Here is a 965403-nt window from a genome sequence, read left to right as displayed (position 1 = left end):
GAACAAAAGCAGAAGTTACAAGAAAATCTCGGCAGGTCTGGCAGCATTTCTGAAGAAAAATCAGAGTTAACGTTTCGGGTCTGGTGACCCTGCTATAGACCCTCTGAGGAAAGGTCACCGAATCTAAAATGTTAACTCTGATTTTTCATTGCTGATGCTGCCAGACCTGCTGAGATTTTCCAGCAACTCCTGTTTCTGTCTCAGCCTATCTAATCTCTCCTCATACCCGAGACTTTTCAACCCAGGCGATATCCTGGTGAATGTCCTCTGCACCCTCTCAGTGCAATCACATCCTTCAGAACTGCACACACTATTCCACCTGTGGCCTAACTAATGTTTTATAAAGTTGTACCACGATGTCCCTGCTGTTATATCCTTTGTCCTGGCTAATGATTGCAAGAATCCTGTATGCCTTCTCTACCACCCAACCTGCCCTAACAACTTCAGGGACCTATACACTTGAACACCAAGGTCCCTTTGTTCCTCAGTACTCACTCAGGGCCTATCATACATTATATTTATCCTTCCCTTATTAGACCTCCCAAATGCATCACCTCACACTTATCAGGATTAAATTCCATCTGCCATTGTCCTGCCCAATTTACCAGCAGATCACTATCTAGCCTGAGACCACCTTCCTCACTGTCAACAATACTCCCAATCTTCAAATCATCAGCAAATTTATTAATCTTCTACATTCACATTCAAGTTGCTAATGTACATAACAAACAGTGTAGGTCCCAGCACTGATCACTGTGGTGTACCACTGTTCACAGGCTTCCAAACACAAAAACAACACTCTATCATGACCTTTTGCCTCCCGTTTATAATCCACAGTCAATTTTATGCCATCATCATATTCAAGTATCCGTACAGTGTTTGCAGAGTTTCTTCCATCATTACCCTGTCATATTCTAATAATTACTGTACTGATCCATTGGTTTTTGAGTGGAATCAGGTGATTCTGAGAGGTTGAAGCCATCTTTTCCCACAGTATTCTTACTCCAGCTCAGGGAGTGCCCTAAATGTTCTTGAGAAAGCTGATTATTAGTGGGTCTGCTTAAATTATAAACTTTAATTCATCAGCTTTAAAGAAAAGATTTTGGATGGTGCTTGGACAAATTATTCTTTGCTATTTTGAGAGTGAGAGCCTGCGTCCGGAGTTCTGCTTTGGAAAGGGATCAAGACAACACATAAGAACTTGAAAACATAAGAAATCAGAACAAGAGTAGTTAATTCAACCCCTTGAGCCTGCTCCACTATTTAATATGATCGTGGTTGATCTCATCTCAGCCTCTAGGTGCTTCAGTTTACTGCCACATTTCAAAGATGTGCAGGTTGGGTGGATTGGCCATGCTTAATTGCCCATAGTGCCCAGGGATGTGCAGGTTGGGTGGATTGGCCGTGCTTAATTGTCCCATAGTGCCCAGGGATGTGCAGGTTGGGTGAATTGGCTGTGCTAAATTGCCCATAGTGCCCAGGGATGTGCAGGTTGGGTGGATATGCCATGCTAAATTGCCCATAGTGCCCAGGGATGTGCAGGTTGGGTGGATTGGCTGTGCTTAATTGCCCGTAGTGCCCAGGGATGTGCAGGTTGGGTGGATTGGCCATGCTAAATAAGGGGATAAGGTGGTTCTGTTTGGGATGTTCTTTGGAGAGTCAGTGCAGACTCGATGGGCTGAACAGCCTCTTTATGCACTGTAGGGATTTTAAGTAATTTCTCCCCATTTCTGTTTTAAATCTGTTACCCCTCATTCTAAATTAAAAACATATGGAAGACCAACACAGTGTGAGATGTGGAATTCTGAAGACTGATAGTTAATGTTGTTCGTTAGGAGTCAAGTTCTGCTGCCTTGAGTTGCCTCTGTCCCTCTTTCTTATCTTCCTTTCTTCTTGTCTTGTTTTCATCCCTGTCCTTCATGATTACACCAGCTCCCACTCACGTTTTCCCTCTCTGCCTTGCTCCCCCAGCCCTTACCCCCCCCAACCTTTGTTGCTCTCTTTGCTTCCATGGCACACTCTCTTTCTTTCTCTCTTAGCTTGAACCTGCTGTCCTACCACCACCATCATCTAACGACATGCTGAACCTGCTTTGAACGAGAGAACAGTGCAGCGGGCAGTGGAATGCCAATGCTAACTTGGCTGGGGCTTTCTATCTAGAGCCAGGAGCTGTCAAAGGATGTATCAACTGTCCTGAGAACAATCTGAGTTGTGATTCACTCTCACACTAAAGACATTATAAACTTAGTGTAAGTGTAGAACTTAAGCAACTTTCATGTGATTTCCAACTATAACAATCAAGATGCTGGGCATTCCAGAGAGCTAAATCTGCTGGCAAATTTAGATTACAAAGCTGCAGTGATTTGATCAGTTCGGGAATGATTTTAAAGTCAGATTGCCTTTCAATAATCACTGGGTTTTGAGAATTGTCGCTCACATCTCAGGTATCTGACCACACCTGGAGAATTGAGTACAGTTCTGGCCCTCTTACTTGTGGATGGATGTATTTGCATTGAAACAGTTTGGTGAAGGTTCATTAAGTTGATTCCAGAGGTAAGGGGCTTGCCTTATAAACAGAGATTGGGCAGTTTAGGCCTACAAGCTCTGGAATTTCAAAGAATGAGAGTAGATTTATTTCAGGTATGTGAGATGTTGAACAGGATTGACAAAATGGATGTAGAGAGGATGTTTCCTCGTGTGGGACAATTTCAAATGAGAGGACATAGTTTTAGAATGAGGGGTAGCAGATTTAAAACAGAAATGGGAAGAGATTACTTAAAATCCCTGCAGTGCATAAAGAGGAAGTTCACCCCATCAAGTCTGCACTGGATCTCCAAAGAACATCCCAACTACAACCACCTTATCCCCTTAGCCACAGGTGGAATAGTGTGTGCAGTTCTGGAGGATGTGACTGCACTGAGAGGGTGCAGAGGACATTCACCAGGATATCGCCTGGGTTGAAAAGTCTCAGGTATGAGGAGAGATTAGGTAGGCTGAGACAGAAACAGGAGTTGCTGGAAAATCTCAGCAGGTCTGGCAGCATCAGTAATGAAAAATCAGGGTTAACATTTTAGATTCGGTGACTGTTCCTCAGAGGGTCTATAGCAGGGTCACCAGACCCGAAACGTTAACTCTGATTTTTCTTCAGAAATGCTGCCAGACCTGCTGAGATTTTCCTGCAACTTGTGCTTTAGTTCCTAATTTACAGCATCCACAGTTCCTTTGTTTTTTTTTATTGATAGGCTGGGGTTTGCCTTCTGTGGAACAGAGGAAGCTGAAGGGGCATCAGACTTAAATGTACAAAATTATCAGAGGCACAGATAGAGTAGTTTGTGAGAATCCTTTTTCTATGGTAAATATGTCTAAGATCAGAGGGCATAAATTTATTGCCCATCCCTAGTTGCCTTTGTTAAGTTGGTGGTGAGCTGCCTTCTTGAACAGCTGCAGTCCACGTGCTGTGTTGACCCCCAATGCCCTTACAGTGAGAATTCCAGGATTTTGGCCCATCGACAGTGAAGGAACAGCAATGTATTTCTAAATCAGGATGGCGAGTAGCTTGAAAGGCGGTGGTGTTCCTGATGTCCGTATCCTACTATATGGAAGTGGTTGTGGGTTTGGAAGGTGCTGTCTGAGGATCTTTGGTATATTTCTGTGGCACATCTTGTAGGTAGTACATATTGTTGCTACTGAGTGTCGGTGGTGGAGGGATTGGATGTGTATGTGGTGCCAGTCAAGTGGGCTAGTTTGTCCTGAATGGTGTCAAGCTTCTTGAGTTTTGTTGCAGTTGCACAAATTCAGGCAAGTGGGGAATATTCTATCACACTTCTGACTTGTGCCTTGTAGATGATGGAGAGACTTTGGGGAGTCAGGAGGTGAGTTACCCATTGCAGTATTCCCAGCTTCTGACCTGCTCTTGTAGCCACAGTGTTCATGTTGTGAGTCTAGTTGTGTTTCTGATCAATGACAGTTGGTAGTGGGGGAATTTAGTGATGGTAACACCATGGAATATCAGGGGGCGTAGTTAGATTGTCACTTTTTGATGATGGTCATTACCTGGCATTTGTGTGGCACAAATATTAATTGCCACTTGTCAGCTCAAGGTTAGATATTGTCCAGATTTTATTGCATTTGAATATGAACTGCTTCAGTATCTGAGCACTCGCAAATGGTGTTGAACACTGTGCAATAATCAGCAAATATTCCCATTTCTGACATTACGACGGAGGGAAGATCATTGATCAAGCAACCGAAGTTGGTTGGGCTTAGGACACTAACCTGAGGAACTCCTGCAGAGATGTCCTGGAGAGGAGATGACTGATCTCCAACAACCACGACCATCTTCCTGTGTGCCATATATGATTCCAACAAACAGAAAGTGTTTGCCCCCGATACCCATTGATTCCAGTTTTGCCAGGGCTTCTTGATGCCACTGACAGTCAAACACAGCCTTGATATCAAGGGCTGTCACTCTCACTTCACCTCTGGAATTCTGCACTTCCATCCATGTTTGAACCAAGGCAGTAATGAGGTCAGGAGTTGAATGGTCCTGGTGGAAACCAAACCGGGTGTCACTGAGCAACATATTGCCATACCTAATTCTCGTTAAGATTCCTGCAATTCTAATTAATCTGTGCTATCCTGACATCTCTCCATGATGCTCTGGATGACAATACCATCAGCATAATGCCTTCCTCTGGCTCCAGCTGGCAATGATCCTACAATATCGACTTGTCAAAACCACATTTAAAATTAAAAAATAAGAAACATGACATGAACCAAGAAGATAAAAGTCCCCACACCTCCTCCCTCACCCCTATCCCAGGCCCCAAGATGACATTCCACATTAAGCAGAGGTTCACCTGCACATCTGCCAATGTGGTATACTGCATCCACTGTACCCGGTGCGGCTTCCTCTACATTGGGGAAACCAAGCGGAGGCTTGGGGACCGCTTTGCAGAACACCTCCGCTCAGTTCGCAACAAACAACTGCACCTCCCAGTCGCAAACCATTTCCACTCCCCCTCCCATTCTCTAGATGACATGTCCATCATGGGCCTCCTGCAGTGCCACAATGATGCCACCCGAAGGTTGCAGGAACAGCAACTCATATTCCGCCTGGGAACCCTGCAGCCTAATGGTATCAATGTGGACTTCACCAGTTTCAAAATCTCCCCTTCCCCTACTGCATCCCTAAACCAGCCCAGTTCGTCCCCTCCCCCCACTGCACCACACAAACAGCCCAGTTCTTCCCCTCCACCCACTGCATCCCAAAACCAGTCCAACCTGTCTCTGCCTCCCTAACCTGTTCTTCCTCTCACCCATCCCTTCCTCCCACCCCAAGCCGCACCCCCATCTACCTACTAACCTCATCCCACCTCCTTGACCTGTCCGTCTTCCCTGGACTGACCTATCCCCTCCCTACCTCCCCACCTATACTCTCTCCACCTATCTTCTTTACTCTCCATCTTCGGTCCGCCTCCCCCTCTCTCCCTATTTATTCCAGTTCCCTCTCCCCATCCCCCTCTCTGATGAAGGGTCTAGGCCCGAAACGTCAGCTTTTGTGCTCCTGAGATGCTGCTTGGCCTGCTGTGTTCATCCAGCCTCACATTTTATTATCTTAGATAGAAGCTCTGGTTAGTTTGATTTTTTTCAGTGTTGTTTAAAAGAATGTAAACTTAAATCGATAGAGACACTCTGGCATATGACGTGATGTTTCACTAGAAAAACATGTTGCCTCTGAGAACAGGTGGATTGACAAGATTGCATCTATATTAAGAAGGGAGATAAAAAGTATTTGGGGATCTAAAGATGAGTTAGCTCAGTTGGCAGGATGGCCAGTTTATCAATGCAGAGTACTGTCAACAACATGAGTTCAATTCCCATAACTGCCTGAGGTAACCATGAAAGATATTCTTTCTCAACCTTCCCCTCACCTACGGTCTGGTGACCCTCAGGCTCTGCCTAAGGAAAGAGCAGCCCTATAGTCCATTAGGTCTATGATGAACCTACCTCTTTACAATAAAACGGATTGCTCTGACACCCACCAACCTCCAAACACCCACAAACTTCCCCTTATCTGACCCAAGCCCTGTCAAATTAATCCTCACTGATACATCACATCCCCATCAACCCATTATCCTCTTTGTCCTGGCTCAAATCCTTTTTGAACTGACTCTCTCTCCCTGACCTTAACACTGACCCCTTTACCTCTTCATCCACTTACCGGCCATACTACTCATTCATCTACTTGCCCCCCCACGGCCACATCCAGTCACCCACTCATTCATCTGTTATCCTACTCCCTTAGAAATTCATTAGTTGTGCTAACCCCTCATCCACCCGCCAGTCTCACCACCACCTTTTCAAAGAGGCTTTGAGCCTTCAAACTTGTTGACTTGCTAAAATATAACACAGAGTGTTGTAAAATTGGGGTGTGGCTTGGCTTCCTCCGATGATCCTACAGAATGAGAATACAGCTGGTTGAAGCAATGCCGCAAACTTCTGAAGCCTCTAGCATCAGGACTAGGAGCCAGAAATGCTGAGCTTGGACACAAGATAAGAAAGTAGGTCTGAGAGCAGAACTCCAAAAATGATAGGCCTGACAGACGATTCAAGCTGAAAGTGGGGTCTATATGGATTGTTGTTGGGTCAAATGGTGTTCGCAATCAAAATTAATAATTAAAATTTCAAAATCAAATTCACTATTTCTAAATTTTCCATGTAAACGTCCTGTGAGGATAGTAAATACTGAGGAGGAGTGTGACAAATTGTAACAATGCTTTAATTGCCTTGTAGAATTGGTATATAATTGAACATAGATTGATGTGAATTATGACAGTTTAGCACAGATTAACAAAATCATTTTAAAACCAGAAAACAAAGGACTAAACAAAAGAAAGAACCGAAGATGCTGGAGATCTGAAACAGAAACAGAAATTGCTGGAGAAACTCAGCAGGTCTGTGGAGAGAAAGCAGTGTTCTCAGCTTTAACTCTGTTTCTCTCTCCACAGATACTGCCAGACTTGTTGATTTCCTCCACCACTTTGCTTTTTTTTTCAAGTACTATGGTCTATTTTAAAAGGAGTAGAATAGAGAAACAGATGTTTGCTAAACCATTAATAAACTTTGATTCAACTTCATTTGGAATATTGTGCATTGTTCTGGCCTGCAATATTAAGGTCAAAGTGCAAAGAAGATTTGTAGAAATAGTACAAGATCTGCAAGGTTATATCTCTCTGGAAAGATTGAATGCCTGAAGCTGCATTTCTCTTAGAAAGGCAAAGCTAATAAGCTGCCTACAGAAACATGCGTTTCATTTGTGAACATGAGCATAACTTAAGTGCCATCAATGTAAGGTAGCCACCAAGAAATTAAATAGGTGTAATAACACCTCTGAAGAAATTGATTAGAAAAATAGGTTAATTAAAAAAAAGATGGTCTCCAGAGAGGGCCCTCTTGTGGCACAGTGATAGTGTCAAAAAAAAAGAAAATCAATAGGGGTTCAGAAAAGTGGTGACAATGCAAGGCTCACTGCTAAGGCTATTAGACTTTGGTGTGAACGAATGACAAAAGGCTTGAGGTGATATACCAGCTGCAAACTCTCTCTAAACTTCACACCATCCTAACTTGGAACTATATCATCATTACTTCACTGTGGCTGGATCAAAATTCTGGCGTTCCCACCCTAACAGCACTGTGGGGGTATCTACACCCAAGGATTGCAGTAGCTCAAGAAGGGAACTCACCTCCACCTACTGCAGAGCCATCAGAGATAGGCAAAAAAATCAGGGCCAGCCAGGGATGCCCATATCCCTGAATCGAGAAAATACACATTGGTAAGGACTGGTCAGGTAAAATGGAATGTTTCTATACTGAGTGTTCCAAATAATTCACTTTATAGAAATACAAATATAGATAGACACAAATATAACAGTGCAAGTTTTGATCTGGTGACGATGGACTATGCTGTGTTCAAACAGCAGTGACCACAGGAGTGTTGGTAGTATATTGGAAGTGTCACTGGACAAGTATACCTGAGACTCTGGGTTCAAATGCCATCGTAACAGCCGGTGGAAAGTAAATTCATAAATAAATCTGGAATTAAAAGCTGGTTTCAGTAATAATAGCCATGAAATGTTTGACTCAAAAACCCTTCAGTTTCAGGATAGAGAAGGGAGTCTGGTTTCCTCCTTTGGTGTGACCTCCATATAATTAGCAATGAGGATGACTCTTAACCAAGGGAAGCATAAGTAAATGCTGGGCTTTCCAGTGACAGCAACATCCCACTTGTGACAACAAGGTGTAGAGCTGGATGAACACAGTAGGCCAAGCAGCAGGGGAGGGGATTCTGAAATAAAAAGGGAGAAAGGGGCCGGCGGATAGAAGATGGGTAAAAGAGAAGATAGGTGGAGAGGAGACAGACAGGTCAAGGAGGCTGGGTTAGAGCCAGTAAAGGTGAGTGGAGGTGTGGAGATGGGGAGGGGATAGGTTGGTCCAGTGAGGACGGACAGGTCAAGGAAGTGGAATGAGGCCGGTAGGTCGGAGATGGGGGTGGGGCTTGAGGTGGGAGGAGGAGATAGGTGGCAGAACAGGTTAGGAAGGACGGGTACGAGCTGGGCTAGCTTTGGCATGCGGTCGGCAAACCAGCCCAGTTTGCCTCTGCCTCCCTAACCTGTCCTTCCTCCCACCTATCCTCTGCTCCCACCCCAAGCCCCACACCCATCTCCTACCTACTAGCCTTATCCTGCCCCCTTGACCTATCCGTCCTCCCTGGACTGACTTATCCCCTAACTCCCAACCTACCCTCACCTTTACTGGCTTCATCCCTGCCTCCTTGACCTGTCTGTCTCCTTTCCACCTATTTTCCTCTTTATCCATCTTCTATCCACCTGCCCCTTTCTCCCTTTTTATTTCAAAATCCCCTTCCCTTCACCCATTTCTGAAGAAGGGTCTAGATGCGAAACAACAGCTCTCCTGCTCCTCTGATGCTGCTTGGTCTGCTGTGTTCATCCAGCTCTACACCTTGTGATCTCGGATTCTCCAGCATCTGCAGTTCCTACTATCTCTGAAACATCCCATTTGTACCACGTTAGATCCCTTGGGCCATCTTCCAAGGCAGGGCTGTCCCACTTTTGTTGACTTCTCTGCAATTCATCGTAATTTCAGGCCATGCAGATTGAATTTCCAATCAAACTGGCCTCTCTAAAAGTCGTATTTCTATAATCATAGATTGAACATCCATATCTCTACAACAACACTATCGTGACATTGACACACAAACCACCTGGAATCAATCATTAAAAGCCATCTCTTAAAATGTTGACAAACTAGAGCAGACCATAAACTCCAAGGCTTAAGCCAGATGTTTGCTTTGCCATAATACCTTTCAATTTATATTTATTACAAATTATTCATATATATGTTTATACAATGCTCGACCTCCTCTTCTTCCCACTAATATGTTGAGAAGATCATAGAATTTGTCAGGTTCCCACCCATCTATTTGCAGACTGACTTAAACGTCAATAGCCTAAAGCCATTTTCCCTAAATTGATGGGAGACCTCTTAGCCGAGAGAGTGATGAAAACATAGGCCAAGGTGTAATTGAGGTGAATAGCACAGAAGCATTTATGGGGAAGACAGATAAACACATTAGGAATACAAGAAAAGAAGGTTATAGATGACATAGCAAAGACAGATGGTGAAATTTGATTTAAAATGAAAACATCTGGAATTCAGCACTAATAAAATTGTGACCGCATAACTAGCCCCTGTCAATTGTTGTAAAGACCCAATTGTTTCATTAATGTACTTTAGGAATGGAAATTCAATGCCTGGCCTACCTGTGAATCCAGACCCACAGCAATGTGCCATTGACTCAACCGTCCTCAGGGTGATTAGGGATGCACAACAAATGCTGGTACAGCCAGTGACATCCACATCCCATGTACAAATGAAAAACAGAAGAGCTTAGTTGGAGCATGAAATAGGGATAGAAGTGATTTGCTGATTGGCTTCTATGATGGTAAACTACTTTGATGAGACTCCACTGGAGTACTGTCTATACCACAACCCTCCTTAGTTGAGGAAGGCATTGCCTGCTTCGAGTGAGTGCAACAAAAGCACGCCAAGTTTATAGCTATAAGGCTGTCCATGAGAATAGACCCATAAAGTCTGGAGTTTAGAAGAGACGTGATCTCATCTGATTGAAGTGGATGACATGCAGAGAGAATTTGACAGGGTAGATATTGAGAAGCTGATTCCCCTGACTTAAGAATCTAAATTTAAAGGCACGGTCTCCAGATAAGGAGTCAACCATTTAAAACCGACATGTGGAGAGATTGGTTCATGAAAACTTTTGCGAGTATATTACCAGGGCAGGAAGAGAATTTGTTGCAATGGTTCAGCCCCGAACAGGAGTGGTCCTTGTGCTTGTTTTGCCATTCTGTAATATTGTTCTAGATTTGTAATGAAACACCGCTGCATGGTGGCCCCTCAAGCCTTCAATTAACAAAGGCCAGAAGTCAACAACATTCACATTCTGGTCGGAGGCAGGGGCTGGCAGGTAGCCTTGGACCACTTTAATGGCTTCTTAAGGGCAACCAGCCTCTATCACTGTTACCTTGACAAATTGGAGAGGCCACCAGTATCTGGGCTTGAGATGGGATCCTGCTTGTTCATGTCTCCATTACCCAAACCGTCCATCCCACATTCCTTAGTCTAATTGCTCCTTGGATACTCCCTTCCATTTCCAATTGCCCCTAAAACAAGAGAACTTTGGGAAGTTCTGAAATATTCTCACCTAAATTCCACTTTTTTTTCAATTTAACCTGAATGTGAGGGGGCCAATAATTCCCTTGTGCATTCTCCATGGTAACACTTCGAGCAACCAGGATCAACCTGATGGCCAATCAATATCATTTATTCTTGCAGTACAAATTGTTCCTTTGTTTTAAATTCAGTAACCCTGTGAGTTCCTGCTGAGTACACTATATCTTAAGACCTTATCTCCTTTCTCAGTAATATCCGAGTTCTGAGTGACCAAGTAATTACTTGCTATTATTATTTTATCGTTTTTGTTGTATTTTTAATGCTAATTTTGGCAGGTACTGATAACCCTAAGTAATTTAATATAATTTCCCTGTCATAGAGTCGTAGTACAGCATGGAAACATACCTTGTTGTCCAACTCGTCCATGCCAACCAGATATCTCAAATTAATCTAGTCCCATTCCCATTCAAAGACCCATCCAGATGCCTTTTAAATGTTGGAATTGTAGCTGCCTCCAACACCTCCTCTGGCAGCTCATTCCATGCATGATTCGCCCTCTGCATGCAAAAGTTGCCCCTTAGGACCCTTTTAAATGTTTCTCCTCTCACCTTAAGCCAAAGCCCTCTAGTTTTGTACGCGCCTATTCTCGGGAAAAGACCTTGGTTATTCACCCTATCCATGCCCCTCATGATTTTATAAACCTCTATAAGGTCACCCCTCAGCCTCCAACACTCCATGGAAAAAAGCCCCACTCTACTCAGGCTCTCCCTATTGCTCAGGGCCTCCAATCCTGGCAAAATCTTGAAAATCTTTTCTGAACTCTTTCAAGTTCCACAAAATCTTTCCTAATTGAACTTTTTTTAGTCCATTGAGGGGATGTAGGTGTCACTGGCTTGGCCAGGATATATTGTCCATGCCTAATTGCCCTTGGGAAGGAGGTGGTGAATTACATTCTGAAACTGATGCTGTCCACGAAGTAGTTTTAGGAATGTAATCTAGAGACAGTAATGGAACAACCATATAATTCCAAGTCAGGATGGTGTATGACTTGATCAGGAACTTGCAGGTGGTGATATACTATCTGCTCTTGGCTTTCTAGATGGTAGAGTCATAGGTTTGGAAAGTGCTGGTCAGTTAATGCATCTTGGAGATGGTGCACATGACTACTATTGATGGTGGAAGGACTGAATGTTAAAGGTAGCAGATAGGCTACGAATCAAGTAGGCTTCTGTAACTTGGGGGATAGTGCCAAGAAACACAAACAGAAACAGGAATTGCTAGAAAAACTCAGCAGGTCTGGCAGCATCTGTGGAGAGAAAGCAGAGTCAAAATTTTTGGGTTCAGTGACCCTTCTTCAGAACCAAGCTTCTTGAGTGTTTTTGGAGCTGGACCCATCCAGGCAAATAGGGAGTACTCCATCACATTCCTGACTTGTGGCTTGTAGATGATAGACAGTCTTTTGGAAGTCAGGAGGTGAGTTACTCACAACAGTATTCCTAATCTCTGACCTGTTCTTGGAGCCACTGTGTTTATGTTGTGAGCCTAGTTGAGTTTCTGATCAACAGTCGTCCACAGGATGTTGATAGTGGAGAATTCAGTGATGGTAATAACATTGAATGCCAAAGTGCGGTGGTTAAATTGTTTCTTATTGGTGATGGTAATTGCTTGGAATTTTGTGGTGCAAATGTTACTTGCCACTTGTCAGCTCAAGTCCAATATTGCCCAGATCTTGTTGCACGTGAGCATGGACTGCTTCAGTATCTGAGGAGTCACAAATGATGCTGAACATTGTGCAATCATCAGCAAACATCCCCACTTCTGACCTTATGATGGAGGGAAGGTCATTGATGAAGCAGCTGAAGATGGTTGGGCCGAGGACACTTCCCTGAGGAACTCCTGCAGAGATGTCCTGGAACTGAGATGACTAAATCCACAGCCACAACTATCTTCCCATGTGCCAGGTATGACTCCAACCACCAGAGAGTTCGCCCCTTGACACCTTCAGTTTTGCCAGGGCTTCTTGATGCCACATTCTATTGAATGTGGCTTTGATGTCAACAGCTGTCACTCTCACCTCACCTCTGGAATTCAGCTCTTTTGTCCATGTTTGAAGTAAGGCTGTAATGAGGTCAGGGGCTGAGCAGCCCTGGGGGAACCCAAACTGGGTGTCACTGAATAGGTTATAGCTGAGCAGGAGCTGCTTGATAGCGCTGTTGATGGCACCTTCCATCACTTTACTGATGATTGAGAGCAGACTGATGGGAGGGTAATTGGCCAGGTTCGATTTGTGCTGCTTTTTATGTACAGGACATACCTGGGCAATTTTCCATATTGTTGCATAGATGCCAGTGTTAAAACTGTACTGGAACAGCTTGGCTAGGGGATCGGCAAGTTCTGAAATACAAATCTTTAGTACTATTGTCAGGGCCCATAGCTTTTGTAGTATCCAGTGTCTCCAATCATTTATGATATCATGTGGGCTGAATCAAACTGACTGAAGACTAGTATCTCTGCCACTGAAGAAGACCAAGATGGATCATCTACTTGGCACTTCTGGCTGAAGATCGCTGCAAATGTTTCAGCCCTAATCTTTTGCATTGATGTGCTTGGCTCTTCCATCATTGGGGATGGGTATATTTGTGGAGCTTCCTCCTGCAATGATTTGTTTAATTGTCTACAACCATTCACAATTGGATGTGGCAGGACCGCAGAGCTTAGGTGTGATCCATTGGTTGTGGGGTCACTTAGCTCTGTGTATCATTTACTGCATTTGCTGTTTGGTGTGTAAGTGTCCTGTTTGGTACCTTTACCAGGTTGACACCTCATCTTTGGGTATGCCTGATACTTTTCCTGGCATGCCCTTCTGCATTTTCCATAGAACCAGGATCGATCTGCTGGCTTAATTGGAATGACCGAATAGCGGATTTGCCGAGCCATGAGGTTACACAGTGTTAATGGGAACTGCAGATGCTGGAGAATCCGAGATAACAAAGTGTGGGGCCGGGTGAACACAGCAGGCCAAGCAGCATCTCAGGAGCACAAAAGCTGACGTTTCGGCCCTAGACCCTTCCTCAGAAAAGTTGAAGGGCCTAGGCCCGAAATGTCAGCGTTTGTGCTCCTAAGATGCTGCTTGGCCTACTGTGTTCATCCAACCCCACACTTTGTTATGTAGGTTACACAGTTTACTGGAGTACAATTCTGCTGCTCTTGGTGGCCCGCAGCACCTCACAGATGCCCAGTTGCTAGATCTTTTCGAAGCTTGTATCATTTAGCACAGTGATAGTGCCACATAACTCGATGGAGGTTATCCTCAATGTGAAGGCAGGACTTCATCTCCACAAGGTCTGTGCTGAGGTGGCTTTTACCGATACTGTCATGGACAGATACACCTGTAGCTGGCAGATTGGTAAGGATGAGGTCAAGTATGTTTTTCCTTGTTGATTCCCTCACCACCTCCTGCAGGCACAGTCTATCCTTTCGGACCTGACCAGCTCAATCAGTAGTGTCAATGCTGATCCACGATAACAAAATGTGAGGTTGGATGAACACAGCAGGCCAAGCAGCATCTCAGGAGCACAAAAGCTGACGTTTCAGGCCTAGACCCTTCATCAGAGAGGGGGATGGGGTGAGGGTTCTGGAATAAATAAGGAGAGAGGGGGATGCGAACTGAAGATGAATAGAGGAGAAGATAGGTGGAGAGGAGAGCATGGGTGGGAAGGTAGGGAGGAGATAGGCCAGTGTGGGCAGGACGGACAGGTCAAGGGGGCAGGATAAGGTTAGTAGGTAGGAAATGGAGGTGCGGCTTGAGGTGGGAGGGGGGGATAGGTAAGAAGAAGAATCGGTCAGAGAGGCAGGGACGAGCTGGGCTGGTTTTGGGATGCAGTAGGGAACGGGAGATTTTGAAGCTTGTGAAATCCTCATTGATACCATTGGGCTGCAGGGTTCCCAAGCGGAAAATGAGTTGCTGTTCCTGCAACCTACGGGTGGCATCATTGTGGCACTGCAGGAGGCCCATGATGGACATGTCATCTAAAGAATGGGAGGGGGAGTGGAAATGGTTCACGACTGGGAGGTGCAGTTGTTGAGCCTCTCTTGCTGGTGGACATTAAAATCCACACCCAGAGTTCATTTTGTGTCCTTGCCACCTTCAGAGCTTCCTCTAGGTGTTGTTTAACATGGAGGAGTTCAGATTCATCATCTGAGTGAGCACTGTACGTGGTAACCAACAGGAGGATTCCCTGCCCATTTTTAACCTGAAGCATTGAGGCTTTATGGGGTCCAGAGTCAATGTTGAGAACTCCCAGGATAGCACCTTCCTGAATGTAAACCACTGACCTCTGCTGGGCCTGTCCTACTGGTGAGACAGGACTCCAAGGGTTGTGATGGTAATGTCTGGGACATTGTCTGTAAGGTATGACTCTGTGAGTATGACTATGTCAGTCTGTTGGTGACTAGTCTGTGAGACAGCTCTCCCACTTTTGGCACTAGCCCCCAGATGTTAGTGAGGAGGATTTTGCAGGATTGACAGGACTGTTTCTGCCGTTGTCTTTCTGGTGCCCAGGTCAATGCCAGTAGATCCATCCAGTTTCATTTCTTCGTTGAGAATTCATACCTATTGACACAACTGAGTGCCTTGAGAAGCCAAATCAGAGGGCAATTGAGAAGCAACCACATTATTGTGGGTTTGTAGTCACATGTAGGCCAGACCAAATGCAGATGGCAGTTTCCTTTCCTGAAAGACATTAATGAGCCGGATGGCTTTTCTGCCAGTTGACAATGGTTTACGTGCTCACCAGTAGATTCTTAATTCCAGACTATTTTATTGAATTCAAATTCCACCATCTGCCATGGCAGGATTTGAATCTGGGAACACAGAACACAAATTGAGTTTCTGTCTTAATTGGTCTATCAATAACACCCTTAGGCCATTGCCTCCCTCTTGTAGCCACAGTACTTATATATCCACTCCTGTTCACTTCTGCTCAACTATAATCCCCAGAATGTTGGTAGTAGAGGATTCAGTGATGGTAACAACATTGAATGTAAACAGGCAATGGCTGGATTCTGTTTCGTTGAAGGTGATCATGGCACTTGACTGGTGCAAATGTTACCTACTACTTATTACCCCAAGCCTGTAGATTATCCAGATCTTACTACATTTTGGACAGCGACTGCTTCATAAACTGAAGAGTTGTGAATGAAATCAGCATTAAGAATCCCACCTAATGATCAATGTCTCATATGTCTAGAACTTATGATGGTGGAATTGGGGGTGTAAACATATCGGGATGGGGTTCATTGGTGAAGCAGTGGAAGGTGGTTTGGCCATGTCATGACACTGAAGAACTCCTGCAAAATTTTCTTGTGGCTGGGATGATTGATCTCCAAAACCACAAATGTCTTCCTTCGTGCCAGGCATGACTCCAACCAGCTTTGGGTTTTCAGCAGAAAAACGAATGAATTGCTGATGCTGGAAATTAGAATCATGCACATGGACAGCAGTGAATTGAGGGGAATGTAGGTTAGGTTATTTTATGTTTGGATTAGGATTATTCCACGGCACAACATCATGGGCCAAAGGGCCTGTACTGTGCTGTACTTTTCTATGTCCTATGTTCTATGTTCTTAACAAAAACAGAAATTTCTGGAAAATCTCAGCAGGTTTGGCAGCATCTGTGGAGAGAAATCAAAGTTAATATTTCGGGTCCAGTGATCTTCCTTCAGACCTGACAGTAGTTGGTACCAGTTGATATTGATACAAAAGATGGGGACGAGGGAGGGGCAGAGTAAATGATAGTTGGGGACCGAAACCAAAGAGAGAGAAAAACAGTTGGCCAGGCAAAGGAGTAGTTAAAAATCTGTCGAGGGAAATCAACAACTGCTAAAGAAGGCTTGTAGTGGCTGACGGATGGTTTGTGTGTGGTAGCAGCCCATGTGATGACAAGGCTTGGTGTGTGGGAGTTGGGGTAAGGAGATGGCCTGAAATCCCAAAATTGCTGAACTCGATATTAAGTTCAGAAGGCTTCAGGGTGCCTAAGTGGAAAATGAGGTGTTGTTGTTCCAGCTTGTGCTGAACTTTGCTGGAACACTGCAGCAAGCCAGAGATAGAGATGCTGGCCAGGGAGCAAGGTGATGTGTTGAAGTGGCAGGCAACTGGTAGCTCAGAGATGACAAAGTGTGGAGCTGGATGAACACAGCAGGCCAAGCAACATCTCAGGAGCACAACAGCTGACGTTTCGGGCCTAGACCCTTCATCAGAGAATCATCCTCTCTGATGAAGGGTCTAGGCCTGAAACCTCAGCTTTTGTGCTCCTGAGATGCTGCTTGGCCTGCTATGTTCATCCAGCTCCACACTTTGTTATCTTGGATTCTCCAGCATCTGCAGTTCCCATTATAACTGGTAGCTCAGGGTCTTTTTTGTGAGCAGAACATAAGAGTTCTGTGAAGCAGTCACCCAGTCTATGCTTCATATCCCTGTGTAGAGGAGATCACATTGTAAGCAGCGAATGCAGTAGTCTAGACTGAGTGAACTACAGGTAAAGCGCTGCCTCACCTGGAATATGTGTTTGACGCCTTTGATAGTGTGGAGGGATGACGTAAACAGGAAGATGTTATAGCTCCTGCATTTGCAGGGGGAGATCTCATTGGGGAGAGTGTTGGGAGTGAAGGAGGTGTGGACAAGGGTGTCCCACAGGGAAATGTCCCTGCGGAAGGCTGACAAGGGAGGGGAGGAGAAAATATATCTGGAGATGGCAGAAGTTGTGGATAATTATCCTCTCAATGTGGATGCTGGTGGGATGTTAGGTAAAGACAAGGGGGACCCTATCACTATTGCAGGAAGGAAGAGATGGGGTGAGAGTGGAAGTGCGGCCGAGGTCCCTGTCATCTGTGAAGCTTGGGAATCATTGGTTGAGTATGAAGGTGGACATTTCAGAGGCTTCTTGTTGAAGTTGACCTCATTAGAACAGATGGAACGGAGATGGAAGAACTGGCAGAATGAAAAGAAATCTTTGCAAGAAGTATGGTGTGAGGATGTATAGTTAAGGTAACTGTGGGAATTGGTTGGCTTGTTGTGGATATTGGTGGCCAACTTGTCTCCAGAAATGGAAACAGAGATGTTGAGGAAGGAAAGGGAGGAGTCAGAAATTGGCCAGGTGAAGGTGAGAGTGCGGCAGAAATTGGAAGTGAAATCAATAAATGTTTCCAATTCAGGAGGAGAGAGGGAAGCAGTATTGAGGGCAGAGAGGTTTCTCCTGATTCCCAAAAACCCCAGTTTTGCTTGTGCCCTTGATACCACACTTGATCAACTCAGTAGCCACCTTCCTTTGCACTCTGGAGTTCAGCTGTTTGGCCCATATTTGGTCCAGGATTGTATTAATGTCAGGGGTTGAGTAGCGTTGTCATTCCCAGGCTGAGCATGAGTGAACAGATTATTGCTAACTAAGTGCTGCTTGATAGCAATGCCGATGACACCTCTACCACTTTGCTGACAGGTGGAAGTAGACTAATGAAGCTATAATCAGCCTTGGTGGATTTGTCCTGCTTGTATTGTGGCCAGGATATAACAGGATAAAGCTGTATTTCTGGGTTAATGCCAGAACTATCATTGTACTTGAACAGCTCAGCGAAACGGCAAAGCATTTAGAGCATATTTCTTTTGTGCTGTTGTCAGAATATTGTCAGATCCTATAGCTTCTTCTGGCTTTCAAATGGGCTTTATTATTTGAGGTGGTTAGTTTTCTCTTTCTACCTCTCAAGGGGAGGCAATGGCCGAATGGTATTATCACTGGACCGTTGATCCAGAGACCCAGATAATATTCTGGAGACCCGAGTTCGAATCCTGCCATGGCAGATGGTGGAATTTGAATTCAATAAAGTATCTGGAATTAAGAATCTAATGAAGATCGTGAATCCATTGCCGATAGTTGGGAAAACCCATCTGGTTCACTAATGTCCTTCAGGGAAGGAAACTGCCGTCCTTACCTAGTCTGCTCTACATGTGACTCCAGACCCACAGAAATGTGGTTGGCTCTTAACTGCCCTGTGGGCAATCAGGGATGGGCAATAAATGTGGCCTAGCCAGCGATGCCCTCATCCCGTGAATAAATTAAAAAAGACTCTCAACAGTTGATGGTCAGCTCGTGGTTAAGCTCACAGCTAACTATGTTTGTGGGTTCTCCCTGTGCCTCACCACACACTCCCCTCCTAGCCGCCAGTCTCAGCCTGAAGGTAGATAAATTCTGCCTCACTTCTAAAGACCATCTTTGCTGAGCTAGCACCTCACCTCCTTGTTCAAACACATCTTCTGCAGAACATTGGAGAAGAGGCAATTGACAGTCCTGTTCTGGCTGACTTAGACAGAGATGCAGAGTGGGCTCCCCTCTCTTTCATCTCCTTGAGTTCTGCCTGATATCGGGTTGCCTGCTCACAGTTGTATTTCCTGAAACACTGCAGTTTTTTTTGCTGCTCTGCTTCCCTCTCCATTTGTCTACCTCACACATAAATAATTGTGTTGTTATCTATCTTTCTCTATCTTCCTCCTTTCTCTTCTTTCTTTTTTCCTTCCACTTTCTCCTTTGAGAGTTTCTTTTATTCTCTCAGTTCTTTCCTTTTTTCCCTCCATGATATTCTTTCTGGTGAGTTCATGCCTTTGCTCCACCAGTTTGGTGACCTTCAGCCAGCCTCCATCATCAGCGACCAGTCCCCCATGATTCGCTGGTTCTGCGGCACAGATTTGTGGCACACCTCGGCAGCCCACGGTGGCCACTCAGCCCAGTGCCTCAGGGGCAGCGGCAAAGCAGGAGCCTATTGCAGTATTCGGCACCTTTAGCTGTTACTTGATATCGAATGTAGTGGATCTAATTGACATCTCTGATCCTGGTGAAGGTCAGAGAAGGCCAAGATAAATCATCAATTCAATACTTTTGGTTGACTTGAGCCTTGTCTTATGCTGATTGGCTGTGTGCCCCTATTATTGAGGATAGGGATACTTGTGAAGTATCCTCTTCTAGTGATTGGTTTAGTATCCACCACCATTCATTGCTGCATGTAACAGGACTGCACAGCTTAGATCTGATCTGTTGATCTTGGGATCGCTTAGCTCTGCCTATCGCTAGGGTTAATCTCTCAGCTTGATGTAGTAGGGCAGGGGATATGCTGGGCCATTGTGTTACAAGTTATAGTTGCATACAATTCTACTGCTGCGGATGGCCCATAGCTCCTCACTAGATGTCCACTCTTAAGTTACATCTGTTCAAAATCTATCCATGCACATTCATAGTGCCACACAACACTGGGGTGTCCTCAGTGTGAAGATAGGGTATTGTATCCAAAAGGACTGTGTAATTATCAGTTCTACTGACACTGTCATGGATGGGTATATCTGTGACCGATAAATTTGGTGAGATTAAGCCATTATTAGATGGATATTTCAAAAATATCAATGTTATCAAGCAGAGGCAACATGGTTTTGTGAAAGGGACACCGTGGATAGCCATTTTTTTGGGTTCTTCAAGGAGGTAACATGGTATGAATAAAAGTATATCAATGGATGCACTTTACTTGGATTTCCAAAAGGTAAATGGCTATCCATGGTTTCCCTTCCACAAAACCATGTTGCCTCTGCCTAATAACATAAATTGGCATATCAAAGTTTATTGCAGAAAATTAGAGATACTAAAAAATTAATAACGGAAAGTAAGAAAATGATAGATGAACAGAAAAGGTATTTTGCATCTGTCTACACAAAAAAGGATAAAAGTAACACCTCAGAAAGGTGGATTGTTGTATGAGCAACAAAGGCCAGACTTGTATCCGCAGGAGTTTAGAAGATTAAGAGGTAGCTTTAATTAAATATATCAGATCCTGGGTAAGTGTTGGCAGGATGAATATGGAAAAGATAAAAAGATCCAGGGGCACTCTAGAACCAGGGCTCACTGTCTAAGAATAATGAGCCGCCCTTTAAGGTAGTATTAAGGAGAATTGCCTTTTCTCTCGGAGAATCATGACTTGTTGCAACTCTCTTCCTCAAAAGGCAGCGGAAAGAGAGAACATGATTATTTCCAAGGCAGGGTTGATAGGTTTTTGATATATAAGGGGGTGAATGTAAAGTAATCAATTGAGCAATGGTTGTATTGAATGAATCAAGTCATATCATAGAATCTCTACAATGTGGAAGCAAGCCCTTCGGCCCAACAAGTCCACATCGACCCACTGAGCATCCCGCCCAGACCCAAACCCCTAGTCTACACATCCCTGAACACAACAGGAAATTTAGCATGGCCAATCAATTGAGCCTGCATATCTTTGGACTGCGGGAGGAAACCAGAGCACCCAAAGGAAACTCACGCAGACACGGGGAGAATGTGCAAACTCCGCACAGACAGTTGCCTGAGGGTGGAATTGAACCTGGGTCCCTGGCACTGTGAGGCAGCAGTGCTAACCACTGAGCCACCATGAATGATGAAGCAGGTCTGAAGGCATGAGTAGCCTGGTCATGTTCCTAATGCATAAATGTGTATGTAAGTATGTCTTTCCCTGTTGTTGGCTCTCTCACCACCTATCGCAGACCCAGGCTAACAGCAGTGTCCGTTAGGTCTCAACGAACTCAGTCAGCAGTAGAGATACAGAGTCACTATTGGAGAGGGGCTTTGAAGTCGTCACCCAGAGTACAATCTGTGCCCTTGGCACCCCTCAGTGTATCCCACAAGCCATGGTCAACATGGAAGAATGTGGATTCACCAGCAGCGGAGGTTGACATGTGGTTTCCTTGCCCATCCATGTGTGACTTGATGCTGTAAGGTTCATTGGCTCTGGGATCAATGTCAAGGATTCAGAAGTCAACTTCATCTCGACTGTATTCTAGCTTGTTAGAGGGATGGTGACGGTGGCACCTGGGACATTGTCTGTAAGACACTATTATGTGAGAATGTCAATGTCAGTTGAACAGCCCTCCAAGCTGTGGGGATGTTAGTGAAGAAGATTTTGCAGGGTCAACAGGGCAGTAACTCATCGTGCTGCTGACTGGATCATTCTGTTTCATTCCTTTTCATCAGTTGTGGCAGTTAGATACAAGTGAGTGGCTTGTTAGGCCAGTTCAGAGTCAACTTTATTGCTGTGGGATTCCATGTCTGTGGAGGTCAGACCAGGTGGTGATGGCAAATTTTAGTGACCGGTTGGGTTTTTATAACAATGTGGATTACTGGTTCAGTGGCAATACCACTATACTACACCCTCCTAAGCCTGCCATTCCATTTGTTTCATTGACGGTATCACTTTCATCAGAGTTCAGGGCGTGGGACTATGTTGCTCATGACCACTCAGTTTTCTAAATATACTTATATTAGGTCTATGATGTAATTTCAATACAACACAAGCCATTAAGATTTGCAATTCCCTGTACGCAATCCTGGTTTGGATTTCTTGGTTAGCAATTTATATTTTTCAGATCAGTGAAAGTATTACTAAAAGGTGTTTTATTCTCAGCATGAACTAGCTGCAATGTTGGATTCGCTGAAAAAGAAGCTCATCCATCACCAAGTGATAAAGTCCAACTATGAGGAAAATCTGACACAGTTGATGGTGCGTGAGTATTGAACATGGCTGAGACCAGCCTATGAACTGACTAGAACGTATTACTGATCTTAATCAGATGATGGTCTGCTCCATTCACTCCAAAGAGTTTGGTCCATCATTTCAAACTCACACACAGTGTTAATGATGAATCAGGTAATGGCTAAAGTGTTAGGTTTTCCTGCATTCTTTGCTGAGCTAATCTGCCAATCAAATCCATACCCTGCAGTTTCATAGCCTTCTTTTCAAGGGTCATATTTAATTAATATTCACAAGCTGCAGCATGGAGTCAGCACAGCAGCCTGGGGGAGGTGGGGGGTGGATTGATGGGTAATTGCTATGTGCTGCCAATTTCATTCATCTCTTTTTTGAGGAAATTAATGATCATTCTATTGCTCGATTGCTAAGTAATAACTCAGTAGAAAATGTAGCTTACAAGCAAAAGTGGCCCAAATACTCAGCGGATCTGGCAGCGTCTATGGAGGGAGATAAAGAATCAATATTTCAGGTCTGTGACCTTTCAATAGAGCTGAAAAAAATCTCTGTTGTCCACCACTCTCCGTGTCTTAGTCAGGTTCCACTGCTCCTTATCACTGTCAGGTTCCACTGTTCCTTATCTCTGTCAGGCTCCATTGTCCCTGGCTTCAGTCAGGTTCCACTGCCCCTGGCCTCTGGCAGGTTCCACTGCTCCTGTCCTGTTGTGGGCCTTGTTTCTGCTGCACCCCCCCAACCCACGCCCCTGGATTCAGTCAGCTGGTGTTTCCCCTGTCCTCTTGCTCTGCTCCCCAGTCTCACTTTCTAACTTCCCCAAACTACCGTTGAATCCCAGGCTTCCAGCCTGCAGACTCAGTATTTTCTCACGCCCAGGGAGTCAATAAGTGCTGCAGTCTCCAGTTTGTGTTACCCGTTGCTGGTGAAGCAGAACATCCAGAGTCTGCCGATGTATTCTGGTGTGGATTTATTCCCAGTTAGATTGACCTGTTGTCAGTCCTGGTATAAGCTAGCTGACTCCGGTCTGAGGACAGGGTCACGTTGTTCCATTTTTCAACTGATTCTAAAAGTTTTTCCTTTTTGGGGTAGAAATTGTACAGGTGTATAGGGAAGTAAGGAAGGAACAGTAAGGAAGTGACAAGAACAGCAGCAATGGGAAGGAAACCAGGAAACATTAAATAACTAAAGAATTAAATTAAAAGGATTAATTTAAGGGTAAAGAGGATAGGAAAGAATGGCATGAACTAGGTAAAAGGCGGGTCTGGAAGAGGTATAAATGACAACAGAAGAATCATTAACATTTTTGAAGAAAATGTTACGGTTCAAAACTATTGAGGACAATGTTGAGTCCAGAATCTATAAAATGCCTAATTGGAAGGTGAGATGCTGCACCTCAAGCTTTTTTTGAGGAAGAGACCAAGGACAAAGAGGTTAGAGTGGGCCTTGGGGGCAGGAAATTGTAACAACAAGCAACCAGAAGTTAGAGACTATGCGTTTTGAGGTCATGACTGACAGGGCTGTGCAAGAAACCTCAGCCTTGAAACAACCCCATCCCCCTCCCACACCCCAAAACACACACACATACACACACACAGACACAGACACACACACACACACACACACACTCTCTCTCTCTCACGCAGACACACACACACACACACACACAGACACACACACACACAGACACACACACACACAGACACACTCTCTCTCTCTCTCTCACGCAGACACACACACACACACTCTCTCTCTCTCTCTCACGCAGACACACACACACACACACACACACACACGCAGACACACACACACACTCTCTCTCTCTCACGCAGACACACACACACACACACACACACACACACACACACACTCTCTCTCTCTCTCACACACACACACACACACACACACACACACACACACTCTCTCTCTCTCTCTCTCTCACGCAGACACACACACACACACTCTCTCTCTCTCTCTCACGCAGACACACACACACACACACACACACAGACACACACACACACACACACACACACACACATAGACACACACTCGCGGACACGCGCGCACACTCTCTCGCAGGCACAGACACACATACATACATACAAAAATGTGGAAAATGTGCATGAGAATGACTTAAAAATTTACATTTTAATTAGATTTGTTTTATTTGAGAAAAGGGAATATGACTAATCTGATTGCAAGTTGTCAATGTTGTATAATTTTCACAGGATATGTACTGGCAACATGCATATTGTTACAATTAGGGCAGGCTAGATTAAATTATTAGCAGGTTTGAAGTTTTGATACAGTCATATAGTTCTGCAAAAATATGAAAACTGTTGCATTAACAGAAAGAGGAATTTGCGAAAGGTAGCAAAGCAAATATATGGACGTCTATATGAGTGTCAGTAAGAGCAAGGTGCTATGGATATTGGACAGCTGAAATGAAAGCAGAAAATTGATCCAAAGTAGATTATATTGGACTTGAGTCATTAACTCTGAGTCTGTCTCCACCGATGTACCAGACCTGTTGGGATTCTCCAGCATTTTCTGTTTCTATAATGTATATCATTCAGGAGATGCTTTTCATTTGATTACATTTTAACTTTTAATTCTCACTTCTGAAGTCTATTCATTTAATTGTGTCGTTTCAGAAATAATTAACTCAGCTTTTTGCAGCCTGCGCACCACCACCTCCCCCCAAACCCCCACTAAATTTTGCCACTGTAGGTTGCCCTGATGCTCAAATAGTCTCTTGGTATTTAGCAATGAATGATTAGTCATATGGATCAGGAACTATTGGACAGCTGATGCTCAGGTAATTATACCACAAAATGAGTGCCACACACTTAGCTGCAAGTGTCAGGGTTTGATGATTGCACCGTAATTAACACTGAAAGAAACTTGCATTTATATAATGCCTTTCACGCCTTCTGATCAACCCAAAGTGCCTCAGGCTTTAAAATATTGAGTTAACCATAATTAAGTGATTCGTAGTGTGGTCACTTCTGTCATGGAAGACAACGCAACAATCAATTTGTTCACAGCAAAAACACACACACTAGAGGGTGGTAGTTGATGGGAAATGTTCATCCTGGAGACCACTTAGTATTGGTGTACCGCAAGGGTCGGTGTTGGGTTCACTGCTGTTCGTCATTTTTATAAACGATCTATGTGAGGGCGTAGAAGGATGGGTTAGTAAATTTGCAGACGACACTAAGGTCGGTGGAGTTGTGGATAGTGACGAAGGATGCTGTAGGTTGCAGAGAGACGTGGATAAGCTGCAGAGCTGGGCTGAGAGGTGGCAAATGGAGTTTAATGCAGACAAGTGTGAGGTGATGCACTTTGGTGGGAGTAACCGGAAGGCAAAATACTGGGCTAATGGTAAGATTCTTGGTAGTGTAGACGAGCAGAGAGATCTCGGTGTCCACGTACACAAATCCTTGAAAGTTGCCACCCACGTTGACAGGGCTGTTAAGGCAGCATACAGTGTTTTAGCTTTTATTAATAGAGGGATCGAGTTCCGGAACCAAGAGGTAATAGTGAAGCTGTCCAAAACTCTGGTGCGGCCGCACTTGGAGTATTGCGTACAGTTCTGGTCACCGCATTATAAGAAGGATGTGGAAGCTTTGGAAAGGGTGCAGAGGAGATTTACTACGATGTTGCCTGGTATGGAGGGAAGGTCTTACGAGGAAAGGCTGAGGGGCTTGAGGCCATTTTCATTAGAGAGGAGAAGGTTGAGAGGTGACTTAATTGAAACATATAATATAATCAGAGGGTTAGATAGGGTGGATAGGGAGAGCCTTTTTCCTAGGATGGTGACGGGGAGCGTGAGGGAGCATAGCTTTAAATTGAGGGGTGAAAGATATAGGACAGATGTCAGAGCTAGCTTCTTTACTCAGAGAGTAGTAAGGGAATGGAACGCTTTGCCTGCAACGGTAGTAGATTCGCCAACTTTAAGTACATTTAAATCATCATTGGACAAGCATATGGATGTACATGGAATAGTGTAGGTTAGATGGGCTTCAGATTGGTATGGCAGGTTGGCACAACATCGAGGGCTGAAGGGCCTGTACTGTGCTGTAATGTTCTATGTTCTGTCAGTGAAGCGATCATGATAAGATAATATTTTCATTAATGTGAGTTTACAGGTATATATTAGCCGGGGCACAAAAGAGGTAACAGAACCAGGTATTTGCATCATTGTTGATGAATTTCTGAAGAAAGGATCCTGGGATGATAAGGCACTATATATTGTGTTCTTTTTAAAAATATACTTTAAACACTTTTGTTTATTAGTCATAAAATTATTGGAAATGGGCAAAAACTTTTATTTGTACTTGTCATCAAGACTCATTCCATGAGGCTAGAAACAGTTGACTTCCCTTCTGCCCAGCTGCCAGACAGTGACCTGGCACAAGTATAGGTCACCAATAGCAGGACTGTGTAGGCAAAGGGACTAGAAACACTTGCTCATGTATTGACACCAAATTGCTCGAAACTGGGTGAGTGGCATCCTGAACCCAGTTGGCTAATTTAGCCCCAAAGCTCCATTGTCTCTTTTCTCCTCCCTACTGTGTTTTGTCATTTGTCCTCTCTGTCTTTCCTTTGCTCTCACACTGCCCCACTCCAACACCCCTCCACACCCCCACCCACTTCTCGTTTTAACCCTATGTGCTGTGGTTACTTTCTGTAGGATGAAGTGTCTCTGACAGAGCAGAGCATTGGGAGGGTCTTCGTGCGTCTTCATGAGTACCTGAGAATGGAAGAGGAGAATATTATGCAGGAACTCCATAACGACGCGTGGCAGCGATTCACTGTGCTGGAAGAAATCATTATGCAACTGACCTTCGAGTCCACCTCATTATCAGACACCATTCAAGCAGTGAGTGAGGACCTGACTCAGGAAGATGCCATACTATTCTTAATGGTTAAGTATTCTATACCTCATCAGCTATCTATTGTCCCAACATTACCCCAACCTCACCGCTGACTACCGTTCCCCTTCACTGTGAATTTGGTTGGTTCTTGTGAGAGCATGGATGTGCACTGGTGATGCTTCCCTCTCTGGCCCTTAAGATAATCATGGTGCCAGGAAAATGCCATTTGAAAGTTGGAGCTATCTACACAGGGGGAAAGTGGGGCAAAGGGAATATGTTATTCATGAGCCATATCTCACACGCCAGCATCTGACTCCAGAAATCCTGAAGCAGAAAGGAGATTGTACCAATTTGTTAGCAGCTGTTATAAAGCAAAGGTTGACTGCAACACCCACCTCTCAACGCCCCCAATCTGTGAGCTAAAACTGAAAAACCCAAAGAGGAGTGCCTCGCCCTATAGTCTGTAAAAGGAGTGTGAAAAGTGATGTAACCCATCTTTCAGCAACTCCTAGTGGCACTTGTCAGCCTAAACCTGGATATTATCAAGATCGTGTTGTATTTGGACATGGACTGTTTCAGTATCTAAGGAGTTGTGAATGACACTGAACATTGAGCAATCACCGGTGAACAGCCCTACTTCAACCTCATGAAGGATGAAGCAGCTGAAGATGATTGAACCTAGGACACTGATGTGCTGGGCAATTCCATCACTGAGGATGGAGACACCACTCTTCGTGACTAGATTTGGCAGGACTATGGAGTTTAGATCTGATCCCTGAGTTGTGATATTGTTTTGCCATATCTATTGCATGATGAATGTGGCACCCAAGTGGTTCTGTTTGGTAGCATCAACAGGTTGACTCTTTACTTTTAGATTTGCCTAGTGATGTTCTTGGCACGACCTCCTGCACTCTGCATTGAACCAGACTGGCCCCCTGGTTTGATGATAGTATTGGGAGAAACATATTACCATAAGATTATTGATTTTATTTGAGTACAATTGTGCTGCTATTGATTGCCCAATTGTGTCGTAGATACCCAATCTTAAGTTGCTAGATATGTTTAATATCCATCCGATTTAGCACAGTGTTGGTACCATATAACACAATGGCGGGTTGTCTCAATGTGAAGATGGGAGCTTGCCTCCACATGGACTGTGTGGATGGTCACTCTTACTGATACTGTCATGGACAGATGCATATGCAGGAGGCAAATTGGTAAGGATGACATCGAGTATCATTTTCCCCCTTTGGTTCCCTCACCACTGACCTCAGACCCAGTCTAGCGGCTGTATCTTTTAGGGCCCGACCTGTTTGATATGTAGTACTACTGCCAAGCCACTCTTGATGGTGGACGTTGAAATTCTCCAACCACAGCACATTTCCTGCCTTTGCCACCCTCAGTGTTTCCTCAAAATGGCATTCAACAAGGAGGAGTACCAACTCATCAGCCAAGGGGGTTTGGTACATGGTAATCTGCAGGAGGTTTCCTTGTCCATGTTTGGCCTGATGCCATGAAACTTCCTGGTGCAGAGAGCCCTTGGAGACAACTCCGAGAACAACTTCCTGCTGACAGAATACCACTATGCCACCATTACAGCTGGGTCTATCCTGCCAGTGGGACACGAGATACCAAGAAACAATGCTTGTGGTGTCTAGGACATTACCCGTAAGAGACAATTCCATGAGTATGTCAGACTGTTGCTTGGTTAGAAGTAGCTTTCTCAATTTTGGCACTATCCCCAGATGTTAGTCAGAGAGATTTAACATGTCCAATAGGGTTGTGTTTGCCCTCGGTGCATATGCCAATACCAGGCAGTTTCATTCCTTAAGTTTTTTTAATGGATTTAGTACAATTGAATGGCTTATCTATATTGCTCTGGGCCTGGAGTCACTTAGGGTAAATTGGATAAGGATGGCAATTTTCCTTCTCTGAAGAATATTTTGGCTGAACCCAGATGGGGTTTGTGAAAATTGAAAAGAAAATTTAATATCTACCCTGATAGGATTTAAACACAGATCCCCAGAGTATGATTATTATCACTTGTTCAGCAACAATACCACAGAACCACCATCACCACCCCTGACCCGGCCAGAACTCCCGTTCCTTTCAATAAGCCTGATGGACCCCTATTGTCTAGCTACATGGCCACTTGTGATGATCAATTTATTCATATTTGTGTTTTTATCTTTCAGAAACTGAAAACTACACAAGAAAGGTAATTCCACTTTGACGCTGACTTTCAATTTATTTCAACTTGTCCTCATTGTCGACCTAACATTTAGCATTTAATTTCTGTTTCTAGAATTAAAATGGTAATCTCCGATCCCAGGGATGTGTCAGTAAAGATAAATGGTGCCAAATATAAATTTCTGATGTTGTACAATTCCTGGAAAAAAATGGTCCATGAGATTGGTTTTAATACAGGTGAGGAAATGATTTGCAAGAAACCATTTAGTTTGTAACTGATATCACTGAAAATATGGTGGTATGGTGGTAAGAATCTTCTCTTCTTTACTCCAGACTCCAAGTTTTACTTGATATACTTACATTTAAATCATCACAATATTCAGATCTACAGGGGATCCTTGATTTATGAAAGTCTGACTTACAAATACAATCTCACAGAGATGTGTAACTTTAAAAATTCAGCTTACAAATGGTAGGCTGTTGAGGAAGGTTGGATCTGAAAGAATCCAGGGAGAGGCAGATAACTGGGTACAAAATTGGCCGGGAGGTAGAAGTCAAAGGGTGGTGGTAAAGGGTTATTTTCAGACTGAAGGCCTGTGACCACTGGGGTGCCTCAGAAATCACTGCTGCATCCACTGTTATTCATCATTTATATGAATGATTCAGGTGAGAATTTAGTATGTATGGTTGGTACATTTGTGGAAGACACCATGATTGGTGGTATAGTGGACGGTGAAGAAAGTTATCTGGTAATGATCACCTGGGCTAGTGGGCTGAGGAATGGCAGATAGACTTTAATTTAGATAAATGTAAGGTGTTGCATTTTGGTAAGGAGGTCCAGGGCAGAACCTAGTCAATGATAGGACCCTGGGGATTGTTACAGAACAAAAAGTTCTAGGCGGACAGTTTTATAGCTCCTTGGAATTGGAGTCACAGTTAGACAGGGTGGTGAAGGAGGCTTTCGGCATGCTTACTTTCATTGGTCAGAGCATTTAGTATGAGAGACGGGATGTCTTGTTGCAGACGTACAAGATGTTGGTGAGGCCACGTTTGGAGCGCTACGTGCAGCTCTGTCCACTGTACTGTAGAAATGATATTATTCAACTAGAAAGAGTGGAGAAAAGGTTTACTTGGATGCTACCTGGACTGGAAGGTTTTGGTTATAAGGAGAGATTGGATAGCAGGGAGATTTTTCTCTGGAGCATGGTAGACTGAGTGGTGGCCTTATAGATAAGGTAGAAATCTGATAGCCTTTCCTCATGGTAGAGGAGTCAAAAACCAGAAGGCATAGGGTTAAGGGGGGAGGGGAGAGATACAACTGCCAGATGGGCAGTTCTTTCACTCAAGAGGGTGGTGAGTGTCTGGAACAGGCTGCCAGAGGTAGTGGTGGAAGCAAGTACAATTTCATTATTTAAGAAACATTTGGACAGGTGCAAGGAGGGGATAGGCATGGAGTGAATTGGACCAAATACAAGCAAACAGGACTAGTTTAAATTGTGAAAACTGGGTGGCATGTGCATGTTGGGCTGAAGGGTCTGTTTCCATGCTGTAGGCCTCTATGACTCTATAACCCTAAGTATTTCCTGTACTTACAAATGAATCCTTTACATCGTGCTGCATTGTGTTCTGACTTGTATACAAATTGATGTGTGATCAAATTCCAGAGCAGAACCTGGGGACTGCCTGTATTTGCAACAGCTCGGATTGTGGAACAATCATAGAACAATGCAGTGCAGAGCAGGCCCTTCGGCCATGTCCCATATGCCGGAAGTCTAAGGCATGGGTGGATAATTTGCATGTGACATTTGTATCACCGAAGTGCTAGGCAATTGCCATCTCCCCTTGATAATCGATGGAAATTGTATCTCTAAATCCTTTACCATCAACATACTAACACTGATCAGAAACCGAACTGGACCAAGCATAAATACGAAGATGGTTCACCAACACTTTGAGAAGTGCCAGAGGGAGTGGACATTAACTGCTGTCCTTAACAAAGACACCTGTATCCCAAGGTTGAATCTCAGTCATGTAATTTCCAAAAGTATTGGAGTGGACCTCGAGTTTGTGTGAGAACATAAAACAGGAGACAATGTATCAGCCACTCATTTTATATCAGTTCAAACATTTACTTTGGTTGACTACAATTGAAATATAAATGCAGTTGATTATCACTCAGAGATAACGGGGTGTGGAGCTGGATGAACACAGCAGGCCAAGCAGCATCCTAGGAGCGGGAAAGTTGATGTTTCGGGCCTCAGCCCTTCATGATTACCATTCATTTTGGCTGAAGGTATATGTGATGAGCAGCAGGAGAGTGGCACTGATTTTGTGGAAAGCAGTTTAAGATCTGTGAAGGGAAGGGAGAGGGAGTATAGTCACATATTCTAACCATCATCTTTGGAAGGATACCCCTTTCAGGGATTAATACTCAAGTGAACCAAGTGTGTGGATGTTGTCACAGAACTTCGGGCCATTCTGCATTATAGTGCTCAAGGTCCAGGCTGTATCTACAGGTTACTCTTTGCTGTATGTAGTAGCTTAGCTGTAAGTAAAGCTACCAGAGGTCTTGAACTCAAATGGGATCCATGATCCTCACTGGTGTTATATTTAGATATCGGGAGATTTGTTAGCTTGATCGGCTGGTTTGCAATGCAGTGTAATGTCAACACCATGGGTTCAATTCCTGAACTGGCTGAGGTTATGATAAAGGACACTCTTCCTTGCCCTTTTCTCTTGTCTGAGGTTTGCTGAGTCTCAGGTTAAATTCACCAACAGTCTCTCTCTGTATTAAGGGTGTGGTACTATACTAACTTTTGATTCGGATACTATAAAACAACTACCACTCAAACCTATCTCATGCAGTGTCCTCATTGCACCTCCCTCATTGTAACCTACTAGATTTTCTCCAGCCAACCATTCCCCATTTGCCTTCACTCTCATTCCTTGGCCTTTTTGCCTCCTGGCAATGGGACAGGGTGCAGAACCTGAAGGAGAACCAGAAACTTCAGCCACCAATAGACCAATTATTGCAGATGAGGATATTCAGGCCATCAGCAAAGTCTCAGTGGCCCTGGCTATCAGAGTTAAGGAAATGGGTCCATTCTTGGTGACAGAATGAAATATCAAACAGCTACATGGCCTAAAATACTCATTCATGTTCACCCAGAGACTCACTGTGTCTGAAATGGATTCACGTGCATAATCACGTTTCCTGACAGTTTTAATTCACGTCTTTGGTCTTTGTGCATTCCATAAGATGTGCTGCAGGAAAATGTTAATGACTCCTCAGAGGAGATCACCTAAACTGAGGGGCTGTGTCACAGAACTTATGCAAGTTATGCACTAACTTAGATACTCCCTGTTTGGTAAGGATGATGGATGTTAACATGCTGATTCAAGTGAGCACTGAATGCAGATATTGGAGGCAGGAATAGCAATGGAGGATTAGTGTCAGAGGCTACACAACATTTCATTCTCACCTGAACGAGGAGGAGCCAATGATGGAGAGGATATTACCAGAGCAGCAGAAGTAACGGTATGAGGTCCTGGTAGGTGCTGCAGTCACGCTGTATGGCTATCAGGCAGAGGCTGTGTTCTCACATAGCAGCGATGGCATGACCAGCTGTAAGGAGTGTTACACACAACAGTCATGTGTGTGCATGGTGTGGACACTATCTCCTTAAAGGAAGTGATGACACCCCCAGCTAAAGCCACCATCACCCCAGTAAGCTGCAGCAGAGTGCTCTCCAATGCATTGAAGGCAGGGCAGTGCAATTGTAATAAGAAAAACAAAGGAGCTATGGAAGTGGAGTCTTTGGTCAAAAGTGCTCCCTTCCTGTTGCTACCCCTGCACCCTCACCCAGTAAGCAGCCTTCTGCCCTAGTGGCTGGCTGACACTAAGTCTGCACAGGGCAAATGGAGCACTCTTTATTAATACCACCCTCAGGCTCCTGAACCCAAAGACCACCTGAGCAATCCAAATAGGTATGGATGCATTTTGCTCTTCCTCTGCTGAAACAGTTGGGGTGGCACTATGTAGAAAAGCCCACAAGAGGAAGAGTAAAGATCTATAATTGCAAAGTCATGTTGCTGCCTTGCACGTTTGGACTGGGAACTTTCAGTGTAATTCTCAAACAGTCACTATCCCACATTGCCCATTTTTGATTGCAGCCAAGTAAGTGGCATTTTCATTCATAATAAATGACTTGATGTTGAGTTGCACAGTGAGGTCTGTGCTGTAGCTGCAAAAGGCAGTTATAGTTATTTGCAGGACTGTTGAGAGTATTGGAAAGAAAAGGAGTGGTAATGAAAGGAAAGGGAGGATGTGTAGTTTTTGTATTTAGTTTTATGGGTAGACTGGTGAAAATGAACCTCCTTAAAATGCAGTGCAGTGCGCACCACGACTTGTGCCTTAGCAATGTCACGTTCACATTCCCCATCCTCCTCAGAGGACTCTTTGCCTTGTTGTTTCTGCTCCTGCATCCGAGAGGTGTTGTGCAGCATGCAGCAAACACCCCAAGTCTGGAGGTCCTGTCTGCTGGGAGGTAAAGGGCACCTCCAGATCTGTGTAGGCACCAAAAACATTCCAATACCTTGCCCAATGGCACAGCACAGTGCCGCATAGCTTTCATCATATCAATCCTGGGCTCATTTACTCGCTCATTGATCCCTTTCCTGGTTAATAGCAATAGGCAATTCTCCTCATGTCGTAACTCTTCTGCCTCCAGATTATCATTAGGCAGTGCTTGGAAAGAATGTGCTAAGTTAAAGACAGACACCACTAAAGGCAAGTCATTTTTGAAAAATAATAGTACATTTTGTGAGCAGAACATATTTTCAGACTGTCTCACCAACCTGGCATTTGTAAAGCACATTTAAGTGTTTAATATCCTAGACAGTGCAAGGAAATATTATCAGTTAAAATTGACAGGGGGCCACAGAAAGGTAGGTCAGAGGTTTGGCCCAGGAGCTGTTTTTAGGCTGTGACCTGAAGGAAGACAGAGGTAGAGAGATTTTGGGGAACTAATATTACAGCTTAGAGTCTTACAACTAAAAGCGTGGTCACCAATAGCCCAGAAATACAGCGATGCAGAGATCTGTGTGTTCTGTGGCTGGTGGAGATTATAGAGCTAGGATGGGGCTAAGGCCAAATAAGGATTTGAACACAGATCTTACTTGAAGATCCAGATATTACGTGTATTTTTATAGTGCTATTCATGACCATGGGGCATCCCACAGATCTTTATAATCAAATATTTTTATTGAAACTATAGTCACTATTTTCAATGGAGGAAAAGCCCAGCAAGCTCCCATACACAGACATGATCAAATAACGTATTTAGTGGTGTCAATCAAGGGATAAGTCAGGTCCAGGATACCTAGGATGACTCCTGTGCTCTTCTTTATGATAGTGCAGCGAGATCTTTAGCATCCACTGAGAGAGACAAAGCCTCAGTTGCACATTTCATCCAACACCTGGTATCTCTGAGACCACAGCTCTCTTCAGCCCTGCAACAGAGCATCAGTATTTTGTTCATATAGATAACAAGGTGGAGAGCTGGATGAACACAGCAGGCCAAGCAGCATCAGAGGAGCAGGAAGGCTATCTCAGTTCCTACTATCTCTGAATCACTTTTTGTTTATGCTAAGTTCTGGTGTGGAACTTGAATATGCAAACCCCATAGCTTAAAAACAAGAGAGTTACTGGGCTGAGCTACAATTGCCTTATAAACAGCTTGATGTAGTGTGCCCCAGGGGCTAGAATTGCTGTCTTCTTTCTACTAACCATTAAGGGGAAGGCAGTAGACTTCTAATCCAGAATCTCAGCATAACATTCAGTAGGTTCAAATCCAACAATGGTGTAATTTGAACTCAATGAAAAACCTGGAATTAAAAGTTAGCTCAATGGTGAAAGCATAATCATCGTCGATGGAAGTAAAATTCAATCTGGCTCAGGAATGACCTTTAGGGAAGGAAACCTATCACGCTTACATGGCCTGGCCTACAGGTGATTCCAGACCTACAGTAATATGGTTAACACAAAACTGGGTGGGTAATAGATGCTGCTGCAGTCACTAATGCCCACATTACACAAACAAATCTTTAAAGTCAGTGATAACGGGAGCTGCAGATGCTGGAGAATCCAAGATAACAAAGTGTGGAGCTGGATGAACACAGCAGGCCAAGCAGCATCTCAGGAGCACAAAAGCTGACATTTCAGGCCTAGACCCTTCATCAGAAAGGGGGATGGGGAGAGGGAACTGGAATAAATAGGGAGAGAGGGGGGAGGCGGACCGAAGATTGAGAGAAAAGAAGATAGGTGGAGAGAGTATAGGTGGGGAGGTAGGGAGGGGATAGGTCAGTCCAGGGAAGACGGACAGGTCAAGGAGGTGGGATGAGGTTAGTAGGTAGGAGATGGGGGTGCGGCTAGGGGTGGGAGGAAGGGATGGGTGAGAGGAAGAACAGGTTAGGGAGGCAGAGACAGGTTGGACTGGTTTTGGGATGCAGTGGGTGGAGGGGAAGAACTGGGCTGGATGTGTGGTGCAGTGGGGGGAGGGGACGAACTGGGCTGGTTAAGGGATGCGGTGGGGGAAGGGGAGATTTTGAAGCTGGTGAAGTCCACATTGATACCATTAGGCTGCAGGGTTCCCAAGCGGAATATGAGTTGCTGTTCCTGCAACCTACGGGTGGCATCATTGTGGCACTGCAGGAGGCCCATGATGGACATGTCATCTAAAGAATGGGAGGGGGAGTGGAAATGGTTTGCGACTGGGAGTTGCAGTTGTTTGTTGCGAACCGAGCGGAGGTGTTCTGCAAAGCGGTCTCCAAGCCTCCGCTTGGTTTCCCCAATGTAGAGGAAGCCACACCGGGTACAGTGGATGCAGTATACCACATTGGCAGATGTGCAGGTGAACCTCTGCTTAATGTGGAATGTCATCTTGGGGCCTGGGATAGGGGTGAGAGAGGAGGTGTGGGGGCAAGTGTAGCATTTCCTGCGGTTGCAGGGGAAGGTGCCGGGTGTGGTGGGGTTGGAGGACAGTGTGGAGCGAACAAGGGAGTCGCGGAGAGAGTGGTCTCTCTGGAAAGCAGACAGGGGTGGGGATGGAAAAATGTCTTGGGTGGTGGGGTTGGATTGTAGATGGCGGAAGTGTCGGAGGATGATGCATTGTATCCGGAGGTTGGTGGGGTGGTGTGTGAGAATGAGGGGGATCCTCTTTGGGCGGTTGTGGTGGGGGCACGGTGTGCGCAGGTTTTGTTGCGCAGTGGGGGGAGGGGAAGAACTGGACTGGTTTCGAGATGCAGTGGGGGAAGGGGAGATTTTGAAACTTGTGAAGTCCACATTGATACCATTGGGCTGCAGGGTTCCCAAGTGGAATATGAGTTGCTGTTCTTGCAACCTTTGGGTGGCATCATTGTGGCACTGCAGGAGGCCCATGATGGATATATTGTCTGAGGAACGGGAGGGGGAGTTAAAATGGTTCGCGACTGGGAGGTGCAGTTGTTTGTTGTGAACCGAGCAGAGGTGTTCTGCAAAGCGGTCCCCAAGCCTCCGCTTGGCTTCCCCAATGTAGAGGAAGCCACACCGGGTACAATGGATACAATATACCACATTGGCAGATGTGCAGGTGAACATCTGCTTGATATGGAAGGTCATCTTGGGGCCTGGGATGGGGGTGAGGGATGAGGTGTGGGGACAAGTGTAGCACTTCCTGTGGTTGCAGGGGAAGGTGCCGGGTGTGGTGGAGGTGGAGGGGAGTGTGGAGCGGACAAGGGAGTCGCGGATAGAGTGGTCTGTCTGGAAGGCAGACAAGGGTGAGGATGGAAAAATAACTAGCCCACTGACTCCCACAGCTACCTAGAATACACCTCCTCCCACCCAACCTCCTGCAAAAATTCCATCCCCTATTCTCAATTCCTCCGCCTCCGCCGCATCTGCTCCCAGGATGAGGCATTCCACTCCCACACATTCCAGATGTCCACGTTCTTCATGGGCTGCAACTTTCCCCCCGCCGTGGTCGAGAAAGCCCTTGACCATCTCTCGCATTTCCCACAATACATCCCTCACACCCTGCCCCCGCCACAACCGCCCCCAGAGGATCCCCCTCATTCTCACATACCACCCCACCAACCTCCGGATACAACGTATCATCCTCCGACTCTTCCGCCATCTACAATCCAACCCCACCACCCAAGCTATTTTTCCATCCCCACCCTTGTCTGCCTTCTGGAGAGACCACTCTCTCCGTGATTCCCTTGTCCACTTCCAGTCGCAAACCATTTCAACTCCCCCTCCCATTCCTCAGACGACATGTCCATCATGGGCCTCCTGCAGTGCCACAATGATGCCACCCGAAGGTTGCAAGAACAGCAACTCATATTCCACTTGGGAATCCTGCAGCCCAATGGTATCAATGTGGACTTCATCAGCTTCAAAATCTCCCCTTCCCCCACTGCATCCCAGAACCAGCCCAGCCTGTCCCTGCTTCCCTAACCTGTTCTTCTTCTCACCCATCCCTTTCTTCCACCTCAAGCCGCACCTCCATTTCCTACCTACCACCTCATCCCGCCTCCTTGACCTGTCCGTCTTCTCTGGACTGACCTATCCCCCCCCTCCCTCCCTACCTCCCCACCTCCCCACCTCCCCACCTTTACTCTCCTCTCCACCTATCTTCTTTTCTCTCCATTTTCTGTCCGCCTCTCCCTCTCTCCCTATTTATTCCAGAACCCTCACCCCATCCCCCTCTGTGATGAAGGGTCTAGGCCCCAAACTTCAGCTTTTGTGTTCCTGAGATGTTGCTGGGCCTGCTGTGTTCAAATCTTTAAAGTTAGCTTGGGTACAAGCAACACCATCTAAAATTTTGCCGCTGACACATAACAGGATTGGCTAGCAGTGAGGCAGATTGTCAAAGAAGGTAGCCAAGAATAGCTGTGCATACAAGTTTGTCCAACAAAACTCCTGCACCAATCCAAGTAGTTTTCTGGCAAACAAAATAGCCACAGTAATGCAGGGACTGAGAAGCCAGAAAAGGGAGAAAAAGATAACTTATGTGAAAAAGCAACAGGAGCAACACTGGTACATAAATTATTTATTGAATCTGAAATATCTTTAAATTTGATGTTTTTTATTTAATACAAAGGTAAATTGTGATGAGCACTTGGGTGAGTTTTATAACTAATAATCCAGGTCCAGAGGCAAATAAATCCTACAAAAGAAAACGTCCTAAACTGGACAAATTTCATAATGTCAATTTTTAAAAATGGGCCATTTCCCTCTTTTCATTGTCTGTTCGGTTTTCTGTTCTTCTACAGCGCCGTTGAGTCTAGATCCTGACACCGCACACTGGAACCTCCTAATCTTCGACAACTCGACCAGCATCGCGTACAGCCACAACATGAAGAAAGCACCCTCTAAAGCCTCACAATTCAGTACCTACCCCTTTGTCCTGGCCAAGCAAGGGTTCTCATCAGGAGCACACTACTGGGAAGTCTTTGTGGGTTGCAAGGCCGAATGGGTCTTGGGGGTTACGAAGCAGTCAGTGGAACGTAAGGCACCAATCTCTCTATCACCTCAAGATGGTTTATGGATCCTGGAGAAAAAAAGCAAGCACTATGTGGCCCACTGCATGCCCCGCGTGGTAATCTTTTCAAGGTTTAAACCCAGAAAAATTGGAGTTTACCTTGACTATGAAGCTGGGCAAGTGTCCTTTTATAATGCTGACAAAATGACACTGATGTATACTTTCAAAGATAGTTTCACAGAGACACTCTATCCTGTGTTTAGCCCAGGTGTTAATTTCACACCACTGAAAATACTGCACGTTAATCCTTGAGAGAGTGTGAAGTAAATGCAGTGATAAAAAGCCAGCAAACATTTGAAGGTGCCTGTGTGCCTATTGAAGATAATATAAACTGTGTCTATAAATCAGATTGCAGCAGTATGCAATATGACTGGAAATATGCTCACATTTCTTTCACTAATCTGTTAAAAAGAACTTTGTTTTTGCCTCTCTCTTTCTGCCCTTGCATCCCTGAAATCACTCCATACCTCTCACCTCTGACCCAGAAAGCAGGCAAGTGCCCTATCCCTCAGCTCTGTCAATGGCTTTCTGTCACAGCTGTTGGGAGTTGTGCAAAAAAAGTGAATGGCCTCACTTTCAGTTTCTCTGCTTTGTCCATAGGGAAGTGTCAAGCCTTAGACTGTTCTGTCCTCCTCGCCGGAGATCAGGAAATCATGGAGTAAAGAATCACAAGCACAAGCCAAGCACTTTGCATTCATTCTGTACCTATAGATCAGTTCTTCAAAGTGTCAATTCTCTTAATTTAGTATCTATTGGGCATCCTGTAGCACCTGTATGGAATACAGCTGCATAACATTAAACAAATGATGTCAAGCAATGAAAACCAGATGATGAATTTGATAACTTGTTACACGTGGGTATTGTGGTTTGGATAATTGTAGTGTTTCAGTGCGACGCTGATGTAGAGATAGTATTTTAAAGTTGCTTTAAATCAATAAAACATCCATGCATGTCTACATTCAGCATCCTCCCACTTTGACCGTGGCCATTGATTTGGCAATTGGGACAATGTCCTGCTGCGGTTCACGAGCAGTATCGCTCCAAACAGAACTGCTTATTGAATTAGCGTCAACCTGCAGACACATCAATGCTATCAACTCCCTCACCTTGAATCATTTGTTTTGACTGGAATCAGTGCAGGCAGGAGGCACACCTCCAGATTAGCTCCCTGGGCTGGGCTACACCTGAGCCCATAAACTGAAACTGTTAACTACCATACAATGACATATAATTTCCTGCAAAATGAAAGGAAGTTTTTGAATTGAAATTTCAAATGAATATTTATTGATATTTACTTTAAGTTAGTTATTCAGCATCATAAGCAATAAACATTTCAAACATTTATCAGCCTTCCCCACTGAGAGTTGTTCTAAGCGACTATGAGTTTATTATCTGCATTACTATTATCACCTCAGAATTAAAATGAGTGCGGTATTCTGGTTTTTAAAAAAAGTTGTTCCAAAGAAGAATTTTGTGTCAAACCTTTCTTGCTGATTAAAAATGAATGCTCATTTGCTGACTGAATGACAGCTACTAATTTTGGGCAAAGGTTCTGAAATTGAACATCTGAGACAATGACTGGGATTTGGCTGTGATAAAGCAGACAGTTTTGGAGGTGAGAGCTGCTGGGGGAAAGGACATGCTGACAGATGTAAAATTGCAGGAGATACTGTCAGCTCAGGTCCATGTCCTCAACACGCCAAGATGCAATGTCACTGAGCCACGTGGTAATCTGAATGGGGGCTTTCCATGTACTTTCAAAATGAGTGATTAAAAGATCCCATGGAATGCAATGTACATGTCAACATGGTGGATGAGACCACCCTTTCACACTTGACACATTGTTTGATTTACCCTTTCAGCCACGATATGTCACATTCCTGTCAATAGGCTCACATTTTCACCCTACTAATGGACATCTATGACTGGGTTAAGATCATTGGGAAGGTGATGTGGGCTGCATTGTGAAGATGTTTGGGAATATAAGTCATACTCAGACGGAGTTTAATGTGGATTAGTGTGATTTGTCCACTTTGGCTGGAAAAGTAAAAAGGGCAAATTATTATTTAAATAGGAAGCTGACAGGAGGTACGTTAATGCAGAGGGATCTGGGCTTCTTTGTGTGCGAATCGTAGAAAATGGGTCTGCAGGTGCAGCATATAATGAGAAAGGCAAATGGAATCCTGACATTTATTGCAAAAGGAGTGGAGTATGAAAGTAAGGAAGTGCCATTACGTTATACAAGGTGTTGGTGAGAGTACATTTTGGAGCACTGTGACCAGTTTTGATTTCTTTACTTGAGGAAGGAAGTGATGGCACCGGAGGCAGTTCAGAGGAAGTTTGCCAGGTCCATTCCAGCAATGAAAGGGCTGTTTGTACAAGGAGCAGTTGAATAGCTTGGGCTTGTACTCACTGGAGTTCAGGAGAATGAGGGCAAATCTGATTAAGGTTCATGAAATGGCTAAAGGAGATTGATAAATTGGGCATTGACCAAATGTTTACCATTGTGAGACAGTCTCGAACAAGAGGGCGTAGGGTGAGAGGAGATAGGTTCAAAACTGAAATGAGGAGAAACTTCTGAATCTGTAGGCAGAATCAATCAATCAATAGATGCAAGAAAGAAATATGTTTCTGATGAAGAGTGAGATAAAATGCTACGGGGAGGAGGCAGAAAAGTGGAGTTGGGATCAGAATAAGATCAACCACGATCATATTAAATGCTTGAAGGATTCCTGCACCCACTTAGAGCAGACCTGTGACAAACAACAAAGCTGGTGATCGCCCTCTCCCATACTCATGTCCAGCCAATCAGTCTTACACTGTATATGTAGAATAATTATTTTTGGCTTCAAAGGATAATTAAGCATCAACATTCATGGTACTTAGGAAAATTGATGTAGTGATTGGAGTCAATTAACCAACACCACCTTCTGGTTGCTAACCATTTTTACTCTCCCTCCCATTCACTGGGTGATTTGTCCATCCTGGGCCTCCTCCAGTGTCACAATGACACCAACTGCAAACTGGAAGAACAGCACCTCATATTCTGCCTCAAGAACCTACAGCCCGATGGCCAAAATATAGAATTCACCAGTTTCAAAATCTCCCCACCGTCAGCCTCATCTCATGTCCAACCCTTCCTCCTTGACCTGACCCTACCTGTCCATCTTCTTTCCTACCTATCCACCCTACCCATCTTCACTACCCCCTACCCTGCATCCAACCTATCACCATCCCACCTACATTCCCCCAGCCCCACCCTCCTCCCTGTATTTATTTCCCAGCTCCCTAGCCTCCCCAGTTCTGACCCAAAAAGTTGACTTTCCTGCTCCTTTGATGCTGCTGATCTGCTGCATTCCTCCAGCTTCACTGTTTTGACTCTGAAGAAGGGTACCAGACCCGAAATGTAATCGCTGATTTCTCTTCACAGATGGTGCCAGACCTGCAGGGGTCAATAGTGCTGAGCAAGGGATGGAATGTTGGAAGTCACAAGGGTTACCTTCATTAGACTTAACGGGAGTGAGTGACAGACAGAGTGAGATAGGAGAAAAGTAAGAGAGAGAGAGTTGGGGAAGAGTGTGAAACTTTGGTTATTTTCCTTACCCACACCCCTCGTGATTTTTTCAATCTCAATAAGGTCACACCTCAGCCTCGGCTCAAAGTGATAAAAGCCCCATCCTTTTCAGCCTCACCCTACAGCTCAAACCATCCAATCCCCGTAACATCACTGTAGACTTTTCCTGAACCCTTTCAAGTTTAACAACATATTTCCTCGAGCAGAGAGACCAGAATTGAACGCGGTATTCTAAAAGTGGCTTCATCATTGTCCTGTAAAGCAGCAACATAACGCTGGCTGAATGCCTTCTCCACCACCCTGCCTACCCACATCTCCACTTTCAAGGAATGATGTACCTGCACTCCAAGGTCTCTTTGTTCAGCAGCTCTCCCCAGGGCCCTACCATTAACTGTATAAGACCCTGTCTGGGTTTGCCTTACCAAAATGCAACGCTTCAAGTTTTAGACAATAGACAATAGGTGCAGGAGTAGGCTATTCAGCCCTTCAAGCCAGCACCACCATTCATTATGATCATGGCTGATCATCCACAATCAGTATCCTGTTCCTGCCTTATCCCCATAATTCTTGATTCCACTATCTTTAAGAGCTCTATCCATCTCTTTCTTGAAAGTATTCAGAGAGTTGGCCTCCACTGCCTTCTGGGGCAGACCATTCCATATATCCACTGGGTGAAGAAGTTTTTCCTCAACTCTGTTCTAAATGTCCTACCCCTTATTTTTAATTGCGTCCTCTGGTTCTGGACTCACCCATCAGCGGAAACATGCTTCCTGCCTCCAGAGTGTCCAATCCCTTAATAATCTTATATGTCTCAATCAGATCCCCTCTCATCCTTCTAAACTCAAGTGTATACAAGCCCAGTCACTCCAATCTTTCAACAAATGATAGTCCTGCCATTCTGGGAATTAATCTCGTGAACCTATGCTACACTCCCTCAATAGCAAGAATGTCCTTCCTCAAATTTGGAGACCAAAACTGCACACAATACTCCAGGTGCGGTCTCACCAGGGCCCTGTACAGCTGCAGAAGAACATCTTTGCTCCTATAGTCAATGCCTCTTGTTATGAAGGTCAGTATGCCATTAGCTTTCTTTCATTAACTGATGTACAAGAACACCTAGATCTAGTTGTACTTCTCCTTTACCTAACTTGACTCCATTTAGGTAGTAATCTGCCTTCCTGTTCTTGCCACCAAAGCGGATAACCTCACATTTATCCACGTTAAACTGCATCTGCCATGCATCCGTCCACTCACCTAGCCTGTCAAAGTCACCCTGTATTTTCATAACATACTCCTCACATTTCACACTGCCACCCAGCTTTATGTCATCAGCAAATTTGCTAATGTTACTTTTAATGCCTTTGTTTATATCATTAAGGTATATTGGAAACAGCTGCGGTCCCATCACCGAACCTTGTGGTACCCCACTGGTCACTGCCTGCCATTCGGAAAGTGACCCGTTTATCACTACTCTTTGCTTCCTGTCAGCCAGCCAATTTTCAATCCAAGTCAGTATTTTGCTCCCAGTGCCATGTGCCCTAGTTTTGTTCACCAATCTCCTACGTGGAACTTTATCAAAGGCTTTCTGAAAGTCCAGGTACACAACATCCACTGGTTCTCCCTTATCCATCTTCATAGCTACATCCTCAAAAAATTCCAGAAGATTAGTCAAGCATGATTTCCCCTTCGTAAATCCATGCTGACTCTGACCTGTCCTGTTACTGCTATCCAAATGAGTCGTAATTTCATCTTTTATATCTTTCATCTTTTTTTCCTACCACTGACGTCAGGCTAACCGGTCTATAATTTCCTGTTTTCAAGAAAGGAGGGAGAGAGAAAAGTAGAACAACATTAGCCACCCTCCAATCCGCAGGAATTGCTCCTGAATCTGTAGAACATTGGAAAATGATTACCAACGCGTCCACGATTTCTAGAGCCACCTCCTTAAGCACCCTTGGATGCAGACCATCAGGTCCCAGGGACTTATCAGCCTTCAGACCCAACAATTTGGCCAACACCATTTCCTGCCTAATATAAATTCCCTTCAGTTCATCCATTACCCTAGGTCCTTCAGCCACTATTACATCTGGGAGATTGCTTGTGTCTTCCCTAGTGAAGACAGATCCAAAGTACCCATTCAACTCTTCTGCCATTTCCTTGTTCCCCATAATAACTTGACCCGTTTGTCTTTAAGGGCCCAATTTTAGTCTTAACCATTTTTTTTCTTTTCACATACCTAAAAAAGCTTTTACTTTCCTCCTTTACATTTTTGGCCAGTTTTCCTTCGTACCTCATTTTTTCTCTGTGTATTGCCTTTTTAGTTATCTTCTGTTCCTCTTTAAAAGCTTCCCAGTCCTCCAGCTTCCTGCTCATCTTTGCTGTATTATACTTCTTCTCTTTTATCTTTATACAGTCCTTAACTTCCGTTGTCAGCCACAGTCACCCCTGCCTCCCCTTAGGATCTTTCTTCCTCTTTGGAATGAACTGATCCTGCACCTTCTGCTTTATATCCAGAAATACCTGCCATTGTTGTTCCACTGCCATTCCTGCTAGGGTATTGTACCATTGAACTTTGGCCAGCTCCTCCCTCATAGCTCCATAATTCCCTTTGTTCAACTGCAATACTGACACTTCGATTCTCCCTCCTCCCTCTCAAACTGCAGATTAAAACTTATCATATTATGGTCACTACCTCCTAATGGCTCCTTTACTTTGAGGTCCCTGATCAAATCCGGTTCGTTGCACAACAGCAGATCCAGAATTGCCTTCTCCCTGGTAGGTTCCAGTAAAAGCTGTGCTAAGAATCCATCTCGGAGGCACTCCACAAACTCCCTTTCTTGGGGTCCAGTACCATCCTGATTCTCCCAGTCTACCCGCATGTTGAAATCTCCCATAACAACTGTAGTGATACCTTTGTGACAGGCCAATTTCAACTCCTGATTCAACTTGCACCCTACCTCCTGACTACTGTTTGGGGGCCTGTAGATAACTCCCATTAGGGTCGTTCTACCCTTAGAATTTCTCAGCTCTATCCATACTGACTCTACGTCTCCTGATTCTATGCCCCACCTCGCAAGGGACTGAATATCGTTCCTCACCAACAGGGCCACCCCACCCCCTCTGCCCATTCGATAGCACGTATAGCCTTGAATATTCATTGCCCAGGCCCTGTCCACTTGAAGCCACGTCTCAGTTATCCCCACAACATCGTACCTGCCAATTTCCAACCGAGCCTCAAGCTCATCCACCTTATTTCTTATGCTTCATCCATTCATATATAATACTTTTAATTCATTACTCCCCTCACCCTTCCTATCAATCCCTATTTCACTTGGCCATAGTGTACGATCCCTTCTTGAGTTTACTGCTCCATTGATTCTGTTGTGTTAACTTCTCTTATTTTCACTTTCCCTTTAACTTTATTCTTAAATTTCCCGTTTGTTCCCCCCCCCACCCCCGACTACTTAGTTTAAACACACCTGTGTTGCAGTGGCAAACCTGCCTGCCAGAATGCTGGTCCCCCACCTATTAAGGTACAACCCATCCCTCTTGTACAATTTATCCTTACCCCAAAACATACCCCAGTGATCCAAGAATTTAAATCCTTGCTTCTGGCACCAGTTCTGCAGCCACACGTTCAAGTCCATTATCTCCCTGTTTTCTTGAAGCTGCATTCATCCAGTCAAGTGGGGAGTATTGCATCACAATCCTGACTTGTGAATTAGACCATAAGACATAGGGGCCGAAATTAGACCACTAGGACTATTGAGTCTGCTCTGCCATTCAATCATGGCTGATAAGTTTCTCAACCCCATTCTCTCGCTTCCTCCCCGCGACCCTTGATCCCCTTGACAATCAGGAACCTATCTATCTCTGGCTTAAATGTACTCAATGACCTGGTCCCACAGCTTTCTGTGGCAGTGAATTCCATAGATTCACCACGCTCTGACTGAAGAAGTTTCTCCTCATCTCTCCTCTAAGGGTTCTTCCCTATACTCTATGGCTGTGCCATTGGGTCCTAGACTTTCCTACAAATGGAAGCATTTTCCCAACATCCACGCTGTTCAATATTCCATAAGTTTCAATTAGATCCCCCTCTTCTGTCTAAACTGCATGGAGTATAGATCCAGAGTCTTCAAACATTCCTCATATGTTAAGCCTATCATCTCTCAGATCATTTTTGTGAACCTCGTCTGGACCCACTCCAGGGCCAGTATATCCTTCCTGAGGTATGGCACCCAAAACTGCTTACAATATTCTAAATATGATCTGACTAGAGCCTCATAAAGCCTCAGAAGTACATCATAACTTGAAATAAAAGCCAACATTGTATTCGTCTTCCGAACTACAGACTCAACCTGCATGTTTATCCTCAGAGAATCCTGGACCAAACCTCCCAAGTCCCTTTACACTCCGAATTTGAATGTATTCCCCCCATTTGGAAAATAGACGATGCCTCTATTCTTTTTACCAAAGTACACGACCTCACATTTTCCCACATTGTATTCCATCTGCCACTTCTTTGTCCACTCTCCTCACTTGTCTAAATCCTTCTGCAGCCTCTCTGCCTCCTCAATACTATCTCCCCTCGATCTAACTTTGTATCATCTGCAAAGTCAGCCAGAATGCCCACAGTTCCTTCATCGAGATCATTAATGTACAAAGTGAAAAGTTGTGGTCCCACACTGACCCTTGTGCAACATCACTAGTCATCAGCTGCCATCGTGAGAATGACCCTTTTATCCCCACCCTCTGCTTTCACTAAATGTGAACATCTGGATGATTTAGAAATGATATTGAAAAAAAATTGATAAGACCAAAACTGAGGGTGAACACTTTTCCATGGCTTATCTGGATTAGAGAAAGGTCTTTAGCATATTTTAAGGTTTTTGCTCCCAAGTATTTCAATGAGCCCTGGTATTCAGGCTTAGGCATTCTACCCATATCTCCTATCAAAGCTTCTCTTGTGTTGATTTCAAACTTGCCTGGCAGTATCAAACTCTTTTCATCTGTGGGTAATACCCTCACCCCTTCATAAAACTAGAACCATACCCTCAAATAAAATGAATTTTCCCTTCAGCTGTGTTTTGTCTCCACAGAAAGTCAGACTCATTCAGCTGATTTATCAACCAATGCTGCCATCCAGTGGCCTACGCTATTATCTAAAACCAAGAATGAAAATCAAATTGTACTTCCACAAGAACTACAGCAAAAACAGGATTAAAACAAACAAAAATAAACAAATGGAAATTAGTTTACAGAATTCTCAGCTCTTCAGTTCTTATGGCAGTAAAATTAAGTACAGCTATGTTGTTTATGGTAACAGCCTCATAACCAATTGCTCATCAGAGGATAAAGTTGTGGATTAGTTTATTTAAAACAGTGAAACACGTTATAAAATTTGGAAGCAGACATTACAACATCCAACTGGTTTTTGTGCGATCAGTTTGCAAGCCCACTGCAAACTAAATGGCAGGCAGAGTTACAATATTGGATATACTCAGGATAATTTACATGTGTGAGGGGACGGCAGATCCAGGGTAGCACTCTCATGCCACAAATTTAATCAATCTGAGAAAAATTGCCAGGGGATTTTTTTGTCGATATTTTTTCCCCCTGCCCTTCACCTGCGTATGTCTTGGACAGTGACCAATCAAATAACTTGTCTGGCTCTTTATTCTCTCAATTTACCACTCCCTGAATCTGCCATTGTTAGTAGTAAGGCATAGATTCCAGACCAGGCAAACCTGTACCTTTAAGACAGTTTTGAGAGATTACAACACGCAATATTTCAGTAAAAATGTACCCATCCCAACTTTTGTCACTCTCCCTGTGCAATGGAATCAGTGTGGTCAGACACTTATGTTCATGTAATGTTCAATAACAGTATCGAGCCCAAATAATATTTGTAGGTTTGAGATATTGTATTCTTTTACAAGACCTCTGTACACTTGCAATGCTGAGCTGTACAAGGCTATTCGCCAAGTGCTGGAAAATGGGATTAGAATAATTAGGCAGTTGTTTTTGACTGGGTTGAGTGCAATGGGCCAAATGGTCTTTTTCTATGTTGTAGATCTGAGTCTGCGATCTGTGCAACAAGAACCCAGGGCTGGATTTTCCAACAGCTAGTTAGATGTTTCTGCAGTGTAGGTTGAAGTTGTGCATGGGAACTCTGTGGAATCCGAGCATTAAAGACTCCAAGGAAATTGGCAGAAATTGCAGGACAAATCCCTGGTGTCTGGAACTCTCTGGATCTTTCCATTTAAATCGTGAATTTGGAGGGTTCCAATATAGTTAAGTAAACAGTTACTCAAAAAAGGTTACACAATTAAGACCTAGAACTAGCTTCTGGCTAAATATTAAACTGACTCAACAAGTTACCAACATAAAACTTTTAGATTCCCAAACCTGACACCACCGGACAACAGACCCAGCACTTCTTACAATGCATGGAACACAACACTGTCCCTTGACCTGTACCTGATATCCCTCTCTCTGTACACTGCCAGACTCTAAGACCCCATCCCCTACTCCAACAGACACTATGCCACCTGCCCTCCACTCAGCCCCCTTTATTACTGTTGGATCCAACATAGTCCTGACTCTGACACAATCTGACGCCAGCCAGTCTCAATGCAAAACAGTGTCTCTCACCTGTCCTGACCTATTCTAAACATGCCATCACCTACTTGGCCATCTTTCCACTTCGTGCCTTGGTGCCTGGTCCACCTTACCCTCTACCCACCTGGCACCATAACCTCACACTTACACTACCAACATCCATTTTTATAAGAGCTGTAGAGGTGGTTGTCTATGATGCTGAATACTTGCATCACAGAAATCACTGTGACATGAAACAAGGCAAACAAATAGGAAACCATGATTAGAACAAACCTATCGTCTAAGGTAGCAAACTCAAATTTAAATTACACCCTCTAAGTTCAAAAACACATTCATTCACACACAAGCCGATGAGACTAGTTTTTTCAGAAATATCTATATGTCGAAAATATAGGCAAATTGCCTTGAAGTCTGTAGATCAGCATCCTAACTAAAGGGGTTGGAATGAGTTGATATTCTGAATTTCTGAAGAAGGGCCCAGGCCCAAAACATCAGCTTTCCTGTTCCTCTGATGCTGCTTGGCCTGCTGTGTTCATCTAGCTCTACTCCTTGTTATCTCAGATTCGCCAGCATCTGCAGTTCCTACTATCACTGATATTCTCAGTGTTCATTTATGGTTTTGGTGACAAATAACATTGTTGACTATGGTGATCCTAACTTTATTAAGCCAGTCATTCGGACCAAGGTCTTTGTTCAAATCGGCAGTTCTCCGTTTTTGTAAAGTCTGAGTGTTATTTAGGGAAGGTAATGGGCTAGTCGTATTATTGGTGGACTGTTAATCCAGAGACCCAGATAATGTTCTGAAGAGTGGAGTTTGAATCCCACCACGACAGATGGTGGAATTTGAATTCAATAAATAACTGAAATTTAAAAGTCTAATGATGACAGTGAATCCATTGCCAATTGTCAGAAAAACCCATCTGGTTCATTAATGTCCTTTAGGGAAGGAAAGGGCCACCCTTACCCGATCTGGTCTATGTGAGTCCAGACTCACAGCAATGTATTTGACTCATAACTGCCTCTGGGCATTTAGGGATGGGCGATAAATGCTGGTGTAACCAGAGGGGCCCTTATCCCATGAATGAATAAAGAAAAACAATTACTTTCGAGGTAGATAGAGAGAAAGCCATCCATTTACACAGAGTTCGAACTGCTCTCTCTACTCTCAGCTCTGTGACTAACTGTCCTCTTACAAGCAATCCACAAGCTGTACCTGAGCAGTTCCATTTTGTTTTCCAAAGATACCTGATACAACTTGCTGTCAAAAATATCAAACCCAGTTTCATCAAAACAACACCATACACTTTTAAGAGTTACCAAATAAAATGGTCCTTACAGTAGAACAAAACCTAGTAGCATGTAGAGAAGCAAAATGTCAACTATCTTGAATTTTGCCTTAAGATAAGGCGTGTGAAATATTGTGATATGTCAGCATTAGTGGATCTTATCAGAAGTTCCTTCCAAATTTCAGCAGTAAAGTGGCTTTGACAAGTTTATTGGAGAAAAGCAAGACATTTAAAGAGACAAAATGATGTCAGCATATCTTCACAATTGAAAGTTGTGCAGGCTCCCCCACTGGCATTAGCAGCACCAAATTACGATAAACCATTTAAACTGACTGCTGATGCCAGCGGTGTTATTTCAGAAGGATGAGATGGGGACTGGATAGCTAGTCAGGTGTTTTTTAATTTAATAAACTAATTTCACAACAACAAAAATGTTCAACTGTTGAGAAAGGCCAGAGATTTGAAGGAGGCACAGTTTAGAGGAAAAGATCCATTCAGGGATATACATTTCTTAACAGCCTGAAAGTAATCAAAGTAATTTGAAAAAGCCCCAAGTTATTTCTTAGAATTCAGTGTGATCAATTAGTCAGTTAGCCTATGTCCAAACCCTGGGGTGGGAGAGGGGAAGACAAATGAAATTGCATCTGGTGAACTTGCAGAAATTCACCAAAAGGAATTGCGAAGATCTTGTCAGTTGAGATAGGAATGATATTTCACTGGGGTCAAGAGTCCACAAGGCATATAGTTGGGAAAAGGTTGAATCTTTCCTTTTTCTGTTTATGATAAGATGTTTGTAAATTGTCAAATATACAATGCAGTTTTGCTTCATCTCCTATTCTTTTGTATAATAAACTTGTTATGTTGTTAAAAGTGCAATAGCAGTTCTAATGAATAGGTTCAGTTGCTGAACACCACTATCACCAAACTCAAAAAAACGTTTTATCAAGCCAGGTTTCACTCTGGGATCTCACTGTAGAGTTTTATTATGAGCTGAATTCACAACATTTATTCCTACTCTGTGCTTTCTATCCAAATAACTAATATTTACATAGCTTCAATGCCATGAGTTCTAATTTTATGCTATAACATTGTGTGTCATCTTATCAAATGCTTTTAGAAAATCCAAGTACAATACATCCATTGGGTGGGGTTGTACCTGCTGCATTTAGACTCACTGCTGTTAGCATTGTTACAAATGCTAAAGATTTCATAAAATAATACAAAATCCCCAAATAACCTATATTTTAGACCGAGGTCGGCAGAAAACAAGCATCATGCTTGTGTATTTAACTAAGATTAATATTTATCACAAATAAACAGATTCTAGCTATAAGTAAACAATTATGAACCAACATTCAACTCAACTAGTTAAAACTCTAACCCACCCCCATAGAACTCTCTTTATATATTGTATATAGAGATTTTAAAATAGGTTTTATGGGTAGAGGAAAAGACTGGGGAGATATTTCAATAGTTCCTGTCCATAGGGCCGATCCTTTTCACTAGTCAGGATTTTCTGCTCCTTGGTCTTTCTTCTCTAGCAATTTCCAGTCATTTGCAGGAGACATAAGGTGATTAATTCACACTTATAAAGATCTTGGGCTTACTGGTTAAAAGTTATAACTTACAGTAACTAAATAGAGGAAAAAACAACCCTTCTTCAGCCTTAGGTTTGTTTTAAACTGTTGATACAGATTGCACCTTCCATCTAAGAAATCCAATTGATTCAGACTTAGGCATTCACACCCATAAGTTTTTCAGTAACCTGGCAGCCAATCACACAGATGGTAGCAAGCAGAGGCTTTTGTCATCGAAAACTGGTCACCAGCCCCAGAACAATCAGATACTTGTTGCTAGCCGTATCCCATTCTGGACACAGTCCGTGGCTTTAGCTCGTCTGCGATTAAGCCTTCCCTATTGTTTGAACAAACAACAGTATAAACAGCACATATAATGATGATTGAAACCGTGTTTCCAAAAGGTGCAGTATTTCTTTACACAATCCATTCTTAGTTTAAAAAACTCATTTTTTCATTTCAGTCCAAAATCAAAAATACAGAAGAATAAAAAGAATCTGTTTTCCCATATGGAATTTGCTAGAGAGAAAGAAATGGTGTTATAATCAATGAAGATTATACAAGTGTTTGCAGGTTTAGGGAAGTGATTCTGAAGAAGAATTCACATATAGTGCCCATTTGGTTAGAAGGTCACACCGAGGACAATGAAATCTGCAAAACCAAGGGAACTGCACTAATAGAAGACGACTACGAATTGATTCGCAAGCATAGGGCATAGTTACACTGGGCATATCCACAGAGTGGCCTACAACTATGAAATTACGTACCTCACTTGGCGTTCTTTTACTTATTTTAAATCAAAGCACTCAAGAAAATTAACAGTTTTAATTTGAATAAGATCTAAGATTACCAGACAATTATTACTGGAAATAAAAGTGATACAGTTTTTCGGATAAAATACAAAGAGTAAAAGTAGATGTGAATGAAAACTCCTTAAAATGCAAAAGTAACATGAATCTATCATTGTTGTAGGCCTGTTACCTGTTTGAATATTCTGTTTCTAAAGTGAAGGGATAGATCGAAAATTTGAAGCTGGGATAGTTTCCATAGTGGAGTTTTCTCTCACAGGTGAACTGAACGGTACAGATTCTGGGAGTGAATGATGGCTGCTGTATTATACAGTCATGACACTGTGGGCAGCCTGATTTAGTACAGTAGTCAATTGTGAACCCTTTCTCTGAAGATGACTCCCAAGTCCTTCTTGATGCTATCTCAGACAGACTTATACAGATCAAAACTTAAGGTGGTTGCTACATGAGCGTGACTTTTCTTTGGAAAATGGGACTCCACATGTTAACTTGGGTTCTCCCTCTCATGATATTGCCAGATGCATTGAGTTTTTCCAGCACTTTTTGACTTCCATTTCAGAACATGCACAGCATTTTGCTTTTAAATTAATCATTTTTCTAAGAGTTGGAAATGACACAATCACTGATGTGAGGGTTTTTGTAGCATAAGGTCAGTTTCCTTATCTCTGAACGGGTTGACCAGAGAATATCCATAATCACTAATGTGACATGAATTTCCATCTATACAGTTTGTTGAGTGTGAACATACCAATTCAAGATAATAATGGAAAATATTTACCTGTGTACAGCATTGATTTAAAATGTGATCTGGTTGGTGGCATTCATCCACAATATTATCTATGGAAACCACGTTGCAGACATTTCGAGACTTGGTTTTAGATAAGGTATTGGCATCTTCAAATGATTTGGGAAGGCCTTATGAAACATCTGAAACAAAGGACTTTTGAGGTCTTGACCAGTTTTGTTGGTACTAAACACAGAATAACTAAGAGTAGTAGGCTATTCAGCCCCTCAATCCTATCCTACTATTTGATAAGCTTGGGCATCAGCTCAATTTTTCTGTCTGCCCCACATAACTTTTGCCATTTAAAATCTATTTACGTGATACCATTGAATAGATTTAATGTTACAGCTTCCAATGCTTTCGGAGGAAGAGAATTCCTAACTTTTAAACTTTGTCCATCTTATTCTAGACTAGCTCGTTAGGAGAATTATCTTCTTTGCATCCACCCTGTCAAACCCCTCTCACTATTCATTCTTCTAAACACTAAAGCCCTTTCTGCATAAGATAATGCATTCAACCCAGGAATTAGTGAACATTCTCTGAACTATTTCTGCAATTGTAGTTTTTCATAAGGAGATCCAAACTGTATTCAGTACTCCAGATTCAGTCTCAAAAATCCACGTGGTTATAGCACTTCTCTATTCTGTTCCCCTTGCAGTAAACACTGCTACTCTTAAGTACTTCTTGTTGTACCTATCCACCGATATAATCTTATCCATCTACCAGTTCACCCAGAACCCTCTGCACCATGGTGAGTAGGCTCTCCAGTCATACATAATGCTTTTCCATCTTCCAGTTAAATTTTGACAGTTCACACTTTCTCACTTTATACACCAGCTGGCAAATTGTTGACCATGCACTTCATCCTAACTACATCTTTTTATTGACTGTTATGTTGCGTTGAGACCTTGTCTTCATCTGGGTGTCATCAGCAAGCTTACCTACCAAAAAGCCAGTTCCTTCACCCAAGTCACTGACAGATTGTAAATAGTTGAGGCCTCAGCTCTGTGGCATTCCATTAGTTACAACTTGTAAACTTGATATGATCCATTTATCCTTACTGCCAGCTTCCTCTAAGCTAATTGTTTCTTTATCCATGCCTATGCTGTTGCTTACAGTGTAAATTCAATACTTTGTGAATATATTTGAACTTATCAAATGTCTGTTGGAAATTTAAGTGCAGCACATCTACAAGTTGCCCTTTATCCACATTGCTTGTTACTTTTTCAAAGAACTCTTTTGTCAAACGTGATTTGCTTACTTGCTTTAAGGCTAACAATGTTAAATTGTTTAGTAGATAGTCCTCGATTGAAACATGAGTGGCAGACTCTGATTTAAGCAGCTTTTCTGAGATGGCGTGTTTTGAAGCACAGGTTGAATGTTGTGACGTTGCAAACAACATTTTCATGAGAATCGTTAATTTCCTAAGAGACCAGCTGACGAGGACCAGTCTGTCATATAATGAGCTGTTATCACCCTTGTTAGTTTCAGATTCTTGAAATCCCATTACTGCATATGGAAGGCTCAGGCGAGGAAACTTGTGCTTATTTTTAAAATTGACCTACGCTGTGACAGGATATGGTTGAATTTGTCAGCAAGATAGAAACTCACAACCTTCGACAGCTACGTTCACTCAACCACTTATTTGGGATCTGTTGGATTGAATTGGAAACTTGCCTAAGATTAAAGCAGGTTACTGGTGTCTCTTAATCATCATAGATTTGTCCAGTCATTTTTCATCGAGAAACATCACAGCAAACGTTTTAAATGAGCAGCCACTGCAACTTTTGCTAGCTTTTTCTTAATTTATTCACAGGATGAGAGCATTCTGGCAAAGCCAGCATTTATTACCCAGCCCCTAAGAGTCAACCAGATTACTGCACATCTGAAATATAGGCCAGACCAGGTAAGGATGCCAGTTTCCTTCCCTAATGGATATTAGTGAACCAGGTGAGTATTTCTGACAATTGTCAACTGTTTTATGGTGTGAGTTTCCAAAGTCTGATCACAGCTCAAATTTCATGCAAGGGGATATCATGGTTAAATTACAAATAAAGTGGGTCAAAAAATCTACCTATCACGCAGGCCCACAGTGGTTTAGAGACATAGCACCAGACCTTAATGATGATGATGATGATGATTAAGGCCTATTGTTGAGCATCCCCGAGACTGGGATAAGGAGATATTTGTCTTATTTACAACTAGGGTTTGCCACATCAGTTTACTGGTTTAAGTCCCTTTGAATTAGTCCATGGGTATGAAGTTAGAGGCTTATTTAACCTCATTAAGGAGAGTTTCTTTCGACACAAGAAGAGGAAACTACCCTCCTGCATTATGATGCAGAGTTCTAAGTAGCAAGAGAATATCTCTAGGCACCTCAGCAGGTGGTGAAACCTTAAGTGGACAGAACAGCTAGGGTCAGCAGCTTTGAACAGGGGGATAAGGTGTTAGTCTTGTTGCTTCTGCCTGATGGAGGGTGGAAAGCTAGCTTTTATGGATCCAACAGTTTCAAAAGGAAAGGTAGCCATGTGAACAAGGTATTGAGCACCTCATCAGGAAGAATCAAATGATGTACCCATATTAACTTGTTGAAGAGGTACATTGAGCTGAAACAGACCAAGTGGTAGAGAATGTAATGACGCATATGATGAACCAGATATTAAGTCTTAGTCGAAGATAGAAAATACTAAAACTGTGATGAAGCTGGTAAACACAGATGTTCAGGGTCTGCTCTATAATAAAGAATAGTGAACATGGGAACTCTGAAACTAACTTAAGGTGCCCATTATCAGTTTTTCTTTCTCCCTAGCATACTATCATCCAACCTTGTGTCTCCCTAAATATTGTTCAATCTCTCTGGCTCTATCTCTGCCTATCCAATCATTCCTTTCTACCCACTTGAACTCTCACCTCCTGCCTTCAGCAAATATCACCCTTTCATAGCTACTGTCAGCTGTGAAGAAGGGTCACTAAACCAGGAACATTAACTCTGCTTTTTCTCTAAAGACCTGAGTTTCTCCAGCAACTTCAATTTTTGTTTCTACTCTGTAGGTTGCAGAGTAGAGTTGTCACCCAGCAGCCACATACTAGTTTACATGGTGACTAAAACATTCAAGGAAAAGTGAACGTGCAAGGAATATATATACCATTACACTGATCAAGATAGCAGGCATTTACCCTTATCATGTACTAAACATATTGCACACCAAATACAGAGTCAAAATTTTTGTTTCAATACACAGAGGCAATTAAAAATGGCACCCAAAAAGCCATGTATTTGCAGTCACTGGCACTGTGCACAACGGAGGAAGTCAGCCATACTGCATGTTCACGTACACAGTCTACTTACTTCTTTGGTCAGAGTGATGACAGTGAACTTGTCTTTCCTGGCATAAGGAACATTGGGTATGTTTTATCTCTTATGGTGGTCAATGACTGGAAGATGTTACAGATTCTGCCACCTCCTAATGCAGAGAAATTCGGGACCAGTTACCAAATAACCAATCAGCAAAAAATGTGTTTATACTGAGGTTGGCTGCAAGATACGGTAGATTCCATGAGCACCTCCCTTGCAAAGCTGCATTGATGATCAAACCGCTGACAGCATATACAATAGTAACAGCAATATTCCTGAAACACATTGGGTGAAAAATATTCGTGTGGAAAGTCCTCCTCCTCCTCCCTCACTGAACTTTTCCTTTTGCCCTGCTTCTGCTTCCTGTCATATCAGTCAAGGATTTGGCTACAGAATTGTTAGGCTATTGTTTTTGACAGCCACTGTCTCAAAGGGCCGAAGGGCCTTGCTCCATGGCTGTAAATCTCTATGACTCTTATCTGTGACTGAAATGAATTTGTGTGACGTGAACCCTCAAAGCAAAAACCAACTAGGTTTTCTCTACGTGCAGATCAACCTCCTGTCAACTTTATCACCTTGAAGCAATTTTGCAACCACCAACAGCTTTGATAAATTTAGGTAAAAGCAGACAAAAACAGCATAAATTAATCAGTTCAAGGCACCATGTCAAGTTGTGATATTCGTTTTGAAAATGGCAGTGTGGAGGTTAAATCAGCTTATTTTGTAGCTAGTGGTTCAGATTACATGGAAAGATTGAAAGCAATCCTCCAGAAGCATGTGGTTTGCTGATGGAATATAAAAGCTAGAAAAAAAAATGCCAAGTTGCAAAAAAGTATGGTGGTTATTGCACGGTATAGAAATGGAACAGGTGATATTCAACTCATCTTGATCAATGTGCTGCTAATGGATTGGCTAACTATAGTTAGTAGTCCTGCTATGTCAAGGCCTTTTAACCTGGAGTGCACGTGTTCTACTTATTTGAGGATTAGACCTAATCCCAATGAGTTGCATTCAATGTGCAGTGGCTATGTAACATTCCATCTTCAAGGAAAACTAGCAAGGCTCAGCTGTTAACTGAAACCTCCTGCTACACTGAAACACATTAACAAAAATAAGATAAATCCAGTAATACCTTCAACAGTGCTCAGATGCCAAGGTCAGAATTCCAAATTGGAAAAAAAAGCTTTGAAGAGGCATTTTTGCTCGGTAGATGACACAGAATCCTGCTCTGAGCATCAGTTTGTTATAAGGTTCTAAGGTGATCACATGAGAGTAGTAAGATCCTAAGAAGGATTGCCCTGTGGACAGGGAGCCTGTGGTAGTAAGCAGTTCTTAGGATTTTGCATAGCAGTTGCTAGCAAATGTTCATCTTGAAGATTGTGTAATATTTGTTCTGCATTTCAACATATCTTTCATGTCTGACAGGATTACAAAGAATTTAAACCTTATTACATAAATTTCAAAAATAACTATTAATGAAAGTTAGGCAGTTGTGTTTCATTTAATTTGAAGTGTTAACCATTTATAAATAGGTACAGTATTTTCATACAGTAAATTGTACAGATCACAATCTGTAAATCAAAAATAAAAACAAAAGCATTCGTTTATTTTTTTGTTTTGTTTTGCACTAACTCACAGCCCACATGTACAGACAATATTACTCTGCTCAGCAAGCAATACAGCAAAGAGAAATCTCCATCCAAAATATGGAAGGGGCCGCAGCCCAGAGCGACCTGGATACAATATCACAACCTTCTGTAATTATTAATCAGTACTGGAACAAAACATGCAGTTTATAATATACAGAGAAAAATTCTTTACATCAAAAGTTAGGGGGAGGGACAGACACAGAGAGAGCCGGAGAGGGAGAATGGGAGAGCGCACTGGAACCAGAGTCGGAGAGAGAGGGGGGGTGAGAGAGAGAGAGAGAGAGAGAGAGAGAGAGAGAGAGAGAGAGAGAGAGAGAGAGAGAGAGAAAGAAAGAGACAGAGAGAGAGCGAGAGAGAGAGAGGGAGGGAGGGAGGGATGAGTCGAAAGACAGAGACACAACAGAAAACCAAAGACTTTTATACAGTTTCCCAGCTGGTGTCTCACTGTGTACAGATGCCTTCTTGGAGCATTATTAACAGTACAGAGAAAATAAAAGAATCCACGAATCCACACAGAAATGACATGGTACAATTTAATTTTCTGTAATTACATTCAAATGTTTAGTATTCTGTTCAATCATTTTCAAGGGGAGAAAAAAGTACCTACATGCATCCCTGCCGCAGCTGTTTCTGTATCTATTTACTTAAAAAAAATTGCACTCCTCAGTAAGAAGGAAATTAATTTATACTATATGTTGTTTCTGTTTTGACTGAATCCAAATAGATGAAAAGAACCAGGCTGAAGTGTGCTATCTACCTGGAGTGTTAATCACCATTAAAAGTTTGATTTGCAAGTATATCTAACTATATTCAAAATTAGAATGAAGGTGTACATGTACATTTCAATAAACAACATTCTGAAACTTCATAGAGCTCATGATAATTCTGATAAAGGTCTAATAATTGATATCCATGGACTTTGTATTGCACCTTGCCCCAATATTTTAATTTCCTCCCTTAACTCTCCGATGAATGTGGGAAAATAAGCCAGTCCAAATATCAAATACTGAACTGTGCAACGATGAGAGAGAAAGAGAGGGAAGCAACTGATGATAAGTAAGATATCTGCAGATATGTATTTACTAAATTACATTTCAAATCATGGCACTTTTGAAATAGTAAATTCCTGAAGTAGCTTTCCAACACTGCATATTACAAGGTTTAACCAGTTTCTCCACAGTTATTTATCGATATATTTTAAGACATATTGTTTGTCTATACAGACTTGATTTTACAACTCCCTCCCCCGATGGACCCCCACGCCTTTTTCTCATGCTAAGATAAAGGATGCTGCGCCTTCATGTGGATTAGGTTTCTATTTTGTTTAAAAACCAATACCTGCGTGGTAAGTACACTGAATTTATTTTGTGTGCACTTGCATCTTAGAAACCAAGGTTAAAGTATTAATGCCTCAATTTGTTTCAATTAAAGAGGGAGCTTCAGAGCATCATTGGAGTAATTGGAAGAATGTTTGTTGCTGAGGGTGACAGGAGCTGTAAGTAACTTTAATGCCAAGTGTCATAAATCAAATTAATGAGTAAATTATAGCCATATACAGCAGCAATTTAGTGTTCTGTAAATACGCCAGAAAGTAAATTTGACACACTTATAAAATGGTCCTTCAGTTACCCGGTTGAGGGGCAATTCCCATTGCTCCATTGGCATTAGGAGTGCATTATTCACACTGGCCACAAGTTGGACTACCAAAAGTAACAATTATTTCTTCAGCACGAACAGCAAGACTCAGTAATACGTGTAAATGAGTGCCTTCATAACAAAAGTATGTAGGTTTTAACTGGTCTGTGCTAGATATCGACATCAAGTGTAGGGAGTTGCAGCAATACTGGGTGAGCTAGCAAGTTCCTGGCATTTCCAAAGCTGCAGGCTGGAGGAAACATTCAACCAACACAACTTAACTCCACATTAGGTTTTAATTTGTTGAACTGTGGCATGGTCAATATTAATTCAGGATCTAAAACAAACCATGTGGTTAATTATGCATTTTGTCAAGAAAAACAATACAACTGTTTTCTATGTTGCTCCTTCTGCATTTGTACACTCTACAAGTGTAATTTTGCGAAACGATTTCTGGCCTTTGGGGCTGGTAATTATCAATTACTTCAACACTTCATGCGGATCTGCATATGTAGATGCTTATGCTAGGCTCCGTGTGGCTCATGGAGTCTGTCCATCTGTAGCATCTAACTTCCCAGCAGCTTTGGGAGGCTCTTCTCTTCCTGTTTCTCCTCACTAACCCCTGCAACTCAAGTCTTCTCTAACTAGAGTTCAATGGAAGCTGCAGACAGCAAATCCAAATACTCGTCCTTAATATTTAGCTGTGCTATTCTAATCTAGATTCATAAACAAGATAGTGCGTAATCAGCATACTTTACATGCCATCTTTTATCAATAGAATGGTAGGTTTCAACTAATGGATTCTACATTATAAAAATATTATAGGCATATGGCAGAAGACTGATTTTTGTATGTATTTAGATAGCATGTACCATTTCAATTTTACGCACAACATATACATAATGAAAGTGAGAGTTAAGTTGTGCACTGTTGAAGTTTCCAAGGAAGAGCATTTGAGGGATACTGGATTAATGCCCGACACTGTGACATTTATTTACAGCAAATCATTGTGCTAAAAATTTAGTATTTTGCTTTTTCTTTTTCTGTGAAATACACCAAGAGTTACAACTGTTTATCTCCTACTGAGAACACTAGTCACAATTATCATTCCACTATATAAAGGTTAACGATAAAGTGCACTCATATTACAGGAAATGCAGATGACAAACTTTCAGTGTAAGAATTCTGTCAAATAATGTGCTGCTGTACTTAAGAAACTACACATTGTGGATTTTTTTTTGCCTATCCTTGTGCAAATGCTAAAATGACTTCATATAACTTTGCTAAGCTGAACTGCATTTAGGGGACATTTCCAAATATGAATAGAATTACATGACAGTAAAGTAGACACAACTGAGACACAACATCACAAGTGAACTCAGCAGCTGACGAATTCATGTGATCAGAAAAGGAAACTGAGAATGGAAGGTAGTGAATAAAAGGTATGAGTGATAAAAATGAGAGTTCAGTATGAGTAATAAAGGGAGAGAAAATGGTGCATCATGGAACAGTGTTGATAGAGTGAATTCGTGATGTTCATTAGGTAGAATGAAGTTGTGGCAAGCAGAGTGAAACATTTCACATTGGCATGGCCTGGAGAAGCAAGGCAGGCATGAACTTCATTCCACATTAATTGTGGTTCAGTTTTCAAATCAGGATATCAAGAGCTCCACACTCTGAATGATACAGAAACAAGAGGAAGGGGTAAGGAGGTAACTGAAAAAATAATCATGCAAAATAAAGTCCGAAACAAATTCAGGGATGTTAATTGGGAAAAAAAATGACCTGGCTTATTTCAAGTTCATGTACAGCGTGTTTTGAAAGTCCATATTTTAAAACATGAATACAGAATTAAAAATCTATGGTATTTCCAGATTTAAAGAACAATGGACCAAACAAGACTAGTTTTGTTCTGTTCTAACCAGATAGTGATATTTCTAGTTTGGGACCCTAAATTGTACAAAGAAAGTGGAATTTCTGAAACAAATTGAGGAGAAGAAAGATTCAAAAGTGAATGGGGAGCTTTTTCATCAGGGCAATCAAATCTGACTAAGAATTACTGCTAAATATATTTGAAAATAACACAGGTTACCAATATGACAGTCATGTTTAACAGGCATTGTGTTTCATCTTTTCAGGAGGGCACATTTCAACTCATCAAATCATTTGTTAACAAAATTTCATTCTATTAGGAATACAAATTGCCAAGGTCTACAGAACATTTCTCAAGTGTTTTTGCAACATTTTAAAACAATTATTTTATATTAGAAGTGTTAAGGCAATTATGTTTCCAGTTGCTGAATGGCAGAAGTGGGGTGTGAATTGTGAAAGTGTTCCAGTGTTGACATTAAAATTATAAAGAAATTTCTGTACGAGCACCTGGTTTTCTTTTCAAGAGAGGTGTGACAGAATACTGCAGTTAATGCAAGAGATGGAGAAGCTAGCCAATAAAAATGGAAAGTAGCCTGTAACATCCCCCCACTCATCTGGTGAGATAGCACCGAAAAACCCAGAAAAAAAAGGTGTCATTGCCCTTTCTCCAGGGTTTCTGTGACTCTTCTGTTAAAGATAAGACAAAGGAGTGGGAGAATGCCAGTGGAAAATTAGCTCCCATATTCTTTGCTTTGGGAATGTCCCCTTCTATTCATAAATTTAACAATAGTTGCACCTGGTTTTAAAATAAAGTTTTTTTTAAAAAAATTACCTGATGTAAGTTGACTTAACTTAAAATATTCTTAAATATTAACAACTACAGATTGGTAGAGAGCAAAACTTCATACAACATTTACAGTATTAAACAGAATAACCTCGCAGCTGAAGCAAACACTCACTGTGTATCGTTGAAGGTAAATTAGTCCTGATCCCATGCTAGTGCAGAGAACTGATTTCAAGATAAAATGCAGATTGGTGTCTGAGGTTCTGGAAACGTACCAACAGTTCAGTGTAATACACGCATTACATATAAATCATAGTAAACTGATTACGAGCTGTACAAACACAGCAGTGTCTTTGAAAATAAATGTCATTATCTGCACCTTATTGTAACTCGTGTGTCAGACTTCTTTAAAAAGCCTAAATAAAATTACTCATAATATGTTAACCTTCCTATGTAAAATAAAAACAAACTGATCTGATGCATTAGTCTAAACATTCATCACTTGAGCATTCATACTTTGATATTCGTATCACCTTTTTCGTTCCTGACATTTAAACTTTTGTACAATAGTTAGAAAAGTTAGAAACTACTCATAATTAAGCAACGGAATGGAACTGAACCCACTATTGGTTTCTTTTCTGGCTTATTTCATATGTAAGTGGAAGCAGCTTCATTGTACAGTGCACTGTGTGGCTACATGTGCAAGGAGTTTAATTGCAAACCTGCTCACAACATGGGATTTAGAATCTAGAGAATTCCCTTTATACATTTGATTCTACGAATGGTCTCTTTGGTTTTAAAGGTGACGTTGGCCCTTGTCGTGGGTCTCTGGAGAGCTGCCGATATATGCTGTCCTGGTATGCTTGGGCAACAGGCAACGTTCTAGCCACCTTCACATCTGGGTATGAGGGAGCCTGACTAACCCTCTCCAAAATCTCTGCCCGGGATCCATTGGTCAGCTTCCCATGGGAGACACATAAATCATCGTCTATCAGATGGCCATTTTGGGCATTGTTAGTCTTATTGAAGAAAGCAATATTACTAACTGGGGGTGGACTATAGGAACCAGACTGGGGGGACATTCCTCCAGAGGAGGTGGGGCTGGTGATGACAGTGTCAACAGATGACACAGCCCACGTCCGGCTCTGCTGGTGCATGTGAGTGTATTGCTGTGTCCGTGCTGTTTTATCTATTATCCCCATGAAAGGTGTGGTCCTGGAACGACCAGAATCTCCAGGGTAACCCTGTGTTGGAGAGATGGGGGACTGTTCTTCACAAGGTCGGCTCTCATAAGAGGGCTTGAGTGGAATCTCCATCTGTTGGATGGATGCAGAAGGACGGAATGAAGACACAATATTGGAGCTAGAAGAAAGGCTGCTGTTAGAGGGGGAGAAACGAAGGCCAGTGCTTTGAGAATGGAGCAATGGTCGAGGTGTTGGTGGGTGAGGTTTAATTTCAGGAGGATTCACCGTGAGTGCCCTCCTGATCATGTGAGATACATCTGGAGATGCAATCTGGCTGGATGGTACAGAAGATCTTTCTAATTCATGCTTGGAGTGGGAAACAGGATAATATGAAGCAGACTGACTGCGACCAATTTGAGGGGTTTGGCCATACCTCATCCCTCCTCGGAAGGCAGAAGAGGGTCTTTGGTTGTGATCCTCTTTAGTCATTACAGCTCCTGGATGCTGGCAAACATTGCTTATTGCACCGGCACTTAGACTGGCTTGTACATGCTGGACAGGTCTGCTGTCAGCCACCACTCCACCCATTACAGGCTGGTAAACCAAGCGACTTTGAGTAGGAGCCATATCAACTGAAGACGATTGAAGTTTAGTGCTCATGGAATGGGGCCCCTGATTATAGGAACCGCCAAGTATAACAGCACTTGAATGTACTGCTGAGCTCGGCTGATTAGTGCGTACGATTTGGGCCTTGGCTGGCTGTAATCTAAGCCCTTGTTGGGGTAAACCTGCTGGTGGCTGAGATAACTGATAGGGTCTTTGGGCCATTTTGGATAAAGGAGACTTTGGCCTACCAGGAAGCTGACCTATGGTGGGTTCTTGTTGATAACGAACTGGTGAGCCAGACTGAGGCCTATATATACTCATACTATCAGCAGGAGGACTGGATCTGTACTGTGGGGCTCTACGCAATGGTGAAGGAGGGGGACTAGACTGATAATCTTTGCTTTGTCCACCCACTGGGGGTGGGCTAAAACGATACGAAGACCCCTGATGAGCAGGGGAGGTAGGTGGAGGGCTAGGCCGATAATGAGAATTCTGGTGAGTAGGCGAAAGCGATGGTGATGTGGACTGGTAGCCCTGCCGAGTCGGGGAGGAGACTGATGTGGTTGGTCTGTAGTCAAAAACCTGGTGGGAGTTGAGAGGCGAGCTGGATCTGTAGCTGGGCTCACGGTGTGCTGGGGAAGAAGGTGGGCTCTGGATGACTGGCAGTCCTTGGCTAGATCTCGCTTCTGTCTGTAGGCCAACAGAGACATTGTCCAACTCCTGTTCCAAATATTCTTCATCATATAATTCATGTATAGAGTCTACATCTTCTCGTTGAGTCTGTTGCTGTTGCTGTTGTTGTTGTTGGGCATACTGCATTTGCTGACCATACTGCATTTGTCTGAATTCTTCTTCTACTCGTATCAACAAACGTTGTATTTCACGGTTATTTGGGCAAAGTTTCACAGCTTCGTGCAAATCTTCCAGAGCAGCTGGAAATTGCCTGTATGAAAGATAAAAGTGTACATAATAAATATGCTCCAACTTTAAAGACATTATTCAACAATTGAAAGTTACCTTCAATCATTCTTAGCAGTTAGCCCTCAAAGGCCAAAAAGTAACATACTGACTTTCCGGGGAACCTGCATCATCTGTCAAACCTTCCAGGGACTTTTCCCCGAGTCCTGTGTTAACCTTATATTATCCTGTGTTATTCAAACTTTTGGTCAACCAATTGCCTGTGTTCCCATAACTGACCAGATGGCGCTTGGGCATTTCTTTACACCAGCTTTTATTTAAGCATTATGCAAGGAGCTATTTCCACTAGGTGGCAAACAAACTCTCTGAACAATACATTACATCAGTTTTCATACCTTTGTGCTATCTTAAGAGTAGTTCACACATACTAATAAAACTTTATACTTGTTTTAGGTTGTTGATATCCAATTACAATTAGTGGTTCTGGTTACCTCATTTGTCTCATTATTGACTTCAACCAATTACAGCTTCTATACTCTTACCTAATTAGAATATTCAATCACGAATGAAAACACATTTCCACGTTTAGACTATCCAAACATATCCTTGATCCTTATCTTGAACAACAACTTGTAACCTCCTTCTGATTATCAGTCTTTCTCTTTATCCGTTATATTCAGCAGTTTCACTATCTATCACTGTCAGTATTTTCTCAAAAATTCCTATACTCTTAATAAATATAACAGACAAAAAAAACCAAGTTATGTCAAGTCAGGAAGAGAACAAGGAACTTGCTATGTAGATTTAGCAAATTTTCAAAAGAGCAAGACCACACCTATATTAAGTAATCAATATTCATTCAAACTCAGCACACAGAATTAGGACCAGAAATAGATCACATGCATTCCCTTGAATCTGCTCCACCACTCACGATCATGGCTGATGTTCTGCCTCAGTTCAGATAACTTCCGGAGACAGCGAAGATCTGTCCAGCTCAGGCTTAAACACAATGATTGATGGAGCACCTACACCCTCCGAGAAAGACAACTCAAAAGATTCGCAACTCTTTGAACCAGTTCATTGGTTGGTAATAGCTATTAATTTGCAACATATTATAGGTTACTTTCAGACTGAAGGTAAATAGGGGAAATATTTACATGTTACAAACTGAAAAAACAGTAGGAATTTTTAAAAATCAACTTAAGAACCAAGTAAATAAAAGAGGGGCAGGGCCCGGCAACGTGTTGAACCTGCATGATGTGGTGCTGGTGGACCCCACTGCGGTTAATAACGGCCACATCTGAAGCAATTGTTGGTTGCTTGAAGGAACTCTAATTCAGAGTTGATGAGCTTTCGATACTGACACGTTCAGGAGCGGGAAGAACTACCTGGATGCTTGGTTTCAGAAAGCAGTCACATCCTTTAAATTAACTAATACCAGATTGACTAATGCTGATGCCTTCTAAGCGCATTAAGCAGCGTGTCAGTCTCATAATCCGAAGAACATGAGTTCAACCCTCAGAGAAGCCAAACTTGAGAGTCAGTGGCTTTTAATCAGACGAGGCAATGGCCTAGTGGTGTTATCTCTGGACTGTAAATCCAGAGATCCAGATAACATTCTGGGAATGTGGGCTCGAACCCTGCCATGGCAGATGGTGGAATTTGAATTCAATTTTAAAAATCTGGAATTAAGAATCTAAGGATCACCATGAGTCTATTGTTGATTGTTGGAAAAACCCTTCTGGTTCACTAATGTCATTAGGAAACTGTCATCCTTGCCTGGTCTGGCCTACATGTAACTCCAGGCCCACAGTAAATGTGGTTGACTCTGTACTGGCCTCTGGACAATTGGGGATTGCTAATAAATGCTGCCTAGCCAGCAATGCCCTCATCTCAATAATGAATAAAGAACAAAAATACGATCAAATACGATCAGTGGTCAGAGATGGGTTGCTGTAATGACTAGCAAGGCATTTTGAGGGTTCCATGAGGTAGTGGTGGAGAAGATGCCACCCATGAGTTTGTCTAACAGCTTTGAGATTCTAAATCCCTGTGTACAAGAGTGGGAGCTGGATGGAGGATAAAGTAAACAGAACATAGTACGATGGGATAATGGGAATTACAGATGCTGGAGAATCCAAAATAACAAAGCGTGGAGCTGGATGAACACAGCAGGCCAAGCAGCATCTTAGGAGCTCAAAAGCTGACGTTTCGGGTGTAGACCCTTCATCAGAAAACCCTTTTCTGATGAAGGGTCTAGGCCCGAAAGGTCAGCTTTTGTGCTCCTAAGATGCTGCTTGGCCTGCTGTGTTCATCCAGCTCCACACTTTGTTATCATAGTACAATGGGAGCCATTCACAGGAGGGAGACAATGTGTTGTAATCAGGTTTAGCATAGTCAGGGAAATAGCACCTGTTCTCTGTGACTGAGATCAGGAGTTCCAACCACTGTGTTGCCCTCCTGGTGCCCGAGTTCAGGATATCTCATCTGGCTACAGAGAGCTTGGACTAGAAGAAGAATAATCCAGTTGTCATGATCCACATAGAACAGAATAGAATAGAATCCCAATCGTGTGGAAACATGATCCTCACTTAACAAGTCCACACCGAATCACAAAGCATCCCAACCAGACCCACCCCACCTAAGCTATACATCCCTGAACACTATGGGCAATTTAACATGGCCAATCCACCTAGCCAGCACATCTTTGGATTGTGGGAGGAAACTGGAGCACCCGGAGGAAACCCATGCAGATACGGGAAGAATGTGCAAACTCCACATAGAGAGTCACCTGAGGGTGGATTTGAACCCAAGTCCCTGGCACTGAGGCAGCAGTGCTAACCACTGAGTCACCACGCTGCCATGTAGGTACCAACAACATAAGTAAAAGGAAGAGACATGTTCTCCAGAGGGATATCAGCAGCTGTATTAAAAGGCAGAACCAAAAAGAAAACGGTCTTCAGATTACTACCTGAGCCATGAGATAATTGGCACAGGGTTAACAAGATTAAAAAGGTAAATGTGTAGCTCAAAAGAATGGTGTGGGAGAAACAAGTTCAAATTCAGGGGACATTGGAAGATGATGATGTAAGAGGAGGGCAAGCTAGCTATTAGTTTAAAAGAAGATTGGAAGGGTATATAAAAGGTAAGGAAGAGGCAAGAATGTACAATGGGCCACTTAAAAACGGGGCTGGAGAAACAGCATTGCGGAACAAAGAAATGGCAGAAAATTGAATGGGTACTTTGTATCATTGTTCAAGGTGCAAGACATCAGAAGCATACCAGGACTTTGAGAGAGTCAGGGGACAGAGGTGAATGAAGGGGCCATCACCAAGAAGGTGCTGGGGGAGCTGAAGGGTCTGAGAATGAGTAAATCACCTGGGCCGGAGTTCTGAAGGAGAAAGCTGAGGGGATTGTAGAGGCATTAAGGTGATCTTTCAGGAATTACTGGAGACAGGATGAGTCCCAGAAAGCTGGAATATAGCCAATATAATGCCCCTGTTAAAGAAGGGAGAGAGGAAGAAGATGGGATACTATAGGCTGGTTAGCCAAACCTTGGCTGTTGGTAACATTTTAAAGTCCATTAAGGATGAGATAACCAACTACTTGGAGGTGAACGGCCAAACAGGGCTGAATAAGCATGGCTTTAAGGGAAGTCATGCCTCACAAATCTGTTATGAGTAGGTAGCAAGCAAGTTAGACAAAGGAGAGCCAGTGAATGTGATCTATTTAGATTTCCAGAAGGGCTTTGACAAGGTACTACAAAGGAGGCTGCTAAATAAGTGCCTAAACAAGTGTCAGGAGCAAAGTACTGTCATGGGTAGAGGATTGGCTGGCAGAAGATGGGGTGGGGTGGAGATAAAGGGGTCTTTACAGTATGGCAAATGGTGACTAATGGAGTTTTGCAGGGGTCAGTACTAAGACCATAATTATTCATATTATACCTTAATGATCTGGACATGGAACTGAAAGTTTGCAGATGATACAAAGATAGGTGAACGGACAGGCAGTGTTGGGGGGGTGGGGAGGTTGCAGAAGTCCTACCAAGTCCTAGGACTGTGGATAACAAGTGACAGATAGAATACAAATGTGAGAAAGTGTGAGATCATTCACTCTAGTAGGAAGAATGAAAGGTATAGACCATTTTCTAAATGGGGACAGGCTTCAGAAATCTAAGTACAAAGATTTAGGAATCTTAATTCAGGATTCTCTTAAGGTTAACATGCACATTTGGTTTGCAGTTAGGGAGGCAAATGCAATGTTGGCATTCATTTTGAGAGGGCAAGAATAAAAGAGCAGTAATGTACTGCTGAGGCTGTATAAGGCTCTATTCAGTCTACATTTGAAATACTGTGAGCAGTTTTGGGCCCTGTATCTAAGGAAGGACATGCTGGCATTGGAGGGGGTCAAGAGGAGGTTTACAGAAGGATCCCAGGGATGAAAGGTTTATCATAAGAGGAGCAGATGAAGTCTCCGCAGTCTGTACTTGGAGTTTTGAAGGATGAGGAAGAATCTCAGTATGGAATACTGACAGGCCTGGATAGAGTGGACATGGTGAAGATGTTTCCACCAGTAGGAGATACCAGGACCTGAGGGCACAGCCTCAGAATGCAGGGATGACCTTTTATAACTGAGATGAGGAGGAACCTCTTCAGCCAGAGGGTGATTAATCTATGGAACTCATTGTCAATGAGGGCCAAGGAGGCCAAGTGAATGTGTATATTTAAGACAGAGATAGATAAGTTAGAGTTGGGAGCGCATGGAATAGTTTACCAGTGGTAGTCATGGAAGCAGAGTCATTAGTGACATTTAAGCGACTGCTGGACATGCACATGGACAGCAGTGAATTGAGGGGATTGTAGGTTAGGTTATTTTATTTTTGGATTAGGATTATTCCACGACACAACATCGTGGGCTGAAGGGCCTGTACTGTGCTGTACTTTTCTATGCTCTATGCTAAGTTCTTTATTAGTAAAGAGATCGAGAGGGTTACAGGGAGAAGGCAGGAGAATGGGTTTGAGAAACATATCAGTCATGATTGAATGGTGGAGCAGTTTCCATGGGCTGAATGGTCTAATTCTGCTCTTACATCTTATGATTGTGTATCATCTGCCAGCGTGTTACTTGTCACAGCATGAATATTAATGAGTTAATAGATGCTGCCAGACCTGTTTAGATTCTCTTGCATTTCTGTTTGTTTGTTTCAGACCTCCAACATCTGCAGTTGTGTTTTGTCTTAATTGCTCCTTTGGGGAGGTTATAGAAATGATTAATTAGGACGCTGTTTAAGTTGCAGGGTTATTCTACGCGAGTTGGAGAGAGAAGTCAACTTGTTTTCCCCTATGAGCAGCTTGGCTACAGGAGATTTAATGAAGGTGCTTAAAATCATAACAACTTTAGACAGAACAAAAAGTTTCCAGTTATTGAGCTATCATGAGCCAAATGATGCCAATCAGAGGTGGTTGGCAAAGAAGTCAGAGGTTAGGACATTAGCAAACCTCTCCTCATGCAAAACTGCATTTGGATTGTGAATACAGATTCAATAGCCAGCCCCAAAGGAAAATTGGGTAAATAATTGAAGCAGCAAAAACTACAATGACAGAGGGAGTAGGGGGCAATGGGATTAATGAACTCTTCAAAAGAGCGTGTATAATCTTAATGTTATCACAATTCTGTCTGTTTGTAATCTAAACTGCCACTCACATGACCTGTTTATAACCTCTCTGCAAACTTGTTCTGTCACACAGCTTTGTACCTTGGCACAGAGACATTACTACTCTTGGTCCCTTCATCTAAGTCATTAAAATACATTATCAGTAACTGAGTGCCCAGCAATGATCCACGTGGCACACTTGAAAATTTCTCACTTATCCCTCAAATTTGTTTCTTGTTTGATAACCAAACTTCTATCCATATTAATGGATATCCCCCAATTCCATGCACCTTCCTCTTGCAAATTAGCCTTTTATGTGATAACTCAATCTAATAGAGGATGAACCAAATCACTTCAGAATAGACAAGTTTCTGGAAGCAGAAAACAGTGAAATTAATGCTATTCTGAGCTCTCAGGTCTAGGTTTTCCACATGATGAAAAAAGTGAGCTCTAGCATTTCCGGGTGAGTCTTGCTCAACATGGAAGTCACTACGGGGGGGGGTGGGGGAGGGGTTCTTCATTATCTAAGTTAATTTAACAATAAAATTTCTCTAAGGGAAATTTTCCAAAGGAAACAAACTATATTCCAAGTTCAACTGCATGAGACATCAATACGAGTTCCTTGGGATGAACTTCTCAACTAGCCGGACTTAGAGACAAAGAATGATGTTAAATGAATTATTGGGTCAGCAAGCCAAATACTTTTATTATCATTTCAACACTTCCATGAGGACAGTTTCTGGGAGGCTAGCTTTGTCATTATATTTTGATAGAATCTTAGCTTTTCTAAATCAGCACTTTTAAGACCATTGTATGAAACAGAATCCTTGGTGTTATTGATTTATAGTATCTCATGGACTTATTGGCATTTGGGATTAGGAAACCTGGGAGGCAGGGATTCAGGGCTCATAAAATAATAAAGTGAAACGCAAAGCCTACAAATAATAAAATTCAAACCTATAAACAGCAAGACGGCCTTCTCTACTGGAAGTGGACAAACCATAGAAAGGTGTCTTCAGTTTGAACTGTTCCTTCAGAACGAGCAACATATTTAATTCACAGTGGGAGTGTGCTATTAAAGGGATCTCCCAAATATTTGTATGCTTCATTGAACCATATCTTCAAAGTTAAGAAATTTCAGTGAAGTAGGAGCGTTGACATTGGTTTTAATGGTTACAGCATTTCCATAACGGATGTTATCTGATTAATACAGCGGCACAGTCAAAATTGAAATAAAATCAAAAACAGAGTTTGCTGGGAAAGCTCTGAATTCAGGACGGGTCACTCGACCCAAAATGTTAACTCTGATTTCTCTCCACAGATGCTGCCAGACCTGCTAAACTTGTCCAGCAATTTCAGCTTTTGTTTCTGATTTGCAGCAGTTTTTAATTTTGTAATAAACTCAATGTCCTCCATTGCAGTAAAATGATAACCTGAAGCAACAATTACATAAGACAATTTTGGAAATTTGCTCTTTATTGTGTAGCACTTGTTGGGATAAAGTTTTCAGTATCAGTTCCAAGTCTGGTCAAAGTGATTACAGTTCTTGTCATTCAAGTAGCTTTAACTTGTTGAGATAAAAAGGTACTTAGACAAGGGCTCTACCTTTACATTCAGTTACTGCTGCAGATTTTTTATATTTCTGTCTCTTTTAAAATTGAGCCCATTGTTTTATCTCAGTTATTTGTGCTAAAATTTATCTCTAGGCAATATTTATCAGTGGCTGTCAACCCCAAAGCAAAATATTCTCTTCCTAGGCGGGTAACCCAAGTCACAGTCTTCTTGGACTCTACAGACCTGCCTCAGTTTAAGGGACTCAATTACACATAATTTTCTTCCAGAGGATGGTGAATAGGTGTAGAATGGATTTGGGTCCACTGACTCCAGAAGCATATTTAAAATTATTCAAAATTCAAGATTATTGCATTCAAATTATCAAGAGTTTTCATAAATCAAGTAGAGAGAAACACTGTATTTCAGATAATAGGAACTGCAGATGCTGGAGAATTCGAGATAACAAGGTGTAGTGCTGGATGAACACCTTGGCCTGCTGTGTTCATCCAGCTCTACAGCTTATCATCAGGGAGAAACATTCCTTTGTAAACTGGGTAAAGTAAGCATACAACATCAGCTTAAAGTAACTGGAAAATGAACCATAGGGAAATTGATGATGATCTTTTTACTGAAATATTTGTCAACATTAGGAAGGGCAATAGGATTACATTCTAAAGGAAATTCCAAAACATAATTTGACATGTACTTGAAAGATTTATTTGCAAGATTATGAGATAGAAACTTATGGGACAGCTTTTTCAATGAAATAGCATGGCACAACTGGCCAACTGGCTTCCATCATTGTATAAAATTCTACCACTTTCAGAAGACTCAAATCCAAGCAGAATAAAGTTCTGGAATATATTTACACAATTGCACACTCTATGATTGATGCAATTGACCGATCTTGCTTCACCCCCTTAATAACTCAGGTATTATAACGTACTGTTTCATTATTGATTGTTTCAAAGATCCAAGTAAGGCCTTCTCCATTCTGGCAAACAGCTAATCTAGTTACCATACCTGAGCCGGACAAATGGACTAGCAGCTAGTATGCTCAAGGGTTGATAGGGTTCAAGCTGGTGAACATTGAAGCTTAATATTCAGCAAATTTGAAACATAATCATTTGCCCTATCATCTTTCATGATATCCACCTCATGAGGAGTCATGCACGTCAACTGTACACTTTGTAATTTCAACACCTTGATCCATCTAGGTTGGACCGGATAAATAGTCAACCACTGAAACGGCAATCAACTTCTGTCTCATGGTCAGTATCCTGCCCAAGAGGGCAAACAGCACCCAGACAGCACTTTGTTTGTGAACACATAACAAGCCATGGTTCAGGTTTGCCACTTACGTCAAATAAAGCAATTGAAAAGAAAGGGCATGTGAAGCTTTTACCACCTATGTAGTTAAAGTTGTTCCATTTAGGATCTCAAAGTCATGCATGCAAAGAGGATGATAGGATAAAAGCCTGTGGAAACACTATCTTCACTGATAGTTCGCTATTGTATTGTAATTGCAAATAAAAAAATCTCCAAAATGTTCTTATGAAAATGGTGTATGTTGAATACATTTGAAGAAATGGTGTCATCTCTAACACTCAAGATTTACTTGAGGGCCACACAGATTAACTTAAAACTAATGCATCAATTATAATAAATTTGTATCAGAATAACTTACACAGAAGGTCTGACGAAAATTAGATTCTGCCTTGCACACAGTAATTACCGGAATCTACTGATTTTTTTTATCTTCTTCTCTGCATATGTCAAACACTGAAATGCTATGAGGGATGAAGGGACCACCCCACGAGGAAGGATTAATTCTATATTTCCTGGAGTTTGGAAGAAAAAGAAAATAAAGAATAAGAAACAAAAAAGTTTTTACTGGGCTTGGCAATTGGCCATGCAATCTGGAATATGTGGTCACAGTCCCAACATAAAGGACTAGCCATTTAGGGCCTCTTTTGCTCAAAAGGAATTCCAGAAATTGAGACAGATATGGGTACTCAACTGTTAAATCTATTCAAGACAGAAGGATTTTGAATGTTAATGAAATAAGAGATTTGGGGATAATATGGGAAAATTAAATTAATGTAGAATGATCTAATGGTAGTGCAGGCTCAAACAGCTGAAAGACAAACTCCAGTTTCCATTTCTTCTATTTTCATGTATACCTTCCTTACCTATACTAATGTCATTACAGAAATGTTGGATGGTTGTAAGAGAGCAGCCAAGGGGACTCTCATCCCTGACAGCAGGAAAGTCACTTGTTTCTAGTAATCAGCTCTGCATAGTGACATGGCACTGGCTTGTGTGGGAGGAATCTTATTTGAAAACCAAACTTAGGCAATTTTGTGGGACAGTATCTTAAAAAGACTTGAGGAAAGTTCATCCTGACTTGGATAAATTATCTGTGCCTTATTGAATGAAATGACATTAAATTAGAAAGTTTTATTTAATTCACTGAGGACTGAAAACTGAAACTGTTTAGAAAATACTTGCATCTTTTCTACAATATATCATTTATAAAAAATTGCTGATGCTTAATTAAATTTTGAAATTACTTTTCATACCTTTGAGTATCCTTTCAATTACTTATAACACTAAAAATTATTGACCAGAACTTGCTGTCAAACTAATGTATTGTTGTCAATGTATGCCATTGTTAATGTGCAAAACACCAAGTAAAACCAGGAGATTAAAAAAAATACAGTTTAATCTTCAGAATTTACTGAACTGGGTACATTGCTTCATTGTTGCCCACACCAATAACATCTCACCTTTACCTACCGTGTTATTTTCATTCACATTTTGGGCTTTTACTATAAACATTCTACAGAAAATTAAGTTTGGACATTATTAGTGCATGTATCCTTGAATTAAGTGTCGATTATTAATGGTCACCAGTTAACCTCTTTGGCCCAGAATAGAACAACTCAATCTGCACAGTGTTATTTCTTTGAGTAGTGAGTTGGCCTTAAAGATTTTTAAAAATGCAGGACTGCAATTAATTTTTCAAACTTTTACTTTGAATTAAGTTAAGGAAAAAAAAGCAATCTTTCCTTTCCTCTAAATGTCTTTTTGCACCCAATTTATCTGATTTTCTTTTCTTTTCTTTTCTTGTTCCTTTTCTCCCTTTCTCAATCCTCAATTTAATGAGATAAAACTGTTGTAGCTGATGTTCATGAAGGCTTCTGATATCCTATTGCCTTGTCACTCTTAACAGATTGCACTTCCGACAAGTAATGAAAAACACTTCCAGCTGAAGGTTGCAGTAAAATGACTAACAATGTAGTATCTTGCGAAACACCTTGCTCAAAAAGGAAAAAACAGCCTGTTATATTTTGGATTTTGCTACAAAAATTATAAAGCAGTTGAAAATTCTACTGATTAAAATGGGATGGCAAAACATGATCTGCAGAAATAAACATTAGTGCATGGAGGGCATCTCAGTATCTTTTGAAAGCTAGTGCTTCATTTGCTTTGCTGAATTAAAAATACTTTTGTTCGCCCCTCTCTTTACCTGCTGCTTCGCTTTGCTCTAGCTCTGGCATAATACGCCTCGTATGCCTTGGGCTTCAGCTCCAGTGCTTTGGTTGCAAACTCCTCCGCCATTCCAAAGTCCTACCAGAAATAACACATACACAATAATAATCTGGTTACTGTGTCGAGGGGAAAATTCTTGAAACAATAGTGCTGGAAACAGTGTTGACTAAAGTGATTTTCTAGCTCCTTAATTTTCAGTTTATGATGCCTCTCTGAACAACAATGGAATTTTACATTACACCAGAAATTGAAGAAAGTATGTCTTATGTAAAGGACAAGATTGAAGTTCACGACTTTCATTTGATCCACAATTCTGAATTCCCACACATGGTACAGTAGAGATTATCATTACTATCTGTTTTACAGTCAGCTGCTTTGCGCATCACCTACATTCTTTTCTGGTTCTTGGCAGTTTTCGTATATCATGAATGTGACTTAGAAAGTAAAAGTAAAGGTTTTTTTTAATTCGCAAACATGCTAAATTGCTTGGCATTGCATTCCAGTTTAAACTGATGTTGATTGCATAGTCTGAGTACGCGCGCGCACACACACACGGTTAACAATCATGAGCCTTATTTTTCATTCCGATGGAGAAAAGGGTGGCATAGGCCTGAATCCACACAATTTTAGCAATGGAGGAATGGGGCAAGTTCTCATTTGCACATCCATAGATTTGTAGCTGCTTCCTATCCACTTTGTCCATACCTCTCAATCTTATGCACCTCAACAAGGCCCTCTTAAACATTCTTTGCTCTGCAGAAAATAACCTGAGCCTATCAAGCTCCTCATAGCTAAAATGTTCCAATCCACATAAGATCTTGGTGAATCTCCTTTGCAGCTGCTCTAGCACAAATCACATTCTTCCTATGGTTTGGCAAATAGAATCACACGCTGTACTCCAGCTGTCACCTAACAAAAGTTACACATAGCTCTAGCTGTATAATCTCCCTGTTCTTATAATCTATGCCACAACTGATAAAAGCAAGGTGTCCCATAAGCTTTCTTAACCACCCTATTAATCAGTCCTGCCACTTCAGAGATCTGCGGACAAGCATCCCAAGATCCCTGTTCCTCTGAGTTAACCAGTGTCCTGCCATTCAGAGTACTCCTCTGTCTTGTTAATTCTTTAAAACTGCATAACCTCACTTTTCAGGGTTAAAATTCCATCTGCCATTAATCGACCCATCTGACCAACACCTCCAAATCTTGCTGTAACTTGAGGCCTTCTTCCTCACGATTAACCACCCAGTCAATCTTCATGTCATCTGAAAGCTCACATATCATCTGCCTGACATTCTCATATGTTTATATATATCACAAACAATAAGGGACCTAGCACTGAGTCCAATGGTACACCAGTGCACAGCAGGCTTCAGTCACACAATTAGCCTTCTACCAACATCCTCTGTCTCTTATCACTAATCCAATCTGGGATCCATCTTAACATGTTACCCTGGATCGCATGTGCTTTTACTTTCTTTATCTTTCTCTTATGTGGGACATCGTCAAAGGCTTTGCTGAAATCCATATACATCACATCAACTGCACTGCCCTTATCTACACATCTGGTCACCTCCTCAAAATATTCAATCAAATTTGTTAAGCATGGCCTACCTCTGACAATGCGATATAGACCATCGCTGATTAAACATTTTCCCTCCAAGTGGAAAATAATTATTTTCTTCAGAATTTTCTCCAATGGTTTCCCTACCAGTGATGCAAGGCTCACTGGTCTGTAATTCCCTGGCTTATGCCTACAATCCTTCTTGTAAAATGGAACCACATTACCTGTCTTCCAGTCCTCTGGTACCTCCCTTATGGCCAGAGAGAAATTAAAAATTTGGGTCAGAGCCCCTATGATTTCCTCCCTAACCTCTTGCAGCAGCAGCCTGGAAATATAACTTATCCCAATGTAATTTGTCCACTTTTAAGCCTGCCAAAACCCTCAATACCTCCTCACTCACTACACCAATCTGCTCAGGAACCATACAGTCCCTCTCCCCGCATTCTCCTTCTCCAGAGTGAAGGCAGAAGTGAGGTACTCCTCTGATTTCTCACACAGATAGCTCCCTTGGTGGGCCCTACTCTTTCCTGGTTATCCTCTTTCCCCTCAATTTACCTACAGAATATGTTGGGGTTCTCCCTAATTTTATTTACCAGTGCTTTTTCATGGCCCATCTTTACTCTTCTAATTGAGTTTTTACATTTCCCTTGCATTTTCTATACTCCATACAAACCTCATTGAGTTGCTCCCTTTACATCTGTGAAAAGCTGGTCTTTTCCTGCTTACCCAGTTCTGAATATTCCTAGGCATCCATGGTTCTCTTTGGTTGGTTACTCCTACATTTCACCCTGAAGAGGACATGTTGGGTCTATACTTTTCCCCAGTTTCTTTTTGAACACTGTGCTCCCCCCACTCATCTCCCCGCTACCCCGCCCGCCCACCCCGCCATGTACTGTAGATTTTTGTTCACAAGTAGCTGTTTCCAGTCTACTTTAGCCAAATCCTGTCTCATCAAGTCATACAGCTTGGAAACAGACCCTTCTGTCCATGTCGACCATAATCCTAAACTAAACTAGTCTCACCTTCCTGCTCCTGGCCCATTTCCTTTCAAACCCTTCCTATATCATGTGCTTACCCAAATATTTCTTAAATGTTGTAATTGTATCTGCATCCACCACCTCCTCTGAAAGTTCATTCCAAATACGAGCCATTCTCCATGTAAAATGTCTCTCCTCTTGCTTAAAAATGTAGCCCCAAAATCTGCCTTTAGTTACTCCAAAATTCTTTTTTCCAGACCATCTGTTTCCTTTTCCATAACATACTTTGTTGTGGTCGCTTTCATTAAAATGATCCACCACGGCCATCTCCAATACCTATCTTCCTTCATTCCCCAGCACCGTGCCATCCCCTTGTTTGAGCTTCTAGTTTAAAAGAAGTGCCTAGTGAGATAGTTGATGTGCTGGTTTTAGTTTTTCCACAATTCCCTGAATTTGGAGAAGTTTCCATTATATTGATAAGCAATGAATGTTAACTCCTGTATTCATAAAGGGAAGGGTGCAGAAATAAAACTACAGGCCAGTTAGCTTAACTGGTGATAAGGAGGGTGTTAAAAATCATTATTGAAGACATAATATTGCACCAAGAAAAATGCAAGGTAATTGGGTAGAGTTAACAGATTTGTGAAAAGGGAATCACGAATAATCAATTTACTGCAGCTTTTTCAGGACCTAACTGCTGATAAAAGGATAACTTGGATGTGTTGTGCTTAGATTTCCAGAAGACAGTGGATAAAATGCCTCAGATTATTACAGAAAATAAAACCTGAATTTATAACCTGTCAAACCTCAGTTTTGTTGAAGCCGTCAGTCAGCTAGAGTGACAGGAGCTGTTGTGTTAGACAACAGCCAAAGCCATAATTTCCAGCTGTACCAAATCCCAAATGACTGATTTAAGCTGGTTCATAGCAGAGGGGGAACCATCAAACTCATATTCCTACTCAAAATCCTGATTAAGAGGTCAATTTAAACTCTGATCATGATCATTCAAGCAAAGGATGCAGTTACAATTATTACAACCTTGAATAAAATCCATTAATATAAATCATATCACAGTAATCATATGAGAAAATCATCTGCAGTATTGACTGCTAATGTTGGCAGCAAGCAATTGCTTTCAGCAAACGATGTCAGAGGCCAATGGTGTAGACACTACTTGCCTGCTGGTGCTCAGTCTGTATATAAAAACTTATGACAACGAGGCAAAAATTTCTTTTGAAATACATTAATTCCTAAGGCATTATATTGCAAATATGAACCACAGCTTTAGGAAATAAGGTGAAGTCCTGTCCCTCAGGTTGGAACATTGCTCGTGAATACACTATAAAAGACAACCTTGATTTCAGAGTCTTACCACAACAGCCCTCTATTGTAACCAGTGTTTACTTACTGCTGCATACTTGTTTTTACTAGTTGCTATGGGCTGTGGCTGCAATAGCACATGGTTGCTACACCCAGATGCAGGTCCTTATTAATTCAGCACTGTCACGTTGTGAGAACAACACTGACAGTGATCCTTTGTCAGCAAAACTGCAACAACTGATGAGCACGGTTAATTTTTTTCTCATGATTTAAAAATGATTATTTCTTTTAAGAAAATGATTACAGAGGCATCATGCATTACTGGTGACATATGGGGAAGAATTCAGGATTATTACTTTTGGTTCAAGCTACTTGGAATTATTAGGAATCAAGGTACTGAGGTCAGTGCGTACCTCATACACTGGGGCCAGAAAGGCTTAACAGTAATCACTGATCTAGAACATAGAACATAGAACATAGAACATAGAACAGTACAGCACAGAACAGGCCCTTCAGCCCACAATGTTGTGCCGACCATTGATCCTCATGTAAGCACCCTCAAATTTCTGTGACCATATACATGTCCAGCAGTCTCTTAAATGACCCCAATGACCTTGCTTCCACAACTGCTGCTGGCAACGCATTCCATGCTCTCACAACTCTCTGCGTAAAGAACCTGCCTCTGACATACCCTCTATACTTTCCACCAACCAGCTTAAAACTATGACCCCTCGTGCTAGCCATTTCTGCCCTGGGAAATAGTCTCTGGCTATCAACTCTATCTACGCCTCTCATTATCTTGTATACCTCAATTAGGTCCCCTCTCCTCCTCCTTTTCTCCAATGAAAAGAGACCGAGCTCAGTCAACCTCTCTTCATAAGATAAGCCCTCCAGTCCAGGCAGCATCCTGGTAAACCTCCTCTGAACCCTCTCCAAAGCATCCACATCTTTCCTATAATAGGGCGCCCAGAACTGGACGCAGTATTCCAAGTGCGGTCTAACCAAAGTTTTATAGAGCTGCAACAAGATCTCACGACTCTTAAACTCAATCCCCCTGTTAATGAAAGCCAAAACACCATATGCTTTCTTAACAACCCTGTCCACTTGGGTGGCCATTTTAAGGGATCTGTGTATCTGCACACCAAGATCCCTCTGTTCCTCCACGCTGCCAAGAATCCTATCCTTAATCCTGTACTCAGCTTTCAAATTCGACCTTCCAAAATGCATCACCTCGCATTTATCCAGGTTGAACTCCATCTGCCACCTCTCAGCCCATCTCTGCATCCTGTCAATGTCCCGCTGCAGCCTACAACAGCCCTCTACACTGTCAACGACACCTCCGACCTATGTGTCGTCTGCAAACTTGCTGACCCATCCTTCAATTCCCTCGTCCAAGTCATTAATAAAAATTACAAACAGTAGAGGCCCAAGGACAGAGCCCTGTGGAACTCCACTCACCACTGACTTCCAGGCAGAATATTTTCCTTCTACTACCACTCGCTGTCTTCTGTTGGCCAGCCAATTCTGTATCCAAGCAGCTAAGTTCCCCTGTATCCCATTCCTCCTGACCTTCTGAATGAGCCTACCATGGGGAACCTTATCAAATGCCTTACTGAAGTCCATATACACCACATCCACAGCTCGACCCTCATCAACCTTTCTAGTCACATCCTCAAAAAACTCGATAAGGTTTGTAAGGCATGACCTACCCCTCACAAAGCCGTGTTGACTGTATTTGATCAAGCCATGCTCTTCCAGATGGTCATAAATCTTATCCCTCAGAATCCTTTCTAACACCTTGCAGACGACAGACGTGAGACTTACCGGTCTATAATTGCCGGGGATTTCCCTATTTCCTTTCTTGAAGAGAGGAATTACATTTGCCTCTCTCCAGTCCTCAGGTACGACTCCAGTGGAGAGCGAGGATGCAAAGATCTTCGCAAGTGGCGAAGCAATTGCATTTCTCGCTTCCCAAAGCAGCCGAGGACAAATCTGATCCGGGCCTGGCGACTTGTCAATCTTAATGTTTGACAAAATTTTCAGCACATCAGCTTCATCTATCTCTATCCATTCCAGCATGCACACCTGCTCTTCAAAGGTTTCATTCACTACAAAGTTGGTTTCTTTCGTAAAGACAGAAGCAAAAAACTCATTTAGGGCTTCCCCTACCTCCTCAGGCTCCACACACAAGTTCCCTATGCTATCCCTGATCGGCCCTACTCTTTCTTTGACCATTCTCTTATTCCTCACATAAGTGTAAAATGCCTTTGTGTTTTCCCGGATTCCTTCTGCCAAGCCTTTCTCGTGCCCCCTCCTGGCTCTCCTCAGACCATTTTTGAGCTCCTTCCTTGCCTGCATGTAATCCTCTCTAGCTGAACTTGACCCTAGCTTCCTCCACCTTATGTAAGCTACCTTCTTCCTTTTCACTAGAAGCTCCACCACTCTCGTCATCCAAGGTTCCTTAATCTTACCCCTTCTTGCCTGTCTCAGAGGGACATATTTACTCATCACTCCCAACAACTGTTCCTTAAACAGTCTCCACATGTCTATAGATAATGGGAACTGCAGATGCTGGAGATTCCAAGATAATAAAATGTGAGGCTGGATGAACACAGCAGGCCAAGCAGCATCTCAGGCTAATGACCCTCTGATGAAGGGTCTAGGCCCGAAACGTCAGCTTTTGTGCTCCTGAGATGCTGCTTGGCCTGCTGTGTTCATCCAGCCTCACATTTTATTATCCACATGTCTATAGTTCCCTTACCATGGAACAACTGCTCCCAGTCCATGCTTCCTAACTCATGTCTAATCTCTACATGTAAAGTACAAATATGTACACCAGTAATGTTAATTTGTAAAACCATCCTATTCTTAACCTACTTATTAGTCTGATTCATTTTCTGTTATGTACAAAATACATATTGATGGATGCAAAGTTGATACACTGAAGCCTGCATACATGAAATGTAGTTATAATGCATGACAAAATCTTGTATCCCACTGTAAAGGAATCTAATACGTTAGATCAGGGTACTACTGTTTTAAGGGGAGCACCCTGTGCTTCCTATTTATCAAAGACACCTTTAGACATACATTCATTTTCCTCCGACATCGTGAGAGGTTCAGCAACAGGGACACCTTCAGCTCCCGAAAAGTTTTCAAATCTTCTCCAAACCCTTCTCGTGGGAATTTCTTCAATGCGTATTGGTATCGCTGTGCTGCTTCTTTTACCTTTCCTTTCTGATCAGAGGAGAGGAGAAAATATTTTTAGAAACAGAGTAGGCTTTACTGAAATACCAAATTCAACAAATTACATTTTGAGGTTTGATAACTAGGAAGTTGAAATTAGAAGTATTTAATTGGAATTGGAATGTGATTGGGGGATTAATTAGGGTCAGGGTTTGAGATTAATTGGGGTCAAATCTCAGGATTGACCAGACGGATGTATTGGGATTTCTTTAGAGACTACCTAAAGGCACTTTTAGGGATTAACTGAAGAACTCACCTCATATTCCTAGATTTCTCAAAATGTGCTGATGCCAAGAAATAAATCAAACCACACTGTCCCAGACAGAACTGCAATCAATCCCATGCTTCAGTTATTCTCATGTGATGGAGAGGGACCAAAAGTAATGTTATCAGAGGACATACTTCAAATCCTATTACTTAGCTTTACTTCTTGCAACGTTATTCCAAAATCAAACTGCAAAACATGCTTCAGCCACTTTAATTTTGCATCCGAACGGGGCTGCCTGATGCCTTGGTAATTCCTAATAATAAATTGGATTTGGTTTCATAATCGCAGTGTGCAATCTTTTTTCAGGAACACTCATCTTACGCTGTGATACAGTGCTGCTAATTCCCATGACGTCTATTAACATATTGCTCAGGAGCAGTAACCCGCTGTACATTCACAATGAAACCAATTATCATGAAAAATAACAATCTTAGTACAAGAATACGGATACGAATGAGACAACAAATCAAACAGAATATTAATCATCTTGCAAGTTCGAAATTTCTAGATGCGAGACATCAATTTATATGCACTTTTTATACCCTGGTGCCTATATTCACTGATACTTCTACATGTTTAGACTGGCTGACTTTCTTTGATGTCTGTTACTGATGATGCTGGCTTTTATTACTTATTTCTAATTTCCCTTTAACGGAGTAGTTTAGTATTCCATTTCAGAGGTCAGGTCAGTTACGTTGCTAAAGAGTCTGTAGTTAAATGTAGGCGAGACCAGGTAAAGGAAAAAGATTTCCTTCCTTAAAAGACATTAGTGAACAAAATGGGATTTTAACAACAATCATTGATAATTTCCTGCTTATCATAACTGAGATTATTTTAATTGAATTTATATTCTACTAACTGATGTATTCCATTTCCCAGGGCACTGGCGTGGAACTCTGGATCATTAATCCAGTGACACTGCCTTAACACCACTGTCTCCCCAGACTGCTTCACTCTGAAGAACTATAAATCTCCTTATGAATCATAACCTAGCTTTGTCTCCCATTCACACACTAACCTTTCCATCTTTGATTCAAATACTGTTCCAACAAAGTTCAACTTTGAGCACAATATTGTAGCTCCATTCCTTCAATTATATTTTTCCTCTGAATTTACAGACTTTGCCTTAGTACCTTGTTAATATTTTGTCCTGTTCTGGTCCGACTTTAGAACCTTCATGTTCTTCCCTATTTCTTCTATTGACTTTTCATGTTTTTTTTTAAAACTGTCGAATAGTTTTATCCACTCCTCGACTTCCAAATGTATTATGTTATATTTCAATTGACCTATTTCACTTCTTTCAAGCTTTGAAAGAATTCGATTTACATGCTGCTAAAGCATTAGAGGCTCTTTGTAATAGTTTGACGTCACTCCTTAATTGTGTCACATCTATACAGAGGCTCTCATTTCATCTTATGTCCAGTTCTAATGGTTATCTACCCAAGGTGTAAAACCATCTTTTCTCTGGTCAGATGTTCATAGGGTTACAATTTACCTGCAAAACATGTTGATTTCAATGAACTTAACAAATTTCCAAGCAGCACAGAGGGTAAAAATCTAAATACTTTTGCCTCTTCCCTCTCTACAAGATTCCATTCAGATGAATGAGGCCAGGCAGCCACTTTGTGATCAATTAGAGTCATAGAGATGTACAGCAGCGAAACAGACCCTTTGGTCCAACTCGCCCATGATGACCAGGTATTCTAAATTAATCTAGTCCTATTTGCCAACATTTGGTTCATATGCCTCTAAACCCTTCCTATTAATATACCCATCCAGATGCCTCTTAAATATTGTAATTGTACCAGCCAACACCACTTCTTCTAGCAGCCCATTCCATACAAGCACCACCCTCTGTGCAAAAACGTAAGCCCTTAGGTCCCTTTTCCCTCTCGTCTTAAATCAATGCCCTATAGTTTTGGACTCCCCCACACACCCCCCCCTAACCCAGGGAAAAGGCCTTGTTCTATTTACCCTATCCATGCCCCTCATGATTTTATAAATCTCTATAAGGTCATCCCTCAGCCTGTGATTCACCAGGGAAATAGCCCCAGCCGATTCAGCCTCTCCCTATAGCTCAAACCCTGGCAACATTTTAGTAAATCTTTTCTGAACCATTTCAAGTTTCTCAACATCCTTCCTATAGCAGGGAGACAACAAATGAAAGCTGTATTCCAAAAGCGGCCTAACCAACGTCCTGTACAGGCTCAACATGACCTCCCAACTCCTGTACTCAATGCACTGACCAATAAAGGCAAGCGTACCAAATGACTTCTTCACTATCCTATATAGGTGTGACTCCACTTTCAAGGAATTATGAACCTGCACTCCAAGGTCTCTCTGTTCAGCAACACACTCCCCAGGATCTTACCACTAAATGTATGAGCCCTGCTCTGAATTGCCTTTCCAAAGTGCAGTACCTCATATTCATCGAAATTAAACTCCTTCTGCCAGTCCTCAGCCTATTGGCCCATCTGATCAAGATCCCATTGTACTAATAGGTAACCTTCTTCATGTCGACTACACCTCCAATTTTGGTGTCATCTGAAAGCTTACTAACCATACCTCCTATGTTCATATTAATATAAATGGCGAAAAAGCAGTGGACCCAGCACCGACGCTTATGCACACCACTGATTACAGGCCTATAGTCTGAAAAGCAACCCTCACTACCATCCTCTGTCGTCTACCTTCCAGCCAGTTCTGTATCCAAATGGCTAGTTATCCCTGTATTTCATGTGATTAATAGAAGATGCAGTTTATGACACTGAAGGAACAAAGTTCTACATCATCATGAACAGTTTTAACAGTTAGACTACTGCCAATAACAATTTACTACATAGTACCTTTAACATGGTAAAACATCCCAACGGACTTCACAAAAGCATTATTGAATAACATTTGGCACTGAGTTAAATAAGGAAATATTACGTTAAGTGAATAAATTCTTTGGCAAAGCGGTTGGTTTTAGGGGACTCTCAAAGAAGGCAAGAAAGTCAAAGTGGCTGAGAAGTTTAGGAAAGGATTCCAGAAGTTAGGTGCAAGGTATGAGAAGACACAGCTTTCAATAACTGAGCAACACAAAAGATGAATAGGCAAGAGTGGAGTAGAAGAGTGCTGAATATCCAGAGGACTGCAGGACTGGAAGACGTTACAGACAATCCTTGAAACGGTCATCGAAGGAGGTAACTTTTACAATCCAATCTATCCAATATACCTCTATTCTGCTTCTTATTTTAGCCAGATAGCTGAATTATTTGGACAGGATGAAGAGAAAACAGAGGAGTTAATAAAAATGATGAATGGGAGTTAGAATCATAGAATTTAGTTTGTTTAATGGGCTAGATCTGGAATAAAATCAGCAAAAAGAAAAAAAAATACCAAATCTTTACTCCTCCAAGTTTACACACTTTTTTGCATAAGCATTAGTATTCTTGTGAATTGTCCTGGTAAATGCAAGACAATTTTTTTTGACAAACTGTTTCTTTTTTGTCAATACCTAAATTGACTTTCAATGTAGGAGGTGATTGTACAGACAATTCCCACTTGCAGAAAAAGCCACCGCTTTGATTTTTATTAATTTATGGGGTATGGACATCATTGGTTGGGTCAGCATTTATTGCCCATCCCTAATTGCCCTTGAAAACGTGGTGGTGAGCTGCTTTCTTGAAACTCTCCAGCCCATGTGCTGTAGGTAGACCCACAATGCCATTAGGGAGGGAATTCCAGGATTTCGACCCAGCAACACTGAAGGAACAGCATTTCATTTCCATGTCAGGATGGTGAGTGGCTTGCAGGGAACATGTAGCAGTAGTGCTCTCAAGTATCTGCTGCCCTTGACCTTCTACATACTAGAGGTTGTGGGTTTGGAAGGTGCCTTAAAGAGTCTTACTAATTTTTGACAGCCTATCTTGTAGATAGTAAACGTGTCATTAGGTCCTGCTGTATTGAACAGAGCGTGAACGGTGCTGAAAATTGTGCAATATGTAGAGAGTGAGACAGAGAGCGAGCGAGAGAGGATTATTGATGAAATAGCTAAAGATGATTGGGCCTAGCGCACTTCCCTGAGGAACTCCTGCAGAGATGCCCTGGAGCTGAGATGATTGACCTCTGACATCAACAATCATCTTATGTGCCAGGTATAACTTCAGCCACAGGAAAGTTTGCCCTCTCATTCCCACTGACTGTTGGGAATCTTGATGTCACACTTAATCAAATATGACCGTGATGTCAAAGGCTATCACTCTTACCTCACTTCTGGAATTCTGAACAGAGGTCGGAATGTGGTCAGGAACTAAGTGATCCTGGCAGAACCCAAAGCAGGTGTCAGTGGTCAGGTTATTACTTCCCAAGAGTTACTACAAAGTACTGTTGATGACACTTTCCATCACTTTACTGATGATTGAAAGAAGATTCAAGAGGCAGTAATTGGCTGGGTTGGATTTGTCCTGCTTTTTGTTCAAAGGATATTCTAAGCAATGTTTTACATTGCTGGGTAGATGCCAGTGTTGTAGCTGATCTAAAACAGTTTGAGTAGGGACGCAATGAGTTCTGTAGCACAAGTCTTTAGTACAATTGTTGGAATGTTGTCAGGTCCCATAATGTGGAGCGAGGTTAAATGTCATGGGTCCAGACACATGTTCAGTTCTCCAAAAGACTGCCTGGCCACACCCTGGAAGTTACTCAAATCAGGAAGTCAGTTTAGGTAACCCACAGCAAAGGGGTACAAAATCTTGGCAATGACATAAGCTGTACAGGGTTATTAAAAGCAATGCTGTTTTTCCCTGTCTGATTCATCTGCCTTTCTCATGTGTTTATGGAATTTTAATGGAAATTTAAAGCCAAACCACCAGGTGTCAGGCACGTCTTACAAGACAAATGGCTGACTACACACATGATGCTCTGACACCAGGTGCCAGGGAGCATGCTAGAGTGTTCTAGGAACTATACTCCTGTGGCCTTTATATTGAAACTCCAATAGTGGAAAAGCATATTGAAACATTGTAGGCACATCCCATGGCTCCTTTGCAACAGGTTGGTGTTCTGATTTTAAAAATATATAAAAGATCTTGTCCCATATTCCTTCTGTGTCATTCATTTTCCTTTAATATTTCTTCAATTAGGTACTAAGTAAAGGAAGAAAACTGTACACACTCCTGAGGGCTTTCTAAACTTTGGTTGGCACTCTCAGGTAGTCAGATCACCTGATGCAAGAAATCACATGTGATACCACTCTGCGATACAACATATTATCACATTCACTTACTGACTAGCTCCATGTTTGTTTATTTAGATTAATTCTAAATTTGAATTGTTGATAACAGTTTGTGTTCAAACATTCCAATAGGATATCCGTTCTATTCGTCCTCTGATGCAATTTTGCTTAACACTTCAGGTTGTGTCATTCAGATGTGGTCCAAAATTCTACTACTGTATTTTGGTAATTCTCACAAATTTAAATATAAGGCAACCTAATAACTCTAACCAATAACCTCTTCACATTTAAGTCACTTTCAGAAGGACACTCTTAACAGGCCATTAAAAGAAAAACAGGGAGAGCTGAGGTCTGTTTCTACAGGAATAGAACTGAAAACCACGGTAATATGTTAAACATGTATTAAATCATGTTTAGATCACGTATGAGTATTGTGAAAGATTCTATAATGAAAAACAAATAGAAGCACTGGAAAAGGTACAAAACAAAATACTTCAAATGATACTAGAACTGGAAACTTATGCTTATCAGAAAAGGGTGAGCAGGTGGCTCTTTGCTACAGAAGAAAGACTCAGGTGACATGATAGGATTCAGGAGGGTTATTTTTTAAACACAGAAGTTGGATAGAATGTGTAGTAATTCGCTGCCACAATGAGTAGTTGAAATGACCACAGATTCATTTAAGAGGAAGCTCAATTATTACAAAAGAAAAAAGAATCAAATGCATTGATGGCCTTAGATGGGGGAGGTTGGGAGCATAAACTGTTGAGTCAAATGATCTGCTTCTACATTGTAAATACTAACATAATGTTTTCCAAGCAAAGTTAGCCAATTCTGTCTGCCACCTCCTTTTTCAATCAAATAAAACCTAAATAAAATTAAGTAATTTTGTGCCTTGAGATTATCATTTGGCACCAACGATTTAAGACTTGATAAAATTTCAGTCAGGTACAGGCAGGTCTTTGAAACTTATTCTGATTAATTTGCATGTGTATTAGCAATGGAAAATCATTTTGAAATATCTGACCTCATCTGAGAAAGGCATGATAAAATATGGCAAGAAAAACAGATAAGTTAATCCTCAAAATTCTGAGAAAGTATGATTCTGTCCTCTTTCAATTTTGCTGCAAAATGGGAACATAATAGGGTAAAGGCAGGACTGACAGAACAAGATTGATGCTATAGTAAGTTGACACAGAGGATTACTGAAGCACAGAATTATTTGAAGGAATGGGAGGAGGCTTCCAACAAAATTATCACCTAAAGGCATCCTATAATTACAATTCAAATTGTTTATTAAACACTTGAATATTAATTAATTCAGTTTTAGACACGTTAATCAACTTTCACAGACATGTCACGACATAACTCTGGAACAGACGGGACATGAACCTGCTCCAGATGTAGCGATACTACCACTGCAAAGAGCCCTTAAATGATTTACTCATATACTTTAAAAAGTATTTCAACTCCTTTCCAGTAAGGAAAGTGCAAAATTCGGACACTGGCAATGAGTACAAATTAGGGCTGTTCTTTATGTGCATGTAATTGAGAAAGATAAAGTAATGGTGGATCAGGAACCTGTCCCATATATCTGAGGCCCAATCCAATATTGTTTGACTTCTGTCTGTGGCAGCCAAACCTAGAGTTATGTCAGTTCAGATAAAAACTGGGAACACAATTTGAAGTGGCACTAACTCTCTCCAGATGCCTTGAAGAAATATAGTGCAAAGGGGCGTGATAACATAATGATGGAAATACTATAAAATTTAAGGAAATTGAAAGAGGAGAAATGAGACAAGCATTAATAAAGTAGAAAATTAACTTATGCAGCTGTTGAAAATTAAAATGATCTTAGATTCCACAGGGGTAAAGGGAAATGCCTCAACCAGCTGTACTGTTTGGCCCCTATGCCAATTAATTTCTAGTTTGTCCCACCTTGTAAAACATGTCTCCTTCTTCCATCAGCTTGCTCAGGAGGATGATCATGATGTCCGGTTTGGAGGTGGCCATTGCCCACGTCGCTGGACCTGCAGTGCACAGGATGCATGAGGGGTAAAACACACATAATGCCAGGGCAGGAAACTACATGAAAAACACCTATAGGAAAATGGTAGAGAACAACTTTGTGTCTAGGTATTGTGCCACATAACTATCATTTAAAATGGTGTCATCCTGACTTACTGGGTACAACCAGCAATATTTACAAGCCCATTAAAAACACATTTGCTTAAAGTATCTTTCACATTAATTAGCTGGTACATGAGTGAAGGAGAGCTTTTTTGGTTTATCAGTGTGTTGTAGTATAAGGAAGTCACTTTCAATAAAGTGAATTGGGATATCTTTATTTTACAGAAAATGACAGCATTAATTATTCCTAGTTGTGTATTAGATGAAAATATGGGCATTTAATTTGATTTCAAAAATGCAACTCAATCACTAAACTGTAACCCAACACTGCTACTGCTGCCGTTAGCTGGGGTGGGTGAGACTAAATAGTATCTGACAGTATTCTTAAGATAGTTGTGAAAATTAGACTGTTTATTATATATCAGCTTTTTGTGACCTGTCAAATTGATGTGCAACTTATACAATGGTGCAAGCATTTTGAATTTGAAGTCTGTCACTACGAATATATATTAAATAAGCACTGAAAATTGAAACTTTGATTTCAATATTTTCACAAAAACCCTGCAAGTAAAAAGGCAATGCTGGGACTCAAGTTCACATTCTGCTGAATGCTGTTTTTGGTGCACCAGTCCCCTGTGCCAAACCATTTTATGCATTATTTTAACAAGGTTCTCTAAACAGGTTAAAGGTTTATTAAAATAACTGGGATAGAAATTTTACAAAAGTACATGAATCAGTGTGTAAAAAGCAGTAGTGAGATTTCAATCCCATTGTGTCGACAGCCTGAAATGACTTTTATACGTTGCATTGACATATCATCTTGTTGTACCTCATTTGACAATTTTATTTTACAGTAGAATGTTGCTGGAAATATTTAACTGTTCACTATACAAGCCATAAAGCTGGCAGTAAAAGCTATGTAGCCCCAGTATAACTTAAAATCATCACTGTGAGATTCAATTAAATAGGACATTGTTCAGTCCTGATGGCAAAATACAAACTGCAAACAAAGACAGGCAGCAGTGATGGGATTCAGAGAGATTTGTGGCATTTGACAGAAATACATTGAACTGATATTTCAATCCCAATTTAAGCAGAGGTAGATTTGGATTTCACAGGTCTGTTTGAAATAAATCTGGTCATCATTCCATTAAACCAAATAAGAAATGACCAGCAATAGGCACACTGCTTATTCAGGTGATATCTGCATAGATTTGATCACTGAAATTTTTCTTACTGTTAATGAACATGTTCCAAAGATGTGACCTGTAAACCATGCAAAATAATGAAATGGCAGGAATCGCAGCATAGACTATGATAGCCAACATCGTCACAATATGTTTGGTAAATTTTGCACTTGTTAGTGGTGACGTGGGGGAGGCAGTGGGCGAGGAAGAGGGAAAAAGAAGACAGACATCAAGAGAATGCAGCATTGGGAAATGAAAGTTTCTTCATTTGTCACCTATGTTGTGGGACTGAACTGTTTACATTTGCTAGCTCACTAAGTTAAGTGCTACTTTTCTATACCTTAATGTCACTATGGTTTATTTAGAGTAAAACAGAATTTAATAATATGAGAATTTTCATTTTTTTAAATGAGCAAATTAAATTATGTACACATAATTTAACTCCTTATTATAACATAGCATAAGCTGAAGCATTATTCGTCATCAGTGGCCTGGTACTATACAATTAGCACAGTCCTAATACATCTCCTTTTCGCAGGATTATAAATGCAATCAATTAATTTTATAGCATGTCATTTTGACACCAGACTGAAATTAAGAGGCAGACATATTGAAACAAGGAAATGAACAGTATTCTCAAAAATATTCCTAGCCTAGATTTAACATCAACAGCACTGAAAAGATTGCAATGCAGCTGAGATACAAGGCAGATAGCCAGTTGTATTTTTACAGTAATTATGAGGCTAACCATCTTCTCATTAAAAAAAAGTTCAATCAACAGTCGGCTGACTGAGAAAATTATAAATTACACAGTAAAAATGGATTTTTACCAAGGCACCTAGTTTGGAATTGGGCTAGTAAGACAATATTATAATTTGTTTCACTGACGTCCCTTACAAGTTTTGTAAACACCAGCCATAATGATTATTTCACAAGGGCTTTTAATAACGCAGTCATACGTAATTGTCTTTGTTAAGGTTGCTCTTTGAGATTCTTGAATTTATAGGAAACAAATCTGGATGAGACTGTGCTACGTTATTTGTGGGAGTGCTTAGAACAGAGACAAATCTCAAGGATTTAATCACTGACTCTTCAGATCCACATCAGTTTCAAACAAGTCATCATCAATTTGCAGTTACTGCATAAATTAAGTGAGGAATTGCCTAGCACAAGTGCTTGCTTGTGTGATGCTGTAATCTCTGGGGCCGTAAGGATAGGGACATATACCATAGTTATTATTCTCAAAGTTGCATATGGATATTCTGTAATCTGAATCCATTTAGATCTTGTGGCATGTAACCTATTACATATTCCAAGGCTTTCTTCAAAATTGTTCAGAAGATCCAGCAGGGGTCAGAAATCAGTGTACATGAATATAGGTGGGATAAGAAATGAGACGGAGTGGAGAAGAAGGAATAGTGAAGATTTTTGGAAATCTTTTTGTAGATTAAGCAGTTAATAAAATCAATAAAAAACTAAAATGGGACAAAAAGAGCTTGCATTTACAGATTACCTCATCATATGCTCAGGACCTGCCCATATGGTTTAAATGAAGTGCACTGACTATTGTAATGTTATTAAATTCAGCAGCCCATTTGTGGAAAACTATAATTGATTAGTTAGAACAGACAACAGCATTATGATAAACATGGCATCAATACAGTGGGACAAAATTTGTCCATAACGTTAACTACAACCAATCCAGAAAGTGAATTTATAAACTGAATCATGGTTTACTGTGCTACTATTTACCAAATAAGTTGTCCTCTACAACAATCCTATTGGTTGCTTTCATTGGGAGTAACTAAATAAAAAAAACATTTTTCATGCTGTCCAGACTGAACTGGAGAAAGGCAAAAACAAAATCAAATCACCATAATGTACCTCGAGGACGACTTGGGAGTGTTTGACAACCTTTCAAAGTGATGAGGAAATAATAAAAAAAGGAAGGAGAAAAAGGGAAGGATGTAAACAAAATTGTGAAGATGAAAAACAAAGAACAAAAAAAAAAGCAGTGAGCAAGCAGCAAAGCCAGAGCACCAGCAAATCATTGTACAAAAACACAGCCAAGGCACAGTGTCTGAAGCAGACGCACATAAAGCTGTCTAAAGCACATGAGTTACATCTAGAAGCAGCTGTTCCAAAGCTGGAAGAATCCAGTGGATATGGGACCTGGGTCTCAAGACAGTTAAAAAGAAAACAAACTCTAACTGCTCTAACTTACATATAATGCATGCACAGATGTAAAGTACAAAAAAAACTTTACACCAAACTGTTACGCACCCAAGACTTTGACCTAATTTATGTATGATTTACGTTGAGTTCCCACATAAACCTAAGACAGTTATGGATTAAATTTCCTCTGATCCCACCTTCACTTCTACTTTAGGGGTTGTACATTTTAACCATTTTACACATGTCTACCAGCATTAAATGGCTAGTTCTGGGTTTGGAAATATGGCATGAGCGAGATCAGATTCATCTTCTTATATAATACTAAAATATACAAAAAACACTCAAAAATAAGTGGTGAGAACACTGAAAAGGATACCCCAGAAATACAGTAAGAAACAATTTACTAATTAATGGACAAACAGAAGATAATCAGAAGTAAAATAGGATCAATAGTCACATCAATGGCAAATACAAATAAAAATGTGTATCTTTTTCATCAAACAGCTGCTCATTCACCCTCCCACCCCCAACAAAGATACATTTGAAAAAATCATTGATACTGTTTGTGAAGTCACCAGTATTCAAATATTTTGATTTGAAAGTGACAACTATTTTGAGATCAACCTCGAAGTAAAAGTCTTCCAACTAGTTTTCAGAGTGGAGAACTCTTTAGACGCCCAATAATTAAACCTAAAAAAATTGGAATAACATTGACTTTTTTCCTTCCTTCAAGAAAACCGAACTGTTTCTTTTTACTTTCACTAGGCCTATAACCTGCTGAATAGATATGCAGCTCATGAGGCAATTTGTCAGTTTTCTAAACATTCTCTTTATGCAGCTATCTGCTAAACTCCTGAGAGAAAAAAAATTGTCTCAGCCTCAAAACCAGGGCTTCCCAAAGTTAGGTTTCTGAGCTGAAATGAGGGGTCACAAGCTCCGAGGTTAAGGGCTGCTGTGGAGCACTGATTAAGTTGTACTCAAACAGGCTCTTGCTCTCAATTCTCACTGAGGTACTGTGAACATTTTCAAATCTTAAAATGGGATCACAGTTAGGAAAGAATTGAAAAGCACAAATACAAATATTCTAACATTGTTAATACAATGTTTGATAATGAAAATAATTATTTAGCTCCATACATTGCACTACAACTTGAAGAATGATAACAAACTTGTCATGACACGTATACATATTTAAATATACAGTGTTCGACGTGGGCTGAATGAATGTCAAGCTGTTGTCATAAGGTTATAATCTAGATTATCGAATTCTTTCAGAAATTGCAGTATTGTCATCAATGAACATCACATCCATCAGTTGAGTTTAGAGATTTGGAATGTTGACCTGGATAAAGAGAGATCAGCAGCCCTGTTTTACTTTCTTCAGCAATCTTTACACACAGTTTTGTTAAAACACTGCTAATCTGAAACAATAGCACAGAAAGGGATAAACATGGATTGATGTTTGATGACAACTGTTCGGCCATATGCTCCAGAAGATGATGAGAATGGAGTTGGTCTCACTCTCTTCATTGTGACTCTACTTTTAAATTAAATGAGAAATTAAAAAATGCAACACTGACAAAACATATGCTGCACATTTGAAAAATAAAGAACCCATTTCACACAAACTTGGGAAACAGTTCCAAAGCCTGTGCTGATAAAGAAACTTAAGAGTTCAGCAACAGAGACTTGCACAAATTATGCCTCTACCTGATCACATGCATCAGTTGATTTCATAAGGACTCCAAATATTTAGACCAACTAAAATGTCATTTTTATTCATAACTATAACCATCCAGGTGAATAGGGGACATGTATTCATGGATAAATCTTATTAAATTAGCATCCATGATGTCTTCTGAATTCTGTAACTTAGACTCAGCAAATTCAGAATTAATCAGTTAACTGTGTCACACTATTTGCATGAATGCTGTTCATTGTAAAGTTGTAACACAATCATTAAGTGGTAGAAATCTGCCCAAGAGCATGTCCTCTGCTCATTTATCTCAAAATTGCAGTCTTGTGCTTTCCTGTACAGTTGCTCAAGAGCCTCCCATTTCAAGGTTAACAAGCAATGTGACTAGCAACTAGGCAAAGGTGGTTTTCTGCTGCTTTTCTTGTGTGTGCTTAAGAGAAACACATGTTCTCTTCCTGAGGGATCCTTCACCTGTAAGTAGCCATGTACTGATACTCTGCAAAATCTGTGAATACTACTTTTTGACTGTGCTGGGTGAACCACAGGCTGAAATTTTCAGCAGGCTTGTATGAATCCTATATATGAAATACACAGTTGGGGAGGAGGTCTACTCAACTATTCACAAATTTATAATTCATCAGGCCGGTGAAAATCTGTGAAATATATGGTTGTTAAACATATTTTAGCAATACACTGTGACAAATGTTTTTGATGTCATGCATTTTTAAATAAAGCTCTGTTGCCTTTATGTATAACAGATACGTTAATGGCTTAAATGCAAAACATGGACTTTCTTTCATATTCGAAAAGCTTACATCACCAAGATGATTAAAAAAATACATTTTCTTTATATAATCTCACTTTAAATATTTAGTTTTGGTCTAACCATTCTTTAAATACCAGTTTAACTTTCACCTCCATTTGTGAACCAGATGTACTGATAAATTGTACAGTATTGTTAACTCATACATTACGTACTAAACACTAAAAGAATGTAGTATGCAGCAAACCTTCATACAAAATGACAGGTGTTTCAAACAAGATGTGCGCAACATAAAAACTGTGAATGAATGCAGTCATTGATGAAAACAAATGGGTTCTCAAAGCAGCATTTAGCAATTAATGATACAGTTTGAGGGGGAAATCGCAAATCGAGTTTCTAAGATTTTGTTCTTTTCTCAGAACTAAATTCAAGATAAACACTGTCATGTGTATGGGATCATTTCTAATACATTCCCATCATCAAGTATTCCATATCCAACAACATCAACAAAGTTTGTGACAACAACAAAGATTTTATAAAACAACTGCAACAGGATATAGACAGACTAGCAGATTGGGCAGACAAATGGTAGCTAGCATTTAATATGGGGAGATGTGAGGGGAAATATTTTTGCAAAAGGTACAGGTAGAGTTAATAGAAGTTAAATGACATAACTCTAAAGAGCATACAAGGGTGGCAGGGCACTCAGAGATAAATTAGCAAAGTACATGATATCTTGGGATTTATAAAGTAACTGCAGAGAGTGTACTTTCAGTTCTGCCGTTTAGTCATTTCAAAGAATGACTTTGAACCATGTGGTGTTATTTCCAGTGTTCTCTAGAAACCCGCCATCTTGTGTTTCCATGATGAACCAACTGAACTATAGTATTTGCCAGAAACTTATCCCTTCAGACGCATTGAAGATCTTTCCGAGAGATGCATGACTATGACGATGTTTCCAAACCCATAAGTAAAGATGCAAACATATCTCATGTAGGTGGTTGCTGTGAGGTTAGTAATGGTCAGCTGAGAAGCTTTCAGGTGAGTATGAATATTGACAGTAATGGGACATTTAACCACAGAAAGTGAATAACACTATAATTAAAATGTCACCAACAGGCAATAATTCTTGGAATTGATGCACTGTACATTGGTAAATACAACCTACACTTACCATCATTTTTAACTATTGTTTATGAGCATTAATCATAGTGGTGGTTTTTGCTGATGCTGACATACAGACAAATTGAAAGGGACTTCAGGAATTTGCAAGGTAATTTATCTGAATGGCAATGTGTGACATCATCAAAAACTGCAAGTTTATTGTGATCTCTTCAGGAATCATCAAAGCCATTAATAAAAAATTCCCATAAATGTAAATCAAATTTTGTCTTTTATGTAGAGGCATTAAACGTAGAACAGAAGAGGAAGTACCATTGAATTTGTACAGCTGTTGACAGCCAGAGATAGAGTAAAGCAATGACTCAGGAGAACATTACAAACAAGGAGGGGTTATATTTCGGAAGAAAGGTTTTACGAAAAGGTCTCTTTTCTCACTGCAGTAGCAAAGTTAAGGAGAGAATCAAATAGTGCTTTCTAAAACACAGTTTTTAAGAGGGTAAACAGCAATTATCATCACTGTAGGAATGAAGAGTAAAAGGTGAAATACATGTTCTTGCCCACTGTTTCAATAAAACAGGGGCAGCTTTACCACAAGTGGCTAAGAAAGCAGAGACCGTTAACATCATTTGACAGGGAACTGGACAAGTATTTGGAGAAGAATACAAAGAAAAGGAGAATGAAAAGCAGAAGCTGGAAACGAGCTCTTGTTAAATAGCTAGCAATGGTGCAAACCCAATAGGCTGAAGTACAACACTAAGTTATCTGTTTCCACCGAAAGCACCATTCTGACGAGGCTGACAGCAACATTCAATATAGATAATATTTTTACAAATAAAAATATCAATAATGGGCCCCTCAATAAGTGAATGCACCATATACTGTTGCACTGACCTCAAATGTGAGGAGCATCCCACTTTTAATTCCAGTTAGTTAATGTTGGCAGAACAACAGGGTACAACAATTAGCAGCAGAATCTTGCTTTGAGGAACAAAGGTAAAGTAGGAAATATAAGTTGAGTATTTCATATTCGGAAATATTGGCATTCCCTAGAAAACTAGGAGATAATAATTAAGCTTGGTTGTGATTGCCTCTCCTGTCAAATATATTGCCAGCACTCATTTCCGGAAGCGCACGTTTAAGATTGGTTACTGGTGTAAGGTACAGAAAGACAATTAGTGTCTGTGGAAATACATTCTTGAAGCAATCTTCATTTTCAGGAAAAATAAGGGTGAAACTGAGAAAATAAGGCTATGATTAGCACTGTAATGTACTGTCACACTTTGACTAAAGTCTTTACAAGAAGATTGAGTACATCTATAAATTATTAATCCATGGTAAAGCAGCATGAGCAAAGGCTTTAATGAATCCAGTATATCGCATTAATGTTGCTCTGGACAATGTCCTGGATACTGATGAAAAATAAGACAGGGAAATGTGTTAAGATGAATTGCTTTGTTTGAAGATGCATTGCTTTGCTTGAACTGTCCTCATTGTACAGGCTATTGGCAATCTTAGAGAGCATTTTGCTTTCCCGTCTACCAACTTGGAGCAACAGGTTGAACTATGAAGAATTCCTCTGTGTTGACGTGAAGTCAATGGGCAATCTGCTTTAACTGTGGAACATTCACTGGATCTGGATTCAGACAGCTTATAACACAAAAGTTCCCTGATTCATGACTTTCTATTTTCAAATAAAAGATTTAGTACTTTCAAATGCATGAACTGTAGATGTTCACTAGAAATCACTAACCATAAGGAGCCAATCCTAATGCATGATAGAGATGTAAAACTTAATTCAACTATATCGCATTGAACAATAATTTCCTAGAAGAAATGAGATAACATGGAGGTTCATTCAAACGTTTCTGTAACAAGAGTTGAGGGATTCTTAGGTACCAGACAACACACAGAGATACAAAGCAAGTCCTTGTGCCAAATGCTTAATTGGCATTTTCCCAAAGAATAGATTACAAAATTCATGAGAAATGATGAGAAAAATCTGGGGTTAGCATTTGTGAAAGTTGTAAAAGAGAGGAAACCCTGAAGAAACATATATGACATTAGGTGACATAGAAAAGTTTAATCATGATTACTTAAAATCATATTGCAAGACAAGAGGACAATTGGGAAAAGAAAAAGTTTTAACTGATGTAAGCAAGCGCTTCCTCATAGAAATAATGATTAACATCTGGAATGGTCTCTGGATAAGATAATGGAGGCAAAATATCTCAACTTATTCAAAGAGGCATTCAGCTGCTGTGATGAGAAAATTATGGAAAGTGGGATCAATGGCCTTCTTCAACTGTACCTGCTCTTGTGCTTCTTTGTAGGATTTTTTGTTCTATTATTGTCTACAAATAAACTATAATCAATATGCATCTCAAATCCATCACTTAATATCAATTAGAAGAGTTTGACTTTAACTGGATCCTGAAAGAAAAGAATAGTGTCGAAAAGCGGCAAATAAACTTAAAAGAAAGCTCACAAAAGCACAAAAACTAAGTAGCGTGTGGCAGATTTCTGGGCCCTGATGAAAGTTTTTGCACTTGGAGGTATTGAAAGAGTAAAACTTGTTGTGATATCCAAGAGAGTCAAACCTACGCTCTTCTGCAGCAATTGTAACAGATTTTTGTGGGCCTTGCCACAACAAAATCAGACTCCAACCCCACTCTCTGTCCACAGTAAAAGGGATTGTCTGACAAGACTGTGACACAAGAAGGAATGAACTTTTATTTATGTAGTTCCTTATCAAGTTCTGGTAATGTCCCAGAGATCTCCACATCAATTAATTGCTTTTCAAGTGTGGTAACTGTTGTTGTTTAGTGTGAAGTCATCTGAAATAGTCATAGCTAGCAAGTTTACCCTGCAAATACGGATACATTTAGTAAACACTGGCCTAACTTTCAAATAAACCATGCACTCAAAAGAAAACAGTGCTTTTGTTGCAGAAAATGTTTTATTAGTATACAGCAACAGAAATAATGTGTTAGTAAGTCAACAAATACAGAAAAGTACAGAAAGCAAATGACAGAGGGACAGAAATTTTATGATCTGGTAAATCTAATGATACGTGGAACTAGTATGTTGATTTCCATCCACATTCTCAGCATGGTGTTAAGTATCAGATCAGATTATACTGAAGGAGTTACTAAGAGTAAAGAAGTGTCCAAACCTTTATCCATGGGTCACATACAGTCCTCAAGTCTGGGAAAACAGCTCTCAAAGTCCAGAGGTTGAATTCAATTTGTGCTTATTCCTTTTATTGTCTGATTTGTCTTTTTCAACTTTGTAGGCTGAAGGTTGGAAAGGTTGCGTCTAGTAGTGGTAGCCTATGGTGGATAAATTTTGTACCTGATCCAAAATTTGTTGGCACCAAGGCTGCAGAGCAAGCATGTTAGTGGTCCATGCATACCTGAAGCTTGGACACTCTTTAGGCGTAAAATAACAGCAAGGGGTTGGGAACAGACAGGAACACAAATTTGTGTGTCATGGCATCAGTCTGGGCAAGCAAACAACAGGTGAATAAGCTGGGAATTATTACCATTCCCAGAACTATGTATCCTTAAATCTTCTTTTTCCTAGTGATGTAGCAAAGTAAAGCTTTTTTCATTCTCTTCTCTCTGAGCCTTCTCCAAGTGCTTGGAAATTTAAGATATTACAGTCAAGTCAAAGTAGAGTTCCACTATCAAGTATTTAAAATGTCTAACACATTTTACTGCAGATTTAAAATCTAATTTAACATTAAAAAAAAAACTAACCTGTACTGTGTTGATAACTTTGACATGATGGGCAACATTGGACATGTTTTTGAGCAATCTCGAATTTGAGCGACATTATTTCCAATAAGGTGCTACGAAGTGGCCTTACTTGTGTTTTCTGAATGTCTTGCCAGTTATCAAAGCTAAGCACTGCCTTCACATTGTCCCCAACAAAATGAAATAACTGGGAACTGCACATACAACCATCCCAGTAAATTTCTCCTTGATTGTAATGAATTTCGGGCACAAATCCAGAAAGTTCTGCTTTAAGCGGCTACAAGCATGTTGGCATCCTCTTACTTCGCCTTACTGGAAACTCTAATCGTTGTATCATGGCAACATGCATGGCTCTTTGTTTTGTTGCTACAGTGCTGTTTCATGGAAATACTTTACTACATCAATGCAAACTTATTCACCAACTATGGGATGAACGTGGATAGGAGAAGAAAAAGAAAGATTGATATTTAAAAACATTTACTTAAAAAATGGAAAACAAAAGCTGTCAGACTGCTGGAAATCTACAACAGTTTTAATTCTCTGTGGTGAGATTTGATTAGAATTGATCATTTGGACTCAGCTGTCCAACATTAAAATTCATAAATGTGGTTTATGTGTGCAGGATGTTTAAATCAAGTATTTTGATCTAAAAATCCCAATTATAATAAAACTCTACTTATCACTTTAAGCTTCTCTACTTGTTTCAGGTATAAACTGCAAGGTAAGCCAGCATCCCATTTACTTTCTAGCTTTAAACTTACAAATAAGCTCCTTCAGATTTCACATCATAGCACACCAGACCAATCTGGAATATCAGCATCCACATATTACCATGGTTTACAATATTGAAATACAGTGACTTCAAGATCAGTGCAGAATACATCACAGTGAGATGCATGAAATCGGAGTCTAATTTAGCATCGACGATGTTACGCTCACAGGTTACTCTTTAAATGTGACACCAAAGGCTCTGCATGCTGCTCCATATTAATGTTCCCAAAATAGAAAAGTAACCTATGAATGTTAAATAGATGGTATCTGAATGAATGATTTAAAAAACGCATGCGGTAACTCTTCGAAATATCTCCCCGCAGAAGGGAATAGAAAATTGCTTTCCCCTTAAAAGATCATTTCAAACCTAGTCTTCCACGTTAATGAAAAGAGTATCTCTTTCGATATCGAAAATGGCACTCATTGCAGGGAGGAGGGACTGTCTCTAAGACGCCTACCTATCTTGGCTCCTTTCTTCAGGAGGGTGACCACCACTGCTGTATTGCGGCACCCCACTGCTCTGTCCAAAGGTCTCATGCCACTGTAGTCCACATGTTCAATCATTGCTCCATGATCCACAAGGTATTGCACCTGTCATCAAGTGTAAGAAAAAATATGTCAACTGCTCAAATATTCTGGTGATTTTAGATCCAAGATCCCATTACTTTGGTCAGGAATTGAAGCAGTAAACACATCTCTGGGAGAAGATGTGTATATATAACACACATATATAGTTTCAAAATCTTGTTAAACCTCAATTTTCATTGCAGTGTTTAGAAATTAATGGGCACAAGGGAGAGGGAGTATAAATATTTAGTTAACAACAGCAACTGGAATGCTATAGCTTCACCCCACAAACAGAAGAAATGGGGGCATACAACGGAAGAGTCACTGAACAGTATTTCACATAACTGCAGGGTCAATGGTCAAGATAAGGAAGAGAGTTGACAGTTGACCATGTGCAAGTCCTGGTGTGCCTGACTTACATGGGAGACATTCCAAAGTTTAAACTTCTGATTCTGGAACCTTCCTGAAAAGTCAGCAACACTAAGTCCAAATCAGAGTCTTCAGAGAGTTTCCACTCACTGATCTGAATAATTACCCAGAAAATGGTAAAGGATTAAAATCTGCTTTACATCTTGGTATAAAACACAGCCCCCATCAACTCTTCCTCCATTTCCAATGACATTTTCCAACCTGACAGCCACCGTAACTCACTAAAATACTCCCGCATGCCCAACCTGACCATAATGAGCTGACCTCCCCATGTAACTTCCTGATAAAACCTCACCAACTGGTCCAACTCCTGTCTGGCATGCCTGACTCTGTGCATAACCGAACGCCTTACTCTCTTGCCATCTCATCCACCATCATCTGACCCAGATACCTGTTTATCCATGTGTTACCCAGCCCAGATACCATCCCACACACTTACTGACTTAAGTCACCTCCCACCTCCTTACTCCACTCACCTACAAGGTTTCATTAAGAATCGTTAAACAACACAGACTGTGAAATAAGTATTATTAAATAAAAATGTTAAGCATTTTAAAGAAATACTAAATGATAGCATTTACAATGAGAAAAAAATTACATTAATTGTTTAAAAAACAGGAAAAAAAAGCTGCATAAAACATGAGAAACAAGATAAAAGTTGCATTAAATTTACCAGTGCTATTTAAATCTCTTTGCAGCCTGCTATTGCCTTAAGAGGTGCTCCCAGTTCCTCCAGTGTCATAGCAGCATGGCTTTGTTTCCCTTGCACTGTGTTGAAGCCTACCCAGCTTGTTGTGATGGAAGGTCTAGCAAGAGGCCAGCATTGGGAAACTGGTTGTAAGAAGCACGAGATAACAAGGTGTACAGCTGGATGAACACAGCAGGCCGAGCAGCATCAGAGGAGAAGGAAGGCCGACGTTTCGGGCCTAGACCCTTTCAGAAGGGTCTAGGCCCGAAACGTCAGCCTTCCTGCTCCTCTGATGCTGCTCGGCCTGCTGTGTTCATCCAGCTGTGCACCTTGTTATCTCAGATTCTCCAGCATCTGCAGTTCCTACTATCTCTGTAAGAAGCATGGACAGGTTTACGTGGGTAGCTTTTTCCTATAACTGACATCAGTCAGATGTTTTGGGTAGAAGTATCATGTTTACACCAACTGAGCCAGGCTGAGGGATGGAATTTGAAAAAACACAAAGCCACAGTGGTGCTTTTTGCAAACCTTGCTTCTTAAATGTCCTGAAGTCCTGTAAATACAGTACCTATTATTTACAAAAGTCCTCTGACCCTTCCTAAATATTTCAGTCCTGAATGAATAGTTCAGAGAAAATGTATGAATAATATTTCCAGTCAATGTTTATATGTAAGGAAAAAATAATGTATTGGCCAATACACACATTTAGAATGTTGTTACGTCTCTCCATGTTACATACGAAAATATTTAAAGCCCCCTTACAACAGCTCTTGCATGAGGGTTTAGATGAAACAGTGAGTGCTGTTCAAGTTTCAAATTTAGATCACATTTGCCTACTAGGCCAAGGATCTAGTTGGAAGTGTTTGCTTCTATGACACTATACACAGCTAACCAGTGGCTAGGAGCGCAAAAGTACTGTTCTTTTCAAAATACAAGTCTGATACTTTTGCACAGCTGAAAGGAAGTAATGGTTTTTACAATTTTACCTCATTTGATATTAAAGCAGGTCAGTAGGGCTTGGAATTTGAGAAAAACATTCTAATACCACACACCTCAGGAAGGACATACTAGCCCTGGAGCGTGTCCAGCGGAGATTCACACAGATGATCCCTGGAATGGTAGGATTAACGTATGATGAACGGCTAACGATCCTGGGATTGTACTCATTAGAGTTTAGAAGGTTATGGGGAGATCTAATAGAAACTTACAAGATAATGTATGGTTTAGAAGGGGTGGACGCTAGGAAGTTGTTTTCGTTAGGCGAGGAGACTAGGACCCGTGCGCACAGCCTTAAAATTAGAGGGGTAGGCTTGTGGAATTCATTGCCACGGAGTGCAGTGGAGGCCGGGACATTGGATGCCTTCAAGGCAGAGATTGACAAATTCTTGATCTCAGAAGGAATCAAGGGCTACGGGGAGAGTGCAGGGAAGTGGCGTTGAAATGCCCATCAGCCATGATTTAAATGGCAGAGTGGACTTGATGGGCCAAATGGCCTTACTTCCACTCCTATGTCTTATGGACTTATGTCTTATAATCAACAAAAAGAAGTAATCTAGCTCCACTGATAGAAACTATCTCCAATCCCTCTACTCAGGCTCAGCTGGAAGAGGAATGCAGAGAAAATTCTAGGATCTCAAAAGCAAGCTGCAATGAACATTTAGAATTGAAGAATGTTAAATTTCGCACATAGCTCAGATACTTACAACATCAGCATCACCATAAAATGCAGCAAGATCCAGAGGCGTCCGTCCATTTTTATCTGCATGGTCTGTGGCAGCACCTCTTTCAACGAGGGACTGAACCACTGGCAAGTGACCCTTCAGACATGCCCAGCTGAGGGCAGTTAATCCCTCTTTATCCATTAGTGAAAGTGCTGCTCCTGTTGAACATAGAACACACAATGCAGAGCAATTGAGAGATATGCGGCATGCTGAGAACATTTCGTCTTCTTGCACGGCCATCATTGATCATAAACAGCGCAACAGCCCTTCTTCAACTTCAGATCCGAATCACTAACATATGCTAAAAGCACCACTGACCTATTCACAAAAACAGTACTCAGATATAGTCAGAACATACTTTCTGTAGCACATCTGATCTGGCGTTGATTATATGCCTATTTCTCAGGCCATTTGAAGATGTGATCTGACTCATTGATTATAAACATTCCATTTGTCAATGTGTTCTATACAGTATTGCAATTTTTGTATTTCAAATACAAATAAATTCTAAAGCCAGAATGAAAATTTCAAGAAAGGCTAAAGATGCAGATGCCACAACTAAAGTCAGTGCACTCTTCAAACATTTAAACTGGAACATTGCTGCCCCAACAGGTGGCAACAGGGCAGGCAGGAAGGGCTTTAGAATTGTGGAATCCATGTCATGCCAGCAACATTGCTCCCTCTGGCTATGACCATGGTCACATTTAGTAGAGACTGAGAAGGTGGAATCTTGTTCCCTGGTGAAATGATGAGAACATTTCTTGTTCAGCAATCAAACGGTTCAAGTTGAAGGCCTTCCAAATGAATTTTGCTTGACAACTAATTAAATGGCTACCTCCAGGATTAGCATTCAGTTAGCTGGTACAGGCAAGATGACCCATTAGAAGTCCAACTGAGAACTAAGTATTTAAAGGGTATTTCGTAGAAGTACAATCAGAATGTTTTGCAGGTTGCCCATTTTCAGGCGTAAATGGTGAGACATCACTGGTGGCAGATGGAGAAGTGCATGTCACTAGGTGATGGTGGAAGCAGCATGTGCATGGAGAATGTTCTTTCTAGACAATTGTAGCAGTCTGTCAGTCAACTTCACTAAATGGTTGAATTCTAGAGAAGGTGAGCATCATGCAGTTGGAGAATATGGATTCAATGGCTGGAACTGATTATGAGGAGTACCATGCATGTCTCAAATAGCCAGCATTCTCCTTTCAGGCACAATACAGATACTTCCTGCTTAAAATCACTACATTTAGTGTTTCACTTTAATGATGGCATATTTTCAAGTTGGCAATTTTGTTGATGGTTGTGAAATTCTTTACTGTTTACAGCAGGACATTGTAGTATCTTATTCAACTGGCCAAACCAAGCCCTCTGATTTAGGGCCTCTTGCATTACCATATCAGGGCCAAAGATCTGCAACAGGGATGTCACCATCCATCAGAGACAACATGTGCTCAACAGCATCCACCAAGAGGTCATCTGCAGGACACTTCAGATTTGGACTGGACTTATCACAGCTCCACGATAACCCTCAGGATGTTGACAGGATTGTGGTTGGCTGCACACTACCCCCACCCAAAGTGAAGGGACCCCAGCAGCCATGAGGAGCGCCACAGTGAACTGGGGATGGGACTTGGAGGCAGTGGAAATCAGCAAGAAGGGACACCCCGCCCCACATAACAGATAACAGATGTTTTAAGTTATCAATGTTGGAAGTCATTAAAAAGTATTTTATGTTGACTTAGAGAATATAGGTGTAATATTTTATTTTTTCTGTTAATGGAGACCCCATAGAACCCAAATCCAGTTTCACACAGGAATAAGACTTTAATCATTTAAAGTCTTTTCACCCTAAATCACTACTTTCAGGAACACAACCCTGACTGAGGACATCCTGTATATGAAACCACAGAGAAAATTGTCAGCAATATGGACTTCATGGGCATTTATTTGAAAAAGGACTAGTCTAACACTCCTCATCCCACAGTAACCCTCTAACTAATATACCAACTTGTAAAGTGAACACCACAATCTTAGGAATCAAAATTTTGTCTTTTCTCATTGCAACACAGGTAGGCTTACAACTCCAAGGAGAGTATGGGTTGGTATCACTGGCCATCCTGCCACCAATGGAGGAACATGCAGCAGGAATCAGCAAGGTAGCAACTGTGTGGGCTACCTTCATTGTTAAGATAGGGTGCCACAGAGACTGGTTAGAAGGATGACATATCACATAGCAGCTGCCTTTGACCAGTCTGTGCAAAGTTATTTTTACCAAGATGAAAAACTTTGCGATCAGCATTTGAGCTCTCTGACATTTATATAAAGCACTGGCAGTTGTTTTTTTTTTAAATCTCCTGCAGGAAGATTTCCAAAGGTTGTGAGAGAGATGAGAGAAGAGTCCATTGAGAGTGAAAAAGCATTACCTGCAGCAAGTTCTGTTAGGAATCAAACATACTCTCTGCCTGTGAAATAACAGTTGATGGGTCCAGAATCACAAATTTACAAAAGGCTGGCACCAAATAAATAACACATCATAAGGAGCAGGTGCTGGACGAAGGGTCAACTAAACATCTCCCAAAAGAAGCCTGAGGAAACAGCTATATTCTCCGCCTTGATACACAAGCTGAGCCTCAGAACATATAAACTAAATGGGTAATTGTGGAGCAGTGAAGGGAGTGTGTAGTGATCTGTTTAAATTCCCAGAGACAATATGCTTCTTTTAAGGAAGAAGATCCCTCTTGGTCATAAGTGTCACACTGCCTCCAATACTGGAGCATGTTGCCAACTCATGTAGAGTTGTGTGTGGCAGGCCAACGATTGGATGCAGACACCTAACAAAACCCTCTAAGTTATGGTGCGAAGATTGAGGGACATTGACCTCGATTCAAATGCAGCCAAATACACACACAGTTAGTCACTAAGGAAATGCAGGTCAGCCCTGAGAGGGAACAGGTAAATCGGACAGTGCAATTGGTGGCTGTCCTCAAGGCACCTCAGGTCATACTTCTTCCCTTCGGTAGAGACACAGGACCATTGGTACCAAGGCATTGTATGCGAACCTTGAACCTGTGCTTGTTGTTAAGGTACCTATTATATGAAGCAGGTTCCTAACATGTCACCTTTGTACCTCTCACCCACTAAAGGGGAGCAGATGGGTTCCTGAGGCAGGAGGCACAATGACAGGACCTGCAACACTGGTTAGTAGCCTCGCTAAGAGATATGAATGCTGCTCAAGTCTCGGCAGAATCTCAAAAGCTTGCTAAAAAAAACTGAAAATTAAAGAAAGCTATAGCTTTTGCAGCCAGCAGAGTGGAGGGGAAGCATTAAAGAGAAATAGATTTGAACACAGCTGGGATTTTGTTTCAATGACTAGGCTCATTCATTGGACCAATGACAGAACATAATGATGACCCACTGGCCTCATACTTAGAGGTAGCCCCCAAATAGCCATGGGATTTCATGCGCAGTGCGGGGTGGCTGTTGGTCTAATGGAACAAAAGTGCTGGCTGCTAACCAGTAAATTAATTGGCCCAATTAGCTGCCTTCCTCCAGGAAATATGTCATGGCAATCAGTTTCTGAGAAAACCTGCCCAGAGTGGAGACAGTGATCAGTAAGCTGTACCAACTGGTAAATATCTTGATTCCCTTAGCATCTTCCTCTCAATTGCCACCTCTGTAGTGGAACTACTGACTCCTGATCCCATGATTGGGCATTCACTTGTGAACGTGCACTTTGATGTATTTATCAATATCAGTGATAAGTGATAAACTTTTACTTCAAAGAACGATACGCTGTTCCCCAAGAAGTGACATGATGCTGTTTATTTCTATCACATATGGAACATGGGAAAAGTAAGGGAATGAACTGGGACTCCTGGATGACAATGCCTTGTGAAGAACGTAATGGCTTGTGGTGATTGTCCCAATGGGCTAGAAGTGAAAGTGAGAGTGCCTACAATACGAGTGGCAGGGTATTTCTTGTTTTGGATAGCATGAGTGCAATAATGCATATACAGTCCTCAGTTGAAGTGTGCCTTGTTGAGGGCACCACAGATCTTGTTCCCATTGGAGCTTTGTCGGCTAATACTTCACAGCCAGAGCTGCCACAGCACAGGCAGATTGCTCCAGCTGCACCTCTTCCTCCTCCTCCTCCTTCAAGAATGCAGAACCAGTCACATCAATTGTACTGAGGATGGGAAATGCGGTTCTGAAACTAGTGTTTCCATCTTAAGTAATTACAAAGGTATGATGATACAGTCAGTTAAAGTGCATTGGAAAAATAGGTTTAAAAAAGGTAAAATGGTAGATAAGTAAGAAGATTACTGCTGTGAGTAACTCACATCTTGGCACCTCAAAGCCTGTCCGCCATCTACAACTCACAGGACAGGAGTGTGATGGGATACTCCCCACTTGCCTGGATGGGTGTAGCCCCAAGAACATTCAAGAAGCTTGACACCATCCAGGAAAAAGTAGCCTGCTTGATTGGCACCACATCCACAAACATCCACTCCCTCCACCACCGACGCTCAGTAGCAGCAGTGTGTACAGCAGCAGATGCAATGCAGAAATTCACCAAAGATCCTGAGACAGCACCTTCCAAACCCACAACCACTTCCATTTAGCAGGACAAGGGCATCAGACATATGGGAACACCACCACCTCCAAGTTCTTGTCCAAGTCACTCATCTTCCTGACTTGGAAATATATCATCGTTCCTTCACAGTCCCTGGGTCAAAGCCCTGGAATTCCTCCCTAATAGCATTGTGGGTCAACCTTACAGCAGGAGGAATGCAGCGGTTCACGAAGGCAGCTCACCACCGCCTTCTCAAGGGAAACTAGGGATGGGCAAGAATTACTGGGCCCAGCCAGCGATGCCCACATCCCACAAATGAATAGAGAAAAAAAAAATCATAATTCTCAGCAATGGTGTAAGGTGTATTCTATTGAGAAAGCAGAAAATTAAGAGAATGATGCATTATCATTAAGGGGTGGCATGGTGGCTCAGTGGTTAGCACTGCAGCCTCACAGTGCCAGGGACCCCGGTTCGATTCCAGCCTCGGGCGACTACCTGTGTGGAGTGTGCACATTCTCCCAGTGTCTGCGTGGGTTTCCTCCCATAGTCCAAAGCTGTGCAGGCCAGGTGGAATGGCCATGCTAAATTGCCCGTAGTGTTCAGGGGTGTGTGGTTTGTAGGGGGATGGGTCTGGGTGGGATGCTTCAAGGGGCGGTGTGGACTTGTTGAGCCGCAGGGCCTGTTTCCACACTGTAGGGAATCTAATCTAATCTGTCGTATCAAATTGAAAAATTCCAAAAAGGCATATTTAAGGCATTAACATTATTGGTAGGCTGGACAATTGGGCTAATTTTAGATATCCACAAAGGATAATGAAAACAAAATAATTTATAGTATGAAAGAAAACTAGCAAGAAACAGATAATAGAAACATTTACAAGTAATATAAATAGGAAAAGAGTAGCTAAATTAAGCATTTGTCCCTCAGAGAATATGGCTGGTGAATTAATAAAGGCAAACAAAGAAATGGCAGAGACTTTGAACATGCTTTTGTACATCTTCAGAGTTGAAGATACAAAGAGCATCCTGCAAATAGTAAAAAAAAGGGGGAAAAGATACAGAAGAACTTAGAACAATCTTGTTAACAACAGGAAAAGTACGAGGAAAACCAATAAGAATAAAGGCTGACAAGTCCCTCAGTCCTGATAACCTCCACCCTGGAGCCTTAAGGAGACAGTAGATACATTGCTTATAATCTAAGAATCTCTAAATTCTGCATATTCTACAATGGATTGGAAAATGTGTAACATGTCTGTTCAAAAAAAATGATACAGAATACACAGAGCTATAGATAACATCAATCAGCAGGAAAACACAAAAATCTATTATTAAAGCAGTAGTAGAAAATCATAAAATTAACAGGAACAATCAACATAGTTTGGTGAAAGGGAAAGTCACTAGAGTCCTTTGATAGCTTAACAAGAAGGGATAAATAAAAGGCAACAAGTAGATGGAGTATCTTTGAATTTCCAGAACGCATCTGATAAAGTGACATGTAAAATATACACCTCGGGGTCAGAGTCTAATAAGGAGCCTCTCACTTAAGATGATGAGAAATTTCTTCTCACAGAGTTAACAACCATTGGAATTCTCTTCCACAGAGAACAGTAGAGGCTAGCTCATCGAATATATTCAAGACTGAGTTCAATAGAACTTTGAAGGTTGTCAAAAGTTATGGGGAAAGGCAGGAAAGTGGTGTTATGGTTACATGATCTTAATTAATATCACAGCAGGCTTGAACAGACAACTGCTACTCCTATTTCTTATTTTCTTATAAATCAATCTGCATATGAGCAGCAGTTTGAGCAAGTGCATCCATGTGGCTGTTCAAAGCAATGAGTTGGCTTCTGAACCTGAGGAAATCCTGAAATTCAGACAAATCCCAATCCCTCTAGGTTTGATTGGCATATTCAGGCACTTCTCTTACACAGCATGTGTTACCTGCATTTTTCAGATATGGATGTTGATTGTATAAGTCTCTGCATACCTGAAGTTGAAGCCTGGCAAGATCTGGAAGCAGAAATTTTCAGGGTAACTGAGACATTCATCACTTCAGGCCCAGGGGTTCCACCTTTTATTGAGGCTTGAGGTTATCATCCAAAACGCTGTGCATATTTCCGATCACCTCATGATGGGTGCAGCTCTCCTCTGTACTGCTCCAAAAAGTCAGGAAAGTTGGATCGTTGCTGATACACACACACACGCATGGGCAACACTTTCTTCTGCCGCTGTATTGCTGTAATGTCTGAGGCTAACTGTGCCCCTCATGCTGTTGCTTCTCCTCTGGGATCCAACTGATCAGTGAATGCATGGACCCCATATCTGGATATGCCATTCAATTTAGCTGGCAGTGAAGTCCAGTCAGCCAGTGGCAGTTTATATTAGTCCATGGCACCTGAACTGATGCCCATTTATTGATTATATCATCCATTTTAGAATGGAAGTTCCTCATCAATAAATCCCTGGCTTATGTAAGCAAGCATCCTTGCTGCTTTTACTTTTATATAGCTGACTCGATATCAATTTCAATGGACAATAGCAACACACTGCTGAGGTGCCGATGAAGCTTTGGGTCTGTGCACTCCTCAAAGTCTTATTGGAATGTAAAGATTGGGACTCACTGCCCTTTTCTCCACTCTAATTGGTCTACTGTGCCAGATGGGTAACTTTTGTGAGCAATAGCAAACAGAGGCAGGAAACATTTTCAAAGCCATCTCCTCCTGCTTGGGAAGATTGTGGCACAAACATATCAATGAAATGGTCCCATTTCTTAAGTCTCTCTCATACTTTTGTCTCAAGGTGGTGCTGCATTTAGTGCTATCCTGTTGCAAAGGCTCGTCTGTTGCTTGCTATTTTCTCTCTTTAATCTGATGATTTCTTGTCCATTTAAGTCCTCAAGGACATCCTGCTGTATATGCACTTTCTCTAACTTGCTGAGCATATGATCCATGTACCACTGGGAACATACAAAAATGGCTTTTCATTATCATCCTAAAAGTCCCAAAATGGCTGTGCATTTCACCCATGGGGTTCTCAACTTCATTAGCAAGCCACTCCTGGGAATCCTGGAGAGAAGTGGGCAAGCATTCGGAATACCTGCCTGAAGGCAATTTACTTGGTTTTTCCAGCCTGCTTGGCTCATTTCCAATAGAACTTAGCTTTAGTGTCTAACAACTTCAGTAAAGTCATAACTTGCAAGATAAGAGGCGGTCATACTCTGGAAGAGGTTGATGTTGAGGTAGCTGCACAGCAAAGTTTAGGGAGTGAATTCCAGAGTGTAGAGTTGAATGCACAGCCACTAATGAAGGTGTGGTTAAAATGAAGAGGCCAGAATTTGAGCAGTATCATGGAAATGGGGAATAATTCAGAGACTGAGAGAGGTGAAGCCAAGTTGGATATTGAAAACAAGAACAAGGTTTTTAAAACTAGGCAAAGAAGGTCTATAAGGACTTGGGTATTAGATGATAGGGACATATTGCAAGTTAAGGTACAGGCAGAAGCAATTTGGAAGATTTAAAAGAAATTTTCAAGAGGGATGTGAATCTATACATTTCTCTTCCTCAAAAAGGCAGAGGATGTCAAATATTTCAATATTTTTAAGGCAGAGGTAAATAGATTCTAAATTACCAAGGGGATAAATTGGGAGTGCTCAGGAACATAGAGTTGAGATTAAAATTGGATTTTATTGATTGGTTGAGCGGGCTGTAAGGGCTGAGTAGCCTACTCTTGTTCATTGTTTGCATATTTGTACAAGTTATTAAGTCTGTAATATTCGAGCAGGCACTGAAGTGTTTTGTCTGGAGGTCACAGCAGCAGATAACTAAGGGGAGAAGTTATGCAACATTACCGAGGTGGAACTAGCAGTTTTAGAGATGACATGGTTATGCGGTCAGAAACTCATTGTAAAGTTAAGCACGACATCAAGTTTGCAAACTGTCTGATTCAGCCTCAGAAAGCTGCTAAGGAGATAACTCACATCAGTGACTTAGACAGTGGTTGTATTGGGACTGCACATGATGGCTTCAGTTTTTTCCAATACTCAGTTGGAGAACATGTCTGATCATCCAACACCGATTAATGGAGAAAAAGACTGACAATATAGAGATGATGGGGAAGCAAATATGATTTAGTGCTAAACCACTTGCAGAAACTGACACTGTGTTTTAGGATGATGTCATCAAGTGGAAACAAGCGGATCTGAACTAAGAGAAGAAATGGGGCATGAGAAGAAACAGAATCACTGTGGGTGATTTTCTGAATGTGATCAAATAGATAAGACTGGACCAGGCAAATGCAGGACCACACAACAGATCAACCGTTTCAAAGGGCTGCAATAGGCTTAGAAGGACATTGAGGGGCAACTTACCTTTGAGATAGGGTATCACTTGTGACTTTGAGCAGAACTAGTTTTGAACTGTGCCAGGGTGGAAATCTGACTGGCTTTCAGACAAGGAGCTTCAGTAAAGATAGGCACTTGGGCAGCAACACCGCAAGAAATCTACTAATCTATTCCCATCTAACTAGGAGCTGAGCTTATTTTGATACAAGTTAACCTTTGTGATTAACTTCCACAGCAACATTTTGTATTCTTGAAATCTAAAACATTATGGAATGAACGATATTTCAGAATCTCAATTTCTGAAGCTAACCTTGAGCAAGCAAGAACTCCACGGTATCCAGGTGTCCCTCTGATGCTGCCATCATGAGAGGCGTTCTACCCTGCTTGTCTGCCATATTTGCATCTGCACCATGAGTTAACAGCAAATCCACGATCTGGAAACACATATAACATGATTCCATTTACTGGCAGGTATCTAAAGCAACTTTAGTAAATACGTTGTAAGATTTCTTACAAATAGGTGTCAAGGATACAGAATTATGAGTAGGAATAAGCTACTCAACCCTTCAAACTTGCTCTGCCATTTAATAAAATTATGCCTGATCTGACCACTCCACATTCCTGCCTATGCCGGATAACATTTCACCCTCTTGTTCATCAAGAAACTATCCACTTCTGCCTCAAAAAAAATCAAAGATTACTTCCAACACCTTTTGAGGAAGAAAATTCAAAAGACTCAACTTCAATGAGAAAAGAAATTCTTATCTAGATTTACCAAGAGGAAATATCTATTCCATATTGTCAAAACCCCTTGGGATCTTACATGTTTCAATCAAGTTGCTTTTTACTCTTCTAAACTCCAGCAGATACAAGCCCAATCTGTCTAATCTTCACTCATAAGACACTCCATCCATTTCAGGTTTTGGGCTGGTAAACCTTCTCTGAACTGCTCCCAATGCATTTTGCATCCTTTGTTAAAGAAGGAGACTAATATTACGCACTCCAAATACTGTCTCAACAACCCCACCCAGCATAACTGAAAAATAACCTCCTTACTTTTGTATTCAATACGACACTGACATAATGTGCTCACCTGCCAGTGTCCTTGTCTCACTGCACTGAACAATGGGACAATCCCCCGTCGGTTAGACTGTGACACTGCTGCTCCTTGTTCCAACAGCAATCTGCACACTTCCAGCTTGCCTCGTCCAGCTGCAGCAGTCAATGCTGAGAGTAGATAAACACAATTTCAGAGGTAAAAAGAATTTTGGGGAACAAGGTTATTCAACCCAACAAATCTATCCAAGTTTTAAAGCGTTTTAGATCCACCTCCCCATCTTCTTACACATTATCCAAATAATTGCTTTTTCCTGCTTCCTGCAATATCACCTATTATCTAGTACAACAGACTTCGGGCGATTTCATACATCTCTGAAGAAAAATGTATTGTGTAACTTTGTTTTGCTCTTAACATTTTTAAAACTTTTTTTGTCTTATCGCAGTGAACCAACATTTATAGAATGGATACATTACAATAATGATACTACTACAATATTAACAATTGAGTCCTTAATTTAAATTTCAGCTGTGTGTTTTCTGTTTGTTGCCAGAAAATCCATAAAGTTCTGACTGTTGGTAATAGAGTAAAAATATGCATTTGGATGGAAAAAAAATTAAACTGGTAGTATTTTACATATGTCTTCATGACAGAAGAGTATGTTGCTACTGTAGCAGGAAGACAAGAGGTTAGTAATACAGATAGCATTTTTAAAAAATGGGTAAACGAAAGGTACGTGAAAAATTTGTCGATCTCAAAGTAGAAAAGTTACCTGGTACTGATGGGGTACATTTTTAGATTATTAGAGAACTAAGAGTAGAAAATACAGAGATTCTGGCTCCAATCTACCAGTCCCCATTCGATTTGGGAATGGTGTCACAGGCCTGAATGTTTACACACTCTTGTTCCAAGAAAGGAATAAACCCAGGAACTACAGACTAGTTAGACTACTGCTCAGTAACACAATAAATCTTAGCCTGGAACATCATTCATTTACAACTGTAAACGTGTGGGCTAATTGATTAAACACAACTTAAATTTGTTAAAGGCAAAATATATTGACAAATTTTATTTTTTCTTTGGTTACATAGTGGAAGTGATGGATGAGCACAGCTGCAGTTGAATGTATCATATGGACTTTCAGAAAGCACTTAGAAAGGACCACTTCATAGACTTATGGGAAGTTTTAATATTTTTTGAACTAAAAGAGCAGCGGCATCATGGATACTAAAAGTATAAAAGGACAAAAAATAGACACAGTCGTGATGAATAGCTGTTTTTCAGACTAGGAAAACCCACAGGGTGGTATTAAGACCGCTGCTTTGTCTAATACATTTAATCACTTGAAGTTGGGCATACAGGAGTAATTTCAAAGATTTCAGGTAACACAAAACTCTGTAATGTAGTAAACAAATGAGGAGGACAGCAACAGACAACAGGACATAGAAAGGCTGATGTAATGGAAAGTCTCATGGAAGGAAAAAAACAATGTGGAGTAATGGGTTTAAAGGCTTCCTCCTGCACCATATAACAACTCAGTGATTCTGTGCAGTGTGATTTCGTATATTCTTGGAAGGTAATATAATTATTGGTGCAAATGTTAAAGAGGGTGCAGGAACAGAGAAATGAGGTGGCATATAAACACAAATTAAATTAGCTGTTTAAAAAGCAATTAGGATTATTGTTTTTGGTAATAAAATCATAGACTTATAGAAGTAAGACATCTTTTTTAAACCTTAATAAAATACTAGTTAGGTCTTACTGGAATATTGTATTACAGTATGCAGGTCAAACATTCAGAAAGATGCCAAGATCCCAGTGAAAATGATGAAAATGTTTAGAAGAATGATAACAGAAGTTGAGGGAATTCAGGTTGTATAAAGAAACTGAAGAGGCTTGATTTAAGAACAAAAAAGTTTAATGAGAGATTTGATTTAGAGAGCTATTAAAAATCATGAAGGTTTTTCACTTAGAATTAAAAAGGAAAACAGTTTCCAGCGGTAGAAAGATCAATAACCAGAACAGACAGAATTAAAGTGATCAGTAAAATAATTAGATGTGACACATTTCACACATGTATGATGATCTGAAATGCACTGCCTGAAAGGGTGTTAGGAGATGGTTCAATTTAAATAACACTGAAGGGAATACTGAAAGGAGAGAAAACAATACGGTTATGGAATACTGGACTGATTAGGTAGCGCTTTCAAAAAGCTCGCACGGGCATGATTGATTGAATGACTTTTTTCTGTGTTGATTTAATGAAGTTTAAGCCTGGGAAAAGTTTTAAAACATGGACTGGCTCACTGGTTAGATTGCCAAATCGAACTTAAGGCTTGACAATTATGCAGCTTAATCAAATTCGGGGATATAATAACCCCAGCCAAGCATATCCTAGCCTCTGCAATGAATTATAACTCAGGTAGGACCAGATCCTTGATGTAGAAAATATGCTGGGATTGTTAATAATAAAAATTTTAAAAAGCAGAATAAAATATACCTATGTTGGCCATATTATGATGCTTTTAAGTATAATTGCTAGATGCTGAAGCCTAACATGGGCTGCCATCACACATTGTAATCATCTTGGTTTGTTGGTCATAAAGCCAGCCTCTTTCAACAAATATAATCAATTAACTCATTCTACAATCTTCACAGTATGGATAAACACAAAACAAGAAAAAACCCAAATGTCATTTCAAACTGTGAGTTCACTTTGTAGTTAACTTACAGTAATAGCTGTTCAAACTTTTTGCTTGGTTTTTCATGCCAGTGAAAACCTTTTACACTCTAAACAAAACTTTATATTTATATAATAGTTTTAGCATATTCTGTTGATAAACACATTTAATTTACAAGCCACAGGGATAGATAAGGAACTATGCAGGATCTGTGAGGGTGAAACATTAGTCAATTTTTCACATTCAAAATGGAACATTTTCCATTTTCCAATGGCATTGAATGAGATGTTTGAGATGAAGCTAGAGATACTTGAGGAAATACTGATTTAGACAGAGCAAGTTTTATTATTGATCCTCGGTGTTTTCAGTGAAAATTTTCTGATCCTTGGGAGTGCCAAGATTGCCAGCTGATCAGTCTTAGCCTTTAGCCTGTTAAATCTCTTGTTGCCGGATTTTAATTATAATTCAGATACAATGTGATCAGCCACATTTCTGCACCTGATGTCTCATGAAAGAATACATAAAAAGTAACGCTGCTCAATAAGTCATGGGCTATGAATAATAAGCTGAAAATAAAAGAAGAGCATCAAGTCATTATGAGGCTACAACTTTAAAGTAATTTTGGGGAAAATTATGGACAACAAAAATAATATTTTTCAAAGACAAAAACAGTCTGCCTATGATTTCAGTTCGTTAGAGGACATAACATGAATGCTATTGAAATTAATGTTCAGCCTGTCTACAGAAACGTATTTTTACAAAACACTGTTGCAACTCCTGCTGTACTTAAAATGGACAATTTTGTGTAATGTATTAAGTCCATATGTTATGTTATCTGCCATTAAAATGGAAAGAATAAACAAACCAAAAATATATCAATGGTCTTCGAAGACCCTCTCATTCCTGCCTCATCTGATTACAGAGCAAGTAAAAAAAACCATCAAGAGACTAAACAGAAATGCTCAACAGCCAATATTTTGATGCACTTTTTATTTAAAACGTAAATAACCAAAAGTGTAATCAATTTTTTTGAGGTTTTTAAATAGCAAAGAAACAGATGACAAGATACAAAGAACAGAATTGGAACAAAGCAGCAGCAACAGTATGGAGACAGGGGCACCTCAGTTATTCAGTTTCTGCAAACATGGCCTTTAAAAGGAGTATCTGCATTTCTCATATCCAGTAATAAGGAACAGACCAGATTGGGAATCAGGCCAGGCAACTCAGGAACAGCCGAGGAGGCTGCCAGTTCCCAATGCAAGTTGGTGAAAATGACTACCTCAGGATTCAGAATTATGTTGAAAAATTTATATAAAATAAAATATAAAACCTACCTCAATTTGTCACTTGTCACATCTCTCTCATTCCCCATCACCTATCGCCTTGATCCATAGCACTTGTTGTCCTCTATTGATTCCTATGCCCTTCAACCTGGATTCAATTTCACTAATGTCTGTTATACTCCAGAAAATAATTGCATTTATACTGAATTTAAGTCCACAATTTTACGAAAGTGTTTTCTTTCAGTTAGCCACACTCCCCTAATTTCTAGCTCCCCATATTTATACAACTGAATTAAGTCTAATTAACTCCTCATTAATATATCTATCACTTGTCCCTTCATTCCTTGAGGTATCAGACATTTTTTTTCAGACTGGATTAGACGACAACATGTCCCTTCCCTAACCCATTCACTGTTACGCTTCTCCCATGGTTCCCATATCCACTATGTTACCCAACGTCCTTCCACTATTCCAACTTTGTGGCTACTTCCACTCATCAGACTTACTCCCTTCACCTACAATCCCAATTTACATAGTGTCTGCAAGTACTCACACACACGTAATGCTGCCTATGCAAAAAAAGCTCTATTTCTTAAAGATTTACAGTGCAAAGATTCATCCTATGAAAAAACACTGTCATACATAAAAATACACTTCAACAGGTCTTGGCAATTTTTGATAGCTTGTGACAGTTCAAAGGGATTTTTGCATCTTTTATCCACAATCTTCTCCACAGTTAATAATCCCAAAGGACATCTGCACCCCACTTCAGCACTGCAACCCATTCCCCCCCCACCAACCCCAAAAGGATTTTGGACCCCCATCCTCCCGAGGTGTCCTGGGACCATAGCTAGAGGGTATTCTTAGACCTCCAAAGGAATACCCTGATTATCCAAAAGAAATGCACTGGGAAGAGACCTGCTCTTCCCTGGCCTAATCTCCGTGCCGGATGCCAAACACCAGGGGCACCAAACGCACGCGTGAGAATTACTATTGTACCCTCAATCCCTTCCTCATGGACAGGAGAAATGGTGGGTTACAGGAGGGGAATTAGGATTTCCAACATAGCCATGTTTTCCATTGTGGAGAATGTCAGTCAGGGTGAAAATGTGGGCCAAGGGGAAGATTAGTGCTACAGCTTTGAAGGGTGCACGTAGTGATATGATGCAGGAGAAGTTTGCTAAATCTAAAAGTTTAGTTAAAATAATTCCAACTTACCTGGTTTCTAAGTGAATGGTTACAGGCACACAGACAGATATGTATCTCCTGCACTGTATGAACAGCAAGCCTATAATATAACATAGCTGAACATGCAGAAAAAAAAACTGCTTACCACTGATGCTGAAACCTATAGAACAGAAGGGACCTAACACTAAGAGCTTCATTGTGGCCTAAAGTAAGTTTTTAAACTTGAAATCTCAAATTGAAAGCAAACTCAAATGGCTGCCGTATTGACAGGAGGGAATGGATATCTATTCCTCCCTTCTCATTTTCAACTCTAGAAATAAATCTAACAGTCAGAAATAAGTTAACAGAATTCTAAAATGCTTTTAGCAAACATGTATAAGTCCTGCTTTCTCTTAGATCACAGAAATTCTTCCAACATGGGGATCCTTCATATAATCTAACTGGACAATGGTCGAGTATTTGGGGTAAGTTATTGCCTTGCTTTGTTGAGATGCAGTTGTGTAGCTGTCAAGCAACATCAGTTTATATTCCTCCAACTCCAAAAATATGTAGCAATTTTTAATCGACGCATCTTGCCACTTGCAATCTGTCGCAACTTTTTCCAGTCCCCTTACATTAACTCACAAGATGAAATTCTTTATTTGTATTTTGGATTACCTTCTACAGGCTACAGATAAAGTGCAAAGGATTGTCTGGCATCGTAGCTGTCATTTATTTCACTCCTAATATTATGCCAAGGATGCTCAAAAGAGCAACCGAGTAGAACATTCTCAAAAACATATTGGTAAAATTTTTGCGACCTTGCCTTCACAGTGCAGTGTATATCCAGCGATGATGGGAACTGCAGATGCTGGAGAATCCAAGATAATAAAACGTGAGGCTGGATGAACACAGCAGGCCCAGCAGCATCTCAGGAGCACAAAAGCTGACGTTTCGGGCATAGACCCTTCATCAGAGAGGGGGATGGGGTGAGGGTTCTGGAATAAATAGGGAGAGAGGGGAAGGCGGACTGAAGATGGAGAGAAAAGAAGATAGGTGGAGAGGAGAGTATAGGTGGGGAGGTAGGGAGGGAATAGGTCAGTCCAGGGAAGATGGACAGGTCAAGGAGATGGGATGAGGTTAGTAGGTAGGAGATGGAGGTGCGGCTTGGGGTGGGAGGAAGGGATGGGTGAGAGGAAGAACAAGTTAGGGAGGCAGAGACAGGTTGGACTGGTTTTGGGATGCAGTGGGTGGAGGGTTAGAGCTGGGCTGGTTGTGTGGTGCAGTGGGGGGAGGGGATGATGCTTTCCAGAGAGACTACTCTCTCCGCGACTCCCTTGTTCGCTCCACACTGCCCTCCAACCCCACCACACCTGGCACCTTACCCTGCAACCGCAGGACATGTTACACTTGCCCCCACACCTATCCCAGGCCCCAAGATGACTTTCCACATTAAGCAGAGGTTCACCTGCACATCTGCCAATGTGGTATACTGCATCCACTGTACCCGGTGTGGCTTCCTCTACATTGGGGAAACCAAGCAGAGGCTTGGGGACCACTTTGCAGAACACCTCCGCTCGGTTCGCAATAAACAACTGCAACTCCCAGTCGCAAACCGTTTCCACTCCCCCTCCCATTCTTTAGATGACATGTCCATCATGGGCCTCCTGCAGTGCCACAATGATGCCACCCAAAGGTTGCAGGAACAGCAACTTATATTCCGCTTGGGAACCCTGCATCCCAATGGTATCAACGTGTACTTCACCAGCTTCAAAATCTCCCCTTCCCCCACCGCATCCCAAAACCAGCCCAGTTCGTCCCCTCCCCCCACTGCACCACACATCCAGTCCAGCTCTTCCCCTCCACCTACTGCATCCCAAAACCAGTCCAGCCTGTCTCTGCCTCCCTAACCTGTTCTTGCTCTCACCCATCCCTTTCTCCCACCCCAAGCTGCACCTCCATCTCCTACCTACTAACCTCATACCACCTCCTTGACCTGTCCGTCTTCCCCGGACTGACCTATCCCCTCCCTAGCTCCCCACCTATACTCTCCTCTCCACCTATCTTCTTTTCTCTCCATCTTCGGTCCGCCTCCCCCTCTCTCCCTATTTATTCCAGAACCCTCACCCCATCCCCCTCTCTGATGAAGGGTCTAGGACCGAAACGTCAGCTTTTGTGCTCCTGAGGTGCTGCTGGGCCTGCTGTATTCATCCAGCCTCACATTTTATTAGCAGTGTATATCCAGTCTGGCCAATATGCACCTCTACGACAATAGCAATATTTTGACTCTTAACTGCTTCTAGCAAGCCACTCAGTTGTACAATGGGGCTGAGAAGAACAAAGAATGATGAGAAGTCAAACAGATGTACCACTCAGCATTTATCTAGGCATTGAACTTGGGGAACAGAAAGGCAAACACAACCCAGTCCTCTACAGCACTACTGGGAAACGTGCGAAAATTGGGGCAGCTGTCTGACAAACTCACCGAATTATCCTTATAGAATCATACATTTGGCCAGCAGCCCAGAGTCCTCCATCACTATGATTCAGCATGGCTTATTTCATCAGTAGTCCATGCCAAAATTTACCTCTATGTTTTACTTGTGTGGGGATGCCCCGTAATCATGAAAGAACTACACAGGTCGCTCACAAACTATCTCCTTTTAATTCATGACTGGCCATGTGAAAAAAAATAAGAAGAATTATGTATTGAAATGTACAGATCACACAGAGCAAATAAAATTGAGGGGGATCATTGGGGGTGACAACACATTAGCGTTCAGCTGTTAGGGAGTGACATTGTGAGTATTCATTATTGACTGTGGATCCTGAAAAGTCTCATTGATCAGATAAAATATAATTAAGGAAGAATTAAGAACATAAGAAATAGGAACAGGAGAAAGCCATTCTGCCCCTCAAGCTTGCTCCACACTCAATGGGATCATTCTAATCGACACTCATGACAACCACTTTCCTGCCCTTTCCTCGTAATCCTCGATTCCCCTACTCATGTCTGTCTGTCTATCTATCTCAGCCTTAAATATACACAGGAACTTACTCTCTCTCATTAGGCTTGTTTTGAAGTGGTTTGGCAATTAGCTGGATTCAGCCAATTAGCTTTAACCAAGCACTTAGTGATTGAAAGCCAAGTGAATTGAAATATGATGGTTTTGACAACCAATGCTATTGTAGGAAAATTGACATGTCTTCCAAGATATATGAGGAGAGGATTTTTGAAATGCGGTGTGAGAATGAACCGCCATCTGAGAAACTGGCATTTAGCTCCCACTAGAAATTGCTAAGCTCTTTAAGAAAGTACATACTATTCATAGAAGGTGCCACAGCACTTTTAACTAAGTGTCCTCACAGAAAAACATCCCTGAAAGCTGGATCAGTAAAGAAGGGTGTTCATAACATGAGAACAGCAGAAGAAAGGCATGTAGACTTTGAGAGACTAAAGTTTTAATTTATTTTCTTATTATTTGGGTTTATACAAGTGGGACTTGTGTTTACTAGAACATGAAACCAGTAGAATTAATTCAGTTAGGGATTAGTTGGTAGTTAAGGGGAAACTGTTCGGTTGTTAGTAATTCTGTCAATTTGTTCACTGTTAGGGTTAAATAAATAGTTACGTATTACTGAATAAAGTGAACATCAAGGATTTTCTTTCAGTTAACCTCCCTTCTCCGTAACTGTTTACTCCTTTTTAAACAGATTAGGTGAGGTGAGGCAAGCTTCTCTGGGTTTAATTATTAGAAGGGGACCTCTACCCCCATTGTAAGAGATTGGGGGCTTGATGATGTTGCCCTCACTATTTTCAGAATTATAATCTTTGAGTGGCAAGCCATGAACATGATTTTAATTTCATGAATCTGGTTACTGCTTTAAGTTTGTCAATAATAAACAAAACGCTGGTGTTATTGGACACTATGAAGCAAAACTGCAGTATGATTTGAGAATTGTGTGCACATGAACTATAGGGATTAAATTTGTACTCTCTAGCTGACTTCAAATATGTATATCAATTGGTGAAAGATGCATGGCAATTACCCACCCGTAATCAAATCAAAATTTAGTTTAATCAGTAAATCTAATATTGAGGATACTTAGAAAAACTGAACAGAAACAATAATAGTTACTAGCAACTTTCACAATAATACACAAGTATTATCCTAAGTTGAAAACAGGTTCAGAAAAAATCTGGAATTTGAAACTGAGGTACAGTTCACCAGGACAATACCATTTCATTGAGTCAAAGTCATAGAGAATAGCTACAGGCACTGCGGCCCACCATGTCGATGCTGATCAACAAACAACAAACTACACGAATCCCAGATAACAAAGTGTGGCACTAGATGAATACAGCGGGCCAAGCAGCATCTTAGGAGCACAAAAGCTGACGTTTTGGGCCTAGACCCTTCATCAGAAAAAAACATTTACTTGCACTTGGTCCATAGCCTGCTATGACCTGGCATTTCAAGCGCTTATCCATGCACTTCTTAAATGTTGTAAGAGTACCTACCTGCACCACCCTCCCAGGCAGCATGTCCCATATACCTAACAGCCTTTGGGTCTCCTTTAACCACTTACTCCTCACTTTAAATTATGCCATCTGGTCTTAAACACAGCTGCCCTGGGACAAAGATTCTTAGAATCTACTCTGTTTGTCCCTCTCCTAATTTTGTATACCTCAATCCTAAATCTTAGCCCTCTGCTTCAAGGAGAACTGCACAAAGTATTCCATTTGCCATTTTACTAATTTATTAACTCATAAATATCAGACTGTAGCCTGAGACCATCCTCTTCACTATCAACACCACTAAATTTCATGTCAAATGCAAACTAAGCAATGACACTATCTACATTCACATTCAAGTCGTTAAATCTGTATAACAAACAGCAAGGATTCTAGCACCGATGCCTGTGATACACCACGGGTCACAGGTGTTCCAATCATAAAACAACTCTCCTACATCACACTTTGCAAGCCAGTTTACTAGTGTCACTTCAATCCTGTGGGCTCTTACTTTTCAGACTAGTCTTCCATATAGGACCTTGTCAAAGGCCTTACCGAAATCCATGTAAACCACATCAACTTCACCACCCTTTCAAAAAATCTTTACTAAATTAGACAGGGTCTTCCTTCAGCAAATTTGTGCTGACAATCTCGACTTTTCCAAGTGTTGATTAATCCTGTCCCTCATATTTTTTTTCTGAATAGTTTCCCTACCACTGATGGCCAACTAAGTGGTCCATAATTATCTGGCCTATTCCTGCTGCCCTTCTTGAACAAAGGAACAACATTAACTATCCTTCAGTCATGTGGCACTTTACCAGTGGTGAGACAAGTATTAAATATCACCCAGAGACCCCAGGAATCTCCTCCCTTGTATCCCATAGCAGCCTGGCAGACATCTCATCTGACAATCATCATTCAGTGCTGACAAAGCTGGCTTTTATTTTCTTTCCTTGTTCACAGGATGAGGACATCACTGGCCAAGCAGCATTTATTGCCCATTCCTAATTGCCCAGAGGTCTGTTGAGCATCAACTACATTACTGTAGGTCTGGAGTCACATGTAGGCCAGACCAGGTAAGGATAGCAATTTCCTCCCCTAAAAGGGATTAGTGAACAAGATGGGTTTTTCCAATAATCGACAGTAGTTTCATGGCCATCATTAGACTCTTAATTCCAGGTTTTTACTGAATTCAAATTCTACCATCTGCTGTTGTGGGATTCAAACCCAGGTCCCATTATCTGGGTCTCTGAAATAACAGTCCAGTGACAATACCATTAGGTCCTTGAGCTCTCCGCCTGCAGCCACAAGTTTTGCCTCAGGCACTTAGTAATTGGGAATTCTAGTATAGATGAGGCAGTTGTCAATTTGACAATGGCACTCATGCATTTGTGAAAAATGCAAAAGGTTCAAAACTGCTACAGGTTTACTATATAATTATCATCAAAAGCAGTCCCAGGACAAGCATAAAAACACAAGTGTATAGTTGTAAGATACTCAAAAATTTGGGCTTCTAATTACCTGTTTCTCCCCAAAGTGTATCAAAACTGTTAATCTGTGCCCGTTCCACTTCCTCCTCGTCTTTTTCTGGTAGATCTAGGAGATATGATACAATCTAAAACGGATGAAAAGAAAATAACAGAATGAGATCAGAAAACAAAAGTTATTTGCACCGGATTTTTCAGTCATATCGTGCATTGTTTGCTTCAAAGCTATGTAGGCATGAAGGACAATATCAAGACCGAACACCACAAGTTACATTGTCAGGTTAGGTATGGTTTATTGGTTAGTCGTGAGCCTGGTGGCTAGGTCCAGTCACCTCCTTGATGGCATTAGCTCATTCATGACGTGAAAAAGCTGTAACTATTCAACTTCATAAATGGCAACCAATTGTTCTGTCTGCACCTTGCCTGCTGCCCACAGATAATCAAGCATAGCCTTTTCTTTTCTATTCATTTGTGGGACATGGGTGTCACTGGCAGGCCAGTGTCTCTTGCCGATCCCTAGTCACCTTTGAGAAGGTGGTGATGAGCTGCCTTCTTGAACCGGTGCAGTCCACCTGTTGAGAGTTAACCTACAATGCCATTAGGGAGGGAATTCCAGGATTTTAACCCAACTACAGTGAAGGAACCGTGATAGATTTCCAAGTCGGGATGGTGAGTGGCTTGGAGGGGAACTCGAAGGTGGTGGTGTTCCCACATATCTGCTGCCCTTGTCCTTCCAGATGGAAATGGTTGCGGGTTTGGAAGGTGCTATCCAAGGATCTTTGGTGAATTTCTGCATTGAATCTTGTGGATAGTACACGCTGCTGCTACTGAGCATTGGTGGTGGAGGGAGTGGATGTAGTGCCAATTAAGTGGGCTTATTTGTCCTGGACGGTGTCAAACATTTTGAGTATTGTTGGGGCTGCACCTATCCAGGTAAGAGGGGAGTATTCCATCACACTCCTGACTTGTGCCTTGTAGATGGTGGACAGGCTTTGGGTAGTCAGAAGGTGAGTTAGTTGCTGTAGTATTCCTAGTTTTTGGCCTCCTCTTGTAGCCACTGCGTTTATGTAGTGAATCCACTTGAGTTTCCATAGGGATCAATCCTTCAATTGGTTCTCTTCAACATATATATCCATGATCACCCTCTCACAAAGTCAATATTCTTCACATATATTGATGATGTGCCCCTGGCTTTTCAGGTTAGAGGCGGTCCAAGAAACACTCAAGATCCATCGTCACAAGCATCACAACCATTCCCGAAGCATTGGCTGAAGCCACAAAGTTGACTGATGATGCCAATTTTGGACCACAGCTCCTTCCCTAGCCACATAATTTATCAGATTACCTTTAGGAAGCATTTGGAGCCAGAGGAGTATCCAAGTTATTGGTTTTAAACAATTTCTGATGACATAACCCTAAGTATCTGGGATGTCACCTGCATATCCTTCAGATAATTCAAGTTTAGAGATTCTCAAAAGCTTTCAATCAAGCATTTGATGAAATGAAATTTAACTAGGGTATTTCAAGTGGGCCTATCCTAAAGTGACTGTGCTAAACCACTGCCCTCCCTCTGCAGACAGTGATTGCACAGAAGCAGAGACACACCTATGTGGAAAACGAATGAAACCATTGTTAAAGGGATTCAGAGGAGCAGGATGGCACATAAGATAACTACTCAGCCCACTGTCTCTCTTAGTTTTTGGTATAGCTAGCCAATTGCCCTCCTCTTCTCATAAACGTATAACAAAAACAGAATTTACTGGAGAAACTCAGTCGGTCTGGCAGCATCTGAAAGAAACAGTTAACATTTCAGATCTAGTTTCAGAATATTCTGAAGCAGGGTCATAAAAACATAGAAGACGAGCTGGAATAGGCCATTCGAGCCCTCAAGCCCGGTCTGCCATTCAATATGATCATGGTTGATTGACCTCAGTAATTTCTTTCCTCAACATCTCTCCATCCCTTTAGCTACACAGCTACATTTACCCCCTTGAAAACTCAAATTAGCCTCAACGACTTTCTACAGGAACTGTTCACCTCTTGCTAGACTAAGAAATTTCTCCGCTTCTCAGTCCCAAAAAATATATTCTTATCCTTAAATTATCACCCCTGGTTCTGGATATCTCCCATCATCAGGAATCTCCTTCCTGCATCTACACTGTCTAGTCCTATCAGAATTTTATAGGTATCTTTGAGAGTTTCCCTCCACCTCATTCTTCTAAAAATCAAGTGAATTCAATCCTAACCAACTCAATCTCTCTTCATTCGTCAGTCCTTCCATTCCAGGAATCAATTTGGCAAACCTTTGTTGCACTCCCTTGAAAGCAAGAACATCCTCCATCAGATAAGGAGATCAAAACGGGGCAGAATATCCCAGGGGTGGCCTCACCAATCCCTGTATAACTGTAGCAAAATGCCCTTTTCCAGTACTTGAATCCTCTCACTATGAAGTCCAACATATAGAGTTAACAAGGTATAGAGCTGGATGAGCACAGCAGGCCAGGTTGCATCAAAGGAGCAGGAAAGCTGACGTTTCAAGCCGAGACCCTCTGAAGAAGGGTCTAGGCCCGAAACATCGGCTTTCCTGCTCCTCTGATGCTGTTTGGCCTGCTGTGTTCATCCAGCTCTACACCTTGTTATCTCAGACTCTCCAGAATCTGCACTTCTTACTATCTCCAAGTCCAACGTATAGTTTGCTTTTACTGCCTGCTACACCTAAGTGCTTATTTTCAGTGATTGGTTCATGAGGATACCCAAATCTCGTTGAACATTCCACTCGATTTACAGCTATTCAAATTAAAATCAGCCGTCCTACATTTTGCTAACAAAATTAATAACATCATATTTCTCCACATTAAACTGCATCTGCTATGCATTTGCCCACTCACTTAACAGGTCAAAATACTGCAACCTTTCTGCATCCTCCACACAGCTCACCCTCCCACTCAAACTTGTGTCATGTGCAAATTTTGAGATGTTACATCTCGATCCCTCTTAATACATATTGTGAATATCTGGCAAGCCACTGTATGTCACACACTGCCTATGTCAGAGTCAGAGTTGGAGGAACCTGACCTGATATTAAAATGCCCCAGGAGATGCTGCAAATAAAAAGGAACTGGCTTATGTCCTTGAACTCAGGGAGGGAGGTACTGTTTGTAATGTGATTAGTCATGGGGACCTCATAGAATATGAATTCCCTGATCAGGTCCAATGAGGGAGCCCTGGCTGACAGATAAAAACAAGAGTATCAGACATGTTGTTCAGTCCAAGAGCTGGCTCAGTGTAAAGGGTGCTCCACATGTAAATAAAGGGCAACTTGGGGATGAAATAACTCTGAGGAGTTATTTCAAAGATGATGCATAAAAATGGCCAAAGTTTTCATTCTGAAAATTGACTTAAGACAGGCTGAAAACATTAAATGACTAAAATATTTTTGAACACTATTAACAATTCACTTAGTTCTGAAGCTCTACAAACAGTTGTAATGCCTGTCTGTAGAGATTCACCATCTTTATGGGAACAGCAGCAGATACTTCCTTACGCTTGGTAATTATTGTAAACATACACTTAATGTGAAAAGAATACATTTAGTTCTGTCTTATTACATAATATTACAATGTAAAACAATTTTAAAATCCATAAAATGCAATACATACCTCAGTATATCCCATGCTTGCTGCAGCAATCAGTGCCTGTTGAACTGCATGACTCTTCTTAAACACTCCCTGCTGTTGTCCTGCTAGCATCCAATCAGCCTGGATTAGGAATTTAACTACTTCCAAGTGGCCCCGCAGTGCAGCATGCACTAGAGCACATTGTCCATTCTTATCTAGATGGTCCACCTTTGAGAATGATTAATCAGTCAGTTAAAACATAAACCTCAATATTTTTTGATAAAGTAAAAGCATTAGAAAGATTTAAGTCAAGACTTCTATTTTCTTTAAGGTGTAAATTTCACCAACCTTAGTCAAATATCCAAAGAGCAAAAACCACTGGGGGAACAGCCAAAGCACCGAAAAGAAAAACATCGAGGCAACAGAAACCATAATATTGTATACTTCAAAACAATAAATGAGAAGGCCTTAAGCTTGGGAAAAAAATAATGCAATTGATTGGAGAGAAGTCAATTTTGTGAGGATGCAAATGAAACTTTAGAAGGTTAAACGGATAACAATATCGGCAAACAATTGTGTAAAACACCCAATAGGAAACAATTGTGTAAAACACCCAATAGGAAACATTTTTTAAAAAAGTATTCAAAAGCCTGGGAAGAACAAAAAAAAGCTAAATATATGGGATCACCAATGATGAATAAGGACATAAGGAGAAACATTGATGGTAAAGGAGACACTCACTAGATATATGGGCAGCAGGGGAGAAAATATAAAGAGATCAGAAGAAAAATCAACATCAATTAGACAAGAAAAGGGGAACCAAGATATTAAGTTACCAAGGAATATAAAAGTAAACAATATTCCACAGCAACCCAAAGAAAAAATGTCAAGTTTAAAATTATAATACAGCCACTTGTTGACCAACTGATAATATTACAGGCAACAACAGAGAAATATTAAATAATCATGGGACTTCAATACTTTCTGGGAAAAAAGACAGCTAACATTAGACATTAAATTACTATATTTAAAATAGAGGTGAAATATTAAATAAACTAAGTTAAAGAGGATAAAATACCTACTCAGCAGGATTGCATTAGCATATTTTAAAACAACCTAGGGAAGAGACAGTGGAGGAATTGTTGTATATTTGTAATAATTCCTTAGCAAATAACAGGTAGTGCCAAAAAGCTGATGAATAGCTAATGGGAAACCCTATAACAAAGGAAGGGGGAAAGATGAAACATGCCCAGGGAATCGTGGACCAAAATATATATGTGTATGGTAGGGTACACAGTTTTCACAACAGTGAAGCATATGCTTAGTTTAAAATTAGCAGTAGGAGAAATTATACAATCTCTGCTATGGGCCAAAATAATAGAACATCCAGATTCCAAACAAAAAAAAATGGCTAGTTGGCATACATTTATAATTGGAAAATCTGTATGACTTACCTCATTGATTTATTTTTAAGAGGTAATTAACAGCAAATACAGGTAATGTAGTAGATGTAACATATCTAGATTGTCAAAAACGATACTGAGCCACATGATAGGCTAATGAATGAACTCAGATAATACAGGTGCTGCATGAGACTTATAATAGAATATAGAGTTAACTAGCTTCAGGCGGATAATAGAGGGAAATGGAAGCTGTTCAGTCAAGTAAATAGCCCAAAGCTGTGTTCCATAGAGATGACTGCTGAAATCTCTGACGTTCACATTTATATCTCAGATTTAGAAATTGTGTTGGTTCCAAGATTTAAACTTATAGCTAAGGCCAAATCTGGGGGAATGATGGGGGAAATTGTTCATGACATGAGCAACATCAATTGCAAGATAACGAACATGCAGAATGTTTACGTAAATAGCATATATGTAGAAATGTTACATATTACAGCTTCCTTTTTCTCGTCAAAATACATACTACTTACAAGAAAATAAATGGTCTCAAGGGGCAAAAGGGATCTAGGTGCACAAATATTCAACACACACAGTTGCAACACAGTTTTACAAAGCCATAAAGAATAAGCAAAGCAATCATGAGAGTTGAAGAGTAAATCAATCATACTAAGCAACATTGCTTAGATCACATCTAGAGTACTGCATACAAATTCTGGTTGGCATATTAAAAAAAAGGTCATCTCGAGGCACTTGTAAGGGTGCAAAAAAGGGTTACAAGATTGATTACAGAAATGCATGGTGGACCTATCAGAAGACAATGAACAGGCAAATCTATTTTCTCTTCTGAGAAGGCAAATGAGTGACCTAATTAAAACTTTTAAAATTATACAGTTTAGTAGAGTAGTCAGAGATAAAGTGTTACTACGTGCAAATACTTATTTTTCCGAAGAGCAAAACCAAAACCTATCAATGTAAGATACAGAATTTTGAAAAAACTTGGAATTTGCTACCACAGGGAGCAATTGAAGCATATTATGCAGGCACAGTTAATGGGAAGGGAGGCAAGCTTGAGGAAGCAGGAACAGAGGGTTTTGTTGGTACAGTAGGATGAGAGAAGTTAAGAGGTGGCTTGAGTAAATGTAATGGCCGATATCAGCCGGTCAGGTCAAATGGCTTGTTTCTGTGTGGTATATCCAGTTTAATCTGATTAAGAACTAAAGACAAAAGTCAGGAAGGAAAAGGTCTGTAGGCCTCAAGAAATATTCATTTAAATCTAAAAATGGACCATGACAAATACATTTCTGAATAAAGGAGTAGAGCAATTGAAAGATATATTGAAAAGATAATGACGCAGAGTTTTGCCTACCACTGACATTTGGTGTCTAATAAATTTTGAAGACTAACAAGAGTCTTAGAGAACTTGACAGGGTAGATGTGAATATGTTGTTTCCCACTGTGGGAGAGTTTAGTATCAGAAGGCATAATCTCAGAATTATGGGTCACACATTTAACTCGGAGGTGAGGAGGAAATTTCTTCTCTGAGAGGGTAAAGATCTGTGGAATTCTTTATGCAGACAGCTATTGAGGCCATGTCAGATATTTACAGCCGAGGCAGACAATATTTAATCAGTAACGGATGAAGAATTATGGGGAAAAAGTGAAGAACGTGGGGTTGAGGATTATCAGATGAGCAATGATCTCACCGAACAGCAGAGATGAGTTGAATGGCCTATTTCTGCTCCTGCGTCGTATGGTCTTAAGACTTACCTTTGCACGCCGTTTGGAAAGTAGGTGAACAACTGTGAGATGTCCAGAAGCTGCTGCATAGCCCAAAGGAGTCAGCCCACTCTCTGAGCACGCATCCACATTTGCGCCAAACTCTAGCAGAAGAGCAACCATGTCCGAATTACCAAGGTGAGACTGGACGCACAATATTGGGGCATTGTTCAACACCTCTGTCCGATAATTCACGTTGGCACCACCCAAAATCAGTAAACGGCTCACCTAGTTTATGGAAAGATTCTCAGTGTTAGCATAAAATAATAAATTACATACAAGATCACTGAACAGGTCTGCAGCACTTTTGTAATTTGTACAATAGATATCATGGGTTGATAGGAGATAATGGGAACTGCAGATGCTGGAGAATCCGAGATAACAAGGTGTGGAGCTGGATGAACACAGCAGGCCAAGCAGCATCTCAGTAGCACAAAAGCTGACATTTTGGGCCTAGACCCTTCATCAGAGAGGGAGATGGGGAGAGGGCTCTGAAATAAATAGGGAGAGAGGGGGAGGCGGACCAAAAGATGGAGAGAAAAGAAGATAGGCGGAGAGGAGAGTATAGGTGGGGAGGTAGGGAGGGGATAGGTCAGTCCAGGGAGGACGGACAGGTCAATGAGGCAGGATGAGGTTAATAGGTAGGAAATGGAGGAGCGGCTAGAGGTGGGAGGAGGGGATAGGTGAGAGGAAGAATAGGTTAGGGAGGTGGGGACAAGCTGGGCTGGTTTAGGGATGCAGTGGGGGGAGGGGACGAGCAGGGCTGGTTTTGGGATGTAGTGGGGGAGGGGGAGATTTTAAGCTTGTGAAGTCCACTTGATACCATTGGGCTGCAGGGTTCCCAAGCGGAATATGAGTTGCTGTTCCTGCAACCTTCAGGTGGTATCATTGTGGAACTGCAGGAGGCCCATGACGGACATGTCATCTAAGGAATGAGAGGGGGAGTTGAAATGGGTCGTGACTGGGAGGTGCAGTTGTTTATTGCAAACCAAGCGGAGGTGTTCTGCAAAGCGGTCCCCAAGCCTCCGCTTGGTTTCCCCAATGTCGAGGAAGCCACACCGGGTACAATGGATACAGTATACCACATTGGCAGATGTGCAGGTGAACATCTGCTTAATATGGAAAGTCATCTTGCGGCCTGGGATGGGGGTGAGGGAGATGGAGTGGGGGCAAGTGTAGCACTTCCTGCGGTTGCAGGGGAAGGTGCCAGGTGTGGTGGGGTTGGAAGGGAGTGTGGAGCAGACAAGGAAGTCACGGAGAGAGTGGTCTCTCCGGAAGGCAGACAAGGGTGGGGATGGAAAAATGCCTTCGGTGGTGAGGGTCGGATTGTAGATGGCAGAAGTGTCGGAGGATGATGCGTTCTATCTGGAGGTTGGTGGGGTGGTATGTGAGGACGAGGGGGATCCCCTGAGGAGCAGATGTGGCGGAGGTGAAGGAATTGGGAATAGGGGATGGAATTTTTGCAGGAGGGCGGGTGGGAGGAGGGGTATTCTAGGTAGCTGTGGGAGTCGGTGGGCTTGAAATGGACATCAGTTTCGAGCCAGTTACCTGAGATGGAGACAGAACCAGCCCAGCTCGTCCCCTCTCCCCACTGCATCCCAAAACCAGCCCAGCTTGTCCCCACCTCCCTAACCTGTTCTTCTTCTCACCTATCCCCTCCTCCCACCTCTAGCCGCACCTCCATTTCCTACCTACTAACCTCATCCCACCTCCTTGACCTGTCCGTCTTCCCTGGACTGACCTATCCCCTCCCTACCTCCCCACCTATACTCTCCTCTCCACCTATCTTCTTTTCTCTCCATCTTCGGTCTGCCTCCCTCTCGCTTCCTATTTATTTCAGATCCCTCTCCCCATCCCCCTCTCTGATGAAGGGTCTAGACCAGAAATGTCAGCTTTTATGCTCCTGAGATGCTGCTTGGCCTGCTGTGTTCATCCAGCTCCACACTTTGTTATCATGGGTTGATAGGGTCTGTTTTTATCATTACTGAGCAAATTTGGATAAATAATCTGCAAAATTTTATTTGATCAATCCTCTTTACCTCCCTCTCCCAATAATGGTATCATATTTGCCGTAGATTGTGCCATTGTTTATGTTGCAATGTAGAAGTATTCCCTTAAAATATTCAAAATTTTATTGCATAAGTAGCTTCGCCACCATAGCATTTTAATTTCATCAGAACAGCAGCACATTTGCTCATGTATGTCACATAATTCTGAACAGAACCAAATGTAAGCATCGAACTAGTGTTTAACAAAGTTTTAATGTAAATTCATTCTTTCCACTTGGTGCTTCAATACAGCAGACAAAAAATGCAGGGGACAAACAACTGAGGTGCTTCCAGATAACCTAAATTACAAGGGAAAGCTGTAATTCAATTTATTTTCATAGACCTCTGAAATCTTGGAGTTGAAACTTCCAGTGATAATGGGAACTGCAGATGCTGCAGATTCCAAGATAATAAAATGTGAGGCGGATGAACACAGCAGACCCAGCAGCATCCCAGGAGCACAAAAGCTGACTTTTCGGGCCCATGATGGACATGTCATCTAAAGAATGGGAGGGGGAATGCAAATGGTTGTGGACACTTCCGCCATTTACAATCCTACCCCACCACCCGAGACATTTTTCCATCCCCACCCTTGTCTGCTTTCCGGAGAGACCACTCTCTCCGTGACTCCCTTGTTCGTTCCACACTGCCCTCCAACCCCACCACACCCGGCACCTTCCCCTGCAACCGCAGGAAATGCTACACTTGTCCCCACACCTCCTCCCTCACCCCCATCCCAGGCCCCAAAATGACTTTCCACATTAAGTAGTGGTTCACCTGCACATCTGCCAATGTGGTATACTGCATCCACTGTACCCGGTGCGGCTTCCTCTACATTGGGGAAACCAAGCAGAGGCTTGGGGACCGCTTTGCAGAACACCTCCGCTCGGTTCACAATAAACAACTGCACCTCTCAGTCGCAAACCATTTCCACTCCCCCTCCCATTCTTTAGATGACATGTCCATCACGGGCCTCCTGCAGTGCCACAATGATGCCACCCGAAGGTTGCAGGAACAGCAACTCATATTCTGCTTGGGAACCCTGCAGCCCAATGGTATCAATGTGGACTTCACCAGCTTCAAAATCTCCCCTACCCCCACCGCATCCCAAAACCAGCCCAGTTCATCCCCTTCCCCCACCGCATCCCAAAACCAGCCCAGCTCTTCCCCTCCACCCACTGCATCCCAAAACAAGTCCAACCTGTCTCTGCCTCCCTAACCTGTTCTTCCTCTCACTCATTCCTTCCTCCCACCCCAAGCCGCACCTCCATCTCCTACCTACTAACCTCATCCCACCTCCTTGACCTGTCCGTCTTCTCTGGACTGACCTATCCCCTCCCTACCTCCCCACCTATACTCTCCTCTCCACCTATCTTCTTTTCTCTCCATCTTCGGTCTGCCTCCCCCTCTCTCCCTATTTATTCCAGAACCCGCACACAATCCCCCTCTCTGATGTTGAAACTTCCATGTTTTTTTCCCTCATTGGTTATGTCCCAAATTCAAGTCTTTGCTGGAATTTGTGGTTTCAGGTAACTGCATATTAAAATGATTTAAACTTTATGCGTCTATCACTGCATTCCCTCAGAAATATCAAAATGACCAACATAGTCAAAGATTCACACATTGCTCATCTATTTGTCTAGACAGGGGTGATACAAACAATCGTCGTGACCCTAATGAGAATACTGTTCCATCACAATCATCACAAATGAGTCATCACAATTGTATAAACGAGCAATTTAATCACTTAGATGGCTAATTTGCCTGGTTTTGCACACTATTTAAGATAAAAGAAACTCAGTAGTAAATAAGAAAACAAAAGCAATTTGTTGTAACATGTACTTAACAAGTGGCAAAAAAGATTATGAATTTTGAATATGCTAACTTAAAGTATACCATCATTGCACTCCAACACACTCACCCACAAACAGAACTGAGACAAGCCTGACAGTTTTGCAGAAGTGTCATGGGTGGAAAAAATTAGCAAAAAAGGAACAAATTCTGTGGATCAAAAATTCAAACCACAAGGGTGGAACGTCCCAATCGTGAACCATTTCAGCTCCTCCTCCCATTCTGCAGATGACATGTCCTGGGCCTTTTGCAGTGCCACAACAATGCCACCCAGAAGGCTGAAGGAACAGCACCTCATATTTCACTTGGGAACGATGCAGCCCAATGGTATCAATGTGGACTTCACAAGCTTCAAAAACTCCACTACCCCAACTACATTCCAAAACCAGCCCTGTTGTCCCTGCATCCCTAACCTGTCCTTCCTCCCATCCATACCCTCCTCCCACCTCAAGCCCTACCCCCATCTCCAACCTACCAGCCTCATCCCACCCCCTTGACCTGTCCATCCTCCCTGGACTGACCTATCCCTTCGTTAACTTCTCACCTACATTCACCTTTACTAGCTCCATCCCTGCCTCTTTGACCTGTCTGTCTCCCCTCCATCTATCTTCTCCTTTATCTATCTTCTCGCCACCTCACCCTCTCTCCCCATTTATTTCAGAACCCACTTCGCCGCCCCTGTTTCTGAATGAGGGTCTCGGCCCGAAATGTCAGCTTTCCTGCTCATCTGATGCTGCTCGGCCTGCTGTGTTCATCCAGCTCTACGCCTTGTTGTCTCAGAATCTCCAGCATCTGCAGTTCCTACTATTTCAAACATTTTTATTATTCTGTTGGTTTTTGGTAATGATACTGCTTTGCAATTAATTACTGTGGTTGTCAATTCTGTAGAGGATCAGTTAGACCTGGGCCTTTTATTGAGATAGAAGTTCTTTCTTCAGGGTCTTTAAATACTGCTTCTGTTCCATTCACAGAGGGAGAAAGCAAGAGACTAGTTTGGGCTTGCAGTTGTTTTGAGCAATCCGAGTCCAACTTCCCCTTCTCTCAGTCCTTTGACAAACAGCAACTTAACTAAAGAAACTAAAGTGTCTGCCAAATGCTTAACATCAGCTTTTAAAGCCAAAGACATCTCATTCCAAATGATCCACAAAAGTATCAAATGCAACTCTCAAGAAGTTACATGACCTTGTGTAACAAAAAGCAAATGCCATACAATTCCACTTGGTTGTAATAAAAAGTCATATTCGTTTTCTTCATTTATTTTCAGATGAAAATATGTAGAAACAATGAAAAATTTAACCTTCCTCAGTAGGAGCTGTATTAAATAGTCTTGAAATTATTTTGTTGCCCAATTGCCACGTATTAAAGTTCTAGCAGCTTCATGAAGTGTGACCACAACACACATGGATTTCTCACCCCCATTATTTTACTCTTATATTCTTTGCATATCATTGCTTCTAAGATCAGTTGCCTACACTCAACAAAATAGCAGAGCGCAGTTGACATTAAAGGATTCTTCAAACCACTTCTTGAACAGCCAATTCACCACCACCCATCACTACTGAACTGTTTCACAATTAATACCAAATAATTCCATCAGTACTGCTGCAGGCAAATTTGAGTGACTCTGGGACTGAAACTCAGCAATAAACTGAAAGATAAATACCCATAAACCCAGAGGAATTTAGTCACCGAAGACTGATTAAAATTTCCGGTTGCCAGCTCAACCTAGGGTGGTTTTATAACATGCTGCAGCTGAAACCCAAGGATCTTGTCTGTTTCAGTGGCAATCATATTCACAGCCCGCATTAAAATCAAACATGCACATGTCTTAACCAGAATATGTTGCAAGATATTCTATAGTTGTGACAAAATAAATCACAGTCATCAAGCCTGTGGCATGTTGGAAATAGGCTTATATTTTAGCTTATATAAGCTGAAATTCTAAACTTTCAATATTAGTGATTTGGTTAATATGCAACACATTAAGGAATGACATCACTGATAGCCAAGTTAGGGTTCAAATTAATTGAATAATAATTATTTCCTGCTCAATACATGATACATTTTCAAAGAAAGGACAGAATTTTGTGATGCATCAGGTGTCTGGCCTGCTGGCTGGGCAGCCAGAGAGAAAATTGTGTTGCTTCTTTTTGGGAAGACCCACTGAACCACAAGGCAATCAAGCATTGGAAAAGACCAGGAATTAAGATCCCAAGAATGAAAGGTCAGTCAAAAAAGAACAGTCAGCCAGTTAGAGGCCAGCCGCACCACAGGAGATATTGCGGTTGCTACAAGAGGAACACATACAGAACTGAATCAGTAATGTGGTAATAGTGCTGGTAGTTAGGAGGGGGCATTTTGTGCGCATTGTGCTGAAGTTCAAAATCTGGAGGCTCTGCTCCTGTATTCAGTAATCTGGTGCTCACCACTTTTGCCAGTGAGAGTGTGGGTGAATTGCAGCAGGATGCACCTTCACAATTCACAGAGGCAGCAACATTTTTAAAAGCAATTTTCATTCCTGAAATTGTCAAAACGTGCATGTATGAATGACAAGGCACAAATCCTGCCAGGGTGCAGATACTTCAGTGGAATTGTTGAGAGTTAGCATAAAAGTGAATAAGATCTGTGGAACTGACAAACTCTCAAGGTCATTTAAACTACCCAGGCTGTAAATTTTGAAAAAAAAAGTTTCGGCATTGAAAATCAGTACTGCAATTTCAACATAATAAAATGCGAGGCTGGATGAACACAGCAGGCCAAGCAGCATCTCAGGAGCACAAAAGCTGACGTTTCGGGCCTAGACCCTTCATCAGAGAGGGGGATGGGGGGAGGGAACTGGAATAAATAGGGAGAGAGGGGGAGGCGGACCGAAGATGGAGAGTAAAGAAGATAGGTGGAGAGGGTGTAGGTGGGGAGGTAGGGAGGGGATAGGTCAGTCCAGGGAAGACGGACAGGTCAAGGAGGTGGGATGAGGTTAGTAGGTAGCTGGGGGTGCGGCTTGGGGTGGGAGGAAGGGATGGGTGAGAGGAAGAACCGGTTAGGGAGGCAGAGACAGGTTGGACTGGTTTTGGGATGCAGTGGGTGGGGGGGAAGAGCTGGGCTGGTTGTGTGGTGCAGTGGGGGGAGGGGATGCTCTGGGCTGGTTTAGGGATGCAGTAGGGGAAGGGGAGATTTTGAAACTGGTGAAGTCCACATTGATACCATATGGCTGCAGGGTTCCCAGGCGGAATATGAGTTGCTGTTCCTGCAACCTTCGGGTGGCATCATTGTGGCAGTGCAGGAGGCCCATGATGGACATGTCATCAAGAGAATGGGAGGGGGAGTGGAAATGGTTTGCGACTGGGAGGTGCAGTTGTTTGTTGCGAACTGAGCGGAGGTGTTCTGCAAAGCGGTCCCCAAGCCTCCGCTTGGTTTCCCCAATGTAGAGTAAGCCGCACCTGGTACAGTGGATGCAGTATACCACATTGGCAGATGTGCAGGTGAACCTCTGCTTAATGTGGAATGTCATCTTGGGGCCTGGGATGGGGGTGAGGGAGGAGGTGTGGGGACAAGTGTAGCATTTCCTGCGGTTGCAGGGGAAGGTGCCGGGTGTGGTGGGGTTGGAGGGCAGTGTGGAGCGAACAAGGGAGTCACGGAGAGAGTGGTCTCTCCGGAAAGCAGACAGGGGAGGGGATGGAAAAATGTCTTGGGTGGTGGGGTCGGATTGTAAATGGCGGAAGTGTCGGAGGATAATGCGTTGTATCCGGAGGTTGGTAGGGTGGTGTGTGAGAACGAGGGGGATCCTCTTGGGGCGGTTGTGGCGGGGGCGGGGTGTGAGGGATGTGTCACGGGAAATGCGGGAGACGCGGTCAAGGGCGTTCTCAATCACCGTGGGGGGAAAGTTGCGGTCCTTAAAGAACTTGGACATCTGGGATGTGCGGGAGTGGAATGTCTTATCGTGGGAGCAGATGCGGCGGAGGCGGAGGAATTGGGAATAGGGGATGGAATTTTTGCAGGAGGGTGGGTGGGAGGAGGTGTATTCTAGGTAGCTGTGGGAGTCGGTGAGCTTGAAATGGACATCAGTTACAAGCTGGTTGCCTGAGATGGAGACTGAGAGGTCCAGGAAGGTGAGGGATGTGCTGGAGATGGCCCAGGTGAACTGAAGGTTGGGGTGGAAGGTGTTGGTGAAGTGGATGAACTGTTCGAGCTCCTCTGGGGAGCAAGAGGCAGCGCCGATACAGTCATCAATGTACCGGAGGAAGAGGTGGGGTTTGGGGCCTGTGTAGGTGCGGAAGAGGGACTGTAATTTCAACAGATTTTTCTTTGCGTAAGCTTGAAAATTATTTTTGTAGTAGTGACAGTTCTGGATTTCCATAATACCTCAGTGTCACAATCACGGGCTTGCAAGTTCACAATTTAATTGATACCTCCAAATGGCTGTAAAGCAATTAGCTGTCTTTGATGCATAGTTATAAATGCAGTTGCCTGTTTGCGTGTGATTAAGCAGTTTAAGTAACTTAAACATAATCAATTGGCTTTTATTAACAAGTGTGTTTTGAAATAAAAACAGATGTCACTCTTGATTCCTGCCTAAAATGGCTAGTTGTTGGCTTGGATTATGTAAGGGTGGTGGATGCAACGCCAGAGACTGGCATGATTGGCAGAAATGCTGTAGGTTGTGCGCGCAGATGAGATGAACAGATTGAAATGGAGACATGGGGCACCATGGTGTGCGGTTGGTGGCAGGGGGGAGGTGGAGTGAATGATTTGGCATGAAAAGAATGGAACAACAGTAGAGAGACAACAGTTGACATGGAAGATATAGGGGTCATAGGGTGTAGGTTGGGACAAGAGTTAGCATACACTGGCACAGATAGAGCCTTGGGAGTAAGTGGGGATAAGGGGTTGTGAGGGCTAGAGTCTTACTGGTTTCATTGTAACTGGGACAAAAGTTCCGGATCACTGACATGGGCCTTTTAAACAGTCTTAATAAAAGCAAAATAATGCAGATGCAGTCACCTGAAATAAAGTGCGAGAGGAACTCAACACTTCTAGCAATTTGTGGGGAGAGAAACAGAGTTGATGTTTTGAGTCAAACATGACTCCTCTTCAGAACAAAGACATTTGTTTGGACTCAACGTGTTAATGCTGTTTCTCTCTTCACAGAACACAGAAGTGTTTGTCCAGGGTATTCTATTTTCCTTTCCAATAGCCAGTTTCTGGCAACCCTCATGGCTGCCTCCAGACTGTTTTCAGAGGAGCAGCTATCCTGGCTCCAGTCAGCACCTTTCCATTCACAATCCACCCAACCTGGAACAAAAATACACTATTCTAGGAAACTTTTTCCCTGAATTCAGTTTGTGGGATCAGGAAATTTTGACTTGGAAGTGAAAATTCAGTCCTTGCTGTTACATGTGATCCTAAGATATGCCTGTCACCTCATAATTGTGCCAACTATAAGATGTCCTTCATCCACCTCCATATTATTGCTTAATTTCATCCATGTTTCAGTGCATGAGCTGTTGCAACTCTTAACCATACCTTTGTTACTTCTAGGCTTGACTATTCCAACATGCTCCTTGCTGGTCTCTCACATCTGACCCTCTATAAACCTGAGGTCTGGCAAAATTCTACCGCCTTCTCTTAATTTACAGCAAATCCCAGACCCCACAGTAATAGAGCACCTGTAAGCTGATGTCCATAATTTTATTTGAAACATTTCTTTCTCACTGCAGAAGTGAATGTTATTGATGCTGCCAAGTTAATTAGCTTGGAGAAGTAATGAACCTACTTAAAACACAGTACAGATGCCTCCCAAAATTGATTACTATTGCAGAATTTAGTTTCATTATTTCTTCCACTTAGTTCCTAATTATATAAAGCAACATCCACTGCTAAAATAAAAGAATCAAAAAGCAGAAAAGGCTAAAGATGCCTTTTTTATTCAATTGTGCCAACATAATGCTTTGCTAGAAAATCATCATTTACTGTATATATTTTGTAAAGTTGGACTCTTCAGCATCTCCTTTCGTTCACAACACCAATGCTAGCCATACGCCCCTGCATGGGGCCTAACTGTTGGAAATCTTCTCTTCTAAATCATTTTATCTGACAATCTCTAAGTGGCTCCTTAAATTCATCATTTCATCAAGATTTTCACCACCTATCCCAACATCACTTCCTTTTTATGATCTTGAAGTGCATTGTGACATTTTACAACACTGGAATTGTCATAAATACAAGACCTTGTGCCTATTAATAACAAGATATAATTAAAAAGTCAGAAAATTTGTTAATTAAAATTTGGCTCAGTGATACTTTACAATCAAATAAAGCATTGTCACATCCTATCATTAAGACATTCCTGTTTTAGAGAGTCTATTAAATGCAGTACATGCCAGTTGCTTGATGCCATGTCAACAGTTGTAATTGGCTCATTAATAAATCAAATAACAGTAGATTACTCCATTCTGTTTCTTGCTGTTATTAAGTCACAATGAAACATTGGAAAAGAGCTTAATAATCTTAAATAGTTCCATAAAAACTTCCTAAATTACCAAAGAATAATTCAGTTAAAGAACCCTTCCCATCACAGTGCTCGGTATTTTCTAAAATTGTCATTTCATTCCAGTCCTATAACTATTCCTGGTCACAGGAATCACTGACATGACAAATGAGACAGGGCAGGAAAGACTGGGCGGGAAAGACAGAGCATCTCCCCAGGGCAGATGATGAAATTTAAATTCAATAAAAATCTGGAATTAACAGTCTAATAATAACCATGAAACTATTGTTGATTATTGGAAAAACCCACATGATTCACTGATGTCCTTTAGGGGAGGAAACTGCCATCCTTACCTGATCTGGCTACATGCAACTCCAGATCCACAGCAAAATGGCTGACTCTCAACATCCCTCTGGGCAATAAATGCTGGCACAGCTAGTGACACCCTTATCCCATGAATAAATAAAAACAAAAACTGAAGTGAAGGAAAAGTAATGAAATCTAAACCGGGGTAATGTGTGTATATGTGAATGCATGGAGTAATGTAAATAAGACTGGTGAGTTACAGATAGAGTTTGGCATGTAGAGATATGATGTTGTGGCGATAACAGAGACTTGGATCAAAATAAAGGGCAAGACTGGGTATTAATTTTTTATTATTATAAGGTGTTCAGGAAAATCAAAAAAGGGAGGAAAGGGGGAGTGGCAATATTAGCTCAGGTAGCAATGCAGAAGTGTACAAAAATGATGCCGTAGACGATCCAAGGACAGCATCAAACGGTTAAGGCCAGCAAATAAAAAAAGGTTCAAATACATTGCTCAATATAATTTGTAGACCACCAAGCAGTGAGAAGGATTCACAATGCAGTGTGGACCTGGAGGAACACAGCAGGCCAGGCAGCATCAGAGGAGCAGGAAAATTGGCGTTTCACGTCAAGACCCTTCTTCAGAAACGGGGAGGAGGAAGGCAGCTGGGAAATAAACAGAAAAGGGAGGCGTGGGTCTGGGAAAGGTGGGTGGGATGGTGATAGGTGAGTGCAGGTAGGAAGTGGTGGGGCGGATAGGTGGGAGAGAAGACGGATAGGTTGTGACAGGTCAAGGATGTGAGGATGAGGGAAGACCGAACATGCGATAAGGCCAGGGGTAGGGAGATTTTAAAACTAGGGGGTGAATTCCACATTTAGACCATTGGGCTACAGGCTCCCCAGGCAGAACATGAGGTGTTGCTCCTCCAAATTGCAGGCAGTGTCATTGTGATACAGAAGGAGACCTCTCCCTGGAAGTGGAAGGGCTTGTTAAAATTGCTGGCAACAAGAAGGTGTTGTCGTTTGTCGCGAATAGAGCGCAGATGTTCTATGAAATGGTCTCTGAATCTATGCTTGGTCTCACCAAGAGGAGGCCACATTTGGAGCAGTGGATACAGTAGACCAAGTTGATGGATGTGCAGATGAACCCCTGTCTGATGCAAAAATTTGCCTTGGGCCTTGAATGGAGGTGAGGGGGGAAGCTGTTGGGGCAGGTATAGCACTTACTGCTGTTGCAGGGAAAGGTGTTGCATGTGGTGGAGTTAGCGGAGAGTGTGGAGTTGCGGAGAAGGAACAGTCCCTACAAAAGGCAGATGGGGTGAGGAGGGAAATATCTCTTTGGTTGTGGGGTCTTGTAGAATACATGGAACAGTCCCTTTTCCACTGCCACGATGGCACCATCCTCGACCTCTTCCTCCGCTACATTGATGACTGTATCAGTGCTGCCTCATACTCCCACGAGGAGCTTCAACAGGTCGTCAACTTTACTGACACCTTTCACCACAATCTCCAAATCACCTGGACAATGTCAGATGCCTCCCTCTTCTTCCTGGACCTTTCTGTCTCTATCTCTGGTCACTGCCTTGAAACTGACATCTACTTCAAGCCCACCGCCTTCCACTGCTACTGGGACTACAGCTGGTCTCACCCACCTTCCTGCAAGAATGTGATCCCATACTCCCAATTCCTCGATGTTTGCTCCCAAGATGGGGTGTTCCACTCCTGCACATCCCAAATGTCCTCCTATTTCAAGCACCATAACATACACCCCCCCAGTGTTCGAAAATACCCTCAACCACATCTCTTGAATTTCCTGCGCTTCTGCTCTCACACCCCCATCCCGCAACAAAAATAACGACAGAATCCCCCTCATCCTTGTATATCACCCCACCAAGCTCCTCATTCAACGTATCATTCTTCACCATCTATAATCTAATCCCACAACCAAAGATTTCCCTCCCCACCCCTACCTGTCTTTTGTAGTAGGGACTACTCTCTCCACAACTCCCTCATCCACACCACATTCTCCACTAACTTCACCACTCAGGGCACCTTTCCCTGCAACTGCAGGAAGCACTACATCTCCCCCCTAAACTCCATTCAAGGCACAAAACAAAACTTTCATATCAGATAGGGGTTCATCTACACATCTGTCAACTTGGTCTTTTGTAGCTGCTGCTCCCTGTGTGGCTTCCTCTATATCGGCGAGAACAAGCATAGACTCAGGGACCGTTTCGTACAGCATGTGCACTCTGTATGCAACAAACGACAACATCTTCTGGTTGCCTACCACTTTAACTCTGCTTCCCTCCCCCCCACCCCCGCCCTCCTTTGGGTGACTTGCCCATTCTGGGCCTCCTCATATTCTACCTCAGCAGCTTACAGCCTGCTAGCCGAAACATGGAATTCACCAGTTTTAAAATCTCCCTATCTCCTGGCCTCATTCCATGTTCAACCCTCCCTCTCATCCCCACCTCCTTGACTTGACACAACTTGTCCATCCTCTCTTCCACCTATCCACTCCACCTATCTCACTGACCAATCCCCACCTGCACTCACTTATCTTCCCTAACCCCATCCCTCCTCACTCTATTTAGGTCCCAGCTCCCCACACCTCATCATTTCTGAAGACTGGTCCTGACCCGAAACTTTCCTGCTCCTCTGATGCTGCCTGGCTTGCTGTGTTCCTCCAGCTCCACACTGTGTTACCTCTCACTCCAACATATGCAGTTCTTGCTTTTCTCTGAGTGATTCAGAGGGACAAATCTGCGAGGAAAGTACACAGTGACACGAAGATTATAAGGGGAGACTTTAATCACCAAACACAGACTAAGCTACTGTCAGTGAGAATCTCTTTGCCTAACTTTTCATTTTTGCGAGAATATATCTTGACAGTACCCTAACCATCTCTTCTCTGAAGATGGCCAATTGCTAAGTTATCATTCTACATACTAACCTTTCATGACAATTAATCTTGCTGAGTTTTTACTCCTTTGAAGTCAGCTCTCTGCCAATTGATTTTTCTAACTCTCGCTTGACTGTCATTCTCTAGCGTCATCTTAAACATCATGACAGTGTTTGCTACCTCCTCAATGTTCCCCACCGATGTTAACTTGCACTTCGCCCATGTCATTTTCAATAACCAGATCTAACAATGTGTCCTTCCTTGTTGGACTGTACACAGACTGCTGTAAGAAATTCTCCTGAACATTTGCGTCTCACTGCCCCTTACACTGACAGTAGCTTAGTCTGTGTTTGGTGATTAAAGTCTCCCCTTATAATCTTCGTGTCACTGTGTACTTTCCTCGCAGATTTGTCCCTCTGAATCACTCAGAGAAAAGCAAGAACTGCATATGTTGGAGTGAGAGGTAACACAGTGTGGAGCTGGAGGAACACAGCAAGCCAGGCAGCATCAGAGGAGCAGGAAAGTTTCGGGTCAGGACCAGTCTTCAGAAATGATGAGGTGTGGGGAGCTGGGACCTAAATAGAGTGAGGAGGGATGGGGTTAGGGAAGATAAGTGAGTGCAGGTGGGGATTGGTCAGTGAGATAGGTGGAGTGGATAGGTGGAAGAGAGGATGGACAAGTTGTGTCAAGTCAAGGAGGTGGGGATGAGAGGGAGGGTTGAACATGGAATGAGGCCAGGAGATAGGGAGATTTTAAAACTGGTGAATTCCATGTTTCGGCTAGCAGGCTGTAAGCTGCTGAGGTAGAATATGAGGAGGCCCAGAATGGGCAAGTCACCCAAAGGAGGGCGGGGGTGGGGGGGAGGGAAGCAGAGTTAAAGTGGTAGGCAACCAGAAGATGTTGTCGTTTGTTGCATACAGAGTGCACATGCTGTACGAAACGGTCCCTGAGTCTATGCTTGTTCTCGCCGATATAGAGGAAGCCACACAGGGAGCAGCAGCTACAAAAGACCAAGTTGACAGATGTGTAGATGAACCCCTATCTGATATGAAAGTTTTGTTTTGTGCCTTGAATGGAGTTTAGGGGGGAGATGTAGTGCTTCCTGCAGTTGCAGGGAAAGGTGCCCTGAGTGGTGAAGTTAGTGGAGAATGTGGTGTGGATGAGGGAGTTGTGGAGAGAGTAGTCCCTACTACAAAAGACAGGTAGGGGTGGGGAGGGAAATCTTTGGTTGTGGGATTAGATTATAGATGGTGAAGAATGATACGTTGAATGAGGAGCTTGGTGGGGTGATATACAAGGATGAGGGGGATTCTGTCGTTATTTTTGTTGCGGGATGGGGGTGTGAGAGCAGAAGCGCAGGAAATTCAAGAGATGTGGTTGAGGGTATTTTCGAACACTGGGGGGGTGTATGTTATGGTGCTTGAAATAGGAGGACATTTGGGATGTGCAGGAGTGGAACACCCCATCTTGGGAGCAAACATCGAGGAATTGGGAGTATGGGATCACATTCTTGCAGGAAGGTGGGTGAGACCAGCTGTAGTCCCAGTAGCAGTGGAAGGCGGTGGGCTTGAAGTAGATGTCAGTTTCAAGGCAGTGACCAGAGATAGAGACAGAAAGGTCCAGGAAGAAGAGGGAGGCATCTGACATTGTCCAGGTGATTTGGAGATTGTGGTGAAAGGTGTCAGTAAAGTTGACGACCTGTTGAAGCTCCTCGTGGGAGTATGAGGCAGCACTGATACAGTCATCAATGTAGCGGAGGAAGAGGTCGAGGATGGTGCCATCGTGGCAGTGGAAAAGGGACTGTTCCATGTATTCTACAAGACCCCACAACCAAAGAGATATTTCCCTCCTCACCCCATCTGCCTTTTGTAGGGACTGTTCCTTCTCCGCAACTCCACACTCTCCGCTAACTCCACCACATGCAACACCTTTCCCTGCAACAGCAGTAAGTGCTATACCTGCCCCAACAGCTTCCCCCCTCACCTCCATTCAAGGCCCAAGGCAAATTTTTGCATCAGACAGGGGTTCATCTGCACATCCATCAACTTGGTCTACTGTATCCACTGCTCCAAATGTGGCCTCCTCTTGGTGAGACCAAGCATAGATTCAGAGACCATTTCATAGAACATCTGCGCTCTATTCGCGACAAACGACAACACCTTCTTGTTGCCAGCAATTTTAACAAGCCCTTCCACTTCCAGGGAGAGGTCTCCTTCTGTATCACAATGACACTGCCTGCAATTTGGAGGAGCAACACCTCATGTTCTGCCTGGGGAGCCTGTAGCCCAATGGTCTAAATGTGGAATTCACCCCCTAGTTTTAAAATCTCCCTACCCCTGGCCTTATCGCATGTTCGGTCTTCCCTCATCCTCACATCCTTGACCTGTCACAACCTATCCGTCTTCTCTCCCACCTATCCGCCCCACCACTTCCTACCTGCACTCACCTATCACCATCCCACCCACCTTTCCCAGACCCACGCCTCCCTTTTCTGTTTATTTCCCAGCTGCCTTCCTCCTCCCCGTTTCTGAAGAAGGGTCTTGACGTGAAACGCCAATTTTCCTGCTCCTCTGATGCTGCCTGGCCTGCTGTGTTCCTCCAGGTCCACACTGCATTGTGAATCCTTCTCACTGCTTGGTGGTCTACAAATTATATTGAGCAATGTATTTGAACCTTTTTTTATTTGCTGGCCTTAACCGTTTGATGCTGTCCTTGGATCGTCTACGGCATCATTTTTGTACACTTCTGCATTGCTACCTGAGCTAATATTGCCACTCCCCCTTTCCTCCCTTTTTTGATTTTCCTGAACACCTTATAATAATAAAAAATTAATACCCAGTCTTGCCCTTTATTTTGATCCAAGTCTCTGTTATCGCCACAACATCATATCTCTACATGCCAAACTCTATCTGTAACTCACCAGTCTTATTTACATTACTCCATGCATTCACATATACACACATTACCCCGGTTTAGATTTCATTACTTTTCCTTCACTTCAGTTTTTGTTTTTATTTATTCATGGGATAAGGGTGTCACTAGCTGTGCCAGCATTTATTGCCCAGAGGGATGTTGAGAGTCAGCCATTTTGCTGTGGATCTGGAGTTGCATGTAGCCAGATCAGGTAAGGATGGCAGTTTCCTCCCCTAAAGGACATCAGTGAATCATGTGGGTTTTTCCAATAATCAACAATAGTTTCATGGTTATTATTAGACTGTTAATTCCAGATTTTTATTGAATTTAAATTTCATCATCTGCCCTGGGGAGATGCTCTGTCTTTCCCGCCCAGTCTTTCCTGCCCTGTCTCATTTGTCATGTCAGTGATTCCTGTGACCAGGAATAGTTATAGGACTGGAATGAAATGACAATTTTAGAAAATACCGAGCACTGTGATGGGAAGGGTTCTTTAACTGAATTATTCTTTGGTAATTTAGGAAGTTTTTATGGAACTATTTAAGATTATTAAGCTCTTTTCCAATGTTTCATTGTGACTTAATAACAGCAAGAAACAGAATGGAGTAATCTACTGTTATTTGATTTATTAATGAGCCAATTACAACTGTTGACATGGCATCAAGCAACTGGCATGTACTGCATTTAATAGACTCTCTAAAACAGGAATGTCTTAATGATAGGATGTGACAATGCTTTATTTGATTGTAAAGTATCACTGAGCCAAATTTTAATTAACAAATTTTCTGACTTTTTAATTATATCTTGTTATTAATAGGCACAAGGTCTTGTATTTATGACAATTCCAGTGTTGTAAAATGTCACAATGCACTTCAAGATCATAAAAAGGAAGTGATGTTGGGATAGGTGGTGAAAATCTTGATGAAATGATGAATTTAAGGAGCCACTTAGAGATTGTCAGATAAAATGATTTAGAAGAGAAGATTTCCAACAGTTAGGCCCCATGCAGGGGCGTATGGCTAGCATTGGTGTTGTGAACGAAAGGAGATGCTGAAGAGTCCAACTTTACAAAATATATACAGTAAATGATGATTTTCTAGCAAAGCATTATGTTGGCACAATTGAATAAAAAAGGCATCTTTAGCCTTTTCTGCTTTTTGATTCTTTTATTTTAGCAGTGGATGTTGCTTTATATAATTAGGAACTAAGTGGAAGAAATAATGAAACTAAATTCTGCAATAGTAATCAATTTTGGGAGGCATCTGTACTGTGTTTTAAGTAGGTTCATTACTTCTCCAAGCTAATTAACTTGGCAGCATCAATAACATTCACTTCTGCAGTGAGAAAGAAATGTTTCAAATAAAATTATGGACATCAGCTTACAGGTGCTCTATTACTGTGGGGTCTGGGATTTGCTGTAAATTAAGAGAAGGCGGTAGAATTTTGCCAGACCTCAGGTTTATAGAGGGTCAGATGTGAGAGACCAGCAAGGAGCATGTTGGAATAGTCAAGCCTAGAAGTAACAAAGGTATGGTTAAGAGTTGCAACAGCTCATGCACTGAAACATGGATGAAATTAAGCAATAATATGGAGGTGGATGAAGGACATCTTATAGTTGGCACAATTATGAGGTGACAGGCATATCTTAGGATCACATGTAACAGCAAGGACTGAATTTTCACTTCCAAGTCAAAATTTCCTGATCCCACAAACTGAATTCAGGGAAAAAGTTTCCTAGAATAGTGTATTTTTGTTCCAGGTTGGGTGGATTGTGAATGGAAAGGTGCTGACTGGAGCCAGGATAGCTGCTCCTCTGAAAACAGTCTGGAGGCAGCCATGAGGGTTGCCAGAAACTGGCTATTGGAAAGGAAAATAGAATACCCTGGACAAACACTTCTGTGTTCTGTGAAGAGAGAAACAGCATTAACACGTTGAGTCCAAACAAATGTCTTTGTTCTGAAGAGGAGTCATGTTTGACTCAAAACATCAACTCTGTTTCTCTCCCCACAAATTGCTAGAAGTGTTGAGTTCCTCTCGCACTTTATTTCAGGTGACTGCATCTGCATTATTTTGCTTTTATTAAGACTGTTTAAAAGGCCCATGTCAGTGATCCGGAACTTTTGTCCCAGTTACAATGAAACCAGTAAGACTCTAGCCCTCACAACCCCTTATCCCCACTTACTCCCAAGGCTCTATCTGTGCCAGTGTATGCTAACTCTTGTCCCAACCTACACCCTATGACCCCTATATCTTCCATGTCAACTGTTGTCTCTCTACTGTTGTTCCATTCTTTTCATGCCAAATCATTCACTCCACCTCCCCCCTGCCACCAACCGCACACCATGGTGCCCCATGTCTCCATTTCAATCTGTTCATCTCATCTGCGCGCACAACCTACAGCATTTCTGCCAATCATGCCAGTCTCTGGCGTTGCATCCACCACCCTTACATAATCCAAGCCAACAACTAGCCATTTTAGGCAGGAATCAAGAGTGACATCTGTTTTTATTTCAAAACACACTTGTTAATAAAAGCCAATTGATTATGTTTAAGTTACTTAAACTGCTTAATCACACGCAAACAGGCAACTGCATTTATAACTATGCATCAAAGACAGCTAATTGCTTTACAGCCATTTGGAGGTATCAATTAAATTGTGAACTTGCAAGCCCGTGATTGTGACACTGAGGTATTATGGAAATCCAGAACTGTCACTACTACAAAAATAATTTTCAAGCTTACGCAAAGAAAAATCTGTTGAAATTGCAGTACTGATTTTGAATGCCGAAACTTTTTTTTTCAAAATTTACAGCCTGGGTAGTTTAAATGACCTTGAGAGTTTGTCAGTTCCACAGATCTTATTCACTTTTATGCTAACTCTCCACAATTCCACTGAAGTATCCGGACCCTGGCAGGATTTGTGCCTTGTCATTCATACATGCACGTTTTGACAATTTCAGCAATGAAAATTGCTTTTAAAAATGTTGCTGCCTCTGTGAATTGTGAAGGTGCATCCTGCTGCAATTCACCCACACTCTCACTGGCAAAAGTGGTGAGCACCAGATTACTGAATACAGGAGCAGAGCCTCCAGATTTCGAACTTCAGCACGATGCGCACAAAATGTGCGATGACACATGAGACACAAATTAAGGTATTAATAAGTGTGCTAATGACACACGTCCAGGTAGAAAATGTAAATGAGAATCAAGAGGAACAGAAAGTTCAGATGAAAAAGAAATTAGAGCAGCAAACAGGAATTATAATAAAAGATTAGCTGTCAACATTAGGAGGAAATTGAAGAGTGGTAAAAAGAGAAGTAGGGTTGATTTGGGCCCACATGGAGGCACGGATATGGCTGAGCTATGAAATGAATACTTTGCGTATGTCTTTACCAAGGATGTACATGTTACCTAGGCGATGGTGCAGACTCTGTCATGAGAAGAGCTTAAAATTGAAAAGGAAGAAGAGTTGGAAGGAACTTTTGGTACGTGCAGTTGACAAGGCAATGGGACTGGATGACGATGTAGAATCTTCGAACTGTTATGGCACATAGGCCATGCAACAGACTTGTGAGAAAAGTTATAGCTTGTGGAATAAAAGGGCAAGTCGCAATGTGGATACAAAATTAGCTGAGCCAATTTCCTGCTTTTTCGCCATATCCCTGCACATCACTTCTATCACACCAATGCTCTCTTGGATGCCTAAAATTAATCTGCTTCCCCCACATTTCCAGGCAGTGCATTCCACACCCTAATGTGTTGAATCAAATGTTTCTTTCTCACATCATTTTTGCTTTGTTTGCACATCATTTAAATCTGTTCCTTATTGTTCTTTCTTCTTTTGTGAACAGGGACAGCTTCTCTCTATCTATTCTGTGCAGCCTGCTCATGATTTTGAAAACATCTGCAAGATCTCTTTTCAACCTTCTTCTCTCCAAGGACAACAGCCCCAACTTCTTCAACCTACTCTCTGTATTACTGATCCAAGATGGCAGCAGAGTAGGACACTACAGTCAGGCCTCTGCCTGCTTTAACTTCTTAAACCTACCTGGAGGGAATGGAGGATGGAAGTGACTCTGTGTCCAGCCAAAACAGGAGACCATGCCAGTGCAGGCTGCGTGTCCTGGAGGCAGGTCACGGGCCAGAGCCTGGAGAGGGAAGCAGTCTGAGCCGACGCAGGCCTGGGAGACAAGTCCTGGGAAACTAGCCATGGACTGGAGCCTGGAGTGTGGAGGCAGTGAGGCTGTGTGTTCTGATGCCCGGTGGACACAGACTTAGTGAAAAAGACTATAATTTGTGTACTTTTACAAAGATACTTTTTATTCTTGTTCTAGACTTTGAGTAATTCGAAAACTTTTAAAACTTTGCTAGACTTTTTTTTTTACTCTTTCAATTCTGTAACAAACACAAAGAATCTGTTCCTAGGTACAGTGTACCTGAGATAGTGCCAAAGTGTAACTTTGTCATTCCTGGAACAATTTTTGTAAATCACTTCTGCACTTCCAAGGTAATCATATCTTTCCTATATTATGTTGGCCATAACAGTACGCAACGTTTCACATGAAATCTACCAAATGTCTTAAAATGAATTCAGCATCACCTCCCTGCCTTTGTACTCAATGCTCCATTAATACAGATTAACTATAAAGTATCCATTGAGCATGTGGCCAAGAATATTGAAGGGCGTGTGTAAATTTCGGAGGAACTGACCACCATCTTTCAGTCTTCTCCAGGTTAAGAGGAGGTGCCACAGATTGAAGATCAGTAAACTTCATGCCCTTCTTCAACCAAAGTTGAAAAGACAGCCCAACAATTACAGGCTACTCTGTTTAACTTGAATGGCCAGAAAGCTTCTGAAAACAAATCGTTGGGATAGAAATAGTAGTCACATGGAAAAGAATGGATTGAGTAGGAAAAGATTTCTAACAGGAACATTGAATTTAACTCGCTTGCTAGGGATTTTTTGAAGAGGCAAGAAGAACGATCAATAGGGGTAAAGCTGTTTATGTGGGGCAAATGGGCTACCAGAACTAATTTGATCCAGTGCTACGCAACAGACTTGAGAAAAGTGGAATAAAAGGGAAAGTAGAAATGTGGATACAAAATTAGCTGAGTGATAGGAATCAGATGGTAGCGATTAATGGCTATTCTACCAGCTGGACGAAGTGAGGTTGTTGATTTGCTCGCTGAGCTGGCTTCTTTTTGTTCAGACATTTCGTGACCATGCTGGGTGACATCATCAGTGCAGCCTCCGATGAAGCAATGTTATTCTACTCCGCTTGGAATTTATACTGTCCGGTCCGATATGGTGAGGACTGTCATTTCTGTTTTTGATCTGTATGGGTTTGTACATGGGGTCCAATTCTAAATGCTTGGTGATTGAAGTATAGGTGGAGAAACATGCCTCTAGCAATTCCTGTGCGTATCTATGTTTGGTTTTGGCTACTATGTTACTTGGTCCCAGGTAAACTGATGGTCTTCATCATCTGAACGTACAGATAGTAAGGAGAGTTCATCATGTTGTTTTGTTGCTAGCTGATGTTAATGTATTCTGATGGCTATGTTAGTTCCAGTATGTCTAGTGTAATAGCAAGGTGTAGAGCTGGATGAACACAGCAGGCCAAACAGCATCAGAGGAGCAGGAAGGCTTGCTGTGTTCATCCAGCTCTACACCTTGCTATCTCAGATTCCCCAGCATCTGCAGTTCCTACTCTCTCTGGCCAATGTAATGTTTGTGGCAGTAGTTGCATGGTATGTTGTAAACCACGTTTGTTCTGCATGTTGTGGGAATGGAGTCTTTAATCCTTGTATGTGTTTGTCGCAAAGTGGCTGTGGGCTACCATGATTCCTAGTGGTCTAAGGAGTATTGTTGTCAGTTCCGATATGTTCTTGTTGTAGGGCAGTGTGGCCAGTGTATTAGGTTGTATTGTGTCCTCCTGTTGTTGTCTAATTTTAGGTATCTGTGGATGAAGTTGCGGGAATATCCGTTTAAAGCGAGGATCTTGTATAATTCTTCTTCTTCGTTCCTGGCATAGTTCTGGAGTGTTGCAACGTGTCCTGGACCATTTAAATAGTGTCCTAATGAAGCTTTGTTTATGGACATGCAGGTTGTTGCTGTGGAAGTTGAGGATTTGATCTATATGGGTTGGTTTTCTGTATACTGAAGTTTGGAACTTCTCGTTTGTCAACCGTTCTACTTTAACATCCAGAAACAGAAATTGATTGTTGTTTTCTTCTTCCCTTGTGAATTTAATCCCTGCGAATATGCTGTTGACGAGATGGTGGGTCTCTTCTAATTTGTTGGGTTTAATAATGCCAAACGTGTCATCTACGTACTGGATCCAAAGTTTAGGTTGAATGCAGGGAAAGGTGGTGTGTTCTCGGCTTTGTATGACTGCTTCCGTGATGAGTCCTGAGATGGGTGACCCCATTGGTGTATCGTTGATCTGTTTGTATATTTGAACACTGAAGTCGAAGAGGTCTCGTAATTTAAAGTAGGTTGTCCTTGCCGATAGAGTTGAAGGTCTGCATTGCTGTTTCCTCTAGTAATGTTGTCACTGTTTCTTTGGCTATTGGGATGGCAACTGATGTGAATAAAGCTGTGACATCAAAGGATACCATAATCTCATCGTCGCTGATTTTTGTGTTCTTGAGGGTTTCAAGAAAATCTTGGGTTAAATGGATAGAATGGGCTGATCCATCTACTAGGTGTAGGTCCTTGGCCAATTTGTGCGCGCGCGCGCCTGGCAAGGAAACAATAGGTCTGAGAGGGATGTCTGGTTTATGTACTCAGAATACATGATCATCAGTTGCCAGCAAAACAACATGATTAACTCTCCTTAATATCTGCATATTCAGACAATGAAGGCCATCAGTTTAACTGGGACAAAGTAACCATAGTAGCCCAAGCCAAACATAGATACTCATGGGAATTCCTGGAGACATGGTTCTCCACCCATACTTCAATCAACAAACATATAGAATTGGACCCCATATCTAAACTCATACAGATCAAAACCGGAAATGACAGTACTCTCCACATCGGACCGGACAGTATAAATTCCAAGTGGAGAAGAATAACATTGCTTCATTGGACACTCCACTGATGATGTTGCCTAGCATGGTGATGAAATGTGTGAAGAAAAACAAGCCAGTTTGGCAAGCAAGTCAATAACCTCATCCACAGCCCGAGCTACAGATTTTTGCCAAAAGTTTAAGCTGGACAAAGTGTTGTGGAGGAATTTGCTGGAGGTCAGTCTTGGGAGCTTTGCTTTTTCTGATGCATATCATCATCTAGATCTTGATGTGAAGGAAACAATTTCACAAAGTTTGCAGCTAATAGAAAATTTCAATGTATTCTGAACTATGAGGACAGTATAGAACCTTAAATGGACATAGGGATGTGTAAGGTGCTGCATTTTGACAGGGAGAACATCAATTAACAATGGAAAATGAGGCATACAATTCTAAAGTGAGTGCAGGGACAAAAGGGATGTGGGTATATAATGTGCACAGATCATTAAGTGGCAGGACAGGAAAAGTAAAAAAAACAGTTGATAAAGTGAAAAGTATCCTGGGCTTTATTAATAGGGGCACAGAGTACAAGAGCAAGGAAGTGATGTTGAATTTGTGTAAGATACTGGTTAGACATCAGCCACAATGTCGTGTAGAGTTATGCGCACTATATTATAGGAAGGATGTGGACGCATTTTAGAGAGAAATTGATAAGAATGCTCTAGGGGTGAGAATCTTCATTTGTGAGGAAAGGTTGGAAGTGTTGAGTTTGTTTGGACAGAAGCCTAACAGGGTGTCTGACAGAAGTTTCAAAATCGTCAGTAGGCTAGACAGAATAGATAGGGAGAAACTGTTCCCCCTCATGAGATGATTAAGAATCAGAGGGCATGTATAAAATGATTTGCAAAAGAAACAAATGTAGCGCAAGAGACATCTTTTCACACAACTAATGTTTCTTGAATGTACAACTGAAATGCATTTCCTGGAGGTGTAGTGCAGGCAGGTTCAACTGAGGTATTCAGGAGGGCACTGTATGATTATTTAAATAGAGCCTATGTATAAGAAGATGGGGTGAAAGCAGGAGGATGGGACTAAGGCATGATGCTTACTTGGAAAACTGGGGTGCTCTAAAGATTAAGTAATCCAGTTAACAAAGACTGGATTGACATCAATCCGCAAAGAAAACATTATCTACTCAACTTTATTATGATTTGAACAAAATACATTTACAGCAGTTTAGTGGAATAGTTGAAAGTTGAGCAATTTGCTTTACACAGAGGATCATTCAAAAATAGTTTTATCACAAGAATATAAAGATAATGTAACAATTAATTTAAAAAGGTAAGGATTTAGGAGAAGTAAACAACACTGGGATTTGAATAATCACTATTTAAATGTTAGCATTAATGCACAATGGGCCAAATGGTCACCATCTGTGATATATTTTTTAGAATTTTGCAGAAAACACATACAACCTAAATGGCAAAAGCCCAATTTTAAATAAATTTTAAAATAAGGTAATCTGATTTCCAATCCCAATAAAGTAACAAGATAAACATTGTGTATTGTGTTACTCAGAAGATATTTTCTTCAAAGTGTTCAAATATATTTAAACTCTTGTTGAGTTAACTCAAATAAAAATGTGTCTGGCAAATGAAGGTGATCCATTTTATTTGTTGCCTGGTCATTTGCCAACTCAACCAAATAACTGACCATTCAAGTTAAATAAAAGTTCACGTTTCACTTTCTCTCCACGACTGCCCCACCCTTGAGGCAATAACTTTTGCTAGGCCTTCTGGTACTTCACTCAAATGGTAATATTTTTGGGTAGGAGCCCAGTAAATTTAGACACATGTTCTTCAACAGCTAGCTCAGATTGGCTGTCTCAGCGCAGACCCAGGGTTTGAGGCTGGTGTGCATTTCACTCACTGGGTTGGGATACAGCGGCTGTGTTGCAGTGAAAAAAGTTCCTGTAGGCTGTAAGTTTTAAGCAGTCAGCAGTGACAAGATTCCATTTTCCCTGTTTGCCTGGACCAGATTTAACTCTGGATTTGGGTTATATTACCCTTATCCTTCCAGTTAAGATTTCATAAATCTGATTCACAATTTATTATCCAGAAATACCCTCTAATTCCATTAGCATGAATTTACTCCCTCGCTAAAGTATCATGTAAAATATCACTTGGAGATGCAATAGCATATTTGGATCAAAAACACTAGGATTACATTTGTCATTTTGGCCACCCCATGGCATAATTATTTCAGTTACTGTTTGGCTGAATATTTTCATATTTCAATACAGAAAGTTGAGGCTTGGGGTCTAAAACGTAATAAAAGGTTAAATATTGAAATGGTTAGAGCTCATCTTGTATTTAAGCCTTGTGGTTGAATAAGAAACAAGAAAAATGTTATGGTGGTTCAAAGATTTGATACTTTCATATCAGCCATTCAGTTTTTCGTAAATGATCTACCCATTAAAATCAATCCCTTATCATGACATCTATTTGTTTCTTCAATGATTCCTGAAATCATCTTATGTTGATAACTGCCATCAATTGCTCATTTTCAAGCTGGCAACAGCACTGGGCCTCAACTATTTACAATCTGTATTAACGACGTACAGACAGAGAGGAACATATCCAAGCCTGCAAATCATGCAGTACTAGTTGGGAATACAGGATGTGAGGAAGTCACAAAGAGGTTACAAATAGATATAGACAGCTTAACTGAGCAGACAATAAGATGAAGGGCAACCACAAGGAGTTTCCACTTTGACTGAAGGAATAGAAAAGCAAATTTATTTTAAAAATTGCAAACTTGTAAAGTCTTGGCTGCATCTGCACAAGGAAGATAAAGAATGCAGGTAGAGCAAACAATTGAAATAACTGGCACAAAAAGAAAATGGTAAAGGTAGCCTGACTGTGGCTAACAAAGGATATTAGGGACAGTATTAGTTCCAAGGAAGCAGCATAGAAATCGACCAAAAAGTGCAACAGACCTGGGCATCTTGAACAGTTCAAATTTCAGCAAAGGTTAAAGGGACTGATTAAAAAGGGGAAAAGATAGAATAGGAGAGTCAGTTTGTGGGGATCATAAAAGCAGATTGTAAAAGTTTCTACAGGTATGTGAAGAGAAAAGGATTTGTAAAGACAAACGTAAGTTCTTTACAGACAGAAATGGGTGAAGTTATACTGGGGATCAAGAGATAGCAGATCAAATAAGAACACACTTTGGTTCTGTCTTCGCAAAGGAGGGCATAATTAGTGTCCTGAAAATGTTGGGTATCAGAGTCAAGTGAGCAGGAGGAACTAAAAGAAAGGAGTATTAATAGGGAAATGGTGTTGGGAAATTTGTGGGATTAAAGACCAAAAAGCCTGGCTGTTGACTTCCCGGAGTACATAAAGAAGTGATCCTAGAAATAGCAAATGCTGTGGTGGTCATCTTTTAAGGTTTGATAGACTCTGGAACAGTTCTTATGGATTGGAGGGTAGCTAATGTATCTCCAATATTTGAAAAAGTAGATAGAGAGAAAATGGAACCATCAACTAGTTAAAAACAGAAGATCGGAGTCTGAGGTCATTCGGCCCTTCAAGTATGCTCTGCCAATCATCACGATCATGGCAGATCATACAACTCAACAGCCTAATCCTGCTTTCTCCTCATAACATTTCGTTGCCTCTTGAATACATTCAATGTTTTAGCATCAACCACTTCCTGTGGTATTGAAATCCACAGTCTCACCAGGTTTTGACTGAAGAAATGTCTCCTCATCTCTGTCCTAAATGGTCTACCCCAAAACCTCAGACTGTGACCCCTGGTCTGGACACAACCACCATCAGGAACATTCTCACTGCATCTACCCTGTCCAGTCCTGTTAGAGTTTTAAAAGTCTCCGAGATTGTCCTCATTTATGTGAACTCTAGCGAAAACAGTCCCTACCTAGTCAATCTCAACTCATATGTCAATTCTGCCGTCCCTGGAATCAGCCTGGTAAATCTTCATTGCACTCCCTCGAGGACAACGGGATCCTTCCTCAGAAAAGGGTATCAAAATTGCACACAATATTCCCGGTGTGGTCTCATCAAGGCCCTGTATACCTGCAACATATTCCTGCTCCTGTACTCAAAACCTCTCACAATGAAGGCCAACATACCATTTGTCTTCTTTACCGCCTGCTGCACCTGCATACTTATCTTCAGCGACTGGTGCACAAAGTCACCCAGGTCCTGCTGCACACTGCCTTCTCCCAATTTACAGCCATTCAAGTAGTAATCTACTCTTATTTTTGCATCCAAAGTGAATAACCTCATATTTATCCAAATTATTCTGCATCAGCCATTGATTTGTCCACTCATCCAACATGTTGAGATCATGCTGAAGGACTCTGCATCCTAGTCAATTTACTCTCCCACCTAACTTGGCATCATCTACAAACTTTGGAGTGTTACATTTTGTTCCCTCATCCAACATATATCATAACATATATATAACAACATAATAACATATATTGTGAATAGCTGGGGTCCCAGCACCGATCCCTGTGGCATCCCACTAGTTACTGCCTACCAATTTGAAAAGGACCCGTTAATTCCTACTCTTTGTTTTCTCTCTGTCAACCAGTTTTCTATCCATCTCAATACACTTAGCACAATCCCACGTGCTTTAATCTTGCGCGTTAATCTCTTATGCGGGACTTTGTCAAACACTTTCTGAAAGTCCAAGTAAACTACATCAACTGGCTCCCCCTTGTCAACTCTACTAGTTACAATTTAGAATTCCAACACATTTGTCAACCATGATTTCTCCCTCAAATTCATGGTGACTCTCTCTGATCCTGCCACTGTTTTCTGAATGATCCGCTATAAAGTTCTTGATCATGGATTGGAGAATTTTCCCACTACCAATGTTAGGCTTACTGGTTTATAATTCCCTACTTTTTTTCACTACCTCCCTTTTTTGAATATCGTAGGGACTGTTCCAGAGTCTATAGAATCTGGAAGATGACCACCAATGCATCCACTATGTCTACAATCACTTCCTTAAGTACACTGGGATGTAGATTATTAGGCCCTGGGGATTTATCCACCTTTAATCCCAATTTTCCCCAGATATACTGATAGCAATACCAATACTGATCTCTCTCGATTCTTCCCTCTCATTAAATCTTGCATTCTCCAACATTTCCCGTATCTGATTTGTGTCCTCTTTTGTGAAGTCAGAACCAAAGAATGTATTCAGTTGCTCAGCCATTTCTTGGTCCACTACTATACATTCCCCGGGTTCTCTATGTAGGGGACCTACAATTGCCTTGGCCAATCTCATTCTCTTCACATACCCATAGAAACACTTTGTGTCAGTACTTTTGTTGCCCGCAAGCTTTCGTACTTTATTTTCCTCTTCTTAATCAATCCCTCAGTGCTTCTTTGCCAAATTCTAAACTGCTCACAATCCTCAGATATATATTTTTTTGGCCAATCTGTATGCTTCTTCCTTGGATCGGATACTATCTCTAATTGCCTTTGTAAGCCATGGATTGGCTCTCTTACCCATTTTTCTTTTGTGCCAGATAAGAATAAATAGTTTTTGCATTCCCTCAACGTTTGCCATGGCCTATTCACTGCCATCATCCTTTTAAGCAACTCTCTCCAATCTACAAAGGCCAACTCACACTTCATATCTTCATAGTTTACTTTATTAAGATTCAGCATCCTAGCCTCTGAATCAATTACCTCACTTGCCATCTTGATTAAAAAATGCTATCATGTTATGGTCACTCATCCCGAAGGGGTCTCGCACAGCTAGACTGGCAATGATTCCTTTCTCATTATGCAGTACCCAGTCTAAGATGGCCTGCTCTAATTTGTTTCCCCACATATTGTTCAAGAAAATCATCCCATATACACTCCAGGAATTCCTCCTCTATGGCATTGTAGATCATATGATTTGCCCTAATCTATGTGCAGATTAAAATCACCCATGATCACCTATACACTTTCATCACTTCATCTCTAATTTCCTGTTTAATGCCATTCCTAACATCACCTCTGCAGTTTGGGGATCTATATGTGACACCCACAAATATTATTTGCCCCTTGGTATTTCTCAACTCTACCCATACAAACTCCACATTGTCAGAGCTAATATCCTTTCTCACTATTGTGTTAACTTCCTCTTTAACCAACAATGTTGCTCTGCCACCTTTTCCTTTTTGCCTGTCCTTCCTAAGTTCCCATCCCTAGTTACCGTGCAGCCATGTCTCTCTAATCCCAATTGTATTGTACCTGTTCACATTTACCTGCGCAATTAGTTCATCCACTTTATTGCAGATGCTCCGTACATTAAGGAACAAAGCCTTTAAGCTTGTCTTTCTAACACTGTTTGTCTTGCTCTTAGTTTTCTCAATAGCCGTTTTGAATTTTGTCCTTGGTTTCTCTGCCTATCACTTTCATTATTCCCTTTCCTACCCTTTGTTTTCGTCCTTGCTCCTTCCTTCTCTGACTCCGTCCGTGGGTTCCCATCACCCTGGCATATTAGTTAAAACTCTTCCCAACCACTCTAGCAAATAGTCCCCCTAGGACATCAGTACAAGTCCTGCCCAGGTGTAACCCATCCAATTTGTACATGTCCCACCTCTCCCAAAACATGTTCCAATGCCCCAGGAATCTGAAACCCTTCCCCAACGACACCCTTTCAGCCATGTATTCATCTGATAACATTGTCATTTCTGCTCTGACTAGCACGTGGCAGGTAGTGATCCTGAGATCACTACCTTTGAAGTTCAATTTTGTAACTTTCGCCCTAGCTCCCCGTATTCTGCTTTTAGGACCTCATCCCTTTTTATAAAACAACGTGTACCATAGCCACAGGCTGTTCACCCTCCCTCTTCAGAATGTCCTGTACCTGCTCCGAGACATCCTTGACCCTAGTACCAGGGAGGCAACATACCATCCTGCAGTCTCGTTTGCAGCCACAGAAATGCCTGTCTATTCCCTTTACAATTAAATCCCCTACCACTATTGCCCTGGCACACTTTTTAGTCCTCCTCTCAGCAGCAGAACCAACCACAGGGCAATGGGTTTGGCTGCTGTTGCTTTCCCTAGAGGTCATCACCCTCAACAGTACCCAACACAGTCTGTTTTTCAGAAGAATGGCCACAGGAGATTCCTGCACTACCTGTTTATCTCTCTTGCTTTGTTCCTTGACAACATTCCCTCCACAAACCACTGGCACTGGTGGCTGCACGTATGCAATTTTGTTTGCAAAATAGACCTTATTCAAAGAAGGAAATCTTTACGTACACACACAGTTATCGAAACCGTTCAGATCTATACTCTTTACTCAGAATAAAATAAACATTGGCGTTCACCTTTCTCTATGTTTACAATTAATCTCTCGACATTTAGTTAAAGCTTCAGCAGGGTGCAGTTACTGAATGGACCCCCATTATGTTTGGCAGAAGGACCTTACATGGTGGTCTTTCCCCACTGAGCCTTGGCAGCAGCTGCCCCAAACTTTATTGCATCCCTCAGCATGTAGCCCTGGACCTTGGGATCTACCAGTTTGCAACACTCAGTCAGGGTCGACTTTTTCAAGTTTCAGGCAGACCAAAAAGAGTTTTTCACCACATTGATGGTCCTCAAGGCACGGCGGATATTTGTCTCAGTGTGTCCCCCAAGCAACAGACGATAGAGCATGGAGTCCTGCATCCTGGAGCTGCTTGGGACAAACGCGACAAAAACCACTGCATTTCTTTCCGCATTTCCTTTGTATAGGTGCATCCCAAAAGGTGGTGGGTCAGTCTCGTTCCCTCTGCAGCTGCTTCAAGGGTAGCGCATGGTGGCACAGAGTATCCAGGCATGCATAAAGGCACAGTCCTTCTCACCACCAGCCAAGCAATGTCCCGGTGCTTGTTGGAAAGCTCTGTTGTTCAGGCATTCTGCGAAATGATTTTGGCAGCCTGCGCAGGGAACCGCTCGACAAGATTCACCCTTTCCTCTTCCTGAAGGGTCTTGAGGGTGCTACATGCTGACCACTGCCTGATGGACTTGTGGTCAAAGGTGTCTATCTTCACAAATTTCTCCACAAAGGACAGTAATATGAAATGGTCCAACTGTTTGGAATGTTCCATGGTAACAAGGCCAGGCCTGTCCTTCACAACACCGGGGACAGGTAGAACCTCAGTAAGTAATGACACTTGGTGCTTGCATATTGAGGATCAATGCACAGCTTGATGCAACCACACACAAAGGTGGCCAACAGGATGAGGGTCGCATTGGGTATCTCCTTCTCCCTTTTGTCCATTTCTTTACACATAATGTCCCTACGAACTCAGTCCATTTTTCGACCTCCAAATGAAGTGAAAGATAGTCCAGGTGACTGCAGCAGCGCAGGTTTGGGCAATAGGCCAGGCCTGAGCCATGCATGACACCACAAAGTACCTCACACCCGATGACCAAGTTTTTAACCTGCAACGGAAGGGGATGGGTCTGCCTAGTTTCTGCCTCACTTTAGTGACATGCTCATCCCAAACCAAATACCCAGCACCTTCAGGTGGTCTGTCCCGACGGTGAAGGGAGTGAAGGATCTGTCTACCCAGTTTCCAAAGAACATGGCCTCGCTCTTGCCCCATTAACTTCAGCACCTGAGGCCAGTTTAAACTGGTCGAAGATGCTCATGAGTCTGTGCACCGACAGCGGGTCCAAGCAGAAAATTATGACATCATCCATGTAGGGGCATTTAAACAGTCCTTGGATAAGCAGATGGATGATGATGGGATAGTGTAGGGGGATAGGCTTAGATTAGTTCACAGGGCGGCACAACATCGAGGGTCGAAGGGCCTGTTCTGCGCTGTATTGTTCTATGTTTTATGTTCTACAGGGAGGCTTTGACCTGCAGGCCTCCACTGCTTGGAAGTCATCCCTCTCAGGCTCGCGTCCTTCCTGATAGACACCCCCGACTGCCAATCAGTGTCTTCACAACCCTCTGCTGTGACATCAGTAATGGGAAATGCTAGAGTTCATTCTGAAAGAATTAAGAGCAGGGCACTTGTAAAAAGTGACAAGATTGGTGGGAGTCAGCATAGATTTATTCAAGGAAAATCATACTTGACAAATGCAATGAAATGTTTTGAGGATGTCACCAGTACATGCAGGTTAGCTGGTGGAAGTGGTTTACTTGGAATTTCAGAAAGCTTGCATGAGAGATTAACATGCAAAATGAAAATGTATGGGACTGGGTGTAGTGCCAACACGTATAGAGAACTGATTGGACGATAGGGGAAAAAAAGGAGTAGAAATAAATGGGTCTTCTTCTGAGTGGCAGGCACTGGCTAGTGGGGTGCAGCAGGGTTCAATGCTTGGACTCCAACTATTCACAATATGCATTAATTATTTAGATGAGGGAACTAAACACAACATCTTCCAAGTTTGCAGACAAACAAAGCCGGGGGAGAAGGTGAGATGTGAAGACGCAGTAGAGATGCTCAGGTGTGATTTGGGCAAGTTGAACTGAGTGGGCAAATGCATGGCGGATGAAGTGCAATGTGGATAAAATGAGGCTATCCACTTTGGTAGCAAAAACAGAAATGTAGATTGTCTGAATGACAATAGATTGAGAAAGAGGGAGCTTCAAACAAGATCCAGGTGTCGTGGTACAATGATTGTTTAAAATAAGCTTGCAGGTGCAGCAGGCAATGAAAGTAACAAATTGCAGGTTGGCCTTAGTGAGAGAATTAAAAAACAGGAACAGGGATGTCTTGTTGCAATTGTACAGGGATTGAAGTGAGACCACACCTGGAGTATCACAAGTATTTTGGTCTCCTTATCTGAGGAAAGATGTTCTGGCTATGGAGGGAGAGCAAAGAAGGTTTATCAGAATGGTTCCTGGGATAGCGGGATTGATTATGAAGTGGGACTGGATCAGTTATAACTATATTTACTAGAGTTTAAAAGAATGAAGGGGGATCCCATAAAACCTATCATCAAGGTAAAGGCAGGAAGGATGTTCCCAAATCCAGGGAGTCCAGAACCAGGAATTGTACTCTTAGGATACAGGGTAGACGATTTAGAACTGAGATGTGGAGAACCTTTTCCACCAAGAGAATGGTGAGCTTGCGAAATTTTCTGCCACAGTTAGTGGCTGAGGCCAAAACATTGCACGTTTTCAAGGAAGAGACAGATATACTTCTTAGCACTAAGGAGACCAAAGGGTATTGGGGGAAAGTGGGAACAGGGTACTGAGTTGGATCATCAGCCATGAATGGTGGAGCAGGCTCGAAGGGATGAACGGCCTGCTCTTGCTCCTATTTTCTATGTTTATTTGCAATTAAGACAGCAAATAGCAGGTTGTACTTTACTGAAAGTGGACTGGAGTCCATCAGTGATATTCAGTAGAAAAATAGAGAGGGCCTACTGGGGCACTGAAAAATTTTAATCTGGCTCCAAGAATAATTTTAAAAGGTATATTTATAGGTTCATTGTAAATTATTTCTTCAAAAGGCATTCAAGTTTGTAAAACACAAAATGATTGTTAAAATAAACACATTAGTAACGACACATAGTTAACTAGTCGTTATCAAATCAAGCTTTGGTATGATATCCGCACAACCTCTTGATTTTACACAACTATCTCCCATTTAACATTGTATCAGTGATAATGGGAACTGCAGATGCTGGAAAATCCAAGATAATAAAACGTGTGGCTGGGTGAACATAGCAGGCCCAGCAGCATCTTCATCAGAGAAGAAGGGTCTAGGCCCGAAACGTCAGCTTTTGTGCTCCTGAGATGCTGCTGGGCCTGCTGTGTTCATCTAGCCTCACATTTTATTATCTCATTTAATATTAATGTGTTTTATGAATGCTTAATAACAACATACTAAACACAAGTCATTTTCTCATTAAGAAACATGTACTGTAGATCACGTTGTACAGGTTGGACTGGCATCTAAATCCACCCGCCATAAAAGATGACCCCAACTTTTCAGCTCAATGATTCTTCATCTACTTGATATATCAGTAAACTTCATTTTTAGCTTCAACATGCTATACACAAGTACCATTGGCATCAATTTTTCATCTCCAGAAATGGATGTGCTACTTACAGCCATCACATAACTGGATGCGGAAGCAGTTTAAACGCATCTACACAGGGCAGATCCCACACTGGAAATAACAAAGATTGCAACCACCCATCTGGTTCTGAGGAAGGGTCACCAGGACCAAAGCATTAGCGCTGTTTTTATCCTTCACAGATGCTGTCAGACCTGCTGCGCTTTTCCAGCAAGTTTGTTTTTGCACCTATTCTGGTAGCTCACTTTTATACTCAATGCATAAGTCGACCAACATTATGGGAGAAATTTTGAGATTTCAAACATTGATTTACTACATTGAAATCTATGGTAACAGGGTGGGGTTGACAACCTGCAATTTTCACATTGACCCTATAATTTGTTTAATAATATTCAAGTTATTACGTCTTTCAACTTCATTTTTCCTTGCTGCTTACTGCCACTTTCAAATTGATGCTTTCCCCAAATTCCCACCCTTCTTGTTTGAGGCCTCTCATTTACTAGCCCTCCTGCTTGTCAGCCCCTTCCTCTCAACTTGCTACTTGCATCCCAGCCAACCACAATCTATTCTCAACAATACACCTGGTAATCAATTCCATTACTTAACATACTGTTACAGTAATGTTCCTTCTGTATTCAAATTTAAAACTTCCTCAATGTTCCAAAGCTTTGCCAGAAAGGTCCAAAGTTTCAGAATCAAATAAAAAAAGCAGACGTCATAGCTTGAAGGAATTTGGTGTTTGAAGCTATTTCTCTTATGTATTTAATATTTGAACACAAGGATATAATTCTGATACTGATTTTCTTTAACCAAAAATGCATTTAAATAATTGATCCGTCAATGGATGAAAAACGTAAAAATAGTGCTCATCTTCCCAGTCACAACATTTCAAAGGGGTTTATTCCCAAATTCTATGACAATGCCCATTAAAACATGCACTACTTTGGAATTTCACCTTTAAGTCTTTTTGTTTTTGTACTGTAAGCCCAGAGCTTGTAATGACAATTGCTGCAAAAGCAAGGACATCAAAATGTACCAGTTAGGAAATCATGGGTGAGGTATGCAAGTTGGCTGCTGTCAACTGAAATCAGCTGAAATCAGCTGTTCAGTTTAATTGAGTGGGAGCAGCACAGTGGCACAGTGATACGTACTGCCGTCTGTCACACAGCACCAGGAAAACGGTTCGATTCCAGCCTTGGGTGACTGTGTGGAGTTTGCACATTCTCCCCGTATCTGCATGGGTTTCCACTGGATGCTCCAGTTTCCTCTCTCAGTCCAAAGATGTGCATATTAGGTGGATTGTCTAAACTCCATGAGGAACGTTGGGGAAGGGGTGTGCTGAATGCCAAGAAAAATCTTCACCTGCATCAAATTGGCTGAAGGATGAAAACTTGAACTGCCAAATTACGATGAACTTGTTTTTAATTATTTTCATGCTTTTAAAATGTGTTGAAATATCAATTGCTGTTTAGATAAACTGACTTGGAGAAATTATTGAAACAAATGACAGTCAAGAAAAAACTGAATTAACATACAAGGCAGCTTAAAGTGATTATTAAAGACAGCGGCAACGATCTAACGGAATTAACAGGCTCGAAGGGTTGAATCTAAAATAGTTCCCTTCAAAGCAATGATACTTAAATACATCATTTGACATCCATATGAGGAAATTTAAACAGAAGGACAAACACAAATGGTGAAAGATATGTGGCACCACAGACTGATATCTTTTTTAAAAATGTTCAATAAGAATAACCGTACAAGATTTTCATATTCACCAACAATTAAGCTTGCCATCTGTTTCCAAGCTCAACAGCAAATACATCAGTGAGAAGGTGGTTTATATTTTACAGATTCAAAACTTTGAGATATTAGAAGTACAAAATTGAATAATTTTATCAAGAGCTTGAATACGCCCAACATGTCATCACGGATTTATGTTTCAACAGCATGTTACAGGCTTTCAAAAACATCAATGTCTTGGTGGATGGGGAAATGCAATCAGTTGGCATTTTGGAAAACTTCTGGAAAGGTTTCATCTCTGCCATTGATACTTAAGATAAGACTGAAATGTGATATGTGAAGTCAGGTGGGTATTTGGCTTAAAAACAGAAAACAAAGGCTAGTCACAAATAGAGCTTTGTCAGATGGAAAGAAGAGAGTAGCCCACAGAATGGAAAAATAGCAACAAACTGGAACTCTATGAAATATTTGTGCTGGATAGATTCTTAATATTATAAAGTATTCATGTACTGGGGTCACATATTTAGACAGACAAAATCTAGTGGAAAAGGAAGTAAGATAAGATACGAAGGTAGGTGGGACAGATCTATCAAAGTGGGACAGGGGTTTCATGCAGATATTTTTCTTGCTGCCCCAGGCAAACATTATTTGCCACATAATGGAAATGAATCCTGCGTAAACATCAATGTTCACCTTCAAGATATGCTACAGACTTAGTAAGTCACTACCGTTCACTTAACTGCATTAAGTGCTGAAAGCAACAATTAACAGAGGGATAATTACAACATTCTGTATGATACTTGGCTTGGCATCAGGTTCTCTTTAAGTTCCAAGACCATTGCCAAATATAAAGTACTCTTATGCCACAAATTCATGCCAGTGCCTGAAAAACTAGGTGTTAACAAAACTGAGATCCATAGCTCTTACTATGGGCTGGATTCAAATTCAAGGCTAAAAACATTACATGATAGCCAGAATTGGCCAGCAGATATTGCTTTACCTTAATGTTTGGAGTGTATAAATTTCGTAAAGATGCTAATGCAGTGGATAGCCCTTCTGTGCTGTAAGATATCCACAACCCTTGGAGTATTGAGGAAGAAACACCAACTTTTTTGCTCAGACCCTTGAAGAGAAACAGTAAAAACAGTGAATTCTCTACTCTGCCAGAAACAGAATATGATTATTTTAAATGTTCAAGTGCATTAAGATTGAAAAGCTAAGTTACTCTTGCCTGGTTTGGGCATGTAGCAGTGTTAACCTCTTTGCACATCGTATATATTAGGCAAACTTTGCCATCAACTTCCAGCTGCATTGTACTCATCATAAGCAGCAATTTATTGCTCCTAATCTATATTCTTCCTCCATCAACCAGTCAATATCATACAAGAAACAACATCCTAATATTAAGGAGATACAAATCCCCAAGGGAATATGGTTATAAAATATATTTAAACCATGCAATATCAAAAGAAATAGTGCCAATTATTTAAGCATCTGATTTAGAACATAGAACAGTACAGCGCAATACAGGCCCTTTGGCCCACGATTTTGCGCTGAACTTCTACCCTAATCCTAAAGTCTATCTAACCTCCACATCTACCTTATACTATCATCCATATGCCTATCCAATAGCCACTTAAATGCCCCTAATGAGGGCGACTCCACTACCCTCTCTGGCAATGCATTCCACGCCCCGACCATGCTCTGAGTAAAGAACCTACCTCTGACGTCTCCCCTCTTTCTAACTCCACTCACTTTAAAACTATGCCCCCTCGTAATAGCTACCTCCACCCCAGGAGTGTGTCTCTGGCTGTCCACCCTATCTATTCCTCTGATTATTTTGTACACCTCTATCAAGACACCTCGCATCCTTTGTTGTTCTAAAGAGAAAAGCCCTAGCTCTATTAAGCTTTCCTGTTAAGACCATTCCTCTGTTCCAGGCAACATCCTGGTAAATCGACTCTGCACCTTTTCCAATGCCTCCATATCTTCACTGTAATGAGGCGACCAGAACTGGGCACAATACTCCAGATATGGCCATACCAGGCATTTGTATGCCCTGAACATAAATGTTTCCACTTGTGAACTATTAATTGATTATGGTGACTCCTGCATTGTTCCAAGGAATGACAGGATTTGACTTTTTTGACACAATGCATTCAGCACCTAACCACATTGTTACGGGAAGACTTTTTCACAGAAAGGGAGGGGATATAATTTGGATTGTGGTGGGTAGCAGTGCAAATGTCATACAATGGCATAGCAACACTTCAATCTGCCAATACAAATAATTATCTTTTTTTCACTTGTTTATTTGATGTGAGCAGTGATGGCAAGGCTCGCATTTGTTGCTCATCCTTAATTGCTCAAGACTTAGTTGCAGGTTACCTTTTTGAACCTTTGCGGTCAATAATATGAACTATATTTTTCTTGCAGTTTGATATAATGGAGTGGATTGTTGGGCTACTTCAGAGGCAGTTAAGGGGCAACCACATTGCTTCAAGTCTGGAGTCACAGAGGCCAGAATAAGTAAGGATGCTAGATTTACACTTGCTGAGACCTACGTTATTGAATTCACATGACTGACCTATCCCCTCCCTACCTCCCCACCTACACCCTCTCCACCTATCTTCTTTGCTCTCCATCTTCGGCCCGCCTCCCCCTCTCTCCCTATTTATTCCAGTTCCCTCCCCCCATCCCCCTCTCTGATGAAGGGTCTAGGCCCGAAACGTCAGCTTTTGTGCTCCTGAGATGCTGCTTGGCCTGCTGTGTTCATCCAGCCTCACATTTCATCATCTTGGAATCTCCAGCATCTGCAGTTCCCATTATCTCTTATTGAATTCACATTTCTGGTTTCAGACTGTGAACTGAAGTTGAGAATTAAACTTTGAGCAGCAGCTTGCTCTGGAAAGGAGGGGGCAAGAAATGGATGTTTGTTTATGGAAACTGGCTTGGAAAGATTCTTACACGTTAACCAATTTCTTAAGACCACTTTTGCACTAGGATGTCCTGGGCTCAGGACCAGCAACTGGCTAGATGTTGAACTGGCCAAGCAACAGCAGATCGGTGCTGACCAGCTAATCACAGAGAATGTTGGGAAAAACAGAGGATAGAAGAGACAACCAGTTCTGATGTGATTTGGCTTGATTTATCCATGCCACGTGTACCAAGGTACAGTGAAAACTGTTGTTTTATATGCTTTACAGGTAGATTGTACTATACATTGGCATTAGGATAACAGAATAGATGCTTTCTAACCTTTACTGCTAAACCCAGTGGTTAAAAGGTTAGCTTCTGGACTCATTCCTTTCATTCTCCACAAGTTTTATGCCGCAAATATTGGACAGAGGTAAGCAAATGGAAACTGTCAGCACATTAGCATGAATTTGAATTCTGCAAGCTGTTTTGGGCAGGGAGGGGTTTGATTTGAACTTATTCCTGAACGCTAATCTGGGTTTCTATGCTATTTGGTCCCATATCAGCTTGTATCTTGAAAATATCAGTTACTCTCTGGACACTAGCATCACGTACACACAACAGTCATGTAACATAACCTCTTCAAACCTGTTTCATACAGGGTCAAATACCTTGAATATGTGTGCCTTCAGGATGTGGTGTCCCAGCTCAATAGTCTGTTGGCGGTTTAATTTGTTTTCTTGACGAGAGAACCAAAATGCCAGTAATGTATGGCCACTCCTAAGTGGAAAAACAGAACTAATTTTAAAATGATAAATTATGATATTCTTTACATAGACTAGATACAAGATTACATTACTCGTAATATTTCCTTCCCTGTTCCAGAAAAGTCCTGCTCCAAACATAACACAAAGAAATGATGATATCCTCCAGGAAAAGAGCACAGTCACCAAGCATACTAATGCTTAGGTAAGTGAGTGAACCTTGATGAACAATATGGTTGCAGTCGATGACCACCTTTCCTTGGTGCCACAGATAGCTAAGCAATCAGATCACCGGTATAGGTGAATTTTTAGCTGGAGCGGCTGACAATATATTGATGATCTTTGCAAATCAAGACACATTTAGATGTGGAAATGAAGAAAGGTTTTCTGAAAAACTGGTGGAGAGACCTTTTAGAATGGACAATGTATTTGAATAAAATGTGCCAAGATATGCGGAAATTAGGGAAGCAAGCATGAGTGTTCAGGAAATAGGTAGGGAGGGGGTCTGTAAATGTCAGTTACGTCACAAATATCAATCATTGCATTATGGCCAAGAAATATGGGCCGCACGTTGGCTCAGTGGTTAGCACTGCTGCCTCACAGCACCAGGGACCTGGGTTCGATTCCAGCCTCAGGCGACTGTGTGTTGAGTTTCCTCCGGTTTACTCCTACAGTCCAAAGGTGTGCAGGCTAGGTGAATTGGCCATGCTACATTGCCCAGAGGAATGTGTAGATTAGGTGGATTATAGGGGGCTGAGTCTGGGTGGGATGCTCTGAGGCTCGGTTTCCACACTGATTCTATTCTTCTGTATAAAAAAAATTCATTTTAGGAGTAGGGTAAACCCAAATTCTGCTTTGTCTATAAAGGCACCCAAGGAAATCATAATGAATAGGCTTTTTTGCTACATGGTGCTGCTAAAAGAATGATTTAAAACTTAAGTTTGTTTTCTACAGCAGTGATTTACTTTGTTTTTTCAAGATCACAAAGAATATTGACATTATCCAGTCACGTTATTCACAGTGAATGCTTACTCAGTACATCAGAAAATGATAAACATAAACATGAAAAAGCAATTTAAGCCAATAATTAAAATGGTGTGGTTTTGTGCTTTTTGTGTAAAAGTACTAATTATTTGAACTAGCAGTGACACATAAGTAAGTCTTAGTATTTCAGTCTAGCTCATTACACTCTAAAACAACTCAACTTTGGAAGGAAGCAATCTACAAGTCCACTTTTCACTAGATGTATTCTCAGTTAAATAACAGCACTGAAAGCCTGGACTGTGAAGCACTAATACACAAAATCTTTCAAATTAGAATACCAGAGTGAGGAGGTCTACTAGGAAGCGTGGAGCTATTTCATTCTATTAGATTGTAAATATTCGACAAATTTAAGATAACAATAAAATGGCACACAAACTTGTGTCTTAGAATGATAAACATTAAAACTGTACATTTAGCAGAACTTAACCATATTTTCCTCATGGAACCTGGGAGGTTGATGTGATAAATTAAAATTACTAATCAACAGAAACAAAACCGACAATGAGTAATATTTTCACTAGACCTGTTTGCCGTTGCAGCAAAAACATTTTCTCTATGAAGCTGTGTTTTAACAATTTGCCCCAAACTTCACAAAATAAATACATTCACCAGAATGATACCTGGATTCTAACAAATAACGGGTGTTTGCCAAAGTTTCACCTAAGAGATTAAAGTGCAAGACTAAAGTGCATGGGACTGGGGGAAGAGTATTGAGATGGATAGGAACCTGATTAGCAGAGAGGAACAAGGAGTAGAAATTAATGGGTCCTTTTCAAATTGGTAGGCAGTAACTAGTGGGGTGCCACAGGGTTCAGTGCTGGGCCCCCAGCTATTCACAATATATGTTAATGATTTGAATGAGGGAACAAAGTGTAAAACCTCAAAGTTTGCAGATGAGACTTAGTTGGGTGGGAGGGGAAACTGTCACCAGGATGCAGAGATCCTTCAGCATAATCACGATAGGTTGGGTGAGTGGGCAAATTAATTGCAGATGCAGTATAATTTGGATAAATGAGAGATTATTCACTTTGGAAGCAAAAACAAGGCGGCAACCTGAATGGCTGTAAATTGGGAGAGGGGAGTGTGCAGCGCGATCTGCGTGTCCTCGTGCACCACTCACTGAAGGTAAGCATGCAGGTACGGCAGGCAGTAAAGCAGCAAATGGTGTGTTGGCCTTCATTGTAAGAAGTTGAGTACAGGAGCAGGGATGTGTTATTGCAGTTGTACAGGGCCTTGGTGAAACCATACCTGGAATACTGTTAGATAATAAAACGTGAGGCTGGATGAACACAGCAGGCCAAGCAGCATCTCAGGAGCACAAAAGCTGACGTTTCGGGCCTAGACCCCTCATCAGAGCTGAAGGGTCTAGGCCCGAAACATCAGCTTTTGTGCTCCTGAGATGCTGCTTGGCCTGCTGTGTTCATCCAGCCTCACATTTTATTATCTTGGAATTCTCCAGCATCTGCAGTTCCCATTATCCCTGGAATACTGTTTGCAGTTTTGGTCTCCTTTTCTCAAGAAGGATGTTGCTGCTTTCTAGGGAGTGCAGCGAAGGTTCACCAGGCTGAATTCTGTACGAGGAGAGATTGACTAGGTTGGAATTGCTTTTACTGGAGTTCAGACGAAGGCAGGGGATCTCACAGATTTATAAAATTCCAACTGGGCTACACAGGATGTTCCCAATGGTGGGTGTGTCCAGAACCAGGCACTACAGTCTGATGATTTGGGGTAATCCATTTAGGAAGGAGATGAGGAGACATTTCTTCACCCAAACAGTGGTGAGCCTGTGGAATTCATTACCACAGGAAGTGGCTGATGCCAAAACACTGAATCTATTCAAGAGGTGACTAGATATGCTCTTGAGGTGAATGGGATCAAAGATTATGGGGACAAAGCAGGATTAGGTTATTGAGTTGGACGATCAACTTTGCTCGTGAAGAATGGTGGAGCAGGCTCAAAGGGCCAAATGGTCTCCTCCTGCTCCTATCTCTTATGTATCTATAAAGTACATGGAGATCTGACACAATGCTAGGGTTGCAATCTCTGGAATTTAAAAGCTTTATTGGTTCTCCTCAGGACCATGAAAGTGATGAAGAAAATTATTTCAGGAATGAAATTAAGAAACATATTGACCTGCAAAATCTAATAGAAGTTTGGAACTCTCTTGGGACGGATAACAGATCAGCTGTTGATTTCAAACCTGGACTTCACAGACTTATTATCCATAGGTATTAAGGGGTATAGGGCAAATGTGAACCTCTGGAGTTAGTTTGCAGATCAGCTGTGAATTCAATCAACAGAGTCAAGAGACGTAAATAGCTTACCTCTATTCCCATGCTTGAAACCTGATGCTTAATTTAAATGGATTTGGAATTTTACAAAAGATCGTTGGAACCATTTCTGGCACCTGAGATTTTGGGATGGGCAATCACTTGAACAAGTCATCCATAACAGAATCAGAAATAAGTTACGAAGGCACAGTGTCAATGAATGCTATTGACATTTGTGAACGATCCATTGATTTTCAAGAGGTCTTTCACATCTGGGAATATCCTTTTATTATTGAGCATTACAAGGAAGTACTAAAATCCACAAGAGGGGATGACCTCAGAGTCCATTTTGAATCAGTCCACTTTGAAAAATATAATCTTTAAAATAGTTTTAAAAAAAAACCTATTACTGTCATGACACAAGTTAAAGCACCAAGTGCTAGCTCATCTCTTTGCTCTGTAACCTATTGACCATTAAATTCTTGTCTTCAAATTTCACATGCTTGTATTGTCTTGCCTCCCCCGAGTGTTGCAAGGTCCTCAAGCTTCATATTAAGTACTGCATACTTGGTTTCTTTGAATCTGATCTTATTTAAAAAGCACACACAGAAACTTCAGCTGTGTCAGTCCTGGCCTCTGCATTAGACTCCTGAATAAGCCACACCACCCTTTTTCAATTTTAAAATCTTTCTTTAAAGCAATCTGCATGATCAAACTATCAGTCTCTTTCCTGAGTCCAGCAATTATTTATTTGTTTACGCATATGAAGGCTGAAAGGGAAACAATAAAGATACTCTAGGAATGAAAACATTTCAGGCATTTTGTTTTACAGTAGCAGCTGTTCAATAAATTCATCAGACCAAGTAGCCAACTCAACTCCACTAGGGTGTGGAAAATATGCAAGGACAGAAGTTGCTGGAAAAGCTCAGGAAGTCTGTGAAGCATCTATGAAGAAAAAAAAATCAGTTACCGTTTTGGGTGATCATTCTGCAGAACTCTGTTCTTTTTTTTTGGAGGAGGTAGAAGTTAGTTGTGCAGGCTGGGGACTATCAGCTTGAAAGCAGTGGGGGAGGTCACCAGATAAAATGAGATCAGTTACTGTAGTAGATGCAATGGCCTGACGCATCATGGTGCAGTCATGGTCCAGGGGAAGATAGAAGGTGGTATCTGGGAGCTGAGCTCAGCTCCTGTAGTGTAGACGTCAAAATGCCAGACTACAACTGCATCACTCTTATGGGCAGGCTTAATAACGAAGTCAGGGTTAGATCTAAGTACACAGGGTGCAGTCAGTTTGGGGGGGAAGATAGGCTGGATTTGGTGGGGCTGGGGGAGCAGAGGGTGTAGGCAGAGACACGGAGGTGACCAATATCACGTCGACAGTTCTCAACCGACAGGTCAAGTGCAGGTAAAAGGCCAGAGGGATGAGTTCAGGCAGAGGGAGTGTGTTGGGTCTGGGCGAAGGGGTCCTTGCAATGGGAGAGAACTCGTCTGAAGAAATAGGCACTAAGGTGCAGGCGGCGGAAGAAGAGTTTGGGGTCATGTCATGACCGAAATTTGTTAAGGTGGGAATGCAGAGGAATAAATTTATGGGGAAAATATAACAATCTTCAAAGGAGACTGATAAAGGAAGTGAAATGTGAAGATGTTCCATTTCAGTTGCTGAATGCCCAAAGACAACTTGCCAAAAAATTCAACATGGATCATAACGCACCAGAATTTCTGTAAATTTCTGAAAACATGGTCCAGTGAGGCTACACACTGACATTTTCCCCTCGGTGCAACTGAGCTTATAGAAACCACATTGGTCTGTACAGCCACCAATGGACTCACCCCGAAGAGGTGGGAAGAGAGTTATCCGCATTTGCGAGAGGCTGCCAATGATAACACATTAAGGAATAATTCTACCTACCTAGATATCACAGCTGTTTAGGCATATTCTTCCAGTGACACACTAACCAACACTGCACGCCAAGTTTACACGTCTTTACTTCAGACACTGATCCGGAGTAACCAAAACCTCTTCAATGAAAACCCAAATATTTTATTTGCACAAAATTAGATGTAGAATGTACAGCATGAAAAAAACCATCCAGCTCCAGTGGTATATGTTATTATCTATGTTCAATAGAAAGCCTCTCTGACCATACCAGCATAATCCAGATAGGGGTTTAGAGCATTTATCATGTGATTATTCAGCTTCTAATTAGGCCCTGCAGCCATGGAAGGAAAGTCACAATTTAAAAGATATTCACAAACAATATCACACTATTTTTGAAGTTTTGACCTGCATATCAGATTTGGACTGAATTGTTTTTGCTATTATCCTGTTAAGTCTGTTTGTTAAACCTCCCTTTTCCACATTTACTTATGTAGCTTTACCGTGAAAACAAAACTTCAAAAAATCATTTTTCCATTGAAAGGAGGAAAGCTTTAGATTTTGTTCTTGTAAAAAAAAAGAGAATATGGATTGTCTGAGATAACAAAGTGTAGAGCTTGATAAACACAGCAGGCCAAGCAGCATCTTAGGACCAGGCAAGCTGATCTTTCGGGCCTAGACCCTTCATCAGAAATGGGGGAGGGGGAGAGGGTTATGAAATAAATAGGGAGACAGGGGGCAGCGTATTGAAGATGGATAGAGGAGAAGATAGGTATAGAGGACACAGACAAGTTAAGAGGTGGGGATGGGTCCAGTAGAGGTGAGTGTAGGTACGGAGGTAGGGAGGGGATAGGTCAGTCCAGGGGAGGACAGACAGGTCAAGGGGGCAGGATGAGGTTAGTAGTAGGAAATAGGGATGCGGCTTGAGGTGGGAGGAGGGGATAGGTAAGAGAAAGAACAGGTTAGGGAGGCAGGCATGAGCTGGGCTGGTTTTGGGATGCAGTGGGGGGGAACGGGAGATTTTGAAGCGTGTGAAATCCACATTGATACCATTAAGCCACAGGGTTCCAAAGTAGAATATGAGTTGCTGTTCCTGCAACCTTCGGGTGGCATCATTGTGGCACTGGAGGAGGCCCAGGATGGACATGTCGTCTGAGATACGGGAGGGGGAGTTGAAATGGTTCGTGATTGGGACGCTCCAACCTTGTGGTTTGGATTCTTGGTCCATAGAATTTGTTCCTTTTTTGCTGTTTTTTTCCTCCCATGACACTTCTGCTGGAATGGGAGGGGGGGGGGGGGGTTGGTGTTGAAATGGTTTGTGACTGGGAGGTGCAATTGTTTATTGCGAACCGAGCATAGGTGTTCTGCAGAACAGTCCCCAAGCCTCCGCTTAGTTTCTCTGATGTAGAGGAGGCCACAACGGGTACAGCGGATGCAGTATACCACATTGGCAGGCGTGCAGGTGAACATCTGCTTGATTTGGAAAGTCTTCTTAGGGCCTGGGATGGAGGTGAGGGGGGTCGTGTGGGGGCAGGTGAAGCACTTCCTACGGTTGCAGGGGAAAGTGCTGGGTGTGCTGGGGTTGGAGGGGAGCGTACAGCGGACAAGGAATCGTGGAGAGAGCGGTCCGTCCGGAAAGCAGACAAGGTTAGGGAGGGAAAAATGTCTTTGGTGGTGGGGTTGGATTGCAGATGGCAGAAGTGTCGGAGGACGATGCGTTGGATCTGGAGGCTGGTACGTGAGGACAAGGGGGATTCTCTTTTGGTGGTTATTGCGGGGATTGGATGTGAGGGATGAGTTGCGGGAAATGTGGGAGACACAGTCGAGGGCATTCTCGATCACTGCAGGGGGGGGGAATTGCGGTCCTTGAAAAACGAGGACATCTGAGATGTACAGCAGTGGAATACCTCATCCTGGAAGCAGATGCAGTGGAGGCGGAGGAATTGGAAATAGGGGATGGCATTTTTGCAGGAGGGTGGGTGGGAGGTGTATTCTAGGTAGCTGTGGGAGCCAGTGGGCTTGAAATGGACATTGTTTTCTAGGTGGTTGCCTGAGATGGAGACAGAGGGGTCCAGGAAGGTGAGGCAGGTGTTCGAGATAGTCCAGATGAACTTGAGGTTGGGGTGGAAAGTGTTGAAGTGGATGAACTGTTCGAGCTCCTCGTGGGAGCACATGGCGGCGCCGATACAATCAATGTAATGGAGGAAGAGTTGGGGCTTAGGGCCAGTGTAATATGGATCGTGTTGAGATGTGTGTAAATTCTATCCCTTCCTTTTTCCTTCCTCTTATAATAGCTTACATTTTCTACCCACATTTCCTGGAAAGTTTGAAAAATTGGGCAATGGTAACAAAAGATGTAAACCGAAATTCAACTCAAGCTGACAACTTAGAGAATGCTGTTTATCGATATTTGGCATATTATTTCAAACACAGCAATGTAGCATACTCTTAACTCATGCCACTTGTACCTCTAGCAAATAATAGCTTGTATGCTTGGAAAAGAATAAGACATATAAAAATTGTTAAACTAGAGGAAAATTAATGAAACTCCTTCAAAATTACAACATGGAAACAAGCACTGTGATCCAACTGGTGGTTTGCTGAAAGCACAAGTTTTGTTTTTTGCAGGTCCAGAAACATGCTCCTGCTTAGAAATCTTTGACTGACAATGTAGCTTTTTAAGCTCTGCCACTGTGACTTAGCTTTCCTAGCTTAAAAAAAGCTACATTTGAAGACTTACAAATATTTGAAATGTGAAGCATGAGACTGAGATTCCATAAAATAAAGAGCTGCAGATGCTGGAAATCTGAAACGAAAGGGTCACTGGGCCCAAAATGTTAACTGTTTTCCCTCCACACATGCTGCCAGAACTGTTGGATTTCTCCAGCAATTTCTGTTCTTGACCAAGATTCCATTCCATTCATTGAAATCTCATACAGAAATATCAAACTGTTTTCATTGTTATTAATGTGATTCTAACTAAATATAAAGTTTTTTAAATACAGAGAGAAAATAGAAGGAGCCAGCATAGATTTCAAAAGAAATGAGTGCATTTGATTCATTACATAGAATATTTGAAAAGGTCAGAGAAGTAGTAATAAGGCAAAAGCAACGTGTACTGACATTAGAAAAACTTTTGACACGGTACCACACAGGAGATTGTCAAAGAAGATGAATGATTTGTCCAGGTCACTGATGCTGTCTGGAGGAGAAAGTCTACACAAAATCTCAGGCAGAAGATAAGCTTGCTTTTAGTTAAGCAGTTTATGTTTATTACACATTACTTAATTGATAGTTACATTACTTACTTGATAGTTACATTACAGGTAGGATATACGATGATCTCTTGTGAGGCATCAGAAATAAGTTTGCATTGATGCTACTAAAACATTCTCTCACAGCTTTGGTAACAAACATGGACTAGAAGTAGAACTGAGACTGGTTTGCTCCTTCTAGGAACAGTCCTTTCTACTTTTATGGGTGGAGCCTATTCATCATGTTAATTAACCCTTTCAAATCCTAACTGCCTGAAATAACAGGACAAATGGGCAGTTTTGCAATCTTGGGAGTTTGTACCAATATCCTACCTGATTCAGTTCTGGAACCGATATTCATTTTGTATAATACTACTTTGGATACAGCAAGAGACACTTGCGTGTAAAAGATATAAAAGGCAGCAAAGGATGCCAAAGTAATTAGTATGAGATACAAAGTGGATTACAAATAGAAATTTGTAAGAGATTTCAATAAATATTTTTATCATTCTTTAATAAAATAAAGTGATTAGGCGGTATGTGAGCTCTTTCAGAACTAATACCATTTATTAACTAATACCATATTGTCAATGAATATATAGTAACTGCAGACTTGTTGAATATTCTTTGTGAGTAATTGTTCAATATGAAAGAAGAACTCCGAATGTTGCAAATCAAAGGAAAATAGTACCGAATCAGGAACACAAGTCTGCCAAAATTAACACAAGCAAAATAATGGTTGTGAAGAAAATAAAAGCACTAAAGAATGACTAACATCCATGATCAGATGGTTTCCATCCCAGGGTTAGATGGAAGTGGATGAGAACATTGCAGATGCCACATATTTAATAGAAAATACAATTTGCTAAATCGTTCTCATTTTGGGAACTATTCCTTTAGATTGGAAAATTGCACATGATCCACTATTTAAAATGTTAAAAGAGAAAAAAACAGTAGTCCTCAGGGCAATAGTCTATGACCATTGTCGGAAATTATTAAAGTCTAACCTTGAAAATTTTCAGCTAATTTCAGACAGCCAACATAGATATTACAAGGTCTTGTCTGCTGTGTCTGAATGAACTTTTGGAAGAAGCAAAGTCATACAGTCACCAGGCTATAAAGTGTGGAAAGAGGTTCTCCAGTCCACTGTGTCTGCACTGGTCACCGAATACCTATCTATTCTAATCCACTTTTCCAGTATTTGTCCCACTGCCTTGTATGTCATGCCATTTCATAGAAATACCCAAGGAAAAGTTTGAACCCAAGATACTTCTGGCTGATTGTGAGAGATAACTCAATGTCATTCATTCTGTGACACAGGACTCATCACGACAGAATGCAATATTAAAAGTAAATCATGAAAATCTAATTAGTTTAACATGATCATAGGAAAGAAGTAGATTAGCTTTCTGAATATTATGCTTTTTCAAGCATGTGATGAGCATTTGGTTTTCTTTGTTTACTGAGTTTGGTTTAATTTTCTATTTTTAAAATACCTATTCAGTGAAGCTCTTTTTAAACACTTGCCTACATATGCTATAATTTATTAAATATTGCACATCTGCTTTGCATCCAATAAAACAACTTCATAAAGAAAAGCTGAGGTCTGTTTAATAAGTCGCAGTCACTTTAAAATTTCAATAAAATCACTAGGAGATCAACATAGTAAGTCTATTGTGCAATTTGTGTTCTAAATTACATTACAAATGGTTTTGAGCTCATCACATTTGCTAATTATCACTTTTTCAAACTAATAGTCTTATGCCATGTTAGCTTTTCAGCAGCTTAGGAGGAAAAATGAATCCACTGAGGCACTTTAGCAGTCAATTAAATTGCTGATTCTAACAGACCCTGGAATTGTTGTCCAATCATTGATCAAATGTTCATTTTACCCAATTTCAGATTTAAACAAATGTAATGATAAAAAGTTTCAGATGAGTCAATGGTTCCTGACAATTGTAGTTATAGGCGTGTTTCCTTCCAATACTATATACCATCGACAAAATCTTCTTGCACTGAAAATCGTGGGTATAGTGCGTGTAACGCTGGTAGACAATTTGTGCAAAAACAAAAGCCTATATTTCAGCTTTTCGATGGCTATGTCAATATTTTTGAAGCTGGATATGTTCTGAACTTGATTGGGCCCTAGTCTTAAACTGTTCAGTCCCCATGATGATGAAGCTAGTAGAATGTTTTTAAAGGGAGGAAATATCTGACTTATTGAATGAAAAAGGTACAGTAAGGCTTAGAAGAGAATTTGTGGCTGACAGTGCAAGGACGGCATTGCTGTTCTTGTTCTTTCCGGTGATACAAGTCACAGGCAGTGACTTGTTGATGCTTTAACAAGAACTTGCAAAGGCTTCTTTGGCATCTCCACCAGGAGTTCATCAAGGACAGCAAGGCAGTCAGTACTCACTGAAGACAGCATTTTGAAGAACTCCTTAACCAAAGTTCTCATCTCAACTTGAATAGTCTCAGCTCTAATTCTCAAATTGTATCCATGACCACTGACAAGCAGGAAAGTTGCATTCAACAGCTGCACTGCACCCTGTTTATGATTGATTTGGGCTTATGCAACAATTAGTACAGTTTCAAATTATTTATGAAAGATAGTTCAAAATATGCTGGAATGGTTAGAGCACAGGCAGAGGTCATTTGGTCTGTCATGTCTGTGCCAGTTTTCTGCAAAAGGAGCCCCAGCTAGTTCCACCATTTCCCTGCAGTCCTGGAAAGAGTTCCTTTTCCAATGCTTAGCCAATTCCTTTTACAAAGTTACAATTCAATCTGCCTTCACTACACCCTTAGGAAAATCATTTCAGTTCCTAAACATCTACTATGTAAATAAAAAAATTCCACGCGGTCTTGGTTATTTTGGCAATCTCTGATGTATTTTGGTTCCACCAAATCTATCAGCCGCATTGTGACTCAAGATTTCAAACAATTCTATTAAGTCCACTGTTTTTACCTTTTTTTTAAAAAAATGAGAATAATTCAGCTTCTCCATTCTATCCAGACAACTGTAGTACTTCATCTTCAGAATTATTCTTGGGAATTGTATCAACACCCATTTTAAAACATTTACATTGTTAATAAAGTGAGAGATGGTCATGATGCATCAGTTGAAGCCAAACTCATGTTTTATAAAGGTTCATTATAATCTCCTTACTTTTTTGCTCTCTACCCCTATTTATTTATAAAGTCTTAGACCCACAGTGTTTTTGAAATAATGTTCTGTACTTTCCCTGGAACCTTTACCTTGTGCACACATGTCACATGTCTCTTGTATTGCTTCTCATTCTTCCTATTGTTATCATCTCGAAGTAGACTACCCAAATGAGATCACCAAATTGTATTAAAATTCAGATAAGGACCAGTTCATTTGCAAAGTACACAAACTGCAAGATCCAGCTGACTTAAGATAATAAAACCACAAGATTCCAGAGCTTTGAACAAACAATAAAACTTTACAAGTTGTAACAGTAGTATAACCTACAATACATTTAAGACTATTTAACATCCAGAACTACTCTGTGGTAAAATAAAAGTGAGCTACTGCGAGTCTAAAATAAAAACCCAAAAGTTCTAGAGAAACCTATCAGCTTTGGTAGTGTTTGAGGCAAAGAAACAGAGCTGATATTTTGAATACAAAATGACTTGTTCTGACTGCTCGCTTAATCACTCTCCTCCTCTGGACTCAAAATCTATACCTCAGTGCGCATTCCCAAGCATAACTCCAGCTTGTGGCTGTTGATTTGCTCAACAAGTTGGTAAGTTTGTTTGCAGATGTTTTGTTACCATGCTAGGTAACATCATCAGTGTGCCTCCAGTGAAGCATCTGTGTGTTCTGTCCCACTTGCTATTTATATCTCAGTTTGATGGGGTGGATGGCATCACTTCCAATTTGTTTCTTAGTGGTTGGTATATGGGGTTCAGCTCTACATGTTTGTTGATGGGGTTTTAGCAAAGACACACACAAGAATTCCTGGTGACCTGGTACTGAAACCAGAACTCCATTAAAGGTAACCAAAGGTCCTGCTCCTCTGATGCTGCTTGGCCTACCGTGTTCATCCAGCTCTACACCTTGTTATCGCAGATTGTCCAGCATCTGCAGTTCCTACTATCTCAAAGGCAACCTAACCTTCCTTAACCTCTGTATCTTGTCAGCAGCCTTTGGCATGTTGACTACACTGTCCTTCTTCAATGACTAAAATGCTAGAGATCACAGTGGGTCAGGCAGCATCCATGGACATACAGCTAGCTGACATTTTGAATCGAGATGACTCTTCATCTTCTTCAATGCCTCAGCAACATCATCCAGCTGGATTTACCTGGATCTATTCTCATCTATCGTAGCACTTATAATGGCTTTTCTTCCTGCTCCTGAAACACTGCCTCTGATGTCATCTAAAGACCTATCTTTGCCCACATCTTATTCCTCATCTATATAGTGCCTTGAGAACATAATCTGAAAAAAATCAGCTTCTGCATATACGCCAGCTCACCATAACCTCTCTAAACCCATCTACTGTTGTCCATGATCTAATTCACATCTGTCCACTTTACAAATTCATGCCAACTGATCTACATTGGAACTTGGTAAGTCATGTCCAGATTTAAAAATTATAATTTTTGTTTCCACAATCCTCCATGGCTTCATCTCTCTGGATCTCTGTTAGTTCCACAATCTTCAAAGATGTCTGCACTCTTCCGTTTCTAACCTGAGCTTCCCTGATTTTTATGCCTTCAGTTACCTGGGATACCCTCTGTAGCCAAGCCCTGGAATACCCTCAATACCCCTGTTTCTTTACCTCACTTCGCTCCTTTACGACACAATGAAATCCAACTCTCTGACAAAACTTTTAATCATCTCCTGTGGAATGCTGAGATGGTTGTTATGTTCAAGGTGATATCAATGATGCGCATAGTTGTCATATATATATATTGTTCGTAAAGGTGTGAGATATAAATACTAATTGTTGCACCATGGGTCAGAGTTTGATAAATTTCAACATCTTGAGATGGGTGATAATTCCATTCAAATGAAACTTGCCCTCTGTTCACTATTAAATAGGATATCTGAAAATCTAAGCTTAACATCAATTTATTAGTACTTTCTAACTTTCACCTTTTTAAATGCCAGATTCTCAAGTAATAAATTCCTGGCAGCAGACCTTGAATTATGATTAATGTGATGAAGGGCACAAATGACTCTTTTCAGATTAAATGCTGTGAGGACATACGATGGCAGGTGTGGTCTCAGCGGTAGCAATGACATTCAAACATTGAATGTTTTAGTGTAACAGTGAGAATTCAAGTCTTCATTGCCAAGAAATACAGATTAAATATACCCTCTTCACGGATAACCTACTCCATTAACCTTTAACTTGAGTGATCAAGCCATGTTTCCTTGTTTTCCTTGTTTTAGCAAAATGGCTCAAAATATGGTGTAAATAGTAAATGGTATTTGCTTAAAAATAGCTGGATATTTTGAAGTTCGCTGAAGTCGTTTCAAGAACCAAGATTCATTCATTTTATATACATTTTAAAGTCTGCCCTTTACAATGTTGAAATTCAATTTATTTGAGAGATTTAAATGTACTAGACCTTTCTAGAAGGATCAGAAGTCAGAGGGAAATTTGACAGTGAAGTAGGGAATCAAAAATAGCAGAAAAGAAAACAGGATTCCATACACTCACTGCAACAAAGTCACAACAAAACCATCAAGAATTTTGGAAGAATGTTTATTTTAAGCTTGCTATTGAAGGCCAGGGTAAAGTTCCAGTTTATTAGACTCTGGATCAGATGTAGAAGGGTGTCAGACAACCTAAAATAACTTGAGTTGCTTATCAGCATTGAATGCAAGCTGTGTCTGTCAAATTGCTGCAGGGTACTGTGTGATTATCATAGATAGTTGAAATGATCGTCTGGACAACTGCAGTGTTGTGAAAACACATTTCCTTAATTGTGCTTTACTTCTCAGATAATGCAAAGTGTCATTTCATAATGTCCCATATAGCAATGTCATGATGGTACAATTCACATAACAGTGTTATGATTTAATCAACAAACAGCTGACAAAATAATTCATGGAGGTGATGCTTCCCTAAACATATGATGGTCTTTCAAGGCATCACTCTCAAGCTTCCCTGACAGATCACCAACTAAATGTTCTCTTGATGTATGACTCAGCCGCTCACGCTAGTCAGCAGCATTGATGAAACACCACAATCTACCTCGCCTCTTTACAAATCCGAAGTGACTTGCTGTGAATTTGCACAACTCAGTTCAATTCCAGATCTATGCTAAATTTGTTGGCCTAGGTAAACCAACACATGGAGGGCACTACACTACTCTACATTACAAAACTAAAAGCTGATGTTCCTATTTTAAATTGAGATGTTATTGTCAGGGTGTTTCTTGTTGGGTGTCCAGTCATGATTCTCAGCAACTTTTCTCACACTACATTCTGCTCTTTCTCTCAGTAATTACTCTTTGGCATCTTATTCATGCAATCATGTGGCAAGACAGATGAAATTTCAGCCACTGCTGGGGCCTTCCAGGTACCTAACTCTATCACAGACACTATATTTAAAACGCAGCTGCAGGACACTTTTGCTTCAGGCCCATGAACGGCCAGCACACTCTCCTCTTAGAAAACCAAAACGTTATGGAAAGGGAGGTTGGTACCCCATGTTTCAGACGGAAACCTGGAGGACTTGGTGAATGGGTGGTCAAGAGGAAGTTCAACCACTGACGGGCTCAAAGAAAATAAAGGCACCAAGCAGAGCCCCGTGGACACAAATAGTTGCACAGGTCTGTGCTATCTTCAGGCTTAGGTGGAATTCACAGCAGTTTGAGAAATGGCAGAGGAGTTAGAGATATTTTGCTTTAAGTCTTTTAGTCTTTATGGTGGAAAATAGTTTGAACGTCCCTCTAATGCTAAAAAATATGGAAGAGGAAGCAAATGCCATCTCCATCACTAAAAATGGAGTATTCAGAGAAACTGACAGAGCTGAAGGCAGATTGGTCTGATGGCTTGCATCCAAGGATACTAAAAGAGGTAGTTACTAAAATAGTGGACATTGCTTGTAACTTTCTAAACACCTGGAGAAGTACAAAGGATTGGAAAACTGCCAATGTGATACTCCTATTCAAAAAGGGGAGGAGGCAAAAAAAAAGCAGGTAACTACAGGCCGAGTAGCCCAACATCTATTGTTGGAAAAGTACTGGCATCAATTCACAAATGAAGTAATAGCAATATGTTTGGAAAAGCATAATCTAATCAAGCAGAGACTTCATGCAAGGGAAATTGAGTTTTTTGAGGAGGTCTCAACTTCCAGAATCAGTAGATTGTTGTTACTGGACTTCCAGGTGTTCAACAAGGTGCCCCAATAAAGCTTGATTTGTGCTGGAGGTAGCATGTTGACAAGGATAGAGAATTGGCTAATAAGGAGGAAACAGAAAGCGGGGAAAAGGGGGATTTTTTTCTGGTTGGTGACCTGTAACCAGTGCATTCTGCAAAGATCAGTGCTGGGACCACAACTGTTTACACGATATATTGATGATGTGCAGGTAGGAAGTACCATAGCCAAATTTGCAGAGGACACAAGAATACATAGAAAGGCAAGTTATGAGAGGGATACAAACAGTTTACAGAGAGATTAAGTGAGTGGGTAAAATGTTGGCGAATGGACTATGTGGGAAAACGTAATGTTGATTTATGGAAAAGGGAACAAAAGAACAGGTCATTATTTAATTGGAGATAAACTGCAGAAGGCTGTAACATAAAGAGACTTGGGGATACTTATGTATGAAACACAGAAAGGTAGCACACAGGGGCAGCAGGTAATCAGGAAGGTTAATGGAATGTTGGTCCTATTTCAAGGAGACGGAGTACAAGATAGGGAAATCTTACTGTAATTGTACAAGTGAGACCATATTTTGAGTACTGACAGCAGTTTCAATCCCCTTGTTTAAGATAACATTTCATCTCAGGCAGTTCAGACAGCATTCACTAAGATGATCCATAGTATGGAGGCATTGTCTTATGAGCAAAGACTAAATAGACTGGCACTCTATTCATTGGGAGTTTAAAAGAATGAGAGGCGGTACTATTAAGACACATAGAATATTAAGGAACATGCCACTGTAAATGTTGAGAGGTTTCCCAGAATGGGGCAGTCTAGGACCAGGGGGCATGTTCTCAAAATAAAGAGGTACAGATTTAAGATTGAGATAAGGATGAATTTATTGTCTCAGAAGGTTGAGTGTCTCTATTTCCAGGGAAAATATTTTGAGATTAGGCCAATGTCGCAAAGAAGCAAATGTGTGATTGTTTTAATATGACATAAAGATCATGTAAAGCGCCAGTAGTAACTGTTCTCACAATCAAATATTAAGTTATTTCTGTCAATATCCAACTGTGTCCAATGAACTATTTGACAATGCACATTTCTCCAAATCTCTGGATTAGACTGTCACAACTGGATTTTTACAGAATGTGACGATAGTTACTTATTTCTGACGGTGATTTGCGACACAGGGTTATGCTCTGACAGCAGCCCTGTGGTCCCCTGGGACTACTCAGACTTTGCTTTACATATTTCTAATGCTTATCAGTACCATCCATGTAAACAATGCTGCAATGAGATGGGACAGGAGTGTTTATAGGCTCAAGCTGCCTATTCAGGTGGTGGGAATCTGGGATGATGTGAAACTTGGTACAGTTTCTATCACAAACACGCGAGATTTTGGGTGTTGGACTTGTACTGGCAAGTAGTTAATTGCCACGTGACATTAAAAATCATGCTACAGATGCACTATTGTAAAAATGTAAGACTAGGATTGAGACAAACAACAGTATTTATAACCTGTACTGTATGGCTGTTCACTCTATTATAAGGGAATCTACGCACACTATACATATCCTCCATTCAGTCTGGCAAATAAATAGTCTCAATTGGTTACAAAATAACAATGATAACTAGTAGCACTTTTTTGTTAAACTGCTGACATGTCTGAAATGAACCATGTTTACCATAGATAATCTCTTTACAATGACTGTGACTATTAGTGCAGCTTGGGTGCAGCTGAAATAGATCAAAATTTTACTTCAAAATATGAAGCTAGTTCATTTGCTGTAGAACTCCATTAGTTTCAAACTAACTTGCAACTTGTTTTTAAAAACGTATTAAGTACATCGATAAACTAAATCACACCAAGCATAAAGTGTTATAAATGTGACACATTCACATATGGATTAGATACATTCTATACAACAGACCTGTTGCATCGAATTCCTTACAATTTAAGGCTGACAGGCCATTAGGCTGTGAAATACAGCAAAGATTAATCTTTTAAAAAAAGGTTTTGACATATGCACTTGAAAGTAAAATTTCATCGTTATCAGTAAACCCTGGCCTGATTTTTATGGACTAAGAGATTCTTCACCTTAATTGAAATAGTGTTGGTAATTTGGAAACCCCACACCCAAATGTGATCAGCCAATTTTATATGTGTATTCAGGCTTCAGGTGCAGCTACCTTCAGCCGGACCTGATTTTTCAGAGTGGGAGGCCCAAAACATGAATTACACAATTTAGAAGAGTGGAGATTTTACAATTGTTATATTCTCTAAAGCTGCCAAACATCTTTGGAGAAGTAGGGCACTTTTCAGCTGTTAAAAGTAGACAACAACACGCGCAACAAGTGCTGAAACTCATGGGAATTATCAAGCTCATTGAAGCCATCAGAGTGAGCTATATTATGGCCAACTCATTTAAATCTGTTATACCACATCTTGAGAAAAAACAACAGTGCTGAAGAAAAATAAAGTCTTGCCATTTTTCTCCACCTGCTATTCAACTTAGGAGACAGAATAAGCCATTGGGCCCTTTGAGCCTGTTGACCTAAGCAGAGGGATATCATTATAGGTTTAGTGTGATAAGGTTAATTTCACAATCATCATTGCAGCAGGGCATCTATCAACTCTCAATCTGAATGAAAGCTACAAGCTCCTTTATATTATTTAGAGTGGGACTAGGAAGACAAATGCTTGTTTTTATATGTATGTGAAGAAAACATTTACTTGATAGTACAGAACTCAAATATACCTAAAAATAAAGCATATTTGTCAAGGCTTTTGTTTGTACACATCAGCACTATTTGAATAGAAAAGATAAAAGGAAAACAATATTTATACATCATGAGAAGAGTATGCAAATTGATGTGTAGAGATGCTGCCATGGAGAATAGTTAAGTGAAGACTGACAGTTATCTGTTAAATTTTTCTTACATTTTAAACTGGGCAGTTTGACTTTCATTGATCAACTATTTGCCCTGAGAAATGAACCAGAGAAGGGCTGTCACCTGTACTGTTATGTTGAAACAGGCACATGTGTGTTCGTCCAGCAAGACCCTGTGTAGTAGTATATGTGGCTTCCAGTACACGCCTACACATCATACCGATAGTCCAATTGATATTCCTAAATTGGCTGCTATTATAGTTCTTCGCACATTCAAGATTATTTCACGTGACATCTCATCATATTTCACGTTGGATACTCCATGGAGAGTTTTGCCAGCACAGGTTGATTGGGACGGTTAGTACTTTGCATGCAGCAAATAGCTGAAGGGAAATAGTGTTTGATATGATCTGTCAGCCTTTGGGATGGATGGTCTACATACCTGGCATCCCAACGGTACTGACATTCATATAATACATTACTCATTTGTGTGATACACCGAATATCTTTCTGGTTTTACAACAGCATCCCATTAGTAATGAATGAACATTACTTCAGTTGCTACTGCACAGCAGCAGCTGTAACTCAAACTACTGGGATACCTTACCCTTCCAAGATGATTTCAGGTGGGCTGGCGCTTTTCGGGATGGAAAGGACTGTTTTGGGCCTGCTCACAAGTTGAGTGCAAGATAAAAAGCTTCAACAAAATGAGTCCTTTTTTTTGAAATACTTGAAGGATGTTAAATGTAGTGAATGGATTTTTTTAAAAATCAATAAACAGATTTTTAAAAAAAACTCACTTTAACAATAAACACTGATGAAATTTTCTTAGTCACAGTTGGCCCTGGGGGTCGTGGTGTTCTCTCTAAACTGCACAAACACTCCAAGGTTCCAAGCACATCAATTCACATGTCGAAGTAGTGACTTCGGGCATGCTGTGATGAGGAGATGAGGCATCGGCAAGGCATCAGAAGGAAAAAAAAGTTGACATGCCAATGATGCATTCTAGTCCAGCATGTCTTGCATTACTTAGAACAGTGCTGCAGTATGACCAGTATACTCATTTCAAAGGATTCATTTTTTTAAAACTGTTTTTTTTCCTCTCCCTGAGAGCATAAAGGAAGGTTGAATGAGCAGGCAAAAACTTGGCAGGTGAAGTTTAATGTAGGAAAGTGTAAGGTATTATCTAAACAGGGAGAAACTTCAAATAAGTGCAGCACAGAGGGTGTGTGATCTTGTGCAAAGAACACAAAAAAGTAGCATGCAGATGCAGCAAGCAGGTGAGAAGACAAATGGAATTTGGTCTTTACTGCTACAAGGTTGGAGTTTAAAATATGAAAGGCCTGTACAGGTGTCGGTGATTATGGAGGACAATTTGATATTTACGTATTTAGGAAAGGATACACTGGCTTTGGATGCAATTCAAAAGAAATTCACATGGCTGATTCTTGAGATGAAAGGGTTGATTTCATCAAGAAGGATTAGAGAGGTTAGGTCTTTATTCATCAGAGGAACAATCTTATTGAAATGTACATGATTCTGAGCGGGCTACACTCGGTAGATGTTCAGATGATTTCACCAGTGTAGGAATCTCCAAACTGGGGACAGTTACAAAACAAGGCGAAATGAATTTATAACTGAGATGTGAAGAAATTTACTTTTTCAGAGAATGACTGGAATTCCCTACCCTCTGTGGAATCTAGATCATTGCTATTATTTAAAGGAGGTAAATGCATTTTTTTGAAATATAGAGGAGTAGAGGTCTATGAAGAGCCAGCATGAAAGAGCTGGTCATTGACCAGACTCTTCTCTCCTCTCCTGACGTGGCAGACAAAATTCAGGCCTTGCTATTTGACAAATTCAGTGGGGGCAATGGCCCAGTGGTATTATCACTTGACCATTAATCCAGAGACCCAGGTGTGGTTCTGGAGACCTGGTTCAAATCTCACCATGGTGGAATTTGAATGCAGTTTAAAAAAAAATCCAGAACTAAGAGCATAATAATGACCATAAAACCATTGTCAACTATTCGAAAAAAATATCTTGCTAATGACCTTTAGGGCAGGAATGTGATCTTAAGTGGTCTAACCTAAATATGGCTCCAGGCCCACAGCAATACGGTTGCATCAAAACTGACCTCTGCTTGGTTAGGGATGGGCACTATATGCTAGCCAGTGACATCCCCAGCACACGAATGAACAAAAAAAATTACCCAAATTACCATAAAATGTTACGGTGCAGTGATTTCCCTCAGGTAAGCTCTTAGCTCAGATATGTATTAGGAACACTGCCTGAAAACCAGCTATTTGCACTGCTATAGATCATCCTTTCCTAATTGATTATAGATCTATATTGGTGAGCAGGCAGCATTTGTTGTGTTGGTTAGAGCAGGGATGAAATTTAAGGAAGTGACTTATTAACAGATATATTTTAAACTTCAACATTGCTGGGAGATGGGAACCTTTAAATTAGTTTTGGGGTGGAGGGGGTAAATTGTGGTGGTGGTGAGATTTTTCTGGGCAGCAGTGAAAATAGAAAGTCAGATGAAGATGGTTACGAATCGGAAAACAGCAAGTTAATTAGAAAATGCAGACAGTATCAAGTCAAAGAATGACGTAATGCTGAAGAATTAAACTGTATTTATTTCAATGCAAGAGGTCTTACAAGTAAGGCTGATGACCTCAAGGCATGTATTGGAACATGCAACTGAGAGATCATTGCTATGACAGAAATGTGGTTGAGGGAAGGACAGTACAGTTGGCTCAATGTTTTGCGTTTTAGATGCTATAGGAAGGATGCGGGGTGGGGAGCGGAGAGAAGGGCAAGAAAGGAAGGTGAGTCGCGTTTTTGATTAAGGAAAACATTACAACTGTAATTAGAGAGGATATTTCTGAGGGATCATCCAGTGAAACTCTGTCGGTAGAAATCAGAAATAAGAAGGAGATGATCACCTTGACGGGATCGTACTAAAGGTCACCGAACAGTCAGAGAGAATTTGAGAAGCAAATACGTAGAGAAATCTCAGATACATATAAGAACAACAGAGGGTAATTGTTGCGGATTTTAATTTTCTAAACATTGACTGGAACTGCCATAGTGCTAAAGGCTTGGATGGTGAGGAATTTGTTCAATGTGTTCATGAAAAATTTCTTTATTGATATGTAAATGCACCTACTACAGAAGGAGCAAAACTTGACCTTCTCTCAGCAAATAAGGCAGGGCAAATGACGGAAGTGTTAGGAGGAGAATACGTTGGGACTAGTGTATTAATCTTAAAATATTTATAGAAAAAGATAAGCTTTCCATAAAAGTTAAAATTCTTAAATTAGATTAAGGCAACTTTTAGTGGTATGAGATAAGAATTTTCAGAAGTTGATTGGAGTAGACTGTTTGAAGGTAAAGGGACAACTGACAAATGTGGCAGTGAGAGCTCAGAGACGTTACGTTCCTGTTAGAGTGACTGGTAAGGCTGATAAGAGTAGGGAACAAAGGGTGAATAAAGACATTGAGGTTTTAGTCAAGAATAAGAAAGAATCATTTATTTGATGTGGGACAGTTGGGATAAAATGAATTTCTTTATACTCCTCAGGAATGCAGGGGCATTCTTAATAGAAAAACCAGGAAGGCAAAGAGGAGATATGAGATAGACTTGGCAGATGAGGTTAAGGATAATCCAAGAGACTCTAAATGTCCATGAAGAACAAGACAGTAACTAGGGAGAAAATAGAGGCCCTTCAAAATAAATAAGGTTTTCTATGTGTTGAACGTCAGGAGATGGGAGAGATACTAAATGAATATTTTGCATCAGTTTTTACTGTGAAAATGAAGGTTAGAGAACTCAGGGGAATTAAATATTGATGTTTTGAAAACAGTTCACATTGTAGAAAAGGAAGTGCTGGAGGTCTTGGAAAGCATAAAGGTGGATAAACCACTGGGACCTGATCAAGAGTATGCCAGGGCATTGTGGGAAATTAGGGAAGAAATCCCAGGGCACCTAGTGAAAATATTTGCATGACCAATAACCTCAGCTAAGGTACTGGAGGACTAGAGGGTGGCTACTGCCACGCATTTATTTAAGCTCGGCTATAAGGAAAAGCTTGTGAACTATAGACCTGTGAGCCTGGTGGTGGGTAAATTGTTGATTGTGATTCAGAAAGATAGGATTTGTAAGGCAAAGAATTATTTGGGATAGTTAGCATGGTTTTATGCAAGGGAAATCATGTCTGTGAAACGTGATTGAGCTTTTTGAGGAAGTAACCAAAAAGATTGAAGAGGGTAGAATGGCAGACATTGTTAACATGGACAATAGTAAAGCATTTGACAAGATTTTGCATGGTAAAGTTAATAAGTAAAGTTAGATCAAATGGGATTCAGGGTGAGCTTGCTAATTGGATACAAAGTTGGCATGACAGAGGAAGACAGAGCATGGTGGTAGAGGGTTGTGTTTCGGACTGAAGACCTATGACCAGCAGTGTTCCACAGGAATTGGTAATGAGTCCATCTTTGTTTGTCATTTAGATAAACTATCTGGATGAGAATATAGGAGGCATGATTAGTAAGTTTGTGAATGGCACCAAAATAGGTGGTATGGTGAACAGTGAAGAATGTTATCCAAGACTGTAAAGAGACGATCAATTGGGTCAATGGGCAGATGGCAGATGGAACATTATTTGAGTAAATGTGAAGTATTGCATTTTGGTAAAACAAACAAGGGCTAGACTTGTACGATTAATGGTAGCGCCTTGGGTAGTGTTGTCTAACAGGGAGACCTCGGGCTTCAGGTTCATAATTTTTTGACATTTGCCTCACAGATAGGCAGGGTGATTAAGAAGGCGTTTAGTATGCTTGCCTTCATTGCTCAGACCTTTGAACATACAGTTGGGATGTCATATTGAGCTTGAACAGGATGTTGGTGAGTCCACTTTTGGATTAGTGTGCGCAGTTCTGGTCCCCCTGCAATAGGAAGGATAGTACTATTCTGGACAGGGTTCAGAAGAAATTTACTAGGATGTTGATGGGAAAGGACGTTTAGAGTGTAAAAACAGGCTGAGACCTTTCCTCACTAGAATGCAGAAGGTTGAAGAATGACGTTATAGAGGTTTATAAAATTATGAGGGGCATAGATAAGTAAACGGAAAGGGTATTTTTCCCCAAGGTAAGGGAGTTCAAAACCCTACGTCATATTTTTAAAGTGAAAGGAGAAAGTTTTAAAAATGAACATGAGGGACAACTTTTTTTACATAGAGAATGGTTTATGTGTGGAATGAACTGCCAGCAAAGTGGTCGAGTGGCTATTAGTACAGTTACAACATTTAAAAGATATTTGGATAAGTACATGAATAGGAAAGCTTTAGAAGGAAATGGGCCATATGCAGGAAAATGGGATGAGTTTAGTTTAGGAAAGTGGTCAGCATGGACAAACTGAACCGAAGGGTTTGTTCCATACTGTTTAGAAAACTACAATGCACGTGAGTAACCGTAAAGTGCACTATCTCAATGCTAGTGGAACTGTTTTCTTCCTGCTGTCATCTGTGTTTTTTCCAAAATTCAATTGCTCCACGGCTCAATGATCATATCAGCATTCTGTCTTAAATTTTATACTCATCAGCGTAAAATATGGAAGCCAGCGACTACATATCAACTCTTTATTAATGGCTCAGATTGAACACCTGAGACCTCTTTCTTTTTTTATTCAATTCAATCATATTAAAAGAGCACAGTGGGTTTTCAGCTTGTCTAACACAACTGGCATCTTGTTTCTTCAGCAGATTTTGTAACACATAACATCCCCGTTTCAGTGGAAAGTGTCATGCTAAGATTTTAAAACGTGAGGTTGCCTTTCACAGATGCAATTATTCTCAGTCTTTCAATCCAGCAAGTTGCACAACAAACAAGAAGTTCCATCCCTAGAGGGCAATGCATACCCAGAGCTTCTGTCCTCCTCATTAGTGTTTTCAATTCTATACTTTCTGATAGAAATCTTGTAGAAACAGAACGACAATATTTCTGGAGTTTCACTGGAAAATAGAAATCTGGCTGTGGCTGAAATGCATCATTAAAAACTAGGTGAAGTCCTAATTCCAAGGTGAAATTATTAACTCTTTGAAGAGGAAAGTTGACAAAGAACTATAAGACAGAACATAAAATATTCACAAGCAACAAACAAAAACAAAAAATAAATTGGAAGGACTTCAATGAACAAGGGAAAGAACAGTCAAAGTAAATGTGGGTTCTTTACACGCTGAGTTAGCAGAAGTTATAATAAGGATGAAGGAAATAACAGATGTATAACAAATATTTTATCTCTTCTCATCTAAATCCATCATCCTAAGCCTGTATTCCCTTCTCCTGCCCTGCATATATTCCTGCACAGTTTATGTACTTAGGATTCGCACTTCTCAAAGTAGCTGTTAGGACCTTTACAATTCAGAATATGGCAAGTGACTGCTATAAAAAGGGGTTGTAGGTTGGCTTCTTCTGACAATTTGCATTATGAAAGAACTGCTAGAATAGAGGCATAGCTCCACGTTTCTGAGGGTAATTATCATAATTGTCTGAGATTGCCACTACTTAGAAAATCCAGTTCATCATGTTTTAAATAGTGATACAAGTTATTGGATGTTAGTGTTCAGAGGGAATTGGTTGTCTCTGCACTCATGCCCGGAAAGGTATCTTGCAGGTACAACAAGCAATCTGGAAGCTATACATGATATACAAAGAGTAAAGGATACATGAGAGTAAGGGAGTCTTACTGCAATTGTACTGGGCCTCAAGGAGACATGGAGTGCTGTGACATGTTGATTTCACATTGAAAAAAGGAGATATTTGGCAAAAAGATGGTCTCACAGATTCATAACGTTAATATTGTGATGAAAGCGCATGCATAACAGGAGAAATAGAGTTGAATGTGCTGATAATTCCTGTTCAGAAGGATAAAATGTGATGCCATCGAAGCCTAGGAGATTCTGAGCGGACTTAACAAGGTAAATGCTGAAAGGCTGCTTCTCCTGGAGAAGCTAGAATTCAGCTGGAGAAGATTGTATATCTTTGCAATTCACTTTAGAATTGTGCATGCTGAATTGTTGAGTGTATTCAAGGCTGAAATCATTAGATTTTTGGAATCTGAGAAAAAAGGCCATGGTGATCAGTGAGGTTGTGATCAAAGATTAGGAATGATTGCCCTGAATGGTAGAGCAGGCTTCTGCTCCTATATTTTGATTAGCTTCCATATAAGAAGTCTCTAAAATAGGCTGCCACATCTCAGATTTCTGCCCATTTTACCAGCAACTCCATGTTTTTATTTCTTCAATCAAATTTCTAAATCCCACTACTGCAACCAAAACAGACCTAACCAAAGTCAACAAATGCATTCTCTGCAACTGTCGTGCATTGGCCCTACCCGTCCACTCTGGAGTTTAGCTCTTGGATCATTTGCACAGGGAACACAAAGTTACCATGGAGGCATAGAATGCAATTTGGGGGCAATAGTGTGTTGACTTTTACTGCAAAGGGTGTGGAGTACAACATTAAGCGAGTTCAAAATTGTACAATGCTTTGAGGAGACCACCCATGGAGTACTGCAAACAGTTTGCAGCTTCGAAGCAAAACGTTCATACTTCTGACAGCAATCCAACCTATTGGTTTTAACAAGAGACTCACTTATTTATCTCATTATCCATACTTAGTTTGTACAAGGTCAATGGAGAGAATCCCGTCTCATTTCCATAAATTACATTCAAAAAGCATGAAGCATTTCTCTGTAGGACAGACCTCCAAGTGAACTTAAAAAGAGACTGCAAAAGGTGCTAAAAACAATGTAAAAGTTTGTAGATATACATCACGTTAAAAACTTTGTGTTAACTTTAGCAAATGTTAACTTATACCTCTGGAGAATATACATACACATATATTTGGTAAAATAAGGAATGATTCAAAATGCTATAATGGGATTTGAGCATTGCTGGTAATATTACCCACTCTTAATTGCATTTACGAAGATGGTAATAAACAGCCTTCTTAAATCATTGCAGTCCTGGAAGGATTTTGACCCAACAAAACACAAACGGGAAGAACGGAGGATGCTGTAAATCAGGAACAAAAACAGAAGTTGCTGGAAAAGCTCAGCAGGTCTGGCAGCATCAGCGAGAAAAAAAAAAATCAGAGTTAACATTTTGGGTCCAGCGACCCTTCCTCAGGAGGCCTCCGAGGAAAGATCACTGGGCCTGAAACATTAGCTCAGACTTCTTTCTTCACAGATATTGCCAGACTTGCTGAGCTTTTCCAGCAACGTTTGTTTTTGACCAAACAACTCAAGTTAGCTGCATTCACTTTCTGGGCTTGTCATATTTTTGTGACTTTCAGAGCTGAGGTTAAACTGCAACAATATGTAGAGAATAGAAAAGCAGTATTAATCACCAATTGATTATGTACCACAGACACTGGCCTCATTTTGTTGTTAAACGATTGAATTTCATAACATCAGAATGTCTCCTAAAGTGATCAAATAATTGCCCTGGAGAGTGTCTTTATCATCTTGGCACTAATTGGAGTTTAGAAGAAAGACAGGTGATTGCATTGAAACATATTCTTAATATTCTTTAGAGGCTTAACATGATAAATGCTGGGAGAATGCTTTCCCTGATGGGAAGAGTCTAGGACCAGAAGGCACAGTCTCAGAATGAAGGGGTGCTAGTTTAAAACTGAGATGAGGAGAAATTTCTTCGAGCAGTGTGTTGAGTGCCTTTGGAACTCCTTGCTACAGAGAGCTATGGGGGCAGAGTCCTCATGTATATTCAAGGCTGAGATACTCAAGGCTGAGATAGATGGATAGCTGATCAACAGTGGAATTAAGATTTACATGGAAATGGCGGGTAAGTGGACGTGATGAATGTTGGATCAGCCACGATCCTATTGAATAATGAAGCAGGCTTGAGGGGCCGAACTTTCTATTCTTGTTCGTCTTATGGTATCAATCATTACCTGTAGAAACCTGAGATAAGTCAACCTTCTGGGTATGAAACTTTGTTAAGTTTGAAAATATCTGACAAAAGGCGTCTTTTCAATGTTTTTTAAAATTAAGAAGAACATCTATACATGAAATAAAAATGAGAACTCAAAGATTCATGAGTGCAATGAATGAACAGATCACGTAAATAACATAGCCAGAGACAAAGAGACAAAATAAAGTAAATGACTGAGAAAATGAGAATCTCCAGGAAAAGTGAAAATGTGGAAGGATGGAAGATCTGGGTAGAAGTAGAGAATTAAACCTATTTAAAAATGTGGATACAATTAAAATAAAAGTTAACGTTCAAACAAGAGGATTGCTATGTACCTTGAAGAAAGAGATATACATAACATCTAAAAATAGTTTTAATCTTTCTCTGAGGCATCCCACTTTTCAGGGAAACCATGGTGTTGGGATTTCAGAAGCATGATGCACCTTGAAGATGGAAATGAATTCCACAAGAATAGTGAGTAAAGTGGGTACCTAATATGCATACGATAATCTGAGAATTAAAGAACTTGATTTCCTTTTCTACATGGACCACCTAAAACAAATTCAGCCTTGAGTTAAGCAGCAACTATTGGGCAGGATTAATTACAGGAATGAGCTACAGATTTCTCAGCAGGCGAGGATGATGACAGCACCCTGTATAATAAGATAATGCAAAACATGTATGAATAATAATAATAATAATAACAACAATAACAATAATAATAATAATAATAATAATAATAATAATAATAATAATAATGGATAACATAAATCAAAAATGGCAAAGTTGATCAGGAAAGTTACTACTTGGATATAGAGTTCACAGGGCAGGGACAGGTGCAAATATTAGGAAGTTAGAAGTGAAAAAGATAACAAATGCAATACTTTGATTAAAAGTACAAAAATGTGGGAATGAAGGAACAGAACTGAAACTGTCATGAAAGAAGATAGCTGTGTGCTGACGTGATTCCTGGTGCTTATTACATTCTGAGAAAGTAGACTAATACTTACAATCAGGCTGAACATGTGGTTTGGAGGTCAACAGACGTGCACATTTCCTTGTTCTATTCTTGATTTTTATAGTGTTGCAAGATGGTTTTACCACAGTCAGAATGAGACAAGTGGCATCATGTTATAATTTGTTTACATGATAGATGCAAAATGATAACTTGTGGAGGTTTGTCAGGTTTTTAAATATTGTCCAATTGATAAAGAAATGAACAAGCAAAGTTTTCCACATTCCTTTATCCAGGTTTCTCATAAAAGAGACTTCAGTTGCAATTTCTTACCTGGGATCACAAAGAAACTTGGTCTTCTCTCCATCTTCTCTCCATATCAGCCATTCTCGAAAGGATGGATGAACAAACATCCGTGTCATATCCCGACGTTTTATCAGAAACATGGAAAGATTGTCCATCCGCTGTTGGAAATCCTCCCACTCAAGGTTACCATCAATATTTCCTGCATTGATTGCCTGATAAAGCTGATCATCTGTCATAGGATGCAAGGATGCAACAGCCACATTCAACAGTGGTAGCACCCGTTCAAAAGAGGATTGTGTAGGGAATTTCATGTTGCACTGTAAGAGGTAGACCTCAGCGAGGGAAACAGGTACTACTTTATAGCTTGAACTCTTAAGCACCAAGTAGCCTTTCTCAATCAAGTCAAAAGTTAGCTTTAGGTAGAGATATGACCCTTGACTCAAAGCTTTAAGATGAGTACTGAGTTTACCAAAGGTTGTGTTGTCCATTTTACCATTAAGGGAGATGTTATTCTGAATTTCAGGGCTACTGTGGATTCGGTGAAGGATATAGGCCTGTAGGTCCTGGTCTATTGCCTCATTCACATCCAGTTTGTCCAGATATATCTTGTGAAATGGAAGAAGTTTGGCCACCTCCTGTGAAAAACATTGTTTTTCGATTAAACACATACAGTCTGGGGACAGCAACAGTATACAGCTTAAAGATTTATTGCCACAATAGGTAAATTGCTTGAATTATGACAGCAATATCAACAGATAATGAATAAAAAGGTCAATAATAGCTCACTAACAGTTCATTTCTCACTCCAAGTCCACAAATATAAGGGAAAAAGATTCCAATTTAAATGCAAGCCCAAAGCAAAATTCAAATATTTTGAGTAAATTCAAATGTGCAAGGTATCAGCAATATATGTTACACTGCAGTCGATAAAATTCAAAATTTTCAATTTGTTATTTTGTTGCCGAGTACTGAAAAGTAAAACATCTCCTGCAGACCATATGACATTTCACGTACCAAGCTGTCTACCGTTCCAATCCACTTAACAGACTATATCTCGCCAACATGCTAAAAACTGCGTGCGGTGAAATATAGCTATTGTAAAATCACTCCCATCTATCTGTTTGATTAGGATGTCTAGGCACAATCAATCAGGATGCAATATAACTGATCTTCCAAGGAGAAATTGCTGCTAGTAATTCATTATTTATGGAATTTTATCAAGAGGACAGCGATGGATTGGTAATGTTACTGGATTAATAATCTAGATTCCAAAACTAGCAATATGGAGAAATGAGTTCAAATCCCACCATTGTAACTGAGGAATTTAAATTCAACTAATTAAAAAATGTGAATAGAAATATAATATCAGTAATGGTGGAAATTAAACTACCAGATTATTGTAAAAGCCCATTTGCTCAATAGGTATCCCTTAAGGAAGGGAATAAGATGCTCTATTGCAGCCTGGCTGACATGTGATCCACAAAGGCAAACCCTTAACCTCTCTCTGAAATAGTTTAACAAACCTTTTCAAGAGCAATGAGGGATTGGCCAAATATTATCTTGTCATTAATGAAAATGCAATGGGTTTTAAAAAGTATTATCTTCCCCTTGATTTTTATTTCTATCAAATTAGCTAAATATACATCACCATCCTCTGCCACCTCTTTGTCCTATTGCTCTGAACCTTTCTAATATGTCAAACTAATGCAATGCTCTGAAGGTCATCTGATGAACTTGACTTGTTTTTTTTCCTCTCTCCTTATTCCTCCCTTCCCTTTCTTCATCTGAAGGTGCTTGACTTTTCTGTTTTATAGTTAACAGGCACCAGAGGCACTTCCAATTTTAGCCAATTATCTTATCAATAGGTGAGAGACTGGTTACTGAAGGCCAAAAGGCAAACACAGAGCATCACAAAGGGGAAAGGAAGGGTTGCAGATGCTGGAAGTCAATAAATGTGCAGCTGGAAAAGCACAGTGGGTCAGACAGCATCCGAGGAGCAGGGAAGAATTTCAGCCAGAAATGGTGACTTGCTTTCTCCTCGGATGCTCTCTGACCCATTGTGCTTTTCCAGCTCCACATTTATTGACTCCCGCATCATAAAGGGGTCTACTCCCATCCTCACCACATGACTGCACTTACAGTTGATTTTACCCTCTCCACCCAGGAACTCCAACAAATTGTAATGCTCCAGCTAAAGATCTTATAGATTCATTTTTTAGATTTTAAAGACATCAAGACATATGGGGAGAAAGACAGAATATAGTACTAAGGTAGAGGATCAGCCGCGATGTTAACTGAACGGTGAGGCAGGCTTGAAGGGCTAAATGGCCTACATCTACTCTTGACATGCGTGTTTATGTTAGGCTTTGGCAGTGGACTAGCACCCCATGTTCTGTGAATTTAGACATGTGATGAGGTCAAACCATTCCCACATCCAACATACATTCTTAACGTTAAACAATGATACATGCTACACACAATTGAAATAAGGCAGACTTCAGGATGAAGCAGGTGGTGTGTTTGTTTACAGACAAATAATTTTTTAAGGGTGGGAAAACAATTTCACAGAACAGCGGAGGATGAAGCCTTGGGTACCATGCAAGTGCACAGCTTATCACATTGGGATAATTCTAACATTCCAAAGCCTCTTAAAGGAACTTTCCCTTTCCATGCTTTTGTCAACACAATGTGCTCCAAGGCCAGGACACAATCAGTATGAAGTTCAATCAACAATAAAGGACTTTTATCGAATTTGTAAGCATACACACACAATATAACTGTACTCCCTGCTTTTGGGTCATGTCATGTTGAAAAGTACAAGCCCCTGGTTGCACAGGTAAATGGGTGTCAGTTATCTCAGTTGGCTGGATAGCTGATTTGCAATGTGAAGTGATGCCAATGGCATGGGCGCAACTCCCACGCTGGCCGAGGTTACCATATTCTCTCCCCTTACCCGAAGTGTGGTGATCCTTAGGTTAAAGCACCATGAGTTGTTTCTAATGAGAGAGCAGCCCTATGGTCTGGTAAGACCATGATACCTAGAATTTATAATAAATTTATCATTTATAATAATTTATAAATAATTAGAATGGTAACTAGAATTTAAACAGTCATCTCAATCCAAATTCAACATGCGCACTTAGCACCTAAGGAAATCAAAGCCTATCTTAACAGCCTTTAATGATCATTCGTAAGTTTTGCCTCTTTCTGTCACATGACCATACCTGAAGCGTTGTTCGAACTGTCACTATTAATTTCAGCCACGATGGAAATTTTCCAATCATTTTAGTGAGAAAGGACACAATTGTGTCCCCATAATCTGGTTTGTGGAACTCTGCTTCATTCAGGCCATCAATTAAGAGGATATAGTCTTCATCTGCAATCTTTCGCTCTGAAAGGAAAATAAAATCTGTAACTACAGAATAACGGTTGGTTTTCATGTACAAAAAATTGTCATAAAACAAAATACATATTTTTGTAACAAAGCATACAGTAAAATTAGCTTTGATTTAATTTAAGAAATGTAACAAAATGGTGAAACTTAAATTATATACAACTGCTAGGCAGGTGATGAACAGGCTAAGAATGAGATAGATGATTGAATTATCAAACCACGTATTTCATCTAGAGGTTTAAATCTGTCTGTAATGCTGACATCTGGATGCTGACTCAGATACCGAAATCTGTAAACTACCCTACAGTGGAATTCTGGGAGATAACAGCTGACACTGCTTGTTTATCTCCATGGAATTCAGTATCAATATGATATTCCATGGATTAGTGTGTGCTGTCCATGGAATTAGCACAAGTTCAAAATCTGTCCATAATACAATGTAAAGCACTGTACTACATCCAACCACATCTGGCTCTTATTTTTGGAAAATACAAAAGTATTCTAAATACTTTATTACTGTGGGAAACCGTTACTTGCAAAGAGAATAAAAATTTTTTAAAAATGAAATTTACATAATATTCTCAGGGAGAATTGTACCACTTAGCGAATCCATCGGCCTCCATCACACAATGGATTCCACTAAGCATCTTATTCTAACAAAAAAAATAGATTTTCTATTTAATTATCTGTTCAGTGAGGGACACATTTCCTGGCAGATTCATTGTTGGAATGACATTTGACCTTTAAGAATATAGGATGCTCAGGTGCACAGGATCAAAATCTGGCTTAAATATTAGCAACTCCCATGGTGCTTCATGACACTTGCTCTCCCCACTTTCTTGGCTTGATATTCATTCCATCTTCTTTCACCAGTGAACATAATGTAATAACATCATCATTTTGCAGAAGTTTTCAAGACTGGAAAAATCTCAAGAGACAGTTCAGAATATAGAACGTGCCACAGAACAGTACCATTCTCAAGCAGCATAACACTGAGCCATACAAAATCCAGGAGACAAACTTATTTCCAAAAAAAAAAGAGCAGTTTGATGGAGACACTGCTACAACACTGACCAGCAATATAACTTATAGACCACAGGTGCGAGTTTTGAGGAATACTATATTTGCTTTATTAGTTTTTATATCAATTTTATACACAAGGCAAAGAAGTTAAGTAGTTATACTGGAGATCATGCATTGTTCTGGATGTAAGTTTGCTCGCTGAGCTGGAAGGTTCATTTTCAGACGTTTCGTCACCATTCTAGGTAACATCATCAGGACGCCTCCGGTGAAGTGCTGGTGTTATGTTCCGCTTTCTGTTTGTGTGTTTAGGTTTCCTTGGGTTGGTGATGTCATGTCCTGTGTTGATGTCATTTCCTGTGTTGCTGCTATACTTTCATGCATTGTTGCTATACTTTCTCAACTTCTAGGATGCAACTTCCTGACAGGGTTCCTTTAAAGAATAGGTAACAGACATCTTTGGTTTAAAAGGGAATGAAAACAAGAATTAGTTCTGTAGCTGTCTCATCTTTTTAAAAGACAAAGGGGAAATCATAATATGTTTCAATGCTTACTATCTGGATAAAATAGTAAATTGGTTGATATTAGGGGTTTCTGTCAGCAAGCTGAGATACATATATTTACAAATGCTTTGCCATTAAAGGCACTGAAGGTTATGATCACATTTGTTTGATTTTTTATTATATTTCGTGGTATGAAGTGCTCAAAGAGATTGATTGATTGATTGATTGATTTATTGTCAGGTGTACCAAAGGACAGTGGTAACCTTGTCTATGAGCAGTACAGACAGATCATAGTAAACAAAGATGTACATCATAAAACTTTAGACGCAGGCATACAGGTTACATTGTACAGGGTGTGCAGTAGGCCAGATCAACATTCGCAAGATCAGCATTATTTCAGGCTCAAGAGTCCATTCATCATTACCCCAGACCAGGAAATTATTTTTGGAAATGCTTGTTGTTGTCTGGTCTTATTAATAAGCCTTTAAGTCATCTGGATGATGCTTCTTTACCAGAAAAATATGGAATAGGTTTCACAAACATGGTAGAGAGAACTACTGCAGGAAGCAAGGACCTCAAAAGCTAAGAGATTCAGGAAGGAGGAAAAATACCTCCACAAAAGTGACAGGAATTTAAGCCGTGAATTTAGGGGTGGCACGGCGGTTCAGTGGTTAGCACCGCTGCATCACAGTGCCAGGGACCCAGGTTCAATTCCGCCCTTGGGTGACAATCTGCACATTCTCCCTGTACCTGTGTGGGTTTCCTCTGGGTGCTCCAGTTTCCTCCTACAGTCCAAAGATGTGCAGGTTAGGTGGACTGCCATGCTATATTTCCCCGAGTGTTCAGGGATGTGTAGATTAGGTGGGTTATAGGGGTATGGGTCTGGGTGGGATGCTCCAAGGGTCAGTGCAGACATGTTGGGCTGAATGGTGGGATGCTGCAACGGGCGGTGTGGACCTGTTGGGCCGAAGGGCCCGTTTCCACACTGTAGGGATTCTATGATTCTAATGATAGAAGCTAATAACAGCATTAGATTAGATTATATTCCCTACAGTGTGGAAACAGGCCTTTTGGCCCAACAAGTCCACACCGCCCGTTGCAGCATCCTACCCAGACCCGTCCCCTTATAACCCACACACCCCTGAACACTACGGGCAATTTAGCATGGCCAATCCACAAATTCTAATATGATTCGATGATTCTAATAACAGAAGTTGTCCCTGAACCCGCTGGTGCGTGTGTTCAGGCTTCTGCATCTTCTGCCTGATGGAACAGGTTGCAGAAGATCACTACTGGGGTGCAATGAGTGACTGATGATGTTGGCAGTGAGCCACGTAAATGGAGTCCACAGATGGAAGATTCTCCCTTCCGAGATGGCTTAGGTTGTGCAGATCACCTTCTATAGTTTCTTACAGTGCTGGGCAGTGCAGTTGCCATACTAGACCATTATGCACCTGGACAGCATGATCTCAATGCAGCATCTGTAGAAGTTGATGAGGGTCCTCATGGATGGGCCAAATTTCCTGAGCCACCTGAAGAAGCAGCGGCATTATTGTGCCTTCTTGACTGTCACATCTATGTGGCAAGTCCAGCACAAATTGTCAGTTATCATCACTCCAAGGAATTTGACATTCTCCATCCTCTCAATCTCAGTTACATTGATGTGGATGGGGGCATTATAGTCCACCTTTCTTTCTGAAGTCGATGATCAGTTCTTTAGTTTTGCCCACATTGAGACAGAGGTTGTCTTCATTGCACCATGTCACCATGCCCTTTAGCTCCCTTCTGTATTTTGACTCCTCATTGTTAGATATCCGACCCACTATGGTGGGGTTATCTTGAAGCTATCTTGGGGTTAGCTTGAAGATAGCGTTTATTCAGAATTTGGCAACACAGTTGTGGATGGACAGGGAGTACAGTAGAGGGCTGAAGACGTATCCTTGGGGGGGGGGGCTCCAATGTTGAGTATTATTATGGGGGAAGTGCAGTTATCTATCTTCATTGATTGCAGTCTGTGTGTCAGAAAGCGGAGGATCCAGCTACAGAGGGTTAAGCCGAGACCAAAGTTGTGTAGTTTTGAGATAAGTCTGGAGAGGATAATAGTGTTGAAGGGGGAGCTCTAGTCAATGGGCAGGACTTAGGTGTCTTTGTTGCCCAGATGTGCCAGCACAGAAAAAATTCAGCACAGAGAGAAATGTGCCTTTGTCCACTATCTTGCTGTGCTTCATTTTGTATCCGATAATGTCTTGCCATAGTTGGTGGGAGTTTGTTTGGTAGGTCTGGACCTCTAACTTGGTCCGGAACTGCCTCTTGGCATCCCTGACAGCTCAGCAGAGGTCATATCTAGATTTCTTGTACTGGTCTCAGCCATCCGACTTAAATGCTGCATGTATGGTCTTCAGCAGGGAGTGGACTTCCTGGTTCATCTGAGGTTTATGGTTGGGGGTCACTCGAATTGACTTCTTTGGTACACGGTCCATTTAATTATCGTAAGTGAAAAAGTGTGTAAAAATGTCACAATTTAATTGGAAATCATGCCATTGAATTCATCCAAATTTATTTTTAAATGGATGAATTACACGATCAAAGTGACATTACTACAAAGGGAGATAACATTTGTCATTTCTGCAGCTGAAATGGAGGACAAAGTGCAGTTGTCTACTGATCCCAATGATCAGCTTAAATACAGTGCCTTAGAACATCATCCCAGACTAGAATAGTGGTTTATCCATTCTCCTACCTGTCACTGAAAGTTATGAGTATATTTTAGGCTATCAAATCGTGAAGAGTTATAAAGTTAACTGCAACTACTAAATTGAGACAGGCACCATACATCTTAATTTAGTCCAGATTAAGTAGAATGAAGAAACTTGCAACATAAAAAGTCTATATTCAGATTTGGGTCCCAGAAAAACAACAGTACACATCAGTGTACTACCTGCATTTACCCTACAGAATTGTATGTTATTCTCTTTACACTACTTTTCTTCTTAGGGTCTCTGTCTGGACCACATGCTTGCTGTGCTGCAGCAAGCTTGCTCTCAATCACCCAGAAATCACAGTGTGTTCCATTGTAGAATGCTGTCTAACTTCCACTTGTCTTTGCAGGGAGGGATTAGATGCTATTTCATCTGACACAAACAATTCTGAGGTCAGGAATTTCCAAATGAATCACAATGCTACCACCCTAAAGTGCTCCAAAGTAGAGTGTCTAGGCAACACCTAACAACTAATTCCTAGAGCTTAACACCTACTCAACAAAATCTGGCCTACCTTTGCGCAAGTTGTCAAGTGGTTCGAGAACTCCTCTTCTAAAAGATGCCATGGGGTCTTGAACACAGGAGCGCAAGCTGAGCATACTCTGCAAATGTGGTTCACGAAGGAGCTGCTCCCTATATGCAACCAGTTGGGGTGATCGACAGAGTAGAGCTGCCACATTATGTACAAACTCTGGGACTAGGCAGGTGTAGGCATTGTCAGCTTGGCAGTAATGATAAGCTACCACCTGGAAAGACAAGTTTAATGATTAGATTCACCTCTGTCAAAATCTATAAAATGCCCTTTACAGTCAAAGAAGTCAACAGCAAATGCTAAGAGTTTAATCTGGTGGAACTTTATTCTTGGGGAATTCCAGTTTTAACAAAAAACTGTTGAACAATTTATAGCTTTTCATTGAATTTGACACAGTTTGAGGCTCGAGCCTTTAAAAGCATTTACAACAAAACATGAACAACTTAGAAATTTTTAATTTTTCATTCAAAACACTCCTTTGATTTTCATCATTTCAGATATCTGTTTTCTGTGCTACCAAAGTTCCACTACATATTGTTAGAAACTGAATTGATAGTATAAAAAAAAGTGGTTTCTGTTTAGCTAAATAGCAATGTTAAAGCCAAACTTTCAACATTTGACAAAATTATGATGCAATTTGGGCTTGTTTTTACACAGTTAAAATATTACAACTCATCAGGCGTCATATTGATGGTCCTGCCATGCAAGTAAAATGTTAAACAAAAATGGGTAAATTGTTCTGAGGATAACATGTATTGGGACATGAAATGAGACTATTCAAAGATAGTTCATTAAATACCTTTTAAGAGGTGTCAGGAGAAAAAGAAACACAGTCACGCACCTGAATTTAATCTGAGATCCAATAGGGAAAAGATTGATGTGACTTATTCTCAGAGAAGGTGCATGTGATAAATACAAACGTAAAGTATTTCTCTCGCTTTGCCAAATCTGTGTGTATGGGGAGTCGGCGGGGGGCAAGGGGAGAGGGAGATTCAGAAAGATGGAAGAGGAAAGGGAAGATGAGACAGCCTTGGGAAAGAGTGCGATCATGAGAGAAGTCATTGGAACAGATAAGAAGGGGTTGGGAGGAAGATAATAAGATGAATTGGACAGGTTAAAGAGTTCAAAAGATATGAACAGACCTGGTGTCATTGGATCAGTAGGCATATGCGGGCACATCATCTTTAGGAGATTAGAAAGACAGAAAAACGTGACACCTTACATTTATCCAAATTAAACTCCACCTACCACTCCTCAGCTCATTGATCCAATTGATAAATATCACATTGAAATCCTAGACAACCTTCTTCACTGTCCACTAAACCACACATTTTAGAGTAATCTGCAAAACTACTAAACATGCCTCCTAAATTCTCATCCAAATCGTTTGTATAAAATGACATACAGAAGAGGACCCAGTATTGACCCCTCTGGAACACTGCTGGTCATGGGCCTCCAGTCTGAAAAACAATCCTTCACCACCTTCTGACTCCTACTGTAAAGCCAATTTTGTATCCAATTGGCAAGCTCACCCTGAATCCCATGTGATCTAACTTTACTAATTAGCCCACCATTAGTAAAACTTGTGATAAGGTTCCCAAAGTCCAAGTAAAACAACATTTACCCCTCTACTCTCATCCATCTTTTTAGTTACTTCTTCAAAAAACTCATTCAAGTTTGTGAGATAAAATTTCCCTTGCACAAAACCGTGCTGACTATCCCTAATTTTTCCTTGCCTCTCCAAACACTATCTTTCAAAATCAGCTCCAACAACTTACCCACCAATGTCAGGCTCACGTGTCTGTAGTTCCCAGGCCTCTCCTTACAAACTTCTTTAAAGAAAGGCACATGAGCCACATTGATCCAAATATCTTAGCAATTATCATAATTAAACTTTAACAGCACACTATTCATCTATAATGTAAATATCCTTTCTTATCTTTCTTCAATGTAAATACTCACCAAATATATGCTGGATGGCTCACTCATTGACAATTAGAAAATAACTCAGAATGAACTCTATTACAGTGATTAATCAGAGGTCAGACCTGATTTTCAGTTTAGTTTGTAATTCAAGGATAGAAATAAAAGAGGAATCTGTACTGAGCAACACGCATAAAATTGGTCCAGGCATAACACAACAACGAACTGGACTTTGAGAGGGTGCTTTAAGAATGAGGCTGTGTGGATTTCCTTAGAACATTGTCTTCAATTCAGCCTTTCTGTTACTTTTGAATCCAGGATTCATTCTTTGATTTTAATCTAAAGCATTGAGTTCATTAGGACTTTGTTTTTATTCAGAATAGAAAAACGATTTCCATAGCCTATACTGAAAGCAACATTAAGTATACAACTGACAATCAAACAATGAACAATGAACAATAATACAAACAAAAAAGGCATTTTATAATGATTCATTTTATATTCCAGCTGGCAAAGAGATCAGACAGGAATCAGATATGCTACTCTCTAGCATGCCAGCAGATGGTGTTTAACAGACTGTCATGAATTGTGCGCTGTTTTGGTCTCGTGTAGATGAAGAACAGAGAACAGGCCAGAGGAGCAAATTGTGATCAGAGATAATGGGAACTGCAGATGCTGGAGAATCCAAGATAACAAAGTGTGGAGCTGGATGAACACAGCATGACAAGCAGTATCTCAGGAGCACAAAGGCTGATGTTTCGGGCCTAGATCCTTCATCAGAAAAATTTTCATCCAAATTGTTTGTATAAAATGACGAAAAATTTTTCTGATAAAGGGTCTAAGCCCGAAACATCAGCCTTTGTGCTCCTGAGATGCTGCTTGTCATGCTGTGTTCATCCAGCTCCACACTTTGTTATCAGAGGAACAAGTTCACAGTTTATCAGTGTACAACACAACATACAGGATTCTTAAGATGCCACCACTGCAGTATCTCTATCTCTGGACAAGAGGCCCAGGTTTGAAGCCCACCTTATCTGAACAGGTTGCTTAAAAATATCTGCAATATACCATGTAGCACATTATACATTTCTCTAAAATTAACTTGAGCTTTGTGAAAACAAATGCATGTTGGAGGCAGAGAAGGTGTCTTTGAATATTATCTAAAGAAACAGGAGTTTTCACTGAATATAACAAATATAAATTTGCATAAAGTTTCTTCCTCTCCTTTACTGGAAGATTGACAGAATGACATTAAAAATTCTTTAGTGGTTTGGAGACAGTTGCGCCATGAAATAGTTGAAAATATAAAAACATAGTCACAAAAAATTGATGATTAGTGTCATCTTTCTTTATTCCTTGTATTTAAATAGTGAATGATAATCACATTTTGGAAAGGAATGATCAAACACTACAGTGTGAAGGAACTGAAATCTCAGTAAAATAAAGCAATCACTTCAGAACCTTAAGGACACATGCATTTGTTGATACAATGGTTGCCCCATTCTGCTTGGCGGGGAGGGGGGAGGTTTCTTAATCAAAATTAAAGATGCATGATTTTGTAAACAGCAACAACAAAAAGCTATATGATACAAACAGAATCATAACAGACTAGCAATTAAAGTAGGTTTACAAATTTGAATAGACTTAAATTTGTAAAGCAAGTTTTAATTTACTATGATAGTTACCAACCCTCACCGTTACAAATGGCTTTCCTTTATTTACACTGTTTGTATCCATGATAGAGACATACTAAACAGGAACAAAGTCTCTTGAGGGAGTAGGAACTGCAGATGCTAGAGATGCTGAGATAACGAGGTGTAGAGCTGGATAAACACAGCAGGCCAAGCAGCATCAGAGGAGCAGGAAGGCTAACATTTCGGGCCTAGACTCTTTTCTTCATCTTTGTCTTCTTTTCCCCTTTTGAGTTTTAAAGGCTAACTTTTCATTGTGCACTACATCCTAAATCTGCTAAACACCTTGAGATAGTTTCCATAATGAAATATTAAATTAGAAAACTCAAGTTATTGTGCAGTCATTCATTAGTGTTATTGGTACGTAGTTTCTCATTGCTAATATTCCCAAAAGATTTTTGTTTTACTCTGCAAATCTAGCTAGTTGGTTAGTTACCTAGTTCTGCATGGCTGGTAGAACACGGATGGAGTGATTTCAGTAAGGTGATTCTCATGGATGTGGTTTAGTTGCCCTACAATAACAGGTAACTGATGTTTACTAAGGCAAGCAAAAAACAGGTCAATTTAAATTTACTTTTATTTCACTGCTCCTGATTAAAATGGCATTTCATAATTAAACCTTACCTGCACTGTACTTCAGACAATTAGATGCTAGCCTGGATATTATGGAACGATTAATTTCTGAACCACAAATGTCTTCAAACATTTCATGGAAGTTAGTAAATAAATTAAAATTTGTTCTGTTCCTATTTTTAAATAAGGTGCGTCATCAAAATAGCTTGAAATTAGGCCATCCATAACTGAAAAATTACCAAATTCAAACTGTAAAAACAACCATGTTCTGAGTTATTTTAAAATACTATACATTGATACGATAACAAATTACTTGCTTGTTTACAAGAACAACTTGTATTTTCACAGTGCCTTCAATTTAATATTAACATTCTCAAGGCATTTCACTAGAGTTAGAAGAATCATGTTTTGGTGTAGAGGTATTGTAGAGAAATGCTGGGTCAAAAGAATCTTAAAAGGAGGTCCAAACTACTCACGAATTTAAGATGTTCATAGAAATGTAGAAAATTGTACAGCAAGAGTAGACCATTCGGCTCTTTGAGCCTGCTGCCGCATTCAACATAATCATAGCTGATCAAACAACTCAGTACCCAGTTGCTATTTTCTCACTGTATGCTTTGATTCCTTTAGCCCCAAGAACTATAATCTAATGCCTCTTGAAAACATTTAATTAAATTCATGAAAGACAGGGAAGGAAAGGAAGAAAAGAACTAACAGGATTGTTCCTTCACTGTCGCTGTGTCGAAATCGTGGGACTCCATCCCTAACAATGTTTCGGATCTACCTACACTACATGGATTGCAACAGCTCAGTATAGCAGCCTATCCCCACCTTCTCAAGGACAACGAGAGATGGGCAACGAACAATGGCCCAGCCTATGACACTCTCATCCCAGGGATGACCAAAAAGAAATAGTGCTAGAAAGAGAGGATATCCTTAAAGGCCAAGGATAGAACTAATTTGGTCAGTTTATAATATAATAAAGGAAGCATTTCATTGGTCACTGTATTCCACAAGCCAAATACGTACAGGAAAACTGCCTAGAAGATTAAATTTGTAAGGAAATTACAGGGAAACATGATAATTAAAAAATAACTTAAAATGAGCTTCAATCGTTCTGAAACTGGCAAAGATAGTAGTAACAAAGGCCTGAGAATACAAGAATTACTAGAATGTCTTCAGGAGAATTTTCTCCATGAGCATGAGCATGTTTCCATACCAGTGAGAAAGATGGCATTGCTGGAGCTAGTTCATGGAAATGTGTGGAATAGGTAGACCAAGTACGAATGGGGAACGCTTAGGAAACAGTGATTAGTGTGTCATAGGTTAGTTTGGCTACACAACAGCACATGAAACAATTCAGAATAGTTTTTTTTATTCATTTATGGGATGTGGGTATCACTTTGAACTGTGACAATCTACAGGGTTTAGGTACATCCACAGTGCTGTAAAGAAAAAGAGTGGAGTTAAATTTCTTAAGTATTGTAAGAGTAGCATATATTCAGGCAAATGGAAAATATTCTATCATACTCTGACTTGTGCCTTGTAAATAGTGGACGGCCTTTGAGAAATCAGGCAGTGAGTTAAAAACCACAGAATTCTTAGTGTCTGACCTGATTTTAGTCATAGTATTTGCCTGGTCCAGTTCAATGGCTGGTCAATGGGAACAACCTAGAATGTTGTTGTTGACTCACTTGCTGAGTTGGCATGGTTTTGTTCAGACATTTCATCGCCATGATAGGTGACATCATCAGTGGCACGTCCAATGAAGCTATATTATTCTACACCATTCGGAATTTATACTGTCCGGTCCATTATGGTGAGTACTGTCATTTCCTGTTTTGATCTGAATGGGTTTGCATATGGAGTCCAATTCTACATATTTGTTGATTGAAGTATGGGTGGAGAGCCATGCCTCTAAGAATTCCCGTGCATGTCTACGTTTTTCTTGGGCTACTATGGTTACCCTGTCCCAGTTAAATTGATGGCCTTCATTGTCTGAATGTACTGATATTAAGGCAAGTTTGTTGTTCTGTTTTGCTGCCAGTTGATGTTCATATATTCTGATGGCTGTCATAAATATTATAACGGACAGACAGGAAGGAAACTAGCCATCAGAATACACAAACATCAGCTAGCAGAAAAACAGCACGACGAACTCTCCGCAATATCTGCACATTCAGACAATGAAGGCCATTAGTTTAACTGGGACAAGGTAATCATCATAGCCCAAGCCAAACATAGACACACATGGGAATTCCTACAGGCATGGTTCTCTACCCATGCTTCAACCAACATTTAGAATTGGACACCAAATATAAACCCATACAAATCAAAACAGGAAATGACAGTACTCACCATATAGGACCAGCCAGTATAAATTCCAAGTAGAATAACATCGTTTCATCAGAGGCTCCGTTGATGATGTCACCTATCATGATGACAAAATATCTGAAAAAAAACAAGCCAGCTCGACGAGCAAGTCAATAACCTCATCCACAATTCGTGCTACCGAACTTTGCCAAGTCTTTAAATCCAGGATGTTGAAAGTAGGGGGACTCAGTGATGGTACTGTAATGACATTGTATGATGCTGTGGAGATAATTCGATTCTCTAGGCGGGATAAAACTAGCTTTGGAATGAATGGATATCGTCCAGATAAACTGAAATCCAAGATTACCATACAAAACTGTAGCTGAACACTGCTTTTAAATAAGGAACGAGATAGGCTACAATGAATGTACTTTCCCACAAGAGGGGAAAGATAGATAACACAAATCCAGAGATCCTTGGTTGACAAAAAACACAGTTAGATGAAGCCAAAGAACTGTGTACATAAAGGTTGATATCACACATTAAGACACAAGCCCTCAGTCTGGCATGTTCAGACAGAAATTTTAAAAAGAGAGAAGCACAGAAAATGTACATGGAGATAGAGGCACCCTATTTTAAAATGAATCCAGAAGTCTTCTATAACTATATAAATGGCAAAAAGCGGGATACCAAAGAGGAGTGGGACTCAAAAGGGTTTTATATGTGGAGGCAGGGCTGAGGGACTGTACAAGCACTATGTAGCTTGCTTTAGCAAGGGTGAAGATGCTTCCCAAGTCTTGGTAAAACAGGTAACATTTGAGGTTCTTGATGAGTTTAAAATTTATAAAGGAAAAGGTAACAGACAACTTAAACATACTTAAAACTGATAAGCCACCAAAATCAGTCGTGATGCATTCAATATTGAAGCAAGGGTAGAAATTGCAGAGGAACTGGGTATAATTTTCCAATCCTCCTTGGATACTAAAATGGTGCCAGAGGACTGGAGAACTGTAAATGCATACCCTTGTTTTCAAATAGACGTATGGACAATTTTTGCAATTCCAGGATAGTCAGCTCAACCTCAATGGCAGGGAAGCTTTTGGAAATGACAATCATGGCCAAAATTAATTGTCAATTGGCAAATGTGAACTAATTAAGTAAAGCCTGCACTCATTTGCTCAGGGTAATCATCTTGAATGAATTTGAGTTTTTTTTAGATTAAATAATGGAAGAGTTAGACAAGGGTAATGAAGTTGATGCGATGTATATGGCCTCAAAATGCCTTTAGGACAGCATAATAGATCCATAAGCAAAGTTAGAGTTTATAGAATAAAAGGGATAGTAGTAACATAGGTACAAAATTCATCTGAGTGACAGGAAACAGAAAGGTCTATTGTTAGATTGGAGTAAAATTTATAGTGGGGTTCCTCCGTGGTGTAAGGACACCTGACTTCTTGATAGACAGACTTTGGTTTTAAGGGCACAATTTCAAAATTTGCAAATGATATAAGTAAGTATTGTGAACTGTGAGGAGGACAATGTCGACTTTCAAAAGAACACAGGCAAGGGGTGGAATAGTTGGAAAGGTGTCAAATGAAAAGTAATGCAGAGAAATGTCAAATTATGTATTTTGGTAGGAAGAACAAGGAGAAGCCATATAAAGGGCTTACTAAATGTTGCAAAAACAGAGGAGCATGGAGACATACGTGCATAAATAATTGAAATTGGCAGGGCAGTTCGACAGCACAGTTTAGATAAAGCATATGGAGAGACTACAAAAGGAAGGAACAAAAGCAAATTGGAGAAATTCAGCAGGTCTGGCAGCATCTGTGGTGAGAAAGAAGTGTTAATATTTTAAGTCTGGTGACTCTTCATCAAAACTGTTAGGAGCCAGAAAAATATGGCATTTATACTGAAGGCGAAGTTGGGGCAGTGGTGGGGGGTTTGAAAAGAGGGGAGTGGATATGGAACCCAGAAGGGGGCAGAAATGGGGTGTTGGAGTGAGGTCGAGACAGAAAGAGGCGGGGGGTGAGGGGGGGAAGAGAGAGAGAGAGAGAGAGAGAGAGAGAGAGAGAGAGAGAGAGAGAGAGAGAGAGAGAGAGGTAGACAGAGAGAGAGAGACAGAGGCAGAGAGACAGAGGCAGAGAGACAGAGAGAGAGAGACAGAGAGAGAGACAGAGAGAGAGACAGAGAGAGAGACAGAGAGAGAGACAGAGAGAGAGACAGAGAGAGAGACAGAGAGAGAGACAGAGAGAGAGACAGACAGAGAGAGAGAGAGACAGACAGAGAGAGAGAGAGACAGACAGAGAGAGAGAGAGACAGACAGAGAGAGAGGGGGAGACAGAGAGAGAGAGAGGGGGAGACAGAGAGAGAGAGAGGGGGAGACAGAGAGAGAGAGAGGGGGAGACAGAGAGAGAGAGAGGGGGAGACAGAGAGAGAGAGGGGGAGACAGAGAGAGAGAGGGGGAGACAGAGAGAGAGAGAGAGAGGGGGAGACAGAGAGAGATATGAAAGGTGTCGGTAAACAAGATGATTATGGATAGCAGGTCAGAACAGAACAAAAACTGAATAAATGGGTGAGCTGTACCGAAAGCAACCCATATAATACGATAATGGACTCAGCAGTATGTGAGAATGAATGAATGTGCTATTAAGCCATCAATGTCATAACAGGGCAGTTGTGGGATGAATAAAAGACATGGAAGGATGGGAGTACAGCTCCATGTCCTTCAGTCTACAGTATTCACCGCTCACAGCGTGGTCTCCTGTGCAGTGGGGAGACTGGTTGACTGCTTTGCAGAACACCTACATTTTGTCCACCAAAATGAACCTGGCCTTCCAGTTAAAAACCAAAGAAAAAAACTGTGGATGCTGTAAATCAGAAACAAAAACAGAATTTGCTGGAAAAGCTCAGGTCTGGCAGCATCTGTGAAAAGAAATCAGAGTTAATGTTTCAGTTCCAGTGACCCTTCCTCAGACTGTGACCTTTCAGTTGCCTGCTGCTTTGCCACACCACCATGTTTCCTGCCTAACACCTCTGTCCCACACCTTCTGCACTACTCTAGTGAGCCTCAGCACCAATTCGAAGAATAACATCTCATTTCCTGCTTGGGGACCCTATAGCCTTGAAGATTCAACATGGAGTTCAATAATTTTAGAGACTGATTCCTTCCTCTCCGATTTTTTTTAAACCTACCCCACACTCAATTCTGTTATGATATGGGTTGCTTTTAGCACAGTCACCAAGTCGCACATACTGCTAAGACCATTATCACATTATATGGGTTGCAATCAGTACAGCTCACCTATTTTGTCCTACTCTTAGCTCTTCATTATCACTTATTCAGCTTTTCTTCTGTCCTGGCCTCCATAATTTCTTGTTTACCTACCTCTTTCATCACCACCTCCCCCGCCCCCATAGAACGTGCAGCCCTTTGTTTTGTTTTACAGAAGAAAGGAAATTATGTTAATCATGTATTGAACACTGGCTTAGCCTCAAGTTGAGTATCACCTTTTATCTGACTCCACACTTTAGGAAGGATATGAACAAAACAGAAAGGCTGCAGAACAGATTCACAAGAGTGGTTTTGGGGATGTGAAACTTAGTTATAGAAATGCACTGGGGAAATTGGACTGTTTTCTTTGGAAACGGGAAGGTTGAAAAGAGATTTGATTGAGATGTTCAAAACCATGAGGGGTCTGGACAGAGTATTTGGGGGCAACTATTCTCATTGGCAGAGGCGCTAAGAATTGAAGGACAATGATTCAAGGCCTCTGGAAAAAGAAGCGATGTTGACATAAGAAAGAAAACATTTTTAAACAGCAAATGGTTCCAGATCTGGAATCCACCATCTCAGGGTATGTTTTGAAGACTGATTTAATTGTAGCATTCAAGAGAGAATTGGATAATGATTATAAACAGAAAATATTTCAGGACAATGCAAGAAAGACAAAAGATTGTCATTTTTTGAACTGCTCTTGCAGAAAGCTGGAATAGACAATACAGCTTGTCCTCCTTTCCAAACTGCATTTTTAGAAAGGGAATTCCCTTCTCATGGCTTCCAATGCTGGAACAATCAAAATTGTTCAGACTCAGAAGGCCAAAAGCACAAATATCTTGGAATTGTGGAGTTTAAGGGAATTAGAGAGAAAGGAGAGCAAGGATATGTGAGGGTCTGAAAACAAAGATGGAACTTTAAAATATTAAAGTTTAGATGGGCATTGCTTAATTGAAACCCACATTGGATTCAGAAGCGTGGACGCTGCATGCCTCGCCAACAAGCAAGGTTCGCACAAAATAGTGACCAATGCAGGTGGATTTATGAATGGCTGACAGAACCAGCAGAATAAAAATTAATGTACGAAAATGAAAAAAATTCACTTCCAAATACAATTCCCATCTCTTAAAACATTCTTCCAATACCCTCTAAATGGTATGGGTTACAGTCTTTTTTACTGTACATTGCAGTTTAAATAAAACTGCAGGCTGAAATGGACTTCGAAATAACTGGACAATAATTCTATACACAAAACATTCTTGTTACACAGTAGAATACGGCAATATCACTTGTACATTATAACAGCCATCACCCAGATCAGACACATTGTACTTCCACAAACATGCCCACGCTAAGCTATGGAGAATAAATTTACAGTATTAATGCCACAAAGGTTTTAACTGTTTTTGAGAAACAAGTTCCATCAGTAGAATTGCAAGTTTCATATTAGAGTAACTTAGGTGATCAAACAAGGAAGAATATACTGAAATATGGTAAGATTCTTCCAGACTGAACAATTATTCTGCAGTTTGATGTATTGTAAAGCTTTGCAAATGTGCTATTTTAAATGCAAGATAAAGGAAAATATCAGTGCAAGATTATCAATAGATCTTTCGGACCTCCAAATGGCATTGTGTTCAAGTCAATACGATGATTTTATGACACCACATAAAATATAGAGCAATCCATAAGACAGCAAAAAGAAATTGTAAGCTTAATTCACCTTCTTAAAAAGATCGATTATCAGCAAAGATTCCACACTAGGCTAACAGGCAATAAATCTTGATAATTTTTCAGAAACTGTCCAGCTAATAGCATTTAGCAGTCGTCAAACTCTTATTAAAAATCTGAGCTGACAGCTGCTCCATAGCCCATGTAAAACTAAAAAATAAACTTCCAACATTAGTTAATATTTAATAGCTATCCCATTTCATCTATGGGCTATACCTGTGTGGCCAATCGCTTCATGGCTTCTTCCTGGCGTCGGCGGAGTTCAGGTGTGCTTGGGCAGCTCCCACTGGCAATAGAGGGATGGGCCTGAGGTGGCTGTGTAAGTGGTAGATCCCTGCTACCTTCTACATCTATAGGAGTGAAATGAATACCACAATGTTGGGAGAATTAGTATAGGCAAGCTCATCATTGCTTAATCCAGGAAAAGCAACCACATTACTTTTATCATGTCAATTGAGTATGCATCATGGACCAAGTAAAAAGTCAATCATTTGAGAGATGCGGAACATTTTGCATTAAAAAACAGAAGTTATAAAATACACTATAGACACAAAGATTCATCTGCAGAGAGACCAGGATAGAGTTATAGATTGATGATGCACTGCCTACATTTAAAAAGGTTACAGATGACTCGTTAGATTCTTGCAGTCAGATGATTCAGTCAGATCATAGCTTGTGAGATACAATGAAAATAAACTAACTGAGAGCATGTTGGTGAATATTATTATTCACTTGCCCCACTTCAGTGAATTTCTACAAAGCAATGCAGGCAAAAAAGGAGGAACTCCAGTCAGTGACTTTCGTCAGGGAAACTGAGCAAGGGAAGGGTTGACAGATATGCTGACATTTCACCACCATATCCAAAAAGAAAAACAAGTTACACTGCACTTCCATGATACTGGTACAACAAAACTCAGGGTCTATTTTACATTATTTCACATTGGATGGAAGTAAAGCAAGAGTTCAAGATATATACCTTCCACAGGAATAGGCTCATTACACAAAACAGCAGCATCTAAACATTAAACGTGAGAAATCAAAGATGAAACTCTTTAAATAATTTGGTCAGTGTTACAAGATAGTTGTGCAAACATAAATTGGGAATGTTCGACTTGCTCTTGCAGTTAAGCTTGTATGGCTTTCTTCGTAGTTTATAGGCTAGTCCAGTTAAGTTTGTGGTCAATTGCGATCCTTAGGATGTTGATAGTGGGAGATTCAGTGACAGTAACCTCATTAAACGCCAAGGGATGATGGTAAGATTCTGTCTTGTTGGAGATGGTAAACGCCCGGGATTTGGGTGGCACAAATGTTATTTGTCACTTATCAATCCAAGCCAGAACAATATTTGAGATAATGGGAACTGCAGATGCTGGAGATTCCAAGATAATAAAATGTGAGGCTGGATGAACACAGCAGGCCAAGCAGCATCTCAGGAGCACAAAAGCTTTTGTGCTCCTGAGATGCTGCTTGGCCTGCTGTGTTCATCCAGCCTCACATTTTATTATCCCAGAACAATATTTGTTGTCTTTCAACAGAAGAACTCTAGCTGTTTTAATATTGATGAGTCAGTAATTGTGCAGTTATCTACTAATATAGTCAAGTTTAACCTTATGATGAAGGAAAGTCATGGATGAAGCAGCTGAAGATGGCAGTTGAACCTGGGACACTACCTGAGGAATTCATGGACTAAGATGATTGATCTTCAAAAACAGCCATCATCCTTTATTCTAGGTCTGACTCGAACTGGCAGAGAGTTTCCACCTGGGTTCTCATTGACTCAAGTTTTGCTAGGACTCTTTGATACGAAACAAGGTCAAATGCTGCCTTGTTGTCAAGGAGAGTCACTGTCACTTCACTTCTGGAATGTCGCTCTTTTGTATATGTCGCCTTGGACCAAGCAGTGACATCAGACACCGAGTGGCCCTGATAAAACCCAAACTGAGTATCGGTTAGCAGGTTATTTCCTTTGAAATTAAGCTTGATAGCACCAACGATGACCTCTCCTATTGCTTTTCTGATGATAATGAATGCACTAATAGGGAAGTAACTGGATGATTTAAATTTATTCTGCATCTTGTGCACATGATTTACTTGGGGAAATGATGCACATTATCAGGTAGATGCCAGCACTGTAGCTGTACTGTGTACTGGAACAAATTGATTAACTGAGCTTTCGTACAAAATAGCAATTACATTTTAATATTTTTACATTGTGCAGAATTTACCCAGGTCATAAATAAGTGACTCGAATCTGAAAATCATATGTGACTTTGCGGTAAATTACTCGCCCAAGGAAACACAGTGCTTATTTTTCAAAAGTCAAATTAGCTACCTTTTAAGCAAGATTTGTCCACTCTTTCAATTGTCACTGCTAGTCTTCAAATCCACCCCATAATATAAACATGGTAAATGTTAAACCTAGAAAATTTTATCATGTTGCAAAAAAAATGCTGCCTTTGTTACCATTTCTACTGGAAAAAAAAGTTACCATTCAATGCTGCTAAAGCATTGCACTTTTAATTAATGGATGCGGATACAGCAGTTAGTGCTGTATGTCCATTCTGTGATGAGAAAGAGTGTTTCAGAGGACAAGGGGTTTAAAAAAACTTTTGACATTTACAGCTAATCTGCATTCTTCCAGCGCTGATTGTGACTAGAATACTGCAAATTATACTAACAAGCCAATAACAACCTTGTTATATCTTTATTTGCTGTAGCAAAATTCTCATACCTGTAATTTAAGCTTTACAGTAATGCTGATTTTGAGATTCTCTGGGTATATTGATCTGCTGCCAAATAATTTGCACTGTCAGTCAGTTAGTGCTGGTCAGCAGGCCTGAATAATCTCATAACCTCTTTATAATCAGCTATACTGTATCAAAGTACCATGCAAAACTGCTGACAAATTCCAGATATCATCAGCAGCAGCTGTTATTCATTTTTTTAAAGTTAGCATTCTTACTGGGATTGTAAATTACTTTTTAACCCTTTGAATGCTAATCATTCTTTCAATTTTCAGGCCAATTAGAGGGTAAACTTTTTCACATCTGGAATTACTTTCATTACATTTTGAATATTAGGCACAAGGAGCAAAATGAATAAACACGGTAAGTGCTTCACTGACAACTCAAGGAGTTTGATTGCTGACCTGAATTCAGGCTCCATATTTACAAGTTGAAACTCAGTTCTATTTCACTTTGTCACTGTTGTCAGAATTTTTCTTCAACATCCAATCCTGGATGAGCTGAAATATCCTCCCATTTAACAATGGGAAAACTCAATCCATATCAAAAACTATACCCTTTACCACTGATTTCATCCTCCTCCCTTCCCTAGTTTAACCAGATTGTTTGTCATTTGACTCTAAACCAAGGTTCCAATTGCACAATAATTGGCTTTTAGTGTAGTCTTGCTTGTCTCTACCCCATCTCTGCTTACATTTGGTTAAGACAAACTATTCCAATGTATTCATTACTAACCTCCTATTTTCAACCCTTCATAAATTTTTGATAATCTAAAACTCTGTTCATGTCATAGGTTCCACTAACTCATCATCTCTGCGCTCTCTGACCTATGTTGTTTTCCTGTTCCCCAATGATTCCAAATAAAAATTCTCATCATTGCATTCAAATCTCTCATGACCTCCATTTCTAAACTCTCCCAGCCCTTACTGGTCCTAATTTCTCCAACTTTGACCTTGTTTATTCTTCAATTTCTTTGCCTCATATTGGTGGTCTACTTTCAGTGTCTCAACATAAACTCTAGTACTCCCTGCCTGAACTTCCTTACCCCTCAACTACTCGTCTACTTTACGACTGAACACACTGCTCAATTATTGGGCAATAAAGCAAACAACAGGAGGTGGAGACTCCACAACTTACTCCATTCTCAACTATCGGTAAACCCAGAACATCAATGCAAAAGTTAAGGCTGAACTATTTACATCTACCTTTAGTCCAAGGTGCCAAGTGGAATGATCTCTGCTTCCTTTTGAGGTCCTAGCATCATAGATATCAGTCTATTCAATTTGATTCGCTCTGCATGATATCGAGAAAGAGCTGACGACATTGGATATTGCAAAGGCTAGGGGCCCTGACAATATTCTAACAATAGTACTGAAGACCTGCCTTTCACTGTCAGGCTCAGGACGAGGAGGCAGGATACAAGACTAGCTGAGCTTGAATGGGAATCAAACTCGAATTTGTTAACCACATAGCCAAGCAAGTTGGTATAAATCTACCAGCCTTTAAAAGACTGTTATGTAACAAACTTCATTCAAAATTTATAGACGCAGCCTGAGCACATAAAACATGGACCTCAGTAAGGCGTTTGACAAGGTTCTGCCTAGTACACTGGTTAACAGGGTTAGATTACACGAAATACAGGGAGAACCAGCCTTCTGGATACATAACTGACTCAAAGGTAGGAAACAAACGATGGCGGTGGATGGCTGCTTTTCGGACTCGAGGCCTGTGACCAGCAGTGTGCCATAAGCGTCACTGTTGGGTCTACTGCTTTTTATCATTTATCTAAATGATTTGGATGTGAACATAGGAGGTATGGTTAGTATGTTTGTACATGACACCAAAATTGGTCCTGGAGTGAACAGCCAAGGTGGTTATTGCAGATTACAACAGGACTTTGATCAGATGGGCTGAGAACTGGCAGGTGGAATTTAATTTTGATAGATGTGAGATGCTGCATTTTGGTAAGGAAAATCAGGGCAGGGCTTAGACATTTAATGGTAAGGTCCTGGAGAGTGTTGTCAAATAAACCCACATTGGAGTGCAGGGTCGAAGTTGCTTAAGAGTGAAGCTGCAGGTACAGGATAGTGAAGGCTGCATTTGGTATGGGTGCATTTAATGCCAGTGCATTGAGTATTGGAGTTGGAAGATCACATTGTAACTGTATACTGTGTTCAATTCTGGTCTCCTTGTTACAGGAAAAATGTTGTGAAACTTGAAAGGGTTCAGAAAAGATTTACAAGGATATTGCCAAGGTTGGAGGATTTGCGATGCAAGGAGAGGCCGAATAGGCTGGCGCTTTTTTCCCCTGGAGTGTCGGAGGGTGTGGAGCGACCTTATAGAAGTTTATAAAATCGTAAGGGGCATGGATAGGATGAACAGCCAAGATCTTTTCCCCAGGGCAAGGGAGTGCAAAACTAGAGGGCATGGAATTAAGGTGAGCGGGGTGGATTTAAAAGGGACCAAAGGGCAACATTTTTCACACAGAAGGTGCATATATGGAACGAGCTGGCAGAGAAAGTGGAGGAGGCTGGTGCAATTACAACATTTAAAAGGCATGTAAATTGGTATATGAATAACAAGGGTTTAGAGGGATATGGGCCAAATGCAAGCATATGGGATTTGATTAATTAGGATATCTGGTCAGCATGGACAAGTTGGACCAAAGGGTCTGTTTCCATGCTCTACATCTCTACCACTCTAAATAAGTCTGAGACATATATTGACATGTTAATTCAATATCATCTTGAAATGTTACAGATGACCAATGTTAGATTTAATTTCTATTTTTAGAATTTATCAAATTTTAATCCTATTAGAACGACCTATATCAAATGATAGATATGGACACTTTGCCTCAAATCTTGCATAAAAATGACATGTAAAATTCAGAATATAACTGCACCAAAGGTAATTCCTTATGTGTCACAGGATTCAGACTCTGCACACCAGAGAGTCTGCAAGATAAAAAAAATGTTGACATCTGCTCTTGAACCAAGTATTGATTTCCAGAGGCTCCTAATTACATTTAAAGGTTGCTATTGATAGAATATTTAAACCTCTCATGTTTTATTGAACATACATCTGTTTCATTTGTTTCTTCATTCTGGAAATGTCACAGAATGTCTAATGACTGTGCAAACAAATGGAATAACGATGCTGCCCTGATAAAACAAATTCAATAATGTTTGCAAATACTGCATTCACGTTAAAGTTGCATCACGATATTTGTTCAGACAAAGTTGCTTTGTTTTTATCCATCCAGAATGTTAAACCCATAATCTTCCCATAGAGCATCGAGGTACTTATGAAGGGAGTCCATGTCTGGCCTCAACAACTCTCTTTGCAAACATGGTCTATTTGCAGGTAAATTTAACTCCTTAAGGCTTCTGTCCCAAACCTGGCTTTAAAAAACCCAAACATGTGCTCTGATGCCCTAATACATGTTTGAACACGAGTTTTGGCAGATGTTCTGTATTTTGTCAAGAACTTGCAACCTTCCTGCTTAAGCATTCCATTGAGGTCAGAGATCACTGTCTACAGTTCTTTCCTCTGATATTGGAGATTAGTTTCTTGCTTCAGCTTTGCACTGCCTGTTGGCAGCACTTGAGGTGTAACTGAACTTGGACATTGCACAGTTTTGGCACGATCTTTGAGGGATGCGACATACTGATTTGGTTAATGCTACTTAGAATTCTATCTTTTTTCACTATTCAGTCTCAGGCTGCTTAGACATTGCAAATTACAAGTAAACTAGCATTATCAAACCATTTTCAGCTTCTATTTCACCCAACGAATACATTTTTTAATTCCAATGGAAACATCATCCTGCATTTGTAAATATTGAACTTTTTCAGTCGTGAGAAACATGCAAACTGTGTTGCTATGCTCTCGTTGTCAGACATGCCCATGATTCCACAATTATCCTAATTTGCTGCTACTTATGATTCTAATGCCTTGAATTGAGGCTGTAATTAAAAGTCAAAGCCCCAGAGGATTATAGGATCACTCTCTCATTGTAGTCGGGGGCCTGGTTGAGATTTAACTTGAGGGCCGCCATACCTCAGGTGAGGGATGAGTCCTTCGTAGTAAGCTCAGCTCTACACTTTGTTGTCTGAGAAACAAAGCCAAACTGTTAGTGTCAGCTGTCCAGCCAACTGAGTTAGCTGAACCCCAAAGAGGCTCAAATACTACATCATGTACAAACACTATCAACAGGAAGGGTCTTATCTAATGGTCCTATTTGCATCCCTTTCTCTGGTTACTTGAATCTCCCTGTTCTCTTTTCTATTTAGACTGGGGGGGTTTGATAGGGACTGGACAGGCTGGGACCTTTTACACTGCAGATAGGAGGTTGATGGGAGACCATATAGAGGTTTCCATGGGAGTCTTTCACTTCAAAATTTGTCAAAGGAAGACCATAAGATGTGGGAGCAGAAATGGGTCTTGACCGCGTCTCCCGCATTTCCCGCGACACATCCCTCACACCCCGCCCCCGCCACAACCGCCCCAAGAGGATCCCCCTCGTTCTCACACACCACCCGACAAACCTCCGGATACAACGCATTATCCTCCGACACTTCCGCCATTTACAATCCGACCCCACCACCCAAGACATTTTTCCATCCCCACCCCTGTCTGCTTTCCGGAGAGACCACTCTCTCCGTGACTCCCTTGTTCGCTCCACACTGCCCTCCAACCCCACCACACCCGGCACCTTCCCCTGCAACCGCAGGAAATGCTACACTTGTCCCCACACCTCCTCCCTCACCCCCATCCCAGGCCCCAAGATGACATTCCACATTAAGCAGAGGTTCACCTGCACATCTGCCAATGTGGTATACTGCATCCACTGTACCCGGTGCGGCTTTCTCTACATTGGGGAAACCAAGCGGAGGCTTGGGGACCGCTTTGCAGAACACCTCCGCTCAGTTCGCAACAAACAACTGCACCTCCCAGTCGCAAACCATTTCCACTCCCCCTCCCATTCTCTTGATGACATGTCCATCATGGGCCTCCTGCACTGCCACAATGATGCCACCCGAAGGTTGCAGGAACAGCAACTCATATTCCGCCTGGGAACCCTGCAGCCATATGGTATCAATGTGGACTTCACCAGTTTCAAAATCTCCCCTTCCCCCACTGCATCCCTAAACCAGCCCAGTTCATCCCCTCCCCCCACTGCACCACACAACCAGCCCAGCTCTTCCCCCCCACCCACTGCATCCCAAAACCAGTCCAACCTGTCTCTGCCTCCCTAACCGGTTCTTCCTCTCACCCATCCCTTCCTCCCACCCCAAGCCGCACCCCCAGCTACCTACTAATCTCATCCCACCTCCTTGACCTGTCCGTCTTCCCTGGACTGACCTATCCCCTCCCTACCTCCCCACCTACACCCTCTCCACCTATCTTCTTTGCTCTCCATCTTCGGTCCGCCTCCCCCTCTCTCCCTATTTATTCCAGTTCCCTCCCCCCATCCCCCTCTCTGATGAAGGGTCTAGGCCCGAAACGTCAGCTTTTGTGCTCCTGAGATGCTGCTTGGCCTGCTGTGTTCATCCAGCCTCACATTTTATTATCTTGGAATCTCCAGCATCTGCAGTTCCCATTATCTCTCATAGGGGATACTTACCATTTTTAGCCAAGACATAGCGTTTAAGAGCAGGGAGGTAATGCAGGATGTATATAAAATGTTGGTTAGGCCACAACTAGTGTACAGTTCACAGTTCTGGAATCCACGTGGTCGCAGGGATGTGACTGCACTGGTGCAGAGGAGATTGACAAAGATGTTGCCTGGGTTGGAGAATTTTACTTACGATGAATGACTGGATAGACTGGGATTTTTTCCCTTGGATCAGAGGAGACTGAGGGGGTCATGATTGAGATGTAAAAAATTATGAAAGGTGTAGACAGGGTAGAAGGGAAGAAACTCTTCTCCTTGATGGAGGGATCAATGACTGAGGGCAAAGGTTTAAGGTAAAGAGTAGGAGGTTTAAAGTGGATGTGAGGGAAAATGTCACCCACTAGGTGATGAGAATCTGCAATCAATGTGTGGAGGTGGTAAAGCAAAAACCCTCATAATATTCAAGCTGTACTTAGACGAGCATTTGTGATACTAAGGCATACAAGGCTATGGGCCAACACTGAAGATGTGGAATTAAAATTGGATTAAAATAGTTAGCTGCTTGTTTTTGACTGGTATAGCCTCAGTGCACCAAAGGGCCTTGTTCTGTGCTGTAGATTTCTATCATTTTTTGTTACAAATCAGTTTGGAATTTCACCTCAAAAATAGGTCGTTTAGATAAGATTAGCATTTCTAAACCAATCATGATGTGGAATTATTTTCGCGTAAGGATTCTTCCATTTTGCATCAGGTCAAAACTTGCAATAGATTTCAAACAACTCAATTCAACTTGTTGCTAGAAATTGTCAAAATCTTTTTAAGAAATCACTCTTGGGATGCAAGTTAAGGCAAAAAGGTCAGCCGTTATTGCCCATCCCTACATGGAGATAGTAGGAACTGCAGATGCTGGAGAATCTGAGGTGACAAAGTATAGAGCTGGATGAACGCAGCAGGCCAAGTAGCATCAGAGGTGCAGGAAAGCTGACGTTTCAGGCCTAAACACTTCTTCAGAAAAAAAATTTTTCTGAAGAAGGGTCTAGGCTCGAAATGTCAGCTTTCCTGCACCTCTGATACTGCTTGGTCTGCTGTGTTCATCCAGCTCTACACCTTATTATCCTACATGGAGGTGAACTGTTTTTTGAACCACCATTACCCATGAGTGCAGGAACTATATACGGTTGCTTTCAAGCTGCTAGAACCTCTTAAATGGTTATCGACTGCCTCAAAAAAGCCTTCACTGCTTTGTAAGTCTCTTAGGTAAATCTGAGATCCATTTGACTCATCCCCAAATGATCTATTGCTTTTCAACTTCCCAGTCTATCCACAAAGTCTCAACTTCTATTGATAAAATGCGGAACAAAAGATTTGTCCACAAGTAAAAGATCATGAAAGTGTAGGAAAGTGATGGTTGATACTGGCTCAGTGATAGAAAGAAAGGGAAATTGGAGAGGTTGTGAAGTTGGAGAGAAAATCAATAATCATTAAGTAGCCATTTTAGCATTTTATGCATGCACACATTGATCTTCATTCCAATTACCGAACATTTTATCTTTTACTAGTTACTTTCTGGCTGTCGCATGTTTAGAAAACTATTTCAGTTCTGTTTTGTAAGCAATTCTACATCTCTGTTTCATATTCCTTGACATCCTTGTTGTGTGTTATGGGCTGCTGCCAAAACCAATGGCAAATTCTCACTACAGTTTTGTAAACACGCTTTCTTAATCTCAATTTTAACATGAAGCAACAGTGGTACACTTACAATAGTTTTATGTTTCTGATCTTAGTTGAATGAAACATGCACTTTTCAAACCTGTCCCACAATGCTTTTGACAGATATCTATCTACTCTCCATATTCATTCTAGTAAGATTGTTTTTCATACTCAAGGATACTCTGAAGTTTGCTTCATGTAGCTTGTAGGTTATCAGTTGAAGGTGTTAAGAGAGACTCACTATTTCAGTCAAATATCGAGACAAATTAAGTTATAAACTTTCTGGAAAAAATAGAAAATCACCAGGGGGTTAAAACTGCAACTAATCAACCTAGAGATCCAAACAGTCTGGTCAAAACTGTCAAAATTAATTTTTCTGATACATAGCAACATAAAATAGTTGTGTAACTTAATGACCAGGTCAGTGATCTGACTCCCAAACATACTGAAGCTCAGAGGTCTAAAATCACCTCTGAGATTCTGGGATTCTGAATGTCACAGTGGGATTACAGAGCTGCACATCAAGGTCTGCCTTGAATATACCGAACAACTTCTGCACAAAGGGTGGTAGATATTTGGAACTGTGTTCCACAAACTGCAGTCGATACTCGATCAGTGGTAAATTTTAAATCTGGGATAGATACATTTTTGTTAGCAAACCTATTAAGGGATGTGGGCCAACGGCAGATCGTGAAGATGGTTATCTAAGATTCAAAGGGGTCTTGATAAATTGAGCCAATGCCCGAGGGTTGTCAGATGGAGTTTAATGTCGATAAACATGTGATGTTGCATTTTCGTAAGATGAACAAACTCAGGATTTGCACGGCTCTGGGGCATGTCGTTGAACAGAGACTCAAAGGGCTCACATGTATAGAGTCTTTAAAGTTGTATCACAGGTAGGCAGGTGGTTAAGGCAGAGTTTGGCACGCTAGTCTCCATTGTTCAGGCCACTGAGTACAGGAGTTGGGATGTCACGGTGTAGTTGTGTAGGACATTGGTTCAGTCACTTTTGGAGTACTGAGTCCAGTTGTGGTCACCCTGCTATTGGAAGGATATTATTAAATTGGACAGGGTACAGAAAAGGCTTACAAGGATGTAACCAGGGCTGTCAGGTTTAAGTTTGAGGAGAGGCTGGACAAGCTGGGACTTTTTTTGACTGGAGTGTTGGACATTGACAGGGATACCTTGTGAAGGCTTGTAAAATTACGAAGGGCATTGATAGTTAAAAGCAAGAGCCATTTCCCTTGGGTAGGGGATTTCAAAATTAGAGGGCATAATTTTAAGGTGAGAGGAGAAAGATTTAAAAGGGATTGGAGGGTCAACCTTTTCTCACAGAGGGTGGCTCATCTGTGGAATGAACAGCCACACAAAGTGGTAGATGCAGTTACAACACCTAAAAAACATTTGAAACAGGAACATGATTAGGAAAGGGATAGAGGAATAAGGGCCAAACACATGCAGATGGGACTAGCTTAGTTTGGGAAACCTGGTCAGTATGGAGGAATTGGACCAAAGAGTCTGTTCCTGCGCAGTATGACTCTATGATTTCATAACTGAGAATCCAAACTCCTTGGGACAGAGAGTTTTCTGCATCATTAACACAAGTGTTTCACAAAAAAGATATTCTTAGCCCTCTTGTTTCATGTTTACATCCAGCCCCTTATTGGCATCATCCAAAATCATAGTTAGTCTGCATAGTATGATGATGACATGCAGCTCTACCTCAGTATATCTCACCGATCTGCTCTACTAGGCTAAACTTTCAGCCTGCTTAGCCAACATCAAATATTGGAAAATTACAATTTTTTTTCTGATTAAATTTGGGCAAAACTGAAGCAATTGACAACAGTCCCTACTTCAAACTCTGTTCCCTATCTCCTAACTCCAAGCTCACTCTCTGGAAATTGTCTGAGACTATGTCCACCTGTTACAACCTTGGCATTTCTCTTGAACCCAAAATGTGCTTCTGCTACTGTTTCCATCGCCAAGATCATGCATTCCACCTCTTGACCATTTTACAGATTCATACCGACTCTCATTGTCTGTTGCTGAAATGTTCGGTTATGTTTTCATTACTTTGAGACTTGATTATTTCAAGGTTCTCCTTGCTGGTCTCTTACATTCTACCCACAAGCTTGAGGTCATCCAAAAACTCTGCTATTCGTGTCTTAATTCACTCCACAGCCATTATGACTATCACTGCAGTGATTAATGACCTATATTGACACCAAGTCAAGTAATGTCTTAAATGTAAAATTCTCTTACTAGCCTTCAAGCACTTCAATGGCTTTGCCTCTTATCTCTCATCTCTAACCTCACATCACTGAGAAATTGGTGCTTTTAAAATTCTGGCATTTTCTGCATCTTAATTTTGATTCATCCACAATTGATAGTCCTGCCTTCAGTTGCACAGGCCTCAAGCTACAGAATACCTGAGCAAAACCTCCATTTCTCCCTCAGTTTTCTCTCTGCTCCTTAAAGCTTACCTCATAGGTTTTGTCAATGATCTTGAGATCCATTCTCCCCCTTTGTGGCTCTGTCTGATACTTTGTTTTATAATATTTCTGCATGAAATCTGCAGACATTTTATTACAGTAAATGTACTATACAAATAAAAATTGTTCTCTCTCTTCAGGTAGTTTTTACATATATGTAGGAAAATTTGTTCATCTCAGAGAAAGTGATGTTACATCCAAAACAACAACCTTTTCAGTTTACCTGACCTTCTCCTTGACAGGGAACTCAGATCAAAAATTTCAACAACAGGTGAAGCTAGCTGTCTTATGCTACTACTTTGCAGCATTTTGTCTCCAGAAGAAATAAATCATTACCAAGGAGCTAGATAATGATTCCCCTCTTCTGGACTAGACAAATGAGATCAGGACGAAATTTATCTGCTAAGCCTAAGCTTGGTAAATACTGTGATTCAATTTCTCTGCCAACAGAACTGGGGAAGTTAAGGTGACTGAGTCTACTCAATCACTGGCAGCACTAACAGTAAGCAGGTAGGTAATTGAGACTTGATCTAAGAACATCTATGCCAGATGTTTTCTTGTTTTTAAATAGTTGCTTTTCATGAATATAATATTTCATTTTTCTAAAACAGAACAATGTCTGGAGGTGACCTTCATTCTTGAGCTCTAAATATTCTGCTAGGTTCAGATCAAACTGTACAGAAATCTTAACTCAACTGTATTTTACATGTATTTAACTACAATAATGAGGAAAAGGTATTAAATTACACCTCTTATCCTAAACAGGAGCTCCATCTAGTTAATGCTAATTAATAATATTTATCATTTTTGAAATATATTAAATAGACAGGAATTAAAATCCAAATATACAGTCCTGAAGACATTTTGCTCAACTGGTGTTCAATGATGAGGATTAAACTATATTTAAATAAGAACTCAAAATAATTACAGTAGACACAGCTTCTACATGATCATTGACTCATAGAAAGAAGCACGTGCCTTTTTGGTATAGTCCCAGACTAAGGGAATTAGTCTGGGACTGAGTTTCTAAATCAGATTTCCTTCATTGTTTGGCACATTCTGCCAATAGCATGACTGCTTAGGATACTCTTCTACAGCTCTGCAGCACAACACACAGCATGCCACGTTACAGAAATCCCACGCCTTGCAGATCTTTAATTGCAAAGTGCTCTCTCACTTCAGCTTTTTACTGGATCAACGCATACTCTTCCAAGACCAGGAAGGCTTCACATCACAATTCAGCAATTGGCTGAGTTGTGTGCACGAAAGTTCTTCTGTTAAATATCAGTTTATTTCAAAATATCAGTATAAATCAACTATATAGTAGAGTCAAAATCTTCCAATAAACATGCAGGACGACCATCATCCTTCCAAACCTAATTAATCCTTCAGTTGTGCATGAACAAACTCTTTTATAAACATAATAAAGACAAGTCACAGCTGAAAGAGAAAACTTGGAAGTAAAGAAAATAGAAAAGTGAAGATGAGACAAAAATATAGATAGATTGCTGAGCAGGCTCTTGCATACACAAGCATTAAAATGACACAAACATTTATGAATAAGTACATACGCTTTGGTGATGCATGTGGACTGTCAGACGCAATCTGTCTCATTCGAGAACCATGACAACTGAGTGCAACCAGTCTTGAGATGATGGCTGTTTTCCCAAATCCAATATTGGCTATAATCACTACCCCTCTGTTCACACTGGGATTACCACATTTTAACTGTGTATCTATTTCATGGAAGAGCCAGTCCCGACCAATGAACACTGAATCAGTGGTGATGCTGGGTACTTCAAACAGAAGTGGCTTCAAGGAGATATCTGGAGGTCTGTATGGTGCAAAACGTACTGTGGGAATAATAAAATAGCCCATAGTTAAACCAGTTTCAATAATTCAATCACAACAAAACAATAGCAAATTATTTTCAACGAAAAGCTGTCTAGAGACTTGGCAGTGTCAAAATCAGAAGTAGTAGTAAATATAAAGGATTTTGCTTGATCACTTTAAGGAAACACCCTCATTCAGTCTGCAAGCCTGACCTCAAGTTACTGGCTGCCTGCCAATTCAAGTCTCTCATAACTCCCAATTTGACTTTCTGTCCTTGGCTTTGTACACTCTTCCAGTGATGCTCAATGGAATTTATGAAGCAGCACCTGATCGTTCATTTAGGCACTTTACAACCATCCAGCCTCATAATTAAGTTCAACAAATTCATGCAATATACACTGTTTGGTTTTTTTAGCATTAGATAACAATAGTTCTTTTGGTGCCATTTATGTCTCCTCCAGACTCATCTTTTCTGACTTATTTCCAATCTATTTTGCCTTGCATCATCATCCTATCTGGTCATATAATCCTTCTACCTTTCACTTATTTGCTCTCTGTTTCCCTCATGTCTTCTCCAGCCTCGGGTGCTTAAACACTGGCATCTGTAATTTTATCCATCTTTGGTGCAAGGACATTGATCTGAAATGTCTTTCAAGATACTGCTTTACATGTTCTTTACTTCAAGCATTCTGTTCTTATTTCAGATTTTCATCTATATTTTGCATTTAAGATAATTTTTCCTTCGTTCAAAACTACTATATTTTCAATATTACCTTGCACCAGTACAATTAAGAGAAATAGCAAGAAAGCCTTTAAATCATTTGAAACCTTTATCAGGGATACATGCAATAGCTCCAAAATTACCTTGCTGCAAACTCCATTAACAAACTTTGCTTTACAACCTGTAGGAAGTCTCAATATTGTATGCACCCAAGCTCAAACTTTTTGCCAAACCCAATTGGAATTATTTCAATTAGAGTCTGCAGACCCAAAATTGAAAAAATCTCACTTTCAAAAACTTGATGTCTTCCAAATTCCAAAATGAAGATTCCTTAAATGCATATCCTATACTCCCAAAGACATCACAAAAGTTCCTGAAAATTTGGCATGTTTTTGAGATTCAAATTCATATCAGAACATGCAACTTCCTTGCCTCACATTCTACACCATTCCACTGGCAATTGATCAATATATTCAACTAATATAAAGTCCGAGTAAAGATTTTCTCTTCAAATAACTCTAATCAGAAAATGTTATTCAAGGTTTTTTTTGTATTTTGACTAATACTCTCCAACCCAGGTAACATCCTTTCCTGAAGAAGGGTCCAGACCTGAAATGTCAGCTTTCCTACTCCACTGATGCTGCTTGGCCTGCTGTGTTCATCCAGCTCCACACCTTGTTATCCTGGTAAACCTCTTGTGCACCTTCTCCAAAGCCTCCACATTCTTCCTATGCGTGGCAACTAGAGCTGCACAGTGTATCCTAAATGTGGCCTAACCAAAGTCTTATACATAGTTGTATCATGACTTGCCAACTTTTATCCTCAATGTCCTGATGGATGAAGGCAAGTATGCCATTCGCCTTCTTTACCACGTTGCCACTTGCAGACCTATGGGCTTGCACCCCAAAATTCCTCTGCGTATCAATGTTCCCAAGGGTCCAGCCATTTATAGTGTACTTTCCTCTTGCATTTGGCCTCCCAAAATGCATCACCTCACACTTGTCTAGATTAAGTGCCATCTGCCATTTCTCCACCCAAGTTTCCAGCTAGTATAGACTCAAAGACAGGCGAGGGGAATAAAGAGGTTGAGTAAGTGCAGGAGTTAAGTTGCAGAAGGCTAAGAAGGCATTACATTGATCTACAGGATTAACTTCATCTGCTATAAATGACAATGAAAACCTGGGCTGATATTTTGGCAAATGGCAGCATGACTTTAATCCTGGCTGCTTCAGTACTGGCTGACTTCCACTTCCACCTTGTGCATTGAAGTTAAGCCATCCTACCTTCAAGGGATAAGAATCCTACTTGTTAGCACAGCCAGAATGGAGGTGAGATCATCAATGTTGGGATTAATTCTAATTGCTACTTCCCACCTCACAAATGAAACTCTAACCTTTGTCTTTATCACTGGCAGGGATATTGTTTATGTTTGAGCACAGCTCTTTGGACACAAGGTACCCTCTGATTAACTCGGTGGCTCTTTATATAAGAGTGTTGACTGCAAGTTTTGCAGTTCATTCAAGCACAGGGGCAACACAACCAAGGTCAATCTTGTTCATGCAGATAGCCCACAACTAACTATCTTGAAAGGAACTATCAGAGAATTAAGTGTCCAAAATGAATATCTCCTCCCAAACTCTAGGGAAATTGAGATAATTTGCAGCAACCTTCCTACAGGTCTGGCATGATTAACTTGAATTATTTCTGTTTTGCTCAGCTCAATAACACATTCGCTGAGTGATGTGGAGAGGCCTATACTATGATTTTATGTCACACCACATCTATAAATAGCTAGTTACCAAATCCATGCCACACAGAACATTTTATAACTATCATCCTTAGTTAACCTCTGATAGTTTTTAATGCAGGCACGCATCTTAGTCATGAAGATATTGCTTGATCTGCAACTAGACCATCATTTTCCATACATCTCATTGACATGTTTCATTATTGTATAAAGTAATCTTTACCACAATGGTGCAACTTATTGTAAATCCTTTAATGCAAGAGTTAAAGACAATTTTTTAACCTTGATAGAGCGTCTTATACTGTATCTGTGTGTTAACGTTTAGACTTCAGATTAAAATATGGGCTCCAAGTCTACTTTATAGTTTAACTTGTTCGCCAATAAAATTATCAATGTTTCTAATACTTCACTAGGCAAGAACATCTGGTATAAAGTGGTACTATTAAATATGGTTTTGAAGATGCTGGCATTCTGGGAACAGCTACATTTTAAGGAAGTCTCTGATCAGCTGAATCTGTTTTTCTAAATATCGGCAAGTCACCTTATTTGTCCTGTAACATTTGGGATGATTTACAGCACAGCAGCAATATTAACAGCTAAATAAAACAGTCTGCTACCTGGAGGAGCTGACTAAAATTGGTCACACTTCTAAGTATGATAATTTAGGATTGTTTTGGTTAATGCACTATCTTAATCAAAAATTGAGCTATCTGGAGAAGCAAGATTTCAGTAACAAACGTTTAATAGGGATAGTAATAGCTCTTGCGAGAAGCACAAAGTTTGTAAAATTCTTGTGATTTGGAATTCTTGCTTCAAGTTAGGTAAAATGGAGGCATGAAGGGAGTCATGTGACCTTTGTGAATTTTGCCTGACGAACTTAGATGGCTTGGTTGTTAAAAGGTGAAAGGAAGGCACAAGTTGTTTTACTGGGAAGATGATGTTGTGTATTTATGTAAGTACCATTTGGTGGACTGTCACTAGGGGTCAAACTACATGACAGTGATGATGTCATTGGCCATTTGGGCAGGAAACAGGTTTTTGACTAACCTTGCTGACTGTAGAGTAAACATCACCACAATAAAGCTCCTGCTATTTAATGCTTCAGTCTCCTGGTCATTCTTGGAATTTAACAGAAAGAACATCTGGAATCAATTACCAGATTAGCTGTTCTGACAGTAGACAGGTTGTTAATCTTCAAGTCCTGGTTGGAAGAATGCTAGGAATGTCAGGGTTTGAAAGCAGTCACATATTAAACTGTTTAATTTTAAGATGTAATGAATTTTAAATGATCTTTAGGATGATCTATTACCATTTCTACTTGGTACCAAAGAACTAGAGGCAGTAAAGGCTCACCATGCAGAATGAGATTAGTAGCTGTTGCTGAGAATGAGGTCATTGGAGGCTGCACTGATGATGTTACCCAGTAGGGTAACAAAACGTCTGCATAAGAATAATGAACCAGTTCTGCGAGCCAACCAACCACAACATCCACAACCCGAGCTACAAAGCTACTCTAAATCCTTAGAGATCATTGAGATTTAAATAAGGCAAAATCTGGATAGAACTGAATAGAGGTGAATCTCAAATTTGTTTGTCCCATGAAAATCAATTCAGGGTGAGAAAAGAAAGCAAGCATGCCTTCGAACTAAAAATCACAACTGTTTCTTGGAGAATGAAGAGCCCATTTAAGGAACAAAGGATAAAAGTGGTATGGGATTGGGTATTTTTGGTTGTTTTAAAAGTTGAATAGAGCAAATCTATTCCGTAGTATAAGTTGGCAATTGAAATAGTGTTTAGTTAAAATTGCTTTCAGTTTTTTTTAAAAACATTAAATGTCTCAAAACGTGAACTCTTATGGTGTGATCCTTGTCTGTCAGGCATTTGATGTTCAATTAAGTTTTCAACTAATCAGTCTCCTCAGGAATCATAACAGCCTCTTTGGCACAGTCAGCAGTAACAGAGTTAACGTATTATTCAAGGCAGATGTTACTTAGGGAAGGAAATCTGCCATCCTTGCCTGATCTAGCCTACATGCAACTCCAAATCCACAGCAATGTGACTGAGTCTTAAACAGCCTTTGCATAATTAGGAATGAGCAAATAAATACTAGCTTAGCCAGAGGCACCCACATTCTGTGACTGAACTAAAAACATTAATTAAATTGCCACAGTTTGCTGCAGCTTTTAGTCAGGATTAAGTCTATTTGTTCCACATTATCCATCATCAAAAAATCTGACCAACTCAGCCTGAAATATATCACTGATCCTAACACCATTGCTCGCTATGGAAGAGAATTCAAAGACTAACAACAATTTGCAGAAAAAAGTCCTCATCTTCATATTTAATGGAAGGCCTCTTAATATTTCAAAATCTTTCTTAGCTATTGTTCATTTAATGGAGTGTGCTTCCTGAAACTTTTGCTGCAATTTGATCAGCTTTCAAAACACTTCAGCCTAGAATTTTTAATTGGGCTTAATATGTTACAATTAAAGGGCTGATGCAATCAGAAATCTAGGCTTTAGCATGTACAGGAGATCACTATTATAGCTGAGAACTGTAAGAAAGTGCAACAGCAAAATCTGTTCTTTGGCCAGAAGATTTTTAAGTAGTTAAGAGTCAAAGGTTAGAAGCAAAGAACAAAAATAGGAACATGGGAATTAGAAACAAGGGCAGGCTATTTAGTTTCTTTCAGCCTGCTCCACCATTTAACAAGGTTATGGTTAATCTGGTTGTGGTCTCAACTTCACTTTCCTGCTGGTCATCCCATAACCCTCAACTCTGTTGTCTATCAAAAATAGGTGCTTTCCAGTACTTCTTTCTTCTAGGATAAGAATTTGGAACTAACTTTCTCAAAACGTATGCTTCTTTATCTAGCACCTACATACAAGGAAAGCAATGGATTATTGAGCAGCTAAAGACTGTGTTGCCATCAAATTAAGTTGAACACTTCAAGGTTATATTAACAAGAACTGTAACTTACGTGAATGAGTGTGCCAAGCATGGGCATTAGTGGAGGCTAAAGCAAAAATCAGAGAAAAGCCAGAAAGTGATGTAAAATGTTAGCAAAAATCACAAGCATAAGAGCAATAATAAACAGGCATCAGACTTCAAGCATGGCATGTACTTCTGATGCTAAACAGTTTCGTTTCATTCAGTACACAGATAGCCTTATTCGAATTTTCCTTTCCTGTCAGAGAATCAGCACATGATGTGACATTGTGTACTATGGAACTAAGCAGGTGCAAGGTCAGCTGCAACAACCATTTGAGATGACAAACTACAGACTCTTTTGTTGTTCTATTCTTGGCACTGCATTTTCAAGACTTGCTGTGCAAATCTTAATCAAAAGGTTGTTGCATCGTCAAATGAGTAGACAAAGCTCCACTCTCTAAACTCCATATAAGCACAGTTACATCAGTGTACAACCTCAGCTTTACAGCAGTCAAAAAGTATGCAAGTAGCATTATTCAGGAATTAAAGAATGATTTGGGTTTAACCCATCTGAAGTGTGCAAAAGCCAGATTGGCATTATCTTCAACATTTACAAGTTTAAGTCAGGAGAAAGTTAAAAGAGTACAGGATTGTACAGAGGCCATGCTTCAATTTATGGCATTTATTAATTCAAATGAGAAATAAATACAACTAAAATCCAATTAAAAAGCTTGGCATTGCAGCACAAAAAAGTACAACAGCAGATATTGCCCAGGTATAACACTGCAGCAGATTATTGCCTCAGGTTTGAAGCAATTAAACGTGAAAACTACTATACAACACAAGACTTTTAAACATGCACCATTAAAATCTGAGTTTTTAATGTTTTTAATGTTTTTAACCTCACAGATATGAAGTCTTGGTACAGTTCACATTTCCTATGACAGTTTTGTCTGCACGTCAACATGTTTCTCATCATTCCTACATTCAGTTAAAATGGGTTTTACCAACAGAAAGCCATCTCTTGATTCTAGTCATTGGTCATCAGTTCCTTCAAATTAAAATACTTGCTATAACTTATTTTAATTGATTTGATTAAAAGAAAAAAGAAACTTTCAAGAACATAAAAACATACTGCAACGGGACAATCGATTAGAGAGGAAGGAAATCACAGAGTAAATCTAATAACTTCTACCTTCATAGAAGGCAGCACAAATAACTCCCCAGAAATACCGGGAATGAAGGACCTATTGGGAAGGAGGAATTGAAGGAAGTCTGTATCAGTAAATAGTAGTAGTGCTGGAGAAATTAACAGGACTGAAAGCTGATATATTACTCAGGCCCTGGGGATTTATGTCCCTAGGTACTAAAGGAAGTGACCCTGGAGATTTCTGGATGTGTTCCAAAATTCTGTCTATTCTGGAACAGTCCTGGCAGATTGGTGGGTGGTAAACAAAGCTCATTAGTTTAAAAAAAAAGAGGGAACAAGGAAACAAGGAATTACAGACCAGTTAGTCTCACGTTAGTGAGAGAATGCTAGTCTATTATAAAGGATGTGATAACAGAGCACTTTGACAAAGTGGACGGGAATGGATGAAGTCAACATGGATTTATAAGATGGAAATCATGTTTGACAAACCTACTGGAGATTTTCTGGGTACATAACTAGTAGAACAGATAAGTGAGACGAGTGGATGCGAAGTATTTGAATTTTCAGAAAGCTTCGGATAAAAGCTCCACATAAATAGCTAGTACACAGGATGAAAGCAAATGGAATTGGGGGTAATATGGCATAGATTGAGAATTTGTTAGTGCACAGGAAAGGCAGGAGGAATAAGTTCTTCTTCAGAGTGGAGGCCAGTGACTAGTGGGCTACTGCAAAGAATCAATGATTGGGTGCCAGCTATTCACAGTATGTATCAACAATTTGGATGAAGGATTTAAATGTAATATTTCCAAGTCTGTTGAGGACACAAAATTTGGATGAATTGAATGGGAAGAGGTTTTAAGGAGATTTAGGCAAGTTGAGTGAGGGGGTAAATGCATAGCAGGCATTAAAATCTGACTTTTTAAATGTTTTTAACCTCACAGATATGAAGTCTTGGTACAGTTCACATTTCCTATGACAGTTCTGTCCGCATATCAACACGTTTCTCACCATAAATTCCTATATTCAGTTAAAATGGGTTTTACCAACTGAAAGCCATCTCTTGATTCTAGCCATTGGTCATCGGTTCCTTCAAGTTAAAATACTTGCTATAATCTTTTTTAATTGACTTGATTTAAAAAAAAGAGATTGTGACAAGAAACTTTCAAGAACATAACAACATACTGCACAGGACAATCTATTAGAGACCAAGGAAATCACATGAATGAGAGTGAGTTTGCCCACTCTGGTTGGAAAAACAACACCGTATTATTTGTATGGAGCTCAATTGGAAAAGAAATATTGATACGCAAAAGGATCTGGGTGATCTTGAACATCAGTCACTGAAATCAAGCAGGAAAGTGAAGAAGGTTTCCTCAGAATATAATGGGATCTTGATCAGATCGGGAAATGGACCGAGGAGCAGCAGATAGAGTTTAAGTGAATGTGCAGTGCTGCGTTTTGGAAAGGCAAATCAGGGCAGGACTTAGACATTTAATAAGAACACAAGAACCAAGAGGAGGAGTAGGCCATCTGGCCCCTCAAGCCTGCACTGCCATTTAATAAGATCATGGCTGATCTTTTTGAGACTCAGCTCCACTTACCCGCCCGCTCACCATAATCCTTAATTCCTTTACTGTTCAAAAATTTATCTAGCCTGGCTTAAAAACGTTCAGCGAGGTAGCTTCAACCACTTCACTGGGCAGGGAATTCCACAGACACACAACCCTTTGGGTGAAGAAGTTCCTCCTGATCTCAGTCCCACATCAGCTTCCCTTTATTTTGAGGCGATGCCCTTTAGTCCTAGTTTCACCTGCTAGCAGAAACAACCTCCCTGCTTCCACCTTTTCCATTCCCTTCATAATTTTATATGTTTTTATAAGATCTCCCCTCATTCTTCTGAATTCCAATGAGTGTAATCCCAATCTACTCAGTCTCTCCTCATAATCCAACCCTCTCAATTCTGGAATCAACTGAGTGAATCTCCTCTGCACCCCTTCCAGTGCTAGTATATCTCTTCAGGTAAGGAGACCAAAACTGCACACAGTACTCCAGGTATGGCCTCACCAGGACCCTATACAGCTGCAGCATAGCCTCCCTGTTTTTAAACTCCATCCCTCGAGCAATAGCAGACAAAATTCCATTTGTCTTTTTAATTACCTGTTGCACCTGCAACCCCATCTTCAGCGGTTCATGCACAAGGACACCCAAGTCCCTCTGCACAGCAGCGTGTTGTAATATTTTACCATTTAAAACATAGCCCATCTTCCTGATATTCCTACCAAAATGGATAACTTCACACTTATCAACATTGTACCCCATCTGCCAGACCTTTACCCACTCACTTAGACTATCTATGTCCCTCTGCAGGCTTTGTGTCTTCTGCACACTTTGCTCTCCCACTCACCTCAGTGTCATCTGCAAATTTTGACACACCACACTGAGACCCCCAACTCCAAATCATCTATGTAAATTGTAAACAATTGGGGTCCCAACACTGATCCCTGAGGCACACCACTAGCCACTGACCGCCAACCAGAAAAACCCCCATTTACCCCTACTCTTTGTTTTCTACTGGTCAACCAATCTGTACCCATGCCAATACATTACCTGTAATGCCACCATGTCACTTTATCTTCTGTAGCAGCCTTTGGTGTGGCACCTTGTCAAATGCCTTCTGGAAATCCAGTTACACCATATCCACAGGTTCCCCATTATCCACCATGGAAGTAATGTCCTCAAAGAATTCCACCAAATTAGTTAAACATGACCTACCCTTCATGAACCCATGCTGGGTGTTCCCAATGGGATAATTTATATCCAGATGTCTTGCTATTTCTTCCTTAATGATAGATTCAAGCATTTTCCCCACTACTGAAGTTAAGCTAACTGGCCTATAGTTACCCGCTTTTTGTCTACTTCCTTTTTTCAACAGTGGCATCACATTGGCTGTTTTCCAATCTGCAGGAAACACCCCAGACTACAGTGAATTTTGGTAAATAATTACACGCGCATTTGCTATTTCCCCCATCACCTCTTATAGTACCCTGGGGTGCATTTCATCAGGGCCAAGAGACTTGGCTACCTTTAGGCCCCATTAACTTGCCCAGCACTGCCTCCTTAGTGATAATGATAGTTTCTAGGTCCTTTCCTGTTATAACCTTCCTGCCATTAGTTTTCGGCGTGTTATTTGTGTCTTCGACTATGAAAACTGACACGGAATAATTGTTTAATGTCTTGGCTATTTCCTCATTCCCAGCTATTAAATTAGCCTTCTCATCCTCTAAAGGACCAATGTTTACCTCCATCACTCTTTTACGAATTACATATTTATCAAAACTTTTGCTGCCTGTTTTTATATTCTGAGCTAGTTTACTCTCACAATCTATCTTACTTTTCTTTACAACATTTTTTGTGACTTTCTGTTGAACTTTAAAGATTTTCCAGTCTACTAGTTTCCCCACTACTCTTTGCTTTTTTGTATGTGTTTTTTTTTTCAATCTGATACTTTCCTTTATTTGCCCTGACATCCACGGTTGGCTCTCTCTTTTCCTACAGTTCTTCCTTACCACTTATAATGGTAAAGTCCTGGGAAGTGCTGCTGAACAAAGAGACCATGGAGCGCAAGTTCATAGCTCCCTGAAAGCAGAATCACAGGTACATAGGATAGTGAAGGCGGCATTTGCTATGTTTTCCTTTATTAGTCACTGCACTGAGTATAGGGTTGTACAGGACATTGATTAGGCCACTTTTGGAATGCTGCATGCAATTCTTCACTCCCTGATACAGGAATCATGTTGTGAAAACTGAAAGGGTTCAGAAAATATTCACAAGGGTGTTGCCAGAGTTGGAAGGTTTGAGCTAAAGAGAGAGGCTGAATAGTCTAGGGCTATTTTCCCTGCAGTGTCAGAGGCTGTAGGGTGACATTACAGAGGTTTATAAAATCATGAGGGGCATGGATGGGGTAAAGAGACAAGGTCTATTCCCCAGCATAGGGGTGTCCAAAACTAGAGGGCATTAGTTTAAGGTGAGAGAGGAAACATTTGAAAGAGACCTAAGAGACAATTTTTTTCACGCAGACTGTGGTGCGTATATGGAATGAGCTACCAGAGGAAACAGTCAAAGCTGGCACAAATACAACATTTAAAAGGCATCTGGATGGTTATATGAATAGGAAGGGTTTAGAGGGATATGGGCCAAATGCTGGCAAATGGGACTAGATTAAGATATGTGGTCGAAATGGATGAGTTGAAGCTAAAGGTCTGTTTTTGTGTTGTACAACTCTATTACTCTATATACCAGCAATTATTGCAACAGGGTTTAAAAGCTGGTACAAAAGATGTCACTGTTGGCAGAGATGATGATCTCCTGACAAGAGGCTCAAAAACAAGGTAATATAGCCTCAGGGTGCAAGGTGGACATTCAGGACTGAGGTGAGGAGAAATATCTTCACTTAGAGCATGGAATTCTGCTAAAAATTAGTTGGTCAATTTTAAAAGCTTTATTCTATATTTTTCCATATTCTAAAAATAGGGTCTTTATATGAAAAAAGTACTCCGTTCTAATTTCATATCTGTTATGCCTTTTAGTTTGAGTAAAATCCACATAAATTCCAAAAAGGGTATTAATCTGAAGGGGCAGACTGAGTCAGACAGGGCAGACAGATAGGGAAAAGAGGAGGGAGAACGTTTTTCATTAAATTTTACCTCAATTTTCAGAATGGGCACTGAACTTTGAAACTAAACTAATAATTTCACTAATATTTTATTCACAGTTTGATGATATTAGTTTTACTGAGGACACTAAGTGAAATGTTCCTCGAAGTAAGTTTAAAACATTTGGATAGAGGATCTTTTGGTCAATTCAATGTTCAATCTTCTTATCCTTTTCATTTCAGCCAATGCACAAGGAGGACAAAAGAACTTTGCAAGATTAGTCTTACTTTAAGAATAGTTGTATGAAAATCAAATCCACCTTGAAAAAACTATCAATCTGTTTCACGGTAAGCTCTTGAAATTGTATCTACTTTAATTCCACAGGTCAGTAACCAGAATCATGAGAAAGGTATGATTCAAGTTCGGGAACATATTTTCATTGACCTCTCGCTGCATTTATACAAACAACACCAAATAAATAAATAAATATTTACAACCTTACAAGTTTTAAAAATGCAATAATTAGCACTCCCCACCCAGACGACATGCAAAAACAAAATGGCTTCTGGTGAACTAGCATCCGAGAAGGAAAGAATTCTCAATTTCATGAGTTTGCAGAGGTAGCAATGGTTTCACTTAATTAGTTAAATATGGTCGCTATGGGGATTCGGCAATGTCACTAATTCTATGTAACTCACAGTAGCAAAGAAAAATTAGCTTTCTGATAGAGCATTAGACAGTCCCGGGTTTGAAAGTGGGTTAGGAGCAGAAGGGTGGATGGGCAGTAAAACAATAAAATAATATAGAATGCGATCCCTCAGTTTTTCCTTCCAAGTGACATACCACTAGGGTGTAACTCAAGTTAATAAGGGTAGTGAAAGTTTTAAATCTCCTCTAAAGTTCATATCAAAACTGATCCATATTGAATGATGAAAAGCACACGTGAAGTCTTTCTCTAGAAGCAGCACTAAACTTCACTATCTATTACGTGTTCTAATTCATGTTTGACCAATAATGGTGAAAATGCATCTCAATCACCTTAGGTGGACCTAGCAACAGATTGCAGCCCTGGGTCTCAAATCTACTACCATCTGGTAGTGGCTTCAGTGCAAATTTTATTTAACTGCCTAAAACAAATTCTCATACATCAATAAATAAAACTAACATTAACAGCCACAGAAATTATGTGTCCTGTAAATATTGAGTAAATGAAATTATGATGTTAAAAGCCTAGATGTAGCAAATTATACACATATCGAATTTACTTGTTTGTTTACATTGTGGATAGACAGAGTAAGGATCCATTCATTATTAGTGGGTCTTTTAAAAAGTCCTGCTTTTAAAAGATGCCCTTGACTCATCAAGATGTGCACGTGTACTAGCCAGTACCTTTCGTTCTCCATTCTGATTTTGCTTTGAAATGTGTGCCATGACCTGGAAAAGATCCTGGCACATTAGAACACATTTGAGATCATTTTGCAAGGTTTCAATTAATTTTGTCAATCAATTCCCAGAGTATACTTTAATTTAGAATGTCTTAATTGTGCTACATTTTCTTGAGGGGGTTAAGTATGAAGAATTAGATTTTACCAGACCATCATCATCAGCTATGGTGCAACACAATATGTAGCCGTTCAGGCGATTGGCTTATCTTGAACACCTTCTGCCTCAAACCTAAGTTGATAATTGAAACAATAAATACAACTTGGAAAGATGCATAATTTAGTCTGGTCATACGATTTGATGGTCTGTTGGTTAACTTATGGATCTGAACAAATCTTTTAAATCGGCAGTACTTAGTTCTGGACGGTTAGAACATAAAAACAAGTTTTGCTACAGTTATACAAAGCTTTATTTAAATGATATTTGCAGCACTGTGAACAGGTCAGGACACTGCAATGCAGAAACAATACATTGTCTTTGCGAAGAGTACAGCACAGATTTAGCAGCATAATACTGGGGATCTAAAGACTCCATTCTTAGGATAAATAACAGAAACTGAGTTTGTATTTCCTGGAATACAGAAGACTAAAGGGTAACTTGATTTAAGTTTTTAGTTCTACATATGTCATATGGATTGACAGGGTGTATACTGAGCACTTTGTCTGGTGGTGTGTGGTCTCAAGCCCAACGGCACATAACCTTTAAATTTAAGTCAGTCCATTTAGAAGAAAAACAGGAAACGGTTCTTCACGCAAAGGGTATTAGAAGTGTGTAACATTCTCGCACAAATAGCAGTAAATACTCTCTCAATTAATACATTTAAATACAATATTGGTAGTTTCTTTTTGCTAACCCAGGCTATTAAAGGGATGTAGCAGAGGGCTTAGATACACTGCAGCTCTAGTCTCACTGAATACTGGAAGAGGCTCAAGGGGTTGAATGGCCTCTTCCAATTCCTATGAGTTGAGCTGATAAATATTCTGTAAATATTTTATAAAACGTTACTCTCATCAATCCATTGGAACAACATATATGTGCACAACACATTTTTCCAATCAGTGACGCAGAATGGATGCTTCTCCACGATTCCACACATGACAACAATTAATTTTAACTTGGACTGAGAAAACAATACGCTGAGGTGGCGTGCTTCTTTATGAAGTAGGGTGATAAAAATATCAAATATTGTTGATCGGAAAGTCAACACAGGATGTTCGTGCTCACCAAGGAGCAAACTGTCAGTGATAAATTCAGACCCTGAACATAAGTTAAGTGACTACCTCAGCATCTACAAAGCAGTCTTTTTAAAAGATACAGAAATGCAATTCATGTGAAAATCAACTCCTCCAAGAAAGAAAAAAAAGTGAGTTCCAAAAAATGAAACTGATGGTTAAAAACAGTAAGGCAGCCAAGTGGCTGAAAGCACCTCCTTCTGAATGTAAGGAGTTCCATCTCACTGGTGTAGTTTTTGTCAATGACTGGACCAGCCAGTTTCATGCCAAATCAACATGATATCATTCATCATTATGGCCTCACCAATACGTCTTCAAGAATAAATGTAGATGTTTAAGGTGGGTACTTTTAAATATCAGCATCCAAATGGGCCAGGTCATCAAGGCATTTGCGTTGAAGACTTAACATTTCAAGTTATTCCATTCAAATGAAAAACATCAATAAAAAGCTTGAAGCTTAACATAGCACCTCCCAACCACCTGTTCACAGTAGGCCATAGAGGGTGTTACAGTGTATAGAGGCTGTTAATTAGGAGGAAAAGACCTGGATAACAAAATGCTACTCAGCATAGCACAATCTGGCCTGCTGCTTACCTCGAAGGTCCTGTGGGGTGCGACCTCCGACCACATGCTGCCGTGGCATTCTCAGAGATGTCCGCAACGGTGTGTGTCGCTGTTCATCAAGATAAGCTAGATCTTCTAGATGAGCAGAGCTTGTAGCTAGAAAACAGAAAATGTCTTTAGTGTAGACTAAGTTAAATATTGAATGAATCAAAAAGTCGAAACACAGGTTTTTCACTCCCCTGAAGAAAATGCAAAATATATTTGAACCAGGCTAGGCTCAAAGGTACTTGGAATTGCATTAGAAATGTTTGATGGAAAGGAATACAGGGACCTCCAGCACAAACAATAACACACACACACCCACATACACCCAAAAATAAAGCAGCAGCTGAGAATGTGACTTTGGGCAAACCCAACAGCTTTGCAGGTGGTGGCTCCTATCTAGAGAAGATCACAATTGATTCTGTACAGACTTTTTTGGAAACAAATGGTGAGATTGAACTTGTTTAAAAAAATACATTCTTTTACAAGACGACAAAATAAACATTCTTTGGATAATAATTTTCTCTCAAGAGGCATTTTAATATTTGTTTTTTACCAGTTGTCAAAACTCAAGACATAGAGAGCACTTTTCAGAATGCAGGCTGTGAACTAATTGAACGCTTTACACAGCATCACAAAAACCACACAAATACAGCTTTAGCCTATTTTATTTTAAGCTTTCTTATAAAACCTTAAATATAATTTAACCTTTCACTTACTGTTTACTATGGCTTTTGGTTACATATACAAATAGTTTTGAAAATGAAAGCAGTGCTGACATTTGAAAGGAGACAGTAAACACATTTGTCCTCATTTCTGAAGTTTGAAAAAGTATTTGGCTTTGCAAAAACAGTCAATATCCATGGCCTCACATGTACAACACACATTCACTTTGAAATGGTCTCTCAGACACATGTGGACCTTCAGCAGAGGGCAACGGCTGATAATCAGCAGATAGATTCCTAGTATTTTCTAAAAAACTCATTCATGAGATATGGCCTTCGCTGGCGGACAGTATTTATTGCCCATTCTTCGTTTCCTTTAGGTATTGGTGGTGGGCTGCATTCTTGAACTGCTGCAATCCATTTGGTGTAGGTAAACCCATGAGGCTATTAAGGAGGCAGTTCCAGGATTTTGAACCAGTGAAACCGAATGGATGGTGATACACTTCCAATTTAAAGTTTTAGAAAAGATCTGTAGCTTGGGTTGTGGATGGAGTTGATGACTTGCTCGGCAAGCGAGTCAACAAACTCATACACTTCCAATGTCAGGATGTTGGTTGGCTTGGAGGGGAACCTGTATTTGGTGGTGTTGTCATGCATTGGGTCCTACTGCCCTCTACTGTTTGTCCACATGTGTCTGAGAAACCATTTCAAAGAGAATTCATATTGTAAACGTGAGGCTGTTGATGTTGTGTTTGCAAAGCCAAATGCTTTTTCAAACTTCAGAAATGAAAGCAAATGTGTTTACTGGGTCCTTGTTCTTCTAGGTGGCAGTGGTTGTCTGTTTGGAAGGAGTTGTTTAAGGTACTTCGATCATTTTCTGCAGTGTGCCTTATAGATGCTGGGACTGAGTGTCAGTGGTTGAGGGAGTGAATGTGAATGTGGTGTCAATCAAGCAGGCGGAAGTGTTCTCATCTCTGAGCTGTTCTTGTAGCCACAGGATTTATATGGGTAGTTCACTTTGATTTCTGATCAAAGGTAATGCCCAGGATGTTGAGAGTGGAGGATTCAGCAATTGTGGTGCTACTGAATGTCAAGGGGCAATAGTTAGATAACAAAGTGTGGAGCTGGATGAACACAGCAGGCCAAGCAGCATCTCAGGAGCACAAAAGCTGACGTTTCGGGCCTAGACCCTTCATCAGAGGCTTAGATTTGCCCTTGTTGAAATGGTCATTGCCTGGCATTTGTGCGACATGGATGTTAACGGTCATTCAACAGCAAAGCCTGGACATTGTCCAGGACTTGGTGCATTTGGGCATTGATTACTTCAGTATCTGAGGAGTTGTGCATGATGTTGAACACGGTGCAATCATTAGCAAATATGCCCCATCCTACATTATGATGGAGGGGAGGTCATCAACGAAGATGGTTGGACCAAGGACACTATCCTGAGAAACTCCTGTAGATATACCCTGGAGCTGAGATAACTGACAACCACCACAACCATTTTCTTTTGTGCCAAGAACGATTAACAGTTGGATAGTTTTCCTCCCAATTCCCATTGACTCTACATTTGCTACAGCTCATTGATGCCACACAATCAAATGAAGCCTTGACATCAAAGGGCAGTCACTCTCAACCCCCTTCTGGAATTCAGCTCTTTTGCCCATGTTTGGACCAGGTCTGTAATGAAGTCAGTGGTTGAACAGACCAGACAGAAATCAAGCTGAACATCAGAGACCAAGCTATTGCTAAACTAATACTGCTAGAAAGCATCGTTGGTGAATCTTTACATCAGCCTAATGATCTAGAGTACATTGATGGGATGGTAATTGTCCCACATTTTTATACCTGGGTCATTTTCTACATGGTGATATGGATGCTAGTCTTGTGGCTATACTATAACAGCTTTGCTAGAGGTGCCAGTGAAGGCTGGCAGCAGGGAAGTTTACATCAATGTGAGTAGCAGCTAAAATAGGTAAATGATTTGCAATGCTTCATCTGGAAAAGTACACTCTCAAAAGCAGTCACATGAGCAACAGCCTTTCATATAGGGAGAAAGCAGTTTCAGAGAAGAAGAAAGTCCCATTGATAATACCTTCACAATATTCACTACACATGGTGAAAAGGCCAGCTCATCATCACCTTAAGGGAAATTAGGAATTGGCAGGAAATATCAGCTTTGAAAATGGCACCCTCATCTAAGAATGAATTTGTAAACATGCAGATTTCTTTGTCACTAACATGGTCACTGGCCTTACTGCTGTTACCAAAGTAGCTACTTACTTCAGATCTAAGTGTAAAAATGCACAATTCCAATATACAGGTTAACATGCTGTTTATTCATATTAAGCCCTTGCAGTTTAGTGTTTTCTCACACCAGCAAAAACACTGCATACCAATTGCTCATTCTTTCTTTTCCATCAACACTCTTTGCACAGAAAAAAAGTTTTTTCATGCTGCTTGTGCACCGTCAGTGAATTTTGACATAAAAGACTACATAAAACTGTTAAGAGGGTGAATGGACGAACCGCTCTGTTAGATAACCCAAAACACAAGCCCCAATCTGTTATGATGGGAGTAGAGGTTCCCTTCTACTAATTACCCCAAAACACCCAGAGAAGCTCATCTTTCCCATCGTAACCTGTTAAACAAAAGACGATCCTGCATCTCCACTTTACGAATGAGAAACTATTTACTTGCTTAACCCTAACAATGAACAAATTAGCAGAATTACTAACAAACTAAACAATTCCCCACCCAGGCTACTAACTACTTCAACACTGGTCTAAATTCTACTGGAATGCTGATCAAATAAACAAGACTCCTTGTACAGATCCAGTCAATAAAAAAAAATATCTTAATATCTCTAAGTTCGCATAGTCTATTGTCTTCTCCGTTATCTCCAATTTCCTTTTGTTGATATCATGTCACAAATGCCTTTCTTCTGCTGATTCTGCCGTCTTAGATGTTTTTATCTTAAATTTCTTTGGTAGGGACTTTGGACTAAAATGCCGTGGTACCTTTGACGGCTCTTTTCAGAGAGCTCAATTTTACGTGAAAGCCAGGTTTGTATCTCAGATGGCAGACTTGCTCTCGCTGCACATAGCAGTTCTCTCCCCCTGGTTTTGCCAAATGCCCTTATCTTTATTAATGTAATGATAAAATAGTATTTCTTATGTAAAATTGGTTTGATGTTGTCAACACCATCAGTTTTTAAATTCAGGTAGCTTTGAATTACTGAGTGCTTGGTTTAAATTTATTGGTCAAATTCAATCTTGCTGCCTTGATAAAAGTACTGCTTGACTATTCAATATAAAATGTTTTCATTTGGATGCTTTTGCACTTCAAACTGCTAGCCAGACATCCTTTTTAACTCCAAAAAATCACGAACTTCTAGAGGGAGAACACACAGCTTTTCCCCCCACTATCATTTTTACCAACAATTTCTAACTTTTTCTGCCTTCCATTTCACAAGTACGCTAGCCAACTTCATAACAAAACCTCACTTCAAAATACAATGCAACCCTGTTGGAGATTCTCTCTGATATATTCTGACATAATTGGAATGTTCTAGCATGCATTTTCTGCAGTTCTAGTTTTACACATCTATTTGTATATTCCGAAGGGCACTATCCACTGCACTTAGTTAAAAGAAGGTCAGTGCAATTCATATTTCTCTATCACACTCTCTCAGGTACCATCTCTTAAAAGGGTGTTGGCACCCATGAACTTCTATTTTGATTACGTTTGTCAGTGATGATTGATTGCCAAAGTTCTGTGGTGGTTTGTTGTTGCTTTCCACAGTATATGCTTGACCAGAGAACACACTCATTGTCTACCACCTGTTGTATTGGAAGGATTTACAGATTGATAATTAGTCAGATTGATCATGTTATGAATGTGTCCTAAACAGTCAACACGTCTCGAATATGGAGCTTTGTTGAACCACAAAACCATTTGAAATTTACATCACATAGTCTAAATAGCACTCGTGGGATTTGCATGGATTTGGTTACAAGATTCAGATAAATCTAATATTGTGCCCATTAACAACCCCAGTGAATGCTTCAAAGTGGGGAAGAAAATAACAACGCACAAGGTTCAAAATAAAGCTGTTAGCATTCAGATCCAGAATCCTTTAAAAATGCAGGTAGGACCTACATGTAGAAATTCTGGTCCAATTCCAATAGATATCACGTTTGCTAGGGACTGCAGTGGCAGGCAGAAATCACACTGATTGTAAACTTGAACTCAATAGTGCCATTGGAAATTAGTATAGAGTTCAAACAGATCCATTGTTTCATTATCTTTAACCCACAGCATGGCAGCTATCAACTTATGGTGTAGCTTTAAATGCTTATGAAGGGCAATAACCTGTGATTAAGTAATAAGCCATAATCTGAAGTTTTTTAAAACTCCAGCTGCTTAAATATAAGCAAAACGGGATGCAGGTGACAGTGAGGGTTAAAAGATACATTCCTCTGGATGTCTTCAAATGGCAGATATCTGGTATAGGTTAAGGGAAAAAAAACCTTACCATCTGCTATTAATGTTTTAACTGAGGTTTTTGGTAGGGCCAATCAGGGATAGTGGAGTAAATGTGTGCGGACTCAGTAGGGGAGGTAATGAATACTATGCTTCAGTACTCACCTGTGAAAGGGACCTTGACATTTGTGAGGACAGCATGAAACAGGCAGATATGCTTGAACAGATTGATGTTAGAAAGGAGGATATGCTAGAAATTTTGAAAAACGAGGATGGATAAGTCCCCTGGGCCAGACGGAATATACCCAAGGTTTCTACAGGAAGGGAGGGCAGAGGCTGCAGCACCTTTGCCGATGATCTTTGTGCCCTCGCTGTCCACTGGAGTTGTACCAGATGATTGGAGGGTGGCAAATGTCATTCCCTTGTTCAAGAAAGGGAATAGGGATAATCCTGGAAATTACAGATCGGTCAGTCTTACTTCTGTGGTGGGCAAATTATTGGAGGGGATTCTGACAGATAGTATTTGTGATTATTTGAAAAAGCACAATATGATTAGGAATAGTCAGCATGGCTTTGTGAGGGGCAGGTTATGCCTCACAAGCCTTATTGAATTGTTTGAGGATGTGACAAAACACAATGAAGGTAGAGCAGTGGATATGGTGTATATGGATTTGAGCAAAGCATTTGATAAGGTTCCACGTGGTAGGCTCATAGAAAGTAAGGAGGCATAGGATTCTGGGAAATTTGGCGATACAAAACTGACTGTCCAATAGAAGACAGAGGGTGGTAGGAGATGGCAAGTATTCCCTGGAGCTCAGTGACAAGTGGTGTTCCGCAGGGATCTGTCCTGGGACCTCTGCTCTTTGTGATCTTTATAAATGACTTGGATGAGGAAGTGGAAGGGTGGGTTAATAAGTTTGCTGATGACACAAAGGTAGGAGGAGTTGTGGACAGTGTGGAGGGCTGTTGTAGGTTGCAGTGGGACATTGACAGGATGCAGAGCTGGGCAAAGAGGTGGCAGATGGAATTCAACTCGGAAAAGTGTGAAGTGATTAATTTTGGAAGGTCGAATTTGAATGCAGAATACCGGGTTAATGGCAAGATTCTCAGCAGTGTGGAGGAACAGAAGAATCTTGGGGTCCACACCCATAGATCCCTCAAAGTTGCTACGCAAGTTGATAGGGTTATAAAGAAGGCATACAGTGTGTCGGCTTTCGTTGGTAGGGGAATTGAGTTTAAGAGCTGTGAGGTTATGCTGTACCTCTGTAAAACTCTTGTTAGACCACACTCCGAATAGTGTGTTCAGTTCTGGTTACCTCATTATATGAAAGATGTGGAAACTTCAGACAGGGTGCAGAGGAGATTTACCAACGTGCTGCCTGGACTGGAGGGCAGGTCTTTTGAGGAAAGGTTGAGGGAGCTAGGGCTTTTTTCATTGGAGCGAAGGAGGACGAAAGGCAACTTGATAGAGCTGTATAAGGTGATGACAGGCATAGATAGAGCGGATAGTCAGAGACTTTTCCCCAAGGCAGAAATTATTACTACGAGGGGGCATAATTTTAAGGTGATTGGAGTAAGGTATAGGGGAGATGTTAGAGATAGGTTCTTCACACAGAGTGGTGGGAGTGTGGAATGCACTGCCAGCAGTGATAGTGAAGTCAGATACTTTAGAGATTTTTAAGCGACTCTTGGATAGGTACATGGAGGATAGTAAAATGTAGGGTATGCAGTGATCTTAGTGGGATAATAGGTTGGCACAACATAGTGGGCCAAAAGGGCCTGTACCGTGCTGTACAATTCTTTGAAAGATCAGGTGATGTAGCTAGCTATTAGTATAAATAGCTAGGCACAATATAGGACTACAGACAGCTACAGAAAAGTCACTAGTTTGGCACTAGTTAGTTCTTTTAATGTAATTTCAAAATTATTATACCAACAATATAACAGCTCCATATACTGGAAAGAACCAACCACAAAAATATTGTGAAGAACCATCAACATGAGATGTAAATTCTCTTTTGCTTACATTGATGCTGCCTGATGTGTTGTGCATTTGCAGCATTTTCTATTTTTATGATGGAAGTTAGTTTGGTTTGCCAAACTAAGTTATTTAAAGCTGCCACAGAATCCCAGGAGTATATGCTTAAGGAATTGAAGGGAATGTTTTTTTGAAAAAACTGCTTTCTGCCACATAGTTGGTACTGTACAGTTGAAGGTGACTGTGGAATGTTAGTAATATACTGGTTTTGGTCTTTCAGCAGTTAAAGTATTGGAAATTGTGAAACTCAATTTAATTAATGGAGACCAGATCATTGCAACAATGTTGCACTTAATGCAATAAATATGTTAAGAATTTAAAGATAACAAAGTGTGGAGCTGGATGAACACAGCAGGCCAAGCAGCATCTCAGGAGCACAAAAGCTGATGCTTCGGGCCTAGACCCTTCATCAGAAAGGGGGCTGGGGAGAGGGTTCTGAAATAAACAAACGTAGAATAGATATAGCAACTGAAGATTAAGCACTGTGGGCTGTCAGCAGCAGGATTGTATTCCAACACAATCTGCAACCTCTTGGCCTCATTACTCTATGTCACATCATAAAACAGATGGAGGCTTTGGATACTTAAAAAGCTTTGAACTCTGACAACATTCCAGCAATAGTACTGAAGGTATATGTCCTAGAATATGCTGCACACCGATCCAAGCTGTTCCATCAATGCCACAATAGAGGCATCTACCTAACAATCGGAAAATTGCCCCAGAATATACTGCACATAAGAAAAAGGACAATTCCAAACGAGCCAAATTGCTGCCACATCAATCTACTCACGATCTTCAATAGGGTGATGGAAGGAATCACCAAAAATCTATCAAGCAACACTTACTAAGCAATAACCTGCTCATTGTCATTGTGTAGCTTCTTCCAGGGTCCGTCAGACACTAAACTCTCTACAGCCTTCATTCAAACATTGCCCACAAGAGCTGAATTCTAAAGGTATGGAAAGACTTAAAGCCGTTGACATCAAGGCCTCATTTGTCCAATTTTGGCCTCATGAGCCTTGGTAAAACTGGAGTCAGTGGGAATCTGAAGGAAAGATCTCCAATGGTTGAAATCACACTTAGTATCGAGAAGACTGACTGTGAACTACCCAAATAAATACTGTCAACACAAGAGCAGGTCAAAGGCTAGGAATCCTGCAGTGAGTAACTCACCTCCTGACTCCCCAAAGCCTGTCCATTATTTCATTATGTCTGGAGTATGATGGAATACTCCTCACGTCCCTGGATTAGTGCTTGCCCAACAACAGGGCGGCACGGTGGCTCAGTGGTTAGCACTGCAGCCTCAAGGCACCAGGGACCCGGGTTCGATTCCAGCCTCGGGCGACTATCTGTGTGGAGTTTGCACATTCTCCCCGTGTCTGCGTGGGTTTCCTCCGGGTGCTCCAGTTTCCTCCCACAGTCCAAAGATGTGCAGGTTAGGTGAATTGGCCTTGCTAAATTGCCCATAGTGTTCAGGGATGTGTGGGATGCTTCAAGGGGCGGTGTGGGCTTGTTGGGTCGAAGGGCCTGTTTCCACACTGTAGGTAATCTAATCTAATCTAATCAAACACAAGACACTTTAATACCATTCACAACTAAACAGACTATTTCATTGGCACCATGTCTACAATTATCCATTCTCTTTTCCACTACTGACACTCAGTAGTGACAGTATGTCATTTGCAAAATACAGCGCAGAAATTCACATTGGCTCCTCTAACAACAGATTCCCCAACTCTCAACCACTTCCATCTGGAAAGATAAGAGCAGCAGTTATGTCATAACATCATCACTTGCAAGTTTCCCTCCAAGCCACTCACCATCCTGACTTAGAAGTACATTGGTAATCCTTTAGCACCGCCATGTTAAATCTGAATTCTCAATTCTGAACTCCTTCCTTCAAGGCATTGTGCATTGTACCTACACCAATTGGACTGCAGTGTTTCAGTGCGAAGCACACTGCCACCTTCTCAAGGGCAAGCCAATAAATGCTGGCAAGTCAACGACATCAACCGCCCATGAATGAATTCGAAAAAAATTGACTGAAGTTGATGAAACACAGAAGATACATTTCCAATCTACCTTGCAAATCATTTGTCCATAGGATTTTTGAACAAATGGTATTCATTGCACAACATATACTGCAACAAATTGAAGATTAGTGACGCATTCTTTCAATCCAGATAGCATCTGACACAATTACCTGCACAATCACAGTCCATTTCTTAGCTATAGAATTGGTAATTTTAAATTAATGCTTGTTAACTTTAAAGACCATGAAAAAAGAAGTTAGTTATCTGAAACAAACAAAACATTGTTGGAATATAAATCAGAGCAGTCAGTATTTGAAAAAGTAAAATAAAGTTAATACTTTAGGCAAAACCTTTTGTCTGAAATGATTGATCCCTTTGTTAGTTTTTTTGCTTTCATTGTTTTCATAACCACATTTTCAGAAACCAATAAACCCAAAAATATTTTGTATCTTTGAGAATGTAGGTTGGCAATTTGCATATAGAATGAACTAAATTCAAACTATGTTATCTTCAGTGCATTATATATCACCACTGCAAACAGTGAAGAATGGAAATGTGGAATAAAGTTTACACTAATTTGTTCCATATTGATGCCGAACAGAGGGGGGAAAATGAAAAGGAAGGTTTTTCTTATCCCAGAGGAAATTGTTTAGTCAACCATCTGTAAACCATTATATCAAGCTGTTCAAAAAGCATTCCAGAACTTAAAACAGACCTGGCTGTGTTTGCTCAGTCTCAGGTTCACAATGTCATGACTGGCTTTACCTTGTAATATCAGGCAATCTGCCCCACCATAACTACATGTTCAGTAAACATGCATGGAACTGCATCTCAATTACATTACATTACAGCACAGAATTAAGCTGTGATTTCTCATTTCATATTTTTCATGACAACAAACTGGAACTACAGTGGGTAATTTTAACCTAACCCACCTAGCAGTAAAACTGTCCTGACTGAATTTGCCACCCATTTCATTCCATATCCAATCCTTCTTTCTACTGTTTGGCATAGGATGAGTTAGGTTAAAACCATCTCCCTTTTTGAGGTAGGTGGGATGGTGGGTATCTAAGAAGTTGTTGAAAAGGCATTCTCAACTAACTTTGGGTCTGCAGTTTCTCACTTGTTCACATTTAGAGAATCATAACATTTTTAAAGCACAGAGGACCAACATGTCAACAACACCCTCTATGTTTATCTTTAACTTCCTTGGCTATTGTATATGCTATGAATACAAGTGCAACTTAAATACTGAGGTAGATCTAGCATTATTTTGGCTATCCAGCTGTAAAAGTAGCTATTTAGGATATTAGTGAGGTAGAAATTATCCAAAGTTGGGATGTAAACAATCATTGCTTACAATGACCGTGGGTGGACTAGAAGTGAGAGATATTCAAGACAAACACCTTATTGATACAGACCGCTGCATCACTGTGAAATGAAATGAAGTATCAGCGACTGATACAGAGACCAGGTTAGATACCAAAACAAAATTAAAATATTTCAGATTACCAGCATCTGTCGTAAAATGAGAAAATTCTGGAAATTCTCAATTGAGGCAAGGTGTGGAGACAGAAAAGCATTTAAAATCAAAAACCATTCATGATTACTGTCCAATATTACAGATTTAGTAATTCATAAGCAAATACAGTAAAGGGAGTGAGCCTGGTAAGGGGGCTCTAGAGTTGGGTACTGTGAGACAGGAACCATGAAAAGAAAAAACAATCAGGTGGAAGGCAGGAGTGGAAAGGGACTAAGGAAAAGAGAATAAAAGATATGGGCTTGAAGTAGGATCATGAGACTGGCATTACTCATTACAAAACCAGATAATATTTACAGCCTAAGAGGTGGCCATGTAGCAGACTGAGGCCATTCAGCACATCTACAAAAATGTGAGGGAATATGTTTTAAATGGAGTGATTGTCCTGTTTCTGTGTTGTAACCTCTATGTAAATTTATATGGTAGGATATTGTTGAGTTTTTGGTAATTTTCTTTAGGTGCATCCCAAAGGTGATCTGTTTGAAGTGAGTAAGTTAAATAATTACATAACATTACGTTGAACATACAAAGGAACAGATGATCTGACTCCTCTGACACTTCTGTGAAACTTGAGCTTCCTCACACAGTGATCACGAAAACTCTCTATCCCCCTCTATATTACATGCTTACCTACAGCCTCTTAAATGTATCAATGCTACTTGACTCAACCGCTTCTTGTGATTGCAAGTTCCATGTTATTACCAATTCTTTAATAAAAATGTTTTCTGAATTGCCTATTTCATTTTCTGGTGGCTATTATTTTGCTATATATCCAGTAGATGTTGACTACTTCGTGTATCTTTCCTTCTCTCTTGAAAAGCTACCACTGACAGTACCGTTGGCAAGAGTGATTTGACAGCAGCGCTACTAATTGAGCTGGTCAGGTCCTAAAGGACATAGCTCTAGACTGGGTGCATGGCAGGTGGTGAAAGAATTAACAAGTGGGAAAAAACATACTTGACCTCATCCTAACTAATCTGCCAGGTGCAGTTGCATCTCTCCATGTGACAGTATCAGTAGGACAGACTGCCGCACAGTCCTTGTGGAGACAAATTCCCACCTTCACTTACCTGGATGGGTGTAGCTTCAACAACACCCAAAAGGCTTGACACCATCCAGGACAAAGCAGCCCACTTAACTGATAACATATCCACACTTTCTTCACTACCAATGCTCAGTAATTGTATGACTGCATGTACTATCTGCAGGGGTCACTGCAGAAATTCACTAAAGCTCCTTAGACAGTACCTTCCAAACCCAAGACCATCCAACTCATCAGGTAACCTCCTATGATCTGGCAAAGGCCATGATTAAGATGCATAACATTATGAGGATAGGGAGATAGGAATAAAAACTTTTCCCCCTGACGGAGGGATAAATAACCAAGAGCATAGATTTTAGGCAAGCAGAAGATTTAGAGGATTTGGGAAATGATGAGGATGAGGATGAGGATGAGGATGAGGATGAGGAAATCTGGAACTCACTATGCGCAATGGTGATAGAGGTAGAAACCATCATAACATTTAAGCAGTATTTGGATGTACATCTGGGATGCCAAAGCATCCATGGCTACGGGTCAATGCTGAAAAATTGGATTTGAGTAGTTAGCTGATTGTTTTTAACAAGCATGGACAAGATGGATCAAAGGGCCTTTTAACGTGCAGAATTTTCTAGTCCCATGGCCACTAGTGTAGAATATTCCTTCCAAACAACAACTTGAACAGTTAGAAGATAGTATTACTCAAACTCCAGAATATGTCTAATTCTACTGTATTAAAGTCAACCTGACCATCAATAAATCAAAACCTAAGGAAGATTTCGTAATTGATCTTCTGATGCAACCACTCCTGAAAATACTGCATAAAATGACATTAAATCAGATTTTTTCCAACCATTATGCCATTACATGACGTATAACATGGTTTTAAATATGGTTCTGAAAATTGGAAGTAAACTGCACTTTCAGTATTGTCTGTTAAAACCTTTTATGTGAAATTTGTTTCAACAGAATTACTCAAGCTCCCAGGGGCAATCATCCCGAAACTCTCATCATTCTAATTTCAAAAGGACAGATAATGTCTTTCAGGACATTTGTAATGGGGCCACAGCTATTTAACAGAATGCTGGATTTTATTTCCAATTTTTCAGTTATATTTAAACCCATATTGCAGGTCAGGAGCACAGCACATTACTGCACATCATCGTTTTTTTTTGCTTGGTCAATTTCATCAAATGGTGTTTTAATTTACTACAAAGCTATCACATGCTTCTTAAATTTTGGCATAACAATGCATTATATATAGAAAGGCATACAAGTAGTAACTAGTCAAAAGCCAAGATTTTAAAACCCATGAATGTACATCAATTAGAATGAGTAATATTTGATCTCCATCTGGATCCGGAAAATTACTAGGGAATCCGAGGCTGTTCCAACATAAGTTCTCCGTGAATTATGAAACAAACTGACATTGAAATAGTGAAATATTTGGGAAACTGAAGCCACTGTCTTTGATCCTTACTACACACTCCATTCTGTAGCCATCTCAATGCTTCTCTCAGGCAAGTGTCCGAGGCTGAACTAGATTGCTCCCAATTTTGGTGATTTAGTTGTCCTGAAATTAACTTCCAACCACACCATAACTCCTGCCTCTGCAATACCATTCAAGTCCGCTGTGCCTTGGCTCATTTGCTGCTGCAAAACCTAGCGCTGTGATGAATGATGTATTTTTATTTACTGATGTAATTTTTGGAATTTGGATTTCAAAATAGTTGCACATGAACGCTGGTTAAACTAGCAAAAGGTATTCTTTTTAAAAAAAACCCAAGATCAGAGTGTCCTTCCTGAATAGTGATTTGAAATCAAAATTTTGTCAAAGAACAAGTGACACCAGACCACTAACAGTTAATGGAAAGACATCTATTCTGTCTATTTGTGGCAGATACAGTGAACATGTAAAGAATCTAGAATTTGGAGCTGAGTCTCAAAGCCACAGTGATGATTTTAGAAGCAACTCAGTTTAGCTCCAAGAGAAAGTATTCAGGGCAGTTCAAAGAACAAGCCACATCAGCAGGAAGGCTTAGTTTGTGAAACTTTGAAGCTAGGAGAATTTGATTAGAAACGTGCAGGTTATTAGAATTTGTCAAGTTTAGGATCTCAGATTTGTAGATTTGGGAAGGACATATCAAATTGCCTTCATAGTCCACAGCAGAGAAATTGTCAACAGTCAGCTAAGTAGAGCCCTTAAGTGCTATTTCTTGGAACTTGAGTATCTAATGGATTGCGTTGGGGAACAGGTGGAAACTTTATGCATGTTGTTAGGTCGCAAAGGGTATACAGTTAGATAACTTGTTATTTTTAAATTTCTCTTTTGGTAGTAATCTTTTGTTGTTGTTAAAGAAAATCTGCAGCCTTGAGTGAATGTGTCACAGTGACTCACCAACACATTAACAAACAAAGCAAAAACGCCACATACGATCCGTCAAGCCAGGTTTTATTATTAAATCTGACTTGTGCATAACTACTAATAACCAGGATCATAACAATGCCTGTGTCATCTGTAAACTTCACTGTCCTAAGACTGTCCTGGTCACATTTCACCCTCACTTGCTACTGTGCTAACCAGAAGTTATTCACAACTCTGTCCTAACTACCAACAAGTTCTGTCCACCCATCTGCCCTGTGCCTGTTGAACTTACTTATAATCATAACCAAGGCCCTCATGGGGAAGTTTTAGTGTCCCTATCTCTGAGGCACAAGGCCTAGGTTCAAGCCCCACCTGCTCTGGAGGTGTGCAATAACATCCCTGAACAGGTAATTCAATATCTCTAGTTTTGATGTAGTATCATTATTACATCTACTTTATCGGTTTTATAATCTTACAGATCTTTCAGGTCACCCCTTGCCCTGTTGCTTTATAGTCAAAAGAAGCACAGCCTGCACAATCCTTTCGGAGAAGGATAGCCTCTATTTTGACAAATCCTTAATACATTCACCAATGGTTCAACAGGGAAAGCACAGCTGTGTACAATACTCCAACACAAGTTCAACTAAGGATTTCAGTTATATATAAACTGTCTACTTAGAAATTCTACTCCTTGAGAAATGACCCCGGGGCTTCCTTTTCCTTTTTATCAAAACATATCTCAACCCTTTGTGATAGGTTTCCACAAACTAAGACATTTATTTCATGATTCCAGTTATTTCCAAGGAATCATAGTGTATACACAGTCTCTTCCTGTTCAGGATATAAAATTAAATTGATTTTTAAATGTAAAAAATGTTACATTCAGGGAGTCTCAATGTTTTTGGTGAAAAGGTCTGTGGCAGTATACACTGGTTATGGGTGAAGACAGCACCATTACTTCCACGAATGACAATCTAAATTGTCATGCCTGGGTTTGCTCTCTCCAACATTCCCATAAATGTCCCACATTCACAATTAGTACAAATGTTGCAGACTGGAAAACTAGGGCAATGCATTGTTCATGATATTGTCTCAATGATGCATAGTATATCGCAAGAAGCAACTTTCCCAGAAGAAATCAAATCCCAAGCTTCTACTATGCAGAAAGAGGCTAACTTTCTGATGGCTGGTCCGTGGAAGAGACCAAAAGTCAACCATTACATACATTTAGATTTATTTCCCAACAGATGCAGTGAAAATGTATAGTTCCCTAAATGTACAACCCAGTCTTTCTAGGTGTCATTTTAGATATCCTTAATTGGGAGTGTCCCATCCCACTGTACTACATTTAATCATAATATATACAATTAACATATTTCTTCTTAGTTTTCAAATAAAACTTCATATTCACAAACAATGCTTCAAAACAAAAGGAAAGAAAAATGACTTTCTATATTCTTTATTTAGCAATACAATACATCCTCTGCTTGGGCCCCCAACTCTTTTCATATTTCTTTTCATCAAACTATTGATTACTTGGATCAACCCACTGATCTTGGGCTAATTTCATTTTTTTAAACTAGTAAAGTCAATCCTCAATCTTTGTTCACTTTTTTCCCCCATTGAGGGTACATTATTTCACAAGGTATGATTATCTATTTAAGATTACGTTAACAAACCATTTTCAGTACTCCATTCATTTAGGATTTACGACAAAATATCTGGCAAACAGAATCCTGTATTTAATGCTCCCATAAAATCCAGTGATTCAGCAGTTAAAGCATTTTTTTTCCTGAGCTTCCCAGGCTCAAGAGAAGCATCTCCCATTTTCACCAATGAAAATTATTTTGAAACCAGTGGGAAGATTGGCATGAGAATGATCACTGAAAATAACTAATTTTGTGTTCTTTGAGTTAGCAAGGATCAAAATTTAAGTAAGCATTAGTGTACACAAATGATTGGCTTGACCTTAAAACATCCTCCTTATTCGGATGTTTCACCATTGTATTTAGCTCCAATACATACAAAGAGGTATCTGGTTTACACTGGTAGCATAACCAATTCCACCTGGCAGTCAAGCTGCACAAGTGATCCTATTCTTCTCCAAGTGTGACAATCTTTATTTGATTATCTAGCCAGATTAACTTGCCGATTGAACTGCCTGTTGCTTTAAATGTTTAATCTTTTCCCTACTCCGGGCTAAAATCAGTAGTACTCAGAGGAGAGATTAGACCATAACAACCAATAACTGCTACAAACACCACTTGAAGAACTTAAAACTGCAAAACCAAGTGTGAGAATTTGCCAAGTAATAACTTATGCTTTTAAAAAAACATCTGATTGGTATTTTCATAGTCCCACAGCTCTGTTGAATTTTATTAAACTGGAAGAAATTAGTTTGGGCAAACTTAATTAAAAAGTAATGAATTTGTAAAATAAAATTCACAATTGATCGAGGTGAGAAAGTTAATGAAGTTGCAGGGAAGAGTCGTGAGTGGTTGCAAAAGTTTAGATGCTGCAGAAATAGGAATACAACAAAGCACTGCATAAAACAGTGCCAGTTACTTTGTTGTACAACTGTGTAAGATTACAATCTGACTTATTTGACAAACTCCATCGCAAATAAACACTATTTACATAAATTGCATTGTTTCTTTTAATCCACACTGTGGTGATCAAAAGTATATGTTAAAAAAATTACCCATTACCAATGGTTTAAAATCATAAAACAAACTAATCTTTTTTCTGTACATACTAGGCAAATAAATGAACTATTTACTTGTCAAAAACTCTCATATGCGGCTAAGGATTAAGTAGTGAGGCTCTAAACAACTAGTGAATGATTTAGTTTTAGTCTTATCCAAAAATGTGTGGTGAGATGAACCATAGATTCTGCTTGTTCGACATTAAAATATATTTTCCTCAGAAGCCTTAGACAATTTAGATAATAACCTTGGGTTATTTAGATAATAGGCTTGACAATATAGTGACAATTTCTGGAGTACAATCACCCTGTTATTAGGTAATAAGGTCATAGAGTGAATGAGAAGTTCAACAAACAGTGAAGAAACACTTGCTGAAGAGAGAAATAACCTTTTGTTCAGACCCATTCTTTTTGCCAGTTAAACATACATGACTTATTTTGTTCTCAACTTCACCTATAGAGGGAAAGGGCACTCAAATCTATTCCCACTACCCTTCGCAATATTAATTTTAAATTAAATACGTGTCCATTAATTTAATCAGACTGCCCCGTATTGTCTGTAAAATAAGTCTTACAGCAGTCATTTGTTATTTTTCACCTTTCATAAAACATTCTTTCAGCAGGAGTATTAGTTTAAAACAAAGTATTTCCCTTCCTTTTAAAAACTCCGCCATTCCTATTTGAAGCTTATGCATTGTTTAACTGCACATTCTGTTCTTACAAATGAAATTCCAAAAGCACATTTGAACAGGCAAGTAGGGATTTAAATTAATTAAATTTCTGCAAAAAACACTTGCATTATTTAATTAAAAAACAGTAGTTCAACATCAACCAATAATGACGTAGCATTAATTGTGATATCATTTGGTAATGTCAGCCCACATCAACAACTTAGGCAAATGGGAATTAGCAATAAATGTCCTTAAAAATAATGGTTCCTTGGACCACCTAAAAGAGCAATCTTTTGGAGTCCAAATATACTGAACTTTCAAATAGCAGAGAGTCACAAACAAGGTTATAATATCTCAAACTATGGTAGATCACAAAGTTTAGGAATTCAATATTATGGTGTTGGCTAAAAATCCAAACTTTCAAAAATCCCCAAGATGCCAGAATTAGAAAACTGCGATGGATTTAATGCATATTGTTCAAAAGTTAAAAAAGCTAAACAAAAATATAATAATCTTCAACATTCAGAAACACTACCTTCACATCTTCTAGGATTGATAACAACTCTTCCTTACTACCCTTAATCCTTTCAATTCTAGTAGCCTGCAACTCAGTCATCTCCTCTACAATATTCTCCTGTTCCTCAGTGAAAACAGATGAGAAATAATCATTTAGCACCTCTCCAATCTTCACAGGCACACAACTTCCCACTTCTGTCTTTGACTGGCCCTATTCCTACCCTAGTCATCCTCTTATTCCTCACATACCTATAGAAGTGATTAAACAAAAGCAAAAAAAAGGTACAAAATGGAAAAAGTTATGTACTGCCTATTGAAAGACCACTAATATCAACATACTATAAAAATAAGTTACAAAATAAAGTGAAAGCTATCAAGGAAAAATCTGTTCTTCTTATATGAGAGACAAAAACATGTTCTTCCCCTTTAACGGTCAGTAATTGCAATTTCAGCAATAGAACAGTATCCAGGATAGCACACTACATCATTGTGAGAAGCATAATCTGTGTGGATGTGGAAGTATGCCTCTGGGATATCACATGCATCTCGGAGCACCCAGAGAATTGTGCTGATTCAGCTAAGATTAAGTCTGGGAAGTTTTGGCTCATCTGAGTCTTGATGTTAGATACACAGCTGAGGCGTGACAACAACTTATGCTCGACAGAGGGGGTACAGCTTGGTATTATCTACAGAGACATGCAAGTTAACCCCTTGCTTCCAGTTTATGGTGCTAAGGGTAGCATGTAAATGGTGAAGATGAGGGAATTAAAAAATTATCCACGAATACAGCAGAAATGATTCTGTAGACAGAGGGAAAGCCATTGGGAACCTGTATTGTGGATAACAATTCACACTTCTATAATACATTTAACAAAGGAAGCATTCCAAGGCATTTCACAGGATCATCATTAAATAAAATTGAAACATTTGGAGAGATGATCAAAAGTGTGGTCAGAGAAATAGGTTGCAAGATAGATTGAAAGGGAAAAATAAATATGTTCAGAAAAGGAATGCCATAGTTAGAAATTAGACACCTAAAGGCATGTCCAACAATGGTGGGGAACGTAAAATTGGGAATGTGCAAGAGTCAGAATTGGAGAAATGCAAGGATCTCAGAATGTTGGACTGTAGGATGTCACAGTGCTGAAGAGGGGCAAAGTCCTTGGTGGATTGGAAAGCGAACATGAGAATTTCAAAATCAGGGCTTTGTTGACCCAGAGTTACTGCAGAACAGTCACCATCGTATCATGTGGTACCATCACTGCATTAAATGGAATTAATTTTGAACGAGATATAGCAACTCAAAACTGGGAGTCTGTGAAACTTAAATAAAACAGTTAGACCCAAGAGTGAAAAAGAACATTCCCCCTCAGTATATAAAAATGAACATAAGCACTTCCTTAGAGATAGTAAGAACTGCCAATGCTGGAGTCAGAGATAACACAATGTACAGCAGCAGGAGCACTGCAGGCCAGAAACATCAGAAGAAAGCTGACATTTTGGGTTGAGAACCGATATCTATTTTGAGACCAACAGCTCCCACAGTTACCGAGACTACGCCTCGTCTCAGCTACCTTCGTGCAAGAATGTGATTCCCCTACTCCCAATTCCTCCACCTCCGCTGCGTCTGTTCTCAAGACGAGGCATTCCACTCCCGAACATCCGAGATATCCTCTTATTTCAAGGACTGCAACATTCCCCACATCAGTGGTTGAAAATGCCCTCGAACGGACTTCTTGCGTTTCCTGAACCTCTGCCCTCACATCCCCTCCCCGCAACAAAAACAAAGACAGAATCCCTCTTGTCCTCACATATCAAACCACTAACTTCCGGATTCAACATATCATTCCTGCCACTTCCGCCACCTGCATTCTGGCCCCACAACCAAGGATACATTTCCCTCCCCACCCCTATGCACCTTCCATAGGGACCACTCTCTCCACGACTCTCTCATCCACTCCACACTCCCTACTAGCCCCATCATCCCCGGCACCTGACTCTGCAACTGCAGGAAGTGCTACACCTGCCCTTACACCTCCCCCCTCACCCCCATCCTAGGAGCCAAAAAACCTTCCAAGTCAGACAAAGGTGAACCTACACATCCACTACTCCCGATGTGGCCTCCTCTATATCTGGGAGACCAAGCGGAGGCTCGGAGACTGCACTGCAGAGCACCTGCACTCTGTTTGCGACAAACAACAACACCTTCCAGTCGCGAATCACTTCAGCACCCCCTCCCACTCCTTGGGTGACATGTCCATCCTGGGCCTTCTCCAATGTCTCAATGATGCCACCCAGAAACTGGAGGAGCAGCCTTGGGAGCCTACAACCCGATGGTCTCAATGTGGACTTTACCAGTTTCAAAATCTCCCCATCCCCAGCCTCATCCCATGATCAACCCTCCCTCTCATCCCCACCTCCTTGACCTGAAACAACCTTTCCATCTTCTCTCCCATCTACCCACCACACCTACCTGCACTCACCTCTCACCATCCCACCTACCTTCCCCAGCACCACCCCTCCTCTCTATTTCAGAGCTGCCTTCTCCCTCCCACATTTCTGAAGAAGGGTCCCGACCCGAAACATCAGTTTTTCTGCTCCTCTGATTCTGCCTGGCCTGCTGTGTTTGTCCAGTTCCACATTGTGTTATCTACAAGCACTTCCTCCCACTGACTAACAGGGAATCTGTTTGGAAATGTACAGGACACCTGTTTTTGCATTCACTAAAGCCAAAAATTGAATAAATGTTTTCATAGCTGTGGCCATGAGAAATGTTTGGCTGAGTCTCAAACAAAATTTAAAAAAAATACTGGTGGAGCATTCACCTCTGTTTACACAGCTGGGGGGGGGGGGGGAAATGACTGACAGTTTTATGAGGCTGTCATAACTCAGTTTTTAATGCAGCTTCAGAGTACAGAACTTTACAGAACTCAATGGACGCTCAAAGGGTTAACCTTTTTTTTTCCACAAAGAGAGAAATTCCTTGCAGTTTCAATCAAAAGATCTTCAAAGAGAGCTTTTTAACATTATCGCAAGTTTAATTATTTTTAACACGTATGTTTAAAACCATTTCCATTGCAATTGCACGGCTGTTGAAGACTGCACACAGTGGATACTGTGAGAGTTTTATAGAGAATCAAGAGTCGAAAGGTGATCGTGAAACTGTCATTGATGGTCAGAAAAAAGTATCTACTTCACAAATATCCTTCAGTAAGGAAACCGTTCTTACCTGGTCTAGCCTACATGTGACTCCAGACCCATAGCAATGCGGTTGACTGTTAACTATCCTTAATTACCCAGAGGATAGGTAATAAATGCTGGCCTAACCAAAAAGCCCACATCCCATGAATGACTTAAAAAAAACGACACAAAGACAGCAAGCCAGACCAAATCAGACTTGCTGGCACTGGTTATCACAACACAGTGTAATTAAAATATCAACAACCCTTAATATTGTCCAGTTGTTCAAAACCAGACAATGAATAACAGATATCAGACACTAAGTTTACAGCGTAAACATAAATCATCAACAGTTGGACAAGAGTCCTCTCCCCTTCCTGCAGACCCTTTTGTCTACCTCCAACAATCTCCCTCCTCCGGGACACCTCTCTCTGCTCTTTGACCCACATTCAACCTGATTGAGAACTGTAAAAGTGGCATTAGGCACTTGAATTTCTCTCTGCTCCCTCCCCAACTCACTCATTCCAACCTGTCAGCCCATGAACTGACTGCATTCTGTGCTCTTAGATCCAACCCTGACTTTATAATTAAGCCTGCTGACAAGGACGGCGCAGTTGTTGTCTGACAGACTGATGTTTACATTTTAGAGGCCGAGCACTACCTCTTAGATACTTCCCGGTCTCCCCCGGACCATGACTCCACCATGGAACTCCAGCCACCGCATCCACTGCAGTCACTAACATCATTTCATCTGGTGATCTCCCTCCGCTGCCTCCAAGCTCTGTTTCCCTGTTCCGTGTCCAGCCAGCTTCCATGTACCCTGCCCAGCCAGCTTCTCCTTCCCAAACTTTACCAACAGGACTCCCCTAGCAGTCCCACTATTTCTGCCTGCTCCTGCCCTGCAGAACTCATCTCTTTCTACCTCAACTCAATTTTTTTCTCCCCTTGTCTAGTCCCTTCCCACTTACATCTGCGATTCCTCTGACGTTTAATATCAGTTTCAGATTTTCCAGTTGTGAGCTCCAGCTGCCTCTTCTTCACTTTTGACATACAATCCTTTCACATATCCATCCCCCATCAGGATGGTCTCGAGGCCTGAACCGTCCTCATCTACCAACACCCTCCTCCAAATGGGCAAGCTCGGCCTCACCCTTAACAACTTTTTAACTCCCCTCATTTTTTTCAGGCCAAGGACGGGTACCCGCATGGGCCCCAGTTGCGACTGTCTCTTTGCGGGTTATGTCAAACATTCCTTGTCTCAGTTCTTTTCTGGCCTCAACCACAACTCTTTCCCCGACATATCAACAATATCGTCAGTGCTGCTTGCTTCTTTTGTCTGGAATGGTAAAAGTTTATCAATTCTACTTGCAATTTTCACCCCGATCTCACCTTCACCTTGTCTATCTGACTATTCCCTTTCTTTCCTCGACATCCGTTTCCATTTCTGGGGAAGGGCTGGCCACCAATATCCACGATAAACCAACTGACTCAGTTACCTTGACAAGGGATTCTCACACCCTGCTTCCTGTAAAGACGTTATTTCATTCTCTTAGTTCTTCTGCATCAGTCACATCTGTCCTGATGGTGTCAACTTTGAGAAGGGGGCCTTCAAAATCTCCTTCATCAACTGAGGATTTCCCAACACCGCTGTTGTCAGGGCCCTCAGCCAAGTCCAACCCATCTCCTGTTTACTTCCTCTCTCCTCGGTATCCAAGGCCCCAAACATACCTTCCATGTGAAGAAGCACTTTAGCTGCACTTCACTAAATCTAATCTATGGTATTCACTGCTCACCAAGTGGTCTCGTCTACTTTGGAGAAACAAAGCATAGACTGGGTGACTGCTTTGCGGAACACCTACTTTCTGCCCAGGAAATGACCCTGAGATTCCAGTTGTTGCAGTGCTGATGCAAAACTCAGCACAAGCTGAATGAACAGCACAATTTTCAGCTTTGGAATTCTTCAACCTGCTGGACTCACTGTCATGTTCAACAGTTTAAACACTTGAGGGACCTTCTCCTATGTCTTTACCATAACACCCACACACCTTGTTATCGCATGGTCGATATTACACACAACCCATTGCTGGCCACCAATAACCCCTATTAGTAGTTAATCATTTTCTCAGGGTGACAGTCATCCACTCCCTTATCTGCATAACTGTCTTTCTCTCTCTTTGGGCTATCATGTACTCCTGACTCGCTCCCCCACCCTGTCTTCTGCATTTAAAAAAAACATTTTCCTAGCAACCATCAGTTTTGAAGAAGGGTCACCTTACCAAAAATGTTAACTCTGCTTTCTCTACACAGATGCTGCTAGGTGTCCTGAGCTTTTCTAGCAATTTCTGTTTTTATTTGATTTCCAGCATGTGTAGTTCTTTCATTTTCTTTCCCATTATTAATACTGCAGCTTTAACAAGGTAATCTAATTAATGTTTACGATATAAACCTAATCTTCTTTAATAGTAATGCCTAGTTTTTCACACACACAGACAGACACTCATACACACATACCCACCCACAGAGTTAAGGGATGCATTAAAAAGAAAATATTAGACTTGTAACATGATGGTTGCCTAACCTTATTGCAATCCTTGGATGATCAATTATTCCCAAGCATGTGGGAGTTTATAGCTTGCTTGAATTGCGAGGACACCAGTCAATGGAACAGCTTCTGCAGACCACTGGAGACTCCTTACTTATGACTTATATATTAGGGTTCTTTTATCAGAAGTTTCAATAATAAGTTCAAGTCAAAGATTATTGAGACAACAACCAAAAAATCCATCCAGCAGACTTTTCTGAAGTTGTATACATGCTCGCTGAGCATGGGACTGGGTTGCAGACATTTCAACACCCTGCTAGGTAACATCGTCAGTGTACTTTTGGTGAAGTGTTGGTGTTCTGTCCTGCTTGTTATTTATGCCTCAGTTTGTTGGGGTGTTTGGTAGCACTTCTGGTTCAGTTTTTCAGTCATTTGTACACTGGGTATAATTCAATCTGTTTGTTGAAGGAGTTCTGGTTAGAACACCAGGCCTCCAGGAATTCCCTGGCGTGTCTGTTTGGCTTGTGCAATTACGGATGTGTTGTCCCAGTTGCTTCACCAGACGCACACTGATAACGTTACTTAGCAGGTGATGAAACATTTGCAACAAAACTCACCAGCTCGGCGAGCATGTTTACGCCTCATCCACGACCGTGCTACAAATCTTCTTAAGAGCTTTAAAGCAGCCTTTCCTCTTTGTTTAACTGGCTAGAACAGTCTCCCTTTAATTGTCCCCTTGTAACATCCAAGCAGCTGCCAGCGCTTGAGCAAAATACATCTCAAATGCAGAGTTGTCTGCAACATTCTTAAAATAATAATTAACTTGCAATTAACTTTCCAGGCCAGTTGCCATAAACAAATATCTGTTTGTCTGCTTTTCCTTTCTTTAAAAAATAATCAAGCTGCTATTTAAAGTCCAAAGTTCAGCTCTCAACTTCAGCTCATAGCACCAAGCCAAAACTAGAAATAAAATGATGGTCTCATAATGTGCCTTTCAACTAAGATCCGAGGTTGATAGCACATAATGCAGCTGTTTAAATATTACAGTTAAAGATTTGACTGGTCATAACTCCAGGGAATTACAAATTCCCTGAATTAGACATTGCTTTTTATAATAAAAGTTTGTTGATTCTTATCCTTCGAAACTGAAACAAAATGTCCTTACAGTAATGAAGAGAGATAAAATGTAGAGCTGGATGAACACAGCAGGGCAAGCAGCATCAGAGGAGCAGGAAAGCTGACATTTCAGGACTAGAACCTTCTTCAGAAAAAGGGTCTAAGCCCAAAACTTCAGCTTTCTTGCTTCTCTGATGCTGCTCGGCCTGCTGTGTTCATCCAGCTCTACATCTTGTTATCTCAGATTGTCCAGAATCTGCAGATCCTACTATCTCTTACAGTAATGAAGCTTCTCAGGAAAGGGAAATCTCAGAGTTAATTTATTCTGCATTTTTCACATTTCTACAACAAGGAAAATGTAAAGCTGACAATTAAACAAACCCTTCTTTCAGGGTTTAGGCTTTTCACGCTGACAATCTGAGGATTTTAATTATATAGCCTGAAGTGGCTCAGTGGCAAACAGCGCAAAGCTACAACTGCCATGAATCTTTCTTGCTTTTAAAGATTCTATATCGCTGTTCAAAATAGATCACTACATTGCACTGGTTATCTGGCCAGCTTTTCACCATCAACTAGATTAACTAGTCAATTACTACATTATTGCGTGTGGGATCTTTCTGTCTGTAAATTGAGTGCCACATTTCCCAATGACAAGACCGTCTATATCACAAAGTAGTTAACTGTATTAAAAGTTTTAAAAGACATCATGAAATGTTACATAATTCCAAACTTTTCTTCTCGATCTTCGCAAGCACTGCTCTCCAGGACAACGTCCCTCGTAACTGACATGACGTGCTTTCACATATACAGAAATAAATTGAACACAAGTCTGTTAGTTTCCATGAAAAGTAACAGAAATAAACAAAATATAAATAAAAGGCAGAGATAGTAGGAACTACACATACTGGAGAATCTGAGATAACAAGGTGTAGAACTGGACGACCACAGCAGGCCAAGCAGCATCAGAGCAGCAGGAAGGCTGATGTTTCAGGCCTAGACCAGACATGTCAGCCTTCCTGTTCCTCTGATGCTGCTTGGCCTGCTGTGTTCATCCAGCTCTACACCTTGCTATCTCATAAATAAAAGGCACTCAGTTTGTTGTTTACCACATGCATGCTGACCATTGCTCTGGAAAACTTTTAACTTCTATACCATGAGAAAACTAAAGCTGCAGCTATACTAATCCATTTTGCAAATCAATTGTTCAAAGTATTTAGCCCAACAAAAGGATTTTTAAGTAACAAACACACCTTTCAAGAGAACACGTCTACTTTTAATTTTTTATTAAATATTCATAATTCAGCCTTATGTTTTTCAAATTCAAAATGAAGTGGAAATGAAGTTTTCACAACTTGTCATTCCGGGTGGTCTTGTTAACCCCCTCAGTTCATGGCAATCAAGATTTTTAATTCTCTTTAGTATGTAGCTACACTTCAAATAAAATGTAGTACTAATCATAATTAAGGAGTAAATTACAAGGTTTCCTTATGAAAAAGGAGAAATTTTATCACTAAATCTGACAAAATGCTAAATGTGACATCAAGCACACACAAACATCGCTGAGGTTTAAGAAGGGACAGAATATTTTGTGCAACAGCATGCGAAATAATATCCAGTTTAAAAAGTCTTAGGGAGTTCTGGAGTTATTACAGTTGAACTGGTGACTACAGCTGTTTCTGCAATCTTTATATCCTCAGTAATTGTGAGACTTGTAGAAAACTTGATCACTCAGCAAACAGACATTTCTCCAATTTGTTTCATTACCATGTTAGATTTTGAGATGATGGGAAAGAAACATGGAGAGAGACAGTCTTCCTGACATCACTGTTACCAAACCGTTTTCTTCAAGTCTTTCTCTCTGCTCCTACATCATGGCAGATTTTGTCATGCCAAGTCTAATCAGTTGTTTTTCCAAGTTGCAGGTATCTCTTTCCTATCCAACATGCACAACTAAGCATAGAAGTGTAAACTAACACAGGAAATGAAGTGGAGATAGTAGGAACTGACAATGCTGGATAATCCGAGACAACAAGGTGTAGTGCTGGATGAACATAGCCGGCCAAGCAACATCAGAGGAACAGGTCTAGACGTTTCAGGTCTAGACCCTTCTTCATAAATAGGGAGGGGGGGGTGGATAGAAGATGGAAAAAGGAGAAGATAGGTGGAGAGGAGACAGACAGGTCAAGGAGGCGGGGTTGGAGCCAGTATAGGTGAGTGGAGTAGGGAGTTAGGGAGGGGATAGGTTGGTCCAGGGAGGATGGACAGGTCGAGGAGGCAGGATGAGGCTAGTAAGTAGATGGGGGTGGGGCTTGAGGTGGGAGGAGTGGATAGGTGGGAGAAGGACAGGTTAGGGAGGGGGGTACGAGCTGGGCAGGTTTTGGGATGCGGTTGGGGGAGGGGAGATTTTGAAGCTTGTGAAGTTCATATTGATACCATTGGGCTGCAGGGTTCCCAAGCGAAATATGAGATGCGGTTCCTGCAACCTTCGGGTGGCATCCTTGTGGCACTGCAGGAAGCCCAGGATGGACATGTTGTCTGAGGATTGGGAGGGGGAGGGGAAATGGTTCGCGACTGGGAGGTGCAGTTGTTTGGTGCGAACCGAGAGTAGGTGTTCCGTGAAGCTGTCCCCAAGCCTCCGCTTGGTTTCCCCAATGTCGAGGAAGCCACATCTGGAACAACAGATACAGTATTCCACATTAGCAGATGTGCAGGTGAACATCTGTTGGATGTGGAAGGTCTTCTTAGGGCCTGGGATGGGGGTGAGTGGGGAGGTGGACGAGCAAGTGTAGCACTTACTGCGGTTGCAAGGAAAAGTGCCAGAGGTGGTGGGGCTGGTGGGGAGTGTGGAGTTGTGGTCCTTGAAAAACAAGGACATTTGGGATGCCCGGGAGTGGAATGTCTCATCTTGGGAGCAGATGCAGCGGAGGCAAAGGAATTGGGAATAGGGGATGGCCCTTTTGCAGGAAGGTGGGTGGGAGGTGTATTATAGGAAGCTGTGGGAGTTGGTAAGCTTGAAATGCATATCGGTTTACAGGTCATTGCCAAAGATGGAAACAGAGGGGTCCAGAAAGAGGGAGAGCTCTTGGAGATGGTCCAGGTGGACTTAAGGCAACTTCCCCTCCAAGGGGTTGAAAATGCCCTCAACTATGTCTCTCGCATTTCCCACAACTCATCCCTCACACCCCCTCCCCACAATAATAACCAAAACAGAATCCTCCTCACCCTCACGTACCACCCCACCAACATCCGGATCCAACGCATCATCTTCTGATACTTCCGCCATCTGCAATCCGACTCCACTGCCAAAGGCGTTTTTCCCACACTACCCTTGTCTGCTTTCTGGAGGAACCACTCTCTCCGTGATTCCCTTGTCCACTCCACACAAGCCACACCACACCCGGCACTTTTCCCTGCAACCGCAAAAGGTGCTACACCTGCCCTTACACCGCTCCCCTCACCCCCAGCTCATTACCACCTCCCCAACCTGTCCTCCCACCTATCCACTCCTCCCACCTCAAGCCCCATCTCCTACCTATCAGCCTCATCCCACCTCCTTGACCTGTCTGTCCTCTCTGGACCGAACTATCCCCTTCCCACCTCCCTACGTACACTCACCTTTACGGGTTCCAACCCCACCTCCTTGACCTGTCTGTCTCCTCTCCACATCTTCTATCCATCTCCCCCCTTTCTCCCCATTTATTTCAGAACACCTTTCCCCTCCCCCACTTCTGAAGATGGGTCGAGACCCAAAATGTCAGCTTTCCTGTTCCTCTGATGTTGCTTGGCCTGCTGCGTTCATCCAGCTCTAGCCCTTGTTATCACAGGTGATGGAGTGTTTCTTATTGTCTGTCTCAGCTGACTGTTATCAACGCCTTTAGATAAAATGTTAATTTCAGTTCAAATGATTTTGTCATTCTGCATCATTTCCCCTAATCTACGTCAATCTGTGGTTGTGTGAACATTGTAGCCACTTTAGGCACGTTTCTTTCTTTAAAAGAATTGTTCATGTAGGTTTGTGGTTTTAAAAGCAGATGATAGATAAAAAAATGATAGTGCACATTTTACCAGGACAACAATATTTGCACCATATTGTCAATGTTGTTGTCAACAATAAAAAGCACAATTGCTTCTGTGGTGACTTAAGACTTATTAATTTAATAGATGCACCACAACCTTTAAACATGCAAAATTGGTAAAGTGCTATTACATTAGGAAGCAGTGATCAAATAACACCACTTTCAGCATCAATTATCAGATAGTTCAGTGTCTGCCTGATAAGTGCACATTTTATTTCTCCTTAAAGTAACTGTATATGCATTGCTGATGAAGCTGAGCAGACATCTCAAATTATGTATTTCACCTTGACTTTTTAAGCAGTGAACAGCTTTGCTGGTAGTAGTGTGTACAGTCTTGATTTCAGGACATCTGAGTGCATAATTACTGTTTGGCTACTTTAACACCAAGCGTGCTATCCGTTCCTTTCCTGCAGGAAGTCTTATGTCAGAACTTGAACCCCAATGACTATAAGAAATTCCACCTTTCACATGTCAAGCTCAGCATGCATTACTACCTTTTGTATTTGTTCTAGTCTTGTTTTGTTCCTTTAACCTGGGAGGGCAAATAGGAGCCACACTAAGCTTCAGCTGACACTGGATCAAACATCTTGCAGCATGAACCTGTCCAAACTCGTCTGCTGCATTGCAAATATTCTTTGGCTCCAGTACAATCTATTCTCACATGGTTCTGCGTGACCAAAACTAATGGCCATCCGATATATTTGCACGCTAGTGTGAAATGTTCCCACTTTTCTGCAAGTTAATGGAAGATTTTAATTTCATTCTTACTACCACAGTATTGTTTATAATTGTGTACTTCTGATCTTCTCATATCTTTTTAGCCTTGAGATATATAGAAAGATTCGCTGTATACACCTTATAAAGCTTCTTGAGAATGCATCAAAAGTGTTTGATGAATTAATTATCATCACTTGATATTTAGACATGTTAATAGCCATTTCATTGATGGCAAGTCCCTCGAAGCAGCATGAAGAAAAACACATTTAATATGGACTTACTTTTGCACTGCTCTTCAACACATCACCAAAAAATTTCAACAGCAATACATCTAACAATTCAGCATTCCCTGAGTTCTTCACTAGTGTGTCAACTTAGAATATATACTCAAGTCATCAAGGAGGTTTTGAAATCTCAAATTTCTGTTGACATTTTTCCAAACTGGCACTCAATATTTCTCTCCCCCTTCAGGCCTCTTCCTGTTATTCTGTCAGTAGGCCGCTTCAACTCAGATATCCCTTTCAAAGTCGCGCGTTAGGAGCACTGAAGTGGGCAAGGTAGGACTGATTGACCAGATCCAATCTTCTACGCTCCTTTTCAATTGCATATGCTCGAAACAGTTTACAGATGACACAGTACCAACCATGAGTAATAGTTTTGATTTTCCACCTCTCTTTCTGCAGATAAGCAAAGTATTTTTTTAGCAGTCACTCCAAGTAAATGCTATGGTAGAAAGATGTGGAAAACATTGGAAACATAACATTTTCAATGATAAATCAAATCTTATTAAATGGTGCAAGCTTACAATATACAAATATCAAGAATTAAAATAGGACTATATAAAAGCATATAATAATTTTGAATTCTGGATAGAAAGGGCACAAACTATGTAGGAGATGGCCTCCGCTAAAATATTAAACATAATTTTAAAAAAACCCTATTTCAAATAACTCTGCCGACACATTTCCTTATCATACTCAAACTCTCAAATGTCCCAGCCACCCGACACCCTTTTCATGACATTTGTTTACATCCTTTCCACTGACATCCTACCTCCTCAAAAAAAAATCAAATTTTTCATAACGCCTATCACAGCAATTTCTCTCTGTCCTTTATTGTCTAAATAAAAACACAATTTAAATGTTTTGTCCACAATTTCAAAACCTCCCACTGCATCACGTCAATGAACATCTTCCTTCTCTAAGCCCTTCCCATGATCATCAACCCTTAGACTCCAACACACTCAGATTTCTTCAAATACAGTGGTATTTGAAATACTTCAAATGCAGCGGTAGTATGGCGCACTGACCTCTACATCGCCAAGGCCAAACACCAACTCTCCGACACCACCTCCTACCGCCCCCTGGATCATGACCCCAACCCCCAGCACCAAACCATCATCTCCAACACCATCCAGGACCTCATCACCTCAGGGGACCTCCCACCCACAGGCTACAACCTCATTGTTCTCCATCCCCACACGGCCCGTTTCTATCTCCTTCCCAAAATCCACAACTGGCCTGCCCTGATTGACCCATTGTCTCAGCCTGTTCCTGCCCCACCGAACTCATCTCCACCAATCTGGACTCCATTTTCTCCCCTTTGGTCCAGGAACTCCCTACCTACGTCCGTGAAACCAGCCACACCCTCCACCTCCTCCAGGACTTCCAATTCCCTGGCCCCCAACACCTCATTTTCACCATGGACGTCCAGTCCCTATACACCTGCATTCCTCATGCAGATGGCCTCAAGGCCCTCCACTTCTTCCTGTCCTGCAGGCCAGACCAGTACCCCCTCCACAGACACCCTCATCCGCCTAGCCGAACTCGTCCTCACCCTCAACTAGAACATAGAACATAGAACAGTACAGCACAGAACAGGCCCTTCAGTCCACAATGTTGTGCCGACCACTGATCCTCATGTATGCACCCTCAAATTTCTGTGACCATATGCATGTCCAGCAGTCTCTTAAATGACCCCAATGACCTTGCTTCCACAACTGCTGCTGGCAACGCATTCCATGCTCTCACAACTCTCTGTGTAAAGAACCCGCCTCTGACAACCCCTCTATACTTTCCTCCAACCAGCTTAAAACTATGACCCCTCGTGTTAGCCATTTCTGCCCTGGGAAATAGTCTCTGGCTATCAACTCTATCTATGCCTCTCATTATCTTGTATACCTCAATTAGGTCCCCTCTCCTCCCCCTTTTCTCCAATGAAAAATGTCCGAGCTCAGTCAACCTCTCTTCATAAGATAAGCCCTCCAGTCCAGGCAGCATCCTAGTAAATCTCCTCTGAACCCTCTCCAAAGCATCCACATCTTTCCTATAATAGGGCGACCAGAACTGGACGCAGTATTCCAAGTGCGGTCTAACCAAAGTTTTATAGAGCTGCAACAAGATCTCACGACTCTTAAACTCAATCGCCCTGTTAATGAAAGCCAAAACACCATATGCTTTCTTAACAACCCTGTCCACTTGGGTGGCCATTTTAAGGGATCTATGTATCTGCACATCAAGATCCCTCTGTTCCTCCACACTGCCAAGAATCCTATCCTTAATCCTGTACTCAGCTTTCAAATTCGACCTTCCAAAATGCATCACATCGCATTTATCCAGGTTACTTCTTACAACTACTTCTCTTTCGATTCCTCCCACTTCCTACAGACAAAGGGGGTAGCCATGGGTACCCGCAAGGGCCCAAGCTATGCCTGCCTCTTTGTAGGTTACATGGAACAGTCCCTCTTACGCACCTACACAGGCCCCAAACCGCACCTCTTCCTCAGTTACATTGATGACTATATCGGCGCCGCCTCTTGCTCCCCAGAGGAGCTCGAACAGTTCATCCACTTCACCAACACCTTCCACCCCAACCTCAAGTTCACCTGGGCCATCTCCAAAACATCTCTCACCTTCTTGGACCTCTCTGACTCCATCTCAGGTAACCAGCTAGAAACTGATGTCCATTTCAAGCCCACTGACTCTCACAGCTACCTAGAATACACCTCCTCCCACCCACCCTCCTGCAAAAATTCCGTCTCCTGTTCTCAATTCCTCCGCCTCATCTGCTCCTAAGATGAGGCATTCCACTCCCGCACATCCCAGGTGTCCACGTTCTTCAAGGACCGCAACTTTCCTCCCGCAGTGATCGAGAACACCCTTGACCGTGTCTCCCGCAACACATCCCTCACACCCCGCCCCCGCCACAACCGCCCCAAGAGGATCCCCCTCCTCCTCACATACCACCCCACCAACCTCCGGATACAACGCATCATCCTCCGACACTTCTGCCATCTACAATCCCACCACCCAAGCTATTTTTCCATCCCCATCCTTGTCTGCCTTCCGAAGAGACCACTCTCTCCACGACTCCCTTGTCCGCTCCACATTCCCCTTCAACCCCACCACACCCGGCACCTTCCCCTGCAACCGCAGGAAGTGCTACACTTGCCCCCACACCTCCTCTCTCAACCCCATCCCTGGCCCCAAAATGACCTTCCATGTTGTTCACCTGCACATCTGCCAATGTGGTATATTGTATCCATTGTACCCAGTGTGGCTTCCTCTACATTGGGGAAACCAAGCGGAGGCTTGGGGACCGCTTTGCAGAACACCTCTGCTCGGTTCGCAACAAACAACTGCACCTCCCAGTCGCAAATCATTTCAACTCCCCCTCCCATTCCTCAGACGACATGTCCATCATGGGCCTCCTGCAGTGCCACAATGATGCCACCCAAAGGTTGCAAGAACAGCAACTCATATTCCGCTTGGGAGCCCTGCAGCTCAATGGTATCAATGTGGACTTCACAAGCTTCAAAATCTCCCCTCCCCCACTGCATCACAAAACCAGCCCAGCTCATCCCCTCCCCCCACTGCATCCCAAAACTAGCCCAGCCTGTCTCCGCTTCCCTAACCTGTTCTTCCTCTCACCCATCCTTTCCTCCCACCTCAAGCCGCACCTCCATTTCCTACCTACCACCTCATCCTGCCTCCTTGACCTGTCCGTCTTCTCTGGATTGACCTATCCCCTCCCTACCTCCTAACCTATACTCTCCTCTCTACCTATCTTTTCTCTCCATCTTCGGTCCACCTCCCCCTCTCTCCCTATTTATTCCAGTTCCCTCTCCCCATCCCCCTCTCTGAAGAAGGGTCTAGGCCCGAAGCGTCAGCTTTTGTGCTCCTGAGATGCTGCTTGGCCTGCTGTGTTCATCCAGCTCCACACTTTGTTATCACAGTATTTAGTACGATGCCTTTAGCTGCTTCATCACTATGCTCTGGCACTAAATCTCAAATTCCTCAATTACTTTTTCCACATTTAAACATCTTCTCCAAAAACTAGTTTTTTGACCAAAATATTGGTTCCTTTCAATGGCCATTGCCTCAAGTCAACTGTTGATTATGTTTTGTTTTAATAATCAGGCTGTTAGAGATGATGCCATGTAGCTTGGCCAGAGATCGATGATGAGAAATTTTCAATGCAACTTGTTCAGTAGCTGTTACACAACTTTGGAGGAAGTGGAACTTTAACCCAGACCTTTTGGCTCAGTAACAGGGTACTATCACTGCAGCACAACAACCTTGAATGGTTAATTATGTTTTTATTTTCCCCCTATTCAATCTGTACAAAGATATAATTATACACCTCTGGAGGAAATGGGCTTTGAACGTAGACTCGGCTCAGAAGTAGGGAAAGTATCACTGTGCCACCCACAACAGGCCTTTGATAGTTGGTTGGTTGGTTCTATTTTTCTTCAACCTATTTTTCTAATCAACCTGCTCAGACATGTTATTACACACATCTGGAACAGCTGAGACTTAAACCTAGGCCTCTCGGTCCTCGGGGTAGGGACACTAACACTGAGTCATTAGAGCCTTCTGGGTGTGTTTTTTTTATTTTCTCACCAACCTGTTCAGAGATACTGATACATGTGGGACTTGAACCCAGGCCTCTTGGCTCAAAAGGCAGGGAGAAACGACCATTGCACCACATGAGGGTTCTGCCTTCAATCTTTTTTTAAAAAATATCAACCTATTTTTCTAATCAACCTGCTCAGAGATTTTACTACACGCATCTCGAACAGCTGGGGCTTAAACCTAAATCTCTCAGTCATGGGGAAGGAACTCTACCTCTGCTCCACAAGAGTCCCTTAAAGTGATTGGTATGTTGTTAATCATACAATGTCCATCACCTGTATACCTTTAAGAACAAGAACACACAGAGAGACTCAAGACCTGGTGCGCATTATCACTCACAGATTTAAACTTTAATTTCTATTTTATAATTTTCCACTGAGAACCGATTTTGCCACAGTGCCCAATAATTGCTAAATCTATTGATTTTGCATTGATTTAGTTTTACATGCTATACTGCTTTTCCAAAAAAAGAAGCATAAAGTGAGTCAGTTGTATGATAGCAGCCCCATGCAAGAGAAGGGTAAAGGCGTTCACAGACTCCCAGGCCACTCAATTTCTTTGCCTTTGATGAATCAGTGTCCCATGTATACATAAATTGCACTGGCCATGTCTTCCTTTTTTGAAGGGCTTGTCCTGAATTTTTGGTTGTGCTTTTCTTCATAGAACATGGGTATTTCTGGCTCACCATCCCTAATGCCCAACAGAAAGTGGTGGTGAGCTGCCTTCTCAAACCCCTGAAGTCCACATGCTGTGGGCTTCTGGAAAATGGCATTAAAATAGTTAGGTGCTTGTTTCAGGCCAGTGCAGTTTCAATGGACTAAAGGACCTTTTCCAGTGCTGTGGGCCTCTATGGCTCTATACTTGGAAGGATGTTCCAAGTGTGGTTCCACACGGCTCAGTACTGGATGCTTTGCTTTTTGAGATATGTAATAATGATTTGGACTTGATCATTGGACTCAAGAGTTGAGAAGTTCAGAGATGACATGTGATTGACAAAGAAAATGACAGCCATAGACTGCAAGAAGACTTCAATTGAGTAGTTAAAAGGGCAGTACAGTGGTAAATGGAGTTCAATCCCTATACATATGAAATAGTCCATTTGGGGACAGCTATCAAGAAAATGAAATCTACATTAAATGCAGAATACTGAGCAGTGAAAAGGAAGAGGGACATTGAAGTGCACCTCCACAGATCCATGAGGGTGGCTTGAAATATAAATAGGAGGGTTAAGAAGATATCCAGGATGCTTCCATTTAACAGCCAAGACACAAAGTAAGAGTTGGACGTTTTGCTGGAACTGAATGAAACATTAATTAGGTCACAAATGGGAGTTTGTTTCAGAGATAAGGGGAACTGCAGATGCTGGAGAATCCAAGATAATAAAGTGTGAAGCTGGATGAACACAGCAGGCCAAGCAGCATCTCAGGAGCACAAAAATCTCTCTGAAGAAGGGTTTAGGCCCGAAACGTCAGCTTTTGTGCTCCTGAGATGCTGCTTAGCTTGCTGTGTTCATCCAGCTTCACACTTTATTATCTGGGAGTTTGTTTCCATTGTTTGTGAATCTGAAACACAGGATGTAGTTTTAGGAATGAGGTCAGAGAAAAAAACTGCTTCATTCAAAGAGCTGTGAATCTGTGGAATTCCTCACCCAGAGGGTTGTGAATGCTCCATTATAAAGGGAATCAAGGAAGGTGAGAAGCAGGTAGGAATAGATTATTGAAGCCGAATATTAGTCATGATCATTTGAAAGGCAGCACAGGCTGAATAGGCTACAAGCAACAAAAACAGAAATTAAAACTGAAAGAACTATAGATGCTGTAAATCAGGAACAAGAACAGCAATTGTTGGAAATGCTTAGCAGGTGTGGCAGCACTTATGAAGAGAAATCAGAGTTAACATTTTGTGTCAGGGGACTCTTCCTCAGAACTGTTGGTAGCTAGGAAAATGTGGGATTTATGCAGAAGATGTGGGTACAGAGTAAACGATAGGTGGAGATAGAGCCCAAAGAGAAACAGATGGACTGAAAAAGGAGTAGATAACGATCTGGCTCGGAGGGTGAATAGCTGTTAATGGAGACTGTTAGCAGCTAACAATGGTTGTGTGTAATAGCAGTCCATGGGATTACAAGGCCTGGCATGTGGAAGTGGGGGATAGGACATAGGAGAGCTCAGACTCCAAAGCTATTGAAATCGATATTAAGTTTGGACCCCATGCAGAAAACACTGTGTTCTGCAGCAATGCTGAGACAGAGATATTGGCCAGGGAACAGGATTGTTGTTAAAGTGGCAGGCACCTGGAGGGTCAGGGTCTTTTTAGCAAGCAGAACATAGGCGCTCTGTGAAGTGGTATCAGTCTAAATTGCATTTTCACAATGTAGATGAGACCACATTTTGAGCAGCAAATGCAATAGACTAGATCATGGGAAATGCAGACAAAGTGCTGTTTCACCTGGAAGTATGTTTGGTCCCTTGGATACTAGGGAGGGAGGAGGTATATGGGTAGGAATTACACCTTCAGTGACTGCAGAGGAAGATGCCATGAGGCTGTGAGGTGGTGTTGGGAGTGAAGGAAGAGTGGGACCAGGATGTCCCAGGGGGAACAATCCCTGCCGAAGACAGACGAGGGAGAAAAAGGGGACTGTGCGCCTGGTGGTGGCGGTAGAAATGGGGGCTATTAATTTCCTGGATGTGGATGCTAGTTGGATAGTAGGTTAAGGGCAAGGGGAACCCTATCTCTGTGGCAACAGGAATGACGAGGGTGAAGGCCAAAGTTCGGGAGATGGGTCGGACCTGGATGATGGCCTTATCAACAACGGTGCTGTGAAATTCTTAGTTGAGGAAGAAGCAGCCACATATTTGCTCTTGCTCCAAATTCCTTTTTGTGGGCGCAGTTAGGTAATCATAACACAGGCAAGATGAGACAGAGAGAACAGGGATAAAGATGTTGCCTGAAGAATTTCAATGATAGAGGAAAACTTAGATTGTGTTGGGTTGTTGGCTTTGAATTATGGAGGCTGATGGAAGACACGAGTATAAAATTATGATGGATCATGACAGAATGGATAAGAGACCCTGATTCCCCTCAATTGAGCAGGGACAGATTTAAGAAAGAAAAAGGGGGTTTATTGCATATTTAGGGGAACTGTTTTCACCTACAGGGCATTAGAGATCTGGAACGTTTTAAGTGTGATGTGATGAGTGTTTCAGTATTTATTGCTGTCTGAAAAGGGTAGATGCAGAAATACTCATCACATTTTAAATATACTTGGATATGCACTTGAAGTGTCATAACTTATGATGTTATGGACCAAGAGAACATAAGAACATAAGAACAGGAGCAGGAGTAGGCCATTCGGTCCTTCAAGCCTGTTCTGCCATTCAATAAGATCTGAGGAAGTACATAAGCAAATATCTTGAAGTGTTGCAAATTGTCAATTAATATTATTCTGCAGGAATGATAATTACTGTTCTATGTAAAGAGCTATGTTACAAATTTGCTCCACTTAAAAATAAATCATTCATTGCTCCATTTGATAAATTTAGGGCAACGATAGGAAGCCTGACTGCAAAATGCCATTTGTCGAAAATAGGCTGTAAGATTAACTGCACAACACCAATATCCCTGAGAATTGAGGTTAAAAGGCTACCAGAATAATCTCAATTCCATGTCCTAACAATAGAAAATATTGTGTATTCCATTGTATCTCCAAATGAAACTATCTTCACTCATCCCATTTCTCTGCTTCCTGCTTTTATCCTTTTACATTCTTCCTTTTACAATATGCATTGAACTGAATTTCATAGGTTTGACCTCAATAGCTGTGGGTGGTTCTTATAGCTTTCTTACTCCCTCCTTCCTCTAGTCTGATCATTCTAATGACACATTATAACCAATTTGCCATTATTCCACTACACGCTGCTTCAAAATCTCACACAGTCTTAAAAAAACTCAATTAGATCCCTTCAACCCACCTTGCAATAGTGGGTAAAGTCTCAAACTTGCAAGTTTGCCTTCACTGAATTTTATAAACGTGCTGAACTGGAAGCTGATTTTACCCTTTTGATTAGGTATTAGCCGAAGCAATCCAAAATGATGGCATTGTCCAGTTCTCACTCTACATTCTCCGACTTCCTAAGCTTCAGTTTTCCACAGCGAAAAATAAAGCACAACTGCAAAAGCAACAGGTCAGATGAGTGGTCGGAGTATGAAGATTGACAGAAAAGGGCGAAACGGTCAAACAGAAGGAACAATTTTGAGAATTACAGACAGCGAGTTGTGCTGTAAAAGTGAGTAGCAAGAGTTTTTACAGGTACGAGAAAAAAAATTAAAGTAGGTATCAGCGCTCTGGAAAGTAAGGAGAGTGTGTTAGCAGGAGATAATCAGCAAGTCATTACACGGGGGAAGTGGTACTGAGCAAACTGATCAAGTTGCAGGCTGACAAGTCTTCAGGTGCACATGGATTCCATCCTAGAATCTTAAAAGAGGCTACTAATAAGATAGTAATGCATTAGTGCCAATTTCCTAATTGCTTTAGATTATACAGGACACTAGTCAGACCGCATAACAAATTCAATGTATAGTTTGGGTCTCCTTGTTTAGGGAAGGATGTAAATGAATTGGAGGCCATTCAGAGCAGGTTTATCAGGTTGATAACTAGTATGAGATATAATACAGGAAGGATGCTTGTCCAATTGGAGGCCTGTGACTAGTGGTGTGCCTTAGGGGGTCGGTGCTGGGCCCATTGCTGTTTCTTATCTCTCGCAATGATTTGGACGAGAACGTATAAAGCATGATTAGTAAGTTTGCAGATGACACTAAAATAGGCGGTATTGTGGACAGTGAGGATGGTTATCAGAAATTGCAGCAGGATCTTGATCAGCTGGGGAAGTGGGCCAAGAAATGGTAAATGGAGTTTAATGTAGATAAGTGTGAGGTGTTGCATTTTGGAAAGTCAAATCCAGGCAGAAGTTTCATGATGAACGGTAGGGCCTTAAGGAGTGTAGCAGAAGAGGGGGACCGTGGGGTTCAGGTGTATGGTTCTCTGAAAGTGGAGCCACAGGTAGGCAGGGCAGTGAAGGCGGCTGTTGGCGCACTGGCCTTCAGCAGTCAAGGTATTCACATTATAAGTTGGGAAGTTATGATGCAGTTGCGCATGACTTTGGTGAGGCAGCACTTGGAGTACTGTGTTCAGTTTTCGTCACATTGCTAATAGGAAGAATGTTACAAAATTGGAAAAAGAGTACAGAAGAAATTTACAAGGATGTTGCCGGACTTAAGGGACTGAGTTTATAGGGAGCGGTTGGACAAGCTAGGACTTTTTCCCTTAGAGCATAGGAGACTGAGGGGGTATCTTATAGAAGTACATAAAATAATGAGAGACAGGGATAGGGTGAATGCACTCAGTCTTTGCCCCCAGGGTTTGGGAATTGAGGACTAAAAGGCATCAGTTTAAGGTACAGGGGAAAGAATACATGGGAGCCTGAGGGGCAAGACAACCAAGAGTGGAGCTGGATGAACACAGCAGGCCAAGCAGCACCTTAGGAGCAGAAAAGCTGATGTTTTGGGTCTAGCCCCTTCATCAGAAATGGGGGAGGGGGAAAAGGTTCTGAAATAAATAGGAAGAGAGGGGGAAGAGGATCGAAGTTGGATAGAGGAGACAATAGGTGGCGAGGAGACAGACAAGTTAAAGGGGCGGGGATGGAGACAGTGGAGGGGAGTGTAGGTGGCCTTGCAGGGAGGGGATAGGTCAGTCTGGGGAGGGCGGACAGGTCAAGGGGGCGGGGTGAGGTTAGTAGGTAGGAAATGGGGGTGCAGCTTGAGGTGGGGGGGGGGGGAGATAGGTGAGAGGAAGAACAGGTCAGCGAGGTGGGAACGAGCTGGGCTGGTTTTGGGATGCAGTAGGGGGAGGGAAGATTTTGAAGCTTGTGAAATCCATATTGATACCATTGGGCTGCAGGGTTCCCAAGTGGAATATGAGTTGCTGTTCCTGCAACCTTCGGGTGGCATCATTGTGGCACTGCAGGAGGCCCATGATGGACATGTCATCTGAGTAATGGGAGGGGGAGTTGAAATGGTTCATGACTGGGTGGTGCAGTTGTTTAATGCGAACTGAGCGTAGGTCTTCTGCAAAGCGGTCCCAAGACTCCGCTCGGTTTCCCCGATGTAGAGGAGGCCACAACGGGTACAGATGCAGTATACCACATTAGCAGATGTGCAGGTGAACATCTGCTTGATGTGGAATGTCTTCTTGGGGGCTGGGATGGTGGTGAGAGAGGTGGTGTGGGAGCAGGCGTAGCACTTCCTGCGGTTGCAGGGGTAAGCGCCAGGTGTGGTGGGGTTGGAGGGGAGTGTGGAGTGGACAAGGGAGTCACAGAGCAAGTGGTCCCTCCAGAAAGCAGACAAGGGTGGGGACGGAAAATTGTCTTTGGTGGTGGGGTCAGACTGCAGGTGGTGGAAGTATCGAAGGATGATGCGTTGGATCCAGAGGTTGGGGGGGTGGTACATGAGGATGAGGGGGAGTCTGTTTTGGTGGTTATTGGAGGGACAGGGTGTGAGGCATGAGTTGCGGGAAATGTGGGAGACATGATCGAGGGCGTTCTCAACCACTGTTTGGTGGGGGGGGGGGGGGGTAGTGGCAGTCCTTGAAAAACGAGGACATCTGGGGTGTATGGGAGTGGAATGTCTCATCTTGGGAGCAGACGTGGCAGCGGCGAAGGAGAAGGAATTGAGAATAGGGGATGGCATTTTTGCAGGAAGGTGGGTGGCAGGTGTATTCTAGGTAGTTGCGGGAGTCGGTGGGCTTGAAATGGATGTCAGTTTGTAGGTGGTTGCCTGAGATGGAGACAGAGGTGTCAAGGAAGGTGAGGTATGTGGGTTGGAGAAGGTCCAGGTGAACTTGAGATTGGGGTGGAAGGTGTTGGTGAAGTGGACGAATTGTTCGAGCGCCTTGTGGGAGCACAAGGCGGCGCCGATACAATCATCAATGTAACGGAGGAAGAGGTGGGGTTTAGTGCCAGTGTAGTTACAGAAGAGGGATGGTTCCACGTTACCTACAAAGAGGCAGGCATAGCTTGGGCCCATGCAGGTACCTATTGCCACCCCCTCTGCCTGTAGGAAGTGGGAGGAATCAAAAGTGAAGTTCTTGAAGGTGAGGACGAGTTCAGCTAGGCGGATGAGGGTGTCGGTGGAGGGGGGCTGGTCAGACCTGTGGGCCAGGAAGAAGCGGAGGGCCTTGAGGCCATCTGCATGGGGAATGCAGGTGTATAGGGGCTGAACATCCATAGTAAAAATGAGGTGTTGGGACCGGGGAATTGGAAGTTCTGGGGGAGGTAGCGGGCTTGGGTGGTGTCACAGACGTAGGTAGGGAGTTCCTGGATCAAGGGGGAGAAAATGGAGTCCAAATAGGAGGAGATGAGTTCGGTGGGGCAGGAGCAGGTGGAGACAATGGGTTAGCCAGGACAGGCATATTTGTTGATTTTGGGAAGGGGACAGAAGTGGGTGGTGGGGGGTTGGGGAGCTTGTTGGAGGTTGGTGACTGTGGGTGGGAGGTCACCTGAGGTGATGAGGTTATGGATGATTTGAGAGATGATGGTTTGGTGCTCAGAACTGGAGTCATGATCCGGGGGGAGGGAGGTGTTGTCGGAGAGTTGACGTCTGGCCTCGGCGATGTCGAAGTCAGTGCGCCATACTACCACTGCACCTCCCTTGTCCGCGGGTTTTATGATGAGGTTGGCATTAGAGCAAAGGGACAACTTTTATTTTACAGAGGGTGGTATGCATATGGAATGAGCTGCCAGCAGAAATGATTGAAGCGGCTACATTAAGAATATTTAAAAGGCATCTGGACAAATACATGGATAGGAAAGGTTTAGAACGATATGGGCCAAGAGCAGGGAAATGGGTTTTGTGTGAGTGGACATTTTGGTCAGCAGGGACCAGTTTGGCCCAAAGCAATTCTATGAGTGAGGTGTCTTTTGAGGAAAGATTGGACAGAGTAGGTTTGTTTTCAGTGGAGTTCACAAAAATGAGGGGTCACTTCACTGAAGTGTATAAGATCCTGAATGGTCTCAAAACTGGACATGGAAAGGATGTTTCACTCTATGGATCAGTCAGAGCTTGAGGATAAAATTAAAAATTAGTGGCACCCTTTCTGAACAGAGGGGAGAACAACTTTTTTTCCCTCTGAGGATTGTATAGTTTTGGAACACTCTACCTTAGACGGGTGCATTTAAGACTGTGGTGTATAGATTCTTGATAGACAGGAAGATTTTCGTGACTGTTTACACAGTTAGGAAGGAATGTGGAATTTTTTTTTAAAAAATCAAACAAATCAGCCATGACCTTATTGAATGATAGAGCAGGCTTGAGGGGTTAAATAGTGTACTTGTATGTTTGTAAAGCTCACTCCCTTACTTTATTCCTCAATGCGTGTCTATCATTACCAGTGTTGGCTGAGGTAACAGCAATTGAAACAGAATCCCTTTAAAAGTATTCTCCTCTTGGAGCTACCACCTGCAAATGAGAGCCCCAAGGCCAAACCAGTGCCACCTGCTGGAATAGTTGAGAATGCTGGAAGTCACTAATAAAGTGGCTTCAGCTGTAGAAATCTCGAAAAGCAGCAGGAATTTTGCAAGGAGAAGGTAAGTGCTGCCAGACACAAAACATAAAAGTCATGGAACATTGTGATTCAATGAGGTATAAAATTCTTTACAATGAGGCAAAACTACTCTCTGAAGGACTGCAAGTCAGTATTGCGGCAAATTGACTTTCCTAGGTCTGCACAATGGTTTATCTGAACAATGGTTTATCTGAACATGATCTGTTGCTCAGCCTCCTAGATGACACTTCTTGTGGTTCATAATAAAGCCATGCAATTTGGCCCATACCTTTTGGCCACGAATCAAAGCAATTTCTCAACAAGGAGCTCTCATAAGCCAGTCATATAAAATGGATACTTAAACATTAAAAACCTTCATATTCACAAAGAGTTCACAAGAATCGCAAAGACCCTGCAAATGAGAAAATATGTATGCAAACCATTTTACATTATCAACTGAGATTCTGAAAACTGAACCAGACATATTTCATGCCCGGTGACAATATACTGCGATCATTTAGTCGCTGTAAATTTCTGAGCTAGTGCTGTTAACTTGAATTATTCCCCATAAAGCAATATGCTGAAACTACAGATTGACAGATTATACAATACTCTCTATAACTTTTGGAGATAAATGCCAACAACTTTTCTGATTAAGTGGAATATCTTCACTATTCTCAATCACAGTAAACCTTCTGTGTTTTCAGTTCAATGGCAGTTGTCCTTCTTAATCCCAAATGTGCAATCATTTTTTAAGTTTCTGCAGCTGAACCTCTGTCTCTTAGCCTACTAGTGTCAGCATTCACTCCCCATATGATTATATCTGGTCAGACAACATCTTGAAAATGATGGTGGTTTGGTTGGGTTGTGATTTTGTACCGGTCACTATAATTAATAGATTCCAGGACCCAAAAACATGATGTGTATGACTTTGCCAACTAACTGCAAATTCCTTCAGGCAAATTGCTGCTGGGGTCTCTTGCTCTTTAATGGACAGGATTAGTTCTGCAGTGCAGTTCCAGTATAGAGAGTCCTGATAGTACAATATCTGAAAGACCAAATTATAGTCTTGCATGTTCTGCCATTGCTGAATCCACATCTCAAATTATAGACAAGACTGACAGAAACATCAAAGACTTGATATTGATATTGTTGCAAAGATGGGTACAGTACTTGTAAATTATAAGGCAGGATGTTAGAATTTGTTTGTAAAACTGTTGGGGGAGGGGAAGAGTGTATGGTCCCTTTTAGAGGTGATGTGCTTTTCAAAGCTTGGAGATTAAAAAAAGTCTCTGCAAGCAGCTGCAGATGTATAGACAGTTCTAAAATTGAAAAATATGTATCAACCGGCTATGTGGTTAGCAACCTAGGCTTGTTTTGATGTTAAGCCAACCAACTTGAATATCAGCCAATTAATTTAAACCAGGCCCTAGATACCAAAACCCAATTAAATTTAAATCTGATGGTGTTGATAACCGAGGACCACTCCCATTATAAGAAAATTGACTGGTCATCACGGGTATATAAGAAGAGGGTTTTGAACGTCAGGGTGCGAGCGAACTGCCACTGAAACAGTAAAACTCTCACTCTCAGAAATCTTTAAGCTCTCTGATTAAGCACCACCACAGGGCATTACAGGCACTCTTAGCTAATACTTGTGACACAAGTATTCAATGAAGAAAGAAATCCTGATCAAAGGACACCAGAAAAGGCAAAGAACTTTCTAGGAGATGCATACTGATTGTAGTTTTGAAAGTCTAAGTTTTAATTTATTTTTCATATTACTCTGGTTTATATAAGTGGGAATTGTATTTACTGGAACAGTATGCCATTAAAATTTTGTTGTGTTTTGGAATTTGAAATATATCAAAGAAAAAGAGACAGCCTATAAAATGGCCAAGAGCACTGGGAAATCAGAAGATTGGGAAGGCTACAAAAACAGACAGAGGATAACAAAGAGTGCAATAAGGAAGGAGAAAATCAAATATGAAGATAGGCTAGCTAGTAATATTAGAAAATGATAGTAAAAGTTTCTTTCAATACATAAGAAACAAACGAGACACAAAAGTAGATACTGGGCCGCTCCAAATTGATGCTGGAAGGCTAGTGATGGGAGATAAGGAAATAGCTGAAGAACTTAAGTACTTTGCGTCAGTCTTCACAGTGGAAGACGTGAGTAGTATGCCAACAATTAGGAAGAGCCAGGGGGCAGAGTTGAGTATGGTAGGCATTACAAAAGAGAAAGTGCTAGAAAAGCAAAAGGGTCTAAAAATTGATAAATCTCCTGGCCTCGATGGGCTACATCCTAGAGTTCTGAGAGGGGTGGCTGAGGAAATAGCGGAGGCTTTGGTCGTGATCTTTCAAAAGTCACTGGAGTCTGGGAAAGTCCCAGATGATTGGAAAATTGCTGTTGTAACCCCCTTGTTTAAGAAAGGATCAAGGCAAAAGATGGAAAATTATAGGCCGATTAGCCTAATCTTGGTAGTTAATAAAATTCTAGAATCCATTGTCAAGGATGAGATTTCTAAACTCCTGGAAGTGCAGGGTCAGATTAAAGCAAGTCAGTCTGGTTTTAGTAAGGGGAGGTCGTGCCTGACAAACCTGTTAGAATTTTTTGAAGAGGTAACAAGTATGTTAGACCAGGGAAACCCAGTGGATGTTATCTATCTAGACTTCCAAAAGGCCTTTGATACGGTGCCTCACAGGAGGCTGCTGAGCAAGGCGAGGGCCCATGGTGTTCGAGGTGAGCTACTGGCTTGGATTGAGGATTGGCTGTCTGACAGAAGGCAGAGAGTTGGGATAAAAGGCTCTTTCTCAGAATGGCAACCGGTGACGAGTGGTGTCCCGCAGGGTTCAGTGTTGGGGCCACAGCTGTTCACCTTATGTATTAATGATCTGGATGAAGGGACTGGGGGAATTCTGGTGACGTTTGCCGATGATACGAAGATAGGTGGACAGGCAGGTAGTACTGAGGAGGTGGGGAAGCTGCAGAAAGATTTAGACAGTTTAGGAGAGTGGTCCAGAAAATGGATGATGAAATTCAATGTGAGTAAATGTGAGGTTTTGTGCTTTGGATAAAAGAATACAGGCATGGACTATCTTCTAAACGGTGAGAAAATTCGCAAATCAGAAGTGCAAAGGGATCTGGGAGTGTTGGTCCAGGATTTGCTAGAGGTTAACTTGCAGGTAGAGTCCGTAATTAAGAAAGCGAATATAAAGTTGTCGTTTATCTCAAGAGGGTTGGAATATAAAAGCAGCGATGTGCTTCTGAGGCTTTATAAGGCTCTAGTTAGGCCCCATTTAGAATACTGTGTCCAATTCTGGGCCCCACACCTCAGGAAGGACATACTAGCCCTGGAGCGTGTCCAGCGGAGATTCACAAGGATGATCCCTGGAATGGTAGGTTTAACGTATGATGAACGGCTAAGAATCCTGGGATTGCACTCATTCAAGTTTAGAAGGTTGAGGGGAGATCTAATAGAAACTTACAAGATAATGTATGGTTCAGAAGGGGTGGACACTAGGAAGTTGTTTCCGTTAGGCAGGGAGACTAGGACCCTTGAGGACAGCCTTAAAGTTAGAGGGGGTAAATTTAATACTGAAATGAGATGACATTTCTTCAGCCAGAGAGTGGTGGGCTTGTGGAATTCATTGCCGCAGAGTGCAGTGGAGGCTGGGACGTTGGATGCCTTCAAGGCAGAGATTGACAAACTCTTGATCTCAAAAGGAATCAAGGGCCACAGGGAGAGTGCAGGGAAGTGGTGTTGAAATGCCCATCAGCCATGGTTTAAATGGCAGAGTGGTCTTGATGGGCCAAATGGCCTTACTTCCACTCCTATGTCTTATGGTCTTATGGAATTGTTAGTAGCTAAGGGGGAATTGTTCAGTTTGTTACTATGTCAGTTAATATGTTCACTGTTAGAGTTGGATAAATTGTTACTTGTTGCTCATAAAGTGAATGTCAGATATTTTTCATGGAACCTCTCCTTTGTAACAGATTGGGAGGTGAAAGGCAGATTATCCCATTTTTCCCCGTTTCCTTTAGCAGATTACGAGGTGAGGCGAGCATCTCTGGATGTTTCAGTTTTAGTTCTCAGAGGTGTTCGACCTCTTTACTACACTAATATGTTGGAATACTGATGTGGTTTTGAACAACAGATCATCAATTACTCTATTATTTAAGCCACTTTACTGTCAACATATCCTTAGCAAGGAAAAGACATCCTTAGAAATTGAAACATGATAGTAGCAGTAAGGGCAATTAGGAGCAAAATGTTGTGGATTCTGTAGTCCTAGTTATAGACTGCAATCTATTGATGAATTGGCACAATCTAGAGGAAATACACCATCAAGGACACTCTGTGTCTTTATAATACTGGGTATACCACTGCAGCACAATTTAAAAGGTAGAACATTCCCAACAGGGAAAACCCATTATTTTTAATGTGTCTTTCACAAACTGGCCCACATGGCATTTTGTATTATGGTTAGTTGAGCTCCTTGCCATATTAGTTCAAGATTTCTAAAGGAGGCGGCACATTGGCACAGTGATCAGCACAGCTGCCTCACTGCACCAGGGTTCTGGGTTTGATTCTACTCTCAGGTGACCGTCCGTGTGGAGTTTGCATGTTTTCCCAGCATCTGCGTGGGTTTTTTGCAGGGTGCCCCTGTTTCCACCCACAGTTCAAATTATGTGAATTGACCATGTCTAGGGATATGGAGATTAGGTGGATTAGCATGGGAAATGTGGGGTTACAGGGACAGAGTATTTGGGTGGGTCTAGGCGGGATGTTCTTTGGGGTTCAGTGAGGACTCGATGAGCTGAATGGCCTGCTTGCACACTATTGGGATTCTATGAACAATGAAATATATTTTGCTGGACCATGTCACTGGAAGGACAAAGGGCAAGGGTTTGTTCCTTTTGATCCATATCCTGGGTTACTGCCTACAATAACAAAGGACGTACAACCATCTAAAACTGTCAAGATGTACCTAGAGATGATACACATGGTGATATTCCTGAACTACTCTAGAATTCAAGCATTAAACAGCATGGTAGCTGACTGCCAGATGCCTGGTCAACAAAGACTAGCACAGTATCACCTTCCTGTTGAATAGATATGAAAAGTACAATCACTTAAAAACAACAAATTGACTTGTAAACTACATTTAGCACATGGGACCCAAGTAAAATCTAGGAATGGGCCTGCATAGTAATATTTTGTACCTGCAGGACAACTGCAAGAAACCCCCTTCAAATACAAATCATATGGCAGGGCACTAGAGGCCTCTCAATGTGACTTGACCATACCATACAAATGGGTTGTAACAATCCTGAAAGACCTAAAAACTCATTTAGATAATCATGGCAGTAAACTAAACAAGTACATCCAGTAAAGTCAGAGATAGCAAGAATAGCAGATGCTGGAGTCAGAGATAACACAGTATGGAGCTGGAGAACACAGCAGACCAGGCAGCATGAGAACAGCAGGAAAGTTGACGATTCAGGTCGGGACCCTTCTTCATTTATGACCTGAAACATCAACTTTCTTGCTCCACTCATGCTGCCTGGCCTGCTGTGTTCCTCCAGCTTGGTTATCTAGTAAAGTCATTTGTATTTCAGGTGATTAACTCAACTTATCTTCCTCAGCTCATACTGGTAGAATGCTTTAATCAGGATAGCTATCTCTTCAACTAACACCAGTAATTAAAGACATAACTTCAGAAGAATAAAATAACGGAGTGAGCTTTATGAACATATTAAATTGGAGATGACCATGTAGCCCTTCAAGCCTGCCTGACTATCCAATAAAATTGGTTTGTGTTTCAAATTGCATATTCTCATCCACCTCCGAAAACTCTCAGTTCCTTTGTCGAACAAGAATCTATCCAACCTGTCTTAAAAATAATAAAATGCCACCACATTCTAAAATGGAGTTTCACAAACCACACAACTCTCAAAAAAATTCTCATCTGTCTTGAAAAGATGACACCTGATTTTAACATGAAGACCCTTAGTTCTTGTATTGTAAGAGTTCATTCCAATCATCTCCAAATTTGACCATCAACTAGTGTTGGCAGTAGTGCAACAGAAAATGACTGAAGCATATTGCTCTCACCTGGATATCACTTCGTCATATCTGAAACTGGTACAATGAGACAAACTTGCATCAGCATGTGATAGTTTACGTAATTCAACATCATTCAAAGATCAGTAAAGAGTTCTTTCAGTTTTTATCATTACAATGATCTTTTGTTCTAAAGGAGACCATAGTTGGTGACAAGTGTCATTTATGCAGAACAAAATTTTTAGGATAGCAAGGCAAAGGGACAATGTACACTGTAATATTTGAGTGGAAGTTGGAAATTGTGTTTGTTACTTTCTTGCCAAGGACATGGTTTGAAGGCAATCGTGACAGATAAGACAAAAAACTCATACTGATATCTCAGCAGGTGAGCCTGTGGTTTCTTTCATTGCTGTAATCATTCTATGATTCTACATTGAATTGTATAAGAAAAAATACTTTTGCTAGATCACATTTACCTGTGAAAAAGAGTGAACACAAGCAAATACATCAAAATCATATTATAAAAGTGGGAGAATTAGTTACTTTAAAGCTGTGCCAAAAACCCGGCGCTATCCCACGAGCAGAGTGGATCATAGGGATGACATTCTGATTGAGTGAAAAAGGCGTCTCTTTACATGATGATTTCTCCTTGCACTTGTTAAGAAACACGTCACATCAACAAAACATAAACTGGTCACAGCACAAAAAGATGTCATTTGACCTCTTCGTGCTTGATCTCTCAAAGAGCAATTCACCCAGTTCCTGTCCTTACTTCCCCCATAACAAGTTTCTCCAATGCAGAAAATGCACACAATGCCCTTTTGGAAAGATCAGCTGCACCCTTCCACCACATTCAAACAGTGCATTTTAAATTGTGAGGTTTTAAGTTTCTGTGGCTCTTTTGATAATTACATTAAATCTGGGCAAACTAAATGTCAGAATTTTCAAAAACACAGCTTCTCTGTATCGACTGTATTCAGATTTGTCATGATTTTGAAGATTTCAATTAAAAAGCCTCTCAGTTCACGTTTCACTATCGAAAACAGTTTCAACTTCTTCAATCTTTCTACATAACTTCCTAGACCCTGGAACAATTATTGTGAATCACTTTTGCATCCTTTCTAATACCTTCATGTTTTTCCTAAAAGTCTAGTTCCCTAAACTGGACACAATTCTCCACAGGAGGCCAAGCCAGGGGTTGAAACAAATTGAATGAATCTTCCTTGTTTTTGCAATTTATGCCCATTTTAATAAAGCCCAGGCTGCTGCATGCTTTATTAATTACTCTCTCAATCTGACTGGTTACCTTCAATGATTTATGTACATGTACAGTCAAGTCCCTTCATTCTTGTACTCATTTAGAATTGTGCCTTTTAGTTTATGTTGTTTCTTTGCATTCATCCTACCAAAGTGAATCACTTCACATTTGTCTGCCACACGCCTGTCTATTCCACCAACGGGAGCTCCAGGACTATGGATGTTTAAGCTTCAAAAGATGGGAAGTTGGCATTTCAAAATAATCCAGACAATGATTCAAATCCCACCAAACCACTGTAATATTCTGTTTAGGGGAGGCAATGGCCTAGTGGTATTATCGCTGGACTGTTAACCCAGTGATTCAAATAATGGTAGAATTTGAATTCAATAAATATCTGCAATTGAAGAGTTTAATGATGACCATAAATCCATTGATGACTGTCAGGAGAAAACCCATCTGGTTCACTAATGTCCTTACCCAGTCTGGCCTAGATGTGACTCAAGACCCACAGCAACATGATTGATTCTTAACTGTCCTCTGGGCAATTAGGGATAGGCAATAAATGCTGCCAGTGATGCCTTCATCCCACAGATAAATAAAGAAAAATAACAGTCATTTTGAGGTTGTGCACCAGCTTCATGTTTCAGAATACTTCCAAGCAACATAGCAACTATAAACTTTGAAACTATGCCCTCTACACCAAAAGGCTAGATTAATAATATATGGCAGTTTGAACAATGAACCCTGGGGAGCTCCACAGTAAACATCCCTCACGTGTAAAAAAACAACCATTTACTAGGCACAACATCTTGGGCCGAAGAGCCTGTACTGTTCTATGTTTGTAAATCTGGTTGCTTTCTCTCAGCCAATTTCACAGCCACACTGTCACAATCTCCAATCGGAACCCTTGAGTGACATGGGCATTCTTTACATATAATTACATTTTTTTTAAGAAAAAAAAAGGGCTGTCACCATCAAAAATTGATTTTAAATAAAGCGAGCACCTGGAGAGTGATCCCCACAGAATATCACACCTGCAGATATGAAATAACTTCAAACTATAACATATTAAAAGGGAACAAAGCGAGTCAAAACAAACTGGACTGTGATATCTTGTGATTACAAAGATACCAAGGTGTTGATAAACCAAAGTTCAACAACACTGCAGATTATGTCTCAAACAGCAGACACATTTTGTGTTTTATCCTTTGAAAAACACAAAAGGATACAGGTTAAAAAGTCAATTTCAGCTTTATTCATGGGCTAGTGGGACTAAGTCCTCATGTGCGTTCTAGACTTGGTTTGAGGGCTAGTGCGCTGTGAAGGCCTCAGTCATAAAAACCCTCTCCTAATTATCTGTGTTGCAAGTGAAAGGGACTCTCATTCTGAAGGCTAATTGGGGGAAAGGGATTCTCAAAGGAAGGGATCCACTTTTAAATTGATCTTGCTGTAGCAACAAAAGGCGAGGTGAATAAAGGGGAAATCAGTTTTCCTTTCCTCGCTTGGGGGCTCTCAATTAGGGACATTCCTCCTGGAATTGTAACAAATTGGGGAATATTGTCCACATTCTGGGTGTAACAATATCACGACTGTCCCTTTTATTCTGCAAGGCATAGTTTTACTCAGGCCTGCTGGGGAATTTCTTTACAATGCCGTTTCTACCAACAGTATTACCCTCATCAACCCATACAAAAACAGAAATTGCTGTGATAACTCAACAAATCTGGCAGCATTTGTGCAGAGGTAACAGAATTAACATTTTGGATCCCGTGACTCTCTTCAGAATTGTTTGAAATGAGAATGGGCTTGGCCCAGGTGGAGGAGGGGGGCTGATGGATGGAGATGATTTAGGCCTTTTTTCCAGGAAGAAGCAGAGAGCCCTAAGACCATCCTGAATTATGAATAAATTGTGAATCATTTCTCAACAGCATGCAGTTAGTTAAAGCCCAGAAGCAGTTAATATAGAAAAATCAAAGCAAGATATTACGATTAATTACATCAGGATTCAATACCAAAACAGCTTATATGTATCAAGTTACACAGTGTGTAAGAATGCAGTTTAACATTATAAACTAACATAACACATTTAAAATGTGGACACATTTATTAAATAATATGACATATGACAATGTCAATAGCCTTAGACTCAACTATACTGTTTTATTTGTTTATGTAAACAATTATTGTAAAATGCTGAATTTTTTTCATAACGTCATTATTGAAAGTTTGCTCTTTTATCACCCAATTTTAATACACTTGATACAAAGTAATGCAAAAAATATAATTTCATCACAGTATTTTAGACTGAATTTCATCCTCATTCCCAATTCATAAAAACATACTTTGAAATGTGGACAAAACTGCACACATGGAAACAATATACAATGCAGTGTCACTGCAAATACCTGTTGTAGATTTTTAAACAGCTGAACAAATATCATAAACGTGCCAAATGAATGAGAGCAGCAATTGTTTGATGCTAAATGGCAAAGTTGATCAGAACTATTCAAAAGGGGGAAAAAAAAACAATATCAGAGAGTACTGATACAATCCAGTGGCTTATCACTAACAATCAACTCACGTAACTGCACTTTGAAAAACTGGCAGGCTTCCTATGGGTGTGAGATCAAGAATGATGATGTGGTATTGAATATCTTTGATAGATATTTTATTATTTTATGGATCCATGCATACATGGGAATGAAATCTGTACCATGACTAGCAACTGTTCTGAGGTTACAGTCTTGCTCCCTGAGCCGGTGTATTTGATTGCAGACATTTTGTAGGTAACATTGTCAGTGCAACTCCAGTGAAGTGTTGGTGTTCTAACCCGCTTGTCATTTATGCTCCTCAGTTTGCTGGGGTGGTTGGTATTACTTCTGGTTTTGTTCTTCAGTGGTTTGTATATGGGGTCCAATTCAATCTGTTTATTGATACAGTCTCAGTTGGAGTGCCAGGCTTCCAGGAATTCCCAGGGAAGTCTTTGTTTGACTTGTATTATTATGGACATGTTGTCCCAGTTGTGTTTGTGTCCTCTTTGTCTGGGTGTATTGAGACCAGTGAAAAGTGGACGTGTCTCTTGGAGGCTGGTTGGTGTTCGTGCATACTTATTGCCAGTTTTCTTCCAGTTTGGCCGATGTAATGTTTCTAACAGTTCTTGCATGGTTTTTTGATATATTGTATTGGTATATATATTTCTTTTAATTGTGGGTGTGGGGTCCTTTACATTTGTCAGTAGCTGTCGCAGGGTGGTTGTTGGTTTGCGGGCCACCCTGATACCTAGGGGTCCGAGTAGTCTTGCACAAAACAGAACATGAGCATTTATGTGGAGTTTTTAAAAAAGGAACGGATACCTAAAAAAATCACAACCTGCCGTTACCTCTGTGACAGACCACGACAAGACAACACGGCCAGACACAGTAGTCATCCTACTGTACATTAGGGCTATATCAGAGACGACCACAAGTCTACTCAGACCGGAAGTAATACCAACCACCCCAGCAAACCGAGGCATATACATAACAAGCGGGTAGGAAGGAACACCAATACTTCACCGGAGGTGCACTGACGATGTTACCTAGCAGGATGATGAAATGTCTGCAATCAAACACACTGGCTTGGCGACCAAGTCTGTAACGTCACCCACAACTCGAGATACAAATCTTCTCAAAAACCTTTAGCAAGTGTTCTCTTTCTACATAGAAACGAAATTATTGGAGAAATTCAACAGGTCCTGTAGCATTAATGTGAAGAAAGCAAGAATTAACTTTAAGTCCAATGGCTCTTTATCAGAATTCTGCTTTCTTCCCATAGATGTGGACCAGAGCTGCTAAGTTTCTCCAGCAAATTCTGTGTGTTTCAGATCTCCAGCATCCACAGTTCTTTGTTTTAGTTAAGTGTGTTCTTTCTAATTGCTTAAATATTAGACAGAACAGTGGATAAACACCATGTCTGCTTCCCACATCATGACACTTTCATCTACCTTCCTCATCCCTTTTGAAATTACACTCAACTATGTATTTAAATGCTTCTCTAAACTTTTCAACTTGGGTTATTGGTGTTTTTCACTCAACACACCTGCCACGGCCAGAGACTAGCCCTAAATATCTAGACTGAGATATATAGGAACAATCCTCAAATTTCCCAATAATGCAAAGTGGAGACTGTACAGTTTCAGGATGATATAGAATAATTGATGTTGCACACAGAGTCCAGGAAACATTTATTTAACAACTTTAGAGAGAAAGAAATAAAGTGAATAGAAATATATGAAACAATTAAACTTCACAAGAAATATGCAAACACTGACACCTAAGGACTCAGATTCAAATATATCTAAATTTGAAGTAGACTAGGGTGTAAGACAGAACCCAAGTGTGACCAGCACAGGCATGTTATTCATAAATGCCTGAAACATTAGAGACAAATTTTTAGATATTTTAGTTTGGTAAAAACATCAAAGCCATGAAAATGATGCAAAATAGGTACAGTGAAAAGTTACCAGATACTCTTACTTACGTGGAGTAACCACAGAAACTGGTGATTTTTCATGAGATAGAGTTGTTTTTGATAAGGTAAATCAAGAAAATGTGATTTGTGAACTGCTAAGCAAAGGGAATTGATAGGAAAATATGTTTTTGATCACAGAACTGGAAACAGTGCAGCCCAAACTATGACAGTTTTTTTAAAAAAAATTTAAAAGCGGGGGTGAGCATATCAAAACAGGAGGATGAATTGCTCCTTAAGGACTTCACATGGAATAGAGAGAGACTATGAAATCCACCAGCACCTAGCGCAACTGAAAGACGTAACTGATGCACAAGGTGCTGGACTGTAGGATTAGACTGTGAAGTGATCAATAGAGTGAACAGGGCTTGTGTGAATAGGAGAAAAGTTTGCAGTTCTACAGTGTCCCTCATTTAGATAATGCTTTACAGCCAATTAAAGCACTTTTGAAGTGTAGTCATAGTTGTAATATCAAAAACAGGGAAGCTACCGTGCCATAACAAAAACTCAGACAGCAATTGATCATGCCCAAATAATCTGCTTTGATGAGGTTAAGAAATAAATATTGATTAGGACACCAGAGATAAACACTACTTCATATTTAAAATACTGTCAGGAAAATATTTATATCCATGTGAGGGGGCCACGGTCTAATAATTCATCCAAAAGATGGCACTTTAACAGTGCAGCACTCCCTCAGTACTGTTCCACAGTGCCAGCTTCAGTTTTTGTGCCATGGTGCTGAGTGGCTAAGAATTGGGTCTTTTTGTTTCTGTGTTTTGTAAAAAAAATTATGGACTGCAAGGACAAATAAGTTTTTTAAAAGCAGGGATTTATCAGGACGGCTGCATAATTTCACAGTAAGGAATTTGATACCAATTGCGAACACTATTTTTATGGGAACAACAACAAAGTTGCTGGTAAAACTCAGCAGATCTGGCAGCATCTGTGAAGGTTAAAAAAAAAGTTAATGTTTCAGGTGCGGTGACCCTTCCTCAGAACGACTTCATTTCTGGGTAAATTATTGGTGATTTTAAAAGATAGGATTCATGGACATTTAGAGAGGCAGAAATTGATTACGGATAGTAGCATTGTTTTGTGCGAATAAAGTCATGTCTCCCAAACTTGTTTTTTGAGGAATTTACTGAAAAGGTTGATGAGGGCAGAGCAGGGTCCAGACTTGAAGCATCAGCTTTCCTGCTACTCTGATGCTGCCTGGCCTGCTGTGCTCATCCAGTTCCACACCTTGTTATCTCAGACTCCAGCATTGGCAGTTCATACTATCTCAGAGTAGTAGAAGTTGTTTACTTGGACTTTAGCAAAGCTAAGATTCTGTATGGTGGACTAATTAGTAAAGTTAGGTCACTGGGAATCAGGGTTTGCTTGCTAACTGGATACAAAATTGGCTTAAATGCAGAAGACACAGTGATGGTAGAGGGTTGCTTTTCAGACTGGAGACCTGTCACCAGTGGTATTACCTGTTTTGTCATTTGAGGATGACATCAAAATGGGTGGGATAGTAGATGGTGAAGAAAGTTTTCTAAGATTACAAAGGAATCTTGATCAAACGGATCAATGGGCTGAAAGATGGCAGATGCAAGCATTGCATTTTCTTACAGCAAACAAGCGTAGGGCTTATACAATTAATGGTAGGGTCTTGGGTAGTGTTATGGAACAGAGAGACCTAAGGATGCAGGTACATAATTCTTTGAAGTGTGCGTCACAGAAAGGCATGGTGGATAAAACGGCATCTGGCACATTTGCCTCTTTTCTCAATGCTTTTGAGTACAGGAGTTGGGAAGTCATGTTGAGTTTGAACTGGACACTGGTGAGGCCTCTTCTGAAAGACAGTTCTGATTGCCCAGTTACAGGAAGGATATTATTAAGCTGGAGAGGATTCAGGAGAAATTTACCAGGATGTTGTCGGGTATGGAAAGTTAGTTATATAAAAAAGCTGCATAGGCTGAGACTTTTTTCACTGCAGCATAGGAGGCTGAGAGGCGACCTTATAGAAGTTTATAAAATAATGAGGGGTTTAGGTCGAGTTAACGGCAGTTGTCTTTTCCCTAGGATGGGGGCTTTCAAGACTGGGGGCACATTTTTAAGGTGAGAGGTCAAAGATGTAAAAAAGACGAGGGGCAAATGTTCCACTCAGAGGATGGTTCGTGCGTGGAACAAGGTTCCTGAGGAAGTGGTGGTTGTGGGTACAATTACAATGTTTAAAAGGCATTTGCATAAGTACATGAACAGAAATGTTTTGGAGGGATACGGGCAAAGAGCAGGCAGGTGGGACTATTTTACTTTCAGATTATGTTTGCCATGGACTGGTTGGACCGAAAGGTCTGTTTCTGTGACTCTATGACTGTGAAAAGACCTGGACAACATATTGTTTGTTTTTTTTTTAAAATGGAAAATGACATCCACTGGTTGAGTCAGCATTTATTGCTCTTGAACTGAGTGGCTTGCTTGCCCATTTGCAGATAGTGTTTAAGAGTCAACCAGATTGCTGTGGGTCTGGAGTCACATGTAGGCTAATCCAGGTAATGATGACAGACTTCCTTCTTAAAATAGGATATTACAGAACCAAGATAACAAAGTGTAGAGCTGGATGAACACAGCAGGCCAAGCAGCATCTCAGGAGCACAAAAGCTGATGTTTCAGGCCTAAACCCTCTCTGATGAAGGGTCTAGGCCCGAAACATCAGCTTTTGTGCTCCTGAGATGCTGCTTGGCCTGCTGTGTTCATCCAGCTCTACACTTTGTTATCTTGGATTCTTCAGCATCTGCAGTTCCCATTATCACCAATATTACAGAACCAGATGGATTTTTAAAAACAATTGATGATGGTTATTTTGGCATCATTAGGCTAGCTTTTAATTCCAGATGTATTATTTGATTTCAAATCTCAATGCTGGTCATTATAGGATTGGAACCCATTTCCCCAGAACATCAAGATAATAAAATGTGAGGCTGGATGAACACAGCAGGCCAAACAGCATCTCAGGAGCGCAAAAGCTGACGTTTCAGGCCTAGACCCTTCATCAGAGAGGGGGATGGGGTGAGGGTTCTGGAATAAATAAGGAGAGAGGGGGAGGCAGACCGAAGATGGAGAGAAAAGAAGATAGGTGGAGAGAGTATAGGTGGGGAGGTAGGGAGGGAATAGGTCAATCCAGGGAAGACGGACAGGTCAAGGAGGTGGGATGAGGTTAGTAGGTAGGAGATGGGGGTGTGGCTTGGGGTGGGAGGAAGGGATGGGTGAGAGGAAGAACAGGTTAGGGAGGCAGAATTATCTTGGAATTCTCCAGCATCTGCAGTTCCCATTGTCCCCAGAACATCAGTCTGGGACTGCAGATTACTAGTTTAGGGATATTACCACTGCACCACTGCCTCCTGCTGGTAAGAGGAATAGCTGAACAGTTTCCACATTTGCTGTCTCAGACACATCCTCAGCATTTCTTGGCAAGACAAGGAACTATCTCAGACGCCTTGAGTGTCCCAATTCCATGAGCATGCACTCACCTCTAAGGATTTTGTGGCACGCTGGTCATGACCCAACCTCTAGGCCAAAAGTTTCACACGCTCCCAAGCTATGTCACACAGACATCTGATATGTTTGGTTGAAATACCTGCACACTTACTTTTAGAGCATTGACTTCCACATTGGCTCAGCCACATTCATCAGATGAATGACAACTGCGTACCCAAAGTCCCCTTATTAGGACTCAGGTACCTCAATAGTGTTTGATCACATCACACAATTCTGTCCGTGATCGTATCAGATGGTGGAGAAGTCTTAATAGGTTGTATTCTGAAGTTCCAAAGATGTCACATTGGACTTGAAACTTTGACTGGTCCTTTCTCCACAGAAAATCTGAATTTCTCTAGCACTTTGTTTTTAAGATAAATCTCACTATTTTTGAGAGATTCAGCAGTTCTACAAGCTGATCTCAATTACTTCTATGCAAGCCTGTCAATTTTAAGCACAGACAAGTTTCATTCTTCCCAAACTGCTAATAAATTGCCTGAAAAGTACCACCCCTGTGGTACAATCTAAGAATGTTTAAATCTTTAAAGTGAATCCAAATGTACTTTCCTATAAAAATAAAACCAGTTGTAATTTCACATTTGCCGGAGAGACATTATTTCCAGTTTCATTCATCTGAACAAAGGGAGATGTAAAAGCAAAGTCAGAAAAGTAGCCAGGTGAATCACTTCAGGTTGTTCTGGGTAAAAATGGATTTTGGATGGAAAATAACAGCATGGGGAGGGTAAAACTGGTAAGAAGCTGTCATAAGCTGAACCTACGTTTTAATGCAGGCAACTGGGGTAAACAAGAAAGTAACAGAATTAAATGACACACATTGGAAGAAAAATCAAAGAACGGTAACAAAATTATTGTTAAAAGGACATATTACTTCAATGAATTAAAGAAAGAGTTGAAAGAAGATAGTTTCTTCACCCCCTCCCCCACATACCAGTGTAAAACGAGAAACGGATTGTGTTGATGTTAAAACTGGTACACAGGAATGCAATTAGTCAGGCAGCAGCTGTTTCTCGTTTACTGTTACTTCACTGTTAAAGTGGTGAGGGGGATGATCCAGATATAAACAACTGATATAAATCGAGCAGGACCCTGGCATTAGAAAGTGATCTGAAATGAACCTTCTGTGCAGTTTGGAACCTGAACTTAAGTAAATTATTGCCAAGACCACTGTTTTGAATCTATTGGAAAATGGACACAAGCAGCAAGATATAGAGTTCCTTAAGCCTGAACTGTCACTGAATACAATCACAGACAGAACTGAGTCAGCACGCAATAATGAGGTACCCATCTCTCATTAACAAAAAATGTAATTTGACTTATTCAGTCATGTTAAACAGAGAACCTGGGGCTGGTACGGCATTGGGTTAGTATCCCCACCTCTGGTCCAGAAGGGCTGGGTTCAAGACCTGATTGCTTCAGAGATCGGTCACAAAATGCTTGGACAAGTCAATTAAAAATAATTAAACAGAAGTCATTTTAGTGAGGCCAGCATAGACAACAGCATTATAGTCTTATGGAAATAGTTTATAGAGAGTAAAATTGTTCAAGTTCTCAGTTGAAGATAAGGCATAGACAATGACAATTATTTGTTGAACCATTGCAAAGTGCCTTTATTTCTTTTTCTACAAGTGAGGAGGTGGCCCCTTGTCGACCCCAGCCAAAACAGGAATTGAACCCATGTTGTTGGAGTTAATCTGATCTATGTGCTAACATCTAGCCGACTAAGCTAACCAGCTGAAAAAAAACACCCCAGCTCTCTGAGGAAAAGAAATTATGGCAACATTATGTACGGTCAGGTTTTCCATTTACTGTTATAAATTAAGAGGTATTAAACAGCCTTTACGATCTAGTTTTTTTTACTTTCTGACCCACTTTTATTGGGAAAGGTATAGGAAATATCTAAATATGTCAAAACAATAAAGGCTTTAACAGTTGAACAGTTTGTAAAATATTAAACATTCTGAGGATTACTTGTCTGTTTCAGAGTTTCAAAACAATGATCTGCAAGTTAAAGGTGACATGTGAAAAGAACATGCTTTAACCTGGACAGAAACTGCAATGACACTATTGGAATTTGCGTCAGTGGATTCAAAGTCACTCAGATGCCCTGCTCCAATAGCACCCATCATAAAACTAGCCAATGAATCAATGTAGGAAAAGTCAAGTTACTTGTGGCAGGCAGGTGGGTGGGTGCAGGTTAACATGTCTAAATAAATTGGGTTACGATTTGTTCTCAGTATCTGCACTCGTTTAGAACATGCTTCAATTGAGGGTAAGTACTAATCAGCACAATACACTTTGGGAAGTTTCCCTGCTTCTGAGCCAGAAGTTATGGGTTCATGTTCCACTCATTGGCCAGTGAAGCTGCATTCGTACGCAGCCTAACAGATATCAACTTATAAATCCTTCCGATGTACACCAATGGCAGGCAGTAACAGCAGGGAAGATTGCTTATCAGTCAATTGATGTAGGCAGCACGGTGCCTCAGTGGTCAGCACTGTTGCCTCACAGCGCCAGGGACCCAGGTTTAATTCCAGCCTGTGTGGAGTTTGCACATTCTCCCCACATCTGCATGGGTTTCCTCCCACAGTCCAAAGATGTGCTGAGTAGGTGGGTTGGCTATGCTAAATTGCCCATTGTGCTCAGGGATGTTTAGGTTAGGTGAATTAGACATGGGAAATGTAGGGGAATGGGTCTGGGTGGGATGCTCTTCAGAGGGGCAGTGTGGGCCTGTTTCCACACTGTAGGGATTCCATGATTCTAAAATTGAAGACTTCAACATATTCTTCATGTCAGCAAATTGGATTCCTGGAGGGGGGGGTGGTGGGTAGCAGTTTGACAGATGGCCTTGAGGATCAGGTTGGTGCCATCATAGGACTTGAACCCTGTTCCCACTGGACCGTGTTCCAGACTTTATCCCATGGTGGAGATCACTGCACTGTGGGTTGGATCTGTCAGTGCACACTGAACTCAAGAAAGATGCTGATGCTTGTTATAAAGGTATTTTATCCTCATGTAAATGGTACAGCATCAATGCATTTCAGCAGTTGAATTAGATAGTCCCAAAAACAGGCCTGGGAATTGTGATAACGAAGTAAGCACACCAACTTTTTGTTGCCTCCTCGATGTTGATATCTGCATTCAGCTGGTATAAGCTGTGCTGTTCATTTGCAGCACACATCTACATGGGTTTTCTTACTACCACTTGAAAGCAAGATGCATTACAGCTGGTGACACTGAAACCTTTGAGCGTGGAACCAAGTAAAAATGAACAGATTGTTGTCGATGAAACAGCCCAAGGTTTTCTGAGACTAAAGGTCTTGGAGAAATTGCAAGTGATGGGAAATGTCCTGTAACTAAAAGAGGGTGGGAAGTAATGAGCAGAGAGTGGTAACTGATACCAGCAGAGGTCAATGCCACTATTTACCCTTGAGCAACTAGATTCAGTAACAGAAGTGTAATGGCTCACACGAGTGGTCAAGCTCTACCTTTAGATACCACATTCTACTAATTCAACCACAGTTTGTCAGCTACGACACAATTCATCACACCCACATCGCTTTGATGTTCAATTTCTTACTTAGGGAATTATAGAATGGATGCCTATTAAGTTCTTGCAGGTCAAGTGGTTTCTGAGCCATTTTTGGTTCATGTAAAGTTTGTTTCTTACAACGGAAAGTTTCACACCCTAAATTGGTCAACAGAATTAAAGGTTAATAGTTAGTCCATATATTACAGCTTCACGATAGAAGCCAGGAATGTAATAGAACGCTTGACTTGTTGCGGAGCAGCTTTGACAATACTTAAGAAGCTCAATACCATCCAAGGCAAAGCAGTCAGCTTAATGTGCACCCCATTCATCGCGTTAACTGTTTACTCACTCTACCACTGGTGTACAAAAAGAAAAATTTGCACCGCTGCAACTCATCAAGGCTCCTTCAACAGAACATTCAACTTCTACAACTTGGAAGAACAAGAGCACCAGACACCACTATCACCACCTAGAAGTTCCCCGCCAAGCCATACGCTATGCTGACTTGGAACAAAATTGCTGTACCTTTACTGTTGTGGAGTCAAATCCTAGAACTCCCTTCCCAACAGCAGAGGGCACAACCACACCAGACAAATTGCTCAAAAAGGTTCAAAAAGACATCTCACCACCACCTTTTCAAGGAGAGTGAGGGATGGGAAACAAACTTTGGCTTTGCCAGCATGCTCAAATCCCATGAATAAACAGATTTGCCTCTTATTGAATGGCCATCTTTTGCCAACTTTGGACATATCTGGCGTAACCTCTGCCGACTCACCCTTTTGAAATCAAGTTTAAATGGAAGTCCTACTAGCACAACCATGATCTGGGATCAACTAATCGGTGAAGAATCACTGGACACACTACTCATCATGTACTTCAATAATGTGAAACAACTGTCATAAAAAGCTAAAAAGGTATTGAATGGAAGCGACGGTGAAACAGCAACTAATCTGTAAGTTGTTGATGACTATTTTTAATAGCTCTGGTGGATGAGCTTTCGCGTTGCCTAACATGTGATCAGTTAGGGCATCAGCTGGAATCTGGAGCTCCAAAATGGCAGAATTGGCATAAAAGTAATATGCGAAAGCATGATCTGTCTGACATATACTTGCAGTGCAAACTACGCATGCTACCTCTTTAACAATGTTGCATCTGGTGCATTTTACATCAGAAACGTGCGTGCATGTACTGTCATTTCAAAATGCAGAAGCGGGGTTTAGTACTCAACTAAGCCTGATTTCATCTCCTTTAAGTCTTTAATACTAGGGTCAAGACAAGATTATGCACTATTTAAGCTCCAGTCTTTTGTGAAATCTCTCAAACTCACAATCAGATGCCTATTCCTTTAACACTCTTGGTTGTTGATGTATTTCTGATACTCCATAAAGCGTTTCATGAAAGTTACCACAAGAATCACAGATCATCTTCACAATTAGACTAAATTTGCTTTTCTGGAGCACTTTAAATTTCTCACACTATGAGAACGTCTGATGTTGTCTGAACATCAACAGTGTGGACTCGTCCTCCACCAACAGAATGGAATCCAACAATCATCTATGATTGCTAATTATAGCACATTTGCTTGCCATTTGAAATAAATGGGAACAAAGAAACAGAAAGTACATCTTATAAAATCAAAACATGGAATTTCTCACAGCATAAAGAATAATCATCAAGATTCACTAGAATAGTTCAATCATAAATGGTTTAGAAGTCATTTTAAAATTGCCAGTGATTCTTATAAATGATTATCTTGCTGCGGCTAACAAGATTACAAAACAATTAAGTTTAAAAACAAAAAGTTGAGCCAAACAAATCTCTGGTGATGTTTATCCTCTGCATGAACAAAGGACCTAATCTCATCTATCCGCCCTGACCCCATATCTCCCAATTGCTCCTGTAAACATCTCTACATATTGATGCAGTGCCTGCATTTCAGTCCCCAATGTGCGCCATGTGGGTGCGGCTGGCTGGCCAGCATTTATTGCCCATCCTTAGATGCCCTTGGTTCGAAATCTCTTGCATTGACATTTTTTGCTCTTTTCACACAATAGCCACATGAAACAGCTTCTTCTGTCAATCCCATTAGTTAATACCTCAATTACACTCATACCTTTGACCCCAACTGTCCTTGAGAAGGTGGCTGCGAGCTGCCTTTTTGAAAAGCAGTCCGTGTGGTATAGGTACACCCAGTGACTCTAACAGTTTGATATAGCTGAGTGAGACATTAGGCTATTTCAGAGGGCGTTTAAGAGTCAACCATTTTGGGTTTGAAGTCAAATGTAGGCCAGATTTCCTTCAAAGCTGTTGAAATATCACCAATCCTAGCTTTTTTAACTATTTCCTGAAGAGATCAAAATCGTGTTATTAGCACAGGTCTTCCAGGTCAGCAACAGTTACTGAATCATTTTCCCTAAAATAACACCAATATTGTGTTTTTTAAAAGCAATCAGCAGGTGCAAAGGAAGTCAAGTAATGATATTGTAGCATTGACAACAAAGAGTGACTGCTGGAATTTAATGACAGTAAATAAATAAGATGTCACACAAGTTATGAAAGTACTTTAGGGAAATCCATGTATTTTACAAGACCAAAAGATATGAGCAGAATCAGTTCATTCAACCCATCAACTCTGCTTCATCATTTGATTACAGCCGATAGGTTTCTCAACTCCATTCTCTTAGCTTCTCCCCATAAACCCTTGAGCCCGTTACTACTGAAGGGCTTATCTACCTCTGTCTCAATGACCTGGTCCCGTCACCTTCTGCAGCAATGAGTTCCACAGATTAAGCACCCTCTGCCTGAAGCAATTCCTCCTTCTCTCAGTTCTAAAAAGTCATCCCTTCTCTCTGAGGCTGTGCCCTCAGGTCCGTCTCCACATTCACTCTACCCAGCATATGAGTATTCTGTAAGTTTCAATGAGATTCCCCCTCATCCTTCTAAACTCCATCACGTACAGACCCAGAATCTTCAACCTACATCCCTGCAATCATTGATCTAAACCTCCTCTGGACTCCCTCCAATGACATCAGATCCTTCCTTAGATACGTGGCCTAAAACTGCTCACAATATTTGAAATCTGGTCTGACAAAGCCTTAGACTGTCACAACAGTACATCTCTTTTTTGTAGTCCACCACACTTGAAATGAATGTTAACAGTGTATTTGCCTTGCAAATTGCCAAATGAATCTGCACATCAGCATTGACAGAATCCCAAGTGAGTGAGGACTCCCAACTCCCTTTGTGCTCAGAATTGTCTATTCCTCTATTCCTCCCACCAAAGTGCATAACCTCACACTTTCCCACACTGTATAGCATCTTCCACATCTTTACCCATTTTCCTAACCTGACCATCCTGAAAAAAGACCCATTTTTTCCCCTCACTCTCTGCCTTCTGTTAGTCAGCCAATCCTCTAACCACGCCAGCATCTTGCCCTTAATACCATGGCAGCTTTTTTTGTTGAACAGTCTCATGTACAGAAAAGGCCCTCTGGAAATCCAAATAGATCTTGTCTACTAGCTTTCATTTGTCTAACTTGCTCATTACCTCCTCAAAGAATTCTAACAGATTTGTCAAACATGACATCTCCTTGATGAAGGGCTGACTCAGTCCTATTTTGCCATGCACTTACAAGTACTTCATGATCTCATCCTTAATAATGGACTCTAAACTCTTACCAAATACTGAGGTCAGGCTGTCTGGCCTCCAGTTTCCCGTCTTCTGCCTCCCTCCCTTCTTAAACAGAGGTGTTATATTCACAATGTTCCAGTCCTCTGAGACTCTCCCCAAATCCAGTGATTCCTGAAAGATCAACACCAATGCCACCACCATCTCCTCAGCTTCTCCTGCAGAGATCTGTGGGGTAGTCCATCTGTTCCATGTGATTAATCTACCAACATCTTCTCTTTAATGATAGCCACGATGTTCACCCCCTGACTTTCTTGATGTTTTGGCGTGCTGCTGGTGTCTTCCACTATGAAAACTTATTCAATTCTTCCACCAGTTCTTTGTCTCCCATACTACTTCTCTGGCCTAATTTTTCAATGATATGACGTTCACTCTTGCCTCACTTTTACCTATCTAAAAACTTCTCTTGCAACCTTTTATATTAACGGCAAGCTAACTTTGGTGTTTCATCTTCTCCCGTATTCTTGTTTTTTTTAAATGTTATCTTCTACTAGTTTTCAAAGGCTTCCCAATCCTCTGACTTCCACGAATCTTCACCATATTGTCTACTTTTACTTTTGTTTTTATTCTGTTCAGCCACAGTTGCCTCATTCTCCCTTTAATAGGTTTCTTCTTCCTTGGGATGAATTTCTGCTGTCTCCCAAATTACCCCCAAAGGCTCCTGCTTTTGCTGCCTCATCATTTTCCCTTCTTGGTTCGCCTTCCAATCAACTCTGGCCAGCTCCTCTCTTACGTTGTTGCAGTTACATTTACTCAACTGTAATATTGTTACACCTGATTCCAGCTTGCCCCCCTCAAGCTGCAGGATGAATTCTATCATATCGTGGTCACTGCCCCCCTTGGGATCCCTTCAACCTTCATCTGCCTCATTGTACATCACTAAATCCAGAATTTCCTGTTTCCTAAAGGGGTCTACAACATGCTGCTTGAAAAAAAACCCATCTCATAGACATTCCATGGATCCCTTTTCTTGAGATTCACTATCAACCCAATTTTCCCAGTCTATCTGCATTTTAAAGTCCCCTGTGATTAATGTAATACTGCCTTTCTTACATATCATCTTTTCTAACTCATGTTTTATTTTCTTCCCTGCATCCTGACTACTGCCAAGAGACCTGTACACAACTCCCATCATCAGAAGAGCAGTGACTTGGGAGCTAGATTCACTTTAAAAGCAACACCTGGAACAGCTAAGGCTGAGATAAAAACAAGATCTTTATGGCAAAGAGTACAGAACATAAAACTGAACGTTGAATTCATATGAAAACTCAGTAAAACTGCAATTGGGTTATAGTCAGGGTAGTTGTATGGTTACTTCACAAAGAAAGAATATTAAGACCAGTGAAAAGATTCAGCATTTGTTCACTTGGATGATCCCTGTTACAAGCAAATGCAAAGGACAAATTGAAATACTGGAGTTGTATTTATTAAAGGGGGTGGATACAACATAGTAGTTATGTCATTAAATCAGGAGCCCCAGATTTCACCACAACTGCCAGTGGAATTTAAATCTGTAATTAAATGTTAGCCTTGGTAATGGTAACCATTAAATTAAAGTTAATTGCTGTAAAAACCCAGCTGGTTGACAGATGTCCTTCAAGGAAGAAAACCTGCCATCGTTATGTCATCTGGCCTACTTGTGACTTGAGAGGCATGATAATGTGGCTGACTGCTAATTGCCCTCTGAAGTGGCCAGGCAAGTCACTTGGTTCAGTGGCAATTAGGCACACAATTGCTGCTTACATCCTGTGAAAAAAATAAATGAAAAATGTCTAACTCCTGGCAATTATAACGTGATGATCTACTATTGGAGAAAGATTTTCTAAAACTCCAGTGCTTTTTTTGAATCAAGTAATCAATAATTTATGGCTAAAATGAAGGAAAAAATATGGAAGTATCCCACAGCAGACCTGAAACTACTACGCCTGAGGCATTCAGTTAAGCACCTCAACAGCAGAAGGCAAAAAAATCCTTTGTCTGCTAAGTCTACAGAGTGAACTCTTTTTAAACACTAACAGAACCTTTCTCTGATATTGCATTTGTACCAATGAAACCGTGTGTACCTGTTTTGTCAAAAGTTGCATTTCAGCATCCTTAACTCAAACTCAAAATAATTTAAAATGCACCATTTAACTTCTTAGCTCCCATAGCCAACCACAAAGAAATTCAAGCAAGCCTTCCGTCCCTCAAGTTCTGTACCCCAAAAATTTGTCAAAGTCTGTCAAAGCAGCACATTTAAGTTATCCTCCAATCTTCCCACCCTTGGAAAAAGCACATACCTGTTTTTCCACACTGCATTGAATAAAACTTCAACTACATCTTAGAGAATCATGAACAGAAAGTCACACTTAGCAACTTATGATGTAACACATTGATTCACTAGCATGTTTAGAAGTTTGAGAGCCTGCACAAAGCTGATATAATTGTTTATATTTTCGTCAAGAAAATATTGAAGGGAGTACACATATTTATAAATATTTAAAGTTGCATGTCAGGTTGCCCTGAAAAAGAGCTATATTTTTCTTGTCATCTCCAATATTTTGACAACTGATTATATGTAACAATCATTTTTAGGATGACTATTTTCAATAATTTTGTTCATTACAGTTGAATGCAAACACCTCTGTTTTGAAGATTACAGGAAACTGGGGAACCTGAACTTAAAAAAAGTGCTTGTATCCATAACTTTTGAGAAGTACCATAATCTAGGCTTAATGGTAACATTAGTTGAATCCAAAGAGACATTTCAGTCATTTACTTACAATTAGAATTCTCCAAAACATGTTTTGAGTCTAGGAAAACCCTGCATAAATTCAATTTTAATGCCATACCTGAACAACTTAATGCCATCCTCTTCCTTTAATGTACTGTGGGCATAATGACCTCACAATCCATTACCTTCACGCAGAGGTATTGCTACATAACTGCCCACGAAACTTTCAATGTTTTCTTTTAAGTAATTGAAAGTTGAAAATCCTAAGATCATTATATTTTCAGTCTTAACAGTATACATTGTTACTATTTTAATCATTTCAAATTAAGCTTATTTTGCAAGCTTTTGCAAATATAAACACAAAGCAACTCCCTTTTTTAAGCTAATCCCAGAGCTTCTGCAAATTCAAATAAACCTGTTGTAGCCATTCTCACGACTCAAAGTAAAACTTTCTTTCAGACTGTAGTTGCTGCGTAACCTCAATGAGGTTCAGGTGGCACTTCAGAACTAAACTAGCTGTTGTATTGTTTGATTAATAGAGCTGTGTTTGGCATCCAAGTACTTTGATTAATATCTTCCACCTGCAATACAAGCTCAAGTAATCAGAGAAAAAGGTTTCCCCAGCAAAATTAACTACACTAGCCCAGAAAGAAATTGGTAAGTAAGTTTAGTGAAGACTATAAAGGGAAATCAAAGAATACTGCAATTTTAGGAAAATAATTGAACTTTATAAACCTCCAAAATAAAACATAAGCTTAAGATGGAAATGTATCAATTCAATTTGCTTCTATATTTTCATATTATCTCAATTAACAAGAAAATAGTCAGAGCACGTAATTAGTGAGTTTATAAAAATAATGAAAAGCTGATTTAAAAAAGCTTTATTTTGTTTCAACCATACAAATTTTCTAGATATAAGCATTAATCCAAAGGTTGTTGTTTTATTAATAGTTATTTAACTTCCATGTTCAAAGAGATATATTTAAAAGGCGTGTAACTGTTGTCTGGCAGCATGCCCTAAAGTGCAACACTATAGACTAAAATTACAGCATTCTAATAAAAATAAATTATACATTGATATGAAACAATTAACAACCACTTAAGGACCTTAGTTTGCTGCTGCTGCTTTTAACTCTTTGCAGCATGTGGGGTGGCTGACAGAGATCTGGCATCAGCAATGATTGGCCCACTGATTGCTATTCTGCTGTCCTTGCTGCCAACCAACCATTCCCTCCACGCTCTCACTCACCATGGTCTGGGACCCAATAATAATACCAGGCCTCTGGTCAGTGTATTGCCAGCAGCCACCACCTGCCCAGTGAATGATTGCTGGTCTTGATTAGACAACATATCTCAGTCGACGGAACTTTGGTTCCTGGGGTCCTTGATCCAGGTCAAAGCCCACCATCCAGTGTGGTGCCTGAGTAGCATTAAAAGAGGCAATGCAGGCCTCTCAGTCGCTCTTCAGCTGCAAGGCAAGGCCCGAATAATTTACATTAAGTATTCCTTCCTGATTCTGGTTCTGCTCCTAAAGCAAAGGTTCAGTGTTGGCAAGACAACTAATAAGATAACGTTTTTTTTTCCCCCCATACGTTAATTAATAAGCAAAGGCAGTAAAAGTACTGTTGCCACAATAAATGACAATTATTTTATAGGAGTTATTTCAGACACCAAATCTATAGTCTTACCTGCAACAGAATTCGGTCGAGGCATCAGGTACAGAGGGATGGACTGAACAGACTGAGATGAGACCGTCTCCAAGTTTCTTTCTGGGAACTTATTCAAGCTGAATGTGGAGCCAGATATATTTTCATCCACTCGATATAGGCAGGAATCCAAGGCAGATTTTTGAGAATGCCACGGTTTAGCGCTTGTCCTGGAGCTCGATTCTTTACTACTTTCCCCGCCATACTTAGTGCGTTCTACATTTTCTGAATAGCTTGTCAAAGTTGCTGTTGATCGGAAAAAAAAATTGTTACGTTGGAACAATGCAAATTAACTTGCAAGCTGTTTTCTAAACAAATCTAATTTGAAAATGCTAACTTCAGTTGTGGATACAGCTGTTAGTATTCATAACTACTTTAATCTTTCCTTTTCCCTCTTTTTTGTTATAGAAATTACAGTCTACAACCTGCTTGATCATTCTCAGCTCAGGGATAGCATTCTCCCTTCTGATTCAGAATTTCACAGGCTTAAACCCAATTCAGAGAACTGATGATGATATAATCCAGACTGACAGTATGCAGTCCTGAAGAAATGATTAGATTAGATTAGATTAGATTCCCTTCAGTGTAGAAACAGGCCCTTCGGCCCAACAAGTTCACACTGCCCCTTGATATATCCCACCCAGACCCATTCCCCTATAACCCACACACCCCTGAACACTATGGGCAATTTAGCATGGCCAATCCACCTAACCTGCATATTTTTGGGCTGTGGGAGGAAACTGGAGCACCCGGAGGAAACCCACGCAGACACAGGGAGAATGTGCAAACTCCACACAGGTAGTCACCCAAGGGTGGATTTGAACCCAGGTCCCTGGCGCTGTGAGGCTGCAGTGCTAACCACTGAGCCACTGTGCCGCCCCATGCATTGTGGAAGGTATCTGCTCATGAATGGGATGTTTGCCTCCGCAGGTTAATGAGAAGACTCTGTGGCATTTTTCAAAGGAGAGCAGAGACATTCTCTTGATGCCCTGGCCAGCATTTATTCATCAAAAGGCTTTCTAGTGACATCATTTAAAGTGGTTTTTAGCCCTGTGGCTATGGAGCCGTTCTCTGAATTTCTTGATTAAGCCAAAAAGCTAAACTTGCCTCAATCAAAAAAAAACAAACATTTATGCTAGGTGAAAAGAAACTAGAGGCAGTCAGTAAACATGTAGATTTCTTGATTGACTGAGCTTGTCTGGACAGAGTGCAACCATATTGATTGGAAATATAAGAACACAAGTTGGAAGTGGGCATAGTCACAGAATCAAACCATTGTCTGAAAATAACACAAATTGTTTTCATTTCTGTTATGGAGCATCCCAAAGTATTCAACATTGACGGGAAGCTGTGTTATTTGGGTAGAATATTCTTCGGCTTAATCTGTCCAGGCGTTTCTCACAGAAGCAAGTTATGGATTTGGTTTTTGTGCAAGTTGCAGCTCACATGGAATTCATGACAGGAAGGGAACTTAGTACATTCATCTGACTTGGAGCTTGAGAACGAGATCCCCAGTGACTGTCACAAAGAAAGACAAGTAGCCTTGCAGCAAAATGTCATGAGCTTAAGCAGAGAGCTTAGACAGAACTCTAAAGAAACAGTGGGAGCTGATTGTGAACAAGCAACCTGTCTGCGCAAAGTCATGGCAAAAAAGCAGGGGAAACATCAAGCAAAGAGCATTGTAATGTCTAACCTACCAAACTAGGAAACAGAGATGAAATCATAGTGAGTTCTGCAAGGCTGGAGTGAACAAAGTCAGAGGTCACAAAACATTATAGTCCAACAGGTTTATTTAAAATCACAAGCTTTCAGAGCTTTGCTCTATCTTCATAGCGGAATGAGCGATGCTTCGAAAGCTTGTGATTTTAAATAAACCTGTTGGATTATAATGTAATGTTGCATGATTGCTGACTTTGTCCAAGATATTACAACATAGAAGAGTGTTCAGAGGAAGGTAAAAGTAAAACTGGACTTATAGCATGTGTATTTATAAACAGTAATATTACATTAGCTGTAATTGTATTGAAATTTTCATTGTGCAGAAGCTGCTGTTTGTTTAAAAATGTTGAATTCTTGGGGTTTTCAGGATCATAGCAATATGAATCAAAGGTAGATAAAAAAAATTTCAGATTTGATCAGCCATCACGTAACTGAAAGAAGAGTGTATTTAAATCTAAATGGCCTATTTATTTTCTCAATTCAATATCCCAAAACTAGAAGAAATCTTTTTAATCCTTTTAAATAAGTTTTCTGATTATAATGTTGTGATGATGCATAATTCTACTAATCGATCAACAGATTGAAACATGGATGTAAATTTGCTCGCTGAGCTGGAAGGTTAGTTTTCAGACGTTTTGTCACCATACTAGGTAACATCATCAGTGAGCCTCCGGCGAAGTGCTGGTGTTATGTCCTGCTTTCTATTTATCTGGTTAGGTTTCCTTGGGTTGGTGATGTCATTTCCTGTGTTGGTGATGTTATTTCCTGTTCTTTTTCTCAGAGGGTGGTAGATTGGCTCCAAGTCAATGTGTTTGTTGATGGAGTTCCGGTTGGAATGCCATGCTTCTAGGAATTCTCGTGCATATCTCTGTTTGGCCTGTCCTAGGATGGATGTGTTGTCCCAATCAAAGTGGTGTCCTTCTTCATCTGTATGTAAGGATACGAGTGATAGTGGGTCATGTCGTTTTGTGGCTAGTTGATGTTCATGTATCCTAGTGGCTAGCTTTCTGCCAGTTTGTCCAATGTAGTGTTAGTCACAGTTCTTGCAAGGTATTTTGTAGATTGAAACATGTTAATATTTTTCTCTTGTAATGAGCTTGAATAGTACAAGTATATTTAAGTCACATAATAAATTATTTAATCAAGACAAACAACTCTAAGCATTCTTGGTGCTGATTAAAGAGAATGTCTAAGGACCTAAAACACTTTCATGTGGTTAGAAACAATTATAGGAATGCCCACTTTGATACTGAAGTTTCACACAGGCTATTTAATAACAAGGATTTCATGGCAAGTTATTGTTGATCTTACTCACTCCTATTTATGAAATGAAATATGAAGTGGGATGGTGTGGGATTGAAGAGTCAGAATAGTGTGGCACAGACTTGCCAACACATTGCTCATAAAAAAAGCCTTGTAAACTCAATCTAGTTAGTCTCACTCCCCTACACTTACCCTGCACCCCTCCCTACAATTTTTTCTCCAAGTATTTATCCAATGCTCTTTTGATAGCTAATGAGACAATATTCCCACTCTTACTGGTGCATTCCGAATCTTCACTGTTCACTGAATAGAAAATATTTGTTCAAGTGTTGCCTCAGGTTCTTTTACCAATTTGTCCCTTCTGGTTATTAACTGTTTACTTACTGGAAACAGTTTCTCATTACTTATTCTAACTAAATTCATGTTCAAATCTCTCAGTTTCTTCAGCTCAAAGTAAAACAGCACAGTTTCCCCACTTTATCCACCTGACCACAATCACTCATCTTTGAAGCTATTCCAGAAAACCTTCTCCATACCTATGCCAAAGTGGGGAGGTCTTTCACAAAGTGTGATGGCCAGAACTGAATGTAATGCTACCCCTTGGGCTGAACTATTTTGTATATTTAGCTTTTAACTTTCCAGATTTACACTCTTTATCTCTATTCATTAAGTCAGAATCTCCCATGCCTTATGAACTACTTTGTTAAACTGTTTTTCTACTTTCAAAGTTGGTGCACAAGCACTCCCATATAAAATTTTTCTTCATCCTGTTTAAAATTGTGCCATTTAGTTGTGTCATCTCTCCTCCATCCTAACAAGACATCCTAGAAAACCTCACATTTTACTACATTGAATTTCATCAACCAACTGTGCCCATAATACCCAGTTCTTTATGTTATGCTGAAACCCATTACTGTCTTCTTCACGGTCTGTTACACTTTTCATCTGAAAATTACGAAATTGAGTTCCATGCCCATCCAGTTTTGTTCTCAGAAATTACAAAAAAGAACAATGGTACTAAATCATTCCATTGGATGCCTCGCTTCAACTTGAAAAAAAACAGCTATCCACTACAGCTCTACTTTCCATCTTAGGAGTTGGAAAAATGTCTTCATTACCACTGGGTCATGATTCTAAAACATCCTTGTTGGCCTACTTAAACTCCATTCGTTTAATGAAGGTGGGTTTACCACCAGCTTCTCAATGACAATTAGGGATAGGTAATAAATAGATAATTGTGCCTTGTCAATACAATTGTCTAGGGTTCTAGGGAAATTTTAGTTTTGGTTTTGGTTGGCTACCTTTATACTAAATAGTGGGTCGAACAAAGTTCATGCAAAGAGCAATCTCAAAAATTAAAAAGTGCAGACAAGACATTCATTCAGAGTAGCATTAGAAAGATAATTAGGGTGTTATGGTAACCAACCAAGCAAACAAATGCAAGCATGCAAAAGCACACAGGGTCTGAATAAGGAAAAAGGGCAATGTGGAATTAATGTTCATTATCCCAGTGCACACACCATTCATGACAGATGAACTCTTTGCACAAACAGAAATAAATGATTTTGATATCACTGACCTTACAGAGTCATGGAACAGGTTGTACTGTCCGCTGCGGTTGAGGTAGCTGGGTGTCAAGTCAGAGGGTAGGACCTGGATACAACAGTTGGGGAAAGGGGGTGGGGTAGTGTCAGGTTGGGCCCCAAGGCTGAGAGGTGGAACAAAGCCAAATTGGGTCTTGAGAAGGGCAAAGATGAGGTCCTGGCATTTGGATTGCAAAGAGGCAGATCAGGTTGGAGCAGGTGGTCAGCTCACAGGGTATCCAGAACAAAGAGAGAGGTGAAGGGTAGGTACAGACAAAAGGAAACTGGGGTAGATGGGTGTAGAGTAAGAGAAGGGAGAGGATTGGGTCTGAAGTGGTACAAAGGGGTGGGGTCTGAATCAGGGAAGGGGAGGGAAAGAAGAGAGAGGGTAATGGGGATGTCAGTTGCAGGGAGGACAGAGAGGTGATTAGGGTGGGGTTTGGGAGATGGTATGCACAGGGGGAGGTAGTGTGTCGGTGGAATATTTTCTGAGTAACTGTTTATTAATTTTTTTAAAAACAGAAGCTGCCAAATTCTTAGAACATTAGACCATTTCTTAGAACAATGCATTTTGGAACCAACTAGAGAACAACCTATTTCAGACCTGAGATACCAAGGTGTAGAGCCGGATGATCACAGCAGGCCAAGCAGCATCAGACGAGTAGGAAGGCCGACACTTTGGGCCTAGAAGAAGGGTCTAGGCCCGAAGCGTCAGCCTTCCTGCTCCTTTGATGCTGCTTGGTCTGCTGTGTTCATCCAGCTCTACACCTTGGAATCTCAGATTCTCCAGCATCTGTAGTTCCTGCTATCTCTGAAACTATTTTAGACCTGGTAGCTTGTACTAAGATAGCATTAATTAATGAGCATAAATTAGAGGATCCATAGGGAAGAGTAATCATAATGAAATTCATATTCAGTTTGAGGGTAAGAAACTTGGATCTGAAACTAACCTTTTAAGCGTAAATTTCAACTGAGCACTGAGCTAAACTCCTGGACAGTTATGTTATTAATATTCGAACACAGTTTAGGGTGTTGCAGATCAGGCATGGGGTTCAGACTTGCTATTTAGTGAACTTTGGGTTCCTGACTTCACATTAAAAATCCAACATCCACCCACCTACAGTTCAGTGTAGAAATAAACCACCCCGAAACTTAAATATAGGGAGAGAAAAAGCCCCTTCAACATTCAAGAAACCATGTACTTTTTGAAAAGAGGCTATTTATCACATGTAGTACATTTATGAAATATATGCCTCAGAATGTTTAAATAGCATCCTGGTGGTGGTACAATCTGGTCTAGTTAACATTATCCAGAAGCAGCTAAGGTAAGTTGATTGTATGTGTACAGATTTGGGTTGCTAAGTAAAATGCTGGACAAAGACACAAAGGCCCGGTTGCAGGTTCAAACTCATTTGGTTGTCAAATGAATGAAGGCTTTGCAAATTTTGCGTATATGGTGATTTTCAGAAAGATGTCTTTGTAAGATCTAAATAAACCATGATATTAAAAAAGTGATAAAATTACCTAAAAGATTTAAAGTTAAAACGTTTTTATCATCAAAATAAATATATACTTTCTGTTTGAAAATGATGGATGATACAAATGTTGAAAATAACTGCTTACCCTACATTCTAGCAAATCCATGATGAGCTAACTATTTCTGTAGTTGAGCAGATTTGGAGCAATTTAGTTATAAAATATCTTTGAGTACACAAGGTGGGTCCTTTGAGATTTTATAGCCATGTTCAAAATAATGAACTGAAAAGGATTTGATTTCTCTTCAAGCGAAATAGCTTAAACTATTGTTGGAATTTTAAAAAATTCTCAACTTCTTTCCAAATAAAACATTTAATATCTAAGAACAGACTTTCTGCAAATTCTAATGTAAAAATAAATCCTATCTTGACAGCAGGTTCAATCAGACAGGATAATGCACTGTCCAATTTGTTAATGAAGAAGAAAGCCAAATGACTTTTGAAAACAGCAGAATATTGATTGAATATTTTGAAATGTGCAATGGAGTGGCTTCAGTTGATTAATACAGAACCATGGTTTTAGAAATAGGCTAAAAGTAAGGTATAATTCTATAAGGCTAGGATGGGGCTGGTGATGTTCATTCATCCAGTAGATAGCAGCTCAGTGAATTTCATGTTGAATTTGCAATATGGGATATTCAATTTAAATCCAGCAATGTGCACTCAATATTTTATGTTGTATCGTGTTACAGTAGACCAAATGAAAACAGAAGAGTGAAAAGAGCTTACCACACTGTCCCAGGGTCTGTCAAAAGAACAGAGGGTATTACAGCTGAAATAGGCCATTCAGCCCTCAAGCCTACTCCATTCATCAATTAGATCATGTGCTTTGATCTCAACGGATATTATTACTGGCCAAGTCAGATGCCAGATTGAAACCCTGAATAGATTTGTTTTGACTTTAACGAAATGAAACAGAAACATGCAATGCCACAGACTTAAGTTTAAGAATAAATAAAACAGAAGTATGACACACAAAAAAGATAAATCATAGATAATAGTTAACACAAATAAGATTTTGATACACATGGTTAAAATATAATCTCATTAATCCCAAAAACACTCCTTTATAGTGCTCTGTTTGACATCTGTAGGGCTTAATTTAACTGTGCCTTCAATTTTCCATCTTGAGAATCTGACAGACGCCTCTTGGATACATCCAAAACTCAGTTATACAACATTCTCAACTTCACGTATCCCTGTAAGGAATTTAACCAAACACTTCTGGCCTGGAACTTCTAAACTAAACTTCTTCTTTTTTGACATTCTTAAACGATGTCCCTTTCTTGAGAGCAATTGTTTTACACATTCAGCTTCAGACAAGACTTCTGCAAACTACCCCAAATTGCAAGCAAAAAGGTCTTTATTTTCCTCCCAGCTATGGATGCTTCTCATAAGCTGGAAACAATCCAGAACCTTCTATCTCCAAGCCTATCGCACTACACTATTCACTTCATTCATTCATTCATCAACTCTCCCAATGTAAATAAGCCCATCACTCTCCAGCAGCTAACACTCAGAATATTTTTAAAAATAAATTACCATGGTTACAGGAATATCTAAATGTTAACCCTTCAGACATGGAGAACACCTATATGCCACTGCTTCAAAATTTAAAAATCTAAATTAAATATTAACATACATTTAAATTATATACTTACACCACATAGGCCTGATCTCATGTGACTTTAACTCTACTTTCCTGCCATCCTCCATAACCTATGACTCCCTTATCATGCAAAAATTTGCCCAAAAGTCAGCCTTGAATATAGTCAATGATCCAGATTCCTCTGCTCTGTGGGGAAAGAGAATTCTAAACATCAACAGTAATCCACGGAAAAAAATTCTCCCCACCTTCATCTTAAATAGGAAACTGTGTATTTTGAATATGCCCCCGAGTTTTAGATGATCTCATGTGGGGAAATGTCCTCTGAATATCTACCCTGTCAGAAACCTTAAATGTTTCAATAAGATTACTTCTTATTCAACCTTGTCAAACTTTCTGCATATGGCAACCACTTCAAGGTACAAATTAACCTAATGAATCTCCTCCGATTTGTCTCCAAAGGTGTATCTCTGATAAGCAGGGTAACCAAAGCGCACATAGTACTCCAGGTATTGTTTTACCAAATCCTGGTGTAGTTATGAGCTGGGTTTCTGTCTTGTTTTTCCCTTATTCTCTCTCATTTTTCTATACTGAGACCAGTTCTCACTTGCATGATCAACCTTACATCTGTTATACACAGTGCTTTTTGTTTTGCTTCAACTTAACTTCGGTCTCTTTCATCATCTAGGAAACCCTGGCTTGGTTGCCCTGCATTTTTACTTTATGCAAATTTACATAACTGTTCCAGAACAACTTCAAAGACAAGGGTCTAAAAGGTGCCTCACCTTTTCAATTCGCGATAGGTAACAAATCCTGGCCTTGTCAGCGATACCAACATCCCATTAAAGACTTCTAATGTTGACTTTAAAAGATGTTTCCCTGTCAAAGTCTGGTTCCAATTTATTCATACCAGATTCATTCTCTTCCCACAAAATATTACCCTGCCTCAATTAATTTTACTCTGATTGCTCCATGTCCATCTCTGTCGCCAAGTTACATCTTACGATGCTCTGAGCATTGTTCTTCAAGTGTTCTCCTACTAACACTTGGCTCACCTCATTCACTAGCATCAGATTCATTAATACATCCTTCTTCAGTGGACAAGAAATGTACTGACCAAAACATTTTGTAACACATTCCTCCTTGCACTTTACACTACTGTCCCAATCTACATTGGGATAACTAAAGTCCCCCATTCTCAACACGGTCTAGTTCTTAATCACTACGCCATTTGCTTGGAAATGTGTTCCTTTTTATCCATCAATGACCAATGTAGTGGGACCTTTCTCAACTTTAACAAAGTAGAGGTTGTCCTTGTTATCTTCAGTATAACCTCTCTTTCCCAAACTAGTATCCACCTGAATCAATATTGATACCTTTCTTTCTACTCCATCTTCAAAAACACCACAGCAAAATGTGTGGGATCTGTGTACCCAGGCTAGGATTGCAACTTCATCAGCATTGTACTTGTGCTCCAAAATTACCTGTTTCTCTAGCCAAACTGTTCCAGTACAGCTACAACTCTGGCAACTACCTAACAATGTGCGAAATTGCCCAGGTGGGTCCTAATCATTAAAAAACAGGAAAAATTAAATCTGGTCATATATAACCCCATTTGTCCACGATAAATCATGACTGAAGTACTGGACTTGGTGTTGTTGATAGTGTTATCAACTCATTGGGCTTAATCTTGTCAATAGTGCTACCAAGGGACAGTTATTCACTAATAGCTTGTACATCTGATTGCCATTTGTGTTGTTCCAGGATCACTTGTTTCCCGATTTCCAGCCTTGGTCTATACATGAACAGAAATGTCAACTCCAGGAGTGAGGCAAGAATGCCTGCCCTTGAAATCAATGCTCCACTTGATGGATTGTGGCGTCAAGGAGGCCTAGTAATATTGAAGGCAATGGAAATCTCAGGAAAACTTCATGTCAACCATCTTATCCCCTGGTCACTGCTACAGGAGCTGCTCAGCGTAATGCCTTTGGCTCAACAATTTTCAGCATCTTAATCAGTAACCTTCCTTATACCATGATTACACAGAGTGTTCATTTCCATTTGAAATTCTTCAGGTAGTTAAGCAGTTTGCACCTTCATGCTCCAAGACCTGGGCAACATTTGGGCTTTTGATAAAAAAATGGCAAGTTTTAGACAAAAATTGTTTCATCAAGAGAGTCTACATCAAATTTCCATCAATATTAACAGAATTACCATTGTCAAACCTCTCACCATCAATATCCTGGGGGTTAACAAAAAAGTGAAAACTTTATGGTGGCTCATTAGCTGATTGAGATGTTATCTTAAAGATCTCCTACTTTTCAGCCCAACTCCCATTAGGGATAATCGTTTGTCCTGCCTTTTGCTTATTTCTAAATAGTTCCTTATTTCCCCATCTGTATTTTTCTTAACCTTGCTTCCTTTCACTCTGGTGCTTTGTTTTTTTTTCCTCTCTGCAAATCTTTATTTTCCTTTTCTAGGTCTCCAAATCTACATATATGCTTCAAAGTCTACTACAGTCCACGTTAATTCCATGTTTTCCTTTGCTTTTGCATTTCTTCAACTTTAATGAGGTACAAGCTATTATCTCCTGTGCTCACTGTACATTACAGGAGATCTTTAATGCTACCCTTTTCCCATTCATCTCAGAGATAATCCAGATATAAATATAAGGCTTTACTCATTTGATAATTGCAGGAGTAATTGATTCTTCATTGGTTACAAAGTCACTGCTCTCCTTTGAGCAGAAACCTGACATTGAAAGTCTTTCAATAAGTGGAAAATACGCACCAAAAGGAAGTAGGGTAGGGGTGGGGACAAAACAAATTGATGAAAATAACTATGAATTATTCATGAGATTGTATTCTACGTCCAAAATTATCAGCAAATTCTGATGCTGTTTCTTAAAACTTCTTAAATGATCTCTCTGGAATTGTCTCTCACATCAAACCAATGTTTGCCACTATTGTGCCAGCATTTTTATTTCAAATTATGCGTAGCCAAGGGCATTCTAAAGATAGAAATTCCAAAAGCTACAATTTCACCTAACAGTCTAAGGTGTAGATTGCTATTTGCTTCAATGGCCTTGAAACATGGTGATCGATGAAGGATGGTGACAGAGTGCCAAAAAACTGGACTATTAACATTCATTGAAATTATACCGTCCATGATAAGACATTGGCTGAGCATCAGCTTATTTTGGAAAATCTTGCTGATTAGTTCATACAAAGGTCTACATAAAATTGGAATTCAGTGAATTTGAGACTTTGACAGGCTCCCATAAATCTGAAACACCGATATAACAAATCAGTTCTCAGGAAAACATGATACTATTCCTCTTATTTGCCAGGGAGTCACAGAACTAAGGAAACTGCTTGGAAGCTTCTCTATCATCCAATGATAGAGAATTACTGGACTTGAAATATCAACTCTGCTTTCTTCCCACAGCTACTGGGCCTGCTGAGCTTAGAAAGCCAAAACAAATTGCTTGCGAACGAGGGAGGTCTGTTAGTAACAGTTTCCAGAACATCTGAACAAAACGTCTTTTTCAGAGGGACACTGGCATTCAGTTTTATGCCGCATTTAGACTAATTCTGTCAACGTGTCACTTTATCAGCCCCAGGTACCAACAAACATCTTTCCTACATACGAGCTGATTTTTTTTGTTGCGAGAGAGAAATCTTACTGAAAAATAAGATCATGGGGATATTTGACAAAGTTGATGCCACAGAAAGCTTCCCCAAATGGGCATCTAGAACAATGAGATACAATTGTAAAACTAGGGTATCCTATTTGAGACTGAGATAAAGAGAGGGTCTCTTCACCAGGCAGCAGTAGAGATCTATTTATTGAATATGTTCAAGACAAAGTTAGAACGATTTTTGATTGACAAGTTAAGGGGTTTGCTGGCAGCCAACTAAGTGAAATTGAGGCCTCAATCAGATCAGTCAGACGAGATGATAAATATCTGAGTGTCATGGGCCAAATCTTCTATTCTTGATTCTAGTTTTACTATTTTTAAAAGGCATCCTGTCTCCACAATTCCAGCATCGATGGATCAATAGTGCTTCAGCATCATTAGCTGATATTGATGTGTGTTTGGCAGCCTACAATTGGCTGCATATTTCAGCAACACCTAAATGGACATTGTTGTTTTCCATTTTTTTTTTACATATGCCATTCATGTACTGAACTATACATGCTTTGTCATTCTGTAGAGATATGGTTTATGAGGCAGAGGTTAATTTGTGAAAACTGTAGTAGGTTTTTATAACATACTAGTTGTTTTGAACAGACACATGCATTTTGAACAACACTTAAAATCTTAAGCAGAAATTGAACTCATTGTCTCCAACTATCGCACTGCATACCTATATTGTTTGGAAAACTGGTTGAAAAGATGTGCAAACGCTGTGCTGCGAAGCGTCACAAGTACTAATGTCACCTCAAACACATCAAGTGTGTCACGTCATGTCTTAATGTTTTGTATCTAGCCTCTCACATTGTCTTGAATGAATTATTGTATCAAATATCAATAAACATAACTCTTATGGAAGTTCTCAATGGATCAGCTGAACAGAAGTGTCATTCGCAGTTTTTCACTTGCCTGCTAAACATACGCGATAGCATAACTAAAACAGCCTCAAATAGTCCTCAAGTTGTGCCGTTTCTCAAAAGTTTCCACTTACAAATTTCAAAAGTTGTTATACTTACTGTAAATACTAGCAGCACACATTTTAAATACAAGCAAAGTAAACACTCTTACCAGCCTGAATGCGACAACACAATTTAATTATGAAAATGATGGCGACTTGAAGTCATGGATGATACTCAAATACTTCACTTTAAGCTCAGCATGATGCTAACTTCAGATTGAGAAAATAGCAACAAGCACTCTTCATCATGATTCAGATAAAATCAAGCATTAAAGCAAAACTGGTAACCGCCCAATCAGATCGCTAAAGTGATAGGTTTCCGTTTTAAGGAATCAAAGCAGGTAAGACAGGCATCGAGGTGGACAGTTATAGGGAGGGAATGCCAAACTGTGATACACTGCCACTAATGGTGCAACAATTAAGATCCAGGATGCTCAAGACAATAACTTGACTGAGTTTTTTGAAGAAGTAACCAACAGGATTGATAAGGACAGAGCTGTGCACATTATCTATACGGACTTCAATAAGGCATTCGACAAGGTTCCTCATGGTAGACTGGTTGGCAGGGAGAACTGGCCCTGGATACAAAACTGGTCTGAAGTAGAAGAAAGAGGGTGATAGCAGTTGGCTGCTTTTCAGATTGAATGCCTGTGACCAGTGGTGCGCCCCAAGGATTGCTGCTGGGTCCACTGCTTTTCATTGTTTACATAAATGATTTGGATGTGAACAGAGGAGGTATGGTTAGTAAGTTTGCAAATGACACCAAATTGGAGGTGTAGTGGACAACAAAGGAGGTCATCTCAAGATACAATGGGGTCTTGATCAAATGGGCAGATGGGTTGAGTAGCAGATGGAGTTCAATTTAGATAAATAGAGTGTGCTGCATTTTGGAAAGGCAAATCAGGGGCAGGACTTATACACTTTATAGTAAGGTCCTGAAGATGGTTGATGAACAAAGAGACCTTGGAGTGCAGGCTTACTGATGCTTGAAAGTAGAGTTGCAGCTAGGTAGAATGGTGAAGCTGGTGTTTGGTATGTTGCCTTTATTGATCAGTGCTTTGAGTATAGGAGTTGCAGGTGTACAGGACATTGATTAGGCTACTTTGGAATACTGCATTCAGCTCTGTCTTTCCTGCTACAGGAAGGATGTTGTGAAACTTGAAAGTGTTCAGAAAAGATTCACAAGAGTTATGCCAGGGTTGGAGGGTTTGAGCTATAGGGAAAGGCTGAATATACTGGGCTATTTTCCCTAGAGCTTCAGAGGCTGAGTGGTAACTTTTTAGAGGTTTATGATACCATGAGAGGCACGGATAGTGTAAACAGACAAAGTATTTTCCCCAGGGTGGGTAAGTCCAAAACTAGAGGGCATAAATTTAAGATATGAGGAGAAAAGGGACCCAAGGGGCAACATTTTCACATAGAGGGTGGTGCGTGTATGGAACGTGCTGCAAGAGGAAGTGGTAAAGGCTTCTTCATATAGGAATTTGGCTAGGCTGCACCTGGAGCAGTGTGCAGTTTTGGTCTCCAAATTTCAGGAAATATATTATTTCAGTAGAAGGAGTGCAACAAAGGTTCACTTGCTCCTGGGAAGGAGCAACTGTCATATGGAACAGATGAACAGAAACATTGGATAATCTGGAACTGTGTTCCTTACACTTTCAAAGACTGAGAAGTGATCTCATTGGAATTTACCAAATTCTTGAAGGGACAGATGCAGGTAAAATGTTTCCCGTGAAAGTGAGTCTAGAATGTGAAGACAAAACTTAAAAAGGAGAATGCTGCTTAAGTCCAAGATGAGAATATATTTTTATTGGGGGTCTTGAGCTTTTGGAATCTCTGTCGTAACAGCTGTGTAAGCTCAGTCTTTGAGTGCAAGGATAGAGATTGAGAGATTTCTGATCATCAGTGTCTTCAGAGGGCAGTCCTGCCATCCCAGAAACAAGTCTGGTGAACCCTCATTGCATACTTTCTTTGGCAATAATGTATTTCATAAGATGTGGAGACCAAAACTGTACAGGTTTATGGGGATTGGGGTAGAAGATATTGAGGTGTTCAATCAGCCATAATCATACTCAATGATGAAGCAGTATCTTAGAAAGAAAATTTAAGTTAAGATGGGGTCACAGTTTGCCAATACAGTGGAGTCGAGGCATTTTCAAAAAGCAAAGCAGTGCAGATCCAAAATTCACCAGTTATAGGGATGGTGGAGACAGATTGAAATTAAGTCCTTCAGATGAGAATTAGGTAATTATCTAGAGAGATACATGTAGAAGTATATTGGAAAAAGACAGTGAGCTGGATCAAGGCTATTTGCTGTTGCAGAGACCTGATACAAACATGACGTGATGAATGGCCTTCCCATGTTCTGTAACCATATAACTGTATGACTGTAAAATTCTAATAGTGAAGGATAAATATGCAGAACATGTGGAAAGGACTCACCAATAATGCCACTGTCCCTGCTTTCCAGTGTGGAGGTTGGACTGGTGACAGTTCCATAAGAGCAATCCTTAACAGCTGCAGACGTACTGGCTGGTGGTAGGGTAGAACAGGGACTACTAGCAGGTGGGGATGCAGTACTACTAGTCAAGGTTGAGCAGGGGCTGATTCGCTGTGTTTCTGTAGATGTCTACAAAAGTAATTGAGAAATCATGAAATATTGGACAATAGAAGAATAAACTCATTACAGCAAGGCAATTTCTTTTTCTCGACATTAATATTACAACTATGTTATCATAATTCCCTGTTCACATTCTTTCATATATCACATTGAAAGCAAGCAATGATTAGAAAAGTACTTAAACTACTTTCAAGAACTTCTAAAAACAAATAAAATGTAAATTTCAATTACATCTTGGCTTTGCCAAGTAGGCGAACAAAATTGAGACACTGGACTACTGAAATGACAAAAACACAAGTATGAGGCTTTTGCTCAAATACAACCACTGTTCAACTTTCTATTGAAGGGTATTCTGCTGTGAAAATGGGACAGATATGGTTTGAGATTCACATTGAGATGTTAATCTGTTCATTGCTTCTTCAACTAGCTGATCAACTGAGCTGATCATAATTCATGAAATTAATAGAGATGTGATCCTCAAGTTGTAGTTCACAGGCTCATCAGCTTTCATGAATCCAGAGAGTATAGACTGGTTGGCATTTGTAGTGTCAGACCTATTGATACAGCTAACAGGGAAAGCCCTGTCCATGAATGGTTAGGGTGAGCAGGTAAGTGAGGAGACTGAGAAGTAGGTCACTGAGATAGATCCAGCATCAACGATAGCAGGTGCACAAACATTTGCTTCCAATGTATTGACAAGTGAAAGTGTTCAATGAACACAAAACCAAGTCACTAAAATCTATCACACTCTTCTTGACCTGAGAACTTTGAGGCATTTTACACCCAACAAATACTTCTTGAGGTTCAATTACTGTTATCACATAATTAAACGCAGCAGCAAGTCATGCCCTGCAAATTCAGACAAACCATCAAATGAGCTGAAGACTACTGATGAAAGGGTGAAATGTTGACCAGGTTGAAATTCCTATTAATTTCAGGGACTGCCATGGGATGGCTTAAATTCACTTGAACAAGTAGAGTCAGGCATGGTCTGGGATTTCACTTGAAAATAAAGCAGTTCTAATAATGCAGCTCAACAATAACATACATGACAGTCCAGGTGATACTCATAGAATAAACTGAACCTTGAACTCTCAAACTACCAGCTTAGAGGTGAATGCGCTACCAACTGAGACAAACAGACATCTGTGAACCCAATGCAAAAGCAATTATGGTGAAACTAAATTACACCAATCATATCTGAGCCGTTAATTGAAGAAAACCATTCAAAAAATAAAAATAATGTGTTTCAGTGGCTCCTGCGAGTTTATTAATGCTACCTCTGTCAGCTAATACAGATTACTAAATATATGACACATAGTCACATAGCTATCAATGTAGCAGACTTTTTAGGTACAAAATTATAGATGCTGTATTTCATCATATCAACTTACAGTAGGTAGAATATGAGAATAATTTGGCTGGCTAATGGTCTATTGATTTAAATGGGTTTCAGTGTACTGGGCTTTTAGAAGTAATAGAAAGATCCCTTGACCAACTTAAAATAGATTTTAAGGTTATAATTCAGAAATCTGAAGTGCACAGTGTGGGGAGACTGTCAACTATTACCATTTATATACACAAGAAAAGGAATTCCGGTCAGCAGCCTTAAAGATCCTGACAGCCCAATAACCTTCTGCTCCTGATCCAGAGGGCTACAAATACAGTCTTTGAGGTCATTTTTTAAACTTTGTCTTGACTAAATTTCACTCATAAAACTGAGGTGATTTGCAAATTTCACCATACTATAGCATTGGGGAGTTTTCAGGATCAAAATTATCGTCAAGTGGTTCAAGTATTATTCTCAACATCCAACCGATGCCACATCCATGTGGGTTCAAATTCTTGTCCTGGTAAAACTGAAGTCATTTTCTGTTATGAGCTTTAAAAGATCACTGGATCAAGTGGAACACTAAAATAATTCAATGTTACATATCTTGGAATTTGAAGGACAAATACCTATGATCTAATGGTCACTGTGCAGGGGAAACAAACAAAAATAACCAAATTTGACAAAATTTAATTTAAATAATTAAACTAACAAGACCACCAACACACCGACAATTTAAAGGAGCGAGATGTGCAAAAACAAAGTAACATTTAAATTGCTAGATTATTTTTGACATATAACATCAGATTTTACATATGATCAAAACAGCTTCCTCCACTAATAACCCAGTGTTGGATGTATCATGTTGTATTCTATCAGCATTATGGTCCTTTTCTCTTCAATTTACTTGGTATAAAGATTAGCAAAAAATGACTAAATTAAATGAAATCCAAAACAATGGAATGTACATTCCTAATCTAGACAGCACAGTACAATTCAATTAATTTATATATTCTTAAGCATAGAAGAGGCCATTTAGCTCATGGTGCTTATGCCAGCTCTTTGATAGTTATTCAGTTTGTCCTATTTCTCCTTGGCCCCAGAAAATATTCCCTTTTTCAAAAGTTGCTGATGAATCTGCTTCCATTATGCTTGCAGATTATAACTCACTATGTCATCACATTTGCCTTTCTACCCTCTCATTATTTTGTTCATTATCTTGACTCTGTGTCCTCTGGTTACTAGCCCATTCTCTTGTGGATATTGCTTCTTCTTAATTACTCAAATTAACTGTCTTAAAAGTTTAGCATTCATTGTTTTAAATAGATAACATTACAACAGTACTCATTCAGAAAAGATGGTGTTTTGGTAGAATTTAGAAAAACCAGAAGGCTGGTCTAACTGCTTTAATTCACAAGATCTCATAGGGCCTTATGGTCAGAGAAATAGCCTTGAACATATGGAGAAATGTGATATAGCAAGTGAGTCACAAAACAGCAGACTTCAGTAATGTTTGATAGATTATAAAAAAAGATTTAAGAATATTTACAGCCCAGTATTTAATGCTAAAGCCACAAGCTATTTCTATTTGGAATCAGAGTCAAATATAAAATTTAAATAATGAATTCAGACTTAGACTAATACTCGGTAAAAATTTCACTTGATAAATAACTTTTGATCAGTATGAGTAACTTTTGTACAAAAACACACAATGAAATCAGAGTCTTAAAATAACACAAACCATTTCCTTACTACAGAGTAACAGATGTAACATCCATCCAGTCTCAGTCAGTCTTAAAATGATATTGCCCATTACTTGGCTCCCGTTATTTCTTAAACATCTGTTATTTTAACAATGGTTTTAGTTACATCCGAAAACATAAATCTTTTCCCAGGCAGTTACAAATACAGGATGTCAGCAACTTCTGTAGTAACTCAATGCATCCTCCCAGTTAGTGGAATAACATGCAAAGCCCACTAAAATTGGAACGATTTACTACAAATATTGATACTTTTGGAATTTACTCATCACTGCTCCTTCTATACAGGCACCTCGCTTTATAATTTCTTGACTAATTACTGTTCCCTTCCTTAGGCTGAGCAACCACCTAAAAGTCTCTACAAATATCACTTGGGAACTAACAACTTCAGAGAGTCATAGAGATGTACATCATGGAAACAGACCCTTAGGTCCAACTCGTACATGCCTACCACATACCTTAATTAATTTAGTCCCGTTTGCTAACATTTGGCCCATATTCCTCTAAATACTTCCTATTCATATATCCATTCAGATGCCTTCTAAATGTTGTACTTGTACCAGCCTCCATCACTTCCTCTGGCATCTCATTCTAAACAAGTACCACCCTCCATGAAAAATTGCCCCTTAGGTCCCTTTTAAATCTTTCCCCTTTCACCTTAAACTTATGCCCTCTAGTTTTTGACTTGCCCCCATCCCTGGGAAAAGTCCCTGCCGACTTACCCTATCCATGCCCCTCGTGATTTTATAATCTTCTAGGAGGTCACCCCTCAGCCTTCAATGCTGCAGGGAAAAATGACCCCAGCCTATTCAGTCTCTTCCAATAGCTCAAACCCTCTAACCCTGGAAACACCCATGTAAATCTTTTTTTGAACCCTTTCAAGTTTCACGACAACCTTCCTACAGCAGGGTGGCCAGACTCTCATGCAGTATTCCAAAGGTACCCGAACCAATGCCCTGTATATCCACAACATGACTTCCTGACTCCTACGCTCAAAGCACTGACCAATAAAGGCAAGCATGCCAAATGCTTTCTTCACTATCCTATCTACCTGCAACTCTGCTTTCAAGAACTGTGAGCCTGCATGTCAAGGACTCTGTTCAGCAACAGTCCCTAGGACCTGACCATTAAGCGTAAACATCCTGCCCTGATTTGCCTTTCGGGCAGCCAGCAATGTCAACTGCTACAGACAGCAGGATGCAAGTCAGAAAGAGCAAGCAGTCCAGGGCGGGAGGGGTGTGTCTGTGTGAGTGTGTCCGTGTGTGTGAGAGTGTGTGTCCGTGTGTGTGAGAGTGTGTGTCCGTGTGTGTGAGAGTGTGTGTCCGTGTGTGTGAGAGTGTGTGTCCGTGTGTGTGAGAGTGTGTGTCCGTGTCTGTGTGAGTGTGTGTCCGTGTCTGTGTGAGTGTGTGTGCATGTGTGTGAGCAGGGAAAGTTGAATCCCTGTGGGAGTTATTTAAGACCAGCACAGCTAGGCACTTATACACTGTGGTGTTAAACTGTTAACCGCATTTCTTCATTTTTCTACTTTTTTAGTAAAAATGACTGCACTGTTTAACTTTTTAAGCTTTGTTTTTCTTTTGTACCTAAGAGAGCGCCATAAGTGGCAACTTCTAAAGTTTTCACTTTACTCATGTGAATACGTGACAATAAACCTAATTCAATTCAATCCAAACCCTAATGGTGTATATGACCGATACAGAAGTCATGAATGTGTCACAAACTAAAAATAACAAAAAAAGCACAGTGAATGAAAGTTCAATGAAAGGACCTTGAGACAAATTGGCTCAAGCATTTTCTACTGGTTGTGTAGTTAATCAGTGGGACTCTCATCACTATATGCACCTCAGCGACCTCACTTTAATGCATTACTTGGCAAACAGTCAAATACTCCATTATACCAAAAGTCTCCTGCTGCTCTTAGGTTTTCAGCAGATCTCATTTTTGACACACTTATGTTATCTGAAGCAGCCAGCACTGTTTGGTTCTAGGAGAATGATTTCTACTTTATAAGAGCAAATCATCTTGTTTTCACGATATAAATCACTATCTTTCATATTAAAACAATAACTGACAAGGAGAACGATAGAAAGCTGCCGCTGAGGAGAATACAAATGACACCATGAACCATTAAGCTGTTCAACTCCATTTGAAGCTGTAACACAACCTACGAAATTCCTTCTGTATTTTGTTTTAAAGAATATGTCATCAACTGTGGAGTGTTAAAAGTATTTCTGAAAGTAACTAGCCATACATGTGCAGATGATGGCAATAATGTACCTGGTCTGCCTTGATGTGATAAAAAATATTGACATGCTCAGTGTACTTCCATTTTGTTTAAATGCTGATTTTCAAATTTTTTATATGGAGGCCGATTATTATTAATGCAAAATCTCTCAAGGCATTTCAGCAGCACAATTAACATCATCAGCGACAGTTGGGTACTTTTTCCACAGATGCCGAAAAACTTGCTTGAAATTCAAAGAAACCAAAATAGGTTTAGCATGGAATAAAAAACAAAGTGTCAGAAATACCCAGCAAGCCTGGCAGCATCGGTGGTGAAAGAAAGTGAGTTAACGTTTCAAGAATATGACACAACAACGGAGAGAAAGTAGAAATGTTATTGGTTTTATTCTGTGGAAAGGGGGGCAAGAAAGAAGAAAAGGGGAGGTCAGAGATAAAGTAGAGGGTGAGAGAAATTAAATGACGCAAATGTTACAGAACAAAAGGAAATAGTAACGGTCATAGCAAAGAAACAAAGACAAATGTCCAGTCAATGTTAATGGCAGAACACTGAACAGTTCTGCTCAAAAGCAGAGAGACACTAAATTTAGACCAAAACATGACAAAAGAACAGGATCAAAATGTGGGATAGTGGTCATGGTATGAAAATGTTGAACTCAAAGTCAAGTTCAGATGGGTGTAAAGTGCCTAATAAGATGAGGAGGTGCAGTAATCCGAGCATAGAAAACCAGAGTGTGAAAGAACTTGACAAGGTGTAGAACTTAAATAGCAAGCAACTGAAAGCTTGAGGTCACACTTGTAGTGTTCTACAGAATGATCACTAAATCTGCATACAGAAAACTGCATTGTAAGCAGTGAATATAAGGGCAAATGAAATGATGGAAATATGAGGTGAAGCTTTTTCAAGCAGCGAGTTGTTAAGACCTGCAAATGTGCTGTCTGAAAAGGTGGAGAATGCATGTTCACCTAAGCAAGTCAAAATGGAATTAGATTATTACATAGGAATGAAGATTATGCAGGGTTACACAGAGGTGGAAACAATTCACTAGATGCATTGCTCACTTGGACAGCTATGTAAACTCGCCAGAGCAAATGACAACTCTCTGCGCTGCAACAATTCTGTGACACTAAACTGAAACAAATATAAAAGATAGGAATCAGAAATAAGATAATAATTAATACACTGGCAGAATGATTAATATGCTGGACAAAAATGGTTTACAACAGAGTTCCCAGGACTGTGTCGTGACCCCTGCAAAACCTTTTGCTGTACTTAGGTACATGACAATAATAAATCAAATCAAATCACATATGCATGATCTAGATCTTAGTGGGCAGAGTCAACTTCAAAGTTGCAGACAACACAAAACTTTGGAATTGCAAACTGTGAATTTCTACGCAGTCCTCTTTAAAAGGATATTGATAATTTGGTGAAGTGAGCAGGTAGATGGTAAATAACATTCAAAGTGGAGAAGATATAAATCCGTTCAAAAGGACATGGGAAAGCAGCATATGATAGTAATAGTTTTTAATAATAGTAATTCTAAAGGGTATGCAGGAGAAAAAAAAAGACTTGAGCACACGTGTACATAGGCTGTAGGCCAGATGAAAAGCGTGGTTCATAAAGCACACAGTATTGTAGAGTTCATGAATGGAGGCACAGAATACAAGAGCGGGGAAATCATGAATATTTGTATAGGACATCGGCGAGACCTCAGCTTGAGTACTGCGTACAGTCCTGGCCATCACACGTTCGGATGAGTGTGAATGCACTGGAGAGTGTGCCGGTTTCAGAATGGTACAGGAATGAAACACATCAGTAATAAGGAAAGATTGGAGAAGTTGGGATACTTTCAGAGTCATACAGCATGGAAACAGGCCCTATAGTCCAACCAGTCTCAAATGAAATGAGTACCACCTGTCTGCACATCCCCCAAAACATTTCTTATACATTAACTATTCAATTAATTATTTACATGTCATCTAAATATTGTAACCATATCCACATCCACCACTGCCTCTCGAAGTTCATTCCACACACAAATCATTCTGTGTAAAAAATTTCCTCCCCCACTCCATATCATTTTTAAATCTTTCTCCTCTCACCTTAAAAAAATCACCCATCCTAGGGAAAAGACACCTACCATTCACCTTATCCATACTCCTTATGATTTTATAAACCTCTAAGGTCGCCCCTCAACCTCCTATGCTCCAGTGAAACAAGTCCTAGCATTTACAGTCTCTCTACATAACTCTTCCTTAAAGAGAAGGCTAAGTGGAAATTTGATAGAAGTTTTTAATATTATGAGGGGTCGGGATAGGCTAAGTAGAGGGAAACTGTTGCTACTTGCCGTTAAGTTAAAGTGTTCAAAGAATGTTCTAAGATATAATAAACCAAATGGTCTCTTTCTGCAGTGAAACAAGTCTGCAATTCTGTGAAGGAAATCTCAGCTTCACCTGGACGTAAGGTTTGAACAGAGAGAGGCAAAACGAGATATGAGTGCAGATGTTATACCAATGAACTCAACGCACAGAGATATTCAATTTTCAGGTAAGAGACAGATATTCAATTTTCAGGTAAGAGACAGAAAGGAAAGTGAAGTGGGGTAGTGTTGCAGGTTAAGGAGGCGATTAACACCATTTTAAGAGAGGACATTAGCCTGGACGACAAGGAATCTGTATGGGTGGAGCTGCAGAACACCAAAGTGAAAAAGACATTAGTGAGAGTGATGTACAGACCACCAAACAATAGTTGAGGGGGTGGGGTCGTAACAACAGGCAATTAGAGCTGCACGCAGTAAGGATATACTTGATGTTGAGGATGACTTCACTCTACATATTGATTGGATTAACCAGCCTGGTAGCAATGGTATGGAGGGGATTTCCTGGAGTGTATGAGGGATGGTCTCCTCGACCAATGTGTCAAGGGACCAATTAAGGAACAAGCCATCCTAGACTGTGTATTGTGCAACGAGAGGATTAATTAGCAACACTGCCGTGTGAAATCCTTTGGGGAATATAGCAGAATTCTTCAATAAGATGGATAGTGACATAATTAAATCTGAAACTAGGGTCTTGAACTAAAGAAAGCTAACATTGATGGTATGAGGCATGCATTGGCTAGGATAAGCTGGCCAAGGATACTTATGGAGTTGATGGTGCAGAGGCAATAGAATATGTTGAAAGAACACATGGCTGACCTTCAACAGTACATCTCCATCTGGCCTAAGAGAAGAACAGGGAAGGTGGCTCAACTATGGCTAACAAGGGAAATCAGGGATAGTCTTAAAGCCAAAGAGAAGGTAAATAAATTGGCCAGAAAAAGCAGCAAACTTGAGGACTGGGAGCAATTTTAAATTCAGAGGGGGACAAAAGATTTAATTCAAAAAGAGAAAATAGAATTCAAAAGTAAGCTTGTGGGAAACAAAAACTGACTGCAAAAACTTATATAGATACGTGATGAGAAAAAGGCTGGTGACAACAAAAGTAGGGCCCTTGCAGTCAGAATCAGATGAATTCTTAATGGACAACAAACAGCTGGCAGACCAGTTGAACAAATACTTTAGATTGGTCTTCACTCAGGAGGACACACAATCTTCAGGAAATACGACAAGACCAAAGGTCAAGCATGAAGGAGGAACTGGAAGAAATCCTCATTAGTGAGGAAATGAAATTTGGGGAAATTGATGGAATTAAAGCCCTATAAATTGCCAGGGCTTGATGCTTTGCATCCCGGAATATTTAAGGAAGTCGCTCTAGAAGTAGTGGGCACATTGATGATCATTTTCTAGCTTTCTGTAAACTCGGAAGAGTTCCAGTGGACGGGAGGATAGCACCCACTCTTTAAAAAAGGAAGAAAGAAAATGGGGAATTACAGGCTGGTTATCCTGACATTGATGGTGGGCAAAATGCTGGTGTCAATTATTGAAGATGGCATATCTGAACATTTGGAAAGCGGTGACAGAATTGGTCCTAGTCAGCGTGGATTCACGATAGGGAAATCATGCTTGACAAATCTTCTACAAGTTTTTTTGAAAATGTGACCAAAAGAGTCAAAGAGAGTAATCAGCAGATGGTGTGTTTCTGCGCTTTCAAAAGGCTTTTGACAAGACTGTACACAAGAGATTAGTAAGGAAAATTAAAGCTCATGCTATTGGAGGTCATGGACTGACATGGATAGAGAACTGACTGGCAGACAGGAAACAGAGTGTTGGAATAAACAGGTCCTTTTCAGAGTGACAAGCATTAATGAGTGGGGTGTCACAAGCTTCTGTGCTGGGATGTTAGCTGTTCACAATATGCTTTAACAATGTGGACACAGGAATTGAATGCAATACCTCCAAATTTGCAGATGAAAATAAACTAGGTGGTATTGTCTGCTATGAGGAGGATGCTAAGAGGCTGCAGGTTGACATGGCAGGCTAGCTGAGTGGGCAAATAATTGGCAAATACAATACAATGTGGATGTGAGTTTGCTCGCTGAGCTGGAAAGTTAGTTTTCAGACATTTCGTCACCATTCTAGGTAACATCATCAATGGTGATTGAATGGTGACGAAACGTCTGAAAACTAACCTTCCAGCTCAGCGAGCAAACTCACATCCAGAACCTCAACCTGAGCTACAAATCTTCTCAAAACTCGCTAACAATACAATGTGGATAAATATGAGGTTATCACTGATAACAAAAACAGGAAGGCAGATTATTATCTGAATGGTGGCAGTTTTGGAAAAGGTGAGATGCAACAAAACCTGGATGTTATGGTGGAACATTCACTGAAGGTTGGCATGTAGGCCCAGCAGGCAGTGAGGAAAGTTAATGGCATGCTGGCCTTTATTGCGAGAAAATTTGATTGTTGGAGAAAGGATGTCTTGCTGCAGAGATACAGGGCCTTGGTGAGGCCACACCTTGAGTACTGTGTGCAGTTTTCGTCTCCTAGTGTAAGGAACGGCATTCTTGCTATTGAGGGAGTCCAGCGAATGATCACCAGACTGCTTCCTGGGATGGCAGGACTGACCTATGAGGGAAGACTGGATCAACTGTACTTGTACTCACTGGAATTTAGAAGAACCAAGGGGCGAATCTCATAGAAACATATAAAATTCTGATGGGACTGGAAAGGCTAGATGTGGGAGCAATGTTCCCAATGTTGGGGAGATCTAAAACAGGCTCACAATCTAAAAATGAGGGGTATGCCATTCAGGACTGAAATGAGGAAAAATTTCTTCTGTTGTGGCCAGTCCATTAGATATATTCAAGAGGGAGCTGAACTTGGCCCTTGCGGCTAAAAGGATAAAGAGGTATAGAGAGAAAGCAAGAATGGGGCACAAACTGCATGATTAGCCATGATCATGCTGAATGGTGATGCAGGCTTGAAGGGCCAAATAGCTCACTCGTGCACCTATTTTCTATATTTCAATGAAGGTACTATGAAGGGAAAAAGTGTTAGCTGTGATAGAGGAGTGGGTCAGTGTATCACACAGGGAATGATGTGCAGGGGAGGGCTAGATGTGTTTGGTGGCAGCCCATCTTGCTGGAGGTGGTGGAAGTGGGGAAGGATAATCTTTTTAATATTGAGTATAGTAAGATGGCAAGTAAAAGACAAGGGGAAACCTTTTGTGGTTCTGTCAGGAAGGCAAAGGCAGAAGGGGATGGCCGAGAGCCCTGTCAACTTCCATTAAGATACAAGTTTGATTGTGCAAAAATGAAGGAAAAGATAAAGAAAGTTGAGAAGTATCAACACCATCAAATTAAACTGAATTGTCTACAGTGGTCTGGTACCACCCTGGTGGCCATGAAATTATGGCCAGCGCCTTCTTATCAACTTTAAGAACTGAGTGCCTGTCAAATATTGCCTCCTTATCAATTTGAAATGCTTTAAGCGTCTGAATGATCTCTTCCATTCTTATCACGGCAGTATCTCTCTGCTCGGTAAAAATAGAATAAAAATATTCATATAATACCAAGCAACATCCCCTGCCTCCATGTATAAATGCCCTTTTTGGTCACTAACTGGCCCCTCTCCTCTTTATATGTTTATGTTATCAATTTTATTTGTGCAGTTTCAAATGAAACTTGAAGGATCTAGTTTTAATTGCTCATGTTTATTTTTTAAAGTATAAACAGAAAAAGCAATTCAACGGTTATGTAAACAGTGGAACAATGCTCACATCTAAATGTTAGAGATGTGTAAAACAATGCATACTTTTTGCAATTATATCATTATTTATTCCAGCTTATTTGCAACAGCCAGTATTCATCAGAGTCTTGAGATTCAGACATGTCTGTAATTGAATTTTATTAGGCTAAGTTGAGTTTTGCTAATAAGATTCCAGGAGCAGAATCTGTGTGATTTTTAATACTGCATTGGTGAATGCTAAATCAACTGCAAAATGATAACACAGACGATTTACAACAGTACTCAACCACATGTTTAATACAACCCCAATCTTAAAAGCGTATTCTTAAATTAAAAAGTAGCATGGATATTCTGAGGAGTTCAGGGTGGCACAGTAATTAGCACTGCTACCTTCACAGCACCAGTGAGCCAGGTCTGATTCTAGCCTTAGGCAAGTGTCTGTGTGGAGTTTGCATATTCTCCCAGTGGCTGGATGGTTTCCTCCAGATACTCTGGTTTCCTCCAACAGTCCAAAGCTGCACAGCTTTGATGGACTGGTCCTGATAAATTGTCCACACAGTATCCACGGATGTGCAGGCTAGATTGACTAGTCATGGTAAAGGTAGGGTTATGAAGAAAGGGTGGAGGGGTGGGTCTGAGAAGGGATGTACTTTGGAAGGTCAGTGTGAACTTGACAGGCCAAGTTGTCTATTTGCACACTGTAGAAATTCTATGATTCGATTGAGTGATAAACACTGGCAGACTGCCACTCCGCTTCTGTCTTTTTCCTTTGGGACTCAACTCTACATTTACAGCCAGCAATTGGGGCAGCTTTGAGTTAACCAGCTCTAGCTGATAAAAAGTAAAAATGCAGTGGATGCTAATACATCAGAGATAATGGGAACTGCAGATGCTGGAGAATCCAAGATAACAAAGTGTGAAGCTGGATTGAAGCTATTGTCTCCGCCTGATCCTGCCCCACCGAACTCATCTCCACCTACCTGGACTCCATTTTCTCCCCCTTGGTCCAGGAACTCCCCACCTACATCCGTGACACCACCCACGCCCTCCACCTCCTCCAGAACTTCCAATTCCCTGGCCCCCAACACCTCATTTTCACCATGGACGTCCAGTCCCCATACACCTGCATTCCTCATGCAGATGGCCTCAAGGCCCTCTGCTTCTTCCTGTCCCGCAGGCCCGACCAGTCCACCTCTACTGACACCCTCATCCGCCTAGCCAAACTCGTCCTCACCCAAAACAACTTCTGTTTCGATTCCGCCCGCTTCCTACAAACGGGGTGGCCTCTTCCGCACCTACTGTGGCCCCAAACCCCACCTCTTCCTCAGTTACACTGATGACTGTATCGGCACCACCTCTTGCTCCACGTCACCAACACCTTCCACCCCAACCTCAAGTTCACCTGGGCCATCTCCAAAACATCCCTCACCTTCCTGGGCCTCTCTGACTCCATCTCAGGCAACCAGCTAGAAACTGATGTCCATTTCAAGCCCACCGACTTCCACAGCTACCTAGAATACACCTCCTCCCACCCACCCTCCTGCAAAAATTCCATCCCCTATTCCCAATTCCTTTGCCTCTGCCGCATCTGCTCTCAGGATGAGGCATTCCACTCCCGTACATCGAGGTGTCCACATTCTTCAAGGACCGCAACATCCGCCCCGCAGTGGTCAAGAATGCCCTTGACCGTGTCTCCCTGCAACACATCCCTCACACCCTGCCCCTGCAATAACCGCCCTAAGAGAATCGCCCTCGTCCTCACATACCACCCCACCAACCTCCGGATACAACGCATCATCCTCCGACACTTCCACCATCTACAATCCGATCCCCACCAGCCAGGACAGTTTTCCATCCCCACCCTTGCCTGCTTTCCGGAGAGACCACTCTCTCCGTGACTCCCTTGTCCGCTCCACACTCCCCTCCAACCCCACCACACCCGACACCTTCCCCTGCAACTGCAGGAAGTGCTACACTTGCCCCCACACCTCCTCCCTCGCCCCCATCCCAGGCCCCAAGATGACTTTCCATGTTAAGCAGATGTTCACTGTATCTGCATACTGTATCCACTGTTCCCATTGTGGCTTCCTCTACATTGGGGAAACCAAGCGGAGGCTTGGGGACTGCTTTGCAGAACACCTACGCTCGGTTCGCAATAAACAACTGCACCTCCCAGTCGCAAACCATTTCAACTCCCCCTCCCATTCCTCAGACAACATGTCCATCACGGGCCTCCTGCAGTGCCACAATGATGCCACCTGAAGGTTGCAAGAACAGCAACTCATATTCCGCTTGGGAACCCTGCAGCCCAATGATATCAATGTGGACTTCACAAGCTTCAAAATCTCCCCTTCCCCCATTGCATCCCAAAACTAACCCAGCTCGTCCCCTCCCCCCACCGCATCCCAAAACTAGCCCAGCTCGTTCCCGCCTCCCTAACCTGTTCTTTCTCTCACCTATCCCCTCCTCCCACCTCAAGCCGCACCTCCATTTCCCTCCTACTAATCTTATCCCGCCTCCTTGACCCGTACGTCCTCCCCGGACTGACCTATCTCCTCCCCACCTCCACTCTCCTCTCCACCTACGGTCCGCCTCCCCCTCTCTCCCTATTTATTTCAGAACCCTCTCCGATGACGGGTCTAGGCCCGAAATGTCAGTTTTTGTGCTCCTGAGATGCTGCTTGGCCTGCTGTGTTCATCCAGCTTCACACTTTGTTATCTTGGATGCTAATACATTGTGTGTTATGACAATAACAAAGACCGGGTTTTAATTATTCTTGGGTACAAGTTGTTTGGAAAAGATAGAAAAGGGAGGAAAGCAGGGCTGGGTGCCACTATTAAGGACAGCAATACTGTGCTGCAGAAAGCAGATATCCCAGATGATACAAGGACAGAAGCAACTTGGCTAGAGATATGAAACAGAAAAGTTGTAATAATGTTGCTTGGGATGGCCTAGAGACCATCAATTAAAGGAAAAGGTGTATATCTCCAAATGACAGAGAACTAAGACAGTTGCCAACATTATAGAGTGGTTATGACTGGGACAGGGTCTTTAATTACCCAAATATAGAGCGGTAGTGTAAAGAGCAGTGGGGCAAGCATTCCTAGCCTATGTTCTTAAGAATCTGCTATTGCCATATGTGTCCAGTCCAACAAGAACAGGCGCACAGCTGTAGCTGATTCTTACAAATGAGATAAGCCAGAAGTATTATTGGGGAATAATTAGGAGACAGTGATCACTGTATTGTAAACTTTAGAGATGATGGCAAAGAATGACAATGGCCGGAAAAAGTTTAAAAAAAAATCAACCAACTGTCAGAGAGTCGACCTCAATGGAACAAGTAAGATCTGGGCAGGATAGACTGGACCAAAAGATTGATTGAGGGGGGAAAAAAAACTGAACAATGGACAACCTTCAAAGTGGAAGACGGTTCAGATACTGTCAAGGTATATTCCCTCAAAAGGGACAGCAAAAAACACAGAACTTCCGGGATGGAAAGGGGAATAGAAATTAAAATAGAGGCAACACAGCGTGCTAATGACATACGCCCGGTTAAAATTATAATCATGAACCAAGAGGACTACAGACCTTCAGAGGGGAAATGAAAAACCACATACGAGAAAGCAAAGACAGACTAATAGAAAAGGCTGGAATTCTCTTTATGTTGGCGGCAAAAATCCTATTGCCACGCCAGAAGTAAAAGTGCGGTAAAAGGAGGAATAAGGCTGATTAGGGACCAAAATGGTGGGGGCCACACATAAAATTAAGTCAATGCTTTGCCTCGATCTTTACCATGGAGACAGATGATATCTAGACCTTGGTAACAAAGTAGAGAAAACTCTATCACTACGAGAGTTTAAAATTGAAAAGGAGGTGTTGGTTAGACTTAAAGCTGACAAGATGAAATGCATCCAAGGATATCGAAAGAAGTGAGAGTGAAAGCTGTAGAGGCGCTAGCTATAGTCTTTCATTTTTCCCTACAAAGTAGGGGAAGTGCCAGAAGACTATAGAATTGCAAACATCACTACTTTATTCAAAAAGGCTTGTATGGATAAGCCCAGCAATTACAGACTAGTCAGTTTAGCTTCAAGGTGAGGAAGCTTCTGGAAACAATTATTTGGAATAGAGTTAGTAGTCATATGTGAAAAAAGGAAGGTTGATGAGCAAGATCAGCACAGATTTCTAAAGGGAAAATAGCATTTAACTAGCTTGGAGTTTCTTGAAACGGTAACAGAAAGGGTCAACTAGTAGCCAGGATTTACTACACAATAGTGCCACATAACAGACCTGTCAGAATAGTTATTGTTCATGGAATAAAAGGGACAGTAGCAACATGGGTATAAACTTGGCCGAGTGACAGGAAACAGAGAATAATGGTCAATGATTATTTTTCAGGGTGCAGGAAGGGCTGTACTAGAGCTCCCCAGAAGACAGCCTTGCAATCTGAGCTTTTCTTTGCATATGTATTAATGATCTAATTGAGTCAGACAATTTCAAAGTGTGTAGATTATATAAAACTTGGATGCATAGTAAACCGTGAGGAAACAATGTAAAGTGCATTGCAAGTTGGTGGAATGGGCAGTTAAGTACCAGATAAAGTTCAATGCAGGCAAGTGTAAGTCATCGGAGAACACACACAGACAACACAAAATAAAGCTTACAACACTACAGTGAGTATAGGAGCAGAAGCAGCCTGGTCCACATGTGCACAGGTCACTGAAGGTGGCAGGGTAAATGGAGACAGCAGTTATTAAAACAAATAGTATCCTGGACTTTAGTAATAATGGCTAGGGTTCAAGAGCGAGGAGGTGATGCTGAAACTGTGTAATACACCTGTTAGGCCTCAGATGGCTCTGGATGCCACTTTGAAGGAAGGAGGTGAATGCAATGAGAGTGCAAAAGAATGGGGCAAGAATGGTTGCAGGGATTAAAAAAAGTAAATTATGGAGTTGAAGTGGAGAGGTCAATGCTGGATGAGGGGTGGCTAAAAGGAGATCTGATAGAAGTTTTCAAAATCACAACGTGGCTGAATAGACTAGGTTGGGAAAACCTGTATTCCGTAATAAAAGAACGAAATGTAATGCAAGATGATGATTTCTTTGGTGGTTCTAATGTGGAATACACTGCCTGGAAATGTGGTGGATACAGGTCCAGTTGAGGCATCCAAGACGGCATTAGATGTTTATTTAATAGAAATAACGTACAAAGATATGGGGAAAATGCCATGAGAAGACATGACGTTCATTTCAAAGGCTGGTGTATACATGTTGGGATGAATGTTTCCTCCTGTGCCAAAACACACGTAACATTTTTTGAAATGTAAGCCTTGATGCAGCTGACTTTGAACCTTCCCAATTCCAGTAGGGTCCTGGGAAACAATTGAGCTAAATAAATCGGAGTCATCTGAAGACTTCAACTTTAACTCAGAGTTGTTGACTTTATCAGAGGGCTCCAAACACTAGCAGGCAGAGGAATGAAAGTCTACTTTCACTCCTGGGTAACTACTAAATTAGTATGCCTGACTTTCAAGTCCTCCAACCCCTCCCTGACACCTGATATTCCCTTCATTCCAAACCCATGGAAGTTTTAAAAATCTTTACACCTACATTTAATTAATAAAAGTTATAACAAACATTTAAAAATACAGAAACAAATGTAATCCCTGAAAATGCCAAAGGATTATACTTCTCTTACAGTTTAAATCCCTATCGAATCTGCTGCTGATCTTAAGTGCTCCCATGTCCTTGGGCCTCATGGGGGAGTGAGGTGTGGCTTCACCTTCCCTGTGCTGTGTCAGGGCAACCAGGGATTACAAAAGCACAGAAAGGTGAAGTATTTTATGTATGGACTACTGTTGAATGGCTTTGTTCTGCTGGCACTCAGAGGGTATGGGTCTTCATTATGAGAAGGACCAAATAACATAGCATTTTTTTTTTAAATCTGGAATGCATTGTAACAGCATTATCACAATCCACTAATGTACTAAATGTGAAACATTAACTCTAACAACACTAACTCAGGACAGATATACCATGCATACTATCATAACCTTTAAAAATCATTTTCAAATATTGTTCCTGAACAGATTCATACCTGGTTTTCATCCTGTTCTTCCATGCTGTATTCTGTGCTTTGCTGTACCTCTGAAGCTTTATCTCCCAGTAGAAAGCCTAGCCGTGTCATGAGTGTATTTGCGGCCTCATCCACAGATGGTGGAGGTCCTAGTTCCTGTTCTGAGTCACCTGTGCAGAAAGGTAGGCAACAAATTAATTAAAGAAACAATCTTAGACTTAAGAAAAATAGTTGGGTGATAACTTTCACAATATACTCAACCTACTTGTACCAGATTTGATTTTAGCTCAGTTGGCTAGATGGCTGGTTTGTGATGCAGATTTACACCAAGCATTGTTTCAATTCCTGCACCAGCTGAGGTTTGTCATGAAGGACTCTCAATTTCAACTTCTCCTGCCACTTGAGGCATGGTAACCCTCATGTTAAACCACTAACAGTCCTGTCTCTCTAATGACAGAGCATCCCTATGGTCTGTAGAACCCAACAAATTTACCTTTAAAAGAGTGTTTAAATAACGTAGTTGAAACGGTCTACCACACCCTGAAAAGACTATCCAAATGTAACTATCTGGGCATGAAAATTCATCAACTGGAATGCATAGCTAAAATTAAGAATTATGAATACCCCTGGAGATGAGAATTCCCAACTACAGGTAGTGCTGGAACAAAGGCAATCCTCAAAAACTCATTAATCATGCAAAAGGTATGCACACCCTCCATTTATGATAACGTGAAACCCTGCATTGCAAATGGATTGTCCCTGTTGTGAGCCAAGAGTCAGTATTCATACATCAAAAAGTCCCCTTCCTACATCACCTGTCAGAAGCCATGGTCACTAATTTCAGGTTTTACTTTAGAAAATAGAAAAATCAAGGAGGATTCCTTGGAAAATGGAAGATTAGTTCTTTCTTACTCTACAATCACTCGAGCCAAGACCTTGTCTGTAACAACTTTTAATACATCAGAGGTTCAGATTAAAAATAAAAGTATCAAATGCCATTGAACCTACAATAAACAAACAAATAATTTCATTTAAAAACACAGCCTCAAGAAGAATAACCAGCAGCAACATCAATCAAAACTTTAAATTATTTCACCTTGTAATTCATTCACTGAAGCACTAATGGTTTTTTCAATGTCACCTCTCCTCACAATGATAGTATGAACTGCCGATGCCGGAGAATCTGAGATAACATGGTGTAGAGCTGGAGGAACACAGCAGGCCAAGCAGCATCAGAGGAGCAGGGAAGTTTGACGTTTTGGGTTGAGACCCTTCTTCAGAAAAATCCTTACAATGTACTAGTTCTGTTTGAATGCATGCTCGCACATGTGTTTATGTCATGGAATCTGGGAAAGTTTTTCACTTGTTTAATCATATTTACTTGATGGAGTTTACAATCAACAAATTTTAAACTCAAAGAGACCTGACTTGTTCCTTCATAGTTTTAGTGCTCAAGTATACATGCATTGACAACAAGAGGATAACTAGGGAGAAGGTAGCACCACCAGAGAATAAAAGGAGGGAACTTGTGCTTAGAGGCAAAGGATGTGGGCAAGATCCCAAATGTACATTGAGTCAGTGTTCACCCAGGAGGATATGTAGGATAGTGAGATTTTTGTGGAGTGTGCCAAAATGCTAGGGCATTGAGATCAAGAAGGAAGTGGTGCTGCGTCTCTTGAAGAGCATTAAGGTGGGTAAGTCCCCACTGCCTGACAATAGCTACTCCAGGTTATTGAGAGGGGCAAGTGAGGAGATTGCTGGGGTCTTGCCCAAGATCATTATATCCTTGTTAGCCAACAGAGGGGTCCCAGAGGACTGGTGAGTAACTAACATTGTTTCTCTGTTCATGACAGGAAATAGGGTTAATGCAGAAAACTATAGACCGGTGAGTCTGACATCAGTAGTTGGGGAGCTAGAGGAGAGAATTCTTAGGGATAAGATTTATGCACGTTTGGAAAAGCATAGCCTAATTTGAAGCTGTCAGCGTGGCTTTGTGCAAGGCAGGTCATGTCTTACTAACTTGATTGAATTTTTTGAGGAGGTGACAAAGGTAATCAATGAGGGCAGAGCAGTGGATGTTGTCTACAAGTACTTCAGTAAGGCTTTTGAAAAGGACCCTCATGGTAGGCTCATCCAAAAGATTAAGATACATGTGGGGGCCGTGCTGATTTGGCTGTGTGGATTCAAAATTGACTTGCCCATAGAAGGCAGAAGGTAGTGGTGGAAAGGTGTTTTTCCTGATTGGAGGTTGGTGAATCCATACTGGGACTTCTGTTGTTGTGACATATAACGTGGATGAAAATATAGATGGACGAGTTAGTATGTTTTCAGAAGACAAAAAGATCGGTGAGGTTGTAGATAATGTGGAAGATTGCCAAAGGATACAGCACCATATTGGTTTGTAGCAGATATGGGTGAAGAAATGGCAGATGGAGTTTAATCCGACTAAGTAATAGGTGCTGCACTTCAGGAGAAGTATACAGTTGATAGCAGGACCCTGAACAGCACTGAGGTACAGAGGGATCTTGGGATTCAAATTCATCCCTGAAAGTGGCCGTGCAAGTAGATTGGTTGGTAAAGGCAGCGTATGGCATGCTTGCCTTTACTGTTTGGGAAATGGAGTACAAGAGTCAGGACGTCATGTTGCAGCTTCGGTAGACCACTCTTAAGAGTATCGCGCTCAATTCTGGTCACGACATCATAGGAAGGAGGTGGAGACTTTGGAAAGGTGCAGAAGAGGTTTACCTGGATGCTGCCTGGATTAGATGCTATGAACTTTAAGGAGAGCTTAGAAAACTTGGGTTGTTTTCTCTGGAGCAGCAGAGGCTGAGGGGAAATTTAATGCAAGTCTATAAAATGATATGATGCACAGATAGGGTTAACGGTCAGAATCCTTTTCCCCCAAGAGTTGAAATCTCTAAAACCGGGGCGGCATGCATTTAAGGTGAGAGAGGTAAAGTTCAAAGCAGATGTGCAGAGTAAGTCTTTTACAGAGTGTGGTAGCAGACTAAAATGTGATTTCAGGGGTGATGGAGGAGACAGACATGATAGGGGTGTTTAAGGGACTCTGCCCCACACCTCCTCCCTCACCCCCATCCCCAGGCCCCAAGAAGACTTTCCATGTCAAGCAGATGTTCACCTGCACATATGCTAATGTGGTATACTGTATCCGCTGTACCCATTATGGCTTCCTCTACATCAGGGAAACCAAGTGGAGGCTTGGGGACCGCTTTGCAGAACACCTACGCTTGGTTCACAATAAACAACTGCACCTCCCAGTCGCGAACCATTTCAACTCCACGGCCCATTCCACAGACATGTCCAGCCTGGGCCTCATGCAGTGCCACAATGATGCCACCGAAGGTTGCAGGAACAGCAACGCATATTCCGCTTGGGAACCCTGCAGCCCAATGGTATCAATGTGGACTTCACCAGCTTCAAAATCTCCCCTCCCCCTACCGCATTCCAAAACTAGTCCAGCTCGTCCCCGCCTCCCTAACCTGTACTTCCACCTATCCCCTCTTCCCGCCTCAAGCCCCACCCACATCTCCTACCTACTGACCTCATCCCGCATCCTTGACCTGTCAGTCCTCCCTGGACTGACCTATCCCCACCTACAACCTCCTTTACTGGTTCCATCCTTGCCTCTGACTGGTCTGTGTCCTCTCCATCTATCTTCTCCTCTATCCATCTTCTATCTGCCTCCCCCCCTCTCCCTATTTATTTCAGAACCTCCTCCCCCTCCCCCATTTCTGTTGAAGGCTCTAGGCCCAAAATGTCAGCTTTCCTGCTCCTATGATGCTGCTTGGCCTGCTGTGTTCATCCAGTTCTACACCTTGGTGTATCTGAAAAGATTCGTATAGTTTTGCTGCTGAGATGGATATTTTAATCAAACTGCTCCAGACAACGTTGTCACACGCCTATGGAGCAGGTGGGACTTGAACCAAGACGTCCTGACTGAGAAGTAGGGCACTAACATTGCAGCCTCGTACTAGTACACTGTTCATAACAAGGTAAAGGGGGATAAGTGGAAAAGCAGATTCACACATGTTCCTGCATATGATACAGTGTAAAATTCACCTTTCTCATGACAAATAAATTGTCATTTAAAACGCTACAGAACTGTTTTAAGCTTTTAGGGGAAAAAAGTTGCTACAATTTGAGAGAAACCTTTACAAGATTGACAGTTGCTGAGACCACACATAGTATCAGCCTGGAGGCATATTATCTTAAACATAATGTCACTTGTAGATTAGCAGGTACTTTTAGACCCACAGGGTTCATTTGTCTGAGTTATAGGGAGGACTCATGCAGGGACCAATGCTCAGATTTTCATATCTTAAAAAAGGCATAGATGCCTGACATGTTAAATGTTTGTCAACAGCTATACTTGGCAGTTCAGTAGAAAAATTGAACCACATAAAATTAACACGGGCTGCTGTCACTTTAAAATTGAAATTTACAACCTACTGGCATATCATTGACAATGTTAAAAGAAACATCTGAGGAAGACGTTACCATTGACTCTCACAATGTGAATACAGAATCATGGAATAAGGGACAAATAAATATCTGAGACCCAGTTCAATTTCTTTCTAACCTGAACCATAATAAGCAGAGGTTATATCATGTTCCCACAGAGATGAGAGAAGTGGATGAGGATAGAAAATGGACAAAAAGATTGCACCTGGCATGACACAGTATCCCCTAGAGATTTGTCTTACCACCTCTTGTAAAATCCAATATTTACTATTTCTTGTAAAAACGAATAACTTTAAAAAGAAACTTGACCATCCAAGGGAAAGGATGACACAACATTTCATGTTTGAACACTTTTACTATAATAGTCTAGAAGCATAAATCAACAAAAAATTATATTTGTAGGTAATTTATACATTATACATTACAAATTACAGAGTATACTTCCACTCTACTTTTAATACAGCAGAGAACCTATTTCACAAGAATATTTATACTACATCTTAAGTAATCAAAGAAGAAATCCTGAAATCTCCTGAAATTCTGATTTTCACAAGACCAGAGAACTGCTAGTGCTTCCAAATACTAGTATTTTTTGTCCACCTGCTGAATCATGAGGTAATGGACAGTAATTGATTCTCAACAAATCAAATTTAAGTTAATTGGATTCAGAACCAGTATGCATTATCAACATTTAGCTAATGGAAATTCAGGTTCATCCATAGCAGATGACAGCGGATATGAAAAGTTGTCAAATTTTATCATTTTTCAGCACTGTGGCCCATGAGAGTTTCATAGATTTCATACAATCCCTAGAGTGTGGAAACAGGCCATGCAGCCCAACAAGTCCACACCATCCCTCCGAAGAGCATCCCACCCAGATCCAATCCCCCCACCCTTATAACCCAGTATTTCCCATATCTCGTCATCTAACTTACACAGACCAGGGCACGATGGGCAATTCAGCAACTTCAATCCACCTAACCTGCACATCTTTGGACTGTGGGAGCAAACTGGAGCACCCAGAGGAAACTCACACAAACACAGGGAAAATGTGCAAACTCCACACAGACAGTTGCCTGAGGGTGGAACTGAACCCGGGTCCCTGGCACTGTGATGCAGCAGTGCTAACCACTGAGCCACCATGCCACCCCTTGTGTACCCCTTTGCCTTTTTTTTTTGAAACTCCATTATTCTCTGCAGAAAGTGGTCTTGTTTTCTGTTGTAAGAGAATGGGTCCAGAATGACAAGGATGTAGTTTCAATGTTAGATCACAGCTTAGGTGTTAATCGGTAAATTGTTATTCATGGTAAGTGGATTTTTTTCATTTTTTTTTCCATGTTCCATTTTCATTTAGGCATTGCTTATATGTTTGATAAGGAAGTAACTGGGCATTTTGTGAACTGAATTAACTAATAGCGCAACTGGAGGATTAGTGGGGCAGCACATTACTCTCAGTCATAATGCAGCACACAGTGATTATTAGCTCATGATGGTTTACTTCCATTCATTACTTTTCCCAAATTGTTAACTTTAACCCCAGAACTGCCTTTCACGGAGACAGATTTTTCTCCCCCCTAATATTTTTCCACTTAGTGCAAGCCTGGAAAATCTTCCAACTTCATTTCAAATCCTTACAAGTTCGGTCTTTTCAATTGGACAGAAATTTCCCTGCTGCATTTCTGGTAAACAATGGAGCTGATGAGCCATTAGCAGCTCTCTCTCCCTCAGATCCTGGCAGCTTAATTCTGTGATATTCATTCATTGGAGGAGGCATTAGCACAGTGGTATGGTAGGTAGGCTAGTAATCGAGAAACGCATGCTACCGGTCATGTGCTATGGATGTGGGTTTGATGCCCACCCTTGTAGACAGTAAAATTTGAAGTCAATAAAACTCTGAAACAAAAGCCAAATTGTAACCATGTACACATTGTTGATTGTTGTCAACCCCATCTGTTCACTAATGCACTTCAAGGAAGGATATCTGTCATCCACCCGAACAAAGTGTGGAGCTGGATGAACACAGAAGGCCAAGCAGCAACTTAGGAGCACAAAAGCTGACATTTCGGGCCAAGACCCTTTATCAGAAAAGGGGGATGGGGAGAGGGTTCTGAAATAAATAGGGGGAGGCAGACCGAAGATGGATAGAGGAGAAGATAGGTGGAGAGGAGAGTATAGGTGGGGAGGGGATAGGTCAGTCCAGGGAAGACAGACAGGTCAAGGAGGCGGGAATGAGGTTAGTAGGGAGGAAATGGAGGTGTGGCTTGAGGTGGGAGGAGGGGAAAGGTGAGAGGAAGAACAGGTTAGGGAGGTGGGGGCGAGCTGGGCTGGTTTTGGGATGCAGTGGGGGGAGGGGCCTCCCTCCAGACCAACCTCAGGGGATCCTTCCCCCGCAACTCTCTTGTAATCTCTTCGACCTTGAAAGTGCTCAAACATGTCCTGAAGCAAACTAGGTACCACAGCCACATCAACTTCCTCAGCACCTGCCTACAGAACCAGATCATCCCCAATGGACCAGTCACGTTTAGACATTGAGCAATTTTTCCCACCACCTCCGCCTCCATGCCTACTTCTCTAACAGTGAGCCTAACCCTCCCTTCCACTGACCCTTTTACCCACCTCCAAAACAACTCCTCCTCCTGGACAGTACCCCCAGCCCTCCTACTCTCCCTCGAACTCTTCATGTCCAACTGCCGTCGAGATATCAATCGCCTCAACCTCTCCCCTGCAGAACGTGCAGCCCTCTGCTCCAATCCCAACCTCACCATCAAACCCACAGAAAAGGGAGGCACAGTTGTAGTATGGTGCAGTGACCTCTACGTTGCCGAGGCCAGACTCACCAACTCTCCGACACCTCCTCCCACCGCCCCCTGGATCATGACCCCACCCCGAGCACCAAGCCATCATCTCCCAAACCATTAACAACCTCATCACCTCAGGTGACATCCAACCCACAGCCTCCAACCTCATTGTTCCCCAACCCTGCACCACCCGCTTCAATCTCCTTCCCAAAATCCACAAATCCACAAATCCACCTGCCAGACCCATTGTCTCTACCTGCTCTTGTCCCACCGAACTCATCTCCACTGATCTGGATTCCATTTTCTCCCACTTGGTCCAGGAACTCCCTACCTACATCCATGACACCACCCACACCCTCCACCTCCTCCAGAACTTCCAACTCCCTGGTCCCCAACACCTCATTTTCACCATGGACATCCAGTCCCTATACACCTGCATTCCCCATGCAGATAGCATAAAAGCCCTCCGCTTCTTCCTGTCCTGCAGTCCCGACCAGTCCCCCTCCACCGACACCCTCATCTACCTAGCTGAACTCGTCCTCACCCTCAACAACTTCTCTTTTGATTCCTCCCACTTCCTACTGACAAAGGGGGTGGCCATAGGTACCCGCATAGGCCCAAGCTATGCCTGCCTCTTTGTTGGTGACGTGGAACAGTCCCTCTTCCGCACCTACACTGGCCCCAAATCCCGCCTCTTGCTCCGTTACATTGATAACTGTATCGGCACCACCTCGTGCTCCCAAGAGGAGCTCGAACAGTTCATCCACTTCACCAACACCTTCCACCCCAACCTCACGTTCACCTGGACCATCTCCAACACAACACTCACCTTCCTGGACCTCTGTCTCCATCGCAGGCAACCAGCTAGAAACCGATTTCCATTTCAAGCCCACCGACTCCTACAGCTACCTAGAATACATCTCCTCCCACCCAGCTTCCTGCAAAAGTTCCATCCTCTCTTCCCAATTCCTTTGCCTCCGCCGCATCTGCTCCCAGGATGAGACATTCCACTCCCGTACATCCCAGATATCCTCCTTCTTCAAAGACTGCAACTCCCCGCCCCCTCACCCCCAAGTGGTCAAGAATGCCCTTGACTGTGTCTCCTGCATTTCCCACAACTCATCCCTCACACCCCGCTCCCACAATAACCGTCAAAAGAGAATCCCACTAGTCCTCACATACCACCCCACCAACCTCCGGATACAACGCATCATCCTCCGACACTTCCGCCATCTACAATCCGACCCCACCACCCATTTTTCCATCCCCACCCTTACCTGCCTTCCGGAGAGACCACTCTCTCCGTGATTCCCTTGTCCGTTCCACACTCCCCTTCAACTCCACCACACCCGACGCCTTCCCCTGCAACCGCAGGAAGTGCTACACTTGCCCCCATGCCTCCTCGCTCACCCCCATCCCAGGCCCTAAGATCACTTTCCACATCAAGCAGATGTTTACCTGCACATCTGCCAATGTGGTATATTGTATCCACTGTACCCGGTGTGGCTTCCTGTACATTGGGGAAACCAAGCAGAGGCTTGGGGACCGCTTTGCAGAATGCCTATGCTCGGCTCGCAATAAACGACTGCACCTCCCAGCCACGAACCATTTCAATTCCCCCTCCCATTCCTCAGACAATACGGCCAACCTGGGCCTCCTGCACTGCCATAATGATGCTATCCAAAGGTTGCAGGAACTGCAACTCATATTCCGTTTGGGAACCCTGCAGCCCAATGTATCAATGTGGATACACAAGCTTCAAAAACTCCCCTCCCCCCACTGCATCCCAAAACCAGCCCAGCTCGTCCCCACCTCCCTAACCTGTTCTTCCTCTCACCTTTCCCCTCCTCCCACCTCAAGACACACCTCCATTTCCTATCTACTAACCTCATCCCGCCCCCTTGACCTGACCGTCCTCCCCAGACTGACCTACCTCCTCACCTATACTCTCCTCTCCACCTATCTTCTCCTCTATCCATCTTCGCTCCGCCTCCCCTTCTCTCCCTATTTATTTCAGAACCCTCTCCCCATCCCCCTTTTCTGAAGGAGGGTCTTGGGCCGTAATGTCAGCTTTTGTGCTCCTAAGATGCTTCTTGGCCTGCTGTGTTCATCCAGCTCCACACTTTGTTATCTCGGATTCTCCAGCATCTGCAGTTCCCATGATCTCTGTCATCCAGCCTGGTCTGCACTGCATATGAGTATAAGCCCTCAGTAATTTAATGACTCTTAACTACACTCTGGACAATAAATGCTGGCCTAGCCAGTGACATCTGTATGCCATGAACAAAAAAAAATTGTGAAAGGCTGTAACTCAGTTTGAAAATAGCTTCTGCACATCTTCTCCTCCCACCATTTCCAAATCCAGCTCTATCACAATTTGAATCTCTGGATTTTTTATTCAGATAGAAATGTTTATTAACATTTCTTTAAAGCCAATGCTATCCTATTCTAAAATTAAACAGGCAGTTCATAGTATTATTGCTTACCACCCGACATTCTTAACACGCTCAGGACACTACCAGTTTAGCAACCTTAAGCACAGATCTGCTAACGTGATCTCAGACACGAATAAATGACACTGTGTTTCCAGCAGAACAATCTGGAATTCCCATTAACTTTCACCCAGGCCTGTTCTAAGCCATACTTCAGAACAGGTCACATTGCAGAGTTTAAATCTGATCTATCGGTTGTGGGATTGCTTAGTTCTATCAACCACAGCTTCCACCGTTCAGTATGCAAGTGGCTCCAAGCTGTAGCTTCCCTCGGTTGACTCCCCCACTCGCCCCCGTCACCCCACTATGCCTGATGGTGATCCTCGCATGCTCTCCTGCACTTTTCAATGAAACACAGTAGATTTCCTGGCTTGATAGTATCAAGGGAACGTGCCATACCGTGAGGTTACAAATTGTGACTAAACATAGTTCAAATGTTGATGGCCCGCAGTGCCTTACGAATGCTCAGTTTCAAGCTGCTATAATTCGTGAGCTGTTTGAAGTATGCCTTATTTAGCAAATTGGCAGCATCACACAATGCAATGGAACTTATCCTCAACTTGATGACAGGACTTCATCTCCACAACGATAGTGCAGTGGTTACTCATACTGATACAGTTGTGAACAGTTGCATCAGTAACAGATCAACTGGCGAGGGTGAGGTTAAGTACATTTTTCCTTTGTTGTTACTCCCAACATTTGCCACAGACTCAGTCCAGTAGTTTTAGGCCTCAGCCAGTAGTGGTGTTACTGAACCACTCTTGCACATTGATGTTCTTCACCCAGGCTACGTTCTGCATATTGCTGTACTTGCTATTCCTTTCAACTGGTGTTCAACACAGAAAACTAATTCATTAGCCAAGATGGATGGAATGTAGCAATCAGAAGGTTTCCTTGTTCATCTTTGGCATGATAACATAAGACATCAAGTGGTCTGGAGGCAATGCTGAAGACTTCTGGATCACTCCCTACATACTGTATATGGGTTTGATATGACCTTGTGGCTTGCCATGCAATCTCAGATAGCAGCTAAGCGTCACCACACTGCTGTGGGTCTGGTGTCACATGTAAACCAGATCAGATAAGGATGACACTAATTAGGTTTTTATAACAATCCACAATGGATATATGTTCGTCAGTAGACCAGTTTTTAAATTCCAGACTTTATTGAATTCCAATTTCACCATCTGCAGAAGTGGGATTCAAACCCTGCCGCCTCCCCCCTCCCCCCCACCCCCCTAGAACATTAGCCTGTGTTCTGGAATACTAATACAACGACATTACTACTACACCACTTTTACCTCCTCAGGTGGAGTCATTTCCCATGGAGAATCTTTACCTAAAATGTTACTTCATTGTATATTATGTTTCCAAAATGTTTGAAAATTTCTGAAGTATTTATTTTAAAATTCTTGGATTTTGCAGTTTCTCAAGTAACCTTTTCAGTCAGTCAGCCATTTCATTGAAACAGTGCTTTTCTTCATACCCTCTTCCCAAGGGTTCCTGAAGAGGTTTGTCAAGATAATGTCAGTGAAGAGAGGCTTTGATATCAAGTCATGTACACAGCTTCTTTCATTACAAAATAGTTTAACAATGTGATGCAAAATTATGAAGAATGAACATAGGAAAAACTGGTCAAGGAATCTAGTATCCCATTAAGGTTAAAAACAAAAATAAAGACAGGAAGTGGATAGAGGAGTTTTTTTTTAAATAAAGCTGAGTTTGTTACAGCAAGGAGCAACGGTGGAAATACAATTTAAGAACAGTATTTAAAAATAGAAACAGAACAGTATTTAAAAAGAAAATGAGTACACGTACACAAAAATAAAATAGAATGGTTACAGGTAAAAGGGTAGGGGAATGATTCTGAACAAGTAGTTCTTAAAGTGAATCACTGTAGGCCTCATAGCACAGTCCCCAGTCATTAAATTCTCCATCTAGCCTTACCGCAGACTTATTTGCGGAGGCCAATGGTAGCAGCTATAAAACATCACAAAATTAACCGACAGCAACTAGCTATATTCCAACAAAGAACCATTGGTACACATTTGAGACCAACTCAGTTGTGCAAAAACTCTCAGCCAATGCAGGGATCTAGTGTCAATTCAATAAGCCTGAACAGCCCATTAATGCTAAATACAGCCTTAAATTCTAAAGCATACACTGCTACCAAGCATTTAGAAATAACTAATCAAAAATCTGCAGTGGAGGAGAGCTCCATTTCAGGAGACAGAATCAAGAAAAGCAGACAATTCCAAATCTCCCAGTGGAGAGAAAAAAACATTAGTTGGTCAAAATGACACAGCCAACTATTGTTTAAGAATATCCAGTTCTCTTGACAGAAGGTGGCAATTACAGTCCACAAGTGGAGGTAAAAATTCACACACCTAAGGTTGGTTTCAACAGGATAAGTAAAAACATTATGCACGTTTACAGAAATAAAGTACTATACTACCACACTGTTTAATAATAATCCCTTCTGAACAATCAACATCACTGTTCTTACCTGCATGAAATGATTCTCTACAAACGTGCAATAATAGATAGAGTTAGAAACATTTAAATACGGAGATGAAAAGTAAATCCCTCAAAACGGATGAGTGCAGCAGCAAATGCTCAAACCAAAGGGAGTATCTTCAACACCAGGGAGGAGAAATCTCCTGAAGGGCTGTCACTCTCATTAGCTAGAATTTCCAGCAGGAAAATAAGTCCATGTGACTTGTTTGTTTTGGATGGGTTTTTTTTCCCCTAGCTACCACGGTTGCACAGTTATGAACATTTAAAAGCTCTACACTATGCCTAAACAACAAGTGAAATATACCAGCACATACTATCATTTCAGAGGTGCTAACATAATTCGAAGGCGTCTCAAATGTTTTGCAAGAAACAAGCTCAAGATCTCTTATTGGTATTCAACCACTGTACTGGCCGCTGACTCAAAAATCCCAAGAATAAATGAAAAACAACTTAAAAACTCTCAATTGAGATTTAACATTTTTTCCCCCAGTTTATTTCCCCAGTGCTTTTGCGAACTGAATTGAAATAAGGCTATCAAAGCTCAACTCTTCTTTACTGGAAACACCAACTCACCTAATAGATTAATATTTGCACATCAAAAAATTTGAAATTGATATTAGGTTCACAAAATCCTACCTTGACTCCGCATTAATTCCCATTCCTTAGTTGCAAATTCATCGTGGGTTAGCCAAAAAGCCCCAAGCCCACATGACCCAGAAGTGTGGGTGTATATACTTTCTTACAGATATTGCCTAGGAGTTACCAAGAGGTAATAAAGGGATGATAGAATTATTGCGGAGACCTGGTCCACATAATTTGTGCTTCAGGTGAAACCAGCATTTACTGGTGACAGTTACAGCAGTAATTAAGCCATATGTACGACATCACAGATTAAGCTTTGATATGGTTATGCATTCATGTCGGCAAATTGGAATCTATCACTCGAAAGATAAAACTTTTCTGTTTTATTACAGGTTCACAATTACCAGTATTTGCAATTATAAACATTGATGCTTTCTGTCTTCATTTGTTGTAACAATGGATTTTTTACACACAGATTGAATTAATAATGCTTTTCCCCCAGGCATACCATTAAAACTGTGACTCCCTTGAACAATGTGCCGCATGTACTAGCACCAAGAGCACTGCATTCAATCAGAATCAATCACAGTCTGACAAAACAATTAATTCGAGTCTAAAAGGTAGAGCTGCCACTGTGCACAGATATAGTAACAACATAGTGCACAATTACAGGTGCATCCTAAAGTACTCCCTACATTGTAGTTTGGAGATCATTGCCCAAGATTAGTTCAGGTAAGGTTCAGTGGGTTAGCAGCAATATGGGAGATAATGAGAACTGCAGATGCTGGAGAATCCAAGATAATAGAGTGTGAAGCTGGATGAACACAGCAGGCCAAGCAGCATCTCAAGGGCACATAAGGTGACGTTTCGGGCCTAGACCCTTCATCACAGGATGAAGGGTCTAGGCCCGAAACGTCAACTTTTGTGCTCCTGAGATGCTGCTTTGCCTGCTGTGTTCATCCAGCTTCACACTTTATTATCTAGCAGCAGTATGGCTTTGTTTCTGGACTAGCAATCTCAATGTGACCGTTGGGGAAATGTAAATTTAAATAAATAAATCAGAAATTAAAAGCTCGTATTAGCAATGGCGCCATGAAACTACCACACTGCCAGGAAAACTGTTGAAACTCACTAAAAAGTTCACTAATGCATTTCTGGAAAGGAAATCTGCCACCAGTGCCTCTAGTCTCTGTGGCTCCAAAACCACATAAATTTGGTTCATTCTTAGCTGCCTTCTGAAGTGACCCAGGGAGACACTTAGTTGTGTTAAAGGCAGCAACACACTTTCAAAGGCTATTAGGAATGGACCATAATTGCTGGCCTTGTTAGTGACACCACCATTCTGTGAATGAAACAGAATTTGCATTCACTCTACTCATACTGATGAGATGGGAAATAGGATCATTGGTCCATGCTTTCTGTTCTTTGGGAAAGAAATAAACACATGTTGAACGATCCTAAAAAGGACAAAAATTAGCTTTACAAAACTTGGAAAACAGGGAAAAATAATTCCTGCTGAAGAAATCTTTATGACTGAGATTCTGAGGTTTTTTTTCCCCCCCACATGTTAAGGTAACCACTTTTTCCAAATTACTTGCCATTGTTCAGGATTTGAGGATGACAATTCATTTCAGTTTATTTTAATTGTGAAATAACTTTCAAAACAAACAAAATTTTGCCTTCAGTTTGAGATGTTCAAAATGATTGCAGCAATACTAGCATGAACTATTGAAAGAAACGTACAACTTGAATTCAAAGGCCATGCAATAGAGCAAGCACAGAAAAGCGCAAAGACACTGGTATGCCCTTGTGAACCAAATGTTGGGAGGGAGACTTTTGAAAACAAAACCTCCCAATATGGTGCTGTAGCTAGTGCAATGGGATACAAGTACACCAAAATTATTCTTAAAACATTAATGCACAAGTGCACACTACGAAGACTGTACTTTGTTACAGCTGCCATGTCACAGAAGAGACAGACGAACATCAGTGAGGGAGCAAGAAGACTGCAGTAGAAAATGGTTCAAAATTTAATGGAGTGTGCCAAGAGGGCAACTCAAGTTGATTTAGACCCCATAACTTTAGCATCAGAATGTCAAGATTCAGCAGCACAAAAGTAACCAAAATATTGAAACATATAAAAAAGTTAATACTATATGTTTAAAATTAAGTGGACACATAGGTTCAGAAATAGGAAGGCAGTGAAATATAAATTCATACAATTGAAAGGTCATACAAAGAATGATAACTATGTGTCTACAATAATACTCCAGACAGTGATGTTCAATGTAACTTGGACTGCAAGACACAGGTGCAGAAATAAACCATTCAGCCCATCAAGCTTGCTCTGCCATCAATGAGATCATGTCTGATTGAAATCCCCAACTCCAATTTCCTGCCTATTCCCCATAGCCATAAATTACTTTACCAAATAAAAATCTCTCTTGAATATACAGAATGACCCAATATTTATAGCCCTCTGTTGTAAATAAAGTTCGGTAGATTCACGACCTTCAGAGAAGAAATTCCTATCTTAAGTGAGCAACTCCTGGGCAATTAGGGATAGGCAATAAATGCTGACCTAGCCAGTGGTGAGCTCATCTTGTGAATTAATAAAATAAATGTTCATCCTGAGATTATGCCCTCATAAGGGGAGTCAATCTCTCCACACTTATCCTGACAAGTACACAAGGAATCTTTCATATTTCAACAAGATTGTCTCTCATTGTTCTATATTCCATCAAGTACAGGCCCAATCCACCAAATCTCTCATTATAAGTCTCTCTGATCTTGTAAAGCCTAGTGAAACTGCTCTAAACTGCCTCCACTGCTAGTATGTCTTTCCTTAGATAAGGGACTCAAAACTACTCTCAATATTCCAGCTGAAGTCTGACGAATGACTGGCACCATTTATGCAAAATTACCATTTTTTTTATACTCCATTCCATTTGAAATAAAGGCCAACATTCAATTTGTGATCCATTTACTGCTGAATTTGGATGCTGGATCTTTGGGATTCATGGACAAGGACTCCCAAATCCTGCTGTTCCATGGCTTTCTACTATCTCTCGAATTAATATTCACCTCCATGCGTAACTTCACATTTCCCAGCATTGTATTCCATTTGCCAAGGCTTTGTCCCCTTGTTTAGCAAGTCTATTTCATAGCCAGTGATGTCACTATACACTGTTAACATAGTTTTTAAAAATCTATTACGAATTATCATTCACTTTGGTTGACAGAGACTCTAAATTTGGAGAAGATTTGTAGCTCAGGTTGAGGTTCTGGATGTGAGTTTGCTCGCTGAGCTGGAAGGTTCGTTTTCAGACGTTTCGTCACCATACTAGGTAACATCAGTGAGCCTCCGACGAAGCGCTGGTGTTATGTCCTGCTTTCTATTTATCTGGTTAGGCTTCCTTGGGTCGGTGATGTCATTTTCTGCATTGGTGATGTCATTTCCTGTTCTTTTTCTCAGGGGATGGTAGATTGGCTCCAAATCAATGTGTTTGTTGATGGAGTTCCGGTTGGAATGCCATGCCTCCAGGAATTCAAAAAGAGACACGCACGAGAATTCCTAGAAGCATGGCATTCCAACCGGAACTCCATCAACAAACACATTGCCTCCAAGTCAATCTACCATCCCCTGAGAAAAAGAACAGGAAATGACATCACCAACCCAAGGAAACCTAACCAGATAAATACAAAGCGAGACATAACACCAGCGCTTCGTTGGAGGCTCACTGATGATGTTACCTAGTATGGTGATGAAACGTCTGAAAACAAACCTTCCAGCTCAGCGAGCAAACTCACATCCAGAGACTCTAAATGACTCACTACTTTCAGAGAAGGAATTCCTGCTTATCGAGTTCATTTTTTTCACTCGAGTTCATTTTTTAAACCTATTACATTCACAGTACTATCTTATCAAAGACAGTTAATAAGTTTGACAAATGAAATACATCAGGAAACACCTCTTCTTGACCCTCATCAACAAAACTAACCAAGATTTTGGCACCAAATCAAGGACAAAAACATTAACTGGTCAATTTAACACATTATGAAGACAGCATTGGCCACATTAATCCAGAGCAGTCTTGTCTCCAGTTGATAACAGAGTTAAGAAATGGAGAATACTAACATGTATAAACACTAGAAGGGAAACAAACTTAGGTACTGACATCTGATCCAACAGCGGAGCAGCAGTTTGCATTTGGTGCTGAAATGTAATAACAATACATGGTTTTCCTGGAATCATTTAGGGCAAACGTTAATTTCGTGAGGTAGAGGGAATACATAAACAATAAGGGATATACAGTATATTTTCACTGTCTTCTTTCCCAGTCTTAGAAGTCCAGTATTGTTTTAATACTACATTTTACTGATCTTTGCAGGCACCTGGGATTATTTGCACATAAGATCATGCCCTTGGGTTGCAAGCAAGAACTTTTGCATGACTGTAGTAAACAGTCAACAGAATTAACATATAATCAGGAACAGAGTGGTATTGTGATTCCATTACCTTTTCATTTCACCACAACTTATGAGGTACCAGTAACTGGACACCGCATGTTATTTTGGACAGGGATTATTTAAGTCAAGCTACTCTTCTCACCCATTAGCAGCTACATCTGCAGCAATTTTTAGCACGAATGTACACACACACACAAAACAGGCATATACAATACATCACATTGACATCAAACGCATACTTGCTGCAACAATCAGCCAAAAACAAAACGTGTAAGAGAACACTCCTACTAAATGTAATTGAAAGTTCCAGATAACAAAAGAGAAATTTTTGTGCACCTTACAACTGCCAGTCAACCCTGATGTTCTCAATCAAGTATTTCTTTTTACGAGCTAGCCAAGACCCTGTCAGGGGAAAAGGTGAAATCACAGCAAATAAAATCCTGCACTCGCCCCACATGTACATACATTTTACACCAGCTGGTTGGCAATTAGAAATTGGAGGAGCAGCACATTTTACAGTCAATACTCAAGGGAGCCAATTGTAGCACCCAGCTGTGACCCTCACTGAGCTGATATAATGCAGCACAGAGCAGGTATTAAACTTTGTGACATTGCAGTCAGTATTCATCAGTTAAATCCCATCTTTACCAACTAATCATCTCAGTATTCATCGGTTATGTACCATCTTTATCAACTAAATATTTGACAAGCGTCGCACTTTTGTTTAAATTTATTTACAAAAGCACAAGGTAACTTACTTTGTCAAAGGTAGTCATGAGTTTTGTAGCATTACTCTCATCATGTTTGCTGCAATATTTACAAAGCCACTTAGATGATTTGTTTCCAGATTTTATTACAAATATGATGTGTAGTTTTTAGACAGTGAATATACAGCCTAATATTTTGCCCATATAAGATTCGAAACAATCACTGCACCTTATTCTAAAGCATTCTCTCCATGCCAGATTCAACACACTGATGTAAACACTTTATTATTCACCCAACACTAGATTTTAATGTAAATCTGCAACCCTTTGATTTTTATACCATGGATTTTTACTTGTTGATATGTCTTCAGATAATAAGCAAATCAAATGTTTTTCTCAAACAAACAAATTCAACCTAACTGAGAAAGTATAAATTGTCAAACTGGGCAAATTAGCAAATTCAGCTAAACATTTTTACACACTTTGATTACAAACCTGACACAGTATTGGCATTAGATATAAATGTATTAAATGCAAGAAACAAAGATACAACAAAAAAGTCAGACTCAGATTTCTACCATTTTGACCATCTTAGGATGAAACATTGCCATGTTCCAATCTTTTATGTTACCATCTTCCAACCTAATGAGACCATCCCAGAATCGAGTGTGATTTGGGAAAATTAAAATTTAAAAAAAATCAATGCATTAACTCTCTAACTTGCCACTCTTAAGACTCTAGGTTGAAGCCCATCGATCTCCAGCACTTGTTATCCCACAGCTCCAGCAATTTGCTCAGCACTACTTCTCTTTTTGATTGAGATTTTTCTGAACTCCTTCCTTCTATTTCCTGATTTATTGAAGCTTCTGGGATATTACTATAGATATGTATCTATAATGAAAATTAATGCAAAACATTTGTTTAATTTCCTTAATTTATATTATTAATTCTCCAGTCATACTTTCCATCGGTTCAGCACTTCCTTTATTAGCTCTTTTCCCACATTTTTAGATGGACATTTTTTATATTTCTGGCTACTTTTCTCTCCTACTCTATTTTTCTCTTTCTTAATTTTTGGTAATTCACTTTTTTTCATATTCTGTTCAATCTTCTAATCTCCCACCTGTCTGCACAATCTTGTGCTTTTTTTTTAAGTTTGCAACTATCTTTACCATTTCTTGCTAACTGTGAATGGTGAGTTGCATCATAAATGCCTGCCACTGCATCTGAATTGACCAATTCTTAAATTTACTTTGCTAATTCATTTTAGCCAGTTCTGCTTTCATGCCCTGATAACTGACCCTATTTAAAAGTAGGCTCAGACCCACTGCTCTTTCCCTCAAACTGAATGTAAAACACAACAATATTATGGTCGCTCATACCTAGGTGTGCCTTCATGAAGGGATCATTAATTAATCCTATCATCTTGCACAATACCAGATCTAGTACAGCCAACTGGCTTTAGAACACATTCAGAACCATTCAAAAAACATTCTATGAACGTATCCAGGCAATTGTTTTAGACGTCAAGTAGATTGAAATCTCCCGTGATTACAACCATTTCTTTCTAATAAGCTCTCACTACTTCGTTCTTTGTGCTTTATCCTCTGCAAAGGCTACGATCTTCTGGATTGCAGTTAAATACAATTCTACAGCTTCTGATGGCTTACATCTCACCGATTCCCAATTCTGAGCTATGGACTGGTTCTGAATCCTCTGATGCTGCCTGGCTGCTGTGTTCCTCCAGCTCTGATCTGCGACTCCAGCATCTGCAGTTCTTAATTTCTCTGGTTCTGAATCTGTTCTTTTTAGCACATGTTCTCACAAAACACAACGTACAGCATTTAGTGTGAAAAGGATTTATTCTTCACGAGACAGTGTAGTGATCACTGCTACAAATACTAAACTATTTCAGAGAGCAGTCACGCGTTAACCATACTACTGCGCAAATGGATTGACACATGAGCCAGACTGGGTAAGGATGGAAGAGTGCCTTTCCTAAAGAACATTAATGAATTTGATAGCAGTCATACTGCTCTCCAGGCATCCCACAATGATATTATAAAGTTAGACTAAAGCAGGCAATCACACTGAAGTATTTTCAGAAAACAAGGATGTAAAATGCACCCATTATCCCTAATTTTTTTACACCAAGCAGAATAACTAATTGGGGCATCAATATGGGATTAGGCAAAATTGAAATATCAAAACAATCTTTAAAACTAAGTTACTTTAAAAACATGCAAGTGTCATAATGGTGAAAATGATATTCTGCAAATATAGAATTAGTTTCACAGGACTAGACAGTATTTTCAACAGTAATTATGAATTTACCATGTGGGTAAATATCCAGTTGCACTACTTGCAAAAAAAAAAGTGCAACTTTTTCAAAGGGTTTCACAGGAAAACAAATAATTTTTCAATAGTTATTTCTAATTGATTTTAATCTATAATACCCGTAATCTGTGGAGAAGAGTCATTGGTAGTCACTTTTGGATTCACACATTTAGGTACACAAGTGCAAACTCCAGATGTTGCTCTCAGTTTCACAGGAGTATTAAGCACTAACAGCTCTGGCATCATGATACCAATAGGCTATTAAATAAAATGCCATGATAGCTTATGTGGCTGTTATGTACAATTTCCCTAATTTCAACAGGAACAAACAAACAAATCTGAGAGTAGCATCTTAATAGGATTGGGATGGGAGGGGAGGATACAATTACAAAATCTCAGTTTCTTGGCTTTTCAATTCCTAAGGCACAAGCATATGCCAGTGGTTAGATGTCCTCTTAAACTGGAAGGAATGCAGCAAATAGGAAATGGGTAGAAATACAAATTTCAAACAGTAGAGAACTGAAGCAAGACTCACCGTGTAATTGGCAAGTATGGAAAGAAGGCTTCATAAAGTTCTTGCAATAGAAAAAGAAGAGGCAGTCAAACAAATCAACAGCCAAGACTATCCTAATAGGATGTTCTTACTTGTAATACAACACTGGTTAGGTGTAGGCTTATTTTGGAAGCTTTCTTCACCTTTGAGTGCAGAGGAGATTTACCAGGATACTGCCTGGAGTGGGGGATCTAAGCTAAGAAAGACTGGAGAGATTGGGACAACAGAGTGTGGAGCTGTTGTGTCTGACTCCAGCATAGGCAGTTCTTGCTATCTCCTTGGATGAGCTGGGCTCATTTTCTGTAGAACAATGAAGGTTGAGAGGGGCTTGATATAGCTAGAAGGTTATGAGGGCCATAAATAAGTTGGATTGAAAGGAATGTTTTCCTTGAGAAGAGGGTCAATAACCAGGTAGCATAGATTTGAGGTCAGAGGTGAAAGAGTAGTTGAGGAGAATCCTTTTCATTGACAGGATGACTGAAGTCTACAGTTTTGTCTAACAGAATGGGCCAGTCAACAACTCTCAAAAACGTAAGCAGCGTTTAGATATTCACTTCCATTGCCATAGCCTCTAAGGTTATGGAGCAAGTGCTGGAAATGGGGATTAGCGTAGTCAGTATCTTTGAGTGTAACACTGCATCACAAAGACAACAAGAAACCGAACGCTAGCTGTTTCTTTTAAAACTTGCAGCTTTCAATCTAACAACTAGAAATGAACAATGTATAGAAATATAAATATATTTGCAATAAAATAGCCATTAAAATGCCACACACCTCTCACAATGGAATATAATTAACACAAACAGAATTACTGCTGCAATGCTGTGTGTTCAGCTCGCAGCACTCTGTCCCTTAGCTAGAAGGCTACAGGTTCAAGTCCTATTCCAGGTGGACATTCTGCTTTAATATTGCACCACTGGAGATATTGTCTTTTAACTGAGGCTGCATCTTCTCACTCACACTTTGAAGATGAACGTGAGCACTATCCCTTGCGCACTATCCCAACATCACAAACATCGAGTGCCACATTCCGTTTGTGGCAGCTTGCTACAAACAAAATAGCTGCCATATTTCCTACACAGTCACATTATATCTCTGGCTGCAAAGAGCTTTGGAATATCCCATGAGATAAGTGAATATTTGAATGGATGACTTTAAAATAAAAACCACAGGAAACAACATAAAATAACTAATTTAACATAGGATACCATTTACTGCAATCTACCTATTTAATACTTGGACAGCAGGAAAAGGAAAGAATCTCATTACAACAGAATCTGTGTTTTGTTCACATCACCTGCTGACTTCTGGTCAGTGCTACAGGCTGGATAATTGACTCTCGAATTGTCATTTCATATAAAACAATCTTTCCAACTGAGACAATAGATCAAATTGTCACAGGATGTGTTGATAAAATAAGTGTACGAATGATGCATGCTGCTAACATTACGCAAAGTGAGCAGCAACTAGTGTTGCAAAGTTGGATAGAGTATTGATAGGCAGGACGTTAGATTTTGGTGTTTGTAAGATGCTAGGGAGAAAGCATGGCATGGTCCCTTCAAAAAATTGTGCTTTTTCTATGCTTGGAGATGTCTGTGAGCAGTTTGAAAACGTGCAAACACAGAGCACCTGAATTGATATTGCCCTTCTCGATGGAAGTAACTGTAGATTTGGAAAGTGCTGTCTAAGAATCTTTGGTGAATTTCAGTAGTGCAACTTGTAGATATAACACACTGCTGCTACTGTGCAGTGGTAGAGGGAGTAGATATTTGTGGATGTGGTGCCAATCAAGTGGGCTGCTTTGTCCTGGATGGTGTCAAGCTTCTCGAGCATTCTTGGAACTGCACTCATCCAGGCAGTTGAGGAGCACACCATCATACTTCTGACTTGGGCTTTGTCGATGTGGACAAGTTTTGAGGATCAGGCAGTGATTTATTCACCACAGTATTCCTAGCCTCTGACCTGCTATTGTAGCCATTGTATTTATGCAGCAAGTCCAGTCAAGTTTCCGGTCAATAGTAATCCCAAAGAGTTGTGAGAGCATGGAATGCGTTGCCAGCAGCAGTTGTGGAAGCAAGGTCATTGGGGTCATTTAAGAGACTGCTGGACATGTATATGGTCACAGAAATTTGAGGGTGCATACATGAGGATCAATGGTCGGCACAACATTGTGGGCTGAAGGGCCTGTTCTGTGCTGTACTGTTCTATGTTCTATGCATCAGCAGCCAGCAGATTGGTACAAATTAGTTCAAGTATGTTTTTCACTTGTTGGTTTCCTCACCACATGCTGCAGATCCAGTCTAACAGCCATATCTTTTAGGACCCAACCTGCTGCCAAGCCACTCTTGGTGGTGGACATTGAAATCCCTTACCCAAGAGTACATTTCGAACACTTGCCACCCTCAGAACCACCACCAAATGCTGTTCACATGAGGAATACAGGTTCATCAGCTGAATGAGTATGTGGTAATATTAAAAGGGGAGGTGACAGCTTAGTTGCATTATCAGTGAACTGTTAATTCCAGAGACACATAACATTCTGGGCACCTGGGTTTGAATCCTGCCAAGGAAAATGGTGGAATCTGAATTCAATGAAGTATCTGGAATTAAGAATCTAATGAAAGCCATGAATCCATTGTCAATTGTCAGAAAAACCCATCTGTTCACTTATGTCCTTTAGGGAAGGCAACTACCATCCTTACCTGTCTGGCCTACATGTGGCTCTGGACCCACAGCAATGTGGTTGACTCTGAACTGCCCTCTAGGCAATTAGGGATGGGCAATAAATGAGTAAATAGGAAAAAAAAGATCTGGTTTCCTTACTAATATTTAACCTTAAGCCATCAGACTTCAAGCAATCCCTTATTGACTGTATATCACGGTGTCACCACCCATGCTCGATCTGTCCTGGTAATGGAAAAGGACATAACCAGGGATGGTGATGGTATTGTCTGAGAGAACGCCTATGTCTGGCAGTTGTTCAATAGTTTGAGAGATAGCTCTCCCATTTCTGGCACTAAACCCCAAATGTTAGTAAGAAAGACTTTGCAGAGTTGACTGTGCATTGTGATTTCTGGTGCCTGGGTCAATGCCAGGTGGTCCCACAGTTTAAGTTTTTTGTTGAGACTTTGTTGTGATTGATACAACTGAGTGGCTCGCTATACTATTTCAGAGGGCAGATGAGAGTCAATCTCATCGCTGTATGCCTGAACTTGCATGCAGTCCAGACCAGATGAGGATGGCAGATTCATTCCCTGCAGGGTATCAGTGAGCAAGATGGGTTTTTCTGACACTTGACGATGACTTCATTGTCATTAGTAGATTCTTCATTCCAGATTGTTCTTTTACTGAATTCAAATTCTACGAACTGCCATGTTGGGATTGGAACCTTATCCCTTAGAACATTAAATGAGTTTCTGGATTAATAGTCTCAGCCATCATGTCGGCCACTTAAACTGTGGAACCTCATTTCTACCATTTCTGATTTTTTGGGGGGTATTTTAAGCATATTACAATTTTAGTTTAACTTTGTTTGTTTATTCTTCCTTTGTTTCTACTTTACATTCAAGCTCTTTATTTTTCTGATCTCATGCCTATCAATTTGACCATCCTATAACTGTGTAAGTTTCTCAATGTACATTCAAACCAGCATAGAAGTGTATTCTGAAAAATACCCCTCTCCAGCAGGATCTGGATCCTCAAGTACATTGAATTCTATCCTTTTTAACTAAATACTGCAAGAAATGTTCTCAAATGTTTGGAATTCATCTTGGAGCATTCCCTACAATGTTCCCACTGCACCAGGGCTAACTATATTTAAAGAACTTCAGTCACTTGGTGTAGAAGGACAAATAAAAACCACAAAGATGAGGGAAGTTAGCTACTTCCACTACTTAAGTTACATCACTGAGTACACCATCCATTTTACATGATTAATAGTTACTAACTGGCACAAGGGCAACTCAGTCTTATTAAAAAGGCAGGCTAAACAGAATTGAGCTCCATAGTAATAACTTTTCTTCATGCAGAAAGCCATTTTGGGGTTAGGAGCAAATTAACATTTTCTTTAAAAAAATAGTGCCAAGAGTAACCATCCTTTTCAACGGCCTTGCAGCTAGTGTACAACTTTACAAAGAGCAAATAAAAAGGCACTGAATAAATGAAGGAAATTAGTACTGTATCAGCTTGGAACTACTTAATACTCATCACTCAACAGCAATTCAACTCATTATTGCAGATTAAAAATAAACAAAAGCAAAAGTATCCTTAAGTATTACTTTTGCAAGGAAAGACAATAATTCATACTACTTTCATCATATTTTATTATTTTAAAAGTTAATCTTCTGGCAAAAATCAGTACTGAAGCAAGCCAATTAAAATTGAGACTGATAAGCAATTTTATCAGTTTGCCCCAATACCACACCGTCTAGCACTGGTTATCTGAGAGATGGATTGCACAGAAATCAGAACCAAAACACCCATGATGACACCATACTGCCATTGTTTTTTCATGAAAGGTAAACATAGCAAGTAGTTAAGATCCTTTACACTTGAAACAGCTTTTCTAACTTACTGTTTGCAAAGCAACACCCTATTTAGTTAGTATTTCTAAAGTTTATTGTTGCCATTTTGTCTTGAATCATTTAAGATCCAATTTCCCAGCACACAACTTTTCATTATCCCACTAATACTTCAAAAATAAACTTTTTTTTCCCCCATTTTAAGATAGTACAGTGAGAAACTGTAACATGTAGATGTGTGAACTTCATGTGCCAACACAATTCTCCACAACAATATGACTATCAAGGAGAACAAAAGAATATAAAGAGAACATAGGAAATTTCAATTTGTTGATCTAAATTATTATTTCCTTGTCAAGAACAAAATGTTTGGTCATTAAATCAACTTAAAAGTATAATAGTCTAAAAAGCTATTCTAGGGGCGGATGATGCAATTTAGGAATATAGGAACAAACTTCATACTTAAATTTGGATAATTTTCAAAATCGTATTTGGTACATGCAAATTAAGAAGTCAACAAATTATATTCTGCCTACTGCACACTGAGTAAACATAGAGCATAGTTTATGTACGTTAAGGAAGAAGCTATTTTGTCCTTATCTGATCTAGCCTTACAGGTAACTTCAAAACCCACAACATGATTAACTCTTAACTGACATCTGAAATTGCCTAGCAAGCCTCTCAGTTGTATCAAAACCATTGAAAAGTTATTCACTGATACATTTATTTGCCCACTTAGCATTGACCTAGGCACCAGAACAGACGACAGTAGATTCAGCCCTTTTAATCTGTATAATCCTCCTTACTAACATCTGGGGATGAGTGCCAAAATCACGAAGTTGTCTGAGTCTAATCAAGCAACAACCTGACTTAGTCATGCTTGCTGATTCATATCTAACAAAGAACATCCCAATCATGACCATCACGCCTATGTCCAGTTCCATGAGCAAAATGGACTTAGCACAGGCAAGTACTACTTCATGTTATGCACTAATTGAGGAAGCATTGAAAGCAGCTTGGTGCAGATTATGCTCTGAGCGGGGACTTCAATGTTTATCATCAAGAGGACCTGGTACCACCACGGCTGACTGAATTCTGAAAGGTCACAGCTGTTGAACCGGGTATGTGACAGGTGTGTGTGTGGGGTGGGGGGGTGGCGGCGAGAGAAGAGGATGGAAATAAAGATTGCAAAGATTTTTATCCAGAAGTCCGCAGTAGATTAATCCATCTTGGCCTTCGGAGATAGGTCCTGACATCACAGATGCCATTATTTAGTCAATTCATTTCATGCCACGCAAATCAAGAAATGTTGAAAGCCCAGGACACGGCAAGGCCCTGACAATATTCGACAATAGTATGAAAGGCACGTGTTTCAGAATTCAGTATGTATTTGACCAAGTTGGTCCAGTACGGCTACAAAACTGGCATCTATCAGAAAGTGGAAAATTGCCCAGGTGTATCCTATACATGAAAAGCATGACAAGTCCATCCTGGTAAACTAATGCCTCCTATGTCCACTATTGATCGTCAGTAAAGTGATAGAGAAGAGGTCACTACCAGTGTTATCACACTTTGTTGCTAAGCAAACAATCTACTCACTGATTTGGGTCCTGTGAGAGCCACTCAGCTCCAGATCTCATTGCATGCTTAGTTCAAACATGACCACAAGACATAGGAGTGGAAGTAAAGCCATTCGGCCCGTCAAGTCCACTCCACCATTTAATCATGGCTGATGAGTATTTCAACTCTACTTCCCTGCACTCTCCCCATAGCCCTTGACTCCTTCTGAGATCGAGAATTTATCGATCTCTGCCTTGAAGACATTTAACGTCCTGGCCTCCACTGCGGTGCGTGGCAATGAATTCCACAGGTCCACCACTCTCTGGCTGAAGAAATGACTCTCATTTCAGTTTTAAATTTACCCCCTCTAATTCTAAGGCTGTGCCCATGGGTCCCAGCATCCACCGTTTCTAAGCCATACATTACCTTGTAAATTTCTATTAGATCTCCCTCAACCTTCTAAACTCTAATGAATACAATCCATGACGAGAAAGAAATAAACTCCAGAGCAGAGATGAAGGTGACTGCTCTATGAAAGTCACATTTAAGAGAGTGTGGCTTCAAGGAGCCCTAAAAGATCTCATCAATGAAAATGGAGAGGTGGGGGGAAACGTCTCCACTGCTTGGAGTCTCATCTAGTACCAAAACATTTGTAGACAAACAGGAGGCTGGAACAACAACAGGCCAGGCAGCATCCGGAGGAAAGGAGCAGTCAATGTTTCAGGACAGTCCTGAAGAAGGGTAATTCCTGAAACTTTGACTGCTCCTTTCCTCCAGATGCTGCCTGGCCTGCTGCATTTTTCCAGTTTCCTGTTTGTCTACCTTATTCCAGCATCTGCTGTTTTCTTGACTCTAACCAAAAAAATTGTGTTTGTTCGCGGTCAGCTATCTCAGTTCGTGGGCATCATTACAGCAATTCCTGTTGTTCTAGGTCTACCCATTTTTGACTGCATCATCAACGAAATTCTTCCATCGTAAGGTCAGAAAGTAGGAGGTTTGCTAATGATTGCACAATATTTTACACCATTTTCTAAGCCCTCAAATGCTGAAGCAAAAAACTTGGTCAATATCCAGACTTGGGCTGGCAAGTAACAAAGAACATTCCCACCACACAACTGTCAGGAAACTACCATCTCCAATAAAGAAATAATCTATCCATCATTTCTTGACATTAATTTACTACACCGTCACACTGAATCCCCCATTTTGAACATCCTGGTGGGTTTATCACTGACCAAAAATTGAATTGAACTCGCCTTATAAATAAATGCGGCCACAAGAGCAGGTCAGAAGCTTGGAATTGCTGAGTAACTCATCTGACTCGTCAGTGTATCCACCATCTACAAGGCATAAACCTACAAAGATGGTGATGGAGTATTTTGCCAGGAGAAAGCAACCTGTTGATTGGCACTGGAATCACAAACATTCACTCCTTCCACCACTGATGCACGGCAGCAATAGTGTGCACCATCTATAAGGTGCACTGCAGAAATTCACATAGATGCATTAAGTTAGCACCTCTCAATCCCACAAAGATTACCATGTAGAAGGGCAGAAGACATGTGGAAACACTTCACCTGCCAAGTTCCTCCTCAAGCCGCACACCATCCTGACCTGGAGATATACTGCAGTTTCTTTACCTTGCTGGGTCAAAATCCTGTACTTCCCTCCTCAACAATACAATAAATGTATCTATACCCCAAAGACTGCAATTCAAGAAGGCAGCTGACCTCCACCTTCTGCAGGGAAATTAGGAATGAGGAACAAATGCTGGACAAGCCAGCGAAACCCACATTTCCTAAATGAATTTAAAAAAAAGAAACATTTACTTAAATGCAATAGGAAATTTTAGAATCCCTCCAGTGTGGAAACAAGCCCCTTGGCCCAACAAGATCACACCAACCCACACAGTATCCTGCCCAGACCCACTCCCCTATAAACCCCATCTAACCAACATATCCCTGAGCACTATGGGCAATTTAGCGTGGCCAATTTACCTAGCCTGCACATCTTTGGACTGTGGGAGGAAACCAGAGCACCCACAGGAAACTTACACAAACACTGGGAGAATGTGTAAACTCCATACAGAGTTCCCCAAAGATGGAATCGAACCCAGGTACCTGGCGTTGAGAGGCAGCAGTGCTAACCACTGAGCCACCGTGCCACCTACTGGGATTTTGGGAGAGCTGGTGCTGATAAAATCAATAATGTACATACTTTATATATCATTATTTTCAAAAATTTAAACTATTCTGACAACAGCAAAATTTGCTTTGGTGTTCCAGCACATCTGTACCGTCAGCAGGATACAGTTTTGGGGCTGCTATTCATACACTGAAATTTCAACATTGTCTGATGATAGTAAACACAGGGTAATGACATTACCTTAACTGGCAAGAATGGGAAAGTAGAGGGAAGTCACCAAGTGAGGCATCTCAAGCACCTCTAGTGACTTGTTATAGGGTGGTACTGACAGATATTAGTCGGGAATCATGCATGTCTGACGGAGACTTTGGGGTGGGTGGAAATTGGACTTTTTTAAATATAAATGTCTTTGCATGTAGTGGGAGCTAGCAAGAAGGAACAAAAAGAAAACACCAAGCATAGAATTCCTTTGAAACAATTGCAGTTTTGAAAATATTGTGGCAGTTGTCCTGCAAGATACATAAATAAATCTAACTGGTTAGATCCAGAAGGATTTAGTTCTAGATCCATAGAGATCCTACAGAATTTCAGGACAGGCTATTCTACAATGCGGTTTTCAAACAGACCATTTATTTAGGGGTATTAGGTGAAGCATCACTACTATAAAATACAGAAACAACATTAATTGAACTGCAACCTGAAAGAAATTATTTACAGCATTTTAAAATGGGATCACAAGAATGCTTTTGCAGTCAAAGGTCCAGAGGAAAGCACTGCTGCATTAGAGAACTTTCAAAACCTTTTCTTCCCGTTTTAAGTGTTCAAAATATATAACTTGTCGACATCACAGAATAAAATACAAAGATTGTAAATGCAGTTTCTGATCACAGTAAGCCTGTTCTGCTTCCAGACCATTTCAAGCGTGCCTGGAGCATAAATTAAACCATCCCACATGCATTACACCAGACAAGCCCATTTACACAACAAGCATGCACTAAGATAAAAAAAATGGCTATTCTGTACTGCATCTTATTGAAGGGACCAAATTGTTTAAGAGTTCCATCTGAAATATTTATTCCTTTCTAATACACAAAAAAATTCTGTGCCTAAAACATTTTTTCAGTTCTTCCACATGCTCTCTTCACCATTATATAAGAACAGCCCCAGTGTTGCCAGTTCCTCCACTGCAGCGATTACAACAGCTTCACACACCACAGCTTTTAGCTCTATCAAGACATTGCTAAGAATGGATTTTGAATGACATATGCACCAGCCTACTCAACAATACAACTATCAAATGTGCTAGCTGCTAGAGTATTGAACCCTGTACAGGCTTACCAGGGCAGAAAGCATCCAAGTCTGGCTTCTTGACTGTGGCTCTGGTTGGGGAGCTGAGCTCCGATTCTGGGACTCGAGGGCTTTCCACAAACTTCGCCTTCCTCAGGGGGGCTGGGACAAGAGAGGAAGAGGGTCGTAAGTGAGGGGAACAGCAGGCAACAGATGGAAGCAGTTAACTAAACGGCCCACTGTGACGGAGACGGATTAAATTACATTATTTGTGGTGCTGCATGAAAGCAGCTGTACTAACCATCTACAACAGAAAGGCAAGGTGTCTTATTTTTCAACAAACACACTGTATTATGATTTTGCATATAATCAACTAATGAAGCCTTCTTCCCATTTAGCTCAGCTGTCCTTGGTCAACACTCTAACACACGTCATTTATATTTAATTAACCTTTATCCTGCCAGTCAGGAAATATTGTAAATCAGACAGTGCTGTACACAACATAAGAGGTTCACAAACTAGAGGTCAGAGCAAAATTGAAAGAACTATATAATCGGCATTCAAACAATTTGTCATGGTTCAACTGTATTCAAAGAAAACCAGCAAAACTTAAAACTTTTGCATTCTGCCCAGAAACAATAAGGTTAATGTTCAGAGACATTACCATAGGGAAGTGTTTTTCAGTATTTTGCCAAGGAAACATGCATGGAGTTTGTTATTTTCACTTACTTATTTTTCTTGAATCCATACTAATGTCTCAAGTATTTGATTCTTCAAAAACAAATAGAGAAAGGCAAGCCTCATACCACATAATGTGATACTTCAAATGTTATTCAATCACTCTCTAATGTCTCACCACTCATTGAACATTGACAGAATTCATGTGGTCTATCTGTGAACATACAGGCTTTACATATTGCTGTTCTAAGATGGCTGACATGTACATGATTAAATCAGAAGCAACAGTGAAAAAAGCTATGTGCATACTCTGCAGTTCATTTACATGGCATTCTTAAAATGGCTAATGTCATTAGAACTTATATGTTCATTTACTATTTCTCCTGTTCTGTTTTTACTTATTTGTATCCTTCTCTGTGACTACCTTATGACAAATTATCATTTCATTTCTGTTCTCAGACATTTTACAAAGGGCATTCAGAAGTTGGCATCTAAGAGGTGCACAAGTGAAATCTAGTATGATCATCCATTAGAGAGACAGAAAAAAAGTAACTGCCAAGTTTTTTTTATTTGCGATTTATTCACTGCACTCCCCAGCAGTGGTCATAGATGAAAACTGGGTAAAAACAAACTTAAACACCTTGGTGATGCTTGAGAAAAGCAAATTGCCTGCCTGTATTCAGCTATGTTAATCCCAAGAATAGAAACTTAACAGGAATTCATCAAAGCCTGGGGAATTCTACAGCAATAGGCATTAAAAAAAAGCACTATCTTGGAGAAAAGTATTTTTGTTCTACTAACAATTGCAGTTCTCGATGCATTCCAGAAAACAATAGAACTGTATTATAATAAGCTACCAGTTTGCATTTAATACCTGGCATAACACTATCGTTCATACTGGCAGGCAGAAAGCCAAAATCAACAAATTGTGGCAACCAAACCAGTATCTTTCAAACAGCTCCATTTTACAATGTTTCTACACAGTATGTCTACAATAGTTTCTCCACACAAAGACCAGACCACATTAGTCACATTCTGCTGTAAAAACAGTAAGATTTTATAAATTTCAACAACAGTTATTACCAAAGATGGAAGGAAGAAAAAGGAGCAAAGCTTACTATTGCAATATTTTGGTTGGTTGTAACAATCTCATGTGGTCTGTCCATGCAGTACCAAAAAGACTGTTCAAAGTAGCTAATGACAGCTGATGTGCACACAAAGCACTGGATACTGCAAAACTTCTAGTCGAATTTCCCAGCTAAGTGGCTACAAATGGGAGTTTCAACTTCAATCTACATTGCTGTGGTTCGTCCATTACTCTCACTGTACTATGCCATTCACATATTCAAATTGCAGTCAAAACAATCAACAAGAGTCACCCAGCATTTGTGTGTAACTCGTCTGACTCTTCAGAATTTACAGTAGGCTCATCACAACACCATCACTATCAACATCAAGCAAAACGAATTCCCAACATACTTAATTCTACTGACTGCAAATGCTAATTTAAAGTAGTGTTGAATTTAGATTGCTAAAATAAGCAAACTGACTGAAAACCTTAAAATTGAGCTACTATTCCTTTCTTCTTGGTACAAAGCATTATTCGAAGGACTGCTACAAAGCAAAACTGATTCATAGCTAATCTAAGAAATAGTCATCTCCCTGAAAAGAAAGCCTTATAAAATTGAATCTACATTAAAAGTATATTCTCTAGCTTGCTGAAAAGCATGATTTTAAAAAGTGCCAAGTGGTTTATTGACCCCTAGGCATAGCATTCATTTACATTTCAATTTAATAATAAATATTAAACATTGCACACTTCAGCCTCCACTCGTCTAACATTCAAGATACATTGTGCCATCAACAGTTGCCCTCAGTATGACCCATCGTTCTGTGCTGTCAATTCCATAACTAGGATACGCCAGATATTAACCACCCTCCACAAACAGTAGTGTGTGACCAGCAGCTAGGGCATGACTGCACTCTCAATTCTGTTCTGTCACTAAAAGCCATGTAAGACAAACCAAACATTTCTTTCTATTACAAGTAGGGCAATTTATGTGTTTTGCCTTTATCTAGTCGTCATTTAAAGCCCAAACAGGACTCAACTGACCACGTGCCTGCTGAATCTCTTTGATTCAGTTTAGTATTAAGAGATACGGGTGATGGCTATTATTATGTGAAATCATTCCAAACATTGTCAATGGCACAAACCACATCAGTAGGTTATTACACTAGTGTAACCTTCAAGAATCCTTTTAGAATTTCCCAGAATATTAAGTATTTGAGTCTGCTGTGTTTTCTAGTGATCTGCTGGACCTATTGTACACTTGATCCATCAACAGCCTGCACAAGCCAAAACAATACTGGCATTTCACCAGAGCTCCATGACCTCACTGTTCTAAAATGCTGTTCTGTTTTACTGTAAAATACCGTTAGGGCTGTTATGTCACGGTACAGATAGTGTGATACATTCCAAAGAGTCTATCAAGCTTAAAAAAAAACAAGGTTCTAATTCAACTTCACGACAGGCACCAAAATGACTTGAATGCATAGAACAGAACTAAATCCTTCCCGAGAGTGTCCAATCTTGACTTTTCAGATGAAAGTCCAGATGTTATATAGCCACTGCCAATCAGTAAAACAAAATCAGTTACAAGGAAATAAATTGCACGCAAGTCCAAACTAAAGTACATTATATTCTACGTATATTACCAAAAGAAATACATTTTAAATAATAATTCATTATTTATAGTAATTCATTATTAGATTCTAATCAGCCAAAGGCTTGTTTTCAAAACACTTAGTTGAATTATAATTAGCAGGCAAGCATCTAATTCAACAAGTTATTATGATATTCTACCATAACCTGTAATCACTGCTATTTCAATTCAGCAGTCACTTGTCTATTATAATCATGTGTTGCAGTACTGAACAACTTCTAATAAGACCACATCAAATCTACTTTATTAAAAGGTTGTATGTACCATGTGGCTGCTACAATCAAGAACTTTGCCAAGCACATTTCATTCATGCTTTCAACATGCAAGTTTCCAAGTACAGGTTCCACTTATTCTACGACTTGAGCTTTCCAAATTTTAGAACAGTAAATTAATTAGTATACCACTGACTTATCCATAATTATCCCTTCACTGAGACATATTGCTCCTGAACTAAAATCACACAGAATGCTCATTACACTATCAGATCTTGTAATTAAAGTTAAAATTGAAAATGCAATTCTTTGCATGATACGATTCACAAAAAAGCAAAAGGCGGCTTGAGAACAATGTTGAACATAATACAGTTCTCTCTTCAACCCAAATCTCTTCTCAGGATCTATAACCTATAGCCTTTACTGATAGTGTTTGTTAATATATCCATCATAGCACTCCAATTCTCTACTGTTACATGAAAATAATGTTAAAACGAGCAACTGAGGCTCAGATACATCCCTCACTATCTTTGATGTGAAGTTCAGATATTTCCCAGATGTCGTCAGTTCATTCTCTGAAGGCAAGAAATACTTCATTTCAGTCACCTGAATAGATAGAGATGTACAAATTCCAACTGATATCTGGAGAGGTGGTTACTAATCTGACATCCCCTGCAGATTACAACAAACCTGCATACACTGAGGTAAAACTATTGTTGTGCTACCCTGCTGCACACAAGGAGTACATAATTCAGAATTGTGCGTTCCTGACTCTCAATATTAACATCACTGTGGTATAACTAAGGAATAGTCTTTCATTACATGTTCCTAGTGAATCACGACTGCACAGCAGAGCTATTATCCCACATCAGTTTCACAAAGTAGGTCAGAAAATCTTACATTGAAACGTTTCACTTAAAGGCAATATCTAGAAAGACGTATCTTTCTGAGCTAACAGCTGTTCTTTCAGATAGTTTAAGCCTAGCTCAAAAAACAGGAGGTCTTTTAGACGGAAATAAGTGATCCCAACACAACCTAGTTAAGACTTAATATAACAAAACATAACATTTTTTAAGGACAAAACTAGCACCTATCCTACTCGCCACTTTGTTCCATGCATTGTATTCATTTGATATATTTCAATCAGAATTGGAATTTTACAGCAGAGAAGGGAATTCTCAGCAGCTATGCTTTCAAGGAAGAAAACAGATTTAAATATTCCACATTAGCAGGCAGGAAAGACAATACTACGTACTTACAACCTGAAAATATATGCTACAACAAACATAATTTGCTCCACAAAACTGCAGACCAGGTACAATTTACCATTATGGATTCCGCATCTGATCTCAGTTTCCTTGACCTTCAAGGAAAAAACACATGACATTCCATTCTTGTTAACATCTGGGAAGTGTTAGGAATGACATCTAAGTTTAGCAAGCATGATAAAGATTGCAAACTCATTTAAACATGTAAAGCTGTGCTTACATGCAAGAACACAGATTGTAGAATCTAAATTATCTTTTGATTTCAAAATAAATGACAGATTTATATTGAGACCTCAATTTCTTGAATCTGCTTGCTTTCCACAGGTACCGTCTCCACAGTGCCCTGCTAGCATAAAAATCAACATTTCATACACTAAAGAATGACCTCTACCACTACAATTTTCAAATCTAGGCCTAGCAGAAAAGTACATAATAATGAAACAAAGAACTGCACATGCTGGAAATCTGAAAGATAAACAGAAACTGATGGAGAAATTCAGTAGGTCTGGCAACATCTGTGGACAGAAAGCTAAGTTAATGTTTCAAGTGCAGTTCTGAAGAAGGGTCACTTGGAATGTTAATACTGCTTTCTCTCCACAGACACTGCAGGGCCTGCTGACTTTCTCCAACAATTTCTGCTTCAGAAAATTATATACCTTTGTAGAGGAATTAATTTGTAAGTTTCACATATCATTTTCAGATTGCACTGAACCTCCACAATCCCACAACATAATCAACTATTCAAAGCCTTTACTGTCACCCAAATCACAACCTACCTCCACAAACCATGAATTAAGTACAATGTTTCTTCCTGGATATGAAACTCCTTTTACAATGGTGTTTTCTGTATGTACCTCAATATTCTAAATAATGAATATGAAATATTTCTTTATTTAAAATTCCACAGTGTTGTATGTAAGGTGGAAGTATTCTTCTTTATCAATTTGTCTCACTAACTGTCCATTCTAGACATGCTCTGGGAAAATTCTGCAATATATTAGAAAGATGGAGAAAGCTAGCTCTGGTCAAAAGACTATTGTTGCACCTTGAATTCACAATATTGTAAAATCAATGAAGGGCGAAGCAACTCAACTCTTGGAAATTTAACCTGTTCAGCCTGCACCTGGGAGTGGATATCACCAATGAAATTGTGTGGGTTTCTACAGTAGATGCAAATTAAATAATGTGAAAACATGCAAAGTTCTTTTTAGAGGTGCCTAATTCAGAATAACTATGGCGATATCCAATAAGGTTAAAATCTAAAACCACTGTTTAGTGTCAACTCTGAGACTTCAACATGAGACTAAAACTGGCTATGAAATTTACAATTGTAAGGCATATACCTCAGGTGACAGGCAAACAATTTATATGAATAGAAATATGGAAAATATATAACATAAGAGCAGGAAGTTTGTTCGTTATGCAAGTGAAGAAAGAAAAACTTCCCAGTCCAGTCCAGCCCCGGCCTTCATCTAGAGACCTGCACATGAAATAATTTCAAATGTCTCAGAGGGAAGAAACCACAGCGGTAATTTTATTGATCCAGAGGACTGGGCTAATATGAATGTCCAATGAAACTACTTGGGTAGAACAGAGAAAGAAGAAAGGGATGATCACATTATTGGGATTGTATTATTGGTCCCACAATAGTCCACTGGAAATTCATATCAATCTGGTGAAACTATCAAACAGGTCTCACCAAAAAGCATAAGCGGCAGATAAAAGAATGAGCTAAGTGATCCCACAATCAATGGATCAGATTTAAACTCTGCAGTCCTCCCACATCCAGTCATGAATGGTGGTAGACAATAAAACAACTCATTGGAAGCTTCACAAATATCCCCCACTTATGGTAGAGTCCAGCACATCAATGTAAAAGAGAAGGCTGAAACATTCACAGCAATCTTCAGTATCAAGTGGATGATCCATTTGCTCTCCTCCAATGGTTCCCAGCCTCTCAGATACCAGTCTGCAGCCAATTTGCTTCATTCCGTCTGATTTCAAGAAACGGCTGGAGGCATCGAATACTGCAAATACTGTGGGCTCTGGCAGCATTTCTGCAACAGTACTGAGTACTCATGCTCCAGAAATTTGCTGACCCCCCACTCCTTGCCAAACTTTTCCAGTACAGTTATAACACTAGCAAAATTCCAGTTTGTCAGGTAGATGCCAAGAATCGGCCCTGCACAGAAAAAGCAAACCAAACTGAATCTGGCCAATTACCGCCCCATCAGTTTAACATTGATCATCAGGCAAGTAACAGAATAGTGTCATCAACAATGCTATCAAATAGTATTTTCTTGCAATAACCTGCTCATTGATGCCCAGTTTGGGTTCTATTAGGACCATTCAGTTCCTGACTTCATTTCAGCCTGGTTCAAACATGGACAAAAGAGCTTAATTCCAGAGGTGAGTTAAGAGTGACAGCACTTGGCACCAAGTCTGCATTTGACCAAGAGTGGCATCAAAAAGCTGTAGCAAACCAGGAGTCAATAGGTGACTGGGAAAACTCTCCAGTGGGTGAAGTCATACCCAGCACGTAGGAAAATGACTGTGGTTGTTGGAGGTCAGTCATCTCAGCTCCAGGACATCTCTGCAGGAGGTCCTCAGGGTGATATCCTAGGCCCAACTATCTTCAACTGCTTCATCAAGGATCTTCCCTCAGTCATAAAATCAGAAGTGGGGATATTTGCTGATGACAATGTTGAACACTATTTGCAACTCCTCAGATATTGAAGCAGTCCAATGTTTTAATGAAGATCTATAGACTGGTGAACGAACCAATAACTAAAACAGTCCACGTTCAAACAGAACAAGCTCTGGACAATATCCACGGTTGGGCTGACAAGCAGCAAGTAACATTCGCACCACAAATGCCAAACAATGATCAATAAGAGACAATCCAACCACTGCCCTTTGACATTCAATGGTATTGTCATTACTGGACTGCTCACTAGCAATATGCTTGGGTTACCACTGACCACAAATTCAACTGGACATACCACATAAACACAGTTGCTACAAGGGCAGTCAGTGGCTGGGAATATTGTAGCAAATAACTCATCTCCTGCCTCCCTAAAGGGTGGCAAATGTCTAGAAGGTACAAGTTAAGAGTGTGATAACATATTTCCCCTTGCCTGGATGGGTGCAGCTCCAACAAAACTCAAGAAGCTAGCCACCATTCAGGGCAAAACAGACCACTTCACTGGCATTGCATCCATAAGCATTCACTCCCTCCATCACTGATGCTAATTAGCTGCAGTGTGTACTATCTACAGAATGCACTGCAGAAATTCACCAAACATCCTTAAACATTACCTTACAAAGAAACAACCACTTTGATCTAAAAGGACAAGGGCAGCAGATAAAACAGAACAGCACTATTTGAAAATTTCCCTCCAGGTCATTCACCATTCTGACTTGGAAATATATCACTGCTCCTTCTCTGTTGCGGGGTCAAGAACCTGGAATTCGCTCCCTAAGGACATTTTGAGTCAACCTACAGCATGTGCACTGCAGCAGTGCATGGCGGCCACTCATCACCAAATCTTCAAGGGCAATGAGGAATAAGCAATAAATGCTTGTCAACCAATGACACTCATTTCCCATGAGTGAACAAAAAAAGTTAACAAGCAAAGACAACATAGTTAAATGTGACTTTTCTTTAGCTAAACTAACCTATTGAAGGTCTTTGAAGAAGTAACTTGTGCTAGATAAAGGGGAATCAGTGGATTTATTGTATTTAGGTTTCCAAAAGGCATTTGATAAGGTACCAGCTCAAAAGGTCAAAGTCATTGTGGAAAATAAAAGCTCATGGTGTAGGGGGTAACAATGGCATGGATAGACAGTAGGCTGGTTAGCAGGAAGCAGAGAAATAAATGGGTCTTTTTCAAGCTAGTTGAGCATCACAAGTGGTGTGCCATGGGGTCAATACTGGGGCCTCAACTCTTCAGTTTATATGAATGATTTGGATGAAGAGACCAAAGACATTGCAGCTAAATTTGCTGACAACCCAAATGATTGGTAGAAAAGTGAACTGTGAAGAGGACATAGGATCTCAAGAGGTTACACAAGTGATCAAAGACCTGGCAAAGGGGTGCATTGTGAAAAATGTGAAATTGTACTTCCAGAAGTTTGTTAAAGCAGTTCAGAGGTGGGTTTCTGGAATAATACCTGGAATGAGCAAATTGCCTTTTGAGGAAAGGCTAGACTGGCTAGATCTGCGTCCTAGAGAGTTTAGAAGAGTCAGAGTTGACTTAATTGAAATATAAGATCATAAGAGATTTGACTGGATGGATGTCAAAAGGACAATTCCTCTATGGACGAGTCTAGAACTAGGGGTCAAAGTTTACAAATAAGGGGTTGCCATTTAAGGTAGTAGAGGAAACATTTTGCTTTCCTTTCAGAGGATTGAGTATCTTTGCAAAATCCTTCCTCTAATGTATCAGAGATAACAGGAACTGCAGATGTTGGAGACTCCAAGATAACAAAGTGTAGAGCTGGGTGAACACAGCAGGCCAAGCATCTTAGAAGCACAAAAGCTGATGTTTCGGGCTGAGGCCCTTCATCAGAAAAAAAGATTTCCTGTACCGTTCAACGCTCTAAACGCAATGGATGCAGAATATTTAAATGTTTTGGGCCTAGGCCCTTCGTCAGAAAAAAAGATTTTTTCTGACGAAGGGTCTAGGCCTGAAACGTCAGTTTTTGTGCTCCTAAGATGTTGCTTGGCCTGCTGTGTTCATCAGCTCTACACTTTGTTACCCTTCCTCTACTGTGTTCAGTTCTGATCACCATCACATGCAATTCTGGTCACAACATTATAGTAAGAGTGCAGGAGATTTGGAGAGAGTACAGAAGAGGTTCACCAGCATGTTGCCTGGATTGGAGAGTATTAGTTATAAGGAGAGGTTGGATAAAATTGGATTGTTTGTGCTGGATCATCGGCAGCTGAGGGGCAAGCTGACGGATGTATATGAAATTATGAGTGGCAAGGATAGGGTCGACAGTTATAGTCTTTTTCCCAAGACCCAAGTGGGGGCGGGAGTTTAAGGTGAGAGGAGGAAAATTTAAATGAAGGTACGCAAGGCATTTTTTTTTCACACAAGGGTGGTAAGTGCCTGCAATGCACTGCCAGGTGAGGTGATAGAAGTAAAACGATAGCAACATTTAAAAGGCATCTGGACAGACACATGAACAGGCAGGAAGTAGAGGGTAACTGACCACGTACAGGCAGATGGAATTACTTTACACTGGTATCCTGGTTGGCACAGACATGGTGGGCTGAAGGGCCTGTTCCTGTACTGTCCTGTGCTCTAAAAGCAATGGATGCAGAATATCAAAATGTTTTTAGAGGAGAGGAAGATAGATTTTTGACGACCAAGGGGGTGGAAGATTATCACTGATGTGTGCGAATGCAGGCTGAAATTAAAATCACAGCCACCATTTTACTTAATGGCAGAGCAGCTGAAAGGGCCGAGAGGCTTAGTTTTGCTCCTTGTTCATACATCCTAGCTGCAGGTCTTGTAACGTCCAAACTCGCAACATCATGCCCACACAATTCCACAGTTTATTTCACAACTGAGACACAAAGGGTGTGAGGGAAACGCAATTCTACTAAGTTTTGCTCTACCTCACCAGTAATCCCCAAATTTGAACACACCAAATTCAGACCTATCCTGTATACTTTTTTTTTTTACAGCAGCTCTCTTTGGTTCAGCAATGCTGGGAACTAATCAACCTGGAATAAGTTAACTGATCCCTCTGCACCAATTTGAAGGCAGAGAGAGAGCAGCCACATTCCACAAACTGGCCCAACTGGCTTCAATTCATGCATTCAATCCCTGCAGCCTAAAATCCTTTGCAAATTCACTGTTTGAAAACACATCAGGAATATAACTCAATCCCTAATCCTTTCCATAACAAAGAAATCAAAAATCTTGAAACTTGACACACTCTACATCAGATCTATAACTCCTATCTTGTACAATTTTGTTTTGCTCTAATTGCATGCATGGAGTTTTAAAAGGAAGTTAATGCTGTACACATTGGTGAAACAGAAAAAGAGTCATAAATAGACCACAGATTCATGCAGCACGGAAACAGGCTCGTGAGTCCAATTCGCCCAAGGCATCTCAATCAGACCTAGTCCCATTTGTCAGCATTTGGCCCATATCTCTCTAAACCTTTCCTACTCATATACCCATCTAGATGCCTTTTAAATGTTGCAATTGTACCTGCCTCCAGCATTTCCTGTGGAAGCTCGTTCCATACATGCATTTTCTGCATGAAAAAGTTAGCCCTCAGCTCCTTTTCAAATCTTTCCCTTCTCACCTTAAACCTATACCCTCTGGTTTCAAACTCCCCCACCCAAGGAAAAATCATTTGCCTGTTCAGCCTATCCATGCTCATGATTGTAAAAGCCTCTATAAGGTCACGTCTCAGGCCTGACATTCCACCGAGAAAAGCTCCAACTTACTCAGCCTCTTTCTAAAACTCAAAGCTTTTGTAAATTATTTCTGCACCCTTTCAAGTTTAACAACACCCTTCCTATAGAAAGGAGACCCAAATTGTATGCAGTATTCCAAAAATGGCTTTACTAATGTCCCCAAGTGCAGCTGCAATATTATGTCCAAAGTCCTATACTCAATGGACTGACCAATAAAGGCAAATATACCAAACACCGCCTTCAGCACTCAATCTACTGCGAATACATTTTCAAGGAATGATGGGCCTGCACCCCTGGGTCTATCTGTTCAGCAACACTCCCCAGTGCCCTGCCATTAACTGCATAAGTTCTGCCCTGGGTTTCCATAACAAAATGCAATGCCTCACACTTACCTTAATTAAAATCCATTTGCCACACCTCAGTCCATTGGCACATCTGATCAACATACCGTTGTACTCTGAGCTAATCTTCTTCACTGCACACTACACCACCTACTTTGGGGTCATTTGCAAGCTTACTAACCATGCATACTATATTCACATCCAAATCATTTATATAAATGAAGAAAAGCAGTGGATCCAGTACTAATCCCTGTGGCACACCACTGGTCTCCAGTCCAAAACAAAACCCTCGATCACCACCTATTGGCATCACACGCTGGTGAGAGTCAGAATAGGACAATAGCGAAAATGAACATATGGCTGATGAGCTGGTGCAACGAGCATGGATTCACATTTTTGGACCATTGCGATCTTTTCAGGGGTACAAATTACCCTCACAAGAGGAACGGGTTCTACCCAATATGGAAGATGATGAATATCCTTGCGGGGAGGTTTGCTACCGTTATTCATGAAGGCTTTAAACTAGTAGAGAACAGTAGGTCAAAAGCAATATTGAGAAAAGAGAAAAGGCTAATGTTGGGTATAGTAAATAAGGGGAGTAAGTCAAATCATCAAGGCAGTTAAGAACTTGGCAGAGAAAGAGATAAGACTGGTGAACTAAATAGCATTTACTTCAATTCAAAAGGTCTGAAGGGTAAGGTAGATGAACTTAGGGCATGGCTGGGAACATAGGACTGGGATATCACAGCTATTACAGAAATGTGGCTCAGGGATGGAAAGTACTGGCAGTTCAACCTTCTGGGATATAGATGCTACAGGTGGAAGTGGAGTGGTATTTGTGGTTAGGGATACCATTATGGCTGTAGTTAAGGAACATATTTGCTGAGAGATCATCCAGTGAAATTTATATGGATAGAACTGAGAAATAAGAAAGGGATAATCACCCTGTTGGGATTGTATTAATACCCCCCGCCCCCCAATCATCAGCAGGAAATTGAGGAGCAAATATATGAAGAGATCTCAGAGATCTGCAAGAATAATAGAGTTGTAATGGGACTGTCATTGCGTCAAAGGCTTGAATGCGGAGGAATTTGATGAGTGTGTATAAAAAAGCTTTCTTACTTAATCCATCCTGAAGCTCTAGCTGATACTTACCGCCAACACCTGAAGGTTAATTTGCTGGTCATTATTGATAAACACCACAAGTTAAAATCTCGGTTCGGCACAGCCCAGACATATACTTTTCTGGTCAACATATAATTCCAGCTTGCACTCCATCCATGACAGTACCACTTGTACCTGTATATCTAGATATTTTCTAATCAACTTGTTCAATGATGTTATTACACTTCTCTGTGGCACGTGTGACTTGAACTCTGGTCTCCTGGTTCAGAGGTAAATACACTGTCACTGCCACAACAGTCTTTTGTACTATTAATTTATTAATCACACAATGATATTTGCACACCCAGGCAAGTTCTCACCCAATTACTCTGTTAATATATAATCCTTGTGTACTCCCTGGTTCCAATGTGGCCTCATTCATTCCTGCCGGTCCCTCGTGGATTATAGTGTTGTTGTAATGCTGGTAGTAACAATGATCATATCGCTTTTTTGTGGGAGCTTGCTGTGCAGAAGTCAGCTGCCTCACTTCTGCATTATAATGGTGATGCCAGCCCTTAATTAGCTGTACAGCACTTTAGAAAAGGTCCAGGTTGCGAACAATGCTATACAAGATGTTGTTTTTAAACTGTAACCTACCTCATAGATTTGAGGTCTTGGTTGGTATTAGATTTATTACTTAATATTGCTGTTTCTAATTATTTCCAATTCAAAACAAACTGACATGATAACGCAGGCCCAGGGGCTCCATGCTGCCTAAGAATAGAAGATCCCTGGCAGAATATAATGCCCAACAGTTCCTCCAACACACCAAAGTAGGTGGTCAGTTTGATCAGGTGGGGATCTCCCTACCATTCCTCTGATTAAGGTTTGCAGCCACTGAGACCCTACATGTGTAATACATATCCACTCAGTGGCCTCATTCCAGTGCTAAGATAATAAAATGTGAGGCTGGATGAACACAGCAGGCCAAGCAGCATCTCAGGAGCACAAAAGCTGACGTTTCGGGCCTAGACCCTTCATCAGAGAGGTCTCTGATGAAGGGTCTAGGCCTGAAACGTCAGCTTTTGTGCTCCTGAGATGCTGCTTGGCCTGCTGTGTTCATCCAGCCTCACATTTTATTATCTTGGAATCTCCAGCATCTGCAGTTCCCATTATCTCTCATTCCAGTGCTGCTGGTTTTCAAGTGCTGAGCAGAGACTTGTCTGGCATGCAGATTAACAAGACTATCCTGCTGGAGTAACTCTCAGCCTTCTGGAATGGGATGGGGATGGTGCCAGCGGTCTCTTATCCAAACACATTTGATGACTGATTGATGGAATGAAGACGGAAAGTCTGCTGAGACGCACTTGTCGGTTTTCTCCTCTGCTCTGCCTCCATTCCCTTCCTTTGCCAACCAGCTCCTCACTCATGACCGCCATCCCAACGTCCAACAATCCCATCGATACAGAGAGGGAGAGAGAAAAAGGAGAAGCTTTTTTTAAAATTAGTGGTCAAATTAGTTACACAAAAAAATGGTTTTGGGGGAATGTTGAGTTACATCCTTGGTCAAAGCAATGAATATTAGCATGAACATGAATGCTAAGTGAGTGAGTAAAAACAGGTTCTTTTACCCATTAAACAAACTACAAGTTACATGATACCAAGATAATGTCACCGAAAAACAATAAGGCACTTGAGGCCAATCTGAAATTAGTTTGAATGACTCCAATACACAGATCCCAAATATTTTGGTTTTATTCTGCAATCCTTCTAACTGTACTATTACACCATCTTGCAATGCTGTTTTGGCCTGTATGAAAACATAGTTCTGCATCTATTTGGCCATTTCATGATTCTTGCACGCTGTTTAGGTTTCTGCAGATAAATGCTTTCAAGGCAGAAGAAACTTAAAATATATGGTCATTCCTTAACGCTCTTCCCTCAAAACACAGCAATAAGTGTCTTGAATGAGCCTTACAATTCTATTTTTCTATTCATAGCTAAGAATGAAGACAAAAAAAATTACTACTTTCAGACTGGGGCTAATGAAACTCATGACAGTGAGTTATGTCTAAGTGATCTGAAAACTCAAATATCAACTTGGAATGTTCCTGATCTATGTCATTCAATCAGAAAATGAACCATCAGAAAAGATCAGATATGTTATTACCATTAACACCAAGAATGACTTTTGAACATGATTGTGCCAGTTAAATAGTAACTGATAGCCCAAATCATCTTGTCTCTGGGCCATAAGCCCAAAAGATGCGGGATTTTAATTACATTGCCAAGTTGGATTGTTGTTCTTGGAACAAAATAGATAGGAAGCAAGATGATAGAAATGCAAAGATCATGACAAGTTTAGGGGAGATAGACAAGGAAAAATTGTTCCTGTAAGCAGACAGAGCAAGGGCAAAGGGCACACGTTTAAGGTTTTGGGCAAAAGATGCAAGGGGAATATAAGAAACAATTTGTTTTAACACTATGTGATAATAATCTGGAATTCACTGCCCATGAGGGGGGTAAAATAGTAACAATGGTTTCAAAAGGAAACTGGATGGGTACTTAAACACAAGAATACTGCAAGGCTGTGGGGATTGAACATGGGAATGGGGCTGACTAAATTGCTAAGGGAGAATTGACGTGGTATGAAGATCGAACAACCTTCTTCCACACCATAAACAGCTCTATGACTCTATAATTGACTGGGAAGTTTAAATTCCCAATGGGCAATTCCTGCCAGTCCCACCCACACATAACCCCTCTCCAAATTTAAGCTAGAATCAGACACTTCGGACAGCTCTGCAAGACTTAACTGGATGGTTACCCAGGAAATTTAGACAGGTTAAAACCACATCTAACACCAGGGTAACTATGCAACTGAACCTCAAAATCCAGCCACTTGACTACTCCGCTGACCAGACCTCAATTTCCCTCCTGGTCAAATTGTCTCCCAGCCCCTAGTCTGAATAACCACCCAAAACTGGATACTGCTCAACAACCTGTCCTAGCTCTCTGCTGACAAACTCAACACAATTATCCCCTGATCAGACATATCTCAACCCTATACCCACTCATCCATTCATGAGCATTCCAGAAAAGATGGCCCCTTCAAATACTTATCAGAATATGGCAACTAATGCAGAGCAGCCATACACTGTCCCCACTTGGAAGATTCATGCTAATGTCATCATTTCTAAATGAAACAGAGTTTGAAATAACTGCAGACTGAAAGAACTGCAACAATGCCTTGTCTAAGTTATTGGGTAGTTTTGAAAATACTGAAGCACTGCAAAGGCACAAAGGGAGCATAAATTTGGCTCAAGACATAGAAAATTATGTAATTCGATGAGATGCCTACAAAAACCCAATACTGTTTCATGCTGTAAGTCATTTTAAACTAATAATTCTATAATAATCAAAACACAATCTGCAACACAGTACAGAAGTGTACTTATTCCTAGTACCTCCTCATGCCAGCTAAGGTTAATGATGTTTGCTGATACTGAATTGCATCTATAAGTTGCAAGTTCTCAGTCTTCTTTCCACAGTTCATGACAAAGAAGCAACAAAACAAGGTGACTTCATATCTGGATTTGAAGAAAGTATATTTTAAGTTTACGCTGATAGGCAAGGGGGTAAAATTGTAAAACTGTTAAATTATGCTGACTTTAAGAAGGAGGAAAATTGCAGAAACCAGCTGTAGCATAATCCTGACAGAATAATAATGCAACATTCATACAAAGAACATCATATTCTCAATTCATGTAGTATACCTAAAGGAATATTAAAATCATTGATGTGAAGCTTCATAAGACCATTTGAAGATTGTAGAGTATTTAGATATTTTGAAAAAGACAGGAATTTAAGTAAATCGGAATCTCAGAATTGTTACAGAGCAGATGGCCATTCAGCTCATCATGTCTGCACCAGCTCTCCAAATGGTCAATATGACAGTTTTTCTCCCAACCCATTCACAGAATGACACAAGTTAAAAATGGTACAGATCATTTGGTCTTTCATACTTCCAGCAGCTCATCAAATGAGCATCACCATGCAATCCTGCTTTTTCTCCAAAGTCTTGTACATTATTCTTTTTCCAAATACCCACCTAATGTCTTCTTTAATTTCTCAATAAAACCTGCCTCCACCACACAGACAGTGCATTCCATATCATAACTACTTGCATACTGAGAAAGATTATCGTCATGTCTTCCTTGCTTCTTTTGTACATAAATTTAAATTTATCTCTTGTTCTTCGTATCTGTGAACAGAAACAGCTCCTCTCTGTCTACTCTATGCAGTCTTCTTATGATTTGGAAAACCTCTGACAAATTTACTTTTTGCCTTCTTTTCCCCAAGGAAGCCAGTCTCAACATCTTTAATCTATCCTTATAGCTGATGTTCCTCATCCCTGGAACCATTCTCATAAAATGCTTCTGCACTCACATCCTCCCCATAAAATAGCACCCAGAATGTTGCACGGTACTTTGGCTGAGAGTCATGTGCTAATACACCATACCAATATCAATCGATCCAGGATACTGCATGCTTCACTAACCACTGCTCCAACCTACCCTGACGCCTTAAATAACTTATGTACATTATTATCCAGATCCTCCTGTTCCTACACATTAGATTAATACCTGTCATTTCATACTGCCTAAATGTGTCCTTTCTACCAAAATATAACATGTCATCCTTCTCTGCATTGAACTTCTCCACCAACTTAGTCAATGACATTTTAAACTTTCCCCCTTACAGTTTACTATCCTGCTAAGTAATGTACTGTTTATAAACTTTGAAAACATCCCCTGCATTCCAAGATCTAGATTTATGAAATCAGCAACAGCACCGATTCTAATACCAACCCCTGGAAATCCCATTATAAATCCATCCTGCAGCTGTAAATTATCATTAACCTTTACACTCTGATGCTGATCCTTGAGCCAATTTTGTATCCACCTTGCTATTGTCCTTTTATTCCATGAGCTATAACTTTTCTCTTGAAGTCTGTTTCAAAAATTTTGGGATCCCACATCCACCACATTCAACCCTCCGTTTCCTCTTCAAACAACTCCAGCACATTAGCTGGATTTGGTTTTCCCTGGTTAACCCATATTTGTCCATGAGACTATTATTTCCATCCTACATTATTGTTACTAGATATTTCCTCACTATCAAAGTTAAACTAAAAGCAAAACGCTACGGATGTTCCTGGTCAGACAGGATTCTACTTCTCTCTCCACAAATGCTACCTGACCAGCTTAAATTTTTCCACTACTTCCTGCTTTTATTACAAAATTAAACTTGGTTTGTAATATCTGGGATTTTCACTACCATTTTCCAAAAGGGGTATGATACTTGTAATTCTCCAGTACCACTCCCATTTTGTGCTTTTAAAATCATTTTATTCATTTTTGTGGGATGTTGGTGCCGTTGACTGGCCAGCATTTATCGCCCGTCCCTAACTGCCCTTGAGAAGGTGGTGGTGAGCTGCCTTCTTGAACTGCTGCAGTCCACTTGCTGTGGGTAACCTACAATTCCATTAGGGAGGGAAATCCAGAATGTGGATCTAGCGACAGTGAAGGAACAGAAATATATTTCCAAGTTAGGATGGTGAGTAACACGAAGGTGGTAACGTTCCCATATATCTGCTGCAATTGTCCTTCTAGATGGGTTTGGAAGGTCAGAGATAGTAAGAACTGCCAATGCTGGAGTCAGCGATAACACAGTGTGGAGCTGGAGGATTATAGCAGGTCAGGCAGCATCAGAGGAGCAGGAAAGCTGACGTCAATTTCATGCTCCTCTAATGCTGCCTGACCTGGTAGATTTGGAAGATGCTATCTGAGGATCTTTAGTGAATTTCTACAGTGCATCAACCTGCTGCAACTGAGCATTGGTAGTGCAGGGAGTAGATGCTTAACGATGTAGTGTCAATCAGGCTGCTTTGTCCTGGATGGTGTCAAGCTTCTCAAGTGACGTCATGGCTGTACTCATCCAAGCAAGTGGGGAGTATTCTATCACATTCCTGATTTGTGCCCTGTACATGGTGGACAGGCTTTGAGGAATCAGGTGGTGAGTTACTTGCCGCCATATTCTTAGCCTCTGAACTGTTCTTGTGGCCACTGCATTTGCATGGTAAGTTCCAGTGAAGTTTCTGATCAATGATAACTTCCAGAATGTTGATAGTGAGTGAGTTAGTGATGGTAACACCATTGAATGTCAAGGGGCGGTGGTTAGCTTGTCTCTTATTGGTGATGGGCACAGATGGTTGCGAATGTTACTGGCCACTTGCCAGCCCAAGCACGGATATTGTCCTGATCTTCTTGCATTTGGACACTGACTGCTTCAGTGTCTGAGGAATTGCAAAAGATGAACATCTCCACTTCTGACCTTATGATGGAGGGAAGGTCATTAATGAAGATGGTTGGGCCGAGGACGCTAATCTGAAGAACTCCTGCAGAGGTACCTTGGAGCTGAGGTGACTGACCTCCAACAGCCACAGCCATCTTCCTATGTGACAGGAACAGCACTAACTACTGGAGATTTGCCCCCACCCCCTGTTACCCACTGATTCCAATTTTGCTAGGGCTTCTTGGTGACACACTCAGTCGAATGCAGCCTTGATAATCAAGGACGGTCACTCTCACTCCACCTCTGGAATTCAGCTCTTTTGTCCATGTTTGAATCAAGGCTGTAGTGAGATCAGAAGCTGAGTGGCCCTGGCGGAACCCAAACTGGATGTCGCTGAGCAGGTACTAATAGACATCGCTGTCGACAATACCTTCCATCAATTTACAAATGATAGTGAGTAGTCTGATGGGGTGGTAATTGGCTGGATTGGATTTGTCCTGCTTTTGATGCACAGGACAACCTTGGGCAATTTTCCACATTGTCATGTAGATGCCAGTGTTGTAACTGTACTGGAATAGCTTGGCTAGGGGAGGAGCAAGTTCTGGAGCACAAGTCTTCAGTGCTATTGCCAGAATGTTGTCAGGGTGTGTTGCCTTTGCAGTATCTAGTTTCCTGTTTCCTTATATCACGTGGAGTGATTCAAATTGGCTGAAGATTATAATGCTGGGACCCACTGAAGGAGGCCGAGATTGATCATCCACTTGGCATTTTTGGCAGAAGATTGCTGCAAATGCTTCTGCCTTATCTTCTGCACTGCTGTGCTGGGATCTTCCATCACTGAGAATGGGGTTATTTGAGGAGCCTCCTCCTCCAGTGGGTTGTTTAATTGTCTACCAACATTCGTGACTGGATGTGGCAGGACTGTAGAGCTTACATCTGATTGGTCGGTTGTGGAATCACTTAACTCTGGCTAGCCCTTGCTGCTTATATCATTTGGCATACAAGTAATCCTGTTTGATGGCTTCACCAGGTTGACACCTCACCTTCAGGTACGGTTTGCCCTCCTGCATTTGCCATTGAACCAGGATTAATCCCTGGCTTGATGGTAATGGTTGAGTGCGGGATATGCTGGACCATGAGGTTACAGATTCTGTTGGAGTACAATTCTGCTGCTGTTGATGACCTACAGCACCTCATGGGTGAGCAGTCTCAAGTTGTTAGATCTGTTGTAAGTCTGTGCCCCTCAGCACAGTGATAGTGCCACACAACATGACGGAGATTATTTTCAACATAGAGGCAGGACTTTGTTTCCATAAGAACTGTGCAGTGGTTGCTCTTATCAGTACTGTCATGGACAGATGCATCTGCATCTGGCAGATTAGCAATAATGAGGTCAAGTATGTTTTGCCCTCTTGTTGGTTCCATCATCAGTTGCTGCAGATCTAGTTCAGCAGCTATGTCCTATATGGCCCAACCAGCTCTATCAGTAGTAATGCTGATAAGCCACTCTTGGTGAGGGAAATTAAAATCCCCTCACCCAAAGTACATTTTGTGCCCTTGCCATCATCAGTGGCTCCTATAAGTGTGTTCAACATGACGGAGTACTGATTCATCAGCTGATGGAGGACAGAATGTGGTAATCAACAGGAGGTTTCCTTGCCCTGTTCACGGGGTTCAGAGTCAGAGTCAATGCTGAGGACCTCCTAGAACGACACGCTCTCGACTGTATACCACTGTGCCTTCACTTCTGCTGGATCTGTCCTGGCGGTGAGATAGGACATATCCAGGGATGTTGATGGTGGTGTCTTGGACGTTTCTGTAAGGTATAATTCTGTGAGTATGACTGTGTCAGGCTGTTGCCTGACCTGTCTGAGAGACAGTTGCCCCAATTTTGGCACTAGTCCCCAGAGGAGTGCTTTGCAGGAAGACAGGGCTGTTTCTGCTGTCGTCTTTTCTGGCGCCTAGATCGATGCCAGGTGTTCCATCCAGTTTCATTTCTGTGACTTTATCGTGATTGTTACAACTGAATGGCTTGCTAGGCCATTTCAGAGGGCAACTGAGAGTCAATCATGTGCTGTGGATCTGGAGTCACACGTAGGCCAGATCAGGTGAAGATGGCAAATTTCCTTCCCTGCAGGACATCAGTGAACCAGGTGGGTTTTTCCGACAAAGGGTCATCAGTAGATTCTTGAACTCAAATTCCACCAGCTGTCGCGGTGGGATTTGAACCTGGGTTCCCCAAACATTATCTGGGTCTCTGGATTAATTGTCTAGAAATAATATACCATTAGGCCATTACCTTCCTAGAAAAGACTGAAGGATTATCTATGCCTCTGATTTCCACTCTTGCTTCAAAATCCTTGGCTGCAGCTCAAGGTATCATGTTAACTCTAAGTTCCAAAAGGTTACCCAATTTCACCTCCCTACAAATGTTGAGCCTAGTGAATGAGCTCCTCCTTCTATCACTGTGGCCTGGGTAACATTTGTTTCCTTGGTAACATTATGCAAAATATAAAAACACACTTAACATCTCAGTCATGCTCCTTGCCTCTAAAAAAAAAACATAAAAGAAAATAGGGCGGCATGGTGGGTCACTGGTTAGCACTGCAGCCTCACAGCACCAGGGACCCAGGTTCGATTCTAGCCTCTGGTAACTGTCTGTGTGGAGTTTACACTTTCTCCCCGTGTCTGCGTGGGATTGCTCCGGTTTCCTCCCACAGTTCAAAGATGTGCCGGCTAGGTCGATCAGCCATGCTAACTTGCCTATAGTGTTCAGGGGTGTGTGGGTTATTGAGGAACGGGTCTGGGTGGGATGCTTCAAAGAATGGTGTGGACTTGTTGGGTTGAAGGGCCTACTTGCACACTGTAGGGAATCTAATCTAAAGTAGCAAGTTTTTTTTTACATACATGAAAGATAAGAGAGAGGCAAGTTGGACATTGAAAAGAGGCTGAAGGAGAAGCACGGGGAACAAAGAATTAGTGGAGAAACTGAATTAGTCTTCACAGTGGAAGGCACCAGTAGCAAATCAGAACTTCAGGAGAGCTGGGGGCACAAAGGTGAGTGTAGTGGCCTGAATGAGCTGAGGAAGCTGAAAGGTCTGAAGGTGGATAAATCACCTGTGCAGGATGGACTACACCACAGAGTTGAAAAACAGAATAGTTGAGGAGATTGTACAGGCATTAGTGGTGATCTTTCAGAAATTAGAGAGGGCTCCAGAGGGCTGGAAAATGGCTGATGTAACACCCCTGTTCAAGAGAGGGAGAGAGGCAGAAGTCAGGAAATTATACGCTAGTTAGTTTGATCTCAGTCACTGTTAATATTTTAGAGCCTATTAAGGATAAGATTGCGGAGTACTGGCAAGTGCATGGTAATATACATCCGAGTCAGCATGACTTCATTCGAGGGAAGTCATGCCTGTCAAATCTAATGGAAATTTTTCGAGGAAGTAACTGGCAAGTTAGTCAAAGGAAAGCTAGTGGGGACATGAGCTATTTGGATTTCTAAAAGGCCTTTGACAAGGTGCCCCACAGAAGTCTGCGTAAGAGCCCATGGTGTTAGGAGCAGGATACTGGCATGAACTGAGGTTTGGCTGATTGAATGACAGGCAAAGACCAGAGATAAAGGGATCTTTATCAGGATAGCTGCCAGTGATTGGTGGAGTGCCACAGGGACCATAGTTATTCATGTGAGACAGTAATAATCTGGAGAAAAGAACTCAGGGCAATATTGCTAGGTTTGCACATAGGTATTGTTGAGGAGGTGAGGAGATTATAGAAGCACATGGTCAGGCTAGGAGAGTGGACAAAGAAGAGCAGATGGAATACAAATGTTGCAAAGTATGAGGTTATGCACTTATGCATTATTTTCTAAATGGGGAAAGGCTTTGGATATCTGAAGCACAACGGGACTTGGGAGTTCTCTAGTTCAAGATTCTCAAGATTAACATGCAAGTTCAGCTGGCAGTTAGAAAGGCAAATACAATGTCAGAATTCATTTCAGAGGACTAGAATCCAAGAGCAAAGACATACTGCTCAGGTTATATAAGGCTTTGGTCAAACTGCATGTGGAATACTGAAAGCAGTTCTGGGCCCGTGTCTAAGGAAATATGTGCAAGCCTTGTAGAGAGTCCAGTGGAAATTTACAAGAATGATCGGGGGATGAAAGGTTTGTTATATGAGCAGTGGTTGAGGACTTGTGGTCTCTAAGTGATGGAGTTTAGAAGGCTGAGGAAACTTACAGAACACTGAGAGGCCTGGATAAGGTGGATGTAGAGAACATCTTTCCACTGGTAGCAGAGACTAGGACCTGAGGGCAGAGCTTCAAGAGTGAATGTTCCTTTAACAGTGTCGAGAAGAGGAATCTCTTCAGCCTGAAGGTGGTGAATCTATGGGGGTCATTCCTACAGAAGACCGTGGAGGCCAAGTCATTGAATGTCTTTATGACAGAGATAAATAGTAAGTTCCTAATTAGAAAGAAGATCAAAAGGTTACAGGGAGAAGGAAGGAGAATGTGGTTGAAACATATCAGCCCATGATCAAATGGCAGAGCAAATTCATTGGGCCAAATGACCTAATTCTGCTCTTACATCTTATGGCATTATGATCTTACATTTAAATCTCTTTTATGGTCCCTAATCAGCCCTACTCTTCCTCTTATTACCATCTTTTTCCTGTTGATATGACTGTGCAAGACTTTGGGAGTTGTTATTAAGTCAGCTGCCAATCTTTTTCCATAACCCCTCTGTTTTTCTTATTTCCCTCTTCCCATCCCTTCTTAACATTTTGTATTTAACTGAGTACACAAATTATATTTCCTACCAGACACGTGCCCTAAGCACACATTTTCTTCCTTATCTTAATTTTTATCTCCTTTTTCATTCAGGAAGCTCTTGATTTGTTACGTCTCTTCCTTTTGACAGGATAGATCTTGGCCATGACCAAATTATCTCTTTTTGAAGGGCGATGATTGTGCATCCCACTAGCACTGGTTCTTGGCCCAGCTCCATTCTCACCCTACTAAAGTTGGCTCTAATCTAGTAATTATTCTAAATTTGAATTGTTAATTATCCTTTTCCATCATCATTTTAAAACTTATGTTTGGCGTGAAGACGTTTTGATGCGAGAGGAAATAAATTCTTAGAGTGTAATTGGTACAATTTCCTCCTAGGAATAAGCTTCATGTTGCATCATGTCCCTTTTACCCAACCAGGCAATCAATAAAACTAAAACTCCGAGAAAGCAAGTTTAAAATGATTTTATCGGTATCAGGCAGAATTCAAGTACTTTCAAATTGAGTACTCGGGGTGAATTGAAACGCATTCCTGTAATTTTTTTTAGTGCTGAAGTGATCAATAAGTACTAATACCATGTAAATAAAGGGCAATATATATTTTAACATATATTGTGTGTTAAAATATATATATATTTCAGGTTTCTGAGGTACTTTACAAAGGGCATGGTGACCGGAGGGGTAGGGGTGGAATGGTCAAATGAGTTGTGAACAAAGAAATTATTCAAAGAGATAAGAATGTGGAGGATTTTTGAGGTTGATATGTGAAACGGCTAATGGAAATAATTGCTTGGTCTATCTGGAAATAGTCTGAAGCAAAGGACATCATACATCGGATGCAAGGAGTTAACAAAAAGAACACAAAGATTAAACATATCAACTTTATTTTTAATGATATAATCGTGTCATTTAAACTATACAAGTTAAAGGCTCAATCTCTGACATATTAAAACCATAGAACTAGCTTTTTTTCTTTTAACACTAGTATACGAAATATTTCTTATGATTAATAAATCAAATCTGCAAATTAAACTAAGTAGCTTACATACTCTTTCCTTCATGGGTTCCCTGCCGACAACAGGTGCATTGGCTTACAATCTGCTGACGCTTCATCCTGAAGCATTTTTCAGATCAGCTATCAGTGATGATTTGCTGTGCCTTTCACTCTCAGGGACACAGTATGGAGATAGACCCCAAGACTATGTGGATCATAACAGATGTAAGATGAATTGCCCTCTAGCAATCTAGGTCATCAAATTAACTGATCCCCTAGTTTACATACAGATATTAGAGAACAGTATGTTTTTTTTCCTCCCATTATATTTATAGATACTTTGCACCAGGGATAACATGTTATAAACAGAACAACAATAAAATCTAAAAGCAATTTGAAATACCACATATAAATATCCCTGAGTGAATATAAATTTGTTACACGAGTAATTACCTGTTTGGAATGATTATTTTATCATAATTCTTTGCCGGTTTCTGAAGCAGGGTCCAGGCCCAAAACGTCAGTTTTCCGGCTCAGTCTGCTGTGTTCATCCAGCTCTGCACCTTGTTGTCTCAGATTCTCCAGCATCGGCAGTTCCTACTATCTCTTCCACCATGTAGTGTCTTCTGTTTAATTCTACACACAGTCTCCATCGTTAATTTGCCTCACATTGTATCCTCTCATTCAAGTGATTTTGTGCTTAATCATTACAGTAACTCCTCTAACTATCCATTAGCTAGTTCTCCCAGAGACATTAAAACCTAGTTCTATTTACTCTCCTGAAGCCATTTCTCATACCTGAGATGTCACACTCCAATATATTCATCATCTGTTGCTTATACATCGCAAATTTAACTATACAGACACCATGCTGGCTAAAAAGTTAGGGGGAGACGTATAGCCAATAAATGACAGAAAGTTGACCTGTAGACTATCCTTCAGGGATGGGCAGTCTCACCTCAGAGAACTCAACAGAAAGTAGCACATGGTTAGCACTGCTGCCTCACAGTGCAAGTGGCCCGGATTCAATTCCGCCCTTGGGTGTCTGTCTGGAGTTTGCACATTCTCCCTGTATCTGTGCGGGTTTCCTCCGGGTGCTCCAATTTCCTCCCACAGTCCAAAGATGTGCAGGTTAAACTGCCCAGTGTCCAGGGATGTGCAGGCTAGATGGGTTAGCCATGGGCAGTACAGGGTTACAGGGATAGGGTAGGATGCTCTTCAGACAGTCAGAGTAGACTTGATGGAATGAATGGCCTGCTTCCACATTGTCGGGATTTTGTGAATTTGGAGTGAATCTGATGAATGTTTGTGGTTCTTGCTGGGTTCCAAATCCCACATGGAGGTTGGGATTTCAGAAGCCATTGGGCTGTCAAAGAAAATTAGGGGTGAGACAATAAAATCTTGGAGGAGGGGACTGTCAATAATTGGTCCATTTTTCATGGCAAGGCCTCAATCCAAGACTACTTGAAAACCAAATCAACACACTCACAGTACAAACGCAATTTACCCTTTATTTTGGCATTTCTTATGAATTATCCTGATGAGTGCAAGACAAAAGCTTCGACAAAGGCTGTCTTTCTTCAGTAATACTCAAGTTCTGTACTACCAATCAACTGCCCTTTAAACTTAATGCAAGTTCCTTAGAAGGATTAAACACTGAAATACCAGGAAAAGTTTTAAATACTTTAGATTATTTTACAAGCCATACACAAGTTACAAGTTACAAGTACTCACAGCTTCCTGTTCATGGCAATTACGATTTTGACAATCACTTGCAGTGTTTGTAAATTGTTCACTTATTTATTGTTTCTTTCATAGTTTTGAAGTTCTAAAATTCAAATTCTAATTTCAGGTTGAGATCTTTCTCAATCACAAATTATCCTCCTCAAATCCCAACTTTTCAATATTTACCTTGCATTTTATTTATGACAGCTGAGATCACTGTCCCATTCACATCACCAATGACTGATTTTTGTTGTTTATCATGCATTCAACAGGATTATCTTCAAATGAAAAAGACAACTGTGTTTGGATTTACATAATACAAAATGAAGATGCCATTATAAATGCTTACCCTTTTAGGGTGACATGGTAGCTTAGTGATTAGTACTACTGTCTCATAGCGCCAGGGAAGACAAGCAAGTTAAGTGGATTGTCATGCTAAATAGTGTCCAGGGGTGTGCAGACTAGGTGAATTGGCCATGGTAAATGCAACATTATAGGAATAGGGTAGGTGGGGTGGGTCTCGGTGGGATGTTCTTCAGAGGGTCAGGGTGAACACAATGGGCCGTAAAGCTCGTTTCCACACTGCAGGGATTCTATGATTCACCAACTGAAACATCAGGAAAGAAAAATCCAAAAGTATTTCATATAATCAAAGAAAAACTATGCTGCTGCACAGATGAAAGTTCCTGTATTGAATGTCAAGAATTATTCCCTGATTACAATTATAAAACACATCCTTGGGGGCAATTGCATAGTTAAACCATAAAGAATCCTTCAAGCAGTTCCTGAAATGTACCATCATGTTGTGCAAGTCTGCTGGTGGAGATAATTTAACAAATGTTTCACGGAATTACCATAGCAGATTCCCCACCTGTCAATATTCTTGTTTTGACTTCAAAGGATGTTGGTGTGGGTTACTAGGCCAATTCTTACTGCCCATCCCTAACTCTCCCAAGGGTTAATGCTGACTAAAAACAGAATTGGGCTAACTATACAAATACTGTTGCTACAAAAATCAAACAGATACCAAGAATGCTACAAGTAATAATGTTCCAACTGCACAAAACGTACCCATGAACTATACGGCAGAAGGCAAGAAGGTGGTAGAATGGCTCCATGCCTAAAAGAGTGCAAATGCAACATTCAAAATGATTGACATCATAATAGGACTATAACAGCCTTCTTGATCAGCACTCCAGCCATCGCCGTGAACATTCACTTCCTCTACCAACACACAATGGCAGCAGTGTATCAAATACAGACGCATGACAGCAACTTGACAAACCTGGCTCCAAACCTGCAATCTCTACAACCTACAAGGAAGAAGGCACAAGATGCACGTGAACACCATCACCTGCGAGCTCCCCTCAAGCAAAGCACCATCTTAATTTGGAGCTCTCTCAATTCCTTCACTGCCAGTAAGTCAAAATACTGGAACAGTCTCCCTAGCATATTTGTAGATGCATCTACTTTAAATGGACTGCAGCAGTTCAAAACAGCAGCTCACTACCGCCTTTCAAATTCAGGATGGACAACAAATGTTGGCCTTGTCAGAAATATCCAAATCCTATTAAGCTCAAAAAAGGCACTCTTGTCCCTTGAACTCCATTTTGTTAAAGTTTCTTGCTAAACCATTTCCTCAAATCTCACTCCAATGCAAATAAATTATATTCTGTTCAGCTCTAGATATTACAATTTAACACACTGCAGTTAGGAGCCGCACACAAACCTCCAGATTCCATTCTGGAAACCACCACTGTGGAATTTCCATCATTCTTGGAATGTCAAGGATTTTCATACGTCATCACAATACTGCCTACCTGAACAGACTCTTATAGCTAAAGTATAAAATGTTCCAGGTAAACAATATCAAGTGCAACCCCATTCCCAAATGATACACAGCCTCAGAACTTGCACGCCATAACATGTTTGTTTCACCTGAAAGCCAAACTGAATCTAACCATTTAATAGCTGGTGAATTTTCTGCAAGTCATATTATAAATTGACTTCACAAACAAGTGTTTGGGAAACATACAAAAGCTGACTTGGAAGTAAACTATTCTACTGATTGATAGGAAGTGAGAAAATTAAAAAGGAGTTTCATAGCCTCTCTCCTCTGTCAATAAAAATTTGAATGCTCCATGATGGAAAAATAGTTAGCAAATAGAAATGAGAAATTTATTTCATGTCATGCCAGTTATTAAAATAAACCATCGATATATTTACTAACAGAACTCAGCAATTCCACAACCATGTCAAAATGCAATCATCACTGACCAAAAAGTTAAAAAACAGAATAGAATTTAAGATGTAACATTCTAAAATTCAGCTGTTTGAAGAATGAGACAGTCATGTTGTGAGCTCAGAAGAAAAAAATTCAGAAGTTGAAAAGCTTGCCCCAACATGTTGACCTGAGACTTGGACAGTTTTAACCTCCCAAGCCCAATTAACATAATTCAAGCTCAAATCTTACCTGCATCCAATGGAAATAATATCAAGGCTGTTGGGCAGGGGTGAAAAATCATATGTCCATTGATCAAATCCTTGGGAATTCAAACAAACAGACCCGAAAAAAGGTAAGCAACACTACTGTAAATCCATCAGGGGTGCAAGAATGAAAGAGCCCCGAGCAGTACAGGCAAGGGTCTCCTTTAACGCACAGTTTTTCTTGGCTGTACACTTCAAAGTTCAAAAGGTTCTACAAACCACGGAGCCTCCTGCCCTGGAGCCAGCCATGTCAGTTTCTCAAAATGCCATGGACACCACATGCATATTATGACGGTGAAATAAAATGCTACTGAATTGAGATTTAGATCCTAACTGCTGCGCCTCAAAGAGATCCTCACCTACGTGGGACAATGTGTTCTGACACTGCAAGGTGGGGTGTTTGAGTGTAGGTGTGTAGTTGGGGAGGAGGATGGGTGGTGGCGATGTGTGTATGGGTGTTCAAGATTAAAACTTGTTGATTTATGTAGTTATCAGATAATCAATAAATTAAAGCCAAATTCAAGTGATAAGAATCAGTAGAAGATACATACTATCGCTTTTAAAAATAAAATGAAGATTTGAGAGTAAAGGCAAGCCATTACTAATTGCAGCCCATACCTACATTTTATATGGTCAGAGTCCAACACATTAAATACAACCAATATTCGTCCAGATAATCAGTGGCATTCCATCAGTCAGTTAATCTGATACACTCACATGTCACTTGGCAAACAATGCTGGTTAGTGAGAGTGAAAAATGATTTTGATTTGGAAATTACAACTGCAACACCATCTGTAAACTACAAGAATGTCCTACCTATCCAGTATGCACAAACTGTCAGCTGGATATGCAATAAACGGCATTTCTAATCTACTGTATAACTGATAGAAATCTTATGTTCTTACTGACAGCACAACACAGCATAATCATCATATGAACAAGTTCAATATGGCAAGATTAACATGTATTTGCACTTTATCCCACTGCAAAGAACACAAGAAACAACACATTGCTAAATTTTGAGAAGTGAATACTGAAGCATTAATATCAGATGTTGAACATTCTAAGTTAATTTAAAATCAGACTACATTGCAGGGTTTTTTAAAAACTGTTATGTATTGAATTTCAACAATTCAATCTCATTGAGAGATATTTGACAGATTTGTGACAAAAACAGAAAAATGTGAAATAAGTCCATCAAGATCTGAAAAGTAAAATGGGTTCTCATGAAGGGCCTCCATAAACCTCTTCCTTCAAAATTCCAATGTTGAGTATCTGCCGTATATTTCCCAGTTTTCTATACAATTGACAAAGCATTACAAATTCTATTCGTTTGTGGAATGTGGGTGCCGCTAGCTGCCCAGTATTTCTTGCACATTCCTAGTTGCCTTTGAGAAGGTTGTGGTGAGCTGTCTTCTTGAACCACTGCAGTCCTTCTGCTGTGGTTTGGCCCACAATACTGTCAGGGAGAGAATTCCAGGATTTCAACCCAGCGATAGTGAAGGAACAATGATATATTTCCATGTCAGGACGGTGAGTGATTTGGAGCTGGTGGTATTCCCATACGTCTGATGCCCTTATCCTTCCAGATGGAAATGATCGTAGGTTTGGTCGGTGCTGTCTGAGCATCTTTGGTGAATTTCTGCAGTGCATCTTGTAAGAAGTACACTGCTGCTACTGAGCACCAGTGATGGAGGGAATGGATGCTTGTGGAAGTGGTGCCAATCAAGTGGGCTACTTTGTCCTGGATAGCGTCAAGCTTCTTAAGTGTTATTGGGGCTGCACTCATCCAGGCAAGTGGCGAATATTCCATCATACTCCTGGTGTGTGCCTTGTAGATGTTGGACAGGCTTTGAGGAATGAGGTGGTGAGTTACACATCGCGGTATTCCTAGCTTCTGGCCTGCTCTTGTAGCCACTGTGTTAATGTGATGAGTCCAGTTTAGTTTCTGGTCAATGATAACACCCAGGATGCTGATAGTCTTGGAATTCAGTGATGGTAACGCCATTGAATCAAGGAATCATGACAGCCCAGTACATTATGAATTTAGATCAGGAAATTTATTTGTCAATATTTTGCAGGAACTCTGTAACACTCTACACTCAAGACATGATACCAGCCTACATCATATATTTATCTTCCCACGTACGAATTCACTGCTCTCCCCACATAAAACTGCAGTAGTCTCAGCTTCCTCTAGCATCAACAAACATCCACAGGTGACAGACTAATAGCTGCTGCAAGGTTCAATCACTGGAGCACAATCAAATCCCACGACTGCATACTACCCTAAGGAAAGCTGTTGCTCCTCTCTCGCACATGGGATAAAACGATTTTAATTGTTGACAATGCCCTGACAAATAAAGAATGCCAACCTCATTTTAATTTTGCCCTTCCTAAGCTAAAATTCCTGCACCACATCCATGCCTGATTTAGAATCACAGTGATGTGATATCCTAATACAGAGCCATAAAGAGTGTTATGCTTCCGGCAAGATTGCACTATCTCCATCTGCTGCTTCACTAACAATAATTAACTATCAGTGAGCAACAATTCTACTAGATGAAGTGAATCCAAGCCCCGTCATTAAGCCAGCCCCAGCTGCTTTCCTAGCATTCTTATCCAGTAGCATTCATGGTGCAAACGGCCACCCGACAGAAAAGAGATCACAATGTCAACAGATTGTCGAGACCGTCTAAATACAAGTTATAGGTGATTTGTACAAAAAATTTTAAACAAGACTGAAATGATTTTGACAATCTTGTGAAATGGCAAGCATTTGGTAATTTCAATAAATTAATGAAACCCAGAAATGTTAACACTGTAGCTGTTTGATGCTTCAAGTGTGATTCAAAGTACCATTACGCCATGAACAGTCCTAAATGTAGTGTTCAAGCTAAACACAAAAGAGAAGATTCAGAGGGAAGAGGATTGACAGATCAAAGAAAGGGCACTGTATTGATCACAATAAGTTTCAGAGCAGTCATGAATGAGCTCATGAAGAATCTTTCAATTGTGCAATATTAGACAGCAGATGCAGATCTACAGTGTGTGGAATAGACTCTTAGTAATAGAGATCAGAACAAAGTTAGGGAATGGGAGAATCCCATCGCTTTCAAATAGGGGTATAACAACTAATACCTTTGGAAAGAGTGACAATTTCTCATTAAATAACCAAAGTCAACCAATCACTCTAAGGTAACAAAGTATGAAGCTGGATGAACACAGCAGGCCAAGCAGCATCTTAGGAGCACAAAAGCTGACGTTTCAGGCCTAGACCCTCTCTGAAGAAGGGTCCAGGCCCGAAACGTCAGCTTTCGTGTTCTTAAGATGTTGCTTGGCCTGCTGTGTTCATCCAGCTTCACACTTTGTTATCTTGGATTCTCCAGCATCTGCAGTTCCCATTATCTCAATCAATCACTGTATTAGCATGGGTGTAAAATCCAATAAAATATCATTGTAAGCAATATATTGATTTTGAAAAATGAAACAGAATACAGAAAATGTCATTATTTGGAAAATCTATGAATCTGCAAATTACATAAGGAGGCTACTGTATTTCGTCCATGGAATATAAAAGCTAATCTAAAAATCTAAAACATTATCAACATCAAAAATCTAGAAAACAAGTCAGTAGTGTTAATACTACATAGAAAATCTGCCCATGCGTCCTTAACATCCTGCTTATTTAGCCAATATTTGTTCTTCAGTCATTTCTTCCAAGAATTGATCACATGCACATTCATCTGATTTCATTTGTAGGAACTTGGTGGATAATCGTCAAATAACAGCCTGATTTTGCAATGTGCCTCCATGTTTTCATATTCCTTCATGGTTTCACCTCTGCAATATCTCTGTAGTATCTTAACCCTCCAAAATATCACTACTCATGGTCATCCAGCCTCTTTAGTATCACTAATTTTAATCATGCTATCTTTGATATACATGTCATCACCTGCTTAGACATGAAACTTTAGAAATCCCTCTCTAATGCATTATATTTCTCTTTCAAACATTAAAAATGTTCTCTAAATACTATGACTTTGAGCAAGATTTTAAACAACTGCCCCATCATGACAATTGGTTGGTTAGTTCATGATTTTGCTTTGTAACACACCTGCAAAGTGTCTCAGGCTTTATGCATAGAGAGTTTTATATAAATACAAGATGCCATTGGTCACAGAATTGCAGGAGGCAAGCACATCTGCACCAGCTCTCCAAATGAACAGAGTGCCGTTCTTTTTGGCTCTTCTACAGCCTTGGACATTATTTGAATAAAATAATCTAATACCCTCATGAATGCCTTAATTCCACCTGCCGTCACTACACATCAGCCGATGCATTCCATCCCAAAATACCTGCTATGTGAAAAAGATTTTTCTCACATCAAAAATGCAAGTGTGATTTTTTGCAGATCACTTTAATTGTGTTTCCTTGGTCTTTATCCTTTTTACAATAGTATCTCCGTAGTACACATGATTTTGAAAACTTTTATCAGATCTTATTTGAGCCTTTTTCTTTCCAGGGAAACTAACTTCTCCAAGCTATCATCATAACTGAAGTTTCACATCATGGAGCCATATTTCTAAATGTCTTCTGCACTAAGATGTGCACATCTTCCAACAGCATGGTATCTAGATATATACACAATAATCTATCTGTACTCTAATAATTGTTTTAGACAACTTCAGCACCTCCTTGTTCTTGTATTCTACCACCCCATGAATAAAGCTATTATATATTGGTGCAGTATGATTTTATTAAATACACATGCCCTGCAATCTTCAATGATCTGTGCACATACGCAACAGGTCCATCTGTTCCTGTACCCGCTTTGAAATCAAGCCCCTTATTTTATTTCATCTATGTTCTTTTTCCTAAAATGCATCACCTCCCTCTTCTCTACACTAAATTTTTCTGCCACCTATGCACCTACTCTACCAACTAAAGAACTGATCTTCGACTTCAGAAAGAAAGGAGGAGAACACGACCCCATCTACATCTTCTGAGGTGGAGAGAGCGAAAAGCATCAAGTTCCGACAACCTGTTTTGGACTTCAGACACAAATGCAACAGTCAAGAAAGCACAACAACACCTCTTCTCTTCCTCAAGCCGCTCCAGTAATTTGGCTTGTCCATAACGCCCCTCACCAACTTCTACAGATGTACATTGAAAGCATTCTGTCCGGGTGTATAACAGCCTTGTATGGTAGCTGCTCTTCCCAAGGTCGTAAGAAGCTGCAGAAGGTAGTGCACATAGCCCAGATCATCAAGGAAGCCAACCTTCCATCCATGGACTCTATTTACACGGCCTGCTGCTGTGGAAAGATAGCCAACAAAGACCCATCGTACACTGAAACTGACCTCCAACCACTTCTTCTGTCAGGCAGAAGATACAGAAACCTGAACACATGCACAAGCAAGTTCAGGAACAGGTTCTTTCCGGCTATTGTCAGACTGTTGAATGGACTCAAATCTCAAACATTGTAACCTGCATGCCTCTCAGTCTTTTTGATCTGCACATCCTTTGTTTGCTGTGATCTGCTTGTACCGCTCATAAACAAAGCTTTCCACTGTATTTCAGTACACACGACAATAAAATCAAAAATCAAAATCAACTTGTGTCTCCTCCTCTCAGTTTATAGTGTTTCTAAGTTTTGCATTGTCTGGAAACCTTAACACTGTCACCTGCACACCAACATCCAGGTCATTAATTTATGCCAAGAAAAGTAAGGTCCTTGGGGATCTCTACTGCAAAACCTATTCCATCCCAAAAAAATCCAAAGACCATTACACTTTCATATTACGCAGCCAATTTAGCATCCACATGGCTACTGTTCCTTTCAGTTTTATGACCAGTAGTTTTTGTCATAAGGCACTGTATTGAACAGCTCTTGGAAGTCAATGTACACCACAACAAAGCTATCACAATCACTGACTGTTTCCGTTACCTGTTCAAGAAACTCCAACAAGTTAGTCATACACTATTACCCCATTAGAAATCCATGCTGTATTTCCAAATCTACCCTTCTTTCCCAATGTGACTACTTATTCCATCCAGCATTACCGTTTCGCAACTCTTCCGGTCACCAAAATTAAACTGTTCAGTCTGGGCTATGCTAATTGCTGGGCTTATCCTTAAAACTATTTTTTGAACAAGGGTGTGGCAATGCAAAACTCCAGTCTTCTGGAACCTACCTAAAATCTAAGAGAAGACTGAAAGATTATTGCCATGCCCTGCAATTTTCACTTGCTTCAATATCCTTTGATGTACCACATCTGGTTAAGTGTCAACAGTCTAACAAACATACCTTTCTCATCAATTTTGAACCCTTTCAGTGACAAAGCATTCTGTGGCACAATGCCCTCATCAACATCATCTTCCTTACTAAAGACATATGTAAAGTTTTCATTTAGCACCTAAGCCCTGCCCCGTTTCCACATGTAAATTCTTTTCTTTTCATTTCTAATTGCCCCAATTCCTCCATTTACTACCCTTTTACTGTATACATTTACACCTAAAGAAGCCACTGGGATTCCGCTTTATGCTGGGTGCCAGTTGTTTCTCAAAAATCTTGTTTGTTTCTCTATTATGCTTTCTCATCTCCCTTCTGAACCTTCTGTATTCTTCTTGGCCCTCAATTTTACTTTCTACCTGACATATGTCATAAGCAGACTTTTTCTCCTTTACCCTAGTTTTTCTTTTTTTTGTCATCCCGGAAGCTTTACCTTCTTAATGAATGTACCTTGACTGTACCTGAAACATCTCCTCTTTGAGGGGATCCCATTGTTCAGTTACAGTTTTTCTCACCAACATTTTGTATCCTACCTATTTTATCCAATCTGGTCCCACTGCAGTCTAATCTCCACCAATTGATTCTTCTTACTCTAAACTGACCAACTTCATTTTCTATCATCCTAAAGCTTACAAGGTGGTGCTCACTGCTCTTAAGTTTTTAAGATGGCAATCTGCAGCTGTAACTCGCCAGTCCTATTTACTACACTTCTTGTATTCACATACATGAACAGTAACTCTGACTCAGATTTCACTATTTTCTCACTTAGCCTGACTTCATCTACTTACTTATTCTTTTATCATGCTATATCCAAATAATTTATGAATGCTGGTATTCTTAATCAATATTCTCTATTGGCTTCCACCTCAGCCCTTATAGCCATCCCAAAAGCACAGGCAAAACATTTCACAATGAACTCTGTCCCAGCTCTGTTTATACGTAATTCATCCAGCTTGTACAGGTGCCATCTCCCTCAGAGCCTGTCCCAGTCGTGCATTCATCTGCCTTAGCATTGTAGTCAGTTGCACGTAGTACTGGAGGTTACTACTTTTGAAGTTCTACTTGTGAATTTTCTATCTCACTAAAGTGAGGTCTCTTTTACTCTTAGCATGGTTTGTGAGATGCCTCATCGGCAAATGTTTGATGCCAACATTGTATATCAAGCCATGTCGTATGAATTAGAAATGGCTATTCAGTAGATCCAGTATATGTAGAATCCAGTATATCATAAACTCTGAACCATAGAGAGTGGAAGCTTCAGCAATAAATTACTACCGTCCACTGCCATAGCCCGAAGTAACAAATGAAACTGTAAAATATAGAGTAGTTAGGTGCTTTGTTTTGACGAGCATATACTCATTGGGCCAAAGGGCCTTTTGCCAGTTGTAAACTTTATGACTCCATGATCATGTATCTGTTAGCTCCAAATTTTCACATTTCAGCACTGATCCAATTATATAGTCTCTTTCCCACCAACCAGCCAAGAAACCATTAGATCTTATAGACTATCTGAACCAGTCGAGCAAATTTCCACACAAAAGTCATATTCCCAATTGTATACTTTACTGTTCAGCACTGATTTGTTCAAAGTTAGAGTGATTTGTTCTGAAAGTCAAATGCACTTGATAGGCATTCCACATTTTTATACACAGGAGTTAAAAATTTACTAAAAGTTTTAAATGTTGGTCAATAATTAAACTCAAATGATTTTAAATTTGCATCCACGCAACTGGAGTAACATGTACTAGCAAAGTGATGTTTGACAATGGTTGCATCAACGCAAACCCACAAATGAGTTATTTAAAGGTTTACAGAGAGATTAGAGAACATGCAGTAAACTAAAAATATTGAAGTAGTCATGACATTGGCAGAGCAGAGCTATCTTCTATAAATAGGCTCACGTAATCACTGAGCAGCTTCAAGCCATAAACGAGGGCCAAATGGGAACAAACAATATTTCGTCAAAATTGCTCAAGTACAAAATCTGCCATAAATACCATATGCTGGAAAAAAGCACACAAAGGGGGAGAAGTTGCAGTATCCCTCTACTAGAACTGACAAAATAAGGAGAAATCAATATTCAACTTTGTCAACCAGGCTAGACAACACATTTTGCTCAACCTCGTTAGCCTGGCTTAATTTTTTTTATATAAAATGAGATACTGTTAGTATGAGATGGTTGCCATTCTACAGGAAGGACGCGTTTGCACCTCAGAGCAGGTATTGGAAAGTTTCAATTACAGTAATTGAAATAATTTGATCACCATGTTGTTGCCTGGGCTGCAGTGATTCCACGATGAAGAGAGACAAGACGGGCTGGGTTGTTTCCTTTGGAGGACAGAAGGCCAAAGGCAAATCTGATTGAGGTGTACTGAGTTCTGAGCTACGTAGGCAGGACAGGTAGGGAGAAAATTTTCCAGTTTGGGAGTGGAAGGAGGGTGAATAACCAAGGGGTGCAGTTTTAAGAGAAGGAGCAAGAGCTTTAAGATGGGAATTCAGGAAAGCTTTTGTTTCCCTTCACCCAGAAGTTGAATTCAACAGTAGTAATAACATTGCATGTCAAATGGAAATGCTATTTTTTCTCTTATTCAAGGGATTGTGTGGCATTGCAGTTATGAGGCCTATAAGATGCTATTACTTTGGGTGGTGTCTTTAAATTTAGATAAAATTAGGGGGCCAGGTGAACTGTTCTGAAGTCTAACAGTAAACTTGGATGATTTGACTGTTACAGATCAAGGAAAGCTCAGGCTGTTTTAGGGAGAAGGGGTAAGGCATTTAGAGAAAATAGCAGTAAACCAGTGTGCTAGTACAAAGACAAAGTATCCAAAGTCCCAGAAAAGTGTTGAAAATGTTAAGTTACAAACAGTTGTGCTTTAAGTTGTACATTTAGTTTTAGGAAAGAAAGTTTGGTTGTAGAGAACAGCCAAACAGCATTTTTACCTGGGTACAAGGCCCATGTGATTCAACATGTCATGATGGTGAAATTTGTGATGGAAATGATAGAGGATGTATCATGATATCAGATCATAGGCTTTCCCACATTATCACTGAATATCAGGCAGGTAAGTTGGCCACAATCCAGGCAAGGGAAGGCAGCTAGAAGTCTTCATGGTTCACTGCAGCGGAATGCATAGGGAAGCTCATGACGCAGTTGAAAAGACCAAATTCATAAAGAAATAAAACAAAACTGGAAAATATGCCAAGCTTTTGATACGGGGATGATCTCCAGTGATAGTGTCACTACAAATGAAAAATCTGGTTTTATTTGTTACCAGATTGAAAAAGAACAAAAACAAATCCTTGGGAGCCATGCTTCATTTTGGACAGATTCTGGAGAAAAGTCTACTGTTAAAACAACGTAGTGTACAACAGTGAAGGGTTTTCTTTTCATTTATGTTATAAACAAAGAAAAGGTATTTCATTCCATAGCTTAAAGGTGCCTACAAGGTTGGCATTTAGTCAACAATGTTTTCAATCTCTTGTCACAATAAACATCTTGAAACATTTAATCTTGTGTCATCTTTTCAGCTTTTAACCAAAAGCTACGAAGATCATAACAGTGGCACAAATGTTTGTTGCCACTTATCAGCCCAATCCTGAATGCTGTATTATTCTTGCCACAAATAGACATGGGCTGTTTTAGTATCTAAGAAATTGGGACTGATACTCAACACTGCATAATCTTCAGCAAATATCCAAACCTTAAAATGGAGGGAAGGTCGTTCATGAAGTAACTGAAGGCAGCTGAGACTAGGACACAACTTTGAGGAATTCCAGCATTAGATCCTGAAATTGAGTTGACTAACCTCCAAATACTACAACGACATTACACTGAGCTAGAAATGACTCACCAGCAACGGTTTCCCTCAAGTCTTAAGACTTGGAATTTTGTCAGGACTTCTTGATGCAACTTTTGGTCAAACACAGCTTTGATGACAAGGGCAGTCACTTCCACCTTACTGCTAGAATTCAGCTCCGTTGTCTATGTCTCGGCCACATTTGTCCTGGTCCATCTATTCTTTTGTAGTAAAAGGTAAGGTCACTATTGTTCCAGACGATTACATTGTCTGTCTGTAATGAAAGCAGCTCAGAGAGCGCGCGAGAGAGCGCGCGAGCTGGTGGTGATTTTAAGTCAAGACCCACCACGCTTCAGGTAAGAAGTGAGGTTGAGAAGGCGGTATCTTCATGGTGGCCTAAGCCAGTGAGGTAACTGAACTTGCGCTGTTAACATCACTCTACACTGTAACCTGCCATCCAAGCTAACTGAACCACTGATGGACATCAACTAAGTGCAGATGCCAGTTTGGGTGCCCTGAGGTTGTAATCCTGAGAGTATAAAATGCAGAGATTTTGTGATTTTTTTTCTGCCAAAGCTGGCATTTAAGTACATTTTATTTTTTTGACAAGATCAACTCTGCCCCTCTTCAACAGCTTCCCACTGACTGCTAGGACCATAAACCACTTATCTCACTTATTACAGCAGCTCCCAATCCCAATGGAGGGCAAGATGCCAGGTGTTTCTTTTATTTCCTAAAAGCTGGAACATGAACAGTTCCAATGTTTGTACCTGAACTCCATGCTGAAATATTGCTCGCTGTGCCTGTACCACCATTCCAACTGACCCCATCATCTTGTACTCAAAAGCTTCTAGGGGATTTTCCACGCCTCTGACCTCCAAATTATTCAGTTATCACCCCAGCCCCAGAGATTTTTTTTCTCTGTTTTCAAATCATGTGCACCAATGGAACAGATAAATTCGCAGAATTCAATCTAACCTGCAAACAAAATTATTCAATAATGATACAGAAAAATGTATCCTAAAGTCAGACTAATTACAGTCACACTTCTACTCAAGACAGAGATCCTATTAATGTTATGTAAATGTATGCTTGGCATAGTTGATAAAATTTTTAAAAATTACTAAATTGGATAAATTTAACATTTGGCAAAATATTACACAACCTGAACATGACATTGAAAATTAACACTACTTCATGCAACAGACAATTTGGCAAAATAAAAAAGACAAAACTCTGAGCACGATTTGGAACCAATATCTTCTAACAGACTACATGTCAAACTAAGTCATGTGGATGGAACCAACTGATAAGATTACAGCTGATTTTTCTCATGCTCCAAATTGTAGAAAATTGAATGCTTAAAAGATTTGGAGATTCTAAAGTTCTGGGTAAATGAGAGCAGTAGATAACTAAACCAACTAGTCGTTGCAAGAATTCAGAACAAAAAAGACAGATAATAATGAAAAAGGTAAACAGCCTAATTCTAAACATTCCTTGGAGCCTGCCAGTGCCTGATGCAAAATACTACTGTTGGAAAGCAAGAACATTAACCATTTCATTTGGATTGGATCACATTGCAAAATGCAAACCAATTAGGTCGTATACAAGGCCTGGAACAATAAACGACCTAATAGAATGTTCTGGATAATAGGATGGTTACACATGTTACACATATGTCATTTATAATTCACTTATATTTTGGAGTATAACTTTTAATTTGAGGGATATAAAGCTTCAAAAAGAAGACAAATGTCAACACCTGGTTCCAGAAGCTGGCAAAAGACCTAAATGTAAATCAAAGGGTGGTCAATCTTTAGTTTGTAAAGCTAAAGTAGCAAGTACTGCAGTCTAAACAATGAGCTACCTCTCCAACGTTCTCGGAGACAGGAAGTCCACTGATGTCACAATAACAGGTTTAAATTACTTATGTAGTTTCCCAGAACAAAAACAGAAGTTTGGGAATTGGAGGTAATTAATTTAAATCACCATCTGGACATCCACGAGTTAAAAGATACATAGAAGAGTACAGCTCAAGAACAAGCCTTTCAGCCGACATGACTGTGCCAATCTTGATGCCAATCTAAACTAATCTCATCTGTCTGCACATGATCCATTCTGTCTATTGCCTGCCTGTGTGCCTGTCTAAATGCCTCCTAAACTTTGTTCAAGTATCTGCTTCTACCACCTCCCCTGGCGGAGCATTCCAGATACCCAGCGCCCATGTCATAAAGTCAAGAGTCCTATAGCATGGAGACAGGGCCTTCAGCCCAAACTGGTCCATGCCAACCAAAATGTCCATCCATACCACCCCCATTCCCTGCACTTGGCCCATATCCTTCTAAAAACTTTTCCCGTCCATATATCTGTTCAAATGCCTTTTAAATGTTGTTAATGCACCCACCCCAACCACTTCTGCTGGCAGCTCAGTCCACACACCTACCAGCCTGTGTAAAAGGTTGCCTCTCAAGTTCCCATGTACTCTTTTTCCCTCTTAAACTGACGCCATCTCATCCTCCATTCCCCAACCCTTGGAAGAAGACCGTTTTCACCCTATCCATGCCTCTCATGGTCTTTTATAAGATTCCCTACTTGGTCTTCAACACTTTAAAGGAAAAAGTCCTAGCTTGTCTAACCTGTCCCTACAAATCAGTCCCTTGAGTCATGGCAACATCTTTGTAAATTTCTTCTGCACTATTTCGAGTTTAATCCTGAGTGATGAAGGACAGAGTGCAATATGTTTTCTTCATTGCCCTGTCTACCTGTGACTCCACTTTCAGAGAACCATGTGCCTGAATTCCAAGGTGCCTCTCTTGCACTACATCCCGTAAGGCCATACCATTCACCATGAAACTCCTACCAGGATGTGACTTTCCAAAATGCAACAAATCACATTTATCTATACTAAATTCCATTTTCCATTACTCGGCCCACTTCTCCAGCTGATCAAGATCCTGCTGCAAGTTCTAATAACCTTCCTTGCTGTCTACAATAATGCCTATTTTAGTGTTGCCTACAAACTTACTAATCATGGCTTGTACATTGTCATCCAAATCATTGATATAGATAGCAAACAGCAAAGGGCCCAGGACCATGCCCTGAAGCACACCACTAGTCACAAGCCTCCAGTTCCACAAGCATCCTTCCATTACCACTCTGTTTCCTACCATCATCCAATTGTGTATCCAATTTGCCAGCTCTCCCTGGATTCCATGTAATCTAACCATCAAGGACCTTACAGAAATCCACATAAACTGCGTATACTGCCCTGTCCTTAATTTGTCAGGCATGATCTCCCACGCACAAAGTCATGCTGACTGCTCCTAATCAAACCCTGTCTTTCCAAATGCATGCATATCTTACTTGAGAAGATTCCAAGGAATAATTTACCTACCAGAGATGTTAGGCTTACTGACCTATAATTCCCAGGTTTTTCTTTGCAGGCCTTCTTGAATAAAGGCACGACATTCACCACCCTCCAGGCTTCTGGACCTCGCACGTGGCTAGCAATGATACAAATATATCAGCCAGGCCCCTGTAACTTCTTCTCTAGTCTCTTGCAGTGTTCTTGGATATATCTGGTCAGGACCAGGAGATTTATTCACCTTCATATATTCAAATGTTTCTATTGTGAAATGGACTGTCCCCAAGATATCGCCACTGACTTCTCCAAGTTCCCAAATCTTCATGTCTTTCTCCATGTAAACACAGAGGAGACTATTCATTGAAGACCTTGCCCATCCCCTGCGGTACCACACATACATGCCCACTTCGGTCCTTGAGAGGAGCTGTTCCTTCTCTAGTTATTCTTTTTCCTTTAATATACTTGAAAAATGTCTTTGGATTCACCCTAATTTTCTCAGACAAAGCTATTGCATGCCACCTTTTCATCCTTCTGATTTTTTTCTTCAGTAAACTTCTGTATTGCCTAGATGCCTCCAGGATTCCCCTTGATCCCCAGCTACCTATACTTGAGCCATGCCTCCTTTTTTCTGATCAAAGCCTCAATCTCTTTTGTCATCCAGGGTTCCCTACTTCTGCCAACCTTGCCCTTCACCCTCATGGGAACAAACAGACCTTGAACTCTAGAAGGCCCCTCACTTGCCAGAGATTCCTTTACCTGCAAACAATGCACTCCAATCAACCCCTGCAAGCTCCTGTCTAATTCAATCTGCGTAAATGAAAAACTTACCTTGCATATCTTTTTTAAAACTTATTTTCCCCTCTCACCTTAAACCCTTATTATTTGACATTTCCTCCCTACAGTGTGGAAGCAGGCCATTCCACCCATCAAGACCACACCAACCCTCCAAAGAACATCTCAACCAGGCCAAACCCCCAACACTGTCTGCATAAACCTGCATTGGCCATGACTAACCCACTTACCCTGCGCATCCCTGGACACTACGTACAATTAAGCATGGCCAATCCACCTGACCTGCACATGACTGGACTTTGGGAGGAAACCCACACAGACATGGGACAACGTGCGAACTGCTCACAGGCAGTCACCCGAAGCTGGAATTGAATCCAGTCCTTGCTGCTGTGAGGCAGCAGTGCTAACTAGTGAGCTGCCATGCCGCATAATTCTACTGATTTTATATAATTCTATCAGGTCGCCCCTCAGTGCTTATTTTCTGCTCTAGTGAAAACAATCCAAGTTTGCCAACACTCTGATGAAGGATCTAGGCCCGAAACGTCAGCTTTTGTGCTCCTGAGATGCTGCTTGGCCTGCTGTGTTCATCCAGCTCCACACTTTGTTATCTTGGATTCTCCAGCATCTGCAGTTCCCATTATCTCTCATCACAAGTTTGCCAACTAACCTCATGTGCCATTTTTCAGTGATGATATGTAGCAGGGACATTTTTGAATTTGCATTTATCTATGGTGATTTCTACAGAAATATTCAGTTGAAGTCTTTGCTTGCACAGTTTTAGGAAAGCACACAGAGGGAGAATTTGCTAGGTCCTGTAAAGCAGCAGTGAACCAGGAACAAAGGGCTGGTTAGGGGCTGGAGGATTTAGATGAGAGTCAGTTAGCAAGAATATGCTGATGCCCATGGTTAATCTGGGGACTCCACAATTGAGAGGTGAATTGCAGAAGAATCAAAGGGAATTTCTGAAAACTGTAGCAGAGGTTTGGTCTTAAGTGAGGAACCCTCAGACTAGTATGGAACATACTCTTGAGTCGAACTAAATAGAATGAAATGTGTTTCAATTATGCATTTATAAAATACCTAGAATACACCTCCTCCCACTCACCCTCCTGCAAAAATTCCATCCCCTATTTCCAATTCCTCCGCCTCCGCCGCATCTGCTCCCACGATAAGACATTCCACTCCCGCACATCCCAGATGTCCAAGTTCTTTAAGGACCGCAACTTTCCCCCCACAGTGATCGAGAACGCCCTTGACCACGTCTCCCGTATTTCCCGCAACACATCCCTCACATCCCGCCCCCGCCACAACCGCCCCAAGAGGATCCCCCTCGTTCTCACACACCACCCTACCAACCTCCGGATACAACGCATTATCCTCCGACACTTCCGCCATCTACAATCCAACCCCACCACCCAAGACATTTTTCCCATCCCCTCCCCTGTCAGCTTTCCGGAGAGACCACTCTCTCCGTGACTCCCTTGTTCGCTCCACACTGCCCTCCAGCCCCACCACACCCGGCACCTTCCCCTGCAACCGCAGGAAATGCTACACTTGACCCCACACCTCCTCCCTCACCCCCATCCCAGGCCCCAAGATGACATTCCACATTAAGCAGAGGTTCACCTGCACATCTGCCAATGTGGTATACTGCATCCACTGTACCCAGTGCGGCTTCCTCTACATTGGGGAAACCAAGCGGAGGCTTGGGGACCGCTTTGCAGAACACCTCCGCTCAGTTCGCAAAAAACAACTGCACCTCCCAGTCGCAAACCATTTCCACTCCCCCTCCCATTCTCTAGATGACATGTCCATCGTGGGCCTCCTGCACTGCCACAATGATGCCACCCGAAGGTTGCAGGAACAGCAACTCATATTCCGCCTGGGAACCCTGCGGCCATATGGTATCAATGTGGACTTCACCAGTTTCAAAATCTCCCCTTCCCCCACTGCATCCCTAAACCAGCCCAGTTCGTCCCCTCCCCCCACTGCACCACACAACCAGCCCAGCTCTTCCCCCCCACCCACTGCATCCCAAAACCAGTCCAACCTGTCTCTGCCTCCCTAACCGGTTCTTCCTCTCACCCATCCCTTCCTCCCACCCCAAGCCGCACCCCCAGCTACCTAACCTCATCCCACCTCCTTGACCTGTCCGTCTTCCCTGGACTGACTTATCCCCTCCCTACCTCCCCACCTACACTCTCTCCACCTATCTTCTTTACTCTCCATCTTCGGTCCGCCTCCCCCTCTCTCCCTATTTATTCCAGTTCCCTCTCCCCATCCCCCTCTCTGATGAAGGGTCTAGGCCCGAAACGTCAGCTTTTGTGCTCCTGAGATGCTGCTTGGCCTGCTGTGTTCATCCAGCCTCACATTTTATTATCTTTATAAAATATATTGTTAGGTTATAGTACTTTATTTGTTTAATTTTTATAAAGATTTTGTTTAAATATGGAATCATGTACCATAGCTATTTTAGTTAATAACTGGGAGTTTTAATAACTGGGAGTTTTAAAGCATGCTTAAAAAATTAGCAGTCTGAATCGAGATCGTAACACAGAAGATTACATGGGGTACATTTCTCTAAAGAAAACTGCAGATATTAAGAGTCCTCCAAGGTGTCTGAGCTACATTTAAGTTCAAACTGAAGTACTTCATCTGATATCAATGAAAACTTTATTTATTCCACAAGCTAAGACCAGTACTTAGTCTACAAAGGCCAAGACTGCCTAGTCGAACAAGCAATAGTGATAGGGGATTCCAAAGACAGGGTATCAAACAGGTATTTGCAGCATTAAATGTGACTCCAAAATTGTGCATTGCCTCCCTGGTGTAAGGATGAAAAACGTAAAGGACCAAATGAAGGGTGCTGTTACGGAGGAAGGGTATCAGACAGAAGTCATGTTCCAAACTGGTACCAACATAGATCAGAAAAGGAATGAGATCCTCAAAGTAAATTTCAGGAAATTAGGAATGATACGAAAACGCAGGGCCTCAACTGCAGTAATATCAGGATTAATCTCAACACCACAGGCTCGTGAACATAAAAGAGCAGAAGGATTGATTGAATGACCATGTGGTAGAGAAATGGGGTCAGATGGGATCATCAGATTTAACAGGCATTGGGACTAATCCAGGGGCAAACGGGATTTGCACAAATTGTACCAGCTACATCTTATCAGAACTGCATATTTGAATTAGAATTAGATTTTATTGTCACACGTAGTCAAGTACAGAGAAACACAAGTACTGAGAAAGGTGTACAAAGCCACCATTTTCAGTGTGATCATAAGTATAATATGGAATAATAAAGAAATAGAGTGAAAATTTCAGCATTACAAGCCTTCTAAAAAATTTAAAGGAAGAAAGAGAAAAACAGACAGAGCAGATGCGTCCGTGCTGGGCTTCTCCTGAGGCCATGCTGGATCAACTTGCCGCAACTAATGCTATCTATCCAAGGGTGGGAGGTAAGCAGAAAAAGAAAAACAGAAAAAAAGACAGATGGAGCAGAAGAGCTCCGGCTCAGGGGCCCTCCTCTGCTGCCATTTTGGAAGGATATGTTATATACGCACATGAGATTTGCTAGTGCTATTGGAGTGGGTTTAAACAAATTTGCCAGCATGATGGAACACGTGCCAAAAACAAATTAGAAGGAACTAAAGTTGTTAACGAGAAGTAGAAAAGCTGTGAGGGAGACTAGAAGATATGCAAAACAAAGTTGAGTGTCAAATATGCTTTGAATGCAGAATGATGTCACAAAGACAAAGTTAAGCTCACGCCTCCTGAACGAACGCAGCATTCACAATGAGCTGATGCTCGAAAAGCTACTAACAGAAATAATAAGCATAATCTAATTATCATTACAGAAACATGGCCATTTTTCATGTAGAACAAATAAGACAGAAAAGGAGATGTAGTATCTTAAGGTGAGGCCTCAGACCAGAAGAACATGTGTGGAATCTATTTGGGTGCAGTTAAGAAACAGCAAGGGTCAGGAAACATTTATTGTAGTTATTTACTGGCCACCAAATAGTATTTAAATGTGGGGTGTGGCATTAATCAGATGAGACAAGCATGACCAAGGGTAACATCAGCAAGCAAAGCTGAGGAGGATGAGTTTCTGGAGTGTGTAAGAGCTTGTTTGCTTGACCAGCATATTGAGGTGCCAATGACAGGACAGGCTATTTTAATCTAACTACATGTAATAAAAAAGGGCTAATTAATAAGCTTGATGTAAAAAATCTTTAAGGAAAAATGACCAAAATATGACAGAATTTTCCACATGTTTGAAAGTGAGAAAGTGAAGTGGTAAGAAAAGGAGAAACTATAAGGGCATGAGGCACAAAGATTGAGGTGGACTTAGAAAATACCATGAAAAGGCATGATTGTTCTGTACAGTTCTGAAGGAGGATCACTGGACGTGAAATATTAATTCTGCTTTCTCTCCACGGGTGCTGCCTGACCTGCTGAGATTTTCCAGCAATTTCTGATTTTTTTTGATTTCTAGCATTTGCAGGTTTTTATTTTTGTTGAAAGGAAATTTAATGTAAAACTAAAAGATTTTGTAAGGTTGCCAGAAAGAGTAGTGAATCTGAAGAATGGGAAGCTTTTTAAGAATACAACAAAGGAGTGCTAAGAAACTGTAGAGAAAGGAAGAACAGAACATGAATGCCATCTAGTTTAAAAGCTGTAAGAGCTTCCGTAGGTATGCAAAAAGGAAACTGCTAAGATTTCAGGCAGCATTAGGAGAATTCATATTGGAGATATGACACAGAATTATTACTCTGTCTGTTTTCATTGAGGAAGATACAAAAAAATCTTCCATAATTAGATTACCAAGTGACTAGGGAGAGTGATGAGTTGAAGAACATTGTCAGTAAGAAGGCAGAAGAGAGAGAAATTTTTAAAACTTTCTCGGACCTGGCAGTCTACTTCGTTGAGTGTTGAAGGAGATGGAGATAACCAATGCATCAGTTATCAACCATAGAATTCTACAGATTCTGGAATGATTCATGCAGACTGAAAGCTAACTAATGTCATTTATTCTTTAAGAAATGAGTGAGAATGAAAACAAGGAGCTACAGATCTGTTAGCCTTACATTATTTGTACGGAAAATGCCACAGTCTGTCATAAAGGTTGTAACTACACAATAATTGGCATAGTCATCATGGATTTGTAAATGGGAAAGCATGCGGCAAAAATATTATTACTGACGAAATTTATAAAGGGGAATTGACAGATTTAGCATAAAAGCTAGAGGAATATTGGCCCTTATTTCAAAGGAGTAGGCAAGTGTTATTGGAACTGCACAAGATGCTGTTGAGGTGACATGTAAGTGATGAGAGGAGTTTTGGTCCTCTCATCTAAGAAACAATATCATTTCGTTGGAGGCGGTTTGGAGAAGGTTCACTAGGATGACCACTGACATGGAGGCACTGTCTTATGAGCAAAGATTAAGCACCTTAGGACTAGACACACTGGAGTTCAGAAGAATGAGAAGTGGCCTCATTGAAATATATATGATTCGTAAATGGTTTGACAAGGTAAATGCTTAGAGGGTATTTCCCCTCATGGGAGAACCTAGGGCCTTGCCAGAATAAAGGGACACCTATTTATGACAGAAATAAGGAGGAATTTCTTCTGACAGTTGAGAGCTTTTGGAACTCCTTGCTGCAAAGAGTTGTGGAGGCAGAGTCCTTGTGCATATTTAAAGCTAAGATTCTTGATCAGCAAGGGAATCAAAAGTTACACGGAAAATGCAATAAAGTAGATAATGAGAAATGTCAAATCATGATCCTACTCAATGTTGCAGCAAGCTCAAGGGGCCAAACAGCCTGCTCCTGTTCCTGTTTCTTACTGTATTACACTTGGATTTTATTAGGTCTTCAATAAGGTCGCCACAGGGCATTGGCCTAGTAAAATTAGAGTAATTGAAATGGGAGGTCTTGTGCTAGCATGTATTACAGATGGGCTAACAGACACAATACAGCATTGGAATAAGCAGGTCATTCACACACTGACAGACTGTGACTAGTGGGGTACCACATGAATAGTACTTCAGCCCCAGCCATTCACAATATCTAGCAATGATTGGGTACTAAACTCAATATTTCTAAATTTGTGGAATATACAAAGCTAAGTGGGAATGTGTGTGGTGAGGAAAATGTAAAGCGCCATGAGGATTTGGAGAGACGTGATGTGTGGGCAACAATAGGGTAGATGGAATATAATGTGGAAAAATGTGGTCATCCACTTTGATAGGACAAACAGATGCAGAAAGCATTTCTTAAATGCTAAGAGATTGCCAAGTTTAGATGCATGAAAGGATCCTCTCAGTGAGAGGCTGAAGGCCAACATGCATATACGGCAAGCTATTAGGAATGTTAATGGAGTGTTAGCCTTTGTTGCAAGAGGATTTAAGCAGAAGAGTCGTGCAGTTTTGCTACCATGTATAGGAGATTGATGAAACTGGAGTTAACAGTAGCAGTTTTGGTCTCCCCGTCTCAGAAAGGATATTATTGCCACAGAAGGAGCGCAACTAAGGCTCACCAGATTTGCTCCGAGGATGACAGATCTGCCCCATGAAAACAGATTGGGCAAACTGAGCCTATTCAGATTTGCAAAGATTGCGAGGTGACCTCATTGAAACGCACAAAACCAATGAAGTTAAAGAATGCACAAGTTTCTTTTTGGGATGGGGACTTAGAACAAAGCAGCATGATTTAAATATAGGAGAGAATCCTCTCATAACCAAGATGAGGAAAAATTCTTTTATTTGAAGGTTGTGAATGATCGGAATTCTCTATTCCGTAGGGCTGTGGAAGCTTAATCTTTCAGTGTATTTAAAGTAGAGACTAATAGATTTGAGCTCTAGTCGCATAAAGAGTAATAAGCTTTGAAGGGTTTTGCCCACCATATTCAATGGTGAATCAGGTTTGATAAACTGATTAGCCTACTCCTACTCTTCTGTTCCTACATCAGGGTTTGTTTGTACTTACTTTCATGAATGTAGGCATTGCTGACAAGACTGGCATTTAATGCCCATTTTCAGATGCTCTGTCAGAGGTTTTTTGTTTTTAACTCGTACAAGATAGTGGTTTTACTCTTTGTTGAAAAGAATTAATTTTAAAACTGCACCTTGCACTCAATTTATATGGAATAAGTTCTCTTTTCATGGATGTGTGGAAAAATGGCATTTTCTGTCTGAGCCAAATAAGCAATTTTAAAATGAAAATAATTTGCTGACAGTATCAGTAACTGATTAGGTAATTTTTTTTACTCATTTAAATACTTGAAAAAAATAATTAGCAATAAACTTATTTCAGTTATAACTAATTATCCTGACAGAAAACACTTCATCAAAACAGGGTATGGGGAGATTTCTTGGTAGCTTTGAAAGAATTGAGAAATCAAGAGCACTAGTGAAGATTTGTTGTCCTGCGTTTTAACTTGCTTCCTACACACATATCATGAAGCTTGCAGCATAGTTTGCTAACACAGACAGATCTTCTTACATTAACCTTTCATTTGATCTGATTGAGACAGCTAACTCTTGAACCAAGAAATTTTAAAAGGCAAGGCAAAAGAAACATGCAAATAAAAGCAATTCCATATATTATGATGTTAAACACCAAGACTCATTTGCCCCGCTCTGGCTAAATCTGAAATTTTCAATTCATTTTTTAATGCTTCATCAATTCCACAATGTGCTACATTATCAAATCTAAGTACAGTGGCTTCTTAAAACATGAAACTTCAACATAATGAATATGTCATTCAAGTTCTGATATAATTCCAGTCGCCTCTATAAAAATTGTCATAGTTATCATTCATGACTTGCTCACTTTAGCTTTGAGAGATCAGAAAATTTCCAGTTTTCCGAGTCTGACAAAGTCACAGAGAAAGGAATAGTATGTTCTCTGTTATAATTTTAGATTCATGACAACCAATCTCTTAACAATTAATCTAGTACAGAGGAAGACATGAGGTGAGAAAAACCCTATTGAAAGCTTTAGGTCTAATATCTGCTCCTCGCTACAAACTATACATATGTCATATCTCAAATTGTTATACATTTCTTAATCCACTAATTTGCATTTGAACAAATCAAAACTACCTGCTTCCTTCAGCTCCATAGTCTGGTCCAGAGATTGAATACTCATTCACCAAAGTAATACTCCCAAAGACTAATCACCTCATTTCAGCTTAGGCTGTGTAATCTGGTTCTAATGTACACAAGGTGAAGCAGCTTGCCACAGACTACAGTATAGAATGCCTTTACAATCATAAACCTCTCAACCGTACCTTTTGCAGTGAAAACATGCCAAATTAATGTAAACTGTTCATAATAATTCAATTGCTCCATTCCCTGAATTATTCTAGTTACCCCACAATGTCTGTAATGTCCTTTTTATCTTTTGGCACACGGAACTTTACACAGTATTCTAAATTTGTTTGTGCCATTGAAATACAAAATGTCTCCCTGTTTTGGCTTTGTATTAGCATTTTAATAGCATCCAACAACTGACTCCATTGACTCACTGCCAATGAATATTTCTGGGACAGCTTCAATTTTTGTTAGTCAGATTTCTAGAATTTGTTCAATTTCCAACTCGTATTTTATTTCCATTTCAATGAGTCCTTTCATACATTTGTTGTTCCTATATCAATTACTTGGCATTTCTCTGCACTGAATTACAACTGGCATCTAATTTGCTGAAAATGCCAAGTGTACACCCGTCACTTATCCTGCAGAGCTTTGAGGTTTACAACAAAATTATAACCGTCTGATACAAAGGTGAGGGGACTATCAACTCAACTAAAATGACACACAGTCTACCTAACACAAAGAACTTTTCCAAATACATCCTGCAGCTCATAGCCACTTTACAACTTTGGGACAGAGTTCAAGAACATCCACCATGAACCCCATCAGATGTCCTCAGTTACCTCCGAGAGCAGCAGGCGTCCCTCACCAATGCCCAAGACTGACCTTCACAACATTAATATTATAATAGACAAGAGCTAAGTGCTCCCTTTAACGTGTAGAAAAAAGAAATGTACCTTCAAGGCTGTGATTTAGACTAAAGTGGTGTAGTCAAGGACACAGCTGGTGCTCAGGATTCCAACAGGATCACTCAAATATTGCTAAGAGCAGCTGACTTCACTCACTCTCACAAAGGATCGACTCGCAACAGCCACCTACCCAGGAAATGTGGGAGATGAACTAGAATTCAGGTGAGACTGATATTCCATGGTTTCAAGCCAGTCTCCTCAGCACACTCCTGGAAAATGTCCAAGCCATTGAGAACACAATGAACAAACTGAAAGCTAGACTCACCTTCCAAAGGGAATTGACGGACAGCTGTATACTGTGTTTCAGAGACACGGCTCACTCCTGCTACAGCTGACTGCCTTACAACCTTACAATCTAAGGACATCTCAATTCACCAAACAGACCACTTGGCATTCTCGGACAAGGCAAGGGGCAGCGGGGTGTGCCTTCTAATCAACACCTCCTGGTGTTCAGATGTGGTGACCCTGGCAAGTCACTGCATGACAGATCTAGAATATGTAACAGTGAAATGCTGTTCATACCAGATGCCATGCAAGTTCATCTCCACTATCCTGACAGCATCCCATCCCATGCAGAAGTGAAAAGTGCACTTGATGAAGTATACAACACTATCAACAGTCTTGAGACAGAATACCTCTGGTGACTTCAACCAGGCCAACCTCAAGAATGTGCTACCAAAATTCCACCAACACACCTCCTGTCACACCAGATGTCCAAAAATGACCTTGGCCATGACTACACAACCATAAAAGATGCCTACCGCTCCAATCCCCGTCCACATTTTGGAAGATCAGATCACAACACTATGCTTCTCCTTCCAGCTTACAAGCAGAAATTCAAGCTTGAGGAACCAGTACAGAAAGTAGTATAGTGTTGGCCCGAGAAAACTGAAGAGCTTCTACGTGACTACTTAGAGTCAGAGGACTGGGGTCCATACCAAGAACTCAGCGGCCAACCTAAACGGGTATGCCACTACCCTTACAGACTTCATTAAATGTCAAGATGACGGCGTGCTGAAGAACTTACTTCAAATATTCTCCAACTGGAAGCCATGAATGAACCAGGAGGTCCACTTCGTACTGATGTCCAAGTCTGAAGCATTCAAGTCATGCAACCTTGACTATACATAAAACCGAGGTAGAAGCGAAACCCAGACTAACCACCTGGACACCCATCATTTGTGGCAAGGCTTACACGACATATCAGGCTTATAAAAAACATTGAACAGAATGGCAGGCAATATTCTATGATCCCTTCAAACAAAAGAGCAATGAAATGATATCACAAGCGTGGAGCTGGAGGAACACAGCAGGTCAGGCAGAATCAGATGATGATCTGATCATATCAGCAAAACAAAGAAATTGATTATCGACCTCAGGAAGCAGTCTGCATCAATGGTGCTGAGGTGGAGATGGTCGAAAGCAGCAAGTTCCTGGGAGTGCCGACCACCAACAATTTGGCCTGGTCTACCCAGGTTGCCAGTACGGTCAAGAAAGCACAGCAATGCCTCTACTTCCCCAGGAAGCTAAGGAAATTAGGCCGATCCATAAAGGCTTACAATTTTTTTTAAAAGAGGTAGACCAGAGAAAACATTATATCTGGATGCATCACAGCATGGTTTAGCAACTGCTTTTCCCAAGACAGCAAGAAACTGTAGAGTTGTGAATACAGCCCAGTCCATTAAGCACGCCAGCCTCTTATCCAGTGGCTTCATCCATATTCTTGGCTGGCTCAGTAAAGCAGCCAACATAATCAAAGACCCAGCCACCCTAGTTATGCTCTCTTCCATTGGGCAGAAGATATAAAAGTTTGCACAGACATACAAACACATTCAAGAATACCTTCTTCCCACTGTTATCAGATATTTGAATGGGCCTCTGATGTTAATTGCTCTCTGCACATTCTCATCAGCAGGAACATTGGATCCTGCACTTTGTTCTGTTACTCTGATGCGCATGTATAGTAGGATCTACCTGCAAAGCATGTAAGATAACATTCTTCACCGTACCTCGTGCATGTAACAGTATTACTTCAAATCAAATCATTTACATGGATGGATTGGAGAAACTGGTACTCTTCTACAAGGAGAAGATTAAAACATTGACGATAGGCACTCAAAGTGAAAATGGTTTTGAAGCAAATAGATTGGGACAAATTGTTCCCACTGCCAGAAGAATCCAGAACCAGAGAATACTGATTTAAGGTGATGAAGGCAACACAAGGAAAAGTGTCTTTCCACAGCGAGTGGTTAGGATCTGGGAAGTTCTGCTTTAGTGTGTAGCAGAGGCAGAATCAAACAAAGCTTTCAAAACGAAATTGGATAATTTTCTAAATAAAAAAAATACTTGTAGCACTATAAGGGAAAGGTGGGTGGATGGAACTTTGAGAGTTGCTTTCATTCCATCATTTCAAGGATGGCAGCTCCATTGCTGCCAGATATAAAACTCAAAGGCAGAAGGAACCTGCACATATATATTTACAATATTAGGATCGTAAACATTTTTCAAATGCATGTTGTTAACGTACACGCAGAATTTATTTTCTCTTCATAGCTCACAACTCACCTCAAATAAGACCTATTAAGTAAGCATTACGATACCAGGCAAGAAAAAAAGTAGTGAGATCATGCAATGCCAACCACTACACAATAATGCAAGTCAGTACATCTAAAAGTAATGCATTATTCAACCTCACAAGAATTTACAATTAGACTGAAGGAATATTACAATTTGCACAACAATTGCACACTTTCAAAGTAAATTTCTTTGGCAACTTTCAAAACAGACTAGTTTCTATTGCATGGTATCTTCAAAGCTGACTACTTGCTCTAAGAAGAGAGTTTGAGTCCTCAGCCTTCATTATTGTTTCAGAAACACTAATCAATCCTGCAGGACAAATCTAAAATCTAAATCATAAACCAATTTTTATGCTGTCAAATATTCTAAAACATTTTAAAAGACTAGAAAACAAATCACAGACCATGAATGGAGAAGTCGATGAGCAAGCCAAGAAGAGGGATGGAGACTATTGGCTCCCAGGATGGGGTCTAGAGCCGAAACGTCAGCTTTTCTGCTCTTGAGATGCTGCTTGCCCTGCTGTGTTCATCTAGCTCTATACCTTGTTATCTCAGATTCTCCAGCATCTGCAGTTCCTATTATCTCTGTCAAGAAATGACTGGCAGCAGTTTAGACAAGCCACTGCCACAGTCACATAAATAATCTGTAAGAAACATAATAGTCTAATTAGTAAGTTTGCTGATGATACAAAGGTTGGAGGAGTTGCGGATAGTGAGGTGGATTGTCAGAGGATACAGTAAGATATAGATCAGTTGAAGGCATGGGCAGAAAAATGGCAGATGGAGTTTAATCCATACAAATGTGAGGCAATGCATTTTGGAAGGTCAAGTACACAGTGAATGGCAGAACCCTTAGTAGCATTAATTTGCACAGTGGTGTGCGCGCGCGCAGGTCCACAGATCACTGAAGGTGGAAGCACAGGTACATAAAAGTTAGTTTACAAAAAGGCCTATAGCATGCTTGCATTGAATTTAATGACAGCCAAATTATACTGCAGCCTTATAGAACTTCAGTTAGGCCACACAGGGAATATCACGTACAATCTGGTCACCACACTACCAGAAGGAGGTGGATCTTCAGAAAGAGTACAGAAAAGGTTTACCAGGATGTTGCCTGGTATGAGGGATTTTAGCTATGAAGAAAGGTTGGACAGACTGGGTTGGTTTTCACTGGAATGCAGGAGGTTGAGGGGGCAACCTGATAGAAGTTTAACAGATTCTGAATGGCATGGATTGAGTGGACAGTATTAGGCTTTTCACAGGGTGGAAGGATCAATTACTACAGGACACAGTTTCAAAATGGGGGATGGCGAGGCATGTGACCAGTCTTTAAAATAGATGCGCAAGGTATATCTTTCATACAAAGGGTGGTGGGGATCTGGAACGCAATGCCAGGGGTGGTGGTGGAACATAGAACGTAGAAAAGTACAGCACAGTACAGGCCCTTCGGTCCATGATGTTGTGCCAAACTTTTACCCTAAACCTCCAGATCTAACCTCCACCTCTATGTTGTACTATCAGCTGTATGCCTATCTAATAGCTGCTTAAAATACCCCTAATGAGGCCGACTCCAACACCCTCTCCAGCAATGCGTTCCACCTGAGTAAAGAATCTACCTATGACATCTCCCCTATATCTACCTCCACTCACTTTAAAACTATGCCCCTTCATAATAGCTATCTCCACCCTTGGGAAAGTTCTGGCTGTCCACTCTATCTATACCTCTGATCATTTTGTACACCTCTATCATGTCACCTCTCATCCTTTGTTGTTCTAAACAGAAAAGGCCTGCCCCTCTCAAACTTTCCTCGCAAGACCTACCCTCCATTCCAGGCAACATCCTGAAGCAGACACAATAGCAGCATTCAAAAAACACCAGGATGAATACAAGAATAGGAAGTGTTACGAAGTTGTGTAGAATATTCATGACTTAGAAGGCCAGAAGTTAGAATTTATTGGTAAAAAGTGAGTGAGGAAAAGCAGCGCGCCATCCCTTTAAAAGATGGGCTTTTTTCAGTGCTTAGAGTTAAACTAGATGTCTGACTTAACAGCTTGAAATGCAGGTGCACAGAGACAACGCCCAAATGGAAACATTTTGTGTCAAACAGCCACGCAGCATTTTTACAAAGACAAGTCTTTTCAAATTTAGCCAATCAGCCTAAACCAAGTCTTTAGATATTAAAATCCTATGAAATTTAAATCTGATGATGTTCACAACAATGAACCAGTCCTATGTAAGAAATAGTGCTATGTTATCACGGGTATAAAAATGATTATGAGGGATAAGGCGAGCTTCTCTGGGTGTTTGGGGGGTAATTATTGGAAGGGACTCGCTACTCACGTCATAACAGATTGGGAATGTGTTTTGGTTTAATAATCAAAAGGGGTTTGGCCATTCCTCCTCCCTAACAGAAGGAAATAGAGGCATACAGATCCTGCAAGTGAAGCCAGTTTTAATATGGAAGAGCACAGGTTTGGAGGGCCAAGGGGCCTGTTCCTGTGCTGTATTGTTCTTTGCTTTTTTGGTCTATGATAGAGTTTGAGAAGTTGAGACTAGAGAAGGCAGCTAGAGAAGTGAAGCGAAGTCTCAAGGAAAAGAGGGCAAGGGTAAACACTATTGCTGCAGTGAGTGAGAAAAGGCACCAAGAAGGCAAATTTAAGTGTGCTTGGTGAAAATCAGCCTCATGTAAGTGGGTGGAACAGGCTCAAAGGGCTGATGTTTATTTCTACCAATTTTCTCATAAACATGTGAAATGGATAACTAAAACCTAATCTTGAGAGAAACTTTGAAAGCCAATAACTATAAAATTAGCCAAAAATTGAGACTGTGATTATTTCATCTTGATGGTGTGTTAATTTTATGTCCAGTAAAGACACCCTTCTAAGTGATATGTCTAAAAACTAGCACAAGTGTGTTCTAGAATTCGATTTATGCTTTACATAATTTGAGCTCAAAATTCAACAACTTTGATGCCATTACATCAATTTCAGGTAAATTGCAACGAAGAAACCAGAACATAGCACAAGTACGAGATCAATTAGTCTGAAATAATCTGTTATCTGTCAGAAAATTAGATGATCTTAGTCAGGATATGTACCACACAAGGTTATATCAGAAAGTAGCAGCCACTAACAGGGCATGTCTGAAAACTAAACTTCAGACATAGCCAAATCGTACACTAGAAAGAAAAATTTCACCCTTCTGGGGAGGTTTCACATGTCACATTTGGATTAGACCCCTATGCTGACTAAAGGGAAAATATCATATTTTTCTTGACACAAACAGAAGTCTTGCACCTACCTGTCATTTGGCTAATGTGTTAAGGTTAAAAACCAGTCCCAAAATCATCTGATGTTTAAACTGACCCATGTGTCATGACAAGAATTTATTATTGCATTCAACAGCATTCTCTGTCTATGAATACAATTAAAACTGTAAGAATGTGAAGTTAAAACGCACTTTGTCGCATAGGGTATGTATACCAAGTATGTCGAAGAATGGGTTTTAGCCTAACATACGAAGAGTAGGGCATTCAGCTTCAAGCCTGTTGTGGCACTTAATTAGACAGATCATGATAGATCTCCCCCCCCCCACCCCAACCACCTCCCACATGGGCACCCAACTAGATATATATCCCAAGAGTAACTAATAAAAATGTTGATTTCAGTCTTAAAAACATCAATTGGCCCATGATTTTCATCCTTTTGAGGAGACAGTTCAAGCTTTAAACTATATGAAAAATCATTTTTTGATTACACTCTTAATTGGACTAACCTTAATTTTAAAAGGTTATGCCCACCATTGATTTTCTTTTTCTGCACATCTACTGACAGTTTGAACTAGATCATTCACAAACTTTCTTAATAAAAAAGGCTGATTAGCCAGAATTATGCAACGGGTCCTAACTTGATTAGCCATTTTCATTGTTTTCTCTACCTGGGCTGTATGCCATTTCTGATTCTTGCACACTGACACACAAAATCCCTCTGCTCCACCACAGCTTCAAATCTATTAACATTACAAAAATGTTCTGATGTGTGATCCTCAGTTCCAAAGCGGATGACTGGAGCAAATCACTTTAGACATCTCACTGGTCAGAGACCCCGATCCCTCTTCTGTCCCCTATCTCACAATGAATCACTGACCCTGTCACAAGGCTGTGTCCCATTCTGGGCTATTTTGTTTTTGATAATAACCACCTCTTTGCAACTTTATCAAATTCCTTCAAGGCAGGCAATGGACAAAATTAGTGACATTTTCCATGTGGCCTCCTCAAAAAAAGCAAACAGATTCATCAGACATGGTGTAGCCTTGAAAAAGCTATGCTGACACTCAAACCAGTTCCTCTTGCCCAAGTGCTCTATCACTCTGTCTAATGATAGGTTGCACATATGTTGTGTTACTGCCTCAGAATAGAATTCCACTTGACTGAGTAATGCTGCATCTAATTACTGAATTGAGAACAGCAACATACCAAATTATCAGTGACGAACAGCATGAAATTTGAATGGACATTCAAACAGAATTACCACTATATTTGGAGCTTTCAATGAGGAGTATATATCATATTCACAAACTATGTGAATTCACACATTAAGAGTCCAAAGCTGGTCACAAACAAGTGTTGCAGCTTCTAATACGGACTGGTTTGGACTTAACTCCGATCTTCGTCCAATGCCAGAACTAGTGATTAATAGAAGTCTGCGCGCATGGTTCTTATGTTTATAATAGTTCCTACAATGCAATGGTAACTAAAACTCAAAAGAATAACTTATTGACTGTAAAGTGATATGGAGGAAACCCAGTGGTCAAGGATGCTATACAAATGCAAGCTTTACATGTTTATACAAATATTTTATGAGCAGACCTTTTTGGCTAACTGCCAAACTGATATTACTGTAGGTAGGAGAATGAAATACAACAGAGCAGTAACTCTTTAGAGCAGAAATATTTCCTTAACTATTGTTATGGAAAATTATGCCACATATGAATCGAGTACCATGCTTCAGCAAGGCCATTAGTTAATAAAAAAATTCAAGGGCCCACTTGCTATTTATAAAAATGCATTTTTAAAATAGACACAGTACAGATATTACTCAATTCTACATGGTGCAAATTGCATCTTGTTACCTTGCATTAATGAATAAACTGTCACTTTACCTGTTATTTTCTTTACAGGTTGAAGGCGGACACTAATAGATTGGTGTGTGAGCAGAGGGGAGGAGGGGAGAGAACGGGAGATCCCTTCCATTATCCGTATGTGCTGCATTCCTTCAGAAACTGGGAGGGTTGGCACAGTGTAATCTGGCTCAAAAGCACAGTCGTTCTCAGTACTGGACACACCTTGACAAAGAAAAAAGGAAGGTTTAGCCATAGCGTGAGAGATATCTTAGAATAAGTTTAGATTAATGTAGATAAACAGCTGACATGAGAACTACAGTAAACCTGCCACTTTAGGGTTAATTCCTCTAGAAATTCTCTTGTCAAGAGCTGGCAGCTGTCACCTGTAGTGTGGATACAAATTTAGTCAGATAATTGATTTTTTTTCTACCCAGGAGTAGGATGACAAAGACAAAAAAAAAACAAATGCCGTATCTTGGGGATAAGTCCAATTACAAGAATTAATGTCTAAACTTCTGATTAAGAATGTTTGGCAGCAGATGTTGGAGACACAAAAGCTGTTTGAGAAAGCATAATATCCAACAATAAATAGACTCAATAAAAGCAGTAATCTATAATGTGCTTCCAGAGACAGACTCTATCTGAACAAGTGTGAGCTCCACTAATAAGAATCATTTAAGTATTTTGTAATACAGGAACATTTAAAAAGAACATTTTGCCTTAGAAGTTAGGCAACATGAAGTGGAATAGAGCATATCTCTGAGACTGCTGAAGTAATCTATGTCACCACGGAGGAGAAAATGACATAAGGAGTTACAGGAACAGTGCACTGTAAAACTGCAGGAGTGACAGTTTGGCTTCAAAATTTGTAATTGAAATATGCTGCAAGCCGCTGGAAAACTCCCAAACAAGTGTTCAGACAGTGAATACCAATTTTCTCATTTATATGTCTGGAAAGGAGTTCTCGATCCATGCAGAGGTTAGCAATCCATCTACAGCTTCAGTTGGTTGCAATGCCACCAGAAACTACTGCACAATTTTATTTGTTCCACTTGCATGGCCATTGGCCGTATCTAGCCTGGTGCAACCCTAAGGTGTTGTATGTTGTTCAGACTTTCCATGTTCAAAACCGAGAACTGGGAAGTAAACAACGAATATGGGCTTATTAGCAATTAAGTTGTAAAGCCATCCTTGAGGTCCAGATAGAAGGCATTTCATAAGTTGTAGACAGGTCATGACCACATACATTTTAGTGGATCCTCTGTTAAAATTAAGAGAAGGTGGTAAAACAAGGTAGGCAACATAAATTGGAGAACAGCCGACATGTCTGTGATTTCTTGCTTCAAACCTGATGATTAACATCAGGAAGAATCAAGTTCTTCTAATGTGGGTAATGCTTGGAGGAAGTCACACATTTTTCTAGTCTCTGTGGTAATGAGAGGAATGCTTTAATTTCTTGTTTTACTAATGAAGCAAACTTTAGTTCTCCTTAGCAGCAAGAGAACTCTTAGAAAATAAAACATGAGAGTTTAGAAGCTAGAAGTTTGTGGACAGCTGTCCATAAGATGAACAAGTTTCCACAACAGACAAAACCTAAGGCCACTGTCATGCTTCAGTTGAAACCAATGAAACAAATACAGTAAAGCAGTAGTAATAACACGAAAACGCTCATTCACTCAGTTTGAGGTCCATCAGAGGTAGTCAGTGCTGCTCTCATTACAGCCTTGGTCCAAACATGAATAAAAAAAGCTAAACTCAAGAGGGGTATTGAGTGTGGATTTCCTTAACATCAAAGCAGCATTCGGCTAAATATAGTATCAAGGTGTGCTAAGCAAATCTAAAGTCAATAGAAATTAAAAGGGAAATTCCCCACAAGCTGAAGTCATACTTAGCACCAAGGATGACAGTTGTGGTTCAAGTCCAATCACCTCAGTTCTAGGACATGACGATCTAATTTCCTCAAGGCAGTGTTCTAGGCCTAATGATCTTCAGTTGCTTCAGCAATGGCCTTCTCTCCACCAGAAGTTGGAGATATTTGCTGATGATTGTACAGTGTTAAATATCATTTGCGCTGCTCAGTTAGTAATGCATCGTGTCCACATGGAGCAAGAATTCAACAACATCCAGGTATAAGATGATAAATGGCAAGTAAAATTTTCACCACAAAAGTGCCAGGCAATGATCATCTCAAGCAAGAGAAATTCTAACCATCTCTCCATGATGTTCAACAGCACTACAATCACTGAATGGCCCAACACCAATACTCTGGAATTAACATTGACCAGAAACTGAACTGGACCAGCCATATTAATAATGTAGATAGAAGAAACACAGTCAACAGCTAGGAATTTAGCAGCAAGTAAATCACCACCTTTTCTCCAATGCATATCCTTCACCTGCAAAACACATCAGAAATGACAGACAATATTTTCCACATGTTCAGATGAGAGGAGCTACAACAACAATGATGAATCTCAAGGCAGCCAGGATAAAAGTCCACTTGATCAACCCACGTTTAACAATCAATCATTCTCTCCACTGCTCACATGCTGCAGCTGCAAAATCTACCAGCTACAGGGTATACTGCAGAAATTCACCCAGGCTTCCTCAGTAGCACATCGCAAACCCACAAGCTCTGCCACTTTGAAGGAAAAGAGCAGCTGATGCATGAGAACATCATCACTTCAAGTTCCCCTCCAAGCAACCAATCCTTCTGATTTGGAACTCTAGCTTCATTCCTCCACAGTCACTGGATCAAAGTCTTGGTACTGCCTTCCTAACAGCACTGTGAGTATACCTATCGGACAGTATATGGTGAGAAATGTTTTCTCCTATTAGGAGATGATACCTTACTCATTCATCACTTTAAGATAAAAGTTTACTTTAAATGTCAAAGGGCATTCTATTCTTAGATATTGGTAGATATTCTTAGTTATTCTTAAATGACCCTCTGTCACCTTTATCTGCCCCGGATCATGATTGCTTCCTCATCATTAATGAGGACTTACATGTTCGTCCAGACCTTTCTGATGCCCCTATACCGGACGAAGACATCACTATGTTCACCAACGGTAGTTCCTCCCTTGATCATTCAGGTAATTGCCTCTCGGCCAGACCCTTCAGCTTGACTTTACTGAGTTACAAAAATGTCAGCATTATAAATACATTCTTGTTATTGTGGATGTTTTTTTCTAAATGGGTTGAGGCTTATCCTACTTCTAATGCTACTGCTGAAACTGTGGTAAATATTTTGCTGAGAGAAATTATTCCCCGCTTTGGTATTCCCTATTGCCAGTCTTCTGACATTGGTCCTCTTTTTATAGGTGACATTAATGATGCAATATGTTCTAGTTTTGGCATTCACCGCCAACTTCATTGTGCGTACCATCCTCAGGCTGCAGGACTCGTGGAGCGTTGTAACCAGACTTTGAAAACTAAGCTAGCCAAATTTACTTCAGCTGCATGTATTTCATGGATTCAGTTGCTGCCCTTGGTCTAATTTCACCTGCGTTGCACTTCCGCGGGCAAAACTCGTTTGTCCCCCGCTGACATTACTTACGGTCAAGCTTTTCACACTCCCTGGACTGCTGCCCCTTCCCACGTTCATTTTCATCACATGACTGAGGACATGTCCTCATATGTTCTCGCTTTGACTAAAATTTTGCGAGATTTTCACTCCCAGGTCCGTGCTGCCTATGAGAAGCTCCTCTCCCTCGAAACTATTCCAGCTGTTGAACCCAGCTCCTCCGTTCTCATCAAGAATTGGATGCGCCGCAGCTCCAACCTCGATGGGAAGGGCCCTACCAGGTTCTTCTCACTACTCCTACTGCTGCTAAAGTCACTGGGCGTGCCGCCTGGGTTCACCTCCATCAAGGTCATCAGACACGCCCCTTCCAAGGGGAACGGTGGAGGAGACGAAGGGAAAGAAGAACTAGGCATGGAATCAGGATCAGTTGGTAACAAGCCAGCTTCCTAAAAGTACAAACAATGAATGGCCTGTTTCTGATCCAGTAATTCTTCTTTTATTTTAGATATCTTAATCCTCGCTCCATCACGACTGGATAGATTCTTCCAGCCTGTCTACATACTCCTGCAGGCACTGGCGACTGTCGACATTCTGGAACAATGCCACTGGCTTTGTACCGCCACCTGCGTACAATGAGCCCTGCGGGGGGTTTAAGGACTGCTATTGAACTTTCTGTCATCCAATCTTGAGCCTGAAGGACAATTTGTTTTAAAAGACCCATGCCCTTTTATATGGGAACCGCACGGTTTGCTACCCTGTCCCCTTTTCAGTAGAAGCATTATTTGTAGCTACCCCTATATGGGCAACCTTTGACTTATACACAACTAACGCCTCATGCATAGGCCAGACTGGTACATACCGACAGAGTGTCCCGGGGAGATGTGTGGAACTGATAGTCTCAAACAAAACACGATCCTCCAATTGTAAAGGGAATCGTGGTATGGATGATACAACATGTTCGGACCCACTTTGCTTTTCAGGCCTGGGGTGGGGGTGCATAATACGCTCTAGTCCCCAAAGATGACACCCATGTGCAGACGCAGTGCTCCCTCCACCACAAGTGAGCAAAGGCCTCCTTACGTGCACTTGCGATGAACAGAGGCATCTTAACATAACTGCCCGTAGGCAGTTTATTTGCAGCCAATGTAATGCAACGTATGTTAGTTTGGCCACCTGGACGTATCCATTTGGCACCTACCAACTAGTTGGGTCAAATGGACATTACACCCAACCAACACACTGGCAATACAAACAGCATGGACAAACAATCAGGAGGTTAAATGCTATCGTTTTTAGGAGGGTTTTGTGTTCCTCCTTAACGGGGTATACACGACAGCCACCCCAAACCTTCTAGTCCTCTTTGCTGTTGGTACTATCGGACTCCTTTCCGCCCCATGTCCCCAGCGAGAACATATTCATAGGAATTGACTGTTAGCGCTTAATTCTGTGCGGATTGGATGGGTCCAGTCACGTTGGGGTCCTCATTTGGCTACAGGTTCCTTAGATCCCTGTCTCTGGGGGGTGCCCCAGGGGTCATTAGCATTAAAAACAAAGTACCTCATTTGCGGATTGGCCATCCTGGGGAACCAGACAGTGGCAGGTCTGAGGGCTATTAATACAGAATTGAGGCTGTAGGCACAACAAACAAGGTATGCTGTAGATTATCTTTAGCTCAGCGGGGGGTGGGGGTCAGTACTATAATAGGGGACAAATGCATCACCCATGTCACGGACAAATCATTTAATGTCACCCGTGCCATTCAATCTATTCGACTGCAATTAAATGATTTCAGGTGGGGTCCTACTAAAGGGAATTGGAATTTCGGCTCATGGAACCATTGGCTGATCAATTTGGCGATATACTTCAGTATTGTTTTACTTTGCTTATGTGTTGGTATCTCCATCGTAAAATGTATCGTTACTAGATTAGTGACTTCCATTAGTGAGATTGGTTCCCGGCGGAAGATGCTCCTCCTTCACCCAGACTGCGCCCCCGCCAAGGATGTTGATCAGTTGCCCACCCCTGGACTCCTCCTCGGAGGCAGAGGAGGATTGGCTGGCCCTGGCATCCATCAGCCTGGACTAACCCGATTTTCTCCATCCCTTTTGTGTGGTCATGGAATGCCCAAAGGTCGGAGATCTGACTCTGTAATTTGGATGCAGGCAAATTTGGCTGTGCAAGTTGGCAACAAAATGGCTTCGAGCCTGGGAACTGTGAATTCTGCTGAATCTGCTCTTTTAGCCTGCGAACTTCACATTCTGCTAGGGCTGCAGCATAAATAATGTTGTAATGATAAGATAATGCAGTACTAACCATTCTAGCTGACCTTCAATAGCAAATGTTATTGCGCTATATGGTGAGACAATTCAGTACTCTAAACATTGTGACATAAGTTATCTACCAGTTAATACTATTGGATTAGGTAACTGTCAATGAGGCAACATCATGTATTGATTGGAAATTGATTGAAAAACACTATGCGATCACGCCATGTACTCTGTTTTAAGTATAAAATGTCTTTGTATTAACCTATGATGTGCAGCTCCTCCAAGAAATACGGAGGTGCTCAACTTCTGTGATTCTGGATGGTCTATACCCGGCCGATTGAAGAAATAAAGAGCAAAGTTTCAAGGAGCCAGACAGACTGCGAGTGTTGATTGACCGACCGCGGAATCGAGACACACCCTGGCGGGGGTCCAGATTTACGGATTCACTAATGTTTTTCTGTTACAAATGAAATAAACCCTACACTCTATCGACTCCTTAAGTGGAGAATTACATATTCTAGAGAGAGAAATCTCAGGCCCTGAAAATATCTGGGAAGTTTACTCCATGCTAATACAAATTACAATTAACAGGCTATTTAAAAGAAAGTAATATTCTCAGGCAGGCCCCTCTGTAGCGAGATGGCTGTGTGGATTATATAAACAACATTAAACATTTGCAGGATTGGCCAGCTTGAACTGGCTGGACAGAAGTTATCACAAAAATATTCCTAACCTAAATCGGATCACGGTTAGAAGGTATAAATCACTTCACCTACACCTCAAGGCATTCAGTAAAGCAATTCATAATCTCAAGAGCAATTAGGAATGGGCAATAAATGTTGGTCTAGCCAGCAATGCCCAAATTCCAGCCACAAACCTTTTTAAAACTGCCACAAAGTGGTTATGAGTTACAACACCAGATGTAAACACTGGTGTCACAGGGACATAACTTATAAGAACAAGGCTGTACCAGCAGAATTCCAAAGCATAAGCGCACTCTGCCCAGCTGCAATGACTCTCTAGCCATTGGAATACCTGGGTTAGTAATTGAAACTGTAATTAGCAATAGTTCAAAGAACTATAAACATATCTCTCCATTAGAAAAATTGGTTAGACAGTTTGAAAGGCACCCCCCCACATCAACCACACGGCCACAAGCAGATCAACTACATCCGGTATATAGATTGGGCCCGCATTGTTGGTGTCATCCTACACCACACGCTAATCACCCAACCAACTGAGCTAAACAATCAGAAACTTGAAATAGAGTTTAAAATTATTACATTCCTTTAGTAGAGTTATGAGTGAACAATGTGTTATTCAGAACAAGAACCATGAAGAAAGTTTGAAAATTTGAAAAGGAGAAATACTGAAGGTGGAATCAGCACTCCTCAAGGGAAACACAACTCATTTCACTTGGAGCTGATCTAAATATTTCAACCTCAACTGGTTAAAATCCAAGAGGAAAACAACACTGATCTCATTTGTGGAGCTTCGGTATGCAGATGACAATGTCATCTCTGCTCTTTTGGAACAGAATCTTCAAGCATCATTTACTGCCTTCATAGATACATACTGAAGAACTGATCACTGCCTCAAACTCAAGATGCCTCCAGTTCTTTATCAACCTTTCTCAGGTCAAGTTCCAATCCATTCTTCCATTAAGATCAAGACAGAACTCCACCAAACATGGAACGTTTTCCCCCACCTGGGAAACCAAGTCTCATCCAAGGTTGACAATGTGGACATTCAATATCACATCCAATTTGTAAGTGTCACCTTAGGATGTCTAAGGATGACAGTCTTCAATGACCGTGACATCTGTGCTGATGCCAAGATCCTTGGGTATAAGGCAGTCATCCTACCAACCTTTCTATAGGACTTTGAAATTTGGACCACATATAGACACCACATCAAGACCCTTGAGAAATACCATCGATGTAGTTTGAGATGGATTTTCTGCATCAGCTGGGGAGACTGGTGTACTAACAGCAGCAACCTTGAAGCAGTTAACAGTAACAGCATCAAGGCCACGATCATCTGAAACCAACGCCACTAGGCCAGTCACATGCTTAGGAGGTTTGACTGTCAAATTAAATTATGTTTATCCAGTTCAAGGAAGACACCTTATATGAAAGGTCTCAAAAGAAAGTGTTTCAAAAACTTCCCGAAACCTTTCCTCAAAATACGTAACTATGTCAACACATGGAAGGCCCTCCTTCTAAAGAAACTAACTTAAAGGAGAATTCAGTATGAAGGGACACAATTCTTTGAAAATCATTGGTGGCAACAATTACAGGAAGGGAGCTGGAGAAAGAAACGTCAACAATCTCAAGGCCAGGGACCAATTCCATCTCTGGAAACAAGTGCCAAACATAAGATCAGAGATGCAACTCTAGGATCTGGCTCATCAGCCACACATGGATCCACTGAACCCATGACCAGTGAGACTGAATTTCTTAAGTGGACAATCATACTCATTGTGGATGATTGTTGATGGCAACCTAAAACAACAAAGATATTTTTCTTTTATTAATGTACCTGAAAATATGTCAACTAAGGTTAAATACATGCTGAATGACTCCATGTGGCACACCTTTTTATAATGCTATGGTTGCACTATATTAAATTGAATTTTACTAACACTGGGCAATTGAAATGCTGAATTATATGTTGAATCCAAGCAATTGTGCCATTTTTGCAATCCTCAAATCCAGTTCTTAAACTGTTGAATAAACTGAACAAACTTGCACTTATTTACAGAGAACTGCCGATGCTGGAGAATCTGAATCAACAAAGTGTAGAGCTGGATGAACACAGCAGGCCAAGCAGCATCAGAGGAGCAGGAAAGTTGACGTTTCGGGCCTAGACCCTTCTTTTTGTGTCCCATCTGCCCACGATAATTGAGAAAAGCTGTAAGTTAGAAGAGTAGATAACAATCAGCCTAGGAGAATGACTGTAACAGCAGACCATGTGAGCATGCGCAAGAGAGGCGGAAGGTTCCCCAATCCCTAAAATTGTTGAACTCTAGAGTCCAGAAGACTCGAGTTCCCAGGCAGAAAATGAAGCGCTGCTCTTCAAACTTTCACTGAGCTTTGCTGCAGCAAGCCTGAGGCAGAGATGTTGGCCTGGGAACGTGGAGGCATGCTGAAATGGCTGGCAACTGGAAGCACAGGGTCTTTTTTGCAGAGAGAACACAGGTGTTCCGTGAAGCAATCACCAAACACACACTTCGTTTTCCCTATGCAGAGGAAACCACAAGTCCACCCCCTCATCCCCATAGCACCTGATCCAGCAACTGCACTAAATATAGCATCCACCCATTTGCTTCCTCCCTTCTCAGTATCAAACAGCCCAATAACACCTTCTAGGTTAAGCAGTGTTTTTCCGGCACTTCACTCAATCTAGTCTCTGAAGAAGGGTCTAGGCCCGAAACGTCAGCTTTTGTGTTCCTGAGATGCTGCTTGGCCTGCTGTGTTCATCCAGCTTCACACGTTGTTATCACTCAATCTAGTCTACTGCATTTGCTGCTCAAAATGTGGCTCTCCTTTTATTAGCCACTAATAATCCCCATTTATGGCTATTCATTCTCCCAGGCTGATTGTTTTCCATTCCTCTAACAGTTCTTCTCCCTCTTTGGGCTCTATCTCCACCTATTACTTACTCCTTGCTCCCCTCCAACCCCCAACCATATCTTCTAGATTTAAAAAAATTCTCAGCTACCATCAGTTCTGAGGAAGAGTCCAAAACGTTGATTCTGATTTCTCTCCACAGATGCTGCTAAACCTGCTGAGCTTTTCCAGCAATTTATGTTGTTGTTTTTGATTTCCAGCACTTGCAGTGCTTTCAGTTTTTACATTCATATCAAAGTAGTTTATGAACTGTAACAAATTCCTTTTAGTCAGTCATGTAACTCAGGCTGCCGTTTCAATTTAGGAACAATAGATTTTATTTTCTCTGATTACGACCTGAAGGGATTTCCTCAATTAAAATAGCACTGTGCAACTTAACATAAAGTATTAAAGAACATAAAGGAAAACAACAAATGCCATGCAAGTTACGATAGGCTATTGTTAATTCGCAAATTATCAAACTTCTTGGATGATCTGTTCTAATCCATTCAACACTACCCTTTCAAAATACCCATTCTACTGAGATTTTACTTCAAGCTAAACATCCACTTAAAGTTACTGCTTTCGACATAGATAAAGCCTAAAGCAAGATTTGACAATGAAACTAAGTTACCAGATGTCTAAAATCATATTTATAGCTATCAAGCTTTCTCTTAGATCATTCATTTATCTCTGAGGCAATCAAAAGTCTTTAAATTATGAGTCTAGACACAACAGACAGACAAAAGCCATGCCTTGGTAGAAGCCTACTGTGAAAAAGCAAAAGTTACAGATTGAAAGTGTTTGGCTAAGGAACCAAGGGCAACATGGGAAAGAACATATTTGCATAGCAAGTACATACAATCTGTAGGAGAGTTAGGGTTGCACATTCTCAGCACGAATCGCTGCAACATACTTAATCCAGTACTGTAGAATTTTATGCTACAGCAGGTGGTCATGAGATCTAGGAATATCTACGCTCACTGTCTGCTAGAAAGACCCAAAAGGGATTCACTTTGTAAGGAGTAACAGGAATAGAGAGAACTGGGCTAATGGTAAGATTCTTGGTAGTGTGGATGCGCAGAGAGATCTCGGTGCCCGTGTGCACAGATCCCTGCAAGTTGCCACCCAGGTTGATAGGATTGTTAAGGCGGCATATGGTGTATTAGGTTTTATTGGTAGAGGGATTGAGCTTCGGAGCCATGAGGTCACGTTGCAGCTGCACAAAACTCTGGTGCAGCCGCACTCGGAATATTGCGTACAGTTCTGGTCACCGCATTATAGGAAGGATGTGGAAGCATTCGAAAGGGTGCAGAGGAGATTTACCAGAATGTTGCTTGTGTATGGAGGGAAGGTCTTATGAGGAAAGGCTGAGAGACTTGATGCTGTTTTCGTTAGAGAGGAGAACATTAAGAGGTGACTTAATAGAGACATACAAGACGATCAGAGGATTAGTTAGGGTGGACAGTGAGAGCCTTTTTCCTCGGATGGTGATGGTTAGCACGAGGGGACATAGCTTTAAATTGAGTGGTGATAGATATAGGACAGATGTCAGAGATAGGTTCTTTACTCTGAAAGTAGTATGGGCGTGGAATGCCCTGCCTGCAATAGTAGTGGAGTCACCAACATTAAAGGCATTTAAATGGTGAATGGATAAACATATGGATGATAATGGAGTAAATGTAGGTTAGATGGGCTTCAGATTGGTTTCACAGGTAGGCACAACATCGAGGGCCAAAGGGTCTGTACTGCGCTGTAATGTTCTATGTTCAAAACCTCCACAACGCTGGTCACTGAAACATCATCTTGATTAAAAACTTTTCCAATTTCCCTGAAAAAGGGATGCATTATCATAGAATCAACCATTTTCTGTTCCACACTGCATTGTAAGAATGTTTCCCCAACACAATAATTTTAGATTGATGACTCGGCAACTTCCAAATGAGCTGGAATGCTCTTTCCCTAATTAATTTTTTTTAAATCTTTCAGAAGTAAAATCAAAAGTTTAAATTACCTTTTAGTCCTGTCAGGGCCATTGGGCATGTCCACACATGGCCAGTAAACTGAATTACTATAGCCTGTGTAGTCTCCTTTTCAATCATAATAATTCAAATTTAAGTAGATCTGCAGTCAAGTTTTGTTTTTAAGACGAATTTAAACAGATTATTAGAAACTATTACTACAGTCTCCCGAAAACTAAAAGGGAGAAATTTATTCATTAAGAATCACAAATTTCAAGAATTAAAACAAGAAAAATTAAAGAATATTTACAAAAAGTTCCAATAAATATCTGCAGCATATTGCTGACACTTATTGCTCAAGTTCCTAGTCGCTGAAGCGAAGAGGTTAACTCCAAGTCAAATGTAGCAGCTACAATGGTTTATGTAATTTAGTGGCTGATGCTTTCTTGTACAGATAGGCCCCAAAGCCGAGTAGACAGAGAGAAAGAAGGCTCCTTAGCTGTCACTAGTTCTGTAGTTTCAGCACTTTCAAACTCCTCTCATTTGTCTTCCCACAATCGAAACTCCCAAACTGTGGGTGCCTCTCCAAGTTTTCTTTCTAGAATTCTACACACTGGTTTGTCTTAGCCTGTTTTTATATAAAAAAAAGTACAATTCACTGTTCAAAGTAATGGTGTGTTAATTTTGAGAAACCAAGAGTTCCACAAAGCAAATTCCAATTATGCAGAATCCCTTTAAAGTTCTTCCATCTGCTGTTTCTCTCCAAAGCTTGAACACTCACATCTTCATTGTTTCATTGCAAATTTCTGATATTTCAAGAGTCTTCACATGTCTTGACATTTTTCTGCAATCTGCTTAGAGCCTATAGTTGTGCAGTCAAGTGAGTTGTAACAGCCATGATTTTTTTAGCTCCATGTCCAGTAGAGTCAGATTGGTTCTATTTAACCAAAATTGGTAATGTCATAACTCCTCTGTTCATGACATGACCCCCCACCTCTCCAGCAGAAATAATCTCAGTATCAGCAGCATCTCAAATATGTCCCAATACCTGGAATCATCCTAGTGAATCGATGCTGCAAATACTTTTTCCTTTCAATTTCAATATAGATAATTTTATCCTCAATTTCTTCTGTTTCCCCCAGAGTTCCAAGTATCGCTGTTGCTAAAGGTGTTTGCAGAAAGCTCAGTTTATTCCTGTGCCTAACATTATTTTTTCGCCTTTAACAACTCTTAGATCGCTGAAAGGAACGCCCAAGTCCATCTAAATCTTGCCGACTACTGAAATGTAAAGTCAAAAACCAATTCACCCTCAACGTGTCATCCCTGACGTTGTGTTTAGGGAAAGAAACACTGCGTTAATCACAAAAGGAGCTACAGCTCAGCCACACGACCAACAGCAATGCAGCTCTGAGGCTGTAGTAAGACAACACTGTACACTAAGTATAACTTGTTGCTATGATTATATTTAATCATTTAAAATAGTAGGCATTTACTCACTACTTTCTAGCCAAGGAGTAGACACTTGAGAAAACCAGAAATTGACGTAACAGGAAATAAGAGGAAAAACCACCAAGCAGACTAGGAGAAAGGTCAAAAGAATTTATTTAAACAACTGGGAGCAAAAGTAAACCATAGATTGCACTGTACCATAAAAATAACTGACTCTGTGAAAGACATTACCATATGTTCCGAAGGCTGAAATAACCTAGTACATGACAAATCGTTCCCTGAAATGTCACTCATTTGATTTGTTTATATAGTACTGCCCTTACGTCATGTCAATTGTCTGAGTTTACATTTTTACTGGATAGTGGCCAGTAATGTAATGTTTGTGTAATCCCTTGCAATGGCAGTTAAAAAGGACATTTTTAAAGCAGAGATTATGCAATCGTTACTCCAACATTATACATATTTACATGTGGAGCCAAGTGCAGAACCTCTTATCTGAGCTAGATTTTACTATGACTGCCACTCGGATTAAATGTTAAGTGTCACAAGGACGATTGTTAAACTTGCTCTTTCAGAGATACTTCTACATTTTCCTTCTGTTTCATGAAACCATACTCAAGAGCATCACTTTCTCTCATACACAGTTTGGACATCTGTTCTCTCAACAGTTTAATTTTTCTGGTCTACTACTAGTTCTGTTTAAGAGGGTAGCAGGGTTATTTATTGGAGAATGTCACAAATTTTTTGGATCCTGATGGCAACTACCCTCCTAATTTGATAACAATTTGCATCTACTTTAAGTCTCAAGGATCAATAGCAATAGTCTTGTGGGATCTGTCAGCCCTCCCCAATTATAACGGATACCTTCATTAACATTCTCTCCCCCTTCCAAAAACAAAACGTTAATACATTTGAAACTGTATAACTTTCAATCTTCAAAACCTTTTTGGAAAATAGGATATTTTTTCCTCGAAGTTAAGAATCTCATTTCTGTTGATCACATCTAATTTTCCAAACTGAATAGCCAATATCTCATTAGCCAACATATCATTTGGGGCTGGGAAAATTCTGCCTCAAGTATCTGTTTTGCTTGCCCTTCTACGTGGTAGAGTTTGCAGGTTCACAGCTATTCTGTCACAGCTCAAATGTCCATAGCATGAAATTTAGAGGGAAACCTGCAGGTGGTGTTTCCATGCATCTGCCAAAGGTAGTAAAGGTCATGATGTTTGGAAGATGCTGTCCAATGAAACTTGCTGAGTTGCTGCAATGTATTGTGTATGTACACAAATACAACTTATGAATACATGTAGGCCATTAGGCTCTTAGAGCCTGCTCTGTCACTCGTTAAAATTATCGATGATCAGTTCGGATTTTAAATTAAACATTTCCATCTACTCCAGTAGCCTTTGATTCCGTTGCATTAAAATTATTCCATGATCATCATTCATCAATTTTCTGAGGTAGAGTTCCCAAATCTTCCAATTCAGAGAAAAGAATTCCTATGTCTATTCTTAAACACGATTCCTAAGTTTAAAACAGTTTATACATAATATGCATTGGTAGTAGAGAATGAGGCAACAATCGAGTAGGATTTGTCTGGGATTCTCAGCTTACCATTTCCTAAATCCACATTCATGGCATTTCAAACGTACTAGGAACTTCATCTGTCATTTTGCTTTCTCAATCTGCCCGAGTGCTTGGCAGGTTGCACAATGTCACAGTATGCTGAACTAAAGTATTATCTGCCTCAGATAGTCTAGTCACTGTTCTGTCATCAGGTATACTGAGGTCTCTGTTAGCACATTACTCGTGGACCTCCAGCACATTTGATCGAGGCAAGAGTTGATCTGCTTGTCTTCTCCAAATTACATCATCTCTCATCTGTATGGTGAAGAAAACTGGTCCAGTCTGTGCTACAGTGGTGGCTGGTACCCACTTCTCAGCAGATCTTACCAACACTTGTTAACTTTTTTGGAAAACACAGTGCTTGGCCTTGTTCTCTCATGGAAAATCTGGATTCTGTTGCTTCCTATCAATATTGTCATGGGTGAATTCAACAAATCAAATGGTGATCGCAACTCACACTTTACCATGAGCAATGCCAGAGAACTTGGAGTCATCGAGTGGGTTATGTTTCTGTATGTTAACAAAAATTGGCTCAGTCTTTTGGAAAGTGATCCTTGCTCTCATTTCAATTCATTGGGAAATATGACCACTCCCAGTCCATACATGATACATTGCATGCTAGTTGTGACAGTAACTTTGGGTCAAAATGGATCAGGACATCAATAAAACCTCTTTTGCTTGTATAAAAGCTCTTTTACATTGATCTGCCTATTTACATTTCTTTCTGGCATACTAAAATGTGCAATGACTTGACAATAGTTAAGAGATTTGGGACAAATTTGCCATAGTAATTTAGCCATCACAAAAATGATCGTAGTTAGTTAACATTTTGAGATGCTGGTACTTCAGTTATGTTGTTGATTTTAAAAGGTGGCTTGTTTAGTCCTTTGGCACCCATGACATGGACTAAATATCGAAGAGAGATTGTTTTTTTCAAAAAATCATATTTGACTTTCCTCACCAAGACCATAATATGCAAGTGTCTGCAGAGGAGCATCTAAACTGTGGAGATGTCCTTTTTTCATTTCTCCCCATGACCAAAGTATTATCTAGACAATACTGGACTCTTTCCAATTCACACAATATCTGATCCATGACACATTAGAATAACGGAAGGGCAGACGCAATTTCAAATGGAAGTCTATCATATTTGACCAGTACTTTATGTTACAATCATCGAGTATTTGTGACTCAAGAGCTACATTCCTCAGGAGATAGGCTTGTCTAAGGTCAATGTTACTGAAAATCTGACCTCCAGCTAGTCCAGCAAATAGACCACCAATTAAAGGCAGGGGATACTGGTCCACATACAGCAATGGATTAACAGCGACCTTAAATTCACAGATGTGTAACAATCCATCTTTCTTCATCACTGGTATGACAGGCATGGCCTGGCCTAATTACTCAAGTTTTACAAGTTCAAGGACTCCCATCTTGACCAGCCTCTCTAATTCTGCTTTGATCTTCATCTTGGCAACATTCTGCTTAATTCTCATCCTTATTTTCAGTTTGGCAGAAATCTTTTCCAAGTTCCCCAGATCCCCACTGAAAACAACAGCAGGTTTCTTTAGAATGTGTATTAGATCAGTTTCCTAATCTGACAAGTGATTTATATCAGCCCAGTTCAGTGTGAATTTCTCTATCCACAATCTTCCCAATAATGCTGAAAAGTTTCCATTGGAAACATGCAAGGACAATTCTTCAAACTGACTGCATAATTGAATATTTACATTGATATAATCCCTTAAAGACACAGTTTCATCTGTGTATGCTCTTTGTTCAGTTTTGATAGTTGGAGTGGAATGCGATTCAGCTGATTCTGATACACACTTTGAGGTTCCAAGAAATTGGTGCTTCAGTGTCCACCTCCATTCTTATCAGTTTGTCATTCAAATCAAGGGAATGACCCACTATTATTTGCTATCACCAGCAAATGGCCTGTACGCTTTAATAACAGTTCCTTTTCAGACAGGGTGTCTGAGTTTTTCTCATGCCCTTTTGTTTCGTGTAAATTTTCTTGCTCTTCTTTGGTTCTGTACTTTTGCTCTATGCTGTTCATATTTTTTCTTTAGCAGCTCCTTTTAAATGTGCTCTTTATTGGCACAGAATCTGCACGTAGCTTCTTTATGGCAGCAACTTGCTGCTGTGTGACCTGTATTTCCACACAGATTGCAGTTTCCAGCTTGTATTGATGCATGTCTGTCAGCCACCATTTTAAACAAAGATAGATTATAGGGAGGAAGGATGATGCAGCATAGAAAAGCTGAAAATCAGACACGTTGACCTTAAATATAAAGTTAAAAGATGACCAGAAGAGTTGCAATGGCTTCATCAAGTCCAACTTCAAGTTCAGTCAGCAGACACTCTAACAAAGTGAGCCAACTTTTGGACTGTATCACAGATGTAGCCTAGACAGTCTAGGAAAATCTACCAATGTTGACTGCCTAAACATTGGCCTTGACAAGTTGGGAAATAATTTAAAAATATGCACTGTACAGTGAGAGATTATTGGTAAGTGGACAAGCAGGTAGGTCGATACTGAGAAACTGGTTTCCACTAGATGTTTTCGCCTGTTGAATCTTCTGCCACAGGTCTTCATCTGTTTCGGCATGATGGGTTTAACCAGCCAAGGGTGGCATGAGCAAAAGCATAGTGCTGCTAGGTTGATGACGTAAATGAGTACATTAGGTTTGAGTTGATGTAGTCTTTCTCCAGTAGTTTTCATGTTGCAATTACCCAGGAATTCAGGACAGGTAATGTCACTCAGGAGTGGGACCACGCGAGAGGAGTTGGTAAAAACTATCTGCAGAGATGTGCATTAATGAGTTGAGATGCAAATCAATAGGCTTGGCAGGGATGGCACAGTGGCGGCACAGTGGCTGTGGTTAGCACTGTTGCCTCAGAGCGCCAGGGGCCCAGGTTCGATTCTACCCTCGGATGGTTATTAAGGGATTGGAAGCTCTGGAGGCAGGAAGCATGTTTCCACTGATGGGTGAGTCCGGAACCAGAGGACACAGTTTAAAAATGAGGGGTAGGCCATTTAGAACAGAGTTGAAACTAAACTTCTTCACTCAGTGTGGTGGATAAAATGGGATGCTCTGTCCCAGAAGGCAGAGGAGGCCAAGTCTCTGGATACTTTCAAGAAAGAGATGGATAGAGGTCTTAAAGATAGTGGAGTCAAGGGTTATGGGGATAAGGCAGGAACAGGATACTGATTGTGGATGATCAGCCATGATCATAATAAATGGTGGTGCTAGCTCGAAAGGCCAAATGACCTACTCCTGCACCTATTGTCTACTGACTGGCTGTGTGGAGTTTACACATTCTCCCCGTGTCTGCGGGGGTTTCCTCTGGGTGCTCCAGTTTCCTCCCACAGTCCAAAGATGTGCAGGCTAGACAGAGTGGCCAAGCTAAATTGTGCCATTGTGTTCTGGGATGTGTAGATTAGGTGAGTGATGGGGGATGGTGTGGACTCATTGGGCTGAAGGGCCTGTTTCCACATGGTAGGGATTCTATAATTATGTACTGAGGCACAATATTCTATGATCCATTTTGCACCAGAACATAAGAAACAGAAAGAGTTGGAAAGACTCCTAAAAAGGCCGATGCAATTATTCTGTAAAATAATGGTTAATCTGCCCCTGGTCTCAGCTCCTCTTTTATGTCTTGACCCCTCAGTATTTCAAAAATCTACCTATTTTCTGTGATCTTGCCTCCAAAACTCTAGAGTAGAAAATTCTTTACATTTACTACTCAGAGCATAAATTCATTTATATCTCAGTTTTAAATAAGTGTCCCCTTATTCTGTAAATGTGCCCCCTAGTTCCTCCACTAGTGGAAACATCTTAAAATTTACCCTGTCAATTCCCTTCAGAATCATGTTTGTTTCAATCAGGTCCTCTTTCATTCTCTGAACTCTAAAGAATGATGGCCAAGTTCATTTCGGCATTCGTGATAAGTTAACTCTTTATCCCAGGAATGAACCTCGTGAATCTTTTTTTCAACTGCCTTCAGTGCCCATAAATCGTATTTTTTTTTAAAATGGTGATCGAACTTCTACAAAGTACACCAGGTGTGGCCTCACCAATATGTCGTACAGTTGTAACAAGATTTCCTTTTCTTTAAATTCCAAAGCCCTCAGAATGAAAGGGAAAATTTCATTTTCCTTCTTGATTTATTGCAGCACCTGCATGTAAATCTTGCAGATTATGCACAAGTATGCCCAGATCCAGTTGCACTGCACATTTTTGGATTCGCTCTCCATTTAAATAGCAGTTTGCCTTCTGAGTCTTCCTACCAAAATGCAATGTCTCATTCATTCATGCAATTTCCTTCATTAGACTCCATCTGCCAAGTGTTTCCCACTCACTTAAACCAGCCTACACCTTTTTGTAGATTTCTGATGTCCTTTACATAAAATGCCCTCATCTTTTTTCTAAATCATCAATAAATTTGGATACATGAGACTATATGAATGATTTGGTGAAGGGGATAGAGATTGTAAATAATTGAGTTACTAGGACTGATCGTTGCTGCACTGCCCCAATTATGTCTTTCCAACCTGATAAAGTCCCATTGATTCCAGACTCTGTCTTTTGGGTGTTAACCAATCCTCAATCAATGATCATACATTACCCTCAAATACACTGAATTCCTACCTTATTCCATAACCTTTTATGTGGCACCTCAACAAATGCCTTTTAGAAATCCAACATCTACCACATTTACATGTTTCCCTTCATCAGCTCTGCTTGTTATGTCCTCAAAGAACTCTAAACAAATTTGGCAAGAATGAGAGAATACAAGATGTAGAACTGGATGAACACAGCAGGCCAAGCAGCATCAGAGGAGCAGGAAAGCTGACGTTTCAGGCCTAGACCCTTCTTCAGAAAAAGGGTCGAGGTCCGAACGTCAGCTTTCCTGCTCCTCTGATGCTGCTTGCCCTGCTGTGTTCATCCAGCTCTGCACTTTATTATCTCAGATACTCCAGCATCTGCAGTTCCTACTATCTCTGCCAAGAATGATTTTTGGTTTGTAAAATCATGTTGATTCTGTCCAATTGTGTTAAGCTTCTCGAAAAGTCCTATTTCTTCAAATTTAAACTGAAGAGGCAAAATATATCAAAAATATTTTACTGGTGAAACACTGAGAAATTTCAAGGTTTTGAAGTTCACTACAGCAAACGAATATACATTCTTCAGTTTATCAAACAGAATGCATCAATTTAGAAATAATGGGAACTGCAGATGCTGGAGAATCTGAGATAACAAAGTGGAGCTGGATGAACACAGCAGGCCAAGCAGCATCTTAGGAGCATAACAGCTGACATTTTGGGCCTAGACCCTTCATCAGAAAAGGGGGAAGGGGAGAGGGTTCTGAAATAAATAGGGAGGGGGGGGAGAGGAGGTGGTGGATCGAAAAAAGGATAGAGGAGAAGATAGGTGGGGATGGAGCCAGTAGAGGTGAGTGTAGGTGGGGAGGTAGGGAGGGGATAGGACAGTCCGGGGACGATGGACAGGTCAAGGGGGCGGGATGAGGTTAGTAGGTAGGAAATGGGGGTGCGGCTTGAGGTGGGAGGAGGGGATAGGTGAGAGGAAGAACAGATTAGGGAGGCAGGGATCAGCTCGGCTGGTTTTGGGATGCAATACAAGAAGTGGAGATTTTGAAGCTTGTGAAGTCCACATTCATATCATTAGGCTGCAGAGTTCCCAAACGGAATAGGAGTTGCTATTCCTGCAACTTTCAGGTGGCATCGTTAAGGCACTGCAGGAGGCTGAGAATGGACATGTCGCCTGAGGAATGGGAAGGGGATTTGAAATGGTTCACGACTGGGAGGTGCAGTTGTTTATTGCGATCCGAGCGGAGGTGTTCTGCAAAGCGGTCCCCAAGCCTCCGCTTGGTTTTCCCGATGTAGGGGAGGCCACAACGGGTACAGCGGATGCAGTATACCACATTAGCAGATGTGCAGGTGAACCTCTGCATGATGTGAAAAGTCTTCTTGGGGCCTGGGATGAGGGTGAGGGAGGTGGTGTGGGAGCTGGTGTAGCAATTCCTGCAGTTGCAGGGGAAAGTGCCAGGTGTGGTGGGATTGGAGGGGAGCGTGGAGCGAACAAGGGAGTCACAGAGAGAGTGGTCTCTCTGGAAAGCAGATAAGGATGAATGGGGATGGAAAAATGTCTTTGGTGGTTGGGTCGGATTGCAGATGGCAGAAGTGTTGGAGGACAATGCGTTGGATCTGGAGGCTGGTGGGGTGGTATGTGAGGACTAGGGGGATTCTCTTTTGGCGGTTATTGCGGGGACAGGGTATGAGGAATGAGATGTGGGAGACATGGTCGAGGGCGTTCTCGGACACTGGGGGGAGGTGGGGCTAGTTGCAGTCCTTGAAAAAACAAGGACATCAGATGTGCAGGAGTGGAATGCCTCATCCCGGATGCGGATACAGCGGAGGCAAAAGAATTGGGAATAGGGGATGGCATTTTTGCAGGAAGGTGGGTGGAAGGAGGTGTATTCTAGGCAGCTGTGGGAGTTCGTGGGCTTGAAATAGTTAATCAGTTTTTAGGTGGTTGCCTGAGATGGAGACAGAGGGGTCCAGGAAGGTGTTGGAGGTGGTCCAGGTGAACTTGAGGTTGGGGGTAGAAGGTGTTGGTGAAGTGAATGAACTGTTCGAGCTCCTCGTGGGAGCACAAGGTAGCATCAATACAGTCATCAACGTAACAGAGGAAGAGGTGGGGTTTAGGGCCGGTGTAGGTATGGAAGAGGGATTGTTCCACATAACCTACAAAGAGGCAAGCATAGCTTGGGCCCATGTGGGTACACATGGCCACCCCCTTTGACTGTAGGAAGTGGGACTTTCCACATCAAGCAGATGTTCACCTGTACAGTGTGGTATACTGCATCCACTGTACCCGTTATAGCCTCCTCTACATCGGGGAAACCAAGCAGAGGCCTGGGGACCACCTTGCAGAACACCTACTCTCGGTTCGTAACAAACAACTGCACCTCCCAGTTGCCAACCACTTCAAAGCCCCCTCCCATTTCTTTGGCAACACGTCCATCCTGGGCCTCCTGCAGGGCCGCAACAATGCCATCCGAAGGTTGCAGGAACAGCAACTTATATTCCACTTAGGAACCCTGTGGCTTAATGGTATCAATGTGGATTTCACAAGCTTCAAAATCTCCCCTCCCCGTACTGCATCCCAAAACCAGCCCAGCTGATCGCCGCCTCCCGAACCTGTTCTTCCTCTCACCTTCCCCCTCCTCCCACCTCAAGCCGCACCTCCATTTCCTCCCTACTCACCTTATCCCACCCCCTTGACCTGTCCGTCCTCCCTGGACTGACCCATCCTCTCCCTACCGGCTCCATCCCTGCCTCTGTCTGTCTCCTCTGCACCTATGTTCTCTTCTATCCATCTTCAATCTGACTCCCCCCTTTCCCTATTTGTTTCAGAACCCTCTCCACCTTTTCTGAAGAAGGGTCTAGGCCTGAAACATCAGCTTTTGTGCTCCTGAGATGCTGCTTGGTCTGCTGTGTTCATCCAGCTCCACACTTTGTTACATCAATTTAGAGGAGGGTATAATATTGGTATAATTTCGCTGTGTTTGCTTTAACATAGATCCTTACTATCTATCTTAATCCAGACGGTTCCCACTGCGGAACATTGCCCACAGAAATAATTTTCTGGCGAGAAAACATTTCAGAAGACATGGATCTGTGTTCTAGAGATCATGTCAACCTAATACATACTTCGAAGTTAACCTTAAATAATCTAAAAATTCAATTGCTTATTTCATGGGGCTTTGAAAGATCAGTATTCAACAAGCACAGATATTGTTTGGAATAACAATTTCAATCTGCAGAACATTTAAAGTAAGGCAATGGGAAATGTATTGAAATGTATCCATTATTTAGTAATTGCCACTCTTAGAAATCTCTATTTTAACAAAAACTAAACTCAAGCATTAATTACCTTTCACTCATGTTCAGCAATAAAGCCTATTGTTACACTGTAAAAGAAATTCTCTCATTTTTGAATTTTGTCAGAGAACCAGCACTGGTTTGAATGTGTACAGGACCTCCAGGGTATTAGTTACCAGGGGAAAACAATGCAGTCACCAAATTCTAATACTATGTTTCAAAATAAACCCTCCAGACAGTAACAAGATTTGAAATACATGAAATGCATTTAAAAATTCCAAATAAACACAAAATTCTCTAGTATTCTTTCTAGAATCCACAATTATTCTACAATAGACTATAACTTTTATAACTCAATGTTGGTTTATCAGCTACCTGTAATTTTTAATTCACATTTCTGCCTTATTTCAATCCCATTAAGTTAATGAGAGGTGTATGTTTACATATTGGATGTAATATGTAAACTTAGTCTCATAAAATTAATCTTGCATGCAAATAGACAAGCTACTTGTATTTTTAGGCTATTATAAGAAATCTGGACAGGGAGCTGTACAATGAAGAGGATATTAGTTTTCCAATTTCCATGTAATGACTTACAAATTCAAACACAACAAGACAAATTATTTTGGCCCAATAAGCCCTTCAGTTCAACTTGCTGTTAATTTCTTTTAACATCCTCCAACAAATTCTTGTTATCAGTGAAGTTTCAGAATTTTATGGATGTTTTCAAGTTCGCACCTCATGAATCCATATATTTATAAATAATGAAATACACTCAAGAGTTTATCCCTATTCGATTAACCTTGATCAGACCTTCATGAAAGCATATATTGAAACTCTTCAACAGCTTACGCACTGACAATTCATGTTGAAAGTTTGAACATACATTTTGTTCATATTTACAGTTTATGCCATTGATTTGCCTACTTATTAAATTGGCTCAAATTTTCCAGATAACATCAAACCAATATCATCCAGTCACGCTAGTCATCTAGATAGCTGCTATCTTTATTGGCTCTATGTTCCAAATTTATCAGGTCAGACTATGGCAACATTCCATGAAGTACTATTTTTTCAGTTAACAAGATATCATTTTTCCCTTGAAACTATTCATAATCTCATAAAATTATAAATACAATTAATTTAGTTTGGAAGGTGCTTGCATCCATGATTTCTGTACATAAACCAAACCCAGATACCCTTTGCCAGTTGTCAAATCTCCAAATGGTGTTGTTTAGTCATGAGATATGCAGGTGTGTTGCATATTAAATTTTCTGGATCAAGTAACTGACAGTACATTTCAACCACCAGCTCTGCGGCAATTTTTCAGAAAACAGAAATCCACAATCCTATCTTCCTCTTCTAACAAAGGATAGGAAGCTCAACATGAGACTGCTGACAATAATCATTTGATATTTATCTCAAAGGTCTGGGAGTGCAGTGGTGATGTGGACGACTGTCAGCATTGCAAGAGGAGTTAAGTACTATGATCTCGGAAGCTGAGAACTGACTACGAGAAGTAGAAATGGCTGCATAGAAAAGGTTTACTTAAGTAGCAGCAATTTTTAATGTTTGTTATTGCTTCAAAAATATTTTATTTTGATCATCCCAACACAAGGTGGCATTGTTATACTTTCAAATCAGTTATGTAATGCTCACAATCTTTGATCTTGCCACACAGCAAGACATTTAGAGTCAGTTTCAGAGTTGCACGGCACAGAATCAGACCCTTCGGTCCAACTTGTCCACACTGACCAGACATCCCAATCTGACCTAACCCAATTTGCCAGCATTGGCCCATATCCCTCTAACATTTCCTATTCATGTACCCAACCAAATGCCTTTTAAAGTATTGTAATTGTACATGCCTCCACCACTTCCTCCTGCAGCGCACACCATCCTCTGCATGAAAAACTTACTCAAGTCTTTTTTTAAACCTTTCCCCCTCACCTTAAGTCTACACCCTCTAGTTTTGGACTCCCTCACCCCAGGAGGAGGAATTTGGTTATTCACCCTATCCATGCCCCTCATGATTTTCTGAGCCTTTATCAGGTCACCCTCAGCTTCCAACCCTCCGGGGGGAAAAAAGCCCTAGCCTATTAAGCTCTCGTTGTATCTCAAAGGAAAAAGGTTAGATTAAAATTGAATCTTTGCGACCTGAGGGAGCATAGGCCAAGTTTATGCAACCTGTCCTTGGATCTTAACCCTTTTACCCTCAGCATGTTTTTCTGAATGTGCACAGCACTACAGCCTTACCAAGGCCAATAACACGCTGCCCAAGAGATCAAGTGAAACCAGGATTTTTTCCCCCTGTTTTTACTCACATTTATATTGTTTTTAAAAATTAAATTCTTATATTTCAGCCAGCCATGCTTCAAGATAACAAACTACCCACAATAGAACAAACTGGATTTCAGGAGAACCTGCTCACTGTAATGATTGGGATTGGAATGAACCAAATCGGCAATTTGCCTTGATCGCAACATCTGTGTAATTATGCAATAAGGTCCTCTTCGCTGCTTTCCCACTCTTATTAATTCATCCGACCAGCAGATTTCCATTTCATTACTTCAAGTTGCAATGTGAACTAAGTTGCATGCTTCCCCACATGGTCAAAAACCTCACTACACCACAATGCTCACTACCCCAACAATGTTCATTTAACAGAGGCTCTACAATTTTCAAAGCCCAACTTAAAACTGTTACCTTCCTCTGGCCAACCTAGTTTACCAATCACTATCCAAATCTTCAAGTACCCACTTCCTGAAATGACACCAATCCATATTAACGTTACCACATGCTCATGTCAAATAAATACTTAAAATCCTATACTAATCACCTGAGTTACATAACAATACAATCCAAACAATCTGAAATAACACTACCCCACTACGCACTACACCTTTAATACTTTGTATTACCTTACTGAACCAAGCCTCTGACTCTCATATTCTTCACTAATTCCCTTATAAAACACAATTTTTTCTCACTTCCGATCAACAATTCAAATACTCACCATATTAATTGATAAATCTGTCATACAATATCTCAAGAAAGGAAGAATTTTGATTCTTCCTGCTTTACATATGTGACATTGAAATGATTTAAATAGGCTATTGAGTGGAAATTTGCAGAACTGCAAGCAGCATGGCTTTTCACCATGTCTCACAGATTTGACTGCATTTTTTGAAGTATAAAGATAATTGACGTGGGCAGGGCAGTAGATGTTGTCTGTATGGACTATAGCAAGACCTTTGAAAAGGTCCATCATAGCAAGTTGATATAAAAGGTGAAGTTACATGGAATTTGCAGTGAGCTGGGAAGATGGATAAAGAACTGGCTTAATTACAGAAGACAGATTTATGGTGGAAAGGTGTTTTTCTGATGGGTGATCTGTGACCAGTGGTGTGCTGCAGGGATCAGTGCTGGGACCCCTGTTGTTTGTAACATCCATCTATATATTTTTATGCATAAATATATTTATATTACACACACACACACACACACACACACACACACACACACGATTTGGAGGAGAATGTTGGTGGCCTGATTAGCAAGTTTACAGACAACCCAAAGACTGCGGGAACTGCAGAAAGCAAGAAGGATTGCCAGAGGATATAGCAGGATGTAAAATAGGCAGGAGACTTGGACAGAGAAATAGCAGATGGATTTTAATTTTGACCAATGCAAGGTGACGCATTTTGGAAGATCCAATGCAGGTGGGATTTATAGATAAATAGCATAACCCTTAGTACCATCAATGTGGAGAGAGATCCAGGCATACAAGTCCACAGTTTCCTGAAGGTGGCAACAGAAGTGGACAAGGTGGTCAAGAAGGCATATGACGTGCTTCTCTTCCTTAATTGGGGCATACAATATAAAAATTGGCATGTTGCAACTGTATAGTACTTTGTTTAGGCCAGATTCGAAATATTATGTACAGTTCCGGTCACTACACCATCAGAAGAATTTGGAAGCTTTGATGAGCATACAGAAATAGTTTACTAGGATGGTGCTTGGTTCAGAGAGTATTAGCTACAAGGTGTAACTGGACAAATTCAGTTTATTTTCACTTGAACATCGAAGGACAAGGGATGACCTGATAGAAGGTCAAAAATTATGACAGGCACGGACAGAATGGATATTCGGAATCTTCCTCCCAGGGTAGAAATATTAACTATTAAAGGGCAACGATTTAAGGTAAAAGGGCTAATTTAGAGGTGCAAGTTTTTTTTATTTTTACAGAAGTTAGTTAAGGGCCTAGAACGCATTGTCAGATGTAGTGGTGGTGGCAGATGCAACGGCAAAGTTTAAGAGCCATCTTGACCTATATGAGTCAGCAGGGAATGGTGAGGAATGACAGTGTATAACAAAATGTTTTTAGTTTAGAATGGCATCACATGTCAGAGCAGTCTTGGCACCAAAGGGCCTGTTCCTGTGGGGTACTGTTCTTTGAGAAGCTGCAAATAAGAATTAACCTCCAACTGACTCCAAAACCTAGTTCTATACTTTCCCATTGGAAGTTGATAAGCATTAAACTTCGAAGGGTGATCCAGCACCCTCTCAATTCTATGTGATCTATATCACGTTGCATGCAGTTCATTCCTCCAAGTTTGGCATCTTTGACAAATTTTGAAGTTCTACTTTATGTTTCAAGATCGAAGTTATTTATATCCAGCAAAAAAGCAGTGATTCTGACTCTTTAGGGAACATGAATATTTACTGTCCCCATCTGAAAAATGACATTATAACGGAATTCTCTAATTTCTGTCCTTTAGCCAATTGGACACCGATCCCCTCACTCCATGGGGCTCACTTTTTATTTTAAACTAGCCTTTTGTGAGATACTACGTGGAATACTTTCTTAAAATCCATAGAGAATATTCATCATATTCCTTTCATCAACTTTAGTTACTTCTTTAACCTATTTCATTTGACTTGGCAAACACAACATGCTTCTACAAATTCATGTTGGGTCTCCTCAGTTAGTGCAAACCTCTTCAAGTATCTTTTAATTTTTCCCCCTGATTATTGCTTCTAAAGCCTTACCCACCAAGAGAAACTAATTAGGCCAGTAGTTACTAAGATTGTCTTGATGTCCTTTCTTGAACAAGAATAGCTTTGCCGGAAATGTACAATTCATAACTGACGAGTTCTATCAAGCAGTTGCAATTACCTGAAATTTCCTAATGAGAGCATTGACCAAATTACAAAAGGTATGGGTCTAGTAGTTTTGAAACATGCTGCAGATCCCAGAATCTATGCAAGAAACCTCACATTAGAATTAAAATTCAAATTCAGTACATATTATTCTTGATTCTGATCTATGGAAATTGTCTATTATTTAACATTTTAACTGCCTCTAATGTTAAGGCAAATATTCTTTGGTCTTTAATGCTAAGATCAACATTTAGAAACAACGCAACGCAATGATCCTATCTGTAAAGTTGTTTGATCTATAAACCTCTCCCTTTTCCTGCCCATGAATCTTGATTGGAGGCAGAGCATTCAAATATATTAGTCTGACCTTAGTCAGGTTTCCAAATCCTTCAGTACAACCAGCTCCTTCCTTCGTCTTTAAATATTTTCTAAAAATGCATTTCCTCACCGAATCTTTCATTCGCCTCTCTCCTTTTGTGAAGTGGCAGGCCTACCTGTCCGTTAGAGGCACCATACAAATGCAGACGTTTGTTTCTGGTGGTGGTAACTTTGTTAGTTGTCACCGTGTTTGTAGTTAGTAACGTTCACAGTGGCACTAGGTCCCACGGAATGCCCCGTCTGCAATATGTGGAAAGTCAGGAACACTTCCAGTATCCAATGGTGACTACATGTACTGGAATTGTGTTCAGCTACAGTTCCTGATTGACCACATGGACTGCTGGAACTGTGGGAGGACTCGCTATGGAGCATCTGGCTTGCAGAGGACCTCATGCGCGGCACGTTTAGCAGGCAGGTCACACCACAATTAAAGGATACACAGACAGAAAAGCACTGAGACCACCAGGAAAACAAGTAAGCAAAGGCAGGCAGCGCAGAAGTCTCCTGTGGCCATTCCTCTCTCAAACAGCTATACCGTTTCAGATACTGTTGGGGTACGGCCTCTAATGGGAAAGCACCAACAGCCATGTTTGTGGAACCACGGTTGGCTCTGCTGCACAGCAGGTGAGGAAAAAGACTCAGAACTTTAGTGGGACTCAATTGTAAAGGGAACGGACTAGACTCTTCAATGCTATGTTGCCTCCTTGGTGCCAGGGTGAGGGATGTCTCAGAGGCAGCAAGGCATTCTGAAGGGGGAGGGTGAACAGCCAGTAGTCATGGCACATTTTGGTGCCAACGGTACGGGTATAAAAAGAAATTAGATCCTGCAGTAAAAACTGAATTAGGTAGTAGATTAAAGAGGAAGACTATGGTTTTAATCTCTGGATGACTTCCAGGGCCACATGCTTCAGAGGAATAGGAAGACAGGCCAGATGCACGTGTGGCCAAAGAGATGGTAGAGGGAGGGACGGTTTTAGAATTTTGGATCACTGGGACAAGGTCTGGAGTAGGTGAGACTAGTACTAGTTTGCCCAGCTGCACTGAACCAAAACAGGTTCAATATTCTTGTTTGGCATTTTAAAGAGATTTGGCAGAGGAACGTAAAACTGGGAGCAAGATGTAGAAGGAAGGCTAAGACAGTCCAATAGGCAGAAACGTCACGGGCAGGATAAGACACACGGGAGGTCTATAAAAGTACACGGAAATAGATACAATGAAAGGAGCTTGACTGGTAAAGCAGATGAATTCAAACCATTGATAATGTAGCAGAGATAACAGGAACTGCAGATGCTGGAGAATCAGTCAACAAGGTGTGGAGCAGAATGAACACAGCAGGCCAGCAGCATCTTGGGACCAGGAAAGCTCCAGAAAGCAGGAAAGATAGCTTTCCTGGTCCCAAGATGCTGCTTGGCCTGCTGTGTTCATCCAGCTCCACATCTTGTCGTCTTGAATTCAAACCTTTGATCAGCGTGTGGGCATAAGACCGAAAACTAAAAAACGCTGGAGATCACAGTTGGTCAGACAGCAGCCATGGAGAGAAAACAAGCCAATGTTGAGTCTAGATGACTCTTCATCAGACCTTAAGTGAAATGTGGAGGGGGCAGTATTTTGCTCCTACATTATGTAGGGATGTGATATTGGTGCAATCGCTAAAACATGGTTGAATGGAGGACAGAACTGGCAACTCAACATTCCAAGGTAAGTCTTTTAAAAATACCATAGTGAGGGCTAGCATGTCCCACTCAGAGTGAAGGGCAAAAGCAGCAAATCCAAGAACCCTGGGAAGCATAAGTCAGGTACAGTGCATTAAAAATAGGAACAGCCCTTAAAGTATAGTGAACATAGGAGGTTGCATAAAAAGATAATTAGGAGGGTGAACAGGGGCCACAAAATAACTTTGGCAGGTGAGATCAAGGAAAACCCCACATTTTTTTACAAGCATATTAAGAGCAAGAGGGTTATCAGGGAAAAAGTGTGATCTATTACAGACCAGCCAGGCAACCAGAGCATAGAGCCAATGGATGTGGGTGAGGTTGCATATGAATACTTCTCACCTGTATTCACAAAGGAGACAAACAATGTAGCCAGGTGACTTGGTTGGGATTGTAAGGTACTACAACATGTCTGAATTAATGAGGAGGTATTAGATGTTTTAATGAGCATACAGGTCCATAAATCCTCCAAGTCTGATGAGATACATCCCTGCCTGATTTAGGGGGTGAGAGAGGAGACTGCTTGGACTCTGATAGAGATAGTTAATACTTTGCCAGCCACAGATGACCTGCCAGATAAATGGAGGATAGATAATGTGGTTCATTTGTTCAAGGAGGGCAACAGGGATAGGTCAATAATTATACACCAGTTAGTCTGAAGTCAGTGACAAGGAAATTGTCAGGAAGTTTGTGAAGAACAGGATTAATCAGTTGGTTCTGTGGAAGGGTCACCAGACCCAAAATGTTAATTCTGTTTTCCCCTTCACAGATGCTGCCAGACCTGCTGAGCTTTTTCAGCAACTTTTTTTTGATTCTTAGGAAGTGAAGGATGTATCAGGAATAGTCGGCACAGATTCCTTAGAGGAATATCCTGTTGATACGGAGGAGGATAGCCTCAGTCTGATATTGATCAACTGGGCAAGTTGGGCACAGCAATGACAGATGGAATTTAATCCCGAATAGTGCAAGGTGATGCATTTTAGGAGGTCTACTAAGGGAAGGACGCACACAATAACATAAATGCTGCCCCTGCCTCACTTCACCTTAGCTCTGATGAAGAGTCATGTAGGCTCTCTCTCCATGGATGCTGACTGACCCGGTGATCGCCAGCATTTGTTGTTCTCTGTATACAATAAATAGGAGGTTTGCAAGGAGTGCTGAGGAACAAAGTGACCTTGGTGTACAAGTCCACAGATTCCAAAAGGGCTGGAAGCAGGTAGACAGGGTGATGAAGGAAGTGCATTGGATGTTTGCCTTAATTAGCCAGCACAGAGAATATAAGAACAAGAAAGTCTTGTTACAAATTCATTAAACATTGATCAGGTCACAAATGGAAGACTGTGCGCAGTTCTGGCTGCACATGGTGGCAGGGGAGAATCCAGGAGTTACCTGGAAGGAACAGTCTCAGTTATGAGGAGAGACTGGATAGGCTGGGCTTGTTTTCCTTGCAGCATAGAGAGGCATAGACAGAGTAGATTGTAAAAGAATCTCTTCCCCACAGCATCTGTGTCTCAGACCAGTGACCATAAATTTAAGGGGAGGAGTAAGTGGCTTAGAGGAGACCTAAGAAAAAAAATCTACCACTCTCTGGGTGAAATAATGTGGAAATGCTGTCCGAGACAACGATGGAAGCAAGTATTTTTGCAATATTTAAGAAATAATTTGATGAGTATTTGAAACACTAGGGCATGGTAGGCTATGGGACAAGTGGAGGGAAATGGGGTTAGTGTAGCTTTAGTGAGTGTTGGTCAGCATAGACACGGTGAGCCAAAGTTTGTATGACTGTGCCGAATGACTCTCGTTTCTGTTCATTGATCACTGCTAACTAAGGAACTTTTGCTATGTTAACTTGTTCCCATTTTCCTAATTATTTGGCATTACAACTTCATGTGAATTATGAATGTGATCCAAACATTTGGTTTTAAAATAAAACATGAAACCTATATAAACATGTCCTAAAATTATAAATAAAGGACACTTTATTTAGGAAAATACAGTAGGTGCAACAAAAATACTGCTCCTGTAAGTAACAGAGAGATTAAATAGTCGGAGAATCTGTCAAGAATGGTCACTGGGCTCAATTGTGGTTGGTTAAGACAGCTGCAATTTTGAATGATAAGGGAGAGGATTTGTGGTCTGCCTGAGATAACAGTTTATTGATTTCTCTCTCTTGCTTTGTCACTCCTGTCAGCTAAGTCTGACAGCTAAAAATCATCTGTGCCACTCAGTGTTATTGAAGAGGATTTTCTTGGAATCTGCCCCAATGCCTTGAGCAAAGGGAATTCAGCCAAAGTTACAACTGTTCCAAGAAAACATCCCAGCGCCAGCTACATGCGTGCATAGAAAATTTCAGAATCAGAATACCATTTGGAACTATCCATAATTTATGCTTTCTTCATAAATGTAGGTAAGTGATAGTTACATGTCTTTTTTAAAAGGATAGTACTGTGAAAAGTTGTGTGGAGTACTTGTGAATTGGAAGGCAGGAATTTGGAATTTGTTTGTAAAAACAATTTGGGGGGTGGGGAAAGAAGAGCGTGTAGTGTCTTTAAGAAATGATGTGCTTTTCTAAGCTTGGAGACTTAGACATGTGTCTGCAAGCAGCTACAGATGTACAGACAGCTCTGAAATTGAAACATATGTATCAATTGGCTGTGGTATTGAAACCTAGATTTGTTTTGACATTAAGGCAACCAGCTTGAATACCAGCTAATTAATTTAAACTAGGCACTTACAGACTGAAAACCAACTGAACTTAAATCTGAGATAAAGTGTGAGGCTTGATGAACACGGCAGGGCAAGCAGCATCTCAGGAGCACAAAAGCTGATGTTTCTGGCCTAGACCCTTCATCAGAGAGCTCGTGGGATTTATATTTATTGGAACAGCATATCATTTGAGTGTTGTTTTATTCAAATTAGTTAAGGGAGAATTGTTTGGTTGTTAGTAGGTCTATTAATTTGTTTACTGTTTAGAGTTAGATGCTTCCCGAGATGCTGCTTGGCCTGCTGTGTTCATCCAGCTTCACACTTTGTTATCTCAGATTCTCCAGCATCTGCAGTTCCCATTATCTCTGAATTTAAATCTGATAGCAGTGACAACTTGGGACCAAAACTATAAGTAAATTGACAAGTCATCAAGGGTACATAAGAAGAGGGTTTTCTGAAAATCAGAGTGAGAGTGAACTGCCATCAGAAGAGTAAAACGCTGGCTCTCTCAGAAATCTTCAAGCTCTCCGATTATGTGCCATTTTAGCTAATATTCCTAACATCAGAGTTCGACAGAGAAATGCGCTCCTAGCTAAGGATCAGCAGAGAGGGTGCACAGCATTTCAGAAGACACATCCTGATTGTAGTTTTGAGAATCAAAGTTTTAATTTATTTGTTATTACTTTGGCTTATATATGTGGGATTTATATTTATTGGAACAGCATGCCATTAGAGTTTTGTTTTATTCAAATTAATTAAGAGGGAATTGTTTGGTTTGTTAGTAGGTCTATTAATTTGTTTATTGTTTAGAGTTAGATAAATAAATTGTTACTTGTTTATAGAGTGACCAAAAGGATATAACTGCTTTTAACCTTTACTTTATAGCAGATTAGGTAGTGAAAGGCAGGTTATACCATTTTTCCTCATTTCATTTAGCAGATTATGAGGCAAGGCGAGCATCTCTGGGTGTTTCATTTTAATTATCAGAGGGGTTGGAACTCTCTGTAACAATAGATATATTCACATATATGCTCGCGCGCGCACACACATTAGTATAAAACAAACCGTCAATTACCTTTTCTCCATTGTTCGAGGCAGCTTGTTTTTGGCAGTAAACCAATTATTTGGTGCCGACGAAAGAAGCCTAGCTGACTTGCTCATATTACTTAAACCTGATACAGTCTAATGTCTACACAATTGGCCATATCATTCACATGGTGAAATTCAAATATGTAACCACTGGGACTAGAAAAAGGTTGCAACCTCTTGCCTCAGGCATAATTGGAGATAGACAGAGCTGTTATAACATTTTGGCTTTAGCCTAGTATTAGCAGAACAAAGAGAATGCCATGGGGGACCAGAGAGATCTGCTCTGGGTGCAGACATTAAACAGAGAACAGGCAAGGATGATGGGGTAATATCAAAGATACAAAACAGGTGGAAGAACAATAATGAACAAAGGAAGAGAGACTATGTGAAGGAGGAATTATAAAAATAACATACAATCAAACTATACTTCCTGTTTCACTACAGCACCAAATATTTTGTTAATATACTTCAAGGAAGTATGGGTTGATTAAAGTATGCTACTTTTAAAATTCTTCTCCACAGTCTCTCTCGACCTGTTTTATGCCTTGTTTCAATGGGTATCAACCTTATTGCCCTAATTCAGTTATCCTACATAGAAGTTATTAGGCCGTTTCTCATTACACAATAATGTACTATGTCTATTCCCAAGCTTTATATTCAGCAAATAAAATAGGACATGTACAGCAATCCCATCAGTGATTTCTTTAGGGGGCGGTGAGCTGTCTAATTTTAGATGCTTACAGGTAAGGAGTTGCATCATGCTGTGGAGCTCACACTTACATAGGCTCCCCGCAGGCAGACAACATAGGATTTTAATAAATTAGAGGCTTCGTGCACCAAATTCTTTCAATATTTGACTTTCATACCATGGTGACAAGCAGCAGTTGCTCGTAGCTCCATTAAAAGTTTTCAAAACCAATTTTTTTCCGGTATTCCATTGTGCACTAAAAATACCAACTATTGTATCTATTTGTTATTTCACAATTGACAGTCAAATGCCTCTTGTAATCATAATGCCCTTCTTTAAAGATTGTGCTATGTTTCAGCCTCAAAAGTTACTTTGGCACTTTGCAACAATTCTGGGGATATGTAACAACAGAATTCATTTAGGCATTTGCTGTATGTTTTTTATAAAATGTACAAGTACCTGAAACTGGTCAGAGGGGAAAAAAAACAGAAGTTGACATTTCAAAACTCTGTTCATCAAAATTTTCTGAACAAACTGATCATTTGCCTAGCAAAATGCTGTAGTTTCTGGTCTTTGCAAACACAACAGAAAATCCAGGAAGTACTTAGCATCAGCAGATAGAGAAACAAATTAATGACCCATGATCCAAATAGAGGTGAAAGCTATGACGTTCAGCACAACTCATAGCTGCAATGGAATTCTAGGTTCCAGAAAAGTGGCTTACACTGAAACACAAACTTCCAACCTCACCAAAACTGGTCCTGTGTAAGCACCCAATGGGATGAGTAGCAGAGACACTTGAGCCCCTTGCTTGGGCTCATCTAGTTATTTTCTCCTGATTTATTCAGCACTGTTCGTCCCCAACATGACCACACCAAGTCATCCCTGGATCTTCAGTTCTGTGAAATTCACACAGCCACTGGAAACATTTGGAGAAGTGAGGGGCAATGATCAGAGCCAGGGATAATGGTAGGAGGGGTATGAGGGCAGGTGGTTTAGGAGGTAGAATGAGATCAAAAATCAGCTGTAAAACACTTCACGATGCCTAAGGCAGCATGACTCCTTTAACAATGCATTGCTACTAGGTCTCAACAATTGAAAAAAGTTAGAACACAATTTAAAATTCAGTTAGCAATGTAAAACAGTTTTGCTGTTGGAAGAAAGATCCAAGCCAATGGATTTTTCGCAGTAAACGTTCATTGGGAGTTACACTTCTTATTTCAGTTCTGATGACAAGCACAAGCCTGAAACATTAACCGTGCTTCTTTTTCCACAGTGGCTGCCAGACATGTTGAGTAGACGCAGCATTAGTGTATTTGTGCCCGTATCACTGCACCACTATTCCATTTAGACTATTATCCAAGGACCACATGTTTTCAGATTCCCCCTCTCCTCGTGTAGCACGGCACATTGAAATATATTGAAATTAATTTGCTATTTACATATCTGTTCAGGAAGTCTGTTAATTTCCAGGTTATCTGAATAATAGCATCCCATCACCCTCCTCCCTGCTCAATTTGAATTCATTACCAAATTTTAATGTAGCACCTCCAATTCGGACTCCATTATTGTGCAATGCCCTGCACTGTTCCCTAGTTCTGCTAAATTGATAAATTTTGGGTGCTTACCTTGTCCAGACCGATTCTGTCGTAAATCTATACTTGTTTGTCTCCGTTCTGATTGTTCCTCGCTCCCACCATCTAAAAAATAAAATTTTAACATGTCAGACTATTTTGAAAATAAAACACATTAATGGAATAACAATCAACAAATACAATCTGTCAGTGAGTGCCAAGTCTTGCATTGTCCTGAACACCTGCTGCAAATCAAAAATTGATTCCAAACATCTCATTCAATAAAGCTCTCAGAATTACCCATAGCAAAAACGGAAATCAACTGAATTATTAACAGAAAGGACACACTGAAAAGATGTTACAGTCATTCATCAAGATTATCTTAGGAGACAAAGTCATAGCCAATCTTGAATCCACCGAGTACTGAATTTACTTCAGACTGTGTTTTACTTTAAGTATACTTTTTGTTACCCTCTCCAAAAAATGAAATTACAACGTATTCAAAGCTTGATATATTACAGAAGAGCAGTAATTTCTAAAATCCATTATTCAGGAGACGGTTGCCGAATACTTGGAAAATCAAATGAATTGCGTGGACTCTGCCAGATTATACGAAAGGGAAATCATGTTCAAATAATTTATTAAAGTTCTTTAGGATATAACAAGGTAATGGGAAAGTGCAGATAGGTATTTTAATTTTCAAAAGTCATTTGATAAGGTGCAACATTAAAGGTTGCAATAGCTTGTGGTGTTGGGGTGAAATATTAACTACAGAGAGAACCAGCGAGAGCCAGAAAAAAAAGAGTCTCAGGATAAATAAGCCATTTCAGGTTGGCAAATGGTACCTCCCTGTAGTTCGACAGGGATCAGCTATTGGGGCCTCAACAATTTGCATTCCATAGAAATAACTTCAGTATACAGACCAAGGGTATTGCAACCAAATTTGTGAACATTAAAAACCTAGGTAAGAATGTAGTTGAGGAGCAGAATACAAGAAGACTGCAAAAGGATAACAGTAGGTTTAATTTGACAGATGGAGAATAAGCAGAAAATGAGTTTTAACAGGTGAATGGAAAAGTCAAAAGTACGCCATAATAGAATGTTTCTCATTTTCAAGAGTCTAGACCAGAGCGAACAGTTATAGAAAAGGGATCTCCCTTTAATACAGAGATGTGAAGGAATTTCTCCTTCAGTGTTGCTAACTTTTGCAACTTTCTTCCACAATAAGTAAAGTATGCTGGTTAAGGATGAAATGAACAGATTTTTGATACAAAGGAGGAGTTGTGGGCAACTGGCAGGAAAATCCTTCTAAATCCACAATTAGATTTGATACAATCTTATTAAATGATGTGCTCAATGGGCCAAATGGCCTAAGCCTGCTCCTTCTACTGAATACCTTAATGGCTGCAGGAAATGTTATTCTTAGTCCACAGTATTTGATCACAAACCCTTTGTCAAATGAGAATTCAAGTTTATGCTTGTATAAAGGTTTTGCATTTAGAACAGCTCCTTTCATTTGTACTTCATTTAAAATACTCGAAAAAACATTAGAGGAGACGTACAAGTTGTTTGATAACTTTTGGGGGTTGGCAGAAAGAGAAAAATATGTATTCAAAGATAAAAGCACAAGACGTTCCTCATTATGGACACCAGCATAATTAATTTTCTGGTAAACCCAGAATGATGTTTAGGAAAGGGGGATGTGGGTCTTGTGTTACTAAAATGAGCTTATATTAGAGGTGGGACTGAAAAGGTTATTGCCATCTTTCATAATTGTGTGAATAGTTGTTTATTCCTTTGATTTTGTCAAAGATCTTCCATCTGAATTAAAACTTAGAAATTATCACAAAAGTAAAGACATACCGTGCAAGTTACATTAAAATTACCCCCATTCTGAATCAATCGTACACACAGAATACTTAATTTAGTTTGAAGTATTGCAGCCAAGGTCAAACGTTGTGCCACTATAAACACCAGAAACTGAACTCCAGGTCCTGGTATAAAGACCCAACATTTTGAACATGTCTTCCTTTAACTTTATTTGAAATGTTACAGGATTTTTTTTTAAGCACCACACAAACGTAAACACATCATGCAATATAAGACCCACATGTAAAGCTTTATTTGAATGGAATCTGAAATGAAAAACACAAAAGAAAAATGGTGGAGAAACTCAGTTCTGGCCGTATCTGTGGAGAGAAAGCAGAGTAAATTTGAGTCCAGTGATCCTTCTTCACAACAGATTGCAGCTAGGAAAAGTTGGCATTTATGCTAATGATGGATTGGTGGGGTAGAAAGGAAGAGGATTGAACAGGTGTGTGAAGACAGACGCTGACAGCAAAACAAAAATGAGGCAGACCAGGGGATTGTTGACATTAAGGTCAGCAAAGAAGGGAAGTTAAATGTGATAATGGGGGCTGAGGGGAGGTGAAAATGGGTTGGTTGTGCTGAAAACAACCCATGTCATGACTCCAGGATGTGGAGATGAGAAGCATATATGGAAGGAGGTGTTCATGCTCTAAAATTATTAAACTCTATATTGATTCCTGAAAGTTGTATGAGTCCAAGTGGAAGCTGATGTGTTGTTTTGAGGAACGTGTGTTTCAGATCACTAGCACCACTGTTCTTTGTTTTCTTTTCACATGAAATGAATTTTTTATAATGTCTTGTATCCTTTTTCTAAAAGCAAGGTACCATTAACCAGATGACACCCTCCCCAAGTATTTACTTTTCATTGTAACGGGTTATGCAATGGGAGAGAGCTTTACAGCAAGGCTCAATTCTGACCTCATTAGATATCTGAACATGGGTGACAGGACATCACATCTGAAATCAAAATGCCACTGTTCCAGTTTAGGGGCACCATGCCAATTTTGCCATCTCAAGCACCAACGTAGTGAGTTTATCAGACTCTCTCTACATCTGTATAGTTCGGTATCTCACAAGACAACACTATATACATTAAGCTATTAAAGCAGCTAACACAGCAGTTCATTGAAGGGATATTTTTGCCCCACAGCCCTCTTCAAATAAATAACTTCCACAGTATGTCGTACCATTCAGAAAGTGTTACTTTTGAAATCTATTTCCAAAATTCCCAAACAAGCTGTCCTGATAACTTTTGGCAGAATTATAAAACAGCATTATTCAACTTCTTGCTTGAATGGAGTATAAACTGGTCTGGCAATTTTCAAATGTTCCTGACAGAATAACCCAAACATGGCAGTTTACCTACCACTTTGAAATCTATTTTATAGTAAATATGGCTCAAAAGCCATGACGGTTTGCTGAGAGCACTGAGAGGTTGCTTTGGCAAGCATTGTCACTTGACCCTGTTTATAGTGAAGGAGGGTTACAATGCATGAAAATGAGGAAAAAGCAGAATTACAAATTCGCTCTACCCTGGGAGTCACTTTTTCTCAGATTTACTGTATTTACGCTCAATTCAAGACAAAAAAAACCAAGAATTTTATATTTTCAATACAACTGGCAATTAAAAGTGGGAAACATATTTCTTCGGATGGGGAGTCCAGAACTACAGGCCACAGGTTTAGAACGAGCTGCCAGAGGGAGTGGAGGTGGTAGGCACAATTACAAGGTTTTTAAAGGCATCTGGATGGGTGGGACGAGGTCAGATTGGGATGTCTCATTGGCACGGACAAGTTGGGCCAAAGGTTTGTTTCTGTGCCAGAAGACACTATATGGCAAAGCTGGTTCGGTAATGCATAGTCTGTTTCCAGAGAATACCGAGCTGTAATCATATTCACTGGGCTGCATTCATCTGTACAAAGACATGTTTTTGGATGCTTAACACACTGTACACAGGTTGAGTTTCTGGATGTGAGTTTGCTCGCTGAGCTGGAAGGTTCGTTTTCAGAAGTTTCGTCACCACTCTAGGTAACATCATCAGTGAGCCTCCAACGAAGCGCTAATTCCTAGAAGCATGGCATTCCAACCGGAACTCCATCAACAAACACATTGGCTCCAAATCAATCTACCATCCTCTGAGAAAAAGAACAGGAAAATGACATCACCAACCCAAGGAAACCTAACCAGATAAATAGAAAGCGGGACATAACACCAGTGCTTCATCGGAGGCTCACTGATGATGTTACCTAGAATGGTGACGAAACGTCTGAAAACGAACCTTCCAGCTCAGCAAGCAAACTCACCTCCAGACACTGTACACAGCTGTGCTGCAGTTCCCATACAATTCAGTACAGCATCGCTCACAAGATGTTTATACTCTTGATTCCAGAAACTACTCTGTATAGATATCCTAAACTATCAGAGAACATTGATTATTACGCTTGAATCAAAATAGTAATGTTTTGAACAGCAACACAGTGAGATCAGAATCAGTGAGGCCCAGTTATCTGAGCTAGTCTCAAGACTAATAAATCAAACCATGTACTTCATAGGATATGACGCGTAAAATAAAAATGTTTACATTCAATTTAGGTTAAAAGACAACAGTTACTTGAATGGCCTCAACTGCAGCACTTTAACGGGGTGTTCAACCCACATGTTAACCAGATACTGCTACAAAAACTCTCAATTAGATTTACTTTTATCTTTCCATCACCCCATGTCGGATTTTACTTCTTTCAACAGAGAAGTCAAATTCCAAGTTGAATTATTATTTACATTTCATAATACACAGGCCAGGACAGGGATCACTTTCAACGTTACTGCCCATGTGAGAGATATAACTAGTCAATAGTCTCTGTTTACATGCTTACAAGAATTGATCCTTTGTCTAGGGCTGCCAGTACTCATGAACTAGGAACTCAGCATGACCCTGCAACTGTCTCTCAGGGTAAAGCAATCATACAAACCTAAAATGAAATAAATGACAAATAAGATCATTGTCCTTGGGTGTTGACTGAGAATAAATATTACCCAGTAAAACATACTAACTTTCCCACTCCACTTTGAAAAATTCCATGGAATCTTTTACAGCCAACTGAGAGAGCAGATGGTGCCTTCATCTAACATCTCATCCAAAAGACAGCACCTCCTACAGTGCAGCCCTCACTCAGCATTAAGCTAAATCATCAGCTGAGATAATGAATTCAAGACTGGAGCAGGGTTTGAACCCACAACCTTCTGAATCAAGCATGCTTGTTACCACTGACTCACATTTACCAATTTCAGTGGCTCTTGTGCCTGTCTACTGACGCTAATCACGCTGTCTCCCACTAACCCTGCAAACTCTGTTAAGATTAGTACTGGACTTTAACACAAGGATCATGCCCTGAAGAAAAGCAGCTGAAAGATGTCAAAATGTAGCATGCAAACAACGTTGAACAGCATTTCTGTTTCTATATTATTAAAACACAAAATAAAATTGGTTCAATTTAGAAGTGTAGCTATAAATAAAGGTCTAACCAGGTTTCCGGCAGATGAATGTTATATGAAGCAAGTGATATTGGAGATGGCTTTGATCCGAGTTCGTTATTTTTAGTTCATTTTTACAAGCCATTTTAACTCCTGTGTGTACACAAATGTGATTACAGACTTTCAAGGGAACTCTTACAGGACAATGTAAGATGTCATTTTTGTTTTGGTGATTTCAGACAAAAAGGCTGGTGATTTTTTTTTGAGTGTTCTCAGGGATGGAAAGAACATCTGTAATCTGTCATTATCGAGCTCTTTCACTGAACACTATTCTTGAGAGTACACTTTGCGAGTGAATTTACCTTTCAGCACACAACAACTGACAGATTATAAATCATGCATCATTTTATATTGGCGATATGCTTCCAACGCCTCGAACAGTGCCTGAAATGAAGATTCTCACCGCAATGTAGTCTGTTACCGAGGCAACACCATCCTCTTTGTAACTCATAAACGTCAATGACATTTTCATGGGTTTTCATTCTGCCACTGTTAAGTATTTTGGTACAATATAAAAATTATCATTTCATAATTCCCTGGCTTCATTCAGCATCTTCGAGTAACAAAGGAAGCAATTTTTTTTTTTAGGAGAAACTGTTTTAAAATTAAGTTAAATTCATCCGCGTAGCATTGTAACATTATGGCTTGTGTTAGTTAACACTCCTTTATAGACGAAGGAAAGTTAAATACCTTTCAACACTAGATTGTGGGTAGACCAGAAAGTTAGAAACATTTAAGAAATTTAATACATTTCAGTTGCCCCTCTCCCCCATTTCATCCACTTTCAATTTCAAAATTTGATTGTATTTAGTCAACAAAAAGCAATCAGAATCATTGACCACTCCAATCAACTTACTGTCTTCCCCCATTTTCCAATTCCTCATCTTTTTTTGATCCAGCTAATAGCCTCTGACACAGTTGATTATATGGTATTTGTGGACAGAAGGATGGCACTATCATCTTTCTTTTGACTGGGTCTCAAGGCCTATTTAGTTTCCAGTGATGCAACTTTCTCAGCTATGTTCAAGTTATGACAGCTATTGTTCTCCTGAACCACCAAACCATTCCTGTTAAGGTCTTTTGTCCATTTCTGTTTTCCTTGGCCCAAATATCGCAACCATTATAGACATGGTGGTGCCCATCATAGTAGGTAGGCCCAAGATTCTGGCAAAATAGCTCCTCCTCAAAGTCCCGTGGACCAAAATATGGAGCCAGCTTCTTTGGTAGGAGAGGCTGCAGGGTTTTACAGTTTTCTATCCATCAGCCATAAAGATGATAGTCTACACTGGTCAGCTGGACTATTGAGTGAGAAAGGCTATATAAATGGACGTACATGGAATAGTGTAGGTTAGATGGGCTTGAGATCGGTATGACAGGTCGGCACAACATTGAGGGCCGAAGGGCCTGTACTGTGCTGTAATGTTCTAAATGTTACTTTTTACTTTACTTTAAACAAGATTTAGCTGTTGGGCCCCATGCTGAAATTCCCACTCAACTGATATTATTGTGGTAAGCTTGCTCAAGTCCAAAACTGGTGGAAAATCTCAACAGCAAGCTGTGATTCATTGTCTAAGGCAACCATATCAAAGAAACACAATGAATATTTCATGCAAGACCCTGACATTGCCTCTTTGGTCATGGTATAGAAGATTTTCACCTCTATCAATTGAGAAAAACATTCAACATCAATAAGACCATCTGTCAAACGTAATTAGCTATGCTCCCATGGTCTGGTGAGGAATTAGTGGGCAGACAGTGGTTCTCTCTGCTTAGGGCTGTGAAGAGTTCAACGTTCAGAATCAGTTGCAAGGATTTCAATTTCCTTTGAGATCTCCTGGTCACTACATAAATAATTGAACACTGGCTCTATATTTAACAAACCCCAGCAACCCTCACTTTCTTTCTTCAGATATCTTGCTGCAGTAAAGCTGGACCAAACAATTTTTCATTAAAAGCCAGAAGTTTTCTCCAATTTTCAAATACTCAATGTTCAAAATAGGTTTTCATAATCAAGCCTTTGGTCTGGTCAAGTTTTGACACAACACAGTTATGAAGCAAGGAACGATGCCTCTCTAATAATTAAAACCAAATCACTCAGAGAAGCTCATCTCACTCAATCTATTACAGCAAGTGTGAAAAGTGATAACACACATTCGGAGGTGGGAGGCAGGTTATCAAGAAAAGGTGAAATAAAATGAACTCCTGATAGTCACTCTACTCTCAACAAGTAACAATTTATTTATTTAACTGTAACAGTTAACAAATTAGCAGAACTTTTAACAAACCAAAATGATTACCCCTTAACTATTCCTGAATAAAACAAAATTCTAATAGTATGCTATTCCAATAAAGACAAGTCCCACTTATATAAAACAAATGAAAAAATTTTGAAAAAAAAAACAACTTACTCTCAAAATTACAGCCAGGATAAAATCTTCTGGAATTTTTTTTTGCCTTCTCTGCTGTGCTCCAGTCAGGAATGCCTTCCTCCATTGAATTCTTGTGTCAGGAATATTAGTTAAGAATGTTGTAATACATCAAATTTGATGGTGCTTAGAGTTTTCTGAAGTAAGTGATCTGCTCTCTCTGTAAAGGCGATGGCTGTTGAGAGCTGTTCCCTTAACAGATGCCAGTTTGCGCTCTGAGCGATTTTCAAATGCCCTCTTCTTTTATACCCTTGATGACCTATTAATTTCTTACAATAGGATTGGTCTAACATTTTAAATATCATGGTTTTGACACTTAATTGGGCTTTGGTATGTACAGCTTGGTTTAAATTATTTGGCTAAATTCAAAAACCTGTTGGCTTGGTAAAAGTGTTGCTTTGCCTGCTAACAGTATAGCTTTTTGATACAATATTTCAATTTCAAGAGCTACATGCATCTGCTGCTGCCTGCAGGCATTTCCCCCCCCCAATTTCCAAGCCTAGAAAAGATACATCATCTTTTAAAGGGACCCACACACACCCCCATCATTTTACAAACAACTTCTCATGTCCTACCCTCCAATCCACAAGCACTTTACTACTGCAACAATACCATGAAATGACAATTCATCCTTGTTTTTCCTTTGTTTCTATCATATTAAGTTGAGCCTCCTTTGGATTGTTGGCCACTGTATGACTATGGCCTGAGCACACAATTCAATTTCACCAAATTCCTCACCATTTGTTAGAAGGCTGTCAATCATCACTCTGGAGAGGGAATCCATTATTGTTTGTAATTTCCCCTGCACAAATTTCATCTCATCAGAAAACTTCACAAGACATCAAAAATTCTCTATGGAAGCATCCTTGCCAACTCTTACCCATCCTATAGAAAGAACAAAGATTTATGGCCTATTCCGAGAAGCGGTTTCAGACCACCAAGGATCTAAACTAAAAATCTCTTGGATGCTCATGTCCACAACAGCCTCATTTTCTACCACTACTTTAACATACTTGTGTCTGACAGTCCTCTGCAGGAATAATACACCAGTTTCTGGCATCTATCTGGTTGCTCCTAGAACAGTACTACCCTTACACCTATTGTTGAAATTTCAGTACTTATGATGGTTGGAAAGGACTGTTTGTAGGGTGTCATCTGTGACTGTCAGCAGGACTTTAACATTTTGGAAAGCATTTCTTGATGAGAGTCCCAAATCAAGGAGTTACCTCAAGGGCTCAGTAGCCATTGCCAAATATGATAAATGCCTAAAAATCTGTGCAAGCTACAATCTGATTTCAAAATAGGAAACTGCTTAATAGCTTTTGGCATTATTTCATCCTTAATGACAATCTGTCCCAAGCACAAAATATTTTCCTTAGAAGACTGACACTTATCATCGAGAGTAAGTCCTTCTGTCTGCAGGTGTTTTAAAACTGCACAGGCCCACTGGGTCATGTTTCATGACTGTGTCCCAGAATACATCAATATGACAGCAATGTGGCATACAACGTTGTTCTAAGCCTTGTAGAATACTAGGCAAAATCCGTTGCAAAATTTCTGATTGCGGCAATCCCAAAAGGCAGTCTGTTGAAGCAAGATCTTCCAAATGGAGCGAGAAAGGTAGCAAGTGTTCTTGACCACTCATCTAATAACACCTACCAGAATCCACTGCTAACATTGGTAAAAGTAATTGACTCAATGTGGTTAAACTACTATTTACTGTTGATATAAGATGGATTTCACTGGCTGCCATCTTGTTGATCCGTCTTAGGTCAACACACATCTGGATATGAGTTTGCTCGCTGAGCTGCGAGGTTCATTTTCGGACATTTTGTCACCATTCTAGGTAACATCATCAGTGAGCCTCCGATGAAGTGCTGGTGTTGTGTCCTGCTTTCTATTTATTTGTTTAGGTTTCCTTGGGTTGGTGATGTCATTTCCTGTTCTTTTTCTCAGAGGGTGGTAGATAGGCTCCAAATCAATGTGTTTGTTGATGGAGTTCCGGTTGGAATGCCATGCTTCCAGGAATTCTCGTGCGTGTCTCTGTTTGGCTTGTCCTAGGATGAATGTGTTGTCCCAATCAAAGTGGTGTCCTTCCTCATTTGTATGTAAGGATACTAGTGCTAGTGGATCATGTCTTTTTGTGGCTAGTTGATGTTCATGTATTCTAGCAGAAAGCTAGCCACCAGGATACACGAACATCAACTAGCCACAAAACGACATGACCCACTATCACTAGTATCCTTACATACAGATGAGAAAGGACACCACTTTGATTGGGACAACACATCCATCCTAGGACAAGCCAAACAGAGACACGCGCGAGAATTCCGAGGAAGCATGGCATTCCAACCGGAACTCCATCAACAAACACATTGCTTTGGAGCCCATCTCCCACCCTCTGAGAAAAAGAATAGGAAATGACACCACCACAGGAAATGACACCACCAACTCAAGAAACCTAAACAGATAAATAGAAAGCGGGACATAACACCAGCGCTTCATCGGAGGCTCACTGATGTTACCTAGAATGGTGACGAAACATCTGAAAACAAATCTTCCAGCTCAGCGAGCAAACTCACATCCAGAATCTCAACCTGAGCTACAAATCTTCTTAAAACTCACTGTCAACACACATATTGATAAAGATTCGTTAGGTTTACATACTAATCATGCCTAACACTTGGTCTTCTCATTAGGGAAGATGAACTCATCCTAGTCATTTTCTCTAATTGCTTCTGAACATGATTCATTAAGAGATGTGGAATCTTCCTGGGTATGTAGAAACACAATAGTTTCGCATGCTACTTTAATGTGATGCTATAGATACTGAGTGTCCCTTAAACAAACAAACAAATTTAGGGTAGCCCATCTCAAAGGGATTTCTGATCCCTTGCTGTTCAACTTCTTCAATCTGACAGCAAAACAAATTCTTCAAGATTAAGGTTTCCTGATAATTAATAAATTATCTACTATCTGACACACACAAGTTGCTTGTAGCAAAGCTTTAATCTAGAGTTATGCCAGCTGGACCACACAATTTCATCTCCACAGACTGTAGCTTCTGTTTATCCAACCATAACATCAGATCTGATAAGACACAGACGCTCACGTTTGCATCAAGCTTAAAACTAAATGAGACGTCCATTGACATAACATTAGGTTCTGCGAAACCTGAATTTCCCCCTAGGAATTTTCCCAATGCAGGAGGTACCATCACATTAACATATTTTCTGTGTGGGCACTTCACTCTTGCTGTACTGTAATTGTCATCAGATCCCTGCAGCTCCTTTAAGTGACCAATAATTTTACAGATGTAGCATTATATTGCCATCGGTGAGGCTTTTCTGTTTCACAGTGCTGACAATGGCTCCAAGTATCCATTTGGCCTAATATTTCTGTTGGCTTGTCATGAGTGCCTTTCTACCTTGTAAGTGGATAGTTTCTGTTGCAATTCTCCTCCTCAGGATCTGTTTGAATGGCTTCCTGGTTTCTGCTTCCAGCAGAAAATGAATAGCTCCTTCCCAACGTTAAATCTTATTTGGAGAATGTTAAATCCGATGAAAACGCATTAAAACATAAACTAATAACAAGACTCAAAGCTCCGTAGTCACAGTTTTCCATTAACCTGTAGAAATCAATGGAATTATCTACATTTGCACTTGGATGCTGAACTCTTCTGTTCAATCTTGATCTTTCAAGAAGTTTACTCATTCTCAAATTGAAGTGAGTGCATGTCAAAAGTTTGAGGAAGTTAAAGTATTGCATCATCTTCCATGTTTTAAAATGTCATCAGCTGTAGATTTGATTGAATACATTGGTATATTTATTTGTTCAGCTTATGATGGTAATGTTTAGGTAATAAGCATTCTGTACCTTTAGAATGGTCTGACATCTTGAAGAAAATTAGACTTCCATTTTACCCAGCTCTGAAAGCAAATCTTGAATTTCTCACGTCCTGTCATCCTAATGTAATTATTCTTAGTTATTTGAAAGCATTTAAATTTTGCAGGTTCTCAAAGTTATTGCATTCTCTTTTCCTTGAAGACTTCTGCAAATAGTAAACCTATTTGTGTTATCTTCCATGTCTAATGTTTTTAAAATGTACATGACTATAACAACGCTGTATTGTTTTCTTTTTATTAAAGCTGTCAAAGTATTAAATAGCAATTTGTATATTTTTACTCCTTACTTGAGGCCTTCTTGCATTTTTGAAGTTAAAAATGCAGGTTTCCACCTCCTGTGGCTATATAGGAGGTTTCCTGCCTTCTTGTGAGCAAGATGGCTGATCTCCAAACCATTCACAGTCAAAGCGTATCCTTTACCGCAACTTTCTAAATAAAACCCAGTGCCTGCTGCCTTAAAAGAAATCTTCCTGCCAGAATCTCAGTTTAAAATTATCAAATCCTGCTGATTTCATGACCTCAAAAGTCTACTGCCTTCTTCAGTTTCACACTGTCTGTTTTAGCTTTTAAATAGTCCATATTATCTCCTTCATTCTGCTTTGTGACATTGCTAGTGCTGTGACCTTTGTACAAAGCACTTCCATGACCCCTGATTCCTCCCCATACTGCGCACTGTTGTCTGCTCAGTATGACACCAATGCTTGCTGTAAACTAAGTATCGCTTTCTTTAGTTCAAGCCTCCTCAGTTTGCTTTTACGCCTTTTAGTTGAAGTTTATATATGTCCAATATAGATTTTTAACCTTACTCAGAGCTCTGATGCATTCGCTGCTGAGCCAATGTTCTAATCAGAAGCACTGCTCCAGTTTTGCTTCCTAGTGGAACCTGGTGAACATAGCCCTTTTTAAGGTCTTTCTACCCAACATTACTTTATATTTGGTACGGACTACAGAAGAGGCAAAGGCTTTAGGTTGGAGTGATGTTTCTCCCCTATTGGTCTTTCCATTCATTCCTGCTAACTGCTTGCTTGTTCAAGCACTTGCAGATGCTGAATATCTGAAAGGGTATGAATGAGTGGCTGTCATTCAGCATCATTCCACTTTTACTCCTGTTTATTCTTGGAGGCCCTCTTCTTCAGCTTTGTGTTGCCCTAACTGTTTAATTGTTATTTGCATGAATTGTTGACACTAGCTGTTAGCACTAATCAGCATCCAATATTGTACTATCTATATCCCTTACACATGCTTCTTTTGTTTTTACCATGGGCGTGGGGTCTTACCTTTCCCTTGGCCTTTGGCTCAGTTGGCTAGATGACTATATTGAGATGCAGAGTGACACAAACAGGATAGGTTCAATTCCTGCAGTGGCTGAGGTTACCATGAAGGTTTCTCCTTCTCAACTTTTCCCCCTCACCTGAGGTGTGGTAACCCTCAGGTTAGACCACCACCAGATCTCTCTCTCACCATGGTCTGGCAAGACTACGACTACTTTAATTTTTGGTTTGCTTTATCATGGGTTTATCTTCCAGTTGGCCTCCCAGCCTAATCTCCCATGACCTATTTTAACCTTTAGGGTCCAGGTTTGTTTTTCTCTTCACCACGGCCATGGATTGCTGGTCTCTCTCAAATTTAAACTGAGGTCCTGGGTTCCATCTAGTGGCTGAAGTCAGTCAGTGCAGGTAGCCCAGCTCCACTGACCAACTCTCAGCATTAGATGAAGCCTGCTCAAGCTAAAAGTACTGCACCACAAAGATGAGTGCTGTGCCACATTTGTAATAAAAACAAAAAATTCTATTTTTTAAACTTTTATTTCTTCACCAATGAACGAACTTGGCAGTTTAAAGCTTAAAGAAGGTACAGTGTTTAAATTTTGTTTCTCTTCCAAGGAAATACGGAACCTAACGCCAGTTTCAACGTTGCTTTCCAAAGCTTTACTTAAACATGTTTCTGTTGAAGTTGTGTTTTTCCGGAATCCCATTCCAACTTCAGGTGAAAACAATCTCCACAAACTCCCTTGACCATGGATCTTTTCACCATCGTACACTATGATATTGACTAATGATACCCACTGCTGATCACCATGTGTTTCCTTTTGGGAGAAGCATTCCTCCCTACTATTTTTCCTTGGCTAGGTCAATGGTTTACAATAGCAAAGTATCAATCAATACTGAGACCTAACAAGAAGATACTCTTGTCTTAACATGATGTAATTTATTGTATGATAGCAATCTAGCGCAAATTATTGACATTTTTATGAAGACTATTAAGAGACCCGTAGATATTGGTCTAATTGCCAGATTGGGTGGTGCTTAATTCATCACCAACATTAAGCCTTTAAGAACCATTTCCTTACAAACATAGATCACAACATGCTCCTCTCATATTTATCCAGAATTACCTAGTTTGGTGGGAATATATTTTCCTTTCTCCATGCTTACCTTATAATTTATAGCCAGAGAAATCCTTGCAAATAGCCTCATGTGTCATCTGGGCACAATTACCTCTGATATCCCGCCCACCCCCCAAGGATCAACCCACCTATACTCTGCACCTAAGATGACACAGAGAGGCAACATCACAAACTTTCACCACATTCATTCGGGTGCACGTGACAATAAAGGCGATTCAATTCAGCCTCAGAACTGTCATGCACACATATAACCCTGGGCAACATCAACGAAAAACACATCAGTATTTACATGTACACTGATAACATTCAGTACTATCTCACCAGCATCACTCAAATGAGAAGATTGTTTATCCAATGAACAGTACCAGGTAATCACAAATTTTGTCAATTCAGCACTTGAAAGACCAAAGCAATTTCTCTGTCCCTGTCACAAAATGTAGCACCTCAACATCCACCCAGTTAGAGCCCATCAACATGTCACATGTTTCAATAAAATAACTTCCCATGCTTCTAAACTCCAATTGTACAGACTCAATCAAATCCACCTTTCAACCAAAGTGAATGTCTTTATCCTCGGTAGCAACCTAATGAAAAGTCTCTGAACTGTTCCCAATGCAAGTAGATTGTGTCCCCTGGAAGAAGAGCAAACTGTACACAGTAAATCAAGTGTCCTTTCAACAATGCCCTGTGTATATGCAGCAGAAATAATTTTATTGTAAGGAGGAGGAGTACAAGGACCAACATTGTACTTTCCTTCCCAATTTTTACTGTGCCCACATGGAAACTTTTGTGACTCACATACAAGGATCCACCAGATAGCTTTTGTCCCTCAAAATACACACAGCCTCTGCTTTTCCATTCTACCTAAGTGGGTGACCTCTCACTTGTCCACAGCTGCCAAATTCTTAGCCAAATACAATCAATATCCCTCAACAGACATTTTGTTCCCTGCTTGCACCTTGTTTCCTAGTTATTTTAATATTGCCAGTAAATTTGGTTCAATGCACTTGGTCTCGCTATCAAATCAATAACATACAGTACAAATAACTCAAGTCCATGCACTGATCTTTACTGCAACCGACTGGTTGTTGCTTGCCAGTTTTAAAATAACCTATTCATCCCAATCCCATTGTCTATTCTTATCCAATTCTCTGTCCATGCTAACATATTACTTTCAATACCATTAGTTCTTATCTAGTGTGATAACCTTTAATGTGACATCTTATCGAATACTTTTCTGAAAACAGAAATTAACTGCAACAATTAGCCTTTATCAGCCCTGCCAATTAAATACTTAAGGATAGCTGGAAACATTGGTACAGTGGTAATATCACTGGACAAGTAACTTACAGGTTAATGTCCTGGAGACAAATTTCGCCATAGATATTAGAGTTCAAATAAAATAATTAAATACAATAATTTAAAATGTCTGCAATTTAGCTACAGCATCACTGACTATCAATAAATGCATCTGGTGACCTGGTATCCTTCACAGAAGGAAGTGTGATGTACATACCCGATCAAGCCCAACTGTGCTTCAAATCCAGCAATGTGGCTAAGTCTTAAATGGTCTAGCAAGCCACTCATTGTATGAAACAAGTACAGAAAAATCAAATGGAATGAAACCAAATGCCCAATTTGCACTGACTTTGGCAAACCAGCACTGCCAATTCTGCAAAGTCTTCCTTTCCAACAAGTGGAAGCTTGTGCCACAATTTGGATGGCAGCCCCACAACTACACAGGCAAGAGTCTGGCACAAGCATACTCAACTGGCAATGTCCCACACCACAAACACCATCTCTGGAGAAGCAAAGTTGGGAGAGAACTGTGCTCAAAACTAATTGGGGCTCGGGTATCAGTTTCATATCAAACATTGATAAACTAAACCACCCACTGATCACCAGCCCACAAGTTGATAAACCAGTATTCTCCTAAAGTGAATAACACCAGGAAAAAGAACTGAAAGTAACAGGAGCAGACATTATACTTTGGGTGGAAACTTCAATGTTCATTACCAAGAGCCACTCTTTCCTTTAAAGAAAAGTGTAGAAGATCTGTTTCCATACCTTACTAGTTAACTCTCAAGTTTTAACTTTCCCCTCATTATCTTTTTATGTTCATTTGTGGAACATGGCATTGCTGGCTGGCGAGCTGGCCAACATGTATGGCCCATTCTCAGTTGCCCTTGAGAAGGTGGTAGTGAGCTGTTTTTTTGAACTGCTGCGGTCCACTTGCTATGGGTTGACACACAATGTCATTAGTAAGAGAAGTGCTGCATTTTGATCCAGTGACAATGAAAGAATGACAATATATTTCCAAGTCAGGATGGTGAGTGCCTTGGAGGAAAACTTGGAAGTGGTATTCCCATATTGCTGCTGCCCTTGTCCTTCAGGATGGAAGTGGTCATGAGTTTGGAAGGTGCTGTCTGAGGAACTTTGATGACTTTCAGCACTGCATCTCGTAGATAGTACAGTGTTGCTGCTGAGCATCAGTGGTAGAGGGAGTGGATGCTTGTGGATGTGGTGCCAATAAAGCGGGCTAGTTTTCCCTGGATGAAGTCAAGCTGAGAGTATTGTTGGAGCTGCACTCATCCAGTCAAGTGGGGACTATTCCATCACACTTCTGACTTGTGCCTTGTAGGTGATGGACACATTTTGGGGAGTCAGGTGGTGAGTTACTTGCCGCTTTGTTGATAGCGGGGAAATTAAGTGATGGCAACATGATTGAATATCATGGGGTGGTGGTTAGATTGTCTTGCGGTGATGGTCGTAGCTTGGCATTTCTGTGGCTTGAATGTTACTTGCTACTTGTCAACCCAAGTCTGAATATTATCCAGAGACAGCAAGAACTCAAGAACTACCGATGCTGGAGTCACAGAAAACACAGTGTGGAGGTGGAGGAACACAGCAGGCCAGGCAGCAGAGGAACAGAAAAGCTGATGCTTCGGGTTGGGACCCTTCGTCAGAAATGGGGAGGAAGAAGAGGGAGGGGAGCTCAGAAATTAATAGAAAGGGGAGGGGGGCGTGGGGAGGGGAGGGGAATGTAGGTGGGATGGCAATAGGTGAATGCATGTAGGCAGTTGTCGGGATTAGTCAGTGAGGTGGGAGCGGTGGATAGATGGAAGGGAAGTTGGACAGGTTGTGTCAGGTTGAGGAGGCATAGATGAGAGGGAGAGATGGTCATGGGATGAGGCCAGAGGTGGTGATATTGTGAAACTGGTAAAATCCACATTCAGGCCATCATGCTGTAGGGTCCCAAGGCAGAATAGGAGGTGCTGCTCCTCCAGTTTTTGGGGAGCATCATTGTGATACTGGAGGCGGCCCAGGGTGCACGTCACCCATGGAATGGGAGGCGGAGTTGAAATGTTTCACAACGAAAAGGTGCTATTGTTTATTGCGTACAGAGTACAGACGTTCTACAAAATGGTCTCAGAGTCTCTGCTTGGTCTCACCGATGTAGAGGCGGCCATATCGGGTGCAGTATGCAGTTTTAGGGAGTTTTTAGTTTTATCTTTTTGTATGCTAGCCATTAAGTCTAAAGGGACTTGTTAGCTGTTAGACCAAGTAGCTTTCAGTGTACATTTTCTCCAGTTATCAAAATTAAGAGTTGGAGGAGAGCAGGATGAGGGCAGAATAAAGTAAAACTACCTGCATTGTTAATTGTTTAAGCATTTGAAGAGTTTCTCATTAGCCATTCTCAATGTCCAGAAATTTTCATGGGACTAGCAACTCTAGGGAGCAGTGCAGAGCTGCTGAACAAACCTCAATTCTACCTTAATGGCCAAAATCTGATCCCACCTGTTGCTTCCAAAGTTCTATTTCTGCTCCCTCAGGTAAATCTGCAAAAAGGGCTATGATATCAATTACTGACCACTTTAAATGGCATAACAACTTGCAGTAATTCTCTCAACATGGAAAACATTGTGAATCGTTTTGGTTAGAATACTGGATCATATCATCTATTTTATCACCCTCATTTGATAGTTTATCCCTATTAGTAAGTGTAGCACCGATCAGACTGTTCCGTTGCTAGGGCTACATATTTGCTACTTGCATCAGAATTGCATTTGTTAGCAATTTATTCCCAAGGTATTTGGAGACAGAAAGATGCCCTTTTCTCATCAGATTTACTCTCATAAAGGCACACTCAATTAATTAAGCATTTACTGATTCATTTTAAAATGACAATTTGCTATCAATTCGTCATAGGTTTTGTTCAGTTGCCTAAAAGGCAGAAATTGCTTGTGAAATTCTACTCTCCAAATGGCTCAGAAGGCATGTGAAGGCAGTGTGTAATTTTGTTTGGGTGGGGTGGGATGGGATAAAATAAAAGGAGGACATCCATTTTTTGTATTCCTGTAGTCTCATTTTCTCTAGCAGTTTTACACAGCACATTGCTCCCTCTGGTCATGAAGTGCCTCTCAACGGATCCTCCCACCTAGTTTATCCTTCCTTTGTCACTTCTTTCTCTCTCACATCTTCATTTCAGTATGTTTAAACCATTCTTTTTATTACTGCTACGTCCTTCAGTTAATTTTCACGCTTTTCATCTCTGAACTATGAGAAAGCGGCTGCTTTTCACTCTTGCTGCAACTGGGAGTTGGGAAATCAGAAGACATTTTCTTGGCCTTACATAGTTTTAAAATACACAAGATCTACTTGCCAGGTTAAAACCATGGACACAGAACTGGTATAATATCATTACTGAAAGAGGGCACATCTGGCAATCAACAGTCTGAATTACGTGATTAACTACTGATGCTTTCATAACTCTACAAGCTTCTGAGACAAGGGTAATACCAACTGAGCTAACGTGAATCTTGTAAACAGAGCCATAAAGATTCGGAAGGTCTCAAATTCAGTTACCTGTCTGTTTAAACATTGCCAGTTTGAACTACTGTAACAATTTATACAATAGCTTTGTTCACTTTCTTCCAACAACTGCCCTATGTTGTAATTACAATTTAAATAAACAAAATTAGCCACAATGGTAAATATTAAGATTAGGAGAGATGAGGTTCTTCATTGGATAAATAAGTGACCTAACTTGAAACCTGCCTTTTTTTAAAAACTTGTCTGACTGGTTTTAAACATCTCAATTTCACTCGGCCAACTATGCAAGAAGTGTGTGAAGTTCCCCTAAAAGAAAAGGATCCTTTTTATACAGAAAGTTATGAACTCAAATGTGGTGTCTGAAATAGCAATAACTTTCAAAAGAGAATTGAATATTTGAAGGAATGAAAAATGGAACGAGAGTAAAGTTATATATTTATACAGTACATAAAAAGACTTGTATAGCTCTTTCAAAGATATGGGCACCGACATCAGTCATGGAATTAGAGAGGTCTACAATACAGAAAAGGGCTTTTGGCCCATCAAATCTGCACTGGTTTAAAAAAAAGCACTAAAAACTGTTCTAATCCCATTTTCCAGCATTTGGCCTATAGCCTTGTATGCCTTGGCGTCACAAGTGGGCATTTGAATATTTTTTCTACGCTATGAGGGTTTCTGCTTCTACCACCCTTACAGGCAGGAAGTTCTGGATTCTCACCACCTGCTGGATATAAAAATGTTTCCTCACATTATCTCTAAACCTTCTGCCCCTTCGATTAAAGCATGCCCCACGTCTTTGAATTTTACATCAAGGGAGAAGTTTCTTACTTTCTACCCTGTCTATGCCCCTCCTGCTTTTATGCATCTCAATAATGACTCCATCAATCTCATCTGTTGCAAGGAAAACAACTTTCAGTCAATTCAATCTCTCTTCATAACTGAAACTCTCCCAGCCCAGGCAACATCCTGGTAAATCTTCTCTGCAGCCTTTCCAGTGTTATCACTATTTACCTCCCCACCACTTTTTGTATCATCTACAAACTTAGCGAACAACCCTCCCACAGCCAAGTCTGAATTATTCATACATATTATAAATAGAATCAATTAATTCCCTTTAGTGCAGAAAGAGATCAGTCCATGAAGTCTGCACCAACTCTCCAAAGAGCATCCTGCCAAGATCTCCACCCCATCTCCACATTTACCATGGCTAATTCACCTAACCTGCACATATTTGCACTGTGGGAGGAAACTGGAGTATCTTGAGGAAACTCACACAGACATCCGGAGAATATGCAAACACCACACAGACATAGTCACCCAAGGCTAGAATTAAACCCAGGTCCCTGGAACGGTGAAGGAGCAGTGCTACACTGAGCCACCATGCTGCCTCAATAGCAAATAGCAAGAGCCCCTAATAATCCCTGTTAGATTTCACTACAGACAGGCTTCCAGTCAGAAAACACTTATTGATCATCACCCTCTGTTTCCTGTCACAAAGTCAATTCTGCAATAAATTTGCACTATTTCCTTGGATCCCATTGGTTCATACCTTTGCTAACAGCTTGCATATGGGACTTGATCAAAAACCTCACAGACATCCAAGTAAACGACGTCATTGGCACTGCCCTCACCTACACGCCAAATCACCTCTTCAAAAAATTCAATCAAGTTAGTTAGACATGACCTCCTCTTAAAAAGCATGCTGACAACTCTAGAATAATGCTCAGGTCTCCAAATGTTGTCCCTCAAAAATGCTTCCAATGGCTTCCCCACCAGTAAGGTTAGATTGACTGGCCTATAGTTTCATGGTTTATTCCTCCTTTCTTGCCTAAAAGTACTCATTAACTGCATCTTCTATTCCTATGGAATCTCTCACGGCTAGAGGCTAACTGAAACTTATTTTCTCCCTCATCACACTTCACAGCCAGGTACAGATTGACTTCGGTCTTGGACACTCAGCTACTTTTAAGCCTGTAAGACCACTCTCTCAGTCTAAGCTCATTTCTTGAGTTATGTCACAGCTAATCACCTGGATTTGCATACCAACATCATCCCCCTCACTACTGAGCAAAATATTCATTTAGAATTGTGTCTTCCAGCTTCATACAAAAATTACCACTGGGCCCTAATCTTCCTCTGGTTATCCTTCTACCCTTGACTGAACTGGAAAATAACTTAGGAGTTTCCTTTATTTTACCTGGCATTATCCTTTGTTGCCCCTTTGTGCTCTCCTAATTCCATTTTTAACATACTCCTTGCACATTCTATAATTCTCGAAGGCTTCTATAGTTTTGAGCCCTCAGTATCTGCCATCGCCTCACTTTTCCCTCTATCAATCCTGTACATCCCTCGATATCCAGGATAAGTCGGATTTGTTGGTTCTACCCATTATCTTTATTGGAACATCAATCCTGTACTGTCCCCATTTCCTTTTTGAATGTGTCTCACTGAAACATTTAATGCGCAGGTATCTGCTCCCAGTCCATTCTGGCCAAATCATACTTGCTTATTAAAATTGGCCTGCACCCAGATTACAAATAACATCTGTCTGCAAAATGCACCCTCCTACCACTGATACTTCAACTACTTACTCAGCTTCATTACATAAAATTAAGTCCAGGACAGCCCCCTCTTTTATAGAATCTTCTATCTACTGGCTTAAAAAGGTCTCCTGGATGCATTTTAAGAATTTGGTTCCCTCAATCTTTCAGGCCATGGCTATCTAGATAATGCTGGGCAAGTTGAAATCCCCCACTACCATAGTCCTATTATTTTCACATTTCTAAAATTTGCCTACATATTTTTTCTTCTCTTTCTCTCAATGTTTGAAGCACTCAAGAAAAAATATGCAATCCCAGCAATGTGACGGCTCTTTTTTTGGTTTTTAAGTTCGACCCACATGGCTTCAATTGAGCAGCCTTCAAAAATATCATTCTCCTCACTGCTGTAATCGATTCCTTCATCAAAACCCTCCTCTTTTACCTCCTCCCTGTCCTATATTATGCTTTCTGGAGGAATATTGAGCTGCCAATATTCTCTCTCTCCTGCCCCTCTCTCAATCATGTCTCAAGTACAACAATGACATCACACTCATGCAACACAGATGGAGGTAGAGCGGGTGGGCTGAAATCAGGGTTCATTCGATTCCGTTGGCACTCTCTCATTATCCTTTGACTCTTTTTCTCTTTTCCTTTTTGTATTCCCCGTTTTCTTTTAAGTCTGGAGAGTGGCAGGTTAAGGAGGCAGCCTCAAGCAGAGGCAAAACTAAGATAGGCCATATGCAGCTCCACCCCGGCCTGGGGTCTCCTAGCGAGGAAAGAGCAGGTCCTGGGCTGACTCCCCTGTCCAGGCTCTCAGGCTAGGCTGAGACTCCAAGTCTGCAGCTGGGCCCAGGCGAGGTGGCAGTCTTGTCCTGGCGTGGAGGTCTCTTCCCTGTGCGAAGGTCGTCTTGGTTTTCCAGGCATTCCAGCAGCCTGGCAGGCAGTCCTAATCTAATAGAAGTCTAACAGAACCCCTACAGTGTGGAAAGAGGCCCTTCGGCCCAACAAGTCCACACCGAACCTCACTGCATCCCACCCAGACCCATTCCCCCTACAACCCACCTTAGCTACACATCTTGAACATTACAGGCAATTTAGCATGGCCAATCCACCTAACCTACACATCTTTGGACTGTGGGAGGAAACCCACGCAGACACGGGGAGAATGTGCAAACTCCTCACAGCCACCCAAGGCCGGAATCGAACCTCGGTCCCTGGTGTTGTGAAGCAGCAGTGCTAACCACTGAGCCACCATGCCGCCCCTATCCAAGAGTGGCGGTATAGGCCGGCCTGGCATGGTAGTCATCTTCAGCAGAGGCTTCCAGTCAAGTGTTTCAGCAGCCTGACATGTGGTCGCATCTCAGAATGGTAGTCTCGTTCTGGCTGCATCTTCAGGTCTTTCCATTGTTCCTTAAATCGGTTTTCCCCCAGCCCATAAGCCATTAACTGAACTGTGATAACTTGGGTTTAATTTAACTTTATTTTGTTATTATGTATGACTTCTGTCTTTAATGTAGGTGCCACGGTGGTGGGGTTTATAAATTTTTTCACTGTGTTCTTCATATAGAAGTACCATGACAACAAATTTCTATTCTATTTTCCTCCTGTATCCTAACCTGTGCCCTCAACTCACCTGCTTGGTTTGCCAGACTCCTTGCATGAAAATATCATACAGCCTTGCTAAACTGTCCTCTCTTAATTGGTCCAAACTTTCTGTACCTTCCTGACTGGTTTGCAGTCTCCAATTCTGGCTGTGCATCTGCCCCTGCTGAACCTTTCCAAGGATGCCACCACCTGCCAATTTAATTTTAACTTCCCAAAAGCACCAGTAAACCTCTGCACAAGAATCCTGATCCTGTTCCAGTTCTTTGCAACCCGCCCACTTGTACAGGTCCTACCACCCTCAAAAATGGTCCCATTGTCCAAGAAATCTAAAACTCTCCCTCCTGCCATGCATTCATCAGGGCTAACTTCCTATTTCTACACTCACCAGCATGTGGAACCAGAAGTAAACCAGGGATTATTACTTGGAGGTCCTGTTTTTAATCTAGTTCCCAGCTCCCGAAATTCCGCTTACAAGGCCTTATTCCCCATTCTACCCATGTCATTGGTAACCAATATGTACCATGATCCACCCCCTTCAGAAACATACTACATGATTGGTTGACTTGCCATTTCCTGAGCTTTATAAAATGTGTGGTAATTAGAGTTCAAATAATTTTAACCTTCAGATTTTAGCCCCAATGCAGCTGAAGTCCAGTTAAACACCATCTGGTCAATTTGATGCCCGTGTTTTACTGGGGGAAAATAAAGCAAGTATAAACTGAGTATATGTTGTTTCCTGCACTTAAAACGTTAACATACAACATCTATTAATCAACTCTTTTACTAAGTGCCATAGGATTCCATAGAGCATACCTCACAGAAACAGGTCATTCAGTTAATTAATCCAGGTCAGTGTTTTAGCTGCACTTGAGCCTCATCCCACATTTTTCTCATTTAAATTGAACACTGTCACACTAAATTCTATTTTGCTTCATGTACCACTCTAAATTTCCTCTTCAATGTCTATATTACTTGCTTCGTTGCAATGTCAGGTTCTACATTCTCAGCACTGAATAACAAAAAGACAACACAACATCATTAAGTAATTAAATTTTATTTCTACGTTAGTGAATGATGATAATGATAATAATAATGAAGGAAAATCATTAGGGAGAAGATCAGCCATGATCTAGGTGAACAGGCTCTGGACCTGAATGAAGAGGAGTCATACTGAACTCAAAACATTAACTCAGTTTCACTCTCCACAGATGCTACCAGACTTTCTTTGTTCCAGATTTCCAGCATATATGCTTAGTGGTATAAATATCAAGCTCATAGTTCATGTGCATTGGAATGCAACTTTTACTTTTAGGAATTAAAGATTTAATTGTAAAACTAGGACAATTGCAATGATAGACAGAGTCATACAGGACGGAAGCAGACCTGTTGGTCCAACTCAGCCGTGCTGACCAAACAACCTAGTCTGATCTAGTCCCATTTGCTGCATTTGGGCCATGTCCCTCTTTACCATTCCTAATCACATAGCCATCCAGGTGCCTTTTAAATGTTCTAACTGTACCCGCCTCCACCACTTCCAACAAATTTAAAACGTAAATACACGTAAACACTTGGGGTCATGCTGACTTAATGGCAAGGAGGACTGACTTACAGAAAGTTGGCAGCATAATATCGGCAATCATTTCAGTAACAGCAGTCCAAAGAAGTGGTTTTGATTTTGAAGTTACACCTAATTAGTTTAAAAGTCATTCATAAAATTCTGAAAGGTTGAAAAATCATTTCTTGCAGATCAAAGGAGGAGTTTAAATGAGGGACACAACCTAAAGAGTGGCTTAAGGAATACCCATAAAATGCCATACCATGATGGCCAGAGCTTAGAGACACTCTAGTTTGAATTTATCATCAGGCGCTTGCTAAAAAAAAAATCAGCTGATATGCGTAGCTTGCAGCTCACTGGCAGAAGACAGCCAAACAAAAAGACAATCAAACTAAACTACAGCTAGTTAGGCTGGCATGAGGATCACAGATAAAAAGCTTGCTTTATCATTGAGCACACAAAATGCAGAAAGGGCTTATTTTTAGTTTGACTTTTGGAGAAACAGAAGCTAACAGGCAAGGCAACAGCCTAGGATGTTACTGCAAGGCTACTAATCCAAGATTGTTCTGAGGACTCATGTTAAAAACCCTGCCATGGCAGATGGCAAATTTGAATTAATTAAATAAAACTGGAATTTTGAGTCTAATGATGCCCATGAAACCAATACTGATTGTCCAAAAAACCTGCTTCACTGATGTCCTTTAACAAAGGAAACTGCCATTTTTACCCAGTCTAGGGCACGTGACTCCAGAACCACAGCAATGGGCAATTTGGGACTGGCAATAAAAATGCCAGCCTAGCTAGAGATGCTCACATCCTGTAAATCAATTTTAAAAGTTGCTTAGTTTGAAACTACTGGAAGAATCTACAATGATTCTGAGTTTTATGCAAAACAAAGCAATCAGCAGATTGCATTGGGAAGTACCAAGACAATAACAAGAGACTGTAGCACTCAGCATCAAGAGTAACCTCTAAAGAATAACTAAAAATGAGGAGAACTGTAGAAGAGTTTCAGTTGGTTCCAACACTGGTAAATAACTGTAAGGATGGAATTCCTTCAGGTCCTGAACGACATCAACAATGGTGAACCAGTTGGGAAAATATGGCTAAACTAGAAAAAGTGAAATTCTCAATGTCCAGACAGTAAGTCTCCACAAGGTTTTAATGGGGAGACAAGAATGAGTTGAGGCCCCAATATGCATGTATGAAATCTCATTGTTAGCTATTCTTACTTCCTTTTTATGAAATATGCAAGGCACAGCAATGCTACAGAATGAGGATGTCACTGGACTCCATTACTGTCCTGCATCAGTTGCTGCAGCAGGATTTGCCAATTTGAGGAGGGGTGGGGGGGTGGGGAAGAGGAGAGGGGGACAGCTGTGTTTAATTTTTATGCAATGAGCCACTTTCAAGAATCCACTGGGGACCTGTGTGGGATCTCTCAATCTGCAACCCATAAAGGTGTCAAGTTTACTACAAATCTCACTTTTGCCTGATCATACTGTTTCATCCTACCTTTCCATGATAAGTTTGGTGCTGCAGCCCACACTGTGGGCTTCACCAACATAGCTGAATTTTCCAAGATGCAGGAACTTTCAGAATTTGCACATGTTGAAAGTGTCAGGTATCTGACTTCATCAACAGAAGACAGTTTCAAACCATCAATGTACTAATCATCAAAGGTTACTGGTACTACATCTTAAGGTCTATGCCAGGCACTGTGGAAGTTGCCACAATGCCACATTCTCAAGAAAACTCATGCTCCTACTTCAGACAAATGCCTTAAATGGAGGGCTACTAGGATTCAGGGTTACCCTTTGCAACTGTGGCTGATGACTCCACATGCAAAGTCCTCACTGAGGATGAGTGTAGACACAACACAGCCTAATTTTTCACCAGGAACATTGTGCACTCCTGAAAGTAAGGTTCAATGCTTGGATATTTTTTTTCAGAGGTGGGGGGAGGGAACCTAGCAGTTCACACAACACAGAGTATGCTGTAGAATTACTGCACACTGTGCCCTGCACAACTGGAGCAGGCAAAGTGGGGATATAATGGATGCTAAAGAGCAGGAACAGTGTTCCAAGGAGGAAGGTTTACACAATGAGTATAAGGAACATTTCCTTCAGAATGGTAAAGCGCTGCAGCATTGGACACAAGCCAGGCAGGAATTAACTATCATTTACTTCCAAAGGATCTCTTTTGGATGAAGGGATTATTCATTGACTGTAAATTTTTTGGTGCTCAACAGTCAACCAGCACCTGTTTGTTCCCAGAAGCAAATGCAGACTTTTGTTTGATTTTGTTATGCTTTTGTTATTGTTCAATAAAAGTTCAATCAACTGTTTGAAACTTTTCCCCCAGCATGTGACGTTACCACAAAGAACAATCAGATGATGTTATGCTGTGCTGGGCATCGGAGAAAGATTGTGTTGCAACATGGTATGGTGCAAAAACAGGCAGTTTCTGTAGCTTCATTCTTGTGGCTACAGTTACAATGGCAATTGATGAGATATATGATGATGTAGGCAGTCAATACATTTCCAAAGATGTGTCACTTTTGTGCCCTCAAACTTTTCTTTCTTGTTATCCCCACCCCCAACCTCCACATACATTGGATATTCTGGGATTTGCACCACAGCTCCATACAATCAGCTGCAAGCACCTCCACTGCTGGTGAGCACAAAACAGCAAGACAGCAAAGGGCAATGAAGCATTTTGTCAGATAAATCACTAGAGCCCCATGGAGAGAAACTCCCTAAAATTGAGAGCTGATTTTTTGGTAAAATTCAGCCCAAAGTATCACAAAGTATAGAGAATTCTTGAGGGAAGTAAAAAGTAAAACAGAATGCAAAGATACATGCAATCATAATCCATATAGTTAAGTTCATAGTGAGCGTGCACAATAGTTTGGTTTTGTTTAAAAACATAAAAGATAGTGGTGCAGCTCCCAGCTAAAAAGAGTGTTATTCAGATTTCTTTTTAAATGTTAAAGTCCCTACTCAGATCATTAAATCAATAATCTCAAAAAGCAACTATGCCAATTCACCACATATGGTAAAAGGATTTTGGAAAGACACTGAAAGAGTCACTTAAATTTCCCTGTGAAAGTCTTTTAATTTCTTATGATTAAGTAGATGGTAATTTCTCATTCTAACTTGGCATTCATACTAAATGGGAACATTGTCGGCACTACTAGTGTACAGTTGGCCTTGACATAACTTCAATGGGTGCATAACTCTTTTCTAAGCTAAACCACTTAAAAAGGAGAAAAAAGGAAGGTATTTCTTCCATTCCCACCCCGAGATCTTTGCTGTAATGCATTCCTGACTGCAGTACTGAGTAAAGAGTTACCATAGGGTGCTAATTCACAGACTGCTCTGTTCAATTTGCAGAAGTGTTTCTACAGAGCCTGTAGTGGGTAATCTTCTTCTCAACTGATTGTAGCTGTCGGCGATGCAAAGTACAATCTAACCTTCATCATCTGCATTTGCTGATGACAGCAATTTTTTCTCCCTGCTTTATCTGTGGCACTCCTGATTGCAATCTCAGACTGAGTAATCTGAAAATTAAAGGGCAGTAAAACCACTTTCCAGCTTAGTCCTTTATTCATATTTGCTAAGCTTCCTCCTGAGGGGCAGTGGTAGTGTCCCCGTCCCTGGACCAAGGGGCAGGAGTTCAAATCACACCTACTCCAGATTGCGTAATAACATCTCTCTGAACAGGTTGATAAAAAAAGGTTAAATATTTAAAAAATTATCCATATTTGCTATTGCACCACAAGTGCCTTTAGTGTCCCTGCCTTTGAACAGGTTCAAATCCCGTCTGCTCTGGAGATGTGTAACAACATCTCTGAACAGGTCTATTAGAAAAAGCAAAAGGAGGAAGAAAAAATCACATAAATCTTCTGCACCGTTGCTCCATACATTGGCAAAATAATGGGGCACTACCACAACATGGTAGACACAACATTATTAGCATCCTTATACCTAGTGTTTTAGACTTAAAGGCCATCTATTTGTAGAATTAAGAGGAGGAGGAAAATACTGCAGGCCACTGTTATCAGAGGATGTCAGCTGAGATATATAGCAGAATAAAGTAAAATGCACAGTTTAGGATGTACCAAGTCATAAAAGGAGGTATCAATAAAAACAAAGATTTGCTACAATCAACTTGGGGTACAATGATACAATTGGCATCAGCAAGAATAAAAGTTATAGGTGTCATGTCTCACAAAAGATAGGATATTGCATGGGTTTCTAAAATAAGAGACAAGAAAAACAAGCTACATTCAATCTCCTACCCATTTTCAGAAGTCTGGCAAGGTCTGAGAGACTCACTCAACACAAACTACATACCCATTAAAGCAATTACTTACATTTATTAGCAATACAAGCACTGATCAAAATATATGACTTGTCTCCATTACTTCTAAATCCACCAATCTCTCTCTCAAACAAGAATTTATCACTTCTGATGTAAGCACCCCAATTTAATGATGATGTATGGCTCCTGCAAGCATCAGCCAGTCTGGAAGCTTGGCAACTTCAAGAATTCTCTCTGGGAATGGACACATAACTTGTTTGAGAATGTGATCTTAAATCTACATCAACCTCATTAAGGCTTATGAACCATACCAGATAAAGGCTTCAACTAATAGGAACAAGAACAGACTTTTAAATTCCGAGATTTTGCTTTGTTATTCAATCAGATTAGCCTTGATCTGTGTACTAATTCCATCTAATCTTGGTTCTACATTCATTCATTACTGTGCCTTGCAACATCATCAATAGAGATAACAAGGTGTAGAACTACATGAACACAGCAGGCCAGGCAGCATCAGAGGAGTGGGAAAGCCTATGTTTTGGGTCTGGACCCTTCTTCAGCTGTGTTCATCCAGCTCTACACCTTGTTATCTCAGACTCCAGCATCTGCAGTTCCTATGATCTCATCAATAATTAGTTTTGAAATAAATGATCCCTTGTTTCAAGCAGTTTTCTTCCCAACAGGAGAGATCAAAGGCTTCCATCAGCCTTCACATGAACAGCTTCTGTCTGGACAGCTTAGCTCTAACATTATGGTTGATGCACCCTTTGTAGAAAATAATTGATTCTCTTAAATCTGTTAATACTCTTCAAAAACCTCAATTTAATCATCATTAATTTTCTAAACTCAAGGTCATACGGGCTTAAGTAAAATATCAGAAATGTTACAAAAATCTTTCAGCTCTAATATCATTCTGGTGAAGTTGTGTTGCATCCCTTTTAAGACCAAACCATTTATCCTATGGTACAGTGTAGAACTCAATGGAGTACTTCAGATATAAACTGATTAAAGCTTTATGCAACACTAGTTTGCTTTCTGACCCTTTCTATTCTAGTACTCCAAGATGAAGCTGAACATTAATTAGCCTTATACATTTATTTTTACCCCTGTCCATTAGTTGTTGCAAAATTACTCACATGAGCTCCAAAATCTCTCTGCTCCTCATTATTTCAAAAAAAGATAGTTAGGAGCATTTAGGTCCAAATGAGTGACTTTTCACTTCATTCCACCTGCCAAATTTTGGTCCCCTCACTCTTCTATCTCCCTATGCAATTTTATGCTTCTTTTATACCACGTACTGTTCCAGTAAACAGCTTATTTTGTCAATAAAATTTGACATCTGACTTTCTATTCAAAGTCATAAGTATCTTAAAAAGTTGAAACATCAGTAGATCACTAATCACATCCCAAAAACAGCATTCTGGTGTCATTATCCCTACTTGCTGTCCAATTCCCTACCCAAGTGAAATGCTTGCCTCTAATTCCATCACCTTCCAATTTCCCAATGGTCCCTTGGGTGGTGCATTCACAAGTACCTTCTGGTTTTTAAATAACATTCACAGACATTCCTCATCTACTACATTGGTGGCATTTTCCAGAAACGTAATCGGATAAATCAAATATGAATTGACTTTTTCAATCCATGATAGCTTTCTCATGGTCATATCCATGACTGTTAACATGCAGACACTCCTGACCCTGGTCTTCAGCAAAGGACCAATACAATCAATTCACACCTAGGTAAACAGTATGGAGATTAGGGCGAAGGTTTAATCTTATGCTGCAACCATCCCTCAATTGTAAAGATTGGCATGTCTCTGAATTCTTAAAGTATTACGGGCTGCACCCTTGAATTAGAAGCAAAAGGCCTCACTGTGCCCTTTGGCCAAAATCCCTTAGACCCTTTCCCTCCTTCCTTTTACACAGGATTCACTTTAGTCCTTTCTACGACAGTCACCCTTACTGACCGGTTCAAGGTGATTTCTTCCTTTTCCTACTTCTCCATGTTGAAAGCCTATGGCCCCAACTGGTTTCCCATGTAGCTTCAAGCACATTGACTGATTGTGCTCTATCTTACCACAGTGAAAAAAAACTTTAGTCCTCTAAAAACTGTCCTCTGCTCTTGAGCACTACCTTTCTGGCTTGAGGTGGTGATTTCTGAGCACAGTTGTCCCTTCCTTAATCTGGATAACTGCCTTTGTCTTACTCTATTTTCTGTTTTTCTCAAGCCTGCGAGGGGATGAGTGTTCATGGAACAGCTCAGCCATCAGCCACCTGTGCTGCTTGCCCAGCATCACCAGCCTTCTGTTCCCTACCATACATTCTGATTGCTAGGGGTAAGCGGATCCCAAATAAAAATGCCTCTTCAGCTTCATCAATTGTTTCTGCTCTGAATGGCCTAAGTCATCCGTCAAAACTGGTGTGCTTCTCTGTCTTGAACTCAGAGTATGCCTGACAACTGTTTGCTTAGACCCCTAATCATTGCCAAGAGGCCTCTGGGACCAGTTCAGAAATGTTTAAAGCTGTCGTTTTCAGTGTCTTATATCCTTGAGGTCTTCTCTGATGGGGGCACAAACATCTTCAGAGCAAACTTACTGAAGGTGTCCAGAAGGCTCATGGCCGCCCCTTCCGGCTGCTATTTTCTCAAAATAGCTTCCACATCCTTTACGTCAAACCGCGGCAGAAGGTTTACAATGTGATGAAAGTTATCACAATCACTCCTCCTTGGATTGAATTGTGAATCTTATACAGAAACCCAGACTTTTCTAATTAATTTTACAACTTAGTTGTAAAAGAAAAAGAAAGAACATTTTGTGTTATAACACTATAGATACCCTTGCTATCTGTTTTTATATTTCTAGCTAGCTTCCATTCACGCACTAAACTATTTGCTCTGATTAATCTTTTACTCATTGGCCAAGCACCTGATCCACCACTCATTTACACATATTTGTGTATTTTCTTTAACTTTGATACTCTCCTTATCTTCTTTCATTACATGGTGGATCTTCTGCAGAAAAGTATCTTTTAGATAGTTGGTTTACTTATTACATATTCAGAAGTATTAGTTAAAATGTTTTCCACTGTTTCTCTTCTGATCTACCTCCTAGTTTAATATCCCAATTTACATCAGCAACCTCAGTTTTCACAACCCAAGTCTCTGACTTTTGTTTAAAACTTAAAAACCTTAGTTTTAAGCCTATTTTTCTCTTAAAAATTGGATGAAAAACTCAATCATAGTACGATCACTCCTAACCAAAGGCATCTTAATTCTCAGTGTAATCAATTAATCCCATCACATTACACAATACCATGTCTACTATAATCTGCTCACTGGTCAGTTCCAATTCACGCTATTCAAAGAAACTATCTTGAAAGTGATCTATGAATTTCTCATTGCAACTATTACTTCCAATCTGATTCTTCTAGTTTAATGTAGGGATTAGAAATCACCCATAATGATTTCCATTTCTTTACGACAAGGAATCAATTTTTTTTTGTCTATTTCTTCCTACAACTGTTCCGGAATTTGCAGTCACTTCAACAACTGATCTGTTTCCTCTACTATTCATCATCTCAACACAAATTAATTCTACATCCAGATCTCCTGAAGTTATCATCTCTAACGATTGCACCTATACCATCTTTGTTTAGGAGCAGTACTCTAACTTTACCCAGCTTCCTGCTCTGCTTGAATGTCATACCCTCAATATTCAGAATGCAATCTATATCATGTTGCCACATCTCTATTATATCTACCAAATCATACGTATTTGTGTCAACATGCCCGATTAATACATTTTTTTCATGAATGCTATGCACATTTAAATCTTTGTAGTATCTAGTCTTAACTACTGGTATATTCTCTTCTTTGTCTTCCCTCTGTTCCTCTCAAAACCTCACTGCATGGGATTCTGGATATCGTGTTAGTCCTGCTTACTGTCACTATCAGGTCTTGAGTCTTGGATAGCATTTTACACAGCGTTGATGTGGGTTTGTGTGCAATCATGATCCTATGTGGTCTGAAAAGTCTGGTTGTCTTTTCTGATATATTTTTGATGTAGGCTAGCATTAGTAGTGTCTTCTGTTGTACCATGTCCTCTGACTCGTTTGTTTTGTAGGCATCAGCGGATGCAACTTCTTATGTATCCATTGTCAGTACATACCTAATGCAAGTGTTCCTCCTCCATTCTCTGGAGTTCTTGGATGTTGCAGTGTGAAATGGCTCGTGTAACGTGTCTTAATGCAGCGGCTGCTACTTGAAGTTCAGGATTTGGTCCGTGTGTGGCCTTCCTGTACACTTAGGTCTGGAAATCGCCATTAGTTAGTATCTCTACCATTATGACTAAGAACGGGAGCTATTTGTTGTTTTCTTCCTTTCCGGGGAATTTTATGTTTGCAAAGATGCTGTTAACAAATGGAGATAACAAGGTGTAGAGCTGGATGAACACAACAGGCCAAGCAGCATCAAAGGAGCAGGAAGGCTCCGGGCCTAGACTTTTCATCAGAAATCTGCAGTTCCTATTATCTCTGATAACAAATTGATGGGTTTCTTCTACTTTTCTGCATTTATTATGAACGTGTCATCCACGTAACCTATCCACTCCTAAAACCAGAATGGGAAGTGATAGGACCCACCACACCAAAGGTTCATCTAAATTCAGAACAGAACATCAATGCTTCGATTAGAGGTCACACTGATGATGATGTAACAAAACATCTGCAAACCATGGATCAACCAGGTTGGCGAGCAAATGAACAACTGCATCCACAACCCAAGCTACAAATTTTCACTAAGATCATGCTTTTGATCATTTGACCAGATAACACTCAACCAGCATTTCCACCACCACCTCTACTGTCACCTCCTTTATAAGCCTAGGACATTGGCCTGGGAGATTCGAGTTATCTTTTAGTCTCATTAACTTCTCTTGTCCTTATTCTTTATTAATATTACTTGAATCTCTTCATGTTTTCTTAAATCTTTGGTGAAATCACCATCTCTGGTAATTTGTTCCTTTGCATCTGTAGATACATAAATATTTAACTTTTCATTGCATATTTCCAATTGCAATTTCTGCTGTCCTAACCCCTAAGGGACAGTGACTTTTCCTTATATATGTATAGATGCTGCAAAATTTTCCTTTTACATTTCCTAATAGTTTATCCCTATTCAATAATCCTTATATTTTTCACAGGTCTACCGTATTATAAAAGCCAATCCGAAAGCTTAACTACTCTTCTTACCTTTAAAATCTAATTACATAGCCAGCATGTTTTACAAACTTACCTAAATAGGCATTAACAATCTAATTTTTCGTTTTTGATGCGTCATTCTCATACTCAACATGAATTGTCATTTTTGACCACTATTTTCTTGAGGATTGCTCACTATGAGGTTAGCAATGCTTCATTACCTAAGTTTAAGCTCAGTGCTGCACAGAAGGTTGTACACATTTTACCAAGGCTTCGCACCAGATTGCTATAATTTCCAAGTGCCACACAATGAACTACAGACACCTGGGACAACTGCAGCTTTCCCATGAATTAAGGATTATTCTATCATGGATGTTTCATACCACTGAACACTTCCAAGTCACAAAGAAAATGTCTGTCACACTGAGGTTCTGTGCATTGTTTTTCTATTTAACAGACGTGTCGCCAGTCAAATCGATACATGCCAGGCTTTTCATGCCCTGCACCCTTTCAAAATTTGAAGTGCAGGCCACAAGGTGCCACTAAAAATCCGGGACATTAACTTACCATCAGCAGTTTGGAAAATACTATCAGTTATTCAATATACCCTGTCCGTAATCACAAAATGGAAGTCCGGAAGTCTTTTAATTATCTATTGTTAGTTGCTATTAATTTTCTTTAAAATATGTAATATTTTAAAATATTATATTTGAGTCAATAAGGTCCTAACTTCTAAAGCTTCCTGAATTCTGACAACTGGTTCTTTGATCTTCAGAGAATGGGGTTGATCAGTACTCACTAAAAATATAGAACAGTTTAGGTCCATTAACCACGTCATTCAACCCCTCAAAAAATGTGAAGCGGCTCTGGGAGTTGAAAGTGTCAGTTTACTAAATGTTAGACTTGTAACTAGTTACACATTTCCCTTCCGGAAAAAGTCATGTTACAGAGAAAGTTTCTAATATAACAACCTGGAAATAGAAATAAATTTGTTGTAACATATTTATAAACTGTCACCGGATATTTTTAATTGGTTTAATTTTCCAATGAGGTTTTTGTTATGCTAGCATTATTATATCAATTTTACTCCGATAAAAAGAATTTTAATAATGGCAGAAAAATAGGGCAACAGAAGCCCAGGGAATATGTCATAAGGTAGTGAAATGTCACAGAATACCAGTCTAAGTGCAAAATGAAAAACCGTATCTATGCAAGTGTTACATAGTTAAATTGCTAGTTAAATCATGGTAAAGTGCACGTCATCCTTTCTAAGCTACAAGCTCAAGGTGGCCATTTCATGGTGAATTATTCAAACTAACACATGCCATGAACCATACAAAATCACAAAAGGGAGGAACAATAACAATTAATTTTTACTCAAAATATTTGCTCACCATTTTCTTCCTTCATTCAGTCTATAAACTAAGACGAAATAAAAAGAAAAACAGCTGAATTACGTATTCCCGGAAAAAAAAACTGATTTGTACTTGTTCGGTCACGTAGGTTGATACATATCCCTAATTCAGCTTGTTGGTATTGTTGTGATCTTAGTTGATAGTACTACTGGAAAAGTCAGAGCCCAGAAAGAAACCTGGCTTCATAACACATTTTTTTTTGCTTAATTAGTAAACATGGTAATTAGTCGATGAGATATATTCACACAAGGCTGTAGATTTTCTTGAACAGAAGCTGATTCCACAAAAGTAGGAAAACAAAGTAAGCTATCCAAAGAGAGAAAACAGTTCAAATGATCTGATTGTACACAGGAAATCAACGTGTCTCCTGTCACAATCCGTTACAGAGACTTAAGTCCAGACAAAATTACAACCCTATCTGAACTCTACATTTCTACCTAACTGATTCACAGTAGTTTAGTTGAGGTGGATTGTTTGATGAGACAATGAGTCCTTTCTAAGAGTACAGACACGGCCTTTTCACAAATCTGACAGCATAAACTTTCTCGGTTCTAATCACCTACATATTTCTAACCAAACTCCCAGCTTGTAAGTTTCTCAAAATACATTCATTACTGAAGTAACTGGTTGTTTGATCCGCTCCGAACGCTTCCTGTGTGAGAAAATATACTTACTTCTCAAGTAAACTCTGATGTCTTAACTGAATGTAAAAAAACAAATTTGCTCAATCCTAGATTCTTCTGAACTGAAAACAAACATAATGGCTTTAAATAAACCCAACAGTATAATAATCTTTCTATTAACACCATAGGGAGTCTGCAGTCACCTGTTTTCTAACAAATGTTGGATTAAGATCACCATGTTCAAGACAGACTCATTTTATGAAAACAAAGGAAACGCATTTACAGAAGTACCCAAAACCCATCTGTGAAATCCAAATTCCAAAAATTATAAGGTCTAAAGTTCACATATCCTTCAGCACAATATAATATCTACTTCTGCACCAGAATCTGAAAATGCTGACAGCATTATATGAAGCCCTCAGATGAAGATTGCTGCTGATATACAGCTGTGATACGGACCTGTCCAGTGTTTTCAAACTTAAGTTCAGTTATGTTGTATTGACAGCCTCACATTGGCAAAAATAGATCTGTCTCCACATGAAGGGAGGTTGTGTTTTATGTAGCAGAGCTCTGTGAAGAATCCTTTGCTCCTAGAACCACCAACTGAAACTTAAGTTGCCTGAAAGAGGATTATTGTCAAAATTAATTGAGCAGTGGAGGTTGCACAAACAGCCGTTTGTTTTAAAGACATATCTTTACATAAGGTTTTTGTTAACTTTTCTTTTTAGAAAACTCTTTTCAACATTACTCTTAAAGCAGATAGCTGAGCTTTACACTAAGTTGTATTTTTTGAGGTCTGTGAAACTACTTTCAGGAAAGTTACTGGTTACAAACATCGACACGCTTCATCAGTATGTCATGTATCATGTGGTCCCAGTTGAGATGGATAATGTGTCTTTTATAATGCTGTCATATGGTGATGCTATGAGCAGGACTCTTCAGGGTTTTGAACATACTCTCAGAGATTAATACAATGCCAGTTACCAATAAAGCACTAACTAGAACTTGGTTCATCCTATGACGTGTGAATCAGATTACTCACCAGGGGGATCATGGTGAAATCTGCTATCAATACCTTCAGACTTTAAACTATGTCTCAGAAGAGGAGGAAAAGCAGCTGACACTGGATTGGAGATGAACTTCGCAGGCTACAAAACTTACGTCAATGTAAGAAGTGGATATTTGTAAGCTTTTTTTTAAAATGACCAGAAGCAGCTTTGTGTAAACAAAAATGTCAAATAGAGAACAATGACAATCTGCTAAAATTCCAAGATGGTTGTAACAAAGAAATAACTGAACTTTATTTAACTACGAGTAGATCCATGACAAGGTTCCAAGAAAGACAACATGCAAGTGACAGCCTCAAATGTTCACCACTTTGGAAAAATTCAAGGAGAATTCAGGGCATCAGTTATTCTCTAGCAAAGCAGCGAGCAGCACAGTCACAAAAAAATGAAATAAAAGGGAAGTCCTATCACAAAGTTTAAAATTGTGATTTTTCTTTGAAAAATTTTTTTTTTTTCCGAAAAATGAGTGCTGGTTCTCACTCACTCTGGGAAAATATAATTTGAAAAACAACATCTAATATCAACACAGCTGCAGAGCTGGATGAACACAGCAGGCCAAGCGGCATAGAGGAGCAGGAAGGCTGACGTTTCGGGCCGAGACCCTTCTTCAGAAAAATTCTTCTGAAGAAGGGTCTAGGCCTGAAACGTCAGCCTTCCTGCTCCTCTGTTGCTGCTTGGCCTGCTGTGTTCATCCAGCTCTGCACCTTGTTATCTCAAATTCTCTAGCATCTGCAGTTCCTGCTGCGTCTAATATCACCATGTCACCTTGCTTTTATTAATGTAGCACTGGCGAGATCATTGCAACTCAAGACTTTGTGCTGGTAAGACACTAAAACCATAAGAAATAGAATCAGAATTGGTTGTTCCACGAACCTGCACTACTGTTCAAATGGATAATGGCTGATCCGACATTCCACATACCCTATTTCCCGCATTTTCCTGTAACATTTGATTTCACTACTAATCAAGAATCTGTGTCAGCCTTAAAATGCCAAGGGCTGTGCTCCCACAGCTTTCTGTGTCAAGAAAGCAGATATTTGATCTCAGCTGGGGCTTATAAATTAGTTTCCCTTTATTGAGACTATGCCCTTTGGTCCTTGATTCTCCCATGAGGGGAAACATTTCAGCATTTACCCTGCCATAACCCTTAAAAATCCTGTATGTTTCAATGAGATTATTTATCACTCATTTTTCTAAGCTCCTGTGAGTAGAGTCCCAATCTATTTCGCCTTCGACAATCCCTCCATATCAGGGATCATCCTAGTGAACCGCCTCCAACAAAACAACATTGTTTCTGAAATAAGGGGACCAAAACTGCTCACAGTACTCCAGATATGATCTCAACAGAACCTTGTACAGTTTCTGTAAAACTTCCTTACTATTATAGTCCAAGACCCTTGAAAAAAGTGGCCAATATTCTATCAGCCTCTCTGATTCCCTGCTGCACCTGTGTGCTTGCTTTCTGTATTTTGTGTATAAATACCAAGTCTCTGTGTGTGGCAGCTTTCTGTGGTTGTTCTCTACTTAAATAATACTGTTCTTTTGTTGCGCCATCCAAAATGAACTTCACATTTTCCCACATTATAATCTACTTAGCAACTTTTTGCCCACTATTTAACCTATCAATATCTCTTTGTAAACTACTTGTACATCTCTCACAACCTGACTTTCCACCCATTTTAGTGTCATCTACAAATCTGGCTACAGTGGTCTTTCTCAAAGTCATTTATATACATTGTAAACAGTCACTCACCTTGCACTGATCTCTGTGAAACCACATTGGTCAAAGATTGCAAATGAGAAAGTATCCCTTATCCCCATGAGATAGCAAGAACTGCCGACACTGGAGTCGGAAAACACAACGTGGAGCTGGAGGAACATAGCAGGGCACGCAGCAGGGGAGCAGGAAAGTTGATGTTTCGGTTCGGGACCCTTCTTCTGAAAAAAAAAAGTTGTGTTCCTCCAGCTTCACGGTTATCCCTTAACCCCATTCTCTGCTTCCTCCCAATGAGCCAATTCTCTTTACAAGTTAATGTACAACCTCCAACATTGTGGGCTCTTATCTTATGATGTAACCTTTAGCGAGGAATATTATTGAATGCCTTTTTGAAGCCCACATAATATACAACTCATCTACTGGTTCTGCTCTATCTATTCTGGTTAAGTCTTCTTCAAAAAACACAAATAAAATTTAGTCAGACATGATTTCCCTTTCATGAAGGCATTCTGACTCAACTGTGACTTTCCAAATGTCCTGGTATCACTTCCTTAACAATTGATTCCAATACTTTTCCAACAATACATATTAGGCTAATCGGCCTATAGCTATTCAAACGCCTCAGTGACGTCCATACAGACAATGTCCACAATTCTGCCTTAATCAGTCCTCTTCGTCACTTCCTTAAGAAACTCAATCAAGTTAGTGACACAGGATTTCTCACACACTAAGCCATATTGACTACTCCTAATCAGTCACTGCCTTTCCAAATATATGTAAATCCTACCCCTCAGAATCCCCTCCAACAACTTGCCCAGGACTGATGTCAGGCTCACTGGTCTATCATTCTCTGGCTTTTCCTTATCATCTTTCTTACATAATTGCACCATGTTAGCCAAACTCCAATCCTCCTGCACCCTTACCGTGGCTATCGATGATACAGATATCTTAGCAAGGGCCCAGCAATCAATTCTTTAGCCTCCCACATCCTAGGGGATCTTTTCTGTCAGATCGTTTATTAGCCTGTCCCATTACCAATTATCAGATCCAAGATAGCCTGTTTCCTGGTTGGTTCCATGACATATTTTTCTAGGACACTATTCCTAATGCACTATGAATGTAATGTCATAGCTTCCCTTTCTAATTTGATTAACCCAATTAACATGCTCTTATGTGCTGATTTATAGCCTTTCCCACAGACTGGCTAATGCTTAGGCTCTTAATGTTTCTCCTAACAATTCTTCTTTCCCTTGCTTTTTTTTTCAAACAAAGAAACCTCTGACCAAATGGATTCTACATCACTCGAACACAGATCATCTCTCACAACTGTTCTCTTAGCATCAACAGCACTACCCTTTTCCCTCCATTCTGTCTGTCTAAAAGTTCAAACGTCTCTGAATGCTAAGTTCCAGTGTTGATGTCCTTGTAACTATGTTTCTGTGTGCGATCATACCAATTTCCCTCAATTTGTACAGTCACTTCTTCCATCTGATTCAGAATTCCTCACACATTCAGGTACACACCCCTTAAGTTTGTTCTGTTATCAAATTTTGCTACATTTCTATGGTTCCTTGGTGCAATATAACTTTCACACATTCTGTCCCTTTCTTTTATTTTCTAACAATCAACCCTATCATCATGTAATCCTAATTTCTCTTTTGCTTTTGAATTATCTATTTTCCATGACACTGAACATACCTTCCCTCAGTTTCAAGTCCTACCTCCATCCCTAGTTGGAAAATTTGCCAGAACTCTTGTTCCAGAATGTTTCAGGTACAGCTCATCCCACTAGAACAGCTCCCTTCTTCCCCAATACTGGTTAGTCCCAATGTCCCATGAATCCAAACCCATTTCTCTCTCACCAATTTACGAGACACACATTCACCTCTTTAAATCTGTGTCCATTTACTCATTGCTCAGGCAGTAATCTGAAGATGATCATCTTTTTGTTTTTTCTTTTCAATTTAGCCCCAGCTGCTCATATTCCATTAGCAGAACCTCTTTTCCATTCTATTTATATTGTTGGTACTGATGTGGACTCCCACTCGAAGTTCCTCTGCAGCCCAGACGGAGATATGCTACAGAAGGAACTATAGGAGAAACCATTTCTCAGATCAGGATTTCCATTGACTAATGACTCTTCATTGAACTTTTAAAATGATTAACTTTTTTATGATTACACAATTTAAATTCTGTCAGTACTCAAAATCAGACACGATAATTTACAGGTAGGTCAGTAAATTTCACTACAATTATAGGCAAGCAGTTCTGTGACAGATAGGCTTGAAAGAACATCTCGTAGGAGGAAAGAAGGTGGGAAGGTTAAGGAGAAAATTCTAGACTCAATATCGTGGTTCGTTCGTTCGCAGACGTTTCATTAACCTGCTGGGTGACATCATCAGTGCAGTCTCCCGTGAAGCGCTGTTGTTTTCTCCTGCCTGGCATTTAATTTCTGTGTCCATTGGAATTGGTTACCTCATTTCCGAATTTTCTTTGCAGTGGTGCATACATAGCGTCCATTGTCCCAAAAAAAATTACATTAAACTGACAGGAAGGAAACTGGCCACAAGAATACATGAACACCAGCTAGCAACAAAAAGACATGATCACTACTCACTCGTGCCCATTCACATGGATGAGAACCACCGGTTCAATTGGGACAGCAAAGGATCCTAGGACAGGCCAAACAGACAAGCACAGGAATTTCTAGAGATTTGATTCTCCACCAAGAAGACCATCAATAAACACGCAGAATTAGACCCCATATATACACCACTGTGAAGAAAAACCAGAAATGAGGTAACCAATTCCAACTGATCCCAGATGATGCCACCCAAAGGTTGCAGGAACAGCAACTCATTCCGCTTGGGAACCCTGCAGCCCAATGGTATCAATGTGGACTTCACAAGCTTCAAAATCTCCCCCTCCCTCACTGCATCCCAAAACCAGCCCAGCTCGTCCCCTCCCCCCACTGCACCACACAACCAGCCCAGTTTGTCCCCCGCCTCTCTAACCTGTTCTTCCTCTCACCTATCCCCACCTCAAGCCACACCTCCATTTCCCACCTACCAACCTCATCCTTCCTCCTTGACCTGTTCGTCCTCCCCGGGCTGACCTATCACCTCCCCACCTACACTCTCCTCTCCATCTATCTTCTCCTCTATCCATCTTCGGTCCTCCTCCCCCGTCTGCCTATTTATTTCAGAATTCTCTCCCCATCCCCCTCTCTGAAGAAGGGTCTAGGCGCGAAACATCAGCTTTTGTGCTCCTGAGATGCTGCTTGGCCTGCTGTGTTCATCCAGCTACACACTTTGTTATTTCACTTAATAATAGCCTGCTCAAGGAAATGAATTGGTCTGTATCATGTTAAATGCTTTGAATGCTTTCTATCAACACTTCCCACTGATATTCGCTTGTTCTACCCCTTATATCTCATGTTTTGTGAAATGTATTCATAGGATATCAGCATCACTGGCTGGAGCAGCATTCAGTGTCCTTAAGTGGGTGGTGGTGAGCTGTTTTCTAGAACCACTGCTGTCAGTTGACCTAGGGAGACCGACAATATCACAGAGGAGGAATCCAGTATTTATAAGGCTGACCAGAAATCAATCTAGACTAATGATAAACCCCAGGCCTCTAGCAGTTCAGTGATGGTGATGTTATTAAATTCATCCCATTGAAGATCCCTGTATGCTGTTTCACATTGCTGCCTTTCAAACAATGTTAAATTTGAATAAATTCCAACCACTTTTAAATGGATCTTCATTCGCCATTAGAATGATCACTAAATTTGGTCCATTTAGCCTGACCCCTCGTCGGTTCTCAGACAATGCGGCAGTGAACTTTCTTGGATGCACAAATTTCATTTCGCTGAGCTCATGTGCTTATCACAATCCATGTGAATTTATGGTAAACTCTGTCTTACAGACACAAGAGTAATATCTCCATCAATGCACTATCCAATTCTGAATTCATTTCAAATACAAATTTTATTGAACGCATTTGGAGGCCTCAACCACACCCGCAGGTCTGTGACAATGTTTACTTAATATTTTTACCTAGAGCTGTGCCGTTGAACTGAAATTTGAACATGCAGAATATGCGGTGTGTAGTTAATTTGAAATTGCACCAGTCTGTCTGTTCTGTAAGCATTGAGCTTATTTCTTCAACATCTAACTGTTTCTTCTCAAAAATACTAATAATTTGAACAAACTCTGGGAGGGTAAATCTCAAAACATTTGTAATCAATGCAGGATCTACCAAAGTTTTGTTTTCACAGAAGATTAGTATTTGACATTTTTTTTTAAAAAATGATCTTACAAATCAGTTACTACTGCCCAAACACTGAAAATTAGAACATTAATACAAAGCAAATTGTTTGTTCTCATGAACGTCAAGGTAACTTTTTTGACAGATATCTAGTTCTTTAAATGGCACAAGCTGCACTCATGCGCAATGTTACCTTAGATTTTGTTTTAAGCATTTAAAACTTTAACCAAGCCTTAGAGAAGGTGTGAAGACAATTGCACAAAGATTCAGGTTGGAATACAGGCCAAATATAGCTCATGTTTAACTGCACATACTACAATATAGAACAGCTGTCTCCAATGCACTCTTTCAAATAAACTTCACATGCTGTACTTACGGAATCTTGGTACCTTGCCTTAGCAAGGAAGAGGTCAAGCATAGCCCAGATGAGATAAGCTTGAATTACATCCAGGGCAAACTTTAATTAATAAACAAAGATGATAGCATCTTTCCAAAGCTACATAAACTATAGAATCCAACAATACATGGCAATTCTAGACAGACAAGACATAAACGTGATTCAGCAAGCCACTCAAAGTTTCAATATGGATGAACGCTAGAGTCCAAGTGTCATTGAAACCTACGTAGCTACAGCCATTTTATTGTGTCCCTCTGTGCCTAAAAGGGCTTCTATCTAATATGGAAAAAAAAAGATTTTCCAAGCAGATCTCTTCCCTTTGTCTCTTACTTTGTAAGCACATCTTATTCTAATTTTGCATTGAGGTTCAATGCTTAAAGTTCCTATGAGACTTGCACAAAAAACAATCATATCATCAGTTCCTCTATGGACCGACATTATATAAAATTAAATCATCTTTCCTAATTTTCTTTGGTGCTGGAGGTGTAGAGATGCTTGTTTGCTAGTGTCCAGTGTCCAACATGAAGAGTAATTTTTTTATTTAAAAAGGGTGGTAGTTCCTTGGAATGCTGTACCCCAGAAGGCTATGAAAATTCAAGCATGATCAAGACAGAATTTGCTACTTTTTGAGAAAGTGATGACATCAAGTGATAAAGATCGTTTGGGGAAGTTGCAGAGATGTAAATGATAAACCACGATCTAACTGAGTGGCAGAATAAGTGCAACAAACTGAGCAGCTTATTCCTAATTCTATCAGTTGGCACAACATTGGATTGGACTTTAAAGAAGGGTGAGTGGGTGTATATTGTACTGAAAGGCCGTGGGATGTGTGAGGGAGCATGAGTTGGCACGGGGGAGTGAAAGCCCTTAATTTGCCTCAGTTCAAGGTCCTAAATCCACAAGACAAAAACCTGAAGACTCAGGGCACTTTACTGGAGTCAGGAATTTGCTTAAGAGATTGGCATGGACACACTCGACCTTGATTCAAGTTTACTGTACATATTAAATAGCAGCTCACAAATAAAAATCAAGATAACTGCTTTAATTTTTTAAGTGATTAAACTACCAAGTCAAACTCAGTCACATCTGAAACAATTTAACTTGCAATGAGTGCTAATGCAAATAATTGAAATTCTCAATGAAAAAAATCTTGTTTCAGAAATTGAACTGGATTGGATATTATCAGTTACTTTAAGCTGAAACAAATGACTCATTAACATTTCCTTGACACAAGAAAATAATTTGATGAACAATTAGTATACATTATAGCAACAATTGAGAGATGAGCTTTGATAATACTGATACTTTTACCAAAATTAAATTTCTCTTGTTTAATGAAGTCCTCGCCTTTTCCAAAGTAGAACATCAAATCCATGTGTTTTTAATGTCACACACAGCTGACAATTTAAGATTTCCATAAAATTCTGTCTTCATGCTTCTCCTACTCCAAGGCATGATGACAAATTAATCCTGTGACAACATCCCACACATTAATGCATAGAGATAAGCCTATGTTGCCTGGCAATAAATTTTATTTGCATGATTCATATTAGCTTTGCTGCACAACTTTGCATCTAAAAGGGCAGCAACATATTAGTTTCCAGCAATTCTGCAGCATTCAGATCAGGGTAAATGTTAAATGGTCTTAACTAACTTTTATTAAGGCTGACTTTTTTTTCAGGGAAATTGAATGCTAAAGTTGTAACTAAAACAAAGTATCACGATGCACCAAATGACTCTAAACTTTCGTGGCTGAGAAATATAAAACCCAAATAGGGTTGTCAAAGAGACAAGGATCCTAATGAACAAATCTGAAATGAAAGACCAGAATACACAGTATAACTAGTTCCTCATTTTAGTAAAATTTGCATTCTAGCATTTACAAAGGAAATATCAGGCACTCATCTATTTGTTTGATCGAAGCAGAAGGCAGTTCCAAATGCTTCAGCACCTGTTGGGTCTCACCACTTTCAAAGATGCGAACATTTGTGAAGCCTCATCCACCTGTTTGTTGTTTAATCGTTCATCCATCACAACTGCATGCGGCAAGACTCCACAGTTTTAATTTGATCCACTGATTGTGGATTTAACTCGATCGAAAACATAGTGCTCTGCAGTTCAGCATGCACATTGCCCTGTGATGTTGCTTCAGCAGGATGTTCTCTAATTTGATGTCATGTTTGGAACTGCTCTTGATATGCTCCCCCACACTGCTCATTGAACAGATTTAATCTACCTGGTTATTACTAACAATGGTGAAGAAATGCACTATGTGGATATAGATGGTGGTAGAATACAATGTTGTTACTACTGATGACCCTCAAAGCAGCCAAACTTTAAGCTGTAAGATGTGATCTCCAGCCAATTTGATACACTTCACTCAATATCAAAAGATGGTTGGAGACAGTGGACACTGCAAAAGTTTTGAGCACTAACAATATTCCAGCAATAGCAATTAATCTAAAACACTCCAGAATTTGGACTGCCCTCTAACCCCACCACACCCGACACCTTCCCCTGCAACCGCAGGAAATGCTACACTTGCCCCCACACCTCCTCCCTCACCCCCATCCCAGGCCCCAAGATGACTTTCCATATCAAGCAGAGGTTCACCTGCACATCTGCCAATGTGGTATACTGCATCCATTGTACCCGGTGTGGCTTCCGCTACATTGGGGAAACCAAGCGGAGGCTTGGGGACCACTTTGCAGAACACCTCCTCTCGGTTCGCAATAAGCAACTGCACCTCCCAGTCGCAAACCATTTCCACTCCCCCTCCCATTCTTTAGATGACATGTCCATCATGGGCCTCCTGCAGTGCCACAATGATGCCACCCAAAGGTTGCAGGAACAGCAACTCACATTCCGCTCGGGAACCCTGCAGCCCAATGGCATCAATGTGGACTTCACCAGCTTCAAAATCTCCCCTTCCCCCATCGCATCCCAAAACCAGCCCAGTTCGTCCCCTCCCCCCACTGCACCACACAACCAGCCCAGCTCTTCCCCTCCACCCACTGCATCCCAAAACCAGTCCAGCCTGTCTCTGCCTCCCTAATCTGTTCTTCCTCTCACCCATCCCTTCCTCCCACCCCAAGCCGCACCTCCATCTCCTACTTACTAACCTCATCCCACCTCCTTGACCTGTCCGTCTTCCTTGGACTGACCGATCCCCTGCCTATCTCCCCATCTATCTTCTTTTCTCTCCATCTTCGGTCCACCTCCCCCTCTCTCCCTATTTATTCCAGAACCCTCACCCCATCCCCCTCTCTGATGAAGGGTCTAGGCCCGAAACGTAAGCTTTTGTGCTCCTGAGATGCTGCTGGGCCTGCTGTGTTCATCCAGCCTCACATTTTATTATCTTGGATTCTCCAGCATCTGCAGTTCCCATTATCACTATCTACAAGGCGCCAGTTAAGAGTGTGACAAAATACTGTCCACATACCTGGATGACTGCAACTGCAAGAACATTCAAGAAGCTTGACAACATCCAGGACAAAGCAGCCCGCTTGACTGGCACTATATCAACAGACATACTTTCTCTCCAATAGCATTGAAAGTGTACCTACACAAAGTGGACTGTACCTCTAAGACAGCTGATCACCATGTCCTGCAGGGCAACTAGGGATGGACAATAAATGCTGGCCAAGTCAGTAATGCCCACATCTCACGAATATGTGGAGTGTCCCATCCTAAATTAGATGGGAATGATGACACAAATAGCCTGCAGGGATAGAGATAGGTTAAACAAGTGGGCAATAACTCAGCAGATGGAAATAATGTGGGAAAATGTTAGGCTGTGCACTTTAGCAGGAGGAATGCAGTAGAATAATAGTATTTGAATGGAGAATGTCAACAGAAAGCTACAAAACAGGATTTGCCATCTCTCAATCACGAAACATAAAGCTAGCATTCAAGTAGACCAGGTAATAGGAGAGCCAAATGGAATCCAATTCTGAAGAGTCACTGCATTTGAAACACTAACTATTTTCTCACCATCGATGCTGCCTGGCCTGCGGAGTTTTTCTCGTAATTTCTGTGTTTGTTATAAAACTAGGAAGGTTTTACTAAAAGTACACAAAACTCAAGTCAGACCACAGCTGGAATGCTATAAACAGTTTTGGGCTCTTTATGTAAGGGAAGATACAGTCGTATTGGAAGCTATCCAGAGAAGGGTCACTAAACAAAGTCCAGGTATACAGGGGCTGTCTAACGAAGGGAGGTTGAGTAGGTTGGGCCTCAAGTCTTTGGAATCAAGAAGAAAGAAAGAGTCCTTATTAAGACATACAAATATTCTTCAGGGACTTGACAGTGTACTTGTGAAAAGATTGCAACATATTGTGGTAGTCTAGGATCAGATGGCATAATCTCAGAATAAGGGGTCACAGATTTAAGACTGAAATGAAGAGGACTTTCTTTTCTCAGAGGATAATGAATCTGTGGAATTCTTTACAGCAGAGGGCTATCAAGGCTGAGTCATAAAGTACCTTGAAGGCGGAGACAAATTAATTAGTAGGAGAGTTACTAAAGTTAAGAAAAAAAAAGGAAGAAAGTGGAGTGAAAATTATCACATCAACCATGACCTCAGAACAGGGAAGCAGACTCAACAGGCTCCGATGTCTTACATTTTATGATTCCTTCTGGAATCTGGGGAATTTGCTGAAATACAAGATTCCGAGCGTGAATTTGAAATAAAATATCTGACATTAAAAAGTTGCAATTCATGAAGCAGTCTTTAACAGTCTTTATGCCTAACTTTTACTTTTAAAAAGTATCTTTCCAAAGTTTTTCCCGCATTTTAACATGCCCAAATCATTCCCTTTTCAATTCACGCAAAGAGTAAAATTGACTTAAGCTTCAAAAGTATTATTCAGCCTGACATTTTTAACATTGCAAATTTGCTTATCTGTGAGATAGCAAAGGAATATCATAGTAACCTATAAAACTCGATCAGGAACTGACAGATTAGATGCAGGAAAAATACTCCCATATGGTGGGGGAGCCCAGAATCGAAATCTGGAAACTAGAAACTTTCTGGAACCTGCCAACCTTATCCAGGTGGAAAAAGGGACTCTGCTTCCTGTTTAAACTGCAGTAGAACTTGGATATAAAAGTGAAACCACATTTTACCACATGTCTTACCTAGAATCCAAAAGCACAGAAACGTGCAGTTAATTCTTAAGGGTCCTCTTGACAATTAGAAGATGGTCAATCAATGCTGGCTGAGCCACTGACACCCACATCTAATGGGTTTCCAAAGCCCTCTATGGCTGAATTACTTTTGCAGCATATTCATATGTTATTAGGCAATTCTGGCGACAAACAATTTTAAATTAAATCATTGGTGGTCCAGGTACTCGTTGAGGGGTAAATATTGATCAGATGAAGAACTTCCCTTTTATTACATAAAATAGTGCCTGGAGATCTTTAATGCCCACTATAAGGGAAATGGTATTCACTTAACATTCTATCTGGAATGCAATACCTCTGAGAATGCAGTGCTGTCGTTACCGTGTTCAAGCTCCATAAGACTTGAAGCAGCGATCTTCAGCTTTAAAAGATGTTAATAAATCCAGACAATGCTATGCAAATATTCATTTCAAAGGACAAAGTAATAAGGAGATTTTATGTATGACATTTGTCTATTATATAAAGAAGTTAACATCGTTTCAATATTTGTCACCAAAAATCAACCTAATAATGTTCTCAATGTAACTTCGGCTGGATTTAGTTCATTATGTAGTAGTTTGATATGTAAAATGTGGTTTCACTTTTATATCCAAATTCTACTGCAGTTTAAACAGGAAGCAGAGTCCCTTTTTCCACCTGAGATAAAAAGTTGCTTTTTTTAAAAACTTTCAACAAGGTAAATCAGAATTTTAAGTGATTTCAGCAGACTGCAGCTAATAAGGTTGCCCTTTCCATTATATCAAACATGGCCAATAAACAGTCCTGAAGTCAACATCAGCATGAAAACTGACTCACTCTACAGTAAAGAATAGTTAATTTAATTAATGGATTGTTCATTTTCTTTGCAGGGGCTGTGTTCCAATTTGTGAGTATCAAACAATCCCACGGACATGCCAGTGAGGGCACTATTTTTCTTTTGAAGATCATCTCATTACCGATCATCTCAATAGACAGTGAGAAGATTCAGATGCGAGGAAATAGGTCAGGAGTTTTCCTGGCACAGTAGTACCATTCTCGACTGAGCCAGGACTTTAGGACAACGGACAATGTCTACATAATGCACAATGTCACAGATTTATTCATGTCAGAAACTGGGACAATTGAACAGCATAAATGTTTGTGTGACTAGATGATGGACATTAAATAACAGGCAGCTAAAGGGCACAGATGTTCATCACAACAGGTGAAAGGACAACCGAGTAGCTAGTAGTCACATTAGTTTGGCACGCTTGTGAGAAATATTATACTATGTCATTAGAATGAATGAAGATATAGGTACTCAATCGGTTCACAATTAAAGTTGATTTAATGTTATTTCACTTTGACATTGGTAAGTTAATAGGGTCTGTAATCACCTAAGAAATTGTAGAAAGATCATCTCTTTCTTATTTTACGACTTTTCCGTTCAAGTCTGAGTCTGCATGGATGTGGAACTGCTGTAGTGGTCACACCTTGTAGATATTTTTGCTGTTTTGAAAATTACAGTTGTTTCGTAAAATTAACTACAATTTGCCAAAACGAGAAAATATTACTCACCTAAAGCAGAAAATAAGCCATGAGACTTCACAAATGCAAACATAAATATGCTAATTAACTAACAATAGTTAAATTTTCACATTTTGACCATTTTTATTTTCATTTGTGCATAGGATGTGGACTTGGGCTGGCTGGGCAAGCAATTACTGTCCATTTCTACTTTCCCTGGACATGGTGGTGGTGTGCTGTCTTATTTAACCACAGTAATCCATGCAGTAAAGACACATATCCACAAAGCCGTCAGGGGAAGAATTTTAGGATTTTGATCCAGCAACAGTGAAGGAAGAGAGGTACAATTTCATTTCAGATGTCAAAATTAAGCTTTAGCAGCATTCTTAGTACAAAGTATTGCTGTTATTTTTGGTCCTGATGCAGGGTAAATTTCAGTAGACCTTTAAATTTAATTCAAAAATTGGAATCAATAAGATGGATGCCTGGTTTTGATTTTCTTTTGGAATACTTCTGCCACCTAATTATTTTAGTCCACAAAAATGTGTGATAAATTAATTGAGCAATAAGCCTTCACGCAAAGGTTATTCCTCAGGAGTAAGGATGACTTTCTTCCACTCCAGTGTTGTGGGTCATTTAGTGGAAAATAGTCCAATATAAGATTGTAATCATTATGACTGGGCAGGCAGGTTGCTGAAGAGGCTAAGTGGGATTCTTGTGTTTTCACATGCTCCTCCTTCTGTTTGCAATTAGTCTCATCTAGGCCAGTCAGAAATGACTGGCTCCTTTGTATATATTTCTTCATCAAATTGGGCAATCTTGTAGGGCTTAAGATTCCCACAGGTCAGTGGCAGTATTACATTTTTCATGGAAGCTTTGAGAATGTGCTTGAAGTGTTCCCGCTACCCTCTTAATAACCACTTGCTGTGAAACTCAAGAGTACAGAACTTGTTTTGCAACATTTGTGTCAGGCATGTAGAATCTGTGGTCTGGAAAACCACTGAATGATCACAGTGTATTGTTACTGCAAATGTCAGCTCATGAGTGGATATTGAAATTGCAGCACCTCTTTCACTAGTGGACTTGCAAGATTTAGCAAAGGCCTTGCTTGTGATATTTCACAAAGGATGACAGTATCTGCTGCATATAGTCCATGTCTCCAATGCATACAGGAAGATTGGATTTGAGATCAAATACTTTATTCCATGTATGACCAAAGGATGCATTGGCACAGAGTTGATGCTGAATTGCATTGATATTACTTATCTTTCCAAACATAGGCTACATTCATTCCTTGTGGATCTGGTGCAGTGTTGCCTTCAGGTTCTGAAATAAGCTTAAATAATATCAATAATGAATGGTGGGATCAGGTGAAACCAAAGTTGGTCTGAGCAGATGGGATAACCCATGGTTCACACAGAGACCAGGCTGTGTAACACTACATTCCAAACACTTATGTTACACACCACCTTTAATATGGAATCTAAATTGAGGGTGAGCTAACCTACTGTGCTTGTTAAGTATCCCAGAGTTCCCAATGTTCATAAATGGGTTGCCATTAATATCTTATCAAACGAAAATGATCCAATTCATGCCATGACAATAGAGAGTTGTTATTTTGAATTTTTTTTTTAAAAATTTCACATTAGTGGCCAATTAAAGACCATAAACTAAATTTTAAACCTTTTATATCCTCATCTGACTTTGTTTCTGTAGTAATGCCACAAGGTATTTAATGGCAATCAAGAGACTATGTTGTGCAGAAATTGACTTTCCTAAGATCATGTCTAACAATTTGATTTAATTTTTGAGATACTAACGGTGCGGATGTGGTTCATAGAATAAATGCATTGATTTAGCCTTCAGTAAGGCTTTTGAGAAAGTGTTGCATCCGAGAATGGTTTAAAAGATGACAGCCCTTGAAATCCAAATCAGTTTGGCAAATTGGATCCAAATTGGCATAAGTGCAGGAGCCAGAGTCTGCAGTTTGTGTACCTGAAAGCCTGTGCCCAGTGGAATACTAGAGGCTTTGGTGCTGGCCTCTTGGAGGAGACACATGTTGGAGATTTGATCAGTACGTACCAATGTTCGCGTTTTTTGAGAAGTGTGGTAAATAGCAAGGAGGAAACTTTAAATTACAGGAACAGAGACAACCAAGTAAGATGGGCAAACCAGAGGCAGATGGAGTTTAATCCTGAAAAGTACGAAGAAATGCATTTTGAGAAAACTAACAAGATGAAGAAGTACACAATGAATGGTAGGACCTTTGATAGCACTGAGAATCAGCAGAACCTTATTTAGATGTTCAAAAGCAACAGGATAAGATGACTAAAAGGCATATGGAACTTTTGCCTTTTTAGTTGTGGTATGGAATACAAGAGCTTGGAGGTTATGATAGGGCTGGACAGGATGCGTAGCTAGGCCACAATTGGTGTACTACATGCAGGTCAGGTCACTATTCTATGGGAAGGATGAGACTGTCCTGAAAAGACTGCAGAGGAGATTCACTAGGATGGTGTTTGGGTTGATGCAATTCAGTTACAAAAAAAAAGGCACAGACTAGGGTTGTTTCCCTTGGTGCAGAAAAGGCTTATGACATACTTGATTAAAATTTACAAGATTGTGAGGGGTATAAATACAGTTGATAGGAATACATTTTCCCTTGAGTAGAGGGGTCAACTATCAGGGAGCATGTATTTAAGCCAAGAGACGGAGCTTTAGGGGAATTTAAGAAGAAATCTCTTCACCCAGAAGGTGACAGGTATCTGGAGCTCATTGCCTGAAAGGGTGGTTAGACGTAAGAACCATCAAAACATTTAAAAAGTCTTTAGTTGAACCCTTGAAATGCCATAGCATACAAGGCTATGAAGCCAAGTGTCAAAAAAGCAAGTTAGAGTACTGAGGTGTTTAATAGCCAGCGCAGAATGGACAGGCCAAAGGGCCTCTTTCTGTATTGTAAGAAAGATAAAGCTGCCATAGTCCTACTGAATGATAGGGTTGCTCTCTCCTTTGAGACAGAAAACTGGTGGTGGTTTATCCTGACAGTCACCACACCTCAGGTGAGGGGAGAGATTGAAAAGGACAGTCTTTCATGGGTAACCTCAATAAGTAAGGGAATTGAGCCCAAGCTGTTAGCAACACTCTGCAAACCAGCTATCAAAGTAACTTAACTAATCAAACCCCACCATACTGTAATACTCTACAACTGACTCAATAAACTTAAATATAAAATAACTTACGATGATCGGGTATGTAACTTCTGAAGTGAGGATAACTCATTAGCAACTTTGAAAACGAAACTTGAGCATAAAGAATGAAATAATGGAAGTTTGTCAGAAAGGGAAGGCAATATCATTGCCGATTTTAACCTACACTCAGACAGGAAAAACCACGTGGGCAGAGGAAGCCTCGATGAGAAGGTCACAAAATGCTTTCAGGGTTGTTCCTTCAAGGAACATATTCTGGATCCATCCACAGCAGGTTACACTAGACTTGGAACTGTGCACTGAAACAGGATTGATTAATGAACTCTCAGCGAGAGCGACCCTAAATAACCATTGTTGAACTTTACATTCTGTTTGAGGGAGAAATGTGTGTTCAAGATTAGTATTTTAAATGTAAAGAAGGGCAATTGTGAGGGTGTGAAAGCAGAGCTAGCTGAAGTGAACTGCCAATTAAATTGAAGGATAGATCACTAGAGATGTAGCAACTGACGTTCAAGGAATTGCTCAGAATATGCAACATATATAAATTCCAATGAAATAGAAAAATTCCATGTGGTAAACTAATAATGTTAACGAAAGTATTGAGCTTGAAGAAAAAGCTGATCATTGTGAAATATAGGTGGTGGGTAAATGATAAAACAGCAAAAAAATGACTAAAAGATTTGGGGAAAAGAAAAGTCTATGAGAAAGTCAGCCAAAATAATAAGAGTTAACACAATGTATGATGGCCCTATGGAAACTAAGTCTGAGGAATTAACAATGGAAAATAAGGAGATGGCAGACGAATTGAACAGATCTGTGGAATTGGCCTTCACTGTAGAAGATGAGTGAAATCCCAAAAGTAATTGTAAAACAAGAAATAAAAAGGAGTGAGGAACAAGAATATTCATATCACCAGAGAAGATGTACTGAGGAAATTGCTAAAATTCTGGGCTGACAACTCATGTCTGACAGAATTTATTCTAAGATGTTAAAAGTAGCAGCCTGGAGGTAGTTGATGCATTGGCCCCAATTTTCTGAAATTCACTGTATTCGGAATAGTCTATGACTTTGGAAGGCAGCAAATGTAACTACTGTATTCAAAAAAAGGGAAACAAAAAGCAAGAATCTACAAGCCAGTAAGCATGACACTTGTCAGAGAGAAACATTAAAGACATGATAGCAGGGTACTTGTGAAAGGAAAACTGCATCGAGCCAATTTATTGGGGCTCTTTCAAAAAGTTACATGTGCTGTGGGTAATGGAGAATCTGTGGATATACTATAATGTAGATTTCCAGAAAGCATCTGATAAGATGTCAGAACTAAAGTTATTACAGGAAAAAAAAGTTCATGGTTTGGATTACTTGCTGACATTTACAAAATATTGGGTAACTAACAGAAAACAGAGCAAGTACAAATGGGTCTTTCTGCAAATTGTAACAACTTATGTGCCATACGGTGCAATGCTGGAACCTCAACTACTGTATTTACAATTTAAATAAATAGGATAAAGGCAAAGATTTAGTTAATAAATTTGATGCTGACACAGATGAGTTAAAGTAGTGAAGAGGACATAAAGACACTATAGAGGAAGCTAGATAGGTTAAGTGAGTGGGCAAAGGTTCAATAAATAAGAGTGGGGAAAATATGAAACTGTCCATTTTGGGGGAAGAAAGTTTTAAAAACACATTATTTAAATAGTGAGAGCCAGAGGTTAAACTCTGACATATGGAGAGATCCGCATGTCCTAGTGGATGAGTCATAATAGATCAGTGTGCAGCCATACCAAGTAATCAGGAAAGCTAATAGAATATCATTTATTGCAAGGTAAATTTAATATTAAACTAGGGAATTCATGCTTTAGTTATACTGAGAACTGTGAAACCACATCTGGAATATCGTATACAATATTGGTTTCTTTATTCCACAATATAAATACAGTGGAAGCAGTTCAGAGAAGGTTTACTAGACTAAGGCCTTGAACGAAAGGGTAGTCGGAAGGATTGGGCAGGCTAGGTTTCTATCCACTGGAGTTTAGAAGTGCAAGAGTGAACTTGATGGCAACATATGAGAACTTGGGCTTGATAGGATCTCAAATTTTAAAAAAATTACCATTTAAGGCAAAACAATTTCTCAGACGCTCAAGTTTTGGAACCCTCTTCCTCAAAAGGCAGTGAAAATAGAATCTTTCAAAACTTGTGAGGCAGAAGTAGATAAATTATCCACAATCAAGGGGTGAAAGGACGATGAGGAAGAGGGCGGCAAGGGGCCAAGACAGGAGAGGTGTAAGAGGTGAGGCATGCAAGAGACAATTGGTGGGGGGAAATGACAGGGATGGCAATGGGGACAGCATGACATGAGAATGGGTGGGGGCAAATGGGACAGCAAGAAAAGAAAGAGGGCATTGACTGACAGGCAGGAGAAAAGCAGGATGGAAAGGAGGACAGTCAGAGACACACACACACACAGAGACATAGGGTGGATGATTTTAGCAGCCACTTCAGTTCCACTGCCCCTTTCATGCCGACAACTACCTCAATTGGGGCAAACAGATTTATACCAATAAACCACAACGTGTTGTCTGGTTTCCCTGCCAGGAAAACTGTGCCTTTTCCTCATTTGCCTGGGAGGGGGAAATTGGGCCAAATTATGCAATTGCCCATTGAGGCTATAGGGCCCGAACTGGTGTTAGGAAATGGGCAGGTACCTATCCAGTGCCAACTCAATCCACTTGTCCTTGCAGTGACCTCTAGGGAGGGGAAGATTCAGCTGAGTAGAACCCAATTCTGATTTGTACTTATACCGCCTTCTTCAACATAATTGGGTCATAAATTTAGAATAGCTGACTAATGGCACTACCATTACCAGGACTGCAATGGTTCAAGGCCAAATAGATTCTCACAAAAGCAGCAGCTGGGAAGTAAATGCTCCTGTGCTACAGCACGTATGCTCCAAGAACACACGTGACTAGAGACAGGGACGTGATATTAAAAATGCTTTTTCAAACCACATACCAGAGACTTGGAGATTTAGTATAAACTGATAGGATATTGTTTCATGCCTTCAGTTCTGCAAAAAACATCTCATCAGCCTGATGTAAAATAAAATCCCATACCTCTACTCAATAATATTCATACCATTTAGGATAGTAAGACATGCCAATGTACACAACAGGTGTTATCAAACAAACTTTGTCACCTTGCAGCATGAGGAGACATTAAGGCAAATGGCCAAACATTTGGCTAAACAGAAAGGTTTCAAGAAGGAAATCAAGGTAGAAACACAGAGGGCTTAGGGAGCAAATTGCAGAACTTGACAACTGAAAGCTAATAGCAATTGCTTTCTTTACTTGGGAGGGGAATTGAATGTAACAGCAGGGAGGTTATGCTTCAGCTGTACAGGGCAAATAAAAATCAGGAATGTTCAGAGTCAAGAAATTGGAGAGTGCAGTTATTTTAGAATGTTGTAGAAATGAAGATGTCAAAGATAGAGAGAAACAAGACCAAGGAGATTTCTATAATCTCACAAACAAAAACAAGAGTAGACCACACAGCCTTCAAGCTGGCTCCATTATTAAATAAGATCATGACTGATCTGATTTCAAATTTACATTCCTGCGCATCCCCGAAAATCTTTCATCTCCTTGGTAATCAAGAGTCCATCTACCTCTGCCTTAAAAACATTTAAAGATTCTGCATCCACTGCCTTCTGAAGAAAGAAATTCCAAAGATTCACACAAATGCCATCAGAAAAAAAAGTTTCCTCATTTCTGTTTTAAATGGACAACATTTTTAAACTATTACTTCCAACTTCAGATTCTCCCACAAGATGAAGTATCCTTTCAGGATCTTGCATGTTAAAATTAAGTCATCTCTCACTCTTTAAACTCCAGAACAGACAGGTCTACATTGTCTAACCTTTCCTCATTAGGCAAGCAGCTCATTCTAGGTATTAGTCCAGTAACAAAGGTAAAGTCATTGTACAGTCCCTCTGTCAAAGGGAAATGGCTGGGGCTGGTTTAACCAGAGAAATGCATGAAATAGCTCAAGCGCAGGCCCTGCCAGATCATGAAGACGACCAGCATCAGGCCTTGAGAGAGCATATTATTGCTCAGAAACTTCAACCATTTGAAGATGTGTTGAGTGCCATCTCTATTACCCTTTTAACCAAAGTTGCCAGTTCATTTTTGCCAGCTCTGCTTTCATGCCTTCACAATTGCCCTTGTATAAATTCCAAATAGTAACCTTGGACTCATATTCCTCTCCCATAAACTGTATGCAAAATTCAGATTATTATAGTTACTGCCAATGAAGAACCTTCACTACGATTTCAGTTATTAATTCTATCTCATTCATTAAAACCAAGTCCATTAGAGCTTCTTTTCTTAAAAAAAGTTAACCTGCTCAGGGATATTATGATCCACCTCTGGAGTAGCTGAGACTTGAAACCTGATCCAATGGTAGGGGCACAAAACTAGGGCACAAGCCAGGTCTGCTACAGCCTGCTCAGGAACAAAAACAGAAGGTACTGGAAAAGCTCAGCAGGTCTGGCGGCATCGGTGAAGAAAAAAAAAATCAGTTAATGTTTCGGGTCCAGGGACCCTTCCTCAGAACTGCTGGTTGAACTAGTATAGCCTGATCTCCAGTTGCTCTGAAAACAGCTAAGAAATATAAAACCAAGGTGCTGCAGGTGCTGATATATGTTACAAAACTTTTCATTTTTCCGGTATTCCACACATTCCTCCCTCAATTAACACTAAAAGCAGCAAAACTGGTCATTGATTTGCTGTATATAGGAACTGCAATGCCACCTTTGCCCGCATTTCAATAAAGACTTATTACTTATGAAGACGACTTTTTGTCATCCTGTTGTGTAAGCTGTTACATTAATTCTAGTTCTTCTCTTTGTTATCCTTGCATTTACACTTATGCAGAAAGGTATGAGATAAATATGTATCTGTTTTTCATACACCCTATTTCTAAATTATGCATCTCATTAGCACCTAGTCTTGGTGATTGCTAATATTTAGCTTATCAAAAGTAGGACAACAGATTTTTTTTTGTCATTGAAACTCACAGGATAACGTGGGAACCAAGCAAGAAAGACACAGTTCTGAGGGAGGGTCACCAGACCTAAAACTTTAACACTGATTTTTCTTCACAGATGCTGCCAGACTTGTTAAGCTTTTCCAGCAACATCTGTTTGCATAAGACAGACGCAAACTGTTAGAAAATATATCAAGATTTCCTAGGGAAGTTATGGTCTCAGCCCATCAGAAATAAATTCTCAAACTTGTCAATAGAAAAACACAAGATTTAGGGGCAGGGCAATGGCAGGAATAGGCCATCCAGTCTCTCAGACTTTGAGCTTGCTCCTCCATTTGATAAGATCATGGCTGATCTAACAATGGCTTCACCTTCACTATCCCATCTGCTCACCGATCTGTCTTGACTCTTTTACTGATCAAAAATATATCTAACTCAGATTACCTAACTCCACTGCTTTCTAGGGAACAGAATTCCATTAACCTCAGAGAAAAAAATTCTCTTCCAAGTTCTAAATGGGAAACTCCTCATTTTTAGACTGTGTCTACCAGTTCTAAGCACCTCCACAAAAGGGAGCGTCGACTCAGCATCCACCCCATTAAGTGGAAAATCATTACTCCTGCAATGTAAGTGATGAAACCTTGAATATATGTTGAATACCTTAAGATGCAATCAGCCCTTTCAGTCTATCTCATTGTTTTCGTAGAGTAATACAGCATCAAAACAGCCCCCCACCATTAGACCAATGGGTCTGTTTCTGCACTGTATGACTTTATGATTATGACTCTATGCCAATGACGACCAACAAACAATCACGTCCTTTTCACCGAATTATATCTATGCAAGTCAAGCAATTGGATAGACCTACATTGTCGTACAAAGTGTATTATGTAAATGCAAATTGCATGATGGAATTTAGTTTAAGTTTAAGTCAAGTATTTCAGAGGGCATGATTAAACAAGATTTGACAATGAACCACAGGTGGTTGTATCTGGACTGATGACTTAAGCCTTAAAAGGAGGAAAGAGACGTAAAGAGATGCATTTAAGGAGGAAATTCTGAATGTTTGAGCCAACATAGCTAAAGAGTGGCCACAAAGTTGGTGCAAATAAAATGGGGGGAGGTCAAGAGGTTAGGATTAGAGAGCAATAGATCAATACTTCCACTAATCCGCCTAACCACACAGGAACCCAAACAGTGCTACACAGGTCACGTCATGGACAGCCCAACCAAAAAGAAAATTAACGAGACCACAGACTTAAACAAATCATCTGTGCCTTCCAAATAAAATTACTGGGCATGTTGACACAGACGTCTTAAAGATTTATGGGGTTGGAGGAGAGTGCAGAGAAAAGGAAGGTATGAAGGATTGGAAGGCATTTGTTCCAGAGTCCATGTGGGTGATCAAGCACATGGAAGCACCAGCAACAGAATTTTAAATGATATCAAGAGATGCCTTATGGTGCCTAAGTTATGTTTCCAATGTTTATACACTTTAGCAATACCACTGTCAAAGAGGCAAGAGACCAATCCATTTAAATAAATGGCTGGGCCACTAGGCTAGTTACGTTAACATCAGATTTCACATATATGAAAGCAAATATTGCAATGCAAGTAGATACAATTTTATTTGCAAATTAGATCAGTTCTGAGCAAAGACTTCCAAGGTAGACAAACAGAATGCTGGAAGAACACAGCAAGTCAGGCAGTATCTGGAGGAAAGGGGAAGACGTTTTGGGTGTTACCCTTCTTCAGGGCTGGGTGTGGGTTAAGGGGAGCTGAAGATAAAGGAGGGAGGCTGGTGGTGGTGGTGGGGGGGGGGGGGGTGGCAGTAGAATGGTGGTGATAGATGGACACTGGTCATAGGTACAACCTGGTTGGTCAATGGGAGGGATGAATCCAGTTAGTAGCTGGAAGGGAGGATCATTGGGTGGAACAAATGGGAGGAAGTGGGGCTGGAAAGGGAGCCAGGAGACAAGTGGGAAGCTGATTTGAAATTGGAGAACTCAATGTTGTGCCCTCTGGGCTGTAGAGTGCCCAGATGGAAGATAATGTGCTGTTCCTCAAATTAGTGTTCTGAATCACTGCAACACTGGAGGCAGCCAAGGACGGACATGTTGGAGGGGAAGTTGGGGCTACTTGAAATACGCGAAGACTGGGAGGTTAGGCTGGCCGTTGCAGGCCAGGTAAAGATGCTCAGTGAAGCGGTCACCAACGTAGAGAAGACCATATCGGGAACACTGGATGTAGTAGACTAGATTGGAGGAGATGCAGGTGAAGTTCTGGCTCTCCTGGAAGGACTGTTCAGAGCCCTGGATGGAGGTGAAGGAGTTGGTGTGGGGGCAGGTGTTGCAACTCGGATTGACTTGGCGAAGGCCAGCTCGACTGCAAGTACTCGAACTACTGGAGTGCAGAGCTAATTTCATATTTATTAAGTTCAATTATTATTCATTTACAAATGCTGTTAAGCATTAGGTAATTCCTGCGCAGACACTGAAATGAATTGGGATGAGTGAATCCATAGCATACAAACATTTATTGTTGAGTGACCGCGCACAGACAGCTAAAATTGCAGCATTTTTGTTTACAAGGCTCAAAATGCTCACATCAACAGGCTGCTTGGACCTGGAGACAGAAAATTAATGGATGAAGTTGAAAAGACAAATAATATATTGCAAAGGGAACAGAATTTGTTGTAAGATTACAAAGTTGCCCAGATCCCATTTTTGACAGCAAAGTGAATATTAAGTAAGGAGCAATGCAATGCAAATGCTGAAAACACTTATGGTATTTGGGAGAATTTCTTGACTATTTTACAGACCAGCAGTAGCTTCATCCACTGCGTTCAGAGTCACAAGCAAAAATCATCAAGGTCTGAATAAACTTAAGCATTCGGTAATTAATTGCCTTCTCATGGGGTTCAAGTGACAAGGGTTCACATACTAGTCAGACAGCCAGCAGCTGTTTCGTCCCATGAGTGGGAGGGATCTACCACTTTTCCTGTCATTAAAAGGAGGAAGGCAATAAGTATACCAACCTTGTCATCTCACCCAATTCTTCCCACCTTCAGCGCTCCATAAGGCTATGTAAAAATCAAAGCCAATTTTTCAGGTCTGTGACACTTTATCAGATCAACAAATGAATGACCTGGAAAACTAACTCTGCTTTCCTTGCCACAGGTTCTACCTGATTGGCTGAGTATCTACAAAATTTTCAACCTTTATGTTACTCAGTAAGGAAGACATGAGAAGTTTTGTCCTGTTTGGTACAAAGGAGACAACCAGGAAGAATTCATGGCGACAATAACTCCAGGACCTTATCCCAGATGCACACTGATCAAACTTAAGAAAAGAAACCAACCACAGCATGCAAGGTTTGATGCCAAGTAGTTCCCAGTATAGTCTGTCTACATGTTCCAGGTTAACATGTATTTGTCAATAGTTCACATGCATCTCTACAGCACAAGCAGCAACACAATCAAGATATGCAATATAATTCACTGACATCTTTTAACACTCCACATTAAATATATGGGTATCAGCCACCATCCATTTCAATCTGGGAAAATTTTTATGATATTGGGCATGCAGCCCCTGCTACAGATGAGAAAGCTGTTTTGTAAACAATTGCAAGTAAAAGCATTTATAGCCAGTTGCTGAAGTTATGTCGGCCATTGTGGTATTAATATATTAATTAAAATTCATATATGTGGTATAAAATAATATAAAAGAATCTAGTAAAAGAGTACTATAATACATTTCAAAACTTCGCCTAAATGCATTTATGGATCCATTTTCTGTTTTTCATTATTCTTTCACAGGATGTGGATATTGTAAGATCACAGAATCCCAATAGCGTGGGGGGGCCACAGGAGGCCATTTAGCCTGCACTGACCCTCGGTAGATATTCCCACCCAGAGCCAAACTCCTACCCCATTTACCAAAACCCCATGTTAACCACAGCTAATTCACCTAGCATGCTGATCCCTGGACACAATGGGGCAATTCATCATCACCAATACACCTAACGTGGAGGAAACCACAGCACCTAGAACAAACCAACGGAGGCACAAGGACAATGTGCAAATTCCACGCAGACAGTCACCTAAGGCTGCAAACAAACCCAAATCCTTGGCACTGTACCAGCCAAGATTGGCATTTTTTGCCTATCCCTATTTGCTTTTGAATTGACTGGCTTTGCTCGGCCACTACTGAGGCAGGTAAAAGTAATCCACATTCTCATCGGTTTGGAATCATATAGGCCAGACTGAGTTTTATACTCCAGGTAAAAGTAAACCACATTCTCATCGGTTTGGAATCATATAGGCCAGACTGAGTTTTATACTCCAGACTCATTGATCCATTTTACATTCCATTAGTTGCCATGGCAACATTTGAACCTATGTGCCGAGGCCTCTGGACTGCTAGCCAAGTAACATGATCATTAAACCATTGCGTCCCTAATGTTCAAATCTTAAGGTAACCTGTCAGAAATTGCTAAATTCAGATAGATGTGGATTTAAGTATGAACTCTAGGCCTACAAATGCAGGAGGAAAATATGTTGCTGACAATGGGGTGATTACCTGATAGCAAAAGTTATGGATTCAAGATGGAATGATTGCATTATCAGACATTTCAAGTGAAAAACGGCTCTTTTCAATGTTGTTAGATAACAAGGTGTAGAGCTGAATGAACACAGTAGGCCAAGCAACAGAGGACCAGGAAGGCTGACGTTTTGGGCTGAGACCCTTCATCAGAAGGCCCTGCTGTGTTCATCCAGCTTTACACCATGTTATCTCAGATTCTCCAGCATCTGCAGTTCCTACTATCTCTTTTCAAAGTTAACTACCTGCCATATGATCTTCCTCATTTCCGAATGTGACTGAACTACACTAACAAACAAATACACTTTTAAACAAACAACTGGGGCTCAGTGGTTAGCACTGCGGCCTTACAGCACTGGGACCTGGGTTTAATTCCACCCTCGGGCAACTGTGTGTGGAGTTTGCATGTTCTCCCCGTGTCTGCGTGGGTTTCCTCTGGTTTCCTCTCTCAGTCTAAAGTTGTGCAGTGTAGGTGGATTGGCCGTGCTAAATTGCCCATAGTGCCCCAGGATGTTTAGGTTGGGTGAGTTAGGCATGGGAAATACAGGGGTAGGGGAATGGTTGTGGGTGGGATGCTCTTCAGAGAGGCAGTGTGGACTTGTGAAGCCTGTTTCCATACTGTAGGGATTCAATGAAAACACTTACAATAGAAACTTAAACCACAGGTGGTGGTCATCTGGTCCATTGTGCTGGTGCCAATTCTTTGAAAGAGTCATCCAATTTATTATTACATCCAGTTTTGACCCTGCATAGTGTGCCAAATGACCTATACAAAGTTACACAAGAATCTGCTTTCATTAGTAGTGATTAATAAGATTTCTACAGCATAATTGAGCCTAACTGAATTTTTTGAAGAGGTGACTAGGTGTATTTAGTTCAATTGGACTTCAAAGCTTTTGATAAGGCCCTACAGTGGTGACTGATCGTAAAAGATAAGTGCCCATGTGATTCAAGGAAATCTGGCAAATTGGATCTTCAACATACTGAAAGTGAGGGGCGTTTTTAAAATTGGAAGTCTGTATCCAGAAGGGTCCCACAGAGTTAACTGTTGGGGGTCCTTGCCCTTATTTGTGTGATTCAGATTTGAATGTAGAAGGGTTGATCAGAAAGTTTGCAAATTCTCCAAAAACTGGGAAGGTGATAAATAGTGAGGAGGATGACCTTCAACTATGAGAGGATGTAAACAAGCTAGTCAGATGGTCTGATCTGAGGCAAATGGAATTCACTCCAGATAAATGAGAGATTGTAGGAACTGCAGACACTGGAGAATCTGAGATAACAAGGTGTAGAGCTGGATGAACACAGCAGGCTAAGCAGCAGGAAGGCTGATATTTCGGGCCCGAAATGTTCTCATTATCCCTCATTATCTCAGTTAAATGAGAGGTTGTGTTGCATCATGCAAGGGTCCCTACCCTGGATCAGAAGGTCCAGGTTCAAATCCCACCTGCTCCAGGAGGTATGAGCTACATAAAGTACTTTGCTCAGAAACTGTGCGCATTTAACAATTGGAGAACATGATGATAAGAACCATGTAGTTTGTAGATTGTAGATTTCAGGTGCTATTAATGTCCTTCATTTTGGTGAAAGACATATACTGTAGTATCTGAGTTGTACTTGTGGTCTGGTCAGCTTTTATACTAAAATGCGTATTTGTTTCTGACTGCATATCATATTTGCATACTTCTCTAAACATGGTATGTAATAATAGGTTGATTAGAAAAAATATGAATGGGAGGAGACGCAATTCTGCAGGACAAACAAGGCAAGAGAATACATGAAGAATGGTAGCACCCTAGGAAGCACCAAGGATCAGGGGAAGGTTAGGGTGCACGTACACCAGTCCCTTAGGCTATTCCAGCAGGTGGATAAAGTGGTTAAGATGGCATATGGGATACTCACCCTTATTATTCGAAAGAAGAGAGTTTAAGGACAAATACGTACAACATTTGTTTGGTCAAAGCCAGAGTATTGTGTGCATGTCCCCATTGTGGGTGGGGGGTGGAGAGGATGGAGGAGGAGGGAGGGAGGGAGGGAGGGAGGGAGGGAGGGAGGGAGGGAGGGAGGGAGGGAGGGAGAGGGGGAGAGAGGGAGAGGGAGAGAGAGAGAGAGAGAGAGGGGGAGAGAGGGAGAGAGGGAGAGAGAGAGAGAGAGAGAGAGAGAGAGAGAGAGAGAGAGAGAGAGAGAGAGAGAGAGAGAGAGAGAGAGAGAGAGAGAGAGAGAGAGAGAACGAACATGAGGGTGCAGGGCTGGTTTACCAGGCTAGAGCCTGGCAGAGGTTCAGTTATAAAGGGAGATTGGACAGACTGGTGTTGTTTTCCTGAGAGCAGAGGGTGGACAGGAAGAAGCATTTCACCTTGAAGGGGAGGGAAAACATTTTCACCCTTGGGTGGGGGTGTGGGGAATCTAGAACTCTGTTGTAAGGATGGTAGATGTAGAAACTGTCAAGGCATTTAAGTAGTATTTGGATGTGTGGTTGTGATGCCAAAGCGTATAGCGCTAATGTCCAAGTGCGGGGAAATAGGATTAGCATAGGTAGATGGTTGTTTATGGACTGGCATGGACATGAGCCAAAGGACCTTTGCTGTGCTATAGATCTCCACTAATTATGCATCCCACTCTCACCCTCATCATGAATAAGGCAATGGCCTAGTGGTATTATCACTGGACTTTTAATCCAGGAACCCAGGTTCAAATCCCACCACAGCAGATGGTGGAATTTGAATTAATTTTAAAATATCTGGAATTAAGAACCTTAAGATGACTGTGAATCCATTGCGAATTGTTGAACTCGTTCAACTAATGTCCTTTTATGGGAGGAAACTGCCATCCTTAACTCGTCCAGCCTACATATGAATCCAGGAACACAGCAATGTGGTTGACTCTGAACTGCCCTCTGGGCAAAGAGGGATGGGCAATAAATGCTGTCTAGCCAGCGATGTTCTCATCCTGGTCATGAATAGTTAAAAAAAACTTTATGAAAGGAAGCAGCAGACAATGAATTTAAACATCCAGGAAACATGACAGAGTACTCTGCATTTGCCTGGATGAGTACAGCTCCAGAAACACAAGAAGCTTGCCACCAACCAGGACAAAGCAGTTTCCTTTATTGGCAACACACCCAAACCCTCTGCCACTGAAGCTCAATACCAGTACTGTGTACTATCTACAAGATTCACTGCAGAAATTCACCTAAGATCCTTAGATTGCACCTTCCAAATCTACAACCCCAGAGCCACTTCCATCCTGAAGGACACGTACAACAGATACATGAGAACACCACCACCTGCAAGTTCCCCTCCAAGTCACCCACCATCCTGACTTGGAAATATATTGCCATCCCTTCACTGTCACTGGGTCAATTTCTTGGAATTCTCTCCCTAACAGCATTCTGCATAAACCAACAGCACGTGGGCTGCAGCAGTTCAAGGAGGCAGCTCACGACTATCTTCTCATGAACAGATTAAATGCTAGCCAGCCAGCAATGCCCTGGCCTCATGTGTAACTAAGAAAAGTCTAAACACTACAGAAGAAAGCTGTAGGGTGCATATAGTGAGAAAACCACAGATTTTGGGACTTGAATACATACATAAATTATGTATTCATACACATACATAATTCTTCTTAATCTTACATGGAATGAGATCATCACTTCAAAGCTAGCATTTGTTCCCCATGTTTAGAGAAGTATGCAAATATGATATGCAGTCAGAAACAAATATGCATTTTAGTATAAAAGTTGACCAGACTCAGTACAACTCAGATACTACAGTATATGTCTTTCACCAAAATGAGGGACATTAATAGCACCTGAAATCTACAATCTACAAGGTTCTTATCATCTTGTTTTCCAATTGTTAAATGCACACAGTTTCTGAGCAAAGTACTTTATGTAGCTCATACACATACTTTGAAGACGGCAAAATGTCAAAAGTGGACCCAGGTACGATGATAATACTGAAGAGATAAAAACACTTGCATCATTCTCTAGACTCATCAGCATGTATGAAATCATACCAGTGCACAAGTACACGATTTTAGGAGAAAGGTCAGAAGGATTAGTGCAAATACAAGCTCAGTTCAATTTTATTTAAAGTTGAAAATTCAACTCAAAATAACAGGCATTGCTCCCAAAAATTCACCAAGTTTTGTTTTCTTCTAGCAACAGACATCTTGGAATAATCAAACATCCTCCCCCAGGTATAGAGAATCTTAGCAGAAGTCCAGCAGAACCATTGCAAGAAAATGAGAAGTGATTGGAGACTTTTTGTTCGATCATTTTGAGCAAGAAGCTTGGAATTCTGACCACTGTTTATTCCTTAACTAGTTCACTACATGCACACTATAATCAGGCTCAATCATTATAATCTCACAAAAAAGATCACATAAGGCACCACGACAACAGTTCACCTTTCTGATGAACAGTCAACTAGACTCGAAACATTAGCATGCTTTCTCTCCACAGATGCTGTCTGACCAGTTGCGGTTTCTAGTCATATCTGTGTATAGTGCCCTCAGATGCGCTAAACTTCAAAAATCAGTGTTATGTAGTAAAATATAACAGCGAGTTACATAAGGAGGCACTGGAATAGTTGACTAAAAATACACAGTGTCAAACCAGTAGGTTGTAAGGAGTGCCTTAAAGACTAAGGGCAAGACAGAAAGGCAGAGCGATTCAGGGATGGAATTTGAGTTAAACATGTTCACTAAATGCAAGTGATTAAAATCAGGGGTAGTCAAGAGGTCAGAATTACTGAAGTGTAAATAACTGAGCTTTGGAGACTGGATAAAATGAGAAAGAGAGAGAGGCAAGAGAGACCATGAAGAGATTTGAAAATAAGAATGAGAATTTTAAAATTGAGGCAACCGTGAACCAACGTAGGTTAGGCAACACAGGAGGTGATTGGTGAATGTAAAGCATTGAGAAAAATCAGTACGTCTGGCAACATCAGTGCAGAAAGAAACCGAGTTAATGTTTCAAGTTGAATATGATTCCAACAGAAATGGCAACTGTTTTTCTCCTCCATAGATGCTGCCAAACCTGCCGTTTTGCCAACGCTTCAGATTTACTTTAGGATTTCCCACAGCTGCAGTATTTTGTTTTTACTGTATTTTAAGTAGAGGTTTGAATTATCTCAATTTTAAAGAGGGTAGTTTGTGGGAAGCTGGTCAAGGGTGCATTATATTGGTCAAATTAGGAGATAACAAAGACACAGATGGTTGTTGCAGTTAGAAGAGCCAAGGTATGCACAAGTTACATACATGAGAATAGACAGTCTTCGTGTTGAGGTTGTACAGGGCATAGGTGATGCCACTTTTGGAGTACAGTGTCCAATTCTGGTTGCCCTGTTACAGGAAGGATATCGCTAAATTGGAGGGGGTTCAGAAAAGATTTACCAGAATATTGCCAGGACTGGAGAGTTTGAATTCTACAGAAAAGCTGAATAGGTTGAGGGGCTACCATATAAAAGTTCATAAAATCATGAGGAGCATAGATATGACTAGCAAAGGTCTTTTCCCTAGGATGAGGGAGTTCAAAACTAGTGAGGTCGAGATAAGAATGATTTTAAAAGGGACCCAAGGGGCAACATTTTTAAAATCACAGAAGGTGGTTCATATGAGGACTGAACTGCTAGATGAAATGGTAGATACAGGTTACAACATTTCGAGAGACATTTGGACAGGTACATGAATAGGAAAGGTTTAGAGGTATATTGAACAAACACAGGCAAGTGGGAATAGTTTAATTTGGGAAACTTGGTTGGCAAGGACAAATGGAACCAAGGTGCCTGTTTCCATGCTGTATGACTATGTGGATATGTGGCCAGATGATCATCTTAATGTCAAATAAACCATGCTCTGAACAACCTGGTTTAGCCCGAGTCAGTGGCTAGAGAACAGATCATGGCTGGGACCAAAAACATTCGGCTATCCTGTATTAACTGTGTAATAATTTAAAGCAATCTAATAACTTAAAGACAGGTGAGGAGTTGAGACACAGTAAGGTACAGTTAGGTGTCCTTGGTATACAGATCTGCCATCAGATCACACCACTAAGAGGCAACACAAAGACGTGAAAGAGCAGGAGCAAAAGATAGATCATTGAGGGAATCAAGAGGTTGTAGTATAGAAGCAGGAAGGCAATTTATTGCAGACTCTCTGGCCACAATTAAACAGTTAAGAATGGAAGATGGCGAGGACAGTACCAGCTGGACAACCACTAGAGGAGCATGCTTTTACCAATTGTATCAAAACCTGAAGAAAAAAAAGGATGCAGTTGGGGCTTGATTAGAGCCATTTCAGAACCCTGGCATGATCTCAAGGCACAACAGAAGAAACTGCAGTTCAAGAGTCCTACAGCCAGCCATTATTAAACTAGAAACGCCCAGCTAAAATTCCAAGCTCAGTACAGGGTACAACACCAAGGTTCTATCAGAGTTTTCCAAACCAACCACTTAAAAATGCCTTGGGATTTTATTTTTCAACATTAAAAGGTATTTATAGAGTTGTTAAATATAAATGATTGAAGTTGAGCTTTGATTGGCCAATGGTCTAAATTACATACATAGTCATACAACATAGAAACAGGCTTTTGGGTCCACCACGTCTATGCCAACCAACAAACACCAAATCACACAAACCCCATTTAACAGCACTGGGTCCAAAGCCTACAACATTTTGGCGTTTGGCACTTTAAGCACTAATCCACATGTTGCTTAAATATTGTGACAGTACCTGCCTCCACCACACACTCGGGCAGCACATTTCATATTTCTATCCTCTGGGAGAAAAATAAATTGCTCCATTCTCCTCTAAACTATTTACTCCTCACATTAAACTTGATGAAAGAGCAATGATCCAAAAATTCATGATTTCAGTTACATTTGTTGGGCAATTATAACCTGGTGTCATGTGACTTTTGACTTTGCCCACCTTGGTCCAACACCAACACCTCCACATCATGATTTTGTATACCACAGTCAGATCCCCTCTCTCAGCCTCTTTTGCTTCAAGGAAGTGAGGTCCAGCCTATCCTAGCAACAGAATTACAATCATAGGCAACATCTTGGTGAATCTCTTCTGCAGCTTCTCCAGTGCAATTGCATCCATCCAATAGTATGGTGACGAGAAGTGCACACAATATTCCATCAGTGGTCTCATCAATGTTTTATGAAGTCATAACAAGACTTCCTTGCTCCTTTATTCTGTGTCCTGGCCAATGAAGGCACGCATCCTGAATGTCTTCTTGCCTGCCCTGCCTTCCTGTGCTGACATGTTCAGCAACCTATGGGCTTCCACAACAAGGTTCCCTTGTTCCAGACTACTCCTGAGGAACGCATCATTCATTGTGAATATCCTTCCCTTAATACTAGTCCCAAAATGCATCATCTCATACTTATCAGGATTAAATTCCATCTGCTATTGCTCTGCCCAATTTACCAGCTGATCATTATCACACTGCAGCCTGAGACATGTATATGTTTCATATAGTACAGAAAACAATGGATGCTCAGCAAATCTGAATGAAAATCTTTTTATCGATTGAATTCACTATTTTAAACCTCAACTGCCACAAAGCTCTTGAATATGAATTAACTTAGAAAATAATTCTGAAAATTATCTGAACAGAGAACAATTTCAGGGGACATGCTGCGAGTATGGAACTAACCAAGTTGTGTCAGGCTGTGTGGCCTCGTTCTTTGCTGTATTCATTCTATGACGTTGATTCACCAAAGTTACTGCATTCCAAAGTGCCTGTCGACCTGAAATGCACAGGAATTTGGAACATGTACAACTTCCTTCTCTAATGCCAATGGGTCAAAATATAACCAAACAAAAATCTGGGAAAAGATAACAACTGATCGACAATGTTTTACCCACAAAAAAACTAAACCACTGGAGAAAGTTGCTTATCATGTGTAAGAACAACAGAACGGATCCTCAAAAATTGAGTGTGAAGAATTATAGAAATAAAACATGACAGAAATAAAAGATGCATGTAGCAGGGATGAAATATGGCAGGAAAGAGTTAGTTGTCATAGCAGCAGTTAAAAGCAATTACGATTGCAGAATGGAATTGTGTGCACGAGGACTGATCAAGGCACTGAAAATCAATACCAAGGTGCGAGCGTGGATAAATTCGTGAAAATGAAACAAGGTGGTAGATTTTGGGAAAGCGAAACAACTATGGGAATTTAAACTGCTGCTGACATTGGGAGACAATAATAAGAGCACAATCCAGGTTAATTAAAGTAAAAAAAATTTAATGCCAATGATTGTAAAATCTTAACAGCTCCTTTACATACACATACAGAACAATGTCTCAATATAGATTTTTCAACTGTAGGCACAGTAAAGATTTGTCAGATAGTTCAGTTTGTCATCCGTCACAAAATAAAATAATTTTGGCTTGTACACAGACCAGGAAATGCAAGTGCGTAAAAAATTGCTCGCCTTGAACAATGCAGATTACAATTATCTTCATCTCCCAGAATTTAACATCACTGATTAAAGTGATTCAGAATACAAAATACGCGTATACGTTTGATCCCTCAAAGCTACACACACAAATACATTAACTGCTCAATTTCTTACAGTTCATTGACCCATTCTTTGCTGGATTTTGGTTTGTGCAGCAATTAACCAAAAAAAACTTCACCTTCTCTATTTATTCTGCAAACTTTAATTTATAATAAAGGGATGCTCAATCATTTCAGTTAAAGAAGTAGCTCTAAAAGCCCAAATTTGTTGATAAAATTTGGCCCCTTCCTCATAAAATGTTTAAAAACAGATGTTACCTTTTTCTCTTGTTCAAGAATCCTATTATATAGTGAAGCTTAATTCAATCCTTTAGATGGAAACAATTCATTTGGGAGTATATCACATCTGAAATCTATGACATTACATAAGCAATAACCAAGATTTTCCTGGAATATACTCTTTTCTATTTTATTCAGTTCCATGGCCAAGCTGCCCACTGTTAACCCTCTTGTTCAACGTATACTGTTCCATTAGTGAAATACCATGTTGATCTAAGACAACAGGACAAAGAAAATAAATGTGGATCCTGTGAACTGAAATGAGACTGCAGAAAAAAAAACCAGTGAAATGGGAAACATTGGTTTCATTTTTGGCAAATATGGATGCTTTTCATCTCATGAAGCAACAGTTACACATAGAAACTTGCTACCGGAATATTTTTACGGCACCTAATTTGGATGATTTCCTCCACTGCAGCCCCTCCCCTCCAGCTGTGAACATATTAAAAATTCGGATCAACAGGGCTGGTTTGGATAAGATACAAAACTCCTCTCCTTTCATCTGTCCTTGCAATAAAATTAGTTCTGCACTGCAGCTAGAATGAAACTAGTGCCACATGCCACATCAACCTAAATCTTAAAGAGTTATATCTTATTACCTTCCTTTAGCAAAACATTCTTAATTACAATCGGTACTTTGCCTGCATACCGCAATAATAACCAGCCATTTTGTTTCCATTGTATAAGAGACAGATTTGCCATTCTCTCTCATTAGCATATCATATAATTTAGGCAGAAAGCCATTGAAAGAGACACGTGCTATAAATGATGATTTAATCATGGAGTAAGTTTTGCATATTCTGCACTGCTGGCATTTGATCTACAGGTCAACAGCAGCAGCCTGTTACCCTGATTGTTCTTTATTTTCTCCTCAGTTTTATTCTCTAACAGAATTCTAAATCTAGTCAAGAGTCAATATTTTGCACCACTTCACCTTACTGTTTTGCACAATAATCCTCAACTGAATTTGTCTTCACCCCTGTTATTCTATGAATACACTAAATACACATCACACTCACTTTTTGCCATCTCCATTTACAAGACACCAATTTACCAATTTTCTCTCCCTTTTCCCAAATTTTCGTTGTTCAGTACAGCCAGCCTCCCTTTCCTGATCTCTCTCCTTTATTTTACTCGTCGTCACGCTGTCCTGGCATCTGATACACACACAAATATGATTAAGTACAAAGATCCAACCACAATTTCTTAGGAACTACTCTCCAGAAGGAGTGTGACCACCACCCACCTTTGTACCACACTCACACTGAAGGTTACATACATTCCACTGAAGGAGCCACTGCAGCATTTTCGACAGGAAACAAAGACGGCAGCGAACTGGTCTAACAGCAGAACAAACGGAACAAAGCAGCAGGAGCTCCAGCCATTTACTGCAGTCGTTGTGCATAGAGTACCGTGCTTTCGACACCACCAGGTGTCTACGCAAAACCTTGCAGCTGCAGTGGGACAGTAAATATCTTGACGCTAAAACATCTCATTTCCTTCACACCAACTTAACCCTTTCACGAACAAACAAGCTGTGAAAAATATTATTCCGTATTACTTCTGAAAAGCTCTTCAGTAAATGCTAAAAACATATCAACTGCACAAAATATGCATTGAGGTAAATGAATGCTTTGCACGACCTGCTTTTCAGCATTCCCCACCATCCAGTCTAAATCACAGCCTGTAGTTCTAGCTATAGCTTGAATAGAACTACAATTATCTAAACCAAATCACCAATTAAACTTATTGCTAGTTGAACACAACAGGAGGCACAAAGCCTTCTTTTAGAACAAGCATCTTGCATTCCCACCTGCATCACACTCTACTCCCATCTTGCCAGCAGATCTCTACTTAAACCACTTCACAATTGGCCAATAGGTGGTGTACAGATATTACTCTTGCTTCCCCTCCATACACAATTAATGTCGATTTCCTGAGCAGAGAACTGGGATTGTTAACCCAGCAATACGTAGAGTTCTGGCATAGACTTATATCCTTCCCCACCACCCCCATTCTGTGGTTCAGTACTGCTTTAAGTATAATTTGTTATTTATGATAGATGCTTATCAAGTTCCTGTAACATTAAATATTCCAAAACACTTCATCCACTGCAGTATGCTTCAGTTATACAGGACATTTGTGAGACCACATTTGGCACACTGTGTAGAGCAATGTTCACCATATTTACAGAAGGATGTCAATACATTAGAAGCAGTTCTGAGAAAACTTATTAGATGTACAGTTGGAATGAGTGGACTGCCTTATGAGGCAAGGCTGAGCCTGAGTTTACTGTTGTTTACAAGAGTCAGAGGTGACTTAATTGAAACATAAGATCCTAAGAGAACTTGACCAAGTGGACATCAAAAGGATAGGAGAATCTAGAAATAGGGGTCATGGCTTAAAAAAAAAACGAGGTGCCCTTTAAAATAGAGATAATGGGAACTGCAGATGCTGGAGAATCCAAGATAGCAAAGTGTGGAGCTGATGAACATAGCAGGCCAAGCAGCATCTCAGGAGCACAAAAGCTGACATTTCGGGCCTAGACCCTTCATCAGAGAGGGAGACGGGGAGAGGGCTCTGGAATAAATAGGGAGAGTGGGGGAGGCGGACCGAAGATGAAGAGAAAAGAAGATAGGTGGAGAGGAGGGTATAGATGGGGAGGTAGGGAGGGGATAGGTCAGTCCAGGGAAGACAGACAGGTCAAGGAGGTGGGATGAGGTTAGTAGGTAGGAGATGGAGGTGCGGCTTGGGGTGGGAGGAAGGGATGGGTGAGAAGAAGAACAGGTTAGGAAGGCAGAGACAGGCTGGGCTGGTTTTGGGATGCAGTGGGTGGAGGGGAAGAGCTGGGCTGGTTGTGGGAAGCAGTGGGGGAAGGGGACGAACTGGGCTGCTTGTGGGAAGCAGTGGGGGAAGGGGACGAACTGGGCTGCTTGTGGGAAGCAGTGGGGGAAGGGGAGATTTTGAAGCTGGTGAAGTCCACATTGATACCATTGGGCTGCAGGGTTCCCAAGCGGAATATGAGTTGCTGTTCCTGCAACGCTCGGGTGGCATCCTTGTGGCACTGCAGGAGGCCCATGATGGACATGTCATCTGAAGAATGGGAGGGGGAGTTAAAATCGTTCGTGACTGGGAGGTGCAGTTGTTTATTGCGAACCGAGCGGAGGTGTTCTGCAAAGCGGTCCCCAAGCCTCCGCTTGGTTTCTCCAATGTAGAGGAAGCCACACCGGGTACAATGATGCTGTGTTCATCCAGCTCCACACTTTGTTGCCCTTTAAAACAAAAATGTTTCTCTCAGAGGTCTTTGAAACTCCCTTCCTCAACAGGCAATAGATACAGATGCTTTCATTTTTTTGCCTCTAAGGCAGAGGTAGATAAATTCTTGATTGCCAAAAGGATGAAAGCTTATCGGGGATATGTAGGAATATGGAGTATAGGTTAGAATCAGGCCAGCCGTGATCTTACTGGATGACAGAGTTGGCTCAAAGGACCGTGTTCTTATGCATGCTAACACAAAGGCATAGTATGGCAAATTCAGTACAGAGGCTTCAAAATGTGTCAAGGGGTTTAAACTTAACATGCTGACTGTATGAGACAGTGTGGATCAATGGAAATATGAATGAGGGTGGGATTCAGTCCTGAGACAGGTTGAAACTTGTGTGTATGGAGCACAGGAAGCCATTGAAAAGGGTAGAGAAGTAATAATTGGTAACAGAAGTAACAAAAGCCTCAGCAGAGCCTAATGGCTGAGGCACTGGTTGAGGTAAAAACAGGTGGTAGTGGAATAAATGTGAGGTCATGAATATCTAATTGGAACATCAGACAAACTAACAGTTGTGGCCGATCAGTAAACTGTAACACTTCCAACTGCAGGGGCACTGTTGAGGCTTATTCCTTAAACACCAAAGTTGAAGTTTATATTTTAAAGTTCAGCACGTAAATATCTCATCTGGTGGGACAGCTGAGCAACTGAATACAGAAAAGCGCTTTACAATTATTTATTGCTTACATGAAACTTCTGTAGTAATGCAGGCAAAAATAGTAGCAAAATTGCACACAATGTTCCTACAATCAATAATGAAATAAATGACAAATTTAACTATTTTGATGTCTTTCCATGGGGGGAGGGCAACTTCTTCAAGGTAGGCATCCTCAGAAGAGGCTTTGCAGTGGGATTAAGACAGATTCAGAGATAGTAGGAACTGCCGATGCTGGAGAATCTGAGATAACAAGGTGTAGAGCTGGACGAACACAGCAGGCCAAGCAGCATCAAAGGAGCAGGAAAGCTGATGCTTCAGGCCTGGACCCTTTTTTTTTTGGAAGGGTCAGACCCAAAACATCAGCTTTCCTGCTCCTCTGATGCTGCCTGGCCTGTTGCGTTCGTCCAGCTCTACAGCTTGTTACCTAAGATTCTCCAGCATCGGCAGTTCCTACTATCTCAAACTATTTTGATGATGCCTTGACACTATCACTGGTCAAAGAGAAAAGTGAACTGATGTGTTGGCTAAAATTTATAGCTCAGCCAGCATTACCTAAAAGTACTAATGGGACTGTTTGTGGGACCCAGCTGTGCACAACATGGTTTTTATGATTCCTTCCATCAGAAGTCCAAACAAAACATTTAATTGGTTGTGCTAAGATCATGACAGATTCAATGTAAATGCAGTTGTTTTCCTTGGCTGTTACTAGAGGGAAGTCTGAACATTAAAACGCCAACTTAAATGTAAACATGTTTCCTGCCTTATATTTATGTCATCATGCTTTGCCATATATTTCATTATAAATTTCTATGCCCATATTTTTAACATAAAAATACAAATTTATCATGCACTAATTACAGCATCCTCCAAGCAAGATTACTGGAGCACCTCAACTTAATATCTCCCAGCTCCTCAGCTGTATGACAGAGAAACTCCTACACTGCTACCATCTCTACACTTGTTCTTAAAATTGTCATGTGTCTTACTTTTTAAAAATATAATTGGTACCTAATCCAGGAACATAAAAATAGAGATAGACGCACAAATTCAAAATAGGGATTAAATCCTCCTTGCACATTCGTGTCCAATTACTGCCCGCTTTCTGATGCGGCTGTATCTCACGATCATTATAGTTACGTGCATCATAGGAATCCAAACAAAATAACCAAAATGTAAGCAATCGTAAAATGTGAGGGGAGTAGAACATGCAGAAAGACACGCAAATGGTGTGAAATGAATTAACTGTCAAAATAACTTCACTCTTAAGTAATATAGTAAAGGTAGACTTTAATTACATTTCTGCTATTGGTTCTTTTTAAAAAGTACAAACATAGGATCACGATGAGAACAATTAGCTGCTCAAATCTGTTCAGCCATTATGTTAGCTCCTTGGAAAGAAAAGCGATGATTTAACAAGGACAGTCAAAATAACAAATGATGTTGATTCTTAAAAAATAGCATGTTCATCAGGCAAGATGGTCAGTAACCAGTGGTCGTAGATTTGAGCTAACTGGCATTGGGATTGGAGGAGCAGCATGGGGAAATTGCTTGAGATATGAAATGCACTACCTGAAAGTGGCAGAGATTGTTTTCTTCAACCTGTTCAGACATTTTATGAACACTGCTTTGGAGCAGTGCGAACTCAGGATTTCTGGACCACAGGTGAAGACCCTACCATTGTGCCTCAAGAGCTCTCCTGAAGGCAATAAAGATCAAATCCACAGACATCCAAAATGCGGCCTAAACCCGCATCCATGTCATTAGTACCTCTTGACTCAAAATTTCAATACACACCTAGATAATCATTTACTGTGCACCATTTATAAACTTGACATTTTCTAAAACTTGACTGTGTCCTAAATGACAGCAAGTCCTGGTCACCCATCCAGGGCCAGAAACCATGGGACTCAGTTCTGCTCCTAGCCTGAGACCCTGCCCTACAGTAGCCATCCACCCCCCCCACAACTAAAGCACAGAGACCTGACCCCACCCAGCCCCCTGCCCAAATCCCAATGTGCAATGGTCTATATTGATCCACAGCGTTTAAAACGCTCCATCTTTCTTTCAAAATTCCTTCACGGAATCATACTCGCCTATCTCTGAACTCAACTCCAGTCACACCACTCCATGAGCTGGACACGTCTCATTCTGTCCTTTTGAGCATCTGTGATTTTAATTGCTCCACCAGCAGCCATACCTTCTGTTGCCTTGATCCCAATCTCTAGAATTTTCTCCCCAGATCTCTCCACATCTATTCACTTTGTTTTCTTCCTTTAAGGTGCTCATTAGACTCTGGTCACCTGTTCAAAATCTATCGCATTGAGCAAGGTAATAGTGAGACATAACATTGGTGTGTGTGCGCTTGCGCGTGAGTATGTGTGCATGCACGCGTGCTGGGGAGATTCTCTCTCCAATAATACTGGACAGTGGTCATTGCTATCAATAAATTCATGGACAGATACACTGTAACACAGAGACTGTGGAAGATGAGGATAAGTTTTGTTTAACCTCTTGTTGGCTCCAAAAAACCCCTGTGTAGACCCAGTCTAAAAGCGACGTCCTTTAGTACTTGACTTGCTCAGTCAGCAGTAACTTGATCGAGCCACTCTTAGTAGTGGACTTTAAAGAGCCCCATTCAGGTCCTTACCAACTCAGTGTATCCTCCAAATGGTGCTCAGCATGGCACAGAATTCATCATCTGAGGCAGGGGACTGGTATGTGGTGATCATGCCACAAGATTTCATCAAATCCCAGGTCAATGTTGAGGACTCCCTAGGAAACTCCCTTCCAAAAATATGCCATTGCACCGCCAACTTTACCGGGTCTGTCCTGCCAGTAACAGAGAGCAGACACAGAAATGAAGGTGATGTTGCCCGGGACATAGTCATAGTCACAAGTCACACCTTACAACCAATGTCAGACTGTTGCACTACATTCATTAGTGAAATAGCTCTCCTAATTTCAGCATTCATCCTCAATTGGTGAAGGGTCTTTCAGAGTTGACCAATTTCAGGTGCCTAAGTTGATGCCAGGGCAATCAAATTCATCCCTTTTATGTTTAATAAAAGTGAATGACTTGCTATACTTATTTGGAGGGCAGCTAAGAGTCAACCACTCTGGCTGTCTGCAATTACATGTGGGCCAGATCTGGAAGGGACCACACCTTTAGTTCTGTAAAGGATTTTAGCAAGCCGGATTTTTTTTTGTTACAATCATAAGACATAAAAGCAGAACTAGGGCATTCAGCCTTTCAAATCTGCTCTGCCATTTGATCCTAGCTGATGTGATTATCAACCCCATCGTCCTGCCTTCTCCCCATAACTTGCGATTCACTGCTAATCAAGCCTTACTAATTACTATGTCTTAAATAAACTCAATGACTTGGCCCACATAGCCTTTTCTGCAGCAAAGGGCTCCACAGATTGAACACCCTCTACTTGATGAAATTCCTCATCTCAGTTCTAAAGGGTTGCTCCTTCACTTGGAGGCTGTGTCCTCAAGTCCCAGTCTCTCCAGGCGGCTCAGTATTCTCTAAGTTTCAATTAGATTCCATCACCCCACCCCCTTCAATTATCTGAAATTCCATCAAGAACAGACAGAGTCCTCAACTGCTCCTCAAATGACAAGCCCTTCATCCCCAGGATCACTCTTGTAAGTCTCCTCTGGACCCCTTCCAACACTAGCACATTCTTTCTTAAATACAGGTCCCAAAACTTCCCACAATATTCCAAATGCGGTCTGACCTGGGGCTTATACAGTCTGAGCAGGACAGCTCTGCTCTCGTATTCCAGGCCTCTTGAAATAAGTGCTAACATTGCATTTGCCTCCCTAACTGCCAACTGAACCTGCAAGTTAACCTCAACTGAATCCTTAAAGAGGACTCCTAAATTCCTTTATGCTTCAGACTTATGAAGTCTTTCCCCATTTAAAAAATAGGCTAAGCTCCATTCTTCCAACCAAAATGCATAACCCTCCCACACTGTATTCCATTTGCCAGTTCTTTGCCCACTCTCCTAGCCAGTCCAAATCCTTCTGCAACCTCCCCATTTCATCATTACGACATGTTCCTCCACCCATCTTTGTTATCGACATCTAACAATTGATAATCATTTCATGATCATTAGACTTTTGGTTTCACATTTTATAGGATTCAAATTCTACCATCTGCCATGGTGGGATTCCAACTTGACTCCTCAATTTTACTTTGGTCTCTGGATTACCAATCAAGCAGCAATATCACAACGTCATCATCCCAAAGGCAGTGTGGAAAAATAGATAAAGGGGGTAGAACACAGGAATGCTACTGTAATCTACTATGCCACAACAACAACCTGCACTGACAGTGCCTTTGACATTGCAAAACAGCACCAAGAGTGGTTTGTGAAAAAATTATTTTTCTCCTTTGATTCTACAGTTAATCACCAAGCTTTCAGCTTCAGTGTTTAAATCTTCATTGCATTAGCAAACTATCTGTGCTGCTGCAATTGATTTTGCTATTTATTTTCACGTGGAGTAGGTACACAACATATGGGACACAATTATGGTCATGCCAATATGGGAAAGTACTCAGCTCAAGTTGCTTGCTTCCATACAGGGAATAAAGGAAGAAAACTACTTCTAGATTTCCTAAGCCAGGGATGTCAAACTCAATTCACATACTGGCTGTTATCTGCCGGCCTGGAACATAATTACAATGAACAATAATGTGCATTTATACAGTACGTGCAACAGTCCAAGGTGCTTCACATGATATTATCAAACAATATTTCAGCCAAAGGTATACAGTGGAGTGTAAATTACTGCTTCAACCATGTTTGGGTGCAAAAGGACATAATACACATCAATTTTCAGTGAGGTCTTGCACAAATTTTGCATGACAACAGATCATCTCATTCAAGCAAAACACATTGGTCTTCACTATCTTTTGGACATACCCAGCAGTTGTCTGCAATCAGCATTCAATTAAATGTGCAAAGAGGAGTGCTAAAAAGTGCTCCTGTGGGACAGAGGTAATGGCTCTCCCACTGGGCCTTAAGGTCCGGGTTTCAATCCCCCTTCCACAATAGTACATCATCATCTATCTGAAAGAAGTTCTGAGGCAGGGTCACTGGACCTGAAACGTTAAGTTTTTTTCCCCTCCACAGATGCTGCCAGACCTGCTGAGCTTTTCCAGCAACTTTGTTTTTGTTCTATCTGAAGGAGGTTCATTTCACTTAAGTGGTCTTGGAACATATCAGTAGTGTCCCTGCTTCTAAGTTGGAAGGTCTGGGCTAAAGTCTCAAATGTCCCAGAGATGCATGGTAACGTATCAAAACACGTCATAAAAAAAGCAATGTCTAGAACAAGGTAGGACAACTTGCTAGTAATTGGCTATACGTACCTAAATTAAAATCTGAATTGACAGAATGAATCATTCGTGCCTATTAGCTGTCAGGGTTTACCAGTCTTACAAGTTCCAAAACAGGTAAAAGTACACAGCTACCCCTAACTGAAGCTCTACTTTTTTTATGCTAATGAAGTTATGTTTGGAATAATTAAAAATAAAATTCTGGTAGATAGACAAGTTCCTACCTCGAAATAGGTTCCGAGAGGCATTTCAAATATCTTGCACAGTACCTCAACTCAGAACAATAGTTTAACCTCAAACCTCCTATATCATTACATAGATGGTCTTCACTTTAAATATCAATTGCAAGAATACACATTTGACAAGACACAGGTAAATTTGCTGATACAAACCACGAACTTTTCAACTTCACACTACTGCACACAAAATATCTTGCATTCTCTCCAGAATGAAAAACAGATTATATCCAAAATTCTAGGAGAATCCCACAGTCTGTAAACCAGCAGCTCAGCAAATGCTAAGGGCAGACTTACAGCCAAGACAGGTTACATTTGAAACAAACCCCATATGGCCTCCATTCAGTAAAGATTAACATATGGGCAATTACCATTAGAACATTCATCCTCTGCGGTAGTGCTGGCCATCGGCCACAACACACACAAACCAAAAAAAGCTGACACACAAACATACGAAAAATTATTTTTTGATTATTGCAATGAAAATTATATTTCTCTGCTTGTCTGTGTTTCTTTTTATTTCTTTTGGCTGGGGAAGTAGTTATAATTCAATATCAGGGTTAACAATCCCTCAACACAATGCTAATGACCTCACTACTAGCTTCAAACAAATGGAAAGATATCAGTAGGGATTCCTTTTTATATGCTCTGTCACACCACAAAGTCCAATGACAATTATCTGACATCTATGAAATATTCTAAACAATCTTCAACCAGAAGTACAAAGTAAAAGAACTATCTCACCCTCCTTCAGTGGTGCCCAGCAAGACCGATATCAGTCTTTGGTCAATTTGCTTCACTCCATGTATATCAAGAAATGGTTGGAGGCACTGGATATTGCCAAGGCTATGGATCCTGACAACATTTCGGTAATAGTTCTAAAACTTGCCACATTCCTAGCCAACTTGTTCCACTACAGCTACAACATTGGGATCTATCGTCAATATGGAAAATTGACAACGTACATCCTAGTGCACAAAAAAAGGGAAAGTCCAACTCAGCCAATTCCTGCCCCATCAATCTCCTCTCAATCAGTACAGCTATCAGTCTTATCAAGTAGCACTTTCTAAATAATAACCTGCTCACTAATGCCTAATTTGGGTTCGACCAGGTCCAGTCAGCACCTGACTTCAACACAGCTTTGGTTCAAACACAGATGGACAGAAGAGCTGAATTTTAGTGAGGTGAAAGTGAGTGCCATTGACATCTAGGCCACATTTGATCATGGTGTCAAGGAGCCCAAGCAAAACTGGAGTCAGTGGAAACCAGGGGCAAATTATCCAATGGTTGGATTCATAGTTGACAAAATGAAGATGATTTTGGTTGTTGGATGTCAGTCACCTCAGTGTTGCAGGAGTTCCTCATGTTAATATTTTTAAAGCAACCAGTTCAGAGAGGTTGTCACACATCTCTGCAACAAATGGGGTTTGAACCCAGCCCTGCTGGCCTAGAGGGACGGACACTACCACTGTGCCACAACAAGCCCTAAATAGCTCCTCAGCGTAGGTATCTTGCGAAAACAGCCTGTTCAGAGATGTTATTACACACTGCCACTGGACCACATGTGGCCAAAAATGTTCCTCAGGATACCACACTAAGCCCAACCATCTTCAGCTGCTTCATAAATGGCACCCCTCTATCTTAAGGTCTGAAATGTGGTGTTTGCCAATGTTCACAAATTGCCAAATTCTGAATCAACAATGGACAATAACTTTTGCTGAAAAGTAGCAAGAAAAAACATTTGTGGCAAACAAGTGTCAATAAAGAACCATCTCTAACAAGTGAAAACTAATTAATACCCCTTGACTTTTACTGACATTACCAATACTAATTCCCTCCAACAACATCACAAGTGTTACGAATGACCACAAATTGAACTGGATTAAGGTTGCTAACTTGCTCACCGAGCTGGTTTTTTTTTTGTTCAGATGTTTCGTCACCAAGCTAGGTGACACCATCAGTGGAATCTCTGATGAAGCGATGTTATTCTTCTCTGCTTGAGTTTAAACTGTCTGGTCCATTATGGTGAGTAATGTCATTTCCGGTTTTGATCTGTTTGTGTTTATATATGGGGTCCAATTCTACATGTGTGTTGTTTGAAGAATGGGTGATACATTCAAACAATGAAGGCCATCAATTTATCTGGGACAAAGAAGCCCAAGCAAAACGTAAACATGCACGGGAATTCTTAGAGGCATGGTTGCCCATCCATCCTTCAACCAACAAACATATAGAATTAGACACCATATATAAACCCACATAGATCAAAACTGGAAATGGGGGTACTCACCAAAACAGACCGGGCAGTATAAATTCCAAGCGGAGTAGAATAACATCGCTTCATCCCAGGCTCCACTGATGATGTCACCTATCGAAACGTCTGAACAAAAACAAGCCAGCTCGGTGAGCAAGTCAACAACCTCATCCACAACCTGAGCTACAGACCTTTGCTAATACTTTAAATGAACTGGACTAACTCTATAAGCACAGTAGCTACAAAAGCAGGTTAGAGGTACAGAGTCCTACAGTGATTAACTCACTTCCTGACTACCCAAAGCCTGCTCATTGGAAAGAAGGGTGAAAGTTAGATCACTTGAGCCTTGTAGACAAAGAAAGGCCATTCCATACTCTACCAGAAAGTGTTTCTACCAGGAAGAAAGAAAACCACCACAAACTGAATCCAACCTATATGTTTCTGTACCATGGCACATTACAACTACAGATCAATATTCCACTACAGGGACTTCTGCTGTAACGCAATAGTTGTGTTCCAGCGTAACATCGTGCTATAGAAAATTGCAATATAGAAATATTTGGGCCAATGGGAAAAGCAGGGTTAGGGGCAGACCACCAAAAACAAAGTAACGCAAAGGATAGCACTACTGTCAGTAACCGTTCAGACAGTTTGATCTGACTGTGACAGCAGCTTCGCAGCTCCTTCTCGGATTGATACACCTGTCCTCTCTATTTCCAAAAAGCAGGAGAGTTACCTAGGTTACTTGGTCGACACTTATCCCTTAGTCAGCAATGCAATGACAGATTGTCTGGTCATTATCACATTCTTGCTTGTGGGAGAACGTTGTGTCAAAATTAGGTGCTGTGTTTGTTTACAATGACTGCACTTCAAAAATACTTCAGTGACTGTCAAATTTTTCTTAACATCCTGAGGTTGTGAAAGGTGTAAGGCTTTCTGAACAAGATGATCTCAGTTCAACGTCCTAGGACGATGCATTCACAACGTGACTAAAAAGATCGAGAATCAACTGGCAAATTCTTCCAATACTGCCAGTAGCAGACTAAGATTGGGAGAGAATCCTGGTCAGCCGTGTGACTGAAAGAACATTGGAGACTCTACCAATATTATCCATAGTTCCAGCCATGACGCATACATGTGTTTGTTGCCACAGCAAATCAGACTCCTTCAGCAAGCTTCTCACCACACAAGGGTATCGAGGGATAAAGGGGCAAAGGTGGGAGGATCAAGTTGAAACACAAGTCAACCATGTTCTGACTAATTACTTAAATAGTCTGCTAGAGGCTCCTGTTGTACCCAGGTCCTGAGCGCCTCAGTGCTTCCTTTCAACATAAGTTAGACATACTGCTTTTCACTCTCCCATACACCCTACTTTTCCTGATAAGACTTGCTGGTTTCTCTCTTTTCAGTTTCAACGAAGGCTGCCAGGGAGAGTTTCTCTGGGACTCTCAGAATCACAGCATCAAGTATACTGTAGGGATCATTAGCAAAAGACTCCTGACAGCAAGATGCCTACTTGATGAAAACGCGCTATTGGCAACACAAGTCACAAGTTACATTTTAGAAACAGCGTTCCACTATTTGTCAATCGTGTTACAGCCGATTTGCGTCGCTGGAACACAAGTTATAGCAGAATCCCTGTACATGAATTGGGCTGAACTTCATTCACTATCTTCAGAAGTACCTTTTTAACTCAAAGAAACTCAAGCAGTCACATGCTGAAGTACTTAGCTTGAAGGAGGTTCTATTTTTTATTCACTTCAAGTAGTCAAATAAAATTTTAACCTCAATGTTTGCTTTATAAAATATACTGTTGAATATTCTAGCAGTAAGTTATTTAAAATCAGACTCAATGAGAAAGTGGTCCTCTTTAAATCAACAGCCTCTCAAAAGTATTACTTAGTTGAAATAATTAAACTCATAAACCTCAAATAATCTAATTAAAGCACGCCATTTGATTTTACTCTACCAGTCTTCTAAACAGGTATATATTAAAGAATATTAGTTAATAGGTGCGTACAGTAAAGGAGCAACTTCATACAATGGGTTAGGTTTTGACTTGCATTCTCACTGAGATCAAAATTACTTAAGTTTTCTATTGGGAATAAAACAAAGCAAAAGGAATAAGACAGGTACTAAAATTAAATCAATAGAATCATTTTGGAAATTTTAAACCAGATCTGTTTCTCTCTGTAGCCTGTTGAATATTTCCTGCACTCAAAGGTTTAACAGAGGTGACAAGATTGAAGGTGAGGAGGGGGGAAAGATTTAGAAGGGACCTGAGGAGCAACTTTTTCCCCCACAGAGGGTGGTGGGCATATGGAATGAGATGCCAAAGAAAGTGGCAGAAATGAGAATAATTATAACTTCTAAAAGACATTTGGACAGGTTTAGACAGATGTAGGCAAATAGGATTAGGTCAGTTTAGGAAACCTGGTCAAGATGGTTAAGTTGGGCCAAAGGGCCTGTTTCTGTGCTGTGAAACTCTGACTAACCCTCAGCAGGAAAGTTTACTGTTGTAAGTGGAAGATACTTTGGCAAAGGAACGATATTAAGTTAACCTAACCCAAAATGGGAAGATCACAAAAATCTGATGGAGTAATAAACATCTGTGTACAGGAAACTAGTATAAGAAAGAAAATTATAGGTCAGTTAATTTAATTTCAGTTGTTAACCCAGAAGGACAAACCAGTATAACTTGTGAATGACATATCCATCTGACCGGTCTTGTCTATTTCAAAATGGAGCTCCAATATTACCACTACACTCATTTCCAAGTATGACTGTTTCTAACCTTGTCTTTCTCCTTTGGGAAGCTATTAGAAATAGCATTTTAGTTCAATTAATAAGAACAAGCTAATCAGGGTCAGTATGCACAAACTTGTAACTGGATAGACATTTTTGAAGTAGCAACATAATTAACAAAAGCAGTAGTTTATAGAGATTTTTAAGTTGCATTCGATAATATAGCACATAAGAAGCACACGTGAAAGATGAAATTAATGAAATTAAGCTGAAGGTGGTCATACGAATAAGGTAACCTCATGGTCATTACAAACAATGCTGATTGTTGAAAAAACCCATCTGGATCATTAGTGTCCTTTTAGGGAAGGAAATCTGTCTTCCTTACCTGGTCTGGCCTCATATGATGCTAGATCCAAAGCAATGCGGTTGTCTCTAAATTGCCTTTAGGGACAGGCAATCAACTCTGACCTAGCCAGTGTTACCCACATCCCATAAATAAATTATTTCTAAGGGTAGGCATAGAAACAAATTACAAGGGCTGATATAGTTTGAAAGATACACTTCAGGAACTGCACTTTTATTCGAGATTCGGAAATCTTTATGAAGATATTTAACTTTGTGGTCTGTGGGAGTAAATCAATACAAATTTGCTCATTTACCCAAATACCAGCAACCACAATAGTCACAAATCATTTATCAATTCTGTCTACTTTTTCCACAAGTTATTTCTGTACCGAGAGAGTTACTTTGCCTGAAATCATGAAGACGTGACACAGATGGTCCTCCAGCAGGTCTGCAATTTACTGTGGAGACTGGAATTTGTTGAAAAATTGCTGTCTGACAGGTGTTTTATATGTCTAGTTCCATTTAACTCTTCAAGTCATACAGCATCGAAACAGGTCACACAGCCCAACTCAATCTCACCGTAAATGTTTCTAAATTACTAAATTACTCCCATTTGCCTGCATTTGGCTCATAACCCTCTCAACCCTTCTTATCCATGTACCAGTCCAAATGTCTTTTAAATGTTGTAACTGTACCTGCCTCTATCACTTCGTCTTGCAGCTTGTTCCATGTACACATCACCATCCTGCATGAAAATGTTGCTCATGTCCCTTTTAAATCTTTCCCCCTTACCTTAAACTTATAACCTCTAGTTTTGGATTATTCACCTTATCTACGTCCCTCATGATTTTGTAAACTTGTATAAAAGGTCCCCCCTCAGCCTCCTACATGCCTGGGGGAAAAAAGTCCCAGCCTATCCAGCTTCTCCTTATAACTCAAGCCCTACAGTCTTGGTAACATCCTTGCATATCTTTTCTGTATCCTTTACAGTTTAGTATCATCCTTTCTACATCAGGGCAACCAGAATTGTACGCAGTACTCTAAATGTGACTTTGAAATGTCTTGTAAAGCCATAACATGACTTCCCAACTCCAGTACTCTATTGATGAAGCCAAGAATACAAAATGCCTTCTTCTCCACCCTGTCCACCTATGCCACTTTCAAGGAACTATGTACCTGCAACCCTACATCTCTGCTCCCCAGGACTCTAGATTAGATTATAATGTGGACACAGGCCCTTTGGCCCAACAAGTCCACACCGACCCTTGGAGCATCCCACCCAGACCCATCCCCCTACAACCCACACACCCCTAAACACTACGGGCAATTTAGCACGGCCGATCCACCTAGCCTGCACATCTTTGGACTGTGGGAGGAAACAGGAGCACGCAGAGGAAACCCACGCAGACACGGGGAGAATGTGCAAAGTCCACACAGACAGTCGCCCGAGGCTGGAATCGAACCCGGGTCCCTGGCACTGCAAGGCTGCAGTGCTAACCACTGAGCCACCGTGCCGCCCAATTGACTGCGCAAGCCCTACCTTGGTTTGTCTTACCAAAATGCAACACCTTGCATTTATCAAAATTAAACTCCACTTGCAACTCCTTAGCCTGCTGGCCCAGTACATCTTGATCCTGTTATACTCATAGAAAACCACCTTCAATGTCCAGAAGAGATAGTAGGAACTGCAGATGCTGGAGAATCTGAGATAACAAGGTGTACAGCTGGATGAACACAGCAGGTTAAGCAGCAGCACAGGAACCGGAAAGCTGACATTTCGGGTCTAGACCCTTCTTCAGAAGGGTTTCTAAAGGAAGGTCTAGGCTTGAAATGCCAGCTTTCCTGTTCCTATGATGCTGCTTGGCCTTCAATGTCCACTATACCACTAATTTTGGTGTCATGCACACAGTTATTAACCATGCCCTCCTATAGTCTCATTCAAATCTTTTACACAAGTATTAAACAACAGTGGACCCAGCACAAATCCTTGCAGCACACCGCTGGTCACAGATCTCTAGTCTGAACAACAACCTTCAACCACCATTGCCTTACACTGTCAAGCCAATTTTGTATCCAATTCGTGAGCGCTGCCTAGATCCCACGTGAGCTAACCTTACTAACCAGTGTACTATACGGAGCCTTGTCAAAGGCCTTATTAAAGTGAATGCAGACAACGTCAACCACTCTGCCTTCATCTGTCCTCTTGGTCAGCTCTTCAAAAAATTTAAATTTGAGAGACAATTTCCCACACACAAAGCCATGCTGACTATCCCTATTCAGTCCTTGCCTTTCCAAACGCATCCAGATCCTGCCTCTCAGAATTCCCTCCAACAAATTACCTACCACTGATGCCAGGTTCACTGCTCTATAATTTCCTGGCTATCCTTTCAGCCTCTCCTAACTCATGGCACAACATTAGCCACCTTACTGTTCTTGGCACCTCACCCGTGACTATTGATGATACAAATATCTCTACTAGAGGCCCCGCAATTTCTTCCCCAACTTCCCACAATGTGCTGGGAAACTCTATCAGGTCTTGGGGATTTGTCTACCTTTACGCGTTTTAAGACCTTCAGTATGATTTCATTATTATTTTAGAAAAGATAGGCTTTCATTTTGTAGCCCTTTTGACAAACATAGGATAGCATAAGGTGATTTACACCCAAAATACTGTGGTCAGTGCTCTAAGTGGCAATCAATGTGCACACAGCAACTCCAACAAACTGGAATGTGGTATAGTCAGATAATCTGTTTTTGAGATATTGATCGAGGGATAAATATTGGCCAGGACACAGCGGTAATTGCCAAGTTCTTCTTTGATATAATGCCATTGAATATTTTAATCTTCCTAAACAGGCTAAGCCTGTATCTATCCCATCAGAAAGACAACACCTGACGCATAGCTCTCCATCAGTAGGATTTAAACTCAGAATCTTATGGCCCAAAGGCAAACAGTGCAGCATCCACTCACAGATAATGGAGTCAGCATGACAGTAGAGAGCACAGGCTCAGTTTTGTTCATGGAAAATACCACCTGAAACAATATGGTAGGTACAAATAACATTTGCTGCAGTGACCGACATGAACAGAGAAAATTATAAAGCACAGTTGTGTGCATTATGGTTGTTATCATTTGAAGTTCACCTTTCTTTCTGCTCAGCACTTCACAAATGTGCAGAATGTGATTACAGACACATAGGAAGTCTTCCCTCTGCAGCCAAAATAAGCTTCAGCTGTCAGACGTTGAGGGGTGATCTCGGAGGTTTACAAAGTTATGAGGGGCATGGATAGGGTGAATAGCAAAGATGTCTTTCCTAAGAGGCGGGTACAAATCCAACATTTAAAAGGCATCTGGACAGGAATATGAACAGTAATAGTTTAAGAGGGACATGGGCCAAATGCTAGCAAACGGGGCCAGGTCAGATTGGGATGCCTGGTTGACCCAGAGATGTTGGACCAAAGATTCTGTTTCCCTGCTGTATAGCCCTTGGACTCTGAAGGTTCACAGATCTCAGCAGGTATTAAATGCAAAACCAGACTTTTGCTGTAGTACTGAGCACCATTTTCCCAATCTTGAGTTGAAGGTTTCTGCGTTTTCTATTTTTCCTCTCGCATCAAGTTCAATAAGATTCAAATAGCCTGACAACAGTGAATTTACAAATACCGAAAGAACTAATGTCATGATTCATTGTGAAATTTATAGTTATAATTCAACTCATCATTAATTTCTTATTTATTTCTTATTTATAATAATAATTGCTAAACAAAGTTGAAAATTTACTGTTGAATATAATTAAGCATTGCAATAGTACAGTCATGAAGTCTGACAGAGATAACAGTATTTGATTTCAGGCTTCAGTCAAGACTTTTCCTCCAGCTTCAACAATAAGTCAGTCAATTAGACTATATTTAATTAGTCATTTTGTACAAGGATTGTAATGCAATACAATTTTTTTATCTGAAGCTTGCAAAACTTCCCAGGTGCTTACCCAAAGCAGATCCTTTTTAAGTGCAGAAATTTTTATTGCCACAAGTACCATGTGGATTTACTTAGGGATTTAGTGACTAATTTTGCTGTCTGAAGATTGTTCCTTCACTTCATTTTCAGTTTGTGTTTTTTTAAAAAAAAAATCACACTAAATTAGTCATCAACAGAAAAATAATTAAATAAAATGTGTTAGTTATCATTTAAGAAGGGCTTCTGTTAAAAACACCAGCATGAAAAACTGAATTGTTCATGCCACCTTTGTAAACTGTAAGTAAGTGATTATGACAAACATCTCATTTACATTTTCTTTAAATGTAAAGCCGTAATCTCCAACTAGTTAATGGAAGGATGGCTACAGTATTAACTTTATGACATTTTGAAGCGGATTAGAACTCTGAAAATATTCCATTATCTTATTTGTCTTCCCATTTCCTATCCTAGCAACCAGGAAAAGTCTGCCAAAAAAACGGGAAATACATTTCCACTAACTAGAAATGCTGACTCTCAACTACAATGTTTTAAAAGTTAAAAAGGAATTTAGTTTGGGTGAATGCATTGAACATTTTACCCCTGCGTCAACCACATCTGGTTTTGTCTTTGTTATAGGGATTGAATTTATACAGCTCTCCGATGAATGGCTATCTACATCCATTTTAGCTGAAATGACATATGGTAAAGGGATTCCCTTACCAGAATTTAGATATTTTCTCCTACCGTCTTTGTCTGATTCTGTTCACTCTTGACATCTTTTAAGTATCCCGTGCAGATGAAAATGCAGGTTCAACCCTGTAATTTCTAAGAAACAAGTTCCATCTCATCAGTGTCACACATACATGGTGATAGGATTGTGTTTCTACTTGTCTGTGCATTACAAAGTTCTATAAATTAGTGTTTTATAAAGAACAGCGCAGTACCAAAGTAGGGATCTAGAGGGATTACATACTTAGAGTTTCACCAAAATTCTGATTTTAAGCATTAACACAGAACCAGATTATTGCAACACAGGAGGTGGTCATTCAGCCCATCACATCTGCACAAAGATCAACTTACCTGGTGCCACTCTCTAGCCTTCTGCCTAGAGTACGTTCTTGCTTTTGAGATAACGATCCAATTATTTTTGAAGCCTCAGCTGAAACTAACTACAGTGCACTGTGCATTGGCAGTCCAGTCCAGATTCCAACTATTCATTACATGAAAAAGTTGATCCTCATCTCTCCACTGCTTCTTTTGCTGTTATCTTAAATACATGTCCTTTATTGTTGAGGTCGTCCATGTTTTTCACTATACCTCCCCAGTGTCTAATAATTTTAAATACTTTCATTAGATTTCAATCTTCTCTTCTGCAAGGAAAACGGTCCTGACTTCTCCATCTGCATTACGGAAGTCCTTCATCCCTGGATAAATGCTCATGAATCCATTCTGCATGCTACCTGATGTCTTCATACCTTTCCTGAAATATGGCGCCCAGAATTGGAAGCAATACTTCAATTACAATTAAACCAAAATCAGTCCAAGTTTAATATAATCTCTCCTCTCTCATACTCAAAACTAGTGGAGCCTAGATTGCTGTACATTTTATCATCTCTGAACCTGTCCTGTCACTGATACTTGCTATGCACATATTCACCCAAGGTCTTCTCCTGCATTGTTTTTAGAATTGTGCAACTTATTTCACATTGTGTTCTGCCTCCCAAAAAGAATCTTCTCTGCATTAAATATTATCTGCACCTTGCTCACTCATTCCGTACATACACCCACCCATGTTCATAATCCTTTCAACTTTCATACCATTTGCAAATTTTGAAATTGTACCCTGTACACCAAAGTCTAGGTCTTTTATAAGAAAAGCAAGGATCCTGATACTGACACTGACACTGGAGCAGGCCCATCAATAACCTTCTTCCAGTCCAAAATCCATTAATTTACTCGCAAAATAATGCAAGGAACTACAGATGCAAGAGACCGAAGACACAGTAGAAGCAAATCAATGCCCAAGTTCCGAGCAGTGGTGCATCATTTGCATTAGTCAAGAATTATTCAGCTAATAAATTTTGGCCTTCTTTAAAAACTTAATGAAATTTTCTGAATATAGAACCTAGAACATTACAGCACAGTACAGGGCCTTCAGCCCTCAAATGTTGTGCTGACCTGTCATACCAATCTGCAGCACATCTAACCTACACTATTCCATGTACATCCATATGCTTGTACAATGACAACTTAAATGTACTTAAAGTTGGCGAATCTACTACCATTGCAGGCAAAGTGTTCCATTCCCTTACTACTCTGAGTAAAAAAACTTCCTCTGACATCTGTCCTGTATCTTGCACCCCTCAATTTAAAGCTATGCCCCCTCATGCTCGCCGTCACCATCCTAGGAAAAAGGCTCTCCCTATCCACCCTATCTAACCCTCTGATTATATTATATGTCTCAATTAAGTCACCTCTCAACCTTCTCCTCTCTAATGAAAACAGTCTCAAGTCCCTCAGCCTTTCCTCGTAAGACCTTCCCTCCATACCAGGCAACATCCTAGTAAATCTCCTCTGCACCCTTTCCAAAGCTTCCACATCCTTCTTATAATGCAGTGACCAGAACTGTACGCAATACTCCAAGTGTGGCCACACCAGAGTTTTGTACAGCTGTAGCATAACCACATGGTTCTGGAACTTGATCCCTCTATTAATAAAAGCTAAAACACTATGCCTTCTTAACAACCCTGTCAACCTGGGTGGCAACTTTCAAGGATCTGTGTACATGGACACCGAGATCTCTCTGCCCATCTACACTACCAAGAATCTTACCATTAGCCCTGTACTTTGCATTCCGGTTACTCCGACCAAAGTGCATCACCTCACACTCGTCCGCATTAAACTCCATTTGCCACCTCTCAGCCCAGCTCTGCAGCTTATCTACGTCTCTCTGTAACCTACAACATCCTTCGTCACTATCCACAACTCCACAGACCTTAGTGTCATCTGCAAATTTACGAACCCATCCTTCTACGCCCTCATCCAGGTCATTTATAAAAATGACAAACAGTGAACCCAACACCGACCCTTGCGGTACACCACTAGTAACTGGTCTCCAGAATGAACATTTCCTATCAGAATGAACATTTCCTATCAACCACCACCCTCTGGCTTGCTGAAAGAAGACAATTTCTGATCCAAACTGCTATACCTCCCACAATCCCATTCCTCCGCATTTTGTACAATAGCCCACTATGGGGAACCTTAATCGAACGCTTTGCTGAAATCCATATACACCCCATCAACCGGCTTACACTCATCTACCTGTTTGGACACCTTCTCAAAGAACTCAATAAGGTTTGTGAGGCACGACCTACCCTTCACAAAACCGTGCTGACTATCCCTAATCAATTTATTCTTTTCTAGATGCTTATAAATCCTATCTCTTATAACCTTTTCCAACACTTTACCAACAACTGACATAAGGCTCACTGGTCTATAATTACCAGGGTTGTCTCTACTCCCCTTCTTGAACAGGGGAACCACATTTAGAAGGAAGAGGTGGGGTTTGGGGCCTGTGTAGGTGCGGAAGAGGGACTGTTCCACGTAACCTACAAAGAGGCAGACATAGCTGGGGCCCATGCGGGTGCCCATGGCCACCCACTTAGTCTGTAGGAAGTGGTACCTCTTCCTCCGTTACATTGATGACTGTATCAGCGCCGCCTCTTGCTCCCCAAAGGAGCTCGAACAGTTCATCCACTTCACCAACACCTTCCACCCAAACCTTCAGTTCACCTGGGCCATCTCCAGCACATCCCTCACCTTCCTGGATCTCACAGTCTCCATCTCAGGCAACCAGCTTGTAACTGATGTCCATTTCAAGCCCACCGACTCCCACAGCTACCTAGAATACACCTCCTCCCACCCACCCTCCTGCAAAAATTCCATCCCCTATTCCTAATTCCTCCGCCTCCGCCGCATCTGCTCCCACGATGAGGCATTCCACTCCCGCACATCCCAGATGTCCAAGTTCTTCAAGGACCGCAACTTTCCCCCCACAGTGGTCGAGAACACCCTTGACCGCGTCTCCCGCATTTCCCGCAACACATCCCTCACACCCCGCCCCCGCCACAACCGCCCCAAGAGGATCCCCCTCGTTCTCACACACTACCCCACCAACCTCCGGATACAACGCATCATCCTCCGCCACTTCAGCCATCTACAATCCGACCCCACCACCCAAGACATTTTTCCATCCCCACCCTTGTCTGCTTTCCAGAGAGACCACTCTCTCCGTGACTCCCTTGTTCGCTCCACACTGTCCTCCAACCCCACCACACCCGGCACCTTCCCCTGCAACCGCAGGAAATGCTACACTTGCCCCCACACCTCATCCCTCACCCTTATCCCAGGCCCCAAGATGACTTTCCACATTGGCAGATGTGCAGGTGAACCTCTGCTTAATGTGGTATCTGCCAATGTGGTATACTGCATCCACTGTACCCGGTGTGGCTTCCTCTACATTGGGGAAACCAAGCGGAGGCTTGGGGACCGCTTTGCAGAACACCTCCGCTCGGTTCGCCAGAAACAACTGCACCTCCCAGTCGCAAACCATTTCCACTCCCCCTCCCATTCTTTAGATGACATGTCCATCATGGGCCGCCTGCAGTGCCACAATGATGCCACCCGAAGGTTGCAGGAACAGCAACTCATATTCCACTTGGGAACCCTGCAGCCCAATGGTATCAATGTGGACTTCACCAGCTTCAAAATCTCCCCTTCCCCCACCAAATCCCAAAACCAGCCCAGTTCATCCCCTCCCCCCACTGCATCCCAAAACCAGCCGAGTTCGTCCCCTCCCCCCACTGCACCACACAACCAGCCCAGCTCTTCCCCTCCACCCACTGCATCCCAAAACCAGTCCAACCTGTCTCTGCCTCCCTAACCTGTTCTTCCTCTCACCCAGCCCTTCCTCCCACCCCAAGCCGCACCTCCATCTCCTACCTACTAACCTCATACCACTTCCTTGACCTGTCCGTCTTCCCTGGACTGACCTATCCCCTCCCTACCTCCCCACCTATACTATCCTCTCCACCTATCTTCTTTTCTCTCCATCTTCGGTCCGCCTCCCCCTCTCTCCCTATTTATTCCAGAACCCTCACCCCATCCCCCTCTCTGATGAAGGGTCTAGGCCCGAAACATCAGCCTTTGTGCTCCTGAGATGCTGCTGGGCCTGCTGTGTTCATCCAGCCTCACATTTTATTATCTTGGATTCTCCAGCATCTGCAGTTCCCATTATCACTAATCTCATCATAATTGCCCTTCCCCCAGCTATAACTCTTGCCCAGTGGTATACACCTATCCCTTCCCATCACTGAAGTAAACATAACAGAATTGTGATCACTATCACCAAAGTGCTCACCGACTTCCAAATCTAACACCTAGCCGGGCTCATTACTCAGTACCAAATCTAATGCGGCTTCGCCACTTGTTGGCCTATCTACATACTGTGTCAGGAAGCCCTCCCGCACACACTGGGCAAAAACTGAACCATCTATAGTACTCTAACTGTAGTGTTCCCAGTCAATATTTGGAAAGTTGAAGTCCCCCGTGACAACTACCCTATCTCTCTCACTCCTATGGAGAATCATCTTTGCTATCCTTTCCTCTACATATCTGGAATTATTTGGATGCCTATAGAAAACTCCCAACAGGGTGACCTCTCCTTTCCTGTTTCTAACCTCCGCCCATACTACCTCAGTTGACAAGTCCCCAAACATCATTTCTGCAACTGTAATACTGTCCTTGACCAACAATGCTACACCTCCCCCTCTTTTACCATCTTCTCTGTTCTTACTGAAACATCTAAATCCTGGAACCTGCAACAACCATTCCTGTCCCTGCTCTATCCATGTCTCTGAAATGGCCACAACATTGAAGTCCCAGGTACCAACCCATGCTACAAGTTCACCCACCTTATTCCGGATGCTCCTGGCATTGAAGTAGACACACTTCAAACCAACTTCTTGCTTGCCGGTGCCATCTTGCATCCCTGAAACTTTATTTCGGACCTCCCTACTCGCAACCTTTTCTATACTCGAACTACAACTTTGGTTCCCATCCCCCTGCTGAGTTAGTTTAAACCCACCCGAATAGCCGTAGCAAATTTCCCCCCCAGGATATCGGTACCCCTCTGGTTCAGGTGAAGACCATCCTGCTTGTAGAGGTCCCACCTACCCCAGAAAGGGCCCCAATTAGCCAAGAATCCAAAACCCTCCCCCTTGCACCATCCTGTAGCCACGGGTTCAACTCCTCTCTCTCCCTATTCCTCGCCTCACTAGCATGTGGCACGGGCAACAAACCAGACAACTCTGTTCGTCCTAGCTCTAAGCTTCCATCCTGGCTCCCTGAATTTCTGCCTTAAATCCCCATCTCTCTTCCTTCCAATGTCGTTGTTGCCTACGTGGACCACGACTCGCGGCCGCTCCCCCTCCCCCTAAAGGATCCCAAAAACATGATCAGAGACATCACGCACCCTGGCACCTGGGAGGCAACACACCAACCAGGAGTCTCTCTCGTCCCCACAGAACCTCCTATCTGTCCCCCTAACTATGGAGTCCCCAATGACTACTGCTCTGCTCCTCTTCCCCCTTCCCTTCTGAGCAGCAGGGACAGACTCTGTGCCAGAGACTTGTGCCCCACTGCTTTCCCCTGGTAAGTCGTCCCCCCCAACAGTATCCATAATGGTATACTTATTGTTGAGGGGAATGGCCACAGGGGATCCCTGCACTACGTGCCGGTTCCCTTTACGTCCCCTGACTGTAACCCATCTGCCTTTTTCTTGTACCTGAGGAGTGACTACCTCCCTGTAACTCCTCTCAATAACCCCCTCTGCCTCCTGAATGATCCAAAGTTCATCCAGCTCCAGTTCGCTAAAGCGGTTTTCGAGGAGCTGGAGTTGGGTGCACTTCCTGCAGATGTAGTCAGCAGGGACACTAGTGGTGACCCTTACCTCCCACATTCTGCAGGTGGAACATTCAACTGCCCTGACCTCCATTCCCATTATTCTAAATTCTCAGAGAGACTGTTGGAAAATAAAGAATAAAAAATAAACTAGTCACCTTACCAATCTGGCGCAACCACACGAATATATTACCTCACTTACTCAGCAGTCTCGTGTCCACTCCTGCTCAGCGTACGCTCCGCCTATTCACGAGGTAAGTTTTTAAAGCAGTGACTCACCTTCCCGGCAGCTACCTGGTCGACGCTCCCGCTGCTGCTGCTACCAGAAATTGAATAATTTTGCTTTGCAGAAGATAAACAAATCAGAAAAAATGCAGTGTTGAACATCCATTGGTAATGGACATTTTGCTTGGAATAGAAATGCAATTGATGTTGGAAAATGAATAAACAGAACCTCAAGTAATTTGAAATTTAAGTGGACAAGCGATGGCCCAAAAGGTCAGATAAGAACCTCCGGATGATACAGGCATCCAACGGTTTAAGGAGAAACTACAGAGGCAGATTTCTAAGATGCCACAGTGCAAGCTTGTGCAGTAAAATTAGAGCAGTCATCAGGTCACTAGAGGATTTCATTGCTAATTGTATAACAAATTAAGTAAACTGGCTCATTACTCCAGTTTGACTAGAAACAAATTTGCACTGGAATTCCCTTCTGCTGTAAATCTAGTAGAGATAAGTGGTGCAAAGAAAATACTCATTTACAGAAAGATGGCTTTTGTCGCTGACTTTCTCTATTTCAGATCAAATCTATCACTAACTGTGCTTTAATTTCTTGATTATGCTCTCTCCGAAGCCTAAATTTTATTCCTCCTTATCAAACTCTGATTTCCTTTAAAAGAACAAAGTTGAATTTTGACTTTTTAAAAATTCACTCATGGAATGTGGGTCTCACTGATGGGCCAGAATTTATTACCCTCAAGGCAACCAAGGATAAGCCATAATAGGTAGCAGAACCAATGATGCCACATCCCAAAAAGGAAGGCAAAAAAACAACCTTCATGCCAATAGACATCCCAAAACAGTTCAAGGACAATTACTTCTTCAAATTTCTTGGATGAGATTTAAACTCTTAATATTCCAATTCTCGCAAAACTGATAAACTAAGTTGACAAGCCAAGTTGAACAAGCATTCTAAACATTTTAAACTTCAGGAAATTCAATAGTTGAGACTGGAAGTAAGTGTCTTTCAGCGCAATGTTAAGTTAACAAGCAAAGTAACTGGCAAGTTCAATAAGAGTTCTTAAATTTCTTGAAGGGGGAAAAATAATTTAGTTTAACAATTTTTTTTGGAAAAGGAGGGAAGAGTGAACAGAAGTTCACCTTTCACTAAGAGTGAAAGAAGCAGCAATTGAACAGTAATCTGCTGCAATAGAGCGAGGATGCAAGAACATATAGTTGAAGATGATGATTCCAAAGAAAAGGTGGGCTGAGACAATGTAAGGATTTGAAAATGAAGATGGGATATTTTAGCCAATTTTTAGTTATGTTTGCAAAGATTGACTTGCAATATCTAAAGAAAAATGCATTAGAGAAGCCGATCTTAAGGATAATGAAATGATTACACAAGGTAATGACAAATCAGGAAATTTCAAGATAAAATTCCAGAGGTGGGGAGAAAAAGAAAAAGACCTTGACAGTGGAGGAAAGATACTTAGAAGCAGATAGTTTGTAAAGAAGAGTGGCTTTGTTAACTCGTCGTCCAGGATGTTCCTTAACTCAAAATTATGCCTTAAGGTTTTTGGCTGCATGGATTATATTGTGTTTTTTAAAATGTGCGATCCAGTAAGGTATCAATGCATAAAAGTCTGCACAGAACATTTTTTAAAAATATAATTAGAAAGTCAACAGACTGAACTAATAACATAGCAAAAGGTATGCTGACTGTGGGTACTGAAAACCTGTGCTCCAGAATTAGTTGCACCCAGTCTCAAGTCAGGCTGGTCTAAGTAGAATTACAACACAAGTATTTATCCAAGAATGTGGAACATTCTCTAGGCATGTCTTATACACAAAAAGCAGGACAATTTTGATCCATCAGATGTCACCGAAGGTCTGCACTTGATCAGCAGCAACATGTTCACATGATGGTACTATAAAGCGCCACTTAGCAACAGCTGCTCATCAATGTAGTTTGGGTTTTACCAGGTTCACATGGTTTTTGGGACGCATTACAGTCAGTCTAAACAAGGAGAAAAACAAGAGTTCCAAAGGTGTGGTTTGAGCAATTGACATCCTGGTGCTATTTCACAATGTGGCATCAAGGAGCTCTAGCAATATCAGAGACAAAGGAAGTGAAAAGAAAAGTCTCCAATCACACAAAGGAATATGTTGTGTAAGCCAATCATGTAATACACCACTTTCGGGAGTTTCTCAATTTTGTTTTAGACCCTTCTGTCTTCAGCTGATTCATCAACGGTCTTCTTTTAAATACAACGGCAGAAGTGAAGATGTTTGCTAAAGGATTCAGTGTGGTCAGTTCAATTACTCACATACCAAACCTGACATAGTGACATGCAGCAGAATCTGAATAACATTCAGGCTTACCTTTGAAAGACAGTTACAGGTTTTTGACCCAATAAGATCAAAGGAATGGCAATATAATTCCAAGTCAGGTTGGTTTGTGGTTACAAAGGAAACTATCAGTTAGTGGAGTTATGATGGTCATGTTATGCCTGTAAAACTGACTAGGAAATGGACACTACACAGTGATATGGAATATTGACATTGTACGCTCAAAAAAGGGACTCCAGAAAGTTAGGTGACTCCTCCTATGATTTGTGGACAGACAGACAACCAATTTCAGGTAAGGTATCTAAAATCTCAAGGTATCAACTGACCATCTCTCACCATGAAGCCCCCATAAAGATGGGGTTTCAAATAAAGTCAGTGAGATAATCATAGCTGGACCCTGTTAAACATTTCCCTATTTGTCAATTATATTAGTCAGTGCATTGAGTGAGCAATGGAGCACATGAATACAGCCATCAAGTGAGCAAAACTGGCTACGGCGGCAGCAGACACCTTACTAGCCCACATTCAAATTGTGGAGAAGTAGGTCATTCAGCCCCTCAAGCCTTCTAACCATACAAAAAAGAGGGTCTTTAAACTGTAGAATTGCACAGGCTGCATAACTTACTAATAATCTATACATTTTTGGCAATTTCAGATTTGAGGTTATTTGCCTTGAGCTGACACAGAATGCACACTGTAAACATTAAAATTATTGCAATCTTATTCAGTGGAAATGCTCTAAGAGGATAAATTGAATTTTATTGTAAATTATACTGTGCTCAAAGTCAAATTGTTAAGTAATATTTTTACACAAATTTGATGAACAAAGCATTTTTTAGAAAGAAGGTTTCTCGTCCTTAATGCTGACAAAATGAATAGTTTAATGTCACCATAGTTTACTAAAAATATGTAGAAGCACAGATTTGTTCAGTTCATAATATACTTTGTCAATGTGCTCTATAACTTTGAGGTGAAACATTATGTTCAGAGATCATACTAAAGTGGGACATTCATTATATCAGCAATTTACAGAAGTCATAATTTAATACTTCATTGTTGCATTCATGCCAGTGATTTCGGCAGGCTATTTCTTGTACAGTTAACTTACATTATTACTTATTTTCCAAAATATGAGCATCCTCACATATGATACTCTTAATCTTTATGGGTTTCTGCATGGAAATAATTCTACGAAATGTGTTTTGAGGGAATTACGTAGACTTTATATTTTGTTTCAATGCAATAAACCTGCATTTGTTGTTCTTTAATTAACCAGATAGCAGTTTAAATTTTATTCCCAGGATTTTTGTAAACCCATCACTAGACAAAAGGACTACATGACTTTTTTTATGCAGTCTTGTTCAGTACTTTGCACAAAAAGGGATTTCCAGTAATCTTTTATCGGGCAGCATCATAGTTTTGTTGCATGCGCATATTCAATTGTTGGCTTAATGATCTGGAATTTCATTTTGCAGGAAGGAAGAAAAGTGGGATGAGTTTTGTGTCCAGTCTATGCGCAATTATACATCTTCATTCAATCCTTCCAAAAATGGCACAGCTTTAATTTTTTGTGCATAAATAAACTGTACATAAAAGAATGGAAAGCCAGCAATTACAAGTATGCATGTTGTGCCAGCAAGCTCAAGCAACATTCTGTTCCTTGTATACCTTTTGTATAGAACACCATGAATACAAAACTTGCTCCGTGGAAATTTCAAAAATAAAATGTATTTGCAATTACATTGCTCATTTCATGAGCAACTCCCTAAAATTCTTTACAACGAATACCCTTGAGCAGTACCCACCAGTGTAAATAAAGGAGAACTTGACAACCAATCCGTGCAAAATCCCATAATGAGGTAAATGACAAATAATATTAAAGCTGACTGAAATAAATGTTGCCAAGACACCATGAGAACTTGTGTGCTGGTCTGTGAACAGTGCTTTAGAATCTTCTGCATTCCTTTGAAATGCTTGACAGATCATAACACTCCTAAGCACACTAACCCTCTAAGGTCTGTTGTCCATACAGTTTATGTAACACATTTCCCTTACTTGTTTCTATTTAATTGAATTGTATACAGATATTCTTACAGATGTTGAAAATCCCCCACGATTATACTGCTGACAAAAGGCAGTAGTTAAAAGAATGGTTTGAATATCTTTAATGTAAAATGTTACTACAGTTATTTAAAAGATTAAATGGCAATCAGAAAATAAAATATCTGACAAAAGCAGAAAATGCTAGAATTACCGGGCAGATCTGGAAGCATCTTTGGAGATAGAAACAGAATTAATATTTCAGTTCTATGATCCTTCATCAGAGCTGCAATCGTGGGGTTAATCTGAAACTTAAAAGTGGAATTTTTGAAATCTACAGAGAATAAATTAGAAAAAGATATGCTGCAGAAAAAGCAAGTTTTGATTGATGTGGACAAAAGAAGGGGAAAACAGAAAGCAATGAAAAAGATGAACCAGGTAAACAAGGCAAAAATAAAACTAGAATTTCATGAGAATGGGCATTCATGGAGGAGAAGTGGCAGTGATTTAAATATCAATACGAAAAAGTGAAATACTACAGATGCTGATAGTTAATACAAACTGAGAATCTTGGAATTACATAGCAGGCCATAGGGTTATGTAGGACATATTGCACAAAAACCAGTCCATGCCAGTGTTTATATTTCACGTGAGCCACCTTCTGTCTTTTCCCATCTAAATCTAAGTCCTCTACTCCCTTCGACTAATACTTGCTGATTTTTGTTTTAATTACAATCATTTAGTAAAAAAAAATTCAGATTTTCATTCAATTTAGACTTCAGCATCTGTCATGGTAGGATCTGAACACATCCCACAACATGAGAGAGAGATTCAGGATTACTCGTCCAATGGCATCACCTCCTGCTATGAATCTATTCATTCTCCTACTTAGACATATTTTTATATCAGTAAGGGAATCAGGGGTTCTGGGGAAAAGTACTGCAAAGTTGAGTTGAGGATTACCAGCCATGATCTCCCTGAATGATTTAACAGACTTGATGAGCTGAATGGCCCATTTCTGCTTGTCTTTTTTTATCTGATCTAGCTAAACAACACAACTAATAGTATAGTTTTCTTGAAATCCATTCATACCATTTGCTTCAATCATTTCCTGTTATTGCGAAATTCTCACTGCTTTTTAGGTAAAGTTGTTCTTTTTTAATATCCTATTAGGTTTCTTAGTAACTATCTTGTATTGATGGGTTCTGCTAATGCTTTTCAACTACAAGAGGAAACATTCTGTCTGCATCTACTCTGCATTTATTGCTCAATGTTTCAAATTCATGGCCTTTTACCAGAATTCAATTTTTATTTCAGATTTCCAGCATCTGTGGCATTTTGCAGTTTGGTATTTGGCCAGTTCTCGGCTCATGACTGCAGTTTTATAATTCCTCTAATATACGGTCAAATCTAGCTGAACAATACTAGTATTGCAGCTATTTTGGTACGTGCTTCAGCAATAAAAAAGAAATGCTCATTTCTTTATTTTTTCAACTAGCTACAAAGTGTACACAGTAAACGTTTGAGCTTTGGAGATCTTAACTATATCATTCAACCAAGGAGGTTTGAACATTAACCATGCTGCCAGAGTACAAGTTTAATTTCTGCTTTCTGGATAAATAGGTTTGATTTACATTATATCCGTCAAAATATGTTCTTACTTACAGTTTTTCGAACAGTCTGTTGCCTTTCTGCATCAATGTGATGTTGCCACACTGATTGCATGCACGCACAATTTGTCAAGTTTGTCAAGAAGGATGACTGTTTATTATAATCATCCTTAAGACAGGCACCAATCATATAATTTTTTTGTTTTTTTTTCTTACAAACATAATTCCAAATGTGCCTTGACTCACTTTTAAACCGTGTAGCTTGAGACCAAAATAGAGAAGGCAGCATTCATATTGCAATCTGAATGCAATTTCACCTTAGCAGTTAATGGGTTATGTTGAAATGTACTGTTTCACGTTTCCTCATTTAAGTGACCTTCTTCACCCTGGTCTCCAGTGGGGCACAAACACCAGCCCGGACTGGTGGGCTGAATAGTCTACCTACATACCATTCAGAATATACATTCATCCTGCTAAACCCTCCTCTCCAAGGTTTTGACGTCTTCACAAAGTGTAATGCACATAATCGTCCACAATACTCCAGTTGAAGATCAACCTGCAATTTGAGGAGCCTTTGCATAACTTAATTGTTTTCATATTAAGTATGCTGGCTCGCCACATATTCCATAAAATTCCTGTCACATCAACTAGCCTTGCCAGTTTCAAGGATTTAGGAATATGTCCCTCCGTCCATTCTGTTCTTGCTCAAAGTAGTATCATTTAAATGATACTGCACCGTAATTTTGTTTCTTCCAAACTGCATTACTTTACTCGCAAATTGTATCTGCCACGTTCTATCCATTTTACTAATCCAGCAACATCAAGTTTGCTGTTATCCTGTTAACTATTTATTATGTTGCCAAATTCTTCATCGAACACTATTATGATACTCCCTTTGACTAAGTACAGTTAGTTTCTGAGGTAACTCTCCAAATTTTAGGACAATTCCCCAGATATTAGTGAGGATGACCTCTCCAGGATGGCTGGACAGTGTTTGCCTTACTCCAATCCACTGCCTAAGTCAAACCTGGTGATCAATCCAGTTATATTCTCATTTGATATTTCCCCATTGTGGCCAGATACAAACCAAGTGATTTGTTTGGCCATTTCACAGGGCAAACAAGAGTCAAACATGTTGTAGAGCGTCTAGAATTTCACAGGCTAGACAAAGCAAAGACAGCTGATTACCTTCACCTAAGAACACTAAGGAACCAAATGGATTTAACAATAATTCAGTAGGTTCATGATTACCAATGTTAACTTTCTATTTCCAAGTTATTCATTAATTGAAGATAAATTTCATCAGCTGCCATGTTGATCAAATCCTGAAGTAATATAACTGTGCCAAATTGAAGTTAAGCTGGCCTTTACCTATTGTTCTCAACAGCAGAAAGATCCAGATTTCAGAAATTCAATTAGAAGAGATGCCATGAGAAATGTAAATACTTCAACTCAGTAAAACAAAAGGAGGGATGACAAAGCTGAAATTGTTCTCACAACACTACAGGTGGCTGAAAATTATCAATACTTTCTTCCATGCTCAAATCTGTATCAAACTGCAGAACTCGAGATGGGAAAAGGATCAAGAAAACCACCCACCCACCCCCAACTAATTTGCCATGCTGAATATTTAAACTGCACAGTCATTTCTGAAGAGCAAGTGCAAAGGTATTTTGTTTTATCTGACTGCTTGTAACCAGTACCTCTACTTGTTCACTTGTGAATAACCAAAGTACCAACATTCTCTCAACATCAGAAACGCACAGCCACACAGCTAGCTGTATGATTCTGCAACCATTTTACATACAAATCATGTTCTTTAGAAGATGCACACAACGTCGCACTGTTCTTTAAAATCAATCAGGTGACAAACAGGGAATTTAGGCAGAAATGGTGACTAGTATGGAACATCAATAGCTCGACACATTTATTTTAAACCCAAGTAATGCATTGGAGGAACATCATACTTTCTGGATTTAAACATTTTGGCCATAAACTAATCTAGCCATCAGGTAATCAAAAGGTTGATGGAAAAGCTCAGCAGGTCTGACAGCATCACGAAGAAAGAAAGTCTAGTTAACCATTCCTTCATTCTGATTTGTTCCTGATTTACAGCATCTGCAGTTCTTTCGGTTTTCATCAAATAATCAGCCTCCATTAGAACTTCAAGTAGCATCTTTTCAGATCAAGAATAATTTAGCAATCCACAAAATAAGAATTTGCTAATACACGTGGGTCAACAACAGTCAACATAACATTTTAATTAAAATATTTCAGCTGATGAAAACCATTCAGGCTGATCATTAAGTGTTATTCATCATGAAGCACAGGAGGAGAATGTATCCCACAACTTTCAAATCTTAAATTTGATCATAAAAACCAAAGCAATGAGGTCTAATCAAAGCTATAAACTGGAATGGAGCAAAAATTAAGGTCGCGAATTTGAAATAATAATGATGAGGAGTGTTCCCTATTTTGACATCATGGGCTTTTGGGAGTATATTTTTACCTGGTTAATAATGTCAGCATAAAATTGAGGGAAATATACTTAGTTCTCAACATAGACATTGCCACCTCATTTGTCACTGGAGAAATATGTAATAAAGATTTCAACAATGGGAATTAAGCAACGAGCATTCAGGAGGCGCACCATCAGTTTTGGAAGGGCAAAATAATATGATGGGACCAAACCCTATCAAAGTAGTCTGGCCAGGATACATTTGATGGACCAAAGTTCTGGCTATGCTGACGGTGTGATGACAATTTCTTTAGTCAAATTACACAGTCATATTTCTCAGAGTCTACTTGCAACATCACTCCCGAATTCTGAGGCGAGCAGCTTGCTTCCTAACTCCCCAAAGCCTCTATGATTGACAAGGCACAAAGTCAGGCATGTGATAAGATGTAACAAAGTGTGGAGCTGGAGGAACACAGTAGGCCAGGCTGCAAAGAAACAAGGAAACTGACATTTCGGGTCGGGACCTTTCTTCAGAAATGACTTCAGATTATCCTCCATTTCAGTTCCATTAGAAACATTTATGGTTTTCATTTCATCTAGTACCTGTTTGCTCTTATTGTACTGAAAAAAAAACAAACACACCTTCACTTTTTAGGTCCATAGCAGTGACTTTCGCCATCCAACTGATTATCTTTTAACATATTGCCTGCATATTTCAATATTCACCACAATGCATTCTTTATCTTTCATCCTGAAAATCTGTAAGAAGTAATATTTTTGACATCAGGTTTACTAACTCATGTATTTACCAATCATGCACACTTAACAAAACTCTTCAAGGTGTTCTACTGGTCCACAACCAAAGTCTTGAACAAACACTTTTAATTGCTTCCAGTCTTATCATAACCTTATATTTAATATCAGAGATAATGGGAACTGCAGATGCTGGAGATTCCAAGATAATAAAATGTGAGGCTGGATGAACACAGCAGGCCAAGCAGCATCTCAGGAGCACAAAAGCTGACGTTTCGGGCCTAGACCCTTCATCAGAGAGGGGGATGGGGGGAGGGAACTGGAATAAATAGGGAGAGAGGGGGAGGCGGACCGAAGATGGAGAGTAAAGAAGATAGGTGGAGAGGGTGTAGGTGGGGAGGTAGGGAGGGGATAGGTCAGTCCAGGGAAGACGGACAGGTCAAGGAGGTGGGATGAGGTTAGTAGGTAGCTGGGGGTGCGGCTTGGGGTGGGAGGAAGGGATGGGTGAGAGGAAGAACCGGTTAGGGAGGCAGAGACAGGTTGGACTGGTTTTGGGATGCAGTGGGTGGGGGGGGAAGAGCTGGGCTGGTTGTGTGGTGCAGTGGGGGGAGGGGATGAACTGGGCTGGTTTAGGGATGCAGTAGGGGAAGGGGAGATTTTGAAACTGGTGAAGTCCACATTGATACCATATGGCTGCAGGGTTCCCAGGCGGAATATGAGTTGCTGTTCCTGCAACCTTCGGGTGGCATCATTGTGGCAGTGCAGGAGGCCCATGATGGACATGTCATCAAGAGAATGGGAGGGGGAGTGGAAATGGTTTGCGACTGGGAGGTGCAGTTGTTTGTTGCGAACTGAGCGGAGGTGTTCTGCAAAGCGGTCCCCAAGCCTCCGCTTGGTTTCCCCAATGTAGAGAAAGCCGCACCGGGTACAGTGGATACAGTATACCACATTGGCAGATGTGCAGGTGAACCTCTGCTGAATGTGGAATGTCATCTTGGGGCCTGGGATGGGGGTGAGGGAGGAGGTGTGGGGACAAGTGTAGCATTTCCTGCGGTTGCAGGGGAAGGTGCCGGGTGTGGTGGGGTTGGAGGGCAGTGTGGAGCGAACAAGGGAGTCACGGAGAGAGTGGTCTCTCCGGAAAGCAGACAGGGGTGGGGATGGAAAAATGTCTTGGGTGGTGGGGTCGGATTGTAAATGGCGGAAGTGTCGGAGGATAATGCGTTGTATCCGGAGGTTGGTAGGGTGGTGTGTGAGAAAGAGGGGGATCCTCTTGGGGCGGTTGTGGCGGGGGCGGGGTGTGAGGGATGTGTCGCGGGAAATGCGGGAGACGCGGTCAAGGGCGTTCTCAATCACCGTGGGGGGGAAGTTGCGGTCCTTAAAGAACTTGGACATCTGGGATGTGCGGGAGTGGAATGTCTTATCGTGGGAGCAGATGCGGCGGAGGCGGAGGAATTGGGAATAGGGGATGGAATTTTTGCAGGAGGGTGGGTGGGAGGAGGTGTATTCTAGGTAGCTGTGGGAGTCGGTGGGCTTGAAATGGACATCAGTTACAAGCTGGTTGCCTGAGATGGAGACTGAGAGGTCCAGGAAGGTGAGGGATGTGCTGGAGATGGCCCAGGTGAACTGAAGGTTGGGGTGGAAGGTGTTGGTGAAGTGGATGAACTGTTCGAGCTCCTCTGGGGAGCAAGAGGCGGCGCCGATACAGTCATCAATGTACCGGAGGAAGAGGTGGGGTTTGGGGCCTGTGTAGGTGCGGAAGATGACTCTTTTGACTCCTCCCACTTCCTACAGACTAAGGGGGTGGCCATGGGCACCCGCATGGGCCCCAGCTATGCCTGCCTCTTTGTAGGTTACGTGGAACAGTCCATCTTCCGCACCTACACAGGCCCCAAACCCCACCTCTTCCTCCGGTACATTGATGACTGTATCGGCGCCGCCTCTTGCTCCCCAGAGGAGCTCGAACAGTTCATCCACTTCACCAACACCTTCCACCCCAACCTTCAGTTCACCTGGGCCATCTCCAGCACATCCCTCACCTTCCTGGACCTCTCAGTCTCCATCTCAGGCAACCAGCTTGTAACTGATGTCCATTTCAAGCCCACAGACTCCCACAGCTACCTAGAATACACCTCCTCCCACCCACCCTCCTGCAAAAATTCCATCCCCTATTCCCAATTCCTCCGCCTCCGCCGCATCTGCTCCCACGATAAGACATTCCACTCCCGCACATCCCAGATGTCCAAGTTCTTTAAGGACCGCAACTTCCCCCCCACGGTGATTGAGAACGCCCTTGACCGCGTCTCCCGCATTTCCCGCGACACATCCCTCACACCCCGCCCCCGCCACAACCGCCCCAAGAGGATCCCCCTCGTTCTCACACACCACCCTACCAACCTCCGGATACAACGCATTATCCTCCGACACTTCCGCCATTTACAATCCGACCCCACCACCCAAGACATTTTTCCATCCCCACCCCTGTCTGCTTTCCGGAGAGACCACTCTCTCCGTGACTCCCTTGTTCGCTCCACACTGCCCTCCAACCCCACCACACCCGGCACCTTCCCCTGCAACCGCAGGAAATGCTACACTTGTCCCCACACCTCCTCCCTCACCCCCATCCCAGGCCCCAAGATGACATTCCACATTCAGCAGAGGTTCACCTGCACATCTGCCAATGTGGTATACTGTATCCACTGTACCCGGTGCGGCTTTCTCTACATTGGGGAAACCAAGCGGAGGCTTGGGGACCGCTTTGCAGAACACCTCCGCTCAGTTCGCAACAAACAACTGCACCTCCCAGTCGCAAACCATTTCCACTCCCCCTCCCATTCTCTTGATGACATGTCCATCATGGGCCTCCTGCACTGCCACAATGATGCCACCCGAAGGTTGCAGGAACAGCAACTCATATTCCGCCTGGGAACCCTGCAGCCTAATGGTATCAATGTGGACTTCACCAGTTTCAAAATCTCCCCTTCCCCCACTGCATCCCTAAACCAGCCCAGTTCATCCCCTCCCCCCACTGCACCACACAACCAGCCCAGCTCTTCCCCCCCACCCACTGCATCCCAAAACCAGTCCAACCTGTCTCTGCCTCCCTAACCGGTTCTTCCTCTCACCCATCCCTTCCTCCCACCCCAAGCCGCACCCCCAGCTACCTACTAACCTCATCCCACCTCCTTGACCTGTCCGTCTTCCCTGGACTGACCTATCCCCTCCCTACCTCCCCACCTACACCCTCTCCACCTATCTTCTTTACTCTCCATCTTCGGTCCGCCTCCCCCTCTCTCCCTATTTATTCCAGTTCCCTCCCCCCATCCCCCTCTCTGATGAAGGGTCTAGGCCCGAAACGTCAGCTTTTGTGCTCCTGTGATGCTGCTTGGCCTGCTGTGTTCATCCAGCCTCACATTTTATTATCTTATATTTAATATGTTGTTTTTCTTGCACCTAACTGAAAAGTCTCAGCCCAGGCTCCAACCATTGGCTCCGCTGCAAACTAACAGAAAACTTGCCGTTATCAAATTCTTATACCCTGACCTTACCAGTGAGCAAACGTAGAAGACAACTTGTACAACCATCTTAATACCAGCTTCTGTAGCACAGGTGTCAGTAACACAGAGGATTTCAAACTCAATGCCACACAAAGATGTTTAAGTAAGTGAGACGACAAAATGTGAGGCTGGATGAACACAGCAGGCCAAGCAGCATCTCAGGAGCACAAAAGCTGACGTTTCGGGCCTAGACCCTTCATCAGAGAGGTTTAAGTAAGTGCCTTTTTGATTTCAAGTATAGCACATAAATAGAAGCAACATGTAGCAAAGTCACGCTTTGTTTCAAACAGAATCCCAGTGAATAATGAACAGAAAAACACTTCAAACCTGTAAATGGTATTAAAGAAAGGGTTACAATGTCACCAAGGAAATAAAAATGTCTTTGCACCAACAGGGGGGGGGGGGGGGGGATAAAATTTTTTTTTTTTAAAAAATCACACAACAGGGAATTATCCACTTTCAGACGAGACACTGTCTTCATGCTATCTCAGTGCAAATCAGTGAGAATAATTTCAAAGCACAAATAATAAGAATAAAAAAAATTAACACCTACCTGCATAGTGGAGAAAGTATTGCAGGTAAGTAGAACTACATTAACAAGTATAAAACTGATTACATTCAGCATCTATACTTGCCATAAATGTAGTAATGATAATGAAATATCATCTAATTCATGTCTTACAGGAGTGCTTACAAACATTATTGCCAGCGGGGAGGGTGGGCTGCTTTTTGCAAGGATGGAACACAATACTCGTATACGTAGGCATTTGTGCTAATACTGTACCTATTTATTAGGTGTTCTCATGGCTGACTCATGCCAAGATTTGAATTACACTTGGAGACGTCTCCCATAGCTCACCAACTTTACAGTGAATTGTCTTTTAAAACCATATAGTTATTTAATACTCATTATTTCAAATATACACAGACACCGCATTAAAAAGCAGTGAGTGTCAAATCTAAAACATCATTCATATTGTATAAATGGATAATTTTAGCTGCTGACATACTGCTAGCATTTTTACTGCAGAAAATTAATAGTTTACCAAGAAATCAACACATTAGGCAAATTACAGTAAACACTTATGGCCACACAGATAAATTGTTACAATTAATTGTACTTTCCTACGGTGTTGAGATCCCAATGCTTACTTGAAACAGAATTATAAAGGAGACTTTGCATCTAATTTAAAATTGAAAACACACATGAAATGGCATGCTAAATTACAATAAAATGCCAGTACCTGTGGCTGAACTCAAACTCAAGGGAAGCAGAGAATTTAAAGCTGTGATGATCGATATAGTTTAAACATATTCAAAAAGGAAATTTTGCAGAATTCAAGAGAAACCTGGAACATTTCAACAGCCTACAAAATTTGGTGAGAGATTTATATAAGACTGATTTCTATTACAGCCATCTTCGGTATTATACAACATGCACTAAAAACAAAAAAATCTTTGAAATAAATGCAACAATAAAACTGATCCGTAACCAAGTTATGCAATTAAAAATGTCAACAATAAAATCCAGACAATCAACTGTGACTCAGTCGTCTCCTTAACGCATCCTGCAATAAACCATGACGAGTAAACTGGGTAGAAACAGATCATTGATTACAAAAAGAATAAGTCAGTATTTTGATAAAATTATGTTCTTAACCACCACATTTCATCTAATTTGCCAGTTTAGTTATAGATTGAAAGTAAGGACTACAGCTCCAGTTTCCTATTGCCATCCAGTGAAACAGATTACTCAATGTTGTTTGAATCTTCCTGCAGTTGTAGGAAATTCACATTCCAAAAATAACTAAAAATTCATGTCATCACACAACAACTTGCAATAATATCCTCCTTTAACAGAACATTCTAAGGTGCTTCACAGCTGAAGGAGACAAATAACTGAGATAAAAACAATGTTAGGTAAAGTAGTGAGGCTAGTTAATATGGTACATTTAGAGAAGGTTTTCAAAGTATACTGAAAAGGGAAAAGGCAACGTCTCCTATACTACCTCAGATGAAGGAAGCAATCATTTGCAGGAGAAGCATTTGCATCAAAGCTTAGGAATTTATATTTTTCATTACCATTTCTGCTAAATTTGAGAGATGTTCCCAATGATACTGATGCTATAACAGGCTCACCTAAACTCAAGTACAGGAGAGGAAACAATCAGCTTGGGTTCCTAATAGCTCATGAGCAATTCCCTGTTTGAATATGAAACTAGTAATCCAACTACCTGATAGAGTTCTCAGCACTGAATGAACTACTTTAGTAAGGAATGGAAGTTTAAAGGCGGCAAGCAATTTGAAAATAAAATTATTTATTAAACCGTTATGACATTGCAATTATGCAAAAGAGTTGTGTAAAAATAAACAATTTACCATTCATTTTATTCAGTTTCCATGTAAAAATAGGAAATATAATGCTATAGAAAAAAACTGATAAGCAACTTCTCAAAGTTATATTTAAGGTCAATTTAGAGCCCAATAAGCAATACTTAGTACCGCAGCTTCTGCTTAAGATAATCTAGCTCTGTATAAAGTACAAACTGACCTCAACTTCAGGCTAAAATTTCAAACACAGCCTACTCATCCATATGGTCAGAAAACCCTGCTAGTGAAGATGGTGGTTCAGTTCCTTATGCCCATGCATGCCAACACATGCTGTCAAGGGTACAACACTGCTGGTTCACACGGCATTCCTGCCAATCCTGGTGACTAATATGTGATACAAACATATGAATAAGGGAGGAGTAGGCTATTCATCTCAAGCCTGCTTGGCCATTAATTAACATCACAGCTGCTGACTGTAGCCCCAAATTCACACACTGCCTTAAAAACGTTCAAGGACTCTGCTTCCACAAAATTTTCATGAAGTGTGTTTCAAAGTCTTTTGACTCAAAATATTTTGCCTAATCTCTTTAAAGGCAACCATAATTTTTCAAACAATGGCCTGAATTCTAGGTCATCTGATAAGAGGAAACAACTTCAGATATTCCCGGTCAAGGCCAGTGTTGCACGTCTCAATCAAGTCACTTCTTACTCTTCTAAACTCCAGCAGATCCAAGCCTAGCCTGTCCAACCTTTCCCCATAAAACAACGTACCCATTTCAGGTATTAACATGGTGATCTGCTTCCAACGCATTTATATCCTTTCTTCAATGAGATGACCAATACAATACACTGAATTTCACACGCGTCCTCACTGTTGCCCTGGATAACTGAAGCATAACCACTTTTTTGTTATTATTTACCATGACGGGAATTAATTGTTCTCCAAACCTACCTAATTACTTGCTTGACCTATAAACCAATGTTTTATGATTCATGTACAAGGACATTCAGATCCCTCTGCATCTCAGAGCTGTGCAAACTTTCGCCATTAAGATATGTTTCCTTTCTATCCTTCCTGCTAAAATTGACAATTTTATATCTTACTACATTATACTCCATTTGCCCACTTAGTTCACTTAGACATACACATATAAACATATTCAATCAGCTCTGCAATAACGCATGTTCCGGCATCACAAATTGGCTATAATGTGACTGACAAATAAGGGAACGCTATTTCTGAAACACGAACTTTTGTTCACTATAACGTGATTCCATCTGTGCGCACAGTATGCGTCAACATTACATGATCATTTCACAGGCTTTGTCTTAATCACATTAGCACCAAGAGTCTCTGTGCCAGCATTACATGACCGTTTTACAGACTTTGCCCTGAATACGTGCAATGGATAAGGACTGCATTCAATTTTGGAAGATCTTTAACATTAAGAATGCAATTGACATTATCATGGAGGCCTGGGGTGATGTCAGTAAGGACTGCTTGCATGCTCTTTGGCAGAAGCTTCTCAGATATTTTTCCAAGATTTTAAAGGCTTTGATCCATCGGAGGAACTCTCAAGAATCCAAGAACTTTGTGCCGATCTTGCAAAGCAAGTTGGATTTGAAGAACTAGACCATGAGTAAGTTGAAGAGATGCTTCAGTCCCACTGTGAAGACCTTTCTACAGCTGATCTACAAAAACTTGTTGCTGAGGAGGAAGTGGAAGCTGGAGATGAACATGAAGTAGCCCAGGATGTAGCACCATGAGTGCTTTCCACTTCTGTTTTGTCTTTTATCCAGAGGGAAATTAAGAAACAGTTGCACCTCTTATAGGACAATGATTACAACGCACAATGTAGCAGGACAGCAGCTCATAAGTCTTAATTTGACACTGGTGAACAGCTTCTTCAAGAAAAAATGGAAAAAGCAGCGAAAACTGGATTCTTTTTTAAGCCAACCCACAAGAAACAGTCAGAAGACAATGAACCATAGCCATTCACTTCTGGATTAATTATTTTTTGCCTAACCTTAAGCCACAACTGCACTTGGAGACAGTCATGACGATGACAACCCTCAGCCTCCGCATTAACAGAGCAACCTCAAAACCTCCTCCCCCATCAATTCATCTTAACATTTTTAAGGTGAGGTGTTAAATTTATTTTTATTTCATTATTAAATACGAGTTAAACATTTATCAAACTGTGCTATCCCTTGTGTTAGGCTTTTGAGCGATAGAGTGATATTTTTGGCAGTCAGCCCTAACCCTGCTTTCCGCATATGGCCTGCTATTTCTATAGCTTGATTTTCTATAACAAGGTGTTGTACAATTGTGCTATAACATAACCAACGACACATACACAGACAATCGGCGTCAATTTGGCATCAGAAAGGAAAGGCAGATTTACGACTCAATTCAAACTTAAAGTCATGGAAACAAATCAAACTTCAGTCATAAAAACAATTTGACTTCTTAGGCACTACCTTTGTGGGCAGGGTTGGTTGGAACAATACATGATCTGGCAAATGTACATAACGAGATATTGGGAGAAATTGAATTTCAAATCCTCAAAAAAATACCTCATGTAAAAGGTGACCATCTACTTTCTGCCTAAAGTTTTAGAAACTGCTGTTACACAAGTATTTGGTAAATCAAGTCAACGTTTTCTTTTTAAAGCACAAAGGTTCCTCCAGATAACCACCTATCAGATAATCCACTGAACAGCCCAGTGCATTTTGGTAAAAAAACAACGGTACACTATAATACAAAAACTCAAATTGCTGGTGAAAGAGGGGTCTGGCAGCACATAGAGCCAAAAACCAGAGTTAACACTGAAAAGGTGAGTCTTCAAAATTTGATTGAGTTTTTTGAGGAAGTTGCCAAAAAGGTTGATGAGGGCAGAGTAGCAGACGCTGTTTATTTGGATTTTAGTAAAACATCCAACAAGATTCCCCTCAGTAGACTAATTAGTAAAGTGTGGTCACATGAGATTCAGGGTGAACTTGTCAACTGGATATATAATTGGCTTAATGGCAGGAGATGGAGAAATGGTGGGAGGTAACAGTGTGGAACTGGAGGAGCACAGCAGGACAGACAGCATAAGAGGAATAAGGGTCCCAATTCAATGTCAATTTTCGTGCTCCTCTGATGCTGCTTCACCTGTTGTGCTCCTCCAGCTCCACACTGTGTTATCTCTGATTCCAGCATCAACAGTCTTAGTATCTCTGATTCATTAATGGAGGAGGGTTGCTTTACAGACTGGAGATCTGTGGCCAGTGGTGTTCCACAGGGACTGGCTCTTGGATTCTCTTTTGTTCGTCATTTATTTAAATGACTTGGATAAGAATATAGAAGGCATCGTTAGTTTGCAGATGATACCAAAATTGTAGATAGTGAAAGTTACCTAAGAATACAAAGGAGTCTTGATCAAATGGGTCAATGGGCTGAAAAATGGCAGATGGAGTTCAATCTGGATAAATGCAAGGCTTTGCATTTTGATACCACCAACAACGGTAGGGGGCTTACACAATTAATGGTAGGGCTTTGAGTAGTGTTATAGAACAGAGGGACCTAAGGTGCAGGCACGTAATTCTTTGAAGTTTGTGTGACATATAGATAGGATGGTTGAAAAGGCAACCGGCATATTTGCCTTCATTGCTGAGTCCTTTGAGTACTTGATTTGGAACATTATGTTGAAGAAGCAGAGGATGTTGGTGAGGCTGAGGCCTCTTCTGGAATACTGTGCTCTGTTCTGGTCACCCAGTTATAAGGAGGATACTATCAAGCTGGAGACGGTTCAGGGTGTTGCCAGGTATGGAAGTTTTGAGTTGTAAGGAAAGGCTGCATAGGCTGGGACGTTTTTGACTGAAGCACAGAAGGTTGAGAGGTGACCTGAAAGAAGTTTATAAAACAATGAGGGACAGATAGAGTTGTCGGTAGTTGTCTTTTCCCTAAGATGGGGAATTTCGAAACTGGGGGCACATTTTTAAGGAGAAGAGAGAGATATAAAAGGCATGAGGCATACTTTTTGCATAGAGGGTGGTTCAAATTTGGAATGGACTTCCTGATGAAGGGGTGGATGCAGGTACAATTACAATGTTTAAAAGATATTTGGGTGGATATATGAATAGGAAGGTTTGGAGAGATACGGGCCAAGAGCAGGCACATAGGGCTAGTTTAGTTTGGGATTATGTTGGGCATGGACTGGTTAGTCCAAAGGGTCTACTTCCACACTATATGACCAACCGATAGCAGCTTGGGAAAAGTGGTATTTTTGCTCAAAATAAAATCGGAGGGTAGGGAGAGAAAGGGTGAGGAGAGTGGACAGGTGGAGATGGATTGACGTGGGGGTGTGGAAATGGAGGAAGAGATGACTATATTACATCAGCAAGGAGTTTATGGATAGCAGGCCAGGACAGAAGAAAAGCTGAATAAGTGATAATAAGAGCTATGAGTAGGAAAAAATAGGAGAGCTCTGCAACCCACACAATGTAATAATAAGTCTATGAATACGTGACAAGGGATGATTGTGCTAAAAAGCAACCTATGCCATAACAGGAACAAATGTGGCGTGGTTAAAAAAAGACAGAAGAAAGGTGGGGTTAAAATTGTTACAGAGATAGTAGGAACTGCCATGATAATGTAATAATAAAACAGAAAGAGTTAGACAAACCTTTGACAAATTTACTCGAGGGGAGTTCTGCAAATAAGGGCTCGAATTAAGTCGACGCTAACATTCAATGATCCATCTCAGGTCTGCTCATCATAATCATTCTATATAATTACTGTTATGGAACCTAAAACTTCAAGGAGATGCCCAAGTTGCATTGTGGAACAGAAAAGTGTTACATGGGAGTAGTTGATACCTCTCCGATAATTAAAACCAAAACCCCTAGAGAGATTACGTCAGCTCAATCTGTTAAAGGAGTGGTTAAATCAAAGGAAATCTCTGATATTCACTTTATAAGCAATAAGTAACAATTTATTTATCCAACTCTTAACAGTGAACAAATTAACAGAACTAACAAACTGAACAATCCCCCCTTTAACTAACTATTCCTGACTAAAAAAAATTCTAATAGTATGCTATTTCAATAAATACAAGTCCCATTTCTATAAACCAAAGTAACAAGAATAAATATTAAAACTTAGTCTCTTGAAATTACGGCCAGAATAAGTCTTCTGGAATGTTTTTTGCCTTCTCTACTATCCTCCAGTCAAGAACGCATTCTCCCGAATTCGTGTGTCAGGATTATTAGCTAAACGTGTCATAGGACCTTTATTCAGATGGTGCTTACTCTGAGATCTTACAGATTTCTGTAAGAGCCAGTGATTTTTCTCTTTATTTACAACCGAGGACCGGTGAGACCTGTTCTTTTGACAGATGGCAGTTTGCTCTCTCTCCAATTTTCAAATGTCGTCTTCTGCTTTTATACCCTTGATGACCTATTAATTTCTTACAATAGGATTGGTCCAAGGTTGACAAAACCATCAGATTAAAATTTAATTGGGTTTTGGTACCTAGGGCCAGGTTTAAAATTAATTGGCTCCTTTCAAAACATTCGTCTTGGTAAAAGTGCTGCTTTGCCTGCTAATGGTATAGTCTCTTGACACAATGTTTCAATTTCAAGAACTCTCTACGCATCTGCTGCTGCCGTCTGCAGACTTTTTTTAAATCCAAGCTAAAAAAAATTTTAAACGGACCATATTCTTCCCCCACCCCCTCCCTCCAGCTATCATTTCACAAAAACTCCAATGGCCTGCATTCCAATCCACAAGTAGTAAACCAACTTTGCAACAGTTGGGTCAATGTTAACATTCAGTGATCCATCTCAGGTCTGCTCATCCCAATCAACCTGTATAATTAGTGCTTTGGAGCCTAAAACCTCAAGAGATACCCAAGTTGCACTGTTGAATGGAATAGCCAGTCAATAAATAAAATATTAACTAATGCCAGCTTTGCAGTCCAACCTAAGACACACATTAAAGAAGAATCTGTACATAGGATCCATGCAAGCACATGAGTGTGCCTTAATCATTGGAAAAGCTCAGCAGGCCTAGCAGCATATGTGAAGAAAAAGGAGCACCAGTTAACGTTTCAGGTCCAGTGACCTCAAACATTAACCTTGTTTTTTTTCTTCACCGATACTGCCAGGCCTGCTGAACTTTGAGCAACTTCTGTCTTTGTTCCTGATTTACAACATCAGTTCTTTTCATTTTTATTTCACACCTTGATTAGTGTTTGCTTGTGATTTTGCAGACTCTCCCAGTTCACCATTCTCCTTCTGAGCCAGAGCTCATTGAATGCATCACAAAATTGGATCACAAGGGTATCCCACTTCCAGGATAAATAAAACTTGAATATTTTGACTGTAAACATTCCCTTGCAGCAATTTGGTCAACCAAGTGAAACCTTTGTTTTGAGCTTCAAACAGACTTTACACACTGTTTTTAAAAAAGCTGTGATGCACAAACAAAAAAAAAATGCACTGTAGCCAAAAGGATTCACAACACCCCAGAGTAAAGCAACTGGTGATATCAGCTATTATCTGTAGCCTTCTGTCAGAAGCATCATCGCTCATTTGAATTGTTACCTTAATCAGATCAATGCAAAAAGTAAAGTGGACACACTCAGAGTCAAGGATCTAAAGTAATATTACCAAACCTTTTTTTAAAAAAAATCACTGGATAATTAGATTATTTCCTATTTGTGAAATCTCACTATGTGCAAATGACCTCGCGGATACCTTACTTCAGAAATTCCAGGAATATGAAAGGTCCTTATCAAAGAATTTCTTCTAAGATAATAAATTTGGAAACCTAACAGCACCAGTGGCGAAGTAAATAGAACAATGAAGTTCTCTAACAGTCACAGTCAGATTCAAAGATAATTGCTCCCATCTCCTTTAAAACCCATCTGATCAGTGAATTTAAAGAATATGAATTGTGCAGTGGAGGTGGAGAATCACTTCAGTGACAAAGTTGGCACCTGAACAGTTATGAGTTCAATGTTCGTTGGGTCTGGTATAGTTGGTGGCAAAGCAGTGGAAGAGGGATGGCAGCACAGCTGTCATTGATGATGAGCTAACTCAGTACTGATAGGCTCCTTTCAAGCTGTATCTTTCTTTTCTTATTCTTAAAGTATTCAAAACGGTACTGGATCATGGCAACAGTGCAAAAGCTTTTCATTGTATTTTTACAGTTTTTCTCACTGCAAAAACATTGTGACAAAATCATTCATTTTCATTTATCGGTCTTCAAATTTCTTTTCCACTGCTTCCAGGAAAACTATAAAAGGCATGGTGATTCTTCTAACAACCTGTCTAAAATAAAACACCATTTGAATGCACCATCACTAGAAAATGAATGTGTTTTGAATTACTATCGCAAAATAAATCTGCTGCTAACAACCTTCAAATAGCTTTAGAAATTAAGCTTCAAACTTATTTGAACATTTATTAATATAGAGCTACAGATGCCCTCAGATTTGGCAGAATTGCAAAGAAACTAATACAAACTCTGGTGAAAAGTCAACCCAAAATGTTAATTAATTTTCTCTCAACGATGTTGCCTTATCTGGTGAATATTTCCAACATTTACTCCAATTCCCAAACTCCTGCAGCCAATGAATACAACACCTCGTCCTCACCACTATCACATATAAAAATAATCTTTTGGAAAATATCTTAACTCTTGAATGTAGTCCTCAATTTTCAAGAATCATTTTAGTGCAAGATTAAGTAAGTTTAAAAACAATTATAAAATAAAGTAACCAGCTCATGATAACCTTAAAAACTGTCCACTGTAGTTTCCAAAGAACCATTAAACCTTAATTGGATGCCAGTAACATGCACTCATTCAAGTGGTACTTCAACACATACAGCGTTACTCATGATCACTACATGCCTTAAGGCACTTCACAGCCAATGAAGTACTTTGCAAGTGTAGTCACCATTATAATGCAGAAAACAGAGTCGTCAATTTGCATGCATGCCCAAAAATATTAATTGCTGATGGCTAGATAATGTTTCTATGATGCTGACAGACAGATGAATATTGACCAAGATAATATACGGGGATAATTCTCTGCTCTTATCAAAAAATTAAGATGGAATCTTTTATATTCAGCTGACAGGGAAGATGCACTTCAGTTTAACATTTCAACTGAAAGTTGATTGCCCCATTGCAATGACAGCACTCATATTTTCAAAAATATTGACTGTGTTTGTTAAGGGCCTGTCACAAGCAAACCTCTCCAAAGCACAAACAAAAACAAGAAATTTCTGGAGAAACTCCGGTGGTCTGGCAGAATCTGTGGAGAGAAGGCAGAGTTAACATTTTAAGTCCAGTGACCCTTCCTCAAAACTCAAAAACGCATCTGGTCTGCGTATTTCTGAATTAAGCATAAAGCACAAGTAATTTATTTTTAAACTGCTTATTTCCAAAGAAAATTCAATTATTGTCTTAGAGCCCAAATGTATTTTTACCATATGCATCATGCTCAAATAATACATATCAATTTCTTCTCAGAGCAAAACAAAAAGGAACCATGCATGAATTAATAAACTAAAAGAAAAGTAGAACAGCTGATTCAGATGTAGGTGATTTAAATTGGGCTAGATTCCCTTGTGTAAAGGGAATTGCATTGTCTTACAATTTCAGCTACACTGAAGATATTTTGAACAAGAAAGCTAATGCACATGTGAATTCTTTAAAACAGAGATACGAGTGTTAGGTCTTCCAAAAGAAGAGGAAAAATGACAAACTCAAACAAGCTGGGAGAAGAAAAGTGCATCAAGGGTTCTGAGAATTATTTAGTGAAAAAAATTCAAGCAATTAAGTTTACATTTCTTAAAATAAAAAAAATTTGCTGCACGTTCCCTCCTCATTCTGGCCCTTGGGAAAATCATTTACTTTCATTTACTGAAGCTACTTTAAATCTGTCAACAAACTAAATGATTAGAAAATGAGAAAAGGGAATAACAAAGTCATTTGGTATACAACAAAAACCAATGCAAGGAATTATCTTAAATTTAGTACAGGAGAACTACCTTTATTCTAGGAACAAATCCCCAGATAAGGAAGCTACAAGTTGATAGCGCGTGAAATTAACTGCACTTAGTTTTCCGAACACAGTTCGGAGTTACTTATATCTATGGGCCGACTAAGCCTAGACTCTGAAGCTTTGGAAAGCTGTTCATCAATATTCCTACCCAAACAGAAAGAGCAGCTAAAATAATGTCTGGTAATCCTAGCGATCAGGAGTTTAAAGTAACAGTTAATGGAAATGGGCAAATAATTTACAAGACAGTCACTCAAAACAACAACTATGTCAATCATATGTCTCATCAAGTTTAAAATAAAGATTTTCCCTTTACAAACATCTCAAGGAATGATCATGTGAAAAACGAATGCACACAGAGACAAAGTGGCAAGGAAGTTGAAACTAGCTGTTTTCGAAATAGAAACTCCTAAAAGATCTCACTACCATTATTAATTTTAAGCCTATTAAAACAATTTTTATAATTTTTAACTTCTGTTTCAATTCAAAATTCAACTGTAGATTTTGCATTAAAGTCAGGAAAATCCTGGAAATAGTAGACAGGAAGACTTAGTTAATTTTTCACAGTGGCCTTCCTGAACTGGAAAGAGATGGAGAGGTTTTAAGCAATTAGAAGTGACAGGGAAGGAGGGAAATGGAGGAGAAAAAAAAAAGGCATGTGATAGAAATAAAGCCTCGTGTGTTTGTTTGCTTCTTTCACTGTGCCACAGGTAAGGGACAATTTTAAGGGATTGGTGTCATCTGTAAATTCAGATGTTGCTGGTTGAAATTCATTGTTATGGATCAGACCAGACCCCTCCTCCCCCAAAATATATTCTGGATGTAGCCTAGACCCTAACTTTTGTATTTAGGTTAAAGGGCAAGTTTAAGACAATGTGTTCCAGATAGGATTTGATTGGTCTACCACTAAGCTTTAATCAAATCACAATTTATTGTTGCAACACAGTTAAAATATAACAAGAAAATTGACATGACTTTATTCTATTGAAATATTTAACTACCAATCACCAACTGATACAATATTGGCAGTATCCCATAAACACATCCTTGGCAAAAGCAATTCAACAACAGAAGTATAAAATTATTGTTCTCACATGCTGTCTCTCTCCAGTCCAGTCAAAAGAAAACAAAGAAATAATCCTCCCTTTGAAAATTCTCTGATTTTTAAGAGGAAGCCTCTCAGACTTCACCGTAGCAGCACTGAGCTCAAACTTTCAGCTCCAGCAGCCGCACAAATCACCAACTAACTGAAAGCAAAAACCCTTTCTGGGTCTGTGTGAGCCTGACCCTGCCCACTCATGATTCATTTATCTTATTTAAAAAAAACACCCAGGGAGACTTCAAAGCTGTTTATGAACTACCTGTCTGAAGGAGATATTTCAGCACCAATGACAACTACCCTCTGAAAGAGGAATAGGACAGAATACATCTCTTAAAAGCACAGTATCGTCTCATTACAAATTTCCAAATGCATGAGAAAATCTCAGTAAATGATGATGCTCTTCAATCCATCTTAATGTTGGGAGCAGAATTAATTGTCTTCAACGAGACTCTTCCCCAACCCCAATCTCAAAAAGTTGTTCTGCTTTCGAGAGTTATCAGCTAACCATCTTGCATATGCCAATTTTTACCATTTATCTCTATTTTGATTACTTGTGTTTCTTGTCGAATTCTACCATGTGTTTCTTCTACTAGTCCCCAACTCCTCAATCCACTAAATTGAAGCCTCTGGCACCTTCCTATAGAATCTAAAAGTTGGCTCTCAAGTTAAGAATCGCCACCCACACACCCCTCCCCCCATCACCACCATGCCATTTCAGAATCAAAAACTCAAGAAACAGGAGCAATCGAAGACCACATAGACTGTAGAGGCTGCACTGTTAGTTAGTACTTAATTATCCATCTTGGGATTCAACTCCAATTTCCTGTCTGTTCTCTGTTCCCTTCAGCTTACTCAGATTCAAAAGTCAGCTTTCTGGGTATTCAACATATTCCATAACGGAGCATCTATGACTCTGAGGTAAATATTTACTCAGTCCTAAATTAACACCTCATTTGTAATGGGACTATGCCCTGACATTTCACATTCCTCAAACCAATAGAAACTACTTCTGTGTCTACACTATCAAGCCCCTTCAGGATTCTGGATTTTCAATGAAATCAAAGTTTAAAGAATAAAGCCTAATTATACAACCATGCTCATTAATTATTTTTGATTGATTTAATGTGAAAATGGTTAATCACGCAACTCAAATTTTAGAAACAGTAGGCTAGCTAGGCAGCATTTGTGGGAAGAGTGTTCAGCAATAACCTTTGTATTAGAACTAATTAATCTAAAAGTCATCAACATGAAACAAACTCATTTCCTCTTTCCTCCAGTGTTTTCCAGCATTTTATTTTCTGTTTCAAATTTCACAATTCCAGACTATCATATTTTGTTCTCTTGCATCAATGGCTCTGCCTGGATGTGAGACATTAAAAGTACAATTTAAGATTTACATTTAAGAACTATTTTGATGAGCACGTGAAATGTCTTAGCATACAAGGCTAGAGGCCAACTGCTGGAAAATAGGATTAGAATAGATAAACAAAAACAGAAATTGCTGGAATGATTCAGCAGGTCTGGCAGCATCTGTGAAGAAAATTTCCTCAATTGTTGCGGAAGGATCACCAGACCTGAAATGTTAACTTTGACTTTTTCTCTTCACAGATGAATCTAGACCAAATCTTTTCCAGCAACCTCCGCTGTTGTTCCCAATTTACAGCATCTGCAGTTCTTTCGGTTTTTATTTAGAATAGATGAATGCTTGATGACCAGCACAGACACAATGGGTTGAAAAGGTAAATATTCTGACTCCACAACAATAATTCCTCCTCTCCCGACACAGATAAATATGGGAGCTTTTACAGATAGATATCAAAGCAGCATCATAGCAAGTCAATGAAGTTATAAAATGATCAAAGGAGGAGACCTGAGAACCTCAATGTGTGAATTACTCAGTGACTTTGACACTTGATTTCCTTTAGACATCACTGATGACTAAACATCACCATGTATTGAAAGGGGAGCAAATTGGACTAAATCAATGTTAAATCCGATGCCTATAACTGCTCTGCATCCTTTGTTGTCACACACTGGCCCTCTTAATGGCACAAAATTACCAGCAAAGCATACATTAGAAGCTGGGTATTGAGAAACATAGCATCCTTCTATTCCAAACTTCATGGAGTACCAAGCTTTTGGGTCAAGCACAATTATCTCACTTCCATTACCTTTCTTACATTTTCCAAAAAAAATGCACCATATTCATAAAATTTACAAATGCAAAAATACTGAATATTATACTTCATATTCCTATGATGTGCCCCAGCTGAAATACCTTAAATAGCAACCTTTCCCCATGGTGCAGCCAGAGCAGATGCACAAAACTCTGTTGCAACCCTGAGAGCACAGTCCTGGACCTTGGAACGTGCCAGTCTGTAATATCTGGTCGAGGATAAATCCTTTAATCGAAAGATCAGCAAATTTTGTTTAAACCAAAAGGAGCATCTTTCGCCATGGGGATGCTCCTTCATGGATAGTCGATGTTAGCCTTGGTGTGCATGTCAGGCAACAATTCACACAACTCAGATTCCTGCATGACAGATCTACTTGGGATGAATCCAAACAGAAACCACATGTCTCTTCAGGATTTCTTTGCAAAAGGCACATTCAAAAGGAAATGGATAACAGTGTCTTCCTCAACACAGCCAGCTCAAGGGAAAAGTGCTGAATAGGTGAGGCTTTGGATACGAGGAAGGATTTGACAAGAACGTGCTCTCCACCAACAGCTGAACCATACTATGGTGCTTGTTTGTAAGTGGCAGTGTATAGAAATATCAGGATATTTTTGCTTAGTTTATTTATGCTGCACTCTTTGGCACTTTGTTACATATCTAGAAATCCATGGACCAGCAGCTGAGATCCCCTGGTCAAAATGTGGTGTAAATGACAACAGCAGAAATATTACTAGCAATGATTAGGAAAAATTGGAACACTGTTTCTATATTTTAAATTTATGTCCTCTATTTCCATATTTTGTTCATTTATCACAAATCTTTTGCCTTGTACCATCATCTCATGCGCTCTCCTATCTTCTTCCTTAACACTAAATCTTCCCTTTATTTTATTTCAAGTCTATCTAATCTGCTGAGCATTTCTAGCATTTTCAGTATTTATCACCAATGTCCAGCACCCAAACTGTTAAGTTTTGGATTGTGGTGCAGAGACAGCAACATCTGAATGCAAAGCCAAGAAATGGAGTAACAAAGGAGTTCACATTTCAGATTTTTAATCCAGTAAATGGTGCAGCTTTGGTTTTAAAGTCGGAGACCATTAATGGAGTACTTAAACAAATCTGTAATGTTGTTAGACTTCAAAGATTCATACTTTGTTTCCAAACCCTGTCTGGGATAGTTTTGCTTCTGCAAAATTCTGAACTTGAGTTCACCTCAATTTTAAAAACTGCTCAAACCAAGTTGAAATCTGAATTGTTGGTGATCAGAGATAATGGGAACTGCAGATGCTGGAGAATCTGAGATGATAAAGTGCGAAGCTGGACGAACACAGCAGGCCAAGCAGCATCTCAGGAGCACAAAAGCTGACGTTTCGGGCCTAGACCCTTCACCAGAGAGAGCTCTCTGATGAAGGGTCTAGGCCTGAAACGTCAGCTTTTGTGCTCCTAAGATGCTGCTTGGCCTGCTGAGTTCATCCAGCTTCACACTTTGTTATCCTGAATTGTTGGTGTTGCTTTGGAGAAATCTTGCTTGTCTCATGTTTGTTTCTTCCATCCCCCTATCTCCTCCTTACTAGATTTTACAAAAACAAAGCTCATTATCAATGTCTAATGACTGAGCAAATTAATGCAATGAACAGCTGAACTAACAATCAAGTCCCTGGTTCACTCCATAGATGACATTATTACTTGGTTTATTTTGGAAAAATTATCTCTGGACTTCTGCACTAAATCTCAATGTAACTGGATTCCAGATCATTACCAAATAATTCCAGATGCATTTGAAGCTACATGGACTTTGGCTGCAGGACCACAGATGAATAACTTGCCTACATACAATTATCGTATCGTATGACATGAGATTTCAATAAGTTGTCATTCTAGCAATAACTGACAAATCAAATCAGAGTAAAAATTCCAAAGCACTAAAATCACTGTAATTTCAGTCACTATTGTATATAAATCCTATACAACACTCAGTCTTTTCTGATATTGAAAATAATATTTCAAACATTTTAGTATTTATTGAAGTGACCTTTCTCAGCCCCTAACAAATTCTTATATGGTGAAATAATTTATGATTTATAGAAGTTAGTAATTTTATTTCCCTTAATTTTCAGCTTGAAAATTTCTGCACTGCAAATGGCTGGAATTACATGTTGAAAGCAGCACAGTGAGAAGAGAGGGGTAATTAGGACCTGGTAAATGATGATAAATAATGAGAAGATAAATAATGAGAAGTACAACAGAGTAGGAAATGGCATGATTAATGTTGAATCAGGTACAGAAAGAGAAACAAAAATAAGGGAAAAGGTATTGAATGAACAGAAGAGGCAAAGTAAAAGAAAATAGTTCAAATCAAAACTGTTAAAAATTTCTAATAATCATTTTTAACTGCAAAAATTGGATTTCACAATTTTAATAGCTCCCTTTCTTGGGCAAAGAAAAGGAGTGGAATTGCAAGATCATAATATTAATTACATTTTTTAAACTGAGGTTTATGTAACAGCCCAAAATTTGTGCAGCGACAAGCTCAATCTGTAAATCATGTATAAGTTCAGTTTTTTGCATCTTGAGAAGCTTTCACAAAGCCAATAGTGATGTGACAAAATTTGTTGCTTTGGAGAAATCTTGCTTGTCTCATGTTTGTTTCTTCCATCCCCTATTTCCTCCTCACTAGATTTTACAAAATCAAAGCTCATTAACACTGTCTAATGACTGAGCAAATTAATGCAACAAACAGCTGAACTAACAAAAGTCCCAGGTTCACTCCATAGATGACATTAATATTTGGGTTATCCATGGGTTCTCTCTTCCTCACTACAAATGGCTGAATAATTATACCCATTAAAGTCATTGTAATTTCATCAGAGAAGTTTGAATCAATGTGATGAATTAATACAATGTGTGTACGTAAATATTAACTAAACAATTTCTAGTATAAGACACTAAAGAGCAGCAAATTTTGGACAGTGACTGCTTGAAAGGGGCTGCAGATAAACATTTATTCAATCGATTGCATCCTGGCCAATATACAATGAACTTAATGTGATAACAGCTTTCATTGCCCAATGTCACCATACAGACAGACACACAGACAGACACAGTCCAGCCTGTTCCATTATTCAATGACAACTCCACCTTTCAGCATAATACCCATATCCCCTGATTTTCTCAGAAGTCCAATAGTTATTCAAACCCAGCCTTGAAAATGTTCAGCAACTGAGCATCCAATGTACACTACACTATAGAGAGCACACTGATCAAAGTAGCATCTAGTTAAAGACATGTGAATGTAAAAACAGTCAATTCAGTATTTTGACTCCTATGTACAGTAACACAAGAAACAAGCCACCTACCACTTGACCGATTCTTGCGGTTGGACTTCCCACCGCTGAGGAGCATCTTTAGGCTGTTACGGAACATATCTTCACCCCCAAGGCTTATCAGTGGCGACTCCCAGTTCTATCAAATAAAACAAACACATTCGTCAATGACACACATACATGACAACGTACTGCAATAAGGGATGAGCCTTCAACTATAAAATGCATATAAGAGGGCAAACCCAATGAAGTGGTCACAAATGTTTAACAATCAAAAATTATACTTCCATGTTCTTTTGAAAAGAGGACTTATAGACAATAGGTGCTGGAGTAGGCCATTCAGCCCTTTGAGCCAGCACCACCATTCATTATGATCATGGCTGATCATCCACAATCAGTATCCTGTTCCTGCCTTATCCCCATAACCCATGATTCCACTATCTTTAAGAGCTCGGTCCATCTCTTTCTTGAAAGTATCCAGAGAGTTGGCCTCCACTGCCTTCTGGGGCAGAGCATTCCATATATCCACCACTCTCTGGGTGAAGAAGTTTTTCCTCAACTCTGTTCTAAATGGCCTACCCCTTATTTTTAAATGGTGTAAGGGTTGAACTTGAACAGCTATTTTCATTCACAATCTCAGAACATTTCAAAGCACTCTCCATCTCATGAAATGGATTTCTCTTTGTCTATTCACGGATGTAGACATTATTGACTCAGTCAACAATTGCTGTCCATTCTTAATTAACCTTGACAAAGTAGTGATGAGCTGCCTTCTTGAATAGTTTCAGTCCATGGGAGGGTAGGTACACACACAATGCACTTTTAAAAGAAAGGGAATTTCAAGTTCCTGTCAGGATGGGTGCAACTTGAAGGAGAATATGTAGGTGGTGGTGGTGGTCCTATCTAACTGCCATCCTCATCTGTCTAGATAGTAGACGGTGAGGGTTTAGAAGGTGCCATTGAATTCTTGATGAGTTGCTACAATGCGAGAGAGTTGAAGTTGACAGCAGTGGGGTGGATAGTTGATCAAGCTTTGCCCTGTTATGGTGATAATCTTCTTGAATGTAGTTGAAACTGCACTCATCCAATCAAGTAGAGAGTATGCTATCACAGTCCCGACGTCAATCTTGCAAGTGGTGACTCATGTGGCATGTTAGTCATTGCAAAATTTTGGGACCTGCTCTTTTAGCCACAGCATTGTATTTGTTTGCAAATTGGCGCTTCTGTGACTGTTAAATAGTCTGGTCCTGTACAATTAGTATGCAATTTGAGAATTAGTCAACCTCCTTTTCATTGAAACCCAGAACCTTCTGATGAAAGGAATTCACAAGCTGATTGTAATTGCTACTTTTCTTTTCCAGATCTTACAACCAATCGAAAACTTAAGGTTATGTTAACATAGGATCATAAAGTGCAATTGGGCATGCACAAATGATCACGGCATTTCATTTTTGCATGGGAACATATACTTTGGTATTACTTTTCCACTTTTGAGGGAAGCATGAGTAAAGGTGGATGATCACATTGCAGCAGGCATTTCTCCTGGTCCACTGCAATGTCAGAAGTGGTCTAATCTGTTTGTAGACGCAAGAGATGTTTGAAGAAAAGCAGAGTTTTTCAGGCATTCTGAATGAAGATGGCATCTAAATAAACATCATGAAAACAGAATTTCTGGGTATATCACGTTGGTGTTTATGGGAGTGTACAAATCTGTTACCATATTTCTGATATGACAACAGTGAATTTCAATGCTTAAAAAGTGGTTTGAGATGCCTGGTAGTCATGAAAAGCAATACATAAATTAGACTTACTTTTACCATAAATACAGCCCAAGTAGATGCATTTCACAGGAAACAACAGAACCAAACATGCCAGTAAGCGTTAAAGGCACAAAATTCTACATATCAGGGAGAATTACATTTGTTATGAATCCATTTTGATTCCCAAAACAGCATATTTATCAAAGCAAAGGTTGGGAATGCAATTCTATGCAACGAGGCACCAAGGAAGAGGCGGACCATATATCCATTGAGGTCCCCATAACATCAAAACAGAAAGAGATTTTAAATTTTATGATGATTCAAAATATTCTAGGATGATGTCTTTTGACAAACAATTTTAGAAAATACGATATCAGACGCCACTTTCTAACTGACATGATTTCATGAAGGGAGATAAGCTATTAGGGAAATTGAAACATTTCCTAAGTATCCCCAAGAATGGTTCCAAAGCAATATCTCATGGACATTAACATTTTAAGAATCTTAAAGAATGCCACTACATTTTGGGGAGACATGATTCTCTCTTTAACAAGTTGTAACTGTAATTCAGTTGATCTTTAGTAAGTGGGTTAAAAATCTCAATAAGTGGAATTTTTGATCCCTGGATCTATACATTTGAAATCTCTCAACAAAGTACAATTTATTCCACCTTTTCCACATAACAGACAAGGCAGAGGAATACAAAAGTAAAAGTCTTGGATAATGAAAAAATGACTACCTTTAAAACATTCTAAATTAGCGAGTTTTGAGAAGATTTGTAGCTCAGGTTGAGGTTCTGGATGCGAGTTTGCTCGCTGAGCTGGAAGGTTCGTTTTCTGACGTTTCATCACCATTCTCGGTAACGTCATCAGTGAGCCTCCAATGAAGTGCTGGTGTTATGTCCCGCTTTCTATTTATCTGGTTAGGTTTCCCTGGGCTGCTGATGTCATTTCCTGTTCTTTTTCTCAGGGGATGGTAGATTGATTTGTAGCCAATGTGTTTGTTGATGGAGTTCCGGTTGGAATGCCATGCTTCTTGGAATTCTCGTGCGTGTCTCTGTTTGGCTTGTCCTAGGATGGATGTGTTGTCCCAATCAAAGTGTTGTCCTTCCTCATCTGTATGTAAGGATACGAGTGTTAGTGGGTCATGTCGTTTTGTGGCTAGTTGATGTTCATGTATCCTAGTGGCTAGCTTTCTGCCAGTTTGTCCAATGTAGTGTTTGTCACAGTTCTTGCAAGGTATTTTGTAGATGACGTTTGTTTTGTTTGTTGTCTGTATAGGGTCTTTTAAGTTCATTAGCTGCTGTTTTAGTGTGTTGGTGGGTTTGTGGGCTACCCTGATGCCAAGAGGTCCGAGTAGTCTGGCAGTCATTTCGGAAATGTCTTTGATGTAGGGGAGAGTGGTTATGGTTTCGGAGCCCATTTTGTCTGTTTGTTTGGGTTTGTTGCTGAGGAATCGGCGGACTGTGTTCATTGGGTACCCATTCTTTTTGAATACGCTGTATAGGTGATTTTCCTCTGCTCTTCGTAGTTCCTCTGTGCTGCAGTGTGTGGTGGCTCGTTGGAATAATGTTCTAATGCAGCTTCGTTTGTGGGTGTTGGGATGGTTGCTCCTGTCATTCAGTATTTGGTCCGTATGTGTTGTTTTCCTGTAGACGCTGGTTTGAAGTTCCCCATTGACTGTTCGCTCTACTGTGACATCTAGGAATGGCAGTTTATTGTTGTTTTCCTCCTCTTTTGTGAATGTTATGCCAGTAAGGGTATTATTGATGGTCTTGAAGGTTTCCTCTAATTTGTTTTGTTTAGTGATGACAAAGGTGTCATCCACATAGTGGACCCAAAGTTTGGGTTGGATGATTGGCAGAGCTGTTTGTTCGAGTCTCTGCATTACTGCCTCTGCTAAGAACCCTGATATCGGAGATCCCATGGGTGTACCGTTGGTTTGTCTGTAGGTTTTGTTATTGAAAGTGAAGTGGGTGGTGAGGCATAGGTCCACTAGCTTGATGATGTTGTCCTTGCTGATGAGGTTGGTGGTGTCTGGTGTATGTGTCTTCGGTTCTTCTAATAGTGTAGTCAGTGTTTCTTTGGCCAGGCTGATGTTGATGGATGTGAACAGGGCTGTTACGTCAAAGGAGACCATTATTTCATCCCCTTCTATCTTGGTGTCTTTGGTGGCATTCAGGAATTCTTGGGTGGAGTGAATGGAGTGGCGGGAGTCTTCTACTAGGTGTTTTAGTCTTTGGTGTTGTTCCTTGGCTAATCTGTAGGTTGGTGTTCCAGGTAGCGACACTATGGGTCTGAGGGGGGCTCCTGGTTTGTGAATTTTTGGTAGTCCGTAGAAGCGTGGTGTGTTGGATCCATCTGGTTTCATTTTTTGAAAGTCTCTCTTGTTTAATTCTCCAGATTTTTGAAGTTTTTTGAGTAAGGCTGTGATTCAGTTCTCTAGTTGTGGGGTCGGGTCTATCGCCACCTGTTGGTAAGTGTTGGTATCTGCAAGCAGTGCGTTCGCTTTCTCAATGTAGTCTGTTCGGTTTAAGATGACTGTCAAGCGTCCTTTGTCTGCAGGTAGGATAACGATGTTTTTATCTTTTTTGAGTCCTTTTAGGGCTTTCCTTTCTTGTGTATTGAGTGTGTTTCCTTCCTCTTTCCTGCTTACTGTTGGTGCGACTGTCTGTCTGATGGTTTGCTGGGTTTCTTCTGTGAGTTTGTTGTCTTTCAGTGTTGCTTCCAACGCTGCTAAGAAATCTTTCTTGTCCGCATCCTAGAAGTTGTAATTTAATCCTCTTACCAAGACGGCTTTTTCAGTGTCTGTTAATGGTCGGTCAGATAAGTTCTTTATCCATGCTTCTGTGCTGTCTGTGTTGTTATTTTGTGTGAGTTTGTCTAGTTTTTCTGCAGGTCTCGTTTTCTCATTTTCTGTCACTGTCTGATGTCTATGGCTCGTTGTACTGTGTCTGTCCATTCATGGTCTGTCACGTTAGTGAGTAAAGTTTTTTGGCGCGAAATTTCATGGTTGTATTTACGGAGTCTGCTGTGAGCATCATTGATCATTTCTCGAAGCATTCTGCAGCCGTTTTGCTCTGCTATTCTTTTGGCTAGCGGGGTGTTAAGGGGAGGTTTGTATTTGAGGCATTTGGGTAGTACCTGTTTCCTTAGGCATTCACGCAGGAAGTACAGCTGTTCGCGGGTGGCAGTCTGTCGGATGGCATTGGTTTCCCATCTTCGGGCCAGTTTTAGCGTATTGCGCCCATAGGTGCTAGCAAGTTTTGAGAACTCAGGAAAACAACACATATGGACCAAATACTGAACTACAGGAGCAACCATCCCAACACCTACAAACGAAGCTGCATTAGAACATTATTCCAACGAGCCACCGCACATTGCGGCACAGAGGAACTATGAAGAGCAGAAGAAAATCACCTATACAGTGTATTCGAAAAGAATGGGTACCCAATGAACACAGTCTGCTGATTCCTCAGCGATAAACCCAAACAAACAGACAAAACGGGCTCAGAAACCATAACCACTCTCCCCTACATCAAAGGCATTTCCGAAATGACTGCCAGGCTACTCAGACCTCTTGGCATCAGGGTAGCCCACAAACCCACCAACACACTAAAACAGCAGCTAATGAACTTAAAAGACCCTATACAGACAACAAATAAAACAAACGTCATCTACAAAATACCTTGCAAGAACTGTGACTAACACTACATTGGACAAACTGGCAGAAAGCTAGCCACTAGGATACATGAACATCAACTAGCCACAAAACAACATGACCCACTATCACTCGTATCCTTACACACAGATGAGGAAAGACACCACTTTGACTGGGACAACACATCCATCCTAGGACGAGCCAAACAGAGACACGCACAAGAATTCCAAGAAGCATGGCATTCCAACCGGAACTCCATCAACAAACACATTGGCTCCAAATCAATCTACCACCCTCTGAGAAAAAGAACAGGAAATGACATCACCAATGCAGGAAATGACATCAGCAACCCAAGGAAACCTAACCAGATAAATATAAAGCAGGGCATAACACCAGCGCTTCGCCGGAGGCTCACTGATGATGTTACCTAGAATGGTGACGAAACGTCTGAAAACTAACCTTCCAGCTCAGCGAGCAAACTCACACCCAGAACATTCTAAATTACACAGAAAAAGGTGATAGTGTTTTTGGAGCTATGTAATGCAAATTCTATTAATTATTTTCAAACAAGGACTTTCCTAAGTTTTCAGCTGTTGTAGAAATCAAATTCTTTACAGTTCCCTTCAAAATCTAAATTTCAATAGTATTTTGTTACTATTTCTTTAAGCTGGAGAAAGGAAGTTCACATGTACAGCTGAGAAAGATCTTCACCTTTCAAAAGATTTACTGTATTTTTAGAGTTGAAGCTCAACTGTGAACTAAACTATGCTGTAGACTGTTAACAGTACAGCCTCTGAATCATTTCCCACATAAGTTAGAACTTTTAGGTTCTTTATTACGTCATTGTTAATGGAGCAAGCTCAATCTGTTTGTTATTATTTCAGTCAGTGAAGATGCGCAGATGTAATTTTTCATAGAAAGTGGAAGACAGACCATTAAGGGGTCGGGTGAGAAGACAAAGACAAAGAAAGTACTGAGAAAGAGAAAAAGAAAAAAAGAGAAAGAAGGAAGAAAAAAGGGACTGGAGAGGGAGGGGAGGGAACGCATGGGAGAGACAACACTTGAGAACACAAGAGTGCGCAAGTGGGACATAGTATAACTAGCCAGGATTCCTGATCCTGATCGCTGCTGGAAAAACACAAGAATAGTTAGAAAGTAGATACTGAATGTAGAAACATATTACATAAAAGCTAGAATTATGTCGAAATGTCATGTTTCATTTCCATCTCTCCATGGATGCTGCCAAACCTGAGTTTTGTCTAGCATTTTCTGTTCTTTTTTTAAAATCAGATTCCAGCATCCATTTTGCTTTTGCTAAAGAAGGACCCTAGCTCACCAGTCTTTTATGCAATATTTCTTTGTCTTTTGCCCAGTCTCAATCCCCACAATGCACAGCCTTTAAGCATATGGTTAATTGTAAAAACATTTTTGATTGCAAAAATTGGAACTCTAGATCTAAAACAAAAATAAAACTTTAGAAATCTTCGGCACAAATCCAATCCTACCAGCAAAATATACTGATATTTTAAAAAGTGACCCAAAAAATTCATACAATCTTCAACCATCTAAGACGCCCATTTATACATTATCTTTTACAACTGCATCATACATTTTATAAAAGAATGCACATAACCAAACCAATTCAATTATACTATTGCAGCTGACACCAAAATTGGTGGTGCAGCTGACAATAAAGGTAGTTACCACTGACTACAGCAGGATCTTGATTAGATTGGTTCACAGGCTGGGGAGTGGCAGATAGAGTTTAATTTAGTTAAAAGTGAGTTGTCGCATTTTGGTAAAGCAACTCAGAGCAGGACTTACCCAATTAATGGTGGGATCCAGGGGAGTGTTGCCAAACAAAAAGAGACCTTGGAGTACAGGCTCAGAGTTCCTTAACAGTGGAGTCACAAAGAGATTGGGTCGTAAAAGTGGGTGTTTGGTACACTTGCCTTTATTGGTCAGTGCATTGAGTACAGGTGCTAGGGTGTCAGGTTGAGGTAGTACAGGACATTGGTTAGGCTACTTTTAGAATACTATGTTCAATTCTGGTCTCCCCGATATAGGAATGTTGTTGTTAAACTTGAAAAGGTACAGAAAAGACTTATAAAAGGATATTCTATCAGAGATAATGGGAACTGCAGATGTTGGAGAATCCAAGATAACAAAGTGTGAAGCTGGATGAACACAGCAGGCCAAGCAGCATCTCAGGTGCACCTGTGCTCCTGAGATGCTGCTTGGCCTGCTGTGTTCATCCAGCTTCACACTTTATTATCTTATAAAGGATATTGTCAGGATTGGAGAGTTTGAGTTATGGGGAGAGGTCAAATAGGCTGGGGCTATTTTCCCTGGAGCATCAGAGGCTAAGGGGTTATCTAATAGAGGTTATAAAATCATGAGGCATAGAAATAGGTGAATATCTGATGTCTTTTTTCCAGGGTAGGAACTCCGAAACTAGAGGGCAAAGGTTTAAGGTGAGAGGGGTAAGATATAGAAGGGACCTAAGGGGTAGCGTCTTTACTAGGACAGTGGTAAATGTGTGTAATGAACAGCCAGAGGAGTTGGAGGAGACTGGTACAATGACAACATTTACAAGACATTTGTATGGGTACATGAATAGGAAGCTTTTAGAGGGATGTGTGTCAAATGCTGACAAATAGAATGAGATCAATTTAGAATATCTGGTTGGCACAGGTCATTTGGACTGGAGGATCTGTTTCCACACTGTACAACTGACTCTAAATAACAAACCTATCCCAAATACTGAGAAATTGTCAAATAATACACCGATCAATAATGAAATGCTAAAACTGAATTGCAGAAGGCAAACAAGAATTAACCCACTCAAACTGATGACACTTACCAGCAAAAGGTAATTGCCAGAGCACTTTACAATAAAGAGCAATTAATTATTTTGAAATTTCAGTTACTTCTGCACTGTAAAATTAATATGCAAAAGTTTATTTTTAAAAATCAGATGTTAAGTCTAACATAACATCTTTAAATCCTCAGTTAATGATCAACTGCAGAGGCACCTTGACACAATTAGTCTTTGCCCTAATCTGCTTGAGTTTATTGGACAAAGAAAACGTTAACTTCATCTTGACACAAGAGCAAACATCTGTTGAAGTATCTTGACAGCACATCAAGAACTGTTTTATATTTATCTTGTATAAATAACCACAATGTAGATCATGTTTCTCACATACACAAAAATAGGCACTCAACAAGACACCCTAGCACTATTCTCATTTCCATATTTTTTGGAACATTTTCCTATTGATCTACATCTACAAGGCTCACAGCAGTCGCTTTTTCCTGCTGCCAAAGACACAGAAAGAGAAGTATTAGTCAAATTCAGCAGAGTAGCAGAAGACGTCAATTATCATACTAAAAATTATATGAAAAAGGGAACGGATTTCATGAAATATGTAACAGCTTTCAGGTACGTGCATTCACAGGGCTCCAACAAAAGCAAATACTCAAAATTTGACTTTTTCTTCTCAGTATATATAGCCCTGAGAATGGTGTTACTGTTTCTTAAATGAAGTCACTATTAACCTTGTCCCCAGAAAATACTTGGATCAAACAGAGGAAGAAAAATTCCATGTCTGTGAAAAAGTTACTTAAACTTTATAGAACAATGGCCTTCTCTTGTAACATTTTGCAACCATCTTTAGCCGGAAGACACTGAATACTGCAAAGGCTACAAAATCTAGACAACATCCCAGTCGTAGTACTGAAGACTTGTGCTGCAGAACTAGCTAAAATTGTTAGCTGAGATATTCCAGTACAGCTACAACAATGACATCTCGCTGGCAATATGAAAAATTGCACACAGCCTATCCATGAAAAGCATGGACAAATCCAACAGCTCAGTCTACTCTCAAAGTGATGAAACTTGTCGTCAACAATGCTATCAAGCTGAACTTAGGCTCAGCAATAAGTTGTCATCAACACTCAGTGTGGGTTCTGTAGTTGCCACTCAACCTCTGACCTAATCAAAGCCCAGGTTCAAATATGGAAAGAGCTGAATTCCATAATGAGATTACTTTGGCATCAAGGAATGATTATGGCAATAAATAACATGAATAAAATTGAAGTCAATGGGAATCAACAATGGCAATGGAGGGGACTCTCCAAAAAGTAGCAGTCATACCTAAGTAGAAAGCTAAATGGTTGAAGACGTTGGAGACCAATAATTTGGTCCCAGAAATCCTCAAGGTTGGATCCTCAATCCGGCAACCTTCCACTTCAATTATGACATTTCCTCTATTTTAAGGACAGAAATGGGGAGTGTTCGCTTCCATTTGCAAATCAAACAATGAAGCAGCCTGTGTCTACATGCACTAAGAACTGGACAACATTCAAGCTTAGGCTGATTTGTGATGCAAATGTAACTTGAAACCAACGTGAGGCATGTTCAACAGCATTACTGTCATTGTACAACGTTATCAAAATCTTCAGGGTCATCCACAAACTAAACTGGACCAACCATGTAAACATTGTGCCAGTCAGCCAGAGATTGGGAATTCTGCAGCCAGTATCTTGACTTGTACCTCCTTAAAGTCTGTCTGCCATCTTGGTGCAAGTCAAGATTGTAATGATGACCCCTCAATAGCTCCGACTTCAATAATCGAAGTGCTTTGAGAGGCTGGTCACGGCCCACATCAGCTCTAGTCCCGCGATCACCAACAGCTTGCCGACCAACATAACAGGTCCACAGAGAATGCCATATCCCTAGCCCTGCACTCATGCCTGGAATATCTGGACAAGGACACCTAAGTCAGGCTCCTGCTCATTGACTACAGTTCCGCCTTCAACAGCATTATCCCCTCCAGACGTATCTCAAAACTATATGACTTTGGTCTCAGTTCCATCCTCTACAACTGGTTCCTCAGCTTTTTGACCTATAGGCCACAGTGAGGGTAGGAAATTGCGCCTGCTCCACAATAACACAACAGTGGAGCCTCCCCCCACCACCACCACCACAAGGATGCATCCTCAGCCCCCTAGTCTACCTCCCTGCACACCTATGAGACTGTGTAGCTAAATTCCAAACAACTGCCATCTACAAGGTCACTGATGACAGATTTCTAACAGTGAGTCAAAATACAGGAGGGAGATAGAGGTCTTGGTGATGTGGTGCAATGAAAACATCCTGTCTCTCAATGTTGGCAAAACCAAAGAACTGATCAAGTTCAGAAAGAAGAGGAGAATTTGCCCTCATCTACATCATCAGAACTGCAGTTGAGAGGGTGGAGAGCATCAAGCTTCTCAGAGTGACGATAACAACCAACCTGTCCTGGACTTCCCACACAAATGCAACAGTCAAGAAGGCACAACGCCTCCTCTTCCTCAGGAAATTTGGCATGTCTATAACGACCCTCACGAGCTTCTACAGATATACCATTGAAAGCAGACTGTCCAGGCACATAACAGCCTGGTGCAACAATTGCTCTGCCCAGGACCGTAAGAAACTAGAGAAGGTGTGCACAACCCAGACAGTCACGGAAGCCAACCTTCCATCCATGGATTCTATTTACATGGCCTGCTGCTGAGGAAAGGCGGCCAACGTCAAAGACCCCTCACACTTCAGTAATAATCTCGAACAACCTCTGCTGCCAGGCAAAAAATATAGAAACCTGAACACATGCACATCCATATTCAGGAACAGATTCTTTCTAGCCATTATCAGACTATTCAATGGACTCTAGCCTCAAATTATGTAACCTGCCACGTAACCTGTATGTGTCTGTGTCTTTTTGATCTGTACATTGTTTGCTTGCTGTGATCTGCTTGTACTGTTTGTAAACAAGGCTTTTCACAGTATTTCAGCACATGAGAATAAACCAAATATCAAAACACTCTCCACTTGCCTGGATTATAGTGGCTCCAACAACACAAGGAGGTCACTATACCCAGGACAAAACAATTTGCTTGACTGGCACCCATTCACTACCCTGAAATTCACACGTCTAACTATACACATGGAATGAGAAAACATTTGGTCAGTGACAGAAAAGAATTAGCACCTAAGCATACTTTGGTTTAGAATGTTAATCCAAGCTAACTGGAAGGATTGGAGAATACCTTATTGATTTTTACAAACAGAAATGATTGCAGTGCAAATAACATTAATTCCAAAAGATTTATTCAAATACAATCTCAGACGAAACAAAAAATTTATTTTAGCCCGTACACAGAAGGCCCTCCAAGGCATAAGACAGTTGTGCACTTCACATTTTGCAGACAGCGATCATAGCTCCATTAGATTCACACTTGTTGTAGAAAAGGACAAAGATAAGCCTGAAGTCAATGTTCTAAATTGGAGAAAGGCTAATTTTAAGAAGGTCAGAAATGATTGGGCAAGTGTGTGAACTAGGACCAGAACAGTGGGGAGCATTTGAGGAGGAAAGTGAGGGAGTACAATGCACTTGACACAAGCCTTGCTGAAGTCCACAATGATAAGACTAACAAGACCAAGCATAGACCATTTTGTAGAGCATCTGCACTCAACAAATGACAACACCTTCCAGTCACCAACAATTTTAACTCTCCCTCCCACTCTCTCAGTGACATGTCCATCCTGGGCCTCCTCCAGCGTCACAAAGACACCACCCGCAAACTGGAGGAGTAACACCTCATATTTCGCCTCAGGAGCCTGTAGTCTGATGGCCTAAACATGGAATTCACAGTTTTCAAATCTCCCACCCCTGGCCTCATCCCATCTCCAACCCACCCTCTCATCCTTGCCTCCGTGGCCTGACACAATCTATCTTCGCTCCCACCTATTCACCTTACCCACCCCAATGACCAATCCTCACCTCTCCCTACCTGCACTCACCTATCACCATCCCACCTACCCTTCCCAACACCACCCATCCTCTCTATTTCCCAGCTCCCATCCCCCTCCCCATTTCTGGAGGAAGGGTCAGACCCAAAACGTCAACTTTCCCGCTCCTCTGATGGTGCCTACCTGTGCTCCTCCAGCTCCTTACTGTATTGATCACAGAGATCTTTATGTGCATATCCATCAACCCCTTAAGTTAACAGGAAAGGTAGATCAAGTTGTTTACAAGGCATTGGGATATTTGCTTTTATTAGCCAAGGCATATTTTCAGAGCAGGGAGGTAATGCTGAAACTGTACAAAATGTTGGTGAGGCTACAGATAGACTATGGTGTGCAGTTCTGGAATTCAAAATACAGAAGGGATGCAATTACGTGGGAGATGCTGCAGAGGAGATTTACCAGGATGTCGCCTAGAATGGAAAATTTTACTTGTGAGGAGAGATCAAAGAGGTTGGAGAAGTTTTCCTTGGAGCAGTGGAGGCTTCGGCGGGGGAGAGAACATGATTGATCTATACAAAAGTATGAGTGGTATTGACAGGAAGAAACATTTTTCCCCTTGAAGGAGCCATGACTGGAGGCATAAGATCTAAAGGAAATGTGAGGAAAACTGTTTTCATCAGTGAATGATGGGAATTTGGGAATCAATGTCTGTAAGGGTAGGTAGTGGCAGAAACACAATGTTTAACATGTATTTAGAGGGGCACCTGATATGCGAAGGTATACAAGGCTACGGGCCAAGTGCTGGTGAATAGGATTGGAATAGTTAGGATCAGTAGACTCAATGGGCTGAAGGGCCTTTTTCTGTGCTGTAGACCTCGCTGGTTCTAATAATATCTAACATGTCCTGTATAATTTCAGTAACTTTTTTCCCCCTCAATACCAGAGCATGTAACAAAGGTCTGATGTCACTTTTCTTAGTCACAAAATTATATTCCGACAATCATAGAACTATTGACAGGCAATTAACTCACATCAAAAATGAACAAGAAATGGCAGGAATATTAATCACTGAAAAAATATATTATTTCTTAGATATTGAGAAATATCCCATTCCCGTAAACGTACATGTACCATGTCTAATTCACCAAACCCTGTATATCTTCAGACTGTAGGAGGAAACCAGAGCACCCAACAAAAATATACTGACACGGTGAGAATGTGCAAACTCCATATAGAGAGTCACCCAGGACTGGAATCAAATCTAGATCTCTGGTGCTGAGAGGCAGCAATATTAACCACTGTGCCCCCCATTCTATCCCACCATTGCACAACACAAATTTTACTGCATGTGAATTCAGGCCAACTTTAAACAATGGCTATTTCAGCCAAATTTTACATCTGTCAGAAGCAGTAATACATAACAATTCAAATCATCAAAATGGCAGAATGTTGAAGTGTTCTGAATTAGGTACAAATCCACAAAAGAAGCAAATTAAAAACACATGTTCTCTGAAAGTATCTCATTAAGTATCCTCATTTTCTTTCAAGTTACATTCTGCTGTTGAAGTAAAGTATGATCAATTATTTATGCACGAATGGAACAGCAAACTCATACGAGAAGGTAGATGGTAAATTCCTTCTAATCCACAAGTTACTGCTTGAGTTGCATTGTTCAAATTGTGAAAATAGCACTTCACTGTCAGCCTTACCATTGACATTCATTGTTAAGTTGCTCTATTTGCACAGTGGGTACAAACTAAACGCACCACAAAGTGACCAGACCTACCTTCATAAATGCAAAAATATTGTAATTAACAACATGATCACTCTTAATTATGATAAATCAAACTCCCAGACACTGAAAATTAACTATTAAAAGTTTTATTAACCAGTCTAATTACTTCAGGTACCAACTGCAGGAGATTTTTTAAATAGTCAAATTTAAAACTGCCATTTTCTAAATTCCTTTTTATTTCATAGTTCACACTCTCTAAATCCAGTCTCGGCTCCGCCTTTTTTCTGCTTCTGAAGCTGATTTGACAATAAGTTTACACATTCATGCAGGTCTTGAGCTGGTTATTTCACAAACCTTAAGTATGATTGATTGGGGAGACACACAGTTATACTGCCTGGTGTCTTAGGCATGTTCTTAGTTCTTAACTGGTGAACACCAAGTTCCAAAGTCAACACTGTGCGGCAAACATCAGTCAACATCACAGAAAGCAAATGAAGTCCTTCAACAATCATCCATCCTTAACCTAGAGGTTTTAATTAGTATTCTCCATGCCATGTTCGATGTATTATACATTCGCAGCAATGGTAGGAATTAAGTCATTGAGGCTTTTAGCACCAGTATTATCATAAATTTACCATTTTGCCCTTACCATTTGACAATGTCAGAAAAGTAAACACCAGAGAGAGTTACAATTCATCACCATCTAGGAACCAGTATAAGTACACCTTAGAGGAGCAAAAGTATTTGCATTAAGAATGGCTACTTGCAGAATGTTACTTAAATAACCTCATACAGTCAGTATATCTGCCTTCCACAGAAGGAAACAGAAATTCAAAGAACAAAATGAAAATAAAGTTCACCGGTTCTACAAGGGAAATCTGCGTGATTACATCCACCTTATTAGACAGTCCTGTTGGCTGAAAATGACTTGTATGCATCAGGTTCAATTAATTGAGATAAGTCCAATGGCTGGTCTGTTTGACTTTGTTGGGTATAGGCGATCATAACTCACAAAGGCAGTCCGCCAATCGTAAGGGATTTTCAAATAGATAACAAAGTTTATTGAGAACCAGCAGTTCAGATATCTTACATTAGCTAATTAACTGAAGTATACAATCCATGACGCTTGAGAACTATTCAAGTATCAGAGAACAAACAGGGAATCTGCACAAAGTCTGCCAGTCTTAGTAGAGTTGTGAAGGCAGCAACCTTTCCTTGTATTTTCCCCTCAATCTCTTCTAGCCCATCTTCCATCTGAAGATGTCAGCCGTCTGATAAAGACCGCCACCTACAAGGGCAGCCTGATGAGACTGGTCTCCGTACTTGTTGATATAACCAATTTCTAGGGGCAAGTGACTTATGCTGTGTAAATCACTCATTTGAATCCTTCTAGCTGGTGGGCACGAGTCAGCTACTCATGATGTCAGGAGAGTGATTCTCCAATTAACTACATTCATCTGAATATTAGCTTTCATTCTTATTTGGGGACAAAACTTTCAACTTCTCAAACACAACACAGATAATGGAGTGCACATTGTGCCATATAGTTCTTCGACATCATTATGAAGCATCAGAGCCTTGGTGATCTTTATTGTCATTTTCCTTTTGTGTTGTTTATTAGAAATTACTTACACTTAGGAAAAGAAAGTAATTGCTGCATACAGCGGTTAAATGAGATTTTATGCAATACAGGATATACCAAAAAAATACAATTTTAAAAAGGGACACCAGTTTCCAACAGCTCTGGAGGCACTGCTGCATGTTGGACACATCTGCAAGGCTGGGCAGATGGGCTGATAGAAGGTTTGTCCTTGCCTCTCTGAGGCCTCAAATACAACCCTGTACATTGCCAATGAAGCGTCTCAATGTCTTGGGTGTTTTCCTGAATGAGCATTCTCCATTCTGGTAGGTGACAAGCCAGGATCTTGCATGAGGGAATGATTTCAAGGGGCCAAAACAATTACCTCGCTCCAGCCAAAATCTCATCCACTCCAATTGGGATAGGTTTAATCTTTTGAGTTCAGGGACTCCTCCTTCATTTACAGTAACAGTTTTATTATTACTACTCCTAGTCAGCAGTCCTTGCAAAAATACTGAGTAGCAGATTATTGGTCTTCCAAAATCATCATACTACTTCATAATCTCAAAACAAGTCAAGGTTGTGCAGCAAATGATCTTGCTACATTTGGAAATGGGCAACTTTGGTATCCAAGGATTTGTGAATGGTGCTGAAACATTATGCAATCATCAGCAAAAATCTGCACTTCTGACTTCATGGTAGTGTAGCAGATGATAGTTGGGTCTTGGGCAATACTCTGAGGAACTCCTACAGAGATGTCTTGGAGCTGAGATGACCAACATCCAAGAAGTACAGCCAACATCCTTTTACCAGTATGACTCTAGCCAGTGGAATAGTTTCCCTTGATTCTCACTGACTACAGAAACACTTCTGTTTGAATGAAGTTACCCTGTAGAAAGCTATTTCTATATCTATAGGCTTGGTTCTTCACAAATGGGCAGCTAAAATGACTTAAAATGCTTTAAAAAGGCCTGTCTCACTGTAACTGAGCCTATTCTGATCTCATCAGCCAAATATTTCTCAAAATCTCTAACTACCAACGTTGCCTTGACCTTCTAGATTCCAGGTGGGAAAACATTTTATCTATGCATCCATTATCCATGTGATACACCAAGTTGACCTCAATTTGAATATCACCAAAATTCTTCCCGTTAAGTCTCTACGACTGCTTTACCTTCTCCTGTACTGGCAGGTGCAAATGCATCCCATCATGTAGACTTCTGTCTGTCCTTTTGCATATGAAGTGCTAAACATTTCTTGCTCTTGTCATAACAAAGAGTGGAGCTGGATGAACTCAGCAGGCCAAGATCCTTCATCAGAAAAGGCGGAGGGGGAGAGCATTCTGAAATAAATAGGGCAGTGGGAGAGAGAGAGATCCCCTGAGGTTTGTCCGGAGGGAGGAGGGAGGAGGGTAACTTCTTCAGGTTAGGCAGTGAGGTTAAAATTGTGTCTCCTAAAATGATCTCTTTAGACAGAAGGTCATTCCCACTGTATGTGATCTCATCCCCCTGAGACACATGTAAAACATTTCTGAAAGTTGAACAATGTTGTCCTGTTCTCTGTTCTTGTGCTCCCTTTTGCTAATCCTTCACCCTCACATCTTGTCCTTCCTCTTGGATATTTAACCAATGCTTGAGGGCTTCCCTGCTCAGCCCATTATCAAGGCCTTTCTTCAGTTTCCTCATCCTTCTGACCAGTAAACCATAGTCACAATCAGGGTTCTACAGCATGGAAACAGGCCCTTTGGTTCAACCCGTGCATGCTGACCAGATGCCCTGAATTAATCTCTTCCCATCTGCCGGAACTTGGTCCGTATCCCTCTAAACCTTTTCCGTTCATATACTCATCCAGATACCTTTTACATGTTGTAATTGTACCAGTCTCCACCACCCCACTCTGGCAACTCTTCCATTCACGCATCACCTTCTGCATGAAAACATTGCCCCTCAGGTCCCTTTTAAATCTTTCCCTGCTCATCTTAAATCAACATCCTCTAGTTTTGGTCTCCACTACCCTTGGGAAAAGACCTTGGCTATTCACCTCATCCATGTCCCTCATGATTTTATTAACCTGTATAAAAGGTTATTCCCCAAGCCCCTGACATTCCAGGGAAAATAGTCCCAGCCTACACAGCCTCTCCCTATTGCTCAAACCCTCCAACCCTGGCAACAATCTTGTAAATCTTTTCTGAACACTTTCATGTTTCACAACATCCTTTCTATAGCAGGGAGACCAGAATTGAACACAGTATTCCAAAAGTGGCCTAACCATTGTCCTGTGCCACCACAATATGCCCTCCCAACTCTCATATTCAATGCATTGACCAATAAAGGCAAGTGTACCAAATGCCTTTTTACCATGCTGTAACTCCATGCTGTTCAAAAGAACTATGAGCCTGCAGTCAAAAGGTCTCTTTGTTCAGCAACACTCCTCAGAATGTTACCATTAAGTTTTAAGGCCTGCCCTACCAAAATACAGCACCTCACATATCTAAATTAAACTCCATCCGCTACTCCTTGACCCATTTGCCCATCTGATCAAGGTCCCATCATACTGAGATTACCTCCATTGCTGTCCAATACACCAGCAATTTTGGTGTCATCCACAAACTTGCTAGATTTCTATGTTCATATCTAAATCATTCAGATAAATGACAAGTAGTGGACCCAGCACCAATCCTTACAGCACTCTGCTGGTTACAGGCCTCCGGTCCAAAAAGCAACCTTCCACCACCACCCACTGTCTCCTACCTTTGAGCCAATTTTGTATCTAAATGGCTAGTTATCCTGGTTTTCCGTGTGACCTAATCTTGCTAACCACTATCACGTGCAACCTTGATGAACGCCTTACTGAAGGCCATACAGACAAGGTCAACCATGCTGCCTTCATCAACCTTCTTTGTCAGTTCTTCAAAAAAAACTCAAGTTAGCGAGACATAATTTCCCACACACGAAGCCATGTTGACTATCCCTAATTTGCCTTTGCAAATACATGCAAATCCTGTCCTTTAGAACCCCATCGAATAACTTGCCCACCGTTGACTTCAAGCTCACCAGTCTTTGGCTTTTCCTTATCACCTCTCTTAAATAGCAGCACCCTGCCAGCCAACCTTCAGTCTCCGGAACCTCACCTGTGACTATTGATAACACAAATATCTCAAGCAAGGTGCCGAACAACCACTTACCTAGCTTCCCAGAAACTTATGAGGTACACTTGGTCAGATCCTGGGGATTTATCAACCTGTGTGTTTTAACATGTCCAGCACCACATCATCTATGGGCCTAATTTAGGCGACGCTCAGATGGGATCATTCATCATGATCAGTAATTGCATCAACATCTATCCCTTGAACCATTACATTCTCCCACTCTGGTTCTAATTTACACAATAAAGCGAGTATTTGGTGCACAGCATGCTTCACTGTTACCTTCTCTCACATCAGCATTTAAAAATTCATCCTACATCCCTATTACTTATGAGGAACATGCTTTTACAGACTGATTGATCTCTGGTGTAATTTTACCTTCATGCCCAGTAAATTTTCCCAGATCTCAAAATTGTCTATGGTCCTGGCTCTTACCAATAAACCAGGTCACCAAAGCTGAAGTCTCCCCCAGATGGTTTTGTGCAATGTCCTCTGTTGGAGGCAATAATTGTTTCCTCACAGGCCAGAGGAGAATCATATAGAGTGGAAGCTATTTTGGATTATGGCTATATACCCATTAGTACAGCTAAAAATCCCAAGCCATTGTCAAAGAGCTTTCAGCATAAGCTGTCCATGCTAGAGCTGTGTGCAGTTGGTAATATGGCTGAGCTATCCGTATCTTGTGTAAGTTTTCATCTACTAATGCATGACTTCTCACATAAACCACTATTCAATGAACTTCCTGCAGCAGTTCATAACCACTAGGTATTCACATATGTTCGTAAATTTGTTAATAGAGGGAGAATCATTGATAGTGCAGATGATGGTTGGGTCTGAGGCAATACTCTAAGGAACTCCTGCAGAGACTTCCTGGAGCTGACATGACTGACATCCAAGAATTACAATCAACATCCTTTTACCAGTATGACTCTAACCAGAGGAATAGTTTCCCTTGATTGCCACTGACTGGAGAAACACTTCTGTTTGAAGAGGTTATCTTCTGTTATGTTGGAAATTTTGTTAGCATCCAATGGCCACTCCAAAACACATTTTTCATGTAAAGTCCCCTATTATCTGTTCAGCCTTTTTTATTTATTATACTTACTACTTATACGATTCCTCCAGTGATACCACCTGGACTTGCACTGAAAACAGACTAATTATTCTCCACGCAATCTGAGCTTTAGTTTTGATTCAAAAATCTAAAAGAAGTTTGACACACCTTAGAACAGCTTTCAGCAATTCCCTCTTTATATAGGTGCCTGCAATTAGACTGCTAGCAATTTTTGAAAGTCAGTAATCAAGTAGGTCTCTATTTCTATATCACTGCAGAACCTTCAACGTGGGACATGCAAGGAAGTTACTGGAAAGGTGTACTTTTTTCCCCCAAAAACATTCTTTAGGGAAACAGTCGTCATTTCTTCGAAGAGAATTTTTTACAACTATAAGCCCAAAACTATCAAGATTAAAAGTCCATTCAAATGGCAGCTTGTTAAACAATCTAATAAATTGATCACAAACACTGATTTGGGAACTTCTAGATTAAACCTTTGCAGTCTTTTGTATAATTTATAAAGATCTGCAACGTATATTTCCATGGACAGGCTGCCCGTGATCATATTTCTCAAAGCGTAGTCATGTCTCATAAGAGTCTAACAAATAACCTTTTCTGAAAATTTTGCCCATACGTTGTAATAGAATGAACCATCCCACTTCAGTATTCAAATTACTTAGATCAAGTTGTGAAAATATTTTACTTCTAATCTTACTTTACCCTGGCAAAGACAAAGCCAAGGCCATATTGTCCATCATCTTAGCTAAAGAAATAATCCAAGTCCATATTTTAACTCTTCGTTCTATTTACTGTGTGGTTCAAATTCTAAAAAAAAACTTGTGGGTAACCATATTTAGAGACAATGTAATGTGACTTACGCACTTCATAGCATAGGTTTCCAGAAACAATATTTTTGTTCGAAAGAAAATGCTCATTGATTCCTGAAGGAGGGTCACAGGATGCAAAACGTTAGCTCCGATTTCTCTTCACAGATGCTATCAGACCCGCTGAATTTTTTCAACAATTTTTGTTTCTGAATTACAACATCTGCAATTCTCGGTTTTTTGTTTATTGATCTCACCACCTGAAGAGATTGAAGTTAATCCTCTGCTACCATGTTACATTGTTAGTCACCAATTTGACAAAACAGGAAACTAACAGTCAGTCAGTCAGTCATCTTTCCATAACTGTTTCCTTGTTTTTCTTAATTCAATACAAACTCCAGTCTGCTCTCTCCCTTCCTAACCAACTTCCCTTATTGGGGAAAACAAGCCATTAAGTCTAAGCTTCGATGTGTTTCAGCTACTCTTACCTAGAAAGCATGGCCTAGTTAATTTTAAAAAGGAACTACCATTTACAGCATTGCCTCAAAGCGCCAGTAAAAATTTCAAAATTCCAAAATACCATTCAATAAAAATATCCCTCGACCTATTTAGTCACTAAATCTGTGCCCCTAAAGTAATTCCATTTATGGAAAAAGTATCACAACATTTTAAAAAATACAATAATCCTCTTACTCAGGTGATTGACACAGCTGACCTCTCAAATAAAAAAAAGTCATTTCAGTTCCTGAAGCAGAAACATGAAAAATCATTGAAAATGACCTAACGTGTAGCCCAGAATTAACAATAGCCATCATGACTGAATCAGCCCTATAATCAGCCAAAAGCATTGCAAGGTATATTTCAATACATTTAAAATCCTTACTGATAAACACTCGAAAGCTGTCAAAGTGCACTCATTCCTAAACTGAGAAGCCATGGCTTATTTTCGAATGGTGTTCCTTGCTCTATCTGAATCATCCCGGTGACAGCAATTTTCATTTGTGCTTGGATAGGGAACGGGAGAATATTTTAACAAGACAGTGCACAGTAAATACAAACTTGCAATTGGATAATGTCTCTTGGGGTCAAAGACAATATATGAAAATAAATGCTGAGATAAATGTTGGTAGCGTGTCTTTTCGTGGAGTAGTCAGTGAGGGAAGAAATAGAGGGGTTTTTTTAAAACTAGATTTAAGAAGTCTTTCAAAATCCTTACTATTGACTGCTATCCATTGATTCAAACTGGAAAGTGCAGTTACAGATCTCTTCAGGAAAGCATTAAGTGATTCCGCAATACACTGTAGCTGGAACAGCTTTGCTGGTATGTGCTGTATAGACTTACAAATGAAGGAAGATCAATTCAATGAAGCACTGGGGCATGGTAAAACCCACTGAATTTTATCTGAGGAGTCCGTATCCTTCAGAAAAGAGAAACATTGGAAGAAAACATCAAGAATGAATGAAAATCAATTGTTCGAATATTTTCTTGAAAAGGCATTTATGATTTCACTTGCTGCGCTGAGACTTTTTTTCCACAGAAAGGAGTTTATCACTGGTAAATATTACACGATGACCTTCAGTAATATCCAAACATATTACAAGTGTGACACAATCACATCTTGTGCTCAGACAGCAGAAAGAAGTACACTTTGTACTGATAATTTAAGATATTTCAATCTCACCCTGCTACCTCCACCACCTTCCTCCGCACCACAAACACATATGTACATGGTGGTGCATGTTACCAAAGTTAATGCAATTACCACTGAGGCATATTGCACCTACAACTCTAAATGAAAGGTGCAACTTGCCTACATTGCAGCGTAAACAATAACTGTCAGTGATATATATTTATTGAATGCATTAAAATTCATTGAAGAGATCAATTCGATTGCTTATAACCTGCTATAAATTGACAAAACAGAACTTCAATCTGGCAGCTTTCAAAAACAGGAAGTTGAATCGTTTTCAGAAAAACTTTACCTTACTTGACTTCACTGGTTCAGTCATCCTCATCCGAACAACACCAACAGACTCATTCACTCAACTGTTGTACTCTTTTCTAGCTTAGCAATTTCTTCTTAATTTTTCAGTGCATTCATTCATTCATTCATTGGCGGCTCCTCACAGAGGAGAATGACTCTTTCCACTGTCAGGGTGAATCCGTAGGTGGCTGCAGAGACCAATGCGGTTACCGGAGGGTGTTACACATGGGGCAGAAGGTGGTCGGGGGAAGGGGTAAGTGGGGTGTTTGAGTGGCATCACATTCCTTTCATTGTTTTTGCCTTTTCCCAGACAGCTATAACAGGTGCTCGACGCTATCCCCCCGCCCAGGGGAGAGGTGGTCACAGGGGATTGTGATCTCAGTAGAGACCACCACCATTATAGTCTTTCCAGAAACTAAAATTCCAAGTTTCTTTTTTTTATTACTGTTCATGGGAATGTGCATAGCACTAGCTAAGGCAGCATTTATTGACCAGTGGACAGTCAAGAGTCAGAGTCAACCACATTGCTCTGGGTCTGAAGTTACATGTAGGCCACACCATGTAGAATGGTAGTTTCTCTTCCTTAAAAGATGGTTTTTAGAAAGGTCAACACTCGTTACGAGGTCACCACTGCGCCAGCTTTTTGACCATCTGCCAGGATGGGATTTGAGCCCAAGTCCTACCAGCTCACTTACTGACGGAATTAAGTCATTAAGGTCACCCCTTTAAAAAAAATGAGTTTACAACACAAGAAATTAAGGAACATGAATGTCCATGACTACAATCCATCTCGAACAGTCAGTTGTTTGAAAAATATTAAAAAGTGCAAAGAAAACAGTTACTTGGACTCAAAACTGAATTACTCAACTCAAATTGCCATCTACAGCATTTGATTTACACCAATTTTAGTCATTAGCTTTTCAAATATTTGAAAACTAGCCACTCAGTCTGAATACTCCTCTGAAGATTGCATTAAAGATTAAAATTTCTGAAGCTTCCCTACTTCCAGCAAAGTTTTCTCTTCCATTTTCCTTGAACCATCCCACAGCTGTAATCTGTTAGCTCAATGCAAGTTCAACATTAGGTGCCTTAAATACAGTCACCTTGGCTCAGAGCTTTGCCCAGTTCTATATGATCTTTAACTTTGAAGTCTTGTCTCAAAACACTTTCGCTCTTCTCAGGTTAACCACTGCAGATAAATCAGATCTCACTGTCAGTAGAGTTCTTCAATTACAAGGATCTTCAACAAACTTTTCAGTCAGCACACAGAATTTTACTTCAAAATAAAAACCGAGAACTGTGGATGCTTTAAATATTAAATCAGGAACAAAAACTGAAGTTGCTCGAAAAGCTCAGCAAGTCTGGCAGCGTCTGAGAAGAAAAGAAATCAGAGTTAACGGTTCGGGTCTGGTGACCTTTCCTCAGAATTTTACTTCAATCCCGATTGAAAAGTGACATTCTTTGCAACCAGCTGGTTCTAAACCACTTGAACACACAACTGCATTCACAGATCTACTCAACTTATAATTTAGTTGTAATTAACTCTTATTCTTCCTCCTGGTCATCTCCCAGGCAGCTTGGTCGCATGATCAGTTACCATATCACACCAAATCAGCTTTCAGAGAAAAGCAGTTTTCAAAGGGCAACCACCTCAATTCTGAATGAAGCTTTCTTTTGCTCAAATGTTCAAGGGCCAAAGCAGTGGCAGGGTCTTCACCCACCACACATGCCCGATCAAATGATCCCCTCACAAACAAAATCACCATAATGTATGGCAGAAGACTCTGCTCCTTAACTCAAACATACTGTGAAACTGCAGGACCATTTTGCTGCATGGCTGAAATTTGTTAACACAGGTCAGAATTGAAACCTTACCTATGCATTTTCCCAGAAGGTGCGTTTCAGGATATTATAAAAGATATGGTTAAAGTTATTCCAGTAGATTTACCTATTGCTCGTTTTTCATCTTTGGTGAGCATAATTTAAAACAGGCCAGAAGTATCTGGAAATGACCATTTTAATCATCACTCCTTGGCATTCAATGCATTACCATCGTTCAATCCCTCTCTAATAAAAATTCAGTGATGATTAACTCACTTCCTGAATCCTCAAACCCTCCCCTCCATCTATCACGTACAGGTAGAAAGTGCAAAGGAATAGTCTCCACAATTCTGGATGAATGCAGCTCCATCAATATTAAAGAAGCTTGGCAACACCCTGGACAAAGCAACTTATTAACTGGGATCATACCCACAAACATATACTCCATCCACTAACTACAGCAGTGTATACCTATTAGATGTACTGCAGAAATTTACCAAGATTCCTTAGACAGCATCTTCCTAACCACACCCACTACCAGAAGGACAAGGGCAGCAGATCCAAAGGAACACCAACACATTCACCTGTGACTTAGAAATACGTTGCCATTCCCTCACTTGTCACTGGATCAAAAACATGTAAGCTCTCCCTAACAGTGCTATGGGTGTACCTATATCAAATCGACTGTAGCAGTTCAAGGAGGCACCTCTCCACAATCTTCACCTGGGCACTAGCCCACATCCCAAACCAATAAAAAAAGCAAGCTTTCCCAGAAGTCCATGTTTCCATCCCCCCCACCACCAGTCAGTTTTAGACACTGAGACAGCATTGGAACTACTCTTATCAAAATTACAAATGACATCTTTAGTGACTGTGGTGGAAGAAACAACTCACCTTAAATCCTCCTGTCTACAGCACAGATAACCATACAATCCTCCTCCTAAAACTCTGCACTGCTGTCCAGCTGAGTGAACTATTTCAGTTCTTGCCTAATCAGAGTATTGTTGCATATCTGTTCTTACTGTCAATTACGGTAATCCCTAGGGATTAACCTCAAACTCCTCCTACCTCACATCTACAGGTTACCCCTCTTGCAACATCATGCAAAACCACAGCATTCATTTTCAAAACTGACAACAAACTCCCAATTAACTCTCACTCATTCAGTAACCAAACATTCAGTAATGGATGAGTTAGAACTCCTCCATTGAAACAATGGCCAAATTGAAATCATTATATGGGTCTGACTCCTCAACCAATTTCCCCCACTATGTACTCTTTTCCTCTTGCTGGCAACTATGAAAGACTAAATTAAAATGCTCGGAATCTTAATGTAGTATCTGGTTAGTTTCCGAGCACATATTACCCTGTATGACTTTGACCAACCCTATGCTCATCTGCTCCTGAAATCATCATTCATACCTTGACACTGCTTGACTTGATTACTACAATACCATCTTGGCTCATCTCCCACAATTTCCCTTCCATTAACCTGAGAACATTCCACAGTCTGCTCCATCTTTCTGAACTCACTCGAAATCCCATTCACCTGTCTTCCAATTTTTCACTTACCCTGGCTCCCAGAGAAACAACACTTGAATGTTAAAATTTCCATCTGCATTTTCTAATTTTCATTACGTCAGTCCTCCATAACACTTATCTTTTCCAGTTCCACAACACTTGAAATACCCACACTCATCTAATGCTGGCCTCTCGAACATCCACAATTTTGTTCAATTCACCACTGGCGATACACTTTCAGTCGTCGAGGCCAAAAAGGTGCTGGAAGTCTCTCCCAATTTCATTTTCCCTCGTTAAGACACTTAAAACGTACTTCTTTGATCAACATTGATCACCTAACCCAGTATCCCCTATGTGGTTTGGTATCAAGTTTTGCTTTATGAAGCTTGTATTTGGATCTTTTATTAATTTAAAGGCACCATGAAAACATAAGCAGTGGACAACAAGGGCCTGCAGCTCGAAACTTTCATTTTCAAGCATAAGGACACCTTGTGGATGACTGCAAACTTGGCAGACTGGCATCAGAGTAAAATTACCAACTATCTTTAGATCACACTTGTCACTTACTTTGCTGCAATGTTGCATAACACAACATTGCAGGCTTTTGACATGAAGCTCTGATTAAGTAATGATCCAGCCATGTATAGGCATTGAGAAACACTGCAATTATGCGCAGGTATTGGATTAAAAATGCTTGATGCTGAAGATGGTAGATTTCAGCCATGGTCTTCCAATGAAACATAAGAAAATTTCAACAGCAATATAGGTATATGAACACCAGCCGATGGCTTTCACAAACTACGTGAAATGATCCAAAGGGATGAGATAATCAAATACTTATTTTCCAGCTTACAAAACCAGGTGCATACCCTAAGAAGTTACAGAATATCTGGAACAGAGTAGAGTACTGTTTTCTCCTGGTCAAGATAAACTTTTGATTATCTGACAATATTGCAATTTGCCAATGTTGCTGAATAATGCCATGATTTATATTTTTCAAAGAAAATAAACTGGTGCTTTGGCACAGGTCCTGCAGTTTTAATTGATGTGGGAGTAGTGATTACATGTAGCATCTTTCCTCTATAATGTCGTGACGACATTTTATAAGTGCACTGAACATATTGCTTTTTCAGTGCCAAATCAGCATGGCTTAACTCCTACATGTGGAGGATGCTTAATGGACAAGAATACAGTTACAAGGCAGCTTATTACCTTTTTTTTAAATACTGTAAAAGCCAATGAAAAACGCAGGGAAATCAGAAATGTAATTTTGTGTTCTAAATGAACTATTATGATGAATTTCATCAGTCCAAATATCTAACTGCCCTTGCTCAAATCTTCACTAATAAAAATAATCAATGCACAGAAGCAAAGCAACCCTCTACATTCCCAGACCTTTCCATCAATTAAGCTAGTCAAAAGTGGAGAGGAATACAAGTCGTCTTTTGTTTCAGTGAGCTCAAAATTTGATTGTAATTTATTATAACAGCTGACAACACATTCCACCCAATACCACCCCAATTATATACTGCACTTGTAAAATTGATGGGCTTTTGCAATTATAGCACTCCATTTAGTAAGTGCTACTAAACAGCGTGGGGGAAGTTACCGCCAAGTACATTTGCTTATGTGTCCACATCTCAATACTACAATCACCATAATTGAACGCCCCAATCCGCAAAGTTTAGAAAGTCAAAAATCATGTGGATGCAAGGGTCTTGTGGTACAACGGCAGTGTGTCCGTACCTGTCAGCCAAAAGCCCACATTCAAATCCTACCTGTTCCAGAGTGGTGCAAATAACTTCCCCGATCTGCTCTACTAAAAATCTTTATTATTGCTTTGCATGTTGTTCACTGACAAAAAGCATGATGCAGAAACTTTGTTGGAAGTTATTTCTGGCAATAAAGGGCCAGGTTCAGGTCAGGAATGTGTTTTACACCCTGCCCTTAAACTTACACTCTGATTTAGATGTAAAATGAGTTTTGGATTTATGCTGTCTTGATACTGCAGGATTGGTCTGACTAAAATTATTTACAAATTTTGAAAATGTAACCAAGCATTTTTTGGAACATACAGCAGTAAACATAATAAACTGATAGACAGTAAAAGATGTGGTGATCTATCAGACTCAACCTATATTCAGGCCATCGTAACCACACCACCCACCAGGCATTCCAGCCATGTAAATCTCTGTGCAGGGCAAAAATCCAGGCAGGAATAAAGAAATTAAGGGGGAAAAAGTGCAGTGGAAAACTCCTGTGATCCCAAATTCCCACCACCTTTCAGGTGATCAAAACCAACCCAGCAGATCAAACAGACTAATTGTTAACAATAGGCAATTTGCTCATATGTAATCCCTGATTCAGTTCAAAATTAGTTCAGCCGCCTCCTGAGGAGTCAGTACCTAGTAATACACCAGCCACTGATATATTCCAGAGTGGGCTATGTGAAACACTCCTTTTTAAAACAAACTCGAGTTAAAAAGTCATCAGCCTGTGACATTAACTTTGTTTCTCTCCATTGATGTTGCCTCACCTAATGCGTTTTTCTAGCCTTTTTACAAACAGTTAAACTCTGTCTTGAGTTCTCATAACTCTCCATCAGATCTTTTCCAAGGCCACCAGATGCCTTACCATGTGAGGGAACAAAAACTGGGCACAATAACTAAATGCGATTTGACCAGAGACCCTTATTGCAACAAAATCTTTGAAAAATTCTGGACATTACTGTAAATACAACCCCGACAGCAAATTTTAGGCTTAACTACAGTTTCTCTACATTGGTGATCTCTGTATACTACCACATAGATCTTTCATACTTTCAACCTGTTTTAGTGTTGATTAGGTCACTGTTCCACATGCAGTGCCCCGATTCCCTACCCAACTCATCTTCAAATAGTGGAATTGAATCCTCTATATTTTGACATATACCCTCAGGGGAAAATGGGCCTTTGGTTTAACACCTCACAGAAAACCAACAATGCTCAGACTGTACAACATTCTCAAAACTGCAGCCTGTATTGTGCTCAAGTCAGGGCTTAAACTCACATAATGATGATTCAAAATGCAAGGTCCTATCAGTCAGCCAAGACTGACATTTAAAATCTTGATATATCGATGCACTTGCTTTCGGTATAAACCTAAATAGTTTAAACTGTCTGCTAAAACCAAAGTAATTGTGATTGCTTCCGATATCAATTTTTTCAAGAAGGCTCAATTTAAATTGTTTAATTAGTATGTTTCTTTTCCTCCCAATAGCTCAGATGGCTAAACAATGGGTAGCTGGCCTTGACAGCTCAGAAACTTCCCAAATCTGATGCCAGGTCAGTACTGGATGAGTTGATTTTAGTAATGTGAAACCACACCAAACGCAATCGGCTGCAGCTCTCAAAGTGAGGGAGAGGGTAAGATGAAGGGGTAAACAAAAATTATAGCCCAGGGTTTTCACTCCTAAAACATCCAGTGACACCGCTTACGAAATAACTCAAGAGGCCAGTATCCCGTTATCAAGTCACACTTTATTTACACGTGCGTAGTACTTGACACTGGTCCAGCTTCCTCAGAGTCAGCTCTCAAAGTGAACAGAATGTTTGGCAGTCCCGTTTATGTCTGTCAGCAAGGCTCCTTGATTGGAGAGATTAATTGTTCCAAATCAGGGAACCCATATTTTGAGGTTCACCTGGCTAACCTTGTTACAAAAACTACGCATAGAATCATGCGTATATGAACAGCTTGTGAAGACATGATAACCTTGACTGACTCATGATTTCATGTCTGATAATATTCACTTTCTAGGTTCCCACAAGGCTTCTTGACAGAGCTCAGTCTGTGGAGTTACATTCCAGGAAGAGGGTACACTTGCCAAGAGAAAATGGCAAAAGTACTATTGGAAACTGCAGAAAGCTTTTCGACTAACATAAGTATACACTTGGCTCCATTTTCACAGTTAGTACTGTATCAATGATAACTAAAAGACTGAATGCAACAATTCTGAACTGGTTTTGCTTCCATCCAATTTTAATCACAAAACTTTCTCAAGCACAATCATCTGTTACTGCTCTGCTTAGAAATGGATTTCCAATGGCAGTCACCCAAACTTGTTCCTTACAGCAAGTGGTCCTGTAACAAGTTAATAAATAAACAATAGAATCTAACAAAGTCTAGTCGCCTGTAACGCAATCATGATGCAAAATCCATCCAGAAAATACTCATCACAAAACAATTTTTCTTATATATCTGTATTTTAACAATATCCTGTTTCCCTAATATAGAGAAATAGTAGTACAGGGTACTTCAGTTTTCATGAATGATTTAAGCCACGTCCGTCTCAGAAAGAATCATTATCTACCATGAAATTTATTCACAAATATTCTGTAATTTCCTAATTTAGCACAGTAACACCTAACTTCTGTTTAAAAGCTGTTCATTTTATTCCACGCATCAATTAAATAGATTGATTTATAGATTTGGGTAGGTCATGTGGTGCCCAAAGTGTAACATATACACCATTTCGGACTCAAATGCTCCAATATATTTGCATTATTTCTTTCTTATTACTTCATGCAATGAATTTGCCACCTGTGGACTTTAAAAGGTTGTAACAGGCACTTTCAATTCTACCCCCTTATTATGAAACCCCAAACCAGAACATCAAGATTGGCTAGTATCCAGAACATGGGAACCCACACACATTAATGACAACTGATTGTTTTTTTAAAATTTTCATGTCCCATAAAAGACACCTAAGCAGCCAAAGATATGTGAGCACTTTTGAACGTTATTCGCTTTCGCTATAAACACATGGAGTTTCAATGACAGTAAAAATATTACTTCAACTAGATTGTTAAAAACAATTGTCTAAACATATTTTCTTTACTGTGGTGTTGTCCTCTTTAAAATTACTTGAAACAGTGAACAAATGATGTTGCTTTTCTGGCCTGGGAAGTGTTTGGATTCCCAAAAGTGCTCCGAGTATGGCTTCAATAATCTTCTCATTCAACTGCACAGCTATTTCAGTTCCTACATGTGATCAGGTATAGTGATGCCAGTAAAATGTCAAAGCATTTCATTTTCAAAATGCATTAAGAGTTTTCGCATTTTTTTAAAACAAAGGTTGCTCATTGGCACGTAGTGCTAAAAAGAAAGATTAAAACTTCAATTACAATCCCAAAGCAAAGAGGCAATGTGACGAAGAATTTATTTATGAAACAGAATGCATGACTGTAGTTCTTGACCTTAGAAGCACAAAATTAGTCTATGACTTGTGGTTTAGTAATCAAGGGCTACTTTCATGGCATAACTGTTGGTAAGATAGTATCAGAGATAATGGGAACTGCAGATGCTGGAGATTCCAAGATAATAAAATGTGAGGCTGGATGAACACAGCAGGCCAAGCAGCATCTCAGGAGCACAAAAGCTGACGTTTCGGGCCTAGACCCTTCATCAGAGAGGGGGATGGGGGGAGGGAACTGGAATAAATAGGGAGAGAGGGGGAGGCGGACCGAAGATGGAGAGTAAAGAAGATAGGTGGAGAGGGTGTAGGTGGGGAGGTAGGGAGGGGATAGGTCAGTCCAGGGAAGACGGACAGGTCAAGGAGGTGGGATGAGGTTAGTAGGTAGCTGGGGGTGCGGCTTGGGGTGGGAGGAAGGGATGGGTGAGAGGAAGAACCGGTTAGGGAGGCAGAGACAGGTTGGACTGGTTTTGGGATGCAGTGGGTGGGGGGGGAAGAGCTGGGCTGGTTGTGTGGTGCAGTGGGGGGAGGGGATGAACTGGGCTGGTTTAGGGATGCAGTAGGGGAAGGGGAGATTTTGAAACTGGTGAAGTCCACATTGATACCATATGGCTGCAGGGTTCCCAGGCGGAATATGAGTTGCTGTTCCTGCAACCTTCGGGTGGCATCATTGTGGCAGTGCAGGAGGCCCATGATGGACATGTCATCAAGAGAATGGGAGGGGGAGTGGAAATGGTTCGCGACTGGGAGGTGCAGTTGTTTGTTGCGAACTGAGCGGAGGTGTTCTGCAAAGCGGTCCCCAAGCCTCCGCTTGGTTTCCCCAATGTAGAGAAAGCCGCACCGGGTACAGTGGATGCAGTATACCACATTGGCAGATGTGCAGGTGAACCTCTGCTTAATGTGGAATGTCATCTTGGGGCCTGGGATGGGGGTGAGGGAGGAGGTGTGGGGACAAGTGTAGCATTTCCTGCGGTTGCAGGGGAAGGTGCCGGGTGTGGTGGGGTTGGAGGGCAGTGTGGAGCGAACAAGGGAGTCACGGAGAGAGTGGTCTCTCCGGAAAGCAGACAGGGGTGGGGATGGAAAAATGTCTTGGGTGGTGGGGTCGGACAGTTCATCCACTTCACCAACACCTTCCACCCCAACCTTCAGTTCACCTGGGCCATCTCCAGCACATCCCTCACCTTCCTGGACCTCTCAGTCTCCATCTCGGGCAACCAGCTTGTAACTGATGTCCATTTCAAGCCCACCGACTCCCACAGCTACCTAGAATACACCTCCTCCCACCCACCCTCCTGCAAAAATTCAATCCCCTATTCCCAATTCCTCCGCCTCCGCCGCATCTGCTCCCACGATAAGACATTCCACTCCCGCACATCCCAGATGTCCAAGTTCTTTAAGGACCGCAACTTCCCCCCCACGGTGATCGAGAACGCCCTTGACCGCGTCTCCCGCATTTCCCGCGACACATCCCTCACACCCCGCCCCCGCCACAACCGCCCCAAGAGGATCCCCCTCGTTCTCACACACCACCCTACCAACCTCCGGATACAACGCATTATCCTCCGACACTTCCGCCATTTACAATCTGACCCCACCACCCAAGACATTTTTCCATCCCCACCCCTGTCTGCTTTCCGGAGAGACCACTCTCTCCGTGACTCCCTTGTTCGCTCCACACTGCCCTCCAACCCCACCACACCCGGCACCTTCCCCTGCAACCGCAGGAAATGCTACACTTGTCCCCACACCTCCTCCCTCACCCCCATCCCAGGCCCCAAGATGACATTCCACATTAAGCAGAGGTTCACCTGCACATCTGCCAATGTGGTATACTGCATCCACTGTACCCGGTGCGGCTTTCTCTACATTGGGGAAACCAAGCGGAGGCTTGGGGACCGCTTTGCAGAACACCTCCGCTCAGTTCGCAACAAACAACTGCACCTCCCAGTCGCGAACCATTTCCACTCCCCCTCCCATTCTCTTGATGACATGTCCATCATGGGCCTCCTGCACTGCCACAATGATGCCACCCGAAGGTTGCAGGAACAGCAACTCATATTCCGCCTGGGAACCCTGCAGCCATATGGTATCAATGTGGACTTCACCAGTTTCAAAATCTCCCCTTCCCCTACTGCATCCCTAAACCAGCCCAGTTCATCCCCTCCCCCCACTGCACCACACAACCAGCCCAGCTCTTCCCCCCCCCACCCACTGCATCCCAAAACCAGTCCAACCTGTCTCTGCCTCCCTAACCGGTTCTTCCTCTCACCCATCCCTTCCTCCCACCCCAAGCCGCACCCCCAGCTACCTACTAACCTCATCCCACCTCCTTGACCTGTCCGTCTTCCCTGGACTGACCTATCCCCTCCCTACCTCCCCACCTACACCCTCTCCACCTATCTTCTTTACTCTCCATCTTCGGTCCGCCTCCCCCTCTCTCCCTATGTTGGTAAGATAGCCTAGTTTTATTAGCAATCATGTCCGAAATACTTTCAACTGGCGTCATTCATACTTCATGCATCACGTTCCTAGACCATGTTGAAAAGCATAAAGTGAACACAAACAAATAAAAAATTTCAGAGATGACAAGTCAACTGGCAAAATTTGCACCAGTTATCAATACAGGGCAATACAAATTACTAATTCTCACATAAGACTAAGAACTTCTCAGATAGAACAAAATAGGGTGCCCCAGACTTTCTCAATGAACTGCTTCTAAAACTTGAGTCTCCACCACAAACTAGTTTTGGGAAAACACAAAGACATCAAAAGTCAATCAATGCAGAATGAGCTCCAAAATGTAACTCTCACTTTGCTTTACTGACACAGGTCTTTCACTTTTGCATTGATCCACTTCCCCATCTTCTACCAATACAAACAAGTTGACCACCATTAGCAAAGCTCCCAGACTATTTTTCAGATCATTCACATCAATTTCTATCTGTTCAGCTATGAACCCAACAGATCAATATCCTCCAAAAAAAACACTAGATATATGCAGTAAGTCTGGCAACATTTGCGGAGGACGGAACAGAAGTAACATTTCAGATTTTGTAAATGAGCACATCCACAATTTTCTGTTTGTATTTCAGATTTCCAGAATCTCTAGAAATTTACTTTTGTATCTGATTTAATATCCTTTTGTTCTCACTGTGCACATTTGAATTACAGTTACATGAATTAGAGAAACAGCTTGTATAAATTTGTACAGAAAAAGAAGTAAAGGACAACCAGGAGGGCTGCAGGATTTGAACATTGGTTATCCTGTTCAGCAGCAACATTATTGTAGCAGACTGGCAAGTGTGGGGGTTGGAAGATTAATTAACACCACAAGGTTCAATCACATTCTGGCTGTGGTAGATTCTGGGCCTGCCTCGCCATACTCATAACAAAAACACAGCATTTACCAATAATTGGACAAATAATTGCCAAAGACTGATTTTCAGACAGAAAACTAAGAACGCAAGCAGTCACAACAAGTAATACTATATTATCTATTTCCTGACTTATTTAACCCAATTTTATCATTTAACCATTGCAGTTTGGGCTACTTGACCACGTGTACCTATGCTGAATTCAATCATTCAGAATTACAAAAAGACATGTACAATTGCTTACTTGGGGAATTCCCCACTCGATAGCAATACTCCACTCTGGACTTCTGCAAGATTTCTATTAGATTTCCGGTTAAACAAGTTAAAAAAAAAATCAACCTATGCCCCAGCTAAATATATTCATAACTAGTCTGAAAATGCAAAAGGGCAGATCCTATACAGCACAGGAAACAATTTGCCATAAACTAGAATAAACTGATGCTTAGAAAGCTGGTTATTCATTATTAAACCTTTTTCCAGCAAACTCTCAATCAAAGAACTTTCAAAACACTTGCTTATGAGGTTAAAAAAAAATTCACATGCCAATACAGTATTCAAATTACTGTACATTTCTATCATTTTACATGTTTTATCAGCTATCCTTAATACATTACAAGCTTACAGGTCACACAATTCACTAATGAGTTGGTTGAGTAGATGACACCACATCAGGAGTTTAATTACAGGTTATGTTTCTGTTTCTCAGATACATCACACTCGCCACACAGCAAATTTATTGCAAAATGGTTGATCAATTAGTCAATCTTATTCTTGAAACTTTCAGCCTTCAAAGATGGCAATAAACAACTGTACCTCCCAGTCGCAAACCATTTCCACTCCCCCTCCCATTCTTTAGGTGACATGTCCATCATGGGCCGCCTGCAGTGCCACAATGATGCCACCCGAAGGTTGCAGGAACAGCAACTCATATTCCGCTTGGGAACCCTGCAGCCCAATGGCATCAATGTGGACTTCAACAGCTTCAAAATCTCCCCTTCCCCCACCGCATCCCTAAACCAGCCCAGTTCGTCCCCTCCCCCCACTGCACCACACAACCAGCCCAGCTCTTCCCCTCCACCCACTGCATCCCAAAACCAGTCCAACCTGTCTCTGCCTCCCTAACTTGTTCTTCCTCTCACCCATCCCTTCGTCCCACCCCAAGCCGCACCTCCATCTCCTACCTACTAACCTCATCCCACCTCCTTGACCTGTCCGTCTTCCCTGGACTGACCTATCCCCTCCCTACCACCCCACCTATACTCTCCTCTCCACCTATCTTCTTTTCTCTCCATCTTCGGTCCGCCTCCCCCTCTCTCCCTATTTATTCCAGAACCCTCACCCCATCCCCCTCTCTGATGAAGGGTCTAGGCCCAAAACGTCAGCTTTTGTGCTCCTGAGATGCTGCTGGGCCTGCTGTGTTCATCCAGCCTCACATTTTATTATCTTGGATTCTCCAGCATCTGCAGTTCCCATTATCACTGGCATTTATCTTTATTTTCTGATAGAATTAAAGTAAATTCTAAGTCAGACAAAAAGACAGACCACAATGCAAGATGAAAATTTTCATCACAATGATGCATTATTTGCAATTTTTGCAAATTTCATGTCTGCATTAGGATAATCCTTTGGACACTCCTGTAAACAATTCTATAGCCTATTTTCAGGAATTTTCTCATATTACTTAATATTCAATCACACAATATCATAATCTAGATACCAAGACTGGTAGATGGAGTTAAGAAATAAGATAAGAACACAAGCAAATAATTAAATTGTTTTATTTTGGATTCAGCAAAAAACAGATTCAGCAACAGAATTACTCATCTTTATCCACTCTCACCTCATGAAGGGAAACTGAAATATTCTACACCATCTATACTGGCTAAATCTTATTAGCTTCATAAGCAAATCTTAACTACAATCAACCAGTCTAGTCTACCTATACCTGTTTGCTCGCCCACATTCCCGCATAAAGACTTAAGTACATGGCCTCTAATCTCCTCCGCACTCAGGAACTGGCCAGTAGGGCTGCTAATTAAACCAGCTGCCAAATCACTCCACACCCCCGCCCAATTGTGGCCATCTAGAAACTATTACTTTTCCATAACTAAAATGGGACTACATTAACATTCTGAGCCTGAAAAGTCTTAGGATGTCTCTGAATGAAATGGCAAATTAACAAAATTCCAAAAACGGGGAGTGGCCATCCATCGGGTGGGTACAGTGGCTCAGTGGTTAGCACTGCAGCTTCACAGCGCCAGGGACCCAGGTTCGATTCCAGCCTTGGGTGACTGTGCGGAGTTTGCGCATTCTCCCCGTGAAGGCATGGGTTTCCTCCGGGTGCTCTGGTTTCCTCCCGCAATCCAAAAATGCGCAGGCTAGGTGGACTGGCCATGCTAAATTGCCCGAAGCATTCAGGGGTGTGTGGGTTATAGGGGAATGGGCCTGGGTGGGATATATCTTGGGGTGGTGTGGAATTGTTGGGCCAAAAGGGCTGGTTTCCACACCGTGGGGAATCTAATCTAATCTAAAATCTTAAATACACATTCCTGCTCCAGTAGACAGTTTAGTTTCTGCTTTTCGAAATAGTAAATTAAGTTATTTTCTGTGAGGAAGAAAAAGAGTCAAGAATAATACAAACCTGGTAGTTTTAATGACCTATCTGCGATTCATCAATCATAGGAACCCTACCGCGTGGAAGCAGGCCATTTGGCCCACTGAGTTACACTGACCTTCTGTACAGCACCCTACCCAGATCTATTCTTCTACCCTATCTCTGTAACCTTGCATGTCCCACGGCCAATTCACCTAACTTGTACATCTTTGGACGGCGGAAGAAACCACAGTACCCAGAGGGAACCCACGCAAACAGAGAGAGAAGGTGCACACTTCTCACAGACAGTTGCCTGAGGCTGGTATCAAACCAGAGTTCCTGACGCTGCGAGGTAGCAGTGCTAACCACTGAGCCTCTGAAATTCTTGACCATTTTTAACATCAAATTTTACATCATTTCAGTTACAAACATATAGCCACCACACTACAGTGCCTCTCCCAGCCCACAACATCTTCCATACTCCAGCTGTGAATAATTATCTACGCTCTTAAAATAGCATATCAATACAGAGCAATGAATTGACATTTTTAGCCAGGGGTTCAAGAGTTATCGGGAGAAAGTAGGGAAGGGGAGTTGGAGGTTATCAGTTCAGCAATCTTGTTGAATGGCAGAAGAGACTCAACCATTGCTCCTACCTCTTATGACCCTATGGTCTAATAAAGGAAATATCTACTTTAAATACTAAAGTTGGTGCTTCAAGGACCCAAAGTTGAGCTCAAGGCAGGGGTAGGGCCAACAGTCCAGGCCACAGCAGGACAGTGACCCAATTTTGGTTCCTAACCCAGCACTGAATTGCTGTGTTAGTGTCGGAAACAAAATACATACTAAAGGAACAGTGCACATGCCTTTCATTCATTTTTACAATGAACTCCACATGACATATTCATGTGACAAGATGCACCTTTTAAGAAGGATTTGCTCTGTCCTGTTTCTCTTCAAGAGTGATGCTGTAAAGCCTGGTGGTATGGCATCTCAAAGCAGAGTGAGTTGAACAGATTTGAGTTTTTTTTAAAGCTTAAAAAAGCATCATGGGTGGAGTCATGCTCTCAGACCAAGGTTTAGGTTTTTCTTTCAGTTGTTGAAGTTGGGGTTTTTGAAAAAAGTCAAAAGTCACATGACAGCAGGTTATAGTCTAACAGTTTTATTTGAAATCACAAGCTTCCAGAGTGTAGCCCCTTTGTCAGGGCTATAACCTGCTGTGTGACTTCTGACATTGTTCACCCCAGTCCAACATCAGCACTTCCAATATCAGGGGTTTTTAAAAGAGTTGAAGCTGTTACTTACAACTCTCTCTTTGCTGCTGCAAAAGCTTGAGGTCTCTCTGTTGCTAGATTCATTCTTTTGGTTTTTCCTTCTCCTGGACTAGAGAAGACGGGAAGTGAGAGAAATCTGTTTTGTTGAATTTGCCTTTGCCAAGGGTGGGTTTATGGAATATTGCTAGTTTGGAACAGCTGATGAGTAGTAGTTAAAACTTATAGTATTTTGTTAAGTATTTTGATAGAGTTAAAGTTATGCCAATCCTTCTTTACAAGTTTGTATTTTAACTGTGGTGCAAGAATAAAAAGTGTATTTTGCTTAATGCCTAATAGCTTGCCCAAACAAATCATATTTAGAATGCAGCACCTTACACTTGCCTTTAAATAAGGTAGAAGTTGACATGTTTTGAGGGAGTTTGGTCTTGTCCATAACATTGACAATACACCTTTTCTCTTGAAACTCTGGAGAGATAATGGAAACTGCAGATGCTGGAGAATCCAAGATAACAAAAGTGTGGAGCTGGATAAACACAGCAGGCCAAGCAGCATCTCAGGAGCACAAAAGCTGACGTTTCAGGCCTAGACCCTTCAGAGAGGGGGTTGGGGAGAGGGTTCTAGAATAAATAGGGAGGGGGGGAAGTGGACTGAAGATGGAGAGACAAGAAGATAGGGGGAGGGGAGAGTATAGGTGGGGAGGTAGGGAGGGGATAGGTCAGTCCAGGGAAGGTGGACAGGTCAAGGAGGCGGGATGAGGTTAGTAAGTAGGAAATGGAGGTGCGGCTTGAGGTGGGAGGAAGGGATAGGTGAGAGGAAGAACAGGTTAGGGAGACAAGCTGGGCTGGTTTTGGGATGCAGCAGGGGGAGGGGACGAGCTGGGCTGGTTTTGGGAAGCAGAGGGTGAAGGGGAGATTTTGAAGCTGGTGAAGTCCACATTGATACCATTGGGCTGCAGGGTTCCCAAGCGGAATATGAGTTGCTGTTCCTGCAACCTTCGGGTGGCATCACTGTGGCACTGCAGGAGGCCCATGATGGACATGTCATCTAAGGAATGGGAGGGGGAGTTAAAATGGTTCACGACTGGGAGGTGCAGTTGTTTATTGCGAACCGAGCAGAGATGTTCTGCAAAGCAGTCCCCAAGCCTCAATTTGGTTTCCCCAATGTAAAGGGGGCCACACCGGGTACAGTGGATACAGTAAACCACAGCAGATGTGCAGGTGAACATCTGCTTAATATGGAAAGTCATCTTGGGGCCTGGGATGGGGGTGAAGGTGGTGTTGTGGGGGCAAGTATAGCACTTCCTGCGGTTGCAGGGGAAGGTGCCGGGTGTGGTGGGGTTGGAGGTGAGTGTGGAGCGGACAAGGGAGTCTGCCTTCCGGAGAGACCACTCTCTCCGTGACAAGGGTGGGGATGGAAAAATGTCTTGGGTGGTGGGGTCGGATTGTAGATGGCGGAAGTGTCAGAGGATGATGCGTTGTATCCGGAGGTTGGTGGGGTGGTACGTGAGAACGAGGGGGATCCTCTTTGGGCGGTTGTGGTGGGGGCGGGGTGCGAGGGATGTGTTGCGGAAAATGCGGTCAAGGGCGTTCTCGACCACTGCGGGGGGTACGTTGCGGTCCTTGAAGAACGTTGGAGAAACTCTGGAGAAACTGGTTCTCAAGTTGTTCAATGCCACCTGATGTTTTCCTCAGGGTACTGCACAATACCTCAAAGTATTCATGTTTTTTCCTATGGAATTAGTACTGAACTCTTATGTGTAAACAATATACTTTCATCTGGTCCTTTCATAGTTTCCTTCTTTCCCCCTCAAAAGAGAATATCAATCTAATTACTAGTCTAATTATAATGAGACAGATTTCAAAGCCTACCAAAGTAGCCAATAACATTAAAATTCCTCACAATAGCACTTGCTCAAAGTTACCTTATATGGACACAATTTGATATAACCATAGAGAATTAAATCTCATCTGTCATGTTAAGCACCCATGCTGCTTAACACTGGGATCATACAATGATGCCTGAAACTGACACTGAAACCAGCACAGAAAAAAGGTAAGAATGTACTTCCAAATATAAACCATGTTTGTGACAAGCAAATAAAAACTAAAAATACATCGTAAATTTAGATTAACAGAAATATCAGTATGTTACACCTATGATAGACACAGGGCAAGAATCCCACACTGCTAATTCCTGGTTCCAGAAAATTTTCTAACCTTACGTAGCATTGTACCTGGAGGAGAACACAGATCTTAAATTCACTTTTCAAATGGGAGGTCACGAAAATAGGTTGGGGTGTTAGTCCACTTTCCACTCATCCTCCGGAGTTGACACCCGTAATACAATAGATTAAGTGGGCCCTGAAATTGGCACCCCAAATGTAACACCAAGGTTGGGATCAAACTGTTTCAAACTCATTATTCCCAGGTGATGGTACAGTATCAACACGTGGGGAGTGGAGTTTCTGCTGGGAATAATTATAATGGTTTTCCAATAGTTAATTTGGGGAAACTTCTGCAGTTCCAGAGCTGGGTGTCATAAGGATGATCTGACAATAAGAAACAGGGAGGGTTGAGGGACTTGATGGCAATGTACACTTGGATGTTGACAATGTAAATGTGGAAACCGACTTATGTGGAGGTGCTGGTGTTGGACTGCGGTGGACAAGGTCAACAATTACACAACAGCGGGTCATAGTCTAACAGGTTTATTTGAAAACGCAAGCTTTCAGAGCTCAGCCTCTTTCTCAGGCATAGAGAGCAAGCGCGAGAGAGCGAGCGAATACGATACAGAACTTAAGGAAAATGCTAACAACCCCGAAACTGGCCACCACTTGTTGAATCGTTAATCAGGATTACTTCGCCAAGGAGCAGTGCACAGGTATAATAGGAAAGGGGCAAACTCAAATTATTAGGGAACCAAATGAGTGTAAATCCATGAATGAATGATGGTAGAGATGCATTACAGCAAGGCATGTAAATCAACTTGACATGGACATGGACATGTACATGTACATGTACATGTACATGTACATATACATGTCTCAAATATTGTACCTGTACTTGCATCTACCACTTCCCCCTGGCAGTTCATTCCACATTCAAAACACCCTCTGTGCAAAAAAGGTGCACTCAGGTCCCCCTTACATCCTCTCTTCTCACCTTAAAAAAAAAACATACCCTAGTTTTGCAACCAAACCTCGCCCTAGGGAAAAGACCTTTACTGTTCACCTTATCAATGCCCCTCACAATTTCATAAACCTCTACAAGGTTACCCCTCACTCTCCTACACTCCAGTGAACAAAGTCCCCAGCCTATTCCACCGTCTGGCCAGTGAGTGGAGTTTGCACATTGTCCCCGTGACCGCGTGGGTTTCCTCCGGGTGCTCTGGTTTCCTCCCAAAGTCCAAAGATGTGCAGGCTAGGTAGATTGGCCATGCTAAATTACCCATAGTGTTCTAGTGATGCCTAGATTAGGGAGGTTAAATGGGGATGGGATTGGGTGGAATGCTCAGAGGGTCAATGTGGACTTGTTGGGCCCCAAGGGCCTGTTTCCACACAGTAGGGATTCTATGATTTATATCCCTACAATTCAAATCCTATCGTCCTGATAACATCCTGATAAATCTTTTCTGAACTCTCTCCAATTTAATATCCTTCTTAGAGTAGGGTGACCAGAACTGTACACAGTATTCCAGAAAGTGGCCTCACCATTGTTAACAATCTTAACATGACATCCTAACTCTTATACTCAATGATCTAAGCAATAAAGGCAAGCATGCTAACTCTTTCTTAAGCAACCTATCTACCTGTGACACAACTTACAAAGAACCATGTAGCTAAACCCATAGGTCTCTGTTCTACAACACTACCCAGGGCCCTACCATTAATCGTACAGGTCCTGCCCTGGTTTGTTTTACTAAATTTAATTCCATCTGCCACTCCTCACTCCTCAAGATCCCTTTGTAATCTTAGATAACATTCTTCACTGTCCATCATATCATCAATTTTAATGTCATCTGCAAACTTATTAACCTTGCCTTCTAAACTCTCATCCAAATTGTTTCCATAAATGACAAACAAAAGTGGACCAGCACAGATCCCTGCGGAACACCATTGGTCACAGGCCTCCCTTCTGAAAAACAATCCTCCACCTTCACTTTGTCACCTACCATCAAGATAATTTTGTACCCAATTAGTATGCTCTCCCTGAATCCCGTGTAATTTTACTTTACTAATTAGTCCAATACAGCTGCAGCATAGCCTCCATTTTTAAACTCCATCCTTCTAGCAATGACAGACAAAATTTCATTTGCCTTTTTAATTACCTGCTGGACCTGCAATCCACCTTTTAGTGATTAATGCACAAGGACACCCAAGTCCCTCTGAACAGCAGCGTGCTGCAATTTTTTACCGTTTAAAACATAGTCCATTTTCCTGTTATTCCTACCAAAATGGATGACCTCACACTTAGAACAGATAGGAAGAAATGGTTCCTGGTTATAAAAAAGCAGCATGTGTGGGTTATAGAGGGATGGGTCTAGGTCTGGGTCGGATGCTCCAAGGGGCGGTGTGGACTTGTTGGGCCAAAGGGCCTGTTTCCACACTGTAGGGAATCTAATCTAATCTAAAATATGAGATTCAATAACAGAAACTAACTTTTTCAATCAGCAACTAGGTAGTGTATAGAATGCACCGCCTAGATGCAATGATATATCGGGTGAGAAAATCACTTAGAAACTCAATATAATCCAACAAAAATCAACATTGTTTTATGAAGGGGAAATAGTGCTTGACAAACGTATGAATAAAAGTTTTATATGGGGCACTTTGAAGTGCATGGACCTCCGAGGTCAGTGTATGGCAGAAACTCCAGAAGCAAAGTCAATGCATCAGCACATCCATCAGCATTAGGAGGACATTGTCATAGCCTGCCAGCATTAATATAGCCACACAGCTGCTCCAAACGGATGTTTTGGTGTCGGAGCCTTACACAACAGATACAATCTATACAGGGGTCAGTTAGCCCAGTCACAAGTCATGAAGGTCACAACTTCGCAACCACAACCTTTGCCTAAGGCATGGTAACCTTCAGGTTATACCACCACCAGCAGTGTCGAATGGCAACGCAGCCTCTTGGACTATTGTGACATTACCTTTTACCTTCACAATGTATGTGAGTAGCTTAGACAAAAAGAGACAGTGAGAAATGTATCAAGGTTTGCTTTGATACAAGGGTGGGTAGGAATGCAATGAAAGATAGGTTAAGCAAGTGGGCTTCAAGATGGAAAAGGTACTATATTGTAGGGCAGTGTAAGACTGTTCACTGTGGTAGCAATGGAGCAGGAGACATTTTTCTTTGAATAGCATTAAACTTATCAATATCCATGCTGGACACAGGATGTGCAAGGTTACAGGGATAGGAAAGGGAGGTCAATGCTGCAGGCATTCTATGATTCTGTGAAAAGATGTCCAGAGACACTTGGGTATATCTGTCCCAGAAGCAAGTCAGCATGCAGGTACAGTAACACAGTCAAGACAAGTAACATATTGGTCTTTAAGGCAGGGGGCTGGATGCTTGAAGAATTCAATGTTTAGAGATTTAAACGAGCAAGGCAACCTCATTGAGAAATCTGTGAACAAGGCAGAGGGAACTGCGTATCATAAAAGTCAATCAAACTGAGGAATCTTTGTTGGAAAAGAAAGCTTCAATTAGAACACGTAATCCATTGCTAAATCATCTCTTAAGGAAAACAAAATAAAAAGAAAGAAAGAAAGGTAGGATAGGAGGCAGTGATAAAAGAAACAAAGAACACTGAAATCCGAGATGAGATTCCATACATTTAAAAGTTATTCTTTAGTGATTAAAGGGGTTATTTAGCAAATTAAGCAATTCCTTACATTTGAATAGACCAGACACGTTTACTCTAATGTCTACCATTAGAGTACCCTAATAGCATGCTCTTCCATGTACCTGAATTTTGAATCACTTAGCAAAATCCTGCCATAACAAAACTATCAGAGCTTACAGAAACTTGTCCAGCAACTCCCAGGCTTTCACATATAACTACACATGCAATCACCAGATGTTGCTCTCCAAGTTTTCTTCAATAACAGTAAACACTCAGAGCCACACTAATACCCTTACCACAAAAACTAGGTCAATATAATTAGGTTGATTGGATGCATGGAAAAAGGTATAATTAGTCCAGAAGACGATTAAGACTGGAAACCTGCACACTGTATATATAACCAATGATCTTGCCCAAATTAAAAAGAAAATTGGACAACTGTACCATGGATCAGCAATGGGAAATATTCCAGTGAAGGAACAAGAGAGTGCGCTGAAGTTGTGTTCCATGAAGGCAGGCAGATTTTTGTTTTTTTAAAGAAAAAACAAGTTTTATTTTACACTCATAGGCATAATCTGCACATTTATTTACAATTCTGAATTCACACTCCACACCCTCCCCACCCCCACGGTGGACGGTATGTCCACAATGTTCAAATGTGATTCTTCAACGAGACAACATTTACTAAATAACTGACTCTGCTCGTTATTATACCAGAAACTAATTTTAGAACAAAACTCAGACTTGCGGTATATTTCTTCTGCATGTGCTAGTAGTTATATTTATTCACCCAGGGCCCTGGTCTTTTGCAAGAGAATGCACAAACTGCACTTTTTCCCCCCCACTGAGTAATACTTGCTAATTCCCATACCACCATGGATGAAATCCAACCTTGACTTGTCCAGTTTGAATTTAACCTGTTAACTGTGACAGTTAACAGTTCCTTCTGCAGCTCCATGCAAAACATTGGTTAACCAATCAGGACCACTTTCTCATGCTACACAAATGATTGGTTCAGTTAAGTTGTTTTTGTGTATGTCCGTCCTGGTGAGTGCACTGTTAACTGCTTGATTGATTGATTTATTGTCACCTGTACAAAGTACAGCTAAAAGCTTTGTTTACGAGCAGCACAGAAGATCCTAGTAAACAAGGATGTGCAGATCAGAAGATTCGAGACATACAGGTTATATTGTCAAGGATGTGCGTTAGGCAAAATCTATATTAGCAAAGTCAGCATTGAGAGAACAGTGGGTGTCCATACATTAGAACAACAGCCGGGAAGAAGCTGCCCCTGAACCTACTGGTGTGTGTTCAGGCTTCTGTATCTTCTGCTTGATGGAACAAGTTGTAGGTGGTCATTACTGGGGTGCAATGGGTCTTTGATGATTTTAGCAGCATTTTCATGGCAGCGAACCACGTAAATGGAGTCCATGGATGTAAGGTTGGCTTCTGTGATAGTCTGGGATGTTCATACCACCTTCTGCAGTTTCATAAGGTCCTGGGCAGCAATTACACACCTGGATAGGACGCTTTCAAATGCACATCTGTAGGAGGTGGTGAGGGACCTTATGGACATGCCAAACTCCGTGAGCAACCAGAGAAAGAAGCAGCGTTGCTGTGCCTTCTCAACAGTCGCATCTATGTGGAAAGTCGAGGACACGTTGTTGGTTATTGTCAGAAGAGCTTGAAGCTCTCCACCATCCTGACCTCAGTTCTGTTGATGTCGGCGTGGGCATGTTCTCCTCCTTTCTTTCTGAAGTGAACAATCAGTTCTTTAGCTTTGCCAATGTTGAGAGAGAGATTGTTCTCATTGCACCACGTCACCAAACCCTCCATCTCCCTTCTGTATTTTGACTTGTTGTTAGATATCCGTCCTACTACGGTGGTGTTGCCAGCAATCTTGTAGATGGCGTTCATTCAGAATTTGGCAACACAATCATGGGTGGTGCAGTTACCTATCTTCTGATTGTGGTCTGTGAGTCACAAAGATGAGGATCCAGTTGCAAACAGCGGAGCTGACACCAAGGTCACCGAGTTTTAGAGATCAGTCTGGAGGGGATAATGGTATTGAAGGTGGAGCTACAGTCAATTAGACTACAATTTCATGTCTCTTCACCGCAACCTTTAACGCAGAAACATAGGCAAATGGGAGAATAAGCAATTTGGCTGTTCAAGCCCAATCTGCCATTTATTTTGATAATGTTTGAGCATTTAAGTAAACAGCCTGTTCCCTTTAGTCTAAATCTAACTCCTTCCTGAAAGTTTTATATTTTATTATAATTATCAGCTGTTGAACAGTTTAATAAATCCCATGATCTAGAAATCAAATTTTTGCAGAGAAACCAGAATTATTTTATCAAAATGTTGCTAAACTCAGTCCTTCTATATCTAATGTCAGAGGTGTTAAAGGAAAGTGTATCAATGCTGCACATGACATGACTGTATACTCCACCTGACGAAGCAGCAGTGCTCTGAAAGCTTGTTTCAAATAAACCTGTTGGACTATAATCTGGCGTTGCATGACTCCTGACCTTGTCCACCCTAGTCCAGCAACAGTCCAACAACAATACCTCCGCATCATGGCACATATTTTCAATATTAAAGATAGGGTAGTTTAGTAATTTGGCAAAACATGATAAGACCGTTCACACTATATATGACATTACAGAATATACAGAAGGCTTTCAAGAAAAGAACACTAACAGCAGTACTTCAAACATTCAAACAGCTATAAACATCATTTGGAGCTTACAGACTTTTTTAATTGTGCAGCAATCTTGTGTTTGGATTGTTGCACCTAGATCTTTCAAAGTTCTACAATTGGGACCAAACATCACTGAAGTGCACAGCTTACATCTGTTTTAAAGATGTGAGATTCTTCTGAATTTGATTTTATTGTTAATTGGCCATCATATTAAAGTCAAAATCACATCAAAAACAGTAATAGACCAATATCTGGAGATGGGAATGTTATCTACATACTTCATTTGTGCTCAAAAGTCAACATCCACTGTATGAGTACCAATCTCTGAATTAGCAGGGAACAAGAGATTGGTCAAATAAACATGATCACTGCTTTTATTGCAAGAAATAGTCATATAGAAACAAAGCTAAAAACAATTAGAGGGTGACATGCAAAACTGTTTATCAAATACAAAATACCAATCCTCTGATACTTTCATTAAAACAAAACACGTGCCCACCTCTGCATTTATGTTCTTCTGCTCCCTGCAGTGGCTTTGAAACATGACTCATCTAAGAGAATTGAGAGAATTAGAGCATTAACAAAAGCTTATTTATTTCCACAATCAGCCAGCTTCCAGCTACAAAAGTGTCAACTGCCAGCAGAATGAGGACACTGTTACTAAGCTACAGCAAAACCTGCAATAACAAGAAAATGATAATCCTGACTGAACGTGCACTCATCCTGTCTTACAAACACTACATCTCATCTACTCAATCACATGTAATCACTGTCTGATGCTTTGCAGACAGCCCAAACTCATACTTCGTTTGCAGTGTTAACAGAATTAGCAGAAAAGACAGTTTTCCACCAACTAAGTCAGAAAAACCAACTAAGTCAGTTATTAAAAATAATCATGCAATTCCAACTGGACAACTTAAGTCCTTCTGGATGAAGTTTTAAAAGAAATAGGATCACCCTAACTTAATAAGAAATCATATTCATAGTCTAAATCTAGTCTGCTTTATTTTGTGCTTTAAGCCAATACTACTGCCTGGATATTGTGTTGTCATATGGCATATTGCTACCTGCAATTTTTGGTCAGGAAATGATATGCAACTGCACAGAATCAAAGTACTTTGTGACAGTATTTGAAATTTAAAAATGTTTGACTATAAAAAGTTATCATGCTTGACCCAAAGCTCCTAACACACACAGTAACTCAGGTGTAGCGAGGAGTTAGGCTGAGAAAATTTAGCTAAGTTTATAAACATGCAAGAATGCAAATTACAAATGAGAGGCATCAGAACAATGATGAGGGTAATGTGATTGAAATGATTTTGGTTTTCCAAATGATATTTGAGGAAGCAACACTTTTTGCCAGTAAAGTAATAATTCATGGAATAAATGGGCACACAGAAGAATGGATACAAAGTTGATACGAGTGACAGTAAACAGTGTTGAGAAGGATGATTTTTGGGACAGCAGTAAGGCAAACAGTAGCATTTCTCAGGAGTCATAATTATGTTACGAAGTTGTCTAGACTAACTGTGAATTGGAAGACAGGAAGCTAGAATTTGTTTAAAAAAAGGATAACGGAGAAGACAGTGTGGAACCTTCAAGAGGTAAAGTGCATTCCTGAGCTAAGAGATTTATACTGAAAAAAAAATGTATCAAGCCAAAGATATACAGCCAGTTCTGAAATTGAAACATGTATCAATTGGCTGCGTGATTGGAAACCTTAGGCTTGTTTTAATGTTTTGGCAACTGGCTGGAATAAGCCAATTAAATTTAAACCGAGCACTACCCAATTGAAAGCCAACTGAATTTAAATCTAATAATTTTGACAACCTTAGACTAATGCTATTCTAAGAAAACTGATACATCATCCAAGGCATATTAAGGAAAGGGCTTTTGAAAATCAGAGAGAGTAAATAGTCATCCGAGAAACAAGCATCTGGCCCTCAGAAGAAACCTCTCCAAGAAAACACTATCTATCCAAAAAAGGTACCACAATACTTCTAAGTTGAGAGTATCCCTGACAGCCGGATCAGCAGAAGAAAGGCATTTATGACTCAAAAAGCAGAAGAAGGGCACGTAGACTTTGAGAGACTAAGTTTTAATTTATTTCTTATTACTTGGGTTTATACAAGTGGGTGTCGTGTTTACTAGAACAGCATACCAAAAGAATTTAGTTCAGTTGAGGAATAGTTCGAAGTTAAAGGGGAATTGTTTGTTAGCAATTCTATTAATTCACTCATTATTAGGATTAAATAAATAGTTACTTTTTAACTTTTAAAGTGAATATTATGGATCTTCTTTCATTTAACCTTCCCTTCTCTATTAGTAGGACACCTGCTTTCACTGATATATATTAATTGTCTACATTTGGGTGAATAGGGCACAATTTCATAATTTGTTATCATAATACTTGAAAATATTGAGAACTAGATAGAGGATAGTGATAACTTCAAGCAAGCACAGACTGAATGGAACAAAGGGCAGATACATTGAAATTTCACAGAAAATTGTAAAGTGATACATGTTGGTAGAACGAACAAGGAAAGGTAATACAAAATAAAGGGTGCATTTTTTAAAAACCCATCTTGGGATGACAGTGCCACTGACCGGAACAGTTATTGTCCAAACCTAGTTGCACTTGGGAAGGTGTTGGAAAGATGCCTTCTTGAAGAACTGTAGCCCATCCAAAAGGGTATGTAGGAACAGAGAAATAAGGACAATTACTCACAACTCACTGAAGATGTAAAGGGCAGGATGATCACGTGGTTAAAGAGGAATACAGGATTACTATATATAAGCCTAGCATTAAAAAAGTTATGCTGAAACTTTTTAAAAGTCTGCAAACTGGAATCTTTGGTCCTATTTTGGCCACCACACTCTAGGAAAAATGCACAGATTTGAAAGAGCATAGAAAGGATTTACAAAATGATCACAGAAACGAGATATTTCAATTAAGTGTATGTACCAAAGAAGCTCCTTGGAGAAAACAGATGAAACTGTTCCCAGTGGTGATGCTCTGATTCTTGACACTTCTGCGAATCAATAGCTAAAATCAAATGAACCACTGAAGACACAAGGAAGAATGTTTTTAACAGAGGGAGTGCTTAGGATCTACGATGCACTGCTCAAGTGTGTGGTAGTGGCAGATACAATTGGTGCTTTCAAAACAAGCAACTGAGGAGAAAAGGATATATTGAGTTGAGTCACTCGTGGAGATCTTGCATAGACACAATGGCCAAATGGTGGCCTCTGTTCTGCAACCATTTTACGATAGACATTTCTCCCTCCCTACTCTCCTACCCCCCATATCCCAAAGTTCTTCAAGGAGGCAAAAACCCAGTATCAAACTTGGAAGCATATTTACCAGCTAAAGTTTTACAAAAAGAACAAAAGCCTGTTCCTTCTTGTTGATAACTTCCACTTGATGTTGTGGTACATAAAGAAAGTAAAATACAATCAATTCAGATACAGAATTATTCACACAAACTCAATGTTATCTTATCAAACAAGCTTTGCCTGTATTCAGACCAAGAGTCACATCTTGTAATCTTACATCTACAAATCACATAAACAAAAGAAAACAGAAGTAGAACTTTCAAATACTTGTGCCTGCTCTGCCATTCTTTATGATCATGGCTGATTATCGAACTCTGTCCTGCTTTTACCTGGTATCCCTTAATCCCGTTCGCCTCAAATGCTCTTTAGAACTCTTCTTTGAAATCATACAATGTTATGATTTGGACTGCTTTCTATGGTAGCACAATTTCTCAACAAAGTCTTAAATGGTTTTCACTGTATCTTTGGACTATGATCCTTGGTTCTGGATTTCCCTATCAGGTACATCCTTCTTATACCTTCCCTGTACAGTCCTGTTAGAATTAGTGATTTCTATGCAAGTTCTCCCTCATTCTTCTCAATTCCTGCAAATATAATCCTTAACTAATTCAACTTGTCTGCATACTTAAATCCCACAATCTCAGGAATCAATTTGCTGCACTTCCTCTACAATAAGAACACATTTCCTCAGATGAGGCCGCCAAAATTGCATACATTTTTCCAGGTTTGGTCCCAATAAGGCCCTGCATAACTGCAGCAAGCATCCCTGCTCCCGTCCTCAAATCCTCCCACAGTGAATATCATGTTATCTGATTTATAAACTGCCAGCTACACCTGCACGCTTACCTTCAGCAACTAGTATGCAAGGACACCCAGATCTCGTGCACGTGCCCCTCTCTCAATTTACAGCCGTTTAGATAATTATCTGCCTTCGTGCTTTTGTTACCAAAGTGGATAACCTCATTAACTCATATTATACTGCGTCTGCCATTTTTCTGCTGACTCACTCACTCACCTTGACCAAAAAAAGCACGGAAGCATCTTTGCACCACAGCTCATCCTCCTACACAGCTTTGTGTCATCTGCAAGTTTGCAGATTTCTTGAGTTCCCTCATTGCAATCAATATATATTCAGAATTGCTGGGATCCAAACACTGATCACTGTGGTATCCCATTAGTTACCGGTCTGCAGAATCTGGTTTCTGCAAATTGGCTGGAAAGCATTTCTCTGCAGATCATTCAATTATTAAATACATTTTCAGAACAAAAGTGCTTTGAGCCAAATGTGGATTGAAATTCCATCCTCCTCCACAATAAAACTGATGCAGATTACCGCAGAAGCAACTCCAAGTCAAGCGAAGCCAAACAAAGATACCTGTAACAATAACTTAGCTATCCAAGATTTAGCCAACAAAGATAGGCAAAAATGGTTTTGTCACCATTCAAATACAGGAATTAGTGGCCAATTTTCAATTCAACTTTTCCTCTAACAATGCCAGGACTTTCAAATCAGACATTTTATGGCACAGTTATTTTCAGATGACTTCTTCCGTTACCAGATGACAACTTGAGGGCAGATTTAAAAAGACGCTTCAAAGCATACTTGATACCCAAAAGGAATTCTTTAATTGAAATGCCAAGTACTTTTAATTTCTAGAAATCCAGGCATCTAAAAGCTCTCTAATTTAGAAAGGTATTTTAAAGACTAAATTAAAACCCCTATTTCAGTTTAATGGGGCCTTTGAAATAAAATTTTGACCACAAAAACATTAATCTTCAGATCTAAAATTTCATTACTTCCAAGATGTTTCTGAAAGTTTTCAAAAACACGAAGACATTTTCTAAATTTATATAATTAATTATTTTCTTTGTCAAAGCTACACAATTTGCAGTGTTCAAAAATTTCAAATCTGAATCAACTTTACCTCTCCCAATTCTAAGGTTATTGTAATTGTCATATGGCTAATTAATGTTCAGTATTCACATTTTCAAGTACTCATGATGATGGCCAACACCTGGAAGCACAGACACCTCACCATGGTACAGCTGAAGCTAACTAGATTACACTATGAACCGCAGGCATTGAGTATATATTAAACACAAGATGGACACAACAGATCAAGCATTTCAGAACATGCAGTTGTGATGCTAATAGTTGCACCAATGAATGACAATGTGCTCATTCCTATTGCCCAAACAGCCCCAAGGTCTGTTGAGACTGCTTCGGGATAAACTTGGCAGGGATAGGAACACACATCCAGAACAAAGTTGGGTTAGTTCCACCAAAAAGTAAAATTACCTTGTTAATTGAATTTAACAGGAACATGCGATGCTCTCTGCAATTAAAGATGGTCATTCTGCTGCTAAGATTTGCCACACATTGTCTCATGAATTGGTAACAATAAACATATATCCAAATGGGCATGTTACAATTTCTCTAGTATACAGTTTATACGTGGGATGAAAAAATGTCCATAGCTACCAAATTTTAACCATCCAGATTAATCAACTGCTCCAGGAACACACAATTCATCTATTTTTTCCAGATTTTTAAGAGTAAAATTGACCTCAATGATTTTATTATCTCGACAGTGGCTCTATGGTTAGTACTGCCTCACAGAACTAGGGACCTGGCATGATTCCAGCCCTGGGTGATTATGTGTGGAATTTGCATGTTTCCCCTGTATTTACAGAGGTTTCTATTGGGTGCTCCAATTTCTTCCTACAGTCCAAAGATATTCAGATTAGGTGGTTTGACCATGCTAAATCGCCCCATAATCCGTTTGGGAACCCTGCAGCCCAATGGTATCAATGTGGATTGCACAAGCTTCAAAATCTCCCCTCCCCGTACTGCATCCCAAAACCAGCCCAGCTCATCCCCACCTCCCTAACCGATTCTTCCTCTCACCTATCCCCTCCTCCCACCTCAAACCACATCTCCGTTTCCTACCTACTAACCTCATCCCACCCCCTTGACCTGTCCATCCTCCCCAGGCTGACCTATCCCCTCCCTACCTCCCCACCTATACTCTCCTCTACTGGCTCCATCCCTGCCTCTAACTTATCTGTCTCCTCTCCACCTATCTTCTCCTCTGTCCATCTTCAGTCCGCCTCCCCCTCTCTCCCTATTTATTTCAGGACCCTCTCCCCATCCCCCTTTTCTGATGAAGGGTCTAGGCCTGAAACGTCAGTTTTGTGCTCCCAAGATGCTGTTTGGCCTGCTGTGTTCATCTGGCTCCACACTTTGTTATCTCGGAATGTCCAGCATCTGCAGTTCCCATTATCTGCAGGCTGGGTCTGCTAGCCATTGTAAACTTGGGACCCCATCAGGGTGGGATGGTATTTGTAGGATCAGTGCAGATTCAATAGGCCAAGTGGCCTCTTTTCAAACTGTAGTGATTCTATGAATTATTGTCAAAGCAAACATATATAAAAACACTTAATCACAGAAAAAAACATTGTTCACCAGAACAAAAACAAACCATAAATTTTGTTGGTGTTTGGTGAAATAGGTATGGACAAATGAAAGAAAAATGGACTCTCTTTCTTAATCACCAACAGAACGCACTTTATTTATTCCTTTGCTGCTGTGGGATTTGCTTTGAGAAAAGTGATTTTGCTCACCTACATAACTGCTGCTGTACTGCAGACAAATTAATTTGTGAACCAATTCAAGTTATGCTCAAATGTGAAACAAATGCGCTTTAACCTTGCTTTAGTCTACGTTAAAAATAACAAAACTATTCAAGCCCAATTTGAAACTCTCAATACTTCTGCTTAAACATCCCAATATAATTGATATTTCTAAACTGTCTTTTCAGATGGACTTACTGGTGACAATTAAATAAATATACCTGAAATTATGAAACAACATTCTGTGTATCAGTAGATCACATAATTGAGCAATGGACTGAGTAATATAAACTGGACTTTATGAAGGATCAATATTAACATTACATAAGCAGGATTTGTCCCAAAAAGGGCAGACCTGAGGCGCACAGGTTAACCAATATCAGCGGGTCCACTGCAATATGAACATCTCATTCTTCTTCAATGCAAACTAAACCAACTCCAATTCTGGGAGATTCAAAACTGCTCAGAACATACACGAGTAAAATACTACACTGACAAAACCAAGAGTTTAAAACATAACCTTTAATTAGGTCATGCTATCCTACACAGCAGCTTCTTTCCCTTGATCCCATTCCCATCATTGATAAACACCAGTGTCTAAATTGGCCAGGAAGAAAAAAAAACTAGCTTCATGTCATATCCCCATATGATTCTCTCTTAAAGCAATTCCTTTAAAAGATGTTGGATCTACCCTGTGGTTGCAATGTAATTAGTTGCTCAATTGCTTGAATGCTAGTATTTAACTAGAAATTTCACTTCACAATCTCCACTCTAATCCAGGAAATTTGAATATCATTGACATAGTTGTAGTATGGGCAAGAAAAAATGCATTTGTCAAAAGGACGTAATATGACGTGACTTTGTTCAAAATCACATGGATGAGATCATCGCTGTAATCAACCCCATTCGCACTGCAATCCTTCTGTATAAAATCACTCTGTCCACAGCAGATTTTGCAATGCTTTTGATAATTTAAAAGATAATTCACTCAAATCAAGAAGAAGACTCATCACAATAGTAGAGAAATAAGTAATGAGGTGTTTGTGGAAAGCCAAAGAGAATTTCAGTGGAAACAAATCAAAGTCTGGAGTGATACTTGCTCAGAAGTGCCGCATTGTCAGAAACTCCATCTTTCATACAAGATACCAAACCACAGGATTACGTACCTGTCCAAAAACTGAAGAGGCTCAATTGGAATTTCCAAAACACAGGTAGGCTTGTTCCCATCTATAACTTACGGGGGCTGGGCGATGTGAAAAGTCAGGACACAAATGTACTGAGACAGTCACCTCTCATTCTTGATTCCCTCAACCAGTGGAAACAACCTCACAGTATCTATCCTGTCAAGCCCCTTAAGAATTTTACACATTTCAGCTAGATAATCTTTCATACTTCTAAACTCTATTCATTTAATACATCCTCAGCAGATTATTTTTTTCATCCCAAGAATCAATCTTTGAGCTCCATGCAAGAGAAGAGCGAACTTCTTCAGCTAAGGAAGCCAAAAGTGTGCACACAGTGTTCCAGGTGTGACCTCACCAATGCCTGGTATAACTGTAGCAAGGTTTTGTCATTCTTATATTCTACTTTTTGTAAAACAAACCATAGTATTTGTCTTCTTAATTACTCACCACACCCAGATATTATTTAGTGAATCATGCTCAACGACATCTAGGCCCTTGTGAATACACACATTTTCCAGTCACTTCAGTCAAATTTCCTGTGTTCTTTGAAAATGGTTTAAACGTGAAAGCCTATAATGAAGTAGTGCCCTTCATCGTCACTTGGTCAAATTCTCAAACACCACACTTAGCAGCATTGTCGTTGTACTTTTGTCACATGGACTACAGAGAATCTCAGTGGCAAGTTACTATATTCACAATGACAACTATAGGCAGATAATAAGTGTCTAAATGGCAACAATATTCACAATGAATACTGAAGTCAGACTCTTCAATTCTCAAATTTAATTGCAGCCTAAACTGCCGTGCAAAAGCTTCATTATAGTGAAGATGATCCAAGGTATAGCTTGCCATAAGATAACATATTTATGACAATAATTGAGCATGTGTGGTGTCAGGCATTATTGTGAACATAAAGTAGTTCAATCCTATCAAACTTTGTTGTTTCCTCTTCACAGAGGAGGCAGCTGAGGAAATAACATTGAAAACGTTTAAGCAGAAATTAACATCTGCACCATCTGTATTATTCTTGAGCCTCATTTTATTTCCAGCACAAGTGAAACTGAACTAAAATAAAAAGAACTGTGGATGGTAGGAGTCTGAAACAAAAACAGAAATTGCTGGAGAAATTCAGCAGGTCTGACAGTACTTGTGAAGAGAAAGCAGAGTTAATGTTTCAGGTCCAGTGACCCTTCTACAGCAACTTCCGTTTTGTAGAAAATGAAACTGAGCTCATTGGTATCCAATTGGTTTTCTATACGTACATCACCAGAGAATGCCAACACAAATTGTTTTGTGCTCTATTCTACCCAACAATGCTTCCTTCCAAAAAGCAGGCTGAACCTTTGCTAGGTACAGTCATATTAATATTTTTAAATTAACTATTACTCAAATTTCTAAAAAAAGTCCTTTGGACAATTATTTTCTATTGAGTTTCATTCTGAATAGCATCTGTTTTTCCAGTTTCAACAATCTTAATCTTACAGCTAGACTGAAGTGGCAAGATTATAAAAGCAACTGAACAAAGAAAATCTAAAGTTAAATGAAAAGAAGGCACTTTGATTAATATCATTTGTTGAAACCCAGTTGACAGTTTGCCTCAGACAAATTTTGCTTCACCTTCTCACTCCTAAGTATTTCCCAAAACAGTGTTTCATCAGCTTGACTGACAGCTGGCGTAAGATACTCATAAGGGCTAAACAAGTCAAGCTTATGACGTAAAAGTTACAACTATGATTTCTGCCATTCTGAATATTTCACTTCTTCACTGTTGCTGCAGGTTTTTTTTTTAAAAACAGCTTAATCCCCTCCAGGATTTAATTTTCTTCTGTCACTAGTTTAACTTTTCTTCCTTTCTTGAACATGATCAAAACCAAGGGGGAGGCACTGGAAACAGCTGATAGGGATCAGAAAATGGCATTGCAATGAAATTTGTAATTGCAAGGTGGGTGGGTTTGCCTTAGTACCTGCCAAAGTCTTAAAGTTGTTGGCAGGTGGTGGGTGTAAATTATAGCCTAGATCACGGCTCAACTTATAAAAAGTGAAAGCAACTTATGCTAAAGCAAGGGCTTCAAATTGTTGTGGGATAAAGATGTGCAACTATTAACGCTCCCTATGAACAAATCCCAGAATTTCCCCTATATTAGTTCCTGAAAATAACGTCATCAACTAAAGGAAAACACAAGCAATAAATGTTTTATTTATTGAACAGTGATGACCCTAATTCTTGTGATAGTAGCAGTCATTCTCCATTACCAATGAGTAGCAGCATGCTGTAATTGTGCACTAAACTATGAAATGTTTCAAAATACGGCAGGTAAAAATTCCATTGCGGTTCAACTGACCAGCTAAATAAGGTACTTTAATCAAATAGACACTTCATAAATTTATTTTAATGTTTAAAAAGAAATAGCTACAAGTGATGGCATGGATAGTGACCTTTCAACCCACAAACGTATGCTTAATAAAAGAGAGACTGGGAATAAGAACGTGGCTGGTTAGAGGTATCAGTTTATGTGAATTTCCATCTCCAGTAACGAATGAAATCAATACAACAGGCACCTTCAGTGAGTTAACAGAGGTAAGTACACAACAAAGAGCAATTATATGGAAACTTCAGCTTAATATTCACCTATCTTGAAATGCATTTGGAAGATTCAAAACCCATTCAGGGGTGAAATATTTCCTCTCAATCCACTTAATCAGAATGTTTGTCCCCATGTTATTGATTCTTCAGCTAAGAGAAGAAACTCACAATGCACTTGATGAAGCCCTTCCATAATATATGATCCAACAAGATTTCTCCATCTCCCTCCTAAACTCTCGAGAATACAAAACCAATTTACTCAGCATTTCATCATTGGACAATCCTTGCTTCCTAGGAACCAACCTTAAAAATCTGCCTCTAAAACAACTATATCCTTCCTGATATATGGAGACCAAAAGTGCCCAGTGTACCAGGTGTGGTCTCACCAAACCTTATTCAAGTGCAGCAATGCTTCCTTATCTTGTATTCCAACTCCCTTGCAATAAGGTCCAAACATTCATTTGCCTTAGTATTTACTTGCTGTATTTGCATGCTTTGGGTACCCTGCATGAGTACAGCCAAGTCCCTCTTAATAAAATTATTTATGAGATTCGCACCTTCTTAAAATATCCTACTTTCTTATTTTTACTGTCCAAAATGAATAACACTACACTTGCCATATTATACCGTCTCATTGTTGCTTGCTTTTATGATCTCACTGAATATTAAAGTCAGGTCCCAGAGTGAGAACTGCCTTGACAGACCACTTTCTTTTTGCCCCTTTTTGTTTATCATACAGATCTAACACCCAAACACATCTCCCCAGGTGGCCTACAAGTGATTGTTTAAATGCATGTGATTTCTTCAAAATTTGTAAAAACTCTGTTCTAAAGGACTTTGACCTTTCTTAACAGGACTGAAGGCTAAAGTCCATTTTTCCTTCACTTCCTGACTCGAGTTCCCAACTAATCATGACATGAGAAACCTCCGTCATACCCATATTGAACCTGTCTAATGTGTTACATAAATTGCTGATTTATATAAATTATAAATACCATTTACTAAAAGTTTTGAGTTTGTAGTTTCCAAGTTATCTGTATGTCTGAAGTTAGTAATTAACATGAAAGCATTACAGTAGCAATGGTGATTTCTCAAAAACGACTTGAGGCCCAGTTTTAGATTGGGTGGATTTTATCTTAGATTGTTTTGCAACCCAGTATGGAAAACGATAGGCCTCAATGCCAGTTAGACATTTCTGAAACTTGGTTTTGCTTTTAAGCTAAAGAAAAACCCATTGGCTGGACAGATTTCTATTTTTGTTTTACTTTACAGTCTTGTGAAATCTTTGGATGAGTATGGCTGAATATGGTAGCGTTCATGAGATGGAAGGACATAGTAAACTATTAAATGAAAGGCAAAATACGGTAGACACTGGAAATCTGAAAGAAGAAGAACACTGGAGACACACTAACTCTGGCAGCTTTTATGGAGCTAAAATAATTTAACATTTTAGTTTGGTAATGACTTCTTCGGTGCAGAACACTGAACTTGAAAGCAACAAAGAAAGCTGAAGAAAACGTAGGAAGAAAGTAGTATGGAGAATGATTACGACTCCAATGAGAAATTTGATTTACTCAAAGAATCTACACTTAGTGCCTAAATATAATGAGGATGGACTGTTAAGACATTTTACTTCATTTAAGAAGGTAGTTAGATGAGTGCTAAAAAAGGTTCAGACCTTATGGTGATGGAGTGCTTTGACTCATACCTCTGTGGTTGTAACTGCCAGCTTGTCAGAAAAATAACCTGCAGTGTATGAAAGAGTTAAAGAAGGGATCTCAATAATAATGCTTATACCTGAAGCTTATAAAATTGACATTTACATCTATGAGAAAGAAATCTAATCAGACATTTATGAAACATTGAAAATACGGAGAAAGAAAAGCAGTGGTTCAGAGAGAGAGACGGCGCGCGCGAGCGAGAGAGAGAGAGAGAGACGGCGCGCGCGAGCGAGAGAGAGAGAGAGAGACGGCGCGCGCGAGCGAGAGAGAGAGAGAGAGACGGCGCGCGCGAGCGAGAGAGAGAGAGAGACGGCGCGCGCGAGCGAGAGAGAGAGAGAGACGGCGCGCGCGAGCGAGAGAGAGAGAGAGAGACGGCGCGCGCGAGCGAGAGAGAGAGAGAGAGACGGCGCGCGCGAGCGAGAGAGAGAGAGAGAGACGGCGCGCGCGCGAGCGAGAGAGAGAGAGAGAGACGGCGCGCGCGAGCGAGAGAGAGAGAGAGACGGCGCGCGCGAGCGAGCGAGAGAGAGAGACGGCGCGCGCGAGCGAGCGAGAGAGAGAGACGGCGCGCGCGAGCGAGCGAGAGAGAGAGACGGCGCGCGCGAGCGAGCGAGAGAGAGAGACGGCGCGCGCGAGCGAGCGAGAGAGAGAGACGGCGCGCGCGAGCGAGAGAGAGAGACGGCGCGCGCGAGCGAGAGAGAGAGACGGCGCGCGCGAGCGAGAGAGAGAGAGACGGCGCGCGCGAGCGAGAGAGAGAGAGAGACGGCGCGCGCGAGAGAGAGAGAGAGAGACGGCGCGCGCGAGAGAGAGAGAGAGAGACGGCGCGCGCGAGAGAGAGAGAGAGACGGCGCGCGCGAGAGAGAGAGAGACGGCGCGCGCGAGAGAGAGAGAGAGACGGCGCGCGCGAGAGAGAGAGAGACGGCGCGCGCGAGAGAGAGAGAGACGGCGCGCGCGAGAGAGAGAGAGACGGCGCGCGCGAGAGAGAGAGAGAGACGGCGCGAGAGAGAGACGGCGCGAGAGAGAGAGAGAGAGAGAGAGAGACGGCGCGAGAGAGAGACGGCGCGAGAGAGAGACGGCGCGAGAGAGAGACGGCGCGAGAGAGAGACGGCGCGAGAGAGAGAGAGAGAGAGAGAGAGACGGCGCGAGAGAGAGACGGCGCGCTAGAGAGAGAGAGAGACGGCGCGCGCGAGAGAGAGAGACGGCGCGCGCGAGAGAGAGAGACGGCGCGCGCGAGAGAGAGAGACGGCGCGCGCGAGAGAGAGAGACGGCGCGCGCGAGAGAGAGAGACGGCGCGCGCGAGAGAGAGAGACGGCGCGCGCGAGAGAGAGAGACGGCGCGCGCGAGAGAGAGAGACGGCGCGCGCGAGAGAGAGAGACGGCGCGCGCGAGAGAGAGAGACGGCGCGCGCGAGAGAGAGAGACGGCGCGCGCGAGAGAGAGAGACGGCGCGCGCGAGAGAGAGAGACGGCGCGCGCGAGAGAGAGAGACGGCGCGCGCGAGAGAGAGAGACGGCGCGCGCGAGAGAGAGAGACGGCGCGCGCGAGAGAGAGAGACGGCGCGCGCGAGAGAGAGAGAGAGACGGCGCGAGAGAGAGACGGCGCGAGAGAGAGACGGCGCGAGAGAGAGAGAGAGAGAGAGAGAGACGGCGCGAGAGAGAGACGGCGCGCTAGAGAGAGAGAGGGCGCGCGCGAGAGAGAGGGCGCGCGCGAGAGAGAGAGAGAGAGAGAGAGACAGCACGAGAGAGAGAGACGGCGCGAGAGAGAGACGGCGCGAGAGAGAGAGAGAGAGAGACGGCGCGAGAGAGAGAGAGAGAGAGACGGCGCGAGAGAGAGAGAGAGAGAGACGGCGCGAGAGAGAGAGAGAGAGAGACGGCGCGCGCGAGAGAGAGAGACGGCGCGCGCGAGAGAGAGAGACGGCGCGCGCGAGAGAGAGAGACGGCGCGCGCGAGAGAGAGAGACGGCGCGCGCGAGAGAGAGAGACGGCGCGCGCGAGAGAGAGAGACGGCGCGCGCGAGAGAGAGAGACGGCGCGCGCGAGAGAGAGAGACGGCGCGAGAGAGAGACGGCGCGAGAGAGAGAGAGAGAGAGAGAGACGGCGCGAGAGAGAGAGGGCGCGCTAGAGAGAGAGAGGGCGCGCGCGAGAGAGAGGGCGCGCGCGAGAGAGAGAGAGAGAGAGAGACAGCACGAGAGAGAGAGACGGCGCGAGAGAGAGACGGCGCGAGAGAGAGACGGCGCGAGAGAGAGACGGCGCGAGAGAGAGAGAGAGAGAGAGACGGCGCGAGAGAGAGAGAGAGAGAGAGACGGCGCGAGAGAGAGAGAGAGAGAGACGGCGCGAGAGAGAGAGAGACGGCGCGAGAGAGAGAGAGACGGCGCGAGAGAGAGAGAGACGGCGCGAGAGAGAGAGAGACGGCGCGAGAGAGAGAGAGACGGCGCGAGAGAGAGAGAGACGGCGCGAGAGAGAGAGAGACGGCGCGAGAGAGAGAGAGACGGCGCGAGAGAGAGAGAGACGGCGCGAGAGAGAGAGAGACGGCGCGAGAGAGAGAGAGACGGCGCGAGAGAGAGAGAGACGGCGCGAGAGAGAGAGAGACGGCGCGAGAGAGAGAGAGACGGCGCGAGAGAGAGAGAGACGGCGCGAGAGAGAGAGAGACGGCGCGAGAGAGAGAGAGACGGCGCGAGAGAGAGAGAGAGACGGCGCGAGAGAGAGAGAGAGACGGCGCGAGAGAGAGAGAGAGACGGCGCGAGAGAGAGAGAGAGACGGCGCGAGAGAGAGAGAGAGACGGCGCGAGAGAGAGAGAGAGACGGCGCGAGAGAGAGAGAGAGACGGCGCGAGAGAGAGAGAGAGACGGCGCGAGAGAGAGAGAGAGACGGCGCGAGAGAGAGAGAGAGACGGCGCGAGAGAGAGAGAGAGACGGCGCGAGAGAGAGAGAGAGACGGCGCGAGAGAGAGAGAGAGACGGCGCGAGAGAGAGAGAGAGACGGCGCGAGAGAGAGAGAGAGACGGCGCGAGAGAGAGAGAGAGACGGCGCGAGAGAGAGAGAGAGACGGCGCGAGAGAGAGAGAGAGACGGCGCGAGAGAGAGAGAGAGACGGCGCGAGAGAGAGAGAGAGACGGCGCGAGAGAGACGGCGCGAGAGAGAGAGAGAGACGGCGCGAGAGAGAGAGAGAGACGGCGCGAGAGAGAGAGAGACGGCGCGAGAGAGAGAGAGACGGCGCGAGAGAGAGAGAGACGGCGCGAGAGAGAGAGAGACGGCGCGAGAGAGAGAGAGACGGCGCGAGAGAGAGAGAGACGGCGCGAGAGAGAGAGAGACGGCGCGAGAGAGAGAGAGACGGCGCGAGAGAGAGAGAGACGGCGCGAGAGAGAGAGAGACGGCGCGAGAGAGAGAGAGACGGCGCGAGAGAGAGAGAGACGGCGCGAGAGAGAGAGACGGCGCGAGAGAGAGAGAGACGGCGCGAGAGAGAGAGAGACGGCGCGAGAGAGAGAGAGACGGCGCGAGAGAGAGAGAGACGGCGCGAGAGAGAGAGAGACGGCGCGAGAGAGAGAGAGACGGCGCGAGAGAGAGAGAGACGGCGCGAGAGAGAGAGAGACGGCGCGAGAGAGAGAGAGACGGCGCGAGAGAGAGAGAGACGGCGCGAGAGAGAGAGAGACGGCGCGAGAGAGAGAGAGACGGCGCGAGAGAGAGAGAGACGGCGCGAGAGAGAGAGAGACGGCGCGAGAGAGAGAGAGACGGCGCGAGAGAGAGAGAGACGGCGCGAGAGAGAGAGAGACGGCGCGAGAGAGAGAGAGACGGCGCGAGAGAGAGAGAGACGGCGCGAGAGAGAGAGAGACGGCGCGAGAGAGAGAGAGACGGCGCGAGAGAGAGAGAGACGGCGCGAGAGAGAGAGAGACGGCGCGAGAGAGAGAGAGACGGCGCGAGAGAGAGAGAGACGGCGCGAGAGAGAGAGAGACGGCGCGAGAGAGAGAGAGACGGCGCGAGAGAGAGAGAGACGGCGCGAGAGAGAGAGAGACGGCGCGAGAGAGAGAGAGACGGCGCGAGAGAGAGAGAGACGGCGCGAGAGAGAGAGAGACGGCGCGAGAGAGAGAGAGACGGCGCGAGAGAGAGAGAGACGGCGCGAGAGAGAGAGAGACGGCGCGAGAGAGAGAGAGAGACGGCGCGAGAGAGAGAGAGAGACGGCGCGAGAGAGAGAGAGAGACGGCGCGAGAGAGAGAGAGACGGCGCGAGAGAGAGAGACGGCGCGAGAGAGAGAGAGAGACGGCGCGAGAGAGAGAGAGAGACGGCGCGAGAGAGAGAGAGACGGCGCGAGAGAGAGAGAGACGGCGCGAGAGAGAGAGAGACGGCGCGAGAGAGAGAGACGGCGCGAGAGAGAGAGAGACGGCGCGAGAGAGAGAGAGACGGCGCGAGAGAGAGAGAGACGGCGCGAGAGAGAGAGAGACGGCGCGAGAGAGAGAGAGACGGCGCGAGAGAGAGAGAGACGGCGCGAGAGAGAGAGAGACGGCGCGAGAGAGAGAGAGACGGCGCGAGAGAGAGAGAGACGGCGCGAGAGAGAGAGAGACGGCGCGAGAGAGAGAGAGACGGCGCGAGAGAGAGAGAGACGGCGCGAGAGAGAGAGAGACGGCGCGAGAGAGAGAGAGACGGCGCGAGAGAGAGAGAGACGGCGCGAGAGAGAGAGAGACGGCGCGAGAGAGAGAGAGACGGCGCGAGAGAGAGAGAGACGGCGCGAGAGAGAGAGAGACGGCGCGAGAGAGAGAGAGACGGCGCGAGAGAGAGAGAGACGGCGCGAGAGAGAGAGAGAGACGTTGCTAACGATCAGGCTGGGGGGGGTGAATAGTTGTTAATGGGGACTGTTAGTCATGAACAACAGGGGGTGCGTAGTGGCAGGCTATGTGGTAACAAGGCCTGGTGTGGGGGTTAGGAGGCTGGAACATGGGAGAGTTTAGGCCCTAAAAATTATTGTTGAACTCTATATGGAGTCCAGAGGGCTGTAGGGTCCCCAAACAGAAAATGAGATGTTGTTCTTCCAGCTTGCTTTGGGCTTTGCTTGGAACACTGCAGCAAGCCAGAGACAGATGGTGGCCAGGGAGCAGGGCAGTGCGTTAAAGTGGCAGGCAACAGGTCGTTCAGGGTCTTTTTGCAAGCAGAACATAAATGTTCTGTGAAGTGGTCACCAATTCTATGCTTCGTTTCCCCAATGTAGATGAGGCCACATTGTGGATAAATAATAGATATAGATTATTATATTATTTACAGATATAAATTGAAAGAGGGGAATGTGCAATGAGATCTGAGTTTCTTGTAAACCAGTCGCTGAAATTAAGTATGCAGGTGCAGCAGGCAGTACTTACGACAAATGATATGTCGGCCTTCATGGTCTGACAATATATACCTTTGCAGGGGATTTGTTGTGTCCTGTTTCTCTTTAAGGGGATGTTCAACCTGGTGCCAAGGTGTCTGCTCCATGGAAAGCAGAGTAAACAGCTTTGGGTTAGAAATGTCAAGGAAAGGGAAGGGAGGAATCAGAGGCAGAATAGGTGAAGGTGAGAGCAGGGTAAAAATTGGAAGCGAAATTGATAAACATTTCCAATTCTAGATAAGAGGGGGAAACAGCACCAATTATATTCACACTATCCATGCCTCTCATGATTTTATAAACCTTTTGAAAGTCACCCCTCAGCCTCTGATGCTCCAAGGAACAAAGCCCCATATTAGTCAGCCTCTTCTTTTAACTCAAACCCTGCAGCCCTGGCACCATCCTTGTAGATCTTTTCTGTACCCGCTTAAGTTTAACAATATCCTTCCTATAGAAGGGTGACTAGAACTGTATTGGCCTCACCAATTTCCTGTACAGTCACAATACGACATCTCAACTCCTGCACTCAATGTCCTGACCAATGAAGGCAAGTGTGCCAAATGTCGACTTCAACCCGTCATTCTGTGATACCACTTTCAAGCACAACGCACCTGCACCCCTAGGTCTCATGTGGTTACACTCCTCCAAGCCCTACATTAAACAAGAAAAATTTAATGGTGGATGGGAGAGGACCATGGCTGTGGGAGTTGTTCGTAGTTCTGAAGTTTTTTTCCCCAGCAGTCAGCTGAATTTCCTCTCAGCCTTGGGCAGTAATTGCGGTTTTTACAAGTTTTGCATTGTTTTTGGAACATTTTCAAAAACAAAATTCCCTTAACACAACCTACCCTCTTTAATTACTGTATCTGCTTTCAAAAACCTCAGGCCTGCTACATGACCAGGCACAGAAGATAGAGAGGGGGCAGAAGACTGTCGAGGAGGCTTCATCACTCAGACGCTGCCAGCTTTGCGCAGCATGCACTTCAGGCTAGTCCTGGAGACAGAATATGAACATGCTGAATCACCAAACAACACTGTCTTCCAGTGCAAAAAAAAAAGGAGGTAACAAGTTCTGCTACAAAGAACTCTGGTAATGCTGCTGACTGGGCACATAGAACAACCCTGATGTTCCCAGAAAGCCTCCTGTCACTGTCAAGGACCTGTAATTTTGCTTCAGTTGGCAGAAGATACTGGAATAGAGCTTCCTCTCTCCACAGTCTCTGCACCACTTCACATTTGTATAGCAAACACAGACTTCAACTGAATCCCTCACATCCTTGTGCACAGGTCATCAATTCCTCAGCTCTCTCGACAATGCAATAAACACTACCTGCAAAACAGAGGAATGCAATTAATCAAGGAATCAAATCACGCGCAGAAATACTTTACAAAGACCTTTCCACAAAATCAACTTGTCTGCAAATCAAATAACTGGGCCTTGAAATAAATGGCTGTTTCAGACTAAACACACTTTTTGGCAAGAGACAAACAAATGCAACCTATGTAGCTACATGCCTAACGCATGGAATTTATGCATTAAATCAACTTGAACAGCCATATGCCAGCACAGGTGAACAACGCTTCTCAGCATGGGACATCATGTGAACCATGCCAGAAGCACCATTTGCTCCAGAGGGCCTCTGGCTTCCGTAACATTCCTGCTAGCTTCAGTAATACAGTCAGGCAGAATTTCTTGGCTCCATGTGCTAGCTTACCATGTGGTGCCAATCATCATCACAATACTCAGACTACACAAATGGGAGTAGTGTATCTTGGATAAGAATTCACTAACACTTGACAGGAAAAAATGTCATTTCCTACAGACCAAAAACAAACATCCCTTCAACTTTTGTATTATTTTAACCAATGTGCCTCCTAAACAATTTCAAAGTCCTTCATAGCCAACAAGAAACCTGCATACATCATAATTTTGTTATGTGCACTAATAAAAACCAGAAGAACTGCAGATACTATAAATCAGGAACAACATACTTGCTGGAAAAGCTCAACAAGTCTGGCACCATCTCTTCCAAGGGTCACCGGACCTGAAACGTTAACTATTTTTTACTTCACTTAAGGTATCCAGACCTGCTGAGCTTTCCCAGAAGCTTTGTTATTATGTGCACTTTTGGGTTAAGAACCTCAGAACACAAGTCTTCACTGTCCATTTTTTCTACCTGTACATTAGCTCAACGACTAACATTAAATTCAGGGGGGTGGACAGGGGTGCAGTCAACTAGAGAACATCCTTCACTGTATTATGCTTTGCTGATTATATCTCAATTGCTCACAAGTTGTCTGTAGCCACTTCAAAAAGGTAGAATAAATGTTTCACCAAACTGACGCTTAGCCTTTCTTAAAATGACATTTTTATTCTAAAGTACGTGAACCAAAGAAACGGTATTTCATAGATATACAGTTAACAAGACCAGTTTATCTTTTCTTCCCTAAAATTTAGAAACCAATTAAGTCATCAAGGGTGAATAACAGCTGCATTTCAAAAATGACCAGAGAACAAATCATTACAGGAGTGGGGAGTCATTGCTGACAATCCATGCAGTCACCCTTGGAGAGTACGCAATGATGTCAAGTTGTAATTATTCAGCATCTTTAATGAGATAAATCAAACATCCCATGACACCTGAAAAGATATTTTTAAAAATCTGACACTAAGTCAGAGAGATTGAAAGACAAAAGACAGGTAACCAAAAGCTGAGTCAAAAGGACCTAAAGCAGAAAATTGATGTAGACACTTGGAAAGCATTAACAAAATTCCCAGAGCTTATGGCTTAGAAAATTTAAAGTCACTACTATAAAGGAAATTGACAACATCCAGGATATAGCCTCATTTTTCCACTTGAACCCTACTACCCTCGACTCAATAATAGAGTTCAGCAATTTTAGGGCTTGAGGCAGCTTCTCCCAACTTCCAACCTCCCACACCAGTCAATGTTGTCACAGTCTATTACTACACACACCTCATTGTCAGCCACTAATAGTTCCCAGTCGTAGCTATTAATTCTCCTTGGCACTGACCGTTATCCAATCCTCTGGCTACGCAACTGTTCTTCTCTCTCTTTGGGCTCTAACTCTATCTATCCTTTACTCCTTTATCCTGCCTTACCCATCCTATCTTCCACATAAAAGCCAACTTTTTCCTAGCTATCATCAGTTCTGAAGAAGCATGATTGGTTCTGAAACATCAAGTCTGATTTCTCCCGCTACACATGCTGCCAGACTTGCCGAGCTTCTCCAGCAATTTCTGTTTTTGTCCAAGATAAAGCGGTCTGCTTAATTGACAATCTATCCATCACCTTAAAAATGTTCGTTTCCTCCCCCATTGATGTCCAGCAGCAAATCTGTGCATCATATCAAATCACCAGGTCCTTTCACAAAACTTTAAAAGTTGCAATCCCTAGGAGGAGAGGGGCAGTGGATGAGAACACCTACAAGTCTCCCTCCAAGACACACCATCTGACTCGTAACAATGTTGTCATAAGGTCAAATTCCTTGAACTTCCTCCTTGACAGGGTTGTGGGTGCATCTACACTAACGACAAGAGCAGTTCAAGAAGCCAGCTGAGCAACTGTTTCTGAAGGGCAATACATGCTGGTCCAGTCAGCAACACAATTACCTTATGAAAATATTAAAGAAAAAGTGGCGAAGAGGAAAATTTGACAAGTTCAGGTCAGGATCAAATAGAATGCAGATAGTCCAATGCAGCCTCAGAAGTAGGTCCAGGAGAGTGGATTCAGTCACTAGGGAAGTGTGTTTGTGGACTGACCAAAGACAATGACATAATCCTTCCCAAGATTCCATACAATACAAAAATGCCCCTATCATAACCCCAGAACATTACAAAACCCTGTACAGAAAATCAACTCTTTTGAAATGCAGTTAGTTGTAAATGAAGGAATTGTAGCAATTTTGGTACAGCAAAGACCTACACACTGCAATAGGGCAAAAAGCAAATAACCTGTGTTAGTGATGTCAAGTGAGGAATAAATGCTGTCCAAGCACTGGGGAGAACTTTTGTTCTTCATGGCAAACTGCAGACAGCACCTCAGTTAAGCATTTCATCCAGAGATCACCTTCTTGATATCAACTTTGATTTTTACACCCAAGTCCTTGAAGTGGATATTCAACACACAACATCTGACTCAGTAGCAGAACTGCTACCTAGTGAACTGCCCAACCACAAACATTTCCAACACATGAAGTCATGGCATGCACAAGTTGAACCACGACAGTACGTGATAGACTAAGTGAGGCATCTTGTCTTTTAAGGTCCACTGAATTCATGAGACTTTTTCACCAGTCTGAGTACTTAACAGGAACAAAAGCAAAGTGGTTGGAAAAACTCAGCAGGTCTGGCAGCCTCTGAAGGAAAAAACAGTTGATGTTTGAGGTCTGGTGACTCTTCCTCTATTCTGAGGAATAGTTACCAGACCTGAAATGTTAACTTTTTCTCCTTCACAGATACTGCCAGAGTTAACGTTTCAGGTCTGGTAACCATTCCTCAGAACAGAGGAAGAGTCAACAGACCTCAGACATGAACTGTTTTTTTTCCCTTCACAGAGGCTGCCAGATCTGCTGAGCTTTTCCAACAACTTTGCTTTTGTTCCTGATTTACAGGATCTGCAGTTCTTTCGGTTTTTTTGAGTACTTAACAGTCCTTCAACTTCTGAAACATACACCACTTCTGAAACAAATGTGCCTGAATTCACTCTCCAACTAAATTCAGTTGCTGCAGATACTGAATACTAACTGTTCTGAAACCTAAGGGACTAAATCTTCTTTTAAATAATTCAAATTCCAAGTAATGGACCACATTGATGTCATCACATTAGTTGGAGCACTGATGATTCACCATGACACATTATCAGGCGAATGATATTTAGACATTGTGCTACAGTAGGTGCCAGACCTTAAGGTAAGTGTGGGATTAAAAATTCCAAATATCTATTCAGCTTCTCATGTGGGATTTTTGGTATTTTGGGAAAGTGAAGTACTAAAATTACCATTACTCACCAATCCAAATATAGATTTTATTTGACAAATTTCAGCCCCAATAAAAAGATGGGATGTCAATTTCAAACCAATTTCTTTATCACTAATGGGCTTCATTATTAAAAATTACATTAAGATACCAGAAATCAGAAGAACCACAATTAGTTTTGGTTCCACATGATTAAAGGCACACCAATACACATTATCTGAAAGTTCTGGGGCAAAAGGAATTTGGGATTGACAACAGGTCATATCATACTTTAAAAGGGAGATTAGATTAAATGATATCAACAAACGACTGGCTACAGATATATGGTGGAGGTGCTGGTATTGGACTGGAGTGGACAAGGTCAAGAATCACACAATGCCAGGTTATAGTTCAACAGGCTTGTTTGAAAATACAAGCTTTAGGTGCCCCACTACTCCTTCAGGTGTTAGTTACTGAGGTGCCAGACATAGGGTCTATAAATAAAAGATCAAAGGGTCATAGGTATTTTCAATACACTTGCACCAGTTCTAAGAAGGCTGTTGAATCTTTAGTCAGTTAGAAAAGAGATGCAGGTTTTGATTGATTAATATGAAAACCCCAGAATTTCAAGTCACTGCCTTGAGATAACTAAAGATTTTATCAGTATTCTAGAGATAACATTGCAATTTAGACAATACATATTAGGTGTGAGGCCTTGTTTCAAATCTGTTTTTTAACTTGGGGTAGGAATTTACAAAATGTCACATTATAATTGCAGATACAGACAGTCAAATTCACCCCACAGATTTGTGCGTGCACATGTATGTGTGTATGTGTGTGTGTGCGCGCGCGCGCGCGCGTGAGTAGTAGTGTGGTGGGATCACCTGCAATGCGACATGAACCCAAGTTCCCAGTTGAGGTCATCCCCTTGGGTGCCAAACTTGGCTATCAGCCTCTGCTCGTCCACTCTGCATAGTTATATATTCCGAAGTACGCCTTGTAAGATGTCCCTGACCATGTTCCCCCACTAGGAGGGAGCATCTGTGTCTGGTGATTGTTGCGCAGTGTCCATTCATCCATTGTCATAGCATGTGCATGGTTTCTCCAAAATACCATGCCTCAGGGCATCCTTGCCTGCAGCATATGAGATACACAAGGTTGGCAGAGTCACATGAGTACCTGCTGTGCACACGGTGGGTGGTGTTCCCACATGTAATGATAGCATCCATGTCAATGATCTGACATGTCTTGCACAGGTTGTCAAAGCAGGGTTGTATGGTGTTGTGGCCGATGTTGGCCTGAAGGCTGGGTAGTTTGCTGCAAACAAGGGTCTGTTTAAGGTTTGGCAGTTGTTTGAATGCATGAAGGGGAGGCATTAGGAACATCTTAGACAGATACTTGTCATTGATGTGTTGAAGACTGTGAAGAACATGGATTCTCCACTCCTGGGAAGTACCAGACGATGGACAGAACCCAATTGTTGTACCCTATGAATGTCTTCTGAAAAGGTCACTATGGTTTTTCACTATGACACATCAGAACTTGCAATCTGAGTTGAGCATTGTATACCATTCTTATGAGGGAGTCCTTCAATACCTGCAAGTGCCCATCATGTTCCTCCTCATCTGAACAGATCCTGTGTAAGCACAAGGACTATCCATAGGGGATGGCTGTTTTAATAGGTTTAGGGTAGAAGGTAGAGAAGTGCAGCACTGTGAGGTTATCCATGGGCTTGGGGGAAGAGTGAGATATTGAGGTGTCTGTCCTTGATGGAGATGCGTGTGTGCAAGAATGAGACTGATTCTGAAGAGTAGTCGATGTTGGGTTGAAACTTGTTGATATCAGTATGAAGTTGTTTCAGGCAATTCCACATCATGAGTCCAAAGGAAGACGATGTTGTCAATGTTTCTGGTGTATAACATTAGTCCTGTACAGCAAAGAAGTCTTTTTCAAACTTATTCTTGAAAACATTGGCATATTGGGGTGCAAATCTGGTCCCCATGGCAGTTCCAAGAGTTTGGATGAAAAACTGGTTGTTGAAGATGAAGCACATAAGTTGCAGGATGGCATCTGGAAATTGACAGTTGTTGGCATTGATTACTGATGCTGTTGCAGCGATGGTGTCGTTGTGGAGGATGCTGGTGTAGTGTGCCAAAATGTCCATTGTGACAAGGAATGTTCTTAGTTGGACTCGTCCATGGGAGTTGAGGCTCTAGAAATCTGTAGTGTGGCAACAAGGATGTACAATGGGATTCAAAACGCCCTGGACACAGCCAGAGAGGTTCTCTCACAGGTTCCCATAGCCTGATATGATGGGACATGCAGGTGTGTTGGTTTTGTGTATCTTCTGAAGGCAAAAGTCCCCTATGTGGGAAGTACACGGGATGAGTGCACTTAGGGTACTCTGAAGAAGTTGATCAAAAAAGTCAAACAGAATGTTACCCAGTGGGAGAACACTTCAGCGGTCCAGGGCATTCAGCCTCAGATTTTCAGGATACACAACAGAGTCGCCAAGCAGAGGCTGATAGCTAAGTTCGGTACTCATGAGAACACCCTCAGTCAGGACCTTGGGTTTATGTCACACTGCAGGTGACTCTCTTCCCCCTCCTCACTCCCACCCAGCTCCCTCTCTCTCTCTCCACTCCCTTCCCCTCTGCTTCTCCCCACCCCCACCCCCTGCATACACCCACTCTCTCCCCATCCCCCCAAAACACACACTATGAGATTAATGTACATTTGCAGATACATTCCGTTTTGTTCAAAAAGCACACAATTTGTAGATAGTCAATGTGGCATTTCACAAATTCCTACTTGGGAAATAACACCAGTCTGATCCCAAGTTAAAACACACAGACAGATTCTAAACATTCTTACCATTACAGAAACTTGGGTAACTCAAGGACAGGAATGGTTTTTGGAAGTTCCAGGATTCAGATGCTTTAAAAGAAATAGTGATTGTGGTAAAGAGAGGCAGGGACTGGCATTGCTAGTTAGGGCTAGTATAGCAGCTACTGAAAGGCAGTTCAAGAATGATACCTCTACAGAGTCAGTCTGGGTTGAGGTCAGGAACAAGAAAGGAGCAGTCCCTTTGTTGGGTTTTGTTTTGTTTTAAAACTGACACCTTAATAGGTGCAGAGAAGTGGGGGAACAGATCAGAAAAGGTGCAGAAGTCACAGGGTTGTAGTCATGAGTGACTTCAACTTTCCAAATATTGATTGGAAACTTTTTAGTTGTAATAGTTTAGATGGAGCAGATTTTGTCCAATGCATTCAGGAAGGATTCCTGACAGTACGTAGACAGACCAGTACGAGGAGAGACCACTTTGGATTTGGTGCTTGGCAAGGAACTGGGGCAAGTGTTAGACTTGTTGGTAGGACAGCATTTTGGCGATAGCGATCATAACTCGACTACTTTTGCAACAGTCAGAGAAAATGATAGGTACTTACAGCAAGGTAAGATCTATAATTGGGGAAAGGGTAATTACAACTCTGTTCGGCAAGAACTGGGTAACAAAATGGGAAAGATGCTTTCAGGGACGAGCACTATTGCAATGTGGAGACTGTTTAAGAAACACATACTGTATGTGCTCACTGTGTTTGTCCCTAGCGGGCAGGGAAGACACAGTCGAGTTAGGGAGCCTTGCTTCTCAAGAAAGGTCGAACAACTTGTTAAGTAGAAGGAGGATGCTTATATAAGATTTAGGAAACAAGGAACAAAAAAAGGCTCTAGAGGAACCCAGAGGAATACAAGTTAGCCTGGAAGGAGCTGAAGAACGGGCTTAGGAGAGCCACAAGGGGGCAAGAGAAAACCTTGGCAAGTAGGATCAAGGGAAATTCCAAGCCTTTTTACAAATGTGAGGAATGAGAGAATGGCCAAAGGGTAGGGCCAATCAAGGATTGTAAAGGGAATTTGTGCACGGAGCCTAAAGAGATAGGAGAGGTCCTTAATGAATAATTTTCTTCAGTATTCACAACAGAGAGGGACCTAGGTGTAGAAGAGGACATTGTGAAACAAGTTGGTAGGCTACAGGAGGTCGAAGGAACTTGAAGATAGACCTGATGGGATTTATGCAAGGATTCTATGGGAAATAAGGGAAGAGATTGCAGGGCCTTTAGTGATGATCTTTTCATCCTCACTGCCCACGGGTATAGTTCCAGAAGATTGAAGAGAGGCAAATGTCATTCCCTTGGTTCAAAAAAAAGGGAATAGGGATAGCCCCAGAAATTACAGGCCAGTTAGTGTTACGTCACTGGTGGGAAAATTATTGGAAAGGGCTCCGAGAAATAGGATTTATGATCACTTGGATAGGCACAATTTGATTCGTGATAAGTTGGCATGGATTTGAGAGGGGTAGATCATGCCTCACAAACCTTATTGAATTCTTTGAAGAGGTGACCAAACACATGGATGAAGGTAGAGCAGTGGATGAGGTATATATGGACTTAAGTACGGTGTTTGATAAGGATCCCCCATGGTAGGCTCATGCAGAAAGTAAGGAGGCATGGGATGGGGGAAACGTGGCAGATTGGATGCAGAATTGGCTGACCCAAAGACAAAAGGGTGGTAGTGGATGGAAAATATTCAACATGGTGTTCAGTTATGAGTGGTGTACCACAAGGATTTGTCCTGTGTCCTCGTCTATTTGAGAGTTTTGTAAATGATTTGGATGTAGGAGTAGAAGGGTGGATTAGTAAATTCGCAGAGGTGGACCGAGTTGTGTATAGTGAGGAGGGCTGTTTGAAGTTACATAGGGACATTGATAGGATGCAGAGCTGGGCTGAGAAGTGGCAGATGGTGTTTAACCATGAAAAGTGTGAGGTGATTCATTTTGGAAGGACAAACTTGAAAGCAGAATACAGGGTTAACAGAAAAATTCTTGGCAGTGTGGAAGAGCAGAGGGATCTTGGGGTTCATGTCCACAGTTCCCTGAAAGCTGTCACCCAGGTGGATAGCGTTGTTAAGGAGGCATATGGTGTATGAGGTTTCATGAATAGAAGGACTGAGTTCAAGAGCGGTGAAGTCGTGCTCCAGCTATACAAAAGCCTGGTTCAGCCACATCTGGAGTATTGTGTCCAGTTCTGGTCACCTCATTACAGGAAAGATGTGGCAGCACTAGAAAAAGGTACAGAGGAGATTGCCTGGAATGGAAGGAAGGTCTCACGCGGAAAGGCTGAGCTCGCTAGGGCTTTTCTTTTAGCATGATGAAGGTTGAGCGGTGACTTGATAGAGGTGTACAAAATGATCAGAGATATAGACAGAGTGGGCTGCCTGAGACTTTTTTACTAGGGTAGACGTGGTTATTACAAGGGGGCATAGTTTTAAAGTGAGTGGAGGTAGATATCGGGGAGACGTCAGAGGTACGTTCTTTACTCAGCGTGGTAGGGGCATGGAATGCATTGCCGGAGACGGTAGTGGAGTCAGCCTCATTAGGGTCATTTCAGTGGCTATTAGACAGGCACATGGATGATAGTACAAGGGAGGGGTGAAGGTTGGATCGACTTTAGGTTTAGAGTAAAAGTTCGGCATAACATCATGGGACAAAAGGCCTGTACTGCGCTGTACTGTTCTATATTCTAAATAAGGCCTCACACCTAAAATACATTGTCTGACCTGAGATGTCACATCTGGTATACTGTTAAAACCTTTCACTTTGGCAGTGAGCTGCAAGAAAAGCTGGGATTTGTGTATTAATCAATGAAAACTTGCTTCTCCTTTCTAATGGACTAAAGCTTTAACAGCCATCTTAGGCTTGTTCAATACATTCACATTATTTCTATGACTCTTTGATCTCTTACTTATAAAATTCTGGTTCTGATGCCACCACTAACACCTGGGGGAGGAGAGGGGCTCAGAAAGCTTGTGGTTTCAAATAAACCTGCCGGACAATGACCTGGTGTTGTGAGATTCTTCAACTAGGCTACAGATAGCAATTGTTGATCATACAACAAATAATTTTTAAAAACTTGTTTGTGCAATCCCTATTTCAAATTAATGTTACAAATCTTTGGAAAAATTACAATTTAGCTTTCACATTTACGTCTTTGCACTTTAAGACGCTAATCAATTTACACACCAACTATAAATGTTTGAATGTTCCCGGTCATATTTATGGTGTCAATTAAGAAAAAGAAATTGCAAGATTAGCAAAGTACCTTATTCAAAGTTTTGAGAAGATTTGTAGCTCAGTTTGTGATTGGGGCTGTAGACTTTCTCGCCAAACCGGTTTGTCTGATTGCAGGTATTATGTCACCCAACTAGGTAACATCAGTGCACCTCTGCTGAAACATTGGTGTTCTGTCCCACTACTGGGCCCGATGTATAAACCACTAAAAAAAAAAACAGAACCTGAAGTGATGCCAGCCACCCCAGCAAACAGAGGGCTTGGCCTGCTATGTTCATCTAGCTTCACACTTTCTTATCCCATATAAATAACAAGCAGGACAGAACATCAATGCTTCAGAGGCATGCGGGTGACGTTTCCTAGCAAAATGAAGAAATGTCGGCAATCAAACATCGCCTTGGCGAGCAAGTCTACAATTACCTTGTTTGCACATGGCTTGATCCTTCAATGGAGTGAATTTAAATTTAATTGTAGCTCAAAACCTCAATTTCCTGGCTCTTATTTGCTGACAATCCTTTAGACTTAGTTTCGCTATGACTGGACTGTTAATCCAGAGATCAAGATAATTTTCTGGGAACCTGGGTCCAAATCCCACCACAGCAGATGGTGGAATTTCAATTCAGTCAAATATCTGGATTTAAGAATCTAATGACAACCATGAATCCATTGACGATTGTCAGAAAAACCCATCTGGTTCACTAATGTCCTTTAGGGAAGGAAACTGTCATCCTTACCTGGTCTGGCCTACATATGACTCCAGACCCACAGCAATGTTGGTTGACTCTTAACTGCCCTCTGGGCAATTAGGGATGGGCAATAAATGCTGCCAAGCCTGCAACACCCTTATCCCCTTATTGAAGCAAAAAGCTTTGTAAAGCCTATTATGAATGAAATTTTATACATCATTCACAATTCAGCATCAAGACATTCTTAACAGGCATACAACACGTACAACTTGCTAAAACGTCACAACAGCTTATGTTTCTATAGCAACTTAATGCAAAAAAAAAGGATGTTTGCTGCAAGTGTTGTCAAGCAAAATTTACAGTCAGCTACACGAAAAGTGAGGGTAGATGACCAAAAGCTTGATCAAACAGTTGGAGTTTAGGAGTAGTTTGAAAAGGGGAAGATGGAGAAGTAAAAAGGTTGAGGGAAGGGAATTTCAGAGCTTAGCATCGAGTAGATGAAGGCAGTATCACCAATATGGATGCAATTAAAATCAGCAATATACAAAAGGCCAGAATTAGAAGAAAACCAGGATCTTAAAGACTTGTACTACAAGAGGTGGTGACAGTGATAGGGATGGGTAAAGAAGAGAGACATGAAGGAGTTTGAAAATGAGAATCAGAATGTTGAAATTGAGGTGTTGTCAGACAGTCAGCCAGCCAATGTAGACCAGAAACGACAGGAATGAGTGCATAGTGAACTTGGCATAAGTTTGAATAACAAGGACATGATGATATTTTGATGAACTCACGAGTTGAAGCTGTGATGCTGACCAGGAAAGCATTAAAATAGTGAATGACTGGAAGTAACAAGGTAGGGATGCAGGTTTCAGCAGATAAGCTGCAGTGCAGACCAAGTCGGCAATTTTGCTCACAGAAGCCAGTACATGGCTAAAAACACACTATTTACAGTAAAATGATCTGTGTTATTTCACTGCATGTGAACATACTGAGATCTGTTTTGAGACAGGAATATGCAGGCTACAGACAGGTTCAGAACGACGTTTACAAAAATGATCCTGGAAATGAAAGGGATGTCATGAGGAGCGATTGAAGACTCTAGGCCCATACTCAATGAGGTTTAGATGGATGAGGAGGAATCTCTCAGAAAATTAGAATACTGACAGGCCTGGATACAGTTGGCAGAGAGAACAGACAGGAGGATGAATTTCTCCAGCCTAAGGGTGTTGAATTTGTGGAATTCTGTCACAGAATGCTGTGGAGGCCAAGTCAGTGAGTGCATTGAAGACAGAGATAAATGGGTTCTTGATTAGCAAGGGTGGCAAAGGTTAAGAGGAGAAGGCAGGAGAATGAATGAGAATCACATCAGCCATGATCAAATAGCACAGCAAACTCGATGGGCCAAATGGCCTATTACTGCTCCTACATCCTTTTGGCTTTCAGTCTTGTGATTATTAGTTGAGCCTGCATTTGATGGTTGAACAGTGCTTATTAAAGAAATGATTAAAGAAAAAGGTGATTCACTAGTGACATTAATGAAGCATAAGCTTATGGAAGTGGGGGGGCAGGGGTGGGCTTGACAGGGTAGAGGTAGTGAGGTTGTTTCCCCTTGGAGGACAGTCTAGGACCAGAGGCCATAATCTCAGAATAATGGGGCACCCTTTTAAGACAGAGATGAGGAGGAATTTCTTCTCTCAGGGTAATGAATCTGTGTAATTCAGTTTTGTAGCTGCTCTTTACCTAGCAATGACGTGTGGCTAATTAATTACATGCCACTTATCAAACAAGACCTTACCAGTACCTGATAGTTCAATCAGCAATGCTGTTGCCAAGTTATGCTCAATGTTTGACATCGAAATCCCCCATTAAGAGTACATTCCACATCCTTGCCACCTTCAAAGCTTGTCCCAAGGGATTTTTTCAACATGGAGGAGAGCAGTCACCAGCTAAGGAAGGAGGGTGTGGGGTAATCAGGTTTCCTTGTCCATGTTGGACCTGAGTCTTCATGTGACCAGAGTCAATGTTGAGAGCTCCCAGTAACTCCTGCCTGGCAGTAGACAGCATAGATAACAGCATAAAATGATTAAGGCATACTGACAGGCTAGGTGAATGGGCAAAACTAAGGCAGATGGAGCTCAATGGAAGCATGAGGTTATCCATTTTGGACCAAAAAAAAGGAACTATCGGGGATCTTCGACATTGTATGAAACAAATATAGTGGGCGTCCAATAAGACTTGGGGATTCATGCGCGTGGATCCTTAAAATATCATCTACAGGTGTAGAAAAGTATCAAGATAGCCATCTTATCTCAACAACTAGAGTATAAGGGCATACAAGTTATGTTTCAGCTAAATAAAACTCTGGTTAGACCCAACTTGGAGTACAGAGTAGACCTGAGCACCACACTTTGGGGCCTTTGAGGGAGTAGAACATATTTTGCAAATATGATACAAGAACTCAGGGGTTAAGCTTGGAGGACAGATTATACAAATTAGACCTGTTTTCTCTGGAATTTAGAAGGTTGAAGGGTGAACCAATTAAAGCCTTTAAGATAGGAACAGGAGAAAACGAGACACAAAGATAAACTACTTCATTTGTTGTACATTTCTAAAAGCTCCGGGGCAGAGACTGAGAATTAGAACTGGACCAGCCAGGAGCCATGTTAGGAAGCACTTTGACACAAGATTGATAGATGATTGGAACGCTCGCCAATAAGTGGCAGTTGTTCCTGCATGAGTTGTTAGTTTTAAATCAGAGAATTTTTTTGTTAAACGCAAGGTATTTACAGATATGGGCCAAAGGCAGGCATACGAAGTTAAGCCGATCTCACTGAATGGCAGAACAGGCTCAAGGGGCTGAATGGCTTGGTCCTGAATACACCTGTTCCTATGTTTCTATGACTGCAAACCACAATGCTGCCAATTCTGCTGGGCCAGTTCTGCTGGTGTGCCAGGACACATCCAGGAATGGGGATGGAGATGGTTGTGTGTGGGATACTGTTGCAAGCTAAAACTCATGAATATGATTATGTCAGACTGTTGTTTGCAAGGCAGCTCTCCCTAGTTAGCAAAAGAGGACTTTGCAGGGCCAGCAGGGTTGCTTTTGTCATTGTCAAAACATTAACAACAAACTTAAAATTAATTTCAATGACTGTGCTAAATTGCAAGTCCACAGGCATGTTTACTTCACACAAACTTTCAAATGTTTTTCTCATGTTTCTATTTTGTTTTAACTTTTACTCAATTTCAGTGCCCCTCCAGCCATTAACCATCCTGCCTTAGAACTTTATCACTGCTTCTTCAGTTACCCTGTCAAAATTCTATAACCATTCCTAGTAGTATTAGGAGTGTATACCACCCAGGCTGCAGCAGCTCACCACCACCTTCTCAATCATAAGAAGTGGCAACAAAGGCCAGCTCCTCATCTGTCTTAAAAGGGTGCCCCATTATTCTGAGATTATGGTCTCTGGTCCTAGGCTGTCCTCCAAGGGGAAACAACCTCACTACCTCTACCCTGTCAAGTCCATCCCGCTCCCACCACCCCACCCCCACTTCCATAAGCTTATGCTTCATTAATGTCACTAGTGAATCACCTTTTTCTTTAATCATTGCTTTAATAAGCACTGTTCAACCATCAAATGCAGGTTCAACTAATAATCACACACTATGTAAAATTAAATTAAAAATTACTGTTTAGTTAACATTTCTTGTGTTTGATAATAGATTGCATAATAAATACATGTTATGTTGCTATTCAGGATCTTGGCACATTCGACAACTTGGTAAGAAAGTTGAATTAAGATGAAATGAACGTCAAACTAAACATCAAACTGGGAAAACAAAGATATACAATGTCAACATCTCATTGTGTCATGGTTTCTATTACAACAGGTTTGTTAAAGACTAAGACAATGTGGATGTGCTAGTGTTGGAATGTGGTGAACGAAATCAGAAGTCACATGGCACCAAAATACAGTCCAACAAGTTTATTTGAAATCTCAAGCTTTCAGAGTGCAGCCCCTTCATCAGGGTGAAGTGACTCACCTGACAAAGGGGCTATGCTCCGAAAGCTTGCAATTTCAAATAAACCTGTTAACTATAACCTGGTCTCAAGTGACTTTTGACAAGGACCAAGATAAACTTGAAGTTAACCAGAGAAAGAAATGGGTTTTGGAGCTCATTGCTTAGACATACCATACTTCATAGTGGAGTTCAGTAAAAAATTTGAATGGAAATTTAAAGTGAAGCCCAATGGTTAATTTCACACCACCAGCATCTCTGGGGTGAAGAAACCAATTGCTCACCAATTTAGCCAAGGTCAATATAAATGAGAATGAGCTGTACAACACATACTATGCCAGAGATCCAAGAAAGACCATGTTTCTTTAAATGGTTTAAGACCTAAGAATAATTCATCTTTAAAAGAGATAATGAAATTTCAATTATAATTCTCAGTACTTATTTCACAATCTCTAGCAAATCAAACTTAAGGTTCAATGTACAAAGTGTGATTTCTTGAACAATGGACTATCTGAAAGGCTGAAATAACCAATTACTTGCTGAGTCAAAACATCATTTCCTTTCTAATCAGGTGGTCAGATTAATGAATTTAGGTTGGCAATTAAACCTAGCAAGTTTCAGCATTTCTGGTAACTGTCCTTTTCATTTACTGATACTAATCCATAATCTTTTATCAGTGATAGTGCTAGAATATAAACTACACTGACTTGAGTTACAGCAGCATGGAAAATTCAAGAAAATTAAAATATAGTCTCCAGAGATCAAGTTTGTAATCTGAAGTAACTGAACATCCTCCAGTATTTTTAATGTTGTTGGTAGATTTGTATGTTTTGCATTCTGTAACATCATCATGCAGAGGGAAGGAAGTAGTATGTGGTCGACAATAGATTATTACACATCGACACATGCAGGAATTGGCTCAAATCGTACAGTGCTCATTTAGCATGTAACAAATGAGATCCATACCCACATTCATAGCATAACCCTCTTCCTAGGGGCCACTTCATTGCTGGGAATATTGGCAACATCAACAAAATCCACATGAATTTCCATGTGATATAATAATCACTCATGCTTTTGCTGCTACAAGATCACTGAAAACCAGGAATTTTGGCATTGGGGTCTTTTCCCGGTCTTTGAGCAACATTGGTCTTCTGTCACATGCTAAGCATTTTAGGTTCATAAAACAGCTATACAAACTAGTCCTTGCTCAGAATCTGAATTCTTGTCCTGAAACAAGCAAACAACTTTTACATTGCAGATTTCAAAACAACACATGGATGGCATACCAGGTTTATTGTGAGAAAGTATTTTGGACTGGGACAGAAGATGACATTTTCACAATGTCTCCAGGCAAATCTTGATGACAGGTTAATCACATTTTATTTACAGAACAAACATCAACTAAAGATTGGATACAGTTTGGCCTCTGTTGGGAATATTGGTGAGGCTCCCTTCAATTTTGACAGTCAAACTGTAAGCAAAGTTGGAGGAAAAAAAAGTGTTAGTCAATGCAACCAACCATGAAGTCAGTAGATTCACCATTGTGCTATTGTCTTCGACAGGACAATGTTTTAAGTGGATGGTGATATTCAAGAGAAATACCATCCAAAAACAGAAATGCATAAAGAAGGGTAGATGAAGATGGCTTGCAAGTATGATTAAGCAGTTTTGAATAGTCAACCAGAAGGATCACGAAGAAGAAAATCCTTTACATCAAAGACATGTTCAGATCACATCTTGCTGATGTTGAGTGATTCGCAGTGGTGTAACGGGCCATTCATCAAGGGAGGCAGCACAAAGCCTCTGATATCAACAATAATGTAAGCAAGTTGGAAAGACCTTGCATGAAATCAGAACAAAAACCATCGCTAAAATCATTCAAGAACTATGGGATATCCAAATGGACTTGGTGGCACAGATTATTGACCATATTATTCCTCAAATAATAAATGTGACCTGTTGTCAATCAATATGACGATGCCCTATTCTACTTGAGTTAGATGTTATGTTCTGAAAAGAAAATAAGAGGATGAGCAGTATTTATAGATTTTAATATACATTTGGTGCCTGTTCTGTTGAATAGTATTATTTTCTGAACAGTGAAAAAACTGAACAAAATTATATAACCTTACATATTTCATTTCTAGTTTTGACTAATTTAGTGCAAGCAACAATATCTGTCCCCATGGAAGTTTTATTTAGTTATAAATAAAAATTCAATAATACATTTTAGCTCATTTTGAAGGTTGGTTTGGTAGGACATGTCTCTGACTGGGCAACACTGCAATACCAAGATAATGGGAAACAGTGGATTTCAGCACCTCATTATTATTGTAAAGGTTTATCCTCTACTCTGTCTCAGTGTTTTTCTCAGAAACTTTTGTTTTACACACGTACGCAAAACATAAGGCACAACTTACCGTATGTTTTAAATTCAGATTGGCATTTTTGATCTCTTGGGGAAAAGCAGGGAGTTAAAACAGAATGTGAAGCCCAAGATCAGTTATGATGGTACTGAATGGAAGAGCAATGTGACCACTCCTGCTCCTGCCTGTTTGCTTGCAAATAATTATACACTGTTACCTTTGAGATCACAAGCAGATTTAGAGTCCAAGTCCCTAGAGGACAACATGGAGAACATTCCTATTTCATCTATATTCGTAACTTAGGCTCAGGTGTAAAAGTGCACAATTTCCAAATTTTGCAAATAACATCTCTTGGACTTTTGAGAGGAGTATGTTAACAAGTATTAGAGGGATATTGGAAGGCTGGTGAATAAGTAAATGAGTGAGGTACATTAAATTTAATTTCAAGAAATGAGAATTTCATTAATGACATTAATGGCATTCTGCAACTTGAAGACCTACTGAATTAGAACTCAAATTAGATATAATATAACAATACTAATGTGTTAAATCAGGTACATAACTCATAATTAAATATTACAACAGATAAAGGCAACAATGGGCTCTGACTCTACCATGTTTGGCTGACAATTATTTCATGATTATATCAGTAGTTAACAAAACAAAAACATTTTGTTTCTTTTTCCCATCCTTCTAAGTTAGAATGTTCACTGCTTTTAAGAATTTGATCTCCTCTTTCCATCCTACCATTCTGAATTTAACATTCATCCAATAAACAATAAATTGCTAGCGAGTTTTAAGAAGATTTGTAGCTCAGGTTGAAGTTCTGGATGTGAGTTTGCTCGCTGAGCTGGAAGGTTAGTTTTCAGACGTTTCGTCACCACTCTAGGTAACATCGTCAGTGAGCCTCCGACGAAGCGCTGGTGTTATGTCCCGCTTTCTATTTATCTGGTTAGGTTTCCTTGGGTTGGTGATGTCATTTCCTGCATTGGTGATGTCATTTCCTGTTCTTTTTCTCAGGGGATGGTAGATTGCCTCCAAATCAATGTATTTGTTGATGGAATTCCAGTTGGAATGCCATGCTTCTAGGAATTCTCGTCACTGGACCAAAACATTAACTCTGATTTCTCTTCACAGATGCTGCTAGACCTGCTGAGCTTTTCCAGCAATTCGTGTTTTTGTTTCTTATTTATACAGAATCTGCAGCTCTTTCCGTTTTTTATCTATTACATTGAACTAGCAACTTCATTATTCACATAATTAGCTAGTTTACTGCAAAATACACAGTGATAGACTCATGACAAATAAGTGCATATGGAAGAATGGTGATGTTTAAAAGAGAGGTGTGGAAGTACTGTGCAACCTTAAAAATGAATGGTAAAAATTTGGGGGAAAAAATGTAAAAATCATTCAAAAATGTCAAATTTTTAAAAAACAAACGCATGATTTTAAGACAAATACATTTAAGGATTAATGGTTAGTACTTAAAAGGGTACATCTTTAACAGTTTTTGCATTGATAATTCTTGATAAATTTGCCCCATACCAAGTGTTGGTATGTCTGATCATACCAGCCATTTAAAGAAGGTCTGACAGTTAAAATATTTAAAAATGTCTTCTGACATCCCTGTTTTAAGACATGATTATAGTACACTACTTTTCTTTGTTTGACTTATGTTTTGTAATCAACCTGTTCGGATATCTTATTACACACCTCTGGAGCAAGTGGGACTTGAACCTGGGTCTCAGTCCAGGGACCGAGATGCTACCGCTGCACCACAAGAGCACTTTTCCACTACTCTCTTCATTTAAGGAGCATATTGCTTCCAGCACGGTAGCAACCGTCAATTGGGAAGACAGATTAGCCGCAAGTGGAAACAATAACCATCACCATAGCACCCCTCCATTCCAGGGCTCTTGTCACAGTGGTAATTTCCCTACTTGCTCCCACAGTGCAGAATAGCATGCCTAAGCAAGCTGATATAGAAAATACCCACCCCTCCAATCCAGGTGTGTAATAACATCTCTGAACAGTTTCATCAGAAAATAGGTTAAATAAAAAAATCTCTATTCCCTTTGCAAAATTGGCACCTTTGATGAGATTGCAAGAGTACGCCACCTGTGTCAAACAACAACTACATTGAGAGAGAGACACTATACAAATGACCATGCAAAATATTTACATAGTTTTCTATTTTGCAATTAAAACAACGTCTAACTGCAAAAAGCAAGTATTTGCTTAGAACTTCACTTTAGGATACTCAGATCTTGTCACCTTTGAGTTTTACACACAACAACTTAGTTTTCAACATCACACATTAATTCAATTTGAAACTTGGGCTAGGAAGAAAAAGGGCATGAAAAGTTTATCCCAACTTTGAGTTAGGAACAGTCAACAGATACCAAGTCAAAAATATAGAAATTTATCCATTACAAAATCTCTTGCAGGATAATAACCTGCTTTTGGCAGAAATTTAATCAGAAAAACATATCCTAAAAGAAATCAAATTCTAAAGAAAATTTTAATAATTTAATTCAACAGCAATAATAAATAAGTAATAATAGGCCATGTTTTAGAAAAGGCTGTTGAGTGGTTGAGTGATCTTGAAACTGATGAAAAGAAGGATTTCTCATTTCTCGAAACCAACAGTAGCCACTCAACGAAGGATTGAAAAGTTGGCTATTTTCTATAGAATTTACTGTGTCTCTAAGCATGAATCCAATACTGGGACTTCAATTAGGAAGACTGAAGAATTCCTCAGACACCAAAAGGAGGAATAGTGTTGCCCATCAATTGTTATGGCCTGAACAAGAATATCTGATAGAGGGAGATTTAAGTTCTGAATGATGAATCAGCTTAAGAAAATAACCCTGCCATGCTGATTCACTTCTATCAAAGAAACTATAACCCCACCAAAAGAATCCAGCAATGTCAGATAACAGTACAGATATGTAGTAAGAGTACTTGGTTAGAGTAGAGTAAAGTATTTTTCCTGGAATTTATTTATATTTGTAACCTCCAGAAGAAATGGTCCAAAATTTTAATTAACTTCATAATTTTGCATGAGGTAAATACAATAAGAATGTATTCATTGAATACAGGTTAGTTTTGAGAAGAAGTGAGGAAAATAATCTAGAATAAACTGCTGTAGAAACTCACTGGTCTGACTATCTGTAGAGAGAGAAACAGGGATAAAGGTTGAGTCCCAAATGACTCCTCTTCAGAGGTGAAAGAGGTTGGAAAATTGTTTTTTGCTGCAGACAAGACAGGTGGTGTAAGTGGAACTGATTATATGGGTGCTCAGAGCTTAAACCAAGAGGTTGGTAATTGTGGTTAGAAAAGGGTAGATAGAGAAGTAAAAAGGGTATAAATGGAAGTGTGAATAGGAACAAAACAGTTCTACTCTAAGAGCGAAGTCAGCAAGACCTGGTGACAGGTATGTAGCGTGTGCCTGGCAGGAGGGCAGATAGCGAACAATTCAGAGGTCATGCTCTCAAGTTGAGAAAAATTTCACAAACAAGTAGACCATAATTAGTAAAAAAAAATGAAACATATTGGATTTCATTGAACTCTAATCCTACTTACTAGTGGATTACAAATGGGCACATTTAAGTATTTCAAATTAAATTAATTTTTTCTTCCAAAACTGCAAGCTAGGAGAAACAGGGCAAAATTACAAAGTTCACAGCTGCTAAATTCATGACTTTTAGGTTGTGAATGTGCAGCATCTTTTTCTTCAAAAAAAAAGGCATGCACATCAGGAAAGACATTAAAGAATTTCTGCTTTAACATCTTGTTGCTTGTCAATGACACATGCAACCTAAATACACAATGAAAAACACAGACAAATAATAAACCATGCTGTATTTGTGCACCAAGTTCTGTTGAAACTCAATTAGTTTTGGAGACATTGTTTAATGACAGACTAGCAGGAGAGAAAACATTACCAGCATCCACCTACAGTAGAAGAGGTAATTCACACCAAACAGTGATACATAAATACTTATCTTCTGATATTATCCTAACTAGTAGTGATTGCATATAGGAAAGTACTTTTTTGAGTGAACAGTGAGGAAGGAGACAGGGGTAGGGATTAGGATAAACTAAAATATTTTAATTTTATTTGCAGAAAAATTTGAAGACAAAATTTCATGAAGATGGGCAATTTCACTTTTTTGGTACATTTACTTAATTTTCCAAACCACTTATTTCGGAGTATATATGTTTAAAAAGGAATAAATCAAACTCGTAGTAAAGGATGAACTTAAATCCACTGTAGTTCCAATTCCTTGTGCAACGATTCTAAAATAGCAAACAACGAAAAGAACCCTATGAAGTAAACAGTGTGAATTTAAAATTCTACAAGAACAATGCAGCACTGTGATGCAGTGGCTTCTGTTGTCAGCAATTATATATCTTTCCTATACCTGGCCCTTCCTATAACGTCTCAGTGGTCTCAATATTAACAATTTAATTGTTCAGCACATACTTTCAAGCACTACCTTTTCTGCCTGCTGCCAACTGGCATTAGAAACTGCATCTGCAACTATAAGTCAACCATTTCCCTTGAAGCAAACATTTAGAGTGTTATAAAGCCTGACAGATGCCATTTTACTACATCCATTTTTGACCAAAAAGAAATTGTAATATCAAAGAAAAAAAGTTTATATTCTGATAGATGCCAAATCTAGTGCTTAAACCCAGAGTTGACAAAAAGTACAATGCTATAAATGCACCATAATCACTTATCTTGTTGACCAAGCACTAATCCACACTCAAGTGATCAGGCAAACGATCCATCAATCATCCTCAGCCAGCTACAGATGGAATAAAACTTTTGTTCAAATTTCATTCATTTCTTACAGAACAAACACATCTTCTCATTAGCATTGTTCGTCAGGGCGCTTGTGGTAAAAACACAAAAATCTATGATCAATTGCTTGGAGCCACTTACTTTAAAACATCAATGCTATTGGGTTTTAGATTCTCTACCGTGATTTGTTTTTCAAAAGTTAATTTGGTGAAGGTTTGGTCTCCCTTTTTTTGTCAGCTATGAAATCTGACAGATGCAGAATAAAACAAAAATCAAGAAATCCTAATTCAAATTTGCTTCATCTCATACTTTTTCTGTACATTCCACTGGTCAATAAAAGTTGTGTTTGTGTAATGTGTGGAAAATATTTTCTTTTGAAGTTCACTCCAAGTCTCTTTATAGCCTGGTCAAAATACGTACAATAAAGAGAGCCCAACTCCAGAGGGGAGTTGCCAGTGACTGCCTTTGGCATTTAGGCAGTTCTTCTGCTAGCATGTCGTAAAGGAATCCTAGTCAATGTCATGTCAACTGAGATCAGCAAGGCAATTTTCCAGTGCCTTGTGGCATATATAACATTGAGGAACTCGATGATTGCTGTTGGAAGCCAAATGATCCCAATACATAACAAAAAGAGAGTGTTACAACATGGAAACAGACAGCTGAGCCAAAGCAGCCTTTCTATTTCTGTATACTTAGTGCTGTAAAATTAAACCAGTGAGGTCACCCATACAGGCACACCAATGGGTTCGTAACTGGATTTTTGAGTAACTAATCCTAGACTGCATGAATAATTAATTTCCAGATACTTGTTTTATATTTGAATTAAAAAGGCTTAACAATTTATTAAATACAAACTAGCATTAGCAGAGAGAAAACTAAACAGCATGCAAATTAATTAATGCCTGTGTTTCAATCCTAAAACATTTGTTTTCAGCCCAATTCACACAAAAAAGACAAACAGCAAATACACAGTTAAGGGATAACAAAAATAACTAAAGATTAATAAAGATTAAGAGATTAATAATACGTTCTTCATAATGCATTGACACAGGTTTAATGTGTGGACTCATTTACTATTTTTCTTGAAACATTGATCAGGGTCACCTTCTCAGTTCACCCAGGCAAAGGCAGCAATACTTTTAACTCGGCTTTCCTCCCTTTGGGCCTCTGGAACCTGGCATATCAGATTAGGTAGGGAGCTTTCAAACCTTCTTGCTGTCTCTGCAGCATTCCAAAATCTCTTATCTCAGAAAATAGTTTTTAAAAATTTTAATTCTGGTCCCATCCTAACAAACTGATCAACTGTTAGCAAGGCCTTTGTCACCATTCAATAAATGCCATCTGCCCGTATATGGGGCCTACTTTGGGCTTGTTGGAACCACCTTCCAGGTACAGGCCTCATTAATAGCCAGCTTCTGCTCTCTGTTTAAACAGTGCTTTTCCCAGGGGTTGCTGTGAATGTTAGAGCCTTTTAATCATGGCTCAGCCTGCAATTAGCCTCCAGGCCTGCCTCACAAACAAACAGTGCTAGCCTGGTCTGTTCTCTTTTTAACCTAAACTGTCTCAAAGTCCAGTCATTTCCAGCCCATAATTAAAAGGTATGCAAAATAAAGTAAAATAATGAGAAATCTACAAGGTATCAAACAATGGGTTCCTCAAGGCAGCGTCCAAGAACCCACCAACTCCAAATTCTTCGCAGTTCCGTCACTCCAGAACAAGATTAGAGGTGTGGTTATCCCCTAACGACGACATGACATTCAGGTCCATTAAACAAACAAAAAAGGGCTGTGGATGTTGGAAATCAAAAAAACAGAAACTGCTGTAAAAACTCAGGAGGTGTGGCAGCATCTGTGCAAAGAAAGCAGCATTAATGTTTCAGGTCCAGTCACCCTTCTTTGGAACTGGTGAAAATTCAGGTCTGTTCACAATTTTTAAAGATGAAGACAATCAACGTCAATATTACATTTCACATGGGCAAACAACTTGTCACTGATCAGCCCAATGTCTAAGTTTGCACCACATATTTATATTAGCCATGGCTCAACAAAACGTTATCAAACACTATTAAACTAACAAATAACACTATCACCTCGGAATTCAAAGGTTGTAGGTTCAACTCCCAATCCACAAACTTGAACACAAAAATTGATGTTAACGCTTCAATGAAATACTACAGGAAAGCTGCATTGTCCGAGGTGACTTCTCGAGTACAAGACATTCAACCAGAAAGTTGAACTTAAAAGATTCCACTGTATTATTACAAACAAGGGCAGGAGTGCTCCCCCAGTGGCCTCACCAATATTTATCCAATCAATCAATGTCACAAAAACACACCAGTCATTACTACATTGCTGCTTGTGGGAGTCTGCTGTGCAGAAATTGCTGTGCAAGATGTTCCCTGTACTACAGCACCTTTTGTAACGTTCCAAGGTTGTGAAAGTCTTATATAAAATGCACAAATTCAGACAAGTATCAGGCAAAGTCTATTTCCAATTAGACTGAATCTAACCATCTTCCCTGGACATTACCAGTGATTTCCCCATCAACAACATTCGGAGGATCATCAGTAATCAGAAACTCATCTTAACTGCATAAATGCCATGACTACAAAGTGGTTAGAGATTCTGAGACAGCATCAGCATCTTGCTAACCAACTGCTTCCCCATGTATAAGGGGAAGGGCAGTAGTTACATAGGAAAAGCAGCACCTCTAAATTCCCCTGCAAGCTAAACAAGCATCCCAACATGGCCATTTATTGTTGCTCCTTTAGTCGCTGCATTAAATTCTGGGGTTCCTTATCTAATACAGATAGTACCTTGGGTTATATAGACTGCAACGTTACAAGATGGCTTATGCTTTCAGGGTCAACTCAGAATGTATAATAAATGCCACTTCATTTACTTAAAACAAAAACATTTTTGTACAAATACTGTTTATATTTAAGACAATCACAACAGCAAAAATACAGACAAAGTAACAGTCCAGTACGCACATAATTCAACTTGAAACAGTTTGTATTAATACAGCCTTTTTCAGAACAGTGCTTATAGCTATTCTCAGTCTTCCAGAAAAATATTCATTTGGAAGATCAGCTGAAGTAGGAACATGAGAGAGTTAGAAGGCTACAGGAGAATATAGCCAGATTAGTCTTGATAGGCCAAAGGGCCTCTCCTGTACTGAATGATTCTACATCCGAAGTTTCTACAAATTAGTTGCATTTGTCAACATGATGGAAATGCACTAAGTATGCTTTATATGCATTTGCAAAACTCTTTGTAAGTAACATACCAAAATTAGATACTTAACATCGAGATGACGTTCAGTAGAGTGTAATTAAAGTGAGACAAATTCTGAGGAGGTTCACGGACTGAATGCTTAAGGTGGAAGTGTGGTGATTTTGTAGATCCCATGGAGTTTCTGCAAGTTACAGATAACTATTGCACAGCATTTAAAACAAAAGAGCGCCATACATGATTAAGACACAGGAACAAAAACAATATGTTGGAGAAACTCAGCAGATCTGCCAGCATCTGCAGAAAGAAAAAGAGTTAACGTTTCAAGTCCAGTGACAAAGAGTCACTGGGCGCAAAACATTAACTTTGGTTCTCTCTCGAGCAATGCTGCCAGGTCTGTTTCTCCAATCCTTTGAGTTTGTGTTTCATACTTCCAGCACACACAATTCTTTGCTTCTTACTCTGAAATAAAACAGTGTGTGGGGGACAGTGGGAATTTCAAAGCCAAAGTTGGATTGCACTAAAGATGAAAACTGAGCCCCTTTTCCTGACCTTTATGGCATTTAAGTGAAGCAAAGTAAAGTGCTACGTTTCATGATATTTAGAGATAACAATGAGCTATGCGACGGGGACGATGAGAACATGATCAAGTAGCCAGAGAATTGGAGGAATACACTGGAAGACAGATCTGAAAATCAGCAGATCAAAAGACTCCACTTATATACCATTAAGTTGAGGGTAGGGAAGATGATCAGAATGTGGAAGTAAAGATTACCTCGAGAAAGTCAGCAATTTCAACTACCCGATTAACAAAGTAAGGGTTTTCACAATGTTTACATTATCATAACCTTCAATGGTTAGATTTGTTTCCAGAGATTTAGAAGACAGTTAACCAAAGTGCAAAACAGTTAAAATAGTTGCAAAAACTGAATGACGAGTAGAAAACATTCTTCATACATGGTTTAAAAAATGAGAAAAAGTCTGCTTTGGTAATGATTTATGGCAGAGTCAAACTATTTTCAAAAGGATTTAAGGATTGGAAAAAGGATCAATAAAGGTTATGGGGAACAAGCAAGTGAGTGGCATTACATTTTCTCGTTTTTAACTGGTAGCCTGGAACAATGTTTACATCCTTCAGTTTATCAAGCCTTCAAACATCGATGCCTATTAGCGAAAATGTTTAAAAAATGCCAAACTATTCTGTTTTCTTTGGGAGAATTCTACTGCCAGATTAATTCACACAACCAGCCAGATAAACAATTTTAAGACAGTAACATTATTGAAAAATGTTCTTACTGTGCAGGTATATCAGGAACGAAAGTGAAGTAGAAACACGCCATGAACCTTTATGAATGATCAGCAGGCAACATCTGCTGCTGGCTGTTAAGACCAGCTTCTTTTAGTATCTTAACTTCAATGAAAATACAGTTAGATCCCAATGGATTCGTCCAGATCGGTCATCTGTTTTACCCTGCAGAGAAAGGTGTGGAAATAAGTTTCAATTAGTTTCCATATCATAATTTATTATACAATAGGCAATGGATAGGTTAGAGTTGAAAATGAGAATGGACTCCAGCACGCCATATCAATATGCCCCCTTACTAAATTCAGCATAAGAATTTCTAATGCAAATAAACAGCAATGCCCATTGATAAAACAAACAATGTGAAGATTCAGCAACAGAAGTACTTCGTGCACATGAACAGAAATATGTTTCTTCTAGAAAAGAAGTGCATTCGACAGTAAACTCATTAATTTCACTGTCTCTCTGCCGCTCATATTTCAAGATCAAGGAATAGTTTTCCTTGTTTTACTAACAATCTCAATATATCTCATTGTTCAGCAGTTAGTGGAGTTTTTATTAATAATTGCAACGGTTAGCATAATCTTATTTCAACCTGAAGGACAGCACAAGAGAAGAGGAACGCAGAGTCCATACCTCTGAAAAATTAGGGTAGAGATACAGAGCAAAAAGGAATAGGACCCATTAACATATAAGGGAAGCTGCCATTCATACAAAGCTCAGCACATTAAGTGACTAGGAAAGTCAGGAACAAATACCAACCTCCAAACAGAACTTCCAGTTTGCAAGATTTTTGTTATCACACTTGAAAAAGCAGCTATTCTTCTCATGAGACAGAGCACTGGGCCTTTCTCATAGCCATTTACTCAAAAATTGGCCAAAAGGGGCCCAAACATGGTAGAGACTACACAAAAAGGAGTGGGAATAGATAGAGTGCAAATGGCATATGGGAGAGCAGGTAGGGCTCAGAACAGATATGACAGCCGAGCATGAAGACTAAATAGAGCAGAGAGTGAAAGGGTAAGGTTTATCAAGATGCAAAGACAGATCAACCTCTTTTTCCAGATAATGGCAGTAACTTCCAATCCAATCAATCAATCTGATAGCAAACATAAATGACCCAACAGCTGTCACAGCGCTCTCCCGGTATTTAAGGGTGATTAGAGATAACAGTGTGACAATACTATGCCTTCTAGGCATATTTTGTCCTTTTTTGGAAAAGAAGTTGAGCCATTGGTGGCAAGCTGTCTAATTGAAGCCAATAAAGTTAACAGCTTCAGAGCTTTTCTTAAAGTTAGAACAATAAAAGTAGCATGAATGGGTGGAGTCAGGGTTTTAGTTTAGCTTTCAGCTGTTGCTGGGGTTTAGAAGTTGGTTGTGGAACCTATTACATGTCTCTGTTCCAGCTAAAAACTTAGGTTCTCCTCCTGTTACCAAAGTCACATTTGAAACAATCTGTTTTACTGACATTGCCTTCACCAAAGGCATGTTACTATATTGGAACAGTTGCTGTTTAGTAGCTAAATAATTTATTATTGTGTTACATTTTCCAATAGAGTTAAAGTTATACCAATTCTTCTTTCTTTTATTTGCATTTTAACTGCAGATAAAGTACATTTTGCTTAAAGCCATGTCGTGTGACCAGTTGAATTACATTTGGAACACAGTACCATACACGTGCCTTTAAGTAAGGCAAAGAGCACAAGGCTCTCTTTGCTATAGGGTTTGAACTGATTCAATTTCGGCCTCGGTCATCTCTCCATCCATGTACCAAGCAATCTGCTGACATCAGTGTGCAACATAAGGATATCACTATCAGCACACATTAAAATCCTACTGCCATGTGATTTTTCATCGTATGTTCTACAATAAACTTAACTTCAAGGCTCAAATTGTATAAAACAGCTGATACTGTTAAAATCAAATTCAATCCTAAAGTTACGGCTACAGTACCTTGCATAGTCTTGAAATGTCCATTCACACAGGCGAATATTTAAAAGTTAATTACTGGGTTGGCCTGGCACAGAGGGCTCTCAAACTACACAAGGTGAGGCATAAGTTGATATACTGACATCGTTACTGCAGCAACTAGGAACCATGTCAGGTATTATTGCTCTGGCCAACATTCTGCCACACGATTCCAGATTAAGAACTGCACAAATTGGGCCAAAAAAAAAAGTTGAGGTAGGGCTAGCCATTTCTAAAAATAACTTCATTTCTGTGCTTGTCCATTTGCTAAGCCCTAAAACAAGAAAAGTAAATGCTGGACTGGTTTAACAGTTCCTTACAGAATTCTCTTCATACTTTGGTACATGGAAGTCTTACAATTTGGGGCGGCACGGTGGCTCAGGGGTTAGCACTGCAGCCTCACAGCACCAGGGACCTGGGTTCAATTCCAGCCTCGGGTGACTGTCTGTGTGGAGTTTGCACATTCTCCCCGTGTCTGCGTGGGTTTCCTCCGGGGCAGTGTGGATTTGTGGGCCGAAGGGCCTGTTTCCACACTGTGGGGAATCTAATCTAATCACATACCCTCAGGGTATGGGCAAGGTTTTACTAAGAATTATCATCTTTAGGATGAATAACAGTGCTTCCCAATTAAGGTTCAGGGACACATGGTATTCATGAATAGCAGCACAAACTACTTCTCTCAAAAACTTAGAAAAATGAACATTTGAACAGCTCAATGCCTTCTGAAAAAATTTCCTACACCTGAGCATTCATTCTGCCAAGGCATCCTGCTTTACCAAAGTGACAGCTTAAATACACCTATTAGGGAAGCATCATTACAGATACAGAATGTGGTGGATCCCAGAGCAACTGGAAATTGTAGAGAACTTTTGATAATATAAACAAGAACCCACTGTTCATGTTCTCAAAACCAAAATCCCATGGGTTTAAGCTGTTAACAATAAAACTTTTATTTAAGTAGCATGCTTAGTGCAGAAAAAATGGCTCAAGACCTTTAAAATAATTAGCATAAAACCACACAGTATTCAAGAAGTACCCTCACTAATACTTTGTATAGCTGAATCATAACATCCTACCAATTCCTCTTGTAAAGGACAGCGTCTATTAGCTTTATTGATTACATGCTATATCTGCAAACTAACATTTTGTGACTCAGTCTAGAACACACAGGTCCTCAGTCTTGGAGTTCCACAATTATTTCGTACTTAAGTAATACTGATCACTTTGAGGGGAAGAATCAAAAGGCAAAGTCACATTTTTCCATGTTATATGCTGTCAGCGTTTTGCCCTTTCACTCAGTCTGACTGCAACATTCACAACATACTTTCCTTAGCATCATCTGCAAATTTAGATACCCTGCCTTCAATCCCCTCATCCAAGTTATGATACAATTGGGAAGAAGTTGAGACTCGAGCACAGACCCATGCAGGATTCTGTTCACCACATCCTGCCAATTATAGAAAGATCTATTTATGTACATATATTGTTCTGCCAGCTAATTTTCCAGACATGCTAGTATGTTACACCATACCTTGAGCTTTTATTTTCCACAATAACCTTCAATGTGGCATCTTTTCTAATGTTTTCTGGAAGTCCAAGGACAGTATGTTATTTCTTCAGTGCATTCCTATGAATTGGTTAAACGTGGTTGCCATGTCTTGGAGATTTTGTTTTTCAATGGATCATATCGTGTTGAACATCTTATATTGTATCTTTAAATGTTACCCACTGCTAACTTACTATCGTACCATTTTATCCAATTTATTCAAAAAACCTTCCCTCGCATTTAAGATTCCAATTTCTCATTAGAATGCTGCACGTGTAAATTTAACATTGAAATCAACTGCATTATGATTATTAATTCCCACTTTATCTTTTGCTAAGACATTACAAATTAACCTTGTCTCATCATGGTGGCTCACTGCTATCTCAGAGTGCCAGGGACCCGGATTCGATTCCAGCCTTGGGTGACTGTTTGTGTAGAGTTTGCACCTTCTTCCTGTGTCTGTGTGGGTTTCCTCCCATTAGTCCAAAGATATGCAGGCCAGGTAAATTGGTCATGCTAAATTGCCCTTTGTGTATAGGGTGGGAAATGCAGGGATGGGGTAAGGGGTGGGTCAGGGTGAAATACTCTTTGGAGGGTTGGTGTAGACTTGATGGGATGAATGGTCTGCTTCCATACTGGAGGGATTCTATGGATTCTACACAATATTAGATCTAAACTAGCTTTACCCCTTGTTAGTTCCACACATATTACTCCAGGAAACCATCTAAAAACTCAACTTCCAGACTACCTTTGCCACTTTTATTGATCCAGTCTACAAGAATATTCAACACCCACAATATTTTAAATAATTTGATTCATACTGTATGTATCAACATAACCATTGTTAGGAAGCATAAATACTACTCAAACGAGCAATCCCTGATTCTTGCTATTGCTAATCTCCATTTGCAGATTGCACTTCATGATCTTCTGAGCCAAGATCCTTGATTCATTCATACTTTTTGTTGTCTTTTTACCAACAAATCTATCTTCCTCCTTTGCAATGGCTGAGAGGAAGGAAAACTAATTTGTATCCTGGAACATTTGCTTTTCAACTTTGTTCACTACGTAAACAGGTCTCTGGAATGGTGATTAGATCTAAATCAGTTAGCTTTATTTTTGTGCCAAATGTTCGCCCATCTTACTGTGAACACTTTGTACATTCAGATGATGAAGAGTCTCTAATTTAGTTTATTTTATTATTAGAACATAGAACAATACAGCACAGAACAGGCCCTTCGGCCCTCGATGTTGCGCAGGCCTGTGGTGAACTAATCTAAGCCCATCCCCCTAAACTATTCCATCATCATCCATATGCTTATCCAGGGACTGTTTAAATGCCCCTAATGTGGCTGCGTTAACTACATTGGCAGGCAGGGCATTCCACACCCTTACCACTCTGAGTAAAGAACCTGCCTCTGACATCTGTCTTAAATCTATCACCACTCAATTTGCAGCTATGCCCCCTTGTACAGGCCGTATTATTCCCTGCACGGACAATACTCACTGATGTACCATTACTGCTAAATTCTTCATCCTTTCCTATCTCACTCTTGTCTTGACTTGCATTGTTAGACTGTTCACACTTATCCACATTAAAATCCCTTCCTAAAACAGAGCGACTAGAATTGCACATTACCTATTTTAAAATCAGTGCAATTTATGGAGTACTTTAGTTAAACAATTCACACAATGAATGACCCAAATATCCATGTGATCGGTATTTTGGTAACACCGATTGAGGCACAGATAATGGCCACAGCACGCCAAGAACACATTGCTCTTCTGCGAAAAATGCAGAGCGACCCTTGAAATGCACTTTGTTAAGAATTCAATCACAGAATGTGGGTATCACTGGCTAGAATAGCAATTATTACCCATCTGAATTGTCCTGAAGAAAGGTGGTGAGCAGTTATTTAACTGTTGCAGTACATGTGGTGTTGGGAAACCTATCATGTTATGGAAGGGGTTGCAGAATTCTGATCAAATATCAGTGAAGGAATAGCAATATAGTTTCAAATCAGGATGCTGTGAGACTTGAACGACAATGTGCAGACAATGTGCTCTCTGATGAAGGGTCTAGGCCCGAAACGTCAGCTTTTGTGCTCCTGAGATGCTGCTTGGCCTGCTGTGTTCATCCAGCCTCACATTTTATTATCTTGGAATTCTCCAGCATCTGCAGTTCCCATTATCTCTGACAATGTGCAGATGATGCTTTTAGCATGCATCTACTGCCCTTGATTGAGGTGTTCGAGGTAAGGTTTTAAAAGGTGTTGGCTGGATCAGCCTTGGTAATAACATTACTGTGTACGACAATGATGGTGTACACTTCTGCCACTGTACAACAGTAGAGGAAGTGAATATGGAAGGTGTTAAATGTAGCACCAGTCAACAGGACTGCTTTATCCTCAATGCTTTGTGGCTTCTTGGCATTCTTGGAGCTGCGCGTATTGAGGCAAGTGAAAAATATTGCACCAGATGCCCGACTTGTGTTTTGTAGCTAATAGACAAATTTTCAGAAGACAAGTAGCAACTTACACATCCCAGAATTCCCAGCATCTGACCCGGTCTTGTAGCCACTGTATTTATTTGGCTCATCCCAATTCAGTTTCTAGTCAACGGCAACTCCCAGAACGTCAATAGATGGCGTTTCAACTGTAATAACACCACTGAATGTCAAGGGGGCGACTGATGGATTCTCCTTCCTCATTAATACCTTTGAGTGATCAGCCCAAGACTAAAGGTTGTCCAGGTCATACTGCATTTGGACGCCACTGATTCACAAAATGAGCAAACCAGTTAAGTCAAAAGAAAGTCACCTTGGACAAAAAGTTAAATGTGTTCAAAATACACGAAACAAATTGTAGGCAGAAACCGACTCCAGTTGCTTGTTCAGGTGAGTTCGAACATGCCACATAGGAAGAAATTTATAAAGTGCCTATCAGGACCATTCCACGGTGGCAAGTACAGGAGAATACAAAATAGATGGGCATTCAAGATTTGCAAGATGGTGCAAGTCAGTAGGGGCTCCCTCCCTCCCTCCCTCCTCTTCGAACCTAAAAGTCCACAGGCTCTCAGCAGGAAGAGCGGGAGTGATCAGAGGCCTACAGGTGGGTGAGTCTCTGCTTTAAAGATTAGCAAATACCTACCTTGACCGGCAGAGCCCTCCATTCCTGTTCCAGCAGCAGAAAGAGTGGGAGCTCTAACCGAGGACTCTCACGTGTTGTTAAGGTAAGGCTTTTCAATTTATATCCTTGTGTATTCTGTAATTGATTAAAAGTTTAATTGCTTAATTGTAAAAGAAAGAGTGTAGCAGAGAAGTGCTAGAAAGCATTTAATACATAAATTGTAAAAGTTAACCAAATAAGTAGTAATGGCTGGACAGGTGATGTGCTGTAGCTGTATGATGTGGGAGCTGGCTGATCCCATTGTGAACAGCAGCGACCACATCTGCAGCAAGAGTTGGTTGCTGGAAGAACTCCGGATCAGAGTAAATGATCTAGGATCTGAGCTTCAAACTCTGCGGCACATCCGGGAGGGGGAAGAATTACCTGGACACTTTGATTCAGGAGGCAGTCATACCCAGTAGATTCAATAGCCCACATTCAGAAAGTGTTCAAGGACAAGGTGTGACTAAGTGAGGCAGGTAGGGGGATTCAGGGTTCAGGAGTGCAGGAGCCTCAGCCCTTAACCAACAGGTATGAGATAAAGTGTGGAGCTGGATGAACACAGCAGGCCAAGCAGCATCTCAGGAGCACAAAAGCTGACGTTTCGGGCCTGGACCCTTCATCAGAGAGGGGGATGGGGAGACGGTTCTGGAATAAATAGGGAGAGAGGGGGAGGCGGACCAAAGATGAAGAGAAAAGATGATAGGTGGAGAGGAGAGTATAGGTGGGGAGGTAAGGAGGGGAAAGGTCAGTCCAGGGAAGACGGACAGGTCAAGGAGGTGAGATGAGGTTAGTAGATAGGAAATGGAGGTCCGGCTTTAGGTGGGAAGAAGGGACGGGTGAGTGTAAGAACAGGTTAGGGAGGCGCACACAGGCTGGGCTGGTTTTAGGATTGTGTGTGTGTGTGTGTGTGTGTGTGTGTGTGTTGGGGGGGGGGGGGGGGGGGGAGAGATGAGCTGGGCTGGTAATTCTTGCTCCATGTACGGATGAGAAAAAGGACTGTGGACAGGATGAGCCAGCTGACCACGGCACCTTGGTGCAGAAGGACATTCAAGAGGGGGGAGCAAAAAGACAGGTAGTTGTTATAGGGGATTCTATTATTAAGGGGACAGATAGTATCCTATGCAAGCTGGATTGGGAGTCCTGCATGGTGTGTGCCTGCCCGGTGCTAGGGTGCAGGACATCTCCAACCGCGTTGAAAAGATATTGGAGCGGGAGGGGGAGGATCCAGTTGTTGTGGTCCGTGTTGGGACTAACAACATAGGAAAAGCCAGGGTAGAGGACCTGAACAGGGATTATCAAGCACTAGGAAAGAAATTGAAGTACAGGCCCTCAAGGGTCATAACCTCCGGATTACTGCCTGAGCCACGTGCTAATTGGCATAGGGAAAAGAAAGTTAGGGAAGTAAACAGGTGGCTAAGGGATTGGTGTGGGAAAGAGGGATTCCATTTCATGGGGCATTGGCATCAGTTTTTTTGGGGGGGGGGGGGCGGGAAAAGAGAAGAGACAGAATCTGTACCGTTGGGACGGTCTGCACCTGAACCAATCTGGAACCAGTATTCTAGTAAAAAGGATAAATAGGGTGGTCAGTAGGACTTTAAACTTGAGTCAGGAGGAAGGGAAAATGAAAGAGACAGGGAGTATGGAGTTAAATGGAAAGATAAGCAACAGGATAGAATGTGTACAGGTGGATTTAAGCTCGAGGCAGACTAGGAATACAGCAAAAAGGAAGGATAGCTCAAGACATCTTGGGATTTCCAACCTCTCCAATAACGATAAGAAAGTTAGCATTAAGGCACATTATCTAAATGCTCGTAGTATTCACAACAAAGTAGACAAATTAACAGCACAAATCCTCTTGAATGATTGTGATGTGGTAGGCATCACAGAGACATGGTTGCAGGGAGTCAGGACTGGCAGTTAAACATACAATGATTCACAACATATCGAAAAGACAGAGGTGGGCAGAGGGGGTGGGGTTGCCTTGTTAGTTAAGAATGGAATTAAATCTATGGCACTGAATGACATAGGGTCAGAGGATGTGGAGTCTGTGGGGGTGGAATTGAGGAACCACAAAGGCAAAAAAACTATAAATGGGAGTTATGTACGGACCTCCTAACAGTGATCAGGACCACGGGCGCAAGATGCACCGAGAAATAGATAGGGCATGTCAAAAAGGTAAGGTGATGGTGATCATGGGGGACTTCAATATGCAGGTGGACTGGGTGAATAATGTTGCCGGTGGATCCAAAGAAAAGGAATTCATGGAATGTTTGCAGGCTGGCTTTTTGGAACAGCTTGTGATGGAGCCCACAAGGGAGCAGGCTATTCTGGACTTAGTGCTATGTAATGAGCCTGACTTTATAAAAGACCTTAAAGTAAGGGAACACTTAGGAGGCAGCGATCATAATATGGTAGAGTTCAGTCTGCAGTTTGAAAGAGAGAAGGTAAAATTGGATGTAATGGTGTTACAGTTAATTAAAGGTAATTACAGGGGCATGAGAGAGGAATTGACGAAAATCGACTGGAAGCAGAGCCTAACGGGGAAGACAGCAGAGCAACAATGGCAGGAGTTTCTGGGTGTAATTGAGGACACAGTGCAGAGGTTCATCCCAAAGAAAAGAAAGATTATCCGGGGTGGGATTAGACAGCCATGGCTGACACAGGAAGTCAGGAAATGTATCAAAGAAAAAGAGATAGCCTATGAAGTGGCCAAGAGCACTGGGAAATCAGAAGATTGTTTGTTTTTGTATCCTTCCCAGAGGATAACAAAGACAGCAACAAGGAAGGAGAATATCAAATATGAAGATAGGCTAGCAAGTAATATTAGAAAGTAACAGTAAAAGCTTCTTTCAATACATAAGAAACAAACGAGAGGCAAAAGTAGAGATTGGGCCGCTCCAAATTGATGCTGGAAGGCTAGTGATGGGAGATAAGGAAATAGCTGAAGAACTTGATAAGTGCTTTGCAACAGTCTTCACAGTGGAAGACGTGAGTAGTATCCCAACAATTAAGGACAGCCAGGGGGCAGAGTTGAGCATGGTCGGCATTACAAAAGAGAAAGTGCTAGAAAAGCTAAAAGGTCTAAAAATTGATAAATCTCCTGGCCCCGATGGGCTACATCCTAGAGTTTTGAGGGAGGTGGCTGAGGAAATAGCAGAGGCTTTGGTCGTGACCTTTCAAAAGTCACTGGAGTCAGGGAAAGTCCCAGAAGATTGGAAAATTGCTGTTGTAACCCCCTTGTTTAAGAAAGGATCAAGGCAAAAGATGGAAAATTATAGGCCGATTAGCCTAACCTCTGTAGTTGGTAAAATTCTAGAATCCGTTGTTAAGGATGAGATTTCTAAATTCCTGGAAGTGCAGGGTCAGATGAGAACAAGTCAGTCTGGTTTTAGTAAGGGGAGCTTGTGCCTGACAAACCTATTGGAATTCTTTGAAGAGGTAACAAGTATGTTAGACCAGAGAAACCCAGTAGATGTTATCTATCTAGACTTCCAAAATGCCTTTGGTACGGTGCCTCACGGGAGGCTGCTGAGCAAGGTGAGGGCCCATAGTGTTCGAGGAGAGCTGCTGGCTTGGATTGAGGATTGGCTGTCAGACAGAAGGCAGAGAGTTGGGATAAAAGGCTCTTTTTCAGAATGGCAACTGGTGACGAGAGGTGTCCCGCAGGGTTCAGTGTTGGGGCCGCATCTGTTCACCTTATGTATTAATGATCTGGATGAAGGGACTGGGGGCATTCTGGCGAAGTTTGCCGATGATACAAAGATAGGTGGACAGGCAGGTAGTACTGAGGAGGTGGGGAAGCTGCAGAAAGATTTAGGCAGTTTAGGAAAGTGATCCAGGAAATGGCTGATGAAATTCAATGTGAGTAAATGTGAGGTTTTGCACTTTGGAAAAAAAGAATACAGGCATGGACTATTTTCTAAATGGTGAGAAAAATCACAAAACAGAAGTACAAAGGGATCTGGGAGTGTTGGTCCAGGATTCTCTGAAGGTTAATTTGCAGGTAGAGTCCGTAATTAAGAAAGCAAATGTAATATTGTCATTTATCTCAAGAGGGTTGGAATATAAAAGCAGCGATGTGCTTCTGAGGCTTTATAAGGCTCTAGTTAGGCCCCATTTAGAATACTGTGTCCAATTTTGGGCCCCACACCTCAGGAAGGACATACTAGTCCTGGAGCGTGACCAGCGGAGATTCACACAGATGATCCCAGGAATGGTAGGTTTAAATGTATGATGAACGGCTAAGGATCCTGGGATTGTACTCATTAGAGTTTAGAAGATTGAGAGGAGATCTAATAGAAACTTACAAGATAATGTACGGTTTAGAAGGGGTGGACACTAGGAAGTTGTTTCCATTAGGCGGGGAGACTAGGAACCGTGGGCACAGCCTTAAAATTAGAGGGGGTAAATTTAAAACGGAAATGAGACAACATTTCTTCAGCCAGAGTGTGGTGGGCTTGTGGAATTCATTGCCACGGAGTGCAGTGGAGGCCGGGACGTTGGATGCCTTCAAGGCAGAGATCGGCAAATTCTTGATCTGAGAAGGAGTCAAGGGCTACGGGGAGAGTGCAGGGAAGTGGTGTTGAAATGCCCATCAGCCATGATTTAAATGGCAGAGTAGACTTGGTGGGCCAAATGGCCTTACTTCCACTCCTATGTCTTACGGTCATTAAATGGAGCACACATATCAATTCAGGTACAAGTTGAATTAGCATGACTAAAGCTGATGTCTTCTTAAAAAAGTGATGTGTCATCTGTATTGAACAATTCTGTAAATATTAAATTAGATTTTCAGGGATAGTAAAGTTATTCAGAACTTAGTACACCAGCATAAACTCTGCCGTATCTCATGTTGCAGGGTGTAGTTTTCTGAAGAGATGTGAGAAATGAAAGTTCTACATATTCTTGCATCTAAAGTGACTTAGCAGCAACCTTACCACTGATTTGCATGCACTCCAGTACAGTATGAAGAGAATGCTGCAGTATCAGTGGTTCCACCCTCGAGAGGAGACATTAAACCAAGGCCTGTTCTGGTGAATGTAGAAGATTCCAAAACACAAAAAAAACCAGCCAGGTAGATATCCCTATTATCCTAACGAATGCTTATCCCTCAATAATCTCAAAGAATTTGCTCCTTATCACAATGAGAGTTTGATATGCACCAAACTGACTACTATATTTCGTATGGTACAACTGTGGACACACTTGTAAAGTGTTTCGTTAGCTAAAAAGTGCTTGGAAATGGCAGTTGGTCATATAAACGATCAAATGAATGTACAACTGTATCTTGTTCTATGATTTTCATTGATTGTATTCTAGGTCAACCTCAACAGCACACTGTGTGGAAGCGTAGAGTCATTTGTAGCAACAACTACATTTCCGTATTTAACTCCAAAAAGGTACAGATCGTCAGAAGTTGGACTAGGTTTCGAAGGAGTAAAGCAAGAGAAAAATACTGAGTTTTCTCCTCATTACTATCACAATGCTTAGGCATTGTGAAATCAAAACAAAACTGCCAAAACGTATTTTTAAAAAAACTTTAGTCAGACAATTTAATACCGTGAATTGTTCAGTTTATCGTGCAAAGGGTTCAGAAAACTTACTCACAGTTCAACGCTTTCAAGTCTTTCATTTCCTCTCAACTTGGCAGGTCCAATGTATATTATCTATAACGCAGACATATCACTAACTTACTCAAGGTAAGTTCTTGTTAAGCAAAGACTATAATTTAAACTTAATTGCTTCAGCCCTTTATAGATGTGGTGACATTTGTTCTAAAGGGATAGGAGCATTGAACAATGTAATTATAACTTAGCAAATGACATGTTATTATGTTGTTATAAAATTGTGGAATGTTTTACCTTAACAGCATTAAAAGCTTCTTTTAAAATGTTAGCAAGTCAATATGTTAACTGCTACCTGCTACCTGCTACTTTGGGCAGTACTTTAGACCCAAATAGCTCTGCATCAGATCTTCTCAAAAAAATGGAAGAATAAAATTACACACCATCAAAATTCACAAGCTAGGTCTCACAGGGGTTTGATTAGATTAGATTCCCTAGAGTGTGGAAACAGGCCCTTTGGCCCTACAAGTCCACACCGCCCCTTGAAGCATCCCACCCAGACCCACCCCGCTATAACCTACACACCCCTGAACACTATGGGCAATTTAGCATGGCCAATCCACCTAACCTGCACACCTTTGGACTGTGGAAGAAAACCAGAGCACCCGGAGTAAACCCATGCAGACACGGGGAGAATGTGCAAACTCCACACAGTCGCCTGAAGCAGGAATCGAACCCAGGTCCCTGGCGCTGTGAGGCTGCAGTGCTAACCAGAGCCACCATGCCGCCCCAGTTTGGTCACAGTAAATTGGACAATACATTATTTTCCAACAAAAACATTACAGCATTTTTTAAATTCATTCATGCAAAAAGGACAATGACTGGACCAGCATTTATTGCCCATCCTTAGTTGCCCTCGAGAATGTAGTGACAAGTTGCCTTTTCAAATTGCTGCAGTCCATTAGATATTGGTAGCCCAGCAAGGCTGTTAGCGAGGGGAAACTGGATTTTGAGCTAGTGACAATGAAGGAACTGCAATATATTCCCAAGTCAGGATAGCAGTATTGTTTCAAGCGGAATTTGTACACGCCATGGAGAATATAACACAAAATGTATATTTTTTCAACACTTCATCCTGAGGATAATGGGGCTGCCAACAAGGCCAGCTCTTATTGCCAATCCCCACGTGTTCTCAATGAGGTGGCAGTGAGCCAACAACTTGAACTGCCGAGCCCATAACGTAAAGACATAAGCTAGTGCTTTTGGTTGGGTATTCAACAGCCTTTGACTCAGCAGTAATGAAGGAAAAGTAAGATATCTGCAAATTAGAAGATTGCTGACTTGGAGGAGAATCTGGAGAAGATAAATTTCCTTACATCAGCTGTTCTTGTCCATTTATGTGATGGAGATCACAGATTGAGCGGAACTATTGAAGATGTATTGGTAAGTTGCTATTGCATGTGTAGAGTGAAATTGGTAGCCACAGCATTGCTAGTTGGAAAAAGTCATAACCAGGGATGAGAGTGGTCAAAGACAAAAAGGAATTTTTTTTGTGACAAGGAATTATGCAATTACGGCACAATGTTACGAATGCAGATACTTCTAGGCCATTTCAAATGGGTGGAATTATTAAAATTCAAGTGGGTAACAGCATTTTTTTTATTCTTTGACTGCCTTCAATTACTGTCAAGATCATGGACCATTTGTATCAAATCACCTGTGACCCGAACATTTCATTAGACAACACAATTAATACATGTTACACTGGACGAGTTCAGGCTAACAACAGAACGCGACCTTGCTAGATTTAATACCTAACCAAATGGTTAGGGTTAGGGTTAGGATTAGGATTAAAGTTAACTAAGCCTAGGCTAAGTGCTTCACAATTTACCACTTTTCCATATGTCCCCATTTTAATTCACCACTACCTTCACAGGAAATTAAGGATCAGCCAGAAAAGTTGCTATGCTAGTGAAGCTTACATCCTTTAATTTTTTTTTAAAATTCTTGACTATTAACATGACCCCAGATCCAGCAAAACAGAAATTAAATTATAAATGTGTTACTGCGCAGTTTAAGTTCAAGTTCATGTATTATATAGTCAATATAAATAATCTTCAATCCACACCACTCATTTGAGTACTCCCTCTCCCCAATATCACCCAGCCTCCCCTAGATCTCTCAAATGCCACAGCACCTGGGCTCTGATCCTTCCCCCAACTCAACGGCCTGACAACCCCACAAGGATTTGGGATCAGCCTTCCTTCCGTTCCACTTTCCCAAACCCCTCAGTTCAAAGTCAGGCGGCTTTGTTCTGGATAGCGCAAAGCTGCTTAAGTGCTGTTGGAGTTGCAACCATCCAGTTAAGTGGAGACTATTCCATCACACTCCCAGCTTCTGCCTCAGATGGTGGACAGCCACAGAGGCAACAGTAGGTCAATTATTTGCTGTTGATTTCCTAGCCTTTGATGAAACTTGTGGCCAAAATGTGGCCCAGTTCAAATTCTGGCAATTGGAAACCATCAGGATGCTGGATGGTGCAGTTCAATAAAAAGAACACCATTGAATGCCATGGGAAATAGGTAAATGCTCACTTGTTAGAGTCTTGGAAGTCTACAGCACAAAAAAAAGTGTCCATGGATTCTGTGCCAGATTGCGTAAATCAGGTTAACAAGGGTGTATATATGGAAATAAAGATTTGTATTTACAACGCACCTCAGGGTGTCTCAAAGCACATTACAGTCAATGAAGTGCATTCAGAATGTAGTCTCAAGATATACAGCATGGAAACAGACCCTTCAGTCCAACTCGTCCATGACAACCCGATATCCTATATAAATCTAGTCCCATTTGGCCCATATTCCTCTAAACCATTCCTATTCATACGCCCATCCAGATGTCTTTCAAATGTTGTAATCGGACCAGCTGCCTCCACTTCTTTTGGCAGCTCATTCCATATACACACCACTCTGCATAGAAAAAAGTTGTTCTTAGGTATTCACTTCCCACCATGTGGTCACTGCCTTTGTCTCCCTTCCTCCTTTTTCAAAGTGCCATTGTTTTGACTTTTTCCCTCCCAAGTTCAAAAACAATGCAACAGCATATATCAGCCCCAACATTGAAAATACCTCAAAACACAAGTATCAGCGCTTCCAGCCACAAATTTTTCCCATCCTCCATCTTTGGAAAGCGGCAGTCAATTTGTTCATGGCAAACATCAACACATACATACCTTTGTGATAATGACAGGGTTGTTGTCGTGATATTGGTTGAAGCATACAATATCGTCAGGTGTAAAAAAATTACCCCACTCTTCCTCAAAACAGCGCTGTCAGAACTTCACTGGCCACCAACAGAAAGATGCAAAGTTGCTTACCACCCACATGTACTTTGAGCGTGGTTTTACTCAGGTAGCTTTGAAGTACTAAACTGGAGTGCTCTTGCTTGCAGTTGATAAAGACAGTAAAGATAATGGCTCTGCGCCTCTTAACATTTGGAAGCAGGTTTCCAAGCCTTATCAGCATTGATGTAAATGCTGGAATTGGGGGCATGGGGGTCCCTTCACCATACAGGGGGCTCAGGTCTAGTGGTAAGAAAACTTCTGTAGTTTAAGGAAACAATAATACAGGAGAAGTGAAAAATTTTGACAGGAGCGGACATAGGTACCACAAGGCACCACTTTGGGGTGGGATTAAGTTTAAGATTGAACGCAGTACCCAGTTATTGGGTTAAGTGTTCGAGTTGGTTGAGAATTTGAAAAGTTCATTAGGATCCCATATGAATAGGGGTTTCTACTCGCTTCCTATGAATTAATGTAAATTTTCAGACAAATAAATAAACTCACCTTCCTGAAAAATAAAAAGGTTATTATCTATATGCACAACCCCTCAATTGCATTTTCCATGTCAAAGATTAGCTCAAGAAGAGTGCAGTCAATGTGATTTGCTTGCAGGAAGATAACCTGAAATGAATCTGTAAATCTAATTATCTCAATTGATTGAATAGCTGTATATGGAATCTTGTATAAGCATTGACTGTGTTTGCAAGTTTCAGAAACAAAAACAGCTGCCCCAGTCCGCTGGCTTGCCTACTGTCCCCTGTTAGCTTCTCTTCCACATATTTAAATACAAAAAAAACCCCAAATTCATCTTTTCACATAACTTAGCAAAACAAACATGATTACATATACTGATCAAAAGTAATTCAAGTTTTTACTTGGAAAGACCAGCAAATCTTCTGCATCCAGCAACTACATTTACCTAGCGCCTGTATAAAACAGGAATTTTTATAGCTTTTTCAACATAATGGAACAATATTTCAGAAGAACCACAACATCACATGTAACAAGAATGCTCAGATATTAAAAACCCATCTTGTTTAATAATGTCTTTGAAGGAAGGAATTGAATTGTCTTTATACATTCTAATGAACCTACATGTGACACCAGACCCAATGAAGACTTAACTGGCATTTCAAATACCTACCAGGCCAGTTGGTTGTTCCAATCCACCATAGAAAAGTTGAAACAAAACAAATTGAATGGCCCATCTGACGCTGATAAGAGGTACGGGGAACAACAAAAATCACACCAACCCTGCAAAATCCTCCTTTTGAGCATCTAGAAGCCCCTGCCAAAATTATGGTAACAGCCTGACTCTAATATTCATGGAATCACACCTTACATGCCCTTGGCACAATCACGTCAGTCATGGGTACATCCTCTCACACTAACAAGACAGACATACCAGAGGTTGAGACAGTCATATATGTGGAGGGAATTCTCAAATATTATTCACCAGTGACAGGGACCTTGACGTTGTGAGGGCAGCATAAAACAGGTAGATATGCTCAAAAAGGGTGATGTTAGGAAGGCCATGAAAAACATGAGGACAGATAAATCCCCTTGGCCACACGGGACATACCCAAGGTTCTACGGGAAGTGAGGGAAGAGGCTGCTGCCTCTTTGGCAATGATCTTCCCGTCCTCACTGTCCACTGGCGTAGTACCAGATGATTGGAGGGTGGCAAACGTCAATATGAATCCCTAGTTCAAGAAAGGGAACAGGGACAATCCTGGAAATTACAGATCAATCAATCGTTCTTCTATGGTGGACAAATTATTGGAGAGGATTCTGAGAGATAGTATTGATGATTATTTAGGAAAGCAGTATGATTAGAAATAGTCAACATGGCTTTAAGGAGGGCAGGTCATGCCTCACAAGCCTTATTGAATTCTTTGAGGATGTGACAAAAACATAATGAAGGTAGAGCAGTGGATGTGGTTTATCGGGACTTAGCCAAGCATTTGATAAGGTTCCACATGGTAGGCCCATCCACAAAGTAAGGAGGCGTAGGATTCAGGGAAATCTGGCTGACTGTCTTCTATTGGACAGCCAGTTTTATATCCAAAGTGTGGCAGTAGATGGAAAGTATTCAGCCTGGAGCTCGGTGACCAATGGTCATCTGCAGGGATCTATTCTGAGACCTCTGTTCTTTGTGAACTTTACAAAATGACTTAGATGAGGAACTGGAAGGGTGGGTTACTAAGTTTGCTGATGACACAAAGGTTGGAGGAGTTGTGGGCAGCGTGATGGCTGTTGTAGGTTGCAACGGGACACTGACAGGATGCAGAGCTAGGCAAAGAAGTGGCAGATGGAATTCAACCTGGAAAAGTATGAAGTGATTCATTTTGGAAGGTCGAACTTGAATGCAGAATACAGGATTAATGGCAGGATTCTTGGCTGTGTCGAGGAAGAAAGGATTCTTGGGGTCCACGTCTGTAGATCCCTCAAAGTTGCTACCCAATGTGATAGGTTTGTAAAGAAGGTGTACATAGTATATTGGCTTTCATTGGCAGGGGAATTAAGTTTAAGAGCTGTGAAGTTATGCCGCAGCTCTATAAAACTCAGTATTCCAAGTATGGTTCAAAGAGTGTTCAGTTCTGGTCACCCTCATTATAGGAAGGATATGGAAACTTTAGACAGGGTGCAGAGGAGATTTACCAGGATGCTGCCTGGAATGGAGGGCAGATCTTGTGAGGAAAGGTTGAGGGAGCTAGGGCTTTTTTTCACTGGAGTGAAGAAGGATGAGAGGTGACTTGATAGAGATGTACAAGGTGATGAGAGGGCACAGAGAGTGGATAGCCACAGGCTTTTTCCCAGGACGGAGGTGACTATTGAGGGGGCATAATTTTAAGGTGATTGGAGGAAGGCATGGGGAGATGTCAGAGGTAGGTTCTTCACACGGAGTGCTGGGCATGTGAAATGCACTGCCAGCAGTGGTGGCAGAGTCCGGTACTTTAGAGACTTTTGAGCGACTCTTGGGCAGACACATGGAGGGTAGTAAAATGTAGGGTATGCAGGGTAGATTGATCTTGGTAGGATAATAGGTCGGCACAACATCGCAAGCCAAAGGGCCTGTAGTTCTAGGTTCGCATTAATGATAGGGATATCTGGTCAAACATGGGCAAGGAAACCTCCTACTGTTTATCATCTAGTGCCTAGCCTCAGCTGATGAATCAGTATTTTTCCATGTTAAACACCACTTCTAAGAAGCACTGTAAAAGGGAACACAATCTGGGAGGGGTACTTCAAGTTCCAAAATGGCTCAGTATACCTGAAGAGCATAAATGCCAGACTGGCTCAGCAGACGGTGAGGAAGCCACCAAGATGCACAGTCCTACAGAAGATGAAGTTCTATCGCCACAGTGAGAAACAATCCATCATGTCAGTTGTCATTACCACTACGCCAAATCATTTAGAATAGATATAGCAGCTCAAAATTAAGCAATGTGGGCCATTAGTCATTAGAAAATTATATTCAACCAGTCTATGACCTCAAAGCCAAGCAGAAATTCAAACATCTTTGGGCAGCACCTGCCAAATTCACTCCAGAAGGACAAGTGCAGCAGATTAGGTGGAAACATCAACCATCAAGTTCCTTTCTAAGTCACTCAGCACCCTAACTTGTACATGTATCACCATTGCTTTATATCGTTAATGGGTACATGCATCAGATGGGCTGAAATAGTTCACCAGCACTTTCTCAAGCACAATATGGGATGGACATCAAATTCTTGACTTGCCAGTCATGCTCATATCACAATTCCCCAAAAAAAAAAATTGGAAGCCAAAGGCACAATAAAGATTTCAGCTAGAAAAATGCGGAAATGGGCAAAGTCAGGTAATGTTACAGAGGTGGAAACATAGGTCATGGCACGTGACCAGAAGTTCATCCCAGGTTCAAATGTGACAGCAAGACAGCAAACAGACTAACAACCTCAGACGGTTGCCAGGGAGAGAGATAGAATCAGTACTTCGGGAATTCAACTTGTGTAAGAGTCCAGAAACAGACTGCAGTCTTTACATTAGCTGATATTTGTAAATATAATAGAGCCTAATTTCTCAGAATAAAATGACAGACAACTATTTTCCTATGGTTAGAATGGATAAAAAGCTTGAATGAAATGCTGATTTGAAAAGGCTTTTAAAAGTAGCATGCAAGTTTGAGAGGTAGCAGACTTTAGGGAGTAACAAAAGAAAGGTTAAATTCATCAACCAGATAAATAACTTACACTGGGCTATAGGGAATAAACGGAATATGCTTGTAAATTTCTAACAACAGCAAGGCCGCATACATTTACAAACATGATTAGCTCAATAATGAGAGATAACAAGGCATAGAGCTGGATGAACACAGCAGGCCAAGCAGCAGAGGTGCAACATTTCAGATCTGGGCCTTTCTTCATCATCCTCTGATGCTACTTGGCCTTCTGTGTTCATCCAGCTCTACATCTTACTATCTCAGATTCTCCAGCATCAGCTTCTTCTACTATCTCAGCTCAATAATAAACTGGGTTCCATACTAGCTAATCAAATAAAACAAATTAAGACAAGATTATCTCTGAAAAAAAAGATTTTTCATCTTCACTCATTGGGACAGGCACAAAAGTGCCAAAAGGTTGAGAGATCAAAAATGTATTCTTCTTGAAAAAGGATTCTGATTGGTCATTGTACCTCACCCTTTTAATTCTCAGATTTACTGCCTGGAGCTACTCTTTCTGCTTGAAGAAGGCTGGTCTTTCATCTGTTCTTTTTCCAAATCTTCGGGATTGTTAATAAGAAAATACAATCGAGAAAGTTTTGTTCGGAAGCCAAGGTATTCCAACTTGGGTATCTATTGCTCAATAATGACTTGCATTCAATTGTATCTTTTATGCAGAAAAACAAAGGACGAAAAGGATGTCAAGTCAAAAAAGGTAAATATTAGGAGGGCTGACCAATAGTCAACTCAGAGGCGGATTTTAACAATGGTCCTAAAGCACGTCTAAAAAAAAATGAAAAACACTCAATTGGTAAAATATTTCATTTTACCATTCCAGATCAGGTGAATCAGTTCAGCCAATGCTGCAATTATTTCATCTTAAAATAATCCATAACAAAGATTGGAAGTTGAGCAGCTTTTCTGGATACTATTATGCTGCATAAATCCATCTTGATTTGCCCCAGTCAAAAGAATCAAAAGTTATGCATTTTAAAACTTTCGTTAAGTGCTGTTATAAAGAACCAACTATATGAAATATATTTCAGCACCAACATTTAACCAACTACAAGTAATTTTCAGTTACAGTGAGAAATTGCAGGGAATAACTGAATAATTAATATGTAATTTAGTCCTCAATTGTAAGTAATACATTCTGTCCTTACTTTGTCAAAAGATACATCAATTTCCCAAGCAGAGAAGTGGCATTAACTGCAGCAATAGAGGCCGTGCAGCAGGAGGTGGAAGACTCAAAACTGAAGCGACAATGCCACCAGTAGCCATGAAGATACAATTAAAGCTATAAGGATTTAGGAAATCAAAATGAAGTAAATGGACACAAGTACAATCAGGTCAAAGACTTTTGGCTTATTACAAATAATGACTTTCCATGAATCACTGAGCATGTTAAATTACCAGATATTAACATATCCAATCTTTATTCATAATGAAAATCCAATTGTATGTTAATTCCAGAGGAGTATATTAAAGGAAAGACTAAAATTTCAAAAATTGGCATACTGACTTCCTGATCTAACTACAGAAATGAGAAATAGATAAAGTTTGAATGATTTGCAGCAAATTCCCAAAAGGCTAAGTTTTCAGCTCAATAGTGAAGAACAAGGCTGTGAAGGAGGTTGTGCCAGACCAGATTTTGGTGTTGTATCAAAGCAACCAGGATGCAGTAACCAAGTGATGCAAAGTTGGTTTAGTACTTGTGGATTCAAAAGCAGGGCATTAGAATTTGTTTGTAACATGATGGTGGTGGTGGTGGGGGGGGGGGGAGAGAGTGAAGAGTGCATGGTCTCTTTAAAAGGTGTTTTTTGGGCTTGGAGATTTTTTTTAAATGTCTGTAGGCAACAGTAGATGCACAAAGTTCTTGAAAATGAAACATTGCATCAAAAGGCTACACTGTTAGCAGGCAAAAAAACATTTTTACCAAGACAACAGGTTTTTGAATTTAGCCAATTAAACCAAGTCCACAATAATAAAGCCCAATTAAATTTAAATCTGATGGTTTTGATAACTCTCAGACCAATCCTACCTTAAGGAAATTAATAGGTCATCAAGGGTGTAAAAGAAGAAGGAATTTCAAAATTGGAGAGACAGCAAACAGCCATCTTTTAAAATTGACAGGTCTCACCAGTCATCAGCTCAAAACAAAGAAAAATCACCAGCTGTCAGAAATCTGTAAGATCTTAGAGTAAGCACCATCTAAGGAGGTTATGACACTCTTAGCTAATATTCCTGACAAGAATTTGATAGAGGAAGGCATTCCTGACTGGAGGTCAGAAGGCAAAGAACATTCTGTAAGACTTATCCTGGCTGCAATTGAGAAATTAAGTTTTTTTTTCATTAATTTGCTTTATACAAGTGGGATTTGCATCTATTTGAGCAGCATTCCATTAGAATTTTATTTCATTTGGGAATAATTAGGGGAAATTGTTTAGTTTGTTAGTAGCTCTGCTAATTTGTTTACTGTTAGATTTAGATAAATAAAATTGTTACTTATCGATTGTAGAGCAACTGTCAGGAATTTATTTTATTTCACCTCTACTTTATGACAGATATACCACTTTTCACATTTCCTCCAACAGATTAGAAGGGGAGGCCAGCTTCTGCGAGCATTTTGGTTTTAATTATCGAGAGGTGTCAACTACTCCTCTCTAAAACAACTGATGAGTAAATGACAATTAGTGACTATTTCAGAATGAACTCAGGCACGTAACGCTACGGGCCCAGAGTCACACAGTAAAGTGGTGATTCTGTACAGCAGGTATTCAGAATTCATTTCATTACTCTGGCAGTAACATGATAAACCAAATTAGAAATTTAGCACTCATTTTCTTTTGAAGAGCCAGAGAAATCAAGTAAATTGAACAGGCAGATTGTACCACTGGCCAGATGCAAGACACATTCTCTGCCACTACCACCACAATCTGGTGAAAGCCTATTCCACCTTGACCGAAAGTACCATATGCCTGATATAACCAACTGAGCTCTTTAATTCGCAGCCTCTGTCACCTTGTAACCGTAACTCCATAGTAGCGATATGATCACACCCTTCAGCCTGTTTGTGCAATGAAGAGTGCAGGAGGGCAGAAAAGGAATAGCATTGGGCACACCCAAATATCAAGTGTCAACCTGATGCTAATAAATAGGACTACTTGTGTGCCAAACTGCAAGCAAATGCTATAGAGATAAATGATCCTATAACCACATCAGTTCAGAGCTCTGTAATCCAGCCACAGTCATGAATAATGGTGGACAATTAAACTCACTGGAGGAACAAGCTCCACAAACATTCCCAACCTCAATGATGGGGCAGCCTAGCACATCAGTGCAAGAGATGAGGCTGAAGCATTTGCAACAATCTTCAGCCAGAAGTGCCATGTTGATGATCCATCTCAGCCTTCTCCAGGTGTTCCCAGCATCATAAATGCCAGTCTTCAGCCAATTCGATTCACTCCATGTGATATCAAGAAACAGTTAGAGGCACAGCATATGTAAAGGCTATGGGGCCTGACAACATTCTGACAATAGTTCTGAAGCCTTATGCTCTGAAACTTGTAGCTGCCTTAGACAACCTGGACAACAGAGATACATTAGCATTGATTGGACAATATGTAAGACTACCCAAATTTGTCCTGTACACAAAGACAACAGGATACTAATTGGTTGGATTGGATATATCAGTCTGCTCTTGATCAGTTAAGTGATAGAAAGGGTCATTAACAGTGCTATCAAACAGCATCTGCTCAACGATGCTCGGTCTGGGTTCTGCCAGGGCAGTTCAGCTCCTGACCTCATTACAGCCCATTCAAACATGGACAAAACAGTTGAATTCAAGAAATATTTTGAGAGTGACATAGCAAAACTCAATTAATTGAAAGCAAGGGCCAAACATTCTTCTGGTTGGGGTCATACCTGGCACATAAGATGGTTGTCGTTGTTAGGTCAGTCACATTAGCTGCGGGACATCTCTACAGAAGCTCCTCAGGGTAGTGTCCTAGCCTCGACTATTTTCAGCTACTTCAATGAACTTCCCTCCATCATAAAGGTCAGAAATGGGTATGTCCACTAACGTTAAGCACCATTCACAATTCATCAGATACTGCAGTCCACTTTCAAATACAAGATCCGAACAATATCCAGGCTTGTGCCGACAAGTTACAAATGCCAGGCAAAGACCATCTCCAAAAAGAAGCAATCCAACCACTGCCCTTTGACATTCAATGGTGTTACTATCTCTGATTCCACCCATTAATCAACATTCTTGGGGTTATCTCTGACCAGAAACTCAGTTGGACTCACCACAAACAGTGGCAACAGCTGGACACTTGAGAGTTTGAAAGTATACCTCAATTGGGTACAGTCAGTACCCTGCTGGTTGCAAACAGCCAAAGGGCTAATCCATTTCACACAATTAATCAGTCTCGGGATAGATGATTTATGTATCTGGCAAGAAACTAGCACTGGCATTTTTTGGCATTTTGAAACTTTTTGAAAAAAGGCAATTTTTTAATGTCAAAAAGCATACCACAAAATAACAAATCAAAGACCTGGGAGCAGGCTATCAGTTACTAGGGAAGAATATTTATGCTGTTCTAGCAGCAGGAAGCCAGGCAAGCAAGGGAAACTTATTTGTGCAGGAGGATAAAAATCAGATACCTAACAGTCAGATGAAAGCCTGCATTCAATGTTTGGCAAGTTAAAGTCAGGTCTTTTGCATGCATTCTCTCATCTCTTCTGGACTTCAACAGCCACCTATTGAACACGCACCTATGCCATGCGATGACTGAGATCAGGTGCTGCTGCTGCTCTAAGTTGCATGGGACACAGAAAATGACCATGTGAGGGAGGCTGGAATTAAAATGGTTCATGGAGGCAGACTGATGAAAGGAATGGAGAGGTCAAGTTGACCAGTGATTCCTTTTTGCTCAATGCACACACTTAACAGTGACTTCATCAATTGTCAAATAAAGAAAAATTAGACCTTTATGAGCACTCATGTCTGACAACACATACATGAAGTTTGACTGTTTTAATGTGTGCGCTAACGTTTGCGATTGGAAGGTTTTCTTTAAAAATCCTCAAATATCTCTATTTGAGTTTCATACCACCCTGATTATCACTAAAACGAGATAATTACAAACGTTCTGAAAGAACGCTGTTTGAGGCTAGTTCCGTTATTCTGCGCGAATTGAGAAGATTTAGCAGTTGGACATCACAGGCAACCCAACAAAATATTAACTGATTTAGGCACTAGCAATAACAAATTCCACTAATAGTGATCACTCTTTTTCAATACAATCAGTGTCAACCATTCCACAGAACACTTTGTAAGTCATTTATTTATTAAAAACTTTACAGGTTTCCTAGACAACTTCAACATGGTGCATTCAGAAAACTATTTTCTATTTAAGCAATGAAGGCAGATAGTGCTCAAAAAACCTCAAGTCTGGCAACATCCATTGAGAGAAACTGAAATGAACATTGTGACTGCTTCAGAATTGAAGAATTGCAAACCCTTAATGAACGCTCAGCGTTTTCTCCCTCTCAGTATTCCAGTATCAACAATTTGTTAAAAAAATTCTCATTCATGTACAATCAAATTCTTTCAGAGCAACGTGCATTTGTAAAATGCTTTTACTTTAATAAAGCATGCCAAGATGCTTCATAAGCACTGCAAAACAACAATGCGACACCAACGAATTGTTAAGGAAGATAATCCAAAGTTGGTAAAACAGATGGACTTTAAGTAGCATCTCAAAAGGAGGGAAGAAAGAAAGTAAGTAAGTAAGATAAGTTCTTGAATTCTCTCCTTAAACCCAAGACATTCGTTGAAGTGATTCCTATCAGGGATTAAAACTGGAATTGTTCGAGACAAAAATTAAAGCAGCATAGATATTTCAGAGCATTATGGGGCAAAGAAGCAAACAGCGCAGAAGGAGGAGCAAGGCTATAGTGGGATTTGAAAACCTGGATGAGAACGTCCAAAATCACAGCTTTGCTTAATGGGATCTAAGACTGTAAGCATAGAGGATGATAGTTGAAGGGCACATATAACACATAGCAAAGTTTGAATATCAGCTTAGAAGTTAAAATGTGGGAGGCTGACCAGAAATGCATTGGAATAATCAAGGTTAGATGTAACAAAAGCATAGAATAAGGATCTCAGCAGCAACTAACTGAGCTAAGACAAAAGACAGGTTGGGAAGTGTCACAAAGACAAAGATGGAAATTGGTCTCAGTGTTTGTCCGAATTGCGCAGTCTTTAATCATGTAGCAACTATTGAGTAAAATTCTTAATAAATCTGGAGATGCTACATGTTTCAAATTTTTGTATAGTTGTGAAAATGATTTAGGTCATTATGCTTTTGCTTTATACTAAATAAGTTGCTATTATCTGAGAGGCGTTTTTGGCAAAAACCTGTTTTTTTTTGGAATCTCTTCCCTTGCTTTGCACAGCAGATTCACCTTTCATGTTACAAAACAGTATCAAATACCAAACAAGTTTCAAACAGCCCGGTTCAGTTTCAAGGAAGCGGAGGTCAGCAGAGACTGAAGTGATTTTAGCAAGAACAAAAAAAGCTTCACTCTTACACATGCTTAGTTGCAGGATCTTGCTGCTCAACTAATACCAATTGCAGCACAAGCTGTCAGAAAATTCACAGGCAATGGAGAGGTTGAGACACACATTGATGAGGTTAAACCAAGTGTTGTCAGCACACACTTGGAAGGCATGCTGTTTTCGAAGAACTTCACATAACAACAGGCAAAGAAGAAACAGGAAAGGGTCATGGAAGACATAACAGCATGAGAGTGGGAAGCCAGCCACTTCGTGACCCTGGGCACAATTACAGAGATAGAGGGATTATTTACATAGGTCAGTCAGGTCGATCCTAAATTGTTCTAGTTGTCACTGGTCCTGCTCTGGTTATGGAGCTACCAGCTTCCCACTGCAATCAAATCTCCAATGGTCAGATGATTAACTGCACCTGCAATGACAGGTATCCAGTTACTGAACTGCCTCAGAGAAACAGGGCAACAGATGGAATTCACTATAACAAGTCCAAGTTCACACATCAGGGACAGCATTCCTAGGTAAAGTCAACAAATGAAGAAAAATATCTGCGTAATAGTCTCAGAATAAAGGGATGGCCAAATTAAACAGGCAAGGAGGAATTTCTCATTTTCAAGTGGCTTTGTAACTTCTTGCCACAGAGATGTGAGGTACAGTCTTTCTGGATATTTAAGGCTCAGGTAGATTCTTAATCAGTACACGAATCAAGGGTTACGGGAAAAACAGCAGGACAAATAGTTCCGAGGAACATTGGATCAGCCTTGACCATATTGAACAGAACCGCAAACAGCCGGTTCCTGTTGTTATTTCGTACAGTCTTATTGGTGATTACTCATTGAAAGTGCACAAACCGTAGGAGATTACACTGAAGGCGACAAGGTGTTCACACTGCAAACCATTCTGAAAAAACAGGCTAGTTTTTGGGCATTAACAAAATCTGGAAATACAGCTTGCCTATCCCTAGAAACATTAACTACTTTTTCTCCCGAGCTCCTCCAGCACTTTGTTACGGGTGACCTCCTGTTCTGACAAGCCAAATGCACAACATTTTGTCAAATGGAAACATTTTCTTAATTTGCATGACAAAACCGATGTTATATGAATGATCAAATACAAAAAAAAAATCAGAAACTGGCATTTTAAAATGGGACTATATTAATTTAGAATACCTGGTCAGCATGGACAAAGTAGGTCCAAAGCATCTGTTTCCATGCTGCACATGTCTATGACTCTAAGAGGAGTTGCAGGAATTCAGTTTGTGTCCACCCAATCTTGTCCCCTCACATGGCACAGACCTGTGCTGATTATAAAAAGGTATATTGCTGGGCTAACTCAATCCATTCAGGGTATATACGTCAATGAATACTAAAATTCTGGAAAATTCAGAGAAAGTCGTACTTTCACCAAAAGTTAAATAAAGGTATCCAATCAAGTATTTGATCACTCTCAGTAATAGATATTCGCAAGTATCCAGCCAACATGAAATACCAGCATTCCACGTAAAACGTAACCAAAGTATTTTTATAATGCTACCTACACTCCTCAACACACCTTTTGCTCAGCTCATGCTCTTAAAAAGGTCTAAACTTGGAAGATCCTCACTGCCCAACATTTAAGTTTGTGGATGCTGAAGAGTTCAAAATTATCTTAGAAAGCTACATCAGCTACCAGCAAATTTTAAACACTTGGCTTTACCAATGACGACTAAACCAACTTAAGTGCTTAAAGCATCTGAACAAATAAAGGTGTCTAGGAATAACTCATGATTCATTCATTCACATACATATTTAAGATATTGAGATCCACACTGCATACAAAATAAACAAAGTACGGTTGAAATCTCCTTGAAAGAAAGGCTCAAACTAAGTCATGCCTCTGATCTTACTCCATTTTATGTCAGTGACTAAGTTACATTTTTTTTAAACTGTAGAAGAAATGATTGGATGTATTCAGAAAGGTAAACAAAAGCAAACTGATTAATTACATGATATTTTATTGCACCAACTCTAATGTTATTTTATTTTGCAAACAGATTCTTTTTAGGACTTGCCAGACAGAGCCTGTAAAGGTAACATCTGCTGTAAACCAAACCAAGTAAAAGCGATTCCAAAAAAAAAACTAGGTTTTCTGCAAAATGCCACCAGGATAATGGCAATACTTGCAGCCCATCACACTTCTGCTGCACACCAAATCAATTTCACAGCTGTACAAAAATCATAAATACATGCAGCATCTACAAATCTGTTTAGTTAATTCAGTAATGTTATTTGATTTAAAAACACCAGCAAATCTAAAAACCACATCCTGATTTGGTAATTTCACATTTTCAGCTTAATTGTACCCGAAAACAAATAAAACATGAATAATGAAGTCCTAATGGACTCGATCATTCAGACCTAATAAAATAGTGAAGCTTTCGATTAACAGCGCAAATGAAAATATGACAAATGCATAAAAAGACTGAAATAGAAACACACATTCTGCAGGCAGGATCCTAGGAGAGAGAAAAAAACCAAACATTTCAGGTCAATGACCTTTTGTTGGTTTCCAGATTACCTGAAATGTTAACTATTTCACTCTACAAAAATTGCTTGCCGCCATTTTTGTTTCTATTTGAAATTCATGTGATTTGTTACTGCTCAGCTTGCTGCTTAGTACACCCTGTGCAAGCAAACTTGAAGCTCAGTAATAAAAATACACAAAAGTAAATGCAAAGTTTCAAACCTCAAGTGCAAATATTGTAAACTCTTTAGAAACAGTTGAAAACGAACAACATGACAATGAAAAGCCAAAATGTGTATGCAATTATTTTCCACTTCTGCTCAAATACCTCTGTCTTCTCTCACATACTTTCCCTTCACATATTTTATTCCCTCTTCTCCAGATATGATTTTACAAGACCCCCTCCAGAGCACAACCTAAGTTTATATTATTTGGGTTGTTGGCAGATATTTAACTAGAGCGATCTCCAGCAAACCAGGTCCTTTCCTTCCTTAATGTACAAGCACATGCATTCATACCAAAGGTTGTTGGATAACAATTAAACCAATGTTATTCCTCGCCACTGAAGAAATATTAACATTAATGTGCTATGTTGGCCAAGGTCAGCCAACTCACCAGAAGGCAGATTAAGTTTGTTAATAGATGATAATGCAAAGGGTTATATCACAAAATTAAACAATGCACAACTAACCAACACTTTTGGAGCAGCACTTAAAACTGTCATCTTCATTCAAGGAAATCATATGACACAGATTCAAATGCTGCATTATAGGTGTTGCAAATGTGCTACATTCCAGCTCGAAAACATGTGAAAAAATTTACTTTCTTCACTTAAAGCAACACACTGACAAGTCCTGCATTGGGGGTTTATTCAGCATTTCAAAATTGCTCATGCTAAAGGTCCAACAGTACAGGAGTCTAGGATATTTTTCTTCTTACAAGATATATAAAATTACTTGTATCCAAGAGCACACGTGGAAAATTCTCTGCTACTAACTAGCTAATTAGACTGTCTCAAAATTCATGTACATTGTTCTGAAATATATATGACTGCTTTGAAATTTACAAAACTTTCTTCTTAAATGAGGCCATCATTTATTGCTTATCCTGGCAAAGGTGGCAGTCAGCTATCCTGACATGCTACAGTCTGAGATTCAGACAACCACAGTACTGTGAAAAGGTCCAGATTGACCCAGCCCAAAACGTCGGCTTTCCTGCTCCTCTGATGCTGCGTTCATCCAGCTCTACACCTTGTTATCTCTGGCGATAAGGTTTGCAGGTTTGAGAGGTGCTGTCAAAAGGAAACCTGGTGTGCTATCGCTCTACATCATGCAGACAGAGTCAGATTCATACAGCACTAAAACTGACCCTTCCATCCAACTCATCCATGCTGACCAGGTATCCCAAACTAAACTAGTCCCATTTGCCTTCATTTGGCCCATATCCCTCTAAATGTTTCCTTTTCATTTACCTGTCCAAATGTCTTAAATGCTACAGTTTTGCACTCTGCAGGGATGAGGACAGCAGTGATGTTGAAATTGGTGGATTGGGAGCCAGTCAAAAGGACTGCTTTGTTGTGAAAGTTACCAAGCTAAATGCTGTTGAGATCGTTACATTACATTCCTGACTTAGTCCTGGTATTTAGGTGAACAAGCTTTGTTAGAAAGAGGTGGCGTGATGTATGCCACAGAATTCCTATTCTCTGATCTCACTTCTAGCTTCACCATTTTTGTAATTAGTTCAATTTCATTTCTTGCCATTGGTAAATTCCCCCAGGATGTAATCAATGATAATGTTGATAATTGTCAAAGGGTAATAGTTGAATATCTCTAAAAAGGAATCTATCACCTGATAAAATTGTGGGAAAAATGTTACTTGCCACTTATCAGCCTATAGCTAGATGCTAATCAGGTTCTGCGACAGAGCAGCATGGACTACTTAAGTATCTGAAGAAGAGCAAATGATGCTAAAAACTTTATGCAAATCGACAAATAACCTCACTTTTAACCCACATGATGGAGAAAAGGTCATTGATGAAGCAGGTGAAGATAGGTGGGTTTAGGACACTGAAGAACTCCTACAATGATGTCTTGGGGCTGAGATGACTGATCTTCAACAACCACAACCAACTCTGTGCTGGGAATGACTCAAGTAAGCAACATCATCCCCCATTTTTTCCAATTACACAAGTTTTGTGAGGGCGCCTCGATGCCACACTCAGTCAACTAGTACCCTGATGTTAACAGCAGTCCATCTCACCTAACCTCAGAATTCTGCTCTTTTGTCAATCGTGCAAACATCGTTTTTCCCTGGGTTTTTAGAATTGCAGCCTGACATAGGAAAAGGACTGCGAAAAACCAAAGATTGCAGAAAATATTGTTGCACTTTCTAAAAAGGAAAGTTACCTGACACTCATTCTATGTGCTATTTGAACTGTTGGGTCTTCAATCAGAAGGGCAAGTTCAGTTGAAGACAAGCTGGATTTAAAGCATGTGCATCAATGGAGATGTGGCCACCAAGAAGTAGCTGATTGACAACAGGTCATCATCTCCCGGAACAACGACAAATGCCTTCTATCTGGCAATAATGATGTTTGGCTCCCAGATAGCTGAGCAGCTTGAGAGAGTGTAAGTGTTTGGGCAGAAGCCATCAGATCTCTGGAAAGGAAGGTACTGTCCTCTCTGCACTAGAAACATTCCAAGCCTGAAGAAGGATGGTTTATTTCCCCTAAATAGTTGCTGCAAGCTCCAGTTGTTGAGCAATAAATCAACAACTTTACAAATGTGAGTTACTTGCTGTGTCTCCTGCAAGTGGAAGTACCTGAAGAACAATCAAGCAGCAGCAAATCCTGATAAACTGCAAGAATCTCAGCTTGCTGTGGGGTCAGGGGCCACTGAAGTGCTTTCTCAGTCTTACCCTCTGCCCATTACTCCAATTGTTTTATGTCTATGTGTGCATCTGTTGTGGGCACAGAACTTTTAACAAGTACAGTTATAAGTTGACAGTTCCTAATTGTTTACGCGCAGCTAGAATATGTATTATTAATAAATTAGAAGTCTTCTTTATCACAAAGACCTGCCCATGATATCAACCTAGCATAAAACAGGGGAATTTTGCATTCTTTTATAACGTCTATGAAATCTTTTATAAAGTCCTTAAAGTCTTTTCATGATGGCTCCAGGAATAGCAGAGCTTGATTTCCAGCACACAGTCCCAGTGAAGTACAATATTTAGACTCTGGTTGCAATGAGGTCAGAAAATGTGTGGCCCTGACGGTAGCCAAACTGAGCAACAGTGGGGAGGTTAATCCTCTAAAGCGCCATTTCACAATACAATCGATGATACTTTCCACGACTGAAGATAGAATAAGGTAGTAATTGGCCAGGTTGGATTTGTCATCTTTTTGTGCGCAGGACATGTCAGGTACATGCCATGCTGCAGCTGCCCCAGAGCAGTTTGGCTGGGGACACAGCGAGTTCTAGAGCACACAGTGCCATCATGGCCCATGGCTTTTGCAGGCTCCGATGTCAGTGATTTCTTGACATCTGAGAAACTTGAATTGGGTCCAGACTGGCAATTATCATAGAGGCCATTCATCCCATCAAGTCTGTACCACACCTCCAAACAGCATCCCTCCCAGACTAAGTCTCTCTTCTGCCCCCATCCCAACCACCCAATCCCCTTAACCCTGCATTAACCATAGCTAATCCACCTAGCATGCACATCCATGGACACTACGAGGAAATTTAGCAAGACAAATTACAGTGGGAAGAAACGTGCAAACTCTGCAGTCACCCAAGGCTGGAATCAAACCTCAGCCCCTGGTGCTATTAGGCAGCAGTGCTAACCACTGTGCCACAAACGATGCTGGGAATCAATACAGGATTGCAATAATTATCAATTCAACTTTTAGCTGAAGATGAACACATTTAATTCAGCCTGGTCTTCTGCACTGATTTGCTGTACTCTCCCAACAATGACGATAGAATATCTGTGGACCCTCCTCTTGCAGTTGTTTAATTGTTCACCACCATTCAAAACTAGCTGCAGCAGTTTTGATCGGATCTAAACTAAAACAAAGCATTGTGGATGCTAGAAATCTGAAATAAAAACAGAAAGTGCTGAAGAAGCTCAAAGTCTGGCAGCATTTGTGGAGAGAAAGCAGAATTAATCTTTAGGGTCCAGTGAGTTTTTAACAAGTTAGATCTCATATACTGGTTTTCCTATCTGTTAGCCCTGTTTATTGCCATGCTGTTTCTGCCATTCAGCATGCAACAATCCCGTGTTGCAGTATCACCAGGCTGATGACTCATTTGTACGTACGTGTGGCACTTCTCCTGGTATGTCTCCCTGCCATCTTCATTGAAACCAGGTTGATTTCCTCGTTTGATGGATGAATCATGGGTGGCTAGTTTTGAGCTGCTAGCTCTGTTTGAAATCTATCCCACTTAAGCAAGATAATAATGACAACACAAGACAACAGAATGTATCATGGGCAGATGCATCTTGCATGGGTTGACTGAGGAGGACCAGATCAAGTAAATATTCCCCTCAATGGTTCCTTTACCCAGCTGTAGACCCAGGCTAACAGCTTTCTCCTTTAAGACCCAGCCAACTTGCTCAGTAGTGGCTTTATTGAGCACTCTTGGCAATATACTCTAAGTGGGGAGCTTCTAAGGCACTTGTGCACATGCCACCCTCAGTGCTTCCTCAAAGTGGTGTTCAACATTAAGGCCTATCAATTTACAAGTGGAAGGAGTTTTTTTTTTGGGGGGGTGGGGAGGGCGAGGAGGCAGCAGAGTCAGATCGTAACCAGCAGGACTTGCTCAAATATTCGACCTAGACCATTAGACTTCATGGGAGGTGCAGGGTCAATGTTAAAGACTCCAGAGCAACTCCTTCCCAACTGGATCCCACTGTCACACCCCCTCTGGCAGACCTATGCCACTATGGGATGGAAAGTGCATTGTCTGGAACATTATTGGACATTGGATATGGATATGGTTTATCAAACTGAACTGAGGCTTTTAGCTAAGATACAATTTCTATATTTAGCATTTCTCCACTGTCTATCCAGAGGTAAATCACAAACAAATCTTCCAAATTCTGCTTATTTTGTCATAACTGAAAGTTCTAGCAAAACTGATACTAACAGAACAACTTAGGTTATGTAAGCCAACTTCATGGCTCAAGAAATGCTTGGAGATTTTCACCCATTCACTTTGGCCACTAAAATTTACGAGTTCGGCACATGAGAACTGCAAACAGAGCTGCTTTCTGACCTCCAAAACCCAGATGGGACCTAACCGCTGAACTGCCTAATTACTCCAAAAAGCAACTCACTCAGTATTTTTTTGTTGTTTGCAGACTACTTATTATTCCTTCTTTTAAGACACTGGGAAGATGTAAATGGTGATCATGATATTAGACAACGAACACAACACTCATCAAAATAAATTGATTTTAGGTAAAAAAGTACATGCAACAATTTAATTAAGCCAAAATTAATGCTGATTTTTCCCCTAGAATAGTACTAATTTTCTGTGCAATGGCAAATTACAATTACAGTATGTGTGAACATCTGCACTGAATCTTATCAACACTAATTTGTAATTCTAAAAGAATTAGATTTTCAATCACATAAATATCAGGCCCAGGCCACTTCAAATGGTATAATTACAGAATGCTGCCAAAGTCTAGCATAAAGAACTTCACAGCCTCTCAATGTGCATGGAACTAATCTTTACACGATAATCAATAATAAGGCCAAGTCAAGTTAACAAATTTAAAAACACTCAACTGCCTTTTCATCACTGCAACACAAAATGTCTCACTATTACAACAAGCAGTGTACAGAATGGTGACTACAAATATAAAGAAATTCCACTTTAATAAACAAGTTAATTTATACATGCTGTTTCAAAGCAAATATTCTTTCAACACTACAGGCTGCCAACAAATGAAAAACAACATATTTAGGAATCTCAGGCAAGGGGCTCGATTCCATCTTTTCAAAAGACTCCAATTCATCATCAGGTACTGTGCACAATAGGAAATCTCATTTACATTTATTACCGCCCAATAATTTACACAATGCAGATTTCATCACTGCCACACTAATACAAAGTGTAGGCTTGAATCATACAATTAAAGTCACATAAGTTGGTCATGCTATTGTGGCTGTCATTTTACTTTCATGGCTACACAGAAACTGACAGGGAACATTTTCCTCACAACAATTAATCTATCCACTTAGGCAACTCCTTAACCAGGCTGCTCATTGTTAAAGAAGGTTGTTTGGGATTTTTAATACAGGTGCACTTTCAATACCAGTACAGGGTATACAACATTTCCACTTAACATTGACTGAACAGTGATAAAGCATTGTTATCTACTTAAAATTTATGTACTTGGTATGACTGTAACAAATAAATTGGCAGAACTACAACTGGTTCATAAAAACATTTAAAATATATACTTAACTCTTCACCTGCAAATCTATATAGTGATAAACCTAAAATTTCCAATTTAGTCATTACTATTCAACTCTCATTTTATTTCAAAAGGTAGGTAAACAGTTTTTAAATACTTTCCAATTCTGTATTAATAGTGTAAGCTTTCTGAAATCACTTAAGAAACAATCTTCAGATGTCTTTGTTTTAATTAACAATCAGATCAAAAATAAATTGAAAAAGCTATTCCGTAATCTCTACAGTACTTGAACAAAGAATCCATCTTTAAAAACATTCCACTTCATTTTTGAATTCAACTACCTTGCCGTAAATATCTTGGAATTCACTTATTTTGATGGCCTTGAAGAGAAACAAAGAAATTATCTTAATTGTATGTCAGTTTGGTTCAATTGGCAGGACCTTCATTCAAATTAAACATGTAGAGGTTGATCCCTTTATTGATTGATTTGATTTATTGTCACACGTACCAAGATAAAGTATGTGTCGTTTTGAATGCTATACGGCATTTCAAGGACAAAAGGGCAAAATCTCAGGACAAAGGAGCTTAAGACAGAATAAGTGAAATTTCTTCCAAGGGTAGTGAATCTGTGGAAGTTTCAGCTGCAGAGTACTGTTGAAGCTGGAATAAGTGTTTCTAAGGCCAAGATATGCAGATTTTTTTAAAAAACAGCATGGGAATTAAAGGTTATGGGGACAAGGCAGGAAAGTGGACTTGAGGCTTATCAGATCAGTATGATTTCATCAAATGGCAGGGCAGACTCAATGGGCCAAGTTATACACCACTCTTCCTTTATTTTATCAAAAGTTGTTAAGTTGCTGGGCACTGCAGGATTTGAACACAAAATCAGATCAACAACAAATTAATAAGAAAATTGCAGACTTGGTTCGAGGCACAAACCAAGACAATGTTTGTCTGTGACAAATACTCAAGTGAAATAAAACAACCCCATGGAAACTCAAAAAAGTGCAAGTGCAGCATCAGTTTTTGCAGGCAATAACTACAGAAATATTTTTGCTTGCTGCATCTTGAATGGAAACTAACTCCCATGGTTGCCTACCTTACAAAATCATTCACATGCCAAAAGCTGCCCAAGGATTTAATCAGATGGAATATAAGTGTATTGAATAACTGTCTGACGTAGCATTTATTTATCTGCAAATAAACTATTTTCATAATGAAGTCAAAGAAAATGCTTATTTTTCACTATATTTCATTCCATCAGCCCGTGCTGGAATTTCAGAAGTCAAATCCTAGTGTCCCAAGAAAAGCAAGTGACAACTGCTGAAAACAAAAAAACTTCGCTGTTCTCAGTTTATCAGAACACGTCCAATGATGACATCTTCTGGCATCACTGTGCAATAGTTTTAAACTGTTTAAGCTTAAACTCAATTTGCTTACTTATTTCATAACTTTACAAGGCATATTTTTTATAATTGCTAGATGGCATGCATATTGGATACCTGATCAGCACCTTTAAAATTAAGACATTGTATATCATTCTAATAGCTACCAAAACAAGTCACTGCCTTTGGGAATCAGGGAGAAGACACGCCAGTTAGACCTATCTAGCAAGAAGAAAGATGGTTGCCGTTGCTGAAGTTCAATTATCTTGGTCCCAAGACATTCTTTCAGGAGTTCCTTAAAAGTAGTGCTCCAGGCCCAAATATCAGCTACTTCATAACATGCACTCATGATCCTTCACTTTTGGATGTGGAAGCTTTAGAGTCAGAGGTAGTTTCTTTACTCAGTAGTAAGGGAATGGAACGCTTTGTCTGCAATGGTAGTAGATTTGCCAACTTTAGGTACATTTAAGCTGTCATTGGACAAGTATATGGGCGTACATGGAATAGTGTAGGTTAGTTGGGCTTCAGATTGGTATGACAGGTCGGCACAACATCGAGGGCCGAGGGGCCTGTACTGTGCTGTTATGTTCTAAACTTTTAAAAAACCCTTCAAGCCCACTCCATCATTTAATATGATCATGACTGATCGCATTTTAGCCTCAATATCACCTTCTTGCAAATTCCCTACATCCCTTCAGATATTTGATTAGTAATTAAAAATCTACTCCACCTCAAATTTGTTTAGTGTCCCGGTAGCTACTGCAATTTGAGGTAGTGAAGTCCACAGATTCGCAATCCTTTGAGAGAAGTGAGAAGTAATTCCTCATCCTAGTTTTAAATTGTAAAATAAAGCAATGGCTGCTTGTTCCAGACTGCCCCACGAGGGAAAGCATCTGCACTGTTCATCAATCCCCTTTAGCATCTTAGATACCTTAAATAGTTCTCTTTCCATTCTTCAAAGCTCTAAACAGTATAGGTCTAAACTGCATCGTCAATTCCTTTGTAGGCAATCTTTATCACTGGAATTAAACTAGCTACCTTCTCTGAACAACCTCCAATACAATTACACATTTCCTCAAGTTAGGGTTTCAAAACTGTACTCAGTACTCCAGATGCAATTTCGCCAATACCTTGTATAATTGCAACATTTCTTTACTTTTGTACTTCAGCAACATTTCCCTACTTTATACTCCAAAATTACCTTCCATAAAGGTCAGAAGTGGGAATGGGAATGTTTATTTGTAATTGGATAATTTTCAACACATTTCACAACTTCAGACATTGAAGCAGTGCTTAGCAAATAGGAGCAGTAGTAGGCCATTCAGCCCTTCCCACCTGTTCTACCTTTCAATATGATCACAGCTAATCATCCAACTCAGGACTCTTCTCACTTTCTCCTCATACTCTTTGATTCTTCTAGCCCCTCCTTGTCAAAAACATTCAACGTTCTGGCCTCAACTGCTTCCAGCGGCGGAGAATTCCATAGGCACACTATTCTATGGGTTATGGAATTTCTGAACTGGAGTTCTGGATTACCCAGTCATCAGGAATATCGTCTGCATTTACCCAGTCATTAAAATTTTCTAAGTTACCATGAATCACCTTCGTTTTCTAACCTCCAGTGAAGAGACGGTTAACCAATCCTGTCTGTCTTCTTACACTGGTCTTGCCATCCCAGGAATAAGCCTGGTATACCTTTGTTGCACTTTCCCCACAGCATTGCTCAGATAGAGGAAAAAAAATACACATAATTCTCCACATGTGGTCTCACCAAGGCCCTAAACCACTGCAGCGAGGCATTCCTGCTCTTGTACTCAAATCTTCTCACTATGAAGGCCAACATACCATGTGCCTTCTTCACTGCCTGTTGCACCTGCGTACTTTCAGCAACTGGTACACAAGGACACCCAGGGTCTAGGCCCAAAACGTAAGCCTTTCTGCTTCTGATGCTGCTTGGCCTGTTGTGTTCATCCAGCTGTACACCTTGTTATCTCAGATTCTACAGCATCTGTGGTTCCTACTCTCACTCACCACACATTCCCCTTTTCTCATCTATCACTATTCAGATAATAATTTGTCTTCCTGCTTTTGCTACCAACATGGATAAACTCAATTTATTCATGTTACACTTGATCTGCCATGCATCTATGCATTCAATCATCTTGTCCAATTCACATTGAAGCATGTCTGCATCCTTCAACGGCTCACTTTCCCACCCAGCTGTGTCATCTGCAAACTTGACCATGCTACATTTATTTACATCATTGAAATTATTACTATGTATTGCGAATAGGATACAAGCACTGATCCCTTCAGTATCTGTCCAGTCACTGCATGACACTTTGAAAAAGACCGGTTTATTCCGACTTTGTTTCCTGCCAACCATTTCTCTATTCATATACTACACCCAATTCCGTGCATTTTAATTTTACATGCTAATGCAAAAGCCTTCTGCAAGTCCAAGAAAATCCTACGCACTGGCTCATTATCTCCATTTGTTACATACTCAAAATTTCCACAGCTTTGTCAAGCGCAATTTCCCTTTCATAAATCCATGGTGACTGTGTCTGATTTTGTCACTGTTTTCCAAGTGTGCTGCCTCCAAATCTTTTATAATGAACTCTCTCATGCTCCCCTCTACCAGTGTTAGGCTAACCGGTCTATAATTCTACTTTCCCTCGACCTCTTTTTTTTTTAAATAGTGGGTTTACATTAGTCACCAATCCATAAGAACTGCTCCAGAGTCTACAGAATCTTGAAAGATGACTATCAATACTTCTATCCAATATTTCTCAGCCACTTAAGTACTGGGATATAGATTACAAGACCTTGGAGATTTTTCAGTTTTTTACCCCAACTTCCCCAAACCATTCCCTACTCGTTTCCTCCAGTTCCGCCCTCTTATTAAATCCAGTGTTCCCCAACATTTTTGGACTTTGTGTTCTCCCTTGTGAAGGCAGAACCAACGGATTTAATTGGTCCACCTTCTCTTTGTTCACCATATAAGTTCCCTTTGTTTGAGTATAGCAGACTTACATTTATTTTCACTAATCTTTTTCTCTTCATAGATATAGAATCTTTTACAATCAATTTGATGTTCTTCACTACTTTACTCTCATACTCCATTTTCCTTTTGTTCTATCCCTTTGTTCTCCTTTGTTGAAATGTAAACTGCTCCCAATCAATCCTGCTGCTTTTCTTGGCCAATTCGCACAGCACTTCCTTAGATCTAAAACTACTCCTAATTTCCTTTGGTAGCTATGGTCAGACCACTTTTCACCATTTTTGTTTGTGCCAGACAGGTAAGAACAATTTTTGCAGTTACTCCATGCATTCTTTAAAAATTTGCCTTTGCTAATCCATCATCATCCCTTTAAGTAATGGTCCAAATTTATCAGAGCACACTCACACCTCATTCCATTGTAGCTTCCTTCGTTTAGATTCAGGACCTTAGTCTCAGAATCAAATATATCACTTTCCATCTTAAAGAATTCTATGCTGCGGTTACTCTTTCCCGATGAGCCTTGCACAGCTAGGTTGCGAATTATTCCTCTCTCATTACACAATACCCAGTCTAGGATGGCCTGTACTCTAGTTGATTCCTCAACATATTGATCCAGAAACTCATCCTGAATTCCTTTGCTCCAGTATTGCCATTGATTTGTTTTGCAAAATTTTTACGCCGACTATCAGCAACAACTGGTGAATATTCCAACTTGGACTGCTAAATGCCATGTCCAAAAAGAGATTTTAACCATCTGTCCCTGATATTTAACTGCATAACTATCACAATTCCCACAGCATTAACATTTTGTGGGTAATCACTGATCAGAAATTGAACTGGATCAGCCACATAAATACTGCAGCTCCAAGGGGTGGTCAGAGGTCGTAAATTCTGCAATAAGTAACTCACCTAACTCCCTTAAAGCCTATCCACCACCAGTAACATAGAAGGGTCTAAAATTAAATCTAAAATTAAAATTAGCCTCACCAAGGCTCTCTGTCAGCAGCACCCTCTAAACTCACAACCTCTAGCATCTTCAGCATCAAGAGTTTGAGACCCATAGGACCACAATACTATCTATAATTTCCCATCCAAGCCAGTTGCCACCCTGACTTGCAATTAAAGCATGGTAATGTAGTTGTGTGGAGCAAACTTCTGGTGCTCCATATTTAAACTACTCTGGGATTACCATGAGCTTCACTACATGAACTTCAGAAGGTCAAGACAGCAGCTCAACAATCTTAAGGACAATTAGGAATGGGAAGAGATGCCCACATCTCATGAAAGAGTAAAAGAAATTGAAGCCTTGTCCCAATTAATAAAGAAAGACTTCATAATTCACAAGAACTACAAAAACAAACAACTGATTTATTTAATCTACTAATGCAAAGTCTTGCGGTGCAGTGGACATCATTTGACAGCTAAGGAAGGTGTTTATAACACTGAAGGACCGAACATTAACCTACAAATCTGCCCAATCACACCAATGGCAGAGGAGAGATTCCTTTCCAAAGCTGGGCTGACCAGGAAGACTAGGTGTCTATCACCTTATTCAGCTTTAAACCATAATATACTTGCAAAAATGCATGCCTCAGCAATTTGAATACCAACCAAACTGTAACACAGCAATACCACTTGTGCATCAGCAAATAATCACTCGAACAAACTTTTGAAGGAGAGTTCTGAGGAAGGATCACCAGACCCGAAACATTAACTCTTCTTTCCTTCACAGATGCTGCCAGATCTGCTGAGCTTTTCCAGCAACTTTGCTTTTGTTTTGAAAATAAGAGTCATCAAAAGCTACAAATTTTATTTCTGCAGGTGGTCAATTTTGGTTTCTAGTATACCACCTATTTTTGTTGACAGATTATTGATGACCATAACTTCATGTGGCTGGGCCTCAATTTCTCAATGTATCTCAACCTCCGAGCCTCTCTGCCCCTTCTTCCTCCTTTCAGGTGCTCCATATAACCAACTTCGATAATGAAAATCTAATTCAATATCACTATGTAGCGCAGTGTCAGATTTTGTCTACTACCACAATAAGTTGGGGTGTATTACAATGTTCATCTAAATGGCTGTACACGACAGATTTTCATTGTGGTGTGCCAGACTTCTTCGAAAGGGAAAAAATGACAACAAAAAAAAAATTCATTGTCATGCTTGGTTCTTGTCCTGCAGTTGTAATGATGCAGAATTTGTTCCAAAAAAAACATGCAACTGTGACATAATAAGAATGCAATCTTCACCAGCCTTCCTTTTACTGTAGCGTGAATCAAATGGATCATGGAACATGAAGGAGCAAGCAAATCTACCTCTTGGCTAGACAGGGTTATTCACACAATGACATGAAAGGGGATAGCTGTTTAATCAAAAATGTTAAGAAACAAACAGCCGTCCTCTGAGATTGAGTTACATGAATGTTACGCTAACAGCGTGTTTTGTCCATCTTGTCTCTCTCTTATGGCTGATATAAATGTACACAAACTATAATTTCAGGTGGGTAAATCAGATAATTGTATCAATAGATTGCATTTGCAAATTAGACACAGTCATGTTATGTTCATAGCTTGTTCCAGGTAACCACACTTGCACACTGGAGTGTATTCAAATTTGCCACTTCTCCATAAAATAATTGTTACTTGCTATGGCTTGTGCCCTAATGGTTTAGGGTTGCCAAGCAGCTCCTTGGATTTCCACATCAAATATTCCACAAGGTGTTTGTAATTTGTTAACCTGATACGGCTTTCCAAGAATGGCATTGTTATCCCAGCGCAGTTTTTAAAATGTTAAGAATGTGCTAACGCTGAGTTTTTGAGCAGTGTGTGTTGGGCTTTGCTTTTAAGTAATTTTTGCGTCTGTTGATTGTTAAAGGGGCAGAAGTGATTTTTAGTAGGGTGATATGCCCTAACCATGGCAAGTAATAATTTTGTCCCATTAACAATTATTCACCCTTCCAGCCTAGACATTAGCAATTCCTTTGTCTGTCCAATGCTTGGTTCTTTTCTTGCAGTTGTAATGATGCAGTATTGGTTCCAAAAAACATGCGACTGTGACACAATAAGGATGCAATCTTCATCAACTCCCTATTCTCTCTCTCTCTTTGGGCCCTATCCTATTGTTTATTCCCTACACCACCCACCTCCCTATTTTCTGAATATAAAGTGACATTTCCCAGCCACCATCAGTTCTGAGGAAAGGTCAGTGGACCCAAAACATCAACTGTTCTTTCCTTCACAGATGCTGCCAGACCTGCTGGGCATTCCCAGCAACTTTGTTTTCATTCTTGTATTTTACTTTTAAAAGGAAGAAAGGTTGAGACAGAGGCGTAGAGCAATCTGCAACAAGCCAAAGTAAACAGCTTGAGGGGCATGGCGGGGGGAGGTCTTGAAGCTGGATATGGAAGCACTTATTCTCTGTTACAGTAGAAAACTGCTTGGCCTGCTGTGGTCATACAGCTCTACACTTTGTTCAATTCTAGTGGCAGGTAGAGAACAAGAGTCAAGATAATAAAATGTGAGGCTGGATGAACACAGCAGGCCAAGCAGCATCTCAGGAGCACAAAAGCTGATGTTTCGGGCCTAGACCCTTCATCAGAGAGGGGGATGGGGAGAGGGAACTGGAATAAATAGGGAGAGAGGGGGAGGCGGACCAAAGATGGAGAGAAAAGAAGATAGGTGGAGAGAGTATAGGTGGGGAGGTAGGGAGGGGATAGGTCAGTCCAGGGAAGACAGACAAGTCAAGGAGGTGGGATGAGGTTAGTAGGTAGATGGGGGTGCGGCTTGGGGTGGGAGGAAGGGATGGGTGAGAGGAAGAACAGGTTAGGGAGGCAGAGACAGGTTGGACTGGTTTTGGGATGCAGTGGGTGGGGGGGGGGGGGGGAAGAGCTGGGCTGGTCGTGTAGTGCAGTGGGGGGAGGGGACGAACTGGGCTGGTTTAGGGATGCAGTAGGGGAAGGGGAGATTTTGAAACTGGTGAAGTCCACATTGATACCATCAGGCTGCAGGGTTCCCAGGCGGAATATGAGTTGCTGTTCCTGCATCCTTCGGGTGGCATCATTGTGGCACTGCAGGAGGCCCATGATGGACATGTCATCTAGAGAATGGGAGGGGGAGTGGAAATGGTTTGCGACTGGGAGGTGCAGTTGTTTGTTGCGAACTGAGCGGAGGTATTCTGCAAAGTGGTCTCTAAGCCTCCGCTTGGTTTCCCCAACGTAGAGGGGGCCGCACCGGGTACGGTGGATGCAGTATGCCACATTGGCAGATGTGCAGGTCAACCTCTGCTTAATGTGGAATGTCATCTTGGGGCCTGGGATAGGGGTGAGGGAGGAGGTGTGGGGGCAAGTGTAGCATTTCCTGCGGTTGCAGGGGAAGGTGCCGGGTGTGGTGGGGTTGGAGGGCAGTGTGGAGCGAACAAGGGAGTCACGGAGAGAGTGGTCTCTCCGGAAAGCAGACAGAGGTGGGGATGGAAAAATGTCTTGGGTGGTGGGGTCGGATTGTAAATGGCGAAAGTGTCGGAGGATGATGCGTTGTATCCGGAGGTTGGTAGGGTGGTGTGTGAGAACGAGGGGGATCCGCTTAGGGCGGGGTGTGAGGGATGTGTTGCGGGAAATAGGGGAGACACGGTCAAGGGCGTTCTCGATCACTGTGGGGGGAAAGTTGCGGTCCTTGAAGAACTTGGACATCTGGGATGTGCAGGAGTGGAATGTCTTATCGTGGGAGCAGATGCGGCGGAGGCGGAGGAATTGGGTGTTGTCTGTATTGACTATTTGACTTGCTCCCCTCATCTACTAGTTATCAGTCTTAGCCTTTTCTCACTATTGCTTTGGTGCCCACTCTCCACCAAAACAACCCCCCCCCCCATCCCCCCCAAACCCATAGCACTGGAAAATCTCCCTGCAAGGATAATGATTCCCTTCCAATTCGGTGGAACCCACTCCTCATTTACAGGTTGCTTCTGTCTCTGAAGGGATTCCAATGGTCTAAAAATGTGAATCCTTGCCCATTGCACCAGCTCCTCAGCCATGCGTTCATTTGCTCTGTCCTGCTATTCCTGTTGTCACTAGCACGTGGCACTGATAGTTAGTCCAGATATTACCACTGTAAAGGACCTACTGTTTAACCTCCTGTTTAGTTTCCAATTTTCTGTCTGTGTATCCTCATCACTTTCCCTACTTAAGTTGTTGGTACCAGTGTGTACGATGACGACAGCCTACTGGTGTTATGAACCAGACCAAATCCCCTCAATATATTATGAGGGCCTCGACCATAACTTTTATCTTAGAAGTATAAGGCATTGTGTTCCGGATGCAATTCAATTCATCAAGCTACTTGACAATAATCAAAGCACGCTTTATACTATAGTTAAAATATAGGCTAAATAAAAGAATTGGCTTAACTTAACTGTATTGAAATGCTTAACAAAATAATATAATACAAAATGAAATAATAAATAATACTAGTAATTAACTGTTTCAATATAGTAAAATCCCATAAACACTTCTGGTGAAGGCCAATTCAGCAAAACAGATTGAGAATTGGCCTTCATCAGAAGTGTTTATGGGATTTTACTATATTGAAACAGTTAATTACTAGTATTATTTATTATTTCATTTTGTATTATATTATCCTTGCAGGGAGATTTTCCAGTGCTATGGGTTTGGGGGGGGGGGGGGGGTGTTTTGGTGGAGAGTGGGCACCAAAGCAATAGTGAGAAAAGGCTAAGACTGATAACTAGTAGATGAGGGGAGCAAGTCAAATAGTCAATACAGACAACAGCTCGCCAGAGAATGAGATGAAAACTGATAAATTAAACTGCATTTACTTCAATTCAAGCAGCCCGACAGGCAAGCCAGATGAACATAAGGCGTGGTTAGGAACATGGGACTGGGACATCCTAGCTAAGACAGAAACATGATTCAGGGATGGACAGGAATGGTAGCTTAAATGTATATATGGGGTATAAATATCCAGAGTTTCGATGCTATTGTAAAGATAGAAAGGGAGGCAAGAGTTGGAGGGTGGGAAGGTGGGAGAGACAGAAATGACATTTTTGGTTAGAGATAACATTGGGGTTGTACTTAGGGAGGATATTCCTTGAGAACATCCAGTGAAGTTATTTGGGTGGAACTGAGAAATAAGAAAGGGATGATCACCATGTTAGGATTGTGATATAGGCCCCTCAAAAGTCAGTGGGAAATTGAAAAGCAAATACATAAGGAGATCTCAGAATACAAGAATAATGGGATTGTAATGGTACGGGATTTTAACCTTCCAAATATAGACTGGGACTGTCAGTCTTCAGTCAGAAGCAGAAGAATTTGTTAAGAGAGTGAACAAGAACATTGAGTTAATATGTGCAAGAGAAAAAAAAACTTATTTAATATAGGGATGTACCTACTAGGAGAGAGCAATACTTCACCTTCAGTTGAGAAATAAGGCAGGGCAAGTAACCAAGGTGTCAGTGGGGGAGTACTTTGGGATAAGCGATCATAATTCTACTAATTTTAAAATAGTTACGCAAAAGGATAGAACTGATCAAAAAGTGAATGTTCTAAATTGGAGTAAGGCCAATTATGATGGTATTAGACAGAAACATTCACAAGTTGACTGGGAGAGGCTATTTGCAGGTAAAGGGACAGTTGGGAGGTGGGAAGCCTTTAAAACAGGAGACAAGAGAGTTCAGAGGGAGTATATTCTTGTTCGTGAGAAGGGCAAGGCTGGTAGGTGTTGGAATGCTGGATGACTGGAGAAATTGAAGCTCTGGTCAAGAAACAAGGTGGCATACATTGGGAGAGACAGCAGGGATCAAGAGAATCCCTTCAGGAGTATACGGGCAGTAGGAATATACTCCAAGAGGGAAATCGGCCGGGGGGGGGCCAAAAAAGGGAACACGAGATAGCTTTGGCAAACATTTATAGGGATCCTAAAGCAATTCTATAAAATACATTAAGGGCAAAAAGGGTAATTAGGGAGAATAGAGCCCCTTAAAGATCAAAGATCAATGTGGTGGCCTCCGTGTGGAACTACAAGAGATGGATGAGATACCAAATGAATATGTCATGCCAGAATTTACTGCGGAGAAGAATGTGGAAGCTAGGCAACTTGGGGAAAATGAATAGTGCTGTCTTGAAAGACAGTCCATTTTTTTTAAAAAAAGATGGTGCTGGAGGTCTTAAAATGCATTAGGGTAGATAAGTCTCTTGGGTTTGATCAGAGGTTTGTGGGAAGCTAAGGGGGCCCCTTATTGGGCCCCTTGTTGAGATATCTGTATCATCCATAGCCATGGGTAAGGTGGGCCAGAAGGCTAGAGGTTGACTAGTGTGACGCCATTATTTAAGAAAGGCAAAAGGGAAAAGCCAGTGAGCCTGACATCAGAGATGGCTAAGTTATTGGAGGGGAATCTGATGGACAGGATTTACATGCAGTTATAATGATGCAGAAGTCTCACTAACTTGTTTTCTTGAAAAAGGCGACAAAGATTGATGAAAGCAGAGCAACAGTCATCAACCATATGGACTTCGAAGTGTTCGACAAGGTTCCACAAGGTGAAGGTTAGATCACAAGGGATTGGGGGAAGCTAGCCAATTAGGCACAAAATTGGCTTAAAGGCAGGAGACTGAGCTTGGTACTAGAGGGTTGTTTTTCAGACTGGAGGCCTGTGACTGGTAGTGTGCCACAAGGATCGGCGCTCGGTCCATTGCATTTCCTCATTTAAAAAAAGGTTTGAAATTGAATATAGGGAGGTATGGTTAGTAAGTTTGCGGATAACGCCAAAACAGGTGGTGCAGTGAAGATTATCTCAGAAGACAACAAGACCTTGATCAGATGGGCCAATAGGCTGAGGCACAGCAAATGGAGTTTAATTTAGATAAATGTGAGGTAAGGCATTTTGTTAAGTCAAACCATGGCAGGACCTAAACAGTTAACAATAGGGACCTGGCGAGGATTGCTGAACAAAGACCTTGGAGTGCAGGTTCATCGTTCCTTGAATGTGGAGTTGCAGGTAGATAGGGTGGTGAAGGCCGCATTTAACATACTTGCCTTTATCCGAGGGTTCATTCAGTATAGGAGTTGGGATGTCATGATGTGGCTGTACAGGACATTGGCAAGGTCACTTTCTATAGGAAAGATGTTAAGCATGATGCAATGAAGGTTTACAAGGATATTTCCACAACTGGAGGGTTTGACTTATAGTGAGAAGCTGGGGCTTTTTACTTCTCCTCCCCCCCCCACCACCCCACCCCACCTTGGAGCATCAGAGACCGAGGGGTGACCCTTATAAAAAATTTATAAAATCATGAGGGGTATGGATAGGATGAACAGCCAAGGTCTTTTCGGGGGGGGGGGGGCACGAGATCAGAACTAGAAGTGAGAAGGCAAAGATTTTAAAAAGATCATGAGGGCTAACTATTTCCACCCGGAGGGTAATGCCAGTAGAAATAGTTAAAGCAGGTACAATTTAAAAGAGGCTTCTGGATGGTTATATGAATAGGAAGGGTTCAAAGAGATATGAGTCAAATGCTAGCAAACAGGACTAGGTCAGATTGGGATGTCTGGTCAGCGCAGGGGTGTTGGGCTGAAGGGTGTGTTTCCATGTTGTACGACAGGGATAGCACAGTGGCTCAGTGGTTAGCACTGCTGCCTCAGCGCCAGGGACCCGCGTTCAATTCCACCATCGGGTGACTGCCTGTGTGGAGTTTGTACATTCTCCTTATGTCTGCGTGGGTTTCCTCTGGGTGCTCTGGTTTCCTCCCACAGTCCAAAGATGTGCAGGCTAGGTGGACTAGCCATGCTAAATTGCCCATAGGGATGTGTAGACTAGGTGGGGATGGGTCTGGGTGAGATGCTATGGGGGTCAGTGTGAACTTATTGAGTTAAAAGGCCTGTTTCCACACTGTAGGGATTCTGTGATTTAATATAACTAACTTCTGTCATTGCCAAAAGGCCTTTTTCTATTAGAACAGCCAAGCTCACCTGGCTAACTCATTCCAGAGCTACTACTCCACCTATTAATCACCGTATCTAAGTTTTGCTTTTGTTGATTTCTGCAAACTATCAGATGTAACTTGAACCAAATCCCACCATAATGCCAAAAAGGCAAGCTCTCCCATTTTCAACAGTTTGTGTCAAAAAATGCCAACTAGAGGCAGTACTTTCTCCAGCTTCACACGAAAACATGCACATTCCAAAGGATACTTTAGGTAGGCACTTTACAACTGTTCACCCATTTGTTGAGTCACAGTTGGTGAATGGTCCAATGATGAAAATAGAAACACCATAACTGCCAAGAAAGCAGTGGATTGATGCTTCAGCTGGAGCTCATCCGCTCCATCTGTTTACTGCTTTTTTCCTCTTTTATATTTTTATCACCACCATGCCCCCCACCCCACCACCTCAGCAGTAGCCCGAGCTCCCAGCCTCAGCACTGACCCAACAATGCATCCTCCCAGCCTGGAGTGCCTACCTGCCAGCCAGCAGCCTCATCATGGTGTCTTCAGCCTCAAAGTGATTCAAAGCCTGGCACAGACTAGAGGCAAAGTGCTGGCATGGACTGGGTTGGATTGGTTTATTCAGAACATTTTATTTCTATTTTTCTAAAATAACTTCTATGATCTGTAATGCTGGACTTTTTATTCCTTTATTTTTCTAACTTTTTTTCCTAAGACCACGTACTGAAGAATCTACACCTGTGTACCTTGTACCTAAGGTGTTGCTCAAAGGTGACAACCTGTAAACTTTTCACTACACTCATTTGAGTGGATGTGACAATAAAGCTTATTCAACTATAAATATGGCTGTCAAGTAAGCAAACAAGCTTCAATTGTTAGTGGTATCGATGTTGATGGCTAACATTTAATTTTAACGTACGAGTCTGAAATATCCAATTAATTTACAATACACTTTTGTAACTGCAGATCAGTTTATTGATTGGATGCATGTGTGCACAGCATGAGCCGTAGAGAAAGAAGAAACTGCCATTTATAATCACGTACTACAACATTGGACTTCAGTGCCTAAACTGAAGGAAGTTATTCTATAAAATCATTCATGACACAAAACATCAATGTCTTAAAACCCAATATTTAGTTATTTCATTCAGAACACAGAAGCTGCTTTTAGGTAATCACACTGCAAACAAATGCAGGAACCTCACTGAGCAATTAAAACCAATCTCCTCTCCCGGTCACACAAACCATAACCACTTACTTTGCCATTATGAAATTATAAACAGCTTGTCTTTTACTTACACCCCATTTTTAATCTGAGCCACAATACATTTCAATCAGTATTCTACCCGCTACTAGTCAAACATGTGTTAGGGATTTACTGAATAGGTTACTTGCCTATCAAGAGGACATCCCTAATTATTTGGGTGTTTCTCAGCTGTGCCTCACACATACTTGAGATTATTTCTAAAAATGCTCGAAGCTTATCCTCCATTTGTTAAACACTGCAGCACAATTGTTTAGAGAGTTTGTTCCTCAACTGAAAGCAGGTTACCACAAAGATCCTGCCTTCTCAACTTCTCCTGGCACCCGAGGTTTACGTTAAACCACTACCAGTTGTCTCTCTCAAATGAGAGCTACCCGATTGTCCTTAGTGACATGGTGACTCTGCCTTACCTTACTATGAGAAAACCCCAGAAATATTCTGCAGGGTATCCAATTTCAACACTTCAATGCACAGCTAGGCTGCATCCTTGAACAGAGACCCAATCAGTCCTCATTGATCACCTTCTATAATCTGTTACATGCTGTTACAGTGAAAAACTTCTTGTCTGACTTCACTCAGATCCTTCAAACGACAGAGGCTACAATGGGTACCTGCATGCTATGTCCGACTTACTCCTACCTTTTGTGCAATACATGGAACATTATTTTTATATCACAATGCAACCTACCCTCGCCCACCACCTCCCCAACCCATTTATTTCTGGGTTGCCCTCGCCATCCCCAATCCTGACAAAGGGTTTCAGCCGGAAACACTGACTTCCCTACTCCTCGGATGCTGTCTGATCTGTTGTGTTTTTCCAGCTCCACGTTTATTGACTTTTTTCTATCACGTCGGATTCTTTCTCCTCGTATGTTTTGCTGGTGTCCTCATGACAGTATTGGCACTGCTCCCTGGCATCCCCCAACTAGAACATTTTATTTTGTCAACTTCATCCTTCTCTATACAGTCCATCTCCAAATCATCCCCATTCTGAATTCTCTCATTTCCAGGGATCAGTCTTCAATGAACAATAGCAATAAGGCTCGATTCCTACAAATATCTCAACCACACATTTCCACACCCTGCTTCCTACAATGATTTCCTTCAATCTTAATGTCTTCATCTGTCCTGATGTTACCACCTCCCATATTCATGCTGATATGGCTTCCAAATATTTTTGAGAGCCAAAGATTCCTTCAGTGTTGAAAAGCACCTTGATGGTACTGATCCCAGCTCTCACACCACTTCGCAGTCTTTCCACTCTCCTCACCCCTAGAACCATGGAGTTCTCGTCTTCAGCTTACATTCACTAGAATCTGTACTCCACAAATCATCTTCTGCCATTTCACCTCCTCCAGCTTGATCCCAAACATATCTTCACCCTCTTTTTCTATCAACTAATGTTCATTTAAGTCTATGGAGACCTTGATTAAATTTTCACAAAGAACTCTATTGCATGCTCCCAGTTTCTCCATTCTGTCACACGTTTGACGCAAGTCTCCACAACAGCATTCTGCAGATGCGTTCATTATCCAAAAGCAAATTCCCCTTGCCTGGACAGACCTTTTGTTTACATGTCCTGTTGCCACTCATTTTTCACCATCAAACCTGTTACCACTTAAGTTTCACCTTATTTTCAATCATTCATTCTTAAAACTTCTCTTTTGGCATTTTTCTGCCACTGCTTTATTTCACTTGCTTAAAGCCTATTACATTTCCAAACCATCATTGACCTGAAGAGTCAGCTTTGTTTCTCTCGACAAATGCTGTCAGACTCATTGAGCAAACCCAATACAAAGTAGAGCATTTCTTAGCAGCAATTGAAATACAGAGCGGACATATTCCAATTCCAAAATCACTTGATCTTTCAATTTCAGCATGACATCCCCTTTATTTCCAAGGCTAAGTTAAAAACAAATCTAGCGTCCAGTGTTTTTGGGGTTTTTCCTGCCTGCACTCCCATTCTACTCTCTGACCTTCCTGTCTTACATATCAGGAGTTCATCTGTCCAATCCCCTCCATGCCCAACATACCCATGCTAATGCTAGTCCTGTGGTTTGCCAATGGAATGGGAACAAACATCCACATTGTCATCCAGCAATCTATTCATCCCAGCACAACACCCTCAGAATCCATAAGCTGATTGTGGATGAATGCATCAACATTATAGTCTTGAAGGACACCTGATTGAACAGCAATTTATCTGGAACCTTCTCTTCCTTGGAAAATCTTATCTTTTTCAACCGTTTCAATTCTCATTTCAAAACCTTTCCTTTACTGCCTACCCAAGCATCACCAATATTTTAACTGGGCCATTTTCACTGCTTTCCCATCAGGTCTCAACACCAAGCAACTTCTCATTTTGATTGCAACCACATTCCCAATTCAGCATGTTACTTCATCTCAGAGTGCACTGCTCGCTTATCCTCCATTCAGTGCAAATGAATTTCCCAATCCATATTAACTACCGCCTCCTTGACCTTGGCATTTTACATGGCCCCACGATCCCCACAGCATTAATCAGAGTCATGGTCATCACTAATCACATCCTTATTTTATTTTTCACCCAAATCACACTCCCTCCCCATCCCCACCCCTCCACACATTTCCTTCTGCATCTGCCCTAGGAAAAAACCCTTCCTTCAATTCACTAACAGTCTTCTCAAAACCTAATTATTCAGACCCGGTCCTCCAAGCTTATCCTGCCAGAGAGACCCAACTCCTGCTCTCTAGGACCAATTCACACCAAAATACCGAACAGCCTACTTTCCTACATGGTTCCCATTGTAGCTGTCATTTTTAACAACATTTAATACAAAAATCCAGCCCTTCACACTTCCATCTTGTAAAACACAATCTCAGTATCAACCTCCACCTCCTCTGTAAAGTCCTTAGTGTAGGTGAGCTCCCAAATTCATCACCATCTTTTTGGGAACACAAAGTATGTATCCCTCCAATCAGGCTTCGATCTTTGCCACAGGACCTAACTGGCCCTTAAAGTCACAAAGTTTGACTGTAACCGAAGGTAAGACATTACTCCTAGTGTTCCTAAATTAATGTGCAGCTTTGACACAACTGCATATACCAAACTGCTTCAAAACCTCTCCAAAAACCTCTCCACCAGCATCCAGCTGACTCATTAGTTACATTCTTATCGATTCAATCATAATAGAACAGCCACAATAGTTTGTCTTCCTATACATAATTCAGCTGTATCCCAATAATCCAGTCTAGGTGCATCTTCTTCATCCACATCGCCAGATAACGTCCAAAATACCTTTCAATATATAGCAGCATTCTTACACTTGTACTCTCAAGCGTGCCAGAATCAAAGGTCTCAAAACTTAAATTTCTCAAACTCAACCACCAGATGGATAGAAGTTTCCTCAAATTTCCCCAACTAAAAACTAGGAAGATGAAGCCATTGGCTTCTTGCTGTAACTCAAGACCCCACATCCTCGATCAGGCAACGGGTGATACAGAGCCAATCTGTTCGCAATCTCATCAATTATGATGCAGTTTACTTTAACCATAACATCCTTGCCCGAGATTTTCTGTTCAATGCCACATATATACCAGTTACCTCCAGACTTGACTACTATAAAGCATTCCGTATCAAACTTTAACATTTCATCTTCCATAAAATCGAGGCCATCCAAAAATTCTGCTGCCTGTCACCCAACTTTTAGTCAAATGCATTCAGTCATCCCTGTGCCCCTCTGATCCATATTGGTTCTTGATTAAGCAATAGCATTTTTTTTTAATTTATGTCCTTTTTGCAAATTCCTCATGGCCTGGTCACTCTCCATAATTTCTCCAAGCGCCCAATATTGATTTCAAAATGCTTCTTAACATTAGTATCTTGAGCAACCTGATCTTGATCATTCCACCATCTCCATTAATGACTTCAGTTACCTAGGAACGCCATTCCCACATTTCATTGTTCTTTTAAGACACTCCTTGCAACCCAGCAGTATGAACAAACTTTTGATCATCTGACCTAATACAACTGTGGAACTGGAGGTCAAATTTTGTTTACATTTGGGTGTTTTGTTTAAGGGACAATGTAAATATAGTTTGCTGTTGCAAACTGAGATTAATATACCTTTACATCCTGTTCCTCTTTCTTAGGACATTTATTTTCCTGACATTTTAACCTTAAAAACATACACCGTATTTTACATGTTATCATCTAACATTTCTTCTTTTTAGGGGGCGTGGGCATTGCTGGCTAGATTAGCATTTATTGCTCAATCCCAATTGTTTGGATTGCAGTTAAGAGTCACATTGCTGTGGACCTGGTGTCACAGGTAGGCCAGACCAGGGAAGAACAGCAGATTCTTTTATCTAAAGGACACAGGTGAATGAGATGGGTTTTTACAGAAATTAGCAGTGGTTGCAAGAAACATTCTTTCTGAGCAGCAAGTGTGCAGCTTCTCCAAAGGTTTGTGTATGGCAATTACCTTGTCACTGGCAGTCAGGTCATTAACTTCAGTAGCCACTATCTCACACTGACCACAGACTTCCACAAAGCCAGAAAAATATTACAGGGAACATGGCTGCACTAATCGTCCTTGTACTCAACTTTATTAAATTAGATTTTCTTTGTTTTGTCTGAATTCAAGGTCACTACTGGCCATGGTGGAATTAGAATTCGAGAACACCGAACATTCAAAGAACACCGAACATTCAAAGAACACCGAACATTCAAAGAACACCGAACATTCAAAGAACACCGAACAGGCCCTACTGCCCACAATGTTGTGCCAACCTATTATCCTAAGTTTCAAACTACCCTGCATACCCTACATTTTAATATCATCCATGTGCCTACCCAAGAGTCACATAAATGTCTTTAATGTATCTGACTCCACTTCCACTGCTGGCAGCACATTCCACATACCCACCTCTGTATGAAGAACCTACCTTTAACATCTCACCTTTATCTTGCTCCAATCACCTTAAAATTATGACCCCTCTTAATAGATATTTCCGTCCTGGAAAAAAAGTCTCTGGCTAGCCACTCTACCTATGCCTCTCATCATCTTGTAAACCTCTATCAAGTCCCCTCTTATCCTCCTTCGCTCCAATCCCTCCAATTCTCAACCTTTCCACCTAAGACCTGCCCTGCAGTCCAGGCAGCATCCTGGTAAATCTCCTCTGCACCCTCTCTAAAGCTGCCACATCCTTCCTGTAATGAGGTGACCAGAACCGAACACAATATTCCAAGAGATAATGGGAACTGCAGATGCTGGAGAATTCCAAAATAATAAAATGTGAGGCTGGATGAACACAGCAGGCCAAGCAGCATCTCAGGAGCACAAAAGCTGACGTTTCAGGCCTAGAACCTTCATCAGAGAGCCCGAAACGTCAGCTTTTGTGCTCCTGAGATGCTGCTTGGCCTGCTGTGTTCATCCAGCCTCACATTTTACAATATTCCAAGTGTGGTCTAACCAGGGTTTTATAGAGCTGCAGCAAAACCTCACAGCTCTTAAACTCAACTCACCTTGCCATAACCTGGAACTTGGATTATTAGCTCAGTGATACTACTGTCAGACATTGAGGGCAAGTTGATCAACAAGTCAGGTTCTGAACCCATCCAAGCCAGAACAGAGGTTGAATCCCATATAGTATCAGAGTAAATATGAACTGCAGATGCTGGAGAATCCGAGATAACAAAGTATGAGGCTGGATGAATTTAGCAGGCCAAGCAGCATCTTAGGACACAAAAGCTGACATTTCAGGACTAGACCCTTCACCAGAAAAGCATTTTCTAATGAGCCATACCAGCTATTCAACCAAGCTGACTCGCAACCACCTGGGGTGAGGCTTGAGCCTGGAGCTTCCAGGTCAGGAGCAAAGATGTTATTTGCTGCAACTAGATTTCCTACATAGACATCTATTAGTACCTTACTACCTATTCTGATAAATTTCCTCTGGTAGTGCTACAGCTGTGCAAGTACACAGGACTGAGAGCATAATTCAGTCGTCGGTAGAACAAATAACAAAGCAGCACAGGAACAGGCTCTTCAGGCCTCCAAGCCTATGGCAACACATTTGGCCCTTCCATACTAAAACTGTCACTTACAGTAACCGTATCCTTCTATTCCCTTCCTATTCATTTGTTCATCCAGGTGTTTCTTGCATGCCGCTAGCATTGTCTACTTCAAGCAGCTCCTTTGGCAGCACATTCCAGGAATTCACCAACTCATGTGCAAAAAAAAACAGTTGCCTCACATCTCTATCAAACTTCAAGCCCTAACCCCTGAACCTTGTACCTGTGTCCTCTAGTAGCTGACCCCTCCACCTTGGGAAAATGCCTCATACTTTCCACTCTATTCATACCATTTACAATTTCATAAAACCTCTGTCAGGTCACTCTTCAACCTCATGTGCTAGTGAAAACAAACCCAGTCTATCCAAACTTTCTTCATAGCTAAAATCCCCCACACCAAGCAGCATCCTGGTCAACCTTTTCTGTACCCTCTCCAAAAGAATCCACATCCTTCTGGTAGTGTGGTGATCAGAATATGTGCAATGTTCCATGTATGGCCTAATTAAAGTTCTACAGAGTTGCAGCATAACTTGCCTATCCTTATATTCAATGCGCCTTCCAATGGAGGCAGTTAAGCTTAGGTCTTTTTATTATCTTATCTACCTGCACTGCCACCTTCAGTGATCTGTGGACCTGTACACCCAGGGCCCTCAGCATATCAATACTCCAAAGGGTTCTGCCATTCACTGTACAATTTCAACTTGTATTTAACCTTCCAAAATGCTTCACCGCACATGTCCGGATTAAATTCCATCTGCCATTTTTCTGCCCATGCCTCCAACTGATCGATATCCTGCTGTATCCTCTGACAATCCTCACTATCTGCAACTCTACCAATCTTTGCATTGTCTGCAAACTTACTAATTAGGCCAGGTACATTTTCCTCCCAAATCATTTACATCCACCACAAACAGCTGAGGACCCAGCACTGATCACTGTTGAACACTACTGGTTACAACACTCCTTTCTGAAAAGCATCCATCTACCACTAAGCCAGTTCAGCATCCATATATCGAGCTCACTGTGATACCATGTAACCTTTTACACTAGTCTGCCATGAGGGACCTTGTCAAAGGCTTTACTGAAGCCCATGTAGGCAATATCAACCGCTTTTCCCTCAATCATCCTAGTTACTTTCTCAAAAAAACTCAAGTTCGTGAGACACAACTTCCCCCACACAAAACCATGCTATCATTAATAAGTCCATTTCCTTCTAAATGCATATAGATCTTGTCCCCGAGGATCTTTAGCAATAATTTCCCTCCCACTAACATGATGCCCACAGACCTGTAACTTACTGGATTATTCCCCACTAACCTTCTAAACAATGGGACAACATTGTATCCTCTTTGGCCACAGGTGAGGTCTCAGAGGACTGGAGACTAGCCAAAGATCTCTTGTCAATGCTCTAGCAATTTGTTTTCTTGCCTCACTCAATATTATGGGACAGATCCCATCAAGTCCTGGGGACCTATCTACTTTAACATTAAGATGCACAACACCCCTTCCTTTTTCAGGAGCAACTGGTCTTAGAAATTGGACACACTGTTCCCTGGACTCATCCTCCACTAATTCCTTCTGTTTGGTGAATACCAACACACAGTATTTGTTTGGAACCTCACCTATCTCTTCTGGCTCTATAGAAAGATTCTCTCCTTTCAAGTGGGCGAACCCTTCCCTGGCTATCCACTTGCTTTTTATATTTGTATAATATACTCTGTGATCCTGTTTGCTAATGACTTTTCATGATCTCTTTTAGCCCTTCTAATTCCTTGTTTAATGTTCTTTCTTAATTTCCTTCTACACTTCAAAAAAAAAGGGCTTCATCAGTTCCCATCTCCTAGACTTTACAAATGCTTCCTTTCTCTTTTTGACCAAGGTCACAACATCCCTGGTCATCCAAGGTTCACCTAACTTGCTATACCTATCCTTCATTCTCACAGGACCATGCCACTCCTGTACGCTCATCAACTGCTGTTCGAAATACCCCATGTCCAATGCGGATTTACCCTCAAACAGCCGCCTCCAATCAAAATTCTCCAGTTCCTGCCCAACATTGTAGTAGTCCACCTTCCCCCCTAATTTAACATCTGCACCCAAGGACTGTTTTTTGTCCCCCAATTCCACAAGTATCTTAAAACTCATGATATTCTGGTCATTACTCCGAAAACTATTCCCCACTGAAACTTCCCTCAGCTGGCCAGGCTCATTTCACAAAACCAGGTCCAGTATAATCCCTTCCCTGGTTGGTTTGTTTACATACTTTGTAAAGAAACCCTCCTGAATGGTCCTTATTCTGCTCCATCCAAGCCCCTAGCACGAAATGAGTTCAACACAGGGGAAGTTAAAATCACCCACCACAATAACCCTTGTTTTTAGATCTTTCCAAAATCTGTCTATATATCTCTCCTATCTCCTGCTGGCTATTGGAAGGCCTGCAGTATATACCCTCAGCGTTGTGATTTCACCTTTCTTATTCCCAAGTGCTACCCATATTTCCTTGCTACACGAGTCCGCTGATTTATCCTCCCTCAGTACAGCCAGGAGATACGGTGTTACCATAACCCTCCCCCACCCGTTTTACATCCCCATCCCAACTAAAACATCTAAATTCTGGGATGTTCAGCTGCCACTCCTGTCCCTCTTTCAGACAAGTCTCTAACCATAATATTATGGTTGCAAGTATTAACCAAAGCTCTTAAGTTCATCTACCTTACCTATTATACTTCTCGTATTGAAACATGCATTTCATAAGACCTCCCCTGCTCTTTTCAGTGTTTCCCTGCGCGTTCTTGCTCATGTTTGCCTTGGTTTCTATCTCTCCCTCAATCTCCGCATCTAATGTCATACTCCTCTGGTTCCCAACTCCCTACCACATTAACGTGAACCCTCCCCAACCACTCCCAAGTCACCCGCCCAGCCCCGGACATCAGGTGCAATCCGTCCAGTTTGTACAGATTCCACCTCCACCAGAACTGGTCTCCATGCTCCACAAATCTGAAACCTTCCACCTCATCATCTTTTCAGTCCCACATTCATCCTTTTAATTTAAATTCATTCACAGGATGAGGGAGTTGCTGGCTAGGCAGTATTTATTGCCCAGAGGGCAGTCAAGACTCAACCACATTGCTGTGGGTCTGGAGTCACATGTAGGCCAAACTAGGTAAGGATGACAGTTTCCTTCCCTAAAGGACATTAGTGAACCAGATGGGTTTTTCCAACAATCAATGGTTTCAGACTCATCATCAGACTCTTAATTCCAGATATTTTTGAATTCAAATTCCATCATCTGCCGTGGTGTCATTCGAACCCCGGTCCCCAGAATGTTATCGGGGTCTCTGGATTCACAGTCCAGCGATAATACCATCGTCTCCCCTCCAAACCACTGAAAAATATGACTGGAAGTAATGCCAAGGACCCCAGCAAACCAAGGTATATAAATATATCCTGCTGCTTCCACTGGCAAGCTCACTGCACTGGTAATTATCGTAAGATAAACTTTGTTTTGAGGTCCTACACCTCAACTTTCTTCCTCATTCTCGCTATTCTGTTTTTAGGTTTTAATAAAGGGATGAGGTCTAATGCCATTAGAACCAAATCATACCATGACCACTCGCTGTTCGCACTCTCTCCAGAATGACCCGCAACTGCTCAGGATGTCAGCGACACACCATCCTCTGCTCTTGTTTGGGGCCATGGGAAAACCTCTGTTCCCCTTAAGATTCAATCCTCCATAACCACAGCATTTCTATGCCTATTTCTCTGTCCCTCTGCAGCAGAGCCAAGCATGGTGCCATGAATTTGGCTGCTGCTGTTATCCTCCCTGCAAGAGGTCATTCCCCTCAATAGTATCCAAAATGGTCTGTTTTGCAGGGGAATAACCACAGGAGATTCCTGTACTACCTGCTCTAGCTCGTGGTCATCCAGTCCCTTCCTGCCTGTGGAATCTGAGTCTGCAGTGTGACCACCTCTCTATGCATGATATCCCTGATATTGTCTGCCTCATGGATGCCTCAGTGTCCCCAGATGTCACTCCAACTCCAAAAACCTGGGCTTCCAGGAGCTGCAGCCGATTTAAAACTCTTGCACGCATACAGGTCCCAGGCACTGAAAATGTGCCTGACTTTTCACATCAAACAAGAGGAGCAGGGTACAGTTTGAAGCTCTGCTTCCATGTCTTACCTCTAACTTAATTAACCTTTACAGTGTCAAATACTTAATACTAAATTGAAGCTGCTGGTACTCTCTTCCCTCGAAGAAATTCTCAAGAACTTATCTGCTAATCACCAACACTTCCTAGAAGCTGTTCAGGCTCACTTAGATGCTGGAACTCTCATTGTGAGAGGAAGGTTGGCAATGTCTCCTCTCCTCCGAGCCTTACCGCTCCTCCTTTTGCTGGCAAGAGGAAGGAAGAAGGATGGAAACACAATAGCAACATTTAAAATTTGAGAAGATTTGTAGCTTGGTTATGGATGAGGTTGTAGACTTACTCTCAGAGCCGGTGTGTTTGATTGTAGACTTTTTGCCACCCCGCGAGGTATCAGTGTGCCTCCAGTGAAGCATTAGCGTTCTACCTCCTTGCTATTTATATGCATCCGTTTGCTGGGGCAGTTGGCATTACTGAAAGTTCTATTTTTCAGTGATTTGTATATCTGGTCCAGTTCAATGTGTTTGTTGGAGTTCTAGTTGGAATGCCAGGCAGAGTTGCCTGGCATATCTGTTTGGCTTGTGGTATTACATGTTGCCCCAGTCGAATTCATGTCCTCCTTTATCTGCGTGTATTTGAGACCAGTGAGAATTGGTCATGTCACTTGGTGGTTAGTTGGTGGTCGTGTATCCTTATTGTCTGTTCTTTTCCAGTTTGGCCTATGCAATGTTTTTCCACAGTCCTTGCATGATATTTTGTATACTACATTAGTTCTATTGTTTGTGGGTATGGGATAATTTACGTTCGTCAGTAGCTGTCACAGGGTGGTTGTTGCTTTGTGGGCTACCCTGTTACCTAGGGGCCAGAGTAGAACTTGTAGACATCTCTGATGTACGGTAGGGTGACGAGTATGTCTGGCCATGTTGCGGGCTGTCACGGAGATAATAGCTGATTGTGCTTTTTGGGTTCCATTCCCTCTAACAAGTCTGTGTAAGTGCTCCTGTTCTGCTTGAGCAATTCCGGATTACTGCAGTGTGTTGTGTTCGAAGATGACCGTTCCTTAGCACCAGGTTCTTCCACAATGCACTTCACACCCATGCTGACTGCAAAGTCCACTCCCAGAAAGCAAGCAAGCAATGTCTCAGGTCTGGTTGGATAAACCAACCTGTGGCTGTATTGGACAATCCAGCAAATTTAAATCTTCAGCTTATTACTGATTCTGACATGGCTGATCTGAAGACACTACCAATTTACGTTTCCTTAAAAAAGAAATCATGGAATATCAGTATCGCTGGCAAGGGCATTTATTGTCTAGCTTCAATGCCCTTAACAAGCTGGTGGTAAGCTGCCTTCTTGAACTAATTTAAACATTAGCACATATGTACACCCAAAGTACTGCTAATGGGGGCAATCCAGGACAGTGACCCAGTGATTGAGGGGAATGGTATACACCTGGGAGGAGAATTTGTACTTAATAGTGTTCATATGAGCAGGGTGCCCCTGATCCTTCTTGGCAGTATTGTTTGGGAAGTGCTGTTGAGGGATCCTCTGAGTTGCTGCTATGCATAACAAGAGTATACATGATAAGGTCTACTGGTCTACTTTCTACGGAGTGAAAGTTTCATGTGAGGAACGAAGAATCAAACATGATGCTTTGTACCGGATAGTATTGTGTTTGAATGCTGTTGGAGCTATACTCAGCCAGGCTACAGACAGCATTCCCACTACCTGCCTGACTTGCACAATGTCGATGATGGACTTTGGTGCACTGAAGAGCAAGTCAAAGGATAGGAATATTATTGCAAGTTTACTCATTTGCTGACTTCTCAAAGCAATCCACTAAAAGACAAAAACAGAAGCTGGTGGAAAAAGCTCAGCAGGTCTGGGGGCATCTGTAAAGAAAATTGGAGTTAATGTTTCAGGTCTAGTGGCCCTTCCTTAGAACCATTCGACCCAAAACGTTAACCGATTTTTCTTCTCAGATGCTGCCAGACCTGCTGAGCTTTTCCAGCAGTTTGTTTTTGTCCCTGATTTACAGCATTGACAGTTCTTTCAGTTTTTAAAAAAATAAGGCACAAGTCAGGAGTGGGATGGAATACTCGCCACTTACAAGGATAATTTCACTCAGTGAAACTTGACAGCATCCATGACAAAGCAGCTCACTTAAGTGACACTCATCCACAAACATCCACTCCTTCCAACACTGGTGATCACTAACAGCAGTGTACTGTATACATCTACAAGATGCACTGCAGAAATTCACCAATGTCCCTTTCACAGCACCTTCCAAACCCACGGCTACTTTCACCTAGAAGGACAACGGCAGCAGATATATGGAAACACCACCACTTGCAAGTTCCCCTCCAAAGACACTCAATGCTGGCTTGGAAATATATTTGTTTCTTCATGGTCGCCAGATCAGATCCTGGAATTCCATCCTAAAAGCATTGTAGGCATAGCTATAGAATATAGACTGTAACGGTTCAAGGAGGCAGCTCATCACTGTCTTCTCAAGGGACAGCAGGGATGGACAGTAAATGCTGGGCAGCCAGTGACACCCATACCTCACTAGGGACTATAAAACTAAAACAAAAAAAAATCAAAGTTACTTATTACAGAGTTCTCAGCCTAATTATAGTTCTTGCATTCCTCTATTTACACGATTGTGTTTATGGTTCTGGCCAAAAATTAGGTAGATGCCAAATACAAAAGATTCTGTGGTGTATTTTTGTAAGTCAAACAGTGGAAGTGGCAGGTTACTGTGATCCCACAAGCAACAGGTCTGATCAAAGTTCTACAGTCAGGTAGTATTCCAGTTGCAAATGGTAGAGGACAGATTAATAATTAATAGGAGGTGGCAGCTGACAGCACATCACCAGCTTGAATAATAGTAAAACCTAGCATGTAAATGTAAAAGGGAAGGCCAAAACATTTGCAATTCATATTAGGCAGACATGCTCAGTGGATAATTGATCTCAACTTCTCCTACCATCATGTTAGCTTCGTTTCACTAATTCCATTCACTTATTACGAATCCATGGAAGTGTAAAAGGCACCAGTTATAGTAAAAGGTATGGTGTTGACCACATTCTTTCTAGCTGTGCTGTTGAAGAATCATGGTCCAGAATTGGCCATACCTCTAACCAAACTGTTCTATTACAGTGACAACAGCTGGCCAACAAAAACGTGCCCAGCTTACAACCAATGCACAAACAAGCAGGAGAAATGCAGTCTGGATGCCCATCAATTCACCTGGTCATCCATGCTCAACTTGAGTTCTACCAAGATATCGGGCCCAAAAATGGACAAAAGAACTGAGCTCTACACGTGAAATTAGAGACACTCCCAGGGACATCTTTTGACTCAAGGCTACTCCAAGTCGTCAACTGGAATTAGTGGGAGCAGGCAAATTGAAGAAGTGACCCTCCACTGGCTGAAACTATACCTCAGGACCAATCGCCCCACATGTAACAAGGTTTTGAATACATTCCAGTTTGGACTCTTAAACGCCAGGCAATGACAATGACAATCTCCAGTGAGAAGACTAACCATTTTGCCTTGTTATTCAACAGCACTAACATAGCTTAATCTCTAACAATCAACAGGGTGACCAGGTAGCACCTCAGTTTAAAGTATGTCTTGTGCTGCTTCAGCATACTCTTCTCCACTGTTACCGAATCATCATAGCCACCGTTAGACAGCCATTGCTCCAACTCAGAATTCTGGCCCGCAGTGGGGCAAGTTAGTTCAGAACTAACACTTACTAGAATGATTCTGGGAAATATATAGGGCAAGAATTGAAAATTATCAGAAGGATAAACACTGCTAAAATATCCTCAAATCCTCCCTGATAAAAATGCAATACCCTCTCCAACTCAAGGAAATCTTGGCCCAAAGAAAGAGCATCCACAATACCCAATTCAACTTTTTCTTATAAGCAGTCCCAACATTTTAGCAAATAACTAGCTGGTTTATTAGGCTTTACCTTTTCAAATAATCTGAACTAATAAAACTTTCCCTAATAATATGCTTGAATCTACGAATAAGAGATGGAGCAGTGGTCTCTTTCTGGAAATAGAGTTTTAAGCAGTGTCAATATCTTTAATGCTATATACTTTGCTGCTCTTATCCTTAATCAAGTTTTTTTTTCCTTTTATTAATAGGATACTAAAATTCAAAGAATTACCATGTGCAAATACAATGAGGGAAGATGCCTGCTTTTGGTAAAATGGATTTTCATAAATTAATACAATATCTTGTGTCTTCACATATATGCCTTTCCAATTTACATACCTCCGAAGTGCACATGACTTCAGCCAGATATTTTTGCATCCACATAGGGAAATAGACATACCGTCTCTACAAGCAAACACGTAAATGATACTCTCTGCTCACTGTGGATCAACTGTGCAGCACTGCATCACCTGAGTCTTACCTATGCTTTTTCAGCAAAAGACAGACTTGTTTCAACAAGCTTCTTCTGGGGATAGGAAGCTGGATAACAATGGATGTTGTGGTACTGGAGACACACCTAACAAATTTGCTAAAATATTAAATAGCTGAGCACACAAAGTGGTCATATTATTAAGAATAACTGATTAAAAATAAATAATGTTACACAAAATTGGCAATTAATTAAATAAAGGACTCACTGTTTTGCTCTCAACTATGCAAATCTTATAACATAAGAAAAATAAAACCTGCAGGAATTTTAGAAAGTTACAAGGCAGATTCAATCTTAAGTAATCAAAATCCACTCATGAGCCAACTTTTGTAAAGGTTCTTTTAACACCTATACCAATTGTAACAATCATGTAATGTTGTGCATAAAATACAGGATTCGTTTTCTTCTGCTATTGACTCAAAACTAGAAGCAGAGAGTTTTAAAAATACAGTGGGATTTGCTGGGGATTGATGGAATATGCAGCAGGGTTATCATGCATACCATCAGCTGAACTGCACAATCTAATTTCACTTTCAAATGATGCTGCAAAAGCAGAGCAGATCCTTTTCATGGGCGGCCCCTGGGACATAATATGGCGCTTGGAAAATTATTCAAAACATTTTATTCATCTCCTTTTCACCTCTTTCAAATGTTTCAACACATTCTGCATTTATTGGCACATAAGGACGACCTCAAAACCAGGGACCGTAAATATAAGACAGTTACTAATATTATTTACGAAAGAATTTAGAAGTAATTCATTAACCTCAAAGAGGTACCAAGAATGCATAACATGTTACCACACAGCGCAACTAAGACAAATAGTATAGATGCATCTGAATAAAACCTGTAAAAGTACATGAGGGTAAGTAAATTGACAGATATGGTAATACAGTAAGAATTGATGGAGGTTCAACTAGATCATAAGCATTAGAATAATTTCTGAGCTGTAAATACTTCAATCAGATCACAAATTTACAAATTGCAGAAAATTCATTTACCACAATTTGTTGCAGCAATGCAGATTAGTCTCACCATCCCTCCAAAGATATGCATGTTCTTCTGTCTCAATTTTTTTCCCCCAAATTTCTCTTTAAAAGGCACGACCATCTGTTTTAAGCATAACTTGTGGAAAAACCATCTCATTTTTAACAACAAGACATTTCTCTGAACCTTTCTCACCTTACCCTGATTGGTAATTTTAACTAGACCTCTTATCACTGAGTCACAAATATTAAGGGAAGTTTAGAAGAGGGAATGATGCCAAGGGAAGGGGCAATCAACCAACCTAGAAACTGAATTCACTGACAATGAGCAGTCAGCATGATGACAGATAATCTAATTCAACTTGAGACAATGGTTAAAAGGAGAGATGCAACCATTAGAGAAATGAATGTAAATGCAACTGGCCAGTCAGTCACCAAGTGGTATTATTTTTATTTGAAAATAACAAAGACTAGCTCAATGACCATCAGGATAGATGGCAAAGTTTGGAACGTTAATTAAAAATGCTGAGAATATTCACAAAGTGCGATATTAGCGGTGGTGTGGTGGATCAGTGGTTAACACTGCTGCCTCAACACCAGGGTCCTGGTCTGATTCCACTCAAGTGATTGTGCAACCTTCAGACATTCTCCCTGCATCTGCACGGGTTTCATCCAGGCACCCCGGTTTACTCCCAATATGCAGGTTAGACGGTTTGGCCCTGTTAACTTGTCCAGGGGACTCCAGGGATGTGCAGACTAGGTGGACTAGCCAAGGGAGATGCAAGATTACAGGGATAGGTCTGGGTGGAATGCTTTCGGAGGGTCAGTGTGGACTTGATGGGCTGAATGGCCAGCTTTCACATTGTAAGGATTCTATGATAAGATGACAGAAGGATTATGAAATGAGGAAAAGTACTTTATGGAGAGTTTAGCCGAACTCAAAACTAAGAATGGACGTACTTCGAACAACATTTGAGGGAATAATGAGATGGGAGATGCGCTCATGAACATAATCAGTTTGGCACTTGGGAATCAGTTAGAAACTTGGCCAAGGCAGCCGTGAAATATCACTATTAAAGAAAGTGACATAAAGAGGACAAGTTCAATTTTGTTTGGAGACATTACCTGCAAATGTTCCCAACCAATTTCTTCCTTCATCCTCCTGGCGTGGCATCCACATTAAGATAGGGCTTTCACAATCTGGTAACAGATAAAGTTTGGTGAACAAATGATGGCTTCTCATTTTGGTATTAGTTTATTTTGCTTTGAGTGTTCTGGTAGTGTTTCTGATTTGTATGCAGATGGGAAGTATGGAGCAAAACTCAGTCTTTGACTTATTGAAAATTTGCAAGAAATTTAGAGGAAATTAATTGTCCTACAACAAATTACAGTTCAGACAAAGAATGCCAATAAGGTAGCAATATCTATAAACAGGCTATAAAAATGTAAATGTAATGAAAATGCAAAGAAACAATGGTTTGTAAGAGCTTGACCGACAAGTGAATCATGCAAAATGATGACTTGCTAATTTCAAAGCTGGAAAGTGACAATCAATTCCTCAGGATCAGCACCATTTTTGCATGTATTTGCTGTCTCCTTTACCAAAATCTTCAACTGAAATCAGTTTCCTGTAATTTTGAAGTAATGTTTCAATTAGCTTTTTCAGACATGTTGCAAGTAGCATCAGCCCAAGACACGGGAACAGGTCACCTTGATATGATCAATTATGATTCATCACTCAGTCATTAGCAGGGAAAGCCAATAAAATACAAAGCCATTGTACAATTTGCTGGTGCATTTAAATTTCACACAGATGAGACAAAATATCTAAACCAGTTTGAAATACTAAATGCTGTTTAGAATTCTAACGCATATCACGTAGCTCAATAATCACAGGAACAACAAACAAGATATTTCTTTTTCTGCGAGAAAAAGATAGGGCTCTCACCTGAGAAGTACAGAATTTGTCAACTATTGCTAATTGCTCTCAAAAGGTGGTGAGAAGTCATTTTGTTGAATGATTGCACATCATGTTAGGTACGCCCACAGTATTGTCTGGAGGGGAGTTTCAGAATTTTGAGGCAGCAGTGAAGGCAGAGATGCAGTTGTAACACAGGATAGCGTGGAGCTTCAAGGGGAATTTGTTGGCAATCCTGTTTCCATGTATTTGCTACTTTTTCCTATGGGTGACAGAAGTTGTGGGTCCTGGGAGGTGATGAAATTTCTTGAAAATGGCAGTTGCACTTGCAGCATGAACATTGTCCATCATTTACAAACCAAGCTCAAATGTTGATCATCAGGTCTTGCATTTTGCAGATAAGCTGCTTCATTACCTGAGTAATTACAAGTGGATGCGAACACCACACAACTATGAGCAAACATGCGAACTTCTGAACTGATCATAAAGCCACAATAATCTTCCTTGTACTCAGTATGACTAATTGGTGGAGTTTTCCCAGATTCCCACTGACTTCAAATTTTATTATGACACCTTGACGCCATTCTGTCGATGCTACTTTGGTTATAAGAACAGTTACTCTCTCTCTCCCCATCCTTAAAATTCAACTCTTCCTCATTTGGGTCAAGGTTGCAATGAAGCCTGCAGCAAAGTGGCACTGCAAGACCCAAAATGACCACTCATGATTAAGTGCCAAATGTGGCAAGACTATAATGACTATTCAAACTGAAAATCACAGACTATGATGGCTATGAAGGATTATTTAAATCTATGCTAAGCTCACAAAACCTGATACAAGTTTGTTATTTTAAAACTGGCCTCAGTCAGAGGAGTCAATTATATGATGCTTCTGCCTTCCCCAAAAGTTTCTCAGTTGCTCATGTGAAAAAAAATTCACATGGCAGCTTCGGTGTTCCTTGTCTTCAGAACCTACATTCTCATGCAAGGAAGCTCCTAAGTCCAGACCAGATCAGAAGCCAGAGCCACTGGCTGAAATTGCAGGTTCTGACAATACACAAGTGCTGGGTTGAGTCTGTTATAGTCAATGTCCTTGCAGCAATCTCATCACCATGGTATAGTGCCACTATCGCATTCTAACTCACTCCTAGGAGTCAGACGAGGGCAACAGGGAACAGCAGAGTCGGGGGTTGAGAGATTTGACAATAAGGGGAGTCTGGAAGTGGCAGCAACCACAACTTGGACAGTGGGCAAAAAAGGTAAGAGAGAGATTGGGAGAGACTACAGATTAGAGAATCAGCAGTAACACGATACATTATGAAGGAGAGGTCACATGTTGGAGAGTTAGCAGCAAGAGGGTCAATCGGGACCAAGAAAGCCATAAATCAAGGGTTAGAGAGAGGGTGAGAATGTAACATCCATAACTATGGGAGTATGGGAATGTGGCACTGCAGGTTTGGAAATCAGAATCTTATTGTACATCCTTACTTTAAATTCATCAATCTGAATTTCCCCTAATTTTATTCCTCTATCAAGGCACCATATTACCTAAACACAGTTTTAATATTGGTTTTAATGGGAAACTAATTTTCTTCAAGTTATACCATTTTGAGGAATGCAAGCTATTTTAAATAAGGACTTGCTCAATTCTAAATCTGTAATGATTAAGTTTTAACCCATGAAATTGTTTCAATCATAGCCACAATTGCCTTGGAACTAAGGTAGAAAAAGGACAAGTAAAGGATAGAACTTTGACCACTTGTGTTGAATTTTAACACATGGTTGTCTTTCAAGCACTGACTTTAATTGTTTAATGTCATTGCAATAACCATTCTAATTCTAACATTTTGGTGGCTTTATCAATGCTAATTTCCTTAAACCTGACATAAAAGCAAATACACAAATTCTGCACTGTTTTTCATCAATTTCACTTCCAAATTTCCACTGCACTCTCACTTTCACCTGGTCTTGCTCAGAATCTTCCCTTCTTCAACATCTGTTTCCATTTCTGGGGATAGACTGGCCGCTAATATCTACTACAAACCCACCAACCCCCACAGCGACCTGGACTATACATCTCCACACCCTACTACCTGTCAAGACTCCATTCTGTGGTGTAGTTCGTCTGGTCCTGGTAGTTTATCGACTTTTCAGTTTTTCCTAGCACCTTCTCCTGGGTAATGGCCACTATACTCACCTGTCCCCCAACTCTTGTGAATTTTTGGGGTATTAAGTACTTATTCTGTTCTTCAGCCATTTCTTTGTTCGTTACTACTTCTCCAATCTAAAATTTTCCAGCAGCCCAATCTCCACTTTTAACTCTTTCGTCCTTTATATCTACAGAAACTTGAAATTTGTCTTATTACCGGCTAGCTTAACCTATTTAATCTTCTCCCTCTTTATTTCTTTTTTCCATTGTCCTCTTTTCAGCTTTGTAGATTTATAAATCCTCAGGCTCCCCCCTGCCCTTCACCACATCACATGCTTTCTCTTTTGTTATCTGACTTCCCTAGTTAGTAATAGTTGCTTCATCCTCCCTTCAGTTTGCTTTTTCCCCCAGGGATGAATTTTTCCTGTCTCCTGAATTACTCCCAAAAACTCCTGCCATTGATTAGATTAGATTCCCTACAGTGTGGAAACAGGCTCTTCAGCCCAACAAGTCCACACCAACCCTTGGAGCATCCCACCCAGAACCATCCCCCTATAACCCACACGCCCCTGAACACTACGGGCAACTTAGCATGGTCAATCCACCTAGCCTGCACATCTTTGGATTGTGGGAGGAAACCGGAGCACTCCGAGGAAACCCACGCAGACACGGGGAGAATGTGCAAACTCCACACAGACAGTCGCCCGAGGTTGGAACCGAACCTGGTTCCCTGGCGCTGTGAGACTGCAGTGCTAACCACTGAGCCACTGTGCCGCCCCCGAGCTGTTGCAGGGTCTTTCCTGCTCGGCTCCTCTCCCAGTCAGTTCTGGTCAGCTCCTCCCTCATGTCTCTGTGGTTCCATTTATTCAAATAAAATACCAATATACCTGACTCCACCTTCTCCTCTCAAATTGCAAAGTAAATTTTATCGTATTATGGTCACTGCCTCCAAACAGTTCCTTCACCTTAAGCTCCCTCATCAAGTCTGCCTCATCGCACAACACTAAATCCAGAATTGCCTGTTCCCGAGTGGATTCCATCACAAGCTGTTCCAAAAAGTCATCAGATTCATCTGAGACATTCCACGAATCTCTTTTCTTGCAGTCCACCATTATGATTTTCCCAGTCCACCAGCATATTGAAATCCCCCCAGATCACTGTAACCTTGCTCTTCTTACACACCTTTTTCATCTCCTGGATTATCTTGCACCCCAAATCCTGACTACTATTTGGAGGCCTGTACATAACTCCTATTATGGTTCTTTTTTAACCTTTGTGTTTCCTCAACTCTACCCACACAGATTCTAGATCTAATACTACTTTGTTTCTTGCTATCGATTTAATTTCATTTCTTACTAATAAGGCAACCCCACCCTCTCTACCCAGCTGCCTTTGATAGGATGTATAGCCTTGGGTCTTTAGCTCCCACTCCTGGTCCCCCTGCAGCCACGTCTTCATGATACCCACATCACACCTGACAATTTCAAACGGCACCACAAGCTCATTTGCCTTATTTCATATACTGTGTGCATTCAGATATAACACTTTCAGTCCTGTATTGACCATCCTTCGTCGCATTGCCATTTGTTTATCCAGTGCTTGAAGTTTGATTCCAAACCCCTTCCATACGCTGCCCTATTGTGAATGCTTGAAACTTTAAATCACCCGACTTCTCCTTTCTTTCCACAGTTTTTATATTTTTCATGTAGTTGAATCCCCACAGACGACATTAACCTGCTGCTGTGTTTCTCAATGGGCATGAAATTATAACCTTTGAGGGCCTGTCCTTCAATTTAGTTCCTAGCTACTGATAATCCCTAAACGGGTACTCATTCCTAGTCTTGTCTATGCTGTCTGTCCCAATATGAACCACAACAACTGGATCCTCCCGTTCCCTCTCCAATATCCTTTCAAGCCAGTCAGGGATGTCCTGCACCCTGGGCACCTGGAAGGTAGCATACCATGCAGGAGTATCTATTCCCCCAACTATAAAATTCCCTACAATTTGTTTTTTGCTCCCACCTCCCCTTGGCTGGCCTCCCATGCCACTGTGCCATGGTCAGCTGACTGATCCTCCCTACAGGCTTGTCCCTCATCCTCACAGGGAGGAAGTACCTGCTGAACGAGGTCAAGAGCAGAGGCTCTCTTTTCCTGACTCACTTTCAGTCACACCCTGCTGTTGCTGGCTGAGGTGTTAATGCGTTAACATCCCATGAATTCTTATGCTCCTTATCTCCTCATACAGGGGTATGCGAACACTGTCTCAACTTCCTGCCTGAATAGGATTGGGTGTGAAACATATGTAGGGGTATGAAACATCTGTAAACACAAAAGCATTAAGCTCTGTAATCTTTATGGCTCGACCCACACTGCTGTCTACCCCTGTTTCTGCTGAAATGGCCAGGTCAGTGACTTTAGATCAAGCCAGGCAGTTGTCACCACTTGAAATTGCATCCTGTCGTTTTCATACACTTCATGACGATCGAAGCTGTATCCTGTTCTCATTATAGCGACGTGACCACATACTAGTGATGTTAAGATGTACTAATTGTTTTATGTATCCACCAATTCCAATAGTATAAAAGCGAGGGAGGGCTGTCCCCTGTTCAGAGAGAATCGCTCACGATACTCAGCACTGTACTGGGTTGCATACAGCGATCCTCCGCAACTTGTACTTGCTTAATAATATAGGATTCAGTTTTTGTAACAAGGTCAGTATCTTGCTCTTGTATCAAGTCCACGAGGGTCTCTGAAAAATGAACCTAATGTGGACACTGACCAAATTTGTGGCATTTAATCTACAGGTGTGAATGTCTCCTCCTGAAAGAGCATCCAGGTACTTCTCCCCCTCCCGGGTATGTTGCAGCATCTAAAGCTTGGACTCCAGTTATCAACCACTTGCTTTAGATGTGGTCACTGAAGCTTGCAATGGGATCAGCCAGCTCCCACATCATACAGCTACAGCACATCACCTGCCCAGCCATCTCTACTTAGATAGTTTATTAGTCAATCCCTGGTTAGTTAATTTATTAGTTGGAGCATTTTTTTTCAAATCTCAAGATAGATTTCCTACCAGCCAAATCAGACAAACAGATCTCCCATGATGTCACTTTTTTCAGTTTGGTTTGTTGCCTCTGATACTCCTCCCTCTGATTCCACTCCCTGGATACAAGGCCTTATGGCATTATATAACTAATGGCATTTTTTAAATGGATAGTCATGACCTAAGAACTTATGCATACAAGTTCCAGTTTAATCACAACAGGTGTTTGTCCAAAGTAACTGAGCAAATAGATCAAATATTGCCATAAATATTTAAAGTAAAATACCGAGGATGCCAGAGAGCTGAACTCAAAACATGAAATGCCCAAGAAACGCAGATCTGGCAACATCTGTGGAGACAGAAAAAGAGGTAATGTTTCAACTTGTCACTATTTTCCATGGAGCCTATGACTGTGACCACTAGAATCACCAGGCCCTTTAGCATTGACAGACTGGAGTCAAAATGTGAGTCAGTGCACGAACCACGTTCTCCATTTTCCTAACTGCAGTACTGCACCTCAACTCTAAAGTTCCTACAGGTGTGGAGATAATTATACAAGACGAGAAACTGTTCAACTGACATCATTTTCAAACCAAAACCAAAAAAGGACTCCAAATTCATTGAAGCTTGATGTACAGATGACATCTCCGCACCCTCATGCAGAAATGGAGAAGCAGTGAATAGCAGCTCTGAGAAAATGGGGATTTCACAAACACCTGGAAAAATAGTATCTCCTGTCAGTTTTATAGCAGTATACCTGCACTAAACAATTCAGGTCAACGTCAACATTTTCTAAATCCTGAGAGTTGCTCTCAACAAAGGCAGACACAGATAATGAAATTCATCACTACCTCTAACGTGCCAGCACAGCTTTCAGCAGACTGAGGAAAAGAATTTGAGGACCAGGAATAAAGAACTCATTGTTAGTGTCATGGCTTACTCAACAGCACAGGCTATGCACTTGCATGCTTCCCAGGCTTCAACAATCCAACAGCAAGCCAGTCCAGTATCCCAAAGCACTACGGGAGGGCCATCAGCAATCCCTTCCTTGAAATTCACAAAGGTTGTCCAACAGCAGCATTTTCTCCAAAACCAACATCCCAAAAAGGCTCTGATCAGTCAAAACCAGCTCCATGGGGCAAGAGGTATTGTTCATTTGCCTTACAACAGGCTCCCAAAACAACTACTCTACTTGGAACTCCTCACATAGCTTCCAGGTGCAGCGGCATTTTATTTGTACTACTTTCAATCTCGACTACAATATTTGCTGTTCTCAATGCAGTTTCTTTTACATTAATGAGTCAAATCGTCAACTGGTGACAGCTTTGCGAACACCTCTGCTCTGTTTCTAAGTATGACACCAACCTTCCAGTTGCTTACCACTTTGCTCCGCTGCTAACATTTCCATCTTCAGCTTGCTAGTATTCAAAAAAAGGCTCAAGACAAGCTGGAGGCACTTTACAGACTTTGGGACTCAATATGGAGTTCAACAATTTCACAGCAAGACCTGCCTCCATCTATAAGTAGTAACTGGCTAGGTATATAACTACAGTTTTTAGAGGATATATACTCAAACTCCTATGTTTTTAGAACTACAGAAGTGTTACACCATGGAAAGAGGCTATCCAGCTGAATAAACTAGCTGTCTGTTCTAATCCAACCTTCAGAATCTGGCCACTGCCTTGCAGCCCATTGTACTTCAGGTACAAATCCAGGTTCCTTTTAAATGAGCTGAGGGTATCCACCTTAACCAAATTGGGCAGCAAACTACAGACATCCAATACATGCTGAGTAAACATGCTTTCCTTCATTTCTTTCATAATCCTTCAACTAATCACTTATATCTGCGCTCCCTGGTAATTGAACGCTCTGCTAGGAGTCAAAAGGTCTTCTGTCGACTTGATTCGAGGTGCTCATTATTGTTTACGTTGTAAACAAGTCATCAGCTTCCTTTGTTCTAAGGAAAAGGAACCTCACCTGTCCAAGCTTTCTTCACAGCTGTAATTGTTGCGTTCTCAACACTCTTGAAAGTTACTCGTGCTCTCTCCCTAGAGCAAGGACTTTCCTGCAGTATGGTGACCGGAATTAATAGTTTAATAGCCTGCTTTTGCATTTAATACCTTGCCCAATTTAAAAACACAGATGGCAGGCTTTCATTACTATCTACCTGTCCAACCACCTTCAGGAATCCAAGACATACACTTCATCCACTCTTACTACACTCCTACTTATTGCACATTTCCTTGTATTGTTTAAACTCCCTGCATGTACAACCATGCACTTCTCCAGATTGATTCTATTTGCCACTTTACCACCTACTTAACCAAACCACTGATACGTAGTCATAGTTCATCCACTTAACTGCCCAGCTAATTTTGGTCTTGTCCACAAATCGCACCTCCATATTGAAGCGAGAATCATTCACATACCACAATGGAACACATGAACCAGGACTAGAAATTAAAATTATTTGAAAGATTCTCTTCCAAGATGTTGCATCTAGCAAGATTGTCACAACAGATTTGAGTATTCATACTTCACCGGGGAAAAGCATCAAAACTCTACTTTTAACTGTGCTTCCTTCTCAGGCTACAATCAAAAATCTAGAATTTACTCTACTTCAGGTTTAAGTCTGACTTAATGTCTCGACTTCCAAGGAGCTACAACCTACAAGATACAAAGCTGAGTGTCCTGGTTGATTTCAACGTCAGTAAGCCTTGCCTGCTAAATAGGCCGTCTGAACACAGAAACTCAAAACAAAGAACTCTCGCTCAACTCCACCCATCTCTTTAGGGTAAGATGATATAATAATCTGTAATTTAATTCCAAAAAACTTTAATTCTGAAAATCCACCTAACTATTACTGGAATAAATGCAAATGTCATATCTCCAGTGCTTTAGCTAAGTAAACTGACCTGCAAATTACAATCTTGTCTTTCTACCTGTTAGCATCTCAAGTCACAATCATCCCCCAAAGCCAGGCAATGACCATCTCCAATAAGAGAATGTCCCTTGACATGTATTGCTGATACTATCACTGAATATCCCACTAACAAACTGAGAATTAACATTGACCAGAAGCACAACTGCTCTTGTCATTTAAATACAGGGGGTACAACAGCAGTTTAGAGCTTAGGAACAATGCAGCTGTAACTCACCACCAGACTCCACAAAACCTGTCCACCGTACACAACACAAGTCAAGAGGGTGACAGAATTCTCCCCCTTACCTGGATGGGTGCAGCTCCACCACCACAAGAAGCTTGACACCATCCAGAACAAAGCAGGCCACTTGACTGCTTGTGAAAGTAGTGTCATTCACTCAGTCAACCACAAACAGTAACAGCAGCATGTATATTCTACCAGATGCAGAAATTCATTAATTCTCTTCAGATAGCACCTTCCAAACCCATCACCACTACCATCTAGAAAGACAAGGATAGCTACAGAGGAACACCACCACCTACCAGTAACCCTCCAAGCCACTCACTTTTCTGACTTGGAAACACATTGCTGTTCCGCCATTGTAGCCAAGTCAAAAGCCTGGAACACACTTACTCAGGACATGGAGTAGTCGGAGTCAACCTACAATATGTGGATCGTTGCAGTTCATTAATAAAGCTCATCACACCACCTTCTGAAACTGAAACGGGAAATGAATGGTCAGAAAGCCACATCCACATTCCACAAGCAAAATTTTTAAAAGTCAACAGGGTCCCAACATTTCAAGTTTAACAAACTCCAAGCTCGCTTGAATTGTTTTCTCTTCAGAGTTTGTGAGCAGTTTCACAAACTGGATTTTCCATTTATCTTCTGAAGTTTTTTAAACTCCAAACTAAAAGTCATATTCAAAAGTAAATGAACAAACTAGATATTCAAAACACAATCCTGTTACACATCTTCTCAATTATAGAAACCTTGACATGTTTAGAAAGTTCAACTAGATTTTAAACAAAGGAGCACAGCAGTTTTCTATGTTGCTATGGTGAATATTCATTCTTTAATCAGCATTACTCAACAGATTTGCCAGTCATTTCCCTAATTACAGTTTGTGGGACTCTTTTGTACATAAAGAATCATAAAACATCAGTTATTCCATACTAAACTTAACATCAAAAGAAGATACTAAATCTTAATGCTTTTACAATGTCCTTAGGTCATGAAAGATGCTGTAAATGCAAGCCTTGCTTTTATATTTCTTGAGTCAGTGGGTGAGACTTTTCCAGTTTTCTTCACCTGCTGTGGGCAGAGTTTACTCACTGCAGACTTAAAGGCCAGAAGTGTAAGGCAATCCTGTGTCCCACTTCCTTGTACAGCCTTGTCCTGCAGATGGATGTTTGAAACTTCAAGAGCATGAGTAAGTGTTAACATTTAAAATTTCACTTTGTCCTGCAAGGTCCATGCCAGTAATAAACATGGAGTATGCACCTACATCTTGTTAGAAATTTGCCAGGCACCAGTAGCAAGACTAGATAATGAAGTAATTCAACTGCCCACAGAACTGCATCTAATCTATTAAAGTTAAAGAACTTATAAATCCAATAAGGAATTCAAGAGACACTTCTTTACACAGTGACTAGAACATACAATGGGGATGTACATTATGGGGAGATCACAGCTTATTGGTATTATAGCTAGCCTATTAATCTGAGACTCCGGTAATATTTTGGGGACCCAGGTTCAAATGCCACCATGCCAGACAGTGGAATTTGACTTCCTTTAAAAAGCCTCTAAGTGTGTAACAAAATGTCAGAAAAAGTACTTAGGGAAGGAAATCTGCCATTCTTACCTGGTCCGGCAGGCTCACAGCAATGCATTTGACTCGAGCAATCTCTGGTTGATTAAAGATGGGCAATAAGCACTGGTCTAGCCAAATACACCCACAAGCCATGAATGAATAAAAATGGCCAAATGGTGTAGCTGAGGTGAACAGCACAGATGTGCTTAACAGGAAGCTAGTGTTGTGAATACAAATATATATTTATTAAACACTATGTTCTAGGTATTTCTCCTGGTGAGCAGAGCAATGGTTAAGTCCATCACCAGGATCAAAAAGAGAACAAGATATTAGGGTAGTCAAATTTTCTTTAAAGATAGAGAAAATCCAAAATGAAGTTTTTAGTCAGTCTTCCTTAACTGAGGCTCAACAAGCAGATCCAGGGTTAAACAAATTAATGCAATAAGCCCACAAAGCTGAAGCAAAGGGAGTCTGAACGGAATTTTAATGACAAATCTGAGACCAAACCAGTCCTAGAAACAAAAAAGTGGACAGTCATTTGACCCATCAAGACTTTGCTTTCTATACAGCAATGTAGTCAACCCATCATGGTCTGAAAGTTTAATTCCTTTATTTGTCCAAGTTTTGATTTTGAAATTCCTCAATATTTTCCACTTCCACCAACTTGCTCACAAGCAGCAAGTTCCAGGTTATTACTATTCACTACATAAAACTAAGTTCTTTACCTCCTACCAGTGCTGCTCGTTTGAAACCATATAATCAGTGTCCCCAACCCTGAACAGTTAGATAACAGGAATAACTCCTCTTTGTTCACCTTATCCAAGTTGTCATGTTCTTTTATATCATCTCTCGAATCTAACCTCTGTCTCCTTTGCTCCAAGGAGAACATGCCCAAATCCTTCATGTTCTAATAAAATCTTCCCTGCATTTCTAAACTACCTTCACATTCCTAAGATGTGGTGACCAGAACAAGAGGTAATAATTCAGCTGTGGCCTAACCAAAATTTGTACTCAATAGCTGTAGTCATGAAGGTCAAAGTCTGTGTTTCTCTAATGAATTTCCCAATATATTCTATCTTTAAAAGGTCTGTGCAGATGATCTACAGGGCCCTCCTGCTCTTGTACTCTTGCCATTATGACTATATTGCTTCACTATAACTTCTGCTAAAATGCTTCACATCAAACTTGCCTTTATGAAATTCCATCTACAACCTGTCTGTCCACCCTACAAGTCTGGAGTTCTGAAAAAGGGTCTGTTAACTGTTCTCAACAAATGCTATCAAGACCTGCAAAGTTTCTCCACCATTTGTTTTCAAAGCTATGAGCTAGTGTTACGTTTCAGTGCATTAGAATGATCCTCACTGTTTGCCACACGTCAAAGTTTGATATGGAAGCAAATTTTGAAATTTTACTTTGCATCCTATATCCAAGTCATTTATATTTCTATCAAAAACAGAAGTGATCTTGGCACCACCTGTTGTGGAACACCACTACCTATCAAATTCCAAAGACAAAGTGCGGGTGGGTGTGATCCTGGGAATTCCAGGGGCAAGACAGGGGGTCGGGGGGGGGGGGGGGGGGGGCGGGGGGGGGGAGAAGAGTACCTGGATGAAGATGATTGGGGTGGGGGCAATATCAGGCAGAAGAGGGGGAAGATTCCAGGGGTAGAAGGTCCAGGAATGACGGGTGGTCCTGGGAAAAGGGACAGGGAGAGGAGGGGATGGATAAGGCTGTGTTAACTTACGAGATCCATGGCAGCCTCTGCTGCCTCAGAGCTCAGGACTCCAAAGTGACATCTGACATTCCCACTGGAATCCAACCCCTACATCACAAAATTCAAGCCACAATTTGTAAATCTGCCAGAACAAAGTCCAGCATTTATGTCAAATTGCAGCTAACTCAGAATCAATAATACAAACTGATGTTTCATAAATATAAAAAGGACCTTATAGTCAAGTAACAAGAGACAACCCAGGGTGTCCTTATGATTTCTCCAAATTATTAACACAGACTTTATTCTGCAGTTTGTCAGAATGACACTGAGATTAAACAGTCAAGAATCGTAGGTAAAATCTACTTATGTGAATTGAGGATCACCATGCACCAGTGTTGCCTTGAAGTTATTTTAGCAAATAAAATCATATATTGAAGCAGACTGTCCAAATTTTTTATTCTGCTAAGTTACAGCAGAGCATGCCTTCTCATACATGTAATTAAGGGCATGAAAGGAATGCTTAAACTAAAAATATTGAAAATAATTAGTAATCTTCAGTTAGTTGTGCTGAGTGGATGGTTCATTTTGGCCTCTTCCAGTGGCCTCCAGCATTACAGATTCCCTGCCAATTTGATTCACTCCACTTGATATCAAAAAAGTGGCTGGAATATTGCAAAGGCAATGGGCCCTGAATGCATTCTGGCAGTAGTATTGCACACAGACTTGTGTTCCAGGACTTGCTGTTCTCCAAGCCAAGCTCTTCCAGTTACAGTTACCAAGGACGTGATGAGGTCTGGAGCTGAGTGGCCCTGGCAGAAACCAAACTAGGCATCACTGAGCAGGTTATTGTTGAGCAATAACAGCATGGATAACACCTGACATCACTCTAACATGGTTTCTATTCAACAATGTAAAAATTATCCATGTATGCCATGTATATGAAATGCAGGACAAATCTAACGCAACCAATTACGACCTTGTCAGTTTACTCTCGACCAAAGTGACAGAAGATGTCATCCATGGTGCTACAAAGCAGCATCTGCTCAGTGACACCTAGTTTGGTTTCCACCAGGGCCACTCAGTTCCTGACCTCATCACAGCCTTAGTTTGGATATGGACAAAAATGCTGAATTCCAGAGGTGAGGTGTGAGTGGCAACCCTTGATACAGAAACAGAAACCCTACCAGTGTGAGAGTGATGATGGGAACTGCAGATGCTGGAGAATCCAAAAGATAATAAGAAGTGTGAAGCTGGATGAACACAGCAGGCCAAGCAGCATCTCCTGCGATGCTGCTTGGCCTGCTGTGTTCATCCAGCTTCAGATTTTATTAGCCTACAGTGTGTAAACTGGCCAGTCAGTCCACTGAGACCACATCAACCTTCTGAAGAGCATCCCATCCAGGCCCACCCGCTTCCCTATCCCATAACCCTACATTTCCCCATGGCTAATCTACCTAACCAGCATATTCCTAGACACTATGGACAACTTAGCAATGGCCAATCCACCTAATCTGCACATTTCTGGTAGGAAACCAAGGCACCCACAGGAAACCCATGCAGACATGGTGAGAACATGCAAACTCGACATAAGCAGAAGCCCAACTGTGGAATCTAACCAGGATCCCTGGCACTGTGAGGCAGCATTGCTAATCACTGAGCCACCCTGCTGTGCATCAAGGCTACATTTGACAGAGCGTGACATCAAACAGTCCTAGGAAAACTGGAACCAATAGGTTTTGGGGGAAACTCTCTGCTGGTTGGAGTCATAATTGGCACATAGGAAGACGGTCATGGTTGCTGAAGGTTAATCATTTCATATCCAGGATATTTATGCAGGAGTTCCTCAGGGTGCTAGGCCCAACCATCTTCAGCTGCTTCATCAATGACATTGCCTCCATCATAAGGTCAGCACTACAATGTTTGTACAATCATTGGTAGTGTTCAGCATCATTTGACACGCCTAAGATACTGAAGGAGTCCCTGCTCAAATGCAACAAGATCTGGACAATATCCAAGCTTGGACTGACAAGTGGCAAGTAAGATTCGCACCACATAAACGCCAGGCCATGACCATCACCAATAAAACCACCACCCTTAACATTCAATGATGTTACCATCCATGAATCCCCTATCAACATCTTTGGGTTACCATTCACCAGAAACTTAGTCACAACAGGACTTGTCACAAACAGAGTGGCTACATTAACATGTCAGAATAGGAATATTGTGCCTTGTAACTCACCTGCTGACTCCCAGAACCTGTCCATCATCTACAAGACACAAGTCACCAGGGAGATGGAATATCCACCACTTGCCTGGATGGGTGCAACTCCAACAACACACAAGCAGCTTGACACCATCCAAGACAAAAAGCAGTCTGCTTGACTGGTGTACATCCACAAACATTCCTCCCTCCAACACTAATGCTCGGTACAAGCAGCATGTACTATTTACATGGCACACTGCAGAAATTCACCAAAAGATCCTCCGACAGCACCTTCCGAACACACAATCTCTTCCACCTAAAAAGGCTAGAACAGTCAAGACCTCGGAACACCACTACCTGCAAGTTCCCTTCCAAACCACTCACCACCCTGACTTGGAAATATATTACCAATCCTTTGCTGTCACGGGACCAAAATACTGGAATTCCCTCCTGAATGGCATTATACATCAACCCACACCAGCTGCAGCTCAAGAAGGCAGCTCACCATCACCTTCAAGAGCAACTAGGAACTGGCAATATATGCTGGCCTGCCAACAATGCTCACATAACACACATGAATTAAATTGATCAGCTGGAAGTATTAAAACAAAATGACCGCTGGACCATTTTCAAATTCTCATTCTTTTGAAAGATCACCATTACTCAACTTCACAAACTTCCTGAAAAATTCCATAAAATTATTTTCTGCAGACCAGAAACTGTCATACATACTCTCAATGGGGGTTTAAATTAATAAACTGAAACTCAGCACAAAGGTCCACATTCAAAAATCTTTGAAATCATTTTTTAACTGATCAACTCTTGCACTTACCCAAGTTTATGAACCATTATTGATTTTTCTACCTCAAGTTGTCTCATAAAATGAGAAATGCTTCCTGATCTTAGTGGATGCCAAAATGTGCATGCAGAGCAGTATTGCTGTATTAAGATTACAGTGCCAAATTCTATACAGGAGGCAACCTGATGTTAGTGTTTTAAACTCTCAAACTCTAAGTGCTTAAGTGCTATCACATGTCTGTCCTGTGGAGCCAAAAAGGAAAAGATATTTGAAGAAGCATTGTGACAAAATTTAATAAGCTCAAACTTAATAGACAAAATTCTGCTTACTTTCCACACAGCATCACCTTCGACTACACCATGTGTCAACATCTAACAGGCTTAATTAAGTGAAGAAACTATATTTGCAATTTATAATGGAGATCAAATGAAGGAATTAAAATCTGGACCAAAAATTGCTTTTATTCTGCAGGACTATGACATATACTTTATTCTTTGATAAAGAATTAATTAGAAAGACACTTGATACTGACTATAGCTATGTTATTATTACAGTGGACACACTGCACACAAGTTGTCCACAGCACCCATGTAAAAATTAAATGTCAAGTTGTATCATATTTTTCAGAATTTGAAAATATTGGTGCTTCACAATTTTTGGCAATAATGCACATCCTTTCAGGATTAAAAAAATCAACAGACTACATATTGCAGCACCCATGCACATAAGCCCATACTATATCAAAAGAATAGCTTTGCAGCATACTGGGAGGCATTTTCTCAAAATTGTAACAGCACAAGTGTTTTTTTCAGTGAATTTTAGAGATATCACAGTAGAAGTTCAGGTACTCGAAACTTCACAAAAATATTGAGAACAAAAGATGAAAAATAAGCTTTACAGTTTTGGAGTTACCTGTTGAAAGGACTGGTGGTATACTCTAATGATAAAGTTGCCTAGTTCAACAATAGTGCTGCAATCACTAATATTTGTGAAGAGTTATCATTGACCATAACTTATTTCCCCCTCTGGGCTTTGCTAAGTAGAATATCCACATTTATCTCTCCCAGAGAACACTGACATTACAACTCTGTAATCTGGATGTTTGCTCAAACTGAGCTAATTCCCTCTAGTTTTAATATTTTTAAGCTTATCACCTAGTCACCCATCTTCATGAACCAGTTTAAAACAAATTGAAAGTTGTAAAGTCCCCTCAAGGGAATCACAAATACTTGTACGTTTTAAACAGAGGCACGCAGATTAAAGAATGAAGATACATTAGCTCACTGGAAAAGTTAAGCTTCCCCAATTACCAAACATACTCCAAGCTACATGCCAATCTGAAAAAAAAATCCATAATTGCAACTTTCCATTTTCTAACCTTCCAAGACCATTGATTTTATTGTTTTTCACAATAAACTATACTGTATCATAAGAGGCTTTTGAACGTCAAAAATCCACCGATCCCAGAGTACATATTTATCAAAGTCTTATAGTTTCTTTAAATCAGATTCTCAGTGCAGCTATAGTTTTAGGATAAGAACTAGGAAATTTTTTTTTAAATATTGATTTGAACAAAAACAGATACCATGAGGCATAACTCAATGTGCAGTCAATAGATTAAAATTGCAGAGTACATAAAATTGTTTCTATTTCTGATCTAGACTAAAACACTGAAATGAATTATTGATAGTCTTTCCGAAGGTTCAAAAATACATAACCCAAAGTTCCTAATTTATCAATTCGCACTCCAGGAGGTCACCTGCAGAGGATACATGAAAAACTTTTAGTACTGAGCTATTAATAAGCATCCTCGCAAAAGTCAGAAGTCACAGTTGATAGCAAGAAAGAAAGGTGATTTGACGTAAATGTTGGAAATTCTGAATGGTCTTGACGAGGTGGATGTGGAAAGCATGTTTCTAATTATGGTCAGTTCAGAACAGAGGAAAACTGTCTTAAAATATGGGATAATACAGTCAGGCAATGAGAAGAATTTTCAGAAGGTGATGGAGGCATTATCATCGCATATTTTTTAAGTCAAAGGTGAACAGGTTTTTGTTAAGCAGGAGCATCGAGGGTAAAGATTAAACTGAAATGTGGAATTCTAAACAAATGGAACAGTCACAAGCTTAATGAATGGTGCAGCAGGCTCATAGGGTTATATGGTTTACTACTGCTCCTATTATATTTGTTGTAGAGTTTATGCAATTTACTAATATTAAAATCTTTGAGCCTCAAAAATGACAAATATTTAACAGTATCCTTTCAACTAAAGAAAAAATGAATTCTTAAAGATGTTTTCTTTTCTAATGAACAAATACACTACAGTAACAGATGTTGCTGTAGACAGATGTTTCCTCTCATTTTGATCATGAGCACACTTTTGTTCAAAAGTTTTATATAAATATCACCTTTTCCCTGAAACAAGAGTTGCGAATTCAATGCTAATTTATTAATACATTTAAAAACAGAAACAAATAAGTTCTGAAATTCTCCAAGGATGAGGGATCACATCCTTCAATTCCTCTGAACATACTGATGCGTGTTCAGAAATTCAAAAGATACTCAAAGCACAAACAAGACTGAAAGCTCCCCCAAAGTACAAGACCTAAACCACCAGCTCCGTTACAACAATCATCTGAACATCACCCTTTGTACGGATACCTGCATAATCTTACTGCCAGAAATTCATAGGCCCATTTTTGGAACTGAACTTTTCTAGTAAACTTCTAATGCTAAAATTGCACACCCAGTGGCACTGCACCTCAGCTTTATCTCTCCACCTCCTGACACAAACTGCACACAAGAAGTTCTACTTCAGTTTCTACAATCACCACAAAACTAAGAAAATAGGATCAATAGCAATCTATTTAGCTCCTCAAGCCTGTTCAGTCTGCTGTACAATGAGATTGTGGCTGCTAAGGAATTACTCACACCCTCAATATTTTGGGTTCACAAATATTCTTCCATTTTAAGTGTAAAATTAGCAAGCAACCTTGGATCAATCACCCTTAGAAAAGAAAAATGCCCCAACTTAATTTTTGAAAAGTCTGGTTCCAATTTACAATCTCCATAGTCAATGGAAATTATTTCTCCTTATTTGTTGCCCTTCATGTCCCGAAACGTGGATCAAATCATATTTTTATATCACAGAAGATGAGATGGCTAAAGACAGGAGGATCTGAAAACATTTTGGGACACTGAGTCATGCCATTACTGCAGCATTTAAGCTCTGCAATGAATATGACAGCTTCCAGGCCACGTCATATAGGTGGAATTATTAAACATCAAGTGGGTAAAAAATATTGTTTTCCTTTTATTTACTTTCTATTACTGTTAAGACTATTGACCACTGCATTTCTATCAAATGCAGAGTGAAGGTACAACCTTTTAGAACTGAAATGAGAAGGAATTTCTTCAGCTAAGGAATGGCTAGTCTACGGAATTCATTGCTGCTGTTGAGGCCACGTCATTGAGTGTATTTAAGAGATAGATAGGTTCTTGGCTAGCAAAGGGGTCATGGGTTACAGGGAGAAAGTAGGATTGGGGTTGAGGGTAAAAAGTGAGCCATGATTGATGGGAGAACAGACTCAATGGGCTAAATGGTCTAATTATGCTCCTGCAGCTAACTCTTATTATTGCCAAGTGACCTCATTTCAGCATTTAATTCAGTTAGTACAGTACATGAAATACAAACAGGATAAATATTAACACCAGAGCATGACTTACTTCTATCTGTTGTTCTTGAACATGAATAAGGATTAAAGAGGTTGAAATTTAAAATTTTCATAATTGAAGAATGTGGGTTTTGTGCTTACTTTGGACTACATTTGTTTAACCTCAATTTGTTAAATTTGTGTTGTGTTAAGTCCAAATTTTAAATAAAGAAAGTACATACTCCCTTACTACGCATCATTCATACATAAAAACAGTACATCATTTCGTACCCTTGGAATGTGAGTCCAATCAAATAACTCAGCAGCAATCCTAACTGAATTAAATTGACAGTGGTTATTTATTCAATCAACTTTCCTAACTTGCACACTGCCACTCTCCATCTCCAATGCCCTCAAGTTGCCCAACACCAACACCTGTGATCAATCAATTCTGGCTGCACAGTATCCATTTGGTTAATTTTTCTATCATTGGTGCTTCAGATACCTTGGTCCTAAGCTTTAGAACTCCCATCTACATCTTAACAGTTCTCTACCTTGCTTTCTTTCTTTAAAAGGCTTCTTAAAACTTTGATCACCTGAATTTATTTTCTACATGACTGCATTTTCAAAGACTGCTGCTATGAACAGCCTTTGGGCGTTTGGTGCTATTAAGTGCACTAAAGAAGCTTGCTATTCCACTATTGATGTGAAGTAATTATTCAACATGTCTACCAGTTATGTTCATTTTGAATATCACTTATCAGGCTAAGGGCTCCTCACTATCCTCCTTAAATCAATAGGATTGGAAAATTATTATTCTGCTTGATATCCTTTGCAAGTTCCTTTTCATCCTTGTTTGTCACCCTTACTATCTGTAAGTTCTGTAACCATTTGAGGGTTTTTTTTAAAATATAAACATCCCAGTTGGTGAGTTGTGCTAATTTGTATTCCTACATTTTCCTTCTAGTCTGCTGAACACTGTCCTTTGCCCCTTAGGTGTATAAACCAGCAACTGTCTTACTTTTTTTTTAAAAAACAAACATTTCATTTATCTTGTCATTTTACCAAGGCTACTGTGGACATTTTTATCTCATTACATTTAAGTCGACTTTACAAGTGGGATCCTACCCAGAGGATCGGTATAGACTCAGTGGACCGAATGGCTTGCTTCCACACTATAGGGATTCTATGAATCTATGGAACTCAGATAAAATTCTCCCTAAACTACTAAATTCAATCCTAGGAATACAAATTCTGTCAGTATTTTTCAGGCATAATGACTGGTTTATAATCATGAAAGGTGGAAGTTTAATTGGGAACAGTTTCTCTCCAGAGTTGAAAAGACTGAAATTATTCTTCAAAGAAAAACACAGCCTTATAATTTCAGCAAATATCAAAAGAAAACAATTTTCCCAGATGTCAATCTTATTCCATGTCAAATTTGCTGTTGAAGATTCAAGCTCTGTAAATTTATAAACTCCTCATTCTTAGAGACCAGGTTTGTGTGTTGGTATGCCCATCACTGTTAGGCAGCACAGAAAGTCAACAGTCTAGAACATGACTATCATCTTTGTTCACAGATTGAATAATTAATTAGTTTTGTTTCACCCATCACCTTTTCTAAAAACCTTTTCATGCAAATCTAATACATCTTAAATGAAAACAAAGAATAATTGTTACGTAAATTTGTAGCAAATTATGGTCCCGTCTATTATCTCACACTTAAATTCGCTCCCCCTCAGGAAGATTTTCCATCCTTCCCGTGCCATCTCCACCTTTTCTATCGATCCTCACCAAACCCTCAGAAACAAGATCTATATAGGCATGATAACATGGTGTAGAGCTAGATGAACACAGCAGGCCCAGTAGCATCAGAGGAATAGGAAAGTTGAAGGAGGGTCTAGGCCCGAAACATCAGCTTTCCTGCCCCTCTGATGCAGCTTGGCCTGCTGTGTTCATCCAGCTCTACACCTTGTTATCTTGGATTCTCCAGCATCTGCAGTTCCTATTACCATATAGCCATGCTTGGTTGTTAGGTACTTCTCACCTTTGTGTTTTCAATCACTAATACGAAAAATCCTGTCATTACCAATTATTTGGATAGGCACACTGGAGTCTCACACTGTCTAGCCCGACATGAACCATTCTGCCTGTGTGCCAGACACTTTTCAACTAAATGGGATTATTTATTGTCAGCACTACCACCAGGCAGTGTACTGAGCACACACGCATGAAAATAGCATCACAGCCAGCCAGTCACCACCCTCACGTGCACACATTCAAACACTGGCAAACTCTTCCCTCCGATCTGTTACTGCCAACTGACATCATGAACTGTGTGCACAGGACTTTTTTTTTAAAAAAAATACATGCACCACAGAAAGCAGTGTTACAGCGATTGCTCTTCCCAAAGCCAGAAGAAACTTGAGAGTTGTGAACACAGCCGAGTCCATCACTCAAACCAGCCTCCCATCCATTGGCTTCATCTATACTTCCCACTGAATCAATCAGCAAAACAAACATAATCAAAGACCCTGATAATAAAATGTGAGGCTGGATGAACATAGCAGGCCCAGCAGCATCCCAGGAGCACAAAAGCTGACGTTTCGGGCCTAGACCCTTCATCAGAGAGGGGATTGGGGAGAGGGAACTGGAATAAATAGGGAGAGAGGGGGAGGCGGACCGAAGATGGAGAGAAAAGAAGATAGGTGGAGAGGAGAGGTAGGGAGGGGATAGGTCAGTCCAGGGAAGATGGACAGGTCAAGGAGGTGGGATGAGGTTAGTACGTAGGAGATGGAGGTGCGGATTGGGGTGGGAGGAAGGGATGGGTAAGAGGAAGAACAGGTTAGGGAGGCAGAGACAGGTTGGACTGGTTTTGGGATGCAGTGGGGGGAGGGGACGAACTGGGCTGGTTTTGGGATGCGGTGGGGTAAGGGGAGATTTTGAAGCTGGTGAAGTCCACATTGATACCATATGGCTGCAGGGTTCCCAAGCGGAATATGAGTTGCTGTTCCTGCAACCTTCGGGTGGCATCGTTTGTGGCACTGCAGGAGGCCCATGATGGACATGTCATCTAAAGAATGGGAGGGGGAGTGGAAATGGTTCACGACTGGGAGGTGCAGTTGTTTATTGCGAACCGAGCGGAGGTGTTCTGCTCCTCTGCTCGGTTCGCAATAAATAACTGCACCTCCCAGTCACAAACCATTTCCACTCCCCCTCCCATTCTTTAGATGACATGTCCATCACGGGCCTCCTGCAGTGCCACAAATGATGCCACCCGAAGGTTGCAGGAACAGCAACTCATATTCCGCTTGGGAACCCTGCAGCCATATGGTATCAATGTGGACTTCACCAGCTTCAAAATCTCCCCTTACCCCACCGCATCCCAAAACCAGCCCAGTTCGTCCCCTCCCCCCACTGCATCCCAAAACCAGTCCAACCTGTCTCTGCCTCCCTAACCTGTTCTCCCTCTCACCCAACCCTTCCTCCCACCCCAATCCGCACCTCCATCTCCTACATACTAACCTCATCCCACCTCCTTGACCTGTCCATCTTCCCTGGACTGACCTATCCCCTCCCTACCTCTACTCTTCTCTCCACCTATCTTCTTTTCTCTCCATCTTCAGTCCGCCTCCCCCTCGCTCCCTATTTATTCCAGAACCCTCACCCCATCCCCCTCTCTAATGAAGGGTCTAGGCCCGAAACGTCAGCTTTTGTGCTCCTGGGATGCTGCTGGGCCTGCTGTATTCATCCAGCCTCACATTTTATTATCTTGGATTCTCCAGCATCTGCAGTTCCCATTATCACTGACATAATCAAAGACCCTTTCTATCCCAGTCATACTCTTTCACCCTCATCTGTCGGGGCAGAAGATGGAAAGGTTTGATACATATATAACCAGATTCAAAACCAGCTTCTTCCTCACTGTTAGCAGACTTTTGAACAGACCTCTTAAACCTTAATGTTGATCTCTCTCTCTGCACATTGTTGGCAGCTTGTAACATTGTATCCTGCACTCTGTTCGGTTACCCTGACACACTTGTCTGGTATGATCGGCCTGTGAAGCTGATAAGACAACACTTAACTGTGCCTCAGTACAGGTAATGGTAATAAATCATATTTTGACATTATGGTAAATCACAGTTACCAAACATGCTGTGAAAGTGTTAACAAAGCAGTCCACTCAGACAAAAATAAGTGTTATTGTAGACTGCATAACTAATTTAATAACTTTTATAACAGAAAGCATCCTATAGGACAAAGAGACACCAACCGATATCACCAACGGTGCAGGCAGTGTTCATCCAGCTCCACACCTTGTTGTCTCGGATTCTCCAGCATCTGCAGTTCCCATTACCTCTGACCAACGGATATCTGTTAATTTGTTACTCAATTGATCTAAACAAAGCAATAAATAAAGCCACCACTGCAATGCACAATTATATTCAAAACCCCAAAGATCATATACATAAATCAAGCCAATACTTAATGTAACATAAATTTGATCTTACACAACACCCTTACTCTGAAAAAATCTTCAGCATGCTTCACAAAACCATAATCAAAACAAAAAGCATTGAACAAAAGATATTAGTAACAAGAGAGAGAAAGGCTTTTAGAAGAAAGGGTTTATGGAGAGACCGATGTTTGGAAAAGGGAATTTCAGAGGATTGCCTGGGGAGAAGCATAGAGGAGTGAACTGACCAGCTGTTCCATCACCCTTTAAAATCTTAGAGAGTGAATCCCAGGTACACAGGTACTGATTTACCAACGGTCCTTCAGTAGCACCTTCCAAACCCACAACCACTTCCACCTCCACCTAGAAGGACAGGAGCAGCAGATACACGTTAACATCACCTGCCTCAAGCCACTCACATCCTACCTTGGAAATATATCACCTTTTTGTCACTATCACAGGGTAAAAATACTGGAATTCCCTCCCTAAGGGTATTGTAGGTCTACCTGTAGCATGTGGGCTGCAGCAATTCAAGACAGTAGCACACCACCACTTACAAGGGAAACAAGGGACAGGCAATACAAGCTGACTCAGCCAGTGACGTCCACAGCCCACAAGAAAATTTACAAAAAAGTGCTCGAAGTTGAATGGACTTTTCTTCTAACACTCACTGTGGGACATGGACATCACTGACTAGTATTTATTGCCTATCCCATGTTTAAGAAAAAGCAGTGTGCTATAACGTAAAGCAAGAAACAGAATTCTGAAAGAACAAGATAAACTGATACGGCTGGTCTTTACCAAATCCTGTTTCGTAATTTTCCAAATTAATTAATTCCATCCTGTAACTGAAGTCCACGAATTCTCTACAAATGGATGTTTAAGAGCTTCGCGCAGAAAATGGGGACACAGTGAAATTTGTTTCATGAGGTTAGACAGGGATCAAAGAAAATTAGTGCCGCATACCAAATCTTTAGTGTAAGAAGAAATATTGACTTAATTCAATACTGAAACAATTTCCTTCCGTGCTTACACCAATACTCATACAACTAAAATATTAAGCTTTAAAGAAGTTTCACAGAATAAATAGCACATAAATCTCAGTTGATGGAAAAAGGTTAAAAAAATACAATAAACGATCCAGCAATTTTCCTGAAGTTTAATGTAAAAGTTCATCCAACACTGAAATGAAGTTATGCTATTTCAAACTTTTGTAAATATTTAAGTATTATAAATCCCGTTTGTGGTTGAGCAATTTCAAATATACGTAGGTACTTCCCTACTACTGATTTCTAAAAACAGTGAAGACTGATCCATTCTGCAAGGTGTTTAGCAATTAAGCAGTTAGTGAGTTTAAATTACAGGAAACTAATATTCTATTAGCAAAATTACTAAAAGAGAAAGTACAGCTTGAAACTAAATATAGTTGCACTGAACAAAAAAATTCAAAATTTTCTCATTAAAAGAATCAAAAACCATACTGTTAAAATATGCCAGATCTTCTGCAAACAGTGTATATAAAAATGGAGATGAGGTCCACTACATTTTGCTATCACTGCACTTTTCCTCTTCTGCTTCTGCGCCAAATTTATGTCATCTGCCTTGATCATGCTCTGCATATAATATTTTTGTTTTTTCTTCAGGTGGACGACAATACATCATGTGGGAGATAACTGCTGCAAGCCACATTTTTCACTAAGGACAAGGAAAATATAGGCTGCAACGGTAAGCAGCTTAGTCCTTATTCAATGCAGTCGCATCCTTCTTCAATCATTTATCCTGCACCTCCTCTCCCACGGCCTCAACCTGCCCACTAGTTCCAAATTATTATGCCAGGAGATTGAGCTGTAGCTTTAGGATTTTCTTACACGCAATATTATATGCCAGTTTCCTATCATTAGTGCATTCCTCTGACCACATCTGCCTCCATAACCACCATAAGCTATTCTCCTCACAAACTGGAAGTGGCAACTCGTATTTAATGTTCAAAGCTCCAAAAAGTGAAATCAGTATAACTTCCTCAAATTAGACTGCCCACTTCAAGCTCGTATCTGCTAATTTGTAAAATGCCATAGTTCTCCACTCCCAAGGAAAAACTAATAATAGTCAATGGCAATCTGCAAAAGGGAATGGGAACAACAGTCTGGCCATTGACAGCTCACTGATTCTCTGGCTGTGTTTCACCACTAATTATATATACCATTTAAATAAAAACTTTCATTAAACTCCCACACACTTTTACATAAAAAAACAAATTCTTCACAACTTATTCCACCCGTTAATGGAGTGTTGGGGGGGGGGGGGGGGAGAAAGAAAGGAGAGTGTGTTGGAATGAAATGATTTTTTTAAAGAGTTAAGACACAACTGAAGTACCATTTCACTAATGAGTACATTATATAAGCTTCCAACTAGCAGGCAATATTTTTAAAAAAGCAAATTTCAGGTATTTTGCAGAGAGGTCCAAGAACTATAGGTATAGTGGGGGAACTCCTATTATTTTAATAGGTTGAGAATTATCTTTGGAAAACTGCAATGGAAGACTGCCAGGTGAAAACAAAACAGAATGCTTGTCTGCCCTGGAGGAGGAAATGGCTCAGCTGTAGTACAGGTAGACCCCAAGGAGCAAAATGTTGGGCAAAATCCTAAAGATGCCTGGAGCAGAAATGAGGTAGAGAACAAGATTAAGCAGTACAAGGGGGAGCATGCTAGAAATTGGGTGGTTAATCCAAGTGAGAACCAGACTGAAAAGATAAAAGTGAGGGACAAAGGTGCAGTATGAAAAGAGAATGGCAACAAAAGCTACACAAATACAGATGCAAGAAAGTGAAGATGAACTTTCTTTTATTCAGTAACAGTTTGACCTCAACCTGGAATAGTGGTTCAAAATCTGGGAGCCAGAGTTTGGGAAGGGCATGAGCAGAGCAGCAAAAAGATTTAGGAGAATGGTTCCAGAGAAGAGGGATTTCATTTATATGGATAGGTTTGAAATCTGGAGCTAATCACCATAAAGATTGAGACAAGATATGACACAGGTGTTTAAAATCTCATGTAGGCGTGGTCAGGGTAAGTTCAGAGGAACCATTTGCCAAATGATTTTATATAAAACAAAAATCAGAGGATGCAGAATTTAAGCAACGAGAAAAAAGCTGAAAAGACAAAAATGAGGAAAATCCTTTTAATGCAACAGCCTGAAACAGCGACAGAAGCAGATTCACTCATGGCTTTAAAAGGGAATTAGCCAGCAGCTTGCAAGAGAAGAATTGCTACAGGGAGGGCTGCAGACAAGCTAAGATGTTTCCTTGCAGACAGCCATATGGACTCATGGACTGAATGGCCTCCTTCCATGCCATAACCATATTATGATTCTATGAAAAAAAAAGTGCAATAAAGAAAACTGCAAAAAGCCCCATACCAAAAGTGCATTGAAAACATCTATAACTATGGGTTCATTTTACCCATTCCTCAGTATATGTTAACAGTTATTGTGTATATTCATTATTAATGCAGGATAATAATCTAAAAAATGATTGTAATGAAGCAAAGTTTGCATTTGATCACAAGCAAATGTTTGTTATAACATATTACTATACTACTAGCATTGAACTCCGTTTAGAAGTGTTTTATTGCCCTTTGCTGAAAAGTTCATATGTTCAACTCCCTACCTCTCAAAAAGGTAAGCACACAACAGAAAGTGTCTCCTCCAACTTCACTGGAGTGAAAATTTTAAGTGAATGTAACAAATCAATCTGTTTGGACAAGCTCTCATACACCTCTAGAATTTGGGAGGGGGAAAAAAAGCGAGATTACCACCATCCACAAGCATCCCTCTTAGTTAAAGTTTCATGATTTTTTTGACTGATTTCATATGGTTGGGGTGGGGGGGGAGAAGAGAGAGAGGGGGAGAATCATTTCACACTTTTTGTTTTAAAATCTTCTGACAGGAGTTACTGATATATGTTGTGAAAATCAGGCCGACATGCATTTAGTCCAAAATTTCAGTTTTTGATGGCAAACTGGCTTACAAGCCTTGCCCCTCTTAATATGACCACAACAACTTCAGGATTTAGCACAAGCACGGTAACACAAAAGTTCTGAAACTGCAGTCCATCACAGGTGACAGTCTGAGAACTGACAATGTGATTGGCCATTTGAATAGCTGGATATCAATGCAGCTTGACACTGGGAACCTCCATTAAACAACACAGAATGGTTAGAGGTCATTTAAATATTACACCTGTATGCGGTCTCAACTCACCAGGTACTACTTCCGTGCTTTTTACATCTAGCCCTGATTTTCTCCACCTTTTCAGGTAATGATACAATTCTCTTTTGAAACCTTAAATTGAACCCACCTCTATCACACTGTCAGGCAGTGCATTTAGATGCTAAGCACTCTGCACAAAAGATGTTTGTTTCACTTTTTTTCAAAAAAGCAGGTTACCTCAATTTATTTCTCTTCTTTTTTGATCTTTCAAGAAACGGAAAGAAGCTCTCCCTACTTCGAGATAGAAATCTCCTAAATCTTCTACTCCTCCAAGGGGAAAAGTCCCAATCTCTACTGAAGTTCTAATTCTGGGCCCATTCTTATAAATCTTTTCTATATCTTCTCTAATGCCTGCATATCCTTCCTAAAATATAGTGCCTACACTTGATGCAATACTTCAGTTGAGACTGGTTTTATGCTGCTTTAATGCAACTCCCTTGATTGTGTCTTTCCCCTTACCAATAAAGTTCAAGATGCTGCATGCTTGATTAACCACTGTCAATCTGACCTACCAGCTTCAATTTATGCATAAATACTCCCTGGTGCCTCTGATACCACACTCCTTTTAGAATTCAGCCCTATTTTCTCCCTTTTGTTTTCTTCACACCAAAATAAATCACACCACACTCCTTTGTCACAGATTTCACCGACCACTAATGCAGTCCTTACATGAACCTATACTGTTTTGAAATTTGAGTTATCTTCCACAGTTCACAATATTTCCAATCATATTCTCCCCAGAGTTTGAAACTATACACTATACACAGATTTAGGTCATTAACATATCTAGAAATGGAAGGGTGCCAACACTAATCCTTGGAAACTGAATGACAGATCTTCCTCCAAATAGAAAATCAACACATACTCACACTTGTTTCCCATCACTTAGTCAATTTAGTGTCCATATTGCCCCTTTTATTCCATGAGTCGACACTTTCCTCAAGATTCTTTTATCAAATGCCTTTTCAGGTGCATTACCCTCACCAACCCCCTCTCAAAAGACTACTTCACCAAAACCTTACAAGTTATTTAAGAAAAATTTGACCTTGACAAATCTATGCTGGGCTTCTTCAAGTGACCCACATTTGCCCAAGCAACCATTAATTTTGGCCCAAATTATCATCTCCAAAAGCTTAACCTCCACTTAAGTTAATTTGTAAATACTGGTCTTCTCTTTACACCCTGTTTTTTTGCAAATATACAAAAAACTACAATTCTCCTGTACAAAGGCACCATCAATTTTAAACCATTCAACTGCCTGAATTACTTTTTCCATCGATATGAACTGGACATCATCTTCTTCCTTGATTTTCATTCTGTCTTTACGTTCATTTCATACCTCAGCCATGTTTGAAAGACCAATACCCTTATGTTCAGTTAGGTGACAAAAAACTCAGCAAGTTACAAGAGTTTAATTATGTAAACTATATTAAAAACTACTGCACAAACATCATTGCTACTTTTCCCTTCTGGGCTCTCTGTCCAAAAGAGAACTTCCCACTGAGAAAGAGCCAAATACAGGAAATCAAATTAACAAGCAAAAAAATGGCACTGGCAACTGTGATGAAACCAAAATATATTAAAAAAACAAAAAGGAAGAAATTTGGGGGGAGTGGAAAATAAATCAATCAATCTCTAAGGAAAGGGAAATAGGTCCCCACCTATCCCCAAAAGCTTCAAGGGGGACTCTACATAATCCCTCTCCAAAGATATCTGGGGTGCACGTTACCATGAAAGAGATGTGGCCAAATGGAAGTATGAACCTGTGTGCATCCCGCTGCCTAGAAAAACCCAGCTATTAAATATAAAGTCCAATGAGCATTACATGCTCTAAAGCAGTTCTGGGGGTGTTCTGACTGCTCCTTAAAACGACATACATTACTGACACCATGAAATGACATTCCCCTGTCTCCACACACAAATTTATTTTTGGGCCTTAATCAGCCCAACTTCTGCTCGTGCAACCGATCTACTCTTTATGTCGCCTCAGAACTCCTTTGGATTCTCTCTCAATTGCCCACCAAGAGTGTTAATGCTCTCATCAAGATTGCGAGATTGTTCATCATAGTTTTCTTCAAGATCAGCAGCATACACCTTTGCTGAACAAAAATAAAATTGAGCCAATAGGATTAACCAGCCTTTAAGTCCCAAACTCCCAAATACAGCTTTTACATGATACGATGTGAGCAATCAAAGCATTCTACAACAAGATTATCAAATTATGAAATCATTCTAGTTTGTAATAGGCATGAACAAAATCTGTATTTACTTGCAATTCTTAGGCACTACTGACAAAGCTCAAGTTACTCGGCTATTTCTATAATTCTAACATATTAAACGTACCACTTCAGGAAATTACGCTAAGAAAATAGCCATGTGGGTTCCCACTGGCAAGCTACAATTCTGCTGAACTCAACTATTACAGAGACTCTATTTGGTGTTAAGTTTCTGATAAGACCACAATTACTTAGGTTTTCTTCCCCCAGTCTTTTTGTTAATTTTCACATACAAATTATTGGATTTTGATTAGGTTGGTATGTCAGTACAAAGATCAACTTCTGGATTTGAAAGTGGAGGTGGGGATAAAAGGATTTCCCATTGTTTCTACACGACTACAGAAAAGTATTGATCACACGACTGTCATTGTTGTCATGTGAATACATTGATGAGTCAAATTTAACAGGAAAATACATTAATGTAGATTTTTGTTCACAGAATATCCCAAGGTGCCACTGCAAGGACTACACTCTACAGATGGTATCTTCCATTCTCTGTTAGGTACAAAAGAAGTCATCAAACTAAAATTCAGAGATCAAACTGTAACCTCAGGTTACAGGCACAGGCACCAACTGCTAAAAGTAAAATGGGAGTAAGAGGCCTTGTGGTATTATCGCCAGACTGCTATTCTGGGTACCTGGATTCAAATCCCACCACAGCAGATGGTGGAATTTGAATTCAATAAATGTCAGAACTAAGAGTCTAATGATGACTGAATCCATTGTTAATTGTCAGAAACACCCATCTGGTTCACTAATGTCCTTTTAAGAAGGAAACTGCCATCCTTACCTGGTCTGGCCTACATGTGACTCCAGACCCACAGCAACATGGTCGATTCTTAATTGCCTTCTGGCCAATTAGGGATGGACAATAAATGCTGGGTTACCAAGTGACGCCCTATATCCAGTCATTCATAACAAAAAACTCCCACTTTGTGTGCAACATTGACAATTTAAATCCTGTCATCATATTGACTGGAAGTTCAGCTATTGAAACCAGCATAAAATTAAATGTTTAAAAATTGTGTAGTGGCAAGAGTGTCTGATAATGGTGCCAAGCCTTTGGTCACAGTGAATTATGGAAATGATAGGGAGCCAATTAACCTACCTATAATTCTCAACAAAGATCTTGAAAGATTTGAAGGGTAAAAGTTGAGATTTTTACTGGTTTACTTCCAATATTAAGTTTTATGAGCTTCACTCCACATCCAGTTTTGTATTTAAACTTGAAAAAAGGTTTTTGAATAGACTACAAACTTCAAAAGCACTTTACAAACACAACCAAACTTTGGATCCATGTGGTCATGAATCCAAACACAAAAATCATAGCACACTACATTAATACTGACTCAGTCTGCATTTGCGCCCCCGTGTAGATCACCAGAATTGAACAGATAGTATGATGGCACATTTAATCTTCATTGATCTCAATGGTTGACACAGTATCCAAGTAAATTTGAGCAAGAGAATCAATGTTTCTGTTTTAACATTAAAGGAGCACACGAATTATGAAGAACTTTCACCAGCCCACCACTTCACTGACTTCTTTCCATAAGTAAGAAACTATTTGGAAGTCACTGCAAATGCAACCAGAAGCAGTCATGCAGCATTCACATCAACTTCAAATGGCAAGAAACTGAAAATTTAGTAATTATATGTAAATCCAGCAACTTTATTTAGAGTAACTTTGGTACTTTTGAATAAACCCTTATGTTCTCACTCTCTCAAAAACATATAGCCAACTGAAAATCTCCAAATGCAAATGAGTACAGTATTAAATTCAAATCATGCCAACGCCAGATACAATTAGAAAACAAGTTATACAAGTAACAATTTTTAGGTATTATTTCATATAAATTTTTCAAATTAAAATTCCCTAGTTAACTGTACAGATAAAATTCAGTAGCTGCGCCAATTACAGGAGTAGGATAGTCATTATTTGCAGTGCAGTGCTGCTATGCAAATCCAAAGCATTTACTTCCCCAAACCTGATACAATAAATGATTTTGAAAATAAGATCAAATTCAGATGATAATCCTATTCAATAACCTCAGCCATAACATTTGATATCTAGACCGATTCTAATGAAAACAAGATTATTTCAGTAATAATTATTTCAGACTACACAAGACTCCACAAGGGGTTAAAGGTACTTCAACTGCAAAAGAACAGATTAATTTGCAGTTAAATGGATTAAGCAGTACCTTTCTGTAAATACAGTATTTATCACATTGTATGTCAGTAATTCAAACCTAAAAACTGCATTGTGATGTGACTACTTTGCAACATTCACTATTTTACGCCAACTATTTTGAGCATGGTTAGTGTACAGAAATAACGAAAGCAGAAGCTACAGCTTAGACATGACACTGCAACTCAACATTGTAACTTCAGACTTTCTAGGTGCTCATTACCACTGGCGTTTTATGTCCAGTTTGAAACCTAACCTCCCTGAAGACTTCATACAATTTTTTACTGGCAAACACTATATGCAATACAGCTAACCAATTTTCACCCAAAGCACTGGAAACAATCAGGCTCATACTCCCCAAGTGGTTTTATAAAAACATCTATCCATTCTAGAGAATGGGAGGGGGAGTGGAAATGGTTTGCGACCGGGAGGTGCAGTTGTTTGTTGCGAACTGAGCGGAGGTGTTCTGCTCCTCTGCTCGGTTCGCAATAAATAACTGCACCTCCCAGTCGCAAACCATTTCCACTCCCCCTCCCATTCTCTAGATGACATGTCCATCATGGGCCTCCTGCACTGCCACAATGATGCCACCCGAAGGTTGCAGGAACAGCAACTCATATTCCACCTAGGAACCCTGCAGCCTAATGGTATCAATGTGGACTTCACCAGTTTCAAAATCTCCCCTTCCCCTACTGCATCCCTAAACCAGCCCAGTTCGTCCCCTCCCCCCACTGCACCACACAACCAGTCCAACCTGTCTCTGCCTCCCTAACCGGTTCTTCCTCTCACCCATCCCTTCCTCCCACCCCAAGCCGCACCCCCATCTACCTACTAACCTCATCCCACCTCCTTGACCTGTCAGTCTTCCCTGGACTGACCTATCCCCTCCCTACCTCCCCACCTATACTCTCTCCACCTATCTTCTTTACTCTCCATCTTCGGTCCGCCTCCCCCTCTCTCCCTATTTATTCCAGTTCCCTCTCCCCATCCCCCTCTCTGAAGAAGGGTCCAGGCCCGAAACGTCAGCTTTTGTGCTCCTGAGATGCTGCTTGGCCTGCTGTGTTCATCCAGCCTCACATTTTATTATCTTGGAATTCTCCAGCATCTGCAGTTCCCATTATCTCTATTCTGTAGGTGGAACATTTTTCACTGTTACATTATGTATTCACACCACAAAAATCACTGCACAGACATCAACTAATATCCTCCTACTGAATAAAATTGCAAGGTTTTTTTTATTTTTAGAATCCCTACATTGAAGAAGCAGGCCATTCATCCCAACAAGGTCACACCAACTCTCCGAACAACATCCCATCCAGACTCATCCCCCTACCCTATCCCTGCAACCATGCAGCTCCCATGGCTAATTAGCCTAACCTACACATCCCCAGACACTATGGGCAATTGAGCACAGCCAATCTACCTAACCTGCGCATCTTTGGACTGGTGGGAGGGAACCACAGACCCGGAAGAAACGCACACAGACACGGGAGAATATGCAAACTCCACACAGGCAGTCCGTAAGACGTAGGAGTGGAAGTAAGGGCATTCAGCCCATCGAGTCCACTCCACCGTTTAATCATGGCTGCTGGGCATTTCAACTCCCCTTACCCGCAATCTCCCCGCAGCACTTAAATTCTTGATCTTGTGAGGAATTATCAATCTCTGCCTTGAAGACATTTATCATCTCGGCTCCACTGCGCCCCGCGGCAATGAATTCCACAGGCCCACCACAGAAACCAAAACTGAACCCAGGTTCCTGGCACAGTTAGGCAGCCATGCTAACCACTGAGCCACCATGTGTCTACCTTAATTTCTGTTTGTAGGAATAACTGAAAGCAGTTATAGGATTATGAATTTAAATACATCTGCAACTGTGACATTTTAAAATTTAACTCTGATTTATTTATTTCGGGGCAATGCATCAGCCAAGAATTAACTAACTTCATAGAACATAAAACAGTACAGCATCTGCCAATGCCATTCTCCAACCAGTCATTAGGATATATCAGAATGATGTGAGGAGCTTACATTCTGTATTTTCTTTTCCTTGAAGGTCAGTCACTTAGTGCCATCATAGCTAATATTGGGTCTTGGTCTTCAGCAAAACATCTATCCTGCAGGCAGCTTTACAGCTCAAAGAAACGTAAAAAGATATCTTTCACCTTTCAGGTCTGCGTCACCATTCAATAGGATCACGGCTGAGCTTACCACAACCCACCAAAACCTTCAACTCCTTGGTTATTCAAGAATCTAACTATCTCAAAAAGAAAATTCTACAACCACTGCTTCCACCACTGAGAATTCCAAATATACACAACTTTCAAAAAAAAATTCTCCCAATATTTAACTTAAACTAAAAAGAGCCCATATTTTTAAACTGTCTCCCCTTCAAGGCCCCAAATGAATCTTTATGACACACCCCCCGTCAAACTGAAATCTTATTGTCAAGTTCCCACAGGAATTTATGCATTTCAATAAGATTACCCCTCATTCTAAAAGCTAATGGATATAGGTCCAAGCTTTCCACTTTTCCTCAAAAGGATCCCTCTCACCTCTAAACTGCTGAAATATAATTTCCATGGCTTTTGAAGTTACGAAAAGCTGAAAGGAGAAGCCTGGGAACTGTAGACCTGAGAGACTGACATCAGTGGTGTGAAAGTTGTTGGAGGTGATTCTGAAAGATAGGATTTACACGCATTTGGAAAGGCAAGCAATGCTTAGGGTTAGTCAACACGATTGTGTCTGCGGGAAATTGTGTCTCACAAATGTGATTGAGGTTTTTGAGGAAGTATCCAAGAAGATTGATGAAGGTAGAGCTATAGATGCTGTTTACTTGGTCTCTGGTAAAGCCTTTGATGAGGTTCCACATGGTAGACTAATTAGTAAGTTAGATCACATGGAATTCAGGGTGAGTTTGCCAACTGGATACAAAATTGACTTCACAGTAGGAGACAGAGGAATGTGATGGAGGATTGTGTTTCAGACTGGCAGCGACCAGCATGTTCCATAGAAATTGGTCCTGGATCCATGTGTGCGTCAATGACTTGGATGAGAATATAGAAGGCATGGTTAGTAAGTTTGCAGATGACACCAAAATTGGTGGTATGGTGGACAGTGAACAAGATTTTTAAAAAGATAAAAAAACCTTAGTCAACTGGATCTGAGGAGTGGCAGATGGAGTTCAATTTGGACAAATGCGAAGTAGTGTGCTCTGGTAAAAACAAAGGACAGGACTTATGCAATTAATAGTAGCATTGCCCGAGTAGCGTTGTAGAACAGAGACCTAGGGGTTAAAGGTATATCATTTTGATATTTGTATTACAGGTAGACAGGGTGATTAAGAAGGCATGTAGCAAATTCATTTCATTGCTCATGCCTTTGAGTATAGGAGTTGAGACGTTCTGTTGCGGTTGTACCTGATGTTGATGTGGCCTCTTTTGAAGAGGTCTGTCCAGTTCCGATCGTCCTGTTATGGGATGATCATTAAACTGGAGAGGGTTCAGAAAAGATTTACCAGGATGCTGCTGGGAATGGAGGCTCAGTTATAAAAAAAGGCTACAAAGTCTGGGACATTTCCCTAGAGTGGAGGTGGTTGAGGAGTGACCTTCAAGAGGTTTACAAAATCATGAGGGGCATCGATAAAATGAATAGCAGAAGTCATTTCCTTAAGGTAGGGGAGTTCAAACTAGGAGGCATATTTTTTAAAAAGAGATAGGAAAAAGATCTAAAGGACACAAGGGGCAACATTCTTCCAGAGAGTAGTGATATGTGGAATGAACTGCTAGAGGAAATGGTGGATGTGGGTACAGTTAATGTTTGAAAGACATTTAGATAAGTACATGAATAAGAAAGGATTTTTGAATTCATTCATGGGATGTGGGCATCGCTGACTGGACCAGCATTTATTGCCCATCCTTAATTGCCCAAAATAAGGAGACAAAAACTACACAAAATATTCTAGATATGGTTTCATCAATGCTCTGTACAATCGCAGAAAAAAAGTATCATTCCTTTTATATTCTATTCTATTCCCCTTTCAGCAAATACCATTTCTCTTCTGGAAGTAGCTATTTTGCCCAGCCTCAGCTTTCCAACTGCCAACCAAATCTCCATTTATATGGATACGTTATCCTCAATATTATGAGCTCTTACTGGAATGTGTGATACCCTGTTAAATGCCTTCTCCAAAGCAAAGTATATCACATCTACAGGTCCCCCTTTATCTAATCTTCTGGAGCAAATCTTCAATCAAGTTAGACAGCCCATGGTGAGGGCACTTTAAACAAAAGAACAAATGTCAATAGAAACTTATTAGCCCAAAATAACATTCTCTGAAATGGACATTTAGTGTGAATGTCATAAAACACAGTCTTATATCCGTATGAAGTTCCATCCAACCAAACAAAAAAAAAGCACCAAATTTTAATGAGCAAGATTCTTTCACCATACCATCTAGGAATCCAACTATTTATAAGATAGAGCAATGATACAAATGCGCATACCAAAGTGAACTGACTTTTATAAATTTATTATCTATTAATTACGTACATACAGTTCCTCAACTTGCCAGTCACAAACTATTCTTTCTCCTCTCTCCAGTGATACACACCATGAGACGCATGGCAATGAGCAAATGCAAAGACATAAGTGCGGGTAATTCACAAATACTTCAAGCAGTTTTTTTTAAATATTCACTTATGGGACATGAGTATCGCTGGCTTGGGAGCTTTTATTGCCAACCCCTTGTTGCCCTCGAGAATGTGGTGGCTTCTTTCTGCAATCCACATGCTATACAGAGCCACAATGCCGTTTGGCAGGGAATTCCTGTATTCTTACTCAGCAACAGTTGAGTAAGAATGTCAAGTGGTTGCAGGGAAACTTGCAGATGGCAATATTCCCCTGATAACAAAGTGTAGATGAACAGAGCATGCCAAGCAGACCTTAGGAGCACAATAGGTGACGTTTCAGGCCGAGACCCTTCATCAGAAAAGGGCTCCATAGGCAGGTGTTGAGGAAGGTGATGTGGCTGTAGTACCTGGTTTGCTTCAGGACATGGTCGAGCAGTTAAGGCCGAAGAGATTACAAGAGAGTTGCAGTGGGACAGAGATCCTCTGTGGTTTGTCCGGAGGGAGGAGGGTACCTTTAGGTTAGGAATCCCTGGAAGAGGCTTTGCAGTGAGGTTAAAATTGCATCAGAGATAATGGGAACTGCTGTGCTGGAGAATGAAAGATAACAAAGCGTGGAGCTGAATGAACACAGCAGGCCAAGCAGCATCTTAGGAGCACAAAAGCTGATGTTTCGGGCCTAGACCCTTCATCAGAAAAGATTCATCAGAAAAATATTCCCATGTATCTCTTTCTGGATGGTAGCAGTTGTGGGTTTGAAAGATGCTAAGGAGCACTGGCAAATTTCTACAGCGCATTACGGAGACAGTACACACTGCTGCAAATGAACACCACTGGTACGGAGAATGGATGCTCGTGTGGGGTGCCAATCCAGTAGGCTGCTTTGTCCTGGATGGTGTCAACTTCCCAGAGTGTTGCCGGAGCTGCACTCATCTAGGCAGCGGGGAGTATTCCATCACACTTCTGAATTATAGTGTAGACGACATGTCCTCCGCAGCGAGGAGGAGAATTCCTCCACAATTCTGACCCATGCTTCTAGTCACTACATTCTTATGGTGAGTTCAGTTCAGATTCTGGCCAAAGGTAACCCTCAGGATGCTTGGAGGATTCAGTGATGTCAACATCATTAAATGTCATGCGGCGGTGGTTAGATGATCTCTTCTTAGAGAGAGTCATTGCCTGGTATTTGTGGTTACTTGCCATTTTTCACCAGTCTGAATATTGTCCAGATCTGGCAGCATTTGAGGGACTGCTTCATTAACGGAGGAAACATGAATAGTGCTGAACATTGTTCAGTCATCAGTGAACATCCCCACTTTTGACATTTAATTGTGAGGTGCTACATTTTGGGAAGGCAAATCAGGGCAGGACTTATATACTTAATGGTAATGTCCTGGGGAATGTTACTGAACAAACAGACTATGGAGATAACAAGGTGTAGAGCTGGATGAACACAGCAGGCCAAGCAGCATCGCAGGAAAGCTGATGTTTTGGGCCTAGACCCTTCTTCAGAAATGGGGAAGGGGAAGGGGGTTCTGAAATAAATAGGGAGAGAGGGGGAGGCAGATAGAAAATGGATAGAGAAGATAGGTGGAGAGGAGACAGACAGGTCAAAGAGGCAGGGATGGAGCGCGTAAAAGGTGAGCGTAGGTAGGGAGATTGGGAGGAGAGAGGTTAGTCCAGCGACAGTGGATAGGTCAAGGGGGTGGGATGAGGTTAGTAGGTAGGAAATAGGGATGGGGCTTGAGGTGGGAGGCGGGGATAGGTAGAAGGAAGGACAGGTTAGGGAGGCAGGGACAAGCTGGGCTGGTTTTGGATGCAGCAGGAGCACGGGAGATTTTGAAGCTTGTGAAGTCCCCATTGATACTATTGGGCTGCAGGGTTCCCAAGCAGAATGAGATTTCCTTGAAAATGCAGTTGCAAGTAGACAGGACAGTGAAGATGGCATTTGGTATACTTTCTTTTATTGGTCACTACATTCAGTTATAGGCTTTGGGTGGTCATGTTGAGGCTGTACAGAGCCTAGGTTAGGCCATTTTTGGAATACTGCACTCAGTTCTGGTATCCTTGCTATTGGAAGAAGTTGCAAATCTTGAAAGGGTTCAGAAAATATTTACAAGGGTGTTGACACGGTGGGAGGGTCTGAACTATACGGAGAGGCTGAATAGGCTGGGGCTATTTTTCCTGCAGCATTCGAGGCTTAGGGGTGACCTTCTAGAGATTTATAAAATAATGAGGGGCATAGGTAGGGTGAATAGCCAAGGCATTTTTCCTGGGGTGTGGGAATCTAGAACATGATGTTATAGGTTTAAGATGAGAGGGGAAAGATTTGGAAGGGATCCAAGGGACAACATTTTCCTCAGAGGGTGATGCATGTATGGAATGAGCTGCCAGAGGAAGTGGTGGAGGCTGATACAATTGCAACATTTAAAAGAAATTGGATGGGTATATGAATAGGAAGTGTTTAGAGGGATGTGCCAAACACCGGCAAGTGGGCTAGATTAATTTGGGATATCAAGTCAGCATGAACAAGCTGGACCAAAGGTCTGTCTGCATCCTGGAATAGCTCTATGACTGTGATTCTGGTTCTACGATGGAAGGAAGGTCAGTGATGAAGCAGCTGAAGGTAGCTGAGCTTAGAACACTATCCTGAGGAACTCCTGCAGAGATGTCTTGGAAGTAAAATGACTGATCCCCAACAACCAGACATCTGCCTGGTGTCACATGACTCTAACCAAAGAGCTTGCCCCTTGATTCAATCAATGCAAGTTTTGCTCTACCGCCTTGATGCCACATTCAATCAAATGCAACCTTGACATCAAGAGCTGCCACTCTTATCTCACCTGGAATTCAGCTCATTTGTTCATGCATGAACCGAAACTGCAATGACAACAGGAGCTAAGTGGCCCTGGCAGAACCAGTAAGCGCATACGCCTTGAAAGCACTGTTGATAACTTCCATTACTTTACTGACAATCAAAAGCAAGGTGACGGGGTAGTATCAGCCAGGCAGATTTGTGCTGCTTTGTGCATACAGGACATGGCTGGTCAATTTTCCACATTGTCAGGGAGATTCTGGTGTTGTCGTTGTACTGGAACAGCTTGGCTACTTGGGCATCAAATTCTGGAGCACAAATCTTCAGCATTATTGCTAGAAGGTGGTCACGACCCACAGCCTTTTAGCATTCAGATCCTTATAACCGTAGGATGAATCAAACTGACTTAAGACTGGCACCTGTGATGCTGATTTTGGGAGGCTAAGGTGGATCAGCCACACAGCACTACTGGCTGAAGACTGGTGCAGATGCTTCAGCCTTATCTTTTGCACTGATGTGCTGGGCTCCTCCATCATTGAAGGTAGGAATATTTGTGAACACCTCCTTTTAGAGTGATAATAGGAACTGCAGACCTTTAGGGTCTAGGTCCGAAACGCCAGCTTTCCTGCTCCTAAGATGCTGCTTGGCCTGCTGTGTTCAACCAGCTCTACACCTTGTTACCTCCTTTTACAGTAAGTTGTTTAATTGTCCATGATGTGACAAGACATCAGAGTTTAGCTAGGATCCACTGGCTGTGGGATCACTTGGCTCAGTCACTTGCTGCTTACCCGGTTTAGCATGGAAATAGTCACGTTTGGTTACTTCGCCGGGTTGACACTCCACTTATAGGTATGCCTGTTGCTGCTCCTGACATGCTGTCCAACACTCTCCACTGAACCAGGATTGATCCTGGCTTGAGTAAGGGATATGCTGGACCATGAGTTTGCATTAGAGCACAAATCTGCTGCTACTGATGGCCCACAGCACCTCATTGATGCCTAGTCTGGAGTTGGTGGATCTTTCTGAAGACTGTTCCATCCAAACACAGTATTATTACCACATAACAACTGGGGAGGGAGGGTATTCTCAATATGGGAGTTTTTCCTCCACAAGGCCTGCGCAATGGTCACTCTTACACATACCATCATTAACAGATGCATTTGCAGCAGACAGAACAGCAAGACCGAGTCTAAGTATATTTTTACCCCCATTGGTTGATTCCCTCACATCCTGCTGCAGGCCCAATCTAGCAGCAATAACGCTGGGACAAGCCACACTTGTTGGAGGACACTGAAATTCCCCCAGAGTACATTCTGTGCCCTTACCACACTCAGTTCTTCCTCCAAGTGTAGCTCAACATGGTAAAGTTTTGATTCACCAGCTGAGGAAAGACAATACAGGTTAAAATTAGCAGCTGGTTTCCTCTCGTACTTAACCATGACACTGTTTGGTCTGAAATAACATTGAGGACTCCCAGTAAAACTCCCTCCAGACTGTCCTGCCACCCTGCTGGGTCTGTCCTGTCAGTGGGACAGGATACCATCACTATCCCCAGCGATGTGTCTGTCAGTGAAAATTCCACGAGTATTACTGGTGTATTGCTGGACTAGTCTGCAAGAGAGCTTTTCTAATTTCAGTACTAGCCCTTCAGTGTTCAGAAGAAAAATTGAGGGTCGACCAAACTGCTTTAGCCATTGTTGATTCCAATGCTTTGGGCATTGCAAGTTAGTCCAACAGGTTTTATTTCAGGTCTGTCAGGTTTCATTTCATTGAATAAAGCTGCTGAGAAATCAGTGGATATATCCTCAGCTTTTTAATATAGTCATCATTGCTTTATAACTAGCTACAGAAATTAGAAAGAAACTTAGGGTAGTCATCCAAAACGTACAATTCCAATAAAGTGTTATAGAGACTGGATGATTAAAAAATTGTGCTCTGAACAGTCCGCTTACTTCTATATGAAAAGGAGTTGGGGTAAAGAATTGTTAATTAACATTATAACTATGTGGAAATACTAAAGTTTCATATTGCAGTGGGCAAGAGGATAAAGGAAGACACGTTTGAGATCAAGTCACAGGCTTCCCTACCAGTGACTTAATATCTCTGATAAAATTTCAGGAAGTGCGTGTGGTCAGCCAAGAAAAAGGTTACATGGATTTTCAAGGTACCACACAGTCAGTTACAGGAAGGAGAGTCTCTTGTAAACCTGAAGGTTGGAGATGAATCATCAGAACAGGTTTTTCTGCTCTTGGAATACTTACGAAGGCTATACAAGGAGAAAATTTATTTTGCAAACTATTACCTGTTCAAATGGCAGCTACTGAGATTTCCAACATCTTGACAGCTTCACTGAAAATGAAAGTTTTGATCAAAATGTATTGAAATTTGCACCTACAAAACTAAATCATGGCAGAAGGCACACAGGAATGGGACTGTGAAAGCAGCCACCCAAAATGCAATGCGGCTGAGATAATGGAGAATCCAAGATAAACAGTGTAGTGTAGAGCTGGACGAACACAACAGGCCAAGCAGCATCTTAGGAGCACAAAAGCTGACATTTCAGGCCTGACATTTCATCAAAAGGGTCTAGGCCCTAGCTTTTATGCTCCTAAGATGTTGCTTGGCCTGCTGTGTTCATCCAGCTCCACACTTTAATCATGCAATGTGGCTGAACTGGATCACAAAGTTGCATTCCATGAAGAACATACCAGTCAATTAAAGGCAACTGCTGGTCAAGGCTGTTACAATGCATAAATTTATAAACTCCACCCTCTTAATCCTGTATCTTTTCCACTATTTAATGAACTAGGTAACTGCCAATCTGTAACTCTGCAAAGATGCTCATTAGCTTTCTCATGTCAAAGTGCTGACCAGGTTGTTTGAACAGTACTCAGAATTGCACACATTCCGTCTCCCCACACATCGGAATAACAATGGCTAGATTTTGCATCTAAGATGCAGGTCAGATATTTTCCCTTACGTGACTCGAGATTTCAGTGACAATGTTCAACATCAGGTCAAATCGGAGACCATTTTTAAAAAGTTGGAACTTAGGGTGTCATTGTGCAGAGGAACGCACTGATTTCCCACCACCACCACCACCTCCTTCAATCTCACACAAGTTCCTGATGACTAACGGCCTTGCAAGATAGCACTGAGCAGGTTGAGTGGAAAATACTTTTAAAAGGTGAAAACAAGCAAAAAAAAAAACAGTAAACTGGCACAACAAATGTGATTACTACCTTTCAATTATTGCCAATTCAAGAGATGTAAAAATCTGATCATACAAGAACAAAAGAAATTCCTTGTCAAAACAACAAACGGTACACGCAAGGTTAGGTTAAAACAAATGGCAGATTTTGGGGTCCAAAAGCAAGCAGATTATCCTCAGACAGTTTCAGGATTCTGATGCCCTTCGTCACAATGTACCTTAGAAAGGGGGTCTTTGGGTGTTCACTGGAATTACAAGAAGTTGCCACAATAAGACTGAGATAATGGGAACTGCAGATGCTGGAGAATTCAAGATAATAAAATGTGAGGCTGGATGAATACAGCAGGCCAAGCAGCATCTCAGGAGCACAAAGGCTGACGTTTCGGGTGTAGACCCTTCATCAGAGAGGGGGATGGGGTGAGGGTTCTGGAATAAATCGGGAGAGAGGGGGAGGCGGACCGAAGATGGAGAGTAAAGAAGATAGGTGGAGAGGGTGTAGGTGGGGAGGTAGGGAGGGGATAGGTCAGTCCAGGGAAGACGGACAGGTCAAGGAGGTGGGATGAGGTTAGTAGGTAGCTGGGGGTGCGGCTTGGGGTGGGAGGAAGGGATGGGTGAGAGGAAGAACCGGTTAGGGAGGCAGAGACAGGTTGGACTGGTTTTGGGATGCAGTGGGTGGGGGGGGAAGAGCTGGGCTGGTTGTGTGGTGCAGTGGGGGGGAGAGGACGAAGTGGGTTGGTTTTGGGATGCGGTGGGGGAAGGGGAGATTTTGAAACTGGTGAAGTCCACATTGATACCATTAGGCTGCAGGGTTCCCAGGCAGAATAGGAGTTGCTGTTCCTGTAACCTTCGGGTGGCATCATTGTGGCACTGCAGGAGGCCCATGATGGACATGTCATCTAAAGAACGGGAGGGGGAGCGGAAATGGTTTGCGACTGGGAGGTGCAGTTGTTTGTTGCGAACTGAGCGGAGGTGTTCTGCAAAGCAGTCCCCAAGCCTCCGCTTGGATTCGCCAATGTAGAGGATGCCGCACCGGGTACAGTGGATGCAGTATACCACATTGGCAGATGTGCAGGTCAACCTCTGCTTAATGTGGAAAGTCATCTTGGGGCCTGGGATAGGGGTGAGGGAGGAGGTGTGGGGGCAAGTGTAGCATTTCCTGCGGTTGCAGGGGAAGGTGCCAGGTGTGGTAGGGTTGGAGGGCAGTGTGGAGCGAACAAGGGAGTCACGGAGAGAGTGGTCTCTCCGGAAAGCAGACAGGGGTGGGGATGGAAAAATGTCTTGGGTGGTGAAGTCGGATTGTAGATGGCGGAAGTGTCGGAGGATGATGCGTTGTATCCGGGGAGGTTGGTGGGGTGGCGTGTGAGAAAGAGGGGGATCCTCTTTGGGCGGTTGTGGCGGGGGCGGGGTGTGAGGGATGTGTTGCGGGAAATACGGGAGACGCGGTCAAGGGCGTTCTCGATCATTGTGGGGGGGGGGGGGGGGGGGGGGGGGGGGGGGGGGAGTTGCGGTCCTTGAAGAACTTGGACATCTGGGATGTGCGGGAGTGGAATGTCTTATCGTGGGAGCAGATGAGGCGGAGGAATTGGGAATAGGGGATGGAATTTTTGCAGGAGGGTGGGTGGGAGGTGCTGTATTCTAGGTAGCTGTGGGAGTCGGTGGGCTTGAAATGGACATCAGTTTCTAGCTGGTTGCCTGAGATGGAGATTGAGAGGTCCAGGAAGGTGAGGGATGTGCTGGAGATGGCCCATGTGAACTGAAGTTTGGGGTGGAAGGTGTTGGTGAAGTGGATGAACTGTTCAAGCTCCTCTGGGGAGCAAGAGGTGGCGCCGATACAGTCAGTCAATGTACCGGAGGAAGAGGTGGGGTTTGGGGCCTGTGTAGGTGCGGAAGAGGGACTGTTCCACGTAACCTACAAAGAGGCAGGCATAGCTGGGGCCCGTGCGGGTGCCCATGGCCACCCCCTTAGCCACAATAAGACTGCAGTTTTTGACTGACCATTTCTCCCAAATTTGTGCATTGATGCACCTGCAAGCTAACCCATCTCGCTAACAGCAAGTGAACATTTATTTTAGACATTTCATTAATGATTTGCAATTATGGGGTCATTAAACAGGTAGTGTTAATGAGGAAAACTGCTGCTTGAAAAGCATGAAAAGTTGCTAAATCCAAATAAAAAGATACACAAAATCTAGCTTAATGAACTGACAAAGCAAAGCTGCTTATCTTTGGGCTAAAATTTGATATTCTTAGACCATCACCAATGAAAATTTTGGCTAAATCTCACTCCAGTTGCCACCCAAAGTTTAATTGATCATAATATAAAAATCACGTGAAAAAATGTCAAGAATTAGGTGGTGAAACCTTATTGTTTTAATAAGCAAGGTACACAATCCAAATCTTATTTTCTCCAGTTAAGACATTGAATGTGAAAAACGTCATACAATTTTGGAACATAAATGCACTTGAGGACGTGCCTTAAAACTACTTAAAAAGTTGAAACAGCATTTTAAAAAGTTCTAAGAAGTTCAGTACCAAATACAGGTCTAGGAAGGAATAAGACATGCTATTCAGTAATTGCTGCTCGAAATATACAAATGTTGATTTACTGTAAAAATACCTCCTATAGCTGCATACATCATTTTGTTTACAGGATAAATAAAGAACACTGACATGCCCAAGTGGTGTACGAGCACAAGCAAAAATTAAGTACAAGTGTCAGCAATTTTAACCAATTACACAGTCTGTTAAAATGCAATAAATCGGTAGTTTATAAATAAGAAAGATTCTCCTCTGCTGCTATACACAACATTAATTAGGGCCAGACATTGGTATAGTACACGTGTAATAGCTAACCAGTTGCATCGTGCATTAGCACTTTTTAGCTAAAGTATTTGACCTCGGCAGAACATACAAAGTTGTATGTGCATCAATTATATACGAATACACATGAAATACTCAGTGGATAAGTGATTCTTTTCTTATGTTCTAGTTTTTAAGAACTCATGACAATGCAAAGAGGCACAGTCAGCTGTAACTAATCCTGAATGCAACACTTGACCATTCTAAATCAATGTTATGTTCTAGATGGCTGATCCTCACAGTAAATTCAAACTGACTGGAAGCAGCTCAAAGAAATCCTCACTAGTGTATATAAAGTAACTAACAGTATTTAATAGAAATAAGGGACATTAATTAAAACATTTAATTACGCTAAATTACTTTGTTAAATAAAAAAAGCCAAGATGTTACAGTCCCTGTACAAATGAATGCATGAAAAATCTAATGAAGAAAATTCTTAGGTCTGCCAATGAGCATTCATGGCACAATTTCAGAATCAAAACACAACTTGAGCCATGCTACTATAGTGATATAGGGATATTAAAAAGAACTGAAAGTATAAATTGAGCAGAAAACTTTCACCAAGATGCTCATTATACCATGAAAGACTCAGGAGAACTGTTCACTCTATGATAGTGAGCGAGAAAGGTACAGTTCAAAGATATAACATTAAATATACTGGGACCCGATTTTGTTTACTTATGTTTATATGGGAACATAGTACCCTGGTCACTAATCTCTCCAACCAGTGAATATATTAAATCACTGAGAAAGACAAACATACCCATGGCCAATTTCAAGAAAAACATTTGGAAAATTCACTCCCAACTCAAATTCGTTGACTTCATGATTATCCATTGAATATCCATTGAAGAGTTTTCAACTGGTCAATTAAAGCAACACATTTTCATTAAAATGACAAAGCTACATCATGACATTGCTTGGTGAACCCAGAAGTAGAGTGTGTTTGGAAAAATATCTTTCATGTTCTGAAAGTAATGTGTTTTTATTAAGCAAAGAGAGTCAGGGAGGTGTTTGTGGACATGCAAAAAGGTATTTGACAAAATAATAGATTTCAGAATATCAGCAACCTACCGCCCATTGATAAGAAGGGTACTGATAAACATGGATATGAAGTCAGCCAAGTAACCGGAGACAGAGCATGATGAACTATTTGAAGAACAGGAAATAAGAATACCATGAGATTACCGTTTTTCTTGATACATTAATGACATGGTGTTGAATAATATTTTGATTTTAAAATTTCATCTAGGCACTATTCTTGATTTTTCAGATGGCAAAGTTCAAAATGTTGCAAACGATGAGCTTGCTGGAATTCAGGAAGTCATACAGTTTTGTGGAATGAACAGAATGGCAGATGAAATGTAATGCACAGAATGCAAAGTGACTTGTTCTGGTTGGAAGAACGAATAGTGCCAACATAAACACAAGGATACTATTCTAAAAGAGGCGCAGAGGACTAATATGTGTGCACAAACCACTGAAGATGGCTAGGCACATTCAAGTGGGTCACATGACGTAAAATCCTGGCTGTTAGAAAAAGACAGAAGACAGCAGGAAAGCAAGGAAATTATGGTGAACTTTTACACAACACCAGCTTGGTTTCAATTCTTGGCACCTCACTACAGAGAGGTAACGAAAGCATTACAGAAGAACGTGCATAAAATATTGAAAAGAATGGTTTCAGGGACAAAGGACATTAGCAGGTTCTATAATGTCCTTCTTAGAGAATAAAGGCCAAGAGGAGATAATGGGAACTGCAGATGCTGGAGAATCCAAGATAACAAAGTGTGAAGCTGGATGAACACAGCAGGCCAAGCAGTATCACAGGAGCACAAAAGCTGACGTTTCGGGCCTAGACCCTTCATCAGAGGGGGTTCTGGAATAAATAGGGAGAGAGGGGGAGGCAGACTGAAGATGGAGAGAAAAGAAGATAGGTGGAGAGGAGAGTATGGGTGGGGAGGTAGGAAGGGGATAGGTCAGTCCAGGGAAGACGGACAGGTCAAGGAGGTGGGATAAGGTTAGTCGGTAGGAAATGGAGGTATGGCTTGAGGTGGGAGGAAGGGATGGGTGAGAGGAAAAAACAGGTTAGGGAGGCGGAGACAGGCTGGGCTGGTTTTGGGATGCAGTGGGGGAAGGGGAGATTTTGAAGGTGGTGAAGTCCACATTGAAACCATTCCGCTGCAGGGTTCCCAAGCGGAATATGAGTTGCTGTTCCTGCAACCTTCGGGTGGCATCATTGTGGCACTGCAGGAGGCCCATGATGGACATGTTGTCTAAAGAATGGGAGGGGGAGTTAAAATGGTTCACGACTGGGAGGTGCAGTTGTTTATTGCGAACCGAGCGGAGGTGTTCTGCAAAGCGGTCCCCAAGTCTCCGCTTGGTTTCCCCAATGTAGAGGTAGCCACACCGGGCACAGTGGATACAATATACCACATTGGCAGATGTGCAGGTGAACATCTGCTTAATATGGAAAGTCATCTTGGGGCCTGGGATGGCGTTGAGGAAGGTGGTGTGGAGGCAAGTGTAGCACTTCTTGCGGTTGCAGGGGAGGGTGCCGGGTGTGGTGGGGTTGGAGGGCAGTGTGGAGCGAACAAGGGAGTCACGGAGAGAGTGGTCTCTCCGGAAGGCAGACAAGGGTGGGGATGGAAAAATAGCTTGGGTGGTGGGGTCGGATTGTAGATGGCGGAAGTGTCAGAGGATGATGCGATGTATCCGGAGGTTGGTGGGATGGTGTGTGAGAACGAGGGGGATCCTCTTTGGGCGGTTGTGGCGGGGACAGGGTGTGAGGGATGTGTTGCGGGAAATGTGGGAGACGCGGTCAAGGGCGTTCTCGACCACTGTGGGGGGAAAGTTGCGGTCCTTGAAGAACTGGGACATCTGGGATGTGCGGGAGTGGAATGCCTCATCCTGCGAGCAGATGCGGTGGAGGCGGAGGAATTGGGAATGGGCGATGAAATTTTTGCAGGAGGGTGGGTGGGAGGTGCTGTATTCTGGGTAGCTGTGGGAGTCGATGGGCTTGAAATGGACATCAGTTTCTAGCTTGTTACCCGAGATGGAGACTGAGAGGTCCAGGAAGGTGAGGGATGTGTTGGAGATGGCCCAGGTGAACTTGAGGTTGGGGTGGAAGGTGTTGGTGAAGTGGGTGATCTGTTCGAGCTCCTCTGGGGGTAGCCATGGGTACCTGCATGGGCCCAAGCTATGCCTGCCTCTTTGTAGGTTATGTGGAACAGTCCCTCTTCCGCACCTACACAGGCCCCAAAACCCACCTCTTTACAGTTATCAATGTAACGGAGGAAGAGGTGGGTTTTGGGGCCTGTGTAGGTGCGGAAGAGGGACTGTTCCACATAACCTACAAAGAGGCAGGCATAGCTTGGGCCCATGCAGGTACCCATGGCTACCCCCAGGAGGAGCTCGAACAGATCACCCACTTCACCAACACCTTCCACCCCAACCTCAAGTTCACCTGGGCCATCTCCAACACATCCCTCACCTTCCTGGACCCCTCAGAATCCATCTCAGGTAACCAGCTAGAAACTGATGTCCATTTCAAGCCCACCGACTCCCACAGCTTTCGCAGCATTGTTCCTTCGTCAGATGAAGGGGAGGGTTGCATTTAGGCACAGAATTTATAGGAAGATAGATAACTGCAAGATAATTCCAATAATTAAGAATGTCAAAAGATAGCATAAATTGAGGCTGGAGTATCGAAAGGCTAAAAAGCAAGTCTTTGTAGGTGATCAAAAGTGTCAAGCTGTGACAGTAAAGTGTCAACAGGTGAATAGCAAGTGAAGGGATGACCTATGATCTGAATAGTTAAGGCAGAGAGATAATTACAAAAAAAAAGACAGTGCTAGAGATAAACCAAATGGCTGGAATAACATGATAGGTCTACAAGTCGCACGACAAGGGTCTAACCAAAGTAACAAGCAATCCAAAACCGTACAAACTAATTAAGGTAGACAGTTCATAAGTTATTAAGGTGATGATGCCAAAACAGAACATCAAGTTTGATTTTACAAACACAGGACAGTAGGGTGGTGTTACATGTAGCATGACATGAACCCAAGATCATGGCTGACACAGTCCACATGGGTATGGAATTTGGCTATCCATTGCTTTCACTGATTCTGCATTGTTATGTATCTCAAACTACCTTGGAGAATGCTTACTAAAGATGGGAGGCTGAATGTACTTTAACCGAAGTGTTCCTCGACTGGGAGGGAACACTCCTGCCTGGCGACTGTTGTGCAGTGTCCGTTCAGCCATTGCCATAGCATCTGCATGATCTCACTAATATACCATGCCTGTATATGAAGCTGATGCTGCCCGAGTGACATGAGTACCTACTGTGTACATGGTGGTCCAGTGTTCCTATGTATGATAGTATCCGTGTCGATGATCTGGCATGTCTTGCAGAGGTTGCTGTGGTCACTGTTCTCCTGAAGGCTGGGTAGTTGTTTGCTGCAAACAATATCCTGTTTGAGGTGTGGTGGTTGTTTGAAGGCAAGAAGTGGAGGCATAGGGCTGGCCTTGGGGAGATCATCGATGACTTTTTGAAGGCTACAAAGAAAATGACGCAAATTTCTCCACTCCAGGGAAGTACTGGACAATCAAGGGTGCTCCAGTGGACATGTCCCACGTTTGCCTTGAGGTCACTGCAGTCTTTCACTGTGGCATGTTGGGGTACTGGTGATCAATGAGTTCAGCATCATATCCCTTTCTTACACAGAGTCATCTTTCAGCATCTGTAGGTGGCCGTCATGTTCCTCCTCGTCTAAGCAGGTCCTGTTGTTGAGAAGTTGGGTATAGTACTCGTGGATTGGAAGGCAGGATGTTAGAATTCAGTGTTTGTAAAATATTGATGTTTATAAAATGACAGGCGGAAAGTTGTGCGGTCCCTTTAAAAGGTGATATGCCTTTTGTAAGCTTAGAGATTCAAAAAGAATGTCTATGAGTTTGCAAGAGCATAGAGTACCTGAATTGAAACATTTATGTCAAAAGGCAAAGCAGCATTTTGACCAAGACAAAAGGCTTTTGAATTTAGCCCATTAAATTTAAATCAGGCCCCTAAACACCAAAACAAAAGTTAAATCTGACAGTTTTGACAACATAGGACCAAACCTATTGTAAGAAATTGATATATTGTCAAGAGTATAAAAGAGGACGGCATTTGGAAAGTTGGGGAGAGCCAACTGTCATCCACCAAAAGAACAGCTCTCAGGTCTAAAAGAATTGTCTAAGCCTTACAGTAAACTCCATCTACATTAAAAATACTTGCGGCACAAGTAGTTAATGTTCCTAGCAAAAGAAAATCGGCCGAGATGGAGTTCCTAACAGAAGAATTCGTCAGAGAACAAAGCATTCCAAAAGACACAATCTGGTTGCAATTTTTATTTTATAAGCGGAACCTATTTGTTGGAAATCCATACCATTATAATCTTTTGTTTTATTTGCAAAGTTAGCAGCTCAAAGCGGTTTATTTGGTTTGTTAACAGTTTAGTTAATTTGCTCACTGTTAGAGTTAAATAAACAAATTGTTACTTATTATTAAAAAAAGCAAGTGTGTTGGGGTAAACTTTTATTTAACCATACCTTTATAACAGATTGGGGTCTCTTAACAGATTATATGGCAAGGTGCTCCTCTCTGGGTGTTTCGGTTTTAATTATCAGAGGGGTCAGCTCTGCTTTACAACACAGTATACGCAGGGCGTGTCCATAAGGGATGGCTTCTTAACATGTTTAGGGTGGATCACCTTAATTTATAATCTCTCTACCTTAGTTTGTACAGTTCTGGATCACTCATTAGGCCATCATGTGACTCATATCTGTCATGTTACTCCAGCCATTTGGTTTATATATAGTATCAGAGATAATGGGAACTGCAGATGCTGGAGAATTCCAAGATAATAAAATGTGAGGCTGGATGAACACAGCAGGCCAAGCAGCATTTCAGGAGCACAAAAGCTGTCGTTTCGGGCCTGGACCCATAAATAGCACCATTTTATTTTTGGTTTTTTGTAATTACCTCTTTGCCTTAATCAGAGCACAGGTCATCCCTTCACTTGCTATTCAGCTGCTGACATTTACTCACACCATTTGATCACCTGCAGAGACTTGTCATTCAGCCTGTCAATACTCCACTCACACAAGTTGTACTATTTATGGACATTCTCAATTACCTGGAATTATTTTAATTATCTGTACAACTCTAAATTCTGTGCCTGTGCACTCTCCTCCCTTTTACCTGACAAAGTAGCAATGCTCCAAAAACTTGCAATTTCAAATAAACCTGTAGGGCTATAACCTAGTGTTGTGTGACTTCCGAGTGTGTTTTACTGACAGCCTTGTACTGGTTACCAATCACAGTTTCTGCCCTTACATTTTCAGAAAATAGACAAATGCTGAGAGTGTCAGAAGTTTCATAATTAGAAACACAAAAATATAATTACAAAATAAAGAACATGACCTGTTGACAAACACAAAATTAAGCATCAAGATTCTTGGATTTTTTTCACTTAAGGCTGAAAAGCTGTAGAACATTTACACTTGAGAGAAACAAATCAGATTCCACACTATGTGCAGTTTATACAATTATCCAATATTGGTTAGTAAGCTTTAACTTTCCCCCCCATTCAATTTTACCATTGTCTTCTGGGTCAAATGGCTAGAGAATGCAGGTCTACTATTTCTCATCTACAGAATCAGTTTGTGGCAATCTCCATGGTTACAATACCATCTTATAATCTTTTTGCATTACACAATCATTTATCGCTCCAGTACTCATATGCTCCTCAGGGTCATTACCACATTAAAAGTAACTGAAAAGGTTAAGGCCCTGAGGAAAAAGAATGATATGTGGATTAAAAAAATGGATGGCAGGAAGGTTTGTATCTCCCTCTCTCCTCCATTTACCTCATAGGACATTCATTTTAAAACAGTGGGTGGCTTCATTATCCCGTTAATTTAAATGCTATAGGAAGGAAGTTTTGAAACTTGCAAGGGTTCAGAAAAGATTTACAAGGATGTTGCCACAGTTGGACGGTTTGAACCACAGAGAGAGGCTGAATACCCTATAGAAGTTTATAAGGTCACGAGGGCCACAGAGTAAACAGCCAAGGTCATCTCTTCGGGGTAGCAGAATCCAGAACGAGACTGCATACGTTTAAGGTGAGAGGGGAATGATTTAAAAAAGTGACCAAAGGGGCAATTTTTTCCACAGATGGTGCAGGTATGGAATAAGCTGTCAGAAAAACTGGTGGAAGCTAGTACAGTTACAGCATTTAAAAGGCATCAGGATAGGTGTATGAATACAAAGGGTTTAAGAGGGATATGGGACAAATGCTGGCAAATGGGGCCAGACTAATTTAGGATACCTGGTCAGCATGGATGAGTTGGACCGAAGTGTCTGTTTCCATGTTGTACAGATCTTTCACCATGACCCTATAGCTGTAACTGATGCACTCATGATTAACTTAAAAATTCAGTTTCCAGCTCAGATTTTTCTTCCTCCAACTTGGGCATCTATACTGTTCCCTTGTAAAATAAGTAATAATTTACCAACAATAGCTCCTACACTACTTTTCAAGTGTGGTATGCCAAGCATATATGATATATTAGGACCACAAAGGAGGAGGCCATTCAGCCTACTGAATTTGAGTCAGCTCTTTCAAGCAATATTCAAATCTGTTCTATTCTGATATCCATTCCTTTTAAGGCTCATTTTCATTTTTTGATTTATAGGCATTTATCAAAATCTTTTTTTAAAAAAGGCTATTAGTTTAAAAAAAATACAGGCATGGAGTGCAGGGAAGTGGAGGTGAAATGTCCAGCCATGATTAAATGGAGGAGTGGACTCGATGGGCCAAATGGCCTTACTTCCACTCCTGTGTCTTATGGTCTCCCTATTTGGCACTACTATAGAACTAGCTGGAAAGAGAACAATGCTTTCAAAGTTAACCTACAGTGATTGAAAACAAACTGAAGTAGCGTCTATAGGTTCAGACACTAAAGACTGACATAATTCCATCATCACAATTTAACATGAAACACAGCAAGTTCAGATAATGTGCATTCTCATCTAAAGCACCTGAACAAATGCGGTTGAAATTGGCACAGTTCATCATCAGGTGCCTGAAACAAACAAGTAGTAAGCCAATACAAAGTAGCCTGCCCACATCAACACAAACAGTGCAAAAGGATGCAATACCACCCATCTAGATAGACAGCACTGCCTCAAAGTGAAATTCTAGCAAATTCCATTTCATTGCTCTTTGCTGATATGCCTGCAAATTGTTCTCTTTCAAACACTGATCTAGTAATCTTTCAAAGACCAGTATTGAATCAATAATTTTCCTGTCAGTCAGCAGCTGGTCATTTGGGCATAGGTTGCCAAGCTTTAAAAATGCATTCTCTCTGCTAAAGACAGATCTAAAACTGTATAAAAAGTCATTTGAGAGGTCAGATGTTGAAAACAGACATGGTCCAACGTAAATGGTTGCTGAACAATCCGGGACACATTTTTGCAGAAACAAAGGAAGATAGCGAACAAATAAACATCCAGACCAGCTGGAAACACATGATTGGCATGTGATGAGCTCATTATGACCAGAAGCCAATAAAGAAACAAATACTGAATCAATGTTAGCCAGCAAGTGCTCTCTGGCTAGTTCCACAATCCATCACATGCCACACTAGATCAACCACACCCAAACTGCACCTTAGCCAGCTAGCACAAATTAGATCATTTAAACAACTGAATAATGAAAAAATACACATTATCTAGTCCATTATAATTTCAGGTCTTTGCTTTTCAACTCTTTCACCTCCTGTATTACACAAATCTCCCTTCATTTATATACATACTTTTAATCAAGCTGTTGAGACATGTTATGATACACCTGGAGCAGGTGAGACTTGAACCCATACCTTCTGGTCCAGAAGAGGGACATTACCACTGTTACAAGAATCCCTTTTCAAAAAGAAATCACCCTTCTTTTTGCACAGCCACTTCCATCCAGGAAATGACCTAGTCTCCTACATGAAAGACAGCAACACTAACCACTACATGACTGAAGAGATGCCACCTGTTACTTTTATAACCTTGCAGTAACTAAGAATATACACAATACATCAATCACTCACCTATGATTTCACACACATTCAGCATAATTTCCTCACTTTGTATTATATGCCTCTACAAAGAGAAATCACAAATTCATTTGTCATTCTACAACTTCAATTATTTGTTTTACCACTTTTAAATGATTTGTGTATTGCTATTATTCAACTTATTTATTTAAACACATCTTTTAGTGTGCCTCCCGCTCCCATTACTACATTCAAAAATGTATTTCGACATATTTTTCTGCATCTATCCTGCTAAATCCATCTAACTTATCTTCTAATCTTCCACATCATAATAATTTGATAGTCATACAGCACAGAAATGAACACTTCGATACAATTCATCCATGCCAACCACATATCCGAAACTGAAGTCCATCTGATAATAAAATGAGAGGCTGGATGAACACAGCAGGCCCAGCAGCATCTCAGGGGCACAAAAGCTGACGTTTCGGGCCGAGACCCGTCAGAGAGGGGGATGGGGTGAGGGTTCTGGAATAAATGGGGGGGGGGGGGGGGGGGGGAAGAGGCGGACCGAAGATGAAGAGAAAAGAAGATAGGCGGAGAGGAGAGTATAGGTGGGGAGGTAGGGAGGGGATAGGTCAGTCCAGGGAAGACAGACAGGTCAAGGAGGTGGGATGAGGTTAGTAGGTAGGAGATGGAGGTGCGGCTTGGGGTGGGAGGAAGGGATGGGTGAGAGGAAGAACAGGTTAGGGAGGCAGAGACAGGTTAGACTGGTTTTGGGATGCAGTGGGTGGAGGGGAAGAGCTGGGCTGGTTGTGTGGTGCAGTGGGGGGGGGGAGGGGACGAACTGGGCTGGTTTAGGGATGCAGTAGGGGAAGGGGAGATTTTGAAGCTGGTGAAGTCCACATTGATACCATTCCGCTGCAGGGTTCCCAAGCAGAATATGAGTTGCTGTTCCTGCAACCTTCGGGTGGCATCATTGTGGCACTGCAGGAGGCCCATGATGGACATGTCATCTAAAGAATGGGAGGGGGAGGGGGAGTGGCAATGGTTCGCGACTGGGAGGTGCAGTTTTTTATTGCGAACCGAGCGGAGGTGTTCTGCAAAGCAGTCCCCAAGCCTCCACTTGGTTTCCCCAATGTAAAGGAAGCCACACCGGGTACAGTGGATGCAGTATACCACATTGGCAGATGTGCAGGTGAACCTCTGCTTAATGTGGAAAGTCATCTTGGGGCCTGGGATAGGGGTGAGGGAGGTGGTGCGGGGGCAAGTATAGCATTTCCTGCGGTTGCAGGGGAAGGTGCCGGGTGTGGTGGGGTTGGAGGGCAGTGTGGAGCGAACAAGGGAGTCACAGAGAGAATGGTCTCTCCGGAAAGCAGACAGGGGTGGGGATGGAAAAATGTCCTCCTGGGTGGATTGTAGATGCCGGAAGTGTTGGAGGATGATGCGTTGTATCCGGAGGTTGGTGGGGTGGTGTGTGAGAACGAGGGGGATCCTCTTTGGGCGGCTGTGGCGGGGGCAGGGTGTGAGGGATGTGTGGCGGGAAATGCGGGAGACACGGTCAAGGGCGTTCTCGACCACTGTGGGGGGGAAGTTGCGGTCCTTCAAGAACGTGGACATCTGGGAAGTGCGGGAGTAGAATGCCTCATTGTGGGAGCAGATTCGGCGGAGTCGGAGGAATTGGGAATAGGGGATGGAATTTTTGCAGGAGGGTGGGTGGGAGGAGGTGTATTCTAGGTAGCTGTGGGAGTCGGTGGGCTTGAATTGGACATCAGTTACAAGCTGGTTGCCTGAGATGGAGACTGAGGGGTCCAGGAAGATGAGGGACGTGCTGGAGATGGCCCAGGTGAACTGAAGGTTGGGGTGGAAGGTGTTGGTGTAGTGGATGAACGGTTCGAGCTCCTCTGGGGAGCAAGAGGCGGCGCCGATACAGTCATCAATGTAACGGAGGAAGAGGTGGGGTTTGGGGCCTGTGTAGATGCGGACGATGAACTGTTCCACGTAACCTACAAAGAGGCAGGCATAGCTGGGGCCCATGCGGTTGCCCATGGCCACCCCCTTAGTCTGTAGGAAGTTGGACATCCCAGATGTCCAGTATCTTCAAGAACTGCAACTTTCCCCCCACAGTGGTCGAGAACGCCCTTGACCACGGCTCCCGCATTTCCCGCAACAGATCCCTCACACCCCGCCCCCGCCACAACCGCCCTAAGAGGATCCCCCTCGTTCTCACACACCACCCCACCAACCTCCGGATACAACGCATCATCCTCCGACACTTCCGCCATCTACAATCCAACCCCACCACCCAAGACATTTTTCAATCCCCACCCCTGTCTGCTTTCCGGAGAGACCACTCTCTCCGTGACTCCCTTGTTTGCTCCACACTGCCCTCCAACCCCACCACACCCGGCAACTTCCCCTGCAACCGCTATACTTGCCCCCACACCTCCTCCCTCACCCCTATCCCAGGCCCCAAGATGACTTTCCACATTAAGCAGAGGTTCACCTGCACATCTGTCAATGTGGTATACTGCATCCACTGTACCTGGTGTGGCTTCCTTTACATTGGGGAAACCAAGCAGAGGGTTGGGGACCGCTTTGCAGAACACCTCCGCTTGGTTCGCAACAAACAACTGCACCTCCCAGTTGCGAACCATTTCCACTCCCCCTCCCATTCTCTAGATGACATGTCCATCATGGGCCTCCTGCAGTGCCACAATGATGCCACCCGAAGGTTGCAGGAACAGCAACTCATATTCCGCTTGGGAACCCTGCAGCGGAATGGTATCAATGTGAATTTCACCACCTTCAAAATCTCCCCTTCCCCTACCGCATCCCTAAACCAGCCCAGTTCGTCTCCTCCCCCCACTGCACCACACAACCAGCCCAGCTCTTCCCCTCCACCCACTGCATCCCAAAACCAGTCCAACCTGACTCTGCCTCCCTAACTTGTTCTTCCTCTCACCCATCCCTTCCTCCCGCCCCTACCTACTAACCTCATTCCACCTCCTTGACCTGTCTGTCTTCCCTGGACTGACCTATCCCCTCCCTACCTCCCCACCTATCTTCTTTTCTCTCCATCTTCGGTCCGCCTCCCCCTCTCTCCCTATTTATTCCAGAACCCTCACCCCATCCCCCTCTCTGATGACGGGTCTAGGCCTGAAACGTCAGCTTTTGTGCTCCTGAGATGCTGCTGGGTCTGCTGTGTTCATCCAGCCTCACAATTTATTATCTTGGATTCTCCAGCATCTGCAGTTCCCATTATCACTCAAGTCCATCTGCCTGCTTTTAGCCCATATCCCTCAATCCTTTCTATTCATCTACCAGTCCAATCATCTTTTAAAATGTTGTAACTGCACATGCCTCCACCACTTCCTCTGGCAGGTCATTCCGTAGACACACCACTCTCTGTATGAAAAAGTTGCCCGTCAGGTCCCTTTTAAATCTCTCCCCTCTCACCTTAAACCTATGCCCTGTAGTTTTGGGGTCCCCTACCCTTGCAGGGGAAAAAACAAACCTTGGCTATTCGCATTTTCCATGTCCATCATGATTTTAAAACCTCCAAGGTCAGCACTCTCAGTCTCCAACGACAGGGAAGAGTTGCCCCAGCCTAATTCAAACCCGGCAGTCCTGGCAACATTCTTGGATTTTTTTTCAGTACCCTTTTTAGTTTAACAATATACTTCCTATAGCAGGGCAACCTGTCTTATACAACTGCAACATGGCATCTCAACTCCTATATTCAATGCTGTCTCAGTGATGTAGTCAAGCGTGCCAAATGATTTTTTCACCACCCTGCAAGGCCACTTTCAAGGAACTATGAAGCCACACCTCAAGGTCCCTCTGCTCAACAACACTCCCCAGGGTTGTACCAGTAACTGTGTAAACCCTGCCTGGTTTGACTCACCAAAATGCAACACTTCACATCTATCTTAACTGAACTCCAGATGCCCATCTTATCAAGATCTCACTGTACTCTTAAATAACCTTCTTCACAATCCACTATACAACCAATTTTGGTGTCATCCACAAACTTACTAACTATATTCATACATTCTCATCCAAATCATTGATACATGAAAAAACAGAACTGATTCTTGCAGCACTTCGTTGTTCACAGGCCTCCAGTCCAAATAACAACCTTCTACAATCAAGCCAATTTTATATTCAACTGGTTCTCTCCCTCAGACCCCACTGTACACCAATGTTATTAACCGATCTACCCTGTGGGACCTCAAAGGCTTACTAAAGTCGAAGTAGACAGCATCTACTATTCCGCCTTTATCTATCTTCTAGGCAAACGCTTCAAAAAAATTCAATCCAAATCTGAGACACACAATTTCCCACAAATATAGCCATGCTGACTACCCCTAATCAGTCCTTGCCTTTCCAAATACATGTAAATCCGATCTCTGAATCTCCTCCAACAACTACCCACCAATGACATCATGCTGACCAGTCCTCAGTTCCTTGGCTTTTCCTTGCAGCTGTTAAACAATGGCATACAAATATATCTCCTCCCGAGCTTCCCACAATATTCTGGGATACACCTTATCTATAGCTAGGATTTATCTACCTTTATTCATTTTAAGACTTCCAGCACCACCACCTCTTTTGTGGACTGTTTTCAAGACTATTTATTTCCCGAAATTCTCTAGCTACCATGTCCACAGTAAACAGAGGTAAAATATTTGTTTAGTATCTTACCCATTTCCTGTGATTCATGGTCTTGTTGATTTTTAAGGGACTCAAATTTCTCCCTAGTTCCTCTTTTGCCCTTAATGTACTTGTAGAATCTCTTACTTTTGGCTAATAAGGTGAAGGAGAATCCTCATGTCCCTTTTTTTGTCCTCTTACTCCAACAATACTCCTCCAGGGATTCATTTGATCCCAACCGTCTACACCTAACAAATGTCTTTTTTCTGGACCAGTGCCTCAAAAACTCTAGTCATCCAGAGTTCTCTATACCTACCAGTCATGCCCTTCACACTAACAGGACCATACAGTCCCTTAACTCTGGTTCTCTCATTTTTCAAAGCGTCCCACTTGCCACACATCCTGTTGGGCAGGCTGCTCACAGGTAAATCAACTTTTGAAAGTTCCTATCTAACACTACCAAATTTGGCCTTGTCCCAGTTTAGAACGTAACTTGAGGACAAGGATCTAGCCTCTTCCATAACTATTTTAAAACTAATAAGAATTATGGTCACTGTTCGCAAAGTGATTCCCCAATAACACCTCAGTCATTTGTCTTGCCTTATTTCCCTACTACTTCTCTAGTAGGTAAATCCATAACGAAATAAGAAAGTTTTCTTGAAAATGCTTAAATTCCTGCTTTCCAAGCAAGTTACACAATGGCAGCCCCGGTCTTTGATTGGAAAATTAAAATCTCCTACCAATACAATCTTATCATTCTTACAGATAATAAACAATGTCCCTACATAGTTGCCCCTCAACTTCCCACTGATTACTGGGGGCCCTATAGTACAAATCTAGGTGATCAGCCTTTTCTCATTTCACACAGTCCTCTCAACAAGAGTCAGCCACGGTGCCAAAGACCTGGCCTATAGTTACCTGTTTGTCTCCTCCTTTTTTTGAATAAGGGTGCTGCACTGGCAGTTTTCTAATCCTTAATAGCTTTTCTAGAATCTAAGGATTTTTGAAAGATTACTACTACCTCATCTATCTCTTCAGATACATCCTTTAAAGATACAAGGGAAATCTCAGGTCCAATGGATTTATTGGTCTTTAGCCCCATTAATGAAAAAAATTACTAGGAAAACAGACAATTAGGAATTATTGTTGTCGCCCCTTCCACAAGTGGAGAGAATGAACAACTTGCATAACACTTAAATAACAAAATTCAAAGGCAGTTCAGTGGAGAATTATAAAAGAAACTGCAACACAGACACATGGGATACTAGACCAAAAGGTTAGGCACAAAAGGAGGAAAGTATGGCAATTACAAAGAAGAGAATTCCAGAATTTGAGGTGTAGGCAACTGAAGTGCAGGTTTCAAATGTGAACTGATTAAAACCAAGGATGCTCAAGTGGTCAGAATTAGATGAGCACAGGCATTTTGGACTGTTGTAGGGATAAAGGGACGATAGACAGCATTCAGTTCCATTCACAAGCCCTCAAATAACAGATCAAGCTCAAGCTAGGTTTTAGTTGGTTAAGTGACACAACACAAAAGTGGTAGACAATATCCAGTTCAAAAGGTGAATTCAAGCATCAGCAACCCATGTGCTACTACAGATTTAAAATTTAATTAAGCCACATAAGAATGAGAGGACCTGAGACAAAAGTATTCGTAATCATGGGAGATCTAGACAGAGTATATAGAAAGGTTATTTCACTGGCTGAGGTCAAAAGATCAGAGAACGCCAACATAAAGGTTACAAGAAAAGAACCAATGAGGACATGAAGAAAAGCTATTTTTAAAGATAGAGAGTGGTTAGGCAATAGAATGAACCAGCAAGTTGAGAAGATTTGTAGCTCAGGTTGAGGTTCTGGATGTGAGTTTGCTCGCTGAGCTGGAAGGTTCGTTTTCAGACCTTTCATCACCATTCTAGGTATCATCAGTGAGCCTCCAGTGAAGCGCTAGTGTTATGTCCTGCTTTCTATTTATCTGTTTGGGTTTCCTTGGGTTGGTGATGTCATTTCCTGTGTTGGTGATGTCATTTCCCATTCTTTTTCTCAGAGGGTGGTAGATGGGCTCCAAATCATTGTTTGTTGATGGAGTTCCGGTTGGAATGCCATGCTTCCTCTGAATTCTCGTGCGTGGCTCTGTTTGGCTTGTCCTAGGACGGGACAACACATCCATCCTAGGACAAGCCAAACGCACGAGAATTCCAAGAAGCATGGCATTCCAACCAGAACTCCATCAACAAACAATGATTTGGAGCCCATCTACCACCCTCTGAGAAAAAGAATGGGAAATGACATCACCAACCCAAGGAAACCCAAACAGATAAACAGAAAGCGGGACATAACACCAGCGCTTCACTGGAGGCTCACTGATGATACCTAGAATGGTGATGAAACGTCTGAAAACAAACCTTCCAGCTCAGCGAGCAAACTCACATTCAGAATAAAATGAACTTCCAAAGCGTGGTGCAAATAAATTAATTGATGGAATTTAGAAACTTTGATAGGGAGCTGGACCAAAAGTTGCTCTTGCAGAGACTCAGCACAGACATGATGGGCTGAAGATTTCCTTCTGTTCTAAAACTACCGTTTGAACAGTCATGACAAGAGAAACAGAGACTGGAAGTTCCGTGGCTATTTCCTCACCACCTCACTCCAAAAAAGAAACCTCTCTCCAGTATATACAAGTCACAATTCAAAACTGCAGCGCTATATCCTCCAGTTGCCAAGGCTGCTACAGCGGTAGCAAGGCTCAAGCTGATTTGCAATATCCAGACAAAGCAATCTGCTCAGACACTTAAATCGCAATAACTTAGCTCCCATCAACCCCTCCTGCCCACCCCAGTGACTTATCGCAAAACAAAAAGCTACAGGAGCAGAATTAAGCCTTTCAGCCCACTGAATCTACTCCTCCATTTCATTGAGGCTGATATATTTCACAACCCCATTCCCCGATCCCCTTAATCGGAAACCTATTTATCTCTGCCTTAAATATACTCAAGGACTTGGCCTCAACACCCTCCCTTTGCAGAGTTCCACAGGTACACCACACTATGGCTGAATAAATTCCTCTCCAAGTCCATTTTAAAGGGTTTTTCTTCATTCTGTGGATACACCTTCAGGTCCTAATCTCTCCTACTAGCAGAAACATCTTCTCCACGACCACTCTATTCAGGCCTCTCAGTATTCCACAAGTTTCAATGAGATTCTACCCACCACCTTCTAAGTTCTACTGAGTACAGACTATGTCCTCAACTGCTTCACACATGACAAGCCCTTTGCTCTCCCCGGGGTCATTCTTGTAAAATGTCCTCTGGACCCCCTCCGACTTCAGCGCATCCTTAGAGACATAGGAATCCAAACTACTCAATATTCCAAATATAATCTGAAAAGAACCTTACACAGCCTCATCAGTACATCCCTGTTCTTGTATTCTAGCCCTCTTGAAGTGAATGCTAACATTGTATTTGTCTTCCTAACTGCCAAATGAACCTGCATGCTAACCTTAAATCTCTGTGCTTCAGAATTCAAATACCTTTCCCCATTTAGAAGTTAGTCTATGCTTCTATTCTTCCTATCAAAGTGTATAACCTCACACTTTCCCCACACGTATCCTTTCCAAGTCCTCCTGCAGCCTCCCTGCTTCCTCAACACTATCTGTGTCATCTGAAAGCTTAGCAACAATACCCTCAGTTCCTTCATCCAGATCATTAATACATAACATGAATAGTTGTTGTCCCAACATTGACCCCTGCGGAACTCCACTAGTCACTGGCTGCCATTCTGATAAAGACTGCTTTATCTGCACTGCTGGCCTTTGGCCAGTCAGCCAAAATCCTCTACCCATGCCAGTACCTTGCAGCTAACACCACAGACTCTTATTTAGCACCCTTCTGTGTGACACCTTATTAAAGGCCTTCTGGAAATCCAAATAATCACATCCATTTGTTCTCCTTTGTCTAACTTGCTTGTTACCTCCTCAAAGAATTTGACAGATCTGTCCATCTTTTGAGGAAGCTCTATTTTACCATGCATTTCGAATTACTCCTCAACCTCATCCTTATGAATGGACTCTAAAACCTTGCCAACAAAAAAAGCCCAGGCTAGCCAATCTAGTTTCTCCGTATCTGCCTCCTTCCCTTCCTAAACATGAAAGTTACATTTAAGGAATTTGCATTGCACCTCCCAAATTACCCCCAGAAACTCCTGCCATCGCTGCACCACCTGTCTCTGATGATAACCTTCCTTTCCAATCAACTCTGGCCATATCTTACTACTGCCCTTGTAGTTACCTTTCCTCAACTGTTATACCATTCCAACCAATTCACGTTTCTCCCTCAGAAACTTGCAGCATTAATTCTACCATATCATGGCAACTGTCCTTCAGGGGGTTCCTTCAGCTCCCTAATCAAGTCTGCCTCGTGGCACATTGTAAATCCAGAATGGCCTATTTCCCAGTGAGATTTTTCTCAAGCTGCTCCAGAAAAAGCCAACACCTTGTAGACATTCTACAAAATCCTTTAAAGCTCCACTGCCAACCTGATTTGCCCAGTCCATCTGATTACAGAAGGCCCCCATTATTATCATAATAGCTCTTCAAGGCCTTTTCTATCTCCAGATTTATTGTCTACCCCAAATCTCAACCACCGCTCAGAGGCCAATAAGTCACTCACATCATTGGCCTATTATTTTGTGGTTCCATAATTTTCTCCCCCTCCACACACATTCTATGCTTTTTGAGCTATATTGCTTCTTGCTACCAATTTAGTTTCATTTCTTGCTAAGAAGTAAAGCCCACCCCCTCTGACCATCAGCCAGTCTTTTCAGGAGGACATTTATCCTTGGAAGTTTAATTCCCAGCTCTGATCCACTTGTAGCTACATCTCTAATGTTCAAAATATCATACCCACCAATTCCAACTGCACAAGATCATTTACCTTGTTTTGCACTTTGCGCACATTTAAGTACAATATACTCAGTCCTGCATCAACCAGCCCCCTTCTCTCCTGTGCCTGAAGTTATGTTCCTGAGCCTTTCCATACTTTCTTGTCCTATTACTAGTTTTGAAAATTTTCAAAACCTCTCCCAAGCCCTGCCATACAGAAATCCTATCCACCTATTGTTTAACGTCCTTGTGACCCTGATTTGTGCCATCAGTCCATCTACCTTATACAGAATGCTTCATGTATTAAGATACAAACCATTTAGGGTTTGTTCTGTTGTCAAGTTTCCTTGGCTTACCCTGGCTGCCACATTACTAATTACAAAACATTTTGTAGCAAATCAACAAGGCTGCCTTAGCAATATTCACCAACATAGTACCCGCAATCACCTTAAAGAACAAGGGTAGTAGCTGCATGTCAACAGAAGTTGTAAGTCAGACACTATCCTGAATAAAATTAGAAATTGCTGGAAAAACTCAAGTCTGACAGCAACTGTGGAGATGAGCAAAGTTAACTCCAAAATTCTGGACTTTCCTCCCTGAAAGTATTATTGCAGGATCTTCATCATCTGGACCACAGCAGTCCAACATAGCAATGTATCACCACCTTTCAATGGTGACAAGGGATGTGACGAAATAAAAAGGACACCTGTGGAACAGCAATCAACGCACTCTCCAGATTAAGAATTGCAAACTGAAATGCAAAAGTGTTACCCTTTTTTTCCTCTTTTACACATTTGACATTGCTATCTCCTTCCGTTGCATTTGCCATTATTTTGGTACTTTTAAATGCTACCTTATCACATTCATAGAAATTCCATTGGGTACTCCTATGGTCTTGTTTCTTTTTAAACAAACCTCAAAAGGAAAAACAGAGTCAGGGTCATACAGCATGGAAACAAACCCTTCAGTCCAACCCCATGTCAAACGTGATTCCAAACTAAACTAAATCTCACCTGCCTGCATGCGTAGTTTCCCTTTCAATTGGCTGATCCCCATCAGCAAACATGCTTCAAATAAGGTGTCTTGAAATCCACGATGAACATTCCAAATTCTCAACCTAGTCCCCTTTTGATGTGCCTCCCCAGTGTCGGGTAATCCCATTCAAAATTGTAACCTCAACTCAAGAAAGGGCAAGATATGTACAAGGAGCATTACACTCAATTTTTGGGTCTTATTCTTCTTTGAGCTAAATAAAAATTTATTTTTCTATACTGTTAAAAGCTAAGTAATGTGGGTACAAGAAATAGATATTGACCAGCAGATAATTTATCCTCAAACCATTCAAATACTTTACACGTATATGGCACAAGTGAGGAGTGTGTTGGAATACTTCCCACTTACCTTAAGTACAGCTCCAACAATACCCAAGAAGCTAAACACCAACAAGGAAACCTAACCCCATTTCACTAGCATGCCGTCCACCACTGTAAACATTCCTAGTCTCTACCACTGGCTCATTGCGCTGGCATTGTGTACTATTTACAAGATACACTGCAGCAGCTTTAAGTCTTTATCAACAGCACCTTTCAAAACCATGAGAAATCCCAATCAGTAGAACTAAAAAATGCAGGTACTTGGAAACATCACCACCTACAAGTCCTCCTCCTCGCCATCCTGACTTGGACAAATCTGTTTATCACTGAAGGTCAAAATCATGCGGCTGCCATATTCTCAGCACCCTTCATTGCAGAGACTTCAGCAGTTCATGAAGGTAATTCACCACAAAATTTGAAGGAAAATAAATACCAGCACTTTCCCCATCCCATCACTGGGAAAACACGATATGATATCAGATCCTTATATTGTGCCGTGTACACTACTGTATGTTATCTCTTCATTTCTAATGCTTACACTCATCAGTCACTACTTAAACACATTAAGCCAGATGTGCTGCCCAAACAATGTCCCAACCTGTCCAAATTCTAAAGCCCTTGATTCTAATCAGTCTTATTTGAAAACTGATCTACCAGATGTCCATCAGCTAACGGGATACAAATAATTATTTTGGTACTCCATTCCAAATCATAGTTAAACAGGTACAGCAAATACTCATCCTCATGGTACAATTCCAATCACTTTCTCAAATTTCCATGCAACACCTCATTAAGCTACTCTCTTTTTAAATGCTCCTTCTAATTCAGTCAATTTCCACACAAGCAGCATTATATTCACCTCACTTCTTGTTTTCTGACCTTGTTACATGTGGTACTGCACCAAGGTTATTAAAATTTCCCTTGTTCACAAAATGTTTATGCCAAAGAAATTCAACAGATTTACCAGGCATAATATAGCTCTCAAAGTTATGCTGACACCATCATTAGTCTATATTTCTCTGCTATTTTATACTTCCTTCCTTCCATGTCTTACTTCCTATAGTTCTGTAGCCTGTAATTCCCAGGAACATGATTTTCCTACATTGGCACTTCTTTGTCCTTTCCTTTCACAAGTGAAAACCAATGTGACAAGTAAAGTTCTCAAATTACACACGCAATATATTCCAATCCTTAAGACAAAAGTAACCAACTCTAATAGCCAGAAAATTTGGTTTTTCAAGTGACAGGGGAAAATTAAAAGTTAAAATCCATATAAAGTAGATATATTCAAAGTTGTCAAAGCAATGTTGGAATGCTTTGCTCTCAAAATAAAAAAATTAATATATTACCTCCCTTCCCTACTACATGCCATTCTTGACGGAAAGAAGTTCTGCCAAAAATAACTCTACCTACTGTAAATAATTGAGGGTGCTCAGAGCTCTCAACGGACTTATTTTCAAACATTATGTATCCTGGAGAGGGCATGTCCTCTGTATTTTACATGACATGTAAAGGCATACAAATTTGTACATCCAAGAAATACTGTAAAAAGCTCATCTGTATTGCAGGGATCAGAGTAGGACTATATTTGATGTTAGCCCACTTTTTGATAGAAGGACTCCATGGAACACTGGGCAAGATTTACCCGGCATCAAACCTTGTCAACTTTATACTCATCCAATCACTTGCCTTTTCTCTTTATTTTAAAATATAAAATGTTAAAGTAATACATTTAATGCTAGTGGCTAACCTCACTTTTAGGATTTCAAAAAGAAGCAATAATCTAAAGCTGTTAGTTTTATACATAACTAACACAATATCTACACTGGGTGTAGAAATTTAAAATTATGCACATGGCAAGCAGAGTTATTTTAACCAAAGAGTGGAAGACAGCAGGTAGCAAGTCAACAGCTTTCAATATTTAATTACAAACAAGTCTTTTTGCACATCATTTATATTTTAGAATTCCACAGAAATGAATGATTTATCATGACATTTGTGAATTATTCATGTTTTCATCAGGTTATTTTCCCCCACAAGTACAGGACAGGTAATATTTTTACATTTTTTAATTGTCAAAACAACATGCTCATTTCAAACATCTAGACATCTGAAAATCATTTCCAGTTCCAGGTTAATCATCTGTTTTCCAGAAACCTCAGATAGTATTTTGATTTGATTTTAATGTGGAACCACAGGGATGTCATGTACACGTCTTGGAATTTATAAATATCTTACACCACTGATTCCTCCATGAAATCCCAATTCCCTGACTCTTGATGAATCGTCCTGTAACACTCAATCCTGGAAGCAAACTCTGCACACACCCATTCATTTCAGCATCCCCTGGCAATGATTGCACCTGATACAGTAACACGCATTATATCCTTTTGTTTTCTTGGGCCATAGCATGACAGACAGAAAAAAAAGGAAACCATCCCCGGCGTTGCCCTGGTTATAAAGATGACAACCCACCTTTTAAACAATATTTATAGTAAACTATCACATAATTGAAGCTTTCTCTATAGTCATAATGACATCTGCAGAAGTGATTGCCAATGCCAAGGGTGCATTTGCTCTCGAACGAGGACTGGAAGCAATGACTTTGTTCTATTTATAACCCATTCAAACATATCTCCTGTGTGGAAAGCAGAGGAGAGTGAAGAGAATGATAAACACGGGGGCGATTGCTGCTGACCGACACTTATCCCCCTCTTGGTACCGTGTGTTTGTGCCTCCCTGTTGCCGGCCGGTAGTTATTATTTTTCTCCTCACCTGAGGTGGGCCGGCGGCTGCAGTCTCCCGGTCCCGGTGTGTGTCAGCGGCGCCCGGAGTAAAGCTTCCTTTCAGCAGCGGCTGACGAGGCCGCCGCCGCCGCCGCCATTCCCCGCTCTGGACCCTGCCATCCCCGGCACCGTCTAACTGTCTTTCTGTCCCCCTCTGGCTGTGCGGATGGCCTTTTAAACCGCCCTCCCCCGGAAAAAAAATCCCTCCCTCTCCTGACAAGATAAAATCGCCACAAAAATTAAACATAAACTACCCGGTGTCACAGTTCTCTCAGTGCCTTCAAAAACATATTTTTTGGGGGGTGGAGGGGAAATGGTTGCATTCTTTCCACCCCACCGTTTCCGATCGACCTGAATGGGACCGGACGCCAATCTGTCTCTAACTCCCGCTCCGCTGTCTTCCCCGCCGACACCGAACAAGCAGACACTCACCATCCGAGTGACGGCCTCACACCTTCCAGCGCAGCCCCGAGCCAGCGCCGCTGTGGAGAGGGGGAGGGCGCGCAGTGAAAACCCGCCTCGTCCCCTTCCCAGCCAATCGTACCGCAAGCCCCCCACACCTCCGCATTCCCATTGGTGAGCCGCGCGTGCAGCAGCGAGGCCACTCGGAGCGGCGTCTCCGCTAACGGACGGATCCGTCTACCAATCGGTTTGGCGCGAGTACGGATGGGCGGTACAGAAGGCGGGGCGTCCCCTCACGTCGCAGCGCCTCCTGTCGGCAGCATCAGGAAGTCCCTGAAGTTGGATCTGGTGCCAAGTTGACTTGGAACAGCGTCCAATTGGATACCGAGTCAAAATGGATTCATACTGTGATCTTTAGCAAAGCCCATTGTGGCAACTAGCCAAATGCTAGAAACACTTGCACTTAATTTGGCTCTGCAAACAGCAGTATTAAAGCTGGATTGGGAACTACTGATGGGAACATGTCTGTTCCATTGACGACTGGGTAGTTAGAGATAACGAATTAAAACACGCATCAAAATCACATCACAAAAGCCCAAGGTGTTGAGCTTTATTGATTTGATTTGTTTTTTTTCAATTATTTATTAATTGGGCAAATAGATCTAATGTTAAAATACTTACAGGAATCTTGCAATTTTATTGGCATGGATCTTCGCACTTAAAAATAAAACTACCATAACTAGCTAAGTAAAAAAAATCACTAAGTTGTTGCAGAAGGTTTTGTTTCTAAATGTACAGCATCATAAAAAATGTGATCCTCAGTCAAATACAAAAATAAGTTCAGAATGTTCTGCAAGTCTAATGATTTCTGAGCACGGGGATCCTAAGTTGAAAATCACTGATTTAAGCACATTTTTTAGTTATTAAGTACTGGTACTATTACGCTGTGCCTCTGACAACACTTGTAACAAATGTCCAACTTGTAGCAGGTTCATAAATTCTGTCTGCATAATATGGAATTCCACAATGTTTATTAGCGTGTTAGTGACTTATGACTGAAAATAAGTAATATATTGTTGAACATCATTCCTTTTCATTGTATCTCATGACAGTTTTGCCATGACATACCAGGATACTAACAAATAAGCACAACGACCAAGCAAATTAGGAATGCCCTATACAAACTACATTTTATAAAGGGTACTATTGTTTATAGCGCATGATGAAGGTATTTAAATAAAGCAAGAGGAACAGAAACAGATACCTGAAAGAGGTAGTCAGATAAAGGGGAATAGATCAAACTAAAGGATTTCCTCAAACTAAAATACTTGCAGAAGCTAAATCTCTTCAGCTTTTGCTACCTCCTTGATATGTTTGTAGAATATCTGTTAAAACATAAAAATTATAAAAAATAGATTTTATGAGAAAAGCATAGATCAACAGTCAGCCAGACAATGATAGAAACAGACAGGCAACTCTAACAGAAAACAAGTAGGAGCTATCCATTCAGCAGCAGCAGGCCGCAGCAACAGGCAACAAGCCTGCTAGCATTTGGTTAGTCTCATTTTCGTTCACCCAGTTCTGGCTGCATCTCCCCGACAACCAGTACAATACAGTTCTGGAGGCTTGAAAGTCAAGGTACGACCATAATGACCTTACAAAAACGGAAATGCAAGATTCTATGTTTACCAACTGAATCAGCAGGTGCAAGGCAGGAAACAAGAATGCCCATCCTGAGTTGCCAAGGATATAAACTCAGAAGACATCTTTCCCAAAAAGTAAATTAGTGTATCAAGGACAGGTTAAGCAGTCATTTGGCTGTAATTTGGATTATTATTGCAGCTCTCTTTTTGCCGCTATCTCCCACATTGCCTCTGCTTGGTCTGTCCTTCTTACTTATATTATGGTCACTAATGCATGACTGTATAATAACCAGAAAATGCCAATAGAATGTACCAGTTGTGCTCTGAAGGTGATGTAACAACATAATGGCAAGTGATTTACTTGAAAAGATAACACTGAAAATCTGAAGGTTCCATCAGTACATATGATACTAATGTTCACTGCCACTTGGAGATTGAAAACATCCTAAGCATCTGTAAAAGCAAAGAGATGATTCATCAGAATTGCTCCTAAAACTGTGTTATTACTGGAATCAAGACTGGAATTACCATTGGGTGTTACTCCCTCTTCATTGATAGTGTGCAATGAAAACAACTGAATAACCATGAGTGCCATCTTATGCCAGAATATGCCTATTATTACAATGGAGACAATCTATATTAATTTGGAGATAGTAAGGACTGTCAATTCTGGAGTCAGAGATAACACACAATGGAGTTGGAGGAACACAGCAGGCCAGGCATTATCAGAGGAGTAGGGAAGTTGACGTTTTGGGTCAGGACACTTCTTCAGAAATTTCTGAAGAAGAGACCTGGCCTGAAATGTCAACTTTTCTGCTCCTCTGATGCTGCCTGGCCTGCTGCGTTCCTTCAGCTCTACGCTGCCTTATCTCTATATTAATTTTGAATTCTTTTGGAAAAAGATTTACTAGGGTCTCAGAGAAAGATTAGATAGGTTGGGGCTGTTTCCTTAGAGCAGAGAAGGCTGAGACAGATTGCAGTGTATGAAATTATGAGGGGCAGAAACAGAATAGATAGAGGAGCAACTTTTTCCATTAGCTGATGGAACAATAACCACAGGTCATAAATTTTAAGGTAGGGAGCAGGAGTTTCAAAGGGGATTTAGGGGAAATCTTTTTCATCCAGAGGATTGAGGGTATCTGGAACTCAGTGCCTAAAAGGTGGCAAGAGTATACAAAACTCCAGGCCAAGTGCTGGAAAATAGGATTAGACTAGATATTTGCTTGATGATCACCATGGACAGGACAAGACAAAAGACTTCTTTTCTTGCCATAAAATGCCTTGGCTCTTATGAGATAATTTTAACTGACTTCACTAAGTAGAAATTAGCACAGTTCGGAAAGCAACCCTTTTTCAGCCCTCCATTTGTAGTGTGGATTTGAGTAAGGTGGAAGAAAAGTTCCCAAAAACATGTCTGTTTCCTATCCAGCAAGTTAAGTATATCTTCATAAACTCAAGGAAAACAACGTGTCTGATGGACATACGCCTTATATAATTTAGCTCAAATTAAGCCCCTCATGTTTCCCCCACTTTAATAATACTACCACACATGCAACTAGCTAATTTTGCGAAGTACCTGTGCCTTTCTGGTGCTTCATTTAAAATGAGATTGCTCTCCTCCATGAATAATTGTGCTTTCCTTTGATGTGATCAAATGGGATATTAACCAATGGTGGAGTTTTGAGCTTCAAACCAATGTTGATCCTTCAGTATAGTGCTGAGCAAGTGCTTCAGTATTGGAGCTACTCTGTATCAGATGAAATGATAAGCTAAGGCCCCATCTGTCCTCTTCCACGGGTATAAAAGGTCCCACAGCACTATGTTGAGAAGAATTGTTGTGTGGAGGTTGGCTCTTAGCAAAAGTCACCATGCCCTTCTATGATGAGTATATTGTACCTTTACACATTAGAAGTCCATACTGAGACAGAACAATAATTATAATTAGTCACTTGGGATATGAGGAGAGGCTGCAGGAACTGCAAATGTTTATACTACAACACAGAAGACACGGCTGCTCTTAAAGGAGCATTCAAGATTCTAAGGAATACATTCAAAATAGTCACACATTTCACAAGACAGCATAGCCTTGATTTTAGAAGTGGGAGGGCAAAAGGCAATTTCGACTTAAGTCAGTCAGGTAGAAAATGATGAAGTTATGCACTGAAGTGTTGTGTGAGTCAGAGTGGTCTGATTATGTAGGCAAGTTCAATAGTAATTCAATATCAGGGGAGTTCAATATCAGGGGAGTTAAATGATAGAAGGATATGGCAGATGTTGTGGAATATATTTGTTAAAATGCCAATTGGTCTGATGGACTTGAATTATCTTTTCCAGTCCATTGCAAGCTGTTCCTGTAATCTGGGCATGACAAATCTTTCCTACAGTATATTGTCAGCGTTATCATGACATGCATAATGGAACTTTAAAGTAAAGCTGCTTTTTGTTGCTAATATTACTTCCTTTGCTGCATCACTAATATTCCCTTCCACTGGTACAGCATGTTGAGTCATGCTCATTTATGCTTTATAGTGGCTCTCCATAGGAATAATCTTGCTTGTTTTCGTACTCATTCTCAAGGTATGCAACTTCATCTGGATCTCTCAATGCCTTCTCAAAGTAATTAAAAGAAATTCATGTGGAGTAATGAATATCCATGAATCATTACCACAACATCATCTGTGGCTCAGTTAGTAGCACTCTTGTCTTTGAGTCAAAAAGTCTTTAAGTGCTATTCAACAGTTCAGTCATATAAATCATGATTGACATTCAAGTGCAGTACTGAAGTAATGCTACGCTGTTGAAGGGGTTACATTTAGCTTGAGGTATTAAACTGAGACACCATCTGCTTGCTTTGGTGGATGTAAAATATCCCACAGCACTATTTTGGAGGGCAGCAGGGGAGATATCCCAATTTGAAGAAAAGTCATTTTGGACCCGACATATTAACTCCGTTTTTCTCTTTCCACTGATGCTGCCAGAGCTATTGAGGCTTTTCAGCGTAGTCTTTTTTTTGCCTGAGATAGCTCAAGGTCATGGCCAGTATTTATCTTTTAGTGAACAGCACAAAAAAACTGAATATCTGCTCATTAATGCATTAATGTTTGTAAGAGTTTGCTTGAGTGTAAATTAGCTCCTGCATTTTCTGCATTAGAACAGTAGCACCATTTAAAAAATACCTTGTAGACTAAAGCACTTTGCTGCTGATGAGAAGCCCTATGTAACTGCAAGTAAGAACATAAAAATAGGTGCAGCATTAAGTAATTTTGGCCCGCTCTAGCCAGCTCTGTCATTGAGTAAGATCATGGGTGATCTGATTTGTAGCCTTAACTCCACATTGTTGCCTACCCCCCCATGCCCCCCCCATCACCAACCCCACCTCCACTCCATAACCCTTGACTTGCTAGCAAACTAAAAATCTGTCTAACTCAGCCTTGAATATAATCACTTATCCAATATACACTGCTCTTCATGGTAGACAATTCCAAAGATTAGTGATAGAAACAAAAATATTTCTCCTCATTCCCATCTTACATGGATTAAATCATTATTTTGAAACTGATCCCCCAAGTTCTAGATTTCCTACCATAGGTTTAGGGTTATCCTCGCCCTAACCCTAACCCTACCAGGGAGTAATTTCCTCATAACATTTACCCTATGAAATTGCCTTGGAAACCTATATGTTTCAAAAACATCACCCGCCATTCTTCTAAAATCCAATGAGTATTGACCCAGCCTCCTGAACATTATTTTTTCAGAAGACAACCCTTTCATCCCAGGGGCAAACTTAACAAGTTTTAGACGTTCTCTCACCCATGCCTGTGCAGTTTTAACATCACTTATCTACCTTTATATTCCAACCTTATTGCAATAAAAGTCATGTTCCATTTGCCTTCCTAATACCTCACTTTGTCTGCTTACTAAATTTTTATGATGCAAGATCTCTCTATTCTTCAGTATCTCTCCATTTAAAAATAATACTCTGATCATTTTTCATTGCTAAAGTGGACGTCACATTTTCCCACATTATACTTCTTCTGTCAAACACTTGCTCACTCGTAACTTCTTTGAGTTCTCCTCACAATTTGCTTTCCTAACTATCTTTATATGATGTAGATTTGGTTTTATTGTTTTGGTTCCCTTCAGCCTGGTACTAATATCATAGAATCCCTACAGTATAGAAGCAAGCCATTCAGTCCATCATGTCCACACCCACCTTCCAAACAGCATTCCAGCCAAACCCCATAGCCTGCCCCTATAACCCTGCATTTCCCCACGACTAACCCATCTAGCCTGCACATCCTGGACAATTTAGCGTGGCCAATCCACCTATTATGCACATCTTTTGACTGTGGGAAGAAACTGGAGCACCCAAAGGGAATCCTCACAGACATAGACAGAATATACAAATTCCACACAGTCAACTGAGGGTGGAATCAAACCCATGTCCTTAGCACTGTGAGGCAGCAGTGCTAACCAAAGAGCTTCTGTGTCACCTTAAATACAGAACATAAATAGTTGAAGCTCCACCAGTGATTCGTGTGGCTGTCCGCAGATACAGTTTGCAACCTAAAAATACCCCACTTAATCCAACTCTTTTCCTGTTTATTAGTCAAACCTCTGTATGTGCTAATTGACATTTTCACCAAGTATGCCTACAGCTTGATAAGTGAACCATAGATTATAATGCTTCCTTATCCCCCTTTTAGTTTTTGAATCTAACATATAAATAACCAGAGCCAAAGCTATTAAGTACTGTTAACATTTACTAAGTAAAAGTCTAATGCAGTTATTAAATAAAGCACAGGTACAAAGATTAAGTGTGGAGACAGGTAAAAAAAAAACTTATAAAGATGAAAGCCAGTTCATTTCACTATTATTGGAAGCCTCTTGCCCGAAAATCTTTCCTTCCAAGGTGAGGGATTGAATACTTGAAGTTGGAATTAAGTCACTGGTTACCTTCCATAGTTGAATCTGCCGTGCAGGTGAACTTTGTAGATAGTTCACACTTTGAAAGAGAGAAGGTTTCATGATCCTTGCTAGTTCTGTGGCACATGTTTGAAAATCTTCTGGATTCATTTGGCAGAACTGAGCGTAATTTCTGAAAAATCTTTCCCTGGAGCTGAGAGATTTCTCTCTCTGAAGATAATGTCTCAGATCTTCTTGGGCAGTTTTAATTCTAAAATTAAGTCTCACAGCTGTACACAAATCAAACTTAAGATTTAATAACTTTTGATGAATCATTGTTTCACAAATGAAAGTCAATTGTTGACCCTGTCTGATTATATTATAATCATTCATTCCTCCTGTTATTTTTTTTAAACAACAGATTCCGGCACTTTCCCAACGATAGACTTTAGGCTGACTGACCTATAGATTTCCGTTTTGGCTCCTTCCTCTGTTAAGAAGCTACATTGCAGTTTTCCAATCTACTGGAGCCTTTCTGGAATCTAAGAAGTTTTAAGAAGTTTTTTTTCTTTATCCTGTCCTGTTGGAAAGTAAGGGCTCTTGACCCTCATGAGAAAGGTCCCGCTATTTCTCCGTTCCTAAGTCCACTAGGAGAAGGCCAACTCAGTACAAGTGACTTTGTTCACTTGAGAAACTATCGGTATCTGGATTTTAGAATGTTTCATCCCTTACATTGACTGAAAAGCTCATTAGCTCGTGAGAGGTGTTAAAGGATGAATAGTATAAACTATTGTGGGTGCTTGATGCGTTTTCCGTTTTGCTAACTAAATAGTTTGGCATTAATTCACACGTTTAAAAATGATACAAATTTACAATTTTGCTTGTTGACATTAAATCAGTCTTTTAAAAAAGTGTTATTTCCCAACAGGAAAATATATTCATGTATAGTGACAGCTTCTGCAACCCTTCAGCAAATAATAGCACTTAGTCTGCTGGCAATTTTCTATTCCAACCAGATTCGCCAGCAACAATCTACACTGGAAAATAACCTGCTCAATTGTACAGATTTATCGTCTTCTGTACTTCATATTAAAAATAATGGACACCTGGGAATGAGTGCAAAGCAATAACCTTTAGTTGAGCCATTATTCACAGTGCCATGCTGCTTTATATTTACCAGACCTAACCTTTAAATATTTGCATGGTTTCACTGCTTCCGTATTCAGCATATGAAATCATTGCAGTTCAAGTGCAATCAAGTAGCTCAGACAACATCACAAACCGTGAGAGACTCAAGCAGTTTGTAGCAATTATTTGAATACTGAGATTAGATTACCTTCTTAAAATTTCTTCAATAGTTTCCACCGTCATTTATCGCAAAATCAAGGCTGTCGCTCACAGTACAGTAATGATAGAGAGCCGCACTGTCAGAAGCATTAAATTTCAGGATGAGGCTGAATCTTACGTTTTGTTTTTGGCTGAATGCAAGTTGTGTCAAGTATTTTTTTAACCACACACCTTTCCCGAAATAACTTACCACTCTCTGGATGCCTGCTGAATGTCTGGCATCCCTGGTGCCCCCACCATATTTAAATGGCCACTGCTGATGCAGATAAGCACTGGCATTTCAAAGCTACCCCACTCAATTATGGGCACAGAGAATGGGAAGATGATGCTGCAATTCTCCAATAGGGACCCAGAGATCCTTGTGGATGGGGTGGTGGATAAGAGGGGTATCCTTTCCCCAGGGGAACTGCAGAGGCCACATCAAAGATGACAGACTGGTTCTGGGTCACCACCCAGGATAAGGCTGTCACAACGGTGTGGTAGAATAGTGCCAGTAGTACAATAAGAAGTTCAATGACCTTCTCAGCTCCACTTCAAGCAAGGGATGACCCGGCAGTGAATACAATCAGGAACTTCATGCACAGGGAGCAGCAGACGGATGTTTGGATACAATGGCTCTCATTGCCTAGAGGCCCAAGGAGCACACCTCCTGTGCAGCACCATGGGGTTCCAGCTGCCTGAAGCAGGAAGCTGTCTGCCAGTTGGCAGCTGCCATGTCAAGCTAGGTCCAGCATGCTCAGGGACCTCAAGAGAGGCACACGCCTGCACTCCATCAATGCAGTCATTGGATGGCCAAAGAATTGCAATAGAGGCTCAGGGAACCTTGAGACCTTCCATCATATGGAGACAGGGAAATGTCAGGCAGCACACAGCCAGAAAGAAATCATACCCAGGCTGGGCCTACAATCTTTATTCCGCCTGCACCCCCTTGCCCCTCTGACTTTGGCATTTGAAACCAGACAGTCTACTTGCCAATAGCAAGAAGACATCCAGTATGTCTGAACTGTCCAGACACAAAAACGGATGCCCCAAGCAAACCAAGCAGTCGTCTTCTAGCCCAGCTTCAGAACCAGGAATGATACTGAGCCATAGTGGACAGGAGCGAAGGAGGAAGACCTATTGAGGATGCTTTGAAGGCACAGATGACTTTGTATTGTGTGTGAAGTGGCATGTTTGTATAAATTTGATTGTTTTTGTACTACATCCGCTTGTTGGACTCTCTATGAAGCCCTGAATATAACTATGCCTGTGCTGAGAGCCTGTTGTACCTTGTGGAAGAAAATGAACAAGGTGCATATATGGTTAAGGGTTCTGTTGACACCATCTGAACAACATTCCTTTGGCGCCAGTGTCCTAAAGTGCTGTGTGAATAAAGTGACCAATGATATCTGGGACATGGAGATTATGCAGTGAACGGGGAGCCATCACACAGTATCATTAGAGACAAGGGACCATGCATGTTTGTGTCCTGCACAGTTCCTGAGTTTGTGTGTAATGTCACATCAGTGGGTCCTGCAGGCCCTCTCTCACAGGTTCAGCCATTTACCCCACCCACTCTGGGAGTGGTCACAACCATTTTACCTCCCATTGCACATATTTGAATTTCAGCACAACAGGAGGTGACCGTGAGTGCTGTTCAGCCAAATGATCCCAGCCTACTCTTCTATGGTGTCGGAGAAGCAGTAAGCATCCAGGTCCCATTCCTTATAGCCATTCCCCTGGTTTAACACTCCATAGGTTTCACACCTCCTCAATCCAATCTGTCCACATGAGCCTGCACTTGCCCAACTTTGCTGCTCGCCATATGAGGCGACATAGTGGGTGTAGCCGTACACTGTTCCCACTTGAAGCTACAGTACTCCTGAACACGGAAAAATGCCCTCCTGCATTGTTCTGTTCCCAGCCATGCTGCATATCCCTTTACAAATACAACTGCTCTCACTTCTTGATTATCCACCCCTTCCCCACAAGCCTGCAGTCCCCAATCCACATAAGTCTTCTTCCCACAGCAGTGGCACCCCTTGTTATTTTAACACATCCCCTTTTCCCTTAGTTTCTGTGGACAGGCCAGATGGATAGTTTGTGGCTGACTGAACTGGACAAGAAGAGCTTGAATCTCCGACTAATCTCTGAAAAATTCTAACATCCACTTCTTCCCATTCACATCCACCTTACCCTACTGACTAGCTGCCACAGAGACACTGGACTAATCGTGACCCTAACCGAGAGCACTACAACAGATGGGCCTAATCACTTGGATTTGTTTTAATTCATTCTCAGGATCCGGGCACGCCTGCCTAGGCCAGCATTTATTGCCTATCCCTAATGGACAAAAGGGCAACTGACAGTCAGACACATTGCTCTGGGTCTGGAGTCACGTGTAGGCCATACAAGATATGGATAGCAGCTACCTAGCCTAAAGGATATTATCGCACGACACCAGGTTATAGTCCAAAAGGAATATTTGAAAACTCAAGCTTTCAAAGCTCAGCTCCTTTCTCAGGTATAGTGTGAGAGAGAGGGCATAAGACACAGAATTTATAAGCAGAAGGGAACAATCTTAAAACTGGCTGCCTCTTGTTAAATCTTTAATCAGTTAGGAGGGAGACTACTGATTAAAATGCAAAACCTAGATTCCTTTCAAGTCACTGTCCTGAGATAATTTAAAAGTTTTATCAATGTACACAAGAGGTGACATCTCGGGTCAGGTAATGCATTCTAGGTGTGAGATCATGCTTAGAATTTGTCGATGTTTTAAAGAGGGGTCAGGTACTCTTTGAGCAAAACAAAATGTATCTGCAACTACACAAACATCTTGGATGAAGTACTTCATGTGTACGCCTGTGTCTATATCTGTGCATGTCCAAATGTGTGTCCTCGCATGGGTGTCCATGTGCACATGCATGTGAGTGTGTGCACGCGAGGGGGAATGAAACCTGACCCCAGTTTAAAACATCGAAAATTCTAAGCAGGACCTCACACCTAGAATGCATTATCTGACCTAGATGTCACCTCTTGCGTACATTGATAAAACCTTTAATTATATGAGGACAATGACCTAAATTTAATCAGCAACCTCCTCCCTAACTGCCAACTTTAAGGTCGGTTCCTTTCTGCTTACAAATTCTGTGTTTTACACTGTCTGCCTCACATTATGCCTGAGGAAGGAGCTGAGCTTCGAACGCTTGCGTTTTCTACTGAACCTGTTGGTCTACAACCTGGTGTTGTCCCAGCCCAATACTGTCATACCTCCACATACCCAATACCTCCACACACCCAATACCTCCACATACCCAATACCTCCACACACCCAATACCTCCACATACCCAATACCTCCACACACCCAATACCTCCACACACCCACTACCTCCACATACCCAATACCTCCACACACCCAATACCTCCACACACCCAATACCTCCACATACCCAATACCTCCACATAAAGGATATTAATGAAGTAGATGAGTTTTTTTTTCCAAACAATGGTTTCAGGGTAGTCATTAGATCCTTTATTCCATATTTCTTTTTTAACTGATTTCAAATTCTACCATCTGCCATGTCAGAATTCAAACCTGAGTCCCTGGAACATTGGCTAAGTCACTGGATTGCTGCTACTGCTTCTGAGGAAGGATTGCCGGACCTGAAACTTTAACTCTTTTTCTTCACAGATGCTGCCAGACCTGTTGAGCTTTTCCAGCAACTTCTGTTTTTGTTACTGATTTACAGCAGCTGCAGTTCTTTTGGTTTCCACTGGATTACTCGTCTTGCCACATGACTACTAGGCCATTGCTTCCCGAGGCTGGTTTCAGACACTGCCCTTGAGTGACTGCATTGGCATCTCCTGGCTGACACGTGCCTCCATGGGCACACCCTAATACATTGAGACCTGGCTACCTACTTCCTGCATGTGCAGTGTATTTGCCGCATAAGCTGCTGGCACATGATGCAGGTGTGATATTAATGTAGCACGTTGTGGTACAACACAATGAACATCCCCTTAATTCAGGACAGGGATCAGCAAGGCAAGCTGCTTCATTGTGTTACTGGGATAATTGGCAAGGCAGGGCAGGTTTGGTGTGAGCAAACAGGTAGGAGCTAAATTGGTATGTGCGAAAGGGGAAGTGAGCGGTTCTGAAATGCAGCCTGTTTAAATCTGTCACCTGGGTTCCCCATCCATGCTCTCAAAGTTTCCCTGCTACAGCTTTTCAATGCTAGTTGCTAGAGTGCCCTGCAACTCTATTCTGTACCATCTGAGTGGCCTGTCAGTGGATCAGAAAGGTGCCAGAATGTTCGTGAGACATGGGAGACTGTCTGATGCCAACATCTATGGAGGATGAGGTGTGCAATCAGCAGTGCCAATGGACCCTGCCCTGAGATTCTGTTTGTGGCTGAGTGACATGTTGGAGACAAGTGAGCGACAGTTGCCACGTACCTGCTCTGACTTTCATGGTGAGAATTTTCAACATCTAGCTTGTGTGAGACATTTGCTAGAATAGGAAGCTGAGTATTAATGAGAGGAGCTGCAGTTTTATTAAGGTATTTAACAAGATAGTATCCTGCTTAATTGGTGACCTGACGATGCCTAGCAAGAAACTGTCATATCCAGCTCTATGAGATAACAAAGTGTGGAGCTGGATGAACACAGCAGGCCAAGCAGCATCTTAGGAGCACAAAAGCTGATGTTTCCAGCTTAGACCCTTCATCAGAAAAGGGGGAGGGGGAGAGGTTTCTGAAATAAATAGGGAGAGAGGGGGAGGCGGATCGAAGATGGATAGAGGAGAAGATAGGTGGAGAAGAGAAGACAAGTTAAAGATGTGTGGATGGAGCCTGTAGAGTGTAGGTGGGGAGGGGATAGATCAGTCTGGGGAGGACTGACAGGTCAAGGGGGTGGGATGAAGTTAGTAGGTAGGAAATGGGGGTGCGGCTTGAGGTGGGGGGGGATAGGTGAGAAGAAGAACCAGTCAGCCAGGCGGGGACGAGCTGGGCTGGTTTTGGGATGCAGTAGGGGGACGGGAGATTTTGAAGCTTGTGAAATCCACATTGATACCATTGGGCTGCAGGGTTCCCAAGCGGAATATAAGTTGCTGCTCCTGCAACATTCGGGTGGCATCGTTGTGGCACTGCAGGAGGCCCTGGATGGACATGTCGTCTAAGGAATGGGAGGGGGAGTTGAAATGGTTTGTGACTGGAAGGTGCAGTTGTTAATTGTGAACTGAGCGGAGGTGTTCTGCAAAGTGGTCCCCAAGCCTCCGCTTGGTTTCCCTGATGTAGAGGAAGCCACAACGGGAATAGCGGATGCAGTATACCTCATTGGCAGATGTGCAGGTGAACATCTGCTTGATGTGGAAAGTCTTCTTGGGGCCTGGGATGGGGGTGAGGGAGGAGGTGTGGGGGCAAGTGTAGCACTTCCTGCGGTTGCAGGGGAAGGTGCCGGGTGTGGTAGGGTTGGAGGGGAGTGTGGAGCGGACAAGGGAGTCCTGTAGAGATGGTCCCTCTGGAAAGCAGACAAGGGTGGGGATGGAAAAATGTCTTTGGTGGTGAGGTCAGACCCAGCTCTACACTTTGTAATCTCAGATTCTCCAGCATCGGCAGCGCCTACTATCTCTGCACGTAGTTGTACTGCACGCTGCCCCTTTAAGGGAGCGCATCAGGTGATCCGGAGAGGGAAGCGTTGGAGCAGCCTAAGTCCGATTGTGTAGCTGTAAAGACATAAAAAACTGTTCCTGTTCAAATTTTTATAGGCCTACTTCATGGTCTTTTTATAATTGGACCCAATCATAATGGAAATCTTCCTTGCCACTTGAGAAGAGCTGAAAAAATAAGCAGTAAGTCACTTCTGATGTTTTGATGGGCCTCGTGGGACTTCTCATGTGATTCAGCCACAAATCCCACCATTGCCCACATCGCTCAGGTCCCTATAATGTTGCACTCCAAGGCTCAGTCTGCCTTCTCGGTTTGATTAAAAATGCGGTGGAATTCTCATTGGTATCTTGGCTAATCTTTTACATTAGAATAAAGTAGAAATCTCATGGGTGGAATATTGTTTTTTAAACATCTCACTTAGTACCACTCTCCACTGACTATAAGTGGCACTGTTCCAGACATAGTGGACTCCACTTCTCTCTTTATAGTTGAAATTAAAGGCAAGCTAAGTAAGTATATGAGGGAGATAGAATTAGACGCTTGTGCTGATGGAGTTACGTATTGATTGACAGAGCATCCTAGTGCACGAATGCAGGCGTAGACCCGATAGGTGGAATGGCCTATATCTGAATTGTCTGTTCTATGTAATTCTTTGTTAAACAGAAATACAAATATTAAATGGTAGGAATAGTTAGAAATTCAGGGACAATCTGTGAAGAAGAAACAGAGTTAAGATTTCAGGTAGGTAACTTTTCATTGGAACTAGAAATAATCAGGATGCATTAAGCTTTAGAAAGAGAGGCAGGAAAGGGTGAGGAGAGGACAGGCCTAAAGGGGAGATTGAAATGTAAAAGATGGGCCAAAGCACAAAGAGATGGCAATGGAACAAGTAAAGGTGCAAAAGATTGGTCCCATGAAGAAGTAAGTGGCAACAGTACAACTATTGTCAGTACCTGTTGCAAAAAACAAACGAGGAAATGGTTATAATCTGTAATTGTTGAACTTAACATTAAGAACACAAGAACAAAATAAATAGGAGAAGGAGTAGGTCATCTCACTTTTAAGTCTACTCCTTCATTTATGAATGATTTTCAAAATCAAATCCATTGTTCTACCTTATCCACAAATTCCTTAATTAATTTAATTCTTAAAATTGAATTGATTTCAGGCAATAGTGATGAAGCTTGAGCAACCACAGTTCTATGAGGTGGAGAATTCCAAAGATTCACATCTGGAAGATTGCGAAATGTCTAATTAAAGAATGAGGTACTGTTAGCAGATTTCTAGAGTATAACATCATAACTAAGCAAAGAGAACATGTAAACAGATTTTGGAAAGATGTAAAAACAGCTGAGTTTGTTGTGGAGGGTGATTTAAAATTCCCCTGTATTGACTGCGACTCACTTCAGGCTAGGGGCATTTACATGGAGCCTAATTTGTAACGACCATTCAGGAGGGTCTCTTGACACAGTATGTAATCAATCCAACCAGGGAAGAGGTTATACTGGGCCTAGTTTTGGGAAATGAGTCCAGACAGGTGAGTGAAGTTTCATTGGAGGAATATTTAAGGTGTAGTGACTGTAATTCCATGAGTTTTAAGCTACTCATGGATAGGGGTGACAGTAATCCTCGGGTGAAGGTGTTAACTTGTGGGAAGGCGAGCTACAATAATATTTGGCAGGCACTGGAGAGGATTGATTGGATGCAGCTGGTCGAGGGAAAACCTACATTGGACATGTGGGTGTATTTCAAATGGCAGTTGATAAGAGTTCAGGAGCGACATGTTCCTGTGAGAATGAAGGTAGGTATGGCAAGTTACATGTACCTTGGATGACCAGGGATGTTAAGACTTTGGTCAAAAAGATAAAGGAAGCATTTGTAAAGTCTAGGAGGATGGGAACTGACAAAGTCCTGGAAATATATAAGGAAAGCAGGAAGAACTTAAACAAGAAATTAGAAGGGCTAAAAGAGGCCATGAAAAATCATTAGCAAAGGTGAAGTCACATGGTATCGGGGTGAGCTGGCAAGATGGATACAGAATTGGATTAGTCATAGGATACAGAGGGTGGTGGTTGAAGGATCCTTTTTGGAATGCTGGGTTGTGAATGGTGGTGTTCCACAGAGATCAGTGGATTAAGGAGAATCCCAAGTCTTTTTATGCGTATGTAAAAAGCAAGCGGGTAGCCAGGGAGAGAGTTGGCCCACTCCAGGACAAAGGAGGGATTGTATGTGGGGAGTCAGAAGAGGTAGGTGAAGAAGAGGTGTTGTTCGTCCTAAAAAATTGTTAAGGTAGATAAGTCTCTGGTCTTGATGGATCTATCCCAGAATATTGAGGGAAGCAAGAGAATAATTTGCTGGAGCATTGACAGACATCTCTGTATCCACTTTGGCCATAGGTAAGGTCCCAGAGGACTGGAGAATAGCTATTATTGTCCCATTGTTTAAGAAGGGTAACAGGGATAACCCAGGAAATTTACAGGCCTGTGAGCCTCATGTCAGTGGTAGAGAAATTATTGGAAAAGATTCTCAGGGACAAGCACTATAAGCGTTTAGAAGCAAATCGATGGATTAGCAATAAATAGCAGGGTTTTGGGTAGGGGAGGTCGTGTTTCATTAACTTCATTGAATTTTTTGAGGAGGTGACGATGATGATTGATGAGGGAAAAGTGATTGGTGTTGTCTAGATGGACTTCAGTAAAGTCTTTGATAAGGTTCCTCATAGCAGATTGGTACAAAAGGTGAAGTCAAATGGTATTGGGGTGAGCAGGCAAGATGCACACAGAATTGGATTAGTCATAGGATGCAGAGGGTGGTGGTTGAAGGATCCTTTTTGGAATGCAGGGTTGTGACTAGCGGTGCTCCATAGATATCAGTGCTGGGATCTCTGCTGTTCATGATCTACCAAATGATTTGGAGGAAATTGGAGCTAGTCTAATTAGTAAGTTTGTGGAAGATGTAAACATTCTTGGAGTTATGGGTAGTGAAGAGGATTGTCAGAGGATACAGCAGAATATAGATCAGTTGGAGGCACGGGCAGAAAAAGGGCAGATGGAGTTTAATCTGGAAAAATGTGAGGTGATGCATTTTGGAAGGTCAAGTACAGGTGGAAATTACACAGTGAATGGCAGCACCTTTAGAAGTATTAATATGCAGAGAGATCTGGGTGTGCAGGTCCACAGATCACTGAGGGTGGCAGTGCAGGTAGATAAGATAGTAAAAAAGACCTATTGGCATGCTTGCCTTCATCGGAAGGGTCATTGAGTGTAAAGATAGATGTGTTATACTGCAGCTTTGTAGAATTTTAGTTGGTCCACACGTGGAATATGGCGTATAGTTCTTGTTAACACACTACCAGAAGGAGGTGGATGCTTCAGAAAGGGTACAAAAAAGGTTTACCAAGATGGTATTGCCTGGTATGGGGGAATTTTAACTATGATGAAAGTTTGGATAGACTGAGTTTGTTTTCACTGGAATGCAGGATGTTGAGGGGTTTACAAAAATTGTGAATGGCATGGATAGAATCAAAAGTTTGAGGTTTTTTCCCAGGGTGGAGGGGTCAATTGCTAGGGTACGCAGGTTCAAGCTGCAATGGTGGTAAGTTTTAAAAGAGATGTGCGAGGCATGTTTTTCACACAAACTGGGGTGAGCTCCTGGAACGTGCTGCCAGAGGAGGTGGTGGAAGCAGGCACATTGGCAGCACTTGGATGAATACGTGAATAGGAAGGGAGTAGAACATAGGACACCACAGCGCAGTACAGGCCCTTCAGCCCTCAAAAGGATACGATCCTGCAAGTGAAGACAGTTTTAATATGGAAGGGCAAATTGTGTTGATGCAGACTTGGATGGCCGCAATGCCTGTTTCTGTGCTGTATTTTTCTTTGTTCTAAGCACCAAGAACTCATTTGTGATTCACTCGCTAGTGTCTTTTTACAGCAGTAAAAAGTAAATGATGCAATCTTATTTCAGGCTTCAGACTACGACTGAGAAAGTTCTCTTACATCAGGACACAACACAAGTTTCGATTTGAATTATAGCAATTATTATTTACTACTTAGATTCTTTTAGATTTACTTAGATTTTGAATTGACCATCACCTGCTCTCCAAACACTTTATCCTCAAGAGGGCTCAGAAACCAAAGCACAAGGGAGTCTATTCTACGACTTAAATATGACTTTGGCCTTAGCTTTACGTGAGATGCAGGCTGGACATTAACCCAAGGCTGTGGTTTTAAGTGTTTGTACAATTTTTTACCCGTCTCCTTGGTACTCAATATTTGTTTATAGTGAAGTACGTATATAGGTTGTAGCATATGCTGAAATTGGAACGGTCAGTTCTTCATCAGAAAAGATAAGGTTAAGATTTCCCTTTACCCCATATTTGCTATAATTATGTAAATCTATACAGATAGATGCTGGATAGCTTCACTAGCTAATTCATCTCAAATCATTCGAACATTTTCCATTTTTACTTAAAACAAGCAATCAATCTAAGTCTATTAGCTTTATTTCTGGCATTACCTTGAATCATCTTCATCTTTACAGTCAATTCCTACTGTATTTCCATAAACACACACACCCAGGGCAAACTTAATTTGGTAAATAATACAAATCAAAACACACGTGATTTACACAGAGAAAGGAAACCAGAATGCATTCTAATGAAAGCTGCAGTGTAATTTATTACCATGCAATTCATTGATTTAAAAGATTCCCCTGCTCTCCCTTTACCCAGAGGGATTTTTGTGGATAATTCTTGCGAAGTACTATTGCTCCCTGGTCCTTAATTAGCTCAAACCAAATGGAACAGTTCCCTTTACTTCACCTTAAATTTCAATCTCTCTGATTAATGTGTTTAACTTGTGTTGCAAATGTGAAATTTCATAAGAGGATTATCTTTTGGATTTTTAGTTCAATAAAACTGGACTAATGAATAGTGTCATGTGATCTACTCTCTGTTCTGTCCCACAACAAACCTGGTTCCTTGGTTGCCAAATGGACTGGGGGCCAGGTCAAATGTTATTGAACTTCATGCACCAGATTTAACATCAGAAAACAAAGGCAGAAGTAATTTTATTTTCTTTACAAATTTTCTGTCTTAACAGTTTGAACAGGAGCAGAGAGAGGGAGTGAGAGAAAGATAGATAGCCAGATCAAGCCCATTGCAGAGGGAAGAAATTGTTTTTCTGTAGACTACCAAGCAGAAAACTGGAGAAAGTTGACCCATTGGTAAAATAAAGGAATCCACTTTGATTTAAGGCCCCTGGAACATTTGCCCTGACAAGACTGCAAGAAGTAACCACAGGAATGGGCCTTAATGCTGAAAATCGAACTGGGAATTCACAGAGGACTTTTATAATCCAAGGATAACATCTACTCAGTCTTGTGAATTCCTGCCATGGGCATTCATGTGACTGGATATGCTGATTCTTGATTCCCAATTCTTCAGGCACATGGGGCAGGATGTCCCACCAGGTGGTGCAATCCAGAGAGAAGGGTTGAGTTTCTTTTCCAGCCTTCTACCTCATCATTAAGATGTCTGGACTCAAAGTGTCATGTGACATGATAAACATAGAACAGTATAGCATAGTACAGGGCCTTCAGCCCATGACATTGTGCCGAAACTTTACCATAATCCTAAAGTCTATCTAACCTCCACCCGTACCTTATACTATCATCCATATGCCTATCCAATAGCCGCTTAAATGCCCCCAATGAGGCCCACTCCACTACCCTCTCCAGCAATGCATTCCACGCCCCGACCACTCTGAGTAAAGAGCCTACCCCTGACGTCTCCCCTATATCTACCTCCACTCAGTTTAAAACTATGCCCCTTCATAATAGCTGCCTCCACCCTAGGAAAAAGTCTCTGGCTGTCTACTCTATCTATACCTCTGATCATTTTATACACCTCTATCAAGTCACCTTTCATCCTTCATCATTCAAATGAGAAAAGCCCTAGCTCTCTCAACCTTTCCTCGTGAGACCTTGCCTCCATTTCAGGCAACATCCTGGTAAATCTCCTCTGCACCTTTCCCAATGCCACCACATCTTTCCTGTGATGAGGTGACCAGATCTAGACACAATACTCCAGATGTGGCTGAACCAGGGTTTTGTATAGTTGGAGCATAACTTCATGGCTCTTGAGCGCAATCCCTCTATTAATAAAAGCTAATACCATACGCCTTCTTAACAACTCTATCTACCTGGGTGGCAGCTTTCAGGGAACTGTGGACATGAACCCCAAGATCCCTCTGCTCCTGCATACTGGCCAGAATCTTTCTGTTAACCCTGTATTCTGCTTTCAAGTTTGTCTTTCCAAAATGAGTCACCTCACACTTTTCAGGGTTAAACTCCATCTGCCACTTCTCAGCCCAGCTCTGCATCCTATCAATGTCCCTTTATACCCTAGAACAGCCCTCCACTCTGTCCACAATGTGATGCACCTTCGTATCGTCCGCGAACTTGCTGATCCACTCTTCCACTCCTTCATCCAAATCGTTTACAAAAATCACAAATAGAAGAGGACACAGGACAGATCTTTGTGGTACACCATGTTGAATATTTTTTGTCCACTACCACACTTTGACTTTGAAGGGTCAGCCAATTCTGAATCCAATCTGCCATATTTCCCCCTATCCCCATGCCTCCTTACCCTCTGCATGAGCCTACCATGCGGAACCTTATCAAACGCCTTACTTAAATCCACGTATACCACATCCACTGCTCTACCTTCATCCACATGTTTGGTCACCTCTTCAAAGAATTCAATAAGGTTTGTGAGGCATGATCTACCCCTCACAAATCCATGCTGACTACTATGAATCAAACTGTGCCTTTCCAAGTGATCATAAATCCTGTCTCTCAGAGCCCTTTCCAATAATTTGCCCACCACCGACATAAGACTAATTGGCCTGTAGTTTGCGGGGTTATCCCTGTTCCCTTTTTTGAACAAGGGAATGACGTTTGCCTCTTTCCAATCTTCCGGCACTATACCTGTGGACAGTGAGGATGAAAGGATCATCATCAATGGCCCTGTGATCTCTTCTCTTGCTTCCTGTAGAATCCTTGCATAAATCCCATCAAGCCTGGGGTTCTTGTCTATCTTCAACCTCCTCAAAATTCCTAGCACGTCTACCGTATTAACATCGACTTCCTCTAGCCGACCAGCCTGTTTCACACTGTCCTCCTCTACAACTAGGTCCCTCTGAGTTGTGAATACCAAAGAAAGTATTCATTAAAGACCTCTCCTATCTCTTGTATCCATCTAGAGTCTTTTCTGCTCCTTGTTTCCTCAACCTTACATAAGCCTCCTTCTTCCTCTTAACCAGTCGTTCGAACACTGTCGAGAACCATGTCTCCCTCCCTCAACCGCATCTTCCCTGCCTGCTAGGGACAAACATATTGAGCACATGCAATATGTATTTCATAAACAATTTCCACATTTCAGTCGTGCTCTTCCCTGACAGCATCTGTTCCTAATTTATGTTATCCAGTTCTTGCCTAACAGAATTGTAATTACCCTTACCCCAATTATAAACCTTACCCTGTTCTATGTACCTATCCTTTTCCATGACCATTGTAAAAGTAACAGAGTTATGATCTCTTGTTACAAAATTGAACAATTAGTTGTAAACTCCTCCTGGTCATTAATGTCAATGTTATGATGCTTCAAAGAGGATTTCACAACATTGTTGAAGAAGTTCTTTGCCCTCCCCTGAAGTGCTGGCCATTTGAGAATTGAGAAAACAGGACTTTAACGATGAAATAACAAGAACTGCCGATGCTAGAGTCAGAGATAACAAAGTGTGGAGCTGGAGGAACACAGCAGGCCAGGCAGCATCAAAGGAACAGAAAAGTTTGGGTCGAAACCCTTTTTTTTCATTTCTGAACAAGGGTCCCAACTTGAAATGTCAGCAACCCTGTTCCTCTGATGCTGCCTAGCCTGCTGTGTTCCTCCAGCTCCACACTTTGTTTACTTTATGGAAGAGATGTTTTTCATCTGTCCAGACGCTGTGTTCAGTTCATTATACTTGATGATGCAGGGATTTGCCAGATAAACACCAATGTCATTGCTGAATGCGACATTAGATACAGGCCATCCCTGGGCTGTTAAGTGATCTTACTAACTATAGGTGAGTGGCGTTAAACCCCTGCATCATCCCAATGTCTTGTATAATAGCCAGACTATCAAATGCAGTTAACTGTTCACAGGCAAAATACATAGCTTCTTGGAAATGTTTCACTCACTATTCTCACCTGCACTCACTGGATTTTCATTAAATAGTTAGAAAAATTCCATTCATGCTTCAGTCTACCTGCTTATATCTTGTATTCTCAGTCAATTTGTCTTATTTAATTTTATATACTCCATTAATGATCGTGTCTTTATTTATGAAATATTGGTATGGATTGAACCTTAAATCATTTTGGCTAAGCGTCAATTTCATCAGGTTCTTTGAAAGATTTCCTGATCACAAGGTCCCTTGCCTTATCATACCAAACTTGCCTCATTAGCTGCGTATCCTGCCCTTATGGTTCCCATCTTGCCCATATATATGCACTATTCCTGGAAGAACTTGCGTCTCACCAGTTAACTGCTGTAAGACTGGCATCCTTAGTGCCTGCATTACCTTTAAGAGGCCACTGAGAAACCAAATAAATATCAGCAATTTGGTGCTGCTCCTCACAAACAATGTAATGGCACAGCGACCATAAAGCCATGCTGCCTACAGTAAGTAGTTAGGATTGCTGACACAGCCTCCCAAACAAACCATTCTCTTACTCTCATCACTGTTTAACCACCATGCCACACGTTTTACCTGTCTTCAGCTACATCCCATATAAACACCTTCTCTATGTCAATGTTCCTTAATTCCAATGCCCACTGGATACCCACATCTTGTCATTGTCTGTTAAGGGTGCATCACACACAGGCAAACAATTAGACATTCCCCAGAAACATGGTAAGTAGGGCAGGAGAAAGCCGTTCAGCCCTTCAATTCTACTCCACCATTCAATATGATCATGGCTGATCATCCAGTTCCTACTTTCTCTCCATATGCAATGATCATGGTGAGAACTTTGCCTCAATGCTCAGACTTGCTTAAAAGATGCAATGAGTGGCTCCTGACATTGAGATAGACTTCTCAATGGACTTCCTGTTTGTTTTTGCCATATTGCTTGTCATATGCTATGTTGGTCAGGCTCCTACAAGATGTTGCTATGTTTCTAGTAGCTAAATACCACAACAGGCTGCTGTGAACATTAACAAAGTTGCTGGAAAAGCCCAACAAGTCTGGCAGCATGTGTGAAGGAAAAAAAAAAGAGTTAACGTTTTGGATCCGGTGACCCTTCCTCAAAACTGCTGTGAATATTTCCATCTTTTTGGGTATACATCACCCAAAATATATATGTCCCTGTTTCAATGTGTTTCTCAACAAAGATCTATAATGTGGCTATAATATGTACTATATACAGCTACAATATAACTAGAAGACCATAAGATTATGGAGCAGAATTAGGCCATTTGGCCCATCAAGTCTGCTCCACTATTTTATCATGGCTGATATGTTTCTCAATCTTGTTCTCCTGCCCTCTTCCCGTAACCCTTGATTTAGCTGCCAATCAGGAATATATCTATTTCTGTCTTAATTACACTCAATGACTTGGCCTCCACAGCCCTCTGCTGCAGTGAGTTCCACAGATTAGCCACCTTCTGGCTGAAGTAATTCCTTCTCATCTCTGTTCTAAAGGATCATTCCCTCACTGCTCCACACACCACTGTGCACTTGGGTCCCAGTTTTTCCTACTATTGGGGACAGCTTCACAACCTCTACTCTATCCAGTAGAGTATTACCTCTCAGTAATCTGTAAGTTTCAATCAGATGAACACCCCGCCCCCCATCCTTTTAAACACCATCAAATACAGACCCAGAGTCCTCAATTTTTTCTCATATGACAGCCTGGGATCATTCTTGTAAACCTCTTATGGACCCCCTCCAAGGCCAGCATATTTTTCCTGAGATTAGAGAACCAAAACTGCTCACAATATTTCAAATACGGTCTGACTACAGCCTTGTACTGCCTCAGCAGTAGATCTCTGCTCTTGTGTTCTAGCCTTCTTCAAATGAATGCTAACATTGTATTTGCCTTCCTAACTGCCAACTGAACCTGTCTGTTAACCTTAAGAGAATCCTGTACTAGGATTCCTTATAAAATATAATAAAAAGTTCAACAGGGATAGTGACACAGTCTATAGTGATAATGGGAACTGCAGATGCTGGAGAATCCAAGATAATAAAATGTGAGGCTGGATGAACACAGCAGGCCCAGCAGCATCTCAGGAGCACAAAAGCTGACGGATAGAACATAGAACATAGAACAGTACAGCACAGAACAGGCCCTTCAGCCCACAATGTTGTGCCGACCATTGATCCTCATGTATGCACCCTCAAATTTCTGTGACCATATGCATGTCCAGTAGTATCTTAAATGGCCCCAATGACCTTGCTTCCATAACTGCTGCTGGTAACGCATTCCATGCTCTCACAACTCTCTGTATAAAGAACCCGCCTCTGACATCCCCTCTATACTTTCCTCCAACCAGCTTAAAACTATGACCCCTCGTGTGAGCCATTTCTGCCCTGGGAAATAGTCTCTGGCTACCAACTCTATCTATGCCTCTCATTATCTTGTATACCTCAATTAGGTCCCCTCTCCTCCTCCTTTTCTCCAATGAAAAGAGACCGAGCTCAGTCAACCTCTCTTCATAAGATAAGCCCTCCAGTCCAGGCAGCATCCTGGTAAACCTCCTTTGAACCCTCTCCAAAGCATCCACATCTTTCCCATAATAGCGCGACCAGAACTGGACGCAGTATTCCAAGTGCGGTCTAACCAAAGTTTTATAGAGCTGCAACAAGATCTCACGACTCTTAAACTCAATCCCCCTGTTAATGAAAGCCAAAACACCATATGCTTTCTTAACAACCCTGTCCACTTGGGTGGCCATTTTAAGGGATCTATGTATCTGCACACCAAGATCCCTCTGTTCTTCCACACTACCAAGAATCCTATCCTTAATCCTGTACTCAGCTTTCAAATTCGACCTTCCAAAATGCATCACCTCGCATTTATCCAGGTTGAACTCCATCTGCCACCTCTCAGCCCATCTCTGCATCCTGTCAATGTCCCGCTGCAGCCTACAACAGCCCTCTATACTGTCAACGACACGTCCGACCTTTGTGTCATCTGCAAACTTGCTGACCCATCCTTCAATCCCCTCGTCCAAGTCATTAATAAAAATTACAAACAGTAGAGGCCCAAGGTCAGAGCCCTGTGGAACACCACTCACCACTGACTTCCAGGCAGAATATTTTCCGGATGAAGGGTCTAGGCCCGAAACGTCAGCTTTTGTGCTCCTGAGATGCTGCTGGGCCTGCTGTGTTCATCCAGCCTCACATTTTATTATCTTGGTGACACAGTCTGTTGGTTCAGTACAGACAATGCATAACTTAGAAAAGGAACCAAGGCAGAGTGATAACAAGGTGTGGAGCTGGATGAACACAGCAGGCCAATCAGCATCAGAGGAGCAGGAAAGGTGACATTTCGTGCTTAGACCCTACTTCTAGGCCGGAAACGCCAACCTTCTTGCTCCTCTGATGCTGCTTGGCCTGCTGTGTTCATCCAGCTCTACACCTTGTTATCTCAGATCCTCCAGCAGTTCCTACTATCTCCAAGGCAGAGTGATATTTGCCATGTTGTGCCTCAAGGGAGTGAGGGTGAGGCAGAGTGGCCTTTACTTTCATGCCGGGAATATTAGAGGTAAAACAGATGAGTTAAGGGTGTGGATTAACACACAGTTCATCACAAAGCTGTGGTTGAGGGAGGGACAATACTGGCAATATAATATTCCAGGATATATATGATCTTTAGGCAGGATAGGAGAGAGTGCGTAAAGTGGAGGTGGTGTTGTATTATTGGTTAGGGAGTCAAGTACTGTGGGAAGAAGGGATGTCAAATGAGGCTTTGAGGACAGAGCTTAGCAATAGAAAGGAGACAGTCACAGTGTCAGGAGAGGGCAATGGAGAGACAGATAAGTAGTCAAATCACTAAGGTGCGTAAAAATAACAACCGCTTAAGTATATTAGGGGATTTCAGCTCCTCCAATATTGAGTGGGATAATTACACCATAAAGGGTTTGGAGAGAGTAGATTGCTTGAAATGTGCACAGGAAAGTTTCTTAAAATTAAAATGTAGAAGGTCTGACAAGGGACATTGCCGTGCTGGACCCAACTCTGGGGAATGAAGTTGGACCGGGTGACAATGGGGGACATTTTAGCGATAGCGGTCACAACACCGTACGCTTTAAATTTCTTATGGAAAAGAGAATGATGGTCTGCATAAGAGGGTTTTAAACTGGGGTAAGGCAAATTTTATTAAAATAAAGCCAGATCTTGCCAAAGTAGACTAGGGGCAGCTACCTGAGGGTAAATCTGCAGCAGAACAGGTATTGGGGAGAGTACAGGCCCAACGTGTTCCCTTTCAGGTCAAATGTAGGAGTAACAGCCAAAGGGAAACCATAATGTCTAGGGATGTTCAAGAGTGGATAAAATGGTAAAGAAACTCATATGACAGTTAAAAGGAAGTAAAACAAAAGAGGCCCTGGACCTTTGTAGCAAGTGCAAGGAGGATCTCAAGAAATTAATTCGGAGAGCAATGAGTGGGCAACATTAGGGAGAATCCCAAGATATTCCAAAAGTGTATCAAGGGAAAGAGAATAATCAGGAAATGAGTGGGGCTCACTAGGGACCAAGGAAGCTGGGACATTGATAGGGTGTTAAACAAATACTTCACATCAATCTTTATTTGGGAGAAGGAGGACGCAAATGCAGAATTCAAGAAGATGAACTGTGAAGTTCTTGAGCAGATTGACATAAGAAGTGAAGATCTATTGGAGATTTTGGCAGATTTAAAAATATACATATCCCAGGTACAGATGAATTGTATCCCAAACTGTTGTGGCAGACAAGGGAGGGAATTACAAGAGAATAAAATGTGAGGCTGGATGAACACAGCAGGCCCAGCAGCATCTCAGGAGCACAAAAGCTGACGTTTCGGGCCTAGACCCTTCATCAGAGAGGGGGATGGGGTGAGGGAACTGGAATAAATAGGGAGAGATGGGGAGGCGGACCGAAGATGGAGAGAAAAGAAGATAGGTGGAGAGAGTATAGGTGGGGAGGTAGGGAGGGGATAGGTCAGTCCAGGGAAGAAGGACAGGTCAAGGTTTTTGGCTTGGGGTGGGAGGAAGGGATGGGTGAGAGGAAGAACCGGTTAGGGAGGCAGAGACAGGTTGGACTGGTTTTTGGATGCAGTGGGTGGGGGGGGAAGAGCTGGGCTGGTTGTGTGATGCAGTGGGGGGAGGGGACAAACTGGGCTGGTTTAGGGATGCAGTAGGGGTTTTTGGCTTGGGGTGGGAGGAGGGGATGGGTGAGAGGAAGAACCGGTTAGGGAGGCAGAGACAGGTTGGACTGGTTTTGGGATGCAGTGTTTTTGGCTTGGGGTGGGAGGAAGGGATGGGTGAGCACAGGTCATGACCTAAATTTTTAAATTGTCTCTGCCACGGGAGAGATGCCAAAGGATTAAATGACAGCTAATACGCTCCCACTCCACACGTAGGTTGGTAGAAGTAGACCAAAGGACTACAGACCAGTGAGTCTTCCATCAGTGATAGGAAAATTAATCGAGAAAATAGTGAAGGAGAAAAGTAGTCTTCATTTAGAGAGGCAAAGTTTGACCGGGGATAGTCAACATGGTTTTGTCATAGGAACATGGTACCTCACAAATTTGATTGAATTGTTTGGGAGGTGATAAGTGCATAGACGAGGGTGGAGGAGTCAATGTAGTTTATATGGATTTCAGCAAGGCCTTTGACCAATTCTTACGGGAAACTGATGAAGGAAGTAAAAGCTAATGGGATTCAGGGTAACTCGGCAAGTTGGTTTAGCGACAGGAGACGGGGTGGTGGGAGAAGGTTGTTGGTGTGACTGGAGGCTGGTGTCCAGTGGTTTACCACAGGGATCGGTGCTGTGTCCCATATTGTTTGTGAAATTTATAAATTATGTAAATGAGAATGTGGTGGGTGGGGGATGATATGTAAATATGTGGATAACACAACGATAGCCATGTTGTCGATAGTGAGTAGGGAGGTCTTAGACTCCAGGAGGATAAAAATGTACTGGTCAGATGGACAGATCAGTGGCAGATGGAATTAACCTTGAAATATGTGAGGTGATGCACTTTGGAAAAAGGAACAAGCAAAGGAAGCAATTGAAGAATGTCAAGACACTATGAAGCTCAGGGGACCAGGGGGATATTAGGCTGCTGGTCCACAGATGCCTGAAAGTAACAGGACAAGTTAATAGGGTAGTTAAGAAGACATGCAACCTTTTGTCAATCAAGGCATAGATTATAAGAACAACGAGGTTATGTGGGAGCTGTCGAGAACTTTGCTAAGGCCAGAGCTAGAGTACTGTATAAAAATCGAAAGAACTGCGGATGCTGTAAATCAGGAACAAAAACAGAAGTGGCTGGAAAAGCTCAGCAGGCCTGGCAGCATCTGTGAAGAAAATGTCAGAGTTAACATTTTGAGTCTGGTGACCCTTCCTCAGTTATTCGCAGATGCTGCCAGACCTGCTGAGCTTTTCCAGCAACTTCTGTTTTTGTTCCTGGAGTACTGTATGCTGCTGTGGTCACCAGACTATAGAAAAGATGTGAGTGCGCTGAGGGGGTGCAGAGAAGATTCACCAGTGGGATGGAGCATTTCAGCTATGAAGAAAGGCTGGATAGGCTCAGGTTGTTTTGTTTGGAGCAGAGAAGATTGAGGAAGGACTTGACTGAGATGTATAAAATTATAAGGGGCATGGACAGGTTGGATAGAAAACTGCTGCTCCCCTTTATCAAAGGCTCAGGAATGAGGGGGCACACTTATAAAATGAAAGGCATGAGGTCTGAATGATCTTATTGTCACACATATCTAGGAAAGTACAGTGAAAAGTGTTTTGCCACCACACCCCATTGCCTTTTTGAGTTACATAAAGAATAAAAAGAAATTATTTAAATAAGAGTTCATCTTCTGTCCAAGTTGGACCTCAAGCATGGCTCCAGAGATTCTGCAAGCTGTTCCGAGCCTCTTGGATCCCCAAGCCGGGTACAGTAGCAATGACATTTATGCCCCAGGAAACCCTGGCTCTGCTGCTGCCGCCGCCTCACCGAACACCAACAAAAGTCCCCACGCCGGACACCGCCACCGCCATAGCCACTGCCCTGCAGTTGCTGCCTAGAGTCCAGGCTTTGGGCCTATTGCAGCCAGGAGTCCCATCTCCAGGCACTGCTGACATCGGGAGTCAAGGCTCCAGGGACTACCGCTGTCAGGAGTCTCCAGTCCAGGCACACCAACGAGTCCAGGCTCTGGGCCCACGACCACCAGAAGTCCCCACTTTGGGAAGTGCTGTCACCACCACGAGTGCCGATCCCACACAGCCGATGCTGCAGGCACCGCTGTGCTGAACCACTCTGGCCTTCAAGATGCTGAGGGAAAAGAGAAAGCAAAAAGCTGAAAAGGAGAGAGAGAAAAGCCTGCTCTGGCCTGGTGCAGGAGCCCAAACACAAACCTACAGAGCTGGATCTGCAAGCCTGGATAATTTAGAGGATTTTGAGGAAAGCTGTTTTCATTCAGAGGGTAGGGCTGTTTGGAGAGCACTGCCTGGGAGTGTAGTTGAGATGGGTAACCTCGCAACCTTCAAAAGGTATTTGGATGAAAATTTGAAATGTCATAACATTCAAGACCAAGGGCCTAGTTCAGGAAAGTGGGACTCATATAGGAAGGAGGGTATATTTCGGCAGAACAGATTCAATGGGCTGAAGAGCCTCTTCCCAGCAAATATATTACTAGAGCAGTCATTGGCTGGGCCAATTATTACTCAGAGATAACAAAGTGTGGACCTGGATGAACACAGCAGGCCGAGCAGCATCTTAGGAGCACAAAAGCTGACGCTTTGGGCCTAGACCCTTCATTCTAGTTAGACTAGAGAGGATGGAGGTGAACTGCCAGCTTGAACCACTACAGTCCATGTTCTAGATGTAGAATCTTCTGTAAATGGCATATGCTCTGTTCTTTTTCGACATAGTGTCTCAAGAACCTTTACATCCACCCGAGAGTGCAGGTGAGGCCTCAATTTAACATCCCATTCAAAAGATGATACCTCTGATTGTGCAGTACTCCCACTGTTTTGGCACTGGGGGTCTCAGTCAGGTTTATGTGCTAACATTGTAATTAATTATGGAGAAAGACGTAGAAATATAGAGAGATAAATATAACAGTATTTACAGAGTGGAGATCTCAACAAAATCTTACAGCAAAGCACAGCATTTGGAAATATAGCAAAGTCACCTATAAAAGTATTCCATAGGAACTTGTTTTCACAGGTGTCAATATTCTGAGGCAAAAATGAGGAATGTGATCTTGAGGATATGTTCAAATTATGGAGACCTGACATCAAAATAAGATCAAGTGAATCTGTTTCTGTAGTTCAAGAGAATCCTGTGACAATTTTTGAAGAGGAAATGGGCATCCAAACAAATGTCCTGTGCCATATCAGAATTTCAATAAGATGAGCCAAAAAATGGATTAACAGGTCAGTCATCTTGCAGCTGTTTCAGGCTACTAAGTTGTATTCAGCTACTGCAATTCAGAGGGTTATTCATTGAAATGAAATGTGTGTTCTATTTAATTTAATTGAATCCATTGTAACACAGAATCAGGAGTTGATTATGTTATTTGAAATCCTTGGCTGTTATGTACAAATATATTTCTGTACATATTTCATTTAGACCAAAAATTGCATTGATCTCCTCATAACCAGGATATATCTGATGATTTCTTTTCTGTTCCATATGTGATCACAGCAAACCTGCTGAATTTTCAAGCAGCTGTTTTCCCTTTACTTTCCTGCCAGTTACTATCTTGTATTAAACAACAAGCATTCTCCTAGCAACCACATTGCCATTATGATGCAGGAAACCAAAGCTGACCAATCAAAATACTTTCTGGAGCCAGAACCATGACAACAAGGACAGAACCAACAATTTCCCTTTCAGCTTTGAACATATATTTCACCTTTTAAAATATCACCATGTTACTACAGGTTGTATCAACTTAACCTGACTCTTTTGAATTCAAAATTTAAAATTCAGACCAAACAAACAAAAAGAACGTTTACTCCCATTATGCAAGCTGAAGACGGACAGGAGGTAACTGCTGTTCAATCAGCGGAACATTTGAACAAGAGATGAAACCACTTTTATAATATTGGAGAGAGAATATACCAAGTCAATGAATTGTCAACTCTGTTTGTTTCAAGATACAAGGTGTATTTGTTTCATATAATGCATAAATATACTCAACTAATTCTGCAATTATGAAAGTGACCACTCATGGAGAATAATGGGACATGTAAATATTTCTGCACATTGAGCACAGAGCTCATAGAATTCCTACAGTGTGGAAGCAGGCCACTAGGCCCATTGAATTCACACCGACCCTCCAAAGACCCATTGTCCCACTCTGTTCCTGTAACCCTGCATTTCCCCGTGGCTAATCCACCCAGCCTGCACAGCTCTGGGTACTATGGACAATTTAACATGGACAATCTGCCCAAACCGCATGTCTTTGGACATAGGAGGAAACCAGAGCTCTGGAGGAAACTCACACAGACACGGGAAGAATGTGCAAACTCCACACAGACAGCCACCCAAAGATGGAATCAAACCTGGGCTCTTGGCACTGTGAGGCAGCAGTGCTAACCAGTGAGTTGTTGTTTGTGCTAAATTGGTGTATTTCAAGCTTCCACATTAACAATAGTCCATAATTGACTGTGGGTTTAAGGACCAACAGCCTTACCAATGTGTAAATCACCCTACAATTTGCATTAAGAAAGAGATACCCTATGAAATACAAATCATCATAATAGACTCACAAAAATGGTAACTCCTTCTCAACCTCCCCATGAAGAACTAAAAATTCTTAAATCGTGTAATAATTGTACACTGGGGCTAGACCTCTTTAATGAGGAGGTTTATACTCTAGTAATGCCACTCAACACTTTCTGACTCAAAATAGGAACAACTTTATACGGTAACATCTCTGCACAGATTGATATTGAAAATATCTAACATGTAGCCATTAAAACTGAAATAGTCACGTTGCTTTGTGTTGACATTGCATTCTGAATGACATCAGCTGGAACTGCAGGAATAGCAAGCAACAAAATAAATAAGCATTTCAATGGGCTCATAACATATTTGATGAATGCTAATGCTGATTATACAGAACACTTCCTCAAAGGTAATGAAATGTGAGGCTGGATGAACACAGCAGGCCAAGCAGCATCTCAGGAGCACAAAAGCTGACGTTTCGGGCCTAGACCCTTCATCAGAGAGGGGGATGGGGGGAGGTGTTTGCCTGCACCATGCATGTTGACACTGGGAAATCAATGGAGAAAGAACTTGTATTTCCAGACTGCATTTTATATTCTTGATATGTCCAGGCCTGCTTCACAATCACTGAAGTCCTGTGGTGCTTATTTTAATATAGGGAAATACAGATCTATCCAAACGCAAGTCCAAGAAGTTGTAATAGAAAACAATTTCATAAATATCTGGATAAATGATTTTTGCTGAAATATTGATTATTGTAAGCACTCACCTGCATTGCACAAATGATGCTGCCCATCACACACATGTCGAAACATTGGTCACAAAGATGCATCCTAACCTGTATTAAGCATGCAGCTATTTTAGGCAATTCAATCGCCTTCTTATAGTGATTGGAACTGCACTTATTCTAAAAAATATGCAACAATCAAACAGCTGCTAGTTTTCTAGGATTCATAACATTTTCACAGCCCCTCTTATCACCTCATTGATCCTTATCATTTCAAGGATACTTGACCCTGACACCTTCGCTAAGAGATAGTGACCCTTGGCGTGACACCTTTGCCAGGAGTTAGAGATCCTTGACCCTTTGCAAAGAGTAGCTGACCCTGACAGTTTTGACACCTTCTATCTCTGACACTTGTTCCATGTATCACGGGCAATTGCAGTGACCTGCCTGCTCTAAGTGATGGGGATTGAGGGTCAGACATGATCCAGAGCATTAAGAAAACTTCACTGCTGCTATTTCTATTAGCACTAAGAGAGTATTAGAATGTTTTACACCCATCTCAGCAAACAGACTTCATGTGAAAGACAGCACCCCTGACTGTACAGCACTGCCCCAGGACTAAACTAAAACTTAAATCCAAGCTATGAGCTCAAATCTATGGAATCGAGCTTGGATGCACAACCCTCTGTCTCAGAGGTGACAATCGAGAAGCCTGGCTCAAGTGTTGATACTGGAAACTTCTCCACCACTGGAATTTCGGCAGGGTTTCTGCTGAGAAAGAAAATTTTGGAGGAGGAGTTGGGGGTGGGTGGTGGAGGCAGTGTCGCTGCTGACTTTTGCATTTGAAAAGACCACACAATGGCTACTGGACAGCTAAAGCTGCTGATGTAGTTAATTAAAGCCAGCACAGAGGACTGTGAGATAACAAAGTGTGAAGGTGGATGAACACAGCAGGCCAAGCAGCAACTTAGGAGCACAAAAGCTGACGTTTCGGGCCTAGACCCTTCATCAGAAAAGGGGGATGGGGAGAGGGCTCTGAAATAAATAGGGAGAGGGGGGAGGCGATTCGAAGATGGATAGAGGAGAAGATAGGTGGAGAGGAGAGGACTGTTGCTGCTACTGCATTAGTCACTTCATTGACTGAGCAGAAGCAATAATAACCAAAAGTAACACTAGCAACTGACATATAGTAGAACCACAAAAGCACAAAAACAACTAATTATCTGGTCATTGTCACATTGCTCTTAGTAGGATCTTGTTACATGCAAATTAGTTGCCTGTGTTCCTTGCATATAGTAACGTGGTCACAGGTGATAATGTTGAACATGTGCCATTCGGTGAGCTCCTTACCTTCTCCCCAGAATTAGAATTGGATTTCATTAGCACCAATGACATTCCAGCAATTTTGTATTTTTCTCTCCGACACAGAGTGCTGAGTATTTCCGTCAACTTCTGTTTTGGTCATAACGTGTTTCAGCTTAGTTATACCTTGTTGTGAAGTTAAAGAATGAAATAAGAATTGCATAAAAAATCCCCATGTTTTCATTAAGACTAAACTGTCGCACGCTTTAAAATGATATCAGACTGAAAAGAAATTGGCACAAATGTGCAAACCTTCACTAGCATATAATGTGGAACAACATCTGTTATTGTTATGACCCCAAAAGAGACAGCAAGCATAAGACTTCTTTTGTATTGATATTGTCTGCCTGAAAGATCGGATATGGCACCGAAACATTTTATTTTTTCTGATGAAGGGTCTAGGCCCGAAACATCAGCTTTTGTGCTCCTAAGATGCTGCTTGGCCTGCTGTGTTCATCCAGCTCCACACTTTGTTATCTCGGATTCTCCAGCATCTGCAGTTCGCATTATCTCTTATCACCGAAACATTTGTTGTTGTTTTGTGAGTGTGTAAAGTTTAATCCTTTTTGGCTTTTTAAGACTGAAGCTACAGTCTATAATTACCTGCACATTTGTTTAATGCAATCAATATCAAACTGTTAAAGTACTCTAAAAGTTGCCAAAATGAATGGCTTAAAAAGCAAAATATTATTTGAATTAAGACACTGATGAAAATTAAAGCACATAACCTATAAAGGCAAGTTGAACAAACCTGGTCTTGTTCTCAAGAATGGTCACTGGACTTGTAGTGTTGACTCTGCTTTCTGTCTATAGATACCACCAGACCTGTTGAGATTTTCCAGCAATCTTTATTTTTGTCACAAATTTATTAACAGAAGATTTTTTAAAAACTGTCACAGGATTTAACAGATGTAGAGTTTAATAAATGATTTGAGTTGATTGATTTTTATTACTGTCACATGTACCAAGGTTCAGTGAAAAGTTATGTCTTACATGCTTTGCAAGCATGGTACTATACAAGTGCATTGGGGCAACAGGATACAATGTTACAGCTGCCGAGAAGGTGCAGAGGGAGGTTAACATTAACATCAAAGATGTCCATTCAGAAGTCTGGTAACAGCGGAGAAGAAGCAGTTCTGGAATCTATGTATGTGTATTTAAACTTTTATATTTTCTGCCTGACAGAAGAGGGTGGGAGAGAGCATAACCAGGATGGGAGGGGTCTTTGATTATGTTGGTTGCTTTCCCAATGCAGTGGGAAGTGTAGATAAAGTCAATGGAAGAGAGGCTGTGTTCACAACTCTCTATAGTTTCTTCCAGTCTTCGAAAGAGCCATTGCCAAATGGTAAGAAAAAGTAGTAGAATTAACCTTCTTCTCAACCAGATTCTTTCAGTTTCACCCTGATGTTTAAAAGAGTAAACAATTATGATGCCAGTCACAAACATACCCTATCCCACTATGTCCAGCCAGTTTTGAAATATAAAACCTTTCACTTGGTTAATCAGGATGTCATAAATCTGAAACAAACCTTCCACGCTTACTTTTCTCAGAGTTTAGAGATAACTTCAACTATTTGTTGTTGCCCTCCTGAAACGGAGTGTTCTTGCCCAGTCTCAGGTATTTGCTTTAGACATTGTCACTGCATACATCATTCATTCTAAAGTCATGCTAAGGCATGCTGGCACTTTGTAAAAAAATCTTGAAGTTTGACTAATGGCAAGCTTCATATGTTATAAATTATGTTGTTGTATGGAATAAATTCGTGTTTCATTGCTGAATGGTGATCTTGCTGTGTAAAAATGGTATATTGCATTTCCTACAGCAGTGATTATGCCTCAAAATTGGTTGTAAAGGACTTTGAAATGTCCTGAGACAATGAATATCAAAGCCTACCTTTTGATCTTGTTTTTCTCTTGGTGCTTAGCTGATGTTACAGTAACCACAAGGCCGTAGACATAAGAGCAAAAATAGGCCATTGGCTCATCAAGTCTGCTCCCTCAATTGATGGGATCATGGCTGATCTGATAATACTCAACTCCATTTTTTTGCCTTGTCCCAGTGCTTTTGTGATCACTCATTTTCCAAACAGTGCTTTATTTGTATTGAATCATAGAATGATTGCAGCACAGAAGAAAGTTATTGATCTCCTCATGATAATGTCTGCAAGACGGACATAAAGGGACTTGGGAGTCCGAGTTCAGGATTATCTAAGGTTAACATGCATGTCCAGTTGGCGAATAGGAAGGCAAATGCAATGTTCGCATTCGCTTCAAGAGGGCTGGAATACAAGAGTAGAAATGCACTTGCTGAGGCTGTCCGAGGCTTTGACCAGACCAAGTTTGAAACATTGTGAGCAGTTTTGGGCCCCGTATCAAAGGAAGCATGTTTTGGCATTGGAGGGGGCCCAGATGTGGTTTACAAGAATGATTCAAGGTTGAAAGGCTCACCATATGAAGATCAGTTAAGGATTCTGGGTCTGTACTCGATGAAGTTTAGGAGGATTGTTGGGGTAGGCTCTGATTGAAACTTACAGAATACTGAGAGGCCTGGATAGAGTGGATGTGGAGACGATGTTTCCACTAGTAAAAAAGTCTAGGACGCATGGGCACAGCCTCAGAGTGAAGGGACTCTTTAGAATTGAGATGAGGAGGAATTTCCTCAGCCAGAGGGTGGTTAACCTGTTGATCTCATCGCTGCAGGAGACTGTGAAGGCCAGCCTTTGACTACATTTAAGACAGGGACAAAAATGTTCTTGATTAGTAAAAGGGATCATGGGTTGTGGGGAGAAGGCGGGAGAATGGGTTTGAGAAGCAAATCAACCATGATGAATGATGGGACAGACTCAGTGGGCCAAATGGCTTAATTCTGCTCCTATTTTATGGTCTTAAAGCTGGTCCTACTTCTTTGCCCTGTCCCTCTGATACCAAAAAAATCTCTTTTCTTCGGGTTCTTATCCAATATCCTTGTGAAAGCCATAGTTGTGCTCATAATTCATTAGAAGCAAGGGCAGGAGTAGACCATTCTTGCTGCAGCATCCAACTGATTGTGACTGATCTGCTGCAATCACATGCTTTGCCCACTCCCCTTATCACCTGAGAAAACAAAAATCTCTTCATCACATTCTGTAATATGTTCAATGATAGAGCACCCTCAGTCCACTGTCACAGACAATTACAAAGATTCACAGCCCTTTCAGTGAAGAAATGTTTCTTCACATCAGTCCTAAACGATTGATCAACCGTTTTAACCCGAAACCATAGCACCCCCCCTCCCCCCACCATCCTCAATTCCTCAGCTGGTCAGTGTCCAAATTTGCAAGCCCCTTCAGAGTCTTAAGTTCAATGAAGTCACCAAGTGTTCTAAGTGTCTCAGCCTTAGTTAGTAAATTTTAGATCTGAATCACTTGCTGTGGAAAAGGTGTTTTCCTTGTGATGCTGTCGGTTCTTTTGCCAATCAACTTGAATTAACATCCTCTGATTCTCAACTTGATGCAAGTGAGAACATTTGCTTTCTACATTATCTAAGTAGATTCCTTATGTTTCTGAACAATTCAAATCTCAGAATCATAGAATACATTGTTGAAGCAGGCCATTCAGCCCATCAAATCTACACTGACCCTCTGAACAGCAGCCCATCCAGACTCAGCCCCCTACCCTACCCCTGTAACTCTGTATTTCTCATGGCTAATCTACCTAGCCTGTACATCCCTGAACACTACAGATGATTTCCCATGGCCATCTTTGGACTGTGGGAGGAAAATGGAGCTCCCAGAGGAAAGCCACACAGACACAGAGAGAATGTGCAAACTCCACACAGGCACCAAAAACTAGAATTGAACTGGGATCCCTGGTGTTGTGAGGGGTCAGTGCTGACCACTGACCCACCATGCCATCCAACCTTGCCTCAACCTTCTATTCTGTCAGGAAACTAACTCCAGCTCTTCCAATCTTTCCACATAATGAAAGTTCTTAAAAGCTGAAACTATTCTTCTAAACTTTTCACATCCCCTCTGTGAAGTCTTCACAGTCTTTCTAAAGTGCAGTACCCAGAAATCCCCAGTTGAGCCCAAATCAATGTTTTAGAAAGGTTTATCATGCCTCAGCCCAGGGTCTCATATCTCTTTCACCTTATTCCCAATTTGTCCTGCCATCTTCACTGGTTTGTGCACATAGACAACCACCCCACTTCTCAACATCTCTGTTCCTGTACCCACTTCAGAATTGGGCCCTTTACTTCATACTGTCTCTCTTTTTTTCTTCCTCTCAAAACAAAAGAAGAACACTTCTCTGCTCTTACATCTCATTTGTCATGTGGCTGCCTATTCCATCAAATTGTCTATGTCTCCTTAACATCTACCAGACCCCTCCTCACAGTTCAAAGTATCTCCAAGATTAGTGTCACCTGCCCATTTGGAAATGGTGGATAACAAAGTGTGGAGCTGGATGAACACAGCAGGCCAAGCAGCATCTCAGGAGCACAACAGCTGACGTTTCGGGCCTAGACCCTTCATCAGAGAGGGGGATGGGGAGAGGGTTCTGGAATAAATAGGGAGAGAGGGGGAGGCGGACCGAAGATGGAGAGAAAAGAAAATAGGTGGAGAGGAGAGTATAGGTGGGGAGATAGGCAGGGGATAGGTCAGTCCAGGGAAGACGGACAGGTCAAGGAGGTGGGATAAGGTTAGTAGGTAGGAAATGGAGGTATGGCTTGAGGTGGGAGGAAGGGATGGGTGAGAGGAAGAACAGGTTAGGGAGGCGGGACGGGCTGGGCTGGTTTTGCATCATCCTCCGACACTTCCGCCATCTACAATCCGACCCCACCACCCAAGACATTTTTCCATCCCCACCCTTGTCTGCCTTCTGGAGAGACCACTCCCTCTGTGACTCCCTTGTCCGCTCCACACTCCCCTCCAACCCCACCACACCCGGCATCTTCCCCTGCAACCGCAAGAAGTGCTACACTTGGCCCCACACCTCCACTCACCCCCATCCCAGGCCCCAAGATGACTTTTCATATTAAGCAGATATTCACCTGCACATCTGCCAATGTGGTTTACTGTATCCACTGTACCAGGTGTGGCTCCCTCTACATAGGGGAAATCAAGCGGAGGCTTGGGGACTGCTTTGCAGAACACCTCCACTTGGTTCGCAATAAACAACCACACCTCCCAGTCGCAAACCATTTTAACTCCCCCTCCCATTCTTTAGACGACATGTCCATCATGGGCCTCCTGCAGTGCCACAATGATGCCACCCAAAGGTTGCAGGAACAGCAACTCATATTCGGCTTGGGAACCCTGCAGCCCAATGGTATCAATGTGGACTTCACCAGCTTCAAAATCCCCCCTCCCCCCACTGTATCCCAAAACCAGCCCAGCTTGTCCCCGCCTCCCTAACCTGTTCTTCCTCTCACCTATCCCCTCCTCCCACCTCAAGCTGCACCTCCATTTCCTACCTACTAACCTCACCCTGCCTCCTTGACCTGTCCGTATTCCCTGGACTGACCTATCCCCTCCCTACCTCCCCACCTATACTCTCCTCCCCACCTACCTTCTTTTCTCTCCATCTTCAGTCCGCCTCCCCCTCTCTCCCTACTTATTCCAGAACCCTCTCCCCATCCCCCTCTCTGATGAAGGGTCTAGGCCCGAAACGTCAGCTTTTGTGCTCCTGAGATGCTGCTTGTCCTGCTGTGTTCATCCAGCTCCACACTTTGTTATTTTGGATTCTCCAGCATCTGCAGTTCCCATTATCTCTGATCACAATTTGGAAATGGTGCCTCGTACACGCAAATCTAAGAACCATTAATCGAGAGCGTGAAAAGCAATGGGCCTGTTGTGACACCCGGGGCACCCCACTGTTTACCTTGCTATTCTCCAGCATTAAAAAAAGTCATGATTCATGATTCCTAAATCACAGCAGTAACTACAATTGAATGTGTTGCTGTCCTCCTTCTTAAATACACTAAATATTCTAAAGGATCTACCAATCCATTAGCAATATGACTTTTTCAATAATTATTAAATATTTGCGGTAATGGTTCTTCTATTGTTTCCCTAGATTTTTCTAAAATACTGGACGCAATCCATCTGGACTAGATGTCTTGTTCTGTTTTAGTTACATTAATTTATTCAATGCATCACATTTTTATTTAAATTAATCTCATTATCTCATTGCTAATTTCAATATTCAGCACCATTGCTGCATAATCTATCTCTTTGGTAAATATCAAAGGAAAATAATTACCTAATACGTCTGCCATCCATTGTTAACTGCTGCATATTCCCCTAATGAACCTATCCTCTTTACTGCCTCCTAATTTATTGATGTGGCTGTAAAATATTTCTGTAGTTTGTTTTTTGTTCCTTGATAACTCAATTTCATACTTCCGCTTTGGATTCGTTTTAAAAATGTGGTTCTAATCTCTTCCTGTCCTGTCTTATCTTGAACTCCTCTAGGCCTTTGTCTACCCCTCACTGTTCCTTGTGTCTTTATTTGTCCATACATTCTTCCTGCACTCTATTGAACACAATTTTAAATGTTTCCCAATGTTCTACATTACTGTTATCCATTTTATTTTTCCAAATTCTATTCTCTGTCCATTAAAGTCAACTTTTCTTCAATTTATCAATCTGGTTTTGCCATACCTATACACGTCTCTATCACATTTTAAACTGAATTGTCTGATGGTTACTATTGTTCAAACGCTCCCTCATTCCTACTTTCTCTAATTTGCTCTGATCGATTGTTAATTAATAGATCTAAGAATAAATCTACCCTTGTTGAATCTCACATATCAAGTTAGAAAGGACTCCTCAGTTACCTAATTGTCAGTGTCTTTATTCCTCCACATTCCTTCCACTGTTACACAGTCTGTGGAGTGAGCTTAATACTGTAACAGATCCTCTGTTACCTTTCATGCTATCCATATGGACTGTTGTGTCTTGTTGATTCCTGTGTCCCTTTTTCCTGCTATCATTAGAGTATTCTGAACAATAGCTAGCACACTTCCGCCTTCCCCTCCATATCTTTTATAAACTTGTTATGTCATTTAATATTTAATTCCAGGTCCTGTTTGTTTTCTTGGTAGCTGTATCTCAGCAATTGCTACAGAGTCTGGTTTCTCCCAATGCATGATTGCCTCCAGCTATCCTCTTTTATTAAGGACATCTGTGCATTGCTGTACAGGCACAATAGTTCATTTTTATTGGATTTCACTGACTTTATGTTTAACAACATTTTTGGGCACCTTGTTCTGCCAACAACACTCAACTAACTTGGCGCAATCCAGCAAAAAGGGCATGCTTGATTGGCACCCCATCCACTACCTTCAACATTCACTCCCTCCACAGTGTAAACCGCGTACAAGATGCAGTGCAGTAGCTCATCAGAGCTCTTTCCAAACCTTTCAAACTCGTGACCTTGATCATTTAGAAGGACAAAAGCTGCAAATACATTTGAACACCACCATTTGCAAGTTCCCCTCTAGGTCACATGCCATGGTGACGCAGAACAATATCACCATTTCCTCACTGTTGGTGGGACTTTTTCCATTTCAGATGAGAAAAGACTCCTCAATTTCTGAATTGGGCCGTGTCTTTGTTCCTGGAATTCCTTCGTAGCAGCGTTGTGATTGTATCTACACCATGTGGACTGCGCCAGTGTAAGAAAACAGCTCACCACAATTATTTACAGGGTATTTAGGGCTGAGTAAATAAATGTTAGCTGAGCCATCGACATCCATTTCCAGTAAATGAATTTTGAATCTATTTATTCTTTTGTCATTACTATAGTCCTTCTGTTATTCTTTCCTCTGCTCCCTTCTCATTTTGTTCACATTTAGGCTGCTTACATTTTCTGTAGGTCTCTTTGCAAGCCCTCACTCCCCATCCCAGTTCTCCAATTCTTAATTATTTTCATCTCCTCTCTCACCCCTTTCCTGAGGATATGGATCGTACCTTGGTTCAGGTGGAATGATCCCATCGATATTTTTCCTTCCTGTTCCAGAATTGGTGCAAGTGTCCCATGAAAAGAAGCTCTGCTTGCCACCCCAGCCCTTTGGCTGTGCGTTACTTCTCCCCATATATTTTCTCTGATACCAATTTGTACCTGGTTCAGGCAAGAATGAAAAAATGCAGCCGATATATTCTCACCTAAACTCACTAAAGTTTTGAGGCTGCTTTGCCATCCCTTGGATGGAAAAATGTCAACCATTGCAGCCAAGGTTCTGCTTCTAATTTAGAATCTAACTGTTGACAATCTTTCAGCATGTTCTCCTGCCTATTCCCACCTGTGATGTTTGTTTTGATGTGGATAGGGACAGCTAAATTTTTATCCCTTCTTGTTCCAAATTTCTCTCCAGTGGTTGCATGATATTCTGTAATCGGCCATTGGGACAGCAACACACCCTTTAGAATTTTCAATCTTATCTGAGAAGGAGATTATTTATCTCCCAAATTAAAGATTCCCCTTGTCCATCATATTGCTATGTTGCTCTTCCCTCCCAGGACAGCCTGCTGAGCTACAATGCTTCAATCTGCATTATGTCCTCCCAGCAGTATGTCTCCTCATGCAGAATTTTCCCAGGCCCTGAATAGTGTGGGCTATGACGTGAGATTTGGAAGAATTGAAGGAGAAGTCAAGAGAGGCCTTTCTCAGGACTAGGAGCAACAAATTGCATTTTCTAACAGAGGTCTGGATGCAAAGACATAAGTTGGGGAGGTGTTGGCCAAATGGTATTATTGCTGGACTGTTAAACCAGAGACCTGGGTAATGTGCTGGGGACTTGGGTTTGAATTTGGCCGTGACAGATGGTAAATGAATTCAATGAGAATCTGGAATTAAGAACCTAATGATGACCACAATTCCATTGTCAATTGTCAGAAAAAAAAATCTGGTTCACTAATGTCCTTTAAGGAAGGAAACTGCCATCCTCACCTGGTCTGGCCTACATGTGACTCCAGACCCACAATGATGTGGTTGACTCTTAACTGCCCTCTTGGCAATTAAGGATAGGCAATAAATGTTGGCCTAGAGAGTGGCACTGTCATCCTTCAGATGAATAAATAAAGATGAGATGAGATTAGATGACGAGTGAATGATGAGGGGCATATCAACAGGGATTATTACTCATCTACACTCACTACTACTTAATCTCACTCCATTAATACGCAGGCTCCTATTACAACATCTGCTAGATAGAAGCCAAATACTGATAATTCCCAACATGAAAGCCAGAGTGGGTACCTGGTGTCTCTTGTTCACTATTTTCTCCTCTCAACCCCAGATTTGGACAGCCAGGCTTAGCGGTACACTCCAGAGATTCAGTGATTAAATTGTACAAATTACATCTGTTTTCTCTAGAATTTCAAAGTTTAAATGGTGATCTGATCAAAGTCTTCAAAATATGAACAGTAAAAGACAGGGTAGGCAAAGATAAACTATTTCCACTGATTGAGGATACTGGAACTAAAGGGCTAAGATAGATAAAGACCACTCCGACCACTAGGAATCATGGTGGCACACAAACCCACAGCTTCAGTGCGACAACTACTGACAAGAACAAAGGATTCCATATCCACAACAAACAGGACCAACGTTATATATCAAATCTCATCTAAGGACTGCCACAAACGTTACATTGGAGAGACTATCAGGGGACATGAGCACTAACTAGCTACCAAGAGACGCAACCAACCATCACTCGTTTCCATACACTCGGACAAAGAAGGCCACCAATTCAATTGAGACAAATTAACCATCCTAGGACAAGCCAGCCAAAGACACACATGGCAATTCCTCGAGGCCTGGTACTCAACTCAGAACTCCATCAACAAACATATTGAAATAGACCCCATATACCAACCACTATGAAGCTGAGCCGGAAAGCCAACCACCATATCAGACTGGACCCACATAAATAACGAATGGGACAGACCAACAACACTTCATCAGAGGCGCACTGATGATGTTAACTAGTATGGTGACTAAACATCTGCAAACCAACCTACCAGCTTGGCTAACAAATCAACAACCCCAACAACAACCTGAGCTACAAGTCTTCTCAAAAATCTCTAGATAAATTTTTATTAAGCAAAAGTATTAAGGGAATGAGCTCAAGGTAGGTGCATGGAGTTAGTCCATGATCTGATTGAATGGTGAAACAGGCTCAAGGAGATGAATGGCCTACTCCTATTCCTATGTTCCTCTGTAATTGGAGATGGTTCACCGAAAAAAGAGGACAAGTAGGCTGTTGGAATGGAATGTGTCAATCTTATTAAACTTGTGAACGCAGCAGGCTGCTCTCTAGCCAAAGTGTTAAAGAACTCTCCCATGGGTCTTCCTCCTTGCCTATCAGTCCATTTTTCATCTAGAGAAGATAGCTGTTTGAGAACTGACCAGTGAAACCCCCAGTGAAGACCATCTGATGATGACCTCCAAAGAGAACCCTCCAATGTGAACAGCCCAATGAGGATCTCATAATAGAACCCTGCTCAATGAGAACTCCAATGAGGACCCCCTGATAAGGACCAGTTCATGAGGACCCCTTGATAAGGGCCCCAATGAAGAATGCCCAATGAGAACCTTCCCAGTGATATCCCTCAACCCCTGCCCCACCTCATCCCCATGAGAACTGCCCAATGAGGACCTGGAACACTTGTTGATATCTCTGTCTCTAGGGCCTGGTAGTTTATACTGTGTCAATTGATTGTTTGAAATTTTTTGGCCAATGACCTGGGACTCTTGATGTCAATGACTATTGTCCCCTTCCATTTGAAGGTTGATTATCATCTAAAAATAAAACCTCCTTATATTCAAAAACACTCACTCATAATAAAGGTGGTGCAGTATCTGATAAACCTTCTGTGGAAGGTTAAGTTAGGACCCATGGTACAGAGGAAGCACTAAAGATGAAACATTAAATGAACATGATTTTAAACGGAAGCCTAATTTCCAACAACAGTCAGTAAAGCACAGCCTCTAAGACCAGTCCAGGGTCTTATACACAGTCAGTCAGCCACTCGAGATGGTCAGAATCAGATCCTCTCCTTGTCGTGGATGAGGAACTGAATGTCAGGCATCCCACCCTCTCTGACTTGGCTCTTCCTGCTCTATTACTGGTATCTTATCCTGGACTGACAGATAGGGAAGGATTGAGTAAGATGAAAGTTGATAGCACGGTTATTGGTGCTGGTGCAGGTGGGGTAAGGGTGTTGAGAGAGCCCGAGTGAGGGCCATGAATTGAATGGAATTGAATTAGCTTTACTATCAGATATATTCAAATGAGTACAGTGAAAATTTTAGAAATTGCCACTTACAGCACCATCTTAGGCACAATGGTACCTAGGTATGATCCTTAGTTACAGAATAGAGAAATGAAGAAAGAAAAGTTAATTTACAGCTATATATTTTACACTGTAGGTCAGAAAAATAGGAAACAAAGTTAAAAAAACAAACATCACGGTCTCCGTCCAAAGTCTCTCTGCAGCAGACCAGCGCAGGGGGCCTCCACATGGTCTGACCACTGGCTGCCACAGTGCTCCACACTGGGCCACTGCCTCAACCCCCCCCCCCACTAGGCTTCTCCTGCCTCATTCCACAGTGGACAGCTGGTTACCAATGGCCCCGCCCATTGGTCCCTGGTGTCCTTGCTCTGGCCACTGGCATCTCTACCAGCTGCTGACACTACTTCGGAGGCCAGGGTTGGGTGTTCTAGGCCAAGAGAAGCGAGGAGAGATATTGGCCTCAGAGAGGGCCATTCAGGTTCAGAGGGAGCAGCAGTAGAATAGGTGTGGGTAAATGACACAAGATGAAAGGTCGAGTAAGATGAGCCTGTACTCATTGGAGTTTATAAGAACAGCAACCTTTTTGAAACATATAAGATTCTTGATGCATTGACATGGAAACATTGTTTCTCTTTGTAGGATAATCTACGACCAGAGGGCATAACCTCAGAGTAAAAGATCACACAGTTTGCACCGAATTGAGGGGATGAATCTCCAGAATTCTTTACCACAGCAGGCTGGGTCATTATTCAAGGCTGAGATAGACATGCTTTTAGTTAGGAAAGGAATCAAGCGTTATGGGGAAAATGCAGGAAAGTAGAGTTGAGAGTGATCAGATCAGCCATGATGTCATTGAAACAAAGAGCAAATTCAATGGGCTGAATAGCCTACTTCTTCTTCTATGTCTTATGCCCTTATGTTGCATTCAAACGTGAAAGTGACTGAGCTGACACCTGGTGGGAGGTGGTTGCAGTAGTAGAGTTAGACAGAGAATGAGATGGCAGACAGAAGATGGTGGAACTTACACTGGGCTGAGCGCAGAAGGCCATTAACCTTCTTCCAACAGCACTGGGTGGCAATCATGACCCAGCTGGCAACTTTGGAGTGTCCTGGCAGACTCCAGGTTCTGAGGGAAGAGGACAGCCCTCTTTTGCACCATCACATCCACTAGGACCTCCTGGTGGATGTCTGCAAAGTAGGGAACCAATTTCCCCTTCTCTGTCATGTCCAGGGCAAATGTCCTTGTGTAGGGCAGCTCCAGACAGCCACCACTTGACCTGGTAAATAACAACCTTTAAAGATGGCACCGTACCCAGGGAACCTGGGGAACCCGGCAGTGGTGAATACTTTTGGCTGTGGTCAGTGAAAGATTCAGGCTAACATCAGAAAAGAGGGCTGCCAAAGTGGGGTAGTAGGTAGTTAATATGGCAAATTTGTCGGGTCTGACCTCCCTTGCTGAATCTGTGCTAACTCAGCACTGTGCGCTTCCAAGTACTCCATAATATGAACCTTAATAGTGGACTCAAAATGTTACCAATGACTGAAGTCAGACTAACCAGTCCATAGTTTTGTGTTTTCTGCTTCCCTCCCTTCTTAAACGGATTGTTACGTTAGCCATTTTCTAGTCCTATGGGACCCTCCCGGACTCCAATGATTCTTGAAAGATCACCACCAATGTCTCTACAGTCTCCTCAGCTGCTTTCTTCAGATTTCTGGGGTGTAGTCCATCTGATCCAGCTAACAGGGATTTCTGAGGGGTCTAGGCCCAAAACATCAGCTTTCCTGCTCCTCTGATGCTGTTTGGCCTGCTGTGTACACCCAGCTCTACACCTTGTTTCTCAGTATCTCCAGCATCTGCAGATTCCGCTATCTCTTTCCACTCTGCTACCTGACTTACCACGAGAAACTCTAGCAATTGCTGCTCCACTCATTTCCCCTGCTAGGGTCCCTTCCAATCAACACTGACTGGTTCCTCCCTCACATCTTTGTAGTTACCTTTACTCAATTGTGATAGCATTATGCCTAATTCCAGCTTCTCCCTCCCAAACTCCAGGGTGAATTCTATCGTATTAAGGTCACTGCCCCTTAGGGGTTCTTTCATCTTTGGGTCCCTAATCAAGTCTGCCTCATTACTCATCACCAAATCCTGAATTGCCTGTTCCCTAGTGGGCTCTACCACAAATTGCTCCAATAAAAACATTTAATAGACATTCCACAAATTCCTTTTCATGGGAGCTGCCAGAACCTGATTTTTCCAGTTCATTTGCACATTGAAGTCCCCTGTGATTATTGTAATGGTGCCTTTCTTCCATGCCTTTTATATCTCCTCATTTATTTCCTTTCCCACATCCTGAGTTTTGTTAGGGGGCATTAGCTGTTCTTGAACTCTACCCATGCAGATCTATGCTTTCCAACTCTATTACTTCTTGCTATTGATTTAATTTCATTTCTTATTAACAAGGCAACCCCACCCACTCTGCCCATCTGTCTGTCCTTTCAACAGGATGTGTATCCTCAATTCCCAGCTCTGATCTCCTCACAACAACATCTCTTCGATACTCACATTGCACCTAGGAATTTCAATATGCACTACAATCTCACTTACCTCATTTTGTACACTACACGCATTTAAGTACAACTCCCTCAGTCCCTTCTCATAGTTGTCCCCTTGTCTGCTGTACCTGAAGTTAGATTCCTGACCCTTTTCATACTCTCTGTCCCATTACTGGTTCTGGAAACTTTAAAACCTCGTCTGAGCCCTCCACTCTTTAACCTTTTCCATAATTGTTGAGCCCCACCGCCCACCTACACCCCCCTCCCACCCCCATTGAGTTTAAGGCCCTATCCACAGCCCTAGTTATGCAAGATTCTGTTTGTCAGGACTCTGGTCCCTTGATTCAGACAGAGCCTGTCCCATTGGAACAGCTCCATCTGACCTCAACACATGTACCAAAGTCCTATCAATTCATTAGAGTTTAGAAGGTTGAGGGGAGATCTAATTGAAACTTACAAGATAATGTACGGCTTAGAAAGGGTGGACGCTGGGAAGTTATTTCCGTTAGGTGGGGATACTAGGACCCATGGGCACAGCCTTAGAATTAGAGGGGGTAAATTTAAAACGGAAATGAGACGACATTTCTTTGGCCAGAGAGTGGTGGGTTTGTGGAATTCATTGCCGCGGAGTGCTGTGGAAGCCGGCACATCAGATGCCTTCAAGGCAGAGATCCATAAATTCTTGATCTTGCAAGGAATCAAGGGCTACGGGGAGAGTGCAGGGAAGTGGAGTTGAAATGCCTATCAGCCATGATTTAAATGGGCCAAATGGCCTTACTTCCACTCCTGTGTCTTATGGTTTTATGGTCTTATGGAATTCATGCCCATCTTTCCTGCATCAATCTTTATGCCAAAACTATCCAGAAATATCTCTCCCTCCTTTATACATCGGAGTGTCCAACTCAATGCTTTTGAATAAATGTAAGGCATCACCTGGCAGGCATTTTTGCTTAGGACAGTCCCACTGATTACAAATTCCCTCATTCTGCAGCTAGGTGCACAAATTGCTCTTGCATTTCTTAGCCTGGTTTTCTTTTTTGATTGTTTCTAGTTATACCAAGTATCCATTCAGTTTACTAATGTCCTTTAGAGAAGAAAATTGCCAACTCTACCTGGTCTGACTTACATGTGACTCCAAACCCATAGCAATGTAATTGACTTTTAATTGCTTTCTGAAATGGACTAACAAGCCAATCAGTTCAAGGAGCAATTAGAAAAGGGCAAGGTGCAAATCCCTTGATGACATGCTGGAACTCAAACTACTTACTTTCTATGCAAACAAAACCATCTGCATTTATATCTGCGATAATGGGAACTGCAGATGCTGGAGAATCCGAGATAACAAAGTGTGGAGCTGGATGAACACAGCAGGCCAAGCAGCATCTTAGGAGCAGAAAAGCTGACGTTTCGGGCAAGGGTCTAGGCCCGAAACGTCAACTTTTCTGCTCCTAAGATGCTGTTTGGCCTCCTGCATTTATATTAGCTGAAATTGCAAAGATTTAAGTCATGCTTTGCCTACTATGTAACTAGTTCTAACCTACTACCTAAATAACTGTATGGCTTAGCACTAGTAGGCAGCGTGGGAGGAAGCCATTTGAACTTGCTGCCACTTCCCCAGCCAATTCTACAATGATATTTGTAAAAAAAACGCTGCTCAATGTTTGAATGAGCAAAGTGGTAAATAAAGGTCCTTTGGCATACTGCAAAAGAAACTAGGGTTAAACTTGGATGTTCTGAGCTCAACTACATCCAGTCTTGGGGAGTGCCTTAAATGGCTGAGTCGATACTATAGTGTAATGGATATGTTACTGGATGAGTGATACAGAAGTCTTGGCTAACACCTTGGCAATGTGAGCTCTAAGTCACGTCACTGAATGAGAATTTAAATTCACTTGCAAAATTTGTAGCTAGTGAAGAGCTGTTAAAACCCAACTGACTTCCTAATGTCCCTCAGGGAAGAAAAGTTGCTGTAATTGGACTGAACTATAATCTGACTGCAGCTGATTCTACATTGTTTTCAGAAGTGACCTCACAAACCTCCTTAGGGCAACTAGTTTGGGCAATAAATGTTGGCCTTACCAGTAACACTCACATCCTGAGGAAGGGTCCTGACCTGAAACATCAGCTTTCCTGCTCCTCTGATGCTGCCTGGCCTGCTGTGTTCACACTGTATTGATCCTGAGAAAGTGTTTTTTAACAAAGAAAAAGAAACTGACAAACTCAGGTTTAGGTGAATAGGCCATTGTATCTTCACTAAAACTGGCCAATTTTATTGCAAATCTCACCAGCTTTGTTAGTTTATAGCAGGCAGTTTAAACAGTTGGTTAATTGGAGGCTTCCCTCTCTCTGTGATCATCTCCTCCGATGTTGTCAGATTTATTTTGATGCTGAACTGGCATTCAGGGGAGTGCTGCTTAGAACTAACTGGCAATTTAAACGGTGGAGTGGTATTTACTGGGAATATCCTCCTCCTCCTCACCATAACTTCTAAAGGAATCATCAGACAACTAACTAGCACTGAACTTTAAAAAAGCAAGAGGATTTAGTTGAGTAAGTATATTCATTTATGTAGGTTTAAATTTTAGTATAATCTCATATAATTAAAGTTTACAGTTTGTCCTTACTTAATAAAATGGTTAAAATTGTTTATTCCCAGAATACTGTTGAGTTTGAATCATTGGGCTACAGTTCAGCAAACCCTGTGGTATAATTGTGTACTGAAGTGACAGGATGCGTGGGATTTGCGTCTCTTGCTTTAATGTCTACATTGTAAAATTACTAAATGAAGAGTTTTGGGATAAAAGGTAGAACAGGATAAAAACTTTGGCATCTGTTATTTTGAAGGATGTCCATGTTTTCTGAAGTGTTGCTCACAATAACACTGGCCATACCATAATTAATTATCACAGGAAAACAATAAAAAACTTTTCTTTACCAAGTTATGTAGGGAAACAAATTTGGAAAGGACACAATAATGTGTTTCCACCTGGGGGAGTTGAAATGTTAATACTTTTTATTTAATGAGTTAAAGACACTAAGTTAAAGATACAAGGCTGAATTTTCCCATTTTGGCACCTCACTCGACAAAACATTTTAACTCAATGATAAAGTCATGATGCCCAGTCTGTCACAACTCAGAATGACTTTTCTCACACAATATTCCACTCTTCATGTCATAATTTATGCACTGGGTTCTTTGGCGCCCAACCTTTTGAAGGACTGGCAAGAGTGATGGCACGGGCAAATATAGGCCAATTCACCTAACATTCATTGTTGGCAAAAATGTTGGAATCAATTATCAAGGAAGAAATAGGAGAGCATTTAGAAAGCGTAGTTTAATCAAACAGAGTCAAAATGGCTCCATTAAAGTGAAATCATGTCTAATTAATTTTTTAGCGTTTTCGAGAAAGTTTCAACTAGAGTCAATAGTGGGGAGCCATTGGATGTGTTGTATCTGCATTTCTAGAAGGTATTCAACAAGGTACCTCATGAAATGTTAAGTCATAAGACGAGAAGCCATGGTATTGGAGATAGAACTTTGGCATAGATTGAGAACTGGCTCACAAGCAGAAAGCAGTGAGCAGGGCTAAAGGGATATTTTTCAGGTTGATGGCCTGTGACCAGTAGACTTCCACATGAATCAGTGCTGGAATTGCAACTATTTATTGTATATATCATCATTTGGAAGAAGGAAATGAATGTGCAGCAGCCAAATTTGCAGATAACACACAAAACTAAAGAAAGACGAGTTACAGAGACATCAATAGATTAAGCAAATGGGCAGGAGTTGGCAAAGTAACAAAAGAACAGAATATTAGTTAAATGGAGAAAAACTGCAGAAAGCTGCAAGACAAAGGGACTTGGGGGGACTTGTACAGAACACACAGAAAGCTAGCACGTAGGCAGCAGGTAATCAGGAACGCTAATGGAATGTTAGCCCTTATTTCAAGGATGTTAGAGAAAAAAAAACAAGAAGTCTTGCTGCAACTGTACAAGATACTGGTGAGGCCACATCTGAGTGCTGTGAGCTGTCTGATCCCCTTATTTAAGTAAAGACATCATTTCATTGGAGGCAGCTCAGAGGAAGTTAATGAATATGATTCCTGGTATGGAGGTATTATCTTCTGAGCAAAGGCTTGGGATTCTACTTAGTGGAGTTAGAAGAATGAAAGGTGATCTTGTTGAAACATAGGATTCTTAAGAGGCTTGCCAGGATAAATGCTGAAGAGGATGTTCCCCATCATGGGACGGCTTACAACCAGAGGGCACAGTCTCAAATTAAAGGAGCATCATTTTAAGACTGAAATGAGGAGGTCTATCTAACATCCACCCCTACCTTATACTATCATCCATAGGCCTATCTAATAGTCATTTAAATGCCCCTAATGAGGCCGACTCCACTACCCTCTCTGGCAATGCATTCTACGACCCCACCACTCTCTGAGTAAAGAATCTACCTCTGACGTCTCCCCTATATCTACCTCCATGCACTTTAAATCTATGGCCCCTTATAACAGCTACCTCCACCCGAGGAAAAAGTCTCTGGCTGTCTACTCTATCTATTACCTCTGATAATTTTGTACACCACCATCAAGTCACCTCTCATCCTTCATCATTCTAAAGAGAAAAGCCCTAGCCCTTTCCTTGTAAGATTTTCCCTCCATTCCAGGCAACATCCAGATAAATCTCCTCTGCACCTTTTCCAACGCCTCCACATCTTTCCTGTAATGAGGTGATCAGAACTGGACACTGCTCCAGATGTGGCTGAAGCAGTGTTTTGTATAGCTGGAGCATAACTTCACGGCTCTCAACCTCAATCCCTCTATTAATAAAAGCTAACACACCGTACACCTTAACAACTCTGGGTGGCAGCTTTCAGGGAACTGTGGACATAAACCCCAAGATCCGTCTCCTCCTCCACACTGCCAAGAATCTTTCCGTTAACCCTGTATTCTGCTTTCAAGTTTTTCCTTCCAGAATGAATCACCTCACACTTTTCAGGGTTAAACTCCATCTGCCCCTTCTCAGCCCAGCTCTGCATCCTATCAATGTCCTTTTGTAACCTAGAACAGCCCTCTGCACTGTCTACAACGTGACCCACCTTCATATCATCCGCGAACTTGCTGATCCACCCTTCCACTCCTTCATCCAAATCATTTACAAAAATCACAAATAGAAGAGAACTCTGAGCAGATCCTTGTGGTACACCACTCATAACTGAGCACCATGTTGAATATTTTCTGTCCACTACCACCCTTTGTCTTCGAAGGGTCAGCCGATTCTGAATCCAATCTGCCACATTTCCCCCTGTCCCATGCCTCCTTACCTTCTGAATGAGCCCACCATGGGGAACCTTATCAAACGCCTTACTTAAATCCATGTATACCACATCCACTGCTCCACCTTCATCCACGCATATGGTCACCTCTTCAAAGAATTCAATAAGTTTTGTGAGGCATGATCTATCCCTCACAAATCCATGCTGACTATCACGAATCAAACTGTGCCTATCCAAGTGATTATAATTTCTATCCCTCAGAGTCCTTTCCAATAATTTGCCCACCACTGATGTAAGACTAATTGGCTTGTAATTTCCGGGGTTATCCCTAGTCCCTTTTTTGAACAAAGGAATGAAGCTTGCCTCTCTCTCTAATCTTGCGGCACTATACCTCTTGACAGTGAGGGTGAAAAGATCATTGCCAAGAGCCCTGCGACCTCTTCCCTTGTTTCCTGTAGCATCCTTGGATAAATTTCATCAGGCCTGGGGGCTTTATCTGTCTACAAGTTCCTCAAAATTTCCAGTACATCTTCCTTACTAACAAAACCTCCTCTAGCCTACCAGTTTTTACACTGTCCTCCTCTACAACTAGATCCCTCTGAGTTGTGAATACTGAAGAAAAGCATTCATTACGGACCTCTCCTATCTCTTTAGGCTCCATGCACAAATTCCCTTTACAATTCTTGATTGGCTATACCCTTTCTCTGGTCATTCTCTTATTCAATTTAATTTCTCTATTTTTCTAATTTAGTGCTAAGATCTGTAATGCTGCATTTTCTATTTATTCACTTTTCCAAATTTTTTCCTAAGAACTTGTACTGACAAATCTGTATCAAAGTACCTTGTACCTATGATGGTGCTGTAAGTGGTGACTTGTGAACTGTTTGCTGTACTCTTTCGAGTACATGTGACAATAAAGCTGATTCAATTCAATTCAATTCAATTCAACCTTGGAAGGAAAAAATGCTCAATTTGACTGGACAAGAGCAATGTCACTCAAATGGGGATGGAAAGACATCGATGGCCATCATGCTCAATGAGCTTGATCCTAGTGTGCTGTACTTCTGTTCCATTAACATCGACGCACTAATAATTTTTAATTGCATAAGCTTTTATCCCTGTTAGGTAACTGCTCCCCTCTTTTCTTTTCCCACTGGCATGGCTTTCCCCTGCACCCTCCACCAATGCAGAGACATTTATTGCAGTGGACACACTACATGAATTAAACTCACAATCATGAATTAGAAACACAATTTGCCAAGCACATCAGCTGGTTGAGGAAGAAATTCCTCACCTCTCTGGCATTCAGAGAACTGCCAAAGACCATGTACTTTCTCAGCCTGTGGTCATGGTCATTACTAACTTTGCCAAATTGCACGGAGAGATACAGGAACAACAGGCAAGTCTGTCAGACAGTTAGGAAGCTAGATCAAAGGATGGGGAGCGTGTGCCAATATTAACAGCGCTGTGCTAGCTGTGGCCTGCATACATCTCGCTGTTTCCAAGGACAGATTGACATCTGGCCTGGAGTCCCAGGGGCAGCAGGCTCAGCATCTGCTGATTATGTACACAGAGCTGCACTCCATCACTCTAGCCATAGACTCGCAGCATGAATGACAAACCAGGTAGGGGACAAGGGACATCAACTTCCTTCATTCCTTTTCCTTTCAGAGAGACAGGGTATTGCCACCAGGCACCTGTTGTAAAACCACACTCCAGAGGTGCCCATTCCCTCTACGCCCTAATTGCCTGTGATGTCGAAAACTACAGAGGTCCTTGCTGAGGAGGGTGAGCCTGTAAATGGACAAGACATTCTCAGCAGGTCTGGGCTGTAGGAAGAACCAGCCACACTTTCCAGATTGACTGCAGAGCAGGCACCCTCCGCCCACAGCAGCAGAAGGTAGGGCTTCTCTTAGACATGGTGGGAGTGAGGGGAAGACAAAAAGATACTGAGATCGCATAGGTGGCACAAAGTTGTAAGTAAACTTGCACTTAAGCAAATATATCATAGAAACATAGAAGATAGGAGCAGGAGCAGGCCATTTGGTCTCTCCAGCCTGTTCTGTCATTCATCACGATCATGGCTAATTGTCCAATTCAATAGCCTCATCTTGCTTTCTTCCCATAATCTTTGATCCCATTTGCCCCAAATGCTATACCTAGCTGCCTCTTGAATACGTTCAGTCTTTTGGAATCAACTACTTCCTGTGGTAATGAATTCCACAGGTTCGCACACTTTGGATGAAGAAATATCTCTTCATCTCCATCCTAAATCATTTACCCCGAATCCTCAGACTGTGACCCCCTGGTTTTGGGCACACCCACCATCAGGAATATCCTTACTACATCTACTCTGTCTAGTCCTGTTAGAGTTTTATAAGTTTCTTGGAGATACCCCCTCATTTGCCTGAATTCCAGCAAGAACAATCAGAGTCAAAAAACAAACAAACCTAGTCAATCTCTCCTCATATGCCATCCACCGAATCGGCCAGGTAAACCTTCTAAACCTCCACTTTACCCCAAAGCCCATGGTTTTGCAGATTCCCATGCTCTTGTTGACTACGTACTCTCTCCATGAAGTGGTCAGAGTGACCATGATGTATAACAATACTCTCTCACGAACTCCCAGTCTCCTCCAGTACTTTCTAAGGTCCTATCTTTTCACCTGTCATCTTTTCACTGTGATCATTCCCTGGAATTATTCACTGTAACTGAACAAGTCCAATGAATGCCCTAAGAAAAGAAAATTTCTATGGATGCTGGAAATCTGAAACAAATGCTGGAACAGCATTCCACTCTTCTCCACAGATGCTGCCAGATCTGCTGAACTTGTCCAACATTCCCAGTGAACCCTATGTCTAGTCTTGAGTTTCCCAATTTTCCCAGGACTTGGTAGAGTGTCCGAATATTATTCCTCAGAACACTCTTGACTAACTTGGCAAGACAGTCCCAAATGAGTATGGCCTAGCCCCCAGGCCAATGTCTTAACATCACCCAAACTGAACCACCTGTAATGCTGGAACTGGTTGCACCTGAGCTGCAGTACTGACCATGGCCTATCGCTGGACTCTGTTAGGACCAAATACCTGACAGACTATGATCAACTCCCTGGACTGGAATCAGATGAGTCAATTGACACTTGAACATGCCTGTACTGTCTGAATGACCATAGTGCCCCTTAACTCCACTAAGGACTCTCATCTCTGACTTTTAGATATGAAACTTCCTTAAAGCACATACAGTGTGTTTGACCTGGAAGCTGCTGGCATATGCAGCAGGAGTAACACTGACGTGCCCTGATATCACATAGTTCACATGTTCACCCTCTTGACTATTCAGTGCTCCCCATCATACCAAGTTGCTTGCCTCTGTCTCTGCCCTAAACCGTAACACCAGCCATAGAGGCTGGCAACCTACAAGTAACAGCAAATGATTGTGCATGAAGAAAGCAAGCTGGGTACCACGAGATGTATCCTGCGCAGGCGGTGATATATGTATACTTATGTGTGCCCCTTCCTCAGAGTGACTTGTCAGAAGCATGGATGTCTCTGAGTTTCAGGGCTAAGTATTGCAGTGTTATGGTGGTTTCTGAGTTTGCCCAGGGTAAGCCACAATGATGGGGCGCAGCTGGTGGCTTGCTGATTCTGACTTGCACAGACGAAAGGCCAAGGAGAGGGGTGGCCAAAGAGCACTCGGGAACATTGTGCTCCATAGACAGGTGGGTAAATATCAAGGCGAGCAATTGGCAAGCAGCAGTCACAAGTTACCTGCTCTGATTTTCACATGGAGAATTTGTGCCATTTAGTTTGTCAACAAAGTAGAGGGGAGTTGGAAGTGGTATAGAAATATGGTGTAACTCTGGAACACCATTGCTCTCTGATGAAGGGTCTAGGCCTGAAACGTCAGCTTTTGTGCTCCTGAGATGCTGCTTGGCCTGCTGTGTTCATCCAGCCTCACATTTTATTATCTTGGAATTCTCCAGCATCTGCAGTTCCCATTATCTCTAGAAATATGGTGTGTTGGTCTAATGATGTAATACAAATGCATAGAAATAAGGTAGTCACAGCTCAATAGCAGGACTCTGAAATCACCATTTAAAGCTCACAGAGAATATCATAACACATTTTCTCAACAGTAAGATTCTGATTTTGTTCATTCTCACCATAATTTCTCAATTTTCTGATTTGCTATACCAAGGTGAGGGGATTCTGATTTGAGTTTATCTGGACTTAATAAAAAAAACAAAGGAATTTATAATTGCAAACAATATTCTGATGTCAGAAGTTAATGTGCTGGGAAAAAAATGAAGTGTTCTAACTAACCCAGATTTCAAGTAGATTGTTTCCCACGTAGTAAGTTCATTTAGTACATTTTAATTTCTGATTTTATTTACACTACCAACGATCTGTTGAAGGCAAGCTGTAGCAAGTATTTTAGTTGATATAAGCATTTGCTATAATACATTCTTCTTCATGAGTGCTCATTGGCTGCTGATGTTTCAGCCTTAGGTTTTTCCTTTTGGAAATTTCAGCTGGTGGTGTTTTATTATTGCCTCTCACTGTCAGGAGCAGGTCCTGAATCTCCCTCAGTCAGGGAATGTGTCAAATCTGTATTATTGATATTAATCTAAACTGCGTCCCATCCAGCTCACTGAGATAACCAGCAGGCCCCTTCCAGCAATACCTCTGACTAAAATTAAAAAGTACTTGTATATGAACCATGTGTGTTATTACTATGGCAACAAAAATATGCTAGTAATTTTAGAGACAAACACTCAGAAGAAATGGGGTGTTTCAGTGGTTAGTACTACGGTCTCTCAGGGTCAGGACTGCCTGTGCGGAGTTTGTTCTACTGTGTCTGGGTGGGGTTTCCTCTGGATGCTCTGGTTTCCTCCCACGATCCAATGATGATGTGCAGGTTGGGTGGATTGGCCATGTCAAATTGCCCATAGTGTCCAGGGATGTGCAGGCTAGGTGGATTAACAATGGGAAATGCAGGGATAGGGTAGGGGGTGGATCTGAGTTGGATGCTCTTCAGAAGGTCCGTGTGGGCTTGAAGGGCTGTATGGCCTGCTTCCACACTATAGGGATTTTATAAAATGCTAAACTGAGCATTATTTATGCTGTTCATCAGGCTCACCTGGTATTCTTTCAACAAGAAATCCTTGTTCTCTGTGTTCAGTTGAATAACATTGTGCAGCTTTGTGAACAGATTAATCTGTTCAGTTGACACAGTTCTGAAGCAGGTGGGACTTGAACCCAGGCCTTCCGACTCAGAGGTAGGAACACTACCACTATGTTACAAGTGCTGGTTTGTGAAAGGCTTGTTGCTAATAGGACAATCAGTAGCTGTGCAGCAAATAGACATGGTGTCATTTCAGCTGTGACAAACTGGAGAATGTTACAGACAAACAATATTGAAACAGGAAGAGAACATGGGCGAACAGGAAGGCAAATACACTCAGAAGACGTTGAATAACCATAAAGTAGCTCAATGGAAGTAGCAGAACATGGCTGGAAATGGTTTTAATGTAAAACAATGGGAGGCAATAATGCAAAAAGTTAAAGACATTTTCTGTTTCAGACTCTCAGCACCTGGAGTTTATTTTGTAATTGAGTCACCTGCTGTAATCTTGTCTTAAAGCACTAAATCGACACTTTGAAACAACTTGTGCACGAAATACAGCTGTTTCCTGAGAAATTTTGTTGCAGTAATTAACGTTCAGGTCACAGCGGGAGTGCCACTGTGATAGCTAGACTTTGAACCAATTAGTGAGGAAATGCAATTTAGAGTGAAGACACAGTACAAGGACATTAACCAGAACAGTGTTACCACAGGGTCACCAGGTAGAAACAAAAACAGAAGTTGCTGGAAAAGCTCAGCAGGTCTGGCAGCATTGGTGGAGAGAAATCAGAGTTAACGTTTCAGGTCTAATGACCCTTCCTCAGAACTGCTGCCTGAAGAATGGAACTGCAGAGCGGTGAAACCCTGAGCCAGTGTGATGTGACGCTGTTGGAGAGAGTGTGCAAATGACGCTGCGTGGCACTGAGTGTGGATCTCAGGATGTGGCCAGAGAGCTGACTGTGGAACATTGAACATCCCGGAGATATCTGTGATCCTGGGTGGGTACAAAATACATGGGATGAAACTTCAGTTGGAATCCGCATGAGGTAAGTCTGAGGTTGAGGCAGTCACTGATGAATGTGATGTGGCTGCGGTAACGGGTCAAACACCAGGAGTGACAGTGAAATTAGTGTTGGTGGATGAGAAGAAAGATTGGAATGGAAATCTCATCGGAGAAAGGATCAGAACTTCCTCAAGGTGGGCATGCCTAGAGGAGATGTGACAGTGAGTTAAATACCAAATAAAACCCAAAAGACCTGCGGATACTGTAAATCAGAAACAAAAACAGAAGTTGCAGGAAAAACTCAGCAGGTCTGTCAGCATCTGTGGAGGGAAAATCAGAGTTAATGTTCCGGGTCCGGTGACCTATCCACAGAACAGCCAGCTGAAAAAGCCTATGGGACAGCCTTCACTTGGTCACTACCCATTCATGTGACATGTCTCTGAATTTCAAGAATGTATCTGTCCTGACTCTTGTAACGTCCCTTTAATATTGGAGCTGAAATGGAATGATATTGGTTGTCACCAGTCTACCCCACCTTGCCATTCCCAAGTGCCCACCCAACCAGAAAGCCATATGCAGTTGCTGTCACTGAGTTAAATCACCCCTGATAAGCTCTGGGAACTTTTGGGTTCCAGGTGGGCTGTGCCTCACTCTTCCCCACCATTAACATCCTACCCGTAAAATGTTACAGCACTGAAGAATACCACTGAGTGTGCATTGACTCTTTCAATTAACAACCCAGTTCAGCTCACTCCACTTGCTTCTTCCCCTATTGCTTTCATTTCTCCTTCAATTATTAATCCAACCCCTTTTGAAAGCTGCTGTTGAGTCTGATTTCAGCATCCTATCAGACAGTACATTCCAGATCATAAACTGACATTACACGATATGAAGCTTATGTCACCTCTGGATCTTTTTGTGATTGCAATAAATCTGTGCCCTTTGGTTATTAATCTTTCAGTCAGTGGAAACAGTTTTGCATTATTGAGTTTGTGCATATCATTCACGTGAATCTCTCAAATCTATTTTTTACTCTTCTCTGCTGTAAAAGAAACAAACCCCAACTTCTGTAATCTAAATAGATCCTCACTAAGATTATCAGCCAAACATTCAAAATGAGAATAGCTAGAGAGACAGAAGTCTGGTCACTTTTTTTTAATACAGCTGTCTGATGGTCTCATTATAAATACTTGGTTGAGCGCTGAGATTCTGTAATGAATAAACTCAGCAGGAGTCTGTTTACATAGATAGCAGAGTTTTAGCTTTAATTGATTGACAACTTTATGAGATTGTAATAAGTAAATTTCTTTTTGTTCTTTGTCAATGAACTTTTGTTTATTTGGAAATGATTAAAAAGCATAATTAGGACAAATGAAGTGATATTAAAGTTCTGATTAACACCTTTATGTTGTAAGAGCAGATTGCTTTTCTCCGTGACATTTCTTGTTGGCATATGGTTCATTGGCTTTGTACATAGCACATACTGGGTGAATGGGCAGAGAGGCCCATGAGAGTTTTGAAGACAATGGAAAGGCAATGGCAGATATGATTAAGGGTGATGGATGGAGGTTGCGGATGGAGAGTATGATGGCCTACCAGCTTTTTACAAAACTGGGCTGAAGTCCCAGAGAAGTGAGATGGCTCTTCTAACTAGGCCACTCATATATTTCCATAGATGCCTCTGAACTACTTCTGGAGTTTCTCAACCTGACTTGATAGCATTCCTGGCTTTCTGGAGAGAAAATACAGCTTTTAGAGAGCATTGTATGGAGTCAGATCTTCAAAGATGGGAAATATCATAATTTGAACCTCCTGCCTTGTCAGCAAAGCACCGATCATCTATTTATAAACCAGCAATATTCCTTTTGATTTACTAACTGCTTTGTTAACCTGCTACCTTTAAAGATTTGAGCACACACACTCAGTCTCTTTGTACGTATATTTCCTTACAAATCGCATGATTCAGCTTATCTTGTTTCTCACCATTCTCCTTACCAAAATGTATCACGGTCATGTAGGAAATGTAACAACAAACTGACAATTTCACTTCCGTAGAATCTCTACAGTGTGGAAACAGGCCACTTGGCCCAACAGGTCCACACCGACCCTCTGTAGAGCATCCCATCCAGACCCATCCCCGTACCCTTATGTTTCCGATGGCTAATAGACCTAATCTATGCATTGCTGAACACTGTGGGCAATTTAGCATGGGCAATCCACCTAACTTGCACTTGGCGGAAACCCACACAGACACAGGGAGAATGTGCAAACTCCACACAGACAGCTGCCTGAGGGTGGAATCAAACCCGGGTTCCTGGTACTGTAAGGCAGCAGTGCTAACCACTGAGCCACTGTGCCGCCCTGTTGTTGATATGTTTTAAGAGAGATAACTATTGGCCAGATAACACCATGGTGCCTGAAGAGAAAAAAACATTGCAGGGTGATGGGAAAAGGGAGGGGGAGCTGCGTTGATCTTGCAGGGGGCTTGCATGGAAACAAATGGCTGAGTGGTCTCTTCTGTGTTGTAACCATTTTCTGATTTCATGATCTTCTCTGCCCACGAGAAGATGAACAGTACCAGTGTTTAATGCATTATTTAGAAGATGGCATTTTTGATACTACCATACTCATTCAATACTCCACTGAAGTGTCAACTTAAATTTCATCGATTATCAATCTTTTCAATAGACAGAATGTGAATTTGTGCAGGACCATGGCACCTGATTCATTCACTGGTCTTTAGTACAGTTTCACACAAGTCTTGGATGCTCACAGCCTCCCTGGTGCCTTTTTAATCTTTTGCATCTTTGACTGTGAGAATCATTGCTCACCTTAGTTGAGTCTGAAAGGAAATTAATTTTCTGAGATGCTGGCTCATAAATTCAGTTTCAGTTATAGACATTAGTATAGCATAGTGTCGTGAGGTAATACAAAATGCTTTCCATCTCACAGAAAATTAAACATCAGCAGTAGACATCTGATATACGTCCTAAGGGTATCAGCATAGCAGTTGGTGCTAAAATTTGTTGATTATTGTACCACTCTCTGTAACACCTAGCTTAGGAAGTTTCAACAGTAAATCTGCACAACCTCAAAAAATGACATGAGAAATGTTTCTGGCAATTAAAACAACCCCTTATGAGATTCCATGTTTATTAGGAATGTAATATTTTGCCTGGTGTTTAGTTTTTACGCTGATTTACTGCCATACAGAAATGGTAGCCTTATAGTCGGGTTAGTACATACACCTGTTCACAAACTCCAACATGGATTTCATGTCAAAAATACTGACTAAATACATTCTTGACTGGAGGTAGATTCCATTGTCTGTACTATCCTTAGGTATGTTGTTCTGTCTCGGTGGAAGGTGCCGTACAGGTTCACTGGAATGGTGCTGGAACATATTAGGGGTAAATAATAAGGCCTGGTGTCATAAAAATAGCTTTGGTTTGGAAAAATTAGGGGTTAATCTGTTAAAATATTAAAAATATTCAACTGATCAGATACAAATAAATGACTTCAACTGATGGGGAATTAAAGAATGAGGGGACATAATCTGAAAATTATGGCTCAGTAATGCAGGATGAGAAACAGGCAATTTTATTCAGGTAAAGGATACTGGAAACCTGGAATTTTCCCTCAAAAGGCAGGAGATGCTCAGGAGATTGTAGGTTTTGGGACTCAGAGCCATAGATTTGTAGTCAGGGATGTGAGGGAAGGTTGAGTGAGTTGCATCTCTTACCTCTCTGAGTCAGGGCTCTGAGCTCAATTCCCACTCCAAGTCTTGATGGACAAGGCAGGAGTATTAATGACAAGCCAGAGGTAATAAGGTGTAGAGCTGGATGAACACAGCAGGCCAAGCAGCATCAGAGGAGCAGGCTGACGGAGAAGGGTCTAGAGAAGGGTCTAGGCCCGAAACTTCAGCCTTCCTGCTTTATCTCCAGCCTTATCTCAAATTCTCCAGCATCTGCAGTTTCTACTATCTCTGAATTAATGATGTGCCAAACAACTTCATGAATAACATGGCTGAAGACAGGCCCCAAACATACTAATGGTAGGCAGTGTGAACAGGAGAGCTGGTCAGCCAGGTTTGATGTGGAATGGTACCCTACAAGCTACATCATTTTGGAATAACAAACTGTTCATAAAATACAAGACACAGCAATAAAGATAAACAAACAAACAATTAAAGGTAATTGAACCCCAGTGCCCCTGAATGATATAACAATCACATTGCTTTTCGTGGGATCTTGCTGTGAACAAATTGGCTTCTGGGTTTCAATAAAACTAATAAGTTCAATAAGCTACACTTCAAAATTACTTTACTCACTAACAAGTTGTTTTGAGGTTCTTATGAAAGGTCACAACCAAAATAGCTTCCTCTGCCTCTCTCTCTCTCTCTCTTCCCCCCACAGATGCCACCACGTCTGTTGAATATCACTGGTATTTCATGTTTTCTTTCAGATTTCCAGCATAAACTGTACTTTGCTTTTGAATTATTTTGGGACTTCCTAACGTCATGAACGATGCCATGTAAATGCAAATCTCCAGATGGCCCTGAAGTCAGAAACGTGGGCAGTGCTGGGTTAGCGCACTGAGTCAAAAGGACCTAGAGCAATTAAGATTTGGATCCAGGCCATTCAGCTCATTGAATCCATGCTGGCTGCCGATGGAGTGATCAATCAGTGCCGTTCCCCTGTTTTACCCTGTAGCCATGCGAGCCCATTTCTCTCGTGCCCTGCGTCAATTTTCTTTCAAAATGATTAATCTGCTTCCACCATCCTCATAGGCAGCAAGTTTCAGGTCATAATTACTCTCTGCGATAAACAAAATTCCTTCCTCACATACCCCCTGTACCGCTTGCCCAAAACCTTAAAATCCATGTCAACTTGTTTTTGTTCTTCAGATAATGGTAACAAGCTTTTTATTTTATCTTATCCAAACCTGACACAGATCTTATAAATTTCGATCAAATCTCCCATGGGTTTCCTCTGCTGCAAAGAAAACAATCCTAACTTTTCCAATCAAACCACGTGACTAAAATCACTCCATTGGAACCAATTGCTTCCTTTCTAGACCCTTCATAAGCTGTGATGACTAAAATTCATTGCTGGGGCCAACTTCCATTCCACTCCCACAGTAAGTCCTGCACCTTCAAAGATCTATGAGCACATTATAGTAACATGTGACCTGATGGAAGATGTAATCATGACATAGGGGTTCAAAGTAGGTTGGTTGCTTGAAATCTAAAATAAAAGCAGGAAGCGCTTCAGAAACTCAGTGGGTCTGGCAGCATGTATGGAAAATGAAACAGAATTAACATTTTAAGTCCAGTATGCCTTCAGAACTAAAGGGCGTTGTAAAATAATTTTTTTTTTAATACTGTTAGCAAAAGGGGAAGAGGAACAGGTGAATAGTGAGACTTGGTGTTTTCAGTAAGCTGAAAAATTAGCTTCACATACGAAATAAAAGGGGGAACAAACTGTTAAGGAAATGAGGGAGGCTAGGATAAAGATTTCTAAATTTGAAATTGGAGAATATTACACAGGAAGCTAAAACACTAACATTAGGTGTAAGATTACCAGTTAGCTCCGCTACAGTGTTAGGTTTTAGCCTTCATTGAGAGCCAAATTATTTTTGCTCCACTTCCATCAGCTCATTGGCAGTCCAGTGGAAATTCTGTTTTACTGCAGTGAAGATGCAGCTACAAAACTGGAGCAGCTTCCAGGAAAGTCTCAATGTCTCCTTAACAAAAGGATTGAAACTGATGTACATGTGAACAAGGTAGGGATTTAGGGTAAGAGTTGAAAACAGATTGGTTGGTTCTTTCGAAGAGCTGGAAAACCACGGAGGGCTAAATGATCTTCCTCTGTGTTGTAAGAGTCTATGATTTTAGATTTATAATGTCTGAAATGTTATAATAATTACACGCTTTGCTGAAACATCTTGCATAAGAAAAAAGTCAACATGGTAAAATAGTAATATTGTGATATTAGTATTTATCAAAAATCTGCTATAATCAGGAATAAATAAGTGGTTCTTTCCTATTTTCAGAATGAAAAAAAATACAGCTCAATAAGCTGAAGGATGAGTGAGGAATGAAGGTACTTCACACTGGGGAGTAGGAGTTATGATGTAAGAATATTACTGGCCTCAGAATCATTTCTGAAAGGCTTTTAAATGATTTACAGGAGTTCTGAACTGTACATCTCAGCAATGTTGAAAATAGTTGCCAGTTTAAAACCAATGTTGTGATCTAGTGAGTCCATCTGTTCTGCTACATGTGCCAAATTATTAGTATTATAACCCTGTTCTATGCCAGTCTCCATTTGGGTATTCCTACAGTACACAGTGCGAGGATGTTGTTTGAGGCTGCTTCACAATGTATACCTTACCTTCCTCCAAAGATCTTGGCAATAATGAGAGATGGATGTTGAAAAGCCCAGCATCCACCTAGCCTCTGTAATAGAATAATATCTCTCCTCTTACAGAACTTTCTGCTAATTTCAGGTACATCACAGAAGTTTCTTTGGTTGAGTTGGTAGCAGATATTGGATCTCTTCAGCAAGCGTGGGCTTCCCTTAATGAGCATGCAGATTCTTTGCCCTTCGGTATGATAACTTGACATGATGTAGTTTAATATGACAGGATGCTTGACTTAGACGACATTGCTCACCTAGCAACCATAGATTTTGTAATGATTTTGTACAAATTTATTAGCAAAATGACAAATTTACAAGTAAAATTGTGATAATTGTAATTGATAGCAATGTATTTCCTCATATTTTGGAGATAATATCTAAATATTGAAATATGCTACAATAGTTCAGAGCCAATGAAATAGAGAAGAACAGGGATTTGTTTCCTTGGATTGTTCTCAAGAGCATTTTGATAATCAAAGCACATTTTCGCTCGCACACAAGCAAAATGCTGCTGATGCTGGAAATATAAACAGATATTCTCCAAGCCTCGCAGTACCTCTGGAGAGAAATAGAGTTTCAGGTGGAATTGAATGGGTCCAACAGACATCTTGTACACTGACTGGAGAATTGACAAGGAATGTCCATCATTAACGTGGGAGAGGCCTGGTGGAATTGAGCACGTACTCAGATTGTCACCATTGGGCCTACCATGGGTTTGAGAACCCTGGAGGTGGAAAACTCATCTACCAACCATGATGTGAATTGTTAGATTTTAAATATATACTTAATATTATTTAGGCTTGAGGCTCTTGTGTTTGTGTTAGTAATCTGTGGATTTTCTGTATGTTTAAAGTCAATAATTAACTTTTAAGTAATTCTGTAACCATGGTTTTTGAGACCTGGCTTTAAACTGAGTGAGTTTGTGTGCATGATTAATTGGTTTTTGTTGGTTTATCTTAGAATGTTTTGCTCCAGCAAAGTAAACAAAAGTGTCTTAATGTTTGTTAGAAACTTCTAGAACATATGTTTCTTTTTAAGTTGAAGAGAAACATCCATTGCTTAGAGAAGGAGACTTTGGCTTCAGTTTTAATTTTGAGTTTTAGGGCCAGCCAGTGAAACCCTGGAAAAGGAAGGCTGTGTAGATCAATGTTCCCAAGAAGGGAGAGATATGATAAACCAGAGTGCGTAAGAGAAAAGAGTTAATGTTAGTCTTAAACTAGAATAGAGGGTGAGGAGAGATAGTGGGAACTGCCGATGCTGAAGAATCTGAGGTAACAAGGTATAGAGCTGGATGAACAGAAAAGAAGGGTCCACACCCGAAATGTCAGCCTTCCTGCACCTCTGATATTGCTTAGCCCGCTGTGTTCATCCAGCTCTACACCTTGTTGTCTAGGATTGAGTGTGTTGTACTTGGATGCATGCAGTACATGAAACAATGAACTTGTAGTACAGAATGAAATTGGAGGGCACGATATTGTGAGTATCACAGAGATGTGGCAGCAAGCAGATTAGGGCTGGGAACTAAATAACCAAGGGTGGATAGGGAGAGCCTTTTTCCTAGGATGGTGACAGCGAGCACGAGGGGGCATAGCTTTAAATTGAGGGGTGAAAGATATAGGACAGATGTCAGAGGTGGTTTCTTTACTCAGAGAGTAGTAAGGGAATGGAACGCTTTGCCTGCAATGGTAGTAGATTCGCCAACTTTAGGTACATTTAAGTCGTCATTGGATAAGCATATGGACGTACATGGAATAGTGTAGGTTAGATGGGCTTCAGATCGGTATGACAGGTCGGCACAACATCGAGGGCCGAAGGGCCTGCACTGTGCTGTAATGTTCTATGTTCTATGATACACATCTTATTGAAAGTACAGGCAGAGGGGCAGGATCACTTTGTCAGTAAGAACTGAAATTAAGTCAATAAGCGGGAAGTAGTAGAGTTGAAATGCATAGATCTGCATGGGTAGAGTTTGAAGAACACCTAAGGGAAGAAGACCTTGATGGGAGTTGTGTACAGGCCCCCTAGCAGTAGTCAGGATGTGGGAAAGGAAATAAATGAGGAGAGAGAAAAGGTATGTAAGAAAGGCACCATTACAATAATCACAGGGGACTTCAATGTGCAGATGAACTGGAAAAATCAGGTTCCCAGCAGATGCCAAGGAAAGGAATTTGTGGAATGTCTGTTAAATGTTTTTTATTGGAGCAGCTTGTGATAGAGCCCACTAGAGAACAGGCAATTCAGGATTTAGTGATGCGTAATGAGGTAGATTTGATTAGGGAGCTAAAGGCGAAGGAATCCCTAAGGGGCAGTGAGCACAATACAATGGAATTCACCCTGCAGTTAGCCACGGAGAAGCTGGAATCAGATGTAATGATATTACAGTTGAATAAAGGGAACTATAACAACATGAGGAAGGAGCCGGCCACAGATGATTGGAAGAGGAGCCCAGTGGGGAAGATGGTGGCAGGAGTTTCTTGGGTTTATTTGTGGGTCAGAGCAGAAATTAATCCCAGAGCTGAAGAAATACACTCAGAGCAGGATGAGGCAACCATCGCTGACACAGGAAGTCAGGGACAGCATAAAAGAAAAAGCATACAATGTCATGAAGATTAGTGGAAAGGCAGAAGATTGGGAAACCGTTAAAAGCCAGCAGAGGTTAACGAATAATACAATGGCTGGGGTGGGTGAGGAGAAAAAAATGATGTTAAGCTAGTTAGTACCATAGAGGAAGGTGGCAAGAGTTGTTTTAGATATCTTAAAGGTAAAAGAGAGGCAAGAGTGGATATTGGGCTGTTGATAAATGAGGCTGGAGAAAGAGCAATGGGGAACAAAGAAATGGCAGAGGAAATGAATAGGTACTTTCTGTCAGTTTTCACAGTGGAAGACACCAGTAGCACACCAGAACTTCAAGAGAGTCAGGGAGCAGAGGTGAATGTCATGGTGACCACTAAGGAGAAGGTACTGGGGAAGCTGAAAGATTTGAAGGTGGACAAATCACCTGGACCTGAAGGAAATAGCTGAGGAGATTATAGAAGCATTAGTGGTGATCTTTCAGGAGTCACTGGGGAGAGGAAAGGTCCAAGAGGACTGAGAAACGGTTAATGTAACACCCCTGTTTAAGAAGGCAGGGAGGCAGAAAACAGGAAATGATGCCACTTCTGCCAACGATGACACCACTGATGCCAATGTTGTCACTACCTCCACCCCCAATGCCACCAGCTCCATACCCAGTCCCAGCCACAAGCCCTGCTGGGTATTCGCCATCCCCCGCCAAGACCACCCCATCACTAAGGATGAATGGTCAGTCCTCAGCAAAGGGCTCACCCTCATTCCCCTCCGCCCACACAATGAATTCCGTTTACGCTTAGATGTCAAGCACTTTTTCCACTGCCTCTGCCTGTGTGCCTATTTCTTTAACTGCGAGTCTAACCCATCCCGTACAGACCCCTTCTCCCGCCTCCAACACACCCCATCCTCCTGGACACCACCCCAAGGCCTCCTACCCTCTCTCCACCACTTCTTTTTCAACTGCCGTCAAGACGTCGATCACCTCAACCTCTCCACCCCCCTCACTCACTCCAACCTCTCCCTGAAAGAACATGCAGCCCTCCACTCCAACCCTAACCTCACTATAAAACCCACGGATAAGGGGGGTACAGTTGTGGTATGACGCACCGACCCCTCCATTGCCAAGGCCAGGCGCCAACTCTCTGACAACACCCCCTACCGGCCTTTGATCATGACCCCATCCTGACCACCAAACATTTGTCTCTCAAACCATCCATTACCTCATCACCTCAGGTGACTTCCTGCCATCAGCCTCCAACCTCATCGTTCCCCAACACTGCACCATTTCCATTCCCTGGCTCCCAACACCTCATTTTCACTATGGGCATCCAATGCCCATACACCTGTATCTCCAATGCAGATGGCCTAAAAGCCCTCCACTTCTCCCTCTCCTGTAGGCCCAACCTGTCCCCCTACACTGACACCTGCATCTGCTTAACTAAATTCATCCCTACCCTTAACAACTCCTTTAACTCCTCCCACATCCTACAGATTAAGGAGGTGGCCATGGGCACATGGGCCCAAGCTATGCCTGCCTCTTTGTAGGATACGTGGAACAGTCCCTTTTCTGCTGCTACACTGGCACTAGCTCCCACCTCTTCATCCACTATACTGATAACTGTATCGGCACTGCCTCGTGCTCCCACAAGGACCTTGAACTGTTCATCAAATTTATTAACACCTTTCACCCCAACCTCAAGTTCACCTGGATCTGATATCTCCCTCCTTTGTGGAGCTCTCTGTTTCCATCTCTGGAGACCACCTCAAAACTGACATCTATTTCAAGCTCACTGCCTACCACAGCTACCTGGCTACACATCCTCCCACCCACCTTCCTGAAAGAATGCAATCCCCTATTCCTAATTCCACCACCACCACCGTGTCTACTCCCAAGATGGAGCGTTCTACTCCTGCACATCCCAGATGTCCTTCTTTTTCAAGGACTGCAACTTCCACCCTTCTATGATCGAAAATGCCCTCAACTGCATCTCTTGCACTTCCTGCACTTCTGCTTTTTCATCCCCGTGCCCCCCCAACAAAAATAAAGACAGAATCCCCCTTGTCCTCACATATCACCCCACCAACCTTCTCATCCAACATATCGTTCTCCACCACTACCCCACCTACAATCCAACCCCAATCCAAAGAGATATTTCCATCCCCACCCATGTCTGCCTTTCATAGGGTCTTCTCTCTTCGCAAATCCTTCATTTGCTCCACACTCCCCACTAATCCCACACCACCCCAGGCACCTTTCCCTGCAGCCGCAGGAAATGCTACACCTGCCCCTAGACCTGCCCCCTCATCCCCATTCAAGGCACAAAACAAATGTTCTACATTAGACAGGGGTTCACCTGCACCTCTGTCAACTTGGTCTACTGCATCTGCTGCTCCTGATGTGGTCTCCTCTACATCTCGGAGACCATTTCGTAGAGCATCTGCACTCAGTACACGACAAACGACAATAGCTTCCAGTTGCCAACAATTTTAACTCCCCCTCCCACTCCCTGGGTGACATGTCTATCCTGGACCTCCTCCAGCGTCACATTGATATCAGCTGGAAACTGGAGGAGCAGCACCTTATATTCCACCTTGGGAACCCACAAAGCAATGGCCTAAACATGGGATTAACCAATTTCAAAATCTTCACACCCCCCCGGCCTCATCCCACGACCAACCTTCCCTCTCAACCTCGCCTCCTTGACCTGACACAATCTGTCGTCCTCTCTCCCACCTATCTGCCCCACCCATTCCACTGACCAATCCCCACCACTCCCTACCTGCACTCACCTATCACCATCCCATCTATCTATCCTTGCCCTACACCTCTTCTCTATTTATTTCTGAGCTCCCTTCCCCTCCCCATTCCTTAAGAAGGGTCTTGACCCAAAACGTCAGCTTTCCTGCTCCTTTGATGCTGTCTGGCCTGATGTGTTCTTCCAGTTCCATACTGCATTACCGCTGACTCCAGCATCTGCCGTTCTTGTTCTGTCTCATAGCAAACTATAGGCCGCTTAGCCTGACCTTGGTCATTGGTAAGATGTTAGAGTCCATTATTAAGGATGAGATTGTGGAGTACTTGGGGATTCATGGTAAAAGAGGGTTGAGCCAACATAGTTTTGTCAAGAGGAGATCATGTCTGTCAAATCTGCTAGAATTCTTTGAGGTGGTAAACAGAGCCTACGGATGTGATCGAATTGGATTTCCAGAAGGCCTTTGACGAGGTGCCACACAAGAGGTTGCTAAATAAGATAAAGGCCCATGGTGTTGGAGGTAAAGTATTGGCATAGATAGAAAATTGGTTGGCTGGCAAAAGGCATACAGTAGGGATTAAGGGGTCTTTTTCAGGATGGCATCCAGTGACTAGTGGAGATCTGTAGGGCTCACTGTTTGGATCTCAACTATTCACATTATATTGGACATCTGGATGAAGGAACTGAGAGCATTATTACTAAGTTTCCAGATAGGTGGAGGAACAGGTAGTGTTGAGCAAACAAAAGGACTTGGACAGGTTAGGAGAGTAGGCAAAGAAGTGACAGATGGAATACAAAGTGTGGGGAAATAATTGAAAGTGTGAGGTTATGCACTTTAGAAGGAAGAACAGAGGAGTAGACTATTTTCTAAATGGGAAAAGGCTTCAGAAATCTGAAGCACCAGGGTCTTGGGAGTTATAGTTCAGAATTCTCTTAAGATTAACTTACTGGTTCAGTTGGCAGTTAGGAAGGCAAATGCAATTTTAGCATTCATTTCAAGAGGGCTAGATACAAGAGCAGGGTTGAAGTACCTGTGGCTGTATAAGGCTCCAGTTAGACCGCATTTGGAATTTTGTGAACAGTTTCAGGCCCGAGTATCTAAGGAAGGATTTTCTGGCATTAGAAGGGGTCCAGAGGAGGTTTATAAGAATGATCCCGGGATGAAGGGCATGTCATATGAGGAGCGATTGAGGACTCTGAGTCTGTACTTGCTGGAGTTTAGAAGGATGAGGAGGAATCTAACTGAAACATACAGCATACAGAGGGGCCTGGATAGAGTGGACGTGAAGATACTTCTAGGCAGTAGGAGAGACTTGGACCTGAGGGCACAGACTCAGAGTGAAGGGACGACCTTTTAGAACTGAGATGAGGGAGAATTTCTTTAGCCAGAGGGTGGTTATTTTTTGGAAGCCATTGACACAGAGGCAGTGGAGGGCAAGCCATAGACTATATTTAAGACAGAAATAGATGGGTTCTTGATTATAAGGGAAGCAAATGTTATGGGGAGAAGGTGAAAGTAAGGGGTTGAGAAATATATCAGCTGTGATCGCATAGTGGAGCAAATTTGATGGGCTGACTGGACTTATTCTACTCCTATATCTAATGGTCTTGTGGGATAAATCCCTGAAATGGCTATTTAAAGTTAAATAGATTGAATCTCAAGCATATGTTAACTCCAGAAAAAAGCTTTCTGCCGCTTTAGGCTAAAGGTTGAAGTCACAAGTGAGTTAACCTACTGAGGCGTTAGATACAGGAGCTCTGAATATTGAACAAATGGTACTTGAATACTGTACCAAGGATGTATGTTGGGTCCTAAACAAAAACTGTTTTATCTTTCTTTTAATTTTATGAAATAATGTTTTGGAGCTAATAAGAATATACTTTTGCTGTGTGTTTACAAGATTTTGATTTTGTATTATATGCAGATTGTTTGACTATTTTATCTTTATTTATTTTGCTAATAAACCTCTGCTTTATTGTTAAAGCAAACATCTGCAAAATTACAAGCTATGTTTTTGTGAGACACCACTTGGCTAAAAGCAAATTGTTTAAAAATATGATCTATCCAGCCAGGTTCCTGTCTGGGATCTGACTTACTCAGTAATTAAATCAGGTGGGATCATAACAAGCAGGGGCTATTAGTAGGATATTCGATTTCACTGGGTTTAAGAGGGACCTGTATCTTTCTTGCTAAAATCATGGCTACTGCACAGATGTGGGGCTTAAGAAAATGGTATTATGGGGAAATTTATTGCATGGAATTTGAGGATAGCTTAGGATGTTGCCAAGAGATTTCTAGAGGTGGAAGATATAATAATGGATCATTTGAAGTCTTGACTAAAACTAAAACTAAACTTAGCAGATACATTGAAGGCACGAGTAAAATCAGTAAATCAAAAGGGTGTGTTATGGACCAGACCAGACCCTCTCAAGATATATCAAGAAGATAGCCTAGACCCTAACGTTTTCATATTTCAAAGCTAAATGTCTGGTGCAATGTTTCAGATGCAATTCGATCGGCCAAACTACTCGACATTAAGAAAAACACAGTTTATTCAAACACTAATACTTAAAAATGACAAAAGAAAGAGGATCTTGGAATAACTCAACTCAATTGGAAAACTTAACAGAATAATAGGTACAGTAACTATTACTAATTAATTGTTCCAATACAGTAACATCCCATAGACAAACCCTTGGGAAAAGGCAAATTCAGAAAACAGATTTTCTCTCACATGCAATCCAGCAGCCCAGACTCCTACAGTTTCTGCTTGTAATCTAGAGAGGGAAAAAATAGCTTCCAATTCTTCAAGACCCCAACAGCAACTGCTGCTAAAAAATTAAAAACTTGACCACACCCAGCCAGGCAGCTCCCATTGTCTCAACAGCTTAAAGAAAACCCAGGGCTTTACAAGCTGTTTACTTCATTACAGCCTGCTTGGTACCTCTTGTTCAGTCTCTCTCTTAAAAGAAACCAGAATGAAATACACCTCTTAAAGCCACAGTATCATCACAGGTGAGATACTTCAACCGATTATACAACACTTACAATTGGGAGATTGGAACTCTGAAATTGGGATGTTACTGTAGCAGTCAAGACTGTCTTCATGGTGGATTTTGGAATGAGTAGGAGCAATGTTTCCTGGCTTGGAGAACATGATTGGACAGGGGACTGGAGGTTGACCTGTTTTATTCTTTGCACTTAGTAGATGAGTAAGCAGGTTAGAGTATGGGCTGTCCAGGGCATGGAAGTGGGGATGGCTCTAAAAGAGGTTGTGTGTGACAGCGGAAAGGAATTAAATGACTGAGTGAAAATTAATTTCTACTAACAGGAGAACAAGCTTGACACTGGGAGATCAAGCGTGATCAGGGCAGCTTAAGGATGATAGAGTAGTAAGAAAATGAGTGTGATGGTTAGCAATTGATGGGGCATTTGATCACAGATGTCAAGGGATACTTGATAGTAATGTGGGGCAGCTCTGAGGTGACAAGCATTTAATCAAGGATGATAGAGAGTGGGTTGAAGATCACCAAGGTTGGGATAACGGAGGGTCGAGGGTGATGAAGGAAAGGTCAAAAGTGACTAAAGGAGAATATATAAATTTCCACAGTTTCACTATTTTGTTTTGAAGCAACTGGTTCTTCCTGATTTTCTTGCTAAATGGCTTTACTCTGCTTTTATACTTACATCCACTCATTCTTGATTCCTGCATCAGAGAAAATAGCTTATCTGGTCTGAATCTTACATTTTTTTGGCTGGGTCTGAGTTGCAGCATGCTTTGTGGATGGATTCCCACCATGAGGCCAACTGAGTTTTCGCACCATGTTTTATCAAACTCACCTGACTAACTGCCTTCTCTGCTCCATCATGTCTGATTCCTGACTCAGCTTATCCTGCACCATTCACAGAACAACTCACCACTGCAAGAGTGAAATAGTGTCCATTAAACCTGTGCCATCTTTAAAAGTTGAGAGTGCGCCCGGATGAGAAACGTCAGTCTGGAGCTGTCCTACACGGTTCCTGACATTTGCTCCGCTGAAGACCAGTGGAGATCAGTGCCACATTGTGTGAACAAACTCCTGGAGATCCCACTGAACAGGGAGCTGCAGAGGCCAGACTCCCACTCCCCACAAGACAAGCAGAGGAGGCATTAACACCAGACGATGCCAGTCTGGCCCAAGGCTGCTACAGGTTAATGCAGTCTCAGGTGTCTGAATTAATGCACAATAGATACCATCTGATACCTCACACTTACTCTATCTCTGCTGCTGTGCCCACCTCCCACCAAGGCTCATGCTCTACCTGCTCACTATTGCCTGCAATACCTCCCCTCGCTTACTGTCACCCACCCTGACTTTTGACATCACTAACCCTACAAGCCTTCTGCTGCCTTGGGAAACCATCCCACCTCCAGTAACAGCTGGGCTGCCCACTTTCACCTCGTTTAATAGCATCCTCTCTTCTCCTCCACAAGGAAAACAGCCCATGATCAAGCAGAAAGACTGGAGACAGTGGTGAGCTGCCTGACACTGAGCATTTAGCTTGTTTTGTGTGTTTGGGAAGATAGGAAGCTGAAAATGAATGAAGTGAGTTGTACCATAAACATCACAACAATCCACCTTAAATGGCATGTCACTGCTGCCCTGGGTGAAACTTGCCTTTGCCATTTGTGAATTGCACGAAAGATGAAGTGAATTGCTCCCAATGTCAAGATGGATCTCATTGGACTCCTCCTCCGACTCTGCCACAAATATCACCATAGCCCACATTGCTCAGAGCCTGATAAGATGCTGCCCTTGGAGACCGCTTTGTGGAGCACCTACGCTCAGTTCATGACAAACAACTGCACCTCCCAGTCACGAATCACTTCAACTCCCCCTCCCACTCCTTGGATGACATGTCCATCCTGGGCCTCCTGCAGTGCCAAAACAATGCAACCCAAAGGTTGCAGGAACAGCACCTCATATTCCGCTGGAAACCCTGCAGCCCAATGGTCTCAATATGGACTTCACAAGATTCAAAATCTCCCCAGCCCCCACCTCATCCCAAGACTAGCCCATCTCATCCCCACCTCCTTGACCTATCCGTCTTCCCTTCCACCTACCCGCCCCTCCCTGCCACTGACCAACCCACATCCCAATTCCCCAACTACACTCACCCGAACTGGCTTCATCCCTGCCTCCTTGACCTGCCCATCTTCTCTCCACCTATCTGCTCCGCTATCCACCTTCCATCGCCGCCTCCCCCTCCCTCTATTTATTTCAGAATCCCCTTTCCCGCCTCCATTTCTGAAGAAGGGTCTAGGCCCGAAACATCAGCTTTCCTACTCCTCTGATTCTGCTTGGCCTGCTGTGTTCATCCAGCTCTACACCTTGTTATCTCAGTCTCCAGCATTGGCAGTTCATACCAGCCCACTGTATCTATCCTTTTAACATTTTAAACACCTCAATCAGATCATTCCTTAATTTTCTGTACCCAGGAGAATATGAGTCAAGTTTAAGCAGCCTTTCCTTGAAATTTAACTCCCCTATTGCTGGTATCTACACTTGATCAAGAACACTGGAACAGGTTTTTCTGCTGTACCGTTCGTGCCTGCCGTCTGGCAGTGGATAAGTGCAGAGTGGCTGAGGGCTGAAGCCTGTGCTCATACTGATACAACACCTAATGGAAACCAAGCTGCAAGAAAGTCAAGAGATAAAGGTTTGTGCTCATCAGAGAGTGCACACGCTCAGTGAAATTCAATGAGTTTGTATAATTCTACCAGCAACACGGAGATCGCATTATTGCAAGATGCATTGCTGCTTCTGATGGCTGTGTACAGCCAATGCTGCTCGTTTGTGCCCCAAGAGGTATTCCAAACACTCATTTGTAGCTCGCTACTAGTGGTGATTAGTTGCAAGCAATTATAGTTTGGGTTCAGCGGAAAATTTTAATTGAATGCTACAAAATCAAAGAAAATATCTTCTCAAATGATGAAATATTATGAAAAATGAATCATCTACTTAATGTCACAGTATGTAGTTAAGATAATTTATATCATAACAATTTATTTCTAGTATCCATTAAGATGTATGTTCTGATGTTACAATAGTACAAACTCATGTGCTGCAGACGGAATTATCTTTTGTCATTGGAATAAATATAATTTAATTCAATTTTCATTTGATTTGATGATAAGGGTGAATAATAATCATTGGATAACTATTTAAATAACATTTGAATTGTTATTACTTTGTTCAGACATTTCAATGCTGAGGTGGCAGCCATAATCATAATTCACAGCATTGTCAGTTGGACAGAATAAAGAACATCAGAATCATAACATGCGATTGTCTAATGAATTATTTCTATCTATTATCATTAGGAGGGTGTTCCTGTCTGATGTGATGTCTCTGGTTTACTCTGTTTTGTACCATCCTATTATCTACCCGCATTCTCCCGTTTAAACTCAATTTCAGGGGCCCATCGCTTCAGTGCTACAGCCAGCCTTCACTTTTCCTTATTCCAGCTCCGTACTTAGTTTCGGCCTTACCCTTCATTTCTTCCAGCCTTCCTTTCCTGTCTTCACAAATCCAACCTCCTTAACTTTTCCACATAACATAAACACATCTGGCCTGGAATTTTCTTTCTTGACTCAACTTTCTTGACCTCTTCTCTGGTTGCAAACTGTATTTCACAGTAAAGTAGGATTCTCCAAATTACAGCACTATCCTCAGCTGGGTGAATGATCTCACTCGGGATTCGACGGGCAATTTTGAAATTTGAACAGGGTAAAATTGTGAGCAAGTTCGCTCAGCTGTCTGGTAGGTGTTGCTTAGTAACACTTACAGCATGAATCTAAATCCTGTACTCTTTGAGGTCATTCTTGGGACTTCTCTCATTGCCTTGTCCCATTACAACATCAAGGCATTAGCCATGACCCTCAGCTGAAGAGGACACCATATGAGTTGTGAAAAGGCTTCAGGCCCCTGGAGTGACCCCCCCCCCCCCCCCCCCCCCCGCAATGATGTAAAACAGCTACATGTTAGTGAGCATAAATAGCAAACCGTGGGCAGAGTTAGACCAATCAGGAAGTCTCACATGAACACATGTAAAGGAACTCAATGAAGATAGATTAGTCCTTACCTCATATAATGATAAGATCAGAGTATGTTATTTTTCTGATTACCATGTACAGCAGCATTTAGTATTAATGTATAATAAGCAATGCCACTTTGAAGTCTAAGTCTGAAGACAGTGCTTCATCTTCCCTCCACCTCACCCAGTCTGCCTTGAAACCAAACTCACATCAAACCACATAATAAAATAACATGAAGTGTGTGTATGAGAGACAGAGAGAGATGGAAGGGCAAAACCATCGTTGTGAGTGGATTGGGATTGGCTGATCTACTGTCATTTTTGTTATTTAAGTTTGTATAACATGCAACCAATTGTGGCAACGTTTAGATGTTTCTGCCATTTTGTTTATGGTAACTCAGGCTGGGCAATAAATGCTGCTGTGTTGCAGTGACACCCACATTGCAGGAATTAAAAAGTTAGAACTCGGCAAAAATGGGATATACCTCCCTTTGGTGGATGTGTAGCTGGGCAACTAGCAACAAGCAATGCAAGTAACCACGTGTGTGCATGCTCAGGATAAATTAACTCCCACTTTCTCAAGGCTTGAGATGTTCATGCAGGGGAATAAATTTAAAAAGATGTACCCATAATCAGGCATATGTTCTAATTCTGATATTTATTTTCCATTTTAAGTGAAAGGGGAAAAGCACTGCTGGGTGATGAGAATATAATTCCTATTGTTGGTCCAGACTCCAATTTTGCAAATAAGTAACTGCTTGTATTCAATTTTTTCCACAGCCTAGCTATTACCCTATGTTCTCAAACTTGTGGCATTTTCCAGGTTGACAACTCTCTGACATATCTCAGTCCATCCAGCAATAAACCTTTGAGTATTCCTGACCGTAATTGTTCCACCGTTCACCTACTGTGGCTGTCAGCTCCAGAATTTTTTTTATATTCTGCTCCTTCTCCCCTCCTTTGCTCCATAAAACTCAAGCGTTCTTTGCCGTCAGCTTTAATATGTGGCTCAGTTTCTTATTTTGTTTGGTAGTATTCCTAAGAAAGCACCCTTATTGTACGAATACAAGTTGCTGTTTTATTGTGTGTCTCTGGAAACCATGGAAACATTCCTAATAATGCGTTTTATAATAAACCTGGTCATGTCTTTATCCTCATATTTAACAAGTTCTTACATATTATTCTGAATGCACAGGCTGTGCCCTGCTGCCTTTACAGAGAAGATGAATCTTTATGACATCTGTCTCTTTTGTTGTGTTGATGGAACCTGATGGAAGAACCTTTTATCTTGCAGGCTTTCTGTGAGGGGCCGTTATCTGTTGCATGCCACTGTGAGTGTGCCTGTGTGTCTGCGTGCGTGTGTGTGTGTCTGTGCTTGTGCGCGCATGTGTGCCTGTCTGTATATGTGTGCCACTGTATGTTTGAATGTTTGTGTGTGCGTGTGTTTGCCTGCGTGTCTGTGTTTGCATGTGCGTGTATGAGTGTGCGCGGAGCTTGCATTAGTGTCTGCGCGCATGTGTGTGCGCACCTGTGTGTGTGCATGTGCGTGCACGCCTGTGTGTGTGTCTGTGTGTGCCAATGTGTGCACGTGCATGCGCCTGTGTGCATGCACGTTAGCAGCAGGAAATCTTTACGCATCTCTTTCTGCCATCAATTGAATTCCTTTTGGTGTTTGAATTGTGTTGTTGAGTTGGGTGACTTGCTGCATTCTTCATTTGGATTTATTGAAGAGGCATCAATGTTTTGCCCCATGCCTCTGATCAGGATTGTCTTACAGCTGCTAGCACACATATCAGACGATTATTGAGCCATACAAAATCAGAACACTGCAGATGTTGGAAATCTGAAATTAAAAGAAAATATTCAACTCAGATAGAAAGAAACAGAGTGAACGAGCCAAAACCAAAAGGCTACAAACCTGGAGCATTAACACAATTATCAAATATTTGTGATAACAAGGTGTAGAGCTGGATGAACTCAGCAGGCCAAGCAGCATCAGAGGAGCAGGAAAGCTGACATTTCAGGTCAAGACCCTTCTTCATAAAATTAGAAAAAGGGTCTCGACCTGAAATGTCAGCTTTCCTGCTCCTCTGATGCTGCTTGGCCTGCTATGTTCATCCAGCTCTACACCGTGTTGTCTCAGATTCTCCAGAATCTGCAGTTCCTCCTATCTCTGTATCAAGTATTTGTGTTGATTACCCACAATTCCCTTGTCTTGTTGCCTCTTAACAACAACAACTGGAAACAGCAAACTGGACTGGGGTTGAGTGGGCAAGCGTTAGGTTAGGTTAGCCTCTGAAATTTCTACCTTCTTCCTCAACCAAAGATTTCCCAGCACCATAGTTGACAGGGCCCTCAGCTGAGTCCAACCCATCTCCCACACTTTAATCTTCACCCTTCCTCTTTCCTTCTACAACTGCGATTGGGTCCCCCTTGTCCTCATCTACCATCCCACCAGCATCCACCTCCAAAGGATCATTAGCCACCATTTCCACCAATTCCAGCTGCCTGCCACTCCAACACGACATCCCATTCCCTGGCCAACAGCTCGGTCTCAGGCTTGCTGCAGTTTCCCAGCAAAGCTTGGCAAAGCTGGAAGAACAACACCTCATCTTCTGCTTGCAAACCCTGCAGCCTTCTAGACTCAGTATCAGGTTCAATCATTTTAGGGCTGGAGGCACCTTTTCCCATGTCCTTACCCCACCCCACCACACACCAGGTCTTCTAATCACATAAGACCATAAGACATAGGAGTGGAAGTAAGGCCATTCGGCCCATCGAGTCCACTCTGCCATTTAATCATGGCTGATAGGTATTTCAACTCCACTTCCCTGCACTCTCCCTGTAGCCCTTGATTCTTGCAAGATCAAGAATTTATCGATCTCTGCCTTGAAAACGTTTAATATCCTGGCTTCCACTGCGCTCCGCGGCAATGAATTCCACAAGCCTACTACTCTCTGGCTGAAGAAATGGCTCCTCATTTCCGTTTTAAATTTACCCCCTCTAATTCTAAGGCTGTGCCCATGGGCCCTAGACTCCCCGCCTAACGGAAACAACTTCCCAGCATCCACCCTTTCTAAGCCATACGTTATCTTGTATGTTTCTATTAGATCTCCCCTCAACCTTCTAAACTCCAATGAATACAATCCCAGGATCCTCAGCTGTTCATCGTACGTTAAACCTACCATTCCAGGTATCATCCGTGTGAATCTCCACTGGACATGCTCCAGGGCCAGTATGTCCTTCCTGAGGTGTGGAGCCCAAAATTGGACACAGCATTCTAAATGGGGCCTAACTAGAGCTTTATAAAGTCTCAGAAGCACATCACTGCTTCTACATTGAGATGAACGACAACATTACATTCGCTTTCTTAATCACAGTCTCTATTTGCAAGTTAATCTTTAGAGAATCCTGGACTAGCACTCCCAAATCCCTTTGTACTTCTGCTTTATGAATTTTCACATCGTTTAGAAAATAGTCCATGCCTGTATTCTTTTTTCCAAAGTGCAAAACCTCACATCTGCTCACATTGAATTTCATCAGCCATTTCCTGGACCACTCTCCTAAACTGGCTAAACCTTTCTGCAGCTTCCCCAACTCCTCAGTACTACCTGCCTGTCCACCTATCTTCGTATCATCGGCAAACTTCACCTGAATTCCCCCGGTCCCTTCATCCAGATCATTAATATATAAAGTGAACAGCTGCGGGCCCAACACTGAAACCTGCGGGACACCACATGTCACCAGTTGCCATTCCGAAAAAGAGCCTTTTATCCCAACTCTCTGCCTTCTGTCAGACAGCCGATCCTCAATCCAAGCCAGTAGCTCACTTCGAACACCATGGGGCCTCACCTTGTTCAGCAGCCTCCCATGAGGCACCTTATCAAAGGCATTTTGGAAGTCTAGATAGATAACATCCACTGGGTTTCCCTGATAAAACCTACTTGTTACCTCTTGAAAGAATTCTAACAGGTTTGTCAGGCACGACCTCCCCTTACTGAATCCTTGTTGACTTGTTCTAACCCGACCCTGCACTTCCAAGAATTTAGAAATCTCATCCTTAACAATGGATTCTAGAATTTTACCAACAACCGAGGTTAGGCTAATCGGCCTATAATTTTCCATCTTTTGCCTTGATCCTTTCTTAAACAACGGGATTACAACAGCCATTGCCCAATCATCTGGGACTTTCTCTGACTCCGGTGACTTTTGAAAGATCACAACCAAAGCCTCCACTATTTCCTCAGCCACCTCCCTCAGAACTCTAGGATGTAGCCCATCGGGGCCAGGAGATTTATCAATTTTTAGACCTTTTAGCTTTTCTAGCACTTTCTCTTTTGTAATGCCTACCATACTCAACTCTGCCCCCAACTTACCTTAATTGTTGGGATACTACTCATGTCTTCCACTGTGAAGACTGACGCAAAGTACTTATCAAGTTTTTCAGCTATTTCCTTATCTCCCATCACTAGCCTTCCAGCATCAATTTGGAGCGGCCCAATGTCTACTTTTGCCTCTCGTTTGTTTCTTATGTATTGAAAGAAGCTTTTACTATCATTTCTAATATTACTAGCTAGCCTACCTTCATATTTGATCCTCTCCTTCCTTATTACTCTCTTTGTTATCCTCTGTCTGTTTTTGTAGCCTTCCCAATCTTCTGATTTCCCAGTGCTCTTGGCCACTTCATAGGCTATCTCTTTTTCTTTGATATATTTCCTGACTTCCTTTGTCAGCCATGGCCGTCTAATCCCACCCCGGATAATCTTTCTTTTTTTTGGGATGAACCTCTGTACTGTGTCCTCAATTACACCCAGAAACTCCTGCCATTGTTGCTCTGCTGTCTTCCCCGCTAGGCTCTGCTTCCAGTCGATTTTTGTCAATTCCTCTCTCATGCCCCTGTAATTACCTTTATTTAACTGTAACACCATTACATCCGATTTTGCCTTCTCTCTTTCAAACTGCAGACTGAACTCTACCATATTATGATCGCTGCCTCCTAAGTGTTCCCTTACTTTAAGGTCTTTTATAAAGTCAGGCTTATTACATAGCACTAAGTCCAGAATAGCCTGCTCCCTTGTGGGCTCCATCACAAGCTGTTCCAAAAAGCCATCCTGCAAACATTCCATGAATTTCCTTTCTTTAGATTTACCAGCAACATTATTCACCCAGTCCACCTGCATATTTTAGTCCCCCATGATCACCATGACCTTGCCTTTCTGACATGCCCTATCTATTTCTCGGTGCATCTTGCGCCCCTGGTCCTGATCACTGTTAGGAGGTCCGTACATAACTCCCATTTATAGATTTTTTGCCTTTGTGGTTCCTCAATTCCACCCACACAGATTCCATATCCTCTGACCCTATGTCATTCAGTGCCGTAGATTTAATTCCATTCTTAACTAGCAAGGCAACCCCACCCCCTCTGCCCACCTCTGTCTTTTCGATATGTTGTGAATCCTTGGATATTTAACTGTCAGACCTGAATTCCCTGCAACCATGTCTCTGTGATGCCTACCACATCATAATCATTAAAGAGGATTTGTGCTGTTAATTCATCTACTTTGTTGTGAATACTACGAGCATTTAGATAATGTGCCTTAATGCTAACTTTCTTATCTTTATTGGAGAGGTTGGAAATCCTAAGATTCTTAAGTATCCTTCCTTTTTGCTGTATTCCTAGTCTGCCTCGAGCTTAAACCCACCTGTACACATGCTATCCTGTTGCTTATCTTTCCATTTAACTCCATACTCCCTGTCACTTTCGCTTTCCCTTCCCCCCGACTCAGAAGTTTAAAGTCCTACTGACCACCCTATTTATCCTTTTCGCTAGAACACTGGTTCCAGATCGGTTCAGGTGGAGACCGTCCCAACGATACAGATGCCCCCGGTTCCAAAGTTGATGCCAATGCCCCATGAAATGGAATCCCTCTTTCCCACACCAATCCCTTAGCCATGTGTTTACTTCCCTAACTTTCTTTTCCCTATGCCAATTAGCACGTGGCTCGGGCAGTAATCCGGAGATTATGACCCCTGAGGACCTGTACTTCAATTTCTTTCCTAGTGCTTGATAATCCCTGAACAGGTCCTCTACCCTGGCTTTTCCTATGTTGTTAGTCCCAACACGGACCACAACAACTGGATCCTCCCCCTCCCGCTCCAATATCTTTTCAACAACTGGATCCTCCACCTCCCGCTCCAATATCTTTTCAACAACTGGATCCTCCACCTCCCGCTCCAATATCTTTTCAACAACTGGATCCTCCACCTCCCGCTCCAATATCTTTTCAACAACTGGATCCTCCACCTCCCTCCAATATCTGCTGTAAAAAGGACCGCTGGCTTTGAGTCAAGTGCGTAAATAGCAATCACTTACCTTCCTGACTGCTTCTCTGTTCCAACTTCACGTCCGCCCGGCTCCCGCTACTCTCTGCTAAAAAAAGGCATGGTCTGCTATTACACAGAGGCCATCATTAGTCACTAATAGTCCCCATTCATAGCTATTCATTCTCCTATCCTGATCGTTAACCATTCCTTTGGCTGTCCAACCAATTTTTTCTCTTTGGGTTCTAGCTCCACCTATTGTTTACTCCTTACCCCGACACTATCTTCTGAATACAAACCAACTTTTTCCTAGCTACCATCAGTTCCGAGGAAGAGTCACTGGATCTGAAGTGTTAACTTTGATTTCTCTCCACAGATGCTGCCAGACCCACTGAGCTTTTCCAACAATTTCTGTTTTTGTTTCTGATTTGCAGCAGCCGCAGTTCTTTCGGGTTTTATTTATGTTAGGTTAACTCGAGTTCGCCCTGCCAACCCTTTGGCTTTCTTCAAATACCGACTAAATGTTGTTATTCTGCTCACATCATGGACAGATTGAGGGTTCACACTGTTTCTGTTGGATTGAGGTTTCTACAATCTTTAGGTCCCACATCAGAAGAATATTTTAACTCAGTTGCTGAGCAATGACCAGCGGCTGCTGGATTTTGAAACATACAATTTAGGGAGTAAAAGTAGGCCCCCTCAGCCCCTCGAGTCTGTTCCTCCATTCAATACGAGCATGCCTGAACTGATCACGTTCTCACTTACCCCGCAATCACTTTTTACCCTCTTGTTTATCAGGAATCTGTCCACCTCTGCCTTAGCCTCTGTTTCCACCAACTATTCAGGAAGAGGGCTCCAAAGATTCAGAACTGCCTGTGAGATAAAGTCTATCCTTACCCCTATATTAAATATGGCTGCTCCTGATTTTTAAGCAATGATCCAGGGTTCTAGAATCTCCAACAAGAGGAATTGTCCTCTCCACTTCCACTCCGTCAAGACCTCTCAGCGTCTTATATATTTCAATCAAGTTGCCTCAAGCTCTCCTGAACTGGGATGTCTTCCATGTCTTGCGGCATTATATAAAGATGTTCGGATCGGAATCCAGCTCAAGCTGTGAGGATCCATTGATCAGCTTCCTCTCAAGTTTCACAGAATCGCTGCAGTGCAGGGAGAAGCCATTTCATAGAATCCCAAACGTGTGAAAACAGGCCATTCAGCCCAGCAATTCAACACTGAATCTCCGAAGAGCATCCCCCTACCTTATTCCTGAATTTCCCATGGCTAATCCACCTAACCTACACATCCATGGACACTATGGGCAAATTAGAGCAAACTAGAGCACCTAGATGGTGCCCACTCAGACACAGGGAGAACGTGCAAAGTCCACACACTTTGAACTCGACCCCGTATACATTCCACTACAGGGAAAACCTGGAAGTGAGGCAATCCATCACAACAGACCCCAGAGTTTAAAAACCAGGCAGGAAAATACACCGACGCTTCATCAGAGGGTGTTACCAAGCACAGTAGTGAAACGTCTGTAGAACAACAAACCAGCTCGGCGAGCCAACCAGCCTCAACATCCACACAGGAAGTTGCTCAACACTGGAATTGAACCCAGGCCCCTGGCGCTATGAGGTAACTGTGCTCTCCACTGAGCCATCCCTGCAAGTCTTTGGATTGTGGAGGAAACTGGATCAGCTGGTTGAAACCCACGCAGACACAGTGAGAATATGCAAACTTGACAGTTGCTTGAGGCTAGAATTGAACCAGGGTCCCTGGCACTGAGTGGGAGCAGTATTGACCACTGAGCCACAGTGCCATGCCGTGGAACCTACAGTCAGCTTGCCTCATATCATCTTGACCCAAGACTGCCAGGTGATTGGAACTGTTCCATTCTGTGTTTGAAAGGAAGATTCAGCCAATAAAACTAATTATCAAACTGCAGAGAAATTAAAAAGGAGAAAAACAAAATGTGAGCACTGACATGTCGTGAAGTGTTAAAGTTAGGGCTGGTTAACTGGGTTCTGCAATGAATAGTGAGCATCACGCTGATGCCTATTAAAGATAGTGGGAACAGATGTGACATTTTAGGGGCCAGGTTTTACAGGGAATGGAGAAAGAAGGGCAGTTTGTTTGTCTAATCCCTCCCCACCCTACAGAAATATCAATCGCATGCTGTTAAAATGTTGTGCTGCATCAATGAGATGCTGGAGGTGGGTTTAATATGGAGTTGAAAGGCACAGAGAGGTCATTCAGCCCATTGAGTCTATGTAGACCCATCTACTACCTATCCCACTTACCCACATTTGGCCCACAGCCTTGACTGTTATGACACTTCAAGTGATACTGGAGTCCAGAGGGTTGGCTTATGAGGAGAGATTGAGTAGACTGCAACTATACTGATTGGAAATTAGAAGAATTAGGGGTGGGTTTTATAGAAATATATAAAATTATGATGGGAATAGAAAGATAGAAGCAGGGAGGTTGTCTCCAATGGTGGGTGAAACTAGAACTAGGGGGCATTGCCTCAAAATAAGGGACGCAGATTTAGGACTGAGCTGAGGAGGAACTTCTTCATGCAAGAGGCTGTGAATTTGTGGAATTCCCTGCCCAGTGAAGCAGTTGAGGCTACCTTATTGAACGTTTTTAAGGCAATAATAAGATAGGGTTTTGAACAGTAAAGGAATTAATGGTTATGGTGAGCAGGCGGGTAAGTGGAGCTGAGTCCAGGAAAAGATCAGCCATGATCGTACTGAATGGTGGAGCAGGCTCAATGGACCATATGGGGCCTACTCCTGATCCTATTTCTTATGTTCTTACAAAAACCAAAAGAACTGCAAATGCTGTAAATCAGAAACAAAAGTAGAAATTGCTGGAAAAGCTCAGCAGGTCTGGCAGCATCTGTGGAGTGAAATCAGAGTTAACATTTAGGGTCGAGTGACCCTTCCACTTATGTTCTTGCATTCTTTCAAACTCCAACACTTTACATTTATCAGGGTTAAATTCCTTCTGCAAAGGATTTGTCCATCTGACCAATCCACCCATATCTTCCTATAATGTAAGACCTTCTTCCTCACTGCCAACTACTCAGGTCAATTTTTGTGTCATCCACAAACCTACTTATTCCACCCCCACATTCTTATCTCTATCATTTGAATATGTCATGAATAGTAAGCGCCCCAGGACTGATCCCTGTGGCACGCCACTGAACACCAGTCTCCAGTCACACTTGCGTCTCCTGCCACCACCTGTCTCCTGTCACTAAGCCAACATTGAATCCAACTTACCAAGTTACCCTGGATCCCATGAGCTTTTACAATTCGTGGGGTTCCTATTCCTGAGGGGCAGGATTTACACCCAATCTGATTGGCTGGAAGCTGAATAGTTGCAAGATTTCCAGAATGCAGTGTTCTGGGTCTGCTGGGACCATGGGAGGTCCTGAGGTTAGGGACATGGACAACTAGTCTGAAAGGTGAGACTGCAGTTTTTGGATGGGGAGTGATTGGGGATCTCAGGGAAGGAGAGGAGGTGGTGAGGGCATTGAGTTCTAGACACCACAGGTTGGGGCAGTGGGGAGAGGATGTCACAAAGTGGAGATTTACCTCTAAAGTAGACAGCGTACCAGATAGACTGCCTCTCCTTTCCCACCTTTTCACTGAAGATGGTGAAGTTCTTGCATTCTCGTTCAATCTCTGGATTGTTTTCAATTGACATTTGTTCAGATAGAGTGGGCTGTTCCAATATCTATCAGCTGTAAATCTGTGAGTGTGTTTAGTGGCCATGTGATTTTTCTGTTTAAAATCTTTTCACAATAATCTGAATTGCATTTACAGATATAATGAAGAGGTAATTATAGTCAAAAGGAATGGCAATTATGTAATTTGTCTTCAAGACCAATATTACTTAGACAAAGGGGCTGTTATTTCTGTAATCATTAAAATAGTTAATAAGCAACATAAGCACATCACAATAAGTGCAAACCAATAAAGTGGAACACCTGAATCAATAAGGAAATAATGATGAGACTGCGCTCAGAAAGAAACATATTGATGCTGCAGTAAAAGAGAGTTTGCATCTTCAGGCACTTTAACCTGAGATGACAGTACGACAGGGAGATGCCGCAGGCAACACAGGGCCAGCCATAGATTAGTGAAGCACTCTACCTCTGATTCAGAACACTGTAGATTCTCAGTCCCGGTCCAGAGATGTGAGGGTATAATCTAGGCTGATGCTCCAGTGCAATACCATGAGATGCTGTACTGTAAAACTGTTGTCTTTCAGGTGGAGCATTAAACTGAGGCCCAGCCTGCCCTCTCCAACGGCCACAAAGGATTTAATGATACTGTTTTGAAAATAGATGATGGCTTCTTCCTGAATTCCAGACCAATATTTATCCAATGAAACATCATTCGACCAGATTGATCATTATCACATTATCAATTATGGGATTTGCGCAAATTGGCTGCCACAGTTCTTATGTTACAACAATGGCTGCACATCAAAGACAGACATCATTAAACAAAAGAACATAAGAAGTAGGAGCAGGAGTAAGCAATTCAGCCCCTCTCGCATGCTGTATTATTTAATATGATTTGATCTCATCTCAGCCTCAGCTCCATCTTCCTGCCTCCTCGTCATGGACCTTCAACCCGTTACTAATTAAACATCTATCTCCTCCTTAACTTAATGTCCTTGTGTCCAAGGCACTCTAGGTTAGTGAATTCTACAGGTTCATGATCCTTTGAGAGAAGTAATTCCTCCTCATCATCTCTCTTTGAAAGCTGCTATCCCTTATTGTTAAACAATGACCTCTCATTCTATATTACTCCGCATGAGGAAACATCGTCTCTATGTTTACTTTGTCAATCCCCTTTCATAAGTTATATACCTCAATTAGACCTCCTTCCATTCTTCTAAACTCCAGAGAATATAAGGTTAAACTGTTCAATCCTCATTCTTGTAAGACAAACCTCTTATCTGTGGAATCAATCTAGTGAACCTTCTCTGAACTATCTTCAATGCCACCACTTCCCTCCACGAGTGAGGAAACCAAAATTACATATAATACCCCAGGTGTGGTCTCACTAATGCCTTGTATTTTTGAGGCAACATATACCTACTTCTATACTTCAATCCTTTCGCAATAAATACCAAAATTCCAGTTGCCCTCCCAGTGCCCTACTCTATCTGCACACTCATTTTCTTCAATTCATGCATGAAGAGACCAGGCCCCTTTGCAGCGAAACACTCTGAAGTTTCTGTCTATTTAGATAATAAGGTATCTTCCTATTTCTCCAACCCAAATGGATAATCTCTCACTTATCCACATTAATCTGCCAAATTTTAGACCAGTCACCAAATCTATCCAAATAAAAACTGAAAGAACTATGTATGGATGCTGTAAATCAGCAACAGAAACAAACTGATGGAAAAACTCAACAGGTGTGGCAGCATGTGTGGTGAGAAAGCAGAGCTAACGTTTTGCGTGAAGTGACCCTTCCTGAGGGTCATATCACTCCATATCCATCTGTAAATTTATTTCTTTGGTGCAACTTACTTTCCCATCTATTTTAGCGTCATCAGCAACTTTGGCTGTTGTACATTTTATCCCTGCATTGAAGTCATGAATATGCAAATAGTTGGGGATCGAGGACTGAACCCTGCGGCATTCCACTAGGTGCATTTTGAATTGAATGTAAAACACTTTGGAGGTCCCTATGGTCATGAAGGTGTCTCCAAGTGTGAATCTTTATTTTTTTTCCGCTGCACGAGGAGCTACAGCTTTATCATTTCCAGACTGTTTGAAGGTCACTAAGGTATACCCTTTTGGGTACAGACCAGCTGTGATCCTTTATTCATTCACAGGATGAGGGCGTCGCTGGCTAGGCAGCATTTATTGACCACCCTCAATCGCCCAGAGGGCAGTTAAGAGTCAACCACATTGCTGTGGGTCTGGAGTCACATGTAGGCCCAACCAGGTAAGGATGGCAGCTTCCTTCCCTAAAGGACATTAGTGAACCAGATGAGGTTCATGGTCATCATTAGATTCTTAATTCCAAATATTTATTGAATTCAAATCCCACCATCTGCCATGGCGATATTCGAACCTGGGTCCCCGGAACATTAACAGTCCAGCACAGGGCCTTTGCTTCCTCTATTATGCACAAAGTACAAAGTAACCTGTTCAGATTTGGAGTGCTTTGGACTGTCACTAGCTTCAGAGATTGTGTTTTACAGCTGAAATTTGTGCATTGTAAAATGGGGAGGTGACAGGTCATGTTCTGGAGATGAGGATTCAAATCCCACCACAGCAGATGGTAGAATTTAGAGATGATAGGAACTGCAGATGCTGTAGAATTCCAGAAAACAAGTGTAGAGCTGGACGAACACAGCAGCCCAAGCAGCATCAGAGGAGCAGAAAAGCTGACGTTTTGGGCTGAGACCCTTCATCAGAAATGGGGGAGGGGGAGTGGGTTCTGAAATAAATAGGGAGAGACGGAGAGGTGGATCGAAGATGGATTGAGGAGAAGATAGGTGCAGAGGAGGCATACAAATTAAAGAAGCAGGGATGGAGCCTGTGGGGGGGGTCTAGGTGGGGAGGTTGGGAGAGGATAGGTCAGTCCAGGGGAGGGCGGACAGGTCAAGGGGGTGGGATGACATTAGTAGGTAGGAAATGGGGGTGAGGCTTGAGGTGGGAGGAGGGGATAAGTGAGGAAGAACAGGTTAGGGAGGCTTGATTGGTTTTGTGATGCGGTGGGGGAAGGGGAGATTTTGAAGCTGGTGAAGTCCACATTGATACCATTGGGCTGCAGGGTTCCCAAGCGGAATATGAGTTGCTGTTCCTGCAACCTTCAGGTAACATCGTTGTGGCACTGCAGGAGGCCCATGATGGACATGTCATCTAAAGAATGGGAGGGGGAGTGGAAATGGTTCATGACTGGGAGGTGTAGTTGTTTATTGTGAACTGAGCGTAGGTGTTCTGCAAAGTGGTTCCCAAGCCTCCGCTTGGTTTTCCCGATGTAGAGGAGGCCACGCCGTGTACAGCGGATGCAGTATACCACATTGGCAGATGTGCAGGTGAATCTCTGCTTGATGTGGAAAGTCTTCTTGGAGCCTGGGATGGGGGTGAGGGAGGAGGTATGGGGGCAAGTGTAGCTCTTCCTGCGGTTGCAGGGGAAGTGCCGGGTGTGGTGGGATTGGAGGGGAGTGTGGAGCGAACAAGGGAGTCACAGAGAGAGTGGTCCCTCCAGAAAGCAGATAAGGGTGGGGATGGAAAAATATCTTTAGTGATGGGATCAGATTGTAGATGGCGGAAGTGTGGGAGGATGATGCGCTGTATCCGGAGTTTGGTGGGGTGATGTGTGAGGACGAGGGGGATTCTCTTTTGGCAGTTATTGGGGGGGCGGGGTGTGAGGGATGTGTTGCGGGAAATGTGGGAGACATGGTCGATGGTGTTCTTGACCACTGTGGAGGGGAGGTTGCGATCCATGAAGGACGAAGGCATCTGAGATGTACAGGAGTGAAATGCCTCATCCTGGGAGCAGATGCAGCAGAGGTGAAGGAATTGGGAATAGGGGATGGAATTTTTGCAGGAGGGTGGGTGGGAGGAGGTGTATTCTAGGGAGCTGTGGGAGTCGGTGGGCTTGAAATGGATATCCGTTTCTAGGTGGTTGTCTGAGATAGAGACTGAGAGGTCCAGGAAGGTGAGGGATGTGTTGGAGATGGCCCTGGTGAACTTGAGGTTGGGGTGGAAGGTGTTGGTGAAGTGGATGAACTGTTCGAGCTCCTCTTGGGAGCACGAGGCAGCGCCGATACAGTCATCAATGTAACGGAGGAAGAGGTGGGGTTTAGGGCCAGTGTAGGTGCAGAAGAGGGATTGTTCCACGTAACCTACAAAGAGGCAGGCATAGCTTGGGCCCATGTGGGTACCCATGGCCATCCCCTTTGTTGCAGGAAGTGGGAGGAAACAAAAGAGTTGTTGAGGTGAGGATGGGTTCGGCTAGGCGTATGAGGGTGTCGGTGGAGGGGGACTGGTCGGGTCTGTGGGACAGGAAGAAGCGGAAGTCCTTTAGGCCATCTGCATGGGGATGTCCATGGTAAAAATGATGTGTTGGGGACCGGGGAATTGGAAGTTTTGGAGGAGGTGAAGGATGTGGGTGGTGTCACGGACGTAGGTAGGGAGTTCCTGGACCAAGGGGGAGAAAATGGAGTCGAGATAGGTGGAGAGGAGCTCGGTGGGGCAGGAGCAGGCGGAGGCAATGGGCCGACCAGGGCGGGCAGGTTTGTGAATTTTGGGAAGGAGATAGAAGCGGGTGGTGCGGGGTTGGGGAACAATGAGGTTGGAGGCTGTGGGTGGGAGGTCACCTGAGGTGTTGAGGTTGTGGATGGTTTGGGAGATGATGGTTTGGTGTTCGGGGGTGGGGTCATGAGGGGCGGTAGGCGGAGGTGTCAGAGAATTGGCGTCTGGCTTCGGCGATGTAGAGGTCAGTGTGCCATACTACAACTGCGCCTCACTTGTCCGCGGGTTTTACGGTGAGGTTGGGATTGGAGCGGAGGGAGTGGAGGGCTGCACGCTCTGATGAAGGGTCTAGGCCTGAAACGCCAGCTTTTGTGCCCCTAAGATGCTGCTTGGCCTGCTGAGTGCATCCAGCTCCACACTTTGTTATCTCGGATTCTCCAGCATCTGCAGTTCCCATTATCTCTGATACAGTTTTAACCTGGGAGATACGGCTGGGGAGGCCTCACTGAACTAATAGCGATTTAAATCTTTAAAACAGTCTCTTGCTGGTGAAATATCTGTCAGTAATTTGACACTTTAATGGACTTTCTATGCATTTGATATTCATATTCTGCTGAATTTTAGCCTCAGTAATTTATAGATATTGCAAACTACTTATGCTTGGTTGGGTTTAATTTGTTTTCGATGGCATGCGAATGCCATCTTTACTTTTTCATGTGAAAATATCCCAAAGTGCAAATAAGGGAGTTCTCCCTGGTGTCCTGTCTGAAATTTTTCAGCCCACATGACAAAAACCAATCTGGTTGTTGCATCATTTCTGTTTGTTGTAGCTTGCAATGTATAAAAACGGCTGCCATGTTTCCAACATTCCAACAGCTCATACACATCAGCAGTGCCTCACTGGCACTGCACATATTTAGCACATCCTGCTGCCATGAGAGATGCTTTGTAAAAGCAATTTTGTTCACTTTTCCCGGGGAAGAAAATGCCCTAATTACTTGAAACAGTGTGACTCTAATTTATGCTTCAGGGTACAAGCAGATTGTAAGTGTAGCATGGACACAACCGGTTACAACTGGTTTAAGCAACAGTCTAAAATTACACAGTATCTGCAAATTCCACATTTGTTCAGGGCAAAGTTGAAGGTTAAGGCAATGGGAGAGAGGGACATTGAGAGCCCAACTCAGAAGGAGTTAGTGGGGTCAGCGTACAGCAGCTGGAGAACATAAAGCTGTATCATAGAGACAAGCAGACAGACAGACGGGCAGAGAGAGAGTAACTCCCAAGTTATTAAAGATGAGTTAAAAAAAAACAAAAGTAATGCACGTGTGTAGAGCAGTAGGATAGTACCCAGAGAAAACAGAGCACCAGAGGGGGAGTGTGGAGACAGTAGAGACCAGCGGGGGATACAGTGGAGAGAGTACAGAGCAGCAGTGGGAGAGTGTGGAGTGAGCACAGGGCAGCAGTGGGAGAGTACGGAGAGCGTACAGGGCAGCGGGGGAGAGTGTGGAGAGAGCACAGAGCAGCAGGGATAGAGTGCGGAGAGAGCACAGGGCAGCAGGGGGATAGAGCGTGGAGAGAGCACAGAGCAGCTGCGGTATAGAGTGCGGAGAGAGCACAGAGCAGCAGGGGGATAGAGCGTGGAGAGAGCACAGAGCAGCAGGGGGATAGAGCGTGGAGAGAGCACAGTGCAGCAGGGGGATAGAGCGTGGAGAGAGCACAGGGCAACAGGGGGATAGAGCGTGGAGAGAGCACAGAGCAGCAGGGGGATAGCGTATGGAGAGAGCACAGGGCAGCAGTGGTATAGAGTGTGGAGAGAGCACAGAGCAGCAGGGGGATAGAGCGTGGAGAGAGCACAGGGCAACAGGGGGATAGAGCGTGGAGAGAGCACAGGGCAACAGGGGGATAGCGTATGGAGAGAGCACAGGGCAACAGGGGGATAGAGCGTGGAGAGAGCACAGGGCAACAGGGGGATAGAGCGTGGAGAGAGCACAGGGCAACAGGGGGATAGAGCGTGGAGAGAGCACAGGGCAACAGGGGGATAGCGTATGGAGAGAGCACAGGGCAACAGGGGGATAAAGCGTGGAGAGAGCACAGGGCAACAGGGGGATAGAGCGTGGAGAGAGCACAGAGCAACAGGGGGATAGCGTATGGAGAGAGCACAGGGCAACAGGGGGATAAAGCGTGGAGAGAGCACAGGGCAACAGGGGGATAGAGCGTGGAGAGAGCACAGAGCAGCAGGGGGATAGAGCGTGGAGAGAGCACAGAGCAGCAGGGGGATAGAGCGTGGAGAGAGCACAGAGCAGCAGGGGGATAGAGTGTGCAGTGAGCACAGGGCAGCAGGGGGATAGAGTGGAGAGAGCACAGAGCAGCAGGGGGATAGAGTGTGGAGAGAGCACAGAGCAGCAGGGGTATAGAGTGGAGAGAGTACAGGGCAGCAGGGGGATAGAGTGGAGAGAGTACAGGGCAGCAGGGGGAGAGTGTGGAGAGAGTACAGGGCATTTGGGGGAGAGTGCGGAGAGAGTACAGGGCAGCAGAGAACAGCAACTCTTTCCTGAGCAACTTTCTGCAGGTGTTGTCTTTCAAATCTGTCCAGCTCAGACCAATTGAACTGCAGTGCAAATTGGAGAGAGTCTGCCCATAAGGGGAGGGCAAATGGTGTGGATAAGTGGGTTTTCATTTCAAAGGATATTGGCACTAGTATTGGGACAGGAAAATTGTACCATCAGGGAACGTTCCACCCGACCCAGGGTGTGAAAAAGGCTTTAATGGAAAGGGCAATTAAGGCTTTGACAGTGATGTTGAATGAGTAGATGGTCAGATGAGAACTGTAGTATCAATAAAAATTTGAAATCAAAAAGGATAAGAGCAAGTGTAACTATAAAAAATAATGTTTTAACTTGTTATGGGGAAAGGAAACGCTAAAAAATGTAAAGATAAATAGGAAATGTACGAGTTAGGGATCTGAGATAAAGCACAGCGTTAGGCTATTTGGATGAATAAGTATTCTTTTACAAACGTATGTGATAAATGGTGGTAATCTGAATGAAACACAGGTGTGAGTTTAGCTTGGGGGCATGACATGGTGACCATCATGGAGACAAGGCCGCAAGATTTTCCGGTTGGAAACTAAATATATCAGGTATTATGTTTAAAGGTAAATATTTGAAAAACAATAGAGAGGAAGGGTTTACCTTTTCAGGTCAGGACTACTTCAGATCTGAGAGGATGTAATGAGATGTAAGAAACTGTAAAGACTTAATAGGTAGAATTAACAAATGGAAAATAGATTCAAGATTTTCATGTGAGTTGTGTACAGCTCCAGGTTTGAGGTGAAAATGTGTATGAACCTGAACAAGCATGTAGTAAAGACTGGTTTTAACTTCCAAGATTTTAATTTTCATATGGATTTCAATCAGCATACTAGCTCATGCCAGAAGGGAAATTAAGTTCCTGCGTATGTTTAGGTTAAATTTCTGCAACAATTTGTCCTAAAACCAACAAAGGAGCAGGGTATATTATTTTAGTAATGAGCAAAGGAACAACATTTAGACATCAGCCTACCTGTGTATAAGCAGGCCCTTTGAAACTGCTTCAGAATGATAATGTGTGAGTATTTATCTAACATTCAATGTAATTTTGAAAAGGAGAAATATGAAACAGGGATACAGATATTCTAGATTTAGGTAAACAGATGGTCCATGGTGAACTCAGAAATCTGCGAATGAGGTAAAACAAAAAAAATCACAGATGTGATCAAGATATAATTTATAGTGATACATACCAAATTATACCCTTGAGTGCAAAGAGATTTACTTGCCATAAAAGACAGTCATCGATATTGAAAGAGGTAAGAGACAGCATCAAATTAAAAGAAAATTGATATAGAAACAAAAACAGTTCCTGGAAACTGATAAAAACCAAAGGAGCAGCAGAATTACCTTTGAGTCAGCAAACAGCTGGTAAGTGCTACAAAGAGGAAATATGAAAAGCATCTTGCAAAGCATAACTAAATTAGCATAAACAATTTTTATAATTACATTAGGAAGAGACGGACTGGATGTAGTTTCCTTGCAAATTGGCAACGAAAATCAGGATGTGGGTACTGCAAGGGCAAGAGATCAGAATTACCAAACAGTTCACGGAAGGGAAAGCTGAATCAGGGACATAGATCCATCAAAAACGACTGTAAGTGAAATGGGAGTAATGGAGATCTCAATGTCCCGATGAGTGACATATCTTCAGGACCAAGTGGTTTCCATCTTGGGGCTTTTAAAGCAGGTTGGGAGTGGATGGGAAGGATGTGTTCTGGTCTTCCAATATATTTGATACATCTCCTGTTGAAAACATTCCTGGTGGGAATTCAGATACTGAGTTCAAATCCTACGGCGACAACTGGGGAGTTTTCATTCCATTGATTCAATAAATCAGTGATCATGACACTGCTGGATTGGGATAAAAACCCATTTGGTTCACCATGACATGGTGGCACAATTGTTAGCGCTGCTGCCTCAAAGGACCAGTGACCCAGGTTTGATTCCACCCTTGGGCCTGTGTGGAGTTTGCACCTTCTCCCTGTGTCTGCATGGGTTTCCTCTTGGTGCTCCGGTTTCCTCTCAGTGCTCCAATTTTCTCCCACAGTTCAAAGTTATGTAGGCTATGTGGGTTGGCCATGCTAAATTGTCTGTAATATCCGTGGATATGTAGGTTAGGTGAATTAGGCTTGGAAAATGCAAGGTTACAGGGATAAAGTTGGGGGGGGGGGTGAGTCTGGGTGGGATTCTCTTTGGAGGGTTGGTGTGGACTTGCTGGGCTGAATTGTCTGTTTGTACACTGTAGGGATTCCATGGACCTTACCCAATCTTCTATCAAATGGTGACAGAAAAATTAACAACAAAACTGAAAGGATCAAGCAATATTGATTCAGGCATTGTGAATGACAAAGGCAGACCTAAATTTATAATCATCCTCCTGACTAACATCTGGGGGCTTATGCCAAGATTGACCAAGCTGTTCCTACAGACAGTGAGGAGAATGTGTGTCTGCATTTACTAAGTTGCAGAGAGCGAGAGCAATTGGGTTAAAATCCTGGAATTCCCTCCCTCATGGAATTGTGGGTCTACCTACAGCACATGGGCGACAGTTCAGTTCAAGAAGGCAGCTCACCGTCACCCTCTCAAGGGCAACTAGGGATGGGTAATAAATGTTGGCCCAGTCAGCAACACCCACGTTACAAAAGTGAATAAAAAAATTCTCTGTAAGGAGTAAATAAATATGAACGGACTCTTGAAGGATAAAGGGACAAAAGTTCCTTCAAATAGGGGCAGCACGGTGACTCAGTGGTTAGCACTGCTTCCTCACAGTGCCAAGCACCCAGGTTCAATCCCACCCTCAGGCAACAGTCAGTGTGGAGTTTGCACATTCTCCTCATGTCTGTGTGGATTTTCTCCAGGTGCTCTGGTTTCCTCCCACAGACCAAAGATGTGCGGGGTAGGTGGATTGGCCATGCTAAATTGCCTGTGGTGTTCAGGGATGTGTAGATTAGGTGGGTTATAGGGGGATGGGTTGGTGTGGACTTGTTGGGCCGAAGGGCCTGTTTCCACAAAATAGCGATTCCACGATCTAAATCAAATAATAGCAGATGCTGAAATCTGAAATTACACAGGAGTGTTGAAGAAATTCAACAGGTCTGGCAGCATCTGCAGAGAGAATAGTAGAGTTTACACTTGAATCGTAGAGCCATAGAATCATACAACATGGAGACCAACACTTTGGTCCAGCTGGTCCACGCCAACCATATTCCCAAACTAAGCTGCATTTGGCCCGTATCCCTCTAAACCCTTCCTAATGATATACTTATCCAAACATCTTTTAAATGTTGTAACTTAATCCATCACTTCCACTGGCAGGTCACTCCACATACGAACCACTCTCTGTGTAAAAATGTTGCCCCTCATGTTTTAAGATGTTTCTCCTCGCACCTTAAAAATATGCACCCTAATTTTGAACTCACCCACCTAAGGGAGAAGATCATTGCTATTCACCTTATCTGTGCCCCTCATAATTTTATAAACCTCAATAAGGTCACCTCTCAATCTCCTGCGCTCCAGTGAAAAAAGTCCTAGCTCATCCAGCCTACTTATGTAACTCAACCCTCCATTCCCAACAACATCCTGGTAAATCTCTTCTGAACTCTCTCAGGTTTAGTAATATCCTTCCTATTGTAGGGCCGCACACTGTACTCGAGAAGAGGCTTCACCGACATCCTTTATAACCTGAACATGATGTCCCGACTCCTATGTTCAAAGGTCTGAGCAATGAAAGCAAGCGTGCTACATGCCTTCCTAACCACTATGTCTACCTCTGATACAAATTTCAAATAATTATGTATCTGAACCCCTAGGTCTCTCTGTTCTACGACACTACCCTGGGCCCTACCATTAACTGTATAAGTCGTGCACTGGTTTGTTTTACCAAAATGAAATACCTTGCATTTATCCAAATTTATCCCCATGTGCCACTCCTCAACCCATTGACCCAATTGATCCAAATCTCTTTGTAATCTTAGATAACTTTATTCATTATCCAATTTTGATGTCATCTGCAAAATAACCAACCATGCCTTCTATATTTTCATTCAAATCATTTATATAAATAACGAACAATAGTGAACCCAGTACCAAGCCCTGTGGAATACTGCTGGTCACAGGCCTCCAGTCTGAAAACAACACCCCACCACCACCCGCTGTCTCCTACATTCAAGCCAATTTTGTATCCAGTTGGCAAGCTCACACTGAATCCCATGTGATTTAACTTTACTAATTAGTGTACCATGCAGAACCTTATCAAAGGCTTTACTAAAGTCCAAGTAAACAACATCTACCATTCTAACCTCAGCAAACTTTTTGATTACTTCTTTTAAAAACCCATTCAAGTTTGTGAGACGTGATTTCCCTCGTGCAAAACCATGCTGACTGTCCCTAGTCGTTCCTTATCATTCCAAATGCATGTAGATCTTTGCTTTCAGAATCATCTCCAATAACTTTCCCACCAGCAATGTCAGACTCTCAGGTCTATAGCTCCCAGGCTTCTCCATCCAGCATTACTTAGATTACACAGCATTAACCACCCTCTAGTCCTCCAGTGCCTCATCCATGGTTATAGATGATACAAATATTTCTGCTCAGGGCCTTGCAATTTCCTCCCTAAGTTCCCACAACGTCCTGGGATACACTTGATCAGGTCCCGGACACTTCTTTGGAACTGAATGAAGCTGAAAAGTTACGACTTTTATGCGAAATAAAAACAAAAAGAACAGCAGATGCTGGAAATCAGAAACAGGAACAGAAATTGCTGAAAAAAGAAACAAAAAGAAAAGTTGGTGGAAAAGCTCAGCAGGTCTGGCAGCATCTGTGAAGGAGAAAACAGAGTTAACATTTCAGGTCTGGTGACCCTTCCTCAGAACTCAGAATTACTGGTAAAGCTGTGTAGATCTGGTAGCATTTGTGGAGAAAAACCAGAGTTAACATTTTGGGTCCAGTGACCTTCCCTCAGAAATGACTTTTACGCTTTTATTTTTTATTAGATTCCCTACTGTGTGGAAACAGGCCCTTTGGCCCAACAAGTCCACATCGCCCCTTGGGCATCCCACCCACACCTATCCCCCTATAACCCACACACCCCTGAACACTACGGGCAATTTAGCATGGCCAATCCACCTAGCCTGCACATCTTTGGACTGTGGGAGGAAACTGGAGCACCTGGAGGAAACCCACGCAGACACCGGGAGAATGTGCAAACTCCACACAGACAGTCACCTGAGACTGGAATCGAACCTGGGTCCCTGGCACTGTGAGGCTGCAGTGCTAACCACTGAGCCACCGTGCTGCCCAGTTGCTTGTTGACAAAGAGAGGATGCCCAGAGATAAAAGACAAAGGGAATGTTAACGATGGTAAAGAAGATATTAAAATGTAAAATGGGTGTTAGTGATAGATTTGCACAGGAAAATATAGGTCAGCTCTGCTGAAAACAAAGCCAACAAAACCTAAACATGAAATGAAATGCATGTTATAATCAAGTTATGGCCGCCTTCCAAACTCCTACTCTTGTACGTTGATGATGTCATCACTGTATATTTGTACTCAGGTCTGGAATTTGAAATAATCATCAGTTTTGCATCCAATTTCTATCCCTCTCTCATCTTTACCTGGTCCAGCTCTGACTCTCGCCTTCCTTTCCCTAACTTCCCTGTTTCCATATCTGAGGATAGGCTATTCACCAATATCCATTATAAGCCTACTAACTCCCACAGTTACCTCAACTGCACTTTCACACACCCTGCTTCCTGCAAGAATTCCATTTCATTCTAATCTCTCAGTTTTGCTGTCTCCATTGCATTTGCTCTGATGATATCATATTTCACTGAGCTGCCCATGTCATGACCTCTTTTTCCCTCAACCGAGGATTCCATCCCCAATGGGGTTTGACAGAGCCCTCAGCCACACCCAACTAAATTTCCAAACTTGTGTTCTCACCCCTTCCCCTCCCTCCCAGAACAATAACTGGTTCCCTCTTGTCCTCACTTTCCACCCCCCTAGAGTCCATATTCAGAGGACGATACTCTATCTTTTCCACCTCCTCTAGCAGGATGCCAACAGCAAAACTTATCTTTCCCTTAACTCCATTGTCAGCGTGACACAGAGACCATTTTCTTTGTGATGCCCTGGTCTATTCCTCCATCGGTCCATACACTTGCTCATCTGCTATGGCCCCCTCGCATGCAATCGCAGAATGCGTAACCCCTGCCTATTTACCTCCCCTCTCCTCTCTGTCCAAGGCCCCAACACACCTGCCAGGTGAAGCAACATTTTACTTATATTTCATTTGATTTAGCCTACTGCATTTGCTATTCAAAGTGCAATCTGCATTACATTGGTGAGACCAAATAGAGACGGGGGGACTGCTTTGTGGAACATCCACATTCCATCTGTAAGAATGACCCTAACCTTCCAGTTATTTGTCATCTCAATAAACCATTCTGCTCCCCTGATAACATATCCCTCCAGGGCCTGCTGCTATAGTTCAATCAAGCTCAACACAAGCTGGAAGAACAGTACTATTTTCTTTAGGTGCTTTCCAACCTTCAGGAAATCAAAATTGAGTTCAACAACTTCAGAGCTTAACTATTTTCCTCCATTTTGATACAATACCTCCCGCTGTGTCTTGCTTTTGTCTTGTTGTCTTTGCTGTCAACAGAGTTGCCCTATTTTTTCCTATTCACACATATTATTAACATTTGTTTTACATCTCATTCACTCCTTTATCATCATCAGCACTCCCTCTGTCTTTCTACTTGCTCTTCCTCCTATTTATCAACAGCATAAATCTATCATTTTCCAGCCCTGTTCAGTTCTGAAGAAGTGCCATTGGGCTCAAATGTTAATTCCATTTCAAAGAAGCCGAGTTTTTTCTATCATTTTCTGTTTTTATTTAGGGAAGGTCTTTCCCCTCACTGGGTTTTTAGAACTGGGGAAACATTGTCAGAATAAGAAGTAGCCAATGGATGATTGAGACCTAAAGGACATCATTATCAGGGAGGGAGATGGAGGGGATAGAATATCATGAATTATCCTAGCCGTAGTGGCCCAGGCACTGAGCATGCACAGTTATTGCAAGTTTCCAGAAGAGAAAGATCTCTAGGTTTTAGTAAGGAAATTTGTTGATGAGAATGATGATGGAGAATTGTGGAGCATATTCTAGGGTCTGTCTGTCTTGCAGTTGTTCCTCTTTGTCTCATCATGTGATGTTACATCTGCTTTACAAAGTTAGCAGCAAGGCCTAGTCCACCTTTAAAGCTTATCTTGAAGTGACATGAAAACAAAATGGGGATGAGACAGAATGTAGCTTTCACATGCAGCTTATCATGTTTCCCCTGAGGTGGCAGGAGTATTTGTACTGGGCAGAGGGGAGGGTGGTAATAGTAAATCATTGGATTTGTAATCGATGTTAATCCTTACCTGGTCTGACCTACACATGACTCCAAATCAACAACAATGTGGCTGACTCTTACCTGCCCTTTTAAAATGGTTTAGCCAGTCACTCAGTTCGAGGGCTAATCGAGATGGGTAATAAACCCTGGCCCAGCTAGGTAAGCTCACTTTCCATGCACAAGTATTAAGTTATGCAAAATTATCATAAAGGCTAGATTTGTACACATTATTTGATACTTCTAAGCTATTGCAGTTCAGAAAGAGTCAAAGTGAAAAAGGGCCCTTCATACAACTGAGTAAAATAATTGATCACTCAATGATCTATACTAGAAAAAACAAACCCTGTGAATGACACACACTTGTCTGACTTGTCTTGTAAACCTCAAAATGGAGCACCAGAATAACCAGTACGTCCATTTCCACATGTTATTTCTTTTTTGCTGGTTGGTCTCTCTGGACCATCCTAAAGCGGATGAGGTAGGGTCATAGCCAATAGGTTTTTAAAAAAGCACATAACTGAATACCCAGGTCTGCAGCTCACTCGGCCTGGAATCTGTTTGCAATAATGTTTCCATAAGGTGGCCAACATTTTCTCCTCTAATCTCTTCCTCACCAAATGCACCTCCCCTTTGTGGAGTGAATTGTGGAAGGTGATGCTTGAGATTCTGTGTGGAGTTTATCGCAGGGCCTGGCCTGGCTGTTCCAAATATCAGAATTTCATTTTGATCAGGTGTATGGTTTTCACCCTCCCTACATATTTATCCAGCCATTTACACACCCAGCTATTCACACACCCTGTCCATTTACACACCCGGCCCATTCATACACCCTGCCCACTCACAAGCCCTACCCACTCACACTTCCTGCCATTCACACACCAGCCATTCACACACCCTGCCCATTTACACACCCGGCCCATTCACACACCCTGCCCCCTCACAAGCCCTGCCCATTCATACACTTTACCAATTCACGCACCCTGCCTCTTCACACACCCTACCCATTCACACACCCTGCCCATTCACACACCCTGCCCATTCACACTCTCAGCCCATTTACACACTCGGCCCACTCATACACTCTGCCCATTCACACACCTTGATCATTCACACACCCTGCCCATTCACACACCTGGCCCATTCACACACCCTGCCCACTCACAAGCCCTGCCCAATCATACCAATTCACACACCCTGTCCATTTACACACCCTACCCATTCACACACCCGGCCCATTCACACACCCGGCCCTTTCACACACCCGGCCCTTTCACACACTCAGCCCATTCACACACTTGGCCCATTTGTGCACCCTGCCCATTCACACACCCTGCCCACTCACACACCCTGCCCATTCATACAATCTACCAATTCACAGAACCTCCTGCCTATTCACTAATTCGTCCATTCATTGATACTGACACTTGGTATTTGAGCTTAGCCTGCCCTAATCAGTGAGTGTGAATGTTATGCTGATTCATCTTGCTGGGTCTCTATGTAGGTTCCTGCCCTGCTGATGCAGGATCAGAGTTTTGACATTTTTAAAACCGGCTAAGTTTGCAGTTTTTGAACTGACCAGCACTGCTACTGTTGCTAATTGGAAGATTCAGGCCCATCGGGACAATTAGCTTGGAGTCAGTTGGAAGTCAGGAACTTTATTAGCCTTTACAAAAATACTCTTCTCATGCACCTAACGATATGTTACCTCCACATGTTTAAAGACTTTATACATTAGACCATCTGGTCAGTGCCTGTACTAATGATAAACTAACAGTGTTCTGGCACAAGTTTAAATGTCAGAGCAGTTGGAAGCATTCTGCCTTCATGCAAATACATTCCCCTGGATCCTGCTGTGTTATATATTTTTCATTCTGAGAAGGGGTGAGGAGAAAACTCAGAATTATACATGGTTTGAACTGCACGTTCAATCTTCCACACCCTGAGGGGATCTTTAATATTTATACCTATTTGTGATGCTGTGCCTCCTCTCAGTTCGATCACTTAATGTCAACCTGCTGTCATTCCAGGGAGATACCTGGATGCAGGCACCAAGTAAAGAGCAATTTGTGAAACCAGCTTGTTAAAAACACCAGCTGAGCTTGTGATTTACCCGTCTGTAGCTCACTGAGAGACACTCAATCCAAGAGCTTCTGGCTGTTTCAGTTTGAGTGACAGTGCAATGACAATGAGGAGACAAATTGACCAAACACTCAGAGACTGAATGGCATAACCAAACCTCCTGCACTGCTCCAAAGTCTCTGGGAATGAGAGAATGACCTTCAGGACACTGACTGCCCGTAAAGCCTAGGAGAAAAATAATAGGGGCATTGTTTTTTTTAAAGTTTTCTTTGAGCCTTTTTGTACAGTGAAGAGTTAATAATATCTTTATTCTAAGATTAGCCACTGAGCACAAGCTCATAATGACGTAATATCAAGAGAAACTGGGACCTGAGAGAAGGGGTTTAAATAATTTGTTTTCAAGGGCGCCTTGTGAGGCTTTCCAAACAACTACATTCTGATTTTGAGGAACGCCTATTTTCCCGCTTAACATTTTATTGGCTGATACAATCAGAAAGCATGGAATCTTCCCAACCTTTGAATGTTGTGGGGACTGGTGAGGAAGGAGTCACAGTCTGAGGGTTCGGGATAGATGATTTAGGACTGAGATGAGGAGACATTTCTTCACACAAAGAGTGGTGAGCCTGTGGGATTCATTACCACAGGAAGTAGTTGATGCCAGAACATTGAATGTATTCAAGAGGCGACTAGATATAGCACTTGGGACGAATGGGATGAAAGTTTACGGGGAGAAAGCAGGATTCGGCTATTGAGTTGGACGATTGGCCATGATCGTAATGAATGGCAGAGCAGGCACAAAGGGCTGAATGGCCTCCTCCTGCCCCTGTTCTCTATGTTTCCATTGCATGAGATCGGCAGTAAGGAGATCCTTAAAGTTAATTTTCCGACTGTCATCACTCTCTAGGGTAGTGTGCGGGAAACCAGGCCCCACTATACCCAGAGACATCACTCATGAGAAAAGATTCAGTCAACCTATTCAAAGTCCCCAATTTATCAGACTGATTAGCACAGGCTAAATAGGTTTCTGTACTTGACAAGACAAAGACTAAGAAATAGGAATTTGAATAGTCCTGCTCTGCCTTTCAATACGATCCTGGCTGATTTGATGTTCCTCACATCCACTTTCCTAAACTTGCCTTATAACCCTTGATTCTCTGTTTATTTTAAACAAACTGTCATTACCGACTGGCAATTGTGAAGCATTAATTATCAACTTAGATCTGTCTACAACTGAAAGTCTACCCCTTTTACATTCTCCTCTCACATACAATAAGATGCATAAAGACAGACAAGACCAAGAGTGAAGAAGGCGTTTGATACGGTTGCCTTTATTCATCAGTGCACTGACTATAGGCGTTAAAAAGTCATGTTATGGCTGTGCAGCACATTGTTTAGGCCACTTTTAGAATACTGCATTCAATTCTTGTCTCCCTATTACAGAAAATGTGTTGTTAAACTTGAAAGGGTTCAGAAGAGATTTACAAGCATGTTGCCAGGGTTGGAAGGTTTGAGCTATAGGGAGAGGCTGATTAGGCTGGGGGCTATTTCCCCTGGATGGTCAGAGACTGAGGGGTGACCTTTGGAGGTTTATAAAATCATGAGGCGTGTGGATCAGATGAATAGTCTAGGTCTTTACCCCAGTGTAATGGAGTCCAAAACTAGAGGGCATAGTTTTAAGGTGAGAAGAGAAAGATTTGAAAGGGATCTAAGGGGCAACTTTTTCACAAAGAGGGTGATTTGTGTGTGGAATGAGCTTCCAGAGGAAGTGATGGAAGCTGGCACAATTACAGCATTTAAAAGACATCTCGATGAGCACATGAATAGGAAGGGTTTAGAGGGACATGGGCCAAATGCTGGCAAATGGGATGAGATTAATTTAGGATATTTGGTCGGCATGGATGAGTTGGACAGGAGCATCGGTTTCTGCTCTGTACAGCTGTGTGACTCTGTGACATGGCTATTATGGATGGAAAATAAAAAGATCAACGAATCACAGTTTGATAGAATCCACAGGATTTGACGAGTTTTCTTTCCCTTCTTTGCAAGTTGTTCTATTTCTTTACTGATGCATACCAGTGCTCTCTCTCATACACTGGCTGAAAATTTCTCCTTTCATTGTTTTTGAAATTGTTTTTTTCTTCCTCCAACAGGGAATTTGCAGAGAAAAGTAGGTGGAACACAGTTAATGATTACTGGAGGCTTTCTAGTACTTCCACATAAGAAAGAGAGACACTGAGAGGGATATCATTGATGCTTTCCCTTTGCAGGCTTGGTAGTTCTCTTCTGCACTGGCCCCACACATGCCATGGTCACCTGCCTCGGACCCAATCAAAATATTGAAAACTAATTGTCCCTCAGTTTAGAGTTTATAGGTTTCATGGTGTCTGTTTTTTGTGCTCACTGTTCCAGGAAATACATAACATTGTATACATTTTGCAATGTGCTGCATTAAACACAATTTTTAAGACTACAGCCTTCTCTTTGCATGGTCTCCTTGGTTTAAAGCAGTATCTTGCTTTCTTTAAAATTTTGGCCACTGTCCATAAATAAAGGAAATAAAAAGATGTGGTCTTTATGTAACCAGGTGTTAAATAATAGGATGAGACCCTCAGTGAGAGGCATGAGGCCTAGTTGCAGGCATTAGCATGCATTATCAATTCACTATTTTTAACATTGCTCCATGAATATGTTGTTTTCTATTCCCCTTCCTGCCAGATAGAAACCAGACCTGATTAATTCTTGATATGACAGTCAGAGTAGTTACCTGGTGACTCCAGCACACCACTCACTCCTCTCAGCCTCTCTCTTAGATTCCAGTCACCAACATCTGAGAGCACCCTTCATGGGCAGTGATGCATGGAGCCCCCTCTACAGATGTTGGCTTTAGATGTTTACCAGCTTCACCGCACACTCATGCCACATCTCCAAGCTACTTAAAATATTGGGCTGCATTTCATGCTGCACTTTGAAGTGTGCTGGCCTTTTCATTGCAATAGTGGCACATTGGTTCAGTGGTTAGCACTGCTGCCTCACAATGCCAGGGACCTGGGTTTGATTCCACCCTTGGGCAACAGCCTGTGTCGATTTTGCTCATTCTCCCAGTGTCTTTATGAGTTTCCTTCAGGTGGTCTGATTTTCTCCCATGGTCCAAAGATGTCCAGGGTAGGTGGTTTGGCCATGGGAAATTGATTGTGCTGTCCAAGGATGTGTAAATTAGGTGGGTTAGCCATGAGAAATGCAGGGTTAGACAGATAGCTTAGGGGAGTGAGTTTGGATGGATGCTCTTTGGATGGTTGGAGTCGGCTGAATGGGCTGAATGATTTGCTTCCACATTGTGGGGATTCTATAGAGTGCCAGGGTAGTTTGTAGACAGGGATAGGCACCCAGCTCATTGATTAGACCAGGCTGCTTTCTTCACTCGCTACTTTGATGCTCACTGCATCTTTGCTCTAACTTTCCTTGCCTTTTTAACACTTTGTCCCCCAGCCTGGGCCTGATCATCCCTGATCTTATTGAATGGTAGGGCAGGCCTGAAGCCTAGTCCTGCTCCTGTATCTTATGTTCAGCTGACTTTATCTAAGGCGTTACACTCTGTTGTCTTGCCCTGAGTTCCTCCCTTGGTATCATCAGAACGTACAAATAATGCATGACATGGACAAGGTTTTACTCACTAAAAAGCTAGTCTCATGCCTCACCACTTTTCTATGGGCCTGTGTGTTGGATCAATCATTGCCAGTGATATACATGGGCAGCTGAGGATCTAAACAGCTCAGCCAGCTACACCCACCGTCTGTGAAAGAATAATTTTAGAAATTGCATTAATATAAAATAACTCAACTCCATTACTTGTCACCTACAAGTTAAACAACTACAACATGATCCATTTCAAGCCAACAGACCTCTGACAACATGGGACTTCAGGAAGTAATGAGCTGGTGATCGGAAGTTTTGGATTAAACAGGCGAATTTATTTTAACAGGAATTAAAGGAGGAGTGACAGTGGGGCGAGCCAGTCAGAGCTACAGAGTGGGGAAAGGACAAGAAAGAGAAACATACAGGGTTGTCCTCCCTAACCTCAATACTTCAGAGAAAGATCTGGCGAGAGGTGAAAAATCGGGGTCCAGAGAATTCAGAGATGGTGAGAGGAGGAAATGGGGATGAGAGAGATTGAGGAAAGCAGAGATTCTCATGGGGACAGATGGAATGATTGGTTGGAATGTGAGCTATTAAAGGTGGTAAAGACTACATGTCAAACTGGAATGAGATTTCAATAAATTTTCTCATAGTGTCTCACTTTGTCAGCTAAAAGCATGAAGGAAGTCAAATAATGGTCAGATCTGCAAATGCTTAAGTGTCAATTAAGACAATGATGTCAGATGATAAACGCTAGGGATGTCAATTTATAGCTTTTTGGAACAAGTGTTATCAACGATTGCATTACTTTAGTGCCAATAAGATCAAGTAATGCCCAAAAAAATGACACCTTCAGAGTGAACGAAAGCAGTTGCATTTGCATGATGTTGAAAGATGTCAAAAATTTCCGGTGGATCTTGCTCAAGCTGGTTGAGTGAATGCTCCACTGTGTCTGCTTCCATTTAGACCAGCAAGAATAATTCCTCCAATTACAGATTTCCTCCTTCCTGCCTTTGTTGTTCCACCAAAAACAGGTTTTCTCCCTCCCAACCTTGTTGTTCCTTCGATCATAGATTCTGTCTCTTAAGGAGCAGGAAAATACATAGAAAAAGAACTTGTGATTGGAGGGTCTTGGCAGCAAAGAAATATCTGATAGGAGTGATAGGAGAGGGATATGGTGTCTGATTGGAGGAACATGAGAAAGAAAGAATTTCTGACTGGAGGAGCAGCTCTTCACAATACTTTCTTGCTCACTTTTGGGAGTGACCTTTTTCTGATTGGATGTTCCTGTGAGTAAATTTTCCATGGTGGTTTTAGCAAATATTCCTCCCACCCATGCATTTTGAGGATTGTTCCAAAAATGTTCTTGCATGTAGTTACATTCAATAAACCTTCTAATGTTACCTTGCCTGAGTGTAGACCTGACCTTACTACAACTTCATTTATTGGTGCCAAACTGATCAGGAAGAGAGACAAGGGTGCTTGATTGACAAATAAGGATGAAATACTTCGTTCTCAATGTGATTGATGTAGGAAAGTGGGATGTCATGAGGATTGACACATTTAGTGGCCAAAAGTACACTGTTGGGGGGGTGGGATGATTGTGATTGCATGACAAGACCTCCAGGAATATATTCAGCCAGAGTTTACCACCCTTAAGGTCGCATGCAGTTTTTGCTATATATTGCTATTAGGCACAACTTTTGCAGGAGATCAAATAAGAGACCATTTTAAATAAACCCATAAAGACTTCTAAAGTTTCAGATTTGGCTTTTTGTGTGTAAGAATTCACAATAACATGACAGCTGTAAACAATTGGATATCAATCTGCAAGACGGAAAGAGTGTTAATGGTTTATTAAACACCCAGGAGTGCAACCGAACTTCCTTTTGCAAGAAAATCAAGCACAAGCTTTGAGGGAACCTTTGGTGGTTAAAACTCAGAAAGACACTCTTTGGTCTGCCCGCAACTTGCTGGTCTTCCAGCTGAACGAACTGTCCCCGACCGAGTGTTGCAGACTGGCGCACTCCAAGGTCCAGGACTATGTGCTGAGGGACGCACTAAAGCTTGGGGCAGCCGCCGCCAAGGCGCGGTGGGGAAAGACTACGGTATGAAACCCCTCGTCCAGAATAGAAAAAAGAACCCTATCTGGTAACTGGGCCCAGCTGGCGCCTTCCCCAACTGGTCAGGGGCCTGTGCGGGGAGACGACTGCCGGGGTATTTTCTTTGTTTTGTTTTGTTTTGTTTTGATTTTTCCTTTAGTTGGTGTACGTACCCCCTGGGTAACCCGGAGCGGCTTGCATGACTGGGTAGGTGTATAAATGTTTTATTTTTTGTACATCCTATGAATAAAGTACATTTTTTCAAATAAAAAAAAATTGGTGGTTTAAACTGGTTAAAAAGCCCCATGTGAAGAACGGGTTTGGATGGGTCATCGATTAACATACACATTGTGGTAAAAGCATTGGTGTATTATTACCATCCACTTTCCAATATAAGGGCATGGAAAAAGAATGGATATCCTGTATGTTGCTTGTGAGACATTAAAGCTCCTGAGATACGGTGTGCCGTTATCAATGAACAACTGAGAGAAATGAATGCACTGGGGGAAGGGCTAAACATGGGAACTAAACCAGATGTACAAACTAAAGAAAACCCAAACAATATTCCCAATTTTACTACTATTTCCTGGTTAATTAAGTGTTACCAGTTGATTAAAATGTGGGTGGAGGGTGGGGTGGGTCCTTTTGCTTTGCACTTTCACATGAATTTCATAAACTAAGCTATTGAGCTGAGCTCTAACTGTGATATTTTGGCACTGAAACCACATTAATCTTTTCACCACTTTTTGAGACTTTAGTGAGATACAATGGACGAGCCCTCTGTTCTCCCTGCCTCCCCCATTTTAGTGAGTCTTGGGAGGTACTCTTCCTGCAGATCCGCTCCCCAGGCCTTGCCCCCTCCTGCAGTTTGAAAGCTTTAACATCTTGGACAGTGCAGATAACATTTTCCACAGAGGGAATTTAAGAGATCATGAGACACACACACAGAGAGAGAGAGAAGCATTGTAGCTTCAGTAGAGTTAGCTATGGGTAGGCCATTTTGGACGGAGATGATGAGAAATTTCTTCACTCAGAGAGTGGTGAGCCTGTGCAATTCTGTACCACAGAAAGCATGTGGGGCCAAAAAGCTGATGTTCTCACACAGGAGGTAAATGTGGCTCGTAGCTCTTAAGTTAAAGGAACCAAAGGAATAATGGAGAAAGTGGGAGCAGCATACTGATTGGGTGATTAACCCTAATCATATTGCTTGGTGGAGCAGGCTCAAAGAGCTGAATAGCCCGCTCCTGCTCTTATTTTCTATGTTTCTATGCTGGTCACACTTCAGAAAAGCTGCGTACAGTCTCCTCATATGTAATAAACTAATTAATGCACAAACCTTTTAGATACTCAGTAATCTCTCCTTGCTAGACTAACCAAGCATACAACACACACCCCATCTCTAATTTTGCAAGAGCCTTCCTAGAGAAGTGCTCCTCATTCAATCCTGACCTCCCACACATCCTTGATTTCATTGCTCCACAGTTGGTGGTGGAGCCCTCGCTGGCTCAGTCACTAAGCTCTGAACTTCCTTTTTTAAATGTCTCTGCCTCTCTCTCTTCGTGCCTTTAAGATGCAACTTAAAACTGGCTTCTTTGATTGAGCTTTCGAACATCTGCAATTAGATGTCCTTATGTGATTCAGGGCCCAGTTGTGTCTGATTGCACTTCTGCAAAGCACTTTGAAATGTTTTATCTGACAGGTGCTGTAAAAATGCAAGTTGCTGTTTCATTGAGATCCCCTGTAGACCCTGGGTAATTCCCCTTTAGAAATATGTATCCAATTCCCTTCTGAAAATTATCATTTAATCTGCTACCACAGTACTGAATACTTTGCACAGTACCCTCAAATTTGAAATCTTTAATGAATCACACCTACAGTCGAATGTATTAAAAACTGGAATAGTTGTTTATTGATCTCAGTGGTTTACAATGGTAAATTTCAGAATTAGTAGCTTGGAGTGATCTCATTTATGCTGCAACATATATAATAAAAATAATATTGGAAGAAAAAAGAAAGCCTCAAAGGAGTACAACTTGCATTTATATAGTGCCTTTCCTGACCACACGATGTTGGAAAAAGCTTTACAGAAAATTAAGTCATTTTGAAATGAGATCACTGCATAATTGCGGAAATTTGTCAGGCAATGTATTTCACAGCAGAATTCCAAACACACCAGTGAGTTAACACCCATTTGTTTGCTTTAATGATTTTGGTTAAGATATAAATATTGGGGCCAGGACACCAAGGATCTTGGCCCATCTCTACTCCACATAGAGCCATGGCCTCTTTCACATTCACCTGAGATGGTAGACAGGGCCTTAGGATAACGTGATCCAAAGACAGCGTTGAACAAATATCCCTCTTAACATGTAGCTGTTGCTCACAGACCTTTTAAGCCTGCAGTTGCTGGAATTTCTTCCTGGTGGCTGCGTATGCACATTATGTAAAAGGAACAAGGCTTGCACAGTTCCCTGCAAACCACTTCATGGTTTCATGTCAGCAGAGGTTAGTAAGAATACTGTCTCTGACAGTGCAGTCCTCCCCAGCGCTGCACTGAAGAAGTGCCTGCCTGGCTTATATGCTGGATCCTCTGGGGTTTATGCGCTGTATTATATGAGCATCAGATTCATTGCACCACTAGCAGGAGTACCTTCTGAGAGGACCACTGGCTGCCTCACACCCAAATTGTCTACTGACTGTTTAAAGACTGTATCTTATTACTTTTCTTTATTTTTGGTCATAGACTAAAATGGAAAAATGTATTCTTACAACCAAAGATGGTAGAAAGAATTGTTGTACTTTTGAAAACAAGTGACTGGAACTTGTGTGTTTACACAGTTGTTTCTCAAGCAGTAGAGATGAGACAGTATGACACTGGGTGTGTCGCAAAGTGAGATCTGTCTGACAACTGTCAGTCTGATCAATGACAGATTGGTCTGTGAAATTATGACCACAGATGATGCCAAAAGTTATCAGCCTGAAGCTGTGATTGGTTTGTAGGCAGCTGATAGCTTGTGTACGTGATTGCTACAGGGCACACACCTTTCAGACTGGAAGAAACAAGGCCCCTTTCGATATGTCTCTATAACAAGGTAACTCAAGCTTGGAGACAGTCAGTTATTTTCTCCAACTATTTTGTTATAAGTTGTTGCCTTGAACCAATCACTGAGAAACTGAACAATTAATGTGTTAATCCACTTTCTTCGGTACAAAAATGAGACTCTGGAAGGAAGGCCTTCAGAGGTCTGATAGACTTGGAGTGAGAAATCAAAACATTATTGAGGCCTACACCTGGTACCATTGACCCATGTTTCCCCAATTCTTCCCCCTCCATCCATAACACAATTTTTTGTTTGTCTGTGTCTATCTGTGTAGAGGTTTTAAAAAGGAGGCTAGGGTTCCAACTAATAGAGATGTGCATTGAAAAATCATACCTATGTTCTTGAATTTAGAAGTTACTTATTAACAGTAGCTCCTGTTAAGTACAGAAACAGTGTCATTGTTTTTGATAGCCTGAGTCTATCAGGAAGGTAAATCAGGGACTTTATGTACTTTGATTAAATATTGAACTTTTGTGTTGAGCCCAGGATTAGTGGAGATCAAGAGTTAGTGCACTTTCCCAGGTGGCTCATCATAATAGGCTGAAGAGGGTCCTACTGTCCTTCTTGATCAGGGAGACTCACCCCAGAGAGCTACGTTTTGATATCGGTGCTGGATCATTCAGATATGATTGGGAGTCATGTCTGAGTGGGACATGAGGGGTGAGTTGGGGTTTTAGTGACCACATGGGAGAGAACAACTGTTTGGGGGTAAAACATGAGTGGAATTCTCCCAATGAGCCCAGGGCTGTGGATAATGCAGTTAATCTCTATCCTAGAAGGGTGACACATAGCTTTTAGATAGTGTCCCCTAGCTCTGAACTCGCCCACAAAAAGTTTCTTCTGCTCCACATCCACCTTCTCGAGACAATCAGGATTGCTTCAATCAAGTCACTGACCCCACCCCCGACTCCGAGGAATTCCTTGGAACAAGCGCAACCTCTCCTACCTTTCCTCATAAGACAATTGGCACATTCCATTTATCAACCTAATAAATGTCTCCTGAACTGCCTCCAGCATATTTATATTTTTCCTTAAATAAGGGGAACAAATCTGCACAAACTATTCAAGATGTGGTCTCACCAGTATTCCATACGATTGAAGTATAACGTCCTTATTTTTAAGTTCAATTCCTCTAAATAAAGAAAGCGTTCCATTAGCCTCAGTGATTACTTGCATTACCTGCAAACTAACATTTTGTGACTCATGCACATAGATTACTCTGTACCTTGGACTTGTGCAGTATTTCTCCGCTGTTCTAGCTTACTGCAAAGCTGTATATCTTGTGATCAGAGATAATGGGAACTGCAGATGCTGGAGAATCCAAGATAACAAAGTGTGAAGCTGGATGAACACAGCAGGCCAAGCAGCATCTCAGGAGCACAAAAGCTGACGTTTCGGGCCTAGACACACATCTTTACACTTTATTCCATCTGTCAGACTTTTGCCTATTTGTTCAAGCTATTCATTTTTTAAAAAAATACATTCACCAGGATGTCAGCATTGCTGTCTAAGTCTGCATTTACTGTCCATCCTTAAATGCCCAGAAGTTAGTCAAGTGTCAAACCACACTGTTGTGGTTCCAGAGTCACATGTAGGCCAGACCAGGTAAGGACAGCCGTTTCCTTCCCTAAAAGACATTAGTTAGCTAAATCTGTATTTCCAATAATTAATGGTTGTTTTCTGGTCATCATTAGACTATCAATTCCAGATTTTTAAATTGAATTTAAATTTTACCATCTGCCGTGGTGGGACTAATGTCCCCAGTACATTATTTGATCTATGGATTAACAGTCTAGTGATAATACCACCAGGCCATCATCTCCTCTAATATCCATCTGCAACATTGGTTATGTCCTCTTCACAATATATCTTTCTACCTATCTTTGTATCAGTTGCACATTTATCCACTACACTTTTGCTTTCCTCATCTAAGCCATGGTGTAAGTTGTAAAAAACTGAGGTCCCAACACAGACCTTTGTGAAATTTATCACATCCTGCCAATTGGAAAAGACCTGTTTACGAATACTCTGTTCTTCATTCCATGCTAATATATTAAAGCCCCCAGACCACAAGCTCCTACTTTGAACAATAACCTTTTACATGGTGCCTTTTCAAATGCCTTCTGGAAATCTAAGTATTATGCATCTATAGGCTCCCCTTTATCCACAGTGCATGTTACTTCTTCAAATAATTCCAACAAATTGCTCAAACCTAACATAGAGCAGTACTGCACAGTATAGGCCCTTCGGCCCACAATGTTGTGCCGCCCTTTTATCTGAAGCCTAAGGTCTATCTAACGTCCACACCTACCTTATACTATCATCCATATATCTACCTAATAGCCGCTTAAATGCCCCTAATGAGGCCAACTCCACTACCTGTGCCGGCAATGCATTCTACACCCCGACCACTCTCTGAATAAAGAACCTACCTCTGACTTCTCCCCAATATCTACCTCTACTCACTTTTAAACTCATAATAGTTACCTCCACTCTAGGAAAATGTCTCTGGCGCTCCACTCTATCTATACCTCTGATCATTTTGTACACTTCCATCAAGTCTCCTCCCATCCTTTATCATTCTAAAGAGAAAAGCCCTAGTGTGCTCAATCTTTCCTTGTAACTCCTTCCCTCCATTCCAGGCAACATCCTGGTAAATCTCCTCTGCACCTTTTCCAAAGCTTCCACATCTTTCTTGTAATGAGGCAACTGGAACTGGACACAATACTCTAGATGTAGCTGAACCAGGCTTTTGTATAGCTGGAGCATAACTTCATGGCTCTTGAACTCAGTCCCTCTATTAATGAAAACTAACACACCATCTGCCATCTTAACAACTCTATCTACCTGGGTGGCAGCTTTCAGGGAACTGTGGACATGAACCCCAAGATCCCTCTGCTCCTGCATACTGGCCAGAATCTTTCTGTTAACCCTGTATTCTGCTTTCAAATTTGTCTTTCCACACTTTTCATAGTTAAACTCCATCTGCCACTTCTCAGCCTAACTCTGCATCCTATCAATGTTCCTTTGTAACCTAGAATAGCCCTCCACATGTCCACAATGTGGACCACCTTCGTATCATCCGTGAACTTGCTAATCCACCCTTCCATTCCAACATCCAAATCATTTACAAAAATCACAAATAGAAGAGGACACAGAACAGATCCTTGTGGTACACCATTCATAACTGAGCACCATGTTGAATATTTTTCATCCACTACCACTCTTTTTCTTCTAAGGGTCAGCCAATTCTGAATCCAATCTGCCACATTTCCCCTATCCCATGCCTCCTTACCTTCTGAATGAGCCTACCATGTGGAACCTTAGCAAAAGCCTTACTTATATCCACGTAAAACATATCCACTGCTCTACCTTCTTCCACTTGTTTGGTCACCTCTTCAAAGAATTCAGTAAGGTTTGTGAGGCATGACCTACTCCTCACAAATCCATGCTGACTATCGCGAATCAAACTGCCTTTCCAAGTGATCATAAATCCTGTCTCTCAGAGCTCTTTCCAATAATTTGCCCACCAGTGATGTAAGACTAACTGGTCTGTAATTTCCGGAGTTATCCCTGTTCCCATTTTTGAACAAGGGAATGACATTTTCCTCTCTCCAATCTTCTGGCACTACACCCATGGACAGTGAGGACGAAAAAACCATTGCCAAAGGCCCTGCGATCTCTTCTCTCGCTTCCCATAGAATCCTTGGATAAATCCCATCAGGCCCGGGGACTTACCTATCTTCAACTTCCTCAGAATTCCTCGTACATTTTCCTTGCTAATATCAACCTCCTCTAGCCTACCTGCTTGTTTCACAACGTCCTCTTCTACGACTAGGTCCGTCTCAGGTGTGCATACTGAAGAAAAGTATTCATTAGGGGCCTCTCCTATCTCTTTAGGCTCTGTGTACAAATTCCCTTTACAATCCTTGATTGGCTCTACCCTTTCTCTGGCCATTCTCTTATTCCTCTCATATGTGTAAAAAGCCTTGGAGTTTCCCTTGATCCTATCCACCAAGGTTTTCTCATGCTCCCTTTTAGCTCTCCTAAGCCCTTTCTTCAGCTCCTTCCTGGATAACCTGTATCCCTCTACAGCCTTTTCTGTCCCTTGTTTCCTAAATCTTACATAAGCCTGGTTGTTCCTCTTAACCAGTTGTTCGACCTCTCTCGAGAACCAAGGCTCCCTCACTCGGCTGCATCTTCTCTGCCTACTAGGGACAAACATATCAAGCACACGCAGTCTGCCTTCCTTAAACTCCAAAATTCTCTTTCACAAAACTACATTAATGCTTTCCAATACCTTGAGTTTTTCTAAATGCCCAACTATAACCTCCTGAATGATCAATTCTAACACCTTCCCCATGACAGATACCAAGTTGACTGGCCTGTAGTTACTTGTTTCCTGCCTCATGGCCTTTTACAATAGAAAAGTTAGATTTGCTACTTTCCAGTCTAATGAAACATTAGAAAATTAGCAACTGCTAGCTCATGACCACCTCTTTTAAGGTAAAGCCTATCAGAAGCCAGGGACCTACCAGCCTGCAGGTTCATCAGTTTGCTTCTAAAGATTGCAATTTCAACATGTCTCTCCCTCACTTCCACATCCTGAATTTCAGCTATTACTGGAATGTTTTTCGTATTGTGTTAAAGTAAGACGGAAGTAGTGTATTGTTTATTTCATCCACCATTTCCTTATTGTGTACCATTTTCTCACTAGTCTCACTTGCTAGGGGACCAACCTCAATTCATTCTTCACTTTTCTGTTCAGAGTTTAGTGCCTGCCTAATTAACAGTGATAGAAATAGACCTCTGGTGAGCCTGAACAGAAGAGACACTTGTCTTCAATAACAAGACTGTTTAATGACTGATAGTAATAGGTACAGCTTACATTAACTTGCAAGGCATTATACAGGAACTATATAGAAATCTGTGGACTTGTAGAATTTGCCGGCCTGAACCCAAAGACTGTGTGACATCATTAGATTGGGTGGAGCGCAATTCAACATGAAAAGTAACTCCTTCAGAACCATTACTTTTTACAACAGTATGTTATGCCCAGACCCTGAGCAAGGTTCTTCAACTTGCTTTGGTTCTGGGGGATATTGCAAATTGTTAAGCTCCATGCCCTTTTCCTTTTCTGTACAGCAAATCATGGACTGAAATGACAAAAGAACTGTATTAAGACCAAAGATTGCTATGGGATTGTTGCATATTTTGAAAGCATACAACCTGGCTCTCATTGAAAGCACTGTTTATAAAGCTGCTTGTTTGTGCTGTGCTTAAAGTATGTTTGCAGATGAACTGGAACTGAGGGTTTGTGTACAGATAGTGTTTCAGTTGGTACCATAAATGATTGGTCTGTGGACTATTGACCAGTTATAAATGACAAAGGCCTTCTGCTTGCTAACAAATATGTGAATGGTTTACAGCTTGTGACTGTGAACAAAATACAGTGAAAATATTAGATCCACCAACTCAGGAGCTCACCCTGTTCTCTGTTGCAAAAAGCACTTTAAGTTGAAAGAAACTCAATTCTTATTTTCCTTCAGCAGTTAGTGTAAGCTGCCAATTTTAACTGATAAGTCAGAGACCTTTTATAGGTGAACCAGTCACCCAGTGCCTATTGCGAACCCATGGAAGCATCTGGAAAAGGCTGACCAAGAAGTAGCATTTGGGCAATACAAAAATCATCAGAATTGTCTCAGGTGCCCTTGTGAATAGGAATCATTGAACTGCCTTCCCAGTCTTTCCTTCCACCCGCAACTCCCATGATTTTTTTTTCATGTGTGTATGTAGGTGTATGTCTGTGTCTATACATTTTCGCATGTCTCTGTGTGTCTATAAGAGGGAGGTTCTCAGGGGATTAGAGTTTAATTGTTAGTATCATTCGCTGAAGGGTAATAACTGTTACCTTGTAGCAAGAGGCTAATTACTTGTAATGAAGTGTCATTTAAGTTAGCACAGAAACCAGGTCCATTCTTTCTGTCATCTTGGGCCTGTAGTCAGATAAATTGGTGAAATCTTTACTTAATTTAAAAAAAAACTTTAACTTTTGAGATGACTCCAGTGGGGCTTGAATTCCAGTATATTACCTCAATGAATGGTGGCAGGGGGAAAGTGGTAATCTTGTTTCCTGTCCCTATTCGCCGTCCTACTCAATTGGTCACAATATGTTTATTTAAAAACAGATTCCTTTCCTTGTGAATACCTTTCTTTCAAACCCAAGTGAACTTATATTTTAAAACAGTCAATGTAGACAGTCTTTTTTGAGTTAACAAAGAATGCGTTCATTCATTACTAAATATGACCAGAGTTAATAATGTAATACACATAGAAATAGGTTAGAAATAAAAGGTGAGTCTAAAAAGATAAAAGTTAAAAAAAATCAGTCTCTAAGTATTCATAATGGAACAGAAAGTTGAATATTGTGGATGTTGCAATAGAGTTTAATAGCACTGTTGGTGTTGACAGTTAAGTAGTCATCTTCATGATCCTTATTTTTGGAGACTGTTGAGATTCTGTAGGCTTGATTTCTTTTGACTACACTTTGGTCTGACTGCTAGCAAGCTGAATTTACCTGCAATATAGGGGTGACGAGGGTTTATACTTCCACAATGAAATTCATAGCACACTAACACTTGAATCCAGGCTAGTATACACAAGAACATTCAGTCACACTAGCACACTCCAGGACAGTTGAAACTGACTTCTTAATCCTTGTCCTTCTGCATCCTTCAAAGGTGAAAAAAAATACTAAACCTGTGTGCAGCTTGTGATCTAGTCTGCATGCAGTTGGCTTGCTGTTGAGCATGTGTCATCAGCCGCTCATTGTCATTTTGGTCACAAGAGATATAATCTAGTCTGACTTGCCTTTTCCCTCTTTTGAAGGTCTGTTGTTTAAAATTCCATTCATATCAGTAGGTATGAAATTATAATTTGCTTTCCCTAGATAGCTACTTAATTTACATCCACAACCATTTTGGCTTTATCAGTACTCTTTTAAAGTACACTTTTTGGAATAATAAGTTAAAAATTTTCACTTCCACTTCAGGGTACTGTTGCATGCTGAAGACAATAACAAAACAGTAACTTTGCTTCCTTGAAGAGCATCACTAAGTAAGATGGCTCCTTGCAATAATTGTGGATCTGTTCATTAATTAATTAATTAATTAATTAAATTCAAATTTCACACGCTGCCCTGACCAAGCAGTAGCCTGGGCATATGAATTAGAGTTCAGTGATATAAGTGCAATGCCATTCCATTTAGTTATTTGTGCAGTGTGATGGTAACTGGAGATTATCTGCACAGGGGATGCGCATTTCAGGTTACTGCTGTTGAACTGGATGACTTGGAGCTCATGTTAATTTAATCTAATTCTTATTCCATCCTCAGTGAAGTCATTGACCTCTTTAGCTCCCACAAGGTACCACTGGGAATCTTTGGCTCGGAATTTTTCACCTTTTGCTTTATTATTCCTTGCTTGAGTTTGTTGTTGTTTGCAATATGATTGTCATTGTAACCATGCATTTTGTAGCGTGGAACTGTTACATTTTTCCATAAAATGGTTTAAACTTCTTTTGCAATAAATTTCTTCATAATACTGGAAACAAACAATCCCATGGATGGGGGCTGAGTTGAATTGCCCTGAAAGCAGACATGGGGATCCTGTTGTGTGAATACACTATGCTCACTGAAAGTGATGCTGACCATGTGTAAACACACTGGAGTGCTGCCTGTCTGAACACAAGCCCTATGCTTGTACGAGTCCAGAACCTAAGCACCTCTTCATACTACATTTCCTAAAGTTAGACTTTGCATCTTAGAAGTACAGCGCATTCCAACTGCAGACGTTGGATAAATGTTGAAAGTCTGAAAGAAGAACTACAAAAGATACAATAGGAAACAGTACATGCACAAAGGTTTTCAGATGCTCTATTGGAGTCACTGGTAAAGGATAGAGTTTCTCTTGCCGCAAGACAGGTGCTCTGAAGTAAACAGAGCTAGCAGTCAGGATATTCAATTACATCAGTGCCACAAGTTGTTTAACGAACTTTCACAAGTAGTTAGTGTTAGTGAAATCTATTAACCGCACCACGAACTCACAAATACTGCTAATAACACAACCACCTTCACTCACCTACCAATAATCTATATCAACTGTGATTGAAATCTCACCTTCACTTGCTTCGTCCACCATTATGCAATTTGCACTGCTTACAACTCCAGCCTTAGACATGTTCATTATATCATCACTGAATTATGGCATATGAGCTGTTGTGTAGGGGTCTCAGACTCCACCTTAACTAGGGTAACTTGAAGCATGACGCTCTGATGGACGTACAGTACTCTTTGTGACTGGATAACTTAATATTAACCCAGACGTGAATGTGCCTATAAACATATTATTAGCCTGTATTAGACATGTAGTAAACATTGAAACAAAAAACACTCAAAGGAGCTGCAGATGCAGGAAATCAGAAACAAAAACAGAAATTGCTGGAAAAACTCAACAGGTCTGGCAGCATCTGGGTCACTGATCCGACATGTTAATTCTGATTCCAGGTCCAATGGCAACTCTCCAGAATTGATTGTAGCTCAGGAAAGGTTATATATGCTGACGATGGGGTGGCAGAAGGGGTAGGAGTGAATGATAGGTGAAGATAGAGCCCAGAGACAGAGAAAAAAGACAAATAAATGGGTAAAGGTATGCCTGGGAGAATGAATTGCTGCTAATGGGGATCTTTAGTGGCTCACAATCTCAAGACATCTCAAGAACTTACAGGTCATTTGTTTGTGGTAACAGTCCATGTGATAACAAAGACTGGTGTGTGGGGGCTTGGGTAAGGACATGGGAGAAGGTGTTCAGGTCCTAAAATTATTGAACTCAATATTGAGTCCTGAAGGCTGCAAGATCCCAAGCTGAAAATGAGGTGCTATTCTTCCAACTTGCACTGAGCTTCACTGGAACACTGCAGCAAGCCTGAGATAGAGATGTTGGACATGAAGTGTGGTGGTGTGTTGATGTGGCAGGCAACAGGAGCAATTAAAATTGGCAATGCAAAAACAAGTTGGAATTAAGGAAGCTCCGATATTTCAGATAGTTACGAGCCTGGAAAAGTGTGAAGTGATGGAGGAATTTGAAACAAAGTAAAGAATTTTAAAAATTGAGATGTTCCAAAACTGAGAACGAGTACCGATCAAATATGTTAAATTACTTTGAAGCAGAGCGAATGCTGTTATATAGAAAAAATCAGACTTGCACAAAAGAATTGCCCACAAACAGCAATGAGATGAACAGTCAGATAATCTGGTTTCTCGTGGTGTTGAGGTTAAGGAAGGAATGTTGACTATTACACCAGAATTCCATTAGGTTTCATATCTACCAGAACAGACACGTGGGGCCTCTGTTTAAGTGGAGTGTCTATTTATATTTTATACAAAAATAAAATACTGATGAAAAATAGAGAGGGCTGGAGAAACTCAGCAAATCTGGCAGCAGCTGTGGAGAGAGAAATTGACTTAATACTTTGAGTCCAATATGATGCCTCTTCAGAGCTAGGATGAGATGAAAAAGTGATGAGTTTAATTCCCGAATCAGGTTTGAGGTTGCACCTATGCTATTTGAATGTACTTGCTATTATCTTGGTCCTTTTCAAAGTGCACGTAAGATAGGATTTATCTTCTAAATAATAGGAAGAATATCTGGACGATGATAAAAAGGCTGAAGATTTATCTTTAAAAGCATATTTCTTTCCATTATTTGAAATTGAGAATTCACTGACCTATAAAAAGTAAGCCCCCAAACAAACATTTCAATGTTGACACCTCATTCGGTACCTTTGGAATATTCTTACGTATTTCAGTGTTCAGATGAGAGAAAGTAACTGAGAGGAAAACAAGACTGAAATATAAGTCACAGGGACTAGACGTTGCAGGACAGATACCTCCTTTGATTTAAGGTAAAATTGAAAATTCCGGAAGCAGCCCTGCTTAGAGACATGCCTATGTGATCTGGTTACCATGAGGGTGAAACTCAGATACAAAGCTATTGAAATCAAGTGACAGTTTTCACTGTGAGTTGCAAAAGCAAAAGTTTCTTTGTGAGGCACAGGTTGAGATAGAGAAATCAACTACTACTGCAGAGAAGCAAGATGCTTGTAAAGTGTTTGTTCTATATTCAAAAAGGTAAGAACAGAACAGAGAGGGCTTTTGGAGCTATAAAGAGTAAGGAGTTGCTGAGCTATGACTAGCTGTTAGAAGTCGTAACAGGCTGGCTGTGTGGATCAACTTCCAAAAATACACTGGTCGTTTCAACCGAGCGCTGGAGAGCCGAAAGGAACTAGTGTCATTTTCCTGTAATTCTACACAGACTCTAGACGTGATGTGCAATGTAAGGAGTTGTAAGGCATGGTTAGTTCATGCAGAGGTACCTTTTCTTTATATTGTTGTATTAATTGCCCGTTAAATAATGTACTGTAAAAGTCTTAAAACTTGAAATCTTATTTTTTTTTTCTGTTGGTCATTTGGGAAATACATCTTTTTTAGAAAGTATTCAATCTCTAAAAATTGTAATGGTACTGAATCATATGATGACCCATTATCAACAAAACAATGTCATTGGCTGTTGCTTCTTGTTCAGTGATAATCTGCATCAAATTTGTTGTTGGGGATGTTAATGTGACATTTCTTTGTCCACAATTCTAGCAGAAGATCTAATTTATTTATTTGAATTTGGTTAAAGCTTGCATTAAAATATTAGCTCAATAAAAGCTTTCAAAATGTTAGTTTGTTAATGAGCAATGGCTCATCTTATCTCAAAGTCAATTAGGGCTGAATGACAAATGCTGACTTAACCAATGCTGCTCACATAGCATGAAAGAATAAATCAGAATGTCAGATAACTTTTTTAGTTTTCGTCTCAAAATGAATTATGGAATCATTCAGCACAATGGCTCAGTGGTTAACACTGCTACCTCAAAGTTGCTCAAGTGATGGTGCAGAGTTTGTACATTGTGTCAGAGTCTGCATGGGTTTTCGTTTGGATGCTCCAGTTTTGTTGCACAGTCCAAAGATGTGCAGGTTAGGTGGATTGGTCCTGTTAAACTGCCCATAGCATCTTCAGATGTGCAGGTTAAGTGAATTAGGCACGGAAAATGCAGAATTATAGGGATAGGGTCGGGTGGGATTCTCCTTGGAGAGTCAGTGTGGACTTAATGGGCCAAATGGCCTGCTTCCATACTGGAGGGATTCTATGAATTGTATATGTGAGGTGCGGCGGACAGAGGCCAATCATTCACTTTAGAATATCTATGGAGGTCCTCAGGAACTAGGCTGCACCTTTCCAGATTATTCATTGATGACATTCCTTGGTCATTAGGTTTGAACTGGGGATGTTCACAGAAAATTTCAATGTTCAGCACCATTCACAACCTTGAGATGCTGAAGCAGTCCATATATGTAGGTCAGCAAGGCCTTGCCAGTATTTAGACTTGATCTGATGAGCATCAAATAATGCTTCCGTGACATAAGCACCAGGAAATTAACAGCTAATCATCTCTCTCTTGATATTCAAAGGCATTATCATAGAGTCATTAAGTTATACAACTCAGAAATAGCCCCTTTGGTCCATCTCAAACATATTCCCAAACTAAACTCATCCCGCCTCCCTACTCATGGCCTTTATCCCTTCAAATCTTTCCTATTCATATACTTATCCACTTTTAAACAGTTCTGAGGAAGGGTCACCGGACCCAAAACATTAACTCTGTTTTCTCCTCCACAGATGCTGCCAGACCTGCTGAGCTTTTCCAGTGACTTTGTTTTTGTTCCTAATTGTTTTCTTGTCAGGATTGCTGAATGAGTCCTGTATTTTGTGAGTCATTTGAATGATCTGATGATGCTGATCATTCGCAATGTGTGGGTTTAGATCCCATTCATATTTCAGCCTCCGAGAGGAAAAGTGCATCCTCCATGACACCTATGATTTTCTTTAGTTGTACATTCTACAAAAGGAATAGTTGCCAGTCTTTGAGGTGACCCATCAGATTGAAGGAATTTGTGCACATTCATGAGCAATGTTGAAATTGAAGTCATGTTTCTTTCACCCAAAATACATGAAAGGAATTGGATTGGTTCCTCGATATGTCCTCAACGAGTCAGTTAAGCTGTGCCCCAAGGGCCATCAGGGGACAAATACATTTGTGTACTGTTGATTCTGTCCCAAAACGTGTCATGCTCTAGAGTAACTCTTTACTTGAATTGAATTATTCACAGGGTGAAATATTACAGGTACATATGTCCCGACTGCACTCAACTCTAAGTGTTTCTTTATGGCGGAATTAATATTTCCTGACAAACTTCATCTTCCTTACTTTTCTCAATTTTGGTGGCCTGAAGTCTGAGCCTTTCTCCTTCATCTAAGTTTGCCAATTAAATAAAAATGTTGGCACCTGTGTTAACTACATAAGTGCATTGGTAATAATGTGACATCCCCTCCAGACTAGTGTGTGCGGTGTAATTGGGAAATCCTGTCGCTGAGAGAAGGGTTGCTATGTTGCGCTCCCAACAATATGTTAAGCCTCTATATCCCACAAAGGACTGTGAGTTGACTCTTAATAGTAATCTGAAATGATCTTTATTGGTTGTAACACAATGAATTCTATAATAATGATTATGCTGCAAACTAACAATTAATACAATAAATCTGACAATTATTACTATAAATCTAAGTCAATATCTTGTACTTGGAATGATCAGACATCATCACACTAGACCTTGGCCTTGATCCACGTGGTGATGGTCATTTGATCTTCCTCTCCTTGTGGTCCTAGGGGACCTCTTCAAAAGGGGGTTGGTCTTGAGTTACCACTCCCAAGAGTACTGTTGCAGTGATTCTTATCCTTGGAAGCTTCTTCACATCTTTGAGAGGACAATTCCCACCAATGGATTGATCAGGAATCAATTACACTGATTAGATTAGATTAGATTCCCTACAGTGTGGAAGCAGGCCCTTTGGCCCAACAAGTCCACACTGCCCCTTGAAGAATCCCACCCACACCCATCCCCCTATAACCCACACACCCCTGAACACTACGGGCAATTTAGCATGGCCGATCCACCTAGCCTGCACATCTTTGGGCTGTGGGAGGAAACTGGAGCACCTGGAGGAAACCCACGCAGACACCGGGAGAATGTGCAAACTCCACAGACAGTCGCCCGAGGCTGGAATCGAACCCGGGTCACTGGCGCTGTGAGGCTGCAGTGCTAATCACTGAGCCACCGTGGCAATCAGACCCAATCAGGCACTGCCATGTGGATGGTGGGGTGATCTTCGGTCCTTCATTTCTGAAAGTATCGGTGGCACGTAAGTCATGTAGACTTCCCAGACAAGGCAGTGAGGTGTCTCTTTTTTCCAAAAACAATGCGATGTTTCCTATTGTCCTGGTAAGTAGGCCTTGTCAATTGTGTACTGTGTTGTTTGCAGCTGCAGCCTGCCTGTCCAGATCTATAGCTTGTTTATTTCAGTATCTTTGCACAGATATTTTGGCCAACGCTTGGCTTGATTTCCCAGCATGCTTGCTGTATTATTCGATTCTGCCATTATGAGTGGCCTGTCCAGCTACACTTCCTCCTTTTAATCCTTTGAAAGCGAAGCGTGATGGATCACACGATCGCAGATCAATTTCTGTCTGGCAACTATAGACCAAGTAAAGCACAACATACACTTAAACAACTGAACTCTTACAGATAGCATGTTAGGAAATGACAGCTGAGATCATGCAACATCATCAGACTTTACATAAACAGAACACCAAAATTCAAACTTAACAACTAACCAAGCAAGCATGGTAAGCAGGAATTCATAGTGATGATCAAACATTACAAAATAAGTTATATACATATATATTAGATTAAACAAGATTTGTACCCATGAACAAATAATCCATAGGATTAGGAAATATTAATACGCTTATCTTTAAGTTGGAGAATACTAGAGAAAGAAAAATATTAGGTCTATATGATTTAACTAAGTTGGGAATTATGTATGTACTTAGCAGAGTAGTAAACTGAGTGTTGCAGCTGGGTCTTGGGATTTCACCGCTATCACTGGTTCACTCATTCAGTAATTCAATTTCACAGAAGTGCTATTGATGGTAGTGAAATGTCAAGATCACGGTTCTATGAATGGATGGATGGGATGTGGTGATAGTAAACATAGCGCGCTGGTGTGAGGGTGGTAAACTTATGAATGATCCAGAATGCGATATTAGTAGTAAATATAGAACACGTGTGTATGGGTGGTTAGCAAAGGTTATGAATGAACGGGAACACAGTGGTAATAGTAAATGTGGAGCACTTGTGAATGGGTTGGTAGAAAGGACTTCTATGATACAAAGGTAAAGAAGCCCACAATACAACATCTCACAAAACCATAGAGTAGGATGCATTTAGACGATTAGCAGATATGTAATGTACAGCGATTTGATGCAATTAAAACTCTTGGCTAATTGAATTATAAATTTGATGTAATTAATTTACAGACTTAATGTAATCAACTGCACGGTAACGGTTAGCTTGTCGATGTAGGCAATTTCATTGTAAGAACACATAAAGTGTTGCAATAGTGTGCCTTTCTAATAGGCTCATGGAGGCCGTGATTTGAGTGAGGTCCCTCTGCTCAGTCTTTGCTTTGGTTCTCTTTGCAACCAGGCAAATTTGACAGTGAGGCTCGTGTGTTGCTTCCAGTGTTGACAATGATTCCAATGAAGTAGATCGTGATTATATTTTATGGGGTCATGGTTGATGTGGTGGAAGATGAAGGTCATTTCAGTTGTTATCCTTGTTTAATATCTGAATAGTTTATAACATGTGCAATGCACGCACAATAACCCTGCCCCCATTTTTGTTTTGACTAAACATCCATATTTGATTCGGGTGTAAACAAGCAATTGTGGTTAATCCTTTTGGAATTTACAAGAATATGAGTGGGTTCCGCAGGACCTATAGAGAAGTGTAAATTGTTTAACAGTACCGACCATTAGAACAGTTATATCTCACCTGGGGTGGCCAATGTGATTAGCCCATCCGGCTACAGATCAAACTTGTGCTTCTAAACTCGGATGCAATATGCTTG

At 41.2% G+C, this 965403-nt stretch overlaps 2 protein-coding genes across 19 annotated transcripts in view; one reads left to right on the top strand and one right to left on the bottom strand.

Moving 5' to 3' along the window:
* The window catches only part of LOC132206136 (zinc-binding protein A33-like), a 40865-nt gene extending 1630 nt beyond the window's left edge, over positions 1-39235 (top strand). The window contains exons 2-6 of the mRNA XM_059638799.1: positions 22255-22350; positions 27029-27217; positions 29408-29430; positions 29518-29639; positions 38715-39235. Coding sequence (XP_059494782.1) covers positions 22255-22350; positions 27029-27217; positions 29408-29430; positions 29518-29639; positions 38715-39235 — 951 coding nt within the window. The remainder of the gene's footprint in view (positions 1-22254; positions 22351-27028; positions 27218-29407; positions 29431-29517; positions 29640-38714) is intronic.
* Positions 39236-58480: 19245 nt separating this feature from the next.
* Positions 58481-837221, bottom strand: tanc2a (tetratricopeptide repeat, ankyrin repeat and coiled-coil containing 2a). Of its 18 annotated transcripts, XM_059638828.1 has the most exons (32): positions 837154-837187; positions 768147-768221; positions 713772-713830; positions 708144-708257; positions 701474-701648; positions 609297-609402; positions 480491-480562; positions 444811-444993; positions 384680-384790; positions 354200-354348; positions 336461-336647; positions 321640-321903; positions 251436-251561; positions 242414-242449; positions 236704-236985; positions 222780-222913; positions 211038-211269; positions 206072-206238; positions 202875-203482; positions 173808-173916; positions 171221-171343; positions 133883-134119; positions 130755-130940; positions 127130-127223; positions 115998-116131; positions 115215-115338; positions 105976-106151; positions 103047-103179; positions 90928-91019; positions 83351-83497; positions 76377-76477; positions 58481-65662 (listed from the first exon to the last, which is right to left on the bottom strand). In XM_059638828.1, exons 6-32 carry the CDS (start codon positions 609361-609363, stop codon positions 63691-63693), a joined length of 6246 nt encoding a protein of 2081 aa, XP_059494811.1. In that variant the 5' UTR covers positions 609364-609402; positions 701474-701648; positions 708144-708257; positions 713772-713830; positions 768147-768221; positions 837154-837187; the 3' UTR covers positions 58481-63690. The 18 variants fall into 18 exon arrangements, with proteins under 18 accessions (XP_059494811.1, XP_059494813.1, XP_059494812.1 ...); XM_059638830.1 differs by lacking the exon at positions 708144-708257 and having other exon boundaries at positions 713768-713830; XM_059638829.1 differs by lacking the exon at positions 708144-708257.
* Positions 837222-965403: the final 128182 nt, after the last annotated feature.

This window comes from Stegostoma tigrinum, chromosome 31, assembly GCF_030684315.1.
Source record: "Stegostoma tigrinum isolate sSteTig4 chromosome 31, sSteTig4.hap1, whole genome shotgun sequence".
Classification (NCBI taxonomy): Eukaryota; Metazoa; Chordata; class Chondrichthyes; order Orectolobiformes; family Stegostomatidae; genus Stegostoma; species Stegostoma tigrinum.
This window is presented reverse-complemented; position numbering and strand designations above follow the sequence as displayed.

Coding starts and splice junctions, on each gene's coding strand:
- tanc2a (XM_048560289.2), bottom strand. CDS start 836,968: ATGTTTAATTTTTGTGGCGATTTTATCTTGTCAGGAGAGGGAGGGATT. Junction 236,986..242,413: donor TGCTTGGCACACTCATTCAC/GTAAGTTACAGT, acceptor TTATTCCCACAG/TACGTTTTGCACCATACAGA. Junction 91,020..103,046: donor GAAGAAAGGAGCCAAGATAG/GTAGGCGTCTTA, acceptor TGTGCACTGCAG/GTCCAGCGACGTGGGCAATG.